General features: G+C 33.8%; 11 protein-coding genes and 3 long non-coding RNA genes across 16 annotated transcripts; 5 read left to right on the forward strand and 9 right to left on the reverse strand.

Annotated features, from left to right (window-relative positions):
• The first annotated feature begins 13667 nt into the window (after positions 1-13667).
• Positions 13668-566439, forward strand: Dscam4 (Down syndrome cell adhesion molecule 4). Its single transcript, XM_075303780.1, has 33 exons — positions 13668-14850; positions 206036-207561; positions 317015-317151; positions 324114-324235; positions 324459-324517; positions 385119-385195; positions 387188-387377; positions 417466-417631; positions 427597-427687; positions 431355-431442; positions 437196-437344; positions 437463-437586; positions 454168-454295; positions 457543-457679; positions 463973-464115; positions 464220-464381; positions 479242-479386; positions 482798-483234; positions 484344-484497; positions 501405-501522; positions 513555-513717; positions 520738-521235; positions 521512-521658; positions 533847-533999; positions 534067-534161; positions 534332-535218; positions 541930-542102; positions 545694-545837; positions 545913-546247; positions 556651-556723; positions 557192-557341; positions 557414-557582; positions 565971-566439. Exons 2-33 carry the CDS (start codon positions 207510-207512, stop codon positions 566116-566118), a joined length of 5814 nt encoding a protein of 1937 aa, XP_075159895.1. The 5' UTR covers positions 13668-14850; positions 206036-207509; the 3' UTR covers positions 566119-566439.
• A 38694-nt stretch (positions 566440-605133) lies between these two features.
• LOC142234719 (uncharacterized) lies at positions 605134-611699 on the reverse strand. The gene is made up of 2 exons (XM_075305888.1): positions 611680-611699; positions 605134-606412 (listed from the first exon to the last, which is right to left on the reverse strand). The coding sequence occupies exon 2, from the start codon at positions 606279-606281 to the stop codon at positions 605280-605282; it is 1002 nt and encodes a 333-aa protein (XP_075162003.1). The 5' UTR covers positions 606282-606412; positions 611680-611699; the 3' UTR covers positions 605134-605279.
• Positions 611700-634384: 22685 nt separating this feature from the next.
• On the forward strand, positions 634385-640518 carry LOC142236130 (odorant receptor 85c-like). Its single transcript, XM_075307386.1, has 4 exons — positions 634385-635268; positions 639783-639987; positions 640070-640225; positions 640302-640518. The coding sequence occupies exons 1-4, from the start codon at positions 634487-634489 to the stop codon at positions 640359-640361; spliced, it is 1203 nt and encodes a 400-aa protein (XP_075163501.1). The 5' UTR covers positions 634385-634486; the 3' UTR covers positions 640362-640518.
• Positions 640519-642530: 2012 nt separating this feature from the next.
• LOC142236214 (uncharacterized) lies at positions 642531-644001 on the reverse strand. The gene is made up of 4 exons (XR_012721941.1): positions 643734-644001; positions 643021-643094; positions 642860-642953; positions 642531-642803 (listed from the first exon to the last, which is right to left on the reverse strand). It is a non-coding gene; the product is annotated as an uncharacterized LOC142236214 (long non-coding RNA).
• A 10245-nt stretch (positions 644002-654246) lies between these two features.
• Positions 654247-660019, reverse strand: LOC142233833 (uncharacterized). The gene is made up of 3 exons (XM_075304885.1): positions 659872-660019; positions 659352-659765; positions 654247-654334 (listed from the first exon to the last, which is right to left on the reverse strand). The coding sequence occupies exons 1-3, from the start codon at positions 659930-659932 to the stop codon at positions 654291-654293; spliced, it is 519 nt and encodes a 172-aa protein (XP_075161000.1). The 5' UTR covers positions 659933-660019; the 3' UTR covers positions 654247-654290.
• Positions 660020-667944: 7925 nt separating this feature from the next.
• On the reverse strand, positions 667945-677884 carry LOC142234716 (uncharacterized). The gene is made up of 4 exons (XM_075305887.1): positions 677680-677884; positions 677471-677613; positions 677189-677398; positions 667945-668121 (listed from the first exon to the last, which is right to left on the reverse strand). Exons 1-4 carry the CDS (start codon positions 677712-677714, stop codon positions 667988-667990), a joined length of 522 nt encoding a protein of 173 aa, XP_075162002.1. The 5' UTR covers positions 677715-677884; the 3' UTR covers positions 667945-667987.
• A 6477-nt stretch (positions 677885-684361) lies between these two features.
• LOC142234718 (uncharacterized) lies at positions 684362-685033 on the reverse strand. Its single transcript, XR_012721695.1, has 2 exons — positions 684601-685033; positions 684362-684542 (listed from the first exon to the last, which is right to left on the reverse strand). It is a non-coding gene; the product is annotated as an uncharacterized LOC142234718 (long non-coding RNA).
• A 3894-nt stretch (positions 685034-688927) lies between these two features.
• Positions 688928-761764, reverse strand: LOC142233095 (uncharacterized). Of its 3 annotated transcripts, XM_075303873.1 has the most exons (6): positions 761589-761764; positions 760969-761225; positions 708227-708682; positions 692030-692118; positions 691276-691951; positions 688928-691114 (listed from the first exon to the last, which is right to left on the reverse strand). In XM_075303873.1, exons 4-6 carry the CDS (start codon positions 692116-692118, stop codon positions 689990-689992), a joined length of 1890 nt encoding a protein of 629 aa, XP_075159988.1. In that variant the 5' UTR covers positions 708227-708682; positions 760969-761225; positions 761589-761764; the 3' UTR covers positions 688928-689989. The 3 variants fall into 3 exon arrangements, with proteins under 3 accessions (XP_075159988.1, XP_075159989.1, XP_075159990.1); XM_075303874.1 differs by lacking the exons at positions 760969-761225; positions 761589-761764 and adding an exon at positions 714398-714589; XM_075303875.1 differs by lacking the exons at positions 708227-708682; positions 760969-761225; positions 761589-761764 and having other exon boundaries at positions 692022-692118.
• Positions 761765-880962: 119198 nt separating this feature from the next.
• On the forward strand, positions 880963-881593 carry LOC142237289 (uncharacterized). The gene is made up of 4 exons (XR_012722430.1): positions 880963-881033; positions 881163-881228; positions 881357-881433; positions 881527-881593. It is a non-coding gene; the product is annotated as an uncharacterized LOC142237289 (long non-coding RNA).
• A 180638-nt stretch (positions 881594-1062231) lies between these two features.
• l(3)72Dn (UTP4 small subunit processome component l(3)72Dn) lies at positions 1062232-1065039 on the reverse strand. The gene is made up of 4 exons (XM_075305446.1): positions 1064799-1065039; positions 1063848-1064721; positions 1062530-1063579; positions 1062232-1062461 (listed from the first exon to the last, which is right to left on the reverse strand). Exons 1-4 carry the CDS (start codon positions 1064939-1064941, stop codon positions 1062342-1062344), a joined length of 2187 nt encoding a protein of 728 aa, XP_075161561.1. The 5' UTR covers positions 1064942-1065039; the 3' UTR covers positions 1062232-1062341.
• Positions 1065040-1067348: 2309 nt separating this feature from the next.
• Positions 1067349-1069257, forward strand: Tmx3 (Thioredoxin-related transmembrane protein 3). Its single transcript, XM_075304367.1, has 3 exons — positions 1067349-1067597; positions 1067664-1068541; positions 1068609-1069257. Exons 1-3 carry the CDS (start codon positions 1067552-1067554, stop codon positions 1068993-1068995), a joined length of 1311 nt encoding a protein of 436 aa, XP_075160482.1. The 5' UTR covers positions 1067349-1067551; the 3' UTR covers positions 1068996-1069257.
• Positions 1069258-1069485: 228 nt separating this feature from the next.
• Positions 1069486-1071156, reverse strand: PDCD-5 (programmed cell death 5). Its single transcript, XM_075304368.1, has 3 exons — positions 1070998-1071156; positions 1069960-1070086; positions 1069486-1069904 (listed from the first exon to the last, which is right to left on the reverse strand). The coding sequence occupies exons 1-3, from the start codon at positions 1071055-1071057 to the stop codon at positions 1069681-1069683; spliced, it is 411 nt and encodes a 136-aa protein (XP_075160483.1). The 5' UTR covers positions 1071058-1071156; the 3' UTR covers positions 1069486-1069680.
• A 4915-nt stretch (positions 1071157-1076071) lies between these two features.
• Positions 1076072-1083255, reverse strand: Pex23 (tectonin beta-propeller repeat-containing peroxin 23). The gene is made up of 10 exons (XM_075304079.1): positions 1082972-1083255; positions 1082185-1082903; positions 1081692-1082120; positions 1081010-1081625; positions 1080137-1080926; positions 1079926-1080072; positions 1079533-1079646; positions 1078507-1079468; positions 1078128-1078450; positions 1076072-1078063 (listed from the first exon to the last, which is right to left on the reverse strand). Exons 2-10 carry the CDS (start codon positions 1082836-1082838, stop codon positions 1078025-1078027), a joined length of 4074 nt encoding a protein of 1357 aa, XP_075160194.1. The 5' UTR covers positions 1082839-1082903; positions 1082972-1083255; the 3' UTR covers positions 1076072-1078024.
• Positions 1083256-1119530: 36275 nt separating this feature from the next.
• Positions 1119531-1125558, forward strand: Cpr67B (Cuticular protein 67B). Its single transcript, XM_075305241.1, has 2 exons — positions 1119531-1119699; positions 1124691-1125558. Exons 1-2 carry the CDS (start codon positions 1119667-1119669, stop codon positions 1125441-1125443), a joined length of 786 nt encoding a protein of 261 aa, XP_075161356.1. The 5' UTR covers positions 1119531-1119666; the 3' UTR covers positions 1125444-1125558.
• The last annotated feature ends 26682 nt before the right edge of the window (positions 1125559-1152240 follow it).

The following is a 1152240-nucleotide window of genomic DNA, read 5'->3' on the forward strand; positions in this document are numbered from 1 at the left end:
CTAGCCTAGACTTTTCCGTCCATTGGCTTAGACTTTTCCGTCCATTGTGATACCACAAATGACACACTACTCTCCCCTCCTTCCCATGGCCTAGTCCGAACAGGGTGTCATATAACAAAGGAAACCACTTAAATAAGTCTTGAAACACTTAGAAATGCCGCCACCATTACTGAGAAAAGATAGGCCACAACTGAAAACCTATAAGCTATTTGACTGAAACTGTAACTGAAGCCACGAGCCTGTGTATACAAAACGGACATACTAACCATTGCACCACAGTCACTCTTGGAGCTTTTACAGACCCAAGGTTGCCAAGGAATCCGGGACGACAAACACACTGCCCAACAATACCAAAGCTAGGTTAGGTTAGCTATGGTGGCAGTCCGTCATATAAGGCTCACTGAGACTATTCAGTTCATTGCGATACCACAGATAGTAAACTTCTCCCTTAGCACTGAGTGCAGCCCGAGTTAGATCAATGACAAAGATCTCAGGTTTATAGCCGAGTCCAAACGATTACTTAGAAAAACTTTGAAGCACTCAAAAATGTTAACAGCATTGCTGAGGAATGTTAAACCACCACTGAAAAAATTGTGTTCGGCGGAAATTGGGATTCAACCTCTGGCTGTTTGTATGCAAAGCTGATATGTGGGCCATTGCACAACGGTAGCTCTTATATAAATTAAGGATCATGTCCACGTTTTCGAACCATCTCTGAGATAATTGCAACTACGAACAATTGCCACATCAAGACTTCATCTGCTCCCGATCACCTTCGTTGCAGCGAAAATACATGTTTCCTAACATTAAAGAAACGACTTTCTCATCAACTATCGATCATCTGCAATCGAACCCACAACCGAGCATCAGCAACCCGAAGAAAACACCAACTTCCTATTAGGGAGCCACCGTGGTGCTATGGTTAGCATGCCCGCCTTGCATACACAAGGTCGTGGGTTCGATTCCTGCTACGACCGTACACCAAAAAGTTTTTCAGCGGTGGATTATCCCACCTCAGTAATGCTGGTGACATTTCTGAGGGTTTCAAAACTTCTCTAAGTGGTTTCACTGGAATGTGGAACGCCGTTCGGACTCGGCTATAAAAAGGAGGTCCCTTGTCATTGAGCTTAACATGGAATCGGGCAGCACTCAGTGATAAGAGAGAAGTTCACCACTGTGGTATCACAATGGACTGATTAGTCTAAGTGAGCCTGATACATCGGGCTGCCACATAACCTAACCTAACCTAACTTCTTATTAAGCCATTTTTGATATTTAATCCGCAGAGAATACCATGTAATTACCACTGGTATGGGCATGGAATTTATTATGAATTTCTTGGTGTTTTGTTATAATTTTCGAAAATCCTCCTCACTTCTCATCACCCAAAACTGGCACCATGTAATGAGCCTTTCACATGGCTGTTACATATTCCAAGCAGGTCTTTCCACAACTTCTAGTGCATGTGGATGCTAAGTAGGTCCATCCTTGATATGTCATTGCACACATGCATGATTTTGAAGCCAGTCATAAAGTGTAACAGAGACAGATTTAATTGCTTAAGTTGGATTAAGGAAATACAAAAAACCCCACTGTTGGATGTGGTGCTTAAATGCAAAGCTCAATTCAGAAAGCCAGATAGCAGTTACAATTGAAGATTATGGCGTTTTTTTTTTGCAAGTAACAATATGACTATGTTTAGTGGGATCAAAATTCAAATGTGGCACCTCTCAGTGTGGAGAAAAAAAGTAGTCACAGTTTCATTCAAGTCTTCCAATAAAAACTGATAGGTTGGGTTTTATGTGAAAATGTTTTTAATGACTCAAATGCTCGACGTTAATCCAAAGTTCAAAATCCATTCACTTTTAGTTGACATGGCCACCTTACACAACTCGCTTTTCCACACAGAACGGAAAAAGCGAGTTCCAAACTGCCGACATATTCCACTACGATGCTTTTTTTAGGAGATATTGGGAGAAAAGGAAGTTTTTCATACAAAAATTCCGACTTTTTGAGGAGTTATATTGAATTTTCGATTTGCCGGCGACGATCACGAATTAAGCTCCGTTTCGTTCTATGACGCTTAGTTAGTAGATATGAGCAAAACAAGTTTTCATGTAAAAAAATCCTTTTTGTAGTATTTGGATGGAGCTTTTGATTTTTTTGGGGATGACCACGAATTTCGCTCTTCGATGTTTAGTTTAGGAAATATGCGCAAAAGTAGTTTTTTTATACAAAAATCTCGATTTTTCGGGATTTTGTTGGAATTTGCGATTTTTGGGGGGTTATCGCGAACTAAGGTCCGTTTCGCTCTTAGACGCAAACTTTAGAAAACATGCACAAAATAAGTTTTTCATATAATATTTTAGATTTTTTCACCGTCAATTTTTGACGGTGATCACAAATTAAACTCCCTTTAGGTTTTATGAGCCTTAGTTTAGGAGATATAGAAGGTTTTCATACTGAAATTTCGATTTTTTAAGGATTTAAATTGAATTTACGGTAGGCAGCTTAATTTGTGAAATAAAATTTTGACAAAAGTTTCTATGGAAATAAAATTTTGACAAAATTTTCTATAGAAATAAAATTTTGACAATATTTTCTACAGAAATAAAATGTTGACAATCACCCTTATTCCTGAAGTCGCCGTCGCTTTTCGTCAGTCGCCATTAATTGGTATTCCGTTCGTCGATATATTCTGCTATCGAAGAAAATCGGTATTCCTGGTGTCGCTTTTTGTCGCCAACATCGTCGCTTTTTGTCGCCATTAAAGTTACCAGCGACGAGTTTAGTGTTTAATTTTTGAAGAAGTTTTTTAGACTTTATTAATCGAGCAATTGAAAAATAAATGGAAAAAATGGAAATTGGTAAGAGGTAAAGCGACTAATCTTCAACAATTACAAAAAAAAAAAGGAAAAAATCAGTTTATATAGCAATTATGGTCATCACATTCAAATCATAGAAAAGAACACTGTACAATTAATGTAAACGTGTTGATTTTCAATTCCATTTATTTTTTATATAAATCCTTCAAGTCCAATGTATTTTATTTAGCAGCAAACTTAAGTAACAATGGTTCGAACTTTGAATGATCCTTGGACACATAATGTCAACGTCGTTCCAATTGTATATGCCGGACGTTGTTATTGCCATAATGTAGATATCTAAATCATTTCATTTTAAACGCAAACAATTAAAATTCAGTTTTGCACATCAGCTGATTGTTTCCTTTCACGATGATACTTGTGCCATTGATCTCAGCGTCGTCGCCATTTTTGTAGTTTTGGAGGCTTTAACTGTCCTCGAATATATATCCACATTTTTTCCGCGTCAAATTAAATATTTTTTCTTAATTTTCCGACTTAGAATTGCGTCAGAAATAAAAATATTTTAAACCGAAAAAATTAAAATTCTTTTTTTGCACATCAGCTGATTGTTTTCTAGTCATATCGGTCTTTTATTACCGAGTATTGTAATTGGTACAAAAAGTAATCGTCGTCGTCGCCGTCGCCACTTCGCAGGAATACCAAATGAATGACGAGACGACTTAAAGCGACAAACGACAAAAAGCGACGGCGAGAGCGAGGGCGACTTCAGGAATAAGGGTGAATATTTTTTACAGAAATAAAATGTTGACAAAATTTTCTACGAAATAAAGTTTTGACAAAAGTTTCTATGGAAATAAAATTTTGACAAAATTTTCTATGAAATAAAATTTTGACATGATTTTCTATGAAAATAAAATTGTGACAAAATTTTCTATAGAAATAAAATTTTGACAATATTTTCTACAGAAATAAAATGTTGACAATATTTTTTACAAAAATTAAATTTTGACAAAATTTTCTATAGAAATATAATTGTGACACAGTTTTCTATGAAATTAAATTTTGACAAAAGTTTCTATGGAAATAAAATGTGACAAAATTTTCTATAGAAATAAAATTTTGACAAATTTTTCCTATAGAAATAAAATTTTGACAAAATTGTCTATAGAAATAAAATTTTGACAAAGTTTTCTATGAAATTAAATTTTGAAAAAAGTTTCTATGGAAATGAAATTGTGACAAAATATTCTATAGAAATTTTCTATAGAAATAAAATTTTGAAAAAAATTTTCTATAGAAATAAAATTTTGACAAAATTTTCTATAGAAATAAAATTTTGACAAAATTTTCTACAGAAATAAAATGTTGACAATATTTTTTTACAGAAATTAAATTTTGACAAAATTTTCTATGAAATAAAATGTTGACAAAAGTTTCTATGGAAATAAAATTGTGACAAAATTTTCTATAGAAATCAAATTTTGACAATATTTTCTACAGGAATAAAATTTTGACAATATTTTTTACAGAAATAAAATTTTGACAAAATTTTCTATGAAATAAAATTTTGAAAAAAGTTTCTATGGAAATCAAATTTTGACAAAATTTTCTATGAAATAAAATTTTGACAATATTTTCTATGAAATAAAATTTTGAAAAAATTTTCTATAGAAATAAAATTTTGACAAAGTTTTCTATGAAATTAAATTTTGAAAAAAGTTTCTATGGAAATGAAATTGTGACAAAATATTCTATAGAAATAAAATTTTGACAAAATTTTCTATACAAAATAAAATTTTGACAAAATTTTCTATAGAAATAAAATTTTGAAAAAAATTTTCTATAGAAATAAAATTTTGACAAAATTTTCTATAGAAATAAAATTTTGACAAAATTTTCTACAGAAATAAAATGTTGACAATATTTTTTTACAGAAATAAAATTTTGACAAAATTTTCTATGAAATAAAATGTTGACAAAAGTTTCTATGGAAATAAAATTGTGACAAAATTTTCTATAGAAATCAAATTTTGACAATATTTTCTACAGGAATAAAATTTTGACAATATTTTTTACAGAAATAAAATTTTGACAAAATTTTCTATGAAATAAATATATTTTCTATAGAAATATATATAACAATATTTTCTACAGAAATAAAATGTTGACAATATTTTTTACAAAAATTAAATTTTGACAAAATTTTCTATAGAAATATAATTGTGACAAAGTTTTCTATGAAATTAAATTTTGACAAAATTTTCTATAGGAATACAATTTTGACAAAGTTTTCTATGAAATTAAATTTTGAAAAAAGTTTCTATGGAAATGAAATTGTGACAAAATATTCTATAGAAATAAAATTTTGACAAAATTTTCTATACAAAATAAAATTTTGACAAAATTTTCTATAGAAATAAAATTTTGAAAAAAATTTTCTATAGATATAAAATTTTGTCAAAATTTTCTATAGAAATAAAATTTTGACAAAATTTTCTACAGAAATAAAATGTTGACAATATTTTTTTACAGAAATAAAATTTTGACAAAATTTTCTATGAAATAAAATGTTGACAAAAGTTTCTATGGAAATAAAATTGTGACAAAATTTTCTATAGAAATCAAATTTTGACAATATTTTCTACAGGAATAAAATTTTGACAATATTTTTTACAGAAATAAAATTTTTACAAAATTTTCTATGAAATAAAATTTTGACAAAAGTTTCTATGGAAATAAAATTTTGACAAAATTTTCTATGAAATAAAATTTTGACAATGTTTTCTATAGAAATAAAATTTTGAAACAAAATTTCTATATAAATAAAATTTTGACAAAATTTTCTATGAAATAAAATTTTGACAAAAGTTTCTATGGAAAAAAATTGTGACAAAATTTTCTATGAAATAAAATTTTGATAGTATTTTCTACAGAAATAAAATTTTGACAATATTTTTAACAGAATTAAATTTTGACAAAATTTTCTATGAAATAAAATTTTTACAATATTTTCTACAGAAATAAAATTTTGACAATATTTTGTACAGAAATAAAATTTTGACAAAATTTTCTATGAAATAAAATTTTGACAAAATTTTCTATAGAAATAAAATTTTGACAAAATTTTCTATAGAAATAAAATTTTGACAAAATTTTCTATAGAAATAAAATGTTGACAATATTTTCTACAGAAATAAAATTTTGGCAAAAGTTTCTATGGAAATAAAAATTTGACAAAATTTTCTATAGAAATAAAATTTTGACAATTTTTTTTCTATATAAATAAAATTTAAACAAAATTTTGCAAAATATTTTTTTTTGATTGGTAGGTTTTTTCGCAAAAAAATTCTCCAAATTTTGGTTGATTATTTTTGGCTCGACTGGCAATCGTGATTGTAGGTCCAAATAATAGGTGTGCGAGATTTTGCGTTTATCGGTCCCTGTTTTGATAAAAGATCCGTTTGAATTCAATTTTTATCTTATTTAAATTAATTTTAGTATTGATTCCGAGCCAAGGTAGTGAACAATTTTACTAAGGATGCGTTTAAGACTCAATTCTCTTTTAAATTTGGGTTTTGCAGTTATCACTAAGTACTGTCCGATTCTATGACTCAATGGCAAGGAACCTTAGTCTTATAGCCGGGTCCAAACTTCGCTTCTCATTACGGTGAAACCACTTAGAGAAGCTTTGAAACTCTCAGAAAGTCGCCTGCGTTACTTGAAGGAGATAATCCACAACTGGAAAACCTTAGGTGTTCGAACGAAATTGGGATTGAACCCAGAACACTTTGCAATCGGTCATATTTAGATATGGACCGAGCCTAAAAAAAATTAATCGGGCTGCCACTTTAACCCAACCTAAACGAGATATACCTACCAGAGTTTTAACCTGATTTGCGTAAAGAGTATAATTAGTAGTATCGTCATGTGTGATAAATTTGATTGAAATCGGTTCAGATTTAGATATAGCTCCCATCTATATATTTTACTTTATATGCACTTATATGGCCCCAGAAATCACAGTTTTACCCTGATTTCCTTCAAAATTTGTACAAGGAGTGCAAATAGTTGTATCGTCAAGTATGCTAAATTGGATTGAAATCGGCTCCGATAGATAGAGTTCTCACACCCAGAAAAAAGTGACCCCTTATTTAAGTTAAAATGAACTCATTGTGAAGAAAGTTGAACTTCGTATAGCGCCAAAGACATTTTTATTTGTTTGAACGATGTGATTTTCGTAGAAATTAGGAATAATGCATTCCATATATTAGTTAACATTTTCCTATATTTATATACCACTATACTACAGAATGAAAAAATTTAACTAATTTGAATTCATATATGGAATGATTTTATTGAATTTTTTTTCATTCATTTCGACAAATCTTACACATTTGTGGTAAAACTTTTACTTCATAATTAGAACTGCTTACCTTCGTTTTTAAATACAATTTTATTTATTTCTATAAGCAATTTTATCTTCAATAAAAGACATGTTTTATTAATATATTGAATATATTTATTAAGAATCAACAGCATCGAATCTCTTTGAAATATTAGTTTATTATTCCACTATTTCCAATTTCCGTGTGATATTATCAACTGTAAAACGCACTTTTTCTTCTTCTTGTACTTTTCACTTTTAATAAGTTGCTGCCTAGCGATTTTGTCCTCCTTTTACAATTTCAATACCTACAAATATAAAAAATCATAAAACATTTTTGTTGCAAAAGGTTAGCGTCACTGAATATTACCTGATAATTGAAGATTCCAAAATGAAGACAAATGAAAGGGTTGTTATTCTGCTGGTGTTTTCTTTCTTTATACACTATCACGAACATTGATAGATTTATTTAAAAAACGAAAAATTTTCTCACTAATTTAAAATAACAAATATTTTATATATTTTATTTGTTATTTATTATATTATTTTACCATATTATTTTTTAACAATCTCTCCGTATACCAAAACAACGCGATTCCAACTAAAAAAACAACCGACGCGCAAATATATCGATTACACCCACGCGCAAACACATCGATTACGATACAGGTATCGATTACAGGTAGACAATAGAAATTTAGGAAAATTTCCTATATTCTAACAAGTGTGTTTCCTTAAGTTTTGAAAGGATTGCATACTTCTTAGTACGAATGAACTAAAATATTTTTCTATGCCAAGTGTTGTTCGTATGTATGAAAAACTTTCTATTATAAAGGAAGTCGCAATTATCATTTTATAAGAAATTTTACTAATTTTGAGGAAACTCGGTTTTAGTTCGGTTTTTGTTTATTTTTACGAATGCTTTGTTATCGGTGAATAAAATTTTCTTTTTCAGTAGTAAATTCTTATACCCAGCGAAGAAAATAGTATGAGTAAAATTCCATGCCTTATTCTAGTTAATGAACTATTCCTAACTGTTTACAGTTTAGGATTTTTTTACTGAAACGAGTAAATTTTATTATTTTTCACAAAAATTTACCTTAATGGAAATAAAATGGATAAACTATATTGATGAAAATTTTTTCCTTTAGTTTCGAAGGCACTTTTTTCTGGGTGCATATATGTTCTTCAGAATTGGGCTAATACAGCCAAAATACCCAAATTTTACTTGTAAAATAGCTACTGCTAAGTGGAAAAATTGTAAAAATGAATCAAATGTTCATATTTATTGACCAATAAATCCTAAATGCACTTTTGCGATTTAGATATAGCTCTCCATGGTTTTTATACCCTCCACCTTAGGATGGGGGTATATTAACTTTGTCATTCCGTTTGTAACACATCGAAACATTGCTCTAAGACCCCATAAAATATATGTATTCTGGGTCGTGGTGAAATTCTGAGTCGATCTGAGCATGTCCGTCCGTCCGTCCGTCCGTCTGTTGAAATCACGCTAACTTCCGAACGAAACAAGCTATCGACTTGAAACTTGGCACAAGTAGTTGTTATTGATGCAGGTCGGATGGTGCCATATCGGTCCACTTTTACGCATAGCCCCCATATAAACGGGCCCCAAATTTGGCTGGTGGGGACTCTAAGAGAAGCAAATTTCTTCCAATCCAGCTGAAATTTGGTACATGGTGTCAGCATATGATCTCTAACAACCATGCAAAATTTGGTCCACATCGGTCCATAATTATATATAGCCCCCCATATAAACCCATCCCCCGATTTGGCTTGCGGAGCCTCTAAGAGAAACACTTTTCATCCGATCCGGCTGAAATTTGGTACATGGTGTTAGTATATGGTATCTAGCAACCATGCAAAAATTGGTCCATATCGGTCTATAATTATATATAGCCCCCATATAAACCGATCACCAGATTTGAACTCCGGAGCCTCTAAGAGAGGAAAATTTCATCCGATCCGGCTGCACTTTGGTACATGGTGTAAGTAAAGGGTGGTTAAATTGTAAGGGCCGATGTTGAATGTGAACCACAACTAAACGTCCGAATTTCCGAATTTTATTTGACATTTCTCTATTTCAGACTTACTCAATTTGAACCATGGAGAGATACACAATCCAACAACGTGTTAAATGGTTCCAAGAAATGGCAACAGTGCATGATCAATTTTCGAAGAAAATCATCTTCAGTGATGAGGCACATTGTCACCTCAGTGGATTCGTAATAAACAGAATTGCCGCATTTGGGCGAATGAGAATCCAAGAGTGATTGTCGAAAAACCAATGCACCCACAAAGAGTGACTGTTTGTTCCGGTTTATGGGCTGGCGGTATCATCGGGTCGTATTTTTTCCAAAATGAGGCCGGTCAGGCAGTTACTGTGAACGGTGTTCGCTATCGTGAGATGATAACGAACTTTTTATGGCCCGAATTGGAAGATGTGGATGTGGACGATATGTGGTTTCAGCAGGACGGTGCCATTTGCCACACAGCTAACGAAACAATGGCTCTTTTGCGCAACAAATTCAATGGCTGTGTTATCCCACGTAATGGCGATGTCAATTGGCCGCCAAGATCATGTGATTTGACACCGTTGGACTTTTTTCCTTGGGTTATTTGAAAGAAAATGTGTACGTCGATAAGCCAGCAACAATTCAAGAGCTAAAGGATGAGATAATTCGGCACATTAACGGAATAGAACCTCCATTATGCCTCGCGTCATCGACAATTTGGACCATCGGATGAAGGTCGAGGTCGCGGCGCCCATTTGGCTGATATTTTGTTCCATACATAATTGAGTAATACCAATATATCATAATGAAACAAGTAAGGAAAGTCTAAAGTCGGGGACGGCCGACTATATTATACCCTGCACCAATTTGTAGATCTAAATTTTCGATACCATATCACATCCGTCAAATGTGTTGGGTGCTGAATATATAGAGGTTTGTCCCAAATACATACATTTAGATATCACTCGATCTGGACAGAATTTGATAGACTTCTACAAATTCTATAGACTCAAAATTTAAGTCGGCTAATGCACTAGGGTGAAACACAATGATAGTAAAAAATATGGGAAAGATTTAAATATTAAGCAATTTTAAGGAAACTTCACAAACTTTTATTTATGGTTTATCGCTCGATATATATGTATTAGAACTAGAGGAAAAATAGAGTAATTTTTACAACTTTTCGACTAAGCAGAGGCGATTTTAAAAGGGAAATGTTCGTATTTTGACCATTTTTGTCGAAATCAGAAAAACATATATATGGGAGCTATATCTAAATCTGAACCGATTTCAGTCAAATTTGGCACACATGACTATATTACTAATTGTACTCCTAGTGCAAAATGTTAACCAAATTGGGCCAAAACTCTGGCTTCTGGGGCCATATAAGTCCATATCGGGCGAAAAATATATATGGAAGCTATATCTAAATCTGAACCGATTTCAATCAAATTTGGCACACATGACTATACTACCAATTGTACTCCTTATGCAAAATTTCAAGCTAATCGGGATAAAACTCTGGCTTCTGGGTCCATATAAGTGCATATCGGGCGAAAGATATATATGGGAGCTATATCTAAATACAAATCGATTTCAACCAAATTTGGCACGCATAGCTACAATGCTAAATTTTCTCCCTGTGCAAAATTTCAATCAAATTGGGCCAAAACTCTGGCTTTTAGGACCATATTAGTCCATATCGGGCGAAAGCTATATATGGGAGCTATATCTAAATCTGAACCGATTTCAATCAAATATTGCACACTTGACTATACGAGTGTCATGTTTGAACAAAATTTCAAACAAATCGGTATAAAACTCTGGCTTATGGGGCCATATAAGTCCATATCGGGCGAAAGATATATATGGGAGCTATATCTAAATCTGAACCGATTTCTTCCAAAATCAATAGGGTTCTATTCTGACTCAAATTAGGAACATGTGCTTAATTTGAAGGCGATTGGACTTAAAATGCGACCTAGACTTTGATCACAAAAATGTGTTCACAGACAGACGATTACCAGATTTGACGTCCGGAGCCTCTTGGAAGAAAATTCATCTGATTCAGTTGAAATTTTGTACGTGATGTTAGTATATGGTATCCCACAACCATGCAGGAATTGGTTCATATCAGTCCATAATTACATATAGCCCTCAGATAAATCTATCCCCAATCACGTTCTTTTTCTAAAAAAAAAGGTCAAAATTCGGTAAATTTTTGAAACTCTAATTTGTGGACTTCACAACATTTAATCTAAAGCACAAAGATACACATTTTTTTCTTCTTAAAATTCGTAGAATTTTGTAGGGAATGCAGGTGTGCCAAAAATGGTGAGAATCGGCCCATATTTTGGTATAGGCCCCATATAGACCGATCTCCCGATTTTACTTCTTGGGCTTATAGAAAACGCAGTTTTTATTCAATTTGTCTGAAATTGGAAATCTAGAGGTATTTTAGGACTATAAAGAGGTGTGCCGAAATGGTGTTTTTGGTATAGCCCCCATATATACTGATTTCCCGATTTTACTTCTTGGGCTTCTAGAATCCGAAGTTTTTATCCTATTTGCCTGAAATTGGAAATCTAGAGGTATTTTCGGGTCATAAAGAGGTGTGCCGAAAACGGTGAGTATCGGTCCATATTTTAGTATAGCCCCCATAAGAACGATCTCCCGATTTAACTTATTGGGTTTCTAGAAAATATAGTTTTTATCTGATTTGCCTGAAATTGCATATATTCTGATATTTTAGGCTCACAAAAACGTGTATCGGATTAAGTTTTTATCGGTCCATTTGATAATGCCTCCATATAGACCGACTTCACTTCTTGAGGGTGTAGAAGGCGCACTGATCATGAAAATTGCTTGAAACTCAATGTAAAATGTCCAGATTTTACTTCTACAGATTTAAGATTTCAAATCAAGACGTTATTTTATAATTTTCTTGCACACTTACAAGAGATGTTAATGATTCCTCTAAAACTCAAACAAAAATGGTTCTTATAAATCCAGAATCTGATATAGTCCTCATAGGTGAAATCTTTAAATTTATCTTCGGGAAGTGTCCTCAAGCCCTTCGAAATTTCAAAGGAAACCCTATTATTTGGTTCATGGTGGTGGGTATGTAAGATTCGGCCCGGCCGAACTTAGTGCTGTATTTACTTGTTTTTAATAATTTTTAGTTTGATTTAAACATTCATAGTTTCAATTTCTTTTTACTAAGATTAAAAAAAAAAATCCAGAATTACTCGTGTGTCACTCTTCCGAGTTTGATTAAAAGGTTAATAGTATCAGTTAATTTTTTAATTGAAAATTGAAAAAATGTCAATCATTGACTTAATTGACTTAATTTTTCTAGTTTTGTTAAAAGGTTAATAGTATCAATTAATTTTTTAATTGAACAAATTTTCAACTTCAATCAACTTGTTGATTGGGAATATTTTGGTGATATTTTTTTCTGTGCAGCAAAGAAAAAATCAATTAAATCGGTTTTAAAATTTCATACTCCCGAGGTGAGCAACTTTCACAAATTTGCAAACTTTGAGGAAAACAACTCAGCTTTCACATAAAAAATTTATTTGATATCTTTGTCCGTTCAAAAGTTGCAGAATTATTTCCAAAACAAATAAGAAACGATTTGGTAGCAATGTGCGGCTGTTGAAATGGTGGACATCTGTCCTATGACAAGCCCATGTTAAATTCGTCGCTTCTGCGTCAATTTCGCACCACTTCCGTATCCAAAAAGAACATTTTCACAACTTTTCGGTAACACTTTTTTTTACTGGGTTCTCCAATTTTTTCCCTTGAAACTACAAAATTTTCTTTTGCAAGTGAAATAAATTAATTATGCTTAATATATGTTTTTTTTTTTTTTGAATTTGTCAAAACAAAAACTTTTTACTTATTTTTGTGATATCGACGTGATGTCAGCGATTGTAATACTGCTTAATTAAAATTTTCCAAAAATAATCAACATTTTCTAATATTAACCATAATGGTGTTTCACTGTTTTTTTTCAGTGTATTTATTATTTTTGTTTCTTTGCAGGGAGCCTCATTCATTCCAACTATCCGAAATGATAAATCTTCACCTGTTGCTTTGAGCAACAAAAAATATACAATGAACGCTAAAATAATTATATCGCATGCTACATAAATATAGACCAACAAAAATACTGGTATGTTTTCTGAACTCTGTTAGGAAATGCTGAGAACTGTTATACAATTAATGAATTGTGGAATATAATGGCAATTCTTAGTATTAAAAAAAAACGGACATGCGCAGTGTAAATTTTCATACAATACTCCACACTTAGTACAGCATCCGTTTTGCAGCAGAATGAATGAATGCCTTAGAACAACAGGACAAGTGCAAGTTAAAATCAGTTGCAATTTGTGGCTGCGCGTGAACGGTTGTAAACGGCGGATAGTTACAAAGAAAAGGATTGGCCCTCCCCATTTTAAACTGTTAAAAAGCTCCCAACATCATCCCAACAAGAGTAAAGTAAACAACATGAATATGGGATTAATGGAAACGTAAAACAAAAACAAATCAAAACAAAGAGAGCAAGAGAGAATCGAACATGGAATAACTCTCATTGCTACTCGTATGAATTGAAGAAAACAACGTGCTTTCAGTGATAACAAAATCTATGCAAAATCTATGGGAAGAGAGAAAGAGAGAGAGAGCGAGTGAGTGTAAATGATAAATACGCATCTCTCAGTGAATGGAATAACAATTAGCGTTGGTGTAAAGTGCACTCATAACAACAACAGCAACAAATAAATCGTAATTAAAATACGAAACAGCAATAACAACAATATAGTAGTGAGTGTATAAAGGTGTGCTAATAGTTGGGAGGCAGTATATAAAATTCGTTCATATCTCCAAACATCTACCTATCTATCGACAAAAATATATACCAAAGATTTTTGTATGTACAATAGTTGAAGTTGTTGTTTGCTTTGTGTGTGTGTGGGCGCATCGCATTGCATCGTTGTCCATCATTTCCAATATAATTTTACTGTTGCAGAGAGCATAACACCAGCCCCCCACCACCCCTCAACCCATCACACCCATTACTACTCATTCGGGTGTTTTGGTGTATTGGTATTTGCATTTTCTGCCATTTATGTTGGTCGTTTGTTGTGCTACCGAGACAAGTGTTATTCGAGATACAAAAAATAACAAAAACAACTGCAGAAGAGCAGCAACAAGGATGCGTTGTGTCACTAGGCATGCAATAGCCTAGACCATATATAACTCTTCTCTTGTTGAGGATTTGTTGTCTGTCTGGCGGTTATCTCTGAAGTGAATGGATCATAAAATAGTAGAGCGGAATATTAAAAAAAAAAGAAATACTATTCTTAAATAATAAAAAAGAAAATATTTTAAATTACAATATAAAAAAAGGAAATACAAATGAGAATTTTACAAAAGTATAACTAAAAAAATAAAAAAAGAATTACTAATTACTGTGAATTGAAAAAAATTCTATAAGTGAAAAATTAAAAACAAAAAAACATTGTGCTACAATTTGTCCCCATTAAGAAATCGTCTGGCGACTTCATCCATTCATAAAAAAGAACTTTCTTCAAAAGAGGTTGGTATTCTTTTGTCATTCCTATATATCGTTGTTTGTAATATCCCTTCATTTTGATGTCTGCGTGCACGTGCAGGTATTGTGTAAATGACATGTGATTATTTTCCACGTTTTTAATAGAAATATGTAATGGGGGAAAATATGCCAAAACCAATCAATGTTTGGATGCTTGTGTATAAAATGGCATGTGTATAGTGTATGCATTTTACCGGCAATTCATCGGCAACAATTTCAACATAAAATCAGTGTTGTCAATACAAGTTTCTTTTTGTATAACATTCGTCTTATAGATTGATGCTAAGTTCAAGTTGACCCGCTAAAATCAAAGGTAAAACTCCAAAGGAAGAAGAAAAAAATTGAAGCTTTCTTCGACTTACAACAACAATAAGTTTATTTCCTTCAAAATTTAATATGAAACCGAAAAGAACTTGAAAAATTAAAGCTTTCTTCTACTTACAACAACAATAAGTTTATGTTTCAAAAAGTTTATTTCCTTCAAAATTAATTATGACAAGTAAGGAAAGTTTAAAGTCGGGCGGGGCCGACTATATTATACCCTGCACCACTTTGTAGATCTAAATTTTCGATACCATATCATATCCGTCAAATGTGTTGGGGGCTATGTATAAAGGTTTGTCCCAAATACATACATTTAAATATCACTCGATCTGGACTGAATTTGATAGACTACTACAAAATCTATAGATTTATGCCCATATTCATAATAATTTACTGACAGTTTATGGAAGGAATTCGTATGGTAATAGTAGGATTAAAGTTTACTTTAACTTTTATGAATATGGATGTTAAAATTTAAGTCGGCTAATGTACTAGGGTGGAACACAATGTTAGTAAACAAATATGGAAACATTTAAATCTGAAGCAATTTTAAGGAAACTTCGCAAAAGTATATTTATGACTTATCGCTCGATATATATGTATTAGAAGTTTAGGAAAATTAGAGTCATTTTTACAACTTTTCGAGTAAGCAGTGGCGATTTAACAAGAAAAATGTTGGTATTTTGACCATTTTTGTCGAAATCAGAAAAACATATATATGGGAGGTATATCTAAATCTGAACCGATTTCAATCAAATTTGGCACACATGACTATACTACTAATTGTACTCCTAGTGCAAAATTTCAACCAAATTGGGACAAAACTCTGGCTTCTGGGGCCATATAAGTCCATATCTGGCGAAAAATATATATGGAAGCTATATCTAAATCTGAACCAATTTCAATCAAATTTGGCACACATGACTATACTACTAATTGTACTCCTAGTGCAAAATTTCTACCAAATTCGGCCAAAACTCTGGCTTCTGGGGCCATATAAGTCCATATCGGGCGACAAATATATATGGAAGCTATATCTAAATCTGAACCGATTTCAATCAAATTTGGCACACATGACTATAATACTAATTGTACTCCTTGTGCAAAATTTCAAGCTATTCGGGATAAAACTCTGGCTTCTGGGTCCATATAAGTGCATATCGGGTGAAAGATATATATGGGAGCTATATCTAAATCTGAATCGATTGCAACCAAATTTAGCACGCAAAGCTACAATGCTAAATCTACTCCCTGTGCAAAATTTCAACCAAATTGGGCCAAAACTCTGGCTTTTAGGACCATATTAGTCCATATCGGGCGAAAGATATATATGGGAACTATATCTACATCTCAACCGATTTCAATCAAATTTTTCACACTTGACTATACTACTAATTGTACTCCTAGTGCAAAATTTCTACCAAATTCGGCCAAAAATCTGGCTTCTGGGGCCATATAAGTCCATATCGGGCGAAAGATATATATGGGAACTATATCTAAATCTGAACCGATTTCAATCAAATTTCGCACACTTGACTATACGACTAAGTGTTATGTTTGTACAAAATTTCAAGCAAATCGGTATAAAACTCTGGCTGCTGGGTCCATATTAGTGAATATCGGGCGAAAGATATATATGGGAGCTATATTTAAATCTGAACCGATTTCTTCCAAAATCAATAGGGTTCTATTCCGACCTAAATTAGGAACATGTGCCAAATTTGAAGGCGATTGGACTTAAATTGCGACCTAGACTTTGATCACAAAAATGTGTTCACAGACAGACGGACGGAGGGACGGACGGACGGACAGACGGACATGGTTATATCGACTCAGAGACCCACCCTGAGTGTTACAAACATATGTACTAACTTATAATACCCTGTTCCACAGTGTGGCGCAGGGTATAAAAAAGGATAAGAACTTAAAAAATTACTGTTTTAGCGCAATAATGCGAATTTACAAAGTTGACCATTCCGATTGAAACCAGTGAATGAAGCCGCCAAATCGGGACGCTCATTTTATGGTGTTTTTTTTTGTAAAAAATACTCACTTTTTTGCATGTTGCCTCGAAAAGGAACTTTCTAGGTTCTTTTCTAAAACAAGTGGGCAAAAGTGGGAAGAGGCTTCGAATTCTCTTGTAAAAACAGTGCCATGCATAGAGGCAAATTGCGGGCATTTTCAGCACTGCCAACAAATGAGAGTGCTGCGATTGCCCTGTTGCTCCATTGAATTCTTTTTAGCCCGCATAAATGATAGCATGTTTTTAGGTTGCTGACAACAATTTAAAAATGCCCATTCTTTACAGACAAAATGAAGGCAAAGCACTTTTTTCAGAAAAGAAAACACCATTAGTCTTCGTCTACTAATTTTTGCCTAGTGCAAGACTTCACCGATTAAGTCGGCTGAAATATGTCAGCCAAAATTAGGTTTATTTATACTTGAAAAATTATTTAAAATTCTGCTCATTTCGGCAAAGTTGTATGTTCCAAATTTAATCTTCCACCTAAAATAATTCTAAAGTACGTTTCTATAATTATTCAACAAAACTCATATCCAAACTGAAAAAAAATCTTGCACAGAAAAAAAGTCTGTTGTAAAACTGATGGTTAAATGAACTAATATTTATTGCAAAAAATTTATTTTGTTTTAGTTTATTTTTAAAATTTTGTAAGAAATTTTCACCCAGCCCAACGATTTTTTCTTTATTCCAAGTATGTCTCAAAAATTTTATTAACTAAATGGTAGTACAATTTCAATTGCAATTAAATTAGTTCAATTCTAACTAAAACAGAAGAAGTTTTTCGTACAAATTTTCGTCAATTTAAAGAATCTCAAGATTTGGAATACAATTTAGTTCAATTTTCGCACGAGATAGTTCATTTTTCCCATAATGTAGTTTACTTTTTTCTGTGTGTCTTGAAGTCAAAGATTAGCATAGAAGACACATTTCTCTGACATAAAGTTTTTTCCTTGTCCAAAAGACAATAAACTTTTGTATCAAGTCGTTTTGGTCTTATAATTAGGCGATTCGACATGAAAATGGGTATCTTTAGATGAAAGAAAATTTTATTAGACTAAGGACAACTTGTCTTTAATAATTGTGAAAAAATTCTTGAAAATTAATGAAATTGTCTTTAAATTTGTTAACTTTTTGGCATCTTGACAATGAACCAAAAAAGCTTTTAAAAATAGGAGATGTTTTTTTCAACACTTTATTTTAAATATGATTTTCTAATATAATTTCTACTCAAAGTCGAGCCTGAATTTGAAAATTTCAATTGCCGTTTACACGTTTTTAAACACTCAAAGAAAAAGTGAATCCTATATTTCACTAAAGCCAACTTAACTTTATTTTGAGTTCATGGAATTATTATGTTTGGAGAAAGTTTCCTCTTCTCTAATAATTGTTTGCGTACGTTAGTTAAATAACCCAAAAAAAAACGGGAAAAATTATACACAAATGGAACATATAAATTTACTAACTTCGTACTCCTCACAATATAGTTAGTTCATTATTTCTATAAATTTGTAAATTTTACTACAACCATGCGACCATCGTAAACTTCGTATGGCACTAAAGACATTTTTGGATTTTTTAACTCCAATTTTTTTCCTTTAAACTACAAAACTTTCTATAACAGGAGAAAAAAAATAATTATGTCTTTTCTTGTCGGAAAATATGTACTTTTTTGTGATATTGCCGTGATCTAATCTAAATTTTCTATGATTAACCAAAATTTTTCTTCCTGTTGGGTTCCGGAGCCCCTTGGAAGAGCAAAATTCACCCGATTCGGTTGAAATTTGGTACGTGCTGTTAGTATTTGGTCTCTAACAACCACGCAGGAATTGGTCCATATCGGTCCATAATTATATGTAACCCCCTATATAAATCGATCCCCAAATTTGACCTCCGGAGCCCCTTGGAAGAGCAAAATTCACCCGATCCGATTGAAATTTGGTACGTGGTGAAATTTGGTACATTGCGCTAGTATATGGCCAACCATGCTAAATTTGGTCCATATCGGTCTACCAACATTTTATTTCTATAGAAAATTTTGTCAAAATTTTATTACTATAGAAAATTTTGTCAAGATTTTATTTCTATAGAAAATTTTGTCAAAATTGAGTGCTATAGAAAGTTTTGTCAAAATTTTATTTCAATAGAAAATTTTGTCAAAATTTTATTTCTATAGAAAATTTTGTCAAAATTGAGTGCTATAGAAAGTTTTGTCAAAATTTTATTTCAATAGAAAATGTTTCCAAATTTTAGTTCTATAGTAAATTTTGTCAAAATTTTATTACTATACAAAATTTTGTCAAGATTTTATTTCTATAGAAAATTTTGTCAAAATTGAGTGCTATAGAAAGTTTTGTCAAAATTTTATTTCAATAGAAAATTTTGTCAAAATTTTATTTCTATAGAAAATTTTGTCAAACTGAATTAAATACGTATTTAATCGGCTTTTTTTATACCCACCACCATAGAATGGTGATGGGGGTATAGTAAGTTTGTCATTCCGTGTGTAACACATCGAAATATCGATTTCCGACTATATAAAGTATATATATATATTCTTGATCAGGGAGAAATTCTAAGACGATATAAGCATGTCCGTCTGTCTGCCTGTTGTAATCACGCTACAGCCTTCAATAATGGCGCTATCGTCCTGAAATTTGGCACAAATTCGTGTTTTGTTTGCAAGCAGGTCAAGTTCGAAGATAGGCTATATCGGTCCAAGTTTTGATATAGTCCACATATGAACCGATTTTCCGATGTGGGATCTTGGGCTTATAAAACCCGTAGTTTTTATTCAATTTGCCTGAATTGCAATTGAAAATCTAGAGGTACTTTAGGACCATAAAAAAGTGTGCCGAAAATGGTACCCATCGGTCCATGTTTTGGTATAGCCCCCACATAGACCGATCTCCCGATTTTTATTCTTGGGCTTCTATAAACTGTATTTATTACCGGATTTGCCTGAAATTGAAAATCTAGAGGTATTTTGGGACCCCAAATATGTGTGCCGAAATTGAGGTGTATCGGACCATGTTTTGGTATAGCCCCCATATAGACCGATCTCCCGATTTTGCTCCTTGGGCGTCTAGAAACGATTTGCCTGAAATTGAAAATCTAGAGGTATTTTAGGACCATAAAGAGGTGGGTCGAAAATGGTCCGTATCGGTCCATGTTTTGGTATAGTCGCCATATAGACCGATCTCTCGATTTTTATTCTTGGGCTTCTATAAACTGTATTTATTACCCGATTTGCCTGAAATTGGATATCCATTTTTTGGTATAACCCCCATATAGACCGATCTCTCGATTTTACTTCTTGGTCGTCTAGAGACCATATTTTCTAGCCGATTTGCTTGAAATTGAAAATCTAGAGGTATTTTAAGATAACAAATAGGTGTGTCGCAAATTGTGCCTATTGGTCCATATTTTGGTATAGCCCCCATATAGAACGATTTCCCGACTTTATTTCTTGGGCTTCTAGAATCCGTAGTTTTTTTTGCCGGAAATTAGAAATCTGGACGTATCTTAGGACCATAAAGAGGTGTATTGAAAATGATCCGTATCGCTCCATGTTTTGGTATAGTCCCTATATAGACTGATCTCCCGATTTTACTTCTTGGGCTTCCCAATTCGTCTGAAAGTGGAATTTGAGGAACATTAAGAGGTGGTGAGTATTGATCCATGTTTTGGTATAGCCCCCATATAGACCTAACTTCCGAATTTATTTCTACACCCTCACAAAAAATCGCTTCTGTAACATATACTCCCAAACATATTTTGCTTCAAGCATATACATTTTTGGGTATTGCCCACACATTTATATGTTTGATCTCTACCAATATATAATATGTTTGAAAGCATATTGGTCTAAACAATATATGTTTGGGTAGTCTAAGTTCCAAACATTTTGTATTTTTGCATCCAAATTCAATAATGTTATCTTCCAAAAAACAATATGTTATTATGTGACCATATAATATGTTTGGAAGCATTTTGCACCCAAAAATATTATATGCTTAAAAAAAATTCTCCCAAACAATATTGTGCTTAAAATTTTATTTATTTATTTATATATTTACAATTATAATGAATTATGAAAATAAACAGGTAATATAGGTGCTAACAACATAGGTTTTCGACCTGAATGCTCAAAATTTTGTTTCTGCCCAATTGTATATTCCCTCACATCTTTCTCACTTCCACGAGATTTTTTAGATCTTAGCACCTTTTTCTGTAATACAAACATTGTAGAAGAAATTATTCAATTTTATGATTTTTTTATTTTAATTTTACCTTTTGCCGGACGGGGATTCGAACAGCGGACCACACAGTTTGTAAGGATCAAAGAAGTAGCTGATCAATTGCCCAAGGAAAAATAAAATGTTAATTTTGTAATAACAAGCAACAACCACCAACTTAATTCAATATCGCTCCCTGTTAAATAGCGCTCCAAGCTACTAAACACATATATGTTTATAGGCTATTTCTAAATTTATATGTGTTTGCATCCAAGCATATTATATTTACAAACATTTTATGTCCCAAACATAATATGTTCTAACATATTAACATATATGTCCCAAACATGTTATGCTAATTTATGAACATTATATGCTTGCACTCAAAAATATTGTGTTTAAAAAATTGTGTTCCAAACATATAATGTTTATAGCCAAACATATGAAAAACAGTCTTTTTTATCCGTGTATATAGACTGATCTCCCGATTTTACTTCTTGGGCTTCCCAATTCGTCTGAAAGTGGAATTTGAGGAACATTAAGAGGTGGTGAGTATTGATCCATGTTTTGGTATAGCCCCCATATAGACCTAACTTCCGAATTTATTTCTAGGGCTTCTGGAATCTGGAATGTGTGTAGACCCATGTTTTAGTATAGCACCACATAGACCGATCTCCAGATTTAACTCCTTGCACAAAAATGTAAATATACTGGAATTTTAGACCCTCAAAAATCTGTGTCGCATTTATTTTTACCGGTCCATTTGGCAAGGCATCGATACAGACCGATTTCACTTCATGAGGGTACACCCGAAGAAAAAATAATTTTCTCTGGAATGAAATTTTAGACAAACGAAATTCCCCTTTCGTATAAAGTATTTTCGTTTAGAGCAACCCAGCAAAAAACTTTGGACGTTCTTCCAAAGGCACAACTTTAAAAGCACTTCCAGAAGATGCGCTCCCAATGATGTTCTTTATTTTAACTACCCAGGAAGTTCTTTTAATTCAATTTTTTATAACTTGGTTTTTTCATAATTTTGATGATTAATTTTTTACTTTTTTTATTTCAAATAGGTTAAAAACAGAGTAAGAATTCATAAGATGGTACAAATCATTTCACGGTATAGCAGGCGCACTGATCATGAAAATTGCTTGAAACTTAAAGGAAAATTTACAGATTTTACTCATCGTATTCATTTAAATAATGACTGAAAAAAATCTAGAGATTTAAGATTTAAGATCAAGGCGTCATTTCATCATGTACACGATATGTTTATGATTTCTCTAAAACTCAAACAAAATTGGTTCTCATAAATCCAGAATCTGATCTGGTCTTCATAGGTAGAATTTTTACATTTTTTCTTCGGGAAGCGTACTGGTTGAACTGATTTGCTTGGTAGAAGATTTGTCATCAAACCCCCTTATCAAGTAACCCGCTACGACGAAGAGTTTTCAAAGTAAACTATTATATTTGATTCATGGTGGTGGGTATTTAAGATTCGGCCCGGCCGAACTTACTGCTTTATATACTTGTTATTAATATTTTGATGGGTTTAAATACTTGCAGTCCTTTGTGATGCCATTCCATCATTTGTCGTCTAAATTGGCTAGACTTTTGTAAAAAGCCATGTTGACACCACTCGCCACCATATGCATACGAATGGGCCTTTTGTTATGCTACTTCTACTTTGCTTTTCACATCCGTCCTCAATGCATTCGAAAGTTAGTTGAAGTGCATTTTCATGTGCATTTTTGCCGGTTTATGGAATGCCTGCTCCTCCTCGGGGTGAGGTAAGGTTTCATTTTGTTGTTATTGAGAGGAAAAACTGAACTGATTTGTAGGGCAAAGAACTTTCCATATGAATAAAACTTGAATACTTATCCGAATCAAATGGAATTGCTGCAAAATACAACAAAAACCGAAAAACATTGAAGTACGATTGTAGGCAGTAGCAGCAGCTTAATGGCTGTAAATACACTACCAATTTTTTTGTGTAAAGATTTTCGATTTGAATGGCCCATCGATTTATTGAGGACGAATGCCACCACCTCTACCACTTCCATTCCACACTTTTGTAACCATTCAATTGGAAGTAAATATTTGCAAAAATGATTTGGCAAAACAAATGCTTTGTCGAAGTGGCTAAGTGAAGTGTACACACCTAAATGAAAAACGCAATTTAAGTACATGCTATGCTATTTTCTATTACGTTATCTGGATTTTTAAATCAAAGTCTTTTATAATGGTTACTAAGGGTGTGAGAATAAATTGGAGGTAAAATCCTTTTTAATTTAAACTACTCAAAACCATTGCTAACAAGAGATATGACCTCAATTTCATATTGAACGATGTTTAAGTGAAAAATTATTCATTAATTTGCCAATTAACTCAAGATCATATTGAACGATGTTTAAGTGAAAAATTATTCATTAATTTGCCAATTAACTCAAGATCAATAAAATTAACTTTCCCACACACAAAAAATTTTTTTTCTGATTCAATCACGAAATTAATTGATGCAATTAATTTTTTAATTGAAATATCTTCAATCACAGAAATGATAGTATCAATTAAAAAATTAATTGACAGTCAATTAAAAAATTAATTGATCCAATTAAATATTTAATTGATACTATTAATTTGTGTGATTGATTTTTATTTCAATTAAAAAATTTGTTGAATCAATTAAGTTTTTAATTGAATATTTTTTAAAACTCAATTAAGATTTTAATTGGAAAAATTTTCGTGAGATTTTTTTCTGTGCATGATTTGTTTTAGTAAAATTCCCTTACAAGTCCCAAAATCAGGCCATACAGTACATCCTCAAAAAAGCCTCTGTAACATATACTCCCAAACATATTCTGCTTCTAACATTTGGCACAGAATCGACTTTTGTCTGTACGCAGGCCAAGTTCGAATATGGGCTATATCGGTCCAGGTTTTGATATAGCTCCCATATACTGACAAAAATATTTACGTGATATCAAAGATTACACAACCTAAATTGTAGGATGTGAAATTTACAAAATATTAAAGACAAGTTTTCATTAAATAATGAAATTTTAATTATAAGTTTTGCTTCAAAAAATTTGTTTTATTAAATTTAGAACACAAATTTAGTATATATGCGCCCCTCCGTCAAAGTCCCATGTCTTTGAACTAAGGCTAATTTTCCTTAAAGTAAAGAAACACATTATCGTTTTAAAGAAATTGTCCTTAAATTAACTGAAATATTGAATCTTTAGATTTAAGACAAAAACGCTTATGGGCTAAGACTTATTTTAAGGATTTAGCGTCTTTGGTTTAAAGTTTTTTTTTGGAATTAAGTAAACATTTTTTACTTTGAAGTATCCGTTATAAATTGGATTTTTAAACTGGCACTCATTTGTACATGAGTACCTTTATTAATAAACCGCGAAAAGAGAATAGAAATTTGAATAAAAAATTTTTATACCTCCACCATAGGATGGGGGTATATTAACTTTGTCATTCCGTTTGTAACACATCGAAATATTGCTCTAAGACCCAATAAAGTATATATATTCTGGGTCGTGGTGAAATTCTGAGTCGATCTGAGCATGTCCGTCCGTCCGTCCGTCCGTCCGTCTGTTGAAATCACGCTAACTTCCGAACGAAACAAGCTATCGACTTGAAACTTGGCACAAGTAGTTGTTATTGATGTAGGTCGGATGGTATTGCAAATGGACCATATCGGTCCACTTTTACGTATAGCCCCCATATAAACGGACCCCCAAATTTGGCTTGCGATTGCTCTAAGAGAAGCAAAATTCATCCGATCCGGTTGAAATTTGGTACGTGGTGTTAGTATATGGTCTCTAACAACCATGCAAAAATTGGTCCATATCGGTTCATAATTATATATAGCGCCCATATAAACCGATTCCCAGGTTTGGTTTGCGGATCCTCTAAGAGAAGCAAATTTCATCCGATCAGGCTGAAATTTGGTACATGGTATTAGTATATAGTCTCTAAGAACCATTCACAAATTGGTCCATATCAGTCCATAATTATATATAGCCCCTATATAAACCGATCCCCAGATTTGAACTCCGGAGCCACTTGGACGAGCAAAATTCATCCGATTCGGTTAAAAGTTGCAACGTGATGTTAATATATGGCCGCTAATAACCATGCCAAAATTGGACCATATCGGTCTATAGTTATATATAGTCGATCCCCAATCACACAAAAATTGGTCCATATCGGTTCATTATCATGCTTGCCACTCGAGCAAAAATAATCTAGCAAAATTTTATTTCTATAGAAAATTTTGTTTCTATAGAAAATTTTGTCGAAATTTTATTCCTATAGAAAATTTTGTCAAATTTTATTTCTATAGCAAATTTTGGCAAAATTTTATTTCTGTAGAAAATGTCAAAATTTTAATTCTATAGAGAATGTTGTCAAAATTTTAAATCTATTGAAAATTTTGTAAAAATTTTATTTCTATAGAAAATTTTGTCAAAATGTTATTTCTATAGAAAATTTTGTTAAAATCGTATTTCTATAGAAAATTGTGTCAAACTTAATTATATACGTATTTAATCGGCCATTTTAAGTTTAATATATACCACGTATGGACTACGTGGTATATATTACGGTATTAGGAAGTTTTAAGATACCTTGTCATCGGCAAAAGTTACCGCAACCCAAGTAATTCGATTGTGGATGACAGGCTTCAGTATAAGTTTCTACGCAATCCATGGTGGAGGGTACATAAGATTCGGCCTGACCGAACTTACGGCCGTATATACTTGTTAATATTTTAATATATTTTTTTTATGATTCTTAATGGATTCTAATGCTTGTCTGAAACGTTTGACTTCAAATATTTTCCAAAATTCGCAATTTTTCTAGATTGTATTTAACATTTTTTCGACAAGATTTTAATAATTTATACCTTTTTATTAATTCTTCCCCTATTTCTAACCCATTTGAAATAAAACAACTTCTTAACATCGTTTTCTAAATTGTGAGTTAGTCCATACGTGGTATATATTAGACAAAAATGTTATGTATAGTTAAGTCTACAAATAATTACGAATCGATATGGACTTTTTACACGGTACGTAGAAAGTCAGAATTGAAATATGAGGGTCGCTTATATGGGGGCTATATAGAATTATGAACTTGATATGGACCAATTTTTGTGTGATTGCACGGATGAAAAAGACTGTTTTTCATGTGTTTGGCTATAAACATTATATGTTTGGAACACAAATTTTTAAACACAATATTTTTGAGTGCAACCATATAATGTTCATAAACTAGCATAACATGTTTGGGACATATATGTTAATATGTTAGAACATATTATGTTTGGGACATAAAATGTTTGTAAATATAATATGCTTGGATGCAAACATATATTAATTTAGAAATAGCCTATAAACATATATGTGTTTAGTAGCTTGGAGCGCTATTTAACAGGGAGCGATATTGAATTAAGTTGGTGGTTGTTGCTTGTTATTACAAAATTAACATTTTATTTTCCCTTGGGCAATTGATCAGCTACTTCTTTGATCCTTACAAACTGTGTGGTCCGCTGTTCGAATCCCCGTCCGGCAAAAGGTAAAATTAAAATAAAAAAATCATACAATTGAATAATTTCTTCTACAATGTTTGTATTACAGAAAAAGGTGCTAAGAACTAAAAAATCTCGTGGAAGTGAGAAAGATGTGGGGGAATATACAATTAGGCAGAAACAAAATTTTGAGCATTCAGGTCGAAAACCTATGTTGTTAGCACCTATATTACCTGTTTATCTTCATAATTTATTATGATTGTAAATATATAAATAAATAAATAAAATTTTGAGCACAATATTGTTTGGGAGAATTTTTTTAAGCATATAATATTTTTGGGTGCAAAATGCTTCCAAACATATTATATGTTCACATAATAACATATTGTTTTTTGGAAGACAACATTATTGAATTTGGATGCAAAAATACAAAATGTTTGGAACTTAGACTACCCAAACATATATTGTTTAGACCAATATGCTTTCAAACATATTATATATTGGAAGAGATCAAACATATAAATGTTTGGGCAATACCCAAAAATATATATGCTTGAAGCAAAATATGTTTGGGAGTATATGTTACAGAAGCGATTTTTTGTGAGCGTGTGGGGATCGATTTATCTTAGGGATATATATAACTATTGACCGATATGGACCTAGTTAGGAATGGTTGTTAACGACCATATACTAGCACAATGTACCAAATTTCAACTCACTCGGATGAAATTTGCTCCTCCAAGAGGCTCCAAAACCAAATCTCGGGATCGGTTTATATGGGGGCTATATATGATTATGGACTGATATGGACCACTTTTGGCATGGTTGTTAAATATCATATAAGATCACCACGTACCAAATTTCAAGCAGATCGGATGAATTTTGCTTCTCCAAAAGGCACCGGAGGTCAAATCTGGGGATCGGTTTATATGGGAGCTACACGCAAAGAAAAAAAAAAACGTTTGGAAAATGTGTACCGAAAACGTTTTTCTTTTGTTAGTGTTTTTTGAATTGTTTCGAAAAGTATACACTTTTATCACCAAAAAAATTCGTTTGTTACAAAATGTTTATTTTTTTAATAAAAAATGTTATTTTTGAACCAACGTTTATATCAAACACTGTTCTTTTCTGACTGTAGGTTTTTAATAAGAAACATTTTACAATTCATAGTAAAAATTTAATATAGTAGAATGTAATGTTGAAATTTTTTTGGAATCTTCCGACCATATCTGGAATATATGTAAAAAAAAACAAAAAAGCTTTGGTCGAAGCAGGGATAGAACCCACGACCCTTGGCATGCAAGTCGGACGTAGCAACCACTGATCCACGGTGCCCAACTAAATGTATTTTTCTGTTAAATAAACTTTGTTTAATCGGCTTGTGGGCGCCGCAAGCTATGCTATATAAATATAACTTATATGGGTAATTGTCTATTGATGACAATAACGGCTACATAGCTCAGTGGATAGTGTGTTGGCTTACAAATTGCATGATCCGTGGTTCGATTCTTCGTCCAGGCGAAAAGTAAAAACAAAATTTTCAAAATTTGTAAAATATTATAATTTCTTCTACATTGTTTGTATTACAGAAAAAGGTGCTAATGCTAATAACTAAACAAGTATATACGGCCGTAAGTTCGGCCAGGCCGAATCTTATGTACCCTCCACCATGGATTGCGTAGAAACTTCTACGAAAGACTGTCATCCACAAATTTCAACCCACATGGTTGTTAAATATCATATGCTACTACCACGTACCAAATTTCGGCCAGATCGGATGAATTTTGCTTCTCCAAAAGGCACCGGAGGTCAAATCTGGGGATCGGTTTATATGGGAGCTATATATTATTATGGACTGATAGGAACCAATTCCTGTATGGTTGTTGGATACCCTATACTAACATCACGTACCAAATTTCAACCGAATGGGAAGAATTTTGCTCTTCCAAGGTGCTCTGGAGGTCGAAACTGGGGATCGGTTTATATGGGGCCTATATATAATTATGGACCCATATCGACCAATTTTGCATGGGAGTTTGAGTCCATATATTAACATCACGTACCAAATTTCAACTGAATAAGATGAAATTTGGTCTTCTAAGAGGCTCCGGAGGCCAAATCTGGTGCTCGGTTTATATGCGGGCTTTATATAATTATGGACGGATATGGACCAATTTTTGCATGGCTGTTAGAGACCATATACTAACACCATGTACCAAATGTCAGCCGGATCGGATGAAATTTGCTTCTCTTAGAGGCTCCGCAAGCCAAATCGGGGGATCGGTTTATATGGGGGCTATATATAATTATGGACCGATGTGAACCAATTTTTGCATGGTTGTTAGAGACCATATACTAACTCCATGTACCAAATTTCAGCCGGATCGGATGAAATTTGCTTCTCTTAGAGGCCTCACAAGCCAAATTTGGGGGTCCGTTTATATGGGGGCTATACGTCAAAGTGGACCGATATAGCCCATTTGCAATACCATCCGACCTACATCAATAACAACTACTTGTGCCAAATTTCAAGTCGATACCTTGTTGCGTTCGGAAGTTAGCGTGATTTCAACAGACGGACGGACGGACGGACATGCTCAGATAGACTCAGAACTTCACCACGACCCAGAATATATATACTTTATGGGGTCTTAGAGCAATATTTCGATGTGTTACAAACGGAATGACAAAGTTAATGGTGGAGGGTATAAAAATTTAAATTACCCATTAAAAATATGAAAAAAGAGCTTTATAAAAAATTTAAATAAACAACTTCCTTCATAGTAAATATAAAGAAAGGGAGGAAATTTTTGTGGTTTTGCTTTTAAAGTTGAAACAACTTCCAAATTTTTTGCTGGGAAGTTGATATATTTATTAAGGCCGATTAAGACATACCCATAGCATTACCGTATGCTTGGAAGTAATGACTTGCCGTCACTGGATGGTTTCGGTTACTCTTCCAATGAATTTGCTGTTTTTTTCTCGCTACTACTACAACTATGTTTGCTTATGTCTCATTCATGCTTACAATTTAGCACTATGTAATGCTTTCGAGAAGTAGTTTCTTTCTAGGATGTGACATTGTTAAAGTAAACAAGACTTCCTTTTTAATATTAATTGCTCATGACCAAGATTTTTTGGTCATGAGAGTTTTTACTGAGTTTGTTCGTTTTCTCGGTCTGGTATACAATTTCGCCCCAGGTAATGCTGCAGAGAAGTAAATTTATATATGAGGACTTAACTAGGACATGTCCGCTTAATAATAAGTTACCACCGATATTACTTGGTAATGAGAGTTTGTGCTGGGTTTATGGTTTCTTCAACTTGATTTCTTGATGGCCATCAACGGCAACTTGTTTGTGGGGACAAATTGAAAGGAATCTTGTGGAAGCCGCCTTCACAGAAAGGGGAGAATCAAATGTATAGCAAAACTACAAAGGAAGAACAAAAAAAAACGAGAAAATGTTAAACCAAATTCCTCAAAGAATGTTATGCACAAAGTGAAATTGAGAACAATTAAAATGGAATGAATTTTATTTGCAAACCAAAGGCAAGGGTGGCAACATGGTTTGGAACGTTGATGTATTAAAGACACGAGACTACATACATAATAAATTTGAAGCCTATCCATAGATTCATATATGGTTCATGTTTTTCAAGTTGTTTTGAGCCCATTTCAATTGTCATTTTGGATGTTGTAGGGGACGGCTGAAGCACAGCAAGTAACCTATATTTTTTGGGCTAAATTATGCCACATAACTTTAATACAACTTTGAAAATATTGTGGATTATTAAAAAAAAACATAAGTAGAAGAAACTTTTATCATTTGAAATATGCACTGGTCCAAAGTTATAAAAAATGTTGAATATTTGCTTATAAGATAATCTAAATTATTTTGGTATAACATTCACTCTTGGACATTCCATTTTTTTTCCTTTAGGCTTACTATGTATATAGCATTTTCACGGAGCTAAAAAAAGAAAAAAATGTATGCAGGCATATACGCTGGTTGAATTGTATACGTGCTACGGTTTCCGATCTTAAATTTAAAGTTTCTACGTGTAGTGACTACATCGAATTCTGTATTTATAAGAAGCGTTTTTGTTGGAGTTTTGAAGAAATCTTAAATTTCTCGCATAGGAGTGCAAGTAAATCCCATGAAATAACACTTTCCAGATTATTTGAAATCCAAATTCTTACTACCAATACTAGAACGAGCACAAGAAATAAAATTGGGAAAATTTAGTTTAAGAAAATGGTTTTATTTTTGCCGTAAATAAAAACATTTTAATTTTAAGACCACAGTAGATTTTGTTTATATTAAGCGCTGTTCTCTTCTCAAAAACGAATAGTTTTACGCCCAAAAATATGACACATCTAACATTAGATGTTTGCAACTGAAGTTCTTTGTTTAAACGAAGTTTCTTTAAATGCGCGTTGTGTATGCATTATACACTGATCTCGAAATAGATCTTCTTTCTCTAGAATAAAATTTTGACAAAATTTTCTATAGAAATAAAATCTTGATAAAATGTTGTACAGAAATAAAATTTTAACAAAATTTTCTATCGAAATAAAATTTTGAAAAAATTTTCTATCGAAATAAAATTTTGACAAAATTTTCTATAAAAATAAAATTTTGACAAAATTTTGTATCAAAATAACATTTTGACAAAATTTTCTATAGAAATAAAATTTTAACAAAATTTTCTATATAAATAAAATTTTGTCAAAATTTTCTATAGATATAAAACTTAGACACAATTATCTATAGAAATAAAATTTTGCCAACATTTTCTATAACAATAAAATTTTGACTAACTTTTCTATAGAAATAAAATTTTCAATGAAAATAAAGTTCAGACACAATTTTTATTTATAGAATTTCTATAGAAATAAAATTTTAACAAAATTTTCTATCGAAATAAAATTTTCTATTGTAATAAAATGTTGACAAAATTTTCTATTATAATAAAATGTTGACAAAATTTTCTATAGGAATACAAATTTTTGATAAAAATTTCTATAGCAATAAATTTTTGATACAATTTTCTATGGAAATAAAAATTTGACAAAATTTTCTATAGAAATGAAATTTTGACAAAATTTTCTATAGAAATAAAATTTTTATAAAATTTTCAATGAAAATAAAGTTCTGACACAATCATCTATGGAAATAAAATTTTCTATAGAAATAAAATTTTCTATTGAAATAAAATGTTGACAAAATTTTTGATAGGAATACAATTTTTTTTTTTTTAATTTCTTTAGCAATACATTTTTAACTCAATTTTCTATAGAAATAAAATTTTGACAAAACTTTCTATAGAACTATAATTTTGACAAAAATTTCCATAGAAATATAATGTTGACAAAATTTTCTATAGATATAAAATTTTAACAAAATTTCGTAACAAAGTCAAATTTTGACAAAAATTTCTATAGAAATACAATTTTTAAACATTTTCTATAAAAATAAAATTTTGAGAAATTTTTTTATAGAAATAAAATTTTGACAAAATTTCTTATAGAAATACAATTTTGACAAAATTTTCTATAGAACTAAAATTTTGACAAAAATTTCCATAGAAATATAATGTTGACAAAATCTTCTAATGAAAGAAATTTTGAGAAAATTTTCTATAGAAATAATATTTTGACAAAATTTTCTATAGAAATAAAATTTTTGACAAAATTTTCTATAGAAATTAAATTTTGACAAAATTTTCTATAGAAATAAAATTTTGACAAATTTTTCCATAGAAATATTATTTTGACAAAATTTTCTATAGAAATAAAATTTTAACAAAATTTTCTATATAAATAAAATTTTGTCAAAATTCTCTATAGATATAAAACTTAGACACAATTATCTATAGAAATAAAATTTTGCCAACATTTTCTATAACAATAAAATTTTGACTAACTTTTCTATAGAAATAAAATTTTGATAAAATTTTCAATGAAAATAAAGTTCTGACACAATTTTTGTTTATAGAATTTCTATAGAAATAAAATTTTAACAAAATTTTCTATCGAAATAAAATTTTCTATTGTAATAAAATGTTGGCAAAATTTTCTATTATAATAAAATATTGACAACATTTTCTATAGGAATACAAATTTTTGATAAAAATTTCTATAGAAATAAATTTTTGATACAATTTTCTATGGAAATAAAAATTTGACAAAATTTTCTATAGAAATAAAATTTTGACAAAATTTTCTATAGAAATAAAATTTTGATACAATTTTCAATGAAAATAAAGTTCTGACACAATTATCTGTGGAAATAAAATTTGCTATAGAAATAAAATTTTCTATTGAAATAAAATGTTGACAAAATTTTCGATAGGAATACAATTTTTTTAATTTCTTTAGCAATACATTTTTAACTCGATTTTCTATAGAAATAAAATTTTGACAAAACTTTCTATAGAACTATAATTTTGACAAAAATTTCCATAGAAATATAATGTTGACAAAATTTTCTATAGAAATAAAAATTTGATAAAATTTTCTATAGATATAAAATTTTAACAAAATTTCGTAAAAAAATAAAATTTTGACAAAATTTTCTATAGAAATAAAATTTTTAAACATTTTCTATAAAAATAAAATTTTGAGAAAATTTTTTATAGAAATAAAATTTTGACAAAATTTCTTATAGAAATACAATTTTGACAAAATTTTCTATAGAACTAAAATTTTGACAAAAATTTCCATAGAAATATAATGTTGACAAAATCTTCTAATGAAAGAAATTTTGAGAAAATTTTCTATAGAAATAAAATTTTTGACAAAATTTTCTATAGAAATTAAATTTTGACAAAATTTTCTATAGAAATAAAATTTTGACAAATTTTTCCATAGAAATATTATTTTGACAAAATTTTCTATAGAAATAAAATTTTAACAAAATTTTCTATATAAATAAAATTTTGTCAAAATTTTCTATATAAATAAAATTTTGTCAAAATTCTCTATAGATATAAAACTTAGACACAATTATCTATAGAAATAAAATTTTGATAAAATTTTCAATGAAAATAAAGTTCTGACACAATTTTTATTTATAGAATTTCTATAGAAATAAAATTTTAACAAATTTTCTATCGAAATAAAATTTTCTATTGTAATAAAATGTTGGCAAAATTTTCTATTATAATAAAATATTGACAAAATTTTCTATAGGAATACAAATTTTTGATAAAAATTTCTATAGAAATAAATTTTTGATACAATTTTCTATGGAAATAAAAATTTGACAAAATTTTCTATAGAAATAAAATTTTGACAAAATTTTCTATAGAAATAAAATTTTGATACAATTTTCAATGAAAATAAAGTTCTGACACAATTATCGGTGGAAATAAAATTTGCTATAGAAATAAAATTTTCTATTGAAATAAAATGTTGACAAAATTTTCGATAGGAATACAATTTTTTTAATTTCTTTAGCAATACATTTTTAACTCAATTTTCTATAGAAATAAAATTTTGACAAAACTTTCTATAGAACTATAATTTTGACAAAAATTTCCATAGAAATATAATGTTGACAAAATTTTCTATAGAAATAAAAATTTGATAAAATTTTCTATAGATATAAAATTTTAACAAAATTTCGTAAAAAAATAAAATTTTGACAAAATTTTCTATAGAAATAAAATTTTTAAACATTTTCTATAAAAATAAAATTTTGAGAAAATTTTTTATAGAAATAAAATTTTGACAAAATTTCTTATAGAAATACAATTTTGACAAAATTTTCTATAGAACTAAAATTTTGACAAAAATTTCCATAGCAATATAATGTTGACAAAATCTTCTAATGAAAGAAATTTTGACAAATTTTTCCATAGAAATATTATTTTGACAAAATTTTCTATAGAAATACAATTTTGACAAAATTTCGTATAAAAATACAATTTTGACAAAATTTCGTATAAAAATAAAATTTTGACAAAATTTTCTATAGAAATAAAATTTTGAAAAAAATTTCTATAAAAATAAATTGTTGATAAAATTTTCAATGAAAATAAAGTTCTGACACAATTATCTATGGAAATAAAATTTTCTATAGAAATAAAATTTTGATAAAATTTTCTATAGAAATAAAATTTTGAAATAGAAATAAAATTTTGAGAAAATTTTCTATAGAAATACAATTTTGACAAAATTTTCTATAGAAATAAAATTTTGAGAAAATTTTCTATAGAAATAAAACTTTGATAAAATTTTCTATTGAAAGAAATTTTGAGAAAATTTTCTATAGAAATAAAATTTTGACAAAATTTTCTATAGAAATAAAATTTTGACAAAATCTTCTATAGAAATAAAATTTTGACAAAATCTTCTATAGAAATAAAATTTTGATAAAATTTGCTATAGAAATAAAATTTTTACAAAATTTTCAATTGAAGGATATTTTGAAAAAATTGTCTATAGAAATAAAATTTTGAGAAAATTTTCTATAGAAATACAATTTTGACAAAATTTTCTATAGAAATAAAATTTTGAAAAAAGTTTGACAAAATTGTCTATCGAAATAAATATTGACAAAATTTTCTATAGGAATACACATTTTTGATTAAGATTTCTATAGCAATAAAATTTTGACAAAATTTTCCATAGAAATATAATTTTGACAAAAATTTCTATAGATATAAAATTTTGACAAAATTTTCTTTAGACATAAAATTTTGACAAAATTTTCTATAGATATAAAATTTTGACAAAATTTTCTATAGAAATAAAATTTTGATAAAATTTTCTATTGAAATAAAATGTTGACAAAATTATCTACAGGAGCACAATTTTGTTTTTTTTTTTTTTAAATTTCTTTATCAAAAAATTTTTGACACAATTTTTTATAGAAATAAAATTTTGACAATTGTCAAAATTTTCTATAGAAATAAAATTGTTACAAAATATTCTATCGAAATAAAATTTTGACAAAATTTTCTATAGGACTACAAATTTTGATAAAATTTTCAATAGAAATACAATTTTGACAAAATTTTCTATTGAAATAAAATTTTTACAAAATTTTCTATAGAAATAAAATTTTGACAAAATTTTCTATAGAAATATAATTTTGACAAACATTTCTATAGATATAAAATTTTGACAAAATTTTCTATAGAAATAAAATTTTGACAAAATTTTCCATAGAAATATAATTTTGACAAAAATTTCGATAGATATAAAATTTTGACAAAATTTTCTATATAGATATAAAATTTTGACAAAATTTTTATAGATATAAAATTTTGACAAAATTTTCTATAGAAATAAAATTTTGACAAAATTACCTACAGGAACACAATTTTGTTTTTCAAAATTTCTTTATCAATAAATTTTTGACACAATTTTTTATAGAAATAAAATTTTGTCAAAATTTTTTATAGAAATAAAATTTTTACAAAATGTTCTATAGAAATAAAATTGTCAAAATTTTCTGTAGAAATAAAATTGTTACAAAATATTCAATCGAAATAAAATTTTGATAAAATTTTCTATAGGACTACAAATTTTGATAAAATTTTCAATAGAAATACAATTTTGACAAAATTTTCTATTGAAATAAAACTTTTACAAAATTTTCTATATAAACAATATAGAAAAGTATGTTCTATAGATATAAAAGTATGTTCAATAGCATTAAAACTATGTTCTATAGAAATAAAACTATGTTATCTGCAACCTTGATTTTGATCGAAAGTGACGTTTATTTTTGGGATCACTTGTGGTGTTGGTACCGCGTTTTCGTCCAGATTTTGGAGTCGATCTTACTAGAGACTATGGAAATGTCGATTAGCCAACATTGAATCATATGTATAGTCAGACTTTGAAGATGCACTGAAAAAAAATATTGTCGTGAGGCCAAAGATTTCATGTCTTTAAAATACGAATGCAAATTTTGTTTAGCATACGCATCCTGACATTTTGGATATCCTCCCCAACCCCCTTTTTCCAGTTATCCTGATGTTCTATATACAAGCTGACTTTCACAAAGGAACTACCCAAAAATACTACACAGTATGTAGTATTGGCTATTGTACTATGGCTCAGATACTATTGCATCTCCTGGCTATATACGCAAAAACCAAAAATACTATGGCTATCACATAAGAGATAAACCGGACACATGTATTCTTTAATACATACACACACACAGCCACACATACGCACACACATATACTGGGCAATAACACTTTATTTTGACCAGAGTTGCAGTCATAGTAGTGGACATCTGCAACACAATGACGATGAAGATAATCACTATCATCGTCATCATCATCATCGGCATCGTCATCGTCATCGGCATCGTCATCATAATTACCTTGGCTACCCAAGTTTTTGCATTACTATCATCCCTGTAGCTATGGTTTCTCATATGGTGGTCACATGCAGAGAATGATTGCGGTGGCATGTTATAATCTTCTCCTTTCTGTGGATGAGTAGCCTGTCTGAGATTGTAAAGGACAAAAAAAAAAAAATACACGAATGAAACCGGAAATAGGTAACCAAATTTTACTACTACCACAACTACTACTGTCACACAAAAAAACACACACACACAAAGCTGCAGCATTGCTCTGAGCTATAGTGTTTAGCTGAGAACAGAACCACACCTAAATATTTAGTGTTTCCATTCTGTTTCGTTGGACATTCATTAATTCACCTGCTAATATGTGGGTGGTCTGATAAGTACAAACTCTGCCAACATCGGTATTGTATGAAAATATGAAAATGGTTCCACAAAGAGTGCTTTTTAAGCATATTCAGGGACCGTCCATCCATTTCTTCCCACGCAAAAGTCGATTTTAAAGATTACAAAACGCCAATTTTCACCTGGCAATTGGTTTGTTCTACACAAAATCTATGATATTTTGCGGGTTAAGGATACATCAAAAATTTCAGCTTTAAAAGAACTCATGGCAATAGACAAAGTCCACATTTAAGTGGTGGGTGGCCTGATACAGTTCAGATTTAACGATTTTGACCTTTTGAAAATTTGGAAAAATTCGATTCTTCAACTTTATGACTATTTCAAAATTTGGAAAAATTGTCTTTTTGAGAATTGGGAAAAACGGGCATTTTTTAAATTTGTAAAATTCGACTTTTCGGCTTTGGCAAAATAGACGAATGTAGTTTTCCACTTTTCGGCTTTTTGAGTTTTGGACTTCTTGAAAATTTTGAAAAGTCGACTTTTTGAAAGTTTGGATAATTTCACTTTTTGAAAATTTAGAAAAATAGATTTTTGAGTTTTCGACATTTTTAAAAATGTGAAAAATATTTCGACTTTTCGGAAACTGGTAAAAATTTTCGTAAAATGACATTTGCTTTTCAGTAACTTAATAATATCAATTCCCTTAATCTTCCTGTCCAATAAGCTCGAATAAACTTTGTAATAATTTCTAGTTTAAATGATTTGGACATTGAACCAGCCTGCATTGATATCAGGCTAACATAAAAAAATGGAAAAATTTAACTGTCGATTTTCTAAATTTTAGAAAAGTCGATTTTTTGAGTTTTTAAAAAGAGAGATTTTTTAAAAATTTGCAAAAAAAACAATGTTCAATTTTTGACTTATTTGGAAAAGCCAACTATTTATGTTTTAGACTTTTTAAAAATTTGGAGAAGTCGACTTTTCGAATTTTCGACTTTTTCAATTTTTTTAATCAACTTTTTGAGCTTTAGCCCTTTTAAAAATTTAGAATAGTCGACCTTTTAAAAGTTTGGAAAATTTTAGCTTTTTGAAAATTGAGAAACATTTACATTTCAAGTTTTCAACATTTTTAAAATCGTCTTTTCGACTTTTTTCAAAATTTCGAAAAATCAAAATTTGAAGTTTTCGAATTTTTGGTAAACTGGTAAAAGTTTTCATAAATTGAAAAAATCGATCTATCCAATTTCTTTTCTTTTTTTAATTTAGAAAAGTCAACTTTTTGAGTTCTAGAGATTTTTTCAAAATTTGCAAATGTCAAATTTTCATGTTTCGACTTTGGAAAATTTGGACGAGCCGCCTTTTCGACTTTTTTTAAAATTTCGAAAAATCAAAATTTGAAGTTTTTGAATTTTTGAATTTTTGGTAAACTGGTAAAAGTTTTCATAAATTGAAAAAATCGATCTTTCCATTTTTTTTTTAAAAATTTCGAAAAGTCAACTTTTTGAGTTTTAGACATTTTTTCAAAATTTACAAAAGTCATGTTACGACTTTGGAAAATTTGGAGTGATCGACTACTCAGGTTTTATACTTTTTTAAAATTTGGAAAAGCTGTTTTTTCCAAAATTTGGAAATATCGCTGTATGGAGTTTTTTAAATTTGGAAAATTTGATTATTCGGTTTTTTCAGTGTTAGAATGTTTAAAATTTGGAAAAAAGATTTTTAAAAACTTGGGACTTCTTCAAATTTTTTAAAATTTGGAAATATCTACTTTTTGTGGTTTTGAAAAAGTCGAGATTTGGAGTTTTAGACATTTAAAAAAAATTGAAAAAGTCGACTTTTCCTTCGAAAATTTTGAAAAGTCAATACATCCACTTTTTTTTTTAAATTGAAAGATTCGACTTTTTGGCTTTTTCAAAATTTGGAAAAAATGACATATCGATATATGGGTTTTAGACTTGTACAAATTTGGAAAGTCGAAAAAAGGTTTTAAATTTTTGAAAAAAAAAGAATTTTCATTTGTTTGAGCTTATGACATGTGGAAATTTAGTAGGTTAGGCTAGGTTAGGTGGCAGCCCGATGTATCAGGCTCACTTAGACTATTCAGTCCATTGTGATACCACATTGGTGAATTTCTCTCTTATCACTGAGTGCTGCCCGATTCCATGTTAAGCTCAATGACAAGGGACCTCCTTTTTATAGCCGAGTCCGAACGGCGTTCCACATTCCAGTGAAACGACTTAGAGAAGCTTTGAAACCCTCAGAAATGTCACCAGCATTACTGAGGTGGGATAATCCACCGTTGAAAAACTTTTTGGTGTTCGGTCGTAGCAGGAATCGAACCCACGACCTTGTGTATGCAAGGCGGGCCTGCTAACCATTGCACCACGGTGGCTCCCGCAAATTTAGTAAGGTCAATAATTTAAAAATTTAATAAATTGCCTTCTTAAAATTTCGAACTAATTTTCGACTTATCGAAAATTTTGAAAAGTTGACTTTTCCAAAACGATTCGACTTTTCGTCTTTTGCAAAAAAATGGAAATTTGGAAAAATCGAAAAAGTCGAAAATTTTGAAAATTTAAAAAGTTGACATTTTGAAAATTTAATAAAATCTACTTTTTAAGTATTTCGAAAAGTCGACTTTCGACTATTTCAAAAGATGGAAAATAGACTTTTGCAGTTTTCGAATTTTCAAAAATTTGTTAAAATTTTAAATATTGAAAAAATCGAACTTTCAACTTGTTTAAATTTTTGAAAATTCGACTTTTTGAGATTTAGACATTGTTTTCAAATTTGAAAAATTCGAATTTTCGGCTTTCTCAAAATTTGGAATAATAGACATATAGAGTTATAAATTTTTTAAAATTTGAAAAAAATTGACATTTCAGTTTTTTGAGTTTTAATTTTTTTTTTTAAATTTGGAATAATCGACTTTTGGGGAATTTGGGAAGGTCAAATTTTCGAAATTTCGACTTTTTCGGTTTTTGGGGTGTTAGGCATTTTTATACCCTCCATCATAGGATGGGGGGTATATTAACTTTGTCATTCCGTTTGTAAAATATCGAAATATTGCTCTAAGACCCCATAAAATATATTCTGGGTCGTGGTGAAATACTGAGTCGATCTGAGCATGTCCGTCTGTTGAAATCGCACTAACTTCCGAACGAAACAAACTATGGACTTGAAACTTGGCACAAGTAGTTTTTATTAATGTAGGTCGGATGGTATTGCAAATGGGCCATATCGGTCCACTTTTACGTATCGCCCTCATATAAACGGACCCCCAAATTTGGCTTGCGCAGCCTCTAAGAGAAGCAAATTTCATCCCATCCGGCTGAAATTTGGTACATGGTGTTAGTATATGGTCTCTAACAACCATGCAAAAATTGGTCCACATCGGTCCATAATTATATATAGTCCCCATATAAACCGATCCCCCGATTTGGCTTTCGAAGCCTCTAAGAGAAGCAAGTTTCATCCGATCCGGCTGAAATTTGGTACATGTTGTTAGTATATGGTCTCTAACAACCATGCCAAAATTGGTCCACATCGGTTCATAATTATATATAGCCCCCATATAAACCGATCACCAGATTTGACCTCCGGAGCCCCTTGGAAGAGCAAACTTCATCCGATTCGGTTGAAATTTGGTACGTGATGTTAGTATATGGTTTCTAACAACCATGCAAAAATTGGTTCATATCAGTCCATAATTATATATAGCCCCCATATAAACCGATCCCCAGATTTGACCTCCGGAACCCCTTGGAAGAGCAAACTTCATCCGATTCGGTTGAAATTTGGTACGTGATGTTAGTATATGGTATCCAACAACCATGCAGGAATTGGTTCATATCAGGCCATAATTATATATAGCCCCCATATAAACCGGTCCCCAGATTTGACCTCCGGTGCCTTTTGGAGAAGCAAAATTCATCCGATCTGGTTGAAATTTGGTACGTGGTGGTAGTATATGATATTTAACAACCATGCCAAAAATGGTCCATATCAGTCCATAATCATATATATAGCCCCTATATAATTTGGTACATTGTGCTAGTATATGGCCGTTAACAACCATGCCTAACTAGGTCCATATTGGTCTATAGTTATATATAGCCCTCAGATAAATCGATCCCCAATCACACAAAAATTGGTCCATATCATGTGCGTAATTCTATATAGCCCCCGTATTTCAATTCTGGCTCTCTACGTACCGTGCAAAAAGTCCATATCGATTCGTAACTATTTGTAGACTTAACTATACATAACTTTTTTGTCTAATATATACGACGTATGGACTAACTCGCAATTTAGAAAACGATGTTAAGAAGATTTAAGATACCACAACCCAAGTAATTCGATTGTGAATGACAGTCTTTCGTAGAAGTTTCTACGCAATCCATGGTGGAGGGTACATAAGATTCGGCCTGGCCGAACTTACGGCCGTATGTAGTTGTTTTTTTTTTTTAAGTTTTTCAAAAAAGTCAGAAGTCGTTTGCTCGACAATCAAATTCGACAATTTGTTGGATCAAATTCGATTGATGGAAAAGTAGATTTTCGACAGTTCTTGGCCTTATCAAATACTGGGTAGCAGCTACGAAGTGCAAACAATTCCAATTGTGTTTTGTGTACAAATATGTTTTCTTGATTCAAGTGGCAAAACATAGGTGAAATAATCGAAATTTCGGAATAAATTCACTTACTTTTATGTATGATCACCACTATTAATTTGAGTCGATACACGTAGGAAAGGAATATGAATACCTCAATACACCATGTAGGCAATATTGCTACTTTAATTGATATACCATGGTAATGATTCGTGTAAGTTACCTTAAACCGTTTAATTTGACGTTAAATCAGATGGTTTGTGTGTGTGTGTGCATGGGGCTATAAAAAGCAATTTTATCTAAAATGTTGCTTTGCAGCATGCCATAAATTTTAGTGCGCGCGTATATAATTCCATACTATTCTCACCAATAGGTAGCCAATAAAAGTTGCATGGCCATTATCGCTTTGAATTAATTTTTCAATTGAACTTTGTGTTGTGTAGTATAGTCATTTCATATAAGACAGTAATCCGTGACACATGGTATGTTGTTCTATATACAAAAGTTGCCGAAATGTGAGAGCAGGCATACATTCATGTATGTATTTCCCATTCCCATGGGAAGATGAATGTCAGCGTTTTACCTATGTAGTAGTGGTTGTGACAATAATGTCATTATGCTTTACTGATGCATACATGCACTTCGACAACAATAATGACATTATAGTAGAAATTTTCGGCACATGGCTGATGATGTAGTAAAAATCTTCATGGCACTTTACATGGGGCATGGCATTCCCATTGAAGTGCACACAGCTGGTATTCTCAAAAGCAGACTCATTTACAAGTGTGTACCGATACATTTGGGTATACACAAGAATGGGGACATTAATGTGGGTGCGAAAAAAATAATGGAATATAGATCACCAGCCAAATCGGACAAAAATTTCGGTTTCTATGGGCACAAGAAGTCAAATCGGGAGATTGAACTGCATGGGGCCAATATAAAATAAATTTGACTCATTTTAAAACCCGCCACTATAGGCTAAGTTAATAATCCACAAGACAGAAAAAAATGTCTACCGTTCAACTGATGCCAAAATTAATTTATTTTTATTGAAAATTCTAAGACGATATAAGCATGTCCGGCTGTCTGTCTGTTGTAATCACGCTACAGCCATCAATAATGGCGATATCGTCTTGAATTTTGGCATAGATTCGTTTTTTGTTTGCAGGCAGGTCAATTTCGAAGATGGGCTATATCGGTCCAAGTTTTGATATAGTCCCCATATAAACCGATTTCCCCATTTGGGGTCTTGGGCTTATAAAACCGTAGTTTTTATCCATTTTGCCTGAAATTAAAAGGGTACTTGAGGACCATAAAAGGGTATGCCGCAAATGGTGCCCATTGGTCCATGTTTTGGTATAGCCCCCATATAGACCGATCTCCCGATTTTGCTTCTTGGGCTTCTAGAAACTGTATTTACTATACGATTTGGAAGCCACCGTGGTGCAATGGTTAGAATGCCCGCTTTGCATACACAAGGTCGTGGGTTCGATTTCTGCTTCGACCGAACACCAAAAAGTTTTTCAGCGATGGATTAGCTCACCTCAGTAATGCTGGTGACATTTCTGAGGGTTTCGAAGCTTCTCTAAGTGGTTTCACTGCAATGTGTAACGCCGTTCGGACTCGGCTATAAAAAGGAGGTCCCTTGTCATAGAGCTTAACATGTAATCGGCCAGCACTCAGTGATAAGAGAGAAGTTCACCAATGTGGTATCACAATGGACTGAATAGTCTAAGTGAGCCTGATACATCGGGCTGGCACCTAACCTACTATCCGATTTGCCTGCAATTGGAAATCTAGAGGTATTTTGGGACCATAAAGAGATGTGTCGAAAATGGTCCATATCGGTTCATGTTTTGGTATAGTCCTAATATAAACCGATCTCCCGATTTTGCTTCTTGGGCTTCTATTGTATTTACTATCCGATTTGCCTGAAATTGGACATCTAGAGGTATTTGAGACCATAAAAAGGTGCGCCGAAAATGTGGCGTATTGGTCCATGTTTTGGTATAGCCCCCATATACACCTAACTCCCGAATTTATTTCTAGGACTTTTGGAATCCGGCTGACCACAAATAGGTTAGCCGAATATGGTGTGTGTCGACGCATGTTTTAGTATAGCCTCCACATAGACCGATCTCCAGATTTAACTCCTGAAAGTAAAATTTCCAGATTTTACTCATAGTATTCATTTAAATAATGGCGAAAAAAATCTACAGATTTAAGACTTCAAATCAAGGCGTTATTTCATCATATACACGATATATTTATGATTTCTCTAAAACTCAATCAAAATTGGTTCTCATAAATTCAGAATCTAATCTGGTTTTCATAAGTAGAATCTTTAAATTTTTTCTTCGGGAAGCGTACTGGTTGAACTGATTTGCTTGGGAGAAGATTTGTCATCAAACCCCCAAAATACTATATATTATCAAGTAACCCGCTACAACGAAGAGTTTTCAAAGTAAACTATTATATTTGATTAATGGTGGTGGGTATTTAAGATTCGGCCCGACCGAACTTACTGCTGTATATACTTGTTTTGGTTCTAGTTTAATATTATTATATAAATTCGAATTAGGTGCGATTCTAAAAATAGCAAGTACACCCAGAAAAAAGTGCCGTCGAAACTAAAGAAATCAAATGTTCATCGATTTAGTTTAGACATTTTATTTCCATTAAGTTTAATTTTTGTGTGAAATAATAAAATTGATTTGTTTCATTAAAAAAAAAACCTAAACTGAAAGCAGTTGGGAATAGTTCATTAACCCTCTAATGCCCAAGCCCGCCTTTAGGCGGTCTTCATTTAATAAGGAAGCTTTTAGTAAAACATACCTTAAGACAACCAAAATGGGCAAAATAAAAAGAAAACTTATTTGAAACTGTTCAAGAGGCTTTGCAGCATATGCTGAATTTTACCGTATAAAGTTTTCTTGCTTAGTTCTCTTGCTTTTGTGCCGTTAACATTGAAAATTTAATCAGCTGGCAAAAAAATTGGGGCATTAGAGGGTTAACTAGAATAAGGTATGGAATTTTACTAATGCTGATTTCTTCATGGGGTATAAGGATTTACTACTGAACAATAAAGTTTTATTCACTGATAACAAAGCATTCTTAAAAATAAACAAAAACCGAACTAAATCCAAGTTTCCTCAAATTTAGTAAAATTTCTTATAAAATGAGAAGTCTGACTTCCTTTATTAAAGAAAGCTTATCATACATACGAATAACGCTTGGCATAGAAAAATATTTTAGTTCATTCGTACTAAGAAGTATTCAATCCTTGAGGAAACACACTTGTTAGAATGTAGTAGATTTTCCTATATTTCTTTTATCTACCTGTCATCGATGTAATCGATATGCTTGCGCGTGGGTTATTTTTTGTCAGTTGGAATCGTGTCTTTATGCTATACGGAGAGATTGTTAAAAAAGTAATATAGTAAAATAATATAATAAATAACAAATAAAATATATATAAAATATTTGTTATTTTAAATTAGTGAGAAAATTTTTATTTTATATTATTGAACATAAATAACAAATAATAAGTCTATCAATGTTCGTGATGGTGTATAAATAAAGAAAACATCAACAGAATAACAATCCCTTCATTCGTATTCATTTTGGAATCTTCAATTATCAGGTAACATTCAATGACGCGTGAGTCGCGAGTCACGCTGATGATAACGGCGTGAGTGTGTGTGAGCGTGATTAACCAACTAAATGTGATGCGTGAGCGTGAGTCAAGAAAATAATAACTTCGTGAGTGTGCGTGAGTAACGAATTTCGGAAAAACACGCCCACGAAAATAATCCCGCTTACGAACATAAAATGCTTACGTGTTCAATTCATTTATAGTTTTAGTAACATCCTAAGTGTTAAAAGTTTTATAACGCACTCGATTTTAATCATACTCATATTTTCTGTCAGGTTCTATAGGTAAATTACTCATAAAATTATTCGTGAGTCACGACATTTTTCGTGAGTCACGATATTTTTCGTGAGTCACGACATTTAAAAGATTTTCTTTTCGTGAGCGTGCATGAGCGTGAGTCCTACCTAGAGGTGTGGACGTGAGTAATATTGTGCTCACGCTCACGCTCACGCACACTCACGACGGAGAAATCTTATTCACCCACACTCACGAACGATATTTTTTGGTAGGACTCACGGTCATGCACGCTCACGAAAAGAAAATTTATACTCACGCACACTCATCTTTTAACGAAAATCTTTTAAATGTCATGACTCACGAGAAATATCGTGACTCACGAAAAATGTCGTAACTCACGAAAAACTTCGCGACTCACGAATAATTTTATGAGTGATTTACCTATAGAACCTGACTGAAAACATGAGTATGCTTAAAATCGAGTGCGTTATAAAACTCTTACCACCTAAAATTTCACTAAAATTATAAATGAATTCAACTCGTAAGCGGGATTATTTTCGTGAGCGTGTTTTTCCGAAATTCGTTACTCACGCGCACTCACGAAGATATTATCTTCGTGACTCACGATCACGCACGACATTTGGTTGGATAATCACACTCACGCGTGAGTCACGAAAATGTTCGTGAGTCACGACAATTTCGTATCACATGCACACCTCTAGTCCTACCAAAAAATATCGTACGTGAGTAAAATATTACTCACGTTCACACCTCTAATTTGTAGGTATTGAAATTGTAAAAGGAGGACAAAATCGTTAGGCAGGAACTTATTAAAAATGGAAGGTACAAGAAGAAGAAAAATCAAGTATATACGGCCGTAAGTTCGGCCAGACCGAATCTTATGTACCCTCCACCATGGATTGCGTAGAAACTTCTATTAAAGACTTTCGTCCACAATCGAAATACTTGGGTTGCGGTAACACTTGCCGATGGCAAGGTATCTTAAAACTTCTTAGCACCGTCTTTCCAATTAAAAGTTAGTCCACACGGGGTATATATTAAACAAAAAAAAAAAAAAAAAAAGCCGAATATATACGTATATAATTCAAAATTTTCAATAGAAATAAAATTTTGAAAAAATTTGCTATAGTAATACAATTTTAACAAAATTTGCTATAATAATAAAATTTTGACAAAATTTTCTATAAAAATAAAATTTTGGTATATTATTTTTGGCGATATAGACCAATTTTTGTGTGATTGGCGATCGGCTATATATAACTATAGACCGATATGGACCAATTATTGCATGGCTGTTAGCGCCCATATGCTAGTGCAATGTTCCAAATTTCAACCGAATGGAAAGAATTTTGCTCCTCCAAGAGGTTCCGGATTTCAAATCTGGGGATCGATTTATATGAGGGCTATATATAATTATGGACCGATATGGACCACTTTTTGCATGGTTGTTAGAGCCCATATACTTACACCACGTACCAAATTTCAACCGAATCGAATGAAATTTGCTCCCCCAAGAGGCTCCGGAGGTCATATCTGGGGGGTCGGTTTATATGAGGGCTATATATAATTTAGACCAATATGGACCAATTTGTGCATGGTTGTTAGAGACTATATGCTAACACCACGTACCAAATTTCAACCGGATCGGATGAATTTTGCTCCTCTAAGAGGCTCCGGAGGTCAAATCTGGAGATCGGTTTATATGGGGGCTATATATAATTATGGACCGATATGGACCAATGTTTGCATGGTTGTTAGAGACCATATACTAACACCACGTACCAAATTTCAACCGGATCGGATAAATTTTGCTCCTCCAAGAGGCTCCGGATTTCAAATCTTGGGAGCGATTTATATGGGGCCTATATATAATTATAGACCGATATGGACAAATTTTTGCATGGTTGTTGGAAATCATTTACTAACACCACGTACCAAATTTCAGCCGGATAGGATGAAATTTGCTTCTCTTAGGGGATCCGCAAGCCATATCTGGGGGTCGGTTTTTATGGGGCCTATATATATAATTATAGACCGATATGGACCAATTTTTGCATGGTTGTTAGAAACCGTTTACTAGCACCACGTACCAAATTTCAACCGAATGGAAAGAATTTTGCTCCTCCAATAGGTTCCGGATTTCAAATCTTGGGATCGATTTATATGGGTCTATATATAATTATAGACCGATATGGACCAATTTTTGCATGATTGTTAGAAACCATATAGTAACACCACGTACCAAATTTCAACCGGATAGGATGAAATTTGCTTCTCTTAGAGGATCCGGATGTCAAGTCTTGGGATCGATTTATATGGGTCTATATATAATTATAGACCGATATGGACCAATTTTTGCATGGTTATTAGAAACCACATAGTAACCCCACGTATCGAATTTCAACCGGATAGGATGAAATTTGCTTCTCTTAGAGGATCCGCAAGCCATATCTGGGGGTCGGTTTATATGGAGCCTATATATAATTATAGACCGATATGGACCAATTTTTGCATGGTTCTTAGAAACCATATAGTAACACCACGTACCAAATTTCAGCCGGATAGGATGAAATTTGCTTCTCTTAGAGGATCCGCAAGCCAAATCTGGGGATCGGTTTATATTGGGGCTATATATAATTATGGGCCGATATGGACCAATTTTTGCATGTTTTTTAGAGACCATATACTAACACCATGTACCAAATTTCAGATCGGACGAAATATGCTTCTCTTTGAGGCTCCGCAAGGCAAATCTGGGGGCCCGTATATATGGGGGCTATACGTAAAAGTGGTCCAAAATGGCCCATTTGCAATACCATACGACCTAAATCAATAACAACTACTTATGCCAAGTTTCAAGTCGATAGCTTGTTTCGTTCGTAAGTTAGCGTGATTTCAACAGACGGACGGACGGACATGCTTAGATCGACTCAGAATTTCACCACGACCCAGAATATATGTACTTTATGGTGTCTTAGAGCAATATTTCGATGAGTTACAAACGGAATGACAAAGTAAATATACCGCCATCCTATGGTGGAGGGTATAAAAATATACCGATTAAAAATATGAAAAAAGCGAGTTATAGAGAAATTGACTCAAATGAACTTCCTGTGCAGTTAAAATAAAGAACATCTTTCTGAGAGCATTTTTGGATGTTCTTTTAAAGTTGCGCCTTGAGAAGAACTTCCAAATTTTTTTTTGTTGGGTATTTACTTGTTTTTGTGAAATTGGCGTGACATCTGCGTTTCTAATACAACTTAGTTAAAATAACATTTTCTTTCCCGGTGGGTTCACTGTTTTTTCGGTGTATACTTGCTTGAGTGCATCACCCAATCGAATATTCTCTCTACAACATTACCATGGTCGTTTACGGTTGTAGTGAACGGTGTGGCAATGTCCTGTATGACAATACACAAAACATATGCAGATTTTCCATGTATGTGCGGATACACATCTACATCTATATACAAATAGGGGGTACGCACACAAACAAACTCATGCGGCATTCGGTCATATGTATTTCACATTTTATTTATCCATCCATAAGCATTTACAGTGACTGCCATTCATTGCATCGTAGTTTTCTCCACATATACACTCACTCACTCATATGTGGTCAGTCTCTCATTCTCTCTGAAGCATAGAGGATTTGTACGCATACAAGTGTACATAGTCATGGCATATATATATGCCATAGTGATGCAATAAATATGCATACATCCTCTATACGGTGCACGCACACACACATACACCTACATATTTATATTTGTAAGCCTGCCTGGTTGCATATATAAACGTAGATATATGTATGTTTTTACGTAGCCTTTATGCACTTCATGCATTTTCTCATTTCTCTGATGCTTTTGGTGAGAACAATACAATTGGAAAATCGATAAAAATGTGAAATGCCGGCCGGCTGGTATTTTCTATAGAATTTTTTAATTTTGCAGTTTCTCCATTGTTCACAATAGTTCGAAAAATCCAAAAGAGTCGTTTCAAGTCGTTGTTTTTGTTTGGTATTGTTGTTTTGCCTGAAGTAATTAGCATTCATGGCAACAATACCGTAAAGAGTTTATAGTTTAATGCTCCAAGTTAAGCAAAGATATTCCTTTAAGGAGTTCAATCTTTTGGTTTCACAAGAATTAAAAAAAGAAGAAAACAATCACAATTCCAGCCACAAATACTGCAGTGGTTATACGAAAGAGTATTGTGGATCTTGATTGAAAATAATAATAGAGTCATTGAACCTGTCACACCCTCACAAATGTATGGTGGGTATAGTTTTTATGGGACCTAAATCCAAAAATAGCATTTTCTTTTTGAAACAAATTTGAGGTGCTTGTATTCCTTCTTTGTATGGGATATGAATTTCAACCAACTTCATTTCTGAACCGATCGTCTGACAGCTGATAGATTTATACCAGTCAGTGACAGTTCATTTCAATGTTTATAAGCTTACAAAAGCTTTTTGATCTTTTGCATTCAGAAATAATGGAATTCAAGCGTAATGGTGTGATTGTTATACCCTTCACCATAGGATGGGGGTATATTAACTTTGTCATTCCGTTTGTAACACATCGAAATATTGCTCTAAGACCCCATAAAGTATATATATTCTGGGTCGTAGTGAAATTCTGCGTTGATCTAAGCATGTCCGTCCGTTCGTCCGTTCGTCTGTTGAAATCACGCTAACTTCCGAACGAAACAAGCTATCGACTTGACACTTGGCACAAGTAGTTGTTATTGATGTAGGTCGGATGGTATTGCTGATGGACCATATCGGTCCACTTTTACGTATAGCCCCCATATAAACGGACCCCCAAATTTGGCTTGTGATTGCTCTAATAGAAGCAAATTTCATCCGATCCAGTTGAAATTTGGTACATGGTGTTAGTATATGGTCTCTAACAACCACGAAACAAATTAGTCCATATCGGTCCATAATTATATATAGCCCCATATAAACCGATACCCAGATTTGGATTGCGTAGCCTCTAAGAGAAGCAAATTTCATCCGATTCGGCTGAAATTTGGTACATGGTGTTAGTATATGGTCTCTAACAAATACACAAAAATTGGTCTACATCGATCCATAATTATATATAGCCCCCATATAAACTTATCCCCCAATTTGGCTTGCGGAGCCTCTAAGAGAAGCAAATTTCACCCGATCCGGCTGAAATTTTGTACATGGTGTATGTATATAGTCTCTAACAACCATGCAAAAATTGGTCCTAATCGGTCCATAATTATATATAGACCCCATATAAACCGATCCCCAGATTTGACCTCCGGAGCCTCATGGCTCCGATTCGGTTGAAATTTGGTACGTGGTGAAATTTGGTACATTGCGCTAGTATATGGCCGCAAAAACCATGCTAAAATTGGTCCATATCGGTCTATTGTTATATATAGCCGATCCCCAAAAATAATCTACCAACATTTTATTTCTATAGAAAATTTTGTCAACATTTTATTTCTTTATTTTTTCCAACTAAATTTTTATTTTGTCCAACTAAATACATATACGTATTTAATCGGCTTTTTTATACCCACCACCATATATGGTGGTATGTATAAGAAAAAATTAATATTGGAGAGATTTTTTTAATTGGGTGCAGTGCTCACTAGCTAAATCCTCTCTGGAAACCTCTGAGTATTATTTCGAGAAACACTGTATGTCTATCTTGTCTCCAAACATATCCTGCGTATCAAAAAAAAAGAGAAACCCCTTAACACATTGTTACTAACCTAGCAATAATGGCTTTCATGTGGAGACCTACGGTGCGTATGATCAATTTCAATGAAAAGTTACATTGAGATCAATCAATCATTCGCACCCATGGAGTGGAGATGATTCGATATGCACACTTTCTCTTTCAAAAAGTAGATATTTTTTAATTAAATAAAATATATATTTTAGACTATTCGAATTTTGAGAAAGTCTATTTCTTGACTTTACATTTTTATACCCACCACCATAGAATGGTGACGGGGTATAATAAGTTTGTCATTCCGTTTGTAACACATCGAAATATCGATTTCCGACTATATAAAGTATATATTCTTGATCAGGGAGAAATTCTAAGACGTTATAGCCATGTCCGTCTGTCTGTCTGTTGTAATCTTCGCTACAGTCTTCAATAATGAAGCAATCGCACTGAAATTTTGCTCAAACTCGTCTTTTGTCTGCAGGCAGTTCAAGTTCAAAGATGGGCTATATTGGTCCAGGTTTTGATATAGTCCCTATATAAACCGACCTCCCGATTTGGGGTCTTGGGCTTATAGAAATCGTAGTTTTTATCCAATTTGCCTGAAATTTTAAATCTAGAGGTATTTTATGACCACAAAGAGGTGTGCCCAAAATGGTGAGTATCGGTTCATGTTTTGGTATAGCCCCTACAAGGCCGATCTCCCGATTTTACTTCTTGGGCTTATAGAAACCGCAGTTTTTATTCAATTTACCTGAAAATGAAAATCTAGAGGTATTGTAGGACCACAAATACGTGTGCCAAAAATTGTGAGTATCGGTCCATATTTTGGTATAGCCCCCATATAGACCGGTCTCCCGATTTTACTTCTTGGGCTTATAGAAACCGCAGTTTTTATCCAATTTACATGAAATTGGATATCGAGAGGTACTTTAAAACCGTAAAGAGGTCTGCCAAAAATGGTGAGCATCGGTCAATGTTTTGGTATGGTCCCCATATAAACCGACCTCCCGATTTGGGGTGTTGGGATTATAGAAACCGTAGTTTTTATCCAATTTGCCTGAAATTGAAAATCTAGAGGTCTTTGAGGACCATCAAAAGGTGTTCCGAAAATGGTCCGTATCGTTCCATGTTTTGGTATATCCCCCATATAGACCGATCTCCCGATTTTACATCTTGGGTTTATAGAATCCGTATCTTATATACAATTTGCCTGAAATTGGAAATTTATAGGTATTTTAGGACCATAAAGAGGTTTGCCACAAATGGTGAGTATTGGTCCATGTTTTCATATAGCACCCATATAGACCGATATCCCGATTTTATTTCTTGGGCTTCTACAATCCGGAGTTTTATCCAATTTGCCTGAAAATGGAAATCTAGAGGTATTTTCGGGCCATAAAGAGGTGTGCCGAAAACGGTGAATATCGGTCCATATTTTAGTATAGCCCCCATGAGAACGACCTCCCGATTTAACTCCTTGGGTTTCTAGAAGCCGTAGTTTTTATCCGATTTGCCTGAATTTGTAAATATTCTGATATTTTAGGCTCACAAAAACGTGTATCGGATTAAGTTTTTATCGGTCCTTTAGGTAATGCCTCCAAATAGACCGACTTCACTTCTTGAGGGTATAGAAGGCGCACTGATCATGACAATTGCTTAAAACTCAATGTAAAATTTTCAGATTTTACTTCTCGGGTGAAAATCTACAGATTTAAGATTTCAAATCAAGACGTTATTTTATAATTTTCTTGCACACTCACAAGAGATGTTAATGATTCCTCTAAAACTCAAACGAAAATGGTTCTTATAAATCCAGAATCTGATATAATCCTCATAGGTGAAATTTTTAAATTTATCTTCGGGAAGTGTCGTCAAGCCCTCCTGAAATTTCAAAGGAAACCCTAATATTTGGTTCATGGTGGTGGGTATTTAAGATTCGGCCAGGCGGAACTTACTGCTATATATACTCGTTTCTATAGAAAATTTTGTCAAAATTTTATTTCTATAGAAAATTGTGTGAAAGTTTTATTTCTGTCGAAAATTTTGTCAAAATGTTATTTCTATAGAAAATTTTGTCCAACTGAAATATATACGTATTTAATCGGCTTTTTTATGCCCACCACCATAGAATGGTGACGGGGGTATAATAAGTTTGTCATTCCGTTTGTAACACATCGAAATATCGATTTCCGACTATATAAAGTATATATATTATTGATCAGGAAGAATTTCTAAGACAATATAGCCATGTCTGTCTGTCTGTCTGTTGTAATCACGCTACAGTCTTCAATAATAAAGCAATCGTGCTGATATTTCGCACAAACTCGTCTTTTGTCTGCACGCAGGTCAAGTTCGAAGATGGGCAATATCGGTCCAAGTTTTGATATAGTCCCCATATAAACCGACCTCCCGATTTGGGGTCTTGGGCTTAAAAAAACCTTAGTTTCTATCCAATTTGCTTGAAATTGAAAATCTGGAGGTATTTTATGACCACAAAGAGGTGTGCCAAAAATGGTGAGTATTAGGTTAGGTTAGGTTATGTGGCAGCCCGATGTATCAGGCTCACTTAGACTATTCAGTCCATTGTGATACCACAGTGGTGAACTTCTCTCTTATCACTGAGTGCTGCCCGATTCCATGTTAAGCTCAATGACAAGGGACCTCCTTTTTATAGCCGAGTCCGAACGGCGTTCCACATTCCAGTGAAACGACTTAGAGAAGCTTTGAAACCCTCAGAAATGTCACCAGCATTACTGAGGTGGGATAATCCACCGCTGGAAAACTTTTTGGTGTTCGGTCGTAGCAGGAATCGAACCCACGACCTTGTGTATGCAAGGCGGGCATGCTAACCATTGCACCACGGTGGCTCAAAATGGTGAGTATTGGTCCATGTTTTAGTATAGCCCCCATATAGGCCGATCTCCCGATTATATTTCTAGGGCTTCTAAAGGGTGATTCTTTTGAGGTTAGGATTTTCATGCATTAGTCTTTGACAGATCACGTGGGATTTCAGACATGGTGTCAAAGAGAAAGATGCTCAGTATGCTTTGACATTTCATCATGAATAGACTTACTAACGAGCCACAACGTCGAATTTTCAGTGAATGGGCCCTAGAAAAGTTGGCAGAAAATCCGCTTTTTTATCGACTAATTTTGTTCAGCGATGAGGCTCATTTCTGGTTGAATGGCTACGTAAATAAGCAAAATTGCCGCATTTGGAGTGAAGAGCAACCAGAAGCCGTTCAAGAACTGCCCATGCATCCCGAAAAATGCACTGTTTGGTGTGGTTTGTACGCTGGTGGAATCATTGGACCGTATTTTTTCAAAGATGCTGTTGGACGCAACGTTACGGTGAATGGCGATCGCTATCGTTCGATGATAACAAACTTTTTGTTGCCAAAAATGGAAGAACTGAACTTGGTTGACATGTGGTTTCAACAAGATGGCGCTACATGCCACACAGCTCGCGATTCTATGGCCATTTTGAGGGAAAACTTCGGAGAACAATTCATCTCAAGAAATGGACCGGTAAGTTGGCCACCAAGATCATGCGATTTGACGCCTTTAGACTATTTATTGTGGGGCTACGTCAAGTCTAAAGTCTACAGAAATAAGCCAGCAACTATTCCAGCTTTGGAAGACAACATTTCCGAAGAAATTCGGGCTATTCCGGCCGAAATGCTCGAAAAAGTTGCCCAAAATTGGACTTTCCGAATGGACCACCTAAGACGCAGCCGCGGTCAACATTTAAATGAAATTATCTTCAAAAAGTAAATGTCATGGACCAATCTAACGTTTCAAATAAAGAACCGATGAGATTTTGCAAATTTTATGCGTTTTTTTTTTAAAAAAAGTTATCAAGCTCTTAACAAATCACCCTTTAGAATCGATAGTTCCTATCCAATTCGCCTGAAATTTGGAAATCTAGAGGCATTTTAATAGGTTGGCTGATAAGTCCCCGGTCTAACAAAGAAAACCACATTTTTTTGTCAAAATTCGTTTTTATTATTCAACATAACAGGTTGGCTGATAAGTCCCTGGTCTAACAAAGAAAAACACATTTTTTTGTGCAAATTCGTTTTTATTATTCAACATAGTTCCCTTCAAGAGCGATACAACGATTATGACGACCTTCCAGTTTTTTGATACCATTTTGATAGTACTCCTTCGGTTTTTCCTCATATAGATAGGCCTCAGTTTCGGCGATCACATCTTCATTGCAGCCAAAATTTTTCCCTGCGAGCATCCTTTTGAGGTCTGAGAACCCAATTCATGAATTTTTGCCATCGTTCTCAATGACTTGTGGCACGGTGCGTTGTCTTGGTGGAACAACACTTTTTGCTTCCACCGTATTTTTCCCCTTCAGAAAACAGTATTTTATCAAAACACGAAATTCCTTTTTTTCCATTTTTTGTCACAATAACAAAAGTTGCTTCACAAAAGACGATCTATCTCACAAACTAATTGACTTACAGACGTCAAATTTTGTCACGAATCATTTGAAGGTTGGTATTATATAAAAATAATATGCAATTAGTACTAGCGACGCCATCTATGTGCCAGACCGGGGACTTATCAGCCAACCTGTTATAAAGGGTGATTTGTTAAGAGCTTGATAACTTTTTTTTTAAAAAAAACGCATAAAATTTGCAAAATCTCATCGGTTCTTTATTTGAAACGTTAGATTGGTCCATGACATTTACTTTTTGAAGATAATTTCATTTAAATGTTGACCGCGGCTGCGTCTTAGGTGGTCCATTCGGAAAGTCCAATTTTGGGCAACTTTTTCGAGCATTTCGGCCGGAATAGCCCGAATTTCTTCGGAAATGTTGTCTTCCAAAGCTGGAATAGTTGCTGGCTTATTTCTGTAGACTTTAGACTTGACGTAGCCCCACAAAAAATAGTCTAAAGGCGTCAAATCGCATGATCTTGGTGGCCAACTTACCGGTCCATTTCTTGAGATGAATTGTTCTCCGAAGTTTTCCCTCAAAATGGCCATAGAATCGCGAGCTGTGTGGCATGTAGCGCCATCTTGTTGAAACCACATGTCAACCAAGTTCAGTTCTTCCATTTTTGGCAACAAAAAGTTTGTTAGCATCGAACGATAGCGATCGCCATTCACCGTAACGTTGTGTCCAACAGCATCTTTGAAAAAATACGGTCCAATGATTCCACCAGCGTACAAACCACACCAAACAGTGCATTTTTCGGGATGCATGGGCAGTTCTTGAACGGCTTCTGGTTGCTCTTCACTCCAAATGCGGCAATTTTGCTTATTTACGTAGCCATTCAACCAGAAATGAGCCTCATCGCTGAACAAAATTTGTCGATAAAAAAGCGGATTTTCTGCCAACTTTTCTAGGGCCCATTCACTGAAAATTCGACGTTGTGGCTCGTTAGTAAGTCTATTCATGATGAAATGTCAAAGCATACTGAGCATCTTTCTCTTTGACACCATGTCTGAAATCCCACGTGATCTGTCAAATACTAATGCATGAAAATCCTAACCTCAAAAGAATCACCCTTTAGCACAATGACCGCCAAAATCTTCGGACTTTTGAGCAATTTGAAGTATTTTGGATCATCTCAAGACGGCGCATAACCAGGAATGGGCACAAAATCCCAAAGAGTCACTTTAGTACAGCATGTGATTGGCTTGAAGGCCATAATTCTTGGCAAAGGTAGCTAATTCGAAGAAATCTAAACTGATTCTAAAAATTCCCGAAATTTGTTGTTTTTGAATAAGAAAAATTAAAAAATGAAAATAACATACCCCAACAAATGAAAGCATTACATTACAACCACCCTATATAGGCCGATCGTATGCATGAGACAATTTCCATAATGTGGACAATGCTAAATATTTGAATTTTTCCCTCTCTATTGGACAATCATTATGAAATGTCCTTATTTTCCTTGCAAACATAATACGAAAATCGCATTATAAAACTATAGTCAATATAATTTAAGCGCTTCAAAAACAACATCGAAAATGAACATCTTTTCATGTGTACTACTCCTAAATAATATTCACTGAAAGACATAGGGGTTGATATAGCTCAACATGTTGGTAGCTTTGTAGCTCAATCGAAATTCTCTTACCTCAGTGGCAATGATGATTTATCTATGCCATCCATCGTCTCAAGCAGGAATCGTTGAAAAACAATAAAGCTTAGAATTTTATTTAACAAAACCCCAATGCCATATTTTAAGTAAGTCCCAAAATAACCATAAAAAGTCACGTTTTCCTTTCGTGTTAGCAGCAGCAGCAACAGCAGGTTTATGTAACAAAAATGAACTACTGGGGTTCCCCAATGAGATCCCTAGCAGAAGGACGAAAAACACCATGTGGTAATAGAATAAGACAATTTCCTTGCTTGACAAAACAACTCCAACAACCAAAAAAAAAAACTTGATAAGGAAGTTCAAAATTGCGGGAGGGTGTAGTGCACTCAAAAAAAAATTTACTCGGATCCAAAGATTTTGACCTTCCCTTAAGGATTGTGGTATTGATTCCCAGCCAAAGATGCGGCTTCTTTAAAATAAAGACATTTTTTACGGACCTCCCTGGCTTTAAATCTAGGATCAATAAAATAAAAATTACATACAGATCTCATTTAACGAATTTTTATTCCCTTTTGCGATATTTAATAAAGGTATTTATGCACAAACAAATTCCAATTTCAAAATCGAAAATATGCCATGTAATTCAAAGTAAAAACAGTTTTCTCAATGGTAAAAAAAAAACTTTTAACCAAAGATGCAAATCCTTAAAAAAAAACATAGCCTATATTTGAAGCCTTTTTATCTTAAATTTAAAAATTCTATATGTCAGTTGAGTTAAAGACGATTTCTTTAAATTAAAAATGTTTTTCTTTATTTTAAGGAAACTTTACCTTACTTTAAAGATATACAACTTCAGCAGACAGAAGCAAAAGTTCAATATTTGTGTCCTAAATTTAATGAAAAACATTTTTGAAGCAAGGATTATTAACTTTCTTTTAATTAAAATTTTATTATTTTAAAGAATTTTGTCCTTAACATTGCGTAAATTTCGAGTCCTAAAAATTAAGTTGCATAAACTTCCATATTAGGTCAATATTTTTTTCAATGTATGTTGACTATGGTCTACAATATACTTCGCAAAATCTAAATCATCATTTCAAATTTTATGCAAATTGAATTAAATGCACGGATGCCCTCACAAAGCGAAATCGGGAGATCGGGTTATATGGGCTCTATGTGAGAATGTGATCCGGTTTTAAGAAAATTTAAGAAATTGCTCTGCACTGAAAAAAATATTAACGTGATTTTAAATATTACGCCACCTAAATTTTAAGATGCGAAATTTACAAAATATTAAGGAAAAATTTCTTTAAACTAATGAAATTTTAATTAAAATAAAGTTTATAATCATTGATTCAAAATTTGTATACCCTGCGCCACACTGTGGAACAGGGTATTAAAGGGTGATTTGTTAAGAGCTTGATAACTTTTTTTAAAAAAAAAACGCATAAAATTTGCAAAATCTCATCGGTTCTTTATTTGAAACGTTAGATTGGTCCATGACATTTACTTTTTGAAGATAATTTCATTTAAATGTTGACCGCGGCTGCGTCTTAGGTGGTCCATTCGGAAAGTCCAATTTTGGGCAACTTTTTCGAGCATTTCGGCCGGAATAGCCCGAATTTCTTCGGAAATGTTGTCTTCCAAAGCTGGAATTGTTGCTGGCTTATTTCTGTAGACTTTAGACTTGACGTAGCCCCACAAAAAATAGTCTAAAGGCGTCGAATCGCATGATCTTGGTGGCCAACTTACCGGTCAATTTCTTGAGATGAATTGTTCTCCGAAGTTTTCCCTCAAAATGGCCATAGAATCGCGAGCTGTGTGGCATGTAGCGCCATCTTGTTGAAACCACATGTCAACCAAGTTCAGTTCTTCCATTTTTGGCAACAAAAAGTTTGTTAGCATCGAACGATAGCGATCGCCATTCACCGTAACGTTGCGTCCAACAGCATCTTTGAAAAAATACGGTCCAATGATTCCACCAGCGTACAAACCACACCAAACAGTGCATTTTTCGGGATACATGGGCAGTTCTTGAACGGCTTCTGGTTGCTCTTCACTCCAAATGCGGCAATTTTGCTTATTTACGTAGCCATTCAACCAGAAATGAGCCTCATCGCTGAACAAAATTTGTCGATAAAAAAGCGGATTTTCTGCCAACTTTTCTAGGGCCCATTCACTGAAAATTCGACGTTGTGGCAGATCGTAAGTCTATTCATGATGAAATGTCAAAGCATACTGAGCATCTTTCTCTTTGACACCATGTCTGAAATCCCACGTGATCTGTCAAGTACTAATGCATGAAAATCCTAACCTCAAAAGAATCTCCCTTTATAAGTTAGTGCATATGTTTGTAACACCCAGAAGGAGACGAGATAGACACAGGGTGTCTTTGGCAATAATGCTCAGGGTGGGTCCCTGAGTCGATATAATCATGTCCGTCCGTCCGTCCGTCCGTCTGTCTGTGAACACATTTTTGTGATCAAAGTCTAGGTTGCAATTTACGTCCAATCGCCTTCAAATTTGGCACATGTTCCTAATTTGGGTCAGAATAGAACCCTATTGATTTTGGAAGAAATCGGTTCATAGTTAGATATAGCTCACATATATATCTTTCGCCCGATATGCACTAATATGGATTTGCTTGAAATTTTGTAATACCGATTTGCTTGAAATTTTGTACAAACATAACACTTAGTCGTATAGTCAAGTGTGCAAAATTTGATTGAAATCGGTTCAGATTTAGATATAGCTCCCATATATATCTTTCGCCCGATATGGACTAACATGGTCCGAAAAGCCAGAGTTTTGGCCCAATTTGGTTGAAATTTTGCACAGGGAGTAGATTTAGCATTGTAGCTATGCGTGCCGAATTTGGTTGAAATCGATTCAGATTTAGATATAGCTCCCATATATATCTTTCGCCCGATATGCACTTAACCCAGAAGCCAGAGTTTTATCACGATTAGCTTGAAATTTTGAACAAGGAGTACAATTGGTAGTATAGTCATGTGTGGCAAATTTTATTGAAATCGGTTCAGATTTAGATATAGCTTACATATATATTTTTCGCCCGATATGGACTTATATGGCCCCAGAAGCCAGAGTTTTGGCCCAATTTGGTTGAAATTTTGCACTAGGAGTACAACTAGTAATATAGTCATGTGTGCCAAATTTGATTGAAATCGGTTCAGATTTATATATAGCTCCCATATATATGTTTTTCTGATTTCGACAAAAATGGTCAAAATACCAACATTTTCCTTGTTAAATCGCCACTGGTTAGCCGAAAAGTTGTAAAAATGACTCTAATTTTCCTAAACTTCTAATACATATATATCGAGCGATAGATCATAAATAAACTTTTGCGAAGTTTCCTTAAAATTACTTCAGATTTAAATTTTTCCCATATTTTTTTACTAACAGTGCGTTCCACCCTAGTGCATTAGCCGACTTAAATTTTGAGTCTATAGATTTTGTAAAAGTCTATCAAATTCTGTCCAAATCGAGTGATATTTAAATGTATATATTTGGGACAAACCTTTATATATAGCCCCCAACACATTTGACGGATGTAATATGGTATCGAAAATTTAGAACTACAAAGTGGTGCAGGGTATACTTTAGTCGGCCCTGCCCGACTTTAGACTTTCCTTACTTGTTTTCATTAAATTTAGGACACAAATTTTGTAAATTTTCGTCCCTCCATTAAAGTGGCACTGCTTGGAACCAAGGCTGTGGATTCGGAGTCTGAAGATTTTGTTGGAGTCGGAGCCGGAGTCGAGCAAAATTTCTACGACTACGGGGACTCCGGGGAAACAAACTTTCAAAAACACTTCCTATCTTTGTAACTAAAGAAATATTTCGACAAATTATTCGACATTAGGGTTGCTAATCGAACAACGAAAAACGAAGTAATGGATTTCAGGCCATTCAAAGTGTATTTATGTGGGTGAAATTTCACGGTGCTACTAGAATATGGGCTGAATTGATCAATTGTCCATTTTTAACATATTAAAATATCGATTTTTGACCATATATGTACTCTTGATAAAGGTACAATTTTAAGGCAATATAGCAGTAGAACCTAACGTTCTAAATTTTTTGACAGGCATGTCGAATTCGAAGACGCGTCATACCGGGAAATTTTGTGATATAGCATCTACATATAAACCCATCATCCGATTTTTTTCCCAGTCTAAAATTTCATAAGATTTGTCAGCAATTTTGAATTTAGAGTTATTTGAGATCCATGAATAAATGCGGAAATTTCCCATCGGATTTCCCCAGATTTTGTATATGGAGATAATTACCTGAGAAATCTCCATATACACTAGATAGGGTCACGGCCTAAAGGAAAAAAAAGTTGATGCGGTCACCCCCCAGTTTTGTAGCATATTCGAAGACAATTTCAGAACACCAAAACTTTTTTTTCCGTGCACCCTACGACCCCCCGAAATACAATTTATTGTGCTGTGGCGTCATTTGAAGTCCGATCGAAAAGAAACGCATATCGTTGTTCGTGGTTGATCAGGGGCTATGTTTCGTGCATTGGTCATTTTTGACTCCGACGTCAAGTTTGATTTTTAATTTTTTTATTTCGCTTCATATACCCCTATGATGCCCATTTCTGGTAACCATTATAAAGATCTTAACAAAATATGAAACTTTTGCTTTTGAAGTATTTACTTATATTCATAAAAAAAAAAAGTTACAGAGATTTTAAAAAGTCAATAGGTCACCCTATACACCACCAAATAGTTTTTGCTGTGTTGTCATGATGTCCGATCGAAACCACATGCACATCGTTATTTACATCTACGAAATTAGTTTATAAGGCATTTAGAACACAAAACCTGTTTATCTGTAAATTTCTAACGGTACCTTTGTATACATACTCGTTGTTTGCACTATGGCATTTTCTGCGTTATGCAAAGTGCATGTGTTTTTGCTAGAACAATTTGACGCCTACTGTTTTAAAATTCTAACAATCACATTCGCTGCATGATTTTTTAATCATGATATGGACAGACTTAAAAAATCATGTAGCGAATGTGATTGTTAGAATTTTAAAACAGTAGGCGTCAAATTGTTCTAGCAAAAACACATGCACTTTGCATAACGCAGAAAATGCCATAGTGCAAACAACGAGTATGTATACAAAGGTACCGTTAGAAATTTACAGATAAACAGGTTTTGTGTTCTAAATGCCTTATAAACTAATTTCGTAGATGTAAATAACGATGTGCATGTGGTTTCGATCGGACATCATGACAACACAGCAAAAACAATTTGGTGGTGTATAGGGTGACCTATTAACTTTTTAAAATCTCTGTAACTTTTTTGTTTATGAATATAAGTAAATACTTCAAAAGCAAAAGTTTCATATTTTGTTAAGATCTTTATAATGGTATACGAAGCGAAATAAAAAAATAAAAATCAAACTTGACGTCGGAGTCAAAAAAGACCAATGCACGAAATATAGCCCCTGATCAACCACGAACAACGATATGCGTTTCTTTTCGATCGGACTTCAAATGACGGCACAGCACAATAAATTGTATTTCGGGGGGTCGTAGGTTGCACGGAAAAAAAAGTTTTGGTGATCTGAAATTGTCTTCGACTATGCTACAAAACTGGGGGGTGACCGCATCAACTTTTTTTTCGCGACCCTATCTAATATACACCCGATGTCCTTGGAAGCTGTAATTATACCCTGCGCCACACTGTGGAACAGGGTATTATAAGTTAGTTCATATGTTTGCAACACCCAGAAGGAGACGAGATAGACACATAGTGTCTTTGGCAAAAATGCTCAGGGTGGGCTCCTGAGTCGATATAGCCATGTCCGTCTGTCCGTCTGTTCGTGAACACAGTTTTAGTCCAATCGACTTCAAATTTGGCACAAGTATGTGTTTTGGCGCAGAATAGAACCCTATTGATTTTGGAAGAAATCGGTTCAGATTTAGATATAGCTCTCATATATATCTTTCGCCCGATATGGACTAATACGGTCTCAGAAGCCAGAGTTTTACCCCAATTTGGTTGAAATTTTGCACTAGGAGTACAATTAGTAGTGTAGTCAAGTGTGCCAAATTTTATTGAGATCGGTTCAGATTTAGATATATCTCCCATATATAGCTTTCGCCCGATTTACACTCATATGACCACAGAGGCTAATTTTTAACTCCGATTTAGTTGAAATTTTGCACAGAGAGTAGAATTAGCATTGTAGCTATGCGTGCCGAATTTGTTGGAAATCGGTTCAGATTTAGATATATCTCCCATATATAGTTTTCGCCCGATTTACACTCATATGACCACAGAGGCCAATTTTTAACTCCGATTTAGTTGAAATTTTGCACAGGGAGTAGAATTAGCATTGTAGCTATGCGAGCCAAATTTGGTTGAATTTGATTCGGTTCAGATTTAGATATAGCTCCCATATATACCAACATTTTCCTTGTAAAATCGCCACTGCTTTGTCGAAATGTTGTAAAAATTACTCTAATTTTCCTAAACTTCTTATACATAAAGGATGATTTGTTAAGAGCTTGATAACTTTTTTTTTAAAAAAAACGCATAAAATTTGCAAAATCTCATCGGTTCTTTATTTGAAACGTTAGATTGGTCCATGACATTTACTTTTTGAAGATAATTTCATTTAAATGTTGACCGCGGCTGCGTCTTAGGTGGTCCATTCGGAAAGTCCAATTTTGGGCAACTTTTTCGAGCATTTCGGCCGGAATAGCCCGAATTTCTTCGGAAATGTTGTCTTCCAAAGCTGGAATAGTTGCTGGCTTATTTCTGTAGACTTTAGACTTGACGTAGCCCCACAAAAAATAGTCTAAAGGCGTCAAATCGCATGATCTTGGTGGCCAACTTACCGGTCCATTTCTTGAGATGAATTGTTCTTCGAAGTTTTCCCTCAAAATGGCCATAGAATCGCGAGCTGTGTGGCATGTAGCGCCATCTTGTTGAAACCACATGTCAACCAAGTTCAGTTCTTCCATTTTTGGCAACAAAAAGTTTGTTAGCATCGAACGATAGCGATCGCCATTCACCGTAACGTTGCGTCCAACAGCATCTTTGAAAAAATACGGTCCAATGATTCCACCAGCGTACAAACCACACCAAACAGTGCATTTTTCGGGATGCATGGGCAGTTCTTGAACGGCTTCTGGTTGCTCTTCACTCCAAATGCGGCAATTTTGCTTATTTACGTAGCCATTCAACCAGAAATGAGCCTCGGACGTAAAGCGCGAAACACATTTCGAACCGAACACTGATTTTGGTAATAAAATTCAATGATTTGCAAGCGTTGCTCGTTAGTAAGTCTATTCATGATGAAATGTCAAAGCATACTGAGCATCTTTCTCTTTGACACCATGTCTGAAATCCCACGTGATCTGTCAAATACTAATGCATGAAAATCCTAACCTCAAAAGAATCACCCTTTATATATCGAGCGATAAATCATAAATAAACTTTGACGAAGTTTCCTTAAAATTGCTTCAGATTTAAATGTTTCCCATATTTTTTTACTAACATTGCGTTCCACTCTAGTGCATTAGCCGACTTAAATTTTTGGGTCTATAGATTTTGTAGAAGTCTATCAAATTCTGTCCAGATCGAGTGATATTTAAATGTATGTATTTGGGGGAAACCTTTATATATAGCCCCCAACACATTTGACGGATGTGATATAGTATCGATCTTCAAAGTGGTGCAGGGCATAATATAGTCGGCCGCGCCCGACTTTAGACTTTCCTTACTTGTTTTAAATTAAAGCTCGTGCCATCAGAGCCGGCCATTTTGTTTGCTTCATCAAAGCCACTCGAAATTCTTTGTATTAAATTAATGGCCTCTAATGTCCATAATTGATAGACCATTTATAAATCGATGTTTCACCATGTTATTTCTATGGAAACAATATTCGTAACTGTCCAGCTATTCCTGTCATTTGTTGTATGGTAGAGGTTATTTAAAATTCCGCCCGTCCTAATTTTTTGGCAGTTTGTTTTCTACACTCAAAAAAAAAAAAAAAAAAAAAAAGGTTACTTGGATCCAAAGATTTTGACCTTCCTTTAAGGATTTTGGTATTGATTCCGAGCTGGTTTAGGGTATGATATAGTCGGACCCGCCCGACTTTCCACTTTACTAACTTGTTTGAATGATGAGAATTTTCTTGTATCTGTTTGAAAAACATTACATCAATCTGGAATATTTTTAGTGTTTGCATCAGTTAGCACACATAATATGTCGCCCATATTCTTTACTATAGTTTTTCTCAGTGTATTCCTGTTGATGATGTGCCCGAGAATATAATGACAACCACATTTTCATCATTTATTTTCTAAGTAAAGACAACTAAAAGGAACTCCATGGTCTGATAGAAATCTGTTTGCTTTCATGGGCTCTCTCAAAGCCAGTTTCAAAAACAGCAAAAGACACCTCGGCAAAACTCACAAAAAGCGTTGATGTGGTAACAAAGTTTTTTTCCCTCGAAACAAGAAAAAAAAACCAAAAGAAAAATCTCTAAGTCAAAGGCAAAACTGTTAAGAATTTGCAATACCGAGACCACGAAGAAGTTGAAAGCTTGGCCGGCGGTTACCGCACAACGTCTTGCCATAATACCAACTTGGCAAAGACTTCAAGCAAATGTCTTTGTGCATTAATGTGTATTCAAGACACATGTTATGGGGGTATATTAGACAAGACTGCCAAACTTACTTAGACGAACAAATTTATGCATTTGAGACAGACGGACGGACAGACAGCAGCACAGACAGTTGTCACATAGATGCACCTCACGAATGGCACCCAAAAGTGGGTTGAAGGATAATACCAATGCACACATGGGAATGAGTCCTTAATGTAAAATTCAAATAGACAAAATGAGATAGTGTTGATATTGCCTTTTAGATGATCAAGAAGTCGCATGCGGATTGAAATTTGGATAAGACTTATTTCCGCCTTATGCAATTGCAATTGGAAAATCTTTCGAATATTCGACTTTTTGATGAGTTTCCTTTCGATATTTTTCTTAAAAATCAATTAGTCGATTTTGGTCTGGCATGGAAAGTCGAAAATTGAAGCTTTCTCACAGAATTGCATTTTTATTAAATCTTCAAAATCGATTAACAAACATTTTACTATTTTGAAAATCGAATTTTAGATTTTGGCCAATATTTATTAACCCTCTAATGCCCCCATTTTTTTTTTTTTGCCAGCTGATCAAATTTTCAATGTTAACGACACAAAAGCAAGATAACTAAGCAAGAAAAATTTATACAGTAAAATTCAGCATATGCTGCAAAGCCTCTTGGATAGTTTCAAATAAGTTTTCTTTTTATTTTGCCCATTTTTGTTGTCTTAAGGTGTGTTTTACTAAAAGCTTCCTTATTAAATGAAGCCCGCCTAAAGGCGGGCTTGGGCATTAGAGGGTTAATCGAATCTTTATCCGAATTTAAAGAAACTATTGAATAGTGAAATTTAAATTTAAACCTTATACTACGTTGGGGTCATTTGATGACCCATATCGTATTTTTGAACACCGCATATCTTACTGTTCGAATATAATTAAGAATTTCTATCACTCAGTGCATTAATTGGTAACATATGCTGAATTCATGCTGAGAAGTAAGAACTTTTAATTATAATCCAAAAGTAAGAAATTCGACCTAATACCCAACGTAGTATAACGGTTAAAGGGGAAGTATTAAGATCGCAGTATCACCTTAAATATTAATTTTTCACGGTAAGATTTTTTTAATAACATAGTATATTTTCATTCTGAAGGATAAAAAAAACATATGATTGTCCAATTTACCAAAATTGTGAAAATGTCACTTATACATCAATCGAAACCCTTTTTATACCCACCACCATAGAATGGGGACGGGGGTATAATAAGTTTGTCATTCCGTTTGTAACACATCGAAATATCGATTTCAGACTATATAAAGTATATATATTCTTGATCAGGTAGAAATTCTAAGACGATATAACGATGTCCGTCTGTCTGTCTGTTTGTTGTAATCACGCTACAGTCTTCAATAATGAAGCAATCGTGCTGAAATTTTGCACAAACTCGTCTTTTGTCTCCAGGCAGGTCAAGTTCGAAGATGGGCTATATCGGTCCAGGTTTTGATATAGTCCCCATATAAACCGACCTCCCGATTTGGGGCCTTGGGCTTATAGAAATCGAAGTTTTTATCCAATTTGCCTGAAATAAGAAATCTAGAGGTATTTTATGGCCATAAAGAGGTGTGCCAAAAATGGCGAGTATCGGTCCATGTTTTGGTATAGCCCCCATATAGACCGATCTCCCGATTTTACTTCTTGGGATTATAGAAACCGCAGTTTTTATTCAATTTACCTGAAATTGGAAATCTAGAGGTATTGTAGGTTCACAAATACGTGTGCCAAAAATTGTGAGTATCAGTCCATGTTTTGGTATGGTCCCCATATAAAACGACCTCCCGATTTGGGGTCTTGGGCTTATAGAAACCGTAGTTTTATCCAATTTGTCTGAAATTGGAAATCTAGAGGTATGTTAGGACCATAAAGAGGTGTGCCGAAAATGGTGAGTATCGGTCCATATTTTGGTATAGCCCCCATATAGACCGATTTCCCGATTTTACTTCTTGGGTTTCTAGAATCCGAAGTTTTTATCCTATTTGCCTGAAATTGAAAATCTAGTGGTGTTTTCGGGTCATAAAGAGGTGTGTCGAAAATGGTGAGTATCGGTACATGTTTTGGTATAGCCCCCATATAGACCGATCTCCCGATTTTATTTCTTGGGTTTATAGAAACCGCAGTTTTTATTCAATTTACCTGAAATTGGAAATCTAGAGGTATTGTAGGACCACAAATACGTGTGTCAAAAATTGTGAGTATCGGTCCATGTTTTGGTATGGTCCCCATATAAAACGACCTCCCGATTTGGGGTCTTGGGCTTATAGAAACCGTAGTTTTTATCCAATTGGTCTGAAATTGGAAATCTAGAGGTATTTAAGGACCATAAAGAGGTGTGCCGAAAATGGTGAGTATCGGTCCATATTTTGGTATAGCCCTCATATAGACCGATATCCAGATTTTACTTCTTGGGCTTCCAGAATCCGAAGTTTTTATCCTATTTGCCTGAAATTGGAAATCTAGAGGTATTTTAGGACGATAAAGGGGTGTGCTGAAAATGGTGAGTATCGGTCCATATTTTGGTATAGCCCCCATATAGACCGATTTTACTTCTTGGGCTTCTAGAATCCGAAGTTTTTATCCTATTTGCCTGAAATTGGAAATCTAGAGGTATTTTCGGGTCATAAAGAGGTGTGCCGAAAACGGTGAGTATCGGTCCATATTTTAGTATAGCCCTCATAAGACCGATCTCCCGATTTAACTCCTTGGGTTTCTAGAAACCGCACTTTTTATCTGATTTGTCTGAAATTGTAAATATTCTGGTATTTTAGTGCATCGGATTAAGTTTTTATCAGTCCATTTGGTAATGCCTCCATATAGACCGACTGCACTTCTTGAGGGTGTAGAAGGCGCACTGATCATGAAAATTGCCTGAAACCCAATGTAAAATTTCCAGATTTTACTTCTACAGATTTAAGATTTCAAATCAAGACGTTAGTTTGTAATTTTCTTGCACACTTACAAGAGATGTTAATGATTCCTCTAAAACTCAAACAAAAATGGTTCTTATAAATCCAGAATCTGATATAGTCCTCATAGGTGAAATATTTAAATTTATCTTCGGGAAGTGTCCTCAAGTCCTCAAGCCCTCCTGAAATTTCAAAGGAAACCCTAATATTTGGTTCATGGTGGTGGGTATTTAAGATTCGGCCCGGCCGAACTTAGTGCTGTATATACTTGTTCCAACTTCCAATTGAAATGTCGAATTTGAAGATTACAAAACTTCGACATCAACTTTTCGACTCTTTTGGTTGATTAGTTGAAATATGGACATTTTTGAATTTTTAAAATTTTCAAAAAAACAAAAAGTCCTAAAAGCGACTTCTTAAAATTATTTAAAAACAAGTATATAAAGCAGTAAGTTCGGCCGGGCCGTATCATAAATACCTACCACCATGAATCAAATATTATAGTTTCCTGTGAAAATTTCAGGGGGATTTGATGACAAGCAGATCAGTTCAACCAGTACACTTCCCGAAGATAAATTCAAAGAATTTACCTATGAAGACTAGATCAGATTCTGGATTTATAAGAACCATATTTGTTTGAGTTTTAGAGGAATCATAAACATCGTGTGCATGTCTGCAAGAAAACAATGAAATAACGCCTTGATTTAAAATCTAACATCTGTAGATTTTTACCCGCATTATTTAAATGATTACCAGAAGTAAAATCTGGAAACTATAATTCAGTTTCAAGTAATTTTCATTATCAGTGCATGGACATGGACCGATATTCACCATTTTCAACACACCTCTTTGTGTTCCTAAAATACTTCTAGATTTAAAATTTCATGTAAATTTGATAAAAACTATGGTTTCTAAAAGCCCAAGAAGTAAAATCGGGAGATCGGTATATTTGGCTCTCATATTTAAGGTCCTAAAATACCTGTAGATTTCCCATTTCAGGCAAATTGGATAAAAACTACAGATTCTGGAAGCCTAAAAAATAAAATCATTTCTTGCACACCTATTTGTATTCCTAAAAACCTCCAGATTTTCGATTTCAGGCAAATTGGACAACAATTACGGTCTAGAAGCCCAAAAAGTAATATCGGGAGATTGGTCTATCTGATGGCTATATCAAAACATGGACCTATACTCACCATTTTCGGCATACCTTTTTATGGTCGTAAAATACCTCTAGATTTACAATTTGAGGCAAGTTGGATAAAAACTACGGAAACTACGGTCTCTATAAGCCCAAGAATAAAATCTGGAGATCGGTCTATATGGAGGCTATATAAAAACATGGTCCGATACTCATCATTTTCAGCACACCTCTTTAGGGTTTTAAAATACCTCCTAATTTCAGGCAAATTGTATAAAAACTACAGATTTTAGACGCCCAAGAAGTAAAAACTAGAGATCGGTCTATTTGGGGGCTATACCAAAACATGGACCGATACTCACCATTCTCGGCACACCCCTTTATTGTTCTAAAATACCTCCAGATTTCCAATTTCAGGAAAATTGGATAAAAACTACGGATTCTATAAGCCCAAGACCCCAAATCGGGAGATCGGTCTATATAGGGATATACCAAAACCTTAACCGATACTCACCATTTTTAGCACACCTCTTTATGGTCCTAAAATACCTCTAGATTTCTAATTTCAGGGGAATTGGATAGAAGCTATCGATTCTAGAAGCCCTAGAAATATAATCGAGAGATCGGTATATATGGGGGCTATACCAAAACATGGACCGATACTCACCATTTTCGGCACACCTCTTTGTGGTCATACAATACCTCTATATTTCCAATTTCAGGCAAATTGGATAGAAACTAAGGTTTTTATAAGCCCAAGGCCCCAAATCGGGAGGTCGGTTTATATGGGGACTATATCAAAACTTGGACCGATATAGCCCATCTTCGAACTTGACCTGCCTGCAGACAAAAGCCGAGTTTGTGCGAAATTTTAGCACGATTGCTTTATTATTGAAGACTGTAGCGTGATTACAACATACAGACAGACAGACGGACAGATGGACATCGTTATATCGTCTTAGAATTTCTCCCTGATCAATAATATATATACTTTATATAGTCGGAAATCGATAGTTCGATGTGTTGCAAACGGAATGACAAACTTATTATACCCCCGTCACCCTTCTATGGTGGTGGGTATAAAAGTGTAAAGTCATAAATAGACTTTCTCAAAATTCGAATAGTTTAAAATATATATTTTTATACCCTGCTCCACATTGTGGAACAGGGTATTATAAGTTAGTGCATATGTTTGCAACACCCAGAAGGAGACGAGATAGACACAGGGTGTCTTTGGCAAAAATGCTCAGGATGGGCTCCTGAGTCGATAATTAAAGTCTAGCCTGAGTCGTAATTAAAGTCTAGGTCGCAGTTTTAGTCCAATCGACATCAAATTTCGCACAAGTATGTGTTTGGGCTCAGAACAGATACCTATTGATTTTGGAAGAAATCGGTTCAGATTTAGATATAGCTCCCATATATATTTCGCCTGATATGGCCCCAGAAGCCAGAGTTTTACCCTGATTTGCTTAAAATTTTGCACAAGAAGAACAATTAGTGCTTGAGTCAAGTGTGCCAAATTTTATTGAAATCGGTTGAGATTTAGATATAGCTCCCATATATATCTTTCGCCCGATATGGACTAATACGGTCCCAGCAGCTAGAGTTTTACTCCAATTTTGTTGAAATTTTGCACTAGGAGTACGATTAGTAGTGTAGTCAAGTGTGCCAAATTTTATTGAAATCGGTTCAGATTTAGATATAGCTCCCATATTTAGCTTTCGCCCGATTTACACTCATATGACAACAGAGGCCAATGGTTTGCTCCGATTTAGTTGAAATTTTGCACAGGGAGTAGAATTAGATTTTGTAGAAGTCTATCAAATTCTGTCCAGATCGAGTGATATCTAAATGTATGTATTTGGGACAAACCTCTATAAATTCAGCACCCAACACATTTGACGGATGTGATATGGTATCGAAAATTTAGATCTACAAACTGGTGCAGGGTATAATATAGTCGGCCCCGCCCGACTTTAGACTTTCCTTACTTGTTTTACTTGGGTTCAGTGCTCACTAGCTAAATCGACTCAGTGGAAAGCTCTGAGTATTATTTCGAGAAACACTGTATGTCTGTCTATCTTGTGTCCAAACATATCCTGCATATCAAAAAAAAAGAGAAACCCCTTACAACATTGTTACGATCAATGATCAATTTCAATGAAAAGTTACATTGAGATCAATCAATCATTCGCACCGATGGAGTAGAGATGATTCGATATGCATACTTTCTCTTTCAAAAAGTAGATTTTTTAATTAAAAACATGTAAGGAAAGTCTAAAGTCGGGCGGGGCCGACTATATTATACCCTGCACCACTTTGTAGATCTAAATTTTCGACACCATATCACATCCCTCAAATGTGTTGGGGGCTATATATAAAGGTTTGTCCCAAATGCATACATTTAAATATCACTCGATCTGGACAGAATTTGATAGACTTCTACAAAATCTAATTCTACTCCCTGTGCAAAATTTCAACTAAATCGGAGCAAACCATTGGCCTCTGTTGTCATATGAGTGTAAATCGGGCGAAAGCTATGTATGGGAGCTATATCTAAATCTGAACCGATTTCAATAAAATTTGGCACACTTGACTACACTACTAATTGTGCTCCCTGTGCAAAATTTCAGCCAAATTGGGGTAAAACTCTGGCTTCTGGAACCGTATTTGTCCATATCGAGCGAAAGATATATATGGGAGCTATAGCTAAATCTGAACCGATTTCAATCAAATTTTGCACACTTGACTATACGACCAAGTGTTATGTTTGTGCAAAATTTCCAGGAAATCAGGGTAAAATTCTGGCTTCTGGGTCCATATAAGTGCATATCGGGCGAAAGATATATATGGGAGCTATATCTAAATCTGAACCGAATTCAACCAAATTTGGCACGCATAGCTACAATGCTAATTCTACTCCCTGTGCTAAATTTCAACTAAATCGGAGCAAAAAATTGGCCTCTGTTGTCATATGAGTGTAAATCGGGCGAAAGCTATATATGTGAGCTATATCTAAATCTGAACCGATTTCAATAAAATTTGGCATTCTTGACTACACTACTAATTGTACTCCTAGTGCAAAATTTCAACAAAATTGGGGTAAAACTCTAGCTTCTGGGACCGTATTAGTCCATATCGGGCGAAAGATATATATGTGAGCTATATCTAAATCTGAACCGATTTCAATAAAATTTGGCACACTTGACTCTAGCACTAATTGTTCTTCTTGTGCAAAATTTTAAGCAAATCAGGGTAAAACTCTGGCTTCTGGGGCCATATAAGTCCATATCGGGCGAAATATATATATGGGAGCTATATCTAAATCTGAACCGATTTCTTCCAAAACCAATAGGTATCTGTTCTGAGCCAAAACACATACTTGTGCGAAATTTGAAGTCGAGTGGACTAAAACTGCGACCTAGACTTTGATTACAAAAATGTGTTCACGGAAAGACGGACATGGCTATATCGACTCAAGAGCCCACCCTGACCATTTTTGCCAAAGACACCATGTGTCTATCTCGTCTCCTTCTGGGTGTTGCAAACATATGCACTAACTTATAATACCCTGTTCCACAGTGTGGCGCAGGGTATAAAAATCTACTTTTTGAAAGAGAAAGTATGCATATCGAATAATCTCTACTCCATGGGTGCGAATGATTGATTGATCTCAATGTAATTTTTGATTGAAATTGATCATACGCACCGTAGGTCTCCACATTAAAGCCATTATTGCTAGGCTAGTAACAATGTTTTAAGGGGTTTCTCTTTTTTTTGATACGCAGGATATGTTTGGAGACAAGATAGACAGACATACAGTATTTCTCGAAATAATACTCAGAGGTTTCCACTGAGCACTGAACCCAATTAAAAAAATCTCTCCAATATTAATTTTTTCTTAACGTTAGTTAAATGAATTAAAAAAGGATTATACAAAAAATAAACATAAAATTGTACTAAATTCGAATTTATCACACAATCGTTCAGAATTTCCTTTGTAAATTTCAACTACAATGCGTCCATATTAAACTTCGTATTATGTGAAAAAAATTTTCTTGAAAATGTCGAAGGCTGATAGCCTAAGTAACTAACGCTAGATTTTTCTCTATTATTCTTATATTTACTATATATAACTGATGGCCTTAGCAGCCAATGCTACTTTTCCCTTTTCTTTTTTTATCATACATTTACTGTATGATTAAAATAAACAATAAATAAATAAATAATAAATAAATAAATAAAATTTTTTTTTTTTATTAAAATTTTCTGAAACTGACTTAGGTATTTACTCTTTTAGAGTAAATAACTAAAATATCATAGAGATTTTGCTGAATTAACCTCAACAATTTACTATGACAACTTTTTGAAAATGATTTCAATTATATACAAAAACTTATAAAAATTCATTTAAACCCACGGTTGCCACCAGTGTTAGAGTCGTGGATTCAAACCCAGTTTCGACCAAAGAGCAAAATGTGTTTATACGGTGCATGATGAATGTTTCAAAGCTTCTCGAAGTACTCCACCGCAATGTGAGACGCCAGAACTCGGCTATAACAAAAAAGAATTCACTTTTCAATGACAAGTTGTTATTGAGCTAAACATAGAAGCACTCATTACTAAAAGAGAAGTAAATCACGTATAGTATCACAATGAACACCTAACCTACGATACCTACCCTATACGGTGTTCTGGTCTGTTAAGTCGTTGTTTTATTGCATATCATTTCAACCACTAGCTCCGTTCGAGTACCCACTAATTTTTACTGGAGTCGTTCGTTTACTCCAAAAAGCCAGCAAAAGAGAGCCAGAGTGAGATCAAATTTGATATTTGAGTAAAATCTTTTTTATACATAAATAAACTTGTGACAAAATTTTCTGTAGAAAAAAAATTTATAAAATTTCCTATAGAAATAAATTTTTGATAAAATTTTCTATAGAAATAAAATTTTGACAAAATTTTCTACAGAAATGAAAATTTGACAAAATTTTCTATTGAAATAAAGTTTTGACAAAATTTTCTACAAAATTTTGACATCATTTTCTATACGGTTAAAATGTTCGTTAGCTAATGTAGCACTGGCGGATCTTAACAAAAGTGAGTGCTAATTGGTTCAGAGCATTATTTCGGTGTTACACATTGTTTTACTTAATTTGGAATCATGGCTTTGATAAGGAAGCCTATGGTACGTATGATAAATGTCAGTGAGAAATCTCACTGAGATCAATCAATCATTCGCACCCATGGAGTAGAGATGATTCGATGTGCATGCTTTCTATTTGAAAAAGTAGCTCATTTTTCTAAGCAAGTGTCTAAATATATCGCTGGGAAGGTATTTGAGAGAAATTTATTCTTATGTAATTAATTGTAACGTAATTATACGTTACGTTAGGCCAGGTCGAATCTTATGTATCCTCCACCATGGATTGCGTAGAAACTTGTACTAAAGACTGTCATTCACAATCGCATTACTTGGGTTGAGTTAACACTTGCCGATGGCAAGGTATCTTAAAACTTCTTAACACCGTCTTTTCAATTGTAAGTTAGTCCATACGGGGTATATATTAAACAAACAAAAAAAGCCGATTTGACAAAGTTTTCTATAGAAATACAATTTTGACAAAATTTTCTATAAAAAAAAAAATGTTGACAAAATTTTCTATAGAAATAAAATTTTGACAAAATTTTCTATAGAAATAAAATTTTGACAAAATTTTCTATAGAAATAAAATTTTGACAAAGTTTTCTATAGAAATAAAATTTTGACAAAATTTTCCATAGAAATAAAATTTTGACAAAATTTTCCATAGAAATAAAATTTTGACAAAATTTTCCATAGAAATAAAATTTTGACAAAGTTTTCTATAGAAATAAAATTTTGACAAAATTTTCTATAGAAATAAAATTTTGACAAAATTTTCTATAGAAATACAATTTTGACAAAATTTTGTATAGTAATAAAATTTGGACAAAATTTTGTATAGTAATAAAATTTGGACAAAATTTACTATAGAAATAAAATTTTGAAAAATTTTCTATAGAAATAAAATGTTGACAAAATTTTCTATAGAAATAAAATCTTGACAAAATTTTGTATAGTAATACAATTTTGACAAAATTTACTATAGAAATAAAATTTTGAAAAATTTTCTATAGAAATATAAATTTTGACAAAATTTTCTATAGAAATAAAATTTTATACAAAACTTTCTATAGGAGTAACTTTTGACAAAATTTTCTATAGAAATAAAATCTTGACAAAATTTTGTATAGTAATACAATTTGGACAAAATTTACTATAGAAATAAAATTTGGAAAAATTTTCTATAGAAATAAAATGTTGACAAAATTTTGTATAGTGAAAACATTTTGAAAAAATTTTCTATAGTAATAAAATTTTGACAAAATTTTCTATAAAAATAAAATTTTGTTAGATTATTTTTGGGGATCGGCTATATATAACTATGGACCGATAAAGACCAATTTTGGCATGGTTGTTTGCGGCCATATGCTAGCGCAATGTACCAGATTTCACCACGTACCAAATTTCAACCGAATCGGGTGAATTTTGCTCTTCCAAGGGGCTCCGGAGGTCAAATCTGGGAATCGGTTTATATGGGGGCTATATATAATTATGGACCGATATGGACCAATTTTTGCATGCTTGTTAGAGGCCATATACTAACACCACGTACCAAATTGCAACCGAATCGGATGAATTGTGCTCATCCATGTGGCTCCGGAGGTCAAATCTGGGGATCGGTTTATATGGGGGCTATATATAATTATGGACCGATATGGACCAATTTTTGCATGGTTGTTAGAGACCATATACTAACACCATATACAAAATTGCAACCGAATCGGATGAATTTTGCTCATCCATGAGGCTTCGGAGGTCAAATCTGGGGATCGGTTTATATGGGGTCTATATATAATTATGGACCGATTAGGACCAATTTTTGCATGGTTGTTAGAGACTATATACTTACACCATGTACCAAATTTCAGCCGGATTGGGCGAAATTTGCTTCTCTTAGAGGCTCCGCAAGCCAAATCGGGGGATCGGTTTATATGGGGGCTATATATGTGGACCAATTTTTGCGTAGTTGTTAGAGACCATATTCTAACACCATGTACCAAATTTCGGCCAAATCGGATGAAATTTGCTTCCTTAGAGGCCCCGCAATCCAAATATGGGGATCGGTTTATATGGAGTCTATATATAATTATGGGCCGATATGGACCAATTTTTTCGTGGTTGTTAGAGACCATATATTAACACCATGTACCAAATTTCATCCGCATCGGATGAATTTTGCTCCTCCAAGAGGCCCCGCAAGCCAAATCTGAGTGTCGGTTTATATGGGGTATATACGTAAAAGTGGTCCGATATGACCCATTTGGAATACCATCCGACCTACATCAATAACAACTACTTGTGCCGAGTTTCAAGTCGATAGCTTGTTTCGTTCGGAAGTTAGCGTGATTTCAACAGACGGACGGATATGCTTAGATCGACTCAGAATTTCACCACGACCCAGAATATATATTCTTTATGGGGTCTTAGAGCAATATTTCGATGTGTTACAAATGGAATGACAAAGTTAATATACCCCCATCCTATGGTGGAGAGTATAAAAAATTAATAAAATTTTAAGTTTTTGTGGCAAGGTAACATTTTTTCCATAATTTCGATTTTTTTGGGGAATTAAAAATATGAATTGAAACCTTAATAACGTTTGAACTAATTATGTTATCATTATTTTTTATTGTTTTAAGAAATAGTGCTGAATATACTATTCCCAAAATTTGTATCAAAAATCCTCAAAATCGTCACAGTGGGGACATATGTTAAAAAATGTTGTTTATTGTAATTTGCATATTTCTCAGCTGTTTATTGGTAGGATATTGAAACCTTTCATAGTTAGTTAGTGAACACATGGAGGTTCTTGGGAAAGATATGGGCTTAGCAATCGGTGCTTTGCCAAATATGAGTTTTTTTTGCTTTTTGAAAAATTTCCTATGTTGCGAAGAGAAGAACTCAAAATGGCCGATAGTAGCTTAAAACATATCTAATTTGTGGACTTTACAACTTTCAATCTAAAGCACATAGTAACACAATTTCTAAAAAAATTTAAATTCGTAGAGAAATTACTGATCCACTCAAAAACGGAACTTCTAGGTTCAAAATACTAACCCCACTTTGTGAAAATATATCAAACGAATTAATTGTGGGGCTCATATCTTGCGAACGGTAAAATATAATCGCACACGCAAGCGAAGTTTTTTGTAGAGCTTTACAAGTTCTATCCAGAAACAATCATCGAAATCGCTTCAAAAGTGAGGAGTTGACAGCTAAAACAAAATTTCATACCCCCGAGGCGATGAACTTTCAACGCCTACAGGTCAGGCCGTGGAACCACAAATTTGCAAACTTAGAGAAAAACACCTCAGCTTTCACACAAAATTTTTTGTTGATATCTGTATTCAAAAGTTACGGAATTGTTTCGGAAAAAAAAAAACATTTTGAACCACTGTGCGCCGCTCGTAGCTATCCTTCCTTCATTATGTCCCACTTCCATAACGATGCTATTGCTAGAATATTAGCAAAATATTTGCATACAATAAGGAACAATTTGTGAGGAAGAAGGCTCTTTCGAAATATGTTTCCTTTCCTTTTCTTTTTTTTTTGTGAATTATATTTTTTTTGTCTTCGGGTCCAAGGAAAATTGAGTTTGAGATAGAAAAATTGAATTGAATTTGTTTTCGTTTTCCTCTCCTCCCACTCAGCACTTTCGATAAAGTCGTTATACAATAACAAGAAAACTATCCTCCTTCACTATGGCAATATGCAACGAAAGAGTTGGTGTGTGTGGGTGTGAGTGTGAGTGCGGGAAATTTTTTCCTCCAGTGTCGAAATGCAATTTCCTTAGGAATGGCGAAAACTGGGAAGAAAAAAAAACCCAGAAATATAAAACTATAATGGCGGTTTTACTATCGTGTCTTTGTCGACATTAGATGGGTGGCTGATTGAGTAGTCTTCTTAGCTCGACGGTTTTCTGTTCAGGGTAATAATGTTTAGCTTTTGATTTCATTTCCCCTTAGCCAACAAGTGAAGACCTGGATAATTTAAAACATTTCTTTAGGACCCATTCATCCGTTAGTAGTATGGTTAGTTTGTCATTTTTAGAACAGCGTAGGCTACACCCTCTACTGACTAACGACAAAGATAATTTTTCCAATACAAAATCAAGTTAAAAATATGGACTTTTTAAATGTAATTGAATTGATTTTTTATGGGATTTGACCTAAGGTGGTTATAAATACTATATTTATCTGGTAATTGAGTCAAATGTTAGCTTCATTTATAATAACTTACACCCAAGTAAGGAAAATCTAAATCGAGCAGGGTGATAAGGCTACCAACTACGTGGGAGCAAAAAATTAACTCGCAGGGCTGTCAACCTCGTTATTCTCGATGACAGCTCAAGAAAAAATACAACGGGAATGTGCAACTAGAAACATTGCTTTCCACTTTATACCTCCGCGATCTCCTCATTTCGGTGGACTTTGGGAAGCAGCTGTAAAATCCTAGAGGTTGAAGCGATACTAAACTTTAGACCAATAACAACACTATCAAATAATCCTAGTAACGCCGCTACATTGACTCCGGGCCATTTTTGATTGGATAACCTCTAACTGCTCAAGTAGACGTCACAGCCCAAGCAACATCATCAACCATAGCAAAACGCTGGGAATTAGTATCCCGAATAAAACACCAATTCTATAGAAGATGGTCCCGGGAATATCTCAATGAACTCCAGCAGCGTACCAAAATTAATGCCAAATTAAGTCTCAAAATCTGCAATTTGGCACCATAGTCGTAATTAAAGATAACATGTCTGTCATGAACTGGCGATCAATAGGGTTCTATTCTGAAACAAAACACATACTTGCGCCAAATTTGAAGACGATTTGACAAAAACTGGGACCTAGATTTTGATCACAAAACGTCTTTACAGACAGACGGGTGGACCGACAGATGGACATGTCAAGATCGGCTCAGGTACACGGTTGCCACTCATGCCAAAAATTATTTACCAAATTTTTGAGAAACATTTACTTAAAAACTACAAAGTAAAAGAAAAAAAATGCTAAATTTTATTTCCTTAGGAAATTTTGTTAGAATTTTATTTTTAAAGGAAATTTTCATTTAAAAACTTCATTTCTATAGAAAATTTTGTGAGAATTTTATTTCTGTAGAAAAAATTCTCAAAATTTCATTTCCGTAGGAAATCTTGTCAAAATTTTATTTAAAAAAAAATTCCAAATTTTATTTCTATAGGAAATTTTGTCAACATTTCATTTCTATGGGAAATTTTGTCAAAATTTCATTTCTATAGGAAATTTTGTCAAAATTTAATTTCTATAGGAAATTTTTTCAAAACTTAATTTCTATGGGAAATTTTGTCAAAATTGCATTTCTATAGGAAATTTTGTCAAAATTGCATTTCTATAGGAAATTTTATCAAAATTTCATTTCTATAGAAAATTTTGTCAAAATTTCATTTCTATAGAAAATTTTGTCAAAATTTCATTTCTATAGAAAATTTTGTCAAAATTTCATTTCTATGGGAAATTTTGTCAAAATTTCATTTCTATAAGAAATTTTGTCAACATTTCATTTCTATAGGCATTTTTGTCAAAATTTCATTTTTATAGGAAATTTTGTCAAAATTTAATTTCTATAGGAAATTTTGTCAAAACTTAATTTCTATGGGAAATTTTGTCAAAATTTCATTTCTATAGAAAATTTTGTCAAAATTTCATTTCTATAGAAAATTTTGTCATAATTTCATTTCTATAGGCAATTTTGTCAAAATTTCATTTTTATAGGAAATTTTGTCAAAATTTAATTTCTATAGGAAATTTTGTCAAAACTTAATTTCTATGGGAAATTTTGTCAAAACTTAATTTCTATGGGAAATTTTGTCAAAATTTCATTTCTATAGAAAATTTTGTCAACATTTCATTTCTATAGGCAATTTTGTCAAAATTTCATTTTTATAGGAAATTTTGTCAAAATTTAATTTCTATAGGAAATTTTGTCAAAACTTAATTTCTATGGGAAATTTTGTCAAAACTTAATTTCTATGGGAAATTTTGTCAAAATTTCATTTCTATATGAAATTTTGTCAAAATTTAATTTCTATAGGAAATTTTTCAAAAAGTTCATTTCTATAGGAAATTTTGTCAAAATTTCATTTCTATAGGAAATTTTGTCAAAATTTCATTTCTTAGGAAATTTTGTCAAAATTTCATTTCTTAGGAAATTTTGTCAAAATTTCATTTCTATAGGAAATTTTGTCAAAATTTCATTTCTATGGGAAATTTTGTCAAAATTTCATTTCAATAGGAAATTTTGTCAAAATTTCATTTCTATGGGAAATTTTGTCAAAATTTCATTTCTATAGGAAATTTTGTCAAAATTTCATTTCTATGGGAAATTTTGTCAAAATTTCCTTTCTATAGAAAATTTTGTCAAAATTTCATTTCTATGGGAAATTTTGTCAAAATTTCATTTCTATAAGAAATTTTGTCAACATTTCATTTCTATAGGCATTTTTGTCAAAATTTCATTTTTATAGGAAATTTTGTCAAAATTTAATTTCTATAGGAAATTTTGTCAAAACTTAATTTCTATGGGAAATTTTGTCAAAACTTAATTTCTATGGGAAATTTTGTCAAAATTTCATTTCTATAGAAAATTTTGTCAACATTTCATTTCTATAGGCAATTTTGTCAAAATTTCATTTTTATAGGAAATTTTGTCAAAATTTAATTTCTATAGGAAATTTTGTCAAAACTTAATTTCTATGGGAAATTTTGTCAAAACTTAATTTCTATGGGAAATTTTGTCAAAATTTCATTTCTATATGAAATTTTGTCAAAATTTAATTTCTATAGGAAATTTTTCAAAAAGTTCATTTCTATAGGAAATTTTGTCAAAATTTCATTTCTTAGGAAATTTTGTCAAAATTTCATTTCTTAGGAAATTTTGTCAAAATTTCATTTCTATAGGAAATTTTGTCAAAATTTCATTTCTATGGGAAATTTTGTCAAAATTTCATTTCTATAGGAAATTTTGTCAAAATTTCATTTCTATGGGAAATTTTGTCAAAATTTCATTTCTATAGGAAATTTTGTCAAAATTTCATTTCTATGGGAAATTTTGTCAAAATTTCATTTCTATAGGAAATTTTGTCAAAATGTAATTTCTATAGAAAATTTTTAAAAAATTTCATTTGTATGGGAAATATTGAATAATTTACGATTGAAAACAAATGCCGTAGTTCGTGATATAAAAATCAGACAACACTGAGACTATATTCATGTGAAAAGTATCGTATGGTTACTACGGTCAAGTCGCACAATTGTTCCACTAAAGTGGCAAATTTACCACTTTTTTCAAGCAGTGATACTTTTGTGACACTAAATGTCATAGGTTTTTATATCCTCCACCATAGGATGGGGGGCATATTAACTTTGTCATTCCGTTTGTAACACTTCGAAATATTGCTCTAAGACCACATAAAGTATATATATTCTGGGTCGTAGTGAAATTCTGAGTCGATCTGAGCATGTCCGTCCGTCTGTTGAAATCACGCTAACTTCCGAACGAAACAAGCTATCGACTTGAAACTTGGCACAAGCAGTTGCTATTTATGTAGGTCGGACGGTATTGCAAATGGGCCATATCGGTCCACTTTTACGTATAGCCCCCATATAAACGGACCCCCAAATTTGGCTTGCAGACCCTCTAAGAGAAGCACATTTCATTCGATCCGGCTGAAATTTGGTACATGGTGTTAGTATATGGTCTTTAGCAACCATGCAAAAATTGGTCCGCATCGGTTCTTAATTATATATAGCCCCCATATAAACCGATCCCCGATTTGGCTTGCGGATCCTTTAAGAGAAGCAAATTTCATCCGATCCGGCTGAAATTTGGTAGGTAGTGTTAGTATATGGTCTCTAACAACCATGGAGGAATTGGTCCATATCGGTCCATAATTATATGTAGCCCCCATATAAACCGATCCCTAGATTTTACCTCCGGAGCCCCTTGGAAGAGCAAAATTCACCCGATCCGGTTGAAATTTGGTACGTGGTGTTAGTATATGGTCTCTAACAACCATGCAAAAATTGGTCCACATCGGTCCATAATTATATATAGCCCCCATATAAACCGATCCCCCGATTTGGCTTTCGGAGCCTCTAAGAGAAGCAAATTTCATCCGATCCGGCTGAAATTTGGTACATTGTGTTAGTATATGGTCTTTAGTAACCATGCAAAAATTGGTCCGCATCGGTTCTTAATTATATATAGCCCCCATATAAACCGATCCCCGATTTGGCTTGCGGATCCTTTAAGAGAAGCAAATTTCATCCGATCCGGCTGAAATTTGGTACGTAGTGTTAGTATATGGTCTCTAACAACCATGGAGGAATTGGTCCATATCGGTCCATAATTATATGTAGCCCCCATATAAACCGATCCCTAGATTTTACCTCCGGAGCCCCTTGGAAGAGCAAAATTCACCCGATCCGGTTGAAATTTGGTACGTGGTGTTAGTATATGGTCACTAACAACCATGCAAAAATTGGTCCATACCGGTCTTAATTAGGTTAGGCTAGGTATCTGATACCGATGTATCAGGCTCACTTAGACTATTCAGTCCATTGTGATACCACGTTGGTGAACTTCTCTCTTATCACTGAGTGTTGCCCGATTCCATGTTAAGCTCAATGACAAGGGACCTCCTTTTTTATAGCCGAGTCCGAATGGCGTTCCACATTGCTGTGAAACCACTTAGAGAAGCTTTGAAACCCTCAGAAATGTCACCAGCATTACTGAGGTGGGATAATCCACCGCTGCAAAACTTTTTGGTGTTCGGTCGAAGCAGGAATCGAACCCACGATCTTGTGTATAGAAAATTTTGTCAAACTGAATTATATGCGTATTTAATCGGCCTTTTTTGTTTAATACATACCCCGTATGGACAAACCTAAAATTGAGAAGACGGTGTTAAGAAGTTTTAAGATACCTTGCCATCGGCAACCCAAGTTATTCGATTGTCTTTAGTACAAGTTTCTATGCAATCCTTGGTGGAGAGTACATAAGATTCGGCCTGGCCGAACTTACGGCCGTTTATACTTGTTACTTCTTACCTTTAATACACATAGCGAGCTTAAGATCTTAGTTGTCATAACTGTGTAGGTTTCCAATTTTAATTACAACCTACCTACCCATCTTGATTTTTTGTGATGATGCAAGAAGAAAAAAATCTTTGTCGAGATAGATAAAACACAAATATACAAAAACGCAAAAACCAATTATTGTTTTTCTCCGAATATATAATTTAATCTGCAAATTCAACAATGTTTACATTTAAGCATATTACATAATTGGTAGGAGGAATACACATAAATAAATTTTCAGAGCAACAAATATTTGCTATCTTTTGATTCTCTCTCTCTGTGTTATTTTGAAGTCGTTCGTCAACTCCTTCCATCGCCTTCTCTCTCTCTCTCTCGCCGACATCTCTAAAAATATATATGTTTCTATGCCCCAAACATATTATGTTGCAACATATTTCCCAAACATTTATTTTTAGTTTGTGAAAAATATATGCAAAAAAAAATTGAGTCCTAATCAAACACTTTTTACATCGAAACATATGAAAACACACACATTTCTGTCCGTGTACACCTTATAATTGTATCTTTTAAATTAAAATCAGTACACATTTGATATCATTTAAATCTTTTCATTACTTAGTTACGTAGCATTGTGACAGAGATATTCATGTGCTACCGATGATTAAAGGCCTTTCAAATTATTTTGGGTGTTTGCATGTGATTTTTGTTGTTGCTGCATTTCATTGGAAACCTATAGAAGCGTAGTGCATGAATTATTTATATCGAGTAATTACTGGAAAATTTCATGTAATCTTTAATCTCTTTGAAGGTATTTGAATACCATGTATTTTTGTTAATATAAGTGTCAGGAAATAATGTTTTTATACGGGGGTATAATAAGTTTGTCATTCCGTTTGTAACACATCGAAATATCGATTTCCGACTATATAAAGTATATATATATTCTTGATCAGGGAGAAATTCTAAGACGATATTGCCATGTCCGTCTGTCTGTCTGTCTGTCTGTCTGGCTATCTGTCTGTCTGTTGTAATCACGCTACAGTCTTCAATAATAAAGCAATCGTGCTGAAATTTCGCACAAACTCGTCTTTTGTCTCCAGGAAGGTCAAGTTCGAAGATGGGCTATATTGGTCCAAGTTTTGATATAGCCCCCATATAAACCGACCTCCCGATTTGGGGTCTTGGGCTTATAAAAACCTTAGTTTTTATCCAATTTGCCTGAAATTGGAAATCTAGAGGTATTTTATTACCACAAAGAGGTGTGCCAAAAATGGTGAGTATCGGTCCATGTTTTGGTATAGCCCCCATATAGACCGATCTCCCGATTATGTTTCTAGAGCTTCAGAATCGATAGTTTCTATCCAATTCGCCTGAAATTGGAAATCTAGTGGTATTTTAGCACCATAAAGAGGTGTGCCAAAAATGGTGACTATCGGTTCATGTTTAGGTATAGCCCCCATATAGACCGATTTCCCGATTTTACTTCTTGGGCTTCTAGAATCCGTAGTTATTATCCAATTTGGTTGAAATTTGAAATCTAGAGGTATTTTAGGACCATAAAGAGGTGTGCTAAAAATGGTGAGTATCGGTCCAGGTTTTGGTATATCCCCCATATAGACCGATCTCCCGATATGGGGTCTTGGGCTTATAGAATCCGTAGTTTTTATCAAATTTGCCTGAAATTGGAAATCTAGAGGTATTTTAGAACAATAAAGCGATGTGCTGAAAATGGTGAGTATCGGTCCATGTTTTGCTATAGCCCCCATATAGACCGATCTCCAGTTTTTACTTCTTGGGCGTCTAAAATCTGTAGTTTTTATCCAATTTGCCTGAAATTAGAAATCAAGGGGTATTTTAAAACCCTTAAGAGGTGTGCTGCAAATGATGAGTATCGGACCATGTTTTTATATAGCCCCCATATAGACCGATCTCCAGATTTTATTCTTGGGCTTATAGAAACCGTAGTTTTTATCCAACTTGCTTCAAATTGTAAATCTAGAGGTATTTTACGACCATAAAAAGGTATGCCGAAAATGGTGAGTATAGGTCCATGTTTTGATATAGACATCAGATAGACCGATCTCCCGATATTACTTTTTGGGCTTCTAGAAACCGTAATTGTTTTCCAATTTGCCTGAAATCGAAAATCTGGAGGTTTTTAGGAATACAAATAGCAATGCAAGAAATGATTTTATTTTTTAAGCTTCTAGAATCCGTAGTTTTTATCTAATTTGCCTGAAATGAGAAATCTAGAGGTATTTTAGGAACTTAAATATGAGAGCCGAAAATGGCGTGTAGTGGTCCATGTTTTGGTTTATCTCCCAAATAGACCGATCTCCCGATTTTACTTCTTGGCCTTTTAGAAACCATAGTTTTTATCAAATTTGCATGAAATTTTAAATCTAGAAGTATTTTAGGAATATAAAGAGTGAATATCGGTCCATGTCCATGCACTGATAATGAAAATTGCTTGAAACTGAATTATAGTTTCCAGATTTTACTTCTGGTAATCATTTAAATAATGGGGGTAAAAATCTACAGATGTTAGATTTTAAATCAAGGCGTTATTTCATCGTTTTCTTGCACACTTGCACACGATGTTTACGATTCCTCAAAAACTCAAACAAATCTGGTTCTTATAAACTCAGAATCTGATCTAGTCTTCATAGGTAAAATCTTTGAATTTATCTTCGGGAAGTGTACTGGTTGAACTGATCTGCTTGTCATCAAATCCCCCTGAAATTTTTACAAGAAACTATAATATTTGATTCATGGCGGTGGGTATTTAAAAATCGGCGCGGTCGAACTTACTGCTTTATATAAAGGGTGATTTGTTAAGAGCTTGATAACTTTTTTTCAAAAAAAAACGCATAAAATTTGAAACGTTAGATTGGTCCATGACATTTACTTTTTGAAGATAATTTCATTTAAATGTTGACCGCGGCTGCGTCTTAGGTGGTCCATTCGGAAAGTCCAATTTTGGGCAACTTTTTCGAGCATTTCGGCCGGAATAGCCCGAATTTCTTCGGAAATGTTGTCTTCCAAAGCTGGAATAGTTGCTGGCTTATTTCTGTAGACTTTAGACTTGACGTAGCCCCACAAAAAATAGTCTAAAGGCGTCAAATTGCATGATCTTGGTGGCCAACTTACCGGTCCATTTCTTGAGATGAATTGTTCTCCGAAGTTTTCCCTCAAAATGGCCATAGAATCGCGAGCTGTGTGGCATGTAGCGCCATCTTGTTGAAACCACATGTCAACCAAGTTCAGTTCTTCCATTTTTGGCAACAAAAAGTTTGTTAGCATCGACGATAGCGATCGCCATTCACCGTAACGTTGCGTCCAACAGCATCTTTGAAAAAATACGGTCCAATGATTCCACCAGCGTACAAACCACACCAAACAGTGCATTTTTCGGGATGCATGGGCAGTTCTTGAACGGCTTCTGGTTGCTCTTCACTCCAAATGCGGCAATTTTGCTTATTTACGTAGCCATTCAACCAGAAATGAGCCTCATCGCTGAACAAAATTTGTCGATAAAAAAGCGGATTTTCTGCCAACTTTTCTAGGGCCCATTCACTGAAAATTCGACGTTGTGGCTCGTTAGTAAGTCTATTCATGATGAAATGTCAAAGCATACTGAGCATCTTTCTCTTTGACACCATGTCTGAAATCCCACGTGATCTGTCAAATACTAATGCATGAAAATCCTAACCTCAAAAGAATCACCCTTTACTTGTTCTCTGATCACATAGCATTGACAAAGGCTAATAGGAAATAAAAATGAAAATAATAGCACCACATAGACCAGTGTGTACTAAAGCGAAAAAGTTCATAATAGTAGCAATGCTAACGACCCATTGTATATTGGCGTTTTGTAGTTTTACTCTCAATAGTCTTAAGTTTTAAGAAATCCAATTTGGGAACTTGTTTATATGGGGCTATATCTAAATGTGGTCCGATATGGTCCTATTTCGTGATTTCCACAGAAGATTATTATACCCTGCGCCACACTGTGGAACAATATCCTGTTAAGTTAGTGCATACGTTTGTAACTCCCAGAAGGAGACGAGATAGATACAGGGGGTCTTTGGCAATAATGCTCAGGGTGGGTCCCTGAGTCGATATAACCATGTCCGTCTGTCCGTCCGTCCGTATGTCTGTGAACACATTTTTGTGATCAAAGTCTAGGTCGCAATTTAAGTCCAATCGCCTTCAAATTTGGCACATGTTCCTAATTTGGGTCAGAATAGAACCCTATTGATTTTGGAAGAAATCGGTTCAGATTTAGATATAGCTTCCATATATATCTCTCGCCCGATATGCACTAATATGGACCCAGAAGCCAGAGTTTTATATTGATTTGCTTGAAATTTTGTACAAACATAACACTTAGTCGTATAGTCAAGTGTGCCAAATTTTATTGAAATCGGTTCAGATTTAGATATAGCTCCCATATAAATCTGTCGCCCGATATGGACTTATATGGCCCCAGAAGCCAGATTTTTGGCCGAATTTGGTTGAAATTTTGCACTAGGAGTACAATTAGTAGCATAGTCAAAATTTGATTGAAATCGATTCAGATTTAGATATAGCTCCCCGATATGCACTTATATGGACCCAGAAGCCAGAGTTTTATACCCATTTGCTTGAAATGTTGCACAAACATAACACTTGGTCGTATAGTCAAGTGTGCAAAATTTGATTGAAATCGGTTCAGATTTATATATAGCTCCCATATATAGCTTTCGCCCGATTTACACTCATATGACCACAGTGGCCAATCTTTTACTCCGATTTAATTGAAATTTTGCACAGGGAGTAGAATTAGCATTGTAGCTATGCGTGACAAATTTTGTTGAAATCGGTTCAGATTATATAGATATAGCTCCCATATATATGTTTTTCTGATTTCGACAAAAATGGTCAAAATACCATCATTTTCCTTGTAAAATCGCAAATGCTTAGTCGAAAAGTTGTAAAAATGGCTCTAATTTTCCTAAACTTTTAATACATATATATCGAGCGATAAATCATAAATAAACTTTTGCGAAGTTTCCTTAAAATTGCTTCATATTTAAATGTTTCCCATATTTATACCCTGCGCCACACTGTGGAACAGGGTATTAGAAGTTAGTGCATATGTTTGTAACACCCAGAAGGAGACGAGATAGACACATGGTGTCTTTGGCAATAATGCTCAGGGTGGGTCCCTGAGTCGATATAACCATGTCCGTCTGTCCGTCTGTCCGTCCGTCCGTCTGTCTGTGAACACTTTTTTGTGATCAAAGTCTGGGTCGCAATTTAAATCCAATCGCCTTCAAATTTGGCACATGTTCCTAATTTGGGTCAGAATAGAACCTATTGATTTTGGAAGAAATCGAGTCAGATTTAGATATAGCTCCCATATATATCTTTCGCCCGATATGCACTAATATGGACCCAGCAGCCAAAATTTTATACCGAATTGCTTGAAATTTTGTACAAACATAACACTTAGTCGTATAGTCAAGTGTGCAAAATTTGATTGAAATCGGTTCAGATTTAGTTATAGCTCCCATATATATCTTTCGCCCGATATGGACTTACATGGCCCCAGAAGCCAGATTTTTGGCCGAACTTGGTTGAAATTTTGCACAGGGAGTAGATGTAGCATTGTAGCTATGCGTGCCAAATTTGGTTGAAATCGATTCAGATTTAGATATAGCTCCCATATATATCTTTCCCCCGATATGCACTTATATGGACCCAGAAGCCAGAGTTTTATCCCGATTAGCTTGAAATTTTGCGCAAGGAGTACGATTGCCAGCTTTGATTTTGGTTGATTTTGCCAGCTTTGCGTACGAGTAGCTCGGATTTTCGCGGTGCGCGAGCAAAATTTTGATACGCTGCTCTTCTTGCTTGGACGGCATTTTGACAACTGAAGAGTGAATTCCAAAATCAAAATAGCAGCAACATTCTACACACACACACACACCTTCAAAATGAGGGGTGTTCAGGTTTTTTAAATGCAAAATTGAAAGAAATACGTCAAGTTTATATTGACCAAAATTTGACCGTATCACCCTTTAACCATGTCCGTCTGTCTCTCTGGCTGTCTGTTGTAATCACGCTATAGTGTTCAATAATGGAGCAATTGTGCTGAAATTTTGCACAAACTCATCTTTTGTCTGCAGGCAGGTCAAGTTCGAAGATGGGTTATATCGGTCCAGGTTTTGATATAGTCCCCATATAAACCAACCTCCTTGGGATTATAGAATGCGTAGTTTTTATCCCATTTTCCTCAAATTGGAAATCTAGAATTATTTTAGAACCATAAAGAGGTGTGTCAAAAATGGTGAGTATTCGTCCATGATTTGCTATACTCCCATATAGACCGATCTTCCGATTTTAGTTTTTGGGCTTATAGAAACCGTAGTTTATATCCAATTTGCCTGAAATTTGAAAATTGGAGGTAGTGCCTTAATTTTGAACATAACGGTATATCTCGAATAGTCGAGCTGGTAGAGAAAAATGAAGATTAGATTTGAAATCAGCGACATCAAATTAATAAAAATTTGATATAAATTTCAAATCAACACAAAAAAAGTTCAATTTTGTTTCCTTGTGTAATCTTTGTATACCTCCAATTCTATGGCGGCGGAGGGATATACAAATTGTTGATACTTTTTTTCTATGTACATAAATTCAATTTTGTTAAATTATACAATTAAATACTTAGAAAATCTGATTTTATTTTAATTTAGCTTCTGTGTGGTTAAATATGCATGATTGGTTTTGTAAAAGTTCTTTAATTTAATTTCTAAATTTAGGAATTTGAAATTTGTTAGAACAGTAAATACGTCTTAGGTCAATTGAAAATATTGATTTTCTGACATTGGCCAATAGATTACATAGAAAATCACATGTACACTCAATCTGACAAACTTTCATAGAATTATGGGCAAACAACTTTTAGTGCTTACATAGCTGTACTCACATAGCTGTACTAATAATGTTGGACATTTCTTTACTGTGGTCATAGACATCCGTAAATCGAGAATAATAATTCATTTACCTAAATAAAGAATTTAATTGGCTGGAAAATATTAAACTTTGCATTTCGCACATACTCCTATAGATAGCAATTGCTTCTGTTCACAGAAGGATTGCTATTCGACACGGAGAGAAATGCTAAGGCAAAAAATCTACTCACAAAAAAGCCAAAAATTCATTATTTCAATTTTTGTTTTTTTTTTTTTATACCCTTCACCATAGTATGGGGGTATATTACCTTTGTCATTCCGTTTGTAACACATCGAAATATAACTCTAAGGCCCCATAAAGTATATATATTCTGGGTCGTGGTGAAATTCTGAGTCGATCTGAACATGTCCGTCCGTCCATCTGTCTGTTGAAATCACGCTTACTTCCGAACAAAACAAGCTATCGACTTGAAACTTGGCACAAGTAGTTGTTATTGATGTAGGTCATATGATATTGCAAATGGGCCATATCGGTCTACTTTTACGTATAGCCCCCATATAAACGCACCCCTAAAGAAGCAAATTTCATCCGATCCGGCTGAAATTTGGTACATGGCGTTAGTATATGGTCTCTAACAACCATGCAAAAATTGGTCCACATCGGTCAATAATTATATATAGCCCCCATGTAAACCGATTCCCCGATTTGGCTTGCGGAGCCTCTAAGAGACACAACTTTCATCCGATTCTGCTGAAATTTGGTACATGATGATAGTATATGATCTTTAACAACCATGCAAAAATTGGTCCACATCGGTCCATAATTATATATAGCCCCCATGTAAACCGATTCCCCGATTTGGCTTGCGGAGCCTCTAAGAGAAGCAAATTTCATCCGATCCGGCTGAAATTTAATATATGGTGTTAGTATATGGTCTCTAATGACCATGCAAAAATTGGTCCACATCGATTCATAATTATATATAGCCCCCATATAAACCGATCCCTCGATGTGGCTTGCGGAGCCTCTAAGAGAAGCAAATTTCATCCGATCCGGCTGAAATTTAATACATGGTGTTAGTATATGGTCTCTAATGACCATGCAAAAATTGGTCCACATCGGTCCATAATTATATATAGCCCCCATATAAACCGATTCCCAGATTTGACCTCCGGAGCCCTTGTAAGAGCAAAATTCATTCGATTCGGTTGAAATTTGGTACGTGATGTTAGTATATGGCCGCTAATAACCATGTCAGAATTGATCCATATCCGATTGTGAATGACATTCTTTGCTTTTATTTTACAAAACCCGTAAATTCAATAAATAATTGACAATAACATTTTGCAACTGCACTTAATTTTCCAAATATCCTTAAATGGTCCAATTCTTGAATATGTCCCAGTTTTCCCATTTCCCATTAATTTCATAGTCATCTACCATGATATGGAAAAACACGGATGCCTCTCTGATTGTTTGCTATGTTGCGATATCATTAAATCTGAGAAAAACTATTTGTGTCATATCAACAAAAGCCATGCCTAAACTGAATGAGGGATTAGAATGTCATTTGACGCAGGTATATTATTCACCTGTGACTCCCTTCTCCCAACTAACTGTCTTTCCCAACGGGCTTTTGTTTCCACATAAAAAAATGCAAAAATACAATGGGGGAGCAAAACAAAATGGGGAAAATATGCCTAACGAAGGATAAACAACTCAAACTTTGGATATGTCGACCTGTGCACTAAAAAAAAAAACATGTCATGTTCCAAAAATTTTGGAATTTTTGTTTAAAAATTTTGGTATTGATTCCGAGCCAAAGAAGCGGAAAATTGTAGTAATAATATAATTCTCATTTAAATTTGAGTTTAACGTACTCGATTCTAGATATCAAATTTCAATTTGTTCGTGTTTTCAGCTTTTTTCTTCATGTGCTATCAAATTCCTTTAAAAATATATTTACGACAACTTATTTCCATTTTGTCAAAATTTTATTTCTATAGAAAATTTGGTTAACATTTTATTTTTCTAATTATACAATGCATTTGGACGTCAATTGCCTGTTTCGGTATCAGGCTAACATGAAATATAACATTTTATTTTTATAGAAAATTATGTCAAAATTTTATTTCTATACAAAATTTTGTCAAAATTTTATTTTTATAGAAACATTGGTCAACATTTTATTTAAAATTATGTCAAAACTGTATTTCTACAGAAATTTTTTTATCTAAATTTTATTTCTATTGAAAATTTTATCACAATTTTATTTCTATAGAAATTTTGTTCAAAATGTTATTTCTATAGAAAATTTATTCAAAATTTTATATTATAGAAAAATATGTCAACATTTTATTTCTATAGAAACTTATGTCAAACTTTTATTTCCATAGAAGCTTATGTCAAAATTTTCTTTTTATAGAAATTTTTGTCAAAACTTTATTTCTATAGAAAATTTTGTCCATATTTTATTTCTGTAGAAATTTTTGTCAACATTTTATTTCTATAGTAAATTTTTTCAAAATTTTGTATTATAGAAACTTATGTCACAATTTTATTTCTACAGAAAATTTATCAAAATTTTATTTCTATAGAAAATTTTGTCAAAATTTTATTTCTATAGAAAATTTTGTCAATATTTTATTTCTGTAGAAAATTTTGTCAAAATTTTATTTCTACAGAAAATTATATCAAAAATTTATTTCTATAGAAAATTTTGTCAAAATTTTATTTCTATAGAAAATTTTGTCAAAATTTAATTTCTATACAATATTTTGTAAAAATTTTATATTGAAGAAAATTATGTCAAAATTTTATATTATAGAAAATGATGTCAAAATTTTATTACTATAGAAACTTATGTCAAAATTTTATTACTATAAAAACTTATGTCAAAATTTTACTTCTATAGAAAATTTTATTTCTATAGAAAATTTTATTTCTATAGAAAATTTTATTTCTATAGAAAATTTTGTCAAAATTTATTTCTTTAGAAAATTTTGTCAAAATTTTATATTATAGAAAATAATGTCAAAATTTTCTATTATAGAAAATTATGTCAAAATTTTATTTCTATAGAAACTTATGTCAAAATTTTATTTCTATAGAAACTTATGTCAAAATTTTGTCAAACATTTATTTCTTTAGAAAATTTTGTCAACATTTTATTTCTAGAGAAAATTTTGTCAAAATTTTATTTCTACAGAATATTTTGTAAAAAAATTATATTATAGAAAATTATGTCAAAATTTTCTATTATAGAAAATTATGTCAAAATTTTATTTCTATAGAAAATTTTGTAAAAATTTTATTTCTATAGAAAATTTTATCTTATGTCAAAATTTTATTTCTATAGAAAATTTTGTCAAAATTTTATTTTCATAGAAAATTTTGTCACAATTTTATTTCTATAGAAAATTTTGTCAAAATTTAATTTATATTGAAAATTTTTGTCAATATTTTATTTCTATGGAAAATTCTGTCAAAATTTTATTTCTATAGAATTTTTTTTTCTACATTTTATTTCTGTACAAAATTTTATTTCTATAGAAAATTTTGTCAAAATTTTATTTCTATAGAAAATTTATTGAAAATTTTATATTATAGAAAATTATGTCAAAATTTTATTTCTATAGAAACCCAGCAAAAAAAGCGTCGCCAAAAAAGTAATGAAAATATTCTTTTTGGATCCGGAAGTGGTGCAGAATTGACGCAGAAGTGATGAATTTAACATGGGCTTGTCATAGGACGGAAGTCCTCCATTTCAACAGCCGTTGCACTGAATTTGGATCACTTCTTTAGGTGTGATCCGAATTCAATGTTTTGGATGTAAATAAAAAAAGTCTGTGATATTTTGTCAAATAAATAATTTTTATAATTTTTTATAATTTTTAATCGATTCTAACGCTTGTCGGAAAAGTATGACCTCAAATACTTTCACATATTCACAATTTTTTCAGATTGGATTTAGCATTTTTTTCGACAAAATTTAAATAATAATTCTACTATTTTATGAATTCTTACTCTGTTTTTAACCTATTTGAAAGAAAAAAAAGTTAAAATTATCCATTAAAAGTATGAAAAAAAACCAAGTTATAAAAAATTTAATTAAAAGAACTTCCTGGGTAGTTAAAATAAAGAACATCATTGGGACTGCATCTTCTGCAAGTGCTTTTAAAGTTGTGCCTTCGGAAGAACGTCCAATTTCTTTTACTGGGAACTTGTGTCAACATTTTATATTATAGAAAATTATGTCTAAATTTTATTTCTATAGAAAATTGTGTCCAAATTTTATTTCTATAGAAAATTTTGTCAAAAATTTATTTCTTTAGAAAATTTTGTCAACATTTCATTTCTATAGAAAATTTTGTCAAAATTATATTTTTATAGAAAATTTTGTCACAATTTATTTTCTATTGAAAACTTTTGTTAACATTTTATTTCTATAGAAAATTTTGACAAAATTTTATTTTTATAGACAATTATGTCAAAATTTTATTTCTATACAAAATTTTGTCAAAATTTTATTTTTAAAAAACTTTAGTCAACATTTTATTTCTATGGAAAATTATGTCAAAATTGTATTTCTATAGAAAATTTTATCAAAATTTTATTTCTATAGAAAATTTTTTCAAAATTTTATTTCTATAGAAAATTTTGTCAAAATTTTATTTCTATAGAAATTAATGCAAAATTTTATATTATAGAAAATTATGTCAAAATTTTGTTTCTATAGAAACATATGTCAAAATTTTATTTCTATAGAAAATTTTGTAAATATTTTATTTCTATAGAAAATTTTATCGACATTTTATTTCTATAGAAAATTTTGTCAAAATTATATTTTATAGAAATTTTTGTCACAATTTTACTTCTATAGTAAATTTTGTTAAAATTTAATTTCTATTGAAAATTTTTTTCAACATTTTATTTCTATAGAAAATTTTATCAAAATTTTATTTCTATAGAAAATTTTGTCAAAATTTTATTTCTATAGAAAATGTTTTCAAAATTTTATTTCTATAGAACATTTTGTCAAAATTATATTTTTATGGAAAATTTTGTCACAATTTGATTTCTATAGAAAATTTTGTCAAAATGTTATTTCTATTGAAAATTTTGTCAACATTTTATTTCAATAAAAATTGTCAAAATAGTGTCAAAATTTTAATTCTACAGAAAATTTTGTCAACATTTTATTTCTATAGAAAATGTCAAAATTTTATTCTATTGAAAATTTTGTTAAAATTTTATTTCGATGGAACATTTTGTTAAACTTTTATTTCGATAGAAATTTTTGGTCAAAATTTTATTTCTTTAGAAAAATTTGTCAAAATTTTATTTCTACAGAAAATATTGTCGAACTTTTAATTCTCCAGAAAATTTTGTCAAAATTTTATTTTTTTTAGAAAATTTTGTCAAAATTTTATTTCTATAGAAAATTTACTCCAAATTTTATGTTACAGAAAATTATGTCAAAATTTTTATTTCTATAGAAAATTGTGTCCAAATTTGATTTCTATAGAAAATTTTATCAAAATTCTATTTCTATAGAAAATTTTGTCAAAATTTTAGAAAATTGTGTTCAAATTTATCAAAATTTTATTTCTATAGAAAATTTTATTTTTATAGAAAATTTTGTCAAAATTTTATTTTTATAGAAAATTTTGTCAAAATTCTATTTCTATAGAAAATTTTGTCAAAATTCTATTTCTATAGAAAATTTTGTCAAAATTTAATTTCTATAGTAAAGATTTTGTCAACATTTGATTTCTATACAAAATGTTGTCAACGTTTTATTTCTATAGGACATATTGTCAAAATTTTATTTTTATAGAAAATTATGTCAAAGTTTTATTTCTATACAAAATTTTGTCAAAATTTTATTTTTATAGAAACTTTGGTCAACATTTTATTTCTATGGAAAACTATGTCAAAATTTTATATCAAAATTGTAATTATATAGAAAATTTTTTTTTTCTAAATTTTATTTCTATAGAAAAATTTGTCAACATTTTATTTTTACAGAATATTTTGTAAAAATTTTATGTTATTGAAAATTATGTCAAAATTTTATTTCTATAAAAAATTATGTCAAAATTTTATATTATAGAAATTTTTGTCAAAATTTTATTTCTATAGAAACTTGTGTCAAAATTTTATATTAGAGAAAATTATGTCAAAATTTTATTTTTATAGAAAATTGTGCCCAATTTTTATTTCTATGGAAAATTTTGTCAAACATTTATTTCTTTAGAAAATTTTGTCAACATTTTATTTCTAGAGAAAATTTTGTCAAAATTTTATTTCTACAGAATATTTTGTAAAAAAAATTATATTATAGAAAATTATGTCAAAATTTTATATTATAGAAAATTATGTCAAAATTTTATTTCTATAGAAAATTTTGTAAAAATTTTATTTCTATAGAAAATTTTATCGACATTTTATTTCTACAGAAAATTTTGTCAAAATTTTATTTTTATAGAAAATTTTGTCAAAATTTGATATTACAGAAAATTATGTCAACATTTCATATTATAGAAAATTTTGACAAAATTTTATTTTTATAGAAAATTAAGTCAAAGTTTTATTTCTATACAAAATTTTGTCAAAATTTTATTTTTATAGAAACTTTGGTCAACATTTTATTTCTATGGATAATTTTGTGAAAATTGTAGTTCTATAGAAAATGTTGTGATAGTTTTATTTCTATAGAAAATCAAAGCCAATAGAAGTTATAAATTTCCAGCTGACCTCTGTGACAAGTAAACCCGGTCATTTTGTTTTTTCACAAATTGCTCAATTTAGAATGGCTTCTCATCGAAGAGAATCAAATTCGGCAACTGACCACCTACTTGAAACAAAAGGTGTAGAAATTATAAAAAAATTGAATTAAAAGAACTTCGCCCAGAAAAAGGGGGCTCTAATGCCAACTGAACTTTATTTTAGTTCATGAACATTTGTTGATTTTAGTTGAATTTTGCACAATATGAATAAATGTTCCTTATTTGAATAATTTGTTGCTATTTAAGAAAAAAAATTGTATACAAATAGTGCACAATTTGATAAAAAATTAAATAGTTCATATTTTCCTAAAATGGCAGAAGTTTGCATAAATTGAGTTCACAAGTCTCTCAAATGAGTACATTTTACTAAAATTGCACCTGTCTCGAACTTCGTACAGCGCTAAAGACATTTTAACAATTTTTAAATCCAAGTTTTTCTTCCAACATATGAAATTTTCTTAAACAACAAAAAAAAATTAATTATTTTTAAAAAATTTTCTTCAATTGGCAAAAATATTAACTTATTTGTAACATGTTGCAATTAGAAAACTATTTTAGTTAAAATTTTCTAAAATAAACCTACATTTTCTTCCACGGTGGGGCACTTTTTTTTGGGTGTTCTTGTGGGATGATGTGGCTCAGATCGGGCGCCAAAAGACTGGGAATTTGTTTCCGCTAAATTACATGAAGATGTGGAAAAACTGATATTAATAACAATATAGTGACTCGTTACACAGTGTGTGTGTGTGTGAGGTACACAAAAATAAAATATTGACCTGGCAACCCTAATTCAAATTTCCATTACCAATAATACTCGAGACCTATTTTTAAGCGTAAATCATATTCGTTTGCCATGCTAGACTTCTCAACCTGTAATATGATGATGTCCTACGTATTATTTGCATTCTTTGCTTGTAGCTAAACCATAAGGAAAGCTGAATGGTGAAAGGAATAAAGCTCACCGCTTCGCTTTGTCACTTTTATCCTCTCCATATCGCTATGCATTTGCGTGTGTGGATGTGGGTGTGTTTTTTTTTTCAGGACAAAATCCCCCTCATGCAATATTCATACATATTCCCATGCTTGCATACAAAATGGGCATATTGTCAAGTGAAACCAACATTGTCGTCATCGTCACAGCGATTCTAGTGAAGCTCACTTGAATCTCTCCCTCACAGATGCAACGCTTCGTGGCATACATTTATGAAATGGTCTGATTTTAATGCATTTCCCTGGGTATACTTGAGAAAAATGCTGCCTGATGATTTTGACTACAGCATGGGCCTTAATCAAAGGACTCATATGGTGACAAAAAAAAAGCGAAACGAAATGGAGACACTCCAAGCAAGAAGTCGTGGATAATGATGGTTTTAAGCTTGATTGATTTTTTGCGTAGGTAGTAACGAAGGAATTCAAATGAAATTCAGAGGTGATGCCAAAAACACCCAAGAAAGAGGCCATAAACTAAAAGAACCCCTTTTGAACTCCTTGAGGATACCATGGATACGTTCCTACTTTGAGAAATAATTGAATTATGCATAATTGGAAATATGTATTTGGATTAAATTGCAGTACAATATACAGTGATGAAAGAAAATAATCGAATATACCATCAACCATGGATTGCTTAAAAAGTTCTACTAAACACTGACACCCACAAGCGAAGTTCTTGGGTTGTGGTAACTGTTGTCGAGGGCCAGTTATCTTACAAATTCTTAACATTGTAAGTTTGTCCATAGGGAGTCTATTTGAGATAAATAAGATAGATTAAATAGCTATATATAAAACACTCTAGTTCTAGATCAGTTTATATAGTGGAGTCTGTATATTAACCCTTTGACTACCGATGTCCACTTAAAAGGACATTCGAAAACGACACCAAATTCTACTTCCCTACTAAATATTTTCCATATTGGCGAGCACTAAAACGACAAACATTCTTTTTCTCCGTTGGTTAAGCTACATTTGTAGTTTAGTCAATGCATGGTTTTAAGCTGAAATCAAAAACAACAACAATGATTAAAGAAGACAAAAAAATAAAATAAAAATAACAAAACGAAGGAAATAAAATTTTGATAAAATTTTCTATAGAAATAAAATTTTAACAAAATTTTATATTGAAATAAATTTTGACAAAAATTTTTATAGAAATAAAATTTTAACAAAAGAAATAAAATTTTGACAAAATTTCCTGTAGAAATGACAATTTAACAAAATTTTCTATGGAAGTAAAATTTTGTAAAGAAATGAAATTTTAACAAAATTTTCTGTAGAAATAAAGTTTTGACAAAATTTTCTATAGAAATAAAGTTTTGACAAAATATTCTATTGAAATAAATTTTGAGAAAATTTTCTATAGAAATAAAATTTTGACATAGAAATCTATAGATTTCTAAAGTTGTGACAAAATATTCGATAGAAAAAATTTTGACAAAATTTCCTTAGAAATAAAATGCTGACAAAATTTTCTTGTAGAACTAAAATTTTGACAAAATTTTCTTTGGAAATAAACTTTTGAAAAAATTTTCTATAGAAATAGAGTTGTGACAAAATATTCTATTGAAATAAATTTTGAGAAAATTTTCTATAGAAATAATATTTTGACATAGAAAATTTATAGAAATAAAGTTGAGACAAAATATTCTATAGAAATAAAGTTTTGACAAAATTTTCTATTTAAATAAAAAATAAAAAAAAAATAAAATTTCTATAGAAATGACAATTTGACAAAATTTTCTACGGAAGTAAATTTTGTATAGAAATAAAATTTTGACAACATTTCCTACAGAAATAAAATGTTGACAAAATTTTCTATAGAAATAACAGAAAGTTTTAAAAACTAAATTTATAGAAAATTTCCTAGAAATTGAAAGAAATAGAAATGAAATTTTGACAAAATTTTCTGTAGAAATAAAGTTTTGACAAAATTTTTTACAAAAATAAAATTGTGACAAAATATTCTATTGAAATAAATTTTGAGAAAATTTTCTAAAAAAATTTTTTTGACATAGAAAATCTATAGAAATAAAGTTATGACAAAATATTCTATAGAAACAATTTTGATAAAATGTTCTATAGAAATAAAATGTTGACAAAATTTTCTTATAGAACTAAAATTTTGACAAAATTTTCTATGGAAATAAAATTTTGAAAAAATTTTCTATAGAAATAAAGTTGTGCCAAATATTCTACAGAAATAAAGTTTTGACAAAATATTCTATTGAAATAAATTTTGAGAAAATTTTCTATAGAAAAAAATTTTGACATAGAAAATCTATAGAAATAAAGTTGTGACAAAATATTCTATAGAAACAATTTTGACAAAATGTTCTATAGAAATAAAATGTTGACAAAATTTTCTTATAGAACTAAAATTTTGACAAAATTTTCTATGGAAATAAAATTTTGAAAAAATTTTCTATGGAAATAAAGTTGTGCCAAATATTCTACAGAAATAAAGTTTTGACAAAATATTCTATTGAAATAAATTTTGAGAAAATTTTCTATAGAAAAAAATTTTGACATAGAAAATCTATAGAAATAAAGTTGTGACAAAATATTCTATAGAAACAATTTTGACAAAATGTTCTATAGAAATAAAATGTTGACAAAATTTTCTTATAGAACTAAAATTTTGACAAAATTTTCTATAGAAATAAAATTTTGAAAAAATTTTCTATAGAAATAAAGTTGTGCCAAATATTCTACAGAAATAGAGTTTTGACAAAATATTCTATTGAAATAAATTTGGAAAAAATTTTCTATAGAAATAAAATTTTGACATAGAAAATCTATAAAAATAAAGTTGTGACAAAATATTCTATAGAAATAGAGTTTTGACAAAATTTTCTATTGAAATACATTTTGAGAAAATTTTCTATAGAAACCCAATTTTGACAAAATTTTCTATAGAAATAAAATGTTTACAAAATTTTCTTATATAACTATAATGTTAACAACACTTTCTATAGAAATAAAGTTGTGCCGAAATATTCTATAGAAAAACAGTTTTGACAAAATATTCTATTGAAATAAATTTTGAGAAATTTTTCTATAGAAATACAATTTTGACAAAATTTGGTATAGAAATAAAATTTTGATAAATTTTCTATAGAATGACAATTTGACAACATTTTCTATGGAAGTAAATTTTGTATAGAAATAAAATTTTCTATAGAAATAAAACAAAGTTTTAAAAACTAAATTTAGACAAAATTTCTTATAGATTTAAAGAAACAGTCAAAATCATATTTCTATAGAAAATTTTGTCAAAATTTTCTTTTTATAGAAAATGTTGTCAAAATTTTATTTCTATAAAAAATTTTGTCAACATTTTATTTATATAGAAAATTTTGTCAAAATTATATTTATATATATTTAAATTTTCTATAGAAATAAAATTTTATAAACAAAACAAAAAATTTATTTCTATAGAATAAAATTTTGACAAAATTTTCTATAGAATTAAAATTTTGACAAAATTTTCTATAGAAATAAAATGTTGACAAAATTTTCTATAGAAATAAAATTTTGACAAAATTTACGATAGAAATTAAATTTTGACAAAATTTTCTATAGAAATAAAATTTGAGAAAATTGTCTATAGAAATAAAATTTTGAGAAAATTTTCTATTTAAATAAAACTTTGAATAAATTTTCCATAGAAATATAATTTTGTATAGATATAAAATTTTGACAACATTTTCTATAGAAATAAATTTTTGACAAAATTTTCTATTAAAATAAAATGTTTACAAAATTTTCTACAGAAATAAAATTTCGACAACATTTTCTATTGAAACAAGTAAGGAAAGTCTAAAGTCGGGCGGGGCCGACTATATTATACCCTGCACCACTTTGTAGATCTAAATTTTCGGTACACATACCACATCCGTCAATTTTGTTGGGTGCTATATATAAAAGGATTGTCCCAAATACATACATTTTAATATCTCTCGATCTGGACAGAATTTGATAGACTTCTACAAAATCTATAGACTCAAAATTTATGACGGCTACACCGAAAGAATTCTCTTCGTTAATTTTACGAAGAATTCTTCATTAACTATTCTTCCTGAATTCTTCATTAAAATAACGAAATTTTCATTAATTTTCGTAAATTTTACGAAGAACATTTTACGAATATACGAAACTTCTACGAAACATTCTACATTAACTTTTCTTCGTACAAAGTTCGCACTTTTAACGAAACTTTCTTCATATTTCATGAATTTTGTGAAGAAGTTTTAACGAATATTTTACGAAACATTCTGCGTTAAAATGTTTTCATAAAAAGTACAAAACATTTTCTTTGAAATAACGAAGAAGTTTCATTGAAGTTGTAAAATTTCCGTTCGCGGCATTAAATTGTCTTTTATAATGTGCTTGAGTGTATTCCTTTATTCTATTTTTTATGCAAGTCTATGCTACTTCTCATTTGGGTGATAGCGCGCTATGAATAAAAGAGAAGCAATAAAACTAAAAATTATTCAAAAACTTAAGATGTAAAGTAGTGATGTCATTTTTCACACTTGCAACTACAACCAAATGCACTTTCGACTATAAATTTTTTTTCAGAAAAAAGTACGAAAGTTTTTCATAAAAAGTACGAACATTTTTCATAAAAACTACGAAAATTTTTCATAAAAAGTACGAATTTCATAAAAAGAACGAAATAGTTTCATAAAAAGTACGAAGATTTTTCATAAAAAGTACGAAGATTCTTCATAAAAAGTACGAATTTTTTTCTTACAAACTACGAAAATTTTGGAAGAACTTTTCTTCGTAAAAAGTACGAAATATTTCGTACTTTTAATGAAAAGTTTCTTTGGTTGTAAAACAATGACAAATGTCGTACTTTTAACGAAATTTTTCGTTCTTTTTACGAAGAAAATTCTTTCGGTGTAATGCACTAGGGTGGAACACAATGTTAGTAAAAACCAAGTAAGAAAAGTCTAAAGTCGGGCGGGGCCGACTATATTATACCCTTCAACCCTAAGTAGGCCAAAATTTGTGTTACCATCTCAACTACTTCACATATGCTGGAAGCTATATAAAGGAGACAATTGGAAGGAAACTTCCATTGAAAATGGGTCTAAAATGTGTAAAAGTCTACCATATTTCCCCAACTCTGGTGTACATATATATGGGAGCTATATATAATCTGAAGCGATTTTGACTAAATTTGACACGTATAGTTAGAATAATAATTCTGCTATCTATGCGAAATTTCACGTAAATTGGAATATAACTTTGGCCCCCCTGGTCATATGATATGGGAGCCATATCTAAATCTGAACCGATTTCAACCAAATTTGGCACGCATAACTACAATGCAAATTCTACGCCCTGTGCAAAATTTCAACTAAGTCGGAGTTAAAAATTGGCCTCTGTGGTCATATGAGTGTAAATCGGGCGAAAGCTATATATGGGAGCTATATCTAAATCTGAACCGATTTCAATAAAGTTTAGCACGCATAGTTAAAATGCTAATGCTACTCCCTGTGCAAAATTTCAACTAAATCGAAGTTAAAAATTGGGCGATAGCTGTATATGGGAGATATATCTAAATCCAATTAAATTTGGCACGCATGGCTACAATGCTAATTCTACTCCCTTGCAAAATTTCAACTAAATCGGAGCAAAAAATTGGCCACTGTGGTCATATGAGTGTAAATCGGGCGAACGATATATATGGGAGCTATATCTAAATCTGAACCGATTTCAACCAAATTTGGCACGCATAGCTACAATGCTAATTCTACTCACTGTGCAAAATTTCAATTAAATCGGAGCAAAAGATTGGCCACTGTGGTCATATGAGTATAAATCGGACGAAAGATATATATGGGAGTTATATCTAAATCTGAACCGATTTAGCTGATATTTTGCAAGTTTTTCGAGACTCATATAATATTCCGATGTACTGATTTTGAAGAACATCGGTTGATAAACAGTCCAATTATGACCAGATCGGGGATAAATATATATAGCAGCTATATCTAAATCTGAACCGATTTTTTCCAAAATCCATAGCGATTGTCTTTGTTCCAAAAAATGACCTTATGCCAAATTTGAGGACGATCGGACTTAAACTGCGGCCTGTACTTTGCGCACAAAAATACATGAACAAACAGACGGACGGACAGACAGACAGACAGACACACAGCCAGACAGACAGACAGACAGACGGACATTGCTAAATCGACTCAGAATTTAATTCTAAGACGATCGGTATACTAAACGATCTAGACTATTCCATCTTGGCGTTACATACAAATGCACAAACTTATTATACCCTGTACCACAGTAGTGGTGAAGCGTATAATAACATTTTTATTAAATTCTCTATAAAGACTACATTTTGAGAAAATTTTCTTAACAAATAAAATTGAGTAAATTTTCTATAAATTCAGTATCTTTAAAAATATTAATTTTCATGTTAGGATATACTATCAAAATCCATTGTGAGTAAGTTCTCCCTTTTTGTAGAAGTAGTAACTTTTAACACCTAATAGTAGAGATCATAGTGTATAATATCGCAAATACTGAAAACAAAAATCTTCTAAATAAAAAACACAAAATTTTAAAAGAAAATTATAATACCCTGTTCCACAGTGTGGCGCAGGGTATAAAAACAATTTATTCAAAAGCTTCAAAATAAGATTTTTTTTATATAAATTTTTTTTTCATTACATATATTATACACAATACAAAAAAAATGTATGTTATAAATTTAGAATTGTTAAACACATATTAGTAATAATTAATGTACTTGAGTATCCAATTATGGGCTATGTATGCAATTAATATTATATATACAGTTGTGCTCAAAATAATAGTAGTGCTGTGCTGAATTTTTTTTTCTGCTTCTTCTATTCCGTCCACTAAAGGTTTATTTTATCTTTGTTTTTTACTATATCATTGTTTGGAGTGTGCATAATAAAAAAATACCGTTGGTTTAACTTCTGATGCTATTGTTGTTGTAAAAAAATCGACATAAGAAGAATCCCTTTGCAAGCTCCAAAACAAATAAAAGGGTTATAAGCTAGCTTACAAACAATTAAAAGACGAAAATAATTTAGCTGTCCATAGTCCAAGAAAAGTTACTCTCCTTTCAAAAAAAACATGTATCGAAAAGAATAAAGTATGCCCAAGAGGATTTCCATTGGTCAGTACAGAAATGGAGGAACATTCCCCAGTACAGAAATGGAGGAACATTGGATGGATGAGTCAAAAATGGTGCTTTATGATTGAAGAGGATCCCGTCTATATGTTCGGCAACCTAAAAACACTGAGTACAGTACCAATTTTACGACAAAAACTGTAAATCACGATGGTGCTTTAATTTATTTGCTACTACTATTATTTTGAGCGCAGCTGTACATAAATCTTTTTGTTTATTTATAGAAATAAATTGTAGAATATGAATTGAATAAAATAAACAACTGAAAAAAAAGAAAAAAAAATTTTTAATTTGGTAGATTTTATTAAAATTTTCTTCAAATTTTACTTGATTGTTTTTTGGCATGAGGGACAATCGTGCTCAAAGGTCAATATGTATTTGCTTTGTGTGTTCTCATCTTCACATTCAAAGACCTACACCCAAAAAAAAAAAAAAAAATTATCACAATTAATACAATGAAAAGTTTCATTGAAAAAGCAAACAGTTATCATTGATACAATGAAAATGGACATTAGTACTATGAAATGTTTAATAATAATAAATATTTAAAATAAAAATTGTTACATTAACGAAAAGTTTCATTATATTTATGCAATTATTTCTGTACCTAAATTGTAATATTACTTAATTATCGTTATTATTAAGTTTTTTGTTTTACCAGTGTATTGAGACATTTAATATGTAATATGCCATTGCATGAGTAAACGTCCCATATTGACCTATACTTGTGCAAATCTATTCCAAAATCCTGCATGTATTACTCTATCACACATGCATTACTGGCAGCTACATAGTAACTCTTAGTTGATTGAGTCCTCCATAAAAGATTCGTTAATACGTGCCGAAGCGATTTATTAAACACATAATGTAGTGTGTCAAAAATCATTGTTTATTGTAAATATTTGAACGATATTTTAATACGCTTTTATTTTCGTTTCAAAAGTTCCGACACCAATATTTCAAAAGGACTTTAATGATTGCCTGTTTGGCTGGCTCAGTGGCTGACTGGCTGGTATTCGTTGCAAAGTCAATGGCTTTTAATAGCAAAATTCCGAAAAGCAACCATCCAACCCTGTATTCATCCATCTATAGAGTGTGCACCATCGACTGCTATTGAGGTTGATGGGTTTTGTTTGTTAAGCCTCCAGCATCGATTCAAACGACCAATAGTTCCTATTAATGCTGGTAGGGATATTTTGTGTGTATTTGTAAATCTGTTGATGGTTTCGATGCATGAAGGCCTGATCCGAATTACAAAAAAAAAATCAATCGCTTACACTGGTTTACAAAAGTTTTGATCTTAATTGTATTTAATTTAGTTTAATTAAAACTATGAAAAATATTTGCATTTTATTGTAAATACTATCAAATTTATTTTACCCAAATGTGTATGTTTGAAATCCTTGCCCTTGCGGAATCTTAAGATTAATATTCATAATATCTGGAAAAAAATAATGCCAAAAATTTTTCCAATTTAATTTGAATTGAATTTTAAACAAGTACACCCTCAAAAAAAATCGCTTCTTTAACATATGTTCCAAACATATTTTGCAGGAAGCACATATATTATTGGATACTACCGAAACATTAATATGTTTGTTTTATGTGAACATATTATATGTTTGGAATCATTTTGAGCCCAAAAATGTCATATGCTTGGAAGAATTTTTCCCAAAGACGATTGTGCTCATTGCCTAACATACTCGTAATTTTCTGTAATACAAATAATGTTGAAGAAATTATTCACTTTTATAATTTTTTTAAATTTTACCTTTCGCCTGCACGGAGAATCGAACCGAGGACCATTTTTTTATATTTGAAGGTGTCCGTCAACTCCTCGTGGACTACTTATTAATAAAGAGGAACTAAACTTTACTTTTATAAATTTTACTGTGTAATTTTTCACTATTTCCTCCTTATTTCATTTTACTGTCCCAACTCTAAAAAGAGTATAGTGCCCTTTCGTTATTTTTATGAAGACCCCTGATTTCTTTTAACGAACCAAGAAAAAAATTGTGCCCATAATGCCAAAATGATAAACAAAACACATGTCCACACATACATAAAATGCTGCTCTCAAGGCGAAAACATATGCTGTTTGTTTTTCAAATGTATATTCTCTTGGTTCCGAATGTCTATTCTCTTTATTCAAATTAAATAATATTTAGACTTAAGCATATCAAATTTTTGGCCTTATCATAAAACAGTTTTCCGAAACAACATACAAGCGGTTTCACAGAAATTGTTCTCTTTTGATTCTTTCGCTGTGTTATGTTGATATCTTTCGTCAACTCTTCCGGTTTCCATCTCTATTTCTTTCTCTATACTCTCTCTCTCTCTCTGTCGCTTTGAATAAAATATAACAACATATGTATGTTTAGTTGAAATTTGTAAATTTATATATGTTTGCATTCACACATATGATTTTTATGAAACATTCATGCCCCAAACATAATATATTCCAACATATTAATATAGATGTCCCAAACATTTAGTGTTAGTGTAGGAACATTACATGTTTGCACTTAAATATATTGTGTTTAAATATTGTGCCCGAAACACATTTTGTTTATATCGGAACATATGAAAAACATATTTTTCTAACAGTGTATATACGGCAGTAAGTTCGGCCAGGCCGAAGCTTATGTACCCTCCACCATGGATTGCGTAGAAACTTCTACTGAAGACTGTCATCGACAATCGAATTACTTGGCTTGCGGTAACACTTGCCGATGGCAAGGTATCTTAAAACTTCCTAACACCGTAATATATACCACATAGTCCATACGTGGTATATATTAAACTAAACAAGTATAAACGGCCGTAAGTTAGGCCAGGCCGAATCTTATGTACCCTCCACCATGGATTGCATTGAAACTTGTACTAAAGACTGCCATCCACAATCGAATTACTTGGCTTGCGGTAACACTTGCCGATGGCAAGGTTTCTTGAAACTTCTTAACACCGTCCACTCAATTGTAAGTTAGTCCATACAGAGTACATATTAAACAAAAAAAGGTCGATTATATACTATATAATTCAGTTTGACAAAATTTTCTAAAGAAATAAAATTTTGACAAAATTTTCCATAAAAATAAAATTTTCACAAAATTTTCTATCGAAATAAAATGTTGACAAAATATTCTATAGTAATAAAATTTTGACAAAATTTTCTATAGAAATAAAATTTTGCTAGATTGTTTTTGGGGATCGGCTATATATAACTATAGACGGATATGGACCAATTTTGGCATGGTGGTTAGCGACCATATATTAGCACAATGTACAAAATTTCACCACGTACCAAATTTTATCCGGATCCGATGAATTTTGGTCCTCTAAGAGCTCCGGATGTCAAATCTCGGAATCGGTTTAAATGGGGGTTATATAATTAAGACCGGTATGGACTAATTTTTGCATGGTTGTTAGAGATCATATACTAACACCACGTACCAAATTTCAACCGGATTGGGTGAATTTTGCTCTTCCAAGGGACTCCGGAGGTCAAATCTGGGGATCGGTTTATATGGGGGCTATATATAATTATCGACTGATATGAACCAATTCCTGCATGGTTGTTGGATACCATATACTAACATCACGTACCAAATTTCAACCGAATCGGATGAATTTAGCTCTTCCAAGAGGCTCCGGAGGACAAATCTGGGGAACGTTTTATATGGGAGCTATATATAATTAAGGACCGATTTCGATCAATTTTTGCATGGATGTTTGAAGCAATATACTAACACCACGTACCAAATTTCAGCCGGATCGGATGAAATTTGCTTCTCTTAGAGGATCCGCAAACCAAATCTGGGGACCGGTTTATATGGGGGCTATATATAATTATGGACCGATATAGACCAATTTTTGCATGGTTGTTAGAGACCATATGCTAACACCAAGACCCAAATTTCAACCGGATCGGATGAACTTTGCTCCTCTAAGAGGCTCCGGAGGTCAAATCTGGGGATCGGTTTATATGGGGGCTATATATAATTATGGACCGATATGGACCAATGGTTGTTAGAGTCCATATTCTTACACCATGTACCAAGTAAAAGTGGACCGATATGGCCCATTTGCAATACCATCCGACCTACATCAATAATAACTACTTGTGTCAAGTTTGAAGTCGATAGCTTGTTTCGTTCGGAAGTTAGCGTGATTTCAACAGACGGACGGACGGACATGCTTAGATCAACTCAGAATTTCACCACGACCCAGAATATATATATTTTATGGGGTCTTAGAGCAATATTTCGATGTGTTACAAACGGAATGACAAAGTTAATATACCCCCATCCTATGGAGGGTATACAAATATTCTATGAAAAATTTTATTCATCCAACTATTTTTATACTCACCACCATAGAATGGTGACGGGGGTATAATAAGTTTGTCATTCCGTTTGTAACACATCGAAATATCGATTTCCGAGTATATATATATATATATATATATATATATATATATATATATATATATATATATATATATATATATATATATATATATATATATATATATATATATATATATATATATATATATATATATTCTTGATCAGGGAGGAATTCTAAGACGATATAGCTATGTCCGTCTGTCCGTTTGTCTGTTGTAATCACGCTACAGTCTTCAATAATAAAGCAATCGTGCTGAAATTTCGCACAAACTCGTCTTTTGTCTGCATGCAGGTCAAGTTCGAAGATGGGCTATATCGGTCCAAGTTTTGATATAGTCCCCATATAAACCTCCCGATTTGGGGTTTTGGGCTTATAAAAACCATAGTTTCTATCCAATTTGACTGAAATTGGAAACCTAGAGGTATTTTAGGACCACAAAGAGGTGTGCCAAAAATGGTGAGTATCGGTCCATGTTTTGGTATAGCCCCCATATAGACCGATCTCCCGATTATATTTCTAGGGCTTCTAGAGTCGATAGTTTCTATCCAATTCGCCTGAAATCGGAAATCTAGAGGTATTTTAGCACCATAAAGAGGTGTGCCAAAAATGGTGACTATCGGTTGATGGTTAGGTATAGCCCCCATATAGACCGATTTCCCGATTTTACTTATTGGTGGTTATTATCCAATTTGGTTGAAATTTGAAATCTATATGTATTTTAGAACCATAAAGAGATGTGCTAAAAATGGTGAGTATCGATGCAGGTTTTGGTATATCCCCCATATAGACCGATCTCTAGGTTTTACTTCTTGGGCGTCTAAAATCTGTAGTTTTTATACAATTTGCCTGAAATTAGAAATCTAGAGGTATTTTAAAACCCTAAATAGGTGTGCTGAAAACGATGAGTATCGGACCATGTTTTTATATAGCCCCCATATAGACCGATCTCCAGATTTTATTCTTGGGCTTATAGAAACCGTAGTTTTTATCCAATTTGCTTTAAATTGTAAATCTAGAGGTATTTTACGACCATAAAAAGGTATGCCGAAAATGGTGAGTATAAGTCCATGTTTTGATATAGCCATCAGATAGACTGATCTCCCGATATTACTTTTTGGGCTTCTAGAAACCGTAATTGTTGTCCAATTTGCCTGAAATCGAAAATCTGGAGGTTTTTAGGAATACAAATAGGTGTGCAAGTAGTGATTTTATTTTTTAGGCTTCCAGAATCTGTAGTTTTTATCCAATTTGCCTGAAATGAGAAATCTACAGGTATTTTAGGACCTTAAATATGAGAGCCAAATAGACCGATCTTCCGATTTTACTTCTTGGGACTTTAGAAACCATAGTTTTTATCAAATTTGCATGAAATTTTAAATCTAGAAGTATTTTAGGAACATAAAGAGGTGTGCCGAAAATGGTGAATATCGGTCCATGTGCACTGATAATGAAAATTGCTTGAAACTGAATTATAGTTTCGAGATTTTACTTCTGGTAATCATTTAAATAATGGGGTTAAAAATATACAGATGTTAGATTTTAAATCAAGGCGTTATTTCATTTTCATTTCATTTTCTTGCACACTTGCACACGATGTTTATGATTCCTCTAAAACTCAAACAAATATGGTTCTTATAAATCCAGAATCTGATCTAGTCTTCATAGGTAAAATCTTTGAATTTATCTTCGGGAAGTGTACTGGTTGGAAGTATCCCTGAAATTTTCACCGGAAACTATAATATTTGATTCATGTAAGATTCGGCCCGGCCGAACTTACTGCTTTATATACTTGTTTTAAACTAAAATCAATCACAAAAATTAATTTTATCAATTAATGAATACAAAATATATTTTTGTCTACTTACTATATTTATATATGTTTCAAGTCTATTAATATATAATTTTTTCCACTACAATACAGGTATGCTCAAATAATAATATTAATGTTGTAAGTATAATCACTGATAACAATATAAACATATACGATACACTGATGGCTTTGTTATAATAACGACATTTATCGTAAAGCCTATGACACAATTTCTTAAATACAACTTTGTTATTATAATGATTCTTTATTTTAATAATGAAATATATCGTATAATACGCTGAAGAAATATTGATCTATTATGAAAGATTATGTAATTTAATTTTAGGATATGTAATTTACACAATATTAAGGACAATTTTCTTTAAAATAAAGAAATTTTAAATATTTGGATTAGATTTTTTTCCATAAATTTAGGATATGAATCCGTTAAAGTCGTAGGTCCTGGAAATTGGGGTAATTTTTCTTAAAGTAAAGAAAAAATTTTTGATTTAAGAAAATAATCTTTAAATTAATTAAAATATTGTATCTATTTATTAAAGATAAACAAGTATATACGGCCGTAAGTTCGGCCAGGCCGAATTGCGTAGAAACTTCTACGAAAGACTGTCATCCACAAATTTCAACTCACATGGTTGTTAAATATCATATGATGTCACTACCACCACGTACCAAATTTCAACAAGATCGGATGAATTTTGCTCCTCCAAAAGGCAACGGAGGTCAAATCTGGGATCGGTTTGTATGGGAGCTATATATTATTATGGACTAATAGGAACCAATTCCTGCATGGTTGTTGGATACCCTACACTAACATCACGTACCAAATTTCAACCGAATGGGAAGAATTTTGCTCTTCCAATGTGCTCCGGAGGTCATATCTGGGGATCGGTTTATATGGGGCCGGTATATAATTATGGACCGATATCGACCAATTTTTTCATGGGTGTTTGAGGCCATATATTAACATCACGTACTAAATTTCACGTGAATCAGATGAATTTTGGTCTTCCAAGAGGCTCCGGAGGTCAAATCTGGTGATAGGTTTATATGGGGGCTATATATAATTAGGAACCGATATGGGCCAATTTTTGCATGGTTGTTAGAGACCATATACTAACACCATGTACCAAATTTCAGCCGGATCGGATGAAATTTGCTTCTCTTAGAGGCTCCGCAAGCCAAATCGGGGGATCGGTTTATATGGCGGCTATATATAATTATCAACCGATATGGGCCAATTTTTGCATGGTTGTTAAAAACCATATACTAACACCATGTACCAAATTTCAGCCGGATCGGATGAAATTTGCTTCTCTTAGAGGCTCCGCAAGCCAAATCGGGGGATCGGTTTATATGGGGGCTATATATAATTATGAACCGATATGGGCCAATTTTTGTACGGTTGTTAGAGACCATATACTAACACCATGTACCAAATTTCAACCGGATCGGATGAAATTTGCTTCTCTTAAAGGTTCCGCAAGCCAAATCGGGGGATCGGTTTATATGGGGCTATATAAAATTAGGAACCGATATGGGCCAATTTTTGCATGGTTGTTAGAGACCATATACTAACACCATGTACTAAATTTCAGCCGGATCGGGTGAAATTTGCTTCTCTTAGAGGCCTCGCAAGCCAAATTTGGGTGTCCGTTTATATGGGGGCTATACGTAAAAGTGGACCGATATAGCCCATTTGCAATACCGTCCGACCTACATCAATAACAACTACTTGTGCCAAGTTTCAAGTCGATAGCTTGATTCGTTCGGAAGTTAGCGTGATTTCAACAGACAGACGGACGGACGGACGGACGGACGGACATGCTCAGATCGACTCAGAATTTCACCACGACCCAGAATATATATACTAGAGGTCTGCATCGAATAACTTTTCACTACATGTATGCAATTCGCTGTCGAATATAGTACATACACTGTCTTTCTCTTAGAGCGCAAGTAGTGAAGTGAAGAGAACGCTTGCTTGTCAAATACCACCAAGTACTTATCCGAAACAATATGTGTTCCGAAAAAAAGGAACAATAAAAATGTAAGTACTTGAGAAAAAGTACAACATGGATTCTCTTCACTTCACGTGGTACCACAAGTATTGCTTAGCTGTGTGCGAAGCAAAACTTTCCATTATTATTAATCATAGATATGTATGTATGTCACATATTTCATATATTTATGTATGTCACACACTTACCTTAACGTTTTCCGTTCTTTATATCAATCCGAAAACATATATTATGGAGAGTAACTGTTTTCTTGTATTTCTGAAACTTCACGTGGTACATGGAGTACTCTATGAAGTTTTGTTCTCGCAACATACTCGACGTGATCAATCTGAGTACACTTCAATAAGAGAGAAAGAGGAATATGTGTTTGTTGGTAGTGAAGACATCAGAGTAGCAACAAGAAGTTACTCGTGGCTTTTGATGTTCATTAAAATGTGTACCAATTGTTTTGCGACTCTCTCAAATATATGTACTCATGTAGCAAGTACACGTGTACTCTGCATTTACAAATGCAATTGTGCAGACCTCTAATATATACTTTATGGGGTCTTAGAGCAATATTTCGATGTGTTACAAACGGAATGACAAAGTTAATATACCCCAATCCTATGGTGGAGGGTATAATAACAAGTAAGGAAAGTCTAAAGTCGGGCGGGGCCGACTATATTATCCCTTCACCCCTATGTAGGCTAACATTTGTGTTACCATCTCAACTACTTCACATTTGCTGGAAGCTATATAAAGGAGACAATTTTTTTACTTCTACAAAATCTATAGAATTAAAATTTAAATCGGCTAACGCTATCTAGTTAATTGGAGGAAACTTCCACTGAAAATGGGTCTAAAATGTGTAACAGTCTACCATGTTTCCCCAACTCTGGTGTACATTAATATACTCTGAAAAAAATACTGTTGTGAGGTCAAAGATTTCATGTCTTTAAAATACGAATGCAAATTTTGCTTAGCATAGAAGACACATTTCTCTTCTAAAGGGTGATTCTTTTGAGGTTAGGATTTTCATGCATTAGTATTTGACAGATCACGTGGGATTTCAGACATGGTGTCAAAGAGAAAGATGCTCAGTATGCTTTGACATTTCATCATGAATAGACTTACTAACGAGCAACGCTTGCAAATCATTGAATTTTATTACCAAAATCAGTGGCAGAAAATCCGCTTTTTTATCGACAAATTTTGTTCAGCGATGAGGCTCATTTCTGGTTGAATGGCTACGTAAATAAGCAAAATTGCCGCATTTGGAGTGAAGAGCAACCAGAAGCCGTTCAAGAACTGCCCATGCATCCCGAAAAATGCACTGTTTGGTGTGGTTTGTACGCTGGTGGAATCATTGGACCGTATTTTTTCAAAGATGCTGTTGGACGCAACGTTACGGTGAATGGCGATCGCTATCGTTCGATGCTAACAAACTTTTTGTTGCCAAAAATGGAAGAACTGAACTTGGTTGACATGTGGTTTCAACAAGATGGCGCTACATGCCACACAGCTCGCGATTCTATGGCCATTTTGAGGGAAAACTTCGGAGAACAATTCATCTCAAGAAATGGACCGGTAAGTTGGCCACCAAGATCATGCGATTTGACGCCTTTAGACTATTTTTTGTGGGGCTACGTCAAGTCTAAAGTCTACAGAAATAAGCCAGCAACTATTGCAGCTTTGGAAGACAACATTTCCGAAGAAATTCGGGCTATTCCGGCCGAAATGCTCGAAAAAGTTGCCCAAAATTGGACTTTCCGAATGGACCACCTAAGACGCAGCCGCGGTCAACATTTAAATGAAATTATCTTCAAAAAGTAAATGTCATGGACCAATCTAACGTTTCAAATAAAGAACCGATGAGATTTTGCAAATTTTATGCGTTTTTTTTAAAAAAAAGTTATCAAGCTCTTAACAAATCACCCTTTATAAAGTTTTTTTCCTTGTCCAAAAGTCGATAAACTTTTGAATGAAGTCGTATTGTCCTTATAATTAAGTGATTTCATATAAAAATGGGTATCATAACATGAAAGAAAAAATGTTTGGGCTAAGGTCAGCTTGACTTTAATAATTCAGAAAAATACTTTAAATTTAATGAAATTGTCTTTAAATTTGTTGCCTTTTTGCATCTTGACTACAAAGCAAAAAATCGTTCAAATATAGGACATATTTTTCGACACTTTATTTTAAAGACGTTTTGTACTTGAAACATAGCATAATTTTTATTGGAAGTCGAGTCTTAATTTGGAAAATAAAGTTGTTGTTAGCTCGTTTTTAAAGGACTTTGATAGCATATGAAGAAAAAAGGCTGAAAGAGCGAAAAATTTAAATTTGCTTCGTAGGAGCAAGTACACAAAACCCAAATTTAAAAGAGAATTGAGTCTTAAAACTATCCTTACTTGAATTCTCCGCTTCTTTGGCTCGGAATCAATACCAAAATTTTTAAAGTAAAGACAAAATCTTTGGAAACGGGCATGCTTTTTTTTCAGTGTAGGAGCTATATATAATCTGAACCGATTTTGACTAAATTTGACATGTATAGTTAGAATAATAATTCTGCTATCTATGAGAAATTTCACGTAAATGGGACTATAACTTTGGCCCCCCTTTTCATATTAGTGCAAATCGGACGGAAGATATATATGGGAGCCATATCTAAATCTGAACCGATTTCAACCAAATTTGGCACAATTGTAGTATCGGTAATTGTGCCAAATTTGTACGTACTCCTAGTGCGAAATTTGAAGCAAGTCACGGCAAAACCCTGGCTTTTGAGACCATATAAGTCCAAATCGGACGAAAGATATACATGTGAGCTATATCTAAATCTGAACCGATTTTAACAAAATTTGACACACTTAACGATACTATTAAACGTACCCTTGTGCAAAATTTGAAGCAAATCACGGCAAAACTCTGTATTTTATGGCCATATAAGTTCAAATCGGACGAAAGATATATATGGGAGCTATATCTAAATTTGAACCGATTTCAATCAAATTTACCAAGCATTGGTAGAATGTCAATTCTACTCTCTGTGCACAATTTCACGAAGATCGGTAGTAAACTTTGGCCTCTGTGGTCATATGAGTCTAAATCGGACGAAAGATATATATGGGAGCAATATCTAAATCTGAACTGATTTGGCTGGTATTTTGCAATATTTTCGAGATGCATAAAATATTTGGATGTACGGTATTTCAAGAAAATCGGTTGATAAACACGCTAACTATGACCAAATCGGGGATAAATATATATGGCAGCTATATCTAAATCTGAACCGATTTTTTCCAAAACCAATAGCCATTGTCTCTGTCCAAAGAAACGGCCCTATGCCAAATTTGAGGACGATCGGACTTAAATTGCGAGCTGTACTTTGTGCACAAAATTACATATACAGACAGACAGACAGACAGACGGACATCGCTAAATCGACTCAGAATTTAATTCTAAGCCCATCGGTATACTAAAAGATGGGTCTGTGACCACTATTTCTTGGCGTTACATACAAATGCACAAACTTATTATACCCTGTACCACAGTGGTGGTGAAGGGTATAAAAAACTAAGTTCCAAAATTGTGAACGGACGGTAATAATATGAAACGAAAACGTTCTCGTAAAATCTAAACGGAATGTTCACGGTTTCGTTCACGGGCGTTCACGATTTCATGAATGGCTTTCGTTTTCTTTGGCCATGAAAAAGGCTTGATGTCATTTTCTCGTTGTGGGTAGACATTAAAACCGATATATACTAAAAAAACTAAGTTCCAAAATCGTGAACGGACTGTAATAATATGAAACGAAAACGTTCTCGAAAAATCTAAACGGAATGTTCACGGTTTCGTCCACGGGCGTTCACGATTTCATGAATGGCTTTCATTTTCTTTGGCCATGAAAAAGGCTTGATGTCATTTCTCGTTGTGGGTTGATTTACTTTAATGAACTGAAACGTGAACGCCGTTCATAATTTTTTCTATGGGTGTACCCTATTAAAAATTCAGTGTAAAAACGTGATTCCAAAACATTTAATATTTGTATTGAAGCAAACATTTTTTTTTAATGGAGGATGGCGCCAGGATGCCAACTTGGACTCCAAGCTATGATGTGTGTTCGTAATCGATCAATGCACTGAAAGAAAAGTCTCCTTTTCCCAGGAACGAAATTTTTCCTTTTGACGCTAAGAAATTGTCTTTCAAAGTTATAAATTTTACAAACAATCGGTTGAATCGCTTTTCATAAATTCGGATTAACTTGCTCTAAACAAAAATAATTTATATAAAAGGTTTGTCTAATATTTCGTTTCGGAGGAAAGTATTTTTTTCTTTGGGTGTGATAACCAATCTGTATTGTTAATCGTAGCCCATTTGGTTTGCAACTCTGGTAATGCTAGTTTACAACTCTGATATTGATTACTGGTAATGCTTAAGGAATCACATGTGGCTACTCATTTTAAATGACATATCAACTCTGAATTTCATAATTTTTTTCTGGGAGAAAATGATGCGCACATCATCAAATTTTAATTTAAAATCAAAATCATTTATAATCCTCGTTATTAAAGTGTTTACTATGGATTGATGGCACAATTACTTGTGATATACGAGAGAATGAGAGTGTAGGCTCTCTTCTTTGAGACTGGCTGAGTATATACTCAGGCACACTGTATAGTGTTGGTGGGTGTGGATTAGTTGCCTCATACTTTCTTATATCCATCGTACACGTGTGTGTGTGTGTGAGAGTCGGTGTTGTTGCATATAAAGTGAATGCATATGAAAGACTATGACATAAAATCCCTTTGAATATTGTGAGAGCAACAAGAGGTGGCAGAAGAGTAGGGGGAAGTTTTTGTGAAATCGCATAATACGGCGAGTTTGAAGTACCGGATAAAAGCCATGTTGCACTCTTTTTTATGCATCTGATGTGTTTCTACTTAAACCTCCCTCATCGCTTCTTCTGCCCCATGATACTGCTGTTAATGAAATGCAAAGTGAATGAACTTTAGAGCATTTACAATACTGGGAATATTGAGGGTTTTGTGTTGTATGTTTTTTTCGTCTAAATTTCGCACTATTGAAAAGTGTTTCATTTAGCATATGTTTATTTAAGTAGATTTAATGTGCAACATTTAATGGAAAAGGGTTTATTGAAATATTCAGAAATAAGTATTTCACATGACCCAAATTAAAAACGACCTTTTTATATGCCATTGATGGCTGGCTGGATCTAAAGTAAACATTTCTCATGTATTTGTATAGGTTATACTTTACTAGATATACAGAAATTTCTAGTCAAGATTTACTAATACTGCGAGATAGATTTCAAATTCAAAAAAATATGTATATGCTTCGATTTATATTCTAGTTGCTAAAATAAAATTTTGCTATAACTGACTAGAACTATTTAAAAAAAAAAATATTTTAATTTTAAGCTTTTTTGGTCGAAAATGTGTTAAATTATGTGGATGGTGTAAAAGAACAAATGGTCCGATTTTAGTTAAATATTTTGTGCAGGCATTAGTGGTGGTTATGAACTAAAAACAATTATATACAGCAGTAAGTTCGGCCGGGCCGAATCTTAAATACCCACCACCATGAATCAAATATAATAGTTTTCTTTGAAAACTCTTCGTCGTAGCGGGTTACTTGATAATATATAGCATTTTAGGGGGTTTGATGACAAATCTTCTCCCAAGCAAATCACTTCAACCAGTACACTTCCCGAAGAAAAAATGTAAAGATTCTACCTTGAAGACCAGATCAGATTCTGGATTTATCAGAACCAATTTTGTTTGAGTTTTAGAGAAATCATAAACATATCGTGTATATGATGAAATAACGCCATGATTTGAAATCTTAAATCTGTAGATTTTTTCCGCCATTATTTATAAGAAGAATACTATGAGTAAAATCTGGAAATTTTACTTTCAGTTTCAAGCAATTTTCACGATCAGTGCGCCTGCTATACCCTGAAAGAAGTGTTTTCTTTTCTGAGGAACGAAATTTTAGACAAGCAAAGTTTTCTTTGGACACAAATTTTAGAGACAGTCGTTAAATCGCTTATCAATTAGTTCGGATTAGTTTGCTCTAAACGGATCGTTTGTCTAAAATTTCATTCCGGAGGAAAATATTTTTTCTTTGTGTGTACCCTCTGTATCGATGTCTTGCCAAATGGACCGGTAAAAATAAATGCGATACAGATTTTTGAGAGTCTAAAATTCCAGTATATTTACATTGTTGTGCAAATCGGATAAAAACTGCGGTTTCTAGAAGCCCAAGGAGTTAAATCTGGAGATCGGTCTATATGGGGGCTATACCAAAACATGGTCTATATGGAGGCTATACCAAAACATGGTCTATATGGGGGCTATACCAAAACATGGACCAATACTCACCACCTCTTAATGTTCCTCAAATACCTCTAGAATTACACTTTCAGACGAATTGGGTGAAAACTACGAATTCTAGAAGCCCAAGAAGTAAAATCGGGAGATCAGTCTAAAGGGTGATACGGTCAAAATTTGGTCAAGGGAAAACGCGTGTAAATCGGTGAAATCGTTTATTTAAAAAATCAAATTAAATTTCTTTTTCAAGCTCAATTAGTATAAAATTCAGGAAAAATATTCAGTTAGGCTTTCTCTTTTCCAAATCCTAATTGCCGGGCCTCACGCTTGACACCTGCCATCAGATTTTGTACAGCCACCTTGTCCACCTTCTTCGCCGCAGAAAGCCAGTTTGCCTTGAACTGCTGCTCGTCCTTAGCAGTTTTTTGGTCTTCTTTAGGTTCCGCTTGACAATAGCCCAGTATTTCTCAATTGGGCGGAGCTCTGGCGTGTTGGGAGGGTTCTTGTCCTTGGGAACCACCTGCACGTTGTTGGCGGCGTACCACTCCATGGCCTTTTTACCGTAATGGCAAGATGCCAAATCCGGCCAAAACAGTACGGAACAACCGTGTTTCTTTAGGAAAGGCAGCAGACGTTTATTCAAACACTCTTTCACGTAAATTTCTTGGTTGACAGTCCCAGAAGCTATGAAAATGCTGCTTTTCAAGCCACAGGTACAGATGGCTTGCCAAACCAGATATTTCTTTGCGAACTTTGACAGTTTTATGTGCTTGAAAATATCTGCTACCTTTCCCCTTCCTTTTGCCGTATAAAACTCCTGTCCCGGAAGCTGCTTGTAGTCGGCTTTGACATAGGTTTCGTCGTTCATTACCACGCAGTCAAACTTCGTCAGCATCGTCGTGTACAGCCTCCGGGATCGCGCTTTGGCCGTCGTATTTTGTTTATCGTCGCGATTTGTCAGTCACTACCTTCTTGTAAGTCGATAGTCTGGCTCGTTTTTTGGCTCGATGCACGGTTGTAGACGATACACCCAGCTTGTTTGCGGCATCTCGGAGTGAGAGGTTAGGGTTACGCTTGAAACTACCGGCAACTCTCTTTGTCGTCTCAGCGGCTTCCGGTTTTCGATTTCCCCCCGATCCAGACTTCCTGGCTGTCGACAAACGTTCCCCAAACACTTTAATTACATTTGTAACGGTTGATGTGGCAACTTTTAGCGATTTCGACAGCTTTGCGTGCGAGTAGCTCGGATTTTCGCGATGCGCGAGCAAAATTTTGATCTTGATTTTTGATAATTTGCGGCAAATTGGATAAAAACTACGGATTCTAGAAGCCCAAGCAATGAAGTCGGGAGATCGGTCTATACGGGGGCTATACCAAAATATGAACCGATAGGCACCATTTGCGACACACCTACTTGTGATCTTAAAATACCTATAGATTTTCAATTTCAAGCAAACATAGACGCCCAAGAAGTAAAATCGAGAGATCGGTCTATATGGAGGTTATACCAAAAAATTGACCGATACACCTCAATTTCGGCACACATATTTGGGGTTCATCTAGATTTCCAATTTCAGGCAAGTCGGGTAATAAATACAGTTTATAGAAGCCCAAGAATAAAAATCGGTAGATCGGTCTATATGGCGACTATACCAAAACATGGACCGATACGGACCATTTTCGACACACCTCTTTATGGTCCTAAAATACCTCAAGATTTTCTATTTCAGGCAAATCGGATAGAAAATACAGTTTCTAAACGCCCAAAAAGCAAAATTGGGAGATCGGTCTATATGGGGGCTATACCAAACCATGGACCGATACGGACCATTTTCGACACACAAATTTGTGGTCTTAAAATACCTATAGATTTTCAATTTCAGACAACTCAGATAAAAAATATACTTTCTAGATGACCAAAAAATAAAATAGGAGATCGGTCTATATGGGGGCTATATCAAAACATGCTCCGATACACCCCATTTTCGGCACACCTCTTTATGGTCCTAGAATACCTCTAAGTTTCCGATTTCAGACAAATTGGATAAAAACTACGGATTCTAGGAGCCCAAGAAATAATATCGGGAGATCGGTCTATAAGGGGGCTATATCGAAATATAGACCGATACTCACCATTTTCGACACACAAATTTGTGGTCTAAAAATACGTATAGATTTTTAATTTCAGACAAATCGGATGCAAAATACACTTTCTAGACGCCCAAGAAGCAAAATCGGGAAATCGGTCCATATGGGGGCTATACCAAAACATGGACCGATAGGCACCATTTTCAGTACACTTGTTTATTGTCCTAAAATACTTCTAAATTTCCAATTTCAGGCAAATTGGATAAAAACTACGTTTTTTTATAAACCCAAGACCCCAAATCGGGAGGTCGGTTTATATGGGGACTATATCAAAACTTGGACCGATATAGCCCATCTTCGAACTTGACCTGCCTGCAAACAAAAAACGATTTTGTGCCAAATGTCAGGACGATAGCGCCATTATTGAAGGCTGTAGCGTGATTACAACAGACAGACTGACAGACGGACATGCTTATATAGTCTTAGAATTTCTCCCTGATCAAGAATATATATAATTTATATAGTCGCAAATAGATATTATGATGTGTTACAAACGGAATGACAAACTTATTATACCCCCGCCACCATTCTATGGTGGTGGGTATAATAAAAATCGGCTATTTGTGTTTAGAATTATTTTTATACCCTGCGCCACACTGTGGAACAGGGTATTATAAGTTAGTGCATATGTTTGCAACACCCAGAAGAAGACGAGATAGACATATGGTGTCTTTGGCAATATTGCTTAGGATCGGCCCCTGAGTCGATATACCGATGTCATCCTGTCTGTCCGTGAACACCTTTTTGTAATTAAAGTCTAGGTCACAATTTTAGTCCAATCGACTTCGAATTCGGCACAAGTATGTATTTTGGGTCAGAATAGAACCCTATTGATTTTGGAAGAAATCGGTTCAGTTTTAGAAACAGCTCTCATATATATCTTTCGCCCGATATGGACTTATATGGCCAGAATTTCAGCCTGATTTACTTTAAATTTAGCACAAGGAGTACAATTGATAGTTTCGTAAAGTGTGCCGAATTTGGTTGAAATCCCGATATGGACTTATATGGCCCCAGAAGCCAGAGTTTTATCCTAATTTGGTTGAAATTTTGCACTAGGAATACAATTAGTAGTGTAGTCAAATTTTATTGAAATCGGTTCAGATTTAGATATAGCTCCCATATATATCGTTCGCCCGATTTACACTCATATGACCACAGTGGCCAATCGTTTACTCCGATTTAATTGAAATTTTGCACAGGGAGTATAAATAGGATTGTTGCTATGCGTGCCAAATTTGCTTGAAATCGGTTCAGATTTAGATATAGCTCCCATATATATCGTTCGCCCGATTTACACTCATATGACCACAGTGGCCAATCGTTTACTCCGATTTAATTGAAATTTTGCACAGGGAGTATAATTAGAATTGTTGCTATGCGTGCCAAATTTGGTTGAAATCGGTTCAAATTTAGATATAGCTCTCATATATAGCTTTCGCCCGATTTACACTCTTATGACCACAGAGGCCAATTTTTTGCTCCGATTTAGTTGAAATTTTGCACAGGGAGTAGAATTAGCATTGTAGCTATGCGTGCTAAATTTTGTTGAAATCGGTTCAGATTTAGATATATCTCCCATATATAACTTTCGCCCGTTTTACACTCATATGACCACAGAGGCCAATTTGTAACTCCGATTTTGTTGAAATTTTGCACAGGGAGTAGAATTAGCATTGTAGCTATGCGTGCCAAACTTAGTTGAAATCGGTTCAGATTTAGATATAGCTCCCATATATATTTTTTTCTGATTTCGACAAAATTGGTCAAAATACCAACATTTTCCTAGTAAAATCGCCACTGCTTAGTCGAAAAGTTGTAAAAATTAGTCTAATTTTTCTAAACTTCTAATACATATATATCGAGCGATAAATCATAAATAAACTTTTGCGAAGTTTCCTTAAAATTGCTTCAGATTTAAATGTTTCCCATATTTATACCCTGCGCCACACTGTGGCGCATTATTTTACTAACATTGTGTTCCACCCTAGTGCATTAGCCGACTTAAATTTTGAGTCTATAGATTTTGTAGAAGTCTATCAAATTCTGTCCAGATCGAGTGATATTTAAATGTATGTATTTGGGACAAACCTTTATATATAGCCCCCAACACATTTGACGGATGTGATATGGTATCGAAAATTTAGATCTACAAAGTGGTGCAGGGTATAATATAGTCGGCCCCGCCCGACTTTAGACTTTCTTTACTTGTTATAGTTAAATTTAGCATCAGTTTAACAATGGATTTTTTTTCTGTCTCTATGAAAAGTGATTGTCGTTTGACCTCGACTCGAAAAAAGGTCAATTGTGATGAATTTTGTTGCCCTCACTGATACTGGAGATATCTTCCGTTGTCATTGTCATAAAAATGGGCGCGAAAAAAAAATATGCAAGAGCATTAAAAATTTGTGGTGGACTTTTAAAAATTTTAAAATTAACCTAAACAATAATTTGTTATTGTTCATTCATCATGAAATCCATTAATCACAGTGATAAATGATGGAATTTTATGTATAATTTTCCATTTTATGAATTTAATTTCTCATTTCACCAGACAAAGATGGCAAAACATTTTGGGCTCCTATGAATTTTCTCGGGGAATATTGAGAAAGCTTGCTGCTAAGTGCTTAGGAGTGAATTTCCTCCTAAATTGAATTTTCTAAAGTGTCAGGCAGGAGCACTTTTACACTTATTTGTGTATGCTTGTGTGTGTGTGAAGTAAAAGCCTATTAAGGCGTTTTCCTTGTCACCGGTGACTGATGGTAAATGTTGAGGTGGGCTTCTCTCAAATCCAACCATGACCATTCCAACCTTTGTCGAGACTTTATTAATTGTAAAGGTTTTCCTTCCAAATGTCAGTCCATCAGTCAGTGTGCCAGTTTTGATTTATGAGTTGTGATTCTCTGGGCGCTAAACACAATCACTGCCTTCTTCCGGGAATCAGGGTTTTGTCAATGCCCGGCCACCATCAGCGTGATGGGCGTATACGAGTGTGCTTGGTTGTGTGTGCACATCCGTTTCCGTTATAAGGTTTTGGCTTTATGCGCTCTCATTTTTTTATTTATGCCTTTGTGTGGGTGTGTGTGTACTGTTGCTCTACTACTGTTTCCGCTGTTGAAGCTGATAAAAATCGATAAAACATTATCATCATCTATTAAAATAAATCACGTTTACGCCTTAAATGTTTAACATTGATTGTGAATGCTTGGGAGGAGAGAATGCATAGATGGATGGGATGAATATTCGCTGGGGATGTTCAAATTGTTGTACGACCACCCCCCATTGCTTGAGGCAAAGCAAAAGGTCTTGGTCAGGCTTTTCTCAAAAAGTCGGCAGATGGAAATGGAATGGAAGAGTAAGGAAGAATAAAAAAAAAACAATCACATCCAAAGAAGCCAACAAGTAAGAAGTATATACAGTGTGGTGTGGCCGAAGTAGAGATACCACTCCACACTGAAAAAAAAGCATACTCGGTTCCAAAGATTTTGTCTTTACTTTAAAAAATTTGGTATTGATTCCGAGCCAAAGAAGCGGAGAATACAAGTAAGGATACTTTTAAGACACAATTCTCTTTTAAATTTAGGTTTTGTGTACTTGCTTCTAGGAAGCAAATTTTAATTTTTCGCTTTCTCAGCTTTTTTTCTTCATATACTATAAAAGTCCTTTAAAAACGAGTTAACGGCAACTTTATTTTCCAAATTAGGACTCGACTTCCAGTAGAAATTATGCTATGTTTGAAGTAAAAAACTTCTTTAAAATAAAGTTTTGAAAAACATGTCCTATATTTGAACGATTTTTTGCTTTGTAGTCAAGATGCAAAAAGACAACAAATTTAAAGACAATTTCATTAAATTTAAAGAATTTTTCTGAATTATTAAAGTCAAGTTGACCTTAGCCTATAAATTTTTTCTTTCATGTTAAGATACCCATTTTTAAGTCAAATCACTTAATTATAAGGACAATACGACTTCATTGAAAAGTTTATCGACTTTTGGACAAGGAAAATGACTTTATTTTAGAGAAATGCGTCTTCTATGCTAAGCAAAATTTGTATTCGTATTTTAAAGACATGAAATCTTTGATCTCACGACAATATTTTTTTCAGTGCACCACATGGATTTGAGTTATAAGGGTCTGCTATAAAGAATCTTGATTAGCTTAAATTTCGCAGATAAAAAGTTAAATTAAAGAACAACTAATATCAGGTACAAAGGCTTTTCCAGAGGTTAGGCTAGGTTACACTCAAAAAAAGTTTACGTGGATCTAAAAATTTTTACCTTCCCTTAAGGATTTTGGTATTGATTCCGAGCCAAAGATGAGGCTTCTTTGAAATAAAGAAATTTGTTAGTGACATATCTAGGATCAATAAAATTAAAATTAGGATACAGATTTCACTTACCGAAATTAATTCTCTTTTTGCAACATATTACTAAAGCAATTCACGTAGAAACAAATGCCAGTTTAACAATCCAAATTCTAACGGATAGTTCAAAGTAAATTTTTATACCCTCCACCATAGGATGGGGGGTATATTAACTTTGTCATTCCGTTTGTAACACATCGAAATATTGCTCTAAGACCCCATAAAGTATATATATTCTGGGTCGTGGTATAATTCTGAGTCGATCTGAGCATGTCCGTCCGTCTGTTGAAATCACGCTCACATCCGAACGAAACAAGCTATCGACTTGAAACTTGCCACAAGTAGTTGTTATTGATGTAGGTCGGATGGTATTGCAAATAGGCCATACCGGTCCACTTTTACGTATAGCTCCTATATAAACGGACCCCCAAATTTGGCTTGCGATTGCTCTAAGAGAGGCAAATTTCATCCGATCCGGCTGAAATTGGGTACATGGTGTTGGTATATGTTCTCTAATGGCCATGCAAGAATTGGTCCATATCGGTCCATAATTATATATAGCCCCCATATAAATCGATCCCACGATTTGGCTTGCGGAGCCTCTTGGAGGAGTAAAATTCATCCGATCCGGTTGAAATTTGGTACATGGTGTTGGTATATGTTCTCTAATGACCATGCAAGAATTGGTCCATATCGGTCCATAATTATATATAGCCCCCATATAAATCGATCCCCAGATTTGTCCTCCGGAGCCTCTTGGAGGAGTAAAATTCATCCGATCCGGTTGAATTTTGGAACATGGTGTTAGTATATGGTCTCTAACAACCATGCCAAAATTGGTCTATATCGGTCCATAATTATATATAGCCCCCATATAAATCGATGCCCAGATTTGGTTTGCGGATCCTCTAAGAGAAGCAAATTTCATCCGATCCGGCTGAAATTTGGTACATGGTATTAGTATATGGTCTATAACAAACATGCAAGAATTGGTCCATATCGGTCCATAATTATATATAGCCCCCATATAAATCGATCCCCAGATTTGTCCTCCGGAGCCTCTTGGAGGAGCAAAATTCATCCGATCCGGTTGAAATTTGCAACGTGGTGTTAGTATAAGGCCGCTAATAACCATGCCAAAATTGGTCCATATCGGTCTATAGTTATATATATATATAGCCGATCCCCAATCACACAAAAATTGGTTCATATCGGTTCATAATCATGGTTACCACTCGAGCCAAAAATAATCTACCAAAATTTTATTTTTATAGAAAACATTGTCAAAATGTTATTTCTATAGAAAATTTTGTCAAAATTTTATTTCTATAGAAAATTTTTCCAAATTTTATTTCTATAGAAAATTTTGCTAAAATTTTACTTCTATAGAAAATTTTGTCAAAATTTTATTTCTATTGAAAATTTCTTCCAAATTTTACTTCTATAGAAAATGTTGTCAAAATTTTATTTTGTCAAAATTTTATTTCTATAGAAACTTTAAACTTAATTATATACGTATTTAATCGGCCCTTTTGTAGTTTAATATATACCACGTATGGACTAAATATGTGGTATATCTTACGTTGTTAGGAAGTTTTATGATACCTTGGCATCGGCTTCAGTAGACGTTTCTACGCAATCCATGGTGGAGGGTACATAAGCTTCGGCCTGGCCGAACTTACGGCCGTATATACTTGTTTTAATTAAAAAAAAAACAAGAATGCTAAATCCTCAAGATAAGTTTGGTCTTTAATTTAATCGTTTTCTTAAATCTAAAGATGCAATATTTCAGTTAATTTAAGGACGATTTTTATACCCTGCGCCACACTGTGGAACAGGGTATTAAAGGGTGATTCTTTTGAGGTTAGGATTTTCATGCATTAGTATTTGACAGATCACGTGGGATTTCAGACATGGTGTCAAAGAGAAAGATGCTCAGTATGCTTTGACATTTCATCATGAATAGACTTACTAACGAGCAACGCTTGCAAATCATTGAATTTTATTACCAAAATCAGTGGCAGAAAATCCGCTTTTTTATCGACAAATTTTGTTCAGCGATGAGGCTCATTTCTGGTTGAATGGCTACGTAAATAAGCAAAATTGCCGCATTTGGAGTGAAGAGCAAACAGAAGCCGTTCAAGAACTACCCATGCATCCCGAAAAATGCACTGTTTGGTGTGGTTTGTACGCTGGTGGAATCATTGGACCGTATTTTTTCAAAGATGCTGTTGGACGCAACGTTACGGTGAATGGCGATCGCTATCGTTCGATGCTAACAAACTTTTTGTTGCCAAAAATGGAAGAACTGAACTTGGTTGACATGTGGTTTCAACAAGATGGCGCTACATGCCACACAGCTCGCGATTCTATGGCCATTTTGAGGGAAAACTTCGGAGAACAATTCATCTCAAGAAATGGACCGGTAAGTTGGCCACCAAGATCATGCGATTTGACGCCTTTAGACTATTTTTTGTGGGGCTACGTCAAGTCTAAAGTCTACAGAAATAAGCCAGCAACTATTCCAGCTTTGGAAGACAACATTTCCGAAGAAATTCGGGCTATTCCGGCCGAAATGCTCGAAAAAGTTGCCCAAAATTGGACTTTCCGAATGGACCACCTAAGACGCAGCCGCGATCTTCAAAAAGTAAATGTCATGGACCAATCTAACGTTTCAAATAAAGAACCGATGAGATTTTGCAAATTTTATGCGTTTTTTTTTAAAAAAAGTTATCAAGCTCTTAACAAATCACCCTTTATAAGTTAGTGCATATGTTTGCAACACCCAGAAGGAGACGAGATAGACACATGGTGTCTTTGGCAAAAATGCTCAGGGTGTGCTCCTGAGTCGATATAGCCATGTCCGTCTGTCCGTCTGTTTGTCTGTCCGTGAACACATTTTTGTAATCAAAGTCTAGGTCGCAGTTTTAGTCTAATCGACTTCAAATTTGGCACAGGTATGTGTTTTGGCTCAGAATAGAACCCTATTGATTTTGGAAGAAATCGGTTCAGATTTAGATATAGCTCCCATATATATATATATATATATATATATATATATATATATATATATATATATATATATATATATATATATATATATATATATATATATATATATATATATATATATATATATATATATATATATATATATATATATATATATATATATATATATATATATATATATATATATATATATATATATATATATATATATATATATATATATATATATATATATATATATATATATATATATATATATATATATATATATATATATATATATATATATATATATATATATATATATATATTTCGCCCGAAGAAGCCAGAGTTTTACGCTAATTTGCTTAAAATTTTGCACAAGAAGACCAATTAGTACTATAGTCAAGTGTGCCAAATTTTATTGAAATCGGTTCAGATTTAGATAAAGCTCCCGTATATATCTTTCGCCCGATATGGACTAATACGGTCCCAGAAGCCAGAGTTTTACCCCAATTTGGTTGAAATTTTGCACTAGGAGTACAATTAGTAGTGTAGTCAAGTGTGCCAAATTTTATTGAAATCGGTTCAGATTTAGATATAGCTCCCACATATAGCTTTCGTCCGATTTACACTCATATGACTACAGAGGCCAATTTTTTGCTCCGACTTAGTTGAAATTTTGCACAGGGAGTAGAATTAGCATTGTAGCTATGCGTGCCAAATTTGGTTGAAATCGGTTCAGATTTAGATATAGCTCCCATATATAAGTTTTTCTGATTTCGATAAAAATGGTCAAAATACCAACATTTTCCTTGTAAAATCGCCACTGCTTAGTCGAAAAGTTGTACAAATGACTCTAATTTTCCTAAACTTCTAATACATATATATTAAGCGATAAATCATAAATAAACTTTTGCGAAGTTTCCTTAAAATTGCTTCGGATTTAAACGTTTCCCATATTTATACCCTTCACCACTACTGTGGTACAGGGTATAATAAGTTTGTGCATTTGTATGTAACGCCAAGAAGGAGTAATCTTAGACCAACCTTTTAGTATACGGATCGGCTTAGAAATAAATTCTGAGTCGATTTAGCGATGTCCGTCTGTCTGTCCGTCTGTCTGTCTGTCTGTTGGTGTATTTGTGTGTGCAAAGTACAGCTCGCAGTTTTAGTCCGATTGTCCTAAAAATTGGTATAGGGTCTTGTTTCGGCTCAATGACGATCCCTATTGATTTTAGAAAAAATCGGTTCAGATTTAGATATAGCTGCTATATATATTTTTCACCGATCTGGTCATAATTGGCGTGTATATCAACCGATCTTCCTCAAATTCCGTACATCCGAATATTTTATTAGTCTCGAAAAACTTGCAAAATATCAGCCAAATCGGTTCAGATTTAGATATAGCTCCCATATACAGCTTTCGCCCGATTTACACTCATATGACCACAGAGGCCAATTTTTTGCTCCGATTTAGTTGAAATTTTGCACAGGGAGTAGAATTAGCATTGTAGCTATGTGTGCCAATTTTGGTTGAAATTTGTTCAGATTTAGATATATCTCCCATATATAGCTTTCGCCCGATTTACACTCATATGACCACCGAGGCCAATTTTTAACTCTGATTTTGTTGAAATTTTGCACAGGGAGTAGAATTAGCATTGTTGCTATGCGTGCCAAATTTGGTTGAAATCGGTTCAGATTTAGATATAGCTCCCATATATATGTTTTTTTGATTTCGACAAAAATGGTCAAAATACCAAAATTTTCCTTGTTAAATCGCCACTGCTTAGTCGAAAAGTTGTAAAAATGACTCAAATTTTTCTAAACTTCTAATACATATATATCGAGCGATAAATCATAAATGAACTTTTGCGAAGTTTCCTTAAAATTGCTTCAGATTGGGTCCCTGAGTCGATATAACCATGTCCGTCTGTCCGTCCGTCTGTCTGTGAACACATTTTTGTGATCAAAGTCTAGGTCGCAATTTAAGTCCAATCGCTTTCAAATTTGGCTCATGTTCCTAATTTGGGTCAGAATAGAACCCTATTGATTTTGGAAGAAATCGGTTCAGATTTAGATATAGCTCCCATATATATCTTTCGCCCGATATGCACTTATATGGACCCAGAAGCCAGAGTTTTATCCCGATTAACTTGAAATTTTGCACAAGGAGTACAATTGGTAGTATAGTCATGTGCGCCAAATTTGATTGAAATCGGTTCAGATTTTGATATAGCTTCCATATATATTTTTCTCCCGATATGGACTTATATGGCTCCAGAAGCCAGAGTTTTGGCCCAATTTGGTTGAAATTTTGCACTAGGAGTACAATTAGTAATATAGTCATGTGTGCCAAATTTGATTGAAATCGGTTCAGATTTAGATATAGCTGCCATATATATGTTTTTCTGATTTCGACACAAATGGTCAAAATACCAACATTTTCCTTGTTAAATCGCCACTGCTTAGTCGAAAAGTTGTAAAAATGACTCTAATTTTCCTAAACTTCTAATACATATATATCGAGCGATAAATCATAAATAAACTTTTTCGAAGGTTCCTTAAAATTGCTTCAGATTTAAACGTTTCCCATATTTTTTACTAACATTGTGTTCCACCCTAGTGCATTGGCCGACTTAAATTTTGAGTCTATAGATTTTGTAGAAGTTTATCAAATTCTGTCCAGATCGAGTTATATTTAAATTTATGTATTTGGGACAAAACTGTATATATAGCCCCCAACACATTTGACGGATGTGATATGGTATCGAAAATTTAGATCTACAAAGTTGTGCAGGGTATAATATAGTCGGCCCCGTCCGACTTTAGACTTTCCTTACTTGTTTTTTACTAAAATTGTGTTCCACCCTAGTGCATTAGCAAACTTAAATTTTGAGTCTATAGATTTTGTAAAACTTTATCAAATTCTGTCCAAATCGAGTGGTATTTAAATGTATATATTTGGGACAAACCTTTATATATAGCACCCAACACCGTTGACGGATGTGATATGGTATCGAAAATTTAGATCTACAAAGTGGTGCAGGGTATAAAGTCGGCCCCGCCCGACTTTAGACTTTTTTTACTTGTTTTTTTTATTTAAATTCAAAGATTCAAAATCTTAGGTAATTTAAGGATTATTTCTTTAAATCAAAGATATTTTTTAAGGAAAATTTACTTTACTTTACTTCAAAGTTATACGAATTTTAGGGTGGGATACAAATTTCATAGATTCGTGTACTAAGTTTAATGTAAAAAAAAAAATTAAAACAACATTTGTGAACTTACTTTTGTGGAATAACATATTTACCACCCTCCATTCTATTGTGGAGTGTATACAAAAAAATGCTTGAGGTAGGACAATTAATTCATTGTTATTTATCTATCTGTGAAATTCTCGAATTATGTGAATCAGTATGGTGTGGACCACCCAGCCATGTACAAAATATGTGGGGACAAAACGTTTCAGAGCACTGCCATAGCTGATTGGGAATAACATTTCAGCCAGACCCATTTGGACTGTTAGTCTATAAATTTTCAATTACAATGATACGCTGTTCTTAGTGTGCAACACGTGACACCTTGGATGGGAGAAAGATAAAGATATGCTTATCCTTGGAGTTTGGATGGTCCAATATACTATATGGAATGACTATGGAACTGTGCATGCAAAACAAAACTTAAAGTGTGCACAGAGAAAAAAAATATTGAACTCGACATATAACGCTTATTCATATACACCCTCCCCCAAACAATGAAAAACTTGTCCAACGTAAGTAATGCAACAGACACCATCGTTAGCTATTTACTCTACAGTTGGTGTATTATTTGCGTTCTTTTCAAACATTTTCCCGATGAAGTCTTTCAATGAAAAGACGAAATATTGAATAGATAATAATTAATCATACAGACCTCGAGCTCGTTTTTATCAACAATTATCAATTGGAAAGTCTATATACAGGTCGAATATAATAAAAGCATCCATTATAACTTATCCAACGATTTTAAACTTTTCTTAAGGATTTTGTTATTGATTCCCTGCAGCTTCTTCAAAACAAAGATGTTTAGAGAAAAACTCTGTTTTGAATCAAGGTTTCATAAAATTAATTGTACTGGCTGGTAGATTTATTCCAGTGACAGTTCATTTTATTGTCTACAAGCGTATAAAAGCATTTTGATATATTGCAATAAGATTACATTGAATTGCTTTAGACTTTCGTTACTTGTTATACCCACCACCATAAAATGGTGGCGGGGGTATAATAAGTTTGTCATTCCGTTTGTAACACATCGAAATATCGATTTCCGACTATATAAAGTATATATATTCTTCATCAGGGAGGAATTCTAAGATATAAGCATGTCCGTCTGTCTGTCTGTCTCTCTGTCTGTCTGTCTGTTGTTATCACGCTACAGCCTTCAATAATGGCGCTATCGTCCCCAAATTTGGCACAATTTTTTTTTTTGTTTGCAGGCAGGTCAAGTTCGAAGGTGGGCTATATCGGTCCAAGTTTTGATATAGTCCCCATATAAACCGACCTACCGATTTGGGGTCTTGTGCCTATAAAAACCATAGTTTTTATCAGATTTGCATGAAATTGGAAATCCAGAGGTATTTTTGGGCCATAAAGAGGTGTGTCCAAAATGGTCCGTATCGGTCCATGTTTTGGTATAGCCCCCATATAGACCGATCTCCCGATTTTGCTTCTTAGGCGTCTAGAAACAGTATTTTCTGTCCGATTTGTCTGAAATTAAATACTAGAGGTATTTTAGGACCATAAGGAGGTGTGTCGAAAATGGTCCGTATCGGTTCATGTTTTGATATAGCCCCCATATAGACCGATCTCCCGATTTTGTTTCTTGGGCGTCTAGAAACTATATTTACCATCCGATTTGTATGAAATTGAAAATCTAGAGGTATTTTGGGACCATAAAGAGGTGAGTCGAAAATGGTCCGTATCGGTCCATGTTTTGGTATAGCCCCCATATAGACCGATCTCCCGATTTTGTTTCTTGGGCGTCTAGAAACTATATTTACCATCCGATTTGTATGAAATTGAAAATCTAGAGGTATTTTGGGACCATAAAGAGGTGAGTCGAAAATGGTCCGTATCGGTCCATGTTTTGATATAGCCCCCATATAAACCAACCTCCCGATTTGGAGTCTTGGGCCTATAAAAACCGTAGTTTTTATCCAATTTACCTGAAATTGGAAATATATAGGTATTTGAGGACCATAAAAAGGTGTGCCGAAAATGGTGCCCATCGGTCCATGTTTTGGTATACCCCCTATATAGACCGATATACAGATTTTGCTTCTAGGGCTTCTAGAAACTATATTTACAATGCGATTTGCCTGAAATTGGAAATCTAGAGGTATTTGAGGACCATAAAAAGGTGTGCCGAAAATGGTGCTCATCGGTCCATGTTTTGATATAGCCCCCATAGAGACTGATCTCCCGATTTTGCTTATTGGGCTTCTAAAAACTATATTTTCTATTCGATTTTCCTGAAATTGAAAATCTAGAGTTCTTTTGGGACCATAAAAAGGTGTGCCGAAAATGGTGCCCATCGGTCCATTTTTTGGTATAGCCCCCATATAGACCGATCTCCCAATTTTGCTTCTTGGGCTTCTAGAAACTATATTTACCATCCGCTTTGTCTGAAATTCTTGAGCTTCTATAAACTGTATTTATTACCCGATTTGCCTGAAATTCGAAATCTAGAGGTATTTTTAGACCACAAATAAGTGTGCCAAAATTGAGGTATATCGGTCCATTTTTTGGTATAACCCCCATATAGACTGATCTCTCGATTTTTACTTCTTTTGCGTCTAGAGACTATGTTTTCTAGCCGATTTGTTTGAAATTCTGGAGGTATTTTAAGATCACAAATATGTGAGTAGCAAATGGTACCTATCGGTCCATGTTTTGGCCTCCATATACACCGATCTCCCGGCTTTATTTCTTGGGCTTCTAGAATCCGTAGTTTTTATCCGATTTGCTGGAAATTAGTAATCTATAATGAAATTTTAGACAAACGAAATTTCCTTTTCTTATAAAGTATTTTCGTTTATTCAACTCTAAAATTCTCTAAAATAGCAGGCGCACTGATCATGAAAATTGCTTCAAACTGAAAGTAAAATTTCCAGATTTTACTCATCGTATTTATTTAAATAATTGCGGAAAAAGTCTACAGATTTAAGATTTCAAATCAAGGCGTAATTTAATCATATATACGATATGTTTATAATTTCTCTAAAACTCAAACAAAATTGGTTCTCATAAATCTAGAATCTTATCTGGTCTTCATAGGTAGAATCTTTAAAGTTTGTCTTCAGGAGCTGACTGCCTTCGGAGAAGATTTGTCATCAAACCCCCTACAATTCTATATATTATCAAGTAAGCCACTACGACGAAGAGTTTTCAAAGTAAACAATCAAATTTGATTCATGGTGGTGGATATTTAAAATTCGACCCGGCCGAATTTACTGCTTTATATACTTGTTATATATATAACTGGCGCGAAGAAAACCACGTTCACCAGAAGGTATTAATAGGGGTATAGGGGCCCACTTGACTTGTATATCGAGAAGACAGCAAAGGTCATTCGACTGAAAGGCCTGAACTCGCTAGATTGAACAAAGATTGCAGACATTCCGAACTTGTAACCTCAGTTGGACTATAAGGCGTCTCAATATGTTCATTAAACATAGAGGACTGGGACGAGAATAAGATACATTCTGGAGACCTGAACATATATACGGATGGATCTTTATAAAATGGCCGAGGGCAGAGGCATTGGTATTTACTGTGAATAGTTGAGAATTGCAGAATCCTTTAAGTTGAATGACGAATGTAGCATATTTCAGGTGAAGAAATTCGCTATTGCAAAAGCTGCAGAACTTCCATCGAAGAGGCCGTTATTTAGATGCATCAGCATTTTCATCGATAATCAAACAGCAATAAAGGCCAGTGTTGGCAGTATTTTTCTGCCTCTTGTCCCCAAAAATCTCCAATTTCAATTAAAATTCCCCAATAAAAATTTGATAAGTTTTTATGCAAACTTAAAAAAAAAAAAATAATGAAAAGTCTCTGCTGTGGAAAATCAGTGAAATGAAAATGGGAGTTCATTCACTATGTAATTTAAGTTGAAAGTGAACCATCTTCATCATTTCTATGTTTATGGGATATATTCTCTAAATCAGTGCTTAACACTAAAAGGGGTGTAAGCTATTCTTTTTATACCCTCCACCATAGGATGGGGGGTATATTAACTTTGTCATTCCGTTTGTAACACATCGAAATATTGCTCTAAGACCCCAAAAAGTATATTTATTCTGGGTCGTGGTGAAATTCTGAGTCGATCTGAGCATGTCCGTCCGTCCGTCCGTCTGGTGAAATCACGCTAATTTCCGAACGAAACAAGCTATCGACTTGAAACTTGGCACAAGTAGTTGTTATTGATGTAGGTCGGATGGTATTGCAAATGGGCCATATCGGTCCACTTTTACGTATAGCCCCTATATAAACGGACCCCCAAATTTGGCTTGTGAGGCCTCTAAGAGAAGCAAATTTCATCCGATACGGCTGAAATTTGGTACATGGTGTTAGAATATGGTCTCTAACAACCATGCAAAAATTGGTCCACAGCGGTGCATAATTATATATAAAGCCCCCATATAAACCGATCCCCCGATTTGGCTTGCGAGGCCTCTAATCATTGGCGTAGCTAGGGGGGTGCTGGGGGGGGCTATGCCCCCCCCCCCCAGAATAATCAAAGCTACAGTTGATTGATATTTTAATTCAAGCTTTGCGATGTGTTTAATCCAATTAAGATTGTGGCAGAGAGAGTATGTTAAGCATATTTTTTAGTATTGATATTTACATTACAACTAAAAACACGTAATAAAAACACTAAAAGGAAACTTGAGACGCACATTTTCAAAAATAGTCAATTTATAACTACGTTGATTAAAATCATAAATCGTCACATGCCCAATTTACCATCTAAAATCGTCAAAATCACGAAAAATCCACAGAGTTGGCACCGCTGCTCTCGACAGTTGCTTCGTTGTATTCTGTTCTCAGAGAATTTTTAAAAACTAATCGAAGATAGACGTTTTATAATATTCAATTTATTTTTTGCCTTTTATTTAATTTTTTATTCTTAGTATTTTTTATACACGATGAATATATTAAGTTTATTTTTTGCTTTATGATTTCTAGTCCTGTTTTAAAACACACATTTTAAATAAAATTTAAAAATCATATGTTTGTTGTCTTGAATTAAAAATAAATTACAAACAATATTTTTCAAACACATACTTAAAGCAATGCTTTTATTTTTTGTTATATTAAATAATGGTAAGTTGATATTTGATTATTTATAGCGGTGTCGTGGAACCGGCTCCCACACACAATAAAATATTTTTTGTCTTCAACCATGAAATTAATTGATCTAATTAATTATACCCTTCACCACTACTGTGGTACAGGGTATAATAAGTTTGTGCATTTGTATATAACGCCAAGAAATAGTGGTCATAGACTCATCTTTTAGTATACCGATGGGCTTAGAATTAAAATCTGAGTCGATTTAGCGATGTCCGTCTGTCTGTCTGTCTGTCCGTCCGTCTGTCTGTATATGTAATTTTGTGCACAAAGTACAGCTCGCAATTTAAGTCCGATCGTCCTCAAATTTGGCATAGGGCCGTTTCTTGAGACAGAGACAATTGCTATTGGTTTTGGAAAAAATCGGTTCAGATTTAGATATAGCTGCCATATATAATTATCTACGATGTGGTCATAGTTAGCGTGTTTATCAACCAATTTTCTTGAAATACCGTACATCCCAATATTTAATTAATCTCGCAAATCTTGCAAAATATCAGCCAAATCGGTTCAGATTTAGATATAGCTCCCATATATATCTTTCGTCCGATTTAGACTCATATGACCACAGAGCCCAAAATTTACTACCGATCTTCATGAAATTTTGCACAGAGGGTAGAATTGGCATTCTACCAATGCTTGGTACACTTGATTGAAATCGGTTCAAATTTAGATATAGCTCCCATATATATCTTTCGTCCGATTTGAACTTATATGGCCACAAAAGCCAGAGATTTGCCGTGATTTGCTTCAAATTTTGCACAAGGGGTACGTTTAATAGTATCGTTAAGTGTGTCAAATTTTGTTAAAATCGGTTCAGATTTAGATATAGCTCCCATATATATCTTTCGTCCGATTGAACTTATATGGCCTCAAAATCCAGGGTTTTGCCGTGATTTGCTTCAAATTTCGCACAAGGAGTACGTTTAGTAGTATAGGTAATTGTGCCAAATTTGGTTGAAATCGATTCAGATTTAGATATGGCTCCCATATATATCTCCCGTCCGATTTGCACTCATATGACCAGGGGGGCCAAAGTTATACTCCCATTTACGTGAAATTTCGCATAGATAGCAGAATTATTATTCTAACTATACATGTCAAATTTATTCAAAATCGGTTCAGATTGTATATAGCTCCCATATATACGTACACCAGAGTTGGGGAAATATGGTCGACTGTTTCATATTTTAGACCCATTTTCAACGGGATTTTCCTCCAATTGACTGGATAGTTTCCACAGAGAATACAAATATGGCCAAAATTCTCACAGTTTACACAAAATTCTGTGATGATTTCCCCATATCCTACACACTGCAATGCCAAAATTTCCACAGAACGGATGAGTTTTAAATAAGGCTCCAAGTCGCCCTACACATATCTTGGCGAGATCTAACCAATATCCTTGTAAAATCGCCACTGCTGAGTAGCAAAAATTGTAAATATTACTCTAATTGTCCTATATCTCGAATACATATGTATCGCCTAAAAAATTAAAAATCTCTTTTGTACAATTGCATTAAAATTTCTCTCGCTTCATATTTCCCATATTTTTTACTAACATTGTGTATCATCCCAGGGCGTTAGCCGATTTAAATTTTAATTCTAGAGTTTTTGTATTTAGAAGTACAAAAAATTGTTTCCATTAAAAGTATTTGTATCTGGAAATGCAAACCTTTATATAGCTCCCAGCAAATTTTAAGTAGTTGAGATGGTAACACAAATGTTTGTCTACATAGTGGTGAAGGGTATAATATAGTCGGCTCCACCCGACTTTAGATTTTACTTACTTGTTTTTAATTGAAATGTATTCAATCAAAAAAATGATAGTATCAATCATCAAAGCCAATTAAAAAATTAATTGATACAACTAATTTTTGTGATTGAGTTTTTTTTGTTTTTGATTGATTTTGCTGCATATTGCCTTTAACACCGCAATAAAATTGAGGATGTATAGTTTTATCAATAGGGGTAATTTATCGCTTCGGAAATTTCGACAAAATTTTGAAGGATGTCTGGGGGGGGGCATAGAGAAAATTTCTAGCTCCGCCAATGCCTCTAAGAGAAGCAAATTTCATCCGATCTGGCTGAAATTTGGTACATAGTGTTAGTATATGGTCTCTAACAACCATGCAAAAATTGGTTCACATCGGTCCATAATTATATATAGCCCCCATATAAACCGATCCCCCGATTTGGCTTGCGAGGCCTCTAAGAGAAGCAAATTTCATCCGATCCGGCTGAAATTTGGTGCATGGTGTTAGTATATGGTCTCTAACAACCATGCAAAAATTGGTTCACATCGGTGCATAATTATACATATAGCCCCCATATAAACCGATCCCCCGATTTGGCTTGCGAGGCCTCTAAGAGAAGCAAATTTCATCCGATCCGGCTGAAATTTGGTACATGGTGTTAGTATATAATCTCTAACAACCGAGCGAAAATTGGTCCACATCGGTCCATAATTATATATAGCCCCCATATAAACCGATCCCCCGATTTGACCTCCAGAGCCTCTTGGAAGACCAAAATTCACCTGATTCAGGTAAAATTTGGTACGTGGTGTTAATAATTGGACTCAAACTCCCATGGAAAAATTTGTCGAAATCGGTCCATAATTATATATAGCACCCATGGTTAGGTTAGGTTAGGTTAAAGTGGTAGCCCGATTAAGATTCAGGATTAGACTATTCAGTCCATTGTGATACCACATTAACTAAAAGTACCTATTACATATGGGCACTTCTAGTTTTAACCGCTGAACCTTCTTGATTATTTTTCTTTGTTGAACCAACCAGATTGTTCCAAAAACATTAGCAGACTGCTTAAGTTAACGTTTTCCAGATCCGCCAGTAATCTGAAGCTATATGCTCCTAAAAGTTGCTTGCGCTTTACACAAAATGCAGGACACTCACACAAGAGGTGTTTAATTGATTCTTTTTCCTCCGCATCATGACAGCTCATACAATAGTCATTATACTTCGCGCCAATAGTTTTTGCAAAATCTCCTATCAGGCAGCGACCCGTTATAGCAGATATCAGGAGTGATATCTGACGTCTCGAGAACATTAGCATATCTAGTGTGCGGTTTAAGTTGAAATGGGGCCATATTTGCTTGGTGTCGTTACAACCCTTGCAATTCTCCCATCGAACATTTGCCATCATAACAGCCTTCTCACGCAGCATGAGCTTGCAGGTAGCTAGGGGCATACCAACAAATTCTAGTTCCCCTGGAATATGTAAGGTAGTCCCTAGCCTTGCCAACTCATCGGCTTCGCAGTTCCCCGGTATGTTCCTATGGCCAGGCACCCATATTAGGTGAATATTGTACTGCTCAGCCATCTCATTGAGAGATTTGCGGCAATCGATGACCGTTTTCGAGTTGAGGAACACAGAGTCCAAGGATTTTATTGCAGGTTGACTGTCTGAGTATATATTAATGCCCACATTTTTTGGAACATTACTTCTCAGCCAATTCGCCACCTCTCTTATTGCTAATATTTCAGCCTGAAAAACACTACAGTGATTAGGTAATCTTTTCGCTATTCGAAGTTCCAAATCATTAGAATATACTCCGAAACCCACTTGTCCATCCAATTTGGAGCCATCAGTGTAGAAATCTATATATTCTTTATTCCCCGGGGTCTGTGTGCACCACGCCTCACTGTTGGGGATTAGAGTCTCAAACTTTTTGTCGAAAAGTGGACTCGCCAAAGTGTAATCCACTACGTTAGGCACATCTGACATTGTTTTGAGGACAGAACTGTGACCGTAACCTTTTTCCGACCACAGCGATAGTTCGCGCAACCGCACAGCCGTTGTTGCAGCTGACTGTTTGGCCAAAATGTCTAAAGGCAATAGATGCAGCATGACATTAAGGGAATTTGTTCCTGTCTTGCTGAATGCGCCTGAAATACACAAACACGCCATACGCTGAACTTTATCTAAACCAGTCGGTTTCTGAAGTGCCGGCCACCAGACTACAACACCATATAGCATTATAGGTCTAACCACTGCCGTGTATAGCCAATGCACAATTTTTGGTTTTAGTCCCCACTTTTTTCCTATTGCCTTTTTGCACGAGTACAAAGCTACAGTTGCCTTCCTCGCCCTTTCTTCAATATTAAGCTTAAAGTTCAGCTTCCTGTCCAAAATAACGCCAAGGTATTTTGCACAATCACCAAAGGGAATTTCAATACCCCCTAAGGAAATAGGCCTAACCGTGGGAGTTTTGCGATCTTTGCAGTACATGACTAATTCTGTCTTTGCGGGATTTACCCCAAGACCATTGTCTTTCGCCCATTTTTCAGTCATCCGGAGGGCCCTCTGAATAATATCTCTGATTGTGGATGGGAATTTTCCCCTGACTGCCAGAGCTACATCATCTGCGTATGCCACCACTTTTATCCTTTCTTTTTCTAGAGTAACCAGAAGGCTATTTATAGCAACATTCCAAAGAAGAGGTGATAGAACTCCTCCTTGGGGAGTGCCTCTGTTCACATACTTTTGTATGTTTGCTTGTCCTAGTGTGGCTGAAATACGTCTCTTCATTAGCAGTTCGTCTAACAGCCTGAGTATACATGGATCAACATTCAGAGTTGTCAGTCCATTTAATATCGAGCTCGGATGGACATTATTGAACGCCCCTTCGATGTCTAGAAACGCCACGATTGTGTATTCTTTGACAGATAGTGAGCTTTCAATAAAGCTGACTAGTTCATGTAGTGCGGTCTCAGTAGACCTGCCCTTCGAGTATGCATGCTGTCGTTTCGAGAACAAACTTGAATCGATGCTAGTTCTAAGATAAATATCTATCATCCTCTCCAGAGTCTTAAGTAGGAATGAGGATAAGCTGATTGGTCGGAAATCCTTCGCCCTCGAGTGAGAGGCTTTTCCCGCTTTAGGTATGAAGACGACTTTTGTTTCCCTCCACTTTCCTGGGATATATGATAAGTTGATACATCCTTTATATATCACCGACAACCAGGGGATAATTTTGTCAGTTACAGCTTGTAACTCCGCCGGAGTAATTCCATCAGGTCCAGGGGATTTGAATGGTCCAAAGCTATTTAGCGCCCATCTTATTCTAGTTTCCGATACAATTTCCTCGACAGGAAACGACCGCTGAGCAACTGTGGCACCGCCAGTACATGGTTCAACCGTCTGATTTCCAGGAAAATGTGTGTCCAATAGTACCTCCAGCGTCTCCTCACTGGACGTTGTCCAATTGCCCTCCGATGTTTTAATGAAACCTGGAGCGGAGTTGGTGCATGCTAGAACCTTCCGTAGTCTGGAAGCCTCGGACGTCTTCTCAATACTGCTGCAGTAATCATTCCAAGAGTTATGCTGAGCCTTTCTCAGTTCTCGCTTGTATCCTCTCAGAATCTTCTTGTAAGCGTCCCAGTCCTCAGAAGCTCTGGTGGACTTTGCCTTGTTAAAGAGCTTCCTGCAGGATTTCCTCATATTACTTAATTCCGTAGACCACCATGGTGGTCGATGTTTCCCCCTTGGCTTTCCTCTAGGGCATGCAGCTTTCAGTGAGATGTTGAAGGCCTTAGTAATCCGCTCCACTGCGTATTCGATATCTTGCACATTTCTCATATTTGTTTCTGTTATTTCCGGTATCATCATATTGAACGATTCCCTATACCTATTCCAGTCAGCTTTCCTAACATTTGGCGGAAATATGATCTTGGTGATATGAACATCAAATTTGAAACTGATGTAGCGATGATCTGAGAAGCTGTGTTCACTTAAAACCTGCCACTCAGATATCATTTCATTCAGTTCTTGCGAGGCCAAGGTGATGTCCAAAACCTCTTGCCTGTTTTTAGTGACAAAGGTTGGGACATCTCCCTTGTTGCAAACTACCAGATTAGTACGCAAAATAAACTCTATTAGCGACTCTCCCCTTGCATTAGTATCACTACTTCCCCATATACTATGATGTGCATTCGCATCGCATCCCATAATGAGTTTCGTCTTTGTTTTCCGTGACTCCTCCACAAAGGTCTTAACGGCATATGGAGGAATCTCCCTGTCATGTCCCATGTAGACCGAAGATACCCAATATTTACATTTGGCTATTTCTAAACTGGCAACGACAGTGTCTGTATTGCACATTGAAGGAAGCAGAAACAAGTTGAGCTCGTTTTTAGCAATTATACAGGCTCGATTTACATCATTACCACTATACTGCAATAGTAGCACCCATATAAACCGGTCCCCAGATTTGATCTCCGGAGCCCCTTGGAAGAGCAAAATTCATGCGATTCGGTTGAAATTTGGTACGTGATGTTAGTATATGGTATCCAACAACCATGCAGGAATTGGTTCATATCAGTCCATAATTATATATAGCACCCATATAAACCGATCCCCAGATTTGACCTCCGGTGCCTTTTGGAGAAGCGAAATTCATCCGATCTGGTTGAAATTTTGTACGTGGTGGTAGTATATGATATGATTTAACAACCATGCCAAAAGTGGTCCATATCAGTCCATAATCATATATAGTCCCCATATAAACCGATCCCGAGATTTGGTTTTGGAGCCTCTTGGAGGAGCAAATTTCATCCGAGTCAGTTGAAATTTGTTACATTGTGCTAGTATATGGTCGTTAATAACCATGCCTAACTAGGTCCATATCGGTCTATAGTTATATATAGCCCTCAGATAAATCGATCCCCAATCGCACAAAAATTGGTCCATATCAATAATTGTTTATAGCCCTCATTTAAGCGACCCCCATATATCAATTATGGCTCCCTACGTACCGTGCAAAAGTCCATATCGATTCGTAATTATTTTTAGACTTACCTACACATACTTTTTTTGTCTAATGTATACCACGTATGGACTAACACACAATTTGGAAAATAATTTAAGATACCACAACCCAAGTAATTCGATTGTGGATGACAGTCTTTCGTAGAAGTTTCTACGCAATCCATGGTGGAGGGTTCATAAGATTCGGCCTGGCCGAACTTACGGCCGTTTATACTTGTTTATCTTTAATCCAATGATACAATATATCAGTTAACTTTAATAGTATTTCTTAAAAGCAAACATGTTTTTCTTTAGTTTAAGGAAAATCATTTGACAGAAGGACTTGAATTTCGAAGATTTGACGCAAAAAATAATTCTTTCCTCCCAAACGAAATTTTAGACAAACAAAGACCGTGTCTCATTTGCTTTTCGCTGTAAGGAAGTTTCTTTGGAAGAAAAGTATATACTTTTTGTGATAAACGTTTATACCGCGGACCATATACTTTTTAAGCGAATACACTACCCACTGGGCTACGTAGCTGTTATTGTCATGAACAGTCAAACAGATATAGTTATATAGCATCGTTTTCCGCGCCCACGAACCGATTAAACAAACTTTATTTAACAGAAACATACATTTAGCTGAGCACCGCGGAACAATAGCTAGTACGTCCGCCTTGCAAACCAAGGGTTCTGAGTTCGAACCCTGCATCGACCGAACACCAAAAAGTATTTTCTTATTTGTTTTTACATATATTTCAGATATATTTGGAAGATCCCGAAAAGGTGTTCAACATTACGTACTACTATATTAAATTTTTACTATAAACTGTAAAATGTGTCTTATTAAAGACTTAAAGTCAGAAAAGAACAGTGCTTGATATAAACGAAATGGAAAAATAAAAATTTTGTAACAAATGATTTTTTTTGGAGATAAAATTTTAAAATTTTCAAAGGAATTCAAAAACTATAACAAAAGAAAAACGTTTTCGGTACACCTTTTCCAAACGTTTTTATACGCACCACCATCGAATGGTGACGGGGGTATAAAAAGTTTGTAACACATCGAAATATCGATTTCCGACTATATAAATTATGTAAACTAATTTATATAGTCGGGAGAAATTCTAAGACGACATAAGCATGTCCGTCTGTCCGTCTGTCTGTTGTAATCACGCTACAGCCTTCAATAATGGCGCTATCGTCCTGAAATTTGGCATAGATTCGTCTTTTGTTTGCAGGCAGGTCAAGTTCGAAGATGGGCTATATCGGTCCAAGTTTTGATATAGTCCCATATAAACCGACCTCCCGATTTAGGGTATTGGACTTATAAAAACTGTAGTTTTTATCCAATTTGCCTGAAATTGGAAATCCAGAGGTATTTTAGGACCATCAAAAAGTGCATCGAAAATGGTGCTTATCGGCCATTGTTTTGGTATAGCGCCCATATGGACCGATTTCCCGATTTTGCTTCTTGGGCGTCTAGGAAGTGTATTTTCTATCCGATTTGCCTGAAATTGGAAATCTAGAGGTACTCTAGGACCCTAAAGACGTGTACCGAAAATGGAGTGTACCGGTCTATGTTTTGATATAGCCACCATATAGACCGATCTCCCGATTTCACTTCTTGAGCTTCTAGAATCCGTAGGTTTTATCCAATTTGCCTGAAATGGGAAATCTAGAGGTATTCTATGAAAATAAAGAGATGTGGTGCCGATAATGGTGATTATCGGTCCATGTTTTGATATAGCCACCATATAGACCGATCTCCCGATTTTACTTCTTGAGCTTCTAGAATCCGTAGGTTTTATCCAATTTGCCTGAAATTTGATATCTAGAGGTATTCTAGGACCATAAAGACGTGTGTCGAAAATGGTGAGTACCGGCCCATGTTTTTATATAGCCTCCATATAGACCGATCTCACGATTTTATTTCTTGAACTTCTAGAATCCGTAGTTTTTATCCAATTTGCCTGAAATTTTAAATCTAGAGCTATTCTAGGACCATAGAGGGATGTGCCGAATATATTGAGTATGGGTACAGTTTTTGATATGGCCCCTTATAAATCGGCATTTTAGACCCATAACAAAGTGTATATGATTTAGTTTTATCGGTCCATTTGGTAAGGCCTCCATATAGACCGATTTCGCTTATTGAGGGTATAAAGGGTGATACGGTCAAAATTTGGTCAAGGGAAAACGCGTGTAAATCGGTGAAATCGTTTATTTAAAAAATCAAATTAAATTTCTTTTTCAAGTTCAATTAGTATAAAATTGAGGAAAAATATTCAGTTAGGCTTTCGCTTTTCCAAATCCGAATTGCCGGGCCTCACGCTTGACACCTGCCATCAGATTTTGTACAGCCACCTTGTCCACCTTCTTCGCCGCAGAAAGCCAGTTTGCCTTGAACTGCTGCTCGTCCTTAGCAGTTTTTTTGGTCTTCTTTAGGTTCCGCTTGACAATAGCCCAGTATTTCTCAATTGAGCGGAGCTCTGGCGTGTTGGGAGGGTTCTTGTCCTTGGGAACCACCTGCACGTTGTTGGCGGCGTACCACTCCATGGCCTTTTTACCGTAATGGCAAGATGCCAAATCCGCCAAAACAGTACGGAACAAGCGTGTTTCTTCAGGAAAGGCAGCAGACGTTTATTCAAACCCTCTTTCACGTAAATTTCTTGGTTGACAGTCCCGGAAGCTATGAAAATGCTGCTTTTCAAGCCACAGGTACAAATGGCTTGCCAAACCAGATATTTCTTTGCGAACTTTGACAGTTTTATGTGCTTGAAAATATCTGCTACCTTTCCCCTTCCTTTTGCCGTATAAAACTCCTGTCCCGGAAGCTGCTTGTAGTCGGCTTTGACGTAGGTTTCGTCGTCCCTTTACCACGCAGTCAAACTTCGTCAGCATCGTCGTGTACAGCCTCCGGGATCGCGCTTTGGCCGTCGTATTTTCTTTATCATCGCGATTTGGAGTCACTACCTTCTTGTAAGTCGATAGTCCGGCTCGTTTTTTGGCTCGATGCAAGGTTGTAGACGATACACCCAGCTTATTTGCGGCATCTCGGATAGAGAGGTTAGGGTTTCGCTTGAAACTACCGGCAACTCTGTCGTCTCAGCGGCTTCCGGTTTTCGATTTCCCCCCGATCCAGACTTCCTGGCTGTCGACAAACGTTCCCCAAACACTTTAATTACATTTGTAACGGTTGATTTGGCAACTATACTCCCAAACATATTTTGCTTCAAGCATATACATTTTTGGGTATTGCCCAAACATTTATATGTTTGATCTCTTCCAATATATAATATGTTTGAAAGCATATTAGTCTAAACAATATATGTTTGGGTAGTCTAAGTTTCAAACATTTTGTATTTTTGCATCCAAATTCAATAATGTTGTCTTCCAAAAAACAATATGTTATTATGTGAACATATAATATGTTTGGAAGCATTTTGCACCCAAAAATATTATATGCTTAAAAAAATTCTCCCAAACAATATTGTGCTCAAAATTTTATTTATTTATTTATATATTTACAATCATAACGAATTATGAAAATAAACAGGTAATAAGGTGCTAACAACATAGGTTTTCGACCTGAATGCTCAAAATTTTGTTTCTGCCCAATTGTATATTCCCCAACATCTTTCTCACTTCCACGAGATTTTTTAGTTCTTAGCACCTTTTTCTGTAATACAAACATTGTAGAAGAAATTATTCAATTGTATGATTTTTTTTTATTTTAATTTTACCTTTTGCCGGACGGGGATTCGAACAGCGGACCACACAGTTTGTAAGGATCAAAGAAGTAGCTGATCAATTGTCCAAGGAAAAATAAAATGTTAATTTTGTAATAACAAGCAACAACCACCAACTTAATTCAATATCGCTCCCTGTTAAATAGCGCTCCAAGCTACTAAACACATATATGTTTATAGGCTATTTCTAAATTAATATATGTTTGCATCCAAACATTTTATATTTACAAACATTTTATGTCCCAAACATAATATGTTCTAACATATTAACATATATGTCCCAAACATGTTATGCTAGTTTATGAACATTATATGCTTGCACTCAAAAATATTGTGTTTAAAAATTTGTGTTCCAAACATATAATGTTTATAGCCAAACATATGAAAAACAGTCTTTTTCATCCGTGTAGTCATTTAAATAATTGGGATGAAAATCCACAGATTATAGATTTCAAATCAAGGCGTTATTTCATCATTTTCTTGCACACTTAAAAGAGATGTTTATGATTCCTCTAAAACTCAAACAAAAAATGGTTCTTATAAATTCAGAATCTGATCTGAGTCTTCATAGGTAAAATCTTTACATTTATCTGTGGGAAGCGTACTGGTTGAACTGATCTGCTTGGGAAAATATCTGTCATCAAAGGAAACTATTATATTTGATTCATGATGGTGGGTATTTAAGATTCGACCCGGACGAACTTACTACTGCATATACTTGTTTTTTTCATTGCGTTTAATGTCTTTTAATTAAAATTTCTTTTTGCAGTTTGAAAAATAATATCCAAAATGTGTTTTTATGAACTACTGTGGTAGACTAAAAGAAGGATTTGCTATTCTGACAAACGAAATTTTACACATAACATACAATGTGTTAAAACTTTAAACTCTAAAAAATTTTCGTTCCGAAGAGAAAACATTTTTTCTTTAAGTGTAAACTCATGGTTTCCTTTTTATTTGGTGACTATATGTGACATTGTCTGCATGAGTTACTCATTTCGGGTGCTGAATACTCTGCGTGCGGGATAAGTTTTTGGCGTCTTAACTAAAGAATTTCGTCCTTTGCGTCTTGCATCGTTTGTCGGAAATTTTTGGTGACTTTTTGGAAGATTTCTGATGTTTGGCTTCAAGCCACACAATTGTCTTGCTGAAACAGTCTATAGCTATACACACACACACAGACACTCACTCACTCACTTGTTACTCCTTCCAGAGTGTCTCCGTTACTTACATCTGTCCCCAAGGATATGTGTGAGTGAGATTGTGTCAGTTTACATATTGTTCAAGTTGTTACCAGCATTAGAAATAGTTTTGTAGGAAAAGCGATTTCTTGGGAAATCTTAAGATTTTCTTATTCCTCTTTTTTTTTGGCAACACTTTGTCCTTGAACGAATGCTAGAGATTTGAAAAAAAAGGAAACGAAATGTCGCCATCGTTATTGTATTAAAGTGTTTAAGTGTAAAAGCCACATTGATTTAGACATTTGTAACAATTGCTTTTATTGCTGTAGATCCGTTTCCCACCCACGCTTTTCAACCCACCCATAGGTTTCAAATGGCTTCGAAAGATGTGTGGTGGAGGGGGAACTACTTTAACTTGGGCAAAACAAATCAAAGTGAAATAAAACTGTTTAAAGGTATTAAACGATTTGGGACGCGCCATACTATTGAGCAAATTGAAATAAAAGGGGTTTTCTATTCCATTCCATATTCTCGAACTAGTCCTGGGGCTGTCATAGTTAAGTTAAATTTTATGGCCTTTGGCATTTTAAACAACGTTCAAAATAAGAATGGCTTTACCCGATTGTTTCGGCGGATCCCTCATCATTTTATATAAATCCTGCATGAAATTTATTCTGAAATTAGTTAAACTGCCAATTGCAAAAAAAACTTGGGTATTAAAATGGTGTAATAAGAATGAATTGCTTAAATAAATTTACCACTTTTAAGATCACCAAAGCAAAATGTATACGTAGGGAGTAAATGTGGTGGCCATTAAAAGACTATAAAGAAACCAAGTATATTGGAGACCGGATAGACGGACGGAGCCAGAACTAGACAAATATTTTCGGAAGCCTTTTTTTCACTGAGATTAAAGACTTGGCAGAACAGTGACTAGCATATACGGTGTATAGGGAATTATTATGTTCAGCCGGACTGAATTCTATATACTCATCGTAATGTATCGCATAAAGAAATTTCCTTCAGAAAGCCCCATCATAACGCATTAGATGAACACCTCAGCAGAAAAAGATAGCAAAAAACAAGTATATACGGGCGTAAGTTCGGCCAGGCCGAAGCTTATGTACCCTCCACCATGGATTGCGTAGAAACTTCTACTGAAGACTGTCATCCACAATCGAATTACTTGGGTTGCGGTAACACACCCTCACAAAAAATCGCTTCTGTAACATATACTCCCAAACATATTTTGCTTCAAGCATATACATTTTTGGGTATTGCCCAAACATTTATATGTTTGATCTCTTCCAATATATAATATGTTTGAAAGCATATTGGTCTAAACAATATATGTTTGGGTAGTCTAAGTTCCAAACATTTTGTATTTTTGCATCCAAATTCAATAATGTTGTCTTCCAAAAAACAATATGTTATTATGTGAACATATAATATGTTTGGAAGCATTTTGCACCCAAAAATATTATATGCTTAAAAAAAATTCTCCCAACCAATATTGTGCTCAAAATTTTATTTATTTATTTATATATTTATTTATGAATTATGAAAATAAACAGGTAATATAGGTGCTAACAACATAGGTTTTCGACCTGAATGCTCAAAATTTTGTTTCTGCCCAATTGTATATTCCCCCACATCTTTCTCACTTCCACGAGATTTTTTAGTTCTTAGCACCTTTTTCTGTAATACAAACATTGTAGAAGAAATTATTCAATTGTATGATTTTTTTAATTTTAATTTTACCTTTTGCCGGACGGGGATTCGAACAGCGGACCACACAGTTTGTAAGGATCAAAGAAGTAGCTGATCAATTGCCCAAGGAAAAATAAAATGTTAATTTTGTAATAACAAGCAACAACCACCAACTTAATTCAATATCGCTCCCTGTTAAATAGCGCTCCAAGCTACTAAACACATATATGTTTATAGGCTATTTCTAAATTAATATATGTTTGCATCCAAGCATATTATATTTACAAACATTTTATGTCCCAAACATAATATGTTCTAACATATTAACATATATGTCCCAAACATGTTATGCTAGTTTATGAACATTATATGCTTGCACTCAAAAATATTGTGTTTAAAAATTTGTGTTCCAAACATATAATGTTTATAGCCAAACATATGAAAAACAGTCTTTTTCATCCGTGCACTTGCCGATGGCAAGGTATATTAAAACTTCCTAACACCGTAATATATACCACATAGTCCATATGTGGTATATATTAAACTAAAAAAAAGGCCGATGAAATACGTATATAATTAAGTTTAAAGTTTCTATAGAAATAAAATTTTGACAACATTTTCTATAGAAGTAAAATTTGGAAAAAAATTTCTATAGAAATAACATTTCGAAAAAAATTTCTATAGAAATAAAATTTGGAAAAAACTTTCTATAGAAATAAAATTTTGACAACATTTTCTATAGAAGTAAAATTTGTAAAAAAAAAATTTCCTATAGAAAAAAGGAAAACATTTTTGACCAAATTTTCTATAGGAATAAAATATTGACAAAATTTTCTATAGAAATAACATTTTGACAATGTTTTCTATAAAAATAAAATTTTGGTAGATTATTTTTGGCTCGAGTGGCAACCATGATTATGAACCGATATGGACCAATTTTTGTGTGATTGGCAATCGGCTATATATAACTATAGAGCGATATGGACCAATTTTGGCATGGTTATTAGCGGCCTTATACTAACACCACGTTGCAAATTTCAACCGGATCGGATGAATTTTGCTCATCCAAGAGGCTCCGGTGATCAAATCTGGGGAACGGTTTATATGGGGGCTATATATAATTACGGACCGATATGGACCAATTCTTGCATGTTTGTTATAGACCATATACTAATACCATGTACCAAATTTCAGCCGGATCGGATGAAGTTTGCTTCTCTTAGAGGATCCGCAAACCAAATCTGGGCATCGATTTATATGGGGGCTATATATAATTATGGACCGATAAGGACCAATTCTTGCGAGTTTGTTAGAGACCACATTCTAACACCACGTTCCAAATTTCAACAGGATAGGATGAATTTTGCTCCTCTAAGAAGCTCCGGAGGTCAAATCTGGGGATCGGTTTATATGGGGGCTATATATAATTATAGACCGATATGGACCAATTTGTACATGGCTGTTAGATAAAATATAGTAACACCACGTACCAAATTTCAACCGGATCGGATGAATTTTGCTCCCCCAAGAAGCTCCGGAGGAGAAATCTGGGGATCGATTTAAATGGGGGCTATATATAATTATGGACCGATATGGACCAATTCTTGCGTGTTTGTGAGAGACCACATTCTAACACCACGTACCAAATTTCAACCGAATCTGATGAATTTTGCTCTTCCAAGGGGTCCGGAGGTCAAATCTGGGGATCGGTTTATATTGGGCCTATATATAATTATAGACCGATTTCGACCAATTTTTGCATGGGTGTTTGAGGTCATATATTAACACCACGTACCAAATTTCAACCAGAGCGGATGAATTTTGCTTTTCCAAAAGGAACCAGAGGTCAAATCTGGTGATCGGTTTATATGGGGGCCACATATAATTATGGACCGATGTGGACCAATTTTTGCATGGTCATTAAAGACCATATACTAACAGCAGGTACCAAATTTCAGCCAGATCGGATGAAAGTTGCTTCACTTAGAGGCTCCGCAAGCCAAATCGGGGGATCGGTTTATATGGGGCCTATATATAATTGTGGGCCGATGTGGACCAATTTTTGCATGGTTGCTAGAGACCATATACTAACAAGCCAAATCGGGAGATCGGTTTATATGGAGGCTATATATAATTATGGACCGATGTGGACCAATTTTTGCATGGTTGTTAGAGACCATATACTAACATCATGTACCAAATTTCAGCCGGATCGGATGAAATTTGCTTCTCTTAGAGTATCCGCAAGCCAAATTTGGGCGTCCTTTTATATGGGGGCTATACTTAAAAGTGGACCGATATGGTCCATTTGCAATACCGTCCGACCTACATCAATAACAACTACTTGTGCCAAGTTTCAAGTCGATAGCTTGTGCCGTTCGGAAGTTAGCGTGATTTCAACAGACGGACGGAGGGACGGACTTCAGATCGACTCAGAATTTCACCACGACCCAGAATATATATACTTTATGGGGTCTTAGAGCAATATTTCGATGTGTTACAAACGGAATGAAAAAGGTAATATACTCCCATCCTATGGTGAAGGGTATAAAAAAATGAAAAGGTTCTTTTTGGATTCGGAAGTGGTGCAAAATTGGTACAGAAGCAATAAATCTTGCATGGATTACTTCCGTCCTATCAGTTCGCAGACTTGATTTCACATTATTTCTTCAAGTGTGATAATATTCCGTATTTCGGAAAAAAACATTAAATGTTCTTTACTTTTTCTATTTTAATCTCTACGTAAAGGGATTTTGAATAATACTAAAAAATATTTGATCGCAAATTCCACGTGTGCCGAGAAATGCAGCAGTACACTTCGTAACTACTTTTTGGAAATTTCCATTATTTTAGTTGTCCATAGAAAATTTAAATTTATTGCAAAAACTGAGTAAAACAATGGCTTTTTATATAACACATAAAAAGACCATCTCCAGATGAGCATTTTTGGATGTACATAGGAAAAAAAATCACAAAAATTTTTCCAAATTAAAGTCTTAATTGAGTTTTAAAAAATATTCAATTAAAAATTTTATTGATTTAACAAATTTTTTAATTGAAACAAAAATCAATCACAAAAATTAATAGTATCAATTAATTTTTTAATTCATTCTATCATTTCTGTGTTTGAAGATATTTCAATTAAAAGTTAATTTTTGGATCCGGAAGTTGTGCAAAATTAACGCAGAAGCGATGAATTTAACATGGGCTTGTCATAGGACGGACGTCCTCCATTTCACCAACCGTTGCACTGAATTTTCATCACTTCTTGAGGTGTGATCCAAATTCAATGTTTGGGATATAAATTAAAAAATTCTGTGATATTTTGTCAAATAAGTAATTTTTATAATTTGTAATGGATTCTAACGCTTGTCGGAAACGTTTGACAAAAATTCACAATTTTTTCAGATTGGATTTAGCATTTTTTTCAACACAATTTAAATGATTTGTACCATTTTATGAATTCTTACTCTGTTTTTAACCTATTTGAAGCAAACAAATTCAAAATTACCCATTAAAAGTATGAAAAAAACATGTTGTAACAAATTGAATTAGAAGAACTTCCTGGGTAGTTAAAGTAAAGAACATCATTGGCAGTGCATCTTCTGGAAGTGCTTTTAAAGTTGTGCCTTTGGAAGAACTTCCTAATTTTTTTGCTGGGTGATGACTAAATTGAATATCATATACCTTTGTTATTATGACAGGGGAGCCGCGTTACTGTTAGATTAACTTCCCAGCAAAAAAATTTAGAAGTTGTTCTAAAAGCACAATTTTAAAAGCACTTCCAAAAATGTCCTCCCAAAGATGTTGTTTATTTCAACTACACAGGAAGTTTTTTTAATTATATTTTTTTATAACTTGCTTTTTTCATATTTATGAGTAATCTTAAATTTTGTTGTCTCAAATATTTTAAAAACAGATTACGAATTAATAAAATGGTATAAATTATTGACATTTTGCCGAAAACAAAATGCTAAATCCAGTCTAGAAAATTTGCAAATTTTTGAAAATATTTGAGGTCAAACGTTTCAGACAAGCATTAGAAACTATTAAAAATCATAAAAAAAAATTATGAAAATTATTTATTTGGCAAACATTACAAAATTTTTTACTTCACATTCAAAACACTGAATTCGAATCACACCTTAAGAAGCGATACAAATTCAGTGCAACGGCTATTGTAATTGTGGACATCCGTCCTGTGACAAGTCCATGTTAAATTCATCCCGTCTGCGCCAATTTTGCACCAATTCCGGATCCAAAAAGAGCATTTTCACTACTTTTTCGGCGACGCTTTTTTTGTAGTTATATATTCTTTTTTTTCGAAATTTTCCTTTTTGAAGTATGTCTCAAACATTTTATGAACTAAACGTGGGTATAAAGTTCAATGACCGTACACTTAAGTTCAATATGAATTAAAGCAAAAGAAAATTTTCGTTCGCTTCCCAAAAATAGTAAGAATGAACGAACTACTGTATGGTTAAAATGGTCATGATTTAGCACAATTTCGTGAGTTGTTGTTAAAAATACACGAGAAAACAGCATGTTTGCGGCAAAAAGGATCCATGATAAAATTTTGCTCTTGAAATATGTCTGCGTGTGATAGGCACGTCTGCCACAGTAGGTAGAATTCTACCAAAAATGATAGTTTTTTTTACAATTTGGTAGATTGGAAGAACTCTCTTTTGGTAGGTACTTCTTCATAAATTTTGACAAAATTTTCTATAGAAATAAAATTTTGACAAAATTTTCTATAGAAATAAAATTTTGACAAAATTTTCTATAGAAATAAAATTTTGACTACATTTTCTATAGAGATAAAATTTTCACAAAATTTTCTATAGAAATAAAATTTTGACAAAATTTTCTATAGAAATAAAATTTTGACAAAATTTTCTATAGAAATAAAATTTTGACAAAATTTTCTATAGAAATAAAATTTTGACAAAATTTTCTATAGAAATAAAATTTTGACAAGATTTTCTGTAGAAATAAATTTTTTATAGAAATAAATTTTTGACAAAATTTTCTATAGAAATAAAATTGTGACAAAATTTTCTACAGAAATAAAATTTTTACAAAATTTTCTATAGAAATAAAATTTTGACAAAATTTTCTATAGAAATAAAATTTTGACAAAATTTTCTATAGAAATAAAATTTTGACAAAATTTTCTATAGAAATAAAATTTTGACAAAATTTTCTATAGAAATAAAATTTTGACAAAATTTTCTATAGAAATAAAATTTTGACAAAATTTTCTATAGAAATAAAATTTTGACAAGATTTTCTGTAGAAATAAATTTTTTATAGAAATAAATTTTTGACAAAATTTTCTATAGAAATAAAATTGTGACAAAATTTTCTACAGAAATAAAATTTTTACAAAATTTTCTATAGAAATAAAATTTTGACAAAATTTTCTATAGAAATAAAATTTTGACAAAATTTTCTATAGAAATAAAATTTTGACAAAATTTTCTATAGAAATAAAATTTTGACAAAATTTGCTATAGAAATAAAGTTTTAACAAAATTTTCTAGAGAAATAAAATTTTGGCAAAATGTTCTTTACAAATAAAATTTTGACAAAGTTTTCTATAGAAATAAATTTTTGACAAAGTTTTCTATAGAAATAAATTTTTGACAAAATTTTCTATAGAAATAAAATTTTGTTAAAATTTTCTACAGAAATAAAATTTTGACAAAATTTTCTGTAGAATTAAAAATTTGACAAAATTTTCTATAGAAATAAAATTTTAGCAAAATTGTCTATAGAAATAAAGTTTTAACAAAAATTTCTATACAAATAAAATTTTGACAAAATTTGCTATAGAAATAAAGTTTTAACAAAATGTTCTTTAGAAATAAAATTTTGACAAAATGTTCTTTACAAATAAAATTTTGACAAAGTTTTCTATAGAAATAAATTTTTGACAAAATTTTTGATAGATATAAAGTTTTGTTAAAATTTTCTACAGAAATAAAATTTTGACAAAATTTTCTGTAGAATTAAAAATTTTACAAAATTTTCTATAGAAATAAAATTTTTAACAAAATTGTCTATAGAAATAAAGTTTTAACAAAAATTTCTATACAAATAAAATTTTGACAAAATTTGCTATAGAAATAAAGTTTTAACAAAATGTTCTTTACAAATAAAATTTTGACAAAGTTTTCTGTAGAAATAAAATTTTGACAAAATTTTCTGTAGAATTAAAAATTTGACGAAATTTTCTATAGAAATAAAATTTTAACAAAAGTGTCTATAGAAATAAAATTTTGACAAAATTTTCTATAGCAATAAAATTTTGACAAAAATTTTTATACAAATCAAATTTTGACAAAATTTTCTGTAACGTATATCTTCTTGTTTTTTTCATAATGTCCCCAGTTTACCCTTGGTCATCGAAAAGTTCGTCTTTTTAGCAAAATTTTCTAAACGTTGGAATATTTTCTTTTTTTAACCAAAAATATATAGGCATGGTGAAGGATAAATATGCTCCGTTGTGATATCCTATATTAAGTTTATTATTCGTATTTAAACCTCATTTCAAATTTGATGCACTCTTCATTTTTTCTAAGCCAACTTCCTCGTATAAAAGACTGTCCCCAAAATCACGAAAAAAAAATGACTTAATTTTGATAGAAGTTTCCAACGTCACATGAAGTTATTTACCTTCCCAAATGGCCACATGTAAAAATGCATGTAAATGTAACGAATTTGAATTTCTTATGTATCCTTGCTCTGTTTAACATAACAGTCGTTGGGGTTTCTTGGAGTCAGCAGAAAGCAAGCTTTCCATTTTCATTGGAATAATTTCCCTAGCGAAATGCTTAGGTCTGCAAATTTTTGGCTACATGGTAGGGAATGCAATGAGAATTATTCAATTTTTCAACTTTTTCATAATTTTGAAAAGTCGACTTTTCGATTTTTGAAAAAAATTTTAAAATTTATTTCCGAATATGTAAATTGTGCAAAAATTTACTTTTTCAAAATTTAGTCGAAAAATCGACCAAACAAAATATTTCAACTATTGAGAACTTGATTTTTAGCGAAGGAGACTTTACTCACTTTTCAAAAAAAAAAGTTTAATTCATTTATTCGGTTTGAAGGTTGCAAAAAATTTACCTTTGCATCCCTATTATATGGTAACCCGGTTGAAATTTGCTACGTGGTGTTAGTATATGCACTCTCACAAAAAATCGCTTCTGTAACATATACTCCCAAACATATTTTGCTTCAAGCATATACATTTTTGGGTATTGCCCAAACATTTATATGTTTGATCTCTTCCAATATATAATATGTTTGAAAGCATATTGGTCTAAACAATATATGTTTGGGTAGTCTAAGTTCCAAACATTTTGTATTTTTGCATCCAAATTCAATAATGTTGTCTTCCAAAAAACAATATGTTATTATGTGAACATATAATATGTTTGGAAGCATTTTGCACCCAAAAATATTATATGCTTAAAAAAAATTCTCCCAAACAATATTGTGCTCAAAATTTTATTTATTTATTTATATATTTACAATCATAATGAATTATGAAAATAAACAGGTAATATAGGTGCTAACAACATAGGTTTTCGACCTGAATGCTCAAAATTTTGTTTCTGCCCAATTGTATATTCCCCCACATCTTTCTCACTTCCACGAGATTTTTTAGTTCTTAGCACCTTTTTCTGTAATACAAACATTGTAGAAGAAATTATTCAATTGTATGATTTTGTTTTATTTTAATTCTACCTTTTGCCGGACGGGGATTCGAACAGCGGACCACACAGTTTGTAAGGATCAAAGAAGTAGCTGATCGATTGCCCAAGGAAAAATAAAATGTTAATTTTGTAATAACAAGCAACAACCACCAACTTAATTCAATATCGCTCCCTGTTAAATAGCGCTCCAAGCTACTAAACACATATATGTTTATAGGCTATTTCTAAATTAATATATGTTTGCATCCAAGCATATTATATTTAAAATCATTTTATGTCCCAAACATAATATGTTCTAACATATTAACATATATGTCCCAAACATGTTATGCTAGTTTATGAACATTATATGCTTGCACTCAAAAATATTGTGTTTAAAAATTTGTGTTCCAAACATATAATGTTTATAGCCAAACATATGAAAAACAGTCTTTTTCATCCGTGTGGTCTCTAACAAACGTGCAAAAATTGGTCCATATCGGTCCATAATTATATATAGCCCCCATGTAAACCTATCCCCAGATTTGTCCTCCGAAGCCTCCTGGAGGAGTAAAATTCATCCGATCCGGTTGAAATTTGGAACGTGGTGTTAGTATGTAGTCTCTAACAAACACGCAAGAATTGGTCCATATCGGTCCATAATTATATATAGCCCCCATATAAATCGATCCCCAGATTTGACCTCCGGAACCTCTTGGAGGAGCAAAATTCATCCGATTCGGTTGAAATTTGGTACGTGGTGTTAGTATATGGTCTCTAACAACCACGCAAAAATGGGTCCATATCGGTCCATAATTATATATATATGTCAAATTTTATTTCTATATAAAATTTTGGCAAAATTTTATTTCTATAGAAAATGTTGTCAAAATTTCAGTTCTATAGAGAATGTTGTCAAAATTTTAATTCTATTAAAAATTTTGTCAACATTTTATTTCTATAGAAAGTTTTGTCAAAATATTATTTTCATAGAAAATTTTATTTCTATAGAAAATTTTGTCAAAATTTTATTTCTATAGAAACTATTGTCAAACTTTTATTTCTATAGAAAATTTTGTCAAATTAATTATATACGTATTAAATTGGCCTTTTTAGTTTAATAAAGGGTGATTTGTTAAGAGCTTGATAACTTTTTTTTTTTAAAAAAACGCATAAAATTTGCAAAATCTCATCGGTTCTTTATTTGAAACGTTAGATTGGTCCATGACATTTACTTTTTGAAGATAATTTCATTTAAATGTTGACCGCGGCTGCGTCTTAGGTGGTCCATTCGGAAAGTCCAATTTTGGGCAACTTTTTCGAGCATTTCGGCCGGAATAGCCCGAATTTCTTCGGAAATGTTGTCTTCCAAAGCTGGAATAGTTGCTGGCTTATTTCTGTAGACTTTAGACTTGACGTAGCCCCACAAAAAATAGTCTAAAGGCGTCAAATCGCATGATCTTGGTGGCCAACTTACCGGTCCATTTCTTGAGATGAATTGTTCTCCGATGTTTTCCCTCAAAATGGCCATAGAATCGCGAGCTGTGTGGCATGTAGCGCCATCTTGTTGAAACCACATGTCAACCAAGTTCAGTTCTTCCATTTTTGGCAACAAAAAGTTTGTTAGCATCGAACGATAGCGATCGCCATTCACCGTAACGTTGCGTCCAACAGCATCTTTGAAAAAATACGGTCCAATGATTCCACCAGCGTACAAACCACACCAAACAGTGCATTTTTCGGGATGCATGGGCAGTTCTTGAACGGCTTCTGGTTGCTCTTCACTCCAAATGCGGCAATTTTGCTTATTTACGTAGCCATTCAACCAGAAATGAGCCTCATCGCTGAACAAAATTTGTCGATAAAAAAGCGGATTTTCTGCCAACTTTTCTAGGGCCCATTCACTGAAAATTCGACGTTGTGGCTCGTTAGTAAGTCTATTCATGATGAAATGTCAAAGCATACTGAGCATCTTTCTCTTTGACACCATGTCTGAAATCCCACGTGATCTGTCAAATACTAATGCATGAAAATCCTAACCTCAAAAGAATCACCCTTTATATACCACGTAGGGACTACCTTGTAATTTAGAAGTGTTAGAAAGTTGTAAGATACCTTGCAATCGGCAAGTGTTACTGCAATCCAAGAAATTCGATTTGGTATGACATTCTTCAGCAGAAGTTTCTACGCAATCCATGGTGGAGGGTACATAAGCTTCGGCCTGGCCGAACTTACGGCCGTATATACTTGTTCGGTTTGATAATGTTCGGGAACAGTTGTTCTCCTGCATTTTAGGCTGCTGATGAGATGTTCAGCTGTCAGACGGATGTAACAGTTGATTGTTGTTATATTTTTTATTTATCGTCTCGGATTCGGCAGCAGCTTCGGGTCGCTAGTCATTTATGGTCAGTTTTAGTATTACTGACGACTATCATGCAATCTAGCTAATCTACGTGTGAATTGTATATCCGAAGATCTCAATGGTGGAACTGTAGGTCCGAATATCTCCGTGCTTGAACGGTAGATTCGAAGATCTCAGTGGTGGAACAAAGGTCTCTGTGGTTGAATAATAGATCCTTGAATGCTTCAACTGTAGATTCCAAGATCTCAGTGGCGACACCATATAACCGAAGGACTCAGTGGTGGAACTGTAGATTCCAAGATCTCAGTGGTAGAACTATAGATTCGAAGATCCCAGTGGTGGAAGTGTAGATCCGAAGATCTCAATGGGGGATCTGTAGATCCAGACATTCCAATTGTGAATCTTTAGAAAGAAGAAAAAATTATAAACGGTGTGAATTAGAGGTATAAAATCGGTTCGTGCATGTGCGTGAATAACATTTCTACATTTCTGCAAAATCACGCCCACGAAAAAAATCAAAATTTAATTCTTACTGGTATATTAACGGAAATTAATTTAGCTGTCGAACTATATTCTATTCATGAATTTTGTTACCTTTGCTCATTCCCGGTTGGAAAATGTCGTGAGTCACGTGTTTTGTCGTGAATCGTGCATGAGTGTGAGTCTTTAAAAGTAGTTCGTGCGTGAATACTGGTTTTTATTTCGTGAATGTGCGTGAGTGTGAGTGGCTACCACACGTATCGTGCGTGAGCGTGCGTGAATAAACATTTTGCTTCGTGAATATGCGTATTTCACTCACGCGCACATCTCTAGTGTGGATGTTTCAAAGCGATCCGTTTATGAAAGTGAATCAATACCAGCGTTGCCACAATGAATTTTTATATTGGACCAACATTTTTCCGAAATTGGAGCAAAATTCGTACCAGCGGACCATTTGTTCAAATTAAATTAATATAATTTAATAGTTAAATTTTTTCCAAAATTTTGTAAAATTTTTATTTCCATTTATTTCTATAGAAAATTTTGTCAAATTTTTATTTCTATAGAAAGTTTTGTCAAAATTTTATTTCTGTAGAAAATGTTGTCAACATATTATTATACCCTGCGCCACACTGTGGATCGCGGTATTATAAGTTAGTGCATATGTTTGTAACACCCAGAAGGAGACGAGACACCATGTGTCTGGCAATAATGCTCAGGGTGGGTCCCTGAGTCGATATAACCATGTCCGTCCGTCTGTCCGTCCGTCCGTCTGTCTGTGAACACATTTTTGTGATCAAAGTCTAGGTCGCAATTTAAGTCCACTCGCCTTCAAATTTGGCACATGTTCCTAATTTGGGTTAGAATAGAACCCTATTGATTTTGGAAGAAATCGGTTCAGATTTAGATATAGCTCCCATATATATCTTTCGCCCGATATGCACTAATATGGACCCAGCAGCCAGAGTTTTATACCGATTTGCTTGAAATTTTGTACAAACATAACACTTAGTTGTATAGTCAAGTGTGCAAAATTTGATTGAAATCGGTTCAGATTTAGATATAGCTTCCATATATATCTTTCGCCCGATATGGGCTTACATGTCCCCAGAAGCCAGATTTTTGGCAAAATTTGGTTGAAATTTTGCACTAAGAGTACAATTAGTATGATTGAAATCGGTTCAGATTTAGATATAGCTCCCATATATATCTTTCGCCCGATATGCACTTATATGGACCCAGAAGCCAGAGTTTTATCCCGATTAGCTTGAAATTTTGCACAAGGAGTACGGTTGGTAGTATAGTCATGTGTGCCAAATTTGATTGAAATCGGCCCCGATTTAGATATAGCTTCCATATATATTTTTCGCCCGATATGGACTTATATGGCACCAGAAGCCAGAGTTTTGGCCCAATTATCTTGAAATTTGGCACTAGGAGTACAATTAGTAATATAGTCATGTGTGCCAAATTTGATTGAAATCGGTTCAGATTTAGATATAGCTCCCATATATATGTTTTTCTGATTTCGACAAAAATGGTCAAAATACCAACATTTTCCTTGTTAAATCACCACTGCTTAGTCGAAAAGTTGTAAGAATGACTCTAATTTTCCTAAACTTCTAATACATATATATCGAGCGATAAATCATAAATAAACTTTCGCGAAGTTTCCTTAAAATTGCTTCAGATTTAAATGTTTCCAATATCTTTTTTTTTACTGAAATTGTGTCCACCCTAGAGCATTAGCCAACTTAAATTTTGAGTCTATAGATTTTGTAAAAGTCTATCAATTTCTGTCCAAATCGAGTGACATTTAAATGTATGTATTTGGGACAAACCTTCTTTTATAGCCCCCAACACATTTGACGGATGTGATATGGTATCGAAAATTTAGATCTACAAAGTGGCACAGGGTATAATATAGTCGGCCCCGCCCGACTTTAGACTTTCCTTACTTGTTTTTATAGATAATTTTGTCAAAGTTCTATTTCTATAGGAAATCTTCTTAAAATTTTACTTCTATAGCAAATTTTGACAATTTTTTTTTCTATAGAAAATTTTGACAAATATTAATTTCTGTAGAAAATTTTGTCAAAATTTTGTTTCTATAGAAAACTTTGTTAAGATTTTATTTCTATAGAAAATTTTGACAAAATTTAATTTTTTAGAACACTTTGTCAACATTTTATTTCTATAGAAAATTTTGACAAAATTTTATTTCTGTGGAAAATGTCAAAATTTGATTTCTATAGAAAAATTTGTTAAAATTTTATTTCTATAGAAAATTTTGTTAAAATTTTATTTTTATAGAAAATTTTGTTAAAATGTTATTTCTATCGAAAATTTTATTTCATTGTTGTTGTTTTTTGATTTCAGCTTAAAAACATGCATTGACTAAGCTACAGGTGTAGCTTAACCAACAGAGGAAAAGAGTAAAACCTTTTTTCGGAAGGTTCAAGTGTGGTTTACTTTTGGGTTTAGTGAACTGCCTGAGTTTATTCTGATAATTGGTTGATAGTTTTGCTGCAAGTAGAGGATGCTGATGAGGAAAGTGGTAGTTCCGAAACGTGCGTCCATCCAACCATCTTGCAGTCTATAGGGCTTTGCCCAAATAAATTTGACAAACATTCTTTTAGTTTAGTCAATTCATGCACCCTCAAAAAAAAATCGCATCTTTAACATATGTTCCAAACATATTTTGCAGGAAGCACATATATTATTGGATACTGCCGAAACATTAATATGTTTGTTTTATGTGAACATATTATATGTTTGGAAGCATTTTGAGCCCAAAAATATTATATGCTTGGAAGAATTTTTCCCAAAGACGATTGTGCTCATTCCCTAACATACTCGTAATTTTCACTTCCACGAAATTTTTTAGTTCTTGGCACCTTTTTCTGTAATACAAATAATGTTGAAGAAATTATTCACTTTATAAATTTTTTAAATTTTACCTTTCGCCTGCGCGGAGAATCGAACCGTGGACCACACAGTTTGTAAGCCAGCACACTATCCATTGGGCTACGTAGCTGTTATAGTCACCAGTAGATAATTATCGTTATAAGTTACATTTATATAGCATAGTTTGCAGCGCCCACGAGCCCATGCAAACATAACATTATTTAACAGAAACATACATTTGTTTGCCACGTGGAGCAGTGGTTAGCATGTCTGCCTTTCATGCAAAGGGTCGTGGGTTCAATCCCTGCTCCGAACGAACACTTTTTTTTTTAATTTAACTTTAAAACTTTAAAATTTGGAAGGAATTCAAAAACTCTAACAAAAGATGAACGTGGAGTCGAGTATAAACATATATAAATAATTTTATAATACAAACATACATTTATTTAGGCGTGAACAGTTTTTTACTAGCATTTAAAACCATCGCTCTAAAATGCCTTTTATTTTTCTTTAATAATTTATTTTAAAGAAAATAAACTTTTTAAATTGTTTTAGCTGCAAAACTCGAACTTAATGCCCGCTTTTATATTTGAAGGTGTGCGTCAACTCCTCGTGGACTACTTATTAATAAAGAGGAACTAAACTTTGTTTTTATACATTTTACTGTTTAATTTTTCACTATTTCCTCCTTTTTTATTTTATTGTCCCAACTCTAGAAAGAGTATAGTGCCCTTTCGTTATTTTTCTGAAGACCCCTGATTTCTTTTACCGAACCAAGAAAAAATTGTGCCCATAATGCCGAAATGATAAACAAAACACATGTCCACACGTACATAAAATGCTGCTCTCAAGGCGAAAACATATGCTGTTTGTATTTCAAATGTCTATTCTCTTGGTTCCGAATGTCTATTCTCTTTATTCAAATTAAATAATATTTAATCTTAAGCATATCATATTTTTGGCCTTATCATAAAACAGTTTTCCGAAACAACATACAATTGGTTTCACAGACATTGTTCTCTTTTGATTCTTTTGCTGTGTTATGTTGATATATTTCGTCAACTCTCCCGGTTCCCATCTCTATTTCTTTCTTTATACTCTCTCTCTCTCTCTCTGTCGCTTGGAATAAAATATCACAACATATGTATGTTTAGTCGAAATTTGTAAATTTATATATGTTTGCATTCACACATATGATTTTTATGAAACATTCATGCCCGAAACATAATATATTCTAACATATTAATATAGATGTCCCAAACATTTTATGTTAGTTTAGGAACATTACATGTTTGCACTTAAATATATTGTGTTTTTAAAATTGTGCCCGAAACACATTTTGTTTATATCGGAACATATGAAAAACATATTTTTCTAACAGTGTGGTTTTAAGCTGAAATCAAAAAACAACAACAATGATTAAAGGAGAAAAACCAACAATAACAAACGAAAACGAATGAATTTTTTTTTTTATAGAAAATTTTCTCAAAATTTTTTTTCTATAGAACATTTTGTCAAAATTTTATTTCTATAGAAAATTTTGTGAAAATTTTATTTCTATAAAAAATTATGTCAAAATTTTATTTCTATAGAAATTTTTGTCAAAAATGTATTTCTATAGAAAATTTTGACAAAACTGTATTTCTATAGAAAATTATCGCAAAATTTTATTTCGATATAAAATTTTTACAAAATTTTCTTTCTGTACAAAATTTTTGAATAATTTTGTATTTATACAAAATTTTGGTAAAATTTTATTTTTATAGAAAATTTTGTTAAAATTTTATTTCCATAGAAATTTTTGTCCGAAATTTATTCCTACAGAAAATTTTGTCAAAATTTAAAAAAAAAAAATACCGATTTAAAAAAAATGGACCAAAATCAATGAAATTCCATTTGGTCCGACCATCGGACCAAATATAAAAATTAATAATTTTTGGACCAATTTTGGTGCGATTGGACCAAAATGGCAACCCTGATCAACACACATGTGGTATCAAAATGTGAACAGACGGTGTCAATCTGACAACGATCAAATGAGACCAGGCGTTCCAGAGTTTATGATCTGAAAACGTAATGGTTACGAATTTATAAAAAAACAAGTAAGGAAAGTCTAAAGTCGGGCGGGGCCGACTATATTATACCCTGCACCACTTTGTAGATCTAAATTTTCGATATCATATCATATCCGTCAAATGTGTTGGGGGCTATAAATAAAGGTTAGGTGGCAGCCCGATGTATCAGGCTCACTTAGACTATTCAGTCCATTGTGATACCACATTGGTGAACTTCTCTCTTATCACTGAGTGCTGCCCGATTCCATGTTAAGCTCAATGACAAGGGACCTCCTTTTTATAGCCGAGTCCGAACGGCGTTCCACATTGCAGTGAAACCACTTAGAGAAGCTTTGAAGCCCTCAGAAATGTCACCAGCATTACCGAGGTGGGATAATCCACCGCTGAAAAACTTTTTGGTGTTCGGTCGAAGCAGAAATCGAACCCACGAACTTGTGTATGCAAGGCGGGCATACACAAGGTCGTGGGTTGCACAACGGTGGGAGCCACCGTGGTGCAATGGTTAGCTGTGGCTATAAATAAAGATTTGTCCCAAATACATACATTTAAATATCACTCGTCCTGGACAGAATTTGATAGACTTCTACAAAATCTATAGACTCAAAATTTAAGTCGCTAGGGTGGAACACAATGTTAGTAAAAAAATATGGGAAACACTTAAATCTGAAGCAATTTTAAGGAAACTTCGCAAAAGTTTATTTATGATTTATCGCTCGATATAAAGGGTGATTTGTTAAGAGCTTGATAACTTTTTTAAAAAAAAAAACGCATAAAATTTGCAAAATCTCATCGGTTCTTTATTTGAAACGTTAGATTGGTCCATGACATTTACTTTTTGAAGATAATTTCATTTAAATGTTGACCGCGGCTGCGTCTTAGGTGGTCCATTCGGAAAGTCCAATTTTGGGCAACTTTTTCGAGCATTTCGGCCGGAATAGCCCGAATTTCTTCGGAAATGTTGTCTTCCAAAGCTGGAATAGTTGCTGGCTTATTTCTGTAGACTTTAGACTTGACGTAGCCCCACAAAAAATAGTCTAAAGGCGTCAAATCGCATGATCTTGGTGGCCAACTTACCGGTCCATTTCTTGAGATGAATTGTTCTCCGAAGTTTTCCCTCAAAATGGCCATAGAATCGCGAGCTGTGTGGCATGTAGCGCCATCTTGTTGAAACCACATGTCAACCAAGTTCAGTTCTTCCATTTTTGGCAACAAAAAGTTTGTTAGCATCGAACGATAGCGATCGCCATTCACCGTAACGTTGCGTCCAACAGCATCTTTGAAAAAATACGGTCCAATGATTCCACCAGCGTACAAACCACACCAAACAGTGCATTTTTCGGGATGCATGGGCAGTTCTTGAACGGCTTCTGGTTGTTCTTCACTCCAAATGCGGCAATTTTGCTTATTTACGTAGCCATTCAACCAGAAATGAGCCTCATCGCTGAACAAAATTTGTCGATAAACACATTTCGAACCGAACACTGATTTTGGTAATAAAATTCAATGATTTGCAAGCGTTGCTCGTTAGTAAGTCTATTCATGATGAAATGTCAAAGCATACTGAGCATCTTTCTCTTTGACACCATGTCTGAAATCCCACGTGATCTGTCAAATACTAATGCATGAAAATCCTAACCTCAAAAGAATCACCCTTTATATGTATTAGAAGTTTAGGAAAATTAGAGTCATTTTTAAAACTTTTCAACTAAGCACTGGCGATTTAACAAGGAAAATGTTGGTATTTTGACCATTTTTGTCGAAATCAGAAAAACATATATATGGGAGCTATATCTAAATCTGAACCGATTTCAATCAAATTTGTCACACATGATTATATTACTAATTGTACTCCTAGTGCAAAATTTCAACCAAATTGGGCCAAAACTCTGACTTCTGGGGCCATTTAAGTCCATATCGGGCGAAAAATATATATAAAAGCTATATCTAAAACTGAACCGATGTCATTCAAATTTGGCACGCATAGCTACAATGCTAAATCTACTCCCTTCAACCAAATTGGGCCAAAACTCTGGATTTTAGGACCATATTAGTCCATATCGGGCGAAAGATATATATGGGAGCTATATCTAAATCTGAACCGATTTCAATCAAATTTTGCACACTTGACTATACTATTAATTGTACTCCTAGTGCAAAATTTCAACCAAATTCGGCCAAAAATCCTGCTTCTGGGCCCATATAAGTCCATATCGGGCGAAAGATATATACGGGAGCTATATCTAAATCTGAACCGATTGGGCTGATATTTTGCAAGATTTTCGAGATTCATAAAATATTTGGATGTACGGTATTTCAAGAAAATCGGTTGATAAACACGCTAACTATGACCACATCGGGGATAAATATATCTGAACCGATTTTTTCCAAAACCAATAGCGATTGTCTCTGTCCCAAGAAACGGCCCTCTGCCAAATTTGAGGACGATCGGACTTAAATTGCGAGCTGTACTTTGTGCACAAAATTACATATACAGACAGACGGACGGACATCGCTAAATCGACTCAGAATTTAATTCTAAGCCGATCGGTATACTAAAAGATGGGCCTATGACCACTATTTCTTGGCGTTACATACAAATGCACAAACTTATTATACCCTGTACCACAGTAGTGGTGAAGGGTATAAAAATCCTCTACTGCGACTCGAACCTGGTTTGTCTGCTCCATACGCGTTAAAAGTCACCTTAGTACATTGCACTATCGAGGGATTTGCCATAAACTTTTCACGGCCACAGAAAAACGAAAGCCGTTCATGAAATCGTGAACGTCCGTTTACGAAATCATGAACATTCCGTTTTGATTTTTTGTTACCATCCGTTCACGAATTTGGAACGTAATTTTTACTAATAGTGATTTTGTCGTCCATCAATTTTTAATCCATTAATCGCCAGTGAGTCTGAAATAATGGAATATCATGATATTTAACCACTACTGATCTTTAACGCTACTACTACGCGCAAACAATTAACTTCTTTTCTGGGAAACGAAATTTTACACAAACAAGGTTTGTTATTAGAATTTATTTTAGGCTAAACGATTTTCGCTGGAAACAAACATGGCAACAGGTATCTTTAGATCGGCAACTGTACCAATAAATGAAAACTTCATTCGCCCAAAAATTTCGCTTCGGAGAAACCAATTATTTTCTTTTCTGTGTGTGCTATTTAACCTTCACAGGTATCTTTAGATCGGCAACTGTACCAATAAATGAAAACTTCGTTCACCCAAAAATTTCGCTTCGGAGAAACGAATTATTTTCTTTTCTGTGTGTGCTATTTAACCTTCACAATTCCTAAGTTTCCCGCTGGACATGGAAAATGGCCTACGAATTGGATGACATTGCTGGAAGGACAATGGTGCTATTGTTGCTGATATTTCTGCTGCATTTATGCTTTTGACACCTTTGAGACTAAGTTTGTCGCATGTGTTAAGCAATTCATGAAATGGTGTCCATGCGATTACTAAGCATATCCCATATTCCCAATGGATATGAGAAGACAAGAAGAACAAATCATCCATTCACCAGAAAAGGCCGTAAAAATGCTTACTCTGCAGCTATAGTTGTGGATAATGGTTGATGGGATGCCTTGCATAAAAATAAGGCAAAAACCAACTAGGGTTGCCAATACACACAAAAAAAATGCTACGTTGCTTCAAAAACGAAATGTAAGACCATTGAAAAATGTCCTTAAGGTTAAGCAGAATTCGTTGAGAACAAATATGGCAAAGGTTGCCACATTTATTAGCAAATAATATAAAGAAATTTGAGAATCATAGTTTTTATTATCAAAGGCCAAGTGTGGTTTAAGATGCATATGCAAAATGTACCTTTTGTACATGGTTCAAAAATATCTCATCTGGTAACAATCTATGGAAATTCATTATTATTGTTTTGGCATCATCTTTTCGATATTTGTAGGCTTAAAATTTGTAGGCTTAAAAAAAGTAAACTGTTTTAGAGAAAGAATAAACTCGTACAAAATTTTAACTAAATTGTACTCCACATTATGATATTTCTACAAAGCGTCCTTAAAACCAGGGAAAATGAAAGCAGTTCACGAAATTATACCCTCTCATAGAAGAAACAAGTATATACGGCCGTAAGTTCGGCCAGGCCGAAGCTTATGTACCCTCCACCATGAATTTTGTAGGAACTTCTACTGAAGACTGTCATCCACAATCGAATTACTTGGGTTGCGGTAACACTTGCCGATGGCAAGGTATCTTAAATCTTCCTAACACCGTAATATATACCACATATTTAGTCCTTACGTGGTATATATTAAACTAAAAAAGGCAGATTAAATACGTATATAATTACCCAGCAAAAAAATTTGGAAGTTCTTCCAAAGGCACAACTTTAAAAGCACTTCCAGAAGATGCACTCCCAATAATGTTCTTTATTTTAACTACACAGGGAGTTCTTTTAATTACATTTTTTATAACTTGTTTTTTTCATACTTTTAATGGGTAATTTTAACTTTTTTGTTTCAAATAAGTTAAAAGCAGAGTAAGAGTTCATATAATGGTACAAATCATTTAAATTTTGCCGAAAAAAATGCTAAATCCAATCTGACAAAAATCGTGAATTTTTGAAAATATTTGAGATCAATCGTTTCCGACAAGCGTTAGAATCCATTAAAAATTATAAAAAAATTATAATAAATATTTATTTGACAAAATATCACAGAATTTTTTAATTTACATCCAAAATATTGAATTCGGATCACACCTAAAGAATTGATGCAAATTCAGTGCAACGGCTGTTGTAATGGAGGACTTCCGTCCTATGACAAGCCCATGTTAAATTCATCGCTTCTGCGTCAATTTTGCACCACTTGCGGATCCAAAAAGAACATTTTCATTACTTTTTTGGCGACGCTTTTTTTGCTGGGTAAGTTTAAAATTTCTATAGAAATAAAATTTTGACAACATTTTCTATAGAAGTAAAATTTGGAAAAAAAATTCTATAGATATAAAATTTTGACAACATTTTCTATAGAAATAAAATTTTCTATAGAAATAAAATTTTGAAAAAATTTTCTATAGAAATAAAATTTTGGTAGATTATTTTTGGCTCGAGGGGCAACCATGATTATGAACCGAATAAAATTTTAACAAAATTTTCTATAGAAATAAAATTTTGACAAAATTTTCTATAGAAATAAAATTTTGAAAAAAATTGCTATAGAAATATAATTTTAGTAGATTATTTTTGGCTCGAGTGGCAACCATGATTATGAACCGATATGGACCAATTTTTGTGTGATTGGGGATCGGCTATATATAACTATAGACCGATATGGACCAATTTTGGCATGCACCCTCAAAAAAAATCGCTTCTCTAACATATGTTCCAAACATATTTTGCAGGAATCACATATATTATTGGATACTGCCGAAACATTAATATGTTTGTTTTATGTGAACATATTATATGTTTGGAAGCATTTTGAGCCCAAACATATTATATGCTTGGAAGAATTTGCCCCAAAGAAGATTGTGCTCATTCCCTCACATAATTTTCCCTTCCACGAAATTGTTTAGTTCTTGGCACCTTTTTGTGTAATACAAATAATGTTGAAGAAATTATTCAATTTTTAAAATTTTTTAAATTTTACCTTTCGCCTGGACGGAGAATCGAACCAAGGACCATACAGTTTGTAAGCCGACACACTATCCACTGGGCTACGTAGCTGTTATAGTCACCTGTAGACAATTATCGTTATAAGTTACATTTATATAGCATAGTTTGCTGCGTCCACGAGCCCATGCAAACATAACAATATTTAACAGAAACATACATTTGTTGGCCACGTGGAGCAGTGGTTAGCATGTCTGCCTTGAATGCAAAGGGTCGTGGGTTCAATCCCTGCTCCGACCGAACACCATTTTTTTTTTAATTTACACATTTGAACATAATTTCATTTTTACCTTTAAGGCCGGTATTAAGTTGGCATTAGCACTCTAAAATGGAAATTTTTGCCTTTTACTTTTCTTTAATAATTCATTTTAAAGAAAATAATCGTTTTCAATTGTTTTAGCTGCAAAACTCGAACTTAATGTCCGCTTTTCTACTTGAAGGTGTCCGTCAACTCCTCTTGGTCTATTCTCTTGGTTCCGAATGTCTATTCTCTTTACTCCGAATACTCATTCTAATATTCAAATTAAATAATATTTAGACTTAAGCATATTAAATTTTTGGCCTTATCATAAAACAGTTTTCCGAAACAACATACAAGCGGTTTCACAGAAATTGCTGCCTTTTGATTCCTCGCTGTGTTATGTTGATATCTTTCGTCAACCCTCCCGGTTTCCATCTCTATACTCTCTCTCTCTCTCTCTGTCGCTCTCTGAATAAAATATCATAACATATATATGTCTACTCGAAATTTGTAAATTTATATATGTTTACATTCACACATATTATTTTTATGAAACATTCATGCCCCAAACATAATATATTCTAACATATTAACATATGTGTCCCAAATATTTAGTGTTAGTTTAGGAACATTAAATGCTTGCACTTAAATATATTGTGTTTAAAATTTGTGCCCGAAACACATTTTGTTTATATCGGAACATATGAAAAACATATTTTTCTAACAGTGTGGTTATTAGCGGCCTTATACTAACACCACGTTGCAAATTTCAACCGGATCGGATGAATTTTGCTCCTCCAAGAGGCTCCGGAGGACAAATCAGGGGATCGATTTATATGGGGGCTATATATAATTATGGACCGATATGGACCAATTCTTGCATGGTTGTTAGATACCATAAACTAACACCACGTACCAAATTTCAACCGTATCGGATGAATTTTGCTCCTCTAAGAGGCTCTGGAGGTCAAATCTGGGGATCGGCTTATATGGGGGCTATATATAATTATGGACCGATATAGACCAATTTTGGCATGGTTGTTAGAGACAATATACTGACACCACGTACCAAATTTCAATCGGATCGGATAACTTTTGCTCATCTAAGAAGCTCCGGAAGTCAAATCTGGGGATCGGTTTATATGGGGGCTATATATAATTATGGGCCGATGTGGACCAATTTGTGCATGGTTGTTGGAGACCATATACTAACACCACGTACCAAATTTCAGCCGGATCGGATGAAATTTGCTTCTCTTAGAGCAATCGCAGGCCAAATTTGGGGGTCCGTTTATATGGGGGCTATACGTAAAAGTGGACCGATATGGACCAATTTTTGCATGGTTGTTAGAGACCATATTCCAACACCATGTACCAAATTTCAGCCGGATTGGAAAAAATTTGCTTCTCTTAGAGCAATCGCAAGCCAAATTTGGGGGTCCGTTTATATGGGGGCTATACGTAAAAGTAGACCGATATGGCCCGTTTGCAATACCATCTTACCTACATCAATAACAACTACTTGCACCAAGTTTGAAGTCGATAGCTTGTTTCGTTCGGAAGTAAGCGCGATTTCAACAGACGGACGGACGGATGGACATGCTCAGATAGACTCAGAATTTCACCACGACCCAGAATATATATACTTTATGGGGTCTTAGAGCAATATTTCGAGGTGTTACAAACGGAATGACAAAGTTAATATACCCCCATCCTATGGTGGAGGGTATAAAAATTAACTAAAAGTAAGAAGAAAATCATGAACGCCAAATCGTGACCTTTTTAACCATAACATACATTAGTTCATTCTTACCATTTTTGGGAATGGTACGAAAATATTCATTTGCTTTAGTTCATATTGAACTTATGTGTACGGTCATTGAACTTTATACACACATTTAGTTCATAAAATGTTTGAGACATACTTAAAAGAACGAAAATTTCAAATAATTTTTTTTTGCCATAAAAATATGTTAAATTTAGCGTTAGTTTAACTGCGGAATTTTTTTCTGTGTACATATAAGCTATCAAGTGGGCGGTCGAGTAGCCATTTCATTGGCTGCAACTAAAGTTTTAATGAAAAACGATGTAGCATAAATTATGACACAAGCCATCATATGAAACCAATTAAAACAAGGCTGTGACATTAAATGACCATTTGAGATCTGAAATGTAATTAACTTGCTTTCTGAAGTGGAAAGTACCACACCCTTAAATGACACATAATATTAATTAAATTGAAACAATTATGAAACAATTGATCTGGAACTTATTTACTTGATTTTCAAGTACAATCCGGATATGACTACCAACCATTCTCACATATATGTTCACTTAGGTTATCGTTAATCAGAAGATGATATATTCTAGGATGTAAACAAGAATTTAAATTTAATGCTAAATTTAAATTTAAATAATTTAAAATTTAATAATAAATAAAAATGAACAAGGAAACTGACAAGAAATGTCGATCTACTCTAAAAGATTGTGCAACTTAGTTTTTAGGCAGAGATGGACTGTCATAAACTGTGAGGTATTTGACATACATTTACGACGTATTTCACTACAGGTCAAATAAGTTGTAAAGCTTCGTAAAATACTTAGTTGTTGACAATATATGTTTTTTAGAAGCATTTACGACGGCACTTCGGAAACTTCTTAGCCTAGCACAAAAATCGTCGTATAAAGAGAAAAAAGTTAAGTGTTTTGGAAACTTCCATCTCTGTTATGAACACATGTTAAATTTTGTTTCGATCTGGCAACTCCTTCATATAGAAACAGGTGTTCAAAAAAGACCCATCCGCAATTTTTTTTCAATGGAAAAATTAGAAATGCATGCTGTCATTAAATATTTGCATAAAAAAGGTGTATCGGGACAAGAAATTCATAATGATATGGTGAATGTGTTAGATGAAAGTGCTCCTTCATATGCTGAATTTAAACGTGGTCGTACAAGCATTGAAGATGAACCACGTAGTGGACGTCCAAAAACAGCAACAACAACAGAAATTGTAGCCAAAGTGCATGATATGGTATTAAATGATCGACGAATAAAAGTGCGTGAAATTGCTAATATCATGGGCATCTCAAATGATCGAGTTCATTTAATTTTGCATGACGAACTACAGATGAGAAAGCTTTCTGCAAGATGGGTGCCGCATTTGTTAACAGTCGATAAAAAACGAATAAAAATTTCTCAAGCTTGTTTGGATCGTTTTAAGCGAAATAAAATGGATTTTAAGCGTCGTTTTATAACTGTTGATGAGACATGGATCCACCGCTATACTCCAGAACAATCCAAACAATGGACTGAAGCTGGAGGAAGTGCCCCAAAGAAGGCAAAAACAATTCAATCGGATGGTAAGGTAATGACAACGGTTTTTTTGGGACTTCAAAGGTATTTTATTGATTGACTATCTGCAAAAGGGTAAAACAATAAATTCAGGGTACTATCACACAAAAAAAAAAATATCAATTAATTTGATTGTCAATACAATTAAAATTATGTTTAAATTTGAGCTAACAACATAATTTGTAAATACAATTATGATTTTGGTCACTTTAGCAACTAATTTTGTTATATCAACAAAAAATTTTTTGAACTTAAACATTTTCTGTAACAACAATTTATTGTTAGCTTAAGGTTGCAATCACACAAAATAATATTATAATTTTATATTATTTTGTGTGATTGCAACCTTTGGGATCAATTAAATGTACAAATTCGAGAAAAACGTCCTGGCTTACCACACACAAAAAAATAATTTTTCATCAAGACAACGCAGCAGCGCATAAGAATGTTTTAACAATGGCTAAAATCAACGAATTAAAGTACGAGTTGCTTGACCACCCACCTAATTCTCCTGATTTAGCTTCCAGTGACTTTTACTTGTTCCCAAATCTTAAAAAAAAAACAAGTAAGGAAAGTCTAAAGTCGGTCGGAGCCGACTATATTATACCCTGCACCACTTTGTAGATCTAAATTTTCGATACCATATCACATCCGTCAAATGTGTTGGGGGCTATATATAAAGGTTTGTCCCAAATACATACATTTAAATACCACTCGATCTGGAAGAATTTGATAGACTTCTACAAAATCTATGGACTCAAAATGTAAGTCGGCTAATGCACTAGGGTGGAACACAATGATAGTAAAAAAATATGGGAAACGTTTAAATCTGAAGCAATTTTAAGGAACCTTCGAAAAAGTTTATTTGTGATTTATCGCTCGATATATATGTATTAGAAGTTAAGAAAATTAGTGTCAGTTTTACAACTTTTCGACTAAGCGGTGGCGATTTTACGAGGAAAATGTTGGTAGTTTGACCATTTTTATCGAAATCAGAAAAACATATAAATGGGAGCTATATCTAAATCTGATCCGATTTCAGCCAAATTTGGCACGCATAGCAACAATGCTATTTCTACTCCCTGTGCGAAATTTCAACTAAATCAGAGTTAAAAATTGGCCTATGTGGTCATATGAGTGTAAATCGGGCGAAAGCTATATATGGGAGCTATATCTAAATCTGAACCGATTTCAACCAAATTTGGCACGCATAGCTACAATGCTAATTCTACTCCCAGTGCAAAATTTCAACTAAATCGGAGCAAAAATTGGCATCTGTGGTCATATAAGTGTAAATCGGGCGAAAGCTATATATGGGAGCTATATTTAAATCTGAACCGATTTCAACCAAATTTGGCACGCATAGTTACAATGCTAATTCTACTCCCTGTGCAAAATTTCAACCAACTTGGGGTAAAACTCTGGCTTCTGGGACCGTATTAGTCCATATCGGGCGAAAGATATATATGGGAGCTATATCTAAATCTGAACCGATTTCAGTGAAATCTGGCACACTTGACTATAGTGCTAATTGTTCTTCTTGTGCAAAATTTTAAGCAAATTAGAGTAAAACTCTGGCTTATGGGACCATATAAGTCCATATCGGGCGAAATATATATATATATATATATATATATATATATATATATATATATATATATATATATATATATATATATATATATATATATATATATATATATATATATATATATATATATATATATATATATATATATATATATATAGTTAAGGAATATTATATTTAACATTGCACCAAAATAACAAAATATTATATTAACACTACCAAATACCATCATCAACATGTGCCAGCCAAACAGACATAGCGTCAGCAGAATACCTGACAACGGTGTCAACAAAACCTAGGGAAACGAAGTGCATGCAGTTTCCCACGTAACTCGACCGGCGTGTGCAACAATGCATCTACATCAGCAAATATTCTTTAAGTAATAAGTTTTATTGATGTTTAGTTTTAAGTTAGTTCTGATTTTAACTTGAAACAATAAAGTTCGCAGGCCGTGAAGGCTGCGAAACCTTTTTTTAAAAAATTAATTAAATTTAAATATATTTAATTGGCGCCCAACGTGGGGCCCTGCGCGTCCTTAAAATCGTCAGGATAAGACCCCACAAACAAAAAAAGGGTCAAGTGATAAATCAGAAACTCGTGATAAAGTGTAACAAAGTCCAAGGAAATAAGGCCCCCTAGTAACGCAAGTAAACGGGAGACATTTAATGTGTCAGCCGCCTTGGCAGGAACAAAAGCATAAAAAATAAAAATAAATTGTGTTAATGGAAAAATAAATAAAATTGAAAAACTTGGAATAATTAAAAAAAAAAAGAGAAAAAAAGAAAGATATAATTGTGTTAAAACTGATACGAATGTTAATTCTGAAATAAAAAAGATAAAGGTGATATCGAAAAAAATATATAACTACAAGAAAATAACAATTGAATTATGAATAAATAAATAAAAAACGCTGTGAGAATTTTAAGAATAATCAATGGAAATTAAAATGAAAGAAAAATTTTTTTAAAAGTGATTAAAATTTGCAAATAAGTAACAATTAAAGAAAGTAAAACAAAAACAAAACAAAATATAATTAATAACCTGAATGAAAATTAAAAGAGAAAGAAAGAATTTGTGAAAGTGATTAAAATTGACAATAAAAATAAGTAACAATTAAATAACAAAAAGGAAGCACCTGTGAAATTATTAAATAAACATTACAAAAAAACGAGTAAACCAGCTGAAATTTATCGGAAATTTAAAGGATTCATCGGCAATTTAAGGAATTCATCAATGGAAACCAGCATTTTTATGTAAGAACCTTTAGAATAAGAATTTTTTATAATTTATAATATAAGTAAAGCACAAAAAAAAAAAATGACAGAAATAGACGAAATCTCTGAAAGGCTCCAAAAGGCTTTTGACTCTAATCCTTCTAACCACATCCCAAGTTCCTCAGGTGCTACCTCGAAAGTAGGAGGCTTAACGCCCACACAACAGGAAGATGTCCGCTCTATTGTAGCCAGTTTTTTCAGAAGGGATATTCAGGAAGAGATAGGGGACCAACCTATTGGTCATATTAATGTAAAGGATCTAGACTCGATTCCCGACATCGTAAAAAATCTAAGAGAGTTTTCTGGTCGCCCAGGAGAATTTAATTCCTGGCGGAAATCGGTTGACAGAATACTAGAACTATTCGATGGCATAAAAGGATCGGGAAAATATTTCGCCATCCTCCATACGATTAGATCGAAAATAGTCGGGGACGCAGACACCGCATTAGAGTCATACAGGACGCCGCTTGACTGGGGTAGGATAAAAAAGTGTCTCATGATGCACTATTCGGACAGACGCGACATTAGTACCTTGGAGTACCAAATGACCTCATTATGGCAAGGGAATATGACAATTACGGAATTCTACCGTGCCGTATACCAACACCTGTCATTGATATTGGACAAAATTTCATGTCTCGATTATGATGATAAGAGTTTAACGAACATGACTAATGCCTATAGGGATAAAGCGTTAGACACCTTTATTAGAGGACTGAAGGGAGAACTGCCGAAACTATTAGCAATCTCCGCTCCTAGTTCTTTACCACAGGCATTACATATTTGTCTCAAATTGGAAAATATGAATCTGAGAACTAGTCATGCTCTCGGTCACCTAAGGGGACCAGGAATCAATCATCATAATCCCTTACCAAAACAAGGATTTTTCCCAGAATTGGCCCATGTAGGAGGACCACCACGGCATCAGCCTAGGCCTCCACTTCCACCAAGAATGCAGAAGCCAATGTTTCCCACTAATGTGAACAATTGGGATCAAAATCGTCCATCTGTGCCCAACTTTGGGTACCGACAACAATTTAGACAGCCATATCAACAGGGGCCGCAATTTTTCCGAAATAATCCTTCGGGCAACAGTCAACAGCAACAGAAACCCCAACCCATGGAAATTGACCAATCTATTCAAACTAGACACGTTAATTATGTAAATCGGCCACAATTTAATACCTTTAAAAGACCAGCAGGATCTTTCCAGGGCCCGATAAATAAAATTCAAAGGAATTTCCACTTGGAAACAATGGGTAATCAAGATTCAGAGTATAATCAGATAAATGACACTCATGATTCAACGAATCCAGGATCATGGGAAAATGACGCCGTATGCTCTGAGGAGTACGACGAAGTCATGGTCAGGGAGGAAGTTGAAGATTATCTCCATCCATTTGATTACGGCAAGGAGGAATACAACAAAAATATTGATTACCCTTCCAATGAATTAAATACGGATCTTAATTTTTTTGGTTAAATAGTTCCTCGTTGCCATATTTTATAATCAAAACGAGGAACGGATTGGACCTTAAAATTTTATTGGACACAGGCAGTAATAAAAATTATATTAAATCGAGTTTAGTAAAAAAACCCCTACCTAATCAGGAAATATTTTCGGCAAATGCCATCTCGGGAAACGTTTTAGTTACCCATCATACCATCATAGACGTATTTGGTGAGGACACCGGACCCATCAAATTCTATATCCTACCAGGATTAAGGACCTTTGATGGAATATTGGGTAATGATACTTTGAAAGATTTGTCAGCAGTCATTTATTCTGCCGAAAATTACTTTTCGGTAAAAAATGGCCTCAAAATACCAATACATCAATATCTAACACAAAATGTTAATAACATCGAAATACGTATGGAACATCTAACCCCTCATCAAACCTCGCGACTTATGGAAATGGTTAACAAGTTTAGAAACTTGTTTGCCGATCCTGACGAAAGGCTAACGTACACCACAAGAGTGATGGGAGAGATTAGAACTACAACTGACTCACCTACATACACTAGGAATTATCCATACCCGATGGCTTTGAAGGATGTAGTTGATGAAGAAATTAGTAAATTACTTAGAGACGGAATTATAAGACCTTCCCGCTCACCTTACAACTCGCCAATATGGGTCGTCCCAAAAAAGGAGGATTCATCGGGAAAAAGGAAATACCGTGTCGTTGTAGATTTCAGGAAATTGAATGCCATTACCATAGCCGATAGGTATCCAATACCAGAAGTTGGGGAAGTTTTGTCTCGTCTCGGTGGTAACAAGTTCTTTACTGTCATCGATCTCAAAAGTGGTTTCCATCAAATACCATTAAAAGAGCAGGATATAGAGAAAACTGCCTTCTCAGTTAATAATGGGAAGTATGAGTTCACTAGGTTGCCATTCGGATTGAAGAATGCACCTTCGATATTCCAGAGGGCACTCGATGACATACTTAGGGACTACATAGGTAAAATCTGCTATGTCTACATTGATGACATTATAATATTTAGCAGAGACGAGGAATCCCACTTAATGCATCTACAGGAAATATTTAAAACGCTCAATGCGGCAAACATGAAAATACAACTAGACAAATGTGAATTCTTTAAAAGTGACGTCGAATTTTTAGGTTTCTTAGTATCAGGCGAGGGCGTGAAAACTATTCGAAAGAAGGTCGACGCAATAGTCGATATACCATATCCGAATACACTACGAAAACTTAGATCATTCCTGGGTCTTTGCAATTATTATAGGCGTTTCATACAGGGATATGCAGATATTGCGAAACCCTTAACTTCCATGTTAAGAGGTCCATACGGAAATATACCCAAGTCGGAATCAAGCAAAGTCAAAATAACACTGGGTGATTTAGAGAAAAAGTCAATCGACGGATTGAAGAATGCCTTACTTTCTAAGGATGTAATGCTTTATTACCCGGACTATGAAAAAGAATTCCACCTCTACACTGACGCGTCTAACACTGCTTTGGGTGCGGTACTCAGCCAAGATGGGAGGCCTATCACCTTCATCTCCAGGGTTCTATCAAGAACAGAGGAAAATTACGCTACGAATGAGCGTGAAATGTTGGCTATAATATGGGCCTTAGACACCCTGAGAAACTATGTCTATGGCACAGCCAAGGTAGTGATCCACACGGATCATCAACCCCTAACGTATGCCCTCAGCAATAAAAATAACAATTCAAAAATGAAACGATGGAAAGCAATATTGGAAGAGTATAACTACGAAATCAAGTATCAGCCTGGAAAGACTAATGTAGTGGCAGATGCTCTCTCTAGAGCAAATACTACGAACATTAACTCCTTAACAGGAACTATTCATAGTCATGAAAGCTCTGCGGAAAATTTAGTCCATAGCGTGGAAGCTCCCATAAATGCATTCAAAAATCAAATCATATTTTCCATCGATGAAACATCGTCTTATCAATTTAAAATAATTTTTCCAGGATACCATAGGCATCTAATAGCCGAAAGGGAATTTACGTCCGTAACTCTGACCAATATACTGAAAAGGTACCTTAACCCTTCAGTTAGGAATTGCATTAAGGCACCAGAATTTGTTATGGGAAAAATTCAGGAAATCTATCCCGATAATTTCCGTAATTATAAGACATGTTTTTCACAAATTATTGTAGAGGACGTAACATCTGAATCGGACCAGGACGATATAATTATTGATACGCACAAACGGGCTCACCGTAATGCCGTAGAAAATAAGGCACAGATATTAGAGAAATATTATTTCCCCGGAATGTTAGCTAAGGTAAAAAGGATCGTCAAGCTTTGTTCTATCTGTAAAGCTAATAAATATGATCGACATCCCAACAAACCTAAATTAGGGGAAACACCAATACCATCGTACCCAGGACAAGTAGTCCATATAGATATTTTCTCTACAGATAAAAAACTCGTCCTTACCTCCCTAGACAAATATTCCAAGTACGCACAAGCCAGAATTCTTAAGGGAAAATCAACGGAGGATATACGAAAGCCTCTCAGAGAATTATTGTTTTTTTATGGAGTACCAAAAACCGTAGTCATTGATAATGAGCGTTCCTTGAATTCATCTTCCATAATGTTTATGATGCAAGATGAACTTGGTATAGAAGTATTTTGCTCGCCACCCTACAAAAGTGAAGTCAATGGACAAGTAGAACGGTTTCACTCGACTTTAGCCGAGGTGCTAAGATGCATCAAAGCCGAAGGATTATCAAGAAACTTTGAGGAACTTCTCGAAAAATCGGTGAACGAATACAACCACTCCGTTCATTCAACTGTAGGAAAAAAACCAGTTGATCTGTTTTTCGGGAGGACAGTTGATTTTTCTCCTGGAAGTTATGACCGTACAAGACATTCCACCATCGAGAAACTACAGGAAAAACAAACCAAGGACCTGCAATTCCACAACAAAAACAGAACTGAACCAAAGAATTACTTACCTGGACAGACAATATTTGTTAGGGTAAACAAGCGATTAGGAACTAAACTATCAGAAAGATACAAGGAGGAAGTAGTAAAAGAGGATAGGAACTCAACTATACTCACCGAAAGCGGACGTATAGTCCATAAAAGCTACATCCGAAATTAACTTTTACTTATTGTTCTACAGACTTCTAGCACTAACCGTGCTCTGCAAGGGGGAGGTCCAAATATTGGACTATTCTAATTCCAATTTGGTAGCAATGCATTCTGGATTAGCAAAAATTCAATCAGGTACATTCAAGATAATTCACACCATCGACCTACAAAACTACGAGGACGTTGTCGGACAATTCGAGGCCAACATCCTAAGGAACACATCCCGTCATCCCCTAATCCCATACCTTTCCTTCACCATTACACAAATCAAAACACATATAGCAAGACTCAAACCAAAATTGAAATCAAAACGTTCAATAGATTTTCTTGGAACAGCTTGGAAATGGCTGGCTGGCAGCCCAGACCACCATGATTTCGAAATTATTCAGAAAAAAATGTCCAATGTCCTGGATAATAGCAACAATCAAGTAATAATCAATAAACTAACAATTGATAAAATTTCTGAACTCACAAAAATATCAAACGAAATTGTAAAAGTCCTTCATTCTGAAAACTTTCAAGAAAACGAAAAAATGTTAGAAATTAAGTATAAATTGGAAATCTTAAAAGATGAAATCTCTAATATAGAATTGGCAATACATTTAGCTAAAGTAAATGTTGTAAATTCATTTATCCTATCATCCCTTGAAATTGAAATTCTAAATAAAATATTTGATAAAGAAGACATACCATTTAAGAGTACCGATGAATTGTTAAATTTTTCAAAAATAAAGATAGCTACCGAAGGACAAAACATTATTTACATTGTTAGTATTCCTACTACAGAATCAAAAAATTGTAAGAAAATTCTAATAAAACCTGTAAAACACGGAAATAGTATTACTAAAATAAATTTTAATCATATTTTGGATTGTGACAATAAAATATTTGGTATAAAAGAAACTTGTCAGTCTTACAATAGCTTAAGTATTTGCAATAAAGAAAATGTTATAGAAATATCAGAATCCGATTGTATTCCGAATCTCTTGAGAAGTCGAAGCTCTAAATGCACTGCCACCAATAATGATCACATCCCTACGGTCGAGGAAATCGAAGAAGGAATTCTTATGTTAAACCAATTCGGAGGAGAAATACAAGTTGACCACTATGGCTAAACGGCACTTTTTTAATACACCACAATAACTCAACTATTGAAATCAACAACAAAACCTACTTGTCATCACAGGTGTCAGGCACCAAGCCCCTACCGGCCCTAGTGCAACCAATGGAAAGGACCGACCTGACAAAAACACTTTCATTGGAGATGGTACATGAGATGAATGTCAATAACACGCAACTTCTATACAACCTAGAAATGAAGAACCGAATAAGCCTATCACTAACCATAATCCTGCTTGCAACTACCTTTATAGTGACACTATTATTTGCCATAAAATACCTGAAATCAAATTCCACCAATTGTACAATCTATCAACAGAAGAAAACCCCTCCCTACGATACAAACCAACAAAACGAATCATCAACCCGCTCAGATCTAGAAAGTGGAGAGCAACAAAACGAAGACTCGCATCCCAAGCTCCAAAAAAATGCCAACAACAAGAGCATCCATAGTCTTCCATTTTTGTAACAATCCATACGAGGACGTATGGACTTAAAGGGGGAGGAGTTAAGGAATATTATATTTAACATTGCACCAAAATAACAAAATATTATATTAACACTACCAAATACCATCATCAACATGTGCCAGCCAAACAGACATAGCGTCAGCAGAATACCTGACAACGGTGTCAACAAAACCTAGGGAAACGAAGTGCATGCAGTTTCCCACGTAACTCGACCGGCGTGTGCAACAATGCATCTACATCAGCAAATATTCTTTAAGTAATAAGTTTTATTGATGTTTAGTTTTAAGTTAGTTCTGATTTTAACTTGAAACAATAAAGTTCGCAGGCCGTGAAGGCTGCGAAACCTTTTTTTAAAAAATTAATTAAATTTAAATATATTTAATTTATATATATATATATATATATATATATATATATATATATATATATATATATATATATATATATATATATATATATATATATATATATATATATATATATATATATATATATATATATATATATATATATATATATATATATATATATATATATATATATATATATATATATATATATATATATATATATATATATATATATATATATATATATATATATATATATATATATATATATATATATATATATATATATATATATATATATATATATATGCGAGCTATATCTAAATCTGAACCGATTTCTTCCAAAATCAATAGGGATCTATTCTGAGCCAAAACACATACTTGTGCCAAATTTCAAGTCGATTGGACTAAAACTGCGACCTAGACTTTGATTACAAAAATGTGTTCACGGACAGAGGGACAGACGGACATCGCTATATCGACTCAGGAGTCCACCCTGAGCATTTTTGCCAAAGACACCATGTGTCTTATAACTTATAATACCCTGTTCCACAGTGTGGAGCAGGGTATAAAAAAAATCCTTGCTGTAGATGCAATTACAGTTGAAGACCTTGAGGAAAACTATTTTAATCAAGGGATAGAATTGCTAGAAAAGAGTTGGACTAAGTGTATTGAAGTTTCAGGAGATTATATTGAAAAATAAAAATATTTATGAAAAGCTAAGAGAATAGCTCTTTCATTGATAGGCTAAGGAGTTTCCGAACAGCCCTCGTATGTCTTACTTTTTTATACCCTCCACCATAGGATGGGGGTATATTAACTTTGTCATTCCGTTTGTAACACATCGAAATATTGCTCTAGGACCCCATAAAGTATATCTATTCTGGGTCGTGGTGAAATTCTGAGTCGATCTAAGCATGTCCGTCCGTCCATCTGTTAAAATCACGCTAACTTCCGAACGAAACTAGCTATCGACTTGAAACTTGGCACATGTAGTAGTTATTGATGTAGGTCAGATGGTATTGCAAATGGGCCATATCGGTTCACTTTTACGTATAGCCCCCATACAAACGGACTCCCAGATTTGGCTTCCGGCTAGAAGAAGCAAATTTCATCCAATCTGGCTGAAATTTGGTACATGGTGTTGGTATATGAAAAAATTGGCTTGCGGAGCCTCAAAGAGAAACAAATTTCATCCGATCCGGCTGAAATTTTGTACATGGCATTGGTATTTGGTCTCTAACAACCATACAAAAATTGGTCCACATCGGTCCATAATTATATATTAGAGGTGTGCACGTGACACGAAATTGTCGTGACTCACGAAAATTTTCGTGATTCGTGAGTCACGCTCATGGAAACAGCGTGAGTGTGCGTGATTAACAAACCAAAATGTCGTGCGTGAGTCACGAAAATAATATCTTCGTGAGTGTGCGTGAGTAACGAATTACACTCACGACAATATTCCTGCTCACCAGCATAAAACGCTTAAGAGTTAAATTAAATTACAATTCTAGTGACACCTGAGATGTTAAGAGTTTAATAACACTCTCGATTTTAATAATGCTCAAGTTTTCAGATACTTCAATAAGGTAAATTAATTATAAAATTATTCGTGATGATATTTTTCGTGAGTCACGGTATTTTTTGTGAGTCACGACGTTTTCGTGCGTGAGTGTGCGTGAATACAAATTTTGTTTTCGTGAGTGTGCGTGAGTCCTACCAAAAAATATCGTGCGTGAGTACGATTTTTCTGTCGTGAGTGTGCGTGAGCGTGAATAAACTATTACTCACGTGCACACCTCTATTATATATTGCCCCCACATAAACCGATCCCCAGATTTGGCTTGCGGAGCCTCTACGAGAAGCAAATTTCAGCTGTATCGGATGGTGTTGGTATATAGTCTCTAACGGATCCCGTTTATATTTATATATAGCCCCCATATAAACCGATCCCCATATTTGATCTCCGGAGCCCCTTAAAGGAGCATAATTCATCCGATCCGTTTGAAATTTGGTACATTTCGCTAGTGTATGGTCCGTATCGATCTATATTATACATAGTCCCCCAAATAAACCGATACCCAATCACAAAAAAATCACGATTGGCACTCGAGCCAAAAATAATCTACCAAAATTTTATTACCATAGAAAATTTTGTCAAAATGTTTTACTTTCTATAGAAAATTTTGACAACATTTTATGTCTTTAGGAAATTTTGTCAAAATATAATTTCTATACAAAAATTTGTCAAAAATTTATTTCTATATAAAGTTTTGTTAAAATTTTATTTCTATAGAAAATTTTGTCAAAATTTTATTTCTATAGAAAATTTTGTCAGAATTTAATTTCTATAAAAATTTTTGTCAAACATTTATTTTTATAGAAAATTGTGTCAAACTTTTACTTCTATGGGAAATTTTGTCAAAATTTTATTTCTATGCGAAATTTTGTAAAAATTTTATTTCTATAGAAAATTTTGTCAAAATTTTATTTCTATAGAAAATTTTGTCAAAATTTTATTTTTATAGAAAATTGTGTCAAAATTTTATTTCTATAGAAAATTGTGTCAAAATTTTATTTCTATAGAAAATTTTGTCAAAATTTTATTTCTATAGAAAATTTTGTCAAACTCAATTATTTACGTATTTAATCGGCCTTTTTTGTTTAATATATACCCCGTATGGACTAACTTACAATTGAGAAGACGGTGTTAAGAAGTTTTAAAATACCTTGCCATCGGCAAGTGTTACCGCAACCCAACTAATTCGATTGTGGATGACAGTACAAGTTTCTATGCAATCCATGGTGGAGGGTACATAAGATTCGGCCTGGCCGAGCTTACGATCGTATTTACTTGTTTTTAGTTTGGTTGCTTTACTCTTTGTCTCTTGTTCTTCTATTAATTTTTCATCCGGCTCGAAGGACCAAAAATCTATTCACTCAATATCTAAAATTCTACCTGCTGTGAACACATCTGATTTACAGTACAGATAGCAACATGTGTGTGCTTACGATAAATCATGTTTGAGAAATTCAAACACTCTTATTCATAGCACCCTGTCACCTAAATGAGAATTAGCATTACAAAAATGAATAAAGAAATACACTCAAGCAAATTATCAAAGTCAATTTTATGCCGTCAGTGGTCATTTTACATTTTAGGAAATTTTGTCAAAATATAATTTCTATACAAAAACTTGTCAAAAAATTTATTTCTATAGAAAGTTTTGTTAAAATTTTATTTCTATAGAAATTTTTGTCAAAATTTTATATCTATGGAAACTTTAGTCAGAATTTAATTTCTATAAAAACTTTGTCAAAATTTTTGTTTTTGTAGAAAATTGTGTCAAACTTTTTCTTCTATGGGAAATTTTGTCAAAATTTTATTTCTATGGAAATTTTTGTCAAAATTTTATTTCTATGGGAAATTTTGTCAAAATTTTATTTCTATAGAAACTTTTATTAAAATTTTATTTCTATACAAAATTTTGTTAAAATTTTATTTCTATACAAAATTTTGTCAAAATTTTATTTCAATACAAAATTTTGTCAAAATTTTATTTCTACAGAAAATTTTGTCAAAATTTTAGTTTTATAGAAAATTTTGTAAAAATTTTATTTATATACAAAATTTTGTCAAAATTTTATTTCAATAGAATTTTTTTTCCAAATTTTATTTCTATAGGAAATTTTTTCTAAATTTTATTTCCATAGAACAATTTTGTCTAAATTTTATTTCCATAGAAAAATTTTTCAAAATTTAGTTGGCAAGGGAAATTTTGCAAAATCTACCAATTCTGCCAAACAGTAAAAAAAATCTACCATGTTTGGTAGAATTTTACCTAATGTGGCAACCGTGGTACGAAACCGCGAATATTCCGTTTTGGCTTTTCGAGAACGCATCTGTTTCATTTTGTTACCGTCCGTTCACGATGTCGGAACGTAATTTTATATATATTAGTGGGAATACCAAAATAGCATCACATTTGAGGAACTAATGTGATGCTATTTTACTTTTACTAGTCCACGTAAAATTTATTGCTTCTGAGCCAATTTTTCCGCACTTCCGTATACAAAAATAATATTTATATTGCTTTTTTGGCTATGCTCTTTTAGCTGGGCTCTGGGTTTTAAAAAACCCTTTATTTGTAGCAAATATCTAGCGACAAACCTATCACCATCCCATTTCTACATCATAATAATGATGATGCTATTCCAGCATCTGCAATGCCTTAGCGGTGGAGCTTATGTTTGCATTTGCCTTTGCTTCTGATTTGGAATTTTATTGTAAAGAGCCAATCCCCCCAAACCCTCCCCCAATTTTTTTTCTACTCAATTTTTTGTTTAATACGGGTTGATTAAGATTTAGGTCAAAGTTCAAAGTACCCTTACAAATCACTCAACAACAAGTTTCCGCAACTTGATGGTGGGTAATTAAAATAATTTACGTTTTTTTTTCTCTCTATTTTGCTCTTCCAACATGCTCCGGCAATCCGGCTGGCATTTATCACAGGACTCCAACTTCTCTTGGCAACCACCACACTGCCAGTCACACCAATAAAGCTAAGAAACTTTTTTGTTCAGTGGGTTGCTTTTTTTTTCGTTTTTTCAAAAGTATTGTGCTAAGCAACTGGCTGGGAAGAGCTAAGTAAAATATGTTGGAAAGTGAAATATGGGCTTAGAGGGTTCCATGCATTAGAGGAGTAGTGGGGGTGGGGGTTTGGGTTTGAGTTTGTGTAGTAAAAGACTGTCGCCTTTTAGCTATCACCAATTCTAGTCGCTGCTGATTGTGGTCCTGATCCATATTCCACCTCCTGGATACAGGGGCATCGATAGGAATGTATAATATGGACGAAAGACTTGTTTAGCCTCCCCCTCTTTGTAGCACGAGAGGGGAAATTACACATAACTGAGATTTAGTTGAGATCGTGACGCATTAACAAAAAGGACCACATACCCTGAAAAGTCCTTTTTCTCCCACTTGAGATGGTTCTGTTCTCTCTTCAATTAACGACAAATTTTAGAAGTTCATGGCAATTAGTCTGCCAATAAAGTTGACAAGTCAAATTCACCATTAAAATTGTTACATGAGGGCAGAATGGAATGGAGGAGGAGGAAGGTGATATGAACACATTTACTTAATTAATAGGAATCGTTAATTTCACAACTACTACGTGTTCGATCCGATTCGATGGCTAAAAGAGGAAAATTGAAATCAAGTGAGGAACTATGTGCTGGAATATGGGGTAGGCGAAAAAGGATTCTCGTATTTTGGTCACTATATGCCTTGGGAGGTGTTGGAAACGTGGAACTCCAGTGAAACCTTATACCTATACATGGAAAAGTAAGATTTGAAGCTTAGTTTAATCAAAACAAATACATAAGATTGAAAGTACGGCCTGCTCGAATCTTCAATACCCACAACCATGGAACCCATACAAAAATTTTCTTTGAAACGCCTCCGTATTGAGTTACCGTATATAGAGGATGGCTAATATGTAATACAGCAAAGCAAAGCGCTACATTTTTCCATTCTATTACATTTTTTTGGCTTTTCCTATGTTGGTTAAGCTACTCTTGTAGTTTAGTCAACGCATTGTTTTACGCTGAAATCAAAAAGAATAAAAAATATTTTTATAAAAAACTGGGAGAAAATTTTATTTCTATAAAAAATTTGTGAAAATTTTCTATAGAAAATTTTGTCAAAATTTTATCTCTATAGAAAATTTTGTCAACATTTTTTTTTTATAGAAAATTTTGTCAACATTTTTTTCTATAGAAAATTTTCTCAAAATTTCATTTCCATAAAAAACTTTGACAAAATTATATTACTATCGAAAATTTTGTAAAAATTTCATTTCCACAAGAAATTTTATCAATATTTTAGTTCTATAGACAATTTTGTAAAAATTTTATTTCTATAGAAAATTTTGTCAAAATTTTATTTCTATAGAAAATTTTGACAAAATTTTATATCTATAGACAATTTTGTCAAAATTTTATTTCTATAGAAAATTTTGTCAAAATTTTATTTCTATAGAAAAATTTGTCATAATTTTATTTCTATAGAAAATTTTGTCACAATTTTATTTCTATAGAAAAATTTGCCAAATTTCATTTCCATAGAAAAGTTTGCCAAATTTAATTTCTATAGAAAAATTTGTCAATATTTTATTTCTATAAAAAATTTTGTCAACATTTTATTTCTATAGAAAATTTTGTCCAAATTTAATTTTTATCGAAAATTTTGTCAAAATTTCATTTTTATAGAAAATTCTATTAAAATTTTCTTCCCATAGAAAATTTTGTCAAAATTTTATTTCTGTAGATAACTTTGTCGAAATTTTATTTCTATAGATAACTTTGTCACAATTTTATTTCTATAGAACTTTGTTTAAATTTAATTTCTATAGAAAATTTTGTCAAAATTTTATTTCTATAGAAAATTTTATTAAAATTTTCTTCCCATAGAAAATTTTGACAAAATTTTATTTCTATAGATAACTTTGTCAAAATTTTATTTCTATAGATAACTGTGTCGAAATTTTATTTCTATAGATAACTTTGTCAAAATTTTATTTCTATAGAACTTTGTTTAAATTTAATTTCTATAGAAAATTTTGTCAAAATTTTATTTCTATAGAAAATTTTGTCAAAATTTAATTTCTATAGAAAATTTTGTCAAAATTTTATTTCTATAGAAAAATTTGTCAAAATTTTATTTCCATAGAAAATTTTGTCACAATTTTATTTCTATAGAAAAATTTGCCAAATTTCATTTCCATAGAAAAAAATTGCCAAATTTAAGTTCTATAGAAAATTTTGTCAATATTTTATTTCTATAAAAAATTTGTCAACATTTTATTTGTATAGAAAATTTTGTCAAAATTTTATTTCTACAAAAAATTTTCTCAAAATTTAATTTCTATCGAAAATTTTGTCAAAATTTCATTTTTATACCAAATTTTGTCAAAATTTTATTTCTATATGGAAATTTTGTCAAAATTTTATTTCTATAGAAAATTTTATTCAAATTTTCTTCCCATAGAAAATTTTGTCAAAATTTTATTTCTATAGATAACTTTGTCGAAATTTTATTTCTATAGATAACTTTGTCAAAATTTTATTTTTATAGAACTTTGTTTAAATTTAATTTCTATAGAAAATTTTGTCAACATTTTATTTCTATAGAAAATTTTGTAAAAATTTTATTTCTTTAGAAAATTTTGTCAAAATGTTATTTGTATAGAAAATTTTGTTTAAATTTAATTTCTATAGAAAATTTTATCAAAATTTTATTTCTATAGAAAATTTTATCAAAATTTTATTTCTATAGACATTTTTGTCAAAATTTTATTTCTACAGAAAATGTTGTCAAAACTTTATTTCTATAGAAAAATTTGCCAAATTTCCTTTCCATAGAAAATTTTGCCAAAATGTTATTTCTATACAAAATGTTGTCATCATTTTATTTTTATACAAAATGTTGTTAATATTTTATTTCTATACAAAATTTTGTCAAAATTTTATTTCTATAGAAAATTTTCTCAAAATTTAATTTCTATAGAAAATTTTATTCCTATATAGAAAATTTATATATATAGAAAATTTTCTCAAAATTTAAATTCTATAGAAAATTTTGTGAAAATTTTATTTCTATAGAAAATTTTGTCAAAATGTTATTTCTATAGAAAATTTTATTCCCCTAGAAAATTTTGTCAAAATTTTATTTCTATAGAAAATGTTGTCAAAATTTTATTTTTATAGCAAATGTTGTCAAAATTTCATTCCATAAGAAACTTTGACAAAATTTTATTTCTATAGACAATTTTGTCAAAATTTTATTTCTGTAGACAATTTTGTCAAAATTTTATTTCTATAGAAAATTTTATCAAAATTTTAGTTTTCTAGAAAATTTTTTTCAAAATGTTATCTCGATAGAATATTTTGTCAAAATTTCTTTAGAAACTTTTGTCAAAATTTTATTTTTCTAGAAAACTTTGTCAAAATTTTATTTCCATAGAAAATTTTATCAAATATTTTTTTCATTTTGTCAAAATTGTATTTGTAAAAAAGTACACATTGCTGTCGTTGGTACAATAAACAAAATTATTTCATATCCTTGTTGTAACTTCTAACAAAAATTTTAGTAAATTTCTATCTACACACAAAAAAAAAATATTAAAACTGGCCCAACGATATTTCTGCATTGACAATATTAAAATGTATTAGAGAGACAATGAAATTGACCATTAATTGTATGATATAGTTCATGGTTCAAATGAAAAATCATTCTAATAACGAAAAGTTTAATTTTATTGACGAAATTGTGTCATTGACTCAATTTTAATGAAAAATTTCGTTAACATTAAAAAAAAACTACTTTTTTTCAGTGTAATTTTCCATTTCTTCATAAAGTCGTCCATTTGTTTGTTCTTCTTCTTGAAATCCTCGAAGTAAACACTGATCCATTGAAATCCACTGTAGCCATCATAGGAAAAATTCATGTTTCCCAAAAAATGTGGAGTTATGTTGGAAGCGCATTGCAGTAAACGCGCTTCAACTTGGCGTTCTTACTTCAGTGTCAAGCTGTCAGAAGAATTTTGTAGTTGGTTTTTTTTTCTGTGGAAAGGCGAATCCTGCTGCTTTTCGTATTACTAGATTAAGGTTCTGCAGTTGGGAAGTAAGTACTGCAACGAATTCAGAGGAGAGCATACCAACAACATTTCCCTTTTGCTGCATTGTACTATTTCGTTTTTTTTTTTTTGCTCGTTGTTCAAGCATTTTGACTTTTATTGTCTATGAATTGTGTTGCTTGCAATTTATCATGACCAGCATTAGTTTTTGCTAATTCCATTGCCAAGATGCCTTAGAAATGGTTATGCCTGGTTAAGAGCTTTCATGAAGGGGGTTTTTAGCACTGAGCCAGCATCATCATTTCTGTCATCGCTTACTTTGTGGTATTGTGACAAACCACGTGATGCTTAATGTAAATTTTTAACTAACAAAATTACCATGAATGATTTAGAAGTTTGAGTGCTAAAACTTGTATTCGGATGACAGTGAATAAAGAGAATTTTTATTCTAGTTGATTTTGAGTAAAGAAGAGTGGGGTCGTCTCTTCATTCCCCATTTTTACACCCTGAACCAATCTGAAAGCTCAAAAAAGTGAGATTTCGATGTAAACAAGCGTGTCTACACTACAAAAAGTTTACTTGGATCCAAAGATTTTGTCCTTCCCTTAAGGATTTCGATATTGATTCCGAGATTTCGCACTCCCGAACAACTTTTTTATATCAAAAATGTTTTTTTTTGTTTTATTTTGAGAAAAATCTGCCTTAGTACAACTGAGAGACGCAAATTTCAAATTGTCCTAAATTTAATGGAAAAAATGTTGGAATCAAAAACGTTTGTTTAACTATATTTCTCCTTAGCGTTACATATCTTAAAATTTAAATTGCATAATTCTCATATAAGGTATTTTTTTTCAGTATCGAAGAGGGGTTTGCAAACATATACAATAGACGTTTGCAACACCCACAATGATTCGAGATAAACACATGGTGGTTTTGGAAATATAGCTCAGGACCAATTTATTTTCGAAGAATTCGGTTCAGATTTTGATATAGCTCCCATATATATCTTACATAAATTTAGATAGAACCAACAATTCCCACATATCACATATAAATTCAATGATGATTTAACGATATTCTAGTTATAACCAGCACCCTGCAAATTTTACGAAAAATGTACCAAATTAAAAAAAATTAACTGTCAAAATTTTATTCCTACAGAAAATTGTGTCAAACTTGTATTTATGTAGAAAATTTTCGTCAAAATTTTGTTTCTATAGAAAATTTTGTCAAACTTTTATTTCTACAGAAAATTTTGTCAAAATTTTATTTCTATAAAAAATTTTATCAAAATTTTATTTCTATAGAAAATTTGATAAAAATTTTGTTTCTATAGAAATTTTTGTCAAAATTTTATTTCTATAAAAAATTTTGTCAAAATTGTATTTCTATAGAAAATTTTGTCAAAATTATATTTCTATAAAAAATTTTGTCAAAATTTTATTTCTATAGAAAATTTTGTCGAAATTTTATTTCTATAGAAAATTTTAATAATAATTTTGACAAAATTTTATTTCTAAAGAAAATTTTGTCAAAATTTTATTTCTATAGAAAATTTTGTCAAAATTTTATTTTTATAGCACATTTTTATTTCTATAGAAATATTTGTCAACATTTTATTTCTATAGAAAATTTTTGTCAAAATTTTGTTTCTATAGAAAATCTTGTAAAAATTTTATTTCTATAAAACATTTTGTCAAAATTTTATTTCTATAGAAAATTTGATACAAATTTTATTTCTATAGAAAATTTGATACAAATTTTAGTTCTAAAGAAAATTTGATAAAAATTTTGTTTCTATAGAAAATTTTGTCAAAATTTTATTTCTATAGAAATGTTTGTCAAAATTTTCTATAGAAAATTTTGTCAACATTTTATTTCTATATAAAATTTGATACAAATTTTATTTCCATAGAAACTTTGATACAAATTTTAGTTCTAAAGAAAATTTGATAAAAATTTTGTTTCTATAGAAAATTTTGTCAAAATTTTATTTCTATAGAAAATAATGTCAAAATTTTATTTCTATAGAAAATTATGTCAAAATTTTATTTCTATACAAAATTTGATAAAAGTTTTATTTCTATAGAAAATTTGATAAAAATTTTGTTTCTATAGAAAATTTTGTCAAAATTTTATTTCTACAAAAATTTTGTCAAGATTTTATTTCTATAGAAAATTTTGTCAAAATTTTATTTCTATAGAAAATTTTATCAAAATTTTATTTCTATAGAAAATTTGATAAAAATTTTGTTTCTATAGAAATTTTTGTCAAAATTTTATTTCTATAGAAATTTTTGTCAAAATTTTATTTCTATAAAAAATTTTGTCAAAATTTTATTTCTATAGAAAATTTTGTCAAAATTATATCTCTATAAAAAATTTTGTCAAAATTTTATTTCTATAGAAAATTTTGTCGAAATTTTATTTCTATAGAAAATTTTAATAATAATTTTGACAAAATTTTATTTCTAAAGAAAATTTTGTCAAAATTTTGTGTCTATAGAAAATTTTGTCAAAATTTTATTTTTATAGAACATTTTGTCAAAATTTGTTTTCTATAGAAAATTTTATTTCTATAGAAAATATTGTCAAAATTTAATTCAATAGAAATTTTTGTCAAAATTTTATTTCTATAGAAACTTTTGTCAAAATTTTATTTTTATAGAAAATTTGATAAAAATTTTATTTCTATAGAATATTTTGTCAAAATTTTGTTTCTATAGAAAATTTTTTCAAAATTTTGTTTCTATAGAAAATTTTGTCAAAATTTTATTTTTATAGAAAATGTTGTCAAGATTTTATTTCTATAAAAAATTTTTGTCAAAATTTTGTTTCTATAGAAAATTTTGTCAAAATTTTATTTCTATAGAATTTTATCTCAAGTTTTTATTTCTATAGAAAACAAATTGTATTTCTATATAAAATTTTGTCAAAATTTTATTTCTTTCTATAGAAAATTTTGTCAAAATTATATTTCTAAAGAAAATTTTGTCACAGTTTTATTTCTATAGAAAAATGTTGTCAAAGTTTTGTTTCTGTAGAAAATTTTGTCAACATTTTATTTTTATAGAAAATTTTGTCAAAATTTTATTTCTATAGAAAATTTGTCAAAATTTTGTTTCTATAGAAAATTTTGTCAAAATTGTATTTCTAAAGAAAATGTTCCAAAGTTTTTATTTCTATAGAAAACAAATTGTATTTCTATATAAAATTTTGTCAAAATTTTATTTCTATAGAAAATTTTGTCAAAATTTTATTTCTAAAGAAAATTTTGTGACATTTTTATTTCTATAGAAAATTTTGTCAAAATTTTATTTTTATAGAACATTTTGTCAAAATTTTTTTTCTATAGAAAATTTTATTTCTATAGAAAATTTTGTCAAAATTTAATTCTATAGAAATTTTTGTCAAAATTTTATTTCTATAGAAACTTTTGTCAAAATTTTATTTTTATAGAAAATTTGATAAAAATTTTATTTCTATAGAAAATTTTGTCAAAATTTTGTTTCTATAGAAAATTTTGTCAAAATTTTATTTTTATAGAAAATGTCAAGATTTTATTTCTATAGAAAATTTTTGTCAAAATTTTGTTTCTATAGAAAATTTTGTCAAAATTTTATTTCTATAGAATTTTTTCTTAAGTTTTTCTTTCTAAGGAAAACAAATTGTATTTCTATATAAATTTTTGTCAAAATTTTATTTTTATAGAAAATAATGTCAAAATTTTATTTCTATAGAAAATTTTGTCACAGTTTTATTTCTATAGATAAATGTTGTCAAAGTTTTGTTTCTGTAGAAAATTTTGTCAAAATTTTATTTTTATAGAAAATGTTGTCAAAATTTTATTTCTATAGAATATTTGTCAAAATTTTGTTTCTATAGAAAATTTTGTCAAAATTTTATTTCTAAAGAAAATTTTATCAAAATTTTATTTCTATAGAAAATTTGATAAAAATTTTGTTTCTATAGAAATTTTTGTCAAAATTTTATTTCTATAGAAATTTTTGTCAAAATTTTATTTCTATAAAAAATTTTGTCAAAATTTTATTTCTATAGAAAATTTTGTCAAAATTATATCTCAAAAAAAAATTTTGTCAAAATTTTATTTCTATAGAAAATTTTGTCGAAATTTTATTTCGTTATTGTTGTCTTTTTGTTTTTTGATCTCAGCTTAAAGCCATGCATTGACTAAGCTACAAGTGTAGCTTAACCAACAGAGGAAAAGTATGCTTGTCAAATTTATTTGGGCAAAGCCCTATAGACTGCAAGATGGTTGGATGTACAGCTGTTTCGGAATTACCACATTCCTCATCAGCATCCTCTACTTGCAGCAAAACTATCAACCAATTATCAGAATAAATTCGGGTAATTCACTCAACCCAACGTGAACTACACTTGAACCTCCCGAAAAAGGGTTTGATAGTCGGCTACTGCCTAAACAAATTTGCCAGCATATCTCTTTTCCTTTGCCAAACTCAAATCATCGATTTGTATGTATTTGGCTGGGTTTGTTTTTGAGCGTGCTTCCTCTATCTTCATTCGTTTTGTTTGTTATTATTGGCTTCTCTTCAATCGTTATTGTTGTCTTTTTGTTTTTTGATCTCAGCTTAAAGCCATGCATTGACTAAGCTACAAGTGTAGCTTAACCAACAGAGGAAAAGTATGCTTGTCAAATTTATTTGGGCAAAGCCCTATAGACTGCAAGATGGTTGGATGTACAGCTGTTTCGGAATTACCACATTCCTCATCAGCATCCTCTACTTGCAGCAAAACTATCAACCAATTATCAGAATAAATTCGGGTAATTCACTCAACCCAACGTGAACTACACTTGAACCTCCCGAAAAAGGGTTTGATAGTCGGCTACTGCCTAAACAAATTTGCCAGCATATCTCTTTTCCTTTGCCAAACTCAAATCATCGATTTGTATGTATTTGGCTGGGTTTGTTTTTGAGCGTGCTTCCTCTATCTTCATTCGTTTTGTTTGTTATTATTGGCTTCTCTTCAATCGTTATTGTTGTCTTTTTGTTTTTTGATCTCAGCTTAAAGCCATGCATTGACTAAGCTACAAGTGTAGCTTAACCAACAGAGGAAAAGTATGCTTGTCAAATTTATTTGGGCAAAGCCCTATAGACTGCAAGATGGTTGGATGTACAGCTGTTTCGGAATTACCACATTCCTCATCAGCATCCTCTACTTGCAGCAAAACTATCAACCAATTATCAGAATAAATTCGGGCAGTAGCCGACTATCAAACCCTTTTTCGGGAGGTTCAAGTGTAGTTCACGTTGGGTTGAGTGAATTACCCGAATTTATTCTGATAATTGGTTGATAGTTTTGCTGCAAGTAGAGGATGCTGATGAGGAATGTGGTAATTCCGAAACAGCTGTACATCCAACCATCTTGCAGTCTATAGGGCTTTGCCCAAATAAATTTGACAAGCATACTTTTCCTCTGTTGGTTAAGCTACACTTGTAGCTTAGTCAATGCATGGCTTTAAGCTGAGATCAAAAAACAAAAAGACAACAATAACGATTGAAGAGAAGCCAATAATAACAAACAAAACGAATGAAGATAGAGGAAGCACGCTCAAAAACAAACCCAGCCAAATACATACAAATCGATGATTTGAGTTTGGCAAAGGAAAAGAGATATGCTGGCAAATTTGTTTAGGCAGTAGCCGACTATCAAACCCTTTTTCGGGAGGTTCAAGTGTAGTTCACGTTGGGTTGAGTGAATTACCCGAATTTATTCTGATAATTGGTTGATAGTTTTGCTGCAAGTAGAGGATGCTGATGAGGAATGTGGTAATTCCGAAACAGCTGTACATCCAACCATCTTGCAGTCTATAGGGCTTTGCCCAAATAAATTTGACAAGCATACTTTTCCTCTGTTGGTTAAGCTACACTTGTAGCTTAGTCAATGCATGGCTTTAAGCTGAGATCAAAAAACAAAAAGACAACAATAACGATTGAAGAGAAGCCAATAATAACAAACAAAACGAAATTTTATTTCTATAGAAAATTTTAATAATAATTTTGACAAAATTTTATTTCTAAAGAAAATTTTGTCAAAATTTTGTGTCTATAGAAAATTTTGTCAAAATTTTATTTTTATAGAGCATTTTGTCAAAATTTGTTTTCTATAGAAAATTTTATTTCTATAGAAAATATTGTCAAAATTTAATTCAATAGAAATTTTTGTCAAAATTTTATTTCTATAGAAACTTTTGTCAAAATTTTATTTTTATAGAAAATTTGATAAAAATTTTATTTCTATAGAATATTTTGTCAAAATTTTGTTTCTATAGAAAATTTTGTCAAAATTTTGTTTCTATAGAAAATTTTGTCAAAATTTTATTTTTATAGAAAATGTTGTCAAGATTTTATTTCTATAAAAAATTTTTGTCAAAATTTTGTTTCTATAGAAAATTTTGTCAAAATTTTATTTCTATAGAATTTTTTCTCAAGTTTTTATTTCTATAGAAAACAAATTGTATTTCTATATAAAATTTTGTCAAAATTTTATTTCTATAGAAAATTTTGTCAAAATTATATTTCTAAAGAAAATTTTGTCACAGTTTTATTTCTATAGAAAAATGTTGTCAAAGTTTTGTTTCTGTAGAAAATTTTGTCAAAATTTTATTTTTATAGAAAATTTTGTCAAAATTTTATTTCTATAGAAAATTTGTCAAAATTTTGTTTCTATAGAAAATTTTGTCAAAATTTTATTTCTAAAGAAAATGTTCCAAAGTTTTTATTTCTATAGAAAACAAATTGTATTTCAAAAAAAAATTTTGTCAAAATTTTATTTCTATAGAAAATTTTGTCAAAATTTTATTTCTAAAGAAAATTTTGTGACATTTTTATTTCTATAGAAAATTTTGTCAAAATTTTATTTTTATAGAACATTTTGTCAAAATTTTTTTTCTATAGAAAATTTTATTTCTATAGAAAATTTTGTCAAAATTTAATTCTATAGAAATTTTTGTCAAAATTTTATTTCTATAGAAACTTTTGTCAAAATTTTATTTTTATAGAAAATTTGATAAAAATTTTATTTCTATAGAAAATTTTGTCAAAATTTTGTTTCTATAGAAAATTTTGTCAAAATTTTATTTTTATAGAAAATGTCAAGATTTTATTTCTATAGAAAATTTTTGTCAAAATTTTGTTTCTATAGAAAATTTTGTCAAAATTTTATTTCTATAGAATTTTTTCTCAAGTTTTTATTTCTATAGAAAACAAATTGTATTTCTATATAAATTTTTGTCAAAATTGTATTTCTATAGAAAATTTTGTCAACATTGTATTTCTAAAGAAAATTTTGTCACAGTTTTATTTCTATTGAAAAATGTTGTCAAAGTTTTGTTTCTGTAGAAAATTTTGTCAAAATTTTATTTTTATAGAAAATGTTGTCAAAATTTTATTTCTATAGAATATTTGTCAAAATTTTGTTTCTATAGAAAATTTTGTCAAAATTTTATTTCTAAAGAAAATGTTCTCAAGTTTTTATTTCTATAGAAAAAAAATTGTATTTCTATATAAAATTTTGTCAAAATTTTATTTCTATAGAAAATTTTGTCAAAATTTTATTTCTAAAGAAAATTTTGTCACATTTTTATTTCGATATAAAATTTTGTCAAAATTTTATTTCTATAGAAAATTTTGTCAAAATTTTATTTCTAAAGAAAATTTTGTCACATTTTTATTTCTATAGAAAATTTTGTCAAAATTTTGTTTCTGTAGAAAATTTTGTCAAAATTTTATTTTTATAGAAAATTTTGTCAAAATTTTATTTCTATAGAAAATTTTGTCAAAATTTTATTTCTATAGAAAATTTTGTCTAGATTTTATTTCTATAGAAAATTTTGTCAAAATTTTATTTCTAAAGAAAATTTTGTCCAGTTTTATTTCTATAGAAAAATGTTGTCAAAGTTTTGTTTCTGTAGAAAATTTTGTCAAAATTTTATTTTTATAGAAAATGTTGTCAAAATTTTATTTCTATAGAATATTTGTCAAAATTTTGTTTCTATAGAAAATTTTGTCAAAATTTTGTTTCTATAGAAAATTTTGTCAAAATTTTATTTTTATAGAAAATGTTGTCAAGATTTTATTTCTATAAAAAATTTTTGTCAAAATTTTGTTTCTATAGAAAATTTTGTCAAAATTTTATTTCTATAGAATTTTTTCTCAAGTTTTTATTTCTATAGAAAACAGATTGTATTTCTATATAAAATTTTGTCAAAATTTTATTTCTATAGAAAATTTTGTCAAAATTATATTTCTAAAGAAAATTTTGTCACAGTTTTATTTCTATAGAAAAATGTTGTCAAAGTTTTGTTTCTGTAGAAAATTTTGTCAAAATTTTATTTTTATAGAAAATTTTGTCAAAATTTTATTTCTATAGAAAATTTGTCAAAATTTTGTTTCTATAGAAAATTTTGTCAAAATTTTATTTCTAAAGAAAATGTTCCAAAGTTTTTATTTCTATAGAAAACAAATTGTATTTCAAAAAAAAATTTTGTCAAAATTTTATTTCTATAGAAAATTTTGTCAAAATTTTATTTCTAAAGAAAATTTTGTGACATTTTTATTTCTATAGAAAATTTTGTCAAAATTTTATTTTTATAGAACATTTTGTCAACATTTTTTTTCTATAGAAAATTTTATTTCTATAGAAAATTTTGTCAAAATTTAATTCTATAGAAATTTTTGTCAAAATTTTATTTCTATAGAAACTTTTGTCAAAATTTTATTTTTATAGAAAATTTGATAAAAATTTTATTTCTATAGAAAATTTTGTCAAAATTTTGTTTCTATAGAAAATTTTGTCAAAATTTTATTTTTATAGAAAATGTCAAGATTTTATTTCTATAGAAAATTTTTGTCAAAATTTTGTTTCTATAGAAAATTTTGTCAAAATTTTATTTCTATAGAATTTTTTCTCAAGTTTTTATTTCTATAGAAAACAAATTGTATTTCTATATAAATTTTTGTCAAAATTGTATTTCTATAGAAAATTTTGTCAACATTGTATTTCTAAAGAAAATTTTGTCACAGTTTTATTTCTATTGAAAAATGTTGTCAAAGTTTTGTTTCTGTAGAAAATTTTGTCAAAATTTTATTTTTATAGAAAATGTTGTCAAAATTTTATTTCTATAGAATATTTGTCAAAATTTTGTTTCTATAGAAAATTTTGTCAAAATTTTATTTCTAAAGAAAATGTTCTCAAGTTTTTATTTCTATAGAAAAAAAATTGTATTTCTATATAAAATTTTGTCAAAATTTTATTTCTATAGAAAATTTTGTCAAAATTTTATTTCTAAAGAAAATTTTGTCACATTTTTATTTCGATATAAAATTTTGTCAAAATTTTATTTCTATAGAAAATTTTGTCAAAATTTTATTTCTAAAGAAAATTTTGTCACATTTTTATTTCTGTAGAAAATTTTGTCAAAATTTTGTTTCTGTAGAAAATTTTGTCAAAATTTTATTTTTATAGAAAATTTTGTCAAAATTTTATTTCTATAGAAAATTTTGTCAAAATTTTATTTCTATAGAAAATTTTGTCTAGATTTTATTTCTATAGAAAATTTTGTCAAAATTTTATTTCTAAAGAAAATTTTGTCCAGTTTTATTTCTATAGAAAAATGTTGTCAAAGTTTTGTTTCTGTAGAAAATTTTGTCAAAATTTTATTTTTATAGAAAATGTTGTCAAAATTTTATTTCTATAGAATATTTGTCAAAATTTTGTTTCTATAGAAAATTTTGTCAAAATTTTGTTTCTATAGAAAATTTCGTCAAAATTTTATTTCTATAGAAAATTTTCTCAAGTTTTTATTTCTATAGAAAACAAATTGTATTGCTATATAAAATTTTGTCAAAATTTTATTTCTATAGAAGATTTTTTTAAAATTTTATTTCTAAAGAAAATTTTGTCACATTTTTATTTCTATAGAAAAATTTTGTCAAAATTTTGCTTCTACAGAAACTTTTGTCAAAATTTAATTTCTATAAAAATTGTTGTCAAAATTTTATTTCTATAGAAACTTTTTTCAAAATTTTATATTTATAGAAAATTTTGTCAAGATTTTATTTTTATAGAAAATTTTGGAATATTTTCCAAAATCTGCCAAACAATAAAAAATCTACCATTTTTGGTAGAATTCTACCAATTGTGGCAACTGTGAATATAACCCTCTATATATAGCACCCAAACAATTCGAAGGCTTTGTGATGGTATTGAAAATGTAGATCTACATAGCGGTGTAATATAGTCGGCCCACCGACTTTTCTCGCTTTTTGCTATTAGAGTAGATCCTAGTATCCTTGAAAATGTTTCCTCCATTAAAGTATTTGCAAATGTTTAATTTTTATTTTTATATATATTTTTTCCAGATATTGCTGAAATTTTTTGATCAAAATATATTGTGATAAAGGGAATAATATATACACAAAATGAAAATCAATATCTTTGTCTATGGCAAGTCGATATCAAATTAAAACAACAACAAAAACACACAGCAAATCAACAATGGAAAAATGCGAGAATATGATTCCAGTATTCAGGAAAAAATCAATTAGTCTATCATGAACCGTGGAGAAGTCAACGATGAAAGCCCGTTTCTTGCAAGATCCTACAACGACCTATAAAAACCAACACACATCCATCCAAACGAAGAAAATCTGCTGACTTATGAATCGTGGGATTTGCTACATTTTATGCCTGGTATTGATTAAATTGCAAAAACTTTTAGTATATCTGCCTCGCTCAATATTTGCACTCACACATAAAGGACCAGATATCCTGTTTCAAGCAAGTCCTGTATTGCAATGTTTTTTTCTTCTTTGTTTTCGGTTTCTGCCTTAGGGGTAAGTGATGCTTAAACAGTGATAAATAATAAAATAAATAAATCAACAGCGTAAATTGTTTACAAAACCAGTTGGCGTGAAAAATCATTGGCATCAGCTTTAGAGTCAAAAACAAAAAACAAAACCCAAACAGCCAGCTAGGACCAACGAAACAAATACACCTAAAGGTCTCCTCTTCGCAGTAGATGGGTATATGTGTGTGAGAGTGTGTAATATTCGAATATCCTTAACATCACATAAATAAATCCCCCCTCGAATCTCGAAAGCAGGGCAAGCACATCAACAATATCCGCATCATCCTTGCCACATCACCGCCACCGCCACCAGCTTCAATGAAAAACAGCAAAGGCAAGCTCGTCAACACCATTAAACTGAGCCTAATGAAATTGTAAATTTATAACACTTTTTCACCATTTATTTTCGTTCGACGAATCAACAAACCAACCAACAAGAACGAAAAACCCAATAACCAAACTCCTCTCGCAGCATCACCAGGACGAGGAAGAGAAAGTGAAAAAAAAACAGCAAACCCCAAAGCAAGTGAAAAACAAAAAAAGTGATTCACTCAAAATTGAAATTGGATTAACATAACCCTTATCAAAATTCATGTTCGCCAGCATACGGGAGGTCCAATAGTCGAATTGATATTTTCTCCAATAGCATCCCCTCTGCTTCGGCCAGGGTATCGTCGCTTGCCGAGCCCTCTCGTGAACTACCTAACAAGGGGCCATTATAAAAAAAAAACTCAAACACACACACATACACACATTTAGAATCTAATAGAAATTATATAGTCCTTGTCAGGATAAAAACAAGGACGTGTTAAACTTTTCACGCTTGAGTGTGAAATAAAACAACATCAGTAGACGGTAACAACAACAACAACAACTGTTCCAATTATTATCGTCAAGACAACAACACAACGGATATACTGTAGCCAGAATCAGAATTTAAAATTTTCATCCGAAAATGTAATGGAAGTTAGTGGTGTACACAAAAAATGGATTTCTTCGGCCTTCTCAAGGCTGTTTTGTTCCTGTACACAGTCGGAGGTAAGTAAACGATTTTTGATGCATTTTCTACCCCCTTAGATGATATGAAATTTATGTCAAAAACTCTTGCCCCTTGAGGTTACAGAGGCCTTAGCTGACTAAAATGATTTAATTGATTGACTTCGGCAGAGATGGTCTGATTATAGTGGCGTGCAGACGATACAGCCTCATGTTCTCTTTGGCATATATGCTCAGGACCTCCCCAAGCAATCAAATTTCGAAAAAAAATTTCTCTCGAATTAAAATTTTGAACAAATGTTATATAGAATCAACATTTTCAGCAAATCTTCTACAGAAATAAATTTTTGACAAAATTTTCTATAGAAATAAAGTTTTGACAAAATTTTCTATAGAAATAAAATTTGCTATAGAAATAAAATTTTGACAAAATTTTCTATGGAAATTAAATTTTGAGAAAATTTTCTATGGATTTTAACTTTTAAAAAATTGTCTATAGAAATAAAATATTGACAAAATTTTCTATAGAAATAAAAACTAAATTTTGACAAAAGAAATAAACTTTTGACAAAATTTTCTATAGAAATAAAATTTTTGCACAAATTTCTATAGAAACAAAATTTTGAAAAATTTTTCTATACTAACAACATTTTGAGAAAATTTTCTATACAAATAACATTTTGAGAAAATTTTCTATAGATCTAAAATTTTGACAACATTTTCTATAGAAATGAAATTTTAAGAAAATTTTCAAACGAAATAAAATGTTGGCAAAATTTTCTATAGAAATAAAGTTGTGACAAAATTTTCTATAAAAGTAAAATTGTGACAAAATTTTCTATAAAAATAAAATTGTGACAAAATTTTCTATAGAAATAAAGTTTTGGCAAAATTTTCTATAGAAAAAAATTTGAGAAAATTTTCTATACAAATAAAATTTTAAGAAAATTTTCAAAAGAAACAACATTTTGGCAAAATTTTCTATAGAAATAACATTATGACAAAATTTTCTATGAAAATAAAATTAAGACAAAATTTTTTATTAAAATAAAAAAGTGAGAAAATTTTCTATAGAAATAAAATTTTAAAAATTTTTCGATAGAAATAAAATTTTGACAAAATTTTCTATAGAAAAAAATTTTTTTTTGAAAGTTTTCTATGCAAATAAAATTTTGACAAAATTTTCTATAGAAATAACATTTTGACAAAACTTTCTATAGAAATAAAATTGTTAGAAAATTTTCTATAAAAATAAAAGTGTGACAAAATTCTCTATTAAAATAAAATTGTGAGAAAATTTTCTATAGAAATAAAATTTGAAAATTTGTTCTATAGATTTAAAGTTTTGACAAAATTTTCTATAGAAATAAATTTTTGAAAAAACTTTCTATAGAAATAAAATTTTGACAAAATTTTCTATAGAAACTAAATTTTGACAAAATTTTCTATAGAAATAATATTTTTAGAAAATTTTCTATAAAAATTAAATTGTGACAAAATTTTCTATTAAAATAAAATTGTGAGAAAATTGTCTATAGAAATAAAATTTGAAAAATTTTTCTATAGATTTAAAGTTTTGATAAAGTTTTCTATAGAAATAAATTTTTGAAAAAAACTTTCTATAAAATAAAATTTTGACAAAATTTTCTATAGAAGTAAAATTTTGACGATTTTTTCTGTAGAAATAAAATTTTGACAAAATTTTCTTAAGAAATGAAATTTTGACAATTTTTTTTTTTATAAATAAGATTTTGATTGATTGATGATATAGAAAAATTTGTCAAAATTTTACTTCTATAGAAAATTTTGTCAAAATTTTCAAAAGAAATAAAATTTTAAGAAACTTTTCAAAAGAAATAAAATTTTGACAAAATCTTTTATACAAATAAAATTTTGAGAAAATTTCCTACAGAAATAAAATGTTGACAAGATTTTCTATAGAAATAAAATTTTGACAAAATTTTCTATAGAAACTAAATTTTGACCAAATTTTCTATAGAAATAAAATTTTTAGAAAATTTTCTATAAAAATTAAATTGTGACAAAATTTTCTATTAAAATAAAATTGTGAGAAAATTGTCTATAGAAATAAAATTTGAAAAATGTTTCTATAGATTTAAAGTTTTGATAAAGTTTTCTATAGAAATAAATTTTTGAAAAAACTTTCTATAAAATAAAATTTTGACAAAATTTTCTATAGAAGTAAAATTTTGACAAGATTTTCTGTAGAAATACAATTTTAGTAAATTTTCTATAGAAATAAAATTTTGACAAAATTTTCTAAAAAAATAAAATTGTTAGAAAATTTTCTTTAAAAATAAAAGTGTGACAAAATTCTCTATTAAAATAAAATTGTGAGAAAATTTTCTATAGAAATAAAATTTGAAAATTTTTTCATTAGATTTAAAGTTTTGACAAAATTTTCTATAGAAATAAATTTTTGAAAAATCTTTCTATAGAAATAAAATTTTGACAAAATTTTCTATAGAAACTAAATTTTGCCAAATTTTCTATAGAAATAAAATTTTTAGAAAATTTTCTATAAAAAATAAATTGTGACAAAATTTTCTATTAAAATAAAATTGTGAGAAAATTGTCTATAGAAATAAAATTTGAAAAATTTTTCTATAGATTTAAAGTTTTGATAAAGTTTTCTATAGAAATAAATTTTTGAAAAAAAAAAACTTTCTATAAAAATAAAATTTTCTGTAAAAAAAAATTTTGACGAATTTGTCTGTAGAAATAAAATTTTGACAAAATTTTCTATAGAAATAAAATTTTGACAAAATTTTCTTAAGAAATTAAATTTTGACAAAATTTTTTTTATAAATAAGATTTTGACAAATTTTTCTATAGAAATAAAATTTTGACAAATTTTTCTATAGAAATAAAATTTTGACAAAATTTTCAAAAGAAATAAAATTTTAAGAAACTTTTCAAAAGAAATAAAATTTTGAGAAAATTTCCTATAGAAATAAAATTTTACTAAAATTTCAATAGAAATAGAATTTTGACAAAATTTTCTATAAAAATAAAATGTGACAAAATTGTCTATAGATATAAAATTTTGAAAAAAAAAATTCTATGGAATAAAACTTTTACAAAATTTTCTACAGAAATAAAATTTTGACAAGATTTGCTACAGAAATAAGATTTTGAAAAATTTTTCTATAGAAATAAAATTTTTACAAAATTTTCTATAGAAATAAGTTTGACTAAATTTTATTTCTATAAATTTTTTTCAAAATTTTCTATAAAAATAAAATTGTGACAAAATTTTCTATAGAAATAAAATTTTTACAAAATTTTCTATAGAAATAAATTTGACTAAATTTTATTTCTATAAATTTTTTTCAAAATTTTCTATAAAAATAAAATTGTGACAAAATTTTCTATAAAAATGAAATTTTAAGAAAATTTTCAAAAAAATGAAATTTTAAGAAAATTTTCAAAAAAATAAAATTTTAAGAAAATTTTCAAAAGAAATAAAATTTTGACAAAATTTCCTATAGAAATAAAATGTTGACAAGATTTTCTATAGAAATAAAATTTTGACAAAATTTTTTATAGAAATTAAATTTAGACAAAATTTTCTATAGAAATAAAATGTTGGCAAAATTTTCTATAGAAATAAAATTTTGACAAAATTTATTATAGAAATAAAATTTTGACAAAATTTTCTACAGATATAAAATTTTGACGAAATTTTCTATAGAAATAAAAATTTGACAACATTTTCAATAGAAATAAAATTTTGACAAAATTTTCTATAGAAATAAAATTTTGACAAAATGTTCAAAAGAAATAAAATTCTCATGGAATAAAACTTTTACAAAATTTTCTATAGAAATAAAATTTGACAAAATTTTCTATAAAAAAAAAGATTTTGACAAAATTTTCCATAAAACTAAGATTGTGACCAAATTTTCTATAAAAAAGAAATAAAATTTTAAGAAACTTTTCAAAAGAAATAAAATTTTGAGAAAATTTCCTATAGAAATAAAATTTTACTAAAATTTCAATAGAAATAGAATTTTGACAAAATTTTCTATAAAAATAAAATGTGACAAAATTGTCTATAGATATAAAATTTTGAAAAAAAAAATTCTATGGAATAAAACTTTTACAAAATTTTCTACAGAAATAAATTTTGACAAGATTTGCTACAGAAATAAGATTTTGAAAAATTTTTCTATAGAAATAAATTTTTACAAAATTTTCTATAGAAATAAGTTTGACTAAATTTTATTTCTATAAATTTTTTTCAAAATTTTCTATAAAAATAAAATTGTGACAAAATTTTCTATAGAAATAAAATTTTTACAAAATTTTCTATAGAAATAAATTTGACTAAATTTTATTTCTATAAATTTTTTTCAAAATTTTCTATAAAAATAAAATTGTGACAAAATTTTCTATAAAAATGAAATTTTAAGAAAATTTTCAAAAAAATGAAATTTTAAGAAAATTTTCAAAAAAATAAAATTTTAAGAAAATTTTCAAAAGAAATAAAATTTTGACAAAATTTCCTATAGAAATAAAATGTTGACAAGATTTTCTATAGAAATAAAATTTTGACAAAATTTTTTATAGAAATTAAATTTAGACAAAATTTTCTATAGAAATAAAATGTTGGCAAAATTTTCTATAGAAATAAAATTTTGACAAAATTTATTATAGAAATAAAATTTTGACAAAATTTTCTACAGATATAAAATTTTGACGAAATTTTCTATAGAAATAAAAATTTGACAACATTTTCAATAGAAATAAAATTTTGACAAAATTTTCTATAGAAATAAAATTTTGACAAAATGTTCAAAAGAAATAAAATTCTCATGGAATAAAACTTTTACAAAATTTTCTATAGAAATAAAATTTGACAAAATTTTCTATAAAAAAAAAGATTTTGACAAAATTTTCCATAAAACTAAGATTGTGACCAAATTTTCTATAAAAATAAAATTTTGAGAACATTTTCTATAGAAATAAAATTTAGACAATGTTTTCTATAGAAATGATTAAAATTGGGCCCAAAATGACCTCTCAGGAACAGTAAATTTTCAGCTCATGTCTTTGGCAAATAAAAATGATGATTTTGTTTTTTCACAATGTGCTCAACTTGGATTGGCTTCTCATCGGAGAAAACCTAAGTCGGTAACTCACCACTTTCGTGCAAGCGCATCAACTCCGTTGCTCTATGCAATGTTACGTTTTTTGTGCATCGATGAGCTCTTCCACTTAAATGCTGTAGTCAAATGTGAAATTCAAACTAACAACACTATCATGATTGCATCCATCAAATTGTCAGCACTATACCTTTATTATCGGAGGCTGTAGAATGACTAGCAACAGTCAGATAGACAAACGGATTTCGATATAGAGAAGAATTTCTGTCTGATTAAGAATATATACACGTTATAGGTTGCAAGCAGTATGCTAAACTTATTATAAACATTCTAGACGAGTGGGTATAAAAACAAGATATGATATCAATCATGGAATCCAAATAATCCAAATAATTGGTACTTGAAATTTGTTTAGTCATAAAAATGATATTGTAAATTAATTAATTAATACAATAATTTTTTTTTTTAATTTTTTATTGTTTCTGTTTTTCAGTCTTCTTGTATCCAAATGCATTTAACATATCAATGAATCAACTCTTTAATTGGAAATATTTTGGTGATTATATCTTCTATACCACCCATAAATATTATTAAGTCGCATTTCCAATGACCCATAGTAAAATTTTGTGAATGCCTTAGTACTTTTAATGAAATTTCACACATTCCTTTTGTACTGCAAGGATATGCACATAAGTATTTGAAACAAAAACACTGAATATATATTCGTATATAAATAATTTCCCGCAAAGGTATTTACTAGAGAAGAGTGGGCAACTATTTTTGCACATAGGAATGCCGTAAACTATGCGAACAAAAATGTTTCGAAATGACATGCAAAAAATGCCCAGGCAGATGATCAAATAGAATTTGATATAAAAATATTAAATGTATGGGGAGTTATGAGTATATATATACATATATTTATATTGGATGTACAGTGAACAGCAAAAGTATTGCCACTCGTCCAAAGAAAATTTTACAAAAAATCTACCAAGTTTAAAAAAATATTATCTTGAAGCTTTTGATCAACATTTTTTGGTTATTATGAAAAAATGTTATTTTCTTCTTAGTTTGTTTTAGAAGTTTATTTCGGTATTTGAAATGTTATATATTATGATCTCTCCTATTAGCGACAATGTTTTGGGTGTATACATATCACTCGATTGATTGTAAATGGGTCGATTTTTAAATGTTTCAAAAATTTACCTTGCACCAGCAAGGGAATATTATTACTTTGTTAAAATGGGAGAACTTACTCACAATGGACTTTGGGGGTAATTTTTTTTAATTTTATTTTATTATATAATTTATTATAATTACAAATTACAATAAACTTATTTATACGGGCACTAGCAACTACACACAAAAATAATTCTGATTTAATCACGAAATTAAATGATCCAATTAATTTTTAATTGAAATGTCTTCAATCACAGAAATGATAGTATCAATTAAAAAATTAATTGAAGGTCAATTAAAAAGTTAATTGATCCAATTAAAAAATTAATTGATACTATTATTTTTGTAATTGATTTTTGTTTCAATTAAAAAATTTGTTGAATCAATTACATTTTTAATTGAATATTTTTAAAAACTCAATTAAAATTTTAATTGGAAAAATTTTCGTGAAATTTTTTTGTGTGTAGAGGCTATCGGCCTACTTCAAATTAAAACGATTTAAGTAACTCTTAGTTGGAGAGAAATATTTTGAAAAATCTACCAAACAATAAAAAATCTAGTGTTTGTGGTAGAATTCTACCAACCGTGATTGGTACCTCTTGGTACCAATAATTATTTCTCAAAACACACTTAAGAAAAGATTTTGTGATTATTATACCCTCTACCATAGGATGGGGGTATATTAACTTTGTCATTCCGTTTGTAACACATCGAAATATTGCTCTAAAGGGTGATACGGTTAAAATTTGGTCAAGGGAAAACGCGTGTAAATCGGTGAAATCGTTTATTTAAAAAATCAAATTAAATTTCCTTTTCAAGTTCAATTAGTATAAAATTCAGGAAAAATATTCAGTTAGGCTTTCGGTTTTCCAAATTCGAATTGCCGGGCCTCACGCTTGACACCTGCCATCAGATTTTGTACAGCCACCTTGTCCACCATTTTCGCCGCAGAAAGCCAGTTTGCCTTGAACTGCTGCTCGTCCTTAGCAGTTTTTTTGGTCTTCTTTAGGCTCCGCTTGACCATAGCCCAGTATTTCTCAATTGGGCGGAGCTCTGGCGTGTTGGGAGGGTTCTTGTCCTTGGGAACTACCTGCACGTTGTTGGCGGCGTACCACTCCATGGCCTTTTTACCGTAATGGCAAGATGTCAAATCCGGCCAAAACAGTACGGAACAACCGTGTTTCTTCAGGAAAGGCAGCAGACGTTTATTCAAACACTCTTTCACGTAAATTTCTTGGTTGACAGTCCCGGAAGCTATGAAAATGATGCTTTTCAAGCCACAGGTACAGATGGCTTGCCAAACCAGATATTTCTTTGCGAACTTTGACAGTTTTATGTGCTTGAAAATATCTGCTACCTTTCCCCTTCCTTTTGCCGTATAATACTCCTGTCCCGGAAGCTGCTTGTAGTCGGCTTTGACGTAGGTTTCGTCGTCCATTACCACGCAGTCAAACTTCGTCAGCATCGTCGTGTACAGCCTCCGGGATCGCGCTTTGGCCGTCGTATTTTGTTTATCATCGCGATTTGGAGTCACTACCTTCTTGTAAGTCGATAGTCCGGCTCGATTTTTGGCTCGATGCACGGTTGTAGACGATACACCCAGCTTATTTGCGGCATCTCGGAGAGAGAGGTTAGGGTTTCGCTTGAAACTACCGGCAACTTTCTTTGTCGTCTCAGCGGCTTCCGATTTTCGATTTCCCCCCGATCCAGACTTCCTGGCTGTCGACAAATGTTCCCCAAACACTTTAATTACATTTGTAACGGTTGATTTGGCAACTTTTAGCGATTTGGCCAGCTTTGCGTGCGAGTAGCTCGGATTTTCGCGATGCGCGAGCAAAATTTTGATACGCTGCTCTTCTTGCTTGGACGGTATTTTGACAACTGAAGAGTGAATTCCAAAATCAAAATAGGAGCAACATTCTACACACACACGCCTTCAAAATGAGGGGTGTTCAGGTTTTTTAAATGCAAAATTGAAAGAAATACGTCAAGTTTATATTGACCAAATTTTGACCGTATTACCCTTTAAGACCCCATAAAGTATATATATTCTGGGTCGTGGTGAAATTCTGAGTCGATCTGAGCATGTCCGTCCATCTGTTGAAATCACGCTAACTTCCGAACGAAACAAGCTATCGACTTGAAACTTGGCACAAGTAGTTGTTATTGATGTAGGTCGGATGGTATTGCAAATGGGCCATATCGGTCCACTTTTACGTATAGCCCCCATATAAACGGACCCCCAAATTTGGCTTGCGATAGCTCTAAGAGAAGCAAATTTCATCCGATCCGGCTGAAATTTGGTACATGGTGTTAGTATATGGTCTCTAACAACCATGCAAAAATTGGTCCATATCAATCCATAATTACATATAGCCCCCATATAAACCCATCCCCCGTTTTGGCTTGCGGAGCCTCTAAGAGAAGCAAATTTCATTCGATATGGCTGAAATTTGGTTCATGGTATTGGTATATGTTCTCTAATGACCATGCAAAAATTGGTCCACATCGGTACATACTTATATATAGCCCCCATATAAACCGTTCCCCAGATTTGGTTTCCGGAGCCTCTTGGAGGAGCAAAATTCATCCGATCCGGTTGGAATTTGCAACGTGGTGTTAGTATAAGGCCGCTAATATCCATGCCAAAATTGGTCCATATCGGTCTATAGTTATATAGCCGATCCCCAATCACCCAAAAATTGGTCCATATCGGTTCATATTCATGGTTGCCCATCGAGCCAGAAATAATCTACCAAAATGTTATTTTTATGGAAAACATTGTCAAAGTTTTATTTCTATAGAAAATTTTGTAAAAATTTAATTTCTATAGAAAATTTTGTAAAAATTTTATTTCTATAGAAAATTTTGTAAAAATTTTATTTCTATAGAAAATTTTGTCAAAATTTTATTTCTATAGAAAATTTTGTCAACATTTTATTTCTATAGAAAATTTTTTCCAACTTTTACTTCTTAGAAAATGTTGTCAAAATTTTATTTCTATAGAAACTTTAAACTTAATTATATACGTATTTAATCGGCATTTTTATTTAGTTTAATATATACCACGTATGAACTATGTGGTATATATTACGGTGTTAGGAAGTTTTAAGATACCTTGCCATCGGCAAGTGTTACCGCAACCCAAGTAATTCGATTGTGGATGACAGTCTTCAGTAGAAGTTTCTACGCAATCCATGGCGGAGGGTACATAAGCTTCGGCCTGGCCGAACTTACGGCCTCATATACTGGTTTTTATTTTATTGGAAGCGCACATTACGTAGCCAGGTTATGCGTCATTGATTAGAACAAGTGGTAATCAGAACGAGCTATGCCGGGCCTATTACACCCAAGTGGCCCCACAAAATATACAGTGGTTCCAAATCGCTTTGTTTTGGAATTAATACTGGAACTTTTGAACGGATATCAACATAGTTTTTTTCCTGTGTCAAATCTGAGGTGCTAATTTGGGTCCACGGTCTGACCTGTAGGCGTTGAAATTTGGTAATCTCTGCACTGAAAAAATATTGACCTAATATGGAAGAGTATGCAACTTAAATTTTAGGACTCGAAATTTACCCAATGCTAAGTACAAAATTTAAAATAATGACATTTTAATTAAAAGAAAGTTTATAATCCTTGCTTCAAAAATTTGTTTCATTAAATTTAGGGCACAAATCTTGAAATTTTGCGTGCCTCTGTTGAAGTTGAAGATCTTTGATGTATGGCAAATGTTCCCTAAAATAAAGAAAAACATTTTTAATTTAAAGAAATCGTCTTTAACCCAACTGACATATTGAATTTTTAAAATTAAGAAAAAAATGCTTCAAATATAAGCTAAGACTTATTCTAGGGATTTGCATCTTTGGTTTAACGTTTTTTTAGCATTAAGAACACAGTTTTTACTTTGAAGTACTTGGCATAATTTGGAATTTGAAACTGGAATTTGCTTGTAGAGAATAAAAATTCGATGAATGAGATCTGTATCCAATTTTAATTTTATCGATCCTAGATTTAAAGCCAGGGAAGTCCCTAAAAAATATCTTCATTTTAAGGAAGCCGCATCTTTGGCTCGGAATCAATACCGAAAACCTTAAAGGAAGGTCAAAATCTTTGGATCCAAGTAAACTTATTTTTGAGTGTGAGGTATGAAATTTTGTTTTAGCTGTCAACTCCGCAATTGTGAACCGATTTCGATGAATTTTTTTTGCTGTATAGCTCGAGTGAGTGTTCGAGTATGTTTTATAGTCCGCAAGATATGGGCCCGGCATTTTTTTTTTTTTTGCTAAATTTTGACATCGTGGGGTCAGTATTTTGAACCTAGAAGTTTTTTGAGCGGATGCTTAATTTTTTTTTTTGAACTGCATTTTATAAAAAATGCTAAGAATTTTAGAAAGAAAAGTTATATACTTGATTGTGCTTTAGATTAAAAGTTGTAGACTCCATAAATTAGAATTTCAAAAGCTATCAAAATTTTGAGAATTTTTTTCGAAAAAGGCACCTACATTTTTTTTGTCGTAACATTTTTGTATAGATTTCTCGCAAATTTTACTTGTTTCTTATACAACACCAAATAAGGATATGTTTTAAGCAATATTTCTTAAAACAATCTTCCGTACAAAAATCAATAAAAATCATAATGATGTCATAATTAGTTCAAAAGTTATAAAGGTTTCAATTAGTATTTTTATACCCTCCACCAAACTGTGGGGGGGGGGGGTATATTAACTTTGTCATTCCGTTTGTAATACATCGAAATATAGCTCTAAGACCCCATAAAGTATATATATTCAGGGTCGTGGTGAAATTCTGAGTCGATCTGAGCATGTCCGTCCGTCCGTCCGTCCGTATGTTGAAACCACGCTAACTTCCGAACGAAACAAGCTATCGACTTGAAACTTGGCACAAATAGTTGTTATTGATATAGGTCGGACGGTATTGCAAATGGGCCATATCGGTCCACTTTTACGTATAGCCCCCATATAAACGGACCCCCAAATTTGGCTTGCGGCTCCTCTAAGAGAAGCAAATTTCATCCGATCCGGGTGAAATTTGGTACATGGTGTTAGTATATGGGCTCTAACAACCATGCAAAAATTGGTTCACATCGGTCCATAATTATATATAGCCCCCATATAAACCGATCCCCAGATTTGGCTTGTGGAGCCTCTACGAGAAGCAAATTTTATCCGATCCGGCTGAAATTTGGTACATGGTGTTAGTATATGGTCTCTAATGACCATGCAAAAATTGGTCCACATCGGTCCATAATTGTATATAGCCCACATATAAACCGATCCCCAGATTTGGCTTGCGGAGCCTCAAAGGGAAGAAAATTTCATCCGATCCGGCTGAAATTTGGTACATGATGTTGGTATATGATCTCTAACAATCATGCAAAAATTGGTCCACATCGGTCCATAATTATATATAGCCCTCATATAAACCGATCACCAGATTTGACCTCCGGAGCCTCTTGGAAGACCAAAATTCATCTGATTCAGTCGAAATTTGGTACGTGGTGTTAATATATGGCCTCAAACACCCATGCAAAAATTGGTCTTAATCGGTCCATAAATATATATAGGCCCTATATACACCGGTGCCCAGATTTGACCTCCGGAGCCCCTTGGAAGAGCAAAATTCATCCGATCTGGTTGAAATTTGGTACGTGGTGGTAGTATATGAAATTTAACAACCATGCCAAAAGTGGTCCATATCAGCCCATAATCATATATAGCCCCCATTTAAACCGATCCCGAGATTTGGTTTTGGAGCCACTTGGAGGAGCAAATTTCATCCGATCTGGTTGAAATTTGGTACATTGTGCTAGTATATGGCCGCTAACAACCATGCCTAACTAGATACATATCGGTCTATAGTTATATATAGCCATCAGCATAAGCGTAGGAAGGCCTCTGGGGAGGGGGCTTAGACCCCCCCAGAAAAATTTTAGCCCCCCCCAGAATTTGAAACTCTATTTATGATTTTCCATTTTTCAATAAATGTCAATAGTTTTTTTTTTAATTTTTTTAACAACTAAACAAGTATATACAATCGCCCAAAGTTCCGCTAAAGACTTTCATGAACAATCGAATTACTTGGGTTGTGGTAGCAGTTGCCGATGACAATGTTTGAAGTCAGATATTTCTGAAGTAAAGCTGTGGTTGACCTTTTGATTGATTTAGTTTAGTCAATTTAATTAAAAAAATAGTAATTGATATTAAAACTATTCTTTCATAAATTGATATCTTAATAATGCTGCGAAAAAGCGTCGCCAAAAAAGTAGTGAAATGTTCTTTTTGGGTGTAGAAGTGGTGCAAAATTGGCGGAGAAGCAATGAATGTAATATGAGCTTGTCATAGGACAAATGTCCACCGTTTCAACAGCCGTTGCAATGAATTTGCATCACTTTTTAAGGTGAGATCCGAATTCAGTGTTTTGAATGTGAATTAAAAATTTTGTGATATTTTCCCAAATAAATAATTTTTTTATTGTTTTTATTATTTTTAATGCATTCTGACGCTTGTTTGGAACGTTTTTCTTCGAATAATTTCCAAAAGTATCGATTTTTCTATAATGGATTTAGCAGTTTTATGGCAAAATTTGAATAATTTGTACCAATTTATTTATTCTTACTCTTTTTTTAAACTATTTAAAAAAATAGAAAACAAAAAATTACACATTAAAATATGAAAAAATGAAGTAAAAAAACTTCCTGTGTAGTTAAAATAATTTAGGACATTTTTGGAAGTACTTTTAAAGTTGTGCCTTTAGAACAACTCACAATTTTTTTGCTGGGAAAAGTGTGGAACTACTTTTAGTTGCTTTATTATAAATTAATTGTCGAGTTATTTTGATGTCTAATTTTTTATTCAATTTTATGAAATAAAACATTAATTGAACCTATAAGTTCAGTCTATAAATTTTTAGCTAGGGGGGCTATAGCCCCCCCTAGGAAAATTGCCAGATAAATCGATCCCCAATCACACAAAAATTGGTCCATATCAAGTGTATAATTGTATATAGCCCCCATATAAGCGATCCCATATTTCAATTCTGGCGGTCTACGTACCGTTCATATCGATTCGTAATTATTTGTAGATTTACCTATACATACCTTTTTTGTCTAATATATACCACGTATGGACTAACTCACAATTTAGAAAACGATTTAAGATACAACAACCCAAGTAATTCGATTATGGATGACAGTCTTTCATAGAAGTTTCTACGCAATCCATGGTGGAGGGTACATAAGATTCGGCCTGGCCGAACTTACGGTCGTATATCCTTGTTTTTATACCCTTCACCACTACTGTGGTACAGGGTACAATAAGTTTGTGCATTTGTATGTAACGCCAAGAAATAGTGGTCGTAGACCCATCTTTTAGTATACCGATCGGCTTAGAATTAAACTCTGAGTCGATTTAGCGATGTCCGTCTGTCTGTCTGTCTGTCCGTCCGTCTGTCTGTATATGTAATTTTGTGCACAAAGTACAGCTCGCAATTTAAGTCCGATCGTCCTCAAATTTGGCATGGGGCCGTTTTTTGGGACAGAGACAATCGCTATTGGTTTTGGAAAAAAATCGGTTCAGATTTAGATATAGCTGCCATATATATTTATCCCCGATGTGGTCATAATTAGCGTGTTTATCAACCGATTTTCTTGAAATACCGTACATACAAATATTTTATGAATATCGAAAATCTTGCAAAATATCAGCCAAATCGGTTCAGATTTAGATATAGCTGTTGGGGTATTCTTCGAATTTACTCTCTAATGAGGGGCCTTTCACAGCTGCCACAAGTCCTCCTTCAGCATTCACATTTACGTTTCGAATAGGAATAAAAACCCTCCGTGTAAAGGAGAAAAAAACAGCATTTGTAAAAATTCTATTCAAACCATCGGGGCTGTGAATGCATCATCTTTACCTCCTTACGATGCAAGTGGAAAAGAGGGCAAAATATTAACGAATGTTAAGAAATCAGCGTGTTTGCAGTTCCATTTTTAATAAGGAGGATGGGTTTTCACAGTATTTTTTTTTCACTGCTACGCCACTAAGGATGTGACTGCAGATGACATACAAACAACTATAGCACTACCCACGACATTCAATATACCACAAAGATGGTAGGGAGTGGTAGATGGCAGCTGTTGCTACTGCTGCTGCTTCTGCCACATCGTCAAACAATCAAGTTCAACAACTCACCCTCGACAAGTGAATGACCTCAGACGTCACCTACAACTAAATTACAGCATGCAAATGAAAGAAATCGCATACCTACAGAGTGAAAGAAAGTTTCTGACTTAATCGTCAATAGCAGGAAAATTTGAATTTATGGTTGTACAATCAGCAGCAGCAGCAGGACCACAAATAATTTTATTCAACTATCCAGCAAACAAAAAGTGTCCCCAAAAAAGTAGTGAAAAAAAATTTTTTTTTTTTTTTTTTTTTGGTCCGGAATTGGTGCAAAATTGGCGACGAAGCGATGAATTTACCATGGGTTTGTCATAAGACGGATGTCCATCATTTCAACAGCCGTTTCACCACATTTGCATCACTTCTTAAGGTGTGGTCCGAATTCAGTGTTTTGGATATGAATTTAAAAAATCTTGTGATATTTTGCCAAATAAATAATTTTTATAATTTTTAATGCATTCTAAAGCTTGTATGAAATGATTGACCTAAAACATTTTCAAAAATTCGTAATTTTTATACCCTCCACTATAGGAGTAGTGGGGGCATATTAACTTTGTCATTAAGTTTGTAACACATCGAAATATTGCTCTAAGACCCCACAAAGTATATACTGGGTCGTGGTGAAATTCTGAGTCGATCTGAGCATGTCCGTCAAGCTAACTTCCGAACGAATCAAGCTATCGACTTGAAACTTGGCAAGAGTAGTTATTATGCATGTAGGTCGGATGGTATTGCAAATGGGCCATATCGGTCCACTTTTACCAAATTTGGCTTGCCGATCCTCTAATAGAAGCAAATTTCATCCGATCCGGCTGAAATTTTGTACATGATCTCTAACAACCATACAAAAATTCGTCCACATCGGTCCCTAATTATATATAGCCCCAATATAAACCGATCCCCAGATTTGGCTTGCGGAGCCTCTAAGAGAAGCAAATTCCATCCGATCCGGTTGAAATTTGGTACATGGTGTCAGCATATGATCTCTAACAACCATGCAAAAATTGGTCCATAAATATATACAGCCCCCATATAAACCGATCACCAAATTTGACCTCCGGAGCCTCTTGGAAGACCAAAATTCATCTGATTTTGTTCAAATTTGGTACGTGGTGTTAATATATGGCCTCAAAGACCAATGCAAAAAGTGGTCGAAATCCGTCCATAATTATATATAGCCCCCATATAAACCGATCACCAGATTTGACCTCCGGAGCCTCTTGGAAGACCAAAATTCATCGGATTCGCTTGAAATTTGGCACGTGATGTTAGTATATGGTATCCAACAATCATGCAGGAATTGGTTCATATCTGTCCATTGATTTGACCTACGGTGCCTTTTGGAGAAGCAAAATTCATCCGATCTGGTTGAAATTTGGTACGTGGTGGTAGTATATGATATTTAACAACCATGCCAAAAGTGATCCATATCAGCCCATAATTGTATATAGCCCCCATATAAACCGATCCCGAGAATTGGTTTTGGAGGAGCAAATTTCATCCGATCTGGTTGAAATTTGGTACATTGGTACAATTCTGGCTCTCTACGTACCGTGCAAAAGTCCATATCGATTCGTAATTATTTGTAGACATACCTATACATCCCTTTTTTGTCTAATAAAGGGTGATACGGTCAAAATTTGATATTTAAAAAATCAAATTAAATTTCTTTTTCAAGTTCAATTAGTATAAAATTCAGGAAAAATATTCAGTTAGGCTTTCGCTTTTCCAAATCCGAATTGCCGGGCCTCACGCTTGACACCTGCCATCAGATTTTGTACAGCCACCTTGTCCACCTTCTTCGCCGCAGAAAGCCAGTTTGCCTTTAACTGCTGCTCGTCCTTAGCAGTTTTTTTGGTCTTCTTTAGGTTCCGCTAGACAATAGCCCAGTATTTCTCAATTGGGCGGAGCTCTGGCGTGTTGGGAGGGTTCTTGTCCTTGGGAACCACCTGCACGTTGTTGGCGGCGTACCACTCCATGGCCTTTTTACCGTAATGGCAAGATGCCAAATCCGGCCAAAACAGTACGGAACAACCGTGTTTCTTCAGGAAAGGCAGCAGACGTTTATTGAAACACTCTTTCACGTAAATTTCTTGGTTGACAGTCCCGGAAGCTATGAAAATGCTGCTTTTCAAGCCACAGGTAAAGATGGCTTGCCAAACCAGATATTTCTTTGCGAACTTTGACAGTTTTATGTGCTTGAAAATATCTGCTACCTTTCCCCTTCCTTTTGCCGTATAAAACTCCTGTCCCGGAAGCTGCTTGTAGTCGGCTTTGACGTAGGTTTCGTCGTCCATTACCACGCAGTCAAACTTCGTCAGCATCGTCGTGTACAGCCTCCGGGATCGCGCTTTGGCCGTCGTACTTTGTTTATCATCGCGATTTGGAGTCACTACCTTCTTGTAAGTCGATAGTCCGGCTCATTTTTTGGCTCGATGCACGGTTGTAGACGATACACCCAGCTTATTTGCGGCATCTCGGAGAGATAGGTTAGGGTTTCGCTTAAACTACCGGCAACTCTCTTTGTCGTCTCAGCGGCTTCTGGTTTTCGATTTCCCCCCGATCCAGACTTTCTGGCTGTCGACAAACGTTCCCCAAACACTTTAATTACATTTGTAACGGTTGATTTGGCAACTTTTAGAGATTTGGCCAGCTTTGCGTTCGAGTAGCTCGGATTTTCGCGATGCGCGAGCAACATTTTGATACGCTGCTCTTCTTGCTTGGACGGCATTTTGACAACTGAAGAGTGAATTCCAAAATCAAAACAGGAGCAACATTCTACACACACACACCTTCAAAATGAGGGGAGTTCAGGTTTTTTAAATGCAACAACGTATGGACTAACTTACAATTTAGATGACGATGTTAAGAAGTTTTAAAATACCTTGCCATCGGTAAGTATTACCACAACCCAAGTAATTCGATTGTGGATGACAGTCTTTCGTAGAAGATTCTACGAAATCCCTGGTGGAGGGCCCAACTTACGGCCGTATATACTTCTTCTAGAATAATTTGTACCATTTTATTAATTCTTTCTCTGTTTTTACTTTATTTGAAACACAAAAAAAAATTAAAATTACTTATTAACAAGTATAAACGGCCGTAAGTTCGGCCAGGCCGAATCTTATGTACCCTCCACCATAGATTGCATTGAAACTTGTACTAAAGACTGCCATCCACAATCGAATTACTTGGGTTGCGGTAACACTTGCCGATGGCAAGGTTTCTTAAATCTTCTTAACACCGTCTACTCAATTGTAAGTTAGTCCATACGGAGTATAGATTAAACAAAAAAAGGTCGATTAAATACTATTTAGTTCAGTTTGACAAAATTTTCTATAGAAATAAAATGTTGACAAAATTTTCTATAGAAATAAAATTTTGACAAAATTTTCAATAGAAATAAAATTTTAACAAAATTTTCTATCGAAATGAAATGTTGACAAAATTTTCTATAGTAATAAAATTTTGACAAAATTTTCTATACAAATAAAATTTTGCTAGATTACTTTTGGGGATCGGCTATATATAACTATAGACGGATATGGACCAATTTTGGCATGGTTGTTAGCGGCCATATACTGCACAGTGTACAAAAATTTCACCACGTACCAAATCTTAACCGGATCCGATGAATTTTGGTCCTCCAAGAGCTCCGGAAGTCAAATCTGGGGATTGGTTTAAATGGGGGTTATATAATTAAGACCGGCATGGACCAATTTTTGCATGTCTGTTAGAGACCATATACTAACACCACGTACCAAATTTCAACCGGATTGGGAGAATTTTGCTCTTCCAATGGGCTCCGGAGGTCAAATCTGGGTATCATTTTATATGGGGTACCATATAATTATGGACCGATATGGACCAATTTTTGCATGGTTGTTAGAGACCATATACTTACACCATGTACGAAATTTCAGCCGGATCGGATGAAATTTGCTTCTCTTAGAGGTCTCGCAAGCCAAATCGGGGGATCGGTTTATATGGGGGCTATATATAATTATGGACCGATGTGGACGAATTTTTGCATGGTTGTTAGAGATCATATACTCACACCATGTACCAAATTTCAGACGGATCGGATGAAATTTGCTTCTCTTAGAGGCCTCGCAAGCCAAATCGGGGGATCGGTTTATATGGGGGCTATATATAATTATGGACCGATGTGGACCAGTTTTTGCATGGTTGTTGGAGACCATATACTAACACCCTGTACCAAATTTCAGCCAGATCGGATGAAATTTGCTTCTCTTAGAGGCCTCGCAAGCCAAATTTGGGGGTCCGTTTATATGGGGGCTATACGTAAAAGTGGACCGATATGGCCCATTTGCAATACCATCCGACCTACATCAATAGCAACTACTTGTACCAAGTTTCAAGTCGATAGCTTGTTTCGTTCGAAAGTTAGCGTGATTTCAACAGACGGACGGACGGACGGACATGCTCAGATCGACTCAGAATTTCACCACGACCCAGAATATATATACTTTATGGCGTCTTAGAGCAATATTTCGATGTGTTACAAACGGAATGACAAAGTTAATATACTATCCTATGGTGGATGGTAAAAAAATATGAAAAAAGCGACATATAAAAAAATTAATTAAAATCACTTCCTGTGTAGTTAAAATAAAGAACAACTTTGGGTGGACATTCTTCGAAGTGCGTTTGAAGTTTTGCCCTAAGGACAAGTTCCAATTTTGTTTTTGCTGGGAATTAGTAATGAATTAAGAACACTGTTACCGCTTTTAGCCGAGTAGCTTATACTGGACCCTAATATTCGTACTCATAATACTCTTGTTTGCTTTTGTCCCCAATATATTTAGAATAACTCAAAGCTCTTTAAGTCTGTGGAATTATTCCTAACGTAACGTTCGTATTGTCCCCTTTCAATAAGAAACTGGTCTGGGTGAGCCATTTAAATACTTGAGAGGATCTCAACCTGAAAAAGAGACAAAACAGAAATGGCAACACAACACCAGCAATTGCCCTTCCCTCTCTCCTATTTAAGAGTAAAATATGCAAAGACATAAAGATGAAACGAAAGGAAAGGAAAGGAAAAAAAAAAACAACCAAAGGATTCAATGTCCTGAATCCCCGCTTTTGTTTGCTGGCATATTGAACACCACCGCCAGTGTATTTTTATTCACACTACCGTAGAGTTTGAAAGAGGTACAACCATTACAAAATAATCAGGTACAGAATTATGGACTTTTGTTCTTGGGTGAAATGTGTTCGGTGATGTTCCTTTTGTTTTTTTTTGTTTGCGAGACGAAAAGAAAAGCTCTGCCTCTGTCATCCCTACCCATTCCCCTCTATTCCGATAAAATAAAGAAATAATGAAAGTCTCTTAAGAATGTCGTTTGGTTTTTGTTGTTGTCAATGTGTTGACTATGTTGTACAGAATTTTACCGCAATGAATTAAAAACTAAGTGAATATGGCTGCAAGTTCCACCCGGCCGAATTTTAAAGACCCTCCACCATGGATCAAATAAAATTGTTTCTTTTGAAAGCTGCCCCTCGTAACGGGCACTTCAGGTCGATTTTATGAAAATTACTCTCTCAAAAAGTTAAAAACTTTAAATTACTACGTATGGCGAATTTGCTTGAGTTTTAGAGGAATTTTAGCCTTCTCGTCTAGCGTGCAAGAAAATCCGGTGAAATATGGTTGGAAATCTAAATTCTGTAGATTTTAACGCCATTACTCGAATGAGCACGAGAAGTAAAATGGAGAAGTGTTACTTCTAGTTTCGGGCATGTCTATGATAAATGTGCCTTTTATCTGTTCTACAAACATTTACCGATATAAACTAAATTCAACACAGATCTTTGTGGACCTAAAATACCTCTCTAGTAGCCCTATTCCAAAACAGGGACCGGTATAAGCCAAATTCAACACAGGACTTTTTGAACTAAAATTTCTCTTAAATTTCCAATTTCAGGCAAAACGGAGAAATATTGCTGCGCTCAGAAGCTCAAGAATTCAAATCGGAAGATATGTCAATATGCGGGCTATACCAAAACTTGGACCGATACACACCATACTTTACACACGCATATTTTTGGAGCCGAAATACGTATTTCGTACCTGTTGATTTTCAATGTCAGGCAAACAAAATTTCCAGATTTAACTTCTTGGGCTTCTAGAAACCATAGTTTCTATTCAATTTCCTTGACATTGGAAATCTAAAGGTATTTTAGGACCATCAATATGTGTGCCGATTATGGTCTACATCGGTCTATGGTTTGCTTTAGCCCCCATATAGACCGATCTCCTGATTTTACTTCTTGAGCTTCTGGAAATCGTAGTTTTTATCCAATTTCCCTGATCTTTGAAATCTAGAGGTTTCTTAGGACCATAGATAGGTTTTTAGAAAATGGTGTGCATCGGTCCATGTTCTGGTATATCCCATATAGACCGATCTTCCGATTTTACTTCTTGGGCTTCTGGAAACCGTAGATGTTATCCAATTTGGCTGAAATTTTTTAGGGCCATAAATAGATGTCCCGAATATATTGTGCATTGGTACAGATTTTGATATAAGTCCGACCTTCGATTTGGGGTGTAGATTCTGTAGGTTTTTCAGAACCACTATTTGAATTTGGTGTGTATCGTTGGCTCTGGGTTATATGAGGTCGATTCCACGTTTAGAGACCCCCTTTTTATAGCAGAGTCCGAACGTCGTTTCACATCACGGTGGAACCACTGAAAGGACCACACTCAGAAATGTCACCAGCATTACTGAGAAGGCATAGTGCACCGCTGAAATACTTTTATGTGTTCGATCCAGAACACTTTGTATGCAACACATGCTTACCATTGCATCACTGTGCAGTGTTGCCAGTATTTTTTTTGCACACAGAGAAGTAATATGATCACCTCAAACATGTTTCAAGAGCAAAATTTTATTTTTGGATGGTGACCCTGTAACATGCTTATCGCAAAAATGTTGTTTTCTCGGCAAACATAATATGTTTTCAGAAAACAGATACATAATTTCCGAGAAACTAACATTGTTGCGATGAAAATGTTACATGGTCACCATTCAAAAATAAAATTTTGCTCTTGAAACAGGTTTGAGATAATCATATTCCGATCTCTGAATGTGGCTATTCTCTCCAAACTATGACGCTTTCGTCCCCAAAATTCCCCACGTTTTAATGGAAAATAAAAATACAAAAAGTAGCCTCTGCGGTGGAATATTGGTAATGATTTAAAAATTTATTGTCAACTGCAATACGATCAAGATTTCGAAACACAACACCAGGAGTCCGGCGAGTGTCTTCCAAATGTTCGAAAAACGAAAATGGGAGTTCGAGGTCATTTATTTATGGACGAATACTTATTTCTATGTACTCAATCAATACAATTGGATGGTAAAGGGTGATACGGTCAAAATTTGGTCAAGGGAAAACGCGTGTAAATCGGTGAAATCGTTTATTTAAAAAATCAAATTAAATTTCTTTTTCAAGTTCAATTAGTATAAAGTTCAGGAAAGATATTCAGTTAGGCTTTCGCTATTCCAAATCCGAATTGCCGGGCCTCACGCTTGACACCTGCCATGAGATTTTGTACAGCCACCTTGTCCACCTTCTTCGCCGCAGAAAGCCAGTTTGCCTTGAACTGCTGCTCGTCCTTATCAGTTTTTTTGGTCTTCTTTAGGTTCCGCTTGACAATAGCCTTGGCGTGTTGGGAGGGTTCTTGTCCTTGGGAACCACCTGCACGTTGTTGGCGGCGTACCACTCCATGGCCTTTTTACCGTAATGGCAAGATGCCAAATCCAAAACAGTACGGAACAACCGTGTTTCTTCAGGAAAGGCAGCAGACGTTTATTCAAACACTCTTTCACGTAAATTTCTTGGTTGACAGTCCCGGAAGCTATGAAAATGCTGCTTTTCAAGCCACAGGTAAAGATGGCTTGCCAAACCAGATATTTCTTTGCGAACTTTGGCAGTTTTATGTGCTTGAAAATATCTGCTACCTTTCCCCTTCCTTTTGCCGTATAAAACTCCTGCCCCGGAAGCTGCTTGTAGTCGGCTTTGACGTAGGTTTCGTCGTCCATTACCACGCAGTCAAACTTCGTCAGCATCGTCGTGTACAGCCTCCGCGATCGCGCTTTGGCCGCCGTATTTTGTTTATCATCGCGATTTGGAGTCACTACCTTCTTGTAAGTCGATAGTCCGGCTCGATTTTTGGCTCGATGCACGGTTGTAGACGATACACTCAGCTTATTTGCGGCATCTCGGAGAGAGAGGTTAGGGTTTCGCTTGAAACTACCGGCAAGTCTCTTTGTCGTCTCAGCGGCTTCCGGTTTTCGATTTCCCCCCGATCCAGACTTCCTGGCTGTCGACAAACGTTCCCCAAGCACTTTAATTACATTTGTAACGGTTGATTTGGCAACTTTTAGCCATTTTGCCAGCTTTGCGTGCGAGTAGCTCGGATTTTCGCGATACGCGAGCAAAATTTTGATACGCTGCTCTTCTTGCTTGGAAGGCATTTTGACAACTGAAGAGTGAATTCCAAAATCAAAATAGGAGCAACATTCTACACACACACACCTTCAAAATGAGGGGTGTTCAGGTTTTTAAAATGCAAAATTGAAAGAAATACGTCAAGTTTATATTGACCAAATTTTGACCGTATCACCATTTAGATACACATGAAGGTGAACCATCTGCATCATTTCTACATTTACGAAATATATTGGCAACATTTAGGCTCGATACCCACGAAATTATTTCACAATTGTAAAAAAATGTCTTAACCTAGCTAAGTAGAATTATAAATTAGCACGTGGTCCCCGCCCAAAAAAAAAAAAATATCCCCAATCTGGGGAAAATCCTCACTGTGTCACTGTGACTTCGTTGGGTTTATATGAAAACATGGAGCCATATAGCCTAACTCCTAAATTGCTTGCAGACAAAAATGATCTGTGCCAAATTTTTGAACGATAGGTCCATTATTGAAGGCTGTAGGGTGAATGCAAAAAGACAGACGGACATCGGTACACCCAAAGAAATTTGAAAGTAGACACAGCAGAAAAGTGTGCTGAAACAAAAGTGCTGAGGAGGCCAGATAGACGACACATGGTGTCCTTGGCAATAATACTCAGAGCCGCTCCTTGAAAATAAAGGGTGGTTAAATTGTAAGGGCCGATGTTGAATGTGAACCACACCTAAACGCCAAGTTTTTGTCCGAATTTTATTTGACATATCTCTATTTCAGACTTACTCAATTTGAACCATGGAGAGATACACAATTCAACAACGTTCCAATGGTTCCAAGAAATGGCAACAGTGGATGATCAATTTTCAAAGAAAATCACCTTCAGTGATGAGGCACATTTTCACCTCAGTGGATTCGTCAATAAACAGAATTGCCGCATTTGGGCGAATGAGAATCCAAGAGTGATTGTCGAAAAACCAATGCACTCACAAAGAGTGACTGTTTGGCGCGGTTTATGGGCTGGCGGCATCATCGGGCCGTATTTTTTCCAAAATGAGGCCGGTCAGGCAGTTACTGTGAATGGTGTTCGCTATCGTGAGATGATAACGAATTTTTTTTGGCCCGAATTGGATGATATGGATGTGGACGATATGTGGTTTCAGCAGGACGGTGCCACTTGCCACACAGCTAACGAAACAATGGCTCTTTTGCGCAACAAATTCAATGGCCGTGTTATCTCACGTAATGGCGATGTCAATTGGCCGCCAAGATCACGTGATTTGACACCGTTGTACTTTTTTCTTTGGGGTTATTTGAAAGAAAAGGTGTACGTCGATAAGCCAGCAACGATTCAAGAGCTAAAAGATGAGATAATTCGGCACATTAACGGCATAGAACCTCCATTATGCCTCAGGGTCATCGAAAAATTGGACCATCGGATGAAGGTGTGCCACCGAGGTCGCGGCGCCTATTTGGCCGATATTTTGTTCCATACATAATTGGGTAATACCAATATATCATTATAAAATAAAATTACAATAATTTCCTAAATAGTTTTTGTTTTATTCAAAATCAACATCGGCCCTTGAAAATTTAACCACCCTTTATTTTGCTAATTAAAGCCTAGCTCGCAGATTTAGTCCAATTTAAACTTACAATTTGAGAAAAGTATGTGTTTTGGGTCAGACTAAAAACCTATTGCATTCTCCCGATATGCACTTATATGGACCCCGAGATCATGGTTTCATTTTGATTTATTTCAAATTCTGCACAGAAAATACATTTTATATTATTGTCAAGTGTGTCAAATTTGGTTAAAAAATCAGTTCAGGTTTAGATTTAGTTCTCATGTATAACTTTCGCTGGATTTACACCCCTTTGTCCTCAGAGGCCAATATTTTACCCCGATTTACTATGACATTTTGCCGGGAGAGTAGAATTGTTATTCTAGCTACACCCTCAAAAAAATCCCTTCTATAACATATGCCCCAAACACATTTTACATCAACATATATTGTTCAAACATATTAGGTGTGTTCCTTTACTTTACTCGTAGTAAAAAGTAGTAAAAGAGAGAAATATTGAAAATCCTCTCAGATTTCTATATTTGTTAAATGTACAGGAACGAAAATATAGTAAAAATTGTAAAAATGTCAAATAAAAAACAAAAGAAACATTGTGATTTGAATAAATATTTTCAAAACATGTAGGTAAATTAAATACTTTTATATCGAAATTTGTTTTTGACAAATGGCAGATTTTTTGCAGGAAACTTTGAAATCCTTATTACGATAGAAAGAAGCTATGGTTTTTACTTTGTTATAAAAAGTACTCCTTTTGCAAAATTTTTAATCAAAGTAAAACTCTGGCTTCTGGGCCATAAAGTAGAGTAATAGCGCATATTATCAGTATCTTATAAGGTGGGGTTTTTCATTCCGTTTGTAACACATACAAATAACGAATTCTGACTATAGAAAGTATATATAGTCTTGATCAGGGAGAAATTATAAGACGATGTCTCTCTGTCTGGCTATCTGTTGTAATCAGGCTACTTCCTTCAATAATGAACCTATAGTGCTGAAATTTTAACAGACACTTTTATTCTACATGCAGGTCAATTTTGAAGATGGGACTACTTCGGCCTAAGTTTCGATTTTGCTTCCATATGAACCGACCCCCGAATTGGGGTATTCATGACATAGACATTAAAACTTTCATCCGATTTGCATGAAATTCAAAACGTAGAGGTACTTTTGGTCCATTAAAGGGTGTGCCGAATTTGGTGTGAGTCGGTCAATGTTTTGGTACTTTTTTCGAAACAAGTGGTATTGGTTCGGCATTGTTTTGAAATTCCAAATTGTGGAGTCTACACGTTAAATCTAAAGCACAAAGGGCACAAAATTTTCCTCCAGAATACGTAGAATTTTATAAGGAATGTAGTCCTTCTAGACTCAAAATGCAGACCCCACTTTGTTCAAATTTTGCAAAAAAAAATAAATTGTAAGGCCCTATCTCGCAAATATTAGATATATTCGCACACATACACAATCTTTTTATGGTAGTTTATAAGTTCTATCCAGCAAAGCAAAAATCATGAAAATCGGTGCATAATTGCGCGTTTGCCAAGTAACACTAAATTGCATACATCCGAGGTGTCCAACTTCCAACGTCTATAGACCAGCCCGTGAATCCACTAGGGACCTACAAACCTCTAAATATAGAGAAAAACATTTCAGCTTTGGCACAAAGAAAAAATTATGATGATATCTTAATCCATTAAAAAGTTACAGATTTATTTCCAAAAACAAGCGATTTGGAACTACTTTAGTTTGGAAAATTTGAAAACAAATAATTATTTTTGTCATGACATATCTACAACTTTTACTCGAAAGAATTTGTCGAGTAACTTGTAGTAAAAAAATGTTAAAAGAGACATGCATTTTGACATTGTTCTCTTAAAATTGTTTACTACTTTTACTATTTTTTGGGGTTGAGGAACGGTTTCTAGTAAAAACTAGTAAAAGTAGTAACTAGTAGTACGTAAAGGAACACAACTATTATGTTTCAACTTAAGCATACACTGGTAGAAAAAAATTGTAATGATTTTTTTTATTGTGTATATATATTTTTAAGGTGCCAATTGGTTACTTCCATTCTTTTACTTGCAGCATACTCTGTAGGCCTCTCTTTATAAACACATATATGTTTATAGGCTATTTCTAATTTAATATATGTTTGCATCCAAGCATTTTATGTCCCAAATAAAATATGTTGTAACATATTAACTTATATGTCCCAGACATCTAATGCTAGTTAATGAACATTATATGCTTGCATTTAAAAATATTGTGTTAAAAAATTTGAGTTCCAAACATAAACCCAAGCATATGAAAACAGTCTTTGGTTGAAATCTTTGGTTAAGATTAATTTATAGCTTCCATGTACATGTACTCCCTAGTTTTTCATGGACGAAAAAGTCTGTTTTCCATATATTTGGTTGTAAAAATTATTTGTTTGGAACTCAATTTTTTTAACACATTATTTTTAAGTCCAAGCATAACATATTTGCGACATATACGTTAATGTGTTAGACCATATTATGTTTGGGACATATCATATTTGTAAATATAATATGTTTGGATGCAAAAATATATTAATTTAGAAATCGCACATATGTGTTTAGAAAGAGAGTCCTAGGGAGTAAGTTGCAGGTAAAAGAATGGAAGTAACCAATTGGCGCCTTAAAAACGTATATACACAAAGAACATTTTATTAATTTTTATACCCTGCTCCACACTGTGGAACAGGGTATTATAAGTTAGTGCATATGTTTGCAACACCCAGAAGGAGACGAGATAGACACATGGTGTCTTTGGCAAAAATGCTCTGGGTGGGCTCCTGAGTCGATATAGCCATGTCCGTCTGTCCGTGAACACATTTTTGTAATCAAAGTCTAGGTCGCAGTTTTAGTCCAAGCGACTTCAAATTTGGCACAAGTATGTGTTTTGGCTCAGAATAGATCCCTATTGATTTTGGAAGAAATCGGTTCAGATTTAGATATAGCTCCCATATATATCTTTCGACCGATATGCACTAATATGGACCCAGCAGCCAGAGTTTTATACCGATTTGCTTGAAATTTTGTACAAACATAACACTTAGTCGTATAGTCAAGTTTGGAAAATTTTATTGAAATCGGTTCAGATTTAGATATAGCTCCCATATATATCTTTCACCCGATATGGACTTATATGGCCCCAGAAGCCAGATTTTTGGCCGAATTTGGTTGAAGTTTTGCACTAGGAGTACAATTAGTAGTATAGTCAAGTGTGCAAAATTTGATTGAAATCGGTTCAGATTTAGATATAGTTCCCATATATATCTTTCGCCCGATATGGACTAATATGGTCCTAAAAGCCAGAGTTTTGGCCCAATTTGGTTGAAATTTTGCACAGGGAGTACATTTAGTATTATAGCTAAGCGTGCCAAATTTGGTGGAAATCGATTCAGATTTAGATATAGCTCCTATATATATCTTTCGCCCGATATGCACTTATATGTACCCAGAAGCCAGAGTTTTATTCCGATTAGCTTGAAATTTTGCACAAGGAGTACAGTTGGTAGTATAGTCATGTGTGCCAAATTTGATTGAAATCGGTTCAGATTTAGATATAGCTTCCATATATATTTTTCGCCCGATATGGACTTATATGGCCCCAGAAGCCATAGTTTTGGCCCAATTTGGTTGAAATTTTGCACTAGGAGTACAATTAGTAGTATGGTCATGTGTGCCAAATTTGATTAAAATCGGTTCAGATTTAGATATAGCTCCCATTTATATGTTTTTCTGATTTCGACAAAAATGGTCAAAATACCAACATTTTCCTTGTTAAATCGCCACTGCTTAGTCGAAAAGTTGTAAAAATGACTGTAATTTTCCTAAACTTCTAATACATATATATTGAGCGATAAATCATAAATAAACTTTTGCGAAATTTCCTTAAAATTGCTTCAGATTTAAATGTTTCCCATATTTTTTACTAAAATTGTGTTCCACCCTAGTGCATTAGCCAACTTAAATTTTGAGTCTATAGATTTTGTAAAAGTCTATCAAATTCTGTCCAAATCGAGTGATATTTAAATGTATGTGTTTGAGACAAACCTTTATATATAGCCCCAAACACATTTGACGGATGTGATATGGTATCGAAAATTTGGATCTACAAAGTGGTGCAGGGTATAATATAGTCGGCCCCGCCCGACTTTAGACTTTCCTTACTTGTTTTCTACTAGTGTATGCCTATGATGAAACATAATATGTTTGAACAAGACAAACAATATTTTGTTTGCGCCAATCCTGGGGGTATAGATTTAATAGTCTAGTTTTGACGTCCATTTATGTATAGCGGATGTAAATAAATAATGTAAATATATTATTTTTATTTGCTCAAAGCAGCAAACAAAATATTTGCTGATCGCATTTGGATGCTTTTAATTATATCATAGGGCAGGAAAATATACAAAAAATCATTTTTATGTTTTTGAAAAGACTTTGGGTTGGACTTTACAGCTAAAACCCCTTACGCATTGTTGCTCACTAGACCATGAATTACAAAAAAAAATATTCCGCCTTCTGTTTTTAATCGACTTTTCTCGTCTTAGAATTTCTCCCCGATTAAAAAATATATATAGTCGAAAATCGATATTTCAATGTGTTACAATCAGCATGATAAACTTATTATACTCCAATTCTGGTGGTGGTTATAACAAGTCCGGAATCACTGAAGTGAATAGAATGAAAAGGCAACAGCAAAAGGCATCATCATCGCCACATATACAAAGTATATCCTTTTCAACATGGCATAGAGACAACAAATCCATTGAATATCTAAAGTACAATGGCACATAATCAGCATCATCAACATTGCCACACCATTGTAAATGTTTTTGTTTTTTGTTGCTGTTGCTGTTCATAGCATCCTGGTGGTCCCCATCTTCATCTTCGTCGTCTTCAACTCCCCTTATTATCATTTCCAACTACCAGCATCAGCAGTATTTGAATTCCATCAGACATCCACCTGGTATCCCCCTTGTTCCTGGTGGAATATTCATGGGAAAAAGGGATGACAGCTTCTACTTGTGTTTTGGTTTTTGTGAGAAGATACTGGAAATGATGCATTCAACCATGATGCAGGTACTTATGACATGAAATAAAGATGGTAACACCAACGAATAATCACAAAAAAACCTGTAACACAATTTTGCGGTACTTGTCATTATTTTGGTTAAAGGGAATTGAAAAAAAAAAAATAAAATAAAATAATTCTAGTAAATAATTCGTCAAAACAGGAACACATCCAGGCCGTCAAACTTTGCTACTCTACACACACATTGATTTCGTTTCTTAGAAGTGAAGTTGTTTGAGCTCGCTGCGGACAAATGTTGCTATCCGTGAAGGCAACTAAGTTGCAAAGACTTAGTTGCCTTCACGGAAACAAAATGAACAAAGAAAGAAAATGGTACCCTACCGGGATTACTGATCCGGTTGCCAAACGAGCGAAAAATAATGTACCAAAATTTGGGGAAATTTTTACCAAAAGAATACCAAACAACATATATCTTATTTTGCGAAATTTTATTTCTATAAAAAAATTTGTCAAAATTATATTTTTAAAAACATTTTATTTCTGTAGACAATTTTGACAAAATTTTATTTCTGTAGGAAATTTTGTCAAAATTTTATTTTTATAGAAAATTTCAGTTTTATTCGATTTTTTTTTCGAAACTTTTATTCTATTTTAATTCTATAGAATATTAAATTTCTATTAGAAATGTTATTTCTTTAGAAAATTTCATTTATTTTATTGTTTTATTTTTGTAGAAAATTTCCTCAAAATTACATTTCTATAGAAAATTTTGTCAAAATTTCATTTCTATAGAAACTTTCATGAAAATTTCATTTGTATTCGAAATTTTTTCAAAACTTAATTTTTAAAAAGAATTTGTCAAAATTTTATTTCTGTAGAAAATTTTGTCAAAATTTTATTTCTGTAGAAAATTGTAATCATGTTGAAAATTTCATGGAAATTTCCTTTCTATAAGAAATGTTATTTCTTTAGAAATGTCTTCAAATGTCTTCAGGAAATCTTGTCAAAATTTTATTTCTGTAGGAAATTTTGTCAAAATTGTATTTCTATAGGAAATTTCATGAAAATTGCATTTCTATTCGAAATTTTTTTAAAACCTAATTTTTAGAAATGAAAAAAACGAAAATATTATTTCTGTGGATGATTCTGTCAAAATTATAATTCTGTAGGAAATTTTGTCACAATTTTAATTCCGTAGGAAATTTTGGAAACATTTTAATTCCGTAGGAAATTTTGGAAAGATTTTATTTCTATAAGAAATTTTATTTCTTTAGAAAACTTTGTCAAAGGTTTTATTTTTATACAAAATTTTGCCAAAATTTTATTTCTTGTCAAAATTTTATTTTTGAAGGAAATTTTGTCAAAATTTTATTTCTATAGAAAATTTCATTTCTATTCGAAATTTTTTCAAAACTTAATTTTTAGAAAAAAATTTTCAAAATTTTATTTCTGTAAATAATTCTGTCACAATTTTATTTCAGTAGAAAATTTTGCCACAATTTCATTTCTTTAAAATGATTTTGTCAACATTTTATTTCTTTAACAAAATTTTGGAAAGATTTTATTTCTATAAGAAATTGTATTTCTTTAGAAAACTTTGTCAAAAGTTTTATTTTTATAGAAAATTTTGTCAAAATTTCAATTCTTGTCAAAATTTTATTTCTGTAGGAAATTTTGTCTTATTTCTATAGAAAATTTCATTTATATTCGAAATTTTTTCAAAATTTAATTTTTAGAAAAATATTGTCAAAATTTTATTTCTATAAATAATTCTGTCAAAAAATTTTATTTCTGTAGAAAATTTTGCCAAAATTTCATTTCTTACAAAAAACTGTCAAAATTTTATTTCCGTAGGAAATTTTGGAAATATTTTATTTCTTTCGAAAATTTCGTGAAAATTTCATTTCTATAGGAAATTTTGTCAAAATTTTATTTCTATAGGAAATTTTGTCAAAAGTTTTATTTTTATAGAAAATTTTGTCAAAATTTCATTTCTGTAGGAAATCCTGTCAGATTTTTATTTCTGTAGGAAATTTTGTCAAAATTTTATTTCTTTCTATAGAAAATTTCATTTCTATAAGAAATTTTTTCAAAACTTAACTTTTAGAAAAAAATTTTCAAAATTTTATTTCTTTAAATAATTCTGTCAAAATTTTATTTCTGTACAAAATTTTGCCAAAACTTCATTTCTTTAAAAAATTTTGTCAAAATTTAATTTCCATAGGAAATGTTGGAAAATTTTTATTTCTATAGATAATTTCGTGCAAATTTCATTTCTTTCGGACATATTGTCAAAATTTTATTTCTATAGAAAATGTTGTCAAAATTTTTTTTCAAAACCTAATCTACAAAAAAAATGTCATAATTTTATTTATGTAGATAATTCTGTCAAAATTTTAATTCTATAGAAAATTTCGTGAAAATTTCATTTCTATAAGAAATTTTATTTCTTTAGAAAATTTTGTCAAAAATTTTATTTTTATAGAAAATTTTGTCAAAATGTCATTTCTATAGGAAATCTTGTCAAAATTTTATTTCTGTAGGAAATTTTGTCAAAATTTTATTTCTATAGAAAATTTTATTTCTATTCGAAATTTTTTCAAAACTTAATTTTTAGAAAAAAATTGTCAACATTTTATTTCTGTAAATAATTCTGTCAAAAAATTTTATTTCTGTAAAAATTTTGCCAAAATTTCATTTCTTTAAAAAAAATTGTCAAAATTTTATTTCCGTAGGAAATTTTTGACAATTTTTATTTCTATAGAAAATTTCGTGCAAATTTCATTTCTATAGGAAATCTTGTCAACATTTTATTTCTATAGAAAATTTTGTCAACATTTTATTTCAAAACCTAATTTAAAAAAAATTGCATCTCTATAAGAAATTTTATTTCTTTAGAAAATTTTGGCAAAAGTTTTATTTTTATAGAAAATTTTGTCAAAATTTCTGTAGGCAATCTTGTCAAAATTTTCTTTCTGTAGGAAATTTTGTCAAAATTTTATTTCTATAGAAAATTTAATTTCTATAAGAAATTTTTTCAAACTTAACTTTTAGAAAAAAAATTTCAAAATTTTATTTCTGTAAATAATTTTGTCACAATTTTATTTCTGTGAAAAATTTTGCCAAAATTTCATTTCTTTAAAAAAAAATTTGTCAAAATTTTATTTCCGTAGGAAATTTTTATTTTTATAGTAAATTTCGTGCAAATTTCATTTCTATAGGAAATCTTGTCAAATTTTATTTCTATAGAAAATGTTGTCAAGATTTTTTTCAAAACCTAATCTACAAAAAAATTGTCAAAATTTTATTTATGTAGATAATTCTGTCAAAATTTTTATTCTATAGAAAATTTCATGAAAATTTCATTTCTATAAGAAATTTTATTTCTTTAGAAAATTTTGTCAAAAGTTTTATTTTTATAGAAAATTTTGTCAAAATGTTATTTCTATAGGAAATCTTGTCAAAATTTTATTTCTGTAGGAAATTTTGTCAAATTTTTATTTCTATAGAAAATTTCATTTCTATAAGAATTTTTTTCAAAACTTAACTTTTAGAAAAAAAATTTCAAAATTTTATATTCTATATATATTTATATTCTGTCAATTTTATTTCTGTAGAAAATTTTGCCAAAACTTCATTTCTGTAAAAAATTTTGTCAAAATTTAATTTCCATAGGAAATTTTGGAAAAATTTTATTTCTATAGATAATTTCGTGCAAATTTCATTTTTATCGGAAATCTTGTCAAAATTTTATTTCTATATAAAATTTTGTTAAAATTTTATTTCTGTAGGAAATTTTGTCAAAATTTTATTTCTATAAAAAAATCATTTCTATAAGAAATTTTTTCAAAACTTAACTTTTAGAAAGAAAAATTGTCAAAATTTTATTTTTATAATTTTATTTTTATAATTTTCTGTCAAAATTTTATTTCTGTAGAAAATTTTGCCAAAATTTCATTTCTTTAAAAAAATTTTGTCAATTTTTTTTTTCCGTAGGAAATTTTGGAAAATTTTTATTTCTATAGAAAATTTCATTTCTATAGGAAATCTTGTCAACATTTTATTTCTATAGAAAATTTTGTCAAAATTTTATTTCAAAACCTAATTTAAAAAAAAAAATTGTCAAAATTTTATTTATGTAGATAATTCTGTCAAAATTTTAATTCCATAGAAAATTTCATTTCTATAAGAAATTTTATTTCGATAGAAAAATTTTGTCAAAAGTTTTATTTTTATAGAACATTTTGTCAAAATTTCATTTCTGTAGGAAATCTTGTCAAAATTTTATTTCTGTAGGAAGTTTTGTCAACATTTTATTTCTCTAGGTAATTCTGTAAAAATTTTAATTCAGTACCAAATTTTGTCAAAATTGTAACTCTATAGAAAATTTCATTTCTATAAGAAATTTAATTTCTTTAGAAAATTTCGTGAAAATTTCATTTCTATTAGAAATTTAATTTCTTTAGAAAATTTGGTCAACATTTTATTTTTATAGAAAATTTCGTCAAAATTCGTTGCTATAGGAAATCTGATCAAAATTGTATTGCTGTAGGAAATTTCATCAAAACTTTATTTATTTAAAATATTTTGGAAAATATAGAAAATTTTATTTATGGCAATAATGTTTAGGGCAGGCCCCTAAGTCGATCTGTACATGTCCGTCTATCCGTTTAGATATATTTATATATTTTGGTATCCAATAGGTAGCAGTTTTAGACCTATCGACGTCAAATTTGGTACAAGTATATGTTTCGGGTAAGAATAGTACCCTTTTTCGACCGATATGCACTTACATATATGGCCTCAGGTAGAATTAACATGTTTGCTATGCATGCCAAATTTGATAAAAATCCAAGGTAGTCAAAGTTTTACTCCAAATATCCTGAAATTTAGGTGAATATGGCAAGAATATTCAGATGTTACAAGCAATTTAAATGATGACTTACCATGCTGTAGTCATGGCCTACATTGCATGCTCTAAAAATTTAATGACCTTAAAATGAGAATTTTGCTTAGCAAAGAAGACACATTTCTCTCATATAAAGTTGTTTTTTACTTGTCCAAAAGTCGATAATCTTTCGAATGAAGTATTTTACTTGAAACATAGCATAATTTCTCCATTTACGTCGAGTCCGAATTTGAAAATTTATGTCATCGTTACCACGCTTTTAAAGGACTTTGATAGCATATGAAGAAAAAGGCTGAAAGGCGAATGAGTTAAAAATTCATAGAATCAAGTAAGCAAAACTCAAAAACGTAATGTATCCTTATTCCGCTTCTTTGTCTCGGAATCAATACCAAAATCATTAGTTGAATATAAAATCTTTGGAACCGTGCACGCTTTTTTTTTCAGTGTACTTTCCACAGAGTCGGTTAAGCTTAAGTTAAGCCTCCTACTTCTGCAAATATCGCCCGATTTGACCAATTTGGTCCAAAAACCCAAAATTCACCGTTTATATTTTCGAGATCTATCCCAAATATACCTCTACCTCTAGTTCATATGAATCTCCTTATAAATCATAAATCCTCGTTTGCAAAATTGCATAGAAACGGCCGTAGATTGAAATATTGCCTATATTATGTTGTTGTCCAAGGATATTAGCCGGTTGAAGTTGCTCCAAACATTACGAGTAGAAATTTTTTTTGAATGAGAGGATTTTGGTTTTTATCTTTCTTTTGTCGTTTACGCTAACCAATATTCTATTTAACTTAATATGCAATAAAATTATCGAGACTATGTAATCAGAAGGAAATAGCGAGTTTTCCCTACACTGAGGCCGGGCAGCAAACTTGAACAGAACAGAAGATACATTGCCCTAGGGAAATTTTAGACATTTTACTTAAAGAAAGGCATTAAATATATACTACCTGCATTTTTAGAATAAAAAAAAAAATCTTTTGCATTTTTCCCCATTGGAAAAAGTTATGTTTTTATTACGGTCCTTTATTATTTCTCTCTTAACAATTTCTTTTTCTTTTTCATTATTTGGGACTACAACATCCCCTATAAGTTTTTGGGTACCATAATTTCTTGGCCGTTGTATTGTGTAATAAAGAAAGACTACGAGAAATGCATGCAGAAAAAAATTTAATTAAAAATTTATGAAAAAACTGGATATGGTTACTCCACATCTTGCCTCGAAAGTGTTTTATTATTTCTTATTTGTTCATTTAATTTATCCCGTTGCGGCAGTACTTCAGCCCAAAAGTATGCAATGAAAGTCCATAAAATTAAGCACCAAATTATAGGCAATACCTAAGGAGCAGATGTACGGAAAATTTAATTAGTTACCATACTAAGCAAAACAAATGATGGTGAACAAGAAAGAAAGAACGAGTGAGGGGGTCAGGGGCAGGGGAAATCTATGAACAAACAACAAAGGAAACTAGAAGAAATTATAACAACGATTTTCTTAAGGCTTCATTGCACATGAGAGCATGGTTGGTGTAGTTACAAGTATGCGTGAGTGTTTGGTTTTTGTTTTTTTTGTTCTTGCACGTCCAACCGCTCTTGACTACCATCATGAAAAGTGATTAAAATGAAATTGGTTTTTTGCCCCAATACTTAACGGGCGAACAAACGGGCATGAAGGGGACTCCAAATATGTGCCAGAGAAATTTAAAAATTTTAAAGCACATATTATGAACTTTCTTCTAATTAAAATTTCTTTAGTTTGAAGAATCTTGTCCTAATTTTTTTGATAATCTTTCATATCAGATTAACAGTTTTATCAGTTTAGCGACGTTCAAGCCATACTGAAATTGATAACATTGTACTAAGAGCTGCCATTCTTGTCATTTCTCTCATTACGATTCATTTTTATTTACAAAGTTAAAAATGTCACTCGTTGGACTCAAACTTCGCTGACCGCTAGAGAGGACTATTTTATAAAGCTTGATAAAATGTATTTTCGGATCATATTTTCCTAATAGTGGGACCATGATGATTGTATTGGTTGCCACTCCACACCTTGCAGCAGGCAAATTGATCGAATTGGGCTACGAACTGCTGCACCCTTCAAAGTATTCTCCTGATTGGGCCTTGCACAATGGCGCTATTAATATGGGGCCTATGAAAATTGTATGGCTTTTGGGGATACACTTTAAGATATTTTTTTTTGCAAAATATTCCTAACAGGTACTTCAATATTGAAATAAATGTTTGACAACATTTTCAATAGAAAAAAAATTGACAAAATTTTCTAAAGAAATAACATTTTAGCAAGATATATAAAACAAGAGAAATAAAATTTTGACAAATTTTTCTATAAAAATAAAATTTTGACAAAATTTTCTATAGAAACAAAATGTTGACAAAATTGTCTATAGAAATGAAATGTTGACAAAATTTTCTACATAAATAAAATTTGGATAAAATTTTCTATAGAAATAAAATTTTGACAAAATTTTTGACCAAATATTCTATAGAAACAAAATTTTGACAAAATATTGTATAGAAATAAAATTTTGACAAAATATTCTATAGAAATAAAATTTTGACAAAATTTTCTATAGAAATAAAATTTTGACAAAATTTTCTATAGAAATAAAATTTTGACAAAATTTTCTGCAGAAATAAAATTTTCTATAGAAAGAAAATGTCGATAAAATGTTTACGAAATGTTCTATAGAAATAAATTTTTGACAAAATTTTCTATAGAAAAGAAATTTTGACAAAATTTCGTAAAGAAATAAAATGTTGACAAATTGCCTATAGAAATAAAATTTTGACAAATTTTCTACAGAAAAAAAATTTGCAAAAATTTTCTAAAGAAATAAAGTTTTGACAAAATTTTCTATAGAAATAAAATTTTGACAAAATTTTCTCTTGAAGTAAAATTTGAGAAAAATTTCTATAGAAACAACATTTTGATCAAATTTTCTATAGAAATAAAATTTTGACAAAATGTTCTGCAGAAATAAAATTTTCTATAGAGATAAAATGTTGATAAAATTTTTACGAAATTTTCTAAAGAAATCAAATTTTGACAAAATGTTCTATAGAAATAAAATGTTGACTAAATTTCGAAAAGAAATAAAACATTGACAAAATTGCCTATAGAAATAAAATTTTGACAAATTTTCTATAGAAATGCAATTTAGACAAATTTTCTATAGAAATAAAATGTTGGCAAAATTTTCTATAGAAGTAAAAGTTTGACAAAAATTTCTATAGAAATAAAAGTTAGACAAAATTTTAAAAAGAAATAAAATTTTGACAAAATATTTTGTAGAAATTAAATTTTGACAAAATTTTCTATAGAAATCAAATGTTGACAAAATATTCTATTGAAATAAAATGTTGACCAAATATTCTATAGAAATAAAATTTTGACAAAATTTTCTATAGAAATAAAATTTTGACAAATTTTCCATAGAAAAAAAAAAATATGCAAAAATTTTGTAAAGAAATTAAGTTTGACAAAATTTTCTACAGAAATAAAATTTTGACAAAATTTTCTATAGAAATAAAATGTTGTTTTAATTAGTTGACCTTTAAACTTTTAATTATATTTGCTTAGTTCGGCTTGAGGTCATGTGAATAAAAACAGATGTTGTTGTTTTTTGAGTTGTATTTTTATATTTAAAATTTTCCAATATTTCGAGACATCTCCGATGCTCGTCTTCAGGGAAATTACTTTAAACAAAAAGAAAAAACATTTAACACATTAACAAAAAAAAAAATATATCATTACATGAAAAACACAGATAATTACATTTAAATTTAAAGAACAGTGAACTTCTTTACAAGGGAGTATATTTACAACTAAAAGCTAATCTGTCTTTCTATATTTTTGTACAATATTTCTATAAATATGTGCACAATGGTCCGTATCAGTCTTAAAATTCATTCGTCTTTCTGCAGGTACATTTATGACTACAACAAATTCATTGAGAGTGAAAATACTCTCAGAATATCACACAACTATAAAATTAAAAGTACTCACATTAAAAAACTAAACGCATTAAAACAACAACAACAAGTAGAGCTTGGCATGAACAACAAAACAAGTTGGTTTGAGAACCTCACAAATAAAACCATACCAACTAATGTTAAATGGCTGCTTTCTCTAGGACCCAAGTTTTCTCTTCCGACAACAACAACTTCCTTTCCGTTGTTCAATGTTATAGCTGAAGGCGATGAGTGCATACAAACATTAGACAATAAAGAAGAACAAGAGAACGCGAGAGTACGTTTAGCTTCTCTTATAGATGACCACATACAAAAGACTAAACCAAATAAGAAAGAGAAATTTATACTTGACACAGTGGGGGAGGCACGGAAATATCTAAAGGAAAATAAAGATTTACTTATTCTAACTGCTGATAAAGGGGGAAAAACCGTAGCGATGTATAAAGACGATTATGAAATAAAGATGAAAAATATTTTAAGAGATATTTGTACATATAGACGCTTAAAAAGAGATCCGACATCAACACTACAAACCAAAAATAACAAACTGGTGGAAAAATTATTCAGAATGAACATCATTGACACCAACGAAAAATTAAAATTGATATGTAAAACTGCTAACGCCCCTCGAATTTATGGACTTCCGAAGATACATAAGGAAGGAGTCCCTGTAAGACCGATATGTTCTTCAATAAATTCCCCCTCTTATGAACTATCAAAATATATTGTAAATATTTTGAAAAATTTGACGAAAGATTCCAAATATAATGTAAAGGACGCAATTGAATTTAAGAATAAAACCAGTAATATTAAGATTGAGGACAATGAAACAATGATCTCGTTTGACGTAGTATCTCTTTTTCCAAGCATTCCAGTAAATTTGGCGATTAAGATTATAAAAGAAAAATGGGACGAAATAAAGGACTATACGAAGATACCGATGGATATTTTTATAGAAATGTTAACTTTTTGTATAAAGGACTCAAGATATTTTGTATATGATGACAAGGTGTATGAGCAACGTAAAGGAATGCCAATGGGATCACCAGCTTCACCTATTATCGCCGATATTGTAATGGAAGTACTCTTGGACTCAGTATTGGAAAAATTGACTATTAAACCAAAAATAATGACAAAATATGTAGATGATCTGTTCTGTATTTTGAATAAAAATGACGTTCAGGCCACTTTATCAGCTTTAAACGCCTTTGATAGACAAATTCAATTTACGATGGAAACAGAAGAGGACAACAAGTTACCATACTTAGATACCATAATTCTAAAGCACAGAAATGGAATAAAAATTAACTGGTATCAAAAGCCAACAGCCACAGGACGATTGATAAATTTCAACTCCAAACATCCTAGACGAGTTATAATGAATACGGCTACAAATTTTATAAGAAGAGTACACGATATCAGCGACAAAATATTTCATAAGGACAACGAAGATAAGATAAGGACCATATTGCGATTAAATGATTTCCCGAATAAGACGATTGACGACCTAATACAACATGTAAAAGAACAACAAAATATCAAACATGACGAAATTGAACCCAAAAGTTATAAACCCTTGACATATGTCCCCCAATTCTCGGAAAGATTCAAATCATCTAACATGCTAAATAAGGACAAATTTCAAATTGCACAAAGGACTCATAATACAGTAAATCAATTCTTCAGCAAGACAAAATCTAAAATTAAGAAAGAAGACAAGTCAAACGTAGTATATAAGATCAAATGCAATGGAAATGACTCTGATACTTGCCAAAAAGTATATATTGGTACAACGAAAACCAAATTAAAAACTAGACTCTCAGGGCATAAATCTGATCAGAAAGCCACTGATAAGCCCTTGGAGCAAAAGACGGCACTTGCAGCACATTGCACTTTAACAGGACACAAACCAAACTTTAAGGACGTAGATATTTTGACGCAAGAAACCAATTATAAAAGGAGATTTACTCTGGAGATGCTACATATTATAAATGTACCTGCAGAAAGACGAATGAATTTTAAGACTGATACGGACCATTGTGCACATATTTATAGAAATATTGTACAAAAATATAGAAAGACAGATTAGCTTTTAGTTGTAAATATACTCCCTTGTAAAGAAGTTCACTGTTCTTTAAATTTAAATGTAATTATCTGTGTTTTTCATGTAATGATATATTTTTTTTTTTTGTTAATGTGTTAAATGTTTTTTCTTTTTGTTTAAAGTAATTTCCCTGAAGACGAGCATCGGAGATGTCTCGAAATATTGGAAAATTTTAAATATAAAAATACAACTCAAAAAACAACAACATCTGTTTTTATTCACATGACCTCAAGCCGAACTAAGCAAATATAATTGAAATAAAATGTTGACAAAATTTTCTATAGAAATAAAATTTTGACAAAATTTTCTACAGAAATAAAATTTGGACAAAATTTTCTATAGAAATAAAATTTTGAGAAAAATTTCTGTAGAAACAAAATTTTGATACAATTTTTATAGAAATAAAATTTTGACAAAATTTTCTGCAGAAATAAAATTTTCTATAGAAATGTTGATAAAATTTTTACGAAATTTTCTAATGAAATAAAATTTTGACAAAATGTTCTATAGAAATAAAATGTTGACAAAATTGCCTATAGAAATAAAATTTTGACAAATTTTCTATAGAAACGTAATATAGACAAAATTTCTATAGAAATAAAATTTTGACAAAATATTCTATAGAAATAAAATTTTGACAACATTTTCTATAGAAATAAAATTTTGACAAAATTTTCTACAGAAAAAAATATGCAAACATTTTCTAACGAAATAAAGTTTGACAAAATTTTCTATAGAAATAAAATGTTGACAAAATTTTATAAAGAAATAAAATATTGACAAAATATTTTGTAGAAAAAAAATTTTGACAAAATTTTCTATAGAAGTAAAATTTTTACAAAATATTCTATAGAAATAAAATTTTGACAAAATTTTCTACAGAAAAAAAAAATATGCAAAAATTTTCTAAAGAAATAAAGTTTGACAAAATTTTCTATAGAAATAAAATGTTGACAAAATTTTCTATATAAATAAAATTTTGACAAAATATTCTATAGAAATAAAATTTTGACAAAGTTTCTATAGAAATAAAATTATGACAAAATTTTCTATAGAAATAAAATTTTGACAAAATTTTCTCTTGAAATAAAATTTTGACAAAATTTTCTCTTGAAGTGGCGCTATGAATATGGGGCGTATGAAAATTGGCCCAGGTACTTCAATTTTCTATCGAAATACTCGTAAATGTTTAACAAAATTTTCTATAGAAATAACATTTTCCATAGAAATAAAATTATGGCAGAATTTTCTATACAAATAAAATTATGACAAATTTTTCTATAGAAATAAAATCTTGACAAAATTTTCTATAGAAATAAAATTTTGACAAAATTTTCTAAAGAAACAAAATTTTGACAAAATTTTCTGTAGAAATAAAATTTTGACAAAATATTTTGTAGAAATTAAATTTTGACAAAATTTTCTATAGAAATAAAATTTTGATAAAATTTTCTAAAGAAATAAAATTTTGACAAAATTTTCTGTAGAAATAAAATTTTGACAAAATATTTTGTAGAAATTAAATTCTGACAAAATTTTCTATAGAAATAGAATTTTGACAAAATGGTCTATAGAAATAAAATTTTGGCAAAATTTTCTATAGAAATAAAATTATGACAAATTTTTCTATAGAAATAAAATATTGACAAAATTTTCCATAGAAATAAAATTTTGACAAAATTTTGTAAAGAAATACAAGTTTGACAAAATTTTCTATAGAAATAAAAATTTGACATAATTTTCCATAGAAATAAAATTTTGACAAAATTTTCGATAGAAATAACATTTTGACAAAATTTTCTATAGAAATAAAATTTTAACAAAATTTTCTATAGAAATAAAATTTTAACACAATTTTCTATAGAAATAAAATGTTGATAACATTTTTACGAAATTTTCTATAGAAATAAAATTTTGACAAAATTTATTATAGAAATAAAATTTTGACAAAATTTCGTAAAGAAATAAAATGTTGACAAAATTGCCTATAGAAATAAAATTTTGACAAATTTTCTGTAGAAATACAATTATGGCAACATTTTCTGTAAATGTAATATCTTTAAAAAATTTAATTTTTTATGTTAGGTCATACCAGAATCCATTGGGAATAAGTTCGCCCATTTTGTAGAAGTAGTAATTTCCCCTTATTAGTGATAGCTATAGTCGTTAAAACATTACAAATTCGACTCATTTACAATGCAAGAGATATTTATACACCAAAAAAATTTGATCAAAAATTTCAAAATAATGTTTGTAAATTTTATAGATTTTTCGTATTTTTTCCAAATTTTGGCAGATTATCACGAGTAATCACATTTGATTTTTGCATTGCCGGCCTTTGGCCAGGGTTTAAGATTTTCTCTTATGGACTCATGGTCCATAGTGTGGCTAACGCGATTCCCATATGATTCGTACTAGGGATAATATATTCAATTTCTTTCCCCCATATTTTTCATATTTTTTCCATCAGTTGCAAATGAACATTAATTTGATATTGGGATCGATTTTCAGACTTCAGTTACATTTTGTAAGGCTCATTTTCATGGGGTTCATATTCATTATGAAACGTCGCTCCACATTTGTGGCCATGTTTCATTTGGGTTTTTCTGACTGATTTTACTCAAACTCATTTACTGGTCACTTACTCGAATGAGTAGGTCATCGTAGCGGTATCAAAAATCGTAGAGGTATCTAACAACGGTTCGGAGTATCGCTGGGCAATTTTGGGAGCAGCATGGATTTCGGTGGAAGCTACATTTCTATCTACTTTCCCTAACAGAAAATTCCCTGCCTTCCGGTGACATTTCTTGTCTGCGATCCATGCTCGATGGGTATTCATAAATTCATCCTGGCCTCTTTTTTTTTTGATATTTTGTCCAGATGGTGTTTGAGTCAGAACGCTTTGAAGTGGAAGAGTCTTAAGTAAAAGTCATTACACTGGGTTACGATGCGTCGCATAATTTTATGTTCTTTAAAAGAAAAATGTCAGAGCTTAGAGTAGTAGCTTGTAGTTCTCACACAGACACACGCACATTCAAATAAATGTGTATAAGAGGAAACAACCCTGCAAACATTTGCTATCGCAAATGCATCTATCATATGTTGTTTCGTCGCAAAAGAAAAAAATGAGGGGTGATATCATGGTTTTTATCCAAGTCCTTGAGAAAGTCCAACCAGAAGCAATGGAGAAAGTACATACTGCTGAAAGATTCGGCAGGACCAAATCTTCAATATTCACAACCATAGAGTACGCACACAATAATTTCCTTCAAAAAAAAAAAACAACACTTCGTAGGCGGTATGAAAATGGACCTCAGGAAACTGACCCCCAAAACCAAAATGAAATTGGTCCATATTCATAACGAGCCCCAACACAATGAACGGAAGCATGCAAAAAAAATGGCTCGTATTCACTTATTTATAAGCCCACACGCAGAGAAGAAACATGATTGTCACAATCATATTCGAAGAGCAAAATATTATGATAGGAGCTATTTTTGCGGCAAGCATGTAACATTTTAACCTGCAACCATGTTGGCTCAGTGAACATGGTTCTAAGAAAAATGTAATTGTCCTCATCTAAAATGTTATTATATTGATAAAAAGAATTTTGTTTGAATAAAAAGACAATGGTCACGATTTAAAATGTTATGGTATTCATTAAAAATGTTTTTCTCCTAGTTAAAAGAACATGGTCACAACCTAAAATGTTTTGATCTTTATGAAAAAACTTTTTTCGTCGTCGAAAAAAGGACGCCACTTGAGAAAAGAAAACACAAAATTAACTTTATTTGTTTGTTTTTATTTATTTATAAACTAATTCATTGTTTATTTGTATTTATAATGCCGTTAAAGCAAACATCATATATTTTTACACACTCTATTTTATTTCAATGTCAACAATAAGTAATTATTCCATACTTAAATCGTGCCCATCAAATGTACAGACATCATGTAACTGCAAATAAAAATAAATGATATCATATAGCAAAATGTAGAACAAAAAACAGGTACATTTTTTCATTTACACTTTCCTTTTTTGTGTTCACATAAAATCACGTGTCACTTCTGAATAAATAAATTAACACAATAGTTCCGTATTCTCCGTCCATTCCAAGAAACAATCAACACACGACTGACGCGCAAAATTAAAATCGTGTGTACCCTTCAATGTTTTTATAAAATTATTTTCGCTGCAAACAAGTTAAAAAATTAAATGGTCACGAAAAAAATGTAAATGGTCTTTATGGCCATGTAATGGTTCTAGACATGTCTATACTTAACCTATAAAGATACTTTTTTCCCTGTAAAAAAGTAAAAAATTGAATAGCCAGGTACATGATTTTCCCGACCATTTAATGGTCTCAAATTCTATCATTTAAATGATAGAACATGGTTGCGGTATTTGAGAACCATTCAAATGCTTATTGCCACCATACATTTTTCTCCGCTCGAAAACTATTTTTACAAAGACAAAATACATGGTTTTCGCGGCAATTACATGCTCTAGATAAGCATTAAATGGATGCGGCAACCATGTCCAAACATGGTTTTTCTGTGCGTGCAGGTGAAAATGAACAACGAAACAGCATCTCTTTAAAATATCGGAATTTATTTTCAGGCAGTATGAAAATAGGCTCCAGGGAAATGAACCCCAACAGTGAGCATCGCTTCAAAATGAATATGAGCCCCAATAAAATGTAACTTAAGCATGGAAATAGAGCCCAAAGCCAAAGTAGAACTCATTTTCACTTTTGATTTAACCGACTGTGTGAAATAAACCCTAATTCATGGAAAATTAAATATTTGTAATTTTCTATGAATTAGCAGTTTATATTCGCGATAGCCCACTTTGTATTTTCCATAGGAAAAAAACCTTTGAAATACTGGGGTTTATTTCCATAATGCAAACGGGACTCAAAAATAATAAAAAAATCCAAATACGTTTTTGGAGTCCTATTTCATTACGAGGTTAATTTTCAAAGGAGTCCATTCTTTTGGACTTTTCCCGATAATGTTTGGAATTTATTTTTACCTCATAGTCGATGAATATGAACGGGGAGCGACCATCGGTAGTTACGGAGGCCCACACCATTTGTACATTTTTCAGCTGACCACTTTGGCTAACCCGATTATTTGCTTATTCACAAACTGATCAATTTGGAGTGGCGTCTTATCGGAAGAAAACAAATTCCGTGACTAGCCTGACGGATGGACATCGCTGACCAACATTGGCAAAGGCACCATGTGTTGGTCTTATCTACCATCTAAACGAATGGGCGTGGCGATCCGAAACTTTGGCTAGACGCTTCTTTATGACTTCAACATGATTGAAATTAAACAAAAAAAATTGCGATACCTATAAAAATTCGGGGTCGAAATGGTAAAAGAGTTAGTGTTTAGACAAAGCTGTCAAGTAGGGTGACACCGGTTAACCGTTTAACCGGAATCAGTTACACAAACCGAAACCGGATAATGAAAAAATTGGCATCTTAGGTTAACCGCCAAAACCGGTTTTTGACCATCGGTTATCCGGGTTTCTGCATTTCAACGAAATTTCTTTCTATTTTTCATATATTTCTTACAAAAGTGGACCTTTTGCAGAGATATACTGAAGGTGAGAAACAAATGACTACCCAAATTGCCTCTAATGGACCCATTACAGGACTGGTACTAGTGCTCCAGCTTATCAACATTTTTATACCCTCCACCATACACTCAAAACAAAGTGAACTTTCTATTTCACTAAAGCCAATTTAACTTTATTTTAGTTCATGGAATTATTATGTTTGGAGAAAGTTTTCTCTACTCTAATAATTTTTTGAGTACGTTAGTTAAATCAACTAAAACCGAGGAAAAAAATATACACAAATAAATGATAAAGATTAACTAAATTCGTGTATTTCACAAAATAGTTCATATTTCTTTAAATTTGTAAATTTTACTACAATTACGTCCATCATGAACTTCGTATGTCATTAAAGACATTCTTGCAATTTTGAACTCCAAATTTTTCCTTCTAACTACAAAATTTTCTTTAACACGTGAAACAAGTAAGGAAAGTCTAAAGTCGGACGGGACCGACTATATTATACCCTGCATCACTTTGTAGATCTAAATTTTCGATACCATATCACATCCGTCAAATGTGTTGGGGGCTATATATAAAGTTTTGTCCCAAATACATAGATTTAAATATAACTCGATCTGGACAGAATTTGATAGACTTCTACAAAATCTATAGACTCAAAATTTAAGTCGTCTTATGCACTAGGGTGGTACACAATGTTAGTAAAAAATATGGGAAACATTTAAATCTGAAGCAATTTTAAGGAAACTGCGCAAAAGTTTATTTATGATTTATCGCTCGATATATATGTATTAGAAGTTTAGGAAAATTAGAGTCATTTGTACAACTTTTCGACTAAGCAGTGGCGATTTTACAAGGAAAACGTTGGTATTTTGACCATTTTTATCGAAATCAGAAAAACATATATATGGGAGCTATATCTAAATCTGAACCGATTTCAACCAAATTTGGCACCCATAGCTACAATGCTAATTCTACTCCCTGTGCAAAATTTCAATCAAATTGGGATTCAACTCTGGCTTCTGGGACCGTATTAGTCCATATCGGGCGAAAGATATATATGGGAGCTATATCTAAATCTGAACCGATTTCTTCCAAAATCAATAGGGATCTATTCTGAGCCAAAACACATATTTGTGCCAAATTTGAAGTCGATTGGACTAAAACTGCGACCTAGACTTTGATTACAAAAATGTGTTCACGGACAGACGGACAGGCGGACATGGCTATATCGACTCAGGAGCCCACCCTGAGCATTTTTGCCAAAGACACCATGTGCTATTTCGTCTCCTTCTGGGTGTTGCAAACATATGCACTAACTTATAATACCCTGTTCCACAGTGTGGAGCAGGGTATAAAAACTTAATTATGTCTAATAAATTTTCTTGAATTTGTCGAAAAATATTTACTTATTTTTATGACATCGGCGTGATTCCAGCGTTTGTTATACTGTTTAGTTAAAATTTTCTAAAAATATTCAAAATTTTCTAAAATTAACCGAAATTTTTCTTCCTGGTGGGTTCACTTTTTTTCAGTGTAGGATGGGGGGTATATTAACTTTGTCATTCCGTTTGTAACACATCAAAATATTGCTCGAAGACCCCATAAAGTATATATATTCTGTGTCGTGGTGAAATTCTGAGTCGATCGTAGCATGTCCGTCCGTCCGTCCGTCCGTCCGTCCGTCCGTCCGTCTGTTGAAATCACGCTAACTTCCGAACGAAAGAAGCTATCGACTTGAAACTTGGCGCAAGTAGTTGTTATTGATGTAGGTCGGATGGTATTGCAAATGGGCCATACCCGTCCACTTTTACGTATAGCTCCGGCTGAAATTTGGTACATGGTGTTAGTATATGGTCTCTAACAACCATGCAAAAATTTGTCCACATCGGTCCAAAATTCATCTGATTCAGTTGAAATTTTGTACGTGATGTTAATATATGGCCTCAAAAACCCATGCAAAAACTGATCGATATCGGTCCATAATTATATATAGGCCCCATATAAACCGATCCCCAGATTTGACCTCCGGAGCACCTTAGAAGAGAAAAATTCTTCCCATTCGGTGTTAATTTGGTACGTTATGTTAGTATAGGGTATCCAACAACCATGCAGGAATTGGTTCCTGTCAGTCCTTAATAATATATAGCTCCCATATAAACCGATCCCCAGATATGACCTCCTGTGCCTTTTGGAGAAGCAAAATTCATCCGATCTGGTTGAAATTTGGTACGTGGTGGAAGCATATGATATTTACCAACCATGTGAGTGGAAATTTGTGGATGACAGTCTTTCGTAGAAGTTTCTACGCAATCCATGGTGGAGGGTACATTCGGCTTGGCCGAACTTACGGCCATATATACTTGTTAATTATACCCTGCGCCACACTGTGGAACAGGGTATTATAAGTTAGTGCATATGTTTGCAACACCCAAAAGGAGACGAGAGAGACACATGGTGTCTTTGGCAAAAAGGGTGGGAGTCGATATAGCCATGTCCGTCTGTCCGTGAACACATTTTTGTAATCAAAGTCGAGGTCGCAGTTTTAGTCCAATCGACTTCAAATTTGGCACAAGTATGTGTTTGGCTCAGAATAGAACCCTATATATATATATATATATATATATATATATATATATATATATATATATATATATATATATATATATATATATATATATATATATATATATATATATATATATATATATATATATATATATATATATATTATATATATATATATATATATATATATATATATATATATATATATATATATATATATATATATATATATATATATATATATATATATATATATATATATATATATATATATATATATATATATATATATAATATATATATATATATATATATATATATATATATATATATATATATATATATATATATATATATATATATATATATTTATTTATATTTCGCCCAATATGGACTTATCTGGCCCCAGAAGCCAGAGCTTTACCCTAATTTGATTAAAATTTTGCACAAGAAGAACAATTAGTACTATAGTCAAGTGTGCCAAATTTTTATTGAAATCGGTTCAGATTTAGATATAGCTCCCATATATATCTTTCGCCCTATATGGAGTAATACGATCGCAGAAGCCAGAGTTTTACCCCAATTTGGTTGAAATTTTGCACTAGGAGTACAATTAGTAGTGTAGTCAAGTGTGCTAAATTTTATTGAAATCGGTTCAGATTTAGATATAGCTCCCATATACATCGTTCGCCCGATTTACACTCATATGACCACAGTGGCCAATCTTTCACTCCGATTTCATTGAAATTTTGCACAGGGAGTAGAATTAGCATTGTAGCTATGTGTGCCAAATTTGGTTGAAATCGGCTCAGATTTAGATATAGCTCCCATATATATGTTTTTCTGATTTCGACAAAAATGGTCAAAATACCAACATTTTCTTTGCAAAATCGCCACTGCTTAGTCGAAAAGTTGTAAAAATGACTCTAATTTTCCTAAACTTCTAATACATATATATCGAGCGATAAATCATAAATAAACTTTTGCGAAGTTTCCTTAAAATTGCTTCAGATTTAAATGTTTCCCATATTTTTTTACTAACATTGTGTTCCACCCTAGTGCATTAGCCGACTTAAATTTTGAGTCTATAGATTTTGTAGAAGTCTATCAAATTCTGTCCAGATCGAGTGATATTTAAATGTATGTATTTGGGACAAACCTTTATATATAGCCCCCAACACATTTGACAGATGTGATATGGTATCGAAAATTTAGATCTACAAAGTGGTGCAGGATATAGTCGGCCCCGCCCGACTTTAGACTTTCCTTACTTGTTTTATTTAGAAAAATCGGGTGGTACATATATGGGAGCTATAGCTAAATCTGAACCGATTTCGATGATTTTTTGCACATATACACACAATCAATGATTCAATCACGAAATTAATTGATCCAATTAATTTTTAATTGAAATGTCTTCAATCACAGAAATGATAGTATCAATTAAAAAATTAATTGAAGGTCAATTAAAAAGTTAATTGATCCAATTAAAAAATTAATTGATACTATTATTTTTGTGATTGATTTTTGTTTCAATTAAAAAATTTGTTGAATCAATTAAATTTTTAATTGAATATTTTTTAAAACTCAATTAAAAATTTAATTGGAAAATTTTTCGTGAAATTGTTTTGTGTGCAGTTAGTGCTATAGAAGATTACATTTAGCCAACTTTGAGTAAGATCGGTTGATAAATAAGGGTTTTATGACCTAATTTGGCAAAATCGGGCGGGACATATATATGGGAACTATATCTAAATCTGAGCCGATTTCGATGAAATTTTCAGACTTAAAGGGTGATACAGAAGATTATTTTGTGCTAAATTTGACGACGATCGGTTAGTAAAAAAGTGCAACGTGACCCCATTTGTCGAAATCGAGCAAACATATATATGGGAGCTATATCTAAATTTGATCCGATTTCTTCCAAATTCAATAGCGTTCGTCCTTGTGCCCAAAAAAAGTCCCTGCATTAAATTTTATTACAACTTCATTCAAAAGTTTATTGACTTTTGGACAAGGAGAAAACTTTATTTTAGAGAAATGCGTCTTCCATGTTAAGCAAAATTTGCATTCTTATTCTAAGGACATGAAATCTTTGACTTCACGACAATATTTTTTTCAGTGTAGAAAACTAAAAAATTAAATATAAATAAGATCGTTTAATTGCATTTATTTGACGTTCATTACAAACATCTTTGTAGTAATACGGGATGAAATTGATCGAAAGTACACTCAAAAAAAAGTGAACTCACTATTTCACTAAAGCCAATTTAACTATATTTTAGTTCATGAAATTATTATATTTGGAGAAAGTTTCATTTACTCTAATAATTTTTTGCGTACGTTAGTTAAATGAACTAAAAGACGGGAAAAAATTATACACAAATGAAGTAAAAAGTTTTACTAAATTCGTACTTCTCACAAAATAGTTCATTATTTCTTTAAATTTGTAAATTTTACTACCACAGCGTCCATCATGAACTTCGTATGTCACTAAAGACATTCTTGCAATTTTGAACTCCAATTTTTTCCTTCAAACTACAAAATTTTCTTTAAAAAGTGAAAAAAATTATTTATGTCTAATAAATTTTCTTGAATTTGTCCAAAAATATTTACTTATTTTTGTGATATCGGCGTGATGCCAGCGCTTGTAATACTGTTTAGTTAAAAATTTCCAAAACTATTCAAAATTTTCTAAAATTAATCAAAAGTTTTCTTCCTGGTGGGTTCACTGTTTTTTCAGTGTACTGTTGTTACTTTTACAACACATACTAGAGATATATTTTGACATTTGCCGTTTTTGAAAACAATTACTAAAAAAACACGTTGTGTTTTCCCCAATGTACGTACGTACAAAAATACATATCGTATATTTTAAACGTTTACTCACACTACGCTAAGTACTAGCTATATTTGAAATTACCTACACAGTGTAATTTCAAAGTTACACATTTCATTCAAGTAATATTTTATTCGGAGCGGAGCGGTTTTTCATTTGGAAACCGCTCCGCTCCGGATTTTAGAAATGCCGCTCCCGCTCCGATCCCGCTCCGGCAAAAAAAGGGCTTGCTCCGCTCCGCTCCGGATCCCAGCTTACAACACAGTTTCACTAAGTAAATTAAGAGATTTTACTCAAACGACATTCCACTCAGTTGCAAAGTCCTTTTTTTGAGCGCAAATAAACCCGAATTTATTAGGAGCGTTGTGACATTATCTCAAATATTTTTTATTTGTTTGTAAAGACAATGTTGTTTGTCAAAAAAATATCGGTCTTCAGAAAATAACAAATTTCTTTTAGAAAACTTATAGTCAGACAATAAGTCAACGAGTATTTTCAGCGCAAAAGGAGCACCTTAACGGCATTCAATTTTCCTGTCAATGTTCTATAAATTGTTCATTTTATTACAATGAATTTTTATTTTGTTTTAATAAAATGAGTATTTTAAACTCATTTTCACTAATTTTTATAATTTCGGGTTTAACCGGTTAAACGGTTTTGAGCAAAATAAAAAACCGGGTTTAAAAAAATTGGGATTTTCGGATAAACTGAAAACCGTCTTTTCAAAAAAAAAAACCGGTTATTTGGACACCCTAGTGTCAAGGCGATTCCATGCGATTCTGGCCTCTATTTTTTTTGCCAAATGCTACTAAATAACTTCCTAGTGATTCGAAATACGAAAGTTAAAAAATGCACTCTCAAAGGTTTGCAGGGCAAGTCTGACTCACACACACACACACATACACACTCTTATAACCACGGACACTAGCTACTATGGACAAAACAAGCTAAAGGATGTGAAGCCAAGCGAAGAGGGCACAGAGAAAATGCAAATCACTGTCGTTAAACCAACAAAGGCATCATTTTTTAAATGCTGCCTAAAAGGCCATCAAACACACGCACAATTAAACCAAACGAATCTCACACAAAACACACACAACAGCCGTTCAGACATACGTACATATCGACCAAAGCTCTTTATATGTACGCCTGTATACTTAGGGGTAGAGGTAGAGAGTGGGTTGGAAGTGTGAATTAATGCTTGCGTGTTTGTTTGTTTGTTTACCTTCTTCTGTCTGTCCGTCTGTCTGTTTATTGCGATTGTATTTAGCACTTAAATTTGTACCAAATATCTACCAAGTCTTTTAGTGTCAAGAAACCGAATGTGTGTGTGTGTGTGTAGATGAGTGTGTTTGTGTATATATAAGAGAATAGCTTTGTTTGCATTATAACAAAATAAAGGTCCTGCAAAAGTGATGGGGCTTTTTGAAGTGACTTGTGTGTTTGGAAAATCTACTAAAATGGCTAAGGTAATATCTTCCTGATCCACTCCATCCAGTATCTTACCCACTCGCACTAATGTATGGGTAAATAAAGAAAACAGGTTCATCGTATTGACTTGTTTTATATTTTTACTGAGACATATTTATTCAGGACACAAGGTTTACAGAAAGTTACAAACAGTTAACTCTTTAAGAGTAAGTCAAATGATTTTGTATTAAAGATTATCATAACAATAAAAATCGTGTTTGTTAACTTTACACAGAAAAAATATGAACTTACAGTCAAACAAAAAAAGTGAACCCTATATTTCACTAAAGCCGATTTAACTCTCTTTTAGTTCATGGAATTATTACATTTTAAGAAAGTTTCCATGACTCCAATATTTTTTTTTTTGTTGCGTAAATTAGTTATATTAACTAAAATAGAGGAAACAAGTATATACAGCACTAAGATCGGCCGGGCCGAATCTTAAATACCCACCACCATGAACCAAATATTAGGGGTTCTTTTGAAATTTCAGGAGGGCTTTAGGACTTGAGGACACTTCCCGAAGATAAATTTAAAGATTTCACCTATGAGGACTATATCAGATTCTGAATTTATAAGAACCATTATTGTTTGAGTTTTAGAGGAATCATTAACATCTCTTGTGAGTGTGCAAGAAAATTATAAAATAATGTCTCGATTTGAAATCTTAAATCTGTAGAAGTAAAATCTGGAAATTTTACATTGAGTTTCAAGCAATTTTCATGATCAGTGCGCCTTCTACACCCTCAAGAAGTGAAGTCGGTCTATATGGAGGCATTACAAAATGGGCCGATAAAAACTTAATCCGATACACGTTTTTGTGAGCCTAAAATACCAGAATATTTACAATTTCAGGCAAATCAGATAAAAACTACGGTTTCGAGAAACCCAAGGAGTTAAATCGGGAGATCGTTCTTATGGGGGCTATACTAAAATATGGACCGATGCTCACCGTTTTCGGCACACCTCTTTATGACCCGAAAATACCTCTAGATTTCCAATTTCAGGTAAATAGAATAAAAACTTCGGATTCTAGAAGCCCAAGAAGTAAAATCGGGAAATCGGTCTATATGGGGGTTACACAAAAATATGGACCGATACTCACCATTTTCGGCACACCTCTTTATGGTCCTAAAATACCTCTAGATTTCCAATTTCAGACAAATTGGGTAAAAACTACGGTTTCTATAAGCCCAAGACCCCAAATCGGGAGATCGCTCTATATGGGGGGCTATACCAAAATATGGACGGATACTCACAATTTTTGGCACACATATTTGTGGTCCTACAATACCTCTAGATTTCCAATTTCAGGTAAATTGAATAAAAACTGCGGTTTCTATAAGCCCAAGAAGTAAAATCGGGAGATCGGTCTATATGGGGACTATACCAAAACATGGACCGATACTCACCATTTTTGGCACACCTCTTTATGGTCATAAAATACCTCTAGATTTCAAATTTCAGGCAAATTGGATAAAAACTACGATTTCTATAAGCCCAAGACCCCAAATCGGGAGGTCGGTTTATATGGGGACTATATCAAAACATGGACCGATATAGCCCATCTTCGAACTTGACCTGCCTGCAGACAAAAGACGAGCTTGTGCAAAATATCAGCACGATTGCTTCATTATTGAAGACTGTAGCGTGATTACAACAGACAGACAGACAGACGGACAGACGGACATCGTTATATCGTCTTAGAATTTCTCCCTGATCAAGAATATATATACTTTATATAGTCGGAAATCGATATTTCGATGTGTTACAAACGGAATGTCAAACTTATTATACCCCCATCACCATTCTATGGTGGTGGGTATAAAAACAAGTAAGGAAAGTCTAAAGTCGGGCGGGGCCGACTATATTACACCCTGCACCACTTTGTAGATCTAAATTTTCGATACAATATCACATCCGTCAAATGTGTTGGGTGCTATATATAAAGTTTTTTTTCAAATACATACATTTAAATATAACTCGATTTGGACAGAATTTGATAGACTTTTACAAAATCTATAGACTCAAAATTTAAGTTGGCTAATGCACTAGGGTGGAACACAAGTTACACTCAAAAAAAAGTGAACTCTCTATTTCACTAAAGCCAATTTAACTTTATTTTAGTCCATGGAATTATTATGTTTGGAGAAAGTTTCCTCTACTCTAATAATTTTTTGTGTACGTTAGTTAAATTAACTAAAACTGAGCGAAAAGCAAGTAAGGAAAGTCTAAAGTCGGGCGGGGCCGACTATATTATACCCTGCACCACTTTGTAGATCTGAATTTTCGATACCATACCACATCCGTCAAATGTGTTGGGGGCTATATATAAAGGTTTTTCCCAAATACATACATTTAAATATCCCTCGATCTGGACAGAATTTGATAGACTTTTACAAAATCTATAGATTCAAAATTTAAATGCACTAGGGTGGAACACAATGTTAGAAAAAAAACAAGTAATTAAAGTCTAAAGTCGGGCGGGGCCGACTATATTATACCCTTCACCACTATGTAGACAAACATTTGTGTTACCATTTCAACTACTTCAAATTTGCTGGGAGCCATATAAAGGTTTGCATTTCCAGATACAAATACTTATAATGGAGACAATTTTTTGTACTTCTACAAAATCTCTAGAATTAAAATTGAAATCGGCTAACGCCCTGGAATGAAACACAATGTTAATATAAAATAAAAAGTTAATATAAAATAAAATGCGAAATATGAAGCGAGAGAAATTTTAATGCATTTGTAGAAAAGAGCATTTATGATTTACCAGGCGATACTTATGTATTCGAGATATAGGACAATTTGAGTAACATTTACAATTTTTGCTACTCTGCAGTGACGATTTTCCAAGGATATTGGTTAGATCTTGCCAAGATATATGGTCACGTGTGGGCTGTGATATATTATTTGGTCAAGTCGGGCGACTAGGAGGAAACTATCCAGTCAATTGGAGGAAAATCCCATTGAAAATGGGTCTAAAATATATAGTCTACCATATTTTCCCAACTCTGGTGTACATATATATGGGAGCTATATATAATCTGAACCGATTTTGACTAAATTTGACATGCTATCTCTGCTAAATTTCACGTAAATGGGAGTATAACTCTAACCCCTGTGGTCATTTGAGTGTAAATCTGGCGAAAGATATATACGGGAGCTATATCTAAATCTGAACCAATTTCAACCAAATTTGGTACCCTTACCGATACTATTAAACGTACTCCTTGTGCAAAATTTGAACTAAATCACGGCAAAACTCTAGCTTTTGAGGCCATATAAGTGCAAATCGGACGAAAGATATATATGGGAGCTATATCTAAATCTGAACCGATTTCAATCAAATTTACCAAGCATTGGTAGAATGTCAATTCTACTCTCTGTGCAAAATTTCACGAAAATCGGTAGTAAACTCTTGCCTCTGTTGCCATATGAGTCTAAATCGGACGAAAGATATATATGGGAGCTATATCTAAATCTGAACCGATTTAGCTGATATTTTGCAAGTTTTTCGAGACTCATAAAATATTCGGATGTACTGAATTTGAAGAACATCGTTTGATAAAACCTCAAATTATGACCAGATCGGGGATAAATATATATGGCAGCTATATCTAAATCTGAACCGATTTTTTCCAAAATCAATAGCGATTGTCTTTGTCCCAAAAACTATCCTATGCCAAATTTGAGGACGATCGGACTTAAACTGCGACCTGTACTTTGCGCACAAAAATACATGAACAGACAGACAGACAGACGGACGGACAGACAGCCAGACAGACAGACGGACATCGCTAAATCGACTCAGAATTTAATTCTAAGACGATCGGTATACTAAACGATGGGTCTCAGACTTTTCCTTCTTGGCGTTACATACAAATGCACAAACTTATTATACCCTGTACCACAGTAGTGGTGACGGGTATAAATATGGGAAACATTTAAATCTGAAGCAATTTTAAGGAAACTTTGCAAAAGTCTATTTATGATCGCTCGATATATATGTATTAGAAGTTTAGGAAAATTAGAGTCATTTTTACAACTTTTCGACTAAGCAGTGGCGATTTTACATGGAAAATGTTGGTATATTGACCATTTTTGTCGAAATCAGAAAAACATATATATGGGAGCTATACCTAAATCTAAACCGATTTCAACTAAATTTGGCACGCATCGTAACAATGCTTATTATACTCCCCTTGCAAAATGTCAACTAAATCGCAGTAAAAAATTGGCCCCTGTGGCAGAGATGGTCTGTATCAAACTCTTTTAGGTTTGCGACTGTCGCAAAGTTGTAAACGTCGTAAACGTCACATACGCGTCGTAAATGTAGAAAAAGTAACAAAAGTCGCAAACTGAAAATACTTTAGTCGCGTCAGCTAGGCAGCGAATTCGATGATATCCAAGACGATGGTATGTGCGAAGAAGTTTCAATTCTTAATTTTCCCTATTGCCTTTTGAACGAGTTCAGGGTAACCGTGGATTTTCTCGTCCTTTCTTAGCTTTAAGTTCAGTCTCCTGTCCAATATAACCCCAAGGTATTTTGCACACTCACCAACGGGAATTTCGATACCACCTAAGAAAATAGGCTTGAACATGGGAAAACTTTCACAAATTTCGGCAGAAACTCACAGCGAATGCTGTCAAACTAAATTAAAAAATGTTCAGGATTTCTTCTATTCAAAATTTGGCTTTCTACAGCAGGTTTACGACTTTTGTGACATACGTATTATACCGTCGCAAATGTATGTCACAAAAGTCACAGTTTGTGACAGGCCAACCCTGCTCTGTGGTCATATGAGTGTACATCGGGCGAAAGCTATATCTAAATCTGAACCGATTTCAATCAAATTTGGCACACTTGACTACACTACTAGTTGTACTCCTAGTGCACAAGTTCAATCAAATTGGGCCAAACCTCTAGACCATATTAGTCCATATCTATATCTAAATCTGAACCGATTTCAACCAAATTTGGCACACATGACTACACTACTAATTGTACTTCTAGTGCAAAATTTCAACTAAATTGGGCCAAACCTCTGTCTTCTGGGGCCATATAAGTGCATATCAGTCGAAAGAAATATATAGGAGCTATATCCAAATCTGAACCGATTTCTTCCAAAATCAATAGGGTTCTATTCTGACCCAAAACAGGAACATGTGCCAAATTTGAAGTCGATTGGACTTAAACTGCGACCTAGACTTTGATCACAAAAAAGTGTTCATAGACAGACGGACGGACGGACAGACGGGCATGGTTATATCGACTCAGGGAACCACTCCGACTATTATTGCCAAAGACACCATGTGTCTATATCGTCTCCTTCTGGGTGTTACAAACATATGCACTAACTTATAATACCCTGTTCCACAGTGTGGCGCAGGGTATAAATATACTCAAATGAAGCATAAAGATTAACTAAATTCGTGTCTTCCACAAAATAGTTCAGAATTTCTTTAAATTTGTACATTTTACCAAAAATGCGTCCAACATGAACTTCATATGTCACTAAAGACATTTTTGCAATTTTGAACTCCAAGTTTTTCCTTCAAACTACAAAATTTTCTTTAACAAGTGAAAAAACTTAGTTATGTCTAATAAATTTTCTTGAATTTGTCGAAAAATATTTACTTATTTTTATAATATCGGCGTGATGCCAACGTTTGTAATACTGTTTAGTTAAAATTTTCTACAAATATTAAAAATTTTCTAAAATTAACCGAAAGTTTTCTTCCTGGTGGGTTCACTGTTTTTTCAGTGTAGTAAAAAATATGGGAAACATTTAAATCTGAAGCAATTTTAAGCAAAATTCGCAAAATTTTATTTATGATTTATCGCTCGATATATATGTATTAGAAGTTAAGGAAAATTAGAGTCATTTTTACAACTTTTCAACTAAGCAGTGGCGATTTTACAAGGGAAATGTTGGTATTTTGACCATTTTTGTCGAAATTAGAAAAACATATATATGGGAGCTATATCTAAATCTGACCCGATTTCAACCAAATTTGGCACGCATAGCTACAATGCTAAATCTACTCCCTGTGCAAAATTTCAACCAAATTGGGCTACAACTCTGGTTATTAGAACCATGTTAGTCTAAATGGGGCGAAATATATATATGGGAGCTATATCTAAATCTGAACCGATTTCAATCAAATTTCGCACACTTAACTGCACTACTAATTGTACTCCTAGTGCAAAATTTCAAACAAATTGGGCCAAAACTCTGGCTTCTAGGACCATATTAGTCCATATCGGGCGAAAGACATATATGGGAGCTATATCTTAATCTGAACCGATTTCAATAAAATTTGGCACACTTGACTACACTACCAATTGTACTCCTAGTGCAAAATTTCAACAAAATTCGGCCAAAAATCTGGCTTCTGGGGCCATATAAGTCCATATCGGGCGAAAGATATATATGGGAGCTATATCTTAATCTGAACCGATTTCAATCAATATTGCACACTTGATTATACGACTAAGTGTTATGTTTGTACAAAATTTCGAGCAAATCGGTATAAAACTCTGGCTGCTGGGTCCATATTAGTGCATATCGGGCGAAAGATGTATATGGGAGCTATATCTAAATTGGACTTAAATTGCGACCTAGACTTTGATCACAAAAAAGTGTTCACAGACAGACGGACAGACGGACATGGTTATATAGACTCAGGGACCCACCCTGAGCTTTATTGCCAAATTCACCATGTGTCTATCTCGTCTCCTTCTGGTTATTACAAGCATATGCACTAACTTATAATACCCTGTTCCACAGTGTGGCGCAGGGTATAACAAGTATGTACCCTCCGCCATGGATTGCGTAGAAACTTCTACCAAAGACTGTCATCCACAATCGAATTACTTGGGTTGTGGTATCTTAAAACTATAGACCGATATGGAACTAGTTAAGCATGGTTGTTAACGGCCATATACTAGCACAATGTACCAAATATCAACTGACTCGGATGAAATTTGCTCCTCCAAGTGGCTCCAAAACCAAATCTCGGGATCGGTTTATATGGTGGCCATATATGATTATGGACTGATATGGACCACTTTTCGCATGGTTGTTAAATATCATATACTACCACCACGTACCAAATTTCAACCAGATCGGATGAATTTTTGCTTCACCAAAAGGCACCGTAGGTCAAATCTGGGGATCGGTTTATATTGGGGCTATAATATATACAATTATGGATCGATTTCGACCACTTTTTGCATTAGTGATTGTGGCCATATATTAACACCACGCACCAAATTTCAACAGAATCAGATGAGTTGTGGCTCCGGAGGTCAAATCTGGTGATCGGTTTATATGGGGGCTATATATAATTATGGACCGATGTGGACTAATTTTTGCATGGTTGTCAGAGACAATATACCAACACCATGTACCCAATATCAGCTGGACCGGATAAAATTTGCTTCTCTTAGAGGCTCCGTAACCAAATCGGGGGGTTTATATGGGGGCTATATATAATTAGGGACCGATGTGGACCAATTTTTGCATGGTTGTTAGAGACCATATACTAACACCATGTACAAAATTTCAGCCGGATCGGATGAAATTTGCTTCTCTTAGAGGATCCGCAAGCTAAATTTAGGGGTGCGTTTATATGGGGGCTATACGTAAAAATTGTCCGATGTGGCCCATTTGCAATACCATCCGACCTACATCAATAACAACTACTTGTGCCAAGTTTCAAGTCGATAGCTTGTTTCGTTCGGAAGTAAGTGCGATTTCAACAGACGGACGGACGGACGGACATGCTCAGATCTACTCAGAATTTCACCACGACCCAGAACATATATACTTTATGGGGTCTTAGAGCACTATTTCAATGTGTTACAAACCGAATGACAAATAATATATACAATAATATACCCCCATCCTATGGTGGAGGGTATAAAAACCTTAATGGAAGGTCAAGATATTTGGATCAAAGAAAACTTTTTTTTGAGTGTGCATTATTGTGATTATTGTAAAACTTTTGGGACAAACATAGGTGTATAATTATGAAAAGCGGATTAAAATGGAAACCTATGCTGTGGGAAGAGAAAATATGTTCTCTTAACAATAGCTCTGGAAACAATTCATAGGCCAACATGTTGGGAGCCACCATGGTGCAATGGTTAGCATGCCCGTCTTGCATACACAAGGTCGTGGGTTCGATTCCTGCATGTGTGTGAAGATAAATTCGATTTTGAAATTTGTAGCAAAAGACTTAGCCGAGACACAAACCACCACCAAAAATATTTTTCAAATTCGAATTTAGGATTTCAAATTCGAATTTGGATTTTTAGTATTTTGCTTATTATTCAAAAACTAAGCGTGCGGTATAGAGACTAGGCTCATTGGAAAGGGCTTGAGCTCCGTAGCTTTTATCCAATTTGCCTGAAATTGGAAATCTATTTTAGAACAATAAAGAGGTGTGCTAGTTGAACTGATCTGCTTATCACCAAATCCCCCTGAAATTTTCACAGGAAACTATAATATTTGATTCATGGTGGTGGGTATTTAAGATTCGGCCCGGCCGAACTTACTGCTTTATATACTTTTTAACTGTATCATTAACCCTAGCTTAGGCACCAATGTTTTTCTACATTATCTGCCACTATTTACATATGTAAATATTTTTTTCCTTTGTTATTTTTAACTTCATAACCACTTTTTTATGATTTTTGTTTGTTGAAATTTTATTTTCAAATTTGCGCTTGTCACCAATACTTTTCTAATGAAGACTTTTGTGATTATGAAAGCTGAGTTCAAGCCCTTTTCAATGAACCTAGTCTCTATACCGCACGCGGCTTAGTTTTGGCACAGTGGGCCCATTTTGAAAATTTGGTTAAAATTTTATTTTCCAATTTGCGCTTGTCACAAATACTTTTCTAATGAAGACTTTCGTGAGTATGAAAGCTGAGTTCAAGCCCTTTCCAATGAACCTAGTCTCTATACCGCACGCGGCTTAGTTTTTGAATAATAAGCAAAATACTAAAAATCCAAAATCGAGTTTAAAATCCTAAATTCGAATTTGAAAAATATTTTTGGTGGCGGTTTGTGTCTCGGTTAAGTTTTTGCTGCAAATTTCAAATTCGGATTTATCTTCGCACACATGACTCCTGCTTCGACCGAACACCACCAAAAAGTTTTTCAGCGGTGGATTATCCCACCTCAGTAATGCTGGCGACACTTCTGAGGGTTTCAAAGCTTCTCTAAGTGGTTGCACCGCAATGTGGAACACCGTTCGGACTCGGCTATAAAAAGGAGGTCCCTTGTCATTGAGCTTAACATGGAATCGGGCAGCACTCAGTGATAAGAGAGAAGTTCACCACTGTGGTATCACAATGGACTGAATAATCTAAGTGAACCTGATAAATCGGGTTGCCACCTAACCTAACCTAGGCCAACATGTTAAAATATTGTGGTCTATATAAGAATTTCTGATATTTAGTCACTTTTTCATGCCACTAATCTGATCACATATAGAAAATTACTTAATTATAATAAGAACTATAAAAATTGTCAATCGTAAAATCACAAAAAAAAAAAATACTGCAAATATGAAACAACATTCCCAGTGAAGTAAATATATTCTCAAGGGTTTCCCTTGAACATGCAATAATGGTTCAGCTTCATCTCTTACCATGGTTTCTTTTTCAGTCACCATCATTCGCCTTTGGCCTTATGATATTGCTAAGCATGTTCATTTTCTTGGCTGCTTGTTTTGTATTTTTCCTTTTGCATTTTTTTTTATTTCATTCAAGCAAATATCCTGCTTTTAAAATGTTGCCTTAGGATGCCGTTATGCCATTTCTTTACATTTTATATTTTTCTTCCTGCTTCGCATACGTTTTGTTTCCGTTTCCTTTTGATGTTGTTAAAGCAAACGTTCTTTTTTTTTGGTATTTTGTGGAATACCAAACAGATGAACATGAACTCAATCTTTTGCCAATAAGAAAACCAACGTAAAGAAGTAATAAAAAGAAATCCTTAGCAACCGCTATGGACCATCTAAAACTTCTGAGATTTTTCTACATCACATATGAATTAAAAAACACACACACACACACATAAAAATCCTATGCTGGCTGATGCGAATGAAATGCTCAATTCATGAAGAGCTTAATGCATTATTTGCTCAGAGTTGCATATCCTCTGCGAGCTTATTTCTTAGAGTATATCGCACTAGGAAAAAATGGATGGGTACTCTCAATCAGTGTTGCCAGTATTGGGGATTAGTACCCCAAATTGGGATATAGGAAATTTCCACAAATTAGAGGATTTTTGTAGGAATGTTTCGAAATCGGTTTAGAATATAAATTAACATGAAATTTCTTCATTTTTACATAAGAAGTCTAGCGCTTCGTCAATATTTAAAAAAGAAAACTATGCTGCTTTCTATTCCACGGCGTACGAAAGGATGCAAATGGAGCATTTGGACTAGAAACGTACACAGGATTTTATTTTGGCCGCCCAAACACTTTTTATACCCACCACCATAGAATGGTGGTGGGGGTATAATAAGTTTGTCATTCCATTTGTAACACATCGAAATATTGATTTCCGACTATATAAAGACTATATATTCTTGATCAGGGAGAAACTCTAAGACCCTACTACCATGTCCGTCTGTCTGTTGTAATCACGCTACAGTCTTCAATAATGGAGCAATCTTACTGAAATTTTGCAAAAACTTTAGGCAGGTCAAGTTCGATATTAACCGACCTTCCGGTGGGGTCTTGACCTTATAGAAACCGTAGTTTTTATCCAATTTGCCAGAAAGTAGAAATCTAGAGGTATTTTCGGACCATAAAAAGATGTGCCGAAAACGGCGAGTATCGGGCCATGTTTTGATATAGCCCCCATCTACCGATATTACTTCTTGGGCTTATAGAATCCGTAGTTTTTATCCAATTTGCCTGAAATTGGAAATCTAGAGGTATTTTATTTTAGGACCATAAAAGGTGAGTATCAGTTCATGTTTTGATATAGCCCACATATAGACCGCTCTCCCGATTTTACCTCTTGAGCTTCTAGAAACCGTAGTTTTTATCCAATTTGCCTGAAATTGAAAATTTGGAGGTGTTTTAGGACTAAAAATAGGTGTGCTGAATATATTGTGTATCGGTACAAGTTTTGATATAGTCCCCTTATAAACCGGCCCTCCGATTTGGGGCCTAGATTCTAGAACCGCCATATAGACCGATATAGACGGCGTACCGATCATGAAAGTTGCTTGAAAGTGAATGTAAAATTTTCAGATTTAAATTTCGTTCATAAATACATGGTGACCGATCTCCCATTTTCATATCTACAGCAGGTGTTGTTGTTTGAAATCTTGATCTTGATTGTTTTTCTACAGCAAGGCTTATTTCTTTGTTTTTCAAAAAAAAAAAAAAAAAAAAAAACAGTATATACCGCCGTAAGTTCGGCCAGGCCGAAGCTTATGTACCCTCCACCATGGATTGCGTAGAAACTTCTACTGAAGACTGTCATCCGCAATCGAATTACTTGGGTTGCGGTAACTTTTGCCGATGACAAGGTATCTTAAAACTTCCTTATACCGTAATATATACCACGTAGTCCATACGTGGTATATATTAAACTTAAAATGTTAGTAATTAAGTTTGACAAAATTTTCTATAGAAATAAAATTTTGACAACATTTTCTATAGAAGTAAAATTTGAACAAAATTTTCTATAGAAATACGATTTTAACAAAATTTTCTATAGAAATAAAATTTTGACAAAATTTTGTATAGAAATAAAATTTTGCTAGATTATTTTTGCTCGACTGGCAAGCATGATTATGAACCGATATGGACCAATTTTTGTGTGATTGGGGATCGGCTATATAATATAACTATAGACCGATATGGACCAATTTATTAGCGGCCATATATTAACACCACGTTGCAAATTTCAACCGGATCGGATGAATTTTTCTCGTCCAAGTGGCTCCGGAGTTCAAATCTGGGGATCGGTTTATATAGGGGCTATATATAATTATGGACCGATATGGACCAATTTTTGAATGGATCTTAGAGACTATATACTAATACCATGTACCAAATTTCAGCCGGATCGGATGAAATTTGCTTCTCTTAAAGGATCCGCAAACCAAATCTGGGAATCGGTTTATATGGGGGCTATATATAATTATGGACCGATATGGACCAATTTTTACATGGTTGTTAGAGACCATATACTAATACCATGTACCAAATTTCAGCCGTATCGGATGAAATTTGCTTCTCTTTGAGGCTCCACAAGCCAAATCTGGGGATCGGTTTATATGGGGGCTATATATAATTATGGACCGATGTGGACCAATTTTTGCATGGTTGTTAGAGACAATATACTTACACCATGTACCAAATTTCAGCCGGATCGGATGAAATTTGTTTCTCTTAGAGCAATCGCAAGCCAAATTTGGGCGTCCGTTTATATGGGGGCTATACGTAAAAGTGGACCGATTTGCACCAATTTTTGCATGGTTGTTAGAGACCATATACTAACACCATGTACCAAATTTCAATGGGATCGGATGAAATTTGCTTCTCTTAGAGCAATCGCAAGCCAAATTTGGGGGTCCGTTTATATGGGGGCTATTCGTAAAAGTAGACCGATATGGACCAATTTTTTGCATGGTTGTAAGAGACCATATACTGACACCATGTACCGAATTTCAGCCGGATCGGATGAAATTTGCTCCTCTTAGAGCAATCGCAAGCCAAATTTGGGGGTCCGTTTATATGAGGGCCATACGTAAAAGTGGACCGATATGGCCCATTGCAATACCATCTGACCTACATCAATAACAACTACTTGTGCCAAATTTCAAGTCGATACCTTGTTTCGTTCGGAAGTTAGCGTGATTTCAACAGACGGACGGACGGACGGACATGCTCAGATCGACTCAGAATTTCACCACGACCCAGAATATATATACTTTATGGGGTCTTAGAGCAATATTTCGATGTGTTACAAACGGAATGACAAAGTTAATATACCTCCATCCTATGGTGGAGGGTATAAAAAAACACAAAAACTTATCTAAACTGCATTGGGGATTTTTGTGAGTAATTTACATTGGGGATTTTTGGTGACGAAAGCGAAATTTGGGCCATCAGAAAAATACTGGCAACACTGCTTTCCATAAAAAAGTTCACTTGAAATTAAGGATATTGACTTTCTCTAATGGAAAGTTAACTTGACTAATAAATTCTGTAAAATTCTTCAAAATTAATGAAATCGTATTTAAATTTGGAAATTCACATGTGAAAGAGAAACGTGTCTTGACTGTATCCTTATTTCAATTCTCTGCTTCTTTGGCTTGGAATAAATTCCAAAATCATTAGTGTAAAGACAAAATTTTTGGTACCGGGCATGCCTTCCTTTCAGTGTACCCGGAACATACAAACAAACCAACAAACATAACTCGAATTTTAGATACATAACATATAGAGTTTCGACATATATTTTTGTATTAACATGTTTTTATACCCTCCACCATAGGATGGGGGGTATATTAACTTTGTCATTCCGTTTGTAACACATCGAAATATTGTTCAAAGACCCCATAAAGTATAAATATTCTGGGTCGTGGTGAAATTCTGAGACGATCTTAGCATGTCCGTCCGTCCGTCTGTTGAAATCACGTTAACATCCGAACGAAACAAGCTATCGACTTGATACTTGGCACAAGTAGTTGTTATTGATGTAGGTCGGATGGTATTGCAAATGGGCCATATCGGTCCACTTTTACGTATAGCCCCCATATAAATGGACCCCCAAATTTGGCTTGCGTATGCTCTAAGAGAAGCAAATTTCATCCGATCCTGCTGAAATTTAGTAAATGGTGTTAGTATATGGTCTCTAACAACCATGCAAAAATTGGTCCATATCGGTCCACTTTTTCGTATAGCCCCCATATAAACGAAACCTCAGATTTGGCTTGCGGAGTCTCTAACAGAAGCATATTTCATCCACTACGGCTGAAATTTGGTACATGGTGTTGGTATATGGTCTCTAACAACCACGCACAAATTGGTCCACATCGGTTCATAATTATATATAGCCCCCATATAAACCGATCCCCAGATTTGGATTGCGGAGCCTCTAAGGGAAGCATATTTCATCCGATCCCGTTGGAATTTGGTACATGGTGTCAGCATATGATCTCTAACAACCATGCAAAAATTGGTCCACATCGGTCCATAAATATATACAGCCCCTATATAAACCGATCACCAGATTTGACCTCCGGAGCCTCTTGCAAGACCAAAATTCATCTGATTCAGTTGAAATTTGGTACGTGGTGTTAATATATGGCCTCAAAGACCAATGCAAAAAGTGGTCGAAATCGGTCCATAATTATATATACCACCAATATAAACCGATCCCCAGATTTGACCTCCGGAGCCCCTTGGAAGAGCAAAATTCATCCGATTCGGTTGAAATTTGGTACGTGATGTTAGTATGTTTATGGTATCCAACAACCATGCAGGAATTGGTTCACATCAGTCCATAATTATATAAAGGGTGATACGGTCAAAATTTGGTCAAGGGAAAACGCGTGTAAATCGGTGAAATCGTTTATTTAAAAAATCAAATTAAATTTCTTTTTCAAGTTTAATTAGTATAAAATTCAGGAAAAATATTCAGTTAGGCTTTCGCTTTTCCAAATCCGAATTGCCGGGCCTCACGCTTGACACCTGCCATTAGATTTTGTACAGCCACCTTGTCCACCTTCTTCGCCGCAGAAAGTCAGTTTGCCTTGAACTGCTGCTCGTCCTTAGCAGTTTTTTTGGTCTTCTTTAGGTTCCGCTTGACAATAGCCCAGTATTTCTCAATTGGGCGGAGCTCTGGCGTGTTGGGAGGGTTCTTGTCCTTGGGAACCACCTGCACGTTGTTGGAGGCGTACCACTCCATGGCCTTTTTACCGTAATGGCAAGATGCCAAATCCGGCCAAAACAGTACGGAACTACCGTGTTTCTTCAGGAAAGGCAGCAGACGTTTATTCAAACACTCTTTCACGTAAATTTTTTGGTTGACAGTTCCGGAAGCTATGAAAATGCTGCTTTTCAAGCCACAGGTACAGATGGCTTGCCAAACCAGATATTTCTTTGCGAACTTTGACAGTTTTATGTGCTTGAAAATATCTGCTACCTTTCCCCTTCCTTTTGCCGTGTAAAACTCCTGTCCCGGAAGCTGCTTGTAGTCGGCTTTGAAGTAGGTTTCGTCGTCCATTACCACGCAGTCAAACTTCGTCAGCATCGTCGTGTACAGCCTCCGGGATCGCGCTTTGGCCGTCGTATTTTGTTTATCATCGTGATTTGGAGTCACTACCTTCTTGTAAGTCGTTTTTTGGCTCGATGCACGGTTGTAGACGATACACCCAGCTTATTTGCGGCATCTCGGGGAGAGAGGTTAAGGTTTCGCTTGAAACTACCGGCAGCTCTCTTTGTCGTCTCAGCGGCTTCCGGTTTTCTATTTCCCCCCGATCCAGACTTCCTGGCTGTCGACAAACGTTCCCCAAACACTTTAATTACATTTGTAACGGTTGATTTGGCAACTTTTAGCGATTTTGCCAGCTTTGCGTGCGAGTATCTCGGATTTTCGCGATGCGCGAGCAAAATTTTGATACGCTGCTCTTCTTGCTTGGACGGCATTTTGACAACTGAAGAGTGAATTCCAAAATCAAAATTCATCCGATCCGTTTGAAATTTGGTACGTGGTGTAAGTATATGGTATCTAACAACCATTCAAGAATTGGTCCACATCGGTCCATAAATATATACAGCCCCTATATAAACCGATCACCAGATTTGACCTCCGGAGCCCCTTGGAAGAGCAAAATTCATCCGATTCGGTTAAAATTTGGTACGTGATGTTAGTATGTTTATGGTATCCAACAACCATGCAGGAATTGGTTCATATCAGTACATAATTATATATAGCCCCCATATAAACCGATCCCCAGATTTGACCTCCGGTGCCTTTTGGAGAAGCAAAATTCATCCCATCTGGCTGAAATTTGGTACGTGGTGGTAGTATATGATATTTAACAACCATGCCAAAAGTGGTCCATATCAGTCCATAACCATATATAGCCCTCATATAAGCCGATCCCGAGATTTGGTTTTTGAGCCTCTTGCAGGAGCAAAATTCATCCGATCCGGTTGAAATTTGGTACGTGGTGTAAGTATATGGTCTCTAACAATCATTCAAGAATTTGCCCATATCGGTGCATAATTATATATAGCCCACATATGAACCGATCCTCAGATTTGTCCTCCGGAGACTCTTGGAGGAGCAAAATTCATCCGATCCGGTTGAAGTTTGGAACGTGGTGCTAGTATATGGCCGCTAACAACCATACCAAAATTGGTCCATATCGGTCTATCGATCTCCAATCACACAAAAATTGGTCCATATCGGTTCATAATCATGGTTGCTAATAATAGTCTACCAAAATTTTATTTCTATATATAAAATTTTGTCAAACTGAATTATATTCGTACTTAATCGTCCTTTTTTGAGAAGACGTTGTTACGAAGTTTTAAGATACCTTGCCATCGGCAAGTGTTACCGCAACCCAAGTAATTCGATTGTGGATGATAGTCTGTAGTAGAAGTTTCTATGCAATCCATGGTGGAGGGTACATACGATTCGGCCTGGCCGAACTTATTTCTATTTAAATTCAACAAAAAGTTAATAATTCTCGCAATTTGCTTTACCTTCTGGAAAGAACTTCCATATAAGGCAAAAAGTTAAACGGTAAAAATTCAATTTCCGCCGGGGAGACATTTTTAAGTTTATTTGCATTGTTTTTATACCCTAAACCACATAGTGTTCGGGATATAATAACTTTGATCTGCCAAAAAGTGTGCCTAACAAAAATATTGATTTAAGACCCCATAAAATATGTACCGATCGAATCAGAATCACCTCCTGAGTCGATCTAGAGCTTGGTGTCGGTCAGTCCGGTCGCAATTATTAACAAATTTCGGTGAAATTTGGTATATGGCGTTTGTTTGGCCGAAAGCTTTTGAATTTGGAAAAGAACAGATCAAATTTAGATATAACTCCCATATATATGTATCGCCCGATTTTGATAAATGGGGTCTGATTGCATTCATTCATTAACCGATCGGCGTCACATTTGCCACAATATAATCTTATTGAACACTCTTTAGATGTGCCAAATTTCATCGAAATCGGGTCAGATTTAGATATAGCTCCCATATATATGTATCGGCAGATTTTCTTGAATTTGGCCATATGACCATTATTTATCAACCGATCTTATTCAAAAACGGTCAAATTTAATTTTCTATAGTTCGTACTATATTTGCAAAATCTCATCGAAATCGGTTCAGATTTAGCTATCGCTCCCATGTATATGTATCGCCCGATTTTCACAACTTTGGCCATAAGCCCCTTATTTATATATATATATATATATATATATATATATATATATATATATATATATATATATATATATATATATATATATATATATATATATATATATATATATATATATATATATATATATATATATATATATATATATATATATATATATATATATATATATATATATATATATATATATATATATATATTTGAAAATTTTACCAAAAACGCGTCCATCAAGAACTTTGTATGTCACTAAAGACATTCTTGCAATTATGAAATCCAAGTTTTTCCTTGAAACTACAAAATTTTCTTTTGCAAGTGAAAAAACTTTGTTATGTCTAATTAATTTTCTTGAATTTGGCGATAAATATTTACTTTTTTTGATGACATCGGTGTGTGTTTTCTTCCTGGTGGGTATACCCAGGATACCCCACAAATGCTTATGTTTACTAATTCAGTAGGGGTGGTTTAGGGTATGATATAGTCGGCCCCGCCCGACTTTCTCCTTTACTCACTTGGTTTTTATACCCTCCACCATAGGATGGGGGGTATATTAACTTTGTCATTCCGTTTGCAACATATCGAAATATTGCTCTCTGACCCCATAAAGTATATATATTCTGGGTCGTGGTGAAATTCTGAGTCGATCTGAGCATGTCCGTCCGTCCGTCTTTTGAAATCACGCTAACTTCCGAACGAAACAAGCTATCGACTTGAAACTTGGCACAAGTAGTTGTTATTGATGTAGGTCGGATGGTATTGGAAATGGGCCATATCGGTCCACTTTTACGTATAAAGGGTAATACGGTCAAAATTTGGTCAATATAAACTTGAAGTATTTGTTTCAATTTTGCATTTAAAAAACCTGAACACCCCTCATTTTGAAGGTGTGTGTGTGTAGAATGTTGCTCCTATTTTGATTTTGGAATTCACTCTTCAGTTGTCAAAATGCCGTCCAAGCAAGAAGAGCAGCGTATCAACATTTTGCTCGCTCATCACGAAAATCCGAGCTACTCGCACCCAAAGCAAAATCGCTATAAGTTGTCAAATCAACCGATACAAATGTAATTAAAGTGTTTGGGGAACGTTTGTCGACAGCCAGGAAGTCTGGATCGGGGGGAAATCGAAAACCGGAAGCCGCTGAGACGACAAAGAGAGTTGCCGGTAGTTTCAAGCGAAACCCTAACCTCTCACTCGGAGATGCCGCAAACAAGCTGGGTGTATCGTCTACAACCGTGCATCGAGCCAAAAAACGAGCCGGACTATCGACTTACAAGAAGGTAGTGACTGACAAATCGCGACGATAAACAAAATACGACGGCCAAAGCGCGATCCCGGAGGCTGTACACGACGATGCTGACGAAGTTTGACTGCGTGGTAATGGACGACGGTAAAAAGGCCATGGAGTGGTACGCCGCAAACAACGTGCAGGTGGTTCCCAAGGACAAGAACCGTCCCAACACGCCAGAGCTCCGCCCAATTGAGAAATACTGGGCTATTATCAAGCGGAACCTAAAGAAGACCAAAAAAACTGCTAAGGACGAGCAGCAGTTCAAGGCAAACTGGCTTTCTGCGGCGAAGAAGGTGGACAAGGTGGCTGTACAAAATCTGATGGCAGGTGTCAAGCGTGAGGCCCGGCAATTCGGATTTGGAAAAGCGAAAGCCTAACTGAATATTTTTCCTGAATTTTATACTAATTGAACTTGAAACAGAAATTTAATTTGATTTTTTAAATAAACGATTTCACCGATTTACACGCGTTTTCCCTTGACCAAATTTTGACCGTATCACCCTTAGCCCCCATATAAATGGACCCCCAAATTTGGCTTGCGATGCCTCTAAGAGAAGCAAATTTCATCCGATCCGGCTGAAACTTGGTACATGGTGTTAGTATATGGTTTCTAACAACCATGCAAAAATTGGTCCACATTGGTCCATAATTATATATAGCCCCCATATAAACCGATCCCCCGATTTGGCTTGCAGAGCCTCTAAGAGAATTAAATTTCATCCGATCCAGCTGAAATTTGGTACATGGTGTTAGTATATGGTCTCTAATGACCATGCAAAAATTGGTCCATATCGGTCCATAATTATATATAGCCCCCATATAAACCGATCCCCCGATTTGGCTTGCAAAGCCTCTAAGAGAAACAAATTTCATCCGATCCGGCTGAAATTTGGTACATGATGTTAGTATATGGTCTCTAATGACCATGCAAAAATTGGTCCATATCGGTCCATAGTTATATATAGCCCCCATATAAACCGATCACCAGATTTGAACTCCGGATCCTCTTGGAAGAACAAAATTCATCTGATTCAGTTGAAATTTTGTACGTTATGTTAATATATGGCCTCAAACACCCATGCAAAAATTGGTCGATATCGGCCCATAATTATATATAGGCACCATATAAACCGATCCCCAGAGTTAACCTCCGGAGCACCTTGGAACAGCAAAATTCTTCCCATTCGGTTGAAATTTGGTACGTGATGTTAGTATATGGTATCCAACAACCATGCAGGAATTGGTTCCTATCAGTTCATAATTATATATAGCTCCCATATAAACCGATCCCCAGATTTGACCTCTGGTGCCTTTTGGAGAAGCAAAGCTCATCCGATCTGGTTGAAATTTGGTAAGTGGTGGTAGTATATGATATTTAACAACCATGTGAGTTGAAATTTGTGGATGACAGTCTTTCGTAGAAGTTTCAACGCAATCCTTGGTGGAGGATACATAAGATTCGGCCTGGCCGTATGTACTTGTTTTTTTTTTTTTTAATTTTTTTGTTTCTTTATTTTCGACATTTAAGTGTTCAAGATTTCAAATTGTCACTATAAAGTGGTTTATGTGAAGTGGTTGAACTAATTGATAGAGCACCTTGTATTATTCTTTCATTTGTATCCTTTGTTTTATTTAATTAATTTTGAAATTCCCCTAATTCGCTTACTCCACCTTTATTGTTAAGTCAATCTTAGCTAAAGGGAGTAAATACATCAAGTGCAATCTTTCTAAAAAAAGTTGTTCTCTAATTTTAGATTCGCACTAATAACAATGACCCTACTTTCTTAAAAAAAACACGATCCTCGGATCAATTCAATTATTCCAATACATTTCGTTTTGTTCACTATTTCAAAATCTCTAAATTTATACCACCCCCCATTACGTCTGTACTTCATTCCCCTGCTCTTAATTCGCATGAATACTTAGCCTTAACCCCTTCTTAACCTGACTGTGTATGAGGAGGGACGAATCAGCAGTAAAACGAAAAAAGGTGGTACAGACCCATTGACAACAAACAAAAGCATCAGCAAATGCTACTTAAGTTGGGTAACTCAGGATTTTTGTTTTTTTTTTTTTTGTCCATGTGCCATTAAAAAAGTTTACTTCCCCCCAAATTTCCGTTATACCACAGCAAACATTTACGACAACCAAAGACCATTCACCAGGACAACTTTGGGTTGACAAAAAGCATTCTTATACAAATGCAATACAAATGGATACACGCATACACTCATATCACTGTTGTGGTGAGTAGCATAAGTGTTGTAAACAGTAAGTGGAAGCAGAGATTTTAGGCTCATACTATAGGCCAGACATGGGGTCTTTAGCGATCGTACTTAAGGCCTTGCACTATAACAATGGCAATAAAAGAATCCAAAACGGCAATTCATAGGTTTTGGGGTGACATGTGGATAGCTACACTGAAAAAACAGTGAACCAACCAGGAAGAAAACGTTCGGTTAATTTTAGAAAATTTTAAAAATTTTTAGAAAATTTGAACCACACAGTATTACAAACACTGGCATCACGCCGATGTCACAAAAATAAGTAAATATTTTTGGACAAATTCACGAAAATTTATTAGACATAATTAGGCTTTTTCACTTGTTAAAGAAAATTTTGAATTTTGGGGGAAAAAATTGGAGTTAAAAATTGCAAGAATGTCTTTAGTGACATACGAAGTTCATGATGAACGCATTTGTAGTAAAATTTACAAATTTAAGGAAATAATGAACTTTGTTGTGAGAAATACGAATTTAGTAGATCTTTATGCTTCATTTGTGTATAATTTTTTTCCGCTTTTTAGTTAATTTAACTAACGTAAGCAAGAAATTATTGGAGTAGAGGAAACTTTCTCCAAACATAATAATTCCATAAACTAAAATAAAGTTAAATTGGTTTAAGTGACATAGAGAGTTCACTTTTTTTTTTTTGAGTGTAGTAACACAATTAATCTACACCGAAAGAATATTGTTCGATCGAAAAATTTCGTTAAAAGTACAAAATTTGTCATTGTTTTACAACCAAAGAAACTTTTCATTAAAAGACAAAATGTTACGTTCTTTTAACGAAAATTATTCTTCATAGTTGTATGTATAACTTTCGTGTTTTTTAACGAAAAATGTTCGTACTTTTTATGAAAAACTTTCGTACTTTTTATGAAACGATTTCGATCTTTTAGAAAAAATGTTATAGTCCAGAATGCATTTGGTTGTAATAACAAGCTGGAAAAATGTCATCATTACTTTACATCTAAACTTTTTGAATAATTATACCCTCCATCATAGGATGGGGGCTATATTAACTTTGTCATTCCGTTTGAAACACATCGAAATATGGCTCCAAGACGCCATAAAGTATATATATTCTGGATCATGATTAAATTCTGAGTCGATCTAAGCATGTCCGTCCGTCCGTTCGTCTGTTGAAATAACGCTAACTTCCGAACGAAAGAAGGTATCGACTTGAAATTTGGCACAAATAGTTGCTATTGATGTAGGTCAGATGGTATTGTCAATGGGCCGTATCGGTCCACTTTTACGTAAAGCCCCCATATAAACCATCGCTCATATTTGGCTTGCCGAGCTTCTTGGAAAAGCAAAAATCATCCGATCCGCTTGAAATTTGGTACATGGTGTTAGTATATGGTCTCTAACAACCATGCAAAAATTGGTCCACATCGGTCCATAATTATATATAGCCCCCATATAAACCGATCCTTCGATTTGGCTTGCGAGGCCTCTAAGAGAAGCAAATTTCATCCGATGCGGCTGAAATTTGGTACCTGGTGTTAGTATATGGTCTCTAACAACCATGCAAAAATTGGTCCACATCGGTCCATAATTATATATAGCCCCCATATAAACCGATCCTTCGATTTGGCTTGCGAGGCCTCTAAGAGAAGCAAATTTCATCCGATGCGGCTGAAATTTGGTACCTGGTGTTAGTATATGGTCTCTAACAACCATGCAAAAATTGGTCCACATCGGTCCATAATTATATATAGCCCCCATATAAACCGATCACCAGATTTGACCTCAGGAGCCTCTTGGAAGACCAAAATTCATCTGATTCATTTGAAATTTGGTACGTGGTGTTAATATATGGCCTCAAACTCCCATGCAAAAATTGGTCGAAATCGGTCCATAATTATATATAGGCCCCATATAAACCGATCACCAGATTTGACCTCCAGAGCCCCTTGGAAAAGCAAAATTCTCCCCATTCGGTTGAAATTTGGTACGAGATCTTAGTATATGGTATCCAACAACCATGCAGGAATTGGTTCCTATCAGGCCATAATTATATATAGCTCACATATAAACCGATCCCCAGATTTGACCTCCGGTGCCTTTTAGAGAAGCAAAATTTTTCCGATCTGCTTGAAATTTGGTACGTGGTGATCGTATATGATATTTAACAACCATGCCAAAAGTGGTCCATATCAGTCCATAATCATATATGGCCCCATATAAACCGATCCCGAGATTTGGTTTTGGAGCCTCTTGGAAGAGCAAATTTCATCCGAGTGAGTTGAAATTTGGTACATTGTGCTAGTGTATGGTCGTTAACAACCATGCCTAACTAGGTCCATATCGGTCTTTAGTTATATATATCCCTCAGATAAATCGACTTCCAATCACACAAAAATTGGTCCATATCAAGTTCATAATTGTATATAGCCCCCATATAAGCGACCCCCATATTTCAATTCTGGCTCTCTACGTACCGTGCAAAAAGTCCATATCGATTCGTAATTATTTGTAGACTTAATTATACATAACTTTTTTTGTCTAATATATACCATGTATGGACTAAATCACAATTTAGAAAACGATGTTAAGAAGTTTTAAGATACCACAACCCAAGTATTTCAATTGTGGATGATAGTCTTTCAGGTCAAAATAAATGCTGAATATTATAAAACTTTTTCACATGTAAGGAAAACGTAATTGCTATAAGGAATATTTTCTCACATTAGGCAAAATTCGATTACACTGAGTATAGGTTAGGTTAGGTTAGGTTAGGTGGCGGCCCGATGTATCAGGCTCACTTAGACTATTCAGTCCATTGTGATACCACATTGGTGAACTTCTCTCTTATCACTGAGTGCTGCCCGATTCCATGTCAAGCTCAATGACAAGGGACCTCCTTTTTATAGCCGAGTCCGAATGGCGTTCCACATTGCAGTGAAACCACTTAGGGAAGCTTTGAAACCTTCAGAAATGTCACCAGCTTTACTGAGGTGGGATAATCCACCGCTGAAAAACTTTTTGGTATTCGGTCGAAGCAGGAATCGAACCCACGACTTTGTGTATGCAAGGCGGGCATGCTAACCATTGCACCACGGTGGCTCCCAAACTGAGTATGTCGAGTTTCAAATATTTTATCTTTACATTAATAATTTTGGTATTGATTCCGAGCCAAAGAAGCGGAGAATTGAAGTAAGGATACATTTGAGACAAAATTTTCTATTTAAATGTGAGTTTTGCGTTCTTGATTCCATGAAGCAAATTTGAATGTATTTGGTTTTTCAGTTTTTTTTTTCTTTATGTGCTATCAGAGTCCTTTAAAAACGTGTTAACAACAATTTAATTTTCCAAATTCAGACTCGACTTCAAGAAGAATTTTTGCTGTGTTTCAAGCAAAAAACGACTTTAAAATACAATATTGAAATAAATGTCCTATTTTAAATGTTTTTTACTTTATAGTCAAGATACAAAAAGTCAACAAAGAAAAAATACAAATTTATGAATTTTGAAGAATTTTTCAGAACTATTAAAGCCAAGTTGTTCTTAGTCAAACAATATTTTCTTTTGTGTAAAGATACCTATTTCTAAGTCAAATCACTTAACATGAGATCTTTGGCCTTACGACAATATTTTTTTTTTGTTTTCAGTGTAAAATCAATAAAGTATTATGAACTAAAATAATGGATCTACTCTCCTTAAAGCTAATGAGGCCTCAATGCTCAAAGCCTTTCTAATGATTAACATCCTTCCACCTGCACAATGACATTTTTTTTCCTTTTTTTCCAACATTTATTGCTACTATGGTGTTATTTTGCTTTTCAGCTCTTTCTTGTTCAATTGTCAATCATGTTCAATAGCTACGAGGGGACTTCGGAATCTTCTTAGCCTAGCACAAAAAGCGCGTTATAAACAGAAAAAAGTTAAGTGTTTTGGAAACTTCCATCTCTGTTACGAACACATGTTAAATTTTGTTTCGATCTGGCAACTCCTTCATATAGAAACAGGTGTTCAAAAAAGACACATCCGCAATTTTTATACCCTGCGCCACACTGTGGAACAGGGTATTATAAGTTAGTGCATATGTTTGCAACACCCAGAAGGGGACGAGATAGACACATGGTTTCTTTGGCAAAAATGCTCAGGGTGGGCTCCTGAGTCGATATAGCCATGTCCGTGAACACATTTTTGTAATCAAAGTCGCAGTTTTGGTTCAATCGACTTCAAATTTCGCACAAGTATGTGTTTTGGCTCGGAATAGAACCCTCTTGATTTTGGAAGAAATGGGTTCAGATTTAGAAGTCAGAGTTTTACCCTAATTTGCTTAAGATTTTGCACAAGAAGAACAATTAGTACTATAGTCAAGTGTACCAAATTTTATTGAAATCGGTTCAAATTTAGATATAGCTCCCATATATATATATATATATATATATATATATATATATATATATATATAAATTAATAAATTATTTGTCAATTTGTTTTTTTAAAAATGTTTTGCGTATTGCCGGATGCAATACGTCTTTCTTTATTTAATTATATTTGGACACTGACTTAATTTTAATAAATCGTAAACTATCATACGTCGCCTCAGACTGCCAACACGCGCATGCAACCTGATGCCTAGTCAGCAACTTGACTGGGAACGTTCACCTTTTGTTGTTCACACGCTGACTCCAATATCGTTGACTGCTGTCCTCATCATTTCATTATTTTAATATAGCATACGTTAACTCCTCCCCCTTTAAATTTCATACGTCCTCGTATGAAATTAGAAAAATGGAATACTGTTCAGACTTTTTACTTTTTTGCTAGTTTTGGTAATTGCTGGCTCATCAATGGTGATTTCATCTATTTTATTATCAGTTTCGGTTATGTTGTTTTCTCTATGGATTTTGTGTTGCCGGTATTTTCTTAAGATTATCATAATAGTTATGATAATAGCGATAATTATTATTGCTCCAGTGCTTAGGTAAATTTCTTCGTTCTGATTCAGCCTCTGTATGAAATTTGTATTTTTTATTGCAATGGCCTTCATCATCTCTAGTGAAAGTGTTTCCACTTCGACCTCTGTCTTCTTAGGTTGTACCAAAGCGGGCAGTGGTTTCCGGCCGTTGGTTTGGGTTGTAAAAAATGATTTTCCATCTATTGATATGTTAGTGTTTGCGTGGTGGATGATAAATGTCCCATTTAGCCACATGGGGGTCTCGTTGTTGATAATTTGTCCCGCGAACTGATTCAAAAACAGCAGTCCGTCCTCAACTTCTTCGAGGGATGGAATGTCATCATTATTGGTGGTGGTGCAGGATGATGGTTTACTTGTTAGTAGTTGGGCTATGCAGTCTGAGTCTTCTAGTTTTACAATATTATCTAATTCACAAATATTTAAATAGTCATAGTGTTTACATTTCTTTTTTATCCTGAATTTTACATTTTTACAGTTTAAGATTTCGTTAAATTTTAATTTATAAATGGAATTTCTGAATTTTACAGGTTTAATTAGACTGTGTCTACAATTTTGGTTATCGGTAGTTGGAATACTTATAATATAAATTACAGTGTCAGAATTAGTGGCTACTCTTACATTAGCAAATTTTAACAATTCATCTACAGACATAAATGGAATTTCAGATTTTTTAAAAATATTTTCCAATGTTTCTATTTCTACTTTGGAGAATACAAATGAGTTTACTATATTAGCTTTTGCCCATTCAATGGCGAATTCTATATTGAAAATTTCTTCCTTTATGATTTCCAATCTATACTTTAGCTCATTTGTTTTTTCCACAGTATTCTCTTTGTAAGTTTTTATTTCTTTAATTATTTTGTTTGTAATGTTTGTGATCGAATTTAATTTTTCAATGGATAATTGATTAATTATGATTTGATTATTGTTATTTGCCAAAACATTGTCTATTTTTTCTTGGATGACGTTAAAGTCATGATGGTCTGGTGTTCCTGCTAACCATTTCCATGCGCTTCCTAAGAAGTCCAAGGATCTTTTTGGCCGAATCTGTGGTTTTAATCGGGAAATGCAGGATTTAATTTGAGTGAGGTAATGGTTAAGGAAGGGAAGGATGGGATGTTGAATTCCTATGTTCTGCTTGATAGTGTCCTCCAATTCCTCTGTTATTTTTCTATAATTTTCCATCTCGAAAATGTGCACTAACTTAAATGTTCCTGTTTGGACCTGTGCCAGCCCAATATCGATCTCCACCAATCTGGAATTTGAGTAGTCAAGAATTCGAAATTCTCCGAAAACTTGACTTACGAGTACTAGAAACCTGTAAATATTTCCATTTTATTAGTTCCTTATGTGCTTCTTGTGCACCACCCTTCCGCTCTGGGTGACTACTGTAGAATTTCTATTTTCTTTCACTATTTCCTCTTTATATTTGTCCGTCAGTTTTGTCCCTAATCTTTTGTTTATTTTAACGTAAATAACCTGTCCTGGTAAAAATTCTTTATTATCGGTTTTCTTTTTGTTATGAAATTTTAGGTCCTTTTTCTGCTTTTCTTTAATTTTCTCAAGGTTAGATTCCCTAGTCCTTTCATAACTTCCTGGTGAAAAATCTACCGTTCTACCAAAGAAGATATCTACTGGCTTCCTTCCGATGGTCGAATGAATCGAGTGATTATACTCGTTCACTGCCCTTTCAAGAAGTTCCTCAAAATCGCGGCAAATTCCTTCATGCTTTAAACATCTCATCAATTCCGCAAGAGTGGAGTGGAATCTCTCCACCTGCCCATTGGCTTCGCTACGATAAGGAGGTGTGGTAAAAACTTCGATTCCTAACTCGTCTTTCATCATAAAAAGAATTGAAGCGGAATTCAGGGATTTTTCATTATCAATCACTATCGTTTTAGGAACTCCGTAGAAAAATATAAGGTCGCGTAGGGGTCTTCGTATTTCTTCTATTGACTTTCCGTTTAAAATTTTCACCTGTGCATATTTTGAAAATTTGTCCAAAGAGGTCATAATTAATTTCTTGTCAGTTGAAAAAATGTCTATATGCACTACCTGACCAGGATATGATGGTATAGGAGTCTTGTTCAGCTTCGGGTCTTCTGGGTGTCTATCATATTTGGATGCCTTACATATGCTGCAAAGTTTCACTATCCTCTTCACCTTGGCTAACATGCTAGGGAAGTAGTATCTTTCCAGGATATGTGATCTATTCTCGACTGCATTTCGATGCGCACGTTTGTGTGTATCGATTATAATGCCCTCCTGCATGGTTTCCGACGTGACATCTTCCACCACTTTCTGTGTGAAGCGGGCTTTTATATTAGCGAAATGACTCGGATACAACCTCTGTATTACACCCATTATTCTCTCTGGCGCTTTTATGCCATTTATAACTGAGGGGTTCAAATATCTCTTCAGTAGTGCCAGAAGGTTTACATCATTAAATTCACGTTCCATGATTGTATGCCTATGATACCCAGGAAATACTATCTTAAACTGATACGATGTCTCATCACCTATTGTTAGGAGCAGTTGGTTCTTGAAGGCGTTCACCGGGATTTCCACACTGGGAATTAAATCCTCGGCAGAGCTTTCGCCACTATGCATCGTGCCACTCAGGGTGTAGACATTTGTAGTCGGGGGTCTAGACAGAGCGTCTGCCACTACATTTGTACTTCCGGGTTTATAGCGAATTTCGTAATTGTATTCTTCTAGTATGGCTTTCCACCGTTTCATTTTCGCATTAGCATTTTTGTTGCTAAGGGCATGAGTAAGTGGTTGGTGATCCGTGTGTATCACCACTTTCGCTGTGCCATACAAGTAACTTCGCAAATTGTAGAGTGACCACACTATTGCCAGCATCTCCCTTTCGTTGGTGGCATAGTGTTCCTCCTCTTCAGATAAAACCCTGGATATAAACGTTACAGGTCGCCCCTCCTGACTTAATACCGCCCCAATGGCTTTGTTTGAGGCATCGGTCGTCAGGTGGAATTCTTTCTCAAAATCCGGGTATGCCAGTACTACCTCAGGCGATACCAATGCATTCTTCAATGAGTCAATCGCTGTTTTCTCCGTGTTGGTCAAGAATATCTTAATCTTTCTAGACTCATTCCTGGTAACTTTACCGTTGTCTCCTCTCAATAAATTCGTGAGAGGTTTTGCCATTTCAGCAAACCCCTTAATGAACCTTCGATAAAAATTAAAGAGACCGAGAAGTGAACGTAATTCACGGAGATTACTCGGGTATGGAAAATTTACAATGGCCTCTACCTTTTTCGGGTTTGTTCTAACACCCTCCGCTGACACCACAAACCCGAGGAATTCTACCTGATTCTTAAAAAATTCACATTTGTCCAATTGGACCTTCATATTAGCACGTTGCAAGGTTGTAAAAATTTCCTCGATGTGTTTAAGATGAGTTTCATAATCTTTGCTAAAAATTATGATATCATCAATGTAGACGTAACATGTCTTGCCAATAAGCTCTCGAAGTATATCATCCAATGTTCTCTGGAATATGGATGGACCATTCTTAAGGCCAAATGGAAGCCGAGTGAACTCGAACTTCCCATTGCTGATGGAAAATGCAGTTTTTTCCATATCTTCCTGTCTAAGCGGTATCTGGTGGAAACCACTTTTCAGGTCTACCACAGAAAAAACTTTATTCCCTCCTAGATTGGCCAGGACCTCACTAATTTCCGGTATAGGGTATCTGTCAGGTACCGTTACCGAATTCAGTTTCCTGAAATCAACTACTACCCTATACTTCTTTTTTCCTGATGCGTCTTCTTTTTTTGGTACCACCCATATCGGTGAATTATACGGAGAGCGGGATGGCCTTATTATACCATCGTTTAACAGTTTTCTTATTTCCGCATCTACCACCTCTCTCAAGGCATGCGGATATGGGTAGTTTCTCGTATAGGTAGGTGTGTTGTTGGTGGTATTGATTTCCGCGACAACCTTTGTAGTGTACGTCAATCTCTCTTCCGGTTCCAAGAATAAATTACTGTGCCTTCTAACAATGTCCTTTAATTCATTAGTCTGACATTCTGGTAAGTGTGCTAGTCTCAATTCAATATTTTTGACGTCTTGAAAAATGTATTGGCTGGTAGGTATTTTGCCAACTCCCTCAAGAGTAAGGTAATTTTCCTTGGTATAGATAACTGCAGAAAGTTCCCTCATTGAGTCATTGCCCAGAATACCATCAAACGTTTGTAATCCTGGTAATAGGAAAAATTGGAGTGGTCTTGTCCTTCCCCCAAATATATCTAGATAAACATGCTGTGACACAATTATTTCCTCTTTTACTGCTTTTGCCGAAAAAAAATCCCTGTTTTGTTTAGGGTTGCTTACCAGACTAGGCTTAATATAGTTTTTATTGCTTCCCGTGTCTACTAGAAATCTTAATTGATGGCCGTTCCTCGCTGTTACTGAAAAGAATGGCAACGAGGAACTCCTTATACAAAAAAATTAAGTTCATCTTTAAGATCTTCGTCCCCCAAAACATTATCAGAGGTTTCAATACCAACGTTACCATAATTCGAGATTTCATTGACGTATTCCCTATCCATAATTTCGGCGTAATTTTCCATATCAACTTCTCCTCCAACAGCACCCTCTTGATATCCATAGTCTTGTATTTCAGCACCGGTTTCCACCTCCCATCTCGGGTCTGGAGAGTTACCCGTATTTAAGTGGAAGTTTCTTTGGATTTTATTTGCCGGTCCTTGAAATGACCCTAGCGGTCTTTTATCGGCAAATCTTGGAGGTAGTCGATTCATGTAATCGACCTGTCTTGTTTGCACGGACCTATCTATATCCATCGGTTCAGGTTTTTGGGTATTCGATTGAGGAAGAAAACTATAAGGATTTCTATACGGGTTATGTTGTCCTTGTCTAGGATTATACGCATCATGATAGAGTTGTTGTTTATCCGGCTGCCGCATTTGCGTATTAAAATTCCTTGGCGGTAAGGGCGGTCTTGGTGGCAAAGATGGCCTCATTGCACCCCCTGTGTGAGCCAATTGTGGATAAAATTTGTGGGTATTATTTGCAGGATTCCGGTTGGTACTAACTGTTTTTTGAGCTTGCCCATATGCATGATTCAATCGATAACTCATATTGTCCAGCTTTAAGCATAGCTGCAAAGCTTGTGGGAGAGATGTAGGCTCCTTTACGCTCAAGAGCCTAGGGAGATCCCCTCTTAAACCTCTTATAAAAGTATCCAAAGCTTTGTCTCTATACGCATTTGTCATAGCAAAGAGACTGCTGTCATCTAGTTCTAGACAAGCTACTTTATCAAGAATCAGCGATAGATGTTGATAGACCGCTTGGTAATATTCAGTTATAGTGCGGTGGCCCTGCGTCATTGTCGACATCTGGTATTCAAGAGTTCCAATGTCCCTCTTGTCGGAATAGTGCATCATCAAGCACTTCCTTATTTGCGTCCATTCTAAAGGCGTCCTGTATGAGTCCAACGCCGCGTCTGCTTCTCCCACAATCTTTGTTCTAATTGTATGGAGGATAGCATAGTATCGCGTCGTTCCTCTCAATTGCTTAAATAATTCCAACACTCGTTCAACGGACTTCCGCCAGGAAGAGAACTCCCCTGGTTTTCCCGAGAATTCCCTGATTGATTTCACTATATCCGGGATTTTATCCAATTCTTCTATTCGGATAGTGCCCACTGGGTGGTCTTCCCCCTCCTCGTTTACGACGCTATCCCTATCGTTCATGACCTCAACAATAATATTCCTGATTTGCTCCTTTTGTGCTGCGGAAAAACCCGCAGTCCCACCGGAGCTTCCTGTTGGTCCAAAGTGTAGACTCGCATTAAATTTCTCTGTGATCTCATCTACCGACATACTGTTTTTTTTTTTTTTTTGTTTTTTAAATTTAAGGATTCGGAAAGGATTTAGGAAAGGTTTTAGTTCAGGTAATTTTGGAAAGGAAGTTATTAGAGATTCAGTCTATTAAAATCAAGAATATTATCTTATCAGACAATAATAAAATTTTGAAAATTTAAATTTCTTATCCTTTGTAAAATTAATTCGCTCACTTACCCAATAATTATTTTGGAGTATTCAGAATATTGATTTTAGTTTAGGTTTTCTTTATCGTAAATTCGATTTTAGATTTAAATCTTCAACAATACATTCAGATCAGATTTTCATCGTTTCTTAACATTTTGCATTTTCATAAATCTTAATTTTTATAAATTTCATTTTTCTAAATCTTAATTTTCATAAACCTTCACAAATTTTCTTCAACTTTAACTAATTTATAATTATTGCTACAATATTTTTATCTTTCAGCACAATTATTTATTTTTCATGACAATTACAGCAATTACTGGATTCACATTAATTAGTTTGTCTTTTACTTAGTTTGTAATTATTTCTATGATATTTTTTCTTTCTTCAGCACAATTATTTATTTTTCCACACAATTACATTTGCTGGATTCACATTCCAGTCTTTAATAAGTTTGTCTTTTAGATAGCTTGTAATTATTTAATTAATTTTTCTTCACTTAAAGTCTACAACGCGGCCGCTGTCCTTTGTACGGACTCCGTTTTACTTTACGTTACTTCGGGGCGTCTTTTCCGCGTTCTCTTGTGTTTCGAGTGTGATCCTTATTAATCCTTATGACTGCTGTCACCACGGTACAGTCTTAGTGTCATTCAAGGATACGGTTTAAGGATCCGCCTGCTCGGGCGCCAATTAATAAATTATTTGTCAATTTGTTTTTTTAAAAATGTTTTGCGTATTGCCGGATGCAATACGTCTTTCTTTATTTAATTATATTTGGACACTGACTTAATTTTAATAAATCGTAAACTATCATACGTCGCCTCAGACTGCCAACACGCGCATGCAACCTGATGCCTAGTCAGCAACTTGACTGGGAACGTTCACCTTTTGTTGTTCACACGCTGACTCCAATATCGTTGACTGCTGTCCTCATCATTTCATTATTTTAATATAGCATACGTTAACTTATATATATATATATATATATATATATATATATATATATATATATATATATATATATATATATATATATATATATATATATATATATATATATATATATATATATATATATATATATATATATATATATATATATATATATATATATATATATATATATATATATATATATATATATATATATATATATATATATTTCGCCCGATATGGACTTATATGGCCCCAGAAGACAGAGTTTTACCCTAATTTGCTTAACAATTTTCACAAGAAGAACAATTAGTACTATAGTCAAGTGTGCTAAATTTTAGTGAAATCGGTTCAGATTAAGATATAGCTTCCATATATATCTTTCGACCGATATGGACTAATACGGTCCCAGAAGCCAGAGTTTTACCCCAATTTGGTTGCAATTATGCACTAGAAGTACAATTAGTAGTGTAGTTAAGTGTGCCAAATTTTATTGAAATCGGTTCAGATTTAGATATAGCTCCCATATATATCTTTCGCCCGATATGGACTAATACGGTCCCAGAAGCCAGAGTTTTACCCCAATTTGGTTGAAATTTTGCACTAGGAGTAAAATTAGTAGTGTAGTCAAGTGTGCCAAATTTTATTGAAATCGGTTCAGATTTAGATTTAGCTCCCATATATATCGTTCGCCCGATATGGACTTATATGGCCCCAGAAGACAGAGTTTTACCCTAATTTGCTTAAAAATTTGCACAAGAAGAACAATTAGTACTATAGTCAAGTGTGCTAAATTTTATTGAAATCGGTTCAGATTTAGTATAGCTCCCATATATATCGTTCGCCTGATATGGACTTATATGGCCCCAAAAGACAGAGTTTTACCCTAATTTGCTTAAAAATTTGCACAAGAAGAACAATTAGTACTATAGTCAAGTGTGCTAAATTTTAGTTAAATCGGTTCAGATTAAGATATAGCTCCCATATATATCTTTCGACCGATATGGACTAATACGGTCCAAAAGCCAGAGTTTTACCCCAATTTGGTTGAAATTATGCTCTAGAAGTACAATTAGTAGTGTAGTTAAGTGTGCCACATTTTATTGAAATCGGTTCAGATTTAGATATAGCTCCCATATATATCTTTCGCCCGATATGGACTAATACGGTCCCAGAAGCCAGAGTTTTACCCCAATTTGGTTGAAATTTTGCACTAGGAGTAAAATTAGTAGTGTAGTCAAGTGTGCCAAATGTTATTGAAATCGGTTCAGATTTAGATATAGCTCCCATGTATATCGTTCGCCCGATATGGACTTATATGGCCCCAGAAGACAGAGTTTTACCCTAATTTGCTTAAAAATTTGCACAAGAAGAACAATTAGTACTATAGTCAAGTGTGCTAAATTTTAGTGAAATCGGTTCAGATTAAGATATAGCTCCCATATATATCTTTCCACCGATATGGACTAATACGGTCCCAGAACCCAGAGTTTTACCCCAATTTTGTTGAAATTTTGCCCTAGGAGTAAAATTTGTAGTGTAGTCAAGTGTGCCAAATTTTATTGAAATCGGTTCAGATTAAGATATAGCTCCCACATATAGCTTTCGCCCGATTTACACTCATATGACCACAGAGGCCAATTTTATGCTCCGATTTAGTTGAAATTTTGCACAGGGAGTAAAATTAGCATTGTAGCTATGCGTGCCAAATTTGGTTGAAATCGGTTCAGATTTAGATATAGATCCCATATATAGCTTTCGCCCGATTTACACTCATATGACCACAGAGGCCAATTTTTTGCTCCGATTTAGTTGAAATTTTGCACAGGGAGTAGAATTAGCATTGCCGCTATGCGTGCCAAATTTGGTTGAAATCGGTTCAGATTTAGATATAGCTCCCATATATAGCTCTCGCCCGATTTACACTCATATGCCCACAGAGGCCAATTTTTAACTCCGATTTAGTTGAAATTTTGCACAGGGAGTAGAATTAGTATTGTTGCTATGCGTGACAAATTTGGTTGAAATCGGTTCAGATTTAGATATAGCTCCCATATATAGCTTTCGCCCGATTTACACTCATATGACCACAGAGGCCAATTTTTTGCTCCGATTTAGTTGAAATTTTGCACCTGGAGTAGAATTAGCATTGTAGCTGTGCGTACCAAATTTGGTTGAAATCGGTTCAGATTTAGATATAGCTCCCATATATATGTTTTTCTAATTTCGACAAAAATGGTCAAAATACCAACATTTTCCTTGTAAAATCGCCACTGCTTAGTCGAAAAGTTGTAAAAATGAATCTAATTTTCCTAAACTTCTAATACATATATATCGAGCGATAAATCATAAATAAACTTTTGCGAAGTTTCCTTAAAATTGCTTCAGATTTAAATGTTTCCCATAGTGTTTTACTAACATTGTGTTCCACCCTAGTGCATTAGCCGACTTAAATTTTGAGTCTATAGATTTTGTAGAAGTCTATCAGATTCTGTGCAGATCGAGTGATATTTAAATGTATGTATTTGGGACAAACCCCAACACATTTGACGGATGTGATATGGTATCGAAAATTTAGATCTACTAAGTGGTGCAGGGTATAATATAGTCGGCCCCGTCCGACTTTAGTCTTTCCTTACTTGTTTTACAATGGAAAAATTAGAAATGCATGCTGTCATTAAATATTTACATAAAAAAAGGTTTATCGGGACAAGAAATTCATTCTGATATAGAAATTCATTCTGATATAGAGTTAGGTGAAAGTGCTCCTTCATATGCAACAGTAAGAAATTGGGTTGCTGAATTTACCACGTTGGTCGTACAGGCATTGAAGATGAACCACGTAGTGGACGTCCATAAACAGCAACAATGACAGAAATTGTAGCCAAAGTGCATGATATGGTATTAAATGATCGATAAATAAAAATGCGTGAAATTGTTAATATCATGGACATCTCAAATGATCGAGTCCATTTAATTTTGCATGAAGAATGAAAAAGATGAAAAAGCTTTCTGCAAGATGGGTGCCGCATTTGTTAACAGTCGATCAAAAACGCATAAGAATGAACATTTCTCAAGCTTGTTTGGATCGTTTTAAGCGAAATAAAATGGATTTTAAGCGTCGCTTCATAACTGTTGATGATACATGGACAAAAGAACAATCCAAACAATGGGCTGAAGCTGGATGAAGTGCCCCAAAGAAGGGAAAAACATTTTAATCGGCTAGTAAGGTTATGGCAACGGTTTTGGGGCTTCAAAGGTATTTTATCGATTGCTTATATGCCAAAGGATAAGACAATAAATTCAGAGTGCTATTGCAACCTTTTGGATCAATTAAATGTACAAAATCGAGGAAAAACGTCCTGGCTTACAACACAAAAAAATAATTTTTCATCAAGACAACGCACCAGCGCACAAGAGTGTTTTAACAATGGCTAAAATCAACGCATTAAAGTACGAGTTGCTTGACCACCCACCTTATTCTCCTGATTTAGCTCCCAGTGACTTGTACTTGTTCCCAAATCTAAAAAAATTTCTTGCTGGCAAGCGTTTTACCTCAAATGAAGATGCAATTACAGTTGTAAACCATTATTTTGAAGACCTTGAGGAAAACCATTTTAATCAAGGGATAGAATTGCTAGAAAAGCATTGGACTAAGTGTATTGAAGTTTCGTGGGAGTAAAGGGTGATACGGTCAAAATTTGGTCAAGGGAAAACGCGTGTAAATCGGTGAAATCGTTTATTTAAAAAATCAAATTAAATTTCTTTTTCAAGTTCAATTAGTATAAAATTCAGGAAAAATATTCAGTTAGGCTTTCGCTTTTCCAAATCCGAATTGCCGGGCCTCACGCTTGACACCTGCCATCAGATTTTGTACAGCCACCTTGTCCACCTTCTTCGCCGCAGAAAGCCAGTTTGCCTTGAACTGCTGCTCGTCCTTAGCAGTTTTTTTGGTCTTCTTTAGGTTCCGCTTGACAATAGCCCAGTATTTCTCAATTGGGCGGAGCTCTGGCGTGTTGGGAGGGTTCTTGTCCTTGGGAACCACCTGCACGTTGTTGGCGGCGTACCACTCCATGGCCTTTTTACCGTAATGGCAAGATGCCAAATCCGGCCAAAACAGTACGGAACAACCGTGTTTCTTCAGGAAAGGCAGCAGACGTTTATTCAAACACTCTTTCACGTAAATGTCTTGGTTGACAGTCCCGGAAGCTATGAAAATGCTGCTTTTCAAGCCACAGGTACAGATGGCTTGCCAAACCAGATATTTCTTTGCGAACTTTGACAGTTTTATGTGCTTGAAAATATCTGTTACCTTTCCCCTTCCTTTTGCCGTATAAAACTCCTGTCCCGGAAGCTTCTTGTAGTCGGCTTTGACGTAGGTTTCGTCGTCCATTACCACGCTGTCAAACTTCGTCAGCATCGTCGTGTACAGCCTCCGGGATCGCGCTTTGGCCGTCGTATTTTGTTTATCATCGCGATTTGGAGTCACTACCTTTTTTTAAGTCGATAGTCCGGCTCGTTTTTTGGCTCGATGCACGGTTGTAGACGATACACCCAACTTATTTGCGGCATCTCGGAGAGAGAGGTTAGGGTTTCGCTTGAAACTGCCGGCAACTCTCTTTGTCGTCTCAGCGGCTTCCGGTTTTCGATTTCCCCCTGATGCAGGCTTCCTGGCTGTCGACAAACGTTCCCCAAACACTTTAATTACATCTGTATCGGTTGATTTGGCAACTTTTAGCGATTTTGCCAGCTTTGCGTGCGAGTAGCTCGGATTTTCGCGATGCGCGAACAAAATTTTGATACGCTGCTCTTCTTGCTTGGACGGCAGTTTGACAACTGAAGAGTGAATTCCAAAATCAAAATAGGAGCAACATTTTACACACACACACCTTCAAAATGAGGGGTGTTCAGGTTTTTTTAAATGCAAAATTGAAAGAAATACGTCAAGTTTATATTGACCAAATTTTGACCGTATCACCCTTTATATTGAAAAATAAAAATATTTTTGAAAAACTAACTATTCTCTTTCATAGATAGGCTAAGAAGTTTCCGAACCGGCCTCGTATGTTTTCTGGTGTTGTTGTTTCTTTTACTAACTCAAAATGCCATTTTCGACTGCTTGTAATGCTTTAGTCGATGTGTGTGGTGTGGTAGAGAAGTTGTGACTCCTTCGTTGTTATCTGAGTTTGCATTCGTATTTCCCCCCTTACGTATTGGGGCGATGACATTCATTTATCGCTATCATTGTCGTTGTCATTAGTTTTGTTGTTACCCCCAGATGTGTCTTTTTTTATGGACTCATACATTGATACCTCTCTCTCTCTCTCTCTCTCTCTCTCTCTCTCTCTGTCTCACTCACATTCACTTGATGGACATTTTTACTTAAGCACTTTCGTTTTGACTTGCTCATCTCCAATTACAGTGGTGAAAAGATTGACTAACAAAATTTGTCAGCACTAGTTTCACGTGGATGATAGGGGAGGGATACACTTGAACATTTTATGATTGATGAAGAGGTAGCATTTCCTAACCACACTGTCCTTAAACAATTTCTGCGATTAGCATAAATTGGGGTTTATTTGTCTATGATGAGGAGGAGAGGTCTCTAAATCAATATGAAAAAAAAAACATCACGGTTCCAAAGATTTGAATTGAAGTAAAGATACATTTAAGAGACAATACTCTTTTAAATTTAAGTTTTGCGTATTTGATCTAAGAAACAAATTTTAATTTATTTTTCCAGGTTTTATTCTTCATGTACCCTCATTGTCCTTTAAAAACGAGTTAATGACAACCTGTTTCGAAAACCGAACATTTTCATTTGACATTTCATTTGATTTGAAAAAAGTTTCATTTGATTTGTAAAAGGTTTCATTTAATTTGCAAAAGGTTTCACTTGATTTGAAAAAGTATTCATTTGATTTGAAAAAGGTTCATTTGATTTGAAAAAGCATTCATTTGGTTTGAAAAAAATTTAAAATTTGCCTGAAAAAATTTAATCGATTTGCCTCAAATTTAAAACCTAAAGGTATTTTCAGCCAGTAAAAATCTGTGCCTCATTTGGTATATTTCGGCCCTTGTTTGGATATAGAATCTATGAGGCCATGGAAGACTCAATTTTCAAATTTAATTTATATCGGTCAATGTTTCGACATAAAGACCAATCTCTTAATTTGAATTCTTAGACCAAGGAAACCACCTGACTTGCCTGATATTGTTTTTAGATACATGAAGGATACTAACTATCATTAAAATTGGTGTTTTTTTACACATTCGGTATTATGGCCCATTGCCGGTGTTGTGCCGCCTTGAAATGATCGAAACTTTTGCCCTTTTTAGACCCAAACTTACTCTCTCCAAAATGCTTCAGAGGCAAATGTCCAACGGACTGAGATCCAGATTTTTATACCCTCCACCATAGGATGGGGGGTATATTAACTTTGTCATTCCGTTTGTAACACATCGAAATATTGCTCTAAGACCCCATAAAGTATATATATTGTGGGTCGTGGTGAAATTCGGAGTCGATCTAAGCATGTCCGTCCGTCTGTTGAAATCACGCTAACTTCCGAACGAAACAAGCTATCGACTTGGAACTTGGCACATTGCAACTTGGCCATATCGGTCCACTTTTACGTATAGCCCCCATATAAACGGACCCTCGGATTTGGTTTCGGAGCTTTTATGAGAAGAATATTTCATACGATCCGGCTGAAATTTGGTACATGGTGTTGGTATATGGTCTCTAACAACCATGCAAAAATTGGTCCTTATCGGTCCATAATTATATATAGCCCCCATATAAACCTATCCCCAGATTTGGCTTGCGGAGCCTCAAAGAGAAGCAAATTTCATCCGATCCTGCTGAAATTTGGTACATGGTGTTGGTATATGGTCTCTAACAACCATGCTAAAATCGGTCCACATTGGTCCATAATTATATATAGCCCCCATTAAAACCGATACCCAGATTTGGCTTGCGGAGCCTCAAAGAGAAACAAATTTCATCCGATCCGGCTGAAATTTGGTACATGGTGTTAGTATATGGTCTCTAACAACCATGCTAATATTGGTCCTCATCGGTCCATAATTATATATAGCCCCCATATAAACCGATACCCAGATTTGGCTTGCGGAGCCGCAAAGAGAAGCAAATTTCATCCGATCTGGCTGAAATTTGTGTACATGGTGTTAGTATATGGTCTCTAACAACCATGCTGAAATTGGTCCATATCGGTCCATAATTATATCTAGCCCCCATATCAACCGATCCCTAGATTTGTCTTGCGCAGCCTCTAAGAGAAGAAAATTTCATCCGATCCGGCTGAAATTTGGTACATGGTGTTACTATATGGTCTCTAACAACTATGCAAAAATTGGTCCACGTCGGTGCATAATTATATATAGCCCCCATATAAACCCATCACCAGATTTGAACTCCGGAGCCTCTTGGAAAACCAAAATTCATCTGATTTTGTTGAAATTTGGTATGTGGTGTTAATATATGGCCACAAACACCCAAGCAAAAATTGGTCTACATCGGTCCATAATTATATATAGCCCCCTTATATACCGATCCCCAGATTTGACCTCCGGAGCCCCTTGGAAGAGCAAAATTCATCCGATTCGGTTGAAATTTGGTACGTGATGGTAGTATATGATATCCAACAACCATGCAGGAATTGGTTCATATCAGTCCATAATTATATATAGCCCCCATATAAACCGATCCCCAGATTTGACCTCAGGTGCCTTTTGGAAAAGCAAAATGCATCCCATCTGGCTGAAATTTGGTACTTGGTGGTAGTATATGATATTTAACAACCATGCCAAAAGTGATCCAAATAAGTCCATAATCATATATGTTATAGCCCCCATATAAACCGATCCCGAGATTTGGTTTTGGAGCCTCTTGGAGGAGCAAATTTCATCCGAGTCAGTTTACATTTGGTACATTGTGCTAGTATATGGCCGTTAACAACCATGCCTAACTAGGTCCATATTGGTCTATAGTTATATATAGCCCTCAGATAAATCGATCCCCAATCACACAAAAATTGGTCCATGCGACCCCCATATTTCAATTCTGGCTCTCTACGTACCGTGCAAAAGTCCATATCGATTCTACAAATAATAGACTTTCCTTCACATACCTTTTTGTCTAATATATACCACGTATGGACTAACTCACAATTTAGAAAACGATGTTAAAAAGTTTTAAGATACCACAACCCAAGTAATTCGATTGGGGATGACAGTCTTTCGTAGAAGTTTCTACGCAATCCATGGTGGAGGGCAGGGCTTTGGAGCCGGAGTCGGGGTCTTGGAGTCGGAGTCTGAAGAGTTTGCTGGAGTCGGAGTCGTAAAAATTTTGCTCGACTCCGGCTAAACCAAATTTTTTAAAACACTTCACATTTTTGTAACTAAGCAAGTTTTTACGCAAATTAGTTTCCATTGCGTTATTCATTCATCAATGTACAGCATGATTGTAAATGAAAATCAACTTCCAATTACGGCTATCTTTTTATGTTTCCTAGAATGTTAGACTAGCAGATGGGCTGGATCGATCCATTTTAATGCCCATATCAGTTTATTTGAGATATTTCGAACAATCGAAATTATATTTTTTTATTTTATTTTAAGGCCATATACATATGTGGAATATTGACAGAAAATTTTTTTCAAAGTTGTTTTTTATAGAAAAGTTTGTCAAAATGTTATTTCTATAAAAAGTTTTGTCAAAATTTTATTTCTATAGCAAATTTTATCAAATTTTTATTTCTATAAAAAATTTATTCAAAATTTTATTACTATAGAAATATTTTTTTCTATAGAAAATTTAGTCAAAATTTTATTTCTATAGAAAATTGAGTCAAAATTTTGTTTCTATAGAATATGTTGCAAAATTTGATTTCTACAGAAAATTTTGCAAAATTTTGTTTGTTACACAAAAATTTTGTCAAAATTTTATTTCTATTGATAATTTTATTTCAATAAAAATTTAAGTCAAAATTTTATTTCTATATAAAATTTTGCCAAAATTTTATAGTAATAGATTTTTTTATTAGAAAATTTAGTCTAAATTTTATTTCTATAGAAAATTTTGCCAACATTTTATAGTAATAGATTTTTTTATTAGAAAATTTGGTCAACATTTTATAGTAATACATTTTTTTATTAGAAAATTTAGTCAAAATTTTATTTCTATAGAAAATTTTATCAAAATTTTATTTCTATAGAAAATCTAGTCAAATTTTGTTTCTGTAGAATATTTTGCAGAATTTTATTTGCTACACAAAAATGTTTCTAAAATTGTGTTTTTATTGATAATTTTTTCAAAATTTTATTTCTATAAGAAAAAATTGTCCAATTTTATTTCTATAGCAAATTTTCTCAAAGATTTTTTTCTTACTGATGCTCACTGATACTCACTGCTATAAAAATGTATTCAACATTTTATTACTATAGAAATATTTTTTTCTATAGAAAATTTAGTCAACATTTTGTTTCTATAGAATATTTTAGAAAATTTTATTTCTATAGAAAATTGTGCAAAATTTTGTTGGCTACACAATTTTTTTTAATTGTATTTCTATTGATAATTTTTTTCAAACTTTTACTTCTATAAAAAATTTTGCCAAATTTTATTTCTATAAAAATTTTATTCAAAATTTAATTTCTATATATATGGTCAAAATTTTATTTCTATAGAAAATTAAGTCAATAATTTTGTTTCTGTAGAAAATTTTGCAAAATTTTATTTACTAGGCAAAAAATTGTATGCTTATTGATACTCACTGCTAAGTCGAAAACTTGTAGAAATGACTCACATTTTCAAATTTTTCAATGAATGAATCATAAATGCATTTGTGCGAAATTGTCTAAACAATTATAAATATTTCCCAAATATTGCCCTAGATTTTGTAGAAGTCTGATTTGAGATTTTATCAAAATGTAGATCTAATACAAAGTTGTGTAGAGTATATTATAATCTGCCCGCCCGACTTTAGACTTTCCTTGCATTTTTATTTTTTGTTAAACTTGTGTTACGTCCCATAACGTTAGATTTAAATTTTAAGTACATAGATTTTGTAGAAGTATATACAATTTTGTCTAAATCGATTCAGATTCAAATTCATGCATATTGGAATATAAACCTTTATATAGTTCGCAACAAATTTAAAAGATTTGAGATAGTATCAATAATTTTGGTCCACAAATACATATACTGTTGGTATCTTCTCATATTATGATGGGTATTTATATCATTATTTTATTTATTAAACACTAGCGTAACCCGGCCCGCTTCGCTGCGCTTTTCAAAGCGTATTTGTTGGAATATTTTGCGTTAACTTAGTGAACCACATCCTTCGCGCTGAAAACAAATTCGAAAAGATTTGAATTCTTTCAAACAAATTCGACTACGTGCTTTTTCGTTTATAGGTACAAATACGACGGATATGCATATGTAAAACGGTTCGTCTTAAAAAATGTCGGGGAGAGAGTGTACCCTTTCCTCCAAATGTTTTAAATAATGTTCTGTATTCAAGTAGTTGGACAGTCTTCTATATTTCTTGTGAATATATAGAAGACTGTCCACTCCGACCTGATATCGGACTATCATATACCCTATATTAATTTCACAAACTATTCAATGGTCCCTATAAATTCTATCGAAGTAAATCGACAAAGTTTATTTGAATTTTCCCCTTTCCCAACCAGATATCGAAAAATCATATACTATTTTAAAAATCATGTATACATTTAATCACCTCCTCCCACTTTCCCTGTAAATTTCAAGTAGATCGGAGATGTTTAAATTTTGCTCTATTGTTTTAAAGGGACGTCACTTTCCCCGATACAATATCGACAAACACCGTAGTGAAAGCACCCCTAACTTTCCCTGAAAATTCTTGAAACTTTCCTTCAAGTGTGGAGCAAGGAAGGTTGCCTCTTCGTTCATAACCTTCCTCCACTGCCTTTGTTAATTTCAAGAAAACTTAAGAATTTTTCTTTTTTAGCTTTAGAGGAGGACCTCCTCCCCGACCAAATGCCGAAAAGTGATGTAGCGTATCTTTTGTGAACGTCCCAATGTCAAGCAAATTATAAGCCAATGTCAAGCAAATTATAAGCCTAAAGGGTCGACCTCTCTTCCATTCAAATATCACAAAATCAGGTATCAACTATTACGGTTGACGGAGGTTACGATCTCTCCCCAGTCCTCTGTAAACTTCAAGTAACTCGGTAAAAGTTCAATTGTTTCTCTGTATGTACTTAAGAGAAGCGGATGTCTCCCTATGCCCTTTTATTTTTATTAAAAAATCAAGAACCTGATATAAATTTCATAACCCAATTTTCCGTAAAATTTCAGTCGGGGGAGTTTAGTTTTGTTTGTACTTTGAAACAAAAAAATTCGGGCAAAGGGGTGGTCCCCCTCCCCGACCAAATATCGAAAAATAATGTAGCGGATTTTTGTCTAGATGCCAACCCCAACATTCAATGAAAATTTCAAGCAAATCGCATAATTTTGTTTCAAGTTTCAAAAAGTAGGGCAAGGGGGAGGTCCCCCTCCCCTTCCACATATGAAATCATCGGGTACCCCATATTAATTAATAACCTCACCATATGTTCTCTGTAAATCTCAGATAATTTAGAGAATTTTAGTTTTGTCACTGTACTTAAAAAAAGTCGAACAAAGGGGAGGCCCCCCTCCGCCACCAAATATCGAAATAAAAAGTAGCGGATCTTTGCCTAGATGCCAACCCCAATCTTCAATGAAAATTTCAAGCAAATCGGTCAACTTTGGTCTAATTTTCAAAAAGTCGGACAAAGGGGAGGTTCCTCTCCGCGACCGTATGTCAAAAAATGAGGAACCCTATTTTCAGCACATGAGTGCCCCCCACGATCTCTGAAAGTTTCAGGTAAATCGGTTCAGCCGTTTTCGCGCCAACCCGGAACATACAAATAAACAAACAAACATAATTTGAATTTTATATATATAGATAGATAGATTGCCCTAAATGTGAAATATAGAGTTCAATTGGCATCTAATGTGAAATTAAGACCTTTTTATGCACACATAAATAAATACGATACTTTATATCGATCCACTTACGGTACCCCCACAATAGAACTACAAATTAGTGATATTAAAATGAGATTTAGTTATATTACCCGGAGTCGACTCCGGAGTCGGAGTCGAGCATAATTGGCTCGACTCCACAGCCCTGGTGGAGGGTACATAAGATTCGGCCTGACCGAACTTACGGCCGTATTTATTTCTTTTCTTCTATGAGAGGATCTAATTTTTTGAACTGCAGTTAACAAGTATACAGCCACCCTGTAAACGTTTATTTTTTAGATGACATAATAAATTCACAAAATTAAATCACTTCACATAGATCTTTGCCACTATATTTTAATCTCTAATCCCACTGTATAATACACAGGCTAAATTATGCAAAACTCGCCTACTTTGCAATTTCCATTAAAGTCTTCATATTGTGATTGAGGACTACGCAGCGGTTCTGGTATTTTGTCTTATATAGTGACTCTCATAAAGTCGATTTGCATAAACATTTGAACTTTTTTCATTAAACGTGCAAAAAATTCCTATGGATTTCCATCTTATTTGAAGACCAGCAAACATTGTCATTTCGAAAGTCAAGGAAGTGGATGAATCACCCACAAATACTAAACGTGGCTATGACATTCCGGGAATTATTCATTCATAGAACGCAAGGTGGCATATCCATTGTTTTCACACGCATAAGTTGGTGTATGTGTGTGACCATATCTGTGTGGAATAATATATCCATCCGTTTTGTGTGGTAGATCTCTTCTATGCTAGCATAACATGTCCTGTTTCGAAGGACTAGATTCTTCTTGGACTTGACACTTCTTTTTGTTGGTGCCGGCGGTGGTGGTGGTGTGACATTTTTATTATGGTCGAACATAGCTGAAATTCTCAAAGGTCTTACATCCTCAAAACGAAACAACCAACCATAAGACAGACGATATCTTCCATGGAGGACAACATATCCCAAGGAAATAGTTTGCAAAGAAAGTCAACAGACAAAAAAAAGCGATAAGAAATAAAAATGCTCGTAATAAGAAAATGCGATGAGAGTTAGCAAATTTCCATACGCACATGATAAACATCGGTTTTTGCCACAGCAAGCAGTATTATAGTCCTCCAGGGAGTTGAAAATTCTCGTATTTTTGGTCGTATTTCTAATATCAACATTCTACATTCAACATGACACTTGGCATGTTGGGTTGGCTGGTTGGTATGCCATGCCGTTAGAAGAACTTTATTCATGCATTCCTTGCCATTCCATTCTATGCCATGACATATTAAATAATGATAATTTAATTTGGTGTCATAGCAAACAATGGCATAAACAGCCAAGAGTAAAATTAAATCAAATAAATAAGGAAACCTTAACGGTGTTTCAACGGTGTTCGGTGATTGCTGCTGCTTTGTGGTGAAGAGGGAGAATGGCATTTGAGATGCTATCATGTAAAGAAAGAAATTTACTATGGCATTCACATGTTGCTGAATTACTTAGAGTGTAAAGAAGACTCTCTGCCACCTGGAAAACAAGTCAACGGTTTCGTTTATATTGATTTAAACTCTCACTCACCAAATATTTGGTAGTCGAAAAAGTTCTTTCGTATTTCTAATTAAATTTTAACTCCTGGACTTTATGGAACCTAAAATGGGTCCCTTTTTGACCATTCCCGAGGGTTACCTTTTATAATTGGAGGTCGGCCACCCCTAGTTTTGCCAACTGCTAACTAACAGCTCTATAGTAAAGCTTAACATTTTCTAAGCTTAACGTACTCAGAATGTTCTGTTTGCAGCACAGTTAAAATTTTCATCTCGTAAACATTTCGTACGACAATTTTCAGTGTGGATTACCTCAACAATAGTGCATCGATGATCCTTATTCTCGTATTGGCTATGAAGCTCCATCAAAGACCAGTGTCTATCGATGGTATGCTGAATTAAACCGAGGTCGTAGTTCACTCCAAGACGAATGTCGTGAAGGTTGTTCAAAATCACTTGTAGTTGTACCGGAAACCATTGCTGCTGTGCGTCAACTGATATTGCAAGATTTTCATGTGACCTATCATGAGATTGAGACAACCTTAGATCACGGTTAAGAAATTTGCTATAGAAATAAAATTTTGAGAAAATCTTCTTTAAAAATAAAATTTCACAAAATGTTATTTCTATTGACAATATTTGCAGAATTTTATAAAAATAAAATTCTGACAAAGTTTTCTATAGAAATAAAATTTTGACAAAATGTTTTGTGGGAATAAAATTTTAAGAAAATTTTCTATAGAAATAAAATGTGGCAAAATTTTTTATAGAAATAAAATGTTGACAATATTTTCTATGAAAATAAAATTTTGCAAAAATTTTCTATAGAAAAACAAAAAAGGAAAGTCTAAAGTCCGGCGGGGCCGACTATATTATACCATGCACCACTTTGTAGATTTAAATTTTCGATACCATACCACATCCGTCAATTGTGTTTGGTGTTATATATAAAAGGTTTGTCCCAACTACATACATTTGAATATCTCTCGATCTGGACAGAATTTGATAGACTTTTACAAATCTATAGACTCAAAATTTAAGTCGGCTAATGCACTAGGGTGGAACACAATATTAGTAAAAAACAAGTAAGGAAAGTCTAAAGTCGAGCGGTGCCGACTATATTATACCCTGCGCCACTTTGTAGATCTAAATTTTGGATACCATATCACATCCGTCAAATGTGTTGGGTGCTATATATAAAGGTTTGTCCCAAATATATACATTTAAAAATCACTCGATTTGGACAGAATTTGATAGACTTTTACAAAATCTATAGACTCAAAATTTAAGTTGGCTAATGCAATAGGGTGGAACACAATATTAGTAAAAAATAAATATGTGAAACATTTAAATCTGAAGCAATTTTAAGGAAAATTCGCAAAAGTTTATTTATGATTTATCGCTCGATATATATATATATATATATATATATATATATATATATATATATATATATATATATATATATATATATATATATATATATATATATATATATATATATATATATATATATATATATATATATATATATATATATATATATATATATATATATATATATATATATATATATATATATATATATATATATATATATATATATATATATATATATATATATATATATATATATATATATATGTATTAGAAGTTTAGGAAAATTAGAGTTATTTTTACAAAAAATGTTGGTATTTTGACCATTTTTGTCGAATTCAGAAAAACATATATATGGGAGCTATATCTAAATCTGAACCGATTTCAACCAAATTTGGCACGCATAGGAACAATGCTAATTCTACTCTCTGTGCAAAATTTCAACTAAATCGGAGTTAAAAATTAGACTCTGTGGTCATATGAGTGTAAATCGGGCGAAAGCTATATATGGGAGATATATCTAAATCTGAACCGATTTCAACCAAATTTGGCACTCATAGCTACAATGCTAATTCTACTCCCAGTGCAAAAATTCAACTAAATCGGAGAAAAAAATTGGCCTCAGTGGTCATATGAGTGTAAATCGGGCGAAAGCTATATATGGGAGATATATCTAAATCTGAACCGATTTCAACCAAATTTGACACGCATAGCTACAATGCTAATTCTACTCCCTGTGCAAAATTTGAACTAAATCGGAGTTAAAAATTGGCCTCTGCAGTCATATGAGGGTAAATCGGGCGAAAGCTATATATGGGAGATATATCTAAATCTGAACCGATTTCAATAAAATTTGGCACACTTTACTAAACTACTAATTGTACTCCTAGTGCAAAATTTAAACCAAATTGGGGTAAAACTCTGGCTTCTGGGGCCATATAAGTCCATATCGGGCGAAAGCTATATATGGGAGCTATATCTAAATCTGAACCGATTTCTTCCAAAGTCAATAGGGTTCTATTCTGAGCCAAAACACATACTTGTGCCAAATTTGAAGTCGATTCACGGACAGACGGGCATGGCTATATCGACTCAGGAGCCCACCCTGAGCATTTTTGCCAAAGACACCATGTGTCTATCTCGTCCTCTTGTAGGTGTTGCAAACATATGCACTAACTTATAATACCCTGTTCCACAGTGTGGCGCAGGGTATAAAAAACGCAATCAGTTGACATGTCTGATTCGCTTCAATTATGGCAAATAGAAAGATACGATTGTTGACTTTTGTATATAAAATACATTTAATTACATGAATGTTCCCTTTGTAGCCTTTCACTTCCTCTCTCACCCTCTCTCTCTCTCTCTCTGCCACTCACTTCTTTGAAATTAAAAACAGAAAATGTTAAATTACGAATACGCATCCGTTTCCTTTGCTTTCAATCACAACAAATGTGAGGGACAAAATGAGAGTGTGTGTGTGTATGAGTATGAGTTTATCAACTTTCTGCGGCAATTTGTAAAACTTGTCTCCGTTTTTATTTCATTATTGTTGTTGGTTAAATTTTGAAGTGTGTTTGTGGATGGGGTGGAGTTATTTTATTTTTGCATTTTGTTTTTCCCCAGGCAATAGTTGTTTGTCGCGTTAAAATGGAATGAAATAAACACACACACACACACATGTATAGATGTGCCTCCAGCTCAAGTTGTGTTGGTACCATTTGACCCATATGTACATCAAACACATACGGGTGTGAAGATAACATTTGTAGATATTTCTGGGGGTCCATCGACGGCATCTGAAAATTCCAAACAAAGGCCTTAATTCCAAATTTGTTTTCGGTTTTTCCAATCTTGGCTCAGAGTTTGGAATCATCCCTTCTTCTAAGTGAGAGGCATATATATATATATCTTATAAATTTAGGATATTGCCATGGATGTCCTCATCAGTGATGATATGCCATCAACTTCCGCTGCTGCTATTCTATACAGATCAGCCCATAACTCCGGGAACCCGGTTATGATTGTCGTTCTGATTGCAGTAGTTTCAATTTTCCAACCGTTAGCTTCTAATGTCTCCAGTGACTAAGAAAAAAGTTTGAAGTTTATCCACAATGATTGCTTTTTTAGCACATTCAGTGATTTTCAATCCAAAAGCTCCACTTCGAAAAAGGATCGTACTTCGACCATTTTCATGTAAATCTGAGCTACAAAAAAAAAATAATAATATACCAAAATAGCGCAAAATCCATGTTTGACGTTGGTTATTATACCTTGGCAACCCAGTAAAAAAAAGGTTTAGCCAAAACCAATGAAAATATTATTTTTGGATCTGGAAGTGGTATTTTAGTATTTCGGATTTCATTTGAAAATAAATCATAAAAAATATTTTAAAAAAAAAACAAATGTTTGGATGGACGGCCGTTTTAGGAATTACCACATTCCTCATCAGCATCCCATACTTGCAACCAATTATCAAAATAAATTTCGGATAATTCACTAAACGCAATGTGAGTTACACTTGATTTTCTAGCTGCATGTGGAGACGTTTTAATTATACTAGCCGAGATTTTTTTTTTATGCCCGGTGAAAATTAAGTCCATCACTAGAAGACCATTTTTGGATGTATGTACATTCAAAGTAATGACTTGCGAAGAAGTCCCAATTGTTGTTTTTACTGGCAATATAAGGCCCTTCTGTCGTTAAGCCACGGACAATTATCAGCATCATTTGAGTCAACTTTCCTCATTCTCCTTTGGCGACCGCATAACATAGAAATAAAAATGCTGACATGCAGACAGATTGACGGATTAATGTGAGTTAATTACAAAAGCTGGTTGCGATTGTTTCAAAAGAGTGCTCCCTCAGCAATCATAAAAGACTTTCTGGTTATTTGTCGACATGGTTGTGTCTGACACTCTAGTCTCGGTATCCTGCACATGCCTGTCTTTTGGATTAAAATGGCAAAAGTTTTTTTTTTGTGTATGGCTCATAACACGCACACACACAGACACACAAACAAAAACAAAGGTATAAAGGTTAAAGGGGCTTAAAGGTTGATTGTGAAGATATATGGGCCCCTTAAATTAGGAGGTCATCAACTAAGCCAATGGATGTGGATGCTCTAACAGTGATTTCGAAAAGCGGATTTTGTATCCCACATTACTATCGGATGGAGGAAAACATAAGCTTGTCATTTGAAAAAAATCAAAAAACCGATGATTGATTCGCTCCCACAATCGTAAAAGTAGTCGTAGAAAATGTCCACTCACGAAGAAAATCATCAAGAAGACTACAGGGAGGCTGATATGTAATGCAAAGAAAGGAGCTATTTTTATTAAATTTTATTGTTAAACAGCAACAAAAAAATGTCGGTAATAACATCAAATTTTAGAATCAATTTAGATTTGATCGAATTGACTACCTTGTAAGAAATTATGGCCTTCCAACGGTCGACAAAGCTATCACACAGCACGAAAGTGGCTCTGCGGCATTTTGGTCCGTTCCTGGTAAAGGAATGTCTTGAGATGACCGCAACTTTGATAGTTTTTAGTTCCACCTTTAATCTTAAAAATGGCCCAGGCACAAAAGTCCAACGGATTGAGACCTCAGTTACCACAAGAATTCTACCAAAATTGGTAGATTTTTTTATGATTTGGTAGATTGTTAGAATTCTTAATGTTTTTGGCAGATTTTTCAAAATATTCCTCTCCACCTAAGAGGTCTTCAAAAAATTCTTCTAAAAATAAAATTTAAAAAAAAAAATTCTCAATAGAAATAAAGTTTTGAGAAAATTTTCTATAGAAAAAAAATTTGCAAAAACTTTCTATACAAATAAAATTTTGCAAGAATTTACTATAGAATTAAAATTTTGCAAAAACTCTCCATACAAATAAAATTTTGCAAAAATTTTCTATAGAAATAAAATTTTGCAAAAATTTTCTATACAAATAAAATTTTGAAAGAATTTGCTACAGAAATAACATTTTCTATAGAAATAAAATTTTTGCTAAAATTTTATACATAAATAAAATTTTGCAAAATTTTTCTAGGGAAATTAAACTTTTGCAAACATTTTCTATAGAAATAAAATTTTGCGAAATTTTTCTATAGAAATAAAATTATGCAAAAATTTTCTATAGAAAAAAAATTTTGCCAAAATTTTCTATTGAAATAAGATTTCGCAAAAATTTTATATAGACATAAAATTTTGTAAAAACTTTCTATATAAATAAAACTTTGACAAAATTGTCTACAGAAATAAAAATTTACAAATTTTTTTTATAGAAATAAAAACATGCAAAAATTTTCTATAGAAATAAAATTGTTGCAAAAATGTTCTATGGAAATGAAATTTTGCAGAAATTTTCAATTAAAATAAGCTTTTGCAGAAATTTTCTACCGAAATAAAATTTTGAAAACATTTTCTATAGAAATAAAACTTTTCAAAAATTTTCTATAGAAATCAAATCATGCAAAATTTTTCTATAGAAATAAAACTTTGACAAATTTTCTACACAAATAAAAATTAACAAAAAATTTCTATAGAAACAAAACTTTGCAAACATTTTCTATAGAAATAAAATCATGCAAAAGTTTTCTATAGAAATAAGATTTTGCAAAAATTTTCTATAGAAATAAAATTTTGCAAAAATTGTCTATACAAATAAAATTTTGCAAGAATTTGCTATAGAAATAAAATTTTGCTAAAATTTTATATAGAAATAAAATGCTTGCAAAATTTTATATAGAAATAAAATTTTGTAAAAATTTTCTATGTAAATAAAGTTTTGCAAAAATTTTCTATAGCAATCAAATTTTGCAAATTTTTGTATAGAAATAAAATTTTGCGAAATTTTTCTATAGAAATAAAATTTAGCAAAAATTTTCTATAGAAATAAAATTTAGCAAAAATTTTTTGTAGAAATAAAATTTTTGCAAAAATGTTCTATGGAAATAAAATTTTGCAGAAATTTTCAATGAAAATAAACTTTTGCATAAATTTTCTACCGAAATAAAATTTTGCAACCATTTTCTATAGAAATAAAAATTTTCAAAAAATTTTTATAGAAATCAAATCATGCAATTTTTTTTTTTTTGAAATAAAAATAAAACTTTGACAAAATTTTCTACAGAAATAAAAATTTACAAAAAATTTCTATAGAAATAAAACTTTGCAAAAATTTTCTATAGAAATAAAATCTATAGAAATAAGATTTTGCAAAAATTTTCTATAGAAATGAAATTTTGTAAAAACTTTCTATAAAAATAAAACTTTGATAAAATTTTCTACAGAAATAAAAATTTTGCAAAAATTTCCATAGAAATAAAATTTTACAAAAATGTTCTATATAAATAAAATTTTGCAGAAATTTTCAATGGAAATAAACTTTTGGAGAAATTTTCTATCGAAATAAAATTTTGCAAACATTTTCTACAGAAGTAGAACTTTGCAAAAATTTTCTATAGAAATAAAATTTTGCAAAAATTTTCCATAGAAATAAAATTTTGCAAAAATGTTCTATGGAAATAAAATTTTGCAGAAATTTTCAACCAAAATAAACTTTTGCAGACATTTTGTACCGAATAAAATGTTGCAAACATTTTTTATAGAAATAAAATTTTTCAAAAACTTTCTATAGAAATCAAATTATGCCGAAATAAAATTTTGCAAACATTTTCTATAGAAATAAAATTTTATTTTAAATTTTGACAAAATTTTCTACAGAAATAAAAATTTACAAAAAATTTCTATAGAAATAAAACTTTGCAAAAATTTTCTATAGAAATGAAATTTTATAAAAATGCAGAAATAAAACTTTGATAAAATTTTCTATAGAAATAAAAACATGCAAAAAATTTCTATAGAAATAAAATTCTGAAAAAATTTTCCATAGAAATAAAATTATACATCGAAATAAAATTTTGCTAAAATTTTACATAGAAATATAATTTTGCAAAAATTTTCTATGGAAACAAAATTTTGCTAAAATTTTATATAGAAATAAAATTTTGCTAAAATTTTATACACAAATAAAATTTTGCACGAATTTACTATAGAAATAAAATTTTGCTAAAATTTTACATAGAAATAAAATTTTGCAAAAATTTTCTATGTAAATAAAATTTTCCATAGAAAAAAAAAATTCTACAGAAATAAAATTTTGCAAAAATTTACAATAGAAATGAAATTTTGCAAAAATTTTCTATAGAAGTAAAATTTTGCTAAAATTTTATATAGAAATAAAATTTTGCAAAAATTTTCTATGGAAATAAAATTTTGCAAACCTTTTCCATAGAAAAAAATTCTATAAAAATCAAATCTTGCAAACATTTTCTATAGAAAAAATTTTGCAAAAATTTTCTATACAAATACCATTTTACAAGAATTTACTATAGAAATAAAATTTTGCAAAACTTTTCTATAGAAACAAAATTTTGCTAAAATTTTATATAGACATAAAATTTTGCAAAAATTTTTTATTCAAATAAAATTTTGCAAACATTTTCCATAGAAAAAAAATTCTATAGAAATCAAATCTTGCAAACATTTTCTATAGAAATAAAATAAAAATAAATTTCCATAGAAATAAAATGTTGCAAAATTTTTCTATAGAAATAAAATTTTGCAAAAATTTTCTATAGAAATAAGATTTTGCAAAAAATTTATATAGAAATGAAATTTAGTAAAAACTTTCTAAAGAAATAAAACATTGACAAAATTTTCTACAGAAATAAAAATTTACAAAAAATTTCTATAGAAATAAAACTATGCAAAAATTTTGTATAGAAATAAACTCATGCAAAAATTTTCTATAGACATAAAATTTTGCACAAATTTTCCATAGAAATAAACTTTTGCAACAATGTTCTATGGAAATAAAATAATAAATAAAATTTTGCAAACATTTTCTAAATAAATAAAAATTTGCATAAATTTTGTATAGAAACAAAATCATTGGTTTTTGGTGTTTTATTCGATCTTTTTCTTTCAATAAATAAATATTTTGCTTTCAAATAATAAAACAATTGCCATTTATTTAAATAAAATCATGCAAAAATTTTCTATAGAAATAACATTTTGCATAAATTTTCTATAGAAATAAAATTTTGCAAAAATTTTCAATGGAAATAAAGTTTTGCAGAAATTTTCTATACAAATAAAATTTTGCAAAAATGTTCTATACAAATAAAATTTTGCAAGAATTTACTATAGAAATAAAAGGATGCAAAAATTTTCTATAGAATTAAAATTTTGCTAAAATTTTATATCGAAATAAAATTTTGCAAACATTATCCATAGAAAAAAAATCTATAGAAATCAAATCTTGCAAACATTTTCTATAGAAATAAAATTTTGCAAAAATTTGCCATAGAAATAAAATTTTTCTATAGAAATAAAATTTTGCAAAAATTTTCTATAGAAATAAGATTTTGCAAACATTTTCTATAGAAAATAAATTTTGTAAAAACTTTCTATAGAAATAAAACTTTGACAAAATTTTCTACAGAAATAAAAATTTACAAAAAATTTCTATAGAAATAAAACTTTGCAAAAATTTTGTATAGAAATAAACTCATGCAAAAATTTTCTATAGACATTAAATTTTGCAAAAATTTTCCATAGAAACAAAATTTTGCAAAAATGTTCTATGGAAATAAAATTTTGCAAAAATTTTCTATAGAAATAAAATTTTGCAAAAAAAATTCCTATAAAAATAAAATTTTCTATAGAAATTACATTTTTCAATAAATTTAGTATAAAACATTTCTTTCGAATAAAACAACATTTGTTTTGGTACGAGTGGCAACAGTGGATGTGGATGTGACCCAATGTGTGCACTGGAGATAGTGCTACCAAGCTACTTTTAACCAAAGAAAGAAAATTAAATTCAATGAAGTTGAAAAAATATTAATATATAAAAAAATATTAACGAGTAGTCATTTATTCTAATGACTCCAACAATCACAGAAGTACGGGTGCAACTGTTGCCAGCATCAGCTTCAGGGATATAATTTATGTCGATAGATTACAGGGTAAGCCTAGAGCCTAGCATCTAGCAGCTGTTATTATTACAGGTCATTAAAATACACTATCACCTCCGGTGACTATAGTTGCAAAAATTTCAAAAGCCATGATGAATGTGACATTTAGGGTTTAGTTACCTGACAAAATTGGGCGAGTGTGAAGGTAAGGATAATGACTGTGACAATGATTTATAGCCTCAGTACATACAACGATTTGATAAATAAAAGAGTATATTGACATTCGGACAGTTTCATACAATGGCTAAAATATTGATTTCAAATATGGGGTAATCTTCACATTGTTGGAAATATAAATAAAACAGGAGAATACTTGGTAGTGTTTCTTCCTTATGATCAGATTGTTATTGTAGTGAGCATTGATTGTGTTTTAGTATCGCAATTGTAACCGAATAATACAAATTTCCCGTATTTTTCTTCTATTGCAGTTCAATTATATATCACGGTTAATGGATTGGATTTGCAAGGTCCCGTATTTCTACACGAGCCATCACATCGTGTGGAATTCTCGAATAATTCGGGTGGTCTCATCGAATGTTCCGGACATGGAAGTCCACCGCCGGAGGTAAGAAATAAACACACTTGTATGTATGTGGTATTGTTTTATCACAAATCTCTCAACAAGATGGCTGAGCAGTTAAATATCCATTTAATATGGAGACATACCAGAGAGAAGTGCAAAGCAAATGAAAGAATAGAATTATCGATTTCTAATCGTAGGACAAATTGCCAATGTCGATTTAATTGTTGTCGATTTTGACATCAATAATTTTCTGAATTCATGGAGGAGGGTATTAAGAACAAGTATATACTGTTCGGTCAATCCAAATCTTATGTGTCCTCCTCCACGAATTACTAAATTGCCAGATAGTCCATATAGAGTATGTTAGAGAAAAAAGAAGACAGATTAAATACCTATATAATATTCTTTAGTTACTGATCGGTTTACGTAAAGGAATCTATAAATAATTTCGAACCGATGTGAACAAATTTTTGCTATAGGGCCAAATTCCGGATGGGATTAAATTTATTCTTCCATGAGGCTCCAGAAATCAAATCTTGTGGACCGGTCTTAATGGGGGCTATAAAAACCAAAATGGGCAAGTTTTTGCACGATTGTTAGAGAACGTATACTAACATCACGCACGAAATTTCAACCGATCTTGTTCTAGGGCCAAGCTTAATCCGTATTGGATGATATTTACTCTTCCAAGAGGCTACGGAAAACAAATATGGGGATCGGTGTGGGCTAATTTTTGCACGGTTGTTAGAGGACTATACTAACGTCACGTACGAAATTTCAACCGGTCTGTTCTAGGGCCAATTCTAAACCGTATTGGATGAAATTTGCTCTTCCAAGAGGCTGCGGAAGTCAAATATGGGCATAGGTGTGGACTAATTTTTGCACGGTTGTTGGTGGGCGTATACCAAGTTTCAACTGGATGATATCTTCTCCTCCAAAAAGAGTCTATAAATAGTTAGGTCCCAAATGTAAACCGAATCGGATGAAACTTACTCTTCCTAGAGGCTTTTGAAGTCAAATCTGGGCGATCGGTTATATGCCTACACGTGGTCCGATATGGTCCATTTGTAATACCATCCGATCTTCTTCAATAACAGCTACTTGTGCCAAGTTTCTATCCATCAGCTTATTTTGTTTAGAAGTTAGTGTGACTGATGGACACCGCTAGGTCAACTCAGAATTTCACGACGATCCAGGATATATATACATTATGGAGTCCGAGGCCAATATTTTGATGTGTTACAAGCGGAATAACAGAATTGTATATCTTCCATCATATGGTGGAGGGTATTAAAACAATTTCGGGCCGAAAAAAAATTGCCCGTACTTTAAGACTACCTGCAGCTTGAGGTGTGTAATTTGTAATGAGTAATTTTTTACTCACGCACACTCATGACCAGAAATGACTTGAAAAAATCTCTGTTCTCACGAAAAATCTTCTCACGTTTTTTGAGTGTGCGTAAATGTGAATGAGAGTTAAAAAACATACTCCGTTGACAAGAGTACCATAATGTGATAGTCGCCATTAGATATAGGGTCAATGCTAGAATTTTAATTAATTTATGTGGTGGACATGACTAGAAAACGTGGCCATGATTAAACTCGAGAACCGAATCTTAACATCATATGTGCCACAAAAATTGTAACCGAGATAAACTCGTAAACGTTCGTGAGATGGATTATTTTCGTGAGCGTATTTTTCCGGAATACGCTACTCACACACACACACTCACAGAGAGGTTATTTTTGAGACTTACACGCAATATTTGGTTTAAGCATGATAAATAGCATTCTTAAAATTGTACTGAATCAGCTTCAAACAATTATATACGGCCGTAAGTTCGGCCAGGCCGAATCTTATGTACCCTCCACCATAGATTGCTTAGAAACTTCTACGAAAGACTGTTATACACAATCGAATTACTTGGGTTGTGGTATCTTAAAACTTCTTAACATCGTTTTCTAAATTGTGAGTTAGTCCATACGTGGTATATATTAGACAAAAAAGTTATGTATAGGTAAGTCTACAAATAATTACGAACCGTCATGGACTTTTGCACGGTACGTAGAGAGCCAGAATTGAAATATGGGGGTCGCTTATATGGGGGCTATACACAATTATGAACTTGATATGAATTATGAACTTGATATGAATTATGAACTTGATAATTCTATAGAATTATGAACTTGATATGGACCAATTTTTGTGTGATTGGGGATCGATTTATCTGAGGGCTATATATAACTATAGACTGATATGGACCTAGTTAGGCATGGTTGTTAACGGCCATATACTAGCACAATATACCAAATTTCAACTGACTCGGATGAAATTTGCTTCTCCAAGAGGCTCCAAAACCAAGTCTCGGGATCGGTTTATATAGGGGCTACATATGATTATGGACTGATATGGACCACTTTTGGCATGGTTGTTAAATATCATATATTACCACCACGTACCAAATTTCAAACAGATCGGATGAATTTTGCTTCTCCAAAAGGCACCGGAGGTCAAATCTGGGGATCGGTTTATATAGGGGCTATATATAATTATGGACTGATACGAACCTATTCCTGCATGGTTGGTGGATACCATATACTAACATCACGTACCAAATTTCAACCGAATCGGATGAATTTTGCTCTTCCAAGAGGCTCCAGAAATCAAATCTGGGGATCGGTCTTCCAAATTTCAACCAGATCGGAAGAATTTTGCTTCTCCAAAAGGCACCGGAGGTCAAATCTGGGGATCGGTTTATATGGGGGCTATATATAATTATGGACTGATATGAACCAATTTCTGCTTGGTTGGTGGATACCATATACTAACATCACGTACCAAATTTCAACCGAATCGGATGAATTTTGCTCTTCCAAGGGGCTCCGGAGGTTAAATCTGGGGATCGGTTTATATGGGGGCTATATATAATTAATGACCGATTTCGACCAATTTTTGCATGGGTGTTTGAGGTCATATATTAACACCACGTACCAAATTTCAACTGAATCACATGAATTTTGGTCTTCCAAGAGGCTCCGGAGGTCAAATCTGGGGATCGGTTTATATCGGGGCTATATGTAATTATGAACCGATGTGGTTAAATTTTTGCATGGTCATTATATACCATATACTAACACCATGTACCAAATTTCAGCCGGATCGGATGAAATTTGCTTCTCATAGAGGCTCCGCAAGCCAAATCGGAGGATCGGTTTATATGGGGGCTATATGTAATTATGGACCGATGTGGACCAATTTTTGCATGGTTGTTAAAGACCATATATTAACACCATGTACCACATTTCAGCCGGATTGGATGAAATTTGCTTCTCTTAGAGTAATCGCAAGCCAAATTTGCGGGTCCGTTTATATGGGGGCTCTACGTAAAAGTGGACCGATATGGCCCATTTGCAATACCATCCGACCTACATCAATAATAACTACTTGTGCCAAGTTTCAAGTCAATAGCTTGTTTCGTTCGGAAGTTAGCGTGATTTCAACAGACGGACGGACGGACGGCCGGACGGACATGCTCCTATCGACTCAGAATTTCACCACGACCCAGAATATGTATACTTTATGGGGTCTTAGAGCAATATTTCGATGTGTTACAAACGGAATGACAAAGTTAATATACCCCGATCCTATGGTGAAGGGTATAAAAAAGGAATTTCGTGTTCTGATAAAATACTAGAGGTCTGCACAGTTCCATTTGTAAATGCAGAGTACACGTGTACTTGCTACATGAGTACATCTATTTGAAAGAGTCGCAAAACAATTGGAACACATTTTGATGAACACCAAAAGCCATGAGTAACTTCTTGTTGCTACTCTGATGTCTTCACTATCAACAAACACATATTCCTCTTTCTCTCTTATTGAAGTGTACTCAGAGCAGGGATGGAAAATACAATTTTTAAGAAAGTACAAAAAAGGTATTTTTTGAGCGAAAAAGTACTTTTCTCTAAATTTCAACAAAAATCCCATTGGGTGATTATTGTCAAGTGCTCCGTTAGACTGAATTTATTTATTTATTTATTTTATTTATTTATTCAGTCATCAATACAAAGGAAGCCAATAAAGGCCTATTATACATGTATTGTAGTAAGAAATCTATGTGTAGAATATATGAAATAAAAGCTTAAAAACTAAAGTAATTTAAAGCAAATAAAATTTTGTTTGTCAACTTCTCAATAAAAAATGCGAAAATTATCTATAGAAATAAAATTTTGAGAAAATTTTCTATAGAAACAAAATTTTGACAAAATTTTCTATAGAAAAAAAATTTTGACAAATTTTCGATACAAATAAAATTTTGACAACATTTTCTATAGAAATACAATTTTGACAAAATCTTGACAACATTTTCTATAGAAATAAAATTTTGACAAATTTTTCTATAGAAATAAAATTTTGACAAATTTTTCTATAGAAATAAAATTTTGACAAATTTTTCTATAGAAATTAAATTTTGACAAAATTTTCTATAGAAATAAAATTTTGATAAAATTTTCTATAGAAATAAAATTTAAAAAAAAAATTCTATAGAAATAAAATTTTGACAAAATTTTCTATAGAAATAAAATTTTGACAAAATTTTCTATTGGAAATAAAATTTTGAGAAAATTTTCCAAAAGAAAAAAAATTTACAAAATTTTCTGTAGAAATATAATTGTGACAAAACTTTCTGAAGAAATAAATTTTGCAAAATGATATTTTTTGGTAGTTTTTGGTTCGCATTATTTTAGTAAGCGATCGATAACTTCTCATCTAGAAAGTGTTCGTGTGCAAGCGTAATATAAAAACGGGTGCTTTTTTCGACTAAAGCATTGTTGAAATTGAATGAATTGGTGTTTTTGACTATGACTTTTACAAAATCGAGATTTTATTCTCGCATGAACTTGTCTGTTTTGCCAAATTTGTAAAAGATTATTAGCAAATTAGTTTGTTAAAGACTTTCTCAAAATATTAAAATATTTTGTCAAAACTATTGTCTACACAAAAGGTACTAAATCATTCGCGGGGGTACTACGGTACTGAGCAGGGTGGAAAAGTATTGAAAAAAGTACTATAGTACTGCATTTTCCATCCCTGACTCAGAGTGATCACGTCGAGTATGTTGCGAGAACAAAACTTCATAGAGTACTCCATGTACCACATGCAGTTTCAGAAATACAAAAAAAACAGTTACTCTCCATAATATATGTTTTGGTTTGTTATAAAGAGGGGCAAACGTTAAGGTAAGTGTGTGACACACATAAATATATGAAATATGTGATATACATACATATCTATGATTAATAATAATGGAAAGTTTTGCTTCGCACATACTGAGAAATACTTGTGGTACCACGAGAAGTGAAGAGAATCCATGTTGTACTTTTTCTCAAGTACTTACATTTTTATTGTTCCTTTTTTTCGGAACACATATTGTTTCGGATAAGTACTTGGTGGTATTTGACAAACAAGTGTTCTCTTCACTTCACTACTTGCGCTCTGAGAGAAAGACAGTGTATGTACTATATTCGACAGCGAATTGCATACATGCAGTGAAAAGTTATTCGATGCAGACCTCTATAAAATACTGTTTTCTGAAGGGAAAAAATACGGTGGAAGCAAAAACTTGGCTTGATAATGAGTTTCCGGACTCTGCCCCAGGGAAATCAACAATAATTGATTGGTATGCAAGCGTGGTGAAATGAGCACGGAGGACTGTGAACGCATTGGACGCCCGAAAGAGGTGGTTACCGACGAAAACATCAAAAAAATCCAAAAAAATGATTTTGAATGACCGTAAAATGAAGTTGATCGAGATAGCAGAGGCCTTTAAGATATCAAGGGAATGTGTTGGTCATATCATTCATCAATATTTGGATATGCGGAAGCTCTGTGCAAAATGGGTGCCACGAGAGCTCACCCATGATGATTCTGAGCGGTGTTTGCAGCTGTTAACTCGTAATACACCCGAGTTTTTTCGTCGATATGTGACAATGGATGAAATATGGCTCCATCACTACACTCCTGAGTCCAATTGACAGTCGGCTGAGTGGACAGCGACCGGTGAACCGTCTCCGAAGCGTGGAAAGACTCAAAAGTCCGCTGGCAAAGTAATGGCCTCTGTTTTTTGGGATGCGCATGGAATAATTTTTATCGATTATCTTGAGGAGGGAAAAACCATCAACAGTGACTATTATATGGCGTTATTGGAGCGTTTGAAGGTCGAAATCGCGGCAAAACGGCCCCATATGAAGAAGAAAAAAGTGTTGTTCCACCAAGACAACGCACCGTGCCACAAGTCATTGACAACGATGGCAAAAATTCATGAATTGGGCTTCGAATTGCTTCCCCACCCACCGTACTCTCCAGATGTGGCCCCCAGCGACTTTTTCTTGTTCTCAGACCTCAAAAGGATGCTCGCAGGGAAAAAATTTGGCTGCAATGAAGAGGTGATCGCCGAAACTGAGACCTATTTTGAGGCAAAACCGAAGGGGTACTACCAAAATGGTATGAAAAAATTGGAAGGTCGTTATAATCGTTGTATCGCTCTTGAAGAGAACTATGTTGAATAATAAAAACGAATTTTGACAAAAAATGTGTTGTTCTTTGTTAGACCGGGGTCTTATCTGCCAACCTGTTATTTAATGTTCCACCCAAGAAAATCATATAGTTGTTTTTTTGGAGTTATGGATATATTTCGTGTATTCTGACCAAAACGTAACTAAAAGTAGCCCCAGATGGGAAATCCATTGTATTCTGCTCTATATACTTTCTTGGGATTCCTTTTTGTTTATGAGTCCTGTAAATGTTTTTTGCTGTTATTCTTTTTGTTGTAGTTGTTTTTTAATTAAACATAAATTAAGTATTACTTCTTAACGGTACATTAGAGAGTCCTCTAAACTGGACCATACAAAAAAAAAAAAGAAAAGAACCACAATCTAATATCCTTCGCTTGTGCTAACTTTGTCCTTTTGGTTTTCTTTTTTTGGGGGATATTTGCTTATAGGTGGAGTGGACACCCATACCACCACAACAGGATATGGTGGTGCAGACAACAAATGGCAGCCTGATGTTCTATCCATTTACCGCAGAAAAGTTTCGTCATGAAGTCCATTCCAGTGTTTATAGGTAGGTTGAGTCTTTGCAAATATTTACCAACATCTCACCTCGGGAAAAACGGGGCGACAACATCGAGACATTATTTGTTGCACAATATTTTATCCTTGTAGTCCCCCGTGTGGTCTGGCAAAGAAAACAAAAAATTAAACAGAAAAATTGTCATTTTCTCTTTTCTTTTACATTTTCTTTATGATGTTTTTCTTTTTGGCGCTTACTCTTTGCGGTGATGCAGATGTAAACTGAGAAATTTGGTGGGCACAGTTCTCAGCCGTGAAGTCCATGTGAAAGGAGGTAAGTTTCATTTATCTCATTTGCCTCTTACGTTTTAGCCCCATAAATATTTATAAAATTCCAGTTATGACAGAGCAAAAATTCTTTTTCATTTTCCAAATGAGCTCTCGAAATGGGTTTTGTTTTGTGGATATTCTCATCTCTTGTCCATTAATGACAGGACATAAATTTCCTTCTTTTACCTTTAAGATGGCCCCTTAGGTCTTGAGTTGGGAGTAGATTTTTTTTTTTGGATTTTAATAGAATTTATAATATTGTGGGTAATATTCATAAATATACAAACCTTCCCAAGGAATTACAAGTTGGGGCAAGCGGGAGGTTCTCTCACATCAAGAGGTGGAGTTGAAATCCATTTTCAATGGCATCATACACAGAAAAAATTTTCAATATTTCGAATTAAAATTTTAATTTTTCAAAAATATTCAATTAAAAATTTAATTGATTCAACAAATTTTTTAATTAAAACAAAGAAAATCAATCACAAGAATTAATAATATCAATTAATTTCATAATTGAATCAATTAATTTTTTATTTTTATTAAAAATTAATTGGATCAATTAATTTCGTGATTGAATCCAAAAATCATTTTTTTGTGTGTAGAGAACCTGGTTTATATACACTGAAAATATTAGATTCTTTGAAATAAGACCCTCTAAAAAATATAAAGGAAATATGTCCCCAAGGTTCCATAAAATAATGCCCCATAGAGGAAATGAAATAAGATCCCAAATGATTTTATAGGGAGCACAGATGGGTATTTTGGGGTGTTATTTCAATATTATGAGACTTTGTTTTATATTTAAGTCTGGGATTTTATTTTACAATGAAATAGCACAGCTAACTAAAAATTAAATAAAAGGCGTTATGAATATAGGGCCCATGAAAATTAGCCCCAAAGTTATTTTGAGGTAGGTAATTTTTGGGCCTGTGTTTAATATTTAAGAGTGGAATTTTATTTCACAAGGAAATAGCACAGCTAACTAAAAATTATATAAAAGGTGCTAGGAATATAGGATCCATGAAAATGAGCCCCAAATGTTAGATAAGTTTGGGGTGTTATTTCAACTTGTTGGGCCTGTGTTTCATATTTAAGAGTGGAATTTTATTTTATAATGATATAACACAGCTAAATGAAAAATGAAATAAAACACGCCATGAATATGGGTCCCATGACAATGAGCCGCAAAACCTTAATAAAGTAGAACCCCAAAAAATGATGTAGAAAACAACAACACAATTTTTTTATGTTTTTAGTAAGTAACTTTATTGTATTTTTGGGGTCCGTTTTCATTATGCAAATAAACCCCAACTATTTAAAATGAAAATGAACCTCAGTTTATTTTTTGTGATTTTGCTTCGTTTTGAAGTGGGGCCTATTTTCGATTTCTAGCATTTGACGATAATGCCACCTGGCGGTATGAAAATAGCCCCCATAAAAATGAGCATCAAAACCCAAATGAAACAGGGTCACGAATATGGGCATGGTGAATATGAGGTCCAATGAAATGTTTCTGAAGTATGAAAATCTACCTCAAAATAAAATTAGGACTAATTTTCTTCTTTGATTTAAAAGACCGTGTGAAATTTAAAGAAAACAAAAATCAATCAATATATGTTACTTGGAAATGGTGGCTTTTGGTTACTTTCTTCCATTTTTTTTTTTTAAATAAATTAACAGAGTCTAAGGTCTGGCGGGGCCGGCTATATTATACCCTGCAAGACTTTGTAGATCTACATTTTTGATACCATCTCAAATAAATATATAAAGGTTTATAGCCCCATATACATATATTTAAATCTAAACCGATTTGGACAATATTTTTCAGACATCTATAAAATATTTTGAAATTTAAATCGGCTAATTCCCTGGGGCATTAATGTTAGTAAAAATTGAAAATTAATTTTTTATGAGATTACGCAAAACTGCTTTAATGATTTAACGGTCGATAAATACGTATTGGAGGTGAAGAAAAGTTTGAGTCATTTTTAGCAGTGGCAATTTTACAAGGAAAATGTGGGTATTTTGCTCATATTTGTCAAAAACGGAAGAACATACATATGGGCTTTGTCTAAAACTGAGCCGATTTTGATCAATTCTGGCACACATTGCTAAAATGTTAATTCTACTCTCTGTGCAAAATTTCACGTAAAGCGGACTAAAAATTTGGCCTTTGTGGTCATATGAGTGTAAATCGGGCGAAATATATATTATATATATATGTGCAAAAAATCATTGAAATCGGTTAAGATTTAGCTACAGCTCCCATATATATGTATAGCCCGATTTTCCCAAATTTGGCAATAGAACCCTTATTTATCAACCGATCTTACTGAAAGTTGGCTAGATCCAGTCCTCTATAGTTCTTACTATATGTGCAAAATTTCAATGAAATCGGTTCAAATGTAGATATAGCTCCCATATATGTAAAGCCCGATTTTGAAAAATTCGCCCCTAATAACTTTATGTTTGACCATACAGGCCTCATTTCTTAACTGATTTGACTCAAATTTTGCACAAGGTAACCTTTTGTGGTATTAGTCAAACCTGCAAAATATTATGCAAATTGGTTCATATTTAGAAATAGCTTCCATATATATGCATCGCTCGATTTTCCCAAATTTGACCGTAGTACTCTTATTTATTAACCAATGTTACTCAAATTTCACATTTTGATGTACTACACGCAAAAAAAAAACGTTTGGAAAACGGGTACAGAAAATGTTTTTCTTTTGTTAGAGTTTTTTGAATTGCTTCGAAAATTTTAATCTTTTATCACCAAAACAATTCGTTTGTTACAAAGTTTTTATTTTTTCAATAAAAAAGGTTATTTTTGAAACAACAACACAGTACATTTCGTTTATATCAAACACTGTTCTTTTCTGACTTTAGGTCTTTAATAAGATACATTTTACAGTTCAAAATTTAATATACTATGTACAATGTAATGTTGAACATTTTTTCGGAATCTTCCGAACATATCTGGAATATATGTACAAAAAAAAAACTTTGGTCGAAGCCGGGATCGAACACGACCCTTGGCATGCAAGTCGGACGTAACAACCACTGCTCCACGGTGCCAAACTCAATGTTTGTTTCTGTTAAATAAACTTTGTTTATTGGGTTCGTGGGCGCCGCAAGCTATGCTATATAAATATAACTTATATGGATATTTATCTATTGATAACCATAACAGGTGCATAGCTCAGTGGTTAGTGTGTTGGCTTACAAAGTGCATGGTCCGCGGTTCGATTCTCCGTCCAGGCGAAAGGTAAAAAAATTTTAAAAATTTATAAAATCGTATAATTTCTTCTACATTGTTGGTATTACAGGAAAAGGTGTTAAGAACTAAAAAACCTCGTGGATGTGAGAAAGATGTGAGGAAAAATGCAATTAGCAAGAAAACAATGTTTTTTGTGCGTTTGTCTTTATGAAAGTGTTTTTACATCCTGGAAAAGAATAAACGTTTATCACAAAAAGTATATACTTTTCTTCCAAATACACTTCCTTACAGCGAAAAGCAAATGAGAAACGAACTTTGTTTGTCTAAAATTTCGTTTGGGAGGAAAGAATTTTTTTTTTGCGTGTACGGTCCCAGAAGCCAGAGTTTTACCCCAATTTGGTTGAAATTTTGCACAGGGAGTAGAATTAGCATTGTAGCTATGCGTGCCAAATTTGGTTGAAATCGGTTCAGATTTAGATATAGCTCCCATATATAGCTTTCGCCCGATTTACACTCATACGACCACAGAGGCCAATTTTTAACTCCGATTTAGTTGAAATTCTGCACAGGGAGTAGAATTAGCATTGTAGCTATGCGTGCCAAATTTGGTTGAAATCGGTTCAGATTTAGATATAGCTCCCATATATAGCTTTCGCCCGATTTACACTCATACGACCACAGAGGCCAATTTTTAACTCCGATTTAGTTGAAATTCTGCACAGGGAGTAGAATTAGCATTGTAGCTATGCGTGCCAAATTTGGTTGAAATCGGTACAGATTTAGATATAGCTCCCATATATATGTTTTCTTATTTCGACAAAAATGGTTAAAATAGCAACATTTTCCTTGTAAAATCGCCACTGCTTAGTCGAAAAGTTGTAAAAATGACTCTAATTTTCCTAAACTTCTAATACATATTTATCGAGCGATAAATCATAAAAAAACTTTTGCGAAGTTTCCTTAAAATTGCTTCAGATTTAAATGTTTCCCATATTTATACCCTTCACCACTACTGTGTTACAGGGTATAATAAGTTTGTGCATTTGTATATAACGCCAAGAAGGAGTAATCATAGACCAACCTTTTAGTATACGGATCGGCTTAGAATTAAATTCTGAGTCGATTTAGCGATGTCCGTCTGTCTGTCTGTCTGTCTGTCTGTCTGTCTGTCCGTCTGTCTGTTGATGTATTTTTGTGTGCAAAGTACAGCTCGCAGTTTCAGTCCGATTGTCCTAAAATTTGGTATAGGGTCCTGTTTCGGCTCAAAGACGATCCCTATTGATTTTGGAAAAAATCGGTTCAGATTTAGATATAGCTGCCATATATATTTTTCACCGATCTGGTCATAATTGGCGTGTATACCAACCGATCTTCCTCAAATTTCGTACATCCGAATATTTTATGGGTCTCAGCCAAATCGGTTCAGATTTAGATATAGCTCCCATATATAGCATTCGCCCGATTTACACTCATTTGCCCACAGAGGCCAATTTGTAACTCCGATTTAGTTGAAATTTTGCACAGGGAGTAGAATTAGCATTGTAACTATGCGTGCCAAATTTGGGTGAAATCGGTTAAGATTTGGATATATCTCCCATATATAGCTTTCGCCCGATTTACACTCATATGACCACAGAGGCCAATTTTTTGCTCCGATTTAGTTGAAATTTTGCACAGGGAGTAAAATTAGAATTGTAGCTATGCGTGCCAAATTTGGTTGAAATCGGTTCATATTTAGATATAGCTCCCATATATATGTTTTTCTGATTTCGACAAAAATGATCAAAATACCAACATTTTCCTTGTAAAATCGCTTAGTCGAAAAGTTGTAAAAATGACTCTAATTTTCCTAAACTTATAATACATATATATCGAGCGATAAATCATAAATAAACTTTTGCGAAGTTTCCTTAAAATTGCTTCAGATTTAAATGTTTCACATATTTATACCCTGCTCCACACTGTGGAACAGGGTATTATAAGTTAGTGCATATGTTTGTAACACCCAGAAGGAGACGAGATAGACACATGGCGTCTTTGGCAATAATGCTCAGGGTGGGTCCCTGAGTCGATATAACCATGTCCGTCTGTCCGTCCGTCCGTCCGTCTGTCTGTGAACACATTTTTGTGATCAAAGTCTAGGTCGCAATTTAAGTCCAATCGCCTTCAAATTTGGCACATGTTCCTACTTTGGGTCAGAATAGAACCCTATTGATTTTGGAAGAAATCGGTTCAAATTTAGATATAGCTCCCTTATATATCTTTCGCCCGATATGGACTTATATAACCCCAGAAGCCAGATTTTTGGCCGAATTTGGTTGAAATTTTGCACTAGGAGTACAATTAGTAGTATAGTCAAGTGTGCAAATTTGATTGAAATCGGTTCAGAGTTAGATATAGCTCCCATATATATCTTTCGCCCGATATGGACTAATATGGTCCTACAAGCCAGAGTTTTGGCCCAATTTGGTTGAAATTTTGCACAGGGAGTACAACTAGTAGTATAGTCATGTGTGCCCAATTTGATTGAAATCGGTTCAGATTTAGATATAGCTTCCATATATATTTTTCGCCCGATATGGACTTATATGGCCGCAGAAGCCAGAGTTTTTGCCCAATTTGGTTGAAATTTTGCACTAGAAGTACAATTAGTAATATAGTCATGTGTGCCAAATTTGATTGAAATCGGTTCAGATGTAGATATAGCTCCCATATATATGTTTTTCTGATTTCGACAAAAATGGTCAAAATACCAACATTTTCCTTGTTAAATCGCCACTGCTTAGTCAAAAGTTGTAAAAATGGCTCTAATTTTCCTAAACTTCAATACATATATATCGAGCGATAAATCATAAATAAACTTTTGCGAAGTTTCTTTAAAATTGCTTCAGATTTAAATGTTTCCCATATATTTTTACTAACATTGTGTTCCACCCTAGTGCATTAGCCGACATAAATTTTGAGACTATAGATTTTGTAGAAGTCTATCAAATTCTGTCCAAATCGAGTAATATTTAAATGTATGTATTTGGGACAAACTTATATATATAGCACCCAACACATTTGACGGATGTGATATGGTATCGAAAATTTAGATCTACTAAGTGGTGCAGGGTATAATATAGTCGGCACCGCACGACTTTAGACTTTCCTTACTTGTTTTTTATTAACATTGTGTTCCACCCTTGTGCATTAGCCGACTTAAATTTTGAGTCTATAGATTTTGTAGAAGTCTATCAAATTCTGTCCAGATCGAGTGATATTTAAATGTATGTATTTGGGACAAACCTTTATATATAGCCCCCAACACATTTGACGGATGTCATATGGTATCAAAAATTTAGATCTACAAAGTGGTGCAGGGTATAATATAGTCGGCCCCGTCCGACTTTAGACTTTCCTTAGTTGTCTTAAATATGCAACTGCGGTTTATCTCCAAGACCTATATCAATTTTACCCCACAAATGCTTATGATTACTAATTCAGTAAGGGTGGTTTAGGGGATGATATAGTCGGCCCCGCCCGACTTTTTACTTTACTTACTTGTTTTTTGTTGAAGTTGGTTTGTGTCTCCACTCAGCCAATTGCATTATCTACACAAATGCTGACAAATGGACATTTGAATATGTCATCAGCAAAGAAATGAGTTTATGAGTGAACTGTCCTTAATTATTGCTTCTCCTAGTTTCGAGATGTTAGCATCATTTAATTTCATTTTTGTTTTGTGGCATATACCGACCGGCCTTAACTGTCTATGTGGCGGCAAGTGAGGGGGCATAAATGGAACTACTACACTGTACTGTACCACAACTGACTAGATAATAAAAACTAAGTACTAATTTATTATGCCAGGACTTGGGTATGGCTATGTGGATTCATATCAAAGACGTAAGATCTTAAATGGCCACAAATGACTTAGCATTAGTTGAGCTTCATATTCTCTCCCCAGCGTCCCCACCAACATCTTTCAATTGCTCCCTATGTCCCTGAAGAGACACTTAGAAGACTATCAAAGCTACAATGAGTACAACAATGAAACAAGGATCATTAGAATCATTAAATCACCCAAGCACTAGCATCACTACCACAGCCACAGCCACACCCAAGGACAATGTATTATCACCATGTTATCTTGATGATGAGAGCTATGAGCGTGTGTGTGAGTGTGTGTGCAAATATATGAGTGCTCAAGTGTGTCCTTACACCACTAGTGGACAGACATCCTTTTATACTGGCCTGGCAGTATTCTGACTTATCCCCAGTTTCACTGCCTTCATTGTGTGTGTGTGCAGTCTGTGGGAAAATAGAAAAAGTTTACTATCTTTAAGTTAAATCTATTATGAACGACCACAATTGCTGATTGCCAAAAATTAGATGGACTATACCAAGGATTTTATTTCCTTTTATTTCTCCACTTTACCCCAGTTACCTCAGTACTTCAGTACCGAGTGATGGTTTTTTGCTCTTTGCGGTCTATGGACATTCTCACTCACATTGTAATGTTGTAGGAAATAGGATTTCAGAGTGTAACTTTTTTGTATCCTGCTGTTATTTATGTCTATTTAAGAGGTTCGTATGATACGTGTGGTTATAATGCTGGCTTTGCTGTGGTTAATGGTTGACAAGCTCGGAGGGGAAGAATTTGCCACAGAATTTCATTTGAAATGTGACAGAAGAGAAAAAAAGATAAATTTAAAATCCTTGTTCCGTTTCATTTATGGTGATGGTTTTTCAAGAGATGTTGAATGGCTGATGTATATTGAAAAAGTTCTGGCTTAAGCTATCGAGGCCCAACGCAGTAACGACTTTGAAGGTGAATTCAAATACTGAAAGGTCGAAGTTCAGTTTTCTGAAAACAGCAAAGAAATATGAGACTCAGTAAGACAAATCTGGGCAGTGGTTTATTTGGTGCTTATGCCTTAAAGTGGTCTACTATATAACCCATTTGCTATGCTATCCGACCTAGATTAGTAACAACTACGTTTGAAGCCAATAGTCGTTAAATCGTTCGGAAGTTAGCGTTATTACAACAAACGGAAGGATAGACCCACGGACTAGGCTGACTCAGAATTTGACCCCGGCCAAGAATATTAATTTTATGAAGTCTGAGACCATAATTTTGGTGCGTTAGAAAATGAATGACATTGTTGTTCCCATCCCATGGACGCGAAAAGAATTTTAACATTCAATTTTTTTTCTAGCATTAAAATTTGGGCGACAATGCACATTAGTGAATAGAAAACAGAAAATTCTGTTATATTTCTTTAGACATATTTTTAAATACGATATTGATCGGTATTCAGGCGCATAGGCTGAAGTCGGGGAGTCAATTCTGAGGCTTATTCAGTCCATACCACAAGTAGTAAACTTCTCTCTTACCAACCAGCACTGCCCGATTATATGTTCAGCTCAATAACAAGCGACTTCCTTCTTACAGCCGAGTCCGAAAGACGTTTCCCATTTTGGGAAAACCACTTAGAGAAACTTTGAACCACTCGGAAACGCCACCATCATTACTGAGACGAGATAATCGACCGCTGAAGAACTTTTTTGTATTCGGCCGAAACTGTTGCCATAGTTGGTAGAATTCTACCAAAAATGGTAGATTTTTTAGAATCTTTGATGTTTTGATAGATTTTACAAAATATTCCTCTCCACCTAAGAGGTACTTCACCAAATTTCTATAGAAATAAAATTTTGAAAAAATGTTCTGTAGAAATACAATTTTAATAAAAGTTTCTCTAGAAATAAAATGTTCTCTATGAATAAAATTTTTACAAAATGTTCTCTAGGAATACAAGTTTTTCTCTAGGAACAAAACTTTTACAAAAATTTTTCTAGGAATACAATTTTGACAATACTTTCTCTAGCAATAGGGAAAAAATTTGACAAAAACGTTGGCAAAATTTTCGATTTTGAACCACAAATTTTGACCACATTTTCTATAGAAATAAAAATTTGACAGAAATAAAATTTTGACAAAATTTTCTCTAGGAATAAAATTTTGACAAAATAAACAAAAATAATAGGAATGGAATTTTGAATTTTTTTTTTTTAAATTTTGACAAAATTTTCTCTAGGAATAAAATTTTGACAAAAATTTCTCTAGGAATAATATTTTGCCAAAAGTTTCTTTAGAAATAAAATGTTGACAAAGTTTTTTCAAGAAATAAAATGTTGACAAGAAATAAAACGTTTACAAAATTTTCTCTAGGAATATAGAAATAAAATGTTGACAAAATTTTCTATAAAAATAAAACTTTGACAAAATTGTCTATAGAAATAAAATTTTGCCAAAAATTTCTTTAGAAATAAAATGTTGACAAAGTTTTTTCAAGAAATAAAATGTTGACAAAATGTTCACTAGGAATAAAATTGTTTATAGAAATAAAATTTTAACAAAATCTTCTATAGAAATAAAACTTTGACAAAATTTTCTATAGAAATACAATTTTGACAAAATTTTCTATAGAAATAACATTTTCTCTATGAATAAAATTTTGACCAAATATTCTCTAGGAATACAATTTTGATAAATTTTTCTCTAGGAACAAAAATTTGTTCTAGGTATAGAATTTTGACAAAATTTTCTCTAGGAGTAACGTTTTGACAAACTTTTCTATACAAATAAAATTTTGACAACATTTTCTATAGAAATTAAATTTTTACAAAATTTTCTCTATGTATAAAATGTTGACAAAACTTTCTATAGAAATAAAGTGTTAAAAAATGAAATACAATTTTGAAAAAATTTTCTCTAGGAATAAAATTTTGACAAAATTTTCTATAGAAATAAAATTTTAACAAAATTTTCTACAGAAATAAAATTTTAACAAAATTTTCTCTACACACAAAAAATTTTTTCTCTGATTCAATCACCAAATTAATTGATCCAATTAATTTTTTAATTGAAATGTCTTCAATCACGAAAATGATAATATCAATCACAGTTTTAATTGGGCATAGAAAAAATTCTTGATTAAAAAATTAATTGATTTTTTCAGCAAAATTTAATTAATTTTTTAATTGATTCAATTAAAAATTTAATTGATGTTGACTGCAAAACGCATTTAATTTATTAATTAAAAAAGGTAACTATTTTTAATTACTTAGTTAGATTGGCTTAGAGTTTTTATTTGGATTAACAAATGATTGTTTGAAATACATTTTTAATTAAAAAAGTAAAAAAAAAATCAGCACTTGTTTTAACTGAATTAGTCTTCCGAATTTGATTAAAAAGTTAATTGTATCAATTAATTTTTTAATTAAATATTTTAAAAATTTCAATCATTGACTTAATTAACTTAATGTTTCTATCATGATTAAAAAGTTAATTGTATCAATTAATTTATTAATTGAAAAAATTTTAAACTTCAATTAACTTTTTAATTGGAAATATTTTGGTGATATTTTTTTCTGTGTAGGAATACAATTTTGACAAAATTTTCCCTAGACCCTAAAAAAAATCGCTTCTGTAACATATACCCCAAACACATTTTGCCTCAAGCATATATATTTTCAGGATTGGTCCAACTATTGTTTGTATTGTTCAAACATATTATGTTTCACCTTAGGCCATAAATTGATAGTAAAAAATTTTAATGAAATTTTCTTTGTGTGGATTAATTTTTAAGGCGCCAACTGGTTACTTCCATTATTTTACTTGCAGCATACTCTCTAGGTCTCTCTTTCTAAATACATATATGTTTATATGCTATTTCCAAATTAATATATGTTTGCATCTAAGCATATTATATTTACAAACATTTTATGTCCCAAACATAATAGGTTCTAACATATTAACATATATGTCCCAAACATGTTATGCTAGTTTATGAACATTATATGCTTGCACTTCAAAATATTGTGTTAAAAAATTTGAGTTCCAAACCTATAATTTGTACACCCAAGCATACGAAAAACAGTCTTTTTCGTCCGTGTGGGAATAAAATTGTCTAAAAAAATAAAATGTTGACCAATTGTTCTAAAAGTCAAATTTTTATAAAATTTTCTATAAACAACTTTAACAAGTAAGTAAAGTCTAAAGTCGGGCGGGGCCGACTATATTATACCCTGCACCACTTTGTAGATCTAAATTTTCGATACCATATCATATCCGTCAAATGTATTGGGTCCTATATATATAGGTTGTCCCAAATACATACATTTAAATATCACTCGATTTGGACAGAATTTGATAGACTTTTACAAAATCTATAGACTCAAAATTTAAGTTGGCTAATGCACTAGGGTGGAACACAATTTTAGTAAAAACAAGTACTTACAGCAGTAAGTTCGGCCGGGCCGAATCTTAAATACCCACCACCATGAACCAAATATTAGGGGTTCCTTTGAAATTTCAGGAGGGCTTGAGAACTTGAGGACACTTCTCGAAGATAAATTGAAAGATTTCACCTATGAGGACTATATCAGATTCTGGATTTATAAGAACCATTTTTTTTTTTTTGAGTTTTAGAGGAATCATTAACATCTCTTGTAAGTGTGCAAGAAAATTATAAAATAACGTCTTGATTTGAAATCTTAAGTCAGTAGATTTTCACCCGAGAAGTAAAATATGGAAATTTTACATTGTGTTTCAAGCAATTTTCATGATCAGTGCGCCTTCTATACCCTCAAGAAGTGAAGTCGGTCTATATGGAGGCATTACCAAATGGACCGATAAAAACTTAATCCGATACATGTTTTTGTGAGCCTAAAATACCAGAATATTTACAATTTCAGGCAAATCGGATAAAAACTACGGTTTCTAGAAACCCAAGGAATTAAATCGGGAGATCGTTCTTATGGGGGCTATACAAAAATATGGACCGATACTCACCGTTTTCGGCACACCTCTTTATGGCCCGAAAATACCTCTAGATTTCCAATTTCAGGCAAATTGGATAACAACTTCGGATTCTAGAAGCCCAGGAAGTAAAATCGGGATGTCGGTCTATATGGGGCTATACCCAAACATGGACCGATACTCACCATTTGTGGCACACCTCTTTATGGTACTAAAATACCTATAAATTTCCAAATTCAGGCAAATTATATATAAACTACGGATTCTATAAACCCAAGATGTAAAATCGGGAGATCGGTCTATATAGGGGCTATACCAAAACATGGAACGATACGAACCATTTTCTGCAAACCTTCTGATGGTCCTCAAGTACCTCTAGATTTTAAATTTCAGGCAAATTGGATAAAAACTACGGTTTCTATAAGCCCAAGATCCCAAATCGGGAGGTCGGTTTATGTGGGACCATACCAAGACATGGACCGATGCTCACCATTTTTGGCACACCTCTTAACGGTTCTAAAGTACCTCTCGATTTCCAATTTCAGGTAAATTGGTTAAAAACTGCGGTTTCTAGAAGCCCAAGAAGTAAAATCGGGAGATTGGTCTATATGGGGGCTATACCAAAATATGGACCGATACTCACAATTTTTGGCACATATATTTGTGGTCCTACAATACCTCTAGATTCCCAATTTCAGGTAAATTGGATAAAAACTGCGGTTTCTATAAGCCCAAGAAGTAAAATCGGGAGATCGGTCTATATGGGGGCTATACGAAAACATGGACCCATACTCACCATTTTTGGCACACCTCTTTATGGTCATAAAATACCTCTAGATTTCAAATTTCAGGCAAATTGGATAAAAACTACGATTTCTATAAGCCCAAGACCCCAAATCGGGAGGTCGGTTTATATGGGGACTATATCAAAACCTGGACCGATATAGCCCATCTCCGAACTTGACCTGCCTGCAGACAAAAGACGAGTTTGTGCAAAATTTCAGCACGAGTGCTTCATTATTGAAGACTGTAGCGTGATTACAACAGACAGACAGACGGACAGACGGACATCGTTATATCGTCTTAGAATTTCTCCCTGATCAAGAATATATATACTTTATATAGTCGGAAATCGATATTTCGATGTGTTACAAACGGAATGACAAACTTATTATACCCCCGTCACCATTCTATGGTGATGGGTATAAAAATATGGGAAACATTTAAATCTGAAGCAATTTTAAGGAAACTTCGCAAAAGTTTATTTATGATTTATCGCTCGATATATATGTATTATATGTTTATGAAAATTAGAGTCATTTTTACAACTTTTCGACTAAGCAGTGGCGATTTTACAAGGAAAATGTTGGTATTTTGATCATTTTTGTCGAAATCAGAAAAACATATATATGGGAGCTATATCTAAATCTGAACCGATTTCAACCAAATTTAGCACGCATAGCTACAATGCTAATTCTAGTTCCTGTGCAAAATTTCAACTAAATCGGAGTTAAAAATTGGCCTCTGCGGTCATATGAGTGTAAATCGGGCGAAAGCTATATATGGGAGCTATATCTCAATCTAAACCGATTTCAACCAAATTTGGCACGCATAGCTATAATGCTAATTCTACTACCTGTGCCACAGTGGCTCAGCGGTCGTTTCCTATCGAGGAAATTGTATCAGAATCTAGAATAAAATGGGCGTTAAATAGCTTTGGATCATTCAAATCCCCCGGACCTGATGGAATTACTCCGGCGGAGTTACAAGCGGTGCGTGACAGAATTATCGCCTGGTTGTCGGCGATATATATAGGATGTATCAACTTAGCATATATTCCACGAAAGTGGAGAGAATCAAAAGTCGTTTTCATACCTAAAGCGGGAAAAACCTCTCACTCGAATGCGAAGGATTTCCGACCAATCAGCTTATCATCATTCCTACTTAAGACTCTGGAGAGGATGATAGATATTTATCTTAGAACTAGCTTCGATTCAAGTTTGCTCCCGAAACGACAACATGCATACTCGAAGGGCAGGTCTACTGAGACCGCATTACATGAACTAGTCAGCTTTATTGAAAGCTCACTATCTTTCAAAGAATACACAATCGTGGCATTTCTAGACATCGAAGGGGCGTTCAATAACGTCCATCCGAGCTCGATATTACATGGACTGACAACTCTGAATGTTGATCCAGGTATACTTAGGCTGTTAGACGAACTTCTAAAGAAGAGACGCATTTCAGCCACACTAGGACAAGCAAACATACAAAGGTATGTGAACAGAGGCACTCCTCAAGGAGGAGTTCTATCACCTCTTCTTTGGAATGTTGCTATAAACGACCTTCTGGTTTCCCTAGAAAAAGAAACTATACAAGTGGTGGCATACGCAGATGATGTGGCGCTAGCAGTCAGGGGAAAATTCCCATCAACAAACATACAAAGGTATGTGAACAGAGGCACTCCTCAAGGAGGAGTTCTATCACCTCTTCTTTGGAATGTTGCTATAAACGACCTTCTGGTTTCCCTAGAAAAAGAAACTATACAAGTGGTGGCATACGCAGATGATGTGGCGCTAGCAGTCAGGGGAAAATTCCCATCAACAGTTAGAGATATTATACAGAGAGCCCTCCGGATGACTGAGAAATGGGCGAAAGATAATGGGCTTGGGGTAAATCCTGCAAAGACAGAACTAGTCATGTACTGCAAAGATCGCAAAACTCCCACGGTTAGGCCCATTTCCTTAGGGGGTATTGAAATTCCCTTTAGGGAGTGTGCAAAATACCTTGGCGTTATTTTGGACAGGAAGCTGAACTTTAAGCTTAATTTTGAAGAAAGGGCGAGCAAAGCAACGGTAGCTTTATACTCGTGCAAAAAGGCAATAGGGAAAAAGTGGGGACTAAAACCAAAAATTGTACATTGGCCATACACGGCAGTGGTTAGACCTATAATGCTATATGGTGTTGTAGTCTGGTGGCCGGCACTTCACCAGCCGACAAGTTTAGACAAAGTTCAGCGTATGGCGTGCTTGTGTATCTTAGGTGCATTCAGCAAGACAGGAACAAACTCCCTTAATGTCATACTGCATCTATTGCCTTTAGACATTTTGGCCAAACAATCAGCTGCAACAACGGCTGTGCGGTTGCGCGAGCTATCGCTGTGGCCGGAAAAAAGTTACGGTCACAGTTCGGTCCTCAAAATAATGCCAGATGTGCCTAACGTAGTGGATTACACTTTGGCGAGTCCACTTTTCGACAAAAAGTTCGAGACTCTAATTCCCAACAGTGAGGCGTGGTGTACACGGACCCCGGGGAATAAAAGATATATAGATTTCTACACTGATGGCTCGAAATTGGATGGCCAAGTGGGTTTCGGAGTATATTCTAAAGATCTGAAACTTCGAATAGCGAAAAGATTACCTAATCACTGTAGTGGTTTTCAGGCTGAAATATTAGCAATAAGAGAAGTGGTGAATTGGCTGAGAAGTAATGCTCCAAGCAATATTGGCATTAATATATACTCAGACAGTCAACCTGCAATAAAATCCTTGGACTCTGTGTTCCTCAACTCGAAAACGGCCATCGACTGCCGCAAATCTCTCAATGAGATGACTGAGCAGCACAATATTCACCTAATATGGGTGCCTGGCCACAGGAACATACCGGGGAACTGCGAAGCAGATGAGCTAGCAAGGCTAGGAACTACACGCAGAGAAGAAACATGATTGCCACAATCATATTGGAAGAGCAAAATAATATGATAGGAGCTATTTTTGCGGCGACCATGTAACATTTTCACCTGCAACCATGTTGGATCAGTGAACATGGTTCTAAGAAAAATATAATTGTCCTCATCTAAAATGTTATTATATTGATAAAAAGAATTTTGTTTGAATCAAAAGACAATGGTCACGATTTAAAATGTTATCGTATTCGTCAAAAATGTTTTTCTTCCAGTTAAAAGAACATGGTCACAAACTAAAATGTTTTGATCTTTATGAAAAAACTTTTTTCGTCGTCGAAAAAAGGACGCCACTTGAGAAAAGAAAACACAAAATTACCATTATTTATTTGTTTTTATTTATCTAAAAACTAATTTATTGTTTATTAGTATTTATAATATCATCACATAATTTTACACACTATTTTGGTTCAATTTCAACAATAAGTAATCATTCCATATTAACTTCGTGCCCATCAAATATACAAAAGCTGGCATCATGTAAAAAATAAAAATATATTATACCATAACAAATGCAGAACAAAAAACAGGTACATTTTTTCAATTTCACTTTCCTTTTTTTGTTCACATAAAACCACGTGCCATTTCTGAATAAATAAATTAACACAAAACACAGTAATTCCGTATTCTTCGTCCATTCCAAGCAACAATCAACACGCGACTGACGCGAAAAATGAAAATCGCGTGTACCTACTCAATGTTTTTATAAGATTCTTTTCGATGCAAAAATTAAATGGTCACGCTTAAAAAAATAAGTGGTCACGAAAAAATGTACATGGTATTTATGGCAATGTAATGGTTCTAGAAATGTCTATACCTAACCTATAAAAATACTTTTTTCCCTGCAAAAAATTCGAAAAATTGAATGGTTACGTACATGATTTCCTGATCATGTAATGGTCTCAAATTCTATCATTTAAATAGTAGAACATGTTTGCGGCATTTGAGAACTATTTAAATGCTTATTGCTAGCATAATTTTTTCTCTGCCCGAAAATTATTTTTACAAAGACAAAATACATGGTTTTTGCGACATTTATATGCTCTAGATAAGCATTAAATGGATGCGACAACCATGTCCAAACATGTTTTTTCTGTGCGTGTACCTTACATATTCCAGGGGAACTAGAATCTGTTGGTGTGCCTCTGGCTACCTGCAAGCTCTTACTGGGTGAGAAGGCTGTCATGATGGCAAATGTTCGATGGGAGAATTGTAAGGGTTGTAACGACACCAAGCAAATATGGCCCCATTTAAACTTAAACCGCACACTAGATATGCTAGTGTTCTCGAGACGCCAGATTTCACTCCTTATATCTGCTATAACGGGTCGCTGCCTGATAGGCGATTTTGCCAAAACTATTGGTGGGAAGTATAATTACTATTGTATGAGCTGTCATGATGCGGAGGAAAAGGAATCAATAAAACCCCTCTTGTGTGAGTGTCCTGCATTTTGTGTAAGGCGTAAGCAAATTTTAGGGGCATATAGCTTCAGATTACTGGCGGACCTGAAAAACGTTAGCTTAAGCAGTCTGCTAATGTTTTTGGAACAATCTGGATGGTTCAACAGAAGAAAATAATCGAGAAGGTTCAACGGTTAAAACTAGAAGTGCCCATATGTAATAGGTACTTTTAGTTAATGTGGTATCACAATGGATTGAATAGTCTAAGTGAGCCTGAATTTTAATCGGGCTGCCACTTTAACCTAACCTACTCCCTTTGCAAAATTTCAACTAAATCGGAGTTAAAAATTGGCCTCTGTGGTCATATGAGTGTAAATCGGGCGAAAACTTTATATGGGAGATATATCTAAATCTGAACCGATTTCAATAAAATTTGGCACATTTGACTACACTACTAATTGTACTCCTAGTGCAAAATTTCAACCAAATTGGGGTAAAACTCTGGGTATTAGTCCATATCGGGCGAAAGATATATACGGGAGCTATATCTAAATCTGAACCGATTTCAATAAAATTTAGCACACTTGGCTATAGTACTTCTTGTGCAAAATTTTAAGCAAATTAGGGTAAAATCTGGTTTCTGGGGCCATATAAGTCCATATCGGGCGAAATATATATATGGGAGCTATATCTAAATCTGAACCGATTTCTTCCAAAATCAATAGGGATCTATTCTGAGCCAAAACACATACTTGTGCCAAATTTGAAGTCGATTGGACTAAAACTGCGACCTAGACTTTGATTACAAAAATGTGTTCACGGACAGACGGACATGGCTATATCGACTCAAGAGCCCACCCTGAGCATTTTTGCCAAAGACACTAACTAACTTATAATACCCTGTTCCACAGTGTGGCGCAGGGTATAATTATATTCCAATAATTATAATAACCTTGATTTACCCAACATTTTCACACCAACCTCCTATGGATTTGATTTCGAGTCATGTACCTAAGTGCTAAACGATATGTTGAGTGTGTATTAACAGTTGTTGAAATGGATAAATTGTGTGTAACGGTAAATTTTGATATTGGACATTGCTCTCTATGTTCACTTTGTAGTTGGGTCTATGTGTGTGTGTGCGTGTTTGTGAGTTCTTTGGCCATTATTGTTATATGAATGTTTTTGTTGTACTTTTATTTCACAAACATATCGATAAGAACCATCTTAACAATGTGGATATCCGTTAGAAGATTTAGTGAGGTTAGGTCTCATGAGCCAATTGGATTTTTTGCTTATGACTTATTTTTTGAGCTTTTTTTTATTCACATTTTTAAACTAACTCAAAGATAGAGCACTGGAATCATTTCAATATCAAAAATATTTTTATTAATAATCAAATACAGTGAAACATATCAAACTTCGACATTCTCAACACGGGACACCTCCCAAAAAAATGTGCAACTTTCGTTAGAATTTTGCTATATTATCACATTAAACTCGACCTCTCATAAATGGACACCTACCAAATGTTGACAAAATTTAGGCGATCGTGAGTAACCACTTTTGAAAGGTTTCATTGTAGAAATTGTCATACGAATAAATCAAACCAATATTTGCCAAAATGAAATGTAAGTTCCACACTGAAAAAAATATTTACTTGATATTAAAGATTGTGCAACCTTAATTTTAGGTTACGCAATTTACACAATATAAGAGCAAATTACTTTAAAATAATGACATTTGAGTTAAAAGAATCTTTGCTTCAAAAAAATTTTTTTTTATTAAATTTAGGACACAAATCTTGCAAATTTGCTTTTCGTTAAAGTCCTGTGTCTTTCAACTAAGGCAAAAATTCCTTAAAGTAAAGAAAAACAATTTTGATTTAAAGAAATCCTTAAAGAACAAAAATATTTAATCGTTAGATTTTAGATAAAAACGTTGCAACTATGGGCTAAGTCTTATTTTGAGGATTTAGCATCATTGGTTTAAGTTTTTTTATACCCTCCACCATAGGATGGGGGTATATTAACTTTGTCATTCCGTTTGTAACACATCGAAATATTGCTCTAAGACCCCATAAAGTATATATATTCTGGGTCGTGGTGAAATTCTGAGTCGATCTAAGCATGTCCGTCCGTCCGTCCGTCCGTCCGTCCGTCCGTCTGTTGAAATCACGCTAACTTCCGAACGAAACAAGCAATCGACTTGAAACTTGGCACAAGTAGTTCTTATTGATGTAGGTCGGATGGTATTGCAAATGGTGGACCGTATCGGTCCACTTTTACGTATAGCCCCCATATAAACGGACCCCCAAATTTGGCTTGCGATTGCTCTAAGAGAAGCAAATTTCATCCTATCCTGCTGAAATTTGGTACATGGTGTAAGTATACGGTCTCTAACAACCATGCAAAAATTGGTCCATATCGGTCCACTTTTACGTATAGCCCCCATATAAACGGACCCCCAAATTTGGCTTGCGATTGCTCTAAGAGATGCACATGGTGTTAGTATATGGTCTCCAACAACCATGCAGAAATTGGTCCATATTGGTCCATAATTACATATAGCCCCCATATAAACCGATCCCCCGATTTGGTTTGCGGAGCCTCTAAGAAAACCAAATTTCATCCGATCCGACTGAAATTTGGTACATGGTGTTAGTATATGGTCTCCAACAACCATGCAGAAATTGGTTCATATTGGTCCATAATTACATATAGCCTCCATATAAACCGATCCCCCGATTTTGCTTGCGGAGCCTCTAAGTTTCATCCGATCCGGCTGAAATTTGGTACATGGTGTTAGTATATGTTCTCTAATGACCATGCAAAAATTGGTCCACATCGGCCCATAATTATATATAGCCCCCATATAAACCGATCCCCAGATTTGACCTCCGGAGCCTCTTAGAGGAGCAAAAGTCATCCGATCCGATTGAAATTATGTACGTGGTGTTAGTATATGGTATCCAACAACCATGCAAGAATTGGTCCATATCGGTCCATAATTATATAAATCGATCCCCAGATTTGGCATGCGGTGCCTCTAAGAGAAGCTAATTTCATCCGATCTGGTTGAAATTTGGTACATGGTGTCAGCATATGATATCGGTTCATAATCATGGTTGCTACTCGAGCCAAAAATAATCTACCAAAATTTTATTTTTATAGAAAACATTGTCAAATATAGAAATTTTTGTCACAATTTTATTTCTATAGAAACTTTTGTCACAATTTTATTTCTATAGAAACTTTTGTCAAAATTTTTTTTCTATAGAAAATTTTGTCAAAATTTTATTTCTATAGAAAATTTTGCCAAAATTTTATTTCTATAGTAAATTTTTTCCAAATTTTATTTCTATAGATTTTTTTTTTCAAATATTACTTCTATAGAAATTGTTCACTGAAAAAAATATTGTCGTGAGGTCAAAGATTTCATGTCTTTAAAATACGAATACAAATTTTGCTTAGCATAGAAGACGCATTTCTCTAAAATAAAGTTATTTTCCTTGTCCAAAAGTCGATAAACTTTTCAATGAAGTCGTATTGTCCTTATAATTAAGTGATTTGACTTAAAAATGGGTATCTTAACATGAAAGAAAAAATTTATAGGCTAAGGTCAACTTGACTTTTATAATTCAGAAAAATTCTTTAAATTTAATGAAATTGTCTTTAAATTTGTTGTCTTTTTGCATCTTGACTACAAAGCAAAAAATCGTTCAAATATAGGACATGTTTTTCAAAACTTTATTTTAAAGAAGTTTTTTACTTCAAACATAGCATAATTTCTACTGGAAGTCGAGTCCTAATTTGGAAAATAAAGTTGCCGTTAACTCGTTTTTGAAGGACTTTGATAGCATAAAAAAGCTGAGAAAGCGAAAAATTAAAATTTGCTTCCTAGAAGCAAGTACACAAAACCTAAATTTAAAAGAGAATTGTGTCTTAAAAGTATCCTTACTTGTATTCTCCGCTTCTTTGGCTCGGAATCAATACCAAATTTTTTAAAGGAAAGACAAAATCTTTGGAACCGAGTATGCTTTTTTTTCAGTGTTGTCAAAATTTTATTTCTATTTATTTTTTATTTTTTTTGGCCAAGCTGTATTACATAGCATATAAATCCTGAGCAACAATATATAATATTCAAAGATAATAAATTTTATTCTAAATAATAATAAAAACTTATATAATACAAAAATAATTCAATTTCAATTTAATGGTCCCCCAACCATAAAAACAAAGTAAAATATGATAAACAACCGTTTATTATAAAACTGATAATTATATAGAAACTTTAAACTTCATTATATACGTATTTAATCGGCCATTTTAAGTTTAATATAAACCACGTATGGACTATGTGGTATATATTACGGTGTTAGGAAGTTTTAAGATATCTTGCCATCGGCAAGTGTTACCGCAACCAAGTAATTCGATTGTGGATGAAAGTCTTCAGTAGAAGTTTCTACGCAATCCATGGTGGAGGGTACATAAGCTTCGGCCTGGCCGAACTTACGGCCGTATATACTTGTTTATATTTGTTGTTTTGATCTCAGCTTTAAAACCATTGTGTTGACTAAACTACAAGAGTAGCTTAACCAACAGAGGAAAAGAATGTTTGTCAAAAAATTCGGACAGTTCGCTAAACCCAAAGTGAACCACACTTGAACCTTCCAGTTTTTACTTTGAAGTATCTGTTGGTATTTGTTTGTACATGGATAGCTTTATTAATATAGCGCGAAAAGAGAATGAAAATGCGATAAATGAGATCTGTATCGTTATTTTAATTTTATTCTAGTTTTAAAACTTTTCTTTAATTGTAACGAAGCCGCATCTTTAGCTCGGAATCATAACCAAAATCCTTAAGGGAAGGACGCAGTCTTTGGATTCAAATTATATTTTTTTTAGGTTGAGATACCGCGACCGTGGTGTAATGGTTAGCATGCTCGCCTTGCGTACAAAGGGATCAATCCCAGTTTCGATCAAACACCAAAATGTTCGTGAGCTTCTCTATGTGGTTTCAACGCAATGTGAAACAACGTTCTCGACTTGGCTATAAAAAGGAGATCCCTTGTCATTGAGCTAAACTTAGAATAGGACAGCACTCATTGATAAGAGGGAAGTTAACCACCTGTGGGAGCCACCGTGGTGCAATGGTTAGCATACCCGCCTTGCATACACAGGATCGTGGATTCGAACCCAGTTCCGACCAAACACCAAAAAGTTTTTCAGCGGTGGATTATCCCACCTCAGTAAAGCTGGTGACATTTCTGAGTGTTTCAAAGCTTCTCTAAGCGGTTGCACTGCAATGTGGAACGCCGTTCGGAATCGGCTAAGATATAAGAAGGTCCCTTGTCATTGAGCTTAACATAGAGTCGAGCAGCAGTCAGTGATAAGAGAGATGTTCACCACTGTGCTATCACAATGGACCCATGTTCTGATAATCGCAAGAATTTAGTTTTCTAACACTCAAAAAAAAAAACGTTTACTTGGATCCAAAGATTTTGGCCTTCATTTAAGGATTTTGGTATTGAAAGAAATTTTTTAGGGACCTATCTGGCTTTGAATCTAGGACCAATAAAATTAAAATAAGGATACAGATCTCATTTATCAAATTTACATTCTTTTTTCAAGGTTTATTTATAAAGGTGCTCACGTAAAAATGCCAGTTTAAAAATCCAAATTATAACGGATACCTCAAAGTAAAAAATGTTTTCTTAATTCAAAAAAAAAAAAAAAAAACAAGTATATACAGCAGTAAGTTCGGCCGGGCCGAATCTTAAATACCCACCACCATGAACCAAATATTAGGATTTCCTTTGAAATTTCAGGAGGGCTTGAGGACTTCAGGACACTTCCCGAAGATACATTTAAAGATTTCACCTATGAGGACTATATCAGATTCTGGATTTATAAGAACCATTTTTGTTTGAGTTTTAGAGGAATCATTAACATCTCTTGTAAGTGTGCAAGAAAATTATAAAATAACGTCTTGATTTGAAATTTCAAATCTGTAGATTTTCACCCGAAAAATAAAATCTGGAAATTTTACATTGAGTTTCAAGCAATTTTCATGATCAGTGCGCCTTCTATACTCACAAGAAGTGAAATTGGTCTATATGGAGGCATTACCAAATGGACCGATAAAAACTTAATCCTATACACGTTTTTGTGAGCCTTAAATACGAGAATATTTACAATTTCAGGAAAATCGGATAAAAACTACGGTTTCTAGAAACCGAAGGAGTTAAATCGGGAAATCGTTCTTATGGGGGCTATACTAAAATACCGACCGATACTAACCGTTTTCGGCACACCTCTTTATGGCCCAAAAATACCTCTAGATTTCCAATTTCAAGCAAATTGGATAAAAACTACGGTTTCTATAAGCCCAAGAAGTAAAATCGGGAGGTCGGTTTATATGGGGGCTATACCAAAACATGGACCGACACTCACCATTTTTGGCACACCTCTTCAAGGTCCCAAAATATCTCTAGATTTTCAATTTCGCGCAAATTGGATGAAAACTACGGTTTCTATAAGCGAAAGACCCCAAATCGGGAGGTCGGTTTATATGGGGGCTATACCAAACCATGGACCGACACTCACCATTTTTGGCACACCTCTTCAAGGTCCCAAAATACCTCTAGATTTTCAATTTCGCGCAAATTGGATGAAAACTACGGTTTCTATAAGCGAAAGACCCCAAATCGGGAGGTCGGTTTATATGGGGGCTATACCAAACCATGGACCGACACTCACCATTTTTGGCACACCTCTTCAAGGTCCCAAAATATCCCTAGATTTTCAATTTCGCGCAAATTGGATGAAAACTACGGTTTCTATAAGCGAAAGACCCCAAATCGGGAGGTCAGTTTATATGGGGGCTATACCAAAACATGGCCCGATATAGCCCATCTTCGAACTTGACCTGCGCGCAGACAAAAGACGATTCTGTGCCAAATTTCAGGACGATAGCTCCATTATTGAATGCTGTAGCGTGATTACAACAGACAGCCAGACAGACAGACAGACGGACAGACGGACATGCTTATATCGTCTTAGAATTTCTCCCTGATCAAGAATATATATACTTTATATAGTCGGAAATCGATATTTCGATGCGTTACAAACGGAATGACAAACTTATTATACCCCGTCACCATTCTATGGTGGTGGGTATAAAAAAAAAAACTTTGAACCAAAGACGCCCAATCCTCGAAATAAGTCGTAGCCTATATTTGAAGCGTTTTTATCTTAAATCTAAAGATTCAGTATTTCAGTTAATTTAAGGACAATTTCTTTAAATCAAAAATGTGTTTCTTTACTTTAAGGAAAATTAGCCTTAGATAATAGACATGCGACTTTTACACATGCGCAAATTTACAAAATTTTGTGTCCTAAATTTAATGAAAAAATTTTTTTGAAGCAAAGATTATAAACTTCATTTTAATTAAAATTTGATTATTTTAAAGAAATTTGTCCTTAATATTTTGTAAATTTCGCATCCTAAAATTTAGCTTGCGTAATCTTTAATATCACGTAAATATTTTTTTCAGTGTATAAAGAAAAAAAATGAGATATTATCGGATTTAAATTCAATTTGTATCTGATATTTTTTATCAAAAAGAACTGTGTTGCCAAAATTCGAATTTGTTTTAGAGTTATGAAAATATCGCCAAAGAAAATTATGTGATTCCGAGAGAAATTCTAAGATGATATAAGCATGTCCGTCTGTCTGTCTGTCTGTTGTAATTACGCTACAGCCTTCAATAATGGCGCTATCGTCCTGAAATTTGGCACAGATTCGTTTTTTGTTTACAGGCAGGTCAAGTTCGAAGATGGGCTATATCGGTCCAAGTGTTGATATAGTCCACATATAAACCGATTTCCCGATTTGGGATCTTGGGCTTATAAAACCAGTAGTTTTTATCCAATTTGCCTGAAATTGAAAATCTAGAGGTATTTTAGGACCATAAAGAGGTGTGTCGAAAATGGTGCCCATAGGTCCATGTTTAGGTATAGCCCCCATATAGACCGATGTCCCGATTTTGCTTCTTGGGCGTCTAGTAACTGTATTTTCTATCCGATTTTCCTAAAATTGAAAATCTAGAGGTGTGTTCAAAAATAGTCCGTATCGGGCCATGTTTTAGTATAGCCTCCATATAGACTGATCTCCAGATTTTGCTTCTTGGGCTTCTAGAAACTGAATTTACTATCCGATTTGCCTGAAATTGGAAATCTAGAGGTATTTTGGGACCATAAAGAGGTGTGTCGAAAATGGTCCGTATCGGTCCATGTTTTGGTAGAGTCGCCATATAGACCGATCTCTCGATTATGCTTCTTGGGCGTCTAGAAACTGGATTTTCTATCCGATTTGCCTGAAATTGAAATTCAAGACAAACTGGCTTTCTGCGGCGAAGAAGGTGGACAAGGTGGCTGTACAAAATCTGATGGCAGGTGTCAAGCGTGAGGCCCGGCAATTCGGATTTGGAAAAGCGAAAGCCTAACTGAATATTTTTCCTGAATTTTATACTAATTGAACTTGAAAAAGAAATTTAATTTGATTTTTTAAATAAACGATTTCACCGATTTACACGCGTTTTCCCCTGACCAAATTTTGATCGTATCACCCTTTATATACTTGTTTTTATGTGTAGATGGTGATGAAAATTTCAAATTGGAATATTAAATTAAAGTTTATTGTTACACTTTTCATAACTTCTACAACTACAACAGTTGGGGGAATTCAGTTTAGCCCACTCTATGCTAATCCACTACCAATGAATTTAAGAAAGTATTCAAAAAAATTTAAATTATGTTTTCTACCGCACCCCGTAAATGCCATGAGATATGAAAACTTTGCGAGAAACAAAATGCAAAATTTTGAATAGAGAAGTTCGGTAGCATAAACTGAAACTGAATAGAAATAACAGAAAACTCAAACAATAGTTAAAAGTTATGGCCTGTATATTGGTCCCACAAGAAGAGAAACAATGTTAAAGCATACAATGCCCTGGTTATGCATCATGCATTTGTGGAAACTTTTTGACTTGACAAGGGCAAATTCAGTAGCAACAAACAAAAAGATTAGAGAAAAACAAAATAATAAACAAGAAACTACATTAAAAGTTCGACCGGACTATATCTGGAATAATTGCATATAAAAACATTCCCTGAAGACGTCTGCTCGTAACAATTTACGTCAATATCTGGACAGAAAAATTGTCCCTTATTATACTGACGCTAAATTTTAATTAACCTACGTTTATTGAAAACAATATATGTTGCTTTAGTTTAGTTTTAAACATTTTTAAGAAATTTTCCAAAGCTCTATGATTTTTTTTTAATCCAAGTATGTCCCAAAATATTTTATGAACTAAATGTGGCAATAAATTCCAATGACCTTTACAAGTAAGTTCACTGCTACCCATCTTCAAAAAAAATGTAGTTTGCATCCCCAATTCAGTGTTGCCAGGAACATTTTCCGGTTTACCCTGCAAGGACAAAAAAGTTCCCTACTTTCCCCTACATTTCCAAAAAAATTTCCCTACAATTTCCCCTACAATATTTTTCATTAAATTTAAACAAAATTTACAAAACATAAAAGGCTCTATGTGCTTTATTATCTTAAAACATATAAAAGTGCAACGTATATTACGTTAAAATAAATTAGTATTACCACCACGGTCGCCATAGTTGGTAGAATTCTACCAAAAATAGTCAATTTTTTCTGTTTGGTAAATTGGTATAATTCCTGATGTTTTGGTAGATCAAATCTATACAGAAATAAAATTTGGAAAAAGTTTATATAAAAATAAAATGTTGGAAAAAATTCTATAAATTTTTCTTTTTAAAATTTTCTATAGAAATACAATTTTGAGAAAAATTCTATAGAAATAAAATTTGGACCAATTTGTTTTTTGCCACGAGTGGTAACCGTGGCATTGTTGAAGACCACACTTTGTTGAAGCCACCAAAATACACAAATTATTAAAAATTGTGTTGAGTGAAAAAGTCCCTACATTGTGCCCTACATCCCTACAAGATGCTAAATATTAGAAAAAACAAGTATAAACGGCCGTAAGTTCGGCCAGGCCGAATCTTATGTACCCTCCACCATGGATTGCGTAGAAATTTCTACGAAAGACTGTCATCCACAATCGAAATACTGGTTGTGGTATCTTAAAACTTCTTAACATCGTTTTCTAAATTGTGAGTTAGTCCATACGTGGTATATATTAGAGGTCTGCATCGAATAACTTTTCACTGCATGTATGCAATTCGCTGTCGAATATAGTACATACTCTGTCTTTCTCTCAGAGCGCAAGTAGTGAAGTGAAGAGAACACTTGCTTGTCAAATACCACCAAGTACTTATCCGAAACAATATGTGTTCCGAAAAAAAGGAACAATAAAAATGTAAGTACTTGAGAAAAAGTACAACATGGATTCTCTTCACTTCACGTGGTACCACAAGTATTTCTCAGTATGTGCGAAGCAAAACTTTCCATTATTATTAATTATAGATATGTATGTATATCACATATTTCATATATTTATGTATGTCACACACTTACCTTAACGTTTGCCCCTCTTTATAACAAATCAAAACATATATTATGGAGACTAACTGTTTTTTTGTATTTCTGAAACTGCATGTGGTACATGTAGTACTCTATGAAGTTTTGTTCTCGCAACATACTCGACGTGATCACTCTGAGTACACTTCAATAAGAGAGAAAGAGGAATATGTGTTTGTTGGTAGTGAAGTCATCAGAGTAGCAACAAGAAGTTACTCGTGGCTTTTGGTGTTCATCAAAATGTGTACCAATTGTTTTGCGAATCTCTCAAATAGATGTACTCATGTAGCAAGTACACGTGTACTCTGCATTTACAAATGGAATTGTGCAGACCTCTAGTATATATTATACAAAAAAGTTATGTATAGTTACGTCTACAAATAATTACGAATCGATATGGACTTTTTGCACGGTACGTAGAGAGCCAGAATTGAAATATGGGGGACGCTTATATGGGGGCTATATACAATTATGAACTTGATATGGATCAATTTTTGTGTGATTGGAAATCGATTTATCTGAGGGATATATATATATATATATAACTATAGACCGATATGGACCTAGTTAGACATGGTTGTTAACGACCATACACTAGCACAATATACCAAATTTCAACTCACTCGGATGAAATTTGCTCTTCCAAGAGGCTCCAAAACCAAATCTCGGGATCGGTTTATATGGGGCTATATATGATTATGGACTGATATGGACCACTTTTGTATGGTTGTTAAATATCATATACGATCACCACGTACCAAATTTCAAGCAGATCGGATGAATTTTGCTCCTCCAAAAGGCACCGGAAGTCAAATCTGGGGATCGGTTTATATGGGAGCTATATAATTATGGGCTGATAGGAACCAATTCCTGCATGGTTGTTGGATACCATATACTAACATCACGTACCAAATTTCAACCGAATGGGAAGAATTTTGCTCTTCCAAGGGGCTCTGGAGGTCAAATCTGGGGATCGGTTTAAATGGGGCCTATATATAATTATTGACCGATTTCGACCAATTTTTGCATGGGAGTTTGAGGCCATATATTAACACCATGTACCAAATTTCAACTAATCAGATGAATTTTGGTCTTCCAAGAGGCTCCGCAAGCCATCGGGGATCGGTTTATATGGGGGCTATATATAATTATGGACCGATGTGGACCAATTATGGCATAGTTGTTAGAGACCATATACTAACACCATGTACCAAATTTCAGCCGGATCGGATGAAATTTGCTTCTCTTAGAGGCCTCGCAAGCCAAATCGGGGGATCGGTTTATATGGGGGCTATATATAATTATGGACCGATGTGGACCAATTTTTGCATGATTGTTAGATGCCATATGCTAACACCATGTACCAAATTTCAGCCGGATCGGATTAAATTTGCTTCTCTTAGAGGCCTCGCGAGCCAAATCGGGGGATCGGTTTATATGGGGGCTATGTATAATTGTGGACCGATGTGGACCAATTTTTGCATGGTTGTTAGATACCATATACTAACACCATGTACCAAATTTCAGCCGGATCGGATGAAATTTGCTTCTCTTAGAGGCCTCGCAAGCCAAATCGGGGGATCGGTTTATATGGAGGCTATATATAATTATGGACCCATGTGGACCAATTTTTGCATGGTTGTTAGAGACCATATACTAACACCATGTACCGAATTTCAGCCGGATAGGATGAAATTTGCTTCTCTTAGAGGTCTCGCAAGCCAAATTTGGGTGTCCGTTTATATGGGGGCTATACGTAAAAGTGGACCGATATGGCCCATTTGCAAAACCATCCGACCTACATCAATAACAACTACTTGTGCCAAGTTTCAAGTCGATAGCTTGTTTCGTTAGGAAGTTAGCGTGATTTCAACAGACGGACGGACGGACATGCTCAGATCGACTCAGAATTTCACCACGACCCAGAATATATATACTTTATGGGGTCTTAGAGCAATATTTCGATGTGTTACAAACGGAATGACAAAGTTAATATACCCCCCATCATATGGTGGAGGGTATAAAAACCTACATGTGTGGAATCTCCCCCACTTCTCATTATGATATTCAACTCGAAACCCGAATATAGTACTCACCTTTAATTTTTGATTTTCCTACCAAAATTTGATTTTTATAAAATATAAAACTATAAAGAATTAATTTTTTATATCCATGCTTAATGCTTACAAGAAACTTTTTCATATAAACAATAATTCCCTATATAAAAAATTGCAACTTCCCTATAAAAAATTGCGCATATAAAAATAAATGTTGTGATTTTTTCGTATTTTCTTATATCCGTATCCATTGGTCTCGTGGATGGTATATTCGGCCAGATCTGAACAACAAGCCTTTGATATTGGTATTTTGTTATATTTCCTCCTTCTTATTTAACATAGATTTTAAATTTAGCTGATGATCCTTTCTAAGGAAACTATTTTATTTAATGGCTCTTGTTAAAGAATTCCCATTGAATCGAATCACTCAAAATAAACATTTTGGTGTTCCAGAGCAAGTAAGTGCGAAGAATACCATCACAGATGGTTATATAAATGACATCGTACCTAAGTATGCCTGAGTAGTACAAGCAGCATTTCTCGAGAAGCTATTATTTGCACAAGGAAAACCTTTCCATCCATACACATAGGTACACACACACACCAACACTCTCGCCCATACCTTGGAGACTGGCATCTGTATTGTCCTTATTTGTTATTCCATTTATACTTAAACAGCTATGCCATCACTGTTGACGTCGTCATCTTCTTGCTTTTCTAATTAATTAAAAAAAGGACGATGGAACGTTACGAAGCAATCTAAGTATAGTGAAAGTTTCGACTCCTTGCCAAAAGCCAACAATATTTCGTATACCCACTTCTCTCGCCGTCTCTCTCTCTGGCTCTCGTGCCTTAACTCTACCTCTCTTTTGCTTGAGTTTCTATGTGGCATCCGCTAAAGGAAATTATCTCAAACGAATTTATCACAACAGTGAAGGCAGTAAAATGTAGCCTCTATTGTGTTCACTATACATAGTGAACAGTGGGACCTTGAGTAACATTGTAGGAGGAATTGGAATATTCGACATCCACATAAAAAATGAGGCCTCATGAAATAAATCCCCAAAACTAAAAATGAAATATGTCCCCAAATGTGGTCTACAGAGAACAATATCAACGTTTTTTTTTCATATTTTGGGGATTTATTTCAATTCATTATAATGAAATAATTTCGTAAATTTTATTTTGAAGTGTTTTTTTTTACACTGAAAAAACAGTGAACCCAACAGAAAGAAAAATTTTGGTTAATTTTAGGAAATTTAGATTATTTTTAGAAAATTTTAATTAAACAGTATTACAAACGCTGACATCACAAATTATTAAAATTTTGTCGAAAAAAATGCAATTTCCATTCTAGAAAAATTGCAAATTTTTGAAAATTTTTTATGCCAAACGTTTCAGACAAGCGTTACAATGCATAAAAAGTCATAAAAAATTATATAAATTATTTATTTAGCAAAATATTACACAATTTTTTAATTCCCATCCAAAACACTGAATTCGGATCATACCTTAAGAAGTGCTGCAAATTCAGTGCAACGGCTGTTGAAATGGTGGACATCCGTCCTATGACAAGCCCATCGCTTCTGCGTCAATTTTGCACCATTTTCGGATCCAAAACAAGTAAGTAAAGTCTAAAGTCGTGCGGGGCCGACTATATTATACCCTTCACCCCTATGTAGGCCAAAATTTGTGTTACCATCTCAACTACTTCACATTTGCTGGAAGCTATATAAAGGAGACAATTTTATTTACTTCTACAAAATCTCTAGAATTAAAATTTAAATCGGCTAACGCTATCCAGTTAATTGGAGGAAACTTCCATTGAAAATGGGTCTAAAATGTGTACAAGTCGAGTTACCTTCACCGGATCTATATGGAAAACGAGAATTTTTATTTATTCTTAGCTACGTTCCTCCACAAAGCTCTTATGAAGTATATAAGCTCCATTTGTTGAATGTGGAGTTCATAATGGGGTCGTTACAAGATCATCAAACTGTATGTGTTCTCGGAGATTTCAACCTGGGCAATATTGTTTGGGAATTTTGTGAGTCTGAAAAAATGTTACAACCTTTTAATATCACTACCAACATTGAAAGTTTTTTCGTGGATACGCTTTACTCGATTGGGCTCATCCAATCTAACGATATAAAGAACGACATAAACCGAATTCTGGACCTTATCTTTGTTTGTGAAGGTTATGCGACTTCAGTCAGTAGATGTCTCATGCCTCTCACCAATGAATCTGTGCACCATAAAGCATTAGAAATTTCTATCCGATTTTATGATATGGATGTTGCAACTGATGCAGTGGAATACTATTACGACTTCAAGTCTGCAGATTATGTAGCCATTAACTTATTTCTCAATTCTTTGCATTGGGAGCAAATGTTTTCTGGCTTGGTCTTGTTTGACATGTATGAAATATTCAAATCTATTCTAGGAGAATGTTTCAGTCGATATGTTCCCTTAAGAAAGAAAAAAAATACTTACAAATACCCGTGGTTTAACCGCAGGCTAATGAATCTAAAAAATCGGAAAAATAAGGCGTACAAAATTTACAAAATTTCTGGATTACAAACTGACAAAGATGAATTCTTTAAATTAAGAAGGGAATTTGAGTTTTTGTCTAACTTTCTGTATGGACGTTATGTTGCGGAGACGGAATCTGCTATACATACTAATCCAAAGAGTTTTTGGTTATTCTTCAATTCAAAGAGAAAGCTAAATGGTATTCCTCAAACTATGACCCTTGGCACTACACAAGCTTCTGGAAAAGATAAAATCGCCGAACTGTTTAGTGTTTATTTTTCATCGGTATATGAGATTATTACCAGTTCTCATACTTCCACCAGCTATTTGGAAAACGTTGATGCGATTACGGATCTTGGAATTCTTCAATTAACAGTATCCGATGTTTTACATGCAATATACGAACTGGATGTTAACACAAGCCCAGGACTCGACCTCATACCTCCATCTTTTATTCGAAATTGTGCTTTTCCTTTTGCATATGGTCTTACGACAATATTTAACCAGTCCCTGCGTGAGGGACATTTTTTAATAGAGTGGAAAACAGCGTATATATCCCCCGTCTTTAAATCTGGACGAAGAGACCAAGTGGAGAATTACCGGCCTATAGTTAAACTTAGTGTAATTCCAAAATTACTTGATAAACTTATAAACGATAAATTATTTTATTTATTGAAGAATTCAATTTCTACATGTCAACATGGTTTTTTTCATGGAAGATCGACAACTACAAATTTATGCTTATTTACTAATTTTTGTATAAACCATATTGAGAAAGGTTTGCAAGTTGATGTACTATATACAGACTTTAGGAAAGCCTTCGATAAAGTTCAATATCCTATTCTTATGAGAAAATTAAGTAGTTTGGGATTTCATTCCAGTCTACATAAATGGCTTCATTCATATTTGACCGACAGAGTTCTTTATGTAAAATTAGAAAATTATTTTTCGACCCAAATTCATGTAAAATCAGGCATACCGCAAGGTAGTCATTTAGGCCCTTTGCTATTTTTATTGTTTGTAAATGATTTACCTAAGATTTTCTCACACAGCTGTTGTCTTCTATATGCAGATGACCTAAAGGTATATAGGAGTATATCCCACATTGGTGACTGCGTAAGTTTTCAGAATGAAATAGCATGTCTTTTAAAGTGGTGTGATAATAATAATCTTCTCTTAAATTTTTTTAAATGCAATATTATTACATTTACCCGCAAGCGTTTTCCTATTATTTTTAACTACGCATATAATGATTCGGATATTTTTACTCGTGTTTCAACAGTTAAAGATCTGGGTGTATACTTTGATAGCGCTTTGACATTTCAATCCCATATTGATTTCATAGTTTCAAAGGCAAATTCCTTATTTGGATTTTTAAAACGAAACTCTAAAATGTTCGTCAATTTCTTAACTTTAAAAGTATTATATGAGCAATTAGTAAGATCTCATTTAGAGTATGGTTCTGTCATTTGGCACCCTTATTATGATGCTAGTATTCGGAGAATTGAAAAGATTCAAAAACGTTTTTCTAAATATGCGCTTAGGAGCCATTTCCCTCTTAATATGATGCCTGATTATTCAACGCGTTGCAAAATCCTAAATATTTTACCCTTAGAGGATAGAAGAAAAATGCAGAATGTATTATTTATCAAGGATATTTTAGATTCAAGAATCGATTCACAAGAACTGCTTTCGATTCTACCTATTCATGCCCCCTTGCGGTCATTGAGATATAACAACTTGTTAGAAGAACTGTTTCATAAAACTAATTATGGAATGAATGAGCCATTAAGTAGGTGTATACATTTATTCAATAATTTTTGCCATGATTTGGATGTTACTACTAATAGGTTTATATTTAAGAAGAAATTGTTCAAAATTTTGCAGGATAATAATGTATAAATTATTATTACCATTTATATTATATACATATTGTAATCTGTTAGAGCTAAGAACCCGGTAGATGAAATAAATAAATAAAAAAAAAAAAAAAAATAAAAAAAAATAAAAATGTGTAACCACATTTCCCCAACTCTGGTGTACGTATATATGGGAGCTATATATAATCTGAACCGATTTTGACTAAATTTGACATGTATAGTTAGAATAATAATTCTGCTATCTATGCGAAATTTCAGGTAAATGGGAGAATAACTTTGGCCCCCCGGTCATATGAGTGCAAATCGGACGAAAGATATATATGGGAGCTATATCTAAATCTGAACCGATTTTAACAAAATTTGACACACTTAACGATACTATTAAACGTACCCCTTGTACAAAATATGAAGTAAATCACGGCAAAACTCTGGCTTTTGTGGCCATATAAGTTCAAATCGGACGAAAGATATATATGGGTGCTATATCTAAATTTGAACCGATTTCAATCAAATTTACCAAGCATTGGTATAATGTCAATTCTACCCTCTGTACAAAATTTCACGAAGATCGGTAGTAAACTTTGGCCTCTGTGGTCATATGAGTCTAAATCGGACGAAAGATATATATGGGAGCTATATCTCTGAACCGATTTGGCTGATATTTTGCAAGATTTTCGAGATTCATAAAATATTTGGATGTACGGTATTTCAAGAAACTCAGTTAATAAACACGCTAACTATGACCAAATCGGCGATAAATATAAAGGGTGATTTGTTAAGAGCTTGATAACTTTTTTTTAAAAAAAACGCATAAAATTTGCAAAATCTCATCGGTTCTTTATTTGAAACGTTAGATTGGTCCATGACATTTACTTTTTGAAGATAATTTCATTTAAATGTTGACCGCGGCTGCGTCTTAGGTGGTCCATTCGGAAAGTCCAATTTTGGGCAACTTTTTCGAGCATTTCGGCCGGAATAGCCCGAATTTCTTCGGAAATGTTGTCTTCCAAAGCTGGAATAGTTGCTGGCTTATTTCTGTAGACTTTAGACTTGACGTAGCCCCACAAAAAATAGTCTAAAGGCGTCAAATCGCATGATCTTGGTGGCCAACTTACCGGTCCATTTCTTGAGATGAATTGTTCTCCGAAGTTTTCCCTCAAAATGGCCATAGAATCGCGAGCTGTGTGGCATGTAGCGCCATCTTGTTGAAACCACATGTCAACCAAGTTCAGTTCTTCCATTTTTGGCAACAAAAAGTTTGTTAGCATCGAACGATAGCGATCGCAATTCACCGTAACGTTGCGTCCAACAGCATCTTTGAAAAAATACGGTCCAATGATTCCACCAGCGTACAAACCACACCAAACAGTGCATTTTTCGGGATGCATGGGCAGTTCTTGAACGGCTTCTGGTTGCTCTTCACTCCAAATGCGGCAATTTTGCTTATTTACGTAGCCATTCAACCAGAAATGAGCCTCATCGCTGAACAAAATTTGTCGATAAACACATTTCGAACCGAACACTGATTTTGGTAATAAAATTCAATGATTTGCAAGCGTTGCTCGTTAGTAAGTCTATTCATGATGAAATGTCAAAGCATACTGAGCATCTGTAATGTCCACAACCAATTTTGGGTTGTTGATGCCAAGTCTCAATTCTTATAAAAGCATCGTTTAAGTATTGTAGCAGGTAGGACTGCGGGAGCCTTTTTAGTCTAGCTACAGTCGGGTGGGGGGTTCTTGTCCTCCTCTACAAAACTAATTTCCCATTACACAATTAATTATTATAGACTCCCTTTTTTTCATTTCTATTGTAACTAAAAAATGGGCCATTCACAAATTGAGAAAAAAAAACCTAACCTTAATTTGGTATTTATGGTGCCGAATTTTAAGTTTGTTCATCTCTGGTGTTATTGAGAGAACGGTCTCTTAACCCTCGCCTACCTATGCTCCATCGACAAAACATATTTCTTGGAGCCCCCAATTTAAACCCAATTATTCCATTTTACCCCCTTACATCTCTGGAAGAAAACATCATAATTATTTTACAGCCCCATGGCTTAAACGTATTTTAATATCTAAATTTTTCAAATAACAAACAATTCATTATTTTATATACTATCCTTACATAAAAATATAATTCCAATCGTTTTGGTATAATACGATTTTTCTATGTGATCTTTTTTTTTTTTTTTTGTAATAAACACAATTTGGGTTGTAAAGATTATAGGAAATTATCCTTTTTCATATCTTAGCATTTTTTCAATCATACAAACGAAATTAACTATATGTGGATTTTAGAGCAAGGAAACTTTAAAATATATGGTCACCTTAGAAAAATGAAATATCTCAAAAATATCAATTATTACAACAACAAAACAAAGCATCTCATCTCATCTGTGTCTTTTTTTCCACTTGCTTTTACAAATATTGATCAATCGAGAGAGTATTTACAAGAGTGGCCAAATGGAGATTAGCTGAGAGTGGTATAACACATTTCGATATGAATGAATAATAATCAATGAATTTTGTTATACACATGAACGAAACATTTTTTTTTGTTGTTTTGTATTGTTGCACTTCAGAAAAAGTGTAGCGTAGTAAAATAAAACAAAAACAATTTATGTGTTATATCACTTTCAGCAAATTCCATTGAACAAAAACACTATCGTATACACTCAAACAAAATTGTACAGGACAAGAAACTTTTTTTTTTTTTTAATATTTTCCAGTAAAATATATAGAATTGTATATAAAAACTCACCGCCGGATCGGGATCATGTTGAAGGCCTTCCCACGATGCGATGCAGCTGCTATATGATTTAATAATAATTTAAATTTGTTCTTGCCTTGGATTTGTTTCTTTATATTTTTGCTTAGAATTATGTTTTTAATACCAGATTTGAGACTGCTGTTGTTGAGATTCTTTACCACATATTAATAAAGTTAATTTCCTATGAATTTAGAGAAGTAAATTTGAAATTATTTTATAAAAACTATCATTAAGACAACATAACTTATCTATTTTTTTCATATGGTGCAGAATGGAATTTTTCCATCCTCCTTGGGACGAAGTCTTTATGTGCTGTGAATAGTGCAGAGACTATTCCATGAAATTTCGTTTATTTGGCTACCAAAGCAATTTGCTTGCGTTGATGACCGCCTGGTACCAAAAGCTGCGGAACAATTTGGATGTCTGGGGAAAATTTTAATTTCACACAATAGATTAATGGATTCTCCAATTGCTCTTGACCATTAAATATTGCTTTTGGCGTGCCACTTGTTATGATATTTTTTTGTTTTTTTTTTGTGGAATCAGAGCACCAAGATAAAATAGGTGCGATGAAAATTTTCACAAATATCTGGAAGGTAGAGCCACCAAGGTTCTCCTGTCCCAATCTCTGGGGCACGTGGAGTACCAGCCACTGGTAACAATTTTTGGGATTAGGAAACCTCGTGATAGATTCGTCTTGCTGTGTGTGTGGATTAACCAATTGAATATAGCGTAAGCAGGCTTTGTTTAACAAGATTTTCGCCACAACGTGACTAAAAAAAAGCACTTTAATACAAAGTTTCTTTTTCCACAAAAAAATCAATTTTACCTGTGACTGTACAAATATTTCCGAATAATTATGTGCGTTTAAAAATGGGCACAATATTCTAAGGAAAAAAATAAAGTGTTTGATCGATTACACTTATAATTCAAATTTTTTTATTTTGCCAACTTTCTTAAACTGATTTCTTCGGCGTTTAGAATAGGAAGGAAGTGTTAAAATTGGTTGAAGTTTGACAAGGGCCAACGAGGCCGCTTCTTTCACTTGAGATCAAAACGTCAAAAAAAATTCCCAAAAAAAAAAAATATAGTGTTGCCACTGCCCACGTAGTGTGAACACCCAATACTATCTCTTGCCTTAAAAGGAAAGTTGCCAGAATAAAATCAACAAAACCTCGAGAACTTTTTTTCTCGTATGAAATCTTTGAGAAATAATGCCAATATTTATAATTGCTTATTAAAAGTTATTTGTAGGGTGTGAAATACTCTGAACTTTGTGGGTAAAATAGGCGCACAGAAAATTTCAGCCAGAAACCAAATATAAAACAAACGTTTAAAGAAAAAATATAACACTTGTTATTATTATTTTCATTTTACAGTGATTGCTGGGAAGCACAAAAATCAAAGAAGGAGAATGTGACCAATATTTTTATAAAAGTAATAATCACTGACTGTCGAGAAAAGAAAAAGAGAATTGAGAATGCATTCGAACAAAAACAACTTTATTTTTTTACAACGCAAATAACAATTCTTGAGAAACAAAAGCATTATATTTACTAGGTACACTGAGGCCTCGGTCAACGCCACTAAAGTTTCAAACCATTTCATTTGAAGATTATTTCAACTTTCTATTAGCAATTTATTCGAATAATTATGAAAATGAATATAGCTCAATCGTCCATCACAAAACCGGATTATTTGCGCGGTTTTCGCCGGCAAATAAGATGGAAAAAGGACGGTCAAATTTTTATATCTTTGCCATGATATGTCCCTACTATTTTACCAGTTTCATCTTCTAGCACATAATAGTGATTCCCAACTTTTTCGCGCACTTTCGCCTTAATGAAGACAGGTGCTAGTTTGGCATTGAAGCCCTTCTCAAAATTACTTTGAGCAAAGTTTCGACGATACACTGTCTGTCCTACATTGAATTGTTGCGGCCTTGTTCGCAAGTTGTACTGGCTTTTGTTTCTTTCATATGCATCCCTTATATGCTTGCCTAATTTCGTCCTTAATAATTGGAGTTGGTCATCCCTACACAATCCATTTGTGGCTTCATTTAAAAGATTTAATTTCTTTAGTAAATCATATGATGATGCGTGGGTTACCATGTCAAACCCATAAAGGGCATGGTATGGAGAACAATTTATAGATAAATGATTGGAATTTCGAAGAGCGCAACTGATTGCACTTAGATTTCTATCCCAGTCACGGTGATCGTTTTTCAAAAATGCCCGTATTGCCGCAATAAGTGAACGGTTTACTCGTTCCGAGGCATTCGCCTGCGGTGAATAAAATGCCGTATAAACATGTTCGACCCCATAACTTGTCAAAAACGCGTTAAAATCATTTGCACGGAATTGACTACCATTATCTGATACAATTGTCTCTGGTACCCCGTATGCATGGAAAATTTGCTTTTCGAGGAAATCTTTAATAGCTGTCGATGTAAATTTCTTAAGGGGACACAACCAGTGATATTTGCTTAGGTGATCGAGGACAATTAGGATCCCTATGAAACCGGTTTTACTTCTTGGATAAGGTCCGATTATATCCACGTAAAGGCGCTGGAATGGTCGAATGGAGATTGCTTGTTTACCCATAGGCGGCTTCATTATAACATTAGATGCCTTCGTCGTTTTGCAAACCTCGCAGTCCCTTACATAATCTCTCACATCACGAACCATTCCGGGCCAGTAGAAGTTCCTCCTTAACAGCTCCAAAGTTTTACCCATTCCTCCATGGGCCGAAACCACAGTATCGTGAGACCGTCTAATTGTCTCAATTCGTAATTTTTGGGGTATCCATAATTTCCAAGAAAATTGATCCGGTTCCTCATCGCCAGAATAATGCTCTGTACGATAGTAAACATACCGGTCAATCACTTTAATATCAGGAAATTTAGACTGGTTTTCCTTTATCTTCCCTTTCAATTCCACATAATCCTCATCATCAAAACTCTCAGATTGCAAATCAACAATCGGCTGTACTATTTCAATGCTTGAAATATCATCTGAGGTCACTCGGGATAGAGCGTCCGGAACCACATTGTCTTTACCCTTCCTATGGCTGATGCTAAAGTTATATGGTTGGAGCTTAAAAACCCAACGGGCTAATCTTCCGCTCAGGTCTGGCTGGCGCATCAGCCATAAAAGACTGGAATGGTCGGTTATAACCTCAAACTCTTGAAGCTCCAAATAGCATCTAAACCGTTTGATTGCTTCCACAGCAGCTAGACACTCGCGTTCGGTAACGCTGTAGTTGCGTTGTGCCGTTGTCAGCTTTTTGCTCATGAAAGCAATCGGTTTTTCGTGCCCCTCGTCGTCTAATTGCACAAGTACTGCCCCTATTCCATAGTCGCTTGCATCGCATTGAAGAAAGAATTTCTTCGAAAAATCGGGGTTCGACAAAACGGGAGCAGAGGTGAGCAACTTTTTCAACCTATCAAATGCTATTTGGGCTTCTTGACTCCATTGGAATTTTCTTTTGGTTTTTAGGACCTCAGTAATGGCAAATGTTTCCGATGCGAAATTCGGTACGAAACGTCGGTACCAACCGGTGAGACCCAAAAACCCTCGAACTTGTTTTAAATTGCGAGGTACTGGCCAATTAGTAATTGCACTAATCTTTTCCGGATCCGTCGTGATGCCACCATTCCCTATTACATACCCAAGGTAATTGACCGTAGTAACACAGAACTTACTTTTTGAAATATTCAAGGTTAAGTTAGCCTTGCGAAATTGAGATGCTATGCGTACCATTACCTCCATATGTGAGGGGAAATCCTCTGACACGATGACGAGATCATCTAAATAGCCAAACACACAATGACGCAAATCGGGAGGGATGATCTCGTCCATCAGCCTGCACATAGTCTGTGGCGCATTACAGAGCCCGAAAGGCATTACCACAAACTGGTATAATGGCCTTCCTGGCACTGTAAACGCCGTCAAATGTTTCGACTTATCGTCCAGGCCGATCTGCCAGAAGGCATCTTTAAGATCTAATTTAGAGATTAAATTTGCCTTCGGCAATCGCGCGAAGATCCCCTCTATGTTAGGCAATGGATACGCATCTTTTTTCGTGACGGAATTTAGCCTGCGTGCATCAAGACAAAGCCTAACTTTATTGGGTTTTATCACCAACCTCATTGGCGAACTCCATGAGGAGGTGGAATGTTCAATTACCCCAAGTTCCAACATACGGTCTACTTCTGCAAACATTAATTTTTCCACCGCAGGGGACACGGGATAAAATCTTTGTTTAACAGGCGAGGCATCACCAACATCAATAACATGTTTGATCCAACTCGTCCTGCCTAACCCCTGGGTTTCAAAATTCGGGAAAAGTTCCACTACGGATTTCAATTGCCTACTTTGTTGATCTGACAATGGAAATTTTTCCGATTGTCTAACATCTGATGATGTCTCACACTCTTTACTCATATCAGATAAATCTGAAATATTATCAGGAATTCGATCAGAACAAAGTAAATCAACCGAACCCACAATATCGGGAAAAAGACCAAAACTTCGCCAAAAATCAATTCCGAGGATTAATCTTTGCGAGATTGAAGGTATAATAAATAACTTTACTTTTTTATTCTGTTGCTTAAACGAAATAAGGACATCTATCCAACCCAGAACTCTAAGTGGAGTTCCGTCCGCGGTTTTAACTTGGGACCTGCATTTCATAAATCCTGCATAATTTGAAAAATCATTGGTAGCTAAATCTGCCCCAATGCAGCTTATATTTGCCCCAGTGTCCAATAGTCCATATTCATTAAATCCTAGAAACGAGACTTTTGCATAAAATCGCATGTCCTTCGGATTTGATATAATTGTGGACACAAGAAATTTCCTCCACATCTTTCGCCGCTTAAAATACATCCTTAAACGTTTCGTAGACCGTTTAGGTCGTTTCTGGGTCAAGAGAGTTGAAACGTTAAAAATTTCGTCTCTCTTTTTCATATACAATTCAAAGCGCTTATGGTAGGGTACCTTTGGAAAAATAATACGGGATGTGTCAATTGAAATTTCATGGTTTTCATTCTCTGGCCTCTTCAAAATTGTAATTTTTTCCGGAGGTATAATTTTATCGTCAAGTCTGAGTGATTCTTTACAAGTATCGGTTGTGGTCATATATGAATGAAATTTTGGTAAAATTTTATTAGATTGATCCTCATATGAAACCGTTAGTTTTGAGGACCTGTCGACTTCGAGTTTTTTGGCAGACTACTCTTTTTAGATCTGCAGTCCACACAGTTGGGCTTATAAATATCCTTGGCCCCACATCCATAGCAGAAAATCATTCTGTCTTGAAGACAGTCTTGCCAGTGGTGGCCTACATCATCACAATTCCAGCATCTGGAACTGGAAGAATTCCTATTCAAGGCATCTATGCTACAAGGTAATTCGTCAGAATCCTCTACGTCTACATCTAAGTCAATGTCAGCGACGTGTCTCCGAGGAATTCCACTCAAATTCGATTGACGAATCAATAAATTCTTTCTGACGTATTCGTCGTTCAAAAAATTTTCACGAGTCTGAACTAACTCTCGAAGATGTGAAATCGCATTAATTCTTACATATAGAAGATCCTGGCGTACTTCCGGACGAAGATTTCTACGAATAATTTCAATTAATTCATCCTCTGGAATCGGAGAAGGAAGTCTGTCCATTATTGACAGCATAGCGTCAAAAAACGAATCGAATGTTTCGTTCGGCTTTTGCTTGCGGTTTCTGACTTCTTCTTTTATGTCAAAAGAAGTTTTGAATTCCCTATATTGGCCTTTTATCGCCACACAAAAGTCATTCCAATTGATCGCAGGTGACTGCTTGTGATACCTCCAATACCACTCCTTAGCTTTGCCTGTCAATAGGGTATTCAAATTTCGAATAATAACTGAAAAATCACCGTTAAAATTGTCGTTCGTCAATGACGTAATTCTATATAAAAATTCCCCTATACTGAGACCTGAGGGGGACCCATCGAACTTGATGTTCCAACTCTGTATAATAGAGGTGATTTTATCAGATGGTAATCCACTAGAACTAGAAAAGTGACTTGGAGAAAAATTTATCATATTAGAAACATTTGATGTATTTGGTATCAGCGGATTATTATTCACATTGGGAAAATTGAGATTCGAAGCATTGTTAGCACTTCCTACTGGAGGTCGCGGGGAATTCGAATATCGTTCCTGTGGAATATTATGATTGACATTCGCTGGATGTGGTGGAACCAAATTCAAATTATGAATTAATCGACTTAGATTGGACTCAATCATTCGATTTATTTCACTGTAGTCAATCGCTAAAGAGGCTGCATTCGACGGTGCAGCCCGCGGAGAAATATTCTGACCCTGACTCAATTGTAGACCCGTACGGTCTGGGGTATTCTGAGAATTAGAAATTTGGCTAACATTCTGGTTCTGAGATTCCTGAAAAAGTACACGACTTGTACTACGGGTATTGTAGTGTTTCGACATAGCGCCTCTGCCTTTCCCTCTATGACTACCCTTATGATTTGGAAGAGGTTTGGCAGCCACTATCAAAGATCTAAGCTCACTGAGCTGGCAGGGTCTTTTGCACACAGGACACTCGGAATTGCTTGACAAATGGTTCTCAATACATTCTCTGTGAAAATTGTGAGAACATTCACTAATTGTCAGACAATCTTGTCCTATTTCCATATTAATATCACATACAGGACAAGCTGAAGAGTCCACAGCGACTGTCGTCAAACTAGGTGCCATAGCAGCTTGTGCTGCAGGTGGAGGCGTCCGATCCATTTCAAAATTACAAACACAAATATTTCCGAAATAAAAAAATGGTATATCAAAATTCAATAGATGAATAATAATAATATATTTTTTTTTTTTTTTTTTTGCAGCCACAATTGATATTAAAATCACTAAGTGACTACTAAGCAAAATTATATCGAAAAATATAATTTATCAAAGAATAAATTTTGTTTAATTTGTATGAAATATCATAAAAATTGTTTTCCAACAGAAGGTGAGAGGGAAATGGAATAAATTTTCGGTAAAATCATCATAAATACAGTCAAACAATACTAGGATATGGAGTACCTTTAAATATTTCAAATTTCAAAAACAAAAACAAACCAGGAAAGAGATATTGCCCTTGATAAATCTCACATCTATAGAATCTTGGTCATTGAATCGCATATTGCAAAATCGATGATGTCCTAAATATACTATAGGCACCGGTAACTAAGTTTTATATAATCAAAATAAAAAAATAACTCAAGGCACAAGCAAAATAATAGACATATTTGCCTCATTCACTCAAGCTAAAGAAAATGTAAACAGTTAAATGTCGGTTAGTAATTTCGAACTAAAATTTTCAAAATACTAAAAATTCCAGAAATTTACTGAAAACTATTCCTTAACATGAACTCTTGAAAGAAAATATATCTAAAATTCGCAAATTTAATGAGCTCTACAAATTCTTAACAAAAACCTAAACTAGAGCCAAAAGGACAGCGTCCCTCGGGCCCCACGTTGGGCGCCAAATTCTGTAATGTCCACAACCAATTTTGGGTTGTTGATGCCAAGTCTCAATTCTTATAAAAGCATCGTTTAAGTATTGTAGCAGGTAGGACTGCGGGAGCCTTTTTAGTCTAGCTACAGTCGGGTGGGGGGTTCTTGTCCTCCTCTACAAAACTAATTTCCCATTACACAATTAATTATTATAGACTCCCTTTTTTTCATTTCTATTGTAACTAAAAAATGGGCCATTCACAAATTGAGAAAAAAAAACCTAACCTTAATTTGGTATTTATGGTGCCGAATTTTAAGTTTGTTCATCTCTGGTGTTATTGAGAGAACGGTCTCTTAACCCTCGCCTACCTATGCTCCATCGACAAAACATATTTCTTGGAGCCCCCAATTTAAACCCAATTATTCCATTTTACCCCCTTACATCTCTGGAAGAAAACATCATAATTATTTTACAGCCCCATGGCTTAAACGTATTTTAATATCTAAATTTTTCAAATAACAAACAATTCATTATTTTATATACTATCCTTACATAAAAATATAATTCCAATCGTTTTGGTATAATACGATTTTTCTATGTGATCTTTTTTTTTTTTTTTTGTAATAAACACAATTTGGGTTGTAAAGATTATAGGAAATTATCCTTTTTCATATCTTAGCATTTTTTCAATCATACAAACGAAATTAACTATATGTGGATTTTAGAGCAAGGAAACTTTAAAATATATGGTCACCTTAGAAAAATGAAATATCTCAAAAATATCAATTATTACAACAACAAAACAAAGCATCTCATCTCATCTGTGTCTTTTTTTCCACTTGCTTTTACAAATATTGATCAATCGAGAGAGTATTTACAAGAGTGGCCAAATGGAGATTAGCTGAGAGTGGTATAACACATTTCGATATGAATGAATAATAATCAATGAATTTTGTTATACACATGAACGAAACATTTTTTTTTGTTGTTTTGTATTGTTGCACTTCAGAAAAAGTGTAGCGTAGTAAAATAAAACAAAAACAATTTATGTGTTATATCACTTTCAGCAAATTCCATTGAACAAAAACACTATCGTATACACTCAAACAAAATTGTACAGGACAAGAAACTTTTTTTTTTTTTAATATTTTCCAGTAAAATATATAGAATTGTATATAAAAACTCACCGCCGGATCGGGATCATGTTGAAGGCCTTCCCACGATGCGATGCAGCTGCTATATGATTTAATAATAATTTAAATTTGTTCTTGCCTTGGATTTGTTTCTTTATATTTTTGCTTAGAATTATGTTTTTAATACCAGATTTGAGACTGCTGTTGTTGAGATTCTTTACCACATATTAATAAAGTTAATTTCCTATGAATTTAGAGAAGTAAATTTGAAATTATTTTATAAAAACTATCATTAAGACAACATAACTTATCTATTTTTTTCATATGGTGCAGAATGGAATTTTTCCATCCTCCTTGGGACGAAGTCTTTATGTGCTGTGAATAGTGCAGAGACTATTCCATGAAATTTCGTTTATTTGGCTACCAAAGCAATTTGCTTGCGTTGATGACCGCCTGGTACCAAAAGCTGCGGAACAATTTGGATGTCTGGGGAAAATTTTAATTTCACACAATAGATTAATGGATTCTCCAATTGCTCTTGACCATTAAATATTGCTTTTGGCGTGCCACTTGTTATGATATTTTTTTGTTTTTTTTTTGTGGAATCAGAGCACCAAGATAAAATAGGTGCGATGAAAATTTTCACAAATATCTGGAAGGTAGAGCCACCAAGGTTCTCCTGTCCCAATCTCTGGGGCACGTGGAGTACCAGCCACTGGTAACAATTTTTGGGATTAGGAAACCTCGTGATAGATTCGTCTTGCTGTGTGTGTGGATTAACCAATTGAATATAGCGTAAGCAGGCTTTGTTTAACAAGATTTTCGCCACAACGTGACTAAAAAAAAGCACTTTAATACAAAGTTTCTTTTTCCACAAAAAAATCAATTTTACCTGTGACTGTACAAATATTTCCGAATAATTATGTGCGTTTAAAAATGGGCACAATATTCTAAGGAAAAAAATAAAGTGTTTGATCGATTACACTTATAATTCAAATTTTTTTATTTTGCCAACTTTCTTAAACTGATTTCTTCGGCGTTTAGAATAGGAAGGAAGTGTTAAAATTGGTTGAAGTTTGACAAGGGCCAACGAGGCCGCTTCTTTCACTTGAGATCAAAACGTCAAAAAAAATTCCCAAAAAAAAAAAAAATATAGTGTTGCCACTGCCCACGTAGTGTGAACACCCAATACTATCTCTTGCCTTAAAAGGAAAGTTGCCAGAATAAAATCAACAAAACCTCGAGAACTTTTTTTCTCGTATGAAATCTTTGAGAAATAATGCCAATATTTATAATTGCTTATTAAAAGTTATTTGTAGGGTGTGAAATACTCTGAACTTTGTGGGTAAAATAGGCGCACAGAAAATTTCAGCCAGAAACCAAATATAAAACAAACGTTTAAAGAAAAAATATAACACTTGTTATTATTATTTTCATTTTACAGTGATTGCTGGGAAGCACAAAAATCAAAGAAGGAGAATGTGACCAATATTTTTATAAAAGTAATAATCACTGACTGTCGAGAAAAGAAAAAGAGAATTGAGAATGCATTCGAACAAAAACAACTTTATTTTTTTACAACGCAAATAACAATTCTTGAGAAACAAAAGCATTATATTTACTAGGTACACTGAGGCCTCGGTCAACGCCACTAAAGTTTCAAACCATTTCATTTGAAGATTATTTCAACTTTCTATTAGCAATTTATTCGAATAATTATGAAAATGAATATAGCTCAATCGTCCATCACACATCTTTCTCTTTGACACCATGTCTGAAATCCCACGTGATCTGTCAAATACTAATGCATGAAAATCCTAACCTCAAAAGAATCACCCTTTATATGGCAGCTATATCCAAATCTGAGCCGATTTTTTCCAAAACCAATAGCGATTGTCTCTGTCCCAAAAAACGACCCTGTGCCAAATTTGTGGACGATCAGACTTAAATTGCGAGCTGTACTTTGTGCACAAAATTACATATACAGACAGATGGACGGACAGACAGACGGACATCGCTAAATCGACTCAGAATTTAATTCTAAGCCGATCGGTATACTAAAAGATGGTTCTATGACCACTATTTCTTGGCGTTACATACAAATGCACAACCTTATTATATCCTGTACCACAGTAGTGGTGAAGGGTATAAAGAACATTTCAGTACGTTTTTGGCGACGCTTTTTTTTGCTGGGTGTGTATGCAAGGCGGGCATGGTTAGGTTAGGTTAGGTTATGTGGCAGCCCGATGTATCAGGCTCACTTAGATTATTCAGTCCATTGTGATACCACAGTGGTGAACTTCTCTCTTATCACTGAGTGCTGCCCGATTCCATGTTAAGCTCAATGACAAGGGACCTCCTTTTTATAGCCGAGTCCGAAAGGCGTTCCACATTGCAGTGAAACCACTTTGAGAAGCTTTGAAACCGTCAGAAATGTCACCAGCATTACTGAGGTGGGATAATCCACCGCTGAAAAACTTTTTGGTGTTCGGTCGAAGCAGGAATCGAACCCACGACCTTGTGTATGCAAGGCGGGCATGCTCACCATTGCACCACGGTGGCTCCCAAGGCGGGCATGTTAACCATTGCACCACGGTGGGCAGTGGTAACGGCCGATGGTTGCTCCCCGCTCGTATTTATCGACCGTGGGGTCAAAATACATGCGGAATATTATCGGAAATCGTTTCTCAACAAACAACAAACGCTACCCCCAAATTTTTAAGTGATGTGCCGCTTAAAGCCATTTTATGCCACCCTTTTGCCATTTGTACCACTTTCGTAATCAATTCCGTTTTTAGTGCAAGGTTTTTGGCAAATTTTTATCCCGAATATCGATAAAATTATGCATGTGGTCGGTACTTAAACATAAAATCAAACCAATCGCCCCAATCCTATTATTTTGGGCATTTTTCCTTTTCATATCATAGTGTTATCAACTAGACGATTGTAAGTTCTGAAAAAAACACAAAAAAAACATTTTCTGTAGTACCTAGAACGGGCTAGTTTCGAAGATAAATGAATATAAATGTGAAGTGTTAGTTTCAAGGATTGGGTTTCGATGAAATGAAGACAAAAGTGGGTTTACTCGTATTTAGATCTAATTTGAAAAACAAAAATTCCATAGTAAAAAGTTCATTGATTTCGTATTTTACCATTATAAATAAAAAGTGTGCCATCTTTTGTATCAAGTGACACTTTTCTTGCCACTTTTTGGAAATTCTCAGCGGTAAGTCTGTTCTCATTAGTAAAACTAAAGACATCGGGAAAAACTTCTCAATACATCGAGTAACGTGGTTTTATCGCCGGCTGCTCAGACCACATAAAATTCTCGATACGACGCCAAAATTATAACCGAACTACGAGTAGACCTATAAGCATTGAACCGCCCGTAGAAGATTAGCATCTATCTGTATACAGTAGACTGCTATTATTGTCCAATGTATTAGTCAGTCTCTTATCCTTTGGTTGACTAAGGTATACAATATAAGCCATTGATGCAATGGACTGGTTGAGAATTCGCTTAGAATCGCCTCAGTGTAACGGAACACAGTTACTAACAGGGTTGCCATTTTGGTCCGATCGGACCAAAATTGGTCCAAAACAAGTAAGGAAAGTCTAAAGTCGGGCGGGGCCGACTATATTATACCCTGCACCACTTTGTAGATCTAAATTTTCGATACCATATCACATCCGTCAAATGTGTTAGGGGCTATATATAAAGGTTTGTCCCAAATACATACATTTAAATATCACTCGATCTGGACAGAATTTGATAAACTTCTACAAAATCTATAGACTCAAAATTTAAGTTGGCTAATGGAGTAGGGTGGAACACAATGTTAGTAAAAAAAAATATAGGAAACATTGAAATCTGAAGCAATTTTAAGGAAACTTCGCAAAAGTTTATTTATGATTTATCGCTCGATATATATGTATTAGAAGTTTAGGAAAACTAAAGTCATTTTTACAAAAAATTTTGGTATTTTGACCATTTTTGTCGAAATCAGAAAAACATATATATGGGAGCTATATCTAAATCTGAACCGATTTCAACCTAATTTGGCACGCATAGCAACAATGCTAATTCTACTCCCTGTGCAAAATTTCAACTAAATCGGAGCAAAAAATTGGCCTCTGTGGTCATATGAGTGTAAATCGGGCGAACGCTATATATGGGAGATATATCTAAATCTGAACCGATTTCAACCAAATTTGGCACACATAGCTACAATGCTAATTCTACTCCCTGTGCAAAATTTCAACTAAATCAGAGCAAAAAATTGGCCTCTGTGGTCATTTGAGTGTAAATCGGGCGAAAGCTATATATGGGAGATATATCCAAATCTGAACCGATTTCAACCAAATTTGGCACGCATAGTTACAATGCTAATTCTACTCCCTATGCAAAATTTCAACTAAATCGGAGTTAAAAATTGGCCTCTGTGGTCATATGAGTGTAAATCGGGCGGAAGCTATATATGGGAGATATATCCAAATCTGAACCGATTTCAACCAAATTTGGCACGCATAGTTACAATGCTAATTCTACTCCCTATGCAAAATTTCAACTAAATCGGAGCAAAAAATTGGCCTCTGTGGGCAAACGAGTGTAAATCGGGCGAAAGCTATATATGGGAGCTATATCTAAATCTGAACCGATTTGGCTGATATTTCGCAAGTTTTTCGAGACCCATAAAATATTGGGATGTACGGAATTTGAGGAAAATCGGTTGATATACACGCCAATTATGACCAGATCGGCGAAAAATATATATGGCAGCTATATCTAAATCTGAACCGAAATCAATAGGGATCGTCTTTGAGCCGAAACAGGACCCTATACCAAATTTTAGGACAATCGGACTAAAACTGCGAGCTGTACTTTGCACACAAAAATACATCAACAGACAGACAGACAGACGGACATCGCTAAATCGACTCAGAATTTAATTCTAAGACGATCGGTATACTAAACGATGGGTCTCAGACTTTTCCTTCTTGGCGTTACATACAAATGCACAAACTTATTATACCATGTACCACAGTAGTGGTGAAGGGTATAAAAATATTAAATTTTAAATTTGGCCCTATGGTCGGACCAAACGGAATTTGGTTGATTTTGGTCCATTTTCATCAATTCGGTAATTTTTCAAAATTTTGACAAAATTTTCTGTAGACATAAAATTTTGACAAAATTTTCTATAGAAATGGAAATTTTCTATAGAAATAAAATGCTTAGTTTTCTTAGTTGACCTTTGGAATTTTATAATTATTGGGATTTTTTCGTTTGGCTTGAGGTCATGATAAATGAAAAATGCTGTTATAATTGTTTTTCATTGTTATACCCTCCACCATAGGATGGGGGGTATATTAACTTTGTCATTCCGTTTGTAACACATCGAAATATTGCTCTAAGACCCCATAAAGTATATATATTCTGGGTCGTGGTGAAATTCTGAGTCGATCTGAGCATGTCCGTCCGTCCGTCCGTCTGTTGAAATCACGCTAACTTCCGAACAAAATAAGCTATCGACTTGAAACTTGGCACAGGTAGTTGTTATTGATGTAGGTCGGATGGTATTGCAAATGGGCCATATCGGTCCACTTTTACGTATATGGGGGCTATATGTAAAAGTGGACCGATATGGCCCATTTGCAATACCATAAACGGACCCCCAAATTTGGCTTGCGAGACCTCTAAGAGAAGCAAATTTCATCCGATCCGGCTGAAATTCGGTACATGGTGTTAGTATATGGTCTCTAACAACCGTGCAAAAATTGGTCCACATCGGTCCATAATTATATATAGCTCCCATATAAACCGATCCCCCGATTTGGCTTGCGAGGCCTCTAAGAGAAGCAAATTTAATCCGATCCGGCTGAAATTTGGTACATGGTGTTAGTATATGGTCTCTAACAACCATACCATAATTGGTCCACATCGGTCCATAATTATATATAGCCCCCATATAAACCGATCACCAGATTTGACCTCCGGAGCCTCTTGGAAGACCAAAATTCATCTGATTCAGTTGAAATTTGGTACATGGTGTTAATATATGGCCTCAAACTCCCATGCAAAAATTGGTCGAAATCGGTCCATAATTATATATAGGCCCCATTTAAACCGATCCCCAGATTTGACCTCCAGAGCCCCTTGGAAGAGCAAAATTCTTCCCATTCGGTTGAAATTTGGTACGTGATGTTAGTATATGGTACCCAACAACCATGCAGGAATTGGTTCCTATCAGCCCATAATTATATATAGCTCCCATATAAACCGATCCCCAGATTTGGCCTCCGGTGCCTTTTGGAGAAGCAAAATTCATCCGATCTGCTTGAAATTTGGTACGTGGTGATCGTATATGATATTTAACAACCATGCCAAAAGTGGTCCATATCCAAAATCATATATAGCCCCATATAAACCGATCCCGAGATTTGGTTTTGGAGCCTCTAGGAGGAGCAAATTTCATCCGAGTGAGTTGAAATTTGGTACATTGTGCTAGTATATAGTCGTTAACAACCATGCCTAACTAGGTCCATATCGGTCTATAGTTATATATATCCCTCAGATAAATCGATTTCCAATCACACAAAAATTGGTCCATATCAAGTTCATAATTGTATATAGCCCCCATATAAGCGACCCCCATATTTCAATTCTGGCTCTCTACGTACCGTGCAAAAAGTCCATACCGATTCGTGATTATTTGTAGACTTAACTATACATAACTTTTTTGTCTAATATATACCACGTATGGACTAACTCACAATTTAGAAAACGATGTTAAGAAGTTTTAAGATACCACAACCCAAGTAATTCGATTGTGGATGACAGTCTTTTGTAGAAGTTTCTACGCAATCCATGGTGGATGGTACATAAGATTCGGCCTGGCCGAACTTACGGCCGTTTATACTTGTTTTATTTTGTTTAATATATCCCCCGTATGGACTAACTTACAATTTAGAAGACGGTGTTAAGGATTTTTTAAGATACCTTTCCATCGGCAAGTGTTACCGCAACCCAAGTAATTCGATTGTTGATGACAGTCTTTAGTAGAAGTTTCTGCGCAATCCATGGTGCAGGGTACATAAGATTCGGCCTGGCCGAATTTACGGCCGTATAAACTTGTTTTATTATTGAAATATTGCTATTTTGGATATTTCGATACACCTTCGGTGATCATCTTCAGCGAGATATTATATTTTACAAAGTAATAGACTTTCTCCTTGCAAACCTTATATCTAACAAATTTTGACAAAATTTTCTATAGAAATAAAATTTTGGCTGAATTTTCTATAGAAATAAAATTTTGACAAAATTTTCTATAGAAATGGAATTTTGACAAAATTTTCTACAGAAATAAAATTTGGACAAAATTTTCTATTGAAATAAAATTTGGACAAAATTTTCTATAGAAATAAAATTTGGACAAAATTTTCTATTGAAATAATATTTTGACTAAATTTTCTATAGAAATAAACTGTTGGCTAAATTTTCTATAGAAATGGAATTTTGACAAAATTTCCTAAAGAAATAAATAGAAATAAAAATTTGACAAAATTTTCTTTTAAATTATATTATTTTAATTTAGAAAAATTGTGTGTAGTGTAGTGGTTCACGTGTGCGCTGGTTTGTTTGTTGGTTGGTAGATTAATATTATATAAATTAATTTATACTTATCTAAATTAATTTTTTCACATTATCGGCATAATCGGCAAAAACTTCTCAAATTAAAATTTAGCTTTATATTTCAAACATATGGGAGACTGTATTGAAGGCATGTAAATTGTAAGGACAGTTAAATTTATCATGTTTATGGAGTTCACCCTCAAACTGTTCATATGCAGTCATCTTGGTATTTATTCCCACTGTGCCACATGTTATTCCTCGAACTGAAATATTCTGCCTAGAATGATTGTTTTCTCTTCCTCTTTCTATTGAAAAAGTGTAAAAGAAACCAGTAAAGGAGGACAAGATATCCAAATGAAGGAGAAGAAATTAAAATGTATTGTGAAAACTTTTTAATTGAGAAAAGTATATAATTTTTCCGTTAACCACTTTGTGCTGTGGATTCTTTTTGGTACTTTTGTTCACCATTACAGTGGGGAAAATGGTGGGTTTATATCACTGCAAAAAAGGCCGCAAAATAGTCCGTTGGACGCAATACTAAGGGAAAATTGCTTTAAAATTAAAAAAAATTATGTTATTTTGTTTATTTTAATATTTTTTAGTGCATATGTTTGAAATACCCAAACGAAGACGAGATAGACACATAGTGTCTTTGGCAATAATACTCAGTTTGGGCTCCTGAGTCGATAACAGGTTGGCTGATAAGTCCCCGGTCTAACAAAGAAAAACACATTTTTTTGTCAAAATTCGTTTTTATTATTCAACATAGTTCCTTTCAAGAGCGATACAACGATTATAACGACCTTCCAATTTTTTGATACCATTTTGGTTGTACTCCTTCGGTTTTGCCTCAAAATAGGCGTCAGTTTCGGCGATCACCTCTTCATTGCAGCCAAATTTTTTCCCTGCGAGCATCCTTTTTATGTCTGAGAACAAGAAAAAGTCGCTGGGGGCCAGATCTTGAGAATACGGTGGGTGGTGAAGCAATTCGAAGCCCAATTCATGAATTTTTGCTATGGTTCTCAATGACTTGTGGCACGGTTCGTTGTCTTGGTGGAACAACACTTTTTATACCCTCCATCATAGGATGGGGGTATATTAACTTTGTCATTCCGTTTGTAATACATCGAAATATTGCTCTAAGACCCCATAAAGTATATATATTCTGGGTCGTGGTGAAATTCTAAGCATGTCCGTCCGTCCGTCCGTCCGTCTGTTGAAATCACGCTAACTTCCGAACGAAACAAGCTATCGACTTGAAACTTGGCACAAGTAGTTGTTATCGATGTAGGTCGGATGGTATTGAAAATGGGCCATATCGGTCCACTTTTACGTATAGCCCCCATATATAGGGACCCTCAGATTTGGCTTGTGGAGCCCCTAACAGAAGCATATTTCATCCGATCCGGCTGAAATTTGGTATATGGTGTTGGTATATGGTCTCTAATAACCATGCAAAAATTGGTCCACATCGGTTCATAATTATATATAGCCCCCATATAAACCGATCCCCAGATTTGGCTTGCGGAGCCTAAAAGAGGAGCAAATTTCATCCGATCCGGCTGAAATTTGGTACATGGTGTTGGTATATGGTCTTTAACAACCGTGCAAAAATTGGTCCATATCGGTCCTTAATTATATATAGCCCCCATATAAACCGATCCCCAGATTTGGCTTGTGGAGCCTCTAAAAGAATCAAATTTCATCCGATCCGGCTGAAATTTGGTACATGATGTTGGTATATGGTCTCTAACAACCATGCAAAAATTGGTCCAATCACACAAAAATTGGTCCATATCGGTTCATAATCATGGTTGCCACTAGAGCCAAAAATAATCTACCAAAATTTTATTTCTAGAGAAAATTTTGTCAAAATTTTATTTCTAGAGAAAGTTTTGTTAAAATTTTATTCGGTTCATAATAAAATTTTTATCATTGTCAAAATTTTATTTCTATAGAAAATTTTGTCAAAATTTTATTTCTATAGAAGATTTTGTTCAAATTTTATTCGGTTCATAATCATGGTTGCCACTCGAGCCAAAAATAATCTACCAAGATTTTATTTCTATAGAAAATTTTGTCAAAAGTTTATTTCTATAGAAAATTTTGTTAAAATTTTATTTCTGTAGAAAATTTTGTCAAAATTTTTATTTCTATAGAAAATTTTGTGAAAATTTTATTTCTGTAGAAAATTTTGTCAAAATTTTATGTCTACTTTGTCAAACTGAATCCGCTTTTTTATCGACAAATTTTGTTCAGCGATGAGGCTCATTTCTGGTTGAATGGCTACGTAAATAAGCAAAATTGCCGCATTTGGAGTGAAGAGCAACCAGAAGCCGTTCAAGAACTGCCCATGCATCCCGAAAAATGCACTGTTTGGTGTGGTTTGTACGCTGGTGGAATCATTGGACCGTATTTTTTCAAAGATGCTGTTGGACGCAACGTTACGGTGAATGGCGATCGCTATCGTTCGATGCTAACAAACTTTTTGTTGCCAAAAATGGAAGAACTGAACTTGGTTGACATGTGGTTTCAACAAGATGGCGCTACATGCCACACAGCTCGCGATTCTATGGCCATTTTGAGGGAAAACTTCGGAGAACAATTCATCTCAAGAAATGGACCGGTAAGTTGGCCACCAAGATCATGCGATTTGACGCCTTTAGACTATTTTTTGTGGGGCTACGTCAAGTCTAAAGTCTACAGAAATAAGCCAGCAACTATTCCAGCTTTGGAAGACAACATTTCCGAAGAAATTCGGGCTATTCCGGCCGAAATGCTCGAAAAAGTTGCCCAAAATTGGACTTTCCGAATGGACCACCTAAGACGCAGCCGCGGTCAACATTTAAATGAAATTATCTTCAAAAAGTAAATGTCATGGACCAATCTAACGTTTCAAATAAAGAACCGATGAGATTTTGCAAATTTTAGGCGTTTTTTTTAAAAAAAAAGTTATCAAGCTCTTAACAAATCACCCTTTACGTATTGGATCGATCTTTTTTGATTTAATATATACCACGTATGGACTTACATCAATTTAGAAGATGGTGTTAGGAGGTTTTAAGATACCTTGCCATCGGCAAGCGTTACCGCAACTTAAGTAATTCGATTCTGGATGGCAGTGTTTAGAAGAAGTTTCTACGCAATCCATGATGGAGGGTACATAAGCTTCGGCCTGGCCGAACTTACGGCCGTATATACTTGTTTCTTCTTCATATGGGGCCGTTTTGCCGCGATTTCGACCTTCAAACGCTCCAATAACGCCATATAATAGTCACTGTTGATGGTTTTTCCCTTCTCAAGATAATCGATAAAAATTATTCCATGCGCATCGCAAAAAAACAGAGGCCATTACTTTGCCAGCGGACTTTTGAGTCTTTCCACGCTTCGCAGATGGTTCACCGGTCGCTGTCCACCCAGCCGACTGTCGATTGGACTCAGGAGTGTAGTGATGGAGCCATGTTTCATCCATTGTCACATATCGATGGAAAAACTCGGATGTATTACGAGTTAACAGCTGCAAACACCGCTCAGAATCATGAACACGTTGTTGTTTTTGGTCAAATGTGAGCTCGCGCGGCACCCATTTTCCACAGAGCTTCCGCATATCCAAATATTGATGAATGATATGACCAACACGATCCTTTGATATCTTTAAGGTCTCTGCTATCTCGTTCAACTTCATTTTACGGTCATTCAAAATCATTTTGTGGATTTTTTTTTTTGATGTTTTCGTCGGTAACCACCTCTTTCGGGCGCCCATTGCGTTCAGTTCACCACGCTTGAATTTTTCATACCAATCAATTATTGTTGATTTCCCTGACGCAGAGTCCGGAAACTCATTATCAAGCCAAGTTTTTGCTTCCACCGTAATTTTTTATTTTTTTTTTTGTATTTATTGAGTTTGGTTCCTGCACGACAAGACTCAAGGTCCTATAATTTACAGTACAGGCATTTGATTGTATGCGAACAGATTTATATCATAACATTTTTCCCTTCAGAAAACAGTATTTTATCAAAACACGAAATTCCTTTTTATACCCTCCACCATAGGTGGGGGGTATATTAACTTTGTCATTCCGTTTGTAACACATCGAAATATTGCTCTAAGACCCCATAAAGTATATATATTCTGGGTCGTGGTGAAATTCTGAGTCGATCACGCTAACTTCCGAACGAAACAAGCTATCGACTTGAAACTTGGCACAACTAGTTGTTATTGATGTAGGTCGGATGGTATTGCAAATGGGCCATATCGGTCATATATAAACGGACCCCCAAATTTGGCTTGCGAGGCCTGTAAGCATAAGCGTAGGAAGGCCTCTGGGGAGGGGGCTTAGACCCCCCCAGAAAAATTTTAGCCCCCCCAGAATTTGAAAACCTATTTACGATTTTCCATTTTTATAAAAAATAAACAATCCCAGCCAAAAAAGCGTCGCCAAAAACGTAATGAAAATGATCTTTTTGGATCCGGAAGTGGTGCAAAATTGGGCTTGTCATAGGACGGAAGTCCTCCATTTCAACAGCCGTTGCACTGAATTTGCATCACTTCTTTAGGTGTGATCCGAATTCAATGTTTTGAATGTAAATTAAAAAATTCTGTTATATTTTGTCAAATAAATAATTTTTATAATTTTTAATGGATTCTAATGCTTGTCGGAAACGTTTGACCTCAAATATTTTCAAAAATTCACAAGTTTTTCAGATTGGATTTAGATTTTTTTTCGACACAATTTAAATTATTTGTACCATTTTATGAATTCTTACTTCGTTTTTAAGTCATTTGAAACAAAAAAGTTAAATTTCCCATTAAAAGTATGAAAAAAACCAAGTTAAAAAAATTGAATTTAAAGAACTTCCTGAGTAGTTAAAATAAAGAACATCATTGGGAGTACATCTTCTGGAAGTGCTTTTAAAGTTGTGCCTTTGGAAGAACTTCCAAATTTTTTTTGCTGGGAAATGTGTGGAACTACTTTTAGTTGCTTTATTTTAAATTAATTTTCGAGTTATTTTGATGTCTAATTTTTTTTATTCATTTTTATGAAATAAAACATTAATTGAAATATAAATAAATGAGATATAAATTTTTAGCTAGGGGGGCTATAGCCCCCGCCCCAGGAAAATTGCCTAGCTACGCTAATGCCTGTAAGAGAAGCAAATTTCATCCGATCCGGCTGAAATTTGGTACATGGTGTTAGTATATGGTCTCTAACAACCATGCAAAAATTGGTCCACATCTGTCCATAATTATAAAGGGTGATTTGTTAAGAGCTTGATAACTTTTTTAAAAAAAAAAACGCATAAAATTTGCAAAATCTCATCGGTTCTTTATTTGAAACGTTAGATTGGTCCATGACATTTACTTTTTGAAGATAATTTCATTTAAATGTTGACCGCGGCTGCGTCTTAGGTGGTCCATTCGGAAAGTCCAATTTTGGGCAACTTTTTCGAGCATTTCGGCCGGAATAGCCCGAATTTCTTCGGAAATGTTGTCTTCCAAAGCTGGAATAGTTGCTGGCTTATTTCTGTAGACTTTTGACTTGACGTAGCCCCACAAAAAATAGTCTAAAGGCGTCAAATCGCATGATCTTGGTGGCCAACTTACCGGTCCATTTCTTGAGATGAATTGTTCTCCGAAGTTTTCCCTCAAAATGGCCATAGAATCGCGAGCTGTGTGGCATGTAGCGCCATCTTGTTGAAACCACATGTCAACCAAGTTCAGTTCTTCCATTTTTGGCAACAAAAAGTTTGTTAGCATCGAACGATAGCGATCGCCATTCACCGTAACGTTGCGTCCAACAGCATCTTTGAAAAAATACGGTCCAATGATTCCACCAGCGTACAAACCACACCAAACAGTGCATTTTTCGGGATGCATGGGCAGTTCTTGAACGGCTTCTGGTTGCTCTTCACTCCAAATGCGGCAATTTTGCTTATTTACGTAGCCATTCAACCAGAAATGAGCCTCATCGCTGAACAAAATTTGTCGATAAAAAAGCGGATTTTCTGCCAACTTTTCTAGGGCCCATTCACTGAAAATTCGACGTTGTGGCAGATCGTTCGGCTATTCATGATGAAATGTCAAAGCATACTGAGCATCTTTCTCTTTGACACCATGTCTGAAATCCCACGTGATCTGTCAAATACTAATGCATGAAAATCCTAACCTCAAAAGAATCACCCTTTATATAGGCCCCATATAAACCGATCCCAGATTTGACCTCCAGAGCCCCTTGGAAGAGCAAAATTATTCCCATTCGGTTGAAATTTGGTACGTGATGTTAGTATATGGCATCCAACAACTATGCAGGAATTGGTTCCTATCAACCCATAATTATATATAGCTCCCATATAAACCGGATCGGATGAAATTTGCTTCTCTTAGAGGCTCCGCAAGCCAAATCTGGGGAATGGTTTATATGGGGGCTGTATCTAATTATGGACCGATATGGACAAATTTTTGCGTGGTTGTTAAAGACCATATACCAACACCATGTACCAAATTTCAGCCGGATCGGATAAAATTTTCTTCTCTTTGAGGCTCCGCACCGATATGGTCCATTTACAATACCATCCGACCTACATCAATAACAACTACTTGAGCCAAGTTTCAAGTCGAAGTTAATGTGATATATACCCCCCATCCTATGGTGGAGGGTATAACAAACTAAAACAAATTTATTGATTGGTTGCTGTCTCTTCCCATATCTTACTTCATATATTACAAAAAATATGACCATTGGTTCATATTCTCCAGGCCTTATAATCTCAAACTATCTGAAATACTCTATTTACATTTTACCACTCTCGCTGACATTTTATTTTTTGTATAATTGCTCTTTCCAAAGAAGGAAAACTTTTATTGTTGGTTTTTGGGATTTTAGAAATTTAAATATGTCTATAGGGTATCGCAAGGGGCTGAAGTTTTAAGAACAGACCATTCAAACAATCAGCCACAAATACTAGAACCACCATCGAGATACATGTGCACATGTTGTTGGCCATGTTTGTTGGCCATTCATATGTATGTGTTGTTACACACACTCATACCATAATATTTTAAATGTCATAAGAGGAATAAAGAGAATTTAAAATACTTTCGAATTTTAAATAATTATCCTATGTCAACTTACCAAGGAATTTTGATAAAAAAAAACTGTCATCTTGGGATTATGGTGTAGCGTCCATAGCACTGGATGACAAATAAGAACATGAAGCAAATTTCTCTTTCTATCCTATTGCACTTGCAAGAAGAATCCATCAAACTATTTATTATTCATTAGTTTATTGTTATAAGCAATTATTAAACGAAATTTTTAATTTCAATTTCAGTGGTTAATCAAAAGTACACTGTACAAGTTCATGACGAATATGTCATGGCGGGCAACACAGCTGTTCTAAAGTGTCAGGTAAGTTTCATAGAAAATCACTCGAACACTTAATGTTAATAATGTAAATGAAATGTAGTCATTGTTAACAAACTAAAAAAATGTTCACTTTTTTTTAGTGTATTGTTAAAGATTTTATTTTTGTGCATTTAAAAATTATTACCATAACCCAATTTTGCTGTATGGTTTAAAATTATCCCTATGAAGATAATCTCCCAATTTTATTTTTTATGTAACTTGATTTGTCTGGAAACTGCTCGCATGTCTTCTAGACCTGTATATAAAGTTCGGATAGGCCGAATCTTATTTATCCTCTAACATGGATTGCATACCATGTTCTATTAAAGACTGGCCGCATGTCAAATCTTGAGAATGGTTTATATGGGAGCTATGGGAGATAATGAACCGATATGACCAGGTTATTCGAAGACATATACTAACATCACATACCAAATTTCAACAGAATCGGATCAAATTTGCTCTTCCAGGGGGCTCCAGAAGTCATATATGTCGATAGATTTACACTGAAAGAAAAGCATGCCCGATTCCAAGGATTTTGGTCTTTACACTAATGATTTGTGTATTGATTACGAGTCAAAAAAGCGGAGATTTTTTTTTAATTTCAGTTTTGCGTACTTGATTCTAGGAAGTAAATTTTAATTCATCCGTTTTTTTCACCTTTTTTCTTCATGTGCTATCAAAGTTCTTTAAAACCGTCTTAACGGCAAGTTAAATTTCCAAATTCAGGCTAGACATTAAGTAGAAATGTTCCTATGTTTGGAGTAAAAACGTCTTTAAAATAAAGTATTGAAAAACATCTCCTTTTTGAAACGTTTTTTTTTTATACTCACCACCATAGAACGGTGACGGGGGTATAATAAGTTTGTCATTCCGTTTGTAACACATCGAAATATCAATTTCCGACTATATATATTCTTGATCAGGGAAAAATTCTAAGACGATATAACCATGTCCGTCCGTCTGTCTGTCTGTTGTAATCACGCTACAGTCTTCAATAATGAAGCAATAGTGCTGAAATTTTGCACAAACTTGTCTTTTATTTGCATAGCCCCCATATAAATGGACCTCAAGATTTGGCTTTCGGAGCCTCTTAGAGAAACAAATTATATCCGATCCGTTTCGTGGTGTTAGTATAAGGTCCCTAATATTCATGCAAAAATTGATCCATATCGGTCCATAATTATATATAGCCCCCATATAAACCGATCTCTCTTGAAAGAGCAAATTTCATCCGATCCGCTTGAAATTTGTTATGTGGTGTTAATATATGTTCCCTAACTTCCGAGCAAAAATTGGCCCATATCGGTCCATAATTATATATAGGCCCCTTATATACCGATCCCCAATTTTAACCTCTTCGAGGTACAAATTTCATTACATTCGATTAAAATTATGTACGTTAAGTTAGTATATCGCCTCTAACAACCATGCATAAATTGGCCCATATCGATACATAATTACCTGAGCCTCTTCGAGGAGAAAATTTCATTCGATCAGGTTAGGTTTAAAATTTGTATGTTGTGTTAGTATATGGCCTCTAACAGTTTCTCTGCAATGCATGGTGGAGGTACATAAGATTCGGAAAATCCCCAAATATTCCAAAATTCCCCATTCCGAAAATACTCAAATTGCCAAAAATGTTCAAATTGTCTTCCCCATTCTTGAAGAAAAAGCCCCAATTGCGTGAAAATTCCCAATACTGAAATATGATTTTCCCATTTAATATCGTTCTCTACAAACGTCCATCATAGAAATTGCTCTCAGCAGTGGTTATGGTTATTTCTATATCCATTTTCATATTGCCAACGGTTAATTTTATTTAAATAAATCAATTATTAAAACTCTGTGCTTTGGTCACGTTAAGTTTGTTATTCATGATTTTTATGTTTTTTCTCATGCTCTTCGTCGTTTTATTTTTTTTTTAGTTTAACAAGACCTAGGGCAAAGTCGCTTTAATGTAAATATCCTTCGTTTCATGTTTTTCATCCACAGGTGCCCAGTTATATGTCAGAGTTCGTCATGGTCACTGCATGGATTCAGGATACTGGCATGCATTTGTATCCGAACACTGACATAGGTGGTAAATACACTGTCCTCTCCAATGGTGAACTCTATATCAACAATGCTGGACCCAATGATGCATACAAAAGCTATACATGTCGAACCGTAAATCGATTAACAGGTAAGTCCATTTACAGGATATTTAGCAAAAGGTTTGTGTGAAATTTAAACCTCCTCTGCACATCATTTTCATTGTAGTTGGTGATACCTACACACCCACACACACATACACACATATACTCACCCACCTAACCAGATAACTTTGGGGACATATTGTCTCTGGACAAGTGGCTTGTTGCAACAAGGGTGACGACAAGTGGGCGATGTAAGAGGTATAGGATAATTGATTTTAAGCAACACCCCTATGGCATAGATGTGACATTTTCCAAAGATAATTTACAGTATTCTACGGAAATTTTTCGTAGGAGTATGGCAAAGGATGTGTGGGCATTACGTCAAAAAATGTATTTAATTCATATCGAACAAGTAAGGAAAGTCTAAAGTCGGACGGGGCCGACTATATTATACCCTGCGCCACTTTGTAGATCTAAATTTTCGATACTATATCACATCTGTCAAATGTTTTGGGTGCTATATATAAACGTTTGTCCCAAATACATACATTTAAATATCATTCGATCTGGACAGAGTTTGATAGACTTCTACAAAATCTATAGACTCAAAATTTAAGTCGGCAAATGCACTAGGGTGGAACACAATATTAGTAAAAAAATATGTGAAACATTTAAATCTGAAGCAATTTTAAGGAAACTTCGCAAAAGTTTATTTATGATTTATCGCTCGATATATATGTATTAGAAGTTTAGGAAAATTAGTCATTTTTACAAAAAATTTTGGTATTTTGACCATTTTTGTCGAAATCAGAAAAACATATATATGGGAGCTATATCTAAATCTGAACCGATTTCAACCAAATTTGGCACGCATAGCAACAATACTAATTCTACTCTCTGTGCAAAATTTCAACTAAATCGTAGTTAAAAATTAGCCTCTGTGGTCATATGAGTGTAAATCGGGCGAAAGCTATATATGGGAGATATATCTAAATCTGAACCGATTTCAACCAAATTTGGCACGCATAGCAACAATGATAATTCTACTCTCTGTGCAAAATTTCAACTAAATCGGAGTTAAAAATTAGCCTCTGTGGTCATATGAGTGTAAATCGGGCGAATGCTATATATGGGAGATATATCTAAATCTGAGCCGATTTCAACCAAATTTGGCACGCATAGCTACAATGCTAATTCTACTCGCTGTGAAAAATTTCAACTAAATCGGAGCAAAAAATTGGCCTCTGTGGGCAAATGAGTGTAAATAGGGCGAAAGCTATATATGGGAGCTATATCTAAATCTGAACCGATTTGGCTGATATTTTGCAAGTTTTTCGAGACTCATAAAATATTCGGATGTACGGAATTTGAAGAAGATCGGTTGATATACACGCCAATTATGACCAGATCGGTGAAAAATATATATGGCAGCTATATCTAAATCTGAACCGATTTTTTCCAACATCACTAGGGATTGTCTTTGAGCCGAAAGAGGATCCTATACCAAATTTTAGGACAATCGGACTAAAACTGCGAGCTGTACTTTGCACACAAAAATACACCAGACAGACAGACGGACAGACAGGCAGACAGACAGACAGACGGACATCGCTAAATCGACTCAGAATTTAATTCTAAGCCGATCCGTATACTAAAAGGTTGGTCCAAGATTACTCCTTCTTGGCGTTACATACAAATGCACAAACTTATTATACCCTGTACCACAGTAGTGGAGAAGGGTATAAATATGGGAAACATTTAAATCTGAAGCAATTTTAAGGAAACTTCGCAAAAGTTTATTTATGATTTATCGCTCGATATATATGTATTAGAAGTTTATGAAAACTAAAGTCATTTTTACAACTTTTCGGCTAAGCAGTGGCGATTTAACAAGGAAAATGTTGGTATTTTGACCATTTTTGTCGAAATCAGAAAAACATATATATGGGAGCTATATCTAAATCTGAACCGATTTCAATCAAATTTGGTAAGCATAGCTAAAATGCTTATTCTACTCCCTGTGCAAAATTTCAACTAAATCGGAGTTAAAATTTGGTCTCTGTGGTCATATAAGTGTAAATCGGGCGAAAGCTATATATGGGAGCTATATCTAAATCTGAACCGAATTGATCTTCTTGTGCAAAATTTCAACCAAAATTTCCCACCCTGAGCATTTTTGCCAAAGACCCCATGTGTCTATCTCGTCTCTTTCTGGTTGTTGCAAACATATGCACTTACTTATAATACCCTGTTCCACAGTGTGGCGCACGGTATAAAAAGTTGGATATATTTTAAAATGTGACCTTTTCAAGGATGCCGTTATGTTTACGTGTTGCACTATATTTGAAAATTTTATTGGAAGCATGTATGTTAGGGAAACATCCTGTTTTTGTAGAGATTTTTTTTCCCAAAATTACAAGCGTAGAGAAAAACAGGGGAATCTGGAGAATTCTGTCTATTTCCACAGATTACTAAAATTGTACAAAAAAAAAAAAAAAAAAAAAAAACAAAATACGTTCGCTCAGTATTTCTGGTATGTTATATGAAGACCCAAAATATTTGGTGGTAAAAGCTTTACTATAAAAATCATAAGTAAGAAATTTGTGAATTGAGGTGTGCTTGTGTTAGTATCAGAAACTGGAGATTAGTACCAGGCGGTATGAAATTGGGCCTATGAAAAATGAGCCCTAAAACCCAAATAAACCAGGGCCCAAAAATTGGGCGATAGGTTAGGTTAGGTTAGGTGGCAGCCCGATATATCAGGCTCACTTAAACTATTCAGTCCATTGTTATACCACATTGGTGAACTTCTCTCTTATCACTGAGTGCTGCCCGATTCCATTTTAAGCTCAATGACAAAGTGGGGCGATAAAATGAGCCCTATGAAAATGAGCCTCAACCAGAGAATAAAGCCGGCCCACTTTTTTCACTCCGTATATTCGCCGGCGGACGATTATCCATTATAAAATCAATTTGAAGTTATCCGAATGGTAATGAGATAAGTTGTACAACCAATCGTACAATCAAATTTACATTTATTTCAAAGTTAAATTTTTGCATAATTACTATGGCAACTTGATTTTGATTGATTGTGAGTGGAAGGTTCATAATTTTGGCAAAAACTTCAAAAAATATTAATAAACTTTTCTGATTTAAGTCAATATTTTTGATTACACAGAAAAAAATTTTCGTAGTTAAACTAACGCTAAATTTAACTTATTTTTATTGGAATAAATTTATATTTATTTATAAAGTTCAATGACCGGACACATAAGTTCAATATGAACTAAAATAAATGAAAATTTTGGTACGATTCCTAAAAATAGTAAGAATGAACAACTGTACAGGGTTGGCCTGTCGCAAACTGTGACTTTTGCGACATACGTTTACGACGGTATAATACGTATGTCGAAAAATTCGCAAACCTAGTGTAGAAAACCTAATTTGGAATTAAAGAAATTTTTTAATTTAATTTAGCTAAGCTCCCCGATAAAAGGTATGCAAAAAATGTTTTATATTGTATTTATTCAAAACTCTACTAGATTTACATCTCTCATTCACAACTTCAAACTATTCTTGGTTTTCGTGATCCAAGCTTTAGCTGTATCAACGAATGTATACACGCTCACAAAAAATCGCTTCTGTAACATATACTCCCAAACATATTTTGCTTCAAGCATATACATTTTTGGGTATTGCCCAAACATTTATATGTTTGATCTCTACCAATATATAATATGTTTGAAAGCATATTGGTCTAAACAATATATGTTTGGGTAGTCTAAGTTCCAAACATTTTGTATTTTTGCATCCAAATTCAATAATGTTGTCTTCCAAAAAACAATATGTTATTATGTGACCATATAGTATGTTTGGAAGCATTTTGCACCCAAAAATATTATATGCTTAAAAAAAATTCTCCCAAACAATATTGTGCTCAAAATTTTATTTATTTATTTATATATTTACAATCATAATGAATTATGAAAATAAACAGGTAATATAGGTGCTAACAACATAGGTTTTCGACCTGAATGCTCAAAATTTTGTTTCTGCCCAATTGTATATTCCCCGACATCTTTCTCACTTCCACGAGATTTTTTAGTTCTTAGCACCTTTTTCTGTAATACAAACATGTAGAAGAAATTATTCAATTTTATGATTTTTTTTTTATTTTAATTTTACCTTTTGCCGGACGGGGATTCGAACAGCGGACCACACAGTTTGTAAGGATCAAAGAAGTAGCTGATCAATTGCCCAAGGAAAATTAAAATGTTAATTTTGTAATAACAAGCAACAACCACCAACTTAATTCAATATCGCTCCCTGTTAAATAGCGCTCCAAGCTACTAAACACATATATGTTTATAGGCTATTTCTAAATTAATATATGTTTGCATCCAAGCATATTATATTTACAAACATTTTATGTCCCAAACATAATATGTTCTAAAATATTAACATATATGTCCCAAACATGTTATGCTAGTTTATGAACATTATATGCTTGCACTCAAAAATATTGTGTTTAAAAATTTGTGTTCCAAACATATAATTTTTATAGCCAAACATATGAAAAACAGTCTTTTTCATCCGTGTAGCTACAATTTTGAAAAATTTTAATTAGTACACTGTTAGAAAAATATGTTTTTCATATGTTTCGATATAAACAAAATGTGTTTCGGGCACAATTTTTAAACACAATATATTTAAGTGCAAACATCTAACTAACACTAAATGTTTGGAACACATATGTTAATATGTTAGAATATATTATGTTTGGGGCATGCATGTTTCATAAAAATTATATGTGTGAATGTAAACATATATAAATTTACAAATTTCGAGTAATCATATATATGTTGTGATATTTTATTCAGAGAGCGACAGAGAGAGAGAGAGAGAGAGTATAGAGAAAGAAATAAACTGCTTTATGATAAGGCCAAAAATTTTATACGCTTAAGTCTAAATATTATTTAATTTAAGTCTAAATATTATTTAATTTGTGTATATTATAAAATTATTTATGTATGTTTATACTCGACCCCACGTTCTTCCTTTGTTAGAGTTTTTGAATTCCTTCCAAAATATCAAACTTTTATACCAAAACCAGTTTTTTATTACAAAATTGTTATTTTTGCAACAAAAAAATAATATTTTATCCAAAAGCTCAGTCCATTTCGTTTATATCAAGCACTGTTTCTGACTGTAAATCTTTAATAACCTACATTTCGAAGTTTCATTATAAAAATTTAATATAGTATAAATATAAATGTGTAAATTAAAAAAAAAAAAACAATTGGTGTTTGGTCGGAGCAGGGATTGAACCCACGACCCTTTGCATGTACGGCAGACATGCTAACCACTGCTCCACGTTGCCAACACATGTATGTTTCTGTTAAATAATGCTATGTTTGCATGGGCTCGTGGGCGCTGCAAACTATGCTATATAAATGTAACTTATAACGATAATTATCTACTGGTGACTATAACAGCTACGTAGCTCAGTGGTAGTGTGTTGGCTTACAAACTGTATGGTCCTCGGTTCGATTCTCCGTCCAGGCGAAAGGTAAAATTTAAAAAAAATTTAAAATTGAATAATTTCTTCAACATTATTTGTATTACAGAAAAAGGTGCCAAGAACTAAAAAATTTCGTGGAAGTGAAAATTATGTTAGGGAATGAGCACAATCTTCTTTGGGGAAAATTCTTCCAAGCATATAATATTTTTGGCTCAAAATGCTTCCAAAAATAGAATATGTTCACATAAAACAAACATATTAATGTTTCGGCAGTATCCAATAATATATGTGCTTCCTGCAAAATATGTTTGGAACATATTGTAGAGAGGCGATTTTTTTGAGGGTGTATGGAAATTGGCTCTAATAAGCCAAAAAGTGATTTTATAAAAATTTTCTCTAAACAGCAATAACATAATAATAATAACATAATAATTTTATGAACATTCCTGAGAATTTAAACTTCTTCGCATATATCATCATTTTGGATATCATTCGCTGCCTATCTGAAGGGTGTGAAGTATTTGGAATTTGCGACGCTCGGCGCCGTCGACAGGTAAAAACTTTTTGGCGGCGGCTAAAACCTGCGGCGCGACTTGGCGGCTTCATTCTCGTAAAAAGTACGAAATTTGTCATTGTTTTACAACCAAAGAAACTTTTCATTAAAAGTGCGAAATATTTCGTTCTTTTTACGAAGAAGAACAAGTATATACGGCCGTAAGTTCGGCCAGGCCGAAGCTTATGTACCCTCCACCATGGATTGCGTAGAAACTTCTACGAAAGAATGTCATCCACAATCGAATTACTTGGGTTGTGGTATCTTAAAACTTCTTAACATCGTTTTCTAAATTGTGAGTTAGTCCATATGATTATGCACTTTTGGCATGGCTCTTAAATATCATATACTTCCACAACGTACAAAATTTCAACCAGATCGGATGAACTTTGCTTCTCCAAAAGGCACCGGAAGTCAAATCTGGGGATCGGTTTATATGGGGGCTATACGTAATTATGGACTGATATGAACCAATTCCTGCATGGTTGTTGGATACCATATACTAACATCACGTACCAAATTTCAACCGAATCGCATTAATTTTGCTCTTCCAAGGGGCTTCGGAGGTCAAATCTGGGGATCGGTTTATATGGGGGCTATATATAATTATGGACCGATTTCCACCAATTTTTGCATGGGTGTTTGAGGCCATATATAAACACCACGTACCAAATTTCAACTGAATCAGATAAATTTTGGTCTTCCAAGAAGCTCCGGAGGTCAAATCTGGTGATCGGTTTGTATGGGTGCTATATATAATTATGGACCGATGTGGCCCAATTTTTGCGTGGTTGTTAGAGACCATATACTAACACCATGTACCAAATTTCAGCCGGATCGGATGAAATTTGCTTCTCTTAGAGGCTCCGCAAGCCAAATCTGGGTATCGGTTTATATGGGGGCTATATATAATTATGGACCGATGTGGACCAATTTTTGCACGGTTGTTAGAGACCACATACTAACACCATGTACCAAATTTCAGCCGGATCGGATGAAATTTGCTTCTCTTAGAGGCTCCGCAAGCCAAATTTGGGGGTCCGTTTATATGGGGGCTATACGTAAAAGTGGACCGATATGGCCCATTTGCAATACCATCCGATCTACATTAATAACAAGTACTTGTGCCAAGTTTCAAGTCGATAGCTTGTTTCGTTCGGAAGTTAGCGTGATTTCAACAGACGGACGGACGGACGGACATGCTCAGATCGACTCAGAATTTCACCACGACCCAGAATATATATACTTTATGGGGTCTTAGAGCAATATTTCGATGTGTTACAAACGGAATGACAAAGTTAATATACCCCCATCCTATGGTGGAGAGTATAAAAATAGAACACATAACGTATCAAATTTTAATATTTGCTCATCCAAGAGGCTCCGCAAGCCAAATCTGAAGATCGGTTTATATGGGAGCTATATATCATTATGGACCGATATTGGCCAATTTTCATTGTTCTTAGAGGCCATATACTATCACCAAATATGTTGCCACAACTCAACCGAATCGGATGTAATTTGCTGCTGCTAGAGGAGCTGCAAGCCAAACCGTTTATCGATCCATATGAGAGCTATACATAAAAGTGGTCCGATATGGCCCATTTGCAATACCATCCGACCTACATTAATAACAACAACTTGCGAAAAGTTTAATGTCGATCCGAAGTGAGCGTGATTTCAACAGACGGGCGGACATCGCTAGAATGACTCAACCACGAACCAGTATATATATGGTATATACTCGTACTTTATGGGGTCATAGACCAATATTGCGATTTGTTACAAACGCAATGACAAAGTTAATGATGGAGGATATGAAAAACGAATTTTATGTTGCCATTATTCATTATCTTAATAAACGAAATCATTTGAAACCCATTCGAATATGACCCAGATAATGCTTAATGCTATAGAGTAAATTATACATCTGTCACTTTGCACCGAATAAAAGACCGAAAACCTACATATTCGTAATGCAGTTTACAAATCTTACCAGGTGCCTATGACATCGTCCTTGATGTACACTTACTGTTAATTATGATGTCTACTTCAATGCAAAACTAAATGCTAAGTATGAACATATGGTGTCCATATATATATGTGTGTGTGTGTGTGCACATTATCCTCTACGTTAATGAAACCCATATATGGAAGATTTAGATTCTTAGAAACTCATAATGGATGAAAGCCACAAAGGTTCAGATTTATAAACGCAGTTGCAACTGTATTAATTACCATCAATAGTAACATAAGGCTACTCTTATTTGGAATACCCATTGTATTTATGAGCCATTTTATTGATGATGAGAACTTGAAGCTATAGAACATATAAATGGTCCTAACGGAACCTTGGGTTTGCTTTGGAGGGTCTTCTGAACTAATTTGTAGAATGGAATATCAATGTGAAGTATATATATATTTTTATACATTCAGGATCTGTCTATGTTCCTCAGCACTGACGTTTACTTGTACCCAATTTAGGCTGGAGCAATGTGATCCCCATCGTTGGAGGATAAATATGTAACGACCCTGGAATAATCAGTTACTTGACACCCTTTCTCTTTATTTAGAAGTCTGTTTTATGGTTTCGAATACTATCTATCTTCTTCATCTTGGTACCTATCCAAAATTGCGTTTGTCCCCAATTTACCAGGAACATTTAAGAGAAGCTTCTTAAAACTTCACGTTGTGAGAAGTATACCTCTAAATCGTGAGGTAAGTTTGTGTGGAATGTATACTCACGATTTGTGAAGAAATTGAGAGTATATATAACAGGTTGATAAGTCCCCGGTCTGACACATAGATGGCGTCGCTAGTGTTAAATGCATATTATTTTTATATAGTACCAACCTTCAAATGATTCGTGTCAAAATTTGATGTCTGTAAGTCAATTAGTTTGTGAGATAGAGCGTCTTTTGTGAAGCACCTTTTGTTATTGTGAACAAAATTAAAAAAAAAGGATTTTCGTGTTTTGATAAAATACTGTTTTCTGAAGGGAAAAAATACGATGGAAGCAAAAACTTGGCTTGATAATGAGTTTCCGGACTCTGCCCCAGGGAAATCAACAATATCAATGATTGGTATGCAATATTCAAGCGTGGTGAAATGAGCACGGAGGACGGTGAACGCAGTGGACGCCCGAAAGAGGTGGTTACCGACGAAAACATCAAAAAATCCACAAAATGATTTTGAATGACCGTAAAATGAAGTTGATCGAGATAGCAGAGGCCTTAAAGATATCAAAGGAACGTGTTGGTCATATCATTCATCAATATTTCGGTATGCGAAAGCTCTGTGCAAAATGGGTGCCGCGCGAGCTCACATTTAACCAAAAACAACAACGTGTTGATGATTCTGAGCGGTGTTTGCAGCTGTTAACTCGTAATACAGCCGAGTTTTTCCGTCGATATTTGACAATGGATGAAACATGGCTCCATCACTACACTCCTGAGTCCAATCGACAGTCTGCTGAGTGGACAGCGACCGGCGAACCGTCTCCGAAGCGTGGAAAGACTCAATAGTCTGCTGGCAAAGTAATTGCCTTTGTTTTTTGGGATGTGCATGGAATAATTTTTATCGATTATCTTGAGAAGGGAAAAACTATCAACAGTGACTATTATATGGCGTTATTGTATCGTTTGAAGGTCGAAATCGCGGCAAAACGGGCCCATATGAGAAAGAAAAAAGTGTTGTTCCACCAAGACAACGCACCGTGCCACAAGTCATAGAGAACGATGGCAAAAATTCATGAATTGGGCTTCGAATTGCTTCCCCACCCACCGTATTCTCCAGATCTGGCCCCAGCGACTTTTTCTTGTTTTCAGACCTTAAAAGGATGCTTGCAGGGAAAAAAATGGCTGCAATGAAGAGGTGATAGCCGAAACTGAGGCCTATTTTGAGGCAAAAACGAAGGAGTACTACCAAAATGGTATCAAACAAGTATATACAGCACTAAGTTCGGCCGGGCCGAATCTTAAATACCCACCACCATGAACCAAATATTAGGGTTTCCTTTAAAATTTCAGGATGGCTTGAGGACTTCAGGACACTTCCCGAACATAAATTTTAAGATTTCACCTATGAGGACTATATCAGAATCTGGATTTATAAGAACCATTTTTGTTTGAGTTTTAGAGGAATCATTAACATCTCTTGTAAGTGTGCAAGAAAATTATAAAATAATGTCTTGATTTGAAATCTTACATCTGTAGAAGTAAAATCTGGAAATTTTAAATTGAGTTTGAAGCAATTTTCATGATCAGTGCGCCTTCTACACCCTCAAGAAGTGAAGTCGGTCTATATGGAGGTATTACCAAATGGACCGATAAAAACTTAATCCGATACAAATTTTGTGAGCCTAAAATACCAGAATATTTACAATTTCAGGAAAATCAGATAAAAACTATGGTTTCTAGAAACCTAAGGAGTTAAATCGGGAGATCGTTCTTATGGGGGCTATACTAAAATATGGACCGTCTCGAAAACTCACCGTTTTCGGCACACCTCTTTATGACCCGAAAATACCTCTAGATTTCCAATTTCAGGCAAATAGGATAAAAATTTCCAAGAAGTAAAATCGGGAAATCGGTCTATATGCGGGCTATACCAAAATATGGACCGATACTCACCATTTTCGGCACACCTCTTTATGGTCCTAAAATACCTCTAGATTTCCAATTTCAGACAAATTGGATAAAAACTACGGTTTCTATAAGCCCACGACCCCAAATCGGGAGGTCGTTTTATATGGGGACCCTACCAAAACATGGACCGATACTCACAATTTTTGGCACACGTATTTGGGGTCCTACAATACCTCTAGATTTCCAATTTCAGGTAAATTAAATAAAAACGGCGGTTTCTATAAGCCCAAGAAGTAAAATCGGGAGATCGGTCTATATGGGGGCTATACCAACATATGGGCCGATACTCACAATTTTTGGCACACGTATTTGTGATCCTACAATACCTCTAGATTTCCAATTTCAGGTAAATTGAATAAAAACTGCGGTTTCTATAAGCCCAAGAAGTAAAATCGGGAGATCGGTCTATATGGGGGGTATACCAAAACATGGACCGATACTCACCATTTTTGGCACACCTCTTTATGGTCATAAAATACCTCTAGATTTCAAATTTCAAGCAAATTGGATAGAAACTACGATTTCTATAAGCCCAAGACCTCAAATCGGGAGGTCGGTTTATATGGGGACTATATCAAAACCTGGACCGATATAGCCCATCTTCGAACTTGACCTGCCTGCAGACAAAAGACGAGTTCGTGCAAAATTTCAGCACGATTGCTTCATTATTGAAGATTGTAGCGTGATTACAACAGACAGACAGACGCACATCGTTATATCGTCTTAGAATTTCTCCCTGATCAAGAATATATATACTTTATATAGTCGGAAATCGATATTTCGATGTGTTGCAAACGGAATGACAAACTTATTATACACCCGTCACCATTCTATGGTGGTGGGTATAAAGATTGGAAGGTCGTTATAATCGTTGTATCGCTCTTGAAGGGAACTATGTTGAATAATAAAAACGAATTTTGACAAAAAAATGTGTTTTTCTTTGTTAGACCGGGGACTTATCAGCCAACCTGTTATGTATGTACCCTCAATTTTCCGCAAGTTATAAAGAATGTGTGTCCTTAATATGTGAAGAAGTATATCCATTATTACTTAGGAAATAGTATCCTCAAATTGTAAAGAATATTTTCCCTTCAATTGCGAAGGATTATACCTCCTTAGGAAAGTGTATCCACCACGTTTGAGGAATGAGTTGCCAAAAGTTGAGAAAAGGTGTTTCTCCAATCGGGCGAGGAAAGTTTATCGCCAATGCGCACCCACAATTTGTGAAGAGGAATATTTTCAATTTGCGGGGAAAGTGTATATACCTTCAATTCATGAGGAAAGTGTACCCGCAAAATTTGGCCATCAATTTGTGAAGAAGTATATCCTCAATTTACGGGGAAAATGTATCCTTAAATTATTAACAATGCGTACCTTCAACTTTAAGAAGAAGTATACCTCCAAATCGAGAGGAAAGTTTACTGTAAACTTGTGTGTTTTGTATACCCTCGATTTATGAAGATGTATAACGTCAATTTGTGAAGTATATAAACCTGTACTTTCAAGTTCTGAAGAAGCTTACCTCCTATTCGCGCGGCAAATTTAGCAACTTATGAAACAAATGTATCCTCAGTTTGTGAGAAATGTGTTTCATAAAGTATGTAAAATGTATGTATCCAATTCGTGAGGAAAATTTACTCAAACTTTGAAGAAATACGTTCTTCAATTTGTGAGGAGGTGTATCTCCAATTTGCGGGAAAAGTGTATCCTAATATTTCAGTAATGTGAAGAATTCAAGTTATGAAAAAAATAGTATACCTCCAAATCGTGAGGAATGTTTTCTTTAAACTTATGTGGAAGGAATGTTTAGCCTCAACTCGTGATGAAGTATACCTTCAAATTGTGACGAAAGTGTATCCGCAACTTTTGGCCGTCAATTTCGAAAAAAGTATATTCTCAATTTGCGGGGAAACTGTATCCTCAAATTGTGATGAAAGCATACCATCAAGTTGTGAAGAAGTTACTGTATACCCCCAACTCGTAAGGAAAGTTTACCGTAAACTTATGTGGAATGTATACCCTCAATTTGTGGAGAGGTATATCATCAATTTTCGAGGAAAATGTATGCCCACACTGTGAGGAATATGACCTCCGGAGCCCCTTGGAAGAGCAAAATTCATCCGATTCGGTTGAAATTTGGTACGTGATTTTAGTATATGGTATCCAACAACCATGCAGGAATTGGTTCATATCAGTCCATAATTATATATAGCTCCCATATAAACCGATCCCCAGATTTGACCTCTGGTGCCTTTTGGAGAAGCAAAATTCATCCGATCTGGTTGAAATTTGGTACGTGGTGGTAGTATATGATATTTAACAACCATGCCAAAAGTGGTCCATATCAGTCCATAATCATCCAAAACCGATCCCGAGATTTGGTTTTGGAGCCTCTTAGAGGAGCAAATTTCATTCGAGTCCGTTGAAATTTGGTACATTGTGCTAGTATATGGGCGTTAACAATCATGCCTAAGTAGGTCCATATCGGTCTATAAAGGGTGATACGGTCAAAATTTGGTCAATATAAACTTGACGTAGTTCTTTCAATTTTGCATTAAAAAAAACCTGAACACCCCTCATTTTGAAGGTGTGTGTGTGTAGAATGTTGCTCCTATTTTGATTTTGGAATTCACTCTTCAGTTGTCAAAATGCCGTCCAAGCAAGAAGAGCAGCGTATCAAAATTTTGCTCGCGCATCGCGAAAATCCGAGTTACTCGCACGCAAAGCTGGCAAAATCGCTAAAAGTTGCCAAATCAACCGTTACAAATGTAATTAAAGTGTTTGGGGAACGTTTGTCGACAGCCAGGAAGTCTGGATCGGGGGAAATCGAAAACCGGAAGCCGCTGAGACGACAAAGAGAGTTGCCGGTAGTTTCAAGCGAAACCCTAACCTCTCTCTCCGAGATACCGCAAATAAGCTGGGTGTATCGTCTACAACCGTGCATCGAAAAAACGATGCAAAAACGAGCCGGACTATCGACTTACAAGAAGGTAGTGACTCCAAATCGCGATGATAAACAAAATACGATGGCCAAAGCGCGATCCCGGATGCTGCACACGACGATGCTGACGAAGTTTAACTGCGTGGTAATGGACGACGAAACCTACGTCAAAGCCGACTACAAGCAGCTTCCGGGACAGGAGTTTTATACGGCAAAAGGAAGGGGAAAGGTAGCAGATATTTTCAAACACATAAAACTGTCAAAGTTCGCAAAGAAATATCTGGTTTGGCAAGCCATCTGTACCTGTGGCTTGAAAAGCAGCATTTTCATAGCTTCCGGGACTGTCAACCAAGAAATTTACTTGAAAGAGTGTTTGAATAAACGTCTGCTACCTTTCCTGAAGAAACACGGTTGTTCCGTACTGTTGTGGCCGGATTTGGCATCTTGCCATTACGGTAAAAAGGCCATGGAGTGGTACGCCGCCAAGGACAAGAACCCTCCCAACACGCCAGAGCTCCGCCCAATTGAGAAATACTGGGCTATTGTCAAGCGGAACCTAAAGAAGACCAAAAAAACTGCTAAGGACGAGCAGCAGTTCAAGGCAAACTGGCTGGGAGCCACCGTGGTGCAACGGTTAGCATGCCCGCCTTGCATACACAAGGTCGTGGGTTCGATTCCTGCTTCGACCGAACACCAAAAAGTTTTTCAGCGGTGGATTATCCCACCTCAGTAATGCTGGTGACATTTCTGAGGGTTTCAAAGCTTCTCTAAATGGTTTCGGACTCGGCTATAAAAAGGAGGTCCCTTGTCATTGAGCTTAACATGGAATCGGGCAGCACTCAGTGATAAGAGAGAAGTTCACCAATGTGGTATCACAATGGACTGAATAGTCTAAGTGAGCCTGATCCATCGGGCTGCCACCTAACCTAACCTAAGGCAAACTGGCTTTCTGCGGCGAAGAAGGTGGACAAGGTGGCTGTACAAAATCTGATGGCAGGTGTCAAGCGTGAGGCCCGGCAATTCGGATTTGGAAAAGCGAAAGCCTAACTGAATATTTTTCCTGAATTTTATACTAATTTAACTTGAAAAAGAAATTTAATTTGATTTTTTAAATAAACGATTTCACCGATTTACACGCGTTTTCCCTTGACCAAATTTTGACCGTATCACCCTTTACATATATATATTACAATTGACTGAATAGTCTAAGTGAGCCTGAAATTTAATCGGGCTGCCACTTTAACCTATATATAGCCCTCAGATAAAACGATCCCCAATCACACAAAAATTGGTCCATTTCAAGTTCATAATTGTATATAGCCCTCATATTGCAATTATGGCTCTCTACGTACCGTGCAAAAGTCCATATCGATTCGTAATTATTTGTAGACTTACCTATACATAACTTTTTTCTCAAATATATACCACGTATGGACTAACTCACAATTTAGAAAACGATGTTAAGAAGTTTTAAGATACCACAACCCAAGTAATTCGATTGTGGATGATAGTCTTTCGTAGAAGTTTCTACGCAAACCATGGTGGAGGGTACATAAGATTCGGCCTGGCCTAACTTACGGCCGTATATATTTGGAATGTATAGCCTCAATTTGTGGAGAAGTAGATCATTAATTATGCCCAAACTGTGAGGAATATGTAACCTCAATTTCTGAAAAAGTATACTCCCAAATTGTGATAATAGTGTGTGCCGGAACATTCGGCACATAATTTGTGAAGGAGTATACCCTCAATTTGTGTGGAATGTATATCCGGAATCTTTACCGTCAAGTTGTGGTGAAGTATATCACCAATTTGAAAGGAAATTGTATCCGCAAGTGTCCCTTAATTTATGCAGAATTTAGATTGGATTAGGTATAGTGGCAGACCGATAATTCAAGCTTACTTAGACTATTCAGTCCAATGTGATACCACATTAGTGATCTTCTCTCTTATCATTGAGGGCTGTCCGCTTCTGTCCAAACGGCGTTTTGCATCGCAGTGAAATCATTTAGAGAAGCTTTGAAACACTTAGAAATGTCACCAGCATTACTTAGAGCAGATAGTCTACCGGTAAAAAAAGGAACTTTCTAACCGCTATGTTTGGTGAAAGCAAGCGGGCATGCTAACCATTGCGGAATTTAAACCCAGAATTTGTATATAATTAAATGATGAGCAATGTATACTATATACATGTGAAGAAATTGTAAACCCAATCTTCCTGTCAGTGTGCCTTCAAATTACGTGCAATTGCTCATAAATTGGTATAGATGGTAGAATACGTAATCCCCATATAATTCAGCACTGAGTGACTATTATTTGGGTCATACACAAGTTGACTCTCAGTTTTCATGTTGTGTTAGCTAACATAAATGGTGGCAAAATGAACAGAAATGATTTCCAGGATTCTATTCTAATTACATGGCCACCTATATCGAACAATCAATGACGAAAATTGAATAGTCCTGATTCTACCATTCAAACGAGTGGTATCTACTTAATTATGCTCCCTATTGGCAAGAGATTTTCCTTGGAACTTGGATGCACAGCAATAGGCTCTAATGATTGAAATACCAAATTTGGTATCCAATAGTTGCTAACTATTTGGATTGGCTCAATTTGCTGATAGGCTGATATATGATCATAAAGCATACATGAAAGTAATGACAGAAGTCTGTAATTTGCTATTTAATTATATGGCCACCTATACTGAATAAGCAACAAAAAGTGAATAGTCTTCAGTTTACAAAATAAATTGAGATTGTAACAAATGAGTATGCCACACATGGCTAATCCTGGCCCCTATAGACCAGAGAGTTTTCTTCTAGTTGGTATTGAAAATAGTAGGTAATAATGAAATCGTAGTAGTAGTAGCGTTCGAATTATTTCAATAGATCATTGATTGATTGCAATTGCATGTATGACCATAAGATATAGACAATGAGTAATTACTGAAGTCTCTCTTATTTGGTATACAAGTTTCGCTATCATTCTAATTGGCTAGTGAGGGAAGTTCTCAATGCTACTATGTATTACTCACATAGGAACGGATCCCGTGTCATACTTAAAAATTTAACTGAATTATGAGCACAACGATGTGCAAGGAGCCACACGTAGAATAATTAACAATTAATTGCAAAATGAAAGATTCTGTGTTGTCAAAAGTCCCAATCAGTCGCCTTTACGAGTCTCCTTTTGGTTCTATTAAGTCAACCATATGAATCATATGGCCGATGGACGTGTTGAGAATTAATTCCTTTTGAATTAATTTTGTATGTCGGTCAAAATCATGTTTATGATGGCTTACTAATGATTTGTGCGTGTGTGTTCGCTTGTCGGTTGATCACAGTTAATTGTTGTTATTGTTTTGGGAGTGGTCCAATGATTAGCATGCCCGCTTTGCATACATAGGGTCGTAGGTTCAACTAAATTTTCAACCGAACCGAACCAAAAAATTTGTCAGTGGTGAATTATCCCCTCCCAGTAATGCAGGTGACATTTCTAAGTGTGTCAAAGCTTCTCTACACCCATAGAAAAAAATCATGAACGGCGTGGTCATTTCAAAACGATCCGTTCATGAAAGTGAAGCAACACACATGTGTTGTCAAACTGAGAACATATGGGGTCAATCTGACAACGTTAAAATGACACCATGCGTTGTCAAAACAACAACCAGCGTTCATGATCTGAAAACGTAATGGTTACGCATTTAAAAACAAAATTAAAAAAAGATTTCCGCTGCCGTGACACGAACCTGTGTCGTCTGCACCATACGCGTTAACAGTCGCCTTAGCGCATTGCACCACCGGCGGAGTTGCCATAACAACGTCTAAGGATTATTTTAAGAATTTTCATGGCCAAAGAAACTCGAATGCCGTTCATGAAATTGTGAACGCCCGTGGACGAAATCGTGAACATTCCGTTTTGATTTTTTGTCAACGTTTCCGTTTCATTTTGTCACCGTCCTTTCACGATTGCGGAACGCAATTTTTTCCATTAGTGTAAGTTGTTTCACCGCAATGTGGAACGCCGTTCGAGCTCGGCTATAAAAAGTAGGTCCCTTGTCAATGAGCTAAAACATAAAATCGGGCAGCACTCAGTTATAAGAGAGATGTTCATAGTCTAAATGAGTCTGAAATATCTGGCTGCCACTAAAGCTAACCTAATCTACCCATTTTCTTGGAGATTATTCGTAGACGTGGTATGGCCTTAGCACCGGTACCGGCAATAATGTAGTAGTATTTCCGAAGCCGGTCACAGTCGGTGTTAGTATTCCTAACGACTATCGTGGACAGTGTAGATTTGAAGATCACTGTGCTAGAACTATAGGCCCGAAGTTCTCAGTGTTGTAAAAGGTGGTCCAATATTCCCAGTGGTACTATACATTACTCGCACAGGAACGAATTCCTTAGAAAGCTTAAATATTAGAACCGAACTGCGATGTGCAGTGAGCAACACGATTAACATCTAAATGAAAGATGCTATGTCATCCCACGTCCCAATCGATTTTCCAAGCCACCTTTTGGTTGCAAGACTTCAACAATAGGAATCCAGTAGTTGATCGACGTATTGAGAATTAATCCCTCTTGCGTTAATTTGTTGTGTCAACCAAAATCATGTTTATGTAGCCGAACATAGTTGTCAAGCAATTCATCCTGCAATTAAGTTGTCCGAATAATGTCTCGGAGATGATTCGTAAACATGGTATAGCCTTAGCGTCCGTACCGGCAGTAGTAAGTATTACTTAAGCTAATCTACGTGAGGACTCTGGCGTGAAGAGGGCTGTGGTAGAACTGAAGGTGGTGGAAATGTAGGTCGGAAAGTCTCATTGATGGAACTGTAGACCCGATGGTCGCAGTGATGGAAATGTAGGTCCAATGTTCTAAGTGGTATCATGTGTAAAGTATACAGGAACGAATTCCTTAGAACGCTCAAAAATTAGAACCGAGCCACACATGGAGCGATTGGCGCCTCTCTGTAAGATGTTGTGTTGCCCAACGTTCCAGTCAGTCGCTGTTCCAACCCTACGGAAAATTGGTGCAAATTGCCACTGACACACCTATCACAGAACTGGTACCGGTGCTCCAGTTAGTTGCAAATTTTAAATAGTCTTAATTTATTGATTTCCGAACTCGCTTGATATTAAAATATTATTGGATCTACACATTTAGTGACATATGTTAAAACTATCAGAATAACCTACTGTTCGACACATTTCAAAAGTTCGAATGCGATTCGGATGCCCAAAATGACACAGATTTCTAAGAGTTTGTCCCAAAGTGGTTCCTGAGTACCTGTCTATGGGGTGCTGCTGCTATATTGTCCCAGGACGTGGCCTTTGGAATTAGTCCAAGACGTGTCGTAAAGTGTAAATTTACCCCGTCAATGACAAACCCATGTTAAAGTAACCGGTCCCTTCCATACATTTTGACCAGAACTGGGACTGGTCCATACATAACAGGGACTAGTCCTGTACCGGTCCTGTGGTTGTTCCATTTCCCGTAGGGAAGCCACACTTTAGTCAACTATATGAATCATGTAGCTGATAAAGGTGTTCAGATTTAATTCCCGTTGCATGAAGTTTTTATATCGACCAACATTATGTTTATGTAGTTCTACTAGATCAACTAGTATATCAATCTGGACTTGATGCAGAGTTTTTCGATCCTGGTTATACTGGTTAATTTGGGAGCAATAATTTTCAGGTCGTGGACAGTTCTCGTATATTTAAACCTGAAAACCATAAACAGTTGTGAAAACAATCGGATGCATTGAATACGATCGTCGTCTCTTGAATAAAGAGGGGAACCAACAGGTATCCATATTCGCGACCAAGTACCCCAAATGCCTTGACGTAACATCTGATAACAGGCTGCTCTTTAGGGAACATAAGGAAGTGATTACTAAACATGTTATCAGAACATGTCTCCCCAAGGAGGGCACGTTCATCCGGTTCGACTTGAGAAGCAATCGAGAACTCATCCATTCATCTTAGGTTGAAACCAGTGATTAGGCATCAGAGCCGGCTTTGAGAATGGCACTTGGTTCACAACCCCATATCTTCTTTAGCGAAAATGAGCATATATCTTCCTTATCGTACGACCGAACAGCAAAAAGGTGTTCAAACGATTGTTTATCCCCTCTCAGTATTGGTACTGGTATTTGCGAGTGCTTCATATCTGCTGTAAGTCGTATGTAATTATCATAAGAAATTAGCATATACGACCCAAAATGAATAATATCTCCCGTATTAGCCAAAAATTTAACATGTGTATAAAGGGTGATACGGTCAAAATTTGGTCAAGGGAAAACGCGTGTAAATCTGTGAAATCGTTTATTTAAAAAATCAAATTAAATTTCTTTTTCAAGTTCAATTAGTATAAAATTCAGGAAAAATATTCAGTTATGCTTTCGCTTTTCCAAATCCGAATTGCCGGGCCTCACGCTTGACACCTGTCATCAGATTTTGTACAGCCACCTTGTCCACCTTCTTCGCCGCAGAAAGCCAGTTTGCCTTGAGCTGCTGCTCGTCCTTAGCAGTTTTTTTGGTCTTCTTTAGGTTCCGCTTGACAATAGCCCAGTATTTCTCAATTGGGCGGAGCTGGCGTGTTGGGAGGGTTCTTGTCCTTGGGAACCACCTGCACGTTGTTGGCGGCGTACCACTCCATGGCCTTTTTACCGTAATGGCAAGATGCCAAATCCGGCCAAAACAGTACGGAACAACCGTGTTTCTTCAGGAAAGGCAGCAGACGTTTATTCAAACACTCTTTCACGTAAATTTCTTGGTTGACAGTCCCGGAAGCTATGAAAATGCTGCTTTTCAAGCCACAGGTACAGATGGCTTGCCAAACCAGATATTTCTTTACGAACTTTGACAGTTTTATGTGCTTGAAAATATCTGGTACCTTTCCCCTTCCTTTTGCCGTACAAAACTCCTGTTCCGTAAGCTGCTTGTAGTCGGCTTTGACGTAGGTTTCGTCGTCCATTACCAAGCAGTCAAACTTCGTCAGCATCGTCGTGTACATCCTCCGGGATCGCGCTTTGGCCGTCGTATTTTGTTTATCCTCGCGATTTGGAGTCATTACCTTCTTGGAAGTCGATAGTCCGGCTCGTTTTTTGGCTCGATGCATGGTTGTAGACGATACAACAAGCTTATTTGCGGCATCTCGAAGAGAGAGGTTAGGGTTTCGCTTGAAACTACCGGCAACTCTCTTTGTCGTCTCAGCGGCTTCCGGTTTTCGATTTTCCCCCGATCCAGACTTCCTGGCTGTCGACAAACGTTCCCCAAACACTTTAATTACATTTGTAACGGTTGATTTGGCAACTTTTAGCGATTTTGCCAGCTTTGCGTGCGAGTAGCTCGGATTTTCGCGATGCGCGAGCAAAATTTTGATACGCTGCTCTTCTTGCTTGGACGGTATTTTGACAACTGAAGAGTGAATTCCAAAATCAAAATAGGAGCAACATTTTACACACACACACCTTCAAAATGAGGGGTATTCAGGTTTTTTAAATGCAAAATTGAAAGAAATACGTCAAGTTTATATTGACCAAATTTTGACCGTATCACCCTTTAGTCAGGCTTGTGTAGATTGGTATCTGGCATTTTCTTTTCAATAACTTAATAGTATCAATTCCCTTAATATTATTCTCCAATAAGTGCGAATAAGTGTTGTAATAATAATGTAGTATACACAATTTGGGTATTAAACCAGCCTGCATTGATATCAGGTTAACACAAAAATATTTTACCTTAATTTAAAGCTTAATTCGGAGAAAACGAGATATCTGGTCATCGAGCTAAATATAGAATCTGGCAGCACTCAGTGATAATAGAGAATTCTATGTGAACCTAAAATAACGGGCTTCAACTATCCTAACTTATTCTAACCTTGTCTGTAATGACATGCTCCTGAGAGTCTAGAATATATAGAGATATATAATTATAGGAAGTCTTAACGTAGATGCGAATGCAGTTTCCACTTTTTTTCTTACAGTTCTCCAAAATGACTTCTAGACAAATTTTGTAAATTTTTCCATTTTGCATGGTGAGTCATTTATCTTCTCGAGAATTGGAAATATTCTCTACAAAATACTTACAACCATTCAATTGCATGATTTCGACTTTAGTTTATCTTCAAAGTTGCCTGGCATTTCATTGTGTATGAAAAGTTTCCAACTTTACTTCTAAAGTGAACATCATCATCCTCTTCGAAAGGATATCCTTTCCAAGTTTCTTTAAGTAGCCATTGTCTGTGAAATATTTGGGTGTACATGTACGTGTGATTGTCGATCTCGAAGTCGGTGGAAACAGCGCATCAAACGTTTTAGTTAAATGCTTGAGGAATCTTTCTCTCTCTCTTTCTCTCGGCCGCTGAAGTGTGAAAACTTTCACATCATCAATCAGTTAGCCTTAGGGCGGGTGTTGGTGGAATATTAAAGAAGTCACTCTACCATGCCATACCAAATAAATTCAATCTAGAATATTTTCTATGAAATAAACATACATGGATAGAGGAGGAAAGGAGACGATGGATGATGTGAACGAAAAATATTGATATAGTAAAGAAAATCATTTTAAAGCATGATTCAATATCCCTAAGCTGGTAAAGATATTGAATAACGATAACTTAAATCAGCTGCCTAGATGATTGTATCCATCCACCATAGTATGGATAAATAATACCACTGTGAACATAAAGGATATGCAATTTGTTTGTAAGATGCAAACGTCTTGTTTTATTCTTCCAAATCAATTTCATTCCCTTTAAAGTAAGCCAATCCTTGAAATATGCCAAATAATTCCTTTCTGATATAGCAATCAACACATTCTTTAGCTTCAATCAATCAACTCGCAATGCGTTCCCCGTTGTGGAGCCAAATCTTATACGGTGGTTACAGAACCAAAGGTTCCCGAAACACAGGCTTAAATTCACCTTACTTTTTGTCCAAAGTAGTATGTTTGTCATTCCTTCAGTTTCTTCAATAAGCTGCAGTCGCGTTCCTCGTATTATTTTTGGGAATAGTCAGTAGTCAATTTGCTTTACTTTTTACCTACAGTACACCCACAAAAAAAAAAACAAGTATATACGGCCGTAAGCTCGGCCAGGCCGAATCTTATGTACCCTCCACCAAGGATTGCGTAGAAACTTCTACGAAAGACTTGGGTTGGTTTACTTGGGTTGTGGTATCTTAAATCTTCTTAACATCGTTTTCTAAATTGTGAGTTAGTCCATACGTGGTATATATTAGAAAAAATAGGTAAGTCTACACACAATTATGAATCGATATGGACTTTTGTACGGTACGTAGAGAGTCAGAATTGAAATATGGGGGTCGCTTATATGGGGCTACACTGAAAAAAAGCATGCCCGGTTCCAAAGATTTTGTCTTTACTTTAAAAATTTTGGTATTGATTCCGAGCCAAAGAAGCGGAGAATACAAGTAAGGATACTTTTAAGACACAATTCTCTTTTAAATTTGGGTTTTGCGTACTTGCTTCTAGGAAGCACATTTTAATTTTTCGCTTTCTCAGCTTTTTTTCTTCATATGCTATCAAAGTCCTTTAAAAACGAGTTAACGATAACTTTATTTTCCAAGTTAAGACTCGACTTCCAGTAGAAATTATGCTATGTTTCAAGTAAAAAGCTTCTTTAAAATAAAGTGCTGAAAAACATGTCCTATATCTGAACGATTTTTTGCTTTGTAGTCAAGATGCAAAAAGACAACAAATTTAAAGACAATTTCATTAGATTTAAAGAATTTTTCTGAATTTTAAAAGTCAAGTTGACCTTAGCCCAAATATTTTTTCTTTCATGTTATGATACCCATTTTTAAGTGAAATCACTTAATTATAAGGACAATACGACTTCATTCAAAAGTTTATCGGCTTTTGGATAAGGAAAAAAACTTTATATTAGAGAAATGTGTCTTCTATGCTAAGCAAAATTTCCATTCGTATTTTAAAGACATGAAATCTTTGACCTCACGATAATATTTTTTTCAGTGTATATACAATTATGAACTTGATATGGACCAATTTTTTGTGATTGGGGATCGATTTATCTGAGGGCTATATATAACTATAGACCGTTATGGACTTAGTTAGGCATGGTTGTTAACGGCCATATATGTTACTAGCACAATGTACCAACTTTCAACTGACTCGGATGAAATTTACTCCTCCTTGTGGCTCCAAAACAAAATATCGGAATCGGTTTATAGGGGGCCTTTATATGATTATGGACTGATATCGACCACTTTTGGAATGGTTGTTAAATATCATATACTACCACCACGTACCAAATTTCAACCAGATCGAATGAATTTTGCTTCTCCAAAAGGCGCCGGAGGTCAAATCCGGGGATCGGTTTATATGGGGGCTATATATAATTATGGACTGATATGAACCAATTCCTGCATGGTTGTCGGATACCATATACTAACATTACGTACCAAATTTCAACCGAATCGGATGAATTTTGCTCTTCCAAGGGGCTCCGGAGGACAAATTTGGGGATCGGTTTATATGGGGGCTATATATGTACTGCTGGCCCGATTTCGACCTATTTGTGCATGGGGTATATTAACACCACGTACCAAATTTCAACTGAATCAGATGAATTTTGGTCTTCCAAGAGCCTCCGGAGGTCAAATCTGGTGATCGGTTTGTATGGGGGCTATATATATGATTATGGACCCATGTGGACCAATTTTTGCATGGTCATTAGAGACCATATACTAACACCATGTATCAAATTTCAGGCGGATCGGATGAAATTTGCTTCTCTTAGAGGCTCCGCAAGCCAAATCGGGGGATCGGTTTATATGGGGGCTATATATAATTATAAACCGATGTGGACCAATTTTTGCATTGTTGTTAAAGACCATATACTAACAGCACGTACCAAATTTCAGCTAGATCGGATGAAATTTGCTTCTCTCAGAGGCTCCGCAAGCGAAATCGGGGTATCAGTTTATATGGGGGCTATATATGATTATGGACCGATGTGGACCAAGTTTTGCATGGTTGTTAGAGGCCATATACTAACACCATGTACCAAGTTTCAACTGAATCAGATCAACAGACGGACGGACGGACGGACATGCTCAGATCGACTCAGAATTTCACCACGACCCAGAATATATATACTTTATGGGGTCTTAGAGCAATATTTCGATGTGTTTCAAACGGAATGACAAAGTTAATATACCCCCATCCTATGGTGGAGGGTATAAAAAAATCGCTTCTGTAACATATACCCCAAACACATTTTGCTTCAAGCATATATTCAGGATTGGTCCAAACAAAATAGTATTTGTATTGTTCAACCATACTATGTTTCGCCTTAGGGCATACACTGGTAGAAAAAATTTTAATGAAATTTTCTTTATGTGGATATATTTTTACGGCGTCAATTTGTTAATTTCATTATTTTACTTTCAGCATACTCTGTAGGTCTCTCCTTCTAAACACATATATGTTTATAGGCTATTTCGAAATTAATATATGTTTGCATCTACGCATATTATATTTACAAACATTTTATGTCCCAAACATAATATGTTCTAACATATTAACATATATGTCCCAAACATGTTATGCTAGTTTATGAACATTATATGCTTGCACTTAAAAATATTGTGTTAAAAATTTCGAGTTCCAAACATATAATTTTTACACCCAAACATATGAAAAACTGTATTTTCCGTCTGTGTAGTAAGTTTGTCATTCCTTGAACAGAAAATTGAAATATGAGACGAGCCACATTTTAAATTTGGAGCACATGGTGTATATAATGTTAGAAGAGCTCATACGAATTTTCAAATCGAGATATATATATATATATATATATATATATATATATATATATATATATATATATATATATATATATATATATATATATATATATATATATATCTTTCGCCCGATATAGACTTATAAGGCCCCAGAAACCAGAGTTTCACCCTGATTTGAATCACACTTTGCACAAAGAGTACAATTGATAGTATTTTCAAGTGTGCTAAATTTGGTTGAAATCGGTTCAGATTTAGATATAGCTCCCATATATATCCTTCGCCCGATTTAGACACGTGTGACCACAGAGGCCAAACTACTCCAATTTAAGGAGCCACCGTGGTGCAATGGTTAGCTTGCCCGCCTTGCATACACAAGGTCGTAGGTTCGATTCCTACTTCGAGCGAACACTCAAATTTTTTTCAGCGATGGATTATCCCACCTCAGTAATGCTGGTGACATTTCTGAGGGTTTCAAAGCTTCTCTAAGTGGTTTCAGTGCAATTTGGAAAGCCGTTCGGACTCGACTATAAAAAGGAGGTCCCTTGTCATTGAGCTCAACATGGAATCGGACAGCACTCAGTGATAAGAGAGAAATTCACCAATGTGGTATCACAATGGACTGAATAGTCTAAGTGAGCCTGATACAGCGGGCTGCCACCTAACTTATCCTAACCTACTCCGATTTACGTGAAATTTTGCACAGGAAGTAGAATTAACATTCCAACTATACATGCCAAATTTGGTGGAAATCGGTTCAGATTTAGCTATGGCTACCATATATATCTTGCACCCGATATGCATTTAATTGGCCCGATAGGCCAGAGTTTCACCTTGATTTGCTAAAATTGTGCACACAAGTGTCTCTATTGAAAACATCCGTTATATGATGCATCCCCGATTCCTGCTTTGTATGATCAAGTCGTTGTTTATTATAATATTAATTTAATTTCCCGCAAACATCCTATGAGTACACATGACGTATATGCTATTTGTGTTTCTTCCATTTTTGATTGACTTGAGCGCAAATATTACAAGTTTTCTTAATTATTGATGCCATAAAAGCTTACTTTACAATTCCCGGAAATTTGGAACGTACAGTGGAGTGCAAAAATGAGTACATAATTTTTTTCATTTCTAAACGAATAAAAAAGCAGTAATAAAGAAACTCAAAATAATTTTAATTTTCTTTTATTCCTTCTTCAATTCTAAATAAAACAACAACAAAACGCAAAACAAAAAGAAAAGAGAGATAAATAAACATACCAAAAAAACTCGCACGTACTCAATTTTGCACTTTTCTATACCGCTGTCAGTTGGAACATTTTCTAGTACTTGGTCCATAGCCCTTTAATTTTTTAATACTATTTTTAAATCAATCATTCCGCAGTACAGAGAAATTAAATAATTAAAGGAACAACAAACCGTTTTACTATTATGAACATTTTCATACAATAAAATTAAACTTTCTTTAAGCAAAAGTACTTTATTATAACAACTTATGATGAAAGTTCTTAATACAATGCTTTTGTGAATAAAAATTATGACCACGTGGAACAAGAAAGTAGTTTATTTTAACTCGCTTTTTGGACATTTTGACTTTTCCTTAGTTTTTTATTCATCGTAAGTATATTTTTCACATATCTTGCTGAAAAAAATGGAAGGAATAATGAAAATTTTTAAAAATTAACATGTAATAAAATATAATTTTTTAGCTCTTTAACTTAGCTTGTAACTTACCATATTTGGGGGCATTTTGTTAAATGGTGTATGGAATTCAACTTTTCTTAGATAAACGTACCTCATAAAATTTGTACCTGAAACAATTAGAGAAATAATGAATTAAGTAATATATTAACTCATAAAATTGTGTTGTTATCGATGTGAAGGACAAAATACACTAAATATTCTTGTTAAAAGAAAGCCAAAGTTTTAATATAAAACTTACCAATTCTCTATTACATTGTACGCTGAGGTTAAAAAGTTATCGAAATTCATTTGGGGTTACTCTGAAATTAAATATTTATTTTTTACATTAAATAAAAAACATTAAATTGGTTTCCAAAAATCTAATTAAAGAAATAATATGCATAAAAAAGAAAATAATCTGGTTAAAAGAATGTTAAAGAAAGCTTACCAATTCATAAAAATGTTGTTATTCTGAAATTAAATATTTGTTTTTTACATTAAAAATATTAAATTGGTTTCCAAAAATATTTGATTAAAGTAATACTAAAATAAGATATTAAAAACATGTAATTTTGATAATAAAAAGGTCATAAAAACGTAAATATTCTTGTGAAAAGAAAGTCAATTTTTAAAAGAAAACTTACCACTTCTCTATTAAATTATACGTTGAGGAGAAATATAAAAATTTGCCCGAATCCATCTGGAGTTGCTCTTAAATTAAATATTTTTTTACAACAATGAAAAACATGAAAATGGTTAAAAAAAAATATAATAATATACATAAAGAATATTATTTTCTAAAAGAAAACCACATTGAAAAAAGAACACTTACCTATTTATGATTGAACTATACGCTGAGGTGTAACAAACAATTTTCCAAATTCATCTGGAGTTACTCTGAAATTGAATATTTATTTTTTACATTGAATAATAAAAATTAAATTAGATAGAACAATTTCAATATACTTTCCATTTCAGCATTTTTTCCTAAATATTGAACATTCTTAATAACTTTTTTCTAAGCTACCGATCATCACTTCGCCATTGTACACCTCATCGCTAAAATATTAATAACTTTCATTTAAAAGTTTTAATAAAAAATCACCAATATATGTCTCAAAAAAACCAAAATATTCCATGCCCACGTCAACGCCAACTATACAACTGAAGCATGCCAAACAAAACCAAGCAAAACCAAAACATCAACAAAAACACTTCATTGAAAACAATACCTCATCCAGACAAATAAACCATTCGCGAATAATAAACACACACACAAACCACTGAAAGAACAAAAATAAAAACAACCCCACGCTCAGATATACACAACATCCCCATCACTCGCTACCATTTCTCATTATTGCATTGAATGCTCTCACTCTCAAAAAAATTTCAAGTAACATCATCTTTACATTAAACATATTCCACTTTGACGAAAAAGATCTCTGTACTACGCATTAGTTCATCGCATCTGTCCACAATTTACTCTAAAAACAATACTCTTAAATGCATATCAGTATAAGAACGATGAAACGTTTAACTTAAAATTAGCAAAAACTTCATGAAATGATATCTACCCATTTTTGACGAAAATGTCTATAAATTTAATTACATGTGAACTAAAAATATTTCTTTGAGAAATATTGTACCAACTATTATTAACTATAGGAATTGCCAGTAAGAAATTGCTATCCGCTTTCAAGTTCAATTTTCGTAAAAAAATATTTTCGCATACAAAAACTCTTTATAGTAAATTACACTTATTATTTAGAAAGTATTTTACATTTCATAAGTAGTTTTATAGTATGACGAAAGAAGTTTTAACTACCAGTTAAGAACATTTTTAAGGAAATTTCCATCGTATTTTGTAATCTATGAACTAAACGATTGCTACTTAAAATTTGTAAAATTCCTTTCGAGTAGTTAATTTTGGTTAAAGATACGAAAAATGAACTAAAATTCTGGAAAATTCTTGTAATATATTATTGTAAAAATCTTCTTAAATTTACGAGACACTTTTTTTCTGTGCGGGTTGAGGTCGGGGCTTTGGGCTGGCCAATTCACTATTTTTGCACTATGCTTCGGATCACCATCCTCTTGAAATACGACTTCATCTTCAGGATAGACACTCTTGTCAACAAACTCGGGAAGATGAGTCCGCAAAATGGCGAGGTAGTCTTCCTTCCTCATTATACCATCAATTTTCTGCAATGGCCCAATGTGCCACCAAGTGAAGCAGCCCCAAACCATGATGCTTCCACCACCACGCTTAACAGTTTGCTTAACATGGTGGCGTTGAATGGTATCATCAGGATGACGCCAGCAATATTGTTTACCGTCCGATTGGAAACGCTTTAAATTTTGATTCATCTGGCCAGATAACACGTTTCCAGTCATGTAAACTCTCTTGCAAACTTCATTCGCGCTTTTTGATTGTTTTCGGACAATGCAGGTTTATTATTTTTTTTTTTTGTACAGCTGAAACATAACCAATGTTGTGGAGCGCTCGTCTTGCTGTTCATTCACTAACGTGTTTATTTTTGGCAACAGTAGTATTTTTCGGGTCGGTTTGTATTGGAGCTGTTTCAAAATCTGGACCGGTATAGCCCATCGAAGATGAATATGTAGAAAACTGATAAAAATATCATATTATTATTTAAATCAAAGATGAATGTCCAACATTTTACAGAAGTAAAGACTGTGAACTTTATTTTAATTACAATTTCTTTATTTTAAAGAAATTTGTCTCCTCTTTTATTTAAGTTTAGTGTCCTAAAAATAATGATGCCTCAGTCTTCTTATTAGGACAATTTTTTTTAGAAGGGTAAACGTATTATTGGTCCATAAAAACCGCACAGAATTTGCTTGATAACGGTCCACATTCTAATATTTCAAGTATGGAAATATCTTTTTTCCATAGCCCACTCCCCCACCTCTAGCATAACTGGAATATTTTTGTAAATTTCACTTTATTCAATTGTCATTGCAGGAGAAGTACAAGCATCAACCTATCCCGGTCGTATTATTGTCACAGAACCCAAGGGCATGGTGCAGCCTCGTATCAATGTGGAGAAACATTCAATGCGTCATGTTGTTCTTAATGGCCAAACAACATTGCCGTGTATAGCTCAAGGTCATCCAGTGCCAACCTACAGGTAAGTTTGAAAGATTTATTCGATGGGTAAAAATATGGAAACCATTTTGTTTGTGTTAAATCCATTTTTTGTTTTTCTTTTGCTGGAAATATTTGCGTAGACTTGCGATATCACTGCGTCAATGCCTGAATTTTTTCATTAAGAAAAATATTTAGGGAGAGCAATTTTCTTTTTGGCAAAATAAAAACACAACTAGAGGGTTACTATATTCACATGGAATACGTTATTGTGGTTTTATGTCATCCATCGAAAATGCTGTCAATAGGTAACCAGCCACCACAAAGAATCTCATACAAGAAACTTCAATGGAGACACACCGACTTTTCCACATTTGGAAAAATGTCGGAAAAATTCGACCTTTACCAAGTTTTTAAAAAGTCGATTTTTGGATTTTCAATTGCATTCAGGTCATTATATCGCGACTACGTGACACGTGTGTGCATTTGTGGGCCATATCAAATCCTTACTTATTTGCTCTATAAGAAATGTACATCACTGAACTGGCAAAAAACCTTGACTTGCAACTGTAGTCCACGAATGGGGACATACAACGATTTGCAATATCAATAAAATGTGTGTTTTCTGGTGTTTTTGTTTTTTTTTTTCTTGTGCATTTTATGTTGAAAAAGGCAAAAGAGGAAAGCAACGGTGGCATGTCAAAAAAAAAAAATCAAGAGAAATGCAAATTCTTGTGCTGTAAATGTAGTAAACTTGTAGGTACCCACATAACCCAGAAGGCATGAAAAAGTAAGGAAATGAAATTTTATGTATTAAAGAAATATTTTAGTACTATATACAAGAGCATAAGAATTTGTGGTATTTTTATGTCTGAAATATTTAGTTTAGAATTTGGTGGTTGTATACCCGAAGAAGAAATACTTTCCTCATGAACGAAATGTTGTATAAACGAAATTCAAAATTGAGACAATGATTGTCTCTACCCTACGAAAAAATTCAACCAAATTTTTTATAGTGGATTTAATTTTTTTAGTCCATGAAAATTAGTTGATTTTAGTTAAATTTTGTCAATTGTTCTTATTTTAATTACAGAAGGGAACTGTTTATTAAGAACTGAATATTGTTTTTAAGGTTATTCAGCGTCCCACTAAATCCAAATCTGCACTTCGTTTCTATCTTTTTCTATCAGCTCGACTTTTCGAGATATACCGATATTAAGGCACTTCCGCTACATATATTGGAATAGTTTCAAATCAACACAAAAAAAGTTCAAGTTTGTTCCCTTGTGTTTTTGTTTGCATACATTTATGATGTGCTCCGAAAAAAAAGTGAACTGTTTCATGGCAAGACTGAACTACCATGCACGAAAATTGAACTACATTTTATTCCACATTTTGAGATTTCCACAAAGCGTTGTTAAAACCAGGAAATTTTAATGCCCTGTTGTACTTTTTAACTGCAGTTCACGAAATTGCATCATCTCGTAGAAGAACAAGTATGTACGACCGTAAGTTCGGCCAAGCCGAATCTTATGTACCCTCCATCATAGATTGCATAGAAACTTGTACTAAAGACTGTCATCCAAAATCGAATTACTTGGGTTGTGGTATCTTAAAACTTCTTAACATCGTTTTCTAAATTGTGAGTTAGTCCATATGTGGTAGAGAGCCAGAATTGAAATACGGGGATCGCTTATATGGGGGCTATTTATATACAATTATAAACTTGATATGGACCAATTTTTGTGTGATTGGGGATCGATTTATCTGAGGGCTATATATAACTAAAGACCGATATGGACCTAGTTAGGCATGATTTCATTTCAACTGACTCGGATGAAATTTGTGCCTCCAAGAGGCTCCAAAACCAAATCTGGGGATCGGTTTATATGGGAGCTATATATGATTATGGACTGATATGGACCACTTTTGGCATGGTTGTTAGATATCATATACTAGCACCACGTACCAAATTTCAACCAGATTTACAGAGTAATCTTGGTTGGGATCAGCATATTAGATATGTGAAATCTAGAATAGCACCTACTGTTGGTGTTTTATACAAATTTAGAAAAAAGTTTGATCAAAGGACGAAACTTCTTTTATACCAGGCGTTGATTCGAAGTCACTGTAATTATTTGAGCATAGTATATGCATGTTGCAAAAGTATATGCATGTTGCAAAAGTTATTGTCTTCAATTGTATCTTTATGTGTTTAAAAGCTTACACTCCATTGGTCACCATACTATTACATTTGTTAGGAACCATAATCCATTCAATACTCGTGGTGCTAATGAGCTGAGAATTCCGTTCTGTAGAACAGAAACGACAAAGCCACGAATTGAATACGCGGGCTCAATAAATTTTAACAATGTGCCCAATGAGATAAAATCATTAATATGTTTCATTAATATGTGAAAACATTTCTTTAACATGTAATGAAGATCATTCTGGGTCGTGGTGAAATTCTGAGTCGATCTCAGCATGTCCACCCGTCCGTCTGTTGAAATCACGCTAACTTCCGAACGAAACAAGCTATCGACTTGAAACTTGGCACAAGTAGTTGTTATTGATGTAGGTCGGATGGTATTGCAAATGAACCATATCGGTCCACTTTTACGTATAGCCCCCATATAAAGGGACCCTCAGATTTGGCTTGTGGAGCCTCTAACAGAAGCATATTTCATCCGATCCGGCTGAAATTTGGTACATGGTTTTGGTATATGGTCTCTAACCACCATGCAAACATTGGTCTACATCGGTCCATAATTATATATATAGCTCCCATTAAAACCGATCCCCAGATTTGGCTTGCGCAGCCTCAAAGAGAAGCAAACTTCATCCGATCCGGCTGAAATTTGGTACATGGTGTTGGTATATGGTGTCTACCAACCATGCAAAAATTGGTTTACATCGGTCTATAATTATATATAGCCCCCATATAAAGGGACCCTCAGATTTGGCTTGTGGAGCCTCTAACAGAAGCATATTTCATCCGATCCGGCTGAAATTTGGTACATGGTGTTGGTATACGGTCTCTACCAACCATGCGAAAATTGGTCCACATCGGTCTATAATTATATATAGCCCCCATATAAACCGATCCCCAGATTTATCTTGCGGAGCCTCAAAGAGAAGCAAATTTCATCCGATCCGGCTGAAATTTGGTACATGGTGTTGGCATATGGTCTCTACCAACCATGCGAAAATTGGTCCACATCGGTCTATAATTATATATAGCCCCCATATAAACCGATCCCCAGATTTATCTTGCGGAGCCTCAAAGAGAAGCAAATTTCATCCAATCCGGCTGAAATTTGGTACATGGTGTTGGTATATGGTCTCTAACAACCATGCAAAAATTTGACCACATCGGTCCATAATTATATATAGCCCCCATATAAACCGATCCCCAGATTTGACTTGCGGAGCCTCAAAGAGAAGCAAATTTCATCCGATCCGGCTGAAATTTGGTACATGGTGTTGGTATTTGGTCTCTAAAAACCATGCAAAAATTGGTCCACATCGGTCCATAATTATATATAGCCCCTATATAAACCGATCCCCAGATTTGGCTTGCGGAGCCTCAAAGAGAAGCAAATTTCATCCGATCCGGCTGAAATTTTGTACATGGTGTTGGTATGTGGTCTCTAACAACCATGCCGAAATTAGTTCATATCGGTCCATAATTATATATAGCCCCCATATAAACCGATCCCCAGATTTGGATTGCGGAGCCTCAAAGAGAAGCAAATTTCACCCGATCTTGCTGAAATTTGGTACATGGTGTTAATATATGGTCTCTAACAACCATGCAAAAATTGGTCCACATCGGTCCATAGTTATATATAGCCCCCATATAAACCGTTCTCCAGATTTGACCTCCGGAGCGTCTTGGAGGAGCAAAATTCATCCGATCCGGTTCAGATGTAGAACGTGGTGTTAGTATATGGCCGCTAACAACCATACCAAAATTGGTCCTTACCGGTCTATAGATATATATAGACGATCTCCAATCACATAAAAATTGGTCCATATCAGTTCATAATCATGGTTGCCACTCGAGCTAATCTACCAAAATTTTATTTCTATAGAAAATTTTTGTTAAAATTTTATTTCTATAGAAAATTTTGTCAAAATTTTATTTCTATAGAAAATTTTGTTAAAATTTTATTTCTATAGAAACTTTTGTTAAAATTTTATTTCTGAAGAAAAATTTGTCAAAATTTTATTTCTAAAGAAAATTTTGTCAAAATTTTATTTCTATAAAAACATTGTTTGAAAATGTTGTTTCTATAGAAAATTTTGTTAAAATTTTATTTCTATAGAAAATTTTGTCAAAAGTTTATGTCTGTAGAAAATTTAGTTACACTGAATTATATACGTATTTAATCGATCTTTTTTGATTTAATATATACCACGTATGGATTTACATACAATTTAGAAGACTGTTTTAGGAGGTTTTAAGATACCTTGGCATCGCAAGCGTTACCGCAACTTAAGTAATTCGATTGTGGATGGTATTGTTTAGAAGATGTTTCTACGCAATCCATGGTGGAGGATACATAAGCTTCGGCCTGGCCGAACTTACGGCCGTATATAGTTGTTCGTTATTATATTTTGTTGCCAACGAGCCTCTAAATAGCCGGTACGCGCTGAGGCTAAATTAAAATATGAATGCATGAATTTTATAACGTTTTACGTTCAAATAAATAACAAAAAAAAATATTTTTGCTTCTCCAAAAGGCATCGGAGGTCAAATCTGACGATCGGTTTACATGGGGGCTATATATAATTATGGACTGATATGAACCAATTCCTGCATGGTTGTTGGATACCATATACTAACATCACGTATCAAATTTCAACATATTCGGATGGATTTTGCTCTACCAAGGGGCTCCGGAGATCAAATCTGGGGATCGGTTTATATGGGGCCTATATATGATTATTGGCCGATTTCGACCAAATTTGCATGGGTGTTTGAGGTCATATACTAACACCATGTACCTACATCAATAAACCTAATTGTGCCAAGTTTCAAGTCGATAGCATGTTTCGTTCGGAAGTTAGCGTGATTTCACCAGACGGACGGACGGACATGCTCAGATCGACTCAGAATTTCACCACGACCCAGAAAAAAATACTTTATGGGGTCTTAGAGCAATATTTCGATGTGTTACAAACGGAATGACAAAGTTAATATACCCCCCCCCCCATCCTATGGTGGAGGGTATAAAAAGAGGTGTGCCGTAAATGGTGGTTGTCGGTCCATGTTTTGGTATAGTCCTCATATAGACCGATCTCCCGATTTTACTTCTTGAGCTTCTGGAAACCGAAGTTGCTATCCAATTTGCTTGAAATTGGATATCTAGAGGTTTTGAAGACCATAAATAGGTGTGCCGAATATATTTTGTATCGGTACAGGTTTTTATATAGCCCCCTTATAAACCAGGCCTCCGATTTGGGGTCCAGATTCTGTAGGTTTTTCAGAACCACAATTAGATGTGCTGAATATATTGTGCATGGATCCATGTTTTTGGCATATTCCCCATAAGACCGATCTCCCGATTTAATTCCTTGGGTTTCTAGAAACTGTAGATTTTACCCAATGTGCCTGAAAGTGCAAAGTGAGACCCAATTTATAGCACATGTATCGGATTTAGTTTTTATCGGTCTATTTAGTAAAGATCCATATAGACCGATTTCACTTCTTGAGGGTATAGAAAGCACACTGATCATGAAAATTGCTCTAAACTGAATGTAACATTTTCAAATTTTATTTCTGTAATCATTTGAATAATGGGGGGTAAAAATCTACATATTTTTAGATTTCAAATCAAGGCGTTATTTTATGATTTTATGCACACTTAAACGAGATGTTTATGATTCCTCTAAAACTCAAACAAAAATGGTTCTAAGATTTTTCAAAGGAAACTATTATATTTGATTCATGGTGGTGGGTAACTAAGATTCGGCCAGGCCGAACTTACTGCTGTATATACTTGTTTTAATTGAACAGAGGTCGTTTAGGGTATCATATAGTCGGCCCCGCCCGATTTTCTACTTTACTCTCTTGTTGTTTTTAAGAGACTTGCATATATGACAATCAAATTAGAACCTTTTTAGAAGTTTCTTCAAAATCCTATTTCGATTGCTGACATAGCTGCAATAATTTTATTTCCTGAGCCTCATAATTGACCACTTACCAACCAAAGCTCTTATTCACTAAAAGGTTTCTTAGAATAGTCCAATAACCACTGCTTGCATCAAAGGTTGGTTCCTTTTTTTTGTTTTAGTTTGTCGGTCAGTCCATTTTGCCAATTCTTCATACACAACGGATGTCCATGTCAATCTATTCAAGTGAAAAGTGTGTAGGTTATTCTATGAAAAATCGCTTAGGCTTTTTGTAGTGCATAAAATAGGTCAGTTAAAAAAAAGGTCAATTTTTTTAGTGCATCTGAAATAAGCTGCTTTCACTGCTAAAAGGGAAACCATCTGGATTATGTATCTCACATCTTTTGAACTGCTCCTAGCAGTTCTTCATGCCATACAAAAAACAGTGAAATATTCAAAGGTAAGATAAAGTTGAAGAGAGGAGTTAGATTTCCTTGACACATAAGCACTGACATACACACAGGCTAGTATTAGATATTAGAGCATTTAAGTATGAGTGTAATTTCACAAAAGCACACACACGAAGGAAGATAGTCACTCACACTTGATATAAGTCGAAAGAATTTACGCGTACATAGAAAAAAATTAAATTATGATTATTTATATTTTTAAAAAACTATGAACACTTCCATAAAATGGATGATTTTTTACACAATATATTGTTTTCGTAAATACTTGTTTTCTAATTTAGGAATTTTTAAACCCACCACAATACAGGGTGATACGGTCAAAATTTGGTCAAGGGAAAACGCGTGTAAATCGGTGAAATCGTTTATTTAAAAAATCAAATTAAATTTCTTCTTCAAGTTCAATTAGTATAAAATTCAGGAAAAATATTCAGTTAGGCTTTCGCTTTTCCAAATCCGAATTGCCGGGCCTCACGCTTTACACCTGCCATCAGATTTTGTACAAGGTGGCTGTCCACCTTCTTCGCCGTAGAAAGCCAGTTTGCCTTGAACTGCTGCTCTTCCTTAGCAGTTTTTTGGTCTTCTTTAGGTTCCGCTTGACAATAGCCCAGTATTTCTCAATTGGGCGGAGCTCTGGCGTGTTGGGAGGGTTCTTGTCCTTGGGAACCACCTGCACGTTGTTGGCGGCGTACCACTCCATGGCCTTTTTACCGTAATGGCAAGATGCCAAATCCGGCGAAAACAGTACGGAACAACTGTGTTTCTTCAGGAAGGCAGCAGACATTTATTCAAACACTCTTTCACGTAAATTTCTTGGTTGACAGTCCCGGAAGCTATGAAAATGCTGCGTTTCAAGCCACAGGTACAGATGGCTTGCCAAACCAGATATTTCTTTGCGAACTTTGACATGTTCTTGAAAATATCTGCTACCTTTCCCCTTCCTTTTGCCGTATAAAACTCCTGTCCCGGAAGCTGCTTGTAGTCGGCTTTGACGTAGGTTTCGTCGTCCATTACCACGCAGTCAAACTTCGTCAGCATCGTCGTGTAGAGCCTACGGGATCGCGCTTTGGCCGTCGTATTTTGTTTATCATCGCGATTTGGAGTCACTACCTTCTTGTAAGTCGATAGTCCGGCTCGTTTTTTGGCTCGATGCACGGTTGTAGACGATACACCCAGCTTATTTGCGGCATCTCGGAGAGATAGGTTAGGGTTTCGCTTGAAACTACCGGCAACTCTCTTTGTCGTCTCAGCGGCTTCCGGTTTTCGATTTCCCCCCGATCCAGACTTCCCGGCTGTCGACAAACGTTCCCCTAACACTTTAATTACATTTGTAACGGTTGATTTGGCAACTTTTAGCGATTTTGCCAGCTTTGCGTGCGAGTAGTTCGATTTTTCGCAGTGGTCGAGCAAAATTTTGATACGCTGCTCTTCTTGCTTGGACGGCATTTTGACAACTGAAGAGTGAATTCCAAAATCAAAATAGGAACAACATTCTACACACACACACCTTCAAAATGAGGGGTGTTCAGGTTTTTAAATGCAAAATTGAAAGAAATACGTCAATTTTATATTGACCAAATTTTGACCGTATCACCCTTTAGAATGGTGATGGGGTTATAATAAGTTTGTCATTCCGTTTGTAACACATCGAAATATCGATTTCCAACTATATAAAGTACACGGTTGAAAAAGACTGTTTTTCCTATGTTTGGCTATAAACATTATATGTTTGGAACACAAATTTTTAAACACAATATTTTTGAGTGGAAGCATATAATGTTCATAAACTAGCATAACATGTTTGGGACATATATGTTAATATGTTAGAACATATTATGTTTGGGACATAAAATGTTTTTAAATATAATATGCTTGGATGCAAACATATATTAATTTAGAAATAGCCTATAAACATATATGTGTTTAGTAGCTTGGAGCGCTATTTAACAGGGAGCGATATTGAATTAAGTTGGTGGTTGTTGCTTGTTATTACAAAATTAACATTTTATTTTTCCTTGGGCAATTGATCAGCTACTTCTTTGATCCTTACAAACTGTGTGGTCTGCTGTTCGAGTCCCCGTCCGGCAAAAGGTAAAATTAAAATAAAAAAATCATAAAATTGAATAATTTCTTCTACAATGTTTGTATTACAGAAAAAGGTGCTAAGAACTAAAGAATCTCGTGGAAGTGAGAAAGGTGTCGGGGAATATACAATTGGGCAGAAACAAAATTTTGAGCATTCAGGTCGACAACCTATGTTGTTAGCACCTATATTACCTGTTTATTTTCATAATTCATTATGATTGTAAATATATAAATAAATAAATAAAATTTTGAGCACAATATCGTTTGGGAGAATTTTTTTTAAGCATATAATATTTTTGGGTGCAAAATGCTTCCAAACATATTATATGGTCACATAATAACATATTGTTTTTTGGAAGACAACATTATTGAATTTGGATGCAAAAATACAAAATGTTTGGAACTTAGACTACCCAAACATATATTGTTTAGACCAATATGCTTTCAAACATATTATATATTGGTAGAGATCAAACATATAAATGTTTGGGCAATACCCAAAAATGTATATGCTTGAAGCAAAATATGTTTGGGAGTATATGTTACAGAAGCGATTTTTTGTGAGCGTGTATATATATATATTCTTCATCAGGGAGAAATTCTAAGACGATATAAACATGTCCATCGGTCTGTCTGTTGTAATCACGCTAAGTCTTCAATAATAAAGCAATCGTGCTGAAATTTTGCATAAACTCGTCTTTTGTCTGCAGGCAGGTTAAGCCGAAGATGGGCTATATGGGTCCAGGTTTTGATATAGTCCCCATATAAACCGACCTCCCGATTTAGGGTCTTGGGCTTATAGAATCCGTAGTTTTTATCCCATTCACCTGATATTGGAAATCTAGAGGTACTTTAGGACCATAAAAGGTATGCCAAATATGGTGAGTATCGGTCCATGTTTTAGTATAGCCCCCATATAGATAAATCTCCCGATTTGACTCCTAGAAACCGTAGTTTTTATCCGATTTGCCTGAAATCGTAAATATACTGAAATTTTAGACTCACCATAACGTATATCGGATTTAGTTTTTATCGGTCCATTTGGTAAGGCCTACATATAGACAGATTTCACTTCTTGAGGGTATAGAAGGCGCACTGATCTCTAAAACTCGAACAAAAATGGTTCTTACAAACAGCGTTGCCACAATGAATTTTTATTTTGGACCAACATTTTTCCAAAATTAGACCAAAATTCGTACCAGCAGACCATTTTTCCAAATTAAATTAATATCATGTAAAAGTTAAAATTGTGTCAAATTTTTATATCTATTCAAAATTTTTATTTCTAAAACTTTATTTTGTCACTAAATATAAATTTTATTATTTTTTTTTTTTTCAGGTGGTTTAAAGAGGAAAACGAACAGTTGTTGCCCCTACAATTAAGCGATCGAATATCCATCGTATCGGCTGGTCTTCTAAAAATTAGTAAGGCAAGTATTTCATTGAGTAAAATTATGTTGTTGTTAGGAAAAACGTTAACATTATTTCCGATATTTATTAAATGTGTGTTTGTCTGCTGATATGAGCTTTAGCCCCAAAAAAAAATAGTCTAAAGGTCTTAAATTGCACGATCTAGGCGGGCAATGTGTGAAATAAAATGTTCTCAATAACGCCATTGTTACGCGTTCTGTGTGACACCGTCTTGAGTAGTACCATTTAATACAATTATATACTTAAATGTACCAACACCAAAAAAAAAAACAACTCTTATAGGTACACACCAAAGATTATGTACGGTACATCGGTATCTTCCGGTGCACTTACTCGCTTTTGTAGTTGCAACACAATAGTGGTAAAAACAGTGTTGCCAGTATTGGTCTGCCTCTTGTCCGCAAATTATGATGTTTATGTCCCCGAAAATCCCAAATTAAAATTTAAATTCCTCACAAAAGTCCCCAACAAATTTTTGACAAGTGTGTTTTGAAAAAGTAAAAACATAGACAAAAGCTCTGCAGTAGAAAATAAGTTATAATTAAAAAATAAATAAACTTTATTTTTTAAGCTTGCAAGCTTCAATGAGATTAAGATTTGGAACCACAACACCAAGAAACCGGTGATCATCTTCCTAATACATGATATATGAAAATGAGAGATCGGTCCCCTTGTATCCATGAACGAAAATTTACTTCTAAATATTCAAGTAGTAAAATTAGGTCGTAGACACAGTTGCCACATTTGATAGAATTCTACCAGAAATAGAAGATTTTTTGGTGTTTGGTAGATTAGTAGAATTTTTGATGTTTTGGTACATTATACAAAGAGGTACTTCATAAGTTTTCTATAGAAATAAAATTTTATCTAAAGAAAATAAATTTTGACAAAATTTTCTATAGAAATAAAATTTTGTCAAAATTTTCTATAGAAATAAAATTTTTACAAAATTTCTATACAAATAAAATTTTGACAAAATTTTCTAGAGAAATAACATTTTTACAAAATTATCTAACGAAAGTAAATTTTGACAAAATTTTTTATAGAAATAAAATTTGCTAAAATTTTCTATAGAAATAAAATTTTGAGAAAATTTTCTATAGAAATAAAATTTTGACAAAATTTTCTATAGAAATAAAATTTTGACAAAATTCTCTATAGAAATAATATTTTGACAAAATTTTCTATAGAAATAAAATGTTGACAAAATTATCTAAAGAAATTAAATTTTGACAAAATTTTTATAGAAATAAAATTTTGTAAAAATTTTCTATAGAAATAAAATTTTGAAAAAATTTTCTATAGAAATAAATATTTGACAAAATTTTCTATAGAAATAAAATTTTGACAAAAAATTCTAGAGATATTAAATTTTAATAAAATTTTCTATAGAAATAAAATCTTGACAAAATTGTCTATAGAAATTAAATTTTGACAAAATTTTTTATACAAATTAAATTTTGACAAAATTGTCTATAGAAATTAAATTTTGACAAAATTTTCTATAGAAATAAAATTTTTACAAAATTTTTTATACCAATAAAATTGTCCCAAAATTTTCTATAGAAATAAAGTTTTGACAAAATTTTCTATAGAAATAAAATTTTGACAAAATTTTCTATACAAATAAAATTTTGACAAAATTTTCTAGAGAAATAATTTTTTTACAAAATTATCTAAAGAAAGTAAATTTTGACAAAATTTTCTATAGAAATAAAATTTTTACAAAATTCTCTATAGAAATAAAATTTTGACAAAATTCTCTATAGAAATAAAATTTTGACAAAATTTTCTATAGAAATAAAATTTTGACAAAATTTTTATAGAAATAAAATTTTCTATAGCAATAAAATTTTGACAAAATTTTCTATAGAAATAAAATTTTGACAAAATTTTCTATAGAAATAAAATTTTGACAAAATTTTTTATACAAATAAAATTGTCCAAAAATTTTCTATAGAAATAAAGTTTTGACAAAATTTTCTATAGAAATAAAGTTTTGACAAAATTTTCTATAGAAATAAAATTTTGTAAAAATTTTCTATAGAAATAAAATTTTGACAAAATTTTCTATAGAAATAAAATTTTGATAAAAATTTTCTATAGAAATAAAATTTGGACAAAATTTTCTATAGAAATAAAATTTTGACAAAATTTTTTATAGATATAAAATGTTGACAAAATTTTTCTATAGAAATAAAAGCTTGACCAAATTGTCTACAGAAATTAAATTTTGACAAACTTTTCTAAAGATATAAAATTTTGACAAAATTTTCTTTAGAAATAAAATTTTGACAAAATTTTCTATAAAAGTAAAATGTTGACAAAATTTTCTGTAGAAATAAATGTTGACAAAATTTCCTGTAGCAATAAAATGTTGACAAAATTTTTTATAAAAATTAAATTTTGACAAACTTTTCTATAGATATAAAATCTTAACAAAATTTTCTATAGAAATACAATTTTGACAAAATTTTCTATAGAAATAAAATTTTGACAAAATTTTCTATACAAATCATTTTTTGACAAAATTTTCTAGAGAAATAAAATTTTGACAAATTTTTTTGTAGAAATAAATTTGTTAAAATTTTCTATAGAAATAAAATTTTGTTAAAATTTTCTATAGAAATAAAATTTTGAGAAAAAATTCTATAGAAATAAAATTTTGAGAAAATTTTCTATAGAAATAAAATTTTGACAAAATTCTCTATAAAAATAAAATTTTGACAACATTTTCTATAGAAATAAAATTTTGACAAAATTTTCTATAGAAATAAAATTTTGACAAAATTTTTTATAGAAATAAAATTTTGTAAAAATTTTCTATAGAAATAAAATTGTGACAAAATTTTCTATAGAAATAAAATTTTGACAAAATTTTTTATAGAAATAAAATTTTGTCAAAATTTTCTATAGAAATAAAATTTTGTCAAAATTTTCTATACAAATAAAATTTTGTCAAAATTTTCTATACAAATAATTTTTTTACAAAATTATCTAAAGAAATAAAGTTTTGACAAACTTTTTGATAGAAATAAATTTTTGTCAAAATTTTCTATAGAAATAAAATTTTGACAAAATTATTTAAAGAAATTAAATTTTGACAAAATTTTTATAGAAATAAAATTTTGACAAAATTTTATATAGAAATAAAATTTTGACTAAATTTCCTATAGAAATAAAATTTTGGCAAAATTATCTAAAGAAATTAAATTTTGACAAAATTTTCTATAGAAATAAAATTTTGTTTTGTTATTGTTGGTTTTGTTCTTTAAGCATTGTTGTTGTTTTTTGATTTCAGCTTAAAACCATACATTGACTAAACTACAAGTGTAGCTTAACCAACAGAGGAAAGAATGTTTGTCAAATTTATTTGGGCAAAGCCCTATAGACTGCAAGATGGTTGGATGAACGCACGTTTCGGAATTACCACATTCCTCATCAGCATCCTCTACTTGCAGCAAAACTATCAACCAATTATCAGAATAAATTCAGGCAGTTCATTAAACCCAACAATGAACCACACTTGAACCTTCCGAAAAAAAGAAGAATTATTTATTTCCTAAAGATGCCGCCACAAAAGAACTTTTCAAAGATTTTATTAATTTCTTTTAACTTTTTCTCCTTTTCTTCTTTACTCCGTTTCTTTGGCACACGTGTATGCAGGCACGGCTTGACGATACCGGTAAATATTTGTGCTGGGTAAATAACACCGCCGGAGAGGAAACCATACAGGTCTCATTAACAGTTACAGGTGAGTAGGAAATCCTTATGCTTTGTATTTTGCCAGTTTTCTTCGTTGGTTCGACGATGTTACTGTCTCACGCATTCCATTTATTCATTCATCAATGTCAGGCCACGTACTATGCAAATAATGAGATGGACGATTCGATTCGATATACAATGATTGTGGTACACCGAGATGAATTAAAAATCCAAATTCAATTCAATTGGAAATTTTAATTTAGAGAGCTCTAAAATAGGTCAGATCTGTACTGAAGCCTATAGAAATTCGCTCTAGTCGGCGATGAAACTTGTATAACTAGGCTTGTGTAGTTTTGACATCTGGCGATGAAACTTATATAACTAGGCTTGTGTAGTTTGGTATTTGGCATTTTCTTCATTGAAACCTAATAAAATAAATACTTTGGTCCAAACAGTCTCGCATATAATTGTACTTATATGTAGATTAGTTATATTTAGTTTTTGCTTAATAATTGATCTAAATATTGTTTATCTTAAAAATTGTTTCCATAAATTTGTCTCAGTATACGACCTGACACTCTTTATCCAGGAAGCAGAAAAATCAAAAAGAAGGAAATAAAAAAAATCTCATTAGAAGTCACCTAAAACAAGGAGCGGTGAACAATGCTAATGGACCACGTCCATCACATTAGCGAACGACGAGATTGTTATTTGCATAGTTTAATTAAATTTTCATCGGAAAAAGGTTCAAACGATGGACGTGCACCAAAACCTATTTATGGCCATGTAGGGAAATGGCTAGCAAATGTAAAAGAACAAAAACCAAATGCCTTAAACGTTGGCTTTGTAAGAAGGATTCCACTCACGCAGAAATTCTCCTTATAAATCTGACAGTTGGTAGCATTAGAGAATGAGCAAAATATTCAAGGCTTCAAATTCATTGTAAAACAAAAGGTGAATGAGGTAGGGCTTTTTTTTTGATTTTAGTTTCACTGAAATTGATGATAACGATGAAGATGACCATAAAGAGACCTCAATTAAGATAGCATTAAACGAATGTAAGAGGCATTTCCATAGTCCATTATCGAGTAGTAGTAGAGCTTAGGTGAAATTTAGGCATACGAAAAATGTAAGTCCTTTGGAAGGACTTCTCGTAGAGATTTGTAAAATCTTAGCAAATTGGACAGGCTTCGGCATGATGGAAATACTCAAAATAAGAAAATCACTCTCAGGCATTTTTGCCGTTTTTATGCCGATTACCAGGAGGTGAAGATATTGGATTATTGAGATTAGAAATCGAATGCAGTAAATCGCTCAACGAGGCAGCCAATTATGATGACTTGCTCTAATTTTCTTAACACTTTAGCTATTATTTCAAAATGATAGAAGTAAAACAAGCGAAAAATATAGGCCGTAATTTATGCAGGGTAGAACCTTAAATACATCATCATACATATTCCAGATGGCTGATTTGTAATGCAACAAAGTAAAGCGCTATAAGTTTTGCCCTAATTTCATTAAAATTTTGCAGAGAGAGTGGAATCAATATTGTAGCTATGTATACCAAATTTGGTTGAAATCAGTTGGCTGATAAGTCCCCAGTCTGACACATAGATGGTGTCTGTAGTATTAAATGCATATTATTTTTATATAGTACCAACCTTCAAATGATTCGTGTCAAAATTTGACGTTTGTAAATCAGTTAGTTTGTGAGATAGAGCGTCTTTTGTGAAGCAACTTTTGTTATTGTGAAAAAAATGGAAAAAAGGAATTTCGTGTTTTGATAAAATACTGTTTTCTGAAGGGAAAAAATACGGTGGAAGCAAAAACTTGGCTTGATAATGAGTTTCCGGGCTCTGCTCCAGGGAAATCAACAATAATTGATTGGTATGCAAAATTCAAGCGTTGTGAAATGAGCACGGAGGACGGTAAACGCAGTGGACGCCCGAAAGAGGTGGTTACCGACGAAAACATCAAAAAAATTCACAAAATGATTTTGAATGACCGTAAAATGAAGTTGATCGAGATATTTAGCAGAGGCCTTAAAGATATCAAAGGAACGTGTTGGTCATATCATTCATCAATATTTGGATATGCGGAAGCTCTATGCAAAATGGGTGCTGCGGGAGCTCACATTTGACCAAAAACAACAACATGTTGATGATTCTGAGCGGTGTTTGCAGCTGTTAACTCGTAATACACCGGAGTTTTTCCGTCGATATGTGACAATGGATGAAACATGGCTCTATCACTACACTCCTGAGTCCAATCGACAGTCGGCAGAGTGGACAGCGACCAGTGAACCGTCTCCAAAGCGTGGAAAGACTCAAAAGTCCGCTGACAAAGTAATGGCCTCTGTTTTTTGGGATGCGTATGGAATAATTTTTATCGGTTATCTTGAGAAGGGAAAAACCATCAACAGTGACTATTATTTGGCGTTATTGGAGCGTTTGAAGGTCGAAATCGCTGCAAAACGGCTCCATAAGAAGAAGAAAAAAGTCTTGTTCCACCAAGACAACGCACCGTGCCACAAGTCATTGAGAACGATGGCAAAAACTTGAATTGGGCTTCGAATTGCTTCCCCACCCACCGTATTCTCCAGATCTGGCCCCCAGCGATTTGTGCTTGTTCTCAGACCTCAAAAGGATGCTCGCAAGGAAAAAATTTGGTTGCAATGAAGATGCGATCGTCGAAACTGAGACCTATTTTGAGGCAAAACCGAAGGAGTACTACCAAACTGGTATCAAAAAATTGGAAGGTCGTTATAATCGTTGTGTCGCTCTTGAAGGGAACTATGTTGAATAATAAAAACGAATTTTGACAAAAGAATGTGTTTTCTTTGTTAGGCCGGAGACTTATCAGCCAACCTGTTACCAACATTTTCTTTGTAAAATCGCCACTGCTAAGTCGAAAACTTATATGAATGACTTAAATTTTTCTATACTTGTAATACATAGCAATCGACCTATAAATCATAAATATACTTTTGCAAAATTGCTTCAGATTTAAATGTTTTCCATATTTATACCCGACTGAAATTTTAAGTCTACAGTTTTTTTACAAGTCTAACAAACACATTTGAGGGATTTAATATGGTATCGAAAATGTGGATCTACTATGTGGTGCAGGGTATAATATAGTCGGCCCTGTCCGACTTTAGAATTTCCTTACTTGTTTCTATTAGTGTAGTGCCGACCTTAATCTACAAAAGTCCAAGGGATTGAGATTCAGAGATTTTTGCGGCTATTGTTCGGTATTAATGATGCAATTATTATACCCTCCACCATAGGATGGGGGTATATTATTATACCCCCCACCATAGGATGGGGGTATATTAACTTTGTCATTCCGTTTGTAACACATCGAAATATTGCTCTAAGACCCCATAAAGTATATATATATTCTGGGTCGTGGTGAAATTCTGAGTCGATCTGAGCATGTCCATCCGTCCGTCCGTCCGTCTGTCTGTTGAAATCACGCTAACTTCCGAACGAAACAAGCTATCGACTTGAAACTTGGCACAAGTAGTTGTTATTGATGTAGGTCGGATGGTATTGCAAATGGGCCATATCGGTCCACTTTTACGTATAGCCCCCATATAAACGGACACCCAAATTTGGCTTGCGATTGCTCTAAGAGAAGCAAATTTCATCCGATCTGGTTGAAATTTGGTACATGGTGTTGGTATATGGTCTCTAACAACCATGCAAAAATTGGTCCATATCGCTCCACTTTTACGTATAGCCCCCATATAAACGGACCCCCAAATTTGGCTTGCGATTGCTCTAATAGAAGCAAATTTCATCTGAACCGGCCGAAATTTGGTACATGGTGTTAGTATATGGTCTCTAACAACCATGCAAAAATTGGTCCACATCGATCCATAATTATATATAGCCCCCATATAAGCCGATCCCCAGATTTGACCTCCGGAGCCTCTTAGAGGAGCAAATTTCATCCGATCCGGTTGAAATTTGGTACGTGGTGTTAGTATATGGTCTCTAACAACCATGCAAGAATTGGTCCATATCGGTCAATAATTATTTATAGCCCCCATATAAATAGATCCCCAGATTTGTCCTCCGGAGCCTCTTGGAGGAGCAAAATTCATCCGATCCGGTTGAAATTTGGAACATGGTGTTAGAATGTGGTCTATAACAAACACATTCAAGAATTGGTCCATATCGGGCTATAATTATATATAGCCCCCATATAAACGGTTACCCAGATTTGATTTCCGGAGCCTCTTGGAGGAGCAAAATTCATCCGATCCGGTTGAAATTTGCAACGTGGTGTTAGAATGTGGTCTATAACAAACACGCAAGAATTGGTCCATATCGGGCCATAATTATATATAGCCCCTATATAAACCGTTACCCAGATTTGATTTCCGGAGCCTCTTGGAGGAGCAAAATTCATCCGATCCGGTTGAAATTTGCAACGTGGTGTTAGTATAAGGCCGCTAATAACCATGATAAACTTGGTCCATATCGGTCTTTTGTTATATGTATCAGATCCCCAATCACACAAAAATTGGTCCATATCGGTTCATAATAATGGTTGCCACTATAGCCAAAGATAATCTACCAAAATTTTATTTTTATAGAAAATATTGTCAAAATGTTATTTCTATATATAATTTTGTCAAAATTTTATTTCTATAGAAAATTTTTTACAAATTTTATTTCTATAGAAAATTTTGTCAAAATTTTATTTCTATAGAAAATTTTGTCAAAATTTTATTTCTATAGAAACTTTAAACTTAATTATATAATCGGCCTTTTTTAGTTTAATATATACCACGTATGGACTATGTGGTATATATTACGGTGTTAGGAAGTTTTAACATACCTTGCCATCGGCTTCAGTAGAAGTTTCTACGCAATCCATGGTGGAGGGTACATAAGCTTCGGCCTGGCCGAACTTACCGCCGTATATACTTGTTTAAATTATTTCTTTCAAATGAACTTCCAAGGCACAACTTGGGAGCCACCGTGGAGCAATGGTTACCATACCCGCCTTGGATACACAAGGTCGTGGGTTCGATTCCTGCTTCGACCGAACACCAAAAAGTTTGGTGACATTTCTGAGGGTTTCAAAACTTCTCAAAGTGGTTTCACTGCAATGTGGAACGCCGTTCGGACTCGGCTATAAAAAAGGAGGTCCCTTGTCATTGAGCTTAACATGGCATCGGGCAGCACTCAGTGATAAGAGAGAAGTTCACCAATGTGGTATCACAATGGACTGAATAGTCTAAGTGAACCTGATACACCGGGCTGCCACCTAACCTAACCTAACCTAAGGCACAACTTCTAAAGCAGTGTAAATGATCCGAAAACGAAGTACTTCCGTTCTAAGATAAGCCCATGTAAACTTCATTGGAGATGATCCAAGTTTGCACTTCTTTCCGATCACAAGTTTGGGGATCCAAACTACTTTTTTGGAAGCTCTTTTTTGCTGGGTTTCTAACTTCTTCTCTTTCTTCCTTCAAAATATGAAAGTTTCTTTAATTAGCAAAAAACTATGTCTAATAAATTTCCTAGAATTTGTCGAATAACATTTACTTGTTTTTGTAATATAGTTTAGTTAAAAGTTTCCAAAATTAACCCAGATTATCTTTCCCGATGGGTTCATCTTATTTGTTTTTTTTTTTGAGTGTCCGGAATGAAACTTCAGACAAACGAAATTCACGAAAGTATTTTCTTTATCTTTACCTCCATAGTTCCAACTGGAGTTTAATTGTTTAATTAATTTTGTTATTTTTTTTTATTGTGTGTTTCAACTGCCGTTTTATATTGACAGCGCCACTGACAGCCCATCTTCAGCCGCAAGTACAAACCGTAGATGTCGATAAGGATGCACAATTCCAATGTATAGTAACTGGCCATCCTGTCCATGATGTCAATTGGTTACACGATGGCAAACCCATACTGAGAGATAACCGAGTTGAGGTAAGTGAGGGATATATTAAAAAATTGTGTGTTTTTATTAATAATACTCATCGACACATTTTAATATTTTTAACATTTTAATATTATTTGCATTCATTTTTCCGATTTTGCCTTTCAGATTCTCTCCGATCCACCACGATTAATTATAAAAAAAGTACAAAAAGATGATCCAGGAATGTATCAATGTTTTGCATCCAATGAATGGGAGCAAATTCAATCAACAGCAGAACTTCAACTAGGTGGTAAGTAGCAAGAGTTAAACAGTTAACCATTTTTTCAATAACAGGTGTTAATTTGGTCGTCAAAGAAAGTTTAAAATTTGTTGTGATAATTGATTAAATGTTTATTACATAATAAGGAGGAAGTTATGTCCTTAATAATGGAACGCAATATCAGTCCAATGGTCAGCAAGGCTATGTTTATAGCATCAAATTTTGTTTTCATAACATTTTGCATAAATGTATTTGTAGAGTGGCAGACCTATGTCCTATGTAAAGTCCAATGACACACACAAACCTCATCTAGTTGTTGTAAGTCCAAGAATAAAAGCTTCTCCAGGGTTAACTACCAACATACTAGGGATTATATTCAACCTCATAAAGCTACAACTTTGATTAGTCGAAAAGTGGATTTTTCACATGTGTATATTACGAATTTTCGGCCAGGGCTGCTCTAAAAGTAAGGTACCTTTGTTATGAGAGAAATTCCCGTTTGTGTTTCATATGATGTTCCTGGGAGGTAGGTGCATACTACACTAACAGAAACAAGTATATAAAGGGTGATACGGTCAAAATCTGGTCAAGGGAAAACGCGTGTAAATCGGTGAAATCGTTTATTTAAAAAATCAAATTAAATTTCTTTTTCAAGTTCAATTAGTATAAAATTCAGGAAAAATATTCAGTTAGGCTTTCGCTTTTCCAAATCCGAATTGCCGGGCCTCACGCTTGACACCTGTCATCAGATTTTGTACAGCCACCTTGTCCACCTTCTTCGCCGCAGAAAGCCAGTTTGCCTTGAACTGCTGCTCGTCCTTAGCAGTTTTTTTGGTCTTCTTTAGGTTTCGCTTGACAATAGCCCAGTATTTCTCAATTGGGCGGAGCTCTGGCGTGTTGGGAGGGTTCTTGTCCTTGGGAACCACCTGCACGTTGTTGGCGGCGTACCACTCCATGGCCTTTTTACCGTAATGGCAAGATGCCAAATCCGGCCAAAACAGTACGGAACAACCGTGTTTCTTCAGGAAAAGCAGCAGACGTTTATTCAAACACTCTTTAAAGTAAATTTCTTGGTTGACAGTCCCGGAAGCTATGAAAATGCTGCTTTTCAAGCCACAGGTACAGATGGCTTGCCAAACCAGATATTTCTTTGCGAACTTTGACAGTTTTATGTGTTTGAAAATATCTGCTACCTTTCCCCTTTCTTTTGCCGTATAAAACTCCTGTCCCGGAAGCTGCTTGTAGTCGGCTTTGACGTAGGTTTCGTCGTCCATTACCACGGAGTCAAACTTCGTCAGCATCGTCGTGTACAGCCTCCGGGATTGCGCTTTGGCCGTCGTATTTTATTTATCATCGCGATTTGGAGTCACTACCTTTTTGTAAGTCGATAGTCCGGCTCGTTTTTTGGCTCGATGCACGGTTGTAGACGATACACCCAACTTATTTGCGGCATCTCGGAGAGAGAGGTTAGGGTTTCGCTTGAAACTACCGGCAACTCTCTTTGTCGTCTCAGCGGCTTCCGGTTTTCGATTTCCCCCCGATCCAGACTTCCTGGCTGTCGACAAACGTTCCCCAAACACTTTAATTACATTTGTAACGGTTGATTTAGCAACTTTTAGCGATTTTGCCAGCTTTGCGTGCGAGTAGCTCGGATTTTCGCGATGCGCGAGCAAAATTTTGATACGCTGCTCTTCTTGCTTGGACGGCATTTTGACTACTGAAGAGTGAATTCCAAAATGAAAATAGGAGCAACATTCTACACACACACACCTTCAAAATGAGGGGTGTTCAGGTTTTTTAAATGCAAAATTGAAAGAAATACGTCAAGTTTATATTGACCAAATTTTGACCGTATCACCCTTTACGGCCGTAAGTTCGACCAGGCCGAATCTTATATACCCTCCACCATCGATTGCGTAGAAACTTCTACCAAAGACTGTCAACCACAATCGAATTAATTGGGTTGTGGTATCTTAAAACTTCTTAACATCGTTTTCTAAATTGTTACTTAGTCCATACGTGGTATATATTAGACACAAAATGTATGTATAGGTAAGTCTTCAAATAATTACGAATCGATATGGACTTTTGCACGGTACGTAGAGAGCCAGAATTGAAATATGGGGGCTATATACAATTATGAACTTGATATGGACCAGTTTTTGTGTGATTGTGGATCGATTTATCTGAAGGCTATATATAACAATAGAGCAATATGGACCTAGTTAGGCATGGTTGTTAACGGCCATATACTAGCACAATGTACCAAATTTCAACTCACTCGGATGAAATTTGATCCTCCAAGTGGCTCCAAAACCAAATCTCGGGATCGGTTTATATGGGGGCTATATATGATTATGGACTGATATGGACCACTTTTGGCATGGTTGTTAAATATCATATACTACCACCACGTACCAAATTTCGAGCAGATCGGATGAATTTTGCTTCTCCGAAAGGCACCCGGGGTCAAATCTGGCGATCGGTTTATATGGGGGCTATATATAATTATGGACCGATTTCCACCAATTTTTGCAATGGTGTTTGAGGCCATATACTAACACCACGTACCAAATTTCAACTGAATCAGATGAATTTTGGTCTTCAAAGAGGCTCCGGAGGTAAAATCTGGTGATCGGTTTTATGGGGGCTTTATATAATTATAGACCGATGTTGACCAATTTTTGCATGGTCATTAAAGACGATATACTTACTCCATGTACCAAATTTCAGCCGGATCGGATAAAATTTGCTTCTCTTAGAGGCTCCGCAAGTTAAATCGGGGGATCGGTTTATATAGGGGCTATATATAATTATAGACCGATGTGGACCAATTTTTGCATGGTTGTTAGATACCATATACTAACACCATTTTGCTTCTCTTAGAGGCTCCGCAAGCCAAATTTGGGGGTCCGTTTATATGGGGCTATACGTAAAAGTGGCCCGATATGGCCCATTTGCAATACCATCCGACCTACATCAATAACAACTACTTGTGCCAAGTTTCAAGTCGATAGCTTGTTTCGTTCGGAAGTTAGCGTGATTTCAACAGACGGACGGACGGACATGCTCAAATCGACTCAGAATTTCACCACGACCCAGAATATATATACTTTATGGGGTCTTAGAGCAATATTTCGATGTGTTACAAACGGAATGACAAAGTTAATATACCCCCATCCTATGGTGGAGGGTATAAAAATTACGTTCCAAAATCGTGAACGGACGTTAACGAAATGAAACGGAGACGTTCACAAAAAATCAAAACGGAATGTTTACGTTTGTGCCCACGGGCATTCACGATTTCGTTAATGGCTTTCATTTATCTTTGGCCATGAAAAGTCTTAAACTCTTCGTTAAACGTTCTTGCGTTAACTCTGTCGGTGGTCCAATGTGCTAAGGTGACTTTTAACGCGTATGTAACAAACAATCCAGGTTCGAGTCACGGTAGCGGTTTTTTTAGAAATTCGTAGCGATTACGTTTTCAGATCATGAATTCTGGTTATTGTTTTGACATCGCATGGTGTCACTTTTATCGTGGTGCGATTGACACCATCTGTTCTCCATTTGTCATCACTTGCACACAAAAAAAATTTTTCTGATTCAATCACGAAATTAATTGATCCAATTAATTTTTTAATTGAAATGTCTTCAATCACGAAAATGATAGTATCAATCACAGTTTTAATTGGGCATAGAAAAAATTCTTGATTAAAATATTAATTGATGTCATTGGCAATTTTAATTAATTTTTTAATTGATTCAATTAAAAATTTAATTGATTTTGAATGCAAACCCTAATTAATTTTTTATTTAAAAAGGTAACTATTTTCAATTACTTTCTGAATTGGCTTAGAGTTTTTATTTGGATTAAGAAATGTTCATCACTTTTTTTAACTGACTTAGTCTTCCGAATTTGATTAAAAAGTTAATTGTATCAATTAATTTTTTAATTAAAAATTTTAAAATTTTCAATCATTGACTTAATTAACTTTATTTTCTATCTTGATTAAAAAGTTAATTGTATCAATTAATTTATTAATTGAAAAAATATTCAACTTCAATTAACTTTTTAATTGGAAATATTTTGGTGATATTTTTTTCTGTGTGGGTGCTGATTAATTTTCATGAATGGATCATTTTGAAACGAGCACGGCGTTCATGATTTTTCATTTGGATGTACTAAAATCTTCTGCAGAGAATATGAAAGTCAGCGCACTCCAAATTCAGCGCTACTGTTAATTTATTTCTTTTAATTTCCCTTGATTTATTTAAAACACATTATTTGTGAAAAGTCAATTTTCCAAATTGGTTTATAACCAAATTGAGTTATACAACATTTCACACTTATTTCATTGCTAACTATTGCATGTTATATCATCCATCCGAGTTATATGCTTGACACGATGTATCACATCCCTGTAAACATTTTAGAACGCTTAAGTAAATAAATCGATGAGCTGTTGGATAAATAGGATTTAGATCACTGACAATACTAGTTTACAAAAAAAATTTGCATGTACACTTGATGAGAGGCAACTTTTCTTATGTATTTTGATCTGCTGAATTGGAAAAAAAATTCAAAAATGTTTTTATGAAGCAGTTTTTGAGATATCCCGTTAGTTTTTGTTTTTCACTCTTTTTTCACTAAACAAATTATATCTCGAGTCCGCTTATATCGTTGTTGGTAGTTAAATAAAAGGTATTAAGATGACAAATAATCGTTTTTAATTGGATCTGTGATAAGCTAAGTGGTTCAAAAAATATCGATGCGAAAAGGCCAATTTTTCAAAAAAAAATCGTATTTTACAATGGACCTTTTACGCCAGAAAAGTAAAAACACATTTGCCTGAATTTCAAATTATGCAGGTATTGTGGGTGCGTAGATAAGTGTACCGAATATGGTGCGATTTGATCCACATTTTGATATAGCCCCCCCCCCATATAGCCAAATCTCCCGATTTGACTTCTTGGACCGCAATTTTTATCCGATTTGCCTGAAAATCCAAATCTAGGGGTGTTTTGTGTCCATTAATAAATGGTTTGACTTTTTTGTCTTTTTGATTTATCCGGCTTGTCTGCAATTCAAAATCTGCAGGTATTTTCGGTCCACACATAAGTAAAGGGTGATAAGGTCAAGATTATAAACTTGACGTATTTCTTTCAATTTTGCATTTAAAAAACCTGAACACCCCTCATTTTGAAGGTGTGTGTGTGTGTAGAATGTTGCTGCTATTTTGATTTTGGAATTCACTTTTCAGTTGTCAAAATGCCGTCCAAGCAAGAAGAGCAGCGTATCAAAATTTTGCTCGCGCATCGCGAAAATCCGAGCTACTCGCACGCAAAGCTGGCAAAATCGCTAAAAGTTGCCAAATCAACCGTTACAAATGTAATTAAAGTGTTTGGGGAACGTTTGTCGACAGCCAGGAAGTCTGGATCGGGGGGAAATCGAAAACCGGAAGCCGCTGAGACGACAAAGAGAGTTGCCGGTAGTTTCAAGCGAAACCCTAACCTCTCTCTCTCCGAGATGCCGCAAATAAGCTGGGTGTATCGTCTACAACCGTGCATCGAGCCAAAAAACGAACCGGACTATCGACTTACAAGAAGGTAGTGACTCCAAATCACGATGATAAACAAAATACGACGGCCAAAGCGCGATCCCGGAGGCTGTACACGACGATGCTGACGAAGTTTGACTGCATGGTAATGGACGACGAAACCTACGTCAAAGCCGACTACAAGCAGCTTCCGGGACAGGAGTTTTATACGGCAAAAGGAAGGGGAAAGGTAGCAGATATTTTCAAGCACAACCAAGAAATTTACGTGAAAGAGTGTTTGAATAAACGTCTGCTACCTTTCCTGAAGAAACACGGTTGTTCCGTACTGTTTTGGTCGGATTTGGCATCTTGCCATTACGGTAAAAAGGCCATGGAGTGGTACGCCGCCAACAACGTGCAGGTGGTTCCCAAGGACAAGAACCCTCCCAACACGCCAGAGCTCCGCCCAATTGGGCTATTGTCAAGCGGAACCTAAAGAAGACCAAAAAAACTGCTAAGGACGAGCAGCAGTTCAAGGCAGACTGGCTTTCTGCGGCGAAGAAGGTGGACAAGGTGGCTGTACAAAATCTGATGGCAGGTGTCAAGCGTGAGGCCCGGCAATTCGGATTTGGAAAAGCGAAAGCCTAACTGAATAATTTTCCTGAATTTTATACTAATTGAACTTGAAAAAGAAATTTAATTTGATTTTTTAAATAAACGATTTCACCGATTTACACGCGTTTTCCTTGACCAAATTTTGACCGTATCACCCTTTATATGTTTGCTTGACAGAGTATCTGTCATTAAATCCACCAGAAATATATATATTTATCTATATATTTTAAATAAACCCGACAAAGAATATTCGGTCCGGTCGAACTTAAGTCCATATTTACTTGTTTGTGTCTCGATTTGCTCCTATGGAAAACACTTAAAGAGCCCAGGAGAGATTTTTCTAGGAATCAAGCGCCCTTTAATTTTAAATGGGAAAAATAAATATGCGTGCAGATAAAATGTAAATTCAATTAGTCAAGACACAAAGCGACTCGTTTTTACCAGCGCACCTAATGGATTAAATGCAATTTGGGAAGATAAAATATTTACTATCAAGTAAGGAAAGTCTAAAGTCGGGCGGGGCGTGATAATTTCTTTGTTCTACGAAACCTCAAACCAGAAAAGAAAAAACGAATTCGACTGTGAGCTTGGAATGCAAAGTTTTTTTTTCGTCTATGGCAAAAATAAAAATGGGTGGGGCGTGATAATTTCATTGTTCTACGAAACCTCAAACCAGAAAAGAAAAAAAAACGAATTCGACTGTTTGCGATACCCGTTTTCCAAAGGGTTTTTCTCTGCGTGTGTGTTCGTTTAGGCTACATGATGACAAGGAGAAGACCAGCCAAGCTCTGACCAAAAACCAAACGTCAAATTGTTTGTTGGGTGGCTCTTTCTATATCTGCATTGTGTTTAATTCCATAGTGAGTGGATGAAAGAAAGGAAACAAGTCTGAGTGCCCTGACCACATTTGTCATAACACTTAGTGGTTACTATGACCATTATGGGGTCCCCATTGCCATTCATTAAATAACAAATTGATGAAATATTTATTGCCTTTCAATGGAGAGAGAGAGTGAGTGAGTGGGTGTGTGTGTAAAAAACACAGCATTCTTCGATGAAGTGGATGAATTGCATCTGATGTTTTAATGGCAATCCATGCAATACTCGGGCTGATGAAAAATGATTATGAAGATGTAAAAACCACAGAAAATATATAAAACAAGTAAGTAAAGTCGGGCGGTGCCGACTATATTATACCCTTCACCACTATTTGTGGTAACCACCTCAACTACACCCAGAGAAGGAATATGATCACCTCAAACATGTTTCAAGAGCACCATGTTACTTTTTCACAGCGACCATGTATCATTTTTGTCGCAAAAATATTCTTTTCTCGTCAAACATAACATGCTTTCCGAAATCAGATACATAATCTCCGAGAAAAGAACATGGCTTCGACAAACTTGCTACATGTTTTCCGTGAAAAAGTAACATTTTGCTCTTCGAACATGGTTGGGGTGATCATATTCCTTCTCTGCGTGTACTTTAAATTTGCTTGGAGCTATCTAAAGATTTGCATTTGCAGATACAAATACGTATAATGGCGACAATTTTTTGTACTTCTACAAAATCTCTAGAATTACAATTTAAATCGGCTAACGCTATCCAGTTAATTGGAGGAAAATTTCATTGAAAATGGGTCTAAAATATGAAACAGTCTACCATAATTCCCCAACTCTTGTGTACGTATACATGGGAGCTATATATAATATTAACCGATTTTGAGTAAAATTGACATGCATAGTTACAATAATAATTCTGCTATCTGTGCAAAATTTCACGCAAATGGGAGTATAACTTTGGCCCCCGTGGTCATATGAGTGTAATTCGGGCGAAAGATATGTTATATATGGGAGCTATATCTAAATCTGAACCGATTTGGCACCAAATTTGGCACACATAATGGTATCATTAAACGTACCCCTTGTGCAAGCAAACAAGTCAGGGCAAAACTCTGGCTTTTGAGGCCATATAAGTGCAAATCGGGCGGAAGATATATATGCACTGTTAGAAAAATATGTTTTTCATATGTTCCGATATAAACAAAATGTGTTTCGGGCACAATTTTTAAACACAATATATTTAAGTGCAAACATGTAATGTTCCTAAACTAACACTAAATGTTTGGGACACATATGTTAATATGTTAGAATATATTATGTTTGGGGCATGAATGTTTCATAAAAATAATATGTGTGAATGTAAACATATATAAATTAACAAATTTCGAGTAAACATATATATGTTGTCATATTTTATTCAGAGAGCGACAAAAAGAGAGTATAGAGAAAGAAATAGAGATGGAAACGGGGAGGGTTGACGAAAGATATCAACATAACAAAGCGAGAGAATGAAAAGAGAACAATTTCTGTGAAACCGCTTGTATGTTGTTTCGGAAAACTGTTTTATGATAAAGCCAAAAATTTGATATGCTTAAGTCTAAATATTATTTAATTTGAATAAAGACAATAGACATTCGGAACCAAGAGAATAGACATTTCAAAAACAAATAGCATATGTTTTCGCCTTGAGAGCAGCATTTTATGTATGTGTGAACATGTGTTTTGTTTATCATTTTGGCATTATGGGCACAATTTTTCGTTAAAATAAATCAGGGGTCTTCATAAAAATAACGAAAGGGCACTATACTCTTTTTAGAGTTGGGACAGTAAAATGAAATAAGGAGGAAATAGTGAAAAATTACACAGTAAAATGTATAAAAACAAAGTTTAGTTCCTCCTTATTAATAAGTAGTCCACGAGGAGTTGACGGACACCTTCAAATATAAAAGCGGACCTTAAGTTCGAGTTTTGCAGCTAAAACAATTTAAAAAGTTTATTTTCTTTAAAATAAATTATTAAAGAAAAATAAAAGGCATTTTAGAGCGATAGTGTTAAATGCTAGTAAAAAACTGTTCACGCCTAAATAAATGTATGTTTATATTATAAAATTATTTATGTATGTTTATACTCGACTCCACGTTCTTCTTTTGTTAGAGTTTTTGAATTCCTTCCAACAGTTTTTGTTACAAAATTGTTGTTTTTGGCAATAAAAAAATAATATTTTATCCAAAAATCAGTCAATTTCGTTTATATCAAGCACTGTTACTGACTATAAATCTTTAATAACCCACATTTCGAAGTTTCATTTTAATATAGTATAAATATAAATGTGTAAATAAAAAAAAAAAAAAAAAAAAAAAGTGTTCGGTCGGAGTAGGGATTGAACCCACGACCCTTTGCATGCAAGGCAGACATGCTAACCACTGCTCCACGTTGCCAACACATGTATGTTTCTGTTAAATAATGTTATGTTTGCATGGGCTCGTGGGCGCTGCAAACTATGCTATATAAATATAACTTATAACGATAATTATCTACTGGTGACTATAACAGCTACGTAGCCCAGTGGATAGTGTGTTGACTTACAAACTGTATGGTCCTCGGTTCGATTCTCAGTGTAGGCGAAAGGTAAAATTTAAAAAATTATAAGAGTGAATAATTTCTTCAACATTATTTGTATTACAGAAAAAGGTGCCAAGAACTAAAATATTTCGCGGAAGTGAAAATTACGAGTATGTTAGAGAATGAGCACAATCGTCGTTGAGAAAAATTCTTCCAAGCATATAATATTTTTGGGCTCAAAATGCTTCCAAACATATAATATGTTCACATAAAACAAACATATTAATGTTTCGGCAGTATCGAATAATATATGTGCTTCCTGCAAAATATGTTTGGAACATATGTTAAAGAAGTGATTTTTTTTTGAGGGTGTGGGAGCTATATCTAAATCTGAACCGATTTCAACCAAATTTGGTACACTTACCGATGGGTCTCAGACTTTTCCTTCTTGGCGTTACATACAAATGCACAAACTTATTATACCCTGTACCACAGTAGTGGTGAAGGGTATAAAACTGGAATAACACAGGAATCAGAACCTCATTGAAGTCAGCATAATTCTCTGCAAAAAAAAAATGGAAAATTTTGCAGTTTTCAAATTGAAAGTTGACTGGTACACACACAAAAAAATTTCTGATTCAATCACGAAATTAATTGATCCAATTAATTTTTTAATTGAAATGTCACGAAAATAATAGTACCAATCACATTTTTAATTGGGCATAGAAAAAAATATTGATTAAAAACATAATTGATTTCATTAGCAAACTTCAATTAATTTTTTAATTGATTCAATTAAAAATTTAATTGATGTTGATTGCAAAACTCAATTAATTTTTTAATTAAAAAAGGTCAACATTTTCAATTATTTTCTGAGCTGGTTTAGAGTTTTTATTTGGAATAACAAATGATTGTTTGAAATACATTTTTAATTATAAAATAATCACTTTTTATACCCTTCACGCCAAGAAGGAAAAGTCTGAGACCCATCGTTTAGTATACCGATCGTCTTAGAATTAAATTCTGAGTCGATTTAGCGATGTCCGTCTGTCTGTCTGTCTGTCCGTCTGTCTGTCTGTTGATGTATTTTTGTGTGCAAAGTACAGCTCGCAGTTTTAGTCCGATCGTCCTAAAATTTGGTATAGGGTCCTGTTTCGGCTCAAAGACGATCCCTATTGATTTTGGAAAAAATCGGTTCAGATTTAGATATAGCTGCCATATATATTTTTCACCGATCTGGTCATAATTGGCGTGTATATCAACCGATCTTCCTCAAATTCCGTACATCCGAATATTTTATGAGTCTCGAAAAACTTGCAAAATATCAGCCAAATCGGTTCAGATTTAGATATAGCTCCCATATATAGCTTTCGCCCGATTTACACTCATTTGCCCACAGAGGCCAATTTTTTGCTCCGATTTAGTTGAAATTTTACACAGGGAGTAGAATTAGCATTGTAGCTATGCGTGCCAAATTTGGTTGAAATCGGTTCAGATTTAGATATAGCTCCCATATATAGCTTTCCCCCGATTTACACTCATATGACCACAGAGGCCAATTTTTTGCTCCGATTTAGTTGAAATTTTGCACAGGGAGTAGAATTAGCATTGTAGCTATGCTTGCCAAATTTGGTTGAAATCGGTTCAGATTTAGATATAGCTCCCATATATAGCTTTCGCCCGATTTACACTCATATGACCATAGAGGCCAATTTTTAACTCCGATTTAGTTGAAATTTTGCACTAGGGGTTGAATTAGCATTGTTGCTATGCGTGCCAAATTTGGCTGAAATCGGTTCAGATTTAGATATAGCTCCCATATATATGTTTTTCTGATTTCGACAAAAATGGTCCAAATACCAACATTTTCCATGTAAAATCGCCACTGTTTAGTCGAAAAGTTGTAAAAATTACTCTATTTTTCCTTAACTTCTAATGCATATATATCGAGCGATAAATCATAAATAAACTTTTGCGAAGTTTTCTTAAAATTGCTCCAGATTTAAATGTTTCCCATATTTTTTTACTAACATTGTGTTCCACCCTAGTGCATTAGCCGACTTAAATTTTGAGTCTATAGATTTTGTAGAAGTCTATCAAATTCTGTCCAGATCGAGTGATATTTAAATGTATGTATTTGTGACAAACATTTATATATAGCCCCAACACATTTGACGGATGTGATATGGTATCGAAAATTTAGATCTACAAAGTGGTGCAGGGTATAATATAGTCGGCCCCGCCCGACTTTAGACTTTCCTTACTGGTTTTAACTGACTTAGTCTTTCGAATTTGATTAAAAAGTTAATTGTATCAATTAATTTTTTAATTAATAATTTTAAAATTTTCAATCATTTACTTAATTAACTTAATGTTTCTACCTTGATTAAAAAGTATCAATTAATTTATTAATTGAAAACGAAGATCACGATGGACGTATTTCAAGTAAAGTTTACAAACTTAAAGAAATAATGAACTATTTTGTGAGAAGTACGAATTTAGTAAATCTTTATGCACACAAAATTGTTTTTCGGATTCCATCACGAAATTAATTGATCCAGTTAATTGTTTAATTGAAATTTCTTCAATCACAAAAATGATAGTATCAATTAACAAATTAATTGATACTATTAATTTTTGTGATTGATTTTTGTTTCAATTAAAAAAAATTGTTGAATTAATTAAATTTTTAACTGAAAAATTTTTAAAATTCAATTAAGATTTTAATTGGAAAAATTTTCGTAAAAATGTTTTCTGTGTAAGCCTCATTTTCATCTCGGTAGCTACAGCAACAAGCAAAAATGTCGAATTTAGGAGAGTCCATAAGTTTTTGTTCAGAAGTTTCTACATTTCCAACGTGTGACTGTTTGGTATCTTTTATATTTTGGAGGGGTCATTGAACCTTAATTTTTGGAAAAGCAACAGTTACGTTGAATAGATTGCTGCGCTATCGAGTGATGATTAATGATTTGTTATGGTCTGAGTTGGATGGTATTCATCTGCATCCTCAAAAAGATTCGCTTCTGTACCATATACTCCCAAACATATTTTGCTTCAAACATATATATTTATACCCTAAATCACATAGTGGACTGCGTATAATAACTTTGATCTGCCAAAAAATGTGTATACCAGAAATATTGATTTTAGACCCCATAATCGACTCAGGAGGTGAGTCGATTTTGCCCTTGGTGTCCGCACACAAAAAAATGTTTTCAGATTCAATCACAAAATTCATTGATCCAATACATTTTTTAATTGAAATGTCTTTAATCACGAAAATGATAGTATCAATCACAGTTTTAATTGAGCATCAAAAAAATATTTGATCAAAAAATCAATTGATTTCATTAGCAAATTTCAATTAAATTTTTAATTGATTCAATTAAATTTTTACTTGATGCTGATTGCAAAATTCAATTATTTTTTAATTTTTTATTATTATTTTTTTAACAAAACAAATTGTAATCACTATACTATATTTCAATCACTTTCTATAACTATTTTTAATACTTTTTAGTTTGATTCAAAAATGTATAGTTTCAAAAAATTTTAATTTGGAATTTAAAAAATATATCCATAATTTTTTAACTGTCTATTTCTTCCGAGTTAAATTAAAAAGTTAATTGTATCAATTAATTTTTTAATTGAAAATTTAAAAAAAAAATTCAATCATTGACTTAAAGGGTGATACGGTCAAAATTTGGTCAATATAAACTTGACGTATTTCTTTCAATTTTGCATTTAAAAAACCTGAACATCCCTCATTTTGAAGGTGTGTGTGTGTAGAATGTTGCTCCTATTTTGATTTTGGAATTCACTCTTCAGTTGTCAAAATGCCGTCCAAGCAAGAAGAGCAGCGTATCAAAATTTTGCTCGCGCATCGCGAAAATCCGAGCTACTCGCACGCAAAGCTGGCAAAATCGCTAAAAGTTGCCAAATCAACCGTTACAAATGTAATTAAAGTGTTTGGGGAACGTTTGTCGACAGCCAGGAAGCCTGGATCGGGGGGAAATCGAAAACCGGAATCCGCTGAGACGACAAAGAGAGTTGCCGGTAGTTTCAAGCGAAACCCTAACCTCTCTCTCCGAGATGCCGCAAATAAGCTGGGTGTATCGTCTACAACCATGCATCGAGCCAAAAACGAGCTGGACTATCGACTTACAAGAAGGTAGTGACTCCAAATCGCGATGATAAACAAAATACAACTGCCAAAGCGTGATCCCCGACGATGCTGACGAAGTTTGACTGCGTGGTAATGGACGACGAAACCTACGTCAAAGCCGACTACAAGCAGCTTCCGGGACAGGAGTTTTATACGGCAAAAGAAAGGGGAAAGGTAGCAGATATTTTCAAACACATAAAACTGTCAAAGTTCGCAAAGAAATATCTGGTTTGGCAAGCCATCTGTACCTGTGGCTTGAAAAGCAGCATTTTCATAGCTTCCGGGACTGGCAACCAAGAAATTTACGTGAAAGAGTGTTTGAATAAACGTCTGCTGCCTTTCCTGAAGAAACACGGTTGTTCCGTACTGTTTTGGCCGGATTTGGCATCTTGCCATTACGGTAAAAAGGCCATGGAGTGGTACGCCGCCAACAACGTGCAGGTGGTTCCCAAGGACAAGAACCCTCCCAACACGCCAGAGCTCCGCCCAATTGAGAAATACTGGGCTATTGTCAAGCGGAACCTAAAGAAGACCAAAAAAAACTGCTAAGGACGAGCAGCAGTTCAAGGCAAACTGGCTTTCTGCGGCGAAGAAGGTGGACAAGGTGGCTGTACAAAATCTGATGGCAGGTGTCAAGCGTGAGGCCCGGCAATTCGGATTTGGAAAAGCGAAACCCTAACTGAATATTTTTCCTGAATTTTATACTAATTGAACTTGAAAAAGAAATTTAATTTGATTTTTTAAATAAACGATTTCACCGATTTACACGCGTTTTCCCTTGACAAAATTTTGACCGATTTAATGTTTATAGTTTGATTAAAAGATTAATGGTATCAATTAATTTTTTAATTGAACAATTTTTCAACTTCAATCAACTTTTTAATTGCGAATATTTTGGTGATATTTTTTTCTGTGCGCCCGTCTGTCCATGTACTTGTTCTTCGCAGGGTTTTGGTCGCAATTTTTAATCGATGTTAATGAAATTTGGTACATGACGTTGTCTTGGCCTAACGACGAGCGCTATTTGGACAAAACGGATCGAATTTGGATATATGTAACGCCCGATTGGGATAAATGGCGTCAGAATGCGCTACATCACCAAACAATTTGACACAACGTAATCAATTCGCTACCCATCAAGTGTGCAAAATTTCAAAAAATTTGACAAAATTTTCTATACGAAAAAATTTTAGCAAAATTTTTATAATAACAGGTTGGCTGATAAGTCCCCAGTCTGACACATAGGTGTCGTCGCTAGTATTAAATGCTTATTATTTTTATATAGTACCAACCTTCAAATGATTCGTGTCAAAATTTGACATCTGTAAGTCAATTAGTTTGTGAGATAGAGCGTCTTTTGTGAAACAACTTTTGTTATTGTGAAAAAAATGGAAAAAAAGGAATTTCGTGTTTTGATAAAATACTGTTTTCTGAAGGGGAAAAATACGGTGGAAGCAAAAACTTGGCTTGATAATGAGTTTCCGGACTCTGCCCCAGGGAAGTCAACAATATCAATGATTGGTATGCAAAATTCAAGGCCGGTGAACGCAGTGGACGTGGAGTACTACCAAAATGGTATCAAAAAATTGGAAGGTCGTTATAATCGTTGTATCGCTCTTGAAGGGAACTATGTTGAATAATAAAAACGAATTTTGACAAATAAAAATGTGTTTTTCTTTGTTAGACCGGGGACTTATCAGCCAACCTATTATTTTCTATAGAAATACAATTTTGAAAAAAAAAATTCTATAGAAATAAAATTTTGACAAAATTTTCTATAGAAATACATTTTTGAAAAAATGTTCTTTCAATATTCGACATATGTATATAGACAGGTATATGGTCTTAATATAAAATTAAAAAATAAAATCGATTGTTCGAAATGTTTCAAATAAATTGTTATGGTGGTGGGCATTAAAATGGATCGATTCAGCCCATCTGCTAGTCTATCATTCGAGGAAACATAAAATGATTTCCGTAATTGGAAGTTGCTTTTCATTTACAGTCATACCGTACATTGATCTAATGAATAACACAATGGAAACTAATTTGCGTAAAAACTTGTTTAGTTACAAAAATTTGAAGTGTTTTAAAAAATTTAGTTTATCCGGAGGCGGAGTCGAGCAAAATTTTTAACACTCCGACTCCACAGCCCTGCTACTAACTCTGTAGGTGTAATATCAAGTATAGCTTCTAATATCCAGCATTTCTATTAAGATTGAGATAAATCTCCCATAAACATGAACCCCTTACTTTCCTTAAATAAGGAAATACGGTTTATTTAAACCAAATCTATTTTAATGATAAAAATGCCTACGTTTACGAATTTGGTAGCTGTGGTATGACAGGTTAGGTTAGGTACAGTGGCAGCCCGATGCATCAGGCACACTTAGACTATTCAGTCCATTGTGGTACCACATTGGTGAACTTCTCTCTTATCACTGAGTGCTGCCCGTTTCCATGTTAAGCTCAATGACAAGGGACCTCCTTTTTATAGCCGAGTCCGAACGGCGTTCCACATTGCAGTGAGAACTTTTGAAACTTTCAGAAATGTTACCATCATTACTGAGGTGGGATAATCCACCGCTGAAAAACTTGTTGGTGTTCGGTCGAAGCAGGAATCGAACCCACGACCTTGTGTATGCAAGGCGGGCATGCTAACCATTGCACCACGGTGGCTGGTATGATATAGTTGACCCCGCCCGACTTTCTATTTTACTCACTTGTTTTTTTAATATGTTCAATTGAAAATTTAATTTGGTGGCAAAGTTCAATTAATATTTTAACTGAGGCATCATTTGTTTATAATTATTTTGCCTACAAAGCATATTCTTCTAATATAAAAAAATATATATTTAAATACTAACAACTGTGATTAAATTTCTTGCAGATGCTTCACCAGAATTGCTATATTGGTTTTCCGAGCAAACATTACAACCAGGACCCACTGTCTCATTAAAATGTGTTGCCACAGGAAATCCTTTACCACAATTCACATGGACTTTGGATGGGTTTCCGGTGAGTATTAATGGGACCCTATAAAATGTATTAAATTTTTAGTGCAAAACCATTCTCAATGGAAAGTTTTTGATTTTGTTAATGTACATTGAAAAAAAAAACTTGCCCACAGGCAAAAGTTTAATATTTTTTTAAGAATGTAATGCTCCGCTTACAATTCGTATGCATTTAAGTTGAAATTCGCTTGAGTTTTGCATACTTGATACTGGGAAAGAGTTTCTAGTATTATTCGTTTTTCTACGGTGGTATCGAATTCCCTTTAAAAATTGTTTAGCTTAATTAAATATGATAAATTAAAAATCGACTTTAACCATATAAAGCCCTATTTTTATACCCACCCCCATAGGATGGGGGTATATTACCTTTGTCATTCCGTTTGTAACACATCGAAATATTGCTCTAAGACCCCATAAAGTATATATATTCTGGGTCGTGGTGAATTTCTGAGTCGATCTGAGCATGTCCGTCCGTCCGTCCGTCCGTCTGTTGAAATCACGCTAACTTCCGAACGAAACAAGCTATCGACTTGAAACTTAGCACAAGTAGTTGTTATTGATGTAGGTCGGATGGTGTTGCTAATGGGCCATATCGGTCCACTTTTACGTATAGCCACCATATAAACGGACCCACAAATTTGGCTTGCGATTGCTCTAAGAGAAACAACTTTCTTCCGATTCGGCTAAAATTCGGTACATGGTGTTAGTATATGGTCTCTAACAACCATGCAAAAATTGGTCCACATCGTTCCGCAAACACTTTAATTACATTTGAAACGGTTGATTTGGCAACTTTTAGCGATTTTGCCAGCTTTGCGTGCGAGTAGCTCGGATTTTCGATGCGCGAGCAAAATTTTGATACGCTGCTCTTCTTGCTTGGACGGCAGTTTGACAACTGAAGAGTGAATTCCAAAATCAAAATAGGAGCAACATTCTACACACACACACACCTTCAAAATGAGGGGTGTTCAGGGGTGAGCGTATCACCCTTATTAATTATTGACCGATTTCGACCAATTTTTGCATGGGTATTTGAGGCCATATATTAACAACACTTACAAAATTTCAACTGAATCAGATGAATTTTGCTCCTCCAAGAGGCTCCGGAGATCAAATCTGGGGAACGGTTTATATGGGGGCTATATATAATTATGGACCGATATCGACCAATTCTTGCGTGTTTGTTAGAGACCACATTCTAACACCATGTTCCAAATTTCAGCCGGATCGGATGAATTTTGCTCCTCCAAGAGGCTCCGGAGGACAAATCTGGGGATCGATTTATATGGGGGCTATATATTATTATATACCGATATGGACCAATTCTTGCATGGTTGTTAGAGACCATATACTAACACCACGTACCAAATTTTAAACCGGATCGGATGAATTTTGCTCCTCTAACAGGCTCCGGAGGTCAAATCTGGGGATCGGCTTATATGGGGGCTATATATAGTTATGGTTCGATGTGGACCAATTTTTGCATGGTTGTTAGAGACCATATACCAACACCATGTACCAAATTTCAGCCGGATCGGATGAAATTTGCTTCTCTTAGAGGCTCCGCACGCCAAATCGGCGGATCGGTTTATATGGGGGCTATATATAATTATGGACCGATGTAGACCAATTTTTGCATGGTTGTTAGAGACCATATACTAACACCACGTACCAAATTTCAGCCGGATCGGATGAAATTTGCTTCTCTTAGAGGCCTCGCAAGTTAGCGTGATTTTAACAGACGGACGGACGGACATGCTCAGATCGACTCAGAATTTCACCACGACCCAGAATATATATACTTTATGGGGTCTTAGAGCAATATTTCGATGTGTTACAAACGGAATAACAAAGTTAATATACCCCCCATCCTATGGTGGAGGTATAATAAAGTTGTCGTTAACTCGTTTTTAAGGGACATTGATGGCTTATACAAAAATAAGCTGAAAAAACGAAAAATTAAAATTTGCTTCCTAGAAGCAAGTTCACAAAACCCAAATTTAAAAGAGAATTGTGTCTTACTTGTATTCTCAAGGAGAAGGTTCCCTCCTCGTCCAAGGAGAAGGTTCCCTCCTCATCCAAATAATCCAAATGATTTCATAACCACGGCCTTTGTAAATTTCAAGAAAACTCAAGACCAAATATCGAAAAGTGATGTAGGGTATCTTGTGTAAACGTGTCAGAAAATGTCAAGCACATTTTCAAAAGGCAGGGCAAGAGGAGGCCCCTTTTCCCGTCTAAATATCAGAAAACCAAGTATCCAATATTAATTTCATAACCTCTCCCCACGCCCTCCGTAAATTTCAAGTAAATTGGAAAAGTTTAATTGTTTCTCTGTACGTACTTAAGGAGAAGCGTGTGTCTCCCAATGCGCTTTTATTTTTCCCCGACCAAATATTACAAAATCAGGAACCTGATATAAATTTCATAACCTCCCTCTGTTTTTCCGTAAAATTTCAGTCAGAGGATTTGTTTTGTTTTTACTGTTTCCAAAGTCTGATAAGGGGGATGCCCCCTCCCCGTCCACATATGAACACACCAGGTACCCAATATTAATTTCATAACCTCACCGCATATTCTCTGTAAATCTCAGGTAATTTATAGAATTTTAGTTTTTTCACTGTACTTAAAAAAAAAGTCGGCCAAAAGGAGGTCCCCCTCCGCGCCCAAATATCGAAAAATAAAGTGGCGGATCTTTGTCTAGATGCCATCCCCAACCTTCAGTGAAAATTTTAAGCAAATCGGTCAACTTTGGTCCAATTTTTAAAAAGTCGGACAAAGGGGAGGTCCCCCTCCACGACCAGGTCTACAAAAATGAGATACCATATTTTCACCACATGAGCGCCCCTTACGATCTCTGAAAGTTTCAAGTAAATCGGTTGAGCCGTTTCCGAGCTTACCCGGAACATACAACCAAATAAACAAACATACTTTCAATTTTATATATAGATGAAATGTTTGTCCTTTGGACAATATTTCTTTAAACAATTGAATAGAAATTTTATTGAAATACTACATTACAATAAAAACCAAAAAATAAAATGAGTCTTTTCAATTTGCATAAATCCGATTCTAATAGAAAATTCCATTCATATTTGTCTAGATGGATTTACAAATCAAATTTCACTTTGTAATTTAGGTCATAATTTGTTTCATATTTGATTCCATCTTCCCCTTAAGTTCATACGAACAAATTTTTAATCTAAAATATTTTTTGATTCATTCTTTTGTTCCTTTGTCTATTATTCTAGATTCCAGATCATTCCAGATTTTTAGTTGGCCAATATGTAACTATACACGACGATGTCATCAGTCATGTGAATATAACCAATGTCAAAGAAGAGGATGGTGGTGAATACACCTGCACTGCCCAAAATGCCATTGGCAAGTAAGTGAAATAATAATGAAAAATCATTGAAGTCTTTATTTGGAAATATAAAATTAAATAAAATAAATCCGTTTACGTCCATCTTACCTTAATTCCAGGAATTTTTTCATAAATGAATTACATTTTTAATGAATTCGTTTAATTTGATTCAAAGATAAGTTCGTGAATTAAGTTTCACTTTCTAGAATTGTTTTATTCTAACCAACGGATGGATGAACAGCACGGTTACCCCGCCAGGTAGAATTCGACCAAAAACGATCGATTTTTTACAGTTCGGTAGATTGGTTAGATTTTGTTAAAATTTTCTATAGAAATAAAATATTAACAAAATTTTCTATAGAAATAAAATTTTGACAAAATTTTCTATAGAAATAAAATTTTGACAAAATTTTCTATAGAAATAAAATTTTGACAAAATTTTCTATAGAAATAAAATTTTGACAAAATTTTCTATAGAAATAAAACTTTGACAAAATTTTCTTTAGAAATAAAATATTAACAAAATTTTCTATAGAAATAAAATTTTGACAAAATTTTCAATAGAAATAAAATTTTGACAAAATTTTCTATAGAAATAAAATTTTGACAAAATTTTCTAAGGAAATAAAATTTTGATAAAAATTTTCTAAAGAAATAAAATTTTGATAAAATTTTCCATAGAAATAAAATTTTGACAAAATTTTCTAAGGAAATAAAATTTTGACAAAATTTTCTATAGAAATAAAACTTTGACAAAATTTTCATTAGAAATAAAATATTAACAAAATTTTCATTAGAAATAAAATATTAACAAAATTTTCTATAGAAATAAAATTTTGACAAAATATTCTATAGAAGTAATAATTTTCTATAGAAATACAATTTTGACAATATTTTCTATAGAAACACAACTTTGACAAAATTTTCTATAGAAATACAATTTTGACAAAATTTTCAAAGGAAATAAAATTTTGACAAAATTTTCTAAAGAAATAAAATGTTGACAAAATTTTCTATAGAAATAAAATTTTGATAAAATTTTCCATAGAAATAAAATTTTGACAAAATTTTCTATACAAATAAAATTTTCTATAGACATACAATTTTACCAAAATTATCTGTAGAAACAACATGCTGGCACAATTTTCTATAGAAATAAAATTTTTAAAAAATTTTCTATTGAAATAAAATTTTGACAAAATTTTCTATAGAAATAAAATTTTGACAAAATTTTCTATAGAAATAAAATTTTGACAAAATTTTCTATAGAAATAAAATTTTAACAAAATTTTCTATAGAAATAAAATTTTGATAAAATTTTCCATCGAAATTAAATTTTGACAAAATTTCTATAGAAATAAAATTTTGACAAAATTTTCTGTAGAAACAAAATGTTGGCACAATTTTCTATAGAAATAAAATTTAGACAAAATTTTCTATAGAAACAAAATTATATAGAAATAAAATTGTGACAAAATTTTCTATAGAAATAAAATTTTGACAAAATTTTCTTTCAAAATAAAATCATATAAATAAAATACTGACAAAATTTTCTATAGAAATAAAATATTGACAAAATTTTCTATAAAAATTAAATTTTGACAAAATTTTCTATAGAAATAACGTTTTAAAAAATGTTTCTATAGAAATAAATTTTTGACAAAATTTCTATAGAAATAAAATTTTGACAAAATTTTCTATAGAAATGAAATTTTGACAAAATTTTTCATAAAAATAAAATTTTGAGAAATTTTCTATAGAAATACAATTTTAACAAAATTTTCTGTAGAAATAAAATGTTGGCACAATTTTCTATAGAAATAAAATTTTGACAAAATTTTCCATAGAAATAAAATTTTGACAACATTTTCTATCAAAATAAAATTTTGACAAAAATTTCTATATATATTAAATTTTGACTAAAATTTTCTATAGAAATTAAATTTTAAATGGCACAATTTTCTATAGAAATAAAATTTTGACAAAATTTTCCATAGAAATAAAATTTTGACAACATTTTCTATCAAAATAAAATTTTGACAAAAATTTCTATATATATTAAATTTTGACTAAAATTTTCTATAGAAATTAAATTTTGACAAAATTTTCTATAGAAATAACATTTTAAAAAATTTTTCTATAGAAATAAAACTTTGACAAAAATTTCTACAGGAATTAAATTTTGTTTGACAAAATTTTCTTTAGAAATAAAATTTTGAAAAATTTTTCTATAGAAATAAAATTTTGACAAAATTTTCTATAGAAAAACAAGTAAGGAAAGTCTAAAGTCGGGCGGTGCCGACTATATTATACCCTGCACCACTTTGTAGATCTAAATTTTCGAGACCATATCACATCCGTCAAATGTGTGGGGGGCCTATATATAAAGGTTTGTCCCAAATACATACATTTAAATATCACTCGATCTGGAAGAATTTGATAGACTTCAACAAAATCTATAGACTCAAAATTTAAGTCGGCTAATGCACTCGGGTGGAACACAATGTTAGTAAAATATAAATATGGGAAACGTTTAAATCTGAAGCAATTTTAAGGAATCTTCGAAAAAGTTTATTTATGATTTATCGCTCGATATATGTGTATTAGAAGTTTAGGAAAATTAGAGTCATTTTTACAACTTTTCGACTAAGCAGTGGCGAGTTTACAAGGAAAATGTTGGTATTTTGACCATTTTTGTTGAAATCAGAAAAACATATATATGGGAGATATATCCAAATCTGAACCGATTTCAACCAAATTTGGCACGCATAGTTACAATGCTAATTCTACTCCCTGTGCAAAATTTCAAATAAATCGGAGCAAAAAATTGGTCTCTGTGGTCATATGAGTGTAAATCGGGCGAAAGCTATATATGGGAGCTATATCTAAATCTGAACCGATTTCAACCAAATTTGGCACGCATAGTTACAATGCTAATTCTACTCCCTATGCAAAATGTTAACTAAATCGGAACAAAAAATTGGCCTCTGTGGGCAAATGAGTGTAAATCGGGCGAAAGCTATATATGGGAGCTATATCTAAATCTGAACCGATTTGGCTGATATTTTGCAAGTTTTTCGAGACCAATAAAATATTCGGATTTACGGAATTTGAGGAAGATCGGTTGATATACACGCCAATTATGACCAGATCGGTGAAAAATATATATGGCAGCTATATCTAAATCTGAACCGATTTTTTTCCAAAATCAATAGGGATCGTCTTTGAGCCGAAACAGGACCCTATACCAAATTTGAGGACAATCGGACTAAAACTGCGAGCTGTACTTTGCACACAAAAATACATCAACAGACAGACAGACGGACATCGCTAAATCGACTCAGAATTTAATTCTAAGCCGATCCGTATACTAAAAGGTTGGTCTATGATTACTCCTTCTTGGCGTTACATACAAATGCACAAACTTATTATACCCTGTACCACAGTAGTGGTGAAGGGTATAAAAACTGCCAAATTTTTAATAGAAATAAAATTTTGACGAATATAGGAAATATACAAATAAATTTTTTAATGTTGGTGGTACTCTTGAATTTTTCAAAATTTCTTTCAGTGGTTTCACAGGTGTACTAATACGACCTTCGGTCTCTGCCATAGATAGCAGGTCCCTGAACTGAACAAAACTTAGAATCAGACAGTATTCATTTACAAAAAAATTGGTTAACCACCTGTGGCCTCACAATGGAAGAGTCTAAGTAAGCTTGCAATAACGGACTGCCCTGGAACCATAACCAGGAGTAATAAATCACGCAGTATAAGGTTTTACTCTCAGTCCATTTTCTCATACGATCCCCACTAAAGACATAAGCTCCAAAGCATTTGATAGGAAACCTACAAGTGCACTTCGCACCCACACTTTCTATATCCAAGTCTAGCTCACAAAAGTGCTGCAATTCCTATAAATCACTTGGCGGAATCATAGTCGCGTATACCGTTGGTATGAAATGAAGCATAAGACGTTTGCAACTAAGATTTTTTGTTTTCATTAAACGAACTTTCTTTAAAATGCGTTTGTGTGTGTGCATTCTACAATGGTGCTTGGCTGTATGCGTTAATTTTGGGCTGATTAATAAAACGATATTTGTTTGTTGATGACTATAGGAGCTACTGGCTCCTTCCCGGAGAAGAAACGTCTTGAGATGAGCGACACTTTAGTAATTTTTTGTGCCGCACATACTCTTCAAAGTGCCACAGGTGCAAAAGTGCAACGGAATGAAATACGCTTATTTGGTGGTCATTGAGCGATGCAAATGAAGCAAAGAAACACGTTTTAAGCCATTCCTAGTTGTGTGCTTAATGTTGCTGGAACGTTCATGGCCTGTTACAGAGTTTCAATACTGTCTTTAAGACATTTATTTTGATGCCAGCGGAGAGCGACCACCGGCCATTATTGCGGTCCACGCCATTACCATCGGCGGCAATTAAGTTCTGGTCTTTGTCTGATCTTTTTGTTTGTTCATAAACTGCTCCATGTGGAATGCCTACTCATCAGATAAAATCAAATTCGCTAACTGGCCACTTTCATGAAAGCGAAGCAACTTTTTGGCTCTTTCCAGTCTAACTCTTTTGGTGCATCGGTGAGCTCTTTTTGGAATTTCAATGGCTTAGACTAAGGTCATTTTTCAATATGTGTTACATCCGTTCTCGCGATATGCTCAGCTCACGAGGGTATTTTCTACCGCTGCAGCTTGGATTCCGATCAAATTTGACCTTCAATTTTCGTATAAATTCGTGTATTGGAGGGCTCCAACGACAGTCAATTGCGTTTTCCAGCAATCACACTATAACGCTTGAATTCCACCAAGAATAACTGTATTTTTTGAATGCCATAGATCACTACACAGAAAAAAATGTCACGAAAAATTTTCCAATTAAAATTTTAATTGAGTTTTAAAAAATATTCAATTAAAAATTTAATTGATTCAACAAATTTTTTAATTAAAACAAAAATCAATCACACAAATTAATTGGATCAATTAATTTGTTAATTGGATCAATTAATTTTTTAATCAACATTCAATTAATTTTTTAATTGATACTATCATTTCTGTGATTGAAGACATTTCAATTAAAAAATTAATTGGATCAATTAATTTAGTAATTGAATCAGATTTTTTTTTTGTGTGTATGCTTTTGTAGGATTGTAAATAAAAAAATGAGCTTTTACTAAAATAAAACTGTCAAACGAATGTTTTAGAAATTACAGCGACCTGAAGTTGATTGCAATACATACCAGCGACCATGTATATTTGTGGACCAATGTGGTCCAAGTTTTGCATGGTTATTACAAGGCACATAATGACAATTTAAATGAAAAATTAATTAGGTCGGATGAAATCTGATCCTACAAGAGGCTTTGGTACATATATCTGGGCATCAGTTTATATGGGGGCTAAATAGAATTAGGAACCAATGTTTGTAAGGTTTTTAGAAGGGATATTTTGATATTTCGTACTAAATTTCGTATCGTATGAACTTTGCTCCTCCCGGAGGAAATCATATCTGGAAATCGGTTTGAATGGGGAAGAAATTTTCATTTTCAACAGACTCCCGAAATGAAATATTGGGGTCAGTTGGGGCTAAGAGTCCGAAATGACCCATTTACAATACCATTCAACGCACATCAATAGTAACCACTTGTGCCAAGTACACAGAAAAAAAAATTCTCAAAAATTTTTCCAATTAAAATTTTAATTCAGTTTTAAAAACTATTCAATTAAAAATTTAATTGATTCAACAAATTTTTTAATTGAAACAAAAATCGATCACATCAATTAATAGTATCACTTAATTTTTTAATTGATCCAATTAATTTTTAATTGACCTTCAATTACATTTTTAATTGATACTATCCTTTCTGTGATTGAAGACCTTACAATTAAAAAATTAATTGGATAAATTAATTTCGTGATCGAATCAGAAAAAAAATTTTTTTGTGTATCCATTCGATAGCTTGTTTAGTTCGAAAGTTAGCTTGACAGACAGACAGACGGATAAACGGACATCGCTTGATCGTCTCAGAATTGCATCACAACCAAACATATATATTTTATAGAGTCTGACATCAATATTTTCCTTGCGTTTTTAGCGAAATGTCATAGTTACTATACCCCTATGCTATGGTGTAGGGGGTTGTAAACAAACATAAGGTTTATTGATTTTTTGTTTAAATATCAGCATTAATTATTGATTTATATACATTTAAATAGACACCAATAAATTTTATGGTGGCTAAATATACAGTTTTTTTCTTTTTTTATTTTAAATGCGAATTTGTTTATTGTGTCTATTTGCAGAGTCTCCCATAGTGCCAAAGTGAATATTTACGGTTTGCCGCATATCCGGGAAATGCCAAAAATAACTGGAATATCAGGTCATGATTTAATTGTTAAATGTCCTGTGGCTGGTTATCCAATTGACAAAATCCATTGGGAAAGAGGTAAGAGTATTCGGTTTTGCATATAAACCAACCGTACCATAGACATTGGTCCATTTGGTCCATTTACCATGGAATGATATCTCTTTTGTAAATTTGTTTTGTAGACGGTCAAACTTTGCCAATAAATCGAAGGCAACGAGCCTACAACAATGGAACTTTAATTATCGAACAATTGCAGAGGCTAGAGGATGCAGGGACATACACATGCATGGCTCAAAATAAACAAAAACAGACATCTCGTCGTAATGTTGAAATTCAAGTTCTAGGTAAGTTTTTTTTTCTACATTGACAATAAAATTGAAAATTCTTCTCATCGACGGCGACAAATACTTACACTCATAAATCATATGGTTATTGAAAACATAATAAATAAGTTGAATAAAATTAAATAATAAATCAAAAATCTTCACACTAAGGATTTTTTTAATGATTCATAGCCAAAGAAGGATGAATATTTCATTGAGCCTGACAACAAATTTCTAAGGAACAACTTCCATTTTTTTTTTGTTTTTTGATGGGTTGGTTACGAAAGTCGTGTAGACTTATTGACCATTAAAGAAAAAAACCAAAAATCGACAAAAGGAAATTCTTGCAGTATGTGTATATGATATGTACAGAAATACTGGAAATTTTTTTTTTAAATATCCGTGTTTCCGATTATTTACCCAAAGCTAAAAGTCAAAATTGCCCAAAGCTAAAAAATCAAAAATCATATCACATCCGTCAAATGTGTTGGGTGCTATATATAAGGGTTTGTCCCAAATACAAACATTTAAATATCACTCGATCTGGACAGAATTTGATAGACTTCTACAAAATCTATAGACTCAAAATTTAAGTCGGCTAATGCACTAGGGTGGAACACAATGTTATTAAAAACCCCCGTCACCATTCTATGGTGGTGGGTTTAACAAGTACACTGAAAAAAATATTGACCTAATATGGAAGATTATGCAACTTAAATTTTAGGACTCGAAATTTACGCAATGCTAAGGACGAAATTCTTTAAAATAATGACATTTTAATTGAAAGAAAGTTTATAATCCTTGCTTCAAAAACTTTTTTCTTAAATTTAGAATACAAATCGTGAAATTTTGCTACCCTCTGTTGAAGTTGTAGATCTTTGAAGTAAGGCAAATGTTCCTTAAAATAAAGAAAAACATTTTTAATTAAAAGAAATCGTCTTTAGCTCAACTGACATATTGAATTTTTAAATTTAAGATGAAAATTCTTCAAATATAGGCTAAGACTTATTTTAAGAATTTGCATCTTTGGTTTATAGTTTTTTTTAGCATTAAGAAAACAGTTTTTACTTTGAAGTACTTGATATAATTTGGATTTTGAAACTGGTATTTGTTTGTACATGAATACCTTTATTACTATATCGCAAACAGAGAATAAAAATTCGATGAATGAGATCTGTATCCAATATTAATTATATCGATCCTAGATTTCAAGCCAGGGATGTCCCCAAAAAATGTCTTTATTTTAAAGAAGCCGCATCTTTGGCTCGGAGTCAATACCAAAATCCTTAAAGGAAGGTCAAAATCTTTGGATCCAAGTAAACTTTTTTTTGAGTGTATATTATACCCTGCACCACTTTGTAGATCTAAATTTTCAATACCATATCACATTCGTCAAATGTGTTGGCGGGCTATATATAAAGGTTTGTCCCAAATACATACATTTAAATATCAATCGATCTGGACAGAATTTGATAGACTTCTACAAAATCTATAGACTCAAAATTTAAGTCGGCTAATGCACTAGGGTGGAACACAATGTTAGTAAAAAACAAGTAAGTAAAGTCTAAAGTCGGGCGGGGCCGACTATATTATACCCTTCACCACTATGTAGACCAACATTTGTGTTACCATTTCAACTACTTCAAATTTGCTGGGAGCCATATAAAGGTTTGCATTTCCAGATACAAATACTTATAATGGAGACAATTTTTTGTACTTCTACAAAATCTCTAGAATTAAAATTGAAATTGGCTAAAGCCCTGGAATGAAACACAATGTTAATATAAAATAAAAAGATATGCGAAATATGAAGCGTGAGAAATTTTAATACATTTGTAGAAAAGAGCATTTATGATTTACCAGGCGATACTTATGTATTCGAGATATAGGACAATTTGAGTAACATTTACAATTTTTGATACTCAGCAGTGACGATTTTACAAGGATATTGGTTAGATCTTGCCAAGATATATGCTCAAGTGTGGGCTCTGATATATTATTTGGTCAAGTCGGGCGACTAGGAGGAAACTATCCAGTCAATTGTAGGAAAATCCCATTGAAAATGGGTCTAAAATATATAGTCTACCATATTTTCCCAACTATGGTGTACATATATATGGGAGCTATATATAATCTGAACCGATTTTGACTAAATTTGACATACTATCTCTGCTAAATTTCACGTAAATGGGAGTATAACTCTGACCCCCGTGGTCATTTGAGTGTAAATCGGGCGAAAGATATATATGGGAGCTATATCTAAATCTGAACCGATTTCAACCAAATTTGGTACCCTTACCGATACTATTAAACGTACTCCTTGTGCAAAATTTGAACTAAATCACGGAAAAACTCGAGCTTTTGAGTGTAAATCAGACGAAAGATATATATGGCAGCTATATCTAAATCTGAACCGATTTCAATCAAATTTACCAAGCATTGGTAGAATGTCAATTCTACTTTCTGTGCAAAATTTCACGAAAATCGGTAGCAAACTCTTGCCTCTGTTGCCATATGAGTCTAAATCGGACGAAAGATATATATGGGAGCTATATCTAAATCTGAACCGATTTGGATAATATTTTGCAAGTTTATCCAGACTCATAAAATATTCGGATGTACGGAATTTGAAGAATATCGGTTGATAAACACGCCAATTATAACCAGATCGGGGATAAATATATATGACAGCTATATCTAAATCTAAACCGATTTTTTCCAAAATCAATAGCGATCGTCTTTGTTCCCCAAAACGACGCTGTGCCAAATTTGAGGACGATCGGACTTAAAGTGCAACCTGTACTTTGCGCACAAAAATACATGAACAGACAGACAGACGGACAGACAGACAGACGGACGGACATCGCTAAATCGACTCAGAATTTAATTCTAAGACGATCGGTATACTAAACGATGGGTCTCAGACTTTTCCTTATTGGCGTTACATACAAATGCACAAACTTTTTATACCCTGTACCACAGTAGTGGTGAAGGGTATAAATACGATTTTAACAAAATTTTATATAGAAGTAACATTTTGACAAAATTTTCTGTAGAAATAAAATTTTTACAAAATTTTCAAAAGATTTAAAATTTTGACAACATTTTCTATAGAAATAAAATTTTGCCAAAATTTTCTATAGAAATAAGATTTGGCAAAATTTTCTATAGAAACAAAATTTTCCTAGATTATTTTTGCTCGAGTGGCAAGCATGATTACGAACCGATATCGACCAATTTTTGTTTGATATCGACCAATTTTTTTTTGATATGGACCAATTTTGGCATGGTTATTAGCGGCCATATATTAACACCACGTTGCAAATTTCAACCGGATCGGATGAATTTTGCTCGTCCAAGTGGCTCCGGAGTTCAAATCTGGGGATCGGTTCATATAGGGACTATATATAATTATGGACTGATATGGACCAATTTTTGAATGGTTCTTATTAGAGGTGTGCACGTGAGTAATATTTTGCTCACGCTCACGCACACTCACGACGGAGAAATCTTATTCACGCACACTCACGCACGATATTTTTAGGTATGACTCACGCTCACGCACGTTCACGAAAAGAAAATTTGTACTCACGCACACTCACGCACGAAAATCTTTTAAATGTCGTGACTCACGAAAGATATCGTGACTCACGAAAAATGTCGTGACTCACGAAAAACCTCGTGACTCACGAATAATTTTATGAGTAATTTACCTATAGAACCTGACTAAAAACATGAGGATGATTAAAAACGAGAGCATTATAAAACTCTTTACATCTAGGATGTCACTAAAATTATAAATGAACTCAACTCGTAAGCACTTTCTGTTCGTAAGCGGGATTATTTTCGTGAGCGTGTTTTTCCGAAATTTGGTACTCACGCACACTCACGACGATACCATTTTCGTGACTCACGCTCACGCACACTCACGCCGTTGCCTTTAGCGTGACTCACGACTCACGCGTGAGTCACGAAAATTTTCGTGAGTCACGACAATTTCGTGTCACGTGCACACCTCTAGTTCTTATAGACTATATACTAATACCATGTACCAAATTTCAGCCGGATCGGATGAAATTTGCTTCCCTTAGAGGATCCGCAAACCAAATCTGGGAATCGGTTTATATGGTAGCTATATATAATTATGGACCGATATGGTTGTTAGAGACCATATACTAACACCACATACCAAATTACAAGGAACATTTTGGTATTTTGACCATTTTTGTCGAAATCAGAAGAACATATATATTGGAGCTATATCTAAATCTGAACCGATTTCTTCCAAAATCAATAAGGTTCTATTTACACATACTCGTGCCAAATTTGAAGTTGATTGGACTAAAACTGCGACCTAGACTTTGATTACAAAAATGTGTTCACGGACAGACGGACATGGCTAACATATATCGACTCAGGAGCCTGAGCATTTTTGCCAAAGGCACCATGTGTCTATCTCGTCTCCTTCTGGGTGTTGCAAACATATGAACTAACTTATAATACCCTGTTCCACAGTGTGGCGCAGGGTATGAAAGGGTTATTCTGATAATCGTATTTCACTAAATATGTATATCCAATAAGATTTTAATTTTAAGCGAGTATTGAAATCAATAAATTATGACTATTTAAAAATTGCGACAAACTGGAGCACCGGTACCAGTCCTGTGATATGTCCGTCAGTAGCAATTTGCACCAATTTCCCGTAGGTACCCTACACTATTCTGATGATCAACATTTTCTATACTATCTGAAGTCTTTCAAACGTTTTTGGGATCTAAATATACCAGACCACAAAGGTCTTTGACTTGTTGTAAACTGTACCATAAATGTATTTACTAGTCTAAATATCTCTGACAATAAGAGATAAGATAAGAATATCCGGATCCTGTTTTTAATCTAACCTAAATATAATTTAATTATTTTCATTATTTTAAATTAAATACTCGTAATATGTTCCTTTACTCGCACCGATATATATTTTATTTGTTGTTGTTGCTGGTGTAACGCCACTTTTGGCATTTCCTAAAAGTTCTTGTTCTGATATCGAAATGCCACCACTGAGCAGTGTTGCCAACTCCCCAAGGCCAAAAAGCACCAAAAAAAATATTGTAAATTCTAACATACCACATTCCACCACAAAATCGAAAATTAAATGCTCTACTAAAAAAAAAAAAAACAAAAAAAAAACTTCCGAAGATGTATTATAGAACTTTGGTGAATTGAATTTTAAGAAGTTAAGGTGGGTATTAAGATCGAGTTTAGCCACTAAAATAGTCATTTTTCACAATTACTTTTCTTTACTAAATCATTTTAAGGAATACAAACTTTGTGAAAATGTTGGCTATTCCCCATCAAGTTATAATAAAATTTGCAGCAAATATGCATAATTTTATGGCCATTTTTACTGATATAGTTTTCACTTTAGCGGCAAAACTCAAACTTAACTGAACCGCTATTCAAGTATACACCTTGATCAGTTTTGATGCTTTCGTCCAATTCATTTTGATCAGTGATGTTTTCAACTTTCAAAATATTAATATATGCAAGGAGTCTATTGCTTATTTCAGTTGTGCGTGCACCAAGTTGGTGCTTTTTTTGAAAAGGCACCAAAAAGCCAATTTGGTGCTTTTTAGAAATCAAGAAGCACTAAATTTGGTGCTAAAAGCACCAAATTGGCAACACTGCCACTGAGCATTCCCATCACACTCAAAAAGATAGTCAATCGCTATTGCATCTTGGTAAAATGGAATGCGGTAATGGTACTTGAGATGTCAATGACTTCTTCCTTAAAACATTTTACAAATAACCCAGACTATGAGAAATTGTATAGGACAAAAATAACAACAACTGCAATAATACAAAAACGAAAAAAAAAAAAACAAATATTGCAGTAAATATTTGTTTTCTTCTTCTTTCTTTTCATTTTATTCCATGTTGCTGGTATTATGAACGAGCACAATCAAAACCTCATCAACAACTGGCATCGTTGATGCAATGCAACACTGAAGCGACTACTTCGCTTGCTATTGCTGTGGCAGTTACTAACTGCACTAAATGATAAATCCTTACCATTTGTTTAGCATACACACAGACACACACCCACATACATACAAAACTAACGCCAGTTAACCCGCATATATATGTTAGGGAGGATCGATTAAACATTTTTTTCATGGTACACGGACGAAAAAGACTGTTTTTCATATGTTTGGATGTAAAAAGTGTATGCTTCGAACTCTAATTTTTTTAAACACAATATTTTTATCATAAGCCATAGTTTTGTGTAATATAATAATAATTTTTGGAAATAGAATACTGCACCCAGAAAAAAGTGCCTTCGAAACTAAAGGAAAAAATGTTTATAAATTTAGTTTAGCCATTTTATTTCCATTAGGTAATTTTTTTTTTAATAATAAAATTTACTTTTTTCAGTAAAAAAAATCCTAAATTGAAAGCAGTTAGGAATAGTTCATTAACTAGAATAAGGCATGGAATATTACTAATACTGTTTTCTTCGCTGGGTATAAGAATTTACTACTGAACAAGAAATTTTTATTCACTGATAACAAAGCATTCGTAAAAATAAACAAATACCGAACTAACACCAAGTTTCCTCAAATTAAGATTTCTTATAAAATTATAATTCTGACTTCCTTTATTATAAAAAAATTATCATACATACGAATAACACTTGGCATAGAAAAACATTCTAGTTCATTCGTACTAAGAAGTTTTCAATCCTTTCAAAACTTAAAGAAACACGCTTGTTAGAATATAGGAAAATTTCCTATATTTCTTTTATCTACCTGTAATCGATACCTGTCATCGATGTGTTTGCGCGTGGGTTGTGTTTTAGTTGGAGTCGCGTTGTTGTGGTATACGGAGAGATTGTTAAAAAATAATATAGTAAAATGATATAATAAAAAACAAATAAAATATATAAAATATTTGTTATTTTAAATTAGTGAAAAAATGTTCGTTTTTTGAAAATTGGTTTATAGAAAAAAAGAAAACACCCGCAGAATAACAACCCCTTCATTCGACTTCATTTTGGAATCTTCAATTATCAGGTAATATTCAATGACGCTAACCTTTTGTGAAAAAATTGATTTAGGATTTTTTTGTTTATATTTGTAGGTATTGAAATTGTAAAAGGTGGACAAAATTGCTAGGCAGCAACTTATTCACAGTGAACGGTACTAGAAGAAGAAAAAAATTTGTTTTAATATTTCAAGGACAGTCGATGCTGTTGATTCTTAATAAATATATTTAATATATTAATAAAACATGTCTTTTATTGAGGAAAAATTGCCTATATACATAAATAAAACTGTATTTAAAAACTAAGGTAAGCAGTTCTAATTTTCAAGTAAAAGGTTTACCACAAATATGTAAGATTTATCCAAATGAATGAAAAAAAGTTCAATAAAATCATTCCATATGTGAATTCAATTCAGTTAAATTTTTTCATTCTGTAGTATAGTGGTACATAAATATAGGAAGATGTTAACTAATATATGGAATGTATTCTACCTAATTACAACGAAAATCACATCGTTCAAAAAAATTAAAAATGTCTTTGGCGCTATACGAAGTTCAACTTTCTTCACAATGAGTTCATTTTAACTTAAAGAAGCGGTCACTTTTTTCTGGGTGTGGTGGTTATAGAAAATTGACTTGTTTTGTACGAAAAATTTCTTGGTTGTATACAGGCTTGTTGTACCTTTGATTCCTCAATTTCTCTACTTTTTGAAAATTATACTGACAAACAGTTTATTTCAAACCAATTTCTAAATGCAGGTTTCCCAAAATATTGTTCATTTTTCCGGATAGCAGGAATATTTTGAATGAGTTTAAGTATATTCATCCACAGCATAGTAATAATGAACTAAAATACGATGCAATACATGAACTAATTTATAAGAAAATCATGAACTTATTTAGATGAAAAAAATCTTTGGCGCCAAATCATGGTCATTCTTACTATGGTTTCGTTAATTTTTCATAAAAAATAGTAAACTTTTTGTTGGTGTATACCAAATTTCAACCGGATCGGACGATCTTTGCTAGTGCAGAAGGTTTTTCAAGCGTATAGCTTGTTTCATTGGCAAGTAGCGTGTTTTCAACAGACGGACGGACTTCGCTGGATCGATTCTGAATTTCACCATATATATATATATATATATATTATATATATATATATATATATATATATATATATATATATATATATATACTAGACCAACATTATGTTAACCGTATAATAAAGAAAGAATTGTGGAGAGTAAAAAAATGAGAGCCTCCCCGTTCAAATATTTGGTACTGTGAAAAAAATATTTACGTGATATTACAGATTATGCAACCTAAATTTTAGCATACGCACTTTACAAAATTTTAGGGACCAATTTCTTTAAAATAATGAAATTTTAATTAAAATAACGTTTATAATCTTTACTTCAAAAATTTGTTTCATTAAAAAAACACAAACTTTGTACATTTACATTCCTCTATTAAAGTCGCATGTATTTGAACCAAGGAAAATTTTCCTTAAAATAAAGAAACACATTTTTGATTTAAAGAAATCGTCCTCAGATTAACTGAAATATTGAATCTTTAGATTTAAGATAAACAAGTATATACGGCCGTAAGTTCGGCCAGGCCGAATCTTATGTAGCCTCCACCATGGATTGCGTAGAAACTTCTATGAAAGACTAACATCCACAATCGAATTACTAGGGTTGTGGTATCTTAAAATTTCTTAACATCGTTTTCTAAATTGTGAGTTGTCCATACGTGGTATATATTAGACAAAAAAGTTATGTATAGTTAAGTCTACAAATAATTAGGAATCGATATGGACTTTTTGCACGGTACGTATAGAGCCAGAATTGAAATATGGGGGTCGCTTATATGGGGGCTATATACAATTATGAACTTGATATGGACCAATTTTTGTGTGATTGGGGATCGATTTATCTGAGGGCCATATATAACTATAGACCGATATGGACCTAGTTAGGCATGGTTGTTAACGACTATATACTAGCACAATGTACCAAATTTCAACTGACTCGAATGAAATTTGCTCCTCCAAGAGGCTCTAAAACCAAATCTCGGGATCGGTTTATATGGGGGCTATATATGATTATGGACTGATATGGACCACTTTTGGCATGGTTGTTAAATATCATATACTACCACCACGTACCAAATTTCAAGCAGATCGGATGAATTTTGCTTCTCCAAAAAGGCACCGGAGGTCAAATCTGGGGATCGGTTTATATAGGAGCTATATATAACTATGGACTGATAGGAACCAATTCCTGCATGGTTGTTGGATACCATATACTAACATCACGTACCAAATTTCAAACGAATGGGAAGAATTTTGCTCTTCCAAGGGGCTCTGGAGGTCAAATCTGGGGATCGGTTTATATGGGGCCTATATATAATTATGGACTGATATCGACCAATTTTTGCATGGTAGTTTGCCATATATTAACACCACGTACCAAATTTGAAATGAATCAGATGAATTTTGGTCTTCCAAGAGGCTCCGTAGGTCAAATCTGGTGATCGGTTTATATGGGGCCTATATATAATTATGGACTGATATCGACCAATTTTTGCATGGTTATTAAAGACCACATACCAACACCATGTAGCAAATTTCAGTCGGATCGGATGAAATTTGCTTCTCTTAGCGGCCTCGCAATCCAAATCGGGTGATCGGTTTATATGGAGGCTATATATAATTATGGACCGATGTAGACCAGTTTTTACATGGTTGTTACAGACCATATACTAACACCATGTACCAAATTTCAACCGGATCGGATGAAATTTGCTTTTCTTAGAGGCCACGCAAGCCAAATCGGGGGATCGGTTTATATGGGGGCTATATATAATTATGGACCGATGTAGACCAATTTTTGCATGGTTGTTAGAGACCATATACTCACATCATGTACCAAATATCAGCCGGATCGGATGAAATTTGTTTCTCTTATGGGCCTCGCAAGCCAAATTTGGGGGTACGTTTATATGGGGCTATACGTAAAAGTGGACCGATATGGCCCATTTGCAATACCATCCGACCTACATTAATAACAACGACTTGTGCCAAGTTTCAAGTCGTTAGCTTGTTTCGTTCGGAAGTTAGCGTGATTTGCTCAGATCGACTCAGAATTTCACCACGACCCAGAATATATATACTTTATGGGGTCTTAGAGCAATATTTCGATGTGTTACAAACGGAATGACAAAGTTAATATACCCCCCATCCTATGGTGGGGGGGGGTATAAAAAGCTTCAAATATAAGCTAAGATTTCTTTTGAGGATTTAGCATCTTTGGTTTAAAGTTTTTTTTTTTTTTTTGGAATTAAGAAAACGTTTTTACTTTGAGGTATCCGCTATAATTTGGATATTTAAACTGGCATTTGTTTGTACGTGAAAAGCTTTATTAATATACCGTGAAAATAAAATGAAAATTCTATAAATGAGATCTGAACCCTAATTTTAATTTTATTGATCCTAGATTTAAGGCCAGATAGGTCGCTATAAAATGTCTTTATTTTAAAGAAGCCGCATCTTTTGCTCGGAATCAATACCAAAATCCTTAAGAGAAGGTCAAAATCTTTGGATCCAAGTAAACTTTTTTTGAGTGTAGTTGAAAAAGTATTTTTGTATTTCTAATAAAAGTGTTGACAATTAACTTTCATAAAAAAACAGACGTAAACTCTCTCATTTGTTTATTTGTTAAAAAATTTCAATGTCCCCGTTGAAGACTAGTGATGTTAGTCGAAATATTGGATAATAAATTTAATAATTAATCACAAATCGTAAAATTGAATTTTTACTAAAAGGACCTCAAGCCGAAATAATAATAAAATAACAGGTTGGCTGATAAGTCCCCGGCCTGACACATAGATGGCGTCGCTAGTATTAAATGCATATTATTTTTATATAGTACCAACCTTCAAATGGTTCGTGTCAAAATTTGACATCTCTAAGTCAATTAGTTTGTGAGATAGAGCGTCTTTTGTGAAGCAACTTTTGTTATTGTGAAAAAAATGGAAAAAAGGAATTTCGTATTTTGATAAAATACTGTTTTCTGAAGGGAAAAAATACTGTGCAAGCAAAAACTTGGCTTGATAATGAGTTTCCGGACTCTGCCCCAGGGAAATCAACAATAATTGATTGGCATGCAAAATTCAAGCGTGGTGAAATTAGCACGGAGGACGGTGAATGCAGTGGACGCCCGAAAGTGGTGGTTACCGACGAAAACATCAAAAAAATCCACAAAATGATTTTGAATGACCATAAAATGAAGTTGATCGAGATATTTAGCAGAGACCTTAAAGATATCAAAGGAACGTGTTGGTCATATCATTCATCAATATTTGGATATGCGGAAGCTTTGTGCAAAATGGGTGCCGCGCGAGCTCACATTTGACCAAAAATAAGAACGTGTTGATGATTCTGAGCGGTGTTTGCAGCTGTTAACTCGTAATACACCCGAGTTTTTCCGTCGATATGTGACAATGGATGAAACATGGCTCCATCACTAAACTCCTGAGTCCAATCGACAGTCGGCTGAGTGGACAGCGACCGGTGAACCGTCTCCGCAGCGTGGAAAGACTCAAAAGTCAGCTGGCATAGTAATGGCCTCTGTTTTTTGGGATGCGCATGGAATAATTTTTATCGATTATCTTGAGAAGGGAAAAACCATCAACAGCGACTATTATATGGCATTATTGGAGCGTTTGAAGGTCGAAATTGCGGCAAAACGGCCCCATATGAAGAAGAAAAAACTTTGTTGCTTCCAAGACAACGCACCGTGCCACAAGTCATTGAGAACGATGGCAAAAATTCATAAATTGGGCTTCGAATTGCTTCCCCACTCACCGTATTCTCCAGATCTGGCCCCCAGCGACTTTTTCTTGTTCTCAGACCTCAAAAGGATGCTCGCAGGGAAAAAATTTGGCTGCAATGAAGAGGTGATCGCCGAAACTGAGGCCTATTTTGAGGCAAAACCGAAGGAGTACTACCAAAATGGTATCAAAAAATTGGAAGATCGTTATAATCGTTGTGTCGCTCTTGAAGGGAACTATGTTGCATAATAAAAACGAATTTTGACAAAAAAATGTGTTTTTCTTTGTTAGACCGGGGACTTATCAGCCAACCTGTTAAATTAGAACAACAGGTCAACAAAACTTTAAATATCTACTGGCCAAAATATGATATTGATTGGGGTATTATAAGTTTGTCATTCCGTTGCCCTGAAAAAAGCATGTCCGGTTCCAAGGATTTTGTCTTTAAACTAATGATTTTGCTATTGATTTCGAAGAGTTTTATTGTATTTATGAAATTGTTTACGACGATTTTTCTACCAATACATTACATGCCAGTCACCCACAGGAGTGACTGGAATGTAATAACAGAGGTTGAATCCTTTACTACCACGAGTCGTCAATGCTAGCTACACGGTTGAAAAAGACTGTTTTTCATATGTTTGGCTATAAACATTATATGTTTGGAACACAAATTTTTAAACACAATATTTTTGAGTGCAAGCATATAATGTTCATAAACTAGCATAACATGTTTGGGACATATATGTTAATATGTTAGAACATATTATGTTTGGGACATAAAATGTTTGTAAATATAATATGCTTGAATGCAAACATATATTAATTTAGAAATAGCCTATAAACATATATGTGTTTAGTAGCTTGGAGCGCTATTTAACAGGGAGCGATATTGAATTAAGTTGGTGGTTGTTGCTTGTTATTACAAAATTAACATTTTATTTTTCCTTGGGCAATTGATCAGCTACTTCTTTGATCCTTACAAACTGTGTGGTCTGCTGTTCGAGTCCCCGTCCGGCAAAAGGTAAAATTAAAATAAAAAAATCATAAAATTTAATAATTTCTTCTACAATGTTTGTATTACAGAAAAAGGTGCTAAGAACTAAAGAATCTCGTGGAAGTGAGAAAGATGTCGGGGAATATACAATTGGGCAGAAACAAAATTTTGAGCATTCAGGTCGAAAACCTATGTTTTTAGCACCTATATTACCTGTTTATTTTCATAATTCATTATGATTGTAAATATATAAATAAATAAATAAAATTTTGGGCACAATATTGTTTTGCAGAATTTTTTTAAGCATATAATATTTTTGGGTGCAAAATGCTTCCAAACATATTATATGGTCACATAATAACATATTGTTTTTTTGGAAGACAACATTATTGAATTTGGATGCAAAAATACAAAATGTTTGGAACTTAGACTACCCAAACATATATTGTTTAGACCAATATGCTTTCAAACATATTATATATTGGAAGAGATCAAACATATAAATGTTTGGGCAATACCCAAAAATGTATATGCTTGAAGCAAAATATGTTTGGGAGTATATGTTACAGAAGCGATTTTTTGTGAGCGTGTATACGTCCATGATCTTTTTCGCACATTATTATTAATCGCTTCTGAAATAGAAATTTCAAACTTCGTTTTGTAAGCAGCCTTTTTAACCCTCCGATGGGTGGTAAGGTTCCTGTGACAGTTTTTGACTTTTTATTCCTTGGCGACGTGAAATCTGCATATGTAACGGTGCTGGCAGATCTTTTGAATAATTTCAAAAATTTTTCAACAATAGGTTGACATCGAATTCAGGATATAAGCGAACAAAACATTGTTGTGCATCACGAACTGGTGACAACATCACCTCTGTAAACTTCTTCAATATCGTCCTTATTTTGCACATTTCATTCCTAAATCCAAGAACATGAGTTCATTTAGCAATTTCATTAATATTACGAAGCCTCTTCTCGTCAGAGTAAATGGAATCAGGAAATACAGAAAATTTACCACTGAGACTAAAGATTTATTGCGTTTCATTTCTGTCATCAAATAATTTTGTCAGAACTATACGATACCGATAAAGTGGTGCAATCTAAACTTTTGCCATTCCTCACTAATACACCAGCAATCTATCATCTACAGTCATACAGAGGAATTTTTAACAATGAAAGGACTCATTGAAGGATGTGAAAATGAATGATGAAACTGATGATTGAAATCATCATCATCACTGTCATCGTCATCATAGTCATCATCATCATCACAGGGCGCGCCATCATAATCAGAATCATTTCTATGATAGTCATAATTGTTGAAAGAATTTTTTATTACTCTGCTGTTATTGCAACTGCAACACCAGTCAAGTATGGACTGACTGCAAGGCATGTCACAACAACAGACATAGCCAACAATAACTATATAGTCTGGAAGGCTAATATTCGGTATGATTATGACTAACACTGCAAAGCACACTCGATATCGTACTGGAGGACAAGTCAATAATTAGAGCCGTATTTTCGGCTTTGCCGAATCTTAAGTACCAATGAAAAAACAAAACCAACGATGCAGAATCCTTAAAATATGTCTTAGCCTATATTTGAAGCGTTTTTATCTTAAATCTAAAGATCCAAAATATCTGTTAATTTAAAGACAATTTCTTTTTAAGGAAAAATTGCTTAGTTCAAAGACATACGACTTTAACAGAGGGACGCATCTCAAATCCCTCCACTTTTTGTTTTAATCATCAGCAAACGCTTATCGTAAAATAACACACTAAATCACAGATCAACAAAACTAATCAAAAACCAAAGAACTCCTGACGTTAAATGCCATTGCCCTTATGAGTCGCTATTGTTAGTTGTTGTCAGCCAGTCATAAAATCGTTACTAATGAGTCGTGATTTTCCGGAACTCTCGTTATTCTTTTCGTCTTTCTTTTATCCAACTTTCGATTTAATGAGGTGTTAATATTTTCCACATTTCTTTCATCAACTTTAAATTGCAGTTCCACCCAAAATAATGCCCATTCAAGCGATGACCAATATGCTGAGAGAGGGTATGCGAGCGGCCATATCCTGCCAAATTCTGGAAGGTGATTTACCCGTCAGCTTTAGATGGGAGCGCAATGGAAAACCTTTAATAGGAACAGGGTATGTACTTCGATAAGACAAAAAAGAGTTTCGTTAATTTTTGCTATAAATGAATTTAAACGAAAAAAGATGAAAAAAACCGAGACTCAAGAAATTCCCCTTTGGGTTTAAAGAAATTTCATTAAAGAAAATATTTTATTTTGGGGTGTTTTTAATTTATTTTTAAAATAAAATTTATAACAAGACTATATAAAAATTACTTTGGTTTATTATTACATTATTACTTTACACAAACGCGATCTTAATTGCTCCAATTAATTTTTAAATTAAATTTCGTCAATTAATTAAATAAATAATTTATTTATACAATTTTTTTTTTGATTGATTTTTGATTTAATAAAAAACAAGTAAGGAAAGTCTAAAGTCGAGCGGGGCCGACTATATTATACCCTGCACCACTTGTAGATCTAAATTTTCGATACCATATCACATCCGTCAAATATGTTGGGGGCTATATATAAAGGTTTGTCCCAAATACATACATTTAAATATCGCTCGATCTGCACAGAATTTGATAGAGTTCTACAAAATCTATAGACTCAAAATTTAAATCGGCTAATGCACTAGGGTGGAACACAATTTTAGTAAAAATACCCTGTTCCACAGTGTGGAGCAGGGTATAAATATGGGAAACGTTTAAATCTGAAGCAATTTTAAGGAAACTTCGAAAAAGTTTATTTATGATTTATCGCTCGATATACATGTATTAGAAGTTTAGGAAAATTAGAGTCATTTTTACAACTTTTCGACTAAGCAGTGGCGATTTTACAAGGAAAATGTTGGTATTTTGACCATTTTTGTCGCAATCAGAAAAACATATATATGGGAGCTATATCTAAATCTGAACCGATTTCAACCAAATTTGGCACGCATAGCAACAATACTTATTCTACTCCCTGTACAAAATTTCAATTAAATCGGAGTCAAAACTTGGCCTCTGTGGTCATATGAGTGTAAATCGGGCGAAAGATATATATGGGAGATATATCTAAATCTCAACCGATTTCAACCAAATTTGACACGCATAGCAATAATGCTAATTCTACTCCCTGTGCAAAATTTCAACTAAATCGGAGTTAAAAATTGGCCTCTGTGGTCATATGAGTGTAAATCGGGCGAAAGCTATATATGGGAGATATATCTAAATCTAAACCGATTTCAACCAAATTTGGCACGCATAGTTACAATGCTAATTCTACTCCCTGTGCAAAATTTCAACGAAATCGGAGCAAAAAAATTGGTCTCTATGGTCAAATGAGTGTAAATCGGCCGAAAGCTATATATGGGAGCTATATCTAAATCTGAACCGATGTCAACCAAATTTGGCACGCATAGCTACAATGCTAATTCTACTCCCTGTGCAAAATTTCAACCAAATTGGGGTAAAACTCTGGCTTCTGGGACCGTATTAGTCCATATCGGGCGAAAGATATGTATGGGAGCTATATCTAAATCTAAACCGATTTCAATAAAATTTGGCACACTTGACTACAGTACTAATTGTTCTTCTTGTGCAAAATTTTAAGCAAATTAGGTTAAAACTCTGGCTTCTGGGGCCATATAAGTCCATATCGGGCGAAATATATATATGGGAGCTATATCTAAATCTGAACCGATTTCTTTCAAAATCAATAGGCATCTATTCTGAGCCAAAACACATACTTGTGCCAAATTTGCCAAAGTCGATTGGACTAGAACTGCGACCTAGACTTTGATTACAAAAATGTGTTCACGGACAGACGGACATCGCTATATCGACTCAAGAGCCCACCCTGAGCATTTTTGCCAAAGACACCATGTGTCTATCTCGTCTCCTTCTGGGTGTTGCAAACATATGCACTAACTTATAATACCCTGTTCCACAGTGTGGAGCAGGGTATAACAAGTAAGGAAAGTCTAATGTCGGGCGGGGCCGACTATATTATACCCTTCACCACTTTGTAAGTCCACATTTTCGATACCATATCAAATCCGTCCAATGTGTTGGATGCTATATGAATCCATACACATATATTCTGTATATCTGAGCAGATCTGTACAGAGTTCTGCAATACTTATAGATTTTACATTTAAGTCGGCTAATGCGCTGAGGTGGAACGCAATGTTAGTAAAACAAATAGGGGAATCATTTAAATATGAACCAATTTTGAGGCAACTTCGCAAAAGTGTATTTATGATTTATCGGTCGATAGATGTGTAATAGAGTAATAGGAAAATTTGAGTCATTTTGATAAGATTTCGACTTAGCAGTGGCGATTTGAGAAGGAAAATGTAGGAATTTCGGCCAGTTTTCCCTAAATAGGAAAAACATATATATGGAATCTATATCGAAGTCTGAACCGATTGACTATACACATGACTATACAACCAATGCAAAATTTCAAGCTAATCGGGATAAAACTCTGGCTTCTGGGTCCATATAAGTGCATATCGGGCGAAAGATATATATGGGAGCTATATCTAAATCTGAATCGATTTCAACCAAATTTGGCACGCATAGCTACAATGCTAAATCTACACCCTGTGCAAAATTCCAACCAAATTGGGCCAAAACTCTGGCTGGTAGGACCATATTAGTCCATATCGGGCGAAAGATATATATGGGAACTATATCTAAATCTGCACCGATTTCAATCAAATTTTGCACACTTGACTATACTACTAATTGTACTCCTAGTGCAAAATTTCAACCAAATTCGGCCAAAAATCTGGCTTCTGGGGCCATATAAGTCCATATCGGGCGAAAGATATATATGGGAGCTATATCTAAATCTGAACCGATTTCAATCAAATTTTGCACACTTGACTATACTACTAATTGTACTCCTAGTGCAAAATTTCAACCAAATTCGACCAAAAATGAGGCTTCTGGGGCCATATAAGTCCATATCGGGCGAAAGATATATATGGGAGCTATATCTCAATCTCAACCGATTTCAATCAAATTTTGCACATATACGACTAAGTGTTATGTTTGTACAAAATTTCAAGCAAATCGGTATAAAACTCTGGCTGCTGGGTCCATATTAGTGCATATCGGGCGAAAGATATATATGGGAGCTATATCTAAATCTGAACCGATTTCTTCCAAAATCAATAGGGTTCTATTCTGACCCAAATTCGGAACATGTGCCAAATTTAAAGGTGATTGGACTTAAATTGCGGCCTAGACTTTGATCACAAAAATGTGTTCACAGACAGACGGACATGGTTATATCGACTCAGGGACCCACTCTGAGCATTATTGCCAATTACACCATGTGTCTATCTCGTCTCCTTCTGAGTGTTACAAACATATGCACTAACTTATAATACCCTGTTCCACAGTGTGGCGCAGGGTATAAAAATGCTAAAACCCATCTCACTATGAGGTTTTTAATATCGAATTGATATCTTTTTCTATCTTTCCAGCAATGAAGTTATTCGACGCTTGGATGAATATTCCGCCAGTTTAGTTATTGAACACATAACCTCTGAGCATTCGGGCAACTATACATGCATTGCCCAAAATGTTGCAGGCACCGAACGTTTTGCTGTACCACTTACCGTTAATGTACCGCCTAAATGGATATTGGAACCAAAAGATTCAAATGCGCAGGCTGGCGATGATGTTTATCTGCATTGTCAGTCCTCTGGCTATCCAAAGCCTACGATTACCTGGAAAAAGGCCATAGGACCCACACCAGGCGAATACAAGGATTTCATTTACGAACCCACCGTCCAATCCTTTGGCAATGGCACAATCCTCTTTAAGAAAATCACCAAAGAATCTCAGGGACATTTTTTGTGTGAGGCCAAAAACACCATTGGTTCTGGTGTGAGCAAAGTAATATTTCTCAAAGTGAATGGTAAGTAGAGAGAGACCGAAAGGCTGGTAGGCTTTGGGTGAGTTTCATTAAAATCTCTCTTCCTCTTCAATCGTTGCTGATAGGGATATAAAAGTCGATAATCGACTTTTTGTATATACAGTGGAAAATCAACTGCTGGACTGTTGCTCTGAGTCTAAAGCTCTTTTAAGCTGGCAACTCACCAAATAAAATCGACTTTTGCATAATCGAGAATTCGAAGTCAATTTAATGAATTAACAAAACTGAAATTAAAAATTCGAATTTTAAAAATTTTGCAAAGTCGACTTTTGGTAAAACCGCAAGTCAACTTTTGATTATTAAGGAAATCAAAGAGACTTTTTCAAAATTTCCAAAATTCGGAGCCAATTTTTTTTAATTTTGAAAAAACAATAGTATCAAAACTCGACTTGTAGAAATTGTGATAGATGATTTTTTTTTATTGAAACGAAAATCGACTTCAAAAGTGTTAAAAAGACCGATGGTCAATCTTTGTAAAAAACGAAAAATCAAAGTCAACTTTTTCAAATTAAACAACAAAAAACGAAAATTCGATTTTAAATTTTTTTTTTTTTGGAAAATTAGAGAAATCGAATTGTGAAAAAAATCGAAAAGACGACTTTTTAATCTTGTAATCTTGGAAATCGAGTTGGCCTAAATCGACCTTTTTATGCTGACCAATATCAAGTAATAGAGCTGTAAAGAAAAAATTGAAAAGTCGAATTGTAATTGAAAGGGCGAAGATGATGACCCCTTTTATGTGAATCGTCATTTTTAAAAAATCGAAATTGTCATCTAATCAAATAGTCGAATATACATAGTCGCAAAAAATCGACTTTTTCAAATTTGTAAGATGTCGATAGGACAACTTTTGCAAAATCGAAGTAGATATTTTCAAATTTTGAAAACAAAAACTCTAAAATCGATATTTAGAAGTTGAAGTGGCAGTTTTCAAATTTTGAACAAAATCGATTTTTTTCAAATATTGAAGTTTTTGATTCTAAATACAATCCCTACTCCATAATGGGAAAGATCTAAAAATGAAAACTAAAAAGTTAACGTTTATTTATTTCTCTCTCACTCTCTCATACTATCTATGCGTTCCTTTATAGTCCCAGCCCATTTTCAAACCAAATCGAAACAAATCTCTGTGGCCAAAGGAAAGCAAGTTCACATTCAGTGCAATGTTCAAGGAGACAACCCCATTGATATTCATTGGAAATTGCAAGCCACCCAACAGACGATTGATGAGTCCATGGATACCAGGTAAGTTCTATTGCTTCCATTGTTATACCCTAATCAGCTTATTGGGTTCGATTATTCAAGCCACTGGAACACACTCACAAACATTCAGGTCCATAATTAATTGAATTTTCGGCTTTCATCGCAATTGACAATTTCTGTAAAATCTGAAACCCACAGTGATAATGTATGAATTCGTATGAAAATATCAGGGATGGTAGAAAAGGATGGTCATGCAAATAAAGATACCATATTTTTGAACAGCATTGAAGCCCAGACAATTATCTCGGCCGAACACCATGGATTTTCAAATAGAATTCATCACCATCGCACTCAGCACACGTCGATCAAAAATGGCTCTTCATTTCTACCGCTGATTTGCCATCAAAATCTCCGCATTGCAATCAATTGGACACTTGCGCCTTGGGCATTTTGGAGAGTAAAGTTGGCACTAAAAAATACACAAAGTGAACCCTCTATTTCACAAAGGTCAATTTAACTTTATTTTAGTTCATAGAATTATTACGTTTGGAAAAAGTTTCCTTTGGTCTAATATTTTCTTGCGTACGTTAGTTAAATGAACTAAAAAGCTGGAAAAAACTACACACAAATGAATCATAAAGATTTACTAAATTCGTACTTCTCTCAAAATAGTTAATTATTTCTTTAAATTTGTAAATTTTAATACAAATGCGGACATCTTGAACTCCATGTGGCACTAAAAACATTCTTGCAATTTGGAACTCCATTTTTTTCCTTCAAACTACACATTTTTCTTTAAGAAGTGAAAACAAGTATATACGGCCGTAAGTTCGGCTTATGTACCCTCCACCATGGATTGCGTAGAAACTTCTACTGAAGACTGTCATCCACAATCAAATTACTTGGGTTGCGGTAACACTTGCCGATGGCAAGGTATCTTAGTCCATACGTGGTATATATTAAACTAAACAAGTAAGGAGTCTAAAGTCGGACGGGCCGGCTATATTATATCACATCCGTCAAATGTGTTTGGGGCTATATATAAAGGTTTGTCCCAAATACATACATTTAAATATCACTCGATCTGGACAGAATTTGACAGACTTCTACAAAATCTATAGACTCAAAATTTAAGTTGGCTAATGCACTAGGGTGGAACACAATGTTAGTAAAAAAAAAATATGAGAAACATTTAAATCTGAAGCAATTTTAAGGAAACTTCGCAAAATTTTATTTATGATCTATCGCTCGATATATATGTATTTGAAGTTTAGGAAAATTAGAGTCATTTTTACAACTTTTCGACTAAGCAGTGGCGATTTAACAAGGAAAATGTTGGTATTTTGACCATTTTTGTCGAAATCAGAAAAACATATATATGGGAGCTATATCTAAATCTGAACCGATTTCAATCAAATTTGGCACTACTGACTATATTACTAATTGTACTCCTTGTGCAAAATTTCAAGCTAATCGGGATAAAACTCTGGCTTCTGGGTCCATATAAGTGCATATCGGGCGAAAGATATATATGGGAGCTATATCTAAATCCGAATCGATTGTAACCAAATTTGGCACGCATAGCTACAATGCTAAATTCACTCCTTGTGCAAAATTTCAACCAAATTGGGCAAAAACTCTGGCTTTTAGGACCATATTAGTCCATATCGGGCGAAAGATATATATGGGAGCTTTATCTAACCCTGAACCGATTTCAATCAAATTTTGCACACTTGACTATACTACCAATTGTACTCCTAGTGCAAAATTTCAACCAAATTCGGCCAAAAATCTGGCTTCTGGGGCCATATAAGTCCATATCGGGTGAAAGATATATATGGGAGCTATATCTAAATCTGAACCGATTTCAATCAAATTTTGCACACTTGACTATACTACTAAGTGTACTCCTAGTGCAAGATTTCAAGCAAATCGGTATAAAACTCTGGCTGCTGGCTCCATATTAGTGCATATCGGGCGAAAGATATATATGGGAGCTATATCTAAATCTGAACCGATTTCTTCCAAAATCAATAGGGTTCTATTCTGACCCAAATTAGGAACATATGCCAAATTTGAAGGCGATTGGACTTGAATTGCGACCTAGACTTTGATCACAAAAATGTGTTCACAGACAGACCGACGGACGGACAGACGGACATGGCTATATCGACTCAGGGGCCCACCCTGAGCATTATTGCCAAAGACACCATGTGTCTATCTCGTCTCCTTTTGGGTGTTGCAAACATATGCACTAACTTATAATACCCTGTTCCACAGTGTGGCGCAGGGTATAATAAAATTTTGGTAGATTGTTTTTGGCTCGAGTGGCAACCACGATTATGAACCGATATGTCCGTGTAAAAATTGAGGGATCTAATCAGATATGATTAGATCTCAAAATAGACCCCTTTAGATATAAGCAGATATACCAACATATGATGAGATAGAATTAGATATAAATGTATATAATTCCATATATGACCAGATCTAACATCAGATCCAATAATATATAGGGACAGATATAATTACATCTAAGACATTAGATCTAGGCCAATTTTAAGATCTGATCTGATCTACTTCCATAATAATTAGATATGATTAGATCTTACCATTTTTCGGATCTACTCATATCTAATTGTATCAAATTAGATCTCTCAATTTTTTCTCGGGTGGACCAATTTTTGTGGGATTGGGGATCGGCTATATATAACTATAGACCGATATGGACCCATTTTGGCATGGCTATTAGCGGCCATATACTAACACCACGTTGCAAATTACAACCGGATCGGTTTATATGGGGGCTATATATAATTATGGACCGATATGGACCAATTCTTACATGTTTGTTAGAGACCATATACTAACACCACGTACCAAATTTCAACCGGATCGGATGAATTTTGCTCCTGCAAGAGGCTCCGGAGGTCAAATCTGGGGATCGGTTTATATGGAGGCTATATATAATTATGGACCGATATGGACCAATTTTAGCATGGTTGTTAGATACCATATACTAACACCACGTACCAAATTTCAACCGGATCGGATGAATTTTGCTCCTCCAAGAGGCTCCGGAGGACAAATCTGGGGATCGGTTTATATGGGGACTATATATATTTATAGACGGATATGGACCAATTTTTTCATGGTTGTTAGAGACCATTTACCAACACCGTGTACCAAATTTCAGCCGGATCGGACAAGTGCCAAGTTTCAAGTCGATAGCTTGTTTCGTTCGGAAGTTAGCGTGATTTCAACAGACGGACGGACATGCTTAGATCGACCCAGAATATATATACACTTTATGGGGTCTTAGAGCAATATTTCGATGTGTTACAAACGGAATGACAAAGTTATTATACCCCCCATCCTATGGTGGACGGTATAAAAAAAACTGTCGAGTGTAGCATGGGCTTGTCGTTGAAGGACACCAATTGAGTTCTTTATCCACTACCAGTGATGGACTGAGTAACTAGTTCAGAACCTTTTCATATTTAGAAACATACTAGATCCACAGAACTGTATATGAAATAGTGTTTGTAAAAAATTTTGAATTTATGAAGAGTTTGTTGCTTGGTAATAAATCCCATCAAACAAATTTTTACAAACGCCTTAATATTAAAGGTAAAATTATAAAAACAAGGAACTAAAATTGTTCATTGTGTTCAAAATGTTCTGGTTCATTAAAGGTCGCCATTCGCGAAACATAATCTGTCAATGTTACTCGTTAAGTGACTATTCTTTGCATTACTAGTAATTAGTTTGACAAATGTGAGTGGTACTAGTCCGATCTTAATCTTTTACGCATTACCTACGACCTTTTGTTGATTTTGAACACAGAATTGGTTTCTGGTGACAACGGATTAGTCGACTACACCCTCCAAACTAAAAAAAAAATCGCCTCTCTAACACATACTCCCAAACATATTCTGCTTCAAACATATATATTTTCAGAATTTGTTCAAATACAAAATTGTTTGTACTGTGCAAACATATTATGTATATCTCTTTTTTAAGCCTAAATAGTAAATTGCAGTTCTAAATAAAGGGTGATACGGTCAAAATTTGGTCAAGGGAAAACGCGTGTAAATCGGTGAAATCGTTTATTTAAAAAATCAAATTAAATTTCTTTTTCAAGTTCAATTAGTATAAAATTCAGGAAAAATATTCAGTTAGGCTTTCGCTTTTCCAAATCCGAATTGCCGGGCCTCACGCTTGACACCTGCCATCAGAAAGCCAGTTTGCCTTGAACTACTGCTCGTCCTTAGCAGTTTTTTGGACTTCTTTAGGTTCCGCTTGACAATAGCCCAGTATTTCTCAATTGGGCGGAGCTCTGGCGTGTTGGGAGGGTTCTTGTCCTTGGGAACCACCTGCACGTTGTGGGCGGCGTACCACTACATGGCCTTGTTACCGTAATGGCAAGATGCCAAATCTGGCGAAAACAGTACGGAACAACCGTGTTTCTTCAGGAAGGGCAGCAGACGTTTATTCAAACCCTCCTTCACGTAAATTTCTTGGTTGACAGTCCCGGAAGCTATGAAAATGCTGCTTTTCAAGCCACAGGTACAGATGGCTTGCCAAACCAGATATTTCTTTGCGAACTTTGACAGTTTTATGTGCTTGAAAATATCTGCCGTATAAAACTCCTGTCCCGGTAGCTGCTTGTAGTCGGCTTTGACGTAGGTTTCGTCGTCCATTACCACGCAGTCAAACTTCGTCAGCATCGTCGTGTACAGCCTCCGGGATCGCGCTTTGGCCGTCGTATTTCGTTTATCATCGATACTTGGAGTCACTACCTTCTTGTAAGTCGATAACCCGGCTCGTTTTTTGGCTCGATGCACGGTTGTAGACGATACACCCAGCTTATTTGCGGCATCTCGAAGAGAGAGGTTAGGGTTTCGCTTGAACCTACCGGCAACTCTCTTTGTCGTCTCAGCGGCTTCCGGTTTTCGATTTCCCCCCGATCCAGACTACCTGGCTGTCGACAAACGATCCCCAAACACTTTAATTACATTTGTAACGGTTGATTTGGCAACTTTTAGCGATGCGCGAGCATCGCTGCTCTTCTTGCTTGGACGGCATTTTGACAACTGAAGAGTGAATTCCAAAATCAAAATAGGAGCAACATTCTACACACACACACCTTCAAAATGAGGGGTGTTCAGGTTTTTTAAATGCGAAATTGAAAGAAATACGTCAAGTTTATATTGACCAAATTTTGACCGTATCACCCTTTATCTACACATGTCTTTCTTTATCTACATTCGTCGCCGTCTTTATATTTTTCCTCTATTCTCTCTCGCTCTCTTTGACTTTTATAAACATTAATATGTTTATACAAAAGATGGTATGGTCCTAAACATGTTATACCAGTTTATGAACATTATATGCTTGCACTTAAAAATAGTGTGCATTGAATGAAATCTGTTCCCTATTTTTAATTTTATTAATCCTCGATTTGAAACTAGATACATATATCCCTAAAAAATGTCTTTATTTTTATTTGGCTCGGAATCAATACCAAAATCCATAAGAGATGGTCCAAAATCTTTGGATCCATGTAACTTTTTTTTTTTAGTGTAGTGTATGTATGCCAAATGTATCTTAGAAATTCAGTCACTGAAACGGAAACTTAATGTTGTGTCATTTATTTAAAGTACATCGTATGCATGTTCTATCACGCTTCTCTGCGTTGTTGGCATTCGACTAAGATGTATGATGGTAAATATTCTTCAATTGTTCACATCTGAAGGTAAAAGCATTCCGTATAATCTACCCTTATGCTTAAATTTCTTTAGAAAAGCTGACATTTGACGTGAGCCGGTGAGGGATGTTGCATCCATGGAATTACATGACAATTGAAAAGTAGAATGAGATAATCCCATACCTGATGATTTCTCTGTATTTGACCTACTATTTTTCTCTTTGCTCTATATTGCATGCACAAATATACTGAAAAAATGTCCTTTGCCATTAGTTTGTAGAATTCAATATGTGTATACACATATTAGCAAAGTTCCAGTTATTATAATAACTGGAGTCCATAGGGAATCATCCAGGGAACTGAACTAATGATATTATGAAAATTCAAGAATACAGATTTATTCTCGCCATTCAGGATTTCATTTTTATACCCTCCACCATAGGTATATTAACTTTGTCATTCCGTTTGTAACACATCGGAATATTGCTCTAAGACCCCATAAAGTATATATATTCTGGGTCGTGGTGAAATTCTGAGTCGATCTGAGCATGCCGGTCCGTCCGTCCGTCTGTTGAAATCACGCTAACTTCCGAACGAAACAAGCTATCGACTCGAAACTTGGCCCAAGTACCCAGCAAAAAATTTTGGAAGTTCTTCCAAAGGCACAACTTTAAAAGCACTTCCAGAAGATGCACTCCCAATGGTGTCCTTTATTTTAACTACTCAGGAAGTTCTTTTCATTTAATTTTTTATAACATGCTTTTTTCATATGTTTGATGGGTATTTTTAACTTTTTATACCCTCCACCATAGGATGGGGGGTATATTAACTTTGTCATTCCGTTTGTAACACATCGAAATATTGATCTAATTCTGATTCGATCTGAGCATGTCCGTCCGTCCGTCCATCTGTTGAAATCACGCTAACTTCCGAACGAAACAAGCTATCGACTTGAAACTTGGCACAAGTGGTTGCTATTGATGTAGGTCGGATGGTATTGTAAATGGGCCATATCCGTCCACTTTTACGTATAGCCCCCATATAAACGGACACCCAAATTTGGCTTCCGAGGCCTCTAAGAGAAGTAAATTTCATCCGATCCGGCTGAAATTTGGTACATGGTATTAGTATATGGTCTCTAACAACCATGCAAAAATTGGTTCTCATCGATCCATAATTATATATAGCCCCATATAAACCGATCCCCCGATTGGCTTGCGGAGCCTCTAAGAAAAGCAAATTTCATCCGATCCGGCTGAAATTTGGTACATGGTGTTGGTATATGGTCTCTAACAACCATGCAAAAATTGGTCCGCATCGGTCCATAATTATATATAGCCCCCATATAAACCGATCCCCAGATTTGGCTTGAGGAGCCTCAAAGAGAAGCAAATTTCATCCGATCGGGCTGAAATGTGATACATGGTGTTGATATATTGTCTCCAATAACCATACAAAAATTGGTCCATATCGGTCCATGATTATATATAGCCCCCATATAAACCGTTCGACAGAGTTGACCTCCGGAGCCTCTTGGAGGGGCAAAATTCATCCAATCCCGTTCGAATGTGGAACGTGGTGTTAGTATATGGTATCTAACATCCATACAAAACTTGATCCACATCGGTTCACAATTATATATAGCCCCCATATAAACCTATCCCCAGATTTGGCTTGCGGAGCCTCTAAGAGAAGCATATTTCATCCGATCCGGTTGAAATTTGGAACATGGTGTTAGTATATTGTCTCTAACAACCGTGCCAGAATTGGTCCATATCGGTTCATAATTATATATAGGCCCATATAAACCATTCTTCAGATTTGAGCCTCTTGGAGTAGCAAAATTCATTCGTTCCGGTACAATTCGATTGTGGATGGCAGTGTTTAGAAGATGTTTCCACGCAACCCATGGTGGAGGGTATATAAGCTTCGGCCTGGCCGAACTTACGGCCGTATATACTTGTTTTATTTGTTAGAAACAGTTTGAGAATTCATAAAATGGTACAAATTATTTAAATTTTGTCTAAAAAATTCTAAATCCGATCTGAAAAAGTTGTGAATTTTTGAAAATATTTGACGTCAAACGTTTAAGACAAGAGTTAGAATCCTTTAAAAACTATAAAAAATTATAAAAATTATTTATTTGCCACAATATCACAGAATTTTTTAATTTACATCCAACACATTGAATTCGGATCACACCTAAAGAAGTGATGCAAATGCAGTGCACCGGCTGTTGAAATGGAGGACTTCCGTCCTATGACAAGCCCATGTTAAATTCATCGATTCTGGGTAAATTTTGCACTACTTCCGAATCCAAAAAGAACATTTTCATTACTTTTTTGGCGACGCTTATTTTGCTGGGAAGTTGTTATTGATGTAGGTCGGATGGTATTGCAAATGGGCCATATCAGTCCACTTTTATGTATAGCCCCCATATAAACGGACCCTCAAATTTGTCTTGCGATTGCTCTAAGAGAAGCAAATTTCATCCGATCCGGCTGAAATTTGATACATGGTGTTAGTATATGGTCTCTAACAACCATCGGTCCATAATTACATATAGCCCCCATATAAACCGATCCCCCGATTTGGCTTGCGGAGCCTCTAAGAGAAGCAAATTTCATCCGATCCGGCAGACATTTGGTACATGGTATTAGTTTATGGTCTCTAATGACCATGCAAAAATTAGTCCACATCGCTCCATAATTATATATAGCCCCCATATAAACCGATCACCAGATTTGACCTTCGGATCCTCTTGGAAGACCAAAATTCATCTGATTCAATTGAAATTTGGAACGTGGTGTTAATATATGGCCTCAAACATCCATGCAAAAATTGGTCGAAATCGGTCCATAATTATATATAGCACCTATATAAACCAATCCCCAGATTTAACCTCCGGAGCCCCTTGGAAGAGCAAAATCCATCCGATTCGGTTCAAATTTGGTACTTGATGTTAGTATATGGTATCCAACAACCATGCAGGAATTGGTTCATATCAGTCCATAATTATATATAGCGCCCATATAAACCGATCCCCAGATTTGACCTCCGGTGCTTTTTGGAGAAGCAAAATTCATCCGATCTGGTTGAAATTTGGTACGTGGTGGTAGTATGTGATATTTAACAACCATGCCAAAAGTGGTCCATATCAGTCCAAATTCATATATAGGCCCCATATAAACCGATCCCGAGATTTGGTTTTGGAGCCATTTGGAGGAGCAAATTTCATCCGAGTCAGTTGAAATTTGGTACATTGTGCTAGTATATGGCCGTTAACAACCATGCCTAACTAAGTCCATATCGGTATATAGTTATATATAGCCCTCAGATAAATCGATCCCCAATCACACAAAAATTGGTCCATATCAAGTTCATAATTGTATATAGCCCCCATATAAGCGACCCCCATATTTCAATTCTGGCTCTCTACGTACCGTGCAAAAGTCCATATCGATTCGTAATTATTTGTAGACTTACCTATACATACATTTTTTGTCTAATATATATCACGTATGGACTAACTCACAATTTAGAAAACGATGTTAAGAAGTTTTAAGATACGGGTTGCGGTAATTCGATTGTGGATGACACTCTTTCGTAGAAGTTTCTACGCAATCCATGGTGGAGGGTACATAAGATTCGGCCAGGCCGAACTTGCGGCCGTATTTACTTGTTCTCTTTGCTCTATATTGCATGCACAAATATACTGAGAAAAATGTCCTTTGCCATTAGTTTGTAGAATTCAATATGTGTATACACATACTAGCAAAGTTCCAATTATTATAATAGCTGGAATCCATAGGGATAACGTTCCAATTATTATAATAGCTTTAATCCATAGGAATAAAATTATTCTCTATTATTCGTTTTTTCAGCCTTTTTCTTCATGCACTATCAGAGTCCTTTAAAATCATGTTAACGACAACTTAAAACCAAATTTGAACTTTATTACAAGTAGAAATTATGCTTTGTCAAAAAGTTTTTAAAATAAAGTGTTAAAAAAATTGTCCTAAATTTATCCGTACTTCAATATTCCGCTTCGTTAGCTTGGATTCAATACCATAATCATTAGTGTGAAGACAAAATCTTTGGAACCGGGCATTTTTTTTTTTCAGTGTAAGTTTTACCGAATCTTATGTACCCTCAACAATTGATTGCGTAGAACCTTCTACTAAAGGCTGTAGTTATACTGAAAAAAATTTTACGTGATATTAAAGATTACGCAACCTAAATTTTAGGATTCGAAACTTACAAAATATAAAGGACAAATTTCTTTAAAATAATGCAATTTTAATTAAAATAAAGTTTATAGTCTTTGCTTCATAATTTGTTTTTCATTAAATTTAGGAAACAAATTGTGTAAATTTGAGTCCCTCCACTAATAGAAAAAGTTTCGTTATATTAACGAAATGTGTCGTTAAAAGTCAGCCAATGAAACAAATTCGTTAATACAATGAATTTTTTCATTAATATAACGAATTTTCTGCAAATCAACGTAACGTTTCGTACTATTAACGAATATTTTCATTGTATTAATGAAAACATTTCGTTATATCAATGAAAATTTTTCGTTGGCTGACTTTTAATGAAATTTTCTTTGTGTGTCCGTTAAAGTCCCATGTCTTTGAACTAAGGCTAATTTTCCTTAAAGTAAGGAAACACAATTTTGATATCAAGAAATTGTCCTTAAATTAACTGAAATATTGAAATTTTAGATTTAAGATAAAAACGCTTCAAATATAGGCTAAGACTTATTTTGAGGATTTAGCGTCTTTGGTTTAAAGTTTTTTTTGTTTGAATTAACGAAACATTTTGTACTTTGATGTATCCGTTATAAGTTGGATTTTTAAGCTGGCATTTGTTTGTACGTGAGTACCTTTATTAATGAACCTCGAAAAGAGAATGAAAATTTGATATATGAGATCTGTATCGTAATTTTAATTTAAGTGTTGACCACTTAGGAGTTTGTCTTATTTGCTTAATAAAAACCGTCTACTGAGTCCAATTGCTACAAAAATTATTTCATTTACAGGTCATTACCGGTAATGTTCGGAGGTCGTTACCAGTAATGTTCTATTGCATCAATTTAAAAATGGTTTATTTTTGTTTCATCTGACCATTTAACTTATTTCCAGTCATCAACGACCCAATCTTTGTGGGCTTTACTAGACATTTTCTATTTAATAAAGTTTGCAAGTTTTGCTCCCCATTGTATATAGTTTTTTTGACCGGTATATATAGAGGAGTCTATAAATAATTACGAACCGATATGAAGGAATTTTTGCTAAATTCCCTTGTTTAGCTAACGCTAAATTTAACTTATTTTTATGGCAAAAACATATTTGTTTGTAGTTAAATTTTATTATTTTGTTCGGAATTTTCCACAGCTTAATGAAATCTTTTTTCTTAAGTTTGTTTATAAATATTTTATGAACTAAACGTGGGTATAAAGTTCACTGACCGTACACATAAGTTCAATATGAACTGAAGCAAAAGAACTTTTTCGTACGATTTTCAATAATAGTGAGAATGAACTACAGTATAGCTGAAATGGTTCTGATTTGGCGCCAATCATTTTCCTGCTTCATTTTACTCTTTTTCTAATTTTTCTTCTATGACAGGGTGTAATTTCGTGAACTGCAGTTAAAAAGTACAACAGAGCAATACATTTTCCCGGGGTATAACAACGCTTTGTAAAAAAACTCAATATGTGGAGTATAATTTAGTTCAATTTTCGCATGTGGTAGTTCAGTCTTCCTATAAAACAATTCATTTTTTTTTGTTTTTGGTGAACCAATATGGACCAATTTATGCGTGATTATCAATGAAATTTGGTGATCAGATGAAATTTGTTTATCGAGGAGGCTCAAGAAGTAAAGACTGTAGATTGATTTGTATGAGGGCTATATATAATTATGGACCAATATAGACAGATTTTTGCATGGTTGTTAAAGGCCATATACACAACGTACCAAATTTCTCGGATAAAAGTTCGCTCCTCCAAGAGGTTCCGAAAGCCAAATCTGGGAATCGGTTTATATTGGAGCTATATACTATTATGGACCGATATGGACCAATATTTGCATTGTCGTTGGAGGCCATATACTAACACTACGTACTAAATTTCAACCGATTCGGATGAAATTTGCTCCTCCAAGAGGCCTCTGCAAATCTGGGGATCGGTTTATATATTATTATATATAATATTATAATATATACTTATAGGCCGATGTTGACCAATTTTTGCATGATTATTAGAGACCATATACTTATACAACATACAAAATTTCAAACGAATCGGATGGAATTTGCTTCTCCAAACGGCTCCGAAAGGCAAATCTATGGATCGGTTTATATGCGGGTTATATACAATTGTGGACCGAAATGTAGTGATATTGACCAATATTTACATGGTTATTGGAGGTCATATATTAACAAAACGTACAAAATTTCAAATGAATCCGATGAAAATTGCTTTTCCTGAGGATCCGGAGGTCAAATCTGGGATCGGTTTACATGGGGGCTATATAACATATCGTATATATATATAGATGAATTTTTGCATGGGTGTCTGAGACCATATACTAATAGCACGTGCCAAATTTCAATCGGATTTAATGCTTCTCTAAGAGGCTCCGCAAGCCAAACCTGTGGGTCAGTTCATATGGGGGCTATACGTAGAAGTGGTCCCATATGACCCATTTGCAATACCATCCGAACTATATGAATAACAACTACATCTACCAAATTTCAAGTCGAAAGCTTGTTTCGTTCGGAAGTTAGCGTGATTTCAACAGACGGACGGACATCGCTAGATCGACTCAGACTTCCACCACGATCTAGGAGTGGAAGTCCAAATATTGGGGTCTTGGACCAATATTTCGATATTTTACAAACGGAATGACAAAGTCAATATACCACTCATCCTATGGTTGAGGGTATAAAAACAGTAATGAGAGAATAATAAATGAGATATTCATTTATTATATACACACTCAAGCAAAATTGAAGCCTCTACGAGTATTTCACTAAAGCCAATTTAACTTTATTTCGGTCATTATTTATTTAAATTTGTAAATTTTACTACAAATGCCCCCATCTTGAACTCCAATTTTTCCTACAAAATTTTCTTTAACAAGTAAAAAAATAATTATGTCTAATAAATGTTATTGAATTTGTGGAAAAATATTTGCTTATTTTTATGATATCGGTGTGATGTCAGCGCTTGTAATACAGTTTAGTTAAAATTTTCTAAAAATAATCTAAATTTTCTAAAATTTATCATAATGTTTCTACCTATTGAGTTCACTGTTTTTTCAGTGTAGTTTCATGTATATACCCTACAGGAAATGGATCAACCCCAGGACCGGTACAGAACTAGTCCCTGGTGTGTATGGACCAGTCCCAGTTATGGTCAAAACGTATGGAAAATACCGGTCACTTTAACATGGATTTGTCATTGACGGTGTAACTTTACACTTTACGACACGTCTTGGACTCATTCCAAAGGACGCATCCTAGGACAATTTATTAGGATTACACTATAGACAGGCCCTTATGCACTAATCTGGGATAAACTCTCCACCAGAAAGTAAACACTTTTGGAATATATGGAACAATAGATTATTCTGATATTTGTATTTTAGAAAATGGGTGGATCCAATAAGATGTTAATATCAAGAGAGTATAGAAATCAATAAATTATATAAAAATTTAAAAGCTGCTACAAAACTGGAGCACTGATGCCAGTCCTGTGATAGGTTCTTTAGTAGCAATTTGCACGAATTTCCCGTAGGATATATATTGTAGGGTAAAAGGTCCTGGATTTGGATCATACACATGAAGTAAAATAAACAAGTAAGTAAAGTCTAAAGTCGGGCGGGGCCAACTATATTATACCCTTCACCCCTATGTAGGCCAAAATTTGTGTTACCATCTCAACTACTTCACATTTGCTGGAAACTATATAAATGAGACAATTTTTTTTTTACTTCTACAAAATCTCTAGAATTAAAATTGAAATCGGCAAACGCTATCCAGTTAATTGGAGGAAACTTCCATTGAAAATGGGTCTAAAATGTGTAACAGTCTACCATAACATATTTCCCCAACTGTGGTGTACGTATATATAGGAGTTATATATAATCTGAACCGATTTTGACTAAATTTGACATGTATAGTTAGAATAATAATTCTGCTATATATGCGAAATTTCACGTAAATGGGAGTATAACTTTGGCCCCCTGGTCATATGAGTGCACATCGGACGGAAGATATATATGGGAGCCATATCTAAATCTGAACCGATTTCAACCAAATTTGGCACAATTACCGATACTACTAAACGTACTCCTTGTGCGAAATTTGAAGCAAATCACGGCAAAACCCTGGATTTTGAGGCCATATAACTTCAAATCGTACGAAAGATATATATGTGAGCTATATCTAAATCTAAATCGATTTTGACCATATTTGGCACACACAATAGTATCGTTAAAAGTACCGTTTGTGCAAAATTTGAAGTAAGTCAGGGCAAAACTCTGGCTTTTGAGACCATATAAGTCTAAATCGGGCGAAAGATATATATGTGAGCTATATCTAAATTTGAACCGATTTCAATCAAATTTACCAAACATTGGTAGAATGTCAATTCTACCCTCTGTGCAAAATTTTCACGGAGATCGGTAGTAAACTTTGGCCTCTGTGGTCATATAAGTCTAAATCGGACGAAAGATATATATGGGAGCTATATCTAAATCTGAACCGATTTGGCTGATATTTTGCAAGATTTTCGAGATTCATAAAATATTTGGATGTACGGTATTTCAAGAAAATCGGTTGATAAACACGCTAACTATGACCACATCGGGGATAAATATATATAGCAGCTATATCTAAATCTGAACCGATTTTTTCCAAAACCAATAGCGATTGTCTCTGCCCCAAGAAACGGCCCTATGCCAATTTTGAGGACGATCGGACTTCAATTGCGAGCTGTACTTTGTGCACAAAATTACATACACAGACAGACGGACGGGCAGACGGACGGACAGACGGTCATCGCTAAATCAACTCAGAATTTAATTCTAAGCCGATTGGTATACTAAATGATGGGTCTATGACCACTATTTCTTGGCGTTACATACAAATGCACAAACTTATTATACCCTGTACCACAGTAGTGGTGAAGGGTATAAATAGGCTTTAGAGTCTAGGAGGGTTTAGTGCCACTCAAAAATTTTGATCCCGTTCAACAAAAAAAAACCCAAATTTGAGGAAAGATCATCAATGTTGGCAACACTGGGTTTGACAAAACCAAGTATATACGGCCGTAAGTTCGGCCAGGCCGACTCTTATGTATCCTCCACCATGGATTGCATAGAAACTTCTACGAAAGACTGTCATCCACAAATTTCAAATCACATCGTTGTTAAATATCATATACTATCACCACGTACCAAATTTCAACCAAATGGGATAAATTTTGCTTCTCCAAAAGGCACCGGAGGTCACATCTGGGGATCGGTTTATATGGGAGCTATATATAATTATGGAATGATAGGAACCAATTCCTGCATGGATGTTGGATACCATATACTAACATCACGTACCAAATTTCAACCGAATGGGAAGAATTTTGCTCTTCCAAGGGGCTCTGGAGGTCAAATCTGGGGATCGGTTTATATGGGGCCTATATATAACTATGGACCGATTTCGAACAATTTTTCCATGGGAGTTTGAGGCCATATATTAACACCACGTACCAAATTTCAACTGAATCAGATAAATTTTAGTCTTCCAAGAGGCTCCGGAGGTCAAATCTGGTGATCGGTTTATATGGGGGCTATTTATAATTATGGACCGATATTGACCAATTTTTGCATGGTTGTTCGAGACCATATACTAACACCATGTACCAAATTTCAGCCGGATCGGATGAAATTTGCTTCCCTTAGAGGCCTCGCAAGCCAAATCGGGGGATCGGTTTATATGGGGGCTATATATAATTATTTACCGATGTGGACCAATTTTTGCATGGTTTTTAGAGACCATATACTAACACCATGTACCAAATTTCAGCCCGATCGGATGAAATTTGCTTCCCTTAGAGGCCTCGCAAGCCAAATCGGGGGATCGGTTTATATGGGGGCTATATATAATTATGGACCGATGTGGACCAATTTTTGCATGGTTGTTAGAGACCTTATACTAACACCATGTACCAAATTTTAGACGGATCGGATGAAATTTGCTTCTCTTAGAGGCCTCGCAAGCCAAATCGGGGGATCGGTTTATATGGGGGCTATATTTATATAATTATTTACCGATGTGGACCAATTTTTGCATGGTTGTTACAGACCATATACTAACACCATGTACTAAATTTCAGTCGGATCGGATGAAATTTGCTTCTCTTAGAGGACTCGCAAGCCAAATTTTTGGGTCCGTTTATATGGGGGCTATACGTAAAACTGGACCGATATGGCCCATTTGCAATACCATCCGACCTACATCAATAACAATTACTTGTGCCAAGTTTCAAGTCGATAGCTTGTTTCGTTCGGAAGTTAGCGTGATTTCAACAGACGGGCGGGCGGACGGACGGACGGACGGACGGACGGACGGACGTACATGCTCAGATCGACTCAGAATTTCACCACGACCCAGAATATATATACTTTATGGGGTCTTAGAGCAATATTTCGATGTGTTACAAACGGAATGACAAAGTTAATATACCCCCCATCCTATGGTGGAGGGTATAAAAAAACAAATCTGTTACAATAGCTCTGGGCTGTTCAATATTTTGTAATTATAAATTGTTATACATACATTAGAAACACGTATTCAGTACTTGACAGCACAAATCGAAATTTAAATTGTAAATGCTTAAAGGTATGATACTAGTAATTGAATGCCAAACTAAGCCAATGGAAAAGGTATCTCCAACAGCAGTAATTTAAGCTTGTCATTATGGAAAAATTTTTTTTTTTTTTTAGTAAAAACTAAAATTTACCATTATCAATGAAAAGTAAAACAAACTTCAATTTCAAACAATTTCATTTTAGTTTTTTGTTTTTGTTGCCTTTGTAGTTTTACTCGTCGTCATCACGAAAATACAGAATGTGTGTTCCAAAAAAAAAAAAAAAAAAAAAAAAAGAGTTACAAATGTTTTTCTCCTTATTGTCATATTGCATTTATTTTTTTTTTCTATATCCTCACGTTACAGATACACGATACGTGATCAGATACTCGACGATGGCATGGTATCTGAATTAGGCATCACCCATACATATCGTCAGGATACCGGTATCTATATTTGTCATGCCACAAATACCTTTGGAGAGGTAAGTAGAAGAACGTGTTGTAAAATAGCACGAAACTTTTTTTCCCCCATCAATGTGACGCTGCCTCAATACATTTTTTGTTGGGTTGTTATTTGCATTTGCTTTAGTCACATATTCATATTTCAAAAGCTAAGAGGAAGTTTGGTTATTCCATTGCTCTATGTCATGTGCAATTATTCAAGTGTCATTCTCAATGGTGATATCCCACGAAGGAGGCCCTTGCAATGTTGCGGGAATTGCTTTCTGATATTCGAATTTCTAAAAAAAAAAACACAAAAACTCAAAACAAAAACGAATTTGTGTCTCTTATGTAAACTTTTTCAATTCAATTTGAAATGCATTTCCAACTTTAAATGGGACTACCTAAAATTGTATTTGTGAAGGGTGGTTAATCCAAAGTTGTCAAAAGTTATCGTCTATGTCTCATGATATGGCAGAATAAGAAATTGGATCATACGCAGTGGCGCACGGACGAAAAGGACTTTTTTTATATGGGTGTAAAAATTATATGTTTGGAACTCAAAGTTTTAGCACATTATTTTGAAGTGCTAGCATATAATGTTCATCAAATAGCACATGTTTGCGACATATATGTTAGAACATATTTTGTTTGGGACATAACATTTGTGTGGATGCAAACATATTATATTAATTTAGAAATTGTCTATAAACATATATGTATGTGTTACGGAAGAGAGACCGAGAAGTATGCTGCTAGTACCATAAAAAATTAAGTACCTCATTTGCGCTTTAAAAACATATACACACAAAGAAAATTTCATTAAAAGATTTTTCTACCAGTGTATGCCTAAGGTGAAACATAATATGTTTGAATAATACAAACAATATTTTTGTTTGGACCAATCCTTAAAATATACGGTGAGCATCAAAATAAACTGTACAAAGTGCTGCTTTTAAAAAAGTGTATTAAATTCCTTCTTTTTATTTTTTTGTTTAAATAGTTTATAATACCCATTTGCTATATCAAACAATGTCCAATAAGAGAGAAGTTCACCACTGTGGTATAACAATGGACTGAATAGTCTAAATGAGCCTGGTACATCGGGCTGCCACATAACCTAACCTAACCTAGCAATGTCCAATAACATCGTAAATACAAATTTTGAAATAAAAGGTAATTTAAAACAAATACTAATGTACAGTTTTTTTGACGCTCAGTGTATAGGCTTGAAGCACCCAAATTTAGTCTGATAATTGGTTGATAGTTTTGCTGCAAGTAGATGATGCTGATGAGGAATGTGGTAATTCCGAAACGTGCGTCCATCCAACCATCTTGCAGTCTATAGGTCTTTGCCCAAATAAATGTGACAAACATTCTTTCCCTCTGTTGGTTAAGCTACTCTTGTAGTTTAGTCAACGCAATCGTTTTAAAGCGTTTTTTTTTTTTTGAGAGTGCGTAGCTAAGAATCTTCTTTAAATGGGGCTTAGATTTAGATTTTGGTGGCCACACAATGACCACTAAAAAAATGTAGACCAAATTTCCTATAGAAGTAAAATTTTCTATAGAAATACAATTTTGACAAAATTTTCTATAGAAATAAAATTTTGACAAAATTTTGCCATAGAAAAAACTGTTGACAAAATTTTCTATAGAAATAAAATTTGGACAAAATTTTCTATAGGAATAAAATTTTGACTAAATTTTCTATTGAAATAAAATTTTAACAAAATTTTCTATAGGAATAAAATTTTAACAAAATTTTCTATAGAAATAAAATTTTGACAAAATTTTCTATAGAAATAAAATTTTGACTAAATTTTCTATTGAAATAAAATTTTAACAAAATTTTCTATAGAAATAAAATTTTGACTAAATTTTCTATTGAAATAAAATTTTAACAAAATTTTCTATAGAAATAAAACTGTGACAACATTTTCTATAAAAATAAAATTTTGACCAAATTGTCTATAGAAATAAAAGTTGGACAAAGTTTTGTATAGAAATAAAATTTTTCAAATTTTCTATAGAAATAAAATTTTGACTAAATTTTCTATAGAAATAAAATTTTGACTAAATTTTCTATTGAAATAAAATTTTAACAAACTTTTCTATTGAAATAAAATTTTGACTAAATTTTCTATTAAAATAAAATTTTAAAAAAATTTTCTATAGAAACAAAATTTTCTATACAAAAATAAAATTTTGACCAAATTGTCTATAGAAATAAAAGTTGGACAAAATTTTCTATAGAAATAAAATTTTAACAAAATTTTCTATAGAAATAACATTTTGACAAAATTTTCTATAGAAATAAAATTTTAACAAAATTTTCTATAGAAATAAAATTTTGACTAAATTTTCTATAGAAATAAAATTTTGACTAAATTTTCTATAGAAATAAAATTTTGACTAAATTTTCTATAGAAATAAAATTTTGACTAAATTTTCTATAGAAATAAAATGTTGACAAAATTTTCTATAGAAATAAAATTGTGACACAATTTTTTATAGAAATAAAATTGTGACAAAATTTTCTATAGAAATAAAATTTTGAAAAAATTTTCTGTAGAAGTAAAAGTTGGACAAAATTTTGTATAGAAATAAAATTTTTCAAATTTCCTATAGAAATAAAAATTTTCAAGTTTCCTATAGAAATACAATTTTTCAAATTTTCTATAGAAATAATATTATTCAAATTTTCTATAGAAATAAAACTTTTGACAAAATTTTTTATGGAAATTAAATTTTAACGAAATTTTCTATAGAAGTTATTTTGACGACATTTTCTATAGAAATAAAATTTAGACGAAAGTTTCGATAGAAATAATATTTTTGACAAAATTTTCTACAGAAATAAAATGTTAACAAAATTTTCTATAGAAATAAAATTTTAACAAAATTTTCTATAGAAATAAAATGTTGACAAAATTTTCTATAGAAATAAAATTTGAACAAAATTTTCTGTAGAAATAAAAGTTGGACAAACTTTTCTATAGAAATAATATTTGGGCAGCATTTTCTTTAGAAATAAAATTTTAACCAAATTTTACTCTAAAAATAAAAGCTTTACCAAATTTCTTACACACAGGAGCCACCGTGGTGCAGGGGTTAGCATGCCCGCCTTGCATACACAAGGTCGTGGGTTCGATTCCTGCTTCGACCGAACACCAAAAAGTTTTTCAGCGGTGGATTATCCCACCTCAGTAATGCTGGTGACATTTCTGAGGGTTTCAAATCTTCTCTAAGTGGTTTCACTGTAATGTGGAACGCCGTGCGGACTCGGCTATAAAAAGGAGGTCCCTTGTCATTGAGTTCAACATGGAATCGGGCAGCACTCAGTGATAAGAGAGAAGTTCACCAATGTGGTATCACAATGGACTGAATAGTCTAAGTGAGTCTGATACATCGGGCTGCCACCTAACCTAATCTAATTTCCTACAGAAATACAATTTTCACGAGATTTTCTATTGTAACAAAATTTTCTATAGAAATAAAATTTTGACCAAATTTTATTATCAAGATGAAATTTTTACCAAATTTCCTATAGTAATACAATTTTAACGATATTTTCTATTGAAATAAAATTTTGGCAAAGTTTTCTTTAGAAATACAATTTTGATAAAATATTCTATAGAAATAAAAAGAAAAATAAGATTTTTTTTTTAAATTTGGTAGATTTAGTACAATTTTACAATTTTAGTACAACAAATCTACACTGATTATAAATTTTGATGCTAGCTATGAATTTTTTCATTTTTTAACAATAAAATTAAAAACAAGTATATACAAAAATTCGGCCAGGCCGAATCTTATGTACCCTCCACCATGGATTGCATAGAAACTTGTACTAAAGACTGTCATCCACAATCGAATTACTTGGGTTGCGGTAACACTTGACGATGGCAAGGTATCTTAAAACTTTCTAACACCGTCTTCTCAATTGTAAGTTAGTCCATACGGGGTATATATTAAACAAAAAAGCCGATTAAATACGTAAATAATTCAGTTTGACAAAATTTTCTATAGAAATACAATTTTGACAGTTCTATAGCAAACAGTTCTATAGCAATAAATTTTTGACAAAATTTTCTATAGAAATAAAATCCAATGAAGGACTGGGGAATTCTTCCCACTTAAATATGAGCTAAATTATTAGTTTTTGTACCAAAAAGAATAGCAACATTGCAGCAATTTAAAATTAAGCCAAACGAAGTTTCAACAACCCACAAAACGGCGAAGAAAGAAACTACAGGGATTGATGGCAACAACACCACAATGATGTGAAGTCTGAGTAAGATTTTCCACTTCCAAAAAAGTTGAAGGTACCACCAGTAATCATAAGTTTTGTTGGGTATAGTAGTAAAATTTTGACAAAATTTTCTATAGAAATAAAATTTTGGTAAATTATTTCTGGGGATCGGCTATATATAACTATAGACCGATATGAACCAATTTTGGCATGGTTGTTAGCGGCCATATACTAGCGCAATATACCAAATTTCTCCACGTACCAAATTTCAACCGGGTCGGATGAATTTTGCTCTTCCAAGGGGCTCCGGAAATCAAATCTGGGGATCGGTTTAAATGGGGGATATATACACAGAAAGAAGAGTTTCCTTTTCTGAGGAACGAAATTTTAGACAAACGAAGATTTCTTTTGACGCTAAGCAATTTTCTTTAGAAGCAAATAAAATAGATTAGAGACCAATGTTACAACGTTTGTCATCAATTCGGGTTTATTTGTTCTCAATGAAAATACTTTATGTTAAAGGGAAATTTCGTTTGTCTAAAATTTCGTTCCTTAGGAAAGTATTTTTTCTTTGGGTGTATAATTATGCACCGATGTGAACCAATTTTTGCATGGTTTTTAGAGACCATATACTAACACCATGTACCAAATTTTAGCCGGATCGGATGGAATTTGCTTCTCTTAGAGGCTGAGCAAGCCAAATCTGGGGATCGGTTTACATGGGGGCTATATGTAATTATGGACCGACGTGGACCAATTTTTGCATGTTTGTTAAAGACCATATACTAGCACCATGTACCAAACTTCAGCCGGATCGGATAAAATTTGCTTCTCTTAGAGGCTCCGCAAGCCAAATCGGGGGATCGGTTTATATGGGGGCTATATATAATTATGGACCGATATGAACCAATTTTTGCATGGTTGTTAGAGACCATATACTAACATCATGTACCAAATTTTAACCGGATCGGATGAAATTTGCTTCTCTTAGAGGCTCCGCAAACCAAATCGGGGGATCGGTTTATATGGGGGCTATATATAATTATGGACCGATGTGGACCAATTTTTGCATGTTTGTTAAAGACCATATACTAGCACCATGTACCAAATTTCAGCCGGATCGGATAAAATTTGCTTCTCTTAGAGGCACCGCAAGCCAAATCTGGGGATAGGTTTATATGGGGGCTATATATAATTATGAACCGATCTGGTCCAATTTTTGCATGGTTGTGAGGGAACATATGTATCATGTACCAAATTTCAACCGGATCGGATGAATTTTGCTCCTCCAAGAGGCTTCGCCAGCCAAATCAGAGCGTCGGTTTTTATGGGGGCTATACGTAAAAGTTGTCCGATATGGCTCTTCAATACCATCCGACCTACATCAATAACAACTACTTGTGCCAAGTTTCAATTCGATTGCTTGTTTCGTTCGGAAGTTAGCGTGATTTCAACAGACGGACGGACATGCTTAGATCGACTCAGAATTTCACCACGACCCAGAATATATATACTTTATGGGATCTTAGAGCAATATTTCGATGTGTTACAAACGGAATGACAAAGTTAATATACCCCCCATCCTATGGTGGAGGGTATAAAAATATTGCGCTTTACTTTATTGCATTTCATAGAAGCTAGGTTTAAAACTAAATAGCTCCATACAAATTTCCGTATTTGAAAAAAGTCCCACCATTGGCTCGGCGTCAATGCCAAAGTCCTTAAGGGAATGCAAACACCTTTATTCCAAGTAAACTTGTTATGAGTGTAGGCTTTATATTGCCATACCACTATTTCATTAAACCATGCCAACAACATTTGACGCAAACTTAACTCCAGTCCAGTCCGTCCAATCATATAACAATTTAATGGTGATTTTCATCATTCACTTTACTCTGACTCCGTTCATCTCTGTTCCCTGTTGGCTGGTAAAATATGGCGTTTATCAAAAAATAAATGAAATGTGAATAACATTACTCGAGTAAATATTGGCTAATTAAAAATATTAATGTTGATTCGCATTGACCTCTGTTGTGTATTTCCATTTCAATTTTCATGAGTTGTAATAACTTCAGCAGTAGGATGGTGAATTTTCGTTCGAAAGGAAATAGCTCGTGAACATGTATAGCGAGAATTGGAGATGTGAGAGTGAGTAAAACATGTTGTTCGGAATCGGTTGTGGCTTTGAGTAAAAACTACTTTAACCCTTTGGCTACCGAAGTCGACTTACGAGAACATACCAAGACAATCTTCGCGTACAAAGATGTACACATTAGCAGTATGCGTTGATATTTCAATAACGTTAGCATTGGTACACCTATTGGATCCTTAGACAGGGATCATAAATAGCATAGTTGAAATTGTACTAAATCAGTTTCGAAAAACGGTACTCTCCCAAATCAGAACGTACTTTTTACCTAAAATCATTGTACCACTTAAAAAGGTATGGCCGTTTTTAAAGAGAACCACCGTAAGGCAATGGTTAGCACTCCCATTGGACCATGCAAATAAACCTGTTTTTTATCTCCTTTAATCACAATGTACAAGAGTTCTTCGGTTCACACCCAATCTTCAAATTTCGTTCCAGCAAGCAAAAATTATTCTTAGACTAAACAGATTTTCACGGAGTAGATTTAGGCCTCCTTTGTTGAGTGGAACGAGGTATACCCAGGGCTAGAAAAACCCGCATAACGATTTCGTATCAAGTAAACTGTCAACCACAATTAGTCTTTGAATCTGTTACGAGCGACGGTGGTGGCTGTTTCGAATTTAGAAACTTTGATATAGGCGAAGTTTGGGATGCGCTATGTGGCATCGTTGAGGCTTCTGAAGGCAGTCTTCCCAGTGATGGGCAATTTTAACTACCTCCAATTTGCCTAGAAGTTGGACATGTGCGAGGGTTGTTCCGGTAGCAAAGGTAAGATTTCGTCAACATATCACTGGTTATAGCCGATTAGTATTCTCCCTGCGATTTCTAAGCGTTTCGAATTTTTAATGAATACTCATGTTATCGCTTTTGTAGAAGAGAACAACTTAATACCATCGTATCAATCGGGATTCCGTCGCGGGCATGATACAACGACATTTATGGTCTTGTCGATGAATTAAGAAGGTCGGTGGATGAAAGGAGGACTATAGCGTTAGTGAGCTTGGACTTAAGTCGGGCTTTTGGCACGATAAGTCATAACGTTTTGATGAAAGATCATTGTTAAGTCAATAAAAACGTTTTGTTGACTAAATTTTAATGAAATCTTCTTTCTGTGTAAATCTGGCTAAGCAGGGATTTGAGCTCATCTATTACCCATATGACAAGACTGAAAATGGGGCCTGAATTTAAGGGTAACAGACTGAATATGAGTCGATCCTCTGTTGAGCATCGAAGGAGAGAAATGCAAAATAGGAATTTTGGCACGGCTCTGTAACAGGGATGGAAAATGCAGTACTATAGTACTTTTTTCAATACTTTTTCACCCCGGTCAGTACCGTAGTACCCTCACGAATGATTTAGTACCTTTTGTGTAGACATCTCTGAGTCGATATCAGATTTATGGTACAATAGCTTTGACAAAATATTTTAATATTTTGAGAAAGTCTTTATCAACCTTATTTGCTAATAGTCTTTTACAAATATGGCAAAACAGACATGTCCATGTGGGAAGAAAATCTCGATTTTGTAAAAGACATAGTCAAAAACAGGATTTTATTGAACTTCAAGAATGTTTTAGTCGCAAAAAGAATGCGATTCTATATTATCGATTTTTTATTTCGGTAGAAAATGTTGTCAAAATTTTATTTCTATATAGAACTTTTGTAAAATTTTATTTTTATAGAAAATTTTGTCAAAATTTTATTTCAATTGAAAATTTTGTACTAATTTTATTTCTATAGGAAATTTTTGCAAAATTTTATTTATATAGAAAATTTTGTCAAAATTTTATTTTCTTTAAAATTTTGTCTCTTGACAATAATTTTCCAGTGAAATTTTTGTTGAAATTTAGTAAAAAGTACCTTTCCGCTCAAAAAATACCTTTTTGGTACTTTCTTAAAAATTGTATTTTCCATCCCTGCTCTGTAATCGCAAACAACCACTTTGACCAGATCTTTGTAATCGATACTGGTCATTGGACCTGTAGATATAAAGGGTGGCTAATATGTAATGAAACAATATAAAGTGCTACATTTTTTCTTTTATTGTTTAAAAAGAAAAATATCTGAAAAACATCAAATTTCATAATCAGTTTAGATTTGTTCAAATTGGCTTCAAATTGGCACGAATTTTGGCCTTGAAACGGCCGGTATATTGGCTAAGCGCCGTCTTAAGTCTCCAAAATGTCTCAGGCGCAAAAGTCCAACGGATTGAGATCCTGAGATTTTGGTGATCATTGTTCACTTGAAAAGAAGCAAAGAGCTTCCCTTTGCAGCCATTATTATGCGTGCAGGGCTTCACTACTGTCATTAGGTCATTTTGCCGAAAATATTTGACATTTATTTTGCCCCCACGGTCGATGAATACGAGTTTAAAGCGATCATGAGTTCTAGTGGCCAATCAAATGTGTACATTTTTAACTCACCTTTTGGGCTAGCAAATCCGATAATTTTTTTTATACCCTCCACCATAGGATGGGGGTATATTAACTTTGTCATTCCGTTTGTAACACATCGAAATATTGCTCTAAGACCCCATAAAGTATATATATTCTGGGTCGTGGTGAAATTCTGTGTCGATCTGAGCATGTCCGTCCGTCCATCTGTTGAAATCACGCTAACTTCCGAACGAAACAAACTATCGACTTGAAACTTGGCACAAGTAGTTGTTATTGATGTAGGTCGGATGGTATTGCAAATGGGCCATATCGGTCCACTTTTACGTATAGCCCCCATATAAACGGACCCCCAAATTTGGCTTGCGATTGCTCTAAGAGAAGCAAATTTCATCCGATCAGGCAGAAATATGGTACATGGTGTTAGTATATGGTCTGTAATAACCATGCAGAAATTGGTCCATATTGGTCCACTTTTACCTATAGCCCCCATTTAACGGATCCCCAAATTTGGCTTGCGATTGCTCTAAGAAAAGCAAATTTCATCCGATTCGGCTGAAATTTGGTACATGGTGTTAGTATATGGTCTCTAACAACCATGCAAAAATTGGTCAACATCGGTCCATAATTACATATAGCCCCCATATAAACCGATCCCCCGATTTGGCTTGCGGAGCCTCTAAGAAAAGCCAATTTCATCCGATGCGGTTGAAATTCGGTACATGGTGTAAGTACATGGTGTCTAACAACCACGCAAAAATCGGTCCACATCGGTTCATAATTATGTATAGCCCCCATATAAACCGATCCCCCGATTTGGCTTGCGGAGCCTCTAAGAGAAGCAAATTTCATCCAATCTGGATGAAATTTGGTACATGGTGTTAGTATATGGTCTCTAACAACTTGCACAAATTGGTCCATATCGGTACATAATTACATATAGCCCCCATATAAACCGATCCCCCGATTTGGCTTGCGGAGCCTCTAAGAGAAGCCAATTTCATCCGATGCGGTTGAAATTCGGTACATGGTGTTAGTATATGGTCTCTTATGACCGTGCAAAAATTGGTCCACATCGGTCCATAATTATATATAGCCCCCATATAAACCTATCACCAGATTTGACCTCCGTAGCCTCTTGGAAGACCAAAATTCATCTGATTCAGTTGAAATTTGGTACGTGGTGTTAATATATGGCCTCAAACACCCATGCAAAAATTGGTCGAAATCGGTCAATAATTATATATAGGCCCCACATAAACCGATCCCCTGATTTGACCTCCGGAGCCCCTTGAAAGAGCAAAATTCATCCGATTCGGTTGAAATTTGGTACGTGATGTTAGTATATGGTATCCAACAACCATGCAGGAATTGGTTCATATCAGTCCATTATTATGTATAGCCCCCATATAAACCGATCCCCAGATTTGACCTTTGGTGCCTTTTGGAGAAGCAAAATTCATCCGATCTGGTTGAAATTTGGTACGTGGTGGTAGTATATAATATTTAATAACCATGCCAAAAGTGGTCCATATAAGTCCATAATCATATATAGCCCCCATATAAACTGATCCCGAGATTTGGTTTTGGAGCCTCTTGGAGGAGCAAATTTCAACCGAGTCAGTTTAAATTTGGTACATTGTGCTAGTATATGGCCGCTAACAACCATGCCTAACTAGGTCCATATCGGTCTATAGTTATATATAGCCATCAGATAAATCGATCCGCAATCACACAAAAATTATTTGTAAACTTACCTATACATAACTTTTTTGTCTAATATATACCACGTATGGACTAACTCACAATTAAAAAGCGATGTTAAGAAGTTTTAAGATACCACAACCCAAGTAATTCGAATGTGGATGACAGTCTTTCGTAGAAGTTTCTACGCAATCCATGGTGGAGGGTACATAAGATTCGGCCTGGCCGTACTTACGGCCGTATATACTTGTTATTTTTCAACACGTTAACATGTCGCGAGAATGGGTGCAATCTCGAGCACTAACAATTTTCCTACTTCTGTGGAATGGATTGCGATCAAATATTATCTATACTTTTTGGTTCATTTCTGAAGGTGATGCACCACTGCCAGTATCACAGTTGCGAGCAATGGTACAAGAAATAAAAGATTTATTCACATTTAAGTGAGGGAACCACCGTGGTGCAATGGTTAGCATGCCCGCCTTGCATACACAAGGTCGTGAGTTCGATTCCTGCTTCGACCGAACACCAAAAAGTTTTTCAGCGGTGGATTATCCCACCTCAGTAATGCTGGTGACATTTCTGAGGGTTTCAAATCTTCTCTAAGTGGTTTCACTGTAATGTGGAACGCCGTGCGGACTCGGCTATAAAAAGGAGGTCCCTTGTCATTGAGCTTAACATGGAATCGGGCAGCACTCAGTGATAAGAGAGAAATTCACCAATGTGGTATCACAATGGACTGAATAGTCTAAGTGAGCCTGAAATATCGGGCTGCCACCTAGCCTAACCTACATTTAAGTGCTAGAACGCTCTATGTGAATTAAAATAAATTGTAAAATCATAACAAATAACAATCATAACGTGACCAATTATTAATATACAATTTAAATAAAATTAACATTTAAAACTAATACGAATACAAATGTTCGTTAATGTGATAAATTTCCTCTTGAAACACGAAAAAATGCCATGCTATTAATGAACACTTTTATTATCTCAATGAACAATCTCCTCAATTTATGAAGCGATTTCGTAAATACACTAACATTTTTCATTGATGTTATTACTTTTCTATTTAATAATGAAACATTTCATAATCTTAATGAACATTTTCATTGTGGTAATGAGCAATTTATGTCAATGAAAAAATCGTTGGCTCAAATTTAATGAAACTCTCTTTGTGTGGACAGATGCATGAATTCATAGAAAACTGAATCCGCTTTTCACCTTAACCATGTAATTTATCTAGCAATTCTGAGAAGAGATAAACTGTTTAATATTAGCATAAAATTGCTTTATGTTAAATAGTGAAGGCAACACCTTGATTTTCGCTTATCACTCACAAATCAACTCCATCAGTCACCTGCTCATCTCGGAAATGAAATCTCATCCAACATCCTATAGATCCAGAACGATATCAATGAAATTCGATTTTATGTGGCACCAGAAGCAAAACAAAAAACAATCGTAGCAGTTTTCATCCATATTTTCAGTAATTGTTTATGTTCTCTTTTTCTCATTAATCGTCAATGTTTTTTTCCTTTTTCTTTTGTTTTCCTTTCATACGGCCATACAGGATGAAATGACGATACAGTTAATTGTACAGGAGGTACCAGAACAACCTAAAAACCTTCGAATTAATTCCCAACAATCTCGAAGTTTGCAATTGACATGGAGCCAACCGTTTGCAGGCAATAGTCCCATTGAGGAGTATCATATTTTCTATAAACAAATATCAGGTATGTAAAATTTATTTTTTTTTTATTTAATTGTTGATATGCCATTGTTTTAATAATAATGGCCATTCATTATTCTTAATTGAGTTTTATACGAATGTAATTGTAATTTTCTTTGGGTTGGGAAGCTCTTGACTTTTAAATGTATGTAAAATAAAGAATGATAATAATAAAATAAATATATTAATAGATGAAAATAATGTGAGGGACGAAACACATAGATTGAAAAATTCCCGGTCTACTTTTGTACCCTCCACCATGGGATGGCAAATATTGGTCTAAGGCCCCATCGAGTAGATATGTTCTTGGTCGTGCTGAAATTCTGAATAGATCAAGCGATTCCACTCGTCCGTTCGTCTGTTGAAATCATGTTAACTTCCGATGGAAATAAGCTATAGTTACTATCGATGTTGGTCGAATGATATTACAAATTACCATATCTGACCACTTTTCCATATTTGACTTCTTGAGCCTCCTGTGGGCGTAATTTATAAATTTTTTTCTGCAAAGTGCAATTTCAGTATATGAAATTTTCCATTTTTTCTTAAAAAATCGAAAAAAAAAAAACCAATTTGCAAATCAAATTATTATTTAAAATTCTGAGATACAAATTTAAAGTAATTCAGAAATATGAAAAATTTGTGAAATTTCCAAATCGGATTCGTGGAAAAGGAGTCCGATCCTAGATCCAAACGAATGCGATCGAAGATTCAGAATCTCTCAATAGGTGGCAAACTCCGAAGTATGATATGCGCATGGTGAAAGTCATCTGCAGACAATTTTTCAAGCTCCCCCAGACTGCAGACCGTGCAAGCAGAATGTAAAGGCGAGTCTTCCGTAAACTTAGAATCAGACAGTATGAAGTATGTACACCAGGCTATAAAGGCTGCAAAAATGTCCACCGCATATGGCCTAGATGGCTACGAAGATGTAAGCACATTGGAGAGAATGATGCTAAGTTTCTGACCCATACCTATAATGTTTGTTTCAGCACCTTCGAATTACCAGATATCTGGAAAATAGGGAAGGTTGCTCTAGTTTTGAAACAAGGGAAACAGACGTACCTTGTAGACTCGTATCGGCCCCATACTGTTCTTTGTTCTTGAGACGATTTTACTGCCCTACTTCATAGAGCGTCTAATGTTGACAGAACATCAGCATGGTTTCCGCTCCCATCACTCCCATCAACGTGTGATTATCGTAGCATTTGATCTACCTAAAGCGTTTGCTACAATCAACCACACCATCCTCTTAAGTGAAATTAAGGAAACTTCCTTCCCTAATAATTTTAACATATGCTAAACTATATTGATTGTAGACGTTCCTAAATGGAATTTAGAGGAAAAACATCGCCGCCCAACAATTGGTACCTCAAAGTGGTGTACTGGAACCTATCTTTTAACTTTTACACGGCAGAAGTTCCTCTTTCACCACCACATATTCATCTGATAACCTATGCGGACGACCATTCCATACTTACGTTAGGTAGATACATCAAAGAGTTTGAGGTCAGGATTGATGACTTCCTCCACATCCTATCATAGTAGAAAAAAATTAACTAAAAGTAAAGGAGAAATTAATTGCCGCCAAAGCATGATCATTTTAACCATACAGTAGATCATTCTTAGGTTAGGTTAGGTTAGGTTAAAGTGGCAGCCCGATTAAGTTTCAGACTCACTTAGACTATTCAGTCCATTGTGATATCACATTTAACTAAAAGTACCTATTACATATGGGCACTTCTAGTTTTAACCGCTGAACCTTCTTGATTATTTTTCTTTGTTGAACCAACCAGATCGTTCCAAAAACATTAGCAGACTGCTTAATTTAATGTTTTCCAGATCCGCCAGTAATCTGAAGCTATATGCTCCTAATAGTTGCAGGACACTCACACAAAAGGTGTTTAATTGATTCCTTTTCCTCCGCATCATGACAGCTCTTACAATAGTCATTATACTTCGCGCCTATAGTTTTTGCAAAATCGCCTATCAGCCAGCGACCCGTTATAGCAGATATCACGAGTGATATCTGACGTCTCGAGAACACTAGCATATCTAGTGTGCGGTTTAAGTTTAAATGGGGCCATATTTGCTTGGTCTCGTTACAGCCCTTGCAATTCTCCCATCGAACATTTGCCATCATAACATCCTTCTCACGCAACATGAGCTTGAAGGTAGCCAGGGCATAAAGGGTGATACGGTCAAAATTTGGTCAAGGGAAAACGCGTGTAAATCGGTGAGATCGTTTATTTAAAAAATCAAATTAAATTTCTTTTTCAAGTTCAATTAGTATAAAATTCAGGAAAAATATTCAGTTAGGCTTTCGCTTTTCCAAATCCGAATTGCCGGGCCTCACGCTTGACACCTGCCATCAGATTTTGTACAGCCACCTTGTCCACGTTCTTCGCCGCAGAAAGCCAGTTTGCCTTGAACTGCTGCTCGTCCTTAGCAGTTTTTTTGGTCTTCTTTAGGTTCCGCTTGACAATAGCCCAGTATTTCTCAATTGGGCGGAGCTCTGGCGTGTTGGGAGGGTTCTTGTCCTTGGGAACCACCTGCACGTTGTTGGCGGCGTACCACTCCATGGCCTTTTTACCGTAATGGCAAGATGCCAAATCCGGCCAAAACAGTACGGAACAACCGTGTTTCTTCAGGAAAGGAAGCAGACGTTTATTCAAACACCCTTTAAAGTAAATTTCTTGGTTGACAGTCCCGGAAGATATGAAAATGCTGCTTTTCAAGCCACAGGTACAGATGGCTTGCCAAACCAGATATTTCTTTGCGAACTTTGACAGTTTTATGTGCTTGAAAATATCTGCTACCTTTCCCCTTCCTTTTGCCGTATAAAACTCCTGTCCCGCTTGTAGTCGGCTTTGACGTAGGTTTCGTCGTCCATTACCACGCAGTCAAACTTCGTCAGCATCGTCGTGTACAGCCTCCGGGATCGTGCTTTGGCCGTCGTATTTTGTTTATCATCGCGATTTGGAGTCACTACCTTCTTGTAAGTCGATAGTCCGGCTCGTTTTTTGGCCATATTCACGGTTGTAGACGATACACCCAGCTTATTTGCGGCATCTCGGAGAGAGAGGTTAGGGTTTCGCTTGAAACTACCGGCAACTCTCTTTGTCGTCTCAGCGGCTTCCGGTTTTCGATTTCCCCCCAATTCAGACTTCCTGGCTGTCGACAAACGTTCCCCAAACACTTTAATTACATTTGTAACGGTTGATTTGACAACTTTTAGCGATTTTGCCAGCTTTGTGTGCGAGTAGCTCGGATTTTCGCGATGCGCGAGCAAGCTCTTCTTGCTTGGACGGCATTTTGACAACTGAAGAGTGAATTCCAAAATCAAAATAGGAGCAACATTCTACACACACACACACACCTTCAAAATGAGGGGTGTTCAGGTTTTTTAAATGCAAAATTGAAAGAAATACGTCAAGTTTATATTAACCAAATTTTGACCGTATCACCCTTTACCAATAGATTCTAATTCCCCTGGAATATGTAAGGTAGTCCCTAGCCTTGCCAACACATCCGCTCTGCAGTTCCCCGGTATGTTCCTATGGTCAGGCACCCATATTAGGTGCATATTGTACTGCTCAGCCATCTCTTTAAGAGATTTGCGGCAGTCGATGGCCGTTTTCGAGTAAAGGAACACAGAGTCCAAGGATTTTATTGCAGGTTAACTGTCTGAGTATATATTAATGCCAACAATTTTTGGAACATTACTTCTCAGCCAATTCGCCACCTCTTATTTATTGCTAATATTTCAGCCTGAAAACCACTACAGTGATTAGGTAATCTTTTCGCTATTCGAAGTTCCAGATCTTTAGAATATACTCCGAAACTCACTTGTCCATCCAATTTGGAGCCATCAGTGTAGAAATCTATATTTCTTTTATTCCCCGGGGTCTGTGTATGTTACACCACGAGGCACATCTGGCATTATTTTGAGGACCGAACTGTGGCCGTACATTTTTTCCGACCACAGCGATAGCTCGCGCAACCGCACAGCCGTTTTTGCAGCTGACTGTTTGGCCAAAATGTCTAAAGGTCATAGATGCAGCATGACATTAAGGGAATCTGTACCTGTCTTACTGAATGCGCCTGAGATACACAAGCACGCCATACGCTGAACTTTATATAAACCTGTCGGTTGCTGAAGTGCGGCCACCAGCACCATATAGCATTATAGGTCTAACCACTGCCGTGTATAGCCAATTCACAATTTTCGGTTTTAGTCCCCACTTTTTTCCTATTGCCTTTTTGCACAAGTACAAAGCTACCGTGGCTTTCCTCGCCCTTTCTTCAATATTAAGCCTAAAGATCAGCTTCCAGTCCGGAATAACGCCAAGGATATGGGCTTAACCGTGGGAGTTTTGCGATCCCTAATTCTGTCTTTCATTCATTCTTACTATTTTTGGGAATCGTACGAATATTTTCATTTACTTTAGTTCATACTGAACTTATGTGAACGGTCATTGAACTTTCTTACCCACATTTAGGTCATAAAATGTTTGAGACATACTTAAAAAAAGAAAAATACGAGTAATAAAATTTAACTACTACCAAAAAAAATCCAATAAAAATAAATTAAATTTAGCGTTAGTTGTGAAAAACATTGTGAGTAGAAACATTGTGAGTAGAAACAAGATTCTGAAGGTAGTGGCTGGTAACACTTTGAGGAAAGATAAAGAGATGATTCAAAAGACCTATGAGTCGATTAGTCGTCCCCTTATCAGTTATGCGGGCACGTTTGAACGGCCGAAACCCCGAGCATAAGCGATACCCAATGGAAAAATCTTCACACGGTACAGAATACTGCACTGTGGATTGCCACTGGATTTCACTTCAAGACACCGGAACAGCATCTGCAGCATGAGTCCAAAATGCTATCGGTGAGGCAACAATGTGACCTCCTCACCACCCAGCATCTGATGAAAGGGCGGAGGGCCAACCACCCAAAGCATGACGCATCCAGGAGAGCAACTTCTGAACAAGCCAAAGCCATAAGATTCGTCTTCAGAAAAGACTTACAATCAATTAATCACCTAATCGGCGGCATTGGCTCAGGGCAGCGGTTCAAAAGGCTAACATATATCTTTCTACAAGTGCAGTGTTGTGCTGGGTGGAAAACCACCACCTGTCAGCGACAACGACATACAGCTGCCTAGAAAAACCAGATCGGTGCTATTTCAGCTAAGTTCCGACATCTTCAGGTACCTGGACCTCACTTCTGAACCCAGCCCTAATATATTTGCCCAAAATGAGGACGTTCCCCTCACATCACGAGGCATCCATTTGCGTGTCCTTAGAAATCAACAGGCCTTGTTCCCACCGTGGTGCAATGGTTAGTATGCCCGCCTTGCACACACAAGGTCGTGGGTTCGATTCCTGCTTCGACCGAACCCCAAAAAGTTTTTCAGCGGTGGATTATCCCACCTCAGTAATGCTGGTGACATTTCTGAGGGTTTAAAAGCTTCTCTAAGTGGATTCACTGCAATGTGGAACGCCGTTCGGACTCGGCTATAAAAAGGAGGTCCCTTGTCATTGAGCTTAACATGGAATCGGGCAGCACTCAGTGATAAGAGAGAAGTTCACCAATGTGGTATCACAATGGACTGAATAGTCTAAGTGAACCTGATACATCAGGCTACCACCTAACCTAACCTAACCTACTTTACTCTGGACTCATCAAGAGAGGCAGCTCTCTTCCTCGAACTGAACGTAGAAGCATAAATGGCTAATCCTTGTAAGCTGTTTTGTCTTTCTTTATATTCCCTTACTTACTTTTTAGCGTCCGAGGTCGGGAGATTAATTAAGTAAAGTGGGTGGCCCAGATGGGAGCTATTAACATAAATCCGATCTTATTTCGATGTTATCTCTCTTGGCCCCTAAACACAGAAAAATTATTCATGACAAGGATGATAAATGGCATAGGTGAATTGGTACAAAATAACGTTTGAAAAAGTACTTTTCTAAATCAAAAGATACACTGATGTTTACATTTAAATGTATTAATAAAAAGAAGCTTAAAAAGTATGAAATTTGACGCGGAGGTATCATGGTACAGTTTACTCAAGTGTCAACACTGACTCGTGAAGACGGTTATCGCAGTTGGTAGAATTCTACCACAAATGGTAGCTAATAGGTACTTCACAAATTATCTATAGAAATAAAATTGTGACAACATTTTCTATAGAAATAAAATGTTGACAAAATTTTCTATAGAAATAAAATTTTGACAAAGTTTTCTATAGAACATGATTTGTGAACATTAAAAGTAATTTAATTTTTGTAATTTATGTAGATACAAAATCCCAGAAGATGGTTAGTGGCACTAACCGAAATATTGGAAATAAATATTAAAACAAATCAATAATCGATTGTTTCTATGACCTCAAGCCGAACAAAATTAATAATCAGAATAAACATAAAATAGGTCAACAACACTCAAAAATATTTTTAGAAAAAAATGTCAAAATTTTCTATAGAAATAAAATTTTAACGAAATTTTCTATAGAAATAATATTTTGACAAAATTTTCCATAGAAGTAAAGTTTTGACAAAAATTTGTCTATAGAAATAAAATGTTTTATTTTGTAGTACCTATTTGGTAAAATTTTCTCCATATTTTTGTAGATTATTTTTGGCTCGAATGGCAACCGTGTTCGTGAACCCTTTGAAAATTCTTCTCTTTCTGCCATCATGCACATCAATAAAAGGAGATTAATTCCTTTGTGTCTCTAGAATTTTAATTAACATTACATAAGTAACTTACATACGCTCACACACATACTCATACATGACGGGAAATGTGATATACGTAGCATGGGAAAGAGAGTTTGTACAAACTATTGACTATCTGCTATGTATATGGCCATATGCATTGCTTCATTGTTTCTATTATTCTCTATTTACTACAACAATGAATTACAGTGCTCCATCTAGCACCTGATGGTCGTCCTATGTCACACTAATATCCCTTTTGTGTTTTTCGTTTTTTGTTCTTTCTTATCAACCTTAGACATTTGGCAGAATGCCGAACATATCACCATCACTGGCTCACAGACAGTTGTCAACATAGCCAATTTGAAACCGGCCAAAGCATATCACTTACGTATGTCAGCAGAAAATAAATTAGGCTCATCGGAGTTCTCCGAGGTGGTACAGGTGACAACACTCGAGGAAGTTCCCTCAGCACCACCTCTCAATGTTCGAGCGGAGGCCAAAAGCTCCACGGAGATAAGTGTTGCCTGGGATGCCCCGGACCGGGATCATTGGAATGGAATACTCTTGGGCTACTATGTGGGCTATCAGATGTCGTTGATGCCCGAGGCACTGGAAATCAATCCAACATTGGGTTTCAGTTTTAAAACCGTAGAGGTTCGCTCTCACTATGGTGGTGAGACAGTTTTAAGTAATCTCAACAAATATACGGAATATCATATAATCGTCCAAGCCTACACCAGTCAGGGTAGTGGTCCACCCACCAAGGAAGTAACCGTACAGACACTGGAGGATGGTAAGTACGGATGCATGAATGGAATGGCATGGCATTTGTAACAGGAAATTAACTCATTTATGTTGAGTTTGGGTGTGGTATGGTTTTGGGTGCTGATATCTACTGATGACTATGCTCGTGCATAGTAATTGCTGATGCAGCATTTATTCCATGGCATTGCTCCTCATGCATAGATAGAGTGCAACTCCATTTGTCGAATGATAATGGAGTATTGGTAGTAGTAGTAATTCGTTTGTCATCATCAGTAATATGCAATTGCTATTTTTCCCATTCTAGTTCCCTCGTCACCACCGGAAAGTCCTCAGTGTGATGTCTTAAGCTCAACATCGATTTATGTTACTTGGTCTCCACCAGATATAGATGGTCAAAATGGCAAAATAAAAGGCTATAAAATATTTTACATATCATCCGAAGACTTGTATGGTAAGTACACTGAAAAAAGTTGTCAAGCGTAGCATAAACAAGTATGTACAGCAGTAAGTTCGGCCGGGCCGAATCATAAATACCTATCACCCAGCGTTGCCACTACCTAATTTTATTTTGGCCCAAAAATTTTCCAAAATCGGACCAAAATTCAATGCAGCGGACCAAATTTCCAACTTCGAAGAAAAATGCTTTAAAAAATATTTTATTGTTGCACATAGTGATTTTATTAAAAAAGTAAAGTAAATCAGAAAGGACTGATATAATTTAGCGCTACACATTAAAACATCGACTATTCAACTTTTTTATACCCTTCACCACTACTGTGGTACAGGGTATAATAAGTTTGTGCATTTGTATGTAACGCCAAGAAGGAAAAGTCTGAGACCCATCGTTTAGTATACCGATCGTCTTAGAATTAAATTCTGAGTCGATTTAGCGATGTCCGTCTGTCTGTCTGTTGGTGTATTTTTGTGTACAAAGTACAGCTCGCAGTTTTAGCCCGACTGTCCTAAAATTTGGTGTAGGGTCCTGTTTCGGCTCAAAGACGATCCCTATTGATTTTAGAAAAAATCGGTTCCGATTTAGATATAGCTGCCATATATATTTTTCACCGATCTGGTCATAATTAGCGTGTTTATCAACCGATCTTCCTCAAGTTCCGTACATCCGAATATTTTATGAGTCTCGAAAAACTTGCAAAATATCAGCCAAATCAGTTCAGATTTAGATATAGCTCCCATATATAGCTTTCGCCCGATTTACACTAAAATGACCACAGAGGCCAATTTTTTGCTCCGATTTAGTTGAAATTTTGCACAGGGAGTAGAATTAGCATTGTAGCTATGCGTGTCAAATTTGGTTGAAATCGGTTCAAATTTGGATATAGCTCCAATATATAGCTTTCGCCCGATTTACACTCATATGACCACAGAGGCCAATTTTTTGCGCCGATTTAGTTGACATTTTGCACAGGGAGTAGAATTAGCATTGTAGCTATGCGTGCCAAATTTGGTTGAAATCGGTTCAGATTTAGATATAGCTCCCATATATAGCTTTCGCCCGATTTACACTCATATGACCACAGAGGCCAATTTTTTGCTCCGATTTAGTTGAAATTTTGCACAGGGAGTAGAATTAGCATTGTAGCTATGCGTGCCAAATTTGGTTGAAATCAGTTCAGATTTAGATATAGCTCTAATATATATGTTTTTCTGATTTCGACAAAAATGATCAAAATACCAACATTTTCCTTGTAAAATATGCACTGCTTAGTCGAAAAGTTGTAAAAATGACTCTAATTTTTCTAAACTTCCAATACATATATATCGAGCGATAAATCATAAAAAAACTTTGCGAAGTTTCCTTAAAATTGCTTCAGATTTAAACGTTTCCCATATTTTTTTCTAACATTGTGTTCCACCCTATTGCATTAGCGGACTTAAATTTTGAGTCTATATATTTTGTAGAAGTCTATCAAATTCTTCCAGATCGAGTGATATTTAAATGTATGTATTTGGGATAAACCTTTATATATAGCCCCCAACACATTTGACGGATGTGATATGGTATCGAACATGTGGATTTACAAAGTGGAGCAGGGTATAATATAGTCGGCACCGCCCGACTTTAGACTTTCCGTACTTGTTTTTATTTTATGAATTGTTTTCATATAATTTATGAATCCCGTGTTTGCAAAATTTTTGTGAACACTATTCATAAAATAAATGTATTATTTTTTTGTGTGTATACAGCAGTAAGTTCGGCCGGGCCGAATCTTAAATACCCACCACCCAGCGTTGCCACTACCCAATTTTATATTGGACCAAAATTTTTCCAAAATCGGACCAAAATTCAATGAAGCGGACCAAATTTCCAACTTCGAAGAAAAATGCTGTAAAAAATATTGTATTGTTGCACATAGTGATTTTATTAAAAAAGTAAAGTAAGCGCTTCACATTAAAACATGGACTATTCAACTTTTTTTTTTTAATTTGAAAAAAATTTACTTTTTGAAAAGGTCGAATTTTAAAGTCAATTTTGGTTGGCATCAACGCGAAATATTCGATTTTCTGTGATTGAAATGGTATCTAATCCCACACTGAAAAAAGGCAACGATTTTGATTGGGGTATTGATTCCAAACCAAAGAATCAGAGAATAGAAGTGACGAGAAATTTACGTCACAATTCTCTTTTAAATTTGAGTTTTGCGTACTTGATTCTAGGAAACAAATTCTAATATATCAATTTGTTTTTCTTCATGTGCTAACAAAGTCCATTGGTAACGTATGAACGACTACTTAAATTTCCAAATTCAGACTCGACTACAACTGAAAATTATTATATGTTTCAAGTAAAAAACAACTCTAAAATAAAGTTTTAAAAATATCTCCTATTTTTAAACGCTTTTTAGTTTTATAGTCGAGATGCAAAAAGTCAACAATATGTCATTAAAGACGATTTCATTAATTTTGAAATTTTTTTTCAGAATTATTAAGGCCATTTTGACTTCAGTAAAACGAAATTTTCTTTCATGTTAGGATACCCAATTTAAGTCGAGTCACTTAACTATAAGGACAAACCGACTTCATTGAAAAGTTTATAGTCGTTTGGACAAGGGGAAATTTTTATTAGAGAAATACGTCTTCTATACCAAGCAAAATTCGCATTCGTATTTTAAGCACATGAAATCTTTGGCCTCACGTCAATATTTTTTTCAGTGTGAAATCGGTATTAGCCTATATTTTAAGTTTTTTATCTTTAGTCACTGCACATAAACTATTGTGATAGAAATTTTAAATTCTAGGAAAAAATTATAAATTTGACCAAATTTATGAAAATGGGCCAAATTCCGTTTGGTCCGACCATCGGACCAAATTTAAAAATTAGAAATCTTTTGGACCAATTTTGGCCCGATCGGACCAAAACGGCAACGCTGCCACCACCATGAATCAAATATTATAGTTTCCTTTCAAATTTCAGGGGGGTTTGATGACAGATATTCTCCCAAGCAGAGCAATTCAGCCAGTACACTTACCGAAGACATAAGTTTTTTACTTATGAAGACTGGATCAGGTTCTCGATTTATGAGAACAATTTTTGTTTGTATTTTAGAGGAATCTTTAACATCTCTAGTAAGTGTGCAAGAAAATGATGAAATAACGCCTTGATTTGAAATCTACAATTTTCACCCCCATTATTACGAGAAGTATCTTGAAATCTTGATATTTTATATTCAGTTTCAAGCAATTTTCGTGATCAGCGCCCCTTCTATACCCTCAAGAAGAGAGATCACCAAATCGACCGATAAAAACTAAATCCGATAAATGTTTTTGTGAATTTAAAATACCAGTATATTTACAATTTCAGGCAAATCGGATAACAACTACGGTTTCTAGAAACCCAAGGAGTTAAATCGGGAGATCGGTCTTTTGGGACTATACTAAAAAATGGACCAATAATCACCGTTTTCGGCACACCTCTTTATGGTCCTAAATACTTCTAGATTTAAAATTACAAGCAACTTGGTTTCTAGAATCCCAAACAAAACAATCATATCTTGCACACCTACTTATAGCCCTAAACAAGTAAGGAAAGTCTAAACTCGGGCGAGGCCGACTATATTATACCCTGCACCACTTTGTAGATCTAAATTTTCAATACCATATCACATCCGTCAAATGTGTTGGGTGCTATATATAAAGGTTTGTCCCAAATACATACATTTAAATATCACTCGATTTGGACAGAATTTGATAGACTTTTACAAAATCTATAGACTCAAAATTTAAGTTGACTAATGCACTAGGATGAAACACAATTTTAGTAAAAAACAAGTAAGGAAAGTCTAAAGTCGGGCGGGGCCGACTATACTATACCCTGCACCACTCTGTAGATCTAAATTTTCGATACCATATCACGTCCGTCAAATGTGTTGGGGGCTATATATAAAGGTTTGTCCCAAATACATACATTTAAATATCACTCGATCTGGACAGAATTTGATAGACTTCTACAAAATCTATAGACTCAAAATTTAAGTCGGCAAATGCACTAGGGCGGAACACAATGTTAGTACAAAACAGTAAGCAAAGTCTAAAGTCGGGCGGGGCCGACTATATTATACCCCGCACCACTTTGTAGATCTAAATTTTCGATACCATATCACGTCCGTCAAATGTGTTGGGGGCTATATATAAAGGTTTGTCCCAAATACATACATTTAAATATTACTCGATCTGGAAGAATTTGATAGACTTCTACAAAATCTATAGACTCAAAATTTAAGTCGGCTAATGCACTAGGGTGGAACACAATGTTAGTAAAAAAATATGGGAAACATTTAAATCTGAAGCAATTTTAAGGAAACTTTGCAAAAGTTTATTTATGATTTATCGCTCGATATATATGTATTAGAAGTTTAGGAAAATTAGAGTCATTTTACAACTTTGCGACTAAGCAGTGGCGATTTTACAAGGAAATTGTTGGTATTTTGACCATTTTTGTCGAAATCAGAAAAACATATATATGGGAGCTATATCTAAATCTGAACCGATTTCAACCAAATTTGGCACGCATAGCAACAATGGTAATTCTACTCTCTGTGCAAAATTTCAACTAAATCGGAGTTAAAAATTGGCCTATGTGGTCATATGAGTGTAAATCGGGCGAAAGCTATATATGGGAGATATATCTAAATCTGAACCGATTTCAACCAAATTTGGCACGCATAGCTACAATGCTAATTCTACTCCCTGTGCAAAATTTCAACTAAATCGGAGTTAAAAATTGGCCTCTGTGGTCATATGAGTGTAAATCGGGCGAAAGCTATATATGGGAGATATATCCAAATCTGAACCGATTTCAACCAAATTTGGCACGCATAGTTATAATGCTAATTCTACTCCCTGTGCAAAATTTCAACCAAATCGGAGTTAAAAATTCGCCTCTTTGGGCAAATGAGTGTAAATCGGGCGAAAGCTATATATGACAGCTATATCTAAATCTGAACCGATTTAGCTGGTATTTTGCAAGTTTTTCGAGACCCATAAAATATTCGGATGTACGGAATTTGAGGAAGATCGGTTGATATACACGCCAATTATGACCAGATCGGCGAAAAATATATATGGCAGCTATATCTAAATCTGAACCGATTTTTTCCAAAATCAATAGGGATCGTCTTTGAGCCGAAACAGGACCCAATACCAAATTTTAGGACAATCGGACTAAAACTGCGAGCTGTACTTTGCACACAAAAATACATCAACAGACAGACAGACAGACAGACAGACAGACGGACAGACAGACGGACAGACAGACGGACAGACAGACAGACGGACATCGCTAAATCGACTCAGAATTTAATTCTAAGCCGATCCGTATACTAAAAGGTTGGTCTATGATTACTCCTTCTTGGCGTTACATACAAATGCACAAACTTATTATACCCTGTACCACAGTAGTGGTGAAGGGTATAAAAATATGGGAAACATTTAAATCTTAAGCAATTTTAAGGAAACTTCGCAAAAATTTATTTATGATTTATCGCTCGATATATATGCATTAGAAGTTTAGGAAAGTTAGAGTAATTTTTACAACTTTTCGACTAAGCAGTGGGGATTTAACAAGGAAAATGTTGGTATTTTGACCATTTTTGTCGAAATCAGAAAAACATATATATGGGAGCTATATCTAAATCTGAACCGATGTCAACCAAATTTGGCACGCATAGCTACAATGCTAATTCAACTCCCTGTGCAAAATTTCAACTAAATCGGAGTTAAAAATTGGCCTCTGTGGTCATATGAGTATAAATCAGGCGAAAGCTATATATGGGAGCTATATCTAAATCTGAACCGATTTCAACTAAATTTGGCACACATAGCTACAATGCTAATTCTGCTCCCAGCGCAAAATTTCAACTAAATCGGAGCAAAAAATTGGCCCCTGTGGTCATTTGAGTGTAAATCGGGCGAAGGCTATATATGGGAGCTATATCTAAATCTGAACCGATTTCAACCAAATTTGACATGCATAGCTATAATGCTAATTCTACTCCCTGTGCAAAATTTCAACTAACTCGGAGCAAAAGATTTGCCTCTGTGGGCAAATGAGTGTAAATCGGGCGAAAGCTATATATGGGAGCTATATCTAAATCTGAACCGATTTGGCTGATATTTTGCAAGTTTTTCGAGACTCATAAAATATTCGGATGTACGGAATTTGAGGAAGATCGGTTGATATACACGCCGATTATGGCCAGATCGGTGAAAAATATATATGGCAGCTATATCTAAATCGGAACCGATTTTTTCCAAAATCAATAGGGATCGTCTTTGAGCCGAAACAGGATCCTGTACCAAATTTTAGGACAATCGGGCTAAAACTGCGAGCTGTACTTTGCACACAAAAATACACCAACAGACAGACAGACAGACGGACATCGCTAAATCGACTCAGAATTCAATTATAAGACGATCGGTATACTAAACGATGGGTCTCAGACTTTTCCTTCTTGGCGTTACATACAAATGCACAAACTTATTATACCCTGTACCACAGTAGTGGTGAAGGGTATAAAAACGGCCAGGTTTTCAATTTCAAGCAAATTGAACAACAACTACGGTTTATACAAAAAGTAAAACCAGGAGATCGGTTTATATTGGGGATATACCACAACATGGACCAATACACGCCATTTTCGGCACACGTATTTGTGGTCCTACAATACCTCTACATTTCCAATTTCAGGCAAATTGGATAAAAATTACGGTTTTTGTAAGCCCAAGAAGTAAAATCTGGAGATCGGTCAATTTGGTGGATATATCAAAACATGGACCTATACTCATAATTTTCGTCATGCCTCTTTATGGTCCTAAAATACCTCTATATTTCTAATTTCAGGCAAATTGGATAAAAACTTCGGTTTCTGTAAGTCCAAGAAGTAAAATCGGGAGATCGGTCTATATGGGGTATATATCAAAACATGGACCTATACTCATAAGTTTCGCCATGCCTCTTTATGGTCCTAAAATACCTCTAGGTTTCTAATTTCAGGCAAATTGGATAAAAGCTACGGTTTCTATAAGTCCAAGAAGTAAAATCGGGAGATCGGTCTATATTGGGGCTATACCAAAATATGTACTGATACTCACCATTTTTGACACACCTCTTTAAAGTCCTACAATTCTTCTAGATTTCCAGTTTCAGACAAATCGGATAAAAACTACGGATTCTAGAAGCCCAAGAAGTAAAATCGGGAAATCGGTCAATATGGGGGCTATACCAAAACATGGACCGATACTCACCATTTTTGACACACCACGGTGGCTCCTAGGGAGCCACCGTGGTGCAATTGTTAGCATGCCCGCCTTGCATACACAAGGTCGTGGGTTCGATTTCTGCTTCGACCAAACACCAAAAAGTTTTTCAGCGGTGGATTATCCCACCTCAGTAATGCTGGTGACATTTCTGAGGGTTTCAAAGCTTCTCTAAGTGGTTGCACTGCAATGTGGAACGCTGTTCCGACTCGGCTATAAAAAGGAGGTCCCTTGTCATTGAGCTTAACATGGAATCGGGCAGCACTCAGTGATAAGAGAGAAGTTCACCAATGTGGTATCACAATGGACTGAATAGTCTAACATAGGAATATAAACCTTCATAATAACTCCCAACATATAATAACTCCCAACTATATGGGGGCTATACCAAAACATGGACCGGTACTCACCATTTTTGGCAAACCTCTTTATGGACATAAAATTCCTCAAAATTTCAAATTTCAGGCAAATTGGATAAAAACTACGATTTCTAAAAGCCCAAGACCCCAAATCGGGAGGTGGGTTTATATGGGGACTATATCAAAACCTGGACCGATATAGCCCATCTTTGAACTTGACCTGCCTGCAGACAAAAGACGAGTTTGTGCCAAAATTTCAGCACGATTGCTTTATTATTGAAAACTTTAGCGTGATTACAACAGACAGACAGACGGACAAGGTTATATCGTCTTAGAATTTCTCCCTGATCAAGAATATATATATATACTTTATATAGTCGGAAATCGATATTTCGATGTGTTACAAACGGAATGACAAACTTATTATACCCCGTCACCATTCTATGGTGGTGGGTATAAAAAGGGAACAATTTAAATATTATACAGATTCACTAAATTCGTATTTCCCACAAAACAATTCCGAATTTCTATTGTGAACTCAAAGATTTTTCCTTCAAACTACGAAATTTTCTTTAACAAGTAAAAAAACAATAATTATGGCCCATAAAATTTCTTGAATTTGTCGACAAATATTTACTTATTTTGTCAAAATTTTCCACATTTCTTTGAGTGCATAATTGACAATGCTATTTGCACCCCAGCAAAAAATATTGGAAGTTGTTCCACAAAATTTCTTTTAAGCGCATCCCGGAAACCCCCATCAATTTTTTTCCACATGCAATGCAGTCCTTTTGGACAAGTCCACAAGCATTTCTTTTAAAGCGCATCCCTATCAATTTGTTTCCACTTCCGATGCAGTCCTTTTGAGCAAGTCTTAGAAAGTACGGAATTACTTTCTAAGAAATTTTTAAGTGAAAATTTTGTTAGTTGACCTTTGAAATTTTACAATTTTTTTGATTATTCGTTTGGCTTGAGGTCATGGACTAATGAAAATGCTGGTGTTGTTGTTGTTTTTCATTACTTTTTTATTGAAATGTTGCTGTTCTAGGATATTTCCATAGGTGATGAAAATTAATAAAAATAAAAAATCAATGAATAAGTAAAAAAATAATAAAAAAAATCATCCTCGCTGGGATTTGAACCTGTGCCGTTTGACTTTTTCACTCCCATGGAAGTTCTTTTGAGAAGGTTTTGCAAATCACGATAATTTGTAGTTTTTTTTATATGTGCAAAAAATCATCGAAATCGGTTCAGATTTAGCTATAGCTCCCATATATATGTACCGCCCGATTTTTCTAAATTTTGCCATAAAACCCTTATTTATCAACCGATCTTACTAAAAGTTGGCTAGATCCAGTCATATATAGTACTAACAATATGTGCAAAATTTCATCGAAATCGGTTCAGATGTAGATATAGCTCCCATATATGTATCACCCGATTTTGAAAAATTCGGCCCTAATAACCTTATGTTTGACCATACAGGGGGCTAATCACGGCACTCGATATCGAATTCATAATCGTATCGAAAAAATTGTCGATACGATTAAAAGTTTGGATCACGGCATTCGATCGAAATTTGATGCAATTTCTCTAGCATTGCCAACAGCAAAAAACGAAGCAGAACAAGATGAAATGACAAAATTAAGTTAGCGACACAAAATAGAATGTAGAAAAACACATGTTTTTGAAGATTTCAAAGTAAAAAGTAAATTGTATTGCATTATATCTTATGGACCAATATTTTTACATTCCTCCGAATTCCTTCCTACTTGGAGGATTAGATGAATATAAAATAATTCGGCGACAAATAAGGAATAAAAGGGCACATTGTTATTGGTGTAAGTACATGGGTTTGAAATGGTGTGCACTGTTAGAATGTCACCTTTTTACAGGCTCAATGGACGATTTCGGCTGACGAAGGAGGCGAAATAGAAAATAATTTTTGCTGGCATGTCAACGTCAATTCTATCGCTTTACAATTGTCTGCCGTCTTAAAGCATTTTTCCAGTGGAAGCCTTCATCATTCACTATTCTTACAAGGTGGTCCAAAAGCGTTATGTTGTCACGGAATGGTACGGTAATTGGTTGATCACAATCTCTTGGATACCGATCTAGCATATGCACTTTACATATGGTTCTCCGCCAAGCTAGGATGCTCGCTCCCGAACTCGACTATGACCAATTTTTGTTTAACATTTATTGGAGTTGCATTAGTCCTAAATATTCAAAATATGTTCATTATAACATATGTAAATTTACTACAAACTAGCAACAATTCGAACTAAAACTAATATATTTACTATTCCTATATGGCGAAAACAATGTAAAAAACAAGTGAAAAATGTTTTACGATTGCAATTTACCAATCGAAAAAATTGTCGATCAAAAAAACTCGATATCGACTACCGTGATCCGAAAAATTTAGATTTCGATCAAAAGTTCTCGATATCGAATGTCGTGATTAGCCCCCAGGCCTCATTTCTTAACTGATCTTACTCAAATTTTGCACAAGGTAACATTTTGTGGTATTAATCAAACCAGCAAAATATTATGCAAATTGGTTCAGATTTAGATATAGCTTCCATATATATATGCATCGCCCGATTTTCCCAAATTTGACCATAGTACTCTTATTTATTAAACAATGTTACTCAAATTTCAAATTTTGATGTACTAGCCGATCGTTCTTATACGTACTTGTAGCTCTTACATAAGAATATTGCTCGATTTTTACAAATTTGTATTTATTACCCACACTAATTTAACGATTTTCTCTTTTTTAATAATGGGCTCAATATTAGTGGCATACTAACTCCGTAGGCGCAATATCAACACAGCCAGTGTTGCTAGATGTAGGGGAAATTCCCTATAAGTAGGGGTTTTCTAATATATAGCGTCTTGTAGGGACGTAGGGCCACAATGTAGGACATTTTCACTCATCACATTTTGTAATAATTTTTACATTTTGGTGGCTCTAGAGGAGGAAATTAGAAGCCGGCAAGGCTTGATCTTTAACAATGTGTGGTAAACTTTATTCCTGTAGAGAATTTTGTCAACATTTTATTTCTATAGAACATTTTGTCAAAATTGTATTTCTATAGAAATTTTTTTCAAAATATTATTTCTATAAAAATTTTTCTCAAAATTTTATTGCTGTGGAATTTTGTCTCAAAATTTTATTTCTGTGGAATTTTGTCTCAAAATTTTATTTCTATAGAATTATTGTCAAAATTTTATTTCTATAGAAAAATTTCTCACAAAAATTTGTTTATAGAAACTTTTTCCAAAATATTATTTTTATAAAGATTTAACAAAAAAGTTTACTAATTTGGGTAAAATTCTACCAACTGTGGCAACCGTGGTGGTAATACAAATTTATATTCTAAGTTTTATACGTTGCATATTCATGTTTTATGATAATAAAGTACTTAGAACCATTTTTGTTTTGTAATTTTTTTTTTTTTTTAAATTTAACGAAAAATATAGTAGGGAAAATTGTTTGGGAATGTATGGGATAGTAGGGAACTTTGTAGGGTAAACCGAACATTTTCCCTTGCAACATTGACTATGAGCTATAGTCAGATTGACACAAAGCACCCATAGACATGTACCCCTTAATTTTCTTAAATATGCAACTGCGGTTTATCTCCCAGACCTATATGTTACCCCACAAATGCTTATGATTACTAATTCTGTAATGGTGGTTTACTTTACTTACTTCTTTTTCATTCATAATAATCTCAGGAAGTAGTTAGAATGCCATGTCGTGGTCTCACATCACAAACATTTGTATAGACGTTTCGATGCATCGTGTTCAATGGCGTTTGTGGCAGAGTGTGCTAAGGCGTTCAGACCCAGGTTCAACCCCCGGTGAAAGCGAAGTAGTTTTTCAATTTGTAAAAATTATATAATAAGAAAATAAAAGTGTAACCAAAAATACTGACAAAAATAAAAAGTGAAATTGGAAAAAAATGTATTTTTTAGTTTTTTAAATTTGTTCATCCAAATGAACTTCGAAGGCACATCTTCTTAAGCAATGCAAAGGATCCAAAAATGGAGTACTTCCGTCCTATGACTAGCCCATGTAAAATTCATTGCAGATGATCCAAGTTTGCACTACTTCCGGATCACAAATTGTGGATCCAAACTACTTTTCTGAAAGCTCTTTTTTTGCTGGGACATCTTGTCTTTGCTCATCAATTTTTGTAAAATTAAATTATTCCCACATTATGTGTAAAAATCAAGTTATATGATTTTACTTATCACGCCAATTTTTTTCGTTTTAAATTTTTGATTCGAAAACTTCAAAATTTCCTCCCCCCACAGGAATTTCCTAGCCCCGCCAATGGTAACGCCGATAAATTGAAAAATTCATTTATTTCTTTACATTTGTTTGTACTATTTGATGTCACATTTACATATATATTTTTTTTTAGCCCTTTATTAAACGTATTTAAATATAAAATCTAAGTCTAATCATTGATTTGTTTTTCTTCATTTTCAGAAAAAGATCCTGAGGTTGTGAAATCAAATAATCAATATGCTACACTAGAAAGCCTAAATAAATTTACAAACTATTCGGTCTGGGTATTGGCATACACCAAAGTAGGTGATGGTGTTAGGACCAAACCATTTTATTGCCGAACTCATGAGGATGGTAAGTCCACAATCTATGACAGATTTTAATTGAGAATTAAAAAATTTTGTTGCATTTGTAACTCTAGTACCCTCAGCACCGTATTCCATTAAAGCCATACCTGCATCAAGTACAAAGATTATCATTTCATGGTTGCCGCCGGAATATCCAAATGGAGATATAGTAAGTATACAAATTAAACTTTGATCCGAAAGCAAGTTTGGAATCATTTAAATAATGCTATTAAAAAAAACAATGGCTTTCTTTTTACTATAGGATCAATGTCGTATTTTTTTCTTTGAGTGTAACTAGCTTTGATCCCAAAAAAAATATTTACTTTCTTAATCTCTTAGATTGGTTACACCTTCTATATGTCGATGTTGGAGGGAGGTCGTGAAGAAGGCACCCACAAACGTATTTTGGGCCCCTATGTGGAAATGCATGAGACCCAACGTACCCAAGAGTCAGCCACTTATCAATTCTGGCTTACGGCTTCAACGAAAGTGGGAGAGGGTGAAAAAACCGATGTCGTTACTGTACCCCCCAATAATAAGGTTCCCGCTCGTATTGTCTCCTTCAGTCAACGTGTAATCACACCCTGGAAAGAAAATTTAGAACTAACTTGCCGCAAGGTGGGCTCTCCAGCCCCCGTTACCATATGGCGTTTGGATGGCCATAATCTGGAGACAAGTGCTCGCAAAACTATTGCCAAAAATGGAACCCTAAATATACGCGAAGTACAAGCTACCGATGCTGGCAATTACACCTGCAGTGTAGAGAACACTTGGGGTAAAGATGAAATAGTCTATAGTGTTGTGGTAAAGGTTCCGCCCGAGGCACCCAACCTTACCGTGATAAGCGCTTACTCGGATAGTCTAATGTTGGAGTGGTCGGATAATAGTAATGGTGGTAGCCCCATATTGGGCTATGTCATCAACTATAAAAGGGACAATGGTGATTGGGAAGAACTGCAAGTCGATGCCAAATCATATTCACATCTCTTGAGTAATCTATGGTGTGGGACACGTTATCAATTGTATATCACGGCTTTCAATAAAATCGGTACAGGTCTGCCATGCGATATTGTCAATACCCATACCAAGGGCAATGCACCGGTTCAGCCTAAACATTCGCAAATGATTACAAATAATTCGACCAGTGTTACCTGTTGGCTGGACTCTTGGGGTGATGGAGGTTGTGGAATATTATATTTTATGATTGAATCAAGGATATATGGAAGGTAAGATGCACACTGGAATGAAATAGTTTTAAAATAATCTCAAACAATTACTTTAGTCACGAAAATTGCTGGAAAGAAAGAAATTAATTGATGCAATTAATTATACCCTCCACCATAGGAGGGGGATATATTATCTTTGTCATTCCGTTTCTAACACATCCAAATATTGCTCTAAGACCCCATAAAGTATATATATTCTGGGTCGTGGTGAAATTCTGAGTCGATCTGAGCATATCCGTCCGTCCGTCTGTTGAAATCACGCTAACTTCCGAACGAAACAATCTATCGACTTGAAACTTGGCACAAGTAGTTGTTATTGATGTAGGTCGGATGGTATTGCAAATGGGCCATATCGGTCCACTGAAACTATGGGTACATGGCGTTGGTATATGGTTTCTAACAACCATGCAAAAATTGGTCCACATCGGTCCATAATTATATATAGCCCCCATATAAACCAATCCCCAGATTTGGCTTGAGGAGACTCAAAGAGAAGCAAATTTCATCCGATCTTGCTGAAATTTGGTACACGATGTTGGTAATTGGTCTCTAACAACCATGCAAAAATTGGTCCACATCGGTCCATAATTATATGTATCCCCCATATAAACCGATCCCATGATTTGGCTTGTGGAGCCTCTAACAGAAGCATATTTCATCCGATCCGGCTGAAATTTGGTACATGGTGTTGGTATATGGTCTCTAACAACCATGCAAAAATTGGTCCACATCGGTCCATAATTATATATAGCCCCCATATAAACCGATCCCCAGATTTGGCTTGCGGAGCCTAAAAAAGAAGCAAATTTCATCCGATCCGGCTGAAATTTGGTACATGGTGTTGGTATATGGTCTCTAACAACCATGCAAAAATTGGTCCACATCGGTCCATAATTATATATAGCCCCCCATATAAACCGATCCCCAGATTTGGCTTGCGGAGCCACAAAGGGAAGAAAATTTCATCCGATCCGGCTGAAATTTGGTACATGATATTGGTATATGGTCTCCAACAACCATGCAAAAATTGGTCCACATCGGTTCATAATTATATATAGCCCTCATATAAACCGATCCCCAGATTTGGCTTGCGAAGTCTCCAAGAGAAGCAAATTTCATCCAATCCGGTTGTAATTTGGAACATGGTGATAGTATATGATCTTTAACAACCGTGCCAGAATTGGTCCATATCGGTTCATAATTATATATAGCCCCCATATAAAACATTATCTAGATTTGACCTCCGGAGCCTCTTGGAGGAGCAAAATTCATCCGATCCGGTTCAAATTAGGAACGTAGTGTTAGTATATGGTCGCTAAGGACCATACCAAAATTGGTCCAATCACACAAAAATTGGTCCATATCGGTTTATAATCATGGTTGCCACTAGAGCCAAAAATAATCTACCAAAATTTTATTTCTATAGAAAATTTTGTCAAAATTCTATTTGTAGAGAAAATTTTGTTAAAATTTTATTCCGTTCATAATAAAATTTTCATCATTGCTAAAATTTTATTTCTATAGAAAATTTTGTCAAAATTTTATTTCTTAGAAAATTTTGTTCAAATTTTATTCGGTTCATAATCAGGTTGCCACTCGAGCCACAAATAATCTACCAAGATTTTATTTCTATAGAAAAATTTGTCAAAAGTTTATTTCTATAGAAAATTTTGTCAAAAGTTTATTTCTATAGAAAATTTTGTTAAAATTTTATTGCTGTAGAAATTCTTGTCAAAATTTTCTTTCTATAGAAAATTTTGTGAAAATTTTTATTTCTATAGAAAATTTTGTGAAAATTTTATTTCTATAGAAAATTTTGATATAATTTTATTTCTGTAGAAAATTTTGTCAAAATTTTATGTCTACTTTGTCAAACTGAATTATATACGTATTGGATCGATCTTTTTTGATTTAATATATACCACGTATGGACTTACATACAATTTAGAAGATGGTGTTAGGAGGTGTTAAGATACCTTGCCATCGGCAAGCGTTACCGCAACTTCAGTAATTCGATTGTGGAATGCAGTGTTTAGAAGAAGTTTCTACGCAATCCATGATGGAGGGTACATAAGCTTCGGCCTGGCCGAACTTACGGCCGTATATACTTGTTTAATATTTAATTAATCTTAGTTTATTTAATCGATCTTATTTCTTTCAACTCAATTAAGATTTCAATTGAAAATATATTTGTGACATTTTGTGTAAAATAAATATCAATTACTTGCTAAAACTTAATTGGGTTTGGTATATATTTTTTTTACTTTGAACTAATTTTCATGTTAGCCTGGTATTGAAGCGATTTATTTTCAAATGAATGATTCTATATATAGCGATATATGTTTCTACACAGAAACAAATATCGCTAAAATATTTCCAATTAATAACTTGAATGACTCTCAACACGTATGTTAATGAATGAAATAATACTATAAAATTTTTAATCAAAGTAAAAAGAAATTTAACTTAAGAAAATAATTGAAAGTTTTCACGTTTTTAATAAGCACGTTAATAGTTAAAATAAAAAAAAGTAATTGAAATTTTTGATCGCAAATAATTAGCTCTTATATTATAATATTATAGGGTAAGTGCAACAAATGTGGTAACATACAGGCTGGTAATGTGGTATCCCAGCAAAAAAACCTACTGAATTTTCAGCAGCTTTGTAAGGAAAGTCAATCAGCGCTTACCTTTGCGATGAATTCACTTATGAATTTATAAGGACATGTTCCACTTAAATGTGTTTCTTCTTTGTATGAATTTCTGCGCTCGCAGAAGCACAAAACTTTGGTTAGGAAATCATTATTTCTGCGCATACAAGTGCACATAATTACTTCGATGAAATATTAGACCCTTAAAAGCGCTTTGGTAGCCGCATTCAAAAATATATGAAATGAGCACACTTTTTAACTGGCTTCATATTTAGTTATAATTATATTTTATTTATAAACAAGTATATACAGCAGTAACTGGCTTCATATTTTGTTATAATTATATATTTTATTTATAAACAAGTATATACAGCAGTAAGTTTGGCCGGGCCGAATCTTAAATACCCACCACCATGAATCAAATATAATAATTTACTTTGAAAACTTTTCGTCATAGCGGGTTACTTGATAATATATAGCATTTTAGGGGGTTTGATGACAAATTTTCTCCCAAGCAAATCAGTTCAACCAGTACGCTTCCCGAAGAAAAAATGTAAAGATTATTCCTATGAAGACCAGATCAGATTCTGGATTTATGAGAACCAATTTTGCTTGAGTTTTAGAGAAATCATAAACACATCGTGATGAAATAACGCCTTGTTTTGAAATCTTAAATCTGTAGATTTTTTCCGCCATTATTTAAATGAATACGATGAGTATAATCTGTAAATTTTACTTTAAATTTTAAGCAATTTTCATGATCAGTGCGCCCGCTATACTCTGAAAGAGTAACGAAATTTTAGACAAGCAAAGTTTTCTTTTGACACAAATTTTAGAGACAATCGTTGAATCGCTTATCAAAAATTCGGATTATTTTGCTCTAAACGAAAATACTTTATACGAAAGGGGAATTTCGTTTGTATAAAATTTCATTCCGGAGGAAAATATTTTTTCTTTGGGTGTACTCTCAATAAGTTAAATCGGTCTGTATCGATACCTTGCCAAATGGACCGGTAAAAATAAATGCGATACAGATTTATGAGGGTCTAAAATTCCAGTATATTTACATTTTTGTGCAAATCGGATAAAAACTACAGTTTCTACACCCTCAAAAAAAATCGCTTCTTTAACATATGTTCCAAACATATTTTGCAGGAAGCACATATATTATTGGATACTGCCGAAACATTAATATGTTTGTTTTATGTGAACATATTATATGTTTGGAAGCATTTTGAGCCCAAAAATATTATATGCTTGGAAGAATTTTTCCCAAACACGATTGTGCTCATTCCCTAACATACTCGTTATTTTCACTTCCACGAAATATTTTAATTCTTGGCACCTTTTTCTGTAATACAAATAATGTTGAAGAAATTATTCACTTTTATAATTTTTTAAATTTTACCTTTCGCCTGCACGAAGAATCGAACCGAGTACCATACAGTTTGTAAGCCAACACACTATCCACTGGGCTACGTAGCTGTCATGGTCACCAGCAGATAATTATCGTTATAAGTTACATTTATATAGCATAGTTTGCAGCGCCCACGAGCCCATGCAAACATAACATTATTTAACAGAAACATACATTTGTTTGCCACGTGGAGCAGTGGTTAGCATGTCTGCCTTGCATGCAAAGGGTCGTGGGTTCAATCCCTGCTCCGACCGAACACTTTTTTTTTTTTTTTTAATTTACACATTTATATTTATACTATATTAAATTTTTATAATGAAACTTCGAAATGTGGGTTATTAAAGATTTATAGTCATTAACAGTGCTTGATATAAACGAAATTGACTGATTTTTGGATAAAATATTATTTTTTTATTGCAAAACTAACAATTTTGCAACAAAAAACTGTTTTTGGTACAAAACTTTAAAATTTGGAAGGAATTCAAAAACTAACAAAAGAAGAACGTGGAGTCGAGTATAAACATACATAAATAATTTTATAATATAAACATAAATTTATTTAGGCGTGAACAGTTTTTTACTAGTATTTAACACCATCGGTCTAAAATGCCTTTTATTTTTCTTTAATAATTCATTTTAAAGAAAATAAACTTTTTAAATTGTTTTAGCTGCAAAACTCGAACTTAATGCCCGCTTTTATATTTGAAGGTGTCCGTCAACTCCTCTTGGACTACTTATTAATAAAGAGGAACTAAACTTTGTTTTTATACATTTTACTGTGTAATTGTTCACTATTTCCTCCTTATTTCATTTTACTGTCCCAACTATAAAAAGAGTATAGTGCCCTTTCGTTATTTTTATGAAGACCCCTGATTTCTTTTAACGAACCAAGAAAAAAATTGTGCCCATAATGCCAAAATGATAAACAAAACACATGTCCACACATACATAAAATGCTGCTCTCAAGGCGAAAACACAGGCTTTTTTTCAAATGTCTATTCTCTTGGTTCCGAATGTCCATTCTCTTTATTCAAATTAAATAATATTTAGACTTAGCATATCAAATGTGTGGCCTTATCATAAAACAGTTTTCCGAAACAACATACCAGCGGTTTCACAGTTGATATCTTTCGTCAACTCTCCCGGTTTCCATCTCTATTTCTTTCTCTATACTCTCTCTGTCGCTTTGGATAAAATATCACAACATATGTATGTTTAGTCGAAATTTGTAAATTTATATATGTTTGCATTCACACATATGATTTTTATGAAACATTTATGCCCCAAACATAATATATTCTAACATATTAACATAGATGTCCCAAACATTTAGTGTTAGTTTAGGAACATTACATGTTTGCACTTAAATATATTGTGTTTTAAAATTGTGCCCGAAACACACTTTGTTTATATCGGAACATATGAAAAACATATTTTTCTAAGAGTGTAGAAGCCTAAGGAGTTTAATCTGGAGATCGGTCTATGTGGAGGCTATACTAACACATGGGTCTACACACACACCATATTCGGCTGACCTATTTGTGGTCAGCCGGATTCCAGAAGTCCTAGAAATAAATTCGGGAGTTAGGTCTATATGGGGGCTATACCAAAATATGGACCAATACTCACCACCTCTTAATGTTCCTCAAATACCTCTAGAAATCCACTTTCAGACGAATTGGGTGAAAACTACGAATTCTAGAAGCCAAAGAAGTCAAATCGGGAGATCAGTCTATATAGGGGCTAACTTAAGCAGTTCCGAAAAAGACCAATGGGATCGTGGCGAAAATGAGCATGGCAACGATTTTTCGTAAGAAGATATTATTCTGTCAGTCTTGTTAAGCCAAAATCTTGAAAATTTTGGTATAATACACAGTAGTATTAATCAAATTGAAGAAGTAGAAATTATAGTATCAAATAGGTTGGCAATTGAGCTGTTTGGAAGAGCTATTTCGTGTACTGAACATAAAAAGTGACTGACAAAAATATTTTCTTTAAAGGAATTCAAAAGAAAGGCAGAAAAACTACTCCGCATTTACCCTAAATCAATTGCATGCTTTATGAACTAAAATAAAATTTTATTTAAGGACATGGGTCGAAATTATATCTGTCCAGACTAGCGAGGTTATACTGTAATTAATAAATAAATGAAACTACCATATATAATTGATTGTTTTTGTTACGATCAAAATCAATTAAATTTTTAATAAATGAACTAAAAAATGAATTGAAATTGCCGCAGAAATCAATTAGTTTTTTAATCAAGTATATGCTTGTTATTTCTAATTAATTCCATAATTGATATTATCATTTTTCTTTAATTAAGCAATTTCAATTAAAACATTAATTTGAATAATTAATATGGTTACTGAATCACATTTTTTTCTGTGTACCCACATTAATTGCTTAATTTAAATTAGTACATTGATTTCTACAATTAAGCGTTGATTCGATAAAAATTTTTATTGATTCACTCAGTTTCTTGACTTTAAGACTAATAGAAATTTTATTTACATATTTTTTCAAAGTCAATCCAATTTTAATTAATTTGTTTTCATAAATATTTCTTCAAAATTGTTGGTCAACCATAGACGAAATGAAGTTTAATATATGTTTCTATTTTTCTTTTTCTCATCCTATTAGATCTACATGGAATGTAGTATCCAATCATATTCCATCAACGGAGCGTATTTATACGGTTAGTGATTTACAACCAGGTACCAAGTACCAATTGAAGGTGACAGCTTATAATAATGCAGGTTCGACAACTGCAATGTACAACTTCACAACATTATCATCGCAAGGCGGTGGTGGATGTAAGTAAAGAAATCAAAAAAAATCGTAAACAATTAAATTTTATGCTCTATGAAGGAAATTTAATCTTCATAATTACTATGAAATATTTCGTACTATTAATGAATATTTTGCCTATTTTCTACGAAACCTTTTCGTGGTTGTTATGAAAAAGTTTCGTACTTTTTATGAACATTTTTCCACTTTGCCAAGTTTATCCAGAATATACACACAAACGCTATTTTGTTTTCTTCATTAAAAAGTAAAAGTACTTCATTAACAGGTTGGCTGATAAGTCCCCGGTCTGACACATAGATGGCGTTGCTAGTATTAAATGCATATTATTTTTATATAGTACCAACCTTCAAATGATTCGTGTCAAAATTTGACGTCTGTAAGTCAATTAGTTTGCGAGATAGAGCGTCTTTTGTGAAGCAATTTTTGTTATTGTGAAAAAAATGGAAAAAAGGAGAAGGGAAAAAATACGGTGGAAGCAAAAACTTGGCTTGATAATGAGTTTCCGGACTCTGCCCCAGGGAAATCAATAATAATTGATTGGTATGCAAAATTCAAGCGTGGTGAAATGAGCACGGAGGACGGTGAACGCAGTGGACGCCCGAAAGAGGTGGTTACCGACGAAAACATCAAAAAAATCCACAAAATGATTTTGAATGGCCGTAAAATGAAGTAAAATTAAGGCCTTAAAGATATCAAAGGAACGTGTTGCAAGCTCTGTGCAAAATGGGTGCCGCGCGAGCTCACATTTGACCAATAACAACAACGTGTTGATGATTCTGAGCGGTGTTTGCAGCTGTTAACTCGTAATGCACCCGAGTTTTTCCGTCGACATGTAACAATTGATGAAACATACCTCCATCACTAATCGACAGTCGGCTGAGTGGACAGCGACCGGTGAACCGTCTCCGAAGCATGGAAAGACTCAAAAGTCCGCTGGCAAAGTAATGGCCTCTGTTTTTTGGCATGCGCATGGAATAATTTTTATCGATTATCTTGAGAAGGGAAAAACCACCAACAGTGACTACTATATGGCGTTATTGGAGCGTTTGAAGGTCGTAATCGCGGCAAAACGGACCCATATGAAGAAGAAACAAGTATATACAGCCGTAAGTTCGGCCAGGCCGAAGCTTATGTACCATCCATCATGGATTGCGTAGAAACTTCTTCTAAACACTGCCATCCACAATCGAATTACTTATGTTGTGGTAACGCTTGCCGATGGCAAGGTATCTTAAAACCTCCTAACACCATCTTCTAAATTGTATGTAAGTCCATACGTGGTATATATTAAATCAGATAAGATCGATCCAATACGTATATAATTCAAAGTTTGACAAAGTAGACATAAAATTTTGACACGATTTTCTACAGAAATAAAATTTTAACAAAATTTTCTATAGAAATAAAATTTTCACAAAATTGTCTATAGAAATAAAAATTTTGACAAAATATTCTATAGAAATAAAATATTGACAAAAATTTCTACAGAAATAAAATTTTAACAAAATTTTCTATAGAAATAAAATCTTGGTAGATTATTTGTGGCTCGAGTGGCAACCATGATTATGAACCGAATAAAATTTGAATACTATTTTCTATAGAAATACAATTTTGACAAAATTTTCTATAGAAATAAAATTTTGAAAATGATGAAAATTTTATTATGAACCGAATAAAATTTTGACAAAATTTTCTATAGAAATAAAATTTTGACAAAATTTTCTATAGAAATAAAATTTTGGTAGATTATTTTTGGCTCTAGTGGCAACCATGATTATGAACCGATATGGACCAATTTTTGTGTGTTTGGACCAATTTTGGTATGGTTGTTAGCGACCATATACTAACACCACGTTCCTAATTTGAACCGGATCGGATGAATTTTGCTCTTCCAAGAGGCTCCGGAGGTCAAATCTGGAGAACGTTTTATATGGGGGCTATATATAATTATGGACCGACATGGACCATTTCTAGCACGGTTGTTAGAGACCATATACCAATACCATGTACCAAATTTCAGCCGGATCGGATGCAATTTGCTCCTCTTTGAGGCTTCGCAAGCCAAATCTGGAGATCGGTTTATATGGGGTCTATATATAATTATGGACCGATGTAGACCAATTTTTGCATGGTTGTTAGAGACCATATACCAACATCATGTACCAAATTTCAGCCGGATCGGATGAAATTTGGTTCTCTTTGAGGTTCCTCAAGCCAAATCTGGGGATCGGTTTATATGGGGGCTATATATAATTACGGACCGATGTGGACCAATTTTTGCATGATTGGTAGAGACCATATACCAACACCATGTACCAAATTTCAGCCGGATCGGATGAAATATGCTTCTCTTAGAGGCTCCACAAGCCAAATCTGGGGATCGGTTTATATGGGGGCTATATATAATTAAGGATCGATATGGACCAATTTTTGCATGGTTGTTAGATACCATATACCAACAACATGTACCAAATTTCAGCCGGATCGGATGAAATTTTCTTCTCTTTGAGGCTCCGCAAGCCAAATCTGGGGATCGGTTTATATGGGGGCTATATATAATTATGGACCGATGTGAACCAATTTTTGCATGGTTGTTAGAGACCATATACCAACACCATACACCAAATTTCAGCGGGATCGGATGAAATATGCTTCTGTTAGAGGCTCCATAAGCCACATCTGAGGGTCCCTTTATATGGGGGCTATACGTAAAAGTGGACCGATATGGCCCATTTCCAATACCATCCGATCTACATCAATAACAACTACTTGTGCCAAGTTTCAAGTCGATAGCTTGTTTCGTTCGGAAGTTAGCGTGATTTCAACAGACGGACGGACGGACATGCTTAGATCGATTTAGAATTTCACCACGACCCAGAATATATATACTTTATGGGGTCTTAGAGCAATATTTCGATGTGTTACAAGCGGAATGACAAAGTTAATATACCCCCATCCTATGATGGAGGGTATAAAAAGTGTTGTTCCACCAAGACAACGCACCGTGCCACAAGTCATTGAGAACGATGGCAAAAATGCATGAAATGGGCTTCGAATTGCTTCCCCACCCACCGTATTCTCCAGATCTGGCCCCCAGCTACTTTTTCTTGTTCTCAGACCTTATAAGGATGCTCGCAGGGAAAAAATTTGGCTGCAATGGGTGATCGCCGAAACTGAGGCCGCCTATTTTGAGGCAAAACCGAAGGAGTACTACTAAAATGGTATCAAAAAATTGGAAGGTCTTTATAATCGTTGTATCGCTCTTGAAGGGAACTATGTTGAATAATAAAAACGAATTTTGACAAAAAAGTGTGTTTTTCTTTGTTAGACCGGGGTCTTATCAGCCAACCTGTTAAAAGTACATTGGAAAAACAATTTTCGTTTTTGAGAAAGAAATGTTTCTTTTGCACATAAAAAAAGATTAGAGACAATCGTTGAATCGTTTTTCGATACGGAGGAATATATGTTTTCATTGGATGCAGTAGTATATAATAGCCACTTTGTTTTGCTATCTGAGGAGAAGAAATCATCATATCAGATGAACCATTCAACTTACAGCTACCCCAAATAATCAATTTCTATATCTATCTTTACAGTTGTTTACAATACCGATTCCAATGCCATGCCCACCATAACCGATAGTCCATTCTATTCGAATTTCAAAGTCCTACTGCCGGTATGCATTTCATTATTTATGTTACTTGGATTAGTGGCAGCTGTACTAATTGTGAGAAAGAAAAGTAAGTTTTGGCCCAAATTAATCGCAAACTAAAATAATTTAACAATTCTTAATTTTCCATTGTGTTTCATTTTAGAAATCAGTAATCAATCACGTTTGGCTTCATCATCCATGTCAGAGACACCATCATTGACTCAATTACAAAATAAACAAAATCGTGATCAACAATATTTGGCAGTTCGCTGTACGCCTAATGTTGGACCACCACGTACCTCGAACTCGAATGATTCTGGAAGTTTTGGCAAAGCCGAAAGTAATGAATATATCGAAGATATCTGTCCATATGCTACATTCCAATTGAATAAACAGCCATACAGTGAGAGTTCATACAGTGGTAATGTGTACAGTGGTCCGTATCATTCAGTGCGTGGATCATTTGTCTATCACGATGTTAAGCCAGATAGTTATCATGTGAGTATTATGGGATTTGGAAATATACATAATTAGTTTCGGAGTTTCGTCTGAAAAATTCAAAACCAAGCAACATTGCGATAAAAGTGGTATTTGTAAACAAGTGGCTTATTTTCTGAAAAACAAAAAACAAGTATATACAGTAGTAAGTTCGAGTTCGGGCCGAATCTTAAATACCCACCATCATTACTCAAATATAATAGTTTCCTTTGAAAACTCTTCGTCGTGGCGGGTTACTTGATAATATATAGAATTTCAGGGGGTTTGATGACAAATATTCTCCCAAGTAGATAAGTTCAACTAGCACGCTTCCTGAAGATAAATTTAAAGATTCTGCCTATGAAGACTAGATCAGATTCTGGATTTATAAGAACCAATTTTATTTGAGTTTTAGAGAAAACATAAACATAACATATCGTATAATTGATGAAAGAAAACCTTGATTTGAAATCATAAATTTGTATGTTAGATTTTTACCCGCATTATTTAAATGATTACGAGGAGTAAGATCTGAAACTTTTATTTTAAGTTTCATGAAATTTTTAAGATCAGTGCGCCTGCTATACCTTCAAGAAGTGAAATCATTCTATATCGATGCCTTACCAAATGGACCGGCAAAAATAAATGCGATACAGATTTTTGAGGGTCTAAGATACCAGTATATTTACATTTTCGGGCAAATCGGATAAAAACTACGGGGCTATACCAAAAAATGTCTCGATACACACCATATTCGGCTGACATATTTGTGGTCCTAAAATACCTCTAGGTTTGCAATTTCAGGCAAAGTGGATAAAAACTACAGATTCTAGCAGTCCAAGAAATTAAATCGGGAGATCGGTCTATATGGGGGCATGGACCGATACGGACCATTTTCGACACACCCCTTTATGGTCCAAAAATACCCCCAGATTTCCAATTTCAGGCAACTCGAATTGTAAATACAGTTTCTAGACGCCCAAGAAATAAAATCGGGAGATCGGTCTATATGGGGGCTATACCAAAACATGGACCGACACACACCATTTTTAGCACATCTCTTTATGGTCCTAAAACACGTCTAGATTTCCAATTTCAGGCAAATTGGATAAAAACTACGGTTTTTATAAGGTCAAACCCCCAAATCGGGTGGTCGGTTTATATGGGGACTATATCATATATATGGGGACTATATCGGTTTATATGGGGACTACATCAAAACTTGGACCGATATAACACATCTTCGAACTTCACCTGCCTGCAAACAATAAAGGAATATGTGCCAAATTCCAGGACGATAGCGCCATTATTGAAGGCTGTAGCGTGATTACAACAGACAAACAGACGGAAATGTTTATATCGTCTTAGAATTTCTCCCTGATCAAGAATATATATACCCAGCAAAAAAATTTGAAGTTCTTCTAAAAGCACTACTTTAAAAGCGCTTCCAAAAATGTCCTCCCAAAGAAGTTATTTATTTTAGATGCACAAGAAGTTCTTTAAATTCAATTTTTTTAACTCGCTGTTTTCATATTTTTAATGGAAAATTAAAAATTTTTTGTTTCATATAGGTTGGAAATTGATTAAGAATTAATAAAATGGTAAAAATTATTTAATTTTTTCTGAAACAAAATGCCAAATCCGTTCTAGAAATTTTGCGAATTTTTAAAAATATTTGATGCCATACGTTCCACACAAGAGCAGGAATGCATTAAAACTCATAAAAAAAATAAAAACAAGTAAGGAAAGTCTAAAGTCGGGCGGGGCCGACTATATTATACCCTGCACCACTTTGTAGATCTAAATGTTCGATACCATATCACATCCGTCAAATGTGTTGGGGGCTATATATAAAGGTTTGTCCCAAATACATACATTTAAATATCACTCGATCTGGACAGAATTTGATAGACTTCTACAAAATCTTTAGACTTAAAAATTAAGGGCTAATGCTCTAGGGTGGAACACAATGTTAGTAAAAAAACAAGTATATACGGCCGTAAGTTCGGCCAGGCCGAAGCTTATGTACCCTCCATCATGGATTGCGTAGAAACTTCATCTAAACACTGCCATCCACAATCGAATGCCGATGGCAAGGTATCTTAAAACCTCCTAACACCATCTTCTAAATTGTATGTAAGTCCATACGTGGTATATATTAAATCAAAAAAGATCGATCCAATACGTATATAATTCAGTTTGACAAAGTAGACATACAATTTTGACAAAATTTTCTACAGAAATAAAACTTTAACAAAATTTTCTATAGAAATAAAATTTTCACAAAATTTTCTATAGAAATAAAAATCTTGACAAAATTTTCTATAGAAAGAAAATTTTGACAAAAATTTCTACAGAAATAAAATTTTGACAAAATTTTCTATAGAAATAAAATTTTGACAAAATTTTCTATAGAAATAAAATTTTGGTAGATTATTTTTGGCTCTAGTGGCAACCATGATTATGAACCGATATCGACCACGGTTGTTAACGATCATATACTAACACCATGTTCCAAATTACAACCGGATTGGATGAAAACTGCTTCTCTTGGAGACTTCGCAAGCCAAATCTGGGGATCGGTATATATGGGGGCTATATATAATTATGAACCGATGTGGACCAATTTTTGCACGGTTGTTAGAGACCATATACCAATACCATGTACCAAATTTCAGCCGGATCGGATGCAATTTGCTCCTCTTTGAGGCTTCGCAAGCCAAATCTGGAGATCGGTTTATATGGGGTCTATATATAATTATGGGCCGATGTGGACCAATTTTTGCATGGTTGTTAGAGACCATATACCAACATCATGTACCAAATTTCAGCCGGATCGGATGAAATTTGCTTCTCTTTGAGGTTCCGCAAGCCAAATCTGGGGATCGGTTTATATGGGGGCTATATATAATTATGGACCGATGTGAACCAATTTTTGCATGATTGTTAGAGATCATATACCAACACCATGTACCAAATTTCAGCCGGATTGGATGAAATTTGCTTCTCTTTTAGGCTCCGCAAGCCAAATCTGGAGATCGGTTTATATGGGGGCTATATATAATTATGGACCGATGTGGACAAATTTTTGCATGGTTGTTAGAGACCATATACCAACACCATATACCAAATTTCAGCCGGATCGGATGAAATATGCTTCTGTTAGAGGCTCCACAAGCCAAATCTGAGGGTCCATTTATATGGGGGCTATACGTAAAAGTGGACCGATATGGCCCATTTTCAATACCATCCGACCTACATCGATAACAACTACTTGTGCCAAGTTTCAAGTCGATAGCTTGTTTCGTTCAGAAGTTAGCGTGATTTCAACAGACGGACGGACGGACGGACGGACGGACGGACATGCTTAGATCGACTCAGAATTTCACCACGACCCAGAATATATATACTTTATGGGGTCTTAGAGCAATATTTCGATGTGTTACAAACGGAATGACAAAGTTAATATACCCCCATCCTATGATGGAGGGTATAATATGGGAAACGTTTAAATCTGAAGCAATTTTAAGGAAACTTTGAAAACTTTATTTATGATTTATCGCTCGATATATATGTATTAGAAGTTTAGGAAATTTAGAGTCATTTTTACAACTTTTCGACTAAGCAGTGGCGAGTTTACAAGGAAAATGTTGGTATTTTGACCATTTTTGTCGAAATCAGAAAAACATATATATGGGAGCTGTATCTAAATCTGAACCGATTTCAACCAAATTTGGTACGCATAGCAATAATGCTAATTCTACTCGCTGTGCAAAATTTCAACAAAATCGGAGCAAAAAATTGGCCTCTTTGGTCATATGAGTGTAAAGCGACCGAAAGCTATATATTGGAGCTATATCTAAATCTGAACCGATTTCAACCAAATTTGGCACGCATAGCTACAATGCTAATTCTACTCCCTGTGCAAAATTTCAACTAAATCGGAGCAAAAAATTGGCCTCTGTGGTCATATGAGTTTAAATCGGGGGAAAGCTATATATGGGAGCTATATCTAAATCTGAACCGATTTCAACCAACTTTGGTACGCATAGCTACAATGCTAATTCTACTCCCTGTGCAAAATTTCAACCAAATTGGGATAAAACTCTGGCTTCTGGGACCGTATTAGTCCATATCGGGCGAAAGATATATATGGGAGCTATATCTAAATCTGAACCGATTTCAATAAAATTTGACACACTTGACTGTAGTACTAATTGTTCTTGTTGTGCAAAATTTTAAGCAACTTAGGGTAAAACTCTGGCTTCTGGGGCCATATAAGTCCATATCGGGCGAAATATATATATGGGAGCTATATCTAAATCTGAACCGATTTCTTCCAAAATCAATAGGGATCTATTCTGAGCCAAAACACATACTTGTGCCATATTTGAAGTCGATTGGACTAAAACTGCGACCTAGACTTTGATTACAAAAATGTGTTCACGGACAGACGGACAAACGGACATGGCTATATCGACTCAGGAGCCCACCCTGAGCATTTTGCCAAAGACACCATGTGTCTATCTCGTCTCCTTCTGGGTGTTGCAAACATATGCACTAACTTATAATACCCTGTTCCACAGTGTGGAGCAGGGTATAATTATTTATTTATCAAAATATCACAAAATTTCTTAATTTACATGCAAAACACTGAATTCGCATCACACCAGTCCATATCGGGCGAAAGATATACATGGGAGCTATATCTAAATCTGAACCGATTTCAATAAAATTTGGCACACTTGAATCTGAACCGATTTCAATAAAATTTGGCACACTTGACTGTAGTACTACTTGTTCTTGTTGTGCAAAATTTTAAGCAAATTAGGGTAAAACTCTGGCTTCTGGGGCCATATAAGTCCATATAGGGCGAAATATATATATGGGAGCTATATCTAAATCTGAACCGATTTCTTCCAAAATCAATAGGAATCTATTCTGAGCCAAAACACATACTTGTGCCAAATTTGAAGTTGATTGGACTAAAACTGCGACCTAGACTTTGATTACAAAAATGTGTTCACGGACAGACGGACATGGCTATATCGACTCAGGAGCCCACCCTGAGCATTTTTGCCAAAGACACCATGTGTCTATCTCGTCTCCTTCTGGGTGTTGCAAACATATGCACTAACTTATAATACCCTGTTCCACAGTGTGGAGCAGGGTATAATTATCAAAATATCACAAAATTTCTTAATTTACATGCAAAACACTGAATTCGCATCACACCTTAAGAAGTGATGCAACTCCAGTGCAACGGCTGTTAAAATGGTGAACATCCGTCCTATGACAAGCTCATGTTAAATTCATCGCTTCTACGCCAATTTTGCACCACTTCCGAAACCAAAAAGAACATTTTCACTACTTTTTTGGAGACGCTTTCGATATTTCGATGTGTTATAAACGGAATGACAAACTTATTATACCCCCATCACAATTCTATGGTGGTGGGTATAAAAAGTGGTGCAATGGTTAGCATTCCCACCATGCATACAAAGGCTCGTGGGTTCAATTCGCACCATCGCACTCATCGCGCGTCAACCAGGAATGACTTAAAAGGGAAGTTCCACGAACAAGTTAGAGGGGGGGTGTTCCAAATGGAATCCAAGAATGTGGGATATGGATCTGCGGTAATGGATTAAGCGAGGTAAATTGTAAACCTGTATTTTCCTCCGAAATCTCCTTCTGTGTTTAGGGTATTTAGATAATAAAGATTTGAGATTAGAATTCAATATTTCGTCTCATTAATAAGACAAAATAATGTGAATGCACTCAATAACAAGTGAATGAGCCAAGATACCGCTGAACCACTTTCATGCAGCGAGGAATGTTTTTGTCAACCGTTTGAAGGCTATAATTCGTTCCAAAGGTAGCCAATTCGAACAAATCTTCACTCAAATAAAAGTTTACTTGGATCCACAGATTTTGACCTTCCAGTTAGGAGTTTGGCATTGATTCCTAGCCAAAGATGTGGCTTCTTTAACCTTTAACCGGTGAGGTGAAATTTTTTTGCGTAATTTGCGACGTGTGGTAAATTTTACCCCCTCTTTTACATTAATATTTTTTCTGTAAAAAAATGGTTTTTTGTATCATTATTATATTTGTTGATTAGTAAACATTGTATTTAACGAAAATAAAACAATATTTCGAAATATTATATGTTCTTTCAATGATTAACATATACTTTATTTCACACGTCTTTTTTAAAATATATGTAAACGAGTGTTCGAGGTGGTAAATTTTACCACCACGTACCCAGTTAAAGATTAAAATAAGGGCATTCTTAATGGACCTATCTAGCTTTAAACCGAGGATCGATAAAATTAAAATTACGGGAAAGATTTAATCGAATTTTCAATCTTTTTTTTTTTTTTTGTGATGTATTAATAAAACTATTCACGTACAAACAAATGCCAGTTTATAAGTCCAAATTAGAACAAAGACTTCAAAGTAAAAAACAGGGTTTTCAGTATCAAAAACTCATTAAACCAAAGATACAAATTTCTTAAAATAAATCTTAGCCTACATTTGAAGCGCTTTTATCTTAAATCCAAAGATTAATTTAAAGACGATTTCTTCAAACAAAATATGTTTTTCTTAACGCTACATTCGCAATATATATATATATATATATATATATATATATATATATATATATATATATATATATATATATATATATATATATATATATATATATCCAAGTTATATATATCCAAGTTTTCATATAGTTCCCCATATAAACCGACCTCCCGATTTAGGGTATTGGGCTTATAAAAACTGTAGTTTTTATCCAATTTGCCTGAAATTGGAAATTTAGAGGTATTTTAGGACCATCAAAAAGTGTACCGAAAATGGTGCATATAGGTCCATGTTTTGGTATAGCCGCGATATGGTCCGATTTCCCAATTTTGCTTATTGCGCGTCTAGAAAGAGTATTTTCTATCCAATTTACCTGAAATTGGAAATCTAGAGATATTCTAACACCATAACGAGGTGTGCCGAAAATGGGGTGTATCGGTCTATGATTTGATATAGCCCCCATATAGACAGATCTCCCGATCTTACTTCTTGGGCTTCTAGAATCCGTAGTTTTAATCCAATTTACCTGAAATTTGAAATCTGGAGGTATTTATGGACCACAAAAACGTGTGTCGACAATAGTGAGTACCTGTTCATGTTTTGATATAGCCACCATCATTAGCGTAGCTAGACAATTTTCCTAGGGGGGGCTATAGCCCCCTAGCTAAAAATTTATAGACTAAACTTATAGGTTCAATTATTGTTTTATTTCATAAAAAAGAATACAAAAATATACATCAAAATAATATATAATAAAGCAACTAAAAGTAGTTCCACACTTTTTCCAGCAAAAAAAGTGGGATTTGTTTTAAAGGCACAACTTTAAAAGCACTTCCAAAAATGTCCTCACAAAGAAGTTAATTGTATTAACTACACAGGAAGTTTTTTACTTCAGCTTTTTCATATTTTAATGCGTAATTTTTGTTTTCTTTTTTCAAATAGTTTAAAAAAGAGTAAGAATATATAAAATGGTAAAAATTATTCAAACTTTGCCACAAAAATGCTAAATCCATTATAGAAAAATCGATAATTCTTGAAAATATTCAAACAAGCGTTAGAATGCATTAAAAATCATAAAAAAATATAAAAATTAATGTTTCTTGAAGCTCGAGGTCTTTATAAATATTTATATAATTCTAACAAAAGTTCGACCAAAAATCAAATAAAAACCGAATAAATAAAAATTATTTATTTGGGAAAATATCACACAACGATATGGATCACACCGTAAGAAGGGATGCAAATTTATTGCAACGGCTGTTGAAACGGTGGACATTCGTTCTATGACGAGTTCCTATTACATTCATTGCTTCTCCGCCAATTCACCACTTCCGGACCCAAAAATAACATTTTCACTTCTTTTTTGCAGCATTATAAAGATATTAATTTATCAAAGAATAGTTTTAATACCAATTACTATTTTTTAATTAAGATGACTAAACCAGACTAAACAATATAATAAAGGAGCTTTACAGCCTGTTTATGTATGTCGAATGAGCTCTGTGGATCGACTAAAATGGAAACAAACAGCTGAATTTATAACCAAAAAACAGCTGTTTCTATGCATTTCAGTCGATCGATTGAACTCGTTCGACATACAGAAACAGGCTGTTAGTTATTCAACTAAACCATAAGTTCAATCACAGCTCTATTTCATAAATATCAGACTTAAAACATTGCCATCGGCAACTGCTACCACAACCCAAGTAATTCGATTGTGCATGAAAGTCTTTAGCGGAACTTTGTGCGGTTTTATATACTTGTTTATTTTTTATAAAAATGTAAAACCGTAAATAGGTTTTCAAATTCTGGGGGGCGGTAAATTTTTTCTGGGGGGGTCTAAGCCCCCTCCCCAGAGGCCTTCCTACGCTTATGGCCACCATATAGACCGATCTCCAGATTTTACTTCTTGGTCTTCTAGAATCCGTAATTTGTACCCAATTTGCCTGAAATCGGAAATCTAGGACCTTATGCCGAAAATTGTGAGTATCGATGCATTTTTTATATAGCCCTCATATAGACTGATCTGCCGATTTTACTTCTTGGGCTTCTAGAATCCGTAGTTTTAACCCAATTTGCCTGAAATTGGAAATCTAGGGGTATTTTATAACCATCAAAAAGTGTACCGAAAATGGTGCCTATCGGTCCTTGTTTTGGTATAGCCCCCATATCGTCCGATTTCCCGATTTTGCTTCTTGGGCGTCTAGAAAGTTATTTTCTATCCAATTTGCCTGAAATTGGAAATCTAGAGGTATTCTAGGACCATAAAGAGGTGTGCCGAAAATGGGGTATATCGGTCCATGTTTTGATATAGCCACCATATAGACCGATCTCCCGATTATACTTCGTGGGCTTCTAGAATCCGTAGTTTTTACCCAATTTGCCTGAAATTGGAAATCTAGAGGTATTTTATAACCATCAAAAAGTGTACCGAAAATGGTGCCTATCGGTCCTTGTTTTTACTTCTTGTGCTTCTAGAAACCGTAGTTTTTATCTAATTTGCCTGAAATTGGAAATCTAGAGGTATTCTAGGAAAATAAAGAGATGTGCTGAAAAGGGTGATTATCGGTCCATGTTTTGATATAGCCCCCATAAAGACCGATCTCCAGATTTACTTCTTGGGTTTCTAGAATCCGTAGTTCTTATCCAATTTGCCTGAAATTGGAAATCTAGAGATATTCTAGGACCATAAAGGGGTGTGCCGAATATATTGAGTATCGGTACAGTTTTTGATATAGCCATCTTATAAACCGGCCCTCCGATTTGGGGGTCTAGATTCTAGAACTATAATTAAATGTGCTGAATACTGTGTGTATCCTTCCATATTTTGGTATAGCCCCCATATAGACCGATTTCCCGATTTTACTTCTTGTGCTTCTAGAATCCGAAGTTTTTATCCTATTTGCCTGAAATTGGAAATCTAGAGGTATTTTCGGGTCATAAAGAGGTGTGCCGAAAACGGTGAGTATCGGTCCATATTTTAGTATAGCCCCCATAAGAACGATCTCCCGATTTAACTCCTTGGGTTTCTAGAAACCGTAGTTTTTATCTGATTTGCCTGAAATTGTAAATATTCTGGTATTTTAGGCTCACAAAAACGTGTATCGGATTAAGTTTTTATCGGTCCATTTGGTAAGGCCTCCATATAGACCGATTTCACTTATTGAGGGTATAGAAGGAGAACTGATCAATAAAATAGCTTGAAATTGAATGCAAAATTTCCAGATTTTACTTCTCGTAGTCATTTTAATAATTGGGATGAAAATCCACAGATTATAGATTTCAAATCAAGGCGTTATTTCATCATTATCTTGCACACTTACAAGAGATGTTTATGATTCCTCTAAAACACAAACAAAAAATTGTTCTTATAAATTCAGAATCTGATCTAGTCTTCATAGGTAAAATCTTTACATTTATCTGTGGAAAGCGTACTGGTTGAACCGATCTGTCATCAAACCCCCCTGAAATTTTCAAACGAAACTATTATATTTGATTCATGGTGGTGGATATTTAAGATTCGGCCCGACCGAACTTACTACTGTATATACTTGTTTTAATGAAAATTCTATTGCTTTAAAGAAATTTGTGTTGAATTTAGGCTGCATAATCTTTCATATTAGGTCAATATTTTTTTTATCATACTTATATTTTCAACAATGGAATTAGACCTAAAATGAAAAAATATACCAAATTGGCTATGATTGTTTACTTTAGCAGCCACAATCTTTTTTGCTGTTTTTGAAAATATTTTCTAATTTTTTTAGCAGCCATAATCTTTTTTGCTGTTTTTGAAAATATTTTCTAATTTTTAAAATTAAAATAATTATTTGCAGACAAAAGAACCTGAGTACACCAAAGTACGGCGAAAGGTTGGTCGACTTAGAGATCCACATTCGGAGAGTCAAGGTAAGTTTATGAATTCCTATCCTAGGGTTGACCCAACAATATGATCAGAATCAATATGCATTTATATTTGAAATCCCCGAAGTCTTATTGCATGCCAAGTACCCTTCATCCCCTTTTATTTGTGTATATCAGCAAAGAAAACCAATTGGCTAAACCATTGCAGCTCATGAGATCGATCATTTCTATGGTGTTTTTGTGTTTTTTTTTTCTTTATGAAAATGTTTTGTCTTAACCTATTGTCGTTATTCCACCTTATAAATGTTAAATGAAATCGTAATAGTTTCTTTCGGTTTCCTATTCACTTCAAGTTATTGTTACTTTCTTCATATATCCATTTAATTTTTTTCTTCATTCACTCATTCATGTGATTCATTGCCATGGTTATCCACTGCAATCTCAACCATAACCTCAAACTCAAAATCAATCGATTCAAAATCCATCATCAAATCGTACTATAAACTGTTCTAGAATCGGATAATCCAGGCTCGACAGATTCCGAAGTTAGGAAAATCCTAACGCTTCACATACCAATTACAGAATATGACACACTCGGCTCTGAATCGGACAACGATGTATCAGCGAGAGCTATGAACTCAGCCAAATATCGACCGCCCCGAGGTAAGTTCATACTTTTATTATTTAGACGATCATTCAAATACAAGTATATATATCTCGTCATTCTCCCCATAGAAACTCAAGATGAATCATCTTCATCATCCGATGCCACACCAACCAGTCTAAGCCGAAAATTGAAACCACCCTATACAAATCGCAAAGCAGCCAAAACTGGAACTACGGGTAAAAGGCATATCCGTTCATCGAGTGGATACTCAAGTAATCATGATGAGACTACATTTAGGTAAGAATGATAGAACATTACATTCACACACACTCAGACACAAGCACACACACAATTTAATTCACAATAGCTAAATTTGGTGGGGTGTTTATTGAAACGCCCGAACATTCAATAGACCCAGATCAATTAATAAATTTTCTGACTTTTCAAATTTTCTCTGAGTACATTAAAAAAATTTTACTTGGTTCCATAGACCTTCCTCTGGGGTTTTGTTTTATGTTGACATCTACAAATCCAAATATGCGACTTCTATATTTCATTTTTTTCCATTACTTTAAGGAATATTGCCTTACTTCAAAGACATTCAACAACTGAGGGATGTAAATGTCTTAAAATATAGGTTGCATATTCCGTCATTTTAGATAAATATTGTTTTGAGTGTAGACCGTATAAAATTGAAATCAAGACACAAAAGCCAATGAAAAACAAGTATATGCGGCCGTAAGTTCGGTCAGGCCGAATCTTATGTACCCTCCACCATGAATTGCGTAGAAACTTCTATGAAAGACTGTCATCCACAATCGAATTACTTGGGTTGTGGTATCTTAAAACTTCTTAACATCGTTTTCTAAATTGTGAGTTAGTCCATACGTGGTATATATTAGACAAAAAAGTTATGTATAGGTAAGTCTACAAATAATTATGAATCGATATGGACCTTTTGCACGGTACGTAGAGAGCCATAATTGAAATATGGGGTCGCTTATATGGGGGCTATATACACTGAAAAAAATATTGTCGTGAGTTCAAAGATTTAATGTCTTTAAAATAGGAATGCAAATTTTGCTTAGCACGGAAGACGCAATTCTCTACTATAAAGTTTTTTCCTTGTCCAAAAGTCGATAAACTTTTCAATGAAGTCGTATTGTCCTTATAATTAAGTGATTTGACTTAAAAATGGGTATCCTAACATGAAAGAAAAAATTTATAGGCTAAGGTCAACTTGACTTTAATAATTCAGAAAAATTCTTTAAATTTAATGAAATTGTCTTTAAATTTGTTGCCTTTTTGCATCTTGACTACAAAGCAAAAAATCGTTCAAATATAGGACATTTTTTTCAAAACTTTATTTTAAAGAAGTTTTTTACTTCAAACATAGCATAATTTCTACTGGAAATCGAGTCTTAATTTGGAAAATAAAGTTGTCGTTAACTCGTTTTTAAAGGACTTTGATAGCATATAAAAAAAAGCTGAAAAAGCGAAAAATTAAAATTTGCTTCCTAGAAGCAAGTACACAAAACCCAAATTTAAAAGAGAATTGTGTCTTAAAAGTATCCTTACTTGTATTCTCCGCTTCTTTGGCTCGGAATCAATACAAAAATTTTTAAAGTAAAGACAAAATCTTTGGAACCGGGATTGCTTTTTTTCATTGTACAATTATGAACTTGCTATGGACCAATTTTTGTGTGATTGGGGATCGATTTATCTGAGGCCTATATATAACGATATGGACCTAGTTAGGCATGGTTGTTAACGGCCATATACTAGCACAATGTACCAAATTTCAACTCGGATGAAATTTGATCCTCCAAGAGGCTCCAAAACCAAATCTAGGGATCGGTTTATATGGGGGCTATATATGATTATGGACTGATATGGACCACTTTTGGCATTGTTGTTACATATCATATACTACCACCACGTACCAAATTTCAACCAGATCGGATGAATTTTGCTTCTCCAAAAGGCACCGGAGGTCAAATCTGGGGATCGGTTTATATGGGAGCTATATATAATTATGAACTGATAGGAACCAATTCCTGCATGGTTGTTGGATAACATATACTAACATCGCGAACCAAATTTCAACCGAATGGAAGAATTTTGCAAGGGGCTGCGGAGGTCAAATCTGGGGATCGGTTTATATGGGGCCTATATATAATTATGGACCAATATCGACCAATTTTTGCATGGGTGTTGGAGGCCATATATTAATACCACGTACCAAATTTAAACTGAATCAGATTAATTTTAGTCTTCCAAGGGGCTCCGGAGGTCAAATCTGGTGATCGGTTTATATGGGGCTATATATAATTATGGACCGATGTGGACCAATTTTTGCATGGTCATTAGAGACCATATACTAACATCATGAACCAAGTTTCAACTGGATCGGATGAAATTTGCTTCTCTTAGAGGCTCTGAAAGCCAAATCGGGGGATCTGTTTATATGGGGGCTATATATAATTATACACCGATGTGGACTAATTTTTGCATGGTTGTTAAAGACCATATACTAACACCATGTACCAAATTTCAGCTGGATCAGATGAAATTTGCTTCTCTTAGAGGCTCCGCAAGCCAAATTTGGGGGTCCGTTTATATGAGGGCTATACGTAAAAGTGAACCGATATGGCCCATTTGCAATACCATCTGACCTACATCAATAACAACTACTTGTTTCAAGTCGATAGCTTGTTTCGTTCGGAAGTTAGCGTGATTTCAACAGACGGATGGACCGACGGACAGGCTCAGATCGACTCAGAATTTCACCACGACCCAGAATATATATACTTTATGGGGTCTTAGAGCAATATTTCTATGTGTTACAAAAGGAATGACAAAGTTAATATACCCCCCATCCTATGGTGGAGGGTATAAAAAAAAAACTTTAAACCAAAGACGCTAAATCCTCCAAATAAGTCTTAGCCCATATTTGAAGCGTTTTTATATAAACCGATCCCGAGATTTGGTTTTGGAGCCTCTTGGAGGAGCAAATTTCATCCGAGTGACTTGAAATTTGGTACATTGTGCTAGTATATGGTCGTTAACAACCATACCTAACGAGATCCATATCGGTCTATAGTTATTTATATCCCTCAGATAAATCGATTTCCAATCACACAAAAATTGGTCCATATCAAGAATATAGCCCCCATATAAGTGACCCCCATATTTCAATTCTGGCTCTCTACGTACCAAAAAGTCCATATCGATTCGTAACTATTTGTAGACTTAACTACACATAACTTTTTTGTCTAATATATACCACCTATGGACTAACTCACAATTTAGAAAACGATGTTAAGAAGTTTTAAGATACCACAACCCAAGTATTTCGATTGTGGATGACAGTCTTTCGTAGAAGTTTCTACGCAATCAATGGTGGAGGGTACATAAGATTCGGCCTGGCCGAACTTACGGCCGTATATACTTGTTTTTCTTTTTTTGTTTTTTGGTATTAAGAAAACATTTTTTACTTTGAAGTATCCGTTATAATTTGGATTTTTAAACTGGTATTTGTTTGTACGTGAGTAATTTTATTTATAAACCGCGAAAAGATAATGAAAATTTGATAAATGAGATCTGTATCCTAATGTTAATTTGTCTGTATCCTAATTTTATCCTAATTTTAATTATTGGTCCTAGATTTAAAGCCAGATAGGTGGCTAAAATTTTTCTTTATTTTAAACAAACCGCATCTTTGATTCGGAATCAATACCAAAATCCTTAAGGGAAGGTCAAAATCTTTGGATCCAAGTAAACTTTTTTTTAGTGGACATTTATCAGGATGCATTTGTTATACTTGAACGGCGTGTGGATTATCTTTGCTCCAAATACGGCAATTTTGCTTATGGTGGTCTCAGACGGACGATAATGTGCACCATAAAATTCACGATGTGCTGTACAAGCATTTTTAGTTGAGTCCATTTCAGTCCATTATGATACCACAAGCCGTAAGCTTCTCAATGAGTTTTGCTACATTTTATGTTTAGCAAAAGGTGGCAGGGGACCTCTTTTTTATGACCGATTCCGAACGACATCTCACATTACGGTGAAATCACTTAGACAAGCTTTCAAACACTGCAAACTTTCACCAGCATTACTGAGAAGGGAAAATCCATCGTTCCAAAACTTTTGGTCAAAACTGGGATTAAACTCGTAACCCTTTGTATGCAAGGCGGACATGCTAACCATTGTGCCACTGAAATTGTTCGATCAATCGCGTTCTCAATTTCACCAATTTCAGTATTCGTTCTGAAACCATACCGTCCGTTCTTCTCCCTTGTCAGTTTGCTTGTCCCTAAATTTAGGTTGCATAGTTTTCCATACTAGCTCAATAGAAAACATTTCGGAGTCCTTTACCGCTCTTTCGTTGTCACCTCTTTCTCCTTAATGAATCCCTAAATGCCTAAAGTTACGCTGCGAGAAAAAAGTTATGATTTAAAAATTTCGTCATTAAAGGCTGCTGCTATATTCTCTATATAGGTTCCATAAAATTATAATAAACTAAAACTGTCTCTTTTTTTTTTGCTCCACACTTACAGTTTCAGAAGGGTTTTGAATCAAGAACAACATCCAAGTACAGTAGATTCTCGAACATCGAGGGTATTACGTTCGGCCTTAGAAGAAATTGCTTTTTAATGGAAATCATTTGCCGTTGTTTTTTCAAGAAGTGAGTCCCCCCATTTTTGTGTTCGTTATACATAAGTCTTCATTGCTGATTACTTCAATTAATTAAAATTTTCATAAATGCCAGTTTGAAAAATTTCCATACACTAAAAGAAGAAATATTCTTTCTTGGGAACGAGAATTTTGGATAAAGTTTTTAAAATGTTCTATAAAAGCAAATATAGCAACTGTTTGCTTTTAAAAAAATGAAAATTTCATTTTTCTGGAATTTCGTTCTGGAGGAAAGTAGTTTTTCTTGGTGTATACCCTAGAATTAGATTACGATAAAAATTATATTCCAAAATATTCCCATATTGGATAAGAAAATATTTCTAGCGGATGGCTACACTTGTATAATTTTTGTTTTCTTTTCTATGTAGAGTCAGATCAGGAGAAGATATATCGAATCTTTATAAAGGGTGATACGGTAAAAATTTGGTCAATCTAAACTTGACGTATTTCTTTCAATTTTGCATTTAAAAAACCTGAACACCCCTCATTTTGAAGGTGTGTGTGTGTAGAATGTTGCTCCTATTTTGATTTTGGAATTCACTTTTCAGTTGTCAAAATGCCGTCCAAGCAAGAAGATCAAAATTTTGCTCTCGCATCGCGAAAATCCGAGCTACTCGCACGCAAAGCTGGCAAAATCGCTAAAAGTTGCCAAATCAACCGTTACAAATGTAATTAAAGTGTTTGTCGACAGCCAGGAAGTCTGGATCGGGGGGAAATCGAAAACCGGAAGCCGCTGAGACGTCAAAGAGAGTTGCCGGTAGTTTCAAGCGAAACCCTAACCTCTCTCTCCGAGATGCCGCAAATAAGCTGGGTGTATCGTCTACAACCGTGCATCGAGCCAAAAAACGACTTACAAGAAGGTAGTGACTCCAAATCGCGATGATAAACAAAATACGACGGCCAAAGCGCGATCCCGGAGGCTGTACACGACGATGCTGACGAAGTTTGACTGCGTGGTAATGGACGACGAAACCTACGTCAAAGCCGACTACAAGCAGCTTCCGGGACAGGAGTTTTATACGGCAAAAGGAAGGGGAAAGGTAGCAGATATTTTCAAGCACATAAAACTGTCAAAGTTCGCAAAGAAATATCTGGTATGGCAAGCCATCTGTACCTGTGGCTTGAAAAGCAGCATTTTCATAGCTTCCGGGACTGTCAACCAAGAAATTTACGTGAAAGAGTGTTTGAATAAACGTCTGCTGCCTTTCCGTACTGTTTTGGCCGGATTTGGCATCTTGCCATTACGGTAAAAAAGGCCATGGAGTGGTACGCCGCCAACAACGTGCAGGTGGTTCCCAAGGACAAGAACCCTCCCAACACGCCAGAGCTCCGTCCAATTGAGAAATACTGGGCTATTGTCAAGCGGAACCTAAAGAAGACCAAAAAACTGCTAAGGACGAGCAGCAGTTCAAGGCAAACTGGCTTTCTGCGGCGAAGAAGGTGGACAAGGTGGCTGTACAAAATCTGATGGAAGGTGTCAAGCGTGAGGCCCGGCAATTCGGAATTGGAAAAGCGAAAGCCTAACTGAATATTTTTCCTGAATTTTATACTAATTGAACTTGAAAAAGAAATTTAATTTGACTTTTTAAATAACCGATTTCACCGATTTACACGCGTTTTCCCTTGACCAAATTTTGACCGTATCACCGCTTTATATACACTGAAAGAAGAGTTTTCTTTTATTAATTTAATTTTAATTTAATTTGGTTCTGGTGAAAATTGTGCTAAAAATGAAACTAAAATTCCCAAAATTGAATATTTGACATTTCTTTTAAATTTATTAAAGCTGTATATCTCAAAATCGGTTGAATATATTTTCCAAAAATTGCCTTGAGTTTTTATAATAAAATCGGGAAAATATGAATAATTGGCAAATGGCCAAATTAAAATAGATGTATCCCAGAAATCATAATTTAGAATTCTACTTTATCTCTTCTATCCCCGAAAGATAACCAAATGCTTGTACATTATGATGTATGCCTGATTATTTATCTTGCTGGTGTTCTACACTCAGAGAAGGAATGTGATCACCCCAAACCTGTTTCCACAGCAAAATGTTATTTTTGAACGGTTTTTGTCGCAAAAATGTTGTTTTCTTGGCAAACATGTACGTGGTTGCCGAAATCACAATTTTCAAGAAAATAACATGGCTGCGACAAACATATTACGTGTTCGCCGTCCAAAAACAACATTTTGAGGTGATCATATTCTTTATCTGAGTGTATAATTAAAACAAGTATATACGGCCGTAAGTTCGGCCACGCCGAATCTTATGTACCCTCCACCATGGATTGCGTAGAAACTTCTATTAAAGACTGTCATCCACAAATTTCAACTCACATGGTTTTAAATATCATATACTACCACCACGTACCAAATTTCAACCAGATCGGATGAATTTTGCTTCTCCAAAAGGCACTGGAGGTCAAATCTGGGGATCGGTTTATATGGGAGCTATATATTAATATGGACTGATAGGAATCAATTCCTACATGGTTGTTGGATACCCTATACTAACATCACGTACAAAATTTCAAATGAATCAGATGAATTTTGGTGTTCCAAGAGGCTCCGGAGGTCAAATCTGGTGATCGGTTTATATGGGGGCTATATATAATTATGGACCGATATGGACCAATTTTGACATGGTTGTTAGAGACCATATACTAACACCATGTACAAAATTTCAGCCGGATCGGAAGAAATTTGCTTCTCTTAGAGACTCCGCAAGCCAAATCGGGGGATCGGTTTATATGGGGGCTATATATAATTATGGACCGATATGGACCGATTTTTGCATGGTTGTTAGAGACCATATACTAACACCATGTACCAAATTTCAGCCGGATCGGATGAAATTTGCTTCTCTTAGAGGCTCCGCAAGCCAAATCGGGGGATCGGTTTATATGGGGGCTATATGTAATTATGGACCGATATGGACCAATTTTCGCATGGTTGTTAGAGACCATATACTAACACCATGTACCAAATTTCTGCCGGATCGGATGAAATTTGCTTCTCTTAGAGCAATCGCAAGCCAAATTTGGTGGTCCGTTTATATGGGGGCTATACGTAAAAGTGGACCGATATGGACAAATTTTTGCATGGTTGTTAGAGACCATATACTAACACCATGTACCAAATTTCAGTCGGATCGGATGAAATTTGCTTCTCTCAGATGCCTCGCAAGCCAAATTTGGGGGTCCGTTTATATGGGGGCTATACGTAAAAGTGGACCGATATGGCCCATTTGCAATACCGTCCGACCTACATCAATAACAACTACTTGTGCCAAGTTTCAAGTCGATAGCTTGTTTCGTTCGGAAGTTAGCGTGATTTCAACAGACGGACGGACGGACGAACGGACGGACATGCTCAGATCGACTCAGAATTTCACCACGACCCAGAATATATATACTTTATGGGGTCTTAGAGCAATATTTCGATGTGTTACAAACGGAATGACAAAGTTAATATACCCCCCATCCTATGGTGGAGGGTATAAAAATATATATTTTTTTCTCATAAAATTTCTGATTTTTTTTTTCTCACTGAAGGTCATTTTCCAATTCCTGATTTACCCCACTTTATTCTTAAAAAGTTTAAAAAAATAGAACACAAAAAAAATTCAGGAATTTAGTTTTAATTTTTGGCACAATTTATAACCAAAAATTCCCTAACCCACTGTTTCACACTTCTCCTGGCCTGAGCCTGTAATTGAAATTTTTTCTAAACGAATATTATTTTTGCCTTTTAAGTATTGTCAGGACAGATAAAATTAATTGGAGACAATCATGGTTATAATTCCCATAAATATTTGATCAAAAACAACAAGGTTTTATTTTTGCCTTACATTTACATTACGAGATAAAGAAAACCCAATTTCTGCGTATGTATAAATCACACATGTCCCTATTGAAAATTTGAATCTAGTTTTTATGCATTTCTTTAAGAGAATAAATATACTGGATTTCTTCTTTACAGTATTGCCAATTTTCCCAGCAACTATCAGGATCACATTAATCCACCAGCTCGATTTTCCGATGATAAAGCCTCTACAAAATCTCAAACATCACCCCGTGTACGTTCGAATAATAAACTTCAACGTGAGACATTTCAAATAAATGTTTAAATGTGAACACACAGAGAGAAAGAGAGAGAGAGAGACATTCGTCCCAAGAACTAAATACCAACGCTCTATCCCCATCAATCAGCAGTATCATCAGCATGAATATATCAAAGGATAGCAACGAATGTCGATTTGAAAAAAAAAAATTTTGCGACGAGAAACTTTGTCCGTCGATATAAACAAAAACAATTAACAAAACAACACACAAACAAACAAAAGAAGAAAATATTTATTTAAATGTTGACTTATTAAATATATATGTAAATTTTTAATGTATTCATAATGAAATTTGTAAAATGTTATCACAATGATATTGACTAAATATTAACAACAACAAAAAACCACAGCAACAACATTTGATGTAATTGAATTTGTATATAAAATATAATTAAACAAAAACAAAATAATATATACACCTTCTATATATTTACTTATTAATTAATTATTTAACTAAACTACTATTGAATATTGATATATACATATTTTAAAGTACATATTGATAAAGATTTTTTAGTCAAATTATTTATTAAAATATGCATGAATCCAATGGTTCTATATGTATTCACAATATCTACCATTATCATCCATATGTTTTTCAAGTTCTTTTTTTTTCTTTTATGGAATTTAGATATGTTTTTGTGTATTTTATTTTAGGTTTTATTATTTTCTTATGATCGTTGTCAAGATTATATCTACAATATCATCGAATATTGTAAGTAAATTGATATCGAAAAGTGAGATTTTCTTTATTTCTAGGGCATGTTCAGTTTTTTTTCGGATACTTAAAATATTTGAATCAAGTAGGAGGTCCCTTTCTCTTCTAAATAAAGAGTTTTCCAATAACACTAGTTTACAAAATAACATTTTTTTCATATACATTTGATGAGATGTAAATTTTCCTATGTATTTTGATCTGCTGAAGTCGATTTTTTTTTTTATTTTTTTTTTTTTTTATGGAACAGTTTTTGAGATATCCCGTTATTTTTAGTTTTTTGCTCTTTTTTTCACTAAACAAATTATATCTCGAGTTAGAAATGTCCGATTATATCGTTGTTCATACTTAAATGAAAGTTACACGGATGAAAGAGGCTGTTTTTCATATGTTTGGGTGTAAAAATTATATGTTTGGAACTCAAATATTTTAACAAAATATTTTTAAGTGCAAGCATATAATCTTCATAAACTAGCATAACATGTTTACGACATACATATATGATAATATGTTAGAAAATACTATGTTTGGGACATAAAATGTTTGTAAATATAATATGCTTAGATGCGAACATATAGTAATTTGGAAATAGCCCATAAACATATATGTATGTGTTTAGAAAACAAGACCTATAGAGTATGCTGAAAGTAAAATAATGGAAGTAACCAATTGGCGCCTTAAAAATATATCCACACAAAGAAAATTTCATTAAATTTTTTTACTATCAATATATGGCCTAAGGTGAAACATAATATGTTTGAATAATACAAACAATATTTTGTTTGGACCAATCCTGAAAATATATATGCTTGAAGCAAAATGTATTTGGGGTATATGTTACAGAAGCGATTTTTATACCCTAAACAACATAGTGGTTTAGTGATCTGCCAAAAAATGTGCCTACCAGAAATATTGATTTTAGACCCCATAAAATATATACCGATCGACTCAGAATCACCTGAGTCGAGCTAGCGCTTGGTGTCCGTCCGTCTGTCCATGTATTTGTTGTTCACAGGATTCCGGTCGCAATTATTAACCGATTTTGATGAAATTTGGTACAGGGAGTTTTTTGGGTTCAAGAACGAACGCTATTGAATTTGGAAGAAATCGGATCAAATTTAGATATAGCTCCCATATATATGTTTCGCCCGATTTCGACAAATGGGGTCACGTTGCGCTTTTTTTCAAACGAATCGTCACCAAATTTGGCAAAAGGTAATCTTTTTCACCGCCCTTCAAGTCTGCAAAATTTCATCCAAATCGGTTCAGATTTAGCTATAGCTCCCATATATATGTACCGCCCGATTTTTCTAAATTTGGCCATAAAACCCTTATTTATCAACCAATCTTACTCAAAGTTGGCTAAATGTGATCTTCTATAGCACTAACTATATATGCAAAAATCGTCGAAATAGTTTCAGATTTAGCTATAGCTCCCATATATATATATCGCCCGATATTTCTAAATTTGGCCATAAAACCCTTATTTATCAACTGATCTTACTCAAAGTTGGCTAAGTGTAATCTTCTATAGCACTAAATTTATGTGCAACATTTCATCGAAATCGGTTCAGATTTAGATATAGCTCCCATATAAATGTATAGCCCGATTTTCCCAAATTTGGCCATAGAACCCTTATTTATTAACCGATCTTACTCAAAGTTGGCTAGATCCAGTCCCCTATAGTACTAACGGTATGTGCAAAAAATCATCGAAATCGGTTCAGATATAGCTATAGCTCCCATATATATGTATCGCCCGATTTTGCCAAATTTGGCCATAATAACCTTATTTTTGACCATACACGCAAAGAAAAAAAACGTTTGGAAAACGTGTACCGAAAACGTTTTTCTTTTGTTAGAGTTTTTTGAATTGCTTCGAAAATTTTAAACTTTTATCACCAAAAAAATTCGTTTGTTACAAAATTTTTATTTTTTAAATAAAAAGAGTTATTTTTGAAACAACAACACAGTCCATTTCGTTTATATCAAACACTGTTCTTTTCCGACTTTAGGTCTTTAATAAGACACAGTTTACAGTTCAAAATTTAATATACTACAATGTAATGTTGAACATTTTTTCGGAATCTTCCGAACATATCTGGAATATATGTAAACAAAAAAAAAAAAACTTTGGTCGAAGCGGGGATCGAACCCACGACCCTTGGCATGCAAGTCGGACGTAGCAACCACTGCTCCACGGTGCCAAACTAAATGTTTGTTTCTGTTAAATAAACTTTGTTTATTCGGTTCGTGGGCGCCGCAAGCTATGCTATATAAATATAACTTATATGGATATTTATCTATTGATGACCATAACAGGTACATAGCTCAGTGGTTAGTGTGTTGGCTTACAAAGTGCATGGTCCGCGGTTCGATTCTCCGTCCAGGCGAAAGGTAAAAAAATTTTAAAAATTTATAAAATCTTATAATTTCTTCTACAGTGTTTGTATTACAGAAAAAGGTGCTAATAACTAAAAAACTTCGTGGAAGTGAGAAAGATGTGAGGGAAAATGCAATTAGCCAGAAAAAATTTTTTTTGAGTTAGTCTTTATTAAATTGTTTTTACATCCTGGAAAAGAATAAACGTTTATCACAAAAAGTATATACTTTTCTTCCAAATGCACTTCCTTTCAACGAAAAGCAAATGAGAAACGAAATTTCGTTTGGGAGGAAAGAATTATTTTTTTGCGTGTAGAGGCCTCATTTATTACCTAATCGTACTCAAATTTTGCACAAGATAACCGTCTGTGGTATTAATCAAACCTGAAATATATTATGCAAATTGGTTCATAGATTACTAATTCAGTAAGGGTGATATAGTCGGCCCCGCCCGACTTTCTACTTTACTTACTTGTTTTTTTTTTTTTTTTGAGGTTGTATTGAGATGAGAAATATTCGTGTGTGTGCGAGTTGCTCATATTTGCATGATTTGACATGGGATTTGTTCCCTTAATTGCTTATAACTTTGTCATTTTTCGGTCGATTTTCTTCTAGTTGGTCTTATTACTTACATTAGAGTATCAGACGTTTTTTCAATGGTTTGTGCTTTTCCGACGGAAAAGGGTCACTGTAAAACATGATTTTTTTTTTGAAAAATTGCCATTTTTGCATCAATATTTTTTTGAACCTATCACAGATCCAATTATACACTATTATTTGTCATCTCAATACATTTCATTTAACCCTCTATCACTCATGAATTTGTATGATTTTTATAACCTTCACCACTACTGTGGTACAGGGTATAATAAGTTTGTGCATTTGTATGTAACGCCAAGAAATAATTGTCATAGACCCATCTTTTAGTATACCGATCGGCTTAGAATTAAATTCTGAGTCGATTTAGCGTTGTCCGTCTGTCTGTCTGTCCGTCCGTCTGTCTGTATATGTAATTTTGTGCACAAAGTACAGGTCGCAGTTTAAGTCCGATCGTTTTCAAATTTGACATAACGTCTTTCTTCGGGTAGAAGACAATCGCTATTGATTTTGGGAAAAAATCGGTTCAGATTTAGATATAGCTGCCATATATAGTTATCACCGATTTGATCATAATTCACGTATTTATAAACCGACGTTCTTCAAATTTTGTACATCTGAATGTTTTGTCAAACTGCCAAATATCAGCTAAATTGGTTCAGATTTATATATAGCTCCCATATATATCTTTCGTCCGATTTGAACTTATATGGCCCCAAAAGCGAGAGTTTTGCCCTGATTTGCTTCAAATTTTGCACAACGAGTACGTTTAATAGTATCATTAATTGTGCCAAATTTAGTTGAAATCGGTTCAGATTTAGATATAGCTCCCCTATATATCTTTCGTCCGATTTTGACTTATATGGCTTCAAAAGCCAGAGTTTTGCCCTGATTTGATTAAAATTTTGTACAAGGAGTATGTTTAATAGTATCGTTAATTGCGCCAAATTTAGTTGAAATCGGTTCAGATTTAGATATAGCTCCCATATATATCTTTCGACCGATTTGGACTTATATGGCCCCAAAAGCCAGAGTTTTGCCCTGACTTGCTTCAAATTTTGCACAACAAGTAAGTTTAATAGTATCGTTAATTGTGCATAATTTGGTTAAAATCGGTTCCGATTTAGTAGCTCCCATATATATCTTTCGTCCGATTTGGATTTATAAGGCCTCAAAAGTCAGACTTTTGCCCTGAGTTGCTTGAAATTTTGCACAAGGAGTACGTTTTATAGTATCTTTAATTGTGCAAAATTTAGTTGAAGTCGGTTCAGATTTAGATATAGCTCCCATATATTTCATTCGCCCGATTTGGAGTAATATGCCCACAGAGTAATATGCCACAAAGTGCTACTCTGATTTACGTGAAATTTTGCAGAGGGAGTAGAATTGAACTTGAAACTTTGCACAGGCAGTACACGCAAAAAAATAATTCTTTCCTCCCAAACGAAATTTTAGACAAACAAAGTTCATTTCTCATTTGCTTTTCGCTGTAAGGAAGTGTATTTGGAAGAAAAGTATATACTTTTTGTGATAAACGTTTATTCTTTTCCAGGATGTATAAACAATTTCATAAAGACTAGCTCAAAAAAAAAAAAAAAAAAAAAAAAAAAAAAACATTGTTTTCTTGCTAATTGCATTTTCCCTCACATCTTTCTCACATCCACGAGGTTTTTTAGTTCTTAACACCTTTTCCTGTAATACCAACAATGTAGAAGAAATTATACGATTTTATAAATTTAATTTTTTTTTACCTTTCGCCTGGATGGAGAACCGAACCGCGGACCATGCACTTTGTAAGCCAACACACTAACCACTGAGCTATGTACCTGTTATGGTCATCAATAGATAATTATCCATATAAGTTATATTTATATAGCATAGCTTGCGGCGCCCACGAGCCGAATAAACAAAGTTTATTTAACAGAAACAAACAGTTAGTTTGGCACCGTGGAGCAGTGGTTGCTACGTCTGACTTGCATGCCAAGGGTCGTGGGTTCGATCCCTGCTTCGACCAAAGTTTTTTTTTTGTTTTGTTTTTTTTTTTACATATATTCCAGATATGTTCGGAAGATTCCGAAAAAATGTTGAACATTACATTGTACTATATTAAATTTTGAACTGTAAAATGTGTCTTATTAAAGACCCAATGTCACAAAAGAACAGTGTTTGATATAAACGAAATGGACTGTGTTGTTGTTTCAAAAATAATTTTTTTTTATTGAAAAAATAAACATTTTATAACAAACGAACTCTTTTGGTGATAAAAGTTTAAAATTTTCGAAGCAATTCAAAAAACTCTAACAAAAGAAAAACGTTTTCGGTACACGTTTTCCAAACGTTTGTTTTCTTTGCGTGTAGAATTAAGGTTCTGCATATGCGTGTTTATTTTGGTTGAAATCGGTTCAGATTTTAATATAGCTCTCATATATATTTTTCGCCCGATTTTCCGTCATATGACCACAGAGGTCAAAGTTGTAATCCGATTTATGTGAAATTTTGCACAGGAAGTAGAATTAATATAGTAACTATGCATGTGAAATTTGATTGCAATCGGTTCAGATTTCGATATAGATTCCATATATATGTTTTTCCTATTTAGGTAAAACTGGCCGAAATACCAACATTTTCCTTATCAAATCGCCACTGCCAAGTCGAAAACTTATCAGAATGACTCAAATTTTCCTATTACTCTATTACACATCTATCGACCGATAAATCATAAATACACTTTTGCGAAGTTGCCTCAAAATTGGTTCATATTTAAATGTTTCCTATATTTTTTTACTAACATTGTGTTCCATCTCAGCGCATTAGCCGACTTAAATGTAAAATCTATAAGTATTGCAGAACTCTGTACAGATCTGCTCAGATATACAGAATATATGTGTATGGATTCATATAGCATCCAACACATTGGACGGATTTGATATGGTATCGAAAATGTGGACTTACAAAGTGGTGAAGGGTATAATATAGTCGGCCCCGCCCGACTTTAGACTTTCCTTACTTGTTTGTATTGGAGATGATAGCAAAAAAATAAAATACACGTATTTTTTATTTTTAATTTTTATTATTTGAAGAGAAACTCCCACAAATTGGGTGTGTTGCCAAACATTATTTGCCACCAAAAAAAAAACGTAAAAATTTTTCAAAAAGAACATTCTACAATAAAGCTCAAATACTTACCTCTCCAATTGATCAAGATTACACACAAAACACAAGCACAACAATTGTTTATTATTTTTTGAAGTCACAGCAAACCGGCACTTTTTCGTAAATACCAATAGCCAATAAAGAAATGTCAATTTCCAGCAAGTAGTGCCACCTAATTTTTTTCTATTTTTACAAGTTTATTAGCTCAGTATGTAAACCACGAGATACAGTGCGTGATTGTACTAAAGAAGTTATTTCTATTAATTTTGAGGCATTCGAACGGTATGTTGCCTACAGTCTACACGGATGAAAAAGCCTGTTTTTCATATGTTTGGCTATAAACATTATATGTTTGGAACACAAATTTTTAAACACAATATTTTTGAGTGCAAGCATATAATGTTCATAAACTAGCATAACATGTTTGGGACATATATGTTAATATGTTAGAACATATTATGTTTGGGACATAAAATGTTTGTAAATATAATATGCTTGGATGCAAACATATATTAATTTAGAAATAGCCTATAAACATATATGTGTTTAGTAGCTTGGGGCGCTATTTAACAGGGAGCGATATTGAATTAAGTTGGTGGTTGTTGCTTGTTATTACAAAATTAACATTTTATTTTTCCTTGGGCAATTGATCAGCTACTTCTTTGATCCTTACAAACTGTGTGGTCCGCTGTTCGAATCCCCGTCCGGCAAAAGGTAAAATTAAAATAAAAAAAAAAATCATAAAATTGAATAATTTCTTCTACAATGTTTGTATTACAGAAAAAGGTGCTAAGAACTAAAAAATCTCGTGGAAGTGAGAAAGATGTGGGGGATGTGTTGTTAGCACCTATATTACCTGTTTATTTTCATAATTCATTATGATTGTAAATATATAAATAAATAAATAAAATTTTGAGATTTTTTTAAGCATATAGTAATTTTGGGTGCAAAATGCTTCCAAACATATTATATGTTCATATAATAACATATTGTTTTTTGGAAGACAACATTATTGAATTTGGATGCAAAAATACAAAATGTTTGGAACTTAGACTACCCAAACATACATCGTTTAGACCAATATGCTTTCAAACATATTATATATTGGAAGAGATCAAACATATAAATGTTTGGGCAATACCCAAAAATGTATATGCTTGAAGCAAAATATGTTTGGGAGTATATGTTACAGAAGCGATTTTTTGTGAGCGTGTACACTATGATACAGAGGGTTAAATATCAACCACGATATAATCGGACATTTCTAACTCGAGATATAATTTGTTTAGTAAAAAAGGAAAAAACTAAAAACAAAGGGATATCTCAAAAACTGTTCCATAAAATTTTTTTTTAAATATTTTTTCAAATTCAGCAAATCAAAATACATAAGAAAAGTCGCCTCTCATCAAATCTACATTTTCAGTGTAAATTAGTGTAATAGGTGTTATTTTGATAATCAAATTTAGGTTAGGTATACTAACAGCCCGTTATTCCTTTTATACCCTCCACCATAGGATGGGGGTGTCTTAACTTTGTCATTCCATTTGTAACACATCGAAATATTGGTCTAAGACCCCATAAAGTATATAATTCGCCTGATTTGGCTCCTTGTCACTTGTGGCTATTCCCACAACTAAAGAAACCACTCCGGTGATAAAAGCTGTATCGAATTATTCCACAGTAGAATATTTTAATTTTAATCTAAATTCCAATTATATCTAATCTTGTTTTTCATCCCATACTTTCAAAATTGACTGATTTCCAATATGTTGCATTTATTTTACAAAGAAAAAAGTAAATAAAAATAGAAAAAAAATAAATAAATAAAAACCTAACCGTGAATACTTTAAAAGACTTAAATGGAAATGTACTATATGTAAACAGATATTGTACAACTGTAATAATTAACAAAACAAATATTTAATATAAAATTCTGCAAAATAAACAGAATTTATCTATGGAACTTAACAACATTTACACTTGGAATTTTATTTTTGAAATATAATTTTTGTATAATTTTTACATAGTTTACCATAGAAACCAAAGGAGAACAAAAAGACAAACGAAACAAATAACTCGAAAGAGCTAAAATGTGAAATATTTCAATAGAGTCTAAATTTGAATGGAAACAAAAAAAACACAATACGTAGAAAAATGGATAATTATTAAATATAGTACTCAAATAATCTTTTGTTAATATATGTCTATGAAATTGTCATAATGAATATAAAAGATAATACAAACACAATATGTAATTTATTATTATTTTTGTTTTTATACACCATACTTATTATTTATATGGCAAAGAAAATCTCATAGAGAAAATTATTTTTTGAAAAAAAAGGAAACTGAGCTCGTTTAAAGATAAATCGACTTGAGTGGTTTGTTTAAACACAACCGAGACGTCTAAGGATAGACAAGCAAACAGTACGAATATTTCCTCTTTGGATAGCTGGCTGGAATTGTTGCCAATATGTTTGTGTGAATATATTTCGTATTGATTTAAATGAGAAAATTGTATGGAATTAATGAAAATTTTAGCATTCATTCATATTTGCCTTAAATAGTTCTCTGAGTCGGTCCGAATATATAGAACTTTACTAACACTGAAGAAAATAATTTCGCAAGCAGTACGCAAATTTAACAACCTGCCTATCCTGTTTGTCTGTTCGCATAGCTTTTCAGAGAAAAAACTATCCAATTCGGTTTATTTGACTATTTCGTGTTTCCTAGTTTTTCTACATTGGTTAAATTCAACTGAAATTATGTATTTAACAAATATTTAAAAACATATAAAAATTATTATAATTTTACCCAATGTTTATTTGTGTTATAAACATTTTTGATGTTGATTATACCAAAAAAACATAGATGCTTTTTATCCAAAATATTTCATACATATATATTAAGTATAGAAAAAAGAAATTGTAAATTTTTCCCAATATATTACGTTATTTATCTGTATCTTGCGTTATATAAATATACAGCATGTCCGATTCTTAATACCCAACACCTTGGAACGATTTTTATACCGTGCGCCACACTGTGGAACAGGGTATTATAAGTTAGTGCATATGTTTGCAACACCCAGAAGGAGACGAGATAGACACATGGTGTCTTTGCCAGAAATGCTCAGGGTGGACTCCTGAGTCCGTCTGTCCGTGAACACATTTTTGTAATCAAAGTCTAGGTCGCAGTTTTAGTCCAATCGACTTCAAATTTGGCACAAGTATGTGTTTTGGCTCAAAATAGAAGCCTACTGATTTTTGAAGAAATCGGTTCAGATTTAGATATAGCTCCCATATATATATTTCACCCGATATGGACTTATATGGCCCCAGAAGCCAGAGTTTTACACTAATTTGCTTAAAATTTTGCACAAGAAGAACAATTCATATTTAGATATAGCTCCCATATATATCTTCCGCCCGATATGGACTAATACGGTCCCAGAACACCAATTTGGTTGAAATTTTGCACTAGGAGTACAATTATTAGTGTAGTCAAGTGTGCCAAATTTTATTGAAATCGGTTCAGATTTAAATATAGCTCCCACATATATATCGTTCGCCCGATTTACACTCATATGACCACAGTGGCCAATCTTTTACTCCGATTTTATTGAAATTTTGCACAGGGTGTAGAATTAGCATTGTAGATATTAGAAGTGTGCACGTGACACGAAATTGTTGTGACTCACGAAAATTTTCGTGACTCACGCGTGAGTCGTGAGTCACGCTCATGGCAACGGCGTGAGTGTGCGTGAGCGTGATTAACAAACCAAAATGTCGTGCGTGAGCGTGAGTCACGAAAATATTATCTTCGTGAGTGTGCGTGAGTAAAGATTTACGCTCACGAAAATAATCCTGCTCACCAACATAAAACGCTTAAGAGTTAAATTCATTTACAATTTTAGTGACACCTGGGATGTTAAGAGTATAATAACGCTCTCGATTTTAATAATGCACATGTTTTCAGACGCGTCGCTAAGGTAAATTACTCAAAAATTTGTTCGTGAGTCACGATATTTTTCGTGAGTCACGGTATTTTTCGTGAGTCACGACATTTTCGTGCGTGAGTGTGCGTGAATACAAATTTTCTTTTCGTGAGTGTGCGTGAGCGTGAGTCATACCAAACAATATCGTGCGTGAATGTGCGTGAGTAAGATTTTTCCGTCGTGAGTGTGCGTGAGCGTGAGTAAGATATTACTCACGTGCACACCTCTAGTAGATATGCGTGCCAAATTTGGTTGAAATCGGTTCAGATTTGGATATAGCTCCCATATATACACTGAAAAAAATATTGTCGTGAGGTCAAAGATTTCATGTCTTTAAAATACGAATGTAAATTTTGCTTAGCATAGAAGACGCATTTCTCTAATATAAAGTTTTTTTCCTTGTCCAAAAGTCGATAAACTTTTCACTGAAGTCGTATTGTCCTTATAATTAAGTGATTTCACTTAAAAATGGGTATCATAACATGAAAGAAAAAATGTTTGGACTAAGGTCAATTTGACTTTAATAATTCAGGAAAATTCTTTAAATTTAATGAAATTGTCTTTAAATTTGTTGTCTTTTTGCATCTTGACTACAAAGCAAAAAATCGTTCAAATATAGGACATGTTTTTCAACACTTTATTTTAAAGACGTTTTTTACTTGAAACATAGCATAATTTCTACTGAAAGTCTAGTCTTAATTAGGAAAATAAAGTTGTCGTTAACTCGTTTTTAAAGGACTTTAAAAGCATACGACGAAAAAAAGCTGAAGAAGCGAAAAATTAAAATTTGCTTCCTGGAAGCAAGTACACAAAACCCAAATTTAAAAGAGAATTCTGTCTTAAAACTATCCTTACTTGTATTCTCCGCGTCTTTGGCTCGGAATCAATACCAAAATTTTTAAAGTAAAGACAAAATCTTTGGAACCGGACATGCTTTTTTTTCAGTGTATGTTTTTCTGATTTCGACAAAAATGGTCAAAATACCAACATTTTCCTTGTAAAATCGCCACTGCTTAGTCGAAAAGTTGTAAAAATGACTCTAATTTTCCTAAACTTCTAATACATATATATCGAGCGATAAATCATAAATAAACTTTTGCGAAGTTTCCTTAAAATTGCTTCAGATTTAAATGGGCTCCTGAGTCGATATAACCATGTCCGTCTGTCCGTGAACACATTTTTGTAATCAATGTTTAGGTCGCAGTTTTAGTCCAATCGACTTCAAATTTGGCACAAGTATGTGTTTTGGCTCAAAATAGAACCCTATTGAATTTGAAAGAAATCGGTTCAGATTTAGATAAAGCTCCCATATATATATTTCGCCCGATATTGACTTATATGGTCCCAGAAGCCAGAGATTTACCCCAATTTGTAGTCAAGTGTGCCAAATTTTATTGAAATCGGTTCAGATTTTGATATAGATCCCACATATATATCGTTCGCCCGATTTACACTTATATGACCACAGTGGCCAATCTTTTACTCCGATTTAATCGAAATTTTGCACAGGGTGTAGAATTAGCATTGTAGCTATGCGCGCCAAATTTGGTTGAAATCGATTCAGATTTAGATATAGTTCCCATATATCTTTCGCCCGATATGCACTTATATGGACCCAGAAGCCAGAGTTTTATCCCGATTAGCTGGAAATTTTGCACTAGGAGTACAATTAGTAATATAGTCATGTGTGCCAAATTTGATTGAAATCGGTTCAGATTTAGATATAGCTCCCATATATATGCTTTTCCGATTTCGACAGAAATGGTCAAAATACCAACATTTTCCTTGTAAAATTGCCACTGCTTAGTCGAAGAGTTGTAAAAATGACTCTAATTTTCCTAAACTTCTAATACATATATATCGAGCGATAAAGCATAAATAAACTTTTGCGAAGTTTCCTTAAAATTGCCTCAGATTTAAATGTTTCTCATATTTTTTTACTAACTAGTGCATTAGCCGACTTAAATTTTGAGTCTATAGATTTTGTAGAAGTCTATCAAATTCTGTCCAGATCGAGTGATATTTAAATGTATGTATTTGGGACAAACATTTATATATAGTCCCCAACATATTTGACGGATGTGATATGGTATCGAAAATTTAGATCTACAAAGCGGCAGGGTATAATATAGTCGGCCCCGACCGACTTTAGAATTTCCTTACTTGTTTTTTTTTTTTTGTGAAAACAACTCCTGGTAACGGTCTTATAGTCTGGATAAAAGGAGAAAAATTTTGATACTTTCTTATGGACATTTGAGGCCATAAATTTAAATTTATTAAATCTAAAAAGCTTTTTGTAAAATTGATGAAACATAACATAATGATATTTCGTGTCATTTATGTGCCAAAAATAAATTTCAGGCAAGTTAAGTGCAAATTGCGAATTCTTCCGGCCCAATAGAAAGATCGGTCTTTGTGGGAGCAGTGTTACCTTTGTGCTACTTTAGTGGCAAATTTGGTACTTTTTTAAGTGTTAACACTTAAAAAAGTACCAAAATGTGAACTGTTTTATAGGAAGAATAAACTACTTTGCACGAAAATTGAACTAAATTTTACTTCACATTTTGAGAATTTTAACCATACAGTAGTTCATTCTTACTATTTTTGGGAATCGTACGAAAATCTTGTTGTTGTTGTAACAGTTTATTGTGATTTCATCCATTTGTATGTTATACGCTTTGGTACTTCAGCTTGTGGCCAGATCGAGGAACTCTGCGACTAATGTGGGGTGCGTCCAGAGTGACCTGGCGGTAAGTCGGGTTGGTTTAGCTGGGCAAAAGAAAGGATGACGCGTGTCGTGTGATCCTTGGTTGCAAATTGGACATACGTCAGCTACGCTGCTATCAATCACTGATAAATAGGAATTGAGGCGGCTGCACTTGCCTGATCTTAACTGGGCTAAAACTACCCTAGTCTGCCGTGGGAGGTCTCTTCCCTCCGGTTCTATGGGCGGTGGACGGACTCCGAGAACAGGATTAACCTTGTAGCTTCTCACCGCTTCAGCTACAGTATCCTCATGAATCCTGTTCAAACCTGCCTGGTACGCTGCTTGATCTAAAGGTTCTCTTTTGTAGCGCTGGATCTCGCGCTCTAGATTATGTATATCAACCCAACCCTGGGTGGTGGTTGTGCATCCATGAGATGGTGGTTTGGATGATAACTGCGATAACAACCCAGGAGATACTGCTTTCTAGTTCTAAGGACAGCGTTCTGACAGATTTGAATGTTATTCCACTGCGTATCACTAGTCTGCGGTGTCCACACTGGCGCTGCATAGTTTACCACTGACCGGCCAATTGCCTTATAGGTAGTTAACAAGGTTTCTTTGTCCGCACCCCAAGTACTGCCGGCAAGTGACTTGAGGACCTTGTTTCTACCACGGAGCTTATTACAAATTGCAGGGGCATGGGCAGACGACCTGAAAAGGCTGTCCAAGTAAGAAAATCTTCTTTTGCTTTAGTTCATATTGAACTTATGTGTACGGTCATTGAACTTTATACTCACGTTTAGTTCATAAACTTTTTTGAGAAATACTTAAAAAAAGTAAGATTTCATTAAGCTGTGGAAAATTTCGATAAAAATAATAAAATTTAACTACAAGCAAAAGGAGCCACCGTGGTGCAATGGTTAGCATGCCCGCCTTGCATACACAAGGTCGTGGGTTCGATTCCTGCTTCGACCGAACACCAAAAAGTTTTTCAGCGCTGGATTATCCCACCTCAGTAATGCTGGTGACATTTCTGAGGGTTTCAAAAGCTTCTCTAAGTGGTTTCACTGGAACGCCGTTTGGACTCGGCTATAAAAAGGAGGTCCCTTGTCATTGAGCTTAACATGGAATCGGGCTGCACTCAGTGATACGAGAGAAGTTCACCAATGTGCTATCACAATGGACTGAATAGTCTAAGTGAGCCTGATACATCGGGCTGCCACCTAACCTAACTTAACTACAAGCAAATAAATTTTTGCCAATAAAAATAAGCGTTAGTTTAACTACGGAAATTTTTTTCTGTGCACTTTTGAGCCACCAAAGGTGATAAATTTTACATTTTTGTGCCACCTTTTTGTCATATTTTGCCTCTTTTTAATTACTTCGGTTTATTTATTGATTTATTAAACTTATTGTAAATATAAGAATAATAGAAAATAATCTAACATTATAGCTACTTAGGCTATCAGCTAAAATTCGGTTTTTTAGTGTAATAGTATTCGCAAATTTTATTCACGGATCCGTTTAAAACTGCGGATGTGATCGGCGCCTTTACATAAAATCGAATTAATGCGTTCAATCCTATAACTTTGAGCACATTGTCCTTCTCAAAGCCTTCTAGTGTTGTGAAGCCAACAATGATGACGCCTGAAAATATGCAAAGAAAAAACTCTGCAGTTGGTAAATGGGTACTTCCATAAATCGTTAATATCAAGTATTTTCGATTAAATGGGGATAAAAGGATTCTTATTTAGTGCGTATTTTGTTGCTTTAAACTGTAACACTTATTACCCTAGGAATGCCTTCCTCTTAAAATAACCTTTTAATTCAAGTGACATTTTTTGTGTCACTTTTTAGAAATTCTCAAATGTAACACTGTATGGGTGTTATATCGAATCATTGACCGGTCTTCATGAATCTAAAATACCTTCAAGTTTTAAATTTTAGCAATTCGAATGATAATTGTCACCCTCAAGATGTCCAATAGCAAGATCGGTCAATATATAAGGACCTAAATAAGCCATATATCTACACTGAAAGGAAAATGTACGTCATGAGAACGAATTTTTACGTCCCGGTGACGAATTTTTCGTCAAAAATGAGCTAACGTAACATTTCATCCCGGTAATGAATTTTTCGTCATGGCGATGAATTGTAAGTCATCACTGTGATCAACACTTTGACATCCCATAGATCACTATATTACGTCCAGGTGATGAAAATTTTTCCATCTATGCGATTATGTAACAGGTTGGCTGATAAGTCCCCGGTCTAACAAAGAAAAACACATTTTTTTGTCAAAATTCGTTTTTATTATACAACATAGTTCCCTTCAAGAGCGATACAACGATTATAACGACCTTCCAATTTTTTGATACCATTTTGGTAGTACTCCTTCGGTTTTGCCTCAAAATAGGCCTCAGTTTCAGCGATCACCTCTTCATTGCAGCCAAATTTTTTCCCTGCGAGCATCCTTTTGAGGTCTGAGAACAAGAAAAAGTCGCTGGGGCCAGATCTGGAGAATACGGTGGGTGGGGAAGCAATTCGAAGCCCAATTCCTGAATTTTTGCCATCGTTCTCAATGACTTGTGGTACGGTGCGTTATCTTGGTGGGACAACACTTTTTTCTTCGCCATATGGGGCCGTTTTGCCGCGATTTCGACCTTCAAACGCTCCAATAACGCCATATAATAGTCACTGTTGATGGTTTTTCCCTTCTCAAGATAATCGATAAAAATTATTCCATGCGCATCCCGAAAAACAGAGGCCAATACTTTGTCATCGGACTTTTGAGTCTTTCCACGCTTCGGAGACGGTTCACCGGTCGCTGTTCACTCAGCCGACTGTCGATTGGACTCCGGAGTGTAGTGATGGAGCCATGTTTCATCCAGTGTCACATATCGACGGAAAACCTCGGGTGTATTACGAGTTAGCAGCTGTAAGTCATCACTGTGATCAACACTTTGACATCCCATAGATCACTATATTACGTCCAGGTGATGAAAATTTTTCCATCTACGCGATTATGTAACAGGTTGGCTGATAAGTCCCCGGTCGAACAAAGAAAAACACATTTTTTTTTTTGTCAAAATTCGTTTTTATTATTCAACATAGTTCCCTTCATGAGCGATACAACGATTATAACGACCTTCCAATTGTTTGATACCATTTTGGTAGTACTCCTTCGGTTTTGCCTCAAAATAGGCCTCAGTTTCAGCGATCACCTCTTCATTGCAGCCAAATTTTTTCCCTGCGAGCATCCTTTTGAGGTCTGAGAACAAGAAAAAGTCGCTGGGGCCAGATCTGGAGAATACGGTGGGTGGGGAAGCAATTCGAAGCCCAATTCCTGAATTTTTGCCATCGTTCTCAATGACTTGTGGTACGGTGCGTTATCTTGGTGGGACAACACTTTTTTCTTCGCCATATGGGGCCGTTTTGCCGCGATTTCGACCTTCAAACGCTCCAATAACGCCATATAATAGTCACTGTTGATGGTTTTTCCCTTCTCAAGATAATCGATAAAAATTATTCCATGCGCATCCCGAAAAACAGAGGCCAATACTTTGTCATCGGACTTTTGAGTCTTTCCACGCTTCGGAGACGGTTCACCGGTCGCTGTTCACTCAGCCGACTGTCGATTGGACTCCGGAGTGTAGTGATGGAGCCATGTTTCATCCAGTGTCACATATCGACGGAAAAACTCGGGTGTATTACGAGTTAGCAGCTGTAAGTCATCACTGTGATCAACACTTTGACATCCCATAGATCACTATATTACGTCCAGGTGATGAAAATTTTTCCATCTACGCGATTATGTAACAGGTTGGCTGATAAGTCCCCGGTCGAACAAAGAAAAACACATTTTTTTTTTTGTCAAAATTCGTTTTTATTATTCAACATAGTTCCCTTCATGAGCGATACAACGATTATAACGACCTTCCAATTGTTTGATACCATTTTGGTAGTACTCCCTCGGTTTTGCCTCAAAATAGGCCTCAGTTTCAGCGATCACCTCTTCATTGCAGCCAACTTTTTTCCCTGCGAGCATCCTTTTGAGGTCTGAGAACAAGAAAAAGTCGCTGGGGCCAGATCTGGAGAATACGGTGGGTGGGGAAGCAATTCGAAGCCCAATTCATGAATTTTTGCCATCGTTCTCAATGACTTGTGGCACGGTGCGTTGTCTTGGTGGAACAACACTTTTTTCTTCTTCATATGGGGCCGTTTTGCCGCGATTTCGACCTTCAAACGCTCCAATAACGCCATATAATAGTCACTGTTGATGGTTTTTCCCTTCTCAAGATAATCGATAAAAATTATTCCATGCGCATCCCAAAAAAACAGAGGCCATTACTTTGCCAGCGGACTTTTGAGTCTTTCCACGCTTCGGAGAAGGTTCACCGGTCGCTGTCCACTCAGCCGACTGTCGATTGGACTCAGGAGTGTAGTGATGGAGCCATGTTTCATCCATTGTCACATATCGACGGAAAAACTCGGGTGCATTACGAGTTAACAGTTGCAAACACCGCTCAGAATCATCAACACGTTGTTGTTTTTGGTCGAATGTGAGCTCGCGCGGCACCCATTTTGCACAGAGCTTCCGCATATCCAAATATTGATTAATGATATGATCAACTCGTTCCTTTAAGGTCTCTGCTATCTCGATCAACTTCATTTTACGGTCATTCAAAATCATTTTGTGGATTTTTTTGATGTTTTCGTCGGTAACCACCTCTTTCGGGCGTCCACTGCGTTCACCGCCCTCCGTGCTAATTTCACCACGCTTGAATTTTGCATACCAATCAATTATTGTTGATTTCCCTGGGGCAGAGTCCGGAAACTCATTATCAAGCCAAGTTTTTGCTTCCACCGTATTGTTTCCCTTCAAAAAACAGTATTTTATCAAAACATGAAATTCTTTTTTTTCCATTTTTTTTTCACAATACCAAAGGTTGCTTCACAAAAGACGCGATTATGTAACAGGTTGGCTGATAAGTCCCCGGTCGAACAAAGAAAAACACATTTTTTTTTTTGTCAAAATTCGTTTTTATTATTCAACATAGTTCCCTTCATGAGCGATACAACGATTATAACGACCTTCCAATTGTTTGATACCATTTTGGTAGTACTCCCTCGGTTTTGCCTCAAAATAGGCCTCAGTTTCAGCGATCACCTCTTCATTGCAGCCAACTTTTTTCCCTGCGAGCATCCTTTTGAGGTCTGAGAACAAGAAAAAGTCGCTGGGGCCAGATCTGGAGAATACGGTGGGTGGGGAAGCAATTCGAAGCCCAATTCATGAATTTTTGCCATCGTTCTCAATGACTTGTGGCACGGTGCGTTGTCTTGGTGGAACAACACTTTTTTCTTCTTCATATGGGGCCGTTTTGCCGCGATTTCGACCTTCAAACGCTCCAATAACGCCATATAATAGTCACTGTTGATGGTTTTTCCCTTCTCAAGATAATCGATAAAAATTATTCCATGCGCATCCCAAAAAAACAGAGGCCATTACTTTGCCAGCGGACTTTTGAGTCTTTCCACGCTTCGGAGAAGGTTCACCGGTCGCTGTCCACTCAGCCGACTGTCGATTGGACTCAGGAGTGTAGTGATGGAGCCATGTTTCATCCATTGTCACATATCGACGGAAAAACTCGGGTGCATTACGAGTTAACAGTTGCAAACACCGCTCAGAATCATCAACACGTTGTTGTTTTTGGTCGAATGTGAGCTCGCGCGGCACCCATTTTGCACAGAGCTTCCGCATATCCAAATATTGATTAATGATATGATCAACTCGTTCCTTTAAGGTCTCTGCTATCTCGATCAACTTCATTTTACGGTCATTCAAAATCATTTTGTGGATTTTTTTGATGTTTTCGTCGGTAACCACCTCTTTCGGGCGTCCACTGCGTTCACCGCCCTCCGTGCTAATTTCACCACGCTTGAATTTTGCATACCAATCAATTATTGTTGATTTCCCTGGGGCAGAGTCCGGAAACTCATTATCAAGCCAAGTTTTTGCTTCCACCGTATTGTTTCCCTTCAAAAAACAGTATTTTATCAAAACATGAAATTCTTTTTTTTCCATTTTTTTTTCACAATACCAAAGGTTGCTTCACAAAAGACGCTCTATCTCACAAACTAATTGACTTACAAACGTCAACTTTTGACACGAATCATTGGAAGGTTGGTATTATATAAAAATAATAAAAATTTAATACTAGCGACGCCATCTATGTGCCAGACCGGGGACTTATCAGCCAACCTGTTATGTTATTGCATTAGTATTTGAATACACATAAACGAAGTTGATGAAATGTTTCGTCTAGTTGATTACTTTTTTCATCAATTTGACGACTTTAGTTATTTTCATACATCTTGGAAGCCGATTTAAAAGCAACTATGTGAACAAATGTTTGCTCAAATTCTCGTTTGAGTTAAGTTAAATGCGGATGAAATCATTAGCGTAGCTAGACAATTTTCCTAGGGGGGGCTATAGCCCCCCTAGCTAAAAATTAATGTACTGAAGATAGGGTCAATTAATGTTTTATTTTATAAAAATAAATAAAAACTCAGGCTTCACCTTAACTAGACAATTAATTTATAATAAAGCAACTAAAAGCAGTTCCACATTTTTCCAGCAAAAAAAAAAATTGGGAATTGTTAAAAGGCACAACTTTAAAAGCAAATTATTTAAAGTATGTCGACAAAATGCAAATTACATTCTAGAAAAATTGCGAAATTTTTAAAATATTTTGGGTCAAACGTTCCCATTTCACATTATTTATTTGGGAAGATATCACAAAAATTCTAAATTCACACTGAATTCGGATCACACCTTAAAAATGATGCAAATTCAGTGCAAGTTGAAATAGTGGGCATCCAGCGTTATTAAGATATTCATTTATGAAAGAATAGTTTTAATATCGTTTAATATTTTTTTTAATTAAATCGACTAAAACTCTGACTATACAAAATAATAAAGGTAGTTTAGTTATTAAACTAAACATAAATTTGGGAACTTAAATCATAAGTTCAACCACAGTTTTATTTCATAAATATCAGACTTCAAACATTCACTTATAATAATTAACTTGTATAAAAAAATAAAAAAAACTATATATTGCCATAGGCAACTGCTACCATGAAAGTCTTTAGCGGAACTTTGTGCGGTTGTTTTGACTTGTTTAAAATTATATAAAAACAATGGAAAATCGTAAATAGGTTTTCAAATTCTGGGGGGGCTAAAATTTTTCTGGGGGGTCTAAGCCCCCTCCCCAGAGGCCTTCCTACGCTTATGCATGAAATACCCAAAAAAAAAACTTTGCTCTCATTAATAAAAGCTGTGTACAGTTATTTGAAAAAAGAAACGTAGCAAGCGAATTGTGTGTGTGTGTTTTTTTTTTGGTAGAGAAATAAATGAACATCTACAGAATGTATGAGTTTTATCATCGCATTGAACACTGTTTCGTCACCTTGGCTATTGATTCGACTTTTAGGTGTTTCACTTTAGTACTAATGGAAAAATGTAAATTACAATAATCCATATACTATATATCGTTTTATTTAGTATTTGAGATTTTTTCGACACATATTTCAGAGAAAAGCGTGTTTCATCAATTTGAAGATTCTTTCATCGCATTGACGAAAACTAGCATCCTTGATACATCATGGAAATAAAACGCTTAAAGCTTTTGTCCAACTTATATTAAAATGTGGAATTCATATAATGGGACTTCATATAAACGAAATTAATTTAAATCAAACGTTAATTTTGGTTAACTTTGCCTGAATCGCAAAGAAAATAATTTTGTCTCATTGACGAAACTAGATCGTCAATGCACAGTGGTCGATCCCTTTGGCCAAAAATAAAAAATCTAAGTTAGAATTTTGTCAAAAAGTGTGGCATAACAGTTTCTTATGCAAACAAGGTTTTACAATTTGTATTTGTTTTTGTTTTATTCCATCTGTACTCTTTAAGAACGGCGTCAAAAGAGAGAGCAAGTAAGTAGTTGGTTTTTGAAGTGTGAAAAAGTATAAAATTAAGTGCACTTTTAAATAAATATAAATAAAAGAAAAAAAAATTATATCGAAATAAATCGAAATGAATATTGAATTAAATGATATTAACTATATTTTAAAATAAAAAAGTGTGTAAAAATTGCTTTAAATTTGTTATAAAATCAATTTTTGTCAGTCTCATTGTTTCGTGTTCGTTCGTTCTTATATGTAAATTTTATGTAGAGTTTTAGTTGTGTTCCCCCCTGAAGTCTCCAATGGGATTTTTTGTGATATATTAGTTAATATTTCAAGATTCCAAATTGATAAAAAATCAGCTGCTTTCTTTTGCCCCCCTTTGTGTTATCTCCCTAATACCGAAGTGGTCTTGTTCTTTATATCGAAATATGAATTTTTATGTGGTGTTTGATAACACTAGCTTACACTGAAAATGTACATTTCATGACTTTTTTATGTATTTTGACCTGCTGAATTTGAAAATGAATGTTAAAAAAAAATTATGAAACCGTTTTTGAGATATCCCGTTATTTTTAGTTTTTTTCTGACTTTTTTCGCTAAACAAATTATACCTCGAGCTAGAAATATCCGATTATATCGTTGTTTGTACTTGAATGCAAGGTATTGAGATGTCGAACAAATGTGTATAATAAGATCTGTGATAAGTTAAGTTGTTCAAAATATATCGATGAAAATAGGGTGAATTTTCAAAACAATCTTGTTTTACAACTTCATGAAAATCGGATAAAAACTACTGCCCTTGGAGTAAAATCGTGAGATCGGTCTATACGTGGGCTATACCAACACATGGGCTGATTCACCTCATTTCCGTTACATCTACTTGTGATCTTAAAATAATTCTAGATTTCCAATTTCTAGAATTTCCGTTTCCAGATTTCCGTTTTCTAGAAGCCCAAAAAATAAAATCGGAAGATCGGTATATATAGGGGCTATACCAACACATGAACCTATAACCATCATTTTCTTCACACCTATTTGTGGTCCTAAAATACCTCTGTATTTCAAGTTTAAGGCAAATCGGATAGAAAATATGGTTTCTAGAAGCCCAAGAAGTAAAATCGGGATATCGGTCTATATGGGGGCTATATAAATACATGGACCGATAGACACCATTTTTGGCACTCCTATTTGCGGTCCTAAAATACCTCTAGATTTCCAATTTCAGGGAAATCGGATAGAAATTATGGTTCCCAGAAGCTCAAGAAGTAAAATTTGGAGATCGGTCTATATGGGGGCTATACCAAAACATGGACCGATATGCACCATTTTTGGCACACCTATTTTTGGTACTAATATACCGTTGGATTTCAATTTTCAGCCAAATCGGATAGAAAATACAGTTTCTAGAAGCCCAAGAAGGAAACTCGGGAGATCGGTCTATATGGGGGGGGCTATACCAAAACGTCATCAATCAATCCCATTTCATCATTAAATAGTCCTGACATAATTATAAAGCCGTGACCAAAGTTTCACGATGATAGCTATACTGGAAGTATTTTTGGCCGCTAACTCCATATAGCACCGACCACTGTGCAATGTGACGAATTACGAAAAGAATTAAAATTAACTTTGATGATTGCTTTCGTCACGACTACCGAAACTTTTCATCGCATAGACAAAAACGCATTGATGAAACGGAATCGTCAATGTGACGAACGCTTTTTCTTTCGATGTAGCACAGCTGTTTACAAACTTCCTCGATTTCCAATCTCATGGAAATCGAATGGGAACCCAGTAGTTTCTCTTTATTTGTGTCCATCTCTGAAGCACCCTCAAACAAAACTAAATCAACCAATCACAAAATTGTACAGAAAAGTTGTATTAGTACAAAATCTAATCTTTTTAAAACTATCTAGAGGATAGGGAGGAAGCCACCGTGGTGCAATATTTAGCATGTCCGCCTTGCATACACAGAGTCATGGGTTCGATCTTACACTAAAAAAAATATTGTCGTGAGGTCAAAGATTTCATGTCTTTAAAATACAAATACAAATTTGCTTAGCATAGAAGACGCATTTCTCTAAAATAAAGTCATTTTCCTTGTCCAAAAGTCGATAAACTTTTCAATGAAGTCGTATTATCCTTATAATTAAGTGATTTGACTTAAAAATGGGTATCTTAACATGAAAGAAAAAATTTATAGGCTAAGGTCAACTTGACTTTAATAATTCAGAAAAATTCTTTGAATTTAATGAAATTGTCTTTAAATTTGTTGTCTTTTTACATCTTGACTACAAAGCAAAAAATCGTTCAAATATAGGACATGTTTTTCAAAACTTTATTTTAAAGAAGATTTTTACTTCAAACATATCATAATTTCTACTGGAAGTCGAGTCCTAATTTGGAAAATAAAGTTGCCGTTAACTCGTTTTTAAAGGACTTTGATAGCATATGAAGAAAAAAAGCTGAGAAAGCGAAAAATTAAAATTTGCTTCCTAGTAGCAAGTACACAAAACCTAAATTTAAAAGAGAATTGTGTCTTAAAAGTATCCTTACTTGTATTCTCCGCTTCTTTGGCTCGGAATCAATACCAAATTTTTTAAAGTTAAGACAAAATCTTTGGAACCGAGTATGCTTTTTTTTCAGTGTAGTGCCGATCAAATACCAAAAAAGTTTTTCATTGGTGGATTATCATCTCTCAGTAATGCTGATGTCATTTCTGAGTGTTACAAAGTAGAGGTGTGCACGTGACACGAAATTGTCGTGACTCACGAACATTTTCGTGATTCGTGCGTGAGTCACGCTCATGACAATAGCGTGAGTGTGCGTGAGCGTGAGTCACGAAAATAATATCTTTGCGAGTGTGCGTGAGTAAAGAATTACACTCACGAAAATATTCCTGCTCTCCAACATAAAACGCTTAAGAGTTAAATTCAATTACAATTTTAGTGACACCTGGGATGTTAATAGTTTAATAACACTCTCGATTTTAATAATGCTCATGATTTCAGACACTTCGGTAAGGTAAATTAATCATAAAATTATTCGTGAGTCACGATATTTTTAGTGCGTCACGGTATTTTTCGTGAGTCACGACGTTTTCGTGCGTGAGTGGGCGTGAGTACAAATTTTCTTTTCGTGAGTGTGCGTGAGTCCTACCAAAAAATATCGTGCGTGAGTATGATTTTTCAGTCGTGAGTGTGCGTGAGCGTGAGTAAACTATTACTCACGTGCACACCTCTATTACAAATCTTCTCTAAATGGTTTAACCACAATGTGGAACGCCACTCGGACTCGGACTATAAGATAAGAGAGTAGTTCACTATTGTGGTGTCACAATGGACTGAATGGTTGGGCTGCGACTATATCTAACCTAATCTAGAGGATAGGACTTTTACCATAGTATACAGATATGACTTTTACAATATGAGATACAGAAAAATAACACCATCTATTGGATATATATATATAATGGATTTCTTTTTACTACACTTAATATACAATATGTGAAAATATTATTTTTTTTTATATTTTTCTTTGTTAGATAGTATTGTAAGACAATATAGAAAACAGATAATAATACTAGTCACATGTACAAGATATATAGCTTTTTCACTATAAATTCAATATTGTCAATTTCAAATGAATGATTAACTATATTAATACTTTTTCTCATCATTTTTTTTTCATTTTAAATTAAAATTTAAATAAAACGTTATTACAAAATTAAAAAATAAATCTATGCTATACGATTTCATTTGAATTTGAAAAAAAAAAAAAACAAATTTCATTTGATTTGAATGTAAACTATTGAATTTGTAGTGACAAGTGCTAACTATTTTTTCTTTATAAATATATTAAGTATTATTACATATAAATAATATGAAATTTTATTGAGTCTATTTTGTGGTACGAGTAGAAAAAAATCGATTTTTTAAAGACTTTACAGCAAATTTTTCTGGTAGGCTTTTTAAACTTCGAATAACCTCTTATGGATCTAAAGATAAGAACTGATTTGTAGTTTTCCCTTGAGTTACCTTAGCTTAATAAAATTATGTTATTAATTTCTAAAACAGACATTTCAAAAGTTGCACATTATGGAAAAAAAATCTCTTGTGCAAATTATTACAATATTTATTCGAAATACCACTCTACAAAGATTCCAATCTACACAAGCCTGACTATACAAATGTTTCATCGCTGGCAAATTCGAATTACTATAGTCTTTGGTATACACTGAAAAAAATATTGTCGTGAGATCAAAGATCTCATGTCCTTAAAATACGAATGCAAATTTTGCTTAGCATAGAAGACACATTTCTCTAATATAAAGCCTTTTTCCTTGTCCAAAAGTCGATAAACTTTTCAATGAAGTCGTATCGTCCTTATAATTAAGTGATTTGACTTCAAAATGAGTATCATAACATGAAAGAAACCATTTTTGGGCTTAGGTAAACTTGACTTTAATAATTCGGAAAATTTTTTTTTTAAATTAATGAAATTCCCAGCAAAACAAGAGCTTCCAAAAAAGTAGTTTGGATCCCCAATCTGTGATCCGGAAGTAGTGCAAACTTCACTGAAAAAAAAGCATACTCGGTTCCAAAGATTTTGTCTTTACTTTAAAAAATTTGGTATTGATTCCGAGCTAAAGAAGCGGAGAATACAAGTAAGGATACTTTTAAGACACAATTCTCTTTTAAATTTAGGTTTTGTGTACTAGCTTCTAGGAAACAAATTTTAATTTTTCGCTTTCTCAGCTTTTTTTCTTCATATGCTATCAAAGTCCTTTAAAAACGAGTTAACGGCAACTTTATTTTCCAAATTAGGACTCGACTTCCAGTAGAAATTATGCTATGTTTGAAGTAAAAAACTTCTTTAAAATAAAGTTTTGAAAAACGTGTCCTATATTTGAACGATTTTTTGCTTTGTAGTCAAGATGCAAAAAGACAACAAATTTAAAGACAATTTCATTAAATTTAAAGAATTTTTCTGAATTATTAAAGTCAAGTTGACCTTAGCCTATAAATTTTTTCTTTCATGTTAAGATACCCATTTTTAAGTCAAATCACTTAATTATAAGGATAATACGACTTCATTGAAAAGTTTATCGACTTTTGGACAAGGAAAATAACTTTATTTTAGGGAAATGCGTCTTCTATGCTAAGCAAAATTTGTATTTGTATTTTAAAGACATGAAATCTTTGATCTCACGACAATATTTTTTTTAGTGTTGGATCATCTCCAATGAATTCTACATGAGCTTGTCATAGGACGGAAGTACTCCCTTTTTGGATCTTTTGCATTGCTTTAGAAGTTGTGCCCGGGAAGTTAATTTGAATGAAGAAATTTAAAAAGCGAAAAAAAAAAACAATTTTTTTTTCAACCAATTTCACTTTTTTTTTCATCCATATGTTTTATTACACAATTATTTTCCCATTATATAATTTTTACAATTTGAAAAACTTTTTCGCTCCGACCAGGGGTTGAACCTGGGTTTGCTGGCACCATAACAGAACGCCTTAGCACACTCAGCCACAAACGCCATTGAACATAAAGCGTCGAAAGGTCAATTCAAATGTTTGTGATATGACCGTAATACGACACCAAGGAATAACATTCTAATTGCTTCTCGCGATGTTCTTTATTAGTATGAACGAAAAAATAAGAAACGCAGGTTCATATCTCACCAGCGGCAATTTTTTTTATCAAATATTTTTCTAAAAAATTATTTTTTTTATGTCATGCATCGTTTTTATTTTTTATTTTCGGCATATATTTTCGTATAAATATATTTTTTCCATTAAAAATCAACAAAAAAATTTAAAATTCTCGTAATTTGCAAAACCTTCTCAAAAGAACTTCCATGGAAGCGAAAAAGTCAAACGGCACAGGTTCAAATTCCAGCGGGGATGAAATTTATTTTTTTTTTTTACTATTTTTTTACTTTTTTATTAATTTCTATTTATTTAGTTTTTCTTTTTTATTAGTTTTCTATTTTTTTTTTTTTGTAAAATTTAATTGTACAAAATTTGCACTTAAAATAGCCTGATTAATTTCTTTCTAATACTTGTTCACAAGGACTGCATCGGAAGTAGAAAAAAATCATTGGGAGATCCCAAGATGCGCTTTAGAAGAAATGTTTGTGGACTTGTCCAAAAGGACTGCATCGGAAGTTGAAAAAACTCGATGGGGGATTCTGGGATGGGCTTTAAAACAAATGTTTGTGGAACAACTTCCAATTTTTTTTGCTGGGTTGTCTTTAAATTTGTTTTCTTTTTGCATCTTGATTACAAAGCTAAAAATCGTTCATATATAGGACATGTTTTTCAACACTTTATTTTAAAGACGTTTTTCGCTTGAAACATAGCATAATTTCTACTGGATGTCGAGTCTGAATTTGGAAAATAAAGTTGTCGTTAACTCGTTTTTAAAGGACTTTGATAGCATATGAAGAAAAACAAGTATATACAGCAGTAAGTTCGGCCGGGCCGAATCTTAAATACCCACCACCATGGACCAAATATTAGGGTTTCCTTTGAAATTTCAGGAGGGCTTGAGGACACTTCCCGAAGATAAATTTAAAGATTTCACCTATGAGGACTATATCAGATTCTGGATTTATAAGAACCATTTTTGTTTGAGTTTTTGAGGAATCGTTAACATCTCTTGTAAGTGTGCAAGAAAATTATAAAATAACGTCTTGATTTGAAATCTTAAATCTGTAGATTTTCAGCCGAAATCTGGAAATTTTGCATTGAGCTTCAAGCAATTTTCATGATCAGTGCGCTTTCTATACCCGCAAGAAGTGAAGTCGTCTATATGGAGGCATTACCAAATGGACCGATAAAAACTTAATCCGATACACGTTTTTGTGAGTCTAAAATACCAGAATATTTACAATTTCAGGCAAATCGGATAAAAACTAGTCTAGAAACCCAAGGAGTTAAATCGGGAGATCGTTCTTATGGGGGCTATACTAAAATATGGACCGATACTCACCGTTTTCGGCACACCTCTTTATGGCCCGAAAATACCTCTAGATTTCCAATTTCAGGCAAATTGGATAAAAACTTCGGATTTTAGAAGCCCAAGAAGTAAAATCGGGATATCGGTCTATATGGGGGCTATACCAAAACAAGGAACGATACGGACCATTTTCGGCACACCTTTTGATGGTCCTCAAGTACCTAAAGATTTTCAATTTCAGACAAATTTGATAAAAACTACGCTTTCTATAAGCCCAAGACCCCAAATCGGGAGGTCGGTTTATATGGGGACCATACCTAAACATGGACCGATGTTCACCATTTTTGGCACACCTCTTTACGGTTCTAAAGTACCTCTCGATTTCCAATTTCAGGTAAATTGGATAAAAACTACGGTTTCTATAAGCCCAAGAAGTAAAATCGGGAGATCGGTCTATATGGGGGCTATACCAAAATATGGACCGATACTCACAATTTTTGGCACACGTATTTTTGGTGGCACAATACCTCTAGATTTCTAATTTCAGGAAAATTGAATAAAAACTGCGGTTTCTATAAGCCCAAGAAATAAAATCGGGAGATCGGTCTATATGGGGGCTATACCAAAACATGGACCGATACTCACCATTTTTGGCACAACTCTTTATGGTCCAAAAATACCTCCAGATTGCCAATTTCAGGCAAATTGGATAAAAACTACGATTTCTATAAGCCCAAGACCCCAAATCGGGAGGTCGGTTTATATGGGGACTATATCTAAACCTGGACCGATATAGCCCATTTTCGAACTTGACCTGCCTGCGGACAAAGGACGAGTTTGTGCAAAATTTCAGCACGATTGCTTCATTATTGAAGACTGTAGCGTGATTACAACAGACAGACAGACAGACAGACAGACAGACGGACAGACGGACATCGTTATATCGTCTTAGAATTTCTCCCTGATCAAGAATATATATACTTTATATAGTCGGAAATCGATATTTCGATGTGTTACAAACGGAATGACAAACTTATTATACCCCCGTCACCATTCTATGGTGGTGGGTATAAAAAAGCTGAAAAAAAGAAAAATTAAAATTTGCTTCCTAGAAGCAAGTACACAAAACTCTAATTTAAAAGAGAATTGTGTCTTAAAAGTATCCTTACTTGTATTCTACGCTTCTTTGGCTCGGAATCAATAACAAAATTTTCAAAGTAAAGACAAAATCTTTGGAACCGGGCATGCTTTTTTTCAGTGTAGATCTGTCGGAGGGAGATGGTTAGTTTTGGATCTCGATAAGAAATTGTAAATAATACCTCAAAATTAAAAATTTATCTGAAAAAAGCTTTAGGTCGAAGATGTAAAATTCTCAAAATAATTCACAGCATATATTGTTTTTTCTTTAAACAAAAACTTCAATATCTCATTTAATGCAATGATTATTTCTTTAAATCATTTTTTTTCTTTACTTTAAGGAAAATTTGCCTTACTTCAAGACATACGATTTTAATTTAATATCGCAAAAAGTATGAACTTTCTTTTAATTAAAATGTCTTTATTTTAAAGTAATTCGTTCTTAACATAATGATTCCGAACCAAACAAATGTGGCTAATTTAAAGTAAAGACATTTTTCTGGATCAATAAAATTAAAATTAGGATACAAATCTCATTTTTTGAATTTTTATTACCTTTTTGCGATATATTAATAAAGCTACTAACGTCCAAAGCCTATAATTGTATTTTTTTCTATATATCTAAAGATTCAATATATTAATAAAGGCAATTTGTTTAAATTAATTTTTTTTTTTGTTTTTTGTAAACTTTTGTTTCTTTTACTTGTACCACAGATATAAGTCTCGACTAAATAGAAAAAAAAAAACAAACAAAAACTAATTTTATGTATATTACCATAAATCACAAAATGGAGACATATAAAATTGCAAACAAAATATAGTAAAACAATAACAAAGAAAAATATATAAATTAATGGCTAACAATAGTAACGCAATTGTTACTAAGAATATTCCCATGTGAAAACCGAATTCAAACAACTATGAAAACAAAGAAGAAGAAGAATATACAAAATAAAAATCCCAAGACAGGACAAACAAATAATCGATGTCTACCTACAAAATAACAATTGTGTGTCAAATAAAATGAAACCAAATATACAAAATGTTGTGTTTTTTATTCATTTGAGTGGGAAGTAAAAGGCTATACCAGTGTTAGTATTTTAGCAACTAAATTTATCATTTATATTTGTATTTTGCTTCAAAGTTATTTATTTAATTTTGAACGAGTATATACGGCCGTAAGTTCGGCCAGGCCGAAGCTTATGTACACAGAAAAAAAAGTATCTCGTAAATTTAAGAAAATTTTTACAATAATTTATTACAAGAATTTTCTAGAATTTTAGTTCATTTTTCGTATCTTCAACGAAAATTAACTACTCGAAAGGAAATTTTACAAATTCTAAGTAGCAATCGTTTAGTTCATGGCCTACAAAATACGATGGAAATTTCCTTAAAAAATTTCTTAACTGGTAGTTAAAAATTCGTTTGTCATGCTATAAAACTACTTGTGAAATGTAAAGTATTTTCTAAATAATAAGTGCAATTTACTATAAGATTTTTTTGTATGAGAAAATATTTTTTTTCGAAAAATTAACTTGAAAGTGGATAGCAATTTCTTGCTGACAATTCCTATAGTTAATAATTGTTGGTAAAAAATTACCCAATGAAATATCTTTAGTTCAAATGTAATTAAATTTATAGACATTTTCGTCAAAAATGGTAGATAACATTTCATGAAAATTTTGCAAATTTTAAGTTAAACGTTTCATCGTTCATAAACTGGTGTGCCTTTACGAATATTATTCTTAGAGTAAATTGTCAGCAGATGCGATGAACTAATGCATAGTACAGAGATCTTTATCGGCATAGTGGAATGTGATTAATGTAAAGATGATGTTACTTGAGTTTTGTTGTGTATACATGAGCGTGGGGTTGTTTTTATTTTTGTTCATTTAGTGGTTTGTGTGAGTGTGTGTTTGTTATTCGCGGATGGTTTATTTGACTGGATGAGGTGTTGTATTCAATAAAGGCACATGTGCTTTTGTTGTTGTAGGAATGTTTTGGCTTTGCTTGGTTTTGTTTGGCATGCTTCAGTTGTATAGTTGGCGTTGGCGTGGGTTGTTGCATCTTTTAAGCAGGTATGCAACAAGGAAATATAAAGGCATGGAATATTTTGTATTTTTGAGACATATATTGGTGTTTGTTTATTAAACCTTTTAAATGAAAGTTATTAATATTTTAAGGGTAGTTTAGAACAAAGTTATTAAGAATATTTAGGGAAATATGTTGAAATTGAAAGTGTATTGAAATTTTTATTATTCAATGTAAAAAACTTAATATTCAATTCAAGATGAATTTAGAAATTTTTTGTAATATCTCAGCGTATAGTTTAGTCATAAATTGGTAAGTATTTTTTTAATATGGCTTTCTTTTAAAAATAATATTTTTTATGTATATTATTATTTGTTAATTAATTTTTTTGGATACCAGTTTAATGTTTTTCTTTGTTGTAAAAGCAATATTTAATTTCAAAGCAACTTCAGATGGATTCGAACAAATTTAAAAAATAGAGAATTGGTAAGTTTTCTTTTACAAATTGGCTTTCTTTCAACTAGAATATTTACATTTTTATCATCAAAATTACAGGTTTTTAATACCTTATTTTAGTATTTTTTTAAAAAATTTCTTTTAAACCAATGTAATATTTTTAATGTAAAAAACAAATATTTAATTTCAGAATAACCCCTTAAACATTTGGAAAAATTTTTAGTACTCCTTTGCTTGTAATTTAATAGTGAATTGGTCAGGATTCTTTGACATTCTTTTAACCCTGGACAGTCATCCTTATTTTTTGTACATTAACGTTATCCTTCGTCATTTTCACTACGGCTCATTTCAAGACGCAATAATTTTCATCGTGAGCGAAACTTGAATTTATTTTCTTATTCAATTTGGTTTTAATTAGTATAAAACAAAAAAGATCATAAAACGGTCGAATTAGTATAATTTAAATTAACCATTTCCCAATAGACTAAAATGCATTTTAAATCGAAAATGAAATGTCCTCATTTTGACGAATGATGACTGTCTATGGTTAACCAGAATATTTGGTTGTTTATTCATATTATTATTTTTTCCATTAGATTTTTTAGAAACCTATTTAATAATTGTATTTAATGTAAAAAATAAATATTTAATTTCAGAGTAACCCAAATAAATTTGGACAACTTTTTATATTTCCCCTCAGCGTACAATTTAATAGAGAATTGGTAAGTTTTATATTAAAACTTTGGCTTTCTTTCAACTAGAATATTTATTTTATTATATCCTTCACATCGATAACAACACAGTTTTATGAGTTTATATAGAATACTTCATTATTTCTCTAATTGTTTCAGGTATAAATTTTATGAGATACGTTTTCCAAAGAAAAGTTGAATTCCTTACACCATTTGATAAAATGCCTCCAAATATGGTAAGTTACAAGCTAAAATGATGAATTAAAAAACTATATTTCATTACATGGTGTTAAATTTTAACAATTTTCATTATTGCTTCCATTTTTTCCAGCAAGATATGTGAAAAAATTACCTACGATGAATAAAAAAAGGATAAGTCAAAATGTCCAAACAGCGAGTTCAAAGGAACTACTCTCTGTTCCACGAGGCCATCATTTTTATTCACAAAAAACATTGTATTAAGAACTTTCATCATAAGTTTTTATAATAAAGTACTTTTGCTTAAAGAAAGTTTAATTTTAATGTATGAAAATGTTCATAATAGTAAAACGGTTTGTTGTTCCTTTAATTATTTAATTTCTCTGTACTGTGGAATGATTGATTTAAAAATAGTTTAGTCGTCGACATTTTAAAGAGACTGTTAACCAATTTTTATTATCGGGTTTCCCAAAAAATAAGCAAGTAAACCAAAAAAATACTGACTTTTAACTTGGTAGGGGTATATAAATCTTATAGTTTTGTAAAAACTAAAAACTGAACTAAAATACAATGTTATAGATTAACTAAAATTTAAGAGAATTATAAACTAGACAAGTTGAAAAAAATCTTAAGGGCTAAATCATGGTCAATATTACTACAGTTTAGTTCATTTTGCAATGGAAAAGGGTTCACTGTTTTTTCAGTGTACCCTCCACCCCATGGATTGCGTAGAAACTTATACTGAAGACCGTCATCCACAATCGAATTACTTGGGTTGCGGTATCACTTGCCGATGGCAAGGTATCTTTAAACTTCCTAACACCGTCTTCTTAATTGCAAGGTATGTTAGTTGATATGTGGTAATGTGCAAAATTTGAAGCAAATCACGGCAAAACTCTGGCTTTTGTGGCCATATAAGTTCAAATCGGACGAAAGATATATATGGGAGCTATATCTAAATTTGAACCGATTTCAATCAAATTTGCCAAGCAGTGGTGGAATGTCAATTCTACCCTCTGTGCAAAATTTCACGAAGATCGGTAGTAAACTTTGGCCTCTGTGGTCATATGAGTCTAAATCGGACAAAAGATATATATATATATGGGAGCTATATCTAAATCTTAACCGATTTGGCTGATATTTTGCAAGATTTTCGAGATTCATAAAATATTTGGATGTACGGTATTTCAAGAAAATCGGTTGATAAACACGCTAACTATGACCAAATCGGGGATAAATATATATGGCAGCTATATCTAAATCTGAATCTATTTTTTCCAAAACCAATAGCGATTGTCTCTGCCCCAAGAAACGGCCCTATGCCAAATTTGAGGACGATCGGACTTCAATTGCGAGCTGTACTTTGTGCACAAAATTAGATATACAGACAGACGGACAGACAGACGGACATCGCTAAATCGACTCAGAATTTAATTCTAAGCCGATCGGTATACTAAAAGATGGGTCTATGACCACTATTTCTTGGCGTTACATACAAATGCACAAACTTCACCACAGTAGTGGTGAAGGGTATAAAAAGGCCGATTAAATGCGTATAAATATAAACCCAAGATGTAAAATCGGGAGATCGGTCTATATGGGGGCTATACCAAAACATGGAACGATACGGACCATTTTCGGCACACCTTTTGATGGTCCTCAAGTACCTCTAGATTTTCAATTTCAGGCAAATTGGATAAAAACTACGGTTTCTATAAGCCCAAGACCCCAAATCGGGAGGTCGGTTTATATGGGGACCATACCAAAATATGGACCGATGCTCACCACACCTCTTTACGGTTCTAAAGTACCTCCCGATTTCCAGTTTCAGGTAAATTGGATAAAAACTGCGGTTTCTATAAGCCCAAGAAATATAATCGGGAGATCGATCTATATTGGGGCTATACCAAAATATGGACCGATACTCACAATTTTTTGCACACGTATTTGTGGTCCTACAATCTCTAGATTTCCAATTTCAGGTAAATTGAATAAAAACTGCGGTTTCCATAAGCCCAAGAAGTAAATCGGGAGATCGGTCTATATGGGGGCTATACCAAAACATGGACCGATACTCGCCATTTTTGGCACACCTCTTTATGGTCATAAAATACCTCTAGATTTCAAATTTCAGGCAAATTGGATAAAAACTTCGATTTCTATAAGCACAAGACCCTAAATCGGGAGGTCGGTTTATATGGGGACTATATCAAAACCTGGACCGATATAGCTCATCTTCGAACTTGACCTGCCTGCAGACAAAATACGAGTTTGTGCAAAATTTCAGCACGATTGCTTTATTATTGAAGACTAGCGTGATTACAACAGACAGACAGATAGACAGACAGCCAGCCAGACGGACATCGTTATATCGTCTTAGAACTTCTCCCTGATCAAGAATATATATACTTAATATAGTCAGAAATCGATATTTCGATGTGTTACCAACGGAATGACAAACTTATTATACCACCGTCACCATTCTTGGTGGTGGGTATAAAAAGGCCGATTAAATACGTAAGTTTGAGTTTGACAACATTTTCTATAGAAATAAAATTTTGATAAAAGTTTATATAGAAATAAAATTTTGTCAAGATTTTCTATAGAAGTAAAATTTGGACAAAATTTTCTATAGAAATAAAATTTTTACAAAATTTTCTATAGAAATAAAATTTTTACAAAATTTTCTATAGAAATAAAATTTTGTCAAAATTTTCTATCCAAATAAAATTTTGACAAAATTTTCTATAGAAATAAAATTTGACAAAATTCTCTATAGGAATAAAATTTTGACAAAATTTTCCATAAAAATAAAATTTTGACAAAATTTTCTATAGAAATAAAATTTTGGTAGATTATTTTTGGCTCGAGTGGCAACCATGATTATGAACTGATATGGACCAATTTATGTGTGATTGAGGATCGGCTATATATAACTATAGACCTATATGGACCAATTTTGGCATGGTTATTAGCGGCCATATACTAACACCACGTTCCAAATTTCAACCGGATCGGATAAATTTTGCTCCTCCAAGAGTCTCCGGAGGACAAATCTGGAGAACGGTTTATATGGGGGCTATATATAATTATGGACCGATATGGACCAATTCTTGCATGGTTGTTAGAGATCATAAACTAACACCACGTACCAAATTTCAACCGGATCGGATGAATTTTGCTCCTCCAAGAGGCTCCGGAGGACAAATCTGGGAATCGGTTTATATAGGGCCTATATATAATTATGGACCGATATGGACCAATTCTTGCATGGTTGTTAGAGATCATATACTAACACCATGTACCAAATTTCAGCCAGATCGGATGAAATTTGCTTCTCTTAGAGGGTCTGCAAGCTAAATTTTGGGGTCCGTTTATATGGGGGCTATACGTAAAACTAGACCGATATGGCCCATTTGCAATACCATCCGACCTACATCAATAACAACTACTTGTGCGAAGTTTCAAGTCGATAGCTTGTTTCGTTCGGAAGTTAGCGTGATTTCAACAGACGGACTAACATGAATAGATCGACACAGAATTTCACCACGACCCAGAATACATATACTTTATGGGGTCTTAGAGCAATATTTCGATGTGTTACAAACGGAATGACAAAGTTATGGTGGAGGGTATAAAAATTAAACTCTCCCTTTGAAAGCGTATTTCTTAAAACTTAAAACTCTTATTATTTTTTCCCCCAGCGCTTCTTTTTAACGCCATCAGTTTTTTTCTGTTCGCAACCATCCATTTCTGTACGACATTTACCGCCATCTATGATCTGATAGCTGCACAACAGTTATTCTAAGTCATTATGTTACCTTATTATTATAGAACAGGGTGCATCAAACCTATTAATTTCGTTAGCGCCATCTATCATATGCTAGTGCTATAAAAATAAGTGAGGTGTATTACTCCACTATGACCACAGGGTTACTCAAAGAATTATTTTCATGGTCAACCCAAAAAAAAACGTCGTTCTTGAAATCGTGAAATTTAGTGGCTCAAGAGTGTCAACGCTTAGATAGGTAACAGAACGGTAACACTCATATGCATATTGAAATTGAAGGATAGCTTTTCTTAGATTAATGAGGATCTAAATTGAAATAAAGTTATAATATAATTCTATATAAAATACTGCTATAAATGCGATTAGTTGTTATTTATCCTTTGTGAACATTCATGACACTTTTTCTTAAAATGAGTGTGTCATCTTTCTACATATTCTCAATGGAAAAAATTTCGAGGACATGCTGCGACCCAACTAGAGCGAGTGTTGACTGCCTATTGTACCCAAGATAGGACGCTTTCGTCCCTAAAAATCCGCAATTTATATTAAAGTCCCTCATAAAAAATTAAAAACATAAGCTCATCTGCAAAAATTAGTAAAATTTTGTATAACCAATATAACAGGTTGGCTGATAAGTCCCCGGTCTGACACATAGATGGCGTTGGTAGTATTAAATGTATATTATTTTTATGATTCGTGTCAAAATTTGACGTCTGTAAGTCAATTAGTTTGTGAGATAGAGCGTCTTTTGTGAAGCAACTTTTGTTATTGTGAAAAAAATGGAAAAAAAGGAATTTCGTGTTTTGATAAAATACTGTTTTCTGAAGGGAAAAAATACGGTGGAAGCAAAAACTTGGCTTGATAATGAGTTTCCGGACTCTGCCCCAGGGAAATCAACAATAATTTATTGGTATGCAAAATTCAAGCGTGGTGAAATGAGCACGGAGGACGGTGAACGCAGTGGACGCCCGAAAGAGGTGGTTACCGACGAAAACAGCAAAAAAATCCACAAAATGATTTTGAATGACAGTAAAATGAAGTTGATAGAGATATTTAGTAGAGACCTTAAATATATCAAAGGAACGTGTTGGTCATATCATTCATCAATATTTCGATATGCGGAAGCTCTGTGCAAAATGGGTGCCCCGCGAGCTCACATTTCACCAAAAAAAACAACGTGTTGTTGATTCCGAGTGGTGTTTGCAGCTGTTAACTCGTAATACACTCGAGTTTTTCCATCGATATGTGACAATGGATGAAACATTACTCCATCACTACACTCCTGAGTCCAATGGACAGTCGGCTGAGAGGACAGCGACCGGCGAACCGTCTCCGAAGCGTGGAAAGACTCAAAAGTCCGCTGGCAAAGTAATGGCCTCTGTTTGTTGGGATGCGCATGGAATAATTTTTATCGATTATCTTAAGAAGGGAAAAACCATTAACAGTTACTATTATATGGCGTTATTGGAGCGTTTGAAGGTCGAAATCGCGGCAAAACGGCCCCATATGAAGAAGAAAAAAGTGTTGTTCCACCAAGACAACGCACCATGCCACAAGTCATTGAGAACGATGGCAAAAATTCATGAATTGGGCTTCGAATTGCTTCCCCACCCACCGTATTCTCCAGACCTGGCCCCAGCGACTTTTTCTTGTTCTCAAACCTCAAAAGGATGCTCGCAGGGAAAAAATTTGGCAACAATGAAGAGGTGATCGCCGAAACTGAGGCCTATTTTCAGGCAAAACCGAAGAAGTACTACCAAAATGGTATCAAAAAATTGGAAGGTCCTTATAATCGTTGTATCGCTCTTGAAGGGAACTATGTTGAATAATAAAAACGAATTTTGACAAAAAATGTGTTTTTCTTTGTTAGACCGGGGACTTATCAGTCAACTTGTTAATCAGTTTTTAGCCCATTGGAAACAAAACAAGTTAAAATTTCCCATATGAAAAATATGAAAAAAAAAATCCAGTTAAAAAATCGACTCAAATGAAATTCCTGTGCATTTAAAATAAAGAACATCTTTGGGAGGACATATTTGGAAGTGCTTTTTTTTGCTGGGTATGAAAACAGTGAGTTATAAGATATTGAATTACTAGAACATCCTGTCCAGTTAAATTAAAGAATATATTTGGGAGCATATTTTTTGAAGTGCTCTTAAAGTTGTGCTCTTAGAACGACTTCCAATTTTTTTCTGGGGCTGTATATTTGAAATTAGAAAACGAACGTAATATTTTGGGAGATTTATTTTACTTCTCAGGACATAACTATTTATGAATATATTTTTTCAGTGTAAATTATATTTTGTTATATAAGAATTTATTGTCATACTACGGATGTAACTCCCTTAACATGTCAAAAGAAATCCTTTACCTCAGTAGACCATATTAGCATAGGGGCTAACTTTACTATTTTTTTGCCCAGTGTTTGGTAAAGCTTGATGTTGAGGGCCTGGGTTAGCATAGCTCAAAGCGGCAGGTCCAGCAGTTTGCCAGTTTATAGGACCTTGAGGTTTAGAAGGAGTCAAAGGAGTACCGCTTTGACCATTTGCTGGACTAGGTAGCTGTGGCACCTGGGGTTGAGGGGGAGTGGGCTTGTTTGTCACTTGAGATGGTGCTGAATATGGTTGTGACGCGGGAGCGGTGGGTTGTTTAGGCATCTGTGGACGCTGTGTAGGCAATGGTGGATACAAATGATTTTGGTTACCACCACTTGGTAATTCCGATGCGGAATGGCCCGAATTCATTGGCTTTTGAGGATTAGAATTTCCCGAATTTCGAAGTATTGGATATAAATGAGAATTGCTAGGATTGGTATAAGGTCCAGAAGATTGATTGGCATTTCCATTTGGATGGGGCAAATATTGGTTGTGATTTTGTTGGGGCCATTGATTGGATTGCAGTGGTCTACTTCTATAGGGCTGTTGACCAGCATTGTGACTGTACTGATGCCATTGTCCTTGTGTCTGATTCAAGATTCCATTCCATTGTGTTTGAGGTGCTTTATAACCTGAAGCGGATTTATACGCTGCCATACGATAGCCACCATTATAGTATGTACGATTTTGTAAATAGGAAATATTGCCATTCCCAGGATATGTAAGATTTGCCAAAGTGAAGGTCTTATTAAAAGGTCCACCATAACCATTTGAAGGATATTGATTTAGCATTTTACTAGCATTCGTGGGATAGGTAACAATCGGTGGATTCCAGGGATTTGGAAACTGAGTACGATTTAAAGTCAACAATCCGGGTTGATTCCATTGATTTTGTACGGTAGTACGATTGAGGTGTTGGTAACCAGGTTGAGACCATTGATTTGGAAATTGGGTATTATTGATGGCTATATAAGCAGGAATTGGATGTGGGTATGTCATATTTGTGGGCCTGTAGATTGGTTGAGTTGCTGTAAATGTTGCATTGTGTCTATGGTGTAAAGTATTATTCTTCCTGTTAGGAGGTAATGCTGAAATACTGCAAATTCCCAATATTACGAAGAAGAGTAGAACTGAAAAAAGATGAATATAATAACGGATTAACTAAAACTCTCACATTGAAGTTACTCAAAACAAAATTGACGTGGAACCCAAAGTTGCCCCCCTAAAAACCTCCTGCATATGGTAAACCTTTTTATACCCTTCATCGTATTAGTTTCATACTCCAACCTGAGACCGGTCTGTCCGTCTGATGATACAACTTTAACTAACCGAACGAAAACAATCGGCTAGAAACTTGACACAAGTTCTTGTCACTGATGTAGGTCCGTATGATATAGTCAATGGGCTATATCGAAGCACTTTTAGTTATGCCCCCATATATACCGATCTCCAGACTTGACTTCTGGAACTTTCTGGAAAACCAAATTGCTTCCGATCCGATCGAAATTTGGTATATGATGTCAGTATATGCTCTGAAAAAAAAATTGGTCCATATCTTATAATATGAAAATGCAAATTGCATTCAACCACAAGTTGGTATCATTTGTGAACCACTGTCCGATGACTGACAGATGTTTCTGTGAAGGTTTATTTTATTATCTATCTAAAAGCTTACAAAACCATTTTGATACATACACCCAGAAAAAAGTGACCCCTTCTTTAAGTTAAAATGAACTCATTGTGAAGAAAGTTGAACTTCGTATAGCGCCAAAGACATTTTTATTTGTTTGAACGATGTGATTTTCGTAGAAATTAGGAATAATGCATTCCATATATTAGTTAACATTTTCCTATATTTATATACCACTATACTACAGAATGAAAAATTTTAACTAATTTGAATTCATATATGGAATGATTTTATTGAAATTTTTTCATTCATTTCGACAAATCTTACACATTTGTGGTAAAACTTTTACTTCATAATTAGAACTGCTTACCTTCGTTTTTAAATACAATTTTATTTATTTCTATAAGCAATTTTATCTTCAATAAAAGACATGTTTTATTAATATATTGAATATATTTATTAAGAATCAACAGCATCGAATCTCTTTGAAATATTAGTTTATTATTCCACTATTTCCAATTTCCGTGTGATATTATCAACTGTAAAACGCACTTTTTCTTCTTCTTGTACTTTTCACTTTTAATAAGTTGCTGCCTAACGATTTTGTCCTCCTTTTACAATTTCAATACCTACAAATATAAAAAATCATAAAACATTTTTGTTGCAAAAGGTTAGCGTCACTGAATATTACCTGATAATTGAAGATTCCAAAATGAAGACAAATGAAAGGGTTGTTATTCTGCTGGTGTTTTCTTTCTTTATACACTATCACGAACATTGATAGATTTATTTAAAAAAACGAAAATTTTTCTCACTAATTTAAAATAACAAATATTTTATATATTTTATTTGTTATTTATTATATTATTTTACCATATTATTTTTTAACAATCTCTCCGTATACCAAAACAACGCGATTCCAACTAAAAAAACAACCGACGCGCAAATATATCGATTACACCCACGCGCAAACACATCGATTACGATGACAGGTATCGATTACAGGTAGACAATAGAAATTTAGGAAAATTTCGTATATTCTAACAAGTGTGTTTCCTTAAGTTTTGAAAGGATTGCATACTTCTTAGTACGAATGAACTAAAATATTTTTCTATGCCAAGTGTTGTTCGTATGTATGAAAAACTTTCTATTATAAAGGAAGTCGCAATTATCATTTTATAAGAAATTTTACTAATTTTGAGGAAACTTGGTTTTAGTTCGGTTTTTGTTTATTTTTACGAATGCTTTGTTATCGGTGAATAAAATTTTCTTTTTCAGTAGTAAATTCTTATACCCAGCGAAGAAAATAGTATGAGTAAAATTCCATGCCTTATTCTAGTTAATGAACTATTCCTAACTGCTTACAGTTTAGGATTTTTTTACTGAAACGAATAAATTTTATTATTTTTCACAAAAATTTACCTTAATGGAAATAAAATGGATAAATTATATTGATGAAAATTTTTTCCTTTAGTTTCGAAGGCACTTTTTTCTGGGTGTACCATGCAAAAATAAATTTATTCGTGAAGGCACTCAAGCGTGGTATTGTGATTGCTTTATATTTGCGAAAAGTGAAGCCCAGAATTGATCAAAAACCGTGCCACAGTGGTATAAAAGATACTCGCCAGCTGAACATTTCGTGCGGGGAGAGATACAGCAAATATTAAAAACTTAGCTTGGACTAAAACCATTGAAAATCCAAAAAGTGCAAGAGCTCATCTGTACACAAACAAAAGACTAAAAAGAGCCAAAGAGTTGCGTTGTTTGCACGGAAGAGGCCAGTTACCGAATGAGAGCAGTTTGTGAACACACAAAATGATCGGATTTACTTGCCAAAAGGGTGAGCTAAAAACTTACGTCTTCGATTGACTGCTAGAACTCAAGGGCCATCTCACAGTGATTCCAAATCACTTTTTTGGAAATAATTCTGCAACTTTCGAACAGACATTATAATTTTGTTTGTTTGTGTGAAAGATGATGTGTTTTCCAATAAGTTTGCACCCTCAAAAAATCGCTTCTGTAACATATAATCCCAAACACAAGCATATAAATTTTTGGGTATTGCCCAAACATTTATATATTTAATTTCTTCCAATATATAATATGTTTGGGTAGTCTAAGTTCTAAACATTTTGTATTTTTCCATCCAAATTCAATAATGTTGTCTTCCAAAAAACTATATGTTATTATTATTATGTGAACATATAATATGCTTGGAAGAATTTTGAAACCAAAAATATTATATGCTTAGAAGAATTTTCTCCCAAAGAAGATTGTGCTCAAAATTTTTTTCTGCCTAATTGTATAGGGTGGTTAAATTGTAAGGGCCGATGTTGAATGTGAACCACACCTAAACGCCAAGTTTTTTTTTCCGAATTTTATTTGACATTTCTCTATTTCAGACTTACTCAATTTGAACCATGGAGAGATACACAATCCAACAACGTGTTAAATGGTTCCAAGAAATGGCAACAGTGGATGATCAATTTTCGAAGAAAGTCATCTTCAGTGATGAGGCACATTTTCACCTCAGTGGATTCGTCAATAAATAGAATTGCCGCATTTGGGCGAATGAGGATCCAAGAGTGATTGTCGAAAAACCAATGAGTGACTGTTTGGTGCGGTTTATGGGCTGGCGGCATCATCGGGCCGTATTTTTTCCAAAATTGTGCCGGTCAGGCAGTTACTGTGAATGGTGTTCGCTATCGTGAGATGATAATGAACTTTTTATGGCCCCAATTGGAAGATATGGATGTGGACGATATGTGGTTTCAGCAGGACGGTGCCACTTGCCACACAGCTAACGAAACAATGGCTCTTTTGCGCAACAAATTCAATGGCCGTGTTATCTCACGTAATGGCGATGTCAATTGGCCGCCAAGATCATGTGATTTAACACCGTTGGACTTTTTTCTTTGGGGTAATTTGAAAGAAAAGGTGTACGTCGATAAGCCAGCAACAATTCAAGAGCTAAAGGATGAGATAATTAAGCACATTAACGGCATAGAACCTCCATTATGCCTCAGCGTCATAGAAAATTTGGACCATCGGATGAAGGTGTGCCACCAAGGTCGCGGCGCCCATTTGGCCGATATTTTGTTCCATACATAATTGAGTAATACCAATATATCATAATAAAATAAAATTACAATAATTTCCTAAATGTTTTGTGTTTTATTCAAAATCAACATCGGCCCTTTAATTTTAACCACCCTTTTATATCCCCTCACATCGTTCTCACTTCCACGATTTTTTTTAGTTCTTAGCACTTTTTCTCTAATACAAACATTGTAGAAGAAATTATTCAATTTTATAATTTTTTTAAATTTAACCTTTTGCCGGACGGGGATTCGAACAGCGGACCGACCACACAGTTTGTAAGCCAGCACGCTATCCACTGGGCTACGTAGCTGTTATGGTCATCAAGAGATAATTATCGTTATAAGTTATATTTGTATAGCATAGCTTGTGGCGCCCACGAGCCGTTAAAAACATAACATTGTTAAACATACATTTGTTGGCGACGTGGAGCAGTGGTTGGTACGTCCGCCTTGCATGCCAAGGGTCCTGGGTTCGATCCCTGCTTCGACCGACACCATTTTTTTTTTACATATATTCCAGATACGTTCGGAATATCCCGAAAAGGTGTACAATATTACATACAACTATATTAAATTTTTACTACGAAACTGTAAAGCGTGTCTTATAAAAGACTTAAAGTCAGAAAAGAACAGTGCTTGATATAAACGAAATGGACAGAGTTCAAATCAAATATTATTATACCCTCCACCATAGGATGGGGGGTATATTAACTTTGTCATTCCGTTTGTAACACATCGAGATATTGCTCCAAGACCCCATAAAGTATATATATTCTGGGTCATGATGAAATTCGGGGTCGATCTAAGCATGTCCGTCCATCCGTCCGTCCGTCTGTTGAAATCACGCTAAGTTCCGAACGAAACAAGCTATCGACTTGGAACTTGACACATTGCAACTGGGCCATATCGGTCCACTTTTGCGTATAGCCCCAATATAAACGGACTCTCAGATTTGGCTTGCGGAGCCTCAAAGAGAAGCAAATTTCATTCGATCCTGCTGAAATTTGGTACATGGTGTTGGTATATGGTCTCTAACAACCATGCTAAAATTGGTCCACATCGGTCCATAATTATATATACCCCCATATAAACCGATACCCAGATTTGGCTCGCGGAGCCTCAAAGAGAAACAAATTTCATCCGATCCGGCTGAAATTTGGTACATGATGTTGATATTTAGTCTCTAACAACCTAAAGTTAAAAGTGCTAAAAGTGGTCCACATCGGTCCATAATTATATATAGCCCCCATATAAACCGATCCCCAGGTTTTGCTTGCGGAGCCTCAAAGAGAAACAAATTTCATCCGATTCGGTTGAAATTTGGTACTTGGTGTTGGTATATGGTCTCTAACAACCATGCTAAAATTGGTCCACATCGGTTCATAATTATATATAGCCCCCATATAAACCGATACCCAGATTTGGCTTGCGCAGCCTCTAAGAGAAGCAAATTTCATCCGATCAGGCTGAAATTTGATACATGGTGTTAGTATATGGTCTCTAACAACCGTGCGAGAATTGGTCCATATCAGTCCATAACTATATATAGCCCACATATAAACCGTTTTCCAGATTTGAACTCCAGAGCCTCTTGGAGGAGCAAAATTCATCCGATCCGGTTCAAATTTGGAACGTGGTGTTAGTATATAGCCGCTAACAAACTTACCAAAATTGGTCCATATCGGTCTATAGTTATATAGCCGTTCCAAACTCACACAAACAATGGTTCATATCGGTTCATAATCATGGTTTCCACTCGAGCCAAAAATAATTACCAAAATTGTATTTCTATAGAAAATTTTGTTAACATTTTATTTCTATAGAAAATTTTGTTAAAATTTCATTTCTATGGAAAATTTTGCCAAAACTTTATTTCTACAGAAAACTTTGTCAAAATTTTATTTCTATAATAAATTTTGTTAAAATTTCATTTCTATAGAAAATTTTGTCAAACTGAATTATATACATATTTAATCGGTCTTTTTTATACCCTTCACCACTACTGTGATACAGGGTATAATAAGTTTGTGCATTTGTATGTAACGCCAAGAAATAGTGGTCATAGACCCATCTTTTAGTATACCGATAGGCTTAGAATTAAATTCTGAGACGATTTAGCGATGTCCGTCTGTCTGTCTGTCCGTCTGTCTGTATATGTAATTTTGTGCACAAAGTACAGCTCGTAATTTAAGTCCGATCGTCCTCAAATTTGGCATAGGGCCGTTTCAAGGGACAGAGACAATCGCTATTGGTTTTGGAAAAAATCGGTTCAGATTTAGATATAGCTGCCATATATATTTATCCCCGATTTGGTCATAGTTAGCGTGTTTATCAACGGCTTTTCTTAAAATACCGTACATCCAAATATTTTATGCATCTCGAAAATCTTGCAAAATATCAGCCAAATCGGTTCAGATTTAGATATAGCTCCCATATATATCTTTCGTCCGATTTAGACTCATATGACCACAGAGGCCAAAGTTTACTACCGATCTTCGCGAAATTTTGCACAGAGGGTGGAATTGATATTATACTATTGCTTGGTAAATTTGAATGAAATCGGTTCAAATTTAGATATAGCTCCCATATATATCTTTCGTCCGATTTGAACTTATATGGCCACAAAAGCCAGAGTTTTGCCGTGATTTACTTCAAATTTTGCACAAGGGGTACGTTTAATAGTATCTTTAAGTGTGTCAAATTTTGTTAAAATCGGTTCAGATTTAGATATAGCTCACATATATATCTTTCGCCCGATTTGTATTATAGTGTCTCAAAAGCCAGAGTTTTGCCCAGACTTACTTCAAATTTTGCACAAGCGGTACTTTTAACGATACTATTATATGTGCCAAATATGGTCAAAATCGATTCAGATTTAGATATAGCTCCCATATATATGTGTCGTCCGATTTGAACTTATATGGCCTCAAAATCCAGGGTTTTGTCGTGATTTCCTTCAAATTTCGCATTTGGAGTACGTTTAGTAGTATCGGTAACTGTGCCAAATTTGGTTGAAATCGGTTCAGATTTAGACATAGGTCCGATATATATCTTTCGCCCGATTTGCACTCATATGACCGAAGTTATACTCCCATTTACGTGAAATTTCGCATAGATAGCAGAATTATTATTCTAACTATGCATGTCAAATTTAGTAAAAATTGGTTCATATTGTATATAGCTCCCATATATACGTACACCAGAGTTGGGGAAATATGGTAGACTGTTTCATATTTTAGACCCATTTCCAATAGGATTTTCCTCCAATTGACTGGATAGTTTCCTCAGAGAATACAAATATGGCCAAAATTCTCACACTTTACACAAAATTCTGTGATGATTTCCCTATATCTAAGCCATATCCTACACACTGCAATGCCAAAATTTCCACAGAACGGATGAGTTTTAAATAAGGTTCCAAGTCGCCCGACTAGACCAAATAATATATAACAACCCACATTTGACCACATATCTTGGCGAGATCTAACCATTATCCTTGCAAAATCGCCACTGCTGAGTAGCAAAAATTGTAAATATTACTCAAATTGTCCTATATCTCGAATACATATGTATCGTCTGAAAAATCATAAATCTCTTTTGTACAATTGCATCAAAATTTCTATCGCTTCATATTTCCCATATTTATACCCACCACCATAGAATGGTGACGGGGTATAATAAGTTTGTCATTCCGTTTGTAACGCATCGAAATATCGATTTCCGACTATATAAAGTATATATATTCTTGATCAGGGAGAAATTCTAAGACGATATAAGCATGTCCGTCTGTCCGTCTGTCTGTCTGTCTGGCTGTCTGTTGTAATCACGCTACAGCATTCAATAATGGAGCTATCGTCCTGAAATTTGGCACAGAATCGTCTTTTGTCTGCGCGCAGGTCAAGTTCGAAGATGGGCTATATCGGGCCATGTTTTGGTATAGCCCCCATATAAACCGACCTCCCGATTTGGGGTCTTTCGCTTATAGAAACCGTAGTTTTCATCCAATTTGCGCGAAATTGAAAATCTAGAGATATTTTGGGACCTTGAAGAGGTGTGCCAAAAATGGTGAGTGTCGGTCCATGTTTTGGTATAGCCCCCATACAAACCGACCTCCCGATTTGGGGTCTTTCGCTTATAGAAACCGTAGTTTTCATCCAATTTGCGCGAAATTGAAAATCTAGAGGTATTTTGGGACCTTGAAGAGGTGTGCCAAAAATGGTGAGTGTCGGTCCATGGTTTGGTATAGCCCCCATATAAACCGACCTCCCGATTTGGGGTCTTTCGCTTATAGAAACCGTAGTTTTCATCCAATTTGCGCGAAATTGAAAATCTAGAGATATTTTGGGACCTTGAAGAGGTGTGCCAAAAATGGTGAGTGTCGGTCCATGTTTTGGTATAGCCCCCATATAAACCGACCTCCCGATTTTACTTCTTGGGCTTATAGAAACCGTAGGTTTTATCCAATTTGCCTGAAATTGGAAATCTAGAGGTATTTTTGGGCCATAAAGAGGTGTGCCGAAAACGGTTAGTATCGGTCGGTATTTTAGTATAGCCCCCATAAGAACGATTTCCCGATTTAACTCCTTAGGTTTCTAGAAACCGTAGTTTTTATCCGATTTGCCTGAAATTGTAAATATTCTCGTATTTAAGGCTCACAAAAACGTGTATCGGATTAAGTTTTTATCGGTCCATTTGGTAATGCCTCCATATAGACCAATTTCACTTCTTGTGAGTATAGAAGGCGCACTGATCATGAAAATTGCTTGAAACCCAAAGTAAAATTTCCAGATTTTATTTTTCGGGTGAAAATCTACAGATTTAAAATTTTAAATCAAGACGTTTTTTTATAATTTTCTTGCACACTTACAAGAGATGTTAATGATTCCTCTAAAACTCAAACAAAAATGGTTCTTATAAATCCAGAATCTGATATAGTCCTCATAGGTGAAATCTTTAAATGTATCTTCGGGAAGTGTCCTCAAGTCCTCAAGCCCTCCTGAAATTTCAAAGGAAATCCTAATATTTGGTTCATGGTGGTGGGTATTTAAGATTCGGCCCGGCCGAACTTACTGCTGTATATACTTGTTTTTTAGTAACATTGTGTTTCATCCCAGGGCGTTAGCCGATTTAAATTTTAATTCTAGAGTTTTTGTAGAAGTACAAAAAATTGTTTCCAATAAAAGTATTTGTATCTGGAAATGCAAACTTTTATATAGCTCCCAGCAAATTTTAAGTAGTTGAGATGGTAACACAAATGTTTGTCTACATAGTGGTAAAGGGTATAATATAGTCGGCTCCGCCCGACTTTAGAATTTACTTACTTGTTTTTAATTAAATATATACCACGTATGGACTTACTTACAATTTAGAAGATGGTGTTAGGAGGTTTTAAGATACCTTGCCATCGGCAAGCGTTACCGCAACTCAAGTAATTCGATTGTGGATGGCAGTATTGAGAAGAAGTTTCTACGCAATCCATGGTGGGGGGTACATAGGCTTCGGCCTGGCCGAACTTACGACCGTATATACTTGTTTTTATATTGCAAAAATAAAACATTTTGTAACAAAATATATTTTACCGATTCGAGTTTATATCAACCGATCTTCCTCAAATTCCGTACATCCGAATATTTTATGAGTCTCGAAAAACTTGCAAAATATCAGCCAAATCGGTTCAGATTTAGATATAGCTCCCATATATAGCTTTCGGCCGATTTACACTCATTTGCCCACAGAGGCCAATTTTTTGCTCCGATTTAGTTGAAATTTTGCACAGGAAGTACAATTAGCATTGTTGCTATGCGTGCCACATTTGGTTGAAATCGGTTCAGATTTGGATATAGCTCCCATATATATGTTTTTCTGATTTCGACAAAAATGGTCAAAATACCAACATTTTCCTTGTTAAATCGCCACTGCTTACTCGAAAAATTGTAAAAATGACTCTAATTTTCCTAAACTTGTCATACATATATATCGAGCGATAAATCATAAATAAACTTTTGCGAAGTTTCCTTAAAATTGCTTCAGATTTAAATGTTTCCCAAATTTTTTTACTAAAATTGTGTTCCACCCTTGTGCATTAGCCAACTTAAAGTTTGAGTCTATAGATTTTGTAGAAGTCTATCAAATTCTGTCCAGATCGAGTGATATTTAAATGTATGTATGTATGTATGGGACAAACCTTTATATATAGCCCCCAACACATTTGACGGATGTGATATGGTATCGAAAATTTAGATCTACAAAGTGGTGCAGGGTATAATATAGTCGGCACGCCCGACTTGAGACTTTCCTTACTTGTTTTATTTATGATTTATCGGTCGCATTACAAATATACGAAAATTGGAGTCATTTTTACAAGTTTTCGTCTTAGCAGTGGCGTTTTTACATTGAAAATGTGGATATTTTTGCCAATTTTGCCGAAATCACAAGAAAATTTATATGGGAGCTATATCCAAATATGAACCGATTTCAACCAAATTTAGCATATATAGCTACAATGCTAATTCTACTCCCTGTGCAAAATTTTACATTTTCAATGTAAAAACGCCACTGCTAAGACGAAAACTTGTAAAAATGACTCCAATTTTCGTATATTTCTAATGCGACCGATAAATCATAAATAAAACAAGTAAGGAAAGTCTAAAGTCGGACGAGGCCGACTATATTATACCCTGCACCAGTTTGTAGATCTAAATTTTCGATACCATATCACATCCGTCAAATGTGTTGGGGGCTATAACAATTTGGCTGATAAGTCGCCGGTCTGACACATAAATGGCGTCGCTAGTATTAAATGCATATTATTTTTATATAGTACTAACCTTCAAATGATTCGTGTCAAAATTTGACGTCTGTAAGTCAATTAGTTTGTGAGATAGAGCGTCTTTTGTGAAGCAACTTTTGTTATTGTGAAAAAAATGGAAAAAAAAGGAATTTCGTGTTTTGATAAAATACTGTTTTCTGAAGGAAAAAAATACGGTGGAAGCAAAAACTTGGCTTGATAATGAGTTTCCGGACTCTGCCCCAGGGAAATCAACAATAATTGATTGGTATGCAAAATTCAAGCGTGGTGAAATGAGCACGGAGGACGGTGAACGCAGTGGACGCCCGAAAGAGGTGGTTACCGACGAAAACATCAAAAAAATCCACAAAATGATTTTGAATGACCAAAAAATGAAGTTGATCGAGATAGCAGAGACCTTAAAGATATCAAAGGAACGTGTTGGTCATATCATTCATCAATATTTCGATATGCGGAAGCTCTGTGCAAAATGGGTGCCGCGCGAGCTCACATTTGAACAAAAACAACAACGTGTTGATGATTCTGAGCGGTGTTTGCAGCTGTTAACTCGTAATACACGCGAGTTTTTCCGTCGATATGTGACAATGGATGCAACATGGCTCCATCACTACACTCCTGAGTCCAATCGACAGTGGGCTGAGTGGACAGCGGCCGGTGAACTGTCTCCGAAGCGTGGAAAGACTCAAAAGCCCGCTGGCAAAGTAATGGCCTCTGTTTTTTGGGATGCGCATGGAATAATTTTAATCGATTATCTTTAGAAGGGAAGGCCTCTTTTGAGGCAAAACCGAAGGAGTACTACCAAAATGGTATCAAAAAATTGGAAGGTCGTTTTAATCGTTGTATCGCTCTTGAAGGGAACTATGTTGAATAATAAAAACGAATTTTGACAAAAAAATGTGTTTTTCTTTGTTAGACCGAGGACTTATAAGCCAACCTGTTATATAAAGGTTTGTCCCAAATACATACATTTAAATATCACTCGATCTGGACAGAATTTGATAAACTTCTACAAAATCCACAGACTCAAAATTTAAGTCGGCTAATGCTCTAGGGTGGAACACAATGTTAGTAAAACAATATGGAAACATTTAAATCTGAAGCAATTTTAAGGAAACTTCGCAAAAGTTTATTTATGATTTATCGCTCGATATATATGTATTACAAGTTTAGGAAAATTGGTGTCATTTTTACAACTTTTCGACTAAGCAGTGGCGATTTTAAAAGGGAAAATGTTGGTATTTTCACCATTTTTGTCGAAATCAGAAAAACATATATATGGGAGCTATATATAAATCTGAACCGATTTCAATTAAATTTGGCACACATGACTATATTACTAATTGTACTTCTAGTGCAAAATTTCAACCAAATTGGGCCAAAACTCTGGCTTCTGGGGCCATATAAGTCCATATCGGGCGAAAAATATATATGGAAGCTATATCTAAATCTGAACCGATTTCAACCAAATTTGGCACACATGACTATACTACCAATGGTACTCCTAGTGCAAAATTTCAACCAAATTGGGCCAAAACTCTGGCTTCTGGGTCCATATAAGTGCATATCGGGCGAAAGATATATATGGGAGCTATATCTAAATCTGAATCGATTTCAACCAAATTTGGCACACATAGTTACAATGCTAAATCTACTCCCTGTGCAAAATTTCAACCAAATTCGGCCAAAAATTTGGCTCCTGGGGCCATATAAGTCCATATCGGGCGAAAGATATATATGGGAGCTATATCTAAATCTGAACCGATTTCAATCAAATTTTGCACACTTGACTATACGACTAAGTGTTATGTTTGTACAAAATTTCAAGCAAATCGGTATGAAACACTGGCTGCTGGGTCCATATTAGTGCATATCGGGGGAAAGATATATATGGGAGCTATATCTAAATCTGAACCGATTTCTTCCAAAATCAATAGGGTTCTATTCTGACCCAAATTAGGAACATGTGCCAAATTTGAAGGCGATTGGACTTAAATTAGACAGACGGACGGACGGACGGACATGGTTATATCGACTCAGGGACCCACCCTGAGCATTATTGCCAAAGACACTATGTGTCTATCTAGTCTCCTTCTGGGTGTTACAAACATATGCACTAACTTATAATACAATGTTCCACAGTGTGGCGCAGGGTATAAACATTGCTCTAAATTTGAAATATAGAGTTCAATTGGCATCTAATGTGCAATTATGACCTTTTTTTGCACACATAAATAAATACGATACTTTATGTCGATCCACTTACGGTACCCCCACAATAGAACTACAAATTAGTGGTATTAAAATTAGATTTAGTTATATTACTCGGGGTCGACTCCGGAGTCGGAGTCGGAGTCGAGCTGATGAAAAATGGTGGAGTCGGAGTCGAGCAACATTGCCTCGACTCCACAGCCCTGGCGCAGCGTATAAAAAATGGCTTCAGATTTATATGTTTTCCATATTTGTTTTTTACTACCATTTTGCTCCGCCACAGGGCATTAGCCGATTTAAATTTTAAGTCTACAGAAGTCTAACAAATTGTATCCAGATCGAGTCAGATTTAAATATATGTATATGAAAACATAATCTTTATATATAACACCCAACACATTTGATGGATTTGATATGGTATCGAATATGTGAATCTACAAAGTGGTGCAGGGTATAATATAGTCGGCCCCGCCCGACTTTAGTCTTTCAATTAATTAATTAAAAAATTAATTTAAATCAGAAAAATGTATTAATAATTGTTGTAGTTTTTGTCAAAATGTTTCCTTTCCACTTACCACCCAAAATTCGTCAGTATCAAATTGCTATATTAATTTTGCAAAAATTTACCTTAGAAAATTTGAATAAAATGTAAATGTGATTGAAAGATTTGTTGTACAACTAATCTAATTACCATTGAAATAACTTCAAATAGATTTTATAATGGATAAGCCGCCGCCGGCGGAGGCAAACAGTTAGTGTCAGCAGAGAGAAGTTCACCAATGTGGTATCACAATGGACTGAATAGTCTAAGTGAGCCTGATACATCGGTCTGCCACCTAACCTAACCTGTCAGCCATCGCAGAGAAAAATGGGTCGGCTTCATTCTCTGGTCGTATCACCTATATCCGAAAAACTAGTGGCATTCGCCCTAAGAGAAACCCATGTAAAATTCAATGATTCTACTCCAAAGTTTCTCCAATTCACTATTTAAACCCAATATTTCCACTACATTTTAGAATGCACTGCTCTTGATGGGTGTAGTAGTAATTTTCCCCGGATCAATTTGTGGTAACACATTTATGGAATATGAAAAATACCTTCTTTAGATTTCATCCGAACCATTCTCAAAATATTACTTTTATTTGTCACTTCCAATTTTAGACTGATTGTTGGAAATAATCTTTCGTTTTTTGTTTTTGTCATACAAAATCTTTGCTCTTAGTTGGCTTTCCTTATCGCTGACTAGATGAGACTATCATAAGAATAATGATGATGTTCATAATCGTCATAAATTATTTGTTTGTTTGTTTGTTTCATTTTATTCCAGAGAAAAGTTGATCACTACTAATGGGTAGTCGAAAAAGTCTTTTCGTATGTTGTCAATAGATGTCATTAGAGGGATCTATCTCCAAAGCTATCAATCATATTACGACAAAAATATCACCAAAATTTTTCTAATTAAAATTTTAATTGATTTTTAAAAACTATTCACTTAAACTTTTAACTGGTTCAACAGAATTGCCTAAATTGACCCAAAAATCAATCACATTAGTTGTATCAATTATTCTTATATTCTCCACCATAGGATGGTGGTATAGTAACACATCGAAATATTGCTCTAAGACCCCATAAAGTATATGTATATATTCTTTGTCGTGGTGAATTTCTGTGTCGATCTGTTCATGTTAGTCCGTCTGTTGAAATCACGCTAACTTCGGAACGAAACAAGCTATCGACTTGAAACTTGGCACAAGTAGTTGTTATTGATGTAGGTCGGATGGTATTACAAATGGGCCATATCGGGCCACTTTTACGTATAGCCCCCATATAAACCGACTCCCAGATTTGGATTGCGTAGCCTCTTAGAGAAGGGAATTACATCCGATCCGGTTGAAATTTGGTACGTGGTGTTAGTATATAGTCTCTAATATCCATGCCAATGTTGGCTCATATCGGTCCATAACTATATATAGGCCCCATATAAACTGATCCCCAGAATTGCCCACCGGAGCCTCTTGGAGGAGAAAAATTCCTCCGATCCATTTGATACGTAGTGTTAGTTTATCACCTCTAACACCCATGCAAAAATGGTCCATATCAGTTCATAATTATATATAGCCCCCATATAAACTGATCCCCAGATTTGCCCACCGGAGCCTCTTGGAGAAGCAAAACTCATTCGGTCCGTTTGAAATTTGCTACGTGGTGTTTGTATATGGTCTGCAAGAATCATGCAAAAATTTAACTATATCGGTTCATAATTATATATAGCACCCATATAAACCGATCCCCAGATTTGACTTCCGAACACGACTGCCATTGGAAACAAGAATCATATACCAAAATTTGGAGTAAATTCTACCAAAAAACCCACCGAATAAAAAAATCTTCTACAGAAAAGTTTGAAAATTTTATTTATATAGAAAATTGTGTAAATTTTTTTTCTATAGAAAATTTTGCCCAAATTTTATTTCTAAAGAAAATTTAATCAAAACTGTATTTCTAAAGGGTGATTTGTTAAGAGCTTGATAACTTTTTTTTTTAAAAAAACGCATAAAATTTGCAAAATCTCATCGGTTCTTTATTTGAAACGTTAGATTGGTCCATGACATTTACTTTTTGAAGATAATTTCATTTAAATGTTGACCGCGGCTGCGTCTTAGGTGGTCCATTCGGAAAGTCCAATTTTGGGCAACTTTTTCGAGCATTTCGGCCGGAATAGCCCGAATTTCTTCGGAAATGTTGTCTTCCAAAGCTGGAATAGTTGCTGGCTTATTTCTGTAGACTTTAGACTTGACGTAGCCCCACAAAAAATAGTCTAAAGGCGTCAAATCGCATGATCTTGGTGGCCAACTTACCGGTCCATTTCTTGAGATGAATTGTTCTCCGAAGTTATCCCTCAAAATGGCCATAGAATCGCGAGCTGTGTGGCATGTAGCGCCATCTTGTTGAAACCACATGTCAACCAAGTTCAGTTCTTCCATTTTTGGCAACAAAAAGTTTGTTAGCATCGAACGATAGCGATCGCCATTCACCGTAACGTTGCGTCCAACAGAATCTTTGAAAAAATACGGTCCAATGATTCCACCAGCGTACAAACCACACCAAACAGTGCATTTTTCGGGATGCATGGGCAGTTCTTGAACGGCTTCTGGTTGCTCTTCACTCCAAATGCGGCAATTTTGCTTATTTACGTAGCCATTCAACCAGAAATGAGCCTCATCGCTGAACAAAATTTGTCGATAAAAAAGCGGATTTTCTGCCAACTTTTCTAGGGCCCATTCACTGAAAATTCGACGTTGTGGCTCGTTAGTAAGTCTATTCATGATGAAATGTCAAAGCATACTGAGCATCTTTCTCTTTGACACCATGTCTGAAATCCCACGTGATCTGTCAAATACTAATGCATGAAAATCCTAACCTCAAAAGAATCACCCTTTATAAAAAATTTTGCCACAAATTTGACCACCGGAGCCTCTTGGAGGAGCAAAATTGCTCCGATCCAGTTAAAATTAGATACGTGGTGTTAGTTTATGACCTCTAACACCCATGCAAAAATTTTTTATAATATAAGCCGCTCCCCAGGTTTGACCCCGGAGCCTATTGAGGAAGGAAACCTCATCCGATCCGGTTGAAATTTGGTACGTGGTGTTAGTATATGCAAAAATTATGCAAAAATTTAACTATATCGGTTCATAATTATGTATAGCCCCCATATAAATAAAACGATCCCCAGATTTGACCTTCGAATACGGCTGCCACTCAAAACAAAAATAATCTACCAAAATTTGGAGTAAATTCTACCAAAAACCTACCGAATAATAAAAAATCTTCTACAGAAAATGTTGTCAAAATTTTATTTATATAGAAAATTTTGTCAAAATTGTATTTTTATACACACAAAAAAAATTTCACGAAAAATTTTCCAATTAAAATTTTAATTGAGTTGTAAAAAATATTCAATTAAAAATTTAATTGATTCAACAAATTTTTTTAATTGAAACAAAAATCAATCACAAAAATAATAGTATCAATTAATTTTTTAATTGGATCAATTAACTTTTTAATTGACCTTCAATTAATTTTTTAATTGATATTATCATTTCTGTGATTGAAGACATTTCAATTAAAAATTAATTGGATCAACTAATTTCGTGATTGAATCAGAAAAAATTTTTTTTGTGTGTACCCTGCGCCACACTGTAGAACAGGGTATTATAAGTTAGTGCATATGTTTGTAACACCCAGAAGGAGACGAGATAGACACATGGTGTCTTTGGCAATAATGCTCAGGGTGGGTCCCTGAGTCGATATAACCATGTCCGTCTGTCCGTCCGTCCGTCTGTCTGTGAACACATTTTTGTGATCAAAGTCTAGGTCGTAATTTAAGTCCAATCGCCTTGAAATTTGGCACATGTTCCTAATTTGGGTCAGAATAGAACCCTATTGATTTTGGAAGAAATCGGTTCAGATTTAGATATAGCTACCATATATATCTTTCGCCCGATATGCGCTAATATGGACCCAGCAACCACTGTTTTATACCGATTTGCTTGAAATTTTGTACGAACATAACACTTAGTCGTATAGTCAAGTGTGCAAAATTTGATTGAAATCGGTTCAGATTTAGATATAGCTCCCATATATATCTTTCGCCCGATATGGACTAATATGGTCCTAAAAGCCAGAGTTTTGGCCCAATTTGCTTGAAATTTTGCATAGGGAGTAGATTTATCATTGTAGCTATGCGTGCCAAATTTGGTTGAAATCGATTCAAATTTATATATAGCTCCAATATATATCTTTCGCCCGATATGCACTTATATGGACTCAGAAGCCAGAGTTTTATCCCGATTAGCTTGAAATTTTGCACAAATGGTCAAATTTTGATTTCGACAAAAATGGTCAAAATACCAACATTTTCCTTATTAAATCGCCACTGCTTAGTCGAAAAGTTGTAAAAATGACTCTAATTTTCCTAAACTTCTAATACATATATATCGAGCGATAAATCATAAATAAACTTTTGCGAAGTTCCCTTAAAATTGCTTCAGATTTAAATGTTTCCCATATTTTTGTACTAACATTGTGTACCGCCCTAGTGCATTTGCCGACTTAAATTTTGAGTCTATAGATTTTGTAGAAGTCTATCAAATTCTGCCCAGATCGAGTGATATTTAAATGTATGTATTTGGGACAAACCTTTATATATAGCCCCCAACACATTTGACGGACATGATATGGTATCGAAAATTTAGATCTACAGAGTGGTGCAGGGTATAATATAGTCGGCCCCGCCCGACTTTAGACTTTCCTTACTTGTTTTAAATAAGTTTTGTCAAGATTTTATTTCTCTAGAAAATTTATCAAAAAATTATTTCTATAGAACGTTAGGTTAGGTTAGGTTAGGCGGTGTGGAACGCCGTTCGGATTCGGCTATAAAAAGGAGGTCCCTTGCCGTTGAGCTTAACATGGAATCGAGCAGCACTCAGTGATAAGAGAAAAGTTCACCAATGTGGTATCACAATGGACTGAATAGTCTAAGTGAGCCTGCTAAGTCGGGCTGCCACCTAACCTACACTCTTCACATCCAAGGTCTCACTAAAATTGTAAATGAATTTAAGCGTTTTATGTTGGTGAGCGGGATTTTTTTTCGCGAGCGTAAATCTTTACTCACGCACACTCACGAAGATATTTTCGTGACTCACGCACGACATTTGGGTTTCTTAATCACGCACACTGACGCCGTTGCCATGAGGGTAACTCACGACTCACGCGTGAGTCACGAAAATTTTTGAGAGTCTGGACAATTTCGTGTCACGTGCACACTTCTATTTGAAAATGAATGTAAAATTTCCAGATTTTACTTCTCGTAATTAACATATGTACATTGTTTGGGTAAAAATCTACAGATTTCAAATCAAGGCGTTATTTCACTATTTTCTTTCACACTTATAAGAAATGTTTATGATTTCTCTGAAACTCGAAAAAAAAATGGTTCTTTGAAATCCAGAATCTGATCTAGTCTTCATACATTTACATTTGTCTTCGGGAAGCGTACTGGTTGAACTGATTTGCTTGGGAAACCTCCTGAAATTTTCAAAGCAAACTATTATATTGGATAAATAGTGGTGGGTATTTAAGATTCGGCCCAGAACTTACTACTGTATATACTTGTTATACCCTCCATCACAGGATGGGGGTATATTAACTTTGTCATTCCGTTTGTAACACATCGAAATATTGCTCTAAGACCCCATAAAGTATATATATTCTGGGTCGTGGTGAAATTCTGAGTCGATCTAAGCATGTCCGTCCGTCCGTCCGTCCGTCCGTCCGTCTGTTGAAATCACGCTAACTTCCGAACGAAACAAGCTATCGGATTGAAACTTGGCACTAGTAGTTGCTATCGATGTAGGTCGGATGGTATTGAAAATGGGCCATATCGGTCCACTTTTACGTATAGCCCCCATATAAAGGGACCATCAGATTTGGCTTGTGGAGCCTCTAACAGAAGCATATTTCATCCGATCCGGCTGAAATTTGGTACATGGTGTTGGTATATGGTCTCTAACAACCATGCAAAAATTGGTCCACATCGGTCCATAATTATATATAGCCCCCATATAAACCGATCCCCCGATTTGGCTTGCGGAGCCTAAAAGAGAAGTAAATTTCATCCGATCCGGCTGAAATTTGGTACATGGGGTTGGTATATGGTCTCTAATAACCATGCAAAAACTGGTCCCCATCGGTCCGTAATTATATATAGCCCCCATATAAACCGATCCCCAGATTCGGCTTGCGGAGCCTCAAAGGGAAGAAAATTTCATCCGATCCGGCTGAAATTTGGTACATGATGTTGGTATATGGTCTCTAACAACCATGCAAAAATTGGTCAATATCGGTCCATAATTATATATAGCCCTAATATAAACCGATCCCCAGATTTGGCTTGTGGAGCCTCTAACAGAAGCATATTTCATCCGATCCGGCTGAAATTTGGTACATGGTGTTGGTATATGGTCTCTAACAACCATGCAAAAATTGGTCAACATCGGTCCATAATTATATATAGCCCCCATATAAACCGATCTCCAGATTTGGCTTGCGAAGCCTCAAAGAGAACCAAATTGCATCCGATCCGGCTGAAATTTGGTACATGGTATTGGTATATGGTATCTAACAACCGTGCAAAAATTGGTCCACATCGGTCCATAATTATATATAGCGCCCATATAAACCGATCCCCAGATTTGGGTTGCGGAGCCTCAAAGAGAATCAAATTTCATCCGATCCGCCTGAAATTTGGTACATAATATTGGTATATGGTCTCTAACAACCGTGCAAAAATTGGTCAACATCGGTCCATAATTATATATAGCCCCCATATAAACCGATCTCCAGATTTGGCTTGCGAAGCCTCAAAGAGAACCAAATTGCATCCGATCCGGCTGAAATTTGGTACATGGTATTGGTATATGGTATCTAACAACCGTGCAAAAATTGGTCCACATCGGTTCATAATTATATATAGCCCCCATATAAACCGATCCCCAGATTTGGCTTGCGAAGTCTCCAAGAGAAGCAAATTTCATCCAATCCGGTTGTAATTTGGAACATGGTGTTAGTATATGATCTTTAACAACCGTGCCAGAATTGGTCCATATCGGTCCATAATTATATATAGCCCCCATATAAAACGTTCTCCAGATTTGACCTCCGGAGCCTCTTGGAGGAGCAAAATTCTTCCGATCCGGTTCAAATTAGGAACGTGGTGTTAGTATATGGTCGCTAAGAACCATACCAAAATTGGTCCAATCACACAAAAATTGGTCTATATCGGTTCATAATCATGGTTGCCAGTAGAGCCAAAAATAATCTACCAAAATTTTATTTCTATAGAAACTTTTGTCAAATTTTTATTTCTATAGAAAATTTTGTCAAAATTTTATTTCTATAGAAAATTTTGTTCAAATTTTATTCGGTTCATAATCATGGTTGCCACTCGAGCCAAAAATAATCTACCAAGATTTTATTTCTATAGAAAATTTTGTCAAAAGTTTATTTCTATAGAAAATTTTGTTAAAATTTTATTTCTGTAGAAATTTTTGTCAAAATTTTCTTTCTATAGAAAATTTTGTCAAAATTTTTATTTCTATAGAAAATTTTGTGAAAATTTTATTTCTATAGAAAATTTTGTTGAAATTTTATTTCTGTAGAAAATTTTGTCAAAATTTTATGTCTACTTTGTCAAACTGAATTATATACGTATTGGATCGATCTTTTTTGATTTAATACATACCACGTATGGACTTACATACAATTTAGAAGATGGTGTTAGGAGGTTTTAAGATACCTTGCCATCGGCAAGCGTTACCGCAACTTAAGTAATTCGATTGTGGAATGTAGTGTTTAGAAGAAATTTCTACGCACTCCATGATGGAGGGTACATAAGCTTCGGCCTGGCCGAAATTACGGCCGTATATACTTGTTTTTTTTATACCCTCCACCATGGGATGGGCGGTATATTAACTTTGTCATTCCGTTTGTAACACATCGAAATATTGATCTAGGACCCCATAATGTATATATATTCTGGGTTGTGGTGAAATTCTGAGTCGATCTGAGCATGTCCGTCCGTCCGTCCATCTGTTGAAATCACGCTAACTTCCGAACGAAACAAGTTATCGACTTGAAACTTGGCACAAGTAGTTGTTATTGATGTGGGTCGGATGGTATTGCAAATGGGCCATATCGGTCCACTTTTACGTATAGCCCCCATATAAACGGACCCCCAAATTTGACTTGCGAGGCCTCCAAGAGAAGCAAATTTCATCCGATCCGGCTGAAATTTGGTACATGGTGTTAGTATATTATCTCCAACAACCATGCAGGAATTGGTCCACATCGCTCCATAATTATATATAGCCTCCATATAAACCGATCCCCCGATTTGGCTCGCGGAGCTTCTAAGAAAAGCAAATTTCATCCGATCCGGCTGAAATTTGGTACATGGTGTTAGTATATGGTCTCTAACAACCATGCAAAAATTGGTCCACATCGGTCCATAATTATATATAGCCCCCATATAAACCGATCACCAGATTTGACCTCCGGAGCCTCTTGGAAGACCAAAATTCATCTGATTCAGTTGAAATTTGGTACGTGATGTTAATATATGGCCTCAAACACCCATGCAAAAATTGGTCGATATCGGTCCATAATTATATATAGCCCCCATATAAACCAATCCCCCGACTTGGCTTGCAGAGCCTCTAAGAGAAATTCATCCGATCCGGCTGAAATTTGGTACATGGTGTTAGTATATGGTTTCTAACAACCATGCAAAAATTGGTCCACATCGGTCCATAATTATATATAGCCCCCATATAAACCGATCACCAGATTTGACCTCCGGAGCCTCTTGGAAGACCAAAATTCATCTGATTCAGTTGAAATTTGGTACGTGATGTTAATATATGGCCTCAAATACCCATTCAAAAATTGGTCGATATCGGTCCATAATTATATATAGGCCCCATATATACCGATCCCCAGATTTGACCTCAGGAGCATCTTGGAAGAGCAAAATTCTTCCCATTCGGTTGAAATTTGGTACGTGATGTTAGTATATGGTATCCAACAACCATGCAGGAATTGGTTCCTATCAGTTCATAATTATATATAGCTCCCATATAAACCGATCGCCAGATTTGAACTCCGGTGCCTTTTGGAGAACCAAAATTCATCCGATCTGGTTGAAATTTGGTTCGTGGTGGTAGTATATGATATTTAACAACCATGCCAAAAGTGGTCCATATCAGTCCATAATCATTTATAGCCCCCATATAAACCGATCGCGAGATTTGGTTTTGAAGCCTCTTGGAGGAGCAAATTTCATCCGAGTGAGTTGAAATTTGCGGATGACAGTCTTTCGTAGAAGTTTCTACGCAATCCATGCTGGAGGGTACATAAGATTCGGCCTGGCCGAACTTACGGCCGTATATACTTGTTTTTTTTTTTTTTTTTAATTATTAGTTTGTATTTTAATTGTTGTATTTGTATTTCTTGATTAGTCCTTACAAAAATATGGTAACAATTTAAGATACAACCTTATAATAAAAAAATGTAATATGTATAACAATAAATACATTTTATTGATGAAATGTATTTTTGTAGTAAGCCACCACATGTACCTTTTCGCACAATACGGATATCTGAAAAAGGAGAAGAATAAAAAACACATTAATTTGTTATTCATAAAAATTTGTGTGTACACACAGAAAAATATTTTCTGAGCCAATCACAAAATTAATTGATCCAATTAATGTTTTAATTGAAATGTCTTCAATCACGAAAATGATAGTATCAATCACAGAAAATACTTGATTAAAAAATTAATTGATTTCATTAGCAAATTTCAATAAAATTTTTAAGTGATGCTGAACAATTAAACATGTAACAATTGATTTGATTAAAAAATTAATTTTTCAAATAAAATTTTGCTTCATATTTGTTGGGAGCTATATTAAGGTTTATATTCCCATATACAAATATTTAAATATGAACCAATTTAAAGAAACGTTTTTTATACGTCTCTTGACTTAAAATTTAAATTGGTTAACATCCTGGAGCATATTTAAAAATTAATTGGCATCGCTCCGGATTACGGATGTCCTAGAAGGAAAGTTCTTCTCCCCAGGCATACTTTCGGCCATGAAATAAGTAGTGCTTTCAAATCATATAATCACCCAATATGTAATCACTTATTCATAGATACACCAATGCTTGCAAAATAGCGACGTATTTTCTCAGGCAACCAAATTTCGAAAATATTAAAATGTGGCGAGTAATGTTGTAATAGGAGCACTACACGCAGAAAAGTGGAAAAGGAAAAAATGTTGATCAATTTAGATTAGCCATTTTATTTCTAACAAGTTAAATTTTTGTAATTTGTAAATTTTGCAATAGTTCATTAACTGGAATAATGCATGGCATTTTTCCAATAGTGTTCGCGGGGTATAAGAATTTACTACGGAACAAGAAAATTTTATTCACTGATAACAAAGCATTCGAAAAAATGAACAAAACCCGAACTAAAACCAAGTTTCCTTAAATTTAGTAAAATTTCTTATAAAATGATAGTTCTGATTTCCTTTATTATAGAAAGCTTATCATACATACGAATAACACTTAGCAGAGAAAAATATTTTAGTTCATTCGTACTAAGAAATAGCTTTTAAAATCGTCAGAAATGTCACCAGCATTAATGAGGTGGGATAATCCACCGCTGAAAAACTTTTTGGTGTTCGGTTGTAGCAGGAATCGAACCCACGACCTTGTGTATGCAAGGCGGGCATGCTAACCATTGCACCACGGTGGCTCCCACCAGACCAGAATAGGTCCATTGTGATTCATCGATGTGCTCTTTCCATCTTCTTCCTTCCGATGCGGTCCGCTTTGTCCCAGAATTTGCTCCTGCTCGTTCTCTTTGAGCGAAATCTCAGAACAACCAACCAGAGGCCCTGATGAATGCAAGTATGTTCCTTAAGCTGCATTCCCGCAGATCAGTGAGAGCGTGAAAGAAAAAGGAGCCCAGTATCTTGTTTCTTCTAAAGGATAAAGCTGGACACTGGCACAGGAAGTGGTACGAATCCTCCGTAGCTTCCGGATCCAGGCACCATCTACAGATATCATCGTCTTTAAATCCTATTCTTACCATGTGTTTCCCAAGTGTGTTATGTTCTGTTATGATACCAATCAATGGTCGCAATTCATCTCTTGTCATCGACATCAAAATTTCGCAGTTCCTACGTTGCTTTTCGTCCCATATCAACTTGGTTTGCTCGCAAGCATCCGAAGAAAACCAGCGTCTTCGCCATAGTTCATCATATTAGACCTCTATCCTGTAATGATAAGAAGTTAGTGGAGGAAAAACGTCCGCTAGGACATTATTCTTAGCCAGCACATCCGCTTCCTCATTTCCTATTAATCCCTATGCCCACACCCTACAAAAAAATCGCTTCTGTAACATATACCCCAAACACATTTTGCTTTAACCATATATATTTTCAGGATTTGTCGAAACAAAATATTGTTTGTATTGTTCAAACATGTTATGTTTCACCATAGGGCATACACTGATAGTAAAAAATTTTAATGAAATTTTCTTTGTGTGGATATATTTTTAAAGCGCCAATTGGTTACTTCTATTATTTTACTTGCAGCATACTCTCTAGGTCTTCCTTTCTAAACACATATATGTTTATAGGCAATTTCCAAATTAATATATGTTTGAATCTAAGCATATTATATTTACAAACATTTTATGTCCCAAACATTATATGTTCTAACATATTAACATATATGTCCCAAACATATTATGCTAGTTTATGAACATTATATGCTTGCACTTAAAAATATTGTGTTAAAAAATATGAGTTCCAAACATAAAATGTTTACACCCAAACATATAAAAAACAGTCTTTCTCGTCCGTGCAGGTACCCAGCACAGAGTTATATTATGCTGTTCAGTGAGAACCTTGAGTTCTCTATGACAGCGGCTAACTACCTTAGACCTTATGTCAGCACTGCACAATGCCTTTATTGCTGCCTGACTGTCGATGAAGAAGCTGATTTCGCTTCTGAATAACGGTCTCATCAACAGCGACTCAGCAGCATTTGTGATCGCAGACATCTCAGCTTGAAAAATATTGCAATCACTATCGAGCGTGTAAGACTCCCTTATTTCCAATTCACTACAATAGATTCCGGTGCCCGTTCCTTCCTCCATCTTTGACCCATCCGTATACATATTCAGGGTTTCGAAGGGTATTCTCCTGTCTTCCCAATCCTCTATACTTGGTATCATGTATGTCGGTTTGTCATAATAAACATGCTTCGTGGCCCTATGGTCCGTCTCTCTATACTCCCCTGCCAGAATCTCAGTATGCCTGCAGGCTGTCCTCTCCAGCGTTTTCAAGCTCTTAAGTCTCAGAAGTGTCAGTTCCGCCGCTTTCCTTACATGTATATCGAGTGGAATAACTCCCATCAGTACATCCAAAGCGGCAGTGGATGTGGTCTTCATAGCGCCTGTCATATAAATAAGTGCGGTCCTATTTATCATATTTATTCTCGACGTATGATTTTGGTGTTTCACGATTGTGCACCAAACATGACAACCATACGTGGGCACAGGTCTTACAATCGAGGTATAAAGCCAGCCAAAAAGAGAAAGGCTTCATTTCCCATTTCTGCCCGACCAATTTCTAGCACGAGTATAATGCCGCATAGGCACTCTTTATGCGATTCGCAGTATTCTCCATCCAATTTAGTTTGAAATCCGAAATAACTCCCAAGTACCTTGCTCATTTCGAAAAGGGCCAGCTTCGTGCCCTGGAATTCAGGCGACTTGTAACTGACAACCTTGCTCAACCTGGTGAACAGTACCAATGCCGTCTTTCCAGGGTTCACCCCTAATCCGCATCCTAGTGTCCACTCCGAAAGATACTGCAAAGACCCGCTCAGTACATCCGAAATAGAGTGCAGGAATTTCCCCGATACCATTATCACAATGTCATCCGCGTATGCCACTACCTTGATGTCCATACAGCCCAGTGAATACCTCGTTCACCACCAGTAGCCATAGCAAAGGTGATATTACCCCTCCCTGTGGCAATCCTCTAGTGGTCAACTCGATCCACTTTATAACGAATTTCTCGACACCATTCTTCGCTAATACCCGTACTACTTTATCCAATCTCCAGAAACGCCGCCAATGTATATTCGCCATATGTCATGGATCTTTCTATGTGATGCACCACTGAGTGCAGGGCACCACTGAGTGCAGGGCAGATTCTGCAGCCTGATAGTATCATGCCTAGCTGGTTCCTTATATGATCATCCAGTATCCTCTCCATCGTCTTTAGCAAGAAGAATGATAAGCTTATTGGTCTAAAATCCTTCGCCGTTCCATGTGATATCTTCCCCGCTTTATGAATGAAGATTACCTTAACCTTCTGCCAAGCCCTTGGTATATATCCATGACGAAATGAGACCCTCATCAATTCTACATAAGATTCGCCCAACAGATCGAAAGACTCCTGAAGCATACATGGGTATACCCCGTCCAAGCCTGTAGATTTATATGGGTCGAAACTGTCAATCGCCCATTTAACGCTCTCCATGGTCTCCAAACCTAATATATCCTTCTCCGATCCTCCGTGGTCCATAGAAAAAGGAACATCCGTTGTATCACTGAAATTTGGGCTATACGTAAAAGTGGACCGATATGGCCCATTTGTAATACCATCCGACCTACATCAATAACAACTACTTGTGCCAAGTATCAAGTCGATAGCTTGTTTCGTTCGGAAGTTAGCGTGATTTCAACAGACGGACAGACGGACATGCTTAGATCGATTCAGAATTTCACCACGACCCAGAATATATATACTTTATGGGGTCTTAGAGCAATATTTCTATGTGTTACAAACGGAATGACACTATACCACTAGTATATACCAATATTCGTTTGCAGTGTTTTGCTGTGTTAAACCAATCGGCATCGTAGGAATGCACGTTTAACAAAAAAAGCAGCAGTTGGTAGAATTGAGAGAGTACCAAATAGGAGAATACCAAACTACTGAGATATGAGGTAACCAATTTGAGTGGTTGTTTTACTACGTTGTTTTCGAAAGACCAACACTCATACTAACAACCACCGACAGTAGTCGGTTGTGATGAATATTGGTGGTTGAAATTCATTTTACCAATTGGTATTTTAAGATTGCTAATATTGGTGTTATAGTAAACACCTGGTCGATTGCGGTAGATCGCAGCCGGACCTCAATCCGTTGCACTTTTGCATCTGGCATTAAACAATATCGATGTTTCATGCAGCGTATTACGACATTGTCTACCGTATGGAGACCATAATTCGTCCCAAAAATAACCAATTCGAACTAATTTATAATTTATATAATAATACTAAAAATATAGCGAATATTTTAGGCACCCTGTAAACTCCTGACTCGAAAAATTGCGAGGTAATTAAGCGGGATATTACCGTACCACTGGAAATGTCACCACAAAAATATTGGCTAGTACTTTCGAATTTCTCTTCTCTCAGCGTATCATTTGGCCAATCACTAAGGTGTTTCATGGAATGTCCTATTTCCTCCACAAATATATAATTAAATCAAGAGTGCTGTAATGTTTGCAAATAAACATCGATATAAGAAAACAATTACTCGAACATAGCAATTATATACATAAGGTGGTGTTCTTCATATGCGGAATGTATAAAAAGGACCAATAATTCGTTTGGAAATTTTATACGCCAATAAATCGCTTCATATCTCAAGAACACCCGGAAAGATATACAGAGACAAAGTTAAACTAATCTTAGTGAATTCATACTCCATTACGCAGTGCAGTGAAGTAGTCCAAGAAGATGGTTAAAACAAACCAATCGTTGCGTTTCTACGATTTTATCTCTTTGCCCCTGAGATTCTATAGTGCTGCGGGCATAAAGATGTTCCAGTGGGATAGTGAGGACATCATGACCAAATTGGATAAATTCCTCTTGGTGTTTTTGACAATAAATCTTTTTTTAAATTTTATAGCAAAATGTTGCTTCTTCATATTTGGAAAGTTTGATAGCCCACTACACCTTACCGAATGGTTTCTCTATTTATTGTTTGCCACAAATGGTCTATGCAAATGTCTTTCGGTGGTAATGGGTCGTAAGGACCTCTTTAAAGTTCTAAAAGATTTGGAAAAGATTTCCCCCTCGACACCACAAGAACGTCGAAAATTTGAAATGCTGAAATACTACAAACATGTAATGCGTCATTCCATATTCATGGGCATTCAACATTTTGCCATTGCGACCTTCTTCGTAATATTCCCCATGGTGAAATCAATCGTCGCGTATATGTCCTTGGAAGAGGAGAATAGGGTTTTCGTGGGTTATACACCCTATATATTGATCTATCCTTTCGAATCTAAACGGGGCATTGGTTATGTGTTGGTCTATTTGACTCAATTTATAGGAGGTTTTACGATTTCGTGCTATACTGTGGGCTCAGATATGCTCCTAATGTGCTGCACATATCTAGTGTTAATGCATTTTGATGATCTACGCAAACGTATAGATGAATTCAAAACTCAGGGTTACGCCAAAGATATGAAGGAGCTAGGTTGGATTTTTGAGAGACACGATCTATTGAATCAGTAAGTTGAATGTGAAAAGTAATTTTAGTAAAGAACAAGTACAGTAATCCCTCGATTTACGTCGTCTGAGTTTACGTTCTTTCGATTTACATCGTAAACTTTTTTGTTCGATTTACGTCGCCATTCGATTTATGTGGTCGATTTTTTTTTTGCACACTTTATCAGAAACCCCTTGAATAAGTAAAATAAGTATCAACGATGATGCCTTCGAAACATTTTTTTCTGACTTTTTTGCAGAGCTTTACAATTTCTAATCAGCAAAAAAAAACATTGGTTTATAACCACGAGGTGACCAACTTCCAACGCCTAGAGGTCAGCCCGTGGACCCACAAGGGACCCACAAATTGGCAAACTTAGAGGAAAACACTTCAGCTTTCACACACAGAAATTATGTTGATATCTTTATCAGTTCAAAAGTTACAGAATTATTTCCAAAAAAGCTATGTGGAACCATTTTGCGATGGTTAATACTTCGATTTTTACTTTGGACAATCCCATCCTTATTAAAATAAACAGAGAGACGGACATCGTTAGATCGTCTTAGAATTTATCTCCAATCCTGTATAGGTGGAATGAAAAACTTTGACCTAATAAAAAAAAACATTTTGACGCAATATAAAAAATGTTTGACATCGCAAAAGTCGATTCTTCAAGCAGGGCACAATCTCCCTATTCGATTTAAACTTCAATTATAGTTCGATTAGTCGATTTTGGTGACTACACAGAAAAAAAGTGTCTCGTAAATTTAAGAAGATTTTTACAATAATTTATTACTAGAATTTTCCAGAATTTTAGTTCATTTTTCGTATCTTCAACGAAAATTAACTACTCGAAATGAAATTTTACAAATTCTAAGTAGCAATCGTTTAGTTCATGGCCTACAAAATACGATGGAAATTTCCTTAAAAAAATTCTTAACTGGTAGTTAAAAATTCGTTTGTCATGCTATAAAACTACTTGTGAAATGTAAATGTATTTTCTAAATAATAAGTGCAATTTACCATAAGATTTTTTTGTATGAGAAATATTTTTTTACGAAAAATGAACTTGAAAGTGGATAGCAGTTTCTTACTGACAATTCCTATGGTTAATAATTGTTGGTAAAAAATTTCCCAATGAAATATTTTTGGTTCACATGTAATTAAATTTATAGACATTTTCGTCAAAAATGGGTAGATATCATTTCATGAAGTTTTTGCTAATTTTAAGTTAAACGTTTCATTGTTCTTATACTGATGTGCATTTAAGAGTATTGTTTTTAGAGTAAATTGTGGACAGATGCGATGAACTAATGCATAGTACAGAGATCTTTCTCGTCAAAGTGGAATATGTTTAATGTAAAGATGATGTTACTTGAATTTTTTTTGAGAGTGAGAGCATGCAATGCAATGATGAGAAATGGTAGCGAGTGATGGGGATGTTGTGTATATCTGAGCGTGGGGTTGTTTTTGTTCTTTCAGTGGTTTGTGTTTATTATTGGCGAATGGTTTATTTGTCTGGATGAGGTGTTGTTTTCAATGAAGGCACATGTGTTTTTGTTGTTGTAGGAATGTTTTGGTTTTGCTTGGTTTTGTTTGGCATGCTTCAGTTATATAGTTGGCGTTGGCGTGGACTGTTGCATCTTTTTAGCAAGTATGTAACAAGGGAATATAAAGGTATGGAATATTTTGGTTTTTTTAGACATCTATTGGTGTTTGTTTATTAAAACTTTGAAATGAAAGTTATTAATATTTTAGCGATGAGATGTACGATGGCGAAGTGATGATCGGTAGCTTAGAAAAAAGTTATTAAGAAAGTTCAATATTTAGGAAAAAATGCTAAAATGGAAAGTATATTGAAATTGTTTTATCTAATTTAATTTTTATTATTCAATGTAAAAAATAAATATTCAATTTCAGAGTAACTCCAGATGAATTTGGAAAATTGTTTGTTACACCTCAGCGTATAGTTTAATGATAAATAGGTAAGAGTTCTTTTTCAATGTGGTTTTCTTTTAAAAAATAATATTCTTTGTGTATATTATTATTTGCTGATTATTATTATTATTTTTTTAACAAGTTTCATGTTTTTCTTTGTTGTAAAAAAATATCTAAGTTAAGAGCAACCCCAGATGGATTCGGGCAAATTTTTATATTTCTCCTCAGCGTATAATTTAATAGAGAAGTGGTAAGTTTTCTTTTAAAAATTGGCTTTCTTCTCACTAGAATATTTACGTTTTAATGACATTTTTATTGTCAAAAATTACACACTCAAAAAAAAGTGAACTCTCTATTTCACTAAAGCCAATTTAACTTTATTTTAGTTCATGGAATTATTATGTTTGGAGGAAGTTTCCTTTACTCTAATAATTTTTTGTGCACGTTAGTTAAATTAACTATAACCGAGGAAAAAAATATACTCAAATAAAGCATAACGATTAACTAAATTCCTGTCTTCCACAAAATAGTTCAGAATTTCTTTAAATTTGTAAACTTTACCAAAAATGCGTCCATCATGAACTTCGTATGTCACTAAAGACATTCTTGCAATTTTGAACTCCACGTTTTTCCTTCAAACTACAAAATTTTCCTTAACAAGTGAAAAAACTTAGTTATGTCTAATAAATTTTCTTGAATTTGTCGACAAATATTTACTTATTTGTATGACATCGACGTGATGCCAACGTTTGTAATACTGTTTAGTTAAAATTTTCTACAAATATTCAAAATTTTCTAAAATTAACCCAAAGTTTTCTTCCTGGTGGGTTCACTGTTTTTTCAGTGCAGGTTTTAATACCCTATTTTAGTACTACTTTAATCAAATATTTTTGGAAAATTTTTGTTACACCTCAGCATATAGTTTAATCATAAATTGGTAAGTATTCTTTTTAAAATGTGGTTTTCTTTTAAACAGGATATTTTTTATTTATATCATTATTTGCTAATTATTATTATTTTTTGAAACTAGTTTAATGTTTTTCTTTGTTGTAAAAAAAATATTTAATTTCATAGCAACCCCAAGATGGATTCGGGCATATTTTTATATTCCTCCTCAGCGTATAATTTAATAGAGAAGTGGTAAGTTTTCTTTTAAAATTTGGCTTTCTTTTCACTAGAATATTTAAATTTTTATGACCTTTTTATTATCAAAATTACATGTTTTTAATACCTTATTTTAGTATTACAATAATCAAATATTTTTGGAAACAAATTTAATATATTTATTGTAAAAAACAAATATTTAATTTCAGAATAACAATTTGGAAACATTTTTATGAATTGGTAAGCTTTCTTTAACATTCTTTTAACCAGAATATTTAGTTTTTTTTATGCATATTATTTCTTTAATTAGATTTTTTGGAAACCAATTTAATGTTTCCTTTTAATTTAAAAAATAAATATTTAATTTCAGAGTATCCCCAAATGAATTTCGATAACTTTTTAACCTCGGCGTACAATTTAATAGAGAATTGGTAAGTTTTATATTAAAACTTTGGCTTTCTTTTGACAATAATATTTATTGTATTATGTCCTTCACATCGATAACAACACAGTTTTATGAGTCAATATATTACTTAATTCATTATTTCTCTAATTGTTTCAGGTACAAACTTTATCTAAGAAAAGTTGAATTCCTTACACCATTTAATAAAATGCCCCCAAATATGGTAAGTTACAAGCTAATTTAAAGAGATTAAAAATTATATTTTATTACATGTTAATTTTTAACAATTTTCATTATTACTTTCATTTTTTTCAGCAAGATATGTGAATATATTAACGATGAATAAAAAACTAAGGAAAAGTCAAAATGTCCAAATAGCGAGTTAAAATAAACTACTTTCTTGTTCCACGTGGTCATAATTTTTATTCACAAAAACATTGTATTAAGAACTCTCATCATAAGTTTTTATAATAAAGTACTTTTGCTTAAAGAAAGTTGAATTTTAATGTATGAAAATTTTCAAAATAGTAAAACGGGTTGTTGTTCCTTTAATTATTTAATTTCTCTGTACTGTGGAATGATTGATTTAAAAATAGTTTAGTCGTCGACATTTTAAGGAGACTGTTAACCACTTTTTATTATCGGGTTTCCCAAAAAATAAGCAGGTAAACCAAAATAATACTGACTTTTTAACTTGGTAGGGGTATATAAATCTTATGGTGTTGTAAGAATGAACTAAAATACAATGTTATAGATTAACTAAAATTTAAGAGAATTATAAACTAGACAAGTTGAAAAAAATCTTAAGGGCTAAATCATGGTCAATATTACTACAGTTTAGTTCATTTTGCAATGGAAAAGGGTTCACTGTTTTTTCAGTGTATAAATTGATTTTTTAACCAACATCTAAGTTTCATTCGATGTGAAAAAAAAAATTCAAAATTTTTAGATTGAAAGATTCGATTTCGACTATTTTGACGAAAAGTCGAGAGCCTACATTTCATCTTTTATTTTTCATTCTTTTTCATAAATTGCCACGTTGCTTCAAAACTTATGCAAATTCATAGGATTTTTTTTTTAATTCTCCACAGTTTGGCGACGACGGTTAATGACGTTTTCAGCATCTCAAATCTTTTTAACTACATGGTTTCGATTTCGATTCTTTGTATGGTATGCTTACTAATCTCATTAGGATCCGAGTTTGGCTTTCATGTAATAAAATTTGTAGGATTTTTTTTGTCGGCCTTGGTGCATGTGTATTACATTTGCATGTTTGGCAACCTGCTGATGGAACATGTAAGGATAATGTGTGATCGATATGTTGTTGTTGTTGTTGCTATTGTAGTCCTTAAAACTAATCGCTGTTCAATTGTTTTAGAGTGCAAGCATTGGTGAGGCATTGATGGGCCAAGAATGGTATACGGCAAATGTTCATTACCAGAAGATGATTGTTGTTGGCATTGCCCGCTCGCAGAGGCTATGCTATCTTACGGCTTATAAATTTTTTCCCATTTCCATGGAGAGTTTTTCAAATGTAAGTGATATTGAGTTTATTGCAATATTTTTGTTTTTTTTTTATGACGATTAAAACTATTTCCTTATTGTTGCAGTTAATGACAACTGTATATCAACTGTTCACTTTACTTAAAGCCCAAATGGAAGAATCTTAAAATCGAAATGAATGTTACCCCCGTTAAGGAATTAATTTAAAGCACTTTATAAAATAGGAAGTAGTTGCAATAGTTGTAGGTTACAAGACACAAACACACACATACAAAGAAAATAATGCTTTTCTTTCTGATTCTCTAATAAAAATAATTGACTTTATCCATTTTCTAATACGAATTGCTGCTATTCAGTATTACCATTGTGGCATTCCAGTAGCAAATTTGCCACTTTTGTTATAGTACGTTTTAATATTTGACGCCACTTTTATGTCCTGCCGTGGTACTTTTTAATTGCATTAATTATACCCTGCGCCACACTGTGGAACAGGGTATTATAAGTTAGTGCATATGTTTGTAACACCCAGAAGGAGACGAGATAGACACATGGTGTCTTTGGCAATAATGCTCTGGGTGGGTCCCTGAGTCGATATAACCATGTCTGTCTGTCCGTCCGTCCGTCTGTCTGTGAACACATTTTTGTGATCAAAGTCTAGGTCGCAATTTAAGTCCAATCGCCTTCAAATTTGGCACATGTTCCTAATTTGGGTCGGAATAGAACCCTATTGATTTTGGAAGAAATCGGTACAGATTTAGATATAGCTCCCATATATATCTTTCGCCCGATATGCACTAATATGGACCCAGCAGCCAGAGTTTTATACCGATTTGCTTGAAATTTTGTACAAACATAACACTTAGTCGTGTAGTCAAGTGTGCAAAATTTGATTGAAATCGGTTCAGATTTAGATATAGCTCCCATATATATCTTTTGCCCTATATGGAGTTATATGGCCCCAGAAGCCAGATTTTTGACCGAATTTGGTTGAAAGTTTGCACTAGGGGTACAATTAGTAGTATAGTCAAGTATGCAAAATTTGATTGAAATCGGTTCAGATTTAGATATTACTCCCATATATATCTTTCGCCCGATATGGACTAATATGGTCCTAAAAGCCAGAGTTTTGGCCCAATTTGGTTGAAATTTTGCACAGGAAGTAGATTTAGAAATGTAGCTATGCGTGCCAAATTTGGTTGAAATCGATTCAGATTTAGATATAGCTCCCATATATATCTTTCGCCCGATATGAACTAATATGGTCCTAGAAGCCAGAGTTTTACCCCAATTTGGTTGAAATTTTGCACTAGGAGTACAATTAGTAGTGCAGTTAAGTGTGCAAAATTTGATTGAAATCGGTTCAGATTTAGATATAGTTCCCATATATAGCTTTCGCCCGATTTACACTCATATGACCACAGAGGCCAATTTTTTGCTCCGATTTAGTTGAAATTTTGCACAGGGAGTAGAATTAACATTGTAGCTATGCGTGCCAAATTTGGTTGTAATCGGTTCAGATTTAAATATATCTCCCATATATAGCTTTCGCCCGATTTACACTCGTATGACCACAGAGGCCAATTTTTAACTCAGATTTAGTTAAAATTTTGCACAGGGAGTAGAATTAGCATTGTTGCTATGCGTGCCAAATTTGGTTGAAATCGGTTCTGATTTAGATATAGCTTCCATATATATGTTTTTCTGATTTCGACAAAAATGGCCAAAATACCAACATTTTCCTTGTAAAATCGCCACTGCTTAGTCGAAAAGTTGTAAAAATGACTCTAATTTTCCTAAACTTCTAATACATATATATCGAGCGATAAATCATAAATAAACTTTTGCGAAGTTTCCTTAAAATTGCTTCAGATTTAAATACTTCCCATATTTTTTTACTAACATTGTGTTCCAACCTAATGCATTAGCCGCACCGAAAAAAAAGTTTACTATTGTTTACGAAAAATGAACTAACCCATAGTAAGAATGACCATGATTTGGCGCCAAAGATTTTTTTCATCTAGATAAGTTCATGATTTTCTTATAAATAAGTTTATGTATTGCATCCTATTTTAGTTCATTCTTACTACGCTGTGGGAAGAATGTACTTACACTCATTCAAAATATTCCTGCTATCCGGAAAAATGAACAAGTTTTTGGGAATCCTATATTTAGAAATTGGTTTCAAATAAACTGTTTATCAGTATAATTTTCAAAGAAGTAAATAAATTGAGGAATTAATGGTACAACAAGCCTGTATACAACTAAGAAATTTTTCGTACAACATAAGACAATTTTTCATAACTACCAGTATTTTATTTCAAAAAATTATTATTATATTACATAAAACTATGGCTTATGATATACAATAAAAGAAATGTTTTTATTCGTACACTGTATGCTGTTACTTTTCGGTAGTTAGTAATTGCTTCTTCAAAAGAGTAATATTCTATGTTAGTAGAATGAAACTAATTAATATGAATTTCCATTTTCTATCCATATGAAAGATATATGCCATAAGTTGCTATTTTCATTTCATTTTTGTCCAATTTCACCGATTTCGCTAGTTTTTGTTGTGTGGATTTGCGTCATAAGCCTCTGAAGTTAAAAAGCTATATAAAATATAAAAATATTATCAAATTCTATGGTATTTTGATCTTTAACTTACAAGAGAATTTTCTTAGAGCAAATAGGGATATCAGCTTAGTTAGCATTAAACAGTAAGAAGATTCCAAAAAAATACCATTAGATTTGCTGTCATCCTGCAAATGAAAATTATTTTTAATAAATAGAAATTTTGGCTTTATTACAAATGGACGAAAAACTTACCACATTGAAAAAAATCATCCAATTACTACATTAGTGGAATCATATCCATGCACAAATGGGACATTTTTGAAATCCTTCTCAGAATATAAATGAAATAAAAATATTATAAAATTAGATATAATTTCCACTTGTCAATATAGCATTTAGTATTTATGGTGGATATTAAGTTCGAGTTTAGTGGCTAAAATCCCAATTTTTCATGATTAGTTTTCTTTAGAAATACATGGGAACAAAATTGAACCGTTTTTGTGTTCATTTAAAATTTATATCAAATTTTTAGTAATTTCAGGTCGCTGAATCCAAATTTACACTTGTTTTTTTAAGAGCTCGACTTTTTGAGATATACGGTTATGTTCAAAATTAAGGCACTTCCGCTATATATATTGGAATAACTTGAAAACAATTCATCATATTAAATTAAAAAAACAGCGTTCTACATAAGCTTAAAAACGATTTTCTGTTCTTAATCGTGTAATCCATTTAAAGAATACAAACTTAATAAAAAACTTGTTTCGGGCTATTCTCCATCAAGTTATATTTAAATTTGCATCGAAGGCGTATAATTTTATACTTTTCTTACTGATTTATTTCTTAATTTAGCACCTAAACTCGAACTTAGTACACACCTTAAGGACTCGCTATAACATAAAAATATAGACTCAAAAAATTGTACTGTGATCCAGATGTAGAGTAAATATAGATCATTTTATTACCACTCATTATGAATATTTTTATGTAAACCAATTTAAAACCGCACTAATTTTAAATTATTAATAGAAATATACAGTTTCTTAATATGTGATTTATTTTAGAGTTATTTATTTTTTATCAATATAAAGTGTTTTTGTTTTCTCTAACATCACACCATTCACTTATCAGTTTCTAAAATGTTACGAAATAAATGTATTTTTATTAATAAACACAAATACCGCACGCAAGCGCACCACGTGTGCGCTTCATAAATGCATCAACAGAACTGAATGCACCAATAAAACTCAAAGACACAAATAGTCATAAAGGACACATATGTAAAGAAAAACAACTCCACACACACATGATCCCTTTCTGATCTCGCTATTGCAACAAAACAACTATCACCACAAAAGATACCAACAACACACATTCCATAACATCATCGCAATAACAAACACAAACAAAAAAAAAAAAAGATGATGCAATAATTTCATAAATTCTTCTCACTTCAATTTCCAGTATCACGTTTATTGATTAGTTGGTATTCTATCTATAGGATAAGGTAAAATATATTCAAAATTTACGAGGAATCCATAAAAAATTATATACACCCGTCAAGGATTAAATTAACTACTTTTTATTCTACTTTATCTAAAATTTTCAATGTGAGGAAATATACTCCAACTTATAGTAAAAACCGAAATAAGCAGTAGGAAGCCGCCATACGAATCGGTACTGTGGTTAAGTTAATTTTTACTACAAAAATTTTTTTCCATACAAAAATTTTTCTTAGTAAATTGTCCACATTTCGTAGTAAGATTTTTATATTGCCTATGTCTTTTTATAATACAATCAACGATGCATTAACTAGTGTATTGGAAATTTATTTAAGGAAAAATCCGTCCCATTTCGTAGTTAGTGAACTAAAAAACATTTACTGAAGTTTTATAAGTTTTCCTTTAGCTAAGTTAATTTTCGCAGTGGTTACGAAAAATGAACTATATTACAGTAAATTTTTTGAACTATGTGGAAGTTAAACTGGTCCTAAAATTAACAAGACACCTTTTTTTCTGTGCGACTAAAATTTTGAGTCTATAGATATTGTAGAAGTCTATTAAATTCTGTCCAGATCGAGTGATATTTAAATGTATGGATTTGGGACAAACCTTTATATATAGCCCCCAACACATTTGACGGACATGATATGGTATCGAAAATTTAGATCTACAGAGTGGTGCAGGGTATAATATAGTCGGCCCCGCCCGACTTTAGACTTTCCTTACTTGTTTATACTGTAATTTATTTTATACATTTAGATCGCAAATAGCTTTAAAATAACATACGTGATTTTATAGAAAGTTTATTAATAAATATATATTACCTTTTGCTTTCATTTTATGTTCAAATAATAAGCATAGAATTTATTTTTTATGGAATGAACAATATGTTCGACGTTGGTGCCATTTTATTGAGCGGCACTGTATATGATTGGATTTTTAACAAATATTCGAATTCACGGGTCGAATATTATATTTGTAGAATTTTTATACCCTCCACCATTGGATGGGGGTATATTAACTTTGTCATTCCGTTTGTAACACATCGAAATATTGTTCTAAGACCCCATAAAGTATATTTATTCTGGGTCGTGGTGAAATTCTGAGTCGATCTGAGCATATCCGTCCGTCCGTCCGTCTGTTGAAATCACGCTAACTTCCGAACGAAACAAGCTATCGACTTGAAACTTGGCACAAGTAGTTGTTATTGATGTAGGTCGGTTGGTATTGCAAATGGACCATATCGGTCCACTTTTACGTATAGCCCCCATATAAACGGACCCCCAAATTTGGCTTGCGAGGCCTCTAAGCGAAGCAAATTTCATCCGATCCGGCTGAAATTTGGCACATGGTGTTAGAATATAGTCTATAACAACCATGCAAAAATTGGTCCACATCGGTCCATAATTATATATAGCCCCCATATAAACCGATCCCCCGATTTGGCTTGCGAGGCCTCTAAGAGAAGCAAATTTCATCCGATTCGGCTGAAATTTGGTACATGGTGTTAGTATATGGTCCCTAACAACCATGCAAAAATTGGTCCACATCGGTCCATAATTATATATAGCCCCCATATAAACCGATCACCAGATTTGACCTCCGGAGCCTCGCGGAAGACCAAAATTCATCTGATTCAGTTGGAATTTGGTACGAGGTGTTAATATATGGCCTCAAACACCCATGCAAAAATTGGTCGAAATCGGTCCATAATTATATATAGCCCCCATATAAACCGATCCACAGGTTTGACCTCCGGAGCCCCTCGGAAAAGCAAACTTCATACGATTCGGTTGAAATTTGATACGTGATGTTAGTATATGGTATCCAACAACCATGCAGGAATTGGTTCATATCAGTCCATAATTATATATAGCACCCATATAAACCGATCCCCAGATTTGACTTCCGGTGCCTTTTGGAGAAGCAAAATTCATCCGATCTGGTTGAAATTTTGTACGTGGTGGTAGTATATGATATTTAACAACCATGCCAAAAGTGGTCCATATCAGTCCATAATCATATATAGCCCCCATATAAACCGATCCCGCGATTTTGTTTTGGAGCCTCTTGGAGGAGCAAATTTCATCCGAGTTAGTTGAAATTTGGTACATTGTGCTAGTATATGGCCGTTAACAACCATGCCTAACTAGGTGCATATCGGTCTATTGTTATATATAGCCCTCAGATTAACCGATCCCCAATCACACAAAAATTGGTCCATATCAATAATTGTATATAGCCCCCATATAAGCGACCCCCATATTGCAATTCTGGCTCCCTACGTACCGTGCAAAAGTCCATATCGATTCGTAATTATTTGTAGACTTACCTACACATACTTTTTTTGTCTAATGTATACCACGTATGGACTAACATACAAATTAGAAAACGAATTAAGATACCACAACCCAAGTAATTCGATTGACGCAATCCATGGTGGAGGGTACATAAGATTCGGCCTGTCCGAACTTACGGCCGTTTATACTTGTTTTTAACATAAAGAGTGATACGGTCAAAATTTGTTCAATATAAACTTGACGTATTTCTTTCAATTTTGCATTTAAAAAACCTGAACACCCCTCATTTTGAAGGTGTGTGTGTAGAATGTTGCTCCTATTTTGATTTTGGAATTCACTCTTCAGTTGTCAAAATGCCGTCCAATCAAGAAGAGCAACGTATCAAAATTTTGCTCGCGCATCGCGAAAACCCGAGCTACTCGCACGCAAAGCTGGCAAAATCGCTAAAAGTTGCCAAATCAACCGATACAAATGTAATTAAAGTGTTTGGGGAACGTTTGTCGACTGCCAGGAAGTCTGGATCGGGGGGAAATCGAAAACCGGAAGCCGCTGAGACGACAAAGAGCGTTGCCGGTAGTTTCAAGCGAAACCCTAACCTCTCTCTCCGAGATGCCGCAAATAAGCTGAGTGTATCGTCTACAACCGTGCATCGAGCAAAAAATCGAGCCGGACTATCGACTTACAAGAAGGTAGTGACTCCAAATCGCGATGATAAACAAAATACGACGGCCAAAGCGCGATCCCGGAGGCTGTACACGACGATGCTGACGAAGTTTGACTGCGTGGTAATGGACGACGAAACCTACGTCAAAGCCGACTACAAGCAGCTTCCGGGACAGGAGTTTTATACGGCAAAAGGAAGGGGAAAGGTAGCAGATATTTTCAAGCACATAAAACTGTCAAAGTTCGCAAAGAAATATCTGGTTTGGCAAGCCATCTGTACCTGTGGCTTGAAAAGCAGCATTTTCTTAGCTTCCGGGACTGTCAACCAAGAAATTTACGTGAAAGAGTGTTTGAATAAACGTCTGCTGCCTTTCCTGAAGAAACACGGTTGTTCCGTACAGTTTTGGCCGGATTTGGCATCTTGCCATTACGGTAAAAAGGCCATGGAGTGGTACGCCGCCAACAACGTGCAGGTGGTTCCCAAGGACAAGAACCCTCCCAACACGCCAGAGCTCCGCCCAATTGAGAAATACTGGGCTATTGTCAAGCGGAACCTAAAGAAGACCAAAAAAACAGCAGTTCAAGGCAAACTGGCTTTCTGCGGCGAAGAAGGTGGACAAGGTGGCTGTACAAAATCTGATGGCAGGTGCCAAGCGTGAGGACCGGCAATTCGGATTTAGAAAAGCGAAAGCCTAACTGAATATTTTTCCTGAATTTTATACTAATTGAACTTGAAAAACAAATTTAATTTGATTTTTTAAATAAACGATTTCACCGATTTACATGCGTTTTCCCTTGACCAAATTTTGACCGTATCACCCTTTAATATTATCCAAAGTATGATTTACAGCCTAAAAGTATCCACGATATTTTTATACCCTGCGCCACACTGTGGAACAGGGTATTATAAGTTAGTGCATATGTTTGTAACACCCAGAAGGAGACGAGATAGACACATGGTGTCTTTGGCAATAATGCTCAGGGTGGGTCCCTGAGTCGATATAACCATGTCCGTCTGTCCGTCTGTCCGTCCGTCCATCCGTCCGTCCGTCTGTCTATGAACACATTTTTGTGATCAAAGTCTAGGTCGCAATTTAAGTCCAATCGCCTTAAAATTTGGCACATGTTCCTAATTTGGGTCAGAATAGAACCCTATTGATTTTGGAAGAAATCGGTTCAGATTTAGATATAGCTCCCATATATATCTTTCGCTCGATATGCACTAATATGGACCCAGCAGCCAGCGTTTTATACCGATTTGCTTGAAATTTAGTGCAAACATAACACTTAGTCGTATAGTCAAGTATGCAAAATTTGATTGAAATCGATTCAGATTTAAATATAGCTCCCATATATATCTTTCACCCGATATGGGCTTATATGGCCCCAGAAGCCAGAGTTTTGGCCGAATTTGGTTGAAATTTTGCACTATGAGTACAATTAGTAATATAGTCATGTGTGCCAAATTTGATTGAAATCGGTTCATATTTAGATATAGCTGCCATATATATGTTTTTCTGATTTCGACAAAAATGGTCAAAATACCAACATTTTCCTTGTTAAATCGCCGCTGCTTAGTCGAAAAGTTGTAAAAATGACTCTAATTTTCCTAAACTTCAAATACATATATATCGAGCGATAAATCATAAATAAACTTTTGCGAAGTTTCCTTAAAATTGCTTCAGATTTAAATGTTTCCCATATTTTTTTACTAAAATTGTGTTCCACCCTAGTGCATTAGCCAACTTAAATTTTGAGTCTATAGATTTTGTAAAAGTCTGTCAAATTCTGTCCAGATCGAGTGATATTTAAATGTATGTATTTGGGACAAACCTTTATATATAGCCTCCAACACATTTGACGAATCCCCAAATTTGGTTTGCGATTGCTCTAAGAGAAGCAAATTTCATCCGAACCGGCTGAAATTTGGTACATGTTGTTAGTATGTGGTCTCTAACAACCATGCAGAAATTGGTTCATATCCGTCCATAATTACATATAGCCCCCATATAAACCAGTCCCCCGATTTGGCTTGCGGAGGCTCTAAGAAAACCAAATTTCCTCCGATGCGACTGAAATTGGTTACATGGTGTTCGTATATGGTCTCTAACAACCATGCAGGAATTGGTCCATATCGGTCTACTTTTACGTATAGCCCCCATATAAACGGACCCCCAAATTTGGCTTGCGATTGCTCTAAGAGAAGCAAATTTCATCCGATCCGGCTGAAATTTGGTACATGGTGTTGGTATATGTCCTCTAACAACCATGCAGGAATTGGTCCATATCGGTCTACTTTTACGTATAGCCCCCATATAAACGGACCCCCAAATTTGGCTTGCGATTGCTCTAAGAGAAGCAAATTTCATCCGATCCGGCTGAAATTTGGCACATGGTATTAGTATATAGTCTCTAAGAAACATTCAAAAATTGGTTCATATCAGTCCATAATTATATAGCCCCTATATAAACCGATCCCCAGATTTGAACTCCGGAGCCACTTGTACGAGCAAAATTCATCCGATCCGGTTGAATAATCATGCTTGCCACTCGAGCAAAAATAATCTAGCAAAATTTTATTTCAATAGAAAATTTTGTCAAAATTTTATTTCTATAGAAAATTTTGTCGAAATTTTATTCCTATAGAAAATTTTGGCAAAATTTTATTTCTGTAGAAAATGTCAAAATTTTAATTCTCTAGAGAATGTTGTCAAAATTTTAAATCTTTTGAAAATTTTGTAAAAATTTTATTTCTATAGAATATTTTGTCAAAATGTTATTTCTATAGAAAATTTTGTCCAAATTTTACATCTATAAAAAATGTTTATTTCTATAGAATATTTTGTCAAAATTTTATTTCTATAGCAAATTTTGTCAAACTTAATTATATAAAGGGTGATTCTTTTGAGGTTAGGATTTTCATGCATTAGTATTTGACAGATCACGTGGGATTTCAGACATGGTGTCAAAGAGAAAGATGCTCAGTATGCTTTGACATTTCATCATGAATAGACTTACTAACGAGCCACAACGTCGAATTTTCAGTGAATGGGCCCTAGAAAAGTTGGCAGAAAATCCGCTTTTTTATCGACAAATTTTGTTCAGCGATGAGGCTCATTTCTGGTTGAATGGCTTCGTAAATAAGCAAAATTGCCGCATTTGGAGTGAAGAGCAACCAGAAGCCGTTCAAGAACTGTCCATGCATCCCGAAAAATGCACTGTTTGGTGTGGTTTGTACGCTGGTGGAATCATTGGACCGTATTTTTTCAAAGATGCTGTTGGACGCAACGTTACGGTGAATGGCGATCGCTATCGTTCGATGCTAACAAACTTTTTGTTGCCAAAAATGGAAGAACTGAACTTGGTTGACATGTGGTTTCAACAAGATGGCGCTACATGCCACACAGCTCGCGATTCTATGGCCATTTTGAGGGAAAACTTCGGAGAACAATTCATCTCAAGAAATGGACCGGTAAGTTGGCCACCAAGATCATGCGATTTGACGCCTTTAGACTATTTTTTGTGGGGCTACGTCAAGTCTAAAGTCTACAGAAATAAGCCAGCAACTATTTCAGCTTTGGAAGACAACATTTCCGAAGAAATTCGGGCTATTCCGGCCGAAATGCTCGAAAAAGTTGCCCAAAATTGGACTTTCCGAATGGACCACCTAAGACGCAGCCGCGGTCAACATTTAAATGAAATTATCTTCAAAAAGTAAATGTCATGGACCAATCTAACGTTTCAAATAAAGAACCGATGAAATTTTGCAAATTTTATGCGTTTTTTTTTTAAAAAAAGTTATCAAGCTCTTAACAAATCACCCTTTACTAATTGTATTCCTAGTGCAAAATTTCAACCAAATTCGGCCAAAAATCTGGCTTCTGGGGCCATATAAGTCCATATCGGGCGAAAGATATATATGGGAGCTATATCTAAATCTGAACCGATTTGGCTAATATTTTGCAAGATTTTCGAGATTCATAAAATATTTGGATGTACGGTATTTCAAGAAAATCGGTTGATAAACACGCTAACTATGACCACATCGGGGATAAATATATATGGCAGCTATATCTAAATCTGAACCGATTTTTTCCAAAACCAATAGCGATTGTCTCTGTCCCAAGAAACGGCCCTCTGCCAAATTTGAGGACGATTGGACGTAAATTGCGAGCTGTACTTTGTGCACAATATTACATATACAGACAGACGGACGGACAGACAGACAGACAGAGAGAGACGGACATCGCTAAATCGACTCAGAATTTAATTCTAAGCCGATCGGTATACTAAAAGATGGGTCTATGACCACTATTTCTTGGCGTTACATACAAATGCACAAACTTATTATACCCTGTACCACAGTAGTGGTGAAGGGTATAAAAAATGTGTTTTTCTTTGTTAGACCGGGGATTATCAGCCAACCTGTTAGCCTTTTGAACCGCTGCCCTGAGCCAATGCCGCCGAATAAGTGATTAATTGCTTATAAGTCTTTTCTGAAGACGAATCTTATGGCTTTGGCGTGTACAGAAGTTGCTCTCCTGGAGGCGTCATGCTTTGGGTGGTTGGCCTTCCGCCCTTTCATCAGATGCTGGGTGGTGAAGAGGTCACATTGTTGCCTCACCGATAGCATTTTGGACTTATGCTGCAGATGCTGTTCCGGTGTCTTGAAGTGAAATCCAGTGGCAAACCACAGCGCAGTATTCTGCACCGTGTGAAGATTTTTCCATTGGGTATCGCTTATGCTCGGGGTTTCGGCCGTTCAAACGTGGCCGCATAACTGACAAGGGGACGACTAATCGACTCATAGGTCTTTTGAATCATCTCTTTATCTTTCCTCAAAGTGTTACCAGCCACTACCTTCAAAATCTTGTTTCTACTCACAATATTTTAGCAACTACACACAACTAACGCTAAATTTTACTTATTTTTGTTGGAAAATTTTTGGTAAAGGGTGATACGGTCAAAATTTGGTCAAGGGAAACGCGTGTAAATCGGTGAAATCGTTTATTTAAAAAATCAAATTAAATTTCTTTTTCAAGTTCAATTAATATAAAATTCAGGAAAAATATTCAGTTAGGCTTTCGCTTTTCCAAATCCGAATTGCCGGGCCTCACGCTTGACACCTGCCATCAGATTTTGTATAGCCACCTTGTCCACCTTCTTCGCCGCAGAAAGCCAGTTTGCCTTGAACTGCTCGTCCTTAGCAGTTTTTTTGGTCTTCTTTAGGTTCCGCTTGACAATAGCCCAGTATTTCTCAATTGGGCGGAGCTCTGGCGTGTTGGGATGTTTCTTGATGTGCTTGAAAATATCTGCTACATTTCCCCTTCCTTTTGCCGTATAAAACTCCTGTCCCGGAAGCTGCTTGTGGTCGGCTTTGACGTAGGTTTCGTCGTCCATTACCACGCAGTCAAACTTCGTCAGCATCGTCGTGTACAGCCTCCGGGATCGCGCTTTGGCCGTCGTATTTTGTTTATCATTGCGATTTGGAGTCACTACCTTCTTGTAAGTCGATAGTCCGGCTCGTTTTTTGGCTCGATGCACGGTTGTAGACGATACACCCAGCTTATTTACGGCATCTCGGAGAGAGAGGTTAGGGTTTCGCTTGAAACTACCGGCAACTCTCTTTGTCGTCTCAGCGGCTTCCGGTTTTCGATTTCCCCCCGATCCAGACTGTCGATAAACGTTCCCCAAACACTTTAATTACATTTGTAACGGTTGATTTGGCAACTTTTAGCGATTTTGCCAGCTTTGCGTGCGAGTAGCTCGGATTTTCGCGATGCGCGAGCAAAATTTTGATACGCTGCTCTTCTTGCTTGGACGGCATTTTGACAACTGAAGAGTGAATTCCAAAATCAAAATAGGAGCAACATTCTACACACACACACCTTCAAAATGAAGGGTGTTCAGGTTTTTTAAATTGAAATATTCGTACGATTCCCAAAAATAGTAAGAATGAATGAAAGACAGAATTAGTCATGTACTGCAAAGATCGCAAAACTCCCACGGTTAAGCCCATATCCTTAGGGGGTATTGAAATTCCCTTTGGTGAGAGTGCAAAATACCTTGGCGTTATTCCGGACTGGAAGCTGATCTTTAGGCTTAATAGTATTGAAGAAAGGTCGAGGAAAGCCACGGTAGGTTTGTACTCGTGCAAAAAGGCAATAGGAAAAAAGTGGGGACTAAAACCGAAAATTGTGAATTGGCTATACACGGCAGTGGTTAGACCTATAATGCTATATGGTGTTGGTGGCCGCACTTCAGCAACCGACATGTTTAGATAAAGTTCAGCGTATGGCGTGCTTGTGTATCTCAGGCGCATTCAGTAAGACAGGAACAGATTCCCTTAATGTCATGCTGCATCTATGGCCTTTAGACATTTTGGCCAAACATTCAGCTTCAACAACGGCTGTGCGGTTGCGCGAGCTATCGCTGTGGTCGAAAAAAATGTACGGCCACAGTTCGGTCCTCAAAATAATGCCAGATGTGCCTAACGTAATGGATTACACTCTGGCGAAACCACTTTTCGACAAAAAGTTTGAAACTCTAATTCTCAACAGTGAGGCGTGGTGTTACATACACATACCCCGGGGAATAAAAGAAATATAGATTTCTACACTGATGGCTCCAAATTGTCAAAATTTTATTTCTATAGCAAATTTTGTCAAACTTAATTATATACGTATTTAATCGGCCATTTTAAGTTCAATATAAACCACGTATGGACTATGTGGTATATATTACGGTGTTAGGAAGTTTTAGGATATCTTGCCATCGGCAAGTGTTACCGCAACCCAAGTAATTCGATTGTGAATGACAGTCTTCAGTAGAAGTTTCTACGCAATCCATGGTGGAGGGAACATAAGCTTCGGCCTGGCCGAACTTACGGCCGTATATACTTGTTTTTTAATTTTTTTGTTTGTATTTTAATTTTAATTTTTGTATTTGTATTTCTTGATTAGTCCTTAGACAAATATGGTAGCAATTTAAGATACAACCGTAAAATAAAACAATTTAATATGTATAACAATAAATACATTTTATTGATGAAATGAATTTATAGTAAGCCAGTACAGGTACCTCTTCGCACAATGCGGATATCTGAAAAAGTAGAAGAATAAAAAATGCACCTTAATTTGTTATTAATAAAAAGTTGTGTGTAATTGATCCAAATTAATTTTTTAATAGAAATGTCTTCAAGCACGAAAATGATAGTGTCAATCACAGTTTTAATTGAACATCAAGAAAATACTTGATTAAAAAATTGCAATTAAATTTTTTGTTTCTAGTACCACTGATCGTTACTATAATAGTGAAAGTGTTGCATTGGGTCCAAAAAAAAACGTAAACAACACCAAAATTGATGTCGAAATCCACGCCACAGTGATAGAAACATTGCTCTTGAGCTGCGATATTGCACATAGAACGCATGCAACACATATTGATCTTGGAAGTTGTAAAAAGTGCAAGAGTTCACCGATGTAAAAAAACCGCATATTTGGATCGGAAAGCCAAACAATGTTGCCAGAAGTAGGAGAATTCCCCTACATGTAGATTCTTTTTATAATTTATGTTTAGCGTGTTGTAGGTACGTAGGGGCACAATGTAGGGACGTTTTCACTCAACACAATTTTTAATATTTTTATTTTTTGGTGGCTCTATAGAAGGAAAAAAATATAGAAAATTTTGCCAAAATTTTATTACTATAGAAAATTTTGTCAAAATTTTATTTCTATAAAAAATTTTCTAAATTTTTTTCTATAGAAAAATTTGTCAAAATTTTCTTTTCTATAGAAACTTTTTCAAAATTTTATTTTTATAAAAAATTTTGTCAAAATTTTATTTCTATAGAAAATTTTTTCAAAATTCTATTTCTATAGATAATTTTCTCAAAATTTTATTTATATAGAAAATTTTGTCAAAATTTTATTTCTATAAAAAATTTTATCAAAATTTTATTTTTATAGAAAATTTAGTCATTTTGTTTCTATAGAAAATTTTGTCAAAATTTCATTTCTATAAAAAAAATTTCTAAAATTTTCTATAGAAAATTTTGTCAAAATTTTCTTTCTTTGTCAAAATGTTATTTCAAGAAAAAATTTTCTAAATTTTTTTCTATAGAAAATTTTGTAAAAATTTTACTTCTATAGAACATTTTTTCAAAATTTTATTTCTATATATATAGGAAATTTCTTTATATAGGAAATTTTGTCAAAATTTTATTTCTATAAAAAATTTTTTCAAAATTTTATTTCTATAAAAAATTTTGTCAAAATTTTATTTCTATAAAAAATTTTGTCAAAATTTTATTTCTATAAAAAATTTTCTAAATTTTTCCTATAGAAAATTTTGTGAAAATTTTCTTTCTATAGAAAATTTGTCAACATTTTATTTCTATACAAAATTGTTTCAATATTTTATTTCTACAGAAAATTTTTCAAAATTTTATTTCTATAGAAAATTTTCTCAAAATTTTATTTTTATAAAAATTTCGTCAAAATTTTATTTCTATAGATTTTTTCTCAATTTTTTTATAGAAGCTTTTAACAAAATTTTATTTCAATAAAGAATTGATTTACCAAAAAAACATCAAGATATTTACCATTGTGGCAATACAAGTTTATCTTTACGTAATATACGTTGCATTTTCATATATTTTAAGATAATAAAGCACATAGGGCCATTTTTGTTTTGTAAATTTTGTATAAATTACACTAGTTTACAAAAACCAAAATTCATGTACATTTGATGAAAACCAACTTTTCTTATGTAGTTTGAGCTGCTGAAATCGAAAATAATTTTAACAAAAATTTTATGGAACAATTTTTGAGATATCCCGTTATTTTTAAATTTTCGCTCTTTTTTCACTAAACACAATATATCTCGAGTTCCGTATCCGATTATAACGTTGTTGATATTTAAATGAAAGGTTATAGGATGAAAACTAATCGTGTGTAATTGAATCTGTGATAAGTTAAGTGGTTCAAAAAATATCAATGCAAAAATTCAAAATTTTCAAAAAAATCGTGTTTTACAATGGACCTTTTCCGCCAGAAAAGCATAAACCATTAAAAAAAATTCTCTTCATAGTCGTATAGATGATACTATAACGTAAGTAACAAGACCAACCACTTTCCCACTCAAAAACAAGTAAGGAAAGTCTAAAGTCGGGCGGGGCCGACTATATTATACACTGCACTTTGTAGATCTAAATTTTCTATACTATATCACATCTGTCAAATGTTTTGGGTGCTATATATAAACGTTTGTCCCAAATACAAACATTTAAATATCATTCGATCTGGACAGAGTTTGATAGACTTCCACAAAATCTATAGACTCAAAATTTAAGTCGGCTAATGCACTAGTTAGTAAAAAAATATGGGAAACGTTTTAATCTGAAGTAATTTTAAGGAAACTTCGCAAAAGTTTATTTATGAGTTATCGCTCGATATATATGTATTAGAAGTTTAGGAAAATTAGAGTCATTTTTACAACTTTTCGACCAAGCAGTGGCGATTTTACAAGGAAAATGTTGGTATTTTGACCATTTTTGTCGAAATCAGAAAAACATATATATATGGGAGCTATATCTAAATCTGAACCGATTTCAACCAAATTTGGCACGCATAGCTACAATGCTAATTCTACTCCCTGTTCAAAATTTCAACTAAATCGGAGTTAAAAATTGGCCTCTGTGGTCATATGAGTATAAATCGGGCGAAAGCTATATATGGGAGCTATATCTAAATCTGACCCGATTTCAACCAAATTTGACACTCATAGCTACAACGCTAATTCTACTCCCTGTGCAAAATATAAAATTTAAAACTAAGCCGGAGCAAAAAGTTGGCCTCTGTAGTCATATGAGTGTAAATCGGGCGAAAGATATATATGGGAGCTATATCTAAATCTGACCCGATTTCAATAAAATTTGGCACACTTGACAATACTACTAATTGTACTCCTAGTGCAAAATTTCAACCAAATTGGGGTGAAACTCTGGCGTCTGGGGCCGTATTAGTCTATATCGGGCGAAAAATATATATGGCAGCTATATCTAAATCTGAACTGACTTCAATAAAATTTAGCACACATGACTATAGTACTAATTGTTCTTCTTGTGCTAAATTTTAAGCAAATTAGGGTAAAACTCTGGCTTCTGGGGCCATATAAGTCCATATCGGGCGAAATATATATGTATATATGGGAGCTATATCTAAATCTGAACCGATTTCTTCCAAAGTCAATAGGGTTCTATTCTGAGCCAAAACACATACTTGTGCCATTGGACTAAAACTGCGACCTAGACTTTGATTACAAAAATGTGTTCACGGACAGACGGACATGGCTATACCGACTCAAGAGGCCACCCTGAGCATTTTTGCCAAAGACACCATGTGTCTATCTCATCTCCTTCTGGGTGTTGCAAACATATGCACTAACTTATAATACCCTGTTCCACAGTGCGGCGCAGGGTATAATGAATTTCTCTGTGGCCGAGAGACATTTTTGTGTGGGTGAGTGGCTCTTATTTGCATGTTTTGACGTCATTAAATTGCTTATAACTTTGTCATTTTTCGGTCGATTCTAGTTGGTCTTGTTACTTACGTTATAGTATCGGTTATACGACCATGAAGAAAATTTTGATTTGATTTTGTGTTTTGGATCAGAATAGAACCCTATTGATTTTGGAAGAAATCTGTTCAGATTTAGATATAGCTCCCATATATATTTCGCCCGATTTACACTCATATGACCACAGAGGCCAATTTTTTGCTCCGAATTAGTTGAAATTTTGCACAGGGAGTAGACCTAGCATTGTAGCTATGCATGCCAAATTTGGTTGAAATCGGTTCAAATTTAGATATATCTCCCATATATAGCTTTCGCCCGATTTACACTCATATGACCACAGAGGCCAATTTTTAACTCCGATTTATTTGAAATTTTGCACAGGGAGTAGAATTAGCATTATAGCTATGCGTGCCAAATTTGGTTGAAATCGGTTCAGATTTATATATAGCTCACATATATATGTTTTTCTGATTTCGACAAAAATGGTCAAAATACCAACATTTTCCTTGTAAAATCGCCACTGCTTAGTCGAAAAGTTGTAAAAATGACTCTAATTTTCCTAAACTTCTAATACATATATATCGAGCGATAAATCATAAATAAACTTTTGCAAAGTTTCCTTAAAATTGCTTCAGATTTAAATGTTTCCCATATTTTTTTACTAACATTGTGTTCCACCCTAGTGCATTAGCCGACTTAAATTTTGAGGCTATAGATTTTGTAGAAGTCTATCAAATTCTTCCAGATCGAGTGATATTTAAATGTATGTATTTGGGACAAACCTTTATATATAGCCCCCAACACGGTTGACGGATGTGATATGGTATCGAAAATTTAGATCTACAAAGTGGTGCAGGGTATAATATAGTCGGCCCCGCCCGACTTTAGACTCTCCTTACTTGTTTTTTTACGAACATTGTGTTTCACCCTAGTACATTAGCCGACTTAAATTTTGAGTCTATATATTTTGTAGAAGTCTATCAAATTCTGTCCAGATCGAGTGATATGTATTTAATGAATGTATTTGGGACAAATACATACATTTAAATAAAAATTTAGATCTACAAACTGGTGCAGGGTGTAATATAGTCGGCCCCGTCCGACTTTAGACTTTCCTTACTTGTTTTGTTTTACAATTAATTATTTTTCGTGCTTTATGGACAAATTAGATCGAGGAATTTGATCAATAGAACCATTAAAAAGAAAATGCCAGATACAAATCTATACACGCCTAGACTGTATATGTTTCAGTTCGGGTGAATGAACTTTTCCACAGCCTTTGGTATAGATCTGGCTGGGAGAGATAACACTATTGTAAAATTAAAATTTTGTACAAATTTAACGAAAACTATTGTAGGGGAAATTTGAGGGAAATTTTTTTGGGAAAGTAGGGAACTGTTTTTGTTCTTGTGGAGTAAACCGAAAATTTTCCTTGGCTACACTGATGCCAAAAATTAAGAGATGGTAAAACATGGTTTTGGATCCAATTAAGTTCTCTCTCTCTTCTCTCTTATTTTTTTCCACAAAAAATGTATCTTACCTGCTCCACAAGATTGGGCACAATTGAACTTTTGCTCATTACCATAGACCACTCGATTACTGGCACATATTGGATTATATTCAGATGTGGTAGGACATAGGCGAATACATTCCAAAAATTCCGGCGTTGATGTTGTGGCCATCGGTATAAAGGGAACAATGGTGGGATTAACTGGTACATTGTTGACAATCACACTACTCGATGGTGTACTCGATGTGAGACCATTATTCTGTTGATTACTTTCAATAGTACTAAATACCAATTCCTGGCCGGGTAATAACCAATGATTAACTTTTATTAGACTTGGAGATGATACCCTATGTAAGCCACGTTCTGGAACATTGCTTTGTTGTTGGGCCAAAGCATGACCACAACACCATTGTACATTCATTAACAACCAAAAAAACAATAGAACTGCAAATTTTGAAGCACAATAATTAAAAATTTTATGAAAATTTGAAATTCACATGATATAGGTCTATGATTCTCTATTATCCATTTAGCAAATGAATTTAATTACATTTTAGTAATTCGTTTTTAATTACAAAAATTCGTGCTCCAAGTCGATGAGACATCATCATTATTGATAGCTGAACTAGGAGATCTTCAATGTTATTCGTAGTGCATCTGAATAAATACTAAAAGTAACGAAACCAAAACATGGATGGGGGTTATAGAGTGAACGACCAATGTCAATGTCTTCTCGGATACAATATTCTGAGATTGTAGTAAATACATCAGGTTTTGCCCCCTTCACAGTCATCATCTAAATCATTGATTGCATTTACTTTTTTCTTTTTTTATCTAGCCTCTTCTGTTCTTTATGAGAGAAATACCACTTGGCGAGTTAATGAATAAGTGAACTGAGTTTAGTTGTACAACTCACAAAGAAACGCAATTTGTCACCAACATGACGGTAGTGTAAAATATTGTCTGGTTTACGTTATACAAAATTATTGAAATGGAATTTCAAGTGGATTACTTCCCTTTCACTAATATGCAATATTTTATGGCGTATAGCTAAACATGAAATAAAGGGTGATTCTTTTGAGGTTAGGATTTTCATGCATTAGTATTTGACAGATCACGTGGGATTTCAGACATGGTGTCAAAGAGAAAGATGCTCAGTATGCTTTGACATTTCATCATGAATACACGGATGAAAAAGACTGTTTTTCATATGTTTGGCTATAAACATTATATGTTTGGAACACAAAATTTTAAACACAATATTTTTGAGTGCAAGCATATAATGTTCAAAAAATAGCATAACATGTTTGGGTCATATATGTTAATATGTTAGAACATATTATGTTTGGGACATAAAATGTTTGTAAATATAATATGCTTGGATGCAAACATATATTAATTTAGAAATAGCCTATAAACATATATGTGTTTAGTAGCTTGGAGCGCTATTTAACAGGGAGCGATATTGAATTAAGTTGGTGGTTGTTGCTTGTTATTACAAAATTAACATTTTATTTTCCCTTGGGCAATTGATCAGCTACTTCTTTGATCCTTACAAACTGTGTGGTCAGCTGTTCGAATCCCCGTCCGGCAAAACGTAAAATTAAAATAAAAAAAAATCATACAATTGAATAATTTCTTCTACAATGTTTGTATTACAGAAAAAGGTGCTAAGAACTAAAAAATCTCGTGGAAGTGAGAAAGATGTGTGGGAATATACAATTGGGCAGAAACAAAATTTTGAGCATTCAGGTCGAAAACCTATGTTGTTAGCACCTATATATCCGGTTTAGTTTCATAATTCATTATGATTGTAAATATATAAATAAATAAATAAAATTTTGAGCACAATATTGTTTGGGAAAATTTTTTAAGCATATAATATTTTTGGGTGCAAAATGCTTCCAAACATATTATATGTTCACATAATAACATATTGTTTTTTGGAAGACAACATTATTGAATTTGGATGCAAAAATACGAAATGTTTGGAACTTAGACTACCCAAACATGTATTGTTTATACCAATATGCTTTCAAACATATTATATATTGGAAGAGATCAAACATATAAATGTTTGGGCAATACCCAAAAATGTATATGCTTGAAGCAAAATATGTTTGGGAGTATATGTTACAGAAGCGATTTTTTGTGAGCGTGTAGACTTACGATCTGCCACAACGTCGAATTTTCAGTGAATGGGCCCTAGAAAAGTTGGCAGAAAATCCGCTTTTTTATCGACAAATTTTGTTCAGCGATGAGGCTCATTTCTGGTTGAATGGCTACGTAAATAAGCAAAATTGCCGCATTTGGAGTGAAGAGCAACCAGAAGCCGTTCAAGAACTGCCCATGCATCCCGAAAAATGCACTGTTTGGTGTGGTTTGTACGCTGGTGGAATCATTGGACCGTATTTTTTCAAAGATGCTGTTGGACGCAACGTTACGGTGAATGGCGATCGCTATCGTTCGATGCTAACAAACTTTTTGTTGCCAAAAATGGAAGAACTGAACTTGGTTGACATGTGGTTTCAACAAGATGGCGCTACATGCCACACAGCTCGCGATTCTATGGCCATTTTGAGGGAAAACTTCGGAGAACAATTCATCTCAAGAAATGGACCGGTAAGTTGGCCACCAAGATCATGCGATTTGACGCCTTTAGACTATTTTTTGTGGGGCTACGTCAAGTCTAAAGTCTACAGAAATAAGCCAGCAACTATTCCAGCTTTGGAAGACAACATTTCCGAAGAAATTCGGGCTATTCCGGCCGAAATGCTCGAAAAAGTTGCCCAAAATTGGACTTTCCGAATGGACCACCTAAGACGCAGCCGCGGTCAACATTTAAATGAAATTATCTTCAAAAAGTAAATGTCATGGACCAATCTAACGTTTCAAATAAAGAACCGATGAGATTTTGCAAATTTTATGCGTTTTTTTTTTAAAAAAAGTTATCAAGCTCTTAACAAATCACCCTTTACAATCTAAAAATATTTCAAAAATCTTTGTTTGTATACACAATTAAAGCGTCTGTCGGTAGATGAACACTTCTTTATGGGTATTTCTTACACTCATAGAAAAAAGTCTGTTGTTAATAGCAAAAGTTGTCTGATGTTTTTCACTAAACAAAATGTTGCTGTTTTAGCAGTTGTTTTGCTAAAACAGCAAACAATCTGTTATTTTGGAACAGCAGACATACTGCAGAAAAGTCAATAGTTTGCTGAAATTTTCTGCTGATCAGGATAAATTTATAACAGTTTGGCTGATAAGTCCCCGATCTAACAAAGAAAGAACACATTTTTTTTCAAAATTCGTTTTTATTATTCAACATAGTTCCCTTCAAGAGCGATACAACGATTATAACGACCTTCCAATTTTTTGATACCATTTTGGTAGTACTCCTTCGGCCTCAGTTTCGGCGATCACCTCTTCATTGCTGCCAAATTTTTTCCCTGCGAGCATCCTTTTGAGGTCTGAGAAAAGTCGCCGGGGGCCAGATCTGGAGAATACGGTGGGTGGAGAAGCAATTCGAAGCCCAATTCATGCATTTTTGCCATCGTTCTCAATGACTTGTGGTACGGTGCGTTGTCTTGGTGGAACAACACTTTTTGCGGCCGTTTTGCCGCGATTTCGACCTTCAAACGCTCCAATAACGCCATATAATAGTCACTGTTGATGGTTTTTCCCTTCTCAAGATAATAGATAAAAATTATTCCATGCGCATCCCAAAAAACAAAGGCCATTACTTTGCCAGCGGACTTTTGAGTCTTTCCACGCTTCGGAGACGGTTCACCGGTCGCTGTCCACTCAGCCGACTGTCGATTGGACTCAGGAGTATAGTGATGGAGCCATGTTTCATCCATTGTCACATATCGGCGCAAAAACTCGGGTGTATTACGAGTTGACAGCTGCAAACACCGCTCAGAATCATCAACACGTTGTTGTTTTTGGTCAAATGTGAGCTCGCGCGGCACCTATTTTGCTCAGAGCTTTCGCATATCCAAATATTGATGAATGATATTACCAACACGTTCCTTTGATATCTTTAAGGCCTCTGCTATCTCGATCAACTTCATTTTACGGTCATTCAAAATCATTTTGTGGATTTTTTTATGTTTTCGTCGGTAACCACCTCTTTCGGGCGTCCACTGCGTTCACCGTCCTCCGTGCTCATTTCACCACGCTTGAATTTTGCATACCAATCAATTACTGTTGATTTCCCTGGGGCAGAGTCCGGAAATTCATTATCAAGCCAAATTTTTGCTTCCACCGTATTTTTTCCCTTCAGAAAACAGTATTTTATCAAACCACGAAATTCCTTTTTTCCATTTTTTTTCACAATAACAAAAGTTGCTTCACAAAAGACGCTCTATCTCACAAACTAATTGACTTACAGACGTCAAATTTTGACACAAATCATTTGAAGGTTGGTACTATATAAAAATAATATGCATTTAATACTAGCAACGCCATCTATATGTCAGACCGGGGACATATCAGCCAACCTGTTAAATTCTCTCCAGTCAAATGGACTATAGTAAAATGGTACACATTATAAAACTTCAAACGTTAAAAACTATTTGTATTTTTGATTGTGCAATAACATTTGTGAATAATCAACCCTTTTTAGTAATTTATATTTTAAGGTGGGTTTGAGTTTAGCCGCTAAAATCGCCATTTTTCACGATTACTTTTCTCTAGTTACTGGATTGCATTCGCGTACTTTTCAGCAATTTTAAGCAAAAAGAGTAAAATGCACTGTTACTCTCTTGCTAGTTTTTATTGTTTAATTATTGCTAGAAAACTACGCGAACGGACCTACTGTTGGTTTTGCCAAATGTCAACGTCGATACGTCGAACGCCAATGCCGTCAAAGCATCACTTTTGAGCCAAGCACTAGACAAGCCGGGAAAATAGAAAAATTAATTTGTGTTGTTTGGTAAGTATTGTATTGTATAATATTATATTCCTTTTAAAGTCCTTTTGTTTTTAATAATTTGTTTCAATTATTTTTAGATTGGAAAATTGCTATTATACATTGATATATACACGGATGAAAAAGACTGTTTTTCATATGTTTGGCTATAAACATTATATGTTTGGAACACAAATTTTTAAACACAATATTTTTGAGTGCAAGCATATAATGTTCATAAACTAGCATAACATGTTTGGGACATATATGTTAATATGTTAGAACATATTATGTTTGGGACATAAAATGTTTGTAAATATAATATGCTTGGATGCAAACATATATTAATTTAGAAATAGCCTATAAACATATATGTGTTTAGTAGCTTGGAGCGCTATTTAACAGGGAGCGATATTGAATTAAGTTGGTGGTTGTTGCTTGTTATTACAAAATTAACATTTTATTTTTCCTTGGGCAATTGATCAGCTACTTCTTTGATCCTTACAAACTGTGTGGTCCGCTGTTCGAATCCCCGTCCGGCAAAAGGTAAAATTAAAATAAAAACAAGTATATACGGCCGTAAGTTCGGCCAGGCCGAATCTTATGTACCCTCCACCATGGATTGCGTAGGAACTTCTACTAAAGGCTGTCATCCACAATCGAATTACTTGGGTTGCGATAACACTTGCCGATGGCAAGGTATCGCAAAACTTTTTAACACTGTCTTCTAAATTGTAAGTTAGCCCATACGGGGTATATATTAAACAAAAAAAGGCCGATTAAATACGTATATAATATAGTTTGACAAAATTTTCTATAGAAATGAAAACTTGACAAAATTTTCTATAGAAATAAAATTTTGACAAAATTTTCTATAGAAATAAAAACTTCACAAAATTTTCTATAGAAATAAAATGTTGACAAAATTTTCTATGGAAGTCAAATGTTGACAAAATTTTGTATAGAAATAAAATGTTGACAAAATTTTCTACAGAAATAAATTTTTTACAAAATTTTCTATAAAAATAAAATTTTGACAAAACTTTCTATGGAAATAAAATTTTGACAAACATTTCTATAGAAATAAACGTTTGACAAAACTTTCTATAGAAATGAAATTTTGACACAACTTTCTATAGTAATAAAATTTGACAAAATTTTCTATGGGAATAAAGTTTTGGTAGATTATTTTTGGCGATATGGACTAATTTTTGTGTAATAAGTCATCGGCTATATATAACTAAAGACCGATATTGACCAATTTTTACATGGCTGTTAGAGGCCATATATTGACAAAATGTACCAAATTTCAACCGCATCGGATGACTCTTGCTATATATAATTATGGACCGATATGGACCAATTTTTGCATGGTTGTTAGATACCATATACTAACACCATGTACCAAATTTCAACTGGATCGGATGAATTTCGCTCCTCCAAGAGGCTCCTGAGGTCAAATCTGGGGATCGGTTTATATGGGAGCTATATATAATTATGAACCGATATGGACCAATTTTTGCATGGTTGTTAGAGACTATATACTAACACCACGTACTAAATTTCAATTGGATCGGATGAATTTTGCTCCTCCAAGAGGCTCCGGAGTTCAAATCTGGGGATCGGTTTATATGGGAGCTATATATAATTATGAACCGATATGGACCAATTTTTGCATGGTTGTTAGAGGCCATATACTAACATCAGGTACCAAATTTCAACAGGATCGGATGAATTTTGCCCCTCCAAGAGGCTCCGGAGGTCAAATCTGGGGATCGGTTTATATGGGGGCTATATATAATTATGGACCGATATGGACCAATTTTTGCATGGTTGTTAGAGACCGTATACTAACATCAGGTACCACATTTCAACCGGATCGGATGAATTTTTCACCTCCAAGAGGCTCCGGAGGTCAAATCTGGGGATCGGTTTATATGGGGGCTATATATAATTATGGACCGACATGAACCAATTTTTGCATGGGTGTTAGAGACCGTATACTAAGACCACGTACTAAATTTCAACCGGATCGGATGAATTTTGCTCCTCCAAGAGGCTCCGGAGGTCAAATCTGGGGATCGGTTTATATGGGAGCTATATATAATTATGAACCGATATGGACCAATTTTTGCATGGTTGTTAGAGGCCGTATACTAACATCAGGTACCAAATTTCAACCGGATCGGATGAATTTTGCTGCTCCGGGAGGCTCCCCAAGCCAAATTTGGGGATCGGTTTATATGGGGGCTATACGTAAACGTGGTCCGATATGGCCGATTTTCAATACCGTCCGACCTACATCAATAACAACTACTTGTGCCAAGTTTCAAGTCGATAGCTTGTTTCGTTCGGAAGTTAGCGTGATTTCCACAGACGGACGGACAGCCGGACAGACGGACAGACGGACAGACGGACGGACGGACGGACATGCTTAGATCGACTCAGAATTTCACCACGACCCAGAATATATATACTTTATGCGGTCTTAGAGCAATATTTCGATGTGTTACAAACGGAATGACAAAGTTAATATACCCCCATCCTATGGTGGAGGGTATAAAAATCATACAATTGAATAATTTCTTCTACAATGTTTGTATTACAGAAAAAGGTGCTAAGAACTAAAAAATCTCGTGGAAGTGAGAAAGATGTGGGGGAATATACAATTGGGCAGAAACAAAATTTTGAGCATTCAGGTCGAAAACCTATGTTGTTAGCACCTATATTACCTGTTTATTTTCATAATTCATTATGATTGTAAATATATAAATAAATAAATAAAATTTTGAGCACAATATTGTTTGTGAGAATTTTTTTTAAGCATATAATATTTTTGGGTGCAAAATGCTTCCAAACATATTATATGTTCAAATAATAACATATTTTTTTTTGGAAGACAACATTATTGAATTTGGATACAAAAATACAAAATGTCTGGAACTTAGACTACCCAAACATATATTGTTTAGACCAATATGCTTTCAAACATATTATATATTGGAAGAGATCAAACATATAAATGTTTGGGCAAAAATATATATGCTTGAAGCAAAATATGTTTGGGAGTATATGTTACAGAAGCGATTTTTTGTGAGCGTGTAGGAGCAACCGTACAATGGTTTGCGTACAAACGATTATGGATTTAATCCTAGTTTCGACTAAAACTGTAATGTTTTTCAATGGTGGATTATTTGCCCTGGAATGCTGGTGCCATTTCTGAGTGTTCCAAAGGTACTCTAAAATTTTCATCATAATGGGAAATGATGTTCAGCCTAGGCGATAAAAAGGAGATTCCTTGCCTTTGAGCTTCCTGCATGGAATATATATATATATATATATATATATATATATATATATATATATATATATATATATATATATATATATATATATATATATATATATATATATATAGATATATATATATATATATATATATATATATATATATATATATATATATATATATATATATATATATATATATATATATATGACAATTACGTAGTGATATCATTTTGGGTTAGGTTAGATATAGTGGCAGCCCGATATTTCCATTGTGTTACCACAGTGATGAACTTCTCACCCATCACTGAGAACTGCCCAATTTTATGTTTATTTTATTATTTTTTTTATTTCTTTCTGATATCCTAGAGGAAATTTTCGATTGAACCATACTTCAATATGATACTCAGTTTCAGTAATATGTATTTTGATCGTTTATCTTTATTGAATTTTTCTAAATGTTATTTTATCCAATAATTATAGCATTATAAGGTGTAGTTGTTATTCTTTCTCCTGGCATATCGTGTATGGGAGATTTGTACCTGATGGACTCCTCCCATTGTTTATAAGGTGGATTCTTATAATGCCATCCAACAAAGCCTAAAATAGAAATTTATAAATTATTTTCAATTATGTAATTCCGTAGGCTGATGTATGTATCTATTTTCTTCCTCATAATACACTGAAAAAAATATTAACAATTCAAATTTAATAAAATGTAAAAACAAAAAAAAATTCAAAATATTCAATTAAAAAAATAATCGATTTCATAAAAAAAAACATTTAATTTATTTTATTAATTTTTTTAATTAAAAAAAAAATATATAAAAAAATAAATTACAAAAATTAAATGTTTTCTCGCTAAACATAAAATGATTATTAAAATCAGATACGTAATATGCTAGAAAATAACAATGTTGGGACAAAGGTGTTACATCTTCAATGTCAAAAAATAACATTTTGCTCTAGGAGGAGATCATATTCCTTCTCTGGGTGTAGAGATTGACCACAATCCATGATTCTTTGTAAGAAGACTATTCCAAATATTGACTGGAGCAGTATTTGACAAAAACAAAAAAAAGACGCATTGACTTCTAAAGTAATACAAATGATCCAAAAATAGAGTAATTCTGCCCTATGGCAAGCCCATGTATAATTCATTGGAGATGATCCCAGCTTGCAATACTTCCGCATCACAAATTGGGGATCCAAACTACTTTTTTGGAAGTTCATTTTTCCTGGAATGGAATCGGGCAGCACTGCACACAGAGAAGGAATATGATCACCTCAAACATGTTGCGAAAACCATGTAACATGGTTTTCGCAACCATGTTATTTTCTCGGAAATCATGTATCTGATTTCGGCAAGCAGGTTATATTTGCGGAGAAAATAACATTTTAGTTACAAACATGTGACCGTGTAACCACACAAAAATAACATTTTGCTCTTGAAACATACACTGTTAGAAAAATATGTTTTTCATATGTTCCGATATAAACAAAATGTGTTTCGGGCACAATTTTAAAATACAATATATTTAAGTGCAAACATGTAATGTTCCTAAACTAACACTAAATGTTTGGTACAGCTATGTTAATATGTTAGAATATATTATGTTTGGGGCATGAATGTTTCATAAAAATCATATGTGTGAATGCAAACATATATATATATATTTACAAATTTCGACTAAACATACATATGTTGTGATATTTTATTCAAAGCGACAGAGAGAGTATAGAGAAAGAAATAGAGATGGAAACGGGGAGGGTTGACGGAAGATATCAACATAACACAGCGAAAGAATCAAAAGAGAACAATTTCTATGAAACCGCTTGTATGTTGTTTCGGAAAACTGTTTTATGATAAGGCCAAAAATTTGATATGCTTAAGTCTAAATATTATTTAATTTGAATAAAGAGCATATGTTTTCGCCTTGAGAGCAGCATTTTATGTATGTGTGGACATGTGTTTTGTTTATCATTTTGGCATTATGGGCACAATTTTTTTCTTGGTTCGTTAAAAGAAATCAGGGGTCTTCATAAAAATAACGAAAGGGCACTATACTCTTTTTAGAGTTGGGACAGTAAATAAGGAGGAAATAGTGAACAATTACACAGTAAAATGTATAAAAACAAAGTTTAGTTCCTCTTTATTAATAAATAGTCTTTATTAATAAGTACGAGGAGTTGAACCATGAACCAAATATTAGGGTTTCCTTTGAAATTTCAGGAGGGCTAGATAGATGACTTGAGGACACTTCCCGAAGATAAATTTAAAGATTTCACCTATGAAGACTATATCAGATTCTGGATTTATAAGAACCATTTTTGTTTGAGTTTTAGAGGAATCATTAACATCTCTTGTAAGTGTGCAAGAAAATTATAAAATAACGCCTTGAATTGAAATCTTAAATCTGTAGAAGAAAAATCTGGAAGTTTTACATTGAGTTTCAAGCAATTTTCATGATCACTGCGCCTTCTAAAGGATGATTTGTTAAGAGCTTGATAACTTTTTTTTAAAAAAAAACGCATAAAATTTGCAAAATCTCATCGGTTCTTTATTTGAAACGTTAGATTGGTCCATGACATTTACTTTTTGAAGATAATTTCATTTAAATGTTGACCGCGGCTGCGTCTTAGGTGGTCCATTCGGAAAGTCCAATTTTGGGCAACTTTTTCGAGCATTTCGGCCGGAATAGCCCGAATTTCTTCGGAAATGTTGTCTTCCAAAGCTGGAATAGTTGCTGGCTTATTTCTGTAGACTTTAGACTTGACGTAGCCCCACAAAAAATAGTCTAAAGGCGTCAAATCGCATGATCTTGGTGGCCAACTTACCGGTCCATTTCTTGAGATGAATTGTTCTCCGAAGTTTTCCCTCAAAATGGCCATAGAATCGCGAGCTGTGTGGCATGTAGCGCCATCTTGTTGAAACCACATGTCAACCAAGTTCAGTTCTTCCATTTTTGGCAACAAAAAGTTTGTTAGCATCGAACGATAGCGATCGCCATTCACCGTAACGTTGCGTCCAACAGCATCTTTGAAAAAATACGGTCCAATGATTCCACCAGCGTACAAACCACACCAAACAGTGCATTTTTCGGGATGCATGGGCAGTTCTTGAACGGCTTCTGGTTGCTCTTCACTCCAAATGCGGCAATTTTGCTTATTTACGTAGCCATTCAACCAGAAATGAGCCTCATCGCTGAACAAAATTTGTCGATAAAAAAGCGGATTTTCTGCCACTGATTTTGGTAATAAAATTCAATGATTTGCAAGCGTTGCTCGTTAGTAAGTCTATTCATGATGAAATGTCAAAGCATACTGAGCATCTTTCTCTTTGACACCATGTCTGAAATCCCACGTGATCTGTCAAATACTAATGCATGAAAATCCTAACCTCAAAAGAATCACCCTTTACAACCTCAAAAATTGAAGTCGGTCTATATGGAGGCATTGCCAAATGGACCGATAAAAACTTAATCCGATACACGTTTTTGTGAACCTAAAATACCAGAATATTTACAATTTCAGGTAAATCAGATAAAAACTACGGTTTCTAGAAACCCAAGGAGTTAAATCGGGAAATCGTTCTTATGGGGGCTATACTAAAACATGGACCGATACTCACCGTTTTCGGCACACCTCTTTATGGTCATAAAATACCTCTAGATTTCAAATTTCAGGCAAATTGGATAGAAACTACGATTTCTATAAGCCCAAGACCCCAAATCGGGAGGTCGGTTTATATGGGGACTATATCAAAACCTGGACATATATAGCCCATCTTCGAACTTGACCTGCCTGCAGACAAAAAACGAGTTTGTGCAAAATTTCAGCACGATTGCTTCATTATTGAAGACTGTAGCGTGATTACAACAGACAGACAGACAGACGGACATCGTTATATCGTCTTAGAATTTCTCCCTGATCAAGAATATATATACTTTATATAGTCGGAAATCGATATTTCGATGTGTTACAAACGGAATGACAAACTTATTATACCCCCGTCACCATTCTATGGTGGTGGGTATAAAAATAAAAGGCATTTTAGAGCGATGGTGTTAAATGCTAGTAAAAAACTGTTCACGCCTAAATAAATTTATGTTTATATTATAAAATTATTTATGTATGTTTATACTCGACTCCACATTCTTCTTTTGTTAGAGGTTTTGAATTCCTTCCAAATTTTAAAGTTTTGTACTAAAAACAGTTTTTTGTTACAAAATTGTTATTTTTGCCATAAAAAAAAAGAAATAATATTTTATCCAAAAAAAACAGGCAATTTCGTTTATATCAAGCACTGTTACTGACTATAAATCTTTAATAACCCACATTTCGAAAAAATTTATACTAAAGGGTGATTTGTTAAGAGCTTGATAACTTTTTTTAAAAAAAACGCATAAAATTTGCAAAATCTCATCGGTTCTTTATTTGAAACGTTAGATTGGTCCATGACATTTACTTTTTGAAGATAATTTCATTTAAATGTTGACCGCGGCTGCGTCTTAGGTGGTCCATTCGGAAAGTCCAATTTTGGGCAACTTTTTCGAGCATTTCGGCCGGAATAGCCCGAATTTCTTCGGAAATGTTGTCTTCCAAAGCTGGAATAGTTGCTGGCTTATTTCTGTAGACTTTAGACTTGACGTAGCCCCACAAAAAATAGTCTAAAGGCGTCAAATCGCATGATCTTGGTGGCCAACTTACCGGTCCATTTCTTGAGATGAATTGTTCTCCGAAGTTTTCCCTCAAAATGGCCATAGAATCGCGAGCTGTGTGGCATGTAGCGCCATCTTGTTGAAACCACATGTCAACCAAGTTCAGTTCTTCCATTTTTGGCAACAAAAAGTTTGTTAGCATCGAACGATAGCGATCGCCATTCACCGTAACGTTGCGTCCAACAGCATCTTTGAAAAAATACGGTCCAATGATTCCACCAGCGTACAAACCACACCAAACAGTGCATTTTTCGGGATGCATGGGCAGTTCTTGAACGGCTTCTGGTTGCTCTTCACTCCAAATGCGGCAATTTTGCTTATTTACGTAGCCATTCAACCCGAAATGAGCCTCATCGCTGAACAAAATTTGTCGATAAACACATTTCGAACCGAACACTGATTTTGGTAATAAAATTCAATGATTTGCAAGCGTTGCTCGTTAGTAAGTCTATTCATGATGAAATGTCAAAGCATACTGAGCATCTTTCTCTTTGACACCATGTCTGAAATCCCACGTGATCTGTCAAATACTAATGCATGAAAATCCTAACCTCAAAAGAATCACCCTTTATATTAAAAATTTAATATAGTATAAATATAAATGTGTAAATCAAAAAAAAAGTGTTCGACCGGAGCAGGGATTGAACCCACGACCCTTTGCATGCAAGGCAGACATGCTAACCACTGCTCCACGTGGCAAACAAATGTATGTTTCTGTTAAATAATGTTATGTTTGCGTGGGCTCGTGGGCGCTGCAAACTATGCTATATAAATGTAACTTATAACGATAATTATCTACTGGTGACTATAACAGCTACGTAGTCCAGTGGATAGTGTGTTGGCTTACAAACTGTATGGTCCTCGGCAGGCAAAAGGTAAAATTTAAAAAATTTATATAGGGAATAATTTCTTCCACATTATTTGTATTACAGAAAAAGGTGCCAAGAACTAAAATATTTCGTGGAAGTGAAAATTACGAGTATGTTAGGCAATGAGCACAATCGTCTTTGGGATAAATTCTTCCAAGCATATAATATTTTTGGGCTCAAAATGCTTCCAAACATATAATATGTTCACATAAAACAAACATATTAATGTTTCGGCAGTATCCAATATTATATATGCTTCCTGCAAAATATGTTTGGACCATATGTTAAAGAAGCGATTTTTTTTGAGGGTGTATGTTTCAAACATATGTTTGAGGTGATCATATTCCTTCTATGAGTGAGTGATATCACAATGAACTGAATAGTCTATGTGAGCCTAAAGAATCGATCTGCCACCTAACCTAACCTAATAGAAGAGAAAGATAGGAAAATAGTAGCAGAAAGTATCGAACCAATGACGACGGTGTTCGATTCATACTTCTCATATGGCTTGTGAATCGCAAATTAAACTAAGAATAAGAATAAATTAAATTAAAATCGAACAAAGCTTTTAATGTTTATCATTAAAAAAAGTTTTAACTAAAAAAAAATATAAAAAAAAACAAGTATATACGACCGTAAGTTCGGCCAGGCCGAATCTTATGAACCCTCCACCATGGATTGCGTAGAAACTTCTATGAAAGACTGTCATCCACAGTTGAATTACTTGGGTTGTGGTAATACTTACCGATGGCAAGGTATCTTAAAACTTCTTAACATCGTTTTCTAAATTGTGAGTTAGTTCATACGTGGTATATATATTAGACAAAAAAGCGATGTATAGGTAAGTCTACAAATAATTACGAATCGATACGGACTTTTGCACGGTACGTAGATAGCCAGAATTGAAATATGGGGGTCGCTTATATGGGGGCTATATACAATTATGAACTTGATATGGACCAATTTTTGTGTGATTGGGGATCGATTTATCTGAGGGCTATATACACACAAAAAATTTTTTCTCTGATTCAATCACCAAATTAATTGATCCATTTAATTTTTTAATTGAAATGTCTTCAATCACGAAAATGATAGTATCAATCACAGTTTTAATTGGGCATAGAAAAAATTCTTGATTAAAAAATTAATTGATTTTTCCAGCAAAATTCAATTAATTTTTTAATTGATTCAATTAAAAATTTAATTGATGTTGATTGCAAAACGCAATTAATTTATTAAGGTAACTATTTTTAAAAAGGTAACTATTTTTAATTACTTAGTTAGATTGGCATAGAGTTTTTATTTGGATTAACAAATGATTGTTTGAAATACATTTTTAATTAAAAAAGTAAAAAAACATCAGCACTTTTTTAACTGAATTAGTCTTCCGAATTTGATTAAAAAGTTAATTGTATCAATTAATTTTTTAATTAAACATTTTAAAAATTTCAATCATTGACTTAATTAACTTAATGTTTCTATCATGATTAAAAAGTTAATTGTATCAATTAATTTATTAATTGAAAAAATTTTCAACTTCAATTAACTTTTTAATTGGAAATATTTTGGTGATATTTTTTTCTGTGTATAACTATAGACCGATATGGACCTAGGTAGGAATGGTTGTTAACGGCCATATACTACCACAATGTACCAAATTTGAACTGAATCAGATGAATTTTGGTCTTCCAAGAGGCTCCGGAGGTCAAATCTGGTGATCGGTTTATATGGCGGCTATATATAATTATGGACCGATGTTGAACAATTTTTGCATGGTCATTAGAGACCATATACTTACACCATGTACCAAAATTCAGCCGGATCGGATGAAATTGGCTTCCCTTAGAGGCTCCGCAAGCCAAATCTGGAGATCGGTTTATATGGGGGCTATATAATTATGGACCGATGGGGATCAATTTTTGCATGGTCATTAGAGACCATATACTAACACCATGTACAAAATTTCAGCCGGATCGGATGAAATTTGCTGCTCTTAGAGGGTCGGCCAAATTTGTGGGTCCGTTTATATGGGGGCTATACGTAAAAGTGGACCGATATGGCCCATTTGTAATACCATCCGACCTACATCAATAACAACTACTTGTGCCAAGTTTCAAGTCGACAGCTTGTTTCGTTCAGAAGTTAGCGTGATTTCAACAGACGGACGGACGGACATGCTTAGATCGATTCAGAATTTCACCATTTTCCAGAATATATACTTTATGGGGTCTTAGAGCAATATTTCGATGTGTTACAAACGGAATGACAAAGTTAATATACCCCACATCCTATGGTGGAGGGTTAAAAAAAAATTAACGAAGATATATGTAAATGCAACATTTCGCATGACATCGGCCATTTTTCCAATCGTCATCATTTTCCCATCTGTGCACCCTCAAAAAAAATCGCTTCTCTAACATATGTTCCAAACATATTTTGCAGGAAGCACATATATTATTGGATGCTGCCGAAACATTAATATGTTTGTTTTATGTGAACATATTATATGTTTGGAAGCATTTTGAGCCCAAAAATATTATATGCTTGGAAGAACTTTCCCCAAAGAAGATTGTGCTCATTCCCTAACATAAATTTCACTTCCACGAAATTTTTAGTTCTTGGTACCTTTTTCTGTAATACAAATAATGTTGAAGAAATTATTCAATTTTATAAATTTTTTAAATTTTACCTTTCGCCTGGACGGAGAATCGAACCGAGGACCATACAGTTTGTAAGCCAACACACTATCCACTGGGCTACGTAGCAGTTATAGTCACCAGTAGACAATTATCGTTATAAGTTACATTTATATAGCATAGTTTGCAGCGCCCACGAGCCCATGCAAACATAACATTATTTAAAAGAAACATACATTTGTTGGCCACGTGGAGCAGTGGTTAGCATGTCTGCCTTGCATGCAAAGGGTCGTGGGTTCAATTCCTGCTCCGACCGAACCAATTTTTTTTGTAATTTAGACATTTGTACTAAATTAAATTTTTATAATGAAACTTCGAAATGTGGGTTTACAGTCAGAAACAGTGCTTGATATAAACGAAATGACTTTTGAATAAAATATTATTTTTTTTTTTTGCAAAAATAACAATTTTATAACAAACAACTGTTTTTGGTATAAAAGTTTGAAATTTTGGAAGAAAATCAAAAACTATAACAAAAGAAGAGTATAAACATAGATAAATAATTTTATAATGTACACATAAATTTATTTAGGCGTGGACCGTTTTTTACTAGCATTTAACAACATTTTAAATGCCTTTAAAACTTTTCGTGTTTTGTACTTAATTTCATTTTTAAACAAAACACTTGTCCACACATACACGCAGAGAAGGAATATGATCACCTCAAACATGCTTCAAGAGCAAAATGTTATTTTTGTATGGTGATCATGTAACATTTTTGTCACTCTAATGTTATTTTCTCGTCAAATATAACCTGCTTGCCGAAATCAAATACATGATTTCCGAGAAAATAACATGGCTGCGAAAACCATGTTACATGGTCACCACCCAAAAATAACATTTTGCTCTTAAAACATGTTTGAGGTAATCATATTCCTTCTCTGGGTGTACATAAAATTCTCCTCTCAAGGCGAAAACACATGCTGTTTTTTTTTTCAAATCTCTATGCTCTTGGTTCCGAATGTCTATTCTCTTTACTTCGAATACTCGTTCTAATATTCAAATTAAATAATATTTAGACTTAAGCATATCAAATTTGTGGCCTTATCATAAAGCAGTTTTCCGAAACAACATCCAACCGTTTCACAGAAATTGTAAACATATATATGTTTACTCGAAATTTATAAATTTATATATGTTTACATTCAACATATTATTTTTATGAAACATTCATGCCCCAAACAAAATATATTTTAACATATTAACATATGTGTGCCAAACATTTAGTGTTAGTTTAGGAACATTACATGTTGGCACTTAAATATATTGTGTTTAAAAATTGTGCCCGAAACACATTTTGTTTATATCGGAACATATGAAAAACATATTTTTCTAACAGTGTGGTTTTACTATTTTGCTGACATAAAATATTGTTTCATACCACTTGCTGTCTTGGGTAATTCAAGCTTATTCGTTTGTATTGTATCTTCGGACTTTGGTAGAAATTTTTCTTGTTCCTTTTGAACACATCGTACAAGATGCAAATCAGAATGAGGTCGACCGCATCGGCAATATTTCAATAAAGATTTATACATATCCGGTGAGATAAAATGGCCAATACCATCTTTTGAATATTGATAAGGATTAAGGTCTAAAATTTAATAACACATTAAAATGTTGCTACAGTATATACATAGAAATATTCCAATATTTTCGTACAAACCTTCATTTTTGGAGAGTTCCTTAATCTTTTGAGACAATCTATTGGGATTGTACATATCATCCCATGGGGTTTCATTGTAATATTTTAACCATTTACGGGGATAATTTCTTCTGGCCTTAAATTCCATATCAATTTGCTCCTTACTGATTATAAGAAAATATTATTGCAAATCATCATATTAATATTTGGGGACATGATGAACAACTTACACTTTGCCCACATCTTTTATTGCATTATTCTGCATTTTTTTTAATATTGGCTTTTTTCTTTTGTTTTTCTCTGGATTATATGGGGAAAAATAAGAGTTACTTTGTCGATTATCAAATTTTAAGTGTGTATTTTTTGTATCCTGGATGAAAGAAAGCCTGTTTTCAACACTAAACACCCGTATCGAAGGACTCACAGTAAGAAATTCATTGCCTAGTAACGATGCAAATAAGTAACAAAATGCTAACGTTTTTATATGGAAGAAAATGAAATGAATGAAATTTATTTATGTGAATGTGTTGTGTATTTCTATAGAAGTGTTGTGAAATCAAAATTTTCAAATTGGAATAACATTTATCTAAGAACCCTTTATCTTTATAGGCGAAAATCTGTGTTGAAATTGTAACAAATATGTTCTTCATGTTAGCCTAAGACCGAAACAGGCGATTAACGTCCAAATGCATGATATTTTAATTTTACAATTAATTATTTTTCGAGCTTTATGGACAAATTAGATCAAGGAATTTGATAAATAGAAGCATTGAAAAGAAAACGCGAGATACAAATCTATACACGCCTACACAAAAAAAAAATTTACGAAAATTGTTCCAATTAAAATCTTAATTGAGTTTTAAAAAATATTCAATTAAAAATTTAATTGATTCAACAAATTTTTTAATTGAAATAAAAATCAATCACACAAACTAATAGTATCTATTAAGTTTTTAATTGGATCAATTAATTTTTTAATTGACTGTCAATTAATTTTATAATTGATACAATCATTTCTGTGATTGAAGACATTTCAATTAAAAAATTAATTGGATCAATTAATTTCGTGATTGAATCAGAAAAATATTTTTTTGTGTGTAGACTCACACAATACCTTTTTTCTGATTCAATCACGAAGCTAATTGATCCAATTAATTTTTTAATTGAAATGTCTTCAATCACAGAAATTATAGTATCAATTAAAAAATTAATTAAAAGTCAATTAAACAATTAATTGATCCAATTAAAAAATTAATTGATACTATTAATTTTTGTGATTGATTTTTGTTTTAATTAGGTTAGGTTAGGTTATGTGACAGCCCGATGTATCAAGCTCACTTAGACTATTCAGTCCATTGTGATACCACAGTGGTGAACTTCTCTCTTTTCACAGAGTGCTGCCCGATTCCATGTTAAGCTCAATGACAAGGGACCTCCTTTTTATAGCCGAGTCCGAACGGCGTTCCACATTCCAGTGAAACCACTTAGAGAAGCTTTGAAACCCTCAGAAATGTCACCAGCATTACTAAGGTGGGATAATCCACCGCTGAAAAACTTTTTGGTGTTCGGTCGTAGCAGGAATCGAACCCACGACCTTGTGTATGCAAGGCGGGCATGCTAACCATTGCACCACGGTGGCTCCCTTTGTTTTAATTAAAAAATTTGTTGAATCAATTAAATTTTTAATTGAAGATTTTTTGAAACTCAATTAAAATTTTAATTGAAAAAAAAATCTTGAAATTTTTTTCTGTGCTGTACATGTTTTAGTTCGGGCGAATGAACTTGTCCACAGCCTTTAGTATAGATCTGGCTTGAAGAGATGACTCAATTTTGTTCCCTTTATGCTAATATATGACTTTTACCCCGATTGAGTTTTCTCCTCTCACCGACGAGCTACTCCCAAAGGACTTTCATTGGCAGATGCTCCCAGGGTGCAGCTACCTACCGTATACCAACTTTAGTTCGTTGTCGTGTTGAAATTGTAACAAATAGTAATTTTACTCTCATTGAGTTTTCTCCTCTCACAGACGAACTACGCCAATGGGACTTTCACTGGAGGATGCTCCAAGGGTGCTGCTACCTACGTATACACACTTTAGTTCGTTGTTGTGGGGTGTAAAATATTTGATATTCTAACAAACATTAATTTCACCCCTTTGACTTTTCTGCGTTCACATATGAGATGGGGCTTCCACTGGGTTTCGCTATCAGGGTGCTGCTACCTACGTATACTAAATGTATTGTTGTGGTGTGTAAATAGGCCAAAACCAGTGTTGAAATTGTTGGATAATGAATTTATAGTTGAAATGTATTTGAATATGAGTTGATCTCATCGATAGTTAGGTTAGGTTAGATTAGGGGCAGCCCGATGTATCAGGCTCACTTAGACTATTCAGTCCATTGTGACACCACATTGGTGAACTTCTCTCTTATCACTGAGTGCTGCCCGATTCTATGTTAAGCTCAATGACAAGGGACCTCCTTTTTAGCCGAGTCCGAACGGCGTTCCACATTGCGGTGAAACCACTTAGAGAAGCTTTGAAACTCTCAGAAATGTGACCAGCATTACTGAGGTGGGATAATCCACCGCTGAAAAACTTTTTGGTGTTCGGTCGAAGCAGGAATCGAACCCACGACCTTGTGTATGCAAGGCGGGCATGCTAACCATTGCACCACGGTGGCTCCCATCTCATCGATAGTTTATCGTCAAGATTAGATACTCATCATTGTAACATCCCTGTTATTGAATTGTACGTATGTATTAGTGCAAACAAATGTAAACTTAGATTATGCCAAATTTGGCGCAGTTTGTATCTATCACTCAATAAATGAACTCCGTTTTATCAACAAATACAACAGAAATTGTACTAAATAGTAATTTTACTCCCATTGAGTTTTCTCCTCTCACAGATGAGCTACGCCCATGGGACTTTTACTGGAAGATGCTCCAAAGGTGCTGCTACCTACGTATGCACACACACACACACACTTTAGTTTGTTGTTGTGGGGAGTAAATAGGCCAAAATCAGTGTTGAAATTGTAACAAATAGTATTTTCACCCCCACTAAGTTTTCTCCTCTCACAGATGAGCTACGCCCATGGGACTTTCACTGGAAGATGCTCCAAGGGTGCTGCTACCTAAGTATACACACACTTTACTTTATTGTCGTGGGGAGTAAATAGGCCAAAATTTGTGTTGAAATTGTAACAAATAGTAATTTTACTCCCATTGCGTTTTCTCCTCTCACAGATGAGCTACGTTCATGGGGTTTTCACTGGGGGATACTCCAAGGGTGCAGCTACCTACATATTCTCACTTTAGTTCGTTGTCGTGGGGTGTAAATAGTCCAAAAACAGGGTTGAAATTGTGACAAATAATACTTTAAACTCCAATGAGTTTTCTTCTCTCACAGACGAGCTACGCCCATAGGACTTTCACTGAGGGATACTCCAAGGGTGCAGCTACCTGCGTGTAAATAGGCCAAAATCAGTGTTGATATTCTATGAAAAAGTATTTTTATCCCCTTTGACTTTTCTCTGTTCACATATGGGCTACGCCCATGGGACTTTCACTGCAGGATGCTCCAAGGTTGCAGCTACCTACGTATACCCACTTTAGTTCATTGTGGTGGGGTGTAAATAGGCGAAAATCAGGGTTGAAATTTTTACTAAATTTGCTTAGACCCCCTTTTAAAATTTTAATAAGCTATATTAAGGTTATGGAAATGTAACTGTAAGTTTCTACCCATTCTGGGCTTTCTACTTATTTCAAAATTTAAAAGAAGATTGTATCCATAATGCGTTCAACAACAAACATAAAAGTTGATTTGATCCCCCCCCTTGATTTCTCTTCCACAAATGACCGACGCCTATAGATTTTTCACTGGGGTACGCTCCTCACTTGGTGTTACCTACGTGTACCCCCTTTGGCTCGTTGGAGTTTATCAGAAATAGCCAAAAAGAGATTTCAACAATTTAGGCATATATTTGGGTTTTAACTCCCTCTAGTTTAAAGGTCTAACGGCCATTATCATGTGCCATTATAACTGCCAGTTAAAAGAAAGTAAATTGCAAATATCTTCTCTCCGGTTAACTTTAACTGAACATTTTTCGTATGAACTTTAACTGAAAATTTTTCGCATATGGAATATTTAGGCAAGATGACAGCTACGTCCGTAATATGGTTTAAAAGTTCGTTAGTTAACAGAACACTAACGGAGCTTCATGCAAATAGGGGTAAATATAAAATAATTAACAAACTTTGTTCCTATTTTATTGCTGATGATTTGTGTCTTGGCTAAAAACAACTTCAACAGTTTAACTCTTTTGAACTCTGGTACTTTTTGGAACTTCAATGGCTTTACTTCAAGCTTATTCTTCAATATGTGCTGGTCATGAGCAAGCTTTCTACCTCTGCAAAAAGGTATCCACATTTTGATTCGTTTCTAGTGTTTTTTCCGCCTTTTTCGTCCACTTTTTTGACTCGCTGCAATGCTGGCAGTATCACCGTATGTTAGGTTAGGTTAAAGTGGCAGACCGATTAAGATTCAGGCTCACTTAGAATATTCAGTCCATTGTGATACCACATTAACTAAAAGTACCTATTACATAAATATGGGCACTTCTAGTTTTAACCGCTGAACCTTCTCGATTATTTTCTTTTGTTGAACCAACCAGATTGTTCCAAAAACATTAGCAGACTTCTTAAGTTAACGTTTTCCAGATCCGCCAGTAATCTGAAGCTATATGCTCCTAAAAGTTGATTACGCCTTACACAAAATGCGAAAATCAGTGTTGATTTTGTGACAAATAATTTGACTTTTTGACTTTGACTTTGGCTTTTCTCACTTCACAGATGAGCTACGCCCATAGGATTTTCACTGGGGGATGCTCCAATGGTGCAGTTACCTGCGTGTAAATAGGCCAAAATGAGTGTTGAAAATAGTTGATATTCTAAGAAATATTTTTTTTACCCCTTTTGACTTTTCTCTGTTTACAGATGAGCTACGCCCATGGCACTTTCACTGGGGGATGCTCTAAGGGTGCAGCTGCCTACTTATATCCACTTTAGTTCTAAATAGGGGAAAATAAGTGTTGAAATTGTAACAAATAGTAATTTTACCCCCTTTGAGTTTTCTCCTCTCACAGATGAGGTACGCTCATGGGACTTTCACTAGAGGACGCTCCAAGGGTGCTGCTACCTACGTATACCGAATTTAGTTCGTTGTCGTGGGACGAAAATAGTGTTGAAAATAGTTTATATTCTAAGAAATAGTATGTTTACCCCCTTTGACTTTTCTCTGTTCACAGATGAGCTACGCCGATGGGGCTTTCACTGGGGGATATGTTACTCCAAAGATGCAGCTACCTACGTATATCCGCGTTAGTTCATTATCGTTGGGTGTAAATAGGTGAAAATCAGTGTTGAAATATTTACTAAAATTGCTTAGACCCCCTTTTAAAATTTTAATAAGCTACGGTTATGAAAATAAGTAGAAAGCCCACTCTGGGCTTTCTACTTATTGTATGCCCTATTTCTGTATGTCGAACGAAAACTCAGTCACTCGAATTCGAATCAATTTGGATTTCTCTAACATATTTTTATACCCTCCACCATAGGATGGGGGGTATATTAACTTTGTCATTCCGTTTGTAACACATCGAAATATTGCTCTAAGACCCCATAAAGTATATATATTCTGGGTCGTTCCGTCCGGACATGCTCAGATCGACTCAGAAATCACGCTAACTTCCGAACGAAACAACGCTAACTTCCGAACGAAACGCTAACTTCCGAACGAAACAAGCTATCGACTTGAAACTTGGCACAAGTAGTTGTTCTTGATGCAGGTCAGATGGTATTGCAAATGGGCCGTATCGGTCCACTTTTACGTATAGCTCCCATATAAACGGACCCCCAAATTTGGCTTGCGAGGCCTCTAAGAGAAGCAAATTTCATCCGATCCGGCTGAAATTTGGCACATGGTGTTAGTATATGGCCTCTAACAACCATGCAAAAATTGGTTCACATCGGTCCATAATTATATATAGCCCCCATATAAACCGATCCCCCGATTTGGCTTGCAGAGCCTCTAAGAGAAACAATTTTCATTCGATCCGGCTGAAATTTGGTAAATGGTGTTAGTATATGGTCTCTAACAACCATGCAAAAGTTGGTCTATATCGGTCCATAATTATATATAGCCCCATATAAACCGATCCCCCGATTTGGCTTGCGAAGCCTCTAACAGAAGCAAATTTCATCCGATCCGGCTGAAATTTGGTACATGGTGTTAGTATATGGTCTATAACAACCATGCAAAAATTGGTCCACATCGGTCCATAATTATATATAGCCCCCAGATAAACCGATCCCCCGATTTGGCTTGCGGAGCCTCTAAGAGAAGCAAATTTCATCCGATCCGGCTGAAATTTGGTACATGGTGTTAGTATATGGTCTCTAACAACCATGCAAAAATTGGTCGATATCGGTCCATAATTATATATAGCCCCCATATAAACCGATCACCAGATTTGACCTCCGGAACCCCTTGGAAGACCAAAATTCATCTGATTCGGTTGAAATTTGGTACGTGATGTTAGTATAGGGTATCCAACAACCATGCAGGAATTGGTTCCTATCAGTCCATAATAAAATATAGCTCCCATATAAACAGATCATCAGATTTGACCTCCGGTGCCTTTTGGAGAAGCAAAATTCATTCGATCTGGGGCCAAATTACCGCAGTCGAAATCGAGTACTTCGTCTTCGTAATGTAGTTTACGCGGATCACCGCAGTCGTTATCGAATTGTTTCTACTCGAAGTTGAACACGATAGGTAGCATGCTATCGAAAACGAAGTATGTAGTGATTTTTGAGCAGAAAAAAGGTGAACAAAAAGAAACAAGTAGTTGGTGAAAATGGAAGTATTATTTATATATTTTGGCGAAATACATTTAAGAAAATGTAATATTACTTGCATTTAGGGAAACGGAACAAAGAAAGGAATGCTCAGTAGCCGCTTCAAAAAAACTCATTTTTTCAAGAACATTTTTAAAAGCTTCTTTTGACAGACGAAAGCGTCTTTTAAATCTATAGATGTTAAAACACAATTAATTAAAAGCACTCACTTCAAAATAGAATCACTTACAGGCAATGCTAAACGACTGATTTTGTCTCGAATATTTTTCCTTATTAATGCCACTTTGTACTCATCCTCTGAATCCGAAGACGAGGAAAACAAAAACAGATGGATTCATAATAATTTTTACACATATACATATTTTGATCACAAAAAGTTATTTGGAAATCATCTTTTGCTTCCAATTTCTTATTACCATATGTTTACAGCAATGTAAAAAAAAGTAGTAGACAAAATAAATTACGATCGAATGCGGTGATCCAAAATTTTACAGCGATCGAAATGTTTCTCGATACGAAACAGAACTCGATGACGAATGCGGTGATTTGGCCCCTGGTTGAAATTTGGTACGTGGTGGTAGTATATGATATTTAACAACCATGTGAGCTGAAATTTGTTGATGATAGTCTTTCGTAGAATTTTCTACGCAATCCATGGTGGAGGGTACATAAGATTCGGCCTGGCCGAACTTACGGCCGTATATACTTGTTGAAAGTTCATGTCGTTTCTACACGGATGAAAAAGGCTGTTTTTCATATGTTTGGCTTTAAACATTATATGTTTGGAACACAAATTTTTAAACACAATATTTTTGAGTGCAAGCACATAATGTTCATAAACTAGCATAACATGTTTGGGACATATATGTTAATATGTTAGAACATATTATGTTTGGGACATAAAATGTTTGTAAATATAATATGCTTGGATGCAAACATATATTAATTTAGAAATAGCCTATAAACATATATGTGTTTAGTAGCTTGGAGCGCTATTTAACAGGGAGCGATATTGAATTAAGTTGGTGGTTGTTGCTTGTTATTACAACATTTTTATTTTTAACATTTTATTAACATTTTATTTTTCCTTGGGCAATTGATCAGCTACTTCTTTGATCCTTACAAACTGTGTGGTCCGCTGTTCGAATCCCCGTCCGGCAAAAGATAAAATTAAAATAAAAAAATCATACAATTGAATAATTTCTTCTACAATGTTTGTATTACAGAAAAAGGTGCTAAGAACTAAAAAATCTCGTGGAAGTGAGAAAGATGTGGGGGAATATACAATTGGGCAGAAACAAAATTTTGAGCATTCAGGTCGAAAACCTATGTTGTTAGCACCTATATTACCTGTTTATTTTCATAATTCATTATGATTGTAAATATATAAATAAATAAATAAAATTTTGAGAATTTTTTTTAAGCATATAATAATTTTGGGTGCAAAATGCTTCCAAACATATTATATGTTCATATAATAACATATTGTTTTTTGGAAGACAACATTATTGAATTTGGATGCAAAAATATAAAATGTTTGGAACTTAGACTACCCAAACATATATCGTTTAGACCAATATGCTTTCAAACATATTATATATTGGAAGAGATCAAACATATAAATGTTTGGGCAATACCCAAAAATGTATATGCTTGAAGCAAAATATGTTTGGGAGTATATGTTACAGAAGCGATTTTTTGTGAGCGTGTATGAAGGTACATTGATTATCAATGATAAGTATTTTCAATATTTTGGCCTGAGAATTGATTAAAATTTCAAAATTGTTTTTTACTTTTTTCTTGACACTTATTGTATATGTTCGCTTGTTACTCGACAACAAAATATGAAGTGACATGCCAGTCGACATAGAAAAACCCAAATATTTATTTTTTCATTTGAAATACTATTGTTCGACATACAGAACAGGGCATTAAATTTAAAAGAAATTGTATCCATCCTACATTCATGGATTTTTCACTGGGGTACGCTCCTCAGTTGCGGTTACCAACGTGTACCCCCTTTGGCTCGTTGGAGTTTATCAGAAATAGCCAAAAAGAGGTTTGAACTGTTTAGGCATGTATTTGGGTTTTAACTCCCTGTAGTTTAAAGGTCTAAATATAAAAAAAATTATCAAAATTTGTTCCTATTTTATTGCGTTTAGTCAAACAGCAACAAATCAACACGAAATTTGTTTGATTTTTTGCGAATTTTCGTTTAAAAGTTAAAATTAAAAAAAAAAAATTCTGATGGTTTGTGTCTTGGCTAAAAACAACTTTGACTTCACATCCTTATGTTTCTTCAGTCTAAATTTTTTTAACTCTGATACTTTTTGGAACTCCAATGGCTTTACTTCAAGCTCACTTATGTGTTGGCCATGAGCAAGCTTTCTACTTCTGCACAGTGGTCTCCACATTTCGGTTCGTTTCTGGTGTTTTTATCGCCTTTTTCGTCCACTTTTTAGACTGGAGGGCTCTAACACTCTATTAAATTATCTTTAAAATTAAGTCAATAATTTTATTTAGGGTAGTAAGAGAAAAATTGCAAAATTATAACTCACCTGGTTAAAATACATATATAAAACAATTAATAAGTCATTATGTATTTTTTTTTTAATAATTGATTTGATTTTTTATTCTTTTTATTTTTATCAAATAAAATGTTTTTTTTTTGTTTGTAAATAAGATAAATATTTTAAATATACGAATTATAATGTGTTGGCTTTTTATTGTTTTTGTTTTTATTTGTTTTTTTGTTTGAATTATCTAAAAATTAATAACTAAATTAAATTAATTATCATTCTATAGAAGGGGTATGTGTATGCGTGTGGATGTGTGTTCATTATATATACATATACAAATTAATTATTAATCAAAGTAATTGTTTTCATTTACTCGATTTTTTTTTATTAAAAAAAACAATTAAAAATTGATTGCAAATTTTTTTGATTTTGTTTAATTATTTATTTATAAATAATGTTGTCTTTGACCTAAAAACAAGTGTTGTCTTTTTTTCCTTTCAAACAATAACAATTTTGGCAGCTGAAAAAAATTTGCGAAATAAAATTCCATTATCCAAAAATATAAAAATAATAATTTATTAATAAATCGCTGGTCACATTAAATATCGCCCTAGGAAAATTTGGAAATACAATTTTGGTGGTAAGAACGGTAATTAGTAGTAATTTAATGTTTTGAAAAAAGATTTAGATCAAGTGCATTGGAATTGGTACTAAAATCTTTAAAACTAAAATCGAACAAAATGTTATGTTGAACAATATTTCCCTACTGCCAGGGCAAATTGTATAAGTCGTTGAAGTGAAAACGTAGTTATTAAAAGCAATAATCGTATGCATGAGAATAAGTACTTATGGTACAATCAACAGACTAGAAATGCGATTTTCATGAGCCAACCAGAAAAATCTGCTAAAAATATTGTCTGATATTTTTTAAGCTCGATTGCATTAAAACAGGTTTTAGTACGGTAGAAAAGAAAACCAAAAAGGCAAAATACACTCAAAAATGGTTGTTAGTCATAACAGTAAAAAAGTTTGCTAGTTGCAGAAATAGCGGACAAATACGGCTGTTACAGGGAAAAAAATTTTGGGCTTACATTTTCTTTTGGGCGATATTTTTTTTTGGGCCTCATTTACAAGTGCAGAACACAGAATTAGGATTTTTCGTTCACAAATTCTTTCTTTGTTGTTATTTGTTTGTTGTTTTGTTTTTTTTTTCATATAAAAAATTTTTTGGTATTGCCAGAATCCCTTGTAGTTGGGAATAATGAAAATGTAAAAAAACAAAAATCTTAAAACATTTTTGGACTAGGTCTCAATTAGATTAGAAATAAATAAAGAAATTGACATAAAAAATTGTCCAGAAAAATTTCCTTTACTAATAAACATATAAATAATATTTAAAAAAATATAAAAAAAAATTACACTAAAAAATTTTATGTTAAATATTAATTCTCAATAAGAAAAAAAAAACAAAAATTACATTCAGTCAAAAATTTTGATTTACGAAAAAGCTGTTTTTTTAATAAAGACAAAGAAATGATTGAGGAAAAAATTTATCTAAATTTCGTGTTTTTAACACTCTGGCAATACAAAAATTTAGGACACTTATGAATAGGTTTTGTTAACACATAAAATGTGAGTGTCCTTTTTTTTTGTTTATAACAAATAAAATATTTTGTTTACAAAACTTATTAACTAAGCTATAATATACATAGAGATAGATAATTGTAATTTATATTTACTTTATCTCTATTTTTTATAATTGTGATATTTATTATACCCAAACAAAAAAAAAAACAAATTAAAATATAGACAAATAATAATAATAATAATAATAATAATAATAATAATAATAAAATATTTTTGTATAGCGACATTAGTTACAAATGGAAATGATTATGTGTGGTTGTGTAAGTGTATTGTATACAGACATATGCACATACATACGTATGTATATGATTGTTGTTCTAATTTAGTGGTATTTTATAATTTTTCAAAAACTCAATACAATAAAAAATAAATATTAAAACATTGGACATATACTTTGCAGCATTGGCATTTTTTGTTTTTTGTCATTTAATAGAGGTGCTGTAATATTTTCACTAGTTTTATAAGTGAATTACATATCTATTATTTTGTTGCTTTTTATGTCTTTATAAATTGTCTATATTATAATAGATTTAGATTTTTTACTTCAAGATCTATTTCATTTGAGGCGGTTATTATATGATGTTATTTCTAGTATAGGGATAAGATTTCAAGCAGTAATATAATAATGATCAGATGATTTTCTTCAATCACGAAATTAAGTGAACCAATTAAATAACAAAAAATAATTGGCACAATTAAATAGAGACTCTGATTTTGTTTTGATTAACAAAGTATTTGATAAATTTTTAACAAAGAAAGTCAAAGAGTGGAAACTGGATACAAAAATTTACTACTTGGTCAATTTTTTTTTGCGTTGCCGAAATATGAGTCTCCATTTGGAGATGTATAAATATATCATATATAAATTAAAGTAGAAAGGGACAGTAGGAATCCCACTGATAGTAGATTGGAACAGTAGGAATCCAAATCATATTATAATTCAATTTCATGCAGGTGCATGAAATTGACATATGAGTCTCCATTCGGAGATGTGTAAACATATCATATATAAAGTAAAGTAGATAGTGGCAGTAGGAATCCTACTGTTAGTAGAAAGGAACAGTATGAACTCCATTCATTATCACTCAATTTCATGCAGGTGCACGAAATTGAAATATGAGTCTCCATTCGGAGATGTGTAAACATATGATATATAAAGTAAAGTAGATAGGGACAGTAGGAATCCTACTGGTAGTAGATCAGTTTCGTGCAGGTCCATTAAACATAAACTCCTCTACTATAGAATTTAGCACGATTCCTAACATCATCATCAATTAATGGAAACTCTTTGCTTTCTTTTTTTCTGAATCATTTGCCCAAAACTGTTTGAAATCATCATCCCTTGAGTTTATATGATGAATAATTAATGTGACTGTGGAACATCTAGATTCATACATATGTATGTATTACATATTGCCAGTGATATTTAGTAGAGTCATATTATTAATCCTCCTACGATGTTGGACCGGATTTTGAGGCATCCATATGGTTACATTCTTTACATGTGGCATATTGACAATTGCACATTGCTGAGGATGACGATAAACTCTGCATACTACTGCTACTGTTGTTGCGTGTTATATTTCCCGATTGGCATTCCATTTGACCAAAATCTTCTTTAGGACTGATATTGTTGACCGCATTATTGGAGCTAGAATGGGTGGTTGGGGTGGCACTTAGTGTGGGACTACATGAACTACTCTTAATGGTTTGCAATGTACTGGATACAGAAGCTGCATCGCCTACTAAACATTCTAGCAGTAATTGTTGTTGTTGTTGTTTTTGATGCTGCTGCTGGTGCTGCAGATATGTGGCATTTATAGGCACAGTCACCGAAAGTGGAGGCGTTGGTATCCTAATATCCATGGTATTTGTAGTTTGAGGGAATGTTATCGTCGTTGTGGTTGGATGTGATACACCAATGGTGGTTAGTAACTGAGTACTGGGCATTAGACCGGCGGATATAATACCACCTGTTCCTGAGTTCTGTTGCATGCTTGGACCATAATCACAGGGCGTTGTCTTCAGTGTGGACGCTGTGGAAATGGCCAATGTGGGTGTCAAGGCCAAAACAGCGGCCGCAGCGGCTGCAGGTGCCGATGCCTGAGAATTCAAGGACATTGTGGACGAAGTGCTACTGCCAGATGGTGAGCTGGCGCCCGGGAGGCCGCCAATTGAGGATAATGTCGTTGATGAAGAATTCAGTGTTGTATACATTATTGATCCGGTTGTGGATGGGAAATTTGATGAGAGTGATGACGATGATGCGGACGACGAATGAGTTACATTATTTGGAGATTTCGGAGAGCTTTTACGATAGAAGAATTTTGTAATCACATTTGGTTTTGATTTGGAGCTGGATCCACTACTACTACTGCCACTGCTATTACTACTTGTCATACTAGCCGTACTGCTCGAGTAACTAAGAGGCAACGATTGGGATGAGGTCAAGGTATGCAAACCTGAGTTCGAACTCTGAACTGATGAGGAATAAAAATTGTGCGACGAACGATCTGGAACATCTTTAACCGTTTTGTTGGGTGGTGGTTTTATATATGATCTGGTCAGCTCCGAATGCTAAGAGAAGATATGAAATCAATTAGAAGTTCTAATGTAGACTACAAAAGGATGTAGATGATGGCTGTAAATCAAGGGCAGGAGCTTCTTCTTTTTAAGCTTTCCTTCCCTAATACTTTTACGACGATCATCATCCTTCTCTCTATGCAATTTCATCATACCTGATAACTTGATCTCAATTGTACTGGCCTTTGATCCGGTGGTATCCATTCACTATCCGGCAAAGGAACATGATGGGGACAACACAAAGTCTTGTGTTGCTGCAACTGATGCTGATAGTGTTGATGATGATCATGACTGTGTGAGCTTAGCGAACACTGAGACGAGGCCACACTGCCTGCACAGCAAGAGGAATAATTGCTACCATCACCACCACCACCACTACCACCGCCACAGCACATATTGGTAAACTTCAAAGAGCTGCCACTGCCATTGCCGCTACTCCCATCTGTGTTATTGGTCATTGAGGATTGATTGTTGTTATATGAATTTGTGCTGCTGTTATTGATGAAATTGCTAGAGTTGTTATTGCTAATACTATTGCTACCGCTTGGGCTTAATGCTACACTTGATGAATTTTTGGATGCTGCTGCGGCTGGTGTTGCCACTGACGGTAATATTGTTGTTGATTGAGCCACTGCCCTATGTTTCAGAGGATAATGTGTGTGATGATGTTGCTGGAGGTGGGTTTGCTCACTTTTATTGTGATGTGATTGTAGCTGGTGATGATGATTATTGCTGCTTCGACTGCCACTATTGCCACGTATTGCCGATTCACTATGTACACCCAAGAGATCTCTGGCAGCATCTATGTGCATTCTACAAATAAATTGGCCCCTGAAAATTAAAAAAAAAACGCTGCTATTAGGGATATTTTTATGGGCGCGAGTTTATGAATATTAACTACCTACTTACCTATCATCAGGTGGTGTATTTAATGTGGTGCGGGTCGGAACGCCGAGTCGCTCCATTCCCGCACAGCCGGCCGTCTGTACCGATAGCATCTGTAATGGTAAAAGAAATGTTCAAATGTTAAATGATTGCGTTTTTTAAGTTCTTTTTCGGATAAACGAAAACAACAACATTCCACAAAATTAAGTTATTCAATTTGACCGCCTATAGGGCTGTTTTCTTTTAGCACTGGATACCCTAAGCCGAGAAGGACTAAAAGAAAACATAGTACTCGTTTATCCAGGTCATCTCCAAAAATATGCAACACTGTTATCAGCTGTTTAACAACAATCACAGAAAAGAAGTGAAATCTTGCATTTTTAATGTATGGAATGCTCCAATTAGTAATAAATATTTACTGCTGCGATTATTCAAACCACTGTACCACATTGAATTTCTTGTTTTTCGATCAATTAGTCACAATAAAGTGCTATTGTGAATCGAAGAAGCCTCACTTTATCAAAATACAATCTGGCAACATCGGCGCGACTTGCACTGATGAGATGTTCTGAATAGAATACGAGTGCAACGATGTTCTATGTTATTGTTTCTATGGGATTTTTAGTTTACCATTGCATGTGATCTACACTTGAGATCAATTAGAGATACTTAGTATACCTAGCAATCTTTGTCAACATAGCAGTTCTTCGTCTGTCCGTCTAAATTGCTTTAACTTCCGATCATGACTCACAAATGAGAGAGATTAGCTTTGTAGTTATAACTAAGGATAATAGTCAGTATCAAGAAAATAGCCTTTGTCGACTTAAAAAATCGGAAAAGTCTACTTTTCGACATAACGACTTTTTCTCGAGTTTATCACAATTTGAAAAAATTGATAAATAGTGATTTTCGACGTTTTCCAAAATTTGAAAAAAATTGACATTTCGACCCTACTATATTTTTTATGGAAAAGTTGAATTTTCAACTATTCGAAAAATCATATTTTCATGATTTCGACTTTTTCAAATTTATTTGTTTTGTTTTTTTTTTTGCTCGAAAAGTCGACTATTTAAAAATTTTTAAAAATCATTTATTCGAATTTAAGACTTTTTCAAATCTTGGAAAAGTCTACATCTCGACGCTACGAGTTTTTTTTTTGAAATATGGAACGTCGACTTTTTACAACTCGAAAATTAAAGTTTTTTTATTTTAGATTTTTTCAAACTTTGGAAAAGTATTTTCGAGCTTTCTTCTTGTTCAAATTCATTGAAAAGCCGATTTTTCAAAAGTCAACTTTTTTCAATTTTTTGAAAATTATAAAAGTTGACTTTTTGAGTTTTTGGCCCTATCAAAATTTGGAAGTGTCAATTTCTTTGGAATTCTTCGAAATTTGGGAAAGTTGACTTTTCGAGTTTTCGACTTTGCCTATTTTTTTCGAAAAGTCGCAATAATCATTTTCAAAAAGATAATATTTTGAGTATTCTACTTTTTTACATTTAAACGTAGACATTTTCACATTTGACGTAAAGGTTTTTTTAAAATTTGTAAAAGTCGACTTTTCGAGAGGGTTCGACTTTTTAAAAATCGAAAAAAAATTAACAATCGAATTTTATACTTTTTGACCATTTTAAAATTTAGACAAGTCGACTTTTTGACCTTACGATTTTTCTCAAATATGGAAAATATAATTTTTAACAAATTTTCTTCAACTTCTCCTTGTTTTTGAAAACTTGATTTGATGAATTCGGATTTCGAAGAGTCGATTTTTTTTAAATTTGGAAAATCGACTTTTCAGCTTATAAAACAGTTGAGGTTTTGACTTTTAGAGTTTTTCAAAATTTGAAAAACGTTTTTGGTTTTTCAAAACTCGATTTTTCGGGTTTTTTGATAAACTTAATTTTGATAAAATTTTTAAATTTTATCAAAAATATGTCTATTATAAACATCCTATAATATTTGTACAAATCCTTCAAAACAAGAAATTTTCCCAAATCATACAAACAGATTAATCCTTTGTAATATAAATTAGCCTATACCTATATGCTTTCCATGGGATTCTCGTTTTTTTTTTGTTGAGTGTAAATACTTTTGCCATGGTGTAGGGTGAAGACATTATTTTTAATTTTTAATTGAACATAAATTCCGCATGTTTCAGTACAATGCTCTCTCAAAAAAAAATGTTTTTAATGTTCTACGCCAACGAATCATTTGTCGAAAACAAAAGCCAACTAGGCCCACAGCACTAAAACCGACCTTACATTTCCAAGAGAGATATAGGGGGAGACAGAGCGAATAATTTTCTCTATGGAAATGCAGTCATTGCATACTTTCCTCCATGGCTCCATTTGTTCGTAAACAATGAGCACACTTGGGAGGCAGCAATAGCACTTGCATTGGCATCTCGATTATATTTATGTTCTCATTTCAATGAAATGTTGATGTGTGCAAGTGTGCGTTTTTAGTTGCGATTATTTGATATTTCTTATGGTCGAGCTAGAAGAATACGGTAGGAGCAGTGGCCACCACCACCATACCAATGGGGACGGACTTTGCGAAACGTAAAATATAAATCTGTCGAGACGTTGAGTCTGACAAGAGTCTAAAGTGAATTGTGTTGGGCACTGCGACCGAGTCTTTTGCATCCTATTTATTTTATTTTAACACATGGCCAGACAGTGGAGGTTTTTCTGTTCGCTAGTCCAAGATATTTTTAGGACAAAAATCTCGTGCGAATTGTTATTGACGATAGGGAAAAAATAGTATATAATATGGCAATGAGCCAATGCAAAATGAATGCGCCATCACAGAATAGAACAGAGCTGAGGCATGCTAAAGCAATAACAAAATCAAAATCGGAAACTTGATAATCTGAAAACCTAAAGAGGAGATACGTTTAAGAACACAAATATGTCTATGAAAATATTACGAATACACAGAAAACAAATTGGAAATAAAAAAATGCTGATTGAAACTTAAAACGCAATGAATTACCAAAAATTAACTGACAAAATTAACTTTTCGAAAATTTTACGGTTTTTTTTGTCACGGTTTTATTGGGAGTATTTCCTTAAATATTATTTTAATTCACCAAAAACCGCTAGATTTTCCCAAAGAACAATTTTAAATAATAACAAAATATTTTTTTTCTAACAGTCACGCATGGGTTAGATAAAAACGCAGCTTTGTCCATATTTCAATAAAAAGATGCCGCAAATGAAGAAGGCTAAAAACCGCTAAAAAGTCATGAAATGTTTTTCCCGCTAAAAGTCTTTGAAAAAGCCAGAACTAGCAGAAAAAGCAAAATGGTAACGCTGCTCTCGAGTGTAACATAAGGTTTCACACCTGAAATTGGTACATATGTTTGCAACACACAGAAGGAGACGAGATAGACACATGGTGTCTTTGGCAAAAATGCTCAGGGTGGGCTCCTGAGTCGATATAGCCACGTCCGTCTGTCTGTCAACACATTTTTGTAATCAAAGTCTAGGTCGCAGTTTTAGTCCAATCGACTTCAAATTTGGCACAAGTATGTGTTTTGGCTCAGAGTAGAACCCTATTGATACGGTCCCAGAAGCCAGAGTTTTACGCCAATTTGGTTGAAATTTTGCACTGGGGGTACAATTAGTAGTGTGGTCAAGTTTGCCACATTTTATTGAAATCGGTTCATATTTAGATATAGCTCCCAATATATCGTTCGCCCCATTTTCACTCATATGACCACAGTGGCCAATCTTTTACCCGATTTAGGTGAAATTTTGCACAGGGAGTAGAATTAGCATTGTAGCTATGCGTGCCAAATTTGGTTGAAATCGGTTCTGATTTAGATATATCTCCCATATATAGCTTTCGCCCGATTTACACGCATATGACCACAGAGGCCAATTTTTAACTCCGATTTAGTTGAAATTTTGCACAGGAGTAGAATTAGCATTGTAGCTATGCGTGCCAAATTTGGTTGACATCGGTTCAGATTTAGATATAGCTCCCATATATATGTTTTTCAAAATACCAACATTTTCCTTGTTAAATCGCCACTGCTTAGTCGAAAAGTTGTAAAAATGACTCTAATTTTCCTAAACTTCTAATGCATATATATCGAGTGATAAATCATAAATAAACTTTTCCGAAGTTTCCTTAAAATTGCTTGAGATTTAAATGTTTCCCATATTTTTTTTACTAACATTGTGTTCCACCGTAGTGCATTAGCCGACTTAAATTTTGAGTCTATAGATTTTGTAGAAGTCTATCAAACTCTGTCCAGATCGAACGATATTTAAATGTATGTATTTGGGACAAACGTTTATATATAGCACTCAAAACATTTGACAGATGTGATATAGTATCGAAAATTTAGATCTACAAAGTGTTGCAGGGTATAATATAGTCGGCCGCGCCCGACTTTAGACTTTCCTTACTTGTTTCTATTATATCAAAAACTTATTAGTACCAAATTTCATGAAAGTCTTATCGGTTCCTTGAGAACGATATGGATTAAATGGAATTATTGGCTATTAAGACTGGGTCGGCTCAGCCATTGTTGGTCATATGTATCAATGTGTGACTTTCTCATTTATATTCAGACGTTGTTGTTACTATTATATTTTTTATTGTCTGCATATATAATCATCTTAAGCTTAAGGCGTTCGTAAATAAAATTTTCCATTTGATATTAGAGAAATGTCCCAATTAACTGTAAACTGATTTTGACTAGAGTTCATATTTTAATTTATGAACTTAAAGAAGATTGAAAAAGGTACCAAATGTATCGTGGGGATAGACCCGGTACACCGCTATTATCCGGTATACTAGTTTTTTACTCGTATTTGCACTTGACAAGTACTATAAGTAGAAATGTCTGTTTAGTTCCACCAACCACTCACATTTGTATGAAAAACGTAGTTAACCCTGGAAAGTCATCCTTATTTTTTGTACATTAACGTCATTCTTCGTCATTTTTACTACGGCTTGTTTTAAGACGCTATAATTTGCATTGTGAGCAAACATGAGAACCAAAATTGATTTTATTTTCTAATCAGTTTGTTTTTAATTAATATAAAATAAAAATTCATAAAATGGTTGAATTAATATAACTTAAATTAATCATTTCCAAATCGACTAAAGCTCATTTTATATCGAAAATTAAATTATGATAATGAAATTATCATTTTGACGAAGGATGACTGTCTAGGGTTACAAATAAAACTCCTCACGACACTGGATGACAAAAAATAGCACCCGGTACTTTTTTATTCAAATAGTATCAATTGGGGTACGAAAGTTTCAACTTTGTCAACCCGGATTCCACGAGTCATTTCCGAGACAATGAAACAATCAACTATAGCAACACGAATCCATCTGAAAGCCGAAGATTTCACTACCAGTTCCATATAATCTACAAATCGCTAAATGCACAGGTTCCCGATCTACTGGAAATCTTCGTAGACCTAATATCCCGATTATGAAAGGATTATCGAGCTACGGTGCATTGTCAACATGCCAACGAATTCAATACTTTCCGATCATCAAAGAATGGAATATCTCATCAACTACCGATCATCCAAGAACCGAATTCCTCATTAACGAACCGAACTTCTTATCGACTATGTACAAATAATGCCACAATCAACTACCCATAATTACTGAACTGAAGTTCTCATCAACCACCAATAGTCATTACCCGATCAACTGCAAAAGCTCGTCATTTTCTCGTTATCTACCTACCAGGGAATGCAAACCGGTATGCTTTTAGATATACCATACATAAAATACTCATCACGTAGCGAGTATCAGTACTCTGATATGTATGCTACTAATACTCATGACGTATCAAATATGAGTACTGATATGAATGCTACTCATATCAGTAATAGGTTATGGATTGCACGGATGATCAGTTTCTCTGCGCAAAAAATTCGTGTAATCTCCAAAGATTAATTTTTTTGAAAACCGGAAGCCGCTGAGACGACAAAGAGAGTTGCCGGTAGTTTCAAGCGAAACCCTAACCTCTCTCTCCGAGATGCCGCAAATAAGCTGGGTGTATCGACACAACCGTGCATCGAGCCAAAAAACGAGCCGGACTATCGACTTACAAGAAGGTAATGACTCCAAATCGCGATGATAAACTAAATACGACGGCCAAAGCGCGATCCCGAAGGCCATACACGACGATGCTGACGAAGTTTGACTGCGTGGTAATGGACGACGAAACCTACGTCAAAGCCGACTACAAGCAGCTTCCGGGACAGGAGTTTTATACGGCAAAAGGAAGGGGAAAGGTAGCAGATATTTTCAAGCACATAAAACTGTCAAAGTTCGCAAAGAAATTTGGTTTGGCAAGCCATCTGTACCTGTGGCTTGAAAAGCAGCATTTTCATAGCTTCCGGGACTGTCAACCATGAAATGTACGTGAAAGAGTGTTTGAATAAACGTCTGCTGCCTTTCCTGAAGAAACACGGTTGTTCCGTACTGTTTTGGCCAGATTTGGCATCTTGCCATTACGGTAAAAATGCCATGTAGTGGTACGCCGCCAACAACGTGCAGGTGGTTTCCAAGGACAAGAACCCTCCCAACACGCCAGAGCTCCGCCCAATTGAGAAATACTGGGCTATTGTCAAGCGGAACCTAAAGAAGACCAAAAAACTGCTAATGACGAGCAGCAGTTCAAGGCAAACTGGCTTTCTGCGGCGAAGAAGGTGAACAAGGTGGCTGTACAAAATCTGATGGCAGGTGTCAAGCGTGAGGCCCGGCAATTCGGATTTGGAAAAGCGAAAGCCTAACTGAATATTTTTCCTGAATTTTATACTAATTGAACTTGAAAAATAAATTTAATTTGAATTTTTAAATAAACGATTTCACCGATTTACACACGTTTTCCCTTGACCAAATTTTGACCATATCACCCTTTAATAAACATATTTATACGCCCACTAGCAACTAGAGGCTATCGGCCTAAATTAATTTATAATTCCATTTCAGTGGATATTCGAATATGAGTAAATATTGGGATATACTCTAGTGTCAGTACTCCTCTTCATTATCTGATACCTACCACTAAATTAAACAGATTTCGACCGATATCCCCTTCAACTGATACAACCGTACCGGATCATCGACAGTAATAGGACAAACAAAATTTTGCGTTGTATGTAAACAGCTTTTATCAATTCAAAAAAATCACTTTCTCCGATACAAAGAAACATAGACGAATAACGAAAATATGAAGCATCCTTCAGAGAACGAAAAGCTAAAGCTGATAGCAAATAAATTTCTGCCTACTCGTGTCAATCAATCATTTTAGGAAAAATTAACGATTAAACATTTAGGAGATTGAATTTCAAGTAATGAAAACAAATGAGACTTATAACTTAGAAATGTAATTATATTTACAGTAATTGGATTTTTGTTTTACTGAATTTTATATTGCAATAAGGTGGCAAAATATCTCTTTAATGAACTGTTTTGTATTTTTCCATGGTATATTTCTTTTTTGCGACCTTTCCAAAATTTCCAAATGTTCCTGACTCTATCATATATCACACAAATAGATTATGAAATGGTTTCTATCAAATAAAACCAAATTTGACTCTAGAGAAATTGAGACTTGTGTTCTTAATGCGAAAGGTTTAGTAGGAGACATTGCTTACCTCAACCCCAACGATGTAACCACATTACAACCCTGTCTAGAAATTTAAAAGTTTGTAAAAAAATTTCTCCTTTAAATTTTTTCATCTATTAAAGTCCTCTTTTATGTAAACTGGATTAATTATTTATAAGTAAAACCCAAATTTATCTACCTTAAGTTTGGGGGACTTTGTTATAAGTAAATATGTATTTCATTTAATATTAAATAACATTTCTGTAATGGCCTTCGCGGTGACAGCTTCCCATCTACTGACTACTTCGCAATCCTCATTTAACGTCTGTGACGTTGATATTGCGTGGGTTGTATAATCATGATTCACATAATGTAGTATTACATAATTTCGAGAAAAAGGGAGCCTAAAAGCAGACACAAGTATTTGAATGACTCTTGTGTGGGTACGTATTTCATTTACAGCAACGCAGCCACGCATAAATATGGCTAAAAACTCATACATAGACACGCTTTCATTTAGCAGACATTTTTTGCTCGTTTTTCAGCTCTCTTTCTCTCTCTCTCCCTCTTTCGCTCTCTTCGTCTTTCTCCAAAAGTCAATAAAAGCAATTTAAGTGTCTGCCTATGTTTAGCTTCAAGGACTTTTGTTCCCTATGCCCTTACGCCTACCGTTTCCACCCAGTCCACCTGGAATAAAATTACCAGACAGAGTAAAACATTTACACATTCATACAGACGAATGATTACAAAAACAACGATAATAAATGCTATCATAGGGATGCCGAAATAGATCTTGGAAGATGTCCTATGCAATTATAAAGGAAAATATTTAATTTAAATAAAATTGATGCTATTTCATTTCGAATTGAATTAAATATTACTAAATTTTTTTTTTCTTTAATTTAAGCCTAATATAACAATGCTGAACTAAAGTAAATTAAATGTTCTTCATTTTTATGCCATATATTTTTTTCTAATCACAGGAAATTTTATATCTCTCTCTCTCTCTCTCTCTCTCTCTCTATTTCTCTTCCATATTAGTAGTTGACCAAAAATAGAGAATTTCTCCGTAAACATAATAACCTGCATGTAGAAAACGTAGTAAACGTCACAATCCTTTACATTTATAATTATTATTATACCCTGCGCCACCCTGTGGAACAGGGTATTATAAGTTAGTGCATATGTTGGCAACACCCAGAAGGAGACGAGATAGGCATATGGTGTCTTTGACAATATTGCTCTGGCACAGGGAGTAGAATTGTAACATTGTAACTATGTAACATATGCCAAATTTGGTTGAAATCCGTTCAGATTTAAATATATCTTCATTATATATGTTTTCCTGATTTCGGCAAAAATGGCCAAAATACCAATATTTTCCTAGTAAAATCGCCACTGCTAAGTCGAAAACTTTTAAAAATGGCTTACACACAGGGAAGGAATATGATCACCTCAAACATATTTCAAGAGCATAATGTTATTTTTGTGTGGTGACCATTTAACATGTTTGTAGCAAACATGTTGTTGTCGAAGAATTCAAGCTCGCCAATGAAGTAGCCAAGACCGCCATAATGGCCGATTGTCGCTCCCCGCTTGTATTCATCGACAGTGGAATACAAATAAATGCTGAATATTATAGAGATAATGTCCTAAATACAGTATCGAACCATGGACGCCCCTCACATTTTCCAAAGCAGAGCAGTTCAGCCAGTACACTTCCCGAAGATCAATTTAAAGATTTTACTAATGAAGACTATATCAGATTATGGATTTTTAAGAACCATTTTTGTTTTAGAGGAATCATTAACATATGTTGTAAGTGTGCAAGAAAATGATGAAATAACGTCTTGATTTGAAATCTAAAATCTGTAGATTTTTACCCCCATTAGTTAAATGATTACGAGAAGTAAAATCTGGAAATTTTACATTCAGTGTCAAGCAAATTTTATGATCAGTGCGCCCTTTCAAAATGGACCGATAAAAAACTAAAACCTATACACATTTTTGTAAGTCTAAAATACCAGTATATTTACAATTTCAGACAAATCGGATAAAAACTACGGCTCCTAGAAAACCAAGGAGTTTATGGCCCTAAAATATTTCTAGATTTGCAATTTCAGATAAATGGATAAAAACGACGGATTCTATAAGCCCAAGAAGTAAAATCGGGAGATCGGTCTATATGGGGGCTATACCAAAACATGGACCAATACTCACCATTTTTGACACACCTCTTTATGGTTCTAAAATATCTTTAGAATTCCAATTTCAGGCAAATTGGATAAAAACTACATATTGTAGAAGCCCAAGAAGTAAAATCGGGAGATCGGTCTATATGGTGGCTATACCAAAACATGGACCGATACTCACCATTTTTGGCACACCTCTTTGTGGTCCTAAAAATACCTCTAAATTTCCAATTTCAGGCAAATTGGATAGAAACTACGGTTTTTATAAGCCCAAGACCTTAAATCGGGAGTTCGGTTTATATGGGAAATATATCGAACTTGAACTGCCTGCAAACAAAAGAGTTTGTGCAAAATTTCAACACGATTGCTTCATTACTGAAGACTGTAGCGTGATTACAACAGACGGCCAGACAGACAGACGGACATGGTTATATCGTCTTAGAATTTCTCACTGATCGAGAATATATACTGTATATAGTCGGAAATCGATATTTCGATGTGTTACAAACGGAATGACAAACTTATTATACCCCCGTCTCCATTCTATGGTGGTGGGTATAAAAATTAAAAAATATAGCGCTCTATCAATTAAAAAATATAGCTGTCTATCTACATATCCGCCACTCTGTATATACACTCAAAAAAAAGCTACTTGGATCCAATGATTTTGACCTTCCCTTTGGTATTGATTCCGAGCCAAAGATGTGGCTTCTTTAAAATAAAGACATTTTTATGGATCTATCTAGTTTTAAATCTGGGACCGATAAAATTTAAATTAGAATACAGATCTCATTTATAGAATATTCTCTTTTGCGATATATTAATAAGGCTATTCACCTACAAAACAAATGTCAGTTTAAAACACACAAATTATACTTCAATGTAGAAAAAGGTTTCTTAATTCAAAAAAACTTAAAACCAAACCAAAAGTGAAAAATCATCAAAATAAGTCTTATTCGATTGATTTGAAGCGTTTTATCTTAAATTTAAAGATTTAATATATCAGTAATTTTTAGGAAGATTTCTTTAAATCAAATATATTTTTTATTTATTTTGAGGAACATTTTCCTTAGTTGAACCTTAAAGGAAGGACGAAAATTTACAAGATTCGTGCCCTAAATTTAATGAAAACATTTTTTGAAGTAAAGATTATTCGATTGATTTGAAGCGTTTTATCTTAAATTTAAAGATTTAATATATCAGTAATTTTTAGGAAGATTTCTTTAAATCAAATATAGTTTTTATTTATTTTGAGGAACATTTTCCTTAGTTGAACCTTAATGGAAGGACGAAAATTTACAAGATTCGTGCCCTAAATTTAATGGAAACATTTTTTGAAGTAAAGGTTATTACATTTCTTTTAATTCAAATTTCATTATTTTAAAGAAAATTTGCCCTTATTATTGTGTAAATTGCGTGTCCTAAAAATTGAAATTTACGGTTTACGACATTTTTGGCGTACAGTAAAATACATCGTAAATCTATGTGAAATGCATCGTAGTTACCCACAGATTATCTCTGCTTACATCTCTTAAAGAAAATTAACCCCGCATAAAAACAAATTTCAAAAACCCATTTTAATTGACATCTCTATGCCTTACACTACCACCACAGGCCATCATGTATCCTAGGACACTGAATGTCTGTATCTACGTCTGGAACCTCTTTCGAAGAATATAAATTGTGTACACCAACCTTGTTTTGTTGTTTCTGTTTTTTTTTTTTTTTTTTGTGATTATCTGGCACGTGTAAGGCGTTAGTTTTCCTTCCTCTTTGACTCGAGTCATTTTATCAGCATCATCTTTTCAAGTCCCTATGGCACTGACGCCATTTTTATTTTGGGTCTTGGGTAGGTGCCTCATTAATGTAGGAGTTTTGTGTGTGTGTGGTGTATATGTTTGACTTTGTATTCTAAGATTATCTCATATATTTGCCTTCCGTGTGGACGAAGCTTTCGTATTTTCAGTCTGAGAAATTCTTAGGAGATTTTCGGCTAATACTTGATCTGAGTGAAAAGAAGATACTTTAATGGCAATCTTGCAAATCGATTACCACTAAAATTCCATGAATTACATCGATATTTTTTGGAATTTTATGAAGTAATGTATTCCCAATAAATAAGGTCGCAAATGTATTTTTGTTATGTAACAGAAGGGAAATAAATTCATTGAAATTCTCCTAAATGTATGCAATGAAATTCTGACTAAAAATATTCACCTAAAGGTAGGCAAGATATAAATAATTATTTCGACAAGTTACCAATAACAAACAAGTAAGGAAAGTCTAAAGTCGGGCGGGGCCGACTATATTATACCCTGCACCACTTTGTAGATCTAAATTTTCGATACCATATCACATCCGTCAAATGTGTTGGGGGCTATATATAAAGGTTTGTCCCACATACATACAATTAAATATCATTCGATTTGGACAGAATTTGATAGACTTCTACAAAATCTATAGACTCAAAATTTAAGATGGCTAATGCACTAGGGTGGAACACAATTTTAGTAAAAAAAAATATGGGAAACATTTAAATCTGAAGCAATTTTAAGGAAACTTCGCAAAAGTTTATTTATGATTTATCGCTCGATATATATGTATTAGAAGTTTAGGAAAATTAGGGTCATTTTTACAACTTTTAGACTAAGCAGTGGCGATTTTACAAGGAAAATGTTGGTCGAAATCAGAAAAACATATATATGGGAGCTAAATCTAAATCTGAACCGATGTCAACCAAATTTGGCACGCATAGCTACAATGCTAAGTCTACTCCCTGTGCAAAGTTTCAACTAAATCGGAGTTAAAAATTGGCCTCTGTGGTCATATGAATGTAAATCGGGCGAAAGCTATATATGGGAGCTATATCTAAATCTGAACCGATTTCAACCAAATTTGGCACGCATAGCTATAATGCTAATTATACCCCCTGTGCAAAATTTCAACTAAATCGGAGCAAAAAATTGGCCTCTGTGGTCATTTGAGTGTAAATCGGGTGAAAGCTATATATGGGAGCTATATCTAAATCTGAACCGATTTCAACCAAATTTGGCACGCATATCTATAATGCTAATTCTACTCCCTGTGCAAAACTAAATCGGAGCAAAAACTTGGCCTCTGTGGGCAAATGAGAGTAAATCGGGCGAAAGCTATATATGAGAGCTATATCTAAATCAGAACCGATTTGGCTGATATTTTGCAAGTATTTCGAGACTCATAAAATATTCGGATGTACGGAATTTGAGGAAGATCGGTTGATATACACGCCAATTATGACCAGATCGGTGAAAAATATATATGGCAGCTATATCTAAATCTGAACCGATTTTTTCCAAAATCAATAGGGATCGTCTTTGAGCCGAAACAGGACCCTATTCCAAATTTTAGGACAATCGGACTAAAACTGCGAGCTGTACTTTGCACACAAAAATACATCAACAGACAGACAGACGGACATCGCTAAATCGACTCAGAATTTAATTCTAAGACGATCGGTATGCTAAACGATACCCTGTACCACAGTAGTGGTGAAGGGTATAAAAATATGGGAAACATTTAAATCTGAAGCAATTTTAAGGAAACTTCGCAAAAGTTTATTTATGATTTATCGCTCGATATATAGGTATTAGAAGTGTAGGAAAATTAGAGTCATTTTTACAACTTTTAGACTAAGCAGTGGCGATTTTACAAGGAGAATGTTGGTCGAAATCAGGAATATATATATATATATATATATATATATATATATATATATATATATATATATATATATATATATATATATATATATATATGTATTATATATATATATATATATATATATATATATATATATATATATATATATATATATATATATATATATATATATATATATATATATATATATATATATATATATATATATATATATATATATATATATATATATATATATATATATATATATATATATATATATATGGGAGCTAAATCTAAATCTGAACCGATGTCAACCAAATTTGGCACGCATAGCTACAATGCTAATTCTACTACATCAACAGACAGACAGACGGACAGACAGACAGACGGACATCGCTAAATCGACTCAGAATTTAATTCTAAGACGATCTGTATGCTAAACGATGGGTCTCACACTTTTCCTTCTTGGCGTTACTTACAAATGCACAAACTTATTATACCCTGTACCACAGTAGTGGTGAAGGGTATAAAAAGGAGAAATCTCAGTTTAAAAATCCAAATTATAATCACACTTCAAACTAAACAAAAAATGTTAGCATAAAAAAATAAGTCAAGGATATAACGTCCTCAAGATAAACCATAATAAAATTTGAAACGTTTTTATTTTCAGTCCAAAAATTAAATATTTTTGTTATTATTATTTTAAGTGGTCGACGCTGCTTTCATATAGAGCGAATCCTTTTAGAAGTGGACACTCATAATTGCAACAACAATTTGTCCACATTTGGGAAGTTTCCACTTACAGGAAAAGGTGTCCACCCTTATGAAATTTGTCCACTTTTTAAGCTATTATGGTTTTGGCAATACTGGTGTAAACAGCTTCAGTTTAGTCTGTAATTCAATCATGAATCGTCATACCAACGAACAACGACTGAAAATTATTTAATTTTATTATTTTGTGCGTGCTCTGTTAAGTTTATCACCCAGAAGCATTGCAAAAGCTACCAACGCATCCAGAAAAAGTCACAGTTTGGTGCGATGTTCTTGTTGTAACAGTTTTTAATGTAGTTACATCCATTTTATTCTATGCTTATGTATTTCAATTAGTAGCCAGATCAAGGATCTTTGCGATAAGGATGGGGTTTGTCCAGAGTGATCTGGTGGTGAGACGGGTAGGCTTAGCTGGGCAAGCGAAAAGGAGACGAGTGTCATGTGGCCCTTGATTACAGATGGGACACAAGCCAGCTACGCTTCTATCAATAAGTAGGAATTGAGGCGGCTGCACTTGCCTGATCTTAGTTGGGCCAAAACTGCCTAGGGAGTTTTGGTTCAAAAAAAATAATTTAATAATACCCAGTTCTTATTATATGATTGCCTAGTTTACGCTCCTTCGGAAGGTTCTTGTAATTCCGAAAAATTAAACATTTTCTGTTTGGCGAGAGTCATTCTATCCACAGTTGATAGAATTCTACAAAAAATTGTGGTTGGTAGATATGGGTAGAATTCTTTATGCTTTTGTAGATTTTTGTAAAATATTCCTCTCCAATTAATAGGTTCTTCAATTTTCTATAGCAATAAAATTTTGGCAAAATTTTCTATAGAAATAAAATTTTGCATTTTGTAAAAATTTTCTATAGAAATAATATTTTAACAAAATTTTCTATAGAAATAAAATTATAACAAAAATTTTCCATGGAAATAAAATTTTGAAAATTTTTTCTATAGAAATACAGTTTTGCAAAAATTTTCTATAGAAATAACATTTTGCAAAAAATATTTTAAAGAAATAAAATTATCTATAGTTTTGCAAAAATCCAATTAATAGGTACTTCAATTTTCTATAGCAATAAAATTTTGACAAAATTTTCTATAGAAATAAAATTTTGCATTTTGTAAAAAGTTTCTATATAGAAATAAAATTTTGCATTTTGTAAAAATGTTCTATAGAAATAAAATTTTGACAAAGTTTTCTATTGAAATAAAATTTTGCAAAATTTTTTTATAGAAGAAAATTTTGCAAAAATTTTCTATAGAAATAAAATCTTGCAAAAAATTTTTAGAGAAATAAAATTTTCTATAGAAAAAAAAGTTTTGCAAAAATGTTCTATTGATATAAATTTTTTGCAAAAAACGGAAATAAAATTTTAGCAAAATTTCCTATAAATTCAATATAAAATATTTCTTTGAAAGAAAGAACATTTTCTTATTCTATCCAAAAAACTTTGATCAAGATCTTCAAAGTAAGAGTTTTTTAATTGATAGATTTTGGGTAAAATGTTCTTCTAATTTTATTATATTTAGCACGAGTGGCAACCGTGATCCTGTCCCTTTCATAGAAAAAATATTTTTTTTTCTTCAATTACGAAATTAAATAATCCAATTCATTTTGAATAGAAATGTCTTCAATCATAGATATGGTAGTATCAATTACCACCGTCAAATCAATTAAGATTTGTCAAATCAATTAAGATTTTAATTGAATATTTTTAAAATTTTAATTTGAAAAATGTTGGTAATATTTTTAGAAAATGTGCCGATGTTTCAGATGCGCGATCAATGTTTCAAATAAATAAAAAAATCCAATATTTCACAAATGTGCCTCTATTTCTCTCTCTCTCTCTTCGTTCAAAATATCATAAAATGAATTTCCGAATGTCTTTAAACTTCTATCTCATCGAACCATTTATGACCCCCCATCAAAAGAAATCCTAAACAAACAATGTAACTGAAAATAATATTATTCACAATACTTACGGATACAGAATGTTCCGGCTTTGTATTTAAAATGATGCAATGTTCGTCTATCTGGCTCTTATTGGGACTTCAAAGCCAGAATAGCAATGCCGTAAAAGATTGAATGTGGATGCAAATGGTAGTGTCTTTATGGAACACCCACTCAGCTTTTTTCACTTACTGTAGAGTTTTATAAGATATTCCACATTCGATTTTCGGATATAGACGTATTGATGATGAGCTTGGAGTTAACTCCGATTTTTATTTTTGTTTCAGCAGACCCAACAACATTCACGGAAACCGCTACTCAGCCAACCAATGGAAATAAAATAATTAAACATTCCAATGTTTGGTTTTTAGTCTTGACGATGTCGTATGTGCTTGCTCAGTTGTTCGCTTTGGCTGTATCGGTATCGACTGTAGACACATTTACTGTTGTTTCAACCACACAACTATAAATAATATTTGTTGGGTGTCCTAAAAAGATAACAACAAAAAAAGCGAAAAATATTAATAATAATGAAATATGAATAATAATGAAATCAGAATAAAATATAAGTAGACATAAATACAACAGGCGAGCCAAACGACTTATGTATACCCTTGACCAGGAATTATCCAGATATTAATACAATTTATTCCATTTTCCCGAATAAAAATCCGATAGATCCGAGAAATATTTGATTACATCTAATTTATATGGAATTGGACATAATTTATAGAGAATTGTCAGTGAAAAAAATATCTACGTGATATTACAGATTAAGCAACTTAAATATTAAGATGAGCAATTTACAAAGTATTGAGGACAAATTTCTATGAAAGAATATCATCCACAATCGAATTACATAGGTTGTGGTATCTTAAAACTTCTTAACATCGTTTTCTAAATTGTGAGTTAGTCCATATGTGGTATATATTCGACAAAAAAGGTAATTACGAATCGATATGGACTTTTTGCGCGATGCGTGGAGAGCCAGAATTGAAATATGGGGGTAACTTATGTGGGGACTATATACAATTATGATCTTGATATGGACCAATTTTTGAGTGATTGGGGATCGATTTAACTGAGGGCTATATATAACTATTGACCGATATGGACCTAGTTAGGCATGGTTGTTAACGGCCACATACTAGCACAATGTACCAAATTTCAACTGACTCGGATGAAATTTGCTCCTTCAAGAGGCTCCATAACCAAATCTCGGGATCGGTTTATATGGGGACTATATATGATTATGGACTGATATGGACCACTTTTAGCATGGTTGTTAAGTATCATATACTACCATCACGTATCAAATTTCAACCAGATCGGATGAATTTTGCTTCTCCATAAGGCACCGGAAGTCAAATCTGGGAATCGGTTTATATGGGAGCTATATATAATTATGGACTGATATGAACCAATTCTTGCATGGTTGTTGGATACCATATACTAACATCACGTACCAAATTTCAACCGAATCGGATTAATTTTGCTCTTCCAAGGGGCTCCGGAGGTAAAATTTGGGGATCGGTTTATATGGGGCCTATATATAATTATGGACACCAATTTTTGCATGGTCATTAGTGATCATATACTTACATCATGTACCAAATTTCAGCCAGATCGGATGAAATTTGCTTCTCTTAGAGGCTCCGCAAGCCAAATCGGGGGATCGGTTTATATGGCGGCTATATATAATTATGGACCGATGTTGACCAATTTTTGCATGGTCATTAGAGACCATATACTTACATAATGTACCAGGGAGCCACCGTGGTGCAATGGTTAGCACGCCCGCCTTGCATACACAAGGTCGTGGGTTCGATTCCTGCTACGACCGAACACCAAAAAGTTTTTCAGCGGTGGATTATCCCACCTCAGTAATGCTGGTGACATTTCTGAGGGTTTCAAAGCTTCTTTAAGTGGTTTCACTGGAATGTGGAACGCCGTTCGGACTCGGCTATAAAAAGGAGGTCCCTTGTCATTGAGCTTAACATGGAATCGGGCAGCACTCAGTGATAAGAGAGAAGTTCACCAGTGTGGTTCACCAGTGTGGTATCACAATGGACTGAATAGTCTAAGTGAGCCTGATACATCGGGCTGCCACATAACCTAACCTAACCTACATAATGTACCAAATTTCAGCCGGATCGGATAAAATTTGCTTCTCTTAGAGGCTCCGCAAGCCAAATCGCAGGATCGGTTTATATGGGGGCTATATATAATTATGAACCAATGTGGACCAAATTTTGCATGGTTGTTAGAGACCATATACCAACACCATGTACCGAATTTCAGCCGGATCGGATGAAATTTGTCCCTCTTAGAGGCTCCGCAAGCCAAATCTGGGGATCGGTTTATATGGGGGCTATATATAATTATGGACCGATGTGGACCAATTTTCCCATGGTTGTTAGAGACCATATACTAACACCATGTACCAAATTTCAGCCGGATCGGATGAAATTTGCTTCTCTTAGAGGATTCGCAAGCCAAATTTGGGGGTCCGTTTATATGGGGGCTGTACATAAAAGTGGACCGATATGGCCCATTTGCAATACCATCTGACCTACATCAATAACAACTACTTGTGCAAAGTTTCAAGTCGATAGCTTGTTTCCTTCAGAAGTTAGCGTGATTTCAACAGACGAACGGACGGACACACTCAGATCGACTCAGAATTTCACCACGACCCAGAATATATATATATATATATATATATATATATATATATATATATATATATATATATATATATATATATATATATATATATATATATATATATATATATATATATATATATATATATATATATATATATATATATATATATATATATATATATATATATATATATATGTTACTTTATGGGGTCTTAGAGCAATATTTCGATGTGTTACAAACGGAATGACAAAGTTAATATACCCCCCCATCCTATGGTGGAGGGTATAATAATTCGCGACTTATGTTGTTTTCACCATTCTATATCTCCCGATCTAGGGCAGATATTTAAAATCTGTAAACAATTTGTGAGAAATTGCCCTATCTCGACTTATGGCGTTTTGTCATAAGTCCAAAGAATTGATTTTATAATGAATAATTGTCTGCTACCGCCGCCGAAGGCAAAAAAATGATATCATCCGCCGCCGACAAAAATGGGTCGGCTTCGTTCTCTGGTAATGGTACGAGAAACAAAATATTTAATCGCATTTAAATACTAGAGGACTCCAACGGGCGCCACAGTGGTGCAATGATTAGCATGCCCCCCTTGCATACAAAGGATCATGAGTTAAATACCAGTTTCGATCGAACACCAAACACTTTTTCAGCGGTTGATTGTCCCCCCCTATTAGTAATGCTGGTGAAATTTCTGAGCTTTTCAAAGAGGTTTCACTGTAATAAGAAATGCCGTTCGAATTCGGCTATCAAAAGTACGACCCTTGTCATTGAGCTAAACATGAAATCGGGCAGGATTCATTCATAAGAGAGAAGTTCACCACCTGTACAATCAGAATGGACTGCATAGTCCAAGTGTGCCTAAAATAATAGACTTTCACTATACCTAAATCTTCAATTTTTATGTGGCATATTTTATTTTAATTTTCCATATCATATCAAATGCAGAAAATTGGTTTATTTACTATTAATGACATAGCAATGAATGCTGCTATGTTCGTTTCAGTTACCAAACTATGCGACAGTGAGTATCTAAAATAGTCCCCATAGTATGGAAAGTAATATAATCACAAAAGTTTATTATAACAGTCTAGCCATCTAGCTTATCACTGTCTGTTTCATACGAAATTATTGCCTATATGTCTGCCTATACGGGTGCCTGAACCTCCTCCTCTATAGTTTTTTATACCCTCCACCATAGGATGGGGGTATATTAACTTTGTCATTCCGTTTGTAACACATCGAAATATTGCTCTAAGACCGCATAAAGTATATATATTCTGGGTCGTGGTGAAATTCTGAGTCGATCTAAGCATGTCCGTCCGTCCGTCCGTCTGTCCGTCTGTCCGGCTGTCCGTCCGTCTGTGGAAATCACGCTAACTTCCGAACGAAACAAGCTATCGACTTGAAACTTGGCACAAGTAGTTGTTATTGATGTAGGTCGGATGGTATTGAAAATCGGCCATATCGGACCACGTTTACGTATAGCCCCCATATAAACCGATCCCCAAATTTGGCTTGGGGAGCCTCCCGGAGCAGCAAAATTCATCCGATCCGGTTGAAATTTGGTACCTGATGTTAGTATACGGCCTCTAACAACCATGCAAAAATTGGTCCATATCGGTTCATAATTATATATAGCTCCCATATAAACCGATCCCCAGATTTGACCTCCGGAGCCTCTTGGAGGAGCAAAATTCATCCGATCCGGTTGAAATTTAGTACGTGGTCTTAGTATACGGTCTCTAACACCCATGCAAAAATTGGTTCATGTCGGTCCATAATTATATATAGCCCCCATATAAACCGATCCCCAGATTTGACCTCCGGAGCCTCTTGGAGGTGAAAAATTCATCCGATCCGGTTGAAATGTGGTACCTGATGTTAGTATACGGTCTCTAACAACCATGCAAAAATTGGTCCATATCGGTCCATAATTATATATAGCCCCCATATAAACCGATCCCCAGATTTGACCTCCGGAGCCTCTTGGAGGGGCAAAATTCATCCGATCCTGTTGAAATTTGGTACCTGATGTTAGTATATGGCCTCTAACAACCATGCAAAAATTGGTCCATATCGGTTCATAATTATATATAGCTCCCATATAAACCGATCCCTCCGGAGCCTCTTGGAGGAGCAAAATTCATCCGATCCAATTGAAATTTAGTACGTGGTGTTAGTATATAGTCTCTAACAACCATGCAAAAATTGGTCCATATCGGTTCATAATTATATATAGCTCCCATATAAACCGATCCCCAGATTTGACCTCAGGAGCCTCTTGGAGGAGCGAAATTCATCCGATCCAGTTGAAATTTGGTACATGGTGTTAGTATATGGTATCTAACAACCATGCAAAAATTGGTCCATATCGGTCCATAATTATATATAGCAAGAGTCATCCGATGCGGTTGAAATTTGGTACATTTTGTCAATATATGGCCTCTAACAGCCATGTAAAAATTGGTCAATATCGGTCTTTAGTTATATATAGCCGATGACTTATTACACAAAAATTAGTCCATATCGCCAAAAATAATCTACCAAAACTTTATTCCCATAGAAAATTTTGTCAAATTTTATTACTATAGAAAGTTGTGTCAAAATTTCATTTCTATAGAAAGTTTTGTCAAACGTTTATTTCTATAGAAATGTTTGTCAAAATTTTATTTCCATAGAAAGTTTTGTCAAAATTTTATTTTTATAGAAAATTTTGTAAAAAATTTATTTCTGTAGAAAATTTTGTCAACATTTTATTTCTATACAAAATTTTGTCAACATTTGACTTCCATAGAAAATTTTGTCAACATTTTATTTCTATAGAAAATTTTGTGAAGTTTTTATTTCTATAGAAAATTTTGTCAAAATTTTATTTCTATAGAAAATTTTGTCAAGTTTTCATTTCTATAGAAAATTTTGTCAAACTATTTTATATACGTATTTAATCGGCCTTTTTTTGTTTAATATATACCCCGTATGGGCTAACTTACAATTTAGAAGACAGTGTTAAAAAGTTTTGCGATACCTTGCCATCGGCAAGTGTTATCGCAACCCAAGTAATTCGATTGTGGATGACAGCCTTTAGTAGAAGTTCCTACGCAATCCATGGTGGAGGGTACATAAGATTCGGCCTGGCCGAACTTACGGCCGTATATACTTGTTTTATATTTTCTTTTACTTATATCATGTAATCGCTTCCAACGAGACGATCTTGTCTATTATATGGTTTGTGACGCTAGTGTGAATATACCTTGGAGAGAGGTAGAAGGAATGCATTATTAGAGCTTAATAGAAGCGGGAAGTATTATGGGGTTGTCTATGCTCATAGTGCGACAGTAGAACTTTCAAACAATGAGACACACAGTGATAAGGAAATGAAATAATTTCTACACACATCGAAGTTGATGATAATATTCTGGACTTTGGACATTTTGTATATTTCAAAAATTAAAAAAAAAAAATTATACATTCTCCAAATGCGTGATTTTCGTCGCAGAGGTGACATTTTAAATATTTACCTTTAGGGATGCCAAACGTTTTGCGATGCGATTGAAGTGAATCAAATTAAATTCCTCGTAAAACCTCAATAAATCGTCTGATGATTTCTGTTGCGCCAACGAAATGTCATCTTAATAAATACGGTATTATGTGACGGCGGCGGGTGGTGTACCGTCAACTATTTCTAGGACAATTGCGATAGCGAAACAAACTAAGACTGACATATCGCATGTGTATGATTGTATGGCTGTAGTGTTTAGAGACGAATGTGGAAAGAGGTTTAATATGTTTGGGTTTTTACAGTTTGCTGTTATTGCAAACAGTGTTGTATTTGCCTAGCTTGGCTTGCTAGTTTGTTGTTTTTTTTTTTTTTTTTTCGAGTCTGTATTGGTATTGCCGCTGCCTTTTTGGCTGGTGTTGACGTAGCGGTCTTCAGTTGGCGTGTTCTTGTTTTTGTAATTTTTTTTTAATGTCTGCTATCTAGTCTAGACGAATTGTGTTGTTATTAAAAAACAAACAAAAAGTGGCAAACATGCATATCTATGATATAGGCGAACACTAAAGTGGGTCATCTAAATAACAATTGCGGAAACATTTTAAGGTGGGTATTAAGTTCGAATTTAGTGTCATTTTTTCACGATTACTTTTCTTTAATAATCCATTTTAAGGAATAAAAACTTTGGGAAAATTTGCTTTGGGCTATTCCCCATCAAGTTATAATAAAATTTGCAACAAATTTGTATATTTTTATGCCTTTTTTACTGATTTAGTTTTCACTTTAGTGAAAAAAACTCGAACTTAATACCCACCTTTAAGGTGAAAAAAATTGAATATAAACTGAAAACAAAAAGCTTACTCGGTTCCAAAGAGTTTGTCTTTACACTAACTCCTGTGCACTCCTTGGGCCAATTTGACCCAATATAGATTTTAAAACGTAATTTTTATTCCTCTAGTTATTGGATATTTTTTTGAAACTTTTATTTATCAATTACAGGGGCAAAATGTATGTTTTTAGAAGATAATAATAAAAAACAAGCACCACTTTGTAGATCTAAATTTTCGATACCATATCACATCCGTCTAATGTGTTGGGGTCTATATATAAAGGTTTGTCCCAAATACATACATTTAAATATCACTCGATTTGGAAGAATTTGATAGACTTCTACAAAATCTTTAGACTCAAAATTTAAGTCGGCTAATGCACTAGGGTGGAACACAATGTTAGTAAAAAAATATGGGAAACATTTAAATCTGAAGCAATTTTAAGGAAACTTCGCAAAAGTTTATTTATGATTTATCGCTCGATATATATGTATTAGAAGTTTAGGAAAATTAGAGTCATTTTTACAACTTTTCGACTAAGCAGTGGCGATTTTACAAGGAAAATGTTGGTATTTTGACCATTTTTGTCGAAATCAGAAAAACATATATATGGGAGTTATATCTAAAGCTGAACCGATTTCAACCAAATTTGGCACACATAGCTACAATGCTAATTCTACTCCCTGTGCAAAATTTCAACTAAATCGGAGCAAAAAAATTGGTCTCTGTGGTCATTTGAGTGTAAATTGGGCGAAAGCTATATATGGGAGCTATATCTAAATCTGAACCGATTTCAACCAAATTTGGCACGCATAGCTACAATGCTAATTCTACTCCCTGTGCAAAATTTCGATTAAATCGTAGCAAAAAATTGGCATCTGTGCTCATATGAGTGTAAATCGGGCGAAAGCTATATATGGGAGCTATATCTAAATCCGAACCCATTTCAACCAAATTTGGCACACATAGCTACAATGCTAATTCTACTCCCTGTGCAAAATTTCAACTAAATCGGAGCAAAAAAATTGGTCTCTGTGGTCATTTGAGTGTAAATCGGGCGAAAGCTATATATGGGAGCTATATCTAAATCTGAACCGATTTCAACCAAATTTGGCACGCATAGCAACAATGCTAATTCTACTCCCTGTGCAAAATTTCAACCAAATTGGGGTAAAACTCTGGCTTGTGGGACCGTATTAGTCCATATCGGGCGAAAGATATATATGGGAGCTATATCTAAATCTGAACCGATTTCAATAAAATTTGGCACACTTGACTATAGTACTACTTGTTCTTCTTGTGCAAAATTTTAAGCAAATTAGGGTAAAACTCTGGCTTCTAGGGCCATATAAGTCCATATCGGGCGAAATATATATATGGGAGCTATATCTAAATCTGAACCGATTTCTTCCAAAATCAATAGGGATCTATTCTGAGCCAAAACACATACTTGTGCCAAATTTGAAGTCGATTGGACTAAAACTGCGCCCTAGACTTTGATTACAAAAATGTGTTCACGGACAGACGGACATCGCTATATCGACTCAAGAACCCACCCTGAGCAGTTTTGCCAAAGACACCATGTGTCTATCTCGTCTCCTTCTGGGTGTTGCAAACATATACACTAACTTACAATACCCTGTTCCACAGTGTGGCGCAGGGTATAAAAATAAAATATTCCATAATCCGCTATAATGATCCGCACGTGGAAAGGGCACTTATCCAAAGAGTGATCCCGAAGCAAAGAAGCGGAGAATCGAAGCAAGGATACCTTTAAGAAATAATTCTCTTTTAAATTTCAGTTTTGCGTACGTGATTATAGATAACATATTTTAATTTATTCGTTTTGTTTGGGCTGTGTTCTTCATGTGCTATAAGAGTCATTTAAAAACATGTTAACGACACCTCAAATCCAACTCGACTGAAAGTATAGAAAAAATCTGTTTTTCTTAACGCTTTTTTGCAGTAAAATGAGAAGATCACAAATACTACAATAAAACTAATATAAATTGTTACTTATTCTACTGTAAAAATGTTGCCAACTGTATACATAACAGTTTGATAGTTACTGTTAACATCGCTGTGATCATCAAACTGTCAGACTATGTCAAATTCAAAGGACAATACAGTTTCTCAGCATATTTATAAAGTATCAATAAATAAAGTAACCCGAATTATTTGAAAAACTATATGCCTGGGTATTTTGGTTTTCAGAAAACGGAACAGTTTTCATTAACATTGTGTAGCTTTTCCTACTGGTGTTGCTATGACTTCACCCACCTTAATGTAAAACCACCATATATTTTTCTATAGATCTATGTATATACGCCTGTCTGTCTACTGATAGTCTCTATTTACTTGCGTTCGCATTCATTTCAAAAACAACTACAGTAATAAAATTGTGTTTAGTTTTTAAGTTATTTTTGGGTGTATTTGGCACGTTATTTGCTTTTCTCATAATGTTATATAAATAAAATGTAATTCACCTAAACTTGTTTTTGATTTTTGACAAAGTCGTCCTTTATATCAATCTCTCTTAAAAGGTTCTTTAGGTCATTAAAACTTTAACTTTAAACTAAGCCTATTAAAATAGATGATCTTTATAAGCTAACTCTTTGCATTACATGCGGTATTCTTTGATTTTTTTTTTTAAATTTGTATTAAAACGGGAGTTCGCTATATGGCATGGAAAAATTCTGTGACTTTATTTAACAAATTCATTCAAGTGAATAAATAATAGTCCACAATATGTGTGACAATTGTTTTGCCGATTTAGAATCACGCCAAAAAATATTGCAAAGTTCACTGACATTTCAATTAATGTCAAGGTAACAGTATTCAAGGCGCATGCTGATGATGCCTTCATTTGAAGTGGATCTGTGGATTAATTTCATTGCATTTTTTTGGAATATCCAATAAATGTGTCTTTAAAGCTATTTGAATGCGTGAACAGGGCCACTATGGTTTCGAGGCCATACAATTCGTTAAAGGTGTTTGCGGGGGAAAAAATAAATATTTGACATTGAACTTGAAATTTTGTGAGAGAATGACGAGAATTTGATTTGGTTTTGATTTTATTTTTTTGTGGCACCTTTTTGTACTAATTGAAATCAATCTTGGTTGGATACAACAAAAGATACCAAATCGCATATCTTTCTTTGTAGCCATTAGCCATGAACTTGCATTATTATTATTAGAAAGCAAAAAGAAAATTTATATATCAACTGATCAACAAGTAGAAACTTTTTTATACAATTCAAACCAAGTTTGTCATCACTACACACAAGGAAAATTTCATTAAAAGCCAACGAAAAGTGTTCATTGATATAACGAAACATTTTCATTAATACAATGAAAATATTCGTTAATAGTACGAAACGTTACGTTGGTTAACAGAAAATTCGTTATAATAAAGAAAAATTTCGTTGTAATAACGAATTTGTTTCATTGGCTCATCTTTAATGACACATTTTGTTAATATAACGAAACTTTTTCTATTTGCAGTAAGTACCATCTAATTTTACCCCATTCCTACTTTAGGTCAATTTTTTAACTCTTATACAAGAACATTTCATTACAATTAAGCCAACAATATTTCGTATTGATATAACGAAAATTATTCATACACATAATGAAAATTGTCTTTAATAGTACGAACGCTTTGATAATTTGACGGAAAATTCATTATATTCACGGCATTGTTTCGTTCGCTTTAATGATACATTTAGTTATTATAACGATGTTTTTTCTATCAGTATAGTTATTGAATAATTTCCGATATTTCATTTTATGTCATGGGATTGTGGGGATGAGGTTGGTATAGAGTGAACAGCAAAATTCTTAAAATACACTTAAGCAAACTTTAGAATCATACAATTATTTTACTTATAAAGGGTGATTTGTTAAGAGCTTGATAACTTTTTTTTTTTAAAAAACGCATAAAATTTGCAAAATCTCATCGGTTCTTTATTTGAAACGTTAGATTGGTCCATGACATTTACTTTTTGAAGATAATTTCATTTAAATGTTGACCGCGGCTGCGTCTTAGGTGGTCCATTCGGAAAGTCCAATTTTGGGCAACTTTTTCGAGCATTTCGGCCGGAATAGCCCGAATTTCTTCGGAAATGTTGTCTTCCAAAGCTGGAATAGTTGCTGGCTTATTTCTGTAGACTTTAGACTTGACGTAGCCCCACAAAAAATAGTCTAAAGGCGTCAAATCGCATGATCTTGGTGGCCAACTTACCGGTCCATTTCTTGAGATGAATTGTTCTCCGAAGTTTTCCCTCAAAATGGCCATAGAATCGCGAGCTGTGTGGCATGTAGCGCCATCTTGTTGAAACCACATGTCAACCAAGTTCAGTTCTTCCATTTTTGGCAACAAAAAGTTTGAAGCATCGAACGATAGCGATCGCCATTCACCGTAACGTTGCGTCCAACAGCATCTTTGAAAAAATACGGTCCAATGATTCCACCAGCGTACAAACCACACCAAACAGTGCATTTTTCGGGATGCATGGGCAGTTCTTGAACGGCTTCTGGTTGCTCTTCACTCCAAATGCGGCAATTTTGCTTATTTACGTAGCCATTCAACCAGAAATGAGCCTCATCGCTGAACAAAATTTGTCGATAAAAAAGCGGATTTTCTGCCAACTTTTCTAGGGCCCATTCACTGAAAATTCGACGTTGTGGCTCGTTAGTAAGTCTATTCATGATGAAATGTCAAAGCATACTGAGCATCTTTCTCTTTGACACCATGTCTGAAATCCCACGTGATCTGTCAAATACTAATGCATGAAAATCCTAACCTCAAAAGAATCACCCTTTACAATTATTTGCATTACTTATTTATTTATTCATTTGCTGCTCACTGTATAATAAACACGTGCGTGAATATAAATAACAACATTTTTCCAACTGAACTGAGTTATTATTTATATTATATACCCCAATACAGTATGTATAGACTGTAGTAGCAATACTCAACTCAAATGTGATTAATTCTAAAATTTGCTTTTCTGTTAGTTTTATTTTCGGATCCAGTTACGCCTATTAGTCAATACATCTTCGGCAATACTTGGCGAAAACTTGGCCTCAAACACCACCAGTTTTTCATCTAATAGTTATCGTTGAGTAACCACAATCAACGTCAGACAGAAAAATACTACATGGTATGTACAGAAATACAACGTTGAATAAATTATCAGACGTAAATACAAAAAAAATACAACTTTGTATACAAAATGTAATCAAAAAAAAAATGTAGAAAGAACGAGGATAGATTTCTATTAATTTAATATAATTTAATTTAATTTAATTTAATTTAATTTAATTTAATTTAATTTAATTTAATTTAATTTAATTTAATGTAATTTAATTTAATTTAATTTAATTTAATTTAATTTAATTTAATTTAATTTAATTTAATTTAATTTAATTTAATTTAATTTAATTTAATTTAATTTAATTTAATTTAATTTAATTTAATTTAATTTAATTTAATTTAATTTAATTTAATTTAATTTAATTTAATTTAATTTAATTTAATTTAATTTAATTTAATTTAATTTAATTTAATTTAATTTAATTTAATTTAATTTAATTTAATTTAATTTAATTTAATTTAATTTAATTTAATTTAATTTAATTTAATTTAATTTAATTTAATTTAATTTAATTTAATTTAATTTAATTTAATTTAATTTAATTTAATTTAATTTAATTTAATTTAATTTAATTTAATTTAATTTAATTTAATTTAATTTAATTTAATTTAATTTAATTTAATTTAATTTAATTTAATTTAATTTAATTTAATTTAATTTAATTTAATTTAATTTAATTTAATTTAATTTAATTTAATTTAATTTAATTTAATTTAATTTAATTTAATTTAATTTAATTTAATTTAATTTAATTTAATTTAATTTAATTTAATTTAATTTAATTTAATTTAATTTAATTTAATTTAATTTAATTTAATTTAATTTAATTTAATTTAATTTAATTTAATTTAATTTAATTTAATTTAATTTAATTTAATTTAATTTAATTTAATTTAATTTAATTTAATTTAATTTAATTTAATTTAATTTAATTTAATTTAATTTAATTTAATTTAATTTAATTTAATTTAATTTAATTTAATTTAATTTAATTTAATTTAATTTAATTTAATTTAATTTAATTTAATTTAATTTAATTTAATTTAATTTAATTTAATTTAATTTAATTTAATTTAATTTAATTTAATTTAATTTAATTTAATTTAATTTAATTTAATTTAATTTAATTTAATTTAATTTAATTTAATTTAATTTAATTTAATTTAATTTAATTTAATTTAATTTAATTTAATTTAATTTAATTTAATTTAATTTAATTTAATTTAATTTAATTTAATTTAATTTAATTTAATTTAATTTAATTTAATTTAATTTAATTTAATTTAATTTAATTTAATTTAATTTAATTTAATTTAATTTAATTTAATTTAATTTAATTTAATTTAATTTAATTTAATTTAATTTAATTTAATTTAATTTAATTTAATTTAATTTAATTTAATTTAATTTAATTTAATTTAATTTAATTTAATTTAATTTAATTTAATTTAATTTAATTTAATTTAATTTAATTTAATTTAATTTAATTTAATTTAATTTAATTTAATTTAATTTAATTTAATTTAATTTAATTTAATTTAATTTAATTTAATTTAATTTAATTTAATTTAATTTAATTTAATTTAATTTAATTTAATTTAATTTAATTTAATTTAATTTAATTTAATTTAATTTAATTTAATTTAATTTAATTTAATTTAATTTAATTTAATTTAATTTAATTTAATTTAATTTAATTTAATTTAATTTAATTTAATTTAATTTAATTTAATTTAATTTAATTTAATTTAATTTAATTTAATTTAATTTAATTTAATTTAATTTAATTTAATTTAATTTAATTTAATTTAATTTAATTTAATTTAATTTAATTTAATTTAATTTAATTTAATTTAATTTAATTTAATTTAATTTAATTTAATTTAATTTAATTTAATTTAATTTAATTTAATTTAATTTAATTTAATTTAATTTAATTTAATTTAATTTAATTTAATTTAATTTAATTTAATTTAATTTAATTTAATTTAATTTAATTTAATTTAATTTAATTTAATTTAATTTAATTTAATTTAATTTAATTTAATTTAATTTAATTTAATTTAATTTAATTTAATTTAATTTAATTTAATTTAATTTAATTTAATTTAATTTAATTTAATTTAATTTAATTTAATTTAATTTAATTTAATTTAATTTAATTTAATTTAATTTAATTTAATTTAATTTAATTTAATTTAATTTAATTTAATTTAATTTAATTTAATTTAATTTAATTTAATTTAATTTAATTTAATTTAATTTAATTTAATTTAATTTAATTTAATTTAATTTAATTTAATTTAATTTAATTTAATTTAATTTAATTTAATTTAATTTAATTTAATTTAATTTAATTTAATTTAATTTAATTTAATTTAATTTAATTTAATTTAATTTAATTTAATTTAATTTAATTTAATTTAATTTAATTTAATTTAATTTAATTTAATTTAATTTAATTTAATTTAATTTAATTTAATTTAATTTAATTTAATTTAATTTAATTTAATTTAATTTAATTTAATTTAATTTAATTTAATTTAATTTAATTTAATTTAATTTAATTTAATTTAATTTAATTTAATTTAATTTAATTTAATTTAATTTAATTTAATTTAATTTAATTTAATTTAATTTAATTTAATTTAATTTAATTTAATTTAATTTAATTTAATTTAATTTAATTTAATTTAATTTAATTTAATTTAATTTAATTTAATTTAATTTAATTTAATTTAATTTAATTTAATTTAATTTAATTTAATTTAATTTAATTTAATTTAATTTAATTTAATTTAATTTAATTTAATTTAATTTAATTTAATTTAATTTAATTTAATTTAATTTAATTTAATTTAATTTAATTTATTTAATTTAATTTAATTTAATTTAATTTAATTTAATTTAATTTAATTTAATTTAATTTAATTTAATTTAATTTAATTTAATTAATTTAATTTAATTTAATTTAATTTAATTTAATTTAATTTAATTTAATTTAATTTAATTTAATTTAATTTAATTTAATTTAATTTAATTTAATTTAATTTAATTTAATTTAATTTAATTTAATTTAATTTAATTTAATTTAATTTAATTTAATTTAATTTAATTTAATTTAATTTAATTTAATTTAATTTAATTTAATTTAATTTAATTTAATTTAATTTAATTTAATTTAATTTAATTTAATTTAATTTAATTTAATTTAATTTAATTTAATTTAATTTATTAATTTTAATTTAATTTAATTTAATTTAATTTAATTTAATTTAATTTAATTTAATTTAATTTAATTTAATTTAATTTAATTTAATTTAATTTAATTTAATTTAATTTAATTTAATTTAATTTAATTTAATTTAATTTAATTTAATTTAATTTAATTTAATTTAATTTATTTAATTTAATTTAATTTAATTTAATTTAATTTAATTTAATTTAATTTAATTTAATTTAATTTAATTTAATTTAATTTAATTTAATTAATTTAATTTAATTTAATTTAATTTAATTTAATTAATTAAATTTAATTTATTTAATTTAATTTAATTTAATTTAATTTAATTTAATTTAATTAATTTAATTTAATTTAATTTAATTTAATTTAATTTAATTTAATTTAATTTAATTTATTTAATTTAATTTAATTAATTTAATTTAATTTAATTTAATTTAATTATTAATTTAATTTAATTTAATTTAATTTAATTTAATTTAATTTAATTAATTTAATTTAATTTAATTTAATTTAATTTAATTTAATTAATTTAATTTAATTTAATTTAATTTAATTTAATTAATTTAATTTAATTTAATTTAATTTAATTTAATTTAATTTAATTTAATTTTTTAATTTAATTTAATTTATTTAATTTAATTTAATTTAATTTAATTTAATTTAATTTAATTTAATTTAATTAATTTAATTTAATTTAATTTAATTTAATTTAATTTAATTTAATTTAATTTAATTTAATTTAATTTAATTTAATTTAATTTAATTTAATTTAATTTAATTTAATTTAATTTAATTTATTTAATTTAATTTAATTTAATTTAATTTAATTTAATTTAATTTAATTTAATTTAATTTAATTTAATTAATTTAATTTAATTTAATTTAATTTAATTTAATTTAATTTAATTTAATTTAATTTAATTTAATTTAATTTAATTTAATTTAATTTAATTTAATTTAATTTAATTTAATTTAATTTAATTTAAATTTAATTTAATTAATTTAATTTAATTTAATTTAATTTAATTTAATTTAATTTAATTTAATTTATTTAATTTAATTTAATTTAATTTAATTTAATTTAATTTAATTTAATTTAATTTAATTTAATTTAATTAATTAATTTAATTTAATTTAATTTAATTTAATTTAATTTAATTTAATTTAATTTAATTTAATTTAATTTAATTTAATTTAATTTAATTTAATTTAATTTAATTTAATTTAATTTAATTTAATTAATTTAATTTAATTTAATTTAATTTAATTTAATTTAATTTAATTTAATTTAATTTAATTTAATTTAATTTAATTTAATTTAATTTAATTTAATTTAATTTAATTTAATTTAATTTAATTTAATTTAATTTAATTTAATTTAATTTAATTTAATTTAATTTAATTTAATTTAATTTTTAATTTAATTTAATTTAATTTAATTTAATTTAATTTAATTTAATTTAATTTAATTTAATTTAATTTAATTTAATTTAATTTAATTTAATTTAATTTAATTTAATTTAATTTAATTTAATTTAATTTAATTTATTTAATTTAATTTAATTTAATTTAATTTAATTTAATTTAATTTAATTTAATTTAATTTAATTTAATTTAATTTAATTTAATTTAATTTAATTTATTTAATTTAATTTAATTTAATTTAATTTAATTTAATTTAATTTAATTTAATTTAATTTAATTTAATTTAATTTAATTTAATTTAATTTAATTTAATTAATTTAATTTAATTTAATTTAATTTAATTTAATTTAATTTAATTTAATTTAATTTAATTTAATTTAATTTAATTTAATTTAATTTAATTTAATTTAATTTTAATTTAATTTAATTTAATTTAATTTAATTTAATTTAATTTAATTTAATTTAATTTAATTTAATTTAATTTAATTTAATTTAATTTAATTTAATTTAATTTAATTTAATTTAATTTAATTTAATTTAATTTAATTTAATTTAATTTAATTTAATTTAATTTAATTTAATTTAATTTAATTTAATTTAATTTAATTTAATTTAATTTAATTTAATTTAATTTAATTTAATTTAATTTAATTTAATTTATTTAATTTAATTTAATTTAATTTAATTTAATTTAATTTAATTTAATTTAATTTAATTTAATTTAATTTAATTTAATTTAATTTAATTTAATTTAATTTAATTTAATTTAATTTAATTTAATTTAATTTAATTTAATTTAATTTAATTTAATTTAATTTAATTTAATTTAATTTAATTTAATTTAATTTAATTTAATTTAATTTAATTTAATTTAATTTAATTTAATTTAATTTAATTTAATTTAATTTAATTTAATTTAATTTAATTTAATTTAATTTAATTTAATTTAATTTAATTTAATTTAATTTAATTTAATTTAATTTAATTTAATTTAATTTAATTTAATTTAATTTAATTTAATTTAATTTAATTTAATTTAATTTAATTTAATTTAATTTAATTTAATTTAATTTAATTTAATTTAATTTAATTTAATTTAATTTAATTTAATTTAATTTAATTTAATTTAATTTAATTTAATTTAATTTAATTTAATTTAATTTAATTTAATTTAATTTAATTTAATTTAATTTAATTTAATTTAATTTAATTTAATTTAATTTAATTTAATTTAATTTAATTTAATTTAATTTAATTTAATTTAATTTAATTTAATTTAATTTAATTTAATTTAATTTAATTTAATTTAATTTAATTTAATTTAATTTAATTTAATTTAATTTAATTTAATTTAATTTAATTTAATTTAATTTAATTTAATTTAATTTAATTTAATTTAATTTAATTTAATTTAATTTAATTTAATTTAATTTAATTTAATTTAATTTAATTTAATTTAATTTAATTTAATTTAATTTAATTTAATTTAATTTAATTTAATTTAATTTAATTTAATTTAATTTAATTTAATTTAATTTAATTTAATTTAATTTAATTTAATTTAATTTAATTTAATTTAATTTAATTTAATTTAATTTAATTTAATTTAATTTAATTTAATTTAATTTAATTTAATTTAATTTAATTTAATTTAATTTAATTTAATTTAATTTAATTTAATTTAATTTAATTTAATTTAATTTAATTTAATTTAATTTAATTTAATTTAATTTAATTTAATTTAATTTAATTTAATTTAATTTAATTTAATTTAATTTAATTTAATTTAATTTAATTTAATTTAATTTAATTTAATTTAATTTAATTTAATTTAATTTAATTTAATTTAATTTAATTTAATTTAATTTAATTTAATTTAATTTAATTTAATTTAATTTAATTTAATTTAATTTAATTTAATTTAATTTAATTTAATTTAATTTAATTTAATTTAATTTAATTTAATTTAATTTAATTTAATTTAATTTAATTTAATTTAATTTAATTTAATTTAATTTAATTTAATTTAATTTAATTTAATTTAATTTAATTTAATTTAATTTAATTTAATTTAATTTAATTTAATTTAATTTAATTTAATTTAATTTAATTTAATTTAATTTAATTTAATTTAATTTAATTTAATTTAATTTAATTTAATTTAATTTAATTTAATTTAATTTTAATTTAATTTAATTTAATTTAATTTAATTTAATTTAATTTAATTTAATTTAATTTAATTTAATTTAATTTAATTTAATTTAATTTAATTTAATTTAATTTAATTTAATTTAATTTAATTTAATTTAATTTAATTTAATTTAATTTAATTTAATTTAATTTAATTTAATTTAATTTAATTTAATTTAATTTAATTTAATTTAATTTAATTTAATTTAATTTAATTTAATTTAATTTAATTTAATTTAATTTAATTTAATTTAATTTAATTTAATTTAATTTAATTTAATTTAATTTAATTTAATTTAATTTAATTTAATTTAATTTAATTTAATTTAATTTAATTTAATTTAATTTAATTTAATTTAATTTAATTTAATTTAATTTAATTTAATTTAATTTAATTTAATTTAATTTAATTTAATTTAATTTAATTTAATTTAATTTAATTTAATTTAATTTAATTTAATTTAATTTAATTTAATTTAATTTAATTTAATTTAATTTAATTTAATTTAATTTAATTTAATTTAATTTAATTTAATTTAATTTAATTTAATTTAATTTAATTTAATTTAATTTAATTTAATTTAATTTAATTTAATTTAATTTAATTTTAATTTAATTTATTTTAAAACAATTTTTATTTTTCTTACAATACCATCAAATTTCTTTGAATTACAAACGCTGTCAATACCTACCTCTTACCTAACCTGCCTTTGACCAGCTACAAAAAGCAACCAACCTTAATGAACGACACCAGACAAAATACTCAATTAAAAATTGCCCTCAAAGCAATTGTGCCGTCTACGAAAGAATTCTATTTCTAGACGGTTTAGGTAGAAGCGTTCGTTCGAATGTTTACAGTTGCACGTGTAATGTGCCATTTAGCGAGACAGAAGATATTACATCACATGACGAACGTAATGAATTCGGTTTCGTATATAAAAAGCTGGCAATAAATTATTTGCAAAATTAATTCAACAAAATACAATGTTGATGATTTTTTTCTCTGAATTCTAGGCGAGCTGTAAGGCAATGTTGTGATATTTGAAAATCAACTGAATAATTGACAAGGTGAGTGGAAGAGTTGATTAAATTGCAGGCAGGTCGTTATATTGCATCGAGAAAGATTTTTCACTGTCCGTGTGTCATAGAAACAGAAACATATGATATATTTAAATTTTTTTCCAGTTAATTCTGTTTCGAAACGTGATACTTAGTTCACGATATCTATATACCTCTCTTTTAATCTAATCTTTATGTAGCACTCCAAGGCTTGGAGACGGCGGTAGATGCATTTTTACTTCAAATGAAACCATTTTTGAAATCTAAAACTGTTTCAAATCAAATGAAACATTTTCAAGCCAAAGGAAACTTTTTTTTTTCAAATGAAATATTTTTTATTTTATTTTATTACAAATGAATATTTTTTTAATCGAATGAAACCTTCTTTCTTTTTAAATGAAACTGTTTTCAATTGAATTCTGTTAAAATTACCATTATAGCGCAATTGTATTGTTGTGTGCCTAAATATGGCACACAATAATACAGTTAATAAATTCCATGTAAGTCCCGCTAAAAAACCCATATTTAAATTTGTCACATAGAAATAAACAAAACAATTTTTAATCAGTTTCAGACAAATCGTCACAATCGATGAGTAAGAGAATGGGAACACATAAAAGACCACGAATAAAATATGAAATAAAAAAACTTGAAAAAAATGATAACAATGCAAAAATATTGGTATCGATCACAACATACAACCACAGATACAGAATGCCATACAATAGCATTCATACATTGCAATACGGCAGACAGAATGCTTTCACATGAATCCGATAAACAAAACAAATTGAACGATGACTGTTGTCATCAACCGAAACGACGAAGACGACGAGGCAATGTGAGCGAATATTGCAAATGCAACTCTGATGTAGCTAAATCGCTTTTAGTTGCATATGAGACCAAGAGTATATACATTGAAAAAATAAATGCATACGTTAGGTCTATGGTACTGAATGTTGTCTATTACCAAGCCAACGTCGATGGACGTTTAAATTAAATTAAATTAAATTAAATTAAATTAAATTACATTAAATTAAATTAAATTAAATTAAATTAAATTAAATTAAATTAAATCAAATTAAATTAAATTAAATTAAATTAAATTAAATTAAATTAAATCAAATTAAATTAAATTAAATTAAATTAAATTAAATTAAATTAAATTAAATTAAATTAAATTAAATTAAATTAAATTAAATTAAATTAAATTAAATTAAATTAAATTAAATTAAATTAAATTAAATTAAATTAAATTAAATTAAATTAAATTAAATTAAATTAAATTAAATTAAATTAAATTAAATTAAATTAAATTAAATTAAATTAAATTAAATTAAATTAAATTAAATTAAATTAAATTAAATTAAATTAAATTAAATTAAATTAAATTAAATTAAATTAAATTAAATTAAATTAAATTAAATTAAATTAAATTAAATTAAATTAAATTAAATTAAATTAAATTAAATTAAATTAAATTAAATTAAATTAAATTAAATTAAATTAAATTAAATTAAATTAAATTAAATTAAATTAAATTAAATTAAATTAAATTAAATTAAATTAAATTAAATTAAATTAAATTAAATTAAATTAAATTAAATTAAATTAAATTAAATTAAATTAAATTAAATTAAATTAAATTAAATTAAATTAAATTAAATTAAATTAAATTAAATTAAATTAAATTAAATTAAATTAAATTAAATTAAATTAAATTAAATTAAATTAAATTAAATTAAATTAAATTAAATTAAATTAAATTAAATTAAATTAAATTAAATTAAATTAAATTAAATTAAATTAAATTAAATTAAATTAAATTAAATTAAATTAAATTAAATTAAATTAAATTAAATTAAATTAAATTAAATTAAATTAAATTAAATTAAATTAAATTAAATTAAATTAAATTAAATTAAATTAAATTAAATTAAATTAAATTAAATTAAATTAAATTAAATTAAATTAAATTAAATTAAATTAAATTAAATTAAATTAAATTAAATTAAATTAAATTAAATTAAATTAAATTAAATTAAATTAAATTAAATTAAATTAAATTAAATTAAATTAAATTAAATTAAATTAAATTAAATTAAATTAAATTAAATTAAATTAAATTAAATTAAATTAAATTAAATTAAATTAAATTAAATTAAATTAAATTAAATTAAATTAAATTAAATTAAATTAAATTAAATTAAATTAAATTAAATTAAATTAAATTAAATTAAATTAAATTAAATTAAATTAAATTAAATTAAATTAAATTAAATTAAATTAAATTAAATTAAATTAAATTAAATTAAATTAAATTAAATTAAATTAAATTAAATTAAATTAAATTAAATTAAATTAAATTAAATTAAATTAAATTAAATTAAATTAAATTAAATTAAATTAAATTAAATTAAATTAAATTAAATTAAATTAAATTAAATTAAATTAAATTAAATTAAATTAAATTAAATTAAATTAAATTAAATTAAATTAAATTAAATTAAATTAAATTAAATTAAATTAAATTAAATTAAATTAAATTAAATTAAATTAAATTAAATTAAATTAAATTAAATTAAATTAAATTAAATTAAATTAAATTAAATTAAATTAAATTAAATTAAATTAAATTAAATTAAATTAAATTAAATTAAATTAAATTAAATTAAATTAAATTAAATTAAATTAAATTAAATTAAATTAAATTAAATTAAATTAAATTAAATTAAATTAAATTAAATTAAATTAAATTAAATTAAATTAAATTAAATTAAATTAAATTAAATTAAATTAAATTAAATTAAATTAAATTAAATTAAATTAAATTAAATTAAATTAAATTAAATTAAATTAAATTAAATTAAATTAAATTAAATTAAATTAAATTAAATTAAATTAAATTAAATTAAATTAAATTAAATTAAATTAAATTAAATTAAATTAAATTAAATTAAATTAAATTAAATTAAATTAAATTAAATTAAATTAAATTAAATTAAATTAAATTAAATTAAATTAAATTAAATTAAATTAAATTAAATTAAATTAAATTAAATTAAATTAAATTAAATTAAATTAAATTAAATTAAATTAAATTAAATTAAATTAAATTAAATTAAATTAAATTAAATTAAATTAAATTAAATTAAATTAAATTAAATTAAATTAAATTAAATTAAATTAAATTAAATTAAATTAAATTAAATTAAATTAAATTAAATTAAATTAAATTAAATTAAATTAAATTAAATTAAATTAAATTAAATTAAATTAAATTAAATTAAATTAAATTAAATTAAATTAAATTAAATTAAATTAAATTAAATTAAATTAAATTAAATTAAATTAAATTAAATTAAATTAAATTAAATTAAATTAAATTAAATTAAATTAAATTAAATTAAATTAAATTAAATTAAATTAAATTAAATTAAATTAAATTAAATTAAATTAAATTAAATTAAATTAAATTAAATTAAATTAAATTAAATTAAATTAAATTAAATTAAATTAAATTAAATTAAATTAAATTAAATTAAATTAAATTAAATTAAATTAAATTAAATTAAATTAAATTAAATTAAATTAAATTAAATTAAATTAAAAATTAAATTAAATTAAATTAAATTAAATTAAATTAAATTAAATTAAATTAAATTAAATTAAATTAAATTAAATTAAATTAAATTAAATTAAATTAAATTAAATTAAATTAAATTAAATTAAATTAAATTAAATTAAATTAAATTAAATTAAATTAAATTAAATTAAATTAAATTAAATTAAATTAAATTAAATTAAATTAAATTAAATTAAATTAAATTAAATTAAATTAAATTAAATTAAATTAAATTAAATTAAATTAAATTAAATTAAATTAAATTAAATTAAATTAAATTAAATTAAATTAAATTAAATTAAATTAAATTAAATTAAATTAAATTAAATTAAATTAAATTAAATTAAATTAAATTAAATTAAATTAAATTAAATTAAATTAAATTAAATTAAATTAAATTAAATTAAATTAAATTAAATTAAATTAAATTAAATTAAATTAAATTAAATTAAATTAAATTAAATTAAATTAAATTAAATTAAATTAAATTAAATTAAATTAAATTAAATTAAATTAAATTAAATTAAATTAAATTAAATTAAATTAAATTAAATTAAATTAAATTAAATTAAATTAAATTAAATTAAATTAAATTAAATTAAATTAAATTAAATTAAATTAAATTAAATTAAATTAAATTAAATTAAATTAAATTAAATTAAATTAAATTAAATTAAATTAAATTAAATTAAATTAAATTAAATTAAATTAAATTAAATTAAATTAAATTAAATTAAATTAAATTAAATTAAATTAAATTAAATTAAATTAAATTAAATTAAATTAAATTAAATTAAATTAAATTAAATTAAATTAAATTAAATTAAATTAAATTAAATTAAATTAAATTAAATTAAATTAAATTAAATTAAATTAAATTAAATTAAATTAAATTAAATTAAATTAAATTAAATTAAATTAAATTAAATTAAATTAAATTAAATTAAATTAAATTAAATTAAATTAAATTAAATTAAATTAAATTAAATTAAATTAAATTAAATTAAATTAAATTAAATTAAATTAAATTAAATTAAATTAAATTAAATTAAATTAAATTAAATTAAATTAAATTAAATTAAATTAAATTAAATTAAATTAAATTAAATTAAATTAAATTAAATTAAATTAAATTAAATTAAATTAAATTAAATTAAATTAAATTAAATTAAAAACAAATTGTTGTCTGGGAACTTTTCGCATAAAGCCAACGAGACGCATTTGCCGCTCATATCATATCACATAGCTCACATCACAAGCAGGAATGTAAAAGTTTGTACAATCGTACTAAATTTGTTACATTCCACTTCTCAAAAGTACAATGGTACTACAATGACCTATTTGACACAATTTGAAATACTCAGTTCGTCTTCAAAATACTCGAGAGGTCCCAATTAATTAATTATCCTACACGCAAAAAAAATAATTATTTCCTCCCAAACGAAATTTTAGACAGACAAAGTTCGTTTCTTTGAAAGGAAGTGTATTTGGAAGAAAAGTATATACTTTTTGTGATAAACGTTTATTCTTTTCCAGTATGTAAACACAATTTCATAAAGACTAACTAAAAAAATTTTCCTGGCTAATTGCATTTTCCCTCACATCCTTCTCACTTCCACGAAGTTTTTCAGTTCTTAGCACCTTTTTTGTAATACAAACAATGTAGAAGAAATTATACGATTTTATACATTTTTAAATTGTTTTTACCTTTCGCCTGGACGGAGAATCGAACCGCGGACCATGCAATTAGTAAGCCAACACACTATCCACTGAGCTATGTAGCTGTTATTGTCATCAATAGACAATTACCCATATAAGTTATATTTATATAGCATAGCTTGCGGCGCCCACGAGCCGATTAAAGAAAGTTTATTTAACAGAAAAATACATTTAGTTGGGCACCGTGGAGCAGTGGTTGCTATGTCTGACTTGCATGCCAAGGGTCGTGGGTTCGATCCCTGCTTCGACCAAAGTTTTTTTTTGCATATATTCCAGATATGGTCGGAAGATTCCGAAAAATGTTCTACATTACTTTCTACTATATTAAATTTTTACTATGAACTGTAAAATGTGTCTTATTAAAGACCTAAAGTCAGAAAAGAACAATGTTTGATATAAACGAAATGGACTGTGTTGTTGGTTCAAAAATAACTTTTTTTATTGAAAAAAATAAAAATTTTGTAACAAACAAATTTTTTTGGTGATAAAAGTGTATACTTTTCGAAGCAATTCAAAAAACTCTAACAAAAGAAAAACGTTTTCGGTACACGTTTTCCAAACGTTTTTTTTTTTTGCTTTGCGTGTATATAAATTATATTGTACAGATATTTTAGGTAGTGACGAAATTACAATCAAATGGGATAAGAAATTTAAAATTTGGAGATCGATGTATATCTGACATCTGACAATAAAATATAATATTTCGGAAGATTAAATGCAAACTGCATATGTAAAATACAATACATATGGACTCCACGTAGACAATTTTTCTCTATATCCTGAAATGGATACAAAAATTAATTTCCAATATTGAAGGCCTTATTCAAAATCCTGAAAGGACATATATTTGGAATTTTGACTGGTACAAAACCTTTACAAAAATCACCTTCTTTATATTACAAGTTGATAAATAATCTTTATTTTTTTTCGCTTACTATATTCCAATCCAAAATTTTTGAAATTTGGTACAATTTTAAACCAAAAAGTAGACTTATTTGTTCTCTTTGGTACCATTTAAATATTTGAGTTTTCACACGATTTGCCATAACATTTTGCTGTTGGTGTTGTGATTGTTTTCAATTATTGCATTATTGTCTACGTAGATTTCGTTATTGACACCACATCAGTGGTTGTTGTTGTTTTTTTTTTGTGTCTCCTGTTTTATTTATTTAAATATTTTTTGCACAACGAATTTTCCAACACATTCCATACTTGACAGACAACAAAGGCATTCGCTGCTGATGACACTGACGTCAAGTTTGAAATGCACTGAACTTAGCTACCATACAGAAGTAGTATCAGCTGCTGCGGTTACAGTGCGTTACATTACTTTACAAAATGTAAAGAAATTACGTATTTTTAGTTAGCATTCACATAGTACAAACGAGTTTCGAAAAGAATTTTTAAACAAGGATCGGATGAATATTTATGTAAATAAGTTAAATTATGTGATGTTAGTCAATGTTTGCGCTCAGCCCAATTTTTTTTAGAAACTGAATTAACATAGATGTTTGGTCATCCTACAGAGAAATAGATACCTTTACTTTGTATTGCTTGAACAAAAAACGGGTGTTTTTTAAGAACAATTAACTTTTCTGCTTGCATCTGCTAGAGTCCACAAAATTTGCAATGAGATGCATTAAAAACATATTTATTTTCCATCAACTTAACCCTGTATTAGAAATTGCTATGCATTTCATATCCTTTCGTGTCATCATATCCCCATTAATCTTATCCTATATGGCGCCCGAAGTGCTAGACATACATAATCCTCGATTCAAACCAATACACTCATACTAACACACACACACACATAGATACAAAAATATACACAAAACCTCTCAAGTAGGTCTACTCTCATGTCTCAACAACGATAATGGGTGGGGATAGGTCTACCCTTCGTCCCTGTTTTAGAGGATTGTCGTCGTCACCAGCGACACTATGGGTTTCCATATTATGTTGCAATCTATTACCTCTATGCTACAGTGCAGCGCCGTATAGTTCTTGAGACCCGTACTATTGCTCTTACTAATGACTCTGTCTAGCTGAAGTTGGTTGACTTACTGGGTGGATGGTTGAACGGCAGGTTGTTGTTGTTGATGGTGCACTGGTGCGTTTTTCTATTCGAAATGGTCATTGACTTGTTGACCCGATTCTTCCACGTACCATGGTTTTATTTCTTTGCGCTTGTTATTCCAGTCGTCCATTGTAGAATGTACGCATAAGTGGTAAGACACAACAAAAAATACAAACTTCAGTTCTTTTCCATATTTTGTTTTCTTGTTGTTGCCAATCCTTTTAAAAACCGACCTCCACTTTTATATGTTTTTGTAAACTATGGATTTTCTTACGCATATCCATGAGAATTAAAAAAGTAGTTGGCAAGTTCCATAAACGTTAACATAGGAGTTGTAGGTGGGAACCAAATACAGAGAAACCTCACAAACTATGATAAGAGGACACCTCCCAAAAGACGATGAGTACCTCCCACACTCAGAGAAGGAATATGATCACCTCAAACATATTTCAAGAGAAAAATGTTATTTTTGGATGGTGGCCATTTAGCAGGTTTATAGCACCCATGTTATTTTCTTGGAAATTATGTATATGATTTCGGCAAGCATGTTATGTTTAGCGAGAAAACAACATTTTTGCGACAAACATGACAAACCATCCAAAAATAACATTTTGCTCTTGAAACATTTTTGAGGTGATCATATTCCTTCTCTGCGTGCAAATGAAGACATTTAAGAGTGCATGGATGGCCATTTCTAAGAGATCTCACTGTACCTTGCCAGGGTTGTAAGGAAATGAGGGATATCAATAATTAATAACCGATAGGGACAAATTTTTGTACGGTTGTTAGATACTCACCACGTACCATTCAATTTCAACAGGATCTTATGAAATTTTGGGCTATATATAATTATGTACGGATATAGACCAAATTTTTTATGGTAGTTAGAGGCGGTAGACTAACACCACGTACCAAATTTCTACCGGATCGGATGAGTTTTGCTTCTTTAATAGCCTCCGCAAACCAAATCTGGTTTTCGGTTTACGTGGGGGCTATACGTAAAAGTGGTCCGATATGGCCCATTTCACAGAAAAAAAAATCACGAACATTTTTCCAATTAAAGTCTTAATTGAGCTTTAAAACATATTCAATTAAACATGTAATTGATTCAGCAAATTTTTTAATTGAAACAAAATTCAATCAAAAAATTTTAATTTTTTAATTGGCTTTCAATTAATTTTTTAATTGATACTATCATTTCTCTGATTGAAGACATTTCAACTAAAAATTAATTGGATCAATTAATTTCGTTATTGAAGACAAAAAATATTTTTTGTGTGTTTCAATAACAGCCGACCTATACATCAAAAACAACTACACGTGCCAAGTTTCAAGTTGATAACTTCTTTCTTTCGAAAGTTAGCGTGATTTCAACATACGGATGGACATTGTTAGATCGACTCAGAATTTCACCATAAACCAGGTCTGAGAGCAATATTTCTACGTGTTACAAACGGAAGGGCAAATATAGTATTCCCCTTAACTCAACAAATAGTCGCAAAGCCAGGATTGACGCCTCGAAAGGTTATGTCGGGTGTTTGGTGGGCTTGGAAAGGGATCATCCACCATGGGCAGCTCCAGCCTGGTCAAACGATTGATTCAACAAGAAATTTGGGAAAAAACAGAATTTATTAAGAAGAAACAGAATTTGTGACTCGGGGAACGTAGTTGGAAAATTTTGATGGATGCACCATAAAAGTCTGACGTCGACACCATCGACCTACCAGAAGTTTCGGTCAACTCTGATCTCCCTTCATAGAGTAAAATTGGCTTCCTGGGGAATTTGCTTGTCACACTTTTTTGCCAACAAACCACAAAAGCTTTACACTGATGGAATAGTGTCTCTAAAAAAATTTAAAAAAAAAGGTGTTCGACCTAGGGAGTAAGTATTTGCTTCAATAAAGTACATTTATATGCGCTGCAAAGTGGAAACGATTTCCTAATAAATTTTTGCATCTGAAAGCACTGAAATTCATACAAAGATGTTGTGCATTCATGCAGCACATTTCCTTATTGACTGAATCAATGAATTTCGTGCAAAGGTAAGTGCTGGTTGACTTTGATCTTCTTTACAAAGCAGCCAGTTTTTTTTTTTTGCAGATTAAATGATTTAGATTCATAATAGACAATCGTAGTTTGTGAAGCCTTAAATTGGTTTGAGTTGGGGTTTTTTCTCTCTTATTTTTGCTGACAATCACTTCTTGAGTGGTAAAGTTTTTCCACGGTATATCAAAGAGTTTGTAAGATAAATAAAGAAGGAGAAACACAAACCGCAACGAAATGAAAAAAATTGCTTTGTGCTTTGATGTCTACCGGTTTAGTGTAATGTCATATTTCCATATATGTGAAACACTTGAATGGTTATAATTGAACGTTGAAGGTATTCAGATAGTACTGCACTGAAAAAATTTAGCTTTTTTGTTTTGTATGAAAAAATAATTAAAGATTTGTTATAATTACAATATAACTCAAACCCTAAAATGTATTTTATTTAAACCTATTCCATTACTGTTAAGAATTTCTAAAAGTTGACACGAAATGTGTCACTCGGAATAAAAGGTGGCACAATCATTTTGAAAATGTGGCATAAGAACATTTGTTTTAGTGATAGTATTTTGAAATCAATTTTCTCAAATTACATTTAAATTATACTAAATATCACGAATTGAAGGTGAAGTTTTATGTTGAAAAAGTCGATTTAGAAAAACAATCGACTTTTTTATTTTTGACTTTTCCAAATTTTGGGTTTTTCGACTTTCTACAAAACTCAATAGGGATCAAAAAACACATACTGGCGACAAATTTTAATGTCCATTAGACTAAATCTGCCACCTAAACTTTGCTTAGAAAAATTGTTCACAAACAGACGGACAAACATATACTGGTAAATCAACTTCTGAACACATTTGCCGGATAATAAGTCTATCTTGTCTGGATGTAGCAAACATTTGGCCTGATATTATTTCTACATGTTAACATAAATATCAAAAGATGAAAGCTTCAAAAGTAAAATCTAGTGAACAACTGTGAAGAAAAAAAAAATATCACTAAATTTCCAATTAAAATTTTAGTTTGAAGGGAAGAAATCCTGTAGATCGGGCTAAGGTTTGTCCAAATAGAAGGATCCACCTTAAAGGATTTCTGTTTAATTGACATAAATTTAATTTTGTATTTTATTACTACATTGGAAAAACCGTAAACACACTAGGGAGAAAATTTTTGGTTAATTTTAGAAAATTTAGACTATTTTTAGAAATTTTTAAACTAAACAGTATTACAAACGCTGACATCACGCCGATATCACAAAAATAAGTAAATATTTTTCGACAAATTCAAGAAAACTTATTAGACATAATTAATTTTTTCACTTGTTAAAGAAAATTTTGCAGTTTGAAGGAAAAAATAGAAGTTCAAAGCTGCAAGAATGTCTTTAGTATCATACGAAGTTCAAGATGGGCACATTTGTAGTAAAAGTTAGAAATTTAAAGAAATAATGAACTATGGCCCATTTTCAATAATGAAGTATGCATTTAGTAAGTCTTCATTTATGTATAGTTTGTTCCCGTTTTTAGTTCATTTAACTAACGTACGCAAAAGATGATTAGAGTAAAGGAAACTCTCTCCAAACATAATAATTCCATGAACTAAAACAAAGTTAAATTTGCTTTAGTGAAATAGAGGGTTTACTTTTTTTTTTTTTTTTGAGTGTAGACATGAATAAGCAACTGGACTCAGTATTTGTCTTAGAAATCGCTTCCTGCAGTGGTCTTCAGAACTTTCTGAGACTTTGCGATTATTTTCTATTTCTACCTAATCAATGAGATCACCCAATGCTTCATGTAATATGTGATTGGTTAAATGTAGTGAGTATTGGAGAGTGATATAAAAACAAATACAATTGAGAGCAACAGAAAAACATTTACCATTGGTATCACATACAATTCAAATATAACAGAGATTTTCCGTGACTACCATAAGCGATATAACATAAGTAAGGAGAGTAAGAGAGTTAAAGCTTTTGTTATTGTTAATGATCACTAGCATAGCAATGACTACTTAACCCTGTAATGAGTATTTAACATGAATGATCTCTGTTAATGCTAGTTAACATTAGAAACAACTTAACATATATTGGTAAATGAAGATATGGGAGAATTAAGGAATGTATAAATGAAGATGGTGAGTCGGATTGGCATGTTGTACACGTTTAATTTTAAAAAAGTTTCAATAAAAATAAAATAATGTGTACAATCTAAATTGTTCAAAATCAAAATAAACAACTAATTGTATCAATTACTTTTCTTGTTGACATTAGTGATTGAAGCTATCATTTCGAGAAATTTCAATTAATGGCACGATTGTAAACAAAAATTATTAATTAATACCCGTATTCATGTTTTGGCACCAACTTTTATTTTATGATACCTGCAAAAAATCAGCAAAATCGGGAGAATTCAAGGGACCCCGTTTCCAGGAGAAAAACTTTACATATTTAATTTACTTTATTTTATATTAATTTTCAATTCTCTTTCGATCCACTTTAATGTTACATTTAAGGTTGTAGACGTTATCATTTGTTTCATTCAATAATTTATATAGTATTCGATTTTTTTTTTAGCCGTCGCATTTGCGGTATTAATTAAGTCTACAACGTCTAGACGTACTTGATTTTGTTTTTGTATTTATTTCTTTCTGTTTTAAAGGCGACGACAACAAGCACCACGACATAAAAAGAAAAAAAAACAAAACAAAAGAAAGTAAATGAAACTCATGTAGTTCATTGATTTTTGTATTCGAATTTTGATATTTATACCCTACACATCGAATATATAGTCTGACACGGAATGTAAATAAATCGTATTTGCCAAACCGTTTGGAATGCATCGAAATATGTGTTTGAGACCCCATTATTCATATATTGTACAATATATTGCAAATCGTCTAAATGGATTGCACGATCATTGAGTGTTATACCCAAATTTATTTTTTGTTTTGTTGAATAAACATAGGTAAAATTTGGCATCAGTTTAAAGGTGGACATTTTTTCTGTGTAATAACTGGTATGACTAAAATTTCGACAGTATCCTCCCTTAAGAGAATATACTACACAATAATAGACAATAATAGCTATTCCTGCGGGTATGGAGCTAAACACTTATCAGACCACCCCTAGATACAAACATAAAACCAATAGCTATCGAACCACCTTAGTATGACTACCATGTACCTTCAGGTGGGTGTTTGAGTTCCCCCATTGTCCCAGATTTATTTATGCATCCAAAATTGCGTATTTTCATACGCATGCTGTGTGATGTCATAATATCACATGGAGACTATGAATTTGATGACAGAGGTGAGGAGGGTATGAGACAATAAACACCATACTTCTATGCATCTATAGACAGCAGAGGGTATTTGAAAAAATGAGTAAGAGAAAACAAACCGTATAGATGGTGTTGTAAAGTGCGTACTGGTGAGATAAAATATAAATCTCTCAAAAATAAAATTTTGTGAGTGCGTATATGAGTACAAAAACCTCTTTTAGTATATTTTGCCGCAAGAGAGTGAAAGAGAGAGTCTTTGAACATATGAAGGACTCTTTATATATTTGTTGCTAATAAAATCCTTATTATGTATGAAGAGCTTTTATTATTTTGTGCGTAAAAATTCCATATAAACCAACATTAGCACATATTCTTTATAATCCTCATTTAAGCTTTCAAGGAAATGCGATTGTTTAATAGAAATCACATTATCTTGTTTGTATTTTTGGGGAGGATAATGTGGTACTCGGTAACTCTCGTTCTCCTTGCTGTTCAATTACATCTACATATATTGTATGTGTGTGTGTGTGTTTTAGAGAACATATGTTTAAGAGTCTATACATGTCTGGTTTGTTATTGTTTTGTTTTTTCATAAGGACAGTTGATTTTCATATACTAGCAAAAACACCATAATCGTCTGAATTGCTAACTGATGGATGGTTGTTTGTCTTGTAGCATGGTATATCGACTATATGCCTGTCTGCCTACCGTTAACCTACCTCTCTACTTGATTTCTACACGATGTAGTCTATATATTTATTCAAGCTTTTTCATCAAATTTATTTTTAATATCAATGAGAGACCGTATTATTTTTGCTCATTGAGGGAGAAGAAACGGAGAGAGTGTTACGGTTGTTTCTTTATATCTACCTAACATCGAACACACACGCACACAGAATTTACGGAACAACCATTGGCGACGTAGATACATACACATACACTCATGTCTACACGAATCCTTGCCCAACCGAAATTGGGTCAGTAGTTCAAAAATGCGGTATATCGTGGTAGGTTTAACGCTGAACTTTTGGAAGCCTTTAACCGGTTAGCTGAAAGGCGATTTGTTGTTTGAAGTGTTTTTATACCAATCATTATGGGATAAACGATCTAACTAATTTGGCTTAACGAAACATTGGTGAATGTGAAGGTAGCTATACAGTGGTGTACAAAACGGAAGCAACATTCTATACTTCAATGGATCTCCATAGTTTAATTTGATTTTTTTAGAAATCATAGGCTTAATGAAATTTTTAAAATTCTAAAATTTGCTAGGGGTGTATGCCATCTTCACAGGCTTATGCTCAATGTAAACCACCCACATTTGCATTTTTACTTGCCATTGATTCTTATAGTGATCTCGATTGGGAAAAAATTTGAAACATTCTCGAAATTGATTGCAAAATATTAAGGACATTGTCATAGATTTTGTATCCTGTATCGCTCACAACATTATAAATTAACAATAACTTTGGAATGACAAAATACAATCGGGGGAAAAAATAGTGTAACACCAAGGCAACATATTTTTTGCGAAACGAAAACGCCCTTTGTTAAATGATTCTATATACCGTGGCTACTCCCGTTTTTCGTGTACGGTTCACAAATCAAAATGTTCCATTTCTGCTATTGTCATCACAATAGATTGATAGGTTACATTTCCAACAATTGTTAATTACATTGAAAGAACAGTCTTTTCTTTCCGAAATTTTATACAAAAGAATTTTTCTTTTTTAATACAAAAAAAAAAATAAAAAAAATCGAGAATATCGTTGCAACGCTTGCAATAAATTAGCATTTATATCATCTTAAAGAAAATACTTAATAACAAATGGGAATTTCGTTTTTCTAAATCTTCGTTCCGGAGGAAAGCAAGCCAATGTTCACACAAAAATTTTCTTTTTCTGATTCAATCACCGAATTAATTGATCCAATTAATTTTTTAATTGAAATGTCTTCAATCACGAAAATGATAATATCAATCACATTTTTAATTGGACATAGAAAAAATTCTTGATTAAAAAATTAATTGATTTTTTTTAGCAAATTTCAATTAATTTTATAATTGATTCACTTAAAAATTTAATTGATGTTGATTGCAAAACTCAATTAATTTATTAATTAAAAAAGGTAACTATTCTTAATTACTTTCTGAATTGGCTCGGAGTTTTTATTTGGATTAACAAATGATTGTTTGAAATACATTTTTAATTAAAAATTAAAAAAAATTAGTACTTTTTTTAACTGAATTAGTGTTCCGAATTTGATTAAAAGTTAATTGTATCAATTAATTTTTTAATTAAAAATTTTAAAATTTTCAATCATTGACTTAATTAACTTAATGTTTCTATTATGATTAAAAAGTTAATTGTATCAATTGATTTATTAATTGAAAAAATTTTCAACTTTTTAATTGGAAATATTTTGGTGATATTTTTTGCTGTGTTCGTCAAAGTTTATAGGCATGTTTGTAGTTTGAAACTTAAATTCTTCTTTTTTTCTAACATATTTGCCAAATTAAATCGGAGCTTTTGTGAATATCACAGCCAAGGCCAAAGCAAATATGCCAAAAAGATGAAAAACACAATTGTCGAGAGTGATTTCCTCGTTCCTATCATTGCAGGAAAAAAAAAATCTTCAACATAAAGAGCACTTCAGCATGTCTCAAGCGTTTTCATCTTTTTTTTTTTTCTCTATGCTTACCTACAATACAGACACAGTTTAAATATTGATTAAATTCTTGTGTATGTTTACAGAGAAAAAATATCACCAATATTTTTTATTAAATCTTTAATTGGATTTGAAAAAATATTCCATTAAAATGTTTTAATTCAATTAGATTTATTAAAAACAATTTAATATAGTTATAAATCAATTAGATTTATTAAAAACAATTTAATATAGTTAAAAATCAATCATCCAATAAAATCAAATGCAAATGAGACAATTTAATTGAATCAATTCATAATAAAAAATTAATTGGATCCATCAGTTTTTTAACTAGAATATGCCATATCATATGATATTGGCATAATTGGAGTGTAAATCCAGATACTGCGAATTTGTCCATTTATTGTACACAGAAAGAAGAGTTTTCTTTTCTGAAAAACGAAATTTTAGATAATCGATTTGGCTCAAAAACTTGCTTAACAACAAATAAAATATTTGGAACAACCGTTGCAAAATGCTTTTAATACATTCTGTTTTTGGTCTTAAAGAAAACCAGGTACTATTTCACTTAGTGTATGTCGCAGGGGACATTCTTAAGTTGTTATCCCCATCTAACTGTAGATGCTCTGTTTCTTCTGCCCAAGTTTTAAGGCCCGCATTTGATACACCACGTAATTTGGGAGTACCTAAAATGATACAGGTAAACCTTAAATATCTCTATGGATAAAAAACTTAATAAATAAAAGTAAGTAACTTTAATTTTTGCCGCCATTTTTCAGAGTATCTTCTGGCTGAACAAAATTTGGCATTTTTTTAATTTATGTGGTTTTTATTATTTTTAAATTGAATCGAATAATTTCGAACACCTTAACTTATATCGTTGGACAATTCAGGGATACAATGACCGCTTTTTTTAAAAGGCTTGTATATTAATGTTATTTTTGATCATTATTTCAAAAGAGGCGATATAATAAAAACTTAAACTGAGTGAATCTCTTCTATTTTACTTGTAACAAACATGTCGCACAAAACCGTATTTCCCACAAAAATTTTCAACTAATATTTATTTATGTTAAGATATATTCAGTTCCTTGCCCTCTTTGACAGTGCCAGCAACATGGCTCATTCCTAATTGGAGTAGTAACGAATCTAGGATAGGCTTAAATAGCACAAAAAAAAAACATCTGCAAATATGCAGCTATTCATGAATCTATCCATGAAATGCAGACCGTATTGTGTCCATGAGTATATATGTATGTTTGAGTAAATATTTTGTTTGTGGTATTGGCACATAAGAATATGCATTCACATAAAGTTCAACGAACGTTAGTCGATTTGTATACACAGCGATGATTTTTCCATGACTTTAGAACACAACAGATAGATACTCTATCATATTGCGTACTGATAAAGAAATAGATACGATCTGGAAAGATGGAACTAAATAGAAGAAATCATGGATTAGTCGGGTAAACCGAAGTAGTTATACCCTTACCGTGGATCAAAGAATGCAGCCAACCCAATTTTGTCAGCGGCGGCTGATACTCAATTAAAAGATTGATTGTTTGAAAAAATTTCTAATTACAAATTAAAAAAAAATTCCACCACCTTTTTAACTGACTTTGTCCTTCCAGTTTGATTAAAAATATAATTGTATCAAATAACTGTGTAATTAAAAGTTAAAAAAAAATTAATGCTTCTATCTTGATTAAAAAGTTAACTTCAATTTTTTAACTTCAATTAACTTTTTAATTGGAAATATTTTGGTGATATTTGTCTGCACAATCACGAAATTAATTTGTCTTCAATCACGAAATTAATTGATCAAGTTAATTTTTACTTGAAATGTCTTCAATCACAGAAATGATAGTATAAATCACCAAAGTCAATTAAAAAAATTAATTGATCCAATTAAAAAATTTTTGTGATTGATTTTGGTTTCAACTAAAAAATTTTTAATTGAATATTTTTTTAAAGCTTAATTAAAATTTTAAATGGAAAAAAATTCATAATATTATTTCAATATCTCTACTCATTGTAGAACATTTCTTTTCATTTCATTTCTTTTCTTTTCCATTTACGGCCGGTTTCATGTAGCTCCGTTAGGCTTTAACTGCCAGTTAACAGAAAGTATATTGCAAATATTTTCTCTCCGGTTAATTTTAACTGAAAAATTTTCGTCAGTTAAGTTCCTAACTGGCCTATTGAATATAAAGACAAGATGACAGCTTCGTCTATAATACGGTTTAAAAGTTGGTTAGTTAACGGAACACTAACGGAGCTTTATGAAAATGGGGGTTAGTTAAATTAAATTAAATTAAATAATTTAATTTAAATTTAGTTTAAGTTAATTTTATTTTATTATATTTAATTTTATCCTTGATGGTTTTTCTTTTGTCTTGTGCCAAATGCATGAATACACCCTAATGTCCGATAAACGCATGCGAGTTTAGCGTTTTTTTGTTATGAAAAACAAAAAAAAATATTTATCAACATCGTAGCTAAGGAGTTTCGCACTGGCACCCAACCGCAAGAAAATTATACATATGCGTGTCAGTATGTAGAGAGCAAGACAAAGTTATATACGACGAAAAGACCTAAGAAATGCAAGAACACAAAAGAAAAGTAAGCAATAGAAAAAGAACCTAGCATAATGGGAGGAATAATCACAACTTGCCATACGTTCACGTGCCCACTGCGACAAGGCTATAGACATCACAGAATACGCAGCACGGCTGTTATGAACTCAAATGAATGCAAAATTCTTGAATCTAATGCTAGATATAACAACAAAAAACTTTTCATTTAATATATGAGCCAAATTATACTATGTGACAAATAAAATCAAAGTGTATACATTACCACTATGTGATGCTTGGTTCGATCCTCACGTCAATGTGACTACCAGAAATATTACACCTAGACTACATCGTAACAAACATCTATGAATCAGCAGTTGTTACAGGCAGGGGATTGGCAGGTGGTAATCACACGTTTTGGAATAAATTAAATTCTATTAATTTGTGGATGGGAAAAATGCCACCAAAATATTTCCAATTAAAACGTTTATTCAAATTGAAAGAGTAATAAATTTCGTTTGTTTTAACGGAATTAATCATCATATGAGAGTTACCTTTTATATTTCGGGATTAGGCAACCTAGTGTTGCAATCTGCCAACTGTCAGCTTTATCGTAAGGTTTGACATTTTTGAGGTTATACGGTTTAACATCACTGTAGCCACTCGAGCCAAAAATAATCTACCACAATTTAGAGAAAATTTTACCAAAAAACTACAAAACAAAAAATTTTTATTTCTATAGAAAATTTTGTGAAGATTTTATTTCTATAGAAAAATGTGTCAAAATGTTATTTCTATAGAAAATTTTTCAAAAGTTTATTCCTATAGATAATGTATATAGCACCTCTTAGTCCTATAGGAATATTATGGAAAATCTGCCAAAACATCAAGAATTCTACCAATCTAACAAACCGAAAAAATCGACCAATTGTGGGACCTTTCTAGCTTTAAGTCCTAGATCAAAAAAATCAAAATTGGGATGCATATTAGATAGGGTCACGACCTAAAGGAAAAAATAAAGTTAATGCGGTCACCCCCCAGTTTTGTAGCATATTCGAAGACAATTTCAGAAATACAATTTATTGTGCTGTGTCGTCATTTGAAGTCCGATCGAAAAGAAAAGCATATCGTTGTTCGTGGTTGATCAGGGGCTATATATCATTTTGACTCCGACGTCAAATTTGATTTTTAATTTTTTTATTTCGCTTCGTATACCCTTTGATGCCCATTTCTGATAACCACACACAAAAATTTTTTTTTCTGATTCAATTACGAAATTAATTGATCCAATTAATTTTTAATTGAAATGTCTTCAATCACAGAAATGATAGTATCAATTAAACAATTAATTGAAGGTCAATTAAAAAGTTAATTGATCCAATTAAAAAATTAATTGATACTATTATTTTTGTGATTAGTTTTTGTTTCAATTAAAAAATTTGTTGAATCAATTAAATTTTTAATTGAATATTTTTTAAAACTCAATTAAAATTTTAATTGGAAAAATTTTCGTGAAATTTTTTTGTGTGCATTATAAAGATTTTAACAAAATATGAAACTTTTGCCTTTGAAGTATTTACTTATATTCATAAACAAAAAAGTTACAGAGATTTTAAAAAGTCAATAGGTCACAAAAATATGGACAGACTTAAAAAATCATGTAGCGAAAGTGATTGTTAGAATTTTAAAACAGTAGGCTCTCAAATTGTTCTAGCAAAAACACTTTGCACAAATTGTTCTAGCAAAAGCACTTTGCATAACGCAGAAAATGCCGTAGTGCAAACAACGAGTATGTTACAAAGTTACCGTTAGAAATTTACAGATAAACAGGTTTTGTGTTCTAAATGCCTTATAAATTAATTTCGTAGATGTGAATAACGATGTGCATGTGGTTTCAACAACACAGCAAAAACTATTTGGTGGTGTGTAGGGTGACCTATTGACTTTTCTAAATCTCTGTAACTTTTTTGTTTATGAATATAAGTAAATACTTCAAAAGCAAAAGTTTCATATTTTGTTCAGATCTTTATAATGGTTATCAGAAATGGGCATCATAGGGATATATGAAGCGAAATAAAAAAATTAAAAATCAAATTTGACGTCGGAGTCAAAAATAACCAATGCACGAAATATAGCCCCTGATCAACCACGAACAACGATATGCGTTTCTTTTCGATCGGACTTCAAATGACGACACAGCACAATAAATTGCATTTCGGGGGGTCATAGGGTGCACGGAAAAAAAGTTTTGGTGTTCTAAAATTGTCTTCGAATATGCTACAAAACTGGGGGGTGACCGCATCAACTTTTTTTCGTGACCCTATCTAATGCATATCTCACTCATCGAATTTCCATTCTCTTTTTGTGATACAGTGAAACCTCTCAAACTTGGACACTCTAAAACACGAACACTTTCCAAAAGTGGACAGTTGTTAATTAAACTCTCATAACTGGACACTTTTCAAATGTGGACAATATTTAGGCGACCGTGGTGTCTACTTTTCACAGTGTACTAAATAGTTTTTTTTTTCTTAGAATTAAGAAAAATTTTTTACTTGGAAGTATACATAAGAAAATTTTTTTAAACTGACATTTGTTTGTACATGAATTGTTTTCCTAATATATCGCAAAAATAGGATGATGTGTGTGAAGATAAATTTTAAAATTTAACTTTAACAGAGCAATTTTAACAGGTTAACAGAGCTATGTTAACGGTTAACAGAGCTCTTTTATGTAAAAAAATTGGAAATTTGAATTTAATTTTAGATTAAAACTTAAAAAATGGCGTTGTATGTGCATTAAAATTAAAAAAAACAACTCAATAATAATAGAAAACACAATGAGTAATAACTAACTTAAAGGAATTTTAGGATATATATCTCAGAACTGTTAAAGAATGGCTGGTTGCAAAAATAAGTGGTAATAAATTGATTTGTTTAAAGTATGAAATTGGAGATAGATAGGTTGATAAAACTGGTACCACATATAGCTCTCGTCGAGTGCTATCAGAAAGTACAAGAGTTATATTCCAAATTCATTTCAGATGCGAGAAATTTTGAAATTTTAGAAATCTGGAATGGCCCACTGTGCTGGAATGGAAAAAGATAGGTTAATGAAACTGGTACCACATATAGCCCTCGTCGAGAGCTATCAGAATATATACGTGTTGTATTCCGAATCCATTTCAGATTCGAGCAATTTTGAATGTAAAATGTATAAATGATAAAAATCTAAAGTGGCCCACTGTGCTGGATTACAAATAGATAGGTAAATGAAACTGGTACCACATATAGGCCTTTTTGTGCGCTATTAGAATCTACAAGAGTTATATTCCGAATCCATTTCAGATTCGAGAAATTTTGACTCTAAAATTAAATTTTAAAAATCTAAAATGGCCCACTGTACTGGAATGGAAAAAGATAGGTCAATGAAACTGGTACCACATATAGCCCTCGTCGAGAGCTATCAGAATATATAAGCATTATAATTCAAGTCCATTTCAGATTCGAGAAATTTTGATTCAAAAGAAAAATTTTATAAATATGAAATGGCCCACTGTGCTGGAATGGAGAATGATAGGCCACTGAAACTGGTTTCACATATAGCCCTCGTCGAGAGCTATTAGAATGTATAATCATTACATTCCAAATTCATTTCAAATTCAAGAAATTTTGAAATTAAAGTTAAATTTAAATTTGAAAAATATAAACTGGCCCACTGTGCTGGACACGAAAAAGATAGGTCAACCAAACTTCTACCACAAATAGCCCTTGTCGAGTGCTATAAGAATCTATAGGCATTATATTCCGAATCCATTTCAGATTCGAGAAATTTTGAAATTAAAGTTAAATTTTAAAAGTCTGAAATGGCCCACTGTGCTGTGGAATGGGGGAAAGACAGGTCAATGAAACTGGTACCACATATAACCTTCGTCGAGAGGTATCAGAATATATAATTGCTATATTCTAAATTTATTTCGAAATATTGTCAAAATTAGAAATAAATTACGACATATTTTCCTTTTGAAATTTACCTCTGTACCTGTGTAGCAAAATGTGTTAAACCTCGCTGTTATTAATATGACATAACATACTTTACTCTGAGAGTCGCTCTCTTGATTCGACTCTCAACAGATGTTGTGAAAATAACATAGCAGTGTCTCACCATTACCTCATGTATTTTTGAAGTTAAATTTTAAAATAGAAAAATTCAATTTTTTCAAAATCGTTAAAAGATAGGCGAATGAAATTAACGTCAATAATAGCTCTTATCTGAATCTATGAGAATATGTAAACATTATATTCGGAATCCATTTCAGATTTGAGAAATTTTGCCTCTAAAATTAAATTTTAAAAATCTAAAGTGGCCCACTGTGCTGGAATGGGAAAAGATAGGTTACTGAAACTGGTAGCACATATAGCCCTCGTCGAGAGCTATCAGAATTTATAAGAATTATATTCCAAATCCATTTGAGATTCGAAAAATTTTGAAATTAAAGTTAAATTTTAAAAATATGGTATGGCCCATTGTGCTGAAATGGAGAAAGATAGGACAATAAAACTGCTTCCACATATAGCCCTCGTCGAGAGCTAGCAGAATATATAAGCGTTACATTCCGAATCCATTTCAGATTCGAGAAATTGTGACTCTAAAATTAAATTTTAAAAATAAAAAATGGCCCGCTGTGCTGGAATGGGAAAAGATAGGTTAATGAAACTGGTAGTACATATAGCCCTCGCCGAGAGCTATCAGAATTTATAAGCACTATATTCCAAATCAATTTCAGATTCGAGAAATTTTGAAATTAAAGTTAAATTTTAAAAATCAAAAATGGCCCACTGTGCTGGAATGGGGAAGGTTAGGTTAGGTTAGGTTAGGTGGCAGCCCGATGTATCAGGCTCACTTAGACTATTCAGTCCATTGTGATACCACATTGGTGAACTTCTCTCTTATCACTGAGTGCTGCCCGATTCCATGTTAAGCTCAATGACAAGGGACCTCCTTTTTATAGCCGAGTCCGAACGGCGTTCCACATTGCAGCGAAACCACTTAGAGAAGCTTTGAAACCCTCAGAAATGTCACCAGCATTACTGAGGTGGGATAATCCACCGCTGAAAAACTTTTTGGTGTTCGGTCGAAGCAGGAATCGAACCCACGACCTTGTGTATGCAAGGCGGGCATGCTAACCATTGCACCACGGTGGCTCCCCTGGAATGGAGAAAGATAGGTCAATGAAACTGGTACCACATATACCCCTCGTCGAGAGCTATTAGAGTATATAAGCGTTATATACCAAATCCATTTCAGATTCGAGAAATTTTGAAATTAAAGTTCAATTTTAAAAATATGAAATGGCCCACTGTGCTGGAATGGAGAAAGATAGGTCAATGAAACTGGTACCACATATAGCCCTCGTTGAGAGCTATCAGAATATATATTTGCTATATTCTAAATTTATTTCGAAATATTGTCAAAATTAGACATAAATTACGACATATTTTCCTTTTGAAATTTACCTCTGTAACTGTGTAGCAAAATGTGTTAAACCTCGCTGTTATTAATATAACATAACATACTTTACTCTGAGAGTCGCTCTCTTGATTCGACACTCAACAGATGTTGTGAAAATAACATAGTAGCACCATTACCTCATGTATTTTTGAAGTTAAATTTTAAAATAGAAAAATTCAATTTTTTCAAAATCGTTAAAAGATAGGCGATTGAAATTAACGTCAATAATAGTTATTATCTAGATCTATCAGAATATGTAAGCATTATATTCCGAATCCATTTGAGATTGGAGAAATTGTGAATATAAAGTTAAATTTTAAAAATCTCAAATGACCCACTGTGGTGGACACGAAAAAGATAGGTTTATGAAACTAGTACCATATATAACCCTCGTCGAGAGCTATTAGAATATATAAGCATTATATTGCAAATCCATTTCAGATTCGAGAAATTTTGAAATTAAAATTAAATTTTAAAAATCTCAAATGGCCCACTGTGATGGAATGGGGAAAGATAGGTTAATGAAACTAGTACCATATATAACCCTCGTCGATAGCTATTAGAATATATAAGCATTATATTCCAAATCCATTTCAGATTCGAGAAAATTTGAAATTAAAGTTAAATTTTAAAAATATGAAATGGCCTACTGTGCTGGAATGGAGAAAGATAGGTCAATGAAACTGGTACCACATATAGCCCTCGTCGAGAGCTATCAGAATTTATAAGCATTATATTCCAAATCAATTTCAGATTCGAGAAATTTTGAAATTAAAGTTAAATTTTAAAAATATGGTATGCTGAAATGGAGAAAGATAGGTCAATAAGACTGGTCCCACATATAGCCCTCGTCGAGAGCTATCAGAATATATAAGCATTATATTCCGAATAAATTTCAGATTGGAGAAAGCGTGAAATTAAAGTTAAATTTTAAAAATTTAAATGGCCCACTGTGCTGGACACGAAAAAGATAGGTTCATAAAACTGGTACCACTTATAGCCCTCGTCGGGAGCTATCATAATATGTAAGCATTATATTCCGAATCCATTTCAGATTTGAGAAATTTTGAATGTAAAATTATATGATAAAAATTTAAAGTTTCATTAACCTATCTTCCCCATTCCAGCACAGTGGGCCATTTGAGATTTTTAAAATTTAACTTTAATTTCAAAATTTCTCGAATCTGAAATGGATTTGGAATATAATGCTTATATATTCCAATAGCTCTGACGAGGGCTATATGTGGTATCAGTTTCATTAACCTATCTTTCCCCATTCCAGCACAGTGGGCCATTTTGAGATTATTAAAATTTAACTTTAATTTCAAAATTTCTCGAATCTGAAATGGATTCGGAATACAACGCGTATGTATTCTGATTGCTCTCGACGAGGGCTATATATGGTACCAGTTTTATGAACCTATCTTTTTCGTGTCCACCACAGTGGGTCATTTGAGATTTTTTAAAATTTAACTTTAATTTCAAATTTCTTGACATTTGAAATGGATTTGGAATATAGTGCTTATAAATTCTGATAGCTCTCAACGAGGGCTATATGTGCTACCAGTTTCATTAACCTATCTTTCCCCATTCCAACACAGTGGCCATTGAGATTTTTTAAAATTTAATTTTAGAGTCAAAATTTCTCGAATCTGAAATGGATTTGGAATATAATGCTTATATATTCCAATAGCTCTCGACGAGGGCTATATGTGGTATCAGTTTCATTAACCTATCTTTCCCCATTCCAGCACAGTGGGCCATTTGAGATTTTTAAAATTTAACTTTAGTTTCAAAATTTCTCGAATCTGAAATGGATTTGGAATATAATGCTTATATATTCTAATAGCTCTCGACGAGGGTTATATATGGTACTAGTTTCATTAACCTATCTTTTTCGTGTCCACCACAGTGGGTCATTTGAGATTTTTAAAATTTAACTTTATATTCAAAATTTCTCCAATCTGAAATGGATTCGGAATATACTGCTTACATATTCTGATAGATCTAGATAAGAACTATTATTGACGTTAATTTCATTCGCCTATCTTTTTACGATTTTGAAAAAATTGAATTTTTCTATTTTAAAATTTAACTTCAAAAATACATGAGGTAATGGGGAGACACTGCTATGTTGTTTTCACAACATCTGTTAAGAGTCGAATCTGTAAACAAAACAAGAGAGCGAGTCTCATAGTAAAGTATGTTATGTTATTTTAATTATAGAGACGGTTAACATATTTTGCTAAACAGTCACAGAGGTATATTTTAAAAGGAAAATGTGTCTATTTTTTTATTAATTTTCGCAATATTTCGAAATAAATTTAGAATATTACAATTATATATTTTGATAGTACTCAACGAGGACTATATGTGCTACCAGTTTCAGTTACAAAATTTCTCAAATCTGAAATGGATTCGGAATATAATGCTTACATATTATGATAGCTCCCGACGAGGGCTATAAGTGGTACCAGTTTTATGAACCTATCTTTTTCGTGTCCAGCACAGTGGGCCATTTAAATTTTTAAAAGTTAACTTTAATTTCACGCTTTCTCCAATCTGAAAGTCATTCGGAATATAATGCTTATATATTCTGATAGCTCTCGACGAGGGCTATATGTGGGACCAGTCTTATTGACCTATCTTTCTCCATTTCAGCACAATGGGCCATATCCTATTTTTAAAATTTAACTTTAATTTCAAAATTTCTCGAATCTGAAATTGATTTGGAATATAATGCTTATAAATTCTGATAGCTCTCGACGAGGGCTATATGTGCTCCCAGTTTCATTAACCTATCTTTCCCCATTCCAGCACAGTGGGCCATTTTGGATTTTTAAAATTTTACTTTAATTTCAAAATTTCTCGCATCTGAAATTGATTTCGAATATAATGCTTATAAATTCTGATAGCTCTCGACGAGGGCTATATGTGCTACCAGTTTCATTAACCTATCTTTCTCCATTCCAGCACAGTGGGCCATTTCATATTTTTAAAATTTAACTTTAATTTCAAATTTTCTCGAATCTGAAATGGATTTGGAATATAACGCCTATATACTCTAATAGCTCTCGACGAGGGCTATATGTGGTACCAGTTTCATTAACCTATCTTTCCCCATTCCAGCACAGTGGGCCATTTGAGATTTTTAAAATTTAACTTTAATTTCAAAATTTCTCGAATCTGAAATGGATTTGGAATATAATGCTTATAGATTCTAATATCTCTCGACGAGGGTTATATATGGTACTAGTTTCATTAACCTATCTTTTTCGTGTCCACCACAGTGGGCCATTTTAGATTTTTAAAATTTAATTTTAGAGTCAAAATTTCTCCAATCTGAAATGGATTCGGAATATACTGCTTACATATTCTGATAGATCTAGATAAGAACTATTATTGACGTTAATTTCATTCGCCTATCTTTTTACGATTTTGAAAAAATTGAATTTTTCTATTTTAAAATTTAACTTCAAAAATACATGAGGTAATGGGGAGACACTGCTATGTTGTTTTCACAACATCTGTTAAGAGTCGAATCTGTAAACAAAACAAGAGAGCGAGTCTCATAGTAAAGTATGTTATGTTATTTTAATTATAGAGACGGTTAACATATTTTGCTAAACAGTCACAGAGGTATATTTTAAAAGGAAAATGTGTCTATTTTTTTATTAATTTTCGCAATATTTCGAAATAAATTTAGAATATTACAATTATATATTTTGATAGTACTCAACGAGGACTATATGTGCTACCAGTTTCAGTTACCTATCTATTTGCAGTCCGGCCAGTGGGCCACTTTAAATTTTTATCATATAATTTCACATTCAAAATTTCTCAAATCTGAAATGGATTCGGAATATAATGCTTACATATTATGATAGCTCCCGACGAGGGCTATAAGTGGTACCAGTTTTATGAACCTATCTTTTTCGTGTCCAGCACAGTGGGCCATTTAAATTTTTAAAATTTAACTTTAATTTCACGCTTTCTCCAATCTGAAATTTATTCGGAATATAATGCTTATATATTCTGATAGCTCTCGACGAGGGCTATATGTGGGACCAGTCTTATTGACCTATCTTTCTCCATTTCAGCACAATGGGCCATATCCTATTTTTAAAATTTAACTTTAATTTCAAAATTTCTCGCATCTGAAATTGATTTGGAATATAATGCTTATAAATTCTGATAGCTCTCGACGAGGGCTATATGTGCTACCAGTTTCATTAACCTATCTTTCCCCATTCCAGCACAGTGGGCCATTTTGGATTTTTAAAATTTAACTTTAATTTCAAAATTTTTCGAATCTGAAATGGATTTGGAATATAATGCTTATAAATTCTGATAGCTCTCGACGAGGGCTATTTGTACTACCAGTTTCATTAACCTATCTTTTCCCATTCCAGCACGGTGGGCCATTTTAGATTTTTAAAATTTAATTTTAGAGTCAAAATTTCTCAAATCTGAAATGGATTCGGAATATAATGTTTACATATTCTGATAGATCTTGATAAGAGCTATTATTGACGTTAATTTCATTTGCCTATCTTTTAACGATTTTGAAAAAATTGAATTTTTCTATTTTAAAATTTAACTTCAAAAATACATGAGGTAATGGTGCTACTATGTTATTTTCACAACATCTGTTGAGTGTCGAATCAAGAGAGCGACTCTCAGAGTAAAGTATGTTATGTTATATTAATAACAGCGAGGTTTAACACATTTTGCTACACAGTTACAGAGTTAAATTGCAAAAGGAAAATATTTCGTAATTTATTTCTAATTTTGACAATATTTCGAAATAAATTTAGAATATAGCAATTATATATTCTGATACCTCTCGACGAAGGCTATATGTGGTACCAGTTTCATTGACCTATCTTTCCCCCATTCCACAGCACAGTGGGCCATTTCAGACTTTTAAAATTTAACTTTAATTTCAAAATTTCTCGAATCTGAAATGGATTCGGAATATAATGCCTATAGATTCTTATAGCACTCGACAAGGGCTATTTGTGGTAGAAGTTTGGTTGACCTATCTTTTTCGTGTCCAGCACAGTGGGCCAGTTTATATTTTTCAAATTTAAATTTAACTTTAATTTCAAAATTTCTTGAATTTGAAATGAATTTGGAATGTAATGATTATACATTCTAATAGCTCTCGACGAGGGCTATATGTGAAACCAGTTTCAGTGGCCTATCATTCTCCATTCCAGCACAGTGGGCCATTTCATATTTATAAAATTTTTCTTTTGAATCAAAATTTCTCGAATCTGAAATGGACTTGAATTATAATGCTTATATATTCTGATAGCTCTCGACGAGGGCTATATGTGGTACCAGTTTCATTGACCTATCTTTTTCCATTCCAGTACAGTGGGCCATTTTATATTTTTAAAATTTAATTTTAGAGTCAAAATTTCTCGAATCTGAAATGGATTCGGAATATAACTCTTGTAGATTCTAATAGCGCCCAACAAGGCCTATATGTGGTACCAGTTTCATTTACCTATCTATTTGTAATCCAGCACAGTGGGCCACTTTAGATTTTTATCATTTAACTTTACATTCAAAATTGCTCGAATCTGAAATGGATTCGGAATACAACACGTATATATTCCGATAGCACTCGACGAGGGCTATATGTGGTACCAGTTTCATTAACCTATCTTGTTCCATTCCAGCACAGTGGGCCATTTTAGATTTCTAAAATTTAACTTTCGAATCAAAATTTCTCACATCTGAAATGAATTTGGAATTTAACTCTTGTACTTTCTGATAGCACTCGACGAGAGCTATATGTGGTACCAGTTTTATCAACCTATCTATCTCCAATTTCATACTTTAAACAAATCAATTTATTACCACTTATTTTTGCAACCAGCCATTCTTTAACAGTTCTGAGATATATATTCCTAATATTCCTTTAAGTTAGTTATTACTCATTGTGTTTTCTATTATTATTGATTTGTTTTTTTTTAATTGCAATGCACATACAACGCCATTTTTTAAGTTTTAATCTAAAATTAAATTCAAATGCGCTATTTTTTAACACAAAAGAGCTCTGTTAACCGTTAACATAGCTCTGTTAACCTGTTAAAATTGCTCTGTTAAAGTTAAATTTTAAAATTTATCTTCACACACATAATAGGATGATAACTCGATTTTATATATTTCTAGTTTTAAGCATTTCTTGTTTGTCTGTAAGGAAATTTATATCCATCCATAGACATTAATGAATAAATAAATAAAAGATAAATAAGATATGTATCCTAATTTTAACTTTATTGATCCTACACGGATGAAAAAGACTGTTTTTCATATGTTTGGCTATAAACATTATATGTTTGGAACACAAATTTTTAAACACAATATTTTTGAGTGCAAGCATATAATGTTCATAAACTAGCATAACATGTTTGGGGCATATATGTTAATATGTTAGAACATATTATGTTTGGGACATAAAATGTTTGTAAATATAATATGCTTAGATGCAAACATATATTAATTTAGAAATAGCCTATAAACATATATGTGTTTAGTAGCTTGGAGCGCTATTTAACAGGGAGCGATAGTGAATTAAGTTGGTGGTTGTTGCTTGTTATTACAAAATTAACATTTTATTTTTCCTTGGGCAATTGATCAGCTACTTCTTTGATCCTTACAAACTGTGTGGTGCGCTGTTCGAATCCCCGTCCGGCAAAAGGTAAAATTAAAATAAAAAAAATCATACAATTGAATAATTTCTTCTACAATGTTTGTATTGCAGAAAAAGGTGCTAAGAACTAAAAAATCTCGTGGAAGTGAGAAAGATGTGGGGGAATATACAATTGGGCAGAAACAAAATTTTGAGCATTCAGGTCGAAAACCTATGTTGTTAGCACCTATATTACCTGTTTATTTTCATAATTCATTATGATTGTAAATATATAAATAAATAAATAAAATTTTGAGCACAATATTGTTTGGGAGAATTTTTTTTTAAGCATATAATATTTTTGGGTGCAAAATGCTTCCAAACATATTATATGTTCACATAATAACATATTGTTTTTTGGAAGACAACATTATTGAATTTGGATGCAAAAATACAAAATGTTTGGAACTTAGACTACCCAAACATATATTGTTTAGACCAATATGCTTTCAAACATATTATATATTGGAAGAGATCAAACATATAAATGTTTGGGCAATACCCAAAAATGTATATGCTTGAAGCAAAAGTTTATTTATGATTTATCGCTCGATATATTTGTATTAGAAGTTTAGGAAAATTAGAGTCATTTTCACAACTTTTCGACTAAGCAGTGGCGATTTTACAAGGAAAATGTTGGTATTTTGACCATTTTTGTCGAAATCAGAAAAACATATATATGGGAGCTATATCTAAATCTGAACCGATTTCAACCAAATTTGGCAGGCATAGCAACAATGCTAATTCTACTCCCTGTGCAAAATTTCAACTGAATCGGAGTTAAAAATCGGCCTCTGTGGTCATATGAGTCTAAATCGGGCGAAAGCTATATATGGGAGCTATATCTAAATCTGAACCGATTTCAACCAAATTTGGCACGCATAGCAACAATGCCAAGTCTACTCCCTGTGCAAAATTTCAACTAAATCGGATTTAAAAATTTGCCTCTGTGGTCATACGAGTGGAAATCGGGCGAAAGCTATATATGGGAGATATATCTAAATCTGAACCGATTTCAACCAAATTTAGCACGCATAGCTATAATGCTAATTCTACTCCCTGTGCAAAATTTCAACTAAATCGGAGCAAAAAATTGGCCTCTGTGGTCATATGAGTGTAAATCGGCCGAAAGCTATATATTGGAGCTATATCTAAATCTGAACCGATATCAACCAAATTTAGCACACATAGCTATAATGCTAATTCTACTCCCTGTGCAAAATTTCAACTAAATCGGAGCAAAAAATTGGCCTCTGTGGTCATATGAGTGTAAATCGGCCGAAAGCTATATATTGGAGCTATATCTAAATCTGAACCGATATCAACCAAATTTGGCACGCATAGCTACAATGCTAATTTTACTGCCTGCGCAAAATTTCATCTAAATCGGAGCAAAAAATTGGCCTCTGTGGTCATATGAGTGTAAATCGGGCGAAAGCTATATATGGGAGCTATATCTAAATCTGAACCGATTTGGCTGATATTTTGCAAGTTTTTCGAGACTCATAAAATATTCGGATGTACGGAATTTGAGGAAGATCGGTTGATATACACGCCAATTATGACCAGATCGGTGAAAAACATATATGGCAGCTATATCTAAATCTGAACCGATTTTTTCCAAAATCAATAGGGATCGTCTTTGAGCCGAAACAGGACACTATACCAAATTTTAGGATAATCGGACCAAAACTGCGAGCTGTACTTTGTACACAAAAATACATCAACAGACAGACAGACAGACAGACGGACATCGCTAAATCGACTCAGAATTTAATTCTAAGACGATCGGTATACTAAACGATGGGTCTCAGACTTTTCCTTCTTGGCGTTACATACAAATGCACAAACTTATAATACCCTGTTCCACAGTAGTGGTGAAGGGTATAAAAAGCCGCATCTTTAGTTCGGAATCATTACCAAAATCCTTAAGAGATAGTCGAAATCTTTGCATTTTGTTATTTTTTTTTTTCAGTGTACAAGGCTAGACTAGATGGCAACCTGATATTTCAGGCTGACTTAGACTATTGAGTCCATTGAGATACCACAGTGGCAAACTTCTCTCATATCACTGAGTGCAGAGGAATTCTTTAAATCATTTTTTTTCCTTACTTCAAGGAAGATTTGGTTTGGTTCAAAAACGGAGAGACGAAAATTTCCAGGATTCGTGTCCTAAATTTAGTTAAAAAAATGTTTGAAGATAAGACTTGAAATTTTCTTATAATTAAAATGACATTCTTTGTTTGTTTGTCCTGGTAGGCATTAAATATTCCTGGTTTTAACAGCGCTTTGTGGAAATCTCAAAATGTGGAGTACAATTTAGTTCAATTTTCGCACGATTTAGTTCCATCTTTCTATAAAACCAGTTTACTTTTTTTGTGTATTTGGTAAATATTTCAGTGTAGGCAATAAAACTTCTGATAAATTCAATATGTAAGTTGATACCGGATGTAGGGTATATATTTTTGTTACTTACTTGGTTATATGAAGATTTGAGGAAGCTATGGAGCTTTATTTAATCCACAACTATGTTTATGATGCCAGTCTCACTATTGAGTTTCACAATTTTTTTTTTCTTGCAGTTTTGATAATTTTTAATCTATTTTTTTTTCAACCCGCTCTTATTATTTCATTTCAATTTTATTTAGCTTTTATCATAAGCAGATGCACTTGTGTTGTGTGGTATATATATATTTGTAATTGTCTACAAATGCAAATGAAATTATCGAAACACTAAACAATTAAATTTATTTTAGAAAATATATTTTTGTATTTCTTTTTTGGATTTGTTAACTTTAGAATTTGATATATCTCATTTTTTGTTGTTAGATACATTTAATGAATTTTGTCTTTTATTTATAAATATATATTTCTATTTTTTTTTTTTATTAATAATTTATTTTAGAAAAATATAAATATTGTTGATATTTTATTGATTTATATCTTTTATTAGTTTTTTTTTTTAGGAATGTGTATTAAAAATGTTATTTTATTTAATTTTACTCTAGGAACGGAGATATTTAATTTTATTTCCAATTTTTTGTTTGTTTTGTTATAGGAAGTTTAACTACACTTGTAATCAAACCGTACACATACGTGAATACGGGGCATCACTTATTTATATTTGTGAGGGGGAGAGGTTTCACGAACTTGTTTTTTAGGTTTTCTCTTTACTATTCAATATTCACTAAATTCACCAAGGGACTTTTTATCCGCTATACAACCGGCACGCAAGATGATCTTACGGCTACTAACTGAATGAATGCATGAGTGCCACAAAAGTTGAATTTAAGCAATCATCCATACAAAACACTCACACACATACACTGGCAGCTCACTTCAATTATCTACCCATGCCAGCCTTTGACGTTTTTATGTGAGATTCTGCTTAGCCTTCGTCATATGAAAATTTTCTATTGTTTTTTTTTTTTCATGTTAAAAGACTCTCTTGCTCTCTATTTGCTCACAGCGCATTTTCAACACAACCAATGATGCCAATTTGGGTTTTTATTTTATCAGCGAATTTAAAAAGCATCAATCTATAAAAAAAGAATATTAGCACTTTTTGCCAACAACTATTTCTTGTACACCCAAAAACAAAAAGTAAAACGACTATGAAAGAAAGGAAAAGCGGTAATTAGAGTTATTTATTAAACATTTTCTGTTGTTTAAGATTTCGTTGTCCCTACACTGAAAGAAGAATTTTGTTTCCTCAGAGACGGAATTTCAGACAAGCAAAGTTTCCTTTTGACGCTAAAAAAATTTCTTTTAAAGCACATAAAACAGTTTAGAAACAATCGTTGCATCATTTCGGGTAAAAGTATTTTTTATTTGGGTTTGGCGCCACACAAAGATAAAAATGGACACAATATCGGTAAAATTTACTCATTTTAGAAATTTAAGAACTTCTTTGTGCGAAATAAGAATTTAGTAAAACTATGTAAACACCTCTATTTTACGCCCAAAGAATAAATATATTTAATGGGCTTACAGTGGGAAATTTGAATTTGTTCCACCTATTCAAAAATGTCTTGGCCAATTAAAGTCAAGAGTAAATTTTCTTTTTCCTAACCGCGGTTCCCATAATTAGTAAAACTCTACCAAAAATGGTATATTTGTTAATATTTGGTAGATTGGTAGAATTCTTGATGTTTTGGTAGAGTTTGCAAAATATTCCTCTCCTACTAAGAGGGACTTCACAACTGTGGTATAGAAATACATTTTTTATAAGAAAAAAATTTTTTTTTCTATAGAAATAAGATTTTGTCAAAATTTTCCATAGAAATAAGATTTTGTCAACCATAGGATGGGGGTATATTAACTTTGTCATTCCGTTTGTAACACATCGAAATATTGCTCTAAGACCCCATAAAGTATATATATTCTGGGTCGTGGTGAAATTCTGAGTCGATCTAAGCATGTCCGTCCGTCCGTCCGTCTGTCCGTCTGTCCGGCTGTCCGTCCGTCTGTGGAAATCACGCTAACTTCCGAACGAAACAAGCTATCGACTTGAAACTTGGCACAAGTAGTTGTTATTGATGTAGGTCGGATGGTATTGAAAATGGGCCATATCGGACCACGTTTACGTATAGCCCCCATATAAACCGATCCCCAAATTTGGCTTGGGGAGCCTCCCGGAGCAGCAAAATTCATCCGATCCGGTTGAAATTTGGTACGTGGTCTTAGTATACGGTCTCTAACAACCATGCAAAAATTGGTCCATATCGGTCCATAATTATATATAGCCCCCATATAAACCGATCCCCAGATTTGACCCCCGGAGCCTCTTGGAGGGGCAAAATTCATCCGATCCGATTGATATTTGGTACCTGATGTTAGTATATGGTCTCTAACAACCATGCAAAAATTGGTCCATATCGGTCCATAATTATATATAGCCCCCATATAAACCGACCCCAGATTTGACCTCCGGAGACTTTTGGAGGGGCAAAATTCAACCGATCCGGTTGAAATTTGGTACCTGATGTTAGTATACGGCCTCTAACAACCATGCAAAAATTGGTCCATATCGGTCCATAATTATATATAGCTCCCATATAAACCGATCCCCAGATTTGACCACCGGAGCCTCTTGGAGGAGCAAAATTCATCCGATCCGGTTGAAATTTAGTACGTGGTCTTAGTATACGGTTTTTAACAACCATGCAAAAATTGGTCCATATCGGTCCATAATTATATATAGCCCCCATATAAACCGATCCCCAGATTTGAACTCCGGAGCCTCTTGGAAGAGCAAAATTCATCCGATCCAGTTGAAATTTGGTACATGGTGTTAGTATATGGTCTCTAACAACCATGCAAAAATTGGTCCATATCGGTCCTTAATTATATATAGTTCCCATATAAACCGTCCCCAGATTTGACGTCCGGAACCTCTTGGAGGAGCAAAAGTCATCCGATACGGTTGAAATTTGGTACATTTTGTCAATATATGGCCTCTAATAGCCATGTAAAAATTGGTCCATATCGGTCTTTAGTTATATATAGCCAATGACTTATTACACAAAAATTGGTCCATATCGCCAAAAATAATCTACCAAAACTTTATTTCCATAGAAAATTTTGTCAAATTTTATTACTATAGAAAGTTTTGTCAAAATTTCATTTCTATAGAAAGTTTTGTCAAAAGTTTATTTCTATACAAATGTTTGTCAAAATTTTATTTCCATAGAAAATTTTGTCAAAATTTTATTTCTATAGAAAATTTTGTAATCTACCTAAACTTTATTTCCATAGAAAATTTTGTCAAATTTTATTACTATAGAAAGTTTTGTTAAAATTTCATTTCTATAGAAAGTTTTGCCAAAAGTTTATTTCTATAGAAATGTTTGTCAAAATTTTGTTTCTATAGAAAATTTTGTAAAAAATTTATTTCTGTAGAAAATTTTGTCAACATTTTATTTCTATACAAAATTTTGTCAAAATTTTATTCCTATACAATATTTTGTCAACATTTTATTTCTATAGAAATTTTTGTCAAAATTGTATTGCTATAGAAAATTTTGTCAACATTTTACTTCCATAGAAAATTTTGTCAACATTTTATTTCTATAGAAAATTTTGTCAAGTTTTTATTTCTATAGAAAATTTTGTCAAATTTTTATTTCTGTAGAAAATTTTGTCAAGGTTTCATTTCTATAGAAAATTTTGTCAAAATTTTATTTCTATAGAAAATTTTGTCAAACTAGATTATATACGTATTTAATCGGCCTTTTTTGTTTAATATATACCCCGTATGGGCTAACTTACAATTTAGAAGACAGTGTTAAAAAGTTTTACGATACCTTGCCATCGGCAAGTGTTATCGCAACCCAAGTAATTCGATTGTGGATGACAGCCTTTAGTAGAAGTTCCTACGCAATCCATGGTGGAGGGTACATAAGATTCGGCCTGGCCGAACTTACGGCCGTATATACTTGTTTTTAAATTAAATTTTGCAAAAATATTCAAATTGCGCTTTGTCAACAAGATCAAGTATGGAATAGTTACTAGAAATTTGGTTTGTTTGCACTCAAAAGGTGCATAATAAATATTACAAATTCGCCTAACACGAAAAAGGGGAATTTAAAATGGAAATTTCGGAAGAAAAGGTATCGCATAATGGCCAAATTTTTCAAAAATGGTTTTTTTGCGAATAACTTTAAATACTCATTCATGTATTTTCATTTAAGTCGAATTCGATTGAAATAAAAAGTGCACCCGTTACGAAATTGTTTGCGAAAATAAACGACTGTGTTGCAGCTTTTGGATTTAGAATTCCCGACAGCATTATGAATTAGCCCTCTCTTTAGGATGACATTATAGATATAATGTTGGAGTCAGGCAATTTAGTGAACAAGTAGTGGAACCCTATGATTACACTTTATTCACCAAAACGAAATCGCCTTTATATAAATTGCAATTATGATTGTATAAAAAGTGGATTTTAAATGTAAATGTTTTTAAATTTCCATATTCAAATTCCACTTTTAATTTTAAAAGGTAGACTTTGATCGTCAACAAGGGCGAGTATTTAATAGCTATGCTATAAATGTGGTATTGCATTCGTTTACACTCAGAGGGTGCATAATATTAGATTTAAAAATCGCTAAATCGCATGCTATGAGCTGGCAACATTGTTTAAGTAAAATTAGCTAATGAGAAATATAGCAGTAAGTGTGAATCTCTCGGGCACAAAGTGAGTTAAAACGAGAGAGTACAAGGTTGAATACACCTCTTTGTAATGTGAGTGAGTGTATAATTTTTTTCTGATACTTTGTTGGTGGGGGGATTTAAGTGTTGTCCCAGCAAACATTTTCTATCGAAAGTGTATCGAAGTAGTTGCGCCCTGGAAGATATAACTTTCATAGGCGATATCATCTTCTTATCGAACTAGTGTCCCCGTTCGGGAACAAATGTCCCACTACGCGATAGTGTTCTCGGGGAATCCAACCAGTTACTAAAAGAAGTCTAAAAATCGAAACTATTAAAAATAAAAATTATGATCGGCAGCACCGAGCGTTGAACTCGGATCCTTTTGTTTTCAAGTCAGAGACTCTCCCTCTTTGCTACACCCTCAAAAAAAATCGCCTCTCTAACATATGTTCCAAACATATTTTGCAGGAAGCACATATATTATTGGATACTGCCGAAACATTAATATGTTTGTTTTATGTGAACATATAATATGTTTGGAAGCATTTTGAGCCCAAAAATATTACATGCTTGGCAGAATATTCCCCAAAGAAGATTGTGCTCATTCCCTAACATAATTTTCACTTCCACGAAATTTTTTAGTTCTTGGCACCTTTTTCTGTAATACAAATAATGTTGGAGGAATTATTCAATTTTATAATTTTTTTTAAATTTTACCTTTCGCCTGGACGGAGAATCGAACCGAGGACCATACAGTTTGTAAGCCAACACACTACCACTGAGCTACGTAGCTGTTATAGTCACCAGTAGACAATTATCGTTATAAGTTACATTTATATAGCATAGTTTGCAGCGCCCACGAGCCCATGCAAACATAACATTATTTAACAGAAACATACATGTGTTGGCAACGTGGAGCAGTGGTTAGCATGTCTGCCGTACATGCAAAGGGTCGTGGGTTCAATCCCTGCTCCGACCAAACACCATTTTTTTTTAATTTACACATTTATATTTATACTATATTAAATTTGTATAATGAAACTTCGAAATGTGGGTTATTAAAGATTTACAGTCAGAAACAGTGCTTGATATAAACGAAATAGACTGAGCTTTTGGCTAAGATATTATTTTTTTATTGCAAAAATAACAATTTTGTAATAAAAAACTGGTTTTGGTATAAAAGTTTGAAATTTTGGAAGGAATTCAAAAACTCTAACAAAGGAAGAACGTGGGGTCGAGTATAAACATACATAAATAATTTTAGAATATACACAAATTAAATAATAATTAGGCTTAAATTAAATAATATTTAGGCTTAAGCATATACAATTTTTGGCCTTATCATAAAGCAGTTTCCGAAACAACATATAAGCGGTTTCACAGAAATTGATCTCTTTTGATTCTCTCGCTGTGTTAATTTGATATCTTTCGTCGACCCTCCCGGTTTTTATCTCTACTTCTTTCTCTATACTCTCTCTCTCTCTCTCTGTCGCTCTCTGAATAAAATATCACAACATATATATGTTTACTCGAAATTTGTAAATTTATATATGTTTACATTCACACATATAATTTTTATGAAACATGCATGCCCCAAACATAATATATTCTAACATATTAACATATGTGTTCCAAACATTTAGTGTTAGTTTGAGAACATTACATGTTTGCACTTAAATATATTGTGTTTAAAAATTGTGCCCGAAACACATTTTGTTTATATCGAAACATATGAAAAACATATTTTTCTAACAGTGTACCCACGCTTGTTGGTTGATAATAGCTTTTTACACACATGTACTCTCAAAGAGGTGTTATGGAAAAATTAGCTATGGCGTTGCAAGGAGGTATATTTGGAATTTTAATCGCTGTTACAGTCGAATTTGTTTCGAAACGGAAACACCCCACGCGATAATTGTTTTTACTGTTATTGTGGTTGAGACATTACTACCAGAAAACTTCCTGGCGATCCGAAGTAGTGACTGTTTCGTCAAAGACGATAAAACAAACACCCAATTGCTTGCAGGGGTGTTTTCGTGACATAACACACACAATGTTAGTTCGCTGTGTCTGAGTATTGGTGCTGTGTTGTATTTTGTTTTATTATTTTTTTTTTACTTCTATCCAGAAGTTTGTTTTGGTTTTGAATTCACCGCTGCATTTAACGAAGTTTAACAGTAGAGTTCAAAAGTGTATTGTGTAAATTTTGAGCATTCAATATGGTTAGCTATAGTGGCCATATAAATCCATCTAAAGAATATACATAGTCTTACACAAGTTTACATACGGTTAAAGAATTTAGATTTTCATTCAATAATCAAATTTTAAAAAATATGCATATATATCCCTTCGTTTTTGTAAATTAATTTGAAAATTAAAGTAATTGTTAATTTTCAAGAAGATTTTTTGGTATAGGTTATAAACAACAACAAGAAACATGTTTAGTTAAGAGATAAACAAGTATATACGGCCGTAAGTTCGGCCAGGCCGAATCTTATGTACCCTCCACCATGGATTGCGTAGGAACTTCTACTAAAGGCTGTCATCCACAATCGAATTACTTGGGTTGCGATAACACTTGCCGATGGCAAGGTATCGTAAAACTTTTTAACACTGTCTTCTAAATTGTAAGTTAGCCCATACGGGGTATATATTAAACAAGAAAAGGCCGATTAAATACGTATATAATATAGTTTGACAAAATTTTCTATAGAAATGAAAACTTGACAAAATTTTCTATAGAAATAAAAACTTGACAAAATTTTCTATAGAAATAAAATGTTGACAAAATTTTCTATGGAAGTAAAATGTTGACAAAATTTTGTATAGAAATAAAATGTTGACAAAATTTTCTACAGAAATAAATTTTTTACAAAATTTTCTATAAAAATAAAATTTTGACAAAACTTTCTATGGTAATAAAATTTGACAAAATTTTCTATGGAAATAAAGTTTTGGTAGATTATTTTTGGCGATATGGACCAATTTTTGTGTAATAAGTCATCGGCTATATATAACTAAAGACCGATATTGACCAATTTTTACATGGCTGTTAGAGGCCATATATTGACAAAATGTACCAAATTTCAACCGCATCGGATGACTTTTGCTATATATAATTATGGACCGATATGGACCAATTTTTGCATGGTTGTTAGATACCATATACTAACACCATGCACCAAATTTCAACTGTATCGGATGAATTTCGCTCCTCCAAGAGGCTCCTGAGATCAAATCTGGGGATCGGTTTATATGGGAGCTATATATAATTATGAACCGATATAGACCAATTTTTGCATGGTTGTTAGAGACTATATACTAACACCACGTACTAAATTTCAATTGGATCGGATGAACTTTGCTCCTCCAAGAGGCTCCGGAGTTCAAATCTGGGGATCGGTTTATATGGGAGCTATATATAATTATGAACCGATATGGACCAATTTTTGCATGGTTGTTAGAGGCCGTATACTAACATCTGGTACCAAATTTCAACAGGATCGGATGAATTTTGCCCCTCCAAGAGGCTCCGGAGGTCAAATCTGGGGATCGGTTTATATGGGGGCTATATATAATTATGGACCGATATGGACCAATTTTTGCATGGCTGTTAGAGACCGTATACTAACATCAGGTACCACATTTCATCCGGATCGGATGAATTTTTCCCCTCCAAGAGGCTCCGGAGGTCAAATCTGGGGATCGGTTTATATGGGGGCTATATATAATTACGGACCGACATGGACAAATTTTTGCATGAGTGTTAGAGACCGTATACTAAGACCACGTACTAAATTTCAACCGGATCGGATGAATTTTGCTCCTGCAAGGGGCTCCGGAGGTCAAATCTGGGGATCGGTTTATATGGGAGCTATATATAATTATGGACCGATATGGACCAATTTTTGCATGGTTGTTAGAGGCCGTATACTAACATCAGGTACCAAATTTCAACCGGATCGGATGAATTTTGTTGCTCCGGGAGGCTCCCCAAGCCAAATTTGGGGATCGGTTTATATGGGGGCTATACGTAAACGTGGTCCGATATGGCCGATTTTCAATACCATCCGACCTACATCAATAACAACTACTTATGCCAAGTTTCAAGTCGATAGCTTGTTTCGTTCGGAAGTTAGCGTGATTTCCACAGACGGACGGACAGACGGACGGACATGCTTAGATCGACTCAGAATTTCACCACGACCCAGAATATATATACTTTCTGGGGTCTTAGAGCAATATTTCGATGTGTTACAAACGGAATGACAAAGTTAATATACCCCCATCCTATGGTGGAGGGTATAAAAACTCAGGGGTATGTAAACTTATGTGATACTGTGTAATTCTTAAGCGTCTGAACGGTGAAGTTTTCAACGGGTCTCTTTAAATGTTCGGACCTAGTAAATGCTATATATCGCTCCACACTGTGTTTTAGTCCCCATTTGGAAGGCAAATTTCACTCAGTTAAATGACAATCAAATATTAAAAAATGTTCGTATATGTTCTGAACGATTGAACGATTCGTCAAAAATCCCATATTGATATCTCGAAAACCATAGTCTGTGGAATACCAATTGTTTCGGTGTTCGATAGTAAATTATAAATAATGAGTTCATGACAAATTTCAGCATTTGCTAGCAAATATATCTAAAATTATATTAGTTACAATCTAGACGAACGATTCGTCTCGAGTCGATTTTGTGTTTCAGGAATAGGCAGTATGTGGCGTAGCATATGCTGCGAATGAGTGAAATTAAAGGACGTTGCTCATACGCCAACGCTGACTTCCTGATACATTTATTTAATTACGTACCTATGCACAAAAACGATTTTTTTCTGGGAAACGAAATTTTAGACCAACGAAGATTTCATTTGTTGTTAAATTTGTTTCTTTCAGTCGTTGGGGACAAATGTGTGAACGGGTACCAATAACAAATGTTTATTTGCCTTTAAAGAGACATCTTTGTCAATAACAGAAAACTACATTGGTCTAATATTTCGTTTCGGTGGAATGAATTTTTATGTGTTTGGATTTACCCTCCCTGATATCACATGTGATGGTCGTATATGAATAATTTGCAATAGTCTACTATGACAACTTTTCTTCTTCAGTGTCAAATTGTATTTTTCCATTGAAGTCTACAATAATTTATTATTATAATTAAATTTTAAATGTTTACTAAACATTATTCACAATGTTAAGTAATTTAATAGCATTAATCGAAAAACCATAAAAAAACGCGAGGTTCATTAGGTTTGCTGAATATTTCACAATGTTAGATTTTCACCACTTTTTTAATTTGCTATGCATAAACTTGGTGGGGGGGAGGATGTTCATTTTTTGCATCGTTGTATTCTTTTCGCTCTTTTTGTGCGTTGAACCCCATGAACAGAGGCACAAACAATCAACTATATTCACTCTCTTGTTTATGCACACATACACACAAACTTTTCAATTGCATTTCCCCACTGCATGGGTATCTCACTAGACCAAAACAAAACGATGCCAAGCCAAGGCTTAGCGAGGCTCATTAAACAAGAAAAAGCTACGACCCGATGACAACACCACATCCACAAACACGAAAAAGACCGAACGAGCGACCAACACAAAAATCAATAACACTCCACTGATGTTGAAACAGCAAATAATAACAAAAAATATGAACACTCACAATAAAGTTTTTTTTTATTTAACAATTTCTTCAGTTTAATTTTATATAAGCTGATTTTCCGCCAAAGTTCGAATTTGAGGAAAGTTTCATTTGTCTCAAATTACAATATTTTTTACACCGTAAACACTTTTTTTGCTTCGAATTTACACCACAAAACAATAACGAACCATGGTGACTTGTGTTATGGTTAAACCAAAAGATGTGTCGGGCGGGGTGAGGGGATTAGTGTGGTTGCAAGTGTTAGGTTGTAGTCTGTGTCGCAAACACCGTTGTTCTCGTATCCGTGGTGCACGAGCGACTGCCTTTTCCATTGCATCTTAGCGGGGTTTCAGCTGTACTCGCAGCTTTGCAATCGGGAGTTTTTTTTGTTCAAATGTTCTTCTGTTTATGGTGTAGCCAAACCATTGCAGAGATGGAAATACATTACATTGGACAGAAAATGTAGTCGTTACACGCACAGGAAAAAACATATTTGGACATGGTTGCCGCATCCATTTAATGCTTATCTAGATTAGGTAATTGTCGCGAAAACCATGTATTTTGTCTTTGTAAAAATAAATTTCGCGCTGAGAAAAATATATATTGGCAATAAGCATTTAAATGGTTCTCAAATGCCGCAAACATGTTCTATTATTTAAATGATAGAATTTGAGGCCATTACATGGTAGGGAAAATCATGTATCTGACCATTCAATTTGTTTACTATTTTGCAGAGAAAAAAGTATTTTTGTAGGTTACGTATAGACATGTGTAGAACCATTACATGGCCATAAAGACCATGTACATTGTTTTCGTGACCATTTAATTATACCCACCACCATAGAATGGTATAATAAGTTTGTCATTCCGTTTGTAACACATCGAAATATCGATTTCCGACTATCTAAAGTATATATATTCTTGATCAGGGAGAAATTCTAAGACGATATAAGCATGTCCGTCTGTCTGTCTGTCTGTCTGTTGTATTCACGCTACTGTCTTCAAAAATGGCGCTACCTTCCTGAAATTTGGCACAGATTCGTGTTTTGTTTGCAGACAGGTCAGGTTCGAAGATACGCTATACCGGCCCAAGTTTTGATATAGTCCCCATATAAACCAACCTACCGATTTGGGGTATTGGGCTTTTAAAACTCGTAGTTTTTATCCAATTTGCCTGAAATTGGAAATCTAGAGGTGTTTTAGGACCATCAAAGAGTGTACCAAAAATTGTGCCTATCGGTCCATGTTTTGGTATAGCCCCCATATAAACCGATTTCAAGATTTTGTTTCTTGGGCGTCCAGAATCTGTATTTTTTATCCAATTTACTTGAAATTGAAAATCTAGAGGTATTTCAAGATCACAAATAGGGTGTCGAAAATGGGGAGTATCGGTCCAAGTTTTGATATATCTCCCATATAAACCGATCCCCCGATTTGGGGTCTTGAGCTTCTAGAAACCGTAGTTTTTATTCGATTTGCCTAAAATTGGGAATCGAGATGTATTTTAGGACCACAAATAGGTGTGCAGAAAATGGGGTGTATCGTTCCATGTTTCGTTGTAACCCCCATATAGACCGATCTCCCAAATTTATTTCTTGGACTTATAGAATCCGTAGTTTTTATCCAATTTGTCAGAAATTAGAAATCTAGAGGTATTTTAGGACCATAAAGAGGTGTGTCGAAAATGGTCCGTATCGGTCCATGTTTTGCTATAGCCCCCTTATAGACTGATCGCCCGATTTTAGATTTCGTACTTTTTACCCAATTTGTCTGAAATTGGAATTCTAGAGGTATTTGAGGAACATTAAAAGGTTTGTCGAAAATTTTGAGTATTGGTCAATGTTTTGGTATAGCCCCATATAGACCTACCTCCCGGTTTTATTTTTTAGGCTGCTAGAATCTGTAGTTGTTATCCACTTTGCTTGCAAATGTAAATATGCTGGTATTTACACCCTCAAAAATTTGAATCGCATTTATCGCTACCGGTCCATTATGTAAGTTATTTATCGATCGAAGAAGTGAAATCCACTTCTTGAGGGTATAGCAGGAGCACTGATCACATAAATTGCTTGAAACTAAAAGTAAAATTTCCAGATTTTACACCTCCCTAAAATTCAAACAAAATTGCTTCTTATAAATCCAGAATCTGATATAGTATTCATAGGTAGAATCTTTAAATTTATCGTCGGGAAGTGTACTGGTTGAATTGATCTGCTTGGGAGAATATCTGTCATCAAACACCCTTAAATCCTACATATATTTATTATCAAGATACCTGCAGCGACGAAGAGCTTTCAAAGGAAACTGTTATATTTTATTCATGGTGGTGGGTATTTAAGACTTGTTTTTACAAATCTTATGTACCCTCCACCATGGATTGCGTAGAAACTTCTACGAAAGACTGTCATCCGCAAATTTCAACTCACATGGTTGTTAAATATCATATACTACCACCACGTACCAAATTTCAACCAGATCGGATGAATTTTGCTTCTCCAAAAGGCACCGGAGGTCAAATCTGGGGATTGGTTTATATGGGAGCTATATATTATTATGGACTGATAGGAACCAATTCCTGCATGGTTGTTGGATACCATATACTAGCATCACGTACCAAATTTCAACCGAATGGGAAGAACTTTGCTCTTCCAAGGTGCTCCGGAGGTCAAATCTGGGGATCGTTTTATATGGGGCCTATATATAATTATGGACCGACATCGACCAATTTTTGCATGGGTGTTTGAGGCCATATATTAACATCACGTACCAAATTTCAACTGCATCAAATAAATTTTGGTCTTCCAAGAGGCTCCGAAGGTCAAATCTGGTGATCGGTTTATATGGGGGCTATATATAATTATGGACCGATATGGACCAATTTTTGCATGGTCATTGGAGACCATATACTAACACCATGTACCAAATTTTAGCCGGATCGGATGAAATTTGCTTCTCTTAGAGGCTCTGCAAGCCAAATCAGGGGATCGGTTTATATGGGGGCTATATAAATTATGGACCGATATGAAATAATTTTTGCATGGTTGTTAAAGACCATATACTAACACCATGTACCAAATTTTAGCCGGATCGGATGAAATTTGTTACTCTTAGAGGGTCTGCAAGCCAAATCGGGGGATCGGTTTATATGGGGGTTATATATAATTATGGACCGATGTGGACCAATTTTTGCATGGTTGTTAGAGACCATATACTAACACCATGTACCAAATTTCAGCTGGATCGGATGAATTTCTCTTAGAGGCTCTGCAAGCAAAATCGGGGGATTGGTTTATATGGGGGCTATATATAATTATGGACCAATATCGACCAATTTTTGCATGGGTGTTTGAGGCCATATATTAACATCACGTACCAAATTTCAACTGAATCAGATGAATTTTGGTCTTCCAAGAGGCTCCGGAGGTCAAATCTGGTGATCGGTTTATATGGGGGCTATATATAATTATGGACCGATGTGGACCAATTTTTGCATGGTTGTTAGAGACCATATACTAACACCATGTACCAAATTTCAGCCGGATCGGATGAAATTTGCTTCTCTTAGAAGCTCCGCGAGCCAAATCGGGGGATCGGTTTATATCGGGGCTATATATAATTATGGACCGATGTGGACCAATTTTTGCATGGTTGTTAGAGATAATATACTAACACCATGTACTAAATTTCAGGCGGATTGGATATGGGGGCTATATATAATTATGGACCGATGTGGACCAATTTTTGCATGGTTGTTAGAGATCATATACTAACACCATGTACCAAATTTCAACCGGATGGGATGAAATTTGCTTCTCGTAGAGGCCTCGCAAGCCAAATTTGAGGGTCCGTTTATATGGGGGCTATACGTAAAAGTGTACCGATATGGCCCATTTGCTATACCATCCGACCTACATCAATAACAACTACTTGTGCCAAGTTTCAAGTCGATAGCTTGTTTCGTTCGGAAGTTAGCGTGATTTCAACAGACGGACGGACGGACGGACATGCTCAGATCGACTCAGAATTTCACCACGACCCAGAATATATATACTTTATGGGGTCTTAGAGCAATATTTCGATGTGTTACAAACGGAATGACAAAGTTAATATACCCCCCATCCTATGGTGGAGGGTATAAAAATGTACCTGTTTTTTGTTCTGCAGTTTGATATATGGTACACGCAGAGAAGAAACATGTTTGTCACAATCATATTCGAAGAGCAAAATAATATGATAGCAGCTTTTTTTGCGGCGACCATGTTACATTTTAGCCTGCAACCATGTTGGCGCAATGAACATGGTTCTAAGAAAAATACAATTGTCTCCATCTTAAATGTTATTATATTGATAAAAAGAATTTTGTTTCCATTAAAAGACAATGGTCACGATCTAAAATGTTATGTTATTCGTCAAAAATGTTTTTCGTTTAGTTAAAGGAACATGGTCACCACCTAAAATGTTTTGATTTTTATGAAAAAACTTTTTTCGTCGTCGAAAAAAGGACGCCACTCGAGAAAAGAAAACACAAAATCAACATTATTTATTTGTTTTTATTTATTTATAAACTAATTTATTGTTTATTTGTATTTATAATGTCGTGCAAGGAAACATCACATATTTTTACACACTCTAGTTATGTTCAATTTCAACAATAATTAATCATTCCATATTTACTTCGTGCCCACCAAATGTACAAACGCAGACATCATGTAACTTCAAATAAAAATAAATGATACCATATAGCAAAATGCAGAACAAAAACAGGTACATTTTTTCAATTACACTTTCCTTTTTTGTGTTCACATAAAACCACGTGCCACTTCTGAATAAATAAATAAACACAAAACACAGTAAATCCGTATTCTGCGTCCATTCCAAGAAACAACACACGACTGGCGCGCAAAATGAAAATCGTGAGTACCTTCTCAATTTTTTTTATAAAATTCTTTTCGCTGCAAACAAGTTAAAAAATTAAATGGTCACGAAAAAAATGTAAATGGTCTTTATGACCATGTAATGGTTCTAGACATGTCTATACTTAACCTATAAAAATACTTTTTTCCTTGTAAAAAAGTAAAAAAAATGAATGGTCAGGTAAATGATTTTCCCGACCCGATGGTCTCAAATTCTATCATTTAAATGATAGAACATGTTTGCGGTATTTGAGAACCATTCAAATGCTTATTGCCACCATAAATTTTTCTCCGCTCGAAAACTATTTTTACAAAGACAAAATACATGGTTTTCGCGGCAATTACATGCTCTAGGTAAGCATTAAATGGATGCGGCAACCATGTCCAAACATGGTTTTTCTGTGCGTGTATAATTTATTTTTATTTGCAGTTACATAATGTCTGCATTGGTACATTTGATGGGCACGAAGTAAATATGGAATAACTACTTATTGTTGAAATTGAACTAAAATAGAGTGTATAAACATATTCGATGTTTGCTTTCACGATATTATAAATACAAATAAAGAATGAATTAGTTTATAAATAAATAAATAAAGTTAATTTTGTGTCTTCTTTTTTCACGTGGCGTCTTTTTTCCACGACGAAAAAGTTTTTTCATAAAGATCAAAACATTTTAGGTTGGAACCCTGTTCTTTAAACTGGAAGAAAAACATTTTTGTCTTTTAATGGAAGCAAAAATCTTTCTATCAATATAATAACATTTTAGAGGAGGACAATTTTATTTTTCTCATAACCATGTTCACTGAGCCAACATGGTTGCACTTGGTCGCCGCAAAAATTGCTCCTATCATATTAGTTTGCTCTTCGAATATGATTGTGACAATCATATTTCTTCTCTGCGTGTAGAATGTAACCTGCACTAGAGGTTATCCCTCCAGAAGGGTTTTCTGAGAAATCTCTTTTCACATGGTTTGAACCTGGATTTGTATTACAGTGTTACTTACAGACCAGTCCACCACAATGGTTGAGCCTATCGGGTGTTCACACCATTCTTATCGATGGCGCTTGAGTTCTGGTGACCAATCGAAGGTGTAAATTTTAAGCTGACCAGGAAAGTCCTACCACTTTGATAGTATCAATTAAAAAATAATTGAAAGTCAATCAAAAATTAAATGATCCAATTATAATATTAATTGATATTATAATTTGTTGAATCAATTAAATTTTTAATTGAATATTTTTTAAAACTCAGTCGAAATTTTAGTAATTGTTTGCATTGTAGCATATGCGAGATTTAGTTTCATTTAATTGTTTAATATTTATTCGTAAATAGTTTATGTTTTTTGTTGTTGCTATTTTATTGCTTGTTTTTGACTGTACCGTGCTGTTTTCTTGAGTATACTGGATCTACTAATTTAAAATCTGGCAAGCCGACCCGCATACAAATCTTGGCCCGAGTTAAAGGATACGCTAAGTAGGTTTTTGTTTCCGATTGCCGTAAAAAACCTCTGATACAATGTATCGTCAAAAAATTTGTTTTTACAGAAATATGAAAATACCAAACGAAACTCAATCGTGTAAAATTAAGTTTGAGAGGAAAGGAATAATTTGTTTCTTAGCATCTTGCTTTGAAAAAAAAAGCAAAAACTCGGCTTTCCATCTCTGAAAAAATGCAGCATTACCTAATGGGAGTATTGGATGGGTTTGTAAAGTAGTATAAAGCTCTCGATGTTTCTGCTTCTTTCCAGCTGTTTGATATGTTGTTATACGCGTTCATTTTCATTCTCTCTCTCTCTCTTTTCATTTCATAGGGTGAGCGAAATTCGCTCATATATTGTTTTCAACATTCTGTATAAGAAACTGAGCACACATAAACTGCATTCACGTGTGCACAAGTGACACATACACTATATAGTGTTGACACAATTGTTATTGTATGCTCTACCCCCCGTACAGCTGAAACATCTATGGCACATACGAATTTTTATAAGTTCTCAATGCAAAGGAATATTCATGTTTCACAAATTGTAATAACAATTGGAAATTAATTTATGAGATTAAATTAAATATAGTGGAGTTGCTTTAGAATATATTCAATATAACAATTAAACCGAATCTATTTGGATTAAGTCTTATCTCATTGTATCCTCTACCAAAAAATGAATGGTATTAAAAGATTTCCATTTCGTTGGTAACACATCTAAATGTCGGCCTAGATTTATTGACAGTTTATCGGATTTATATGGTAAAAATAGATGTTTGCATTAATTTTTTTATGAGGAGAAAGGTCTACATCTCTGAAGGAGCATTAAATTAAATCGAAATTAAACTAAATTCAATTCCATTTCATCGTGGGTTTGTGAACTTCGGTCCATACTTAGTCTTTCGAAGACGTTGAACTCACTCTCCACACTCATGATGTTATATTCTCCTTATATGTTCTCATACTACTCTCTCATTTGTCACAAGTAATATTGGAACTAAGGCGTTGCATTCGCCACGGCATTGGCATAGTATTTCGCCAAAACTATAAACGATAGACAAAACCACGCGCACAACATATTTGAGGACATCGACGTAGAGGAAGAACATGAATGATACGAAGCCCGACAATGCATTACCGTACTCTCCATCTCTTATCGCCAATCAGTTAACAACGCTAGAACAAAACACAACAATTCCAGAGTTACTGTGACCCATTTCAAGTGCAACCAGCCGGGTCATGTTCACAATCGTTGTCTCCCATCAAGAGATGAGAGTTATGTTGTCATAGCCACAAGAACTAGTGGGAACAGGATATCATTTTTAGGGTGCACCTATAGGAGTGTGTGCTTCTTTTGGACTACTCACCCCAATTGAAGCAATAGATTTTATGGAGCCAATATTTTGTTATTATTTGCATCCTTCCAAGAGAATAGGGGAAACAAATAGTTTCTATTCTAATGGGAGTGGCCACATCAAAGGGTCTATTAGACGCTTTGGAAATGATTGAACCGATTTACCGGAACATAAAGGGCAAGGGGGCGTCAACTTGACCGAATTTTTTCTTAGTTATGTTCAAAAAGATTAATTTCTTTTATTTACCAAATATTTTCAGGATACATACACGCAGAGAAGGAATATGATCACCTCAACCATGTTTCGAGAGCAAAATGTTATTTTTGGTGGGTGACCACGTAACATGCAAAAATGTTGTGTTCTCGCCAAACATAAAATGGTTTCCGAAAACAGATACATAATTTTCGAGAAAATAATATGGTTGCGACAAAAATGTAACATGGTCACCATTCAAAAATAATATTTTGCTCTTGGAATATGTTTGAGGTGATCATATTCCTTCTCTGGGTGTAGGCTAAGCTTTTTACATCTGGATGGGAAGAGATTCCAGTACTTATCCGTATTTTTCAATTACTCAAACTTCTCTTCTTTGATTTACTCAATACTTTTAGGGAGTTAAGACGGTTAGTCTGCTCCAGGAGGAGACGTCTTCTTTAACCAATTTTTATACCGTAAACCACATAGTGGTCAGGGTATAATAACTTTGAACTACTAAAAATTGCCTACCAGAAATATTGATATTAGACCCCGTAAAATATATACCGATCGACTCAGAATCAACTCCAGAGTCGATCTAGCCTTTGGTGTCCGACCGTCTGTCCATGTTTTTGTTGTTCGCAGGATTCCGGTCGCAATTATTTACCGATTTTGATGAAATTTGGTACAGAGTGTTTTTTGGCACAAGGAGGAACGCTATTGAATTTGGAAGAAATCGGATCAAATTTAGATATATGTTATGTAGCGCCCGATTTTCAAAAATTTCCCTCTTATATTCTTATTTTTGACCATGGTGGTCTCATTTATAAACCTATCTTACTCAAATTTAGCACAATGTAATCTCCTGTAACATCAACAAAACCTGCAAAATATGATCTAAATCTGTTCACATTTGGATATAGCTTCCATATATATGTATCGCCCGTTTTTGAAAAATGTACTCCTTATAACTCCCTATTTTCCGAAATTTGGATTTATTACCACACTAATTGAGCGATTTCGTCTTTTTAATAATGGACTCAATATTAGTGGCATACTAACTCTGTAGGTTCAGAATCAACTATAGCTCCCAATATCAGACATTTCTTTTCAGATTGTGATAAAACTCCCATAACCATGTACCCATTAATGTTCTTAAATATGGAAATGCGGATTTTCCCCAAACCTGTACCATTGATACCCCACAAACAATGTTTACTAATTCAGTAGGGGTGGTTTAGTGTATGATATAGTCGGCCCCACCCGACTTTATACTTTACTCACTTGTTCTAACTAAACTTAAAAAGCTGAATTTCTATCCGCCTCAAAGGACATACAACGAGTAAAATAATTGACCACTAATGATATCGCCACGATACAGACCGACTGACTTTCTCACGAAATCGTCATTATCACCTTAAAACCCGTAATCATATGAAATTAAACCCATCCGTCGGAATTCTTCCCCCTGAACTAAACCGAGGACTGGGTGGACTACACTATTGGGCAATGGTTAAAGTGCCATCCTTATATAAAAAATGTCATCCACAGTTGCTACACGAATAAAAAAAAACAGATGACTCAACCAGCTTGGTATTTAGGTCAAGCTCTAGCCATGCCAGACTGTTCGAGGATATCGAGCACTTGACCATGTCGACCGAAACCAAACGTAGGGTTTTTAATCTGTGCTAGCACTGGTCGTACATGGAATTTACGCAAAACCTTATAAAATGAAACAGGGAGTTCCCCAAAGTGCGGTGTTATCTTCGGCACTGTTCAACCTCTACCTATCCTTCATTCCATGAGATTATATAACATGGGCAATTTACGTTCGTCCTCATTAGATATAATAATTACGACAACAAATTACTCAAAGAGTCTCGGGGTCACATTCGACAGCCGATTTAAGTCGACTGCCCACGCTATTCCACTTTGTGATATGCTTCAAGGTAGACAGTCCTCAACTGGCTTTCAGGCACCACTCGTGGTATGGACAAAGATCCCTTGTTGACTACCTCCTCTTCCCCTATCAGATGTTCATCTGATAACCCATGCGTACGATTGTTCCATACCTACATCATGTAGTAACATTAAGGAGCTTGGGTGAATATCAATGACTATCTGCCTTCTATTAATCATCGAATCGGTGATGGCAGGGATGAGGCAATACGGGCGGCATTGTACACCGTCCCACGGTAGCGGTACAGAGGCAATATCTTCCTAACGGTATAGCGTTGTGCTTGGTGGAAGACCACCACCTGTCAGCGATGAAGAGAGATGGCTGCCTAGATAGGTCGGTGCTATCTCAGCTACACCCAGAAAAAAGGGGCTCTAATGCCAACTGAACTTTATTTTAGTTCATGAAGTTTAGTTGATTTTAGTTAAACTTTGCACAATATGAGTAAATGTTCCTTATTTGAATAATTTTTTGCTAACTTTAATGACGTGAACTAACAATAAGAAAAAAAGTTTTACACAAATATAGTGCACAATTTTACTAAAAAATAAAATAGTTCATATTTTCCTAAAATGACAGAAGTTTGCTTAAATTGAATTCATAAGTCTCTCAAATGAGTAAATTTTACTAAAATTGTACCTGTCATGAACTTCGTATAGCGCTAAAGACATTTTAACAATTTTTAAATCCAATTTTTCTTTCAACATATGAAATTTTCTTAAACAAGAGAAAAAAATTAATTATTTTTAATAAATTTTCTTCAATTTGACAAAAAGTATTAACTTATTTGTAAAATGTTGCAATTAGAAAACTATTTTAGTTAAAATTTTCTAAAATAAACCTACATTTTCTTCAACGGTGGGTTCCCTTTTTTGTGGGTGTAAGATCAGGCATCTCCAGTTACTTTAACAGTAACCTCTCACTTCTGAACCCAACAATTCAATACGTTTCCCCGAATTGTGGACATTCGCCTCACATCACAAGACACAAGAGGGTTTCACACATTTATGAACTTTTTTTATTTTTGTGTATGCAAGAGTGCTGCGTATTAACGATGTAATTGCACCTTTAATTATGTGTTGTTTTACTTGATTTTTAAGTTGGTGTACATAATTTTATAGAAATAAAAAAATTCTTGCTGTTTGCGATTCTGAATGTGGAATAGTTCCATCAAAGGAGATATTGAGATACGGACGGACATCCTAATCTAGCTTGTTAGTTTGCGAAGATTCCAGACGCAGATCCAAACCAAACTAATTATACCCATATGGACGAAAAAGACTGTTTTTCATATGTTTGGGTGTAAAAATTATATGTTTGGAACTCAAATTTTTTTAACACAATATTTTTTCAGTGCAAGCATATAATGTTCATAAACTAGCACAACATGTTTGGGACATATATCTTAATATGTTAGAACAAATTATATCTGGGGCATAAAATGTTTGTAAATATAATATGCTTAGATTCAAAAATATATTAATTTGGAAACAGCCTATAAACATATATGTGTTTAGAAAGAGAGACCTGGAGAATATGCTGCAAGTAAAATGATGGAAGTAACCAATTGGCGCCTTAAAAATATATCCACGCAAAGAAAATTTCATTACAATATACAAACAATATTTTGTTTGGACCAATCCTGAAAATATATATGCTTGAAGCAAAGTGTGTTTGGGGTATATGTTACAGAAGCGATTTTTTTTTGAGGGTGCACCTGGTGGATTAGACTACGAAAACTTGTTATCCCAAACATTTTAGTTCGTTCATCTAATTAATATCGTATTTCCCTTTCTTCCTGTCATTGTCGGTGCAGCATTGAAGACGTAATCGATATTTGGCAAGTGTTGGAAATCTCAACGTCATTGTCCTGATGTTAATGAGACCTTTGGCACATTATCTGACGACAACGATTACAGTTCATTGCATTTAATAATGGTCGCCAGGGCAATGCCATAAATGTCATCGCCTTGGGGGAAGAGTTGAATGAATGAAATTACTGGATGGATAAGACCATGCGTATGTTAAGTTCAAAGTTTGCAGCTATTAAACAATTCGTGGGGTAAGATGAAATTAATAGCCAATGTAATATGGGTGACTAAAGATATATAGTGGAAGGTTAAAAAACAAAAACAAAATCTAAACTTGAAATAGATTTTAATTTCTATGTCAATATTAACTGCTACACAGAGAGATTTAATTAATGAATATCTATTGTAAGTCCCAAGACTGGAGAAGTTGGCTGTTGAGGCGATTTACCAAAGGATAAATGGTAGAGTAAAGGTAGTCAGATATGGGATGGGGTAAAAATTCAGACTAGTAAAACGTCTGGGTGGTCGAAGAAACTATTCTGAACTTTTGAATATTGCCAGATGAGGGCACTTACTGTAACACCTTTGCCTTAAGAACATTTGTGTTGTTTTTTGCATTAGTGTAGTAACAAACAGAAATCAAAAAATAAAATTAAGGGATTGGAGTAAAAATAGTTCAATTTGAGAAGAATAATTCTAGTATGTAATTTCAATAAGATATTAGCATATACGTCCCAAAATGAATCATATCCACGGTTGCCATAGTTGGTAGAATTCTACCAAAAATAGTAGATTTTTTACAGTTTGGTAGAATTCTTGATTTTTTGGTAGATTTTGCAGAATATTCTAATTAAGTAAGAGGTACTTCATAAATTTTCTATATAAAAAAATTGGCAAAATTTTCTATAAAAAATAAAATGTTGGCAAAATTTTCTATAAACAAGTATATACGGCCGTAAGTTCGGCAAGGCCGAATCTTATGTACCCTCCACCATGAATTGCGTAGGAACTTCTACGAAAGATTGTCATTCATAATCGAAGTACTTGGGAAATGCTTTCCGATGGCAAGGTATCATAAAACTACTTAACATCGTCTTCGGTTTATCTGAGGGCTATATATAACTATAAACCGATATGGACCTAATTAGGCATGGTTGTTAAAGGCCATATACTAGCACAATGTACCAAATTTCAACTTAATCGGATGAAATTTGCTCCTCAAGAGGCTCCAAAATCAAATTTATATGGAGGCTATATATAATTATGGACCGATGAGGACCAATTTTTGTATGGTTGTTAGAAACCATATACCAACACAAAATTTCAACCGGATCGGATGAATTTTGCTCCTCCAAGAGGTTACAGAGTTCAAATCTGGGGATCGGTTTATATGGAGGCTATATATAATTATGAACCTATATGAACCAATTTTTGCATGGTTGTTAGAGAGTATATACCAACACCATGTACCAAATTTCAGCCAGATCGGACGAAATGTGCTTCTCTTTGAGGCTCTGCAAGCCAAATCTGGGGATCCGTTTATATGGGGGCTATATATAATTATGAACCTATATGAACCAATTTTTGCAGGGTTGTTAGAGACTATATACCAACACCATGTACCAAATTTCAACCGGATCAGATGAAATGTGCTTCTCTTTGAGGCTCCGCAAGCCAAATCTGGGGATCCGTTTATATGGGGGCTATACGTAACAGTGGACCGATATGGCCCATTTGCAATACCATCCGACCTACATCAATAACAACTACTTGTGCCAAGTTTCAAGTTGATAACATGTTTCGTTCGGAAGTGAGCATGATTTCAACAGACGGAAGGACGGACGGGCATGCTTAGATCGACTCAGAATTTCACCACGACCCAGAATATATATACTTTATAGGTTTATGGGGTCTTAGAGCAATATTTCGATGTGTTACAAAGTGAATGACAAAGTTAATATACCCCCATCCTGTGGTGGAGGGTATAAAAATAAAATTTTGACAAAATCATCTATAGAAATAAAATTTTGACAAAATTTCCATAGAAATAAAATTTTGACAAAATATTCTATAGAAATAAAGTTAGTATACCCCCATCCTGTGGTGGAGGATATAAAAATAAAATTTTGACAAAATTTTCTATAGAAATAAAATTTTGACAAAATTTTCTATAGAAATAAAATTTTGACAAAATTTTCTATAGAAATAAAATTTTGACAAAATTTTCTATAGAAATAAAATGTTGACAAAATATTCTATAGCAATAAAATTTTGGCAAAATTTTCTATAGAAACAAAATTTTGACAAAATTTTCTATAGATATAAAATTTTGACAAAATTTTCGATAGAAATAAATATTTGACAAAATTTTCGATAGAAATAAAATTTTGACAAAATTTTCTATAGAAATAAAATTTTGACAAAATTTTCTATAGCAATAAAATTTTGGCAAAATTTTCTATAGAAACAAAATTTTGACAAAATTTTCTATAGATATAAAATTTTGACAAAATTTTCGATAGAAATAAATATTTGACAAAATTTTCGATAGAATTAAATTTTTGACAAAATTTTCTATAGAAATAAAATTTTGACAAAATATTCTATAGAAATAAAATCTTGCTACATTATTTGTGGCTCGAGTGGCAACCATGATTATGAACCGAATAAAATTTGAACAAAATTTTCTGTAGAAATAAAATTTTGAAAATGATGAAACTTTTTTTATGAACCGAATAAAATTTTAACAAAATTTTCTCTAGAAATAAAATTTTGACAAAATTTTCTATAGAAATAAAATTTTGGTAGATTATTTTTGGCTCTAATGGCAACCATGATTATGAACCGATATGGACCAATTTTTGTGTGATTGGACCAATTTTGGTATGGTTGTTAGCGACCATATACTAACACCACATTCCTAATTTGAACCGGATCGGATGAATTTTGCTCCTCCAAGAGGCTCCGGAGGTCAAATCTGGAGAACGTTTTATATGGGGGCTATATATAATTATGGACCGATATGGACCAATTCTGGCACGCTTGTTAAAGAACATATACTAACACCATGTTCCAAATTACAACCGGATTGGATGAAATTTGCTTCTCTTGGAGACTTCGCAAGCCAAATCTGGGGATCGGTTTATATGGGGGCTATATATAATTATGAACCGATGTGGACCAATTTATGCACGGTTGTTAGAGACCATATACCAATACCATGTACCAACTTTCAGCCGGATCGGATGCAATTTGCTCCTCTTTGAGGCTCCGCAAGCCAAATCTGGGGATCGGTTTATATGGGGGCTATATATAATTATGGACTGATGTGGACCAATTTTTGCACGATTGTTAGAGACCATATACCAACACCATATACCAAATTTCAGCCGGATCGGATGAAATATGCTTCTCTTAGAGGCTCCACAAGCCAAATCTGGGGATCGGTTTATATGGGGGCTATATATAATTAAGGACCGATATGGACCAATTTTTGCATGGTTGTTAGAGACCATATACCAACATCATGTACCAAATTTCAGCCGGATCGGATGAAATTTTCTTCTCTTTGAGGCTCCGCAAGCCAAATCTGGGGATCGGTTTATATGGGGGCTATATATAATTATGGACCGATGTGGACCAGTTTTTGCATGGTTGTTAGAGACCATATACCAACACCATATACCAAATTTCAGCCGGATCGGATTTTGCTTCTGTTAGAGGCTCCACAAGCCAAATCTGAGGGTCCCTTTATATGGGGGCTATACGTAAAAGTGGACCGATATGGCCCATTTGCAACACCATCCGACCTACATCAATAACAACTACTTGTGCCAAGTTTCAAGTTGATAACATGTTTCGTTCGGAAGTTAGCATGATTTCAACAGACGGAAGGACGGACGGACATGCTTAGATCGACTCAGAATTTCACCACGACCCAGAATATATATACTTTATGGGTTTATGGGGTCTTACAGCAATATGTCGATGTGTTACAAAGTGAATGACAAAGTTAATATACCCCCATCCTGTGGTGGAGGGTATAAAAATAAAATTTTGACAAAATCATCTATAGAAATAAAATTTTGACAAAATTTCCATAGAAATAAAATTTTGACAAAATATTCTATAGAAATAAAGTTAATATACCCCCATCCTGTGGTGGAGGGTATAAAAATAAAATTTTGACAAAATTTTCTATAGAAATAAAATTTTGACAAAATTTTCTATAGAAATAAAATGTTGACAAAATTTTCTATAGCAATAAAATTTTGGCAAAATTTTCTATAGAAATAAAATTTTGACAAAATTTTCTATAGATATAAAATTTTGACAAAATTTTCGATAGAAATAAATATTTGGCAAAATTTTCGATAGAAATAAATTTTTGACAAAATTTTCGATAGAAATAAAATTTTGACAAAATTTTCTATAGAAATAAAATTTTGACAAAATTTTCTATAGACATAAAATTTTGACAAAATTTTCTATAGAAATAAAATTTTGACAAAATATTCTATAGAAATAAAATTTTGACAAAATTTTCTATATTTCAGCGAACCTCCAGACATTTCTTTTGGCCTTGGACTTAGACTCCATGCCCCCTTCAGTTAAACATGGAGTCTTAAATCTTTATTTTGTTCGTAAAACATTGCATAGAGCTGCATAACTCTGATGTCATGGTGCATCACAAATTATCATAAAATTTTGCAATATCTGCTTTACCCGGTTTAGGTACACGGGCTGCCAAAAACAAAGAAACGAATCAGAGCAACCATTGATGTTATCACAAGAATGCAGCCAGACAAACTTCCAGCGCATTAAGAGCAGACATCGTAAAAAAAACAAACAAACCAACAAGAATAACACAAACAAACAGTGGCTGCATTACGAGTACAGAGAAAGGTACAACAAAACAACAGCATAAGCTTGGGATGTTGCTCTTATTATGAAAAAAAAACTTAATCACAGTGGGTGAAAATGCTTGAACTCTTGGAATTCTTTAATCTGCTGTAAGATAACATTAATTTGTACAATTTTTAATAAAATTTATTTATATTACAAATCGTCTTGCTCCAACAATGCTGTCCAAGTGTGTCGAAAACGTTGTTGTTTTGTTTTGTTTGTTTGTTTTTATACCCTCCACCATAGGATGGGGGGTATATTAACTTTGTCATTCCGTTTATAACACATCGAAATATTGCTCTAAGACCCCATAAAGTATATATATTCTGGATCGTGGTGAAATTCTGAGTCGATCTGAGCATGTCCGACCGTCCGTCCGTCTGTTGAAATCACGCTAACTTCCGAACGAAACAAGCTATCGACTTGAAACTTGGCACAAGTAGTTGTTATTGATGTAGGTCGGATGGTATTGCAAATGGGCCATATCGGTCCACATTTACGTATAGCCCCTGTATAAACAGACCCCCAAATTTGGCTTGCGAAACCTCTAAGAGAAGCAAATTCATCCGATCCGGCTGCAATTGTGTACATGGTGTTAATATATGATTTTTAACAACCATGCGGAAATTGGTCCAAATCGGTCCATAATTATATATATCCCCCATATAAACCGATCCCCAGATATGGCTTGCGGAGCCTCTAAGAGAAGCAAATTTCATTCGATCCGGCTGAAATTTGGAAGTATATGGTCTCTAACAACCATGCAAAAATTGGTCCACATCGGTCCATAATTACATATAGGCCCCATATATACCGATCCCCCGATTTGGCTTGCGAAGCCTCTAAGAGAAGCACATTTCATCCGATCTGGCTGAAATTTGGTACACGATGTAAGTATATAGTCTCTAATGACCATGCAAAAATTGGTCAACATCGGTTCATAATTGCATATAGTCGCCATATAAAGCGATCACCAGATTTGACCTCCGGAGCCTCTTGGAAGACCAAAATTCATCTGATTCAGTTGAAATTTGGTACGTGATGTTAGTATAGGGTATCCAAAAACCATTCAGGAATTGGTTCCTATCAGTCCATAATAATATATAGCTCCCATATAAACCGATCCCCAGATTTGACCTCCGGTGCCTTTTGGAGAAGCAAAATTCATCCGATCTGGTTGAAATTTGGTACGTGATGGTAGCATACGATATTTAACAACCATATGAGTTGAAATTTGTGGATGACAGTCTTTCGTAGAAGTTTCTACGCAATCCATGGTGGAGGGTACATAAGATTCGGGCTGGTCGAACTTACGGCCGTATATAAAGGGTGATTTGTTAAGAGCTTGATAACTTTTTTTTAAAAAAAAACGCATAAAATTTGCAAAATCTCATCGGTTCTTTATTTGAAACGTTAGATTGGTCCATGACATTTACTTTTTGAAGATAATTTCATTTAAATGTTGACCGCGGCTGCGTCTTAGGTGGTCCATTCGGAAAGTCCAATTTTGGGCAACTTTTTCGAGCATTTCGGCCGGAATAGCCCGAATTTCTTCGGAAATGTTGTCTTCCAAAGCTGGAATAGTTGCTGGCTTATTTCTGTAGACTTTAGACTTGACGTAGCCCCACAAAAAATAGTCTAAAGGCGTCAAATCGCATGATCTTGGTGGCCAACTTACCGGTCCATTTCTTGAGATGAATTGTTCTCCGAAGTTTTCCCTCAAAATGGCCATAGAATCGCGAGCTGTGTGGCATGTAGCGCCATCTTGTTGAAACCACATGTCAACCAAGTTCAGTTCTTCCATTTTTGGCAACAAAAAGTTTGTTAGCATCGAACGATAGCGATCGCCATTCACCGTAACGTTGCGTCCAACAGCATCTTTGAAAAAATACGGTCCAATGATTCCACCAGCGTACAAACCACACCAAACAGTGCATTTTTCGGGATGCATGGGCAGTTCTTGAACGGCTTCTGGTTGCTCTTCACTCCAAATGCGGCAATTTTGCTTATTTACGTAGCCATTCAACCAGAAATGAGCCTCATCGCTGAACAAAATTTGTCGATAAAAAAGCGGATTTTCTGCCAACTTTTCTAGGGCCCATTCACTGAAAATTCGACGTTGTGGCAGATCGTAAGTCTATTCATGATGAAATGTCAAAGCATTCTGAGCATCTTTCTCTTTGACACCATGTCTGAAATCCCACGTGATCTGTCAAATACTAATGCATGAAAATCCTAACCTCAAAAGAATCACCCTTTACTTGTTTTTTTTTTTAATTTTTGTTTTGGCAATAAAAAAATAATTTTTATTCCAAAATCACAGTTCATTTCGTTTATATCAAGCACTGTTCTTTTCTGACTTTAAGTCTTTAATAAGACACATTTTGAAGTTTCATAGTAAAAATTTAATATAATAGTATGTGATGCCGGATATTTTCAAAATCTTACGAACATTTTTGGACTATACGAGTATATGTAAAATTACATTATTTCCGTGTCCCAAAGTTGTATTTTGAAGAAAGCGACCCACTAAAGGTTTGATTGTGTTAATGTTGTCAAAATTTATTTTGACAACATTTTATTTCTATAGAAAATTTTGTCAAAATTTGATTTCTATCGAAATTGTGACAAAATTTGATTTCTATAGAAAACTAGCGTAACCCGGCCCGCTTCGCTGCGCCTTCCGAAGCGTATTTGGAGGAATATTTTGCGTTAACTTAGTCAACTATATCCTTCGTGCTGAAAACAAATTCGAAAGGATTTGAATTCTTTTAAACAAATCGGACTACTTGATTTTTCGTTTATAGCTACAAATACGGCGGGAGAGGGTGTACCTTCTTCTATATTTCTTGTGAATTTTAAGTGTGGTTTGTCAAGGAAAGATATCCTACTCCTCAACACATTTGAAAATTAAGCACTATATTATAATAACATACAAAGAATTACTGTTTCCCATCCAATAAATCGGAAAAAGCAAAAATAGTAAAAAATTTTACCACATTACCATTTGCTAAAATGTTGGAAAATGATGCACCCTCTACGTTGGCTGCCAATTTCATGTAAATTTAAGTTCTTTACTAAAAAGAAGTCTGGCAGAAGCCTGTGCAAAAATCATAAAATTATGTACCGAGTTCCCATTTACGGACAACCCTCTACTTTCAATTTAAGAAAAAAAAAAAAAACGGACAAAAGGGAACCCTCCCCCATCTTCGCTCCACCCCGACCTGATATCGGACTATCACGTACCCTATATTAATTTCAAAACTACTCAATGGTCCCTACAAATTCTATCGAAGTAAATCGACAAAGTTTATTTCAATTTTCCCCTTCCCCAACCAGATATCGAAAAAGCATATACTAATTTAAAAATCATGTATAAATTTAATCACCTCCTCCCACGTTCCCTGTAAATTTCAAGTAGATCGGCGATGTTTAAATTTTGCTCTATTGTTTTAAAGGGACGTCACTTTCCCCGATACAATATCGACAAACACCGTAGTGAATAGCACCCCTAACCTTCCCTGAAAATTCTTGAAACTTTCTTTCAAGTGTGGGGCAAGGAAGGTTGCCTCTTCGTTCATAACCTTCCCCCACTGCCTATGTAAATTTCAAGAAAACTTAAGAATTGTTGTTTTTTTTTGCATTTTTAGAGGAGGACCTCCTCCCCGACTAAATATCGAAAAGTGATGTAGCGTATCTTTTGTAAACGTCCCAGAAAATGTCAAGCAAATTATAAGCCTAAAAGGGCGGCCTCTCTTCCGTCCAAATATTATAAAATCAGGTATCAACTATTAATATCGTAACCTCTCCCCAGTCCTCTGTAAATTTCAAGTAACTCGGTAAAAGTTTAATTGTTTCTCTGTATGTACTTAAGAGAAGCGGATGTCTCCCTATGCCCTTTTATTTTTATTAAAAAATTAAGAACCTGATATAAATTTCATAACCCATTTTTTTCGTAAAATTTCAGTCGGGGGAGTTTAGTTTTGTTTGTACTTAAAAAAAACAAGTAAAGGGTGATTCTTTTGAGGTTAGGATTTTCATGCATTAGTATTTGACAGATCACGTGGGATTTCAGACATGGTGTCAAAGAGAAAGATGCTCAGTATGCTTTGACATTTCATCATGAATAGACTTACTAACGAGCCACAACGTCGAATTTTCAGTGAATGGGCCCTAGAAAAGTTGGCAGAAAATCCGCTTTTTTATCGAAACATTTTGTTCAGCGATGAGGCTCATTTCTGGTTGAATGGCTACGTAAATAAGCAAAATTGCCGCATTTGGAGTGAAGAGCAACCAGAAGCCGTTCAAGAACTGCCCATGCATCCCGAAAAATGCACTGTTTGGTGTGGTTTGTACGCTGGTGGAATCATTGGACCGTATTTTTTCAAAGATGCTGTTGGACGCAACGTTACGGTGAATGGCGATCGCTATCGTTCGATGCTAACAAACTTTTTGTTGCCAAAAATGGAAGAACTGAACTTGGTTGACATGTGGTTTCAACAAGATGGCGCTACATGCCACACAGCTCGCGATTCTATGGCCATTTTGAGGGAAAACTTCGGAGAACAATTCATCTCAAGAAATGGACCGGTAAGTTGGCCACCAAGATCATGCGATTTGACGCCTTTAGACTATTTTTTGTGGGGCTACGTCAAGTCTAAAGTCTACAGAAATAAGCCAGCAACTATTCCAGCTTTGGAAGACAACATTTCCGAAGAAATTCGGGCTATTCCGGCCGAAATGCTCGAAAAAGTTGCCCAAAATTGGACTTTCCGAATGGACCACCTAAGACGCAGCCGCGGTCAACATTTAAATGAAATTATCTTCAAAAAGTAAATGTCATGGACCAATCTAACGTTTCAAATAAAGAACCGATGAGATTTTGCAAATTTTATGCGTTTTTTTTAAAAAAAAAGTTATCAAGCTCTTAACAAATCACTCTTTATATACGGCCGCAAGTTCGGCCAGGCCGAATCTTATGTACCCACCACCATGGATTGCGTAGAAACTTCTACGAAAGACTGTCATCCACAATCGAATTACTTGGGTTGTGGTATCTTAAAACGTCTTAACATCGTTTTCTAAATTGTGATTTAGTCCATACATGGTATATATTAGACAAAAAAGTTATGTTTAGTTACGTCTACAAATAATTACGAATCGATATGGACTTTTTGTACGCAGAGAGCCAGAACTGAAATATGGGGGTCACTTATATGGGGGCTATATACAATTATGAACTTGATATGGACCAATTTTTGTGTGATTGGGGATCGTTTTATCTGAGGGCCATATATAACTATAGACCGATATGGACCTAATTAGGCATGGTTGTTAACGACCATATACTAGCACAATGTACCAAATTTCAACTCAATCGGATGAAATTTGCTCCTCCAAGAGGTTCCAAAACCAAATCTCAGGATCGGTTTATATGGGGCTGTACGATTATGGACTGATATGGACCACTTTTGGCATGGTTGTTAAATATCATATACTACCACCACGTACCAAATTTCAAGCAGATCGGATGAATTTTGCTTCTCCAAAAGGCACCGGAGGTCAAATCTGGGGATCGGTTTATATGGAAACTATATATAATTATGGACTGATAGGAACCAATTCCTGCATGGTTGTTGGATACCATATACTAACATCACGTACCAAATTTCAACCGAATGGGAAGAATTTTGCTCTTCCAAGGGGCTCTGGAGGTCAAATCTGGGGATCGGTTTATATGGGGCCTATATATAATTATGGACCGATATCGACCAATTTTTGCATGGGAGTTTGAGGCCATATATTAACACCACGTACCAAATTTCAACTGAATAAGATGAATTTTGGTCTTCCAAAAGGTTCCGGAGGTCAAATCTGGTGATCGGTTTATATGGGGGCTATATATAATTATGAACCGATGTGCACCAATTTTTGCATGGTTGTTAGATACCATATACTAACATCACGTACCAAATTTCAGCCGGATCGGATGAAATTTGCTTCTCTTAGAGGATTCGCAAGCCAAATCGGGGGATCGGTTTATATGGGGGCTATATATAATTATGGGCCGATGTGGCCCAATTTTTGCATGATTGTTCGAGACCATATATTTACACCGTGTACCAAATTTCAGCCGGATCGGATGAAATTTGCTTCTCTTAGAGGCTTCGCAAGCCAAATCGGGGGATCGGTTTATGTGGGGGCTATATATAATTATGGACCGATGTGGACCAATTTTTGCATGGTTGTTAGAGACCATATACTAACACCATGTACCAAATTTCAGCCGGATCGGATGAAATTTGCTTCTCTTAGGGGCCTTGCAAGCCAAATCGGGGGATCGGTTTATATGGGGGCTATATATAATTATGGACCGATGTGGACCAATTTTTGCATGGTTGTTAGAGACCATATACTAACTCCATATACCAAATTTCAGCCGGATCGGATGAAATTTGCTTCTCTTAGAGGCCTCGCAAGCCAAATTTTGGGGTCCGTTTATATGGGGGCTATACGTAAAAGTAGACCGATATGGCCCATTTGCAATACCATCCGACCTACATCAATAACAACTACTTGTGCCAAGTTTCAAGCCGATAGCTTGTTTCGTTCGAAAGTTAGCGTGATTTCAACAGACGGACGGGCCGTTTCGGAGCCAAGTCGGAACATACAAACAAACAAACAAACAAATAAACAAACATAGATTGAATTTTATATATATATAGATTTTTATACCCACCACCATAGGATGGGGGGTATATTAACTTTGTCATTCCGTTTGTAACACATCGAAATATTGCTCTAAGACCCCATAAAGTATATATATTCTGGGTCGTGGTGAAATTCTGAGTCGATCTAAGCATGTCCGTCCGTCCGTCCGTCTGTCCGTCTGTCCGGCTGTCCGTCCGTCTGTGGAAATCACGCTAACTTCCGAACGAAACAAGCTATCGACTTGAAACTTGGCACAAGTAGTTGTTATTGATGTAGGTCGGATGGTATTGAAAATGGGCCATATCGGACCACGTTTACGTATAGCCCCCATATAAACCGATCCCCAAATTTGGCTTGGGGAGCCTCCCGGAGCAGCAAAATTCATCCGATCCGGTTGAAATTTGGTACGTGGTCTTAGTATACGGTCTCTAACAACCATGCAAAAATTGGTCCATATCGGTCCATAATTATATATAGCCCCCATATAAACCGATCCCCAGATTTGACCTCCGGAGCCTCTTGGAGGGGCAAAATTCATCCGATCCGATTGATATTTGGTACCTGATGTTAGTATATGGTCTCTAACAACCATGCAAAAATTGGTCCATATCGGTCCATAATTATATATAGCCCCCATATAAACCGACCCCAGATTTGACCTCCGGAGACTTTTGGAGGGGCAAAATTCAACCGATCCGGTTGAAATTTGGTACCTGATGTTAGTATACGGCCTCTAACAACCATGCAAAAAAATCCATATCGGTCCATAATTATATATAGCTCCCATATAAACCGATCCCCAGATTTGACCACCGGAGCCTCTTGGAGGAGCAAAATTCATCCGATCCGGTTGAAATTTAGTACGTGGTCTTAGTATACGGTTTTTAACAACCATGCAAAAATTGGTCCATATCGGTCCATAATTATATATAGCCCCCATATAAACCGATCCCCAGATTTTTTGCATGTCTCTAGCAACCATGCAAAAATTGGTCCATATCGGTCCATAATTATATATAGTTCCCATATAAACCGTCCCCAGATTTGACGTCCGGAACCTCTTGGAGGAGCAAAAGTCATCCGATACGGTTGAAATTTGGTACATTTTGTCAATATATGGCCTCTAATAGCCATGTAAAAATTGGTCCATATCGGTCTTTAGTTATATATAGCCGATGACTTATTACACAAAAATTGGTCCATATCGCCAAAATTAATCTACCAAAACTTTATTTCCATAGAAAATTTTGTCAAATTTTATTACTATAGAAAGTTTTGTCAAAATTTCATTTCTATAGAAAGTTTTGTCAAAAGTTTATTTCTATACAAATGTTTGTCAAAATTTTATTTCCATAGAAAATTTTGTCAAAATTTTATTTCTATAGAAAATTTTGTAATCTACCTAAACTTTATTTCCATAGAAAATTTTGTCAAATTTTATTACTATAGAAAGTTTTGTTAAAATTTCATTTCTATAGAAAGTTTTGCCAAAAGTTTATTTCTATAGAAATGTTTGTCAAAATTCTGTTTCTATAGAAAATTTTGTAAAAAATTTATTTCTGTAGAAAATTTTGTCAACATTTTATTTCTATACAAAATTTTGTCAAAATTTTATTCCTATACAATATTTTGTCAACATTTTATTTCTATAGAAATTTTTGTCAAAATTGTATTGCTATAGAAAATTTTGTCAACATTTTACTTCCATAGAAAATTTTGTCAACATTTTATTTCTATAGAAAATTTTGTCAAGTTTTTATTTCTATAGAAAATTTTGTCAAATTTTTATTTCTGTAGAAAATTTTGTCAAAATTTTATTTCTATAGAAAATTTTGTCAAGGTTTCATTTCTATAGAAAATTTTGTCAAACTAGATTATATACGTATTTAATCGGCCTTTTTTGTTTAATATATACCCCGTATGGGCTAACTTACAATTTAGAAGACAGTGTTAAAAAGTTTTACGATACCTTGCCATCGGCAAGTGTTATAGCAACCCAAGTAATTCGATTGTGGATGACAGCCTTTAGTAGAAGTTCCTTCGCAATCCGTGGTGGAGGGTACATAAGATTCGGCCTGGCCGAACTTACGGCCGTATATACTTGTTCGTTTTGTTTGTTATTGTTGGCTTCTCTTCAATCGTTATTGTTGTTTTTTTGATCTCAGCTTAAAGCCATGCATTGACTAAACTACAAGTGTAGCTTAACCAACAGAGGAAAAGTATGCTTGTCAAATTTATTTGGGCAAAGCCCTATAGACTGCAAGATGGTTGGATGTACAGCTGTTTCGGAATTACCACATTCCTCATCAGCATCCTCTACTTGCAGCAAAACTATCAACCAATTATCAGAATAAATTTGTTTAGGCAGTAGCCGACTATCAAACCTTTTTTCGGAAGGTTCAAGTGTAGTTCACTTTGGGTTGAGTGAATTACCCGAATTTATTCTGATAATTGGTTGATAGTTTTGCTGCAAGTAAAGGATGCTGGTGTGGAATGTGGTAATTCCGAAACAGCTGTACATCCAACCATCTTGCAGTCTATAGGGCTTGCCCAAATAAATTTTATTTCTATAGAAAATTTTGTAAAAATTTTATTTCTATAGAAAATTTTAATTCTATGGACAATTTTGTGAAAATTTTATTTCTATAGAATGTGTGGACTAACTTAAAACGATAAGGGTGGACGGCCCTTGGTGCGGGTTGAAGCTTTTGTCCTATAGACCGACCAAAGTAGGATTCCAAGGGAATATAAGTGGTAGTCCTTACGCCGGGGTTAAAGGTTTTCACCCATGGGCAGAGTCTAAAGTGGACTTACACAATTCCAAACTGGTATAAGTGGGCGACCTTCGGCCAAGGTTGACGATTGTCATCTATATACAGGCTAAGACGATAATAAAGTGACATAAGTGTCAGGTCTTCGGTCGGACAGAGCCCAAGGTGGGCTAACGCGATATCAACGTTACATAAATGGCCGGCCTTCGATTGCGGTTTTAAACATTCTCCAATGGACTCTAAGGTAAGGAATTTCTGGGATTTGACAATTGGTGGAAATGGTGGATGGGTTTAATGCGATTCCAAAATGATATGATTGACATCTCTCGGCCGGTGCTTAGGACACTTTTCTATGGACTGACTCCAAAACACGATAGCGCGATTCCAAATTGGTATAATCGGCCGGGTTTAAGACTTTTTCCAATGTGGGCTAACGCAATTTTATACATAGAACATCATAATTTGCTAGCAGTTAGATTTCATTTTCACACAGTTGTTCAAATGATAAGGAAAATTAGCCTTATTTTTGTTTTAGGGGTCAATTTTCATGCCTCAGTTACACTTTATTGGGGATCATTTCCATGGAGCTCATATGCATTATGAAGATTTGGGCCAATATTTGGGGTATTTTCCATATGGGGTTTGGGGCTCATTTTACTAGGGCCCACCTTCATGCAACCCTTAGTAACACATATTTAATTTTAGGACAGTCGTTAAAAAGTGAAATTGAGCCCTAAGTTTTCATGGGGTCGTTTTTCAATGTTCAGCTAAATTTTCATAGGGCCCATTTCCATACGGCCGATAAGAAGTAGGTATGGTCTGTTTGGAAAATGAGCCCTGATTTTGCTTTGCGGTCGATTTTCAGGCTTTGAGACCCAATAAAATGTAACTTTGTTGGGTCTCATAGTCATTGTTTGGGGTCCTACTTCATTTGAGTTTTGCACGCATTTTCTTGGGGCCAATTTTCATACGGTGTATTTTCACACGGCATTTAAAATCTAAAATGAGCATTAAACTTTTCATGCTTCAGTTGCATTTTTATTGGGTTCATATTTATTACGAAGCGTTACCCCAAATTTGGCGACCTGTTGTAAAGAAACAAGGTCAGTATAGCAGAAATGAACTACCTCGTGCGAAAATTTAACTAAATAATACTCTACATTTGGAGATTTCCACAAAGCGTTGTTTAAACCAGAAAAAATTGAATGCCCTGGTGTACCTTTTAACTATATCCCACGAAATTACACCCTCTCATAGAAGAAACAAGTACATACAGCACTAAGTTCGGCCCGGCCGAATCTTAAATACCCACCACCATGAATAAAATATAATATGTAGTTTCCTTTGAAAATTTCAGGGGGTTTGATGACAGATATTTTCCAAAGCAGATCAGTTCAACTAGTACGCTTCCCGAAGATATATGTAAAGATTTTACTTATGAAGACTAGATCAGATTCTGGATTTATAAGAACCATTTTTGGTTTGACTTTTAGAGGTATCATAAACATCTCTTGTAACTGTTCAAGAAAATGATGAAATAACGTCTTGATTTGAAATCTAAAATCTGTAGATTTTTACCTCGATTTTTTAAATGATTACGAAAATCAAGAGATTTTACATTCACTTTCAAGCAATTTTCATGATCAGTGCACCTTCTGTACCCTTAAGATCTGAAATCGGTCTATATGGAGGCCTTATCAAAAGTGACCGATAAAAACTAAATCATATACATTTGTTTGTGGGTCTGAAATGCCAAAAAAAACTACAATTTCTAGAAACCCTAGGAGGTAAATCGCGAGATCACACAATATTCAGCACATCTAATTGGTTCTAGAATCTAGACCCCATCACAATGGACTGAATAGACTAAGTGAGCCTGAAACTTAATCGGGCTGCCACTTTAACCTAACATTTAACCTAGACCCCAAATCGGAGGGCCGGTTTATAAGGGGGCTATATCAAAAACTGTACCGATACACAATATATTCGTCACACCTCTTTATGGTCCTAGAATAAAGGGTGATACGGTCAAAATTTGGTCAAGGATAAACGCGTGTAAATCGGTGAAATCGTTTATTTAAAAAATCAAATTAAATTTCTTTTTTAAGTTCAATTAGTATAAAATTCAGGAAAAATATTCAGTTAGGCTTTCGCTTTTCCAAATCCGAATTGCCGAGCCTCAAGCTTGACACCTGCCATCAGATTTTGTACAGCCACCTTGTCCACCTTCTTCGCCGCAGAAAGCCAGTTTGCCTTGAACTGCTGCTCGTCCTTAGCAGTTTTTTTGGTCTTCTGTAGGTTCCGCTTGACAATAGCCCAGTATTTCTCAATTGGGCGGAGCTCTGGCGTGTTGGGAGGGTTCTTGTCCTTGGGAACCACCTGCACGTTGTTGGCGGCGTACCACTCCATGGTCTTTTTACCGTAATGGCAAGATGCCAAATTCGGCCAAAACAGTACGGAACAACCGTGTTTCTTCAGGAAAGGCAGCAGACGTTTATTCAAACACTCTTTCACGTAAATTTCTTGGTTGACAGTGCCGGAAGCTATGAAAATGCTGCTTTTCAAGCCACAGGTACAGATGGCTTGCCAAACCAGATATTTATTTGCGAACTTTGACAGTTTTATGTGCTTGAAAATATCTGCTACCTTCCCTGCTACGATTTCCCCCCGATCCAGACTTCCTGGCTGTCGACAAACGTTCCCCAAACACTTTAATTACATTTGTAACAGTTGATTTGGCAACTTTTAGCGATTTTGCCAGCTTTTCGTGCGAGTAGCTCGGTTTTTCGCGATGCGCGAGCAAAATTTTGATATGCTGCTCTTCTTGCTTGGACGGCATTTTGACAACTGAAGAGAGAATTCCAAAATCAAAATAGGAGCAACATTATACACACACACACCTTCAAAATGAGGGGTGTTCAGGTTTTTTAAATGCAAAATTGAAAGAAATACGTCAAGTTTATATTGACCAAATTTTGACCGTATCATCCTTTACCTCTAGATTTCCAATTTCAGGCAAGTTGGATAATAACTACGGATTCTAGATGCCCAAGAAGTAAAATCGGGAGATCGGTCTATATGGGGGCTATACCAAAACATGGACCGATACTCACTATTTTGGGCACACCTCCCTATGGTCCTATAATACCTTTAGATTTCAAATTTCAGGCAAATTGGATAATAACTACGGATTCTAGAAGCCCAATCGGGATATCGGTCTATATGGGGGCTATATCAAAACAAGGTCCGATAATCACCATTTTCGGCACACCTCCCTATGGTCGTAGAGTACCAATTTCCAATTTCAGGCAAATTGGATAAAAACTACGGATTCTAGAAGCCCAAGAAGTAAAATCGGGAGATCGGTATATATGGGAGCTAAACCAAAACATGGACTGATACTCACCTCCCTATGGTCCTAGAATACCTCTAGATTTCAAATTTCAGGCCAATTGGATAAACACTACGGATTATAGAAGCCCAAGAAGTAAAATCGGGAGATCGGTCTATATGGGGCTATATCAAAACATGATCCGATAATCCCCATTTTCGGCACACCTCTTTATTGTCCTAGAATACCTCTAGATTTACAATTTCAGGCAAATTGGATAAAAAACTACGATTTCTATAAGCCCAAGACCACAAATCGGGGGATCGGTTTATATGGGAGCTATATAAAAACCTTGACCGATTCTGTGCCAAATTTAAGGACGATAGCTCCTTTACTGTAGCGTGATTACCAAAGACAGACAGATGGACATGCTTATATCGTCTTACAATTTCTCCCTGATCAAGAATATATATACTTTATATGGTCGGAAATCGATATATCGATGTATTACAAATGGAATGACAAACTTATTATACCCCCATCACCATTCTATGGTGATGGGTATAAAAAAGTACTAAAAGAAAAAAGTATTGACTCCGAAACACGATCATTTTAACCATACAGTAAGTAGTTCATTCATACTATTTGTGGGAATCGTACGAAAAATCTCTTTTGCGTTAGTTCATATTGAGCTTATGTGTACGGTCATTGAACTGTATACCCCAAACAAATAATTTGTTTGCAACCAGAATAACTTAAATTTTGCGATTTTTTTTTTTTGGTGTATAAATGATATGTAAACATTTCCGATCTTATAAAACATATTTTTTTCCTTCACTGTGCGGCCGAGTTGATGAGGGCCTGAGTTGATAGAGAAGTGCGGCAATGGTATGCACCATTCAACAAACAATGGCACAACAAACTCAGACTGACATAAGCGTACTAGGACAACCGTACTAAAAACAGGAACAATGTGATTTGAAATGAAAACGTCAACGATGTCTGGGATCAGCTTTTATGCTGTATGGCCCTGTTTTGTATTCGCCTTTAATGTTGCCATCTCAGTTGTTGTTTGTGCACCTTTTTCATTGATGTTTGAAATGGCGAAGGCCGTCTGGAGTAGTCAAAGCAAATAAAAAGGAAATACAAAATAAAAACAAAACAAGAAACAGACGGAACAACACCAAAAGTCAAAATTGAAATCTTCACAAGAAAAAAAGTCAAAAGTCAGACAAGATCTTAGGCAACATCAATCCGCTGCAGTTAAAATGTGCCTTGGTCGACTTTTATCTTGAAAGGGGGTCTATATTTCTGTCATCTCCACTGCAACGTACCACTAAAAAAGAACAAATCGAACTTCTTGGAACACCTCAAGTAGTACGAGTAGGAACATCTGTATGGTTTTCGGTCGGGCAGAACCACAAACACTATGTCTGTCAACTGTCAGCATAACATCAAAAACCCCATAAACGTTATATTTGTATTACATTGAACTTATCTAAAGCCGTCCGAAAGGAGGGAAATATTATTGAGGTAGGACCTCTGCCTTTTTCTCTAAGAAGATATCGTGGAGACCTACCTGCACAATATTTCGCACAAATCCTTGCCTAACACCATAAGCCCACCACCCACCAAGTATCCTACATCTGGAGGCCATGTGAGGCAAGGGAATATAATCGTAAGTAAAAAGACGACCGTTGGACTTTATGGTATGGTTATCCAAGGCGTTTTTGTATCGGTGTGAAAAAAAAATCTCGCACTAAAATGTATGCTAATAAAATTATTAAAATTGTGTCTAATTTTCTACTATGATCAGCTGATTTAATTACATCAGCTGCAGGGTGATCCGATCCGATCCGATAAGTACAAATTTAGATTCCTTTTATTTCAAACTACTTGGCCCAGTTGGACCATCAACTGGGCAACTTGGCGACTTTCTGAGTGGTCTCACGGAAATGTTCGGACTCGACTATATAAAAGCAGTTCCCATGTCATTGAGATAAATATGGAATCGGGCAGCACTCATTGGTGAGAGAGAAGGTGGTATCACAATGGAATGAATAGTCTAAGCGATCCTTAAAAAACGGGCCGCCCCTAATCTAGCCTACTGCATTCAGAAAAGAAGTTATTCGTGTGGGAGTTCAAGAGTGATTACTTCATATTTGGCTGGACTAGAGTCATCCAGCATAAATGTGAACAAAACTTTTGTACCATAGCTCGTTATCGTATTACTGGCAGTGTTAGATGGCGTCCAAAAACTGGACGAAAATAAAAGGTTACAACACCAGAAATGATTTGTCGGTCATTTAAAGGTCATAACTCGTGCCAAAAGTAGCCAATTCGAGCAAATTTAAACTGATCCTAAAATTTGATAATATTTCCGACATTTTTAGCCTTTGAACAATAAAAATGAAAATTATATTGTATTACATATCAGCCCTGGCAATCATGAATTTTCAATACATCTGTTGAGTTCGTATGAGACTGCAGTTAACATGAGAAAGCAGAGAAATTGGGATGTTGTTTTTAATCCAGATGTCCAGGTTTAGGACATTTTCAGTATTACGAATAGTGGACAATTCGTCTCAAAAGTTCCTACTAAAGCTGACGTTTTCACGTCGACATCTACATCAATGTTGACAGCCACCACAGTGCAATGGCTAGCATGCCCGCCTTGCATACACAGGATCGTGGGTTCAAACCCTCTTTCGACCAAACACCAAAAAGTTTTTCAGCGGTTGATTATCCCCTCTCAGTAATGCTGGTGAAATTTCTAAGTGTTTCAAAGCTTCTCTAAGTGGTTTCACAGCAATGTGTAAAACCAATCGGACTCAGTTATAAAGAAAAGATAGACAGAGAATCTCACGGCACTCAGTAATACTCGTAAGAGAGAAGTTTACCACTGTGGAGAATGCTCTTTGGAATTTCTATAGAAAAAATTGTGAACGGCGTGCTCATTTCAAAACGATCCGTTCATGAAAGTGAATCAACACACATGTGGTGTCAAACGGAGAGCAGGTGGAGTCAATCTGACAACGATTAAACCAGCGTCCATAATCTGAAAACGTAATGGTTACGAATTTATAAACGAAATTAAAAAAAAAGTAAGTATATACGGCCGTACATTCGGCCAGGCCGAATCTTATATACCCTCCACCATGGATTGCATAGAAACTTGTACTAAAGACTGTCATCGAAGTAATTGGGTTGCGGTAACACTTGCAAGGTATCTTAAAACTTCTTAACACCGTTTTCTCAGCTGTAAGTTAGTCCATACGGGGTATATATTAAACAAAAAAAGGCCGATTAAATACTTATATAATTCAGTTTGACAAAATTTTTTATAGAAATAAAATTTTGACAAAATTTTCTATAGAAATAAAATTTTGACAAAATTTTCTACAGAAATAAAATCTTGACAAAATTTTGTATAGTAATAGAATTTTGACAAAATTTTCTATAGAAATAAAATTTTTCGGGAGGTTCAAGTGTAGTTCACGTTGGGTTGAGTGAATTACCCGAATTTATTCTGATAATTGGTTGATAGTTTTGCTGCAAGTAGAGGATGCTGATGAGGAATGTGGTAATTCCGAAACAGCTGTACATCCATCTATAGGGCTTTGCCCAAATAAATTTGACAAGCATACTTTTCCTCTGTTGGTTAAGATACACTTGTAGTTTAGTCAATGCATGGCTTTAAGCTGAGATAAAAAAAAAACAACAACAACGATTGAAGAGAAGCCAACAATAACAAACAAAACGAATGAAATAAAATTTTGACAAAATTTTCTATAGTAATAAAATGTTGACAAAATTTTGTATAGTAATAAAATTTTGACAAAATTTTCTATAGTCATAAAATTTTGACAAAATTTTCTATAGAAATAAAATTTTGACAAAAATTTCTATAGAAATAAAATGTTGACAAAATTTTGTATAGTAAAAAATTTTGAAAAAATTTTCTATAATAAAATTTTGAAAAAATTTTCTATAATAAAATTTTCACAAAATTTTCTATAATAAAATTTTGACAAAATTTTCTATAGTAATAAAATTTTGACAAAATTTTCTATAGAAATAAAATGTTGACAAAATTTTGACAAAATTTTCTATAATAAAATTTTGACCAACTTTTTTATAAAAAAATTTTGACAAACTTTTCTATAGTAATAAAATTTTTACAAAATTTTCTATAGAAATAACATTTTGGTAAATTATTTTTGGGGATCGGCTATATATAACTATAGACCGATACGGACCAATTTTGGCATGGTTGTTAGCGGACATGTACTAGCCCAATGTACCAAATCTCACCACGTACCAAATTTCAACCGGATCGGATGAGTTTTGCACCTCCAAGAGCTCCGGAGGTCAAATCTGGGAATCGGTTTAAATGGGGGTTACATATAATTAAGACCGGTATGGACCAATTTTTGTATGGTTGTTAGAGACCATATACTAAGACCACGTACCAAATTTCAACCGGATCGGGTGAATTTTGATCTTCCAAGGGGCTCCGGAGGGCAATCTGGAGATCGGTTTATATGGGGGCTACATATAATTATGGACCGATATGGACCAATTTCTGCATGCTTGTTAGAGACCATATACTAACACCATGTACCAAATTTCAGCCGGATCGGATGAAATTTGCTTCTCTTAGAGGCTCCGCAAGCCAAATCGAGGGATCGATTTATATGGGGGCTATATATAATTATGGACCGATGTGGACCAATTTCTGCATGGTTCTTAGAGATCATATACTAACACCATGTACCAAATTTCAGACGGATCGGATGAAATTTGTTTTTCTTAGAGGCTCCGCAAGCCAAATGGGGGATCGATTTATATGGGGGCTATATATAATTATGGACCGATGTGGACCAATTTTTCCGTGGTTGTTAGTGACCATATACTAACACCATGTACCAAATTTCAGCCGGATCGGATGAAATATGCTTCTCTTAGAGGCTCCGCTAGCCAAATCTGGGGATCGGTTTATATGGGGGCTATATATAATTATGGACCGATATGGACCAATTTTCGCATGGTTATTAGATACCATATAGTAACACCATGTACCAAATTTCAACCGGATCGGAAGAATTTTGCTCCTCCAAGAGGCTCTGCAAGCCAAATCTGAGCGTCGGTTTATATGAGGGCTATACGTAAAAGTGGTTCGATATGGCCCCTTTTCAATACCATCCGACCTACATCAATAACAACTACTTGTGTCAAGTTTCAAGTCGACAGCTTGTTTCGTTCGGAAGTTAGCGTGATTTCAACAGACGGACGGACATGCTTAGATCGACTTAGAATTTCACCACGACCCAATATATATATATGTACTTTATGGGGTCTAAGAGCAATATTTCGATGTGTTACAAACAGAATGACAAATGGAGGAATGGGGGTACCCCACCCTATGGTGGAGGGTATAAAAAGATTTCCGCTACTGTGACTCGAACCTGTGTTGTCTGCTCCATATGCGTTAACAGTCGCCTTAGCACATTGCACCACCGGCAGAGTTACCATAACAACGATTATTTTAAGACTTTTCATGGCCAAAGAAAATCGAATCCAGTTCGACATGACATCGAGAACGCCCGTGGACGAAATCGTGAACATTTCGTTTTTATGTTTTGTGAACGTTTCCGTTTTGTCACCATCCGTTAACGATTATGGAACGTAATTTCTTCTATTAGTGCATCAATAACATATCTAATTAACAGACTTATTGTTTGGCTCCTCGAATAGCCTTGTCTTTCCCATCTTGTAAAATACAACTATGGACGCGAAGATCAATCAGACCTTTAGGTTCTGATATTACGACCACGGTCCACGGCCAGGCACATTATAATCTTGTATGTTTTATAGTTTTCTACAGAAGAGTCCAACTATTCAAATCCATGGTATGCTGGGAATATGCGCTTAGGTTCCGCCCAAAGTAAAAACTTGGAAGAATATTTGCAAGTAATATGGCATTCCTCCTATGAATGGGCTTCTCTATGTCCACAACGACTTATAGGTCGTGCATGCATGCATTGCATTCAGTTTTGCTCATCCATCATAATTACATACAGATTGGACTGCAAATTTCGAGGGTACTTAGCCAGTCTGATGATCGTCTGGTTTCATTGTTTTTTTTTTTTTTTTGTTTACTTTGTTTGTTGTTTTCAGTCTGTGGCATTCGATTTTTATCCAATGTCATCATTAAAAGTTTGTTCTTTTCCCCTTTTCGAATTGTCACTGGCTTTATGGTAATAATCGTAGTTGTGGCGCGTAAAATGTGTTCGATGGGTGAAAAATCTCAAGCAACGCCACCAACTGACGAGCTGACAAATGAAACTAAAAACAGCATTACAAACGGGATGGATGGACGGACGGACGGACGGACGGAGGTATAGATGCAGACACGCTTTTTTAATCCCAGACAAGTTCATAAAAGAATTGCAAACAGACGCTGCACACATTACTAACAATAACAGCGACAGTGGTAGCAGTAGAAATTGCGACAGCTTTAAAAAAAACTAATCGCGTCCAGACATCAACCACCGCCACCATATAATACAACAACAATATTATTATCATAGTCACCATTACCAACGACATCATTATCGTCGTCGTCATCATCATCGTCTCAAGCCAGCAGCCAGCACCAGCAACATTGGCCACAAACAACATTTACCCCGTCACAACATCATCACCACCACTACCACCGACACTTTCAGTCTAGCTTTGTTGGTTTCCCTTTTATGCGAAAACAGTCTGACACGAAAAATGTACATGGGACTTTGAGAAAATGTTAAAATGTAAAGAATCAGAAGTTTGGAAATTGTTGGTAAATTTGCATGAAGAATCAGAAGAAATTAGGATCAGAAGGCCATTTTGGGAAAACCTAAAATGTACCACAGTTCTTTTATCAAATAAAATAGAGCTATTTAGAGGATTTTCTTTTTTGCGGGACAGCATGGGATAGGCCTCTAACATTGCCTCCACATGTTGTGTGCCATACTCCACTATATTCCACGATACCGGCTAAAAACTCAGTCCACGTCCGTCAAAGTAGTGGCTCGCACCATATTCAGTTAGTCTGTGTCGTGACTCCCGCTTGCCTCTGTCTCATATGTAGCTGCTTCCGCTGTATCTAGATAGATTTTCTTCCTCTTCAGGATGAGTTATCATCTTCAGTATAATCTGACAATTATTTTCTTTGGACGTCATAATAGCGTACTATCATCTAGTGGTCCAGCACAGGAACTACCATCCCGGGACCGTTTTAGCATTACGTACCCTGCCTTTTCTCTTTGGCAATATTCCTTCTCTTGCGTGGTTCTTGAAAACGCATCTCGAATTCCATAATCACCAAGTGGCAGCCCGCTTTTTCAGGCCCACTTAGACTATTCTATGAACAATGGCAAGGGACCTCATAACCGAGTCCGAAAGGCGCTTCACAAGGCTGTGAAACCACTTACACAACTTTTAAAACACTCAGAAATGTCACCAGCAATACTGATAGGAGATAACCACCGCTGAACAACATTGTGATGTTTGGTCCATACTGGGATAGAACCCATGATCCTTTATATGAGAGGCGGGTATGCTAATCATTGCACCACGTTGGCTGCAAGGCATTTATAGAATTTCACCTCGTCATCATGAGGTCTATTTATCCATCTCCTTATCTTCAGAATAAGTTTGGAGGTCCATCTACGTTTATCAGCGGTGTCCCATCTCCTTTGTCATTTATTCATTAATAACTCGCGAGACAGAATTAGAACCATCTGACAATTTTCAAAATGGAAACTCGCGAGCGATTATTGAACAAATGGCAAAGGAGATGGGACACAGATGACAAACATAGATGGACCTCCCAACTTATTCCGAAGATAAGGAGCTTGATAAATAGACCTCACGATGAGGTGAATTTCTAGCTATGCCATGGAGCCAACGTGGTGCAATGATTAGCATGCCCGCCTTACGTATAAAGGATCATGGGTTCTATCCCAGTATCAACCAAACATCAAAATGTTATTCAGCGGTGATTATATGCCCTCTCAGTATTGCTAGTGATATTTCCGAGTGTTTCAAAACTTTTCTATGTGGTTTCACCGCATTGTGAAACGCCTTTCGGACTCAGCTATGAGGTCCCTTACCATTGAGCTAAACATAGACTCGAGAAGCACTCAGTGATAAGAGAGAAATTCATGGAATAGTCAAAGTGAGCCTAAAAAAGCGGGCTGGTGATCATGGAATTCGAGATGCGTTTTCAAGAATCACGAAAGAGAAGGAATTGCCAAAGAGAAAATGCAGGGCACGTAATGCTAAAGGGGTCCCGGGATGGTAGTTCCTGTGTTGGACCTCTATATGATAGTACGCTATCACGACTTCCAAAGAAAATTATTGTTAGATGAGGATTATGCATATCCCCCATATTGCGAATTAAGTAGTACAGTTGTAGAAAAAGCTTTGTAATATTAATTAAGCTCACCAGATAAACTTTTATTGTTGATAACTGCTAAGCGTTAATCCTTCATGTAGCCGCATCTTAGATACTCTGGCATAGAAAATTGGCATTTTCTTCCAACATTTCCAATTCTATCCATCATTGGCAATCATTTCTTCGCTGACGATTCATTATATATACGCGGGCCTTATTCCTATCTGGTCTGACCTTGCCGCTCTTTATCGGATTCTATTTTATTAGAGAAACTCTTGGCGGCAGTACTTCGTTTTCTCGGTATAGCTTAGAGGCGGCTGTCCTTTTTTTCTTCGCCAGTATTGCAATAGTCTGCTGATCATTTTACCGCTTACCTTGAGTTTGGATCATTTACCCCCATTCAAGGCATTATTATTTAACATTTGGTTCATCCGTTTCAAATTTCATAGTTGTGCCGCTGATAATAATTTTTGGGATTAAATGAAGCCTATGCCTTTCTCCTCTGGAAGCCTTTTCGCTTCTTCATCAATATTTCGAGTTTGTTTCTTTCCCATCAGAGGAAGACTATGCCTTTCTCCATCGAAGCTTCTTACATCGAAGCCTTCATCATCTGATTTATCCGTTGGAAATGGAATCACATTCTCTAACTCCTCTCGAACGCCTTTGAGTTTGTTCATCAATATTTTGTGATTTTTTCTTTCATGGCATTGCAACGTTTCGCTCCTGCGTCCCCCAAGTTTCTTCTATAGAATTTTGATCTTTCACGAGGCATTACCCTCGATTACTGGTTTCAAATAACCCATTACGTTTTTCGACACGTGGATCGATTAATGACCGATTTTTATTTTATTAAACTCAATTATATTCTCATTATTGATTCATAAGAAATCAGTGATGCCAGGCGTTTTTTCGTGTATTTTGGAAAAATTCGCTAACTCAACAAATTCTGAATTCGATTATTTTTCATATTTTTAATACAAAAACACACCACTAATTAACTTCGTCCAATTACCCATCTCGGAAAAGGATAAATTTTTAGATTTTCATACAAATACCAAATGTGGCAACTACAATCGACTTCAGTTTGAGCTGGTTGTAGTTGCCACAGTTGAGGTAATTAGGCACACACACTTCATTACTCATTTAATCTAATGAACTGTACTTTTATTGTTATTTTCCTCTTTCAGGCAATTAAGCGAACGTGAATATACAGTGCACTCCCGGTAACGTGAACTAATTAAAACCAGGAGAGTTTGCGAAAATGTTCACGTTAGCGTTCGCTCAGCGAATTTCAGAACAAAGCATAGCCATATTCGGGAGTTTTACACGTGCTAGCGTGATAGTCTGTTATTTTTGTTATTAGTACTATTAAAAATTTAATTTCGTGAAAAAATTTTCGTATATACGACCGTAAGTTCGGCCGGGCCGAATCTTATGTACCCTCCACCATGGATGGCGTAGAAACTTCTACGAAAGACTGTCATCCACAATCGAATTACTTGGGTTGCGGTAACACTTGCCGATGGCAAGGTATCTTAAAAAATCCTTAAGACCGTCTTCTAAATTGTAAGTTAGTCCATACGTGGGATATATTAAACAAAAAAAGGCCGATTAAATACGTATATAAATCAGTTCGACAAAATTTTCTATAGAAATAAAATTTTGACAAAATTTTCTATAGAAATAAAATTTTTACAAAATTTTCAATAGAAATAAAATTTTGACAAAATTATCTATAGAAATAAAATTTTGATAAAATTTTCTATAGAGATAAAATTTTGACAATATTTTCTATAGACATGAAATTTTGACAAAATTTTCTACAGAAATAAAATTTTAACAAAATTTTCTACAGATATAAAATTTTGACAAAACTTTCTATAGTGATATAATTTTGACAAAATTTTCTATAGAAATAAAATTTTGGTAGATTAGTTTTGACGATATGGACCAATTTTTGTGTGATTGGCCATTGGCTATATATAACTATAGATCGATATGGACCAATTTTTGCATGGCTGTTAGCGGCAATATACTAGCGCAATGTACCAAATTTCAACCGAGTCTGGGGATCGGTTTATGGGGCTATATATAATTATAATTATTTTTGCATGGTTGTTAGAGACCATATACTAACACCACGTACCAAATTTCAACTGGATCGGATGAATTTTGCTCCTCTAAGAGGTTCCGGAGGTCAAATATGGGGATCGGTTTATATGGGGTCTATATATAATTATGAACCGATATGGCCCAATTTTTGCATGGTTGTTATAGACCATAGACTAACACCACATACTAAATTTCAACCGGATCGGATGAATTTTGCTCCTCCAAGATAACACCACTAACACCACGTACCAAATTTCAACCGGATCGTATGAATTTTGCTCCTCCAAGAGGCTCTGCAAGCCAAATATGGGGGTCGGTTTATTTGGGGCTATACGTAAAAGTGGTCCGATACGGCCCATTTTCAATACCATCCGACCTACATCAATAACAACTACTTATGGCAAGCTTCAAGTCGATAGCTTGTTTCGTTCGGAAGTTAGCGTGATTTTAACAGACGGACGGACGAACGGACATGCTCAAATCGAATCAGAATTTCACCACGACCCAGAATATATATACTTTATGGGGTCTTAGAGCAATATTTCGATGTGTTACAAACGGAATGACAAAGTTAGTATACCTCCTATCCATAAATTACTCATAAAATTATTTGTGAGTCACGACATTTTTCGTGATCCACGATATTTTTCGTAAGTCACAGTATTTTTCGTGAGTCACTACATTTTCTTGCGTGAGTGTGCGTGAATACATATTTTCTTCTCGTGAGTGTGCGTGAGTCCTACTAAACAATGTCGTGCGTGAGTGTGCGTGAGTAAAATATTACTCACGTGCACACCTCTAGTTCACGTTACCCTACCCTACTTCAGAAATTATCCAAAAGTGTGGAGATTTTCAGCGGGTAGTCAATGTATGAAGCTTTGATTACCAAATACAGTGAAACCTCCAAAAGGTGGGCATCCACGGTCGCCTAAATTTTGTCCACATTTGGGAGGTGTCCAGGTATGAGAGGTTAATTTTAATGCGTTAATATAACAAACGTCCCCAGACAATGTCCTCATTTGGGAAGTGTTCAAGTTTGAGAGGTTTCACTGTATTAAGGATCTTATCATAATGTACTGAATAGTCTAAGTGAGCCTGAATCTTAATCGGGCTGCCACTTTAACCTAAGGATCTTAAAACACGTTAAATATTAAGCAAAAGTATTCCTTTTGTTGTAAAATTTAAGTGAACAGGGGAATTAAAGAAAAAAACTCTATTTCTACTAAACATTAAAGATCTGCCATAGGGGAATGCTTGTAGTTTTAGCAAAAAAATCCCTACAAATAAACATTTTACATCTTACATCTGGCATCACTGTAACAAATCATATGAGAATTGCTTTGAACATTTCATAGACCGACTGTTAAATCAATTCCTGATGAAATGCACCGCACTATTGTTGAAGTTAATGCTTCGAAATGCACACACACACACATAGAATACAATTTACTGAATTTATTGCTATCGTATTTGCCCAGCAATACTGGCTGTTGCTCTCGCCGTCAATAATCTGCTATTCGTTACTGCTGCTATGTTCGTTTGTTTGACTTAATGTGTCTGTGTCGCAAGTACGAACTTGTGTCGTCGACGTCATCGTCATGGATTTTGTTGTTTTTGTTGTTATTTCTGTATTTACTGAATGAGTACATTTTGGAATACTTTTCAAGGTCATGGTGCATGGAATTCTCTTTCTTTGTTGTCGTCGTCGTTGTCTCGCCACTAGTTGTTGTTGTTGTATTGAATAAAATATTAAAAACAAAGCAAAAAAGCTGGAATGAGTGGAAAAGAAACGCACTAAGCCAGACATCTAGACGGACCGATAGACACAAACATTTACCCACTCAATCAAAGATAAAGGGTGATTCTTTTGAGGTTAGGATTTTCATGCATTAGTATTTGACAGATCACGTGGGATTTCAGACATGGTGTCAAAGAGAAAGATGCTCAGTATGCTTTGACATTTCATCATGAATAGACTTACTAACGAGCAACGCTTGCAAATCATTGAATTTTATTACCAAAATCAGTGTTCGGTTCGAAATGTGTTTCGCGCTTTACGTCCGATTTATGGTCTACATAATCGACCAAGTGAGCAAACAATTAATGCGATTGTGACCAAGTTTCGCACTCAGTTTACTTTATTGGACATTAAACCAACCACACGAATGCGTACAGTGCGTACAGAAGAGAATATTGCGTCTGTTTCTGAGAGTGTTGCTGAAGACCGTGAAATGTCGATTCGTCGCCGTTCGCAGCAATTGGGTTTGTGTTATTGGACCACATGGAAGATTTTACGCAAAGATCTTGGTGTAAAACCGTATAAAATACAGCTCGTGCAAGAACTGAAGCCGAACGATTTGCCACAACGTCGAATTTTCAGTGAATGGGCCCTAGAAAAGTTGGCAGAAAATCCGCTTTTTTATCGACAAATTTTGTTCAGCGATGAGGCTCATTTCTGGTTGAATGGCTACGTAAATAAGCAAAATTGCCGCATTTGGAGTGAAGAGCAACCAGAAGCCGTTCAAGAACTGCCCATGCATCCCGAAAAATGCACTGTTTGGTGTGGTTTGTACGCTGGTGGAATCATTGGACCGTATTTTTTCAAAGATGCTGTTGGACGCAACGTTACGGTGAATGGCGATCGCTATCGTTCGATGCTAACAAACTTTTTGTTGCCAAAAATGGAAGAACTGAACTTGGTTGACATGTGGTTTCAACAAGATGGCGCTACATGCCACACAGCTCGCGATTCTATGGCCATTTTGAGGGAAAACTTCGGAGAACAATTCATCTCAAGAAATGGACCGGTAAGTTGGCCACCAAGATCATGCGATTTGACGCCTTTAGACTATTTTTTGTGGGGCTACGTCAAGTCTAAAGTCTACAGAAATAAGCCAGCAACTATTCCAGCTTTGGAAGACAACATTTCCGAAGAAATTCGGGCTATTCCGGCCGAAATGCTCGAAAAAGTTGCCCAAAATTGGACTTTCCGAATGGACCACCTAAGACGCAGCCGCGGTCAACATTTAAATGAAATTATCTTCAAAAAGTAAATGTCATGGACCAATCTAACGTTTCAAATAAAGAACCGACGAGATTTTGCAAATTTTATGCGTTTTTTTTTAAAAAAAAGTTATCAAGCTCTTAACAAATCACCCTTTACAAACACACATACGTTCATAGAGTCTCAGGCGAAAACATTTAAAGGTTATTTAACACCATCACATCCCATCGAAGAAATTAAATAATGCTTTAATATTTATTTCCAAGGGCCTTTATTAAAACAAGTCCGAGAAAAAGAATAATTTTGCAAATAATGGAAGTGTGGTGCAAAATTGGATCTGCAGCTGTTAATATTTTGCATGAAATTGCTATGTAGTGTATGTGGATATAATTTTCAATTTCTGACTTGTATAAGCGTGATAAAATAGCTCTTAGAGTCTCTAGGTCTCAACCAAATACATATCTGTGAATATTTGAAAAACTTCATATCGCAGCATTGTGGCGCCTCTATTACTAATTTAGGGGCGATACTACAAATAAAGGAAGAATGTGGAAGAGGTGGATTAGCAGCAGTTGCTTGAATTCTGGAAGAGATATGTATACACTAATAGAAGAAAAATGCGCTCCAAAATCGTGAAAGGATGGTAACAAAATGAAAAGGAAATCTAAACGGAATGTTCACGGTTACGTCGACGGACGTTCACGATTTAATTTTTAGTTTTTCTTTGACCACGAAAAATCTTAAAATATTCGTACTCATGGCAACTCCGTCGGCGGTGCTAAGGCGTCTGTTAACGCGTATGGAGCAGACAATCCAGGTTCGAGTCACGGTACCGGAAAATTTTTTTATAAATTCGTAACCATTACGTTTTCAGGTTTTCATGGTGTCATTTTATCGTTGTGAGATTAACACCGTATGTTCACCGTTTGACACCATTTTAGGAATCCAAGAAAATTCAAGCACAGATTTCCTGAGAATAGTAGTTAAGCATGAACGAAAAGTGTAATAAAATAGCCCTCAGATTCACTAAGCCGCAACCAAATGTGCTCCAAGGCAAATCTCTAAGAATATTTAATGAACTGTATTTCGCGAAGATGATACTACAAATAAAGGACGAAAGCAGCTGTTAATCTACCTTCAATTTTCCATTTAGTGAATTCTCAAATTTTTTCATGATTTTTTTATACTTTAGAAGTTGTTTTGGAAGGGAAATATAAAGAAGAGAAGGTTAGGTTAGGTTAGGTGGCAGCCCGATGTTTCAGGCTCACTTAGACTATTCAGTCCATTGTGATACCACATTGGTGAACTTCTCTCTTATCACTGAGTGCTGCCCGATTCCATGTTAAGCTCAATGGCAAGGGACCTCCTTTTTATAGCCGAGTCCGAACGGCGTTCCACATTGCAGTGAAATCACTTAGAGAAACTTTGAAACCCTCAGAAATGTCACCTGCATTACTGAGGTGGGATAATCCACCGCTGAAAAACTTTTTGGTGTTCGGTCGAAGCAGGAATCGAACCCACGACCTTGTGTATGCAAGGCGGGCATGCTAACCATTTCACCACGGTGGCTCCCATAAAGAAGAGAAACAGAATGGGGTTTAATTCGGGAACGCAAATAAACTCCATCAATGGATTGCTGACAATAGTAAAAGCTGATAAAATAGCCTTCAGAGTCACCAAATATGTCCGAGTCCAAATCTCTATGAATACTTAATTCTTATCTTATCTTATGGCGCCGCTATTACCACTATAGGACGATACTACAACTAAGGGAGAGTGTGGTAAAATATAAAACTAGAAGCTATTAATTTTGTAGGATTAGGGGATGTTGACATATAGGGCATTTTTTTCAGTGTTGCATAGGTTTCTTTAAAAAGTCAGTGTCAAGTCAAGGAAACTACAAGGAAAAGAAACCAAAATTAGGGACAAAACTCATATACCCTCCAACATGGATATGTACCTTCACCGAAAAATCATAGATATTCTAAAAATCATAAAGAGAACGCATTAAATTTGATGCTTAAACGCTTTATTTTGAATATGTTCAAAGCCAAACCGTTGGGCAGATTTATAGAACTTGATGCCGAGTGGAGCCTATTCCTCTTATATATTTTCCGTGAAATAAAATGTGTATAAAGTGCCACAGAGGATAAGAATTGCGATCTCTATCTTGTGGACAAAATATAAATAGGCAAACGAATGGAGAGCCAGGATTAGATTGCTTCAGAAGGTACGCGTAGTTCTAAATCGAGTATTAAATAAAAGCTGGATAAGAATTGCGATCCCTATCTTGTGGACAAAATATAAATAGGCAAACGAATGGAGAGCCAGGGTTAGATTGCTTTAGAAGGTACGAGTAGTTCCAAATCGAGTATTAAATAAAAGCTGGTGTCTAGATTGATGATGATAGATTTGTGATAGATGATGAACGACGTCCGGGAATTTTAAGAGCCCTCCTGGGACATATTCTCCTTGAAATTATGGGCGCCTTCGACAGTGTCGACTGTCGTCTAAAATAGTTAGCAGTGGTTAAAATCGGTATGGCGACTCGAAGGATTTATTTACTGCTAAAGAGTCGATTGTCCATCCTTCAGCGATGGCTCTACTGTCGATTGGACTCGTAGAATGAGAGAGAATGAATGGAAAAATCTTGGACTAATGCAAAAATAACTCCCGGTTATTAATTCAAGACTACGGATTTGTCTCTGCTGAATAAGTCCAAAATATACTCGGCGAAGAGTACAATTGAATAGCCCATTAATTTAATTTAACACCACATCCATAAAATCATGAACGGCGATTTAATGACACCAGGCGTTGTCAAAACAACAACCAAATAAATCAAGTTACGAATTTATAAAAAAAAATCCGCTACCGCTATGCGAAGAAGGAAGACAGCTATTTATCGGCATCGCAACGTATCAGAAGTGCTAGATTAGGTATAGGGGCAGCCCGATTTGGACTGGCCATTGTGATGACATAAGTGGTGAATTTTTCTCTTATCAATGAGTGCTGCCCAATTCAATGCTTTAGCTCAATGTCAAGGGATCTCCTTTTTATAGCGAAGTCCAAACGGCATTTCACATTGCAGTGGAATTTTAAAACGGCATTTCACATTGCAGAGAAGTTTTAAAACACTATGAAATTTCACGTGCTTTACTAAGACGGATCGAACCCATGGGATTGAACCCATGACGCTTCATGTGCTAGGCGGACATGCTAAGCATTGCACATCGGTGGCTCCCACAAGAAGAACTAGCTCTTGTTTCTGATTTTCTTTAGGTTTACTTAAAGTTAGGTTAGGTATAGTGACAGTCCGATATTTCAGGCTCACTCTATGTTAAGCTCAATGCCGAGTCCAAACGGAATTTCACATTGCAGTGAAATAACTTAGAGAAGCTTTGAAACACTCAGACACGTCACCAGCATTGCTGCACTGAAAAAACAGTGAACCCACCAGGAAGAAAACTTTTGATTAATTTTAGAAAATTTTGAATATTTTTAGAAATTTTTAACTAAACAGTATTACAAGCGCTGACATCGCACCGATATCACAAAAATAAGTAAATATTTTTCGACAAATTCAAGAAAATTTATTAGACATAAATAATTTTTTTCACTTTTTAAAGAAAATTTTGTAGTTTGAAGCAAAAAATTGGAGTTCAAAATTGCAAGAATGTTTTTAGTGACATACGAAGCTCATCATGGACGCTTTTGTAGTAAAATTTACAAATTTGAAGAAATAATGAACTATTTTTTGGCAAATACGAATTTAGTAAATCTCTATCCTTAACTTGTGTATAATTTTTTCCTGTCTTTTAGTTCATTTAACTAACGTACGCAAAATATTATTAGAGTAAATGAAACTTTCACCAAATATAATAAGTTCATGAACTAAAATATAGTTAAATTGGCTTTAGTGAAATAGTGAGTTCACTTTTTTTTGAGTGTGAGAGGGGATAGTCCACCGCTGGAAAACTCTTTGGTGTTCGGTCGAAACTACGATTGAAGCCATGACCCTTTGTGTGCAAGACGGGCATGTAACCACGATGTTGGGAACCATTAGATCTACCCCCCATTTCTGCTTTTCGTTAGGTTTACTTAAAGGCCCTCCTCTTTGTCTTTATCGATAACCGCTTTGCACCACTGAACGTTTGCTTGCATTCACATGTATTGGAAACAGGGGATTGAGTTTTTCATCCCAAGTGGATACGATTTCATCAAGTCTGAGAGGCTGCTGTTGGCTGGTTGCAGTTAGGGAGTATTTCTGTTTTTTTTTCTTGATTTTTGGTTGCTATACAAAATTGCAAATGCGTCTGGTCTCGCATTACCAGAGTCGGCAGCAAAAGTAGCCAGCATGTTAGGCAGGCGGATTTTTAATCAGTCAGCCAGCCCAGACACAGACAGACCAGACATAAACCCTCGGCCATTCCAGACCAGACAGTTGTGAAGTGTTTTTTACTCACTTTCCATACATATGGGCTGCTGCTGCTCACCACTCACTTTCATTATAGTCATCATTATAACACCCATTACCCATTCGATTCCAACGAATATAAATGGTTTGGGCATAGACAGATTTGATGATGGTGATGATGATGATTTGCTTTTTGACGCTTTCCGGCTTCAAAGTCATTTGTGGTGATAATGATGATGTCTATGATAGGCTTAAAATAAGCATTTGAAGTGTCCCATATCCATTGAAGGAGCCTAACATTGGACGCCTGTGGGTGTGTGTGTGTGTGTGCAGGATGGGAGAGAGATTTTCATGTGTGTGTGATGGGGAAGTAAGAATGATAACGGATTTTTCTTTTGTTGAAAATCCAGAAGTTTGCGTTTCCCCCAAAATCTAAAAAAAAAAACAAGTAAGGAAAGTCTAAAGTCGGGCGGGGCCCGACTATATTATACCCTGCACCACTTTGTAGATCTAAATTTTCGATACCATATCACATCCGTGAAATGTGTTGGGTGCTGAATATATAGAGGTTTGTCCCAAGTACATACATTTAGATATCATTCGATATGGACAGAATTTGATAGACTTCTACAAATTCTACACTGAAAAAACAGTGAACCCACCAGGAAAGATAACTTTCGATTAATTTTAGAAAATTTGGAACTTTTTTAGAAAATTTTAACTAAACGGTATTACAAGCGCTGGCATCACTCCGATATGGCAAAACTAAGTAAATATTTTTCGACAAATTCAAGAAAATTTATTAGACATAACTAAATTTTTTCAGTAGTTGAAGAAAATTTTGTAGTTTTAAGAGAAATCTTGGAGTTCAAAATTGCAAGAATGTCTTTAGTGACATACGAAGTTCATGATGGACACATTTTTGGTAAAATTTACAAATTTAAAGAAATAATGAACTATTTTGTAAGAAATACGAAATTAGGAAATCTTTATGCTTTATTTGGGTATAACTTTTTCCCGTTTTTTAGTTCATTTAACTAACATACGCAAACAATTATTTGACTAAAATAAACTTTTTCCAAACATAATGATTCTATGAACTAATATAAAGTTAATATGGCTTTAGTGAAATAGAGAGTTCACTTTTTTTTGAGTGTATAGACTCAAAATTTAAGTCGGCTAATGCACTAGGGTGAAACACAATGATAGTAAAAAAAATATGGGAAAGATTTAAATATGAAGCAATTTTAAGGAAACTTCACAAAATTTTATTTATGATTTATCCCTCGATATATACATTAGAAGTAGAGGAAAATTAGAGTAATTTTTACAAATTTTCGACTAAGCAGAGGCGATTATAAAAGGGAAATGTTCGTAATTTGACCATTTTTGTCGAAATCAGAAAAACATATATATGGGAGCTATACCTAAATCTGAACCGATTTCAACCAAATTTGGCACGCATAGCAACAATGCTTATTATACTCCCTGTGCAAAATTTCAACTAAATCGCAGTAAAAAATTGGCCTCTGTGGTCATATGAGTGTAAATCGGGCGAAAGCTATATATGGGAGCTATATCTAAATCTGAACCGATTTCAATTAAATTTGGCACACTTGACTACACTACTAGCTGTACTCCTAGTGCAAAATTTCAATCAAATTGGGCCAAACCTCTGGCTTCTAGGACCATATTAGTCCATATCGGGCGAAAGATATATATGGGAGCTATATCTAAATCTGAACCGATTTCAACCAAATTTGGCACACATGACTACACTACTAATTGTACTTCTAGTGCAAAATTTCAACCAATTTGGGCCAAAACTCTGGCTTCTAGGACCATATTAGTCAATATCGGGCGAAAGATATATATGGGAGCTATATCTAAATCTGAACCGATTTCAATAAAATTTAACACACTACTAATTGTACTCCATGTACAAAATTTCAACCAAATTGGACCTAAACTCTGGCTTCTGGGGCCATATAAGACCATATCGGGCAAAAGATATATATGGGAGCTATATCCAAATCTGAACGGATTTCAACCAAATTTTGCACACTCGACTATACTACCAATTGTACTCCTCGTGCAAAATTTCAAGCAAATCGGGATAAAACTCTGGCTTCTGGATCCATATAAGTGCATATCGGGCGAAAGATATATATGGGAGCTATATCTAAATCTGAACTGATTTCTTCCAAAATCAATAGGGTTCTATTCTGACCCAAAGCAGGAACATGTACCAAATTTGAAGTCGATTGGACTTCAACTGCGACCTAGACTTTGATCACAAAAATGTGTTCACAGACAGACGGACGGACGGACAGACGGATATGGTTATATCGACTCAGGGAACCACCCCGAGCATTATTGCCAAAGACACTATGTGTCTATCTCGTCTCCTTCTGGGTGTTACAAACATATGCACTAACTTATAATACCCTGTTCCACAGTGTGGCGCAGGGTATAAAAATTACTTCACCATGATTTGTGGGTACGGTTACTCAAAATGGTGGTCTATAAAACGAACTTGAATAAGCTACAGTTTAAAGTCCAAATCAAATGCACTGCAACGGTTCTTAGGTTGATTAGTCAGTAGCTCGTGTACCCTCTACCATGGATTGGGAACTTTAGACCCTATTTTACAGTTTACGGATTACGGAGCGGTCCATTATTTGATGTAGCCCACATGAAGGAAAATCTATCCCTGACATATGTGCTTGGGTATATCAGAACTTAATCTCATATACAGGGTGGCTGATTTGCTATGCAACAAAGAGAAGCGGTAGATGGTTTTCATTCTTTTTTTCATTTTATTGTTCAAAAGCACAAAATGTAGGAAATAACTTCAAATGTTAGTATCAGCTTAGAATTGACTACATTTGGCACGAATTATGGCCTCCAAACGTCTGACAAAGTCATTCACATGCTGCACGAAAGTCGCTCTGTGGTAGTGGTGTGTTAAAAATTTGATAAACGATGAAAACACTATACCATTAAAATAGATTTTAATTTGGCGATACGTCGCAAGCCGTCACGGTATTCGGTCGCGGATTTTGGGCTTCTCATAAGAAATACTCGTCAACAACTGTTCGCCTACACGCAAAGAAAAAAAAACGTTTGGAAAACGTGTACCGAAAACGTTTTTTTTTTGTTAGAGTTTTTTGAATTCCTTCGAAAATTTTAAACTTTTATCACCAAAAAAATTCGTTTGTTACAGCATTTTTATTTTTTCAATAAAAAAAGTTATTTTTGAAACAACAAGACAGTCCATTTCGTTTATATCAAACACTGTTCTTTTCTAACTTTAGGTCTTTAATAAGACACATTTTACAGTTCAAAATTGAATATAGTACAATGTAATGTTGAACATTTTTTCGGAATCTTCCGAACATATCTGGAATATACGAAAAAAAAAACAATAAAAAAACTTTGGTCGAAGCAGGGATCGAACCCACGACCCTCGGCATGCAAGTCGGACGTAGCAACCACTGCTCCACGGTGCCAAACTAAATGTTTGTTTCTGTTAAATAAACTTTGTTTATTCGGTTCGTGGGCGCCGCAAGCTATGCTATATAAATATAACTTATATGGAAAATTATCTATTGATGACCATAACAGGTACATAGCTCAGTGGTTAGTGTGTTGGCTTACAAAGTGCATGGTCCGCGGTTCGATTCTCCGTCCAGGCGAAAGGTAAAAAAATTTTAAAAATTTATAAAATCGTATAATTTCTTCTACATTGTTGGTATTACAGGAAAAGGTGTTAAGAACTAAAAAACATCGTGGATGTGAGAAAGATGTAAGGGAAAATGCAATTAGCAAGAAAACATTTTTTTGAGCTACAGCGAAAAGCAAATGAGAAACGAACTTTGTTTGTCTAAAATTTCGTTTGGGAGGAAAGAATTATTTTTTTGCGTGTACCGTCTATCGCTATGGTTATAAAGGGTGGTTAAATTGTAAGGGCCGATGTTGAATGTGAACCACACCTAAACGCCAAGATTTTTTCCGAATTTTATTTGACATGGAGAGATACACAATCCAACAACGTGTTAAATGATTCCAAGAAATGGCAACAATGGATGATCAATTTTCGAAGAAAATCATCTTCAGTGATGAGGCACATTTTCACCTCAGTGGATTCGTCAATAAACAGAATTGCCGCATTTGGGCGAATGAGAATCCAAGAGTGATTGCCGAAAAACCAATGCACCCACAAAGAGTGACTGTTTGGTGCGGTTTATGGGCTGGCGGCATCATCGGGCCGTATTTTTTTCCAAAATAAGGCCGGTCAGGCAGTTACTGTGAATGAGATGATAACGAACTTTTTATGGCCCGAATTGGAAGATATGGATGTGGACGATATGTGGTTTGAGCAGGACGTTGCCACTTGCCACACAGCTAACGAAACAATGGCTCTTTTGCGCAACAAATTCAATGGCCGTGTTATCTCACGTAATGGCGGTGTCAATTGGCCGCCAAGATCATGTGATTTGACACCGTTGGACTTTTTTCTTTGGGGTTATTTGAAAGAAAAGGTGTACGTCGATAAGCCAGCAACAATTCAAGAGCTAAAGGATGAGATAATTCAGCACATTAACGGCATAGAACCTCCATTATGCCTCAGCGTCATCGAAAATTTGGACCATCGGATGCAGGTGTGCCACCGAGGTCGCGGCGCCCATTTGGCCGATATTTTGTTCCATACATAATTGAGTAATACCAATATATCATAATAAAATAAAATTACAATAATTTCCTAAATAGTTTGTGTTTTATTCAAAATCAACATCGGCCCTTGAAATTTTAACCACCCTTTATTTCCACACAAAGCCATTCTTGATTTCCAGTTTTCACACAAAAAAATATTTTTCTGATTCAATCACGAAATTAATTGATCCAATTAATTTTTTAATTGAAATGTCTTCAATCACAGAAATGATAGTATCAATTAAAAAATTAATTGGCAGTCAATTAAAAAATTAATTGATCCAATTAAAAAATTAATTGATACTATTAATTTTAATTGAATATTTTTTAAAACTCAATTAAGATTTTAATTGGAAATTTTTTTCTGTGTAGCACAATGATAAGGAATCTTCTCTTTATAGCCGAGTCCAATCGGCGTCTCATATTGCAGTTAAACCGCTTAGAGATGTTTTGAAACACTCAGAAATGTCACCAGCATTACTGAGAGAGGATAATCCACCGTTGAAAAACATTTTGGGTGGTCAGGTCGAAACTGGGATTGGAACGATGACTATTTGTATGCAAGGCGGGTATGCTAATCATTGCTCCACGGTGAGTCCCATTCATGATTGACGCTGTCTGAGTTCGATGGTGCTGAGTCCTGTTGGAATGACAACGGTTTGTGGCCGAAATGTTTACCTTCCCAGGGCTTCAAGACTGTCTTTAGGACATTTTCCCGATAATAATCGCCATATATTTCGAATATGAGCGAGAAGCGACCATCGGCCCACACAACTACCATCAAAGGCGCTTGAGTTCTGGTGACCAATCGATGGTGAACATTATCAGCTGACTTCTTTGGCCAGTAAATCTTTTTCGCAAATAAAAGCAAACGGTTCAAGTTGGCTTCTTAACGAAGAGAACCAAATTCAGTAAATGACACTTTCGTCCTTAGCTATTTCCAGTCTACCTTTTTGGTGCATCGGTGAGCTCTTGTTCTTTTCGTAACTTTAATGGCTTTAGTCGAAGCAGATTTTTCAATGTGTGTTGCATCTGTTGCAATACACATCAGCTACCCTGTATTGAATGATGCGTAAATTCCGAACTACGCCATCTGTTGTCAATCCTGTCTTTACTAATTTGGACTCCAATAAAATAAATTTTTACCTGATGGCCTCAGTTGTCAATACCTTTTCCAAACGAAAACAAGTAAGGAAAGTCTAAAGTCGGGCGGGGCCGACTATATTATAACCTGCACCACTTTGTAGATCTAATTTTCGATACCATATCACATCCGTCAAATGTGTTGGGGGCTATATATAAAGGTTTGTCCCAAATACATACATTTAAGTATCACTCGATTTGGACAGAATTTGATAGACTTCTACAAATTCTATAGACTCAAAATTTAAGTCGGCTAATACACTAGGGTGAAACACAATGATAGTAAAAAAAATATGGGAAAGATTTAAATGTGAAGCAATTTTCAGGAAACTTCGCAAAAGTTTGTTTATGATTTTTCGCTCAATATATATGTAATAGAAGTTTAGGAAAATTAGAGTCATTTTTACAACTTTTCGACTAAGCAATGGCGATTTACCAAGGAAAATGTTGGTATTTTGGCCATTTTTGTCGAAATCAGAAAAACATATATATGGGAGATATATCCAAATCGGAACCGATTTCAACCAAATTTGGCACGCATAGCTACAATGCTAATTCTACTCCCTATACAAAATTTCAACTAAATCGGATCAAAAAATTGGGCTCTGTGGGCAAATGAGTGTAAATCGGCCGAAAGCTATATATGGGAGCTATATCTAAATCTGAACCGATTTGGCTGATATTTTGCAAGTTTTTCGAGACTCATAAAATATTCGGATGTACAAAATTTGAGGAAGATCGGTTGATATACACGCCAATTATGACCAGATCGGTGAAAAATATATATGGCAGCTATATCTAAATCTGAACCGATTTTTTCCAAAATCAATGGGGATCGTCTTTGAGCCGAAACAGTACCCTATACCGAATTTTAGGACAATCGGACTAAAACTGCGAGCTGTACTTTGCACACAAAAATACACCAACAGACAGACGGACAGACAGACAGACAGACAGACGGACGGACATCGCTAAATAGACTCAGAATTTAATTCTAAGACGATTGGTATACTAAACGATGGGTCTCTGACTTTTCCTTCTTAGCGTTACATACAAATGCACAAACGTATTATACCCTGTACCACAGTAGTGGTGAAGGGTATAAATATGGGAAACATTTAAATCTGAAGCAATTTTAAGGAAACATCGCAAAAGTTTATTTATGATTTATCGCTCGATATATATGTATTAGAAGTTTAGGAAAATTAGAGTCATTTTTACAACTTTTCGACTAAGCAATGGCGATTTACCAAGGAAAATGTTGGTATTTTGGCCATTTTTGTCGAAATCAGTAAAACATATATATGGGAGCTATATCTAAATCTGAACCGATGTCAACCAAATTTGGCACGCATAGCTACAATGCTAATTCTACTCCCTGTGCAAAATTTCAACTAAATCGGAGTTAAAAATTGCCTCTGTGGTCATATGAGTGTAAATCGGGCGAAAGCTATATATGGGAGATATATCTAAATCTGAATCGATTTCAACCAAATTTGGCACGCATAGCTACAATGCTAATTCTACTCCCTGTGCAAAATTTCAACTAAATCGGAGCAAAAAATCGGTCTCTGTGGTCATATGAGTGTAAATCGGGCGAAAGCTATATATGGGAGCTATATCTAAATCCGAACCGATTTCAACCAAATTTGGCACACATAGCTACAATGCTAATTCTACTCCCTGTGCAAAATTTCAACTAAATCGGAGCAAAAAATTGGTCTCTGTGGTCATTTGAGTGTAAATCGGGCGAAAGCTATATATGGGAGCTATATCTAAATCTGAACCGATTTCAACCAAATTTGACACGCATAGCTATAATGCTAATTCTACTCCCTGTGCAAAATTTCAACTAAATCGGAGCAAAATATTGGCCTCTGTGGGCAAATGAGTGTAAATCGGGCGAAAGCTATATATGGGAGATATATCTAAATCTGAACCGATTTGGCTGATATATTGCAAGTTTTTCGAGACTCATAAAATATTCGGATGTACGGAATTTGAGGAAGATCGGTTGATATACACGCCAATTATGATCAGATCGGTGAAAAATATATATGGCAGCTATATCTAAATCTGAACCGATTTTTTCCAAAATCAATAGGGATCGTCTTTGAGCCGAAACAGGACCCTATACCAAATTTTAGGACAATCGGACTAAAGCTGCGAGCTGTACTTTGCACACAAAAATACACCAACAGACAGACGGACATCGCTAAATCGACTCAGAATTCAATTCTAAGACGATCGGTATACTAAACGATGGGTCTCTGACTTTTCCTTCTTGGCGTTACATACAAATTCACAAACTTATTATACCCTGTACCACAGTAGTGGTGAAGGGTATAAAAACAGTGAACTTGCCTTTAAATGTATGACGCTTTTCGTAAATATTATCTAAAAGTACACGTTTTAGAGTCTCAAGAAATGTATACTTTATTTTTAATATACAACATTTTATATGTATACATTCGTAGCCCATATTTTTTTAATTTATGAATTTGTTCATACAATTTATGAATCCTATCAATGGAAAGTTTTTATATGCTCCATTCATAAAATTCATATAATACCTAAATATACAAATGCCTAAGTATGGTTGTAGTTTCGTACCTAAGATTTAAAATTATAACAAAAATTTCTATCTTTCACCTAGATGCTGATCTGTCGGGCAAGTTTTCATATTAAAAATCCATCATGAACATGCAATTTTGTAAAGCTCGTTTCATATACAACGTACACCCCTTTTTTTAAGATGCACCATTGGCGGCAATGCATAAGCCGACTATTTGGAATGGGACACATGCATTCATCTTTTATTTCTGGCGAGACGTCTGCCTGTCCGTCCATAAGTTTGTCAAGTTGTTTGCAGTATGTCTAATGATTCCAGACAGTTTCCTATTGTTTCGGTTTGAGGTCTTTCGAAAGCCTCACTTGTTGTTGTCATTGCTGCTGGTATTGAGGACTTAAGGGTTGCTTGCTCACAATTTCATATGGACTTCAAGGGGATTTTTTTCTCCGTCACAACATCGTCTAAGTGGTATTGTCACAGACAGGTCGGAATGAGTGTGTCTGGCCCACAATGTTGATCTCAAAAGCACTATGCGCTGTAGCATGCTCATTTAACAAATGGAAACATTTGTTAAGGATTCATTCGAAAAGAAAGGATGCTTTCTTGTATGCCAGGAAATTCGATAACGATTGCAAATCAAAAATTTCGATTTAATATTTGAGCTAAAAAAATAGCAATTTCCTGTAGAAATAAAATTTCATCGAAAGAAATAAAATCCCCCGACGAATTTATTTCACAGTAAACTAAATTTGACGAATTTTTTCTATAGAAATACAATTTCAACGAAATTTTCTAGAGAAATAAAATGTCGACGAAATTTTCTATAGAAATAAAATTTCGACGAAATTTTCTAAAAAAGTCAAATTACAACGAAATTTTATCTAGAAATAACGACATTTTCTATAGAAATAAAGTTTATATGAAATTTTCTATAGAAAAAAAAATTCGAGGATATTTTCTATAGAAAAAAAATTTCAACGAAATTTTCTATAGAAATAAAATTTCCACAAAATTTAAAATAACAACAAAATTTTCTACATAAATAATGTTTATATGAAATTTTCTATGAAAAAAAATTCGAGGAGATTTCCCATAGAAAAAAATTTTAACGAAATTTTCTATAGAGATCAAATTTCGACGAAATTTTCTATGGAAATAAAATTTCGGCGACATTAGCAACGAAATTTTCTATAGAAATAAAATTTAGATAAAATGTTCTATATAAATAAAATTTCGACAAGATTTTCTATAGAAATATAATTTTAACAAAGTTTTCTTTAGAAACAAAATTTCGGCGACATTTTCTATATAAAAAAAAAAATTTGGACGAAATTTTCTGTATAAATAAAATTTGGCCACACTTTTCTGTAAAAAATAAAATTTGGCCCAAATTTTCGATAGAAATAAAATGTGGGCCAAATTTTCGATAGAAATAAAATTTGGACCAAATTTTCTATAGAAATAAAATATCGATGAAAAGGTCTATAGAGAAATAAATTTTCGACGATTTAATATTTGAGCCAAAAACAAGTATATACGGCCGTAAGTTCGGCCAGGCCGAAGCTTATGTACCCTCCACCATGGATTGCGTAGAAACTTCTACTGAAGACTGTCATCTACAATCAAATTACTTGGGTTGCGATAACTTTTGCCGATGACAAGGTATCTTAAAACTTCCTAATACCGTAATATATACCGCGTAGTCCATACGTGGTATATATTAAACTTAAAATGGCCGATTAAATACGTATATAATTAAGTTTGACAAAATTTTCTATAGAAATAAAATTTTGACAACATTTTCTATAGAAGTAAAATTTGGACAAAATTTTCTATAGAAATAAGATTTTAACAAAATTTTTATAGAAATAACATTTTGACAAAATTTTCTATAGAAATAAAATTTTTACAAAATTTTCAAAAGATTTAAAATTTTGACAACATTCGCTATACACTATACGAATACAAATTTTGCTTAGCATAGAAGACGCATTTCTCTAAAGTTATTTTCCTTGTCCAAAAGTCGATAAACCTTTCAATGAAGTCGTATTGTCCTTATAAATAAGTGATTTGGCTTAAAAATGGGTATCTTAACATGAAAGAAAAAAATTTATAGGCTAAGGTCAACTTGACTTTAATAATTCAGAAAAATTCTTTAAATTTAATGAAAGTGTCTTTAAATTTCTTGTCTTTTTGCATCTTGACTACAAAGCAAAAAATCGTTCAAATATAGGACATGTTTTTCAAAACTTTATTTTAAAGAAGTTTTTTACTTCAAACATAGCATAATTTCTACTGGAAGTCGAGTCATAATTTGGAAAATAAAGTTGCCGTTAACTCGTTTTTAAAGGACTTTGATAGCATATGAAGAAAAAAGCTGAGAAAGCGATAAATTAAAATTTGCTTCCTAGAAGCAAGTACACAAAACCTAAATTTAAAAGAGAATTGTGCCTTAAAAGTATCCTTACTTGTATTCTCCGCTTCTTTGGCTCGGAATCAATACCAAATTTTTTAAAGTAAAGACAAAATCTTTGGAACCGAGTATGTTTTTTTTCAGTGTAGAAATAAATAAAATAAAATAAAATTTTGCCAAAATTTTCTATAGAAATAAAATTTGACAAAATTTTCTATAGGAATAAAATTTCGACAAAATTTTCTATAGAAATAATATTTTGACAAAATTTTCTATAGAAATGAAATTTTGACAAAATTTTCTATAGAAATAAAATTTTGACAAAATTTTCTATAGAAATAAAATTTTGCTAGATTATTTTTGCTCGAGTGGCAAGCATGATTATGAACTGATATGGACCAATTTTTGTGTGATTGGGGATCGGCTATATATAACTATAGACCGATATGGACCAATTTTGGCATGGTTATTAGCGGCCATATATTAACACCACGTTGCAAGTTTCAACCGGATCCGATGAATCTTGCTCGTCCAAGTGGCTCCGGAGTTCAAATCTGGGGATCGGTTTATATGGGGGCTACATATAATTATGGACCGATATGGACCAATTTTTGCATGGTTGTTAGAGACCACATACTAATACCATGTACCAAATTTCAACCGGATCGGATGAATTTTGCTCCTCTAAGAGGCTCCGGAGTTCAAATCTGGGGATCGGTTTATATGGGGGCCATATATAATTATGGACTGATATGGACCAATTTTTGTACGGTTGTTAGAGACCATATACTAACCCATGTACCAAATTCCAGCCGGATCGGATGAAACTTGCTTCTCTTAGAGCAATCGCTAGCCAAATTTGGGGGTCCGTTTATATGGGGGCTATACGTAAAAGTGGACCGATATGGGCCAATTTTTGCATGGTTGTTAGAGGCCATATACTAACACCATATACCAAATTTCAGCCGGATCGGATGAAATTTGCTTCTCTTAGAGCAATCGCAAGTCAAATTTGGGGGTCCGTTTATAGGGGGGCTATACGTAAAAGTGGACCGATATGGCCCATTTGCAATACCATCCGACCTACATCAATAACAACTACTTGTGCCAAGTTTCAAGTCGATAGCTTGTTTCGTTCGGAAGTTAACGTGATGTTAACAGACGGACGGACGGACCCGACCCAGAATATATATACTTTATGGGGTCTTAGAACAATATTTCGATGTGTTACAAACGGAAGGACAAAGTTAATATACCCCCATCCTATGGTGGAGCGTATAAAAATAGCAATTTCCTGTAGAAATAAAATTTCATCGAAAGAAATAAAATCCCGCGACAAATTTATTTCAGAGAAAAATAAATTTGATGAATTTTTTCTATAGAAATACAATTTCAACGAAATTTTCTAGAGAAATAAAATATCGACGAAATTTTCTAAAAAAGTAAAATTACAACGAAATTTTATCCATAAATATAATTTCGACGACATTTTCTATAGAAATAAAGTTTATATGAAATTTTCTATAGACAAAAATTTCGAGTACATTTTCCATAGAAAAAAATTTCGAGGACATTTTCTATAAAAAAAAATGTCAACGAAATTTTCTATAGAAATAAAATTTCGACGAAATTTTCTAAAAAAAGTAAAATTACAACAAATTTTCTATAGAAATAATGTTTATATGAAATTTTCTATGGAAATAAGATTTTGGCGACATTTGCAACGAAATTTTCTATAGAAATTAAATTTAGATAAAATTTTCTATATAAATAAAATTTCGACAAGATTTTCTATATAAATGTAATTTAAACAAAATTTTCTTTAGAAACAAAATTTCGGCGACATTTTCTATATAAAAAAATTTCGACGAAATTTTCTGTATAAATAAAATTTGAACACATTTTTCTGTAAAAATAAAATTTGGGCCAAATTTTCGATAGAAATAAAATTTGGACCAAATTTTCTACAGAAATAAAATATCGATGAAAATGTCTATAGAGAAATAAATTTTCGACGAATTTATTCTACAGAAAAACAACTTTGACGAATTTTTTCTATAGAAATGAAATTTCGACGAATTTCTTTCTATAGAAATAAAATTTCGACGAATTTCTTTGCAGAGAAATACAATTTCGACGAAATTTTCTATAGAAAGAAAATTTCGACAACATTTTCTATTTAAAAAAATTTCGACAATATTTTCTGTTTAAATAAAGTTTGGAGAAAATTTTCTATAAAAATAAAATTTGGACAGAATTTTCTACAGAAATAAAATTTCGACGAATTTATTCTACAGAAAAACAACTTTGACATTTTTTTCTATAGAAATTAAATTTCGACGAAATTATCCATAGAGAAATATAATTTCGATGAATTTCTTTGCAGAGAAATAAAATTTCGACGAAATTTTCTACAGAAATAAAATTTCGACGAAATTTTCGATAGAAATAAAATTTTGGCAAAATTTTCAATAGAAATAAAATTTCTGATTATTAATTTTGTTCGGCTTGATGTCTTCATATATATTTCCAATTTTTAATATTTTTATTTCCAATATTTCGGTTAGTGGCACATTAAAACAAATCAATAATCGATTGTTTCTATGACCTCAAGCCGAACAATGTTGATAATCAGAATACTCACGAAATATGTCAACAATACTCAAAAACACGTAAGAAATAAAATTTCGATGAAATTCTCTATAGAAGTAAAATTTCGATGAAATTCTTAATAGAAATGAAATTTTAACAATATCTTCTATATAAATAAAATGTCGACTAGATTTGCTATAGAAATAGCATTTCGACGAGATTTTCTGTAGAAATAGAATTTCGACCAGATTTTCTGTAGAAATAAAATTGTAATGAATTTCTATAGAAATAACATCTCAAAAACATTTTTTATAGAAATAAAATTTCGACGAAATTCTCGATGGAAATAAAATGTGGACAAAGTTTTCTATACAAATAAAATATCGAAGATTATTTATTGAATAAATTTTGACCAATGTGTTTTATAGAAAAAAACAACAACACAATTTTTATAGAAAAAATTCCGACGAATGGTTTGTCTATAAAAACAAAATTCGACAAATTGTTTTTATAAAAAAAATTCGATGTACTTTTCTACAGAAATAAAATTGTGATGAAACTTTCTGTAGAAATAAATTTTTTTTGAAATTTTCTGTGAAAAAATATTTCAACGAAATTGTCTATGAAAATAAAATTTCGACAAATGTTTTATGGAAATAATATTTCGAGGAAATTTTTTATTCATATTCATTGTCCCTTTTCTTATTATCACGACGAAGAAAACTTAGTAGGAAGTAGTAAACAATTGAATAATAAAATTGTATTCTTCCTTAGTCCCATTACGATCGCCTTTAACTGATTTTATCTATGAAATAGGACTCTTCTGTATTTCATGATTTCCAAAAATCCATCGATGAAAGCTTTTGCAAGAAAATATTTGCACGTTACCTCTGAATTAGGCAGGATTGGGAGGAGGTGTTTGTGGTTATGATTGTGTTGCATTTCATGTTTTAATGCCTAATTCATTGGCAGGCTATTGAATGTCAAAGTGTGGCTGATTGTCGATGTCCGTCTGTATGTCTGCCTAATGATGGGTAGACGACATCAATCAACTTGAGACAAGAAATTCCACTCAAGTTGTCCTTTATGCTGGCTACAGTACTTAACTTTGTCCAAATAGCCAAAAGCATCAGCACCAACAATGCATCCTTATTGTGGTTTGTTTGAATCATTGGTGTCTGTCGGAAATGGAAATTTCATATGGAATGGGTTAATCTAACTTGCGGTAATATTACGAATATCATGTTTCGTTGAAGGGAGGGAGCTGTGAAAATCTAGAAGAAAATCTAAGGGAAATATGATACAATCAACTAATTTAAATCTCACAAAGAGTGGGTGGAGTCACCTTTGGTACGACAATGGACTGTATGGTCTAAGTGAGCATAAAATAATGGGTCTAACTTAAACACCATCACTACACTCCTTATTATTTTTCTTGGTTAGGCCAAACCATAGATTGCCGTTACTTACAACCCGTAAATATGTTCACGATCATCCGAACTATTGCCGAGCCATTGAACACAATTAGTGTTTAATCCTGTAATCAGAATACACTCAGTACAGGGTGGCTGATATGTATTGCAATCAACTTTAATTTGCTATGACTTCCAAACTGCTCGTCTCACAACTGACACATTTATTCCAGTGACAGTTCATTTTATTGTATGCAAGCTTACAAAAGCAATGATCTATTGCATTTTCTATAGAAATAAAATTTTGAAAAAATTTTTTATAGAAATAAAATTTCGAAAAAATTTTGTATAGAAATAAATTTTTGACAACATTTTCTATAGAAATAACATTTTGACAAAATTTTCTATAGAAATAAAATTTCGACAAAATTGTTTATAGAAATAAAATTTTAACAATACTTTCCATAGAAATAAAATTTTGACAAAATGTTCTATAGAAATAAAACTTAGACAAAATTTTCTATTGAAATAAAATTATGACAAATTTTCCTAAAGAAATAAAATTTTGACAAAATTTTCTATAGAAATAAAATTTTGACACAATTTCCTAAAGAAATAAAATTTTGACAAAATTTCCTAAAGAAATAAAATTTTGACACAATTTTCTAAAGAAATAAAATTTTAACAAAATTTTCTATAGAAATTAAATTTTGACAAATTTTTCTATACAAATAAAATTTTGACAAAATTTTCTATAGAAATAAAATTTTGACAAAAATTTCTATAGAAATAAAATTTTGACAAAATTTCCTAAAGAAATAAAATTTTGACAAAATTTCCTATAGAAATAAAATTTTGACACAATTTTCTATAGAAATAAAATTTTTGACAAAATTTTCTATAGAAATAAAATTTTGACAAAATTTCCCAAAGAACTAAAATTTTGACAAAAGTTTCTATAGAAATAAAGTTTTGACAAAATTTTCTATAGAAATAAAATTTTAACAAAACTTTCTATAGAAATAAAATTTTAACAAAACTTTCTATAGAAATAAAATTTTGACAAAATTTTCTATAAAAATAAAATTTCATCAGCATCCTCTACTTGCAGCAAAACTATCAACCAATTATCAGAAAAAATTCGGGAGGTTCAAGTGTAGTTCACTTTGGGTTGAGTGAATTACCCGAATTTATTCTGATAATTGGTTGATAGTTTTGCTGCAAGTAGAGGATGCTGATGAGGAATGTGGTAATTCCGAAACAGCTGTATATCCAACCATCTTGCAGTCTATAGGGCTTTGCCCAAATAAATTTGACAAGCATACTTTTCCTCTGTTGGTTAAGCTACACTTGTAGTTTAGTCAATGCATGGCTTTAAGCTGAGATCAAAAACAACAATAACGATTGAAGAGAAGCCAACAATAACAAACAAAACGAAAATAAAATTTCGACAAAATTTTCTATAGATGATAAAAAATTGACAAAATTTCCTAAAGAAATAACATTTTGACATAATTTTCTATAGAAATAAAATTTTGACAAAATTTTCTATAGAAATAAAATTTTGACAAAATTTTCTATAGAAATAAAATTTTGACAAAATTCTCTATAGAAATAGAATTTTGACAAAATTTTCTACAGAAATAAAATTTTGACAAAATTTCCTAAAGAAATAAAATTTTGACAAAATTTTCTATAGAAATAAAATTTCGACAAAATTTTCTATAGAAATAAAAATTTGACAAAATTTTCTATAGAAATAAAATTTTGACAAAATGTTCTATAGAAATAAAATTTTGACAAAATTTCCTAAAGAAATAAAATTTTGACAAAATTTTCTATAGAAATAAAATTTTGACAAAATTTTCTATAGAATAAAATTTTGACAAAATTTTCTATAGTAATAAAATTTTGACAAAATTCTCTATAGAAATAGAATTTTGACAAAATTTCCTAAAGAAATAAAATTTTGACAAAATTTCCTAAAGAAATAAAATTTTTGACAAAATTTTCTATAGAAATAAAATTTCGACAAAATTTTCTATAGAAATAAAAATTTGACAAAATTTTCTATAGAAATAAAATTTTGACAAAATTTTCTATAGAAATAAAATTTTGACAAAATTTTCTATAGAAATAAAATTTTGACAAAATTCTCTATAGAAATAGAATTTTGACAAAATTTTCTATAGAAATAAAAATTTGACAAAATTCTCTATAGAAATAAAATTTTGACAAAATGTTCTATAGAAATAAAATTTTGACAAAATTTCCTAAAGAAATAAAATTTTGACAAAATTTTCTATAGAAATAAAGTCTTGACAAAATTTTGTATAGTAATAAAATTTTGATTTTTTTCTATAGAATTAAAATTTTGACAAAATTTTCTATAGAAATAAGATTTTGACAAAATTTTCTATAGAAGTACAATTTTGACAAAATTTTCTATAAAACTAAAATTTTGACAAAATTTTCTATAGAAATAAAATTTTGACAAAATTTTCTATAGAAATAAAATTTTGACAAAATTTTCTATAGAAATAAACTTTTGACAAAATTTTCTATAGAAATTAAATTTTGACAAAATTTTCTTTAAATTCAATATAAAACATTTCTTTCGAATAAAACAACATTTTTATACGAACTACAAAGATTTGAGCAACATTTTTTTTAATTTGCTAGATTTTCTTCAAAAAAAAAACTTTTTGTTTTTTAAATTTTGATAGATTATTTTTGGCACGAGTGGCAACCGTGATCCCCAGGTGATTTCAATGTTGAATTGAAGTAGCGACAACCTCACATGATGAAGGAAAAATTCTCTTTCAGCAACGGATCATGCCCGTCACCACACCCAGAGAAGGCATATGCACGCAAAGAAGGAATCTTCTTTGTGTGCCCGACACGGTGAAACGGTCCATCCATCGTATTCTTCTCATATTCGCCCCACACCCCACATAGGACATACAGCATCAATTTTTTTAGTGTATCAAGATTCGAGCACTACATTCGCATATTTTTGTTGTTATTACAACCAAAATAGGATGCTTCCAGGTAAACTACCAGACGCCATAGTTGCATTTCATAAATCGAGCATTCACTGGATGAGATAAAAGAAAGGATTTCACGCAACCCTAGGCAAGGTGGTCTTAGCTGATGTTACTGTTGTTTGATGAACGGATGAAGGATGAACTGAATGGTATAACCCTAAGGCGAAAAGGTTGCATTGCATTTGAGGGCAATGTATGGATGGATGTCTGTCGAGAAACTTGTGCTAAGCAGACAACGTCATCATGCCTTCCCATGAAATGCACCACCCCATTTGTGTGAACTGTATATATTCTTTTTGTGGCCATCATCTAAAGTGTGCAAATGTCTGAAATGCCTGTGCGTCATGCTTAAGAAATATTTTTTATACATTTTCTTAGTCTATCCACCTTTTCACAGTATTGTTTTTTTTTTTGGTTTTTTGATGGACATTGTTAAGTGACTTTGTGGTTTGTTTCCTTGTTTTTTTTTATACCCACCTCCATAGAATGGTGACGGGGGTATAATAAGTTTGTCATTCCGTTTGTAACACATCGAAATATCGATTTCCGACTATATAAAGTATATATATTCTTGATCAGGGAGAAATTATAAGACGATATAAGCATGTCCTTTTGTCTGGCTGTCTGTTGTAATCACGCTACAGTATTCAATAACGAAGCAATCGTGCTGAACTTTTGCACGAACTCGTCTTTTTTCTGCAGGCAGATCAAGTTCGAAGATGGGCTATATCGGTCCTGGTTTTGATATAGTCTCTATCCCTATAAAAACCGACCTCCCGATTTGGGGTCTTGGGCTGCGCCACACTGTGGAACAGGGTATTATAAGTGAGTGCATATGTTTGCAACACCCAGAAGGAGACGAGATAGACGCATGGTGTCTTTGGCAAAAATGCTCAGGGTGGGCTCCTGAGTCGATATAGCCATGTCCGTCTGTCCGTGAACACATTTTTGTAATCAAAGTCTAGGTCGCAGTTTTAGTCCAATCGACTTCAAATTTGGCACAAGTATGTGTTTTGGCTCAGAATAGAACCCTATTGATTTTGGAAGAAATCGGTTCAGATTTAGATATATATCTTTCACCCGATATGCACTTATATAGACCCAGAAGCCAGAGTTTTACCCCAATTTGCTTAAAATTTTGCACAAAAAAACAATTAGTACTATAGTCAAGTGTGCCAAATTTTATTGAAATCGGTTCAGATTTAGATATAGCTCCCATATATATCTTTCGCCCGATATGAACTAATACGGTCCCAGAAGCCGGAGTTTTACCTCAATTTAGTTGAAATTTTGCACTAGGAGTACAATTAGTAGTGTAGTCAAGTGTGCCAAATTTTATTGAAATCGGTTCAGATTTACATATAGCTCCCATATATAGCTTTCGCCCGATTTACACTCATATGACCACAGAGGCCAATTGTTTGCTCCGATTTAGTTGAAATTTTGCACAGGGAGTAGAATTAGCATTGTAGCTATGCGTGCCAAATTTGGTTGAAATCGGTTCAGATTTAGATATATCTCCCATATATAGCTTTCACCCGATTTACACTCATATGACCATAGAGGCCAATTTTTAACTCCGATTTAGTTGAAATTTTGCACAGGGAGTAGAATTAGCATTGTAGCTATGTGTGCCAATTTTGGTTGAAATCGGTTCAGATTTAGATATATCTCTCATATATAGCTTTCGCCCGATTTACACTCATATGACCATAGAGGCCAATTTTTAACTCCGATTTAGTTGAAATCTTGCACAGGGAGTAGAATTAGCATTGTAGCTATGCGTGCCAAATTTGGTTGAAATCGGTTCAGATTTAGATATATCTCTCATATATAGCTTTCGCCCGATTTACACTCATATGACCATAGAGGCCAATTTTTAACTCCGATTTAGTTGAAATTTTGCACAGGGAGTAGAATTAACATTGTAGCTATGGGTGCCAAATTTGGTTGAAATCGGTTCAGATTTAGGTATAGTTCTCATATATATGTTTTTCTGATTTCGACAAAAATGGTCAAAATACCAACATTTTCCTTGTAAAATCGCCACTGCTTAGTCGAAAAGTTGTAAAAATGACTCTAATTTTCCTAAACTTCTAATACATATATATAGAGCGATAAATCATAAATAAACTTTTGCGAAGTTTCCTTAAAATTGCTTCAGATTTAAATGTTTCCCATATTTTTTTACTAACATAACATTGTGTTCCACCTAGTGCATTAGCCGACTTATATTTTGAGTCTATAGATTTTCAAATTCTGTCCAGATCGAGTGATATTTAAATGTATGTATTTGGGACAAATCTTTATATATTTAAGATACGACAACCCAAGTAATTCGATTGTGGATGACAGTCTTTCGTAGAAGTTTCTACGCAATCCATGGTGGAGGGTACATAAGATTCGGCCGGGCCGAACTCACGGCCATATATACTTGTTTAATTTTTTCATGAAATTAAATTAAGTTCTTAATATTACTAATAACAAAAATAAAGGACTATCACGCTAGAACGTGCAAAACTCCCGAATATGGCTAAGTTTTGTTCTAAAATTCGCTAAAGTTCGCAAATGTGAACATTGTCTCTTGGTTTTAATTAGTTCAGGTCACCGCGAGTGCACTGTATCTAAGAAATTTTATTTTAATATTGTATAATATTGCGCCCCAAAAATGTAGGTACACCCCTATACCATAATAAAGAGTAGAAAGGCACAAACATACTCAGTTCAAGTTCAAGTTTTACAACCAAAAGTTATGATTTGTTCAAAAAAAAAAACACAAAAAACTTCAGTGAATAAACTGGATGAAAACATTCAAATGAAATTAAAGTAAAACTAATCTACTGAAGCTAAAAACTCTCAACCCCCCCTTGTCTGCCTCAAGGGGCGATGAGTCGTTGATATTGAAAAGTAGACAGAAGCAGACTGTCATTACATGTAATCAGAGTGTAGGAGGGATATGAAGAAGGATTGTTGTGTAGACCAAATGTCTGGTTAAGTTAACTTATGGTCGGAATCATTTTTCAAGGTTAACTGAACTCAACTTGCAGTAGTCACCCATATAGCGATGTGAATGGGAATGTGTATGTGTATGTGTTTGTTTCTGTTTATGCATTGCCATCAATGCCAGACACTCAAATAGATGAATCCAACTGAGTCTCTTATAAACCCCCAAATTCTCGTAGAGATAGGTTAACACCCACTCAAAAACACACATACACATACACACAGCCAGACTCAATAATAAAGAGAATAAATCCAGTACAACATCAGTACAAGAATAACAACAAAGTACATTCGACTAGACTGTCGGTGCATTTTGTGGTTGAGTGTTGTTTTTTTTCTGTTACTTTTTTCAGGACATTTCTAACTGTCTTTTATCCACTCTCTCTCTCTCTCGCTGCTATCATAATCACCTGCCTATCGCCTCAAATCCTTACAGAAATTTTATGTTTTGAGGGAAAATTTGTAGAGTTTTCCTAGGCTAGAAAGGATTTCCGCTATATTTATGTACATACACTTAAAAAGGTTGATAAAATGGGTGAGGATTTCTCTATACACTCAAAAAAAAAAGTTTACTTAAATTCAAATACTTTGACCTTTCCTTAAGGTTTTTGGTATTGACTCTGAGCCAAAGAAGTTTGAAGATATTTTTTAAGGAGCTATGTTATCTTCATTCTCGTTGTGCAATATGCTAATAAAGCTATTTATGTGGGTTAAAGTGGCATCCCGATTTTCTGGTTAACTTAGACTATTCAGTCCATTGTGATAAGCCATTTTTCACAAATAAATCAGTTTTAAAATGCATAAATCAGTTTTAAACCAAAAAATGTTTTCTTTACTAAAAAAATTTAAAACCAAAGATAGAAAATCCTTTAAACAAATCGTAGTCTAAATTTTAAACATTTTTATCTTTAATCCAATACTTTAATATGTCAGTTAAATTAAGGATTATTTCTTGAAATCAAAAATATTTTTCTTTACTTCAAGGAACATTTACCTAAGTTCAAGGACATACAAATTTAACGGTGGCGAAAATTCAATAGATTCGTGTCCAAAATTGTAAGAGAACAATTTTGTAAAACAAGGATAATATACTTGGAAGTAAAATTTCTTTATTTAAAAGAAATCTCTCCTTAAAAAATGTGTAAATTGCACGTTTTAAAATTTAGGTTGCATAATATTATTATTATGTTGAAAAAATATTGAAACTGAACTATTCAATATTATTTCAGTGTATGGTGGACGGTATAAATGAAATCTATATATATTTCCGGGTTACATGTTTCCCACCCAACAAAAAAACATTTTGCTTTTAAAACGAGATGAACCATACACTGAAAAAAATATTGTCGTGAGGTCAAAGATTTCATGTCTTTGAAATACGAATGCAAATTTTGCTTAGCATAGAAGACGCATTTCTCTAATATAAAGTTTTTTTCCTTGTCCAAAAGTCGAAAAACTATTCAATGAAGTCGTATTGTCCTTATAATTAAGTGATTTTAATTAAAAATGGGTATCATAACATGAAAGAAAAAATGTTTGGGCTAAGGTCAACTTGACTTTAGTAATTCAGAAAAATTCTTTAAAATTAATGAAACTGTCTTTAAATTTGTTGTCTTTTTGCATCTTTACTACAAAGCAAAAAATCGTTCAAATATAGGACATGTTTTTCAAAACTTTATTTTAAAGAAGTTTTTTACTTGAAATATAGCATAATTTCTACTGGAAGTCGAGTCTTAATGTGGAAAATAAAGTTGTCGTTAATTCGTTTCTAAAGGACTTTGATAGCATATGAAGAAAAAAAGCTGAGGAAGCGAAAAGCAAGGACACAAAACCCAAATTTAAAAGGGAATTGTGTCTTAAAAGTATCTTTACCTGTATTCTCCGCTTCTTTGGCTCGGAATCAATACCAAATTTTTTAAAGTAAAGACAAAATCTTTGGAACCAGGCATGCTTTTTTTTCAGTGTACTCTCGAAAATTACCACAGGCGCAAAAATCCAACCGATTGAGATCCGGAGATTTTGGTGGCCATTGTACGGTAGAAATGAAGCTAATTTTTAAGTCATTCTTGGTTGACGCGTGCTAAGGACGATGGAGCTGAGTCCTGCAGTTCGAGCCATGGTCTACGGCCGAAATGTTTGTTTGGCCAGGGCTTCAATACTGTCTTTAGGACATTCGATAACACTCGGCATTTTTTTTTAACGGAGCGACCATTGGTGGTTTAGAATGCTTTCTCGTCACAGAAACCCCAAATTCGGCAATTGGTCACTTTCGGGCAAGTGAAGCAACTCCTTGACTCTTTCCAGTCTAACTTTGTTTGTGTAACGGCGGGCTCTTGCAATTTTTGAAACTTTAAAGGTTTTAGTCCAAGCTCATTATACCCTGCGCCACACTGTGGAACAGGGTATTGTAAGTTAGTGCATATGTTGGCAACACCCAGAAGGAGACGAGATAGACACATGGTGTCTTTGGCAAAAATGCTCAGGGTGGGCTCTGGAGTCGATATAGCCATGTCCGTCTGTCCGTGAACACATTTTTGTAATCAAAGTCTAGGTCGTAGTTTTAGTCCAATCGACTTCAAATTTGGCACAAGTATGTGTTTTGGCTCAGAATAGAATCCTATTGATTTTGGAAGAAATCGGGTCAGATTTAGATATAGCTCCCATATATATTTCGCCCGATATGGACTTATATGGTCCCAGAAGCCAGAGTTTTACCCTAATTTGCTTAAAATTTTGCACAAGAAGAACAATTAGTACTATAATCAAGTATGCCAAATTTTATTGAAATCGGTTCAGATTTAGATATAGCTCCCATATATATCTTTCGCTCGATATGGACTAATACGGTCCCAGAAGCCAGAGTTTTAAACCAATTCGGTTGAAATTTTGCACTAGGAGTACAATTAGTAGTGTTGTTAAGTGTGCCAAATTTTATTGAAATCGGTTCAGATTTAGATATAGCTCCCATATATATCGTTCGCCCGATTTACACTCATATGACCACAGTGGCCAATCTTTTACTCCGATTTAATTGAAATTTTGCACAGGCAGTAGAATTAGCATTGTAGATATGAGTGCCAAATTTGGTTGAAATCGGTTCAGATTTTGATATATCTCCCATATATAGCTTTCTCCCGATTTAGACTCATATAACCACAGAGGCCAATTTTTAACTCCGATTTAGTTGAAATTTTGCACAGGGAGTAGAATTAGCATTGTTTATGAGCGTGTGCTCATAAAAAATCGCTTCTGTAACATATACTCCCAAACATATTTTGCTTCAAGCATATACATTTTTGGGTATTGCCCAAACATTTATATGTTTGATCTCTTCCAATATATAATATGTTTGAAAGCATATTAGTCTAAACAATATATGTTTGGGTAGTCTAAGTTCCAAACATTTTGTATTTTTGCATCCAAATTCAATAATGTTGTCTTCCAAAAAACAATATGTTATTATGTGAACATATAATGTGTTTGGAAGCATTTTGCACCCAAAAATATTATATGCTTAAAAAAATTCTCCCAAACAATATTGTGCTCAAAATTTTATTTATTTATATATTTACAATCATAACGAATTATGAAAATAAACAGGTAATATAGGTGCTAACAACATAGGTTTTCGACCTGAATGCTCAAAATTTTGTTTCTGCCCAATTGTATATTCCCCCACATCTTTGTCACTTCCACGAGATTTTTTAGTTCTTAGCACCTTTTTCTGTAATACAAACATTGTAGAAGAAATTATTCAATTGTATGATTTTTTTTATTTTAATTTTACCTTTTGCCGGACGGGGATTCGAACAGCGGACCACACAGTTTGTAAGGATCAAAGTAGTAGCTGATCAATTGCCCAAGGAACAATAAAATGTTAATTTTGTAATAACAAGCAACAACCACCAACTTAATTCAATATCGCTCCCTGTTAAATAGCGCTCCAAGCTACTAAACACATATATGTTTATAGGCTATTTCTAAATTAATATATGTTTGCATCCAAGCATATTATATTTACAAACATTTTATGTCCCAAACATAATATGTTCTAACATATTAACATATATGTCCCAAACATTTTATGCTAGTTTATGAACATTATATGCTTGCACTCAAAAATATTGTGTTTAAAAATTTGTGTTCCAAACATATAATGTTCATAGCCAAACATATGAAAAACAGCCTTTTTCATCCGTGTATGCGTGCCAAATTTGGTTGAAATCGCTTCAGATTTAGATATGGCTCCCATATATATGTTTTTTTGATTTCGACAAAAATGGTCAAAATACCAACATTTTCCTTGTAAAATCGCCAATGCAAAGTTGTAAAAATTAGTAAAATCGAGCGATAAATCATAAATAAAGTTTTGCGAAGATTCCTTAAAATTGCTTCAGATTTAAATGTTTCCCATATTTTTTTACTAACATTGTGTTCCACCCTAGTGCATTAGCCGACTTAAATTTTGAGTCTATAGATTTTGTAGAAGTCTATCAAATTCTGTCCAGAACGAGTGATATTTAAATGTATGTATTTGGGACAAACCTTTATATATATCCGCCAACACATTTGACGGATGTGATATGGTATCGAAAACTTAGATCTACAATGTGGTGCAGGGTATAATATAGTCGGCCCCGCCCGACTTTAGACTTTCCTTACTTGTTTTCTAATATTTTTCTGTTGCATTCGTTCTAGCGATATATTGAGCTCACGAGCAAGTTTTCTACCATCGTGGCGTCAATTTCAACTAAATCTGATCATTTCTGGTGTTGTTTCCGTTTTATCGTCCAGTTTTTGGACGCGATGAAACACTGTCATTATCATGATAACAAAGAATGTTACCAGAAACAAAATATATATTCACATTTAAATGCTGAAGGCTGTGACGATAACCATATGTGCATTTTCAGCCAAGTATAAAGCAATCACAATATCACGCTTATATTACATCACGAATTCTGACTGCAATAGAGCAAAATCTTTTTGTAAGATTGTAAACAATAAAAGGAACTGTCACTGGAATAAACCTGTCAGACGAGTGGTTAAGAAATGATGGAATCCAAAAGTTAGTTGCAAAATAAATATTAACCACACTGTCTAGGTATATGCAGACGGACAGAACAATATATAATATTCGGTCTAGGATCTATTTGCAGATCACATTATCATATCATGATTCCAACAAAATATATATCCTTCGAAAAATTTTATCTTTCCAATGATCTTGGAATGAAAACAACACATTCCCCTATAAATCGGTTGAATTACACGAAATATAGGCACTCCATTAAATTGAACCAAGTGCATGTCAACGTTTAACGATTGCCTCCATTCGCAATGGTCTGCAATCCATTTTCTCATGCATCCACGCGGTCCGTATCAATTGGGGAATAACAAACAGGGGAAAAACATAAATGGCAAAAAAAAATTAACGGACGTCTGACATCAATGCCATGCAACATTGTTTCTGAAGACTTTCCCGCTGCCAGACAGCCTAAAAAGTCCAACAATTTATATTGAATAATTTTTCATTTATTTCGTCCAACTGTCCTGTTGTGACAGTCCCCTCCATTCGCCCATTCTACTTTGCCAATAACAAAAAGAACAAAAACAAAGGGAAAAAGCCATCCAACGAGTACTGAGGGGGAAAAAATTAAATGTGTTACCAGACAACTCTGGACCACAGACTTGACCAGATGACAACCCCAAAAAAAAAACGAACTCAAAAATAAACAAGTAAGGACAGTCTAAAGTCGGGCGGGGCCGACTATATTATACCCTGCAGCACTTTGTAGATCTAAATTTTCCATACCATATCACATCCGTCAAATGTGTTGGGTGCTATATATAAAGGAATTTGATAGACTTCTACGAAATCTATAGACTCAAAATTTAAGTCGGCTAATGCACTAGGGTGGAACACAATGTTAGTAAAACAATATGGGAAACATTTAAATCTGAAGCAATGTTAAGAAACTTCGCAAAAATTTATTTATGATTTATCGCTCGATATATATGTATTAGATGTTTAGGAAAATTAGAGTAATTTTTACAACTTTTCGACTAAGCAGTGGCGATTTAACAAGGAAAATGTTGGTATTTTGACCATTTTTGTCGAAATCAGAAAAACATATATATCTAAATCTAAACCGATTTCAACCAAATTTGGCACGCATAGCTACAATGCTAATTCTATTCCCTGTGCAAAATTTCAACTAAATCGGAGTTAAAAATTGGCCTATGTGGTCATATGAGTGTAAATCGGGCGAAAGCTTTATATGGGAAATATATATCTAAATCTGAATCGATTTCAACCAAATTTGGCACGCATTGCTACAATGCTAATTCTACTCCCTGTGCAAAATTTCAACTAAATCGGAGTTAAAAAATTGGCCTCTGTAGTCATTGAGTGTAAATCGGGCGAAAGCTATATATATATGAGCTATATCTAAATCTGAACCGATTTCAATAAAATTTAGCACACTTGACTATAGTGCTAATTTTTCTCTTTGTGCAAAATTTTAAGCAAATTAGGGCAAAACTCTGGCCTCTGGGGCCATATATATGGGAGCTATATCTAAATCTGAACCGATTTCTTCCAAAATCAATAGGGTTCTATTCTGAGCCAAAACACATACACGTGCCAAATTTGAAGTCGATTGGACTAAAACTGCGACCTAGACTTTGATTATAAAAATGTGTTCAGGGACAGACGGACATGGCTATATCGACTCAGGAGCCCACCCTGAGCATTTGTTTTGTCTATCTCGTCTCCTTCTGGGTGTTGCAAACATATGCACTAACTTATAATACCCTGTTCCACAGTGTGACGCAGGGTATAAAAATCTCGCAGTGAGATATTCACAAATAAAACAAATTATGACGAATTCAAGAGACACCCTACACAGGAAAAAATGTCCTTAGCTAAACTAACGCTAAATTTAACTTATTTTTATTTTTTATACCCTGCGCCACACTGTGGAACAGGGTATTATAAGTTAGTGCATATGTTTGTAACACCCAGAAGGAGACGAGAAAGACACTTGGTGTCTTTGGCAATAATGCTCAGGGTGGGTCCCTGAGTCGATATAACCATGTCCGTCTGTCCGTCCGTCCGTCTGTCTGTGAACACATTTTTGTGATCAAAGTCTAGGTCGCAATTTAAGTCCGATCGCCTTCAAATTTGGCACATGTTCCTAATTTGGGTCAGAATAGAACCCTATTGATTTTGGAAGAAATCGGTTCAGATTTAGATATAGCTCCCATATATATCTTTCGCCCGATAGGGTCTTATATGGCCCCAGAAGCCAGATTTTTGGCCGAATTGAAATTTTGCACTAGGAGCACAATTAGAAGTATAGTCAAGTGTGCAAAATTTGATTGAAATCGGTTCAGATTTAGATATAGCTCCCATATATATCTTTCGCCCGATATAGACTAAAATGGTCCTAAAAGCCAGAGTTTTGGTCCAATTTGGTTGAAATTTTGCACAGGGAGTAGATTTAGCATTGTTGCTATGCGCGCCAAATTTGGTTGAAATCGATTCAGATTTAGATATAGCTCCCATATATATCTTTTGCCCGATATGCACTTATATGGACCCAGAAGCCAAAGTTTTATCCCGATTAGCTTGAAATTTTGCACAAGGAGTACAATTGGTAGTATAGTCGTGTGTGCCAAATTTGATTGAAATCGGATCAGATTTAGATATAGCTTCCATATATATTTTTCGCCCGATATGGACTTATATGGCCCCAGAAGCCAGAGTTTTGGCCCAATTTGGTTGAAATTTTGCGCTAGGAGTACAATTACTAATATAGTCATGTGTGCCAAATTTGATTGAAATCGGTTCAGATTTAGATATGGCTCCCATATATATTTTTTCTGATTTCGACAAAAATGGTCAAAATACCAACATTTTCCTTGTTAAATCGCCACTGCTTAGTCCAAAAGTTGTAAAAATGACTCTAATTTTCCTAGATTTCTAATACATATATATCGAGCGATAATTCATAAATAAACTTTTGCGAAGTTTCCTTAACATTGCTTCAGATTTAAATGTTTCCCATATTTTTTTACTAACATTGTGTTCCACCCTAGTGCATTAGCCAATTTAAATGTTGAGTCTACAGATTTTTTAAAAGTCTATCAAATTCTGTCCAAATCGAGTGATATTTAAATGTTTGTATTTGGGACAAACCTTTATATATAGCACCCAACACATTTGACGGATGTGATATGGTATCGAAAATTTAGATCTACAAAGTGGTACAGGGTATAATATAGTCGGCCCCGCCCGACTTTAGACTTTCCTTACTTGTTTTTACTAACATTGTGTTCCATCCTAGTGCATTAGCAGACTTAAATTTTGAGTCTATAAATTTTGTAAAAGTCTATCAAATTCTGTCCAGATCGAGTGATACTTAAATGTATTTATTTGGGACAAACCTTTATATATAGCCCCCAACACATTTGACGGATGTGATATGGTATCGAAATTTTAGATCTACAGAGTGGTGCAGGGTGTAATATAGTCGGCCCCGCCCGACTTTAGACTTTCCTTACTTGTTTTAATTAAAAAATTGAATCTTTTTTTAACTGACTTAGTCTTTCGAGTTTGATTAAAAAGTTAATTGTATTAAAAAAAAAATTAATTAAAAATGTTCAATCATTGGCCCAATTGACTTAATGTATCGAGTTTGGTTAAGAAGATAATTGCATCAATAAATTTTTTAATTGAAAAAGTATTTCGCTTCAATTAACATTTTAATTGGAAATATTTTGGTGATAGTTTTTTTTCAGTGCATGTGTCTATCTCATCAACAAGCTGTAAACATAGGCTCAAATTTTGAATAACCTATCCCACAAAGTGGTGCAGGGCATAGATAATTTTAATACAGATTAAAAACGTTTTTTAAATTCAACATAGGAGCCTGTCCCCAATTTAAAAAACATTAATAATTTTAAAGAGAAATATATTTACTTTCATTTAAATTGACATTAATTGGATCAGAGTCTGAGATATCGATCGCAAATATATGCCCAATTCTATGGTGTAGAGTATTTGACAAACTGAGATGGTAGGCCTTAATAAGTCAGAGATTTTTTGCAAATAAAACCAAAGACCAATGGCCTTCGATGCAAACTAAACTAAATCGTGCCTTTTGATAAATGAGTTTTTAGCTGGTTAAATTGAGTATTCATAAGGATGAGGATGACCTGCCTTGCATTGAGTGTGTCTGGTGACTGACAAAAACAAAAAACAGCACAATCCTTCCATTGCATTTCAAGCTGGAGCAATGCAGATATTACATTGACCATTGGTTGCAATTTTGCTTTAAAAAAAAGGGTATCGTTCTATTGAAAAACCGACAGTGATTGAAAAGGGAAATATGAGCGAATATTTCGCCTCGCCGGCGAGGTGTAATGGACATATACAGTGAAACCTTGCAGAAATCGATATCCAAGAACCCCTGCTTGTTTTCCATATTTTACAAATGGTCACGTATGAGAGGTTAATTTCAATCTTCATCAATGCAACAAACTGCTTCCACAAACTGTACACATAGGAAAGCAGTCCTATTTTCAGAGTGAGGGGTCTTGTGTAATCCAGTCATTACAAACCACTGTGCAGCACACACTTACATTCGCAACACTCCCATTCCCAGCTATTACAATCGCCAAGATTATTATGGAACACAAACTTGACCATTTGGGATGTAGAAAACCTTGACTGCCAATTTTTTTAATGCACTTTTTGCCACATTTCCCTTCCAAGTGTCTGTCGGTAATAATATCGTTGTCTGGGCTATTGAGGTTGCTTGGCTTTTTTGTTGTTCTGCCTTTCCTGTCAATGCACGATGCCCTTCGAATGGTTTCTTACAATGTCTGGCCCTGTCTGGTCATACTGTTTTAGTTTTTTTTTTTTTTTTGAAGTCAAAACAAAAAACAAAACTGAAGAAATTCAGATCTGGAAAATATGTTTGTCGATATTTTGCCCTAATCAACTACAAAACAACAAAAAAAATACCCAGAATCTAGAATGCTGTTACAGAAGATCGTTGTTGGATGAAGTATGGTAACAAACGCAGCTACATATGTGTCAGACATTGTTAATGCAGCTGCGCATGCGTTTTGTCCAATGCACATGGATAGAGGCAGGGACAGACAGATAGTGGCTGTATCGAGATTGGCGGTAAAAGCAGACATTGCCATAACTAAAACAAGTATATACGGCCAGGCCGAATCTTATATACCCTCCACCATTGATTGCATAGAAACTTGTACTAAAGATTGTCATCCACAATCGAATTACTTGGGTTGCGGTAAAACTTGCCGATGGCAAGATATTTTAAAACTTCTTAACACCGTCTTCTCAATTGCAAGTTAGTCCACACGTGGTATATAAAAGCCGAATAAATACGTAAATAATTCAGTTTGACTAAATTTTCTATAGAAATAAAATTTTAACAAAATTTTCTATAAAACTAAAATGTTGACATAATTTTCTATAAAAATAAAATGATGGCATAATTTTCTTTGAAAAGAAAATTTTAACAAAATTTTCTATAGAAATACAATTTGACAAAATTTTCTATAGAAATACAATTTCGACAAAATTTTCTATAGAAATAAAATCTTGACAAAATTTTCTATAGAAATAAAATTCTAACAAAATTTTCTATAAAAATAAAATTTTGACATAATTTTCTATACAAATAAAATGTTGATATAATGGTGTTAAAATTTTGACAAACTTTTCTATAGAAATACAATTTTGACAAAATTTTCTATAGAAATAAATCTTGACAAAATTTTCTATAGAAATAAAATTTTAACAAAATTTTCTATAGAAATAAAATTTTAACAAAATTTTCTATAAAAATAAAATTTTTATAAAATTTTCTATAGAAATAACATTTTGACAACATTTTCTATAGAAATAAACTTTTGACATAATTTTCTATAAAAATAAAATTTTGACATAATTTTCTTTAAAAAGAAAATTTTTACAAAATTTTATATAGAAATAAAATTTGACAAAATTTTCTATAGTAATAAAATTTTGAAAAAATGTTATATAGTTATAACATTTTGACGAAATCTTCTATAGTAATAAAATTTTGACAAAATTTTCTATAGTAAATAAAATTTTGGTAGATTATTTTGGGGATCGGCTATATATAACTACACGCAAAGCAAAAAAAAACGTTTGGGAAACTTGTACCGAAAACGTTTTTCTTTTGTTAGAGTTTTTTGAATTGCTTCCAAAATTTTAAACTTTTATCACCAAAAAAATTCGTTTGTTACAAAATTTTTATTTTTTCAATAAAAAAAGGTTATTTTTGAAACAACAGCACAGTCCATTTCGTTTATATCAAACACTGTTATTTTCTGACTTTAGGTCTTCAATAAGACACATATTACAGTTCAAAATTTCATATACTACAATGTAATGTTGAACATTTTTTCGGAATCTTCCGAACATATCTGGAATATATGTAAGAAAAAAACAAAAAAACTTTGGTCGAAGCAGGGATCGAACCCACGATCCTTGGCATGCAAGTCGGACGTAGCAACCACTGCTCCACAGTGTCAAACTAAATGTTTGTTTCTGTTAAATAAACTTTGTTTATTCGGTTCGTGGGCGCCGCAAGCTATGCTATATAAATATAACTTATATGGATATTTATCTATTGATGTCCATAACAGGTACATAGCTCAGTGGTTAGTGTGTTGGCTTGCAAAGTGCATGGTCCGCGGTTCGATTCTCCGTCCAGCCGAAAGGTAAAAAAATTAAAAATTTATAAAATTGTATAATTTCTTCTACATTGTTGATATTACAGGAAAAGGTGTTAAGAACTAAAAAATCTCGTGGATGTGAGAAAGATATGAGGGAAAATGCAATTAGCAAGAAAACAATTTTTTTTTGAGTTTGTCTTTATGAAATTGTTTTTACACCCTGGAAAAGAATAAACGTTTATCACAAAAAGTATATACTTTTCTTCCAAATACACTTCCTTACAGCGAAAAGCATATGAGAAACGAACTTTGTTTGTCTAAAATTCCGTTTGGAAGGAAAGAATTTTTTTTTGCGTGTATAGACCGATATGGACCAATTTTTGCATGGTTGTTAGAGACCATATACTAACACCACGTACCAAATTTCAACCGGATCGGTTGAATTTTGCTCTTCCAATGGGTTCCGGAGGTCAAATCTGGGGATTGTTTTATATGGGGGCTCCATATAATTATGGACCGATATGGACCAATTCCTACATGGTTGTCAGAGACCATATACTAACACCACCATATACTAACACCATATACCAAATTTTAGCAGGATCGGATGAAATTTGCTTCTCTTAGAAGTTCCGCAAACCAAATCGGTGGATCGGTTTATATGGGGGCTATATATAATGATGGACCGATGTGGACCAATTTTTGCATATTTATTAAAGACCATATACTAACACCATGTACCAAATTTCAGCCGGATCGGATGAAATGGCACCTCCAAGAGGCTCCGCAAGCCAAATCTGAGCGTCGATTTATATGGGGGCTATACGTAAATCCGACCTACATCAACAACAACTACTTGTGCCAAGTTTCAAGTCGATAGCTTGTTTCGTTCGGAAGTTAGCGTGATTTCAACAGACGGACGCACGGACGGACATGCTTAGATCGACTCAGAATTTCACCACGACCCAGAATATATATACTTTATGGGGTCTTAGAGCAATATTTCGATGTGTTACAAACGGAATGACAAAGTTAATATACCCCCCATCCTATGGTGGAGGGTATAAAAACACAAAAGTGGTAAAATTTCAAAAATTTATAGAAAAACAACAACACCGAAAACTGTCCTCTTGAGGATTATAGAAGTGTTTAATCAAGCAATGCATTCAATTTTAATGGATGCAACATTGTATGAGCTATGAAGGATATGCACTTACTTTCAGGTATAGGCGATATTGTAGAAGATGGCAAAAGAATTTCAACATGTGAATTGGGAACAGTTGCCTACAATCGAATTGCTTCTGCTGTGGTGCCTACACGGACGAAATTATGGGAACTCAACTTTTTTAACATAATATTTCTAAGAGAAAACATATTATGTTCACAAAATGTTTGGCCTATATATGTTAACATATTAGGCCATATTATTTTTGGATGTAATCATATAATAATTTAGAAATTGCATGTAATCATATATATTTTAGAGAGAGAGAGAGAGAGAGGGAGAATAGAAAATGCAGAAAAGAAATGGCGACGGAGAGAGGACGAAATACTTCAAAACAACACATTGAGAGAACTGAGAGCAAATGGTTGGTGCTCTACAGTGTTGCCAACTCCCCAAGGCCAAAAAGCACCAAAAAAAATATTATAAATTCTAACATACCACCTTCCACCACAAAATCGAAAATTAAATGCTCTACTAAAAAAAAAAAAAAAAAATTCCGAAGATGTTTTAAGAGGGGTATTAAGATCGAGTTTAGTCGCTAAACTAGTCATTTTAGCAAACTTTGTGAAAATTTGCTTTTGGTTATTCCCCATCAAGTTATAATAAAATTTGAAGCAAATATGCATAATTTTATGCCCATTTTTACTGAAATAGTTTTCACTTTAGCGGCAAAACTCAAACTTAGTACTCACCATTATGAACCGCTATTCAAGTATACACCTTGATCAGTTTTAATGCTTTCGTCCAATTCATTTTGATCAGTGATGCTTTTCACCTTTCAAAATATTAATATATGGAAGGAGTCTATTGCTTATTTCAGTTGTGCGTGCTTTTGTGAATTTAATACAAACGTTTTTAATGACATCTTTACCAAATTCAAAAATTCGACACTCATCGCTCGACTTTCCTACAGAATACCCTAAATAACAATATTAATTAACAAATAATCAATACCAACTTCCTAACAATCAAATTCTATATTTGGCTATAAATTTCAGTTTCTTCGGCTCTTGACAGTCTAATCAAAATTTTTGTATCAATTAAACTTAATACTGTTCAAAATAAAAAAAAGCACCAAAAGCACTAAATGGAAATGCCACAAAGCACCAAGTTGGTGCTTTTTTTGAAAAGACACCAAAAAGGCAATTTGGTGCTTTTTAGAAATCAAAAAGCACAAAATTTGGTGCTAAAAGCACCAAATTGGCAACACTGGTGCTCTATATGACGGACGTATTTTGTTTTGGATAAAAGTGTAATGAAAGAGTACATACCCAGCGAAAAGTAGATTTCGAACCAAATGTGGTAAATTAGGTTTATTACACTGAAAAAAATATTGTAGTGAGGTCAAAGATTTAATGTCTTTAAAATACGAATGCGAATTTTGCTTAGCATAGAAGACGCATTTCTCTAATATAAAGATGTTTTCCTTCTCCAAAAGTCGATAAACTTTTCAATGAAGTCGTATTGTCCTTATAATTAAGTGATTTCAATTAGTAATGGGTGTCATAACATGGAAGAAAAAATGTTTGGGCTAAGGTCAACTTGACTTTAATTATTCAGAAAAATTCTTTAAAATAATGAAATTGTCTTTAAATTTGTTGTCTTTTTGCATCTTCACTACAAAGCAAAAAATCGTTCAAATATAGGACATGTTTTTCAACACTTTATTTTAAAGACGCTTTTTACTTGAAAGATGGCAAAAATTCTACTGGAAGCCGAGTCTGAATTTGGAAAATAAAGTTGTCGTTAACTCCTTTTTAAGGGACTTTGACGGCTTATGAAGAAAAAAAGGTGAAAAAGTGAAAAATTAAAATTGGCTTCCTAGAAGCAAGTACACAAAACCCAAATTTAAAAGAGAATTGTGTCTTAAAAGTATCCTTGCTTATATTCTCCGCTTCTTTGGCTCGGAATCAATACCAAAATTTTTAAAGTAAAGACAAAATCTTTGGAACCGGGCATGCTTTTTTTCAGTGTATAACGTATAACACGAATCAAGGACAGTTACGAATATTGTTTCTTTAGAAATAAAATGGTGAAACATCGATTTATAAATGGTCTATCAGTTATGGACATTACAGGCCATTAATTTAATGTAAAGAATTTCGAGTGGCTTTGAAGAAACAAACTTTCTCCCAAAATACCGGCAGTGGTTTAATAGAAAACAAGTAAGTAATGTCTAAAGTCGGGCGGGACCGACTATATTATACCCTTCACCACTATGTAGACCAAACATTTGTGTTACCATTTCAACTCCTTCAAATTTGTTGGGAATTATTATGAAGGCTTTTATTTAGAAATATTTATATAATTTATATACAATATGGAGACAATTTTTAAAATCTCTAGAATCTCTAGACAATAGAATAAAATTTAAATCGGCTAACACCCTGTAATGAAACACAATGTTAGTTAACATACAAAATATGGGAAATATAAAGCTAGAGCAATTTTAATGCAATTGTACGAAATAATATTTACGATTTATCGAGCGAGAAATACGTATTCGAGATAAAGGAAAATGTAAGTAATATTTAAAATGTTGGCTACAGTGGCGCTTTTACAAGGATATTGGTTAAATCTCGCCATTATATGTGGTCAATTGTGGGTTGTGATATATTATTTGGCCTAGTTTATTTAAAACTCGACCGTTTTGTGGAAAGTGTGGTATTACAGTGTGAAATATGACTACGAAATCTGAACCAATTAGATCAAAAAGCATATTAAATATATACTCTGTGGAAACTATCGAGTCAACTGAAGGAAACTCCCATTGAAAATGGTTCTAAAATATGAAACATTCTACTCAACTCTGGCGTATATATACAAAATTTGAAGCAAATCAGGCTTCAACTCTGGCTTTTGTGCAAATCGGACGAAATATATATATGGGAGCTATATCTAAATCTGAACCGAGTTCAAACAAATTTGGCACAGTCCACCATACTATTAAACGCACTCCTTTTGCAAAATTTGAAGCAAATTAGGGTAAATTCTGGCTTTTGAGGCCATATAAGTGCAAATCGGACGAAAGGTATATATGGGAGCTATATCTAAATCAGAACCGATTTCAACCAAATTTGGCACAGTTAACCATATTATTAAACGCACACTTTGTGCAAATTTTGAATCAAATCAGGGCAAAATTCTGGCTTTTGAAGCCATATAAGTGCAAATCGGACGAGAGATATATATGGGAGCTATATCTAAATCTGAACCGATTTTAACCAAATTTGGCACAGTTAACAATATTATTAAACGTACTTCTTGTGCTAAATTTGAAGCAAATCAGGGTAAAATTCTGGCTTTTGAGGCCATATAAGTCCAAATCGGACGAAAGGTATATATGGGAGCTATATCTAAATCGGAACCGATTTAGCTGATTTTTTGCAGGTTTTACGTGACCGACAAAACATTCAGATGTACGAAATTTGAAGAAGATCGGTTCATAAATACTTGAATTATGATCAAATCGGTGATAAATATATATGGCAGCTATATCCCAATCTCAACCGATTTTTTCCAAAATCAATAGCGATTGTCTTTGACCCGTAGAAAGACCCCATGCCCAAAATTGAGGACGATCGGACTTAAATTGCGAGCTGTACTTTGTGCACAAAATTACATATACAGACAGACGGACGGACAGACAGACAGACATCGCTAAATCGACTCAGAATTTAATTCTAAGCCGACCAGTATACTAAAAGATGGGTCTATGACCACTATAGAGAAGTTCACCACTGTGGTATCACAATGGACTGAATAGTCTAAGTGAGCCTGATACATCGGGCTGCCACATAACCTAACCTAACCTAACCATGACCACTATTTCTTGGCATTACATACAAATGCACAAACTTATTATACCCTATACCACAGTAGTGGTGAAGGGTATAAATATGGGAAACATTTAAATCTGAAGCAATTTTAAGGAAACTTCGCAAAAGTTTATTTATGATTTATCGCTCGATATATATGTATTAGAAGTTTAGGAAAATTAGAGTCAATTTTTACAACTTTTCGACTAAGCAGTGGCGATTTTACAAGGAAAATGTTGGTATTTTGACCATTTTTGTCGAAATCAGGAAAACATATATATGGGAGCTATATCTAAATCTGAACCGATTTCAATCAAATATGGCACACATGACTATATTACTAATTGTACTCCTAGTGCAAAATTTCAACCAAATTGGGCCAAAACTCTCGCTTCTGGGGCCATATAAGTCCATATCGGGCGAAAAATATATATGGAAGCTATATCTAAATCTGAACCAATTTCAATCAAATTTGGCACAAATGAATATACTACCAATTGTACTCCTTGTGCAAAATTTCAAGTTAATCGGGATAAAACTCTGGCTTCTGGGTCCATATAAGTGCATATCAGGCGAAAGATATGTATGGGAGCTATATCTAAATCTGAATCGATTTCAACCAAATTTGGCACGCATAGCTACAATGCTAAATCTACTCCCTGTGCAAAATTTCAACCAAATTGGGCCAAAACTCTGGCTTTTAGGACCATATTAGTCCATATCGAGCGAAAGATATATATGGGAGCTACATCTAAATCTGAACCGATTTCAATCAAATTTTGCACATGTGACTATACTACTAAGTGTACTCCTAGTGCAAAATTTCAACCAAATTCGGCCAAAAATCTGGTTTCTGGGGCCATATAAGTCCATATCGGGCAAAAGATATATATATGTGAGCTATATCTAAATCTGAACCGATTTCAATCAAATTTTGCACACTTGACTATACGACTAACGGCCATTTTCATGTAGCTCCGTTAGGCTTTAACTGCCAGTTAACAGAAAGTAAATTGCAAATATCTTCTCTCCGGTTAACTTTAACTGAAAAATTTTCGTCAGTTAAGTTCCTAACTGGCCTATGGAGTATGAAGGCAAGATGACAGTTTCGTCCATAATACGGTTTAAAAGTTGGTTAGTTGACGGAACACTAACGGAGCTTTATGAAAATGGGGGTAAGTGTTATGTTTGTACAAAATTTCAAGCAAATCGGTATAAAACTCTGGCTGCTGGGTCCATATTAGTGCATATCGGGCGAAAGATATATATGGGAGCTATATCTAAATCTGCACCGATTTCTTCCAAAATCAATAGGGTTCCATTCTGAACCAAATTAGGAACATATGCCAAATTTGAAGGCGATTGGACTTAAATTGCGACCTAGTCTTTGATCACAAAAATGTGTTCACAGACAGACGGACAGACGAACAGACGGACATGGTTATATCGACTCAGGGACCCACCCTGAGCATTATTGCCAAAGACACCCTGTGTCTATCTCGTCTCCTTCTGGGTGTTACAAACATATGCACTAACTTCTAATACCATGTTCCACAGTGTGGCGCAGGGTATAAATATGGGAAACATTTAAATCTGAAGCAATTTTAAGGAAACTTCGCAAAAGTTTATTTATGATTTATCGCTAGATATATATGTATTAGAAGTTTAGGAAAATTAGAGTCATTCTTACAACTTTTCGACTAAGCAGTGGCGATTTAACAAGGAAAATGTTGGTATTTTGACCATTTTTGTCGAAATCAGAATAACATATATATGGGAGCTATATCTAAATCTGAACTGATGTCAACCAAATTTGCACGCATAGCTACAATGCTAATTTTACTCCCTGTGCAAAATTTCAACTAAATCGGAGTTAAAAATTGGCCTCTGTGGTCATATGAGTGTAAATCGGGCGAAAGCTATATATGGGAGATATATCCAAATCTGAACCGATTTCAACCAAATTTGGCACGCATAGTTACAATGCTAATTCTACACCCTATGCAAAATTTCAACTAAATCGGAGCAAAAAATTGGCCTCTGTGGGCAAATGAGTGTAATGTTGAACACCTTTTCGGGATATTTCGAACGCATTTGAAATATACGTAAAAAAATATTTGTAAAAAAAAAAAAATAAAATAAATGGTGTCGGTCGAAGCAGGGATCGAACTCAGGACCCTTGGCATGCAAGGCGGACGTACCAACCACTGCTCCACGTCGCCAACAAATGTATGTTAAACAATTTTATGTTTTCATCGGCTCGTGGGCGCCGCAAGCTATGCTATATAAATATGACTTATAACGATAATTATCTCTTGATGACCATAACAGCTACGTAGCCCAGTGGTTAGTGTGCTGGCTTACAAACTGTGTGGTCCGCTGTTCGAATCCCCGTCCGGCAAAAGGTAGAATTAAAAAAAAAAATATAAAATTTAAAAATTTCTTCTACACGGTTGAAAAAGACTGTTTTTCATATGTTTGGCTATAAACATTATATGTTTGGAACACAAATTTTTAAACACAATATTTTTGAGTGCAAGCGTATAATGTTCATAAACTAGCATAACATGTTTGGGACATATATGTTAATATGTTAGAACATATTATGTTTGGGACATAAAATGTTTGTAAATATAATATGCTTGAATGCAAACATATATTAATTTAGAAATAGCCTATAAACATATATGTGTTTAGTAGCTTGGAGCGCTATTTAACAGGGAGCGATATTGAATTAAGTTGGTGGTTGTTGCTTGTTATTACAAAATTAACATTTTATTTTTCCTTGGGCAATTGATCAGCTACTTCTTTGATCCTTACAAACTGTGTGGACCGCTGTTCGAATCCCCGTCCGGCAAAAGGTAAAATTAAAATAAAAAAAAATCATAAAATTGAATAATTTCTCCTACAATGTTTGTATTACAGAAAAAGGTGCTAAGAACTAAAAAATCTCGTGGAAGTGAGAAAGATGTCGGGGAATATACAATTGGGCAGAAACAAAATTTTGAGCATTCAGGTCGAAAACCTATGTTTTTAGCACCTATATTACCTGTTTATTTTCATAATTCATTATGATTGTAAATATATAAATAAATAAATAAAATTTTGAGCACAATATTGTTTGGGAGAATTTTTTTAAGCATATAATATTTTTGGGTGCAAAATGCTTCCAAACATATTATATGGTCACATAATAACATATTGTTTTTTGGAAGACAACACTATTGAATTTGGATGCAAAAATACAAAGTGTTTGGAACTTAGACTACCCAAACATATATTGTTTAGACCAATATGCTTTCAAACATATTATATATTGGTAGAGATCAAACATATAAATGTTTGGACAATACCCAAAAATGTATATGCTTGAAGCAAAATATGTTTGGGAGTATATGTTACAGAAGCGATTTTTTGTGAGGGTGTACAATGTTTGTATTACAGAAAAGGGTGCTAAGAACTAAAAAAAACTCATGGAAGTGAGAAAAATGTGAGGGAATATACAATTAGGCAGAAAAACAAAATTGAGCACAATCTTCTTTGAGAGAAAATTCTTCTAAGTATATAATATTTTTGGGTTCAAAAAGTTTCCAAACATATTATATGTTCACATAATAACATATAGTTTTTTGGAAGACAACATTATTGAATTTGAATGGAAAAATACATAATGTTTGTAACTTAGACTACCCAAACATATTATATTGTTTAGACCAATATGCTTTCAAACATATTATATATTGGAAGAAATCAAACATATAAATGTTTGGGCAATACCCAAAAATTTATATGCTTGAAGCAAAATATGTTTGGGAGTATATGTTACAGAAGCGATTTTTTTTTTGAGGGTGCATGTGAAATAGTTACGTGTAAGAAAAATCCCATACGTCTATATCACTTTGGGCTTCTCATGATATTTACGATCCATTTTATTTGTCATAGCCAAAAGCACTTGAGAACTTGACAAGTACAGCTCAATGCAATGAACGCCTCGCCGATATACGATTCTAAGAAGATACTGCATTACATAGTAGATGGTGGGTGATATGACCGATAAGAAACCATTCTTGATTCGTTGAAATTTTTAATTACTTATAGTGGGCCATTTTATGGCCGGATGGTTACATTGTATCGAAATTTAACTCCATGTCGCTTTATTAACACTTTATTGTTATCTACCGAGGCAAACAGACTCGTCATACAAAGTTGTCTTAATCAGCAGGCGTTGGTTAGTCATTGTTTGCGACTAGAGGTGTGCACGTGAGTAATATTTTACTCACGCTCACGCACACTCACGACGGAAAATCTTACTCACGCACACTCACGCACGAAAAATTTTCGAACCGCTCACGCTCACGAACACTCACGAATGAATTTATTTTAAAAAATCACGCTCACGCACACTCACGATAGAAAAATTCTACTCACGCACACTCACGCACGAAAAAAAATCGAGGCATTCACGCTCACGCACACTCACGAAAGAAAATTTTTGCTCACGCACGCTCACGCACGAAAAATATTCGAGCCGCTCACACTCACGCACACTCACGAATGGATTTATTTTAAAAAATCACGCTCACGCACACTCACGAAAGAATTTTTTTGCTCACGCACGAAAAAATTTCAAGACGCTCACGCACACTCACGAAGGAATTTATTTTCCAAAACTCACGCACGAAAATTGTTCTTGACGCTCACACTCGCGACAAAGAATTGTTACAAATGCACGAAAAATTTTGTGAAGAATTTACGCACATTCACGACTGTAGAAATGCTAATTTGACGATAAATAATATATATACCCAGCAAAAACTAGGCAACCACATCTCATTAGAATTGGCATTACCAGGAGTAAATCTGTCATTACACGTTGCATTACATTGCGGTGAGTTATAATGACTTATTTGTAATGACAAAAATAAATACTTCTTGGTAATTTTCGAATTGTTATTCTCAAATGTTTAGGCAGTTGGCTTAATTGAAAGGTTGAATACTTCTTAGTACGAATGAATTAAAATATTTTTCTATGCTAACTTAATGGAAATTAAAATACATATATACCGTTCGACTCAGAATCACCTCCTGAGTTGATCTAGCCCTTGGTGTCCATCCGTCCATGTATTTGTTGTTCGCAGGATTCCGGTCGCAATTATTAACCGATTTTGATTAAATTTGGTATGTGGCTCTTTATTGGCACAAGGACGAACGCTATTGAATTTAGATATAGCTCCCATATACACAGTCTCACATAAGTTTACATACCCTTGAGGTTTTTACCTTATAACTAAACATGTTTCTTGTTGTTGTTGATAATCCAGACTAAAAACATCTTCTTGAAAATGGACAAATACTTTGTTTTTCAAATTAATTTACAAAATCTAAAGCATATATATATGCATATGTTATTATATTTTAATAATTAAAGAAAATACAATTTCTTAAACCGTATGTAAACTTGTGTAAGACTGTGTATATGTATCGCCCGATTTCGATAAATGGGGTCAGATTGCGCTCATTTACTAACCGATCGGCGTCAAATTTGTCACAATGTGATCCACTGACTCTATGTGCAAAATATCATCCAAATCGGTGCAGATTTGGATATAGCTGCCATATATATGTAGCGCCCAATTTTCAAAATGCCCCTTATAACCTTATTGTTGACCATTGTGGCCTCATTTATTAACCGATCTTACTCAAAGTTAGCACAAGGTAATCTCCTGTAACATCAACAAAACCTGCAAAATATAACCCAAATCGGGTCATATTTCGATATAGCTCTTATATATATTTTTCGCCCGTTTTTGAAAAATGTACCCCTTGTAACTTTATTTCTAACCATAGTAGCCTTATCTAATACCCGATCTTACTCTAATTTAGCACAAGGCAACCCTCTGTGGTATCAACCAATATATGGATATAGCTCCCATATAAATGCGTCGATCGATTTTCCCAAATTTGACCATAATACTCTTATTTATTAACCTATGTTGCTCAAATTTCAAATAAACATGTATTAGCCGATCGTATTGAGACTTGTATGTAGCTATTACATAAATCTATTACCCTATTTTCAGAAATTTGAATTTATTACCCACACTAATTGAGCGATTTCCAGTTTTTTTAATAAAGGACTCAATATTAGTAGCATACTAAATAACTCTGTAGGTTCAGAATCAACTATACTCCTATGTTCACCCAGAGAAGGAATATGATCACCTCAAACATGTTTTAAGAGCAAAATGTTATTTTTGGGTGGTGACCATGTAACATGGTTTTCGCAACCATGTTATTATCTCGGAAATCATGTATCTGATTTCGGCAAGCAGGTTATATTTGACGGGAAAATAACATTTTAGTGATAAACATGTTACATGGTCACCATACAAAAATAACATTTTGCTCTTGAAACATGTTTGAGGTGATCATATTCCTTCTCTGCGTGTTAATATCAGACATTTCTGTTCAGATTATGATAAAACTCCCATGTACCCAGTAATGTTATTAAATCTGGAAATGTGGTTTTCCCCAAACCTATATCATTGATACCCTACAAACAATGTTCACTAATTCAGTAGGGGTGATTTGGGGTATGATGTAGTCGGCCCGGCCCGACTTTCTACTTTACTCGTTAATTCGAATTTTATTTAATCTACCAATTTTTTATGGTACACTTTTTCGACAATATTTCTCATTTTCGTTAGAAAAAAAAAAAAAACAAAGCAATATTTTATAAAAGGTTTTATTGTTTAAGGAACGGCACTATACTCGGTTTTTGCACCGAAAACCAGCGCTTCAACATTACTTTTTTAATCAATTAATTTTAAATGAAAAAAAAAACTATTACACAATCCATACATTGGAAGGTTTAGTGTGACCAAAGTCGTGAGCGTGACCAATGTCGTGAGCGTGATTAAAATCGTGGTCGTGACTGATATCGTGAGTGCGATTGACATCGTGATCGTGATTCAAATCGAGATCGTGATTCAACTCGTGAGCGTGATTCAACTCGTGAGCGTGATACAATTCGTGAGCGTGATTCAAATCGTGAGCGTGATTAAAATCGTGAGCGTGATTTAAATCGTGAGCGTGATTAAAGTAGTTATCGTGATTCAAATCGTGAGCGTGATTTTGTTTTCGTGAGTGTAATTATCAAACATTTTTACTCACGCACATTCACGAAGAATTTTTTTTCGTGACTCACGCTCACGCACGAAAATTTTCAGCTTGATCACGCTCACGCACGCTCACGAGATTGACTCCATCGTGACTCACGGCTCACGCGTGAGTCACGAAAATTTTCGTGAGTCACGAAAATTTCGTGTCACGTGCACACCTCTATTTGCGACATATGTCATCCAATTGGTGTTTCTTGGCAAATATCAAGGTATTAGTACATTGGCGAATCAAGTTTCCCTATAGAAACTTTATTCAGCCAGGCTAATTTAAAGAAAATATTATTCAGCCACGCTGAATTGAAGTTTTCCTATTGGAAACTTTATTCAGCCACGCTGAATTGAAGTTTTCCTATTGGAAACTTTATTCAGCCACGCTGAATTGAAGTTTTCCTTTTGGAAACTTTATTCAGCCAGACTTAATTTTAATTCTCTATAGAAAACTAAATTCAGCCAAGCTGAGTTTAAGTTTTCCCGTAATTGAGTCCGGCGGACACTGTTAATTTTTGCAGAGTGTTTGTGGGTGAATGTGGTCGTTTTGTATCATTTTCCGGATTTCACTGGCTGATATGCCTGTAGGCTCAAGAGTTTAATTACATCGTTTTATAAGTAGATCAGACCTAAGGCCATATGGAGGCCAGACAAATGTCATTGCATATTCACCTCATTAGGTATGGAAGGTGGCAGCAACGGAAGGTAGTAGTAACTGATGATGCATAGCCTTCAGGCGCTATAAAAGAATGCTAAAGGAATTCCTTTAAAATTTGTTCAATAGGCAAAGGCTCACCGGTGAGTGCAATTTAAAGCTGACTTATTTATAATTTATGAGCTTAGTAGTAGCTTAGTAGCAGAGGATAGTGTTGTAGCTGATGGCACAATTTTAAATGGCAAACAAAGCTAATGAATGATTTATGAATAAATCTTTCAACACTTCAAATGGCATGTACTTCTTCTGTAAGCTGGAGCTTTTGTCGCGAATATCATTTGTATCGTATCTGCGTGAATGGGAACTTTCATAGGTGAGCAATGGGAAAAGAGGAAAATACCTCAGCTTCCACATAAAAAAATGTGTTCATATTTTTATCCATTCAAAATTTGCAGAATTCTTTCCAAAAAGCGATTTGGAACCACTGTGCGTTGGTTTACGTCCATATCGAAGAACTCTGCTACTAAGGTGGGATGCGTCCACCTATAGAATAATTATGAACGGCGTGCTCATTTCCCTTGATGAGAGTGAATCAACGCACATATGGTGTCAAACTCAGAATTCAATTTGACAACGATAAAATGAAACCGTGCGTTGTCAAAACAACAACCAGCGTTAGGTTAGGTTAGGTGACAGCCCGATGTATCAGGCTCACTTAGACTATTCAGTCCATTGTGATACCACATTGGTGAACTTCTCTCTTATCACTGAGTGCTGCCCGATTCCATGTTAAGCTCAATGACAAGGGACCTCCTTTTTATAGCCGAGTCCGAACGGCGTTCCACATTGCAGTGAAACCACTTAGAGAAGCTTTGAAACCCTCAGAAATGTCACCAGCATTACTGAGGTGGGATAATCCACCGCTGAAAAACTTTTTGGTGTTCGGTCGAAGCAGGAATCGAACCCACGACCTTGTGTATGCAAGGCGGGCATGCTAACCATTGCACCACGGTAGCTCCGCGTTCATGATCTGAAAACGTAATGGGAACCTGTATTATCTGCTCCATACGCGTTAACAGGCGCCTTAGCACATTGCACCACCACAAAAACGGAAGCCGTTCATGAAATCATGAACGCCCGTGGACGAAACCATAAACATTCCGTTTTGATTTTTTTTTACCGTCCGTTCACGATTTTGGTAAATACGTAATTTTTTCTATTAGTGACCGGAGTTAATATGAAGATAATGCGTGCGTGATAACTGCCCTCTGTCTGTTTTCAGAGATCTCTTTCTTCCGGTACTATGGGCGGTGGTCGCTTTTTTAGAACACGACTAGCCATAACAGGTTGGCTGATAAGTCCCCGGTCTAACAAAAAAACAAATTTTTTGTCAAAATTCGTTTTTATTATTCAACATAGTGCCCTTCAAGAGCGATACAACGATTATAACGACCTTCCAACTTTTTGATACAATTTTGGTAGTACTCCTTCGGTTTTACCTCAAAATAAGCCTCAGTTTCGGCGATCACCTCTTCATTGCAGCCAATTTTTTTCCCTGCAAGCATCCTTTTGAGGTCTGAGAACAAGAAAAAGTTGCTGGGGGCCAGATCTGGAGAATACGGTGGGTGGGGAAGCAATTCGAAGCCCAATTCATGAATTTTTGCCATCGTTCTCAATGACTTGTGGCACGGTGCGTTGTCTTGGTGGAACAACACTTTTTTATTCTTCATATGTGGCCGTTTTGCCGCGATTTCGACCTTCAAACGCTCCAATAACGCCATATAATAGGCACTGTTGAAGGTTTTTCCCTTCTCAAGATAATCTATAAAAATTATTCCATGCGCATCCCAAAAAAACAGAGGCCATTACTTTGCCAGCGGACTTTTGAGTCTTTCCACGCTTCGGAGATGGTTCACCGGTCGCTGTCCACTCAGCCGACTGTCGATTGGACTCAGGAGTGATGGAGCCATGTTTCATCCATTGTCACATATCGACGGAAAAACTCGGGTGTATTACGAGTTAACAGCTGCAAACACCGCTCAGAATCATCAACACGTTGTTAATTTTTGGTCAAATGTGAGCTCGTGCGGCACCCATTTTGCACAGAGCTTCCGCATATCCAACTATTGATGAATGGTATGACCAACACGTTCTTTTGATATTTTTAACGACTCTGCTATCTCGATCAACTTCATTTTATGGTCATTCAAAATCATTTTGTGGATTTTTTTGATGTTTTCGTCGGTAACCACATCTTTTGGGCGTCCACTGCGTTCACCGTCCTCCGTGCTCGAATTGAATTTTGCATACCAATCAATTATTGTTGATTTCCCTGGGGCAGAGTCCGGAAACTCATTATCAAGCCAAGTTTTTGCTTCCACCGTATTTTTCCCCTTCAAAAAACAGTATCTTATCAAAACACGAAATTCCTTTTTTTTCCATTTTTTTACAATAACACAAGTTGCTTCACAAAAGACGCTCTATCTCACAAACTAATTGACTTCAAATTTTGACATAAATCATTTGAAGGTTGGTACTATATAAAGATAATATGCATTTAATACTAGCGACGCCATCTATGTGTCAGTCCGGGGACATATCAGCAAACCTGTTATTGCTACACTGCTTCCGCTGTGGTATTTTCATGCATCCTTTTCAGATATGCCTGGTATGCTGCCCGATCTAGTGGTCCTATTTTGTAATGCAGGATATGACGCTGTAGAAAATGAAATTCAATCCTGCGCTATCGGGATGGTGGTTACTGAACCACAAAGCGGTAATTTGAATGGTTATTGAGAAAACAACCCATGAAATTTTGTCCACGCACGACGAGAACAGTGGTCTTCATATAAAAATGATCCCGGGGAGTATGTTACTATGGGGACACTCTGTCGCAGTTATAAGAGGTACTGCGAGTTCCAAAGAAATTTATCAGGTAAAGGGTGATACGGTCAAAATTTGGTCAAGGGAAAACGCGTGTAAATCGGTGAAATCGTTTATTTAAAAAATCAAATTAAATTTCTTTTTCAAGTTCAATTAGTATAAAATTCAGGAAAAATATTCAGTTAGGCTTTCGCTTTTCCAAATCCGAATTGCCGGGCCTCACGCTTGACACCTGCCATCAGATTTTGTACAGCCACCTTGTCCACCTTCTTCGCCACAGAAAGCCAGTTTGCCTTGAACTGCTGCTCGTCCTTAGCAGTTTTTTTGGTCTTCTTTAGGTTCCGCTTGACAATAGCCCAGTATTTCTCAATTGGGCGGAGCTCTGGCGTGTTCGGAGGGTTCTTGTCCTTGGGAACCACCTGCACATTGTTGGCGGCGTACCACTCCATGGCCTTTTTACCGTAATGGTAAGATGTAAAATCCGGCCAAAACAGTACGGAACAACCGTGTTTCTTCAGGAAAGGCAGCAGACGTTTATTCAAACACTCTTTCACGTAAATTTCTTGGTTGACAGTCCCGGAAGCTATGAAAATGCTGCTTTTCAAGCCACAGGTACAGATGGCTTGCCAAACCAGATATTTCTTTGCGAACTTTGATAGTTTTATATGCTTGAAAATATCTGCTACCTCTCCCCTTCCTTTTGCCGTATAAAACTCCTGTCCCGGAAGCTGCTTGTAGTCGGCTTTGACGTAGGTTTCGTCGTCCATTACCACGCAGTCAAACTTCGTCAGCATCGTCGTGTACAGCCTCCGGGATCGCGCTTTGGCCGTCGTATTTTGTTTATCATCGCGATTTGGAGTCACTACCTTCTTGTAAGTCGATAGTCCGGCTCGTTTTTTGGCTCGATGCACGGTTGTAGACGATACACCCAGCTTATTTGCGGCATCTCGGAGAGAGAGGTTAGGGTTTCGCTTGAAACTACCAGCAACTCTCTTTGTCGTCTCAGCGGCTTCCGGTTTTCGATTTCCCCCGATCCAGACTTCCTGGCTATCGACAAACGTTCCCCAAACACTTTAATTACATTTGTAACGGTTGATTTGGCAACTTTTAGCGATTTTGCCAGCTTTGCGTGCGAGTAGCTCGGATTTTCGCGATGCGCTAGCAAAATTTTGATACGCTGCTCTTCTTGCTTAGACGGCACTTTGACAACTGAAGAGTGAATTCCAAAATCAAAATAGGAGCAACATTCTACACACACACACCTTCAAAATGAGGGGTGTTCAGGTTTTTTAAATGCAAATTTGAAAGAAATACGTCAAGTTTATATTGACCAAATTTTGACCGTATCACCCTTTATGTATGATAATCCACAGCGTGTCGCTTGTCGGACTTGTCCACACTGGCTCTGTATAGTTTACCACTGGTTGGTCAATTGCCTTATAAGTAGTTAACGAGTCCGCTCCCAAGTGCTATCAACAAAAAATTTAAGGACCTTCTGTCTACCAATAAGCAAATTCCAGTGGCGTATGCAGGTAATTTAAAAAGGCTGTCTAATATGACCTCGAGAGAGGTATAGTTTCAATTGAACTCCATGTAGCTTAGAATTTGGTCGTGGATATCTTAAAATGTTGCGCTGTGAAATAACTGGTAATATCGACAGGTATTCTGGAACGCCTTAACTTTTTATCTCTAACTTCCGCGACCGTTTCAATATCAACGAAGAATGTGTCATGGGTGACCGAGTGGAATACATTCAATAGGTCAAAGGCCACCAGGACCCTACTGTGGCACGGCTTATGATTAATATCATGTAAACTTGCGGAATCCAAGTTGATTTGAAATTGAAAAATCCTCCGTAATTCTCGGGATGGGTGGAGCCTCAAATGTCTTGCCTACCTTCGAGACTTCAATTGGTCTGTACGATTCTAGAGTCTTTTACTGGCTTCAGTAGTGAAATTAAAATTCCCTCTGAACCCAGCGATATGGATAGTTTTGCGCTTTTGCTGATATCGGTAACACCGACATAGGTAAGTTATGATGTGTCGCTGGCTCAGAGACCACGAATACGACGAATGATACTGCTTTTCGCTCTATCTCTCTCTGGAAGCTCAATAAACTGTCAATTAAAAAATCCTCGCTCATCTGTTCGGATAAGTCAACGTCGGCAGGAGAATAGTTTGTTATCGGAATTGTTACGCCTGCGACTCTAACATTCAATGACTGTCCAGTTAATAGTATCGCTGAGGATTTGTTGGTGTATAACCACAACTTTTGTGCTGTGAAATAATTGGTAAGATCTGCAAGGAAGATTTTTAACCGATCACAGCGACCCGGATGTCATATTTATGCAGTTTTCCGCATAAGATACAATCTCTACCACTTCTGTGGTGGAATAGTAGATAGGTATATATTGAACATTACCGGATATAGTAAACCTCTTTGGTGAAGTCCCCGTTTCACTCTAGATGCCTAGACTCTACCGTCAACGTTCTTTTCTTCTGGCAGAATCACCAGTCTTCGTGGATTCTGTCAATTTCCACGTAGAATGTGGCAAGGATGACCGTGTGGAATACCTTCAATAGGTCAAAAGCATGGAGGGTCCTACTGTGCCACGGTTTAAGCATGTAAAGCTGAGTTTAAGGATTCCAAAATGATGCATAGCAGCTGATAAATCCTCCACAATGCCTCAAGGGCCTTGGCTATTGGCAAAGAAAGGGACATTGGCTTGTAATGGCATGTAAAGCTGAGTTCACTGAATCCAAGTTGATGGTTTGCAGCTGGAAAATTCTCCACAATGCCAGGGTGGGATAGTGTCTGAAATGTGTGGGCTACTGGCGAAGGAAGAGCGTTCGGCCAATATGAACATATTTGAAAATATATATGCATGAAGCTGAATATATTTTGAGAGGCTCAACCATAGGATGGGAGGTATATTAACTTTGTCATTCCATTCGTAACACATCGAAATATTGCTCTAAGACCCCATAAAGTATATATATTCTGGGTCGTGGTGAAATTCTGAGTCGATCTAAGCATGTCCGTCCGTCCGTCTGTTGAAATCACGCTAACTTCCGAACGAAACAAGTTATTGACTTGAAAGTAGTTGTTATTGATGTAGGTCAGATGGTATTGAAAATGGGCCATATAGGAGCACTTTTACGTATAGACGCTCAGATTTGGCTTGCGGAGCCTCTTGGAGGAGCAAAATGCATCCGATCCGGTTGAAATTTGGTACATGATGTTAGTATATGCTCTCTAACAACCATGCAAAAATTGGTCCAAATCGGTTTATAATTATATATAGCCCCCATATAAACTGATCCCCAGATTTGGCTTGCGGAGCCTCTAAGAGAAGCAAATTTCATCCGATCCGGCTGAAATTTGGTACATGGTGCTAGTATATTGGTCCAAATCGGTCCATAATTATATATAGCCCCATATAAACTGATCCCCAGATTTGACCTCCGGAGCCCCTTGGAAGAGCAAAATTCACCCGATCCGGTTGTAATTTGGTACGTGGTGAAATTTGGTACATTGCGCTAGTATATGGCCGCTAACAACCATGCTAAAATTGTTCCGTATCGGTGTATAGTTGTATATAGCCGATCCCCAAAAATAATCTACCAAAATTTTATTTCTATTGAAAATTTTGTAAAAATTTTATTACTATAGAAAATTTTGTGAAAATTTTATTACTATAAAAAATTTTGTCAAAATTTTATTGTTATAGAAAATTTTGTCAAAATTTTATTTCTATAGAAAATTTTGTCAAATTTTTTTTCTATAGAAAATTTTGTCAAAATTTTATTTCTAAAGAAAATTTTGTGAAAATTTTATTGCTATAGAAAATTTTGTCAAAATTTTATTTCTATTGAAAATTTTGTAAAAAAAATTTTTCTATAGAAAATTTTGTAAAAAAATTTTTTCTATAGAAAATTTTGTCAAAATTTTTTTCTATAGAAAATTTTGTCAAGATTTTACTTATATATAGAAAATTTTGTCAAAATTTTATTGCTATAGACAATTTTGTCAAAATTTTATTACTATAAAAAATTTTGTCAAAATTTTATTGTTATAGAAAATTTTGTCAAAATTTTATTTCTATAGAAAATTTGTCAAAATCTTTGTCTATAGAAAATTTTGTCAAAATTTTATTTCTAAAGAAAATTTTGTCAAAATTTTATTGCTATAGAAAATTTTGTCAAAATTTTATTTCTATTGAAAATTTTGTCAAAATTTTATTACTATAGAAAATTTTGTAAAAAAATTTTTCTATAGAAAATTTTGTCAAAATTTTTTTCTATAGAAAATTTTGTCAAAATTTTATTTCTATAGAAAATTTTGTCAAAATTTTATTTCTATAGAAAATTTTGTCAACATTTTATTTCTATAGAAAATTTTGTCAAAATTTTTTTCTATAGAAAATTTTGTCAAAATTTTATTGCTATAGAAAATTTTGTCAAAATTTTTTTCTATAGAAAATTTTGTCAAAATTTTATTGCTATAGAAAATTTTGTCAAAATTTTATTGCTATAGAAAATTTTGTCAAAATTTTATTTCTACAGAAAATTTTGTCAAAATTTTATTTCTATAGAAAATTTTGTCAACATTTTATTGCTATAGAAAATTTTGTCAAAATTTTATTTCTATAGAAAATTTTGTCAACTTTTTATGTCTATAGAAAATTGTGTCAACATTTTATGTCTATAGAAAATTTTGTCAACATTTGTTTCTATAGAAAATTTTGTTAAACTGAATTATTTACGTATTTAATCGGCCTTTTTTGTTTAATATATACCCAGTATGGACTAACTTACAATTGAGAAGATGGTGTTAAGAAGTTTTAAGATACCTTGGCATCGGCAAGTGTTACCGCAACCCAAGTAATTCGATTGTGGTTTCTATGGAGGGTACATAAGATTCGGCCTGGCCGAACTTACTACCGTATATACTTGTTTTTTTTTTTTTTTTGTTTGAGGGTGTAGTTTTTTGTGTATTGAAGCTCAATCTCAATAAATTATAAAATAAACTATAACAATGTTTAATTTCTTGATTTAATGAAAAATTGTTAAAAGTACTTGTTTTTCATTTAACGCATTGAACCCTTTTCCAAAGAAATTCCTATTGTGTAAGATTTTTGCAAAGGCTGTCATGTACTTGACAGGGAATTGAATCTACTGCAATGATTTTGAGAAGATATCATGCGATTTGTCATCAACGTTTAACTGTCTAGACAGACGATATAATCGTATGAATAAGGGGTCATTGTTGTCGGCAATTGTTTTGAAATTTCTGTCTCAGTGTTGTTTTCCTTTTTTACTCAAAGCATTTTGTAAATAAATGAGTCAGATGTTATTAACATTTCTACATTTTTTTGTTCATATCAAGCTCAGTTCATTTATCCGCATGTGTAGGAAACAATGGTCCAAATGAGCACTTATTAATTAGCGGATCGGTATAACTCTGTCTCTTATATTGAGGAATTTTAAAACAAATCAATTGATAGTTGGTTAGAAGATTTCTAGATCAAAAAAAAAAATATTCCCGATTAGGATGGCCTTAATACCTTTCGAAATTTTAATACAAAAATGTCAAAGGGAAAATGAGAAATTTTGAAATGACTCAAAGTCGTCGTCTAATCGACATTTAATAGTGTTGAACTTTAACGAAAACGTCGAATTTGATATGAAAGTGCTGAAAGTCCTGCAATACGGAGAAAGTCGATTTTTAAAATTGGAAAAAAAATCGACTTTTCCACTTTAAAAATGAATTTATTCTGATAATTCTCCAAAAAGTCAAATGCCGCAAAGTCGATGGTCGACTTGTCAACACTCGTAAAAGTCGAAAATTCACTTTGAAATTTTTAAAAAATCAAAAAATTGATATTTCTAAATTTGGTAAGAGTCGAAAAGTTGGCTTTAAAAAACATCGATTAGTCGAAAGTCGATTTTTAGAAAATTTGAAAGATTCATCCTTTCCAAACCTTTTTTTTATAGAGACAAAATTGATAAATTGAACTTCAACAAATAATCCAATTTGATATGAAGGAAAATTTGAAGCGGCCTTTTTAAGCTGAATAATCGTAAAAGTCGTAAGTTTGTATTTTCAAAGTTGTTCAATATTTGTATTCTTGAAAATCGAAAACCATTGTGGTAAAGATTGACTAATCGAACTTTACCGAAAAAGTCGAAATATATATGAAAGGAAATTGCGATGCGGCTTTTGCAAACATGGGAGATTTGAAACTCGACTATTTCAAATATTGAAAAAAATATGATTTTTCGTCGTTTTTACAAAATTTATAAGAGTCGACTTTTTGTAATCTTCTAAATCGGCTAATCGATTTTTGAATTTTTTGAAAATCGGTTAATCGAGTTTTGATTTTTTTCAAAATCGATTCGTCTTTTCATATTGTTCAAACTCGAATTTGTCAATCTCGAATAATCGAACTTTAACACGAAAGTTAAGTTTGATATGAATGGTAAAAGTATGCGGCTCTTTATACCCTGCGCCACACTGTGGAAGAGGGTTATTATAAGTTAGTGCATATGTTTGCAACACCCAGAAGGAGACGAGATATACACATGGTGTCTTTCGCAATAATGCTCAGGGTGGGTCCCTGAGTCGATATAACCATGTCCGTCTGTCCGTCCGTCTATCTGTGAACACATTTTTGTGATCAAAGTCTAGGTCGCAATTTAAGTCCAATCGCCTTCAAATTTGGCGCATGTTCCTAATTTGGGTCAGAATAGAACCCTATTGATTTTGGAAGAAATCGGTTCAGATTTAGATATAGCTCCCATATATATCTTTCGCCCGATATGGACTTATATGGCCCCAGCAGCCAGATTTTTAGCCGAATTTGGTTGACATTTTGCACTAGGAGTACAATTAGTAATATAGTCAAGTGTGCAAAATTTGATTGAAATCGGTTAAGATTTAGATATAGCTCCCATATATATCTTTCGTCCGATATGGACTAATATGGTTCTAATAGCCAGTTTTGGGCCAATTTGGTTGAAATTTTGCACAGGGAGTAGATTTAGCATTGTAGCTATGCGTGCCAAATTTGATTGAAATCGGTTCAGATTTAGATATAGCTCCCATATATGTGTTTTTCTGATTTCGACAAAAATGGTCAAAATACCAACATTTTCCTAGTAAAATCGCCACTGCTTAGTCGAAATGTTGTACAAATTACTCTAATTTTCCTAAACTTCTAATACATACATATCGAGCGATAAATCATTTTGCGAAGTTTCCTTAAAATTGCTGCAGATTTAAATGTTTCCCATATTTTTGCTAACATTGTGTTCCACCTTAGTGCATTAGCCGACTTAAATTTTGAGTCTATAGATTTTGTAGAAGTCTATCAATTTCTGTCCAGATCGAGTGATATTTAAATGTATGTATTTGGGACAAACCTTTATATATAGCCCCCAACAAATTTGACGGATGTGATATGGTATCGAAAATTTAGATCTACAAAGTGGTGCAGGGTTTAAAATATAGTCTGCCCCGCCCGACTTTAGAATTTACTTACTTGTTTTATACAAAAAATTCATCAAAAAGTCGAAACGTCGAAGGTCTACTTTTCAAAATAAAAAAAAAATAAATTTTCAAAATTTTGGAAAATGTCGAAAAGTCTGACTATACAAAATTATATCAAAACAAGTATATACAGCAGTAAGTTCGGCCGGGCCGAATCTTAAATACCCACCACCATGAACCAAATATTAGAGTTTCCTTTGAAATTTCAGGAGGGCTTGAGGGCTTGAGGACACTTCCCGAAGATAAATTTAAAAATTTCACCTATGAGGACTATATCAGATTCTGGATTTATAAGAACCATTTTTGTTTGAGTTTTAGAGGAATCATTAACATCTCTTGTAAGTGTGCAAGAAAATTATAAAATAACGTCTTGATTTGAAATCTTAAATCTGTAGATTTTCACCCGAGAAGTAAAATCTGGAAATTTTACATTGAGTTGAGCAATTTTCATGATCAGGGCGCCTTCTATACCCTCAAGAAGTGAAGTCGGTCTATATGGAGGCATTACCAAAAGTACCGATAAAAACTTAATCCGATACACGTTTTGGTGAGCCTAAAATACCATAATATTTACAATTTCAAGCAAATCGGATAAAAACTACGGTTTCTAAAAACCCAAGGAGTTAAATCGGGAGATCGTTCTTATGGGGGCTATACTAAAATATGGACCGATATTCACCGTTTTCGGCACACCTCTTTATGGCCCGAAAATACACCTAGATTTCCAATTTCAGGCAAATTGGATAAAAACTACGGATTCTATAAGCCCAAGAAGTAAAGTCGGGAGATCGGTCTATATGGGGGCTATACCAAAACATGCACTGACACTCACCATTTTTGGCACACCTCTTCAAGGTTCCAAAATACCTCTAGATTTTCAATTTCGCGCAAATTGGATGAAAACTACGGTTTCTATAAGCGAAAGACCCCAAATCGGGAGGTCGGTTTATATGGGGGCTATACCAAAACATGGACCGACACTCACCATTTTTGGCATACCTCTTCAAGGTCCCAAAATATCTCTAGATTATAAATTTCGCGCAAATTGGATGAAAACTACGGTTTCTATAAGCGAAAGACCCCAAATCGGGAGGTCGGTTTATATGGGGGCTATACCAAACCATGGACCGACACTCACCATTTTTGGCACACCTCTTCAAGGTCCCAAAATACCTCTAGATTTTCAATTTCCCGCAAATTGGATGAAAACTACGGTTTCTATAAGCGAAAGACCCCAAATCGGGAGGTCGGTTTATATGGGGGCTATACCAAAACATGGACCGACACTCACCATTTTTGGCACACCTCTTCAAGGTCCCAAAATATCTCTAGATTTTCAATTTCGCGCAAATTGGATGAAAACTACGGTTTCTATAAGCGAAAGACCCCAAATCGGGAGGTCGGTTTATATGGGGGCTATACCAAAACATGGCCCGATATAGCCCATCTTCGAACTTGACCTGCGCGCAGACAAAAGACGATTCTGTGCCAAAATTTCAGGACGATAACTCCATTATTGAATGCTGTAGCGTGATTACAACAGACAGCCAGACAGGCAGACAGACGGACATGCTTATATCGTCTTAGAATTCCTCCCTGATCAAGAATATATATACTTTATATAGTCGGAAATCGATATTTCGATGCGTTACAAACGGAATGACAAACTTATTATACCCCGTCACCATTCTATGGTGGTGGGTATAACAAGTGAGTAAAGTAGAAAGTCGGGCGGGGCCGACTATATCAAACTGACCTCAAACATGTTTCAAGAGCAAAATGTTATTTTTGGATGGTGACCATGTAACATGTTCGCCGCAACCATGTTATTTTCTCAGAAATTATGTATATGTTTTCGGAAAGCATGTTATGTTTGACGAGAAAATAACATTTTTGCGACAAACATGTTACATGGTCACCATCCAAAAATAACATTTTGCTCTTGAAACATGTTTGAGGTGATCATATTCCTTCTCTGGGTGTACATTTGAAATTTGAGCAACATTGGTTAATAAATAAGAGTATTATGGCCAAATTTGGGAAAATTGATCGATACATATATATGGGAGCTATATCTAAATCTGAACCGATTTGGATGATATTTTCCAGATTTGTTTGATACCGCAAAAAAGGTTACTTTGTGCTAAATAAGAGTAAGATCGGGTATTAAATAAGGCTATTATGTTCAGAAATAAAGTTATAAGGGGTACATTTTTGAAAAACGGGAGCTATATCTAAATCTGAACCGATTTGGATTATATTTTGCAGGTTTTTTTTTGATATTAAAGGAGATTACCTTTTGTTAAATTTGAGTAAGATCGGTTAATAAATGAGCCTACTATGGTCAAAAACAAGGTTATAAGGGACAAATTTTTCAAATCGGTCGCTACATATATATGGGAGCTATATCTAAATCTGAACCGATTTGGATGATATTTTGCACATAGAGTCAGTTTTTTAGAAGATTAGAGTAAGCCAAGTTTGAGTAAGATCGGTTGATAAATAAGGGGATTAAAGGCAAATTTGTGAAAATCGGGCGATACATATATATGGGAGCTATAGCTAAATCTGAACCGATTTCGATGAATTTTTGCACATATAGTAAGTGCCATAGAAAACTAGATTTGGCCAACTTGAAGTCAGATCGGTTGATAAATAAGGGACTTATGGCCAAATTTGGGAAAATCGGGTGATACATATATATGGGAGCTATATCTAAATCAGAACCGATTTCGATGACATTTGGCACACTTAGAGGGTGGTCAATTGGATTACTTTGTGGCAAATTTGACGCCGATCGGTTAGTAAATAAACGCAATCTGACCCCGTTTATCGAAATTGGACGATACATATATATGGGAGCTATATCTAAATTTGATCCGATTGTTTCCAAATTCAATAGCGTACGTCTATGTACCAAAAACCCGCAACATACTAAATTTCAAAATCGGTTAATAATTGCCACCGGAATCCTGTGAAAAACAAATACAAGGACGGACAGACAGACAGACGGACGGACGGACACCAAGCACTAGATCGACTCGGGAGATGATTCTGAGTCGATCGGTATATATTTTATGGGGTCTAAAATCAATATTTCTGGTAGGCACATATTTTGGCAGATCAAAGTTATTATACCCTGACCACTATGTGGTTTAGGGTATAAAAACCTACTCTTTGTAATCTTAAAAATCGACTAAACTACTTGGGAAATTTTAGAAAATCGAGTCAAATCGACTTCAAAGCTATTTTTATAGAGACCAATATCTACTAATCGAATTCTAAAATTGCATTTGATATGAAAGGGGAATGTTATGGGACTCTATTTATGGTGACAAAGCTGATAATCGAAAGTTGATCTTTTAAATTTTTAACAAGTCTAACAGTCGGATTTTGGAAAAATTGATTAGCCGAAAGTCGACTTTTTCACAATTTCACAAACATTCGCTTTTTAAAATTTGTATGAATCTACTTTTTCACAAATAGTCAACTTTTTGTAATCTTCAAAATATACTCTAGAACTTTTTGAAAATGGAGTCAATCGAATTTTCATAGAGCCCAAATCGGCTAATCGAACGTTAACTAAAAAGTCGAACTTGATATGAGAAGGAAATGTGATGTGGCTGTTTTATTCTGAAAAGTAGATTTTTTAATAATTATAAAAGTTGAAAGTTTACATTTTCAAATTGCAAAATTCGTTTAATCCGAAGACAACGTTTTCAAATGGTAAAAAAATATAAATTCGAAAGACTTCTAATCACACTCAAAAAAAAATTGGCTAGACCATTTTGGAGCTTTAACATCAAATTACTCTTCCTAAGAAAAAAGTCGAAAAATCGACTTTTCCGCATTTGGGAAAAGTCGGCTTTTGCAAAATTCGTTTAAATCCGAAGAAGACGTTTTCAAATTGTGAAAGAATAGAAAAGTCGATTAATCTCTAATCACACTCAAAAAAACAAAATAGGCTTGGCCATTTCGGAGCTTTAACATCAAATTACCCTCTTCTTTAGAAAATATTCATTAGTCATAAACTGGGATTTAGTTTTTATAGGAGATGAAGTGAATTATTTCTATGAAAGACATATTGGCTATGTTGATCCCTTTTTCTTTGCATCGTTTGAATCATTTGGTCAAGTTCAGACATCCAATTCGCCTGTTGCAGACGCGTTTCCTCCAAAAAAACAAACCATACGAAAACACCACGAAACTGCATTGGAAAACTGGTATTTCGTTTCAGCCATCATCGATTGTTCTTCATGGGTCTGGAAGCGTGCATTTGGAAACCGGTTACTATAAAACGTACACGACTACAATGATTCTTATGCAGTTAATTTATGGCCAATGAAACACAGCCAGACTCTGCAAGGATGTCGCATTTGGATTTCTTTATGTTTAAAAATGGCCATAGCTTTTTTTGCCCATTTTGACTTGAATGCAATTTCCAGACATCGAAGTGATGGCCAGTTGGCTTGGGGTACAAAAATAAGATTTGTTGCTAAAAATAAACTCAATTTCATCTCAGTCAGTCAGTCAGTTCAGATGAAGTCAGCGAACTAAGATGTGACCAGAGCATCTTTATGGAATCGAGTGCATTGGACTCATAAATATCGATTGGGCAAGTGAATAGTGTCACACTGTCTCTCTTCTAGGGTTTCCATTTTGGATATGATGTTGTGGAATACTAACAAGTGTCAAACTGGGATTTTAATAAATGATCAATCACGAAATTAATTGATATAATTCATTTTTAATGGATGTTGCTTCAAATACGCCAATGATCTATTGGTCATCGAGATCAATTAAAGAAAATTATTTGATTAAGTTGCAAATTTAATTGCTTCAATTAGTTTATGCACAGAAAAAAAAGTGTCTCGTAAATTTAAGAAGATTTTTACAATAATTTATTACAAGAATTTTCCAGAATTTTAGTTCATTTTTCGTATCTTCAACGAAAATTAACTACTCGAAAGGAAATTTTACAAATTCTAAGTAGCAATCGTTTAGTTCATGGCCTACAAAATACGATGGAAATTTCCTTAAAAAATTTCTTAACTGGTAGTTAAAAATTCGTTTGTTATGCTATAAAACTACTTGTGAAATGTAAAGTATTTTCTAAATAATAAGTGCAATTTACTATAAGATTTTTTTGTATGAGAAAATATTTTTTTACGAAAAATGAACTTGAAAGTGGATAGCAATTTCTTACTGACAATTCCTACAGTTAATAATTGTTGGTAAAAAATTACCCAATGAAATATTTTTAGTTCACATGTAATTAAATTTATAGACATTTTCGTCAAAAATGGTAGATAACATTTCATGAAAATTTTGCAAATTTTAAGTTAAACGTTTCATCGTTCATAAACTGGTGTGCCTTTACGAATATTATTCTCAGAGTAAATTGTCAGCAGATGCGATGAACTAATGCATAGTACAGAGATCTTTATCGGCATAGTGGAATGTGATTAATGTAAAGATGATGTTACTTGAGTTTTGTTGTGTATACATGAGCGTGGGGTTGTTTTTATTTTGGTTATTTAGTGGTTTGTGTGTGTGTTTGTTATTCTTGGATGGTTTATTGGCTGGATGAGGTGTTGTTTTCAATAAAGGCACATGTGTTTTTGTTGTTGTAGGAATGTTTTGGCTTTGCTTGGTTTTGTTTGGCATGCTTCAGTTGTATAGTTGGCGTTGGCGTGGGCTGTTGCATCTTTTAATATGCAACAAGGGAATATAAAGGCATGGAATATTTTGGAATTTTGAGACATATATTGGTGTTTGTTTATTAAACATTTTAAATGTAAGTTATTAATATTTTATCGGTAGTTTCGAGAAAAGTTATTAAGAATATTTTAGAAAATATGTTGAAATTGAAAGTGTATTGAAATTTTTATTATTCAATGTAAAAAATTAATATTCAATTCCAGATGAATTTGGACAATTTTTGTTATATCTCAGGGTATAGTTTAGCCATAAATTGGTAAGTATTGTTTTTTAATATGGCTTTCTTTTAAAAATAATATTTTGTATGTATATTATTATTTGTTAATTATTTTTTTTTTTGGAAACCAGTTTAATGTTTTTCTTTGTTGTAAAAGCAATATTTAATTTCAGAGCAATTCCAGATGGGTTCGAAAATAGAGAATTGGTAAGTTTTCTTTTAAAATTTGGCTTTCTTTCAACTAGAATATTTACGTTTTTATGACCTTTTTATCATCAAAATTATAGTTTTTAATACCTTATTTTAGTATTTCTTTAATCAATTTTTTGGAAACCAATGTAATATTTCAATGTAAAAAAACAAATATTTAATTTCAGAATAACCCCTTAAAAATTTGAAAAAAATGTTGGTACTCCTTTGCTTGTAATTTAATAGTGAATTGGTAAGGATTCTTTAACTTTCTTTTAATCAGAATATTTGTGTTTTTTATGCATATTATTTTTTTCATTCGATTTTTTGGAAACCTATTTAATAATTTTATTTAATGTAAAAAATAAATTTTTAATTTCAGAATAGCCCAAATAAATTTGGACAACTTTTTATATTTCCCCTCAGCGTACAATTTAATAGAGAATTGGTAAGTTTTATATTAAAACTCTGGCTTTCTTTCAACTAGAATATTTATTTTATTATATCCTTCACATCGATAACAACACAGTTTTATGAGTTTATATAGAATACTTCATTATTTCCTAATTGTTTCAGGTACCAATTTTATGAGATACGTTTTCCAAAGAAAAGTTGAATTCCTTACACCATTCGATAAAATGCCCCCAAATATGGTAAGTTACAAGCTAAAATGAAGAATTAAAATTATATTTCATTACATGGTGTTAATTTTTAACAATTTTCATTATTGTTTCCATTTTTTCCAGCAAGATATGTGAAAAAATTACCTACGATGAATAAAAAAAGGATAAGTCAAAATGTCCAAACAGCGGGTTCCAATGAACTACTCTCTGTTCCACGTGGTCATAATTTTTATTCACAAAAACATTGTATTAAGAACTTTCATCATAAGTTTTTATAATAAAATACTTTTGCTTAAAGAAAGTTTAATTTTAATGTATGAAAATTTTCATAATAGTAAAACGGTTTGTTGTTCCTTTAATTATTTAATTTCTCTGTACTGTGGAATGATTGATTTAAAAATAGTTTAGTCGTCGACATTTTAAAGAGACTGTTAACCAATTTTTATTATCGGGTTTCCCACAAAATAAGCAAGTAAAACAAAATAATACTGACTTTTTAACTTGGTAGGGGTATATAAATCTTATGGTGTTGTAGAAATGAACTAAACTACAATTTTATAGATGAACTAAAACTTAAGAGAATTATAAACTAGACAAGTTGAAAAAAATCTTAAGGGCTAAATCATGGTCAATGTTACTACAGTTTAGTTCATTTTGCAATGGAAAAGGGTTCACTGTTTTTTCAGTGTGTAAGTGATTTATGTTTTGATTGAAAAATTAATTGAATCACTAATTTTTTTAGTTGGTTTGTATACCCACCATCATATTCTATGATGGTGATGGGGGTATAATAACTTTGTCATTCCGTTTGTAACACATCGAAATATTTATTTCCGACTATATAAAGTAGACGGAGAAATTCTAAGACGATATAACGATGTCCGTCTGTCTGTCTGGTGATTACAACAGACATAATCACGCTACAGCCTTCAATAATAAAGATATCTTGCTTTATTTTTGCACAAGCTCGTTTTTTGTTTCCAAGCAGGTCAAGTTCGAAGATGGGCTATATCGGTCTATGTTTTGGTATAGCCCCCATATAAACCGACCCCCCGATTTGGGGTCTTGGGCTTCTAGAAACCGTATTTTAAATCAGATTTTCCTGAAATTGGAAACCTATAGGTATTTTAAGACCAAAAATGGGTGTGGCGAAAATGAGGTGTATCGGTCTATGTTTTAGGTTAGGTTAGGTTAGGTTAGGTTAGGTGGCAGCCCGATGTATCAGGCTCACTTAGACTATTCAGTCCATTGTGATACCACAGTGGTGAACTTCTCTCTTATCACTGAGTGCTGCCCGATTCCATGTTAAGCTCAATGACAAGGGACATCCTTTTTATAGCCGAGTCCGAACGGCTTTCCACATTGCAGTGAAACCACTTAGAGAAGCTTTGAAACCCTCAGAAATGTCACCAGCATTACTGAGGTGGGTAATCCACCGCTGAAAAACTTTTGGTGTTCGGTCGAAGCCGGAATCGAACCCACGACCTTATGTATGCAAGGCGGGCATGCTAACCATTGCACCACGGTGGCTCCCATCGGTCTATGTTTTGGTATAGCCCCCATATAAACCGACCCCCCGATTTGGGGTCTTGGGCTTCTAGAAACCGTATTTTAAATCCGATTTGCCTAAAATTCGAAATCTAGAAGTATTTTAGAACCATTACTAAGTGTACCGAAAATGGTGCCTATCGGTCCTTGCCACCATATAAACCCCCCCCCCCCCCCCCCCCCCGATTTGGGGTCTTGGGCTTCTAGAAACCGTATTTTAAATACGATTTTCCTGAAATTTGAAACCTATAGGTATTTCAAGACCAAAAATGGGTGTTTCGAAAATGAGGTGTATCGGTCTATGTTTTGGTATAGCCCCCATACAAACCGACACCCCGATTTGGGGTATTGGACTTCTAGAAACCGTATTTTCAATCCGATTTTCCTGAAATTAGAAATCTAAAGGTATGTTAGGACCAAAAATATGTTAGGTGTGCCGAATATGGTGTATATCGTTCTATGGTTTGCTATAGCCCCCATATAGCCTGATCTCCCTATTTTACTTCTTGAGCTTCTAGAAACCGTAGTTCTTATTCAATGTGCTTGAAATTTGAAATCTTGAGGTTTTTGAGGACCATAAATAGGTGTTTCGAATAAATTGTGTATCGGTATAGATTTTGATATATCGCCCTTATAAACCAGCCCTCCGATTTGGGATCTGAATTCTGTAGGTTTTTTTAGAACCACAGCTAGGTGTGCTGAATTTTGTGTGTCGGTGCAATTTTTTGGCATAGCACCCATATAGACTGATTTCCTGATTTAACTCATAGGCTTTTATATACGACGTAGTCTTTATCCAATTTGCCTGAAATTGTAACGGATTTAGTTTTTATCGCTCCATTTGGTAAGGCCTCCAAATAGACCGATTTCACCTCTTGAGGGTATAGCAGACATACTGATCATGAAAATTGCTTGAAACTGAAGGCGTTATTTAATCGAGTAACCCGCTATATATATTATCAAGTAACACACTACGACGAAGAGTTTTCAAAGGTAACTGTTATATATGATTCATGGTAGTGGGTATTTAAGATTCGGCCTGGCCGAACTTACTGCTGTATATACTTGTTTTTAATTAAATTAAGATTTTAATTGGAAAAATATTGGCCATCTTTTTTGTGTGCAGTGCAAATAGGATATCTCTTGTTTGATACCAAATTGGGTAGGGTGAGCTCTTCCTTGATCGACATTTTGTAAAATTAACTCTAGTTTTTCGAATTATTTGACATAAAGGGTGGTTAAAATTTCAAGGGCCGATGTTGATTTTGAACAAAACACAAACTATTTAGGAAATTATTGTAATTTTATTTTACTATGATATATTGGTATTACTCAATTACGTATGGAGCAAAATATCGGCCAAATGGACGCCGCGACCTCGGTGGCGCACCTTCATCCGATGGTCCAAATTTTCGATGACGCTGAGGCACAATGGAGGTTCTATGCCGTTAATGTACCGAATTATCTCATCCTTTAACTCTTGAATTGTTGCTGGCTTATCGACGTACACCTTTTCTTTCAAATAACCCCAAAGAAAGAAGTCCCACGGTGTCAAATCACAAGATCTTGGCGGCCAGTTGACATCGCCATTACGTGAGATAACACGGCCATTGAATTTGTTGCGCAAAAGAGCCATTGTTTCGTTAGTTGTGTGGCAAGTGGCACCGTCCTGCTGAAACCACATATCGTCCACATCCATATCTTCCAATTTGGGCTATAAAAAGTTCGTTATCATCTCACGATAGCGAACACCATTCACAGTAACTGCCTGACCGGCCACATTTTGGAAAAAATACGGCCCGATAATGCCGCCAGCCCATAAACCGCACCAAATAGTCACTCTTTGTGGGTGCATTGGTTTTTCGACAATCACTTTTGGATTCTCATTCGCCCAAATGCGGCAATTCTGTTTATTGACGAATCCACTGAGGTGAAAATGTGCCTCGTCACTGAAGATGATTTTCTTCGAAAATTGATCATCCATTGTTGCCATTTCTTGGAACCATTTAACACGTTGTTGGATTGTGTATCTCTCCATGGTTCAAATTGAGTAAGTCTGAAATAGAGAAATGTCAAATAAAATTCGGAAAAAACTTGTCGTTTAGGTGTGGTTCACATTCAACATCGGCCCTTACAATTTAACGACCCTTTATATACACTCAGAGAATGGATATGATCACCCCAGACCTGTTTCAAGATCATAGTGTTACTTTTTTACGTGGAACATTTTATAAATGCGATAGATCAAAATGCTTCTGTAATCTTGTACACAGATTAGCAGTTTAGACATGATAGCAACCTAAAGTTGGTTGCACTAAATATCGGCCACCCTATAGTCCTTGATATCAGCAGATTTACCAAAATCTTAATTCATTATCTTTACTAATATCCCTCCCCAAATGTGGTGGTATACTAATGCCTTCTGGACAATTCCGTCCGACTTTATTTCATTATTTTTGATTACTCTTAAAGTCATTGTTTCACACAGAATCATTACCGAATTGTAGTCAATAGCAGACCTTTTATTCACTGAATCCATATTCATTTACATGCGACTAGAATTTAACTTCTTTACATCGATATTGCAGTCATTTAGCCAATGAAGTTGAAATAATTGCATTAAGCTTCACTTTACACTTCCTTTATCACAAGCCACATGAAAGGCAATTTAACTGCAACCCAATCGACCGAAATACGAATGCAAATGAAGGTAAAGTTGTAGCCACTACTACACAAAAAGATTCTCACATACCAGCACAGATACCGATGCTAGAAGACAAATTGTTGCTTACAACAAAATTTGTTCATTTAGAACAGTGGAGATGACCTACACTGAAAAAAATATTGTCGTGAGATCAAAGATTTCGTGTCTTTAAAATACGAATGCAAATTTTGCTTAGCATAGAAGACGCATTTCTCTAATATAAAGTTTTTGTCCTTGTCCAAAAGTCGATAAACTTTTCAATGAAGTCGTATTGTCCTTATAATTAAGTGATTTGGCTTAAAAATGGGTATCATAGCATGAAAGAAAACATGTTTGGGCTAAGGTCAACTTGACTTTAATAATTCAGAAAAATTCTTTAAATTTAATGAAATTGTCTTTAAATTTGTTGTCTTTTTGCATCTTGACTACAAAGCAAAAAATCGTTCAAATATAGGACATGTTTTTCAACACTTTATTTTAAAGAAGCTTTTTACTTGAAGCATAGCATAATTTCTACTGGAAGTCGAGTCTTAACTTGGAAAATAAAGTTGTCGTTAACTCGTTTTTAAAGGACTTTGATAGCATATGAAGAAAAAAAGCTGAGAAAGCGAAAAATTAAAATTTGCTTCCTAGAAGCAAGTACACAAAACCCAAATTTAAAAGAGAATTGTGTCTTTAAAGTATCCTTACTTGTATTCTCCGCTTGTTTGGCTCGGAATCAATACCAAATTTTTTAAAGTAAAGACAAAAGCTTTGGAACCGGGCATGCTTTTTTTCAGTGTACACAGAAAAAATTTGCACCAAAACATTTCCAATCCCGAGTAGAAATTGAGAGAACTAATTAGATCTGAGCAGATATCTATATAGCCCTATACATAGATACATATACCCTGTAAAAAAATTTGGAAGTTGTTCTAAAGGCACAATTTTAAAAGCACTGGCAAAAATGTCCTCCCAAAGTTGTTGTCTTTTAAATAAATTTTTTTAAATCGTTTTTTTTTTCATATTTTTAATGGGTAATTCTAACTTTTCCTATTTCAAATAGGTTAAAAACAGAGTACGAATCAATAAAATTGTACAAGTTATTTAATTTTTGCAAAAAAATTGGAAGTTGTTCCACAAACATTTATTTTAAAGCGTATCCCGGGATCCCCTATCGATTTTTCCACTTCCGATGAAGTTCCTATGGACAAATCTTAGAAAGTACGGAATTAGGCAATTTTAAGTGAAAATTAAAGTTTTGGACAATTAAATATCGCAAAAAAGAATGGAACATCAATAAACAAGTACGAGTATATACAGCTGTAAGTTCGACCGGGCCTAATCTTAAATACCCACCACCATGAATCAAATATTATAGTTTCATTTGAAATTTCAGGGGGGTTTGATGACAGATATTCTCCCAAGCAGAGCACTTCAACCTGTACACTTCCTAAAGATAAATTTAAAGATTTTACCATTGAAGACTATATCAGATTCTGGTTTTAAAAGAACCATTTTTGTTTGAGTTGTAGAGGAATCATTAACATCTTTTGTAAGTGTGCAAGAAAATGATGAAATATCACCTTGATTTGAAATCTAAAGTATGTAGATTTTTATACCCATTGTCTAAATGATTACAGGAAGTAAAATCTATACTAAAACATGGATTGATACTCACCGTTTTCGACACACCTCTTTATGGTCGTAAAATATATTTAGATCAATACACGCCGTTTTCGGCACATTTATTTGTGGTCCTACAATACCTCTAGATTTCCACTTGCAGGCAAATTGGATAAAAACTACAGTTTCTATAAGATCAAGAAGTAAAATCTGGAGATCGGTCTATATGGGGGCTATATCACAAAACATGGACCGATACTCATTATTTTAGGCATACCTCTTTATGGTCCTAAAATACGTCTAGATTTCCAATTTCAGGCAAATAACTATGGTTTCTATATGCTCAAGACCTCAAATCAGGAGGTCGGTTTATATGGGACTACATCAAAACCTGGACCAATATAACCCACCTTCGAATTTGACCTGCCTGCAAACGAAAGACGAGTTTGAGCAAAATTTCAGCACGATTGCTTCATTATTGAAGACTGTAGCGTGATTAGAACAGACAGACAGACGGACATGGTTATATCGTCTTAGAATTTCTCCATGATCAAGAATATATATACTTTATATGGCCGGAAATCGATATTTCGATGTGTTACAAACGGAATGAAAAACTTATTATTCCCCCGTCACCATTCTCTGGTGGTGGGTATAAAAAGTAAAAAAATAATAAACCTGTGCCGTTTGACTTTTTCACATCCATGAAAGTTCTTTTGAGAAAGTTTTGCAAATTACGATATTTTAAATTTTTTGTTGATTTTTAATGGGAAAAATACATTTATACAAAAAACGACAAAATAGAAACGATGTATAACATAACAAATAGTTTTCTAGAAAAACATTTAATAAAAAAATTGCCGCCAGTGAGATTTGAACAAACAAAGAACATCTCAGGAAGAATTTTAGAATGTCATTCCGTGGTGTCATGTTAGGTTCACAAAGCCAGGTTTAACCCTCTGTGGAGTTAAAAATTGTTTTTTTTTAATTTTTTAAATTACTTCGTCAAAAAAAAAAACTCCCAAGGCACAACTTCTAAAGCAATGCTAAGGAAAAAAATGGAGTACTTCCGTCCTATTACAAGCCCATGTACTTTTTTGGAAGCTCTTTTTTTGCTGGGATGAGAGGCCAAACGTTTTAGACGTTTAAAAATCATGAAAAGATTATAAAAATAATTAACATCCAAGTCATGCAAATTCGGTTCAACAACCCACAGTGGTTCCAAATCGCCTTTTTTGGAAATAATTCTGTAACTTTTGAACGGATAAAGATATTAACATAATTTTTTCTTTGTGTGAAAAATAAGGTGTTTTCGTCAAAGGTTGCAAATTTATGCTGTCAACCCCGCAATTTTGAACCGATTTCGATGATGTTTCCTTTGCTGGATAGAACTTGGACCTCACAATTTATTTTTAGCAATATGTTGACAAAGTGGGGTCAGTATTTTGAACCTACTGACTCCCCACAAACTTGTAAACTTAGAGAAAAACACTTCAGCTTTCACACAAAGAAAAAATTATGTTGATATCTTTATCTGTTCAAAAGTCGGGAATTATTTCCAAAAAAAAAAAAAAACACAAGTATATATGGCCGTAAGTTCGGCCAGGCCGAATCTTATGTACCCTCCACCATGGATAGCGTAGAAACTTCTACGAAAGACTATCATCCACAATCGAATTACTTGGGTTGTGGTATCTTAAATCGTTTTCTAAATTGTGAGTTAGTCCATACGTGGTATATATTAGACAAAAAAGGTATGTGTGGGTAAGTCTACAAATAATTACGAATCGATATGGACTTTTGCACGGTACGTAGGGAGCCAGAATTGAAATATGGGGGTCGCTTATATAGGGGATATATACAATTATGAATTTGATATGGACCAATTTTTGTGTGATTGGGGATCGATTTATCTGAGGGCTATATATAACTATAGACCGATATGGACCTAGTTAGGCATGGTTGTTAACGGCCATTTACTAGCACAATGTACCAATTTTCAACTGACTCGGATGAAATTTGCTCCTCCAAGAGGCTCCAAAACCAAATCTCGGGATCGGGACCGATATGGACCACTTTTGGCATGGTTGTTAAATATCATACACTACCACCATGCACCAAATTTCAACCAGATTGGATGAATTTTGCTTCTCCAAAAGGCAAATTTGGGGATCGGTTTATATGGGGGTTATATATAATTATGGACTGATATGAACCAATTCCTGCATGGTTGATGGATACCATATACTAACATCACGCACCAAATTTCAACCGAATCGTAAGAATTTTGCTCTTCCAAGGGGCTCCGAAGGTCAAATCTGGGGATCGGTTTATATTGGGCCTATATATAATTATGGACCGATTTCGACCAATTTTTGCATGGGTGTTTGAGGACATATATTAACACCACGTGCCAAATATCAACTGAATCAGATGAATTTTGGTCTTCCAAGAGACTCCGGAGGTCAAATCTGGTGATCGGTTTATATGGGGTCTATATATAATTATGCACCGATGTGGACCAATTTTCGCATGGTCATTAGAGAACATATACTAACACCATGTACCAAATTTCAACCGGATCGGATGAAATTTGCTTCTCTTAGAGGCTTCGCAAGCCAAATCGGGGGATCGGTTTATATGGGGGCTATATCTAATTATTGACCGATGTTGACCAATTTTTGCACAGTTGTTAGAGACCATATACTAACACCATGTACCAAATTTCAGCCGGATCGGATGAAATTTTCTTCTCTTAGAGGCCCAGAAAGCCAAATCGGGGGATCGGTTAATATGGGAGCATAATATAATTAGTGACCGATGTGGACCATTTTTTGCATGGTTGTTAGAGACCATATACTAACACCATGTACCAAATTTCAGCTGGATCGGATGAAATTTGCTTCTATTAGAGGGTCTGCAAGTCCTCAATTAGTATAAAATTCAGGACAAATATTCAGTTAGGCTTTCGCTTTTCCAAATCCGAATTGCCGGGCCTCACGCTTGACACCTGCCATCAGATTTTGTACAGCACCCTTGTCCACCTTCTTCGCCGCAGAAAGCCAGTTTGCCTTGAACTGCTACTCGTCATTAGCAGTTTTTTGGTCTTCTTTAGGTTCCGCTTGACAATAGCCCAGTATTTCTCAATTGGGCGGAGCTCTGGCGTGTTGGGAGGGTTCTTGTTCTTGGGAACCACATGCACGTTGTTGGCGGCGTACCACTCCATGGCCTTTTTACCGAATGGCAAGATGCCAAATCCGGCCAAAACAGTACGGAACAACCGTGTTTCTTCAGGGAAGGCAGCAGACGTTTATTCAAACACTCTTTCACGTAAATTTCTTGGTTGACAGTCCCGGAAGCTATGAAAATGCTGCTTTTCAAGCCACAGGTACAGATGGCTTGCCAAACCAGATATTTCTTTGCGAACTTTGACAGTTTTATGTGCTTGAAAATATCTGCTACCTTTCCCCTTCCTTTTGCCGTATAAAACTCCTGTCACGGAAGCTGCTTGTAGTCGGCTTTGACGTAGGTTTCGTCGTCCATTACCACGCAGTCAAAGTACGTCAGCATCGTCGTGTACAGCCTCCGGGATCGCGCTTTGGCCGTCGTATTTTGTTTATCATCGCGATTTGGAGTCACTACCTTCTTGTAAGTCGATAGTCCAGCTCGTTTTTTGGCTCGATGCACGGTTGTAGACGATACACCCAGCTTATTTGCGGCATCTCGGAGAGAGAGGTTAGGGTTTCGCTTGAATCTACCGGCAACTCTCTTTTTCGTCTCAGCGGCTTCCGGTTTTCGATTTCCCCCCGATCCAGACTTCCTGGCTGTCGACAAACGTTCCCCAAACACTTTAATTACATTTGTAACGGTTGACCTTGCTTTGACGGCATTTTGACAACTGAAGAGTGAATTCCAAAATCAAAATAGGAGCAACATTTTACACACACACACCTTCAAAATGATGGGTGTTCAGGTTTTTTAAATGCAAAATTGAAAGAAATACGTCAAGTTTATATTGACCAAATTTTGACCGTATCACCCTTTATATACTTTATGGGGTCTTAGAGCAATATTTCGATGTGTTACAAACGGAATGACAAAGTTAATATACCCCCATCCTATGGTGGAGGGTATAAAAACGATCTGGAACAACTGTGACAGTCAAACATATCGGTCGCTGTCGTGACACACGAAAAATATCGTGACTCCCGAATAATTGTATGAGTAATTTCCATTAGGAACTTGTCTGAACACATGATCAGGACTCAAGCGCGAGTCACGAAAATTTCGTGTCACGTGCTCACCTCTACTTTAACAGCTGTTTGAAAACCATAATTCGTACCAAAGGTATCAAATTCGTACAAATCTAAACTAATTTTAATATTTGATGTTATTTCCGACATTTTTTGTTTTGGAGCAACAAAATTTGAAAACAAAATAATGTACAAATATACCATTTTACTTTTTTCATTACATATTAACCACTCTGTATATATATTTTTTTTGTAATAATGATTTTGTCAAGTTGTTCTATTTTTACCGTTTTTTAATAGCTTGGAGTGTATGTTTATTTACCTATTTGGGGTAATTAAACCAGCATAAATAATGCCTCACTCGGAACATAAATAATATCGTACCATTTTTTTTCGCAGTGTATAAGAAGACCAAAAAGTTTCTACTTATACATTGACATAGAGTGCAAGGAGTCTGACATCGAGGAACAGGAACATCATGGAACAAACAAAGCCATGAACATCAAAACTGAAATTGTGGCTGATTGTGTTTCCTGGTGAACAGCAACAGCAACGTCATCGTAGAACTTAACTAACTGACAAAATGAATTATTGCACATGAGACTAGTGGGGGGAGTGGGGGTGGTGGGATTGGTTTGCAGCGCTATAGAAAGTCAGCAATTCTAGTTGACTGACTAGCTTGGGGCACCACACAACATCAGCTGCAGTTTTTGTATTAGCGGGGGTGTCTTTGGGCAATGCATCACCATCGTCATCACCTCCATTGCAATACAACATACCATTCAAAAGGATTTCAGTGATTTGTGTCTGAATACCAGAATATGAGAGAGCGAGTCTGAGTTGAGGAGTCATATTGATAAAGTACGTCTTCTCTAGTGTATGCTCAACTATATATATACACACACACACACCCACCTAAACATTCACATAGAGAATCCCAATAGCATTTTGGTTTTGTGTAAAACTTCTTTAATGAGTTATTGTCTGGATATCCTGTCTGGTTGTCTACAACTTAACAGGTTCATAGACTAGACAATGCTTGCATAGTTTTGCTTTAACACCTACATGTACCAGACGACTTCGAAGGAGATATAACAGAGATTATGTTTTAACTGTGCTTTCAAAAGCATTTTTGAGAATGAAAAATATACACTCTAAAAAAAATGTTTTGCAATTTTCTTTGCGCGATAGATTATATTAAATTTGTGATAAACGTTGACGTCTTTTACAGCATGTATTAATAATTTAATAAATATTAGCTGAAAAAAATTTAATTTTCTGGTTAATTGCATCTTCTCGATATCTTTCTCGCCAGTGCTGCCAGATATTAAGAAACAGAACTTTATATGAAAAAAATAACTAAATGCAATTTATTTACTTACGAATTTAAATTGATTAAACAGTACAACAATTTTCATACATACCGGGGATATATCAATAAAAACGGAATAAATTTGAATACAAGGAAGGCAAGCTGGAAAATCATACAGTACACATAAATTCATTCTTTCATTCTATTTCTTAACAATAACACGGAGCCACCGTGGTGCAATGGTTAGCATGCCCGCCTTGCATACACAAGGTCGTGGGTTCGATTCCTGCTACGACCGAACACCAAAAAGTTTTTCAGCGGTGGATTAACCCACCTCAGTAATACTGGTGACATTTCTGAGGGTTTCAAAGCTTCTCTAAGTGGTTTCACTGGAATGTGGAACGCCGTTCGGACTCGGCTATAAAAAGGAGGTCCCTTGTCATTGAGCTTAACATGGAATCGGGCAGCACTCAGTGATAAGAGAGAAGTTAACCACTGTGGTATCACAATGGACTGAATAGTCTAAGTGAGCCTGATACATCGGGCTGCCACATAACCTAACCTAACCTAAACAATGTTTTCCCTTGGCTAGATATTCGTTCGACTTCTCCATTCAACTCTGACACTTGAAATTTCAGCTAAAAAAAATTAATGAAATAGACTCCAGAAGTCAGATCAATATAGCCCCGGTTTGTATCGGGGCTATGTATAATAATGGACTAATTCTTATATGGTACCTAGAGGATGATTACTGACATCACATTCTGAATTTAAAACGGATCGTATGAAAATAGCGCCACCAACACTGAAAACTTATTGTTGTGAAGCCAAAGATTTCATGACCTTAAAATACGAATGCGAATTTTGTTAGCATAGTTCGCATGCTTGTCCAAAAGTCGATAAACTTCTCAATAAAGTCGTTTTTTTTTTCTTATAGTAAAGTGCACGCAAAGAAAAAAAAAAACGTTTGGAAAACGTGTACCGAAAACGTTTTTCTTTTGTTAGAGTTTTTTGAATTGCTTCGAAAATTTTAAATTTTTTTATCACCAAAAAAATCGTTTGTCACAAAATGTTTATTTTTTCAATAAAAAAAGTTATTTTTGAAACAACAACACAGTCCATTTCGTTTATATCAAACACTGTTCTTTTCCGACTTTAGGTCTTTAATAAGACACAGTTTACAGTTCAAAATTTAATATACTACAATGTAATGTTGAACATTTTTTCGGAATCTTCCGAACATATCTGGAATATATGTAAAAAAAAAAAAACAAAAAAAAACTTTGGTCGAAGCGAGGATCGAACCCACGACCCTTGGCATGCAAGTCGGACGTAGCAACCACTGCTCCACGGTGCCAAACTAAATGTTTGTTTCTGTTAAATAAACTTTGTTTATTCGGTTCGTGGGCGCCGCAAGCTATGCTATATAAATATAACTTATATGGATAATTATCTATTGATGACCATAACAGGTACATAGCTCAGTGGTTAGTGTGTTGGCTTACAAAGTGCATGGTCCGCGGTTCGATTCTCTGTCCAGGCGAAAGGTAAAAAAATTGTTAAAATTTATAAAATCGTATAATTTCTTCTACATTGTTGGTATTACAGAAAAAGGTGCTAAGAACTAAAAAACTTCGTGGAAGTGAGAAAGATGTGATGGAAAATGCAATTAGCCAGAAAATTTTTTTTTTTGAGTTAGTCTTTATGAAATTGTTTTTACATCCCTGAAAAGAATAAACGTTTATCACAAAAAGTATATACTTTTCATCCAAATACACTTCCTTTCAACGAAAAGCAAATGAGAAACGAACTTTGTTTGTCTAAAATTTCGTTTGGGAGGAAAGAATTATTTTTTTGCGTGTGATTAGACTTTAAAATTAGTATCTTTACATGAAAGAAAATTTTGTTTAACTAAGGTCAAATTGGTTTTAATAATTCTGGAAAATTTTTCAAAATTTATTCAATCTTCTTTGAATTTGTTTACTTTTTGTATCTTGACTACAAAGCAAAAAAAGCTCTCAAAAATTGGACATTTTTTCAATACTTTATTATAAAGACGTTTTTAACTTGAAATATAGCATAATTTCTACTTGAAGCCGACTGTGAATTTGGGAATTTGAGTTGTTGTTAACACGTTTTTAATGGAGAGTACATGAAGGAAGAAGCTAAACAAAACAAGTAAGGAAAGTCTAAAGTCGGGCGGGGACGACTATATTATACCCTGCACCACTTTGTAGATCTAAATTTTCGATACCATATCACATCCGTCAAATGTGTTGGCTGCTATATATAAAGGTTTGTCCCAAATACATACAATTAAATATCACTCGATTTGGACAGAATTTGATAGACTTTTACAAAATCTATAGACTCAAAATTTAAGTTGGAACACAATTTTAGTAAAAAAATATGGGAAACATTTAAATCTGAAGCAATTTTAAGGAAACTTTGCAAACGTTTATTTATGATTTATCGCTCGACATATATGTATTAGAAGTTTAGGAAAATTAGAGTAATTTTTACAACTTTTCGACTAAGCAGAGGCGATTTAACAAGGAAAATGTTGGTATTTTGACCATTTTTGTCGAAATCAGAAAAACATATATATGGGAGCTATATCTAAATCTGAACCGATTTCAATCAAATTTGGCACACATGACTATATTACTAATTGTACTCCTTGTGCAAAATTTCAAAAAAATTGGGCCAAAACTCTGGCTTCTAGGACCATGTTACTCCATATCGGGCGAAATATATATATATGGGAGCTATATCTAAATCTGAAGCGATTTCAACCAAATTTGGCACGCAAAGCTATAATGCTAAATCTACTCCCTGTGCAAAATTTCAACCAAATTGGGTCAAAACTCTGGCTTTTAGGACCATATAAGTCCATATCGGGCGAAAGATATATATGGGAGCTATATCTAAATCTGAACCGATTTCAATCAAATTTCGCACACTTGACTATACGACTACGTGTTATGTTTGTACAAAATTTCAAGCAAATCGGTATAAAACTCTGGCTGCTGGGTCCATATTAGTCCAAAATAAATAGGGTTATATTCTAACCCAAATTAGGAACATGTGCCAAATTTGAAGGCGATTGGACTTAAATTGCGACCTAGACTTTGATCACAAAAATGTGTTCACAGACAGACGGACATGGTTATATCGACTCAGGGACCCACCCTGAGCATTATTGCCAAAGAGACCATGTGTCTATCTCGTCTCCTTCTGGGTGTTACAAACATATGCACTAACTTATAATACCCTGTTCCACAGTGTGGCGCAGGGTATAACAAGTATATATGGCCGTAAGTTCGGCCAGGCAGAATCTTATGTACCCTCCACCATTGATAGCGTAGAAACTTCTACGAAAGACTGTCATCCACAATCGAATTACTTGGGTTTTGGTATCTTAAATCGTTTTCTAAATTGTGAGTTAGTCCATACGTGGTATGTACACGCACAGAAAAAACCTGTTTGGACATGGTTGCCGCATCCATTTAATGCTTATATAGAGCATGTAATTGTCGCGAAAACCATATATTTTGTATTTGTAAAAATAATTTTCGAGCGGAGAAAAATATATGCTGGCAATAAGCATTTAAATGGTTCTCAAATGCCGCAAACATGTTCTATTATTTAAATGATAGAATTTGAGACCATTATATGGTCGGAAAAATCATGTACCTGACCATTCAATTTTTTTACTTTTTTGCAGAGATAAAATTATTTTTATAGGTTACGTATAGACATGTTTAGAACCATTACATGGCCATAAAGACCATGTACATTGTTTTCGTGACCATTTACTTTTTTGATTTTTTTGCAGCGAAAATCATTTTATAAAAACATTGAGCAGGTACAGGTAAATATGGGATGTTTGCTTGCACGACATAGTAAATACAAATAAACAATGAATTCCTTTTTTAAATAAATAATGTTAATTTTGTGTTTTCTTTTTCAAGTGGCGTTCTTTTTTTTGGCGACGAAAAAGGTTTTTTCATAAAGATCAAAACATTTTAGGTTGTGACCATGTTCTTTTAACTGGAAGAAAACCATTTTTAACGAATACCATAACATTTTAGATCGTGACCATTGTCTTTAAATGGAAACAAAATTGTTTTTATCAATATAATAACATTTTAGATGAGGACAATTTTATTTTTCGTAGAACCATGTTCACTGAGCCAACATGGTTGCCGCAAAATAGCTCCTATCATATTATTTGGCTCTTCGAATATGATTGTGACAATCATGTTTCTTCTCTGCTTGTATTAGAAAAAAGGTATGTGTAGGTAAGTCTACGAATAATTACGAATCGATATGGACCTTTGCATGGTACGTAGGTAGCCAGAATTGAAATATTGGGGTCGCTTATATGGGGGCTATATACAATTATGGACTTGATATGGACCAATTTTTGTGTGATTGGGGACCGATTTATCTGAGGGCTATATATAACTATACACCGATATGGACCTAGATGGGAATGGTTGTTAACGGCCATATACTAGCACAATGTACCAAATTTCAACTGACTGGGATGAAATTTGCTCCTCCGAGATGCTCCAAAACCAAATCTCGGGATCGGTTTATATGGGGGCTACATATGATTATGGACTGATATGGGCCAATTCATGCATGGTTGTTGGATACCATACCATACTACCACCACGTACCAAATTTCAGCCAGATCGGTTGAATTTTGCTTCTCCAAAAGGCACCGGAGGTCAAATCTGGGGATCGGTTTATGTGGGGGCTATATATAATTATACACCGATTTCGACCACTTCTTGCATGAGTATTTGAGGCCATATATTAACACCACGTACCAAATATCAACTGAATCAGATGAATTTTGGTCTTCCGAGAGGCTCCGGAGATCAAATCTGGTGATCGGTTTATATTGGAGCTATATATAATTATGCACCGATGTGAACCAATTTTTGCATGGTCATTAGAGACCATATACTAACACCATGTACCAAATTTCAGCCGGATCGGATGAAATGTGCTTCTCTTAGAGGCTCCGCAAGCCAAATCGGGGGATCGGTTTATATGGGGGCTATATATAATTATTGATCGATGTGGATCAATTTTTGCATAGTTGTTAAAGACCATATACTAACAACATGTTCCAAATTTCAGCCAGATCTGGGGATCGGTTTATAATTATGTACCGATGTGGACCAATTTTTGCATGGTTGTTAGAGACCATATACTAACACCATGTACCAAATTTCAGACGGATCGGATAAAATTTGCTTCTCTTAGAGGATCTGCAAGCCAAATTTGGGGGTCCACTTATATGGGGGCTATACGTAAAAGTTTCCATCATTTTCAATACCATCCGACCTACATCAATAACAACTTCTTGTGCCAAGTTTCAAGTCGATAGCTTGTTTTGTTCGGAAGTTGGCGTGATTTCAACAGACGGACGGACGGACGGACATGCTCAGATCGACTCAGAATTTCACCACGACCCAGAATATATATACTTTATGGGGTCTTAGAGCAATATTTCGATGTGTTACAAACGGAATGACAATGTTAATATACCCCCATTCTATGGTGGAGGGTATAACAAATAAATTAAGATTTGCTTCATAGAGCCAAATACGCCAAAATAAATTATTTCAAATTTATTTTCGGCAAAACAAATGCCGAATATTATCGGAAAAATGTCCTAAAGGCAGTATTGAAGCCCTGGGTAGAAAAATAGACCATGGACATCAGGACTCAGCACCATCGCACAAAGCGCACTGAGGCATTTTGAAGGGTAAGATTTTCTTTTGAAAAATAAAAAAATTAAAAATGAAAAATATCGAGCTTTACTTTGTTGCATTACATATTAACCACCCTATTTATTAGCCTATTATTAGTGATTGTTTATATTTTATGGAAATATCAAAAGTTATGCAAAATGGAGGAGAAGACAGCTGTTTCGAATTTTTCCTCATCCTCATCAGTTCCTTTTATTGGACAATTACATATAATATTTAAGATTATAAATACACTTTTTAGTTTGTCCTTAACTCTTTGTCTACCGAAACTACTTCATTGAAATTTGAAGAAATAGGTACTTGAGTGAAATAAGTGAATCGGTAGAGACGGAAAATATATCGTGCGGAACTCCATAGTGAATACTACAAATGTATTAACCCTCTAATGCCCCAATTTTTTTGCCCGCTGATTAAATATTCAATGTTAATGATACAAAATCAAGAAAACGAAACAAGAAAAATTTGTACGGCAAAATTCAGGATATGTTGCAATGCCTCTAGAACAGTTTTAACTAAGTTTTCTTTTTATTTTACCAACTTTTGTTGTCTTAAGGTGTGTTTTACGAACAACTTCCTGATTTAAAGAAGCCCGCCTAAAGGCGGGATTGGGCATTAGAGGGTTAATGGTAATTTGAAATCTTGTTGTTGGTTATGAGCAACATTGGGTAATAGTTGGTTGTATCCAATTTCAGGCATGAATGGGTTAACTAATTGAGTTATGCCCTCAAAATTATAACATGATTTTAATACAAGTAAAAAACGAAGAAAAATTAAAGTTTTTTTAAAATAGGCTAATCTCGGTAGTGAAAGGGTTAATATTATTTATATTTACTGTCCTAAATTGCTTATGTAATAAGCTTTCATATTAGATTTTGTCAGTGTATGCTTATTTATTTATTTTTTTTTGTTTTTTTTTTTATTTTTAAAGACATTTACTTACTTTACCCCAGCGATGATAAGCCTATATAATCAACATATGACCGCCACAATCTCAATGCTTAGCCCATGTTTTGCAACTACAATTCCTCTGGAATAAGTAGCTTAATTGGAGTGATACGTTTCAGATGCCCTTAAGACAGACTCCTTTGAAGTGTGGACAGACTCCATGGAAATTCAAATGAAATTATTGCATTCATCTTTAAAATGAAAGACTTCAAACAACACCCATTAACTTTCCATATTGGCATTTGTGGAGTTCCCGTAGCAATCTTAAGAACCCAGCAAAAAAATTTGGAAGTTCTTCTAAAGGCACGACTTTAAAAGCACTTCCAAAAATTTCTTCCCAAAGATGTCTTTATTTTAACTACACAAGAAGTTCATTTAATTAAATTTTTTTATATCTCGCTTTTTTCATATTTTTGATGGGAAATTTTAACTTTTTTTGTTTCAAATAGATTAAAAACAGAGTAAGAATTAATAAAATGGGACAAATTATTAAAATTTTGTCGATAAAAATTCTACATCCATTCTAGAAAAATTGTGAATTTTTGAAAATATTGGTGGTCAAACGTTTCAGACAGGCGTTAGAATGCATTAAAAATCAAAAAAAAACTAAAAATTATTTATTTGGTAAAATATCACAAAATTTTTTAATTAACATCCAAAACACACCCTAAAACGTGATTCAAATTCAATGCAACGGCTGTTGAAATGGTGGACATCCGTCCTATGACAAGCCCGTGTTAAATTCATCGCTTTTGTGCCAATTTTGCACCACTTCCGGATCCAAAAAGAACATTTTCACTACTTTTTTGGTGACGCTTTTTTTTGCTGGGAAGCAATGGAATACTCGACGCACCTCTACCATGGAATACAACATTGTTCTATTTTATGTCACCTTCAGTTTTTGGAATGCATTCATTGTTCAATGTCAAAGAGTTTGCAAAAAGGCAACATTTTTCCTTTCATTTCTTTGATTAAACTCCATGGCAAAAGTTTGCCCTTGGTTATGGGAAAATGTTTCGTTACAAATAACGAATTTACTGTCTAGACATAATGGCGTTAAACTTTTCCATCGCCAACTATTTCACAAATTTGTATAGAATTTCGACAATTGTGTTTCCTATCAGATGTGAACATACTTGTGCACTCGAGGCAAGAAGTTAAGTGTGTACTTCGTCAACAAAAAAAATGGAAAAAAACTTTTAGAAAAATTGAGAGTTTATTAAGCATACAGTTTTTTTTCGGATTCAATCACGAAAATAATTGATCCAATTAATTTTTTAATTGAATTGTCTTCAATCACCAAAATGTTAGTATCAATCACAGTTTTTATTGGGCATAAAAAATACTTGATTAAAACAAGTACACACAAGGAAAATTTCATTAAAATTGGACCAACGAAAATTTTTCATTGATACAACGAAACATTTTCATTAAGACAATGAAAATATTCGTTAATAGTACGAAACATTTCGTTGACTAACAGAAAATTCGTTACAATAACGAAAAATTTCGTTATATCAATGAATTTGTTTCATTGGCTCAATTTTAATGACACATTTCACTAATATAACGAAATTTTTTCTACCAGTGTATATACGGTCGTAAGTTCGGCCAGGCCGAAGTTTATGTACCCTCCACCATGGATTGCGTAGAAACTTCTACTGACGACTGTCATGCACAATCGAATTACTTGGGTTGCGGTAACACTTGCCGATGGCAAGGTATCTTAAAACTTCCTAACACCGTCTTCTAAATTGCAAGGTAGTCCATACGGGATATATATTAAACTAAAAAAGGCCGATTAAATACGTATATAGTTCAGTTTGACACAATTTTCTATAGAAATAAAATTTTGAAAAAAGTTTCTATAGAAACAAAATTTTGACAAAATAACATCTTGAAAACATTTTCTATAAAAGTAAAATTTGGACAAAATTTTCTATAGAAATAAAATTTTGACAAAATCGTCTATAGAAATACAATTTTGACAAAATTTTCTATAGAAATAAAATTTTGACAAAATTTTTAATAGAATTAAAATGTTGACAACATTCTCTGTAGAATTAAAATTTTGACAACATTTTCCATAGAAATAAAATTTTGACAACATTTTCTATAGATATAAAATTTTGATAGATTATTTTTGGCTCGAGTGGCAACCATGATTATGAATCGATATGGATCAATTATTGTGTGATTGGGGATCGACTATATATAACTATAGACCGATATGGACCAATTTTGGCATGGTTATTAGCGGCCATATACTAACATCACGTTCCAAATTTCAACCGGATCGCATGAATTTTGCTCCTCCAAGAGGCTCCGGAGATCAAATCTGCATGGTTGTTAGAGATCATATACTAATACCATGTACCAAATTTCAGCCGGATCGGATGAAATATGCTACTTTTGGAGGCTCCGGAAACCAAATCTGGGGATCGGTTTATATGGGGGCTATACGTTAAAGTGGACAGATATGGCCCACTGGCTATTTGTGCCAAGTTACAAGTCGATAGCTTGTTTCGTTCGGAAGTTAGCGTGATTTCAACAGACGGACGGACGGACATGCTTAGATCGACTCAGAATTTCACCACGACTATATACTTTATGGGGTCTTAGAGCAATATTTCGATGTGTTACAAACGGAATGACAAAGTTAATATACCCTCCATCCTATGGTGGAGGGTATAAAAATAATTGATTTCTTTAGCAAATTTCAATTAATTTTTTAATTGATTCAATTAAAAATTTAATTGATGTTGATCGCAAAACTCGACTTATTTTTTTAATTAAAAACGTTAAAATTTCTTCTTAACTGAAATAACAATTTAAAAAAATTCCAAACTTTAATTGTATCAATTAAATTTTAAAAAATATTTCATTCATTCACTTAATTAACTTAATGTTTCTATCTTGATTAAACATTTAATTGTATCAACTAATTTCTTGATAGAATTTTTTTTTCAACTTCCATCAACTTTTTAATTGGAAATATTTTGGTGATATGTTTTCTGTGCAATCTCCTACTAAGTCGTTATATTTGGTTAAGGTATAATCTAATTTTTTAATAAGTCTGAAAATATGTTATATCGAAAACTGCATAACTTGGCCTTGGTAATGACGATGTTCTTATTCGAGTGATATTTGTACCAAGCGGGAGACTTTTATTTTAGGGTATTAAAAAAAGGTTCAAATAAGGGGCACCCAAAAATGTGAACCAACCATGAACAAATTTAGGTATATTTTAAAAACTTTCAACTATAATATTTTACTAATTACAACATGATACCTATAAATTAATATTATCTATTAAATTGAAAAAAAAAAATATGAAAATTTATTAAAAATATATCTGAACTTATATCAGGTTCACATAGATCAGTGTCGACTATGTGAAGGGCGCACCATGATTACAAAAGACAGACGGACATCATTATATCGTCTTAAAATTTCTTCGTGATCAATAATGTACATACTTTATAAAGACGGAAATATATATTTCGATATGCTACAAACAAAATGGGAAGCTTCCCAGCAAAAACTGTAATTACCAAATAATCTTGTAGGTAACATAATCCAAACTTGGTAATTAAATGGAACTCTGGTTTATGGGGAAATAACTTCTCTGCGAGAATACAAATTGATTATGGTGACCGAAACCCTCCTATAATAGTAAGCCATTATTCCCAAATAATTGGTAATGTTGGAGGTATGACATCTGCAAATTCGAGAAATGAATCCCCTGAGTGCTTTAGACACCACATCCAAAGACTTCTCCGTCCAATTTTGCTCGGTTCTTATTTATATATTCTTATTTATTTATTTATTTACAAAATTAGAGTTATAGTAAAATATAAGAATAATATTAGAATAGTAGCCTTGGCTACAGAGGCCATCAGCCAACTTATATATTCTTATATAACATAGTTTTGGTGTATGTCGGGCCACAAGTTGCACACTCCAGTTCTGAACATTTCAAAGATTATTTGCACGTCGTTTACATTTTAATATTTGCATATAAATCAGTAAGGAACTTTTCTTCAACCGCAAAATTTTTAAAAGACTTAAAAGAACAATTGGAACCAAGCAATACTCTGACAAAGACAATAAAAACAACACACATACACATAAATAATCAATCCCACGACATCGGGTTATCATCACCATCCGTTCCCTGCAGACATTTACTATCGAAATTGTATCAAAGTAGTTTCGCCATGGAAGATAAAACTTTCATAGGCGATATCATCTTCTTGTCGAGTTAGTGTCCCCGTTCGGGAATAAATGACCCACTATGCGATAGCGCCCTCGGAGAATCGAACCAGTGACTAAAAGAAGTCAAAAAATCGATAGCTATTAAAAAAAAATAAAAATGATGATCACTCGCACCGAGCGTTGAACTCGGAACCTTTCGTTTTCAAGTCATAGGCTCTCCCTCTGTGCTGTGCTTGATAGTGGCTTTTTACATACATGTACTCTCCCTGCAAACATTTTCTATCGAAAGTGTATCGAAGTAGTTTCACCCTGGAAGATAAAACTTTCATAGGCGATATCATTTTCTTATCGGGTAAGTGTCCCCGTTCGGGAACAAATGTCCCACTACGCGATAGTGTTCTCGGGGAATCGAACCAGTGCCCAAAAGAAGCCAAAAAAGCGATAGTTATTTTTTAAAAAATAAAAATGATGATCGGCCGCACCGAGCTTTGAACTCGGAACCTTTCGTTTTCAAGTCAGAGGCTCTCCCTCTGTGCCACCCACGCTCGTTGGTTGATAGAGGCTTTTTACACACATGTACTCTCAGAGAGGTGCTATTGAAAAATTATCTTTGTCGATGTATGGAGTATGGATCGCTGTTAGAGTCGAATTTGTTTCGAAACGGAAAAACCTCACGCGATACTTATCTTTATTGTTGTTGTACTTGAGATATTACTATCAGGAAACTTCCTGGCGATTCGAAATAGTGACATTTTGGCGAAAGACGATAAAACAAACACTCAATTGCTTGCAGGGTTGGGTCGGTTAGCGGTTCCCACGCCATAACGTCTGTTGGTGACCGATCGCATGAGAAATGCAAATGTCTCCCTTGTGCTCTCCCCCATGGAATGTATTGGGGTAGCTGTCATGTCTGGGACTATACCGTCGATTGGTAGCTGTGCTTCAGGTTATGGTCCACACATTGAGTGGCTGTTGTGTGGGTATAACGATTGGTGCTACACGACTTCAATGCCTACCATTCCATCTGCAAGGTAATGACCAGAGAGGCCAAGCTTTGGCAGAGCAGATCGATAACTCCACATTTTACAAGGTGAAAGAAAGGGCCCACGAAAATTATGGGCGATTGCAGCAGTTCGCAAGACATATACTTATCGTCACCTGGTCTAATAAATGACGTGTCCTGGCAAGCTGTCATTTCACTGGGATCAGACCACCTCCCCATAATTATCACCATTGACCGACTTTTATCAAATAAAAGCAAATTAACTGCGACGGATTCATACCGATTGCCGAGAGGGTGTTTCGGGACATCATCAATACACAGCCGCTCACTTCATACCCGTTAGCCGAAACGCTCAGAAGTGGGACTCGCAGATGAGAGTTGTGAGCGCTATCGTGGTAACCCTGCTGAACCTAACATTGGGGAATTGAATCTAAAGATTAGCATGGTAGTCAACGAGCACAAGCGGAACACATGATTAGAGCACCTACAGCAATGTAACTTAGGCGCAGGTAAATTGTAGTCAACAGTGAGAGTCTTCTCTCAGTAACATTTTTGCGAGGTTTTTTAAGCATCATATTGTTGAGCATCCCGAGAATGATAGAGCGAAAAGAATAATTATTCATCGCATTCCCGATCTACGAGCCAGCGATACACCACAATTTGCATCAGCCGAAGTTAAAAATGCCATAAATAGCTAAAACTATCCAAGGCGCGGGGAATATCTAATGACATCTGGGAATACTACAAGACTCCTCAATTTTTTCTTGGAATCAATCTTTACAGCCGATGGCTGGAAAATGGATTGCATAATTCCACTACTGAAGACGTAGAAAGACTTGAACAACGGCCAATCGATCTGTACGAAAATTGTCCCCAACCTTGTGGACAATTTTCCTGATACCAACCATTAACATGGATTCCGTAAAGTTCATAGCCCAACAAGAGATTTGCATGCAGTATACCTAAATAGAGGACTCAACCAGCCCATGCCGTTACGCAGGACGTCCCTCATGGCGCTTGACCTATTGAAGGAATTCGACTTGATCTGCCATGCCAGACTGATCGAGAACATCCACACTCGTCCCCACCGACAGGAACCAAACTTTGGATTTTTACTTATCTACGCGAACGCCATCCCGGCTATGTATACCCAGCAAAAAAAGAGCTTCCAAAAAAGTAGTTTGGATCCCCAATCTGTGATCCGGAAGTAGTGCAAACTTGGATCATCTCCAATGAATTTTACATGGGCTTGTCATAGGACGGAAGTACTCCCTTTTTGGATCCTTTGCATTGCTTTAGAAGTTGTGCCCTGGAAGTTAATTTGAATGTAGAAATTTAAAAAGCGAAAAAAAAATTTTTTCTACCAATCTCACTTTTTGTCATCCACATATTTTACTACAACTATTATTTTCCTATTATCTAATTTTTACTATTTGAACAACTTTTTCTCTCCAGGGGTTGAACCTGGGTTTGCTGGCACCATAACAGAACGCCTTAGCACACTCAGCCACAAACGCAATTGAACATAAAGCGTCAAAAGGTCAATTCAAATGTTTGTGATATGATCGTAATACGACACCAAGGGATAACATTCTAATTGCTTCTCGAGATGTTCTTTATTAGTATGAACGAAAAAATAAGAAACGCAGGTTCAAATCTCACCAGCGGCAATTTTTTTATCAAATAATTTTCTAAAAAATTATTTTTTTTATGTTATGCATTGTTTTTATACCCACCACCATAGAATGGTGACGGGGGTATAATAAGTTTGTCATTCCGTTTGTAACACATCGAAATATCGTTTTCCGACTATATAAAGTATATATATTCGTGATCAGGGAGAAATTCTAAGACGATATGACCATGTCCGTCTGTCCGTCTGTCTGTCTTTTGTAATCACGCTAAGTTTGTCATTCCGTTTGTAACACATCGAAATATCGTTTTCCGACTATATAAAGTATATATATTCGTGATCAGGGAGAAATTCTAAGACGATATGACCATGTCCGTCTGTCCGTCTGTCTGTCTGTCTGTTGTAATCACGCTACAGTCTTCAATAATGAAGCAATCGTGCTGAAATTTTGCACAAACTCGTCTTTTGTCTGCAGGCAGGTCAAGTTCGAAGATGGGCTATATCGGTCAAGGTTTTGATATAGCCCCATATAAACCGACCTCCCGATTTGGGGTCTTGGGCTTATAGAAATCGTAGTTTTTATCCAATTTGCCTGAAATTTTAAATCTAAAGGTATTTTATGACCATAAAGAGGTGTGCCAAAAATGGTGAGTATCGGTCCATGTTTTGGTATAGCCCCCATATAGACCGATCTCCCGATTTTACTTCTTGGGCTTATAAAGAGGTGTGCCAAAAATGGTGAATATCGGTCCATGTTTTGGTATAGCCCCCATATAGACCGATCTCCCGATTTTACTTCTTGGGCTTATAGAAACCGTAGTTTTTATCCAATTTGCCTGAAATTGGAAATCTAGAGGTATTTTGTGACCATAAAGAGGTGTACCAAAAATGGTGTGTATCGGTCCATGTTTTGGTATAGCCCCCATATAGACCGATCTCACGATTTTACTTCTTGGGCTTATAGAAACCGTAGTTTTTATCCAATTTGCCTGAGATTCGAAATCTAGAGGTATTTTAGGACCATAAAGATGTGTGTCAAAAATGGTGAGTATCGGTCCGTATTTTCGTATAGCCCCCATAAGAACGATCTCCCAATTTACCTCCTTAGGTTTGTAGAAACCGTATTTTTTTTCGATTTGCCTGAAATTGTAAATATTCTGGTATTTAAGGCTCACAAAAATGTGTATCGGATTAAGTGTTTATCGGTCCATTTGGTAATGCCTCCATATAGACCGATTTCACTTCTTAAGAGTATAGAAGGCGCACTGATCATGAAAATTACTTGAAACTCTATGTAAAATTTCCAGATTTTATTTCTTGGGTGAAAATCTACAGATTTAAGATTTCAAATCAAGACGTTATTTTATAATTATCTTGCACACTTACAAGAGATGTTAATGATTCCTCTAAAACTCAAACAAAAATGGTTCTTATAAATCCAGAATCTGATATAGTCTTCATAGGTAAAATCTTTAAATTTATCTTCGTGAAGTGTACTGGTTGAACTGCTCTGCTTGATCTGTCCTCAAACCCTCTGAAATTTCAAAGGAAACCCTAATATTGGATTCATGGTGGTGGGTGTTTAAGATTCGGCCCGGCCGAACTTACTGCTGTATATACTTGTTATTTTTATTTTCGGCATATATTTTCGTATAAATATATTTTTTCCATTGAAAATCAACAAAAAATTAAAAATTCTCGTAATTTGCAAAACCTTCTCAAATGAACTTCCATGGAAGCGAAAAAGTTAAACGGCGCAGGTTCAAATCCCAGCGGGGATGAAATTAATTTTTTTATTATTATTTTTTTTTTACTTTTTTATTAATTTTCTATGTTTTTTATTTTTTATTAGTTTTATATTTTTTGTCCAAAATTTGAACTTAAAATAGCCTGATTGCGTTCTTTCTAATACTTGTCCACAAGGACTGAATCGGTAGTAGAAAAAATCATTGGGGCATCCCAAGATGCGCTTTAGAAGAAATGTTTGTGCACTTGTCCAAAAGGACTGCATCGGAAGTGGAAAAAAATCATTGGGGGATCCCACGATGCGCTTTAGAAGAAATGTTTATGGACTTGTCCAAAAGGGTTGCATCGGAAGTTGAAAAAATTCGATGGGGGATTCTGGGATGGGCTTTAAAAGAAATGTTTGTGGAACAACTTCCAATTTTTTTTGTTTGCTGGGTATATATGAACCGATGTATATCAATTTGTTAGATGACGTACACTGACATCACGTGCGAAATTTTAACCACGTCGGATTAAAGTTGCGATCATATGAATTACCGGTGGATCTGTTCATATGGGGGCTAATACACCTATGGACCAATTTTGTCATGGGAATCGAAGGTAGCATACTGACCTCCCGCTACTAATATCAATCGAATCGGATGAAAATTGAAGACCCACGAGGCTCCAGAAGTTAGATCTACAGATCGGTTTATATGGAGGTGATATAGCTCCTTTTTTATACCAACTGGCCTTCATCAACAACAACTTATTGTGCAAAGTTTCAGGATGGACGAACATTGCGCCGTAAACTCCGTGTTCAATCTCGACCAAGTATATATGGACTTAATGGGGTCTGAAATCAATATATTGATTAATTTCAAATAACACCATTATTTTATCGAGGCTATAAAAAAGTCATCCATCGGTTTTGAAAAATATTGTGGATTAAAAAAAACAGTTTTTCACCGCTCTATTTTTAGACAAACCCATAATTGATGTTACTGTCCAATTATTTGAATTTAAATTCTTTATCAATAGACTATTTATGTATATCTATGTATGCGAAAGGTTAGGTCTGGGTATTTTGTCGCAAATAATTTTAAATATTAATAATCACAAAAAAATTGTTTCGTATGCAAAAATCCCCTCAGATGTCTAGACACCAGACAGCCAAAGCAAAATAACAATCAGACAATAACCAAAAAAAATGTTGAAAAAAACCAAACAAAAAATGGAATTATTTGAATTGCTTTTGTTTCTTTCCTGCCTTTATTGTGAATTTTGGTTGTCATCATTAAAACGACTGATGGACGGCGCTTTCACTAGAAATTGTGTCAAAGTCAAGTGCAACAACCTGCATGTCTTGTCCATTCGAAATGGGGATAAAAACAGAACGCCATGGCAAATAGAAAGTTCAACAACAATAATGACGTATAGTAATTGCATAGCGACTTGTTACCCTTACTATTAAAGGTCAGGATCCACGCGTCGGATATTAAAATGGATAAATAAAAGCTATCTAAAGGATGGCCCGTGTCTAATCATCACACAACATGGCCATTTCAGGCAATTATTCTAAATTGGAAAGCACTTACGCTGATGATGAGTTCATGAACATCACTTGATGTGGATATTTTCACTTTTCTTTGCTCTCAATTAAGACCCATATTCGAAATAAATTTAATGATGGCATATGATGCTTAAATATTTATTTTTTTTTTTTTGAATATTTTAGTATTAAAGAAGTCTATACGGCCGTAAGTTCGGCCAGGCCGAATCTTATGTACCCTCCACCATGGATTGCGTAGAAACTTCTACGAAAGACTGTCATCCACAATCGAATTACTTGGGTTTTGGTATATTAAAACTTCTTAACATCGTTTTCTAAATTGTGAGTTAGTCCATACGTGGTATATATTCGACAAAAAAGGTATGTATAGGTAAGTCTACAAATAATTACGAATCGATATGGACTTTTTGCACGATGCGTGGAGAGCCAGAATTGAAATATGGGGGTCGCTTATGTGGGTGCTATATACAATTATGATCTTGGACCACTTTTGGATCTGATATGGACCACTTTTGGCATGGTTGTTAAATATCATATACGATCACCACGTACCAAATTTCAAGCAGATCGGATGAATTTTGCTTCTCCAAAAGGCACCGGAGGTCAAATCTGGGGATCGGTTTATATGGGAGCTATATATAATTATGGGCTGATAGGAACCAATTCCTGCATGATTGTTGGATACCATATACTAACATCACGTACCAAATTTTAACCGAATGGGAAGAATTTTGCTTTTGCAAGGGGCTTTGCAGGTCTAATCTGGGGATCGGTTTATATGGGGCCTATATATATAATTATGGACCGATACCGACCAATTTTTGCATGGGAGTTTGAGGCCATATATTAACACCACGTACCAAATTTCAACTGAATCAGATGAATTTTGGTCCTCCAAGAGGCTCCGGAGGTCAAATCTGGTGATCGGTTTATATGGGGATATATATAATTATGGACCGATGTGGACCAATTTTTGCATGGTTGTTAGAGATCATATACTAACACCATGTACCAAATTTCAGCCGGATCGGATGAAATGTGCTTCTCTTAGAGGCCTCGCAAGCCAAATTTGGGGGTCCGTTTATATGGGGGCTATACGTAAAAGTGGACCGATATGGCCCATTTGCTATACCATCCAACCTACATCAATAACAACTACTTGTGCCAAGTTTCAAGTCGATAGCTTGTTTCGTTCGGAAGTTAGCGTGATTTCAACAGACGGACGGACGGACATGCTCAGATCGACCCAGAATTTCACCACGACCCAGAATATATATACTTTATGGGGTCTTAGAGCAATATTTCGATGTGTTACAAACGGAATGACAAAGTTAATATACCTCCCATCCTATGGTGGAGGGTATAAAAAACATATTTCACAGCTGAACCGATTAAATTATTTTCATCATCATCTAAAACTAACGAACTTTGAATAAAACCCAACAACACTAATGTTGAAGAAAATGTAAAAGAGACTAATGTTTAAAAAATATAAATTAATAAAAAAGTAGTAAAAAATATACTATATATTTACACTGAAAAAAGCATGCCCGGTTCCAAAGATTTTGTCTTTACTTTAACAATTTTGGTATTGATTCCGAGCCAAAGAAGCACAGAATACAAGTAAGGATACTTTTAAGACATAATTCTCTTATAAATTTGGGTTTTGTGTACTTGCTTCCAGGAAGCAAATTTTAATTTTTCGTTTTTTTTTTTTCTTCATATGCTATCAAAGTCCTTTAAAAACGAGTTAACGACAACTTTCTACTGGAAGTCGAGTCTGAATGAAGAAAATTTCAGCCTCGACTTCCAGTAGAAATTATACTATGTTTCAAGTAAAAAACTTCTTTTAAATAAAGTGTTGAAAAACGACTCAGGAGGTGATTCTGAGTCGATCGGTATATATTTTATGGGGTCTAAAATCAATATTTCTGGTAGGCACATTTTTTGGCCGATCAAACTTATTGTACCCTCACCACTATGTGGTTAAGGGTATAAAAAGGACGCCACTTGAGAAAAGAAAACACAAAATTAACTTTATTTATTTGTTTTCATTTATTTATAAACTAATTCATTGTTTATTTGTATTTATAATGCCGTTCAAGCAAACATCATATATTTTTACACACTCTTATTTATTTTAAATATTTATTCTATATTTACATCGTGCCCATCAAATGTACAAACGCAGACATCATGTAACTGCAACTAAAAATAAATGATACCATATAGCAAAATGCAGAACAAACAAGTATATACAGCACTAAGTTCGGCCGGGCCGAATCTTAAATACCCACCACCATGAACCAAATATTAGGGTTTCCTTTGAAATTTCACAAGGGATTGAGGACTTGAGGACACTTCCCGAAGATAAATTTAAAGATTTCACCTATGAGGACTATATCAGATTCTGGATTTATAAGAACCATTTTTGTTTGAGTTTTAGAGGAATCATTAATATCTCTTGTAAGTGTGCAAGAAAATTATAAAATAACGTCTTGCTTTGAAATCTTAAATCTGTAGATTTTCACCCGAGAAGTATCTGAAATCTGAAAATTTTACATTGAGTTTCAAGCAATTTTCATGATCAGTGCGCCTTCTATACCCTCAAGAAATGAAGTCGGTCTATATGGAGGCATTACCAAAAGGACCGATAAAAACTTAATCCGATACACGTTTTTGGGAGCCTAAAATAATAATATTTCAGGCAAATCGCATAAAAACTACGGATTCTAGAAACCCAAGAAGTAAAATCGGGATATCGGTCTATATGGGGGCTATACCAAAACATGGACCGATACTCACCATTTTTGGCACACCCCTTTATGGTCCTCAAATACCTATAAATTTCCAATTTCAGACAAATTGTATTTAAGCTACGGATTCTATAAGCCCAAGACCCCAAATCGGGAGGTCGTTTTATATGGGGACCACACTAAAACATGGACCGATACTCACAATTTTTGGCACACGTATTTGTGGTCCTACAATACCTCTAGATTTCCAATTTCAGGTAAATTGAATAAAAACTGTGGTTTCTATAAGCCCAAGAAGTAAAATCGGGAGATCGGTCTATATGGGGGCTATACCAAAATATGGACCGATACTCACCATTTTCGGCACACCTCTTTATGGTCCTAAAATACCACTAGATTTCCAATTTCAGGCAAATAGGATAAAAACTTCGGATTCTAGAAGCCCAAGAATTAAAATCGGGAAATCGGTCTATATGGGGGCTATACCAAATATGGACCGATACTTACCATTTTCGGCACACCTCTTTATGATCCTAAAATACCACTAGATTTCCAATTTCAGACAAATTGGATAAAAACTACGGTTTCTATAAGCCCAAGACCCCAAATCGGGAGGTCCTTTTATATGGGGACCATACCAAAACATGGACCGATACTCACAATTTTTGGCATACGTATTTGTGGTCCTACAATACTTCTAGATTTCCAATTTCAGGTAAATTGAATAAAAACTGCGGTTTCTATAAGCCCAAGAAGTAAAATCGGGAGATCGGTCTATATGGGGGCTATACCAAAATATTGTCCGATACTCACAATTTTTGGCATACGTATTTGTGGTCCTACAATACTTCTAGATTTCCAATTTCAGGTAAATTGAATAAAAACTGCGGTTTCTATAAGCCCAAGAAGTAAAATCGGGAGATCGGTCTATATGGGGGCTATACCAAAATATTGTCCGATACTCACAATTTTTGGCACACGTATTTGTGGTCTTACAATACCTCTAGATTTCCAATTTCAGGTAAATTGAATAAAAACTGCGGTTTCTATAAGCCCAAGAAGTAAAATCGGGAGATCGGTCTATATGGGGGCTATACCAAAACATGGACCGATACTCACCATTTTTGGCACACCCCTTTATGGTCATAAAATACCTCTACATTTCTAATTTCAAGCAAATTGGATAAAAACTACGATTTCTATAAGCCCAAGACCCCAAATCGGGAGGTCGGTTTATATGGGGACTATATCAAAACCTGGACCGATATAGCCCATCTTCGAACTTGACTTGCCTGCAGACAAAAGACGAGTTTGTGCAAAATTTCAGCGCGATTGCTTCATTATTGAAGACTGTAGCGTGATTACAACAGACAGACAGACAGACAGACAGACGGACAGACGGACATCGTTATATCGTCTTAGAATTTCTCCCTGATCAAGAATATATATACTTTATATAGTCGGAAATCGATATTTCGATGCGTTACAAACGGAATGACAAACTTATTATACCCCCGTCACCATTCTATGGTGGTGGGTATAAAAACAGGTACATTTTTTCAATTACCCTTTGTTACCTTGTTTGTCTTCCTTGTTTGTCTTCTCATAAAACCCCGTGCCACTTCTGAATAAATAAATTAACACAAAACAGTAAATCCAAGAAACACTCAACACACGACTGACACGCAAAATGAAAATCGTGTGCACCTGCTCAATATTTTTATAAAATCCTTTTCGCTGCAAAAAATTAAAAAATTAAATGGTCACGAAAACAATGTACATGGTCTTAAGGCCATGTAATGGTTCTAGAAATGTCTATACCTAACCTATAAAAATACGTTTATCCCTGCAAAAAAGTCGAAAATTGGATGGTGCGGTAAATGATTTTCCCGTCTATGTAATGGTCTCAAATTCTATCATTTAAATAATAGAACAAGTTTGCGGCATCCGTGAATCATTTAAATGCTTATTGCCAACATATATTTTTCTCCGCTCGAAAGTTATTTTTACAAAGACAAAATACATGGTTTTCGCGACAATTACCTACTGTAGTTAAGCATTAAATGGATGCGGCAACCATGTCCAAACATGTTTTTTCTGTGCGTGTACCATATCACATCCGGGAGCCACCGTGGCGCAATGGTTAGCATGCCCGCCTTGCATACACAAGGTCGTGGGTTCGATTCCTGCTTCGACCGACCATCAAAAAGTTTTTCAGCGGTGGATTATCCCACCTCAGTAATGCTGGTGACATTTCTGAGGGTTTCAAAGCTTCTTTAAGTGGTTTCACTGCAATGTGGAACGCCGTTCGGCCTCGGCTATAAAAAGGAGGTCCCTTGTCATTGAGCTTAACATGGAATCGGGCAGCACTCAGTGATAAGAGAGAAGTTCACCAATGTGGTATCACAATGGATGGAATAGTCTAAGTGAGCCTGATACATCGGGCTGCCACCTAACCTAACCATATCACATCCGTCACATGTGTTGGGGGCTATATATAAATGTTTGTCCCAAATACATACATTTAAATATCACTCGATCTGGACAGAATTTGATAGACTCATACAAAATCTATAGACTAACAATTTAATTCGGCTAATGCACTAGGGTGGAACACAATGTTAGTAAAAAAGTATGGGAAACATTTAAATCTGAAGCAATTTTAAGGAAACTTCGCAAAAGTTTATTTATGATTTATCCCTCGATATATATGTATTAGAAGTTTAGGAAAATTAGAGTCATTTTTACAACTTTTCGACTAAGCAGTGGCGATTTTACGAGGAAAATTTTGGTATTTTGACCATTTTTGTCGAAATCAGAAAAACATATATATGGGAGCTATATCTAAATCTGAACCGATTTCAACCAAATTTGGCACACATAGCTACAATGCTAATTCTACTCCCTGTGCAAAATTTCAACTAAATCGGAGCAAAAAATTGGCCTCTGTGGTCATATGAGTGTAAATCGGGCGAAAGCTATATATGGGAGCTGTATCTAAATCTGAACCGATTTCAACCAAATTTGGCACGCATAGCTACAATGCTAATTCTACTCCATGTGCAAAATTGCAATTAAATCGGAGTTAAAGATTGGCCAAGGTGGTCATATGAGTGTAAATCGGGCGAACGATATATATGGGAGCTGTATCTAAATCTGAACCGATTTCAATAAAATTTGGCACACTTGACTATAGTACAAATTGTTCTTTTTGTGCAAAATTTCAACCAAATTGGTGTAAAACTCTGGCTTCTGGGGCCATATCGGGCGAAATATAAATATGGGAGCTATATCTAAATCTGAACCGATTTCTTCCAAAATCAATAGGGTTATATTCTGAGCCAAAACACATACTTGTGCCAAATTTGAAGTCAATTGGACTAAAACTGCGACCTAAACTTTGATTACAAAAATGTGTTCACGGACAGACGGACATAGCAATATCGACTCAGGAGCCCACCTTGAGCATTTTTGCCAAATACACCATGTGTCTATATCGTCTCCTTCTGGGTGTTGCAAACATATGAACTAATTTATAATACCCTGTTCCACAGTGTGGCACAGCGTATAAAAATCAGGAAGTAGAAAAACGCTCACACCTTCTTGACGTGGAAGATTACATTGGGTTCAAGTAATTTTCAGTTTCATCGATAGTCTGGTTTCGGTTAACTTCGTTTCCGATTTCAGATTACATATTTTTAAAGACTTCAACTAAATAAATAACTTAATTGGATTTTACAATAAAAATCAAATAAAGTAATTAAATCAATTAAAAAAGTTAAATAAAAATCAAATTGAAATTTTTAGGCTCAACTACATTGAGAAAATTTAAATGCATGTACAGATCTCGACCTCCTCCCATTTTCGTAGACGTCTCGGTCTGTTGTTGGTTTTTTGCGAGCAGAGCAAATCCTTATTTTTGTTGTGAGATTTATGATGCCTCTAATGGTGGCCAATAAAGTTTTATTCTTGGCGGCTATATGTCTTCCAATTTTGCTTTGTGGGCTTTCCACTACAGTCACTAGTGGGCTAAGACCCCATCGCCACCAGGCAACAAACCTACATACGAATGCATGCATTGACATATAGAACACTTGTAGACTAAATCCGATTCAGCTTTTTTTTTTGTTTTTGGAAGAAATGCCCATAAATTTTGCAATTCGGGACTTTGATGGTGGGCAATAAACCATCAAAATGTCACGACACAAGCCAGTAAAAAATTGGCTTTAGATTGAAATGAATGAGACGTCCAACCCATCATAGAAACGCTAAAGAAACCAGAGCCAGAGAAAGCAGACACAATTGCAGACTGACTGCCTTCAACGATGCATTTATTGTTATTTGTTTGGTTATTTTTTTTTTTTAATCGTTCAGTAAAATCTGAAGAATCTATCACTGTGATTGTCTCATATTAAATGAATTGCCAAAGAATTTTAGAATGAAATGGTGTTTGCTACACTGAACGAAGAAGTTTTTTCTAAGTAACGAAATGTTCTTTAGAGTCAACTAAAAATGATATAGGACATCATTAAAAAATACTTTGGGAAAAAGGGGAAACTAGTTTGCCTAGAATGTATTTTTTTGTGTGTACGCTCTGAAAACATTTTCGGGAAATTTTGCATTAAAAATCATTAATGGGTAAACGCAACTGTTTCATAAAAAGTACGACATTTTTTTATAAAAAGTACGAAAGTTTTACATAGTATTATGAGGAACAAATTTCGCTAAAAAAACGCGATATTTCGTTCTTTTAATGAAAAGTTTCTTTAGTTGTAAAACAATGACATTTAACGAAAATTTTCGTTCATTTTACGAAGAAAATTCTTTCGGTGTGAGAAACAGTATGATTGAGCGGTCCATGGGGGTTGGCTTTAGAGCAACCCATAGGATGGGCAATAAGGGATTCATTTAACAGCCGAATCCCATCAACTCGTTATTCTCATTTTGAAGTTCGCGTCACTGTTCCCAAATTCTCATTTTGAAGTTCGCGTCACTGTTCCCAAAGTATACGGGTACCGAAGTGGTACGCATTTCTGATTTCTTTGTTGTATGGAGTGGTCCATGGCACTTGACGAGTAAAGATGCCACAACGACTGACGCTCAGCCGAATGAAAATTTACCGTACCACGAATGGCCGTCAGGTAGCCATATTGACCGACCACCCATGCATGCATACAACAATAGATGGAGTGTATCAATTATAAGTGGTTTTACCGTAATGTGAAATGCCGTTCAGACTCGGCTAAAAGAAGGAGGTCCCTTGTTAATGAACTGAACATAAAATCTGGCAGCACTCAATGATAAGAGAGATGTTCACAACCTGCGGTATCACAATGGACTGAGGTGACCACTTGCACTTTTTGGAACTTCAATGACTCTATCGCAATGGTATGAGAAACAAAAGATTTATTCACATTTAAATGCTGGAGGGCTCTAACGATAGCCACTTGCGTTTTTCCAACCAAATATGAAACAATCACACTCTCACGCTTCAATTTTATCACCAATAACTTTATTTCTGATCTAAAAGCCTTGGTAAGTTTGTATACAATAAAATGAACTATCACTGGAATACATCAGCTGTAAGATTAGCGGCTTAGAAACACGGTTGCCATCGTTGGTACAATTCGACCAAATATGGTAGTTTTTTTTACTGTTTGGTAGATTGCTATAATTCTTGATGTTTTGGTAGATTTTAAGAAAATTTTCTATAGTAATAAAATTTTGAGAAAATTTTCGATAGTAATAAAATTTTGAGAAAATTTTTTTATAGTAATAAAATTTTGAGAAAATTTTCTATAGAAATAAAATTTTTAGAAAATTTTCTATAGAAATAAAATTTTTAGAAAATTTTCTATAGTAATAAAATTTTGAGAAAATTTTCTATAGTAATAAAATTTTGAGAAAATTTTCTATAGAAATAAAGTTTTTAGAAAATTTTCTATAGTAAGAAGATTTTGAGAAAATTTTCTATAGTAATAAAATTTTGAGAAAATTTTCTATAGAAATAATTTTTTTAGAAAATTTTCTATAGAAATAAATTTTTTAGAAAATTTTCTATAGTAATAAAATTTTGAGAAAATTTTCTATAGAAATAAAATTTTTAGAAAAATTTCTATAAAAATAACATTTTTAGAAAATTTTCTATGGTAATAAAATTTTGAGAAAATTTTCTATAGTAATAAAATTTTGAGAAAATTTTCTATAGTAAGATGATTTTGAGAAAATTTTCTATAGTAATAAAATTTTGAGAAAATTTCTTCTATAGAAATAAAATTTTTAGAAAATTTTCTATAGTAAGAAGATTTTGAGAAAATTTTCTATAGTAATAAAATTTTGAGAAAATTTTCTATAGAAATACAATTTTTAGAAAATTTTCTATAGTAATAAAATTTTGAGAAAATTTTCTATAGAAATAAAATTTTTAGAAAAATTTCTCTGGAAATAACATTTTTAGAAAAATTTCTCTGGAAATAACATTTTTAGAAAATTTTCTAAGGTAATAAAATTTTGAGAAAATTTTCTATAGTAATAAAATTTTTCAGAAAATTTTCTATAGAAATAAAATTTTTAGAAAATTTTCTATAGTAAGAAGATTTTGAGAAAATTTTCTATAGTAATAAAATTTTGGAAAAATTTTCTATAGAAATAAAATTTTTAGAAAATTTTCTATAGTAATAAAATTTTGAGAAAATTTTCTATAGAAATAATTTTTTTAGAAAATTTTCTATAGTAATAAAATTTTGAGACAATTTTCTATAGAAATAAAATTTTTAGAAAAATTTCTATAGAAATAACATTTTTAGAAAATTTTCTATGGTAATAAAATTTTGAGAAAATTTTCTATGGTAATAAAATTTTGAGAAAATTTTCTATAGTAATAAAATTTTGAGAAAATTTTCTATAGTGATAAAATTTTGAAAAAATTTTCTATAGTAATAAAATTTTGAGAAAATTTTCTATAGTAATAAAATTTTGAGAAAATTTCTTCTATAGAAATAAAATTTTTAGAAAATTTTCTATAGTAAGAAGATTTTGAGAAAATTTTCTATAGTAATAAAATTTTGAGAAAATTTTCTATAGAAGTAAAATTTTTAGAAAATTTTCTATAGTAATAAAATTTTGAGAAAATTTTCTATAGAAATAAAATTTTTAGATTTATTCACATTTAAATGCTGGAGGGCTCTAACGATAGCCACTTGCATTTTTCCAACCAAATATGAAACAATCACACTCTCACGCTTCAATTTTATCACCAATAACTTTATTTCTGATCTAAAAGCTTTGGTAAGTTTGTATACAATAAAATGAACTATCACTGGAATACATCAGCTGTGAGATTAGCGGCTTAGAAACACGGTTGCCATCGTTGGTACAATTCGACCAAATATGGTAGTTTTTTTACTGTTTGGTAGATTGCTATAATTCTTGATGTTTTGGTAGATTTTGAGAAAATTTTCTATAGTAATAAAATTTTGAGTTAATTTTCGATAGTAATAAAATTTTGAGAAAATTTTTTTATAGTAATAAAATTTTGAGAAAATTTTCTATAGAAATAAAATTTTTAGAAAATTTTCTATAGAAATAAAATTTTTAGAAAATTTTCAATGGAAATAAAATTTTGAGAAAATTTTCTATAGTAATAAAATTTTGAGAAAATTTTCGATAGTAATAAAATTTTGAGAAAATTTTCTATAGAAATAAAGTTTTTAGAAAATTTTCTATAGTAAGAAGATTTTGAGAAAATTTTCTATAGTAATAAAATTTTGAGAAAATTTTCTATAGAAATAAATTTTTTAGAAAATTTTCTATAGTAATAAAATTTTGAGAAAATTTTCTATAGAAATAAAATTTTTAGAAAAATTTCTATAGAAATAACATTTTTAGAAAATTTTCTATGGTAATAAAATTTTGAGAAAATTTTCTATAGTAATAAAATTTTGAGAAAATTTTCTATAGTAAGATGATTTTGAGAAAATTTTCTATAGTAATAAAATTTTGAGAAAATTTTCTATAGTAATAAAATTTTGAGAAAATTTTCTATAGTAATAAAATTTTGAGAAAATTTTCTATAGTAATAAAATTTTGAGAAATTTTTCTATAGTAATAAAATTTTGAGAAAATTTTCTATAGTAATAAAATTTTGAGAAAATTTTCTATAGAAATACAATTTTTAGAAAATTTTCTATAGTAATAAAATTTTGAGAAAATTTTCTATAGAAATAAAATTTTTAGAAAAATTTCTCTGGAAATAACATTTTTAGAAAAATTTCTCTGGAAATAACATTTTTAGAAAATTTTCTAAGGTAATAAAATTTTGAGAAAATTTTCTATAGTAATAAAATTTTTCAGAAAATTTTCTATAGAAATAAAATTTTTAGAAAATTTTCTATAGTAAGAAGATTTTGAGAAAATTTTCTATAGTAATAAAATTTTGGAAAAATTTTCTATAGAAATAAAATTTTTAGAAAATTTTCTATAGTAATAAAATTTTGAGAAAATTTTCTATAGAAATAAAATTTTGAGAAATTTTTCTATAGAAATAAAATTTTTAGAAAATTTTCTATAGTAACAAAATTTTGAGAAAATTTTCTATAGTAATAAAATTTTGAGAAAATTTTCTATAGTAATAAAATTTTGAGAAAATTTTCTATAGTAAGATGATTTTGAGAAAATTTTCTATAGAAATAAAGTTTTTAGAAAATTTTCTATAGTAATAAAATTTTGAAAAAATGTTCTATAGAAATAAAATTTTTAGAAAATTTTCTATGGAAATAAAATTTTGCGAAAATTTTCTATAGTAATAAAATTTTGAGAAAATTTTCTATAGAAATAAAATTTTTAGAAAATTTTTTATAGTAAGAAGATTTTGAGAAAATTTTCTATAGAAATAAAATTTTTAGAAAATTTTCTATAGTAATACAATTTTGAGAAAATTTTCTATAGAAATAAAATTTTTAGAAAAATTTCTATAGAAATAACATTTTTAGAAAATTTTCTATGGTAATAAAATTTTGAGAAAATTTTCTATAGTAACAAAATTTTGAGAAAATTTTCTATAGTAATAAAATTTTGAGAAAATTTTCTATAGAAAGATGATGAGAAAATTTTCTATAGAAATAAAGTTTTTAGAAAATTTTCTATAGTAATAAAATTTTGAAAAAATGTTCTATAGAAATAAAAAAATTTTCTATAGAAATAAAATTTTTAGAAAATTTTCTATAGTAATAAAAAATGTTCTATAGAAATAAAATTTTTAGAAAATTTTCTATGGAAATAAAATTTTGCGAAAATTTTCTATAGAAATAAAATTTTTAGAAAATTTTCTATAGTAATAAAATTTTGAGAAAATTTTCTAAAGAAATAACATTTTAAAAAATTTTTCTATAGAAAAAAAAATTTATAAAATTTTCTATACAAATAAGATTCCGACAAAATTTTCTATACAAATAAAATTTCGAAATTTTTTGTTTGGTAGTTTTTGGTAAAATGTTCTCCAAATTTTGGTAGATTATTGTTGGCTCGAGTGACAACCGTGGTTAGAAGTGATAACAACCTGAAGTTGGTTGCAAACATATCAGCCACCCTGTAAAAATCCAATTATAATATTTTGTTATTTGTAAAAGATGATGACAATCATGTTGCATACAATAAAAAATCTGATTCAATTACACAATTAATTGATCCAATTAATTTTTTAATTTAAATGTCTTCAATCACAGAAATGATAGTATCAAGTAAAAGATTAATTGATCCAATTAAAAAACAATTGATACAATTAATTTTGTTTCAATTAAAAATTGTATTGAATCAATTAAATGTTTAAGTGAATATTTTTTAAATCTCAATTAAGACTTAGGAATGTTCAATTTTTTTCTGTGTACTTTTGGAACCAATTAAACTTATAGTGTCGTATAAGCCCAACCAAACATGAAATTTTAATTTCTTAATATTAGTAAAATTATTTAAAAAATAATGTATAATTTTTTTTAATTCTTAAAATGTCTTCATATTAAGGATATTTGTTTAAAATACTATTTATTCTGTAATAAATAATATTTTATGTAGCATAACATATATTAACCATAAATTGAGGTGCTCAATTCTGTTTAACAAGACCCACAAAATCATTGCATTGTTGTTGCTCTTCAAACCGATATCCATTTAATGATCAATCAAGGATGTTTCAATTAATTTCGCCCATAGGCATTCAATGTGAACTGTGAATTTCATTTGTGCTTACACTCGATTGATTTTATGAGATTGGTGTTGATGTTTGTGTGCGTGTGTTTGTGTTTGTGGTTTCATACTCAAACGCTATCCTCTAACCAGTTGACAACCTACTGTCTCTACCTTAAATTCTTTCTATCCGGTAACTTTTTGTGGGAATTCGACATTGACGTAGGCATTTCAGCTAAGAGGGGGAGGTAGAAAAAAAGATTGTGCAAGTGTCTGCCTTTGTCTGGAATGGTAGAAGAATTCATCCGTTTATGACATAATACTTATGCCAAGGCCAAATATAAAAGCAAGACTATTGCGTCAACCAGGCAAGGAGGATTGTAGTGTAATATTGACTGTCTGACTTCCATTCAGTTGCCTCATTGACGAAAGATCCTTTTGTGTAGCTGTCAATTTGGAAACAGTAGTACAGTGGGTTCCATATGGAACAAATAGTGTACAATAATGGTTACTATTTTACTATTTTACAATTACTATTTTATTATTGCAATGGTTTAGTGGAGGGATTTTGTTTTTACCTTTACCTCGAAGACTTCTACTAACTCTCCAAAAAGATTTGTCCCCAGGTTTCATTTTTATTAGAAAGTTCGACCACTCTTTATTACGTTCAAGTTTTATCTTCTGGTCAATTTTTTTGCTTAACAATTTAACACATTGTTCATAGTGAATTTGCTCCGTAGCATTACCCGCACGTTGTCTCTTTCTCTTGTAGGATCTTCTGGCCTTTATGAATTTAATTATTTCAGCTGGCAAATTGTAGTTGAAGCAACTGTTAACTTTGGGAGTAGTAGAATCCCTTGCGTACAAACTGAGGATGTAAAGTTTTCGATTTCTTTAGAAACTGATGCCTTACTGCTGAAAAGTTCGCTGCTTATCGTGATACTGTTATTTATAAGAGTTCTGAACTTATTCCAGTTAGTACGTTTGTAGTTATAGAAGCACGAGTCGATAGTCTTCGCAATAGAACGATTAATAGAACAAATAACTGGACGATGGTCAGACGGAATTTCAAACTCCAGCACATCCACAGAGAGTTTAAGGTTTGAATTTGTAATTACTAAATCAATAATAGATGGATACCGATTACGTTGATAGGGGTAGTATGTTGGTGAATCTGGATGGAGAATGTAGAAATTCGATCGGTTATGTATATCGAACAACGATTTACCGGCGGAATTGTTTGATGGGCAATTCCAACAAACATGTCTGGCATTAAAATCACCTAGAATTATAAGCTCGCTATTGTTGGATGTTAGCTTACAAATATCGTTTCCAAAACTTGTTGAGTATTTTGGAGAGTAATCGGAACATACTACAATTGATTTATTATTAATTATTAACTCAATAGCTATATTCTCAATTTTACTCGTAGAACAGATTGGAAGTTGTTTGTGTTGAATATATCTCCTTACTTTCAGTTTCAAGCAATTTTCATGATCAGTGCGCCTTCTATACCCTCAAGAAGTAAAATGGGAGGCCTTACCAAATGGAGCGATAAAAACTAAATCCGTTACGATCTCAGGCAAATTGAATAAAAACAACGGCTTATAAAAGCCCAAGAAGCTAAATCAGGAAATCAGCCTATATGGGTGCTATGCCAAAAAATTGCACCGATACACAAAATTCAGCACACCTAGTTGGGGTTGAAAAACCTACAGAATTCAGACCCCAAATCGGAGGGCGGGTTTATAAGGAAGATATATCAAATCTATACCGATACACAATTTATTCGGAACACCTATTTATGGTCCTCAAAAACCTCTAGTTTTCAAATTTCAAGCACATTGAATAAAAACTACGGTTTCTAGAAGCTCAAGAAGTAAAATAGGAAGATCGGGCTATCGATCGGGGGCTATAGCAAACCATAGAACGATACACACCATATTCGGCACACCTATTTATGGTCCTAACATACACAGAAAAAAATTTCACGAAAATTTTTCTAATTAAAATTTTAATTCAGTTTTAAAAAATATTCAACTAAAAATTTAATTGATTCAACAAATTGTTTAATTGAAACAAAAATCAATCACAAAAATTAATAGTATCAATTAATTTTTTTATTGGATCAATTAATGTTTTAATTGACCTTCCATTAATTTTTTAATTGATACTATCATTTCTGTGATTGAAGACATTTCAATTAAAAAATTAATTGGATCAATAAATTTCGTGATTGAACCAGAAAAAAAATTTTTTGTGTGTACCTTTAGATTTCTAATTTCAGGAAAATCGGATTGAAAATACGGTTTCTAGAAGCCCAAGAAGTAAAATCAGGAGATCGGTCTATATGGACCGATACACCCAATTTTCGACACACCTATTTATGGTTCCAAAATACTTCTAGATTTCGAATTTTAGGCAAATCGGATTGAAAATAAGGTTTCTAGAAACTCAAGACCCCAAATCGGGGGGTCGGTTTATATGAGGGCTATACCAAAACATGGACCGATACACCTCATTTTCGACACACTTATTTATGGTCCTAAAATACCTCTAGGTTTCTAGAAGCCCAAGAAATAAAATTGGGATATCGGTCTATACACGCAAAGAAAAAAACGTTTGGAAAACGTGTACCGAAAACGTTTTTCTTTTGTTAGAGTTTTTTTAATTGCTTCGAAATGTATACACTTTTATCACGAAAAAAATTCGTTTGTTACAAAATGTTAATTTTTTTAATAAAAAAAGTTATTTTTGAACCAACAACACAGTCCATTTCGTTTATATCAAACACTGATCTTTTCTGACTTTAGGTCTTTAATAAGACACATTTTACAGTTCAAAATTTAATATACTACAATGTAATGTTGAACATTTTTTCGGAATCTTCCTAACATATCTGGAATATATGTGAAAAAAAAACTTTGGTCGAAGCAGGGATCGAACCCAACCCTTGGCATGCAAGTCAGACGTAGCACCCACTGCTCCATGGTGCCCAACTAAATGTATTTTTCTGTGAAATAAACTTGGTTTAATCGGCTCGTGGGCGCCGCAAGCTATGCTATATAAATATAACTTATATGGGTAATTGTTTATTGATGACAATAACGGCTACATAGCTCAGTGGATAGTGTGTTGGCTTACAAATTGCATGGTCCGCGGTTCGATTCTCCGTCCAGGCGAAAGGTAAAAAAAATTTAAAAATTTATAAAATCGTATAATTTCTTCTACATTGTTTGTATTACAGAAAAAGGTGCTAAGAACTAAAAAACTTCGTGGAAGTGAGAAAGATGTGAGGGAAAATGCAATTAGCCAGAAAAAAAAATTTTTGAGTTAGTCTTTATGAAATTGTTTTTACACCCTGTAAAAGAATAAACGTTTATCACAAAAAGTATATAATTTTTTCCAAATACACTTCCTTTCATCGAAAAGCAAATGAGAAACGAACTTTGTTTGTCTAAAATTTCGTTTGGGAGGAAAGAATTATTTTTTTGCGTGTATGGGGGCTATCAGGTTGGCTGATAAGTCCCCGGTCTGACATATAGATGGCGTCGCTAGTATTAAATGCATATTATTTTTATATAGTACCAACCTTCAAATGATTCGTGTCAAAATTTGACGTCTGTAAGTCAATTAGTTTGTGAGAGCAACTTTTGTGAAGCAACTTTTGTTATTGTGAAAAAAAATGGAAAAAAAGGAATTTCGTGTTTTGATAAAATACTGTTTTCTGAAGGGAAAAACTACGGTGTAAGCAAAAACTTGGCTTGATAATGAGTTTCCGGACTCTGCCCCAGGGAAATCAACAATAATTGATTGGTATGCAAAATTCAAGCGTGGTGAAATGAGCACGGAAGACGGTGAACGCCCGAAAGAGGTGGTTACCGACGAAAACATCAAAAAAATCCACAAAATGATTTTGTATGACCGTAAAATGAAGTTGATCGAGACAGTAGAGGCCTTAAAGATACCAAAGGAACGTGTTGGTCATATCATTCATCAATATTTGGATATGCGGAAGCTCTGTGCAAAATGGGTGCCGCGCGAGCTCACATTTGACCAAAAACAACAACGTGTTGATGATTCTGAGCGGTGTTTGCAGCTGTTAACTCGTAATACACCCGAGTTTTTCCGCCGATATGTGACAATGGATGAAACATGGCTCCATCACTACCCTCCTGAGTCCAATCGACAGTCGGCTGAGTGGACAGCGACCGGTGAACCGTCTCCGAAGCGTGGAAAGACTCAAAAGTCCGCTGGCAAAGTAATGGCCTCTGTTTTTTTTTTTTTTTGGATGCGCATGGAATAATTTTTATCGATTATCTTGAGAAGGGAAAACCCATCAACAGTGACTGTTCGATTTCGAAGGTCGAAATCGCGGCAAAACGGCCCCATATGAAGAAGAAAAAAGTCATTGAGATCGATGGCAAAAATTCATGAATTGGGCTTCGAATTGCTTCCCCACCCACCGTATTCTCCAGATCTGGCCCCCAGCGACTTTTTATTGTTCTCAGACCTCAAAGGGATGCTCACAGGGAAAAAAATTGGCTGCAATGAAGAGGTGATCGCCGAAACTGAGGCCTATTTTGAGACAAAACCGAAGGAGTACTACCAAAATGGTATCAAAAAATTAGAAGGTCGTTATAATCTTTGTATCGCTTTTGAAGGGAACTATGTTGAATAATAAAAATGAATTTTGACAAAAAAAATGTGTTTTTCTTTGTTAGACCGGGGACTTATCAGCCAACCTGTTATACCAAGGGAACTATGTTGAATAATAAAAACGAATTTTGACAAAAAAAATGTGTTTTTCTTTGTTAGACCGGGGACTTATCAGCCAACCTGTTATACCAAAACTTGGACCGATATGCACCATTTTCGGCACACTTATTTATTTGCCTGAGGTTTCCAATTTCAGACAAATCGGATAGAAAATACGGTTTCTAGAAGCCCACGACCCCAAATCGGGGGATCGGTTTACGTGGGGCCTATACCAAAACATGGACCGATATAGCCCATCTTCGGTCTTGACTTGCTTGGAGACAAAAAAACGAGCTTGTGCAAAAATTAAGAAAGATAGTTTTATTATTGAAGGCTTTAGCGTGATTACAACAGATATCCGACAGACGGACATCGTGATATCGTCTTAGAATTTCTCCCTAATCAAGAATATATATACTCTATATATAATCGGAAATCAATATTTCGGTGTGTTACAAACGGAATGACAAACTTATTATACCATAACCATTCTAGGGTGGTGGGTATAAAAATGTGGCTTTTGGTGCAAAAAATATTTAGCTTTTTATACCATCCACCATAGGATGGGAGTATATAAACTTTGTCATTCCGTTTGTAACACATCGAAATATTGGTCTAAATTTCAAGAAAATTTATTAGGCATAACTAAGTTTTTTCACTTGTTAAAGAAAATTTTGTAGTTTGAAGGAAAAACTTGGAGTTCAAAATTGCAAGAATGTCTTTAGTGATCAGCGTTGCCAGAATTGTTTCACCAAAAACCGCTAGATTTGCCCAAAAAAATAGCTAAAAAAAGCTAAAAAATGTTAAAAAATAGCTAGAAAAAAAGCTAAATTTTTTTGTATCAAAAGTCACATTTTTGATTGAAATTTAACAAACTTAAAGGCTTTATTTCACTTACAATGCATATTATTTTCATTTTAATTCCACTTCTGTGAGACTGTAACAATATCTAAGGCATATTAGCTCTGTTTGAGTATTCGATACATTTTGATTACTATCACAAATTTTTTACTGGAAGTCCTTCGTTTTGTGGGAGCTACCTTCCCAACACCTCTATTTTATTTACTTGTTATTTTAAAATATTAAATGATCTAAGCATGCTTTGGATTTGGTAAAAAAATGATTTGTCATATAAAATTTTAGTTTGGATTTGAAATTGTGAAAAATTCGAAATACATTACTTTTATTTAAATTGTAGAAAATACCTATAGTTTACATTTCCCAGTAAAAACATTTTCCTTTTCTTCATGAGCTATCAAAGTGCTTTAAAAACGTGCTAACGCCAACTTAAATTTCCAAATTCTGACTCGACTTCAAGTAGAAATTATTGTATATATACGTTTTTAAAATAAAGTGTTGAAAAACATCTTCTATTTTTGAACGCTATTTTGGTTTGTGGTTAAGATGCAAAAACTCCTCACATTTAAAGACTATTTCATTAATTCTTCCTTCTTTCATGAAAACATACCCATTTTTAAGTTGAATCACTTAATTATAAGGACAAAACGACTTTATCGTCTTTTGGGCAAGGAAAACAGTTTATATAAAAGAAATTCACAAATGCTATTATAACCAAAATTCGCGTTCGTATTTTAAGGAGACGACAATATTTTTTCAGTGCACAAAGCTATTCACATCTACTATTTTAATTTAGTAATATCGTAATAACTTTAGAATATTATAATAACATAAAAAGGATAAACGACTCAAATGATAATATTCCCAATAATTTACTGACAGAGTATCTAACAAATTTGTATGGTAATAGTAGATTTAAAGTTTACGATAACTTTTATGTATATAATGAAAAAACTTTACAACAAGGTGTATTTGCTACAAAAATGCCCGCATAATGGCTGGACTCATTATTAATGTTTCAACTGAGCTTTGCAATATGTGGAAACCCTTATACTTGCAGCAAGGCTTAGATAAAAACGCCGATTTATCCATATTTCAATAGAAACATGTCGAAAATAAAAAAAGCCAAAAATAGCTAAAAGGGTCATGAAAAAAAGCCAGAAAAAAAGCTAAAAGCTAAATGCATTTTTTTTCCCGCTAAACGTCTTCAAAAAAAGCCAAATCTAGCGGGAAAAAAGCTAAATTGGCAACGCTGTTAGTGATATACAAAGTTCATGATGGATGCATTTGTAGTAAAATTTACAAATTTAAAGAAATAATGAACTATTTTGTGGAAGACACGAATTTAGTTAATCTTTATGCTGCATTTGAGTATATTTTTTTCCTCGATTTTAGTTAATTTAACTAACGTACACAAAAAATTCTTAGGGTAAAGGAAACTTCCTCCAAACATACTAATTCCATGAACTAAAATAAAGTTTAATTGGCTTTAGTGAAATAGAGAGTTCACTTTTTTTTTGATTGTAGACTTCCCTATATATACCGGTCAAGAATTGCATTATTTACTTATTTAATCTGCTTTTATGGTCTAATATATACCACGTATGGACTTAAGATACCTTTCTATCGGAGATAAAGGGTGATTCTTTTGAGGTTAGGATTTTCATGCATTAGTATTTGACAGATCACGTGGGATTTCAGACATGGTGTCAAAGAGAAAGATGCTCAGTATGCTTTGACATTTCATCATGAATAGACTTACTAACGAGCCACAACGTCGAATTTTCAGTGAATGGGCCCTAGAAAAGTTGGCAGAAAATCCGCTTTTTTATCGACAAATTTTGTTCAGCGATGAGGCTCATTTCTGGTTGAATGGCTACGTAAATAAGCAAAATTGCCGCATTTGGAGTGAAGAGCAACCAGAAGCCGTTCAAGAACTGCCCATGCATCCCGAAAAATGCACTGTTTGGTGTGGTTTGTACGCTGGTGGAATCATTGGACCGTATTTTTTCAAAGATGCTGTTGGACGCAACGTTACGGTGAATGGCGATCGCTATCGTTCGATGCTAACAAACTTTTTGTTGCCAAAAATGGAAGAACTGAACTTGGTTGACATGTGGTTTCAACAAGATGGCGCTACATGCCACACAGCTCGCGATTCTATGGCCATTTTGAGGGAAAACTTCGGAGAACAATTCATCTCAAGAAATGGACCGGTAAGTTGGCCACCAAGATCATGCGATTTGACGCCTTTAGACTATTTTTTGTGGGGCTACGTCAAGTCTAAAGTCTACAGAAGTAAGCCAGCAACTATTCCAGCTTTGGAAGACAACATTTCCGAAGAAATTCGGGCTATTCCGGCCGAAATGCTCGAAAAAGTTGCCCAAAATTGGACTTTCCGAATGGACCACCTAAGACGCAGCCGCGGTCAACGTTTAAATGAAATTATCTTCAAAAAGTAAATGTCATGGACCAATCTAACGTTTCAAATAAAGAACCGATGAGATTTTGCAAATTTTATGCGTTTTTTTTAAAAAAAAAAGTTATCAAGCTCTTAACAAATCACCCTTTATTACCACAACACAAGTAATTAGATTTTTGATGACAGTCTTTAGAAGAAATTTCTACACAATCCATGGTGGAGGGTACATAAGATTCGGCCTGGCCGAACTTACGACCGTATATACACCCTCAAAAAAAATCGCTTCTTTAACATATGTTCCAAACATATTTTGCAGGAAGCACATATATTATTGCATACTGCCGAAACATTAATATGTTTGTTTTATGTGAACATATTATATGTTTGGAAGCATTTTGAGCCAAAAATATTATATGCTTGGAAGAATTTTTCCCAAACACGATTGTGCTCATTCCCTAACATACTCGTAATTTTCACTTCCACGAAATTTTTTAGTTATTGGCACCTTTTTCTGTAATACAAATAATGTTGAAGAAATTATTCACTTTTATAAATTTTTTAAATTTTACCTTTCGCCTGCACGGAGAATCGAACCGAGGACCATACAGTTTGTAAGCCAACACACAATCCACTGGGCTACGTAGCTGTTATAGTCACCAGTAGATAATTATCGTTTTAAGTTACATTTATATAGCATAGTTTGCAGCGCCCACGAGCCCATGCAAACATAACATTATTTAACAGAAACATACATTTGTTTGCCACGTGGATCAGTGGTTAGCATGTCTGCCTTGCATACAAAGGGTCGTGGGTTCAATCCCTGCTCCGACCGAACATTTTTTTTTTTTTTTTTTTTAAATTAAAACATTTATATTTATACTATATTAAATTTTTTTAAATGAAACTTCGAAATGTGTGTTTTTAAAGATTTATAGTCAGTAACAGTGCTTGATATAAACGAAATTGACTGATTTTTGGATAAAATATTATTTTTTATTGCAAAAATAACAACTTTAAAAAAAAAAACTGTTTTTGTACAAAACTTTAAAATTTGGAAGGAAATCAAAAACTAACAAAAGAAGAACGTGGAGTCGAGTATAAACATACATACATAATTTTATAATATAAACATAAATTTTTGAACATTTTTTTACTAGCATTTAACACCACGCTCTAAAATTCCTTTTATTTTTCTTTAATAATGCATTTTAAAGAAAATAAACTTTTTAAATTGTTTTAGCTGTAAAACTCGAACTTAATGCCCGCTTTTATATTTGATGGTGTCCGTCAACTCCTCGTGGACTACTTTTTAATAAACTAAAGTTTGTTTTTTACATTTTACTGTGTAATTTTTCACTATTTCCTCCTTATTTCATTTTACTGTCCCAACTCTAAAAAGAGTATAGTGCCCTTTCGTTATTTTTATGAAGATCCCTGATTTATTTTAACGAAAAATTGTGCCCATAATGCCAAAATGATAAACAAAACACATGTTCACACATGCATAAAATGCTGCTCTCAAGGCGAAAACATATGCAGTTTGTTTTTCAAATGTCTATTCTCTTGGTTCCGAATGTCTATTCTCTTTATTCAAATTAAATAATATTTAGACTTAAGCATATCAAATTTTTAGCCTTATCATAAAACAGTTTTCCGAAACAACATACAAGCGGTTTCACAGAAATTGTTCTTTTTTCATTCTCTCGCTTTGTTGTGTTGATATCTTTCGTCAACCCTCCCGGTTTCCATCTCTATTTCTTTCTCTATACTCTCTTTTTGTCGCTCTCTGAATAAAATATCACAACATATATATGTTTACTCGAAATTTGTTAATTTATATATGTTTACATTCACACATATTATTTTTATGAAACATTCATGCCCCAAACATAATATATTCTAACATATTAACATAGATGTCCCAAACATTTAGTGTTAGTTTAGGAACATTACATGTTCGCACTTAAATATATTGTGGTTTAAAATCGTGCCCGAAACACATTTTGTTTATATCGGAACATATGAAAAACATATTTTTCTAACAGTGTACTTTTTATACCCTCCATCATAGGATGGGGGTATATTAACTTTGTCATTCCGTTTGTAACACATCGAAATATTGCTCTAAGACCCCATAAAGTATATATATTCTGGGTATTGGTGAAATTCTGAGTCGATCTAAGCATGTCCGTCCGTCCGTCCGTCTGTTGAAATCACGCTAACTTCCGAACGAAACAAGCTATCGACTTGAAACTTGGCACAAATAGTTGTTATTGATGTAGGTCGGATGGTATTGAAAATGGGCCATATCGGTCCACTTTTACGTATAGCCCCCATATAAAGGGATCCTCAGATTTGGCTTGTGGAGCCTCTAACAGACGCAAATTTCATCCGATCCGGCTGAAATTTGGTATATGGTGTTTGTATATGGTCTCTAACAACCATGCAAAAATTGGTCCACATCGGTCCATAACTATATATAGACCTCATATAAACCGATCTCCAGATTTGGCTTGCGAAGCCTCAAAGAGAAGCAAATTGCATCCGATCCGGCAGAAATTTGGTACATGGTATTGATATATGGTCTCTATCAACCGTGCAAAAATTGGTCCACATCGGTCCATAATTATATATAGCGCCCATATAAACCAATCCCCAGATTTGGGTTGTGGAGCCTCTAAGAGAACCATATTTCATCCGATCCGGCTGAAATTTGTTACATGATGTTTTTATATGGTCTCTAACAACCATACAAAAATTGGTCCATATCGGTCCTTAATTATATATAGCCCCTATATAAACCGATCCCCAAATTTGGCTTGTGGAGCCTCTACGAGAAGCATATTTCATCCGATCCGGCTGAAATTTGGTACATGGTGTTGGTATATGGTCTCTAACAATCATGCAAAAATTGGTCCACATCGGTCCATAATTATATATAGCCCCCATATAAACCGATCCCCAGATTTGGATTGCGGAGCCTCAAAGAGGAGCTAATTTCATCCGATCCGTCTGAAATTTGGTACATGATGTTGGTATATGGTCTCTAACAACCGTGCAAAAACTGGTCCACATCGGTCCATAATTATATATAGCGCCCACATAAACCGATCCCCAGATTTGGGTTGCGGAGCCTCAAAGAGAAACAAATTTCCTCCGATCCGCCTGAAATTTGGTACATGATGTTGGTATATGGTCCCTAATAACCATGCAAAAATTGGTCCACATCGGTTCATAATTATATATAGCCCCTATATAAACCGATCCCCAGATTTGGCTTGCGAAGTCTCCAAGAGAAGCAAATTTCATCCAATCTGGTTGTAATTTGGAACATGGTGTTAGTATATGATCTTTAACAACCGTGTCACAATTGGTCCATATCGGTCCATAATTATATATAGCCCCCATATAAAACCTTCTCCAGATTTGACCTCCGGAGCCTCTTGGAGGAGCAAAATTCATCCGATCCGGTTGAAATTAGGAACGTGGTGTTAGTATATGGTCGCTAACAACCATACCAAAATTGGTCCAATCACAAAAAATTGGTCCACATCGGTTCATAATCATGGTTGCAACTAGAGTCAAAAATAATCTACCAGAATTTTATTTCTATAGAAAATTTTGTCAAAATTTTATTTCTATAGAAAATTTTGTCAAAATTTTATTTCTATAGAAAATTTTGTCAAAATTTTATTTCTAGAGAAAATTTTGTTAAAATTTTATTAGGTTCATAATAAAATTTTCATCATTGTAAAAATTTTATTTCTATAGAAAATTTTGTCAAAATTTTATTTCTACAGAAAATTTTGTTCAAATTTTATTCGGTTCATAATCATGGTTGCCACTCGAGCCAAAAATAATCTACCAAAATTTTATTTCTATAGAAAATTTTGTCAAAAGTTTATTTCTATAGAAAATTTTGTTAAAATTTTATTTCTGTAGAAATTTTTTCAAAATTTTCTTTCTATAGAAAATTTTGTGAAAATTTTATTTCTTTAGAAAATTTTGTTAACATTTTATTTCTGTAGAAAATTTTGTCAAAATTTTATGTCTACTTTGTCAAACTGAATTATATACGTATTGGATCGATCTTTTTTGATTTAATATATACCACGTATGGACTTACATACAATTTAGAAGATGGTGTTAGGAGGTTTTAAGATACCTTGCCATCGGCAAGCGTTACCGCAACTTAAGTAATTCGATTGTGGATGGCAGTGTTTAGAAGAAGTTTCTACGCAATCCATGATGGAGGATACATAAGCTTCGGCCTGGCCGAACTTACGGCCGTATATACTTGTTTTTGTCTAATGTATACCACGTATGGACTAACTCACAATTTAGAAAACGATTTAAGATACCACAACCCAAGTAATTCGATTGTGGATGACAGTCTTTCGTAGAAGTTTCTATGCAATCCATGGTGGAGGGTACATAAGATTCGGCCTGGCCGAACTTACGGCCGTTTATACTTGTTACTATTCTTTTGGGCTAGCGGTTTTTGGTGAAACAATTCTGGCAACGCTGGTCCTGTTTTTATTTCTAGCCTTCTTTATCTGCTGTATCTCACTGTGCAATGACTATCAGTTCTTAGAGGATTTCTAGGGGTTTCCTTTCTTACTCATTTCGTTAAAGAAATTTGGAAGTGATAGCTGCAAATGGTGGACACGTCTGGATGGTTCTTAGTTGAATGAAGAATTTATGTTGATTTTGCAGGCGTACTGCACGACGTTACTGGCATATTTGGCATATTACGTGATAGCGTATGTCCTTGAAATGTCTGGGTTTCTCTTCATGTTTTTTTGTAATTTTTTTTTTTATTTTATTGTATTTTTTCGTGTTGTTATTCTTTGTGTGTTAGATAGAACGTTTTTTTTATTTTCTCCTCATACTTTGTAGTATTTTTTTCCTTCGCTTATGTAGAACGTAATAGGAGTATACTCCTACAGACCATCACACAAGAAGAACACATGACCCTACCTTCGCAACGATATTCAGCAAAATCACCAGACGAAGCAGACACAATTTATGGGTCATTAGGGAAATGTTATAGGGTCTACCCTCGAATGTGCGTTGGTATGTCAGCCTGTAGATTTGTATTTAGTAGGACTTCTTTTCAGCCTGCGAGGGCGAATATTCTTTAAATATAAAATTTCATTGAATTGCTACATGACAGACACAGGCTTCGGCTCTTCGGCAGAAAAGAAATTTGTTTGTCTTGTTTGGTTTTTTTTGTTACTTTAATTCAATCAGAATATCAGACAGGATGGAAAACATTCCCCTTCTTCTAAATAGGCAGGAAATAGCTAATGCAAATATACTTAAAATGGATTGCCTGTAGATTGATCACACTTATTTGTGAAGCATAGGGAATATCTTATTACAGAAATGATGGAGAGGAAGAGCAAAGGTGGGGCAAAGCAGAATATATGTCATGTGTCATACCCCTGGAAGCGTTGAAAAGATAACAAGTATATACGGCCGTAAGTTCGGCCAGGCCGAAGCTTATGTACCCTCCATCATGGATTGCGTAGAAACTTTTTCTAAACACTGCCATCCACAATCGAATTACTTAAGTTGCGGTAACGCTTGCCGATGGCAAGGTATCTTAAAACCTCCTAACACCATCTTCTAAATTGTATGTAAGTCCATACGTGGTATATATTAAATCAAAAAAGATCGATCCAATGCGTATATAATTCAGTTTGACAAAGTAGACATAAAATTTTGACAAAATTTTCTACAGAAATAAAATTTTAACAAAATTTTCTATAGAAATTAAATTTTCTATAGAAATAAAAATTTTGACAAAATTTTCTATAGAAAGAAAATTTTGATAAAAATTTCTACAGAAATAAAATTTTAACAAAATGTTCTATAGAAATAGACTTTTGACAAAATATTCTATAGAAATAAAATCTTGGTAGATTATTTTTGGCTCGAGTGGCAACCATGATTATGAACCGAATAAAATTTGAACAAAATTTTCTCTAGAAATAAAATTGTGACAAAATTTTCTATAGAAATAAAGTTTTGCCAAAATTTTCTATATAAATAAAATTTTGGTAGATTAATTTTGGCTCTAGTGGCAACCATGGTTATGAACCGATAGGGACCAATTTTTGAGTGATTGGACCAATTGTTGTATGGTTGTTAGCGACCATATACTAACACCACGTTCCTAATTTGAACCGGATCGGATGAATTTTGCTCCTCCAAGAGGCTCCGGAGGTCAAATCTGGAGAACGTTTTATATGGGGGCTATATATAATTATGGACCGATATGGACCAATTCTGGCACGGTTGTTAAAGATCATATACTAACACCATGTTCAAAATTACAACCGGATTGGGTGAAATTTGCTTCTCTTGGAGACTTCGCAAGCCAAATCTGGGGATCGGCTTATATGGGGGCTATATATAATTATGAACCGATGTGGACCAATTTTTGCATGGTTATTAGAGACCATATAACAATACCAAGTACCAAATTTCAGCCGGATCGGATGCAATTTGCTTCTCTTTGGGGCTTCGCAAGCCAAATCTGGAGATCGGTTTATATGGGGTCCATATATAATTATGGACCGATGTGGACCAATTTTTGCATGGTTATTAGAGACCATATACCAACATCATGTACCAAATTTCAGCCGGATCGGATGAAATTTGCTTCTCTTTGAGGCTCCGCAAGCCAAATCTGGGGATCGGTTTATATGGGGGCTATATATAATTATGGACCGATGTGCACCAATTTTTGCATGATTGTTAGAGACCATCTACCAACACCATGTACCAAATTTCAGCCGGATCGGATGAAATATGCTTCTCTTAGAGGCTCCACAATTATGGACCGATGTGGATCAATTTTTGCACGATTGTTAGAGACCATCTACCAACACCATGTACCAAATTTCAGCCGGATCGGATGAAATATGCTTCTCTTAGAGGCTCCACAAGCCAAATCTGGGGATCGGTTTATATGGGGGCTATATATAATTATGGACCGATGTTGACCAATTTTTGCATGATTGTTAGAGACCATCTACCAACACCATGTACCAAATTTCAGCCGGATCGGATGAAATATGCTTCTCTTAGAGGCTCCACAAGCCAAATCTGGGGATCGGTTTATATGGGGGCTATATATAATTATGGACCGATGTGGACCAATTTTTGCATGGTTGTTAGAGACCATATACCAACACCATATACCAAATTTCAGCCGGATCGGATGAAATATGCTTCTGTTAGAGGCTCCACAAGCCAAATCTGAGGGTCCCTTTATATGGGGGCTATACGTAAAAGTGGACCGATATGGCCCATTTTCAATACCATCCGACCTACATCGATAACAACTACTTGTGCCAAGTTTCAAGTCGATAGCTTGTTTCGTTCGGAAGTTAGCGTGATTTCAACAGACGGACGGACGGACGGACGGACGGACATGCTTAGATCGACTCAGAATTTCACCACGACCCAGAATATATATACTTTATGGGATCTTAGAGCAATATTTCGATGTGTTGCAAACGGAATGACAAAGTTAATATACCCCTATCCTATGATGGAGGGTATAAAAACCTCCCACACTTTATGCTGAAAGAGTTCATATACACGAAAATACCATATACCAATCTAGACGAGTCTGGTTATACGTGTTTCACCGCTGGATAAAGCGAATTTTCATAGCCATCATCAGTATGCGTCTAATGGAAATAACATTCGAGACTTATTCTTCCCAAACTCAACCATTTTCATCATAGAATTGAAATGATGTAAAACCAGCCTGGATTGATATCAGGCTAACATACCATTAAAATGGAAATTGAAAAATATTGATTTTGGAGGAAATCGGTTCAGAAGCCAGAGTTATACCCTGATTTGCTTTAAATTTTGTAAAAGGAGTGAGTACAATTAATATTGTCGTAAAATATGCCAAATTTGGTTGAAATCGAATTAAAGCTCCCATATACATCTTTCGGCTGAATTTAAATTTATGGTCTTTTTGCATCTTGACTACAAAGCAAAAAATCGTTCAAATATAGGACATGTTTTTCAACACTTTATTTTAAAGACGTTTTTTACTTGAAACATAGCATAATTTCTACTGGAACACCAGTCATAATTTGGAAAATAAAGTTGTCGTTAACTAGTTTTTAAAGGACTTTTATAGCATATGAAAAAAGGTGCTGCGAAAAATTAAAATTTGCTTCTTAGAAGCAAGTACACCAAACCCAAATTTAAAAGAGAATTGTGTCTTAAAAGTATCCTTACTTATATTCTCCGCTTCTTTGGCACGGAATCAATACCAAAATTTTTAAAGTAAAGACAAAATCTTTGGAACCGGGCATGCGTTTTTTTTTAGTGTATAGTTATTACTATATAAGATAAGAGTACGCCCATTTTGAGTAAGATCGGGCCCAATTTGGGAAAATCCGGCGACACATATATATGGGAGCTATATCTAAATCTGAACCGATTTCGATGAAATTTTGCACATGAACGCTGATCGGTTGATAAATGAACGCAATCTGACCCCATTTATCGAAATCGGGCGATATATAGATATGGGAGCTATATCTAAATTTGATCCGATTTTTTTTCAAATTCAATAGCATTCGTCCTTGTGGCAGAAAAACGCCGCATACCAAATCATTCATCAAAATCGGTTAATAATTGCGACCGGAATCCTGCGAATAACAAATATATGGACGGACGAATGGACGTACACCGAGCGCTAGATCGATTCAGAAGGTGATTCTGAGTCGATCGGTATATATTTTATGGGGTCTAAAATTAATTTTTCTGGTAGGCACATTTTTTGGCAGATCAAAGTTATTATACCCTGACAACTGTGTGGTTTAGGGTATAAAAGGATAAAGATAACAAGTATATACAGCACTAAGTTCGGCCGGGCCGAATCTTAAATACCCACAACCAAGAACCAAATATTAGGGTTTCCTTTGAAATTACAGGAGGGCTTGAGGACTTGAGGACACTTCCCAAAGATAAATTTAAAGATTTCACCTATGAGAACTGGATTTATAAGAACCATTTTTGTTTGAGACAGGAAGTATTAACATCTCTTGTAAGTGTGCAAGAAAATTATAAAATAACGTCTTGATTTGAAATCTTAAATCTGTAGAAGTAAAATCTGGAAATTTTACATTGAGTTTCAAGCAATTTTCATGATCAGTGCGCCTTCTACACCCTCAAGAAGTGAAGTCGGTCTATATGGAGGTATTACCAAATGGACCGATAAAAACTTAATCCGATACACGTTTTTGTGAGCCTAAAATACCAGAATATTTACAATTTCCGGCAAATCAGATAAAAACTACGGTTTCTAGAAACCCAAGGAGTTAAATCGGGAGATCGTTCTTATAGGGCTATACTAAAATATGGACCGATACTCACCGTTTTCGGCACACCTCTTTAAAACCCGAAAATACCTCTAGATTTCCAATTTCAGGCAAATAGGGTAAAAACTTCGGATTCTAGAAGCCCAAGAAGTAAAATCGGGAAATCGGTCTATATGGGGGCTATACCCAAATATGGACCGATACTCACCATTTTCGGCACACCTCTTTATGGTCCTAAAATACCTCTAGATTTCCAATTTCAGACAAATTGAATAAAAACTACGGTTTCTATAAGCCCAAGACCCCAAATCGGGAGGTCGTTTTATATGGGGACTATATCAAAACCTGGACCGATATAGCCCATCTTCGAACTTGACCTGCCTGCAGACAAAAGACGAGTTTGTGCAAAATTTCAACACGATTGCTTCATTATTGAAGACTGTAGCGTGATTACAACAGACAGACAGACAGACGGACAGACGGACATCGTTATATCGTCTTAGAATTTCTCCCTGATCACGAATATATATACTTTATATAGTCGGAAATCGATATTTCGATGTGTTACAAACGGAATGACAAACTTATTATACCCCGTCACCATTCTATGGTGGTGGGTATAAAAACTGACACTTTTTAGAAAAAATTGTGTACCCATGTGGGGACATTGGTTAAATTAAGGATGAAATTTTCCAAAAATCTTCATTACACTGAAAACAATATTGTCGTGAGGCCAAAAATTTCATGTCCTTAAAATACTACTACAAATTTTGCTTAGCGTAGAAGACGCATTTTTCTAATATAAAGTTTTTTTCCTTGTCCAAAAGACGATACACTTTTCAATAAAGCCGAGTTGTCCTTATAATTAAGGGATTTGACTTAAAAATTGGTATCATAACATGCATGAAAATTTTTTTGGGCTAAGGTCTACTTGACTTTAATAATTTTGAAAAATTCTTTATAATTAATGAAATTATCTTTAAATTTGTTGTCGTTTTGCATCTTGACAACAATGCAAAAAATCGTTCAAAAATAGGACATGTTCTTCAACAAGTTTTTTACTTGAAACATAGCATAATTTCTACTGCAAGCCGAGTCTTAATTTGGAAAATAAAGTTGCCGTTGACTTGTTTTAAAGGACTTTGATAGCATATGAAGAATAAAAGCTGAAAAAGCGAAAAATAAAATTTGTTTCCTATAACCAAGTACACAAAACCCAAATTTAAAAGAGAATTATGTCTTAAAAGTAAAGGGTGATACGGTCAAAATTTGGTCAAGGGAAAACGCGTGTAAATCGATGAAATCGTTTATTTAAAAAATCAAATTAAATTTCTTTTTCAAGTTCAATTAGTATAAAAATCAGGAAAAATATTCAGTTAGGCTTTCGCTTTTCCAAATCCGAATTGCCGGGCCTCACGCTTGACACCTGCCATCAGATTTTGTACAGCCACCTTGTCCACCTTCTTCGAAGCAGAAAGCCAGTTTGCCTTGAACTGCTGCTCGTCCTTAGCAGTTTTTTGGTCTTCTTTAGGTTCCGCTTGACAATAGCCCAGTATTTCTCAATTGGGCGGAGCTCTGGCGTGTTGGGAGGGTTCTTGTCCTCGGGAACCACCTGCACGTTGTTGGCGGCGTACCACTCCATGGCCTTTTTTACCGTAATGGCAAGATGCCAAATCTGGCCAAAACAGTACGGAACAACCGTGTTTCTTCAGTAAAGGCAGCAGACGTTTATTCAAACACTCTTTCACGTAAATTTCTTGGTTGACAGTCCCGGAAGCTATGAAAATGCTGCTTTTCAAGTCACAGGTACAGATGGCTTGCCAAACCAGATATTTCTTTGCAAACTTTGACAGTTTTATGTGCTTGAAAATATCTGCTACCTTTCCCCTTCCTTTTGCCGTATAAAACTCCTGTCCCGGAAGCTGCTTGTAGTCGGCTTTGACGTAGGTTTCGTCGTCCATTACCACGCAGTCAAACTTCGTCAGCATCGTCGTGTACAGCCTCCGGGATCGCGCTTTGGCCGTCGTATTTTGTTTATCATCGCGATTTGGAGTCACTACCTTCTTGTAAGTCTATAGTCCGGCTCGTTTTTTGGCTCGATGCACCCAGCTTATTTGCGGCATCTCGGAGAGAGAGTTTAGGGTTTCGCTTGAAACTACCGGCAACTCTCTTCGTCGTCTCAGCGGCTTCCGGATTTCGATTTCTCCCCCGAACCAGACTCCCTGACTGTCGACAAACGTTCCCCAAAAACTTTAATTACATTTGTAACGGTTGATTTGGCAACTTTTAGCGATTTTGCCAGCTTTGCGTGTGAGTAGCTCGTATTTTCGCGATGCGCGAGCAAAATTTTGATACGCTGCTCTTCTTGCTTGGACGACATTTTGACAACTGAAGAGTGAATTCCAAAATCAAAATAGGAGCAACATTTTACACACACACACCTTCAAAATGAGGGGTGTTCAGGTTTTTTAAATGCAAAATTGAAAGAAATACGTCAAGTTTACATTGACCAAATTTTGACCGTACCACCCTTTATCCTTACTTGAATTATCCGCTTCTTTGGCTCGGAATCAATAACAAAATTGTTAAAGTAAAGACAAAATCTTTGGAACCGGGCATGCTTTTTTTCAGTGTACCAGGTAGTACAATTTTAAACTTGTTTAAACAATAAATAGTTTTATCTACACACAATCGATATAACTATTATATGCGAAGAATTATAGATTTTAGATCACTTGGTACACATAAAACTATTAAAAGTATTTTACGAAAGTTATCCGAATATTAACAAAAATATAAAAATATAAATTGTAAGGGCCGATGTTGAATGTGAACCACACCTAAACGCCAAGTTTTTTTTCCGAATTTTATTTGACATTTCTCTATTTCAGACTTACTCAATTTGAACCATGGAGAGATACACAATCCAAAAATGTGTTAAATGGTTCCAAGATATGGCAACAGTGGATGATCAATTTTCGAAGAAAATCATCTTCAGTGATGGGGCTAATTTTCACCTCAGTGGATTCGTCAATAAACAGAATTGCCGCATTTGGGCGAATGAGAATCCAAGAGTGATTGTCGAAAAACCAATGCACCCACAAAGTGTGACTGTTTGGTGCGGTTTATGGGCTGGCGGCATCATCGGGCCGTATTTTTTCCAAAATGAGGCCGGTCAGGCAGTTACTGTGAATGGTGTTCGCTATCGTGAGATGATAACGAACTTTTTATGGTCCGAATTGGAAGATATGGATGTGGACGATATGTGGTTTCAGCAGGACGGTGCCACTTGCCACACAGCTAACGAAACAATGGCTCTTTTGCGCAACAAATTCAATGGCCGTGTTATCTCACGTAATGGCGATGTCAATTGGCCGCCAAGATCATGTGATTTGACACCGTTGGACTTTTTTCTCTGGGGTTATTTGAAAGAAAAGGTGTACGTCGATAAGCCAGCAACAATGAGAAGGATGAGATAATTCGGCACATTAACGGCATGGAACCTCCATTATGCCTCAGCGTCATCGAAAATTTGGACCATCGGATGAAGGTGTACCACCGAGGTCACGGCGCCCATTTGGCCGATATTTTGTTCCATGCATAATTGAGTAATACCAATATATCGTAATAAAATAAAATTACAATAATTCCCTAAATAGTTTGTGTTTTATTCAAAATCAACATCGGCCCTTGAAATTTTAACCACCCTTTATGACACTTGCTTATCAAATGTGACCAAGTGTCCTTGTTTATAGATCAGATGCAGTATAAAGCTATCATACACAGAAAAAAAAATTCACCAACATTTTTCCAATTAATGTCTTAATTGAGTTTTAAAAAATATTCAATTAAAAATTTAATTGATTCAGAAATTTTTTTAATTGAAACTAAAATCAATCACAAAAAAATAGTATCAATTAATTTTTTAATGGATACTATCATTTCTGTAATTGAAGACATTTCAATTAAAAAATTAATTGGATCAATTAATTTCGTAATTGAAACAGAAACAATTTTTTTGTGCGTACGTGTTTGATCAAAACTGGGATTAAACCCATGACCCTTTGACCCTTTGTATACAAGCCAGGCATTCTAACCACTGCACCGCGGTGGCTACAGGGGGCTTCAATACTAAATGTTACCTATAACATTTGACATTTATTTTGACCCCACGTCCAACACCTCAACAACGGAAGGGAGGTAGTGCCACAAAGACGGTCCTGAGAGAATGAGAGCCCAGAACATTTATCTAAGGGTAAGAACTATTATATCCTGACACTGAAATTCCATTCAGATTGACGGACCAAAGCACAGACCTGAAGGCAGGATGCCTTAGAAATAACACAAAATAGCCCAGAGATCGTGAACATTTTCACAGATAATCGGAGCACAATGAAGGCAATAACAGACATTAAGCTGAGAAAGGTTAAGCAACGATTAATCTGGATACGACAGGGACCAGCCATAGGAATAAAGACCATGGACCTAGAGGTCCTTCTCCTGTAAAGGGAACAGATATTGGAATACTACCAATTTTAATATCCTACTTTTAAAAAGCGCAGAAAGGTTAAACGATTCTTTGGGATCTGATTCAACTTGGAAACAGATACTGACAAAATTAGAGACTACGATATCCTGGAATAAAGGAAAGGTCAAATGGAAAGAAGGAGTTAGAGCGTACAACAAACCTATTAGAGTTTCAATCTAAGCTATATCATTTCCATTCAGTTTTATTAAAATTGAATAATTTTTTGGGTCTAGAGACGATTGATTAATAAATAAATTATCGTACCTACCAAAAGCAAACGGAATTTAATCGACTAAGACATGAATCAAATCGATCTAATATACCTGGAACTTCTAAGAATTTTGCACTTCCTATTAATGATGGTTCGAACTATGAAAAAGGCTCACATCGATGTTATATGAAGACCATGGTGCGATTGTGTGTTTTTTTACTAATAGACCATATGGAAACTCCAAGCAATGTTAGGAACTAAACTGCTGAAAATGTTCCAGTTAAATTACCTAGAGAGAAGATATTTGAAATTTACTTTTTGTTAACTGTCACTTAAAGTCTAACGAAGCTACATGAAAATGGCCGTTACGAGCGAAGTCTCCTATACCTTAAAATTTACTTCGAATCCTTGGCGAATATCCTTATTGCGACACATGTTTCCTTGACATTCATTGAGAGGACACCTTCTATCTGACATTAGTCGGATAAAAATCAAAAGAAGAAGAATATAGTCAAAATTGATAGGACTGATACTGAAACGGCAAAAATCACAGAGATTTTTTAAATGGCAACTGACACAAAGACAGACTTACTTACGCACCTAAATGCTGGGGCTACATGAACAACGCCAACAATACAAAAGTGAACAATTGAGCAAACAACAAGAGCAGCAACCGCCACTGACAAAATGACTAAGGTTCCGACATTTTCAACTTTGATGTGAAGCAAATATGTCACACAAATATCTTATCGAGGGGATGTGATGAGAGTTTTCATGTGGTTTTAATGTTGTGGCTGTGGGTTCAGTATATTGGAACAATTCGCGCTAGGTCCTGGTACTCTACAGCGTCTGTACAATGACATGTCCTTGTAAGGCACTGTATCTGGAATCCGATTGTTATAGGCTCACCGTCCGCCTGCGACGCTAACATTCGTCCTGTTATGGAGTTACGTCCGGAATACCTACTGGAGCTGTAACTATTACGTGGCCTGGACTATAACTTCCACAAAATGAGAGAGCGGTTTACGTATGTGCGAATAACGTGGATACTATAAAGGGATAGGGAGTTGTTGAAAGAGTTTTGCATGCATGTCTTGACCCTCCTCGGACACAAAACTGTGACTCGTCCGAGATGGCGGATCAAAATGCGTTTACATTGTAGTTACGAAGTATTGGTAACAAAACTGTGTCACACCGGATACGGGGGTAAGGTAATGAAACACATACTTTTGCTTTGCATACAGTGTCATGGTTTAAATCCCAGTTTCGACCGAAAATGTTTCCAGTGGTGGTTACTGTGGTGACATTTTTGGGTCTATTACAAAAAAGCTTCTCTAAGTGGTTTCACAGTAATGTGGACTCGGCCATAAAAAGAAGGTCCCTTGTCATTGAGCTCAACATGAAATCGGACAGTAATCAGTGATAAGAGATAAGTTCACCACTGAGATAAAACAATGTAGCAAACCTATGTCAGAGAGAAGTTCACCAATGTGGTATTACAATGGACTGAATAGTCTATGTGAGCCTGATACATCGGGCTGCCACCTAACCTAACCTATGTCAGCCATAATATGAAGGTTAGGTAACTGAAACACACATAAGTTGTTATATGGAAGGAGTTCCTGCAAACATGTCGCGAATCGTCGATTGTGGTCTGGGGACGAATTTATACAACTGCAACGTTTCTAATTCGTGCACGACGCGATTTTCTCATAACTAAGTTAGGTCTGTTGACGGTTACATTATTTATATATAGAACTTCTTTTACGCTTTCCATTACTACCATAACATAGTAATCCCAACAAAAAAATTTGGAAGTACTTCTAAAGGCACAACTTTAAAAGCACTTCCAAAAATATCCTTCCAGAGATGTTCTTCATTTTAACTACACAGGTAGTTCTTTAAATTCAATTTTTTATAACTCGCTTTTTTATACTTTTAAAGGGCAATTTTAAGATTTTTTTGTTTCAAATATGTTAAAAACAGGGTAAGGATTAATAAAGTGGTATAAATCATTTAAATTTTGTAGAAAAAATGTCTAAATTCATTGTAGAAAAATTGCGAAATTTTGAAAATATTTGAGGTAAATGATTTCAAACAAGGGTTAGATTGCATTAAAAATCATAAAAAAATATAGAAATTAATTATTTGTCAAAATACCACAAAATTTTTTAATTCACATCCAAAATACTGAATACGGATCACATCTAAAGAAGTGATGCATATTCAGTGCCACGGCTGTTGAACTGGTGGACATCCGTCCTATGACAAGCCCATGTTAAATTCATCGCTTCTGCGCCAACTTTGCACCACTTCCGGATCCAAAAGGAACATTTTCAGTACTTTTTTGGCGACGCTTTTTTTGCTGGGAATGGAATGCGTATGAATCAAATCAATGAATCAATGAATCAAAGTGCGTCAGCAAATCTACTGCAGGTTGCTATATAACGTAAAGTTCTCGAACGAAGTGGTTCTACACAAATGACGCTAAATCAATGATTTCGGGCTTGTACACCTCTGGATCTGGCGACTAAGATCCCCCCGTTTGTATACACAATTATCTCAGTATCTCCTTGGTTAATATCCCGGGATGGTTACTGGTCAGTAACCATTCAAAGAACCATCTCATGGGTAGACAACTACCACCCAGGAATGTGAGGGTTGATCTTCATTATCTAAAGAGCGAGATTCAGCGTTACCAAAAAGAGAGCCTCTACACCCAGAGAAGGAATATGATCACCAGGATTAATTTCTCAACACCAGGGCTGTGGAGTCGGAGCCGGAGTCGGTGTCTGAAGATTTTGCTGGAGTCGGAGCCGGAGTCGTAGAAATTTTGCTCGACTCCGGCGAAACAAAATTTGAAAAACACTTCATATTTTTGTAACTAAAGAAATATTACGACAAATTAGCATTAGCGTAGCTAGACAATTTTCCTAGGGGGGCTATAGCCACCCTAGCTAAATAAAACTTTATAGACTGAACTTATAGGTTCAACTAATGTTTTATTTCATAAAATTGAATAAAAAAATAGACATCAAAATAGCTCGACAATCAATTTATAATAAATCAACTAAAAGTACCCTACAGGAAATTGGTGCAAATTGCCACTGACGGACCTATCACAGAACTGGTACCTGTGCTCCAGTTAGTTGCAATTTTCACATTTAGTGAAATAAAATTATCAGAATAACCTTTTGTTCGACATATTTCAAGTTTTTTTTCATTTCGGGTTCGATTAGGAGCCCAAATTGAAAGATTTCTAAGAGTTTGTCCGAGACTGGTTCCTGAGGACCTGTTTATGGGTTGCTCCTGCTAATTGACCAGGACACGGCCTGGTCCTATGAGATGAGTCCAAGACGCGTCCTAAAATAAAAGTTTACTCCGTCAATGACAAACCCATGTTAAAGTGGACGGTCCCTTCCATACGTTTTGATCAGAACTGGGACTGGTCCATACACACCAAGGACTAGTCCTGTACCAGTTCTGTGGTTGATCCATTTCCCGTAGGGTAGTTCCACACTTTTCCAAGCAAAAAATTGGGAGTTGTTCTAAAGGCACAACTTTAAAACCACTACCAAAAATTTCTTCACAAGAAGTTAACTACACAGGAAGTTTTTTAATTTATTTTTTTATATTTTAATGCGTAATTTTTATACCCACCACCATAGGATGGGGGGTATATTAACTTTGTCATTCCGTTTGTAACACATCGAAATATTGCTCTAAGACCCCATAAAGTCGAAGCTCTGTTTAACGAATATCCCATTTAGCGAAAATCCAATTTAACGAAAGTCAAAATTCTTAACATTGAGTATTCTAAATAACGAACAATTGAACAAAATTTACGTTCGATTTAACGAAAAGGCTTTTAATCTTAAGAAAATAAAAAACAAAAAATCAGCAATATATGACGATTGTGAGAATGACTTAAGTCCTTAGGAAATGTCCACAAAGTACGGCATTCCCAAGATATTTAAATTCCATTAAAATGTTTGAAAACACATATTCAATGGCCGGGTAACTGGTCCCGCCGGGTAACTGGTCCCGCCGGGTAACTGGTCCCGCCGGGTGACTGGTCCCGCCGGGTAACTGGTCGCGCCGGGTAACTGGTCCCGCCGGGTAACTGGTCCCGCCATCATGTATCTACAACAGAGCCGGTGCAGGACTACTCCCTGGTGTGAATAGACCAGTTCCAGTTCTGGCCGAAACGTATGGAAGGGACCGGTCACTTCAACACGGGTTTGTCATTGACGGGGATAAATTTACACTGCAGGCCACGGATTGGACTCATTCCAAACTACATGACCTGGGAGAACTTAGTAGGGCTAGACAGGTCCTCATGAACCAGTCTGGGACAAACCCTTAGGTACCGGAATTATTTTGATCATCCAAATTGCACCAGAAAGAAAAACTTTTGGACATAGGCCCATAGGTAAATGTCTAGATCAAATAAAATTTGAAAATAATGAGAGTATAGGAATCAATAAAATATATGAAAATTTAAAAACTACGACAAACACGAGCACTGGTACTAGTCCTGTGATAGATAGGTTAGTGGCAATATTTCGTAGGATTGCCAGTTGGACAAGTGGTGAATTTTTCTCTTAATAATGAGTGCTACCCGATTCTATATTTAGCTCAATAACAAGGAACCTCCGTCTTATAGCTGAAGAGAAACTATAAAATACACAGGAATGTCAACATCATTAGTGAGAGGGATAAACTACCCCTGAAAAACTTTTTTGGTGCTTGGTCGAAACGGCAATCTAGCGTTGAGAGTACATCTATGCCGGCAGGAGCAGCAGAGTAATGGTGCATGTAGAACGTTTTAGGAAGATGTTACTATGAACACTACCTATGCCTGGCCCATCTTGAAACCGGGGACTGGAAACAAATTATGCAATTCGTCTAAGAAGTTAAGAGCACACAAATTATGACATGGGTGTATATAGGCCCCCATACGACAGCGAATCTTGGATCCTCTTTTTAATCTAACCTAACCTAGATATATCAAGTTCATCAGGATTATTTTAAGTATTATTTTTTAAGTATCTCTGTGCTTTAATTTTTTCAAATGATTATGAATTTTTACTCATCTGGTAAAAAAACTACGATTTTCAATAAAAGTTAACATTTAATATTCCCGTTCGATTTAACGAATTTTTCTAAATAACGAAAGAGTCTGACAATATATCGTTCGTTAAACCGAGCTTCGACTGTATATATATTCTGGGTCGTGGTGAAATTCTGAGTCGATCTGAGCATGTCCGTCCGTCCGTCTGTCTGTTGAAATCACGCTAACTTCCGAACGAAACAAGCTATCGACTTGAAACTTAACACAAGTAGTTGCTATTGATGTAGGTCGGATGGTATTGCAAATGGGCCATATCGGTCCACTTTTACTTATAGCCCCCATATAAACGGACCCCATAATTTGGCTTGCGAGGCCTCTAAGAGAAGCAAATTTCATCCGATCCGGCTGAAATTTGGTACATGGTGTTAGTATATGATCTCTAACAACCATGCAAAAATTGGTCCACATCAGTCCATAATTATATATAGCCCCCATATAAACCGATCCCCCGATTTGGCTTGCGAGGCCTCTAAGAGAAGCAAATTTCATCCGATCTGGCTGAAATTTGGTACATGGTGTTAGTATATGGTCTCTAACAACCATCCAAAAATTGGTCCACATGGGTCCATAATTATATATAGCCCCCATATAAACCGATCCCCCGATTTGGCTTGCGAGGCCTCTAAGAGAAGCAAATTTCATCCGATCCGGCTGAAATTTGGTACGTGATGTTAGTATATGGTCTCTAACAACCATGCAAAAATTGGTCCACATCGGTCCATAATTATATATAGCCCCCATATAAACCGATCACCAGATTTGACCTCCGGAACCTCTTGGAAGACCAAAATTCATATGATTCAGTTGAAATTTGGTACGTGGTGTTAATATATGGCCTCAAACTCCCATGCAAACATTGGTCGATAGCGGTCCATAATTATATATAGGCCCCATATAAACCGATCCCCAGATTTGACCTCCAGAGCCCCTTGGAAGAGAAAAATTCTTCCCATTCGGTTGGAATTTGGTACGTGATGTTAGTATATGGTATCCACCAACCATGCAGGAATTGGTTCCTATCAGTCCATAATTATATATAGCTCCCATATAAACCGATCCCCAGATTTGACCTCCGGTGCCTTTTGGAGAAGCAAAATTCATCCGATCTGCTTGAAATTTGGTACGTGGTAGTAGTATATATGCAACCATGCCAAAAGTGGTCCATATCAGTCCATAATCGTACATAGCCCCATATAAACCGATCCCGAGATTTGGTTTTGGAACCTCTTGGAGGAGCAAATTTCATCCGAGTGAGTTGAAATTTGGTACATTGTGCTAGTATATGGTCGTTAACAACCATGGCTAACTAGGTCCATATCGGCCTATAGTTATATATGGCCCTCAGATAAATCGATCCCCAATCACACAAAAATTGGTCCATATCAAGTTCTTAATTGTATATAGCACCCATATAAGCGACCCCCATATTTCAATTCTGGCTCTCGACGTACAAAAAGTCCATATCGATTCGTAATTATTTGTAGACTTAATTATACATAACTTTTTTGTCTAATATATACCATGTATGGACTAAATCACAATTTAGAAAACGATGTTAAGAAGTTTTAAGATACCACAACCCAAGTAATTCGATTGTGGATGATAGTATTTCGTAGAAGTTTCTACGCAATCCATGGTGGTGGGTACATAAGATTCGGCCTGGCCGAACTTGCGGCCGTATATACTTGTTTTTTACTAACATTGTGTTCCACACTAGTGCATTACTCGACTTAAATTTTAAGTCTATAGATTTTGTAGAAGTCTATAAAATTCTGTCCAGATCGAGTGATATTTAAATGCATGTATTTGAGATAAACATTTATACGGCCCCCAACATATTTGACGGATGTGATATGGTATCGAAAATTTAGATCTACAAAGTGGTGCAGGATATAATATAGTCGGCCCCGCCCGACTTTAGACTTTCCTTACTTGTTTTTATAAAAATCGTAAATAGGTTTTCAAATTCTGGGGGGGGCTAAAATTTTTCTGGGAGGGCCTAAGCCCCCTCCCCAGAGGCCTTCCTACGCTTATGCAAATTAGATTCCATTAGGGTTTTTATTCGAAAAACGAAAAACGATGTACTGGATTTCAGGCCTTTGAAAGTGTATGCATATGGGTGAAATTTCACGGTGATATAAAAAGTAGGTTATACTAGAATATGGGCTTAATTGATTAATTTTATTGTCCATTTTTTAACATATTAAAATAAAGATTTTTGACCCTGTATATACTCTTGATAAAGGTATATTTAATTTAGAATCTAAATGTTATTTTCTGTTTTGGCAGGCATGTCGAGTTCGAAGATGTGTCATACCGGAAAATTTTGTGATAAAGCACCTACATATAAACCCAACTTCCGATTTGTTTTAAGAAAATTTTCCCAGTCTAAAATTTTCTTAAGATTTGTCAGAAATTTTGAATTTAAAGGTATTTGAGATCCATAAATAAAAGCGGAAATTTCCCAGATTTTGAGATAGCCCTGTATAATTACTTGAGAAATCTCCGTATACACCCGATGTCCTTGGAAGCTGTAATTTTAAATTAAACTTCTGCCAACGTGCCATCTGAGCCGGTCTTTTGGGAGAAAGTTTGTTTCATCAAAGCCACTTGAAATTCTTTACATTAAATTAATGGTCTCTAATGTCTATAACTGATAGACCCTTTATAAATTGATGTTTCACAATTTTACTTCTATAGAAACACTCGTAACTGTACAGCTATTGATGTCATCTGTTTTGTATGGCAGTGGTTATTTGAAATTCCGCCCTCCTAATTTTTGACAGTTTAAATTTGTTTTATATATTTATCCGACACATTACATTTTTTAAAGTTTAAACTTTCTATCTGATTAGCCCGACATTTTGATTTTTGTGTATCTTTTTGTTAATGTTTCTATTTTATATAGATTTATTTTTTACAAAATGCCTATATAGACCAATACCAGGATTTTACTTCTTAAACTTCGTGAGCCTAATTATTTTTTGAAATTTTGTGGTTTTATAAATATATATTCTAGAGATTGTTGTTATACCCATATTTTGATGTGGTCTCTATATAGTCTTGTGTCGTATTTTAATTTATTCGCCTGACATTAAAATGTAGAGTTCTTTACATTCCTAAAATGCTGAGGTTTGTCGTCGAGGCATATCAAAATTTAAAATTAGAGTGCTTTTGGACATATAAACACATATGGCAAAATAGAGTACTTATATCGGTCTATTTTTGGAACACTACACCTTAGAATTACAATTGTACACCCAGAGAAGGAATATGATCACCTCAAACATGTTTTAAGAGCAAAATGTTATTTTTGGGTGGTGACCATGTAACATGGTTTTCGCAACCATGTTATTTTCTCGGAAATCATGTATCTGATTTCGACAAGCAGGTTATATTCGACGAGAAAATAACATTTTATTGACAAACATGTTACATGGTCACCATACAAAAATAACATTTTGCTCTTGAAACATGTTTGAGGTGATCATATTCCTTCTCTGTGTGTAATACTGTTAAAATGAGATTTAGGTATACCACCTGGAGTCGACTCCGGAGTCGGAGTCGAGGCTAATAAGAAATGCTGGAGTCGGAGTCGGAGCCGGAGTCGAGCAAAATTGACTCGACGCCACAGCCCTGCTCAACACTACAGTTGCAGTATCCCCATGAAGCCTGGTCAAACTTCTTTTCGCAGTCCGAGGAAACTACCGTAGTAAAGATACCCCCACGGCAGACTAGGGTAGTTTTGGTACAAATACGATTAGACCAGTTTATCTGCCTCACTTCCTATCTGTAATCAAAGGTCACATAACACTCATCACCTTTTCGCCTTTCCATCCACCGCCATCAAGCTGATGGTAAGGTTCGCAAATGTAAGCCAAATTTCTTGGTTATGAATATAAATCCAATCGCTCGAAATGTTTGTAAAAAAATCAAAATTTCACTTGAGCAAAACTTCGTGACCATCAAATTTATTTTACCTTAATGTTTAGTGAACTTCTGCAGCCGACCTACCTAAATCAAACGCATCGTACTTGCGTGTATTTGTCGCCAAGTACCACAGCATAAGAGCAAGCTTTCCCACAAACGTTAAGCGGTTTTAGATTGCATTGTGGTTAAAGATCAAAGAAGAATACCGCCATTCATGACACAATCACCACCAACCACATCAAACAAAAGAACTCCCTATTACGTTCGCTGTCCACACTCGACCTGACCAGACCAGGCCAGACATATCACCTACCTCACAAAGAGCAAACTAGGTGCAGGTGTGTTAATTGCATTAAAATATTTGCAATTGTTTTTTATGTCTACTGGCTACTCCCTATCGACTTAAGTCACACGCATAGAATCCATAGGTGGTGAAATGCATCAAGAGTACAAAGTTAAAGTACCGCCTTGTTGAAAACTGTGCCTTAAAAAGGGTAAACAAAAGAAGACTCTTCTTTAATTCTCTCAATGGAATGGATCATTGACTTTAACCAACCACACAAAAATATAGTACAGGTGATGGAGAAAAATTATACAACTCCAAGTTAATACCCTAGTACGACAAAAACTGCTTAAGATATAATATTGAGTACCCACATTTTGAGGAAACCCTATCAAAAAACTATCTTGTTTTACAAAATTGTTTTTCTATAGAAAATAATGTCAAAGCTTGATTTCCATATAAAATTTTTTCAAAACTTTATTTCTATAGAAAATTTTCTCAAAACTTTATTTCTATAGAAAAATTTTATTTCTATAGAAAATGTTGTCAATTTTTTTTTTCTATAGAAAATTTTTTCAAAATTTTATTTCTATAGAAAGTTTTGTCAAAATTTTATTTCTGTACAAAATTTTCTCAAAATTTTATTTCTGTAGAAAATTTTCTCAAAATTTTATTTCTATAGAAAATTTTATAAAAATTTTATTTCTATACAAATTTTGTCAAAATTTTATTTCTATAGAAAATTTTATCAAAATTTTATTTCTATAGAAAATTTAATCAAAATTTTATTTCTCTAGAAAATTTTATCAAACATTTTTTTTCTAGAAAGTTTTATCAGTTTCATTTTAGAAAATTTTTGTCAAAATTTTATTATTTGCACACAAATTTATTTAGAAAACAAGTATATACGGCCTTAAGTTCGGCCAGGCCGAATCTTATGTACCCTCCACCATGGATTGCGTAGAAACTTCTACGAAAGACTGTCATCCACAATCGAATTAATTGGGTTGTGGTATCTAAAAACTTCTTAACATCTTTTTCTAAATTGTTAGTTAGTCCACACGTGGTATATATTAGACAAAAAGGGTATGTATAGGTAAGTCTACAAATAATTACGAATCGATATGGACTTTTGCACGGTACGTAGAGAGCCAGAATCAGAGATGGTCTGTATCAAACTTTTTTAGGTTTGCGACTGTCGCAAAGTTGTAAATGTCGTACACGTCATACGCGTCGTAAATGTAGAAAAAGTAACAAAAGTCGCAAACTCAAAATACTTTCGCGTCAGCTAGGCAGCGAATTCGATGATATCCAAGACGATGGTATGTGCGAAGAAGTTTCAATTCTTAGGAATGTTCACAATTTTCGGTTTTAGTCCCCACATTTTCCCTATTGCATTTTGCACGAGTACCGTGGATTTTCTTTCTTAGCTTTAAGTTCAGTCTCCTGTCCAATATAACCCGAAGGTATTTTGCACACTCACCAACGGGAATTTCGATACCACCTAAGAAAATAGGCTTTCACAAATTTCTGCAGAAACTCACATCGAATGCTGTCAAACTAAATTAAAAAATGTTCAGGATTTCTTCTATTCAAAATTAGGTTTTCTACAGTAGGTTTACGACTTTTGCGACATACGTATTATACCGTCGCAAATGTATGTCGCAAAAGTCACAGTTTGTGACAGGCCAACCCTGGCCAGAATTGAAACATGGGGTCGCTAATATGTGCTTGATATGGACCAGTTTCTGTGTGATAGGGGATCGATTTATCTGAGGACTATATATAACTATAGACCGATATGGACCTAGTTAGGCATGGTTATTAACGGCCATATACTAGCACAATGTACCAAATTTCAACTGACTCGGATGAAATTTGCTCCTCCAAGAGACTCCAAAACCAAATCTCGAGATCGGTTTATATGTGGGCTATATATGATTATGGACTGATATGGACCACTTTTGGCATGGTTGTTAAATATCATATACTACCATCACGTACAAAATTTCACCCAGATCGGATAAATATTGCTTCTCCAAAAGGCACCGGAGGTCAAATCTGGGGATCAGTTTATATGGGGGCTATATATAATTATGGACCAATTTTTGCATGGGTGTTTGAGGCCATATATGAACACCACGTACCAAATTTCAGCCGGATCGGATGAAATTTGCTTATCTTAGAGGCTCCGCAAGCCAAATCGTGGGATCGGTCTATATGGGGGCTATATATAATTATTGACCGATGTGGACTACTTTTTGCATGGTTGTTAGAGATCATATCCTGACACCATGTACCAAATTTCAGCCAGATCGGATGAAATTTGCTTCTCTTAGAGGATCGGCAAACCAAATTTGGGGGTCCGTTTATATGGGGGCTATACGTAAAAGTGGACCTATATGGCCAATTTACAATACCATCCGACCTACATCAATAACAACTACTTGTGCCAAGTTTCAAGTCGATAGCTTGTTTCGTTCGAAAGTTAGCATGATTTCAACAGACGGACGGACGGACATGCTCAGATCGACTCAGTATTTCACCACGACCCAGAATATATATACTTTATGTGGTCTTAGAGCAATATTTCGATGTGTTACAAACGGAATGACAAAGTTAATATACCCCCATCCCATGGTGGAGGGTATAAAAAACGACTATTGAAAACCTTTTTTCGGGAGGTTCGAGTGTAATTTCCTTTGGGTTTAGTGAACTACCTGAATTTATTCTGATAATTGCTTGATAGTTTCGCTGCAAGTAGAGGATGCTGATGAGGAATGTAGTAATTCCGAAACGACCCTCAAACCAACCATCTTGCAGTCTATAGGGCTTTTCCCAAGTATATTTGACAAATGTACTTTTTTTCCTCTGTTGGTTAAGGTACTCTTGTAGTAACGTATGGTTTTAAGCTGAAATAAGAAAATAAATTTATTTCTGTATTTTTTTTTTTCAAAATTTATTTCTATCGAAAATTTTATTTTATAGCTATTTTGAGGGCGTACCTCAATTAGTTAAAAAACTAAATGAATTTGTTCTGAAAACTTGATTCTTGAATTGTGACCTAATGGCCTTACGAAAATAAGACCTATTTGACCTATTTTAACATAGGCCGAAGTGTGAGAAAAAATGCCAAACAGAATATGTGACAATATCAGTTAAAATGGTTTCAAAATTAGGATTTATAAAAATGCATTTTAGTGTCCACCAATATGGAAAATATTTATGGCGATTTTAGATTAAGGGCCCTAGTTTAAAATAACATCGAGAAACCAATCGAAACTAAGTGAGGAATTAGAGTTTGGTGTCGTTTTCGAATGTCCTCTGTAGTTGTCATCGGTTAATTAAAGGGTTGCAGATTTTGGTATGAATTTCAAGCAAAGGAGGTCAGATTTTTTTGTGGGTCCTAAAATTTAGCTTTCAAAGTTTTTCATATTAGGTCAATATCCTTTTCAGTGTTTGCAGCATTTATACTTAGAAAACAATTTCTTCACTCTTTTTCCCAGTCATAGGAAAATCGTTCGGATATTTTAAAATTTTTATTATTCATCATAAACTGTGATTACGAATCCTAACAAATTGACTTAAGATATTCAGCATGATTTTTAGTCTGTGATTTTATTGGCGCATACGTATTTTTTTATTGCAGCCATTGTATGTAGTTCGATTGCACTGGCATTTCATTCAATGTGCCAGTCAGACAATAACCACTATGAGTGCCTCTATAATCCGGTAGCCACTTATATGGCTAGTATAAAAGAAACGTTGCAATTGGATTTACAAATGCCAGAGGTGCCAAAATAAAAGTATTTTTAGAAAATCTGGTTTTAAACTTGGGAAGTAGGAATCTCTGTAGCAATGCAGTCAGTTCATTTTTGAAATCGTACCTGATGGGTTGGTTTCGTTTACGTTACTGGTTACTTTATCAGAGCTCCTCTGACGAAAGCTTTCTGGATTCAATTTTAAGCGCAATGACAAGGGACCTCCTTTTTATAGCCGAGTCCGAACGGCGTTCCACATTGCAGTGAAACCGCTTAGAGAAGCTTTGAAACCCTCAGAAATGTCACTAGCATTACTGATGTGGGATAATCCACCGCTGAAAAACTTTTTGGTGTTCGGTCGAAGCAGGAATGGACACGACCTTGTGTATGCAAGGCAGGCATGCTAACCATTGCACCACGGTGGCTCCCTACAGCCTTCAATAATGGCGCTATCGTCCTGAAATTTGGCACAGATTCGTCTTTTGTTTGCAGGCAGTTTAAATTCGAAGATGACCTATATCGGTCCAAGTTTTGATATAGTCCTCATATAAATCGTCCTCCCGATTTGGGGTCCTGGGCTTATAAAAACTGTAGTTTTTATCCAATTTGCCTGAAATTGGAAATCTAGAGGTATCTTAGGACCATCACTGTACCGAAAATGATGCCTATCGGTCCATGTTTTGATATAGCGCCCATATGGACCGATTTCCCGATTTTGCTTCTTGGGCTCCTAGAAAGTGTATTTTCTATCCGATTTGAAATTGGAAATTGGAAAGGTATTCTAGCACCATAAAGGGGTGTGCCGAATAGATTGAGTATCGGTACAGTTTTTGATATAAACCGGCCCTCTGATTTGGGGTCTAGATTCTAGAACTACAATTAAATGTGCTGAATACTGTGTGCATCCTTCCATGTTTTGGTATAGCACCCATTACATCGAACTCCCGATTTAACCCCTTGGGTTCCTAGAAATTTTATTTTTTATTCGATTTGCCACAAATTGAAAATATACTGGCATTTTAGACCCATAACAAAGTGTATATGATTTAGTTTTATGGGTCCATTTGGTTGGCCCCTATATAGACCGATTTGAGGGTGTAGAAGGCGTGTTGGTTATGAAAATTGCTTGAAACTGAATGCAAAATTTCCAGATTTTACTTCTCGTGGTCATTTAAATAATTGGGATGATTTTAGATTTCAAATTAAGGCGTCATTTTCATCATTTCTTGCACTTACAAGAGATGTTTATGATTCCTCTAAAACTCAAACAAAAATGGTTCTTATAAATTCAGAATTTGATCTAGTCTTCATAGGTAAAATCTTTACATTTATCTGTGGGAAGCGTACTGGTTGAACTGATCTGCTTGGGAAAATATCTGTCATCAAACCCCCCTGAAATTTTCAAAGGAAACTATTATATTTGATTGATGGTGGTGGGTATTTAAGATTCGACCGGCCGAACTTACTACTGTATATACTTATTTTACAAAAAGTTGATTTTCGAATTTTGTATCCCTATGTCCGAATTTAGTAGCGGACGTTTGATCCCGGTATCGGATATGATAACTGAGCCCAATAACAAATGGAAGAGACTGTTCAGGAACGAATCTCGGAAAGCAATGACCATCGTCGTTTCTCCAGAAAAGACAGACTTCACCTCTCCTTAGCATTTTTGCCAGAGTGCTGTGGTTCCTTATTTAGAGGTTCTCTTTTACAGGTCATGATATCCCGAAAGGTTTTCTGAATATATCCTTTTTTCCAGGTTGAGTCCAAAAGAAATTTGAAAGGTTGAAATCAGTATCCAGAATCCCGCTGCTGACAAACCAACTTATGTTAAAGAACCTGGTAAATTTTCTCTTTAATCATAGAAGTTCTCTAGGGCCCAGTGCCTTAATGATGGCTGATGCTAAATTGTCAGGTTTCGTTGGATCGGAGGCCATAAATGACCTTCTAGTCCAAGGTTTACGTAGTACATCATAGCCATTAAAACAAATTTAGCTCCTCATTCATCGATACCTTGGTTGTTACGTGAGCAATAAAAGCCTTCGTGGATTTTTTCGTGGAGACCGTTGCACCACCTAAGGGAGACTAAAATATCGGGCTGACACTGTACCTAACCTAACATAACCTAGCTGTTCATCGATCATGCCTGATTTAGAGGTTCAGATAGAGTCCAAATTTCGCAGTATGAAGCCCCAATTCAGCATGCTGCTCCTGGCGTACAACATTTATAGACATTATAATTGAAATTCTAGTCCGTCAATTATGTAGCACATTACAGTCATCAAAACAATTTAAGTTCCTTAATAATCTAGATCTTGTTTTCTCTGTGATTCATAAAGCCTTTCCTTGATTTTTCCGCGCGGACCGTTACAAAGCCCCTTCCGCAACTGAACAAAAAAACTATATTCGATATAAGATGATACAACGGTAAATATTTCTGTGCTAATGTCCGTCCCGTAGTTCTTCGATCAACTGCTTCAGGTCTCAACAGAGTACCAGGCATAATATTAAGTCAAATTAGTCCCGCTCCATGCAGTGGTCAAACATCGAAACCAACCGATGTTGATCCAGTAGTCTGCAAGAAGCATGGGTCCGGGATTTTCTTCTCTCCTGACCAGGATCAAAATCAGACATTTGTTAAATTTCGCTAACCCATGGAAACTTCTTTCTACCAGTGTAACAGTATAACAGGTTGGCAGATAAGTCCGCGGTCTGACATATAGATGGCGTCGCTAGTATTAAATGCATATTATTTTTATATATTACCAACCTTCAAATGATTCGTGTCAAAATTTGACGTCTGTAAGTCAATTAGTTTGTGAGATAGAGCGTCTTTTGTGAAGCAACTTTTGTTATTGCGAAAAAAATGAAAAAAAGGAATTTCGTGTTTTGATAAAATATTGTTTTCTGAAGGGAAAAAATACGGTGGAAGCAAAAACTTGACTTGATAATGAGTTTCCGGACTCTGCCCCACGGAAACCAACAATAATTGATTGGTATGCAAAATTCAAGCGTGGTGAAATGAGCTCGGAGGACGGTGAACGCAGTGGACGCCCGAAAGAGGTGGATACCGACGAAAACATCAAAAAAAATCCACAAAATGATTTTGAATGACCGTAAAATGAAGTTGGTCGAGATAGCAGAGGCCTTAAAGATATCAAAGGAACGTGTTGGTCATATCATTCATCAATATTTGGATATGCGGAAGCTCTGTGCAAAATAGGTGCCGCGCGAGCTCACATTTGACTACAAACAACAACGTGTTGATGATTCTGAGCGGTGTTTGCAGCTGTTAACTCGTAATACACCCGAGTTTTTCCGTCGATATGTGACAATGGATGAAACATGGCTCCATCGCTACACTCCTGAGTCCAATCGATAGTCGGCTGAGTGGACAGCGACCGGTAAACCGTCTCCGAAGCATGGAAAGACTCAAAAGTCCGCTGGCATAGTAATCGCCTCTGTTTTTTGGGATGCGCTTGGAATAATTTTTATCGATTATCTTGAGAAGGGAAAAACCATCAACAGTGACTATTATATGGCGTTATTGGAGCGTTTGAAGGACGAAATCGCGGCAAAACGACGCACCGTGCCACAAGTCATTGAGATCGATGGCAAAAAATCATGAATTGGGCTTCGAATTGCTTTCCCACCCACCGTATTCTCCAGATCTGGCCCCAGCGACTTTTTCTTGTTCTCAGACCTCAAAAGGATGCTCGCAGGGAAAAAAAGTGGCTGCAATGAAGAGGTGATCGCCGAAACTGAGGCCTATTTTGAGGCAAAACCGAAGGAGTACCACCAAAATGGTATCAAAAAATTGGAAGGTCGTTATAATTGTTGTATCGCTCTTGAAGGGAACTATGTTGAATAATAAAAACGAATTTTGACAAAAAAAGTGTGTTTTCTTTGTTAGACCGGGGACTTATCAGCCAACCTGTTAAGATATGTAGGTTGTGTTAGCTTAGTTATAGTATATAAGTACGCTTAGAACTTTTCTCTTATCAGTGAGTGCTACACGCACAGAAAAAACATGTTTGGACATGGTTGCCGCATCCATTTAATGCTTATTTAGAGTATGTAATTGTCGCGAAAACCATGTATTTTGTCTTTGTAAAAATAATTTTCGAGCGGAGAAAAATATATGTTGGCAATAAGCATTTAAATGGTTCTCAAATGCCGCAAACATGTTCTATTATTTAAATGATAGAATTTGAGACCATTATATGGTCAGGAAAATCATGTATCTGACCATTCAATTTTTTTACTTTTTTGCAGAGAAAAAAATATTTTTATAGTTTACGTATAGACATGTCTACAACCATTACATGGCCATAAAGACCATGTACATTGTTTTCGTGACCATTTAATTTTTTAATTTTTTTGCAGCGACAAGAATTTTATAAAAACATTGAGCAGGTACACACGATTTTCATTTTGCGCGTCAGTCGTGTGTTGATTGTTTCTTGGAATGGACGGAGAATACGGAATTATTGTGTTTTGTGTTAATTTATTTTCAGAAATGGCACGTGGTTTTATGTGAATACAAACAAGGAAAGTGTAATTGAAAAAAATATACCTGGTTTTTGTTCTGCATTTTGATATATGGTATAATTTATTTTTATTTGCAGTTACATGATGTCTGCGTTTGTACATTTGATGGTCACGAAGTAAATATGGAATGATTACTTATTGTTGAAATTGAACCAAACTAGAGTGTGTAAAAATATGTGAAGTTTGCTTGCACGACATTATAAATACAAATAAACAATGAATTAGTTTATAAATAAATAACAACAAATAAATAAAGTTGATTTTGTGTTTTCTTTTCTCAAGTGGCGTCCTTTTTTCGACGACGAAAAAAGTTTTTTCATAAAAATCAAAACATTTTAGGTTGTGACCATGTTCTTTTAACTAGAAGAAAAACATTTTTGACGAATAACATAACATTTTAGATCGTGACCATTGTCTTTTAATGGAAACAAAATTCTTTTTATCAATATAATAACATTTTAGATGAGGACAATTGTATTTTTCTTAGAACCATGTTCACTGAGCCAACATGGTTGCAGGTTAAAATGTTACACGGTCGCCGCAAAAATAGCTGCTATCATATTATTTTGCTCTTCGAATATGATTGTGGCAATCATGTTTCTTCTCTGCGTGTAGCCGATTCTATATTAACGTCAAGGACAAGGGGTCTCCCCTTTAATGGCCGGGTCCGATCGGCGTTTCATATGACCGCGAAACCTCTAAGAGAAACTTTGAAACACTGATAAATGTAACCAGCATTACTGAGAAGGGATAAGCCACTAATTCTGTCGAAATTGACTTCCGACCCACAACCCTCTGTATACAAAGGTGGCATACATATATGGCATCCCTATTCAGTGTCTCTAGCATTCAAGTCGAGTGATTGTTCATTCGTTTTCCTTTTGTTGGCCAGAGTTTTTATTCGATTCGGCGGCTGCTCTTATTTCAGTTTCCGTTGTCGATATTCACACGAATCCAAGTTGTCGATGACGTTGATGATGTCGATGCCAGTGTGGATGAGAATGGCATGGAGATGGAACAAACGAACAAGTGTGACTGTTTGTTGCCAGCATGAATGGATGAATCGAACGTGTTTGTGTGACCAAAATCAACAACAGCAACAATAACAATAACGGGCAAACAAACAAAACGTCGAACCAGTAACAACAACAAATCCGTATCGAACGAACAAATGAACAAAAAATCGTCTAGACACCGACTAGACTCCATAAAAATAATTATTATCGGCTGCAATTTCTTTTATCGTTCGTGATGGTAGTGTCGCCATAGTCATCATCATTATCATCACCATCGTCATCATCATAATCAACCTATCGTCGTCATCTTCTTCGATATCACCATTCACTGGCAATTGCCATTGACTTAACTGACTTTAGGACTGTAGTGATGTTTAAATGCCAAGCTTTGGTTTTACAACACTATCAAGTTGAAATATGGGGAAGATGGAATCGAAATGGAGATGGTCTCAAAAGCAAAGGATATGTATTGACATTATAGCAGCAACAGGATAACCCCCTGAGAAGATACAAATTTACAGGGTAGGTGACACAAAGTGTTAACCAAGTTAACACTGGTTTATATGTCAGACTACACTGAAAAAAAAATATTGACCTAATATGGAAGATTATGCAACTTAAATTTTAGGAATCGAAATTTACCCAAAGTTAAGGACAAAATTCTTTAAAATAATGACATTTTAATTAAATGAAAGTTTATAATCCTAGCTTCAAAAATTTTTTTCATTAAATTTAGGACACAAATCTTGAAATTTTCCGTCTCTCTGCTGAAGTTGTAGATCTTTGAAGTAAGGCAAATTTTCCTTAAAATAAAGAAAAACATTTTTAATTTAAAGAAATCGTCTTTAACTCAACTGACATATTGCATTTTTAAATTTAAAATAAAATCGCTTGAAATATAGGCTAAGACTTATTTTAAGGATTTGCATCTTTGGTTTAAAGTTTTTATTTAACATTAAGAAAACTGTTTTTACTTTGAAGTACTGGTCATAATTTGGATTTTAAATTGAAATTTGTTTGTAAAGGGTGGTTAAAATTTCAAGGGCCGATGTTGAGTTTGAATAAAACACAAACTATATAGGAAATTATTGTAATTTTATTTTATTATGATATATTGGTATTATTCAATTATGTATGGAACAAGATATCGGCCAAATGGGCGCCGCGACCTCGGTGGCACACCTTCATCCGATGGCCCAAATTTTCGATGACGCTGAGGCATAATGGAGGTTCTATTCCGTTAATGTGCCGAATTATATCATCCTTTAGCTCTTGAATTGTTGCTGGTTTATCGACATACACCTTTTTTTTCAAATAACCCCAAAGAAAAAAGTCCAACGGTGTCAAATCACATGATCTTGGCGGCCAATTGACATCGCCATTACGTGAGATAACACGGCCATTGAATTTGTTGCGCAAAAGAGCCATTGTTTCGTTAGCTGTGTGGCAAGTGGCACCGTCCTGCTGAAACCACATATCGTCCACATCCATATCTTCCAATTCGGGCCATAAAAAGTTCGTTATCATCTCACGATAGCACACACCATTCACAGTAACTGCCTGACCGGCCTCATTTTGGAAAAAATACGGCCCGATGATGCCGCCAGCCCATAAACTGCACCAAACAGTCACTCTTTGTGTGTGCATTGGTTTTTCGACAATCACTCTTCGATTCTCATTCGCCCAAATGCGGCAATTCTGTTTATTGACGAATCCACTGAGGTGAAAATGTGCCTCATCACTGAAGATGATTTTCTTCGAAAATTGATCATCCAATGTTGCCATTTCTTGGAACCATTTAACACATTTTTGGATTGTGTATCTCTCCATGGTTCAAATTGAGTAAGTCTGAAATAGAGAAATGTCAAATAAGATTCGAAAAAAAAAACTTGGCGTTTAGGTGTGGTTCACATTCTACATCGGCCCTTACAATTTAACCACCCTTTATATAAATACCTTTATTAATATATCGCAAAAAGAGGATAAAAATTCGATGAATGAGATCTGTATCTAATTTTAATTTTATTTATCCTAGATTTAAAGCCAGGGAGGTCCGTCAAAGATGTCTTTATTTTAAAGAAGCCGCATCTTTGGCTCAGAATCAATACCAAAATCCGTAAGGGAAGGTCAAAATCTTTGGATCCAAGTAAACTTTTTTTTTAGTGTAGAAATGACAGATACAAGGTATTTGCTTTATTCATAGTTCATTATATTTTTTAAAAGCCACCAAATGCGTTTGTATCTTAGTTAACCCGCCACGACACTCAAAACAAAAACAGATTCTTTGATTTCAAAGATTTTGACCTTCCAAATTATAACGGATACTTCAAAGTAAAAACTGTTTTCTTAATTCCAAACAAATCTTTAAACCAAAGATGACAAATCCTCAAAATAAGCGTATATTGAAGCGTTTTTATCTTAAATCGAAATATTCAAATTTTTAGTAAATTTAAGGACAATTTCTTTACATCAAAAATGTGTTTCTTTACTTTAAGGGAATTTTACGACTTTAACGGAGGTACGCAAATTTCCATGATTTGTGTCCTAATTTCAATAAAAAAAAAGTTTTGAAGCCAAGATTATAAACTTTATTTCTATTAACATTTCATTATTTTAAACAAATTTGTCATAAATATTTTTTAAATTGCACATCCTAAAATTTAGGTTGAGTAATCTTTACTATCACGTAAATATTTTTTGCAATGCATATTCACTCATGAATGTCGCTTAAAATGCTGTAGTTCGCGTATCATCTATGATTAAGTTCCTTAATCATCTAGACTACATCCGAACTTGGACCTATAAAATCCATTATTTTAGAAAATCGTATAAAAATAACAGGGATGGCGTCGCTAGTATTAAATGCATATTATTTTTATATAGTACCAACCTTAAAGTGGGTTAAAGTGGCAGTCCGATTAAGATTCAGGCTCACTTAGACTATTCAGTCCATTGTGATAGTACCAACCTTCAAATAATTCGTGTCAAAATTTAACGTCTGTAAGTCAATTAGTTTTTGAGATAGAGCGTTTTTTGTGAAGCAACTTTTGTTATTGTGAAAAAAAATGAAAAAAAAAGGAATTTCGTGTTTTGATAAAATACTGTTTTCTGAAGGGAAAAAATACGGTGGAAGCAAAAACTTGGTTTGATAATGAGTTTCCGGACTCTGCTCCAGGGAAATCAACAATAATTGATTGGTATGCAAAATTCAAGCGTAGTGAAATGAGCACGGAGGACGGTGAACGCAGTGGACGCCCGAAAGAGGTGGTTACCGACGAAAACATCAAAAAAATCCACAAAATGATTTTGAATGACCGTAAAATGAAGTTGATCGAGATAGCAGAGGCCTTAAAGATATCAAAGGAACGTGTTGGTCATTCATCAATATTTGGATATGCGGAAGCTCTATGCAAAATGGGTGCCGCGCGAGCTCACATTGACCAAAAACAACAACGTGTTGATGATTCTGAGCGGTGTTTGCAGCTGTTAACTCGAAATACACCCAAGTTTTTCCGTCGATATGTGACAATGGATGAAACATGGCTCCATCATTACACTCCTGAGTCCAATCGACAGTCGGCTGAGTGGACAGCGACCGGTGAACCGTCTCCGAAGCGAGGAAAAACTCAAAAGTCCGCTGGCAAAGTAATGGCCTCTGTTTTTTTGGGATGCGTATGGAATAATTTTTATCGATTATCTTGAGAAGGGAAAAACTATCAACAGTGACTATTATATGGCGTTATTGGAGCGTTTGAAGGTCGAAATCGCGGCAAAACGGCCCCATATGAAGAAGAGAAAAGTGTTGTTCCACCAAGACAACGCACCGTGCCACAAGTCATTGAGAACGATGGCCAAAATTCATGAATTGGGCTTCGAATAGCTTCCCCACCCACCGTATTCTCCAGATCTGGCCCCAGCGACTTTTTCTTGTTCTCATACCTCAAAAAGATGCTCGCAGGGAAAAAATGTGGCTGCAATGAAGAGGTGATCGCCGAAACTGTGGTCTATTTTGAGGCAAAACCGAAGGAGTACTACCAAAATGGTATCAAAAAATTGGAAGGTCGTTATAATCGTTGTATCGCTCTTGAAGGGAACTATGTTGAATAATAAAAACGAATTTTGACAAAAAATGTGTTTTTCTTTGTTAGACCGGGGAATTATCAGCCATTGTTATTGACTTTCAGAAGATTCGACAGTGTTTAATTCAGAAGTGTTGATTTTGATGTGGAAGACAAATAATGTGAAGGGTGCAACGAAATTGATAAAATTTTGGGGGGCGCAAAGCAAATTAAATTATGACATGCTGATGGGAGCGAACTCAGACTTTTCTTCTGTTACTCATTACATTCTGTTACTCAGCCTCGAGTATAATGGGTGAGAAAACACTAAAATGAAAAAAAAACTCTCCCATTAGATACTTTGAGTAAGATAAGCCGAAAATACTGCTGACTCTTCATGTGATATCTGGAGGATTTTACCAAGTAAATTTCTTTCGACTCCATACCCTGATTCTTAGTCCTGTTGGTAATTTTTAAATTTGTAATATAATTTATGAACTTAAAGAAGGTTGGTACCACGGTACTTTGTTTACCCAAATAGTACCAAAAAACGTACAAAAACGTTATCCACCCTTTTGCCAAATCGTTCCAAGTTACACGCCAAGAAAACGGTGATTGGCAATGATTCAAAAGCACTTACAAACAGTTGTTCCAAAGGCAACAAAGGTAAGGTGTTTGGCATCGCATCATTTGACTTTATACCTAAACTGATATGCCACATTTGCAATACCATTTGACCTACATCAATAACCACAACTTGTGGCAAGTTTCAAGTCAATAGCTTATTTCATTCGGAAGTTAGCGTGATTTCAACAGAGGGACGAACGGGCATCGCTAGATCGACCAGAATATATATACCTTATGGGGTCTTAGACCAATGTTTATATAACCACCATCCTATGGTGGAGGTTATAAAAAAAAAAACAAGTATATACGGCCGTAAGTTCGGCTAGGCCGAATCTTATGTACCCTCCACCATGGATTGCGTAGAAACTTCTACGAAAGACTGTCATCCACAAATTTCAACTCACATGGTTGTTAAATATCATATGCTACCACCACGTACCAAATTTCAACCAGATCGGATGAATTTTGCTTCTCCAAAAGGCAACGGAAGTCATATCTGGGGATCGGTTTATATGGGAGCCAAGGCCGTATTCAGGGGGGGGGATGAGGGGGATCAAACCCCCCCCCCCCGAAATGAATGAATATTTTTATATAAATAAATATATATTTTTAGCTGCATAGAAAAATCTTATCGAAGATGTTGAAGAAAAGCTGGAGGTTTTATTTTGAAAAACGCTTACCTATAAAACTTGCACAAATCATAGAATACTAGTTCAACAAAAATTTCACTGGAAGATTATTGTCAAAACACTGAATTTTAAAGAAAATAAAATTTTTACAAAATTTTCAATTGAAATAAAATTTTGACAAAATTTTGTATAAAAATAAAATTTTGCAAAAATTCTATATAGAAATAAAATGTTGACAACTATTTCTACCGAAATAAAAAAAATCGATAATATAGAATCGCATTCTTTTTTCGACTAAAACTTTCTTGAGGTTCAATAAAATCCTGTTTTTGACTATGTCTTTTACAAAATCGAGATTTTCTTCCCACATGAACATGTCTGTTTTGCCACATTTGTAAAAGACTATTAGCAAATAAGGTTGATAAAGACTTTCTCAAAATATTAAAATATTTTGTCAAAGCTATTGTACCATAAATCTGATATCGACTCAAAAATGTTTACACAAAAGGTACTAAATCATTCGCGGGGGTACTACGGTACTGACCGGGGTGAAAAAGGTTTGAAAAAAGTACTATAGTACTGCATTTTCCATCCCTGCAGTTACTACGTGCTCATCCGAACGTTCATTTTCAACAATGAAGAGATTAAAGACGTATCTTAGAAATTCGACTAGCGAAAGTAGACTCAAAGGATTGGCATTAATGTCGGTTCATCGCCGAATAAATGTGCCGACTGAAGAAGTCATTGATTTATTTGCTGCCCAAAAAGCCCGTCGGCTCAATTTAATATTATAACAAGTATATACAGCACTAAGTTCGGCCGGGCCGAATCTTAAATACCCACCACCATGAACCAAATATTAGGGTTTCCTTTGAAATTTCAGGAGGGCTTGAGGACTTGAGGATATTCCCGAAGATAAATTTAAAGATTTCACCTATGAGGACTATATCACATTCTGTATTTATAAGAACCATTTTTGTTTGAGTTTTAGAGGAATTATTAACATCTCTTGTAAGTGTGCACGAAAATTATAAAATAACGTCTTGATTTGAAATCTTAAATCTGTAGAAGTAAAATCTGGAAATTTTACATTGAGTTTCAAGCACTTTTCATGATCAGTGCGCCTTCTACACCCTCAAGAAGTGAAGTCGGTCTATATGGAGGCATTACCAAATGGATCGATAAAAACTTAATCCGATACACGTTTTTGTGAGCCTAAAATACCAGAATATTTACAATTTCAGGCAAATCAGATAAAAACTACGGTTTCTAGAAACCCAAGGAGTTAAATCGGGAGATCGTTCTTATGGGGGCTATACTAAAATATGGACCGATACTCACCGTTTTCGGCACACCTCTTTATGACCCGAAAATACCTCTAGATTTCCAATTTCAGGCAAATAGGATAAAAACTTCGGATTCTAGAAGCCCAAGAAGTAAAATCTTGAAATCGGTCTATATGGGGGCTATACCAAAATATGGACCGATACTCACCATTTTCGGCACACCACTTTATGGTCCTAAAATACCTCTAGATTTCCAATTTCAGACAAATTGGATAAAAACTACGGTTTCTATAAGCCCAAGACCCCAAATCGGGAAGTCGTTTTATATGGGGACCATACCAAAACATGGACCGATACTCACAGTTTTTGGCACACGTATTTGTGGTCCTACAATACCTTTAAATATCCAGTTTCAGGTAAATTGAATAAAAACTGCGGTTTCTATAATCCCAAGAAGTAAAATCGGGAGATCGGTCTATATGGGGGCTATACCAAAATATGGATCGATACTCACAATTTTTGGCACACGTATTTGTCGTCCTACAATACCTCTAGATTTCCAATTTCATGTAAATTGAATAAAAACTGCGGTTTCTATAAGCCCAAGAAGTAAAATCGGGAGATCGGTCTATATGGGGGCTATACCAAAACATGGACCGATAATCACCATTTTTGGCACACCTCTTTATGGTCATAAAATACCTCTAGGTTTCAAATTTCAGGCAAATTGGATAAAAACTACGATTTCTATAAGCCCGAGACCCCAAATCGGGAGGTCGGTTTATATGGGGACTATATCAAAACCTGGACCGATATAGCCCATCTTCGAACTTGACCTGCCTGCAGACAAAAGACGAGTTTGTGCAAAATTTCAGCACGATTGCTTTATTATTGAAGACTGTAGCGTGATTACAACAGACAGACGGGCATCGTTATATCGTCTTAGAATTTCTCCCTGATCAAGAATATATATACATTATATAGTCGGAAATCGATATTTCGATGTGTTACAAACGGAATGACAAACTTATTATACCCCCGTCACCATTCTATGGTGGTGGGTATAAAAATATTGTATACATACCTATGCATAAATAAAATTTTCTACACATGAGATTATATGAATATTTTTTTTAAAGTTGAACCCCCCCCGAATTAAAATCCTGGCTACGGCCTTGATGGGAGCTATATATTATTGTGGACTGATAGGAACCAATTCCTGCATGGTTGTTGGATACCCTATACTAACATCACGTACCAAATTTCAACCGAATGGGAAGAATTTTGCTCTTCCAAGGTGCTCCGGAGGTCCAATCTGGGGATCGGTTTATATGGGGCCCATATATAATTATGGACCGACATCGACCAATTTTTGCATGGGTGTTTGAGGCCATATATTAACATCACGTACCAAATTTCAACTGAATCAGATGAATTTTGGTCTTCTAAGAGGCTCCGGAGGTCAAATCTGGTGATCGGTTTATATGGGGGCTATATATAATTATGGACCGATATGGACTAATTTTTGCATGGTTGTTAGAGACCATATACTAACACCATGTACCAAATTTCAGCCGGATCGAATGAAATTTGCTTCTCTTAGAGGCTCCGCAAGCCAAATCGGTGGATCGGTTTATATGGGGGCTATATATAATTATGGACCGATGTGAACCAATTTATGCATGGTTGTTTGAGACCATATACTAACACTATGTACCAAATTTCAGCCGGATCGGATGAAATTTGCTTCTCTTAGAGGCTCCGCAAGCCAAATCGGGGGATCGGTTTATATGGGGGCTATATATAATTATGGACCGATATGGACGAATTTTTGCATGGTTGTTAGAGACCATATACTAACACCATGTACCAAGTTTCAGCCGGATCGGATGAAAATTGTTTCTCTTAGAGGCTCTGCAAGCCAAATCGGGGGATCGGTTTATATGGGGGCTATATATAATTATGGACCGATGTGGACCAATTTTTGCATGGTTGTTAGAGACCATATACGAACACAATGTACCAAATTTCAGCCGGATCGGATGAAATTTACTCTCTTAGAGGCCTCGCAAGCCAAATTTGGGGGTCCGTTTATATGGGGGCTATACGAAAAAGTGGACCGATATGGCCCATTTGCAATACCATCCGACCTACATCAATAACAACTATGTGTGCCAAGTTTCAAGTCGATAGCTTGTTTCGTTCGGAAGTTAGCGTGATTTCAACAGACGGACGGACGGACATGCTCAGATCGACTCAGAATTTCACCACGACCCAGAATATATATACTTTATGGGGTCTTAGAGCAATATTTCGATGTGTTACAAACGGAATGACAAAGTTAATATACCCCCCATCCTATGGTGGAGGGTATAACAAGTATATATGGCCGTAAGTTCGGCCAGGCCGAAGCTTATGTACCCTCCACCATGGATTGCGTAGAAACTTCTACTGAAGACTGTCATCCACAATCGAATTACTTGGGTTGCGGTAACACTTGTCGATGGCAAGGTATCTTAAAACTCCCTAACACCGTAATATATACCACATAGTCTATACCTGGTATATATTAAACTAAAACAAGTATATACGGCCGTAAGTTCGGCCAGGCCGAAGCTTATGTACCCTCCATCATGGATTGCGTAGAAACTTCTTCTAAACACTGCCACCCACAATCGAATTACTTAAGTTGCGGTAACGCTTGCCGATGGCAAGGTATCTTAAAACCTCCTAACACCATCTTCTAAATTGTATGTAAGTCCATACGTGGTATATATTAGATCAAAAAAGATCGATCCAATACGTATATAATTCAGTTTGACAAAGTAGACATACAATTTTGACAAAATTTTCTACAGAAATAAAGTTTTAACAAAATTTTCTATAGAAATAAAATTTTCACAAACTTTTCTATAGAAATAAAAATTTTCACAAAATTTTCTATAGAAAGAAAATTTTGACAAAAATGTCTAGAGAAATAAAATTTTAACAAAATTTTCTATAGAAATAAACTTTTGACAAAATTTTCTATAGAAATAAAATCTTGGTAGATTATTTTTGGCTCGATTTTCTATAGAAAGAAAATTTTGACAAAAATGTCTACAGAAATAAAATTTTAACAACATTTTCTATATAAATAAATTTTGAACAAAATTTTCTATAGAAATAAAATTTCGACAATGATGAAAATTTTATTATGAACCGAATAAAATTTTAACAAAATTTTCTCTAGAAATAAAATTTTGACAAAATTTTCTATAGAAATAAAATTTTGGTAGATTATTTTTGGCTCTAGTGGCAACCATGATTATGAACCGATATGGACCAATTTTTGTGTGATTGGACCAATTTTGGTATGGTTGTTAGCGACAATATACTAACACCACGTTCCTAATTCGAACCGGATCGGATGAATTTTGCTCCTCCAAGAGGCTCCGGAGGTCAAATCTGGAGAACGTTTTATATGGGGGCTATATATAATTATGGACCGATATGGACCAATTTTTGAACGGTTGCTAGAGACCATATACCAATACCATGTACCAAATTTGAGCCGGATCGGATGAAAGTTGCTTCTCTTAGAGGCTCCGCAACCCAAATCTGGGGATCGGTTTATATGTGCGCTATATATAATTATGGACCGATGTGGACCAATTTTTGCACGGTTGCTAGAGACCATATACCAATACCATGTACCAAATTTCAGCCGGATCGGATGCAATTTGCTTCTCTTTGAGGCTTCGCAAGCCAAATCTGGAGATCGGTTTATATGGGAGCTATATATAATTATTGACCGATGTGGACCAATTTTTGCATGATTGTTAGAGACCATATACCAACACCATGTACCAAATTTCAGCCGGATCGGATGAAATTTGCTTCTCTTTGAGGCTCCACAAGCCAAATCTGGGGATCGGTTTATATGGGGGCTATATATAATTATGGACCGATATGGACCAATTTTTGCATGGTTGTTAGAGACCATATACCAACACCATGTACCAAATTTCAGCCGGATCGGATGAAATATGCTTCTGTTAGAGGCTCCACAAGCCAAATCTGAGGGTCCCTTTATATGGGGGCTATACGTAAAAGTGGACCGATATGGCCCATTTTCAATACCATCCGACCTACATCGATAACAACTACTTGTGCCAAGTTTCAAGTCGATAGCTTGTTTCGTTCGGAAGTTAGCGTGATTTCAACAGACGGACGGACGGACGGACGGACGGACGGACGGACGGACATGCTTAGATCGACTCAGAATTTCACCACGACCCAGAATATATATACTTTATGGGGTCTTAGAGCAATATTTCGATGTGTTACAAACGGAATGACAAAGTTAATATACCCCCATCCTATGATGGAGGGTATAAAAAAGGCCGATTAAATACGTATATAATTAAGTTTGAAGTTTCTATAGAAATAAAATTTTGACAACATTTTTATAGAAGTAAAATTTGGAAAAAAATTCTATAGAAATAAAATTTGGAAAAAATTTTCTATAGAAATAAAATTTTGGCAAAATTTTCTATAGAAATAAAAATTTGACAAAATTTTCTATAGAAATAAAATTTTGATAAAATCTTCTATAGACATAAAATTTTGACAAAAGTTTCTATAGAAATAACATTTTGACAAAATTTTCTATAGAAATAAAATTTTGACAAAAGTTTCTATAGAAAGAATATTTTAAAAAAATTTTGCTGACACCATGTACCAAATTTCAACCGGATCGGATGAAATTTGCTTCTCTTAGAGGCTCCGCAAGCCAAATCTGGGGATCGATTTATATGGGGGCTATATATAATTATGGACCGACATGGACCAATTCCTGCATGGTTTTTGGATACCATATACTAACACCACGTACCAAATTTCAACCGGATCGGATGAATTTTGCTCCTCTAAGAGGCTCTCCGGAGGACAAATCTTGGGATCGATTTATATGGGGGCTATATACAATTATGGACCGATATGGACCAATTCCTACATGGTTTTTGGATACCATAAATATACTAACATCACGTACCAAATTTAAACCGGATCGAATGAATTTTGCTCCTCTAAGAGGCTCTCCGGAGGACAAATCTGGGGATCGGTTTATATGGGGGCTATATATAATTATTGACCGATGTGGACCAATTTTTGCATGGTTGTTAGAGACCATATACCAACACCATGTACCAAATTTCAGCCCGATCGGATGAAATATGCTTCTGTTAGAGGCTCCACAATCCAAATCTGAGGGTCCCTTTATATGGGGGCTATACGTAAAAGTGGACCGATATGGCCCATTTGCAATACCATCCGACCTACATCAATAACAACTATGTGTGCCAAGTTTCAAGTCGATAGCTTGTTTCGTTCGGAAGTTAGCGTGATTTCAACAGACGGACGGACGGACGGACGGACATGCTTAGATCGACTCAGAATTTCACCACGACCCAGAATATATATACGTTATGGGGTCTTAGAGCAATATTTCGATGTGTTACAAACAGAATGACAAAGTTAATATACCCCCATCCTATGGTGGAGGGTATAAAAACTTCTTTAAAATAAAGTTTTGAAAAACATGTTCTATATTGGAACAATTTTTTGCTTTGTAGTCAAGATGCAAAAAGACAACAAATTTAAAGAATTTTTCTGAATTATTAGTCGAGTTGACCTTAGCCCAAACATTTTTTCTTTCATGTTATAATACCCATTTTTAAGTCAAATCACTTAATTATAAGGACAATACGACTTCATTGAAAAGTTTATCGACTTTTGGACAAGGAAAAAAAACTTTATATTAGAGAAATGCGTCTTCTAAGCTAAGCAAAATTTGCATTCGAATTTAAAAGACATGAAATCTTTGACCTCACGACAATATTTTTTTCAGTGTAAATTGTTTATTCATTTACCCCATATTGATATCTGATATAAAAAGCCAAGTGCGTTTTAAAATCGTGGCCTCTGTCACAAAAAAAAAAAGCGAAAACTCTAAAGACGTCCAAAAAACAAACGTGTCTACGTCTGCTACAGAAAAAAATTGCAGCCATTTGACAGCTGCTCAAAATGTCTACGAGCAGACGAATGAAAGCAAACACTTGAACCAGAGCTTGCATTTAATATCGCGATTCCATCAAAAGTTGGGGTCCCTTGCCATTGCACCTCTTATTGTTCAATGCATGCACTGTGGACGTTGCTCCAGCTTAAGTTCAGATGCTTGAGTTATTACCAATATTCAAAAAAAAAAAACGACTAGCAGCGTTGTCTGGCTGTCGTGACAGCGTCAACAATGCCAATATTTTCCAAGCGATTGAAGTCAACTGCTTGTGTCTAGACATGAAATAACAGTAGTCCTCATATTGGATGGGATGACACAGTGTCTATACTTCCATAGGGTGCCAATCAATATTGGCATGATGGATTTTAAAGGGAAATATAATGGAATAGAGAACCCCTGTGGTGCAATGGTTAGCGTGTCCGCCTTACATACAAAAGCTCAGAAGTTTAATCCAGTGTTACTATTGTGCCACTTTAGACCGATGATGCACTTGTGCCACTTTTACCCTTTTGTGACACCATATACTTTTTACTCTTTTGTGCCACCTTTTCTTTAAATTATGCCACATTTTCAGTTTTTATGCCCACCACCATAGAATGGTGACGGGGGTATAATAAGTTTGTCATTCCGTTTGTAACACATCGAAATATCGATTTCCGACTATATAAAGTATATATATTCTTGATCAGGGAGAAATTCTAAGACGATATAACGATGTCCGTCTGTCCGTCTGTCTGTCTGTCTGTCTGTCTGTCTGTTGTAATCACGCTACAGTCTTCAATAAAGAAGCAATCGTGTTGAAATTTTGCACAAACTCGTCTTTTGTCTGCAGGCAGGTCAAGTTCGAAGATGGGCTATATCGGTCCATGTTTTGATATAGTACCCATACAAACCGACCTCCCGATTTGGGGTCTTGGGCTTATAGAAATCGAAGTTTTTATCCAATTTGCCTGAAATTTGAAATCTAGAGGTATTTTATGACCATAAAGAGGTGTGCCAAAAATGGTGAGTATCGGTCCATGTTTTGGTATAGCCCCCATATAGACCGATCTGCCGATTTTACTTCTTGGGCTTATAGAAACCGCAGTTTTTATTCAATTTACCTGAAATTGGAAATCTAGAGGTATTGTAGGACCACAAATATGTGTGCCAAAAATTGTGAGTGTCGGCCCATATTTTGACATAGCCCCCATATAGACCGATCTCCCGATTTTACTTCTTGGGCTTATAGAAACCGCAGTTTTTATTCAATTTACCTGAAATTGGAAATCTAGAGGTATTGTAGGACCACAAATACGTGTGCCAAAAATTGTGAGTATCGGTCCATGTTTTGGTATGGTCCCCATAAAAAACGACCTCCCGGTTTGGGGTCTTGGGCTTATAGAAACCGTAGTTTTTATCCAATTTGTCTGAAATTGGAAATCTAGAGGTATTTTAGGACCATAAAGAGGTGTGCCGAAAATGGTGAGTATTGGTCCATATTTTGGTATAGCCCTCATATAGACTGATTTCCCCATTTTACTTCTTGGGCTTCTAGAATCCGAAGTTTTTATCCTATTTGCCTTAAATTGGAAATCTAGAGGTATTTTCGGGTCATAAAGAGGTGTGCCGAAAACGGGGAGTATCGGTCCATATTTTAGTATAGCCCCCATAAGAACGATCTCCCGATTTAACTCCTTAGGTTTCTAGAAACCGTAGTTTTTATCCGATTTGCCTGAAATTGTAAATATTCTCGTATTTAAGGCTCACAAAAACGTGTATCGGATTAAGTTTTTATCGGTCCATTTGGTAATGCCTCCATATAGACCAATTTCACTTCTTGTGAGTATAGAAGGCGCACTGATCATGAAAATTGCTTGAAACTCAATGTAAAATTTCCAGATTTTATTTTTCGGGTGAAAATCTACAGATTTAAAATTTCAAATCAAGACGTTATTATACCCACCACCATAGAATGGTGACGGGGGTATAATAAGTTTGTCATTCCGTTTGTAACGCATCGAAATATCGATTTCCGACTATATAAAGTATATATATTCTTGATCAGGGAGAAATTCTAAGACGATATAACGATGTCCGTCTGTCCGTCTGTCTGTCTGTCTGTCTGTCTGTCTGTCTGTCTGTCTGTTGTAATCACGCTACAGTCTTCAATAATGAAGCAATCGCGCTGAAATTTTGCACAAACTCGTCTTTTGTCTGCAGGCAGGTCAAGTTCGAAGATGGGCTATATCGGTCCAGGTTTTGATATAGTCTCCATATAAACCGACCTCCCGATTTGGGGTCTTGGGCTTATAGAAATCGTAGTTTTTATCCAATTTGCTTGAAATTAGAAATGTAGAGGTATTTTACGACCATAAAGGGGTGTGCCAAAAATGGTGAGTATCGGTCCATGTTTTGGTATAGCCCCCATATAGACCGATCTCCCGATTTTACTTCTTGGGCTTATAGAAACCGCAGTTTTTATTCAATTTACCTGAAATTGGAAATCTAGAGGTATTGTAAGACCACAAATACGTGTGCGAAAAATTGTGAGTATCGGACAATATTTTGGTATAGCCCCCATATAGACCGATCTCCCGATTTTACTTCTTGGGCTTATAGAAACCGCAGTTTTTATTCAATTTACCTGAAATTGGAAATCTAGAAGTATTGTAGGACCACAAATACGTATGCCAAAAATTGTGAGTATCGGACAATATTTTGGTATAGCCCCCATATAGACCGATCTCCCGATTTTACTTCTTGGGCTTATAGAAACCGCAGTTTTTATTCAATTTACCTGAAATTGGAAATCTAGAAGTATTGTAGGACCACAAATACGTATGCCAAAAATTGTGAGTATCGGTCCATGTTTTGGTATGGTCCCCATATAGAAGGACCTCCCGATTTGGGGTCTTGGGCTTATAGAAACCGTAGTTTTTATCCAATTTGTCTGAAATTGGAAATCTAGTGGTATTTTAGGATCATAAAGAGGTGTGCCGAAAATGGTAAGTATCGGTCCATATTTGGTATAGCCCCCATATAGACCGATTTCCCGATTTTAATTCTTGGGCTTCTAGAATCCGAAGTTTTTATCCTATTTGCCTGAAATTGGAAATCTAGTGGTATTTTAGGACCATAAAGAGGTGTGCCGAAAATGGTGAGTATCGGTCCATATTTTGGTATAGCCCCCATATAGACCGATCTCCCGATTTTACTTCTTGGGCTTATAGAAACCACAGTTTTTATTCAATTTACCTGAAATTGGAAATCTAGAGGTATTGTAGGACCACAAATACGTGTGCCAAAAATTGTGAGTATCGGTCCATGTTTTAGTGTGGTCCCCATATAAAACGACCTCCCGATTTGGGGTCTTGGGCTTATAGAATCCGTAGCTTAAATACAATTTGTCTGAAATTGGAAATTTATAGGTATTTGAGGACCATAAAGGGGTGTGCCAAAAATGGTGAGTATCGGTCCATGTTTTGGTATAGCCCCCATATAGACCGATATCCCGATTTTACTTCTTGGGTTTCTAGAATCCGTAGTTTTTATGCGATTTGCCTGAAATATTATTATTTTAGGCTCCCAAAAACGTGTATCGGATTAAGTTTTTATCGGTCCTTTTGGTAATGCCTCCATATAGACCGACTTCATTTCTTGAGGGTATAGAAGGCGCACTGATCATGAAAATTGCTTGAAACTCAATGTAAAATTTTCAGATTTCAGATACTTCTCGGGTGAAAATCTACAGATTTAAGATTTCAAAGCAAGACGTTATTTTATAATTTTCTTGCACACTTACAAGAGATATTAATGATTCCTCTAAAACTCAAACAAAAATGGTTCTTATAAATCCAGAATCTGATATAGTCCTCATAGGTGAAATCTTTAAATTTATCTTCGGGAAGTGTCCTCAAGTCCTCAATCCCTTGTGAAATTTCAAAGGAAACCCTAATATTTGGTTCATGGTGGTGGGTATTTAAGATTCGGCCCGGCCGAACTTAGTGCTGTATATACTTGTTTTATAATTTTCTTGCACACTTACAAGAGATGTTAATGATTCCTCTAAAACTCAAACAAAAATGGTTCTTATAAATCCAGAATCTGATATAGTCCTCATAGGTGAAATCTTTAAATTTATCTTCGGGAAGTGTCCTCAAGTCCTCAAGCCCTCCTTAAATTTCAAGGGAAACCCTAATATTTGGTTCATGGTGGTGGGTATTTAAGATTCGGCCCGGCCGAACTTAGTGCTGTATATACTTGTTTAGCATTACCATTGTGCCACTTTAGTTTTCAAGCGATGATGCATTTGTGCCACCCAAAGCCATACTTTTTATACTTTTGTGCCACTTTTTTGTCAAATTGCGCCACTTTTTCAGATGTTTTGATTTACGAATGACACTTTATGTGCCACTTTTTGGAAACTCTGATCGGCAACGCTGGTTCAATCCCACATTTGGTCGGACAACAAACATTTTTTTTAATTGTTTTAAAAATTATCTACACAGTCTCACACAAGTTCACATACGATTAAAGAATTTGTATTTTATTTAAATAATAAAATATTATAAACTATACATATATATGCTTTAATTTTTGTAAAATAATTTGAAAAACAAAGTATTTGTTAATTTTTAACAAAAATTGTTTAGTGTGGTTTATAAACAACAACCAGAAACATGTTTAGTTAGAAGGTTAAAAACTCAGGGGTATGTAAACTTGTGTAAGACTGTGTATATACCTTTTACACGTAATTTGACACACTCTTCTGATAAGAGACTTCACCTTGTACTAAAGACCAATTTTTATACCCTGCGCCACACTGTGGAACAGGGTATTATAAGTTAGTGCATATGTTTGTAACACCCAGAAGGAGACGAGATAGACACATAGTGTCTTTGGCAATAATGCTCGGGGTGGTTCCCTGAGTCGATATAACCATGTCCGTCTGTCCGTCCGTCCGTCTGTCTGTGAACACATTTTTGTGATCAAAGTCTAGGTCGCAGTTAAAGTCCAATCGACTTCAAATTTGGTACATATTCCTGTTTTGGGTCAGAATAGAACCCTATTGATTTTGGAAGAAATCAGTTCAGATTTAGATATAGCTCCCATATATATCTTTCGCCCGATATGCACATATATGGATCCAGAAGCCAGAGTTTTATCCCGATTTGCTTGAAATTTTGCACGAGGAGTACAATTGGTAGTATAGTCGAGTGTGCAAAATTTGATTGAAATCCATTCAGATTTGGATATAGCTCCCATATATATCTTTTGCCCGATATGGACTTATATGGCCCCAGAAGCCAGAGTTTAGGCCCAATTTGGTTGAAATTTTGCACATGGAGTACAATTAGTAGTGTAGTCAAGTGTGCTAAATTTTATTGAAATCGGTTCAGATTTAGATATAGCTCCCATATATATCTTTCGCCCGATATTGACTAATATGGTCCTAGAAGCCAGAGTTTTGGCCCAAATTGGTTGAAATTTTGCACTAGAAGTACAATTAGTAGTGTAGTCATGTGTGCCAAATTTGGTTGAAATCGGTTCAGATTTAGATATAGCTCCCATATATATCTTTCGCCCGATATGGACTAATATGGTCCTAGAAGCCAGAGGTTTGGCCCAATTTGATTGAAATTTTTCACTAGGAGTACAGCTAGTAGTGTAGTCAAGTGTGCCAAATTTGATTGAAATCGGTTCAGATTTAGATATAGCTCCCATATATAGCTTTCGCCCGATTTACACTCATATGACCACAGAGGCCAATTTTTTACTGCGATTTAGTTGAAATTTTGCACAGGGAGTATAATAAGCATTGTTGCTATGCGTGCCAAATTTGGTTGAAATCGGTTCAGATTTAGGTATAGCTCCCATATATATGTTTTTCTGATTTCGACAAAAATGGTCAAAATACGAACATTTCCCTTTTATAATCGCCTCTGCTTAGTCGAAAAGTTGTAAAAATTACTCTAATTTTCCTCTACTTCTAATACATATATATATCGAGGGATAAATCATAAATAAAATTTTGTGAAGTTTCCTTAAAATTGCTTCATATTTAAATCTTTCCCATATTTTTTTTACTATCATTGTGTTTCACCCTAGTGCATTAGCCGACTTAAATTTTGAGTCTATAGAATTTGTAGAAGTCTATCAAATTCTGTCCATATCGAGTGATATCTAAATGTATGTATTTGGGACAAACCTCTATATATTCAGCACCCAACACATTTCACGGATGTGATATGGTATCGAAAATTTAGATCTACAAAGTGGTGCAGGGTATAATATAGTCGGCCCCGCCCGACTTTAGACTTTCCTTACTTGTTTTTCTTTTTACTTAAGTCCAATCACTCGATGGTTTTTTTTCTCCTTGAAAAAAAATAAAAAAGATTAATAATCACTCAAAATGGTTATTTACAAAACAAAAACCGTCATCCCAAAGTCAAACACCCTTTCACTGTTATCGACAAATATAAACATGTTTATTGTAAAAGCGTGTGAAATTGTCAGCCAACACTAACTCTATACGTAAATACAATTAAAAAATGCATTTGTCGCCACGTCAAGCACATGCACCAGACACGGTCTGAATTCATATGGAACTGGACTTTGGGGTTAGATTGGATTGGCTGGCTACTGGTGGTGCAACTCTTCAAAACATCAGTTTGTCCCCTATGAAGTTCTCTTACATGGTTCGCCAATTGGCGATTACAGAACCGGACATATATGGCGGAGCATTATGATGATGGTGGCCATCAATGTGGAATGGACAGCTGCTTCTAACCCGCTGAGCAATAGTGACCACACCAACAACAACAATTGCATTGTGGGACAAAACCTTTTGTTGTCCATTGTTGCCTTCAGAGTAGTTCAGAGTTAGCATTGAATTGGTTATTGTCCTTTTTTGGTATCGGTCAGACATGATGTCAATGTCACAATTGACACTCTTTGTAACATGTCCAACATTGCACATTGTGTCAACATTTGACCATTTCAATGGAATATGCAACACTCACCGCTAGTGGAAGTGCCATTTGAAGAGGTTCTAAAACGAATGCCTCTTATTTATCCACATTGAAGTATATCGGTATTGGACGTTCGTTGTTTATGAAAGAGTAACACGAAACTGGTCATGAACTAGATGGAATTGTCCCCTACTCTTAAGTGGACCTAATTCATGCTCCCGACTAATAATTTTACTTTACGGAGACTTGTGGATTCAGCAATAAACGGACGGACGGATGGACATGGATTGATGGAATTGTCCCCTACTCTTAAGTGGACCTAATTCATGCTCCCGACTAATAATTTTACTTTACGGAGACTTGTCGATCCAGCAATCCATGTCCATCCGTACGTCCGTTTATTGGCTCTTCGCCTCGTAGAGGCAGATTCTCGATATATATGGAGGCTACATAAAACACTTACCGATGTAAACCAATTTCAGGCAAATCGGATAAAAATTGCGGTGTCTATATGCTCCATGTCAAATTAGAGATAGCGAAAGCTCATTAATTAAGGATTACTTAGACTATTCAGTCGGGAGCCACCGTGGTGCAATGGTTAGCATGCCCGCCTTGCATACACAAGGTCGTGGGTTCGATTCCTGCTACGACCGAACACCAAAAAATTTTTTCAGCGGTGGATTATCCCACCTCAGTAATGCTGGTGACATTTCTGAGGGTTTCAAAGCTTCTCTAAGTGGTTTCACTGGAATGTGGAACGCCGTTCGGACTCGGCTATAAAAAGGAGGTCCCTTGTCATTGAGTTTAACATGGAATCGGGCAGCACTCAGTGATAAGAGAGAAGTTCACCACTGTGGTATCACAATGGACTGAATAGTCTAAGTGAGCCCGATACATCGGGCTGCCACATAACCTAACCTAACCTAGACTATTCAGTCCATTATGGTGAACTTATCTCTTATCAAAGAGTACTGCCCGATTTTATTGCTGTGAAGCCACTTAGAGAAGAAGCGGATAATCCATCACTGAAAAATTTGTAGTGTTTGGTCAAAACTGGGATTGAACCCATAACCCTTTGTATGCACACTGAAAAAACAGTGAACCCTTTTCCATTGCAAAATGAACTAAACTGTAGTAATATTGACCATGATTTAGCCCTTAAGATTTTTTTCAACTTATCTAGTTTATAATTTTCTTGAATTTTAGTTCATTTATAGCATTGTAGTTTAGTTCATTTTTACAACACCATAAGATTTATATACCCCTACCAAGTTAAAAAGTCAGTATTATTTTGGTTTACTTGCTTATTTTGTGAGAAACCCGATAATAAAAATTGGTTAACAGTCTCTTTAAAATGTCGACGACTAAACTATTTTTAAATCAATCATTCCACAGTACAGAGAAATGAAATAATTAAAGGAACAACAAACCGTTTTACTATTATGAAAATTTTCATACATTAAAATTAAACTTTCTTTAAGCAAAAGTACTTTATTATAAAAACTTATGATGAAAGTTCTTAATACAATGTTTTTTGTGAATAAAAATTATGACCACGTGGAACAGAGAGTAGTTCATTTGAACTCGCTGTTTGGACATTTTGACTTATCCTTTTTTATTCATCGTAGGTAATTTTTTTCCCATACCTTGCTGGAAAAAAATGGAAACAATAATGAAAATTGTTAAAAATTAACACCATGTAATGAAATATAATTTTTAATTCTTCATTTTAGCTTGTAACTTACAATATTTGGGGCATTTTATCAAATGGTGTAAGGAATTTAACTTTTCTTTGGAAAACGTATCTCATAAAATTTGTACCTGAAACAATTAGAGAAATAATGAAGTATTCTAAATAAACTCATAAAACTGTGTTGTTATCGATGTGAAAGATATAATAAAATAAATATTCTAGTTGAAAGAAAGCCAAAGTTTTAATATAAAACTTACCAATTCTGTATTAAATTGTACGCTGAGGGGAAATATAAAAAGTTGTCCAAATTTATTTGGGTTACTCTGAAATTATATATTTATTTTTTTACATTAAATAAAATTATTAAATAGGTTTTCAAAAAATCTAATGAAAAAAATAATAATATTCATAAAAAACCAAATATTCTTGATATCCCTAGACAGTCATCATTCGTCAAAATGACGACACGTAATTTCATTTTCGATTTAAAATGCATTTTAGTCTATTGGGAAATGGTAAATTTAAGTTATACTAATTCGACCGTTTTATGAATTTTTGTTTTATACTACTTAAAACCAAATTTAATAAGAAAATAAATTCAAGTTTGGTTCACTTTTCGCTCACGATGAAAATTATAGCGTCTTGAAATCAGCCGTAGTCAAAATGACGAAGGATGACGTTAATGTACAAAAAATAAGGATGACTGTCCAGGGTTAAAAGAAAGTTAAAGAATACTTACCAATTCACTATTAAATTACAGGCAAAGGAGTACTAAAAATTTGTCCAAATTTTTAAGGGGTTATTCTGAAATTAAATATTTGTTTTTACATTAAAAATATTACATTGGTTTCCAAAAAATTTTATTAAAGAAATACTAAAATAAGGTATTAAAAAACTGTAATTTTGATGATAAAAAGGTCATAAAAACGTAAATATTCTAGTCGAAAAAAGGCAATTTTTAAAAGAAAACTTACCAATTCTCTATTTTTTAAATTTGTTCGAATCCATCTGGAGTTGTTCTGAAATTAAATATTGTTTTTACAACAAAGAAAAACATTAAACTGATTTCCAAAAAAATTAATTAACAAATAATAATATACATAAAAATATTCTTTTTAAAAGAAAGTCTTAAAAAAATACTTACCAATTTATGAATAAACTATACGCTGAGATATAACAAAAATTTTCCAAATTCATCTGGAATTGAATATTATTTTTTTTACATAGAATAATAAAAATTTCAATACACTTTCAACATATTTTCCTAAATATTCTTAATAACTTTTTTCTAAACTACTGATAAAATATTAATAACTTTCATTTAAAAGGTTTAATTATCAAACACAAATATATGTCTCAAAAATCCAAAATATTCCACGTCTTTATATTCCCTTGTTGCATACCAGCTAAAAAGATGCAACAGCCCACGCCAACGCCAACTATACAACTGAAGCATGCCAAACAAAACCAAGCAAAGCCAAAACATTCCTACAACAACAAAAACACATGTGCCTTTATTGAAAACAACACCTCATCCAGCCAAATAAACCATCCGAGAATAACAAACACACACACACATAAACCACTAAATGAACAAAAATAAAAACAACCCCACGCTCATGTATACACAACAAAACTCAAGTAACATCATCTTTACATTAATCACATTCCACTATGCCGATAAAGATCTCTGTACTATGCATTAGTTCATACCATCTGCTGACAATTTACTCTAAGAATAATATTCGTAAAGGCACACCAGTTTATGAACGATGAAATGTTTAACTTAAAATTTGCAAAATTTTCATGAAATGTTATCTACCATTTTTGACGAAAATGTCTATAAATTTAATTACATGTGAACTAAAAATATTTCATTGGGTAATTTTTTACCAACAATTATTAACTATAGGAATTGTCAGTAAGAAATTCCTATCCACTTTCAAGTTCATTTTTCGTAAAAAAATATTTTCTCATACAAAAAAATCTTATAATAAATTGCACTTATTATTTAGAAAATACTTTACATTTCACAAGTAGTTTTATAGCATGACAAACGAATTTTTAACTACCAGTTAAGAAATTTTTTAAGGAAATTTCCATCGTATTTTGTAGGCCATGAACTAAACGATTGCTACTTAGAATTTGTAAAATTTCCTTTCGAGTAGTTAATTTTCGTTGAAGATACGAAAAATGAACTAAAATTCTGGAAAATTCTTGTAATAAATTATTGTAAAAATCTTCTTAAATTTACGAGACACTTTTTTTTCTGTGCAAGGCGGACATGCTAACCATTGCTCAATGGTGGCTCCCTAAGTATCCAAGAATTCAAATGGGGAAATCGTTCTATATGGGAGCTATACAAAAAAATGGAACAATACGTACCCTATATGGAACACCTATTTCTGGACCTACATTCCCAATTTCAGACAAATCGGATACAAATTGAAGAATTCAAGTCGATTCAGAGCACCTATTTGTGGACCTAAAATACCTCTAGATTTCGGGTAAAGAGTAGAATAATTGCGGGTTATAACGTACGATGGTCGCTCCCCGCTCATGTTCGTGGGGTCAAAATAAATGCGAATGTTATCGGGAAAATGTCCTAATAGACAGTATTGAAGCCTCGGGCGGACAATCATTTCGACCGCAGACTATGTTATGGACATTCCAACAGGACTCAGTACCATCGCTCTCAGCACGCGTCAGCCAAAAATGACAGGAGTTTCCTCGCTTCACTTCTACTACACAGATAAAAATAAGTTTGAGAACCAATAACTTTTGTTGGAAAACCAATAACAAAATTTGTTAATTTTCCTGCAACAAACTAATTTGTACTTTTAATAACCATTATTACAAAAAAGTTGTTAGCAATCGTTACTATCAGAAGGCAACAAATAATTTGTGTTCTCAATAACATAATTTGTAAGTAATTTGTTGAGTACAAAATATTAGTTGCTGAACGTTACGTTTAATCCTCAACAAATCTTTTTGAATTTGAACGAACAAATTTGTATGTGGTTTGTTGGAGTCTATCAATGACCTGTAACAAATTTATTGGTGTATTGACAAAAAATTTAATTGAAATTAAAATTGACCGAATTATGCTATGAATTGTACCAAAATTGCAAAATTGCCGGAACAATTTTGGATATATTTTGTTAAGTACACACAGAGAAGAAATATGACCAAAATGTTATTTTTGGACGGGGAACATGTAAATGTATGACTATTTTAAATTTGAGTAGTCCAGGGTCTAGCAAGCTTCTTGTCCAGTGCTAAATATTCTAGTTAATTAGAATTGTAATAACTCTGATCCCGATATTAATATGGGTTTATCAATTATCTCATACAACAAACACATTTAAGAAACTATCAAACTGAAAAATATAAATTTTTCACAGACATTTATAAATGCTTTTCTGTATTCTCTGATGAGTGAGCTCTTTGCTTGGTATCATACACGTACATGCATGCATGCACATGTGCTCATACTCATTTTGTTCTAACGGTATTCTTCGCACACTTCTTTTAGCTTTCGTACATATTCTCAGCGATGTGCGCGTAACCAGTCTTGTATTTTTGTTTTTGTTTTCATATCGAAAGCAGTCAACTATTTTCGCAACAAAACAATTTGTTGAAAATTCAGAATATTTCTATTATTTCCTCTGTCAAGCATCTACAAACACATTTCAACAACAAATGCCTCATATTCAATAGACAAATTTGTTGAGCATCAGCAGATTTTACATACAAATAAAGTTGTTAATATTTATTTGCAGTTATTTTTTTGTGTGTACACAGTGGCCACCAAGATATCCGGATCTCAATCTGTGGACTTTTGCGCCTGGCGCATTTTGGATAGAAATGCAATGCATTCTAACAGTTGTGCGCTCAATTAGTGTGGGCAATAAGTCCAAATTTGTGACACTGGGGAAATATATTTATGTAAGAGCTACATGTAAGTCTAACTACGACCCGCTAATACTTCAAAATTTGAAATTTGAGTTACATTGGTTAATAGATGACGCCACTATGGACAAAAAAAAAGGCTATTAGTGGCACATTTTTGAAAATCGGGCTCTACATATATATGGGAGCTATATCTAAACCCGAACCGATTTGGATGATATTTTGCAGGTTTGGTTGATACCAACAGAAGGTTAATTTGTGTAAGATCGGCTATTATGATAAGGCTATTATGACCAAATTTCGGAAAATGGGGCTATGTACATATATGGGAGCTATATTTAAATCTGAACCGGTTTACATGATCTTTTGCAAATATAGTCACTACTATAGAAGATTAGAGTAAACCAACTTTGGATAAGATCGGTTGATAAATAAGGGTTTTATGGCCAAATTTGGGAAAATCGGGCGATACATATATATGAGAGCTATAGCTAAATGTGAACCGATTTCGATGATTTTTTGCACATATAGTAAGTACTATAGAAAATTAGATTGAGTAAGACCGGTTGATAAATAACGGACTTATGGCAAAATTTGGCTAAATCGGGAGCTATATTTAAATCTGAATCGGTTTCGATGAAATTTTGCATACTTAAAGGGTGGTAAATTAGTTTACTTTGCAAGGAGTCGGTTTGTAAAGGAGCACAATCTGACCCCATTTATCGAAATCGGACGATAGATATATATGGGATCTATATCTTCATCAGGGTTTTTTCCAATTTCAATAACGTCCAAAAGTCAATAGCGTACCAAATTTCATCAATATCGGTTAATAATTGCGAACAACAAATACATGGACAGAAGCACACTAAGCGTTAGATCGACTCAGGAGGTGATTCTGAGTCGATCGTTATATATTTGGTGGGGTATAAAATCAATATTTCTGGTAGGCATATTTTTGGCAGATCCAAGTTATTATACCCTGACCGCTATGTGGTTTAGGTGTGACTAAACTAAAAATAAATAGTAGCTAACATAGTTTTCTAATAGCAACATGTAATGTGACAAATTTAAGAAAAATTATAAAAAATAATAATTTTTTTTTGTTTACGAAAATTTCATACGTTGAAGCAAAAAAATTGGATATAAAAATTGTTAAAATGTCTTTGGCACCATACCAAGTTCAAGACAGATACAATTTTAGTAAAATTTACTCATTTGAGAAATTTATGAAATTAATTTAAGCAAACTTCTCCCATTTAAGGAAAACATCAACTATTTTATTATACCCTGCGCCACACTGTGGAACAGGGTATTATAAGTTAGTGTATATGTTTGCAACACCCAGAAGGAGACGAGATAGACACATGGTGTCTTTGGCAAAAATGCTCAGGGTGGGCTCCTGAGTCATGTCCGCCTGTCCGTGAACACATTTTTGTAATCAAAGTCTAGGTCGCAGTTTTAGTCCAATCGACATCAAATTTGGCACAAGTATGTGCTTTGGCTCAGAATAGAACTTTATAGATTTTGGAAGAAATCGGTTCAGATTTAGATATAGCTCCCATATATATATTTCGCCCCATATGGACTTATATGGCCCCAGAAGCCAGAGTTTTACCCTAATTTGCTTAAAATTTTCCACAAGAAGAACAATTAGTACTATAGTCAAGTGTGCCAAATTTTATTGAAATCGATTCAGATTTAGATATAGCTCCCATATATATCTATCGCCCGATATGGACTAATACGGTCCCAGAAGCCAGAGTTTTACCCCAATTTGGTTGAAATTTTGCAAAGGGAGTAGATTTAGCATTGTAGCTATGCGTGCCAAATTTAGTTGAAATCGTTTCAGATTTAGATATAGCTCCCATATATATCTTTCGCCCGATATGCACTTATATTTACCCAGGAGTACAATTAGTAGTATAGTCATGTGTGCCAAATTTGATTGAAATCGATTGAGATTTAGATATAGCTTCCATATATATTTTTCGCCCGATATGGACTTATATGGCCCCAGAAGCCAGAGTTTTGGCCCCATTTGGTTGAAATTTTGCACTAGGAGTACAATTAGTAATATAGTCATGTGTGCCAAATTTGATTGAAATCGGTTCAGATTTAGATATAGCTCCCATATATATGTTTTTCTGATTTCGACAAAAATGGTCAAAATACCAACATTTTCCTTGTTAAATCGCCACTGCTTAGTCGAAAAGTTGTAAAAATGACTCTAATTTTCCTAAACTTCTAATACATATATATCGAGCGATAAATCATAAATAAACTTTTGCGAAGTTTCCTTAAAATTGCTTCAGATTTAAATGTTTCCCATATTTATACCCTTCACCACTACTGTGGTACAGGGTATAATAAGTTTGTGCATTTGTATGTAACGCCAAGAAGGAAAAGTCTGAGACCCATCGTTTAGTATACCGATCGTCTTAGAATTAAATTCTGAGTCGATTTAGCGATGTCCGTCTGTCTGTCTGTCTGTCTGTATGTCCGTCTGTCTGTCTGTCTGTCTGTTGATGTATTTTTGTGTGCAAAGTACAGCTCGCAGTTTTAGTCCGATTGTCCTAAAATTTGGTATAGGGTCCTGTTTCGGCTCAAAGACGATCCCTATTGATTTTGGAAAAAATCGGTTCAGATTTAGATATAGCTGCCATATATATTTTTCACCGATCTGGTCATAATTGGCGTGTATATCAACCGATCTTCCTAAAATCCGAATATTTTATGAGTCTCGAAAAACTTGCAAAATATCAGCCAAATCGGTTCAGATTTAGATATAGCTCCTATATATAGCTTTCGCCCGATTTACACTCATTTGCCCACAGAGGCCAATTTTTTGCTCCGATTTAGTTGAAATTTTGCACAGGGAGTAGTATTAGCATTGTAGCTATGCGTGCCAAATTTGGTTGAAATCGGTTCAGATTTAGATATAGCTCCCATATATAGCTTTCGCCCGATTTACACTCATATGACTACAGAGGCCAATTTTTTGCTCCGATTTAGTTGAAATTTTGCACAGGGAGTAGAATTAGCATTGTTGCTATGCGTGCCAAATTTGGTTGAAATCGGTTCAGATTTAGATATAGCTCCCATATATAGCTTTCGTCCGATTTACACTCATATGACCACAGAGGCTAATTTTTAACTCCGATTTAGTTGAAATTTTGCACAGGGAGTAGAATTAGCATTGTAGCTGTACGTGCCAAATTTGGTTGAAATCGGTTCAGATTTAGATATATCTCCCATATATAGCTTTCGCCCGATTTACACTCATATGACCACAGAGGCCAATTTTTAACTCCGATTTAGTTGAAATTTTGCACAGGGAGTAGAATTAGCATTGTAGCTATGCGTGCAAATTTGGTTGACATCAGTTCAGATTTAGATTTAGCTCCCATATATTTTTTTTCTGATTTCGACAAAAATGGTCAAAATACCAACATTTTCCTTGTATAACCGCCACTGCTTAGTCGAAAAGTTGTAAAAATGACTCTAATTTTCCTAAACTTCTAATACGTATATATCGAGGGATAAATCATAAATAAATTTTTGCGAAGTTTCCTTATAATTGCTTCAGATTTAAATGTTTCCCATATTTTTTACTAACATTGTGTTCCACCCTAGTGCATTAACCAACATAAATTTTGAGTCTATAGATTTTGTAGAAGTCATTCAAATTCTGCCCAAATCGAGTGATATTTAAATGTATGTATTTGGGACAAACTTTATATATAGCCCCCAACACATTTGACGGATGTGATATGGTATCGAAAATTTAGATCTACAAAGTGGTGCAGGGTATAATATAGTCGGCCCCGCACGACTTTAGACTTTCCTTACTTGTTTTGTCAAAATTCGTTTTTATTATTCAACATAGTTCCCTTCAAAAGCGATACAACGATTATAACGACCTTCCAATTTTTTGATACCATTTTGGTAGTACTCCTTCGGTTTTGCCTCAAAATAGGCCTCAGTTTCGGCGATCACCTCTCTACTGCAGCCAAATTTTTTCCCTGCGAGCATCCTTTTGAGGTCTGAGAACAAGAAAAAGTCGCTGGGGGCCAGATCTGGAGAATACGGTGGGTGGGGAAGCAATTCGAAGCCCAATTCATGAATTTTTGCCATCGTTTTCAATGACTTGTGGCACGGTGCGTTGTCTTGGTGGAACAACACTTTTTTCTTCTTCATATGGGGCCGTTTTGCCGCTATTTCGACCTTCAAACGCTCCAATAATGCCATATAACAGTCACTGTTGATGGTTTTTCCCTTCTCTAGATAATCGATAAAAATTATTCCATGCGCATCTCAAACAAGTATATAAAGCAGTAAGTTCGGCCGGGCCGAATCTTAAATACCCACCACCATGGGATTTATAAGAACCATATTTGTTTGAGTTTTAGAGGAATCATAAACATCGTGTGCAAGTGTGCAAGAAAACGATGAAATAAGGCCTTGATTTATAATCTAACATAACATCTGTAGATTTTTACCCCCATTATTTAAATGATTACCAGAAGTAAAATCTGGAAAGTATAATTCAGTTTCAAGCAATTTTCATTATCAGAGCACATGGACCGATATTCACCATTTTCGGCATACCTTTTTATGGTCCTACAATACCTCTAGATTTCCAATTTGAGGCAAGTTGCATAAAAACTACGGTTTCTATAAGCCTCTTGGGCTTAAAATCTGGAGATCGGTCTATATGGGGCCTATATAAAAATATTGTCCGATACTCATCATTTTCAATAATCCTCTTTAGGGTTTTAAAATACCACTAGATTTCCAATTTCAGGCAAATTGGATAAAAACTACGGATTCTATAAGCCCAAGACCCCATATCGGGAGATCGGTCTATATGGGCGATATACCAAAACCTGGACCTATACTCACCATTTTTAGTACACCTCTTTATGGTCCTAAAATACCTCTAGATTTCAAATTTCAACCAACTTGGATAATAACTACGGATTCTAGAAGCCCAAGAAGTAAAATCGGGAAATCGGTCTATATGGGGGCTATACCTAAACATCAACCGATAGTCACAATTTTTGGCACACCTCTTTATGGTGCTAAAATACCTCTAGATTTCCAATTTGAGGCGAATTGGATAGAAGCTATCGATTCTAGAAGCCCTAGAAATATAATCGGGAGATCGGTCTATATGGGGCTATACCAAAATATGGACCGATACTCACCATTTTTGGCACACCTCTTTGTGGTCCTAAAATACCTCTAGATTTGGATAGAAAGTAAGGTTTTTATAAGCCCAAGATCCCAAATCGGGAGGTCGGTTTATATGGGGACCATAACAAAACTTGGACCGATATAAACCATCTTCGAACTTGACCTGCCTGCAGACAAAAGACGAGTTTGTACGAAATTTCAGCACGATTGCTTTATTATTGAAGACTGTAGCGTGATTACAACAGACAGACAGCCAGCCAGACTGACAGACAGACGGACATGGCTATATCGTCTTAGAATTTCTCCCTGATCAAGAATATATATATATACTTAATATAGTCGGAAATCGATATTTCGATGTGTTACAAACGGAATGACAAACTTATTATACCCCGTCACCATTCTATGGTGGTGGGTATAAAAACAGAGGCCATTACTTTGCCAGCGGACTTTTGAGTCTTTCCACGCTTCGGAGACGGTTCACCGGTCGCTGTCCACTCAGCCGACTGTCGATTGGACTCAGGAGTGTAGTGATGGAGCCATGTTTCATCCATTGTCACATATCGACGGAAAAACTCGGGTGTATTACGAGTTAACAGCTGCAAACACCGCTCAGAATCATCAACACGTTGTTGTTTTTGGTCATATGTGAGCTCGCGCGGCACCCATTTTGCACAGAGCTTCCGCATATCCAAATATTGATGAATGATATGACCAACACGTTCCTTTGATATCTTTAAGGCCTCTGCTATCTCGATCAACTTCATTTTACGGTCATTCAAAATCATTTTGTGGATTTTTTTATGTTTTCGTCGGTAACCACCTCTTTCGGGCGTCCACTGCGTTCACCGTCCTCCGTGCTCATTTCACTACGCTTGAATTTTGCATACCAATCAATTATTGTTGATTTCCCTGGAGCAGAGTCCGGAAACTCATTATCAAGACAAGTTTTTGCTTCCACCGTATTTTTTCCATTCAGAAAATAGTATTTGATCAAAACACAAAATTCCTTTTTTCCCATTTTTTTCACAATAACAAAAGTTGCTTCACAAAAGATGCTCTATCTCACAAACTAGTTGACTTACAGACGCCAAATTTTGACACGAATCATTTGAAGGTTGGTACTATATAAAAATAATATGCATTTAATACTAGCGACGCCATCTATGTGTCAGACCGGGGACTTATCAGCCAACCTGTTATATATAGCCCCCAACACATTTGACGGATGTGATATGGTATCGAAAATTTAGATCTACAAAGTGGTGCAGGGTATAATATAGTCGGCCCCGCCCGACTTTAGACTTTCCTTACTTGTTTTTTAGTAAAATTGTGAACTATATTTGTATACAACTTTTTTTCTTATTTCTAGTTCATGTCATTAAAGTAAGCAAAAAATTATTCAAATAAGGCACATTGGGCAAGTTTTAACTAAAATCAAGAAATTTTTATGAACTAAAATAAAGTTAAGTTGGCATTAGTACCCCCTTTTTTGAGTGTGACCTGTGCAGCCTTTTTTTTTTTTGTTTCCAAATTTTAAAAAATCCCCTCCTCAAAAATATATCGACGGCCTGGATAAAACATAGACGGGTAAAACTATTTGGTCTATTGCTGGGCCAAGTGGATCGAGTGTAAAAATAAATCGACATTATTTCAAATTGCTCAACCATCTACGTTTATTTGCGTTCCCATCGAGTCATCCTGGTATATCCGCGATTAACATACTAATCCTTTTTTCCTATTTAGCAATTTTCATGTTTCAATGTCATTTCATTTCAAAATCATTTTCCTAACTATCATTGTAGCGCATTGCAGTTTCGTTATACGTTACCATCACCATGGATCCATTCATCATTTGGGACATTTCCATTTGCAATGCGAGATAATTAAATTTTATTGTTTGCATCACTTCTCACTCACTTGTTAGACAACCAATTTGCATGTCTAGTCACGATAATTTCTCATATTTATAAAATTAAAATTAAGCCAAAAACAACAACAACACCGCCATTGACAAATGCGACAACGAAAACCGGTAGAGTAAAATTGCCAAGAAACTTTTATGTTATGCCACAGACGAAGGAAAAATTGTGTAATTCATTTAACAACAATCGAGCCAGTTAAATCCCATTCCCAGTTAGCCACTTACTTAACTCTATTGCCAGGTCCAGTTTAAATGGAATGGAACAGCGTAGCCTTTACCCTTTATCGTGTTGATAATAAATCTGAGTGCAAATGAAAAACTAAAAATCCAGAACAAAAAATCTATTAATCGAATTAAATACGTAATTGAATTTTAAGTTAAATTTTTGCCATAAAGACAGGACCCAGTGGCTTTGCAGTCTTTGTTTTTTGTTCGACTGGGCAGTTAACACCCACTTTTAACATTGAGCGCGCACATAATTGCCAATATTCTACAAAAATACAATGATCACCGCAAAATTTTAAGCAGAAAGCAATTTTGACAAGTTTTTGCCAAAATTTAATTTTTTAATCTCAAACATAGGATGAAGGTACTACGAGGTTAGTGTGATAAGTAATTAGTCTACAAAGTAAATAGCAAACATTTCGGAAATGTGGCGATTTATTTTTCAACTCGATACCGGAAATAACATAAAATTTTATAATCAGTTCAGATTAAAATGCAAGGCCGTATTCAGGGGGGGGGGGGTGAGGGGGATCAAACCCCCCCCCCCCCCGAAATGAATGAATATTTTTATATAAATAAATATATATTTTTAGCTGCATAGAAAAATCTTATCGAAGATGTTGAAGGAAAGCTGAAGGTTTTATTTTGAAAACGCTTACCTATAAAACTTGCACAAATCCTAGAATACTAGTTGAAAAGCCCGTCAAACACAACTTGTTTTTGTTCTCGCACCACAAATTTTATTTTTGGAAAATGTATTTCTGCTTTTTATGTGTGTTTGTTGTTCTTTTTGTGAACATGACTCGCTTTGTTTGGCCGTAGCAACAACAACGAAACAGCCAAACACACATGTGTAAATGAAATGGCGCAAAACCTGCGAAAAGAACCTGCCTAATTCAGCGATGGAAGCACTTGGAGAGTGCAATAAAGAGATATTTCCAAACGTGCATATTCTTTTAAAAATTTTGGTCACTTTGCCAGTAACTCAGGGATGGAAAATACAATTTGTAAGAAAGTACAAAAAAGGTATTTTTTGAGCGGAAAGGTACTTTTTACTAAATTTCAACAAAAAATTCACTGGAAGATTATTGTCAAGAGACTGAATTTTAAAGAAAATAAAATTTTGAAAAAAAAATTCTATATAAATAAAATTTTGCAAAAATTTTCTATAGCCGGCTATCATACAAAAACCTTTTTTTTCGGAAGGTTCAAGTGTGGTTTATTGTTGGGTTTAATGAACTGCCTGAATTTATTCTTATAATTGGTTGATAGTTTTGCTGCAAGTAGGGGATGCTGATGAGGAAAGTGGTAATTCCGAAACGTGCGTCCATCCAACCATCTTGCAGTCTATAGGGCTTTGCCCAAATAAATTTGACAAACATTCTTTTCCTCTGTTGGTTAAGCTACACTTGTAATGTATGGTTTTAAGCTGCAATAAAAAAACAACAACAATGCTTAAAGAACAAAACCAACAATAACAAAACAAAACGAAGGGAAATAAAATTTTGCAAAAAAATTCTATAGAAAAAAAAATTTGCAAAATTTTTTCTATAGAAGTAAAGTTTTGCAAAAATTTCCTATAGAATTAACATTTTTACATTAAATTTTGACAAAATTATCTATAAAAATAAAATTTTGCAAAAATTCTATATAGAAATAAAATTTAGACAACATTTTCTACCGAAATAAAAAATTGAGAATATAGAATCGCATTCTTTTTTCGACTAAAACATTCTTGAAGTTTAATGAAATCCTGTTTTTGACTATATCTTTTCGACTAAACATTCTTGAAGTTTAATGAAATCCTGTTTTTGACTATATCTTTTACAAAATCGAGATTTTCTTCCCACATGAACATGTCTGTTTTGCCATATTTGTAAAAGACTATTAGCAAATAACCCTTATTTTCAGGAAACTCCGTTAGTGCTACATTAGCTAACGAACTTTTAAACCGTGCTATGGACATGTCTGTCATCTTGCCTATATATTTCATAGGCCAGTTAGGAATTTAATTGCTAAAAATTTTTCAGTTAAAGTTAACCGGAGAGAAGATATTTCGATTTTATTTTCTGCTAACTGGGAGTTAAAGTCTAACGGAGATACATGAAAATGGCCGTAAGGTTGATAAAGACTTTCTCAAAATATTAAAATATTTTTTTACGTATACGTATTTGGGATTCAAAGTTTCAAGCATTCATTAACTACACCCTCATAAAAAATCGCTTCTGTAACATATACTCCCAAACATATTTTGCTTCAAGCATATACATTTTTGGGTATTGCCCAAACATTTATATGTTTGATATATAATATGTTTGAAAGCATATTGGTCTAAACAATATATGTTTGGGTAGTCTAAGTTCCAAACATTTTGTATTTTTGGATCCAAATTCAATAATGTTGTCTTCCAAAAAACAATATGTTATTATGTGACCATATAATATGTTTGGAAGCATTTTGCACCCAAAAATATTATATGCTTAAAAAAATTCTCCCAAACAATATTGTGCTCAAAATTTTATTTATTTATTTATATATTTACAATAATAATGAATTATGAAAATAAACAGGTAATATAGGTGCTAACAACATAGGTTTTCGACCTGAATGCTCAAAATTTTGTTTCTGCCTAATTGTATATTCCCCGACATCTTTCTCACTTTCACGAGATTTTTTAGTTCTTAGCACCTTTTTCTGTAATACAAACATTGTAGAAGAAATTACTCAATTTTATGATTTTTTTTTATTTTAATTTTACCTTTTGCCGGACGGGGATTCGAACAGCGGACCACACAGTTTGTAAGGATCAAAGAAGTAGCTGATCAATTGCCCAAGGAAAAATAAAATGTTAATTTTGTAATAACAAGCAACAACCACCAACTTAATTCAATATCGCTCCCTGTTAAATAGCGCTCCAAGCTACTAAACACATATATGTTTATAGGCTATTTCTAAATTAATATATGTTTGCATCCAAGCATATTATATTTACAAACATTTTATGTCCCAAACATAATATGTTCTAACATATTAACATATATGTCCCAAACATGTTATGCTAGTTTATGAACATTATATGCTTGCACTCAAAAATATTGTGTTTAAAAATTTGTGTTCCAAACATATAATGTTTATAGCCAAACATATGAAAAACAGTCTTTTTCATCCGTGTACACAAAAGGTACTAAATCATTAGCGGGGGTACTACGCTACTGACCGTGGTGAAAAAGTATTGAAAAAAGTACTTTAGTACTGCATTTTCCATCCCTGCAGTTACTACGTGCTCATCCGAATGTTCATTTTCAAAAATGAAGAGATTAAAGACGTATCTTAGAAATTCGACTGGCGAGAGTAGACTCAATGGATTGGCATTAATGTCGGTTCATCGCCGAATAAATGTGTCGACTGAAGAAGTCATTGATTTATTTGCTGCCCAAAAAGCCCGTCGGCTCAATTTAATATTATAAAAATATTGTATACATACCTTTGCATAAATAAAATTTTCTACACATGAGATTATATGAATATTTTTTTTTAAAGTTGAACTTGTGTATGGATTTGATTAAAAAATTTATTGATATCATTTTAAAAATTCAATTAATTTTTTAATTGATTCAAATAAAACTTTAATTGATGTTGATTGCAAAAATCAATTAATTTTTTTACTAGATTCAATCAAAACTATAATTGATGTCGATTGGAAAACTCAGTTTTTTAATTGATTCACTTATTTATTGAGTTAAACTTTTTAATAAATCAGTTAAAAAATTAATCAATTTTTTCAATCGACATCGATTAAATTTTTTAATTAAATTGTTGTTTAATAATAACTAACTTTGTGTTTTTAATTTGACTACAAAAATGATTGTATCGATTAATTTTTTAATTAACTAACTATATTAAGTAACTATTTTCTATATCTTCCTTATTTGACTTTGTGTTTTTAGTTTGATTAAAAAATTTATTGTATCAATTAATTTTTTTTTTTTTATTAAAAGTCAAAAACTTCTGAGTTTGAATAAAAAGTTATTTGTATCAATTAATTTTTTAATTAATTATTTAAACTTTTTCAATCGTTGACCTAATCGACTTAATGTTTCTAGTTTCATTAAAATGTTAATTGTATCTATTAATTTTTTAATTTAAAAAACTTCAATTAACTTTCCTCAACAATGCCTTATGGCGCTGACGCCTTAACATTATTGTAAAGTTTTTAATAGAATAATAAATAATAAACAAGTATATACGGCCGTAAGTTTGGCCCGACCGAATCTTAAGTACCCTCCACCATGGATTGCGTAGAAACTTATACTAAAGACTTTCGCCCACAATCGAATTACTTGGGTTGCGGTAACACTTGCCGATGGCAAGGTATCTTAAAACTTCTTAACACCGTCTTCTAAATTGTAAGTTAGTCCATACGGGGTATATATTAAACACAAATTAAAAAAAAAAAAAAAAACAATTAAATACGTATATAATTCAGCTTGACAAAATTTTCTATAAAAATAAAATTTTGGAAAAATTTTCTATAGAAATAAAATTTTGGCAAAATTTTCTATAGAAATAAAATTTTGACAAAATTTTCTATAGAAATAAAATTTTGACAAAATTTTCTATAGAAATACAATTTTGACAAAATTTGCTATAGTAATAAAATTTTAACAAAATTTGCTATAATAATAAAATTTTGACAAAATTTTCTATAAAAATAAAATTTTGGTACATTATTTTTGGCAATACAGACCAATTTTTGTGTGATTGGCGATCGGCTATATATAACTATAGACCGATATGGACCAATTGTTGCATGGCTGTTAGCGGCCATATACTAGTGCAATGTACCAAATTTCAACCGAATGGGATGAATTACGCTCCTCCACGAGGTTCCGGAGGTCAAATCTGGGAATCGGTTTATATGGGGGCTATATATAATTATGGACCGATAGCGACCAATTTTTGCATGGTTGTTAACATAGAGACCATATACTAACACCACGTACCAAATTACAACTGGGTCGGATAAATTTTGCTCCTCTAAGAGGCTCCGGAGGTCAATTCTGGAGATCGGTTTATATGGGGGCTATATATAATTATGGACCAATTTTTGCTTGGTTGTTAACATAGAGACCATATACTAACACCACGTACCAAATTACAACTGGATCGGATGAATTTTACTCCTCCAAGAGGCTCCGGAGGTCAAAACTGGGAATCGGTTTATATATAATTATGGACCGATAGCGACCAATTTTTGCATGGTTGTTAGAAACCATATACTAACACCACGTACCAAATTTCAGCCGGATCGGATGAAATTAGCTTCTCTTAGAGGATCCACAAGCCAAATCTGGGGATCGGTTTATATTGGGGCTATATATAATTATGGGCCGATATGGACCAATTCTGGCACGGTTGTTAGAGGTCATATACTAACACCATGTTCCAAATTTCAACCGGATTGGGTGAAATTTGCTTCTCTTAGAGACTCCGCAAGCCAAATCTGGGGATCGGTTTATATAGGGGGCTTTATATAATTATGGACCGATGTGGACTATATATAATGATGGACCGATATGGACCAATTTTTGCATGATTGTTAGAGATCACATACTAACACCATGTATCAAATTTAAACCGGATCGGATGAATTTTGCTCCTCCAAGAGGCTCCGCAAGCCAAATCTGAGCGTCGGTTTATATGGGGGCTATACGTAAAAGTGGTCCGATATGACCCATTTGCAATACCATCCGGTCTACATCAATAACAACTACTTGTGCTAAGTTTCAAGTCGATACACTGAAAAAACAGTGAACCCACCAGGAAGAAAATTTCAGTTAATTTTAGAAAATTTTAACTAAACAGTATAACAAACGCTGGCATCACGTCGATGTCATAAAAATAAGTAAATATTTTTCGACAAATTCAAGAAAATTTATTAGACATAATTAAGTTTTTCATTTGTTAAAGAAAATTTTGTAGTTTGAAGGAAAAAATTGGAGTTCAAAACTGCAAGAATGTCTTCAGTGATATGCGAAGTTCATGATGAACGCATTTGCAGTAGAATTTACAAATTTAAAGAAATATTGAACTATTTTGTGGAAGACACGAATTTAGTTAATCTTTATCCTTCATTTGTGTATATTTTTGTCCTCGGTTTTAGTTAATTTAACTAACGTACACAAAAAATTATTAGAGTAGAGGAACTTTCTCCAAACTTAATAACTCCATGAACTAAAATAAAGTTAAGTTGGGTTTAGTGAAATAGAGAGTTCACTTTTTTTTTTGAGTGTAGCTTGTTTCGTTCGGAAGTTAGCGTGATTTCAACGGACGGACATGCTTAGATAGACTCAGAATTTCACCACGACCCAGAATATGTATACTTTACGATATAGGGTCTTAGAGCAATATGTCGATGTGTTACAAACGGAATGACAACGTTAATATCCTATGGTGGAGGGTATCAAAACCGAAAACCGGTTTTTATGATATTAAAAACACCGGTCCACCTAAAATGGGATTTTATACAAACTCGACAATCGGTGCAAAACGAAAAACCGGTCCACCGGTTTTCACCGACCGGTTTTGATCACTCTAATACAAACGATCGGCTGTGAATTTCGAATAAATATTTTTTTATTTACGGCAATAAAAACAATTTAAAAAAATAGTTTTAGCTTTTCGAAAAAAAAAATATTTAAAAAAAATCTGTGACAAAAAACAACGCCAATGTGTCTATGAAACCTTGGGTTCGAGACATGAAAATGAAGAAATTGTTAAGGATTTCTTTAAAGTAACATAAATAAGTGTCGAAAAAGTATAGCAAATATTTTATCATTTTCTCTAGTGCCAATATTACACATATTTAATTTATTTAAATTTTATTATTTAATCTCTGAAAATGAATGAAAAACTTCTGTATAAAATATTTTAAAAAAATAATATTTTATTCTCGTCTAAGAAAACATTTTCTAAGTGTATTCCTCCATATAGTACGAGAATATATTAGGTGCACCACTAGACGGAAATGAGACAAAATTGTAGGCTCAATAATCAACCAGACAAAATAACAGACAATCTGGCTGGCCAACTTAGACATACCAGACAGTCTGGCGCAGTTGGAGCCCACATCTTGTTGTTGTTGCTGCTGTTGTTTTTAGTGCTCTCGTTAATGTTTTTATTATTATTGTTGTATAATCTCAATGTCCAACAGTGGGGTATACTATGTGGTTGCCCAGTAGTGATTCGAGAGGTAGACAACTAACATATACCCCAGTTGATATCGGCAAATGGAAAAATTTTTAATGTAAAGGCCGGTACAATGTTCGGTTTTCGAGTTGAAAATCACATTATCGCATTCGCGATTACTTTTTCAAAAACAATAATACTTATAAATGAAAATCAATATATTTCTGTTAAATCTTGAGGAAATCTAGATGAAAACAAGTAAGGAAAGTCTAAAGTCGGGCGGGGCCGACTATATTATACCCTGCACCACTTTGTAGATCTAAATTTTCGATACCATATCACATCCGTCAAATGTGTGGGGGGCCATATATAAAGGTTTGTCCCAAATACATACATTTAAATATCACTCGATCTGGACAGAATTTGATAGACTTCTACAAAATCTATTGACTCAAAATTTAAGTCGGCTAATGTACTAGGGTGGAACACAATGTTAGTAAAATATATGGGAAACATTTAAATCTGAAGCAATTTTAAGGAAACTTCGCAAAAGTTTATTTATGATTTATCGCTCGATATATATGTATTAGAAGTTTAGGAAAATTAGAGTAAATTTTACAACTTTTCGATTAAGAAGTGGCGATTTTACAAGGAAAATGTTGGTATTTTGACCATTTTTGTCGAAATCAGAAAAACATATATATGGGAGCTATATCTAAATCTGAACCGATTTCAATCAAATTTGGCACACATCACTATATTACTAATTGTACTCCTAGTGCAAAATTTCAACCGAATTGGGCCAAAAACTGGCTTCTGAGGCCATATAAGTCCATATCGGGCGAAAAATATATATGGAAGCTATATCTAAATCTGAACCGATTTCAATCAAATTTGGCACACATGACTTTACTACCAATTGTACTCCTTGTGCAAAATTTCAAGCTAATCGGCATAAAACTCTGGCTTCTGGGTCCATATAAGGGCATATCGGGCGAATGATATATATGGGAGCTATATCTAAATCTGAATCGATTTCAACCAAATTTGGCACGCATACCTACATTGCTAAATCTACTCCCTGTGCAAAATTTCAACCAAATTGGACCAAAACTCTGGCTTTTAGGACCATATTAGTCCATATCGGGCGAAAGATATATATGGGAGCTATATCTAAATCTGAACCGATTTCAATCAAATTTTGCACACTTGACTATACTACTAATTGTACTCCTAGTGCAAAATTTCAACCAAATTCGACCAAAAATCTGGCTTCTGGGGCCATATAAGTCCATATCGGGCGAAAGATATATATGGGAGCTATATCTAAATCTGAACCGATTTCTTCCAAAATCAATAGGGTTCTATTCTGACCCAAATTAGGAACATGTGCAAAATTTGAAGGCGATTGGACTTAAATTGCGACCTAGACTTTGATCACAAAAATGCGTTCACAGACAGACGGACGGACGGACGGACAGACGAACATGGTTATATCGACTCAGGGACCCACCCTAAGCAACCAAAGACACCAAGTGTCTATATCGTCTCCTTCTGGGTGTTACAAACATATGCACTAACTTATAATACCCTGTTCCACAGTGTGGCGCAGGGTATAAAGAACGTTTGCACACATCGTCTTAAATTATTTGCTATGAATCGAACTATTTGAAGAAAGTAAGCGCGAAATTTTCAACGCGAAACCGAACATAGTACCAGCCCTAATACGAAATTTTACCAAGTTTTTTTTCGGCCACACTTGGTGAATATATTTTTACACCCACCATTAAAGGTTTGCGCGTGAGAAGAAACATTTTTACGCACGCACGATATGTGGCGACAAAAACTCAAATTCCACCTATGGTAATGGTGTGGGCCAGAGTAACTGCCGATGCACAGTGGTTCCAAATCGCTTTTTTGGAAATAATTCTGTAACTTTGGAACGCATAAAGATATCTTTGTGTGAAAGCTGAAGTGTTTTCCTCTTTCGCAAGGTTGTTGGTCCCTACACTCATAGAAAAAAGTCTACTAAAAAAAGCAGACGATGTCTGCTGTTATGTTTTTATACTTCAGGGTCTAACGAACAACAAATTATAAAGTTTTTAGGTTATGAATTTTTCGCCAAAGCATATTTAAAAACTAAAAGTAGATTGTGGAATATTTTTGCACTGTAACAAACTCCCAAATGCGATCAGCAAACATTTTGTTTGCTCACTGGCGAAAAAGTCTGTTTTTCATATGTTTCGGTGTAAAAAGTATATGTTTGGAACTCAAATTTTTAGCACATTAGTTTTAAGTGCAAGCATATATAATGTTCATAATCTAGTATAACATGTTTGGGACATATATGTTAATATGTTAGAACATATTATGTTTGGGACCTTACATTTTCTTAAATATACCTAATATCTCTGGATTCAAACATATAAAGTTTGGAAATTTCGTATAAACATATATATGTTTAGAAACTTCAGAGAGAGCGAGAGAGTAGAAAAAAGATAAATATGGCGACGGAGATAGATAACGAAATACATATATAGATATGTAAGTTTAATTACAACAAAAGTGTATGTTGCAGAGTTCATGATTGCTTATCGACTTACATTTTTTTAAATAAATTACTAATACACATGCTTATTTCTAATACAATTATATTTAAGAAATTTTGTTGCTAGTAAACAAATGTTTAGAAACTGGAATTAACTATTTGGAGTCTTAAACAAAGATATGCTTAAGGTGAAACATAACATGTTTGCACAGCGCAAACATTTTTTGTTTGAACAAATTCTGAAAATATATATATGCTTGACGCAGAATATGTTTGGGAGTATATGCTACAGAGGCGATTTGTTTTTGAGGGTGCTGTTATGCTTCATTTTGATAAATATTGAGATTTTTGATACAAAGCCCCTAAGTTGACAATTCTATTTGTTTCAGCCAAACTAAAACAGGTTTTAATGTAATTGAGCTTAAAAAATAGCAGACAATGTTTGCTACTTCAGCAAACATTCTATTATCCTATTTAGCAGACTTTTTGTTGTTTTAGCAGACTTTTCTGCTGTTTCTACGAACAAATTTTTTTTGAGTGTATTGGGTACAAGGGCATACCTGCAGGCGTTGAAAGTTGGTCATCTGTCAAATCCGCAATTAAGCTATACCTAACCTTACATGGTTGTCACTAAAAAAAATACATAAATGTCGTTCATCTCAAGACGGCGCTTGGAGGGGAATGGGCCAAAAAGTGACGCAGAATCACTTTCGCGCAACTGCCATAATTCGTCCGAAATGCAGCCATTTCGAACAAATCTAAACTGATTCAAAAATTTGATGTTTGATGTTTTGCTTTTGAGCAATAAAATTAAACAAAAAAAAAAACGAAAAAATATAGCGCTTTACAATTTAGAAGTTATTGTTAATAAGTTTTGAGATACATGGTGTTATGGATTTCAGTCCTTACCAGAACCGTGTACGCAACGCATCGTGAAGCGTACATAAGATTCGGCCAGGCCAAACTTCTGGCCTTATACACTTTTATTTTAATTAAAAATTGAGTGCTTAGAATTTATAAAGCCTCCTTTTCCATACACTACACTAATCGAAAAATTTATGTTCCAACATGATGAACGGACGGTAACAAAATGAAACGGAAACGTTCACGAAAGATCAAAACTGAATGTTCACGGTTTCGTCTACGATTTCATGAGCGGCTTTCGTTTTTCTTTGTCCATGAAAAATCTTAAAATATGCGTTAGTTCTTATGCCAACTCCGTCGGTGATGCAATGTGCTAAGGTGACTGCTAACGCGTGTGGAGCAGACAACCCAGATTCGAGTCACGGTAGCGGTTTTTATACCTTTCACCGCTACTGTGGTACAGGGTATAATAAGTTTGTGCATTTGTATGTAACGCCAAGAAATATTGGTCATAGACCCATCTTTTAGTATACCGATCGGCTTAGAATTAAATTCTGAGTCGATTTAGCGATGTCCGTCTGTCTGTCTGTCTGTCTGTCCGTCCGTCTGTCTGTATATGTCATTTTGTGCACAAATTACAGCTCGCAATTTAAGTCCGATCGTCCTCAAATTTGGCATAGGGCCGTTTCTTGGGACAGAGATAATCGCTATTGGTTTTGGAAAAAATCGGTTCAGATTTAGATATAGCTGCCATATATATTTATCCCCGATTTGGTCATAGTTAGCGTGTTTATCAACCGATTTTCTTGAAATATCGTACATCCAAATATTTTATGAGTCTCGAAAATCTTGCAAAATATCAGCCAAATCGGTTCAGATTTAGATATAGCTCCCAACTATATATTTTTCGTCCGATTTAGACTCATATGACCACAGAGGCCAAAGTTTAGTACCGAAAACAAGAAAACATTGCTCCTCTTGGAGCATTTGGACTAGAAGCGGAAACATGACTTTATTTTGGATCTTTGTAAGAAATTTTTGATTTAAATTGGAAATTTTCGGGGTCGAAGGCGTCCAAATTTGGGGACAAGAGTCAGAAAAATACTGGCAACACTGTATAATAGTTTATTCGTAACCACCACCATGAAGATGGCAAGACTGTCAGTATAATTATAACGATTTATGTTGCGTTACACATACGTTTTGTTAACTTTGAGGTGTTAGAGCCTGACAACAATCAGGCAGATTTGATCAAACCTAAAAGCATTTTCCACCTGGGATTCGAAAGCTTGCACATAGTTAATCTACTAAACCATAAATAGAAGTGCATTCAATCGAGAATGCACTTCAAAACTAAGCGAACATTCACCAAACAGTCACATTAGTAATCAAGAATAGACCTAAGATTGAAATCACAAATATCAAGGTCTCCGTCAGAAAATTTACCAAGTTTGACATCGATAGTGATAAATGAGCAAGATCACCCTTGCATTGGGACAAATTGCTATCTCAAAACAGCATCTTAAGATCGGATACAGTGCAGTAATTTTCAGTGTCAAATTTGATATTTAAAGTACGCCCTCCTGAAAGTTTATTATTCAATTCAAATTTCGAATTCAAAAGGTGTTCAACTTCACTCCATTATGTTTGATATGCCTGCGAGGTTATAAGAAATACAGCATTATATTGAACACACAAACATTAAAAAAAGTTTACTTGTATGTAAAGATTTTGTCCTTTACTTAAGAATGTTCTTTATTCCGATTCCGAGACCAAGACACGGCTTCTTTCAAATAAAGATGTTTTGATAATCCCACACGGACGAAAAAGACTGTTTTTCATATGTTTGGGTGTACAAATTATATGTTTGGAACTCAAATTTTTGAACACAATATTTTTAAGTGCAAGCATATAATGTTCATAAACTAGCATAACATGTTTGGGATATATATGTTAATATTTTGGGACATAAACTGTTTGTAAATATATTATGCTTAGATGCAAACATATATTAATTTAGAAATAGCCTATAAACATATATGTGTTTATAAAGAGAGTCTTAGAGACCTAGCATAATATGTTTGAGACATATATGTTAATATGTTAGAACATATTATGTTTGGGACATAAACTGTTTGTAATTATATTATGCTTAGATGCAAACATATATTAATTTAGAAATAGCCTATAAACCTATATGTGTTTAGAAAGAGAGACCTAGAGAGTATGCTGCAAGTAATATAATGGAAGTAACAAATTGGCGCCTTAAAAACATATCTACACAAAGAAAATTTCATTAAAATTGTTTACTACCAGTGTATGCCCTAAGGAGAAACATAATATGTTTGAACAATACAAACAATATTTTGTTTGGACCAATCCTGAAAATATATATGCTTGAAGCAAAATGTGTTTGGGGTATATGTTACAGAAGCGATTTTTTTTGAGGGTGCATCTTTAAATTGGGGATTGTATTCAAATTAAAAAAGTTGAAGGTTCGAACTCTGGATTTTTTGAAATTCAGCAAAAATCGACATTGTGTGGTAGGTTAGGTTAGGTGGCAGCCCGATGTATCAGGCTCAGTTAGACTATTCAGTCCATTGTGATACCACATTGGTGAACTTCTCTCTTATCACTGAGTGCTGCCCGATTCCATGTTAAGCTCAATGACAAGGGACCTCCTTTTTATAGCCGAGTCCGAACGGCGTTCCACATTACAGTGAAACCACTTAGAGAAGCTTTGAAACCCTCAGAAATGTCACCAGCATTACTGAGGTGGGATAATCCACCGCTGAAAAACTTGTTGTTCGGTCGAAGCAGGAATCGAACCCACGACCTTGTATATGCAAGGCGGGCATACTTACCATTGCACCACGGTGGACATTGTGTGGTACACTGTTAGAAAAATATGTTTTTCATATGTTCCGATATAAACAAAATGTGTTTCGGGCACGATTTTAAACCACAATATATTTAAGTGCGAACATGTAATGTTCCTAAACTAACACTAAATGTTTGGGACATCTATGTTAATATGTTAGAATATATTATGTTTGGGGCATGAATGTTTCATAAAAATAATATGTGTGAATGTAAACATATATAAATGAACAAATTTCGAGTAAACATATATATGTTGTGATATTTTATTCAGAGAGCGACAAAAAGAGAGTATAGAGAAAGAAATAGAGATGGAAACCGGGAGGGTTGACGAAAGATATCAACATAACAAAGCGAGAGAATGAAAAAAGAACAATTTCTGTGAAACCGCTTGTATGTTGTTTCGGAAAACTGTTTTATGATAAGGCTAAAAATTTTGATATGCTTAAGTCTAAATATTATTTAATTTGAATAAAGAGAATAGACATTCGGAACCAAGAGAATAGACATTTGAAAAACAAACTGCAATGTTTTCGCCTTGAGAGCAGCATTTTATGCATGTGTGAACATGTGTTTTGTTTATCATTTTGGCATTATGGGCACAATTTTTCGTTAAAATAAATCAGGGGTCTTCATAAAAATAACGAAAGGGCACTATACTCTTTTTAGAGTTGGGACAGTAAAATGAAATAAGGAGGAAATAGTGAAAAATTACACAGTAAAATGTAAAAATACAAACTTTAGTTCCTCTTTATTAAAAAGTAGTCCACGAGGAGTTGACGGACACCATCAAATATAAAAGCGGGCATTAAGTTCGAGTTTTACAGCTAAAACAATTTAAAAAGTTTATTTTCTTTAAAATGAATTATTAAAGAAAATTAAAAGGAATTTTAGAGCGATGGTGTTAAATGCAAGTAAAAAACTGTTCACTCCTAAATAAATTTATGTTTATATTATAAAATTATGTATGTATGTTTATACTCGACTCCACGTTCTTTTGTTAGTTTTTGAATTCCTTCCAAATTTTATAGTTTTGTACAAAAACAGTTTTTTATTAAAAATTGATATTTTTGCAATAAAAAATAATATTTTATCCAAAAATCAGTCAATTTCGTTTATATCAAGCACTGTTACTGACTATAAATCTTTAATAACACACATTTCGAAGTTTCATTTAAATTTTAATATAGTATAAATATAAATGTGTAAATTAAAAAAAAAAAAAACAAAAAAATGTTCGGTCGGAGCAGGGATTGAACCCACGACCCTTTGTATGCAAGGCAGACATGCTAACCACTGCTCCACGTGGCAAACAAATGTATGTTTCTGTTAAATAATGTTATGTTTGCATGGGCTCGTGGGCGCTGCAAACTATGCTATATAAATGTAACTTAAAACGATAATTATCTACAGGTGACTATAACAGCTACGTAGCCCAGTGGATAGTGTGTTGGCTTACAAACTGTATGGTCCTCGGTTCGATTCTCCGTGCAGGCGAAAGGTAAAATTTAAAAAAATTGTAAAAGTGAATAATTTCTTCAACATTATTTGTATTACAGAAAAAGGTGCCAATAACTAAAAAATTTCGTGGAAGTGAAAATTACGAGTATGTTAGGGAATGAGCACAATCGTGTTTGGGAAAAATTCTTCCAAGCATATAATATTTTTGGCTCAAAATGCTTCAAAACATATAATATGTTCACATAAAACAAACATATTAATGTTTCGGCAGTATCCAATAATATATGTGCTTCCTGCAAAATATGTTTGGAACATATGTTAAAGAAGCGATTTTTTTTGAGGGTGTAGAAATAAAACGAAGAACCTCCTATTTAAGTCATTCTGGGTTGGCGCGTGCTGTTGGAAAGTGCACATTCGGCGTTTAGTTTGACCCCGCGTTCAATGAATACCAGCAGGGAGAAACCGTCGACCATTACGGCGGCCCACACCATTACCATCGGCGGTGTTTAAGCTCTGGTGGCCACTCGAAGGTGTAAATTTTCAGCTTATCCTTCGTACAAGTCGCCGCATATTCAAGTCTATCTTTATTGTACAGGTGAGCTCTTTCATTTTCTGCAACATTAATGACATTACGAGGGCAGTTCGGAAACTTCTTAGCCTAGCACAAAAAGCGCGGTATAAACAATTAAGTGTTTTGGAAACTTCCATCTCTGTTATGAAGACATGTTAAATTTTGTTTCGAACTGGCAACTCCTCTCTATCGATCGACCGAATTGCATAAAAACAGCTGATTTTTGGTTATAAATTCAGCTGTTTGTTTCCATTTCAGTCGATCGATAGAGCTCGATCGACATACAGAAATAGGCTGTTAATCACGACTCATGTGATTAACGCGTGAATCATGGGTATCACGCGCACACTTCCAATCAACAGCATTTATATAACTAAAATAGTAATCGAGAACATGTGAGTAAGTGTCAGTGTTGCAGCGTCAGCGAGAACAAGTGTCACGCGAGCTTGAATATGTTCGTGAGTAATATTTGCAATAAAATTTACTTACGCATACATAGATTACTTTTGTAAATAACGCATGACTATTATTTTATTTGATCACTCTCACCCACAATGAACCCACTTAACTTCCATTGTGACTCACGATTCATGTGAAAGGCAAAAAAAAATCTCATGACTGTCTACAACTTCGTGTCACATACTTCGTGTCATACTCTGTAGTATATCAAGAGCCAAGACCAATGTACAGTTAGCTATCATCTGCAAGCACGCTTATGCAGTCTGGCGTGTGCATATAATTGTCTCGAGACATGTCCATGGACTCATGTGACGAGACAAACATTTTTGGTATTAAAGGATTGTCATGTGAACAAAATAGCATAACCACCACAACGAAATGAGGTGTAACATAAGCTCCTAGGTGGTTGTCTGTACTGACTGACTGGTTCGATTGCATTGGACACACAGGCACAAAGTGAAATTACTAGCACCACATCAATGGGGGTCATTTTATTGGAACAGCATGCATATAATTTGCAGGATTTTCAAATCGAATCTTACACAAAGCCACAAAGTCAGCGACCTAAGGAAGAGCTTATTGCCATGAGTTCACTGAATATTGGAGTATATTTAAATTTCGAATTATTTTGGGAGGTTAGTTACTTAGAGGGAATATTAAAAAAATAATAATCAAAGAGGATAATATGCCATCTTTCTTTGTTCTCACCAAAGTTAGTCGATATGGACCAATTCTTTATTTCTGGGGATAGGTTGTCTACGAGAAGTTCATATTCTCATTAAGGTAACTATCACAAGAGTGGTACCAGTACTCCAGTTTGTCGCAATTTTTAATATACTCTCCTGAAATTTCATTTCACTAAGACAACTCTTCACAAGTCTTAACAACTGTCACAGTCTGCAAACATGTTTATTTTTTCACAGTAGTGATCTTCGGCTATTGCCAACTTTAAGCTTTTATTTAAAATGGACTAGTTTGTGTTGCAACAATGTAAGCTCTTGATTTATGGAGCTCATCGATTATTTTGAAGTGTCCCAGACATTTGACGCCCTGAGCAAGTTTTATTTCCATATGAAATGATCGATCATCGGAGTTATGGTCAGTTTTTATATGAATGCATTCAATACGAGAAGAAGAAAAAAAGCAACAAAGTGTCTGAAAGATTTTTTTTTGCAGGGCCCCCTGCATTTGTCGTCGATAGTCACCAAATGGGACTACATCGGTTTAGTATAAACAGCCGAATGATCGTTTGCAATAAATTTCGGTGAATTCGCCAAGTCGTAATGGTATATTACACTAAAAAAAAATATCTATAGAAAATTTTGTCAAAATGTTATTTCTATAGAAAATTTTGTCAAAATTTTATTTCTATGGAAAATTTTGTCAAAAGTTTATTTCTATAGAAAATTATGTCAAAACTTTATTTCTACAGAAAATTTTGTCAAAATTTTATCTCTATTTTGCCAAAATTTTATTTCTATAGAAAATTTTGTCAAAATTTAATTTTTATGGAAAAAATTCTATAGTCAAAATTTTATTTCTATCGAAAATTTTGTCAAAATTTTTATTTGTATAGAAAATTTTGTCAAAAATTTTATTTGTATAGAAAATTTTGTAAAAATTTTATTTGTATAGAAAATTTTGTAAAAATTTAATTTGTATAGAAAATTTTATTTCTATAGAAGATTTTGTAAAAATTTTATTTCTGTAGAAAATTTTGTCAAAATTTTATTTCTATAGAATATTTTGTCAAAATTTTATTTCTATAGAAAATTTTGTCAAAATTTTATTTCTATAGAAAATTTTGTCAAAATGTTATTTATATAGAAAATTTTGTCAAAATTTTATTTCTTTAGAAAATTTTGTCAAAATTTTATTTCTATAGAAAATTTTGCCAAAATTTTATTTCTAGAGAAAATTTTGTCAAAATTTTATTTCTATCGAAAATTTTGTCAAAATTTTTATTTGTATAGAAAATTTTGTCAAAAATTTTATTTGTATAGAAAATTTTGTAAAAATTTTATTTGTATAGAAAATTTTGTAAAAATTTTATTTGTATAGAAAATTTTATTTCTATAGAAGATTTTGTAAAAATTTTATTTCTGTAGAAAATTTTGTCAAAATTTTATTTCTATAGAATATTTTGTCAAAATTTTATTTCTATAGAAAATTTTGTCAAAATTTTATTTCTATAGAAAATTTTGTCAAAATGTTATTTATATAGAAAATTTTGTCAAAATTTTATTTCTTTAGAAAATTTTGTCAAAATTTTATTTCTATAGAAAATTTTGCCAAAATTTTATTTCTAGAGAAAATTTTGTCAAAATTTTATTTCTAGAGAAAATTTTGTCAAAATTTTATTTGTATAGAAAAATTTGTCAAAATTTTATTTGTATAGAAAATTTTGTCAAAATTTTATTTGTATAGAAAATTTTGTCAAAATTTTATTTGTATAGAAAATTTTGTCAAAATTTTATTTCTATAGAAAATTTTGTCAAAATTTTATTTCTATATAAAATTTTGTCAAAACTTTATTTATATAGAAAATTTTGTCAAAATTTTATTTCTATAGAAAATTTTGTCAAAATTTTATTTCTATAGAAAACTTTGTCAAAATTTTATTTTTATAGAAAATTTTGTCAAAATTTCTATAGAAAATTTTGTCAAAATTGTCAAACGTTTATTTGTATAGAAAATTTTGTCAAAATTTTATTTCTATATAAAATTTTGTCAAAATTTTTTTTCTATAGAAAATGTTGTCAAAATTTTATTTGTATAGAAAAATTTGTCAAAATTTTATTTCTATAGAAAATTTTGTCAAAATTTTATTTCTATATAAAATTTTGTCAAAATTTTATTTCTATATAAAATTTTGTCAAAATTTTATTTCTGCAGAAAATTTTGTCAAAATTTTATTTCTATAGAAAATTTTGTCAAAATTTTATTTGTATAGAAAATTTTGTCAAAATTTTATTTCTATAGAAAATTTTGTCAAAATTTTATTTGTATAGAAAATTTTGTCAAAATTTTATTTCTATATAAAATTTTGTCAAAATTTTATTTCTATATAAAATTTTGTCAAAATTTTATTTCTATAGAAAATGTTGTCAAAATTTTATTTCTATAGAAAATTTTGTCAAAATTTTATTTCTATAGAAAATGTTGTTAACATTTTATTTCTATAGAAAATTTTGTCAAAATTGTATTTCTATAGAAAATTTGGTAAACATTCCATGTATATGGAAAATTTAAGTACCTCTTAATTGGAGAGGAATGTTTTTTGCAAGAATTCTACCAATCTACCAAACAGTAAAACATCTACCATTTTTGGTAGACTTCTACCAACTGTGGCAAACGTGTATGGATAGCTCTGGCTCATATATTTCTTGTTTGCATGAACCCACACAAAAATAAAAAAATCAATTTACTCAAGAAATCATTAGACGATTTAAAATGCTTGGATTACCAACCACAACTATTAATACCTTCGACGTCTAAAGAAGCCTCAATCTACAATTATAGTTCTTATTCTGATTATAGAATAGCTAAGAGTCATTATATAATTATATATAAACTGGTATGGTCCGCGTACTTTCTCTCTACTTTTCAGAAGAAATACGTGAACCCTGCTAGCTTGAAGATATTTCTAGCCTTTACTGTAAAAAGAGGGCGTGACCAGTACATTTTTCCAGATTTGTATAACTACAAATCTACTCACCAAATTTTGGTGAGCTAACATAGTGGGAAGTATGTTTTTCCGCCAAAATCTCGATTTCGCCCATAGTGCGATTGGTATTGATTCCGAGCCAAAGATTCGGGTTCTTTTTTTAATTCCAAAATAACTTTAAAGCAAAGGTGTTAAATCCTCAAAATAAGACTTAGCCTATATTTGAAGCGTTTTTATCTTAAATCTAAAGATTCAATATTTCAGTTAATTTAAGGACGATTTCTTTAAATCAAAAATGTGGTTCTTTACTTTAACGAACATTTGCCTTAGTTTAAAGTCGTGCAACTTTAACGAAGGGATGCAAATTTTCAAAATGTGTGCCCTAAATTTAATAAAAACAAATTTTTTTGAAGCAAAGATTATAAACTTTCTTTTAATTAAAATTTCATTATTTTAAAGAAATTTGTCCTTAATAGTGTGTAAATTGCGCATTCTAAAATTGAGGTTGCGTAATCTTTAATATCACGTAAATATTTTTTTTCAGTGTAGGCTCCACACGCAGAAAAGGAATATGATCACCTCAAATATGTTTCAAATCCAAATATTGTCCCAAACAAAATATGGACTTTGCATTTAAAAATAATGTATTAAAAAGATTGAATTGCAAATATATATTTTATTCGCCGAAAAATAGGAGAACACCCTTTTAAATGTCTGTGGACTTGGTATCACAATGGACTGAATAGTCTAAGTGAGCCTGAAATATCGGGCTGCCACCTAACCTATGTCTGTGGACTTATAAAATAAATCCATCTGTTTTTTTTACTAATGATATCTTTTCGCACAGTGTTATCTTTGTTCATTATGACATGTGATTTATTTTGCTCCCCATACTGAAACTATTGATTTTGTTTAGACCCCATTATGGTATCCTAGCCCATGGATTAAAACACCATGATTTACACATGGAATGAAATACCATAATCTGTTTTTATGCCATCGTTTATGTCACCTTATCGTCTTCATACAAACGTAAGTCCAATTACCAGTAACACCTTCCATATACGGTGTAAAGGCATGTCTCTTTCCTTTTAGCAGTGTTGAAGTAATTCGAACTTGTATTACTCGCTCAATAGGCAATGTTGGAAATGTCTCCTCATGATATGTGAATGTAACTACGTGCCTCATACAAACATGTAAATGCTTTTATTTCACATTCAGTCCATGGTATTTATTATCGTAGATCGTTTAATTTTCATTTAATCAAATTGAAGGTTAACACAGTGTTTCGTGTGAATTTAATACATTTTTTGGGGTATTTTAAAATTTTTCCTTTTTTATCATAAACAAGCCCAGCAAAAAAATAGTTCATATTGTCACATTATATTTAGAGAATAAGTTTTGAATTCAATCACACTATTAATTCAACCAGTTAATATATAATTAAAACTGCCGGATATGATCATATCAATCAACAACGCCATTTAAAAAATTATTTGGTCAAATTAATGTCTGCATTCACTAACCCGACGCCGGTTGATCGGAATCAATTACACAAACGCAAACCGTATAGTGAAAAAATTTTCCGTTAATCGCGGTTTTTGACCATTGGTTATCCGGTTTTCTGAATTTCAATGAAATTTCTACCTTCTTTGTCATATGTTTCTTCTGAAAGTTCGACTTTTTTAAAGAGGTAGTGAAGATGAACAAGTATATACAGCAGTAAGTTCGGCCGGGCCGAATCTTAAATACACACCACCATGAACCAAATATTAGGGTTTACTTTGAAATTTAAGGAGGGCTTGAGGACTTGAGGTCACTTCCCGAAGATAAATTTAAAGATTTCACCTATGAGGACTATATCAGATTCTGGATTTATAAGAAAATACCTCTAGATTTTCAATTTCAGGCAAATTGGATAAAAACTACGGTTTCTATAAGCCGTACCATACCAAAACCTGGACCGATGCTCACCATTTTTGGCACACCTCTTTACGGTTCTAAAGTACCTCTCGATATCCAATTTCAGGTAAATTGGATAAAAACTGCGGTTTCTATAAGCCCAAGAAGTAAAATCGGGAGATCGGTCTATATGGGGGCTGTACCAAAATATGGACCGATACTCACCATTTTTGGCACACCTCTTTATGGTCATAAAATACCTCTAGATTTCAAATTTCACGCAAATTGGATAAAAACTACGATTTCTATAAGCCCAAGACCCCAAATCGGGAGGTCGGTTTATATGAGGACTATACCAAAACCTATATCCAGATTCGAACTTGATCTGCCTGCAGACAAAAGACGAGTTTGTGCAAAATTTCAGCACGATTGCTTCATTATTGAAGACTGTAGCGTGATTACAACAGACAGACAGACGGACATCGTTATATCGTCTTAGAATTTCTCCCTGATCAAGAATATATATACTTTATATAGTCGGAAATCGATATTTCGATGTGTTACAAACGGAATGACAAACTTATTATACCCCCGTCACCATTCTATGGTGGTGGGTATAAAAATAACTGACTATTTACTACCATGGTTGCCACACGTGCCAAAAAAATCTACCAAAATTTGAAGAACATTTGACCAAAAATCTACGAAATTTAAAAAATCTTATTTTGAAATGTTTGATCAACTTTTTGTGTTTTTTTCGAAAGAAATGTTTTATTTTTTATTTTAGCACTTTATTTCAACATTTTCCAATAATATAAATTATGATCCTATTCCCGACAATTTTTTGAGTATAGAAATATCCCTTGAATTGCGTGTCGAATTGTAAATTTTGTCAAAATTTTATTTCTATAGAAAATTTTGTCAAAATTTTATTTCTATAGGAAATTTTGTCAAAATTTTATTTTTACAGAAAATTTTGTCACATTTTTATTTCTATGGAAAATTTTGTCAAAATTTTATTTCCATAGAAGATTTTGTCAAAATTTTTTTCTATAGAAAATTGTGTCAAAATTTTATTTCTATAGAAAATTTTGTCAAAATTGTATTTCTATAGAAAATTTTATTTAAAATGGATTATTAAAGAAAAGAAAATCGTACCCACCTTTAATGAGTATTTCCATAAAAAATAAACAAAAATATAACTTGAAATTGAAAATATCACTTAGAAAACTCCACGACATTACTTTACACTAAAAATACAGCATGAATTTACCATTAGTTTGTTGTAAAATGTTCACTTTATTACAATGAATTGTTAACATTTTCTTTTATAAAATAAAATGATTGTTTAAAACTCATTTTCACCATTTTCTATTTTTGTTTTTTTTTTTTTTTTTTGTTTTTTTGTTAAATCGGTTATCTAGTTTTGAGCAAACAAACATCCAAAAACCGGGTTTTAAATAAAAATTAGGATTATCGCATAAACCGAAAACCATCAAAACAACAAAACAAACGGTTATTTGGACACCCTACTGAGTGATCACATGAACATACAAGGCAACTGCAAAGCTTACACGCAAAAAAATAATTCTTTCCTCCCAAACGAAATTTTAGACAAAGTTCATTTCTCATTTGCTTTTTGCGTTAAAGAAGTTTATTTGAAAGAAAAGTATATACCCTACGGGAAATGGATCAACCACAAGACCGGTACAGGACTAGTCCCTGGTCTGTATGGACCAGTCCTAGTTCTGGTCAAGACGTATGGGAGAGACCGGTCACTTTAGCATGGGTTTGTCATTGACGGGGTAAATTTACACTTTAGGACAGGTCTTGGACTCGTTGCTAAGGACACGGGACATTAATAGTAGCACTCCATAGACAGGTCCCCATGATCCAATCTCGGACAAACTCTTAGGAATCTGTTTAAGTTTGGTTATCCAAATCGCACCAGAAATGAAAAACTTTTAAAATATGTCCAACAATAGATTATTCTGCTAATTCTACTTCACTAAATGTGTAGATCCAATTGGATTTTTACATCAAGCGAGTATGAAAATCATTCAATTTTGACTATTTAAAAACTGCGACAAATTGGATCACCGGTACCAGTCCTGTGATAGGTCCGTCAGTTGCAATTTGCACCAATTTCCCGTAGGGCAATTATATAAGTTATATTTATATAGCATAGCTTGCGGCGCCCTTGAGCCGATTAAACAAACTTTATTTAACATAAACATACATTTAGTTGGACACCGTGGAGCAGTGGTTGCTACGTCCGCCTTGCATGACAAGGGTCGTGGGTTCGATCCCTGCTTCGACCGAACAACAAAAATTTTTTTTACATATATTCTAGATATGTTCGAAAGATTCCCAAAAAAAAAAAAGTTCAACATTACATACTACTAACATATATTAAATTTTTACTATGAACTGTAAAATGTGTCCTATTAAAGACTTAAAGTCAGAAAAGAACAGTGTTTTATATAAACGACATGGACTGTGTTGTTGGTTAAAAAATATTTTTTTTTATTGAAAAAATACAAATTTTGTAACAAACGAATTTTTTTGGTGATAAAAGTTTAAAATTTTCGAATGAATTCAAAAAACTCTAACAAACGAAAAACGTTTTCGGTACACGTTCTCCAATTGTTGTTTTTTTTTTCTTTGCGTGTAGGAGTTAGTAAGACTAGGTACTACTTACAGGTCCATTTGAAGTGAACCACACGATATTTTGCACCATTCCAGCACAACGTTATGGATTGAAAAAGCTGAGGGTGCGATGGATACCGCATTTGTTCCCTTCGAACAACAATTGCAATATTTTTATACCCTCCACCATAGGATGGGGGGTATACTAACTTTGTCGTTACATTTGTAACACATCGAAATATTGCTCTAAGACTCCATAAAGTGTATATATTCTGGGTCGTGGTGAAATTCTGAGTCGATCTAAGCATGTCCGTCCGTCCGTCTGTTGAAATCACGCTAACTTCCGAACGAAACAAGCTATCGACTTGAAACTTGGCATAAGTAGTTGTTATTGATGTAGGTCAGATGGTATTGAAAATGGGCCGTATCGGAATACTTTTACGTATAGCCCCCATATAAACCGACCCCCAGAGCAAAAATTGGTTCATATCGGTCCATAATTATATATAGACCCCATATAAACCGATCCCCAGATTTGAACTCCGGAGCCTCTTGGAAGAGTAAATTTAACTCGATCCGGTTAAAATTTGGTATGTGGTGTTAGTATATGATATCTAACAACCATGCAAAAATTGGTCCATATCGGTCTATAATTATATATAGCCCCCATATAAATAGATCCCCAAACTCGGTTGAAATTTGGTACATTGCGCTAGTATATGGCCGCTAACAGCCATGCAAGACTTGGTCCATATCGGTCTATAGTTATATATAGCCAATGGCCAATCACACAAAAATTGGTCCATATCGCCAAAACTAATCTACCAAAATTTTATTTCTATAAAAAATTTTGTCAAAATTTTATTTCTATAGAAAATTTTGTCAAAATTTTATTTCTGTACAAAATTTTGTTAAAATTTTATTTCTATAGAAAATTTTGTCAAAATTGTATCTCTATAGAAAATTTTATCAAAATTTTATCTCTATAGAAAATTTTATTTCTATAGATAATTTTGTCAAAATTTTGTTTCTATTGAAAATTTTGTCAAAAGTTTTTTTCTATAGAAAATTTTGTCAAAATTTTATTTCTATAGAAAATTTTGTCATTATTTTAAAGGGTGATACGGTCAAAATTTTGTCAACATTTTATTTGTACAGAAAATTTTGTCAAAAATTTTATTTGTATGGAAAATTTTGTCAAAATTTTATTTGTATGGAAAATTTTGTCAAAATTTTATTTCTATAGAAAATTTTGTCAAAATTTTATTTCTATAGAAAATTTTGTCAAAATTTTATTTCTATAGAAAATTTTGTCAAAATTTTATTTCTATAGAAAATTTTGTCAAAATATTATTTCTATAGAAAATTTTATCAAAATTTTATTTCTATAGATAATTTGTCAAAATTTTATTTCTATTGAAAATTTTGTCAAAATTTTATTAATATAGAAAATTTTGTCAAAATCTTATTTCTATAGAAAATTTTGTCAAAGTTTTATTTCTATAGAAAATTTTGTCAACATTTTATTTGTATAGAAAATTTTGTCAAAATTTTATTTGTATAGAAAATTTTGTCAAAATTGTATTTCTATAGAAAATTTTATTAAAATTTTATTTCTATAGATAATTTTGTGAAAATTTTATTTCTATTGAAAATTTTGTCAACATTTTATTTCTAAGAAAATTTTGTCAACATTTTATTTCTATAGAAAATTATGTCAACATTTTATTTCTATAGAAAATTTTGTCGAACTGAATTATGTACGTATTTAATCGGCCTTTTTTTTGTTTAATATATCCCACGTATGGACTAACTTACAATTTAGAAGACGGTGTTAAGGATTTTTTAAGATACCTTGCCATCGGCAAGTGTTACCGCAACCCAAGTAATTCGATTGTGGATGACAGTCTTTAGTAGAAGTTTCTACGCAATCCATGGTGGAGGGTACATAAGATTCGGCCTGGCCGAACTTACGGCCGTATATACTAGTTTTGTATTATTTCCATATGAAATAATCAAAAAAATCAACTAAAGTAAATAGCGGCAGATTTTGAAGAAAAATTTAAAAATTAATCGAAAAACTGCTATATTGTAAAAAATATTACAAATATAAATAAAAATTGCTGAATTGGCAACAGTTTCAAAAATGAAATATTTGCCTTTGTAAATAGTGCCAGAACTAGGGTTAAGGCAACATATCTTTGATAAATGAATAGTTCCCGCCTTACATAGGCAATATTTGAATGATGCGAACTACTGTGCATTTACCAATCTATCCGTTCATTCGTCGGCCTATGTACGTTGATTGTGTGCATATGGAACTTGACAGCCACTAAGGAAGGAAGAAAACGATAGACCAAATTCTTAAGACTGCTGCAACATTGTTGCGCTTTTAATTTGTTGTGCGTTTCATGCGTTTATATGGGCGTATTTCTGTCCCTCTACATGGTGACTGATGTGTAATGAAACAATGTAAAGCGCTACCTTTTTTTGATTTCTCCTACACAGACGAAAGAAACTGTTTTTCATACGTTTGGGTGCAAAAATATGTTTGAAACTCAAATTTTTTAACACAATATTTTGCAGTGCAAGCATATAATGTTCATAAACTAGGATCACATGTTTGGGACATATATGTTTATATGTTAGAACATATTATGTTTGGGACATAAAATGTTTGTAAATATAATATGCTTGGATGCAAACATATATTAATTTAGAAATAGTCTATAAACGTATATGTGTTTAAAAAGAGAGACTTAGAGAGTATGCTGCAAGTAAAAGAATAGAAGTAACCAGTTTGCACCTTAAAAAATAATATACACAAAGAAAATTTCATCACAATTTTTTTCTACCAGTGAAACATAATATGTTTGAACAAAACAAACAATATTTTGTTTGTACCAATCCTGAAAATATATATGCTTGAAACAGAATGTGTTTGGGGCATATGTTACAGAAGCAATTTTTTTGAGGATGTATTTGATATACTACATGGTGACTGATATGTAATGAAACAATGTAAAGCGCTACATTTTTCAATTTCTTTAATGCCAGAAATAAAATGACATTTTTTTTTTAATTTGTTCGAATTAGCTACGCATCCTACAAAAATCACATCTGTAACGTTATGTACTCCCAAACATATTTTGCTTCAAGCATATATATTTTGAGAATTTCTGCAAACATAAAATTTAATATTTTTTTAAGCTCCGAATGCCCAATTGAATGTGCAAATTGAATAATATTTAGACTTAATCATTTAAAATTTTCAAGATTGATGATGAAATATCATTCATCCACATAAAAAATATGTCTCTCAAGCAATGAGAGAATCAAATGAGATTTGATTCTCTCATTGTGTTACGTTGATGTCTTTCGTTATCTATTTATCTCTGTCTGTCTGATATCTTTATCTTTTCCTCTATTCTCTCTCGCTCTCTCTCTCTCTCTCTCTGACGGTTCTAAACATATAATTTTTACAACGAAACATATGAAAAGCATTATTTTTCGTCCGTGCGGTTCGCACGAATGATGTTCTTCAAACGGCTGACAAAGCCAAAAGACGAAGGAATTGGTGGCAAAAGTCCGGTTATTTTGATGGCATTTTGTAGTAGAAATAGAGCGAGAAACCTCTTTGTTTAGACCAGAGATGGTCTGTCGTAAACTGTAAGGTATCACTGAAATGCAATTTTCAACCTTTTGACTCCAAACAAAAAATCAGTTATCCCAGCCGAAAGTACTTAATGAGAGGAGCAAAGTAATTTCTGGATTTTGCTAGATTGGTTGCCGTTCGTTTTTTATGAGCCTTTATAGTTTTGTCGCCAAATTCGATTTTGACCACATTTTTGCAATTTGCAAGCTTGTAAAAAATAAAATGAACTGTCACTGGAATCATTTTTGTCAGCTATCACACAAACGGTTTAGAAATACCAACAACATGAAGTTGGTTGCAATATATATATCAGCCACACTGTATATGTACAACCATTCGCTCATGCGAATGGACAAATGTAAGGATTTTTGAATGTAATCTGATGGAGTTAAATGAAAACACCAAACGACATGACTGCAAGCAACATTTATGCCGCCATTTCGTCTGAGGTTGTAGATTTCAATTCCGTTTTTTTTGTTTTTGTACTAAATATGCGACTGATTAACATTTCATGACATATTTATGGACAGTGTCACCTACGGAATATGCCAACTGGAGGGAAATATTAAAGTTGTTTACTGTTGCAGATTAAGTAACATTAACATGTGAAATAAGTAGGCAAAATGTCTACATCGTGCATGGGGTGATTTTTTAGCATTGTTATTGAGCTAAAAAAAAACACCAAGGATTATTTTATAAATAGAAAAACTTTGTCAGAAAGAAGTTTTATCTGCGTAGGTAATAACCTAAGAAAAAGACTTTAAACGTATTGGAATATATCTGCCATGCAATGTTAGTGCATGAAATAAAAAGTGACAAAAAAATCATTAGTAATAAAAAAAGTAGCACAGAAATGGGCACTTTTTAATAGGAAAACTGTGAATTAAGTAAACTTATATTAATTTTTTATATAGAATTGTGGAAGGGAATTTCTAAAACTACATCTAAAGTTAATCCATTTAATCGAAACTCACTCTTTGAAATTAACAGTTCGACGATGTAGCTCAGTTTACCCAGTACAGAAAATGTTCTTTACATACTTTTAACATAGGCATTCCAGTGCCCGTTTAAAAACATAATAATAACTACTATGGTATTCAAAGCTTCACATCCAAGTGTACGGATGTGATTAATGCCTCCAAAAGTGAGATGTGGAAGCAAATTTCACAAACACGAATGCAATATTAAAGTAATTAATTAAAAATTGGCACAACTTAATAAACACATATAATAATAACACAATAAGAAAAAATGGCACAGATTTTGTCTTCGCACTAATGATTTTGAGTATTGATTTCGAGCCAGAGAAGTGGAGAAGTAAGGATACTTTTAAGACAGAATATTCTTTTAAACATAGGTTTTTCGTGCTGGATAACTAATTTTATTCGTTTTTATACCCTCCACCATAGGATGGGGGTATATTAACTTTGTCATTCCGTTCGAAATATTGCTCTAAGACCCCATAAAGTATATATATTCTGGGTCGTGGTGAAATTCTGAGTAGATCTAAGCATGTTAGTCCGTCCGTCCGTCTGTTGAAATCACGCTAACTTCCGAACGAAACAAGCTATCAACTTGAAACTTGGCACAAGTAGTTGTTATTGATGTAGGTCGGATGGTATTGCAAATGGGTCATATCGGTCCACTTTTACGGATCCCCACATTTAGCTTGTGGAGCCTTTAAGTGAAGCATATTTCATCCGATTTGGCTGAAATTTGGTACATGGTGTTGGTATATGGTATCTAACAAGCATGCAAAAATTGGTTCACATCGGTCCATAATTATATATAGCCCCCATATAAACCGATCCCCAAATTTGAACTCTGTAGCCTCTTGCAGGAGCAAAATTCATCCGATCCGGTTGATATTTGGAACATGGTGTTGGAAAATGTCTCTAACAACCGTGAAAAAATTGGTTCATATCGGTTCATAATTATATGTAAAGGGTGATTTGTTAAGAGCTTGATAACTTTTTTTAAAAAAAAAAACGCATAAAATTTGCAAAATCTCATCGGTTCTTTATTTGAAACGTTAGATTGGTCCATGACATTTACTTTTTGAAGATAATTTCATTTAAATGTTGACCGCGGCTGCGTCTTAGGTGGTCCATTCGGAAAGTCCAATTTTGGGCAACTTTTTCGAGCATTTCGGCCGGAATAGCCCGAATTTCTTCGGAAATGTTGTCTTCCAAAGCTGGAATAGTTGCTGGCTTATTTCTGTAGACTTTAGACTTGACGTAGCCCCACAAAAAATAGTCTAAAGGCGTCAAATCGCATGATCTTGGTGGCCAACTTACCGGTCCATTTCTTGAGATGAATTGTTCTCCGAAGTTTTCCCTCAAAATGGCCATAGAATCGCGAGCTGTGTGGCATGTAGCGCCATCTTGTTGAAACCACATGTCAACCAAGTTCAGTTCTTCCATTTTTGGCAACAAAAAGTTTGTTAGCATCGAACGATAGCGATCGCCATTCACCGTAACGTTGCGTCCAACAGCATCTTTGAAAAAATACGGTCCAATGATTCCACCAGCGTACAAACCATACCAAACAGTGCATTTTTCGGGATGCATGGGCAGTTCTTGAACGGCTTCTGGTTGCTCTTCACTCCAAATGCGGCAATTTTGCTTATTTACGTAACCATTCAACCAGAAATGAGCCTCATCGCTGAACAAAATTTGTCGATAAAAAAGCGGATTTTCTGCCAACTTTTCTAGGGCCCATTCACTGAAAATTCGACGTTGTGGCAGATCGTTCGTCTATTCATGATGAAATGTCAAAGCATACTGAGCATCTTTCTCTTTGACACCATGTCTGAAATCCCACGTGATCTGTCAAATACTAATGCATGAAAATCCTAACCTCAAAAGAATCACCCTTTATATAGCCCCCATATAAACCCTGATTTGGCTTGCGGAGTCTCTAAGAGAAGCACATTTCATCCGATCTGGCTGAAATTTTGGTACATGGTGTTGGTACGAGTGCAACTCGGAAACTTCTTAGCCTAGCACAAAAAGCGCGGTATAAACAGAAAAAATTTAACTTCCATCTCTGTTATGAACACATGTCCTTCATACAGAAACAGGTGTTCAAAAAAGACGCATCCGCAATTTTTTTTACAATGGAAAAAATAGAAATGCGTGCTGTCATTAAATATTTACATAAAAAAGGTTTATCGGGACAAGAAATTCATAATGATATGGTGAATGTATTAGGTAAAAGTGCTCCTTCATATGCAACAGTAAAAACTTGGGTTGCTGAATTTAAACGTGGTCGTACAAGCATTGAAGATGAACCACGTAGTGGTCGTCCAAAAACAGCAACAACAACAGAAATTGTAGCCAAAGTGCATAATATGGTATTAAATGATCGACGAATAAAAGTGCGTGAAATTGCTAATATCATGGGCATCTCAAATGATCGAGTCCATTTAGTTTTACATGAAGAACTACAGATGAAAATCTTTCTGCAAGAAGGGTGCAGCATTTGTTAACAGTCGATCAAAAACGCATAACAATGAACATTTCTCAAGCTTTTTTGGATCGTTTTAAGCGAAATAAAATGGATTTTAAGCGTCATTTCATAACTGTTGATGAGACATGGATCCACCACTATACTCCAGAGACAAAAGAACAATCCAAACAATGGACTGAAACTCAAGGAAGTGCCCCAAAGAAGGCAAAAACAATTCAATCGGCTGGTAAGGTTATAGCAACGGTTTTTTGGGACTTCAAAGGTATTTTATTGATTTACTATCTGCAAAAGGGTAAACCAATAAATTCAGAGTACTTTGCAAACTTCTGGATCAATTAAATGTACAAATTCGAAAAAAAAAGTCCTGGCTTACAACAAAAAAAAAAATAATTTTTCATCAAGACAACGCACCAGCACACAAGAGTGTTTTAACATTGGCTAAAATCAACGAATTAAAGTACGATCAGCGTTGCCACAATGAATTTTTATTTTGGAGCAATATTTTTCCAAAATTGGACCAAAATTCGTAGCAGCGGACCATTTTCCCAATTAAATTATTATCATATAAAAGATAATTTTTTTTCTAAAATTTTACTTCAAATGTTACTACTTTTTTATAAAAAATTTTGTCAAAATTTTATTTCTATAGAATATTTTGTCAAAATCTTATTTTTATAGAAAATTTTGTACAAATTTTATTCTATACAATAATTCGTCAAATTTTTATTTCTATAGAAAATTTCGTCAAAATTTTATTTCTATAGAAAATTACGTCAAAATTTTGTTTCAATAGAAAATTTTGTCAAAATTTTATTTCTATAGAAAATTTTGTCAAAATTTTATTTCTATAGAAAATTTTGTCAAAATTTTATTTCTATAGAAAATTTTGTCAAAATTTTATTTCTATAGAAAATTTGATCAAAATTTTATTTCTATAGAAAATTTGGTCAAAATTTTATTTCAATAGAAAATTTTGTCAAAATTTTATTTCTATAGAAAATTTTTTTAAAATTTTATTTCTATAGAAAATTTGATCAAAATTTTATTTCTATAGAACATTTTGCCACAATTTTATTTCTATAGAAAATTTTGTCAAAATTTTATTTCTATAGAAAATTTGGTGAAAATTTTATTTCTATAGAAAATTTGGTCAAAATTTTATTTCTATAGAAAATTTGGTCAAAAGTTTATTTCTATAGAAAATCTTGTCAAAATTTTATTTCTATAGAAAATTTTTATTTCTATAGAAAATTTTGTCAAAATTTTATTTCTATAGAAAATTTTGTCAAAATTTTATTTCTATAGAAAATTTTGTCAACATTTAATTTCTACAGAAAATTTTGCTCAAATTTTATGTCTACAGAAAATTTTGAAAAATTACAGATTTTACGAAAATGGACCAAAATCAACCAAATTCCATGTGGTCCTACCATCGGACCAAATTTAAAAATTAATAATTTTTTGGACCAATTTTGGTCCGATCGGACCAAAATGGCAACCCTGAGTACGAGTTGCACACAAAAAAATTTTTTTCTGATTCAATCACCAAATTAATTGATCCAATTAATTTTTTAATTGAATTGTCTTCAATCACGAAAATGATAGTATCAATCACAGTTTTAATTGGGTATAGAAAAAATTCTTGATTAAAAAATTAATTGATTTTTTCAGCAAATTTCAATTAATTTTTTAATTGATTCAATTAAAAATTTAATTGATGTTGATTGCAAAACTCAATTAATTTACTAATTAAAAAAGGTAACTATTTTGAATTACTTTCTGAATTGGCTTAGAGTTATTTGGATTAGCAAAAGATTGTTTGAAATACATTTTTAATTAAAAATAAAAAAAAATCAGCACTTTTGTTAACTGAATTAGTCTTGCGAATTTGATTAAAAAGTTAATTGTATCAATTAATTTGTTAATTAAAAATTTTAAAATTTTCAATCAATGACTTAATTAACTTAATGTTTCTATCATGATTAAAAAGTTAATTGTATCAATTAATTTATTAATTGAAAAAATTTTTAACTTCAATTAACTTTTTAATTGGAAATATTTTGGTGATATTTTTTTCTGTGTGCTTGGCCACCCACCTTATTCTCCTGATTTAGCTCCCAGTGACTTTTACTTGTTCCCAAATCTAAAAAAAAATTCTTGCCGGCAAGCGTTTTACCTCAAATGAAGATGCAATTACAGTTGTAAACCACTATATTGAAGACATTGAGGAAAACTCTTTTAATCAAGGGATAGAATTGCTAGAAAAGCGTTGGATATTGAAAAATAAAAATATTTTTGAAAAACTAAATATTCTCTTTCATTGAAGAAGTTTCCGAAACGTCCTCGTATATAGTCTCTAACAACCATAGATTCATAGTTATATATAGCCCCCATATAAACCGATCCCCAACCGATTTGAACTCTGTAGCCTCTTGAAGGAGCAAAATTCATCCGATCCGGTTGAAATTTGGTACATGGTATTGGTATATGATCTCTAACAACCATGCAAAAATTGGTCGACATCGGTCCATAATTATATATAGCCCCCATATAAACCGATCGCCAGATTTGGTTTTGGAGCCTCTTGAGGAGAAAATTTCATCCGATTAAGTTGAAATTTGGTACATTGTGTTAGTATATGGCCTTTAAAAACCATGCCTAATTAGGTCCATATCGGTCTATAGTTATATATAGCCCTCAGATAAACCGAAGATGATGTTAAATAGTTTTATGATACCTTGCCATCGGAAAGTATTTCCACAACCCAAGTAATTCGATTGTGGATGACAATCTTTCGTAGAAGTTTCTACGCAATCCATGGTGGAGGGTACATAAGATTCGGCCTGACCGAACTTACGGCCGTATATACTTGTTTCTGTTGGTTTTCTTCATGTGCTATTAAAGTTCTTAAAAACGTGTTAACGACAACTTAAATTTTCAAATTCAGACTCGACTTCAAGTACAAATTATACTTTGTTTCAAGCTAAAATCGTCTTGAAATTGAAGTATTGAAAATCATATCCTATTTTTAAACGCTTGTTTGCTTTGTAGTCAAAATACAAAAAGACAATAAATATAAAAACAATTTCATTAATTGTGAAGAATTTTACACAATTACTAAAATTTCCTTTCATTTTAAGATACCCATTTTGAAGTCGAATCACTTAATTACAAGGAAAACACGACTTCATAAAAAAAGGTTATCGTCTTTTGGGCAAGGAATAAAACTTTATATCAGGGAAATGCACCTTCTATGCTAAGCAAAAGCTCATTCGTATTTGAAGGACATAAAATCTTTGGCCTCACGACAATATTTTTTTTTCAGTGTGACCACATCCTCTCCATATTGAACCTTGTCCACACCGTATTCCCTATATAAAAAACGCACATATTCACCCAATTTCACACAACATTCCCAACCTCAAAGGTGAAATGTTGATGTACCATAATGTATTTTCGATCTAAAGATAAATTTATTCCAAGCATTTAAATAATCCATCGAACTCTTCTAAATTTAGAAAGGCCTATCTTAAAGAATTTCGCACATTTCACTCTAGAATTTCATGGCAGATGTGCGGATATATGGCCAATTTTCACTGTCATGGTGAATGGAAAGAATTGCATTGATGGTAAAAAAATTCTATTGAAAACAAGTGCGAAGTAGCCAAGTCGGGCGTAGTCGACTATCTAATACCGTAACCCAATTTTAACTTAATTAGTGGTATTTGATATATTTTAGAGGTTGGAGAGTGGTAAGATACATACTTAGCTTAGGCTGAGAAATTTACTATCGTGTGAGGCGTTCTAGTAAACTGGCACCATTGAAATTTCAGCTAGATCGGATACGTGGTTTTACGTACACTCAAAATAAAGTATATTTGGATTCAATGATTTTGATATTATTTTATGGATTTTGGAATCGATTCCAAGCAATAGACGTTGCTGCTTTAGGAGAAATTTAAACAAAGCAACATTTGGTTGTTCATGACATAGACTATATACATTATATACCCAGTAATAAAAACTACTTTCCTCTGGTGTACACAGTTCTACACACATTTTTTTCTGATTCAATCACGAAATTAATTGATCCAATTAATTTTTCAATTGAAAGATCTTCAATCACAAACAATATAGCACCAATCACAGTTTTAATTGGACATAAAAAGAATTACTTGATTAAAGAATTAATTGATTTCATTAGTAAAATTCAATTAATTTTTTAATTGATTCGATTAAAAATTTAATTGATATTGATTGCAAAACGCAATTAATTTTTTAATTAAAAACCTAACTATTTTCAATTACTTTATTAAATGACTTGGTGTTTTTAACTTTATTAAAAAAATTTATTATTTAAAATAAATATGTAATTAAAAATTTTAAAATTTTCAATGATTGACTTAATTAACTTAAGGTTTCTATCTTGAATAAATAATTAATTGTATCAATTAATTTATTAATTGAAACGTTTTTCAACTTTACACACAAAAAAAAATTTTCTGGTGCAATCACTAAATTAATTGATCAAATTAATTTTTTAATTGAAATGTCTTCAATCACAGAAATGATAGTATCAATTAAAAAATTAATTGAAGGTGAATTAAAAAATTAATTGATCCAATTAAAAAATTAATTGGTACTATTAATGTTTGTGATTGATTTTTGTTTCAATTAAAAACAAGTATATACGGCCGTAAGTTCGGCCAGGCCGAATCTTATGTACCCTCCACCATGGATTGCGTAGAAACTTCTACGAAAGACTGTCATCCACAATCGAATTACTTTTGTTGTGGTAACTTAAAACTTCTTAACGTCGTTTTCTGAATTGTGAGTTAGTCCATATGTGGTATATATTAGACAAAAAAGTTATGTATAGGTAAGTCTACAAATAATTACGAATCGACATGGAAATTGAAATATGGGGGTCGCTTATATGGGGGCTATATAGAATTATGAACTTGATATGGACAAATTTTTGTGTGATTGGGGATCGATTTATCTGAGGGCTATATATAACTATAGACCGATATGAACCCAGTTAGGCATGGTTGTTAACGGCAATATACTAGCAGAATGTACCAAATTTCAACTCGGATGAAATTTGCTCCTCCAAGAGGCTCCAAAACCAAATCTCGGGATCGGTTTATATGGGGGCTATATATATTATTATGGACTGATATTGACCACTTTTGGCATGGTTGTTAAATATCATATACTACCACCACGTACCAAATTTCAACCAGATCGGATGAATTTTGCTTCTCCAAAAGGCACAGGTGGTCAAATATGGCGATCGGTTTATATGGGGGCTATATATAATTATGGACCGATGTGGACCAATTATTGCATGGTCATTAGAGACCATATACTAACACCATATACCAAATTTCAGCCGGATAGGATGAAATTTGCTTCTCTTAGAGGCTCTGCAAGCCAAATCGGGGGATCGGTTTATATGGGGGCTATATATAATTATGGACCGATGTGGACCAATTTTTGCATGGTTGTTAGAGACCATATACTAACACCATGTACCAAACTTCAGCCGGATCGGATGAAATTTGCTTCTCTTAGAGCAATCGCAAGCCAAATTTGGGGGTCCGTTTATATGGGGGCTATACGTAAAAGTGGACCGATATGGCCTATTTGCAATACCATCCGATCTACATCAATAACAACTACTTGTGCCATGTTTCAAGTCGATAGCTTGTTCCGTTCGGAAGTTAGCGTGATTTCAACAGACGGACGGACGGACGGACATGCTCAGATCGACTCAGAATTTCACCACGACCCAGAATATATATACTTTATGGGGTCTTAGAGCAATATTTCGATGTGTTACAAACGGAATGACAAAGTTAATATACCTATGGTGGAGGGTATAAAAATATTGAATCAATTAAATTTTTAATTGAATATTTTTTTTTAAAATCGAATTAAAATTTTAATTGGAAAAATTTTCGTGATATTTTTTTCTATGTACTTTCATCCATAATCGAATTACTTGTTGAATTAGTCCATATGTTAGATAAAATGGCAGATTTAATACCTGCATAAGCCACTTTAGTTTTACCCTAGATCGATTTATACACACATTCTGCTTCAAGCATATATAACTTTGGGATTGGTCCGAAAATATTATATTTCTCCTTAGGCTTTAAAAAAACTTTAAAAAAACTCTTAATGAAATTATCTTTGAGTGTATATATTTTTCAGGCGCCCATTGGTTACTTCGATTTGTTTACTTGCAGCATGCTCTCTAGGTCTCTTTTTCTAAACACATATATGTTTATAGTGAATTTCTAAATTAATATATGTTTGCATCCACACATATTATATGTAAAAATATGACGTCTCAAACATATTAACATATATGTCGCAAAAATGTTATGCTAGTTTATGAACATTATGTATATGTTTGTACTTAAATATAATATGCTAAAAATTTGAATTCAACCGGATAGGATAAAATTTGTTCCTCCATGAAGCTCCGGAAGAAAAATATTTGCTTGATTATTAGAAAACATATACTGATATCACAACCAAATTTCAACTGGGTCGGATGAAATTTCACTACATCTATATATTCCAAATTCTACAACCACCATAAGATCGCTTGAGTCGAAATTATTTCGTAAGGTTTGGCAATGTTTAATATAAGAAATCTTAAACAACCAAAAGTATCTTTCAAGTGATGATAGAACTAGTTGGGTTACCTAGCAGGTAAGAATTTGTGTCAAATGCCAACTAGTCAGCCATTAATTGCTATCAAAGAAACTTTATCAAAGATTCTTCACCAACTTCTTCCACCAATATTCGGGTGTGAGACAAGAAATGTGGTATTTTCTTTAAACATCAAAGGCACAAGAAAAGAAAAATCTCTTATGAAACTTTTCAGCCGGAATAGTTTTACATATTTAGAAAAAGTTATTTCATCTGTGGTCTGATTTGAGATAAGCCCTTTCAAAAAAAAACAAAACAAGAAATCGTATATGTATGTGAACATCCATCCATGTGAATATGTATATGTTTGATAGTAGCTATATGCCGATGTAATAAATCACATACAATGTTCCTTTGAAGTGCCATATGTAAAGAAACCACATATTTGATATGGTCACAACAACTAAATACTAGAGGTGTGCACGTGAGTAATAGTTTACTCACGCTCACGCACACTCACGACTGAAAAATCATACTCACGCACGATATTTTTTGGTATGACTCACGCTCACGCACACTCACGAAAAGAAAATTTGTACTCACGCACACTCACGCACGAAAACGTCGTGACTTACGAAAAATACCGTGACTCACGAAAAATATCGTGACTCACGAATAATTTTATGATTAATTTACCTTACCGAAGTGTCTGAAAACATGAGCATTATTAAAATCGAGAGTGTTATTAAACTCTTAACATCCCAGGTGTCACTAAAATTGTAATTGAATTTAACTCTTAAGCGTTTTATGTTGGTGAGCAGGAATATTTTCGTGAGTGTAATTACAGAATGGGATATTTTCATAGGTGTCGGTGTATAAATACTAGAGGTCTGCATCGAATAACTTTTCACTACATGTATGCAATTCGCTGTCGAATATAGTACATACACTGTCTTTCTCTCAGAGCGCAAGTAGTGAAGTGAAGAGAACACTTGCTTGTCAAATACCACCAAGTACTTATCCGAAACAATATGTGTTCCGAAAAAAAGGAACAATAAAAATGTAAGTACTTGAGAAAAAACACAACATGGATTCTATTCACTTCACGTGGTACCACAAGTATTTCTCAATTATATGCGAAGCAAAACTTTCCACTATTATTAATCATAGATATGTATGTATATCACATATTTCATATATTTATGTATGTCACACACTTACCTTAACGTTTGCCGTTCTTTATAACAAACCAAAACATATATTATTGAGAATAACTGTTTTTTTGTATTTCTGAAACTGCACGTGGTACATGGAGTACTCTATGAAGTTTTGTTTTCGCAACATACTCGACCTGATCACTCTGAGTACACTTCAATAAGAGAGACAGAGGAATATGTGTTTGTTGGTAGTGAAGACATCAGAGTACACTGAAAAAAATGTTGTCGTGAGGTCAAAGATTTCATGTCTTTAAAATACGAATGCAAATTTTTCTTAGCATGGAAGACGCATTTCTCTAATATAAAGTAGTTTTTCCTTGTCCAAAAGTCGATAAACTTTTCAATGAAGTCGTATTGTCCTTATAATTAAGTGATTTCACTTAAAACTGGGTATTATAACATGAAAGAAAACATGTTTGGGCTAAGGTCAACTTGACTTTAATAATTCAGAAAAATTCTTTAAGTCTAATGAAAATGTCTTTAAATTTGTTGTCTTTTTGCATCTTGACTACAAAGCAAAAAATCGTTCAAATATAGGACATGTTTTTCAAAACTTTATTTTAAAGAAGTTTTTTACTTGAAACGTAGAATAATTTCTACTGGAGGTCGAGTCTGAATTTGGAAAATAAAGTTGTCGTTAACTCGTTTTAAAGGACTTTGATAGCATATGAAGAAAAAAAGCTGAAAAAGTGAAAAATTAAAATTTTCTTCCTAGAAGCAAGTACACAAAACCCAAATTTAAAAGAGAATTGTGTCTTAAAAGTATCCTTACTTGTATTCTCCGCTTCTTTGGCTCGGAATCAATACCAAAATTTTTAAAGTAAAGACAAAATCTTTGGAACCGGGCATGCTTTTTTTTCAGTGTAGCAACAAGAAGTTACTCGTGGCTTTTGGTGTTCATCAAAATGTGTACCAATAGTTTTGCGACTCTCTCAAATAGATGTACTCGTGTAGCAAGTACACGTGTACTCTGCATATACAGATGGAATTGTGCAGACCTCTAATAAATACGTATTTGGGATTCAAAGTTTCAAGCATTCATTAACTAGTATAATGTGTTTGTTTGTATGCTGTGCAAACTAAATTTTAGGGCACGCAATTTACACAATATTAGGGAAAATTTTCTTTAAAATAAAGAAATTTTTATTAAAAGAAAGTTCATAATCTTTACTTTAAAAATTGTTTGCTTTAAATGTATGGCTTTTTGAAATTTGCGTCCCTCCAATAAAGTCATAACTCTTTGAAGGTGATTTTTCCTTAAATTATAGGAAAACATTTTTGAAATATTTAAATTAACTGAGATATCGAATCTTTGGATTAAATACAAAATTATGAACCGATATGATTCATAATTTTATATTTAATCCAAATTTCAAGGGGATCGGATGAAAGTTGTTTCATGAGGCTCAAGTAGTAGGGAGACCGGTTAAATGGGGGCTACATATAAACAAGGTCCGATATGGACAAGTTTAATTGAATTGTTATTAAAAGTATGCAATTTCAACCGGATTGGAAGAAATTTGCTCGTCCAGGCAGTGTTGCCAGTATTGTTTTGGCTCTTTTCCACAAATTATGATGTTTTCGTCCCCAAAAATACCCAATTTAAATTCCGCACAAAACTCCCCAATACATTTTTGACAAGTTTTTTTTTTTTGTAAACAAGTATATACAGTAGTAAGTTCGGCCGGTCGAATCTTAAATACCCACCACCATCAATCAAATATAATAGTTTCCTTTGAAAATTTCAGGGGGGTTTGATGACAGATATTTCCCCAAGCAGATCAGTTCAACCAGTACGCTTCCCACAGACAAATGTAAAGATTTTACCGCTGAAGACTAGATCAGGTTCTGAATTTATAAGAACCATTTTTTGTTTGAGTTTTAGAGGAATCATAAACATCTCTTGTAAGTGAAAGAAAATGATTAAATAACGCCTTGATTTGAAATCTAAAATCTGTGAATTTTCATTCCAATTATTTAAATTACTACGAGAAGTAAAATCTGGAAATTTTGCATTGAGTTTCAAGCAATTTTCCTGATCAGTGCGCCTTCTATACCCTCAATAAGTTAAATCGGTCTATATGGATGCCTTACCAAATGGACCGATAAAACTAAATCATATACACTTTGTCATGGGTCTAAAATGCCAGTATATTTTCAATTTGCGGCAAATCGGATAAAAACTACAATTTCTACATCGGGAGTTCGGTGTAATGGGGGCTATACCAAAACATGGAAGGATACACAAAGTATTCAGCACATTTAATTGTAGTTATAGAATTTAGACCCCAAATCGGAGGGCCGGTTTATAAGGGGGCTATATCAAAAACTGTACCGATACTCAATATATATAGTCCTTGAATATCTCTAGATTTCAAATTTCAAGTAAATTGGATTAAAACTACGGATTATAGAAGCCCAAGAAATAAAATTGGGAGATCGGTCTATATGGGGGATATATCATAACATAGACCGATACATCCCATTTTCGGCACATCTCTTTATTTTCCTAGAATACCTCTAGATTTCCAATTTCAGGCAAATTGGGTAAAAACTACGGATTCTAGAAGCCCAAGAAGTAAAATCGGGAAATCGGTCCATATGGGCGCTATACCAAAACATGGACCGATAGGCATAATTTTCGGTACAGTGATGGTCCTAAGATACCTCTAGATTTCCAATTTCAGGCAAATTGGATAAAAACTACAGTTTTTATAAGCCCAGGACCCCAAATCGGTAGGTCGGTTTATATGAGGACTCTATCAAAACTTGGACCGATATAGCCCATCTTCGAACTTGACCTGCCTGCAAACAAAAGACGAATCTGTGCCAAATTTCAGGACGATAGCGCCATTATTGAAGGCTGTAGCGTGATTACAACAGACAGACGGACATGCTTATATCGTCTTAGAATTTCTCCCTGATCAAGAATATATATACTTTATATAGTCGGAAATCGATATATCTATGTGTTGCAAACAGAATGACAAACTTATTATACCCCCGTCACCATTCTATGGTGGTGGGTATAAAAAAATAAAACAAAAGGCTCTGCTATAGAAAATCAGTAATAACTTAAAAAATTAAAACTTTCTCAAATCAAACATCCCAGCAAAAAAATTTGGAAGTTCTTCCAAAGGCACAACTTTAAAAACACTTCCAGAAGATGCACTCCCAATGATATTCTTTATTTAACTACCCAGGAAGTTCTTTTAATTCATTTTTTTATAACTTAGGGTTTTCATACTTTTAATGGGTAATTTTAAATTTTTTGGTTTCAAATAGCTTAAAAACAGATTAAGAATTCATAAAATGGTACAAATCATTTAAATTTTGTCGAAAAAATGCTAAATCCAATCTGAAAAAATTGTGACTTTTTTAAAATATTTGAGGTCAAACGTTTCCGACAAGCGTTAGAATCCATTAAAAATTATAAAAAAAAATATAATAATTATTTATTTGACAAAATATCACTGAATTTTTTAATTTACATCCAAAACATTGAATTATGATCACACCTAAAGAAGTGATGCAAATTCAGTGCAACGGCTGTTGAATTGGAGGACTTCCGTCCTATGACAAGCCCATGTTAAATTCATCGCTTCTGCGTCAATTTTGCACCACTTACGGATCCAAAAAGAACATTTTCATTACTTTTTTGGCGACGCTTTTTTTGCTGGGATGTTGCAATAAGATCAAGATTTCGAACCACAACACCAAGAGACTGGTGATCGTCTTCAAAATGCTGGAAATATGAAAATGGGAGTTTGGTCACCTTGTATTTATGAATGAAAATTTACTTCTAAATATTCAAGTAGTAAAATTGGATGGTAGACACGTTGCCAAATTCTCTATAAAAATAAAATTTTGACAAAATTTTCAATAGAAATAAAATTTTGACAAAATTCTCTACAGAAATAAAATTTTGACAAAATTTTCAATAGAAATAAAATTTTGACAAAATATTTTATAGAAATGAAATTTTAACAAAATTTACTACAGAAATAAAATTTTGACAAAATCTTTTATAGAAATAAAATTTTGACAAAATTTTCTATAAAAATAAAATTTTGGCAAAATTGTCTATAGAAATAGAATTTTGAAATAATTTCATATAGAAATAAAATTTTGTTAAAAACGATTAAACCGAGTTCTCAAAAAATCGCAACAAAAATCCCCAAATTTATGAGAATTCCCCACCAAATCCACAAGTCCCCAACTCAGAAATTTCATCACCATTCACGGAGGTATATCCCAATTTGTGGAAAATCCCCAATACTGGCAACACTGCCTCCAGGAGCCTAAAATCTGGGGATTTTAGTTTAAAAATGGTTTAAAAGTGGTACGTTTCAATGCCATCCGATCTAAACCAATATTAATATTTTGCGCAAATTTCGGATAGCCCACAGCTTGTTTAGTTCGAAAGTTTGAGTTATTTTAACAGGCGGACGGACGGACATTGCTAAATCGACTCGGAATTTCACAATGGTTACAATATGAAACAATATTTCGATCCTTTACACACGGAATGACAAAGTGGCGGAGGGTATAGAAGTCATAACATTTAAAGACGATTTCTATATTATCTAAAAATTGTGACAGATCTATGAAAGGTAGATTAGAATTTTCTTTCGTGTAAAGATACCCAATGTTTGGGTTCACCACGTATTGATCGGGTCATATTTTAACTCGAATATTACCATAAGCAGTTTTTATAAAGACAGCATAGAAAAATTTGATTGAAATTTAGGAATTTTTATTAAATATGATATAACAAGTATTTATATTTTCGCTCAATTTCTAGACCCCTTATAGTTCGTCTTCTTTGCCTTAATATCCCAATGAATTCTGCGAAAGGACATCTGTACTAGAACAATTCAGTGCAGGCGTTATGTTGACAATTGTCCCACGAAAACAATGCTGATTACAATTGCACTTCACATTTCCTTGGATTGTTTGAATGCGCATTGTGGTTGTTATGGGGCCTCTGATTTAGGAAGCTATTGAAAATAGTTGTGAATAATAGAATTCCTCTTGAAACAGGGGTAAATGTACGATGACATTAAGCTCACCATCTCTTGCTCTCGTTTCTCTGACATAAATATCCTTTTTCACATTGGTTTGTCCTTGAGGAGAAGCATTTTGTAAATGCATTCAATTGCATTCATTGCACTTCGTTGGCGAACAAAGACTTTTGGTAAAGCATACGCAGACGGACGCACTTTATGCAAGGCAATACTGCACAATAACAACAACAAAAATGCATTCGCTCTCTCAATATAACCTCCGGTGAACTGAAAGTCTATTGAACTCTGTACAGTGTTTGTTGTGTGGCTCAAGGACTTTTGAAAGACATGCAGTTTTTACTTAGGCATCCAACCTCCTTCTATCCTCCCCCTCTTTCCAATAAGCAAATAATGGTTTTTCATACACACTTCCTCCATTGGAGAAAAAAACAAGCCCTGAAACGACAACGATGCAATCAAATCTAAGAAATTTGATAGGAGTAAAGTTGAGACCGGGAATGCAATTGGAAGGTTTTCATTACAACATCCTTTCGATAAATGGGTTAATAAAAAAAATAAAGTTGAATGTGTTAGCAAAGATAGAAGATTCTTGGAAACATATACACCTGTATTATGCTTCTTGAATATTCTGTATCATCAACAGGTATTCGTTGTCCCTTTGTCCATGGGTTATTTTTTCAGCATTGTTGACTGTGTATCAAACGCTGTGGGGACCTTTGAAGGTGGAATGTACTGAAGGGTCATTGAATGTTGCCCTTTTGTTGGCAACAGAAAGGGCAATAAGGACAAACGATTTAATATCGTGTAAGAGTAACTAATTGGTAACGGAGTGATTGGTGACTGATCATTGCCCAGCAGATACCGCTGATGGTAGTTTAAAGTTATAAAAAGTACACACAAAAAAATAATTCTTTCTTCCGAAACGAAATTTTGGACCAACAAAATTGTTCGAATTGTCTTGTGCATGGTTGTGGTGCAAAAATCAGTAGTTGTCGATGCAGTGAAATTCAGGGATGGAAAATGCAGTACTATAGTACTTTTTTCAATACTTTTTCACCCCGGTCAGTACCGTAGTACCCCCGCGAATGATTTAGTACCTTTTTAAAAATTTTTTAAAAATTTTATTTCTATAGGAAATTTATGCAAAATTTTATTTCAATAGAAAAAATTTTGCAACATTTTTTTTTCTACAGAATTTTTTTGCAAAATTTTATTTCTATAGAAAATTTTTGCAAAATTTTATTTATATAGAAAATTTTGTCAAAATTTTATTTATATAGAAAATTTTATCAAAATTTTATTTTCTTTAAAATTTAGTCTCTTGACAATAATTTTCCAGTGAAATTTTTGTAAAAAGTACCTTCCCGCTCAAAAAATACCTTTTTTGTACTTTCTTAGAAATTGTATTTTCCATCCCTGGTGAAATTCAAGTTGCTTTCATTTCTAAAGTGACAGTTCATTTTTATTGTTTACAAGTTTACAAAAACATTTTGACACCAAAAATGTTCCAAGAGCAAAATATTATTTTTGGACGGTGAATATGGAACATTTTTGTCGAAATCAGATGAGATAATTGCATCACATAATTATCGAGAAAATAACATTTTTGCGACAAACATGTAACATGTTTCCCGCTTGTCAATAACTTTTTGCTCTTGAAACATATTTGAGGTGATCATATTCCTTCTCTTGATGTAGTGGGATTACTTTATATTTGGCTGGAAAACCGCAAGTGATTTTCGTTAGAGCATTTCATAAATCTTTTGTTTCTCATATCAGTGCTAGTTACATTGATACTGGCATCGCGTCCAAAAAGTAGACGAAACAACGGTAACAACACCAGAAACAATCTGAAAAGTAAAGGTCAGATTTGATTGAAATCCACGCCGCAGCGGTGAAAACTTGTACGTGAGCTGAATAAATCGCGAGAAATTTAAGCTCCTAAAAGTGCAAGAGGTCACCGATGCACAAAAAAGTTTCACTGGAAAGTGACCAGTTACCGAACTTGGTATTCTCCAATGAGAAGCCATTCCAAATTGAGCAGTTTTTCAATAAACAAAATGAGGCCAAAGAGGTCAGCTAAAAATTTACACTTTTGATTGGCCAACAAAACTCAAGCACTGCCGTGGTAGCCTCATTTATGCAGCACAATAGCCCCAAAATTTCCGGATCTCAATCCGTTGGACTTTTGCGCCTGGCGCACATCAAAAGGCTTTTCAAAGGTGGCTTATCCCCCTCTCAGTAAAGCTGGTGACAATTCTGAATGTGATTTCACTATAATGTGAAACGCCGTTCAAACTATGCTATAAAAAGGAGATCCCTTGTAATTGATAAGAAAGATATTCACCATTTGTGGTATTGCAATAGACTGCATAGTCTCACCATTACGAGGAGATGATCATAAGGGAAATTTTTCTATGCGATTAATAGTTGTGAGTATTTAAAATGGCTTCCACATCAGTGTACATGTTGTTTCGTCAGTCTTTTTGTATTGGAAGAGGTGCATCCCGGGGAGCCTTCTCCGTTTGCTTTTGGCCCGAGCCGGGATAGAGAGAAACCCCGGACCATGGTCCTGTTCGGTCTGCCGAAACCAAATTCATCACCGTTCGTTTTCGATGAGGTGTTACCGGTGCTTGGAATGGGTGCACTTCCGGAATTGTTCCGGCTTAACATCGCTACGTGAGTATAGTCATACTGACTACGTGGCAGGCTGCTATGCCAGTTATAGCAGCTGTGGGTCATCAGACTATGCGAACCCCCCGACATCTCCCGCACAACACTATTCTCCGCCGCAGCATCTGACACCCGATATTGTTGTACCAGTTCCGGAAAGTGCATCATTTTTGAAATTTAATTGCAACGGGCTCCGAGGTAAGACGGCGATCCAAGAGACGAAGCTGAATGAGACCTGTATCTTGCGCCATTGTGATGGACACAATGTGCTGCGTAAGGATCGCACAAGAAGTGGAGGTGGTGGCCTGGCTTTCATATTACACCGTCCCGTGCAGTATAGACCTATCCTGCTTGTGCCAGACACTAGTGACCCCTACTGGGAATGTATGGGGGTAGCAGTCAAGTCTGGGGCTGCCGAGATAGAGCTATACAATGTGTATGTATATACCGCCGGTTGGTAGCAGTGCTCCAGGTTATAGTGGCTGTTGTGCGGACATAACCAATTGGTTATAGGAGACTTTAGTGCCCATCATGAACTTTGGCACTCTCTCGTTTGTAATAACCAGAGAGGCATAGCTTTGGCTGAGCATATAGATGACTCCACATTTTGCACGGTTAACGGAGAGGCCCCCTCGTGAATTATGGGTGATTGCAGCAGTTCGCCAGATATATCTTTAGCGCCACCTGGTCTGATAAATGACGTATCCTGGCAACCCGTCATTCCACTGGCATCAAATCACCTCCCCATAATTCTCACCATTAACCGACCCACCGGTTTCATAACCTCTGACCGCCGGACGTTTATCAACCAAAAGAAAGCCAACTGAGAAGGCTTCAGAAAATACACATATCGTCGGTTCAGTGAGCTCCCGTCCCCCTCTCATATTCATGTTGCCCAGAGAGTGTTCCGGGTCATCACCAACGCAGGAGCCGGTCGCTTCGTACCCGCTGGTCGAATTGCCCAAGTGTGGCCCAACTTCCCAGCTAAAGCGACAGGACTCGCAGACGATCGTGATGAACACCGTCGTGTTAACCATTCTGACCCTAGAATAGTAAGATAGTCGACGAGCACAAGCGGAACACATGGTTAGAGCACCTGAAGCAATGTAACCTAGGCACAGGAACAGGTAAATTGTGGCAAACAGTGAGAGCCCTCTCGAATCCCGCTACTAGGGATGGTGGGATTTCAGTCACCTTTGGCGACGTGACTATGACTGATCCGAAGAGATGAATCGTACAGACCGTAGCAAGTAGCCAAGACACTTGAGGCACTACTCCTCGTCAGCCTTGTGGAGAATTTTCCAGCTGCCCACCATCAACATGGATTCCATAAGGTACATAGTACGACGACAGCCTTGTATGCCATTTCAGCACATATTAATATGGGTCTCAATCAGCACAAGCCGTGTCATAAGACGGTTCTCGTGGCGCTTGACTATCGAAGTTATTCGATACGGTCACACTATTCGAGGACATCGAAAATACGTCCCTACCGTCAGGAACCAAGCCTTGGGTTCTGAGTTATCTGTGCAGACGCCAGTCATATGTGGAATTCAGGGACAAGAAGTCAAAACCCCGTAGAGTTAAACTGGGTGTTTCCCAGGGTGGGGTGCTATCTCCGGCACCGTTTAATCTCTACTTGTCCTAGATTCCACCCCCTGCTGACGGCGTCGAGATTGTATCATATGGGGACGAATGTACAATCATGACATTCCGACAGTAAACTACCCAAGATACTCGGAGTCACACTCGACAGCCCATGCCAGTGCAATTTGTAACAAGCTCCGCGGGAGAAACAAGGACAACCTTGCTGACAACATATAAGGCATTTGGCCGGTTAGTTGTAAACTATGCAACGCCAGTGTGGACACCTCAAACGAGCGACACGCAGTGGAATAACATCCAGGACTGTCAGAACGCTGCCCTCAGAACTGCAACGCGATGTCTCCGTAGTACACCCCTGGATCACCTTTATGCGGAGACCAAGCAAGATCATCCCAGTGCGTAGACATAATTATATGTTGTCGAAGCAGTACCTCCTGGGTTGTTATCGCAGTAGCCATCCAAATCACTCTCTGGGGGATAGGCAACCACCACCCAGGAATGTAAGGGTTGATCTTCTAGAGCGCGAGATCCAGCGTTACAAAAGTGAGCCTCTAGATCAGGCAGCATATCAGACAGTTCTGAACATTACCCGTTATGTCTTTAACAAAACAAGGAGAGAGAATTTCCGCACTATCACGCCAAATTTATAATGTTTTCTTTACTAACCTCCTGAAAATAAAATGCCTTACATTAATCCACAAGGTCATATCAACGAAATAAAGAGCCTTTACGACCGTTTACAGTTCGCTCGATCCAGCAGAGGAATCATCCTTCCCAGATTTAAAAGAGCACTTTCCGATAAGCAATTTTTTGTACACGTCATACGTCTTTGGAACTCCCTATCCAACCGAACATAATCTTTAAGCAATGCATCTGTATTTAAAAACAAGTAAGGAAAGTCTAAAGTCGGGCGGGGCCGACTATATTATACCCTGCACCACTTTGTAGATCTAAATTTTCGATACCATATAACATCCGTCAAATTCATACATTTAAATACCACTCGATCTGGACAGAATTTGATAGACTTCTACAAAATCTATAGACTCAAAATTTAAGTCGGCTAACGCACTAGGTTGGAACACAATGTTAATAAAAATATATGGGAAACATTTAAATATGAAGCAATTTTAAGGAAACTTCGCAAAAGTTTATTTATGATTTATCGCTCGATATATATGTATTAGAAGTTTAGGAAAATTAGAGTCATTTTTACAACTTTTCGACTAAGCAGTGGCGATTTTACAAGGAAAATGTTGGTATTTTGACCATTTTTGTCGAAATCAGAAAAACATATATATGGGAGCTATATCTAAATCTGAACCGATTTCAACCAAATTTAGCGCGCATAGCAACAATGCTAATTTTACTCCCTGTGCAAAATTTCAACTAAATCGGAGTTAAAAATTGGCCTCTGTGGTCATGTGAGTGTAAATCGGGCGAAAGCTATATATGGGAGATATATCCAAATCTGAACCGATTTCAACCAAATTTGGCACGCATAGTTACAACGCTAATTCTACTCCCTGTGCAAAATTTCAACTAAATCGGAGTTAAAAATTGGCCTCTGTGGTCATATGAGTGTAAATTGGGCGAAAGCTTTATATGGGAGATATATCCAAATCTGAACCGATTTCAAGCAAATTTGGCACGCATAGTTACAACGCTAATTCTACTCCCTATGCAAAATTTCAACTAAATCGGAGCAAAAAATTGGCCTCTGTGGGCAAATGAGTGTAAATCGGGCGAAAGCTATATATCTGAACCGATTTGGCTGATATTTTGCAAGTTTTTCGAGACCCATAAAATATTCGGATGTACGGAATTTGAGGAAGATCGGTTGATATACACGCCAATTATGACCAGATCGGTGAAAAATATATATGGCAGCTATATCTAAATCTGAACCGATTTTTTCCAAAATCAATAGGGATCGTCTTTGAGCTGAAACAGGACCCTATACCAAATTTTAGGACGATAGGACTAAAACTGCGAGCTGTACTTTGCACACAAAAATACACCAACAGACAGACAGACAGACGGACATCGCTAAATCGACTCAGAATTTAATTCTAAGACGATCGGAATACTAAACGATGGGTCTCAGACTTTTCCTTCTTGGCGTTACATACAAATGCACAAACTTATTATACCCTGTACCACAGTAGTGGTGAAGGGTATAAAGAGCGTTATAGATTGTATTCCTGATTTTTGTTTTTATTATTTGATTGATTGATACTCTACATTTTGTCCTTTTCATTTCGAAGAGACATTGTGGATCATTTTTGATTATTTATTTGTGTGTGTTTTTTTTAATGTACTGCTTTATAATTTTTTATCATATACATAAAACATATTATTATCTGTTGCAAAGATTATTAATGCATAATTATAAGTACTAGTATAGTCATTTATAAGATTTAAAATCTTGTTAGACTAGATATGGAATTTAAAAAACAGCAACAACAGGATTCTTGAGGATACTGTAGCTGAAGCGGTGAGAAGCTACAAATTTAATCCGGTTCTTGGAGTCCGACCACCGCCCATGGCACCGGAGGAATGACACCTCCCGCGGCCGATCGGTGTAGTTTTGGCCCAGCTAAGATCAGGCAAGTGAGTCACGAAAAACCTCGTGACTCATGAATAATTTTATAAGTAATTTACCTATAGAACCTGATTGAACACATGCACGCTCAAAAATCGCTTCTGTAACATATACTCCCAAACATATTTTGCTTCAAGCATATACATTTTTGGGTATTGCCCAAACATTTATATGTTTGATCTCTTCCAATATATAATATGTTTGAAAGCATATTGGTCTAAACAATATATGTTTGGGTAGTCTAAGTTCCAAACATTTTGTATTTTTGCATCCAAATTCAATAATGTTGTCTTCCAAAAAACAATATGTTATTATGTGACCATATAATATGTTTGGAAGCATTTTGCACCCAAAAATATTATATGCTTAAAAAAATTCTCCAAAACAATATTGTGCTCAAAATTTTATTTATTTATTTATATATTTACAATCATAATGAATTATGAAAATAAACAGGTAATATAGGTGCTAACAACATAGGTTTTCGACCTGAATGCTCAAAATTTTGTTTCTGCCCAATCCCCGACATCTTTCTCACTTCCACGAGATTTTTTAGTTCTTAGCACCTTTTTCTGTAATACAAACATTGTAGAAGAAATTATTCAATTTTATGATTTTTTTTATTTTAATTTTACCTTTTGCCGGACGGGGACTCGAACAGCGGACCACACAGTTTGTAAGGATCAAAGAAGTAGCTGATCAATTGCCCAAGGAAAAATAAAATGTTAATTTTGTAATAACAAGCAACAACCACCAACTTAATTCAATATCGCTCCCTGTTAAATAGCGCTCCAAACTACTAAACACATATATGTTAATAGGCTATTTCTAAATTAATATATGTTTGCATTCAAGCATATTATATTTACAAACATTTTATGTCCCAAACATAATATGTTCTAACATATTAACATATATGTCCCAAACATGTTATGCTAGTTTATGAACATTATATGCTTGCACTCAAAAATATTGTGTTTAAAAATTTGTGTTCCAAACATATAATGTTTATAGCCAAACATATGAAAAACAGTCTTTTTCAACCGTGTGAGTATAATTAAAATCGAGAGCGTTATAAAACTCTTAACACCTAGGATGTCACTAAAATTATAAATGAATTCAACTCGTAAGCATTTTATGTTCTTAAGCGGGATTATTTTCATGAGCGTATTTTTCCGAAATTCGTTACTCACGCCGTTGCCGTCAGCGTGACTCACGACTCATCACGAATTAACGTTCTTTTTGGCTCTTAGTTTAGGAGATATGGCCAAAATAAGTTTTTCATATAAAAATTTGATTTTTTTTGATACTTGGATGGAATTTTCAAATTTTTGGTCGTGATCACGGACTAACGTCCGTTTGGCTCTAGGACGCTTAGTTTAGGAGATATGGCCAAAATAAGTTTTTCATATAAAAATTTGATTTTTTTTGGGATTTAGATGGAATTTTAAATTTTTTGGTGGTGATCACGGACTAACATCCGTTTGGCTCTAGGACGCTTAGTTTAGGAGATATGGCCAAAATAAGTTTTTCATATAAAAATTTGATTTTTTTGATACTTGGATGGAATTTTCAATTTTTTGGTGGTGATGACGAATTAACGTCCTTTTAGCTCTAAGACACTTAGTTTAAGAGATATGGACAAAAGAACTTTTTCATATAAAAAATTGATTTTTTTGTTTTTGGGATTAAGATGGAATTTTCAAATTTTTGGTCGTGATCACGGATTAACGTCCTTTTGGCTCTAGGACGCTTAGTTTAGGAGATATGGCCAAAATAAGTTTTTCATATAAAAATTTGAATTTTTTGATATTTGGATGGAATTTTCAAATTGTTGGTGGTGATCACGAATTAACGTCCTTTTGGCTCTAGGACACTTACTTATTTTAGGAGATATGGCTAACTCAAAATTTTGTTACGACCAAAAATATATTTTATAGAATCTGAGAATAATAGTTCAATGCATAACATACGAAATGCCAAAGTTAATATACCCTCTCATCCTATGGTGAAGGGTATAAAAAGGATATTATCATACATTGTTGCAAAAATTATTCCACGCATTCTCGAAATTAGATGCCAGTGAATGAGGCTGGTGTTTATGTTGATGCTTATGCTGATGCATCATAATTTCACCTTCACAGACAACGGTCACACTGACTGTCATATATTGTTGTCTGACTAACTATGTGTGCAAGTCCTTTCTCAATGCTGATGTATTTGTCTGCCCGCTCGCCCGTTCTTCTTTACTTTTGGTTTTTGAAGAGTTTGTGCATTTTTCAGTTAAGTACACTCGTCACCTTCGTTGCCGTAACCGTTGTCGTCGTCATACTCATCGTCGAGAGCAGTACTATGATATTTGGTTTAACACTGTCTAGCCAAAGTCTAGACAAGTGCATACCACGAAAACAAATGTCGAAAATATTTATGTATGAGTGTGTCTAGCTGAATCTGGCTGATGACTACACTACAAAGTCATTCAGATTGCCATACCTGCGCTAATACACATTCATTCATGTGTATACTCTTGTATGTTTGGTACTAACAGTAAATGGTATGATCGGCTAAGGCCTTTATACAGATGCTGTATTACTTATTATACCTTCCACACTGGGATGAGGATATTCCCACTTTTACCATCCAAATATTGGTATCAGGTGCCATAGAAAATATATGCTTGATGGTAGCGAAATTCTGAGTCGATATAACATAGCAATGTCCGTGAATCTTTCGAAATCCAGAAACTTCCAAACGAAACAGTATATCAACATTATATTATATTTTATTGAATTTTTTTTGCCTGAACAGAAAATCGAATCGACCATCACACTACCCACTGGGCTACGTACACCCAAAGAAAAAATACTTTCGTCAGGAACGAACTAGACAAAGGAAACTCGATTTCCTTTTAGACCGAACGATTGTCTCCAATTCTTTTTAGTCACCATTAAAACTTCGTCCTCAGAAAAGAAGCTGTCATTGTCATCAACAGACAATTATCGCTGTAGCCATTAACGCACAAGCAACCCATACAGTCAAGCCGTTACAGTTTTCCACGCCCACAAGCAGATTTAAAGAAACTTTGTTCAAAAGAAACATACCCCTTTCTTACAAACGATGTACCAAATACAACTTTTGGAAACGGAAATAATGTCCAACAATTTTCGCAAGATTTCGTAAGGATTACACATTACTATATAAAAATTTTTAATATGAAACAGGGATGGAAAATGCAGTACTCTAGTATTTTTTCAATACTTTTTCACCCGGACAGTACCGTAGTACCCCCGCGAATGATTTAGTACCTTTTGTGTAGACATTTTTGAGTCGATATTACATTTATGGTACAATAGCAAAATATTTTAATATTTTGAGAAAATCTTTATCAACCTTATTTGCTAATAGTCTTTTACAAATATGGCAAAACAGACAAGTTCATGCGGGAAGAAAATCTTGATTTTGTAAAAGCCATAGTCAAAAACACGATTTTATTGAATATCAAGAATGTTTTAGTCGAAAAAAGCATGCGATTCTATATTATCGATATTTTATTTCGGTAGAAAATTTTGTCAAAATTTTATTTCCATATAACATTTTTGCAAAATTTAATTTCTATAGAAAATTTTGTCAAAATTTTATTTCAATTGAAAATTTTGTAAACATTTTATTTCTATAGGAAATTTTATTTCTATATAAAAATTTTTGCAAAATTTTATTTCTATAGAAAATTTGTTCAAAATTTTATTTTTATAAACATTTTTTGAAAAAAATTATTTCTATAGAATATTTTGCCAAAATTTTATTTTATAGAAATTTTTTTCAAAGTTTTATTTCTATAGAAAATTTTATTAAAATTTTATTTCTATAGAAAATTTTGGCAAAATATTATTTTCTTTAAAATTCAGTCTAAAGGAGCTCTAGACAATAATCTTCCAGTGAATTTTTTGTTGAAATTTAGTAAAAAAGTACCATTTCGCTCAAAAAAATACATTTTTGTAGTTTCTTAAAAATTGTATTTTCCATCCCTGATATGAAACCTTAAAATGTGTCTTATTTAAGTCGTAAAGGCAGAAAAGGACTGTGCTTATCATATTTCAATCGTCGAACTGAACGGACGTGTTCTTTAATAGCGGATTATTTCATCGTAATAGGTACCTATTACGAATTTCACGTGTGGTGGTCGAAAAAATGTACGTTCACAGTTCGGTCCTCAAAATAATTCCAGATGTGCCTAACGTAGTGGATTACACTCTGGCGAAACCACTTTTCGACAAAAAGTTTGAAACTGTAATTCTCGACAGTGAGGCGTGGTGTAGACAGACCACGGGGAATAAAAGATATATAGATTTCTGCACTGATGGCTCCAAATTGGATGGGCAAGTGGGTTTCGAAGTATATTCTAAAGATCTGCAACTTCGAATAGCGAAAAGATTACCTAATCCTTGTAGTGTTTTTCAGGCTGAAATATTAGCAATAAGAGAGGTGGCGAATTGGCTGAGAAGTAATGTTCCAAAAAATGTTGGCATAAATATATACTCAGACAGTCAACCTGCAATAAAATCTTTGGACTCTGTGTTCCTTAACTCGAAAACGGCCATCGACTGCCGCAAATCTCTCAACGAGATGGCTGAGCAGTACAATATTCACCTAATATGGGTGCCTGGCCATAGGAACATACCGGGGAACTGCGAAGCAGATGAGTTAGCAAGGCTAGGAAGTACCTAACATATTCCAGGGGAACTAGAATCTGTTGCTATGTCTTTGGCTACCTGCAAGCTCTTACTGCGTGAGAAGGCTGTCATGATGGCAAATGTTCGATGGGAGAATTGCAAGGGTCATAACGACACCGAGCAAATATGTTATGGCCCCACTTAAAATTGAACCGCACATTAGATATGCTAGTGTTCTCAAGACGTCACCTGGACCTGGAACATTAACATAAGCAGTATGTTAATGTTTTTGGAACAATCTGGTTGGTTCAACAAGAGAAAATAATAGTGAAGGTTCAGTGGTTAAAACTAGAAGTGCCCATATGTAATAGGTACATTTAGTTAAATGTGGTATCACAATGGACTGAATAGTCTAAGTCAGCTTGAAACTTAATCGGGCTGCCACTTTAACCTAACCTAACTGTGCTTATATTTTTTTTATTGCAAAAATAAACATTTTGTAACAAAAACCAATTTTTGAACTTTTTGAAAATCGAAAAAAGCAAGAAAACAAAACGTATGGGATACCCGTTTTCCTAACGTTTTTGTTTTTTTATACCCACCACCATAGAATGGTGACGGGGGTATAATAAGTTTGTCATTCCGTTTGTAACACATCGAAATATCGATTTCCGACTATATAAAGTATATATATTCTTGATCAGGGAGAAATTCTAAGACGATATAACGATGTCCGTCTGTCTGTCTGTCTGTCTGTTGTAATCACGCTACAGTCTTCAATAATGAAGCAATCGTGCTGAAATTTTGCACAAACTCGTCTTTTGTCTGCAGGCAGATCAAGTTCGAAGATGGGCTATATCGGTCCAGGTTTTGATATAGTCCCCATATAAACCGACCTCCCGATTTGGGGTCTTGGGCTTATAGAAATCGTAGTTTTTATCCAATTTGCCTGAAATTGGAAATCTAGAGATATTGTAGGACCACAAATACGTGTGCCAAAAATTGTGAGTATCGATCCATATTTTGGTATAGCCCCCATATAGACCGATCTCCCAATTTTACTTCTTGGGCTTATAGAAACTGCAGTTTTTATCCAATTTGCCTGAAATTGGAAATCTAGAGGTATTTTAGGACCATAAAGAGGCGTGCCAAAAGTAGTGGGTATCGGTCCATGTTTTGGTATAGCCCCCATATAGACCGATCTCCCGATTTTACTTCTTGGGCTTAAGCAACCGCAGTTTTTATCCAATTTGCCTGAAATTTGAAATCTAGAGGTATTTTATGACCATAAAGAGATATGCCAAAAATGGTAAGTACCGGTCCATGTTTTGGTATAGCCCCCATATAGACCGATCTCCCGATTTTACTCTTGGGCTTATAGAAACCGCAGTTTTTATTCAATTTATCTGAAATTGGAAATCTAGAGGTATTGTAGGACCACAAATACGTGTGCCAAAAATTGTGAGTATCGATCCATATTTTGGTATAGCCCCCATATAGACCGATCTCCCGATTTTACTTCTTGGGCTTATAGAAATCGTAGTTTTTATCCAATTTGACTGAAATTTGAAATCTAGAGGTATTTTATGACCATAAAGAGGTGTGCCAAAAATGGTGAGTATCGATCCATATTTCGGTATAGCCCCCATATAGACCGATCTCCCGATTTTACTTCTTGGGCTTATAGAAACCGCAGTTTTTATCCAATTTATCTGAATTTGGAAATCGAGAGGTACTTTAGAACCGTAAAGAGGTGTGCCAAAAATGGTGAGCATCGGTCCATGTTTTGGTATGGTGCCCATATAAACCGGCCTCCCGATTTGGGGTTTTGGGCTTCTAGAAACCGTAGTTTTTATCCAATTTGCCTGAAATTGGAAATCTAGATGTATTTTAGGACCATAAATAGGTGTGCCGGAAATGGTGAGTATCTGTTCATATTTTGGTATAGCCCCCATATAGACCGATTTCCCGATTTTACTTCTTGGGCTTCTAGAATCCAAAGTTTTTATCCCATTTGCCTGAAATTGGAAATCTAGAGGTATTTTCGGGCCATAAAGAGGTGTGCCGAAAACGGTGAGTATCGGCCCATATTTTAGTATAGCCCCCATAAGAACGATTTCCCGATTTAACTCCTTGGGTTTCTAGAAACCCTAGTTTTTATCTGATTTGCCTGAAATTGTAAATATTCTGGTACTTTGGCTCACAAAAAGGTGATCGGATTAAGTTTTTATCGGTCCATTTGGTAATGCCTCCATATAGACCGACTTCACTTCTTGAGGGTGTAGAAGGCCAACTAATCATGAAAATTGCTTGAAACTCAATGTAAAATTTCCAAATTTTACTTCTCGGGTGAAAATTTACAGATTTAAAATTTCAAATCAAGACGTTATTTTATAGTTTTCTTGCACACTTGCAAGAGATGTTAATAATTCCTCTAAAACTCAAACAAAAATGGTTTTTATAAATCCAGAATCTGATATAGTCCTCATAGGTGAAATCTTTAAATTTATCTTCCGGAAGTGTCCTCAAGCCCTCCTGAAATTTCAAAGGAAAGCCTAATATTTGGTTCATGGTGGTGGGTATTTAAGATTCGGCCCGGCCCGGAACTTACTGCTGTATATACTTGTTTTTTTTTTTGTCATTGCGTATAGTTCTAATTGCAGTACATCTGCGAATAATTTAAAAAGGCCTCTCTTTTAATTCGAAAAACTGTCCCATGCTTGTAGGTAACTACGTTCTTTTGAAGTGAAAAATAGCTCTTACACCCAAAGAAAAAATACTTTCCTCAGGAACGAAATTTTAGACAAACGTAATTCCCCTTTCTTATAAAGTATTTTGTTGCAGACCAAACAAACTCAAATTTATCATATGCGATTTAACGATTTTCTCCAATTCTGTTTATTTACCTTTAAAGAATTCTTTAGCGTCAAAAGAAAACGTTGCTGTCCAAAACTTCGTTCCTCAGAGAAGAAAACTCATCTTTCAGTGCACTGCCGATAATAACGTATTCGATGGTGATAATATTATGTGTATCGAACCTTATACTAATTTACCAAATATATATTATTGCGGTGAAAATGTTATGTCTATGCCATAAAAATGTACTCTCCGAATATGATTACGACAATTATAAAAAAAATATCCTCTTATTTATTTATTTATTTTAAGGCCTCCTCCATTTCTTCCGTTTACTATCATGGGTGATATAATGCAACAATAGCAGCAGGAGTAACTTTACTGTAAGATATCGAGACAGCTAGACAATAGTAACAATAAGAGAAACAGCATATTTCCAACATAAAGTATACGACCCATCTACTGCTAGCATATTCCAAATAAAAGGATGAATAGAGTTTTTTCGGTTGACTGAATGTTTTGTATTCTAATCCTTTTATATGTTGTATGTCTACACAGAAAAAAAGTGTCTTGTAAATTTAAGGATCATTTTAACTTCCACATAGTTCGAAAATATACAAATACAATACTTAATACATCGTTGATTGTATTATAAAAATACATAGGCAATATAAAAATCTTACTACGAAATGTGGACAATTTACTAAGAAAAATTTTTGTATGAAAAAATTTTTTGTAGTAAAAATTAACTTAACCACATTACCGATTCGTATGATGGCTACCTACAGCTAATTTCCCTTTTTATTGTAAGTTGAAGTATTTTTCTTCACATTGAAAATTTTAGATAAAGTATAGTAAAAAGTAGTTAACATAATCGTTGGCGGGTATATATCATTTTTTATAGATTCCTCGTAAATTTTGAATATATTTGACCTTATCCTATAGATAGAATACCAACTAATCAATAATACTGGAAAATGAAGTGAGAAGAGAGTAATGATGCAATGTGAGGGAGTTTTTAGAGACATTTTGTGTATATCTCGTATGATTGTTTGCGTCTTTTATGCTTTTGGTTGGCTTGATTCTAGAGACAATGCGGATGAATTTCTGAAATGTTCCTTGTGTGTTGTTGGTATCTTTTGTGGTGATAGTTGTTTTGTTGCAATAACGAGATCAGAAAGGGATCGTGTGTGTGGAGTTGTTTTCCTTTAATGCAGGTGTGTGTCCTTTATAACTATTTGTGTATTTGAGTTTTATCGCTGCATTCAGTTGATGCATTTATGAAGCACACTCGTGGTTGTAATTTTGCAAAATTTTGCGTGCGGTATTGGTGTTTATTAATGCAATTATTTCGAAACGTTTTAGAAACTGAGAAATGAATGGTGTGATGTTAGAGAAAACAAAAACGCTTTATATTGATAAGAAATAAATAACTCAAAAACAAATTACAGATTAAGGAACTGTATATTTCTGTTAATAGTTTAAAATTTGTGCGGATTTTAAATTGATTTACATAAAAAAATATACATCATGATTAGTAATAGGATTATCTATATTTACTCTACATCTAGATCACAGGTTGGAGATGCAAACAGTTTTTGAATCTATATTTTTTATGTTACAGCAATTCCTAAAGCTGAGTACTAAGTTCGAGTTTAGCCGCTAAAATCAAAAATAAATCAGTAAGATAAGTATAAAATTATACGTCTTCGGTGCAAATTTAAATATAACTTGATGGAGAATAGTCCAAAGCAAGTTTTTTTATAAAATTTATATTCTTTAAAATTTATATTATTTAAACCGTTTTCAATTTATTCCTTAATTTTAAACATAACCGTATATCTCAAAAAGTCGAGCTGATAGAAAAAAACCTCAAATTACAAAAAAATTTGCTATAAATTTTAAATCAACACAAAGAAGTTAAATTTTGTTCCCCTGTGTTATTAAAGAAAACTAATCATGCACAGAAAAAATTTCCATAGTTAAACTAACGCTAACTTATTTTTATTGTAAAAAATGTATTTGTTAATAGTTAAATTTTATTGCTTTTTGCAAAATTTTCCACAGCCCAATGAAATTTTCGTTGTTTTAAGTATGTCTCAAATATTTTATGAACTAAACGTAAGTATAAAGTTCGACGACCGTACACATAAGTTCAATATGAACTAAAGCAAATGAAAATTTTCGTACGATTCCCAAAAATAGTAAGAATGAACTACTGTATGGTTAAAATGGTCATGATTTGGCGCCAATGATTTTCTTCTTAACTTTTAGTTAATATTTTCTTCTATAAGAGGTTGTAATTTCGTGAACTGTAGTTAATAAGTACAAGAGGGCATTAAATTTTTCTGGTTTTAACAACGCTTTGGGGAAATCTCAAAATGTGTAACAAAATTTAGTTCAATTTTCGTACGAGTTAGTTTATTCTTCATATAAAACAGTTTACTTTTTTTCGGTGTGAAAAATGACGATTTTAGCCGCTATACTCGAACTTAATATCCACCTTAAAAACTTAATATCCACCTTAAATAATAAATGCTATACTGACAAGTGGAAATTATGTCTAATTTTATAATATTTTTATTTTATATATTCTGAGAAGAGTTTCAAAAATGCCCCATTAGTCCATATATATGATTCCACTAATGTACCTACTGGATGATTTTTTTTTTTCAATGAGATAAGTTTTTCTATAAACGGTATTTCGTCCATTTGTAATAAAACCAAAATTTCAACTTATTAAAAATAATTATTTTCATTTCAGGAAGCCTAATGGTAATTTTTGGAATCTTCTTACAATTTAATGCTAAATAAGCTGATATCCTTATTGGTTCTAGGCAAATACTCTTGTAAGTTAAAAATCAATGTACCATAGAATTTGATAATATTTTTTTTTATATTTTGTATAACTTTGTAATTTCAGATGTTTATAAAGCAAATCCACACAACAAAAACTAACCAAATCGGTGAAATTGGACAAAAATGCAATGAAAATAGCAACTTATGCCATATATCTTTCATATGGATAGAAAACATGGAAATTGAAATTAATTAGTTTAGTCCTACTAACATAGAATATTACTCTTTTGAAGAAGCAATTACTAACTACCGACAAGTAACTGCATTCAACGTATGAATAAAAATATTTCCTCTATTGTATATCTTGTATAAGCTATAGTTTTGTGGAATATAATGATAATTTTTTGAAATAAAGTACTGGTGGTTATAGAAAATTGACTTCTATTGTACGAAAAATTTCTTAGTTGTAACAGGTTGGCTGATGAAACAAATCTTTGGCGCCAAATCATGGTCATTCTTACTATGGGTTAGTTCATTTATCGTTTTTTCGGTGTATATGTAGAGGATTTTTGTGCAAGTATATTTTTCATGAATCTCTACATTTTTGTATATTTTCCTGCTATTCTTTGAAGCGGACAAAAAACGAACTAAAAAATAAGCTCGAAGGCATTCTAAGTTCTCAATGTAGGTGTTTAGTGATGTACGAATACAAAGGAGAGATAGATCTGTAAAATGGAATGCTGGTTATTATTGACTTAGCTATGGCCTACGCTAAAAAGAAGTTACATAGGCTTCAAAGTCGAGAATGTAATCAGAATAAAAGAGACGACTTTTCGTCAGTTACTTCAATTTTGTCCAAATTGAGAAAATGTTCTTTATTTCAAATACTGTTTGCTTACTTGAATGATGTAAACTAAAACCAAGTAAATACAGCAAAAATTCAGCCGGGCCGAATCCTTAAATACCCCCCACCATGAATCCAATATAATAGAAACTACTCGTCGTAGCAGATTACTTGCAAATATATAGAAATTTAGGTGGATTTTAAGAAACATACTACCTCAAGAAGATCACTTCAAGTTGTACGCATCCCAAAGTTATAATTAAATTTTAAACATATGGGGACTACATCAGATTCTGAATTTATAAGAACGATTTTGGCTAGAGTTTTAGATGAATCTTAGGGCGTTTTCGTTTCGCAAAAAATATGTTGCCTTGGTGTTACACTATTTTGTCCCTCATTGTATTTTCGCCCAAATGATAGTGTCATTCCAAAGTTATTGTATATTCATAATATTGTGAGGGATTCAGGATGCAAAATCTATGACATTGTCCTTTATATTTTGCAATCAATTCCTAGAATCTTGCATATTTTTCCCAATCGAAATCGCTGTTATTGAAATAATGTATAATTCTGTAGATTTTTATCCCAAGTATTCGAATGAGTATGAAAAATAAAATCTGAATGTTTATTTTGGGGTAATTTGGACCAATGCGCGTTCTATCCCCTCAGGAAGTAAAATCGGGAGATCGGTGTTTATGTAAGCTTTACGAAAAAAAAATGGACCGATAAAAACTAAGGCTTTGTGGGCCTAAAATACCTCCAATTTCAAGCATATGGGATAAAAACTACGGTATATGGAAGCACGTGAACTCAAACCGAGAGATCGGTCTATATGGGGGCTATACCAAAACATGGACTCAAGCACACCATATTCAGCACACCTATTTGTGGTCCTAAGATACCAACTTCAAGCAAATCCGATAAAAACTACGATTCCTAGGAGCCCAACAACTCAAATAGGGGAATCGGTCTATATAGGCCCATGCCAAACCATGGAAACCATCAATATTCAAGGCTGTAGCAGACGAACATGGTTATATCGTCTTTGTGTTTCTCCCTGACCAAAGATATATACTTTATATATTCGGAAACCAATATATAGACTACCAATATATAGACACCCCATCACCATTCTATAGTGGTGAGAGAATAAAAATGTATACAAACGAAGAACACAATTTTACTAAATGCGAAAATAGTTCATATTTTCCTAAAATATATATATATATATATATATATATATATATATATATATATATATATATATATATATATATATATATATATATATATATATATATATATATATATATATATATATATATATATATATATATATATATATATATATTTTTTTTTTTTTTTTTAATCAAGTCTTGTCGAATTATCGAATCCAAAGATCCATTTCTAAATTAATTAATTTAAAAAGATAACAGTGAAACAAGGGGGGTTTCCATCTTGGAAATTGAATATAGTAGTTACCTTAAAATGTGAAATTTTACGTAAATTGAACTTCATATTGCGCTAAATAAAAATTACTAAATGTCAACTCCAATAGTTTCCTTCAAAATATTATACAGACAAAACAGCGCTTCGACCGCAACGTCGGTTATACCAAAGCTGCAGGCATTGTGCGACATCTATACGGTTGACATTTGCTGTTTTTGTAGAAGATAAATTTTCGTCCTCTTGTTTTCTTAATACTCTCTGAGTACTTCTCGGTGAGCCGTTACATCACTTTCTTCTAAGTAGAGTGCATTTTGTGTGCTTGTCGCCTCATGAAACACAAAAATTGACTGCAAGCTAAGGTTTGGAAGCATTTGCATGTTACTCCATGCTTGGGGTTTTTGAGAGTTTCATTTTTTTTGCGCCTTCCATGCAACCATTATTCACATTTGCTAACCGGCCAAAATGTCGGGCATTTGCATTTACCCACCCCATTCTCTAACTCTCCAGAAGGGTTGACTTCAAAACGGAAACAGACAATTGTTAAGCTCAGGCAACAATGAGCACAAAAACTAGAAAGTAACATTTTAGACCACATGAACAGCAGCATAAACATATTTTTCATAGTCCAGACAGACCAGAAACCCAGCCATCTAGCTATCTAGACAATATGTAGTTTGGGTATGTCTGGCGGATCGTTCATGATTTGTTGCAGTGGACTTGGTGGTTGGTGAATATGTCAACATATTGATATGCTGTTGCAAGTCTGTGGCCACTATGAGAAATGGCAAAGTGATTTGCACATATTTGGGTTCCAATGGCAGTAGTAATGAACTTGCTGGTGGTTTAAAGAAGAGTTTAAATCATTGATTCACGTCGATTCTTTCCAGCAAAGGAAATAATATGATACAGAAAAACCGATTTTGTAACAGGGAGCTATTTTTGTGCACTAATATTAATTGCTCCACTGGCGCCAGTACTAGGCAGATTTTGTTTTGGGCCAAAATTACCGACGAAGCGTAGACTCCATGGAATAGGTGTAAGCTCACCTCTGTTATGTTGCATTGCGACGCACTGGGTATTGCTTTGACAAACGGATTGATCTCTAAATTCATAACATAACAGGGAATTCAACGGAGACTGAAAGCGCTACATTAATTGATCTGTTTGGCTAATAAATACACACTGTCACTGTATAGTTGACCGTTGCTACATTTTCATGTAGCTCCTTTAGACTTTGTGTAAACACACCCTCCGCGAATTCATAATAAGTATTTGAGAAGATTTGTTGAGAAACCTGGTCAGGGCTTAAAACTTTGTTTATATACCGAGTGTTTTCGGACTATAAGCAAGAGAGGACTCTTTTGTGTCTCTATGAATAGTTTATTTTATTCCACATATTCACTCGATCGTTTTAATAAAAAAGTCAAATCAAACGGTTGATACGTTTTAAAATTATAAACTTTCACGCAGACTTTTCTTTAAAGGCATGTCCTGTGTTGGGTTTTCGCGCTGAAAATTTTGTCGTTACTTTATTACAATAATTTTATGGCTAATGCATTTCTTATCGGAGTTGCAACATCCGGCAACACTGCAATCGTCATGCAAGAGAGTAGAAAATACAAGAGGAAAAAAGTTGCTCTTCTGCAAAGAAAACCGTATAGATGTCGCACAATGACCGCTGCTCTTTGGTATCACCAACGTTCCGATCGAAGCGCTGGAATGAGTCCATGACGTGTCCTAAAGAGTCAATGACAAACCCATGTTAATGTGACCGGTTCCTTCCTTACGTTGTGACCAGAATTTGGACTGGTTCAAACACACCAGGACTAGTCCTGGAGTGTTTGTTTGCAACTGACTACCTCCATTCTTAGAGGGTCACCATTATCCGTGAAATTGTTTGTAAAAGATTGTTCAATGTTATATCAATTAATGAAACAAGAATAAAACGTCGTAATAAACGTTGTCATTGCTTGAGCTCGTTTGCTCAGAGTAGTCTAGTGGTACACCAGAATTAAATGTTAAAGTTGTTATTCTGGTAGTACACCAGAACTTTTCTTTTAAGAGGGTTTGAGATTATTCTCATGGTGGTACACCAAGGAAAGAAAATAATCACATAAGATAAAGGACCAACGGTTTTAAACGTAGTAATCATTTTTATTGAATTTTTCTACAATGAAAGTAATTATAACAAAAAATCTAATGAAATAGTTGAAATATTTTTTGGCCGGAATTGCTTATGCTGCAGTTGAACTCTTTTCCATATGAAGACAATGACCGGTGTTGATTTTAATTTTAATACTGTAGCATACGCAATATAAATTTTCCTGACGTATGAAATCCCACGTTTTGATTGGCTAAAATATGGGAAGAATGGGAATGGAATGGGGAAAAAGATTTGTAATTTAATTTTTATTCCATTTGGGATTTATTTTATTTTGCCAAAGAAAATAGAGAAATCATGGAGAATAAACAAACTTGTTGTAATTTTCAAGGGATGTATTCATAAAACTTTTATTTCTAATAATAAAAAAAAAAATATGCTTATCTCTAAAAACTCATCTATAAATACAAAACATTTTATTTTTTTACATTGTCCTAAAGAGTTTCTCTTTGAATGGACTAGGCAAACTCTCTAATAGAGACGTTGGATTAGCACAAACTGCTACCAATTCTTCGGAATTCAACCAACCCAGATGGAGTAGATGCTATAAGAACAGAACAACATACATGAAGAAGCTTAAAATGATTGGTGAATTACACTATTTTTAATTACCTCATAGGTCTTCTCCATTTTCAAACGCAAACCATATACTTTATTTTCTTCGTCTACATTGTCACTAGTTTTGGTTTTTTTCAAAGACTTCTTTTTTGAATTTTCCATTACGGCATCTTCTATCTTCTCTTGCGATTTACATTTCTCCAGTACAAATAATTTAGCATCATTTTGCATCACGAAGATATTGGGATTGCGTGGATCGAGAACAATATTATTTATGCTATTATGTTCAGAGTTAATCACAAAACGATCTAGATCGGAACATGTGAAACACATTTCCTCTAAATCATATTCAAATATCTTGCCATCAGCGAAAGCCGCTACAAGACGAGGTTGTTCGGCATGTATGGCTACAGCTGTAGTGGCCGCTGTGTAACGTGGTAAGTTGAGTAGATGTTTAAAATGTTTACCCTTATAGACGGACCACACCGCTATCGAACGATCAGCACTGGCTGCAGCAATATAGGAACCACAAACAGAAACTGTAAAGAGTTTTATGGAATCTTTGATATGTTTGCTGGTATCAATGCATTCTATGAAATCCAAAGGTGGTGATATAGATGCATCCAGCACATTGTCATCCGGCGATACCAGTACGGCAAATATGATAATCTGTTTACTTTCACGGTTAACCACTATCAAACGCATTGAATCGGCTGTGAATTGCACATGTGAAGCTGCCGTCAGTTGTTCGGGTAAATCTTTAACTCGTATAAGTTGTGTACTACGTGTATTATCACCTTCACTAACTCCAGGTATAAAGTGAAATAGCCGTATTTCATTATGAGTCGAATAGCACAGCCATCGACCATTGGGCGATAGAGTAGAACATACAATACGATCTTCATTTTTACTCTTGAATTCCAACAGTTTTTCAGGTACTGTTTCCAAGCTAAGCAATTTCGATGCTGATGCATTTCGGCTATTTGTTGTTTCACTAACCAATTCTGGATTTGCGTTTGTTGAACCCAATCGCCATATTTCCAATGAACTTGGATATCGGAGGAGTAAAAGGCGATCTGCATTAGCTACGCTTACACAAGGTTGCTGCAAAATGAAAAAGGAGAGTTAATTTTGTTTTGGTGATAATAACAATTAAAAGGAAAAGTGGCCCCGAAAAATAAATAAGTTTTCTTTTTTTTTAACTTTTGAACACCGGGAGTTTATCATTAATAAACGGGATCTCTTTTATCAAAGAGTACTTCTTGATTCTATATTAAGCTCAATTATGGGGATCTTCATTTTATGTCAGATATTGAACGATGAGAAAACAACTCCCTTTATGTACTTTCCAAATTACCAACGACAAACTTACCTGTAAAAATGGTCCATATTTAACAATTGTCGATCGAGTCTTGGTAGCGGAAGACACACCCAAATAACCATCAACACCTCCTGAATATATATTTTCGTGAGCACATACCAAAGCCTTTACATCATGATCGTGAACCCGCCTTTGTAAAAACTTGATCCATCGGTAAAAGGTCATGTCATCGCGTTTTATTTGTGTCTTTGCATAAATTCTTATTGTGGGTTCTATGCCAGCACAAAAAAGTTTATCTTCTTCCTCATTTACGGCCACAGCTAAAACGTCTGCTTTCAACACTTGATGTGTCTCAACCTGGGATGCTGTCTTACCATCCCAAATACTAACATAACCTCGTGAATCACCAGATATGATGGTGAAGTCTTGTAAAACCTGTAGAGACCAAACGATCGTATCCTGGGGCATTGACTTAGATGTTACTGTCATTTTGTTGATAGCATGACCCGTCCGGGTATTCCAAATTCGTATGGCACCCATGGAACCAGTAACCAAAAAGTTGCCGGTAGCATCAAAACGACAGCACAACACTCTTCCTTCTTGTTTGTCGAACAATGACTTATATTGAAATTGATTGTCTTCGATATTGAAAATGTTTATATAGCCTTCTTCAGTGCCTATGGCAATTTCACTGCCCTCTCGATTAACATCTAAACACCAAATGGCATTACCAGTGACGTGCTGTTTAAAACGTGGACTCAATGTTTGCATATTCCATTCGATCAACTCCCCATTAAGGCCTGCGCTGAACAAACGTTCGGAGCACCATGCCAAACCCTCTACAGAATTTTGCGGTGTTTTGGGTATGGTACGTTCTAAGCATGGAACATGTCTTACATCCCAAATCTCAATGGATCCATCATTTCTGCAACATATATTTAATTTTAATAATTTAACTGATTAACATTTTATTAAAATTCGTATGTTTTAGAAAAATCTTACCTGGACACTGCCAGTTTTTTCCAAAGGGAATTGTAAGCCATACAATGTATCGAACGTGGTTGCAGATTGTAGAAACGTACATTGTGTATGTGAGTTCGTCCCTTATTGTCACAATCACTTTCACTAGTCCTTCTCATTTTCATAATAAATATTTATTACAGATCCAAATAATTTAACAATATAACAAAGCTCCCGAACAAGGAGCGCGATAGAAACCAAAACACGTGCAAAGTGTTTACGAAATAGTGGATGGGAAAATGTGTCAAAGTAGGGCTGCCAATATTTTCAGAAATTGATAATGGGCAGTTCACATTATAAGATTTCTCAAACGCCACCAATTTTAACGGCCGCGAACCAGTTTTTCCCAGTCGAAGCCGACGCCGAATATCTCGACTCAAAATTATGCGCTTTACAGACTATCAGTTATTCCGGACGACAGTGCTCGTGTCGACATTATAAATTAAGTCCGAAGGCATAATCGATACTGCTGCATGTTTATGGGATCGATAACATATTTACCGATTATTTAGTCATCGCCGACAAGTCGTATCGATCCGACACACTGTAAGATTCTTTACAAACACCGACACTCCGTCCGGAATAACTGATATTTTGTAAAGCGCATTAGTCGCCAATTAATCATAAATATTGATATAAAAAGAAATTGTGTTGTATTTTTTGTAAAAATGTTTATCTTTCTACTCAAAGTCCGTCAGTATTAAGTTCCTATAAAAATTTTCCAAACATTTAACTCAGGAAATTTGAATGAAATGTAAAAATGAATGTTAGATTGGTTGTGCAACTAATCTCTTTACCATTCAGATAATGCGCTTTACAGACTATCAGTTATTCCGGACGGAATGTCGGTGTTTGTAAAGAATCTTACAGTGTGTCGGATCGATACGACTTGTCGGCGATTACTAAATAATCGGTAAATGTGTTATCGATCCCATAAACATGCAGCAGTATCGATTATGCCGTCGGACTTAACTTATAATGTGCACAATATATGGGATATGTTCGACACGAGCACTGTCGTCCGGAATATCTGATAGTCTGTAAAGCGCATTATGCGCGTTAACACCGACATTCCGTCCGGAATAACTGATAGTCTGTAAAGCGCATTAGACGGTCGGATAAACACTACGACAGAGGTTCGACTATTTGTTGTGTGTTCGTTCAAGTTTTACCCTCACACTGCACGAACAATTATAGGGCTGTTTTCTTTTAGCACTGGATACCCTAAGCCGTGAAGGACTAAAAGAAAACAGAGTACTCGCTTATCGAGAACATCTCCAAAAATATGCAACACTGTCATCAGCTGTTTAAAAACAATCACAGAAAAGAAATTAAATCTTGCATTTTTAATATATGAAATGCTCCAATTTGTAATAAATATTTACTGCTGCGATTATTTATGACACTGTACCACTTTGATTTTCATGTTTTTTGATAAATTAGTCACAATAAGTTGCTATTGTGATTCACTTTATCAAAATACAATCCGGCAACATCGGCGCGACTTGCATTGATGAGTTGTTCGGGATAGAATACCAGTGCAACGATGTTCTGGATAGCCCATACAAATGTTTCATCCAGTGCTAAAAGAAAACAGCCCTTATGATAACAACATGAAGAAATAAGAAGAAGCATAAACACAAACAATGAAGATGGACGAAAAGTTTGGTGTAAATCCATTTTTTAGTAAAAATGGAAGAAACAATAAAAATTCCAAGCTGAATTAGCGATCCGTCATTAATTTCATTGCAGAAATGCTTGTTTTAATTATGAAAATAAATTTGTTTTTGCTAAATTTATTTGGGGGGATTTTTGGTGTAAAAAATTATTTCAGACCTTATAAAGTGGAGCAATTCTCAAGCAAATTCGAAACAATTCTAGCATGAGTTATGAGAAAAAAGATGCGGGAAGTCAACAAGAAGATCCTAAATACAAACAAGTATGCAATAGCATTATTTTCGTTATCTTTTTTAAACTCTTCTGTTGAAAGGGCATTTTTAATATTTGACAAATTTAAAAACAATCGTATCTTAACTTAGCAGCTGAAACCCTTTTAAGAGTAAGCCCGCTTTTTAAATTGATATACATATTGTATTATTACATCCAAAGAAAAAATAATTTCATCAGGGATGAAATTTTAAGCAAACGAAAATCTCTTTTGTTTTAAAATATTTTCTTAATTAGCAAATTTTATTTTTTATTTACTTCAAACGAAAAAAAAATTTAGCATCAAAAGAAAACTTAGTTTGTCTAAAATTTCGTTTCTCAGGAAAGAACTCTTCTTTCAGGATATATATTTGTGTTAAATTTAATTTTTAAAGTGTATCACTACAGGATTTTTTTCACGAAATTTTGGGACCACTTTTTATATTCTGAAATTTTTTGGGGGTTTTTGAAAAAAACTTAGACCAATTTAGGGGTTTTTTTTTCTTAAGATTTGGGTGGAAGAATCAAAAATCACCTGGCAACACTGGTTCTAAGTTTACCATAACTTATCGATAAGTCCACAAGAACAATGTAATCGAAATGAATGAGTCTCAAATAAAATATACTTACTTACTTTTACACTTTTACTTCTTCTGGGGGAATCAGAATCGCGAATCGATTGGTTGATTGGGAAGACGTGAAAGGAGGGGACTAATTCAATTAATATAAAGTATCCTTAATAGCGGCATGCATTAAAACGAACAAAAAGAAAACTAATTCCTGTACAATATCTACTGCTGTAGAACAAGATGGTAATAGACATGAATATAATGAAAGTGACAAACTTGATTAAGGGTAAACAAAACAAACAAAAATACTGAAAATTATGTTCTATTGATTGCTTAACTTCTTCAACTTTAGCTTTACTGCTGTGTACAATATGCCTTCCATATGGTGAGGCCGCAAGCAATTCCAAAGTATTTGAGCTTACTGATCGCTTCATAGATGTGCGCCACGAAGGCCAGTGGTTGGTAATGTTCTACGCTCCCTGGTGTGGCTATTGCAAAAGGACAGAGCCTGTTTTTGCTTTGGTTGCCCAAGCTCTACATGCTACCAATGTTCGAGTTGGACGTCTGGATTGCACAAAATACCCAGCAGCAGCAAGAGAATTTAAGGTGCGCTCCTATCCCACTATAACATTTATTAAAGGAAATATGGAGTATACGTATTCTGGTGATCGTAGCAAGGACGAATTAGTCGACTACGCTCTCAGAATGAGTGGCCCTCCGGTTCAACTTGTCACTAGGACTGAGAGTGTGGATATGCTTAAGGGTTCTCACACCATATTCTTTATGTTTATCGGCTCTCAAGAAGGTATTGTTTGGGAGACCTTTTATGCAGCTGCTGAGAATTATCAGGAACATGGGTTCTTCTATGCGACCACAGCTGACGTGGCTGCGCAGCACTTCGATTTTGAACATTTACCAGCCGTAATTGTTTACAAGGAGGAACAACACCATTATTATCCCCATGCTCATAAAGCTCATGAAATGGATCCATATTTGGTTAATGAAACAATACATCATTTTGTGAATGTGGAAAGATTTGTCGCATTCCCCAAGATAACACGATTCAATATTAATCAATTATTCAAGACCAAAAAATACTTGGTAGTAGCTGTGGTCGAAGAGGACAAACTTAATCAAGTAGCTACACATGAGTTGGAGTTTCGTGATATGGTGGAGACAGTTATTAGAAAGCACCGTGATCGTTATCATGATAAGTTCCAATTTGGTTGGGTAAGTTAACTTAAAATATTGGTAATGGTGAGGTGTGTATACTTACTTGAGCTCTTCTCTTTCTCAGATTGGTGATCCAAGTATTGCTCACTCAATTATAATGGATCAAATGCCTACTCCACATATAATAGTTATCAATTCGACTACACAGCAACACTATCTCCCTGACGATGATCCAATGCAAATGACTCCACAAGCCTTGCATATTTTCTTAGAGAGTATTCATAACGAAAGTGCCATAGCTTTAGGTGGTGACACATTTTTGGTACGTCTCAACCGTGTAGTATTTGAAGGCAAGAAATCGATCATTGAAATGTGGCAGGGAAATCCTGTATTGACATCTGTTATCTTTGGCTTGCCTTTGGGATTCCTTAGTTTGATTTTATATTCCATATTCTGCGGCGATTGTCTTGTGACAGAAGAGGAAGAAGATGATCACGAGAAGAAAGAGTAAATTGCCAAGTTCGCAACCTTAGCTAAATACCTTAAAAAAGGGTAGTTCCTTTTTCTAACTTGAATATAGTTTTTAAGGCCGTCATGCCAAATTGTCTAGTCTTTTTATCAAATCTTTTACAGATCTCTTTTTCCTAAGAAATAATCTCATATTTTAAATTCTACGAAATCTGTTCATGTATTATGTTAAAAAAAAAGTTTTGCAAATGAAATGAAACTAAAACTAAAATGGACATAGTATATTTCTTAAGTTAACAGAACAAGCGTGCTTTTTAATCCACTGGCGGGAGGGTGTTTTTCTCAATTGTTCAACCATTGCATGTACACAAGGTATCACCACTAATAATCAGCATCCGTAATCATCATCGTCATCCGAATCAATCAGTTCCTTTTTCTAACTTGAATATAGTTTTTAAGGCCGTCATGCCAAATTGTCTAGTCTTTTTATCAAATCTTTTACAGATCTCTTTTTCCAAAGAAATAATCTCATATTTTAAATTCTACGAAATCTGTTCATGTATTATGTTAAAAAAAAAAGTTTTGCAAATGAAATGAAACTAAAACTAAAATGGACATAGTATATTTCTTAAGTTAACAGAACAAGCGTGCTTTTTAATCCACTGGCGGGAGGGTGTTTTTCTCAATTGTTCAACCATTGCATGTACACAAGGTATCACCACTAATAATCAGCATCCGTAATCATCATCGTCATCCGAATCAATGGCAGCACGACGTCTGTCGTATTTAACAGTGCTTTTGCTCTGTGGCATCTGAGCATTGACACTTTCCAATATACTGACAAATTGGGCATCGTCCAATTTACCTCTTAACTGGCCTGTTTGAGCCATTCTTAAGACCATATTTTCAAAAACTGCTGCTTTTTCTGGTTTGCTTATTTTTAAGGTATTCACTACAAGTTTATAATATATATTCAAAGTTTCTTATCGTTTTAATTATATACATACATCGTGCTCTAGCCTGCTGATCCAAAACCTGCGAGAGAATTGAATGTTTCATTTCTTCTTGTTGGCGCATTTGTTCTTCTTGAGCCTTTTGTTTCTCTGCGGAATTGCCACCGCCTCCTCCACTTCCCTTAAAAGAATAAAATGCTACAAATAAAATTGTGTAATTTTGAAATATAGAAACAATTATCCTATAATGGAATGATGTCAGATTGAAAAGTTATAGATATGGAGATGTGGCTATATATTGAAGCTATATTTAAATCTGAATGGAGTAAGTTAGATATATTGGCATTATCTAATTTAATGTTCACTTGAACTATTCAGTCATAGTGTGATGCTAGAGGGGGTGAACTGCTTTCTTATCAATGAGTGCAGCCCGATTTTATGTTTAAGGCTACGGTCACACTAGGCAAGACCAAAATGAGTGTCAAACATTTTTCTAGAACTATTTTCCAAATATCTGGATACGGTTTTTGGAAAATAATCCTATGATTTTGGAAAATAATCCTATGATGTTATATATCCAATAAGAGCTAAATATGTTTTCTGAGTCGGCTGTGGCGACGGATTCTTTTTTTATTTCTGTCAAATATTTGCCCAGTGTGACCATAGCATAACACAATGACAAGTATCTCCTTTTTATAGTCGAGTCTGAACGGCGTGAAACAACTTTCGCTTTGAAACCCAGCGATACTGAGACCTCTGCAGGTAGTAACGGTATTGATATGCAGAAACGGTAGTGAAATGCATCCAAATCCCAAATCCTGAAATATACATAACAATGACTCATCCTTTGGCTACTTTCATATACACATTTTAACATTTCAGCCACGAGAATTTATTTCGACCCTTTATGGTATTTGTTGCTAATTTGGATTAATACATATTTTAGATTTCCACAACATGTGTTATTTCCTGAAAGGGGCAATGACCGTTGAAGGCTACCGTTCTTTTATTTGCCCGGCAAAGAGACAATAACCGATATCTGCAGTATATATGTGAAATTAGGGAATTTTATATATTCTCCATATCACTTACATATTGCGATTGAAGCTGTGCCATACGTTGGGCACGGATTGAATCCAAATCATCGTCCATTATAATTTTTATAAGCTGTAAGAGGTTGGATTTTCTGCAATGACTAAATGTCAAATTAAAGCCATCTTAGCGATGGCATGGGAGCTCGATAATAGTATATCGATAACATTTTACGATTTTCGATAAACAGATTCTTCTTATAGAAGTTCGGAAACAGTGTTGCAAGGTTAGGGGTTTTCCCCCAAATTTAGGGGGCTTTTTCAAGTTTAGGGGGATTTTTAGGGGGATTTTTGGGGGTAAAAAAATATCTTAGACCTTATAAAGTGGAGCAATTCTCAAGCAAATTCGTAACAATTCTGGCATGAATTATGAGAAAAAAGATGGGGGAAGTCAACAAGAAGATCCTAAATACAAGCAAGTATACTTGCTATATAATGCTATTGCATATATGCAATAGCATTATTTTCGTTATGTTTTTTAAATGCTTCTGTTAAAAGGGCATTTTTAATACTTGCCACAATTAAAAACAATCATATTTTAACTTAGCAGCTGAAGGCATTTTAAGAGTATGCCTGCTTTTTAAATTGATATTGTATTATTACATCCAAAAAAAAAAAAAATAATAATTTCTTTCAGACGAAATTTTAAACAAACGAAATTGTCTTTTGTTATAAAGTATTTTCTTAAAGAGCACATTTAATTTTTTATTTACTTCAAAAGAATTTTTTTTTAATTTTTTAAAAGAAAACTCTTCTTTCAGTATTTGTGTTAAATTTAAGTGTATCACTACAGGATTTTTTCACGAAATTTGGGACCCTTTTTGTACTTTTTACATTCTTAAATTAATTTTTTTTGGGGTTTTTCGTAAAGAGCAATGCTGCTCAAAATTAAATTTCGTATTTTCGCGGTTTTGGTCACAATTTTTTGTTCAAATATGAACGTTTAATATATTAATTTATTTATAAATCCTCTGTTGCATCATAAACGTTTTAATTTTGAGTAAAATTGGCAAACTACAAAAAGGAAAACGAAAGAGATTGTAAGCGTGCTCTTATTTTTCTCTTTTATTCTTAATCTTCGGAACTGTCAAACATAGTTTGACACCCATGGCTCATCTATGTATTATAAGGTCTATGGCAAAGACCAAGAACTCACAGCTCACTATAAAATTTTGCCAGGGTACTTGATCTGCCAGTGTTTTTATCGTTGATCGAGGCAATATGTTTGGCTCGAACCAAGTTCAGTGCAACGGAAGTTCAAATGGAGAACATCCGCCCAATAAGTTCTACGTCACTTCCAAATACAAAACGAACATTTTCACCACATTTTTGACGACGCTTTTTTTCGCTTGGTATGCTTAAAATTTACGCAATTGCGATTGTTAAAATAACAATCTTTCCAATTAAAAATTGTCGATAAAAACGAGTCCGAAGTCTATATTTTTATACCCTCCATCATAGGATGGGGGTATATTAACTTTGTCATTCCGTTTGTAACACATCGAAATATTGCTCTAAGACCCCATAAAGTATATATATTCTGGGTCGTGGTGAAATTCTGAGTCGATCTAAGCATGTCCGTCCGTCTGTTGAAATCACGCTAACTTCCGAACGAAACAAGCTATCGACTTGAAACTTGGCACAAGTAGTTGTTATCGATGTAGGTAGGATGGTATTGAAAATGGGCCATATCGGTCCACTTTTACGTATAGCCCCCATATAAAGGGACCCTCAGATTTGGATTGTGGAGCCTCTATCAGAAGCATATTTCATCCGATCCGGCTGAAATTTGGTACATGGTGTTTGTATATGGTCTCTAACAATCGTGCAAAAATTGGTCCACATCGGTCCATAATTATATATAGCCCTCATATAAACCGATCCCCAGATTTGGCTTGCGGAGCCTAAAAGAGAAGCAAATTTCATCCGATCCGCCTGAAATTTGGTACATGGTCTCTAACAACCATGCAAAAATTGGTCCACATCGGTCCATAATTATATATAGCCCCCATATAAACCGATCCCCAGATTTGGCTTGTGAAGCCTCTAAGAGAAGCATATTTCATCCGATCCGGCTGAAATTTGGTACATGGTGTTGGTATATGGTATCTACCAATCATACAAAAATTGATTCACATCGGTCCATAATTATATATAGCCCCCATATAAACGGATCCCCAGATTTGGCTTGCGGAGCCTCAAAGAGAAGCAAATTTCATCCGATCCGGCTGAAATTTGGTACATGATGTTGGTATATGGACTCTAACAACCATGCAAAAATTGGTCCACATCTGTCCATAATTATATATAGACCCCATATAAACCGATCTCCAGATTTGGCTTGCGAAGCCTCAAAGAGAAGAAAATTGCATCCGATCCGGCTGAAATTTGGTACATGGTATTGGTATATGGTCTCTAGCAACCGTGTAAAAATTGGTCTACATCGGTCCATACTTATATATAGCGCCCATATAAACCGATCCCCAGATTTGGGTTGCGGTGCGTCAAAGAGAAACAAATTTCATCCGATCCACCTGAAATTTGGTACATGATGTTGGTATATGGTCTCTAACAACCATGCAAAAATTGGTCCACATCGCTTCATAATTATATATAGCCCCCATATAAACCGATCCCCAGATTTGGCTTGCGAAGTCTCCAAGAGAAGAAAATTTCATCCAATCTGGTTGTAATTTGGAACATGGTGTTAGTATATGATCTTTAACAACCGTGCCACAATTGGTCCATATCGGCCCATAATTATATATAGCCCCCATATAAAACGTTCTCCAGATTTGGCCTCCGGAGCCTCTTGGAGGAGCAAAATTCATCCGATCCGGTTAAAATTAGGAACGTGGTGTTAGTATATGGTCGCTGACAACCATACCAAAATTGGTCCAATCACACAAAAATTGGTCCATATCGGTTCATAATCATGGTTGCCCTAGAGCCAAAAATAATCTACCAAAATTTTATTTCTATAGAAAATTTTGTGAAAATTTTATTTCTATAGAAAATTTTGTCAAAATTTTATTTCTATAGAAAATTTTGTCAAAATTTTATTTCTAGAGAAAATTTTGTTAAAATTTTATTCGGTTCGTAATAAAATTTTCATCATTGTCAAAATTTTATTTCTATAGAAAATTTTGTCAAAATTTTATTTCTATAGAAAATTTTGTTCAAATTTTATTCGGTTCATAATCATGGTTGCCACTCGAGCCAAAAATAATCTACCAAGATTTTATTTCTATAGGAAATTTTGTCAAAAGTTTATTTTTATAGAAAATTTTGTTAAAATTTTATTTCTGTAGAAATTTTTGTCAAAATTTTCTTTCTATAGAAAATTTTGTCAAAATTTTTATTTTTATAGAAAATTTTGTGAAAATTTTATTTCTATAGAAAATTTTGTTAAAATTTTATTTCTGTAGAAAATGTTGTCAAAATTTTATGTCTACTTTGTCAAACTGAATTATATACGTATTGGATCGATCTTTTTTGATTTAATATATAACACGTATGGACTTACATACAATTTAGAAGATGGTGTTAGGAGGTTTTAAGATACCTTGCCATCGGCAAGCGTTACCGCAGCTTAAGTAATTCGATTGTGGATGGCAATGTTTAGAAGAAGTTTCTACGCAATCCATGATGGAGGGTACATAAGCTTCGGCCTGGCCGAACTTACGGCCGTATATACTTGTTTATCTATTTATATTTTTTCAATAAATAAAGAATACAGACCTCGAGCTCTTTTTTATCAACAATTTTTAATTGGAATAATATAAAACGTTTATAATTGTGGAAATTCGACTGTATTTGGATTAAAATGGAAGGATTAGTAAAAAATATGTCAGTATAAATGCGCTAAAGAAAGGTAATGGAGCGAAATGGTACTTCGACCCATTTTTGTTATTTGAACCAAATCTCTGTAAAGGTAAGTACTATGTTCGCTTTTCGGGTTGAAATTTTCGCGGTTACTTTATTAAAACAGTTCAATATAAAGCAGATAAATTAACTCAATTGATGTGCAATTTCTTGTTCCTCTAGATTTCGACAAGACTTTGCAGGAATATGTCTGTTTTCATTTATAATTTTGATTATTTCAGGAAAAGTAATCGCGAAAATAAAGTGATTTTCAACTCGAAAACCGAACATAGTACACACCTTAAATCTAAAAAACAAAAATTATTTTTTTTTTATTTTTAAAAAGTTATGTCGTCATTTTATCACAAAGGGAAGGTTTTTCTTTTTTCAGTAGATTTTTTCCCTTATAGATATCAACACCCTCAATTTTTAATTTTTGCCTTTAAAAAAAAATTATAAGCGCTCAAAGTCTAATTTGGTCTGGCCAGACCAAGTAGTCTATCCTAGGGTTAACTTGAATTTTTAAAGAAAATTACCCGAGAAAAATGGATATTTTAGCGCGATAATATGAACGGTGGTACTTCGACACATTTTTGTTATTTGAATCAAATCTCTGTAAATCTAAAAAAACAAAAATTATGTTTTTTTTTTTAAATGTTATGTCGTAATTTTACCACAAAGGGGAGGTTTTCTTTTTTCAGTAGATTTTTTCTATAGGTGGGTATTAAGTTCGAGTTTAGCCGTTAAAATCGAAAATAAATTTTCTTTAACTTGCATTTTTAAAGAAAATTACCCGAGAAAAAATTGATATTTTAGCGCGATAATGTGAACGGTGGTACTTCGACATATTTTTGTTATATGAATCAAATCTCTGTAAATCTAAAAAACAACGTGTTTTTTTTAACTTTTAAAATGTTATATCGTCATTTTACCACAAAGGTAAGGTTTTCCTTTTTTCAGTAGATCTTTTCTATAGGTGGGTATTAAGTTCGTGTTTAGCCGTTAAAATCGAAAATAAATTTTCTTTAACTTGAATTTTTAAAGAAAATTACCCGAGAAAAAATGGATACTTTAGCGCCATAATGTGAACTTAATATGAGCTTTATAGTAAAATAAAATCTGTTGTATCTAGTAACAAAATTGTTTGACTATACAAATTTAATACGGTTAATACTTACACCCATCAGTTTAGAACAAATTGAATTTTCAAATTTTGGGATTACATTAAATTTATATTCTCATATATGTATCTATTAAAGTTTTTATTTATAGTTTATATTCATATGCGCATCCTTAATTATGAACAACAAATGAATTAATGGGTAACATTTTTTTTTTTTGGTATATTTGGAATTGTAAAATGAAAAAAGCGAAGCCAGTCTAACATATTCTGTGATAGCAGAATAAGCTATGTTCTTTATGCAAAACGGTTTTAATGTATACAGATTATTGTGTAATATTGTAGAAATATAAATAAAATACATTACATGAAAAAATGGAAGGTGGTGAGGTCGGATGTAGAGTAGGGTAGAAATAGTTCAAAACGTTCAAAACTCATAACTAATAGTGCATAAGCATTATAGTGTAAAGATGATTGGTACAGTATTCGGATACCATTACAGAAAAGTTTATTAATATTAAATTTAATAATACTACTCAAGGTTAGCTCACAATATTAATGAAATTCACCTCAGCACAAGCTTTAATTTCGGAAATCGAATAAAATATGAAATATATACGAATACGACCAAATTCAAAATGGTAAGATTTGTGGCGCACATACACTGTTGGCAAGAACACTGTATTAAATACCATTTCTTGATGTTAGCAGGTACATTTATTTATTTTTTATTTTTATTTCTGCATGATTGTAACATAGTCGATCAGACCCTAAAACAGTTACAGTTAAAATACAAATAGCATTTCTCTTATTTTGGCAAATTTTTACCGAGGTAGAAATCAAATTTGTACATAGAACGTTGATAACAAACACTGACTGCTGTATTAGCATTTTCCTTTTGCTGAAACAGCAAACAATCTTCTATTTTAAAAAAATTCTGCTTAAAAGTCAGTAGTAGTTTACTGAAATTTTCAGCAAAAATTTTTGAGTGTACTGCAAAAAATCTGCTGAAAGGGGTCTCTGACAGATAATAACCAGAATTAAGAATTCGTGCAAATAATGGTTCCAAAGCCCATATGGCTCTAGTTGCTTTCAAATTAATTTTATAATAATATTAATTTAAATAAAATTGACCAGAAGACAGTACAAAGTATTTGTTGACTGTCGGACTTTTAGCGGCATGTAAACGGCCACTATGTGGGTTGGAATGCATAACAAAATATCTTCCTTCTAGAGTAGAAAAAGTGAACAGCGAACGCGCCTTAAAGAAGACGGGAAATGTTACTCGTATTTTCAGAAACATTGAGTGTTTTTACTAAATTGTTTAATAAATGAAATAAATGGCTGGTTCAAGTGTATCGATTTAAAAGTAGAATATATTTAAAAAAATCTTCTTTTTTACCTTTTTATGTTAGCCTTATATCGAAACAAGTCATTAATCCAGTTTTATGGAAAAAGAAGATTAAGAAACTTGATGAATTGAGTTGGAAAGAGAATGCAAATATGTACACACCTGTCTGTACAAATGGATTTTTCCATAGTCTTTAGTATAGATCTGACTTGTTGCACTCCACGTGGGGTGACAGTATGCGTAGAAGTATAGCTGCCTAATCTACCATTTGGAATATTTCATAAAGAGCTAAAATACATTTTTAAGCGATTACTTTTCGAAACTATTTGAAATAATCGATGTTTTTCCAAAGATGTACCATGGATACTATTATGTTACCTATACCTATCTTCCTTATATTTTCTTTGGATTGTCTTATCGATATATTTGAAATTTCATTGTAGATTTACAGAAAGACTTCATTATTTTCTCTAAAATATGACTAAATACTGAATTTCAATAGTGGAATGCTTAATTGTATCTGCGTAAAAACAGCAATGACTAGAACCCCTATCTAAAATCACTTTTCAAAATTAATTTAAAAAATACTAAAAAATCCAAGCTTACCACCTGGTAAATACTTAAACATTATCTAAAATAAATACAAATCATTCTCCAACTCTTCCATGATATCATAACACTGAGAGCATAGGTTTACGAAAAGCTGGCTACCGACAAATGCTGCCACTGACCCTGTAATATAGGGAAACACATAAATATAAAGCTATTCAATATATAATCAATTAACTTAACTTACAGGAATACCCATAGTCCAACCAGCACCAGCAGGATTATCTTTGGTAATTCCACAACGTTTACAAAGTACACCATTCATAGCTACTGCCCAGACTTCAGTACCCACAGATATGGACTTAAAACCCAAAAGGGTATCGGTATTTGGTGGAATATTGGCAACATTAGGCAAGAATTGCCAGTGTGAGCCTTCAGGGAATGTTTTTGTCATTTCTTTGCGAACTGCCAAACGATTTGTGCTATCTAAGGCCCAAACACCAGCTTTTCCAACAGATATGGCTTTAAATTTAGTACCAACAGGAGCTTCTATCGGTTGCCAAGCATCACCTGCAAATATTTCAATGTTTTAGAATATCATTTTTGGTTAATCTTTAGACACTCACCTAAGGGATTTAATTGAGATATACCATAACGATAGAACACTGTTCCATTTTTGCCCAGTACCCATACATGGCCTGTAGGCGATACACTAATGGCTATGAGAGGATGTTCGCTGGCAATGTGTTCCCAATTGTCGCCTTTATGATTTAATGAAGACACTCCATTACGATAGAGTACATCACCATTAGATGCTATAGCCCAGGCACTAATTGGTATCTCTTCTTCGTTGTCTTCGTTATGCTGACCACTATCTTGTAAAACTTGTAAAGCAGCATCTAGTATTTTGGAATGACTTAGTTCTTGCCATGGACCACTTGTAACCAAACGACATTTCTTCAACCAACGCCTACGTCGCACACAATCGGTTAATTTCTTTTGAGAATGATAAGTAGCTGGAAAGTCAATAGCATATTGCCACCCCTCTTTGTCACAACCACCAGGTATATTATAATCAATAGCCCAATCTGATATCCACTCGTAGTGAGAAGACAAGAGTTTAGTGTGTTCTTTACTTCGTTTTTGTCGACCAGTAACATCACTCCACATAAAGCGATCGGTGGGCAAGCTTTTGGTAGTGAAACCACTTATGGGATTCCAACGTTGATTTTCATACACATAATAGTTATGAGTATCTACCATGGGATTAATTTTTCCCACACTTCCTTCCAGGCCCTTCAGGAAGTTGCCACCCCATCCTCCATTATAGACCCACGCTGTATTGTCACAAGTCATGCCCCAAACCACACCTGCCGAACAGCTAAATACCTTTTTTATATGACCACCAATTTGTCGCCAAAACAATAATTGGGGATTGAGAATAACAGTAGGACATCTGTAAATGACATTGAATAGTTTCACCCGACCACTGACATACAAACATGTCACCGAATCTGGATCAACGCGATATTTATAGTCCACAAAATATGAGTTATTTACCATAACTGCATAATGATTTTCCAGTGCTCTATATTGCAATGGAAGATATAGGGTTAGGGTGCTCCGTTTTGTTGATTCTGTGTAATACTTACTTGATTTTGAGCGTGAAGGTTGTTCCAGGAGCAAATACCATTTTGTCATAACGCATTTCATTTTGCCATTCAGAATTTTCCATTGTATTCAGAACTACGGTATTTTCATTAAATCTGGAATAATGTAATAATGGTGAGCCTTCAGAAATTTGACTACAATAATCGCAAAATTTTTTCAGTTAAACACAATTGGTGTTGGTATAAATAGGACACCAACACATACTCTAGAACGAAACTTCGAATTTTTCAACAATTCCGGTAGCAAAAGCGCCAACATATCGCAACGATTAACAATTGCTGACGCTATTTATGAGAAATACCTCTATGATAAAATCGTAGAAGAAGCCTATTCCTATCTTACTAAACATAAATGGATACAATTTGAATAATTACCTGGGATTTATATGCATAGCAATTACTCGATGTTTTTCAACTTTGACGCCAACTTTAAGTGATGAATGGCATTGAAGGTCGAAACGTATTTGATCAGCATCATCATAAACACAACCCGAAATCACAAGTTCTGATCCACAAGGCATACTACCAAACAAAAGGAAACATAGTATAGAGCGTAGACACGATATTTTCCACCAATTGAACTCACCCATTGTATAAGGTGTTGTAGTAAGGTGTCTCTAAAGTACTAACATCCATTTCTTGTTTATAGCTATTTGTTACACTATCCCATTGTTGAGCTTTCATAGTTGCAGGATCGAAAACGTAAACATCGCCCAATTCAGTAGTTGTCCATATGGAATTATTTGCAGGTTTAGCTGTAACCTCATTTATTTGACAGCACACTGAGGTTAAATGCGAAAGCCAGTCTTCCATTTCTGTATCGCTGGAGAACAATAAACGAACCGGTGAGCTATTCGAAGACAATAGACTTGTTACATGTATGGCAAGACGTGGAGAAGCAGGTTCGCTACAGCACATAACACAAGTTATGGCAGATAAGGAGAATTGTATTTTAGTACTGACGCCATCTGGATTTAACACTGTGAATGTTCCCGAATCGGAATCTTTCTGAGTAGTGGGATTTTGCGATGTTGGGGTTGTTGCAGAGCTGCCACTAACCCATTCAAGTTCAATGAGACAATCTTCAAATTCTTGACTGCCGGGACGTTGATAGCGTGCTTCGGCAGATTTAATCCAAGATGATAATTCAACAGCCTTCTCGTATCTTGCCTTAGATATGAGAACATTAAGTTTTTCTTGTCGTAAACGTAGTTTTTCTAAGATGTCCTTACGCCATGGCGAATCTACATTGATATGACTATCAGGAGATGATGTTTGTTCATTGAACCAATTGGGTAAATTATTGGGATTTATGCTAACTGCTCCGGCTGCTACATAGGACCAAATTACCTCACACTCAGTCCAAAATTGGGAACCTATATACAAACCAATATAAAGTAAAAAATACAGAATTTTATGTCTTTATTAAGAGACAACATTTTTCATAAAGTCTACTAACCAGCGTGATCATCATCATCTAGAAATGCATCTGACCCATGATGTGTAGAATCGGCATCGAAGACCGTAGAATCACTCTCCGGGTGGGCTTCGGTACCTACCATAGAACCCACACTTCGTACCGGAGACCATGCTCGGGGATTTTTCAAATGTGTTTCATATGCTTTGCCACTAACTTCTGGTATTTCGGTGGTACCCGGAGCACTTGAGGCATGTGTAAGTTCTCTTAAAACAGATGTACGTTTCTTTTGACGTTCATTTAAGTTTAAGCTGCCTATATTAGGTGGCGATTCCGAATAATGTCTATAGAGATCACCTTTTAATCTTTTTGGACCTCCATTACTGGCACCGCTCGGATTTACAACGTTTTCGATGGGGGCACAAGTTTCTACAACACCTTTTTCCTTCTCTTTGCTGTAAAGGTTGGAAAAACTTTGCTGTTTAGAACCTGGTGTTGATGAGCTCCCACTCTTGCGGGATGTTATTGACATTGAACTTGAAGTTCTGCTTATTTGCATGGGTAATTGTATTTGCCGCCATTTTTTACCAGTTGGATCGGAAGTTGTTACACCAAACCGGTAGTATAAAGCACGATCTGCCGCCCCTATGGCAAAAACCTAAGGTATATATTTATGTACAGCAAGATTAAGATAAATTTCCCCCTGTTGATTAGATTACCCTACCTGATCATTGGCAGCCACAGAAACCATGGATATGTTACCCACCATCTCAACCCAGCCACTGCCTATTGCAGAATCTTCACAAACTCCAGCCGTTTCACCTTTTATACCACGCCTAAACCAGACACTACAATCGTTGCATACGCACCATACGGCATTAGTTCCAACAGAAATTTGAATAATTTTCAAACCACTAGTGGGTTCCTTTCCATTAGCATGCGATGGAGCTTTGACATCCAACCAAGAGTCTCCAGAAAGATTTTCTCTAGTAACACCAGATCGAACAATGGCATGGCCATTGAAGAGAACAGCCCATACAAGACCTGTAGGGCCTACGCTTAACTGTAACAATTCAGAGGTAGGTGGTGTGGGAATGGTAGTCCAGCGCAGACCCTCCGGCGAGGTTGCAGATACCCCGCTACGAAACATTGCCTGAAGATATCCAATAAATTAACAGTCATCGTGTCCTATAAATTGATAACAAATGAGTACTCACCCTGCCATGAGAAGTTATAGCCCAAACTACAAATGTACCCGTAGCAGCATTTGGTATATTTACTCCTCCTATTGCAACATCCGTAAATGGTTCTTGTGTGGGATCTTTGTGCAAGGGTGCCACAGCACACCAGCAATTCAGTGCACTATATCGACGAAATCTCACCCATTTACGTCGTCTTACATATGAGTTCCATGATTTTTTAGCTGAATATGTAGCGGGAAAATCTAATGCATACATCCAGCCATCCTCTCCGAGACTATTGCCGTCCAAATCCAACTCTAAATGCCAATCGCCATCCCATTGCCAGGCCATAGAAGGTAAACGTATTTTTTCTATCGCTCTATCTTGTTGACCATCAGCTGAGGAATATTTGTAACGGTCTGTAGGCAAGAGAGTCTTTGAGAAGCCTTCAATAGGTAACCAGCGTTCGTTCTCATAGGATTCCTCTTTCACGCGTATAGGTACATCTAATCCATGTACATGTACATAAACTTGGCGGTCTCCACCTATGGCCCACATAAAATTAGGAATTGCGGAAATCTTTTTGAATTCCATTCCATTATAAGGGAACTCCCTCCATGCTGCCGAACTTGTGGATAGTGTGTATACCCTACCCTCATTGCTGTTGGCGAACAGCAGGCTACTGGGCATAGTTGTCAAGGTATAAATATGAACAGTTAACAACTCTCAAATCACAAAATGATCACTTTCTTCCGCTAAAGTAAAACAATTATCTTAAACTTCGCTTCGATTTTCACGTACTCAAAACAGTATCTACCCCTACCTTTTCGATTTTTCAATATTGTCCTGTGTGAGTCACTTTCGTCCTGGTATCATGTTAAGGTAATTGTAATAATAAATCCTTTATGAAGTCGTCATAACATAAGTTAAAAACTTTTTTCTTTTTCACACATTTTCATCAAATCCTACAAGGATGTTTAATTAAGACCGAACTTTGACTCTTGTGTTCTCCATATAGATAAAAAGGACTACAATTCAGATGTGTAGACAAAAAGGACTATCAGCCAATGGGCAAAACGTCAACGCACTCAGCTGTTTTCATTTGACAACCAAAAACAAAATCAGTTCGCATAATAGGGATGTCAATAGCGAATATATTTTAGTTATAGTTATCGATAACAATATAAAGGAATTTCATCAGAGGTGCATATTTTCAAGAGGAAACAAATTCTAAAATTATCAAAAAGCTTCAATTGATGCTGAGGCGGCTCTAATGGAGAATAGTGGCAACACAAGCTCCCACTATCACAATCTTAAATAATTTATTTGATCTTTGTAAATTTACCATGCCAACCCTATTAGGAGTTTGCCATTCCGGACGTTAGGATCCGACCATATATTTTTGATTGCAATTGTAAGATGATTTGTATCTGTTGTAATCACGCTATAGCCTCTAATAATAGAGATATTGAAGTGGTACAAGTTCGTGTTTTGTCTGTGAGTCAAGTTCAAGGTTAGGTTATCGAGGATGAGACGAATCAGTGCCAAGCGGATTTGCGTCCACTTAGATCATAGTTGGTACATTGCGTTTTCTCAAACTTTTTCCTCTTCGTGTCTGTCCCACTCCGGCCGGGATGAATCGATTACATGATAATAGCTCCGTTCGAGAACCCGATAATTTTTACAAATTTTTACTGGAAGTCGTTCGTTTACACAAAAACGCCAGCAAAAGAGAGCCGGAGAGAGACTACATTTGACAGTTATGATATAGAGAAATTGTAAGTTTTTGCTAGAGTTTTTTTCCAGTAAAATCTTGCAAACCATAGCATACGTTGCCAGCGGGTTATTGATAACAAACAAAGTACCAATACAATGTACATGTTCGGCAACTACGATTGGAAGTTAAATATACAGGATTCGTTTTTTGTTTTCAATGTTTTAGAATAGGGATGCCAGACGCATTGATAATAGAAATACATAGATGTCCCATGGGTGTCAAACTAAGTTTGACAGTTCCGAAGATTAAGAATAAACGTAGAAAATCAAGAGCATAGATAATAGAAATACACAGATGTCCCATGGGTGTCAAACTAAGTTTGACAGTTCCGAAGATTAAGAATAAACGAAGAAAATCAAGAGAATTGAGAGATTTTTGGTACTCTTTTTAACACAACAGAGTGTTCTGTAATAAAAAACTCCTCATAAAAAATTAATTGTGAATGGACAACGAATACAAAAGAATCTCTCTTAACGAAAAAAAAAAACAAAACGAAATGTCAGAAAATTAATTTTTGGAACTGACACATTTTTTTTAAAGAGAAGAGTGGGACATCTACACCCAGAGAAATGGTTGGTTGCAATTCGATAATTACAATGAGGAAATGATGTCAGTAACTTATTTTTTGTTACAAGAACAATGTTTTGATTATTTTCCCCATTATACATTCAACACGACCATAACAAAGTTCACAGGATCAAAACGAAATTCCCATAACCATTCAATTGGTTACAATAATCAATGCCGATAAATCTGGTTTTAAGCTGCATAAAATTGTTGAGCTAACCACCAGCATAGTGAGACCTACTTCATGGGAATCAACAAATGGTTGGTACAACCAAAAGTTGAGTATACTAATAGAATCTTAGTTCAATTATAGGACGGGCGTAAGGTAGTTGTTGCAACAAATAAATATTTATATCAACATCGACATGGTAAATGGTATGACGCTACAAAATTTGCAAAACGGGGAACAACATTACTTGATAATAGTCCGCAATACATTGAATAAAGTTTATCCCATAGAAAAGAAGTTGCCTTCAGGTAAGTAGCGCACCGATTTATAAAAAAGGAATATTACAAAAGTTTCCATAAAAATTACAGGCTTCATACACCAACAAACACAAATACTTTTTACGGCAAGCGAGCTTTTTTTTATTGTATTAAGAATACAGGAAGAGTCTAAGTCGATCTGTATTTATATCTAGAGGCTTAAGGAAGAAATTTCTGGCAAGTATATATTGAATTAAGTTCTGTAGTTTGACCACATAATTGCAACCTAATAACCATCTGTCATTGGTATACAAACATTACCTATAAAAATTGTAAATTGTAATGTAAATTGATCTCACATATATGTAGATCAAAAGCCTTTGTTGTATTTATTTTCGTAGTTTATTATGATTGTAAATCTTGTAATAAATTAATAAAATCTCAATATAATCTGCCCTTTCATTTGATATTGGAATTTGGTTAGGATAATAGTAAAGAAAATCGAGGGCGGTTGCACCAACAAACAAAACAATTAATATGAAATTGCGACAACCAATGCAAAGTTGATCCAACATACTACCATGTAGTTACAATTGCCAAATGTTAGTTGTGCTGACAGATATCATTGATAGTTGATGGAACCACCTGCTTTCGGTTGGCAAATAATTCGGTTGAGGCAACGAATTTGTTTTCTGGGTGTATGTATTTCTATTATCTATGGGTTTTACTGGATATTTTTTTACTGGAAAAGTACACGAACAGAACTATTAGGTCTGTTGTCCTTCAGATCTGCCTAGGTCCTCCACTCAGAGGTCTTGATGAAAGCGAGAATACTCCTTAGGCTGCATTCTCGCAAGTCGGTCATAATCTGAAAGAAATAAGAGCCCAGTATCATTTTTCTTCTGAGAGAAGTGCTGGACACTGGCACAGAAAGTCGAATGAAACTTCCGCAGCATCAGGGTCCAGACACCACACCCAGAAAACAAATTCGTTGCCTCAACCGAATTATTTGCCAACCGAAAGCAGGTGGTTCCATCAACTATCAATGAAATCTGTCAGCACAACTAACATTTGGCAATTGTAACTACATGGTAGTATGTTGGATCAACTTTGCATTGGTTGTCGCAATTTCATATTAATTGTTTTGTTTGTTGGTGCAACCGCCCCCGACTTTCTTTACTATTATCCTAACCAAATTCCAATATCAAATTAAAGGGCAGATTATATTGAGATTTTATTAATTTATTACAAGATTTACAATCATACTAAACTACGAAAGTAAATACAAAAGGTGCTAACAACAAAGGCTTTCGATCTACATATATGTGAGATCAATTTACATTACAATTTACAATTTTTTATAGGTAATGTTTGTATACCAATGACAGATGGTTATTAGGTTGCAATTATGTGGTCAAACTACAGAACCAAATTCAAAATATACTTGCCAGAAATTTCTTCCTTAAGCCTCTAGATATAAATACAGATCGACTTAGAATCTTCCTGTATTCTTAATACAATAAAAAAAAGCTCGCTTGCCGTAAAAAGTATTTGTGTTTGTTGGTGTATGAAGCCTGCAATTTTTATGGAAACTTTTGTAATATTCCTTTTTTATAAATCGGTGCGATAGTTACCTGAAGGCAAATTCTTTTCTATGGGATAAACTTTATTCAATGTATTGCGGACTATTATCAAGTAAATGTTGTTCCCCGTTTTGCAAATTTTGTAGCATCATACCATTTACCATGTCGATGTTGATATATGAAATATTTATTTGTTGCAACAACTACCTTACGCCCGTCCTATAATTGAACTAAGATTCTATTAGTATACTCAACTTTTGGTTGTACCAACCATTTGTTGATTCCCATGATGTAGGTCTCACTATGCTGGTGGTTAGCTCAACAATTCTATGCAGCATAAAACCAAATTTATCGGCATTGGTTATTGTAACCAATTGAATGGTAATGGGAATTTCGTTTTGATCCTGTGAACTTTTTTATGGTCGTGTTGAATGTATAATGGGGAAAATAATCAAAACATTGTTCTTGTAACAAAAAATAAGTTACTGACATCATTTCCTCATTGTAATTATCGAATTACAACCAACCATTTCTCTGGGTGCACCTAAAAATATCATCATTCGTTACACCGATCCTTACCATATGTTTCCCTAGAGTATTGTGTTCTGTTATGATACCTTTTATCGGCCTTATCTCTCTTTGCATCGACATCCGAATTTCAGAGTTCCTACTATTCTTTTCGTTCCATATTAGTTTCGGTTTTTCGAAGCCCGCAGAAGAAGTCCAATGTCTCTTCCATAAGTCTTCATATTTGCTATTGATCCTGTATATATAAACAAAGAAAGCAGAAAAAAAAACGTACGAAATGACGTTATCTGTGCCACTTAGCCACAGCAGAAAAGTCTGCTAAAACAGCAAAAAGTCTGCTGAAAAAGGGAAAGCAGCCACTGTTTGACAAAATAGCAAACATTGTCTGCTACGCTCGAGTACGCTGAAATATGTTTTAGTTTGGTTGAAACAAAGAAAAGATAAACTAGGGGTTATCGTACCCCTATAAAAACAATGTAAAGAATGTGTCTTGCATTTTCCCCAAAAAATCGAATATTTATTAAATTGAGGCATAACAACAAACAAAATGTTTGCTGATCGCATTTAGGAGCATTTGATAATATTAGAGTACAGGAATATAAAAAACCGAGTTTTTGGCCCTCAAATATCCATTGGGTAACATTCTAAAACAATTTTTTTTACAATTTCTTGTTCGCAAGAAAAAAAATATAACAGCAGGCATTGACTGCTGTTGTTAGCAGACTTTTTTCTATGGGTGTGCCATTGGCCACTGAGATCTTCTAATTTACCACGTTGGAAATTCTTCATTTGAGATCACGTTATGTGAATATGTGTATATAAATAGAATTCGTGAGGCTATCGAGGTCCTGTATATTGTTCTGCAAGATATTGATATTGCCCTTTATTATTGACACACCTCGCAATTTCTTATGAAATAATAATTCACTAAATTTCTAAAAAATTAAAATGTTCTTATTTCCAAAATATGAGCTCTCATTGTAAAACCCTTTATAAGACACCATTGCGTGTTCAATGCACAAATGAAATCTTCCTGAGACACAAAGTCAATGTTTGTTAAAACCAGTGGGAGGTTGGCATGTGTAAATATTTCTTTCTGGAATTTCAAAATTTCGAATAATAAACAATTTGCTCCCAAATCAAGCAGATGCAATATAGAACCATTGATTATGTATTTTATTATCACAAAGTTTTGATTTTTATTAAAATTGTCATAATTTAGGTTTTGAATATCACCTTCTCCTTATTTGTTTAAATATTTGAATTAAATAAATCAAACAATTACAGCTATATTATTGGTATTCCAAAATGACTGGACGACAAAACGAAAAACAAGTACTAAACACGTATCTGAAAAGAATTCATTTTATTTATGTTCATGAAGAAATATTCTTTTAGATACGGTCGTCGTAGTACAAGGAGAAGTTTTCAAAGAAAATTCTTGTATGAGTTCGATGGTGGAGGGTATTTAGGATTCAGTCCGATGGAACTTTGGGCCGTATATTCCATTATTTTTTTTTTTTTTAATTTGTCAGCAATTGAAATTTCCATTTCATCTTTTCTATTTTAATAAAAAATAGACAAAACATTAGGTTTTTGCACTTTCAAATAGCTTTATTGTTTTCCATTTATTATTGTGCTACAAAATAAATTATAGAATTTTCACGATTTACCTTTCCCTGTTTCATGGGTCATTTGAGCATTAATAGACTTTTATTTTTATACTTTCAATAAAATTGTGGGATTTTCCGTCCAATCAATTGCGCAATTTTTGCTCAGTCAATCACATAATTAGTTAAATAAACAATGTTAGAGAGCTAAAGCTGCAGGTTTGGTTTATATGTAATAATTCAAGAATTGTAAAAAAAGTAAAGAGCAAAACAATCATTTGGCTCTAATTGAAATTTAATTCAAGTAATTATTGAATTGAAGTGACACGAACAATAGGCAAACAAAATGTTTTTAAAGTAATTAATTAAAGGTTCGGATTTAGAAATTTCGTATAAACACATATCGCGACCTTAGAATGACAAGGTTCTAAGTGTACACTAAATCCATATTCACTTAGAACCTTGCCATTCTAAGGTCGCGATATGTATACAGTGGTACCAACTGTTTTGGGCTGAAAATCGTCAATTTTTAAAATATATTTCGTCAAAATCGTCACCCATAAAACAGCTGAAAACAAGATTTAGGAACAAATTTAAAGTTTTATTCAAAAAAAAAAAAAACATAAGAAAAGGCTTTAAAGGGTGATAAGGTCAAAATTTGGTCAAGGGAAAACGCGTGTAAATCGGTGAAATCGTTTATTTAAAAAATCAAATTAAATTTCTTTTTCAAGTTCAATTTGTATAAAATTCAGGAAAAATATTCAGTTATGCTTTCGCTTCTCCAAATCCGAATTGCCGTGTCTTACGCTTGACACCTGCCATCAGATTTTGTACAGCCACCTTGTCCACCTTCTTCGCCGCAGAAAGCCAGTTTGCCTTGAACTGCTGCTCGTCCTTAGCAGTTTTTTGGTCTTCTTTAGGTTCCGCTTGACAATAGCCCAGTATTTCTCAATTGGGCGGAGCTCTGGCGTGTTGGGAGGGTTCTTGTCCTTGGAACCACCTGCACGTTGTTGGCGGCGTACCACTCCATGGCCTTTTTAGCGTAATGGCAAGATGCCAAATCCGGCCAAAACAGTACGGAACAACCGTGTTTCTTCAGGAAAGGCAGCAGATGTTTATTCAAACACCCTTTCACGTAAATTTCTTGGTTGACAGTCCCGGAAGCTATGAAAATGCTGCTTTTCAAGCCACAGGTACAGATGGCTTGCCAAACCAGATATTTCTTTGCGAACTTTGACAGTTTTATGTGTTTGAAAATATCTGCTACCTTTCCCCTTCCTTTTGCCGTATAAAACTCCTGTCCCGGAAGCTGCTTGTATTCGGCTTTGACGTAGGTTTCGTCATCCATTACCACGCAGTCAAACTTCGTCAGCATCGTCGTGTACAGCCTCCGGGATCGCGCTTTGGCCGTCGTATTTTGTTTATCATCGCGATTTGGAGGCACTACCTTCTTGTAAGTCGATAGTCCGGCTCGTTTTTTGGCTCGATGCACGGTTGTAGACGATACACCCAGCTTATTTGCGGCATCTCGGAGAGAGATGCCGCAAATAAGTGTATAATTTTTACTATTAAATTTTACTATTACTATTTTCTATAATCGGAAATGAATAAAAGGAATTGAACTAAACTGGCTTCATAGCAATCAGAATTATTTAGCTTTAAATAGTGTTTAGACAAAAGAATACCTTGCAATGTTTAAGTTTCAAAGGAATTCCACATTTTAGGTTTATTTATATTGATTGCTTTGAAATTTCTTTCTACATTGGGGACGGTTGGGAGCAAGCTACATATAAATTGTCATATTTCGAGATTAAAAAAGCTTGTTTACATTACAACTTATGAAAATCGTTAACTTTGAAAAAACGTCCATTCGTCATTGTTTAAAATCGTCGTCAAATCGTCAGGGGCCAAATTTACCATCAAAAATCGTCAAAATGACGAAAAATCGTCAGAGTTGGCTCCGCTGTATGTATATGTTTACAAACGTAAGAGAGAGAGAGAGAGAGATTTTGACAAAATTTTCTATTGAGATAAAATTTGTTTTGCCAACAAATCTATAGAGGTAGAACATTGCAAAAATTTTCGATAGAGATACAATTTTGCAAAAAAAACAAGTAAGGAAAGTCTAAAGTCGGGCGGTGCCGACTATATTATACCCTGCACCACTTTGTAGATCTAAATTTTCGATACCATATCACATCCGTCAAATGTGTTGGGGGCTATATATAAAGGTTTGTCCCAAATACATACATTTAAATATCACTCGATCTGGAAGAATTTGATAGACTTCTACAAAATCTATAGACTCAAAATTTAAGTCCGATAATGCACTAGGGTGGAACAAAATGTGGGAAACGTTTAAATCTGAAGCAATTTTAAGGAAACTTCGAAAAAGTTTATTTATGATTTATCGCTCGATATATATGTATTAGAAGTTTAAGAAACTTAGAGTCATTTTTACAACTTTTCGACTAAGCAGTGGCAATTTTACAAGGAAAATGTTGGTATTTTGACCATTTTTCTCGAAATCAGAAAAACATATATATGAGAGCTATATCTAAATCTGAACCGATGTCAATCAAATTTGGCACACATGACTATATTACTAATTGTACTCCTAGTGCAAAATTTCAACCAAATTGGGCCAAAACTCTGGTTTCTGGGGCCATATAAGTCCATATCGGGCGAAAGATATATATGGGAGCTATATCTCAATCTGAACCGATTTCAATCAAATTTTGCACACTTGACTATACGACTAAGTGTTATGTTTGTACAAAATTTCAAGCAAATCGGTATAAAACTCTGGCTGCTGGGTCCATATTAGTGCATATCGGGCGAAAGCTATATATGGGAGATATATCTAAATCTAAACCGATTTCAACCAAATTTGGCACGCATAGCAACAATGCTAATTCTACTCCCTGTGCAAAATTTTAACTAAATCGGAGTTAAAAATTGGCCTCTGTGGTCATATGAGTGTAAATCGGGCGAAAGCTACATATGGGAGATATATCTAGATCTGAACCGATTTCAACCAAATTTGGCACGCATAGCTACAATGGTAATTCTACTGCCTGTGCAAAATTTCAACTAAATCAGAGTTAAAAATTGGCCTCTGTGGTCATATGAGTGTAAATCGGGCGAAAGCTATATATGGGAGATATATCTAAATCTGAACCGATTTCAACCAAATTTGGCACGCATAGCTACAATGCTAATTCTACTCCCTGTGCAAAATTTCAACCAAATTGGGGTAAAACTCTGGCTTCTGGGACCGTATTAGTCCATATCGGGCGAAAGATATATATGGGAGCTATATCTAAATCTGAACCGATTTCTTCCAAAATCAATAGGGATATATTCTGAGCCAAAACACACACTTGTGCAAAATTTGAAGTCGATTGGACTAAAACTGCGACCTAGACTTTGATTACAAAAATGTGTTCACGGACAGACGGACATCGCTATATCGACTCAAGAGCCCACCCTGAGCATTATTGCCAAAGACACCATGTGTCTATCTCGTCTCCTTCTGGGTGTTGCAAACATATGCACTAACTTATAATACCCTGTTCCACAGTGTGGAGCAGGGTATAAAAATCTGTATTATAGAGAAACAACTTGGGTCCTTAGAAATATATGCTTAGGGTGAAACATAATATGTTTGCTCAATGCAAAAAATTTTATGTTTGAACACATTCTCGAAATATATATATGCTTGAAGCAGAATATGTTTGAGAGTATATGTTACGGTGGCGATTTTTTTGATTTAACTAAACTTTATTACAAACGAAAATGTCACGCCGATTTCACAAAAATAATTAAATATTTTTCGGCAAATTCAGGAAAATTTATTATAGTGTTGGGAAAGTAACGAGTATTTGATTACAAGTACTCGTTACTGACTAATTTTTTGAGTACTCGTTACTAGTAAAAGAGTACTCAATATCTTCAATGCCAGTTTTTTTCTTCTGACGGTAAGTAAGTTGGCGGTTTGGAAGTAAAATTCTTGACTTCTTGGAAAATATTAATTGAAGTTTTCGAAAATCGTTTTATCAGTTAAAATAACACGAAAAGGATATATGGCTTCACCTTTGAACAAAGTGAAAAATTTATCTGATTTCTTAAAAACGTTTGCATTTGAAAAAATTTGCATTGGGTGTAGGTGGGAGCTATAATTTAAAGCATCACATGGAACACGTCTCATGCGAATAGTATGAATAATAATGTCGTTGACTTCAGCTGGTTCACTCCAATTGTTTTCAGAGAACCCTGACGAAAAAAATTCCAAATAGTGAATACGAAATTGGCTCTAAATATTTGAATGATTGGTGAAAATCTTTTTCTAACGAGACCCATATATCTACAACACCACATTTTATAACACTAGAATAAAACTGGATAATGTAATTTGCTTTTCTATACTGTTTTTAAATTTAAAAAAGAGGAAGATATTATTAAAAAGTGCCCACAATGTCTTTTTTAATTTTTTTACAAAAGTAACGAGTAGTAACGAGTACTCAATTGAAAAGTAACGAGTAGTAACGAGTAGTCAAAAGTAATCAAAATTTACAACACTAATTTATTATACATAATTATTTTTTTAAATTGTTAAAGAAAATTTCGTAGTGTGAAGGAAAAAATTGGAGTTCAAAATTGCAAAAATGTCTCTAGTGTCATACGTTGTTGAAGGTGGGCGCATTATTGGTAACATTTACAAATTTTAAGAAATCCGAATATCGAATTTAGTAAATCTTTATGCTTTATTTGTGTTCATTATACCCACCACCATAGAAAGGTGACGGGGGTATAATAAGTTTGTCATTCCGTTTGTAACACATCGATATATCAATTTCCGACTATATAAAGTATATATATTATTGAACAGGGAGAAATTCTAAGACGATATAACCATGTCTATCTGTCTGTCTGTTGTAATCACGCTACAGTCTTCAATAATGAAGCAATCGTGCTGTCTTTTGTCTGCAGGAAGGTCAAGTTTGAAGATGGGCTATATCGGTCCAGGTTTTGATATAATCCCCATATAAACCGGCCTCCCGAATTGGGGTCTGGGGCTTATAGAAACCGTAGTTTTTATCCAATTTGCCTGAAATTGGAAATCTAGAGGTATATTAGAACCATAAAGAGGTATGTTAAAAATGGTGAGTATTGGTCCATGTTTTGATATAGGCCCCATATAGACCGATCTCCAGATTTTACTTCTTGGGCTTATAGAAAACGTAGATTTTTCATCCAATTTTCCTGAAATTGGAAATCTAGAGGTATTGTAGGGCCATAGAGAGGTGCGCCAAAAGTGATGAGTATCGGTCCATGTTTTGATATAGACCCCATATAGACCGATCTCCAGATTTTACTTCTTGGGCTTATAGAAAACGTAGTTTTTTATCCAATTGTCCTGAAATTGGAAATCTAGAGGCATTGTAGGCCATAAAGAGGTGTGCCGAAAATGGTGAGTATCGGTCTATGTTTTGGTATAGCTTCCATATAGACCGATCCCCTGATTTTACCTGAAATTGGAAATCTAGAGGTATTGTAGGACCATAAAGAGGTGCGCCGAAAATGGTGAGTATAGGTCAATGTTTTGGTATAGCTTCCATATAGACCGATCCCCTGATTTTACCTGAAATTGGAAATCTAGAGGTATTGTAGGACCATAAAGAGGTGCGCCAGAAATGGTGAGTATCGGTCAATGTTTTAGTATAGTCCCCATATAGACCGATCTCCGGTTTTACTTTTTGGGCTTGTAGAAACCGTAGTTGTTGTCCAATTTGCATGAAATTGAAAATCTGGAGGCTTTTTAGGACTATAAATAGAGAGAGGTTTCTAGAAACCGTAGTTTTAATCCAATTTGTCTGAAATTTGAAATCTAGAAGTATTTTAAGACCATAAAGAGGTGTGCCGAAAACTGTGAGTATCGGTCCTGGCTTTAGTATAGCCCGATTTAACTCCTTGGGTTTCTAGAAACCGTAGTTTTCATCCGACTTGCCTGTATTTTTACAAAAACGTGTATCGGATTTAGTTTTTATCGGTCCATTTGGTAAGGTCTCCATATAGACCGATTTGATTTCTTGATGGTGTAGAAGGCGCACTGATCATGAAAATTGCTTGAAAGTGAATGTAAAATTTCCAGATTTTCGTAATCGTTTAAAGAATGGGAGTGAAAATCTGCAGACTTTAGATTTCAAATCAAGGCGTTAACATATTTAATCATTTTCATGCACACTTACAAGATGTTAATGATTCGTCTAAAACTCAAACAAAAATGGTTCTTATAATTTCAGAATCTGATATAGTCTTCATAGGTAAAATCTTTAAATTTATCTTCAGGAAGTGTACTGGTTGAACTGCTCTGCCTGGGAGAATATTTGTCATCAAACCCCCTGAAATTTCAAAGGAAACTATAATATTTGATTCATGTATTTAAGATTCGGCCCGGACGAACTTACTGCTGTATATACTTGTTTTTTAGTTCATTTAACTATCGTTCGCAAAAAATTATTAAAGCCAAGAAAACTTTCTTAAAACATAATAAATGAGATGATCTAAAATAAAATTAAATTGGCTTTAGTGCCTTATAGTGTTCATAGACGGTTTTTGTCAAAAAAAAAAATTAAAAATAAAAATCGATTTTCCATATAAACACTTTCATGCTGACCAAAACCTACTATTCGAGTTTCAACGTTAAAATCTAAATTTTGACCTGAAGTTGAATGTAGAAAATATCATATCAATCATAGAAAATATTCTGCTAATAGAAAACACTGATTGCTATTTTTCAGCAGACGGATTATTGCTATTTTAACAGTTTTTCTTGGAGTAATAGCGAGACATCTGCAATCTTTCAGATGTAGTTTTCTGAAAATAGTTGCTATTTCAAGTTTAAAGACATGTGGACACTTATTTTTTCGAATCTGATTTTCAAATCTAATTTAGTTCACAATATATTCCCACATGTTCTGATATTTGTGAAATGTATGTTTATTATAACGAAACATCGAGACCCTCTGAGACTTAAAGGGTGATACGGTCAAAATTTGGTCAATATCAACTTGACGTATTTCTTTCAATTTTGCATTTAAAAAACCTGAACACCCCTCATTTTGAAGGTGTGTGTGTGTAGAATGTTGCTCCTATTTTGATTTTGGAATTCACTCTTCAGTTGTCAAAATGCCGTCCAAGCAAGAAGAGCAGCGTATCAACATTTTGCTCGCGCATCGCGAAAATCCGATCTACTCGCACGCAAAGCTGGCAAAATCGCTAAAAGTTGCCAAATCAACCGTTACAAATGTAATTTAAGTGTTTGGTTTGTCGACAGCCAGGAAGTCTGGATCGGGGGGAAATCGAAAAGCGGAAGCCGCTGAGACGACAAAGAGAGTTGCCGGTAGTTTCAAGCGAAACCCTAACCTATTCGAGATGCCGCAAATAAGCTGGGTGTATCGTCTACAACCGTGCATCGACCCAAAAAACGAGTCGGACTATCGACTTACAAGAAGGTAGTGACTACAAATCGCGATGATAAACAAAATACGACGGCCAAAGCGCGATCCCGGAGGCTGTACACGACGATGCTGACGAAGTTTGACTGCGTGGTAATGGACGACGAATCCTACGTCAAAGCCGACTACAAGCAATTTGAACTTGAATGTTGGAGGGCTTTAATTATAGCTACTTCCTTGCCAACATTTTTTTGAATTTGATTCTTTTATAACCATCTTAAAATTCACTTTTTCTGATTGTTTGAAGGGACTCTTATTGGCGTCGTTTTAAATTTATTAAAAAAGGCACCTAATAATTGCACTCATGCGATACTTTTTTGTAGTAACTTGGCGTGGTACAACTTCTCAATAGTGACGGCGCTTTTCCGATGAGTTTTGGATGTCGTATACGATTGTTTTCGACGTGGTGGGGATTCTCAGAAGCGCCGTCAAATTCAAAAAATGTTGGCAGGGATGTTGCAGCGTCTATCAGCCAGTGCTTTTATTCTGATGGAGGCAGCGTGTCTGGAAAAATATTTGAAAAACTATCACTTTATTCCATTTGGAAAGTCAAAAATTGTTCACCAAAATACCTTTTACAATTTTAAGCTAAATAACTATGTTTTCAGCACTTCATTATCGATTTTATTTAAATAAATTATAAGAAGCTAGTTGCGCTTGGTGTTTCACAAAATATAAAATGGCTCTTGTAATAATAGTGATGGCAAAATACTTTCATGTACATTTCATACATTATCATACTCTTCGGCCATCACAGTTGGCGATTGTTGCAGTGTCACTTACTAGTCTGTGGTAGCGATGAGGATGAAATGTAACTTTGAAATGCCGGCAGGGTTGCTGTTTTCCAGTCAAAGGCAGTCACACTATCACGCTTGAATTTCATCACAAATAACTTAATTTCTGAATGCAATAGATTAAAATGCTTTTGTACGCTTGTAAACAATAAAATTAACTTATACTGGAATTAACTTCTACTATCAGCTATTAGAGGATCGGTTTAGAAATGATAGCAACATGAAGTTTGTTACAATACATATCAGCCACTCTTTATGCTCAAACGATATATTTGTAATGTAAAGAAGACATGTCTATGACTCGGAATCAGTATAAATTCAAATCCATAACTTCTAAATTATTCGCTTTTTACTTGAAAATCAAACAATTCTTCGTATAACGTATCCAAAGATTCCATAACACAAAATATTTTTTATCCAGACATTAAAGCGTCTCGAAAGTTTTTGCAGTAAACAAAAAACTGGTTCCATACATTTATTACTCAATAGAATTATTGTTGGTTTTTTGTTAATATGTTTTCAATGTTCCAAATCTTATGTTATTTGTTTTTTTTTTTAAGAATGAATCACATTAGCCAGCGGTTTTTTTTTTTTGATTAGAAGTGTTATGTAAATAGGGATACAATGATGATTCCTAATGTGCTAATACCGAGTCTAATATAAAACTATTACGTATAGAACTAATGCCATATGCTTAGAAAGGGTGTGGCTCAGAAGAGTGGGTGATATTTATTACTTATTTTCTCGAACATCCCATGAGGGATGCGGAAGAAAGAAGTATAAACGAGACTTCAGACAAATTAAATTTCCTTTTGTTTTTAAGAGTCAAAATGTATGTTGAATTATGGACGATATGAATGCCCATCTCTTTCATGTTTTAATGAAGACTAAATGAAACTTGCATTGCCAAGACACCCAAGGTGTCGTATTTTAAGATTGGTTTATATAAAAAGGCTTCTATTAAACATTATATTCTAACAGGTTGGCTGATAAGTCCCCGGTCTAACAAAGAAAAACACATTTTTTTTTGTCAAAATTCGTTTTTATTATTCAACATAGTTCCCTTCAATGGCGATACAACGATTATAACGACCTTCGAATTTTTTGATATCATTTTGGTAGTACTCCTTCGGTTTTGCCTCAAAATAGGCCTCGGCGATCACCTGCGAGCATCCTTTTGAGGTCTGAGAACAAGAAAAAGTCGCTGGGGGTCAGATCTGGAGAATACGGTGGGTGGGGAAGCAATTCGAAGCCCAATTCATGAATTTTTGCCATCGTTCTCAATGACTTGTGGCACGGTGCGTTGTCTTGGTGGAACAACACATTTTTCTTCTTCATATGGGGCCGTTTTGCGGCGATTTCGACCTTCAAACGCTCCAATAACGCCATACAATAGTCACTGTTGATGGTTTTTCCCTTCTCAAGATAATCGATAAAAATTATTCCATGCACATCCCAAAAAACAGAGGCCATTACTTTGCCGGTCGTTGTCCCCTCAGCCGACTGTCGATTGGACTCAGGAGTGTAGTGATGGAGCCATGTTTCATCCATTGTCACACATCGACGGAAAAACTCGGGTGTATTACGAGTTAACAGCTGCAAACACCGCTCAGAATCATCAACACGTTGTTGTTTTTGGTCAAATGTGAGCTCGCGCGAAACCCATTTTGCACATAGCTTCCGCATATCCAAATATTGATGAATGATATGACCACCACGTTCCTTTGAACGATCAACTTCATTTTACGGTAATTTAAAATCATTTTGGGGATTTTTTTATGTTTTCGTCGGTAACCACCTCTTTCGGGCGTCCACTGCGTTCACCGTCTTCCGTGCTCATTTCACCACGCTTGAATTTTGCATACCAATCAATTATTGTTGATTTCCCTGGGACAGAGTCCAGAAACTCATTATCAAGCCAAGTTTTTGCTTCCACCGTATTTTTTCCCTTCAGAAAACAGTATTTTATCAAAACACGAAATTCCTTTTTTCCATTTTTTCACAATAACAAATGTTGCTTCACAAAAACGCTCTATCTCACAAACTAATTGACTTACAGACGAATCATTTGAAGGTTGGTACTATATAAAAATAATATGCATTTAATACTAGCGACGCCATCTATGTGTCAATCTATGTGGAACTTATCAGCCAACCTGTTGTGAGGAAGCAGGTCATTATTAAAAAAAAAAAAAAACAATACAATAATTTTTTTTTTAATATTGAAATTGATATCATTAATTTTTTAGTAAAAATACAAATCAATTACAAAAATTTATAGAATTTTGATAGTACCAAATTCGTGATTGCAGAAATTTTAATTCAAAATTAATTCGATCAATTAATTTCGTAAATGAAACAAAAAGTATTTATTTCTGTGTAATTTCTTTTATCTATAATGTGCTCAAAGACCATTTGTTATTTAAAATGGATAATTCAAAATTAATTCGATCAATTAATTTCGTAATTGAAACAAAAAGTATTTCTTTCTGTGTAATTTATTTTAGCTATAACGTGCTCAAAGACCATTTGTTGTTTAAAATGGATACGAGAAATGTACATTTTTAGTCATGTTAGGTTTTTGAAGTTCTATCGCAATAAAGGGTGATTTCTTTCAATTTTGCATTTAAAAAAAAAAACTGAACACCCCTCATTTTGAAGGTGTGTGTGTGTAGAATGTTGCTCCTATTTTGATTTTGGAATTCACTCTTCAGTTGTCAAAATGCCGTCCAAGCAAGAAGAGCAGCGTATCAAAATTTTGCTCGCGCATCGCGAAAATCCGAGCTACTCGCACGCAAAGCTGGCAAAATCGCTAAAAGATGCCAAATCAACCGTTACAAATGTAATTAAAGTGTTTGGGGAACGTTTGTCGACATCCAGGAAGTCTGGATCGGGGGAAAATCGAAAAGCGGAAGCCGCTGAGACGACAAAGTGAGTTGCCGGTAGTTTCAAGCGAAACCCTAACCTCTCTCTCCGAGATGCCGCAAATAAGTTGGGTGTATCGTCTACAACCGTGCATCGAACCAAAAAACGAGCCGGACTATCGACTTACAAGAAGATAGTGACTCCAAATCGCGATGATAATCAAAATACGACGGCCAAAGCGCGATCACCGACGATGCTGACGAAGTTTGACCGCGTGGTAATGGACGACGAAACCTACGTCAAAGCCGACTACAAGCAGCTTCCGGGACAGGAGTTTTATACGGCAAAAGGAAGGGGAAAGGTAGCAGATATTTTCAAGCACATAAAACTGTCAAAGTTCGCAAAGAAATATCTGGTTTGGCAAGCCATCTGTACCTGTGGTTTGAAAAGCAGCATTTTCATAGCTTCCGGCACCGTCAACCAAGAAATTTACGTGAAAGAGTGTTTGAATAAACGTCTGCTGCCTTTCCTGAAGAAACACGGTTGTTCCGTACTGCCGGATTTGGCATCTTGCCATTACGATAAAAAGGCCATGGAGTGGTACGCCGCCAACAACGTGCAGGTGGTTCCCAAGGACAAGAACCCTCCCAACACGCCAGAGCTCCGCCCAATTGAGAAATACTGGGCTATTGTCAAGCGGAACCTAAAGAAGACCAAAAAAACTGCTAAGGACGAGCAGCAGTTCAAGGCAAACTGGCTTTCTGCGGCGAAGAAGGTGGACAAGGTGGCTATACAAAATCTGATGGCAGGTGTCAAGCGTGAGGCCCGGCAATTCGGATTTGGAAAAGCGAAAGCCTAACTGAATATTTTTCCTGAATTTTATACTAATTGAACTTGAAAAAGAAATTTAATTTGATATTTTAAATAAACGATTTCACCGATTTACACGCGTTTTCCCTTGACCAAATTTTGACCGTATCACCCTTTAATTGAAGATTGAACACAGAAACTTCTACTAAAGGCTGTCATCCACACTCGAATGCGGAAGTAAAATCTGGGGATCGGTTTATATGTAAGCTATATATAATTATGGACCGATATGGACCAATTTTTGAGTTGTTAGAGACCATATACTAACACCATATACACAAAAAAAAAGTAAACTGTAAACTAGGAAGAATGAACTACCTCGCATGAAAATTTAACTAAATTTTACTCCACATTTTGAGATTTCCACAAAGCGTTGTTAAAATGAGGAAAATGTAATGCCTTTTTGTACTTTTTAACTGCAGTTGATGAAATTACATCCTCTCATAGAAGAAAAAATTTACTAAAAGTAAAGAAGAAAATCATTGGCGACAAATCATGACCATTTTAACCATACAGAAGATCATTGTTACTATTTTTGGGAATCGCACGAAAATCTTCTTTTGCTTTTTTTTCATATTGAACTTATGTGTATGGTCATTGAACTTTATACCCATAAGCGTAGGAAGGCCTCTGGGGAGGGGGCTTAGACCCCCCAGAAAAAATTTAGCCCCCCCCCCAGAATTTGAAAACCTATTTACGAATTTACATTTTTATAAAAATTAAACAAGTATATACAACCGCTAAAGACTTTCATGCACAATCGAATTACTTGTGTTGTGGTAGCAGTTGCCGAAGTCAATGTTTGAAGTCTGATATTTATGAAATAGAGCTGTGATTGAACTTATGGTTTAGTTGAATAACTAACAGCCTGTTAGTCATCTTAATTAAAAACTAGTAATTGGTATTAAAACTATTCTTTCATAAATTCTTAATAATGCTGCAAAAAAGCGTCGCCAAAAAAGAAGTGAAAATGTTCTTTTTGAGTCCGGAAGTGGTGCAAAATTGGCGGAGAAGCGATGAATGTAATAGGAACTCGTCATAGAACGAATGTCCACCGAATTTGCAACACTTCTTACGGTGTGATCCGAATTCAGAGTTTTGAATGTGAATTAAAAAATTGTGTGATATTTTCCCAAATAAATAATTTTTATTTGATTTTTGGTAGACCTTTTGTTAGAATTATATAAATATTTAAAAAGACCTCGAGCTTCAAGAAACATTAATTTATAATAATTTTTATATTTTTTTATGATTTTTAATGCTTTCTTACGCTTGTTTAAATATTTTCAAAAATTATCGATTTTTCTATAATGGATTTAGCATTTTTGTGGCAAAATTTGAATAATTTTTACCATTTTATTTATTCTTACTCTTTTTTTAAACTATTTGAAAAAAGAAAACAAAAATTATATGAAAAAAAAACTGAAGTAAAAAACTTCCTGTGTAGTTAATATAATTAACTTCTTTGTGAGGACATTTTTGGAAGTGCTTTTAAAGGTGTGCCTTTAAAACAAATCCCAAATTTGTGGAACAATTTTAGTTGCTTTATTATATATTATTTTGATGTCTATTTTTGTATTATTTTTTATGAAATAAAACAATAATTGAACCTATAAGTTCAGTCTATAAATTTTTAGCTAGGGGGGCTATAGCCCCCCCTAGGAAAATTGTCTAGCTACGCTAATGTTTATACCCACATTTAGTTCATAAAACATTTGAGGCATACTTAAAAAAAGTAAAATTTCATTATGTTGTGGAAAATTTCAGAAAAAATAATAAAATTTAACTTCTAGCAAATAATTTTTTCCAATAAAAATAAGTTAAATTTAGCGTTAGTTTAACTACGGAAATTTTTTTCTGTGTACAAAATTTCAGCCGGATCGAATGAAATTTGCTTCTCTAAGAGGCTACGCAAGCCAAACCCGGGGGTCGGTTTATATGGGGGCTATACGTCAATAACAACTACTTGTGCAAAGTTTCCAGTCGATAGCTTGTTTCGTTCGGAAGTTAGCTTGATTTCAACAAACGGACGGACATCGCTAGATTGAATCTGAATTTTACCACGACCCAGAATATATATACTATGGGGTCTTACATCAATACCCCCATCCTATGGTGGAGGGTATAAAAATATCACCAAAATATTTCCAATTAAAAAGTTAATTGAATCTGAAAAATTTTAAATTGGTTTGAAGTTTAAGTAAATAATTAATTGAATCAATTATTAAAATTATTTTTTTTTTGCAATCAACGTCATTTAAATTTTGAATTGAATCAATAAAAAAAAATTCATTGACATTTTCAAATTAAATCAATTAATTTGTGTAATCAAATATTTTTAAGCCCAATTAATACTGTGACTGTTGATACTAAAATTTTCGTGATTTAATTAAAAAATTAATTACATCAATTAATTTTGTGATTGAATGGGATTAAGTTTCAGGCTCACTTAAATAGACTATTCAGTCCATTGTGATAAAGTTCAAACACACTAAAAAAATATTATCGTGAGGCTAAACATTTCATGGCCTTAATATACGAATGCCATTTTGCTTAGCTTAGAAGACGCACTTCACTGATATAAAGCTTTCCGTTCGGACTCGGCTATAAAAGAAGTTCCCTTCTCATTTATCTAAATATAGAATCTGGCAGCACTCATTTATAAGAGAAAAGTTCGCCACAATGGCAGGGATGGAAAATGCAATTTTTAAGAAAGTACAAAAAAGGTATTTTTTGAGCAAAAAAGTACTTTTCACTAAATTTCAACAAAAATTCCATTGGAAGATTATTGTCAAAAGCTCCTTTAGACTGAATTTTAAAGACAATAAAATTTTGTTTGTCAACTAGTCAATTTTAAATATTTTTTTAGTTTTATATCCGCTTACAAAGACTACCGTAGTATTGTAATCACGGTTGTACATCATAAATTTTCTGTAGATAAATAAAAATAAATTTTTGACAAAATTTTCTAATTAAATAAAATTTTGACAACATTTTCTAATGAAATAAATTTTTAACAAATTTTTTTATAGAAATAAAATTTTGATAAGATTTTCTATAGAAAATTTTCTATAAAAATAAAATGTTGACTAAATTTTCCAAAAGAACACAATTTTGACAAAATTTTCTATAGAAGTAAAATTTTGACAAAATTTTCTGAAGAAATAAATTTTTGCAAAATAATATTTTTTGGTAGCTTTTGGTACGAAATGTTGGTAGATTATTTTTGTCTCAACTTTCGACCGTGACTGACGAATGATTCGCATTATTGTAGTATGCGATCGATAACTTCTCATCGAGAAAGTGTTCGTGTGGAGCTTAGTATAGAAACACATGCTTTTTCGACTAAAACGTTCTTGAAATGCAATAAAATCGTGTTTTTGACTGTGGCTTTTACAAAATCAAGATTTTCTTCCCGCATGAACTTGTCTGTTTTGCCAAATTTGTAAAAGACTATTAGCAAATAAGAAACAGATTTTCTCAAAATATTAAAATATTGCGGGGGTACTACGGTACTGATCAGCGTGAAAAAGTATTGAAAAAAGTACTATAGTACTGCATTTTCCATCCCTGCACAACGGTTTCAAAATGGACTGAATAGTCTAAGCGAGCCTTAAATAATAGGCTACCGCTATCCTACCAAAACCGCAAAAAACCTACCGATAGATTTTTCGATAAATCGACGTTTTGGGATTTCCAGTTTTTTTTTTAATAATTACAAATTTTGCAAAACACTTGTAAATACTAACGGTGTTGATATATGAAAAAATATTGATTGTGAAACAAATTATACGATTTTTGTTATCAGGCTTTACGGCCGTGCTCGCAAGAATTACTCACAATTTTAAATTATACAAAAGAAAATATATTATCAAATATTTGCATAAAAAACTAATTTTAATCAAGATTTGTGATTTGCAAATGAATTGAAGAAGTCTCCGACAATGATGTAAATTCTAAATTAATCGTACGACCTAATTTCCATTTAGCAAGTATTAGCGTATCGATTTCATTCACACCTTCTACGTAGAGGTTTTTTCCAAACCTCTTCTCAATTTATTGTTATTTTAATGTATAGATTTGTTTTGTCGCATTTGAGTTGCTTAATAGATATCTAGATATACAAGAAGAAAGGTTACCTATCGTCTTCTTTCTTTTGTGCTATAAATAATTTTATATACTTTTGTATTTGGAGAATTCTGAATTGAAGTTTGTAAATAGTTTTTGTTTATTTTGAGAATGGATGTATTGATACTAGAAACATATCCTTAGACCAAGTAAAGAGCATACTTAGTGGGTGACTGGTATGCATTTGGTTGCAAAACCACAAGAGCACCTAGAGATGGAGTATGATCACCTCCTAGAGCGAAATGTTATTTTTAAATATTCCTTCTCTTAGTGTGGCTCTCGATAGAGCCCTCCAGTATTTAAATGTGAAAAAATCTTTTGTTTCTCATAACATTGCTCATTACCGCGACACTGTCAGTATTGAATTGCGTCGAAAAAGTGGTTACTTTCAAATAGGTCAGCCGAATATTTATACACGCAAAGAAAAAAAAAAAAAAACGTTTGGAAAACGTGTACCGAAAACGTTTTTCTTTTGTTAGAGTTTTTTGAATTGCTTCGAAAATTTTAAACTTTTATCACCAAAAAAATTCGTTTGTTACAAAATTTTTATTTTTTCAATAAAAAAAGTTATTTTTGAAACAACAACACAGTCCATTTCGTTTATATCAAACACTGTTCTTTTCTGACTTTAGGTATTTAATAAGACACATTTTACAGTTCAAAATTTAATATACTACAATGTAATGTTGAACATTTTTCGGAATCTTCCGAACATATGTGGAATATATGTAAAAAAAAAAACAAAAAAAAAACTTTGGTCGAAGCAGGGATCGAACCCACGACCCTTGGCAAGCAAGTCGGATGTAGCAACCACTGCTCTACGGTGCCAAAATAAATGTTTGTTTCTGTTAAATAAACTTTGTTTATTCGGTTCGTGGGCGCCGCAAGCTATGCTATATAAATATAACTTATATGGATATTTATCTATTGATGACCATAACAGGTACATAACTCAGTGGTTAGTGTGTTGGCTTACAAAGTGCATGGTCCGCGGTTCGATTCTCCGTCCAGGCGAAAGGTTAAAAAATTTAAAAATGTATAAAATCGTGTAATTTCTTCTACAATGTTGGTATTACAGGAAAAGGTGTTAAGAACTAAAAAACCTCGTGGATGTGAGAAAGATGTGAGGGAAAATGCAATTAGCAAGGAAACAATGTTTTTTTTTCGAGTTTGTCTTTATGAAATTGTTTTTACATCCTGGAAAAGAATAAACGTTTATCACAAAAAGTATATACTTTTCTTCCAAATACACTTCCTTACAGCGAAAAGCAAATGAGAAACGAACTTTGTTTATCTAAAATTTCGTTTGGGAGTAAAGAATTATTTTTTTGCGTGTACCTTCAATTGGCCGCCAGAACTCAAGCGCCGCCCATGGTAATGGTGTGGGCAGCCGTAACGCCCGTAGTTTTTTACCGTACGTATTCATCGACCTTGGGGCCAAAATAACTGCCGAATATTATCGGAGAAATGGATATTCGAACAAGACTCGGCACCATCGCATTCAGCAACCGTCAACCAGGATTGGCTTGAAAAGGAGGTTCCTCGCTTAATTTCTACCGCACAATGACCAACAAAATCTTCGGGTCTCAATCCGTCAGACTTTTGCGCTAAAGTGTCGATCATGGGACAAAATACCGCAGCGTGTTATGCCTTTGTCGACCGTTTGATGGCCACATTTCCTACCAAAGGAAGCCAATTCGAGCAAATCTAAACTAATTCTAAAATTAAAACAACAATTTTAACACGTATATACGGCCATAAGTTCGGCCAGGCCGAAGCTTATGTACCCTCCACCATGGATTGCGTAGAAACTTCTTCTAAACACTGACATCCACAATCGAATTACTTGGGTTGCGGTAACGCTTGCCGATGGCAAGGTATCTTAAAACCTCCTAGCACCGTCTTCTAAATTGTAAGTAAGTCCATACTTGGTATATATTAAATTAAACAAGTATATACGGCCAGGCCGAATCTTATGTACCCTCCACCACGGATTGCGTAGAAACTTCTACGAAAGACTGTCATCCACAAATTTCAACTCACTCGGATGAAATTTGCTCCTCCAAGAGGCTCCAAAACCAAATCTCGGGATCGGTTTATATGGGGGCTATAAATGATTATAGACTGATATGGACCACTTTTGGCATGGTTGTTAAATATCATATACTACCACCAAGTACCAAATTTCAACCAGATTGGATGAATTTTGCTTATGGGGCCTATATATAATTATGGACCGATATCGATCAATTTTTGCATGGGTGTTTGAGGCCATATATTAACATCACGTACCAAATTTCAACTGAATCAGATGAATTTTGGTCTTCCAAGAGGCTCCGGAGGTCAAATCTGGTGATCGGTTTATATGGGTGCTATATATAATTATGGACCGATATGGACCAATTTTTGCATGGTCATTAGAGACCATATACTAACATCATGTACCAAATCTCAGCCGGATCGGATGAAATTTGTTTCTCTTAGAGGCTCTGCAAGCCAAATCGGGGGATCGGTTTATATGGGGGCTATATATAACTATGGACCGATGTGGACAAATTTTTGGATGGTTATTTCAAGTCGATAGCTTGTTTCGTTCGGAAGTTAGCGTGATTTCAACAGACGGACGGACGGACATGCTCAGATTGACTCAGAATTTCACCACGACCCAGAATATATATACTTTATGGGGTCTTAGATCAATATTTAGATGTGTTACAAACGGAATGACAAAGTTAATATACCCCCCATCCTATGGTGGAGGGTATAAAAAGGCCGATTAAATACGTATATAATTCAGTTTGACAAAATTTTCTATAGAAATACAATTTTAACAAAATTTTCTATAGAAATAAAATTTTGACAAAATTTTCTATAGAAATAAAAAATTGACAAAATTTTCTATAGAAATAAAAATTGACAAAATTTTCTATGGAAATAAAATTTTGGTAATTATTTTTGGCTCGAGTGGCAACCATGATTATATATAACAATGGACTGAATAGTCTAAGTGAGTCTGAAACTTAATCGGGCTGCCACTTAAACCTAACCTAACTATAGACCGATATGGACCAATTTTGGTATGGTTGTTAGCGGCCATATACTAACACCACGTTCCAAATTTGGACCGGATCGGATAAATTTTGCTCCTCCAAGAGGCTCCGGAGGTCAAATCTGGAGAACGGTTTATATGGGGCTATATATAATTATGGACTGATGTGGACCAATTTTTGCGTGGTTGTTAGAGACCATATACCAACACCATGTACCAAATTTCAGCCGGATCGGATGAAATTTGCTGCTCTTTGAGGCTCCACAAGCCATATTTGGGGGTCCGTTTATATGGGGGCTATACGTAAAAGTGGACCGATATGGCCCATTTGCAATACCATCCGACCTACATCAATAACAACTACTTGTGCCAAGTTTCAAGTTGATAGCTTGTTTCGTTCGGAAGTTAGCATGGTTTCAATAGACGGACGGATGGATATGCTTAGATCGACTCAGAATTTCACCACGACTCAGAATATTGTTACGAATTTGATAATTATAGACATAAGTTTATTTAAATTAGTTTCCGTTAATTTAAAATTTCAAATTGTAACGATAAAATTTCGCTATCACTTGTTGGAATCATCTATTCATTTTCTAGTATTTTCCTGAATTTCTTTTATGTTCTTTTGTTTGCTTACCGAAATGTTAGTTCTTACTCTCTTTGCTTTGCTTTGTTATTCTGCATTCTCATTTTATCTCATTGTCTATTGTCATTGTTGTTGGAGTAATGCGAGCATATATCTATGTGAGTGTGTATGTGTTTGGCAGCCATCAGACGAATAACTTAATGGTCGTAGATCCTTCTAGCATTGTCTAAGAATGTTCTGGCGTTGCCAGAATATTGTAGTGCTACCAGAATGTTCTCGTATTGCCACACCGTCATATATAAAAGCGCTCGCATGCTGCTAACGAGGCAGTCTTAATTAAAGCGTCAAACGAATATCTTCAGTGTGAACGAATTGTAAAGTGTGAAGTCATAGTAAATAAATTGTAGATTGTGGTTATTTAAAAGAACTGTGTTTTAATTGTCGGGTAATTAAAAACGCCTAAATATAAAAACGTAACAATTGGTGTCAGAAGTGGGATAACGAAAAAAATCTACAATGAAGTTTAATGAGCTTCGTGTGGAAGACTTAAAAAAGGAATTGAGCAAACTGGAGCTGCCGACAACAGGCAATAAGGCCCAGCTTCAAAAGCGTCTACTGGAAGAGTTCGAGCGGCGCAATATTGATATCGAAACACATGAGTTCGATTATAAGGAAAATCTTGACGAATCAGTAGTAGCCAGCGCCTTGGAAACTCCATCTGTAGCTTCTAATGTTGTTGATTACACATCGATGGTCAATATTTTGAGCAAAATGATGGAAGCTAATTCTAGAAAATTGGAAGAAAAATTCGACGAAAATTCAAAAAAGATGGACGAAAATTCTAGAATTCTAATTGAGAATATTCAACAAATTGCTGAAGGCATGGAAAAACGTGTGGACCATATCGAAAGCCAAATTGGGGAGCTGGATAAGAAGATTATTTCTGTGGATGAGAAAATTGTGGTTCACGATGAGAAACTTCTACACCTGGAGAAAAAAATGGCTGACCTGGAAATTAAAGGTGGTCCCGTGCGCGTAATCGACGGCCCAAAAATCAAAACTCCTGTTTTTGATGGCTCATCTTCATTTGATGTTTTCAAATTCCAATTTGAGACGGTGGCATCCAGAAACATGTGGAATGACAACGACAGAGCAATTGAACTTCTGTTGGCATTGAAGGGTAATGCTGCTGATGTGATACAAAGCATTCCCGCTGCTTCTAGAAATAACTATAATGAAGTAATAGCGGCACTTCAACGCAAGTATGGTGGAGAGCACAAGCAGGTCATCTTCAGAATGGAATTGAGAGGAAGAGTCCAGAAGTCGAATGAGACCCTGCAAGATTTCGCAACAGAGGTTGAGCGGCTGGTGCTTTTGGCATACCCTGGAGAGAATCATCCTCTTATAGATCGTATCAAGATTGAGACTTTTGTGAACGGCATTCGAGACCCTGAGATAAAATGTGCAACATATGCCGCACAAAAAGCTACATTCACAGAAACAGTAACATTTGCACTTGTACAAGAGACTGCGAGATTGCTGGCACGGCCTCAAATTCACAAAGTACGCAGAGTAGAGACCGAGTGTGAAGAATCGAAATCAGTCATCGAATTGGTAAAAGAGGCTCTAAGGCAGATAATGCAAGAAATGAAGCAGCAGGCAAATAAATCTAGAATAAAATGCTATAACTGTGATAAGGCTGGACATCTTTCCCGGGAATGTAAAGCGTGGCGTAAGATGTCGGGGTCAATCTCGCCATCTCCAGTAAACAATAATCATAGGAAGGCGACCACAAAGCCAAGCGACTCAAATTTGAATTTCGCGGATAATAGAGAAGGTGGTAAACAAGTTATTGATCAAGCATTGACACGACGGCATTGCAATGTAGAAAGCACACGCTACTCGAAGGCTGAACCAAAGGAGACAGTTGTAAATGTCAGGCAGTTACACATCGAATCTGGCACAGACTGGTCAACAGAGCAACGTAAAGATCCCATTTTGAACAAAATTATTTCGGCAAAGGAAGAGAACAAGAAGCCCAGTAAGAAAGACATCGCAGCCGAAAGTCCACTTATGAAATCATACTGGGCTCAATGGGATAGTTTAGTTCTAGTCAATGGATCCCTGCAACGTAAATGGGAAAGCGAAGATGGCAAGAGCAGTCGAAATTTGATCATCGTACCGGATTCCAAAATAAGAGACGTTTTGGCGAAGTTCCATAATGGTCCCAGTGGAGGTCATCTGGGAATAACCAAAACAGCCGAGAGAGTGAAGCAACGATTCTACTGGGTTGAATGCCAGAAATCAATTGCTGAATGGGTAGCCAATTGCGAGAAGTGCATGAAGGCGAAAGGTCCAACAAGGAAAAGTCGAGGTCCTATGCAAGAGTATAGACCAGGAGCCCCGTTTGAAAGAATAGCAATGGACGTGGCAGGCCCTTTCCCAGTAAGTGATTCTGGAAACCGTTATGTCCTTGTGGTCATGGATTACTTCAGCAAATGGCCGGAGGTGTATGCAATTCCAAACCAAGAGGCAAAAACGATTGTGGATGTTGTCAACAAAAACTGGATATGTAGCTACGGTGTGCCGTCCGAGATTCACTCAGACCAGGGAAGAAATTTTGAATCGGCCATATTCAAAGTGATGTATGAATCCCTTGGTATCAAGAAAACGAGGACTACACCATTACATCAACTATCCGATGGCATGGTAGAAAGGTTTAATCGCACTCTGGAGGAACATCTTCGAAAAGTAGTGGACAACGGCCAGATGGACTGGGACGAGCATATACCAAATTTTTTGCTGTCGTATAGATCTGCCATTCATGTTTCCACCTCTCGAACACCGGCCAATGTTCTATTCGGAACTGAGTTGAAGTTGCCTGGAGATCTGATATTCGGCGCTAAACCTAATGAGCTCGCCATGGAAGAAAACAGAAACGACATCCCAAACACTTTCGGTGAAGTTCCCGAATCAGTGCGCAACAAAATAAAAATGGTCAGCAACAGAATGAAGGCGAGATACGATCGTGCTGTAAATACTGACTTCCAAGAAGAAGAATTGGTTCTGCTATTTAACCCGCAACGAAAGAAAGGATTGTGTCCTAAACTGCAAACACAGTGGGAAGGCCCATACAAAGTCATCAAGAAGATCAATGATGTTGTATACCGGATTCAGAAGGACGACAGCCCTAGATCAAAGATGAAAGTTGTACATCTGGAACGATTGGCTCCTTACGGAACAGGTTCTGTGCCTGTTCGGGACGAACAGGCTTAAGCGGGAGGCAGTGTTACGAATTTGATAATTATAGACATAAGTTTATTTAAATTAGTTTCCGTTAATTTAAAATTTCAAATTGTAACGATAAAATTTCGCTATCACTTGTTGGAATCATCTATTCATTTTCTAGTATTTTCCTGAATTTCTTTTATGTTCTTTTGTTTGCTTACCGAAATGTTAGTTCTTACTCTCTTTGCTTTGCTTTGTTATTCTGCATTCTCATTTCATCTCATTGTCTATTGTCATTGTTGTTGGAGTAATGCGAGCATATATCTATGTGAGTGTGTATGTGTTTGGCAGCCATCAGACGAATAACTTAATGGTCGTAGATCCTTCTAGCATTGTCTAAGAATGTTCTGGCGTTGCCAGAATATTGTAGTGCTACCAGAATGTTCTCGTATTGCCACACCGTCATATATAAAAGCGCTCGCATGCTGCTAACGAGGCAGTCTTAATTAAAGCGTCAAACGAATATCTTCAGTGTGAACGAATTGTAAAGTGTGAAGTCATAGTAAATAAATTGTAGATTGTGGTTATTTAAAAGAACTGTGTTTTAATTGTCGGGTAATTAAAAACGCCTAAATATAAAAACGTAACAATATATATACTTTATGGGGTCTTAGAGCAATATTTCGATGTGTTACAAACGGAATGACAATGTTAATATACCCCCATCCTATTGTGGAGGGTATACAAATATCTGGACATGCTAAAAAACGAAGAAATGTAAAGGCACATGATATGGCGATAAGAGCTAGAATTCAAAAGAACGTGAGAATTTCATAGAAATCTGTGGTTTAGGACGTGTTTTTGAGAAAGAGGAGATCTTGGAGCTCTATATATTTTTAAAAACCCTGTTTTATCGAAGAAAAATATATCTCTAAAATTTTTCCAATTAAAATTTTAATTGTTTTAAAAAATATTCAATTAAAAAATTAATTGATTCAACAAATTTTGTAATTGAAACAAAAACCAATCACAAAAATTAGTTGTATAAATTTATTGTTTAATTGGATGAATTAATGTTTTAATTGAATTTGGTGATTGATACGATCATTTCTGTGATGAAAGACATTTCAATTACATAGCTTACAATTATATTTATAATTTTATTGTAAATGTAATTAATTGATAAATAAATAAATAAATAAATTAAAAATTAATTGGATCAATGGATTTCGTGATTGGGGGAAAAGGTCATTCGGTAACTAGCCCAATTTGGAAATAAACTAAGGAACTCGTTGCGATGGAAAGGATGAGTTAGAGCAACAACTGACATGAAATGGAGAAACCTGGACTATATTTACATCCTAACCTAATATGTATTTATTTAAGAGTATTTAATCTTTGTTTGTCACTTTAATTTCTAAGAACTCTGTCATTTTCTTTAGAATTTACCAAAGACAAATTGATTTATTGTTTTTTTATATAAATACAGTATTTGCATAAATTCGTCATTGAATCTTCTGGGAACTTTCTTTTAATAAAACAAACAAAATTTAATGAATTGTTTATGATTTGTTGTTTTGTTTTAGCCTATAATCGATTTCAATGCCGCTGGTCTTTCACTCAATATTTCAATGTTGCATTGTTTGATAACATTAACAAAGTCAAAGCCTTGAAAAAATGAAATTTGATAATTTGAAATTTCCAGGAATTGATGATAGATAATTGATTAATAGAACCACACCGCATAGACTTGTCGTATATGAAACGGTAGAAATGTTTAGATTTTTTCTCTGTCGCATTAATTAGTTCTTCATAATGTAAACATTATATCCGACTTTAGAAGGAAATAAACAAGTTGATTATATTTAAGCAAATTGTTGTAACATTTTTTTTATACATTTAAACAATATTAATAATAGTAATGTAAATTAATTGACACATCTCTTACGAAATGCTTGACTGCTGACCAGGTAGTAAATTGATGGTTCATCATAGACACGTTGTTTGGTATACGAGAATATTATAATAACTTAGAAGAAAAAAATTTCTAATTTAAATATGATTAGCGCATTTTAAAATACAAATTTCCAATTTTCTATCGTTAAAATCAATAATTATGGGAATAAGTTGACTACCACCCTACCTCTCCAATGGAATAAGGTCCCAAAGAGAATATGAAATAAAGCCTCATAAAAGAGTACTAGGAACAATAACAATATTTCTTGGAGTGCTAGTTCGTGAAATTGCTAATATCATGGGCATCTCAAATGAAAAACCTTTCTGCAAGATGGGTGCCGCATTTGTTAACAGTCGATCAAAAACGCATAAGAATGAACATTTCTCAAGCTTGTTTGGATCGTTTTAAGCGAAATAAAATGGATTTTAAGCGTCGTTTCATAACTATTGATGATACATGGATCTACTCCAGAGACAAAAGAACAATCCAAACAATGGACTGAAGCTGGAGGAAGTGCCCCAAAGAAGGCAAAAACAATTCAATCGACTGGTAAGGTTATGTCAACGGTTTTTTGGGACTTCAAAGCTATTTTATTGATTGACTATCTGCAAAAGGGTAAAACAATAAATTCTGAGTACTATTGCAACCTTTTGGATCAATTAAATGTACAAATTCGAGAAAAACGTCCTGGCTTACAATACAAAAAAATAATTTTTCATCAAGACAACGCATCAGCGCACAAGAGTGTTTAAACAATGGCTACAATCAACGAATTAAAGTACGAGTTGCTTGACCACCCACCTTATTCTCCTGATTTAGCTCCCAGTGACTTTTACTTGTTCCCAAATCTAAAAAAATCCTTGCTGGCAAGCGTTTTACCTCAAATGAAGATGCAATTACAGTTGTAAACCACTATTTTGAAGACCTTGAGGAAAACTATTTTAATCAAGGGATAGAATTGCTAGAAAAAAAAAGCGTTGGACTAAGTGTATTGAAGTTTCATATTATATTGAAAAATAGAAATATTTTTGAAAAACTAACTATTCTCTTTCATTGATAGGCTAAGAAGTTTCCGAACCGCCCTCGTATTATATACACACGCACAGAAAAAACATGTTTGGACATGGTTGCCGCATCCATTTAATGCTTATCTAGAGTATGTAATTGTCGCGAAAACCATGTATTTTGTCTTTTTAAAAATAATTTTGAGCGGAGAAAAATATATGTTGTCAATAAGCATTTAAATGGTTCCCAGATGCCGCGAACATGTCCTGTTATTTAAATGATGGAATTTGAGACCATTACGGGAAAATCATGTACCTGACCATTAAATTTTTTTTTTACTTTTTTGCAGGGAACAAATTATTTTTATAGGTTACGTATAGACATGTCTAGAACAATTATATGGCCATAAAGACCATGTGATTGTTTTCGTGACCATTTATTTTTTTTTATTTTTTGCAGCGAAAAGAATTTTATAAAAACATTGAAAGGTACACACGATTTTCAGTTTGCGCGTCAGTCGTGTGTTGATTGTTTCTTGAAATGGACGGAGAATACGGAATTATTGTGTTTTGTGTTTATTTATTCATAAGTGGCACGTGGTTTTATGTGAATACAAAAACAAGTATATATGGCCGCAAGTTCGTCCAGGCCGAATCTTATGTACCCTCCACCATGGATTGCGTAGAAACTTCTACGAAAGACTGTCATCCACAATCGAATTACTTGGGTTGTGGTATCTTAAATCGTTTTCTAAATTGTGAGTTAGTCCATACGTGGTATATATTAGACAAAAAAGGTATGTGTAGGTAAGTCTACAAATAATTACGAATCGATATGGACTTTTGCACGGTACGTAGAGAGCAAGAATTGAAATATGGGGGTCGCTTATATGGGGCCTATATACAATTATGAACTCGATATGGACCAATTTTTGTGTGATTGTGGATCGATTTATCTGAGGGCTATATATAACTATAGACTGATATGGACCTAGTTAGGCATGGTTGTTAACGGCCATATACTAGCACAATGTACCAAATTTCAACTGACTCGGATGAAATTTGCTCCTCCAAAAGGCTCCTAAACCAAATATCGGGATCGGTTGATATGGGGGCTATATATGATTATGGACTGATATGGACCACTTTTGGCATGGTTGTTAAATATCATATACTACCACGTACCAAATGTCAACCAGATCGGATGAATTTTGCTTCTCCAAAAGGCACCGGAGGTCAAATCTGGGGATCGGTTTATATGGGGGTTATATATAATTATGCACTGAAAAAACAGTGAACCCACCAGGAAAGATAACTTTCGATTAATTTTAGAAAATTTGGAACTTTTTTAGAAAATTTTAACTAAACGGTATTACAAGCGCTGGCATCACTCCGATATGGCAAAAATAAGTAAATATTTTTCGACAAATTCAAGAAAATTTATTAGACATAACTAAATTTTTTCAGTTAAAGAAAGTTAAAGAAAATTTTGTAGTTTTAAGAGAAATCTTGGAGTTCAAAATTGCAAGAATGTCTTTAGTGACATACGAAGTTCATGACGGACACATTTTTGGTAAAATTTACAAATTTAAAGAAATAATGAACTATTTTGTAAGAAATACGAAATTAGGAAATCTTTATGCTTTATTTGTGTATAACTTTTTCCCGTTTTTTAGTTCATTTAACTAACATACGCAAAAAATTATTTGACTAAAATAAACTTTTTCCAAACATAATGATTCTATGAACTAATATAAAGTTAATATCGCTTTAGTGAAATAGAGAGTTCACTTTTTTTTGAGTGTGGACAGATATAAACCAATTCCTGCATGGTTGTTGGATACCATATACTAACATCACGTACCAAATTTCAACCGAATCGGATGAATTTTGCTCTTCCAAGGAGCTCCGGAGGTCAAATCTGGGGATCGGTTTATATGGGGGCTATATATAATTATGGACCGATTTCGACTAATTTTTGCATGGGTGTTTGAGGCCATATAATAACACCACGTACCAAATATCAACTGAATCAGGTGATATATGGGGGCTATATATAATTATGCTCCGATGTGGGCCAACTTTTGCATAGTCATTAGTGACCATATACTAACACCATGTACCAAATTTCAGCCGAATCGGGTGAAATTTGCTTCTCTTAGAGGCTCCGCAAGCCAAATCGGGGGATCGGTTTATATGGGGGCTATATATAATTATGCACCGATGTGGACCAATTTTTGCATGGTCATTAGTGACCATATACTAACACCATGTACCGAATTTCAGCCGGATCGGATGAAATTTGCTTCTCTTAGAGGCTCCGCAAGCCAAATCTGGGGATCGGTTTATATGGGGGCTATATATAATTATTGACCGATGTGGACCAATTTTTGCATGGTCATTAGTGACCATATACTAACACCATGTACCAAATTTCAGCCGGATCGGATGAAATTTGCTTCTCTTAGAGGCTCCGAGAGCAAAATTGGGGAATCGGTTTATATGGGGGCTATATATAATTATGGACCGATGGGGGCTATACGTAAAAGTGGACCGATATGGCCCATTTGCAATACCATCTGACCTACATCAATAACAACTACTTGTGCCTAGTTTCAAGTCGATAGCTTGTTTCGTTCGGAAGTTAGCGTGATTTCAACAGACGGACGGACGGACGGACATGCTCAGATCGACTCAGAATTAGAGGTGTGCACGTGACACGAAATTGTCGTCACTCACGAAAATTTTCGTGACTCATGCGTGAGTCACGCTAAGGGAAACGGCGTGATTGTGCGTGAGCGTTATTAACCAACCAAATGTCGTATGTGAGCGTGATTCACGAAAATAATATCTTCGTGAGCGTGTGTGAGTAACGAATTTCGGAAAAACACGCTCACGAAAATAATCCCACTTACGAACATAAAATGCTTAGGTGTTCAATTCATTTATAATTTTTGTGATATCCTAGGTGTTAAGAGTTTTATAACGCTCTCGATTTTAATCATACTCATGTTTTCAGTCAGGTTGTGTAGGTAAATTACTCATAAAATTATTCGTGAGTCACGACATTTTTCGTGAGTCACGATATTTTTCGTGAGTCACGACATTTAAAAGATTTTCGTGCGTGAGTACAAATTTTCTTTTCGTGAGCGTGTGTGAGTCCTACCAAAAAATATCGTGCGTGAGTATGCGTGAATAAGATTTCTCCGTCGTGAGCGTGCGTGAGCAAAATATTACTCACGTGCACACCTCTACTCAGAATTTCACCACGACCCAGAATATATATACTTTGTAGGGTCTTAGAGCAATATTTCGATGTGTTACAAACGGAATGACAAAGGTAATTACCCCCATCCTATGGTGGAGGGTATAAAGAAAAGTGTAATTGAATAAATGTACCTGGTTTTTGTTCTGCATTTTGATATATGGTATAATTTATTTTTATTTTTGGTTACATGATGTCTGCGTTGGTACATTTGATGGGAACAAGTAAATATTGAATGATTTCTTATTATTGAAATTGAACCAAAATAGAGTGTGTAAAAATATATGATGTTTGCTTGCACGACATTATAAATACAAATAAACAATGATTTAATTTATAAATAAATAAATAAAATTAATTTTGTGTTTTCTTTTCTCAAGTGGCGTCCTTTTTTCGACGACGAAAAAAGTTTTTTTTTTCATAAATATCAAAACATTTTAGATTGTGACCATGTTCTTTTAACTGGAAGAAAACCATTTTTGACGAATACCATAACATTTAGATCGTGACAATTTTCTTTTGATTCAAACAATATTATTTGTATCAATATAATAACATTTTAGATGAGGACAATTTTATTTTTCTTAGAACCATGTTCACTGAGCCAACATGGTTGCAGGTGAAAATGTTACATGGTCGCCGCAAAAATAGCTCCTATCATATTATTTTGCTCTTCGAATATGATTGTGACAATCATGTTTTATTTTAATCAAATTAAAATATAAAACATTTTTGGTCATAAATAATTATGTTTTTTTTTTATAAATTTAAACTCAAATCCAAAGAAAAGCACATAAGAAATCATACACAATATTTTTCTGTGTAATGAAAATTTTTGTAGTTTCCATTAAATTGATGATCCAACCGCCACGTGTCGGATATCTCTAGATAAGGCGTTAACCACTCAATCTGCCTTTTGAAGTAAACAACATAACTTCAACTAGTTACGCTTGTATACAATTAAATGATGAGGGTGCTAATGAATGATTACACAAAACAACAACAATAGGCCGATAGTATTCTATCTACATCTATAAAATTGATTTCAGGAAGCTACAACAACTAATTAATAAAAATAAAAAAAAAAACAAAACAAACAAAAAAATTAGATGCAAATTACTGAAATGGCTGAACATCAATTAAAATCGTTGAAAATCCTCGGCTACGTCACAAAAGACTGGAGAATCGTCATGCTATTGGACATATGCCAAAAAATGTTTTGAAGTAGTTAAAACATAAATGTGCTATGTATTAGATATAAGTGAAAGAATAATATTGACTGAATGGAAAATAATTCAAAAAATGCAAAAAAATAAAAATGCTCAAAAAACAACAAAGGTGAGTAATAAACCGGATTCCTAACAAAACAATGTGACAGAGAATCTTTCTATTGACGTAGATTTTTATTCAGCTTATCACCGTAAAGAGAATGTTGGAGATGAAGATGCTGCTATCGCCGCCGGTTATCAAGCTTTGAGAGTAGCATCTTCAAAATTTTTTTTTATAAGGTTATTCAGCAGCATTTGAGAAATTTGATTTGTCGTTTGTTATTGTATTCAGCTAGTATTTTGCATTAAACAAATATTTTATATATAAATAGCAAGGTTTTTAGTATTTTCAAATCATTAACATATCGCTAGTGGAGAGAGTTAAAACGTTAAACTAAATCGTGTGTGAGTGCGCGACAGTCAGAATATAAAAATCAGTTTGTTGCTTAAGTCTTTCGTTTTGTTGTATCTGCATATATCTGAAGATAAAATGAAGTGTGTTTTATTAAGTGTCTTCTTAGTGGTTAGTATTATTTCATTTTAATTCGATTTTATTTTAAGTGTTAATAAGATCAATGAAATTGATAAAAAAAACACCGTTATTTTAACACCACAAAAAACATGAATTGCAAGAATCAAAAACAAAAAGCTAAAATTGATAATAGTAAAGTTTAAAATCGACATTAATAACTCTTCAATAAATTGTTGGACGTTATAAAAATTCTTCAATTTTGTGTGAAAATAAAATGGAAATAAAGTGACAAACAGGCATCATGGAAGATAATCGAATCGATTTAAATGTATTTGGTTTAAATGGTTTCAAAATGTCATAATGGTTTTATAGTTCCAAAATGTGTTTTCGAATATCGAGTTTAAACACGACTGGTTGACTAATGAAGAACAGAAAAAAGTCATCGTTCAATTTATGCTATTTTCTTTTTCTTTTTATGACCACTTAGTTTTAATAGATTTTTGTTTATTTTAATGGGCTGTTTTGGTCAATATATATAAATGCAAATAAAACAAGTTTATTTCATCTTTTTTCTCGACGTTTCGTCGGCTTTTTTCCGACCTTTTCCAGAGAATTTTTTATTTGAATTATAATTGTTTTACATTTGTTTCATTTATAAATTATTAAAACTGGACATCACAAACAATAATAATAACTAAATAAATAAATAAAATGTAAATATTGCAGCAAAACTTTAAATCTATATCACAGAACTATGTATGTTTACTCTTTAAATTATTAATTAAGTTTAACTTAATTTTGTTGCAAAAAATATTTGGTTTTATTTCATTATTTTTCTTATTATTTTTTTTTTCGAAATTTTTCCCCAGTACAATGAATTTTTTTATCCCACGTATGTTTCAATAATTCAATGAACTACGATTCCAACAGAATTAACTACTTATTTTAGAATTGAATTTGGTCATGCTTTGGTGCCAATGACTTTTTTCTTCACTTTTAGTTAATATTTTCATTTATGATAAAGAGAAATTTCGTAAATGATACACTCAAAAAAAGTTTACTTATATCCAAAGATTTTGATCTTTCCTAAAGGATTTTGATATTGATTCCAAGTTAAAATTTTGGCCTTTGGAAAATAAAGTAATTTTTAAAGATCTGTAAATGTACAATCCGAAAAAGTAAACCCACTACGAAGGAAAATTTAGGATATATGCTAAAAGGTTTATTATTGCATAAAATGAATGGCCTTCAACTTGGCTAATATAGTAATAATTTGGCGCCAATTTAACTAAAACAAAATAATTGCCATGAAGTAAAATAGCGTTAAATTGGATTTTCTTTCTTTTAGTTTTGTTTGAGTGTAGACTCTATAAAATTAAAAACAGGAAAAATATACCATTTATCTATTTTTTATTTTATTTTTTTCGAAATATTAACAACACGTATAAAAAAATTTCAGTTTGAAAATCGAATCGAAATAATTATCTTATCATATATCTGAAGTTTTTCAATCTTTAAGTCAAAGATGCAAAATCTTATTTAATTTAAAGATCATTTCCATGAATCAAAAATTATTTTTCATTACTTTAGAGAAAATTATATTTGGAGCTATTTTGTCTTTAAGCCAAGGATTCAATATCACATTCAATTTAAAGATAATTTCTTTTAATAAAAAATGTTTTTCTGTGCACTAAAGGAAATTAGCCTTACTGCAAAGTCACTCGAATTTATAGCAGGGAAGTAGATTTCTAAGATGAGTACCCTAAAGGAGTAACAACAATTATAAACTTTATTTAAATTAAAATTGATTTATTCTAAAGAAATTTGCCCTAATGTTTGTGTAAATTTAAAGTTCCAAAATTATTGCAATTTTTTTATATATACATATGTATTTCAGGGTTCTAAAGAATTTTGAGATATAATCTGAATTTTGAAAAGTTGAGATCATCTTTTAATTCGTTTCACTTTTTTCATTCGGTTGCTAAGATGTCTATATTCATATTGATTCATGGATCATAAATTCGATATATTATTATTATTTTTTTTGTCGAAAAAAATGCTTTTATTGTTTTATTATTTAAAGCAAAGTCCAAACAAAAAAGCTCATCTTCTTAACGATGAAGAAGTTACTAGAAGTTAACAGGTTTCATTCAATACAGACAAAAAGACATTAACAACGATTATGGCATTCATAAATGGCAATAAAATTTGCATTATATCAACTTTAAATAGACGAAGAAATAATAAACAACCCGGATTTAGTGCTTTTATGGAAATCCCCATGAAAAAGTATAACTTTTAGTTCAGAAAGATCGCATTAACAAATAACAAGTAATAACGAACGGAAATCGGACAATGCCGATTTCTACGAGGATGATCCGATAAGTACTTGGCCTATGGGGTAGCTGACGCGAAATGTTACAATTTTAAATGTCCTTAATTTTTTGTGTGAAATTATTTTATATAGATTCGTTAAAAATTGAGTTACAATCATCACTATTGTAATTCGCCAATTCTTTGGTCTATTTCGCCATCCACATTGGCATATTTGTGGAATTAAAGAAGGGTACAATTATACACACCCTCACAAAAAATCGCTTCTGTAACATATACTCCCAAACATATTTTGCTTCAAGCATATACATTTTTGAGTATTGCCCAAACATTTATATGTTTGATCTCTACCAATATATAATATGTTTGAAAGCATATTGGTCTAAACAATATATGTTTGGGTAGTCTAAGTTCCAAACATTTTGTATTTTTGCATCCAAATTCAATAATGTTGTCTTCCAAAAAACAATATGTTATTATGTGACCATATAATATGTTTGGAAGCATTTTGCACCCAAAAATATTATATGCTTAAAAAAAATTCTCCCAAACAATATTGTGCTCAAAATTTTATTTATATATTTACAATCATAATGAATTATGAAAATAAACAGGTAATATAGGTGCTAACAACATAGGTTTTCGACCTGAATGCTCAAAATTTTGTTTCTGCCCAATTGTATATTCCCCGACATCTTTCTCACTTCCACGAGATTTTTTAGTTCTTAGCACCTTTTTCTGTAATACAAAAATTGTAGAAGAAATTATTCAATTTTATGATTTTTTATTTTAATTTTACCTTTTGCCGGACGGGGATTCGAACAGCGGACCACACCGTTTGTAAGGATCAAAGAAGTAGCTGATCAATTGCCCAAGGAAAAATAAAATGTTAATTTTGTAATAACAAGCAACAACCACCAACTTTATTCAATATCGCTCCCTGTTAAATAGCGCTCCAAGCTACTAATAACTTCATCGAATAACTTTTCACTACATGTATGCAATTCGCTGTCGAATATAGTACATACACTGTCTTTCTCTCAGAGCGCAAGTAGTGAAGTGAAGAGAACACTTGCTTGTCAAATACCACCAAGTACTTATCCGAAACAATATGTGTTCCGAAAAAAAGGAACAATAAAAATGTAAGTACTTGAGAAAAAGTACAACATGGATTCTCTTCACTTCACGTGGTACCACAAGTATTTCTCAGTTATGTGCGAAGCAAAACTTTCCATTATTATTAATCATAGATAGATATGTATGTATATCACATATTTTATATATTTATGTATGTCACACACTTACCTTAACGTTTGCCGTTCTTTACAACAAACCAAAACATATATTATGGAGAGTAACTGTTTTTTTGTATTTCTGAAACTGCACGTGGTACATGGAGTACTCTATGAAGTTTTGTTCTCGCAACATACTCGACGTGATCACTCTGAGTACACTTCAATAAGAGAGAAAGAAGAATATGTGTTTGTTGGTAGTGAAGACATCAGAGTAGCAACAAGAAGTTACTCGTGGCTTTTGGTGTTCATCAAAATGTGTACCAATAGTTTTGCGACTCTCTCAAATAGATGTACTCATGTAGCAGGTACACGTGTACTCTGCATTTACAAATGGAATTGTGCAGACCTCTAATGTTTATAGGCTATTTCTAAATTAATATATGTTTGCATCCAAGCATATTATATTTACAAAAATTTTATGTCCCAAACATAATATGTTCTAACATATTAACATATATGTCCCAAACATGTTATGCTAGTTTATGAACATTATATGCTTGCACTCAAAAATATTGTGTTTAAAAATTTGTGTTCCAAACATATAATGTTTATAGCCAAAGATATGAAAAACAGTCTTTTTCATCCGTGCACAAATGACCATCCGATTGGCATCTTGTTAAATGAACTGGAACTGCGTGGACAAAATAATTTACATTTTTTTTTTCAAATTTTGAATTCCAAATTTTCCTCCTTTGAAGGAAAAAGTAAGAAGAGAATACGATTGATGGGTCAGCAGTTTGTAGCCTATTTCAACTTTTTTGACCCCGACGAAGATCACGGTTTGAACTGAAGCGTTATCATGGTTGATGACCACGTTTTTCTTCGCCAAGAGGGATAGGGGTTTTCAATACTGCGGCCAATAGGCCATATAATTCGGCATAGTATAACTTTCTGATGTGTTTATCCTACTCCACATGCTCTGTTTGGGTCACACCTTGTGAATCGCAGGAAACGGTGCTAACCGTAACGACCACTGGGACAGCCTTCAGAGTGCGCACTCCACTATGTCGACTGTTGTTTGGTATATGGAGTGCATAAGTGGATCTTACACTACCCTGGCGCTGACATTGATTTGACTGCTCAATTTACCTTCCAAAAACAAAAATCGTTTCACCCTACCGATATTGTCATTTTTTAGAATCTATTAGACTCCGATCTGTTTGAAATTTCGTTAGAATTAGTTTAAGAATGTCAACACTATAGTAAATAGCTCTTGCGAACCTAAGTACTCATCAGACCACCCTGCTAAATGGGTGGTTGGGCTCAAGAAGTAGAATTCACGTATTCGATTTGTACGATAATTTTAACCAAATCGGTTCAGATTTCCATATAGATATATCGCTCGATTTGTTTTTATACTATACTTTGTTTCCAATATATTCTTATCATTTATTTTCAATTATCTCTTTCCAGGTCTTACCCACTGCCATCTTGGCTGAAAATATTTTCAAAATCAATATTTCACCCGAAGAGGCTCAACAGTACATCAATCAAGTCAGCTCCAAGGGATTCAGTAACATTGACTATGCTCCCAAAACCGGTGAAAATCCTCTGCCAGAAAATCGCAATGAAAAAGGTGAATTCGTTTATATGGGCCGTGTAATTGAGAATCCCAATGACTATGTGGAAGAACACTATGATGCCCACCAATATCATGGACAAGATGGTTTGGGTCAATACGTTTATGGCTATAAGGATTGGAATCAAGGTAAAAACGAAAAGAAAGATGCCAGTGGCACTGTCACCGGTACCTACAAATATGTCCAACCCCATGGTCGTGATTTCATTGCCAATTATTATGCTGACAAAACTGGCTTCCATGTTGAAGACAATCGTCCAGCTCATTTGAAAAATCCCCCCACTAAGACTCCTGCCGTTCAAAAAGCCGAAGCTGAACATTTCAGACTTTGGGGTGAATATGCTGCTGCTGCTGGCCACAATCCTGATCCTTATTCTCCTGAATACCAAACAGCTGAAGGACGTTATGAACCTCAACCCTCTGATCAGGAATATGTTCACCACGAACCCGAATATGTTCCAGGACCTGAGGAAACAGGTGAACCTAAAGGTTTCTACTATGCCTTCGATTATAATGTCCCATTGTTGCGCAACAAAAAGGAACGCGAAGAATTGGAACAATTACGTGCCGTCAATAATAAAGATTAAACAATTTGTTGTGATTTATTTGGCAAGATTAAACTGTAATTTATACTAAATTATTATTATTTATTGTCTTTTGTATTGTCCTAATAAATAAATAATTTATTTTAATAATTTTAAATTATTTTCTCCATGGCCAACTAATGGTCAATGTATGTACCTCATAGTTTTGTAAATAAATCGAAAAGTATATTCAAATAAAACCATGAGCATCGGTAAATAACAGAACTACAAATTAACAATTAAATTGTCGCCGAGTAATTGAGAGTTAGGCTGTTTCAGAATTTAAACAAAATCTTATTGGGTGATGATAGGCGAATCATTTTTCCGCGAGTTTTTTCATAAAGAGGTGTTATTCACCCGGTATTTTTATAACAATCACTTTGCAAGATATCATTCGCTTACATCTGTGGCTCGGAAAGCTCAAGAATTATTGTTGACAAGCCTCCCCATCTTCAACGTTTATGGTTGTCAGGGTTATTGGAATGCGGTTGAAAATTATGTCTGAAAGAAAATCGAAGTCACGAAACACGGCATTTGATATCGAATTCATATTCAATCCCAGTTTCGACTGAACACCAAATAGTTCTTCAGCAATAGTTTATCACCTTCCAGTAATGCTAGTGACATTTTCGTGTGTTTCAAAGCTTCTATAAGTGAGTTCATCGTAATGTGAAACGACTATGATATAAAAATGACGTCCCTTGTCGTTGAGCTAAAACGTTGAAGCACTGAGCGCTCGGATGATAGATTAAATCGCCTGGGAGATCCTAATATAATGGGAAGTCATTATACCTAACCTAGTATAACCTATGATGGAACTCAAAAACGTCTTGAAGAGTACATATTCCAATAGATGAAGTACCTTAAAAGCCAGCCCATTGACGAAGAAGCGCCACTTCGTATTTTTCAGTGCCAACCATGCACAAAAGTCCATTGGATTGAGAACGGAAATTTTCAATATGTCTTACATCCGCTCATGTGATATAACAGGTTGGCTGATAAGTCCCCGGTCTGACACATAGATGGCGTCGCTAGTATTAAATGCATATTATTTTTATATAGTACCAACCTTCAAATGATTCGTGTCAAAATTTGACGTCTGTAAGTCAATTAGTTTGTGAGATAGAGCGTCTTTTGTGAAGCAACTTTTGTTATTGTAAAAAAAAATGAAAAAAAAGGATTTTCGTGATTTGATAAAATACTGTTTTCTGAAGGGAAAAAATACGGTCGAAGCAAAAACTTGGCTTGATAATGAGTTTCCGGACTCTGCCCCAGGGAAATCAACAATAATTGATTGGTAGGCAAAATTCAAGCGTGGTGAAATAAGCACGGAGGACGGTGAACGCAGTGGACGTCCGAAAGAGGTGGTTACCGACGAAAACATCAAAAAAAAATCCACAAAATGATTTTGCATGACCGTAAAATGAAGTTGATCGAGATAGCAGAAGCCTTAAAGATATCAAAGGAACGTGTTGGTCATATCATTCATCAATATTTGGATATGCGGAAGCTCTGTGCAAAATGGGTGCCGCGCGAGCTCACATTTGGCCAAAAACAACAACGTGTTGATGATTCTGAGCGGTGTTTGCAGGTGTTAACTCGTAATACACCCGAGTTTTTCCGTCGATATGTGACAATGGATGAAACATGGCTCAATCACTATACTCCTGAGTCCAATCGACAGTCGGCTGAGGGGACAACGACCGGTGAACCGTCTCCGAAGCGTGGAAAGACTCAAAAGTCCGCTGGCAAAGTAATGGCCTCTGTTTTTTGGGATGCGTATGGAATAATTTTTATCGATTATCTTGAAAAGGGAAAAACCATCAACAGTGACTATTGTATGGCGTTATTGAAGCGTTCGAAGGTCTAAATCGCGGCAAAACGGCCCCATATGAAGAAGAACAAGTATATAAAGCAGTAAGTTCGGCCGGGCCGAATCTTAAATACCCACCACCATGAATAAAATATTATAGTTTCCTGTGAAAATCTCAGGGGGATTTGGTGACAAGCAGATCAGTTCAACCAGTACACTTCCCGAATATAAATTCAAAGATTTTACCTATGAAGGCTACATCACATTCTGGATTTATAAGAACCATATTTTTTTGAGTTTTAGAGGAATCATAAACATCGTGTGCAAGTGTGCAAGAAAATGAAAATGAAATAACGCCTTGATTTAAAATCTAACATCTGTAGATTTTACCCCCATTATTTAAATGATTACCAGAAGTAAAATATGGAAACTATAATTCAGTTTCAAGCAATTTTCATTATCAGTGCACATGCACCGATATTCACCATTTTCGGCACACCTTTTTATGTTCCTAAAATACTTCTAGATTTAAAATTTCATGCAAATTTGATAAAAACTATGGGAGCCACCGTGGTGCAATGGTTAGCATGCCCGCCTTGCATACACAAGGTCGTGGGTTCGATTCCTGCTTCGACCGAACACCAAAAAGTTTTTCAGCGGTGGTGAAAAGTAATGCTGGTGAAATTTCTGAGGGTTTCAAAGCTTCTCTAAGTGGTTTCACTGCAATATGGAACGCCGTTCGGACTCGGCTATAAATAAAAAGGAGGTCCCTTGTCATTGAGTTTAACATGGAATCGGGCAGCACTCAGTGATAAGAGAGAAGTTCACCAATGTGGTATCAAAATGGACTGAATAGTCTAAGTGAGCCTGATACATCGGGCTGCCACCTAACCTAACCTAACCATGGTTTCTAAAAGCCCAAGAGTAAAATCGGGAAATCGGTCTATTTGGGAGATAAACCAAAACATGGACCAATACACGCCATTTTCGGCTCTCATATTTAAGGTCCTAAAATACCTGTAGATTTCTCATTTCAGGCAAACTGGATAAAAACTACGGATTCTAGAAGCCTAAAAAATAAAATCATTTCTTGCACACCTATTTGTATTCCTAACAACCTCCAGATTTTCGATTTCAGGCAAAGTGGACAACAATTACGGTTTCTAGAAGCCCAAAAATAATATCGGGAGGTCGGTCTATCTGATGGCTATATCAAAACATGGACCTATACCTTTTTATGGTCGTAAAATACCTCTAGATTTCCAATATGAGGCAAGTTGGATAAAAACTACGTTTCTATAAGCCCAAGAATAAAATCTGGAGATCGGTCTATATGGGGGCTATATAAAAACATGGTCCGATACTCATCATTTTCAACACACCTCTTTAGGGTTTTAAAATACCTCTAGATTTCTAATTCCAGGCACATTGGATAAAAACTACAGATTTTAGACGCCCAAGAAGTAAAAACTGGAGATCGGTCTATATGGGGGCTATACCAAAACATGGACCGATACTCACAATTTTCGGCACTCCTCTTTATTGGTCTAAAATACCTCTAGATTTCCAATTTCAGGCAAATTGGATAAAAACTACGGATTCTATAAGCCCAAGACCCCAAATCGGGAGATCGGTCTATATGGGGGATATACCAAAACCTGCACCGATACTCACCATTAGCACACCTCTTTGTGGTCCTAAAATACCTCTAGATTTTAAATTTCAACCAAATTGGATAATAACTACGGATTCTAGAAGCCCAAGAACTAAAATCGGGAAATCGGTCTATATGGGGGCTATACCAAAACATGGACCGATACTCACCATTTTTGGCACAACTCTTTATGAAGCTAAAATACCTCTAGATTTCCAATTTCAGGCGAATTGGATAGAAACTATCGATTCTAGAAGCCCTAGAAATATAATCGGGAGATCGGTCTATATGGGGGATATACCAAAACATGGACCGATACTCATAATTTTTGGCACACCTATTTATGGTCATAAAATACCTCTAGATTTCCAATTTCAGGCAAATTGGATAGAAACTAAGGTTTTTATAAGCCCAAGACCCCAAATCTGGAGGTCGGTTTATATCGGGACTATATCAAAACTTGGACCGATATAGCCCATCTTCGAACTTGACCTGCCTGCAGACAAAAGACGAGTTTGTGCGAAATTTCAGCACGATTGCTTTATTATTGAAGACTGTAGCGTGATTACAACAGACAGACAGACGGACATGGCTATATCGTCTTAGAATTTCTCCCTGATCAAGAATATATATACTTTATATAGTCGGAAATCGATATTTCGATGTGTTACAAACGGAATGACAAACTTATTATACCCTCGTCACCATTCTATGGTGGCGGGTATAAAAATCGGGAGATCGGTTTATATGGGGACTATACCAAAACATGGACCGCTACTCACCATTTTTGGCACACCTCTTTATGGTTCTAAAATACCTCTAGAATTTGAAATTGAGGCAAATTGGATAAAAACTACGGATTCTATAAGCCCAAGAAGTAAAGTCGGGAGATCGGTCTATATGGGGGCTATACCAAAACCTGCACCGATACTCACCATTAGCACACCTCTTTGTGGTCCTAAAATACCTCTAGATTTTAAATTTCAACCAAATTGGATAATAACTACGGATTCTAGAAGCCCAAGAACTAAAATCGGGAGATCGGTCTATATGGGGGCTATACCAAAACATGGACCGCTACTCACCATTTTTGGCACACCTCTTCAAGGTTCCAAAATACCTCTAGATTTTCAATTTCGCGCAAATTGGATGAAAACTACGGTTTCTATAAGCGAAAGACCCCAAATCGAGAGGTCGGTTTATATGGGGGCTATACCAAAACATGGACCGACACTCACCATTTTTGGCACACCTCTTCAAGGTCCCAAAATATCTCTAGGTTTTCAATTTCGCGCAAATTGGATGAAAACTACGGTTTCTATAAGCGAAAGACCCCAAATCGGGAGGTCGGTTTATATGGGGGCTATACCAAAACATGGCCCGATATAGCCCATCTTCGAACTTGACCTGCGCGCAGACAAAAGACGATTCTGTGCCAAATTTCAGGACGATAGCTCCATTATTGAATGCTGTAGCGTGATTACAACAGACAGCCAGACAGACAGACAGACGGACATGCTTATATCGTCTTAGAATTTCTCCCTGATCAAGAATATATATACTTCGGAAATCGATATTTCGATGTGTTACAAACGGAATGACAAACTTATTAATCCCCGTCACCATTCTATGGTGGTGGGTATAAAAAAGTGTTGTTCCACCAAGAAAACGCACCGTGCCACAAGTCATCGAGAACGATGCCAAATTCATGAATTGGGCTTGGAATTGCTTCCCCGCCCACCGTATTCTCCAGATCTGGCCCCCAGCGACTTTTTCTTGTTCTCAGACCTCAAAAGGATGCTCGCAGGGAAAAAATTTGGCTGCAATTAAGAGGTGATCGCCGAAACTGAGGCCTATTTTGAGGCAAAACCTAAGGAGTACTACCAAAATGGTATCAAAAAACTGGAAGGTCGTTATAATCGTTGTATCGCTCTTGAAGGGAACTATGTTGAATAATAAAAACGAATTTTGACAAAAAAATGTGTTTTTCTTTGTTAGACCGGGGACTTATACATTTCACAAGCAAATTTTCCACCACTGCGGCGTAGATTTCAATAAAATTTGTCCTTCACTTTTCGGATAATTTCTGGCGTTGTTATTGTGATGCAATATTGCCGGTAAAGAACAATCGTACGAGAAACAAAGGATTATTCACATTTAACTTCTGGAGAGTTGATGATGATAGCCAATTGTGGTTTTCCTGTAAAATATAAAGCAATCGCACTATCACGCTTGAATTCCTTCACGAATAACTTTATTTTTAAATGCAATATGTTAGAACAAAATGCTTTTATAAGCTTGTAAACAATAACATGAATTGTAATTGGAATAAGTATGTCAGCTGTCAAACAAGCGGTTTAGAAATGATAACCTAAACTTGTTCTAAGCCATTTCTGTTTGACTTACCTGTGATTAGAAGCTAATGTTCTGTTCGATCTATATTCTCTCTTAAGATGAAAAGACAGAATAGGAGAACTCTAACAAATATTTGTATATATATAATTTGTTTTTATTACTTTTCTTAAAGTTCATTCACAATCATATAAAAAGATTAATATAATATATATTTTTATTTTTTTATTTTTTAAAGGAAATAACACAAGTTTTCTTATATTCGGATTTGGGTTTTTCATTATAATTGTTTACATCATTTTCAATGTTTGTGTTGTTTTGTTGCAATAATAATAGCAAAAATGCTTACTATTTTTTTTTGTGTTTATAAATTTATTTGTGTGTTTATAACTTACTTTTGTATAGTATTTAAACATAGAGTATTGAAATCTTGATTATTTTTCATTGATTTATAATGGGAAAGTTAATGGTATTTTTATTGTAATTACATACATACATAATAACTACTTATAATAATAAAGTACAACAAAAAAAAAATTGTAAATAAATTAAAAACGAAAAATATTGAAAAAACAGAGTAATAGCTGCTGATTTATTAAAATGTCATTTTAATTAAAAAATTCGTTAAACATAGCCAAATAAAAGATGGATACCATACAAGAAAATTGGTAAAGATTGATATAATTTCATAAGTTGCTTCAAAATAAGAAACTAGAAATGCGAAATACATATATGTATATACTTGAGTTGATATTATACAATGGTTACCGAATCTCTTAAATTATTAAGCACAAAAACCATGTAAACATGTATTGGAATTAATAATTATGTAATTTCCAAAGACACACCATAGGTTAGATGGATTAAATTAATTTTTCAATCAAAATAGATAGACGCCGTCATAAATTTGTGGTGGACTCTGGCGTTGAATACACAAATAAAAAAAGAAGATTGATATGATCATTCGAATGCAGCTTTCGCGTGTGCAAGGTCATAACTCGAGCGTTTCTTTTGGCGGGAAATTTATTTCACTTTTCCAGCTTTCTTTTTGACATTTCCTTTGTGGAACATTATTTCCTTTTATTGAGGAGAATTTATGAATTTGTCTTTTTATAATTCTACGATGTTTGTGTAGATTCACGGGGATCCTCCACCGTTCAATAGTCCAGATGGAAGGCCTAGTGGCAAGTCGGAGTTCAAGTTTTGAAAGAAGCTAACCTGTGAAGAATGATATTACAGGCGCTATTCTAAAAGCTAATGAGGAGGACAATAGAACAGATACAGCAAACGTTATGGGTTACGAAAACAATTACGTCGATGTGGTCTCGTCGATTGATTTGAGACAACCAATCAGTATGGTGCTGTTGGCTAGAATAATCAGTAATCTTGAGATAGATATATTGACAGTGACCAAAATTGGCTACGGTAGAGGAAAAGCCACCTTCAAAAATACTGCCGCGACCAACAACTGTGTAAATAGCTGCCGAAAGGGGGCAAAAGGATATCTGCCGAAAATTTTGATATATCAGCCTTAGATGTTTATATATCAGAAGAGGAGAAAGCTAAGATGATCATAAGTGAAGAAGAGGCTAATTTAAACATTTTTAGAGTGAAGCGCAAGAAAAGATTTTTTCTCCACTAAAATGGTGAAAGTACTTTTCAAGGGACTTGTTTTGGCATATGACTATGCAAAAGGAATCGCAATGCTTCAAATGTTATCGTTTCAAACACTTCGCTAAGCATTGCAAGCAAACGTTGCCGTATATGTCGCCTCTTCTTCACCAACATTAAAGAAGAGCGATATGAACATTGAATATTCAAGCAAAATTAGAGCCCTCGTCAATAGTGTTTTGCTCGTACACTAAGAATATATTAATACCACATGACATGGCGAAAGTAAGTTCTCAAGAAAGACCATCAATAAGAAGAATTGCCTCAATTTGATCGAATGATTGTATATACTTAAAGAATTAATGTAAGTTTTCATAATCAGTCAAGCCTTACTCTCCTTTGATATGGCAAGGTGTGAAAGTTTCAGTATTTAGAGACGATCGCTTGTTGACATTTAAGCGATAATTACTGTTCGGCAATTACTGTATGGCAATGCTGGCAAAGTTAAATATTTCTGATTGTAATAAAGATTTAATTAATACAAATAACGAATTTCTCCGAAACAAAATTTTAATAAAAGTCCTTCTACTTCTATAAAGAACAGTAAAGCTGGTTGGTACTAATTGCACTAATAGAAAATACTTGAAAAACATTTACCAAAAATTTTATTTCGGGCCTAGATTCCCACAACCCACCCTTTTTATCGATTTATAGCAATCGATCAATTATATTCTCGAAGAAATCGGTAGTGCGTTATAAAAATATGTTCAAAGTTTGAAAAGCCGGTCGAGCGGCAATAAAATATATATTTACAAAATTTACAATTTATGAATAACATATACATACATGAAAATGTATATCGAAAGACATAAAATACGAATCTCTGAAATATTTTACAAACTATAACAATATAACTCAACTATTTAAATTAAATTGAGCTAAAAACAATTTTTATATAAAATCTTACAAATTCCAGTAAGATTAAAAACATAAGAAGACCGGTTTCCATCCATGTCTTAAAATACCGAGTCACTTATAAAGAACAGTTTTAGTTTGAATACAACTACATCTGCATTATACTTTGCCTAATACAAAGTCCTGAGATGGTAGCAATACTTGGACATCTCATATAAGTTTTAACGTAATAATATTTTGTAATTAAAAAGAAAAATATATATGGCAAGATTCTTAAAAAGGAACAATGACTGGCGTCCGAGCGAAACATTTACACGTAATACGTGTATGTCGTGCAACTGTATAAATAAGGGCTTTTAGGCAATGGTTTTATAAAGCTGTAAATACTCGGTTGACAAAAATCCATAACTTATACATGCCCATTTTCCCAAATACACTTCCAGGTGCATGTGAATCAATTCCACGATTTTCGTGTCCTACAATCCACTTTCACCGGAATTTTCGTGAAATCAATTCACTTGCAAAAGTCTTGGTGAAGGTTGCTTTGTGCAACCCAGCTGGTTACAGAAAAGTTCTTCTTTTTTGAACTTTTCTGTAACCAGCTGGGAATTAAGAACAGCAAATTTTCACGTTCGTGGATTTGACGTGAATAGTGGAAATGGAATTGAAGTGGATATCCGATCATGGATGACAGTAACGTAGTTATTCCGTTAACCTCGTACATATACAGCAATGTCAACATATTGATCAAACCAAAGTCCATGCACAGCAGACAGCAACGTCAAAACAATCTACCAAAACATGATACGTTGCAATTGAGCTGCATCATCATTTTGTTCGTTCCAATTCTTGTATAATTCATTTATTTCATTCGTGTATGTTCTGGGTTTCACATGAAAGACTTGCAGTGAATTGTTCCCGTAGGGGTTGTTCTGCATGCAACTTTTCACCTCACAGATGGGAGAACTTTGCACGGACAATTTTTTAATGGAATCTTCCATATTTGCAAAACGAAGGATTTAAAACCAAAGTAAATCATTTATTTTGAATCTGTCATATGTTTTCTATGTGCTTCATAAGTATTTGATGATAAAATAGCACGAAATACCTCTTAAAAATGTATCACAAATTGACCAAGATTTTCATTCCACTTGTCGCTAAAAATTGGGGGTTGTTTAAAAGCAGCTGATTTTATGTAAGTTCGAAATGACGGTGTTGCAAGATTTTGAGAAAGCGCATTGAAACTTTTATAATTGGGAAAAATAATGATATTGATTGTTATTTATTAACGAATTTTGTATGAATACGATTAGTCTTACGTTTTAAATAAAAACAAACTACTTTTTTGAAGCAAATAAAATAAATTAAAACAATAATTTTGATCCCAAAATTTCTATAAACGATTGGGCAACATTACTTCTGCAAAGCGTCGCGCGCGGGAGTCAGTCAAGTATAATAAACTGCGGTAAGAGTTCTCGCCGTCGATACAAAAATATTTTCTTCACAAAATTATTTATTTTATTTACTAAAAAAAACTTAAAATACAAAATACTCGGCAATATTGAATTTGTAATTCGATGAAAACGAATTAATTTAATTTGTAATCGATTTTAGTGCGAACATAAAGATTATTTCTAACGGTTTTAAAAGTTTTTGCGCATCGTCTTAAATCTTCAAATTAGTAGCTCGGCTCTGAACTCTTACAAAAGTAAACAAAAGATAATTGCCTTTGAACCCGTGTTTCAGAAAATGAGTTTCTTCGTACACAATTAACCATTAACAAAAAAGAAACAGAGATTTTGTATTTTTTTCCAAAATTTTTGAAAAATACTTAGTTTATGACAGCAATTTAAACAACTTGTTTACTTTTTCTTCTGCAAACCATATGATTTGCAGATTTTCATTTTTTGGCAGGCGAATTCGAAAAATCTTATTTCACGGGAAACACAGAACAACCAAAAAATTTTGAGGGGAAATGAATGTGAGAGGTGACATCTATATGACGGGAAATCCAGAACATACCCGATTTATTAAAAAGGTCGGTTTTAATAAAGTCTTCGAACCAACAATGTCTTGGTTTTCATTCAAATTAATTCACTATATAATAATGGGCAATAATATTTTGTGGTTTTAAGAGATTAATTTATACAAGCACATGTGTCAATATCCATATATATTCCTTGTTCAGTCCAGGAAATCGTAATCTAATAGGAGGGCAAATTAAATTAGCCTACTCCATGTTCGGTTAGCATCTTCTTGATTCATTACATTAAACGGGTTTAAATTTTTAGTCCATTGAAATAAAAATTTTATTTAAATTCAATGACTATATATTTACCATAAGAAGCGACCGCAAATGTGGTAGAGTACGTTCACGTCGTAAATATTTAATAAAATCAAACCTCGCGTCATTTTAAACCTTATCTAATTGTATGTCTTGCTTTATTAGAGAAATTGATGGAATTTAATTCGGATATGTATTCATCTGTACTCTTATAGTATATCTCGATTAAACAAAAATAAATTTGAATATGTTTTAAGATACGGAATAAGTGTGATAATAGTTTAAAATTTGTGTGCAAGTAATGGATATTTGAAACTTATCATCGTTATACATTATGTAACAAAGAGATTAAAAATGAGCCATTCGATGATATATTTCAAAGACCACAGATGATAACTTTTAGATATATGAAATGGTTCATCAAGAATTGTTTATCAATATAAGCATGTCTCTAATAATTGGCATAAATGGACTCTAATACCACAAAGATTGTCAAGTATGATCTCGAGTTCATCCGAAAATGTGGATTCCATCGGGCTGTAGGAAGATGTATGACATTGTACTAATAATTTTTTTAATATACAAATCCTAAATGGAAATGCAAACTCTATAAATAAGGAACTATGATCCTATATTTACGTCGATTTTACTGAACCCATAGTAGCATATATTACTAACGGGAAAACCCTTTTCCACTCTTCAATGTAGAAAGCAACGTGTTTATATGTAGGTGCGATTAACACTTTGATGTTTATATCATTTTTAAATACACATTACAAATTGTTATCGTATTTTGACATTTTTATATAATAAAATGGAATGTGATTTGTCATTGGTGCGCAAGCTTTTAGTATTGCACAATCAATTATATTAATATCAATAGAGAAGTTTTGTATTGTTTAATGTTTTAGATGATAAATTTTAGATCTATGTAATAAACCAATGGTTCATCAGGAAATTTTTGTGAACATACGCATTGCATGTATTATTTCGAGTTTGTTGGTAATTCCGGGTATTTGCAATACAAATCCCAAAATGAAATCTAAATAAGGACATGGTTCTATATTTACGTCGATTGTAATGTGGACTGGTATCAAAAAGCAACTGGTATCAAACAAGCAACTCAACTGTGTGGTACACGAGTTGCAGACTAAGGCACAGTCCTTGAATGGTGCAGCAGTATTAGCAACATCATAAGTGTCAACCATTAGTCTCTTAACAGAGCTCCAATTGAATAAATAAAAATCTCGCAACAGACTGCAATTTAAATAAATAACCTTATTTAACTTATAAGTTAACACGCTGCATTAAATTCCTCCCATAGAAATATGCTTACGCTATGTCTCTGACCGGGCAAGCAACTCAACACAACACACATAGCATAGTACTTGGGTGGTGCAGCAGCATTAGCAACAGAATAAATGCCAACCTAAGCAGAATTCAAGGTTAGAGTTACATGTAACAACATATACAGTTGCCCAATAAAGTCTACATACATATAAAATGCATTTTTAATAAAACTAAAACAGTTTCAAAAGTTTTTATATGTCTAGCTTATAGCAATTCAATAAATATTTGAAACAAATAACAAAGAGTCTCATTCTTATTACTAATATGCAGTAAATTTGGTAATATGTTAGATTTCGTACACAAAAAAGTGTACATACAGCTCACGCACATCACTATATTTCTGCAAAGTGCCGTCACTAATTAACGGTATTTTGCTTTGTTGTTCAGTTGCACGTGTGTATTTAATAATTAAACACTAATTAAAGTAAAATTCTCGTTTTTTTCGTAAAAATGTCACAAAACGTAGCAAAACGCAAAGAAATTTCACAAGATGTTAGAAAATTGATCATAAGTTTACGAAAGGACAATATGTCGTACGGAGAAATTTCAAAAATTGTTAAAAAGAGTCGGTCTTCTATTCAAACTGTTATTAAAAATTATAATAAGTATAAAACAACTGAAAACTAGCATCGTTCTGGGAGACCGAGTAAGTTGTCCAAACGCGAAAAACGAGATGTGATCCGTATTGTTACCACTGAACCAAAAACCAGCGCAGTTGATCTAGCAAAATATCTCGAAAAATCGAAACAAGTTAGTATTCATTCTGAAACTGTTCGAAATGTTTTGAGAGCAAACGATTTCCATAGCCGAATCCCAAGGAAAAAAACCATTCATAAGTCAAGTGAATATGGGAAAACGACTTGAGTTCGCAAAACTGCACAAAAATGACGATTTCGATTACTGGAAAAACGTTATTTTTAGTGATGAGTCGAAGTACAATATATTTGGATACGATGGTAAGCAAAGGGTATGGCGGAAACCTAACAAAGCGATGGACATGCAGAATTTATTACCTACAGTCAAATATGGAGGCGGCTCTGTTATGGTATGGGGGTGCATGTCAGCTGCAGGAGTGGGAAACCTAGTCTTTATTGAGACCACAATGGATTGTCATGTAGATTAGAACCTTTTGAAAGCCAATCTGAAGAGTTCTGCCACTAAATTGGGACTTTCATCTAATTGGATCTTCCGGCAGGACAACGATCCGAAGCACACAGCTCAGATCGTAAGAGAGTGGTTGCTGTATAATGTCCCAAAACAGTTGCATTCTCCTCCTCAATCACCGGACATAAATCCAATTGAAAATCTATAGGATGAATTAGACGGACGTGTTCGAAACAACAAAATATCTAACAAGGAGGACCTTAAAAGAGCTTTACTTGAGGAATGGAACAAAATACTCCCAAACGCTGTATTAGCTGTATTAGATGCTAAAGGCGGTCCCACAAAATATTTTTTTTTATTCTTTTAAATAGTTTATAAAAACAAAAGGTTTATTGAACTGTATGTACACTTTGAGTTTTTTTTTCCATTGAAATCAATATTTCTTTCATATCCTTGTTTTATGTATAAAAAATTCATTAAATTCATAATGTACTTAAGCATTTAGAGCTATCCAAATATAATTAAAAAATTTTCTTAGTCAAAAGAGCCGTTTTATTGAAAAAAAAACTTGATTTTGTTAAGTGTACGTAGACTTTATTGGGCAACTGTAGTTGTACATATAATCACAACATATTCCAATTCTAAAGAAACGTTCTTAATCAAACTCATTTTACATGTCAGCAAAATTTAATTTAGCTTAATTCCCCAATTGTAAACTGAACAAGTCGCATGTATAATTGTTGTCATTGTACACACAAAAAATTTTTTTCTGATTCAATCACGAAATTAATTGATCCAATTAATTTTTAATTGAAATGTCTTCAATCACAGAAATGATAGTATCAATTAAAAAATTAATTGAAGGTCAATTAAAAAGTTAATTGATCCAATTAACAAATTAATTGATACTATTATTTTTGTCATTGAGTTTTGTTTCAATTAAAAAATTTGTTGAATCAATTAAATTTTTAATTGAATATTTTTTAAAACTCAATTAAAATTTTAATTGGAAAAATTTTCGTGAAATTTTTCTGTGTGTAGTATCCAATTGCAAAGAATCATTAAAGAACCAAATTCATTTTGAATGTCAACAAACTTTGATTTACTTTGAGGTATTATAAAGTTAAGTAAAAAGAGAAGAGAGTTAATAAAGTACCATTTGAAGATCAACACAAAACCCGGTTTATTTCATTTCATATAACTCTAGCATTAAGAAAATACATTGTATGGTGGCAGTCTCTTAACAGAGCTCCAATCGAATAAATCAAATAAAATAACTTTATTTAACTTATAAGTTAACATAGTCTCAAGGGACTCGTAACTTAAAAAATAATAAAGTTACGGCTCACCCTAATAACATAATGAAATGATCAACGACAGCTATGACTGCCAGACAGTGGAGTCAGCAATATTTCCCAGCTTAGGCAAAAGCTTGGGGAAACGTAACATCACACACGAGGCGCAGTGTCAGCAAGTAGCAAACCATGGGTACTGGCAATAAACTATAGCAATAAGTAGGTTTAAGTTTTTGATGATGAAGAATATTTGTCAGTTTACTTACGGAACTCAAATAAATGGTACGACTGATAAGCAGCTACCAAACTTTAAAGTGATTGTTATCAATAGTCTGGTAATCAGACTTTAGTTAATTTATATACTAATCCTAACTGTTTGTGCAATTAGATTGATATGTCTTGTGCAATAATAAAAACAATCAATTTTTGCTCTCAATAAAGAAGTGTTGTAAAGGATATCAAATATTCATTGTGTTATTATAGGATATATTCAAATTAAAAAAGGTAAAAAAGATAAATGTAAATTGTTAACTTGAAATAAAATTATAATCGAAGAGAGTGAGAATTGCACAATAATAGTAACGTGTTTTGAACAGCTTAAATCAGTCTAAGCTACGCATTCGGACGATTATATAGTTTTTGATGAAATACAAGTAAAATTTCAAAAAATTAAAGTTAGTTTTATAATAGAGAAAAATACCATATTTGCAGTTAGAAAAAAGACTTGAAACTATCAAGTCTACCCTAATAGAAAACTAATAATCCCAACATACTAAGTAAAAATAATCAATTTTTGATCTCAATAAAGAAATGTTTGCATTTAAGAATAAGAATTTAATATTTTAACATATGTTGCAATTAAAATGGAATTAAAGACATGTTAGTAGTATTAAGAACTTGAATAACAAATCAGGTCTGGTAATAAACCCGAACTCATCATATATTTTCATTATGTATAATTAAACACTAGTCTAAGTAAAACAAATCAATTTTTGATCTCAATAAAGAAATGTTTGCATATACGATAAAATCTACACAAAAAAAAACTGTATATAGAATTTTAAGTACGTCTGTACTTTTTTGTACGTTAATCAAGTTGAGAAGAGATCATCTAACGAAATCAAGCTCAGGGATGCTAAAAATAAAAAATAAGAAATTTGTGTTCAGTGAAGTGCAAACATTCAGAAAAAATAGAGGGAGAAAAAATATAAAGTTTACTCTCATTTCAGTGTTGCCGCTTGTTGAAATTATGTAAAAGTAAAAAGCTCCTAGAAGTCAATTAACTGCGGGTAAATTGCAAACGTATATTTACGTAACATAAACATAAGTGAAATCAGTGTTTATATTCTATAAACAATATTTGGCTAGAAACTTAAAAGGAAAATACAAGATTCTTAATTTGATACCATACCGTTTTCAGGTAATGAAAAAATAGTTGTTTTGATGTTTTCAGCGAAATATAATAGAACCTATGTAATGATGTAAAAAGAGCTAAGTGACGATTTAAAAGAAAGGAAAAAATACTTTATTTTACAGAATTATAACTCGTCACAAAACAGTTATAATTCTGTAATTATGTAATGTTATATTTCTGCGAAATATAAGAGATTTAGTGAAGATTTAAAAGAAAGAAAAAAAAAATAATTTATTTTACAGAATTATAACTCGTCACAAAACAGTTATAATTCTGTAATTATGTAATGTTATATTTCTGCGAAATATAAGAGAAACTATGTAATGATGTAAAAAGAGCTTAGTGAAGATTTAAAAGAAAGAAAAAAAATTCATTTTACAGAATTATAACTCGTCACAAAACATACGTTATGAAGTAAAACGCCTGCGTGTTTTAGATGTGAAAGTGAAAAACAAAAGTAGAAATATATATTGATAACCCAACTAATATAAATAATCTCATAATTTAATCTATACCCATCATTCAAGTAGAAATTTGTCAAACGGCAACACTGCTTTGCTCAGGCATTTACATAGATGTTTGTTTTGCAAACGAGTAAATCTACTCGTTTGAGAATAAGTTCATGGTTCTTTTACTTCTAAATAAATTTCCCTGAAGACGAACATCGGAGATGTTTCGAAATATTCGAGGATATTTTTGAATAAAAAAACAACTGTTTTTATGACATGACCTTAAGCCGAATTAAACAAATATAATTTTATTTGAAAATGTTAAAAGTTAAAGTAAGAAGAGAATTCAGTCAGTCAATAAAGTTGATTCAAACGTAAAACACGATCGGAGAATTTATTTATTATAACTCGATCGGTGTAAGTGCGGCATACTAAGTAAAACAAAACAATTTTTGATCTCAATAAAGAAATGTTTGCATATTAGAATAAGAATACAGTAATCCCTCGATTTACGTCGTGATTGGTTCCGGAATTTGACGACGTAAACCGAATTAAAATTGCTCATACTTACTCCGAAGTCCATTTATGTATGTATGTGCATGTACATAATAAAAAACTTCCAAAATAAAGGCAATTCAGTAATTTCGGTAAGTTTTCAGATACTTATGGAAGACGTTTCTGATAAAGTGGGCAAACAAATCGACGACGTAAATCGAATGGCAACTTAAATCGAAGTTTGATGCAACAAAAAAACTTGACGACGTAAATCGAAATAATGTAAACCGAGACGACGTAAATCGAGGGATTACTGTATAATATTATATCATATATTGCATTATAAATAGATACAAAGATATGTTAGTAGTATTCAGAGCAGAATAACAATAACATTTACGTCTGGTGATAAAATCAAACTCACCATATTTTCTCATTACACATAACATGTACTATAACTAGTGGAGGATACCATACCTCAAAAGTTAAAAATCCAGTGGCGCCAACTTATGTCGAATAAAGAGGGAGCAATCCATTGTAAGGTTATGTATGCAAAGAATGTCAAGTAACGAAACAGTTTCCATTGTTCGTAGGAAAGTGTTTGCACTCAGGCAGCTACGAATAAAGGGTACCTTATACTTTCCAATACAATTAATATTTGACAATGTATTTATTTTAATTTTACACGTATGTTTTTGGGGAATTCACTCGACTTAAACCTCTGTTCCGGCATACCACCATCATAACTTTCTGTTTAAATCTCTACACCACGAACTAGCAACTCCACAAACATCATCCCACTGATGATAATGTCATCGTCTAAAAGAACGGTTTAGCTTCCTACTAATTTATAAAAGCTATAAACCAAAAAATAATTAATTTTTGGTCAGTTTATATCGTGGTCTGTGACACTAAATCGTCACGCCTCAAAAATAAAAAATCTATCACTCGTAGAATTTTAATTTTCATTCTTCATTATAGTAATTTTTTCTTTCGTTATTAAACGAAATTTATCAGTTTCAAAACATTTATAATCTAAATTGATGGTACGGAGCATAGAATTATGTACCATTGGATTATCGCGTAAAGGGCTGATCTGAGTGATCTGCGTTTCTCCTGATGCGTTATTTAAAATTTACAACAGTACGAGTAAATAATTATTTATTTTAGTTTCGAAATAACATTAAATTTAAATTCATATACTCAAATGAGAAATTTTGTTTGGAGAGGATGTGTAGAACCAAATAATGTAGATGAAATTTTCATCCTGAACAGTTTTTTTACAGCAAAACTATTCGATAACCTTATATGAATTAATTTTCATATATTATATAAGTTAACGTAATATATATTCAATAGCAATAACTTGCAACTCGCAAGTCAAATAAGATAAAATATACAGTATGAATCTATGCTTTTCCATTTTTCCCTTTTTAAGTACATTTTGCTTCTTTGGTAATTTAGCGAAGTCGTTGGCCCAAAATGACCAATGTGCTTGCATCAATAAATGCACGCACATTTATTGCTACTTTTTTCTCAATAAAACCGCAGCGTCTGACTTGTTAGGAAAATTAAGTAGTAAATAATCTTACTAGGGAATTTATAATTTTAAGACTTCGTTTTAAGCCACAAACAAAATCAACTTGAACTTTCAATAAAGAAGTGGTCCACCGCTTTTGATAAGCAGATGTAAAATTAAAATATTGTTTTTATTAAAGAAAGGTGTTTAACACTCAAAGCTACTAGGAAAAGCTTTTATTTTTTTAAACCGAGGATAGTCCTTATCCATCCTTATTTCAAATATTGACTTTTTTCAGTTACTCTTATATATATTTTGTGCTAGCCATCTCTGACAACATTATCCAATAAATTTTTCTTGTTTTGTTTAAAAATATCCACGACGAAATATTAATTAGACTGATATAATTTTGCTCGTGGTTTACGAAGATGTGCAGCGATTAAAATGGATTTACGCCCCAGTCGGCAAGCATCAATTAATGATTTGATGGAAGCAAACATTCAATTCCCACATCCACTATAAGCCAGTTACGGAATATTTGCAAAATATTTGAGAACGCTAACAATGGATTTAGGAACAAATTGGATTTTGAACTTTCTACCTAAAATATAAGAACCGAATTTATTCATTATGGTTTGCCCGAAACCTTTTCCAACCGAGGGGTTTGAAAACACCCCAGCGAGTATTAGGAAATATGTTCCCAACATGTGCAGATATGAATTAATTATCCACAAATATCGTGATGAAAAGAGATCTTAATCAAGATTTTTACGAAGAGAAAGTTCCGTGTTGTTGGTACTGATAGAGCTACTATCAATAAGCTAGCAAGAGACGAGAATTTATTCGATATTCCACTTGACTTTGAGGAATATGGCCGCAGTGGACTCAATAACCTAAGAAGGACACTATAAGGACACACTAAGAATGACAATATCCAAATTAGACACTAGACGTGTCTAATTAAGAATTCAAACAAAAAAGTAAATTTTTTTGAAAAATAAAATACGAGTTAAGTTAAACCAAAAAGTGAATTTTTGTGTGTATTAATTTTAATTGATAAATAAAATAGAACCTTATTAAACCAAACAAAAAATAAAATTTTGTCTATTCATTTTATTTATCGGACAATAAAAACAAAACTGGCGCAGTCGGTAGGATTCAAAGTGAAAGGTTGAATCCTAAAAGAACATTCACTTCCGCATACAAAAAAAAAAAAAAAATAATACGTTCTGAAAAATGAAAAGTGATACAAACCTTTTTTTCCTTTTCCTACAAACTACGAAAAGTTATTAAAAAAAACAAAGAAAAACTGAAAAACGAAAATTGATACAAACTTTTTTCTTTTTTCTACAAAAATTCTTACACACAAAAAAGGAAAACATGGCGCTAACGTTGGCTGAAGGGCTGAGGGAAGCCCGAAATATTCCCGTCTTCAATGGTACCAGCGAATACCAGCTCTCTAACTATTTGAGAGATGTAAATATTATTCTTTCGCTAGTTAATGACGAACATAAGGTGATTGTTACTAACATCCTAGCTAACCGATTGCAAGGGAAGGCCCTGCAAGCAATTGAAACGCTGATGGAGCCATCCTGGGAACAGATAACAAAATTAAAGGAGGAGTTTGGAGTTAAGGAATCTTTTTTTATGCTAAGAAATGACGCTATGAACGTAAGTACAGACAACATATCTGAATTACATAAACAACTTTTGCAGATTTTGAGTAAACTAAACACAAAATATGTCTTAGACCCAGGAAATGATCTATTTACTCCTATAGAGAATAGAAAGAATATATTTAAAATTTATATGAATTATTTACCTTTGTTCATTAGAACTCTGTTAATACAGAATAATATAAATTGTATAGATGAGGCGATAACGTATCTCACTGAGAATGATCTTCTTAGAGACATTCGAATTAGGAACAGATGAGATCGAATAATAATAATAATAATTATAATAATAATTATAATAACAATAATAATTATAATAATAATAATAATAAGAAATTCAAACCCAAGAGGCCCAATCAGAATACAGGAAACAATATGTATAGTAACAGAGGTTATGTTCATAATAACAATAATAATGATAATGCCAATTTGAATAATAGAAGTTATAATTTTGATAATGACGGTAACGGACATGAGCCGATGAAATGTGAACAGTGGAGAGAATTTTCGTTCACCGCCCCAAAATCCTACTTACCAATAGTTCCATTAACGATTAATGGAATAAAGGTAAGATGCTTAGTAGACTGTGGTGCTGCCACGACATTAGGTGATTACCTCCAAACGTAGGATTAGATATGATTTGAAGTTGAATACTCTTACTGGGTCTAGAATAGTGAATCACGAGGTAATTGTGGACGTTCCATCTAAATTTAATAGGACCGGTGAGACCATGTCCGTGACTAAGATTTTTGATGCGTTAAATGTGCATAATTTGAAGGTGCAGCTCTACCAATGTAATTTTCTGGCTAGGCAGTCTACATTTCTTGGTCATGTGGTGACTCCTGATGGATTGAGGCCTTGTCCGTCGAAGATAGATCTTCGAGATAGAACTAAACACAAAATATGTCTTAGACCCAGGAAATGATCTATTTACTCCTATAGAGAATAGAAAGAATATTTTTAAAATTTATATGAATTATTTACCTTTGTTCATTAGAACTCTTTCTTTCATGTTCATAATAACAATAATAATGATAATGCCAATTTGAATAATAGATGTTATAATTTTGATAATGACGGTAACGGGCATGAGCCGATGAAATGTGAACAGTGGAGAGAATTTTCGTTCACCGCCCCAAAATCCTACTTACCAATAGTTCCATTAACGATTAATGGAATAAAGGTAAGATGCTTAATAGACTGTGGTGCTGCCACGACATTAGGTGATTACCTCCAAACGTAGGATTAGATATGATTTGAAGTTGAATACTCTTACTGGGTGTAGAATAGTGAATCACGAGGTAATTGTGGACGTTCCATCTAAATTTAATAGGACCGGTGTGACCATGTCCGTGACTAAGATTTTTGATGCGTTAAATGTGCATAATTTGAAGGTGCAGCTCGACCAATGTAATTTTCTGGCTAGGGAGTCTACATTTCTTGGTCATGTGGTGACTCCTGATGGATTGAGGCCTTGTCCGTCGAAGATAGATCTTCTCCTATGATAAGATATTTGAAGAAAGGCACAAAATTGGACGAGAAGGATCTTCACTATGTTGAAGCTTTTAACGAACTGAGAAGGATAATAACGAACCCTTCTTTATTGGCTTATCCTGATTTTGGAAAATTATTTGTTCTTACTACGGACGCAAGTAATTCACTAGGGCAGCTAAACCGGTTAGGTGTTCCATCTGCAAGACCTCGACACACTTGAGATGCTCAGGTCTCAGGAATTCTGACCAGTATACCCCTGACTTTGTTGGTACCTGCTGCCGGAGAATCCAACAATTTCAGCAACCCCATACCATAGACAGTAGCCACCATCCACAACAGACGACAATAGACTCTTCCTTGTCAGAACATTCAATAATTCGGACTGTCCCGTCCAATGCTGGGAACCAGTTGAGTGGTCTCAAGATCCTACAGTGGAATTGCAATGGACTGACAAGGAAGATCACTGAAATCACGGACTTCATGGACAAGAGGGGTATTCTCATATCTGCGCTCCAGGAGACTAAGCTCTCCAGCAGGAATGGTCTCACGAGATCATCTCTGTGATTAGGCAAGCCAGAGATAGGAATGCCGGAGGGGGAATAGCCTTCATTGTCCATGATTCCGTGAGGTACAGACCCATGCCACTGACCACGACTAATCCCCATTTGGAGATACAGGGGATAACTGTCACGGTGGGGGAGGAAGATATATATATTCTAAACGTATATATTCCACCCGATTCTGCTTGCCAGACAGGATACAAGCCAATGCTGAGGCCCCACCTCAACACTGTGCGTACTATCCTGTTAGGCGACCTGAATGCACATCATGACAGCTGGTACTCAGAGCTTGGATGTGATGCCAGAGGAGAATTGACTGCGGATCAGGTGGATGACACAGAATTCTGTGTATTGAATGAAAACTACCCGACTCGCATAACGGCCACATGCCGAAACTCCCCCGACATCACCATGGTTAGCTCTGACCTCGTGACTCAGACCTCATGGCATGTAGACATAGCCATGAACTCCGACCACCTCCCGAACACAGTGTCTATTGACTTAGGGACTGACACCATAATTCCAGAGAAGAGAACGTTTATGAACTTCGGTAAAGCTAATTGGGAGCTTTTTACCTCGCTAACCGAGTACGAGTTTGCCACTGCCCCCCCTACCAGCGTCAGCGCTGGCTGGAGAGAAATTCTTCAGGGATGTCTTGAAGAGGGCGTGTAAAAGATGCATACCAGCGGGCCGGATCCCCGACATCCGTCCGAACTTCCCCATGGAAGCATCAAGGCTGGCAGATAAGAGGGACGAGATCCGGAAAGTAGACCCAGCTGACCCTAGGATCCCGAGTCTCGCTAAGGAGATCGACCGACTTGTTGCCACCCATAAGCGAGAAAAGTGGCGCAAGCATTTGGAGGAGTCTGATCTTGGATCCAAACGGCTGTGGTCAACAATCAGGAATCTATCGAACCCCAAACGTAGGGATAATATCTCCATATCGTTTGGGGGGCAAACTCCGAAAGACGACACACGTGCAGCGTGCAGTCATCAGTCAGGAGAATGTTCTCCAGGCGATAAAGGCCGCCAAGAGCTCCACAGCAATTGGCCCAGATGGCCTGGCTACGAGGATGCTGAAACACATTGGAGAGAATGGTGTTAGATATCTGACCCACACCTTCAATGTCTGTCTCAACACCCTCGAAATACCGGACATCTGGAAAATAGGGAAGGTTGTTCCTGTTCTGAAACCGGGAAAACAGGCACACCTTGGAGACTCGTATCGACCAATTACTCTTCTGTCCCCCGTAACGAAGATTCTGGAAGCTATTTTACTGCCCTGCTTTTCAGAACACCTAATGTTGGCAGAACATCAGCATGGTTTCCGCTCGGGCAGGAGTACAACCACTGCGTTGTGAGAATTAACAGCCAACATTGCAGAGGGACTGAACAGTAAAAGGCCGCATAAACGTTGGATTCTCGTGGCACTGGACTTGTCTAAGGCGTTTGATACAGTGAACCAAACCACGCTCTTGGGAGATATCCTGGGAACCACCCTTCCCAATAATCTCAAGAGATGGTTGGCAAACTACATGGCTGGCAGACAGTCCTACGTGGAATTTAGAGGGAAAAGATCAACGCCCAGGAGGAACAAACAGGGCGTACCTCAAGGCGGTGTATTGTCCCCCCTCCTCTTAAATTTTTACGTGGCTGGAGCTCCCCAACCACCACCAGATGTCCACCTGATAACCTATGCGGACGACTGTTCCATAGTGACTACAGGTAGGGACATAAGGGAGCTTGAGGTGAGGATAAATGATTACCTACCTGCACTTAGGGATTTCTTTGTCGACAGGAATCTGAAACTTTCTGCCCCCAAGTCTACGGCGACCATTTTCACATCGTGGACTAAAGAGGTGAACATGGAACTCGATATCCACATTCGTGGCCAGAGTGTCCCCACATGCAAGAACCCCAAGGTTCTTGGTGTGACTTTTGATAGCCTGTTCCTCTTTGGTAAACATGCGGAAATGGTAGCTAAGAAGGTTGGGAGCAGAAACAAGATCCTGAAGGCATTGGCTGGTAGCACATGGGGGAAAGGTAAAGAGACGATACAAAAGACTTATGAGTCTATTGGTCGTCCCCTTATCGATTATGCAGCCCCTGTTTGGACTCCCAGTATTAGCGATACCCAATGGAGAAATCTCCAGACGGTGCAAAATACTGCGTTGCGGATTGCGACTGGATGTCACTCCAAAACCCCAGAACAGCATCTGCATCATGAGTCCAAAATGCTATCGGTGAGGCAACACTGCACCCTCCTCACCCAACAACACCTGATAAAGTGCAGGAGTGTGAACCACCCATACCATGCCACCTCCAGGAGGGCAACGACCGAAAGGGGCAGACCCATTCGGTTTGATTTTAGGAAGGATTTGCAGTCAATAGAACATGTGATCGGCGATGACAGTGATGACGGAATAAGGACGGCACTGAGGGCAGTGCACACAGCAGCGGTTCAGGATGCGATTAACTCCTACCAGTGCATTGTTGTACTGGGAGGTAGGCCACCACTAATCAATGAAGATGAGAGACGGCTTCCTAGAGAAACCAGGTCGGTGCTATCCCAGCTAAGATCGGGGATCTCTAGGTACCTAAATAGTTACCTCTCCCTTCTGAACCCGGCAATTCAGGATGTTTGCCCGAATTGTGGACATTCGCCTCATATCACGAGGCACCTCTTCGAATGTCCTGCTAAGCCGACGGACCTGACACCTGCTTCACTTTGAACACATCCAGTAGAGGCAGCCCGCTTCCTCGAACTGGATGTGGATGCTTAGATGTCTAATCCCTTGTATTTGTTTGTAATTGTCTATCCTTTGTTTGTCTTGTTTCTTTTTATACAATATTCCCAGGGGCTACAACAACAACATACTTGTTTCAGTCCGTGAATGGGCCACATTCACGAGAGTTGCTTCAGATATTGTTCACTACTCACGTGATTCACGCGAGTTACATACATACCTAAGAAACAACAAATTAGACAACATTTATGATTTGCTAAATGAAATAAAAAAAAAACAAAACGGTAACCCAATACCATATCCGGTATTGAGCAAATTTGGTTTTTCACCTCTTTATATTTTTTTGAAACAATTATTGTATTCAGTTGCAGAATTTGAAATAAAGAACATGTGAGTCTGAAACAAGAATAAAAACTTTTTGTTTTTTTTTCGGTAGGATTGTTAGGTAGGAAAAGAAACAAAAACCGCAGAAATAAAGAATTAAGAAAATATAATAATAAACTCTGTGCAGGGAAAGTTTATACTAAAAGTCGCAATTAGGAAACGAACAGAAAGCAGAAACAGAATCTTCGACAGAAAAAGGATGAACTCAGATTCAAGTCAGACTCAACAATTACCTTCCGTAGAACTAGTGGAAGAACTAGCGAAGAAGGACCAACAGTTAGAACAGATGAGACAAGCATATACCGACCTCAAAACAGCGTAGAGGAAAGGCAGAGAGATGCAATAATGAAGGCGATCAATAGCCCCTATCAATATTTACTGGGAATGGAGATATTACTATAAATTCCTTCCTTAGTAATATTGAATACCTCCTATCCTCAATCAACAGCGAAGAGACGCAGTAAGAACCATCTACTATAGGATAATCCAAGGAGAAGCCAAAAGCGCAATAATCAATATTCCCGAGCCCGACAACTGGACGCTAATTAAGGAAACCCTCAAACTGAGGTATAGGCCGGACGTAGAGCCGTACCAACTATATAAAAGAATAGCCAATTTAAGAGTAAATAAAATAATAAAAATTCAGAATATTAAATATAAGTCGGACGAATTAACAGTGTACTACGCTGCTACCATTACATAGACTTGACCAACATGGACGGTAACTTGTTAACACAATTAAAGAAATGACTCAGGGGGTATTACTAAACAAAATGTACAATAAAGGAAATTTAAACTACATCTCATGACAAGTAGAAGATTCGAGGATAGTTGCATAAACCATGATCGACGGTCTCAATAAAAATTTATAAGTCGCGTGTCACGCGCGAATTACATACCGACCACTCCACCATGTATGTATAAAAGTACAATATTTTAATGATATTTGATTCTTTTGTTTTCATATCTATACTTTTGTTCTGATATTAAGAGCGGCCTAAGCATAAATTTTTCGCTACACTGAATGCCAAGACACATTTTGATTGGAAATAAAAGAATCGAGTATAAAGACCAATATAAATGAAGAAAGACATTAAATCTCTTAAGAGTTTTAGTTTTTTGTTTTTTTATTTTATTTTAGTAAGAACTGTGAGTGAAATTTCACTCACATTCACGAAATGAAAATGAAATCGCGCACGAACTACTACTCACGACATTTTCCAACCGGGAATGAGCAAAGGTATCAAAATTCATGAATAGAATATAGTTTAACAGCAAAATGAATTTCAGTCAACATACGAGTAAGTATTAAATCTTATCACTCATGAACCGCTCTTATTTCTCACGCACTACATATTTGTTTCAGTCCCATTCACGCACACCTCTACTACCAACCTTTAAGCATTAAATAACTTCGGATCTTTCGCACATTGGTAGACATTTTTTCCGATTTGTGTAGGTATTATTTTAATTGTCTTTACAAAACAAATGACCGCGATACATGATTTCTTCCAGAGTATTTATAATAAAACATATACATCTGAAAGAATCATTTAAAGTGTTAGCATAGAATTCATAATTAATTTTCTATAATAAACAAATATTTTTGTTTTCGATTCATGTAACCATTGCATCATATTGTCCTCAAAATATTCTTTTTGTTAAACTTATGGAATATTGTAGG

Source organism: Haematobia irritans, chromosome 4 (genome assembly GCF_050003625.1).
Source record: "Haematobia irritans isolate KBUSLIRL chromosome 4, ASM5000362v1, whole genome shotgun sequence".
Lineage (NCBI taxonomy): Eukaryota > Metazoa > Arthropoda > Insecta > Diptera > Muscidae > Haematobia > Haematobia irritans.

Bases quoted from the DNA above. Each gene is read 5' to 3' on its own strand.
- Dscam4 (XM_075303780.1), top strand. From the start codon at position 207,510: ATGGATTTCTTCGGCCTTCTCAAGGCTGTTTTGTTCCTGTACACAGTC. The intron at 464,116-464,219 runs GTAAGAGTATTC...TTTGTTTTGTAG, and splicing joins CAAAATCCATTGGGAAAGAG to ACGGTCAAACTTTGCCAATA. The intron at 479,387-482,797 runs GTATGTACTTCG...CTATCTTTCCAG, and splicing joins AAACCTTTAATAGGAACAGG to CAATGAAGTTATTCGACGCT.
- LOC142234719 (XM_075305888.1), bottom strand. From the start codon at position 606,281: ATGACATACCCACATCCAATTCCTGCTTATATAGCCATCAATAATACC.
- LOC142236130 (XM_075307386.1), top strand. From the start codon at position 634,487: ATGGTTAAAACAAACCAATCGTTGCGTTTCTACGATTTTATCTCTTTG. The intron at 635,269-639,782 runs GTAAGTTGAATG...AATTCTCCACAG, and splicing joins AGACACGATCTATTGAATCA to TTTGGCGACGACGGTTAATG. The intron at 639,988-640,069 runs GTAAGGATAATG...CAATTGTTTTAG, and splicing joins GCAACCTGCTGATGGAACAT to AGTGCAAGCATTGGTGAGGC.
- LOC142233833 (XM_075304885.1), bottom strand. From the start codon at position 659,932: ATGATGATGTCTCATCGACTTGGAGCACGAATTTTTGTAATTAAAAAC. The intron at 659,766-659,871 runs GTAATTAAATTC...CAAAATTTGCAG, and splicing joins TAAAAACGAATTACTAAAAT to TTCTATTGTTTTTTTGGTTG. The intron at 654,335-659,351 runs GTAAGATACATT...CTACTTTTTCAG, and splicing joins TGCCCAATCTTGTGGAGCAG to ATATCCGCATTGTGCGAAGA.
- LOC142234716 (XM_075305887.1), bottom strand. From the start codon at position 677,714: ATGCAGAATAATGCAATAAAAGATGTGGGCAAAGT. The intron at 677,399-677,470 runs GTTTGTACGAAA...ATTAAATTTTAG, and splicing joins GGAACTCTCCAAAAATGAAG to ACCTTAATCCTTATCAATAT. The intron at 668,122-677,188 runs GTATGAAACAAT...TTTCTATTTTAG, and splicing joins ATTACCCAAGACAGCAAGTG to GCTTTGTTGGATGGCATTAT.
- LOC142233095 (XM_075303873.1), bottom strand. From the start codon at position 692,118: ATGCTATCGGTACAGACGGCCGGCTGTGCGGGAATGGAGCGACTCGGC. The intron at 691,952-692,029 runs GTAAGTAGGTAG...TTTAATTTTCAG, and splicing joins AATACACCACCTGATGATAG to GGGCCAATTTATTTGTAGAA. The intron at 691,115-691,275 runs GTATGATGAAAT...ATCTTCTCTTAG, and splicing joins AATTGAGATCAAGTTATCAG to CATTCGGAGCTGACCAGATC.
- Tmx3 (XM_075304367.1), top strand. From the start codon at position 1,067,552: ATGGTAATAGACATGAATATAATGAAAGTGACAAACTTGATTAAGG. The intron at 1,067,598-1,067,663 runs GTAAACAAAACA...CTTCAACTTTAG, and splicing joins AGTGACAAACTTGATTAAGG to CTTTACTGCTGTGTACAATA. The intron at 1,068,542-1,068,608 runs GTAAGTTAACTT...TCTCTTTCTCAG, and splicing joins ATAAGTTCCAATTTGGTTGG to ATTGGTGATCCAAGTATTGC.
- PDCD-5 (XM_075304368.1), bottom strand. From the start codon at position 1,071,057: ATGGACGATGATTTGGATTCAATCCGTGCCCAACGTATGGCACAGCTT. The intron at 1,070,087-1,070,997 runs GTAAGTGATATG...TATTCTTTTAAG, and splicing joins CACAGCTTCAATCGCAATAT to GGAAGTGGAGGAGGCGGTGG. The intron at 1,069,905-1,069,959 runs GTATGTATATAA...ATAAACTTGTAG, and splicing joins TCAGCAGGCTAGAGCACGAT to TGAATACCTTAAAAATAAGC.
- Pex23 (XM_075304079.1), bottom strand. From the start codon at position 1,082,838: ATGCCCAGTAGCCTGCTGTTCGCCAACAGCAATGAGGGTAGGGTATAC. The intron at 1,080,073-1,080,136 runs GTGAGTTCAATT...TTTGTTTGGTAG, and splicing joins TACAACACCTTATACAATGG to TATGCCTTGTGGATCAGAAC. The intron at 1,079,469-1,079,532 runs GTAAGTATTACA...ATTGCAATATAG, and splicing joins ACCTTCACGCTCAAAATCAA to AGCACTGGAAAATCATTATG.
- Cpr67B (XM_075305241.1), top strand. From the start codon at position 1,119,667: ATGAAGTGTGTTTTATTAAGTGTCTTCTTAGTG. The intron at 1,119,700-1,124,690 runs GTTAGTATTATT...ATCTCTTTCCAG, and splicing joins TATTAAGTGTCTTCTTAGTG to GTCTTACCCACTGCCATCTT.